The sequence below is a fragment of the Chelonia mydas genome, chromosome 1, assembly GCF_015237465.2.
Source record: "Chelonia mydas isolate rCheMyd1 chromosome 1, rCheMyd1.pri.v2, whole genome shotgun sequence".
In the NCBI taxonomy this organism is placed as follows: Eukaryota; Metazoa; Chordata; order Testudines; family Cheloniidae; genus Chelonia; species Chelonia mydas.
The window spans coordinates 331,952,340-333,105,772 of NC_057849.1; the positions used below are offsets into that span (position 1 = coordinate 331,952,340).

General features: G+C 44.7%; 9 protein-coding genes and 2 long non-coding RNA genes across 42 annotated transcripts; 8 read left to right on the forward strand and 3 right to left on the reverse strand.

The window, feature by feature from the left end:
• Positions 1 to 53,078: 53,078 nt before the first annotated feature.
• On the forward strand, positions 53,079 to 603,277 carry FRMD4A (FERM domain containing 4A). 11 transcript variants are annotated; one of them, XM_043552722.1, is made up of 24 exons: positions 53,079 to 53,395; positions 53,840 to 53,976; positions 414,031 to 414,096; positions 462,213 to 462,307; positions 481,378 to 481,470; positions 496,279 to 496,363; positions 503,937 to 503,993; positions 508,386 to 508,408; positions 521,510 to 521,593; positions 532,248 to 532,313; positions 532,495 to 532,552; positions 534,584 to 534,670; positions 551,747 to 551,823; positions 556,999 to 557,137; positions 565,695 to 565,836; positions 577,779 to 577,912; positions 581,175 to 581,297; positions 584,962 to 585,190; positions 586,525 to 586,581; positions 587,785 to 588,022; positions 588,539 to 588,703; positions 590,142 to 591,001; positions 593,781 to 593,877; positions 599,427 to 603,277. In XM_043552722.1, exons 2-24 carry the CDS (start codon positions 53,932 to 53,934, stop codon positions 599,527 to 599,529), a joined length of 3,123 nt encoding a protein of 1,040 aa, XP_043408657.1. In that variant the 5' UTR covers positions 53,079 to 53,395; positions 53,840 to 53,931; the 3' UTR covers positions 599,530 to 603,277. The 11 variants fall into 11 exon arrangements, with proteins under 11 accessions (XP_043408657.1, XP_043408663.1, XP_043408641.1 ...); XM_043552712.1 differs by lacking the exons at positions 53,079 to 53,395; positions 53,840 to 53,976 and adding exons at positions 338,372 to 339,156; positions 595,910 to 595,981 and having other exon boundaries at positions 599,427 to 599,564; XM_043552700.1 differs by lacking the exons at positions 53,079 to 53,395; positions 53,840 to 53,976 and adding exons at positions 338,403 to 339,156; positions 595,910 to 595,981 and having other exon boundaries at positions 556,948 to 557,137; positions 599,427 to 599,564.
• Positions 147,974 to 178,396, forward strand: LOC122466807. Its single transcript, XR_006292640.1, has 3 exons — positions 147,974 to 148,205; positions 177,853 to 177,904; positions 178,265 to 178,396. It is a non-coding gene; the product is annotated as an uncharacterized LOC122466807 (long non-coding RNA).
• Positions 191,370 to 223,905, forward strand: LOC122466806. Its single transcript, XR_006292638.1, has 2 exons — positions 191,370 to 191,439; positions 221,546 to 223,905. It is a non-coding gene; the product is annotated as an uncharacterized LOC122466806 (long non-coding RNA).
• Positions 603,278 to 612,898: 9,621 nt separating the features above from the next.
• Positions 612,899 to 636,390, reverse strand: PRPF18 (pre-mRNA processing factor 18). Of its 2 annotated transcripts, none has more exons than XM_027823328.3 (10): positions 636,227 to 636,390; positions 634,213 to 634,290; positions 631,175 to 631,279; positions 629,053 to 629,166; positions 623,635 to 623,781; positions 621,422 to 621,490; positions 619,775 to 619,915; positions 619,029 to 619,100; positions 616,896 to 617,051; positions 612,899 to 613,510 (listed from the first exon to the last, which is right to left on the reverse strand). In XM_027823328.3, the coding sequence occupies exons 1-10, from the start codon at positions 636,290 to 636,292 to the stop codon at positions 613,430 to 613,432; spliced, it is 1,029 nt and encodes a 342-aa protein (XP_027679129.1). In that variant the 5' UTR covers positions 636,293 to 636,390; the 3' UTR covers positions 612,899 to 613,429. The 2 variants fall into 2 exon arrangements, with proteins under 2 accessions (XP_027679129.1, XP_043408674.1); XM_043552739.1 differs by having other exon boundaries at positions 621,422 to 621,535; positions 636,227 to 636,380.
• Positions 636,391 to 667,508: 31,118 nt separating this feature from the next.
• On the forward strand, positions 667,509 to 724,377 carry BEND7 (BEN domain containing 7). Of its 6 annotated transcripts, none has more exons than XM_027823335.3 (9): positions 667,511 to 668,158; positions 671,896 to 671,979; positions 678,871 to 679,170; positions 686,056 to 686,178; positions 689,545 to 689,825; positions 699,976 to 700,201; positions 706,982 to 707,101; positions 716,978 to 717,025; positions 722,280 to 724,377. In XM_027823335.3, the coding sequence occupies exons 1-9, from the start codon at positions 668,098 to 668,100 to the stop codon at positions 722,339 to 722,341; spliced, it is 1,305 nt and encodes a 434-aa protein (XP_027679136.1). In that variant the 5' UTR covers positions 667,511 to 668,097; the 3' UTR covers positions 722,342 to 724,377. The 6 variants fall into 6 exon arrangements, with proteins under 6 accessions (XP_043408704.1, XP_027679136.1, XP_043408694.1 ...); XM_027823334.3 differs by having other exon boundaries at positions 667,515 to 668,158; positions 716,975 to 717,025; XM_037889293.2 differs by having other exon boundaries at positions 667,517 to 668,158; positions 689,560 to 689,825.
• Positions 724,378 to 785,515: 61,138 nt separating this feature from the next.
• SEPHS1 (selenophosphate synthetase 1) lies at positions 785,516 to 812,293 on the forward strand. 4 transcript variants are annotated; one of them, XM_037889295.2, is made up of 9 exons: positions 785,516 to 785,663; positions 788,931 to 789,189; positions 791,906 to 792,009; positions 797,832 to 797,939; positions 798,969 to 799,123; positions 800,037 to 800,127; positions 803,708 to 803,807; positions 806,362 to 806,574; positions 810,987 to 812,293. In XM_037889295.2, the coding sequence occupies exons 2-9, from the start codon at positions 788,997 to 788,999 to the stop codon at positions 811,199 to 811,201; spliced, it is 1,179 nt and encodes a 392-aa protein (XP_037745223.1). In that variant the 5' UTR covers positions 785,516 to 785,663; positions 788,931 to 788,996; the 3' UTR covers positions 811,202 to 812,293. The 4 variants fall into 4 exon arrangements, with proteins under 4 accessions (XP_037745223.1, XP_043408716.1, XP_037745222.1 ...); XM_043552781.1 differs by lacking the exons at positions 785,516 to 785,663; positions 810,987 to 812,293 and adding exons at positions 785,896 to 786,508; positions 806,864 to 810,980; XM_037889294.2 differs by lacking the exon at positions 785,516 to 785,663 and adding an exon at positions 785,903 to 786,508.
• Positions 812,294 to 826,459: 14,166 nt separating this feature from the next.
• PHYH (phytanoyl-CoA 2-hydroxylase) lies at positions 826,460 to 866,022 on the forward strand. Of its 5 annotated transcripts, none has more exons than XM_043552794.1 (13): positions 826,466 to 826,803; positions 833,437 to 833,492; positions 834,446 to 834,556; positions 834,759 to 834,927; positions 835,809 to 835,890; positions 837,011 to 837,192; positions 840,070 to 840,219; positions 842,001 to 842,135; positions 845,432 to 850,167; positions 850,610 to 850,726; positions 859,216 to 859,364; positions 862,801 to 862,884; positions 865,699 to 866,022. In XM_043552794.1, exons 1-9 carry the CDS (start codon positions 826,726 to 826,728, stop codon positions 845,483 to 845,485), a joined length of 1,017 nt encoding a protein of 338 aa, XP_043408729.1. In that variant the 5' UTR covers positions 826,466 to 826,725; the 3' UTR covers positions 845,486 to 850,167; positions 850,610 to 850,726; positions 859,216 to 859,364; positions 862,801 to 862,884; positions 865,699 to 866,022. The 5 variants fall into 5 exon arrangements, with proteins under 5 accessions (XP_043408736.1, XP_043408729.1, XP_043408722.1 ...); XM_043552787.1 differs by lacking the exon at positions 859,216 to 859,364 and adding an exon at positions 860,477 to 860,613; XM_037889297.2 differs by lacking the exon at positions 859,216 to 859,364.
• Positions 866,023 to 873,205: 7,183 nt separating this feature from the next.
• Positions 873,206 to 885,877, forward strand: UCMA (upper zone of growth plate and cartilage matrix associated). The gene is made up of 5 exons (XM_007056556.4): positions 873,206 to 873,618; positions 874,149 to 874,214; positions 874,336 to 874,431; positions 880,343 to 880,441; positions 885,157 to 885,877. The coding sequence occupies exons 1-5, from the start codon at positions 873,561 to 873,563 to the stop codon at positions 885,252 to 885,254; spliced, it is 417 nt and encodes a 138-aa protein (XP_007056618.1). The 5' UTR covers positions 873,206 to 873,560; the 3' UTR covers positions 885,255 to 885,877.
• A 26,666-nt stretch (positions 885,878 to 912,543) lies between these two features.
• On the reverse strand, positions 912,544 to 945,703 carry MCM10 (minichromosome maintenance 10 replication initiation factor). The gene is made up of 20 exons (XM_007056555.4): positions 945,544 to 945,703; positions 942,450 to 942,504; positions 939,774 to 940,100; positions 938,703 to 938,807; positions 937,850 to 937,984; positions 937,293 to 937,467; positions 936,052 to 936,217; positions 934,449 to 934,616; positions 933,310 to 933,426; positions 930,618 to 930,817; positions 929,452 to 929,552; positions 928,302 to 928,412; positions 928,098 to 928,215; positions 927,391 to 927,610; positions 924,793 to 924,934; positions 922,329 to 922,447; positions 918,385 to 918,498; positions 917,345 to 917,490; positions 916,842 to 916,884; positions 912,544 to 915,004 (listed from the first exon to the last, which is right to left on the reverse strand). Exons 2-20 carry the CDS (start codon positions 942,454 to 942,456, stop codon positions 914,921 to 914,923), a joined length of 2,598 nt encoding a protein of 865 aa, XP_007056617.2. The 5' UTR covers positions 942,457 to 942,504; positions 945,544 to 945,703; the 3' UTR covers positions 912,544 to 914,920.
• A 12,975-nt stretch (positions 945,704 to 958,678) lies between these two features.
• Positions 958,679 to 1,000,125, reverse strand: OPTN (optineurin). Of its 9 annotated transcripts, none has more exons than XM_043552826.1 (15): positions 998,660 to 998,718; positions 997,466 to 997,536; positions 993,233 to 993,409; positions 990,884 to 991,071; positions 987,200 to 987,370; positions 985,704 to 985,783; positions 984,484 to 984,615; positions 982,632 to 982,722; positions 977,005 to 977,120; positions 975,982 to 976,131; positions 973,144 to 973,237; positions 972,224 to 972,382; positions 971,322 to 971,452; positions 959,978 to 960,060; positions 958,679 to 959,667 (listed from the first exon to the last, which is right to left on the reverse strand). In XM_043552826.1, the coding sequence occupies exons 1-15, from the start codon at positions 998,701 to 998,703 to the stop codon at positions 959,543 to 959,545; spliced, it is 1,812 nt and encodes a 603-aa protein (XP_043408761.1). In that variant the 5' UTR covers positions 998,704 to 998,718; the 3' UTR covers positions 958,679 to 959,542. The 9 variants fall into 9 exon arrangements, with proteins under 9 accessions (XP_043408761.1, XP_037745230.1, XP_037745229.1 ...); XM_037889302.2 differs by having other exon boundaries at positions 984,484 to 984,618; XM_037889301.2 differs by having other exon boundaries at positions 990,869 to 991,071.
• Positions 1,000,126 to 1,056,950: 56,825 nt separating this feature from the next.
• Positions 1,056,951 to 1,126,288, forward strand: CCDC3 (coiled-coil domain containing 3). The gene is made up of 3 exons (XM_007056553.4): positions 1,056,951 to 1,057,560; positions 1,059,953 to 1,060,127; positions 1,124,199 to 1,126,288. Exons 1-3 carry the CDS (start codon positions 1,057,187 to 1,057,189, stop codon positions 1,124,472 to 1,124,474), a joined length of 825 nt encoding a protein of 274 aa, XP_007056615.1. The 5' UTR covers positions 1,056,951 to 1,057,186; the 3' UTR covers positions 1,124,475 to 1,126,288.
• Positions 1,126,289 to 1,153,433: the final 27,145 nt, after the last annotated feature.

Below are 1,153,433 nucleotides of genomic sequence, written 5' to 3' on the forward strand. Positions count from 1 at the left end.
AGGCGAGCGTGTCTGGCTCGAACCCAGGCAGGGCACTGAAGTCCCAAGCTGCCAGGGAAAACGGGCTCAGAGGTAGTCTCGGCACATCAGGTGGCAGTTCCAAAGGGGGTTTCTGTGATCCAACCCGTCACACCCTAATGCTCCAATTCCACAAAGCATTTAAGCACATGGCAATGTGCACTCAAGTCACTGATGCAGCAAACAATTTTGGCATATTTCTTCAAAGTCTGGGAGGAAAAAAAAGACATGGAGAGTGAGAATCAACTTCTCAGAACTCACCTGAGGCTACATCTACACTACAGCCTATGCTGGCAAAATGTATGTTGCTCAGGAGTGTGAATATTACACACACACACACACATCCGGAATGACATAAGTTACACCAACTTAAGCGTTCATATACACAGCGCTATGTCGGCAGGGAAGCTTCTCCCACCGACATAGCTTATGCCGCTCGCAGAGGTGGCTTTTGTATGCAGACTGGAGAGCTTACTCCCATCGGCTTCAAGCATCTTCACCACACATGCTGCAGCTGTACATATAGACATGGCCTTAGAGATGGACTTGAGCATATGCTTAATGTTAAGCATATGTTTAATTGCTTTATCAGAGCCTAAATTCTAAGTTGCTTTTTTTATTACCCCAGAATTTGACATTCCTGCATGTACCGCAGAATTTGATGGTACTGCAGTGAGCAATTTTGTATGTTCAGCCGCTGCCAGCTGAAGACCAAACAATCACATAGCTAGGAAAATCTTAGGCTCTGAGAGGCCAGGCCAAATAACTGCATGTTTGCTATCAGAATGGGAGGATAGGATAAGAAGTGAATGTATTGTGAGAATAGAAGGAATGTTTGGGTGGCTGACCTTGGTCTTGAGCACCTCTGGCACCATTAATATGTAAGTTTAATTATTGTTACGACTAGAAATGTTTTGATAAGAGATAATGAGTAATTTTGCTGAAATTAGGAGAACTGGTGAGCCATTGGGGTTATTATGGTGATCCACTAGGAGTCACTATAGCTTCTGTGCTTTGTTTGAAGTTAGCTATAAAAGATGAGGTGAAAGAATTTGCTTTAGAGCAATCCAAGGAAGCTTTCTTTGGGCAAGGAACTGACAGCTAAGGTCCCCAGCAGCTAGACGGAAGGCAGGGCCACTCTGAAGCCTGCCACTGATCTCTTGAAACCATTTGTTGACTTTAGGTAAATATAGATGTTTTGAAATACTCTAACCCTATTGTGACAGCGTGTGTGTGTGTTTGTGTGTGTGCTTGATAATATAAAAGGAGTTTTAGGTGAAAGCACTCTGGTTTGTATCAAATTATTTATCAGACGGATGAGCTGTGCCCCCACTGATTTATTCCTGATAGCGCCTGGGGAGAAACAGTTAAGTTAGCACCGCTGTGGGTTCTGAAAACCCTGGGTAACACTTGCACAACTCTTTTGTTCCTGACTTTGCAGAAAAAGCTTTGAAGTAACGTGGGCATCGCACATTTTCTTGTCATTGCTTCTGCTTTGAGGTGAAGTCGTCTCCTATTGGAATTCGGTTAATTCACAGACTTGAGGGACTTGGTCTTCCCTCATTCTATCTGATTAACTGTGAATTTACAACCTGTCCCTAGATCAATAACTGGGTAAAACAGAGTGCCAAGTCTTAAAATCTAGGGGCTGTGGGGCTTGAAATGCTATGGGGCTAAAAATAGCACTGTAGACAATTCTGCTCAGGCTAAGCTTGGGCTCTGCGACCCTCCTCCCTTACCAAGTTTCAGAGCTTGGGCTCCTGCCTGTGCCCAAATGTCTACACGGCTCTTTTTAGCCCTGTAGCACAAGCCCATCCTGGCTAATAACCAGGGATGGCCCTATCCTCCATGATTAAATCTAGTTCTTTTTTTAATCCTGTTATAGTCTTGACCTTCACAACACCCTCTGGCAAAGTGTTCCACAGTTTGACTGTGCGTTGTGTGAAGAAATACTTCTTTTTGTTTGTTTTTAAACCTGCTGCCTATAACTTCATTTGGTGTTTACACTTCCTTGTTTACTTTCTCCACACCAGTCATGATTTTATGGATCTCTATCATATCCTCACTTAGTCATCTCATTTCCAAGCAGAAGAGTCCCAGTCTTATTAATCTCTCCTCAGATGGAAGCTGTTCCATACCCCTACTCATTTTTGTTGCCCTTTTCCAATTCCAATGTATCTTTTTGAAACTGGCATCACATTAGCTATCCTCCAGTCATCTGGACAGAAATTGATTTAAATGATAGGTTACATACCACAGTTAATAGTTCTGCAATTTCACATTTGAATTCCTTCAGAACTCTTGGGTGAATTTCATCTGGTCCTGGTGACTTATTACTGTTTAATTTATCAGTTTATTCCAAAACCTCTAATGACACCTCAATCTGGGACAGTTCCTCAGATTTGTCACCTAAAAAGAATGGCTCAGGTTTGGGAATCTCCCTCACATTCTCAGCTATGAAGACTGAGGCAAAGAATACATACCATACAATAGAATAGACCAATTTGTGACACAAGTCTGCTTTATTCTCTGGCCATGCTGCATACTGAATAAAGTAGGACTCCTAAGGAAGAAGCAGTTCTCGTACTGAGAGAGGATTATTATGTGATTCAAGTCTGGACTAGGATTCATCAGAGCTGGGTTCAATTCTTACCTCTGTCCCACACTGCCAGTGTGATCTTGGGCCAGCCACTTGATCTTTCTGTAAAGTGGGGTTATAACTTTATTTTCCCATAGCTTTGTCTTGTATAACTCTTCATGGCAGGAGCTGTCTCTTACTATGTACAGTGCTTCTCACACTGGGGCCCTGACCATGGCTGAGACCTCTGGGGCATTATCGTAATAGAATAATATCATCCCGTGTCATACTACATATGTACAAAGGGTTGACATGAGTTCTGGCAGCCTCTCCTCCTTCCATGTGCAGCCTCACTCACTGAATGAAAGAGACTCTTCCTTCCATACATAAACTCACATATCAGAAAAAGGTACTCCCTGCCAACAAACTTTCTTAAGCTCCATATGCATGGATGGGATCGGCAGAACACTGGCAGACCATTAACTGAAAGTATAACAAAATCCAATGTGCATGTGCAAAGTATATTATTTAAACCCTTATGACTTAGGCAAGTAACAACCAATTTTCACCAGACTCCCAAAAGAGACAGCTGTGACCTTGGGACCATCTTTCTGCACAATTTCAAATTTGTACCACTGATCTGCCAGAACTGTTTTTTTTTCTTAAAAAAACCCCACCACCACATTTTTATAATGGGAAAAGTATATTTTTTTATATCTTAGTTCTTGAAAGTAAATGTACTATTTTGACTCAAGCTTTCCAGAAACATTCCTTCCTAAACTGGAAACAAACTTGCCAAATTTCAGCCAGAAAGAAAAAAGACTGCAAAAGTTACAAGCAACTTAAAAAGACCCCTTAGTACAAAAATTCTTGGGCACCCTTAATAACAGGCATTGGTAAATTGTGTCCTTATAATTAATAAATCACTAACTGGGGAATTAAAATTGTGGTTAGTATTCTGTCTCCACATGCACCCATGTAATCTTGCTGATGTATGTGAAGCAGGGACCGGCAATCTTTGGTACACGACCTGTCAGGGAAATCCACTGGTGGGCCGGGAGAGTTTGTTTACCTGCAGCGTCTGCAAGTTCGGCCAATCGCAGCTCCCGCTGGCTGCAGTTTGCCATTCCAGGCCAATGGGGGCTGTGGGAAGCAGCAGCCAGCACATCCCTCAGCCCACACCACTTCCCACAGCCCCCCATTGGCCTGGAACGGCGAACCACGGCCAGTGGGAGCTGCGATCGGCCAAACCTGCAGACGCTGCAGGTAAACAAACCATCCTGGCCCGTCAGCGGATTTCCCTGACAGGCCGTGTACCAAAGGTTGCCGATCCCTGATGTGAAGGAAGAAATTCACTCTTCTGTTTACAATCAAAGACAATTGGGCGCATTCTCCTTAGTTCTAAAACTAAGCCCTTTGTGAATATGGTTCATCGCTGCACTACCTTTTTTGGGTGGTGTTTATTTCAACGGAGTTAATTTATAGCCATGTAAAAGTGGATGAAGCAGTTGCGAATAAGGCCCTGTACCTTCAAAGCACTGTCTATACGTCATTAGCACAGTGTTCCGAGGAAGGTTAATTAAAGTGGGTCAGATCCTCAGCTTGCTTACATCATCTGAGCTATGCTAATTTTCACCAGCTGAGGATCTCAATTAGTGCGTGTATAATGCTACCACCAGTGCAAGCAAGAGGAGAAATCTGCTTTGGTAATGTTTTACACTCTTTGAACTAGTGTAAATGACTACACAGGACAATGGAGAATCAGGCCCTTTTTCTCTACAGTTTTCCCATATTATTACTGAAAATCCCCCCACCCAATATCAAAATTTTGGTGCAGGGACAACAGGAATTTGTCCATTGACAAAATTAAGGATCATCTTAAAAATAACAAATAACATTTCTCTGTGAATAATGACTGCAATGTATACTCTAATAAACAAAAGCCTGCAATGTAGGATCTGTACTTCTTTTTCAGACTTGTAACAAATACATATATGTCTTTTAAGGCCACTTAAATTAAAACATACCATAAAAGTCATGTGAAAGGCAAATTAGTCTCATGAGAAATTTAATCTAAGGTGAGATTCCACAGTGGGACGAAACACCATGTAGACCGTATAATGAAACGCATATATTTTATGGTGAAAATGCATTCTGTAGTGACACATGCTTTGTGTTACACAATATAGTAAAGAAAATTTGATCATTTTATGAGCTACCATATAAATACCATTTAGGATGTACAGTTAAAAACTATGAAGTCAAAGGGTGTGAGTTAAAATTGCAGGGTCATCTGCCATGGAGCTAGTGGGTGGAAATAGTCTGAATGCATAGTACTACTTGATAGATCTCAGTACATCCACAGCTTCCTTGAGCAGAATCCCCTATTTTATAATGTGCAAAACTCCCACTTTCCCATCCCAAGGCAAATATCATCTGGAAAGCGTGAGACGAATTTCCAAGAATATCCCACTTCGGGAATGATCTGACCCGGTATAATTTAGAGGCATTCCTGAGTTTTGAAAATATGGGTCCTATTCTGGATTTGCATTTCAACATCAGAGCCCTATAGTTTGGGGTGTTAAGATTTGGGACTTTGTTTTACCCTGTTATTGATATAGCGACAGATTGTAAATTCAAGTGTGTATCTGGGTTTGGTTTCTGAACACGCTCCCCACCTTGAAAATTTGGGATGCAGGCTTTGTGCCCATCTCTATTGCAGAACACTCAGTCTCCGATACCAGACAAAATCTCAGACACTCAATCTCAGAAACCAGAGCAGTCATGATTTCAGTAATGGGATTACTGGAATGCTTAGGGTTAAGAATGTGCGTAAGCTCTTTACTGGATCAGGGCCTCAATACATTTCAAACTGGTAGATGGACTTGGAAATGTTTCAGAGTTTCCTAATGCCAGACAGTGCTGGTGCCTAAGGACTGAGCCAAATGCAGAAACTTGTACACAACCAAAATAACAACCAAATAGAATGTTCGTCAAAAATCTCCAGTAAGTGTATAATGGTGGAGCAGCATGGGTTTTTTTAAATTGGTTTTTTTTTCTTAGAAAAAAATGCATTGTTTTGAGGCCCAAAACTTAGGCTGAATGCAACAAATAATTTTGGTTGGAGATAACTGTTTTGCAAAAGAATCAAAATGTTTTGTTTAGACTTTCTTGTTTCGAAATATTTTTTTTTTAGAAACATTTCATTTCCATTTCAAATTTGGCCAATTGTTTTTTTTAAAAAAAAGCACACACAAAGGTGAAAAACACCTGGAACAGCTGAAAAAAGTTGTTTCAAGTCAACCAAAAAATTCTAGTTGATTTGAAATGATTTTTTGTTTTTGTTTTGAGTTTTGATTTGACAAAAAAAAAATTTTTTTTTAAATGTGTTTTGGTTTGAATTGAATTGGATTCTTTCGGATTTTTCAGTTTGGCCCCCAAACAAACAAAAATTATTCACTTAGCTCCAGATAATGGCTGCAGTATGATTGGAACTGGAGAAGAAGGGTCAGGTTTCAGGGGGGACCTCTACTGCAAGGAGGGGCCCAGCTGCGTGCTCTCACATGGTGGAGCCTCCGCATGTAACACTAGCCACTCAGTGTGCCCAAGGAAGCTCCGTGTTCTACAGTTCTGCTTGTCTGCTGCATCGCTTATTACTGATGAAACATGGCCTTTAATTACATGATATTTACTGTGTATGTTTGCTAGTAAAGGATGTGTCTCTGTGGCATGCTGTACGTGATATAATACATGCATTGCTCCCAAATGTGATTTCATCCAGAATACAATTGAAGCTAATGGGAGCTTTGTGTTCTGAGACATCGGGATTTGAAAAACAAGGCACAGTCAGGCATCCACTATTCTCAAAGGAATGAATTGGTAGTTCACCGTCTAGCAAAGGTTTAAAGTAATCAAATCACTGGGCCTCATCCCCTCCTTGCTTACATCAGGAATAACCACACTGAATGAGATACACTGAGATACACCACACTGGCGTGTGAGGTGAATCAGGGCTGCTGTCTGCCTGACAATAGTAATTAGAAGTGGAATTAGGGCCTTGTCCATGATTCAGACATTCAGCTCTCACTGTCACCAGCCAACATTAGAGAAACAGGGACAGCCTATTAAGGTCATGCAGATGTGTCCTTCTGGAGCCATGAAAAGCTGTTCAGAAAATATTAAAGTTTGAAACAAATGATGTGACTAGGAATGACCAGCACAGAATGATTCAGGCCTCGATCCTTCACTTTGTAGAGTTTAGAGTCTAAAAATGCAAAAAACCAAAAACTCAGAACTTCTCCCACAAGCCAAGCCAGCCACAACCTGAATCACAAGGCAACTCCGCAACTCTCCCCCTTCAACAGTCACATATAGTACCTAGAGAGAGAACACACATAGATAAGATTGTCAACCTCATTTTCTTACCACGGTCGTGTTTCTCCAAGCTGCTTTGTTTGTGTCCGTCTTCACTGAGATTATTTTTTTCCCAAACTGCATTGGGTCTACATTTTAACTATATGCTTGAATGTGAACGTTTTGGAATTTTATACCTTAATAACATCCATTGAGTCTGTTTCTTGAATTTGTGTTTGCCTTTTGATTGTGCCTTTTTCAGCAATTTCTTATTTTTAACGGTAACGTCGTAGCATCTTTAGCTGGACGCAAACTTTTAACATTAGATATCCCAGTGTATTGTGATGATGCCAGTCTTTAGACCCACATGAAAAAAACCCCCAGTAGATTGAATTATTTTTCTGGCAACTGGCAAATCCATTAAAAAAACAGCCAGACCAGTCAAATACCCACTGGGGGTAACCGTAGTGTAGTCCTCTGTAAAGTGAGTGTAAAATGCTTCCACCAGGTTTTCCCCATGGCAAGAAGGCGGTGGAGAGGAACTGGGATTGGGCAGATCCTTGGGGTAGACATAAATTGCGCACTTTCAAGAGCTCTTTCTCTATACAGCAAAAGGGGAGCATGGAAGGAATTGTGCCTCTGAGTCAGAATTCCTTCCTTGTAGTACTTCTCCTTGGATGGTGCCCGACGTGCTCACCCTTGATTGGGTGTACTACTACCAGCTCTGTCTAGCACATAGTATTTCACAGCTTTAAACCCTTGTTGGCCGTGCTGTAGCCATGTTGGTCCCAAGATATTAGAGAGACAAGGTGGGTGAGGTAATATCTTTGACTGGACAACCTTCTGTTACTGGAAGAGGGAAGCTTTCAAGCTACACAGCACTCTTCTTCAGATCCGGAAGCACCTATTGCAGTAGGTCCAGAAGATGAGAGCTTGAAAGCTTGTCTCTCTTACCAACAGATATTGGTGCAATAAAAGATATTGGACTCACCTTGTCTCTTTCACAACTTTAAATGCATGCTCGCAAAAGTCAAGACACAACAAAACATAAAAGTAGTACTGGTGCAATAGCTGCTTTTTATTGCATTTTTTCACTATTATTTTTGGGGTGTCTGATAGCATCCAGAAATGAAGGTATTGTAGACTAATAAATTATAAAAAATTGTTTGCAGCTGGGTTATCAACATAAAGTCCCAAAATTATGTGTAGAGCTTTTGGATTTTTCTGCCCAGTGGTATTCAAAGTGTCCTTCCCAGCTGTCATAAATATAAAGGGAAGGGTAACCACCTTTCTGTATACAGAACTATAAAATCCCTCCTGGCCAGAGGCAAAACCCTTTCACCTGTAAAGGGCTAAGAAGCTAGGACAAACTCGCTGCACCTGACCAAAATGACCAATGAGGAGACAAGTTACTTTCAAAGCTGGAAGGGGGGGGGAGACAAAGGGTCTGTCTGTGTGTGTGATGCTTTTGGTGGGACCAGAGCAGGAATGCAGGTCAGAACTCCTGTAAAGGGCTAATAAGCAATCTAGTTAGATATGCGTTAGATTCTGTTTTGTTTAAATGGCTGATAAAATAAGTTCTGCTGAATGGAATGTATATTCCTGTTTTTGTGTCTCTTTGTAACTTAAGGTTTTGCCTAGAGGGATTCTCTATGTTTTGAATCTGACTACTCTGTAAGGTAGTTACCATCCTGATTTTACAGAAGTTTTTCTTTTACTTTTTCTTTAATTAAAATTCTCTTTTAAGAACCTGATTGCTTTTTCATTGTTCTTAAGATCCAAGGGTTGGGGTCTGTGTTCACCTATGCAAATTGGTGAGGATTTTTATCAAGCCTTCCCCAGGAAAGGGGATGTAGGGCTTGGGGGGATATTTGAGGGAGAAGACGTCTCCAAGTGGGCTCTTTCCCTGTTCTTTGTTTAACACGCTTGGTGGTGGCAGCATAAAGTCAAGGACAATAGGTAAAAGTTTGTACCTTGGGGAAGTTTTAACCTAAGCTGCTAAGAATAAGCTTAGGGGGTCTTTCATGCAGGTCCCCACATCTGTACCCTAGAGTTCAGAGCGGGGAAGGAACCTTGACACCAGCTTAATACCTTATGAGGTTACTAAAGAAACTTGATGATAGTTCATGACTAAGGCTGCGAGTTTGTCATGTTAGTCATGGAGTCTGTGACTTTCTGGGACCTCCATGACTTCTGCAGTGGCTGGTGTAGCTGGCCCGGAGGCTGCCAGAGCTGCTCAGGCAGCCCACGGGCCAGCCACACAGGCCACTACTGGGGCAGTCTCGGGCCACCGCACCCCCCTCCTCCAGCAGCAGCAGGAGTTTGGATGTGGGAGATGGTTGGGGTGCGGAAAGGGGTGAGAGCTCTGGGTGGCGCTTACCTGGCAGGGGCTCCCTGGAAGCGGCAACATCCCACAGCTTCTAGGCGGAGGCATGGACAGAGGGGTTTGCGTGCTACCTCCTCCTGCAGGCACCACCCCCAGAGCTCCCACTGGCCATGGTTCCCAGCCAATGGGAGCTCTGGAGCCAGTGCTCAGGGAGGAGACAGTGCGCAGAACTGCCTGGCCGCGCCTCTGCCTAGGAGCTGAGGGATGTCGCCGCTTCCAGGGAGGCACGGAGGCAGGTAGGGAGCCTGCGAGCCCCACCAACCCTGTCCCCCCCCCAACAACAGCAGAGGTCCCAGTCCACAGAACGCCGCCTGCCCCCCCGCAAGCACTCGTGGCACCCTGGGGATGCCCCCCAGCACCTGAAGCGCCCCCTGGGCCGCCCCCATCGAACACCCACTGTGCCCCCCGGGATACCCCCCGAGAACCCGTGGCACCCCTGGGCTGCGCCCCACACCAATATTTAATTGGGGTATACAATACAAGTCATAGACAGGTCCCAGGCCTGTCCATGACTTTTACTAAAAATACCCATGAGTAAAATGTAGCCTTATTCATGACTAGATGGAGAGATGCAGAGGAGCAACAATATATACTCAGCAGGCCATCTGAATCTTTTTTAATGCTTTCATCCTGCCATGCAACTCCAAAGAAGCTGCTCCTCACTCACTTCTCAAATCAGTCTACAGATCTACCAGGACTGTAAAAATTCATAATTCATTAATGCTCAGTGGTAAGGTTTTTGCAAAAAGCACCCCTAACTTGGTTGTTATGTAGGATCTTCCTTGACATGTCCAGTGCTGGATTATTGGAGAAGTATAATAATATATAAAAATTGCACGGCAACCTTATTATAATGTATATACTATTCAGAATAGAAAATTGAAACTAACAAAATAGATCAGCCTTGTCAACATGTGCCCACCTGAGTAACTTTGATTTCACTTGGACTGTTTACGGGAATAAAATTAATCATGCACGTAAATGTTTGCAGGATTGGCCGTCTGCTATAATCTACTAATTTAAACACCATGAATAATACAAACATGAAATTAACAAAATACAAATTCTTCTGGCTTAAGGCTAGGAATATAGAATCAAAACATGCACAGATTAATTTGCAAAACATAAAACAAAACCAAAAAATATATAGAGATTTTAAAGATATGGAGCTGAAACAAAATGTTTCTCTTTTACATCTGCCTAAATAGATTGTTCTCTAACTCAGACTCCCTGATATGAATCAGGAGGTAGGCCTCAGGTGGGGCATTAGGAAACAACCACAGGGAGAGCATCTGAGAAGCCATCGATATAAGTGGTGTTCTGCCATTTTCCCAGATGGAACAACTTGAAAGTATCGCCCATGATATTGGTGGTCTCCTGACAGTGCCATATCATGATTGGCTGGCACTGATTACGTCCATTCTTAAAGTAACTGGTTTCAGAGTGTAACTGTGAGTAATGCCATGGTGCTGTCACCTTCCACTGATTTTAGTTAGAGGACTGCCTACATAGGGGCTTCCCTGCAAACAGCAAGGAATTGGACAGTAAACATCTCTGCGGGTATTTGGGCACTTTGGGGATTCTCATCGGCATTGACTGAGCAAATAACCTGTATCTGCAGTATTTCTTGTAGTGCGAGCTATAATGCGTGAATATTGCCATTTTGGGCAAAAGAATGAAGGATGTAACTTCTTGGATGTGTTGCTCACCCCCAAGTAACCATCAAAGCTCTGAAGTTTCTTGAAGCTCACCTCTGATTTAATTATGTATCCTGACTTCAGACAGTTGCATTATATCTAAGCCAAAAAAAAAAAAAAAAAAAGAAAGAAAGAAAAAGAAGAGGAGAGCGAGGCTGTCAGGTGATGGTGTACAGACATACCTATCATATTGCAAAAACAAGCTATCTCTGTATTAATTTCCTTTCCAGCTTGATCAATAGGTGCAAGGTTTATTGAGTTCGCATGGCACTCAGCTTGACAATAAAGCAGACTCTACAAACTCTGCAGGCAGGTCATCAGATCCTTCCTTATCTTCTGGATCAGGTGGCCCCTATCCAAATCCCCAGTGTAATTTACCATTTAAGGGTTTAGAAATTAAAGGACTGTGTTTTAAGGTTAGAAAAAAAATAAAGCCCATTTTTATTTACACTACAGGCAGTGAATGACTAGTCACATTTAAACATCTTTAAAAAATAGGGTTTGAGAAAGGGACTCATTTGCACTCACACATGTCTGAAGTCCTCTTTGTATCTACAGAATAGGTACAGGATTGTCAGTGACTATGTAAGCTCACCCCAACATGGTGCTGCCAATGTATTTCAACCCTGAACTACTTTCACACCCTTTCACCTGAGAGGTTGTGAAAGTAGTTCAGATTCTCTAAGGCCCTGATTCAGCAAAGCACTTTAGCATGTGCTTAAAATTAAGCATGTGAAAGGTATCCTTTGCCTAGTATGTGATAAAACTATGTGATAAAACAATACTATACATGGTATGTGTGACAGGATCCCTGGATGCAACCTGGAACTGGGGTACCACTCTGCCCCCTTAACTCTTCAGCCTGGGCTGTCTCTCATATTGCTTTGCTAGTGACAAATAGCAACCCCCTCCAAGCACAGCTATGACTCAGCACAACCACTTCCAGCTAGATTGCATGAATGCTCCCAAAGCCACTCATGAATCACCCAGAGAAAGGCGTCACCCAATTCCCCCCAGCTCCCCAGCCTTACACCCCAGAGCTGTTCCATTTTGCCCTGGTCAGAAGCCTGACCAGTGTATGTTTATTACCCGGTCCACCCCTCCCTTGATGTGGAGAGGTCATGCGCCAGCTTTTGTAAACTGAGCTGAGATTTCCCAAGCACTTCAACCAAAATGCACTGTTTAAGTAAAGTATAAAACAGATTTATTAAGGATAGATTTTAAGTGATTATAAGTGGTAGACATAAAATATCAGGGATAGTTACCAAAGAAAATGAAAGAGAAACACACAAATCTAAATCTTACTACACTCAGCAGTATTTAGATCAAGCAATTTTCTCATCCCGCTGGATGTTACAGTTCATAAGACACAGGCTTCCCTCTTAAACCTGGACCAGTCTCCTCAGCTGAAGTTTTTGTCTTCTCAGTGTTCTTACTGCTTCCCGTATAGGTGGGGGAGGAGAAAGGCAAAGGCATGTGGCCACTGTTCCCTATTTTGTATCCTTTGTCCATGTGCCTAGAAGACACTTGCCCAGACATGTCCTGGTGGGCTTTGCTGAGTCACTGGGTTGAGCAACCCCTCTGGCGGGTCTTGTGCAACTGAGTCATAGAGTTGGGCAGCCCTTATTGAATTATAAATCCCTTGATTACAACTCCCCTTCTGATTAATGGTTGTTGAACACCCTCCTGGGCAGGGGTCTTTGTATGTCACTAGCAACCATATAGCAAAATCTCATAACTTCATACACACTATTGATATACATATTTGGATAGAACAATGGGTTTCAGCAGATCATGATCTTTCATATGATATCTTAAATGACATGATTTGTAGGAAATATATCATAATCGTACAATAGGGATGGATATGGGGGTTCCAGGGTGCTGCTTTGAGGTAGAGTGTGTCACAGTATGTGATATACCATGTGATAAAACAATACAAAACAAACTCATTACTCTTTCAAAGCTGCCAATCAGCTAGAAGAAACTGTTATCAAACAAAACACACTGCTTGCATCAATCTATCAATTTTAGGGATATGTAGGGAGCACATCATCAGAGCAGCCAAAAGGCGCTCTCATTTTGAACTGACATAAATAGGAGGGAAAAATTCCTATGTTCAGTCCACCACAAGACTTTTGGTGTGATAAGCCCATTGAAGGAACATTTTGATAGATACCAGAGCTCAATCTTGCAAGAGGCTGATCAGTCTGGCCCTGATCTAGAAAAAGCACTTAAGCATGTGTTTAATATTAAGCATGTAAGTAGTCCTATTGACATCAATGAGTGTTTGGCAAAAATGGTCTGCTTTGACAGACACCCCTAATGTTCTTTCTTCATACATTTCCAGAAAACACTTCCAGTGGCTCTGACTGTGGTAAAAATTACAATCACACCACAGCCTTAGTGAGGGACATGCATAGAGCTGACTGCTGGTTACAGGTGCTGGTACACAGCTACGTTGTGTCTAATATGTTTGCCAAGTTTAAAGGACTCCGATGCTATTCCATTACATGAGACATGCAGTTGGCCTTTAATATAATAATCTTGTCCTCTTCATTGTTTCAGAGCCAAAATTATAGATGTAGAATTGCCACATGACCTTATATCATACTACAGGCTTCGTGAAGGAGGATAAACCCATTTAGAAGAGACTGGAACCTAGTTAACAGGACCTTATACAATAAATTTCCCATTCCATCCTGTCAAATGCCTTTTCTGCTCTCAGAGACATGGTAATAAGTAGGTGAGATGACCCATGAATACTCCATATTAATTTTAATTAAGTCCTCAGATGATACGTTGACTTTTCTCCTCACCAACCCAGATCCTCTGCTCAGCTGGTATAACTTGGTTTCAGTTGAGCTACACCAATCTGGATCTATCTGTCCAATCCTGACACTAAGACTTTGACCTAGATATTTACCTCTACATTTAGTTTTGATGTTTTAGTTTTAGTTGGTAGTTTTAGTACCTACACACTAGCAAGTCCCTACATTTCTTGAGCACTTTACTCAGCTTCTAGGAGCTACCACCACCACAATACCAAACAGTCACCATAAGATTTATGTAATGGGTCTGCCATGCTGTCCTCACCTGGAAATGTACCTACTTCTGAGTTTTTTATTACCATTTCTGATCTCTACAGAGGGAAGCAACTTTCCCTGTGGTCTGTTATAGGACCTTGTAATTTTGATAAATTAATCCTCTCGTGAAGCAATCAACTTATAGTAAAGGCTGAATAATACTGATTATAGTATTTGTAAAATTTCTTTAGGTACTCTCATTGAGAGATGAATTTGAAAGCCCTATCAGGAAAATATACTTTATATTATTATTTGTGATTACTATCTCTTATTTGGACAGATACGTTTACTTGCCCTTTTCACCCTGTTAAAACTCATGAAATTTACAACAGAATATTAAAACTTGCATGAAAGACGTTTTGTTCAGTTACATTTTGCAAGGACTTGTGCGCCCAGAATGTATGTCTATAGTAATCTGCTGAACTTCTTGTACATACATGAGACATTCTGAATAAGCTACTCATCATGCTTCCTAGAGTAGGTCTCAGCTGAGAGTGCCCATTTCAGGTCAGAGTGCCAGAATACAGGGCATATACCCCAGGCTGGTGGTGTATTCTATCAAAAAGCTTCACCAAGCCAGTAACAGATATGTGCTTCTGAAATACAGTGCTAGTTATTATGGAGCCACAGAGAATCCCCTTCAGGCCTTCTAGCCACTCAGGCACCACCCAGACAAACCAGACTTCTCTGATAAATGATTATTAAAACCAGAAATCATGTATATTAGGTTCTTCCAGCTCCAGAGAGCCAGCCATTTACCCCAGGTCAAAATATACTTCAGGATATCACCCAAAACTCATGCTGGTAGCCAAACCTTTAGTAATCTAAACCTAAGGGTTTATTAACATATAAATAAAGGAAGAGAGTTATTAAATGGTTAAAGAGTAACAGCCGTGTTAGTCTGTATTCGCAAAAAGAAAAGGAGTACTTGTGGCACCTTAGAGACTAACCAATTTATTTGAGCATAAGCTTTCGTGAGCTACAGCTCACTTCATCGGATGCATACTGTGGAAAGTGTAGAAGATCTTTTATACACACAAAGCATGAAAAAATACCTCCCCCTACCCCACTCTCCTGCTGGTAATAGCTTATCTAAAGTGATCACTCTCCCTACAATGTGTATGATAATCAAGTTGGGCCATTTCCAGCACAAATCCAGGTTTTCTCACCTCCCCCCCTCCCCCGCCCACACACACAAACCCACTCTCCTGCTGGTAATAGCTTATCTAAAGTGACCACTCTCCTTACAATGTGTATGATAATCAAGGTGGGCCATTTCCAGCACAAATCCAGGTTTTCTCACCCCCCCCGCCGCCCACACACACAAACCCACTCTCCTGCTGGTAATAGCTTATCTAAAGTGACCACTCTCCTTACAATGTGTATGATAATCAAGGTTTCAGAGTAACAGCCGTGTTAGTCTGTATTCGCAAAAAGAAAAGGAGTACTTGTGGCACCTTAGAGACTAACCAATTTATTTGAGCATAAGCTTTCGTTTCCACAGTATGCATCCGATGAAGTGAGCTGTAGCTCACGAAAGCTTATGCTCAAATAAATTGGTTAGTCTCTAAGGTGCCACAAGTACTCCTTTTCTTTTTATGATAATCAGGGTGGGCCATTTCCAGCACAAATCCAGGGTTAAATGGTTAAAGTGAATCAGAAACATTACAGTTGATTTCAGAGTCTGTAGATCAGAATAATAGCAGTGATATTAAATCTGCTAGCTTCCAATAAGTCTCTCTGGTTCACCCAAAAGATTGAAAGTCCTCAGTCCATTGTTCAAAGCTCCCCTTGTTAAAAATCATAGCCCAGAGACTCAGGGCAGGAATGAGGCAAGGAGATGATGTCACAGTCTCCACTTTATACCCCCAGTCCACGTGCATGGAAAAATACTGGCTCAAACATTGAGCTATGCATCACATGTTCTACGTACCCTGCTGAATCATGGGCATCCATAATCTGTATGCTCTCTGAGGCATCCTTGGGAGGAGTCTACTGGAAGAGTTGATTCTCCTTAAGGACCCATCACCACATGGCTGGCTAGTCTTGACATAAATCGGTCTTTGGGAGTGTTACCCAAGAATACAGCATGTTTAGTAACAAGCATGCAGTAAAATTTCACAACTTCATACCCAATGGTGATATTGTATACACACTTTTCAACAGGATAATAATAATTAGCAGATTATAACTTTTCCAATTATACCTTGCAAGGCATACTTTGTACAAGATTTATTGCAATTGTGCAACAGTGGTGATGATGATAATGTAAATATGGTTACCTTCCTTTTTATACAGTATCACACTTCTTCTCACCTGAATTACAAGGACACGCATGTCAAAACCAGAAAAAGGTTTGTGTCACCATTTTCACTGGATTAGAAAAATAATCAAAAGAGAAGGCCATGACTCACCTGAAAAAAAAATCATTATTCCATTTTCCCAACTTGCTTTTCACTGGGTTTGGTTAATTCCTAATGGAAATTTCTGCAAACAATTAGTGGTTCAAGTTACCAGGGAGAAGCATGTTTTCAAGCTACTTGCCTCCCACTCAGAACAAAGGGACCCTAATCGGATTCAATTACTGTACATTTGGAGCATCACTGCCCATTACACAGACATGACTCTATTATAGAATAATTCTAGAATAATTAAACAGCAATAGTGTTACCATGCAGTTACTATTGTTTTGAGTGAATCCACTGGATAATCATTATATAGTTAGCATAAAATGTATTGTGTATTGTGCTCCATGCTCTCACTGTAGGTTTAATCTATAAATATTTAAGAAAAATTCGCCTGTGCTAGGGCCAAATCTTCTAGTTTTTAGTCACTCTATACTCTTGCAAGTTTTCTTGCAGGATTTGGCTCATTATGAATGTGCGTCTAAACCTTATGTATCTCTTATGGTGTAAATAATGGCTCACATTCTTGAATGCAAAGCCTTTTAGAGACTGAGCTAGCAGCTTGATTGTCCTGAATACCACACGTGCTATTAGTATTAACTCAGATTAATGTTCACATGTGTGATTCAGGGATCATGTCTATTCATAAGTCAGTCTTGTGGGTTCAATCACAGCTCAATTAAGAGTCATGGACATGAATGGAAAGGCTAAGAAAAAAAGTTATAATGGCCCAAGGACCAATTCCTGACCCACATACCCACAGTTCCTCTCCGTTGGAATGAAGAAATCTAGTAGCCTTTAGTTCTCCCCCATCCAGCTTCTTCATCTGTCATAAGATACAGCATGAATGCTCTGCCCGGTAACAGTTGGAAACCTTTTTAATGTTATCTTGTAATTTCAGCCATTAGCCTCAAACCATATCTCAAATCATCAGTCTCCTATCTCAGCATCTTCCTTGTATGCAGAGACCTAGCATTGACTAGGGTGAGAGATTTAAAGAGCTCATGGTTGAGAGAACTGGTAAATATGGGATGAGGCTTATGTTTAGGGGGAAGCACCCCTTAACATTCTATTTGTGGTACAATGTTGTACCCAGTACATAATGATACATACGTTATCACTGTGCATCCGCCTTTCTGGAGCTGATTAAGTAATATTAATTAATTAACAAAATTTACAAATTTTGCAGTTTTTTCAAATGACAGTTGATTTTCAAACAAACAAACCATTAATGTTCAAGAATGTAAATTAATTTTACAACAATTTTCAAATAACATTTGCCAGTTTTTAAAAAAATTGCCCATCTCCAATCCTTGCAGGATGAATACTGAAACATGGCACAAAAACATTCTCGATGATGACTTGATAGAGAGACAGGTAGTTGCCTTAGTTGAAAGTCATAGTTCTGTTGATCTCAGTAATAAACACTTGTTACTCTCAATGAAACATCTTTATTCAAATTCTTAACAGAACTGTGGTTTCTGCCTCCCACCTTCACTCCTCACTTGTCTTGTTCTAAGTCCGGTGATGATTCCTTCCATGTTTGCAATGTCCACCTCCCACCCCACCACCCACTTCCTCACTTATCAGAGTAGCAGCTCATCTGATTATTGTGATGATGCATCCGATGAAGTGAGCTGTAGCTCACGAAAGCTTATGCTCAAACAAATTGGTTAGCCTCTAAGGTGCCACAAGTCCTCCTTTTCTTTTTACTTCACTTAGTGACTTTCTCCATTTAAGCCACTAGGTGTCGTAATTACTCACAACTAGGTGAGAGGAGCTTTTAGATTTGTCTGTCTCTGTCTACTATATGTCTATAGAATATATATGTAGAGTTATATCCTTAATTGTAAGGCTGTTAATTTTTGCAGGTGTTAATGTTGTAAATGAATAGATTTTGAAGACTGGAAATAGATGCGTTAATCTGGTAATGAAGGCGATTGATTTTGATTCAGGTGGGGAATTATTACTTAAAAGAAAACCAGTAAGGGAGGAAATATTTTTCTATTTCTCCTTTTTGCCCCCTTTAATAATTAATGTTTGCACAATGCTGCTAGGAATTTTGTGAGTGGATTCAGTTGTGATTCCTGTGCTCTTTTTCTCTTTACCTTGCAATAATGGCTCCTGAGCACAACTTTCTCAGAAGCACTCAGGTAAAGATCTTAAAGTAAGTTACGTAAAGTAAGTTTATTCCTTTATAAACAAACACAAACCCTCAATTCCCAAATGCCAAAAAAGGATTTAATTAATGTGGACTGGGGTGCATGCTGATAAACCCTAATGAATATGGACGATTCATGAGAACTCCAGTAAAGGATTTCTGAGACTTTAGTTTCTACCTCAGGCGTTGTTCTCGGGGAAGCCCAGCTTGGCAGCTGTAAACCAAGACATGCCACGCAGGAGTGCTTGGAAGAGTGATTTTTTTTATTTTTTGGCCTCAGTCACATGACATTGGTTAGGGTTCAAAACATTTATTGCCCTGTCACGTGGTAGGGGTCAGTGTCCACTGACTTCAGTCTCTTCTGTTACAGTGCCCATTAAAAGACCTCAAAGGAGTGAAATAGACCCACCCTCCTTTTCACTTTGTCACCCCGGATTTTAGGGAAGCCATTTTAAGACCTCTGGTCCGGAAAGCATAACCCATTGGCGTGTGCTCCAGGTCGTCCCCCAGCCCACCCAGACCCTCAGAGGGTACGAGTCTGTTACAGCCCCAGCTACAGATCATTGGCTCAGTTTGTAGCCGCTCATGTGCTTAATTCTTCCTTGTGTTAGCCAAGGTGGCAGCCAGCACTGAAGCACATGTATAACATTACGCCAGTGAGTAGTTCAATAGGACACTTGCACAAGTGTTTGCACGATTGGTCCCTAAACCACCCACATGGCAGATGTGCACTGTGAATATCTGGGAATCAGCCTAGTGAATTTGAAATCATCCAAACATTGATAGTGGGAGCCACCTGTTGGACAAACATTCCTCTGTCTCTGAGTGAAAGGAATCATTGTTCAAAATGAACAGGGTCAATTAGGCATTTCTCTTACTCTTCCCCTCTCTCTTTAGGTTGTACTTACTGGTTTCATCCATTATTAGTAGGATTTGGATGAACCAGTGTGAATAAAACCAAGCCTGAACTGAACCTTCTTGGAGGTTTGAATATGGATGGTTAACTTTATTTAGTTGAAAGTGTTCTCCTTTCAAGTGTTCCATCACTTTCTGGTCTTATGGGGGGTAGTCTCATTAAAGGTAATTCAGGCTCCCGTGTGTAGACCCCAAGCGATCTGGAGAAACAATCCCAACTTTTGGCTGTTTGTCTGAACTGAATTTCCAAACCTTTTGAGCTTCATGCTAATTATAATGGCCAGAGGTTCAGATTTGGTTTGACAAGCTCTTTCTACTAATGCATAAGAGTGTCTTTGCTCTCCCTAGAGATGAATGCTGTGATCATTCTGGCACAGCTGTTTGGGGTTAGGGATTTGATCATTAAACTCACTGAAGTCAATGGGAGGCTTTCCATTAACTTCACTGGCCTTTGGATCAATGGCTACAAGATGGATCAGATGTCTCCTTGTGGCATCAGTGAGATTATTATAGTTAACAGCTGCTTTTACTAAGGTGCCCTTTCTTCAGTGCAACCGTTATGGCAATGTCCGACAGCATTTAATGGGGATGAAACCAGTAGGTCTTGTCCTAAAACTGCCCGTATTTATTAGCGGATATCGTTTCCATAGAATTTTTAAACCAATGTATGGAATTTAATAGGCAATTCCTATAGCGGTTTGAGTAAAAATGTGTAAAGAGTTTATCCTCCTTAGGACTTTCCCATAAGGGAAGAGAGTGCAGTTATGAAGCTAGCAGCAACTCCAAGAAGAGTGAACAGCTTGTACCACGTTATTTTATTGCCATCGTTTCACAGACAGGCACAGACACAGCCACCCTCAACAGAACTGCCACCAAACTCAAATTGCTCTTCCTACTCACAACCATCCTCAAATGCCTGCCACCGGAGGGGTCTTTTCACTCCAAGGAATAACTAAACAAATACCTAGCAATGGATTGTAGTTTACCAATGGAAACTATTCTTTAGCATGACTGGCTGCCAAACCTAAATATCTCTTACATAGGCTGTGCCCATGTGGGTGGTGGTTATGCAGCTGCTGCACTGCAAAAACAAACCATCGATGGGAAGGGCAGAGGTGAGTGTTTGAAAAGAAGACTGAAGTGAAGAAAACGTGTACAACTACTGAGACCGCATGCTAGGTGGATATATTACATGGAGATCCTGGGTTATGATGGCAGAAGTTGGCATAGCTCAGGGCTGTTTCTAACCCATAGTTTGTAAAGAAAATTGGGATCTTTCTGGATGAAAGACATAATAGTAAATGTAAAGTGCATCTATATCATTATTATTGCATCTGCTATCATCTTGAAGTGACTGGTTCCAGAGACACACTGCTCTTTTTCAGGCTGTGGTGCAGGAGTAGCGAGGGAAGGATGGTGTCCCAAATGGATCATGCAGCAATGCAAAATTGATAGGGCGTGTAGTTGATATCTGGCCTACATTGTTTTTAGGAATGCATACACAGCTTGACTTCGCAAGAGTTTGTCCAACCTAATGCAGCGCTTGACGGATCTTTTAACTCAGGCAACAGCAAGCCCTTCTATGATGGAAAAATAAATAGAAATGTTTGTCCAAACAGATAGCACTCGTTTGGCCACTGGAAAGGCATCTAAATGCAAAGGGCTTTGTGAGTGTACTCAGTGTGATTCTGGGTAATGAGATTCACTGGTAATCCTCCACTAGACAGCCTTTTAAATCTTTCCCTTGATTTGTGTGCTGTTTGGTCCATAATATACATATTTTCAAGTGTCATTTTTAATTTAATGCATGATTGAACATATTACCCCTGGCAGAGCTAACTAGTTAAACTAGAATCCATCAATTTGGCTGAACTGTTGACATGCAGAATAATATTACAGATACATTAATTTTAAATGGAGAATGGAGAGCTGGCTTGGTGGTTTGTCAGTCAGGTGGTACCCCTCTGCTCTGTACAAAGCAGAAGACATTGACTATAAACATGAGTCCCTTCTTTGTAATCTCCTAAAGCAGGAAGAGATATCATGTAATGAGAGATGGTCTAACGCCTCAGAATTCAGACCTTCCAAAGTATGGGGTTGTTTGACTCTTGGGTTTTGAATCCGCACATTTATAAAGATAGTATCTGCCACAGTTTCTGGGTAACTGCATATGTAGTCCCCCTTGGCACTCCACCAATGGTAACCACTTAAAAGTTTCCAGCTCCCAGCCATCTCTCTCTCTGTCTCTCCTCTCCCTCTGCCAACTGGGGGTTTTTAAGAGTGCACAGTTCCCTGCCTTACACTGTAATATTCCCAGGAAACCATTCTGCCTAAACAGGCCAGCATTTGCACTTCACTTTCTCTCCACAGGCTCTGAACAGTGCAATTGCCAATAGTTACAAGTCACCACCCAGACCTTTTTAAGCAAGCACATTTATTCTTAAGGTGGAAGCATTACAGAGAAAATATATTAAAAACAACAAAAGATCCCACACACATGTTATAAAGCTTACCAGAGGTCACTCCCCACACCTCCAACCAGGCTGTAGCTTCAACAGGCACGATTTCTGCATAACAAGAGGGGGGAATTTGCATTAAACTTGCCTTATGTATTCCCCAGGAAATTCACTTCACACTTATTGTCTCAAAATTCCATTCTTGCCTGGCACATTTTCAACATAGTTCTTTGAACTCCCAGGCCTCATATCACCCCCCCTAGAGAGGTTATGTACAATCCCAGTCCACAATAATACATACATTTAGCATTTAATACAATGGACCCCAAAGATACCTAAACTTAACTCAGTAAGGTTTTTCAATGCTATTTCAGGAAACCTGTCACAGTGCCATGTGCAAAATTCAACACCAGGCTGGGATTTGGCTTTTGAACACCCCAAAATCTGGTGGGTATTTGGAGCTCAGGTTTTGATTTAGTTTTATGTAACTAAGAAGAGCATTCACCTCTCTGGGGATTGATGTGATTTTGAATTATTTCTGATTTATACCTTTTATTACCTGAACAGTGAAGACCTGTATTTTTTGCATGAAATTATATGCTGATGTCATGTCAATCATTGTTTGATTAGCATACAAGCAATGCATCTATTTTGGGGCACTGTACCTTTAAATTTCTAGGAGTCAACTGTTGTGTTGGAGGCAGCTGTTGTTTTGAATCCAGGACAGAAGCAGCATGTTATCAAAGATACACACTCTAAGCAGTGTTATGCAGACTTCACTTTTGCTTCATTTTTATATTGTTGTTCTCCTAATATGAAATTAAAGGCTATTTTGATAGAAAGTACCTGGTAGCTCATGGCTGTATGTGGAAAAACATAGCCATTGCTACTATCATGAAGAACCCACAAAAACTCAGAGAAGGAAATTAATGAGCAGGAAAACTGTTTGTTAAAAGAGCCAGTGATGCTTCGTAGCCAACTTTGATATCCTATCATGAAATGCTTTTCTATGCAATTATATTTGATGATTAAGATATTTTCTTTATTATGAAAGATAATTGAATGAAGGCAGGATCTGCATAGATTAGGACTTCAGAGGAGGAATTATAATAATACCTAGCTGCTGTATAGTTTTTTTCATCAGAAGATGTCAAAGATATTTACAAAAGGAGACTCAGTATCATTGTCCCCATTTTACAGAGGTGAAACTGAGGCATGAAGAGGTGAAATGATGTGCCCAAGGTCACTCAGAATGTCAGTGGCAGATAGAAACCAGGTCTCGAGTCCCAGTCTAGTGCTCTATCCAACAGATGAACTCCTGAATAAGACTTTGTTTTCTTTTTACTTTTTTTATGTAAGCAGTGTTTGCCAGCCTGATAGTATGAACCCCTCCGGATATCCACGGAGCAGAGACTACCCCTGCCAATGTGCCGTACCTCTGATCTAGAGACACCACCATTAGGGGTGAAAAGGGTAATTTGTCTGTCTTTATCTGCTCAGACTTGGCATCTGTGCTGGGGCTGCCAATGAGGTTAGTAGCACTGTGGTGGGTTTTTGTTATGTAGATGCTGGTCCACCAGGAGCTGGCAGTATATGAGAAATGGCAGATTCACTCTCCTATGTTCTGGGATTGGAGACAGCCAGTCCTTCTTTCTCCCTCTACTTCATGGAACACACTGCTCCTAGACTGGACTCTCTTCTTTGCTCCGGGGATATGATTCTGGAATGCACGGCTTCCTGTGACTGGCTGCATGGCAAGTGATTGGCCTTCTTTTTCAGGAAAACTCCGTCCACCTAAAGTGTGTGGGAAAACTTTGTCCCTTTCCTGTTGTATGCAGAAGATGGGTTTTGCTAAGCGGGGAGATTAGGAAGGTGCAAGCCCTGTCATCCAGTGGTCTGAGGACAGACTGCCTTCTGGGCAGGTGCATAGGATAGAACTGCCCCGTCGTCTTATATTCCAAGAATCAGGTCCTGAAACCCAAGGCTCTGTCTTGTTTGTACTCACAGGATGAGCTAGTTCTGTTCTTCCCAAGCTTCAGGGGTAGTTTTTGGGAGTATTAAGATTCTGGCAGGTAACATGGGGAGCTGCTGGCCCTTCTCCCTCATGGTGGGGTGAATTTTTGCAATTCTCCAGGGCTTATTTTATATTCGCTGATATTTTTTGCTTCATCATCATCATTTTATAAAGGTTTTGTTTGTTTACTCCCCAAACTCTCTGAGAGAAAACAGCCCTAGAAGCAGAGCAAAGTTAGGAGGGAACACGAGGGGAAAAAATTACATGGCTTCCAGCATTCTGTTTCTGAGAAGAACCTTCCAATCACCTGCACACCAGATGCATGGGGAAGAATTCCAGTGTCAGTAGAGCCTCTTGTTTATTTCCTAATTGCATGATATATTTCCTCACCAAGAGCTTCAGAGACTGTGGAGTGGTTATTGAATTCCTGGTCCTCCACTGTCACCGGAGAGGACCAGAATGTGTTGCAGTAGGAAATTCCTGGTGAGGGAGTTCTCTAGTTGCTGCTTAAAACATGGTTGTTTGGTTTTCCCCTCACACTGCGTGGTCTCAGAAGTAAGTGAATCTCTCTTTCTAAGGCGAAATGGACATTACAAGCCGGGGGGGTGATTCTCTGCTCACATCAAGCTAGTGCAAGTATCAATAGCAGTGTAGCAGCTTAGCTGGGCGAGTACGTACCCGCCGGTTTCAGGGGGGTTTGCACCTGGCACAGATAAACCATCAGGCCTCCTCTCCTGCAACCTATGCTACCACATCTACACCTCTATTTATACCTCCACTAGCTTGATGAGAGCTAGTGTGAGCACGTGTATCTGAGCAGCGGGTTCACACCCTTCACTTGTAGTGTAGACATAGCCAAAGGAGGAAAGGAAAGGAAAGAGACCCCCAAATTTCCAGAAGTGGTGAGCATGGAAAGTGGAAAATCGGAGAGCATCTGTGAAAGCTGCAGCAGGAAGGAGGCACAGCCCTGTCTCTATACAGCAATGGAGCCCATAGCACAAATCCCTCTGTTGGAGAAGTTTGATTTTGGCACTCAGGCAGCAGCCCTTGCTGGATCAGGCACGGGCACCAACTTTCCAAAGTGCCGGGGGGTGCTCAACCCCCGGCTCTGCCCCAGGCCCTGCCCCCACTCCAGCCTTTCCCCCAAGGTCCCACTCACGCCTCACCTCTTCCCACCCTGCCCCCGCCCCGCCTCTTCCCATCCCCACTCCACCCCCGCCTCTTCCTACCCAATTCTGCCCCCTCCCCAGAGCACACTGTGTCCTCGCTGCTCCCCCCTCCTTCCCATCCTCTTGCACACCACAGAATGGCTGATTGCGGTGGGTGGGCGGAAGAACTTTCTCCAGGATTTAGCCACAAACATCCAATGTGGTGTTACTAGTCCCACGTAGAATCTTATTTGGTCTTTGCAGATCTCCATCCCAGGATCAATTATATTGACTATGTCTATATCTATAAAAATACAAGGACTATGCCTACCAAGTCTGCCTCCAATACAAGGATTGCACCTAATAGAGAAACTAGCAAAAACTAACTATCTAGCAGATGTATCCACATGTCTTCACAGGGCTGGGAAAGGGGGAGTACAAAATAAAACTGGTGCCATCAGTAACTCCCTTTGCTTTCACAGCTTCACGCTGCATCCCTATACCCTTGCTAGGGAAAGGCAAAGAAGAATTAAAGAAAATGGAAGATATGGGGGTTATTTCCCAGATATAAAAAAAACCAATGACTGGCGTGTGGGGATAGTTATACCAAAGCCCAACAGCAAAATCCAGATTTATGTGGCCCTTACACAACTTAATAAAAGTGTGTGCAAAGAAAAACATGTTTCCTGCAGTTGACCAGACATTAGCTCAGTTATCAGAAGCCAAAGTCTTAAAGTTAGATGCTACAGCAGGCTTCTGGAAAATCCCCCTTGCTAAATAATCTGTACCATTAACTACATTCATCATTCTGTTTGGAAGGTACTGTTTCTATCATCTTCCATTCAACATATCTTCAGCACCAGAACATCCAAAAGAGCATCTCTCAGATCATGTTGATTATGCCTACTGACCTGTGCCATACGTTGGTGACATGTCAGAGATAAAAAATGAACACTTTGAGTGAATATGTGCAGTCTTGAGACACTTCCAATGAGCTGACCTGACTCCGAATGAGAAATGTGAATTTGGCAATGAGCAGACAAAAATGTGTAGGGCACATAATTAGCAAACAGGGAATTCAACTGGATTCAGACAAACTGAAGGCATTACTCGCCTTATCTGAACTCAAAGACGTTTCTGCTGTAAGAAGAGTCCTGAGCATGACACATCATGTTGGGAAATTCTTGCCAAATTTAACTCATCTAACAAACCCTTAAGAGATCTCCTGAATGGTCACAATATGTGGATTTAACAAAAATAAAAGAACTACTGACATGATCCCACCTGTTTTGGCACAATACTCGTTAAAACTACCCAACAACAGTAGCAATGGACACATCTTCATGTGGTTTAGGAGCAGTGCTCACCCAAAAGCTACCAGAAGGAGACCAGAGAACTGTTACTTTCATATTAAGAAGCCTCACTGAAACTGAACAGCAATATTCTCAAATGGAAAAGAAAGCAATCACTTGAGCCTGTGACTGGCTCAGTGCACATCTGTTTGGCTTGAATTTTAACAGCGAAACAGAACACAAGCCCTTAGTGGCATTATCAGTTTCAAAACCTCTGGATGACCTTCCACTTAGAATTCAAAGATTTTAACTACAGCTGATACAGTTTCCTTTCAATACTGAACACATACCAGGAAAGCACTCATAGTAGCAGACACTCTTTCTAGAGCCCCAATTGAGCAGCCACCAATGGAAGACGAAAAGGCCTTAGAGAAAGATATCATTGTCTTCATTGACCTTGTTCTGGCAGCAATTCCAGCATCTGCCAGCTGACTTCAGCAAACTGGAGATGAGCCTACCAAAAGATGAGACTTGCCAGAAACTGACTCAGCTCTGTCAAAAAGGGTGGGGTCAAAGGAGTCAACTTCCAATAGACCTATTACCATCGTGGCAGAACAAAAATGACCTTCACATGCCCACTGGGCTGATGGCCTGCTTCTGACAAGAAGGCACATTCTTATCCGACAATACGTCAGAAAGAGATGCTTTTCAAAATCCATTAGGCACACCAAGGTATAAACAAGTGTGGGGTATAAGCACAACAATCTGTATGGTGGCCCAGTCTGAGTAGAGCTTAGTAGAGAGCTACGGGATATGTAACAAGAAAAAAAAATCTCTGCAAAGCTACCTGATGGACCTCGGCAGCAGGAAGTCACAGATTTGTTTTTCTGGAAAGGACACACATACATTATTGTAGTCAACTACTTCTCCAGATGTATTGACTTGGCTATTGGCACAAGTTATCCAGAAACTGAAGTGAGTATTTGCAAGACCTGGTGTTCCTGAAGTCCTAATAACTGATAATGGACCTCAATTTACTTCTGAACATCCTAGCATTTGCACAGGACTTTGATTTTGAACATTGCCTTATCCCCAGAGCAATGGTGAGGTGGAGAGAGCAGGGCAAACTTTAAACAGACATCTGAAAATGAACCCATATAAAGCACTCCTGGCATATTGGTCAACAATGCTTATGCCTGGACTATCTCCATAAGAACTTCTGATGGGAAGATGAATAAAGGATGCCTTTACCAGTGGCACTAATACAACTTAAACCTAAGGTTTCAGAGTAGCAGCCGTGTTAGTCTGTATCCATAAAAAGAAAAGGAGTACTTGTGGCACCTTAGAGACTAACAAATTTATTAGCGCATAAGCTTTCGTGAGCTACAGCTCACTTCATTTATTATGCTCTAATAAATTTGTTAGTCTCTAAGGTGTCACAAGTACTCCTTTTCTTTTTAACTTAAACCTAAATAGCTCAACCTGAAGGAATTTTGAAAATGGGATGCCGAAATATAAATTTGGCAACAACAAAACTTCAGTGTTCAGCACAGAACTGGCATGGGGTCCACATACCCCATAGTAGCTGAGCAGCCAAAGGGTTAAACAAAGCAACTGCCTGCAGGCCTAGACAAGGCTGATTCTCAGCCTCCCAGCAGCTGAGAGGCAGGAGGGTGAGGCGACTATGAAACATACTGAGGGATCTTAGCCAGAGCATCCCTCCAGAACACTGGGGAGGAGTCACCAAAGATAGCAACTCAATGAAGAGGGAAAAGCAGTGTGAGAAGCTGAGGAAGACTCCCAGGTTAGGAAGTAGCTGAGCAAAGAGTGAACAACTCTGGAGGATTGATTTCTGGCTGTTCCCCAGCAAGGGTCCTGAGCTGGAACACAGCAGAGTGAGTGGGCCTAAGTTCCCCAGCCAGCGACTCTCAGAAAAGAAAGGAATTAGGGCCAATTAACCTCTGACAGGTCCAGATATTTAATTTCCCCATTGCCTCAAAGGGGAACAGACTACTGAGGACTAACCCAGTAGGGCCCAATCCTCAACCAGGACTTAACAAAGCAGAGTCGGGTGTGACAATACATGGGTGGATGAGCTGAATCTGTGTATCTCCCTGCCTCACCACAAGGAGGAGCTGACTGCTAAAGACCCTCCCCTGCCCTCTCTCCATTACAAGAACAAAATCACTTCCTGGACTGAGACCAGGGAGCAAAGTTTGGCTCAAAAGCTCCCAGACATTTGGAACTGGTCAGAATTTGACAGAAATGCCCAGATCCCAACTGGAGGAGATTACAAGAAAGACGTCTCCAGAGGAATCGGGTTCATCTTCAATATTTCCAACACAATGAAGAGTGTATCTGGGACCTGCAGGTACTCTGTCAGGAAGTGAGCCACCTCTCCAGGGATCTCCATGCACAAACTCAACAGAAGTGAGAACATGGTCTGGAAGACTGATCAGGCCCATTGAAAGACTTGATCTTTAGAATACTGCTCAGGACTATTTAAATGCAATTGATAAAGGGAGGCAGCAGTGTAAATCGTTTTAAGGAATCTGAAGGTTATTTTGAACTGTTTGTGTATATACATTTGTTTATAATTTAAGTTTTTTACACTTTTTTATTATAAAGAAAGGGAGATATGGAGCAGTTATAGAGTTCCTGAGTTACCAGAGTGGACCAGGATGTGTTGTAGCAGGGTGATTAATAAACGTAGCAACTTCCTGGTTAGGGAGGTCTCTAATTGCTGCTTAAAGCATGGCTCTTTATGTTTATGACCTCACACTACACAGACTTGTAAATAAATTGGGACAACGTTGAGCTTTCTTGGTTTGGTTTGAGCCATGTCATCTGAGCTAGATTTCAAAGGGCTTCTTTTCCCTCTAATACAAAGTGTGACACAGAAAGAGTTGCTGCACTGTGAAGGAGGTAATTGATGCTGGTTGAAATTGGCAGGTTTGCCAGCAGGCACTGATCATCTAGTTAAGGGAAGACAGATAAATCTGCTCACGGAAACCATCATGTCCTATTGGTTGTGACTGGAGTGAGCAAGGCAGAAGTTATATAGCAATAAAGTTTGGCACCTGGGACTGGAGCTACATTACAATGTGGTGATGCTTGTATTGGTGTGCAAATGTTTTTGCATCATCACTCCAGTCTAAAAGAGCCCATCCCCAGACGGGGCAGGGAGGAAGTATGGAAGCCACATGGAGAAGCAGCATTCTTCCTTACTCCAGAGCTGGGCTCTTGGAACTGTTCTTGTCTAGCTGTTTACTCTGCTTGCACCGTCTCCTGGCATCCATGCTCCAGGAATGGGTTTAGAGATCCTGGCTTCTTCTGGGCTTAAAATCTGATGTTTGCAACATGCTGTCTGATGACAGGACCTGCAACGTTTGGGTGGGTTAGTTGGACTCAGTCAAGGACAGCTCAGAATTCCACCTGGTCCTGTCAACCGGTCCCTAGTTTCAGTGTTCTAAACAAACTAAATGAAATTAATGAATGGGTCTCAGTTTAAAGGGTGCTTTAAAGGAACAGTATTTCAGACTGGAAGTGGAATAAGCACCATACAGTGCATCATACTTATTGCAAAGCTTTAGAAGAGAACGAAGTAGGTCCAGAAAAGAGAAGATTTGGAGGGAATGTGATTATAAAGTCTTTGGAGCAGGGACTGTCTTTTCCTTGTTTGTACATCACCTAGCGCAAAAGGGTCCTGGTCCATGACATGGGCTCCTGGGAGTTAACACAATGCAAACAATACATAATATGATCAGCCCATAGGTACTTTATACCCAAGGTAGATATGTGACTTTTATGATTGGGAATTATTTAATCTCCAATGATAAGATGTACATTTTTTTTATTTCTTAATAACTGGCTGACAAATGTCAACCAAAACTAAAGCTACTCGGGCCCACAGTCAAATAATAGGCAGTGAAAGCCACCATTTCTCACTGAGGCAAAAACGTTAGGGACCAAGGAGCAACTGCCTGAAATTTTAGAAGGGGATGTTTAGGCAACATATTAGAAAACTGTCCTTTATAGTGAGGTAGGGGACAAGGCTCCCAAATGAGGTGGTTGAGCTAACTCATGTGAATAAGCTTTTGCAGGGGAGTGCCTGTCTTTAACAGTTCTTCAAAACTAAGGGAGGTCTGACTTAATGATCACAGTGGTCCACATTTGTTCTGATGTCTAGGAGACTGATCCTGCAGACACTTCCTCACAATCCCATTAACCAAAGTAGGACTATTCACATGATTGAGCATTTGCAGGATTTGGCCGTATGAGTAAAATATTGAACAGGCTTCTGTGCTTCATAACATCCCAGAAAGCAGTTACTATACTTTATATCTTCATGTCTTCTGATTAGTCCTGTTCAGTGGATAAAGAGCCCTGACCTGCCTATAAAAATGTACTTTCCTTTTTCCCATTGCTTAAACATCTGCACACTAGGTCTTCTCTACATGGTGCATTAATCTGCACCAGAGGGGTGTAAATTCTCATGCACAGTAGCATGTTGCATGCTAACTGCCCCATGTGGACCTTGCTGGTGCACGCTAAAAATTCCCTAGTGCACATTAGTGTAATATTGTTTGACACAAACGACTTTAATGTGGACTAGGGAATTTTTAGCGTGTATTAGTCAGGATCCCATTGGCCAGTTAATGCATGACACACTATTATTTACACCCCTTTGGTGTGGACTAAAGCACTGTGTAGCCAAGCCCTTAGAAAGAAGTTTAAGTGACTTCACTGACACATAAGAAAGGAATGAATCCATTGAACTGTGAAGTCTGTAGTTTTCAAAGCACTGTGTATGGGAGTCAGGTCCACAAATTCCACTGTTCGTTAATGGGATTTGAATGTGTGACTCCCACATGCAGCTTTGAAAATTTACTCCATCTGCTCCATTTTATTAACTTATTTTTTTTAGCACAGGAAATGGTGCCTTCTGTTTTCCTGAGGTAAGCTTTTAAAACTGTAACTTTCCAGTATAAATTATAATTCTATCAAAACAGGTTTTAATACCCATCAGGGTTTTTTCCTATAATGGCAGCATATGTAAATTCAGAAGTAGATCAAGCTGGGTTATAAATGGAACTTGATGCTTAGCCAGTGATGACACTTGCTCACAGACGCAGGCTATAACTGATTGCCACACGTGTGGTGGAAAGGGAAGCTCGACAAAAGTATATGGACTAGGCTGAACTTGGTGATTTTTCAGCTTCCCCTGGGGATCACCTGTTAGGGTCATGTAGGTACATCACATATTGCTGATCTCCTACCGTCTATTGTTTGCTAAGTGCCCGTATCACAGCATATATAGGTGCATAAACATAAATTATTATAATGCCACTCAAAAGTTGACTAGTGTCCACTAAATCTAAAGCAGATTTGTGCCACAATCAATTATAAGTTGATAAGAGGCCCTGGAGGTTTTTCGCCTTCCTCTGTAGCATGGGGCACGGGTCACTTGCTGGAGGATTCTCTGCTCCTTGAGGTCTTTAAACTACAATTTGAGGACTTCAATAGCACAGATATAGGTGTGAGGTTTTTTTGTAGGAGTGGTGGGTGAAATTCTGTGGCCTGCGTTGTGCAGGAGGTCAGACTAGATGATCATAATGGTCCCTTCTGACCTAAATATCTATGAATCTATCTATGAATCTATAAGTTGAACTGATTGGAAAATGGTGAGAAATTGAAACTTTTGAAGTTGCTTCCATTGTGCAGGGTTCAAAACAACATTTTTTCACTTTTTTCATTAAATTTTTTTAAATATTTCTCTTTTTTAATCCCGCCCCTCTTTTCTCCCACTATCAGCAATAAAATAAATGAAGTTTAGAATGGGGGAATTTTGGGAGAGGGGTTCTACTTCTTCACTTTACTTTTTTTTTTCTCATTCTTCTGTTCTTTTATCAGTATTCTGTGCAAGATAAATGTCCAAACCCTGCCAAAGTTGCATACCTATGTCTTTGAATGTCACCCTGAAAAAGCTCTAGCTGGTACAAGATGCATCAGCCCATTGACTTAGGAACACTGTCACTGTGGTTTTCTGCTATCTGCACTGGTTCCTCCTTGCATGCAGGCTCCAGTTCAAGTTCTCTGTCCTGATATTCAAAACTGTTCATGGGACTGGCCCTCTCAAACTCAGAGATCACCTCTTCCTCTGCGACTCCCAATGAGAGCTGCGTCCCACCTGAACAATGAAATGGTCGCCCAATGAGGAGTGGTTTGGGAGTGCAGGAGATGTGAAAGTTCACAGGTACTGGTTCTAGACTTTGGGACTGACTCCCAGAAGAGCTAAGAGTGACCATGATCCTCATCACCTTCAAACCAAATGCAAAACTCCTTTATTCAACTTGGCCTTTCCCTCATTAATTATAGCATGTACAGCCCTTCGCCTCCACCACACAAGCATAGCCCAAACTAAACAGCCTCCCCCATTATAAACTAATCAATCTCTGTCATCGGCAGGTGGTGGTTGTCATTTCTATTTTTAAATACTTGGGAGGTGGTTGGTTACTATGGATATGGAGGACATGTTAGTGCCTAGATAGATCTCAGAGGGAGCTCATCACCTCTCAAGATCAGGCAGACTCGTTGTGTCCTCACTGTTCATCTTTCATGGGGAACATAAGAAATGCAACTTCAGTGGCTTGGTCAAGTTGGATTTTGATAGACTCATTCCCTGGGTGCAGAGCCCAAGGTGAAGAAGCCATATAGAAATACATAGGGATGAAAGCGTAGCATTTAATTGCAATTACTCTAAAAACCTACAGAATTTAATAGAGAATTGAGATAATTTCTACAGAATTTCTAAGCCAACCGATGAAGTTCTATAGCAGTGACATGATTATCCATTAAATTCTGTAGAAGAATTTCATAGAACTCTGTAGAATTAAATAGACAATTATGTAATTCTGTAGAAAGGATCTCATTCTCTATTACACTGGCTAGGATTTTTCTATAAGGGAAACCCATAGGCTCTTCTGCTGTGGAAATTCTTGACCCCCTTGGGAAATGTTAGATTCCTAAACCAAAATTCATGTTAATTAGTAAAGCAATAAAAACACACTGGTTCTGTTCTTTATCTATTCAAAAGTGCAATACATTTATATTTACAGTGTTGCTACCAGGATATTAAAGAGACACAGTGGGTTCGGTAATATCTTTCATTGCAACTTTTTGTTGGTGAGAGAAACAAGCTTCCAAGCTTAAACAGAGCTCTTCTTCAGGGAAAGGTACTCAGAGTGGCACAGCCAAATACAAGGTGGAAGATATTGTTTAGCATAAGTAGTTATCTCACATTCTAAGAGACCATTCAAGGTGAAGTCTTAGGACCATTTTGTCCTATGACTGCAGTGGTGTTAACGGCCCACTTCACTTGTATGGTTTAAGTTGCATGCTTTTACTGCTGATGCAAACCATTGTACTGTAAACCCAGGTGTGCAAAGAACTGTCATGCTGAAAAATGCCAATCTGTAATGGCTAGTTAAAAATCAGAAAAAAATAGGAAAAGAAGAATGACATCAGAACCACCATATTAAATGTCACTGAAGTGTAACTGTGTAGAGCTGTTCGGGTAATATTGTAGAGGAATTTGTATCCAATATCTTCAACTGCAGTGTATAAAGATATCTCCTCTCTCTCTGAATCACGCATTTCACAGTCCAGTAATCCTTTTCAGGGGTGAAACAACTCTGTCTTCTGTATTCTGCTGCTATTTCAAAGTCATTCCTATAAACTCTATGGTGAGGTTTGCCATCTGGGACAGATGGGTGCAGACTACAACAGTTCCCAAGATAATATAGACACTGGGTCAGTTCCTCAGCCAGTGTAAATAAGCGTACTCTGATTTAAACCAGGTAAGGTTCTGGCCCACTTAATTTAAATATAATAATAATCGCTAGCCGAATTAAAATATTATTGTTTGTGATCCTGATCCTGCAAACAATTCATCCAGTTGGATCTTATGGTTGGATGGAGGAGGAAATATGGTCCAGGGGTTACGGTGCTAACTAGAGGGAGACCAGGGTTTGATTCCCTGTTCTTCCCCAGATTTCCTGTGTGACTCTGAGGAAGTCATTTAATTTCTCTGTGCATCAGTTTCCTAACTATAAAATGAAGCTGTCAAGGTTCCTCCCCCACTCTGAACTCGAGGGTACAGATGTGGGGACCTGCATGAAAACCTCCTAAGCTTACTTTTACCAGCTTAGGTTAAAACTTCCCCAAGGTACAAATTAATTTTATCCTTTGTCCTTGGAATATCCACTGCCACCACCAAACTCTAACTGGGTTTACTGGGAAACGTAGTTTGGACACGTCTTTCCCCCCAAAATCCTCCCAACCCTTGCACCCCACTTCCTGGGAAAGGTTTGGTAAAAATCCTCACCAATTTGCATAGGTGACCACAGACCCAAACCCTTGGATCTGAGAACAATGAAAAAGCATTCAGTTTTCTTACAAGAAGACTTTTAATAGAAATAGAAGTAAATAGAAGTAAAGAAATCACCTCTGTAAAATCAGGATGGTAGATACCTTACACGGTAATTAGATTCAAAACACAGAGAATCCCTCTAGGCAAAACCTTAAGTTACAAAAAAGACACACAGACAGAAATAGTCATTCTATTCAGCACAGTTCTTTTCTCAGCCATTTAAAGAAATCATAATCTAACACATACCTAGCTAGATTACTTACTAAAGTTCTAAGACTCCATTCCTGTTCTATCCCCAGCAAAAACAGCATACCGACAGCCACAGACCCTTTGTTTCTCTCCCTCCTCCCAGCTTTTGAAAGTATCTTGTCTCCTCATTGGTCATTTTGGTCAGGTGCCAGCGAGGTTACCTTTAGCTTCTTAACCCTTTACAGGTGAGAGGATTTTTCCTCTGGCCAGGAGGGATTTTAAAGGGGTTTACCCTTCCCTTTATATTTATGACAGAAGCATTGTGAGGATAAATATGTTAGATGATGAGGTGCTCAGATGCTACAGTGAGATGACCATATGAGCATCTTTAGACATTGAAATTAGTGGGACTTCACATAGATGCCAGGGTCAATGTACGTGGGTTGCTTTGCAAGATTGGGGCTTATGGTTTGTAACTTCAGTGGGAGCTGGATAGGGCTCTGACTGGATAACTGCTACTCAGATAACTTGATCTGTGTCATCTATAAGCATATTTCAGAATAAATATTAATGAGAATTTAATGACTGGACTTCAGATTCATAAAGAATAATATTCACTATGAAAGTGCATTAGTGTGAAATCACTGTTAAATGTCTAGTACAATTAATATATAAAATACGGTAATTGTCTTGCAAATTACTTGCTGAGAATGCAAAGGCAATTAATCGTAGCATCAGTTTATATTCAGTGAGTTTTGTAATGAAATTTGCAAATTACCAGCCACAATATTTAGGCCAATTATCAGTGCAAACCTACACTGAACTGCTGGCTCTCTCATCCTTTTGTGTGAGTTTTCCATAGAACATATTACTAAAATAAAATAGAGGAATTAAAATAGCACATTCATTTTTAAAGTATTTAATATTCACAAATGTTTCCATAACCGTAGATGACGCCTTGCCAACAATGATGTTTTATTACTACTACTTTAAACTATGAATTATTGTTATAAATAGCTATGTGAATTAAATTTTTCCATTTTTAAATAGATTTCTATGTTAAGTATGACACCACTATCCTAAGTATATTTTGAAACCACAATTAAGTGTGAATTTTTTAAAGCTTTGGTAACTTGCTTTGGCAAACCACGCTATTATCAACATATTCATTGCTATATACATTCTGAATAATTTCATCAGAAATATTTGCACATCTTACCATTACGGCTATTCATTTCAACAGTGGAACAGCTTTTCCTTTTACACCAGCATTCTCACATCCTTTGGCTTGGCTATGTAGATTTGAAGCTCTTCAAAGCAGGGACTGTCTGTTACTGTGTTTGGAAGTGCCCAGCACAATAGGGACTGTATATCAGTTGGGGTCTCTAGGCATTACTATAGTACAATTAATAAGGTATTCTAAGGGGAGAGATGAACATAATAATGAACATTGTTCATCCTAACTCCCATGTGTCTTAGGGTATTGTATAGCACTAGTCACTTAAGTACTCCAGACACTTCCCATGTAAACTAAATCTGCATAGTGAGTTCCTTAGTGGATATAGCAGTCTGCTCTTCACTGAACATCTATATAAACATTTAAATATTATTTATATTTAAACCACTATTTATTGTTATTTTTTGAAGTTCTATCTCTTGTTGTGGTGACATTCTTAAAGAGGGAGCTCCTGGTGTATGTAACTTCCTAAGGGACCAGTGATTAGAGAGCTACTTCCAGAAACTGGAAATCAGTTCCTTGTTCCACCACAGACTTCCTGTGTGACCTCGGACAATTCACTTAGGACCACATCTTTAGAGATATTTGGATGCCTAACTGTCATTGATTTCAGTGCCTCTCTGTCTCTTCAGTGCCTATCTGTAAAATGGGGATATCAGTAATTCCCTGCCTCACAGTGGTGTGGCGAGGGTACACTGACTTCTAGTTCTGTGGCTGTACAGTGCTTAGCACAATAGGTTCAGTCCATGACTGAACAAATAATACATTCTAATCAAGATTGTGAGGCACTTAGATAGTATCTTAATGTTAATATAGATATGTCCCAGAAGTCCTTAAGCTCCATACTAGTTTGAGCAACTCTGGTGATTCATTCTGTAGCCAGAGCCTGTTGTCTGTGTGCACTTTGTTCTGGGTGATGGTGGTTGAGGAAGGGGAAGCACTCTGAAGAATTCACCTCATCACTAACTTCGCCCCCCACTGAGGGCATCTGCCTTCACATCATCAAGGCAGTCTTCAGCCTCAGTGGTCTCCCAGTCAAATAGTGACAGTGGCAAATAATGTCCTTTTCCCATCTCTGGCTGGTAGACAGCTGCATCCCCTTTTACTGAATTCAGACTCAGCCAAGACGTAGCTTCACAGGCATGTGAATCCCAGGTCTGATTACTGTAACCCTGAAAGTAGGTATGAAATCGCCAACCGTCAGGCTACAGTTGGTTCAGAATACGGCTCAGAGAGTTTGCTCAGAAAGACGTGCTGTGAGCACTGCTCCTCAGTAGCCTGCTCTGCAGCCTTCTCACTGAATAGCAGGCCATGTGCAAGGTTCCATTCCTCATCTTCCCAGCTCTCCACCAGACTGGCCCAAGTTATCTGAGGGAAGTGCCTCGCCCAGTGTGAGTGTGACCCTGTCCACAACAGCTGTGTTCCACTGGAACAGTGGAACTGTCAGCCTCCAGGAGAAGGCTCCTTTGTAAGACAGACCAAACTCTTGGCCACGATGTGCAAATCTGATCAGCACCACCTCGAACCTCAGCCCTTCAGAGCAAAATGCAAAACCCATTTCTACCTCACCTTCCTAGAGACAGAGATCATCTTTACAATTTCACTTCATAATGATAGGAGGCACCATCCCCCTCCCATGGTGCTGGGTACAACAGAGAAACCCAGATCTCATGTTTTAAACCAGTCAAGCTGGTAATTTTGCTCTGATTGACTCCTGCTAGGCCTCAGCTGGAGTGTTGCTTTTGCTTCTGAGCATTGTGTTACAAAGAGACAAAACTGGAAAGAGCTGGTTGGAGAGTAACAGAGACAAGGAAAAGCTTTGGAAATGTACATAAGAGGAAAGGTTAAAGTGACTGGAGAAATTAGGAGAAGGAGCTGAGATAAGTGAGCAGGTGACCTGACAGCTGCTATTTACAAATAGCCAATAGGAAATATTTAAAAAGGAGAGGGATCAAATATTGTGGCTGCTCAGTAAGGACAAAACAAAGGTGTAATGTACATAAACTGCAGCAGAGAAAAGGGCTAAGAAAACTTTGAGTATGATTTAGGTTTGCCATCACTGCAGATGTGCAAGACTAAGAACCAGTCTGAGCCCTTGTCTTACTCACTGAGGTAGGAATCTAAGGGTGTGTCTACACTGGCAAGTTTCTGTGCCACCAGTTATACCACTTTTATTAAACCGCTGGAATTAAACCGCTGTTGCATGTCCACTCTGTGCTCCTTGTGACGCTGAAGTGCATCCACATTAGCAGCTCTTGCAAGGGCAAAGACAGTGCATTGTGGTAGCTATCCCACTGTGCAACTGGCCGCAGGGTTTGCAATGCCTTGTGGAGCAGGCACAGGGTCACATGATGCAGGTTTCCCAATCCCATTGTTCCATGGGCATCCTACTACATTGCCACCTGCTTTTCAACTGAAAGGGGTGGGGGAAGAGTGTGTGATGGGAGTGTGTATGTGTGTGTGTATGGGCGGGGGAGAAGAGAGAGACTGTGTGTTTTGGGAGACAGAGCGCGTGTCAGCATGTTATCTTGTAAGTTCAGACAGTGGCAGGAAGCAACTAGTCCTGAGGCAGGGAGAGGGGGAAACCCCAACATCAGCCCCACCTCCCTCTCACACACGCACACACACACCCCTGCCTCTGTGTTCACCAGCACAAACATTCCACATTAATGGTTTGCTTTGTGTCCCGGAGCAGACCAGCACAGCAAGCAAGGGCTGTCAGAAACAGTGCTTTGAAAGGGGAGGGGCCATGTCTCCAGGGTAGCCGAGTTCACAACAATGAGCAGAGCGGTCACTTCAGGCATTATTGGACAGCTCTGGAGGGCAATTACAGCGCAGAAAGCAATCAAGTATCTACACTGGCAATAGAGCGCCGGAGCCTCCGTGCAAATAGACTCACGACTTTCGTCAAGGTGGTTTTTTTGCAGTGCTGCAACTGAGGAGTTTCTGCGCACAAAGTGGCTTGGCAGTGTGTACACGGCTGCAGTTTGAGCGCAAAAAGCTGCTTTACGGCACAGAAACTTGCCAGTGTAGACAAGCCCGAAGACCTTTCGCCCAACCTCTTTGCTCACCATCCCCATATCTTTGGGTCTGGATCTGGTGTAGAGCACAGCCCCTCATCTCCAGATACTCCCCCTTGCTGCAAGTTGGTGACAAGGGGCAGGGAGTGGGAGTGGCCGTGGCTCCATTCCCTTGTAAGGTGGTGTGGCCGCCCCTTCGAGTCCGCCTCTGCAGGAGGTCGTGCCTCTTTGCTGTCTGGTCTGCTAGAGTATGCTCACAACCAAGGATAGGGGGAATTAACGGTACTCAATAGGCCCTGGCCTTCAAGTAGGGCGGGGCAGCAAACTATCAGGATTCTGGCCTGCAGTCAGGCAGAGCTGCAGCAGTTTATACGCCCAGCCTTCCAGTAGGATGGAGCAGCAAACAGTCAGGGTTCTGGCCTGCAGTCAGGCAGACCTGTAGCACCAAGCACAGGTTGTCCTGTTGTCCTGGCTCTGGTGGGCGACAGACAAACATAGGGGCTCTTGGCCTACAGAGGGGGAGTACTGCCACCCCAGGGACGAGATGGCAGGGGGACACGGACCTATCCAACTCCACTGTGTCCCAGCCCAGGGCCCTAACAGTGGCAGAGTGGTCTGCCACTGGGTCAGCGGGGAATGCCCCCGCAACACTGACTGTGTTTCCGGTGGTATCCCAGCCAGACGGTAGTCTGGTTCCCCTGGACTGCTTCCTACTCTCCCCCTCGGGTGTACCTGCATCCAGGGATCATCCTCAGTCTTCCTGGATACACCACCAAGGGTAGTGGTAGCAGCTCCTCAGGGTCAGGGCTCTCTGGAAGCTTGTGCCTGTCCTCAGGGCAGCAGTGGTTCACCTTGGCATCCTGCTCCAGCAACGGGGAAGGAGCATTTCTCTCCCTTGGCAGCTCTTTCTCAACTAACCTGCTGGGCCGGCCTTTTATACTTCCTTTTCCTGTCCCACACCTCTGCTTCCAGTCTGTGGGGCATGGCCCTCCTGTTTCTGCCCACCAGGTGGCTTGCGGCATTCCCTTCTAGTCCGCCTCTGAGGGAGGCTACGCTTCCTTGCTACACCCCTCCACTAGCTGACCAGAATAGCCAACCAGTTGTGAGGTGGATGGAAGTAGATTGCACTAATTTCATGTTCACAGACTGAAGAACTTCCTTCCTGTTGCCAGGGTGAGACTTCTGAAACTCTATCCTTCCTTAGGCTGCTAATGGGATGAAGCAGATATGCCCCTCACTCAGGGCTGGGAGTAAAGTCTCAATCTAGCACTAAAATAGACATCCAACTACTAAGAATGGATTAAAAATTGTGAAACTGATCCTTCCTTAATGCAGAGAGTTGGAAAACAAGGTCCCACTGGAACCAAAAGATTCTACGGTGCAAAGTTCCTTGCCTCTACCTTTTACTTTTTCTTAGTAATGCTACTGGAAGTAAAATTCTTGCATGACCCAATATGCAGATCTAGCTGTGGGGAAGGCTGGTGGGCATTTAACTTGTATGGAGTTGTGTCTGGAAGAGGAGCTGCTGTTGTTTTTAAAATATTTTTGAGAGCTCTTGGGGATTCCAGGTGCTCTTATGCCTCTGAAAAGTAGGTCAGTCAGCACACATGTAGCCTAACAGGTCACTTAAAATGCCAGTGATTAGGCTTTTCAGGACGCTTACATTAAGTTTGTGTAGCTACTGTATTTTAAAGGCCCTCCAAGCCCTATGTGGGGCCTTAATAAATCCAGCCTTTTTTAATTAACACTGAATGAGCCTGTCTGGGTTATTATCTTATAAACCTCATATCAGTACAAACCAGCCATCATATAAAATTTGAGGCTTTTAATTGAGTAACACCGTTATAGACTGTTAATTAATTATCATGTCATCATTAAGACAGTCTTTGTGATTAACTGCTATATAATATGTTTATTGCCCAGTCATTAACCTCAAATAATAATTAAAATATTTTAGTATTGCATCAACATGCAATAATTATTCTATTTAATTTAACTGTGCTCTTGAGAACCTTAGCCTGACAACTATCAATAACAAAGGTGTGACACCCACAGGAGTACTAGCGAGAGGCTGGGCTTTATTCCTGACTTCATAGTAAAGGTTACAATAGGTTATTCCTCTGTAGCAACATTGGTGTCCATATCCACTGTGTTTACTGACCTTACATAGTGCCTGATCCAAAGCCTGTTGAAGTCAATGGAGAGACTCCCACTGACTTAACTGGACTTTGAATCAGGCCCTTACACCAGATTAAAACCTTGTCTTCACAGGTATAGGGTAGGCTGTGAATTTAAGCCACTACAGTTACACCAGTATAACTCTGTGTGGCCACTCTTATTCTGGTATAAGAATGAATGCCTTTTCCAGGTTTGCTTATGTCACTTTGGAAGTAGTATAAAATAAGCCCCCCCAAAAAGCCCTAAGAATATCCACATGGAGGATTTAGCCATATCAGTTTAATTATACTGGTACAACTGGAAAAATATCCTATGCAGACAAACCCTTAATCAGAAATAACTTCACTGAAATCAGTGAAGTTACACCAGGGTAAACTTGGTATAAGTGAGTTTAGAATAGGTTTCCTGTGATTTTAGTTACCCAGGGCCGTCTATCTCTTGGTCCCTTAAGAAGAATTTTTCTCTGGGGACCCCACTCTCCTGTCCAGCCACAGACGTCTTGGTGGTTGTGTCCACAGCTTTGGAGTTTGGTGACGAGATGAATGTCAACTGGCTAGATAGCACATGAAGCCAGGTACCCTCATTCAGTCTGGGGAGAACCTTACTTATCTAAAAGAAAAGGAGGACTTGTGGCACCTTAGAGACTAACCAATTTATATGAGCATAAGCTTTCGTGAGCTACAGCTCACTTCATCAGATGAAAGCTTATGCTCAAATAAATTGGTTAGTCTCTAAGGTGCCACAAATACTCCTTTTCTTTTTGCAAATACAGACTAACACGACTGTTACTCTGAAACCTTACTTATCTAATTGTTCCACTGAAGTGAATGGGACTGTGACAGGATCCCCAGGGTGCAGCCTGGGACCATGGGACCGCTGTGCCCCCTTAACTCTCCAGCCTGGGCTGTCTCTCTCAAAGCTTTGCTAGTGACAACCAGCAAACCCCTCCAGGAGCTATCATCACTCAGCACAACTGCATGTGGAGCCCCACACCCAGCTAGATTGCATGAATGCTTCCAGAGCCACTCATGAATCACACAGAGAAAGGCACCAGCCAAATTCCCCCTGCTTCCAGCCTTGTACCTCAAGAATATACCATCTTGCACTGCTCAAGATGAGCAGTGAAAATTTATTTCCCATTCATCGATGGAAAGTAGATATACACTAGCCTTTGTAAACCTGAGCAAACACCCTTACCAAACACTTCAGGAAAACTCACCGGTAAAGATAAACAATTAAACAAATTTATTGACTACAAAAGATAGATTTTAAGTGATTATAAGTGATAGGCAAAAAGAGTGGTTACCAAAAGAAAATGAAATATAAGCACACAGTCTAAACTCTCAACCCTATTAGACTGGACAACATCAAGATTAAGCAGTTTTCTCACCCCACTGGATATTGCAGTTCATAGTATGCAGGTTTCACCCTTGAAACCTGGGCCAGTCTCCTCTGTTGGAGTCTTCAGTCTTCTGAGTGTCCTTGTTGCTTGCAGCGTAGGTGGGGGAAGTAGAAAGGCCTAGCATGTGACCACTGTGTTCTGTTTTATACCCTTAGTCCATGTGCTTGGAGAACACAAGTCCAGGCATGTGCGGTGGGTATTGCTGATTCACAAGATGAAGCAATACCCCTGGTGTATCTCCTTTGAGTGAGTCATTGAATTGTAACTCCTCTGCTGAACAATGGCTGGTGATGTCTGTTCAGCACCCACCTGGGCATTGGTTACCTCCCTTGTCATTGTCTCTGGAGAGCTAGTATCTGGGCGTTTCCCAAACTCTCAGCATATTTTAGTGACAGCCATACGAAACAATTCTCATAACTTCATATACCCTAATGATATACATATTTAGATAGAACGATGGCTTTCAGCGGATCATAACCTTTCCCGATACCTCACACGGCCTGCTTTATATGAAATATCACAACTGTATATCAATGATGAATATGGGGGTTACAGGGCACTCCCCCAAGGTATAGAATGTCACAGGGACCACTCACCAGATAAGGTATAACTGAAAGGGAGCAAGGGAGAAAAAAAAATGGGCCCATAGTAAGTACCCTGCTTCGAATTAGGACCAAGCCATTGGCTTTCTTCACAGCACCCCTTAAATGTGGTTGTCCCGTGTCTAAAATTGGCCCTATATTGAGTTTGGCTGATTTTCTAATGATATTTTTCCATGTTACGTCCTCACGTGGGACAACAAATGGTGCCTCTTCAGCTGCCTCCAGTGTTCCAGGCCAACTAGCAGGAAAGAATGGTGGAGTAACCACAGACTTCCCTTCTCCCTCAGGGCTCCAGTGTTGTCTCTTCTGTTGACAGCCTACTGGCCCCAGCACCATCCAATTCTCTCTAAATTTGGTAGGAGAATCCTCTGACCCATAACTATATTTGCCAGGAGCTTCTGATAAGATTCTGGAAAGAAACAGTTAGGATCTAGTGGGATCTGTTCAGAGGCCATGATTAATGATTTTTGAGCAATTGGGTTTGTGGAGGGGAGTGTAGGAAGGAGAAGAGAAGAGATAATGGGATAAATCTCTTTCTATGGCTTTATTACAGCAGAATGAATAATTCACAAAGGATAAATTATTTGCTAGAGTCATCCTCTTTCCCTGCTTGAGGATATTCTATGAGTAAGTCAAGAAGTCCTCAGATTTGCCTGTTCAAGTTTATGTGATTTTAAATCTATTTCTCTGCAGCTTGGTTATGACTGTCAGAAATTCAAGCGGCATCGCTTTGTTGCAATTTGTCAGACTGTCCCATGGAATGATTTCTGTACTCTGACTGGATGAATGCAGATGCACTTCTGGTATGTGTATTGGCACATGCAAATCACAGAATTTGGTTTTTGAGAATGAACGTCCAGTTGAACTTGATCACTTGAATATAGGTAGGAAGAAAACACATACAAGAGTGCAAACATTAGTGAACAGAACGTCATTCTAGCCTGTATCATTGACACTGGAGCTGAGTTTAAATGGCAACAGTCAGATCTGAATTCTGAACACCACAATGATTTGCAGATATTTGGATGTGGGGCTTGGGCTTGGGTTTGGGCCTGTCTTTCAATGCTAAACCAAAAATAATAAGATTATCATCAATTCATGGGGAGTTGGATCAGATCCCAATGGGTGCCTGATCCCATAATCCTTACTCACTTTGAGTAACCTTTTTCATTCAATGTAAATAGTACTACTTATGTGCATAAGTACTGCTCATCATGGGTAAGGGTTGGACAATACTGCCTTTTAAGAACATAAGAGCGGCCATGCTGGGTCAGACCAAAGATCCATCTAGCCCAGTATCCTGTCTTCCGAAAGGAGCCAATGGCAGGTGCCCCAGAGGAATGAACAGAACAGGTAATCATCAGGTGATCCATCCCGTGGCCCATTCCCAGCTTCTGGCAAACAGCGGCTAAGGACACCATCCCTGCCCATCCTGGCTAATAGCTATTGATGGCCTATCATCCATGGATTTATCTAGTTCTTTTTTGAACCCTGTTATAGTCTTGGCCTTCACAACATCCTCTGGCAAAGAGTTCCACAGGCTGACTGTGCATTTTGTGAAGCAGTACTTCCTTTTGTTTGTTTTAAACCTGCTGCCTATTAATTTCATTTGGTAACCCCTAGTTCTTGTGTTATGAGAAGGAGTAAATAACACTTCCTTATTTACTTTCTCCAAACCAGTCATGATTTTATAGACCTCAATCATATCCCCCCCTTAGTCATCTCTTTTCCAGGCTGAAAAGTCCCAATATTTATTAATCTCTTCTCATATGGAAGCCGTTCCATACGCCTAATCATTTTTATCGACCTTTTCTGAACCTTTTCTAATTCCAATATATCTTTTTTGAGATGGGGCAACCACATCTGCATGCAGTAATCAAGATGTGGGCGTTACCATGGATTTATATAGGTGCAATATAATATTTTCTATCTTATTATCTATCCCTTTCTTTATGATTTCCAATATTCTGTTTGCATTTTTGACTCCCACTGCACATTGTGTGAATATTTTCAGAGAACTATCCAAAATGACTCTAAGATTTCTTTCTTGAATGGTAACAGCTAATTTAGATCCCATCATTCTATAAGAATAGTTGGGATTATGTTTCCCAATGTGCATTATTTTGCATTTATCAACATTGAATTCAATCTACCATTTTGTTGCCCAGTAACCAAGTTTTGAGTGATCCCTTTGTAGCCCTTTGCAGTCTGCCCGGGATTTAACTATCTTGAGAAGCTTTTTATCATCTGCAAACTTTGCCACCTCACTGTTTACCCCCTTTTCCAGATCATTTATGAATCTATTGAATAGCACTGGTCCCAGTACCGACCCCTGGGGGACACCACTATTTACCCTCTCAATTCTGAAAACTGATCATTTATTCCTACCCTTTGTTTCCTATTGCCTTTTAATAATTAAAGTAATAATGATATTATTACTGACTAATATAGGGAATTATCTCCCTACTACCTGAATAATAGCCCCTTAACTACTATATTCATTCCCTGTTCCACAGGCTCACACACTGCACTATTTCCTATTCAACACTATTCATACCTCTAAAAGTCATTCTATGATAGACAGGAGAGAAGGTTTCTCGCTGCTCTTCTTTGCCCACAATGGATCATTGTAGCATAGATTTAGGACTTATCTATACAGTGGGATAGGGTTGCCAGGCATCCAGTTTTTGACCTGAACGCCCGGTCAAACAGGACCCCTGGCGGCTCCAGTTGGTACCGCTGACTGGGCCGTTAAAAGTCCAGTTGGAGGCACAGCAGGGGCCTGGGGCTAAGGCAGGCTCCCTGCCTGCCCTAGCTCTGCATGTCTCCCAGAAGTGGCTGCCAGGTCCCTGCGGCCCCTAGGCACATGAGCAGCCAGGGAGGCTCTGTGCGCTTCCCCTGCCCCAAGTGCCCGCTCCACAGCTCCCATTGGCCAGGAACCATGACCAATGGAAGCTGAAGGGGTGGTGCCTGCAGATCCCATACCCCACACCGATATCCCAACCCCTTGCCCCAGCCCTGAGCTCCATTCTACACTCCAAGCCCCTCATCCACCATGGCTTAACAACCATGTAAAAGAAGCAGTGAGAGATAAAAAGGCATCTTTTAAAAAGTGGAAGTCAAATCCTAGTGAGGTAAATAGAAAGGAGCATAAACACTGCCAAATTAAATGTAAAAATGAAATAAGAAAAGCCAAAAAGGAGTTTGAAGAACAGCTAGCCAAAAAGCCAAAAGGTAATAACAAAATGTTTTTAAGTACATCAGAAGGAGGAAGCCTGCTAAACAACCAGTGGGGCCCCTGGACAATCGAGATACAAAAGGAGCTCTTAAAGACGATAAAGTCATCGCGGAGAAACTAAATGAATTCTTTGCTTCAGTCTTCATGGCTGAGGATGTTAGGGAGATTCCCAAATATGAGCTGTCTTTTGTAAGTGACAAATCTGAGGAATTTTCACAGATTGAAGTGTCACTAGAGGAGGTTTTGGAATTAATTGAGAAACTTAACAGTAACAAGTCACCGGGACCAGATGGAATTCACCCAAGAGTTCTGAAAGAACTCAAATATGAAATTGTGGAACTATTAACTGTGATTTGTAACCTGTCCTTTAAATCAGCTACTGTACCCAATGACTGGAAGATAGCTAATGTAACGCCAATCTTTAAGAAGGGCTTTAGAGGTGATCCTGGCAATTACAGACCGGTAAGTCTAACGTCAGTACCGGGCAAATGAGTTGAGACAATAGTAAAGAATAAAATTGTCAGACACATAGAAGAACATAAATTGTTGCGCAAAAGTCAACATGGCTTCTGTAAAGGGAGAGCGTGTCTTACCAATCTATTAGAGTTCTTTGAGGGGGTCAGCACACATGTGGACAAGGGGAATCCAGTGGACATAGTGTACTTAGATTTCCAGAAAGCCTTTGACAAGGTCCCTCACCAAAGGCTCTTACTTAAATTAAGTTGTCATGGGATAAGAGGGAAGATCCTTTCATGGACTGAGAACTGGTTAAAAGACAGGGAACAAAGGGTAGGAATAAACGGTAAATTTTCAGAATGGAGAAAGGTAACTAGTGGTGTTCTCCAAGGGTCAGTCCTAGGACAAATCCTATTCAACTTATTCATAAATGATCTGGAGAAAGAGGCAAACAGTGAGGTGGCAAAGTTTGCAGATGATACTAAACTGCCTAAGATAGTTAAGACCAAAGCAGGCTGTGAAGAACTTCAAAAAGATCTCACAAAACTAAGTGATTGGGCAACAAAATGGCAAATGAAATTTAATGTGGATAAATGTAAAGTAATGCACATTGAAAAAATAACCCCAACTATACATACAATATGGTGGGGGCTAATTTAGCTACAACTAATCAGGAGAAAGATCTTGGAGTCATCGTGGATAGTTCTCTGAAGACATCCACGCAGTGTGCAGCGGCAGTCAAAAAAGCAAACAGGATGTTAGGAATTATTAAAAAAGGGATAGAGAATAAGATGGAGAATATTTTATTGCCTTTATATTAATCCCTGGTATGCCCACATCTTGAATACTGCGTACAGATGTGGTCCCCTCATCTCAAAAAAAGATCTACTGGCATTAGAAAAGATTCAGAAAAGGTCAACTAAAATGATTAGGGGTTTGGAACAGGTCCCATATGAGGAGAGATTAAAGAGGCTTGGACTTTTCAGCTTGGAAAAGAGGAGACTAAGGGGGGATATGATAGAGGTATATAAAGTCATGAGTGGTGTGGAGAAAGTGAATAAGGAAAAGTTATTTACTTGTTCCCATAATATAAGAACTAGGGGCCACCAAATGAAATTAATGGGTAGCAGGTTTAAAACAAATAAAAGGAAGTTCTTCTTCACTCAGCGCACAGTCAACCTGTGGAACTCCTTGCCTGAGGAGATTGTGAAGGCTAGGACTATAATGGGGTTTAAAAGAGAACTGGATAAATTCATGGAGATTAAGTCCATTAATGGCTATTAGCCAGGATGGGTAAGGAATGGTGTCCCTAGCCTCTGTTTGTCAGAATGTGGAGATGGATGGCAGAAGAGAGATCACTAGATCATTACCTGTTAGGTTCATAGAATCATAGAATATCAGGGTTGGAAGGGACCTCAGGAGGTCATCTAGTCCAACCCCCTGCTCAAAGCAGGACCAATCCCCAATCAAATCATCCCAGCCAGGGCTTTGTCAAGCCTGACCTTAAAAACTTCCAAGGAAGGAGATTCTACCACCTCCCTAGGTAACGCATTCCAGTGTTTCACCACCCTCCTAGTGAAAAAGTTTTTCCTAATATCCAACCTAAACCTCCCCCACTGCAACTTGAGACCATTACTCCTTGTCCTGTCCTCTTCTACCACTGAGAATAGTCTAGAACCATTCTCTCTGGAACCACCTCTCAGGTAGTTGAAAGCAGTTATCAAATCCCCCCTCATTCTTCTCTTCTGCAGACTAAACAATCCCAGTTCCCTCAGCCTCTCCTCATAAGTCATGTGTTCCAGACCCCTAATCATTTTTGTTGCCCTTCGCTGGACTCTCTCCAATTTATCCACGTCCTTCTTGTAGTGTGGGGCCCAAAACTGGACACAGTACTCTAGATGAGGCCTCACCAATGTCGAATACAGGGGAACGATCACGTCCCTCGATCTGCTTGCTATGCCCCTACTTATACATCCCAAAATGCCATTGGCCTTCTTGGCAACAAGGGCACACTGCTGACTCATATCCAGCTTGTCGTCCACTGTCACCCCTAGGTCCTTTTCCGCAGAACTGCTGCCTAGCCATTCGGTCCCTAGTCTGTAGCTGTGCATTGGGTTCTTCCGTCCTAAGTGCAGGACCCTGCACTTATCCTTATTGAACCTCATCAGGTTTCTTTTGGCCCAATCCTCCAATTTGTCTAGGTCCCTCTGTATCCTATCCCTGCCCTCCAGCGTATCTACCACTCCTCCCAGTTTAGTATCATCCGCAAATTTGCTGAGAGTGCAATCCACACCATCCTCCAGATCATTTATGAAGATATTGAACAAAACCGGCCCCAGGACCGACCCCTGGGGCACTCCACTTGACACCGGCTGCCAACTAGACATGGAGCCATTGATCACTACCCGTTGAGCCCGACAATCTAGCCAACTTTCTACCCACCTTATAGTGCATTCATCCAGCCCATACTTCTTTAACTTGCTGACAAGAATACTGTGGGAGACCGTGTCAAAAGCTTTGCTAAAGTCAAGAAACAATACATCCACTGCTTTCCCTTCATCCACAGAATCAGTAATCTCATCATAGAAGGCTATTAGATTAGTCAGGCATGACCTACCCTTGGTGAATCCATGCTGACTGTTCCTGATCACTTTTCTCTCGTGTAAGTGCTTCAGGATTGATTCCTTGAGGACCTGCTCCATGATTTTTCCAGGGACTGAGGTGAGGCTGACTGGCCTATAGTTCCCAGGATCCTCCTTCTTCCCTTTTTTAAAGATTGGCACTACATTAGCCTTTTTCCAGTCATCTGGGACTTCCCCCGTTCGCCACGAGTTTTCAAAGATAATGGCCAATGGCTCTGCAATCACATTCGCCAATTCCTTTAGCACTCTCGGTTGCAACTCGTCCGGCCCCATGGACTTGTGCACGTCCAGCTTTTCTAAATAGTCCCTAACCACCTCTTTCTCCACAGAGGGCTGGCCATCTACTCCCCATGTAGCGATGCCCAGCGCAGCAGTCTGGGAGCTGTCCTTGTTAGTGAAGACAGAGGCAAAAAAAGCATTGAGCACATTAGCTTTTTCCACATCCTCTGTCACTAGGTTGCCTCCCTCATTCAGTAAGGGGCCCACACTTTCCTTGGCTTTCTTCTTGTTGCCATCATACCTGAAGAAACCCTTCTTATTACTCTTGACATCTCTTGCTAGGTTAACTCCCTCTAGGGTACCTGGCGTTGGCCACTGTTGGGAGACAGGATACTGGGCTGGATGGACCTTTGGTCTGACCCAGTATGGCCCTTCTTATGTTCTTATGGTCCTTTCCGGCCTTAACAGCTATAATTTTCTGGCAGCATGGCTTGTGTCCTGCTGAGGTTTCCTTTGATAAAGTTGGATCTGAAATTTGTGTGTTTGTATGTATGGGGGGAGGGTAATTGTTATATTCTCTCTTGTTTTCAGTTCTTGTTAATGTCCTAGAGGACTCAAATTCTGACCATTAGGGGTAAGATTTTCCATATATCAAATACCAGTTAGCTACCTAAAGAAGGATCAGGTTTTAAGAAGTGCTCAGTATTCAGCAGCAATAACTGCATGGGTATAAATCCTTCTAAACACAGGCTGGTTTGTGCTCAAGTCGAGGGTTAAACTGTTTGCCTAGTTTCCAGATGGGAAAACATTTTCCCCTCAGCCCCACGACATACTACCAGTGACTTAGGGATGGTGAATAGAGCTGGGTAGGAAACTATTTCCTCATTCCATTAAAATTTAGGAGTTTTCCTGTTCCACACTGGGAAGAAATCAAGACTTTTTAAAAAATTGGGGTGTGGGGAGGGGAAGAGCAAGCCACCCTAGAAAGCCAATAGCCTGGTGGTTAGGGCACTCACATAGAATATGGGAGATGCAGGTTTAAGTCCCTGCTCTGGCTGAGTCTGAACCTGGATCTCCCATTTCCCATGTATGTGGTTTATCTAGTGCAGGGGTTCTGAAACTGGAGGTTGTGACCCCTCAAGGGGTTGCAAGGTTATTAGGTGGGGGGTCGCGAGCTGTCAGCCTCCACCCCAAACCCCGCTTTGCCTCCAGCATTCATAATGGTGTTAAATATATTAAAAGGGGTTGCACTCAGAGGCTTGCAGTGTGAAAGGGGTCACCAGTACAAAAGTTTGAGAACCATTGATCTAGTGGGCTATTGGCTATCCTGGGATCTCTCTCTGTGTAACCAGAAAGTCCATCCTGATCCTAAGAAATTTTTGTTGGAACATTTCCACAAAAAGTTTCAATTTCGATGAATAGGCATTTTCCAACAAAAAATGTTTCATCAAAAAATGGCAACCAACTCTAGTGGTAGAATCTGTATCTGGAGCATTGCTAATGTATCTGGTGGTACTTTCCGACCATCCCCACAATGGGTCTCACCAGCCCTTCTCTGGCATTTATTTGTCAGGGGGGAAGACCACAGTCTCTTCCTCGCCTATGACTTTGTACCCAAGCCATATGTGCTGATGCCGTGGGTGCTCCGGGGCTCAAGCACCCACCAGCCTCAGCTGTTTGGTGGCGCTGCTGATCAGCTGTTTGGTGGCTGGTGGGAGGCACTTGGGGGAGGGAGGAGAGCAGCAAGCCGCAGGCACCACAAACCAGAACTAGCTCCCAGTCTTTGGTTAGGAGTTCACCCTACAACTGTACTCTTTATAGAAGCTGGAGATTGAAGAGACCTCTGTGATCAATTTATTATCTTGCCATTGCAGGACTGTTGACTTTACATTGGTCCCACCCATCTCTGGAAAATTTTATAACGAGTGGCTCCAAAAACCAAACAACCCACCAACCCTAAAGGCACTTGCCTGGGAACTGTGAAAGTATCTCACATTTGTCAGGCAGACTCTAGAGTTGCAGAGCTGGCTGTTTATGCGGCTGTGTTATCCTTGTAATCACACAAATACAGAGCTGTATAGTTCCACATGTGGGTTAGTACAGGGAAAACTTGAACAGCTGTAGCCTGTGGGTATTTGCTGTTGATGTTTAAAATCTTCTGTTACATATTTTATATTTTGATGCCCTTAGACATTTTTTAAAAGGTTGCTTTCATCTCCTCCCCCCCCCCCCCCAAATTCCCCTGTCTCGAGTTATTTAAGGAATTTGTCTCTGTCTTCCTTGGAATATTGTCAACCTCCTGCTTCTCCTCAGAGAAGAGTGTTTTGTTTGCTTATTTTTGGTGCAGTCCGGGGGTATAACAACTTGTAACATCCCATGCCGGAAGGAGAGGGAGACTAACCCAGTGGAGAGAGAGACAGTAGCCTGATGGTTAGGGTGAAATCCTTGGGGTGGGGAGATTTTACTTCAATTTCCTGCTCCATCCATAGACTTTCTGTGTGACCATTCTGTGCCTCAGTTTCCCACCTGCTTTAAAAAAAGTGGGAATGATACCTTGAGGTGGGTTGTGAGGATAAAAACATTAAAGAGGAGCTCAGGTACGATGGACTTGGGTGCCTTACGAGTGCCTTAGATAGAGTATTCCATAGGGGAAGTTCTGATAATTACCTTGATATGCTGACACTTTAAACTGGTGGCCTTCACAATAGAATGCTTTATTTTCTAAAGTTCTGTGAAAACCAATCTCTTTCACTTAAATCCGATATTTAAACAAGTGGCTTCTTCTCAGGCTAATTTGTCTTGTGTCTTAACAGTCTCCCATCCCCACAATTAGCCTTCGACGTCTGTCTGAGCTGTAGACGCTCCACAGGGGATCCTAACATGTAGCCTTATGGAGGGGAGTGCGGGGGGGGGAAGATTCCTGGCTCTGCTGTTTGCATGTGGTACAGCCAGTGTGATCAGAGCGCTAACAGAGCAGGCTATGTAATTACATGTCTCTAGTAAGTGTGTTAGCTCCACAGGGAGCTGGGTCCATTTGGAGAGGAGGAGAAATAGATTTTATTTTTTTGGGTAAGGTGAAAAGGGTCAGTGCATAACCCAGTTCTCACTCGAATATGATAAAGGTAATTGTTGCTCTCAAGTGAATGCCTGGCGCTTCCTGGTTCTGCTCCTCTCGTTCATTGCTCATGTCTGTATTATGCAGACGTCTGCTTTCCAAAGAGAGGAGCAGGTTTTTATGAGAAGAGAGAAGAAAATTGCCCATTTTGGAAGCGGTATGTTGTGATATTTATTAGCATTGTTTCTGCATCAGTACTGCGGGGGGAAGGAGCAGAGAGTCTGGGATATTGCTGCTTTATCCACAATAAAGATAATGACAATTAAATCAATTAATCGTATTCAATATGGTGGGTGTGTGGGGGAGGGAGAGGGTTGTATCCTGTATTCTAACCTCTCATGTAGGTGTTTGATATGAGTCTTGTGTTCCTGCAGCTTACTGTAGCTTTGTACATCTAATCTTTAAATATCCTGCAGCTTCCGATATCTCATTCTTCCAGCAGGCTCTCCATTCCATTTCTCTCCTCCCCCTAGTGTAAAATTTGGCCTAGCTTCAGCTTTTTTCCTGGATTGAAAAGGGGTGGTTGTTGTTTGTTTTTTTTTCCTACTCCATCTCTAGGAAAATGCTATCTGACCCTGATTCTGGATTTCTATTTTTGTAGCTTGCTGTAGGTGCTGCTGGATGCTTTGCTGTGATACAGGGCCGAAGGCTGACCAAATCCGAGGGAGGATTTGTATGTAGGAAGAGAAGGTTATGGCTGTTCAGCGTGCTCCAGAATCTGCTCTTAGCTTGTTGATGGTAAGTGCTTGCTGAAATGTGGAGCTTATTGAGGGGCTGGTGGGGAGATTGCATGGATCCTGAGCAGAAAATCACTGAGAGACCGTGTTGACTACATGCTTTTCTTTAACAGGTCCTGGAGAACTTTGAAAATGAGTTCATTTGGAACATACATAGAAACATTCCTCTGATGGTGGTTTTAAGCATATTGACCACTAATAATGTTCATATTTTGAAATGCCTTTAATATACAGGTATATTTGCATCTTGGTTTATCCCAACCTGTAGAGACTTCCACATAGTTCATCATATGAGAATCTAAAATCTGTCTTTTCTTCCTTCTGCTTTCTCTCATTTTTTCCTTGCTAATTGCAAGACAGCTAAATGCCAAGGAGTCTTTTCCCCCATCAATCCATGTACATATGTCTTTAACTATGAATGGATGCTTAGAGATGATGCTATTATCATCATTTGGTAAACCAGTGAATAGTCACTTGACTAGCTAATGAGTATGCTGGACGTGATATTGACTACAACCTGTAGAGAGAAATGGCTAGTGTTTATATGAGACATTTACTACATGTTGCGCTACTGACCTACTTTTCAAAGTTCTGCAGATTTATAATATTTCAAAGAAGATTATTTAGCATAAAACGTGGCAGCTGAGTCCAGGAAAATAATGGTATCTTGCTGCAATTAAAATAAACCTTTGGTGGCATCAGAGATGGATGTTAAGCTTTATTTTTGTTTCAATCTCTCTCTCTCTTTTTTAAAAATCATTTGTGTTGCCATTTTCTATGCTGCAGCATAAGAAGGAATTTTAGTGTAAGATCTCTGCTGGATTTGTTTGTGTCCAAATGTCTCCGTAACATTTCCACAAGAGGCTTTTTATAAGCAAAGAGCAAGTGCAATATATATATATATATATTGATCTTTGCTTTCTGACTGAGAAAGGGAATGTCTCCTGGAACATAGCATTTGCAGACATGATGAGTTTATCAAGGGGATGCTGCAGGATAATAGGTCTGTAGCGTCTTGAGTTGTTAACAAAGGTCAAGCTGAGAAGGGCAAATCTTATGTCTGTTGCTTGAAACCCTAAATACGCTATTAAATGTACTGATGATTTGTTTTTATATTTGTTGGAGACTAATGTGCTATACAGGCTGCCCTTTCTTTCTTCCATCTCTCCCAGGCTTTTTAAATGGTCTCTTCCTTTTCCCTGCCTCTGACCTTTCACAGGTATACTAAAAGGTCCCCAGTTTCTAAAGCAGTCAGTGCAAATAGTCGTAGGAGGAATTATTATTTTTGTTTTACTTCTGTCTTAATTCTCAGCCTGTATTTTTATCTTTCCAATTTACCCCCCACCTTGTTTTATTTCTTTTAGCCAATTCTGTATGTTGGGTGAAATTCTGTCACTGTGCAAAGCTGCCTGAAAAATGTGCACCCAAAAATCTGAGTTTCTACCGCTCTGTGCACAACAAGGCATGCCCACATGTATATGCATCCTGTATTCTACCTTGCAGTACTATTTTCTGCAGTTTACTGTGCATCTAATCTCTAAATATCCTGCAGCTTCTGTTATCTCAATTCTCATGCACCTGTATGTAACATATCGGCAAATTTTGTGGTGTAGATCCCTTTAGTGGCTACTTCGCTAGTGCATAACTGCCCAATACTGCTACCAGCTATTGGAGCTACTCCTTTAGCTAAAGTGGTAGGGTTGTGTGCCATGGATCTGAAAGTCTTGGTTTCTAACCCTTCTGGCAATCTGTTTAGAGAGTTGATATAGTGCTGGGACAGGGAAATATGCATTGAAACTCAGTAACAAATGCCCCAAGCTTCTAGGTTCAAATGTCTCTTTGGGGCTTCTGTGCAAAGGGGTGTTGTTCTGGCGTATTCTGAATGGGATGAAGATTTGTAGCTAAAAAAATTCCACTGCCCTTTTGCCTCTGCTGTTTGTTTTGTTTTGTTTTGTTTTCTGGTGTATGACGAGATGTAGCCACCAATCAGAATCCCCGCCTTTGCCTCTATTTAAAATGCATGCTTGAGCAGCCTGCCCTTGGGTCAGTAACAAATACCTACATCATCCTGCTGTAATGAAACCTTTTCTCCGAATTCCCCTACACTAAAAGGATTAAACCCTTCACCTTCAGGAAATAGCTCTTAATGCTGTGGTGGGCTATCCACATCAAGGGAACCTTTTCTAAACATTTTCAGTACCACACTTTCCCATCAGTAATGTGTGCCTCAAGGGTTCCATCATCCTTTTTTTTTTCAGGCACAAAAGCAGTGCTGTTGGAGAAGGGTTACTTCTCTGTGCATGCTATAAGACTACTATTACTTAGCCTTTAAATGGTTCTTCCAACTGGAGATCTCCAGGCATTTACCTAAGGTGGTGATGTTATCCCTATTTTACAGATAGGGAAATCAAGGCAGTTAATGGGCTTGCCCAAGCTCATACACACAGTAAGTCAGTGGCAGATATGGGTATGTAGATGACCCAAACACTGGACCATACTGCTTTCCCAAATGCCACTGGCAATTGTCATGGAAAATTATCATTTGTGGTCATGCCCACAGCATGCTAGGCACTTCCCATATGTACCAGCTGAGTATGCCCCAAGGGGCTCACAGATTAAGGAAAGACAGGCAGACAGGCCTGGTCTGCACAAGGTTTAACTAATGGTGTGATCTAGTTAAATCAGTGCAAACCTTGTGTGGACAGTCTTATTTCAGTTTATTATTATTTTTATTTATTTATTTGTGTAGCACTAGTGCCTAGCAGCCCCAGTGATACACCCAGGACTCCCAATGTGCTAGGGCCTGTACAAACACAGAACAAAAAGACAGCCCTTGCCCCATAGGGACTGTCTTTTTGTCTGCTTTTACACCAAAATAATCATGTCCACACAGGCTAGAACTAGCTTAAATAAATTGGTTTAAAAACAGATTCAAGTTCAACTGGTGCAACTTTCCCCTATAGACAGAAGTCAGGGAAGAGGCCCAGTGAAAGGGCTTTTTTACACAAATCCAAATTGGGTTTTTCCTGCTGTAGAGTTGTTACATTTAATACAAATGGGAACGGACTGAAAAGTTTAAATGTGAATCCCTTATTTCTTGGCAATGATCCTTCATTATTAGAAATGACTTGAGCCTGGGCAGTGCCTTGCCTTGCAGAATTCATGTTACCAAGCTGCACAGATTGCAACAGACAAGCAGTGTCACTTCATCTGGAACCAAGGAAGTAGCCTGCTACAGAGCATCAGCAATTTTATCTGTAGGATCACCTGATCACTAGCGTCCAGGTTGCATCAGCCTCTGTGTTCCAGGAGGAGTGAGCATTATAAGGGTGTAAGAGCATATGTATCTTCATCCCAGACAAGCCATTGCATTTTCTGTGTCAGGTTCTTTAGCACTGATGCAACAACAGTACAAATTTTATGTTCATCTGATCAGTCGGCTGCAATGTTTTAAAGCAGCAGACAGGTATTGATCATGGGGGGTTTAATGACATAGTAAGTTATGTTACCTGGTTTCTGTTGAGACAGCATCACAGCATTTCATACAATTAGTTCTCAGGGATGTGACCTTTTAGAGTACCATAGGTTAAAACACCTTTTAATATGCACTGATTGACTGCAGAGGTTCAGAATGGGAAGGCATCAACCACAGCTGTCCTCAGCAGTTAAGCCAAAATGCTGCTGCACAAAATGATCTCCTCCTGTCATGTCACTCACCTTTCCATTGGCTCTTCTTCCCCTGTATCTCACGATGAAGCTTCTCTTTCTCCTCAGCAAGGGCGTGGTGGGTCCTACTTCCGTTCACATCTGAGCTTTCGTCTCCTGCTTCCCCTCGTGTTGTCTTCACTGCCTCCTATCTAGCTAATGTAGCAACCCTATCTGCCTGGATATCTCTTTTAGCGCCAATCTCCTTACAGGTTTTGATGGACAGACCTGGTTCTTCTGGATCCCACCTCCAGCCCAGCAGGGTGTAACTTCTTTAGTTTCTTCCTATATGAATTTAGTTGGTGGTGCCTCCACCCCCCCTCGCTCCTTCCAGGCAGGGTCACCAGGGCAGCTTGGAAGGAAAATTACAATAACACAACCACATACAATATATGCAACACAGTCATTATACTAAACAGGAAGTAAATGTAACATAACAGGGTAAACCACTACTCTCACGCTCACTGGTGGCCATGCCGATAATACCCGTGAATTTCCCCTGTCACATGACCTGATATTGCAAACCAAACAATTAGTCTCCTGTTTGTACATGTATTTTGTAGGGGCCCTTGATAACTCGTGACAACAATATCTTCTGTAGCAGCAATAAGCAACCTAGCTGACTTCATTCAGTACAGCCCAAAAGATTCTCACGTGGGATAAAATGGTAAGTCCTTCCATGGATTTAATAGGCTGCAGGTAATAAAATCCCCAAACCTTCAGCCCCTGGCTTGAGGACACAGATCAGGGAGTCTCCCAGACAATTTCCCTGACCATCTAAAAGATGGTCCATTCACAAGTCCATCAATGATTCTTCAGTTCAGAGATGGATCTTGACTCCTCAGCCACTGCCGACCACTGCTGAATAAGTGATGATCACAGCTGGCAGGGATCCTCTTCATGCAGGAATAAGGCTGCTTCTTGTCCCAAAATTTCCCCTCACCACAAAGGGATGCAGGGGTCACGTGCAGATACAAAACTCCACTAAACATCCTCACTCCCCTAGAGCTCAGATAAACTCACAGTAGCAGGGCAGCCCTAAGCTAGCTGCCAGAGCAGTAGAGGCTGATTTCACCTAAGGCACAGAAGCACTAACTCAGCCTGCCTGGGTGGGGAGTTTTCCCAACAAAGCTCTTTAAACTGGGAGCCACCTTGAAGAGGGAAAGGACCAAGCTGAGGGCCGTTGCTTCCAGATACCCAGAGGCCAGTTCTCAGGGGGATCCCTGCATGCACGCTGAGACTCATGAGCTGTCCCACAGTAAGTCCTACCCTTTCTGGGCTTCCCCCTCTCAATGCTCCTAGCATAGGCACCAACTCCAAGGGTGCTCCGGGACTGGAGCACCCATGGGAAAAAATGGTGGGTGCTTAGCACCCACTGGCAGCCCCCCATCAGAACCTCCCCCTCCCCCCAGTGCCTCCTGCCCGCCGGTGTGCCCTGCCAATCAGTGCCTCCCCCTCCCTCCCAGTGCCTATCACCTGCCACGGATCAGCTGTTTCGCGATGTCTGGAGGCACTGGGAGGGCGGAGGGGAGGAGCGAGTGTGCAGCGTGCTCAGGGGAGAGGGCGGGACAGGAAGAGACGGGGCAGAGGTGGAGCAGGGGTGGGAAGAAGCAGGGCGGAGTTGGGGCATTGAGGGAAAGGGTGGCGCCGGGGGGGAGCACCCCTTGGCAGATTAGAAACTCGGCACCTATGGCTCCCAGACGGCACATCTCACTTCCTATTGGTCAGGCTAGCTCTTCTGAGGCTTTTACTTGTCAATCATTTGACTCTACCCCCTCCTTTCCTTCAGACACTACTGCTCCCCTGATGAGGTGCACTGGTGGCCATCCAGCCACACCTGCTATCCTCCCCCAAGCTGGCAGGGCCCCTGTCTCTCAAAATAGTGTTCACGTACTTGGGTGCCTAGCAGACTCTGAATCTGCCCTTGGCCCCCCTTTCCTCCTCAGGACAGTGCGTCCCCCTGAGTTGTTAGCGCACAGAGACCCAGGAACCTAGGTAAGCCCCTGATGGTTACACTGAGGTGCTTATTTGGCCCCCATTACCATAGTATCTGAGCCCCTCATGGTCACTGTTGGACTTAACCTTCTAATACCTTCTAGGGCTACATAAATGATCAATAATAAATGTCAGCCCTCCCTAAATAATGTTCCATTTCGAAATCACGTATATCTTAGTACAATAGTAACGACAATCGCTTGTGTTTATAGAGGCATCTTTGGTCCCAAAGGGCTTTGTAAAGTTTAAAACATCACTAACACTATGAAATAAAAATAACACTGACAACACCTATCTATAATATCCAGTTACATTATAAATGGAGGATGCTGAGGCACAAGGTGGGATTCAGGATACCTGTTCCACTCCAGTATCTTTGTGAATTTCCTACTTAAGATAGGCTTTTTCAAAGGAGCTGAATGCAGTCAGGTGCCTGAATTGCACTAAATCAATGGGCGCTCAGTTCCAACTCCTTTAGGTTCCTTTGAAAATCCCAGGGCCTGTTTCTCTGTGCCTCCACTTCTCCCTTTTTAAAAAGGGAATAATACTTCCCTCTCAGAAGTTAGACTTAACTCTTCAGAGTCTCTCAAACACTTCAGAATGTTTGGCCCTGATCTTACTTCTGTTGAAGTGAAAGGCACAAACCTCAAGGGCTGGCCCGTGTGCTGAAAGGCCTTTATATAGGAGTAGTAGTGCTTATTATTGCTACCAAACATATAAAATGCAATGCCTGCTTTTGCTGGCTTTAGAGGTATTGGTCTTGATAACAGCTTTGACTCTTCATAAACATAGGGCACAGATGGACGGCTAAATTTACATCCACTAAACCCATCCTCGTGAGTGCAAATTGGGTAGTTAGCAGCCTACCCAGCTTCCATGTGCAATGCAAGTTTTGGTCATGTAGATGCTGGACCACAGAGCCCAAATTTAGATCCCTGAACTGAAGGAAATGTATTCTATACTATTCAGGCTGTGCCCGTTACATCTATGGCAAGACAGCTTGGTTTGGAGGATCATATTAATGCCTTTGGGAGAAGCAGTGTTACAAAAGAAGGGTGAGCTCATTCACTATCTAACTGTAAGTGTCACTTCTCAGGTTGATATTATCTCACTGTTTACTACCCTCGCTCAGTATATGTAACAAGCACATGACATTTTAACCTTGTGGCTCTGACCTCTACCTACTAATTAAGTGACCTCAGCCCCTCGGATGTTGATCTGAGCTGCCTCATTCCTTTCAAGCAAGCGAAAAGCACACAGCTGTTTCTACACAGGGCTTAATGTAGAAGCACCTGCAGTCCTCATTTGACTTCAGGGGGTCTTCAGCACCTGTTGGAGGACAACACTGTGTCATCAGTTTGTAAGGAGAACATTCTGTTGCTTAGAAATGGATAGTGCAATATTGCCTAGAATCAGGCCAGCAGCTGCCTTTTCACCCTCTCATGCCACTGTTTCAAATTCAAATCTGAAAAGGTGAAATGAAATCACCAGACCAGGTGATCACATAGCGCTTATTATAATCATAGCACCTAAGAGTCCCAGTCATGCACCAGGACCCCTCTTCTTGCAGGTACTTTTACTAAATATACTAATTTGTGGTTTTACCACAAGCCTTGGACATGAGCTGGTGTGTAGCTGCACAGTTCCAAGATCACCCTCCCTAGAGGCCAGCTCTGCTGGTTGATGTGTTGGAGGATGGGGGCGGAGGAGTCAAGTAGCTGCTCAGGGGGGGAGGAGGGGAGTGGCCGACGCCCAGCATTTTATATAACACTTTGGTCTAATTTTGGTTGTTGGGTTTAGTGTGCAGGCGCTGGGTTGTGTGGATGGCCTGTGATAAACAGGAAGCCAGATGAGATGATCTGGTAGTCCGTTCCGGCCTTAAACTCTATAATGCTTGCTCCTAATTACCCCTCCAGGCCTGGACTCTGGCCGTCATTTATTTTTGTGTAATTCTGAAACGCTCACCGCAATGATATCGAGGCTCCATTCGCAGTGTAAACTGGTGAAAGAAAGAGGCCAGGATGTTAATATTACAAATACAGAAGCCACTTAATTCAACTCAGTCAGGTTGAATCCTTGGATTGCAATTAGCCTCTTTGTGATGGGATCTGTTATGTGATACCTGTGCTATTTTAGCTGGAGAATGATGAAATTATTACCATTGTAATTCTGTTACAGCACATGTGATTGATTTCCTTTTCTTTCTTTTTTGCACACGTGGTTTTTAAAGTGTGAATGAGCAGATGGCAATGTTTCCATGCCTGACTTTTCCCCTTTATTACCATGCTCAAATCCAGGCACAAAACAGAATGCTAATTTGATGATGTTTACTAAGGATAAGGTGGTGGTTTTCATTTCAGGAACATTTTTCAACCACTCATTCAGAATGACTGGGAAGATTTTTTTTTTAATTATTATTTATTTTTTGTCCAAGACATAGTCATCAATTTTGTATGAGATTATAGAAATTGGATGTTTCTGGGAATGAGTTAGTGGGCATTTGAGTAGGCTTTCAGTATGATTAATGTGAGGTTCTATACAATTAAGAGACAAGTGGTCAATTAGCAGCATGGATGGATCACTTGGTGTATTGACAATGAAAGTTCTCAGAGTATATTTTTTAAACAAAAATTGATTATTTGTTAATTTGACAGTGTTGATTTATCCCCAAGACATAATTAGTAATAAATTATTCTGTAATTATATTATTTCATCCAAAATATTTCAGTTTCACGTGTGTAACAGTCCAGTCTTTACTTACTGTAGTTATTCAATTCCCTGAACTCTGGCTATGCAAGTCTTAGGGCTTGTCTACGCTAAAGGGAAAAGTCGATCTAAGCTACACAATTTGAATTACGTGAATAGCGTAACTCAAATCGACGTAGCTCAGATCTACTTACCGCGGAGTCCTCACTATGCAACGTCAATGGGAGACGCTCTCCCGTCAACTCCCCTTACTGTTCTCGACCAAATGGAGTACAGGAGTCAACAGGAGAGCAATCGGTGGTCGATTTAGCGGGTCTTCACTAGACCCACTAAATCAACTGCCGATGCATCGATCACCACAGCGTCGATCCTCCGGTAAGTGTAGACAAGTCTTTATTTCCATAGTAACGCTACACTTATTTCTCAATACAATGAAAAGTGTTTATTCCAATTGGCTAATGATATGAACCAGTCACAGTATAGGGAGTTCCAAAATTTCTGTATGGTTACTTCTCAATAAATACAGTGAATGTGCAAGTCTCTGTAATCTGGCAACTATATTTCAGCCACTTATATTAGCTTTAGGGTCAATAAAAATGTATATTTTTTGAAAAAAATAAACAGATTTTTAAAATTTAAATCAGATTATTTTGATTTTATTATGTAAATTACAGTATGTTTTTCTTTTTTAAAAATAAAACTAATTAAAATGAAATCTGAATTTAATACAAAATATGTTAAGGCCTAAATTTATTCTAATCTCTTAAAACACCTATATAAAAAATAACAATGCTGAATCCATGATCCTCCATCAAAATCTTTGAGTTAAAGGCTGCTTTTCTATATAAAAAAAAAATCTAACTTTTGAGGTCAAGCTTTATAAATGTGGCACGATAGATCATGTACTGTATTAAAGACTTGTTTTGTTGAATAAAAATACATTTTATATTCTGTTTTTGTGTGTTGAATTAAATTCCAGTTACCATCCTAACAATCCTAAAGCAACTTGACATAAATTGTGAGCAAAACATTAATTATCTAGTAGATAAGCAATATACCATTCACCATTTTCTAACTTACTAAAATGTACAATTAATTCATTAGAATCTGAAAATATTAAGCTATATAATGGGTTAAATAAACATATATAATTATATTTGCATCCTCCAGGGTAGAAAAAAATATACTAAATCTGATGTAAAAGGCTCTATTTGGTTGTAAATCAACATGTTGTAATGGTTATATCAACCAATGGGAAAACAGCTGAAGTACAAATGGACAAGTTGATTACAATCGATGAATTAAATTGACTCAGTTCACGAGGTGATTTAAATCACATTGATTTAAATCAATCCACCTGAGCTGCATTTTAGAGAAGTTAGCCAGCAACAAAAATGGCTGCCTCAGCTTCGAAGAAGCTTCAAAGTATAAGACAATAAAATAATACCAAAAAAGAAATCATAATAAAAGTTTAAACTTATTTCTCTTTTTAAATGATCTTTTTTACTACCCTATAGCATGTTAACAGACTGACTAAGCTGTATATATTTCCAAGAAGAAGAGTTTTGCACGTTGAAACCTCTTGCTCCATCAAGATTGTAGTGACCCTTGAAACAGACAAATGTGAATAAACAGATCTCAGTATATGGCACAGAACATGCTTTAAAGGGTCATTAAGAAGCACCGGATCAAAGTTATTTGGGGTTTTTTTTAAGAAAGAATGAATTTAAAAATCAGTGCATGGTTTGTTCTTTCAGAATAGGTAAAATGAGATGTTCATACCATTCCCTTGTCATTTGACACTGAGCAGATGCTTCCTGCACATGTTGTGGTGTCAGCATGGCCTTTTGGGGCAAACCAACTGTTAAATAATAGCATGCACTTGTCCTGAGCAATATGGACGGGCATCTCATGCTCCAAGAGGCTCAGATATGAATGCATACAACTAATGTTCCTTAGCACTGCTGAAAGATGTTTGAAGTGTAAGGTATTAAGGTGGGGCATTCAGTAATGAAGCCCAAGAAGCTGATGAGGTTATGAGAACTGGCAATTTGGCTACAGTTCAAAGAAATAAAAGGCAGTGGTGAAAGGATTGTAGATCACTTCCAGTGCCAGTTCCAGTCCTTGGTCCTAATCTTTAAGGCCCTAGAAGAGCTGGGGACAAAGCTTCCTTGAATGATGCCAACAGCCAACCAGAGAAGATAAGATTGAGCCCAAGCTTAATTCTTTTCAGAGTGTGTTACAAAACCCACCTGTTTGCAAAAGCCTTCCTTTGATAACTGAAGACAAAGAATTGCAATGGCCAAGACGGTACAAAGCAGCCAAATGTAGGAAAGGCAAAGAGCAGAATCCACTAAGGACAATTGTACAATTCTTAATTACCTTATCTGGTGCTCAGCTAGAGCTACCAAAACTAAAATTCTCTCTCTCTCTCCCTCTGTCAGTGCAGGATTGTTCCCTACAATGAGTTCTCCCTTGCTCCCTTCCCAACTCATCTAACCAGTTTTAAACCGTTAAATATCTAAAAAGTAACTCCTTTATGGGGTGCTCCAGTAATATAGATATCAAAATCCATTTTGAGCATATTTCCCATCTCCGGGCAGCCTGTGATCCTAAGACTTGAAGCCTCTCCGGTTTAGTTACCAGTAACTTGGGTAACATTAATGGAGAAATGTTGTATAACAAATGTTCAGACTAATATACGTTTGATTTTTGCAACTAATGTATTAAAGTAAAGCCAGAGACACAGCTTTGCAATAAATGTGGTTGAAATGTTTTTCATTCTGAATAATATGAACATAATTGAAACTTAATGGTCAAAGGACAATGTATTTCCAGGTAATTAATTATTGGCCATGATAGTTGATAACCTAAAATTATACCTTGGGCCATTAACCCTAGGTCAGTAGTAGCCAGGGACATGCCTAGTCAAGGTCATTATTTCTACCATGGTATAGGCTACTGTAATAGGAAAGCATGAAAATTAGCTGTATTAAAACCCTTTTCCCCACTCTCTTCTCTCTTCAGCGATACAGGGCAAATTGTGCCCTCAATTACTCTGGATTTATAATGACTTTAATGGATTTACTCAGCATTTATACAGGTATCAATTTGAGCAGAATTTGGCATGTTGTCTTAAACATTTAAATTAAATAATTGCGTTATTCCATCTGATGCCACTGCCCGTTGCAGATAGAAGCAAATGTTCTTTGTGTCTGATCTCACTCCAATTCTTAGTGGATAAGTGTCCACAACCCGAAAACAACTACAACAAGGCATGCTCTTGTTAAGCGTTTCAGCTGTAGGCTGAGGAATGAGTGGCCCCTGGAGACTGAACTGTTATCTCATGTCTGTTTCATTAGCAGTAAACACTGCATCCAGCAGACGGTTTTGTAGGAAAGAATTCTTTATTAAGCATTCTGACTGGCTTACATGCTGAAAATTTAGTGTGTGTGTGTGTGTGTGTGTTAGAAGCCTGGCCTCAGCTTGCATTCCTGAGACCCCTTGGTGTCACACAAAACAGGATCCCTCATGAAACCTGACCCTTTCTCCAGTTCCAACTATCATCCTACAATCACTACAAATTTTCCTGCCAGCTCAGTGCTGAGGCACATTAATGCTTTGGGGGAGCGTGTCCTACTGTTTCTCATGTTCCACCTGTTCTGAGGATAAAACAGTACCCAGAATTGTCCAGCTGGTTCTCACCAAACCTAAACTCACTGAAAGAAGGATGATAAATAATATCTTGAAAAGAAACCTGAGAGTCACTGAAATAACTAAGAATTCTTTTTTTTTAAATTGAAAATAATTACAGTAAGAACTATCGAGTAAGGATAACATATTACAGTAACGTCTTTCTTTTAAAAATGGTGATAGTCATGTTCACTGGTGGCCAAGGTTTTACATATTTGTTACATTAAACACAGCACAATAATGATGGTGTATCTTGTTTGGTTGTGTTCATCAAGTGTCCAGAAGTGTGCTAGGCAACTCCCATAGAATAAGATGGCTTCCTGCTCAAAAGAGCGTAGCCCCATGGAAGTTAGGCACCTAAATCCCTTTAAAAACCTAGCGCTGAGCTCTTCAGGGTAGAGAGTTGTCTTATTCTAAGGCCCCGCTCTTGCAATGGGACTGCACGGGGGCACTCGTGGATTACAATGATCCCTAAAAAGCCAAAATAGGGACCAGGATGGGGAAAGCAACAGAGCACACAAGCAATGATTGCACTGAAGTGTGATGTACAACTTATTAGTGCTAAGATTTTTTCCCCTCTTAAGTTATTTTTTTTTTGAGTCAGGTGCTGATCAAGAAAGGCAGCTTAATCAAACAGCATAAGTTGATTTCACGTTGGATGGAGCCAATATCACTTTTTGCATCCATATCAAAGCAGACTTTGCAAACACCTGTATGCTCACTGATTCAGTGAAAGTAAAGGTCTCTCATCTTTATCTCTCATTTTCTTTGTATATCCAGTAGCTGATGCTTTCTGTTTGCTTTCCCATGCCTTGCGATGGGACATGCATGTAATTTCATTAATTGTGTCTCTGTTTTGGAAGGCCTGTGCTTCTTATAGCGTGAACACATTTTTAATAGCTTCTTGTCAGCCTAGATGGACGTACATTCAGCTTTTTCCTGGGAAATAGTTCTCGGTTAGAATAAGAGGCTTCTTGCCTTTGGATGCAGTATTTAAATTCCATTAGGGACCACTCATTATTTAGCACGTTGTGAATCAACGCGGTAGGGAAGATCAGCAAAAGAACGTTAATTAGAGATGGCCCAAAACCAAGCCCCAGATCCTGACATCTCTGAACATTGGGGAAGTTTGGATTTGGATCCACTTCCAAACACTCCAACTTTGGGTTGCCACTCATTACAGCATTTTTGACAGTGGTCCTGTGGTTAAGTTTGAAGAAGCCACTTTCAAATACAAGTTGCAGTTTTAAACTTTCTACACCTGTGTGCTCACACACCTGTGCCCGCACACATACTTTCACATGACATTTTTCATGTATAGCCTCAGGTTTATTTGTAAAAAATGTCTGTGTAGTTAAGCACTGCCAAGCTGCATACCCATAATGTGCACACTGGACACTTTCGAGATCTAGTTTGGACATGTGCCAAAGTGTGCCTGACTGAAAACGGGTTTTTTGGAATATAATATAATGGAACTGAAGAATACAATTCAGTCCTAGATGTGTTTGAATTATTGACTCATTGATGGGCAATAATAACTTTATTGCCAAAGTCCATATATGTAAAATACATACTTTCTGTCTTATTTAATGACTAACCTCTTGCTAAGAGGGCAATCAGGTGGATATTTTCCAAGCAGTGCTCAAATTCTATTATTTGTGAGTAGAATGTATATGTACAGAATTTTGAGAATTTGTTTCTTAGAGACAGTGCGGGAGTCATCTTGCCATCATTGGCCCCATTCCTGCAGCCTTTAATCGACCTGAGCAGTATTTACTTACACAAGTAGTCCCATATCAATTGACCACTCTTTGATTGATGGTTGCAGTGCTAGGCCTGTTGATTTCAGTGGAATTTTTGCCATATACTTCAATGGGAACATGCTTGGATCCTAATTCTCTTGGGGATAAATTCTGGTTTTGGCTACATGAGTGTAGATTCAGAGTAACTTTATTTTCCCCGGTAAGGTTAATTCTGATTCAAACTAATGTAAAAAAGAGCAAACGTCGGCCCTTCTCTTAGTGTCTAATATAGTTGTCAGAAACTACAACACACAAAGCTCAGTCCAACCCTTCTTCACACTATAGTCCTATGGTTTTAATCAGTAAAAATTTCTCATACGGATGAGGGTAACAGGACTGTGGGCATGTGCGTTGTTTGACTTTGGGGTTATTATTGGCTTATTGGTGGAATATTCCTGTTCAAAAAAGGGTGACTTCTTAGTAGTGATGTGTCATCAAATGTGTACTTTGCGTTGATATTTTTAGGTGCTAAAGCCACCATTTCAATGAAGCTGGGGTGGTGAAAATTGTCCATAACATTTTAGATATATAATTAAAGTACCATCTGCCTCTGAAATGCAGCAGATGTATAATTGATATTCACTGCTGATTTGCCACTTGATTTTTGAAGACATTCAATGCTATAATAGTTTATACAGTGGGATTCTAAATACCCATGTGAGAATTCTCCTCTGCACTTGTTCCCTACCAGAAGTATAACTATCTTTCCTAGCACTCGGAAGGTAGAAGCAGTAAAAGATAATTTGCAATAAACCAAGCCAAAATGTTACAGCACGAGGATGTAAATAGATAAGAAGCTGCCTGACATTTTAAAAATTTCAAAGAGTGCCGTTCACTCCTGTAAAATCACAATTTTAGGCCGAAATGCTTGTTAGAAAAATTAAAATGTTACTCCCAGAAATAAACAAATCTTCTGCACTAATGAGGATCCAGGCCTTATAACTCGGATTAGAAAGAGGGAGAGGTTTTTGCTTTTACGTGGAAATGTAGATCTCCCATTTGAAAATATGAACATTCCAGCAGCAGAAATGTTTAGGTTTTGGGAAATCAGAAGACCAACTGTAAAATGAACGGCAAGCTTTCTTCACTGGAAGAACTGCACAGATGATAATCGGATTGAAACCCATAGCAGGTTGTTGGGGTATGTAAGGGTTAAGTAAAGACCTGAGTAACTGCTAGATTGGTATTGGGGAGGAAGGCATGGGTTTTTCAGCCTTTACATTCCACTCAAATCACATTTTCAAGCTTGTCTCCATAGCTATAAAGAAGCATATATTTTTTATTTTGTTGATTTGGTTTGTTTTATTTATGTATTTATTTAATTGAAAGCTGAGATTCTCTGGTAATTTCATAACTGGAACTTGGGCCTTAATGAAAGCATCAAATATCATGAGCCTTCAGATAAAACTGCGAGAGTGACTGGAAACATCTCTAATCTGTTTTAATTTTTCCTGAAAATAAAACCCACCTACTGTTTTTTGTTTTGTTTTGTTTTTTTAACCAACTTATTGACTGATCTGTGCGGATCCTGTTTTGCTTTAAAAAGACACCTCCCTCAGCTTGAAATCTAGTCAATTTTAAAACAAAGAATTAAAAGTTTCAGGTATAGCCTCGAGTTTCAGTACTCGAGTCCTCCTTCTAATTTTGTAGTTTTAAAATCACATTTCCTTATGTTTCTTGTAGATGTTTTTTCTCTTCCCTGTTCCTGCCTGAAAAGATCACGTCTATTTTTTTGGCAACGTTGGTTTTTTTTTTGGTTTTTTTTTTTTTGAAAGGTCTCAGTTTTGTCCCAATAAGGAACAAAAACAAATTCTGAAACTTTGACATTTTTCATGAAATGGAAATCTTCTTTTCTGGCCAGCCCTACTGGCAGGACATGGGAAACTGGAGCTGACTAGCTACTAGTGCTGTCAAATATACAAAGTAAACAGAGAAAATGTTTTTTCTTTAATCTCTCTCTTACAGTCATGCTAGATGTTACGTGTAACAACAGTGAGGGCTTGTCTAGACGGGCACTTTACAGCACTGCAATTTTCTTGCTCAGGGGGGTGAAAAAACGCCCCCCTGAGCGCAGCAAGTTTCAGCGTTGTAAAGCGCCAGTGTAGACAGTGCACCAGCGCTGGGAGCTACGCCCCTCATGGAGGTGGGTTTTTTAGAGTGCTGGGAGAGCTCTCTTAGAGCTCCGCCGCGACTACACAAGCCACATTAAAGCACTGCTGTAGAGCGCTTTAACGTTGCCAGTGTAGACTAGCTCTAAGGGTTTGTTTACACTGAATGCGGAGGTGTGGTTGCAGCATGTGTAGACATGTCTGAGCTAGTTTTGGTCTATTTATCTAGATCAAAGCTAGCTTGAGTAACAATAGCAGTGAAGCCATGGCTGGATGGGCGCCAGCTGCTTGAGTATATAGCCAGGGTCCAGGTGGGGCTAGTCAGTGAAGACGCCCAAACTGCTGCAGTTGCTATTGTTACTCAAACTAACGTCGATCAAACTAACTAGATCAGCTAGCTTGTGTATGTCTAAATATGCTGCAGTCACATATCCTGTTTTCAGTGTAGACGCAAGTGTGATTTTTTTTTTAAGGTAACCATATAATTTCTCTTTGGAGGGTCCTACTTGGTTTTATAACATTTTTTACAGTGCTTTGACATCTTTGGATGAAAGGGAATCTATACATGTAAAATGTTCTGTATTTTTTTATTCCTGTCACCCTGGTCATGGACAAGGACCCCATTGTGCTAAGCACTGTATAAACACAGAACAGAAAAAACAGCACGTTCACAAAAGAGCTGGCAATCAAAGACGAGGAAAGGGGCAACAGATGGATACTGACAGATGGGGGAATACAAGAAAACAATGAGACAATATTGGTCATCAGAACAGCCTTTGTCAAATGGTTTGTAGGCTTTGTGGCAAAGGAAAGCTCTAATCTTCTTGGGCCTGTAGATAGCTTTTGCTTCCCTTTCTAGGGTAAGGAATCATTCTGAAGTCAGCGTACACCAACTCAGAATCTAACACGCTCAAGCTCCAGGGTGTGGTGTTTTAACAGAAGAGCTAAGCCAGAAGTGTGTTGAGAGCGGAATGCATGGGTGGATGAGGAGAGTGGGAGACTGATGGGGTGCGGAGAGAAATGCAGAGGAGATGGAGACTTGAAATGGGTATGGAAAGAGGATATGGGGAGGGAGTAGACACCAGCACAGACATAGGGAAAGCATGGACTTGCGATCCCAGGTCTTGGAACTGGGGGTGCTTCGGAGGAGGAAGGAGTAGACCAGATGCTGTCTGCCTATAGGGCACATCAGCTAACTGAATATCACCAGACTGTCTCTGACACTTTCCTTGCTCTTAAATTGGCTGTTAACATAACTTCCCTGTGCTCAGATTTTGAACGCTGCCTTGGGGATTGTGTGCGGCACTCACTTTTTCCATCGGTGTAAATGGATGTATTAGAACATGTAGCTCTTCAGTAATAAACAAATCTCAGCCTTTGAAAATATCAAGAGATTTAAAAAAAATAATAAACTGAAAAAAAAAAACACAGCATGCAGGAAGCAAATGACTTCTTGTGATCATTAGCTATCACTGTCCTTCTAATAACATGCTAGTCTGTTAGATTGTGAGCTCTTCCGGATAGGGGCTGGTCCTCTGTTTGAACAGGAGCCAGTACTGTGGGGGCCTGATCATGACTGAGGCCTGTAGGTGCTGCCAAGTTATTGACCAATATTAATTAATTAATTATTGTCAAGGTTCCTTCCCCACTCTGAACTCTAGGGTACAGATGTGGGGACCTGCATGAAAGACCCCCTAAGCTTATTCTTACCAGCTTAGGTTAAAACTTCCCCAAGGTACAAACTTTTACCTTTTGTCCTTGGACCTTATGCTGCCACCACCAAGCATGTTAAACAAAGAACAGGGAAAGAGCCCACTTGGAGACGTCTTCCCCCCAAATATCCCCCCAAGCCCTACACCCCCTTTCCTGGGGAAGGCTTGATAAAAATCCTCACCAATTTGCATAGGTGAACACAGACCCAAACTCTTGGATCTTAAGAACAATGAAAAAGCAATCAGGTTCTTAAAAGAGAATTTTAATTAAAGAAAAAGTAAAAGAAAAACCTCTGTAAAATCAGGATGGTAACTACCTTACAGAGTAGTCAGATTCAAAACATAGAGAATCCCTCTAGGCAAAACCTTAAGTTACAAAAAGACACAAAAACAGGAATATACATTCCATTCAGCACAACTTATTTTATCAGCCATTTAAACAAAACAGAATCTAACGCATATCTAACTAGATTGCTTATTAGCCCTTTACAGGAATTCTGACCTGCATTCCTGCTCTGGTCCCAGCAAAAGCATCACACACACAGACAGTCCCTTTGTTTCCCTCCCCCCTCCAGCTTTGAAAGTAACTTGTCTCCTCATTGGTCATTTTGGTCAAGTGCCAGCGAGGTTGTCCTAGCTTCTTAACCCTTTACTGGTGAAAGGATTTTGCCTCTGGTCAGGAGGGATTTTATAGCACTGTATACAGAAAGGTGGTTACCCTTCTCTTTATATTTATGGCAATTATATTATCCTGGAGTGTTGTTTTTTTCCAAAATTTTAAGAGCAAGAGATGCACTTTATAATCCCAGCATACACACAGAAAGTTAGAAACAAAACAAACATAAAAATACTTTATTTCTTGGAACCCAGAAATCTAGCACACAACAGCCAATTGCAGAGGAAGAGAGAGCAAACTGCCCCCTACAGCAGAGAGGCATATTTCAATTCATCTCGCTCCAGAGGTGATGCTCAAGACCTAAGGCTAGTCTACACTACAAAGTTGGGAGAGCTTAACTACATCGCTTAGGGCTGTGAAAAATGTCATGCCCTGTGTGATGTAATTAAGCCAACCTAAGCCCAGTGTAGACACCACTAAGTTGATGGAAGAATTCTTCTGTGACCTAGTGTTGTAGCAACCAGGCAAGGTACTAACAAAGTTCAACAGGACTTTATTTTTAAAGTGGAAACCTCTTTACCAAGCTGCTGCTGCACCCTCGGTAGCTCTCACTCCGCGTCCTCAACTTCCCCCTCCCCACTTTCTGTTTCCTGTCCTTTCAGACTCCCAACAGCCAGTGCTCCCAGCTCTAATAATTACAAGCAGCATCTAAACACCACATTCCCTCCTCTCTTAAGAAACTCTCCCAGTTAAAATAAACACTGTTGTTCTAATCAAGGAACAAATATGAAACAAGATACTATACTGTTGGCAGAAATATTACACTGAAAACACTGTAGATACTACATAACATAGTCTCTAGTCCAGACAGGTGGTCGTCTGGGTCTGACAGGCCGTCTCTCAAGCCCCGGTTCCAGTGCAATGTCTTGTTGTGTTGATACTACGGTGAAGTCGTCCAATGCAGACTGGGTGTTGGCATAATCTCCTCATGGTGCATAGGCAGGTGCAAGATAAGAAGCATTCCATACCCACCCATCAGAAAGTCGATAGGTGTAAGGTCCCTTCTTCTCTATGATTGTAAGAGGAGCTGTGAATTTATGGTCCCCTTTGTGTAAAATTCCAGGTTTTCGTATTCTAACGAAGGAACCACACTCAAACTTTGGTTCCTTAGCACCCCGCCACTTGTCTGTGAAAGCCTTATACTTTCCTTGGTTCTGTTCAACTGTTTTTCTCACATCATCCTTGGTTGGGGCCTCAGGTCATGCCTTTAACAATCCAGCAATGGTCAGTTTAGTATTCATCTGTTTCCCATGCAGTAACTCTGTGGGTGATCTTTGCGTTGTGGCATGTTGTGTAGCCTGGTATGTTTGCAAGAAATCAGTAGTGAAGGTTATCCACAATCGCCCTTCCAGTTTAGCCATTTGCAAACTCTCTTTCAAACTTCTGTTAAACCGTTCCATTTCCCCATTGGCTTGAGGGTAATATAGGGATGACCTTCTGTGTAAACTGTTCCTCTCTGCTAGAAAAGTTTCAAACTCCAGGAAAGTAAATTGACTACCATTATCTGAAACCAGTTCTTTGGGGTTACTTTCCCTGCTAAAAACTGAAGAGAGGAACTTAATTACTGTAGCAGAAGAGATTTGCGATGTAAACGCTACCTCAGGCCATTTACTGAAATAGTCTATTAAAGTGATGACATAATGGCAGTCACTTGGAGCAGTATCAAAGGGTCCTACAATGTCAATCGCCACTTTTCCCCATGCAGATTCAGGAAGAGGAACAGGCTGTAATGGAGGGGTACATGTCACTGCTGTCTTATCATGCACTTGGCAAGTGACACAGGATTTTGAGTGCTTCAGTTGGAGAGTCCATCCCTGGTCACCAATACAGATCCCATAGTCATTGTTTGGTTCTGAAAATTCCTTGATGAGTATCATGTGCCAGGTGTATGAGTGTTGACTGTAATTCTTCTGGAACAAAGTAGCCGGTGTGTACTTCGTAGCACACAGCCATCAAGCAAAGAAAGTTCATCCCGAACTCTAAAATAAGCAGTAAAACTGGGTCAAGGTTTTTAGGGTTACTGGGCCATCTGACAGAAATTCCCGTAGTTTTTGTTGAATTGGACACGCTGAACAAGCAGCTTGAAATTGTTCTCTTGTAACTGCAGTGAGAGTGCTTGTAATAAGTGCAACTACTACATCCTCATCCTCCAGTGGACCATTTGGTGAAGGCAAAGGCAGGCGTGAAAGGCAATCAGCGACCACATTTTCGTTTCCAGGCTTATATTCCAGTTCATAATTGAAAGAGAGTAGTCTTGCAGACCATCGAGCAATACGATATCCTGCTCTTCCCAGTCCTTTCGTGATGAGCAACGTTGTCAAAAGGCCGTGGTCTGTGCGCAACTTGAACATATGGCCCCACAGGTAAGTTCTCCATTTTTCAGTAGCGCAGACACAAGCAAGTGCTTCTTTTTTGACTGAATATTTCCTCTCAGCATTACTTAGTGTCCTTGAAGCAAATGCAACAGTCCTCTCTGTGTTGTTCTCATGCAGTTGTGTGAGGACAGCCCCAAGTCTGTAATCAGAAGCATCAGTAGTTACAATTGTGGGCAATGCAGGAGTGAATAGTGCAAGTCCTGGACTATGTACAATCAAGTCTTTTACCGTTTCAAAACTAGCTTGTGCATCCACTGTCCACACTAAGGTTGAACTTCTCCGTAGTAATTCTCGTAACGGTTCAATGACAGAAGCATAATTGGGAATGAATTTTGCATACCAGGAGGTAAGACCAAGAAAGAACGTAAGGTTTGCAAATCTGTTGGAGGAGGAGCAATTGAAATTGCCAGGATATGATCTGGATCAGATTTTAGTCCAACCTGTGAAATTGTACGCCCCAGAAAAGAGAGTTCAGTTTGTCCAAATTGGCATTTGGACCTATTGAGCTTTGAGGCCTGCTTTGCTGATACAGTTTAGTACAGACTTCAGGTTATTGTCATGCTCCTCAGAAGTATTTCCAAACATGATAATATCATCCAGATAGCACTAAACTCCATGTTGCTTCTTCAGAATCAACTGCATCATTTTTTGGAAGGCACTTGAGGCAGATGCGAGACGTATGGAACACGTTTAAAACGAAATAGTCCCTCGTGTAATAAATGCTGTGAGGTCTCTGCTATCTTCATGCAACATAACCTGGTAGTATGCACTCTGCAAATCAAGAGTAGAAAACAACTTTGCTCCACGGAGTTCTGCAAATACTTCTTCTATGTGAGGAAGAGGATGGCTGTCAATCACAATAGCTTTATTTGGCTCCCTTAAGTCCACACAAAGCGAATGCCTCAACCCTTCTTCTGCATCACTACTATAGGTGAAACCCATTCCGAGGAGTCGATCTCTTCAATAATGTCCTTTTGAACAAGTTTTCTAAGCTTCCCTGACTGAAAATGGTAAGCGCCGTAACGTCTGTCGCCGAGGCATCACTTTACTCTGAATTTTAACTTTATGCAGAAACCCATAAGCACAGCTGAGTTTCTCCTCAACCTGGTGTTAGGTCCCAGCTCAACTGGTGTGTGTACTGAAAGAATGCTTTGCTGAGGAAGATCAATTAGTCCATTAACTACCCTGCGATTTAAAGCAGCCAATAAATCTCTGCCAAAGATAGGAGTGCCTTTGTGGACAATGTAGAACTCTGCAGTTACACATCAATCACCAAAAATAACTATTGCTGCCTTGCAGCCATGTACTGGAATATGTTTTTTCAAATATCACACCAAGTGAAGTTTGGGTTCCGTAAGAGGTACATCTTTAAAGTAATGCAAATAGATGGAATCAGGTAGTACAGATACTGCTGAGCCAGTGTCCAACATTAGTGAAATAGAGTGTGGTTTGCCTGAGGGTATGGTGGAAACGTTTACATTGCACTTTATTTGTTCTGGAATATGTGCAGTAGTGATTTTGTCCACGCTCAGCACAGTAACCTCTGGTATTGTAACTGCACGCACCTATTGATTGAACTGTCTGCTGGGACATACTGTAGCAAAATGCCCAAACTTTTTGCAATGATTGCACTGAGCTACTTTTGCCGGACATCCTGTGTAGCTTGCAAGGTGTTGTGGGGGTCCACAGCAAAAGCATGCTTTTACTGTAGTTTGAATTTGCTGAGCCAGTGGTTTTCCATGAGTTTTCCTTTTGTAATGATTTGTCTGCAGCGATAGTGAACTTTTCTGCAAAGGAGTCACAGCCTGGACTGTGCCTCCTGTATCCATGCTCATTATTTTGGCTTCAGCTATAGCTGACTCAATCTGAGTAGCAATGGTTATTGCTTTTTCTAGTGTAAGTTGTGGTTCTAGAAGTAAGCGTTCTCTTACACAAAGCATGGTTGTTTTCTCAATGAGCTGGTCTCAATCATCTCATCTGCCATATTTCCAAGGTCACAAGTTACAATCAGACTCCTCAGGGAAGCAATATACCGCATTATAGTCTCCCGTTTTCTGCTCACACTGGCGAAAATCTGTAGCGATTAGCTACTACATTCACTTTTGGCACAAAAAAGTTTTTTAATGAAGCGAGTGCAGTCTCATATTTATCATCTGCAAGGGGAAAAGTGTAAAATATACTCTGCCCTTCTGCTCCAAGGCAGTGGATTAGCAGAGCATGCTTGCTTTCTTCAGAAATCTCTGTAGCAGTGATTGCAAGCAGATAAGTCTCAAACCTGTGGATCCAGACAGTAAAAGCAATTGGAGGCTCACCTGGGCTTTGCAGAAAGGGTACAGGTGGGTTCAGAGGCAGAAGATCCCACCCTCATCGCCAAAATGTTGTAGCAACCAGGCAAGTACTAACAAACTTCAACAGGACTTTAGTTTTAAAGTGGAAATCTCTTTACCAAGCTGATGCTGCATGCTTGGTAGCTCTCACTCTGCCTCCTCAACTTCCCACCACCCACCTTCCCACCCCCTCCTTCCCACCCCCCTGTTTCCTGTCCTTTCAGACTCCCAACAGCCGGTGCTCCCAGTTCTAATAATTACAAGCAGCATCTAAACACCACAACTAGGTACCAATTCTCGGAGAGGTGCAGATTTCCTGCTGTGACAGAAAAACCCCTTCCATTGCTGTAGTAAGTGTTTTCAATACCGCACTGCAGCAGTAGCATTTCTAGTGAAGATATGCCCTTAGATTGCACACTTCTCTACTTCCCCCGCTAGCATGCAAGCGGGACTAGGAATGCCCTTTTAATTTACAGTGATAGCTTGTAATTTTAACACAGTTTCCAATTTACCATATGCTTCTTAATCCAGGTTATTCTTATTTCAATTTAAGGAAAACAACAAAGAAAGAAAGAACAAATATAAAGTCTCACTGGAGAGAATGGTTTACTCTGCAATGCTGTGCCTGTGAAATGAAACAAGAAATGGCAGTTGCCCTACAGCTGCACTTGCAGCAAGCAGGAAATGCCTCAATATTTTAAAAAAAAAGGAGTACTTGTGGCACCTTAGAGACTAACCAATTTATTTGAGCATAAGCTTTCGTGAGCTTCATGAAGTGAGCTGTAGCTCACGAAAGCTTATGCTCAAATAAATTGGTTAGTCTCTAAGGTGCCACAAGTACTCCTTTTCTTTTTGCGAATAGAGACTAACACGGCTGTTACTCTGAAACCTGTCAATATTTTAAAGGTGCAGTACACAGGTGGTTATATAGAGAGCTATGCGAATAGCTGGTTTTTTTGGTTCTTTGGCTGTTTTGATAAGCAAAACAAAAAAATTGTCTTTGGTAAGACCAAAAATGATAGTTTTCACAAACGCAAGCCAAGTGAATTTAAAAAAAATTTCATTTCCGGTTGAATGACATATTTTGATTTCATCCATTTTTCAATATTTTTGAATTTTTTTAAAAAAAATACAGTTAAAGGAAAATTTGAAACCAAAAAGTTGTTTCAGACCAAAAAATTGCAACCTTTAGTTTCAAAAAATTCTAAATGAAATGTTGATTATTAAATTTTTATTGTTTTCAACTCGAATAATTCAGTGCAAGTAGCATGAATCTGCGAAGCAGTTCAGTGTCGGTGAATCTGCATTTTTCATCGAACAACATTTCACCCAGTTCTAGTTATACACTCATCACATTCAGGGAACAGCCATCAAGTAACTTCTTTTATCTATTTTCAGGCCATGTTAGTCCTCCTTTTCACTTCTCTGTTTGCAGTGCTGCTCACTTTATTTTGTACATTAATGAAGGACAACTTGTGATCCCCATTTGATCTCCAAGAAGATTTGGCCAGAAGAATCCTAATGGCCCAGCACCCTTTTTTCTCCCTTTCCCCTTGACAGCAGATCAGACAGGCCTCTCTGTTGTAAAAGGTGTTTTTTCCTCTCCTCTTCGCTTGACTCCGTCTCTCATTCTACTTGAGCTTTGCTAGTTTTAATTCTAGTTCTGCCAGTCTAAATAAGAATAAAATTCCCCCTAGGAAAAGCTTTCAAAGCTTCACATAAAGTGTCTTAATTTTTATTGTGTAGATCCATACGTGGCGGTTATGAGCTGCAGTATTTATGGAGGCACCAGAGTGCAAGAAACCACAGAGTGCACTCCAGAATGGAACATCTGGTACACAAGGCAACCTTGATTAGAAAATGTGTTATGCTATTGCCAGCATTAAAATATATAAAGGGGTCTTATTGGCACGTAAGTTATATCAACTTTTCTGTATCCCATATTGCTGATCTGAGGATTCTGTCATACAAGAGAAGTTAGCAAGAAGGAGAAGTCATGTTAAATTATGAAGTCCATACCCTTATCAAGGTGGGCTTGTTCTCTATGGTAACTTTTATAGTCTGGTCTATCATCTAATACTAAATGAACTGAGATCTGGGGTTCCATTACTTTTGCTGGGAGATGTTCCTCTTCCGCAGCCCAATGCAGTGTTTCCCAATGTGCCTCCCCCTGGAAAGGATGAAGGACTTAGAGGGGTGGAAGATAGCGGACATGGATAGATCTCTTCATTGTTCTCCAAGGTATCAGCTTTCTCTTTGTTTTTTAAGTATGTCTCTAGCTGCTATAAGAAAAGGAGTACTGTGGCACCTTAGAGACTAACCAATTTATTTGAGCATAAGCTTTCATGAGCTACAGCTCACTTCATCGGCTGCATCCTATGGATGTGGGAAGATTTGATTTGTGGGACTGATGTGGATAGGACCTGACCAGTTGACGGTTTGCTGCTTTGTTGCCTGTAGAAATTTCTCACATGGCAATGTGATGTTGGGCATTGTTTGTGTATCTATTTCTAGCGCAGTGTGGTCAAGGAGAAGTTAGGCCAGGTCTACACTGTAGAAACTTTTGCCGGTCTAGTAATGTCGGTTAGGGGTGTGATTTTTGTTTTACGCCATTTCTGTACCAGCAAAAGCCCTAGTGTAGCCGCAGTCATACTGGCATAAAAGTGCTTTTTCTGGCATAGTTTATTTTGCTCAGGCAATCGGTATAAGCTTTACCAGCAAAACCATTTTTCTGCGGGCATAAGCCATGTTTCCATGTCTGCAGGAGGGTTTGCTGGTATAACTATACTGTCTAGAAAAACCAGCAAGCAGTTAGCTTTATTTCACATTCTCATTTAGGCCCCAATTCAGCAAGGTACTTAGGCACATGCCTAATAAGTTTGAAGAACTATTCATGTGCTTAAAGTTAGGCATGTGTTTGTTACCTTGCTGAATCCCTTAAACCCCGCAATCAAATGGTTAAAGCAGAACTAAGCCAATGTCTTAACGCAGCCAGACCTATCCTTCCAATAGATATAGCCAACACCACTTGAAAGTTGTATCAGTATAATTATGTCAGTGAGGGGTGTGATTTTTTTGCCAATATAGGTATCAGTACAAACCCCGGTGCAGACATGGTTATATCAGTATAAATGTGCCATGTACCTTTGTAGCTTTTTTCTCTTAGGCCTGGTCTCCACTATGAGTTTAGGTCGAATTTAGCAGCGTTACCTCGATTTAACCCTGCACCTGTCCACACGACGAAGCCTTTTTTCCGACTTACAGGGCTCTTAAAATCAATTTCTTTACTCCACCCTCGACGAGGGGATTAGCACTGAAATCGGCCTTGCCAGGTCGAATTTGGGGTAGTGTGGACACAATTTGACGATATTGGCCTCCGGGAGCTATCCCAGAGTGCTCAGTTGTGACCGCTCTGGACAGCGCTCTCAACTCAGATGCACTGGCCAGGTATACAGGAAAAGGCCCGTGAACTTTTGAATCTCATTTCCTGTTTGGCCAGCGTGACAAGCTCACCTGCACAGGTCACCATGCAGAGCCCATCAGCACAGGAAACCATGCAGTCCCAGAATTGCAGAAGAGCTCCAGCATGGACCGAACGGGAGGTACAGGATCTGATCGCTTTATGGGGAGACGAATCCATGCTGGCAGAACTCTGTTCGAAAAAACGAAATGCCAAAACATTTGAAAAAATCTCCAATGGCATGAAGGACAGAGGCTGTAACAGGGACCCACAGCAGTGCCGTGTGAAAATTAAGGAGCTCAGGCAAGCCTACCAAAAAACCAGAGAGGCAAACAGCCGCTCCGGTTCAGAGCCCCAGACATGTCACTTCTATGATGAGCTGCATGCCATTCTAGGGGGTGCAGCCACCACTACCCCAACCCTGTGCTTTGACTCCATCCAAGGAGTGGGAGGCAACACGGAAGCGGGTTTTGGGGGCGAGGAAGATGAGGAGGAGGAGGTTGTAGATAGCTCACAGCAAGGAAGTGGAGAAACCGGTTTCCCCAACAGCCAGGATCTGTTTATCACCCCGGACCTGGAGCCAGTACCCCTCCGAACCCGCCCAAGGCGGGCTCCCAGACCCTTAAGGCGGAGAAGGGACCTCTGGTGAGTGTACCTTTGTAAATATTATACATGGTTTAAAAGCAGCGTGTTTAATGATTAATTTGTCCTGGCATTCACGGCCAGTACAGCTACTGGAAAAGTCTGTTCATGTGTCTGGGGATGGAGCAGATATCCTCCAGGGACATCTCCATAAAGCTCTCCTGGATGTACTCCCAAAGCCTTTGCAAAAGGTTTCTGGGGAGGGCAGCCTTATTCTGTCCTCCATGGTGGGACACTTTACCATGCCAGGCCAGTAGCATGTAGTCGGGAATCATTGCAGAACAAAGCATTGCAGCATACGGTCCCGGTGTTTGCTGGCATTCAAACAACATCCGTTCTTTATCTCTCTGTGTTACCCTCAGGAGAGTGATATCATTCATGGTCACCTGGTTGAAATAGGGTGGTTTTAGTAACCAGATATTCAGAGGTGGCCGTTCCTGCTGGGATGTTTGCCTATGGCTGAACAGAAATCTTCCCCGCTGTTAGCCACGCAGTGTGGGGAAGGGTGAAGCCATCATCCCAGAGAATTGGGTGTGTGTGGGGGTAGCTGGGTTTCTGCTGCACGTTAACCCGGAAACCGCAGCCCCTTCTTTTAAATTGCCAACCCATTTTAAATGGCCAACCCAACAGCTACTTCGTATGCGAAATGAGGGCGCTGCTGTTTGAAACCATTCCCACATGTTATGAAGGTTAAAGAAGCCAAAAGACTGTGGCTTACCATGGCTGCCTGCAAGCCAAATTCTGCTGCCTGGCCCTGCGTGAGTGATCTCTCACACCAAACTGACATACCCTCAATAAGAGGCAAAATGCGACCTTGTAATGAAAGCACATGTGCTACATAATGTTAACAGCAAGGTTTACCGTGAAAGAGTCTACCCATTGTTCTATAAAATGTGTCTTTTTAACTACCACTCTCCCTTTTTTTCCCCCTCCACCAGCTGCATATGTTTCTCCTTCCCAGAGGCTAGCGAAGATTAGAAGGCGAAAAAAATGCACTCGCGATGAAATGTTCTCTGACCTCATGCTGTCCTCCCACACTGACAGAGCACAGCAAAATACGTGGAGGCAGACAATCTCAGAGTGCAGGAAAGCACAATATGAACGCGAGGAGAGGTGGCGGGCTGAAGATGATAGGTGGCATCAGCTTGCTGACAGAAGGCAGGAGTCAATGCTCAGGCTGCTGGAGGATCAAACTCATATCCTCCAGCATATGGTTGAGCTGCAGGAAAGGCAGCAGGACCACAGACTGCCGCTACAGCCCCTGTGTAACCAACCTCTCTCCTCCCCAAGTTCCATAGCCTCCTCACCCAGATGCCCAAGAACACGGTGCAGGGGCCTCTGGCCACCCAGCCACTCCACCCCAGAGGATTGCCCAAGCAACAGAAGGCTGGCATTCAATAAGTTTTAAAGTTTTAAAGTGCTGTGTGGCCTTGTCCTTCCCTCCTCCACCACCCCACCCGGTGCTTCCCTCCTCCACCACCTCTCCCAGGCTACCTTGGCAGTTATCCCCCTATTTGTGTGATGAATAAATAAAGAATGCATGAATGTGAAGCAACAATGACTTTATTGCCTCTGCAAGTGGTGATCAAAGGGGGGAGGGGAGGGGAGGGTACTTAGCTTACAGGAAAGTAGAGTGAACCCGCGGTGCGGGAGGGGGTTCCATCAAGGAGAAACAAACAGAACTTTCACACCGTAGCCTGGCCAGTCATGAAACTGGTTTTCAAAGCTTCTCTGATGCGCACTGCACCCTCCTGTACTCTAACCACCCTGGTGTCTGGCTGCGCGTAATCAGTGGCCAGGCGATTTGCCTCAACCTCCCACCCCGCCATAAACGTCTCCCCCTTACTCTCACAGATATTGTGCAGCGCACAGCAAGCAGTAATAACAGTGGAAATATTGGTTTTGCTGAGGTCTAACCAAGTCAGTAAATTGCGCCAGTGCACTTTTAAATGCCCAAATGCACATTCTACCACCATTCTGCACTTGCTCAGACTGTGGTTGAACAGCTCCTGACGACTGTCCAGGCTGCCTGTGCATGACTTCATGAGCCATGGCATTAAGGGGTAGGCTGCATCCCCAAGGATAACTATAGGCATTTCAACATCCCCAGTGGTTATTTTCTGGTGTGGGAAGAAAGTCCCTTGCTGCAGCTGTTGAAACAAACCAGAGTTCCTGAAGATGCGAGCGTCAAGTACCTTTCCCAGCCATCCCATGTTGATGTTGGTGAAACGTCCCCTGTGATCCACCAGTGCTTGCAGCACCATTGAAAAGTACCCCTTGCGGTTTATGTACTTGCTTCCTTGGTGCTCCAGTGCCAAGATAGGGATATGGGTTCCGTCTATGGCCCCACCATAGTTAGGGAATCCCATTGCAGCAAAGCCATCCACTATGACCTGTACATTTCCCAGGGTCACTACCCTTGATAGCAGCAGCTCAGTGATTGCGTTGGCTACTTGCATTGCAGCAGCCCCCACAGTAGATTTGCCCACTCCAAATTGATTCCCGACTGACCGGTAGCTGTCTGGCGTTGCAAGCTCCCACAGGGCTATCGCCACTCACTTCTCAACTGTGAGGGCTGCTCTCATCTTGGTATTCTTGCGCCTCAGGGCAGGGGAAAGCAAGTCACAAAGTTCCATGAAAGTGCCCTTATGCATGCAAAAGTTTCGGAGCCACTGGGAATCGTCCCAGACCTGCAACACTTTGCGGTCCCACCAGTCTGTGCTTGTTTCCTGGGCCCAGAATCAGCCTTCCACCGCATGAACCTGCCCAACTGACACCATGATGTGCACATTGCAGGGGCCCATACTTTGTGAGAAGTCTGTGTCCATGTCCTCATCACTCTCGTCACTGTGCTGCAGTCGCCTCCTCGCCTGGTTTCACTTTTCTTGCAGGTTATGGTTCTGCATATTCTGCTAGATAATGCGTGTGGTGTTTATAGTGCTCATAATTGCCACGGTGATCTGAGCGGGCTCCATGTTTCCAGTGCTGTGGCGTCTGGGCTGAAAAAACAGTGCAAAGCGATTGTCTGCCGTTGCTCTGACGGAGGGAGGGGCGACTGAGGACATGGCTTACAGGGTTGGCTTACAGGGAATTAAAATCAAGAAAGGGGGTGGCTTTGCATCAAGGAGAAACAGAATGGCCCCCTCAAGGATAGAACTCAAAACCTTGGGTTTAGCAGGCCATTGATTTCATGGAGGGAGGGGGGAGAAAATGAATACAAATGAATACAAAACAAATCTGGTCTATTTCTTGATTTGATCCACTTCCTCTATCTTTATACATCTTAGGCTGGCAGCAGACGGTGCAGTACGACTGCTAGCCATCATCATCTCCTGGGTGCTTGCCAGAAGACGGAGTAGTATGACTGCTGGCCATCGTCATCTCCTGGCTGCTTACCAGAAGACAGTGCAGTAGGACTGCCTGCAGGACTGAATCTCCATGAGACGAAACTTAAAAAGGGAAATGACCTGGCTGAGTCACTCCCATGTCTGCCCAGGCGCCCCTGACCGACTTCACCGAGGTCGGCTAAAAGAGCACCCAGAAGTACGACGACGACGGCTACCAGTCATACTGCACCATCTGCTGCCAAAAGGCAATGAGCTGCTGCTGTGTAGCAATGCAGTACCACGTCTGCCAGCACCCAGGAGACATATGGTGATGGTGAGCTGAGTGGGCTCCATGCTTGCCGTGGTATGGCGTCTGCACAGGTAACTCAGGAAAAAAGGCGCGAAATGATTGCCTGCCGTTGCTTTCATGGAGGGAGGGAGGGAATGGGGGCCTGACAATATGTACCCAGAACCACCCGCGACAATGTTTTTGCCCCACCAGGCATTGGGATTTCAACCCAGAATTCAAATGGGCAGCAGAGACTGCGGGAACTGTGGGAAAGCTACCCACAGTGCAACGCTTCCAGAAGTCGACGGTTGCCTCAGTACTGTGGACACACTCCGCCGACTACATGCACTTAGAGCATTTGTGTGGGGACACACACAATTGACTGTATAAAAACGCTTTCTAAAAAACCAACTTCTATAAATTCGACCTAATTTCATAGTGTAGACATACCCTTATACTGGGAATAGCTATTCCAGTATAAAGCATCTTTTAACTGATAGAACTGCGTCCACACCTGGGGTGGGGGCTGTACCACTTACCTATACCAGTATAGTATCAGAGGGGTAGCTGTGTTAGTCTGGATCTGTAAAAGCAGCAAAGTGTCCTGTGGCACCTTATCGACTAACAGAAGTATTGGAGCATAAGCCTTTGTGGGTGAATGCCAGTCTATAAGGTGCCACAGGACTCTTTGCCGCCTATACCAATATAGTTAAGGAGACAAGGAGGGTGAGGTAATATCTTTTATTGGACAAACTTCTCTTGGTGCGAGACACAAGCTTTTGAGGTCGACAGAGCTCTTCCTCAGGTCAGTATAGTTAAAAGCTACTTTTTAGTGTAGACAAGGCCTAAGATATTAACTACATGTTCCTGAATGGACATTTCAGAGCTAGTGAATTAGGGAGGTGGCTACTCTGAGAGCTAGATAAGAACTAGGATTTAAAAATCAGCCTCGTGTATATTAAATTATGGGTGCGATTGCTCAATATCCTTGGCATGTGCATTTTTGCACCTAACCAGTCAGGGGTCTGTGAGACAGTAATGCAATATAGCCCCAGTATTTTCAAGATGATTTGCAGAGACAAATCCTGTGAGAAGATTTAGGATACCCTGACCTTGCTATCCCCTAACAAAAGGTGTCAGCAGGTTAACGTGAGGCAGAATGCATTTACTCCTGTAAAAAAAAAAAAAAAAAAAAAAAAGATTTTCACCTCTTTATTAGTTTTTCTGAGCTGGGCTAAGGGGTTCAGTTTCATTGCATTGCCTGTTTGAATCCCTCTGAATCAGGGGCAGAAGATTACTATACACAGGAGAGGAGCATGGTAATCATTATAGAGTCAGGGGTCAGCGAGCTATGGATTGCAATATTCGGCAGAGTTATTGCATTTACTTTGAAACCACAATCATGTCCTGATTATTCTATCTGCCTCCAGCCATGTGAGAGGAGAAAGATGACTATTCTGCTTTTGTTTATCTGGTCTTTTTCATTATTCCACCCTAAGCCGTCTATGCTTCTCACCTACTAGGTTCTGTCTGACTGTATTATTGATTGTTTTTAATCAAATGGTTCCAGGTTTTTTCCTCACTTGTCAGTTTCCTTCATGTCACCCTCTGGATTATTGCAACGCATTGACATGAAGGGAATAATCATGCGCCTCGTGAAGTTTAGAGCTGAAAGAGAACAGGGGAAACCCATGTAGGTTAGTAAGCTGGGTTTGTTTGATTTGGTGCCTGCACTTCTCAAAGATTGTGTCTACATAGCACTATTTTTCTTAAAATTTCCCACTGTTGCTACCACCATTTTAATCTGCCTGTAGTAGCAACAATGACTCTGCTAAGAGAGAAGAGGGGTTTTTTAGTAGTTAGGGTGCTAACCTTAGACTTCGGACACTTGGCTTTAAGTCCTTGCTCTGCCACAGACTTTCTGTGTAATTTTGGGCAAGTCACTTAGCCTCTCTTTGCCAGATTTCCCTGTCTGTAAAATGGAGATCATAGCACTGCCCTATCTCATCAGGTTTTTTTGAGAATAAGAATAAGTACATTAAAGATAGTGAGGCACTCAGGGACTACAGTAATGGGGGACCATATAGATACCATAGGTAGCTACACAGACAGTACAAACCAGTTGCTTGGCTTTTTAACCATGTCATCTAACCTTGCTCAGAGCAGGCCTCAGGCAACACAGTGACTAAAATCCCAGTGACTGCTGACACTTAGTGTACCCTGAAATTCCTACCATTGCTACAGCCAGTGGAGCGGCAACCTGGTAGCGATGGTGCAAAAGTCTAAAAATAAAGGTCTCATGTAGACAAGGCCAAAATCTGCCAGGCTTCTTATTGATGATGTGCAAATCTTCAAAATTCAGAGCTTTGGGTAGGATGCTTAAAGCTGCTTCTTACTGGAACCTCTTTGTTAGCTAATCAGGCTGGAAAATGAAAGGGCACAGAGAATATTTCATGAATCATATTAAATACCATTATGATGATAAAGGCCTGTGATTTTGGATGGTGCCCCCGTCTAAATGTGTTAGGGCTCAACAACTGGGATAGTTTAGAGAATGACTTTTTTCAGCTATTTGAGACTGTTTTGGTTTTGAAATGAGTTAAAAGTCTATGTAAACTCTCTCTCCTCCCTCTCAGACACAGGCCTGTAGGCCTGGACTTCTGCCCCAGACTCCTCTTAAAGATTGTCCCAGACTCCCAATGCAATCAGGTTTGGGTTTTTAAAATTATTCATTGCACCTCTAATGGGAATATTCATGTTTGTAGCAAAAGAACCTCTGCAAAGGATTTGCCTGTGGACTCTTTTAGTGTGAAATACATTATAAGATGTATCCTGCCTGCTGTGACTTATCCTTGTAACATTGCCACTGATGGCCAGATTTTTAAAAGAGCTCAGTTTCCGACTGCTCCTGTTCTCTGTGAGAATTGTTGGGTGCTCTCCGCTTTTGAAAACCATCCCATTTCATTGAGGTGTCTAACTAGGAGCTGGGGTCTTTTGAAAATCTCGCCATTGGTACCAAGGTTCATAGGGAAGCAGGAAACAAAACTAGCTGGCTGACCAAAAATTTGTTGTTAATATCACCTTGGTTCCTTTTTGGTAGAGCATATGTCCTAGATGCACCAGGGTACTTCTGGGTATGCTGCCTAGCCTTTAATGGACAGAAGCACTGGAGAGTAATACTCTTGTATTGGCAAGGGGAATAATCTTATGTTAGCAGCAAGATTACATGACTATAAGACCCATCTCCAATATCTATTCCTAGATTTTAAGACCAGAAGACACCATTATGATCGTCTGACCTCCTGCATAACCCATGCTAAAGAACTTTACCCAATAATTCCTGCTTCATGCCTATTAACTTCTGCTTGAGCAACAGATATCTTCTAGAAATACATCCAATCTTGATTTGATCTATGGTCTTCTGGAAACCTGGCCTATCAAGGTACACATGCCCTTGGATCCAAAGATGATGGTGACCGTGAGTTGAGGGAAAGGGAAAACATTTGAGTAAGATCAATCGTGTGAATGATAGAACATGGAGAAATAAAATAGCTTCTGAACGTGTAACACCAGAGGTGAAAGTAAACCGGTCCGGTCCGGTACGGCATGCCAGACCGGACCAGCTTCCCCAGGCTGGCGATTTAAAGGGCCTGGGGCTCACTGCAGTGGCCGTAGCCCCTGGCCCTTTAAATCACTGCCGGAGCCCTGCCACTGCTACCCCGGGGCTCTAGCAGCGTGGCCACTGCTGGAGCCTCGGGGCCTTTAAATCTTGATTTAAAGGTCCCGCCTCTTCCAGTTGAGGCCACACCCCCGCTCAGGACTCCGCTCACTGGTAAGTCCTTTAAGTTACTTTCACCCTGTGTAACACCTAAGTCTTCTCTGAATGTGCTTGGCAGTGGAAATTCTGATGAGAAGGCAGACTTTAGTGGTTCATCTCAGAGCCTCTTACCCTATTTGTCAAAATTTACACTACCAGACAAAGCAAAAGCTTTGTCCTTTACTTTCTACTAACCACTTGCTGCAGCTGAAATGAAATGATAGTACTTGAGGCTGTGAGTGTTGAAGGTATTCCGTGTGAAATACAACTGTGTCAGTCCTTTGCTATTATACAGAGCATTTGGCTGGTAGTTTTGAGCAGTTTTGCCCGTCAATATGTAGCTTTTGTCTCTCATAACACTTTCAACCTCTCTTTAACACTTTTTTTTCCCCAAGCAGAGGCCTGAGAACCACTGCAGTGAATATTAATAAATGCAGTCTGGATCAGAGAAGTTGCCGTGGCAAACAGCCAACTAACGGAGGGATTGCTTGCTTTGAATCTTAGACAATGCCACTGAGAAATGTGCCTCTTAAAATTTCTTCTGACCAGAATTAAACAGCAATGTAGGTGACTGTTGAAAGAGAATACCAGAAGGAGAGATTTGATTTGATATTTTTAAATCTATTCTGCCAAATATAGAGAGAACAAATAAATAATACAGAAAATGTAAACAAGGCATTCATAATTGCATTTCTCAGTTGGCTGAAGCAAAATCCCTATTTTAAAAATGCTAAAAGTCTTGCTTCAAAGGCAGCTGTGTTAAGCTTCCAGATTAGTCTATGAGTCACCAAGCTGTCTGTTTAGGCCACAGGAAAGTTCTTGTTGTTGTCATGGCAAATTGCAAATTTCCTGTACCTGGAGAAACCAGAGGTTTAGCGCAATATCCAGACACAACACCTGCTCCAAAATACTGCGGTATGCTGCCATACCCCCACACTGTGCATCTTAAATCTTTATTCCATCCTGCTGACTTGCTCAGAGGACCTACACTGGTTCAGAAGTGCCAAAGGGACCTGTGAGCCCGTGGAGCTCAGGATGGTAGCTGCATCTTAGGGCTATGTTGTGGGGTTAGATAAGGGCCAACGGGAACTGCAAGTGAGAATCTGAAGTCACAGCATGGCCCCTGATTTGCACTCTTGAACCCTGGAGCACAAAAAGTTCACAGTTCCCTTGAAAGTCCTTTCCACAAGTATGATTTTCCATCTTGCATGCGTAGCTATTATACTAATAGATGCCTTAGAAGCAAATTACATTAGATTTAGTGGTGTTAGGGGAAGCTGTAAGTAACAACTGGAAATACCATGAGAAAAGTTATTCTTCTTGTATCACCGTCATGGCCTAAAAACAAAGGAAGTCTTTAAAAAAAAAATCTCACACGAGCCTCTTTTCTGGAGGCATCCAAATGGATTTCTAGACTCCAAAGGCATTTAGGTAAATTAAGATAAGCTTTAAATAAGACTAAAGTATTCACCTTTGGGATGAATAATGAAAAATTTAACCTATGAATCTGCAGCACAATCAAAAAGTCTTTTCTAATATTTCATATCAGGCGATCTTGTCTTCACATTGTCGCTAATTGTGTTCAGCGTCACTGAGCATGCAGAGAGTCAGTCGATTACAGGGAAAATAACCTAAGAGACATATTACCAAAAGTAGTTGACCAATAAGAATTCTCTCTGCAATAGGGGCCTGATCCATAGCCTACTGAGGCAATGGCAGTCTTTCAATTGGCTTCAATGGGCTTTGGACCAGGCCTTTACTGAACTGCAGGTGAATTTTTGTTTGTTTATAAATACAAGTTGCATACATATGGTTAAAAAGCGGAAATCATGGCCACTTCCGGAAGGAGTTGAAACCTTATTTGTATTTTACAACAGGTGACATACTTAGTAGGAAAAGTCTAGTTTTGCCAGTGGAAAATCTCTGAAATTAACAAGCATTGTCATGTTGAATGTTTGTTTGGAAAGGGAGGTTAGCAGTGGTCACATTAGATGAGTTCTTAACCTCCAGGAGCACAGGGCAGAGAGAGAGACTGCATACAATGTGAAAAATATTTAATCAATAAGGCATAAAATTTGTCTAAAAATAGACTCCCAAAATCAAAATTAAAATAAACACTGAAAAAACAGAAATGGTGTGTACTTTATCACTTCTAAATAGCCATATCACTGATCAGATAAGCATCGTGCACATCTGTGTAGAGCTGTACAAATAACAGATTTATTTATTTTATTTTTTTTTGGTCTGCTGGGAATTCTGGAAAAAATGAACAATTTGTTTCAGGTCAAATTAAAAACAAAACTTTTAGAATTTTTTGGTGTATTGAAAAGTAAAAAAAAAAAAAAAAATCTTTTGGGTTAAACAAAACATTTTGTTTGACCTGAAAGGAAATGTTTCATTTTGATTTTGAGCATTTTTAAACATTTATTTAAAAAAAAAAAAGAAATTTTGAAAAAAAAAATAGTTTCAAATAGAAACATTTTGTTTCAAAAATGTTGAAATGAAATGTTATGAGGGGGGTTAATTTGTTTTTTGTTTTTTTGACAAACAATTCCATGAAATTGGCACAAATTTGTTGAATGTTTCACTATCGCCAACTCTTCATTTTTCACTAAAAACGAGCTTTGGTTGCAAAATTTTGTCTAGCTCTACATCTATGGCTTTGTGTTAATCATAATAGAGGACAAGATTATGTCCTGATCCTATGCAGTCACACTGGATCTGCATCCCAGCTCAGGTGCGGAGGGAGGCAGGAGCTGTATGGATGCGTGATGTGCCCTCCCATCCCATCACCTTCCTCCAGGGGCAAATGGGCAGGCAGGGATGGGCAGAACTGGCCAGATCTGGAGAAGTCAAGTGTTGTAACTTACATTCAAGAGGGGGAAGCAGTGTAGGTATGGTGACTCTGAGGGTATGTCTATATTGTAATCAGGCAACCATGGCTGGCCCATGCCAGCTGACTAGGACTTGGGCTAAGGGGCTGTTCAATTGTAGTGTAGACGCTTGGGCACAGGCTGGAGCCTGGGTTTTAGGATTCTGTTTAGCGGGAAGTTCCCAGGGCTCAGGCTGCAGCCCAAGCCCGAATGTCTACACTGCACTTAAACAGTCCCTTAGCCTTAGCCCCACAAGCCTGAGTCAGCTGGCACAGGCCAGCTGCGGGTTTTTAATTGCAGTGTAGACATACACTGAGCCACAATTCCCTCTAGGGCTCCTCCTAGAGTAATGCGGCTACATGCCAGTCCACATGCAGAACTGGTCCTAACAGCTCATTCTGTCCCCTGCTAATGAATGCAAATGATCTCCACTGTCATCTCTTTGGCTTAATTAACATGATAAGGTTTGCTTTTTATTAGCTTTGTAAACAAAAATGGTTGGTTATAGGAAAAGCCATTAACATGATCTGTAACAACAGAATTTTATACCCTTAAAAAAAGGCGTGTGCTTGGAGTGGGGAAACAGTCATTTTATAGACATTATACTTTTCCCTAGTATATATCTCTATAGCTAGAGAGAGATCAAAGGGCACGAACTGCAAACAGCCCCCCACAACAGCCGTTCTAGCAGGGCATCGCTTCACTACAGCGGCTCCAAGACCCGGAATGTATATTATGTTGGGTGTTAGCGATGGATTAAAGTGCTTTGTATCTGGGATCCTATTAGCAGCTACGAGTGACAGTGTAGTAATGTCATTGAAGGAAAGGACATGGCTAATGTGTTCCTTCTGCTCTTCAAAGACTTACCAATTTTATAATCAGCAAATGTCTGTGTTCGGGTTTCTGGAAGTACTTTGTAACTGCCCACACATGCCTTTAAATATTGTCTGCAGTCCTAACAACACATCTCCTGCAAAATTCGGTCTATAATTAGTGATGCTTTCATCCTCTGAATCATCTTATAATGGTATCTTGTGTTAGAACGGTAACTGCTTTGTTTAATATTTCAGTAGGGTAATTGCTAATGCAATTTTAAGGCAGTAGAGCTGGCACCAACAGGTCATTAATTTTATGATTGCCACTTACTCAGCCAGGCTACTTCTCGCTCGCCTAGATATGGCTGCTAAGCTAATCAACTTGAATTCGACATCTGGTCAAGTATAGAGTATCAACCAGAAAGTATACTGTGCCTGATTTAGAGAGAACAGATACCTCCAGCAAACGGGACTCAATTTTCACCTCACAAATACCAGTCTGTGTGCACGGAGGGTGAAGTAATATGTTTTATTGGACCAACTTCTGTTGGTGAGAGAGAAGTTTTCAAGCCCCACGGAGCTTTTCTTTTCTTCATTTACGGAGCTTTTCTTCATTTACCAGCATTTACCAACATTCTGCATTTACCAGCAAACTCTCTGCTAGGCATGCGAGTGCAAGTGAAATGATGGATTTTCCAAGATCCAAGGTAATGTGCTTCTGCATATGAGGCGTAGAGGCCTAATTTTCCTCTCCCACTGATTTAATACCAACTCCATTGCTTTGTAACACGGCTGCTGCTTCCTGAGCAGTTCCTTGTGGCCAGATTTCCCTTTGAGTGGCCTCCCTCTGTTCTCCCTCTTTAGGGCCCCTTATGGTCTCGCCACGGACCGATCATCCCTCTGTAAACCATTCCAAACAGTCCCACCAATGAAGTCCATCAGTGCAATCCAAAGGTTTACACTTATCTCTGGCTCTTCTGCCAGCTCTACAGAGATCTTCCCCTGCCACAACCTGCTTTTCCCAGTGTCATGTCTCTCTCCCTGGAGTTTAGCCTTTTGGCTCTGGCTTCTTTCTCTGGTCAGTGTCTCCCCTGTTCTGAGGGTGAGGACAGTCTATGTACTGCCCTCTTCCAGAGAGCTCCTCACAACTGGCTAGAAGAGAAGGGAACTCTGCCCCACCTTAGTCTATGGGGCTCTGATCCCTGTCCCTTAAAGGAATGATGCCCTTGGGTTTTCCCCTATCCAACTCCTAATTTCCCAGGACCACTTCCTCTCTTCCACTACCAGGCCATTTCCTGCTCCTTTGTTCATTCCAACACCCTGGGAGTCGGTCTTCTGCCCCCTGCCCCTACTCTCAAAGGGCCAGTATACCCCATTACAGACTTAATTAGACTTATTCCTGATTTACACCAATATATCAGGCTCTAGATCTTTGAGATACTTGGTAAGACTGTAAACCTTGATCTCTTGCCCATCCCATTTAAACATCTTCCATTTATGAAATACTGTGACAGGGTGTAGGGATCTTTCAATTGCCCTCCAGCTTTCCTGACAACAGCTAGACCTGTTTCTTTGGGTGGCTCAACTCCCAGCAAGGCTTTGGAGCCATCTCAGGGAGGCATTCCCAACTAGGAACTAATTAGGTGCAGCTGAATCTAATTAAACTCAGCACCTTAAAGAAAATTTAGGTGACTCCATTTAGGGAGAGTCAGGGGCTTGCTGAATAGAGACCAGGATAGGGAAGTATGGGGAAACTGGAAGGCTGCTCTGTTTTGGTTATGTTGTTGCTTTGACTCTTTGTTGTCTTAGGCATTTACAGAGTGTTGTGCTGCATGGAAGGCATGTGATCAGGGACCTACCCATTTGTATTATTTTGTTTTCGCCAGAATGGAAAACTCAAGGAAGGACCGGAGTGAGCGGGGATTGGGGGGGAAGGTTTCAAACTCAGCCACTTCTGAACTGTCTTGAGCTACTTAGACCATGGCCCTCCCACAAGCAGAATTGCTTATTGGCATCTTTTCTTCCATATGTGGGATGAAGCATGGTAGCTGCTTAGCTGCAGAGCAGAGGTATCCAGCAGGTCAGGACAGGAGGTGAGCAGTAACCTAGCCCACTGAAACTACCAGGGAAGCATAGTGACCATAGGGAGAATGAACGTGGGATCTTGCAAAGACACTGAGTTTAGCACCCGTATAACACGTGAGAGAGAGAACAGGATCATGGTCAGGGCCATGAGATGATGCTTGCTCTGGAAGGTGGCACCTCCAGCAGCACTGATCTGTATAACATTATGGGGCTGAGTCACCACAGAGGGAACAGGGCTACCTACTAAATTGCCAACACCATGTTCAGCAAGCCTTATATGTTCATTGGAATTCTCCTACTCAACAACCACTGAGCCAGTTTGCCATGATTATGTATCTGCATTCTTGCAGAGACCAGCCCCTTACCCATTCGGTACCTGTTGGAATTAGGAGTAATTGGTTGGTTGTTGGGGCTGGATCTGCTGTGATGGACAACCAGTCTCCTAATCCTTATCCTGTTTGCAAAGACCACTGCTAGGTCACAGAATGCATAAGTATGCAGACCATGCCCCCTGATTGCTCACTTGTGCCCTGTTGTACTACCTGCCAGATCTTGGAGTAGCCAGAACTTGGGCCACCAGCTTTTTGCCCCATTCTCCCTTTCAAAAGAATAACAAAAAAATAAAGGGAAAAAATTGCAGAAGTGCCTAAGTCCCCTTTTCAAAAGTGCTTTAGGCACTTAGGAGCCTAAATCCCATTGACTTTCAACGAGACTTAAGTTTTTAATGACCTAGGTCACTTTTGACAATGGGACTCAAGTGCCTAAGCAACTCTGAAAGGAACCTTTGAAAATTTTACATCATGAAAAGACTTGAGGCCCGAATCTCCTTTTACTTACCCTGGTGTTAATCAGGAATAGCTCCACTGAAGTCAACAGAGTCACACTGATGTATGACGGATGTCAGAGGATGGGGTCAATACAATACATTACTTTTCGTAGACTCATAGATTCCAAAGCCAGAAGGGACCACTGTCTAATCTGACCTCCCGTGTAGCACAGGCCACAGAACTTTCCTCAATAATTCCTAAAGCAAATCTTGTAGAAAAACATCCAGTCGTGATTTTAAGATTGTCAGTGATAGAGAATCCACCGTGACCCTTGCTAAAATGTTCCAACGGTTAATTACTCTCACTGTCAAAAATGTATGCCTTATTTCCAGTTGGAATTTGTCTAGCTTCAACTTGCAGCCGTGTTATACCTTTCTGTGCTAGACTGAAGAGCCCATTATTAAATATTTCACTCCCCATATAGAGTTAAGTCACCCCTTAACCATCTCTTTGTTAAGCTAAGTAGATTGAGCTCCTTGCGTCTATCACTATAAGACAGGTTTTCTAACCCTTTAATCATTCTCATGGCTCTTCTCTGAAACCTCTCCAATTTTTTCCAATGTCCTTCTTGAATTATGGGCACCAGAACTGGACACAGGACTCCAGAAATGTTTGCACCCATGGCAAATATAGAAAGAAAATGACCTCTCTATTCCTACTGTTTATGCATCCCAGAATTGCGTTAACCGTTTTGGCCACAGCATTCACACTCATGAGAGAAAGATTGTAACCTTACCTCTGAGGACACTTGAAGAGGTGTCTGGATACTTTCTGATTTTTTTTCTTCTGTTTCCTCTAGTGGTTTCAAAATAGATTAAAATCAATAACGTTGACAGAAAAATGAGTGCTCTTTGGCTGAGGGATGGAATTAAAAGCATATCTGTAAAAATACTGTGCCCCCTTTCAAATAAGATCATGATCACTTTTACAAGATGTGCTTTATTCATGGCTTTTTATTAGCTTTCTACATCTCTTGTTGTCTTTCACAAAAACTGTATTTGTCAGGAGCGCAAACCAAACAAACCCCTCGGCCTGTCACATTGAGAGCGTGAAAGGCTTTCATAGAATCATAGAATCATAGAATATCAGGGTTGGAAGGGACCCCAGAAGGTCATCTAGTCCAACCCCCTGCTCGAAGCAGGACCAAGTCCCAGTTAAATCATCCCAGCCAGGGCTTTGTCAAGCCTGACCTTAAAAACCTCTAAGGAAGGAGATTCTACCACCTCCCTAGGGAACGCATTCCAGTGTTTCACCACCCTCTTAGTGAAAAAGTTTTTCCTAATATCCAATCTAAACCTCCCCCATTGCAACTTGAGACCATTACTCCTCGTTCTGTCATCTGCTACCACTGAGAACAGTCTAGATCCATCCTCTTTGGAACCGCCTTTCAGGTAGTTGAAAGCAGCTATCAAATCCCCCCTCAGTCTTCTCTTCTGCAGACTAAACATCCCCAGTTCCCTCAGCCTCTCCTCATAAGTCATGTGCTCTAGACCCCTAATCATTTTTGTTGCCCTTCGCTGGACTCTCTCCAATTTATCCACATCCTTCTTGTAGTGTGGGGCCCAAAACTGGACACAGTACTCCAGATGAGGCCTCACCAGTGTCGAATAGAGGGGAACGATCGCGTCCCTCGATCTGCTCGCTATGCCCCTACTTATACATCCCAAAATGCCATTGGCCTTCTTGGCAACAAGGGCACACTGCTGACTCATATCCAGCTTCTCGTCCACTGTCACCCCTAGGTCCTTTTCCGCAGAGCTGCTGCCTAGCCATTCGGTCCCTAGTCTGTAGCGGTGCATTGGATTCTTCCATCCTAAGTGCAGGACCCTGCACTTATCCTTATTGAACCTCATCAGATTTCTTTTGGCCCAAACCTCCAATTTGTCTAGGTCCTTCTGTATCCTATCCCTCCCCTCCAGCGTATCTACCACTCCTCCCAGTTTAGTATCATCCGCAAATTTGCTGAGAGTGCAATCCACACCATCCTCCAGATCATTTATGAAGATATTGAACAAAACCGGCCCCAGGACCGACCCCTGGGGCACTCCACTTGACACCGGCTGCCAACTAGACATGGAGCCATTGATCACTACCCGTTGAGCCCGACAATCTAGCCAGCTTTCTACCCACCTTATAGTGCATTCATCCAGCCCATACTTCCTTAACTTGCTGACAAGAATACTGTGGGAGACCGTGTCAAAAGCTTTGCTAAAGTCAAGAAACAATACATCCACTGCTTTCCCTTCATCCACAGAACCAGTAATCTCATCATAAAAGGCGATTAGATTAGTCAGGCATGACCTTCCCTTGGTGAATCCATGCTGACTGTTCCTGATCACTTTCCTCTCATGTAAGTGCTTCAGGATTGATTCTTTGAGGACCTGCTCCATGATTTTTCCAGGGACTGAGGTGAGGCTGACTGGCCTGTAATTCCCAGGATCCTCCTCCTTCCCTTTTTTAAAGATTGGCACTACATTAGCCTTTTTCCAGTCATCCGGGACTTCCCCCGTTCGCCACGAGTTTTCAAAGATAATGGCCAAGGGCTCTGCAATCACATTCGCCAATTCCTTTAGCACTCTCGGATGCAACTCGTCCGGCCCCATGGACTTGTGCACGTCCAGCTTTTCTAAATAGTCCCTAACCACCTCTATCTCCACAGAGGGCTGGCCATCTCTTCCCCATTTTGTGATGCCCAGCGCAGCAGTCTGGGAGCTGACCTTGTTAGTGAAAACAGAGGCAAAAAAAGCATTGAGTACATTAGCTTTTTCCACATCCTCTGTCACTAGGTTGCCTCCCTCATTCAGTAAGGGGCCCACACTTTCCTTGGCTTTCTTCTTGTTGCCAACATACCTGAAGAAACCCTTCTTGTTACTCTTGACATCTCTTGCTAGCTGCAGCTCCAGGTGCGATTTGGCCCTCCTGATATCTTTCCTACATGCCCGAGCAATATTTTTATACTCTTCCCTGGTCATATGTCCAACCTTCCACTTCTTGTGGAACTTTGATGAACTGATCTTAAAGAGAGTGTTCAAGTAACACTTAGTGCTGTGCCCTTATCTTTTGTGGGTTTCTATACAGATTTCAGCGTTTTTCCATAGACTGTGCATGTGCATATGAGTTTCCAGGTTACATGTCTTTACGTTGCATGCATCACTCCGATGGGGGGCGCTAATCATGTGGTTAAGGGCTTCTAACTTGAGTCATAGCTGCAAGACTGGGTCTGATCTAATTTCCAGGAATTTGTGGAAAGCAAGCTCGTGGTTATGGTACTAGCCTTTGGCTTGGGAAACCTGTATTCAATTCCCTTCTCTGCTACAGATTTCTTGTGTGTCCTTTGGCAAGTCTCTTAGGCCCAGATTTGTAAATGTATTTAGCTGTTCCTGAACTCAGCATTGCAATTCCTAACTGATTTAGGAGCCTTAAAGGGCTTAGGCACTCAAGCACCTAAATCCTATCGACTGTCAATGGTATTTTGACTCTTAGATAAGTCACATCTTTAAAGGTATTTAGGCACTGCTGCATTGTGTCACAATGCCTAACTGAATTAGGACTCTATTACTGCAGGGGGCTGGACTGGATGATCTCTCGAGGTTCCTTCCAGTCGTACAATTCTATGATTTTATGAGTTTCAAAAGTGGTTTAGGTACTTAGGAGTCTAAATCCCATCAGCAAGCTACATCAGGCATTGCAATGCTGAATGCAGCAATGCCTAAATACCTTTAAAATCTGAGCCTCTGGGCCTCAGTTCCCCATCTGTAATATGAAGATAATAGCATTTCCCTATGTCACAGGGGTTTTGTGATACGTTAAAGAGTATGAGGTGGTCAGATACTATGGTAATAGGGGACATAGGCTCAGTGCACTGTTGGTAACTTAGCTGGCCTGAAGACACAAGATGATCCTTCTATAGATTTGCCATTTCTATAGGATGGCAAACTGGGTTTTAAAAAGCCACTATTAAGTCCTTGATGGCAATGATGTAACCTATAAATGGCTGTCTCCACAGTGGTCAGGAAAAATTTCCCCCTCCAAGTTCAGTATTACACCGTTGCCTAGCTGCATTAGGCGAGAAGTGGCTAGGTTCCTCTGAACAGTTAAAGGTAGTACGTGGGCATTTCTGCACTGATGCTTGGACTTGCATAGTCTTCACTTAGAAGGGACGAATATTTCCCTTCAGTGCAGGAATCACTGGGTGGAATTCTAAGGCCTGTTATATAGATCAGACAAGATGATCATATTGATCCCTTCTGGTTTTAAAATCAGAGTGATGTGGCCCACTAACTCAAATCCATTGTCTAAGGGTTTGTCTACATAAGGACACACAGAAAAATTAATCTGAATTAACTAAAGGTGTGAATTTAAAGTGGATTAGTTCAACAGCATTAAACCTCCACAGAACACTCTTATTCAGAATTAAAGTAGCCTTAATCCAGTTTAGTTTTTTAAATCTTTAATCCAAATTAAGGCCACTTTAGCTCTGAATAAAAACATTCATATCAGGGTTTAATGTGGTTTAACTAAACCACTTTAAAAATTAATTTGGACTAACTTTCCCGAGCATCCCCATGTAGACAAACCCTCAGTTGTAAATGCAGAACTTTATCTGGCTCCAGTAATGGTGTGTTATAGTAACAGATGGTCCATGGGCATGCGCTGGTGTGAGAAATGGCAAAGCAGTGATATCTAGGCCAAGCAGACAAACAGCAATCTATGTACAATCTATTTACAAGAAGGTGCACAGGTCATACTCTAGTAGAGATATGGAGAGTCTACCCCGAGGAGTCTGAACTGGGGTAACAGAGCACATTCCCCTTGTTTTTCTAAATTATTCAACACTGGAGGATTGATGTGCCATTTTAAAAATCTGTTCAGTGTCCGATCTAATGGATTTAGCAAGTGTCTGTTGTAAAAAGCCATTAAATACAACTGAATAATTTTGAATGCAATCCTAGTTCCATTTAAGTCAATGGGAGTTTTGCCATTGACTTCAATGGAGCCAGGAATTTGCCTTTTATATAGGGATTTGGGCTAAACTCCCTTGTGGGGGAACTGTTCCTCTTCCACCCTTCACCCCAAGTATTATTTGGAGCAATCTGTTCAATTCTAAAGGCCAGGGGGGTAAATTGCTCTTCAGAAGTATCTGTGAATTAGGGCTAAAAAAGAGATTCCTGGTTCAGCAGTGGCCTGATGCATCTACCTTCACACCTCTGGTGCTCTTCTCCCCCAATTGTTAACATTTGTTAAATGGTCAGTTCTGTTAGTGATTAATGGAAAAAATCATTGTGACCCACTGTGCTCTTATGTTCACCACTTTTACAAGACCGTGGTACATTTTTTACAAAGTACGCCTTGTGGGGCATCATTTGAAAACTCATCATCTACTGAACATTATTGTTCTGGTAAAATGTGTGTAGCAACATTGTATGTAAGGTTATAAGGTTCTGCTGTACGACATTGCTGGCACATGTTCCAAGTTTAGAAAAGCATCCAAACCAGCTCCTCAGAGACAAAAGGTTAGCCAGCACCTCAGTCGAGTGTTAACATAATCAAGTGGACAATTACCGGGTTAAGCAGCTTTTCTTCAGCAGGAAAGAGCAATGTAAGTAAGAAATATACATCTTGACAGACAGACTTACTGTTACCTGAACCCCAGCTGGAGATGAGCTTCAAAGGGAAAAGAGAACTATAAGAAATGAGAAGAGAAGCCCCAAAACACTTCTCCCTTTCTCTCTGCTCACGGTATCAATGACACCTGAAGAAACACTGAACTGGAGGAGGGGTCCTGACTGAAGGAGTTCAGCCAGTAAAAGCATGTGGTGAGAAAAACCTTTGCTTTGAATACATTTAGCTAGTTAAGTGAGGTATTAGTTTGAGTTTTATCTTTTATTTCTTTGCAACCAATTCTGACATTTATGCCTCATTAATTGTAATCACTTAAAATCTATCTTTTTGTACTTAATAAACTTGTTTTATTGTTTTATCTAAACCAGTGTGTGTTTGGATTGAAGTATTTGGGAACCTCCATTTGGGATAACAGCATTTGTGCATATAATTTACTATTAATAAAATGACGGACTTTCCATGAGCTTGTACTGCACAGAAGGAAAGAGCTGGACAGTATAAGATGCACATTTCTGGGAACAAATCTGGGACTGAGAATTTGCTGGTGTCACTCTGCAATGTAATTCAGGAGTGGCTGGCTAGAAGCACTCATATCATTCAGCTGAGAGTGATTTTGCATGCTAGAGAGGCCAGGAGTAGCTGCTCTCATAGCAAAGCAGTGTAAAAGGCACCCCAGGTTGTGAATTGAGGGGACACAGCTGTACAAGAGTCCAGATTGTACCCTGGGGAATGTCACAATCATAATTTACTGGAGGTTTGAAAATGGTCTGTAGTAATTTAAAGTGAGGTTACCTTAGAGAATCTGAGCCATGTTCTCAGAAGGAGTAAATCAACAAAAGTCCATTGACTACATGGAGCTATGCTGATTTACATTACCTGATGATCAGGCCCAATGTGCATAAAATTTAGAGCTGATTAGAAAATATTTTTTCCACTAAAATTTTTAATGAATTTTTTGTTTAAAAATCCTTTAAAAAACTAATCAAAATATAATTTGCAGTTTTTGGTTTAGGAGCGTTTAGTTTTTCAACAAAAAGTCAACCTTTTCCAAAGAAAGCATACATTTTGTGAAAAATTTAATTTCGACAAAAACACAATTTTGTATCAAAGTTCTAACAAAAACTGTTCAGCCAGCCCTAATAAAATCATTTCATTTAGCTGTGATATCTGAACCTACTTATTTGGTTCTCATGTTTAGAGCTGAGTTCTTGTAAAACATACACATTTTGCTTGGGATAAAATATTGAAATTATTACCAATAAAGGATGTGGAAATTTAGAGAGAAATGTCATAGGTTCTTATGCAATTTAGATAAGGAACATAACAAAATTAATATTCAATATGCTTGGACCACTGCAGAAGTTCCAGAAGCCTAGAAGAAAGCTAATGTTGTGCCAATGTTTAAAAAGGGTAAACCAAATGACCAAAGTAATTATAGGCCTGTATGCAGCGTTATAGCTGTGTTGGTCCCAAGATATTAAAGAGACAAGGTGGGTGATGTAATGTCTTTTATTGAATCAGTCATGAGCCAGACAAGCTTTTCAGAGTACACAGAAGAAGAGCTCTGTGTAAGCTCAAAAACTTGTCTCTCTCACCAACAGAAGTTGGTCCAATACAAGATATTACCTCACCCACCTTATCTCTCTAATTATAGACCTGTGAGCCTGATATTGATCCCAAGCAAGATAATGGAGCAGCTGATACAGGACTCAATTAATAAAAACTAAAGGAGGGTAATGTAATTAATGAAATCAACATGGGTTTATGGAGAATAGAGCCTATCAGACTAACTTGGTTTCTTTTTTTTATGGTTGATACAGGTTACAGTGTTGACGTAATATTCGTAGACTTCTATAAGGCATTTGACTTGGGGACATAAGACAGTTTGATTAAAAAATTAGAATGATATAAAATCAACATGGCATACATTAAATGGATTAAAAACTGACTAACTGATAGGCCTCAAAATGTCATTGTAAATGCAGAATTGTCACTGAGGGGGTGTGTTTCCAGTGGGGTCATAAGAATGGCCATACTGGGTCAAACCAACAGTCCATTTTGCTCAGTATCCTGTGTTCCAACAGTGGCCAGTGCCAGATGCTTCAGAGGGTATGAACAGAACAGGGCAGTTATCAAGTGATCCATCCCCTGTTGTCCAGTCCCAACTTCTGGCAGTCAGAGGTTTAGGGAAATCCAGAACATGGGTTTGCATCCTTGACCATCTTGGCTAATTGGCATTGATGGACCTATCCTCCAGGAACTTATCTAATTCCTTTTTGAACCCAGTTATACTTTGGCTTTCAAAACTGCCACTGCCAATGAGTTCCATAGGTTGACTGTGCATTATGTGAAGAAGTACTTCCTTATGTTTGCTTTAAAACTGCTGCCTATTAATTTCATTGTGTGAGCCCTGGTTCTTGTGTTATGTGTAGGAGTATATAACACTTCCCCATTCATTTTGTAATTCTTCTCAATCTGCTTTGGACTTAACTATCTTGAGTAGTTTTGTATCATGTGCAAACTTTGCCACCTCACCGTTTACCGCTTTTTCCAGATCATTTATAGATATGTTGAACAGTACTGATCCCAGTACCGACCCCTGGGGACACCACTATTTACCTCTCTCCATTCCGAGAATTGGGCATTTATTCCTACCCTTTGTTTCCTATCTTTTAAACAGTTACCAATCCATGAGAAGACCTTTCCTCTTATCCCATGATGGCTTACTTTACTTAAAAGCCTTTGGTGAGGGATCTAGTCAAAGGCTTTCTGAAAGTCCAAGTACACTATATCCACTGGATCAGCCTTGTCCACGTTTGTTGACCCCCTCAAAGAATTCTAGTAGATTGATGATGCATGAGTTCCCTTTACAAAAACCCTGTTGACTCTTCCCCAACAAATTGTGTTCATCTGTGTGTCTGATCATTCTGTTCTTTATTATAGTTTCAACCAATTTGCCTTGTACTGAAGTTAGTAGTTCTGCAGTTCCACATTTGAGTTTCTTCAGAACTCTTGGGTGAATACCATCTGGTCCTGGTGACTTATTACTGTTTCATTTATCAATTTGTTCCAAAACTTCCTCTAATAACACCTCAATCTGGAACAGTTCCTCAGATTTGTCACCTAAAAAGAATGACTCAAGTTTGGGAATCTCCCTCACATCCTCAGCTGTGAAGGCCAATGCAAAGAATTCATTTGGTTTCTCTGCAATGGCCTTATCTTCCTTAAGTGCTCCTTTAGCATCTCGATCATCCAGTGGCCCCACTGATTGTTTAGCAGGGTTCCTGCTTCCGATGGACTTAAAAATATTTTGCTGTTACTTTTTGAGTCTTTGCCTCCTGTTCTTCAAATTCTTTTTGGCCTTCCTAATTATATTTTTACACTTCACTTTCCAGAGTTTATGCTCCTTTCTATTTTCCTCATGAGGATTTAACTTCCACTTTTTAAAGGATGCCTTTTTGCCTCTGAATGCTTCTTTTACTTTGTTGTTTAGCCATGGCGGCACTTTTTTGGTCATCTTACTATGTTTTTTAATTTGGAATATATATTTAAATTGAGCCTCTATTATGATGCCTTTAAAAAGTTTCCATGCAGCTTGCAGAGATTTTACTTTTGGCACTGTACCTTTTAATTTCTGTTTAACACCCTCATTTTTGTTTAGTTCCCCTTTCTGAAATTAAATGCTATTGTGGTGGGCTTCTTTGGTGCTCCCCTCCCCCACAGGGATGTTAAATTCTATTATCGGCAAAGAGTCCTATGGCACCTTATAGACTAACAGACATATTGGAGCATAAGCTTTCGTGGGTGAATACCCACTTCATCGGACTACATGAATCTGACAAAGTGGGTATTCACCCACGAAAGCTTATGCTCCAATACGTCTGTTAGTCTATAAGGTGCCACAGGACTCTTTGATGCTTTTGCAGATCCAGACTAACATGGCTACCCCTCTGATACTTGAAATTTTATTATGTTATGGTCACTATTACCAAGCGGTTCAGCTATATTCACCTCTTTGACCAGATCCTGTGCTCCACTTAGGAGTAAATCCAGAATTGCCTCTCCTCTTGTGGGTTCCAGGACTAGCTGGAAACTTTATCTCTGCATCTCATTCTGAGGTGACATGTACCCTGTCAATATGGGAATAGTTGCAATCCCCCATTATTATTGAGTTTTTTATTTTTATAGCCTCTCCAATCTCCCTGAGCATTTCAGTGTCGCCATCACACTCCAGGTCGGGTGGTTGGTAGTATGTCCCTACTGCTATATTCTTATTATTCAAGCATGGAATTACTATCCATAGAGATTTCTGTGGTGCAGTTTGGTTCATTTAAGATTTTTAATTCATTTGACTCTACATTTTCTTTCACATAGAGTGCCATTTCCCCACCAGTATGACCTGTTCTGTCCTTCCGATATATTTTGTACCCTGGTATTACTGTGTTCCAGGTATCATCCAGGTCATAATACATTATTTGGCTATTCCTGTTTTATACTTATTTCGGATCACCCAGACTGGAAAAGCATTTGCAACTTACCATGATGTTTTCGTTGTTTTGTTTTGTTTCATTTTTTGAAGGGACATATATGGTGAAGATATATATACTGTTTCTTTAAATCTGGATGAAGATGTCAAACAGGGAGGAGATGTGGGAAGCTGAACAATGAAGGGGAAAAAAGAGAGAAAGCAGACTGAAGTTGATGCTGTTTTCGTAGTCTCACAAAGTTTGTTGGCCCACTGTCACATGACATGACTAACACTTGATCTGCACCCCTGGCTGTTACAAAAGGCGGTTCCAGGTGTGGAAATCGACAACAGCATATAGCAGCTGGGAAGAATTTAAAAAAGCATTTTCATTAACGAAGGGAACTGCTGCACTGCAAATATAGGTTGAGCGTGGCCACTGAGTAGGCCTGACATTAGAGGATGGGTTGTCAGGCACAATCAAAGCAGATTTTCACCCTCTGAGCCCTATCCCTTCCTCTCACACCACGGATGGGCATATCCTGCTTGTCTGTGACTATGTTGACACTGCATCTGGGGGTGTAATTTGCAGTTTGTGTAGACAGACACTCACTAGCTCTAATCTAGCCAGCTCACTAATAATAGCAGTGAAGTCGAGGCAACATGGACTTTAGTGTGGGCTAGCAACATGGCCTGTGTGCTCATGCTGGCCAGTTGGGTTTGTGCAGCCTGCACTGAAACCCGTGCTGCTCTGTCTTCACTGCTCTTTCTAGCAAGCTGGCTAGATTAACAACAGCACAGGTATGTCTACACAAACTGCAAATGACACCCCTTGGTTGGCGTGTCTACATAGTCCGAGACATTTAAATAATGAAGCATCAGTGGGCTGTTTCCCAAAGAGGGGCTTGGGCCCCACACTTTCGATTTTAACACTCCTGAGTCTTGAGGGCCAGGGGTATTTATAACCCAAATCTGGATCCAGATCTGAAATTTGCAGTTGGCCTTTATCCCTCATTGGCCCAGTCCTAAATCCAAGATCTGAAAACAGAGGTTGGGGAGGGGAGAGTGTGAAATCTTGAGCTGAATTTTTGCAGTGTAAATCCACCTCTAACTAAACGGCTGATCTGGGATATGGAGCTAATGCAGAATGAGGCAGCATGATTATTGGGAAGAGGAAGTTCTACTCCTGCTGCTTCAGTCTACAGCTATTGTCTCTGAGAGTACGGATGAAATTAAAGGTTACTGACAAATGTCAAGTTCACCTTTGAGACAGGCCAATGCTTTCTCGTCTGTAGGAAAATGTATCAAACATTAGCTAGTTCAAACCCTTAAACAAAAAGAGACTCAGATCCTCCTTCCACATGATCTGAAGCTCTGTCTCTTGGGGCTTCAGCTCCATGTATTTCATTCTCACTGCTTCTCAGTAACAAGTATCTACGTAGCTATTGGATATCGGAGCAGCGCAAACCTACACGGACGGGACTAATGGTTTTTGTTTATCAAAGACTTTGTTGCCCATGCAACAGATCACAGGGCACTTCGCACAAAGTGACATTGTTTTTGAAGAGGAAAAGCGATTATCTGGAGTACTATACTTTTGCAAAAACTCGGTAGCATGCTACTCACCATACAACACTGAAGACTCTTTAGGCCTATATTCAGCCCACCCAGCCTCTCTCTCTAATCCTGTCTTTGCTGTCTGTTTATTGTGCTATGATCTGCAATATTTTTAAATGAGATCAATGCAAATATGTAGGGTCAAATCCTCAGCATGATGGAGAGATCTGGCCAAATAACATATTCGGACCTGGATAATACCTGGATTTAATCAGATGAGTTGAATCCAAACCTACCCATCCCATGGGCTGCCTCGTGCTTCTGGAAATTTCCTTAACCATCCTGGGAAACCAAGCTGAGTGCATGATGGTGAGGATATAAGAAGCACTGGACTGCCTATGGGGTGTGGCTATCTTCGGTCTCTGCCTCAAGGAGCATCGGCAGAGCTAGATATTCTTTTCCCTCCTCTCAGGAAAATCTAGGGATGGGGTGGTGTAGGGGGAAAACATGGAGGTTCTCCCCCAAAGAGGTGAAGGGCAGGGGATGCTGAAGGAGTGGCTCTTCCTTTCATTCTACTTATGTGGGTGAAGATATGGACAGGAATGCCTGGCTAGCTGATGCATTTCAAATGCAGCAAGCAGGCAGAAGTCTCACACCCCTCTTTGTGGACTTCTTGCTTCTGGCACCAGCACTGCAGGCTAAAGGGACAATCACTCAAATAGTCGGTCATCCAAATGCAGCCAGCATTACTCGGCTGACAAACATTGTTAATATTCATTCTACTGAGAAAATGTGCTTTTCCTCCCTCCCATCTCTAGCACGGAGATGCTGCATGGCAACCACATAGGTGTTGTTTCAGTGAGGGGATGCTTATTTATGGACATTTGCTAACTAAATTTATTCAAACAAGCCTTGCGTCTCCTGAGGAAAGTGCCGAGCAACTCCATGTTGGAGCTGGGTGGGGGCAAATAAAGTGGGAGATTGGTTGTTCCTGTCCTATCAAGCATAGAGTAACACAGGGGAAATTCTGCAGAAGGCTAGTAGGCAAAGCCCATATTTCAGCCTTGATCCTCCAAGACTCTGCACAGTGGGCAGCACTTCTGGGCTCCTGGCTAGGTACAAGTAAGGCTCAAGCCTATGCATAACCGTTCCCAAGTATCAGAGTAACAGCCGTGTTAGTCTGTATTCGCAAAAAGAAAAGGAGGACTTGTGGCACCTTAGAGACTAACCAATTTATTTGAGCATAAGCTTTCGTGAGCTACAGCTCACTTCATCGGATGCATACTGTGGAAAATACAGAAGATGTTTTTATACACACAGACCATGAAAAAAATGGGTGTTTATCACTACAAAAGGTGGGGGGGAGAAAAAACCTTTTGTAGTGATAAACACCCATTTTTTTCATGGTCTGTGTGTATAAAAACATCTTCTGTATTTTCCACAGTATGCATTCGATGAAGTGAGCTGTAGCTCACGAAAGCTTTTGCTCAAATAAATTGGTTAGTCTCTAAGGTGCCACAAGTACTCCTTTTCTTTTTGTTCCCAAGTAGTGAGTTTCATACTTCTTGTGCACCTGCTGCCTTACTCACAAGTGCGGTGGACTTGAGGATGGAGAATGGGCACGCTGAACAGAGACAGATTTGAATGTGGTGATCCTCATGCTAATGAGGTGCTTAGCTATTCCCGCTCTCAGGCTTGAAGCTAGCCACAGGAACTTGGGGGCCATGGTATAGCATTTGCTTTAATGCAGAATCCAATTCCCTGCACCCACTGTCTTTGAACCTTGCATTTCTACATGCAACTGTGCTGTGTAGGATCAGGCCCAAAATAGGTAACTACATATCTACAGAAGAAATTACTGGGCCTGCTCCTCATCTTGTGTCAACTGGCATAGCTCCATTGAAGCCAATGCAGCTACGTTGTATGACACGAGCTGAGGAGTGGACTCTTTACTCAGGGGAGGAGTCTCTTACTCCACAAATAGTCACATTGTCTTTAATGGGACTCTTCATGGGGCAAGATATTACTTAACATGATTTAAGGCAGGTGTAGTCAATAGGCAGACTGTGGGCCAAATCCAGAACACCAGACTCTTTTGAACAGATCTTTTTATTTACTTCTCATTGTCATTATTGTTGGGTTTTTTATTATTTTCTCTGGGGTCTGGACCTTGACTATAGCTTCACCAAGAGAATTGGACCTTGTCAAAAAATAATTGACCGCCCCTGGGCTCATTGTGACATGCTTAGGCCACTAAATGTGAGCACTACCTACTGGGTTTTCAAGTCCTGTCCTTGCAGCTTTCTGTGAATGTTCTGTTTGCATTAGTTGTGCTCTGTCTGCATTCATTGGTGACTCCTCCTGGATGTTTTGCCCTGTATTATATATGAGGAGGCTCTACATGATTTAATGGTTCATTCTGGCCTTAAAATCTATGGATGTAGCCCCTAAAGCATTTAGCTGCCCACTCTGCACGTGCAAATGTGGGTGCACACAGATTTTGCAGGCAGAGTGGCCATTTCAAAAAAATTCCTTTGCTATTTGAAAACTAATATGTTTGCTTTATTGTATGAACATGCTTTAAATAATTTTCACCTTCAGAAGAATTTCAGAAAAGGTATTAAATGTGACCATTGCCAAGAAAAATTAAAATTTCATTGCCTGGCCTAAGCTGACTGATCCATACCAGGAAGAACCAAGTTGCCTGCAACTTACTATATTGTTTTAACTCTTGTTAGAACAACAGTTCAGACTGCCCTATTGTGTGTGCACAGCATAACAAATTAATCTATACAAAGCTTTACATTTCCATAGGGAGCGGAAAATGTAAAAAAAAAAAAATGTCCAGACTTACAGCTGTCTCTCCACATATTACTGTTCATTTATTCACTGGAGCCCACAGAGAAGCAGGTAGTGCAGGGGGGGCTACAGCATTGCCATATTTCTTTATGAAGATTAATGAACAAAGAAATGGACAGGAGGGCCCAGCAATCTATTAAATTGGAGTGTTCAGACCTATTTGTGGAAAATAAATAGATCTAGGGCTCAAGTAGTCTAGATGAGGGGCGTTAAGATGTGTTCATTGATTCGACTTCAGAGATCTACAAACAGAAATCGCACCGTGTGATCTGTCATTCATTTTGATTATGGATTACCAGGCAGCGGTGGAAGGAGTCTTTGGAGGGTACTGCAAGGAATGGCCTTTTTTACTGATGATTTGTAGACTGAGCTAAGCTGCTTGTTTCTAAGCACAGAGGAAGTAGATGGGAGGAGTAATTTTCAATTTGAAGCAAACTTTTTGTTTTAAACAGCTTCAGATTACATGATATCTCTAAACTTTCCTGTTTTATACTTCAAAGCCGACTGAGTACTATAATACCTGCAATAGATATACCTTGTGTTTCTAACTGAAAAGGGAACATACACTTTTAATTATAGCCATTCTAGAGGCTCTGATTGTTATGCTATGCCATTTGCAATACATTACACTATGTGATGCTCTGTCATGGCAACCTACATAACATGTATGGTCATCATTCAGCATTACTCAACATTCCATACTGAAATCCACAGGGGTCACATTGCCGATGAGAACAGATTCATTATTCTTGTGGTGGCATTTAGAGGTTCCAGCTGAGATCTATGCTATGCACTGACGTATGCATAGTAAAAGACAACCTTTGCCCCAAAGTCCCAGGTCACACAGCAGGTCAGTGGCTGAACCAGGAAAGCGATTCACATCACCTGAACTTGTCCTGTCCCCTGGAGTGTGCTGCCTGTCAGACATGTTACATTTCTGGACCAGCACATGTGACACACAGCATCCACTTTAAGGAAGTGCTGTGGGCATGATCCATCAGAGCAGTTTACTCACCCATTTGTCTCACTGAAGCCTTCATGAGATTAGGATCTGTATTTGCAGGAGGGGTTGGGTGAGAGGCTCGGGACACTTTATTCTCGTGCTGACTTGGTATTATTTACGGCTGATCTGTTACTTTTATGATTGCAAAGACACACAGAGCCCAGGGTAGGTATGTTTATGTGTGTAAGTCTAAGGGCCTGATTCTGCCACACTGAATCACTTGAGTAGCACCTTACTCTGCAAGTAGTTCCATTAAAATCAATGACTCAGTGTGAGTAAAGATGGTGGAACCTGACCCTAAATAAAAATTTTGATCTATTTTAATGTGATCTGAAATTTGTCCTGTCCACATAGTCCAGTGTTGTTGTTGTTATTATTTTATTATTTTTGTGTTACCATAGCAACTAGGAGTCCTAATCATGGGCCTATCCTATTGAGCTAGGTGCTGTACAAACACAGAATAAAATCCTGTCTCTGACACAGCCCTGCACATTAGGTCTCGTTCTGATCTCTAAATACATTTTTCTTTGCATCACGGTTTGATAGGGCGATTCACATTAACGACTGGTCAGGAACTTGAAGATTGAATGTCCATTTATATCATCTATTAAATAAAAAATTTGAGGCACCCAACCCTGATATCTGTTTGCATTTGTATCTTCTTTGGCTGGTGAATGGATGTTCCTCATTGGGAGAGTTCCCCAGCAGATCAAACTCTGTCCTTATCCTCCAGTTATGGGGTCAGCGTGAACACAGGTGACATTTTGGGATTCTGTGGGCCAGACTTGGCCCATGTGCTGCTTTAAGGTTCCGTGGTTCAGATGTAAATGAATCTTTTCTATTACAAACAAATACACAGGGTTATATTTAAACTAGATCATTTTCCTCCAAATGGCCAGAGGCAAACTCACAGATTTACACTGTTTAATATTTTAAAGGTTAGTTGCTTCTAAAAATCACCTCTGCAGAGACAATGGATTTATATGATCACAGGAAGCATTAATTTCATGATGTGGATGATTCAAATGTTTCTTTATTATATTTTAGTTCATTGATGCGAATATGTGGACTAATGCATTTGTGTGTGCTCGTGTAGATACTTCTTTCAAAATGAAGCATTTTACTGCCTCCTGTATTAGAGTGATAAGTTAAAGTAGTAAAATATGAAATTATTCCCATGTAATTAAATTTTGCACACGTACGCTATTGTCTCTTCCTGTAGGCAGCAGAAAAAACAGTTAAACTGATGTGTATGTCCATACAATCAATGGGATTTTTCAGATATGAAAATGCGGGTACACCCTCACACATTCCCTTTCACAATCTGTGCAGGAATTGGTGTCTGGGTAAGTGAATATCAACAACTTTTAACCTGATGGCCGCTATTTAGTTCAATATTCACTGAAACGTGAAGCTTTGATACTGCTCTTGGCTACCCACATGTAACGCCGCTTCATTAAAATGAGGTCTTCTGGTAACTAAAACTGGCCCAGCGCATGTATTGTTACAGACATTGCATGAAATTCACCCCTGTGCGGCCGGCCAAATAGGCTATTCGCCCCTTCATTCCCAGTTAATCCCTGACGTTTTGGGTTGCTTTAGTCCAGCTTCCTGGTTCAGGCTCCTTTGTATTTTTCATTCCTTTGTGTTTACTTTTAACAAACCATTTTTATTCTCTTTCCTATGGTAAATAAGAGAGGCTTGGAGGTGTGGGGGAGGAGATTGTGAATGCTGTAGTTATTTGTGGAAGAGATGGAGACACTGCTTACCAGGCCCATGCAGTACAGCAGTCACAGTAAGGTTACAACATAGATGGATGAACCTCAGAAAGTTCTCGTTATAGAGGACCCAGAGTTTTACGCTGTGTTGAGACTTGCGCTTAAAGTGGGACTACCATCTCTCTATTTAAGGCTTTAATTATTTGAATTTAGTCTCCAGTTTTAACACATTCTTCGGGAGATATGTAATTTTTCAACAATAATTTTGTGGTCATAGCTTTACTAAGGGCTTGTCCTCCCAGAGAGTTAGTGGGCCGCAAGCTAAGGGGTGAATGTACAGCACTATGGCCTGCTGCCACACGAAGTTCCCATGTGGACCTTGCTAACCAGGCACTAAAAGTTCCATAGAGTGCTTTAACCTGCTACAGTTTGAAACCAGCTGTGGGAGAAGTTTGAAACAGCAATAGATCAAAGTGCACTATGGAACTTTTAGGGCGCAGTAGCAGGGTCCGCGCAGCCAGGTAGTGCATGGCAAGCTAGTGTGCTGCAGATTTACAGCCTGGCTTGCCATGCACTAACTGTAGACAAGCCCTAAATTTTATAGAATATTAAAATATTAGCTTTTAAACACACGCAGACTTGTTCCCCTTATTCATCATAACCTCTTTTAGATCTACAACAAGATTTGATGGAATTGTCTTATTCCACAAGCTACTTCAGTTCCTTGACTTACCAGCTTGGAAAATGGGCAGCAGGGGGTCACAGACATGTTACAAAATTGTCCATACTTGGCACCTTTCTCTAAAGCATCTGGCGCTGACTACGTTTGAAGACATGAAACTGGACTAGGTGGATCATTTGGCTAAGCAGGTAGAGCTACAGCATGAATGATCCAGTAGTTTGGGCACTAGCCTGAGACTTGAGATATCTAGGTTCAGTTCCTTATTCTGCCCCAGACTTTCTCTGTGAGCCTAGATAAGTCACTAAGGTATCTAGGCATTGGTGCACTACATCACAATAGTGAACTGATTTAGGAGCCTAGCTCATTTTCAAAAGGGATTTAGGCATTTAAGGGCTTGTCTATATTACCCGCTGGATAGGCGGGCAGCGATCAGTCCAGCTGGGGTCGATTTATCGTTTCTAGTCTAGACATGATAAATCAACCCCCCTCCCCCCCCCTCGAGCGCTCTCCCATCGACTCCTGTACTCTACCGGCGTGAGAGGCGCAGGCAGAGTCGACAGGAGAGTGCCTGCAGTCGACTCACCGCGGTGAAGACACAGCGGTGAGTAGATCTAAGTACGTCGACTTCAGCTACGTTATTCACGTAGCTGAAATTGCGTAACTTAGATCGATTTCCCCCCCCCCCCCCCGCCCCATGTAGACCAGGCCCATTTAAGAGTCTAAATCCTGTTGGCTGTCGATGGGACTTAGACTACCAAGTGCCATGATCCCTTATGAAAATGAGATCTAGGCTCCTAAATCAAGTTAGGCATTGCAATGCCGAGTGCAGGAACATCTAAATACCTTTAAAAATCTGGGCCTTTGCCTCTCTGTGCCTCAGTTCCCCATCTGTAAAAATGGGGATAACAGCACTTTCTTACGCCACAAGGGTGTTGTGAGGATAAATATATTACAGACTATGTGAAGTCCTTTGAGATCTACTGATGAAAAACATTATATAAGAGTTAGGTATTCCTATTATTTCTGATGTGCCTATATTATACTCCTACTTTTGCTGTAGAAAGGACAGTAGTGATTCATATTATGGTACGATAACATACATGTTCATTTCAGTAGTAACTCCCTTGAGAAGTGCTATTAGTTACATGGTGTCTTCTGCTATTACTACTGAGTCTTCTCCTCAGAGTTGTGTATCATTAACTCAGGAGAAACCTTTGAAATAAAGTTAGTGTTATTTTAGCAATTCTCTTTCGGAGGTTTCCAGTGCCTGCCTGAAGGCCCCCTATGCTGATGTTGTATGTTCTACGGCTGCACTGGGCTGCTTCCAAATGCTACTCATGTTTGCCTTTGCGCTTCTAAGACTCTTCCTCGACCTCTCTCTCTTTAGAAGACAACCCTTTGATACCTCTCTCTGAGTATGCCCAAAGGAGTGTTGGGAATGTTGATTCCACCAGAAAAGAAAAAGAGCTTTAGCTTAGCAGCTGATTGTGTGCACTAAATAGATTATAGACCCTAATGTGCCATTGTCCATGCTGGGAGAACCTTTTCAGGAAAAATAAGAATACCAAGCATCCCATGATAATGACTCTTGAAGGTCTCCTAGCAATTGGGCACCATGAGCCAGATCCACAAAGGGATTTAGGTGTCTGAAGCCCAGTTTTAGGCATCTAAGCCCCCCATTCGAGGCAACGCTCCGATCCATAAACCCCCCTGCTTGGCTATCACCTAACCTTATAGGTGCCTAAACTCACTCAGCATCCAAATTTTCACTGTAAAAGCTCATTAGGTTCCTAAGTTTCTGCCTCAAAGCATGCACACTACTGCCTCAGGCAAGCGTCTGGATGCCTGACCTATGGCTGAGCCCCAGTGTGATCCTCACACCAGGTGAGGATAGGCATCCCTTCACCTATTTTCCTTGAGAGGCCAGATCTGGCAGGTATGCCCAAAGAACAGAACTTCACACAGAATGTCTGTAGGGAAGAAGCGGCAGCAGCTTTCCTTATCATCTTTAGCACAGTAGTTAAAGCAGTGGTTCTCAACCCACGGCTGCTTGCTGCCCAATCAGCACACAGTTGCAACCAATGTGACATCCTCAGGGCCATGCAGGTAGTATGTATATTGTGTGGGTGCGGCCCACATAACACACAGAGAGCCGCATATGCGGCCTACCATGGTAAACAGGTTGAGAGCCACTGCTTGAGCGCTGTCACCTGAGTTGTGGGAGACCCTCGTTCAATTCCCCGTCCTGCCTGATGAGGAGCAGGGATTTGAAGAGGGGCCTCTCAGACAAATGCCCCAGCCACTGGGCTAGCAGATATTCTGATGTGGGTCTCTCTGAGTCTCTCTTGTTGAAGCCATCCCACTTTACTTAAATATGAATTGGACCAGTGACTGAATGAGGATTTGGGTCTAAGTCTCTTTGTGGATCCAGGCTTATGCATTGAGCCATTAGTTGAAGCACTTTATTGGAATAACCTTTATTTGGCTGGTGACATTTAAATGGTCATCTTGTTCTTCCTGCTACAGTGCCGCACCAGAAAGGTATCTTAAATCAACAGAGCACGTACATTAGAGAGAGGGGGTGGAAATCCAGGCTCCTCCTGACAGGAGTGAAGTCTGCCTAGGAAACTAGGGCTGCAGGAGGAAGAGAGCTCCAATTTGATTTGCAAATACTAACCTCCATTGCCATTTCCAGGAATAAAGCCCATATGTCTACCAAGCGATTGCTGTTCAAGGTAAAGCTCCACATCACAGAGGATTTGTTGGCAGAAAACGAAAGAAGCAATGCCACTTGGGTTACTTTTGCCAGCTCTAATAAATCTGCGGATTAATTTCCTGGCTTCCACAACTGAACCGACTCTCAACCATATGGTTCCCCATTTCTTGTGTTTGTTCTGGGGAGAGCTAAGCAATGATAAGAAGGAATCATAAATGTGGAAGAATCATGTGACTTTATTTTTCCCAGTTGCCTAGTCCGGCTGGCGGCATGAGATCAGAATTGGGTTTCATTTACCTTTTTGCAATTTCCTTCTGTTTTTACAGTCTGTCCCCTGGTCCCCCTTCTGAATTGAAGTGTGGCATGACAAGATTGTCTGATTCATTTATGTGTAAAGAAGAGTCCCTGGGACTCTTCTGAGCCAGGCTTGGTATAATCTTATTGAGTGTCTTATGAAATTAGTGGTTCATGGGCTGCACATAACATTTTGGTACAGAGATATGTTATTAATTCTGTGTCTTCAAGTCTCAAAGATCATTTGATGCATTAAGCACTAATCTCAACAGGTAAATGGCCAAAGGCCTGGTTCCGCAGACCTTACTCATGCAAATAGCTTTTACTGATTGGGACGGTTCTTGGGCACCTTGTTACCCCCTGCTTCCAGCAAGAGGGAGTCTGTCTTGAGGCTGGGTGTGGGCTCCCTAGCCCTCCCCGCCTTTCAGCCACTCACGCTCTCTCCTCTAAGCTATGCTGGCCCTGTCTTCACCTTGCCAGTTAACAATAGGCCCACCCACTCCCCGAATCCTTGTGAAGCGTTCTACGATATCCAGCTTCTGATGCTGGGCTCACCACAGAAATTCCTGCTCCTCTGCCCCCAAAGATGCTGTGAACCCCAGTTTAACCTTCAGCCACCACGCAGCACCTGAGAGCACTTATACTAAGACACAAAAGAAAAAATTATTTAAGAAAAAATAAGGATTCAACTGGAAACAAATGGTTACAATACAAAACAGAATCATAAAAAGTGAGCATGGGTCTACTCTGATCAAGAGTTACCTTTCCTAGCCCATAAAGTAGATTTTCCCACCAAAGTTCAGACTGTTGCAGAGCTGGCTGGTTTCTCAAGAACTAGGTTCCATATGTTCAATAAAGCATCCCCGCTTCATAATGGGTTTTCCTCAGTGCTTCTCCCGCCTCTGCGTTACACTGAAAACAGCCTTTTGTTCCTATTTACAGACAGAGCGAACCCCTGCCTTGTTGTAAAGTTTCTCTCTCTTTTTTTTTTTAATCTTTAAATGGTTTTGATTGTTGTTGCCTCTGATGGTTTCCCATTGAAAGTCTTGGGACTGAGCAAGGCTGAACAACTGAGCCTGGCATTGCATCACCAGCCAAACAGGGCAGGGTGACAACTCCCTCTTGCCCGAATGGCTCATCACAGAGATGTATTGCCTCCTGGTGACTAATTTTTACTACAAATCCATAAGCCATGCTTTCATTATAAATACATTATTCCCTAAATGTTACCCATAAATACGTCTCACAGGGATTATGAATCTTGACAAGTTATGAGCTTTCTGTAGATGCCTTACATGTTACTCTTCATTATCCTATAACACGTGTATGGTGTAGTGCAGTGGTTCTCAACCAGGGGTGCGCATACCCCTGGGGGTACACACAGGTCTTCCCAGGGGTATGTCAACCCATCTAGGTATTTGCCTAGTTTTACAACAGGCTACATAAAAAGCACTAGGGAAGTCAGTACAAACTAAAATTTCATACAGACAAAATGACTTGTTTCTACTGCTTTATATCCTCTATTATATGCTAACATAACACACTGTATTAAACATGCATTTTATGTCATTTACTGATGCGTGCAAGCACATTAATGAGATTGAAGTTGTCATGGTCTGCGTGCGGATGTGATGCAAAAATGGATACATTTTTAAAATGAGGAGCTGGAAGCAGTGGTAGTGGTGACAGTGAAAATTGCAAGAAATTGAAAATGACTGAAAAAAAACCCCCATCGTCAGTTCCGCGAGGAATATATTTCTTTTGTATTCACTTCTGCACATAGTGATCCACCTCAAGCTTTGTGTTTCCTTTGTGGAGAAACTCTATCAAATAACAGTATGAAGCTGGCACATATGCAACAACGTTTGAAGACAAAAAATCCCTGCACATGTGGGTAAGCCAGTAGAATTTTTTCAGAGAAAGCTTTCTGAGTTTCAGTCTTGCCAGCTTAAAATGAAAAAAGCTTTTCTAAGCACTATACTATCTACAAGTAGTGCAAATAGTTTTAGAATGAGATGAAACTTGGGGTACGCACGACAAATCAGACTTCTGAAAGGGGTACAGTAGTCTGGAAAGGTTGAGAACCACTGATATAGTGAGTTTGTCAGAGAGACAGAGTTTGTCAGAGAGATGTTTGCAAGGAAAGAAGACACTTTATCCTGGGGTCTCTGTCACACTTATGCAAGAAGTCACATTGCAGTTACATGAGAAAGGGTTGCAGGATAGGGCCATATGAATAAGATTTTTTAAAAGTGACAAATGATTTTGGATGTTCAACTTCATACACCTGAAAGGGACAGAGCATCCACCCTCTTAAAATCAAACTCTTGAAGGAGTCTGAAGCTGGGCATCTAGAAACTGAGACAGTCAATCACTAGAAACTTCTAAAAAATCATTGCCTTAGGCCTAGAACATAAGAATGGCCATACTGGGTCAGACCAAAGGTCCATCTAGCCCAGTATCCTGTGTTCTGACAGTGGCCAGGTGCATCAAAGGGAATAAACATAACAGGTAATCATCCAGTGATCCATCTCCTGTTGCCCATTCCCAGCTTTTGGCAAACAGAGGCTAAGGACACCATCACTGCCCATCCTGGCTAATAATTTATTAATTTATCTAGTCCATTAATTTATCTAGTTCTTTTTTGAACTCTGTTATAGTCTTGGCCTTCACAACATCCTCTGGCAAAGAGTTCCACAGATTGACTGTGCGTTGTGGGAAGAAATACTTCCTTTTGTTTGTTTTAAACCTGCTGCCTATTAATTTCATTTGGTGACCCCTAGTTTTTGTATTAGGAGAGGCCTGGTCTATACAGAGCTTTTGTACCAATATAACTACTTCATTTTAGGAGTATGATACTTTCACCTAAATAGACCAATACAACCTCTAGCATGGACACAACTGTACTGGTGTAAAAGTTGCCTGATACCAGTATAGATTATTCCCCTTCCCATAGGGAAGAGCTGGTCTGGTACAAAGCAGCTGTATACCAATATAACCTCATCCAAACTAGGAGGATTGCACTGCTTTAATTATACTGGTGTAGTTAAAGAGGTACGACTTTTGTGTGTATAGAAAGTGTTCTTTAGAGGTGCAATGCTAGAGTCCATTCAAGCTGCTATATTTTCATCAGCTCATCCTGTGCTGTAGGAGTTGGCACCCTGTAGATTTCCAGCCCTTTTTCTCTCTAGCCCATGGCTTTGTGCTACGTTCAAGGTCTGACATTCCTTTAAATGTGAGCATATTGTATCATAACAGGTCAAGTAAAATAAGACAAGCTGAGTTAGACGGTCGACCAGGCACTTAACTTTACTCTGCTTAGTTTCTACCCACACAAGGCCCTGCAGTCAACTTCTTAGTTTGGTGTGTAAGACTTCTCTTTGAAATGCAGTAGCTATGGATTTATCCACAGTGTCCAGGTTTAATAATAGCTTCCCCAGGAGGAAAGATGTGTCTACTGTCTGAGATCATCAGAGGAGATTTTTGAGAGTGGTGTAAAGCTTTTGTTATGAAACCAAAGCCACGCAACTCTTGCTTGGTTTGATCTACTGTTGTTAGACAGCAATTTAGGCCTAGGGTCATTGGAAGATTTTCTCAGAGCCAAACACCTGTTCAAACCCACTTGGTGTCAGGTCAAAACCCCAGTAATTGACAGGATTTCAGCTGTTAGCTAAAATCCCTTATATGTTGTCTGACAGTCCTTCCGGGGAGATAAAGGTCTTGTGGCTAAAGCACTAGGCTGGGACTTGGGAGAATTCATTCCCAGCTCTGCCACAGACTACCTGTGACCTTTGGCAACTCACATAATTGTGCTGTACCCCAGTTACTTCCTTTCTCTCTCCTCTTGTCTGTCATTGTCTATGCAGATTGTGAGCTCTTTGGAGAATGGTGTGTGTGTGTGTGTATGTGTACATACAGTGGAACCTCAAACTCCTCTGGGCATTACCAGAATACAATTAATAAAGTTAAAATTATTATTGGTTTCAGAGTAACAGCCGTGTTAGTCTGTATTCGCAAAAAGAAAAGGAGTACTTGTGGCACCTTAGAGACTAACCAATTTATCTGAGCATAAGCTTTCGTGAGAAAAGCTTATGCTCAAATAAATTGGTTAGTCTCTAAGGTGCCACAAGTACTCCTTTTCTTTTTGTAAAATTATTATTGTTTCACTGTGAGTGTTTTGGTCATTTGCACCTGAAACTCCAAGCCCCCATGGATTGAAGCTGAAGTCAAAGTTCTCCTGAAACCCTGAGAAGCAAAACTGCTGAGCTTTGCACGGCTCCAGAAATTACCTTCCTGTCTAAACTGTTTCTGTAGTGGACGAAGACATAGACTCAGTTCCAGAATAGGCAGGGTGGAGCCCTAGTTTGTACAGAGCCAGTAGAGAGAGGAAGGATGGACCAGTGGGTAGAATGCAAGACTAGGACATGACTCCTGGATTTGATTCTTTGCTCTGCTACAGGTTTCCTTCACGGCCTTGGGCAAATCACTTTGTCTCTCTGTGCATCTGTAAAATGCGGATAATAGTACTTGCCTACTTCCCAGGGGTGTTGTGGGGAAAAAGACATGAAAGACTGTGAGGTGCTGAGACACTGCAGAGATGGGGGCCATATAAGTACGTTAGATCGATAGGGTGAGACAGAAAAGGAGAACAGATGAACGGTGACAAAGACATGAACCAGAGAATGTAGCAATGCTCTGTCAGATTTCCCTCCCAGTTTCAGGTGACCCCAACCTCTGCTGCAGCAGCTTTCCTTCCCCCTGGCAGGTTTGCCACCTCTGCCAGTCCGTCTCGCAAGGGTCACTTCCTGACTCCACCATCTCTCCCCCGGGGCCTGTGCCTGCTTAATGTCCAAATTGTACACTATGTGGCCACAGCTAATTGCAAGTGCAAAACTGCTCTCACAAAATGGGAGGATGTTTCTGGAAATCAGGCCCATACAATGTGTCTCTGGCCCGCTGCTGTAGTATGCAGCTGTTTGCTAGTGATTGTATTTTTTTGTATTAAATTCAAACAGCAGAAGTCCCCTCCCTCCCCTCCCCGGAAGAGCACTTGAATGATCATTTTTTCAGAGCAAGCCTATGGCTTTTGGGGCAGATAAAACCTTCAAAGCAAAAGCACTGGAATCAACTCCATCCCTGGTGTAATTCCACTGAAGTCAATAGGGGTTTACACCAGAGAGGGATGTGTCCCACAGAGCTTATTCAAATGGAACATCTTTCTTTTCTTTTTTGCTTTCATTTGTCTCGGTACGAATTTTAAACACGTTGCCCTGCTCATGACTTATTTATGCTGGGCCACATATTTAAGCTCTCGAGTTTTGTGGATGTTTTTGCCCCCAAACACTGTTGTTCCTGGAGCAGATGTCCAAATGATTTGCTAGCAGAGGGAAAATGCTGTGGGGCATTATCATATGAGAACCCCCAGCTACGGTTGCCATATTTCAGGTTCCCAAAAAGAGGACACTGCTGGGGGGTGGGGCTGGGTACAGTTGGGGGTACTGGAGACGGTATCTGAGGGGTGCAGGAGGCATGTGTGTGTACTAGGAGGGGAATTTGGAGGCACTGGAGGGGGTACCTGCAGCGGGGGTACTCCCTAAAGGTGGGGGGCAGTATTGTTCCTTGTCACTGTGGCAAGGCAGCAGCCACAAGCCCAGGATGCAGCACCAGCCGTCAGTCAGCGCTTTCCTGTGTGGGCTGGGAGCCGAGGCCTGGGTGGCAAGATCCAGCAGCTGTGACTGCAGGGGAATGGACTAATCAGCTGTGGAGGGACCAATCGGGAAGTGGACCAGTCGATGCTTTCTGAGCTGCAATGATTGCTCTGCAAAAATCCGGGACATCGCCTGTTTTTGAAAAATCCGCCCGGACAGAAGGCAGAACATCAAAAAAAAGGCAGTGTCTGGGAAAACCCAGATGTATGGTAACCTTAGCCCTGCCCCCAATCCTGTGGCATGTGATAAAGAGGCTATAGGGTTTGGGTTTCCTTTTTGTCTTACACTATCAAGGAAATATACATTCTTCGATAATGGCCAGGCTCTCGTACAGTAAAGGAAAACAACATCCTGCAAAGCACTCCTTGGATGCCTCGGCAAATCAGTCCATCCCCACATCTTCGAAAAGCTCTGAGCTGACGTTGGAATTTATTCATCGGTGCCAAGGTGGAGTTAGCAGCTAATACAAAAGAGGCAAATCTGGGTTCAAAAGCAACCTGAGGATGCCTGTTCCCTCTCAGCTGGTAATGGGGGAAACTCTCAGCCTCTGCTTTTCCTCACCCCCTTCCACCACCACTCCGCATGGGTCGTGATTTTGATATCAGTTTCAGGAAATAACCTGTCTGTACTGAGGCAGGCTTTGCTCAACTGACCCAACTGAAGTTGGAAAGGGGAAAAAGAAAGGAAGACATGAGAGTGGAAAGAGAGGCTATTAAGTATAAATAGGTGGCTTTACATGTATGGAAGTGCTTTGATCCTTAGGCAAATCAAAGTACGGGCTGGATCTCCCATAACTTGGCTTGAATGCAATGAATGAAAACCCATGATGTCTCTCCCCTCTGCCTTTCCATCCCAGAAACAAACTACGTCTATTCATTTTGTATTACTTTTTTGTGCTGCATTTTATAATGATCAGGTTAGAGCAGTGGCTTCTCTTGAGAAATCCAAGAGAGAAAAAATAACTTTGTGCACTAATCAGCGCTGAATACTGCATGTCCCTGACAGCCATCACAAACACAGCAGCTTTGCTTCTCAGAGTTTCCCATGGACATTTGACTCGGTGAACACCCCAGAGCTAAGCCCCCAAACGAAAGCGAAACTAAACCATTGGGTCTCACATTGAAACTGTGAATTTCAAGTGGCTACGCCGTTCAACCGTACATTGGCCCAGGATCTTGAACATTACAATAAACTTAGCCCTAGTTATTATTGGTGTGACACATAGCACACCTGGGGTGAAAGTTGTCTTCCAGACATCCAAGGAAGTCACAGTTTAAGGACAGACAAGTAGGCAGAGATCAAGAAAGAGGAACAAAGAAAAGTGATTTTCTATACAAATCAACAAGAAAAGTGGTGTTTTAAAAGAGGCCTAAGTGGAGAGGGTAAGTGTCTTTCAAATGAATTCAGGGGGGCCATATCATGCAGGAGACTACATGGAGAGAAGTCACAGAGGCAATTGTTTCAGAAACTGACAGGTGAATGGATGAGGGTACAAAATTTGACAGGGTGGAGGGTGACATGAAGTTTGACAAGGAGGATAAGTAAGGAGGAAGGGATTATATAGACAAAGTCTTTATATTCATAATAAAACTCAGAGCCAAATGATTCTTCATGTCATTTTTATTTTTTTGCTATCGCTTTGCAAATCTTTAATTTGAAGGGTGTGTTCCCTTTGAGACGTCCCTGATCTGTCCTACTCTGATATTGCACAGAAGTTTTCCTTAGTCTATGTAATATTATACCGGGCAACTAAAGAAGAAAACCAGGCTGTGCTGTGTGTATTTACATTTCACTGGGGGTAGAAAAAGTTGCAGGCCAGGGTGGCAAGTATAAAGGCGCACATTGCAAATCTTAGATACCCATTGTTCTACTTTGCGTGGGGTGTTAAAAATGACCTTAGCTCGTCTAATTGATGTCTTTCTATAAAAGAAGTGGCTCCCTTACTGGCAACAAGATACTTTAACGGGTGTTTAGTATAACTGGTTACCTACTGATTCAATCAATTATGTGAACATGGAGCCAAAGAGAACATTATGTGGCTTTACACTGTTACTGCAGCTGCTCTGCTGCTTGACCTCATGACACATTCACTGTCTGCTGTAAATATTTGCATCTGTCAGCAAAACCTGGACAGTCTCCTGCTGCCAAATTGCTCCGTTGTATAGACTAAAACCCTTCCTTATTAGTTGACTCAGGGCCCCAAATACAACCCGGTTGAGAACTCAGGTTGATGTGACTGTCAGAAGGGAAAGTCGAAGAAATCATTGAAATGAAACTGCCTTACCATCCTGGAAATATTGATGAAATTGCGATCTAGTTGTCCACGTATGGACCTTATCCAAAGCCTCCCATTGACTCAATTGGGCTTTCAGTCAGGCCCTTTACATGGTGTTCTTTTAAAGAAAAACAAGTGGGTTTTTTACCCACGAAAGCTTATGCCCAAATAAATCTGTTAGTCTTTAAGGTGCCACCGGACTCCTTGTTGTTTTTGTGGATACAGGCTAACACGGCTACCCCCTGATACTTTTAAAGAAAGGTTGTTTTCACTGTTTGACTTCCTATATGCAAAAATAATGGATAATGAAGTTGACAATGATAGCGTATGGAGTAAATTGCAGCTGCAGTTTTTATCGATCAGGAAAATGATTAGCAATTCTGCAATGGCAAGGCTTTGAAAATGAAAATACCTTGCTATGGCCAAGATTCTTTGTTGTAAAGAATAAGCTTAATAGAACCGTGTGTGATGGCTCTTTATTCAACCAACTGTTATAATTACCCAAATCTCTTTGGCCCCTGAGCTTGTATGTGATAATGTATTTGGTGCACCAATAAAAGGGATCCCTGTATCCCTAAGGCAGGAAGAAAAGAGATATTAAAATCAACTCTTCAGATAGTCCACAATACAAAATACCCACCATGCTGGCGTGTGTTGACCCTCTTTTGGTTAGTCTTTCCACACAACTTAAAGAGCGAATGGGCCATGCAGTGAATGGGCCACGGAAACTGGACTATGCTCTGACAACTGGTGGCCCCTTAGCATAAGTCTGCACAGCAAAAGAAAAAAAAGACTCAGCAGTGAGTCTTAGTGCCTCAGTCAACTGATTTGGGCTCACGTTATGGAGCTAAAAATAGCAGTGTGGACATTCCCACTTGGACAGAAGCCTGGGCTCTGAGATCCACCCCCTCATGGGTCTCAGAGCCTGGGCTCCAGCCCTAGCCCAATCATCTACACTCCTATTTTGAGCCCTGTAGTACATGCTCCATGAGCCGGAGTCAGTTTACCCAGGCTCTGAGACTTGCTGCCATTATAGGGGCTTTTTGCAGAGTACACATGCCCTGAGGATATGTCTACACTGCAGTGTAAGCCTAGGGTTGGAACTCAGGCTCAGGCCTAACCACCCTCTGTTTACACACAAATCATGCTAACCCAGGGCTCAGTCCCAGGATCCCACAGAGGTGGAAGGTCCAAGCCTGAGACAAGCCAGGACCCAGGGTTCAAGCACTATTGCTTTGCAATGTAGATGCCGTCCTACTGGACTTGTGCTCTGGGAGTCAGCCAAAAGTATCCCACAATCCCAGCGGCTCACTTTCTTTGTCCTCTGAACAGTCAAGTTTGGTGGTTGGTCAAGTTTTCCCACACTGCACCGCAGACAAAGGGCTAGAGCAGCCACATTTTGAGAAGGCGCTAGGAAGTTTGAGATATGGGTGCTTAGACTCATTATAATGCAGTTTAGACACTGGAGCCCCAGGCTAGGACTTAGGGTTCAACAATTCGTAACCCGGAGTTACAAATGAGTGTAGACACTCAAGTTCTAGGTTAACAAATCCTGGGTCCGCTAACACAAGTTCTCCTAATCCTGGGCTCACACTGCAGTGTAAACATACCTTTAGGTGATGGGAGAAGGTCCCACAGCTCTCAGCCCAAGCCTGAATGTCTACACCACAATTTTACATCCCTGCAGCCTGAGTCTTGCAAGCCTGAATCATCTGACACAGCTCAGCCTCAGGTGTTTAATTGCAGTGTAGACGTACCCTGAGAGGTCAGGTTTGAGGCACAATGGCAGGGCAGCGTGGATAATCTTGAACAACACCACGCCCTGTTCCGAACCTCTTGACTGGAGAAACTAAGGTCTTTAGGGCTATCAATCTGGCACCTTTCATATGTTCTAATTTGTTGTGAAAAGTCATAGATGTTTGTACATTATTTAGTAGTAAATGAATAATTAGGTCTGGTTGAAAGAGAATCAGTACACCGGCAATGCAGCTTTTCTATTGGCTTACTTTTTGCACCTTGAAACACTTACATCCTTAGGTTTCTTGCCCAAAAGTGCTGTCTTAAATGGAGAGTGTGTCCTTCCTGCATGAGAAGGTTGCTGGCCGAATTCTACTTTAGGGTACGCTGTTGTAAATATGGAGTATTTTGGTTTCATTGTTCCCTTGTGCTCCCCACTCTGTCTGCATCCACCTCTTGTCCTATACTTAGACTGTAAGCTCTTTGGGGTAGGGACTGTCTTTTTCTTCTGTGTTTGTACGTAGCACAATGGGGTCATTGTGTCCTAGGCCACACCATAAGGCAAGTTAATAATAATAATAATAATTAATAAATGGAGTAACTGAAGTCTGGAATCACTGTGGATTTTAATGACTACAAATGAGAGCAAAAATGGTTTGTCTGTCTTAAGCAGGGGTGTGTGCAGAAATTTAAATGTGACACCTTTTGGAGGCGTACATTCTGTGCTCCCCCCTCCAGGAGCTCGCTGCCCCCACTGTCCCGGCCCCAACAGGAGCTTGCTCTTCCCTACCCACCCCCCACAAGAGCTCGCTCTTCTCTGCCTCCGTGGCCACGGGGCTAGAGAAATGCTGTGCCCCTGATGATTACGGGGAGGGGGGGCTGTGCCCCTAGTTGCCCCCAACATGTGCACGCCCCTGGTCTTAAGCCAGTGTCTTGGTTGTTTACCAAAACAATTAAAGGAGCACAAATAATGGGGCTTTTTTACTGTGAGGAGACAATACTGTAGTTACAGGGATTGGCAACCTTTGGCACGCAGCCCGTCAGGGAAATCCACTGGTGGGTTGGAACGGTTTGTTTACCTGCAGTGTCTGCGGGTTCGACCAATCGCAGCTCCCACTGGTCGCGGTCCGCCATTGCAGGCCAATGGGGGCTGCGGGAAGTGGCGTGGACCAAGGGATGTGCTGGCCACTGCTTCCTGCAGCCCCCAATGGCCTGGAACCTGTGAACCTGGTACACAAACCGTCCCAGCCCGCCAACGGATTTCCCTGACGGGCCACGTGTCAAAGGTTGCCGATCCCTGTGTAACAGAGACCAGTATATTGTAAAATGAGTGACTCTAAGAAGGAAGGACGAATGGTGTGGTGGTGAAGGTTGAATAGGCGTGCAATTGACTCCTTGTGAGACCTTAGAGAAGTCACTTGGCATCGCATTTCAAAACGGTGATCTCCTCTTGGTGGGTGCAACTTCACCTACAAAACTTACACCTGAATTTTGCACCTGTAATGCAGCTATAGGAACAAAATGTGAGCACAAGCTGTTCCCCCCAGAAGGAAATCCTGGATTCAGCCCTTTGAAAATGTACCCCTTAAATCTCCCTTTGTTTCCATATCTGTATATGTAAAAATATATGGGGGATAATACTTCTGCCTTTAACAAGGATATTGTGAGGCTGTTTCTATTTTAAGGCATGTTGAGCTCCTGGAATGAAGGGAGCTCTGAAAGTGGATGGTATGCTTGTATCACAGTCACTGATGGGCTGGAGAGACATTTAGGTTCTGATCCTTCAATGGCCTCCATAGGAAGTGCAAACTAGTATCAGGGAGGTTAGTTAATCATGGGAACAACTCACCTAGAGATGTGGTAGATGCTTTTTTTACCTGAAGACTTTAAGTCAAGACTGACTGTCTTTCTAAGGCCTGGTCTACACTTGGGGGGGCGGAAATCGATCTAAGTTACGCAACTTCAGCTACATGAATAACGTACTGACACTCCCCCGTCGACTCCACCTGCGCCTCTCGCTCCGGTGGAGTACCGGAGTCAACGGGAGAGCGCTCAGAGGTCGATTTGTCGTGTCTAGACTAGATGAGATAAATCGCTGGATCAATCGCTGCCCATCAATCCTGCAGGTAATGTAGACAAGCCCTAAGAGAGAGGCTCTAGCTCAACCAGCAGTCAGGGGCTTGATGCAGATATCACTGGGTGAAATTCTCTGACCTGTGGGATGCAGGAGGCCAGACTAGATGATCATAACAGTCCCTTCTGGCACTAAAATCCATTAACGTATGTCGACCCTCAGTGAAGTCAATGGTACTCTGTCCCCACAGAGCTCATTGCAGGGCCAGGGCCTCACTTCCTGGCATTTATTGATCTCCTGAGTAGTGGTTTAACGTTTTTAGAATAAAACCAATTTTAAGATATTCATCTCAATTCTGCTATCAGCAATGGCTGTGCAACCCGGTGACTGCGATGTAATTTCAATGACATAATATAGGGCAGAGTTTATCCCAGGATACTGGATCCAAATTTGAAACACTCTTTGTAAGTGTAATTACCAGATCTGACTCTCTTTAAACATTGTGGCCTGCTGTGGATATTTTTTCTGTTGCTTTTTAATTGACAGCAATATCCTAGAAAAAGATGAACATGCATTAATGACAGTCGAGTTACTCTGTTTTTTTATTTCAGGTTTTGTTTTTCTTGATTTGCCAGTATCTAAAATTCTGAATGTAAAACAACCTTGTATTTTAAACAGATTTCTTCCAAAGGTCTTCTCAAAAGGAGCTTTGTTTTTTAATGTCCCTATAATAGCTTTATCATAGCCTTGCAGCCAGTGTAGGAGGACTTGTGTTAGAATAATGAAATAAACAAGTTACAACCTGCCCACAAACAAGGGAACCATTGGCATTTATTTGCCTGTAATACGCTATCTGCCTAATTACCTTGTATACTAGGGGTCCTACATGAGTTACAACAAAAGAACAAAGTGATGGAAGTATAAGCCACGCTCACATAGCTTATGTTTTCCTGCTAATACACATCTTCATCTTCTTCTTCAGTCAGTTTACACAGCTGTGAATATCTTGCATGGTATCCATTCATGGTATCCCTTTCATTTAAATCATGATAAAAGCAGCTTCGTTTGCAAAAACCAGGGGACTGGAATATGGGGTTTTGGAACTCAGACTATAAAAGCTAGGAATTGGAAGAGCTTGGGAGAAACACCATCTATGTTGAATAGATTCTTAGAGCAGAAGGGACCATTGCGATCTAGTCTGACCTCCTGCCTAGCACAAGCCATACATTTCACCCAGTGATTCCTACATCTAGTTCAACAATTTGAAGCTGACCTAGAGAATAACTTTTAGAAAGACATCCAGTCTTTATTTAAATACTCCAAGTGACACAATTTACCGCATCCTTTGGTAATCAGTTCCAGCAGTTAGATACACTCACTTATTTGCATCTTATTTCCTATTTGAACTGTGGTGGACTTCAACTTCCAGCTATTAGATCTTGTTACAACTTTGTGTGCTGGATAAAAAAATCTTCTACTAGGGTGGCTTCCTTTTTGAAATCAGTTCTTCCAGCTGGTCAAACTGGTGAGCCACATACCACTGGTTTAATTAAAGTCCATCGTACAGAAAACACCACCTAACATATCTAAAAGGTTCTGCCCTCCCTTGAAAAGTCGTGAACTAGTTGTGGTGGGTCTGTGTGAAGTAAGCTGGTGGTCTCTATACAGTTCCTAATGGACAATCATCCATGACATGCAAGCCACTGCTACAGTTAGCACTAAATGGAACCCTGGTTATAAGCCTCAACAGAAGGGACCCGTGGAGCCTTGTTGTAATATCTCTGTGCTTTAATTAAATAACTTCAGGGCTAATTTCTGCACTTCCCCTTACAACCCTAGTCATTTAATCAGGGATGCAAATCACCTTGAATTGCAATAGTGGCTTTTAGTTCTTTTGACAGAAGACCTCAGATGCTTTGATAAGTAATGGACACGGAAAAGAGTTTACAATCTAAACAGACAAGACAGACACAGGATAGAGGACCAGGGTGTAACTGAAGCCACTTGGGGGCTTCTCCACAGCTTCACCATCTAAGAAGACACTCCACTAAAGTATGATACCCAAGCACATCTCTCAGTGCAGGTGTGGAGATGCTGGATCACAGGCTGAAAGAAAAAAATCTGATCTTTTTGCTGTTTGTGGACAAAGCCTTAAGATCTGGTTGTTCTGGAGAAAGAAGCAAACAAACAAAGTGGTTGTCCCAGTTTTCAGCCTGTGGTTTAAGCCTCCCAAATAAATTAAACTGAAATATTGCTGATTCTCTCTGCTCGGTTTTTGACTATTATGCCAGGGTTTCTCTCTTTATTCTTCTGGTTTTAGTGACTCTCTCCCCCTCCACCTACCCCACCCCCTTTCCTTGGTCTTGTGTTTAGTTCTGTCTTTACATTTGGCCTGAGCTATGAATCAAAAAATCAGGCTATATAATCATTTTGTTTCTAATTTAAGTAAAAACTGTAATATCTGGATAAAACTCATCAGGTTTGAAATCCAGATCAGATCATACAAAACACCACATGCCTGGCGCTGCCTCTGCTGTTGTTGACTTCTCATACTGTCACCGTGTCTAGGAATTAAAGCTAGGCAAATAACTGATTTTTTTTGGTTTGCTGGCCGTTCCAAAAAAAAAAAAAAAATCAAAATAATTCTCAGTTCAGGTCAAATCAAATAAAAAAAATTCCAAAAAGCTTTTTGGCAATTCAAAAGAATCCATTTTAGGGTCGAACAAAACACATAGTTCAACCCAAAATGTTTTATTCCTGGGCCATTTTTAAAGGACCAGATTCACAAGATGGCTGGAGAATGAAGTGGTACTCAGCTGAGATGTGGGAGACCTAGGTTTGAAGCCCCCACTCTTAGGTTAGAGCCCCAATCACCAGGCCATAGCGTATTCTGAAGGGGGCCCTCTTTCAGTCTCGCTTGCTGAACTGTGTATAAAATACTTGACTAGGCATTGGATCAGAAGACGAGCATGAATATCAATATAGCCTGGTGGTTAGGGCACTCAGCTATGTTCAAATCCTTGCACCAAAGCAGGGGTTAGAACCTGGACATCTCAGACCCCAGGAGAGTGCTCTCCCCACTGGACTAAAAACCAGCTATGAGACGAGCACTGCCTCCTACAAGCCACCATTTTGTGACTGTAGCTGGGGGGGGAAAACAATTTCTGGGTCAAACTATTCAGCGAATGTGTGTCAAATTATGTCACTCAGCCTTTCCAGCCTCCTGCGTTATCCATGACCATCCTCCCCTTTTGCAATTTTTACTTATTTCTGGTTTCTGTGCAGTAGGATTCCCGCTGTTTCGCCTGCCCCCCCCCCCCCCCCCCCCCCCGCAGCCTGGTTATGCCACAGCTGTGGAAAGAGCCTTTGAGCCTCTGGACCAAGCTTCGACATAATCAAGCTGGTCTTTATAATGCAAGATCAGAGCAGACGGCATCCCAGGCTGAAATATATTCTGAAGCAGAAGGAAGCTGTGTGAAGATGTGTCCTTTGTGGTCTGGAAGGCTTGAGGTAATGTGGAAGAAGCGAGATCAAATGCATGGCTATTGACCATTTTTCTGTGTTAGCAGAGCACGGTTCTGTTAGTTAGGCTGCACTGCACTCCCAGAAATATGTGTGAATTTCATGTGAACCTGCATTGATTTTCTTACAGATTGCATTAGTTCCAGTCACAAAGAAACTGTATCTCCTATATGACTAATGCAAACCTACAGAAAACATTTCCCTGCAGACTGGTGTTCCTGTAAAATGCAGACACTCAAATACTTCTGGGAGCACCCTGAGTATTTCACACATACTCCTCTTTTATAGATATCACAGACGCTGCACCAGTCAGCCCTGATGATATTAATAAATGCCACTGTTACTTCTCTCCCCTCAAACTAACCCAGGAGCCGGCAATTTCAAATCGGGAAATGTGGCAAAACTACATCACTGAAGTCTAACAGAGCCTTCGTTTCATTAGGCAGATTTTTAGTTCCCCAGAAACCTGGAGCTCCGGTGTTTGCTTAAAAAGGCAACGGTCCCCTGTCTAGTGTATAGGTGCCAAGAACTGAGGGACAGATCTTCAGCAGGTGTAAATCAGCATCGCTCCACTGAGGTCAAGGATGCCAGCCGAGGATCTGGTCCTTAATGTCTTCACTGTCTGACCATGCTTTTCAGTGCAACTGTTTCTTTGCAATGTATGGTTTTTTTCAGGTTTTCTAAGTGAGGGAGGTGCTAGTGAAAGGTGCCAGCAGGGGCGTGCATGGGCCGGGACAAATCAGCCTCCGCCAGCTTGGGGGCCCCACTCTGCATCGGCGGCTGGGCTGGCAGGACAGATCCAGCCTGGTGCTGGGCCATCTGCTACTGCTGGCAGTTGCCAGTGCCTACCGCAGGACTATTGTTGACCATAGCGCCACAGCGGCTCACAGCTCCGGCCAGGGCAGGGGACTCACTGCACCAAAACATGGGCAGCCGAGCTGGGCGCTGTCTCCACCGACTGCCCACATGATGGCGGGCCCTGTGGAAGTGATGGATTCGTCTTCCGGGACCGACCATGCCGGCCAATCACACCGGCCTGTGGGCCCCCCCAAAGTGCAGGGCCCGGAGCAGTTGCCCCGATTTTCCTTTCCCAAGGGATATTGGGTGCCAGGCTATTTCACCTCTGAAGTCCCACCATAGGAATGACAATGGCAATTCTTGATTTAGTCCTAAGTGGAGCACTGGATCTGGTCCTAGAGGTGAATATAGCTGAACTGCTCGATAATAGCAATGTAAATGTAAACATCCCCGTAGGGATGAAAATACCAAAGAAACCCACCACATTAGCACTTAACTTAAAAAAGGGGAACTACACAAAAAACAAGGAAGCCAGTTAAATGGCAAGTAAAGTAATAGTGGCAAAAGTGAAATGCCTGCAAGCTGCCTGAAAGCTATTTAAAAACACCACCATAGATGCTCAAACTAAATGTATACCCCAAAGCAAAAACAAAAACAAAAACCCAACAGTAAGAGGGCCAAAAAAATAACACCTCGGCTAAACATCAAAGTAAAAAAGGTGGTTAGAAGCAAAAAGGTGTCCTTTAAAAACTGGAAGTCAAATCCTACTGAGGAAAATAGAAAGGAACATAAACTCTGGCAGGACAAGTATAAAAATATAACTAAGCAGGCCAAAAAAGAATTTGAAAAGCAACTAGCAAAAGACACACAAACTAACAGAATTTTTTTAAAGTATATCAGAAGCAAAAAGCCTGCCAAACAATTGGTGGGATCACTGGATGATCAAGATGCTAAAGGAGCATTCAAAGAAGACAAGGCCATTGTAGAAAAGCTAAATGTATTCTTTGCATTGGTATTCACAGCAAAGGATGTGAGGGAGATTCTCACATGTGAGCCATTCTTTTTCGGTGACACAGCTGAGGAACTGTCCTAGATTGAGGTGTCAATAGAGAAGGTTTTGAAATAAATTGATAAATTAAACAGTAATAAGTCACCAGGACCAGATGGCATTCATCCAAGAGTTCAGAAGGAACTCAAAATATGAAATTGCAGAAGTACTTACTGTTGTATGTAATCTATCACTTACATCAGCCTCTGTATCAAACAACAGGAGGATACTTAATGTAATGCCAATTTTTGAAAAGGCTCCAGAGGCGATCCTAGCAATTACAGGCCAGTAAGTCTAAATTTAGTACTAGGCAAATTGTTTGTTTGAAACTATAGTAAGGAGCAGAATTATCAGACGCATAGAGGAAAACAATATGTTGGGGAAGAGTCAACATGGCTTTTGGAAAGGGAAATCTGGCCTGACCAACACATTAGAATTCTTTCAGGGAGTTAACAAGCATGTGGACAAGGGAGAGCCAGTAGATATGGTGTACTTGGACTTTCAGAAAGTCTTTGACAAGATCCCTCACCAAAGGTTCTTAAGCAAGCTGTGCAGTCATGGGATAAGAGGGAAGGTTCTCTCACAGATCAGTAACTGGTTAAAAAGACGGGAAACAAAGGGTGGGACCAAATGGTCAGTTTTCACAATGGAGAGAGGTAAATAGCAGGGTCCCCTAATAATCCATACTGGGACCTGTGCTGTTCAACGTCTTCATAAATAATCGGGAAAAGGGGGTAAACAGAGGGGTGGCAAAGTTTGCAGACAATACAAAATTACTCAAGATAGTTAAGTCCAAAGCTGACCACAAAGAGTTTCAAAAGGATCTCACTAAGATGCATGGCGGGGCAACAAAATGGCAGATGAAATTCAATGTTGATAAATGTAATGTAATGCACATTGGAAAACATAATCCCAACTATACATGTAAATTATGGCGGTCTAAATTAGCTGTTACCATGCAGGAAAGAGATTTTGGAGTCATTGTGGATAGTTCTCTGGAAACATCCACTCAGTGTGCAGCGGCAGTCAAAAAAACTAACAATGTTGGGAACCATTAAGAAAAGGATAGCTAATAAGACAGAAAATATCATAATGCCCCTATATAAATCCAAGGTATGCACACATCTTGAATACTGCGTGCAGTTCTGGTCATCCCATCTCAAAAAAGATATATTAGAATGGGAAAAGGTACAGAGAAGGGCAACACAAATGATTACCGGGTATGGAATGGCTTCCGTATGAGTAAAGATTAAAAAGACTGGGACTGTTCAGTCTAGAAAATAGATGACTGAGGGGGATATGAGAGAGGTCTATAAAATCATGAATGGTGTGGAGAAAGTGAATAGGAAAGTGTTATTTACCCCTTCACATAACACAAGAACCAGGGATCACCCAATAAAGCAAATAGGCAGCAGATTTAAAACTAACATAAGGAAGTACTTCTTCACACAATGCACAGTCAACCTGTGGAACTTGTTGCCAGGGGATGTTGTGAAGGCCAAAAGTATAAGTGTATTCAAAAAAAGAATTAGGATAATTTCCTGGAGGATAGGTCCATTAACGGCTATGAGCCAAGATGGTCAGGGACCCTGCCTCTCGGTCTCCCTAAACCTCTGACTGTCATCGGACTGGATGACAGAGGCTGGATCATTCGATAATGGCTCTGTTCTGTTCATGCCCTCTCAAGTGTCTGGCACTGGCCACTGATGGAAGACAGGATACTGGGCTAGATGGATCATTGGTCTGACCCAGTATGGCCATTCTTATGTTCTTAATGGCCACCCCTCAGGAGAGGGGAGGGGCCAAAAAAGACACAGAGGTCAGCTAAGTACAGGGACAACCAAAAGAGAATCGAGGATAGGAGTGAAGTGAGAGGAACAGTGCAAAGGAAAATGAAGCAGAGAACCCACTGCTTCAAGAGCATTTTCAGGGAGTCAATGGATGGTGCCCCAAGGAAGCCTGCCCAGAGGTCTGCTCAAATGAGTGGCAGGAAGAAGATCCCACAATCACAGAGGTCCTTCTCACAGTCAACCTTCTTCATCTGGGACTGATTCACAGCCATTTTTGCCAGTGCCAGGAGAAGGTTGATGAGGAGGAGGTCTTTGGACTTAGTGGGGTCTTGGACAGGCTAACCATAAATTAAAATATGAGGGGAAAAGTGCAGCCAGAACCTAAAGAGGTTCTGGAGGAGGTAGGAAAGGGGCTGCAGCCCAGTGCACTGTGGACAACAGTGTGCCAGGGTCTCCCTCTCACAGCAGAGGGGGTATGTGTCAGCCACGTTAGTGAACAGTACCAACACAACGTCCATGAAGAACCTACCAAGTGATGTCCCTGGCGGGTTGTGGAGTGAACAGTGTCAGACTGACACCTCTGGAGACTGAAGGTCTCTTTCCACAGAAGAGGTACAAGAAATCTTTCCCCATTCTCTCCTACCAACATGCCTCAACCAAGTCCCAGAGAGAACTCCTTCAGGTGGTGACAGGGAGGTCCATTCAGTCCTTGGCTCCTGTACCAAGATTGCCACTATGGATGCCAGTTGTGGTGGGGTGATAGAGCTAAGCTGTTTCATGAACCATGCAGTCCAGCATCCATTTTCTCCTTTTATTCTATTTCTCTTCACCTTCCTGTTACAATTCCATTGCATTCCTTCCACACTTCTTTGCCTGTTTTTAACTGTTCTGTAAATTGTTCACACTTGAGGACCATATAAATGAGAGCTCAATCCGTCACCATTGAAATCAATAGGATTGTTGCCTTTTCCTGCTCCAATGCCTGTAACATGTAGCAAAAAGTGGCACAGGTTCATATAGAATCTCTACCACAATGGCATCTGATCATTCAGTGATTTTTGTGATTGGATTATAAAAATATGATATGGCAGAAACTCGATGTTAATTGTTCTTGGATGAGTCCTCTTCCCTTTCCCTGTACTAGACTCTATGATGCTATGGCATCACTCAGTGGGGTCCAAATGGGTCACTTTTATGACATTAAAGAACTTCCCCACTCCAGTAAGGTTGGGCATGGAAAGTCCACATATCCAAAAATATATACAGGTAACAGGTCCATGGGTATTTTGAGACAGTTGAGGTCATGGAGCAGTCCACAGACATTACATCAACCGATGTATAAAAATCCACAGTCGGCTGTGATGGGAAGCTGGAGAGTGGTGCCACACTGGAGAGTAATGGCACAGAGCCGGTGATTGTTGACTTGGTGCTGGAGATGCAGTGCTGGGGAGTTGGTGATTGGGAGACCAATGACTGTTGCTGTGATGACAGGGAACATTGCTGGGGAGCCAGCAACCGGTGACACAACGGTGATCGGCGCCGGGTCAAAGACCAATGAGGCAGCCCCATAGAGGGCTTCCCTCTCAAGGGGACCACCTTTGATGACTCCACAGGAGTCAGGCATGGGTCTCCAGCAAGGGCAGCAAAAATTTGGTGTTTTCCCAGGATTTCAGTCCCAATCTTATACTCACTCAGCCATGCATACTGAAGAACAGGTCTAGTGGAGAGGGTACAGAAAAGAGCCACAAAAATGCCCCAGGGGTTGGAGAAAATGCCTGCCAGTGAGATACTTCAAGAGCACAGTCTGATTAGCTTATCAAGGAATAACAAAAACCAATGAATGGAAGCTGAAATCAGACAAATTTAAATTAGACATAAGGTTCAAACTTTTAACCATGAAGGTGATTAACCATTGGAACAAACTACCAAGAGAGGTGGTGGATTCTCCATCTCTTGATGTCTTCCCATCCAGACTGGATACCTTTCTAGAAGATATGCTTTAACCAAACACAAGTTGTTGGGCTCAATAGCTTGGTAAAATGTAATGGCCTGTGATATACAAGAGGTCAGATTAGATAATATAGTGGTCCCTAGGGCCTTAAACCCTATGAATCAAGGAGAGTATGGGGTTAAACATAGTGATATTATTATTATTCATATTACTATAACTCCTAAATGTCCCAACTGAGACTGAGACTCCATTGTGCTAGTCATTGTACAAATATATACATCAGTAAGAGAATAGTCCCTTCCCTGAAGAGTTTTCAATCTAAATGGACAAGTCAGAGAGAAATGAAGTATTGTCCCCATTTTTGAATGGGCAACATAGGACTATGTTGTGAACATAGACGGTGTTGTGAAGGCCAATACTATAACGGGGTTCAAAAGGGAGCTAAATAGATTCAGGGAAGATGGCTATTAGCCAGGATGGGCAGGAATGGTGTCCCTAGCCTCTGTTTGCCTGAAGCTCGGATTGGGTGACAGGGTATGGATCACTTGATGATAACCTGTCTGTTCATTTCCTTTGGGGCACCTGGCATTGGCCACTGTCAGAGAACAGGATACTGGGCTTGATGGACCTTTGGTCTGACCCAGTATAGCCGTTCTTATGTTGTAATATACAAAGTCATTTGCTCAAGGTCACGGAAGAAGACTATGGAAAAAATGGATCTGAATGCAGATTCTTTGAGGTCCAATCAAGGGGCCTAACCAGAAGACTATACTTCCTCTTGACTGTAAAGAGCCCAAAGGTTTTGAAGAGGAACTGATGACATTAGGTTCATTGTTCCATTCTGAAAGTTTTACTTCAGAGGGAATAGGGTGGGACCCTCTTTGGCAAACAGTAGCTATACTCAGAGTACCCTCTTAGCACTCATGGAAGGGCTCAACCGTAGGATAAACAAAGAAATTCAAATCAAAGTCTGACACACAATCCATAAATCAACTAGCAGTACCAAGATATTATGGCAAATAATACTTCATCTCATGTACTGATCTGACAGCCTGGTAATTGCTTACAATGGACTGTCACCCATAACTTTGACATGTCTTGCTCTTGTTGGTTACAATCTTAATAATAACTCAAACACAGAGCTTGGGTTTAACTTTCAGTTTTCACTTCTTTAAAGAGGGGAATCTTTCACAGGGGACAAATGGGATTCAGATAATATGCTATGCCAGCTAATGAGGTAATTTAAATGCAAATTATATAAAGGTATGTGAAAATTGCTGCTTAAAACATAGAAAGAAAACTTGCAATTTAGCTAAACATATTTTTTAAATGATTCCAGATTAAGCCCACTGATGCCAAGTTTCAGCTCCCACTATGGTGTTTTTTAAGGACAAGATGTCAACCCGCTCTGAACAGGGATTTTCTAGTGGGCAGGCTGATAGCCTTAAGGACAGCAGTGGGAATAGCAACTGTGTAATTGATTTGAAATAAAATATTCATATTCCCCTGTGATCAGGTAGCGTGATGCCTTCCTTAACCCATAGCACAGCTGTCATCATTAAAGCCAGCATTGCTTAATGTGCACGTAGTTTTTGAATGGCACAGGATCACCTGTCACTTTTCTGGCTGGATTTTACCAGACTGAATTTTTTTCTCTAGCTCGAAAGGTTCTTCAGATGGTTTACAGGATCTGGAGAGCTCTGGATCTTAGCACAAGACAGAGTTCTCATTGAAAAAAATGGCATCCGGGGTCAGTTCTCAGAGGATAAATGTGTAACAGTTCCTTCTATGTGAAACACTAAACAATTAGGAGAAGTAATCATTAGGTGATAGTCAGGACCCAGAAATAAAGGAGCATCAAGAGCATGCCTGTAATATACCGATGTGCACATTGTTTTAAAAGTCTGGAAGTGCATTAAAGCTAGGCATCTCAGCAGGAGACTAGTAAAGGGGTTTCTTTATACCTCTCTACATAGGTCCCCAACTCATTTTAAAGATGATGTTGTGAATGTTAAGTAGCCTGGGGAGAGGGCAAGCTGTCACATTGTTGCAATATCAGTTAATGGCTCTTCAATGCAATAGAAAGAGGTACGTGCATCATCTCCAGGATGGCAGTTTTGATCTTACTAAATTGATAATTATTAATAATTGCTAAGCCTTATACATTGTGCAAAGGGCGATTATAACTAATATGGATTTGTGGGGGGAAGGGACTCTATATTCTCTAAGGTATAAGCCTCAATTGTAAGCCTGTAGAAGCTTGGTTGCCACTGAATTCAGCAAAAGATGCTGGTGTTGCCCATAACAACCGTTGCTAAGCGACTTTTGCTGGCATGCAGAAGGATTGAAATTGCTGCAGATTATGGCACTATTTATCATAGTTGTGTGAATAGTCTTGTTAAGGAAATGCATGACATATAAATTTAGTGTGCACATGATAGAAATGTCATGCATACATTGCGAGAGGAGATTGCATTATAGGAGGAATATTTGTGAATCATAAATAGTTGTCTCAATTTGTACTTAACTGTCACTGCTTTTGTGGTTTCTGGTTAAAACTTCCAGGAGAGTCTATGAATTATAAGACAGCGATTAACTGCTTAACAAATCTACTTTTCATGGAAGTACCTTTTGGGGGTGGGAGAGAGAAATACTGACGACAGTGTTACATATTATTATTAGGTAGTAACAAGCTACATATGATCTGGGCCTAATTCTACTCTCAGTTACAGTGGTATAAAGAAGGAGTGATTCCTGTTAATTTCAGTGCATTTACTAAGGCTTTACCCTGGTGTAACTGAGAGCAGAATCTAACCTCCTCAAATCTGTCTCTAACTGGCCAAAGAATGAATGACTTCTTTTCATTAGATCACGTTATTAGTAAATTACCACAGCCTTTCTGATATAATTCACTTCCTGGGGTGAAAAGAGTTTATGCCAATACTTGTTTTTTGTTTAATGGATTCATTATGCTTTTCATCATAAAATTCATCAATGTTAATTGAACGGATTAGCAAAATGTAATTAGAGAGGGAGGGGAAGAGTACATCTCCGCTTTCTCCTATTACTCCTTTGCTTTAGCTACTGCTTGAACATTAAATTCTCTCTCCCCATTACCCTTTCCAATTTGGCTAATCAATATAATCTCAGCAGTCATATGGCATTTTAGATAGCAGATTAATACAAGATCAGAAAAACATTATTGACCATTTGTTTAGTTTTTTATATTTTTTGGGTAAGGAGCCTTCTTGGTTAAAAATGCCTGCTCAATGGAAAAGACAGTGCAACCTAATTAATCTATTAATTCTCTTATGATTGTTTCTAGTGCAGCCACTAAGCACCTCCAACAGTCTTTGGGTTTCAGGGACTGAGTGCCAAGTGATGGGGTTTTTTTCTGGGTGTTTTTGTTTGTTTTTTTTTGGAGGGGTGGTGGTGTTCGTGGCCAGTTGTGAGTAAATTAAGTAGTGACTAGGTATCTCAGGGCAATTTTTCCTGTAGCTAAGATAATTAAAGCTACATTAGCTGCTTCAGGGTGAAATGGCATACCTACCTCGCCATTTTCTTCATGGCAAGGATGCATTTGTCACATTTTTGTAAGTTAGCAGACAGCTATAAAGACGTTTGAGTTGTGTGTTAAATAAAATTAAATTAAAAAGAAAAACCCATAAAGAACCCAATTTCCCAGGATGGGCTCCTTTAAATGTCAGCTACGTTCAGATGAAGGAACTCTTTCAGGCCAAGAGACAGCATTCCTGGGGCTGTGAAACACGCTGATCAGCAAAGAGGAGGCTGAATTGGAGTCTTGCCTTACTGAGCACCAGATCCCTGCTGCGGCTGAAAGTGCTTCGTGGAGGACTTGGAGTAGCTGAGCGAGCGGGGAAAAGTGGATCGAGTAGCTGTGGAGAGCAGGGGCAGGGAAGTTGGTTCTAAACTACTTTTCTGCTCCCCTGATCCAGGAGCCAGTATAACTTAGGTTTGGCGCTCTGGGCCAATGGCACTGGGTGGAACAGATGTTGTTGTGAAAGGATTTGGGGTGTGGCTGTAGAGGTCACTCCACATTGGAAGGTGTGGGCCTTGAAGTTTAGGGCAGACCAGGGATCAGCAGTTTCTGACTTCCCTGCTGTTTATAATGTTCGAATAAAAAGAATGAAATTTTTGCACAGAAGGGGTGAAATCCTTGCTCATTGAAGTAAATGGCAAAACTCCTAAGTCACTAGAACAGGAACTTGAGTCTACATCCCAGGGGAGGACCCTAACCACTATAAAGTCATTCTCACTCTCTAACCCAAGGACAATTTAGTTACTTATACAAAGTGGGACAGCTTCAACGGGAGGCAAAAAAAGACCCACCCAAGAACATCCCAAAGCCTCATGGTTAGGGCTCCCCTTCTGAGAAGGGACAGATGTGGATCCAAATCAGGCAGAGTAGGGATGGAATCTGGGTCTACCACATACCGGGTGAGTACTTTAACTTCTGAGCTAAAGGTTATAAGGGAGGGTAGTCATGCCACCACCACTACTACCATTTTGTGCAGGGCCTGATCCAGTGGACCTGCTCTACGGCAGCCTCTGAGAATGCTACTGGATCGGGTCCCACAGGTGAGACAGGCAGGGAAATGCCTAATTTGGGAATCCCACTGGGGTTTAGCCTGGAGCTAGGGGCATGAATGAAGGACTTAGGAGGCTACACTCATGCCCACTGGCAATTTTTAGGCACCAAGGGAACTTTATTGGCAGAAACATAGGCACCTAGGGATGGCAGGTGTCCACAGGGTTAGGCAACAGCCAAGCAGGTGTTTGAGAAATTCAATTTTGGAATTAGGCACCTAAAGTAGTTGTCAGGTGCCTAAATCCCTTTGTGGATCAAGCCCTTACAGTTTAAACAGGCAGAGGAAAGGGATATAATGTGCCAGTGGAATGACTGAGGGGAAGTCTGGGGTGCATCTCATTAGTTCCATTATTATTTTTCTTGTGACCCCCCCCCCCCCCCGCCCAAGGACCTGGTCCAAAGCCCAGTGAAGTCAGCAGGCAGTTTCCATTGATTACAATGGCTTTTGCTTCTGGTCTACAAGAATGCCCTTTTTCTGTTCCTCTGTTCCCCTTTCCCCTCTTTTCTCCGGAGTGTGAGAAGATAGCAATATAAGGGGATTCAGTCACACAGGAACTAGCCAATAAGGACGTGCCTCTCAGACTACATCAACACTTACCATGATGTGCAGAGTACAGACATGGCGCGCCCAGCTAGCAGGGTTATAAATCAGTGTAGATGGTGAGGCGTAGCTTCAGTGAGTAGAGTCCGCTACATAAATGAACCACCAGGTGATATACCCCACATGCCTTTCTACACACCCAAGCAGTGCCTTCCACGTCTACCCTCCTGCTTTTAGCAGCATAGCGTCCCTCTGCCTGCCAGAGCCTCTCCACACTGCTGGAGCCTTTCCCTGCAGCGTGTCACTACTCATGTAGTACCTTTCCTCTCCGTGCCGCTGTAAGTGTAGACATAGCCTAAGAGTTGCAAGAGTCTTGGAGCATAGTGTCTGTGGGGGATAGGCTTATTGCTTCTCTCACCCCCTCCTTGGAGTCTCTGGGTACCTCCAGCCTCTTGCTTGGGAGACATAGTGGTGGAAAGGCTCTGCAGGGCCCATTCATAGCCACAGTCTTGGGGAACGATTATGAGATTGGGGGGAGGGATAGCTCAGTGGTTGGCTAAATCCAGGGTTGTGAGTTCAATCCTTGAGGGGGCCATTTAGGGATCTGGGGCAAAAATTGGGGATTGGTCCTGCTTTGAGCAGGGGGTTGGACTAGATGATCTCCTGAGGTTCCCTTCCAACCCTGATATTCTATGATTCTATGACATCATGTCTGCATTTGCCAGAAGTGGGCTAACAAAGCAGCAATGTTCTATCCTCTTCCTTGGCCTCAACAGTTTTCCTGGTGTAATAAATGTTCTGTCTGGCTAGAATCCTATAACCATTTACCAAATAATTTCTCAGTATGTTTTTCTTGTACCATTCATGCTTGGATATTACACACACAGTAATGTGTGAATGATAGTTATTGGTTTCGGCAGCAGCACTGAGAAGCGCCCCATTCAGCGGCATCGTCAAGCTGATGATAATGATGTGAGAGCATGATCAGTCTCTATCACCCTGGGGCTTTTCATGGGTGGAACGAGGGCACCAGCAATTCAGAACAACAGAGCTGGCTTACTTGGTGAGTCTCCAGTATCCACCTTAGTGTGTGGCACCAATTAGTACCCAGAAAAGCAAAAGGAAAGCCGCAGCAGAAAGTAGGTGGAAGAAATAGGAGAACAATTTGTAAATCAGGAATGTAATCAACAGTGGTGCTTCAGCTGCTTAGCCCTGATCTTAGACTGAAATAGACAAATGGACAGTCCATGCACTTTTAGCCATTGCCAGTAAATTTACTACATCTCCCTTGGGGTTTTTTAGTTACCCCAGCCTCAGATTTTAAAAGTGACTACTGATTTTGGGTGCCCAATCTGTGACATTTTAAAGGGCCCTGAGTTTCAGGGAGTGCTGAGCACTTAAATTGGGCACCCAAAAGTCACTTCTGAAATTTGAGTCCCCTGTGTTTTTCTCCACATCAGGAAACTTGTACAGTCCAGGTCTCCATAGTATACACACCCCTGAAAAGCTGGGAAGCATTATTATCCTTGTAGGGATGCGAGGCACAGAGTGACTTGCCCAGGGTCACACAGGGAGTTTGTGGCAAAGCTGGCAATTGAACCCAGATCTCCTGAGTCCCATTCTAGTGCCTTACCTGTACTTGTACAGCACCTAACACAATGGGGCTTCATCTGGAACTGGACCTCCCAGGTAGGGTGACCATACATCCTGTTTTGGCCAGACTGTCTCCGTTTTAAGCCCTGTCCCAGACTTCTTTTTGTGTGTGCGCAAAACTGGGCATTTGTCCCATTTGCTCTTGCCAGCTGATCATCAGCTGGCAAACAGCAAATGAAACAAATGCCCAGTGCTGCCAAAAAAAAAAAAAGGGAATGTTCAGGGGGGTGAGTGGCTATGAGGCAATGGGTGGTGGGGCTCGGGCTGTCAGCCCTGGGCAATATGGGGCTTGGGTGGTCAGCCTCAGCCCCAGGTGATGCCAGGCAGCTCTGGCGAGTGGCGACGCCAGGTGACTCGGGCGAGCAGTGTCCATTTTTACTTTGGGAAATATGGTCACATTACTCCTAAGTGCTACGGTAATGTGAATAACGATAATAATTAGCTACAAAGGGTAGTTAATTCCCTCCTTTTAATAGTAATTTTCTTTGTAAATTGGCTTTAAGCAGGAACACTGGGGAAAAATTAGAATAATGTAGAATATTTCACACACACACACACACACACACACAAAATGTTGCTAATCATTTTCTGTCTTCTGCTGCTATTAGTTGAAAAATTGGAGAGGGTTCAGAGAAGATCCATGAGAATGATTAAAGGATTAGAAAACATGTCTGAAAGTGACAGACCCCGAGACCTCAATTTATTTAGCTTAACAAAGAGAAAGTTAAGGAGTGATTTGATTACAGTCTGTAAGTACCTACCTGGGGAACAAATATTTGATAATGGGCTCTTCAATCTAGCAGAGAGAGGTATAATACAGTCCAATGACTGGAAGTTGAAGCTAGACAAATTCAGACTGGAAATAAGGTGTAATTTTTAACAAGTGTAGTTACCCGTTGTAACAATTCACCAAGGATCCATGATGGATTCTCCATCACTGACCATTTTAAAATCAAGATTGGATGTTTTATAAAAGATGTTCTCTAAGAATTACTTTAGGGAAGTTCTATGGTCTTTGTTATACAGGAGGTCTGACTGGATGATCACAAGAGTCCCTTCTGGCCTTGGAATCTATGAATCTATTGAAATTGTTACCCATAAACTTTGTTCTCTTCCCAGAGTTGCCTCTGCTTGATCCTTCAGTGAAAATGAAACTCCAGTTTTAAATAATATCTTACACTTGGCTAGCACCTTCCTCAATGTGCTTTGCAAACATTCAGTTAGCCTCATCCAGCAGGATGTGGGATGAGCAAATGTAATTCCTCTCTTTATACTAAAGGGTAGAAGTGAGGCAGGAAGATATTAAGAATAGCATGTGGTCCAAGATCATATGGTGAGTCTACAATAGAGTTAAAATTAGAATCCAGATCTTGGGAAAAGATTTGTGAAAAATTATTTAAAAAATCAGTTTTTGTTTCATTCAAGATTTTCTGTGAACTGTTACTTTGATTTAAAAAAAACATTTTGGTGAAGGAAAAATGCTTTTTTTAAAAAACTTTTTTTAAAAAAAACAATGAAATGTTCAGGAAGGGATTTTTAAAAAGTGTTTGCCCTATTGAAATGAAACAAAGTTGTCCATTTCAAAAAATTTTGTTGAAAAATTTTACTGAAATGAAAACTTTTTAGTGAACATTTTCATTGTGGTCAAACAGGCATTTTGTGTCAAAAAAGAGTTTTGATGGAGTTGGGTTGTTTTTTTAAAAAACAAAAACAAATCTCCTCAGTCTGTTGTCATCGAGACATCAGAGTCTAAAAGTCTGTGCACAGGTCTGAGTTTACCTATCCTGAGCTCTAATCCTGACTCTGACAATGATTTGTTGTGTGAACCTGGGCAGATACTTACAGTTTCTGCTTCAGTTTCTCCATCTGTAAAAGGAGAATGACACTATTTACTTATCTATCTACTCAGGGGTCTTGCAAGAATGAATTGGTGAACAAGGACTACATAAGTGCTAAACATTATTATTATGGGAAAGAAGGAGATGTAACAAATTTAGCTCTTTGAAAATGAACATAGAAGGAAAGAGACTTTGTCTAAACATAAGTGTGTACCATAACTGACCAATGCATCTAAGGAGATCATGATAAAATTTGGACTCTCTTAATACAGGTACACTAAGCAGATCTAAAGATGATGGGCCATATTCTGCTCTTGTTGCTTACAGTAATACTGGAACACCAATCTGTGTTTGTACAACACTTAGCACAATGAGGTCCTGCCCCTTGACTAGGACCCCTGGGCACTATGGTAATACAAATAATTTATAATAATAATAATAATAATTAATAATAAATGTTGATAGGAGATGGCTGGAAGAATTTGACCCCATCCATTTTGCAGTGTTCCTGAGTACATAAGGTTTACATACCTTTCTTTGAAGAGACTCTCAAAAGCAAGTTAAGAATGTATGATTTTTTCCCCTTTTAAAAGTCAAAATCACAATCCAGAAATAGATTGCGGGACACTAAAGTAATGTGTTGATAAAGTCATTACCAGGTCTTTTCCCTGAGGTCCTACAGAATAGAGAATCAAAACATTAGGCCCTTGTCTTCTGAGCCTTGGTCTCTAGAGTCCAAACAACAAAGATACTAATTTCATTCATCCACCTGCCTATGCCAGGATATGATATAATTCATAGCATTCTTCATAGCATGAGGCTTAGACACCTAGAACTGTTGAGCTATGCAGCGAGGCAGAGTGGATGCACTAGCTTAGAGTTTTTTCATGGTGCTTTAACTCTCTTGGACTGTTAGCAGATTGTTGCCGACATCCTCTTTTGCACAGCTGACCTCCTTTTGTATGTGCTTCTGGTACATTTCAATAAAATATTAATTTTAAAAAATCCTGGGTTAAACACAATGGGCAAGTTGGGGAGGACCCAAGTGCTTTTTATCCCTATGAATCTGGCCAAAAATATCATTTAACTACCCAGCTGGGTCTGACTTCTTCCAAGAGGAGCTAGCTATTTTAAAAGTGAATTTAACAAATTTTTGCAGTTAAGGCACTGGAATGGGACTCAAGAGCTCGAAGTTCAAATCACATGGTCTGCCACAGACTTCCTATATGACCTTGGGCAAGTCACTTAGTCTCTGTGCCTCAATTTCCCCATCGATAAAAAGAGGGTATTATTCCCCTTTCTTTTCATATGGTAAACTCTTCAGGCTGGGACTGTCTCTTACCACATGTTCGCACAATATCTAGTTCAGTGTCGCCCCAATCTCATCCAGATGCTACTGCAAAACAAATAAGTAATTCGTCCTCTGGGGTTTAAAACCAGTTAATTATCCTTTACAAATGCTAAAAGAACATGGCTAATAAAGCATACTTTCAGCCAAACCTACATGCATTTGTCACAACTTCTATTCTTCTTCCTCCTTTAGTGAAGTAATATTTTCTACAGCAATGGGAGTTTTGTGAAAGGACTGTTCTCTGTCTGGAAACTCCATGACAGCTGCATTGCCAGAAACTGAACTGCTCAGAAAGGTTCAGTTAAAAAAAACTCCAATTTGGATTCGAATGTTCACAGTCGAGCCACTCCCCCACAACAGCAATTTCCAACCAGTTCTAGTCAGGAACTGCCTTCACGGTGGCCATTTCCAACTGACCAGTAAGCAGTAGTAATGTTTATACTGTGCTCTAAGGTGTGCTAGGCACCTTACAGCACAAATACAAAAAGACCGTCTCTGCCCCCAAAGAGTTTACAATCCAAGGCCCAGATCTTGCTATTGACGGTGTATCTGCGTGCTGTCAGTTGCAGGATTAGGGCCTAATTATAGACACACTGCAAGGAGTAAGGGTAAGAGATAATCAGAGAGAAAAGGAGGGAAGAATACGGTTACAACACAATGTGATTACTAAGCTCTGTGTTCCCCTTTGCTGTGGCATGCAGTAATGTCTGACAGATTCCTAAATATTGGCGCGGTTCCATATCTTTTTGATGGGGCTCCTTGCACTGGGACATGAGTTTCATTAGGGCTTCCTGTGAGGGGGGGCTTATGTGCCCCTGCATGTATAAACCAGAAAGGGGTTAAGCCCATTCACCTATCAGAAGGGAGGAGCTGAGCCTTAGAGACTGCCTGAACTGCCAGGCCTGGTGGAAAATGCTGGCAGCTGCAGCCTATTAAGCTGCTGGAGGTGGATTTGACTGCTCTGCCACCTCATTGAAGGGACACCAAAAAAAGGAAGTGGGGGGAGGCTGGGAGAGCTAGGAAATGAAAGGGAGCTAATAGGAGAGGAGCGGAGCTGCTGTCCTGTTCCCCCTAACCTCAAAAGCTCCTGATCCAGACTCAGGATAGGGGGAAGGAGTAACTGGAGGAATTAACTGCCTGCTCTGAACTAAGGAGGACGGTACTTCTGCCAGAGACTGCAACCACAGTGAGACTCTATGCTTTTAATTATTTGTTTTGGAGCAATTCACACCTGCCAAGTTCTGTGCTGCTCCATGTGTGGCATTTCATGCAGATTATTTAGTGATCTAATTTCAATATCTGCAATTAATTTGCATATAAGGTAAACTTTGAGAATTAGGGTGTGGATTTAGTGTTGGTGAAAGGCAGCCGTGCTGCATAAGGGCCAGAAGGGACCAGTATGGTCGTGTAATCTGACCCTGTGCAGAACACAAGACAATAACTTCTGAATCAATCCCATCACTTCTGTTTGAGCTACAGCATTGCTTTTAAAGACTGAACGATTTTTTTTTTACCAGTTTCTTTTAAAAAATAAGATGAACTGAAGTAGGCAGGCCATTCATCTGGTTTTAAGCCAGGCAGTCCTCCTTTTCTAAGGTTTGTCCCCTGTCTGGTACTGAGACAAAACCATACGTGATTTTGTCTGGCACTGGATGTGGCGACCTCATTTTGAAGAGCACACTCCTCCACCGTGTCCCCACCAACATGACCTCACTTGCTCTGCCAATGGGGGCAGGGCAGTGCACTCTTCAAAATGGCATTTTCCATGCGATGTGACTTTGCCTGCATGGTGGGTAAGAGCTCACGCCAGTGGCGTTGGGGGGAGGACTCATGCTATTCACACAGATGGGGGGAGGGCTCATGCTATTTCCAGAAGTGCTGGAATGTCTGATGTTCTGCGAATGCACAAGTGGCCACCCTAAGCTGAAGACTTGACTCTTCTGAATGCTTTGAGGACAGCTTCTTAAGCACTTTCCACATCAGATACAAAGCATACATGCTGCTAGACTGCTGCTTTCTACCCTGCTGTTTTTCCCAATTGCTCTAGATCAGTGGTTCTCGAAATCTCATCTACAAAGCACTTGCTGATGGTCAGAGACAGCTGGCCAGGCACGTGATGATGGCCCCTCCTACACATCTGCCCATCTCTTCCTACAGGCATCCAGACCAGACTCTTCATTGCAAAGAAAGGGCTGGATGCCTGAAGAAACGGCTAGAAACAGTAGCAAAGGGGTCATCATGGGGTTAACTGAGTTACCCAGAGTATAAGGGGATGAAACTGTGCTCCACCCCTCCCTACTTCCTGTTTGTCAGTGGGAGTCCCCACCACCACCGGCCCATCAGTTTGTTGTGATGCAATTGAACAAAGCAGCTCTCGGCTGTCGCTAGCTCTCCACCATCCATTTCAGTAACTTTTCAGTATCCATCGCTTCTTTTGGGTTGGGTTAACTATTACACTTGCTGTCCTTCTAACTGCCTGCATTCTCCACCCTGTGTTGGGCGGTTGAAGCCCAAACCAGGTAGTGTTACCTAGTGGCAGTGATCCGGGGATAGGGGAACCCAGGCCCTCCCTGCTCCACTGAGTTCCAACTCAGGAGCCTGTGAATAATAGCTTAAATGTGTGGCCCATGGACAGGCACCCTTTCGCCTGCTCCTTGGGCCACTTCCTACCCCGGCTTTGGTTTCTCCGTTGGTGCCACTGGACAGTTTCTGGATTCCCTCTAATCGCACTCCGGAGGGTCTTCCTCTTTCAGCCATGGCCCCTTGTTACTAGCCTCAGTGAGATGAAGGGCCTGTGGCAGCTTGGCAGTGGAGCCAGGTCTCAGCCACATGAAGCCCCAGCAGCTTCTCTGCAGCACACAACTGCTCTGCTTCTCTGTCCACCTCGACTGAGCTGAGATGCACCCTTCTGAGCCCAGCCACCAATGTGAGCATCCCGAGCAGGTGCAGCTGGGCAGGGCCTTCTGGGCCCAGAGCTGCTATTTAACCCTTAGTCTACCAGCGAGGGGCTCGTACACCCCATCATGCAGACTAATAAACCTCCATGTGATTTGTCCAGTGCAGAAGGGCGAAGCCCCACTATTAGTGTGGGTTACACAAGGAGATATGGCCACCATTTCCAAAAGGCAGTGTGATAAAGTGGCTGAGCTTTGGCTAATCAAGGATTGTGAAATACACAGGAATATTAAGACATCTGTAGCAGAGCTGGAATTTAGAACTCATAGGTTCTTTGCTGATAATCCACTGCACCCTTTCCTAGTCTAGGGCACTGTCAGGTAGTCTGTCTTTCTCCCCTCCTCCCAGGAGGTAACACGCACTCTCGTTACACTGCCTTAAAGAGCAGAGCAGTGTGGGTTGACTCTACAGAACAATTTTACTGAATGCAGCAAACTGTTTGGGAAGCAGTGTGACCTAGTGGCCAGACCACTAGTCTGGGACTCAGGAGACCTACGTTCTAGTCCTGGCTCTGCTGCTGGGTGACTTTGGGTAAGTCACATGACCACTCAGTGCCTCAGTTTCCACATTTATAAAATGATACTGACCTCCTCTGTAAAGTGCTTTGAGCTCTACTGATGAAGCACTATGTCAAAACTGGGTGTTGTATATGTTTACATTGGAGGCTGTTTATAGGAACTTTTATTTTAAAATTTTGTTACTCAGGTTAAATAACAAAACTTCATTTTTGAGGCTGTCTTACAGAAATCTATTATTATCTTTAGTAGACCTGCTCTGAGATTGAAACCGATGTTTTTTATAGCTTGGTCTGTACACGAATTGGTACTTTAGAATACAAAAATGCTCCGTGCTTATTAAGGTGCTCTCCATTACTGGAAATTGTATCAATGCTTGTCGTATGTGTATTAGCGTGCATTTAGATTAGGAATTAGCATGCATTTAGATTGGTTATTCAGCACAGCAGCGTTACATTTGACCAAGCTTCACTTTGTTTCTAGGTCACAATAGGCGCCAGTAGTTGCCATAATAAAAGGATAAGGGGAGAAGAAGGGGGCGGATTCCTATTTTTAACATAAAAATAATTATAATTTAATTTTTTGAGATATGCACAATGGTGCATGGAAGCTTAGATATCTGCCTGGTCCATTGGGGAACAGCTTTGACTTTGAAGTGCAAAACTGTGTTCATATTCAATAATGAGATCTTTTTAAAGTGCGGCTTAACTGAGGTTTGTTGATGATTATTCTGCCTCATTGATAAAGATCCCAAACACACAAGAGTTTCAAATGATTTCACAGCTGATTTATATGCACAAAGCATAATTAGCATCATGTAATTTTCTTTGCCAGATTGATTCTTATTTGAATATTGAAAAATGTCATTTTAAAAAAAACTTTGCTGGTTGACTGAAATACTGTATTTAAATTATATCCCCAAAAATATGTTAAAAGAATCTCTCACTATTTCTGTTCACTATTCAAAACCTATTCTGAATACAGAATTATTTATTTCCTCATAGGTATTTTTATTATGCCCACTGCTATGGTAAGCACTAATTTATTTCACAACACTCTTGTGAGAGGGAAGGGTCAGATTTTCCCCATTTTACAGATGAGGAACTGGAGGCACAAAGAGATTAAGGTCAAAAGTGTCCACTGTTTTTGAGTGCTCTATTTGAAACACCAATGGCCTATTTTTTCAGAGTACTTAGCATTATATAGCACTTACATTTAAAGCACAGATCCTATTGACTTCAATTGCAGATGTGGGTGCTTGGCACTTCTGCATATCAGATTCCAGGATCTCAAGTTGGACATCCAGAAAATGAGGAACACTGCAATTAGTAAAAATAACGAGGAGTGCCACAAGGACTCCTCGTTATTTTTGTTGATACAGACTAACACTGCTACCACTCTGAAAACTGCAGTTAGTGACCTCCTGTGAAAAGTGTGGTTCAAATGACTTGTCCAGCATCACATAGGAACCATGAAGCTAAGGCAGGAATAGAAACCAATTCTTCAGGTTGGCATTTAACTAGAGCTGGTAGGGAATTTTCTGACTAAACTTTTTTTTTTTTTTTGGTCAGAAAAATTGAAACCAGTTTTAGGAAATAGTTGTCTTTGTTTAATCTCCCAATTCAAACATTTTTGTGTTCAATTATCTCATTTTAACATTTTCAAAACAGTTTTGTTTTCTGGTTCAAAATGAATCTTCATTTTTAAATTGTAATTCATTTTTAAACTATACAAAATTGAAACAAAACATTTTGAAATAAAGGAAACATTTCAGTTGACCCGAAGAAGAGCTCTCTGCAGCTTGAAAGCTTGTTTCTTTCATCCACAATTTTACCGCCCCACCTTGTCTCTTTAACCTTTTTGCATTATTAGTTTGTGAAGGTTTTTGACTTTTCATCCTCGTTCAGGATGGGAATCATTTCAAAATCTCAACTCTCATGGGATGGAAACACCATTTCCCATGCAGCTGTACATCTAAGTGCCCTAACGGTGAAACTGGACTTGCTCTTCCTACAGTCCCTTATCTCATGCACTTTAAACCTTCCAACTTGAGCAATAGATGAAGCCTGAGTCCTACGGACAACGGTCTCCTTCATCATGTAACCCTCCTCCATCCTGTGCACTGAACGAGGCAGGGTTTCTGTGGGAAAAATAGCATTTCTTCACGTAAGTAAAGACCACAGCACACTGCAAACGTGCCAGGGGGCCAATTTATGGCTGCACAGGCAACATTAATTCTGGCCTTTCCTGACATTTGAACGCTTGGCTTTGCAACCTTACCATTCGTTCAATGTATTTTTGTGTATAACTTGCTTTGTTTAAAACAAACAAACCTAAAGTTCATTATGTGTTGGGCGTCTGTTTTTCAAGGTTTATTTTTACTAATGTTTGCGGTCTGTGTAGATGTCCAAAAATATGAGGGTTTTAGGGCTTTTGCTTGGTGTATACTGCAATGAGTGTTCTCTTTGTATGGTCCCTAGTACGCTATAATATAGTGCTGTTTCAGCACTATGTTAAAGCGCACTGAGGAACCTTTAGTGCACACCAGCAGGGTCTGCATGGGCAGCACATTAGAGTGCTGTAGAATTTACACCCCTGTAATCCTCATTTCTTGCGCTGTGTAGATAAGCCCCTAAATACAAGTAAGCATTTATGAATGAACACTTTGTTTGTTTGTAACAGGGGTGTTTGTTAAAACCTAAAATCAGAAGCCCTAATTATGTGTTATCTTGTTGTTAACGGTTGTTGCCTTTAGATCCATTGCAGTCTCTGGCACTTTAGCTAATGGAGTAGCTGATAGCAGTAGTAGGTTGTCATCCTCTTTTGTGAGCAGCACTAGAGGGGAAGGGACGCTTGGCCAGTGGTTTTCAGAGATATTTGCTGACAGCAGAGGAGTGGCAAGACTCGGGATTTTTGGGTTCCATTCCAGGCTCTGGAAGGGAGTGTACTCTAGTCGGCACTTCTTTCTCTGTTCCCCTTCATCCTCAAGCCCTGATCACTTCTTCTTCCTCAGTCCCTTCCAGCCTGACCATGTCCTGTATAACTCCCCATCTCACCCCCTTTTGCCCCCCGCCCGGGGCTCTCTCTCTGAGTCCCGGACTTCCCCATCATGCCTCTTCATTCCAGTCTCCTTACCCAGCCAGCCCTAGTTTCCGTGTCCAAACTCAGCTCTTCTCTCCCCCATCCCAGTTTCTAGTCTCAATCTCCTCTCTAGACTCTTTGCTCCAATCCAATCCTTTCACTCCCCCCCCACCCAGGTCCAGCTCTTGTCCCCTCTGCATTAGTTTCAGGCAACTTCCTCCTCCATGCTGCCTGGGGACCAATATGAGCACACGAAAGGCAGTCTCCCTGCTCTCTGTTCCTGTGCTCAGTGGCCTCTGCACAGTCCAGGAGCTGTGAGTGGATGGAGCATGCCCATTACAGGCAGAATCTTCAGCTGCCAGACTCCAAGAAGTCTCTACTGACCACGTTACAACTGAGACTTTTCACAGACTTAGCCAGATTTTCACAGGAACAGCAAAAGGTACAGCCCTGATTCCAGGGCACCCCAGGCTCTGCGAACTTTCAAGCCCTTGCTCCAAAGCATGGAGGCGCTACAGCTTCTCAGCTAAACAGTTATAAGATTTTTTTTAACACAGTAAGACAGGATTTTTTTTCTTAACCTTGTTCTGTGAAATGGCTGAATGTTTTTTGTTGAAGCTTTTTAAAAAAAATTAAACTGAAGCAGATGGCTAGCATTGACAATTTCATCCCAAAGCAAGGGCTTGAAATTTCGCAGAGGGCTTGGGCTGCCCTGGTGTCACGGCTGTACCTTTCGCTGTTGCTGTGAAAATTTGGCCAAGTTATAAGTCTGTGAAAAGTCTCAGTTTGAACGTGGTCAATAGACTTCTTGGAGTCTGGCAGCTATAACCAACTGAAAAGAGAGGCTTGTAATGGGAAGTGTTGGGCAACCTTAACAATAGGCCTATAATATATGCAAGGTGCTGTTAAAATTTTTATTCTATTTTTTTCCTTATGCAAAGGGATAAATGGGAAAGGTCTGGGTGCTTTCATGTCTGAGCTGTGTCTTGTGCATTGGTCAGGCATTGTGTAAGCAGACTTCAATTCATGACCTCTTTTGTGTTTATGAAATGCTATTCTTAACCTGGTGACATCAGCCCCTTTTTAGAGGTGAAATGGAATTAATTTTCCAATCTGTCTCTGCTCTGGGCTTCCCTCTGGCTAGAGAATTTCTCATGCACTGTAGTGGGTTTTTGTTATGTAGCCTGGTTTACACCTTGGGTCAGATTTCAACCACAGCCTACAAGTGAAATTGAATTTATTCTTTGAGCTCCCCCTCTCTTGGCAGATCTTTATTGTGCATTAGTCTTGATGTTACTAAATGGAAGCAAGATTTAACGTAGGATGCCCAATATATAAACTTCTGTTTAGATGTGGATGAAATACAATTTAGAAAAGGGCCTGTTTAATGTGTTACAGAATTGCCAACCCCACACATTCTGATGGGTCGCCCCCACCCCCAAATCATGAGATTGGCTTAAAAAGCATGAGGTATTTACAAATGTTTTACTTTTTTATCTTTCTGTCTGGTTTCTCAGCCTTTAGGGTTCACCTTTTCAAACCTTTCTCTCTAACCAAGAAGACTAGAAACTTTAGGGGTTTTTTTCAATGAAAACTGAGCTTCTCCTATAATCCCATGACTCCAGAAGCTGAGGCTCTAAGAAAAAAAGATAAGCAAGTGCTACAAAGCTGAAAGTCCTGCTTGAAAAGGTGGTGAGCTCCCACCGGGCTGGGGGAAGGGTGTGTAACACAACGGCAATGATATCATATTGCAGTACGTACAGTGTGGCAGTGAAAGCACTTTGACCCATACACAGATTGAAATGCCACATTCTGTCCTTGCTTTCTGTGGTGTGCCATACAAGGGCATATGGAGCTGGAATATCCGTGTAGGGTGCTCTGATGCAAGCACTGCACTTCTCACCAGTGAGTCCCAGTTCAGTCCCTTAATCAGCAGGCCTGCCTTCCTCTGTGTAATACCAAGTGCTCCCTGGTTGCAAAGTTACTGAGGCCAGTGCTTTCAAAAGTGTCCAGTGCTTCAGTTTTGGGGTGACCAACCTGAGATGTTTAATTGTCTAAAGTTGGCCACCTAAAGCTTAAGGGCATCCAAAATCAGTGTGGAGTCCTTGAGAACTTTGATCTGAATGTTTAGAACCAGGAGTATGGCTCCCATATCTCTGCAGGAACTAAACTGCTGAATACACAGTGCAGTCCATTATATTAGCTCAAGACAGATTACTGGTTTCATAGTACGCAGCCAAAGGATTTGATGCCTTAATGCAGGGAACATAGTGGTTGGATATTGGCAGAGAAGGGTGGTTATGTGTCTGTGCACTGAGGAAGATCTGCCTAAATGTGTTCATTTCATTTGGCAGTCCCTCCATTGTTGTGTCACCAAGTTGATTTTAGAGACTGAAATTTTTCTCTGAGCCAGCTGGGGTGTTCATGCATTTGTGCATCCAAGTTGTGGCTCTTTGCATACACACAGGGAGCCTTGTAAATCTCAGTTAGAATGCAATTGTTGAACTGAAGTTTGCAAGGACTATATTTGGAAGAATGTGTAATGGCAGGGAAACAAGAATAGCTGTATAGAGAAATGGGAAGATTGCAGAAGACACACCTGGATTGATTCCTCTGTGGCTCAGTATACTGGTTTCTGCAGGAGTGACAATCACTATGAGTATTTTTTTAGAGAGGGAGACATGTTGTGGGGCATGAAGTTTTCTTTATTTTTGCACTTGTGTCATATGCACCTGGTGGGGCTGGGGGAAGTAAGTGTGTTTATGAACTTGCCCACAAAAACAGTGGTCTGTTTCCAATGCTATTTCTCCTGACCACGCTATAACTGAACCATGAAAGTGCTTTGTCTGCATTCTATTTAAAAATACAAATTTCAAAGGCTGTCGTACAATAATCGTAGCTTGCAGACTAATTCAGACGTTGAATCATAGATCACAGATTTTAAGGTCAGAAGGGACCACTATGATCATCTAGTCTGACCTCCTGCACAACGCAGGCCATAGAATCTCACCCACCAACTCCTGTAACAAACCCTGTTACGAATTACACCTGAGAGGACACGCACACAACTGCTGCGAATTATACCTGGTAGGACACGCACACAAATGCTACGAATTACACCTGGTAGGACATGTTATGTCTGAGCTATTGAAGTCCTCAACTCGTGGTTTAAAGACTTCAGGGTGCAGAGAATCCTCCAGCAAGTGACCCATGCTGCAGAGGAAGGCGAAAACCCCCCATGGCTCTGCCAGTCTTCCCTGGAGGAAAATTCCTTCCCGACCCCAAATATGGCAATCAGCTAAACCCTGAGCATGTGGGCAAGACTCACCAGCCAGACACCCAGGAAAGAATTCTCTGTAGTAACTCAGATCCCACCCCATCTAACATCCCATCACACGCCATTGGGCATATCTAGCGATAGTAGTCGAAGATCAATTAATTGCCAAAATTAGGCTATCCCATCATATCATCTCCTCCATAAACTTATCAAGCTTAGTCTTGAAGCCAGATATGTCTTTTGCCCCCACTGCTTCCCTTGGAAGGCTGTTCCAGAACTTCACTCCTCTGATGGTTAGAAACCTTTGTCTAATTTCAAGTCTAAACTTCCTGATGGCCAGTTTATATCCATTTGTTCTTGTGTCCACATTGGTACTGAGCTTAAATAATTCTTCTCCCTCCATGGTATTTATCCCTCTGATATATTTATAGATAGCAATCATATCTCCTCTCAGCCTTCTTTTGGTTAGGCTAAACAAACCAAGCTCTTTGAGTCTCCTTTCATAAGACAGGTTTTCCATTCCTCGGATCATCCTAGTAGCCCTTCTCTGTACCTGTTCCAGTATGGTGCAAGATAGCAAGCAAAGCTTAGGGTAATGTGAAATAAACATTGAAAAATTCTGCAGTAATTCTCCCTGAGGAAGGGGTCAAGGTCAATCAGAGCTAGATCCTCATCTATGAAAGTCATGGCCAAATTCCCACTGAGGAATATGATTAGGGTGACCAGATTGAAAGTGTGAAAAATTGGGACAGGGGGTGGGGGTAATGGGCGCCCATATAAGAAAAAAATCCCAAATATTGGGACTGTCCCTATAAAATTGGGACATTTGGTTACCCTAAATATGATGTCATTGTATGGGCCCAGTTTTCATGTGTGTAAGGCACTCAGGAGGTGAGAAGCCTAATATAATTGATACGTATTTTATGAGTGAAGCTAGGCACCTGAGCAGCTAAATGGGCACTTAATTTTAGGCCCTGAAATTTACAAACTGGGCCTTTAGACTTCCAGGCAGGTGCTCAACATATCTAGCTCCTAGGCTGTTTAAACTAAGACAGCCACAAAGGTATAGTCCAGTTACAGTCTTGCCACCACTGCAGCAAAATTGCTCCAAGCAACATAAATGAGAGCAAGCCAATATACTCCTCTTTAGCCCAGTCATCGCTGCTGCAGAGAAAAAAAGACAAAAAAAGAAATGAAATATTGTTGGTCACAATATAAGCTTCAGCTTTGCATGAGCCCTGCCAGAGTGAAACAAGAGAAAAGCTCCATCTTTAGTTGATTTTCTTAAGTTTTACCCAGTAGTTGTTTTGTTGTCTGAGGTTCCTATTGGAGATATATATTTAATCACAAATGATGACTTTCACCACCCATCACAAGTGATCCAGGCAGCCCCATAGATTCACAGACCTCACCAGCATGAAGGCTACGGATCATGACCTCCTTAGCCCATATTTACAAAACAATTCCACGGTAGTCTAAATATAATCCAGGGTCAGACTGAACTAGCTTTTGGGTCAGATTGAGCTAGCTTTTGGTAACACTCTGTCAACATTTCTCTGGTGACCTCATCAGTTTCTGAGGAACTTAACCTATTAAAAAAAATGGTTTCTGTCCCTTGTGAAGAAAGCCTTCTGAGCATGACCTAATGTTGTGTTACTGCATCTGAAGAAAGAGAAAGGGGGGTGGGCTGAGCTCTTTCAACACAATGGGGTTTTAACTCTGAAGCCTAGTGACACTTTTAACTATAGTGCTGTCAGTCTTTTAGGGGGAAGAATCCAGCAGTTTTGAGGCTGTGGGTTTATTTGGGAGTCTGAGTGGAGCTAGAGACAAGTATTTTCAGCACCTCCTGAAAATCAGGTTCTGGGTGTCTGAAGTTCTGCACCCAAAATTAATTAACTACTCTGACTGCTGTTGGTGATGTGGTTGGTCCCAGTATATTAGAGCAATGAGGGGGAGAGCTCTGTGTCAGCTCAAAAGCTCGTCTCTCTCACCAACAGAAGCTGGTCCAGTCAAAGATAGATATTATCTCACCCACCTTACATGTCCGACATACTGATATGCAGCATTTTCAATAACATTTCAGCCTGAATCCTAGCATAGTGTTGAGTATCATGAAAATATTTCTGTCTGTGTTTATATGTAATGTTTTTTGTTTTTTTTTTTAATAAAAAATGGTTCGGTTTCTTTGTTTTGGCTGTTTTAGGGCTTGCCTCCTTTGACTGAAGAGCTGGACTTCAGTCAATTGGTTTTTCTTGTATTCTTTGGCATCCTAGCCAAGCTAACAAAACATTGTCTCAAACATTGTTCCTTCTGTATCTTTAAAAGGCTTAAATTCTTTCGTTTGACAAAAATCCAAACTCTTTCCACAGAGTCCTAGGCAAGCATTCTAACTCACTGGTATATATTTTAACCTGCCAATTCCAAATGTTCAAAATCATGACACTTTTTAAAAAGTAATAATACATTTGGGGGCTTTTTTTGTTTGCCTTCTGGTGTTTGAGTCTTTAGCTGCACATTTCAATGTTTTTTTCCCCACAGCAATGCGGGCTAGAAACTTTTTTGTTTCACATGAGAATTTTGATTCACATTTAATCAGATGAGTCCAGGAGCTGCTGGATCTTTAAGACAACACCACATGCTACCAGACTCATGATAAAATCATGAGCGTTGGCGACACTGGAGGAATTGATTCTAGTTTGGTTCCATTCCATCTTCCTTGTAATTCATCCTAGTGCACTCTCCGTTTGAGCGAAGCCTGATCTGTGATGAGGATCTGAGCCTTTCCAGCGTTGCATTTGACACTTTTTTGTTCTCGGTGTTGCAAATGCAAATCAAAACTTAGCTCTAAGTAGAACCAGTAAATTCAGATTTTTTTTAACAGGATTTGTACAAGCAGCCAGATTTCTGGTTGTCTCGCCAAACCAAACCCTCTGAACAATTCGATGTTCATCCATCACTATTCACAGCTAGTCACTAGAATATTACAGCAAGTCTCTGGTGTACAGGGGAGTGAGAATTGTCATATGTAGAAATCTGTTTGTGTTGTCTTTGAAATTTCCCACAAGAAATGGTCCTTAGGTGTTATATTACTGTGTGTTCTGCCTACCTACAGTCGTACCTGGGGTTTCAACTGGAAAACCTGTTCTTTACGCCCCTTCTGCATGGTGTTGATTATACAGGTGGCTGCTACCTACTACCCCAGAGCTGGTTGCATTTAACGGGGGGATGAGTGATCCAGAGACAGAGAGAAGGCGAAGTTCTCCCCTCACTTAAAGTTTGGATACTCCCGTTGACGTCAAGCATATATCAGGAGAATTTGACCTGAAGGGCCAGGTCCTTCTGCGGCCTGTCCTGAGGAATAACATGGATCAGCCTCAGGGGGCTGCTGTCAATTCCACCAGCTGCCAATGATCCACAGGCACTATTCTGCCAGCTGGGATGACTGGAGTGCAGGGCCTTTCCGGTCACTCCCTTTCCCCCAGTCACACCCTCTCTTTTGAGTAGATAGGGTAGGAGCGTCAAGGACAGCCCTGTACTTTGTAAAAATTCCCAACATACAGGGGGAATTCCCAACTGGCCAGCTAAACCAGCTTTAAGGCTGTTTTGTGCAGCTGATAGAGTTCAAGGCAGTCTTAATGAGGCAGAAAGCTGATGTTCAGGATCCTACATGACTAAAGCTATTATGTAAATGTAACATTATAATTTAATATTATTATTATTATTATAGTATGGAATTGTCCTCACAAGCCATGCAGCAGTGCAGGGCCTCAGATCAAGCCCGTAATGCTGCTTGTTTAAGTAGGTTTGTGCGGGTGAATTGGTGTCGATTTGGGGGAACTTTTGGCACAGTGTGGTTGTTAAGTGGCCCCTGGTAAGTGCTGGAAAGTGTTCCCGATTAGCAGGCCATATTGGCACAAATCAGATTATATTACACAAAAATATACATTTTCTCTACTATCCAAAAGTGCTTGTTTTTCAAAAGTTCTGAGAACAACATTCTCTAAAACAACTTCGCATATGCGCTTTATTTTGTGTGAAGATATCAGAGGTTGTAAAATCATAGAATTATAGAAATTTAGGGCTGGAAGGGCCTCCAGAGGTCTTAAAAACCTCCAATGATGAGGATTCCATAAACTCCCTTGGAAATCCATTTCAGATCTCAACTACCCTTATAGTTAGGTTTTCCTAATATCTGATTTGAATCTCCCTTGCTGCAGATTAAACCAGTTACTATTTGTCCTGCCTTTTGTGTGTCTGGAGAACAATTGATCACCATCCTCTTCGACATATGTGAAGACTGTTATCAGGTCTGCTGTCAGCAGTCTTTCTCAAGAAAAAATATACCGAGTTCTTTTTAACCTCTCCTTATCGGTCAGGTTTCCTAAAACTTTTATCATTTTTGTTGCTGTCTTCTGAAGTGCCTCCAATTTGTCCATGTCTTTTCTAAAGTGTGGCTTCCAGAATTGGACACAGTACTCCAGCTGGAGGCCTCACCAGTGCCAAATAGAGTGGGGAAAATTGTGCCTTGTGTCTCACATACAACACTCCTAGTAATATGCCATGGAATGATATTAGTCTTTTTTTGCAGCTGCATCACATTGTTGACTCACATTCAATTTGGGATCCACTATAACCCCGAGATCACCTAGTCAGTTATTTCCATTTTGTAGTTGTGTGTTTGACTTTTCCTTCCTAAGTGAAGTGCTTTGCACTTGTCTTTATGGAATTTCATCTTGTTAAATTCAGACCATTTCTCAAATTTGTCAAGGTCCTTTTGAAGTCTAACCCTGTCCTCCAAAGTACTTGCAACCCCTCCCACCTTGATGTCATCTGCAAATTTTATACGCATACTCTCCACTCCATTATCCAAGTCGTTAATGAAAATATTGAATAGTACCAGACCCAGGACGGACCCCGGCGGAATCCCATTAGATACACCCTCCCAGTATGACAGAGAACTATTTATAACTACTCTTTGAGGATGGTCTTCCAACCAGTTGTGCACCCACCTTATAGTAATTTTATCTAGACAACATTTCCCTAATTTTCTTATGAGACTGTCAAGTGGGACTGTGACAAAAGCCTTCCTGAAATCAATTGTTATAGCTGTGTTGGTTCCAGGATATTAGAGAGACAAGGAGGGTGAGGTAATATCTTCTACTGGACCAACTTCTGTTGGTGAGAGAGACAAGCTTACAAGCTTGTATGATCTTACACAGAGATCTTCTTCAGGTCTGGGAAACTTAATTGGAGTGTAACAGCTAAATACAAGGTGAAACAGATTGTTTAGCGTAAGTAGTTAATGCATATTTTAAGGGACCATTCAAAGTGAAGTGGTCTGTTAATACACCTCCAGTCATAGGGAGGAAAGGAAGAGAGGGAAGCAGCTGGAAGGAGTTGTTAATGAGTTGTTAATGAGTGTTAGATTGTCGTAATAAGCCATAAATCTAGTGTGTCTCTTCAGTCCATGATTTTTAGTGACTAGCAGAGTTATGAATTTAAGCTCACAGGCTCGTCTTATGTTATGCAGGTTTCTGATGAGGACTGATAGATCATATATAGAGTGATTGCTTTGTGAAAAGTGTTCACCCTCAGATGATATGGTGTTTTTGTGTTTTATCATTTTCCTGTGTGAGTTCATTCGAGAGCATAGTGATTGTCTGCATCCATCCACAGAGTTGTTATTGGGGCATTTAGTGCACTAGATGAGGTATACCATGTGTTGTGATAGGCATGTGTAGGACCCATGGATCTTGAAAGATGTGTTGTGGGGGGCTGTTGGTCAGTGTAACAGTGGAAATACGTCTGCAGGTTTTGTATCTGTTCTGGCAGGGTCTGGTGCTGCTTTCAGTTGGTGTTGAGTTGCTTCTGATGATGAGCTTGGAGGGGTCGAGAGAGGGTTGTCTGAACGTCAGAAGGTGGGGTTCAAGAAATATTTCTTTCAGGGTGAGGGCCTCATCAAGTATGGTGGGGACCCCACAATTGGACACAGTACTCCCAAGTGGGGCCTCACAGTGCCGAGTAGAGCAGAACAGTTACCCCCTGTGTCTTACATACAACACTCCTGTTAATACACCCTAGAATCATGTTAACCTTTTTTGCAGATGCATCACATTGACGACTCATGTTCAGTGTGTCATCCACTATAACCCCCAGATCCTTTTCAGTAGTACTACCACCTGAGCAGTTATTGTCTGCTTGAGAAATTGCCAGCTCTCCTGAATAACTTTTTCCCTTAGATTTTCTTCTGACAATAGGCTTTTGCTGTTCACATTTTTGGGCATGGTTGAATTTACTGACCATGACAGCTTAATGTCTGCAGTCAGCAAACAGTGTATTTCCCTGTATTCTCCTGTTCTTGAAATAGAAGACTTACCAAGAAAAAGAAATCGCCACCCCCACAACCTACTTGAAGACTCCCTTTGATGTCTGCTTAATCAATGTAAAGCTCGCAGGGCACTGAATCTCGACACATCTGTATTTGCCAGTGCAAGCACCAAAGTAGCAGTAACTCATTTGTGATAAAAGTTTGCAGGCTCACTGTTAGGTCCTCTCTAATTACTAATCAGATCACAATGAATTTCATTTATTACATTACTCACCTTGTTTTCTAAGCTGCCATGAAATGGTACTTTTCTCCCAACACTTGTTTCTTGTTGCCTTTATCCAGAGGGGGATTATTTTATGAAAGAATAATAATAATAATTTTAAAAAACCCAAACACTCCCTCCTCTGCCTGCAGTATTTGCATCATCTAAATGAAAATACTCGTCTGATGTTTCATGCTGAGTGTTGTGTTGCATGCAGTCATAATGATCAAAATCTTTTGAACTCAGGTGTTAAATTGTAATTATAACCATGCGCAGTTTAACACAAATAGCATAAGGCAGATATAACTGAACTGTGCACACTGAGGACCAGATCCTTTGCTCTTCTCCGTCATCATAGCTCCATTGAATTCTGTGTGGCTATGCTGATATACACCTTTTTAGGATCTGGCCATGTGGTCCTAATTTTGATCTCACATGCATGAAATTTACATTGAACCCAGTGGTGTTGCCCTTGAGGAGAATCAAACCCTGTCTTTTTCCATAAGAGAGAAATAGTATCTGGTTTTAAAGGGGTGCATATTGATGGTGTTAATTATTTCATTGCCCTGTTTCTGTCCTCCAGCACTCCTGTGCCAAGTACTATTATATGCATGGTGCCACTGGGATGCACTTACTTTCCTTAGACACATTAATGCCAAGAAGCGCTGATGGTATAAACTGCTATTCTCCACCTTGATTGGTTGCCATTATGGGTCAATAAAACAGTCAAACTTAATCCCCTTTATTTACACATCTACTCGATCTCCAGTCTAACCGGCTTAAGTTAGACGGGGGGAGAAGGATAGCTCACTGGTTTGAGCATTGGCCTGCTAAACTCAGGGTTGTGAGTTCAATCCTTGAGGGGGCCATTTAGGGATCTGGGGCAAAAATTGGGGATTGGTCCTGCTTTGAGCAGGAGGGTTGGACTAGATGGCCTCCTGAGGTCCCTTCCAATCCTGATATTCTATGACCCAAACACATCACATTTGCTATGATCTCGCTGAAATAATTAACTGGAAGTGATTAGGTGAACATGCCTCTCTGGGAACCCAAGTCACTTTGACTCCAGATTCAGTCCTGCGTGTCACAATGCTCAGCTGTACTCCACAAAAACGGGCTGCTTCGGGAATTCTTCATGATCTGGTTTAGATCCCAGAGAGAAATAAATTATAGGCAATGTCAAGGTGAGGGGGTCTCTTTATAATCAGCTGGAGTTAATTATGTCACTGTGCCTCCAAAAGAGTCTTGGTAAGGCAGCAAACCTGGGTGTCTTCTTAGCAACATTGCAGATAATGCTTTTGGGATCACAGGAGATGTCCATGTGCTTCAGGTTATTGGAGATGTTTTGGGGGTGCAGAGAACCCTTGGCGATGTGCTAGAATGGGGAGAGGGCTCAGGAACTCTTTTCCTTTTTGACAGGTTGCACCCACAGGAAGCACAAGGAAGAGGTGGGTTGCTGCTGTTGCAATGCTAACAAGTCTAGAGGGAGATGAACAGAGGCGGGTCGAAGGCCCGCTTCTCACTGCAGACCCACAAGGGTCAGGCTGAGTGATGGCCTGCCAGCCCAGCAAGAGTCACCCCTCACTGCACCTCCCCACTTACCCCGGAGGCAGTGTGACTTTCATAATAAAGTCCTCTTTCCATTGTAGTTTGGACGTTGGAGGTGCACCCCTTTGCTGGTGCCCCACTGCACCCAGAGAAATAATCTAGCCCTTCTTCTGCAGAGGTGGATGGCTTAATGTACTAATGATTTTAGATTGGAGTAAATGATTTGCCATATCAGGACTGTAGATCAATTTCACTATTAATGAAAATGCAGTTTCCTAGGAGCCCTGGGCCATCATCTGAGGCAGTATACTTCCTATCTGATAAGGAGAGATGACAATCTAGATTAGGCTGCAGCTGTAGCTGACTGTTGCTTCCAACAGAAGATGTGACTGTGGGTGAATAAATCCTAGAGAATTAATACACATTGCACACTATTAGTCATTTTGATATAGTAGACGAGGTAGGCATGGTGTTTCGTGGACAAGCAAAATGACAAGATCAATGCCCCCGAGGAGAGTGCAATCCAAAAACCAGATTAGTTATATGAGCACATTAGTGGAGCAGGTGCATTCAGTCTGTGATGCCTCAGGAAGCAGTCAAGTCCCTAGCACTCCGTAGGATTTGTGTGGTGGAGAGAACCTCCAGCCCTTTTAGCTAGGTGACCCTAGGTGCTGTGCTGGAGACGGCATGGGTATGAGGGAAGAAGAATCTTTTTGTACCTTGTCCTGCCGACCCCAACCCTTGCGTGGTAGGAGCCACAGTTTTGCCTTAGTGTGCAAATCATTTTCTATGAACTGCAGAACGTCTGAGTGAACGTACTTGACCAAGGACTAGTAAGTTGACAGAGTGGGAAGGGGGAAAAACAAGGCCACAGGGTGGGAAATTGTAAGGATTTTGACTGGGTTCTGAATGCTTTGCTTTAAAAGGTTGCAAGCAACCAGGAAAATGGCTAAACGTGCAGTTAGTGGCAATCGTGGCATTGTAAACCAAATGGGAAAGGCAGACTGGGTCAATAAAAATAAATAAGAGGCAAGGTCGTCTGGGGGAAAGAAAAGGCCGAGCTTCTGTTAGTCTGAAAACAGTCTCTCCTGCCCCTTGGTAATCAAGAGCATTTCACTAATAGTAAAATTCAGACAGAAAGAATGTTGAAGTGATTTATCCCAGGGTTACTCATTGCCCAGTGTACCATAATAACCACGGTGAAGCCAAACTACTGCAACGTGATCAACAAATGGTTCCACAGCAGCTCGCCATGCTGGATGAGATCTCTGCTCATCAGATATCTTCCTCTCGGCGTGTCTGAAAGCCAGAGAAGTGTATTTTCCCCACAAAACTCCTGTTAGTGCTAAGTTGGAGGTATGTGCCTTCCCAGGAAGGTTAAAAACTCATCGAACTATTAGCCAAGGCTAGCTCCAGGCACTTTAGTAGCAGCAGCTCTGTGGTTAGTTTCCTTAATTACTTTCTTTTCAATCCCAACCTAACACCTCAATGCCATCCCTGGCCTCACCTCCACAAAAATTATGGATCTCTCCTGAGCAGAGACTCCACTGTACTGTACACTCGGTACTGGCTTGTGCACACCAAACTTGTTTCCACTTCTAATTGAAGCAGAATTTGACCTCGAGGTCAAAGGCTATGGCTTTAAGCTACTACACCACCTAACCTCCACTTCATTTGAGGTTCCACATCATTGAAAAGGTGTTGGATGTGGAATTAATCATGCATGTGACAAGTTATATACCATAAAGTGTATAAATAGCACCCTAGTTTTGAGAGCAATAGTGACGGGTAAAGGTTTACAAAGTGTATCGTATTGCACTTTACTGCAGTACAGTGCAACTCACTGCAAAGTCCAGCACATATTTATATATTCCCACAATAATTACAATCCCAATTTAAAATAATGGGAGCCACTAGCTATACATCAAGGGCCAGATCCTCAGCTGATGTAAATTAGTGTAACCTCATTGACATCAGAGTAGCTATATTTTACTTTTCCATCACAGGTGGTTTATACTACATATTTTTGTGCTGTGCCATATATAATTGCACATCCATAGCACCTTACATTCAAGATTATCAATGCTCTTGCAGGAACCAGAGTCCTATGGCACATTTACCCAACATTTCAGGCAGTAACAGAGATGTACTCATGATTTGGTGTTTCATCCATTTGGTAAAATGTAAGGACTGTGCACTGTAAAATATCCATGGGCTATGTATTTCACAGCTGATGATCTGGCTGACTGTTCAGACTCATGCACATAGTTGTAAGCATGGCTATGATGTTAAAGTAGCTGAAATTTTGAGTGGCCACTATATTCTCCACAAGCAGTGGCAGCAGTTAAAGAGTACCGTCCTTTTATTTCCCCAGACTCGTATAGAGGAGCCCTGTATTCCAATACACTAAGATAAAATAACAAAAGCTGGGCTAGGAATAGGAAGGCTGGAATAGTGTGTGAGCTGCAAATAGAACAAAATGATGCATATTTGCAGGTACTCAACTGGGTTTTTAATGGCCTCATTATAGTCAGTGCAAGTCTTGCCATCTGTTTCAGTAGGGGCAGCATCAAGCCCTAAAAATATTAATATTATTTACTGTTTATATAGTGCTTTACCCAAACACCAGCTGATCCTCATGTTGACCTGGGAACTAGGTAAGTGTTATCACTCCCATTTGACAGGTGGGGAAACAGAAGTAGAGGGAGAAAGGGGCAGACCTGAAAGTTTCTGAACACCTGTCTTTCTGGCTCTATATTCAGAGAATCAGAGTTAGACTCAGGAATAGAGCTTTGGTGTTCCTGGCAAACAGTCTAACATGAAATCACCAGCAGCCAGTCTCAATTTCTGTCTGACTTCAAGAGCTCTCTTTTTCAGTCTTGAAAGTTGATCATTTCACAGTAAGATTCAGGATCTGTCTCTGAAGGGCATGAGCTAACTATGGCAGAAACATCCTTAGGTAAGAGATGATTGCAGAGGTTATGATGTACAGTATTGCATGTCTGGGTCAATGACCAGCAGTAGCTGGCCCAAAAGAGGGTAAGAGACTGTTATAAATATAAAGGGAAGGGTAACCACCTTTATGTATACAGTGCTATAAAATCCCTCCTGGCCAGAAGCAAAATCCTTTCACCTGTAAAGGGTTAAGAAGCTAAGGTAACCTTGCTGGCACCTGACCTAAAATGACCAATGAGGGGACAAGATACTTTAGAATCTGGAGGCGGGGGGAAAGGCTTTTGTCTGTCTGTGTGATACCTTTGCCGGGAACAGATCAAGGATGCAAGCCCTCCAACTTCTGGAAAGTTAGTAAGTAATCTAGCTAGAAAATGTGTTAGGTTTTCTTTGTTTGGCTTGTAAATTCTCTGTGCCGGAGGAAATGTGTATTCCTCTTTTTGTGTCTTTTTGTAACTTAAGGTTTTGCCTAGAGGGATTCTGTATGTTTTGAATCTGACGGCCTGTGAGATTAGCTTCCATTCTAATCTTACAGAGTGTTTCTTTTATCTTTGTTTTGTTCATCTAATAAAGTTCTGTTTTTGAAGAATCTGATTGGCGTTTTTGGGTCTTAAAAATCCAAGGCTGGTTTGTGCTCATCTTGTTTATTCTCAAGCCTCCCCAGGAAAGGAGGTGTAAGGGCTTGGGGGGATATTTTAGGGGAAGATGTCTCCAAGTGGTCTCTTCCCAGATTCTTTGTTAAAACGCTTGGTGGTGGCAGTGTACCAGGTTTTAACTTAAGCTGGTTCCCAATGCAAGAAAGAAATCTGTGCGTTGGGGAAGTTTTAACCTAAGCTGGTAAGAATAAGCTCAAGGGGTCTTTCATGCGGGTCCCCACATCTGTACCCTAGAGTTCAGAGTGGGGAAGGAACCTTGACATGGTGGCAGAGAGGTGGGATCATTTTGAACCAGAAATCATTTTGAACCAAAAGCACAGACCTGAAGAGGTTGTTTTTTTTTTAAACTGAAAGCAGTTAGAGTTTTTTCTGTCCCTTTGCCTGGAGGCAGAGCTGTTAGTGGTTTTAACAAAAGGATTTTTCTGTAGGCTAGGAACAGCTGTCAGAGACAAAGGTATCAAGTTATAGCACAGCAAATTTTACAAGCCAGGTTTTTTTTTTCTTTCTAACTCTCGGGTATAGCTAGGTTAAACACAGAGAGGCTAGGATGACAGAATGCAATGTCCAACAGAAACTGGAATTAGCCAGATTGGAAGCTGAGGAAAGATAGAAGGAACATGAAAGATGGGTAGAACTCAGACAGATGGAGATTGATGCACAAGCGGCCAAAGAAAAAGCCAGGGTGGAGGCAGAAGAAGCTGCCCACAAGAGAGCTATGGAGGCAAAAGAAAAAGAAATGGAGGAGAGAGAAAAAGAGAGGAAGCATGCACTGGAGATAGAGAAGGCAAGGGCTCAGCAGAATATACTGAATAACCCTAACAATCCTTCCCCAACAATCCACAAATGGGAGCGACTATGTCCACAGTATGATGAATCCAGTGATATTGCTGAATATTTTCTCACCTTTGAGAGCCTGTGCACACTCCATAAAATTCCTGACGCTCACAGGATGACCACATTTGTCGCAAAATTGACTGGAAGAGCTCTGGACATATTCAATAAGATGCCTACAGAGACCTTCTGCTAATGTCAGGTAAGGGAGACATCCTAATGTTCAAAGGGTAGTGTTGTGATATTTAGGCCTACAAATTTACCCTAATTGTAAGCTTAACTGTAAGAAGTGAGTGAAAGTTCATAGAATGTTACAATAACCTTGGGAGAAAAATTGGCTACTTGAGCGAGCTTCACCATCATGGCTGCCACCCCCACCATCTTCTGGGACCCCAGATCTTCTTCACACTAATTCTGAGAGATGTCCTGACCAGATTGGACCAGAGAGATGGAGTCAGTTGATATCATCACCTCCGCCAGCTCCAACTGAATCCCAAGCACCATGTGGGATGTGAGACTGTCACACACCCCTCCTTAATGTGTCCTTTTCCTTCCCCACCTTATTTCTTCTCTCCCCAATCCCCCTCCTTTTGCCATCTGTCCAATAAGAGCCTGGCTTAGCTGGCCAAGACTGAATATTTTGAAACACTGCTGTGAGCCTGCCACCAGAGAGGCAATTAAAAGCAATGCCCTAAAAAAGCTAAACACCAATACAAGTTTGCAGGTCTCAGAATGACTGATCAGACCATGTGCCGTGCCTGGGTTTTTCCAGCAATAAGGTTGCATGTAAAAGTCAACACCAGAGACAAAAGCTGCATTTTCTGTCTTTGCTACTCTTACCTCCCTCTTGTGCATGTTTGTCTTGTCTTGTCTTCTAGGAAACTGGATCAGACTTAACAACAACAGCAACAATGACAGTTCCAGCCCCTTAATACTATCTTCTTCTCTTTTCCCAAAAAAGGACAATTATCAAACAAGGTTTTGTCTCCCTAAAAACTCTCTTCAGCTAAAGGGAAGGGAACAAGGAATGCTGTTAAAATGAAAGCCCTATGTAATACTTTACATTTTAAATGCTTTAACTGCCTGCCCTTCTCTTCCTATATTTGTAATAAAAGGTTTAAAAGATTTTTAATGGTGTGTTTGCCATGGTTCTAAGCAGACTGAGGTCTCTGGCTATGTCTACGCTGCGATTAAAAAACCCCACGGTAAGCTCAAAAGCTTGTCACTCTCATCAACAGAAGTTGGTCCAGTAAAAGATATTACTTCACCCACCTTGTTTCTCTGATACCCTAGGACCAACATGGCTACAACAACACTGAAGAGGCAGGGGTGCTGGAACAGTCTTTATAGTGGGGTGCTGAAAGCCATTAAAGCAGACTGCAAGCCCTGTATATGATGGAAACTATTTCAAGCCTGGGTATGCAGCAGTACCCGCAGTGTTACCGGAAGATTTAATTCAATTATACTATACCGGTGATGTTGCCTAAGATGCTGCTTTTAATTTAAAACCTTTATTCTATAATTATCTAAACTGGTAACCAAGGTTGTGGCCCGCCCTAAAGGAATTGCCAGGGAAGCAAGCTAGCCTTGCTGGCCCTTGAAAAGACACGGAGACAGCCCTCCAATCAGGAACAGACAAGTAAGCAGTAAGTCTTCAAAAACAAAAATATTTGTTTAGAAATGAGTGGTTATAGTACAAGAATAGAGAGAGCGAGATAATAGGGGTTACAGTTAAAAAGGGAATGAAGTGACCCGGCAAATGAAGACACAACGCTGTAATAACAATTTCACTTGATAATAATATACATAAAGATATATCCATTAAATATTCACTACTAAATACTTAAAGCTGGACATCCAGTAAGCGCTGGCCAGGTGGTTACTAGATGGGTAGGGGAAGATCTCATTCACATCACAGACACCCAACTTTATTTCCAAGCAGAACCCATATGCTCTAGGATAATGAACAGAAGAAGGCTGAACTTACAAGGGTTTTTCTTATAGAATCCCTCTGATCCGTCTCAAAAGGTCCTTCTGCTTGGTCAGTATGTGAGCGATGGCTGTTTGCTGATGGTGGTCTCCAGCAGCTGCTGTGCTGAGCTGCAGGAGCGATGGAAGCCGGCTTGGTAGCTGCTGCAGTGGCCCCCTGCTGGCTGGGTAGCAGAAACAGCCTTCGGCCGGGGCACGCTTGGAATGGCTGCGGCTGCTGCTGTAGTAACTGCTTTTCAGGCAGCTTCTGCTTTGCAGGGATCCGCCGATGCTATTGCCGCTCTTATTGCACGTCATCTTCTTTCTAGGTGTCCTGCAGCTTCTTCTCTCTTCAAGATCCCACTACAGGGTTTAGCCAGCTGGCTGTCACCCTTATATACCATTTGGTCAGCTTATCAACATAATTCTCTCACCGTGTTCAGCCAATCAGCTTTCAGAGATTAGCATATGCTAATTTATGTCATGTGTACCAACACATGGCACTCAGGCTCAGCCAATCAGCTTCCTGGGATAAGCATATGCTAAGTTCAGATTGGTGTATGCTAATTAAGTCACATGTACCAACATATAACTATTAGCTCCTCCTCCTCACTGGAAGTCCCATGTATTCCTAGGGGCTATAATGTATTCCTGTGGGGGGTTTTCAGCTGACCTGTGGATGACCCCTAGCTACTTCCTGTTTGGAAGCCCCATGTATTCCTGTGGGCTATAATGTATCTCTACGGCATCTTCCTGAGTCATTCCCCACCGGAAGTGGCATTTGCCATTGCTTTACAGGAAGTGAAATAATTATGTCATCGGTGATGGACCCTTATGTGCCTTAGAAATGGAATCTTCCACTCTATCACCCTATAGCCGCCATTACTGGATTTTCTAATTTAAACTACTATTAATTTCTATCTAATTAATGATTTAGTCTTAAAACTAATTACTAGTCTAAGCACCCCAAAGGCTCCTGACACTATCACCACTCTTTTGGTGTCTAATTAAGCAAGTTCTAATTTTCCCGATTTTAACCCCCCTTCAGAGGTTTTTCTGCAAACCTTCAATTTAAGGTAATTCAAACAACTGAGGCAAAATCTTCTGTCACACCAGCACCCCTAGTTCCAGCACTGATGTGTAGATGCCAACGTAGGTCCAAATTATGACTTTAACGTCGACCCAAATGCTGCCTCTGGTTGCAGCAGAAATCAGAAATCAGTGGGATAGGTGTGTGCACGTTGGAAGGCAGAATTTAACCCTTCACATTTTCTTTGTGATTGAATCCATAAAGAAAATAGGGCAAAGTCTCCAGTTAAGGGGTCTGATCCTGTGATTCTTACTTGACCCAACCACATGTTGACTTTGATGGGAATTGGCAAGCTGATTTCAATGTGAATTGTGCCTAATAGGTCAACTATCACTGCTTCTATTAAAGCGAAGCTCTGCTATGAAGGGAAAGGACTGGAAATCTTGCCCTTCTCAAAGGGAAAACTCCTGTCCATGTCTGTCACGTACCATCTTGCACTAAGATGCATTCCCCAGGCTACCGTAGTGCCCACTGGAAAAGAAGATAACCAAGAGCACTAAACCCCATCAGCCTGCAGGAGGTGCAGTCACATCATCTTGGCTGAGATCTTGCTTGGCCTTATCTCAAGGTGCTTCATTCCCGTTCAGGACCAGCTCCAAAGTCTATTGACGTCAATGGAAAGACTCCCGGGAACGTCAAGAGGTTTTGGATCAGACCCGTTATTCCTGAGCCATGGGTTTTGCATCTTACTCTGAAGCTCTAGAGTTAAATAGAATGATTCTCAGCTGAAAATTATAAGCTCAGGAATCTTTAAAATGAGAGAGCCTTGCCACCTCTCATTTCCTAAATGCTACAGTGAGCAGTGCACTAGAAAAACCTACAGTAGCAGAAATGGACCCCCTTGAACAAAAATAAATATTTAAGATTCCTTCCTGGAAATTATTCAGAAAAAAAAAGTGGGGTGTGGGAAAACTTTCTCACAATCCACTGATTGCTTTCTCTCTGTGTTAGTAAGGATTTGCTTTATGCCTTAAGAGTCAGCCAAAAAGAGGGCAGTCTACCTCTCATGCGTATTCAAGCATTAAAAGGAAAGCTTTCACTTATTTCAGAAGAGGCCCAATTATGTGGATTTTATGTGACTGTTTACTCTCATTTTAATGGCAACACTTATATCATATCCTCTTGGGTTAGAAGAGACTGAGGTAAAGTAATAAAGGGCCCAGTTCAGGGCATGCTAGCAAACGGTGGTGGAGCCGAGACCTTTCCTGTTGCATCCTCTGCAGAGGGACTCAAGCTGGCAAGGGTGTGTTCCAATAGGGTGATTTGAGGGCCACATAATGCACACATTACTGCCTATCTAAGCAGCAGCAGAGTGCACTTGATTGACTGCAGTTGTACACACCAGCTTTCTGTGAAGGTAAACTCCCCCTATTGCTCACCATTGGGAACACAGTACATAGACTTGTAAACTAGACAGCCCTCTCTGCTAGAGTATGATGCATTGAGGACCAACCAGCATGGTTCCTGTAGAGAAAAACCATGTCTCTCCAATCTACTAGAATCCTTTCTGCATCACCAGAAAGAGTGCAGGAGAATGGGTTAACACAGTTTATTTGAACCCTGCAAAAGCCTTGGACAAAATCCCTCGTATGACGCTGTTAATAAGACCCTAGAGGCGTTTGGTGAGAAGTAAAGTACTGTGTCATGGATTAGAAAGCTGCAGAAATTCTACAAAAAGAAGTAGGAATTGCTGGTCAGTTATTCACATGGAAGGTTAACAGTGGGGTGTCAAAAGGAAATGGTACTAGGCCTCTTTTGCTTAATAGACCTATTCAGAGACAAAGGACTTTGTTAGAAAGAACTAAGATTGTTATTGTTTCTCTGGCGTCCGGCTAATATCCAAAAAGTGTTACTTTGTTCTAAAATACTGCACTTTTCTAAAAAAGAGTCAGGTTACTAGGACCTTATTGGAAGTGGTTTTCTTAAACAGGCATGGGATTTTATAACCGGATTTTATCGTGGGATTTTTTTTTTACCTATTTTGTGGAGAAAATTTAAGTTTGTATGAGCAGTGTAAGTTGGAGGGGAAGGGGGGCAGAATAGTGTTGGGATGGGCTGAGGTGCTTGGATCTTGTAAACATTTACTAGTGTGATTATCATGGCCACAGTGTATAACAAAGGCGATGGAGAAATGGCTAAATCCCTAAGTTCTTCACTTCCTGGCAGCGGCAACCACAGCTGTTCACACACAAAGTGCACCGCATTTGGCAGGGGTGAGAAGGGGCAGCATTGGCTACCCTACTACTCACTCAGGTTTGGCCGTGCTGGCCCTCTGCCATGATGGGGGGGGGGGGTGCACCGGGGTTACAGCACCACTCACTCAATTTTGGCCCTCCGGCGGGGCTGTGGGGCCAAACCTGAGTGGACAGTGGAGTGGTCAGCCCTGCTCCTCCTCTCCACTGCCATGGGGCCGGCTCCTGCACTTGGGGAACCTACCTGGCCTCACCCCACTTCCAGCCACCCATGTCCCTTCTCAGAGATCGGGAGTGACACTGCACCTGGGCAGGCAGGGCTGGAAGATGGGAGCTGAGTGTGGCACAGACTTGGTGGACAAGGGACTGAGACCAGCAGCTGCAGCAGGGCTAGCTCCACAGGGATTGAACGTGCATACCGGGAGGGGGGCATTTCTGGAGGCTCCCTTGCTTCCAGGCATTTTAGTCTTTGGACCTTCCAGATATTTTTGTAAGGAAAATATTGTACTTGAGAGAGAGCTGGATTTCACTCAAACCTTACCTCACCTCATAATAAAGCAGTATACTGTGCTCAAGTGGTTGAAGCTTTTTCATGGAAGCTGTTTTTGGATGGAAAACTGGGTATTCAGCTGAACTAATTTTTCCCTGGAAAGCATCTGCTTTCTTCAGAAAATGTTGCATTTTCATTGAAAACCACAAGCTTTCAGGCTGAAAACTTTGTTTTTAACTGAATCTTTGTTTTTTTTTTAATAAAATACCAGTTTTCCATTAAAGGACCAGCTCTCTGTATTCTGTACAGGTCCTGAATGCTGAACTCTGGTTAGTCAGCAGTACAAAGATATTGGTAACTAACGCATAGTGCTCGAATGGTGCTTTTTCATCTAGAGATGTCAAAGCACTTCACAAAGATAGTGATGTCCCTAGAAATGGGGAAACTGAGACACAGCAGTTAAATGGCTTATACAAAGTCAATAGCACAGCTGGGAATGGAACCTAGGTTTGCTAATTCTTAATGCAGTGCCCTGTCTGCTGAACCATGGGGTAAATTATTGGAGATTGAAAATCTTGGAGTTGATTGTTTAGAGATGGGGAAAGAGGCAATGAGTGTGCATAATTTGGAATAGCTCATGTATTTTCTAAAGAGAAAAAAATATATAGAGCTGCCCCTTTATTTTCCAATATAATTCAAGACTGTATAGCCTGCATGTACATTGTTACTTTCCTTTATCAGCAAGATGGTTTTTTGCTGCATGAAGTCTTTATGTTCAATAGATCTGATTTTTTTTTTTCCTCCAAGCAGCTGGGTTTTCTTACCCTGTGAAAGCTCTGTACTCATCTCAATTTCTCTGCTTTTCTCAGTGCCATTCCCAGCTGCTCAGAAATGAGCAGAAAGCTTTCATCTTTCTTTTTCTTGTTCTTATTAGGTGTGTCAGTTTCTACAATATCAGTATATTAAAAAATGCAGATTTTAATTTGTTAAAAAAAATCTAGTAGAGGAAAATCATGGGGGTGGGGAAGATACTGCCCCTAAATTACAAGGGAAAATAAAACCCTGCTGTGAACACACTAATGATGTATTTTCTTGGAAAGATGACTTTTCCAAACCATTATAAAATGTGATTATGGCCAAACCTTATTTATCTAGATGAGATCGAAGAGCAGGGAAGAAGTTCAAATATAGAGCAATTCAGATGAGTGGGGGCATTTCAAAGTATTTGGCCCCGGGGGTGGGGGGATGACCTCATTTTGGGCTAATGAGTTTTTCTGATAATAGGGTTTAGCTAAATGAGTTTTGACAGATTAGACTTCTGATTATTCACTTAAGAAAAGTTTTTCTCGGAACATATGAACACTAGAAAATGAGAACATTGTATAAGATGTGTGGCACATCAACATCTGAGATGTGGGCAGACTATGAAACTGAAATCACTGCATTTTCTTCCTCTGAATGTTCCTAGAAAGGGAGCTATCTTTCTAGATATCTAGATACATATATTGCCCCCATTAGGGAAGCATCTGAGCAGCTATCAATCTTTAATGTATTGCAACATCTCTATGAGGTAGGGAAGTCCAACCAATATCTCCATCCACAGATGAGTACCCAAGGCAAAAAGAGTGTTATTTAGACTTCTACCTTTCATTGAAATCAGTGGGAGTTAGGTGCCTAATTGACAAGACCATGTTCGTACAGGAAGCTGCCTATGGTGCAGCTGGGAATACACCCCCATTTTCCTGAGTACCAGGGACTTAACCACAAATGCTTTCTCTGCACTGCCCATCTAGATTGCAAGCTCTTCAGGACAGGGTTTGACTCTCACTATGGCAGTTTTGGAGTCCAGGAGACTTTCAGACCTGGGAGCCTAAAGTCAGGGTCTTAAATCTATAATTAAGCACCTAAATGAAGCAGCCTGACTCTCAGAAGTGCTGAGCAGGCCCAGCTCCCGTTAAAGTAAATGACACCTCTGAAAAACAAGTTGCTTCTTTTTAAATACCTACAGTCTGGATGTAGGAGTCTAGGCACCCAGGTTTGTAAGCATTGATTGTAAAATCTTGTAGGCCTCTTTCTGTGGCAGCATCCATGTGTGTTTTACAAGGTGCAGAGCAAGATAGCGATGCTGTGAAATCTACTTTTACTGTCGCTCCCCAAATCTGTGTGAATCTTGGTACAGGGTTCATGCACCCATGGCGGTGTGGCGGCAGCTGCTGCTGCTTATTTGTGGTTCCCCACCACCAAAGGAGAAAAGGCCACAGCTGTGCTGGCTCTTTATCTGAGATCTAATCTGGAAAGAGACTGGCTCAAGAGAGTTCATGGAGGCTTTTTCATTCTCCATCATAGCACTTACGGTTTTTGTTTGTTTCGCTCTAACAGTGTATTCCATACCGTACAGCTCACAGACAGCTCCTTTCCCAGATTGCTTACAGGCTGAGTGCTTACATCTACACTTTTTTTTTTTTTAAAGTGTGTTCTTCACTGAGGCTAGCTAACTCCCATTAAAATAGCAGTGAAGATGCTACTTTTAACTCTGGTTACCAGCTTCAGCTAAAGCCTGTGTAGGAGAACCTGGGGTTGAACATGTTCTGCTAAGCTGAGTTAAAAACAGAGTTGCCATGTCTTCACTGCTATTGTAACATGGGTTAGCTACTGTGAGGTAAAAAAAACCATTCTTTTCTTGCGTAGACGTACCCTACAAGCAAATCGCATGAAAGATGAAGCACGCTGGAAAATCGAGGTGAAGAGCATTCTCTTGAACTGTAAATTCACTACTTGTGGGTCTGTCAGACAAAGTGGGGTTTTAAGAGGCACTGAGCTAGAGCTGGCAGTGGCTTGGTAAGGGAGGGGGAGGACACTGCGTGCATGGGGGCCCAGTGGAAAAATGCACAGGTACTGTGGAAGAAGGAAACATGTGGGGTTAACAATACTTTGGTGGAGGAGTCAAGCAAAGATGTGGCGAGAGGAAGGCTGGTCTTGTGGCTAAGGCTACGGGCTTCCAATGGGACTTTGGGCAAGTCACTTAACCTTTTTTGTGTCTTGGTGCCCCATCTGTTATATGGAGATGACGATGCTTGCTCTCTCTGCCCTGTCAATTTAGATTGCAAGCTATGCAGGACAGAGACTGCCTCTCACTATGGCTATGGCCTTGTCTTTACCCCAGAAAAAGAAAAAATATGTTCACTCGAGTAAGCTGACTCAAGATAAGAATGGACATATTTTTGGAATGAAGCAAAGACCTGTGTCTTCACTGCAAAACAGGTGTGGTTTTTATGTTGTTGGTTCACTTGATGCAAATTCCTAGTGGAAATGAGGCCCAGGTAATTTTTTACTTGTCATGGTGGTATAGGATTGTGGTGGAAAATGAACCATGTGTTGTGTTTGGATCAGAACAAACCTGAGGCTCCTTTATTCAAGCATGTGCATACAGGGGGTGTCAGCCGGAGCTGCTGCGTAAACAGAAATACAGGTGATTATACTGCTGAAAACCACAATTTGTCAAACCCACTTCCTTCAACAGCATTTTCCTTATTTGGCGTATAGTGCAAGCTTCAACAGTAGCTTTGCCTTACTTGGAGTTTAGCAAAACTCCAAGTTATTGACAGGTGTTTTCTTTGCGGTTAATGGTTTTTTCTAACTTCTAGCGGTTATGGTTACATTTCTTAAGCTGTGCTGTTGCAATTGTCCCTCAATAGAATTTTCCTCACTCTCTTCTTATGCTTCATATACACAGTTAGCTTGACCAAAGTTTTAGGCCTATTAGTTTAGGCCTACTAGATTTTTCCTCCACATTCCCCCATTTGGTGCCTTTTTGGCACTGCTAATTGGGCCTAAACTTCTATAGCCATGAGCCTGTTAATTTCCTCCTTTTCGTCCTCCTGTTCTTCTGCCCAAACTGTGTCACACATTTCATTTACAATCATTAGTGCCACCTGCTTCCTTGCGCTGAGGTTGGCAGGTCTAGGGCTGGATAGGCAATGCTAAATACATTTCTTACAGCAACAATAACATAACCCTATGCTAAACAGCAGTAAAAGCAACAGCATTTCCATGGTGATAATAGGATGCGGTTGAGACTGTTGTATAGCTTTAGTCACAAAACACCGTACATTAGTCTGGGTACACAAAGTAGACATTCTATAGGCAGTATAAAAGACATTCTTTTCAGCTTGATATATATTTTGGACAATGTGAATTTGTCCTGAAATTTGGAAATTTTCTGAACCTCTGGCAGGATCGAAAGCAAATTTTGAAATCAGTCAGGTACTAAAGCAGTCCAGTTAAAGGGTATCTGGAACCTAAGGGATAATTGTAGAGTTTTATCTGCAGGCCAATAAATTATAAGATTGCCTGCGGCTGTGGTGAGATTAAAATGTACGTCATTCAAGGTGGTGGTCTCAACATGCACACAGCTATTATTAGCTTGGAAAAGTAGGCGTCCTGTCAGGGTAGTCCCGTGTCCCATACCCTCCCAACAAATGTTGTCATGAACAGTGACAACCTCTCCTGGTTTTAGTTTACGTATACACTGAAGTTGAGGGGGTTCTAATGGCCAGAGTGTCCATTGGCTTCCAATCCCTACCCAAATGTCGGGCTTTTCTCCAGGAGCACTGACTACGAATCGGTTGGGCATACCAGGTAGTTTAAGTTTCCAAATGTCTCGGTGAATTATCCAATCCCACATGCATCCTCCCCACGGACCCGGCAGGATTTGGTAGGTGGGAGCCCACACCCCTCCGACCGGCCCATATGCTTGGAAGGAGCATTGTGAACGTCTGCATCTCCATTTAGAAAATCTCCAAGCATGTCGCCATGGCCACAGATTAGATGGAACTTCTAAGGTATTTGTAAGGGCAGTAGGCCATGCCTGATGTTCAAGATCCTTCTGAATGGCCGTAAGCTGGTCATTCAGAAAATCCTGAACCTCTGAACAAGCCTGATCCCACTGCAATATCTTTCCAGCGTTCGTGATACCTAGTACCATCTTTGTTAACAGTTTTTGGGTCATTGAACTAAGGGCAGATATAACATATAATTCACCAACACAAGCCTGAACCTGGGCTAGCTGTGCTCCAGTAATAAGGCCCATGGCTTTTTCCAACTGTCCCAATTTTTCCTCATGTTGCTGACCTTTATGGATATTCCAGATTGCAGCTACACTATTTGTACCATTCCATAGGTGTCCAGCCAAGTTCCTCTTTTTTCTGGCAGAAACCCAGGTCTGTTGTTGTGCCAACCAAATGGCAGCTCCTTTTGAACAATTAGGATATATAGAGGTAATCTGAAAACTAGATAAGGGTAGTGTAAATTTTACAGTCCCTAGTGTAGCATTAATTACAGTCCATTGAAACTCCAACCCATCTTTCTTTGATGAAGTATTGTACCACATCTGTTGGCTAAACACCTTCACAAAACGGCTGAGGGGCTTCAGCATCAATGGCATAAGAAGGGGTATATTACAATAGGGTACAGGTCAAATGATCAGTTACTGGGATAATTTCAGTACAGGCAAAATTTCCAGTGGCAGAACAAACTTTTTGGGTATACATTTGATTATTTACTAGTGAGGCTACTGATTGAACAAGATCTAGAAAAATATTACTTTCCCATTCCCACCCTAAGTTTGTTAAGAAGGAGAGGCTGAGGAATATTAAAAGTTTTATCTTCAGGTAGTTTTGGCTAGCTTTCGCAAGCTATCCTTCAAGATTTCGTAGTCTTAATTCACTTAGCTGTCCAGCAATGAGGCAGCAAGGTAGGGGTTACTAGCACAATCACCTTGCTTGGTTGGAGGCTTTATTATGTTCTCAGGTAGAGAGGTTGTGCCTTCAAAGGCACGGTGGGTCTGTCAGTGGACAAAGGAGAGGTTACCGACTTTTCACCTTGTTCTTCACTCCTGATGTCCAGAAGGAGCAACAATACCAGAAGGAAAGATAGACCGATCATCAGTCAGAGAGCCATTACAGTGAGAAACATGGGCAGGTAGTCAATTCTCGGCACTTCACAGCAGTGTTGATAATTAACAGGACTTGATAAGGGTCTTTCAGCATGGGGCCAGGGCGGTTCCTTGCTGATGGACCTCTATGTAGATCCAGTCTCCTGGTTTCAGTGAGTGACAGGGCTGCTGTATATAAAAAGACCTAACACCTTTTGTTAGTGCCTGACAATAATGAAGCATTGTGTTAGCCATTAAAGGACTGTCCATTTGAGCCAGGCGAGTGGGGGCGCAGCCAGTAGTCGCATCAGGTGCCCTGTTAGAATTTCATGAGGGATGAGTCCAGTCTTTCAATTGGGAGTGGCCCTCATATTCATTAATGCTAATGGGAGGGCATTTGGCCACTTTACATTTGTTTTAGCACAGATCTTGGCCAGTTTATTTTTCAAAATCCCATTTTGACGTTTTACTGTCCCGGCAGACTGCAGGTGGTGGGGGCAGTGGAGATTGTGTTAGATCTGTAAAGCTGCACATAACTGGTTATAATTTGTCCAATAACATTAGGTCCACTATCACTGTTCCTACTCACAGGTGTGCCAAATCGTGGTACAAAATCCTTAAACAAAGTTTTACAACAGTTTTGGCATCTGCCTTTTTACAGGGAAGGGCCTTAACCCAGTTGGAAAATACATTAACTAAAACTAACACACTCATAATTACAACATTTAGACATTTAAATAAAATCCATCTGAATATTTACAAAAGGTCCCCAGGAAGGGGGATGTGCTGCCTGCCTAACCTCGACAGCTTTACCAACGCTATGTTGCTGGCAACACTGTTGGCAGTATTGCTTAAAATACCCTTGCTGATTGCTGATTGCAGGCAAAACTGAGGAATTACTCCCCATATTTTCCTGTATTTGTTTTATAGGCAGGTCAGGTTTCAATGGCTTCTATCTTTATTATTTAGGTGATTTTCATTAACACAGACATTTTCGGCTTGCTTTTGGATTCAAAGTTATCAGCTGCTTAGAGGCTTTGTCTCAAAAGGACACAATTAACTTCTAACTTTTAACTTCTGCTTTTAAACACACATTGATTTGAAAAGGAAAACACAACCCATTTTGGCTCCCCTTTGGCAAAGTGACCATTGATTACACAGAGCCACCTTAAGACTTAGTGTGGGGCATTGACTACAGCTTTTATCTGCTATTTGTTACCAAAACAGATTCAAAATCTTTTCCCATTTTCCTGGCTTTGACTGCCCTGCTGCAGCCACAATTTTGGTCTTTATTCAAAAACATTTTAAATCTTGTAAAGCATTAAGTCACCTTAAGTATTAAATGCTAAATACCAAAATTAAACAATACTAGTTTCTTTTGTCTGGCAAAAGTATTTTTTGGTTTTACAATTTTAAAACAACACCAATTCATCTTAAACTTATAAAACAAAGATTGTACACACTAGGAGTGTTGTTTTAGCAAATTTGACTAACTTGTTCATAGTTAAATGATTTCACTTAAATAACGTTTTGCCTGGATTATTTACAGAAATTCCTCCAGAGAAATGTGCCCTTTCTCCAAAGGAAACCAAGAAACCAAGAATTTTATTTTTATAACACCTTCTTTTAGCATTTGTACAAAGTTTCACTGCTTAATTTCCTCCAGTAACTACAGAGTTAACCTCTCACTTTATTTCTTTTAACTTCCTCTACTGTGGTTGCCTGCTTCTCTGGGCCCGATCCCCCCTTTTTTTTTTTTTTCCTTGTCGCATTATTTCTTTCCATGGACACAGGCATTGTTTCACTACCAATTTAGCAAGGAGGGTGGGCTTTTTGACTAACCCCCCTTTTATTTATTTATACACACATTCATTCCTCATCTCTAGATGCATCTTATTTAACAATAACTTTGAACCTTTATGTCCGGACTTAATACAACCTTTCCCTTATTTGCGGCAGTAACAACCCCTCAGCACCGGTGCTTTGCAGGAAAGGATAGTAGCAGGGCTAAGGACAATGGGAAAGATAGGAAGAACAGCAGTATTAACAGCACGGTAAAATATGGGAGTTACACTCACTGACCGTAAGATAATGACTCCTTGCTGAATGTAGGAGGTAAGAACAGGTTGGATTTTCCCTTGGCCTGTTTTGATAGAGAGTACTGCTGCACCTTGGGAAGGGGTCTTGCTGGGTTTAGGTGAATCTTAACGGGATGGGCAGACCCAGTGCACCCAACCTGGTTGGCATGATCTGCTCACAAGGCTTACAAGGAGGGAAAGACCTTAGCCGGCAGTTCCTGTTGCAACGAGGAAGGGCTGGGGTCAGTCTTCTCCTGTAAACTGCCAGGACCTCATTGTGAGTGGGATCAGGCATGTCCAGATACACACCATTTGGGATACAGCAGATTATACAATTTAATTTACACAGCAAGACTTTTCCCAAAAGGTTAGCAGGTCAACAAGTGCTTAGGAGGAAAGCATGACAGTCAAACAAAGGACCGATAGAAACGGCTTGAGGTGAAGAGACAGGGTGGGGAATAAGAGTATTGCCCACCCCTACCGCTTTTGGATCCACCAGGGCAGTAGGGACATTTACTGTATCCAATGGCCCATTTGCTTGCAATAGTAACACGCGCCGTCACTGGGTCCCTAGGGGAGGTGGACGGTGGGGACCTTGGTTTGGCCTTCCACTTCTCCCCCTGCAATGGGCAGCTATTACGGGGTCCCTGTATCTTCTGGAGCTGGAAGGTCATTAACATAGTTTTAATGTGTCAGTGGGAGTATTTGGGTTTTATTCAAATTCTTATTTTTACTTTGTTTACAGGTGCTAATTTTTGCTCCAGTCAGCTTTCTTTGGGCAGACTGTGAGAATTTTATCTAACAGCTTCTCCCTGATTTTATTTAACTTTTCCTGGTCATGGCCTGGATTTTCCTTGAGCCACTGAGCTTCTTCACAAAGGTGATTCAGTGTTTCCCTCGGCATGACCCCTCGTAGAAGCTGGTTTATAACCCTACATGGGCAGATTTGACAGTTTATAACAATTTGCAATTCATTTTTGAATTTAACTCGGTCCTCTCTTATTTCTGGAAATTTTTTAAGTAAATTAGACAATTCCTTAGGAGACCAAGGTGCATGTGCAGACACTGAAGTCTCATGACCTGAAGCACCAATGCCCAGGAGTTGGCACAAGGGGAACATTTCCTCAATATGGGGAGACACTGTCTGAGGGGTGAACGTAAGGTGCTTCTGTTACTTAATATTTCTTGCCGGCTTAGTTGGATTTAAATTCTTTGCCAATTTTCTCTTTATCTCTTTTAATTGTGTTGTAAGTTTCTCCTTGGAGTCCTTGAGACGCCTTATTTGAGATTCACAGCGCCGTTTTTCTGTTTCCCCATACCAATCGAAATATGCATCAAACTGACTTTGCCCTACCGCCTTGGCCTGAAGTGCGCCTTTGAGGTGCACAATCTTGTCAAGGTCGAAGCTTCCCTCTAAGGGAAACTGTAATTTCAGATCATCCCTGGTATACCAATTCCATTTTTTAAAAAAACTTGCAAGTAAAAGGACTATAATTTGCGTATGTGTAGTACGCCGGTGTGCCTTTTGGCAGGACGGTGATCCTTTTTGACTCACCGGCCCCCATTTTTTACCTGGCAAGGTGGGGATCCTCTTGGACCCTCCAGCCCCCAGTACCCTGGGCCTTTTCCAGGCGAGGTGGGGATCCTCTTGGACCCTCCGGCCCCCAGTGCCCGACTCAATTCACTCGTCACACTCACACAGGGAAGGTTTTGTTTAGGGCTTCCACGACTGTCTTACAGTCCCCTTTCAGCAAAGAGCGTCGGCTGGCGCCGCATACTCTGTCGCTTCAGGCGAAGTGATCAGACCAGTCAGTGGCTTATCAAACCGCATTCAGGGAGGAACCAGAGATAGGGGAGGAAAGAGCATACGGAAACAGATCATTCGAGGATGGAAGGGATGGGATCACACACTCCTAGACCCAGACAGGCCCCTCACTGGTCATAAGCCCACGGGTTCGCAGGGCGCTCTGGGCATCTTCCTGTGACTCACACTCACACCAGTCTACCGACCTTCACTCTCACACTGGCACACGGAACCAGGTCTATCCACGACCTGCCCAGCCACACTCAGTGGCTCTTCCTGGGGAAACCAAACTGGATGGGACTCTAACCTATCCCAAGGGTGTCAGGCGTATCTGGCAGCAAAAGTCCGGATAGAGTGTACAACTCACCCAAGCCCAGAGCCTACGGGCAGTCCTCCACCAGAAACCCAATATAGAGATTTCAAAAAGTCTCTTACATTTTCGGATGGGCCCGGGGTCTGGTGGGGAACAGCTTGCGGTCCTCCGGCTCTCGGGGGTCGCTGTCTATCCAAGTCACGGCACGAAGATTGTGGTGGAAAATTAACCACACGTCGTGTTCAGAACAAACCTGAGGCTCCTTTATTCAAGCATGCGCATACAGGGAGAGTCAGCCGGAGCTGCTCTGGTGTAACTGGAAATACAGGAGCTTATATTGCTGAAAACCACAATTTGTCAAACCCACTTCCTTCAACAGCATTTTCCTTATTTGGCATATAGTGCAAGCTTCAACAGTAGCTTTGCCTTACTTGGAGTTTAGCAAAACAAGCTTTACCTGTTATTGACAGGTGTTTCCTTTGCGATTAACGGTCTTTTCTAACTTCTAGCGGTTATGGTTACATTTCTTAAGCTGTGCTGTTGCAATTGCCCCTCAATGGAATTTTCCTCACTATCTTCTTATGCTTCATATACACAGTTAGCTTGACCAAAGTTTTAGGCCTATTAGTTTAGGCCTACTAGATTTTTCCTTCACAGCGTTGACCTCGACTAGCTACACTGAGGTAAAAACTATCCGTATCTTGCCTCCACTAGGATTTTGCATTGAGATAGCTAAGCTAATGTAAAATCACACTTTTGGTGGAGACATAGCCTATGTATATGTACAGTGCCTACCACCATGGGGCCCAGATCTTGGTGAGGACCTGTAAGTGCTGCTGTAGTACAAACGATAAGAAATGAGGTAGGGGCAGAGACGTAAAGGGCTTAGAAGGTGTCGAATGTAAAAGGACTCTGATGGGGGGATAATATCTCAATGAAAGATTCTTTGTGCTTTGAAAACTCTCGAGGGGTGAGAACTGAAACTGCATTTTTTTTTAATACTCTGTATCCTGGAGGGATCAAATTGAAGGTACAATGAATTCATATCAAGAAAATATGCCTGTTACCTGTGCCGCCCTTGAGGCTGGGGCTGTACCTTAAGGCTGTAAACTGGGTAGGGGGAAAGTCTCAATTACAGGAAACTGCTTGAAAAGGGAAACTAGAAACGCTTGAAAATAATGCTGGATCCACAACTATTCTACGGGGTTTGGGTCTGGAAAGGAACAGACAGCGCTGTGTGTTAGTCTTCAGCATGTTCTGAATGCAGCGAGTCTTGTGGTTTTGCTTGGACCCACGCTTCCAGTGAAGGAAGCATTTCATCCTGACCTTGCTAAAGAAGCTATGTTGAGTTGTTTTCTGAAGAGGGCCAAGCATTTTAAATTATGGTGGGTGAGATCTATAAAGCTGTAGCTATATATCAATTTTGATCCATGGGCAGCCGATGATCCGGCCGCAAGGGAAGCTAGCCCTTAGCCCCTCCTCTTGTGCCCAGGCCCCTCCCCTCTCTGTCTGTCCCCCCCCCCCCCCCCAAGAACCTCCTCTTCTGCCCCTCTCCCCCTCAGGGGCCCAGAGCACCCCCACCGTGGCCTCAGCAGCATGGCTGCTGTGCCCCCAGCCCCGGTGCACAGGGCGGCGCGGTCCGAGAGCCAGGCTGGCAGAGCGGCCCCAGCACCAGCTGCCCTGAGTCCCTGCAGGAGGCAGGCCAGCCAGTCCCAGCCAGCTTGGCCAGCCAGGGCAGAGTGCTGGAAACTACAGGAGCCTGACCTGGGAGCGGAGCATGAGCTAGGCTAGGCACAGCCTCCCCCTGCCTATGATACCTGTCGCCCATGCCCTGAGCCACAGGGAATCTTGTGCTGATAAAATCTTGTGCTGTGGGAAGGTGTGCACCAAAATGGGGATATAAAATGTGGGTTGGGGAGAGGGAAGCCTCTGGCCTGTGTTATGCAGGAAGTCACACTAGACCATAATTGTCCCTTCTGGTCTTAACATTGATGAATCTGTAGTAGAATATGGTCCCTGTATAGCAACTAAGCTTTTAGTTTGTAAAGCTACTGATGTATTTGATGTAACTCAGTGAGAAAAATGACAGGGGGTGCTCTTGGGACCACCATGATTACTGCCTTCTGTTGAGCAGTTACGTAATTTTGACCACCCAGATGTGGTATTTATGCAAACCAGGTGCCCAGTTTACACCAAAATGAATTGAAAATCTGGATCTTATGATTTGTCTACACCGTGCTTTAGTCCGCACTTGAGGGGAGTAAATGCTACCGCAAGCATGTTGTACACTAACTGCTCCACGTGGACCCTGCTGGCATGCACTAGAAGTTCCTTAGTGCATGTTAATGTAGTGTTGTTTGAAACAGGACTACAGTATGAGCACGAGGGAACTTCTCGTGCATGCCAGCAGGGCTCATGTGGACCAGTCAGTGCATGATACACTAGTGCACAGTAGCATTTACTCCCCTCTGGTGTGGACTAGAGCAACGTGTGGACAAGCCTTTACTTCCAGCCCGAGGAGCACACTTTATTGTCCCACTTTAGAAGTTGTGAACTGCTCCATTTTTTCGAGTTGTTGTTTTAGGCTGTCAATAAATCAAGAAGACAAGTCAGCCTCAGGTTGCTCATCAGTTACACTCTGTTCACTTCAGGGAGACTTTCTTTGAAACTAAAAGGGCTAGAAATTTACTATGGTATTTCCCCCGCAACAAAAGTTGAAATCCTGCAGAGTCTTAAAGCTATTCTGGTGGCTGAGCATTCAGCCCCACTGTTTCAGAGGATAAGGTGATAATGAGACTAGCTGTTGTATGTTAAAATGTAGCTTTAAAATGAAGTTCCTCTTCCTGTGTGACCTTTGGCAAGTCATTTAATCAGTCTGTGCCACATTTTCCTGTGGGAAATGGAGATAGTACTTACAGCACCTTCTTCAGCCGCTGGTTGTCACTGGTGGACAATAAATCCATTAATGTTTGTAAACTACCTTGTAAATGACTTGTAAATTAAGTCCACTTAATTATGAATCCACTGATGTAGAACAAATTCATTAATGATAGCAAAGTGTTTCTGAGAGTCTCAGATGCAAGCAAAGCATGCGAAATGACACTTCCTTCAAATGTTTCTGGATCTCTTATGAGAGACCTTGCAGGAGATAAAGAAACCTCCAAGATATACCGTAGTAAGTCACAACTGGTCAAACTCTGATAGACAAATACATCATGATCAAGAGGATGAATGACACTGTGTGATGCATCCAGGCGATGCCTTTGAGCCAAGCTTACGGTGGTTCCTTGTGACCAGATGTGGTGCTCTCTTGGTGCAGGGCAGAATGATTGCTTTGTAAGGATGTAGAAATAGTGAAGGGCAACTCCAGGGAAGCAGGGAGAGAGATTAATCACGCAGAAGAGTCAGGAAAGGGCAGGAATGCAAGCACAGTTCTGGCTCCAATAATGCAGATCCATTTGAGAATGTGAAAATTGAAGTGATTAGTAATAATGATGGGACAGAGCCAAATAGGGAGATGACACTTTAATATAGTAGGTGACCTTCACAGAGATCACCGGTACACAATGCAAAACAATCCCAAACATAGTCAAATAAGTTTAAATTTAAGCACGACACAAACATCATTCAGTGTGGCTAGTGTAGATTAGGAGGGCTGCTGATAAATTGTTAGCCAGCCACAACTCTCTTAGAATTAGAACCAGTGCTAGTGCACTGCTCGTTGATCACCATATAGCTTATTTCTGACAGGTTGTTTTTTTGTAATTTATCTGCTCTGGTGACTTTAATTCAAGTGCAGCATGTGGTTTCTCGTAAGACCCTGCTTGTATCCAGTTTTTACACTTGGGCACAGGATCAAATATTCTAAGGGTTTTATATTCACACTACCTCTCGGCATCCTGGCTTTGAACTTCCTGGATTGCAGTTTTCCTTTGTAGCTTCTTGACTCTCTGACCACAGTTGTACTTCCTTACCCATACAGAATGGAAGTACTTGTTCTGGTCTCAAACCTGCAATACTTTGTCCATCGAGATCAACTCCGTACTACTTCAATATGACTCTTACTTGGATTGGGACTGCAGGATTGCATTTTAAGTGAGCTGCTCTGCTGTTGTGCCCAGCTCAGTTTTTGTACAATTGGCTACAGGAGCTGTTGGTATTTGTGCCAAACACTTTTTCTTTTTTAAAATGCAATGAGCTGTTTGCTTGGCTGATTTTAGTGTGGAGAAAAAGTATCTTTTGGGTCTGGAATGATTTCTTTCTATAAATAATACTTTGTATTTCTGTAACACCTTCCATGTGAGGAGCTCTATTACTTAATCTAGCCTCACAACGTCCCTCTGAGGTATGTAACATCCCCTCTTTCAGAGAGATGGAACTCAGCATAGAAGGATTTGCCATGTGACTTATTCAGGATCACCCAGGAAGTATGTGGTAGATATGGGAATAGAACCTGCACCTCCTGATTGCTACTTCTCAACCACCAGACTGACCTTTCTTTCTTCATAATGCACCTTGATGTATTTAGGGATTGTGAAGAAAGCAAACCTCAACCAGTCCCTCCCTCAGAAAATCATGCCACTGAGCCAGCAAGATGTTCAAACTATTCCATGCCCATAAGTCAGTAGAGCTGATCAAATGAAATATAAAGTTCGCCATGGGCTTGGTCACGGTGTGTCTTGATTCTCTATGACTCAGAGTACTGCTTTGAATGGTATTTGGGTGAACCAGACTGGGATACCAGTGATAAAATGCTCACAAATAAATCCCCTAACCACCTGCATCTGGTTACCTCCTAGTTTTACTCATTGTAGCTTTGGTAACTGTATAGCAACACTGTTATATTAGACCCAGGCTCCTATGAATGCTTTAAAAAAATCCATGTGTGTAACAATCCTCTATCATGGCTCCTCAGTGGAAAGCAAAGCTAGGACTGCCAGTATCAAAGCAGAATCTCTAGTGCTTGTCCTACAGGAGTAGCCCCTCTATATAGCAGCTATTGCAGGCTCTTATTCTCTATGTAACATGCACTAAACTACGGAAAACAGTTGCATAACTCCTATTAGCACTAGTGGAAGGCAAACCTATAAATCCTCCCTCAATCAATAGGAGAGAAAACTACTTACATGTGTTCTTACTTTGATTCTATTTAATCCCATTTTAGGCTCAGAAGTGGGTGTTAGGGGGATGATGATCCACTGCTTTGAAATTGTTTTTAATAAGCTAAGTAAGGGAAAGAGGGATGGACAGTCAAGAAGTAATGAAGAACTTGTACATGTAACTGTAGATTAAAAGCAGGTATGGAAATGCTTCGGGAGACTGGATTCCACCAGTCCCCACATACAGGTGGTACATGGACTTAACACTGTAAAGTGAATTAGCTAATTAACTTATTGAACCACTAGCTATTATCTTTGCAAAATAAAGGACAGCTGAAAAGTTTTCAAAGGACTGAGAAGGGAGGAGAAAAACTGGCATGGTTCCAACTTTCAAAACAGGACAAATACATTTAACAATGATTTTCTTGTTAATTGAACCTTGTCCCAAGTGAAACAGGGAATGGATATTAAGTGAAAGTATCTCGATCAGATACATTTGGAATACACCCCTCTATTCATACCCTGCACACTATTGTCATGATCTTTGCAAAGTGTGCCTTGTAAGGCATAATCTGAAAACTCATCATTTGCTTGTCAGTATTGTCCTGGTAAAATATATATGGCAACACTGTAACTGAAGTTATAAGATTCCCTTGTATGATGATGTTAACACATCTTTCAAACCACACAGCCCTGCCCAGGAAGAAGTCAGGTTTGTCCAAAACAAAAGAAGGAATGTGGGCTTGCCTAAATTTGCATTTAAGCAGTAAACAGACTCACAAGCAGGGAATGAAAACAAAGGAAGTTGAAACAGGTGGGGAAAAAAGCAGAGAACACCCTTGGATATAGACTCCTTGTCTCCTGGGTCTTAGCTGGAAATGTTTTTCAAGAGGGGGACTGAAACTATAAAACAGAGGGACAACTCTCCCCCTCCCCCCGCCCCTGTCTATTGCATTCATTGCACCTCAAGAGACAGGAAGCAGTTCTTGGACTATAGGGGCGGGGTCCTGACTAAACACATTGGTCAGTAAAACTGCTGAAAGCATTGGGTGAGAAAACTTTGCTTTGCATCTAATATAGTTTGTTAGGCACCAGTAAGCGTTTTACCTCTCTTTTTCTTATGACCATTTCTGATTTTTATGCCTTGTTACTTGTACTCCCTTGAAATCTGTCTCTATGTAGTTAATAGATGTGTTTTATTGTTTTATCTAATCCAGTTGAAGTGTCTGGGTAACTCCATTTGGGGTAACAAGTTGTGTGCATATTATTCCCTTAAAGGAATAACTGCCTTAATATATTTGTAGTGTCTGGGAGCAGTACAAGATGAAAGTTTCTAAGGGGAAATCTGAGAGTGTGCTGGGGTCACCCTGTGGTAGTCTTTAAGGCTTGTAAATGCCCAAGGGTGGCTGGCTGGCTGCTGCACATATACAGATATAGCTGGGAGTGATTTACATGCTGAAGGCTATTTGTGAGCAGTCCAGGTTGGAGGCTACACTAGGAAGGCATTGTAAAGGGTACCCAAGATTATAGGATAGGGGTGATACAGCTACTCGTTGGTCTGGATTGTACCCTGGTAAATCACAACGTTCTCTTATCACCAACAGGCACAATAACCAGTAATCAGCACACTTTTATAATAATGAATGAAAATCATGGTATACAGCCTTAATCCTTGTGTCCGATAGAATTACAGACTCAGTGAATGCAAGGAATGCAGTAGATGTAAGATAGTGTCTAATCCTGCTCTGTGAGCTTTGCCATTGACTTCAGTGGAAGGAGATCAGGCACTTAAATTTTAACAAAGCATTTGATAATAGTTCCTCATGAAATCCTACTTAAAATATTCACTCAAATTCGCTTTGAAGAAAGTAAGGATAGTTGTGTAGATTGAAACCATCTGAGATAGACGTGAAGTATATGAACATAAACATCAATGCATCTAGTTGGAGTGGTGTCTAGTGGGGCATTGGAGGGATCAGTATTTTCCATCTTGATTAATATTCTGGAAGGAATGGGGAGGTTGGTAAACAACCCATTGCACCAATAAAGACAGAGAAGGGATCTAAGAAGGTCAGAAAGATGTGCAGAAATGCCTTTGTATTAGAGTAGCACATAGAGGACTCCTAATGAAATCGGGATGCCACCAGGCTAGGAACTGTACAAACCCGTAGTCCCAGACTGTCCCTATCCCAAATAACTTCCCATTTGGATAGTGAAGGGGTGGGACCGGAAACACAGGCATGGAGAGTTGAAATATTCTGCTCATGCTCATGAAGCAAGTCCGCGGGAGAGCCTGGGATAGAAGCTAGGTCTCTTGAGTCTCCGTCCATTGCCTTCGCTACACTCCCTCTCCCTAAATACAATGAAATTCAAACTACAAAAGTGCAAAAAAAAAATCTGGAAAGTAATAAACTGGGCTGCAGAGTGTCCCTAAAAGGGAATTACTTGGAAAGGTTTGGAGCTCTTGGAGCACAGTAAAGTAGATCTGAATTTGCGGTGCAAGATGGCAATAAAGCAGCAGGAGTGTATAGATAGATGGATCACATCACAGAGTAAGGAATGAAACCATGCTTAGAATACCTTGTATTGTTCTGGGCTCTTTGTTATGAGAAGGAGATCACGAAGGTAGCAGAGGAAATTCAGAGAAGAGCTACAAATTATCAAGGGGCTGGAGAAAAAATTGGAAAAAAACAAAATGTTTTGTTTGACTAACCAGTGCCAGGGTGTGATGGTTCTCAGGGTGCCCAGGACCATGAGTCACCTTATTTATCCCATCTCGCCCCCAGCAACAGGAAGACTTGTTTGTGCTTTACTGCATGTCAGCTCCCTTAAACCTCTAGTCTGTTAGCCACGCAAACAATCTGCTCTGGACTATGCCAGCTCTTACTTTGCCTTGCAGGTAAACAGTAGGTGCACCCCAGTCCCCAAGCTGCTTTGAGGCATCCCCATGTAGTATTCAGCCTCTTATCCATTGAACACTCACAGGTGAATAGACAACCTTCGTCTGGCAGAAACCTGTTTATCAGCCCTGCCTTGATTCAGACTTTCGGAACAGTGTCACTAGACATACATAACTTTTTTTACATAGTATCTGTATGTACATTTCACAACAATATTAATGAATAGTGTGATCCTGGCTTTCATTTAAGATCTTACATTACAGTCATTGTTGAACCAGAATGTATGTACCACGATCCGGCTATCCTTGTAACCCGCTTTCCTAGTTGGCATTGAGCAGTTCTTAGGGTCACATAGGGTGATGCCATGATTCTCCAAGTATTTGAAGGGTGTGGAGGCTGAAAGAGGGGCAGGACTTGTTAAGAGTGACCATCTGGCTGCACAGCAGGGCTCACGGTTGGAGCTGTGATGGAATAAATCCTGGGTTCTCTGTGGCATTTTTAGAGTCACTCTTCCAGGTACAGTCACACTTCAAAAGCTTAGTCTGCTGCTCAGTTCTGATTTGTATTGAGCAGCTGATTCTGTCAGGGCAAATGCGTGAGAGGGAAGTTTAAGAGAAGGGATCTGCTCATAGGTTTTAATCCATTCTACGTGCAGTGCCTCTCTAAAGAACCGTTGAAAGCACCGGAAGTGGCGGGGGGGGGGCGGCTTTCCTATCAAGCACAAAGTGGAGGTGTTTATGTTGTGTGGGAAGCTTCTTGGTCTTTCTAAAAATCAGGGTGAGGCAGCCAGTGAAAGAAGCTCTTTCCACTGACGAACGTGGTGGAAAGGAGTCTACCTGTAAAATTGAGCATTTCAGTGAGAGGTTCCTTTCATGCAAACACCTCATATAATACTGATGGTTTCCTCTTTGATGCCTTGCCTGCCCTATATAGAGCTAAGGTTTTCTCTCCTGTCTGAGCAGTGTGAATGGGGCAGTGAGAGTATTTATTGTCACTTACAGGATAGGCGGGAAGTCACCTTACATCAGAGACTGTTCTTACAGAGAACATAATAGTCAGAGGTAGCGTTTTCACAGAGCGCATAATAGCTGTGGTTTGCCTGAGATGTAGCTTTAAAAACTGGCATTTAATTTGACCTAGATCTTGACAAGGATGTGGAGTCCTTGACATTGCTATCTGCAAAAACAGTTTCTTTTATCCCATTGTGTTGATTCATTCGCGCAATGGAAACACACTTAGCGTCTGTTGCTATATACATAGCACTGAACACTGTGCCCTGTCTGGATGATTACAAAGTGCATGAATGAGTCCTCCATTTTACTGCTGAAAATATATATTCATACAATTTGTATGCTAATAAAAGGCTTCATACATGTCTTGATAACATCCAGGACCACAACTATACTAGTACTTAGAAAAAAGAAAAGGAGTACTTGAGGCACCTTAAAGACTGACAAATTTATTTGAGCATAAGCTTGCATGGGCTAAAACCCACTTCATCAGATGCCTCTGTCTGTAACTGTATGAGTTTTTTCATGAAGTTGATGGATTTCCACTTCATAAGGCTAAATTCAGTGCCTTGCATGGTGACAGGTTTCAGGGTAGCCGTGTTAGTCTGTATCAGCAAAAACAATGAGGAGTCCTTGTGGCACCTTAGAGACTTAACATTTATGATCTACCTTTACTCATATTTACAATGCAACCTTTTCATCAGGAGACAAGGCAGGAAGGTAGCCTTGTGGTTATAGCACCTAGCTGGGAATTAGGGTAACCAGACAGCAAATATGAAAAATCAGAATGGGGGGGGAATAGGAGCCTATATAAGAAAAAGACCCAAAAATCGGGACTGTCCCTATAAAATCAGGACATCTGGTCACCCTACTGGGAATTAGGAGACCTGAGGCCCATCTCCTCTGCTATAGTGAAAACTGACTCTCTTATCTAGCACTTTTCAATTATAGATCTCAAAACACTGGTAAGTCTCATTAGCCCCATCTTACAAAAGAAGCAGCTGAGACAAAGGTTAGGAGACTCACCCAGATCGCAAAGCAGGCCAGTAGCAGAGCTGAAATAGAACCAAAGTGTCCTGATTCCCAGTCAGTGCCCTATCCACTGGGCAATGCTGCCTACCCCTGCTCTAGGATGTGGATGACTCCCACAGTTTATTCTCGACTCCAGATTGCATGGCCATGGGACAATCTTTTCTGTGTCCGTTTCCCCATCTATTAAATGGGGATGATCATGCTTGCCTACCTCACTGGTGTGTTGGGAGACTAATTTTATCAAACTGCTTTGAGGGCAATGGATAGAAGAGCCAATATGAGAGCAAATAATTGTTATGCTGCCTTTGTGCCAAAAGTTTTAACTACTAAGATGACTTTGGTTTAAGTTACTTTATTTGTTGGCCTGGATCTTTACATCTAGTCTAAGATTTTTCCGAAGTCTCTAGTGATTTTTAAGTGCCTAACTTATAGATCTCTTAAAATTAGGGTTACCAACTCTGACTGAAGCTATTCCAGGAGATTTCCCCCCCTCCCCCCGATGTAATGTCATTTTCTTAAATATCCTATTAAAATCTCCTGGATTGCTTTCAACAGTCACCGGGAGGACGATGCCGAGTCCAGGAGACTCCAGGCCAATCCTGGAGGGTTGGCAACCCTACTTAAAATGTCGTGCTTGTCAGAAAGTGCTTGGCATCCCAACGTGGGCACCCAAAATGACTTGTCACTTTAAAAAAAAAATCTTAGCAGTGACTTTAACAGTCGTAATATTGCTTTGTGGGTGGAATGGAACAACTCTGAGGAATGGGTCATTTAGATCTTAAGGGTGCAATCAAATAAAGAGAGTTGTGTTGGTTTTTTATTTTTTGACTGCCATAAAATCAGTGCCATGTGGGACGGGCTGTCCGCCCCCACACAAGGCAGAGCAGGTTAAATTAACCTGATAGGCAGCACCTGGGGGAGAGCTAGGGATTCAAAGGCCAATTGGTGAGGAACCCTAGCTGGGCAGGGGCAGGTTGAGCCTGTGAAAGCAGCAAGCTGAGAAGAGAAGGGAGCTCCAGAGGAAGTAGTCTACAGTCACTCCCTGGGAGAGGGATGGGGGAGTTTGGGGTGACAGTCTGCCAAGAAGTTACAGGGAAGTAGCCTATAGTTACTCCCTGAAAGGAGAGTGTTTGGACCAGTAAACCCCAGGGGGGCAGAGGATAGAATAAGGAAGTAACGAGTCCAGGGAAATAGCCACGTGGTCTGGGAGCAAGCCGACTGCAGTTCCTAGGCATAGGGTCCCTGGACTGGAATCCAGAGTAGTGAGCGAGCCCAGGTGAGTTTTTCACATCCCTTGGCAATGTAGTTATATCCGTGTAGGTCGGTAGAGTAGACCTGGCCTTAGTTTTAAGGCACCCCAGGTTGCATTTGTAGTGCTGGCAGTCTCAAAACAACTAAAGCCTCAACCCTGGAGATGACTTGTAAACGAAGCACATTTGACTATATGAAAGTTACAGGCTAGAATAAACACAGACCAAAACACAACATTGTTACAGACTTACCTTTCTGATCAAAAAAATCCTTCTTTACGTGTATTAATAGAGGCGTTCAGAAAGGAATCAGCTAGCCACTTGGAGGGTGGGGGGAGGGATTTATAACTTCACCTTAAAATGAATCCTCTGCTGAGACTGGAACTCAAAACATCATCATCTTCTGTATGTCAGTCTAACCTATCTTCAGTAGTTTTGTGGGTAAAGCACAGGACTAGAACTCCCTCTCCCACGTATTAAAGATAGGGAAACTGAGGCACAGAGGTTATGGGTTCGATTGTGACTTTAGGCCCAGTCCTCACCAAGAGGGTACTGCATGAGCTGCATCACCCTAGGAGTATCCCCAGTAGCACTGGACCTCAAAGACCCCTCTCTGAGTTGCAGTGTGCCCCACTGCCCCCCACTACTTCCTTGTTTGATGGGGAGATGGTAGTTTGCTGGCCTATATCAGTAGCACATTCTACCACCCCATGCACAAGGTTGGCTACACTGGCCAGTGAGTATTGGGGTGGAGCCAACATTATCTATGTCCATCTGCTGTCCCCATTATTCAAAACATATCATGAAAATATAGGAAATTTTCAGGCTTTTCGTTTGGGGTTCTGTACTCTTTCCCGTTTGGCCATTGAAAAAGGGGGGCATGGGAGAAGGGAGTGGGGAGGAAAGAAAATCTGTACATTTTTTCATTTTTGTGGTTTTTGTCTGAATTTGTTTCAAAATATTTTTTCATGGCCCTTTTTATAATGAAAAGATGTTGGCCAGCTCTAGTTAGGAGTAAGCAGGTACACACAGCTCCCACTTACCCTTTCGCAGGCTACCTGGATGTTGGGCCTGCAGGAGTATCTGGGCTGCTCTTACTCTGTTACATGGACTTGTATTCAAAATCACAACTTAGCCCCAAGTAACTTGATTAATGTCATGCAGGAAGTCAGTAGGAGAGCCTGGAATATATTCCAGATCCATGTCTCCTGTTCTGTTAACGTATTCCCAGGACTACGTTGCTCCCTTCTAATGTGGGATTTGTTTTGCTGATACTATGGGTGTAGTGCTTTGGCCTCCATTTGTTAGCATGTGCTATTTAATAAGAGTCTAACAAAATGCAGGAGAAGATGAAGAAGCTGTGAAAGAAAAAGCATAATCGCAATGTAATTCATACTCTTTTTAAAGGCAAACATTGCATTTATAGCAAACAAGCCACGAAAAGAAAAGCAAGCAGGAAAGATGCTTACAGCGTTAAATATTCATTAGTGTTCTACATGCTGCACATTCTAAAAATAAGGTATGTTTCAACATTGCTACAGTAGATGATTGGGATTTTCCCCCCTCCTCTCACAATGCCATAGCAATTCAGACTGCTGGGAAGTCACCGTGGCAACACCTTGATACTACCTTTTGTTCAGCTGATGATCTGGCTGGTCACATGATCCCCGAGCAGCGCGCACACAAAATGTAACACAGCAGCTGATCTTATTGTCCTGTTTAGTGACATAGTGAATATACAGGTCACCATAAGGAAATTTTACAGGGATTTATTTCAGGCATGACAAGACAGGACAGGATCACTGATTGCCACTTCTCTGAAATGTTACTGTATTGTGAATGACTCTCCTTTTATCACAGTGTACGGGTGTATAAAGACAGCTGGATCACCATACACTTCTTGATTAAACACCCCTAGCAAAGACTGGTGTACCAGAAAGGTATTCTTTGATCATATTAATTCTATGGAAGGGTATGATGGTGATTTAGGACTTTGTCCTGCAACACGCTAAGTATTCCTGTGTAGAGTGCATTTCTATCTTCCACTGACCTCAAAGGGGATTGAGAGCTCTCAGCATATTTCAAGACCAAGCTGTCCTTAAAGACCAGACAGTACCACAGAGTTTGGATCCAGATGATCTAAACTTTCCCAGCCTTTCTGGGTGTTTAGAGTTTGAGGATTTGGTTCATCTATTGTCAGGGGTCAACTTCAAAGCTTGGGTCAGTATCTGGATTCACATCCTATCTTTCCCAAAGTTTACGGGTGTTCAGCTTCATTTGGGGGGGCTTCATTCAGGCCCAACTCTGGTAATGGTGAGTAAAGCTAAAAAAAATTACTGGATATTCAAAGAAGCATCAAAGTTGAGATGCTTCTATGATTGGAAAATAGATCCTGCCAAACTAACCTGATATCTTCTGTTGATGAGATTACAAGTTTGGTTGATAATGGTGGTAGTATTGGCATAATATACTTAGACTCTATAAAAAGAAAAGGAGGACTTGTGGCACCTTAGAGACTAACCAATTTATTTGAGCATGAGCTTTCGTGAGCTACAGCTCACTTCATCGGATGAAGTGAGCTGTAGCTCACGAAAGCTCATGCTCAAATAAATTGGTTAGTCTCTAAGGTGCCACAAGTCCTCCTTTTCTTTTTGCGAATACAGACTAACACGGCTGTTACTCTGAAACCTGTCATTAGACTCTATAAGGTGTTTGACTGGTACCACATGACACTTTGAAAACTAGAAAAATATAAAATTAACATGGCACACATTAAATGGATTAAAAACTGGCTAGCTGATAGGTGTCAAAAAGTTGTTGTAATTGGGGGGAATCATCGAGTGTGTGTGTTTCCAGGGAGTCCTGCAGGGAATGGCTCTTGGCCCTACACCATTTAACACTTTTATCAATAACCTGAAAGAAAACACAAAATCACTGATAAAATTTGCAGAAGACCCCAAAATTGGGGGCGTGGTAAATAATGAAGAGGACAGGTCACTGACTCAGTGATCAGGATAGCTTGGTAAACTGGGCACAAGCAAACAATATGCATTTTAATGTGGCTAAATGTAAATGTATACATCTAGGAACAAAGAATGTAGGCCATACCGATGGAATGGGGAACTCTATCCTGGGAAGCAGTGACTCTGAAAAGATTTGAGGGTCGTAGTGTATAAGCAGTTGAACATAAGCTCCCAGTGTGACACTGTGGCCAAAAGAGGTTATTTTACCCTATATTTGGCACTAGTTTGACTGCTGCTGGAATACTGTGTCCCATTCTGGTGCCCACCATTCAGGAAGGATGTTGATATATTGGAGAGGGTTCAGAGAAGAGCCACAAGAACGACTAAAGGGTTAGAAAATATACATTATAGTGGTAGACTCATGGAGCCCAATCTATTTAGCTTAACAAAGAGAAGACTAATGGGTGACTTGATTACAGTCTATATGTACCTATGTGGGGAACAAATATTTAATAATGGGCTCTTCATTCTACCAAAGAGTGCTATAACATGATCCAATGGCTGGAAGTTGAAGCTAGACCAATTCAGACTGGAAATCAGCTGTAAATATTTAACAATGGGAGTAATTAATCATTGGAGCAATTTACCAAGGGTCATGGTGAATTCTCCATCGCTGACCATTTTTAAAATCAGGATTGGATTTTTTTCTCTAAAAGATCTGCTCTAAGAACTATTTTGGGGAAGTTCTATGGTCTGTGTTATACAGGAAGTCAAGTGATCACAATGGTCCCTTTTGGCCTTAGAATCTATAATAAATTTATAAACTGGATTGTATGACTAAATTGCCTGTGATAGACACTGGACTTGATGCAGGAGGTCCCTTCCAGTCCTCTGTTCATAGGACCCTGAAGCATGATCTGGGGTGCTTTTGTCCTGTGACATTGTTGGTGGATTTCTAGTAGGGCTGTTTAGTGCATAGATTGTGTATTACCATGTGTTTGTACGGGGCTCATTGCAATTAGACCTCCTAGTGCTTCTCTAATATTAGTAAATAGCATGGGTTATGTTTAGTGTCTGCTTTTTTTTTTGCAGTTGCTTCTAGAGGAACTAAGCACTGAAGATCCACACAGAGATTCCCTACCCCAAAGAGCTCATAACTCGAATACACAAAGAAAATAAGGAGAGAGACGTTTTACAGACAGGGAACGCAGGTACAGAGAGAGAGAGTGATCTGACCGAGGTCACACAGGAAGCGTGTGTGGCAGAGTCAGGGCTTCCACCCTCATCCGCTGGATCTCAATCCAGCGCCTTAGCCACGAAATCATCCTGCCTTTCCCTAATGAGGACATGATCCCATGGAGTGAGGACAGGGAAACGTCAAGTGCAGCTGGCCTGCTGCTCTCCAGCCTTAGAGCACTGGGTTCCTTTCATCCCATCCTCTTTCCTCTGGGTCTTTCATTTACAAGCAGCACCCTGGAGTGAAACAGACAGGGGCGGGTGTATTCAGCATCCTCCGGAGTTGATACGGCACTCAGCTGCTCGGGAACTGCCTGCGGTGGTGAATAGGGTATTTGAGAAAAAGCATGTTGCTTAAAGCTCTGGATCTGGAATATGGTGTTTAAATAATAACCCCAGAAAATCTTCTGTCTCGCCACACCTGTAATTGTGACGTTTGTCCGTCTTGTTAGCGACTCCGGAGAGTGGTTACTTGTCAGCCACACAAAAGGGGGCGAGAAAATTCAGCTTATTAATAACCCTCCTCATGCTACCGCAGGCAATGCAGAGTCCCGGACCCTCCAGGCTTGTCCCGTGTGACCTGATCCCCGGGCTTGGGCTAAGATCACTTGTCCCGTGCTGAGCGCATTACGTAAGACAGGGAGCGTTTCTCAGCGACTCCGGTACAAATCTGGCTGCAGGCAGCTTATGCAGAGAGGAGGCTGGCGAGAGGAGAGCGCCACCAGGAACGGTGCTCCACGGGGCTGCCGGTTTCAAGTTCGCCAGGTTGGCTGGGTGGCTCCTCGGCTGGGAGGGACGCGTCCCTGTTGGTCATGGGGGAATGACCGAGGACGGGAAGAGGAACTAAACTGGAGGACGGATTGGCATGAGGATCCAGCCCCAATGGAAGGGCTCCTGTCTCCGATGAGAACCAAGGTAGGCGCGGGGAGAGGGGCGGAGGCTGGTTAATGCCTTGGGAAGCTGCTGTCACCCTGGGAAGCGGCGGGGAGGCGCGGGGCTGTCTGGGCGAGCAGGAGACTCGCTCCGCTTTTGTCTCCCGGCTCTTGCAAAACTGCCCTTGGGAAGGCGACTCTGTGGAGACGCGAGCCGAGCCGCGGCAAAGGGAGATCAGCCCTGGCCCCATCGCTCTTTCTCGCCGGAGGGGACCTTTGCCCATGAGTTTTCCTTTCGGGGGAGACAGTCCGCTCTTGACTGGAGTTTCCCACCTGAGCCTCTCGCGTACGGGGTGTGTGTGTGTGTGTGTGTGTGTACAGACACCCAGGGCGCTGGTCCATTGAATGACCACCCGCGGGGCGGGGATGCTGCCGGGGGCCGGGGCGACACTTTCCAGGCGAGGAAAAGCGCCCACCTAGGCAGAGACCGGCGCGTGCTCTTGGCCCGGGTGCGGACCGGACCGGGGCATTTGCCTCCACGCTCTGAAAGAGAAAGCAAAAGTGTTGCGGGTTCCAGGCGCGGTTTGACCGGCGGGTCCCCCGGCTTCTCCGCCCTCCTTAGCGGGGCCGCCTTCCACTCGGGAACTTCGAGCTCCCAAAGTACATTCAGTCGGGGGCGGGAAAGCCCAGTGGGTGGGGTTGGTTCTGCAAAATCTGGTGTGCCAGAAAGGTGTTCTCTGGTCCCTGTCGTGGGATTAAAGGGTACGAGGGGGGACTGAGGACTCTCTCCTGCCACGTGCCAAGTATTCCTGTGACGAGAGCTCTTCTCGCTTCCACGGACCTCGAAGGAGATTCAGGGCCCGCAGCATATTTCAAGACGGGGGTGGTGGATCCCGATCCTACATTACCCAGTCGCTACCGACACATACGGCGTTGGGCGACCCAGCTCCAGTCTGCCGTAGCTTAGCATTGAGAGAACTGGTACAGAATGAGAGTTCTCGGCAGCAGCCAGACTGTCCACCGTGCAAACGATTTAAGGGTGTGTGTGGAGCGGGGGAGAGATGTAAACCCGCTCCCCCATTTCTGCTACCCGGAGTTCTGCACGGATACTCTTACCTTCATTACTGGGTACTTTTAAACCTCTGTTTCCAAGCTTTTACTATTAAAAACACTATACTGCCAACAAAGGGCTACATCATAACCCTGTATCCAAGTGATGATTTGTATCACTGTCTCGCTCCTTTTTTGTTTGGCATGGCAACTTGGGAATGAGGAAACCAATCGGGGCATCCCCATTCCTTGTTCGCGTTAGAGTGTATCCCCTCTGCTGGGCGTGATAAAACAATGTTGCTGACGGCATTTTAGAAAACGAAAGATTCACATGGTAATTTAGGGTCAGGCATCCGCACTTACTATGATTAAAGGTGGATATGTCCATTTCACTTAGTTCTTCTAACGTGTTTTTTAATCAGACGTATTTGCAACAAGATTTCAAAGACTGACAACCGCATCTTCCTTTGCACGGAGGGAAAGTCGGTAACGTTTGGGGTGATGTTTCCATTGTGTGTTCCTGTATCCACCCTTTTGAAATTCTCGCCTTAGGCAAGGTAGCATGGTATTGGTGCGTTATCAGGCTAAGGTTGGAATTACATTTGGATGTGACTAATATCCACACCTGCAGTATCATTTGTGGTAAATGCACACACAGCTCTAAAAATGATAGAGTAAAAGAGCTGGAAATTTAATGCCAGTGGGCTGGCCGCCTAGCCATATATTCGGCTTGTCAATCTAAGTTGCATCATAAATGCAGCTGGAATTTAATAAAAAGAACGAGGAGTACTTGTGACACCTTAGAGACTAACAAATTTATTAGAGCATGAGCTTTCGTGGGCTACAGCTCACTTCATCGGATGCATAGAATGGAACATATAGTAGATATATATACTAGTCTGAAACCTGGAATTTAATAGTAATACTGTTAATAAGACTTCATTGTGACAATTATGTCATCAAGGTTATTTATTGCTCCTTCAGAGGAATCTGTGGGCATTTAGACCCAGACCTCTCGGTCCTGTTGTGTTCTGATAGAATACTAAGGATCAGACTCAGATCTCAATTATCTTGGTGTAAATCCAGAGTAACCCCTTTAAAGACAGATCACCGTTTTGTTTATATTGATGCCAGAGTAACTCCACTGAAGGTATAAGGCCAGATTCTGAACCTGGTTAAATTGGAGTAAATTTGGAGTTTCTCCATGGAAGCTCCAAGATGCAATTACTCCGGAGTAACACCATGTAACAAAGGTCAGAGTCTATATTTAGGTTGGTGTGCAAAAGCAATGTGAAAATTACTTCAAGGTATATTTTTAATTCACATATGTTCTCTCCGAAGTCCTTGCCTAATGGAGAATTGAATATAAATACAATAACCTCACAAAATAAAATCTTACAGTAAATGCAGATAGCTAGAATTTTTCCATTGCATTATGATGAGGTGCAAATGAACATTTGCTTTAAAAATTTAACTTTCCATTTCCTGAAGTCACATACAGATCTATTTCAAATGCTCAAATCTAGAGAGCGCATTTTAAAACAAACCCACACAGAACGCTCATTTGTCTACATGGATAATTAAAAGCAATAGGCCTGCTTCTTACGTACACTAAGTCCCTTTACAGTACTTTGGCAGGGTGAAGGGGCCAAAAAGTGATGTAAACTACATTCACACCTTTCTTTACGCTGTTAGAAAAGAGTAAAGGGGCCTTACTGTGAATGAGATTCTGTTAATTTGAAGATTAGAAACACTCTTCCAATAACAGGTTTCAGAATAGCAGCCGTGTTAATCTGTATCCGCGAAAAGAAAAGGAGGACTTGTGGCACCTTAGAGACTAACCAATTTATTTGGGCATAAGCTTTCATGAGCTACAGCTGTAGCTCAAGAAAGCTTATGCCCAAATAAATTGGTTAGTCTCTAAGGTGCCACAAGTCCTCCTTTTCTCTTCTAATGCTATGCTCCTACGTGAGACTTCAGTCTATTATTTTGCATGGAAGTTATATCTGAGTTTCAGATTCCATAAAATGTTGATCCATTTCGTCACTGAAGCATGCTAGGTTTCTGTATAGCATGGTTACTTAATAACTTAGCAACACTTGAAAATATGTGAGGTAATTTGGACATCAAACAGTAATTGCAGTATACCATGTAATAGACTTCACCAGAGTAAATCATGGGTGCTTAATGCATTTATACCTTAAAATTTGCCTAAATGGCACATAAATATGAGTAAGGTTAAGGCAAAGTATAGTAGTGTGATGGTAAATTAAAATTAAGGCAGCTAAGTGGAATGCACATGTGCACCTTGACTGCATTTTTGTGTCTGATGGCTATATTTCACATGACTTAAAATAAGGGAGTGATGCACTACCACTCTAGGATAATCAGACTTAATTATGACTTTAAATATTACCAGCACATATCAGTTGGATTCTTTGTTCTGCCTAGCATGGTTTGTGTTTCTTAACATATGCAATACTATTAATAGAAATCTTAACAAATGAACACATACAATGGTGATGCAACATACCACCTTAAAAGATTAGGAAGTTGATGGAATACAGCTGGTCTTTAAAAGAAGGAAGAAATGTATAAATATAACTAGACACTCCCTTTTGATTTGTTTTATAATCCTCAAGCACTCAACAGTTCTCCTTAATCCTCAATGCGCTGCCTTCAGTGAATTATACTGGCATAAGAATTTCAGTAATTTCAGTTTCTCTGCAGCTAACACATGCCAATGTATGCTACTGAATTTGCAATGAGCACCTGGCTTGAACCATGCAAAATTGGCTAACTGTATTATTTTTCTCCTGGGGAAGCATGGGTTTGCAAAGGGGGAGGGGGAATTATCAAAGCAATATGTTTTCTTTGGACTGACTGAAAGAACTTTTGAGTGAACTTTTCATCTGTTCACAAATGTATGCAGAGGGTAAATGGAGATTAATTACCATTGAATTGACTAAGCATTGCATCTAGAGATAATGAATTTTTAGTGTTTTGTATACAGAGAATTCAGCTAGGGAACTCAATAAATACTGTGTGCAATGTGTAGATAGAGCTCTCAATGGGGCTGGTCTCTATTATTGAATCTTATTAACTTTATCTGTTTATTATAGGTTCTTGGGATTAGCAAATTCCCATGGTGTTACTGTTTTTTGTTGAACCTTTCTTGGGGCTGCATTAAAGACTCTTTATTTTTCAACCACTAGATCACTCCTTCTGAGTGGTTGAATTACCTCTTGTGTATTCTATAGATAAGTTCATTCCTTACGAAGCAATGTTGATAAGCCCTGGAAGATATTGCATCCATGTTCTGCCTTACTTTGACAGCCATTGGATGATGGAGTCACTGGGCCATTGAGATTGATGGCGGGAAATGGGAGGGGGACTTCTGGAGTAGAAAATGACCAACCAGCTCTACTCAGTAGTTAGAGGTCTTGGATGTCTGATTACTGTATTTTTTTTTTTATTGTCTCCTCTTGATGTGAACTGAAAAATGAAGTTTTCAGAAACAATAGAGAAGCTCTGGTGTGCATTTTTTTTTTTGTCCTAACAAATTTTCTTTTAAGCTCCAATCCATCAAATCACTTGAGTGTGTTCTTAACTTTAACCTCAGCGGGACTGCTCATGTGTTTAAAGTTAAGCATGTGCATAACTGCCCTGGTGAATCGGCGTTAAGCATTTTTATTCTATCTTTAAGAATTACATGAATGTTGTAGTACAAGATAGGGGAATCCTTCATGTAACTTCTGCATGACGTATTAACATTGACAGGTCACCGTGTGGGCCCAGTTTTCCGACAGAACATGCACATCGCTCCATTGGAAACTCAAATCACATAATAAAGGGGCACTTGTACATCTAAATTTGGGTGTCCTATTTAGATATCTACCTATGAAAATTGGGCACTGCTAGTGTACAGAGGGTGGAATTTTCTCAGTCACCTAAGGGATTTGAATATCTAGCTTCCACTAACTTCTATTGGGCATTGAGCATCCAAAGCTCTAAACTCCTCCCCCTGCCACCAGGTATGTTATCCATGTATAAGATATAGTAGGTGATCTGCAAAGTGTCAGTAATATCTGAGGGTAGTACAATATTCTGTGTAACAACTTAGAAGGATGCCTCTGTCTCTCACTGTGGGGTTAATGATGCTGTGTGTGTGAGATGTGCTGACATTGTAGATAGTAAAGTATAATTCAAAAAAATAATGAAGAGCTAGGTCTGTCTTTATTAATCATAGTGTTACACATGTAGGTGTTGTATGGGTGTTACCAAAAGCAGAATTTAGCTTCATATTTGAATAGATCTTTCCTATAGAAAAGTTAGGGTGCATTTTAAAGTACGAGTAGAATATAAAAAGGGGAGGTGGTGTCTATTTCATAACATTTTTTCAGTCAATATAGTGTTACCTGATTGGTTTTGCTTCACGTTTTAAAAAATGGAAAAAAATCAAATTACAAGGTGGGTTTTTCTTTTCCTTCCCCAATCCTGCTTTGTATCCGTGCAGCATGGTATTGTATCTGAATGTCTGAACTGCTACTGCACTTGGGCACAATGTCAGCAAGCGTGCATTGTTTAGAATATATAGTAAACCATTGCTGCATATCTTGGGTAGGAACTGGGCCACTGTATTGCTGGTAGAGATGGTTGTTTATATTGAAAAAGATCCTAGTCGTGTGGGGCGGGACAAACCCATGACGAACCAATCCCTTTCTCAAAGAGCTTTCTAGCTAAAAAACAGGGTGAAATCTTGGCCCCTGGAATTTTGACATTGGTTTCTCTGGGAACAGATTTCCCCACCAAATCTGATACCTTACTTGCTTTGACTAGCACCTCACTCCACTAATAGTCCTATTGAAGTCACTAGGATTAGATTTAGGTACTGTGAAGCTAAAGCAAGAGTAATCTAATCTAGCCCTAAATAAGAACAAGATGTAATAAGAGGGTATGGAACACAAAAGAGGAAGAGCGACAAGGGTAGGACACCTGGTTGCATATCCAGTTAGCTTACTGTACAATGTAGAGGCTTCAAGGCTTTTCAATAAGTGGTGAAGGATCTCGCTGAACGGCTACCTACCCTAGTCATTTCAGTAAGCAGTTTACCATGTTTGCCTGTCTGCGAATAAAGAATTAAAATTCTTCCCACTGTGAGACATGAATCATAAGGTTACATAGGTATCAGTTGTGAATGGTCTTAAAGTCAGTACTGCTGTAAAACGGAAAGCTAAGAGGAAGATAATGCCGGAAAAATCATGGTCCATTCATGATGATAGTAAAGCACTGATCTATGGAGGAAAACTGACTGCACAGCTCTCTGGGCTGTAAGGTCATGCTGAAGGAAATTCTTGGCAGGTCACAGTGCTGTGTGCTTAAGCCAGTTGTTTGTGAATACTTGGCATGCACTAAAGTACTTGCATAATGCAGGTTTCACAAACAGTGGGCCTGATCCTTTGCTAATGCAAATCAGTTTAGCTCAGGGGTCTCAAACGCACGGCCCAGGTACCTCCCCCGAAGCTCCCATTGGCCGCGATGCCCCATTCCTGGCCAATGGGAGGTGGTGCCTGGAGGCGCAGCCAGGGCAACACACAGACCCCTGTGCCCCCCCTCCTCACAAGGTCCCAGCCGCTTCCCGGAGTGTTGCGGGGGCAGGGCAGGAAGGCAGGGAGCCTGCCCTGCCCCTGGTACTTGCCAGGCTGGAGCCTGCTCCCTGAATCCCTCCTGCAGCCGAACCCCCTGCCACACCCCTCCTGCAGCCGAACCCCCTGCTGCACCCCTCCTGTACCCCAACCCCCTGCTGCACCCCTCCTGTACCCCAACCCCCTACTCTGAGCCTCCTGCCGCACCCTGCACCCCTCCTGCACCCCCTGGGGGCAGGGAGGGGGCAGAGTTGGGGTGCGGATTTCCGGGAAGGGGTTGGAATGGGGGCTGGGAAGAGGTGGGGCAGGGGTGTGGCCTCATGGAAGGGGTGGAGTGGGGTTGGGGCCAGGGCAGCGGTGGGGAGGGGGTCAGTGATGCGGCCCTCGGGCCGATGTACTAGTCCTCATGTGGCCTTGTGGTCATTTGAGTTTGAGACCCCTGGTTTAGCTCCAGGGATTTCAAGGGTACTCAACAGATTTATGCTATCTGAGCATGTGCCTCATAATAGTTTCACTGGCTTTTTGAGTGTGTGCGCACACAGACAAACATTGGTCAAGGAAGGTCTAGGTATACTTAATCCCGCTTCAGCATGCGGGGCCGGAGGGGGGGAACTAGATGACCTCTTGAGGTCTCTAGCAGCCCAACATTTCTAGGATTTTGTGTAGGCTGACCGGATAGCAAGCATCAAAGGAGGTGGGGATAATAGGTGCCTATGTGAGAAAAAGACCCAAAAATTGGGACTGTCCCTATAAAATCAGGACATCTGGTCACCCTAATTTTGTGTGTTATATAGGCTTTAATCCCAAAGCATGTCTGTGTATATCAGTAAACTTGAACGTCCATTGCATTTATCACAATCTCTAAGCATGTTACAATTTTAAGGCCCACATTTTAACAAACTGCAATTAAAATATCTTCTTAAAAAAACAAACTTCCAAAAGTCTTGCCAGACCCAGCATAATCACCTTCATAGCCCAGGCATAATCACATCATCCAGCTGCCATGAAAGACTACTTCACTTCATAGCTTCCAGCATAATCACCCTCTATTTCTACTGAATCTCCTTCCCCTCAGTCCTCCTGCACAGGAAAAGCATGAGAAAACAGATTGCTTTTGCAGCAGGTCATAAACTAGCAAATCCCAGCTCCAATGAACCAAGGCAAGAAGCCAGATCTTTAGCCATGGTCTTCTCACTGAGAGTGTCCAGATCTCAGCCCCTCTTCTATACCAGGGGCTGTTAGCTCAAGTGTTTGGGAGGATTGCATCTGCCACAGCATTGCACAAAGGTAGAGGCAGTCTCTCAGGTAGATCTTCCCTAATTACATGCTCAATCAATTCCGGTGATTTAAAGCAGTGAGCTAATTAAAAGGGAAAACATTAGTGTTTCATCTAAGGCTGGATCTCTGAATTGCTGGGTTTGGAGTAAGATTGTGGAAGTGAGTTTTTTTAAAAAAGCAGGCTTTATTAAGAAGAGATTAATTCAGGTTGGATAAGGGGAATCCTGTCTGATGCTATAGAAATTCCCTGCCAATGATTCCAATGGGACTACTCAGGTGAGTAAGGGCTCTGTGATCTGATCCACTAGGAGTATCTGAGGTATAAGGGTATACTCTGCATAAGTAAGGATGGCACAGTCTTGCCTGTAATGTTTTGTGGTCCTTGGAAATGGATTGGGTGAGATGGAAAGTTAAAAAGCACTAGAAGTTTACTGAATTTTATCTATCTCCTTATTACATCACCCTGTGATGGAGCTATATAAACCCCATGTAGGCTGAAAAGGTTAATGAATTGTGCTCACTGCAATCAGCCCTGCCTGCTACACCTGTGGGTGGCAGGCCTGTAGGAAGGGGGATGAAAAGGGGAGAGCTGGTGCAGTTGTAGCTGACCAGGAAGGAGAACAGATAAACTGCTCTCCGTTGAGAAGAGAAGCCTGGCTGGAAACCACACCTGAGAAACTGAGGCAGAGTAGCTATGGCAGGGCTCTGTGCTGCAAGGAGGTGCATGGGGCAGAGATGGACCCTAGCACCTTAGTAATAGTATTAATCCTCACATGACTATCAAGTACAAAAGTGGTATCTTATCCCCATTTTACAGATGGGGAACTAAAGTATTTGGTTAAGTTTGTAACTGAGCCAGGAATTAAACCTAAGTCTCAAGTCCTAGTCCCATCTTCTATCCACTAGACAATCCTTCCTACACATGGACTGCAACTATAAGTATAAAATTAATATGTTGGGGGTGACCCTCTGTGACAGGGTGGGGACTCAGCAGCACAGCACCTCCTGCTGTTCACTCTGGGAATTAGCTCAGTTCATGTGGAGTGCCCTCTGCCAGTGGTGTCCCGTCCAGCTCTCACCCTAGATTGGCATCTCGACCTGCGTTGCTCCCAGCTTGCAGCATCCTCTTCAGGACACTGCTCTGGTCTCACCCCCGGTTTTGGTGTTACCAGTAGTCCTTCTCTTCGCCCCAGCCACAGTAGCCAACTACACCCCAAAGTCTAACCCCTTTTGGCAGGGGTCTGGTGCAGTCCATGATGGCCACTCCTAACAGCCAAGTGGAAGTGCAAGGGGGGGGACCCAGGCCCACCCTCTACTCTGGGTCCTGACCCAGGGACCCTTTGGTGGCAGCCTTCCTGCCTGCCTTCCTTCTCTCCCTTTGTCCATCTCTCTCCCTGGGCCGTTTCCCCTTTGGCCCCTTGGCACCGGCTAGTCCCTTTTTCTCAGAGCCCCCAGCCCAGCAGGTACCCAACAGCAGTCCCCATCCCCTTCCGCTGCGCTGTCCCTGGTGCTAGTCTCCTCACACAGGAGACAGCTCTTCACCCCCTGAAGGCCTGGGAGAGACTGCCTACTGCTTTCCTGGGCGGCCTTTATATAGGGCCTAGCCTAGCCCTGATTGGCTAGTTGTAATACTGGCCCTGATTGGCTCTCTAACAGGCCCTCCCTGATTGGCTGCCGCCTTGCGCAGATGCTCTGGCCTGTTGTAGCCCAATCTGGCATGGGGGTGGGGCACTGCCCCACCACACCCTCCTTTGTGAATGTACAGGTGATTTAAGCACAATACTCTTTCCACTGCTGTTTTTCCTTCTCAGTGGTTTACATGTGTACATCTATTGGGGTGGGGGGGAAGAGTCTTGGACTATGTGGTTTCCCACAATACAACTGTTTCAAAGCAGAGTTGCACACAATTTATTATCTCTTAGGCCCGACCTTGCTCCCATAGAAGTCAGTGGGAGTTTTGCTATCAAACCCAGTGGCATCAGGATCAGGGCTTTAATTAAGACATCCCATCAGTACAAGAAAATCTGTTAGTACAATTTTGTCCCCTCATGCCTGGTAGGGGAAATGGACTCAAATGGAGAATCAACCTGGTGTTTAGGGGGGAGATTAGGAGTTCCAGAGGAGGCATGAGCTCCCCAAGAGATGTGATAAAGGGATACCCAATGCCCGAATCTCACTCCTGTTCCTGCCAGCTCTGTCCAGTTTTGCATCTTCTCCAGCCAGCTCCAGGCCCCTTAGCGAGTAGAAGTTGATGGTGGATTGTGGTGATTAGAAAACAGGAAGTGTTCCCCTTGGAAAATTTTCAACCCAAAATGGGAAGCTAGTATGAGATTGAGATTGTAATGAAAGACTGCATCATAATGTGTATGCACAAAGGCACCGAATTAAGATTGCAAGTGAATGGCCAATGTGAATAACCATGAATAATCATTGGGCCAGGACAAGAGAGAGGACCACCAGGCCATAGAGACAAAGGGCATGCACCTAAGGTGACCAGATGTCCCAATTTTTATAGAGACAGCCCCGATTTTGGGGTCTTTTTCTCACATAGGCACCTATTACCCCCACCTCCTGTCCCGATTTTTGACACTCGCTGTCTGGTCAGCCTACATGCACCTCAGGTGTAGAAGTCCCAAGTTCAAGTTCCTGCTCCACTGGCTATTTAGATATAAAAAGTGGAACAGCTTCAACAGGAGAGGTTGAATGATAGCCCAGTAGGTAGGGCACTCTCCAGGCAATGTAGGAGACCCAGCTCTAAACACCTTCTCCACATCAGATAGAGGCAGGAAGTGAACCCCTGCTCTTGCCTGCCAAGAGAGTACCTTAACCTCTGGGCTACAGGCAAGCTACTCCTCTTCCTGCATTTCACAAATTGTGTCCACCTTCGCTTTTGCCAAAAATGCCCCAGATCAATACAAATGTCAAGTTACAAAACGATTCAAAAAGTTTTTTTCAACTTCTTGATTTGCCGGAAATTTTGAAAATCGTTCATTTTCTGTTTGACCTGAAATCAAACTTTTTTTTATTTCGATTTGGAACTGCCAGTAAACCAAAACAGCCATTATTTGCCCAGCTGTATTTGGGAGTACCCCCTACCTGATAGTGATGTGTGAGCAGATGTTAATAGTTTTATCAAAGGAAAAAAATGTCCTAGTTCTTCCAAAGTATAAGTAAATAGTTGTTGTTGTTGTTTTGTTTTTCCTATGGCTGAAGTGATTATCGTGGAGTTTGCATATGTGGCCTTCCATGTTTGAAGTAACTTCTTTATAAACTATAGTATTCCATACAAAAGCCTATATCTAACTAGTTTCAGAGTAGCAGCCATGTTAGTCCGTATTCGCAAAAAGAAAAGGAGGACTTGTGACACCTTAGAGACTAACCAATTTATTTGAGCATAAGCTTTCGTGAGCTACAGCTCACTTCATCGGATGCATACTGTGGACTAGTTTGTTTACAGTAAGTTGGTGGGACAGTAGACAAATCTTTCTAAAACTAACCCAACTTATTTTGTATATTAGTTTTTTAAAAAGACATTTTAATCTTTGTACAATAGTGGTTATTCTGTCTTTATTGAATCACACACATTTTCTGGTGGTATTCACTACCTTGAGTGATAGTTTTCTAAGTAGCATGCACAATTTTGCTACCAAGGTAAAATGTCAAGGAGATCAAGCAGAAAATGTGACCTTTATTCATTGTTCTATAATCTATGATGAGCTCTTCTGGCGTTCTAAATATATTTTTTTGCTTAGTCTACAGCTTTATCCCAGAGGAATAGGTTGGGTTTTTTTTAAAGGCATTCTTGACCGGATAGTAACTCTGTTCCGGTGCTTCAGAGACCACCAGCAGAAGCACCACTAATTAACTAAGAATTATTCAAGGTATGGCGGTGTTTCTTGTGGATACAAAGGATAAAGGGAAGGAGGAAGTGGAGGTAAAAACAAAAGAACGTCTGAGATTACACCACATGGGCAGATACTCTGCTGGTTTAACTCCATTAAAGTCAGTGGAGTTATACTAGCAGAAACTTGGCCAGAGACTGGCTGAATCAAAGGAAGGATAGAATTGATTCTGTTGATCATTTGTGGCCTTAAAACACTGTGGTGGAAGCCACAGAAAAGTAGGTAGACTCATAAACGGCCCTTCATTGTCTCTATCTGATGACCAGGTTGCACAGAAAAGCAAATACACATTCATTTGTCTTAGGCAGACTGTGCTTATGTTCTTAATGTATTTGACAAGCAATGCATAACTCTAGCCCATATCAATAACTTTGTACACATGGTACATACATGATACAAGAATATTAATGATCACTGAGTTTAGTTTGCCCGTGATGTATTACATGCCCCGTGTAGGGTATAAGGTGTAGTGAGTACAACAGGCTGCTGAGTTCCTGACACAGTAGTGAACACCCCAAAGTGCCATGTCTGTGGGTGGGGTGGGGGGGTGTAAAGATTATACATTAAAAACTATTAATCTTAGAAATGTTTGGGGAAAGACTGAGTTACCAGTTAAACCTCCCCAGAAGCAAATCTGAACTCTGTTCATTTACATATGTTGGATGGAATTTATCTGTTCTTCTGCTCCATAAAAGATAAGTTCAGTACTTATCCTCCAACCCCAGAAATGTCTGGCATGTGTGCTGCTTCCCAGAGACAGGCAATACTTAGAGACATATGCAGCTGGAAGGCAGAAGGAAGTGGAGTAGGTGTAGTGCTACCGGGAGGGGGAGCATTATTATACAAATATCGGACCTCTCACATCTTGCTACTCACCTGAGGGTTCTCTGTCACCCTCACTTCACCTTCACATAGGCTGGATTTTTGCCTAGTTTGAACAAGATTGTAACTAGTTGTGGGCCTTTCATTTGATTCAGCATTCAACCTGTTACGATGATGGCAACCCTCCTAATGTAACCACTGGTACTGAAGCCCCTACAGCGATCACTGTCGCGCTTTGGCACAAACCCCTCCGCTGCTCTAAATGGATGTAGTTCCGTGAGTCAATGGAGTGACCCTGATTTTTACACCAGCTGAGGATCTGGTCCTTGGGTGAAATTATGCCCCTATTTGGGTGTTCTGTTTGGGGGGGAGTGAGAGAGAGCAGGAGGGAGCAAGCTTTCCTTCTGAAACCCTGTAGTAAAGTCAGGCAGCAGCTAGAAGCATAACCTGCCTTCCACCTGCACAATGGAGGTGGAAGCCATTAGCATTGCTAGTGGGGGGAGCATCTGGGCAGGGGGGAGCATCTAGGTGGGACGATGTCTGTTTCTTTCTTGTGTGCCACAATGGCGCCTCAGATCTAATAAAGGACACCTTGCCCTGCATCCCCCAGAAGCACCATGGGGATATAATGCCTCTTCCCACCAGCATTCCCCACCCTATGCCACCACCTCATTCCAAATGCCCCTCAGCCTCAACCGAGGCATAGCTGAGCCCTCTGTCATACAGGGAATAATGGTTGACCTCCATGGGGCTACGCCGATTTGCACCAGCTGAGGATCTGCTCCAAAACATGTAGTCACATGGAGGGGAAGAGGAAGAAGAACTTCTGTGACTACTCAGAGCTTCAACCAAGGAACCCTGTACTCCTAGTAGTAGCTTCTAATCACTTGGAAGTGCACAAATGCCTGCAGAATATTAAGCAGTAGATCCACAGCTGCTGAAAATTGCCATACTCCCTTTAAGCCCATGAGCAATGATGACGTGCATTAGCCCCTAAAAGTTGACCTTTTGATCAACACTTTGCTTTCATCAGGGTTAAGAAGTTGATGAAGCCCTGCTCTGAATCTTGTCCATGTGCGTAAGTGAGGAATGGTCTTCCTGGTTAAAATAATTCCTTGATGAAATGCTAATGGTCTTCTCACCCGTACACAGAGAACATAGGATTGCAAGGGAAATACTGTTGAAGTAATACACTCCAAAGGATAATGCACTATACACTTCTGCTGAAGTCTCCCACAGCATTTTCTATAAAATGAAAAATTAAAAGCGTTGAGGGCCTTCCCTTAATTATACGGCTCCTGTCCAATATAAGTGCACTGACAAATCAAATGCAATTGCTGGTATATGTGCCGAAAATATTAATCAGGAACTTAGTTGGTATTAGTGTGGATATAACATGTAATTCCATAGGAAAATCCACTGTGATTTGGAATTAACCCTCTGGTACCAGGATTTTCTGGCTTGACATGCTAATGCACAGTGCTAATGATGGGCTCTCCAGACCTGCCTGTTCCAAGGGATTAATTAATAGCACCATGTGAAAGTATTACACAATTTTTGCAATAAGGAAAAAAGGGGCAAAGGATTGTTTTGCTGAATGGGGATATTGGGGCTTGTGAGAAAGCTGAGGTGGCAGTAGTATAATAAAAATGCTTCTTACCAAAGCACAAACAAATATCCAAGTGTCTAGGATATCTTTAAGAAAATGAATAAAAATCATATACATGAATAAAAGTGTGTGTGGGGGGGGAAATAAGTGTCCTTGTCTTTGTGCTCACTGCTTTCATATGGGAATGGTCTGCTTTGTAATGGGTTTGTTGAGGCTCTGGGAGAAACTGTCTGGGGGCCAGGGACATGCTTTCCATAGCTGAAAGCTGATCCTTTTAAAAACTCTGCTTACCATTCAGAATGCACCTGTATGAAAAGGGCACTGCGCTTTGAATTGCACTTTGAACGAGTCACACAGAAAACTCTCTCTAAGGGCCAGCCCAGACTTTATCCTAATGCTGGACAAGACTTGATTGAGTTCAGAAGGGATTTTTCTTTTCCTTTTTAAGCTGGAATTCTAAGCTGGCTAAGAGGGTTTTAATGCATCTCTCCAAATATTCTTCTGAAAGGAACACATCTCTGGAAGAAGTATGCCTTAGTCGGGCAGTGCAAATATCACTCCCTCAATCTCTCACCAACATGCTTCTACCCTGATCTGGAGGGACTCCACCTCTAAGACTGAGAAGGTAGTTCATGGCCAATTCAGTTATTGGCTTCTCTGAGCCTGCCAGTCCCTGCTGCTGTTGTACTGATAGTTTTGTGACGGAAATGCTTTATAGCAATGTGCCCATTAAGAACTGGAGAAAGTCATAAGTTCCAAGGCCAGAAGGGACCATTGTGATCATATAGGCTGACCTCCTGCGTAACACAGGCCATACAGCATCCCCAGAATAATTCCTAGAGCAGAGCTTTTACAAAACATCCACTCTTGGTTTTCAAAACTGTCAGTGATGGAGACTACACCATGACCCTTTAACTTGTTCCAATGGCTAATTATTCTCTACTAAAAATGTACGCCTTATTTCCAGTCTGAATTTGTCTACTTTAATATAATCCAATGGCTGGAAGTTTTCTCACCTAGACTGAAGATCCCATTATTAAATTTTTGTTCCCCATGTAAATACTTATAGATTGTAATCAAATCACCCCTTAACCTTTTCTTTGTTAAGCTACATAGATAGACTTAAGGAACTCAGTCACTATAAGGCATATTTTTTAATTCTTTACTCATTCTCTTGGCTCGTCTCTGAACTCTCTCCAATATTTCACCACTCTTCTTAAATTGTGGGCACCAGAACTGGACACAGTATTCCAACAGAATTGCATCAGTGCCAAATTCAGAAGTAAAATAACCTCTTTACTCCTACTTGAGATTCCAGAGCTTATGCATTCAAGGATCGCATTAGCCCTTTTGGCCGCAACATTGCACTGGGAGCTCAGCTGATTATCCACCACAACCCACAAATCTGTTTCAGAGTCCCTGTTTCCCAAGATGAGAGCCCCCCATCCTGTAAGTATGACCTATGTTCTTTGTTCCCTAGATTATACGTTTACATTTAGCCATATTGAAATGCATATTCTTCGCTTATGGCCAGTTACCAAGTGATCTGGATTGCTGTCAGTGACATTTTAGTGATGACCACTGGACATATGTACAGTATGGGTGGCCAAAGTACAGCCCACAAGCCTACCCTGGTCTGCAGCCTCCAAAATCCTTAATGTGGCTCTGTAGCCCTTGGAGACTACAGGTCCTAACATGGACTGTTCTGCCTTGAACCAAGCAACCTGCATCTTGCTTCAAGATGAAACGTATGCTGGGACCTGTAGTCCCTGCAGGATACACATGGCTAGTAAAGAAGAAGGTGGCTGCAATCTGCTTAGTTACATGTGAATTAAGCGCAGCCCTTTGGCTTTTGTCATGCAGCAGTTAGACAATGTTTGACCAAAACTAATGTACAATGTGAATTCAGAAAGTTTGACTATGTATTAACTAACTTGGAATCCTAGATGGAAAAGTTCATTCCTACATTAACCCTACAGACGCACACACGTTCTATTACAGACTACATTGCCACCAATTGTATTTTTAATTGTTGTGTTTAGACTATCTCATCGATCTAATCAAAGCTAAATAAGCCCTATGGTGTTTGGCACAGTAACATTTACTGAGGATGTTTCTTCAGTCTGCTGGGCTGCCACCAGACAAAAGCATAATGCTAGTGAGAGGAGAGAGAACATACCATACTTTAATACATTGGCTATTACTTTGGCCATTCTGAATATTATCACACAGGCAGCAGAGAAGCAGCTGGGTGACATTATCAGTAATTGCTCAATAGTGTCATCACATTTGCTTACAAGAAAAGTAAAGCAACAGACTATCAATCAGCTCACAGATTATTCATAGTTTGATCCTAGTAAGTGCTTTTGAATGTCATGGCAACCGTCCCATGAGTGACAATTTTGTACCTGATTGCTTCATTCTACATTCCTGATTGTGGCTGTGTTGCTCTATTAATTTAACTTTTTTAAATCTCATTTTTTTATAAGTTATGCAAAACATGCAACATATATTGATTCATGCATCCTTTCTGAAATTTGATATAAGCCAACAGAATTGCAGTGTGTACAACACTGCACTGTATGCATAGCTGTTATGTAGCCTGTGAGGATCCTATGAAAGCATGTAGCATTCCTTCCTATTTTTTGGAATGTGAATTTTGGAATTATGTATGGATGTTTACAATGAGACATTTCTGCTATAGATATTTTGAAGATCTCACACCCCATCAACAGCAAAGAAATGATCTGTTGTCATGGCTTTCAGACAAGGAGAAGTAATTGATCTTGATGACAATTGTTTAGGCTCTAGTCTAGCAAAATACTAAGTATGTAAATAACTTTAACCGCAAATGTCAATGGGATAGTATTGCCAGTTGCCATGAATCAGGCCCTGCAAAATCATGATTACTTTTTAAACCTGTTTCACTTTTTTGCCTCCTGCTTTTGGGGTTCACATTTTTCAAGCTTTCATCCAGAGCCATGAGGGTTAAAAAATTTATGAAACCTCAGATTGACGTGATTTGTAGGGCTCCAGCTGCCAGGACTTGAAAGGGAAAAAAAATAGATATCACAAGGCCTATGACAAAAAATCACAAAAGTTGGCAACACTCATGGGACCACTCACATGCTTAAAGTTAGGCAAGTGCTTTGTTGGATTAGGACCTACATAGCCCCTTATTATGAAGACGTATGCTGTTGTGGTGAATACCCAGGGCTAGGAATGAGGAAACCTGGGTTTTATCTGTGGCACTGTCAAATCTCAGACAAGTCACTCATGCCAAAATCTAGGCTTTATAGCTTTGACAAAATTGGTGTATCATCTTTCAGTCATGTTAGCTCGGTTGAGTTCATGGATTTTTAAGGTCAAATCACCATTGTGATTACCCAGTCTGTCCTTCTGCATAACACAAGCCAAAAAATCTCACCCAATAACTTTTGTAGCAAGGCCATAACTTTGGTTTGAGCTATAGCATAGCTTTTGGAAAAAGATGTAGTCTAAGCCAAGGTTAGAAGTGATGGAGAATCTACCACATTCTTAGGTAAAGTGTTTGTTTGGCTTTTTTCAATGGTTAATTACCTTTCCTGTTTAAAAATAAGTGCAACTTCTTATTTCTAGTCTGAATTTGTTTAGCTTCAGCTTCCAACCATTAGATCTTATTCTGCCTCTTTCTGCTAGATTACAGAGCTGCCTACTATCAAAAATCTCTTGCTCTATGTATGGGCTTGTGGACCATGATCAAGTCACTTCTTCTTTTTCCCTTCGATAAGCTAAATTAGCTTAGCACAATTGAAAAGACCCATTAAGATGCAAACAAATGTGTTAGATGGCTGTGTTGTAGAGCTGGTTTTCACCAGTCTACAACACAGTTGTCTGGCTGCTTCTCAGAGTAAGACCCTAATTGTGGAATGATTGCATTTCACTCATCACTGTTTTCAAGGCCCAGTTCTAGTGTGAGATGGACTTCAGATCAATCCCCCAATCAGAACACCCTGAAATTACGAGTAGTGGGGTAAAGGGGGCGGAGGGGGAATCTAACCTCAGATTCAGATGTGAAATTTGCCAATGGCGCATATCTTTGTAGCTGAATCAAAATCCCGGATCCACCTCCTTTCCCCAAATTTAGTCATTTTCAGATCCCAGTTTTTCAGTTCAATCCCCTCTCAATGAAATTCAAACAATTTCTGTAAAATTACAGTGCAAAATGCTGTGTTAAAGCTTTTTGCTTTCTTGTCTTCCATTTTAAAAAAAGAAAGGCAAGACAGTGCTTGTACTTGTTATGAAAGTGAGGAGCAGGCATTGTGGCCTGCCTCAGATATGCTAAAATGTTTCGTGGAGAAATGTACAAACTAATTCCAGCATGAAACTGGTGTGGTATATAGATGCAGGATGGTGTTGTACTCAAGGCAGAGGACTGGGAGCTGGGAGATCATGGGTGAAATCCTGGTTCCATTGAAACCTCTGGAGTTTTGCTATTGACTTCCAATGAAACCCAAATTTCACCCCTCAGTTCTATTCCCAACTCCGTTTAGATCCTTCCTGTATAATCTTATCAAGCCTTTCAATTGTAATTTCCTTGTGCCTCTGTTTCTCCATCTCTGTAATGGAACTAATACACGATAGTGCTTAATTCTAGATCTGGGGGAAAAAAAAATTTGGACACATTCTATTTGACCAAAAAAATGCAGCTTTGGTTGACCTTAAACGATTTGCAAATTTGACACAAATAACTTTAGCCATTTCCAAAATGGTCGGAGGAGGGGATGGTGTTGCTTCAACCCCTTTCCCCGCTTCCTCCATAATCTTTAGCCCAGTGGCGCGAGCACTCATTTGGGATACAGGGAACCCAGTTTGAATCCGTGGTCTGGATCAGAACCAAAGTGGACTCTTTCAATTCACCAAAAATTCAGAAAAATTTCAGATTTCCTTTGACCTGAACAGAAATTTTGTTTTCAGTTTTTCAGCACTGCCATCAAAGTGAAAAATCAATGCTTTACCCAGCTCAAATTCATTCCTTAATGAATGAAATTCACCCCTGTGCACAAAGCTGGCTGAAGGGCTATTAATCAATTAAGTGGTGCATAAATCTTGTGCTGGTCTTCTGTATAAGGGTGAATTTGATTCATCTGTAAAGTGCTTTGATATGCTTTTTGGAAAGGAGAGAGTTAATGACAAGGCTCTTTTGGCTTGGGTGGTTGTCGCCCATCACTGCATTAAGTCCACAAGTGGAAATCAAACTGCTTGGCTTCTAAAGGGGTTTTGGAGGTGTCAACCCATATTTTATAGTTATGGAGCAGATGTCCTATTTTGCCCTGGAGATCTCATTACTGCTCAAATATGTATATGCAGATTTTTTTACATTAGCAAAGCAGCAGGTCCCTCCTCCCCCACATAGTAACATTATCTGCTGGTGTCTCTAGAAATGTTTGTCAAAAAAATCTTCTGAAAGTCTGTGCAAAGGGGTGTGTGTGTGTGGTAAGAAAAAAAAAAAGGTAAAAAGTATCAGTCTTTAATTACCAGATGATTAATTATTTCATCTGCTCAGATATCTGTATGCACAACGTGGCTTCCTCTCTCATTTATCAGGCTTTCCGCACCATTAATCAATGGAAGTTTTAAATGTGAAGGCAGACAGGTTGATTTAAAGTGTTGCATTGTGGTAACCTCTCCTGTATACGGTGACCTGCTCTGGATCCCGGACAATCTATCACTGAGCACATCACTGTCAAAGCGCAAGGTTTGATTTTAGAGATGAAACTCCTGGAAGGGAACCACCAGAAATTGCCCATCTTCAAATGAACTATGTGTATTTTGGCCAACTTAGGACCCAATCCTTTGTTCTTTTGCTACACAAAACTCCCATAGTGTGTTACAGAAATGCAGGAATGGGCTACTTCCCTACACACTGTGATAAAGAGAGCAATTCATAAACTGATCATGTTTCAATGTTAAAGTTACTAAGGGCTAGATGGTGACTTGGATTATACCATTCAAGCAAAGGACGAAGAACATCCTTCATATCCCTGTGCAGGCTGCCATAGACCTTGGCTCAGGGATACAGGCATAAGCAGGGCTATCTGCTTGCTCACTCCCTCCCTGGAGCTGTGGGGTGCAGAAAGGGTGCCACTTTGTCTCAATCCCTTTTTAAATCAGGTCCAAAATCATTTCCCTGCTTTATACTCTCAACTTCCTGCTTAAACTGAACTTGGAAAATCTCAGTATACCAAGCCACGATTGTTAACTTTCATGATTTTTATCACAAGGCCCCTGGTATTTGGTATTTTTACTCAAGCCCCAGCTACTGGAGTCATGTGACTAATGCTGAATCTCATTTTTTTTAAAGGTAAACCCTAGCCCTTGTGGTTGCAGAGGGTGACCCAAGCATAATCTAAAGTCTCAAGAGCCAGATGGCAAATGAAAAGAACTCACATAATGTTTTGTAAAAACAAGGAGTACTTGTGGCACCTTAGAGATGAACAAATTTAGTTAGTCTCTAAGGTGCCACAAGGACTCCTCGTTTTTGCTGATACAGACTAACATGGCTACCACTCCGAAACCATTTTATTTTGTAAATCGCATGGGTTTTTAAAGCCAATTTCATGCCTTTGGAAGGCCTGACTCATCCTAAGGCTTGACAGTGTTGTAAAACTTTAGTAGTCATTCTGCTACAGGCATTCAAAGGGGGGTGAGGCGGAGAGGCACATTTGTCTGGTTCCTGTGCTGCCCTGAAGGCAACCTTGTGCCAGTTTCTTTCATTGCAATTTCGGATATAAAATGTGTAGCTGAATGACTAGTAAGTTTGGAATAGATATTTTTATTTATTTTATTTTTAATTTTAGAAGGGGAGATATTGGCTGTTAAGGTTTCAACAAGTTTCCTCTGAGTGGCAATGTGCAGAGGCCTCTAAAGTGGAATTTTTCTTTTGCAAAGGGTTTTAGGATAGAAAAAGACAAAATTCCTCCTCTCCTGTGCCAAAGTAACAGCCTCTTACTGTATGTATACACATCTGTAAGACAAGCTTGACTCTGGTAGCTAAGAAGCTGCGCTCTGATTATCAGTAAAAGCAGAGACGACTCTTGGTTCTAACACAGGTTAGAGATCACACCTTTTAATTAGTCCAGCTCCAGATTATTAGGTGTCCTCTGATCAGTAATGATCAAAGAATGGTTGGTTCGTGTCAGCAAATGACACTGATAAACCACAGACTCTTGTAAAATAAATTAGTTCTGTGGCACTTATCTTTCTCCTCTCTCACAGATTTTTTTTTAAAAAAATCATATTTTGACATTTAAGAATGAATAGATGCCAGTCACAGCCTACCTTACTGATGTTTGATTTGTTTCTTCATTGCATCCATGGTGCACCGGCCCCCATCCAGAACATACAGACACATTTCCTACAATGAAGAACAAGAAGGTAAAAGGAAAGGAAACCTTGTAGCTAAGGCACTAGACTCGGATATCTGAGCTCAGTTCCTGGCTATATCTTTCCACAGGCTTCTTAATCTCTCTGTGCCTCGTTCCCTGATGAGCATGATGCTCTCACCTCTCTTGTCTGGCTTATCTATTGAAATTTTAAGCTCTTTGGAGTAGGTTCTCTCTCTGCTTGTGTGTGTACAATATCTGGCATAACGGCGTTAGTTCTCAGTTAGTCCCTCAACCTGCTGCAGTGCATCAGTGTATTTTTTGTGGTCCCTGGCTATTTGGTGCCATGCATCTTCCTTTTGTGTTTATGCAACATACTTCTGGGTTAATGTTGGGTTTTTTTAAACAAGAAATCTTCTTTTCACAATAAAACTCTAATTACAAGTTAACATTTATTTGATTCCTTGTGACAATACTGGTGACTCTGTAGACCACATTATGGAAAGGGAGTATGCCATATAAAAAAAATCATGTTTTGTTCATTTTCCTCTTGAATATATCCTCTCGTGTCTCTACCTACTACTTAAAATGTAGAATGGATTTTAAAAAAACCCCATCCTTTTTGAATAACACAAGTGTGTAAGATCCTTCCAGATTCTATAATCTCATGTAGTAGTAAGGGGGTAGGTGGGGTGGGGAGACTCTGGCACCAATGAGAATTTTATCTGAATAATAGATGGAGCAAATATAGAGTGCATGCATGTGCAATGCAGTGAGGAAGGCTGGATGATTTCACTTCTAAGGTAGATTCATGTTTATATTTTGGCCTTAACTTTAAACCAAATTCTCTGCAGATGCAAATCATTCCCTTGCAATTGTATCAATTTGCCTCTTCTAAAAGTGTTTCAACACAGGGAGTCAGATCTTGTAAATACCTTTGCATGCAGAATTCCCACTGGAATCAGTCAGGAGTTTTTGTGAATATAGGTGTGGCAGGATCAGGCCCAGAACGTTAAATATCTGATCCAAAGCCCACTGTAATAAATGAAAAGACTCCCATTGATTTTGAGTTCTTGGATGAGACCTTAACTGAACAGCATTTATCTTGTATTGACATTCTTTGACTTGAAAGGCCCAATGGAAACTGACAAGCTAATGAATGTGTCCGTTGTAATGGAAAGATCTTGATTTGGGAAAAAAGCTCTTACGTGGTGGGATAATGACATTTGCTCTTATTTATTTACATATATACACCCCTCTCTGTAGATTTGAATCAAAACTTTTGATTGAAGGAAAAAAATCGATGAGAGCAATCTCGGTTCCAGCGGAGAGCAGAGAAATGTACCAGCTTGGAGCTATCATTGTAATGAACATTTTTCGGAACCTATAATGGGGTCTAGATCAATAGAACAATTGCTGGGAAGCAAGGGAGAAATATGGAATAGTATCACTTAACATTTATAGAATGCCTCTCTTGAAACGATTTCTAAATGCATTCGTTAAGCATTGCAACAATCCCATGAGCAGTATTATCCCATTTTACGTGTGGGGAGTCTAGAGCACAGAGGTCAAGTCTGAGGCTACATAATGAGTCATTGGCAGAGCCAGTAATGACAGTCAGAATCTCTACTTCTCACAGATGTGTCCTAGCCATTAGATGACTCTCCCTTCCCATAAGGTAATGAGTGTTTGTTTGTTTAGTGCCCAAACTTTCTCTTACGTTCTCTGCATGTGGAACTCCCAGTAAAATCAATGAGTGTTCTTTGCACAAAGCATTCACAGCATAACCTTAGACGGTAGTTTGTATTTCATTACATTAAAGAATGGGTGAATTAGGTTGGAAAGCATAAAGATCACCCACTTCCCCCATGTCAAACACACTGGTTTGTAAGGTTTATTTTTTTCTCTGTTACTTGCTGTTTTTGCCTGACTTGTCACTTTTAGGTTTTGCCAGGGTGTAGAAAAATAAAGCAATGGGATATTGGGGGGGTGGGGGGGAGAATTTCCCTTGCTGTGTTTTCAGCCCAGCAGGTAGCCAGAAGTACCACGTATCTGCAAGTGAGCTGTTTTCACAAAATTTCCAGCCCAGCGTTGTTTGTAAACCTGATAGTTCAGTCGTTCTTTTGATAAACCCTTAAAACATCTGAATTTAACTCCAATCACTGATTATACGCCACGAGAGTCACTGTTAAATCAATATTGGAACTACAACAACAATAAGGCTATTCCGATTAAACAACCCTAATACTGACCACATAACACTTCTGGCTACAAACCATGCCTCTTAACAACTGAAATCCCTTTCTGACAGTTTCTATTCAAAGCCACCATATGTAGTCTGTACATTTAATAGGAAAAGATGGCCTGGTGATTTAAGGTATAGGATTGGCTTTAGAGGTGGGTCCAGTTCCTGGCCCTGCCACAAACCTCCTTTGTGTCCTTGAGGAGCAAGTCATTTCATCTCTGCCCTTCTGTTCCCTATCTGTAAAGTGGGAATATTAATAACTTTCCTTTTCCCCCACCCATTTCTCTGTCTTGTTTATTTAGATTGTAGGATCTTTGAGGCAGAGACTCTCTTACTTTGTGTTCGTAGAGCACCTTCAACAATGGGGCATTGATCTCAGTAGGATTGCTGTCATACAAATAGTACATAAGAAGGATTTAGTATGTATGTGACGTAATATGCCAAGCCCACTGAGGTTAGAAGATTTAATTATAGCTTTTTATTCTTATTATTTATTATTTCCTTTGGCTCTTCTCTGGCTGGTTGCATCTAAAACTTCAACCCGTTGACGTTAGTGGGCAATGAAAGCTGTGGGGAGAAGCTGCTTTGCATTGATTTTTGTGCATGCAAATGTATTGCTGATTGAAGGCTCCTGGAATGAGAGCAGGAAATTCATCAAGCAGGGGCAGCATGGACAAAGAGTAGTTCAACATCAATGGCATATTCTATCTCCGGCATCTTTTGTGAGACTAGCAAAGTGATTGCCAACTAATTTGAGTTTATTCAGTCATACCCCCACCTGTGTCTTGGGAGCAGGACTGAGATCTCTCTCTGTCATGTGCTCATCACCCTGGCATCTGGAATGAGCATTCCTTATAACAATCAAGCAATTAGGAGCCAAATTCTGCTGTTGAATCCACATTTGTCTCCCTTTCTTTGTGGGAGACACTCAGACCTCCAAGGCCTGAACTTGGACTTTAGTGCATGAGACCTGAAAAGAGCAATGTCCAGCGTTGCACAGTTCCTACTGTCTATAGGAGGAGTTGGTCCATTTGGCTCAGTTAGTAAAGCTCCTGCCTTTATTGACCCTAAGGATCACTGGTTTGAGTCTAGACTGTGATGACACTCAAAGGCCATGTCTACACAACCACTTTTGTGGGCAGAACTTGTCACTCAGGAGTGTGAAAAAACAGTCTTGAGTGACATAAGTTACATCGACAGAAGTGCCGGTGTGGACAGTGTCATGTCGGTGGGAGATCTCTTACCGACATAGCTACCGCCTCTCGCGGAGGTGGGTTTTTTATGCTGATGGGAGAGCTCTCTCCTGGCAGGATAGAGTGTCTTCACCAGACACGCTACAGAGGTGCAGCTGCATCGGTGCAGCTGTGTTGATGTAGTGCTTCTAGTGTAGACTAGCCCTTACACTTTTTGCATTTAGCTGTGACACTGGAAGTGAAGACCTGAAGAAGAGCTCTGTGTAAGCTTGGAAGCTTGTTTCTCTCGCCAACAGAAAGTTGGTCCAATAAAGGATATTACCTCACCCATCTTATGGGTGGCTAGGTATTAACCTAGAGAGGCAAGTGGCAGACACACAGCTCCTATTTAAAAGGAGAGGAGGAGGGATTTTTGTCTTGTTTAATATTTTTCATTCAAGCCCTATTATATTTACAAATCTAATTCAAACTGTACAGAGTATTCCAACGTGCTTTTTGTAAAATGACTTTTTTTTCAAAGCATTTATAAACATCTCTTAATACAGAGTGCATCTTTTATCTTCAAAAGCCATTTCTGTGGCAGAATTTCAAGCAGGCTTTTTTTTTTTTTTCCCCCGAGTCAATCTTTGGGTTGGAAAATGTTTTGACACAGAGGAAACTGTTAATGGGTAATGGGCTAATCATTTGTTGTGGTTGCTTCTGAAATTTGTATACATTTGAGACTGCTAATAAAAACAGCCATTTACACCTAATTTAGCTGATTTAGTTCTAACTCTCTTGCAGCAGCCTCTAAAGTGCACAGTTACTTAAGGTTATCATTTTGAGAAGGTTTTTAATTTAGATAGAAGCCAGACATGCAGGCTATTCTTATTAGGAGTCATTCTGCACTGTCCTTGTACTGTCTATTATATAATTAGTGCACACTTAACCAGTGCAACTATTTAATAACCCCTTTGTGTGTTTCACATAATGATTATAATTATAGCCAGTGACTGAACACAGAAACAGCGCATACAACAGGATGTCCTTGCGTCTTAGAATGGGACCGATTTTAATAGTTTCCTACTGTAATCTGGGGCTGAAACTGCAAAGAATTCCAGGTATGGGGAGTCATGGTTCTAATTTCAGTCATTTTGAGTTTACACCCAGAGGGAAATCTAATTCTTTATAAAACCTTTCAAATAAAATAGGCCTGATTTTTGTCTCACTGACACAGGTGTAAATCGGAAGCAACTCCAATAAAGTGAATGCTGCTCTGCCAGTGATAAATCACAATACGTGGGACACAATTAGACCCTAACAACTCAATATTAGAAGGTGCTGAGCAATCTTGTAATCTATTGAGAGCTTTCACCACCTCTGGAAATCAAACAGAGGGGAAATGGAGTCACAGGAGTGCTCAGCACCATGCGACATTGAGTACTGTCTTCACGATCACACCACAGTTTACAAGGAATTAAACCTAGGCTCTGGTGATGGTAAGATTCACATTTACATCAATGGACTCTGCATCAGGCCTACAAGAATAGACTGTATACTGAATTTTCTTCTTTGTACTTGTAGAGGTCAAATTATAATGTCAGTGTTGTAAAAAGAATTTGTTTTAATATGTGGGTTTTTTCTGTTTTTATGAACTGCTCACATATCAGCATATTGTAAATATATTCCGGCACAGAGAACTCCTCAAACAATTATGGATAAGGGTAAAAGTCTAGAGTGCATGTATTTCGTGCCTAGAGGCATAAAAAATTAGCCTCCTCTGCCTCCAGTTCATTATGGACTTTTCTGCAAGTCTTGTTACAGGAGATATCTCAGAGGCATTAAAAAAAAAAGAGGGCAGCAGAAGTATATAAAAAGATGGTTTTCTCTCAAGAATAGTTTTGTATGTTTAAAAAAAAACAACAACTTTGACAAATCAAGTTCACAACTTTCTAGAGCTAGGCAAAGTCCTCATTCCAGGAATGTGTTGGAAAATTTAGTTGTCTTCATTCCCTATTTACAAGCTGTGTGTGGGCTGATCCTGGCTTTCTATTAATGAAGAGTTCTCCAACATGGTGTTGGACAACTTCTTAACAGAACATTTGTGTACCAGTCCTGTGGCAGCTACAGTAGTTGGTTCCACGGAAAAGTGACATCAAAAAGTATTTAGGACAAGTTTTCAAAAGGGTTGGCCCTAGCTGTGCTCCCGTTGAAGTCCGTTGTCAAACTCCCATTGACTTCAAGGAGCAGAATGAGGCCAATGCTGAGCACTTCTGAAAATCCCATCCTTGTATTTTCAGTTTCTTTTAATGTATCTTAGCAGATGGAAATGAGGAGGAGGAGCCTATCCCTTGTGACCAATCGTCTCTCTGTGGAGCACCAGCAAGTTCTCTGTGGATCACTAGTGATCCATGCACCACAGTTTGGGAATCACAATAGCAACACATTACTTAATGCATAAGTATTCGCCAAATAGTTGAAGCCAACAAACTTTAGTCAAGGGATTCTTCCCAAGTTACACACCTCCGGCCAATTGGAGTTGGCTGGTGTAAACTGGAGTTGGCTACATTGTCACCAATGGAACTATATCAATTTACACCATTGGAGGATCTGGTCCATTGACTGTACACAATTCATTCTATGTATGTAATTAGCCACCCGAGCCACATAATACTCTTTACTTCTTCCTTTTAAATGGGAGAATAATAAAGACCTATTAACAAATACTGTGGAGTCAGTCACGCTAAAATTTGTGAAAATGCTCAAATTTCCTGGACATTCATGAATAGCTGTCAACTATTGAAATGCACTCAGACAATAAGTAATCTGACCCCAGCCAATAACCTGCAGCCTGAATGCCTTGCTTTTAGCCACAAAAACCTGTGCAATCGCTTCTTTGTGTTATCCGCTCAGCTCTGCAGCTTACTTTAGGCATAAACATTTTCTCCTAGCCTCCGTCTCTTTCAAGTGCTTCACTGACAACCTTGGATCACCTAATTTCATTAACTTCCTGATGAAGAGAGAAGAGGCTGGTATTAATATTTTCTCTGATCTCGCTGGAATGATAAATAGGGCTCGAGGTGTTTGTTTTTAATTGAGGGTCCTGAGCTGAAATAAAATAATACCTGCAGGCCTTTGAGTGAGCTGAGTTAGTGTGATACACTGACAAAATGTATCATTCTTTTTCATATGGAATTAGGGCCTCTTGCAATCAATGGGAAGACTCCCCTTGACTTCCCTGAGTATTAAATCGGTGCCCAAGGGCCAGATTTGTAAAGGTGCCTAAAGATGCCTAGGGAGGTGGTGGAATCTCCTTTCTTAGAAGTTTTTAAGGTCAGGCTTGACAAAGCCCTGGCTGGGATGATTTAGTTGGGGATTGGTTCTGCTTTGAGCAGGGGGTTGGACTAGATGACCTCCTGAGATCCCTTCCAACCCTGAGATTCTATGATGCAGATAGGCACTGAGTGGGATTTCTTTTTTCCTGCATCTTTTGGTGCTTAGATGCTTTACCCCTCTGGCCTTCGGTGCTTGTGAAAGGTGATAGCCACAGGAAATGGACAGTGCTGTCAGCAGCATTACGAGTTTGCCAGAGTGCGTCAGCCCTACACTGGAAGGATCTCCTCTATGGAAGGAAGGACGGATGATGCTCCCTGCCCATTATTATAAAAGTATTTATAGTGCTGTAAATTTATGAAGTGCTGTAGAAACCTAAATAAACCCCCCTCCCTTGCCCCATTAGATTAAGTATGACTAGGCCCAGGACAATAAAGGGGTGTGAGAGGATGTTCTATGAAGAGAAGAAGGGTGGCTTGCATAGATGAGTTCTAGGATGTTTAACAGAGAAGTGCAAGAAGACTGGTCCGTGCATGATAGATGATACAAATCCATGGGGGAGGATGACTGTCAAGGAGTAAACTATTGGAGACTTTCCCCCCTCACAGTTGCTAGAAAGCTGAAGAAGGGGTAGGCTCAGAGAACCCTTCAGAGAAGGGAGGGGAGAGATTAGCAGAAACCCACACCCCCTGTACCAGCCAGGATGCCCTGGAGTGGAGGAGAGGCATTGAGAGAAACTCTTCCTTCTCCTTCCCGGCAGCTGGGTAGGATGACCAACTTTCTACTTGCACAAAACTGAACACCCTTGTCCCGCCCCTGCCCTGCCCCTCCTCCGAGGCCACACCCCCTCTGTCGCTCGCTCCCCACACCATCACTCACACTCTCATTTTCACGGGGCTCGCTCAGGGGGCTGAGGTGTGGGAGGGGGTGAGGGCTCCAGCTGGGGGTGCAGGCTCTGGGGTGGGGCCAGACATGAGAAGTTTAGGGTGCAGGAGGGGGGTCCGGACTGAGGCAGTACGTTGGGATGCGAGAGGGTGTGAGGGCTCTGGCTGGGGGTATGGGCTTTGGGGTGAGGCCAGGGATGAGGGCTTTGGTGTGCAGGAGGGGGCTCCAGGCTGGGGGATGGAGCCGAGGGGATCAGAGTATGGGAGGGGGCTTTGGGCTGAGGCAGGGGGTTGGGGTGTGGGAGTGGGTATGGGCTCTGGGCTGGGGGCGTGGGTTCCAGGGTGGGGTCAGAAATGAGGGATTTAGGGTGCAGGATGGGACTCCAGGCTGGGGCAGGGGGTTGAAGTGTGTGTGTCTGGGGGTGGGGGTGCAGACTCTGGGGGTGGGGATGAGGGGTTTGGGGTGCAGGTGGGTGCTCTGGGCTGGGACTGAGAGGTTCGGAGGGCAGGAGAGGGATCAGGGTTGGGGCGGGGGAGGGGTGCAGGCTCTGGGCGGCGCTTACCTCAAGCAGCTCCCAGAAGCAGCAGCATGACTCCTTTTCAGCTCCTATGTGGAGGTGCAGCCGTGCAGCTCTGCATGCCGTCCCCTCCGCAGGCGCTGGTCCCATTAGCCGTAGTTCCCAGCCAATGGGAGCTGCAGAGCTAGGGCTTGGGGTGAGGGCAGCATGCAAAGCCCCCTGGCTGCCCCTATGTGTAGGAGCTGGAGGGGGGACATGCCACTGCTTCCGGGAGCTGTGCAGAGCCACGGCAGGCAGGGAGCCTGCCTTAGCCCCGCTGCACTGCTTACTGGACTTTTTTCTGCATGCTGTTGAGGTTTGATCTGTTGTATTCTTTGGCAAGCAGGTTTAGTTCTCTGGCTGCTAGGTGTCTGGGATTGAGAGGATGTGGATGCACGTGATTGCAAGGAGTTTGAAGAGAGAAAGGGAAAGATCAATAGGATAAGTTGGAAAAGTAATGGCGGGGGCGGGAAGTCTTCTGAGAAGAAAGGAGACAAAAATAATAGGGAAGAAGAGAACAATGGACCACATTCTCAGCTGGTGGAAATCGACATAGCTTCATTGATTTCAGTGTAGAAAAAGGAGAAGAGAGCTGGTGCAAATCTTTAGTGGCGCCACAATGACTTGCACCTGCTGAAGATTTGGCCCTACATCTTAAATGTATTCAATAGAAAGTTGACTGTCAGTGTTACGATTGGTGCGATACACAGTCCATGGTGCACAACTGTTTAATTCCATTAAGCGTCAAGGGCATGGTTTAGAGGGACATACCACTAGGCAGGAAGGGGACGGGGGGCAGGCATTTTTCACCCTGGTGAGCAGGCTTAGTCCTTGTGTCAAGGTAAATTATTTCCAGTGTTGTCCAGTACCAGTCCCCAGACCCATTAAGCCCCACATAGCATGTCTAGTACTGTACCTAAATATGTTGAGATGATGTGTTTTTGGGCAGCTGAACTGCTGGCTGTCTTTTAACTAGTGTGAAACATCTAGAGGCTAAGGCATTGTGTGTCCTGTATAAATAGCTATGGTGAGATTTTTTTTTTTTATAGCCTGACTTAAGAGGACACGTTCCATTGCCTTGTGATGGAATTATGCTCCTAAATCAGGTAGGTGTTTTTGAGACTTCCACCATCAATGTTACAAAACACTTATGTCTGTATTTTTGCATCATATGTCTTTATGATATGATTGTGCACATGTATAATCACTAAATGGGATATATGCTTATTGTATCTAGTATAAATGAATCCAACTCATCTTAATATTGGGTTGCACTGAGTTAACGTAGCTCAGTCTAACATGATGCAAAGGATAGGGGGCTCTTTTCAAATAGTTTTTGTGACATATTGGATATCCTGGGATGCAGATTTGTTTTGGGCCCTTGCTGTCTTTTAGAGTTTGTGGATCTTTCAATATCTTTAAACTGTGACCTCTCCAAGTCACTCAGAACTTAACTAGCTGGATTTTGCTTTAACAATGAAAATATTTTATGTAAGCACACAACAGAAGGGATCTGTTAAAATGTGTTTTCTGACGGAATAAGGCAAATGTGTTTCATGGTTTGGCATGTTGTCCATAACAAGATATGCATCCGATGAAATGAGCTGTAGCTCACGAAAGCTTATGATCAAATAAATTTGTTAGTTCTAAGGTGCCACAAGTCCTCCTCTTCTTTTTGCGGTTACAGACTAACACGGCTGCTTCTCTGAAACCTGATAACAAGATATGACATCTCTAACTTCCATTGTTCTTTAGTTTCCTTTTTTATTCTGTTTTCATAAGCTGCATGCTCAGAAATCAGAGGGTAAAGCTACAGACAGAATGCCTAGAATACGTTGTTATTGGACTAACGCCTAAGTGTGGATTTTAGGTACCCTTCGGTGTGGTACTTCAAGGCCTGAATTCTCAGTTACATTATTTTATTTACACCAACTTTCATGGCCCTTTGCACTCCCAGAGTGATGTAAATGGGCTCTGGTGTAAAGGAGTATCAGACCCTGCATACTATAGTGCCTTCAATTTTCAGATTTCTTTACAAACCTAAAGTAACTTGGTTTCATAACACTGGTATAGGTGAGCCAGTATTATCATCTCCAGTTCACAGAGAAGAGAACAGAGACAGAGAGATTAAGTGACTTGCCCAAGGTCACACAGGAAGTTAGTGGAAGAGACCAGGATTGAATCCACATCCCTTGGCTCCAACTCCTGTGCCTTAACCATAAACACTCCTTCCCTTCATTTTTTATACAATTAGGACTGGGTACAAATCAGCATAACTCCATTTAAGTCAAAACAGCTACCCTGATCTACACCTGTTCTAGAACTTAAAATCGTACTTGCTGGGTTAGTGTAGTGAGAGTCACCTGTCACAAGAGGGTCCCAGGGGAGAGCAGAGATACAGTCTCACTCGGTAATGCTTCAGTAGAATCCAGACAACATAATCCAGGGCACTCACTAGAATTTAGTGGATTATTTGTTTAGATTCCTATTCCATGCCCATCAAATCATCATAGTGTCTGAGCTTTTCACTTTCCACTAACAAGGCTGCTTAAAGAGCAGAATGCTAAAGCCTGTCCATCTATAGAATGATTAATAATTCTTAGCATTTCTATAAGGCTCTTCACATTAAAAGTCCTTTTAGTTTTACAAGCGTCAGTTCACCGGGTGAAGTAGGCAAACGTGACTGTCCCCATTCTGCAGGTAGACAAGTTAAATGACTCTGCCACTGACTTGGTGTGTGACCTTGGGTAAGCCATGGAGGCCAGAATGTTCAAAACTTGGCACCTGGCCTAAGATTTTCAGAAGTTATTCTGAGAGAGATTAAAGGAGCTTGATTTTCAGAGTGTGGATCCTTTTAAGCTGTCCTCCAGAATCACTAGCTGCTTTTGACAATGTTTTTCCATGTTTAGGCTGAATCATGGCTACTCAGAACCTCTGAAAATCAGGCCACTTTTTATTTAAGGGTTTAAACATGGATATAGGACTAATTTTGGCCACTTATGTCTTGAAAATGTTCGTTTTACCCTCTCTGTATCTATCTCCCCGCCTGTAAGAGGAGGACAATATTTTTACCTCAGAAACTTAAATAGATTTTTGAGGCCAGAAAGAACCATTATGATCATCTCGTCTGATCTGCATAACACAGGCCCTTGAATTTCATCCCACAATTCCTGCATCAAGCCCTTAACTTCTGGTTGAGCAAGAGCATATTGCTTAGCCCAGGTCTACACTACGAGTTTCGGTCGAATTTAGCAGCGTTAGATCGATTTAACCCTGCACCCGTCCACACAACGAAGCCATTTTTGTCGACTTAATGGGCTCTTAAAATCGATTTCTATACCCCTCCCTGACGAGAGGATTAGCGCTTAAATCAACATCGCTGGGTCGAATGTGGGGTTGTGTGGATGCAATTCAACAGTACTGGCCTCCGAGAACTATCCCACAGTGCTCCATTGTGATCGCTCTGGACAGCACTCTCAACTCAGATGCACTGGCCAGGTAGACAGGAAAAGCCCTGCGAACTTTTGAATTTCATTTCCTGTTTGGTCAGCGTGGCAAGCTGATCAGCACAGGTGACCATGCAGATCTCATCAGCAGAGGTGACCATGGAGTCCCAGAATAGCAAAAGAGCTCCAGCATGGACCGAACGGGAGGTACTGGAACTGATTGCTGTATGGGGAGAAGAATCCATGCTATCAGAACTCCGTTCCAGAAGACAAAATGCAAAATATTTGAAAAAATCTCCAAGGGCATGAAGGATATAGGGTATAACAGGGACCCGCATTAGTGCTGTGTGAAACTTAAGGAGCTCAGGCAAACCTACCAAAGAGGCAAATGCCCACTCGGGGCCAGACCCCCCAGACATGCTGCTTCTATGATGAGCTGCATGCAATTCTAGGGGGTGCCCCTACAACTACCCCACCCCATTCGTGGACTCTTGCAAGGGAGTCTCATGCAACAGGGTTGAGGATTTTGGGGACGAGGAAGATAGCGCACACTAGGCAAGCGGAGAAACCGTTCTCCCCACAGCCAGGAACTGTTGATCACCCTGGAGACAGTACCTTCCCAACCCAGGCTCCCTGACTTTGAAGGCAGAGAAGGCACCTCTGGTGAGTGTACCTTTGTAAATATAATACATGGTTTAATTTGCCCAGAAGACTTGGGATGCATTTGTGGCCAGTACAGCTACTGGAAAAGTCTGTTAATGTGTCTGGGGTTGGAGCAGAAATCCTCCAGGGACATCTCAAGGAAGCTCTCCTGGAGGTACTCCCAAAGCCTTTGCAAAAAGTTTCTAGGGAGGGCAGCCTTATTGCGTCTTCCATGGTAGGACACTTTACCACGCCAGGCCAGTAGCACGTACTGGAATCATTGCATAAGAAACCATGGCAGCATATGGTCCCGGTGTTTGCTGGCATTCAAGCAACATCCGTTCTTTATCTCTCTGTGTTATCCTCAGGAGAGCGATATCATTCATGGACACCTGGTTGAAATAGGGGAATTTTATTAAGGGGACATTTGGAGGTGGCCGTTCCCGCTGGGCTGTTTGCCTGTGGCTGAAAAGAAATCATTCCCGCTGGTAGCCACCTGGTGGGGGGAGGGGTGAAGCGATCATCCCAGAGAATTGAGGGGGGGAGGGGGTTAGTTGGGTTTGTGCTTCACGTTAACCTGAAAACATCAGCCCCTCCTTTTAAAAGGCCAATGTGTCTTTTTAAATAGTACTCTCCCTTTTTTCCTCCCGCAGCTGCAAATGTTTCAATGCTGCCACTATCATCTGTCCCAGAGGCTAGTGCAGATAAGAAGGTGAAAAAAACACAGTCAGGATGAAATGTTCTCTGAGCTTATGCAGTACTCCTGCACTGAAAGAGCCCAGCAGAATGCTTGGAGGCAGACAATGTCAGGGGCCAGGAAAGCACAAAATGAAGCAACAGGAGCGGTGGCGGCAGCGTGATGAGGAGGCAGGATGCAATGCTGAGGCTACTGGAGGATCAAACTGATATGCTCCGGCGTGTGGTTGAGATACAGGAAAGGCACAGACTGCCACTGCAGCCTCTGTGTAATCAACCGCCCTCCTCCCCAAGTTCCATAGCCTCCTCACCCAGATGCCCAAGAACACGGCACCCAACCACCCCACCCCAGAGGACTGCCCAAGCAACAGAAGGCTGGCATTCAATAAGTTTTGAAATGCAGTGTGGCCTTGTCCTTCCCTCCTCTCCCACCCCTCCCTGGCTACCTTGGCAGTTATCCCCCTATTTGTGTGATGAATTAATAGAGAATGCATGAATTTGAAATAACAATGACTTTATTGCCTCTGCAAGCAGTGATCGAAGGGGAGGGGGAGGGCGGTTGGCTTACAGGGAAGTAGAGTGAACCAAGGGGGCAGGTTTTCATCAAGGAGACACAAACAGAACTGTCACACCGTAGCCTGGCCAGCCATGAAACTGGTTTTCAAAGCTTCTCTGATGTGCAGCATGCCCTGCTGTGCTCTTCTAACCACCCTGGCGTCTGGCTGCACATAATCAGCAGCCAGGCAATTTGCCTCAACTTCCCACCCTGCCATAAACGTCTCCCCCTTACTCTCACAGATATTGTGGAGCACACAGCAAGCAGTAATAACAATGGGAATATTGGTTTCGCTGAAGTCTAACAGAGTCAGTAAACTACACCAGCATGCTTTTAAACTTCCAAATGCATATTCTACCACCATTCTGCACTTGCTCAGTCTATAGTTGAACAGCTCCTGACTACTGTCCAGGCTGCCTGTGTACGGCTTCATGAGCCATGGCATTAAGGGGTGAGCTGGGTCCCCAAGGATAACTATAGGCATTTCAACATCCCCAACGGTTATTTTCTGGTCTGGAAAGTAAGTCCCTTGCTGCAGCTCTTCAGACAGACCAGAGTTCCTGAAGATGCGAGCGTGATGTACCTTTCCCAGCCATCCCACGTTGATGTTGGTGAAACATCCTTTGTGATCCACCAGTGCTTGCCTCACCATTAAAAAGTACCCCTTTCGGTTTATGTACTGGCTGCCTTGGTGCTCCGGTCCCAAGATAGGGATATGTGTTCCGTCTATTGCCCCACCACAGTTAGGGAATCCCATTGCTGCAAAGCCATCCCCTATGACCTGCACATTTCCCAGAGTCACTACTCTTGATAGCAGAAGCTGAGTGATTGCATTGGCTACTTGGATCACAGCAGCCCCCACAGTAGATTTGCCCACTCCAAATTGATTCCCGCCTGACTGGTAGCTGTCTCATGTTGCAAGCTTCCAGAGGGCTATAGCCACTCGCTTCTGAACTGTGAGGGCTGCTCTCATCTTGGTACTCTTGCGCTTCAGGGCAGGGGAAAGCAAGTCACAAAGTTCCATGAAAGTGCCCTTATGCATCTGAAAGTTTCGCAGGCATTGGGAATCATCCCAAATCCACAACACCATGCGGTCCCACCAGTCTGTGCTTGTTTCCCGGGCCCAGAATCAGTGTTCCACAGCTTGAACGTGCCCCATTACCACCATGATGTCCAAATTGCCAGGACCCGTGCTTTGAGAGAAGTCTGTGTCCATGTCCTCATCACTCTTGTCACCATGCTGCCGTCACCTCCTTGCCTGCTTTTGCAGGTTCTGGTTCTGCATTTCCTGCATGATGATGTGTGAGGTGTTTACAATGCTCATAACTGCTGCAGTGATCTGAGAGGGCTCCACGCTTGCCGTGGCATGGCGTCTGCAGGAGAGCAGAGTTGCAGGGAAAGCAGTGGTTGAATGACCAGTTTTGCAGACCTACTGCACCTTCTGCTGCCAGGACACAACAGCTGAGCGGGCTGCATGCTTGCCGTGGTATGGCGAGACAAGAGCAGGAGAGCAGAGTTGCAGTGGAAGCGGCGGATGCCGACGGTCATATAGAGGACCTGTGAGACCACCAGGAGAGCAGAGCAGAGTTACAGTGGAAGCGGCGGATGACGACGGTCATATAGAGGACCTGTGAGACCACCAGGAGAGCAGAGCAGAGTGGCAGTGGAAGCGGTGGTCGGAAGACCAGTTTTTCCGACCTACTGCACCGTCTGCTGCCAGAGCAGGAGAGCAGAGTGGCAGCGGAAGCGGTCTTTCGATGACAACGGTTAGCAGCCCTACTGCACCGTCTGCTGAAAGCAGTATGGCGCCTACACAGAAAAAAGGCACAAAACGATTGTCTACCGTTGCTTTCACGGAGGGAGGGGTGACTGACGACATGTACCCAAAACCACCTGTGACAATGTTTTTGCCCCATCAGGCATTGGGAGCTCAACCCAGAATTCCAGTTGCCAGCGGAGACTGCGGGAACTGTGGGATAGCTACCCACAATGCAACGCTCCAAAAGTCAATGCTAGCCTCGGTACTGTGGACGCACTCCGCCGACTTAATGCACTTCACGGGGACACACACGATTGTATAAAATCGCTTTCTAAAAATCGACTTTTATAAATTCAACCTAATTTCGTAGTGTAGACATACCCTTAGAAAGATGTCCTGTCTTGATTTAAAGACTTCAAGTGACAGAGTCCACCATATCTCCAGGCAAGCTGTTCCAATGGTTAATTGCTCACTGTTAAAAATTAGTGCCTTATTTATAGTCAGAAATTTGCTTAAGTTCAACTTCAAACCATTTGATCTTGTTATACCTTTATCTGCTAGTTGAAAAGTGCCCTCTACTGTGAAATCTTCTTTCCATATAGGTACTTATAGGCCCTCCTGTAGTCGCCTCTTATCTTAACCTCCAGGTGTTGCTTAACTCATTACTGTTTGTGCACAGCTTTGAAATCTTCAACTGCCAAATGCTGTATGTGTGAAAAGTCTTGTTGCTGTGTGTTAAAGATTCCAGTTGGGTTTCTGGGGTTTTTAAACTTGCTAGCCATGCTTCATTTCCCAGAATCACTTCACTTTACAGATCATGAAGGAAGAATTTTAAAGTACTTCTGACTGGGAGTTAATCCATGAGTTCCCCAAAGTAACTAAGTGTGTCAAACTCTGGCTTTTAATGCTTTCTCTAGGGATCTAATTTTTGTTACTTCAAATGTGAAATGACAGGGAAAAAAAACCCAAGCAGCTTGTTGTACCAGATGCAATTTTTAATTGCCATAATAAGCCTGTTCATCTGCCGGGTTTGGGATGCAAACAAAAGCTTCAGTGGGACAGGGTGTGGGACCAATGGGAGAGCTGGTCTGCTAGTTCACGAAAGTCTGAACTCTAGTTTCCCAGCCAGAGATGGCAGTTAAGATCAGCCAGTCAGCTCTGCAGAAAACAGAGCAGGGCAAGCCCTCCTGGTATAAGGCACAGACTTGGAATCTGTACTGATTATTTGGCATAGGCTGTCATTCCTATTTTATTAGACCGTACTGAACACCATGAAGGCCTAAAGACACTTTATACCACTTTGACAGTGTTAATGTAACTCACATGTTTGTACGACAGCAATTTTTTAATATATAAATATGAGGGCTGTCATTCATCGCAGTTAACTCACACAATTAACTCAAAAAAATTAATCGCGATTAAAAAAATTAATCATGATTAATCGCAGTTTCTCACACTGTTAAACAATAGAATACAATTGAAATTTATTAAATATTTTTGATGTTTTTCTACATTTTCATATATATTGTAGTCTGTGTTCAAATCAAAGTGTATATTTTTATTACAAATATCTGCACTGTAAAAATTATAAACAAAAAAAGTATTTTTTCAGTTCACCTCATACAAGTACTGTAGTGCAATCTTTGTTGTGAAAGTGCAATTTACAAATGTAGATTTTTTTTGTTACATGATTGCACTCAAGAACAAAACAATGTAAAACTTCAGAGCCTACAAGTCCACTCAGTTCTGCTTCTTGTTCAGCCAATTGCTAAGACAAACAAGTTTGTTTACATTTACAGAAGATAATGCTGCCCTCTTCTTATTTACAGTGTCACCAGAAAGAGAGAACAGGCATTTGCATGGCACTTACCAAGCAGAACCCATCATCAGCATGGATACATGTCCCTTGGAATGGCGGTTGAAGAATGAAGGGACATATGAATCTTTTTAGTGCATCTGGCACATAAATATCTTGCGATGCCGGCTACAACAGTGCCATGAAAATGCCTGTTCTCACTTTCAGGTGACACTGTAAACAAGAAGAGGGCAGCATTATCTCCTGCAAATGTAAACAAATGAGTGATTGGCTGAACAAGAAGTAGGACTGAGTGGACTTGCAGGCTGTAAAATTTTACATTGTTTTATTTTTGAATGCAGTTCTTTTTGTACACAATTCTACATTTGTAAGTTCAACTTTCATGATAAAGAGATTGCACTACTTGCAGTCCTTGTATTAGGTGAATTGAAAAATACTATTTCTTTTTTTTTTTTTTTACAGTGCAAATACTGGTAATCAAAAATAAATATAAAGGGAGCACAGTACACATTGTATTCTGGTATTGTAATTGAAATCAATATATTTGAAAATATAGAAAACATCCAAAAATATTTAAATAAAGGGTATTCTGTTATTGTTTAACAGTGCGATTAATTGAGATTAAATTTTTTTAATTGCTTGACAGCCCTAATAAATTATACACCTGCCTAAAAATGGGAAAGAGGCAATGTGTAGGAGACATGGATTTTTGTTGAACACTCTGTGTCTCTGCACATGTGCAGAGAGCAGGGCATGGCATTTATGCCTGGTCTACACCTAAAACTTAGGCTGACCTGGCAGTGTGTCTCGGGTGTGAAATGATTCATAGATATTTAGGTCAGAAGGGACCATTATGATCATCTAGTCTGACCTCCTGCACAACGCAGGCCACAGAATTTCACCCACCACTCCTACAAAAAAAACCTCACACCTATATCTGTGCTATTGAAGTCCTCAAATCGTAGTTTAAAGACTTCAAGGAGCAGAGAATCCTCCAGCAAGTGACCCGTGCCCCATGCTACAGAGGAAGGCGAAAAACCTCCAGGGCCTCTTCCAATCTGCCCTGGAGAAAAATTCCTTCCCAACCCCAAAAGTTCAGACTCCTGAGAGATGTAGTTAAGCTGACCGCAGCCCCAGTATAGACGTTATTAGGTTGATGGAAAAATTCTTCCGTCGACTTAGTTACCAGCTCTTGAAGAGGTGGATTAACTACAGTGATGGAAAAACCTCCTCTGTCACTATAGCAAGTGTCTGCTCTCAGTCGCTACAGAGGCAAAGCTGCAGTGCCATAGCTGTGTTGTTGTAGGGTCTGTAGTGTAGACAAGCCCTGAGTTAGAAGGGCCCAGAGGTATCTAGAGGAGGGGAATGCTGTAGGTGCTGAGTATGCTCAGTAGCTGTCTTGGAAGCTGTTCAGGATTCCATTAAGGGCAAGCAGTATAGTACGTTCCACACACCCACCGAAAGCTGAACCAATTGAAGCTCAGCAAAGAGAGGTTATAAATAACCGGAGTTGAAGACTGCCGTGGCGACTTAATGACTGAGCAATGCAGGACTAAGGTGTCTGCTGGGAGAGCTGCATCCCAGAGCCTGTGCCACTTTGGCAGGCTCCCTTTCACTCCTATACTCCTATCATAGGAGATGCCAGCCGTTGAATCTGGGGCTAGAATTACTACTGGCCATGAGGATCTTCAGACTGTTTTGCTGAGGAGATTGGAAGGGGACTGTGGGTCTGCTGCTCACCTCTGGCTCTGAGGAATGGAAAACCTGTCTTATGAAAGGAGACTCCAGGAGCTTGGCGTGTTTAGCCTAACTAAAAGAAGGTTGAGGAGAGATAAGATTGCTCTCTCTAAATATATCAGAGGGATAAAAACTAGGGAGGGAGAGGAATTATTTAAGCTCAGCACCAATGTGGACACAAGAACAAATGGATATAAACTGGTCATTGGGAAGTTTTAGACTTGAAATTAGATGAGGGTTTCTAACCATCAGAGGAGTGAAGTTTTGGAATAGCCTTCCAAGGGAAGCCATGGGGGCAAAAGACCTATCTGGCTTTAAGATTAAACTTGATAAGTTTATGGAGGAGATGGTATGATGGGATAACATGATTTTGGCAATTAATTGATCTTCAACTATTCATGGTTAATAGGCCCAATGGTCTGTGATGGGATGCTAGATGGGGTGGGATCTGAGTTACTACAGAGAATTCTTTCCTGGGTATCTGGCTGGTGAATCTTGCCCATATGCTCAGGGTTCAGCTGATCGCCATATTTGGGGTTGGGAAGGAATTTTCCTCCAGGGCAGATTGGAGGAGGCCCTGGAAGTTTTTCGCCTTCCTCTGTAGCATGGGGACGGGTCACTTGCTGGAGGATTCTCTGCTCCTTGAAGTCTTTCAACCACAATTTGAGGACTTCAATAGCTCAGACATAGGTGAGAGGTTTTTCGCAGGAGTGGGTGGGTGAGATTCTGCATTGTGCAGGAGGTCAGACTAGATGATCATAATGGTCCCTTCTGACCTTAATATCTGTGAATCTATGAAACACATGAACCTCTTTGAGGCCACACTGCAGAGAATGAGAAATCCTCTCCATGAAGAGTGTGTGTACATTAATGAACGCCTCGCGCCTATGTAACAGCAACAAAACAGGGAAGTGTCTGTGGGAAGATACCAATAGAGTTATTGCATGATAGTTGCTCAGGAAAAGCCAGTGTAGAACTGACATAAGGGCTGTACACAAGCCTGCTCCCAAAACCTGGCAAAGAGAGAGGGCAGGCCAATGTGAAAGTGGGGTCATAGCTAGAGTGCACTGAGCTCTGGCTATTCTCTGCTCACCAGGGTCCATGGCAAGCAGAGGTGTAAGTTGAGGAGACCTGATGCTACTGTAGCTTACAATGGGGATAGGCAGGCACCCAGTGGAGTGGTAAATAATGAAGAGGACAGATACAGAGCAATCTGGATCACTTGGTAAGATGAGCACAAGGAAGCAGACTCTGTTTTTAATACAGCTAAATGTATTCATCCAGGAACAAAGAATGCAAGCCATACTTACAAGGTGGAGGACTCTATCCTGGGAAGCAGTGACTCTGAAAAGGATTTGGATAACCAGCTGAACACAAGCACTCAGTGTGGTGCTGAGGCCAAAAGAGCTAGCGTGATCCTTGGATGCATAAATGGGAATCTCAAGTAGGAGTACAGATGTTGTTTTACCTCTGTATTTGACACTGGTGCGACCACTGCTAGAATAGTCTGTCCAGTTCTGGTATCCACAATTCAGGATGGATGTAGATAAACTGGAGAGGAGAAGAGCCATAAGAATGATTAAAGGATTAGAAAATGAGCTTTACTAGTTATAGACTCAAAGAGCACAATCTATTTAGCTTAGCAAAGAGAAGGTTAAGGGGTGACTTGATCAGTCTATAAGTATCCACATGGGGAACAAATATTTGATGATGAGATCTTCCAGTCTAGCAGACAAAAGTGTAACATGATCCAATGGCTGGAAGATGCAGTTAGACAAGTTCAGATTAGAAATAAGGTGTACATTCTTAACAGTGAGGGTAGTTAACCAAGGGTTGAGGTGGATTCTCCATCACTGGCAATTTTAAAACAAGATTGGATTTTTTTTAAAGATATGCTGTAGTTGAAAAGGAATTACTTTGGGGAAGTTCTGTTGTCTGTGTTACACAGGAGGTCAGATTAGATTATCAGAGTGGCCTTGGAATTTATGAATATAAGTGCTTAAAGGCACTTTTATGTCATCTTTTGCTCCCACAAGCACGGGATCATCGGTACTGAGACTTGGGGCCTCGTTTTGCACTTCAAACCAGTGAAGCCAAGTGAGCTTCATAGTTTTATTTCTGAAATTAATTTCTTCCCTCCAATCCCACAGCACTAAGACCCCAAACCACACTGATCTAGCCAGACACTTGACACTTCTATGCTGCTCAACCAAGAACAGAATAGTATGGGAGTACTAAATTTTTACAGGCAACCAGAGTATAGAGTGTTGTTTCTGTAACAAGCTTATACAAGTATTGAGGCATACGTGTAGAACCAGAAGTAAGGTCTGGAGAGAGACCGTGTAGTGGAACAGAACCACAGTTCTGAAGGATAAGAACATAAGAATGGAAATACTGGGTCTGACTATTGGTCAGACCAGATACTAGCCCAGTATCCTGTCGTCTAACACTGGCTGGTGCCAGATGCTTCAGAGGGAATGAACAGAACAGGGCAATTATCAAGTGATCCATCCCCGGTTGTCCAGTTCCAGCTTGTGGCAGTCCGAGGCTTAGGGACACCCAGACTATGAGGTTGCATCCCTGACCATCTTGGCTAATAGCCTTTGATGAACCTAACTTCCATGGACTTATCTGATTCTTTTTTTGAACCCAATTATACTTCATAATGTCCCCTGGCAATGAGTTCCACAGGATGACTATGTGTTGTGTGAAGAAGTATTTCCTTATGTTTATGTAAAACCTGATGTCTATTAATTTAATTGGGTGAGGCCTGGTTTTTGTGTTTATATGAAAGGGGAAAAAACACTTTCTCCACGCCATTCATGATTTTCAGGATCTGAATGCTTGAGAGACTAGATGTGTGATGACAAGATCAAACAGAAATGCAGACAGATCGTAGGACAAAGAAGAAATAGAGGTTTGAGCCATTCAGTACTATTGCTGAACCCACAGGTGAATGATCACAAAAACATTCCATGAAATAGAACAGAGTCACAGAGGATGGCAAGGATGACTGGGAGCAACTCAACCCATGGCCTGTACTGAAGAAGAAAGACTTGCCTGCTGAGATATGCTCCTAACTGCTAGGGATAACCAAGTCTTCAGGGAACTGTATGGTGGGTTGTTTTTTTTTTTTTTTAAGTGATGGAGGTGAGAAAGGGAGTAAAATGTCAGAACGATCCAGCTTTGGGAGGGGTGTGTAAGAGAGACTTCATTCTTCAGCTCCTGCTGTTGAATAATCAAAGTTAAAAAGGATTCTGGTGGAGATAGTGTATGAATTGAGGTCAAGTAATCTGTAATATATTTTCTTGAAGTACACTAGTCAACCACTAGACATCTATGTGAGGGATAGGATTCCAGACAAAAGGTGGCTCCTGGTAAACAAAAGACAAAGCTGGAATGCAAGATGTGGAAACTTATTTATTTATATTTGTACTAATAGTTGTCTTTTTCATAAAAGCCTCCTGATTCAAGATGGATTGTGATTCCATATATCACAGCAGCCTTCATGTCCTAGGAAAACATTGTCATTATTTAAGAATGTGCCTCTTACATATGCAACAGCTAGCATAAAAATAAGTTTTGTGTATAAAGAAAGACAGAGGAAATATTTGGTTTCATGACCATAATGTGCATAGATAAATGTTGAAATAGACTAAAGCTATCCACTGTACAGAGCTTGCCAATGATCAATGCAAAGTCTTCTGCACAAAGCAGCAGGGAAGAATGTAACTCTTTACAGAGACGAATCCAGAGGAATTGTTGGTTGCAAAATTCTCATTTAATGGGGTTTAGTTCCCGTGAAAATGTGAATCAGTCTTCAAGATAGAGAAATTTAAGCATCTTTCTTCTATTTTGTGTTGCAAATTTGGTGCTACTGGGGTTGTGGGATCTAATCCTGCTACATGTTGGGTACCATCACTCCCATTGACATCAGGGTGAGTTGGTATCAGCAACTTGCAGCAAGTGTTCAGCCCTATATAGGGTCAGACTTAGGATGCATTAATATTGTTTAACAGAAATATTAGCTGTCAGGGAATATAGAGCTGTTCAGGTGTTTTTATGATTAAGTGGATCGTGTTATAGCAGTGGTTCTCAAGCTCTGGGTTGGGACCCCGTTTTAATGGGGTTGACAGGGCTGGGGTTACACTTGCTGGGTCCTGGGGCCCAGGGCCAAAGGCGAAGTCCGAGCTCCACGGCCTGGGGCCAAAGGCAAAGCACAAGGGATTCAGCCCTGGGTGGCAGGGCTTAGGTTACAGGCCCTCCGCCTGGGGCTGAAGCCCTTGGGCTTCGGCTTTGGCTCCCCTGCCCGGGATGGTCAGGCTCAGTCTTTCCGCCCCAGCCCGGGCCGGCAGGGCTCGGGCAAGCTCAGGCTTCAGTCCTCCCTCCTGGGGTCATGCAGTCAATTTTGTAGTCAGAAGGGGCTCGCAGCGCAGTGAAGTTTGAAAACCCCTGGGTTATAGCAAAAGGAGAGGGGGATAGATTGTTTTAGGGTTGCTCACAAGGCACAAAAACAAGAGCCAATGCAAACTGATTTTTGTCTTTCTTTGGAATGTTCTTGATTGGAAGGCTGAGGGTTTGCTGGCCAAATTTTTTAACGTTAACCTAGATGAGGAACCTCCACACAGAATATTGAGCAAGTAAGATGCTGTGGAGGCATGTGCCATAATGCGTGGTGCCATGATCCACCTCACCTTCAGCCCCCTCACCACCAATGGTAACTTCCCCCAGAGCGGTTTCCATTGGCTAAGGATAGAAAGGAAGAATGGCACTGATGACACCCTTCCACACCACCCTGTCCTTCCTCACGGCCAATGGCTCTACAAGAATTATGTGGGGTTAGTCCACTGTATCGAAAATGCTTGACTTTTCCAAAGACATGTTTGGAATAATGATGGATTTTCTTCAGGGCTAGACTTAATGCAAGAGGCAAGTGATGAATACAGTGACTGCTTCTTAGGCTTGTCTACGTGGGGTGTTGCAAGCCCGGGTGTGAATCCACAGCACAGTACCTTGCTATGTAATGTCCTATGTGGACCCTGCTACAGAGTCTAAAAGTTCCGTAGTACACTTCAAGGTACTCCCATTTCAAACAGTGGTATGTCAAAGCACATACAGAACATTTAGTGTGCCATGGCATGTCCATGCAGGACGTTACTGCTTGGCAAACTCATATACTGTAGATTCATGCGCTGGCTTGCCATGCATGAACATCCCATGCAGACAAGCCTTTTGTAAAGTTCTTGAAACATTTATGTTACGTTCCTAGGTGGTGTTGGCTCCATTGGTGTCCTCATCCTTCAATTCATGTAATTTTTTAATTTATTATCAAGAGATAGTGTTAGGACATTAAGGCTTTATCTTTCATAGTTCTAGAAGGTAAGGCAGTATGGAAAGCTTCTGGAAGAGAGTGCCTGCAGGAAACTTGCAAATTGCTATCTGAGAATGGGAAAGGGAAAGTGATGGGCTCCCTCACTTGAATACTAGGTGAAATCCTGGCCCCTTTGTAGTCCGCAGGAGTCTTGCAATTGACTTCAGTAGGGTTAGGATCTTACCCTAAGACCGGAAGTCTTTCTAAAAGTTATGCTCTAGTTCAAACACAAGTGACTTGGCTTGATACAGGAATTACTGGGTGGAATTCTATGACCTGTGTTACGCAATAGGCCCAACTAGGTGATCAGAATGGCTCATTTTGGACTTAAAAATCTATGAAAAACATCCTTAAAAGCTAATAAAAAGGATGCAGCCATTCTCTACAATGATTTTCCTGCATTAGTTTTCCCCGGCTCTTTCTCATGATGAAATGCTCCAAATTCCCAATACATCATGATATTTCCATTGTCTTCAATTTAATCCCCAAGTAATCTTGTTATCCTTCCCCTCTCTATTGATTGGTGGGGGCATAAAGGCTACTGCAGCTCCCTTTGGTGCTCTTAGTGCTTGCCAAAGGGCAATATCTTAAACCACAGATAGACAGCCCGGTGTAATTAAGGTCTTGAAGCACTGGTTAACATGCTGCAGACTGCATTACATACACTTAATTGTATACCACATTCTGTATGCATGCACATTGAATGGTTTATCTTAATGCAGAATTGGATCATAAATGTTCAGATGGCTACCAAAACAAAGCTCCACAACTGGGAATTACTGCTTGTATCTCTCTCAGGGTTTCTAGTGGCACACAGCACTGTGGTGTCTTGTTAAATGAATAAATAGCACCTCACAGGATCTGAGCATTTCAACATCATGCTAAGCTAGTGTCTGTACTGGGAGCACCTTGCAGAGCAGACTGCCATTGCATACATCTTGTCATTACTGGAGCATGTTGCAAGCTCTTCTCTTGTTGTGTCGACATAAAGACAAATTGCAAAACAGTTGGTACAGCAATAAAAATAATTCAAGGCAGTCTACCCTAGTTCTGTTTTTGACACAAGGTTTAGAGGTGTATTGACTTTCCTGTTTGCAGAAGCTCAGCAGCAGAATAAAAAGTTAGTCTGCAATGTCCTCCTTTATATATATGTATTGCCTACTTTGATTTATAAAGCTCTTTTCTTCTATTCGAAGGGCTTTTGGCGTTATTTAAGATAACAGTACAACCAAAACAAACCCAGCAGCAAATCTCCAGAACTCTAGCCCCACCCAAGCCACTAGGCAGGACTTCCCCCACCAAAACTGTCTTCCCCACCCTCTTCAGTTCCCCAGAGGAGCCTTGATATGTGCCTTGAAGCTCACTAATCCTGAACTATTTCAGAGCTGGTTCTAATTGGAGGGCTTCTCCTGGAGAACCCTCAACCATTTTCCTTATCTCACGCCTCATATCTAGGTATTCCTGGGCTATCGGAATAGTTTGGGCTTGATCCTATGAAGTGCTAAACGCCTCCTGAAAGATGTCAAATGCCTGGAACTCCTTTTGACCTTACAGAGACAGGCCATAGTGCAGTTGCTGCTATTCAGACTACATGAAGTTTACTTATCCCCGTATTTTCTAATCATATGTGTACTAAGAGACATGCCAGGTGACCCTATTGAGCTCAGTGGAGTTGCTTTGTGAGTCATAAGGGCAGCTTGTATAATATTTATTGAATAATTGGACATATTTCTATATATTTTTTCAGCTGAATTATGCAACAGATATATTTTCTCATCTCTAGAGAGGGTGGAATTTGTCCCTTTCTATGTATACTGCATACCCAAACCAGACAAAGCCAGAGTGCAACTCAAAGGGATTGAACAGCGAGGAGAACAGGACGCTCTAGGATTGAATTTCAGAGCTGCATTGACTTCAACGAGAGCTGAAGGCATAATCCTCCTCCTGGAAATCGGATCATAAGTGCCTGCAAATCTCTTATAAGGAGCTAATTGCTCTAATTTGGTATCATGAATAAAAGCCACCCAAATATACAATTTTTTAAAAAAAAATCTCACTTATAATTAGAACAGGCTGCAGATTAATTAATTTAGAGGAAGTCATCAGGTCCTTGATCCTGCAAATGTAGCTCACTGGTCAGGGTCAGTGTGTATTGTCCTTCTCTGGGCCAGCTCCACAGAGGATAGAGTTCTGTAGCTCTCAATTTGAGAGCCTGTCTCTTTAGGTCCAGCGGTAGGGACTTTTACTTTCAACTGTGGAAATCCCTGGTTCAGTCTCTGATGTTAGCCAAGATAATGGCTGTTGCACAAACACTTGTGCAACCCACTGGTGAAAATGTGTTTACAGGTTCCCCTTACTGTTGGTCTGCAGAGAATATGAGTTTGTTACAACTCCAGCTAGAGAGCCCTGGCTGTAGCAACTCATGCTTTCAGCTCTGGAGGTCCTGGGTTCAATCCCCAGTGTGCTAGCCAAAATGGTGGCCAACACACTCATGCACCTGCTTAACTTCAGGGATTGAAGCAAAGGGCTTAGGAGAGCCCAACTCCCCCATCCTCCCTCTCTTTTGGGAGAATAGGGCACCCTTCCTCACTTCTTCCCTTGGCTACTATAGTGAGAGCTCCCCCTTCTGGTTTGATTTATAATCATAGCTTTACTAATATGTGTAGTTCCATTGTCTTCCATAGGACTAACTACATGAGTAGAGCATGTGCATAAGTGTTTGCAGGATTGGTACCTAGGTTTGCTTTTGGTCTGGAATCTTTGTCTGCTGAGTCATTAAACCCTTCAGAAATGAGATCAGCAAGTACATAGCTGCTCCATCCATAATATCACTCTCCCCCTGCCTCCATATAAACATTTCCATGAACAGTCATTACTTTAAAATAAAACTCTCATCCTTTTTATCTTGTTTCTGTAATTGTCCTCCCGGGCACGTTCACTAGATGGCAGTGAACAGTAGCCAAATGACTTAAAATCTGAATTTTAAGAAGATGCCTTTAATTTTGGTAGCTTGAGTTGGGCATCTCGGAACGGAAGAGCCACCCAAAGAAAATGGCTACTTCTGAAAAGGCGGGACTAAAAAGGAGGTTTGGAATTGTATATTCGTATTCAGTCTCAACTGAACTTTTATGAAATCCCTATCTATCATAAGGCGCATGCTCTGTTTTGAAATCTCATCTAAACACCTCTCTTCTGCCTTTCCTATATAGGGATGTAAATGGGAATTTGATGAGGCCATACTACTTAACTTCTTCTCTATTCCCCTGGTTCAAACCCTCAGGCCCTTACTCTTTCTTTTCATCCAGGGCCAGATTCTGCCACTCTTGCCAACAATGAGTAGTTCCTTACCCCAAAGGTAGCCTCACTGGCTTCAGTGGGAGTAAGGTGCTACTCAACACGTATAAGGGGCTCAGCATCTGCCCACTAGTTCTTAATCCCAAGCTCTCATTGACTTAATAAAAGTGAGTAAGGATGTGAGGGTTTGGCCCTTCACAATCACTTTTATTTTAGGGTGGTGACTGTGAGCTAAATTCTGGCCTACCCCTCATTCACTTGCAACTCTGTTAATGCCAACAGGGTTCCATCCACGTAGTGGAAGTCTCGTCCCTGCATTATTTAGCTCTGTACATCATTTTGGACTTGTCTGAATACTACATTAAATTAAGTGCCCATGTATCTTAGATTAATAAAACCACTACAAATAGCGTAATGCTGAACGGCATTATGACTGCCAGCAGGTGACTTATTGATCTGAAGACAATCAGGGGTTTGCGTACACAGGGTTTGCTGTGTAGACAATCAGGGTTTGTCTACACAGCAACTAGACACCCACTGACTCAAGGTCACGGAGCTCAGGCTGCGGGGCTGATTTCACTGCTGTTCAGAATTTCAGGCTCAACTTGGAGCCTGAGCTCTGGGATCCTGCCACCTCATCGGGTCCCAGAGCCTGGGCTCCAAGTTGAGCCCAGAAGTCTACATAGCAATGAAATAGCCCTGCAGCCAGATCCCCATGACCTCAAGTCAGCTGGCATGGGCCAGCCACGAGTGTCTAGCTGCTGTGTTACTCTTAAAGACCTTGTTAATGCCCATGGGAGTGCCAAGCACTCTCCGGGCTCCACAGAAGGAGCAATGAACCCCATGAGGTAGTGAAAACAGCCAGGGGCTGTAGGGGAGCTCACACCCAAGATATTAAGCCACATGGCAGGTCAGGGTTAAGCCAAGTAGGCTGCAGGGTTTTCTTGGTTGCAAATGCAGGGGCTACGGTACACGTTTCAGGTTGTGTATGTTGGGTGCAACAAAAAAGCCGGGGGTGTTATGCACCTGAGAGAAAGCAGAGACCGAACTTCTTGGGCACAGACTTCACTGATGTGGCAGATTTGAGGGTTTTAGAACAAGGAAACTGCCGGCTGTTTGTCTTTACGGTGTTTCTTTCTTTCTTCTATAAATAAACAAGAGTATGCCAGGATTACTCCTATTTAATATCATCGATCTCTCCTGCTAACAGAAACTGCCCTGCAAGGCCCTGAACTTCAGGCCAAAGAGACAGTAATAGAACTCGTGTGTCTAGGGCGGTAGGAGGATAATGGATGGAGACATCCTGTTAACCAGGAGCAACCTATGAGATGCAGCCAAGTCTGATAGAGATAGAGACAGAGATCCTGATTCATCAGGTTATTATCACTGCAGAGCTCTCAGCCAGCATGAAGCACCTTGTACTCTACACCAAGCAGGGCTAGAGAATAGAGCACTATGCATTCTACCTGTATTTTAATCCAACCCTGATGGCATGAGGCTGTTGTGATCTGGAAATGCAGGTCTGGTCCCCTGGAGCTGCAAGTTTCACAGCGCTTGTACACGTTCTGCTGGCCAGGGCCTGATCCTATAACCCTCACTCACCCAAATAGACCCATTGGACCAAATTGCATACAGATGAATAGCACAATAAGGTCTTCAGTCCTTGTCCAGGCAAACTCGGCCTTACTTCAGTGGGATTTGTCCTGTTTACTTCAATGGAACAGCTAACGTGAGGAAGCCTTGCAGGGCTGGGGGCCCTTTTAAAGTATAAATCTTGGTCCCATTGAAGTCGATGGTAAAACTCCTGTTGACTTTCACAGGACAAGCATTGAGAGGTGGAAATGAAGGATGTTTCTCCCCCCTTCACCCACTCAGTGTGAAGTTGCTATAATTCCCAGTAATTCTGTACACACAGCACTTGTTAGACCATGAGACGTTGTCCCAAGAGTCCTCTAGCAATCTTTCAATCTCATTGCCGTTAAATCTCATAACATTACCACAAATAAGCGATGCGAGGCCAGCACTGCAGTTCGTTTAACATAAGAGGTGAAATGAACTTTCAGCGATAACACTGACGCTGATAATATCAGGCTCTCCTGCACTGGGCACGAACAGCCATCTCATGACCACTGCCCGGTGGGGCTCCAGAAATCTGTATTGATTACTTTGAATGCGAAGCTTTTGAAAGCACCAGCTGTGCAATGTTAATTTGCTACTACAGAGCTTAGCAGGACCAATGTGTTGAAATGCTCGCAACGCTCATGTTATTGGTGTAGCTGATCTGGAGCTTATAAGGCTGGTTTGGGGTGAGGTAATCTACGCTTCGCTAAGGAGATTAAATAAATTAAGGCTAGGTTACTGCAAGCGATGACTCTTGCGTTTTCCTGCAAGACATGCTGCTGTTAATTATCTTGAAGCCACTGGTCTTTGCTGTGAGTAATGTTTCAGCTCTTGATTGCAGTACAGGGAAGCAGAGGTATATGCAGTACATTTTAATGCACCAGTTAAACAAACAAACACTAGCTTTGGTTGCTGGATTTTCTTCCCTGCTGTACTGTGAGCATGTAAAACGTAAAGGGAAATATCCATGCAAAATCAAAACACTAACAGACTTGGATTATCTCAGAAGTTCCATCCCATATGTTGGTGCAGCCCTTACAAGGAACTGTTTTCCAAAGGTTTACAGAGGTAAATGTTCAGATTGCTGCGTGGGAGGAAGCATGCATCAGTCCTGTTATTTGTTAATGAGATTACTGGATCTAATGCTCACCAGAGAGACCAAAAATCCCTGCTCTGTAGAGCATAAAGAATATACAAGGATGATCATTAAAAATCCGCTCTTACCCAGCGAAACCACACAGTGGTATGTGAACTAGCACAGGTCTATCCTATTCTGTGCATAGCGGAATATTGCTTTCTGACTTGTGAATGGTGAACACTCTAGAGTGTAGTATTATTCTGCCCTCGTCCCTTGCATTGACATCATTCTGCAGAATGATTTAGGGTAGCAGATGCCCAATGGGCATTCATCTGTTTTTAAATAGCTCAAGCATGTTTTTTTAGATAAACAAGAAACCCCTGCTCCCAAGTCTCTTCAGATAAGTCCCTCTTAAAAAACATCTTCATCAAGGCCTAGGAGAAGTGAGTTTATAATTATGAGGAAAATAACACTCCAGAGCTCTCCATTTCCTTGTGTATCCCATCTTCTACATGTCCATCTTTTGAGTTGCAGCCTCTTCTGGAAAGGGAGTGTCTGTTTTTTGGTACATCATAGTTTGATCAGATTATTGGTACAGAACAAATAACTATAATAGACTATTAGGGCCAATCAAAATCAGGAAATGTGCTGCCTGGTAGGAAGGGTCCATGGACTTTGGCTTTAATCCTGCAATATGCCTCTCTGCAGGCACAAGGACCCTGCAGAGAGGCATATTGCAGGATAGTGTGTGGATCCAATAGTGTGTGGATCCAGGACTTCAATAGTGTGTGGATCCAATGGCAAGTTCAGGGCTTCATTTGTTCCTATTATAATATTTAGAAGAAGATTTGGGACCTATTTCTCCACAGTCTTGCCTCTTGTCATTTAATGCTCCGCAAACTGGATTTAAAATGCTACTGTAACCCACTGAGTCTGCTCCACAGAGGGTATGACTGTTACAGCCCCCATCCGCAGACCCTGGCTTATCAGCTCAAGCTGTAGATACTCATGCTTTCATTCTGAGGGTCCTGGGTGATATCTCCAGTCATGACAATGATGGAGACCATCACACTCTCACAATGCTTACATTTTACCCATACTTTGCACAGGGGTAAGTGACTAACCAAGATGCAGTGAAAGAGTAAGATCTGTCCTGTACTTAGAATGCTAAAAGGGAGTTATTGATGAATTTACACAACACACTATGAGAATTCAGGTGAAAGACACAACAGCTGTGCACTATATTATTGGTCTCGTTCTTATTCATATTACTCTTAGAAGCACACTATGCAGTGATAATTGTTTTAAGACTGATGTTTGTGAATTCTTGCTGAAAGCCTGCAGATGGACTGGCATTTCTGCCAGCACGCTGGTGTTCTGTAATGCATGAATATTTCAATTTTCTTCGGGAGGGTAGAAGATAAAGTTTTACCAATTGTGTCAGGATTCCTCCGGTCTGACACCAGAATGCTGACTCCTGCAGCTGGAATGATAGCCTGCATGGGCAGCACAGTGATGGGGGAAAGTTTATAACAGTGAGCAGGAGCGCAGTGGGGCGTGCAGCCCACATCATTTCGGAGCAGTTTCCCTTACGTCGAAAATCCCAGTGTTTGTTAGAAAAATCGGAAGAAAAGTAAGGATTGCTTTTGTGATAAATGAAGGGGGGGTAGCTCCCTTTTATAGACCCAGCCAGCCAGTTACCTGTAAAATCCCTCTTGGAAGCTGTTCTCTGCTTGCTTTACCTGTAAAGGGTTAAAAAGCCTCCCTGCCTAGGTTAAGAAAAAGAAAAAAGGGAAGTGGGCACCTGACCAAAAGAGCCAATGGGAGGGCTAGAACTTTTTAAAATTGGGGAAAAAACTTCCCTTTGTTGTCTGTTGTTCTCTCTGGGCTGCAGGGACACAAAGCAGCAATGCTATAAGCAGGAATGCATCTGATGAAGTGAGCTGTAGCCCACGAAAGCTTATGCTCTAATAAATTTGTTAGTCTCTAAGGTGGCACAAATACTCCTTTTCTTTTTGCGGATACAGACTAACACGACTGCTACTCTGAAACCTGTAAGGTTTGAACCAGGTATGAAAAATTGTCTTCCATACCTAGAAGGAATCATTTGGACAGGGAATGTTTAGGTAGATGTGATCAGGTTTATTTTTTTATTTTGGCTTGTGGATTCCTCTGTGCTAACCCCAGATGCTTTTGTTTGCTTGTAATCTTTAAGATGAACTCCCATGAAAGCTATTTTGGGTGCTTAATTTTTGGAATTGCTCTTTTAAAATCTAGCAAAAGCCTAAGTTCCAGATGTATTTTCTTCCTTTTTGTTTTTAATAAAATTTACCTTTTTTTAAGAACAGGATTTGGATTTTTGTGTCCTAAGAGGTTTGTGCCTATGCTGTTTGATTAGCTGGTGGCAACAGCTAATTTCCTTTGTTTTCTTTCTCAGCTCCTCCCCAGGGGAAGCGGGGTAAAAGGGCTTGAGGGTACCCCATAGGGAGGAATTCCCAAGTGCTCCTTCCTGGATCCAAGGGGTTTTTTTGCATTTGGGTGGTGCCAGCATTTACCAAGCCAAGGTCAGAGAAAAGCTGTAACCTTGGAAGTTTATTACAAGCCTGGAGTGGCAAGTATTAATGTTTTTAGAATCCTTGTGGGCCCCCACCCTCTGTACTCAAAGTGCCAGAGTGGGGATTCAGCCTTCTCAGTTTTACATTAAAGTTCACTGGTTAAGTATAAGAAAAAAGAAAGGGCACCAATGTCAAGAGGAAGATGGGGTGTAACTTGAATTTAACATGGTGTTTCACTAACAGAATCATTTGTTCTAACTGAGGCATCATAATCCAGTTCTGAAACCTCCGTGTCTGCAGAAATCATGCCATCCCTAAGGCTGACAGAACGTTGTGATTCTTTTGTGGGGGAGAAGGGGCTTCAAAAGTTGTGGCAACCATTTTGTTAACGGTGTGGTTTTGGTGTGGTCAGTTCCAATACCATAAAACACCCAGCGAACAGAACAACAGAAACGGGTGGTGCACCCACACGTAAGCCCCAGCATATTCTGAGTGAGTGGCATTGCGACTTGGCACACAGGGTCTCAACGCCACTCAGATTTGGGCCAACTGTCAAAAGTTGTGGTGTGTGTTCCAGGTTGCAGGTTCTGAAACAAAATCACGGTCTGTGATCTTCTTACAGCCTTAGCCATTCCTTTTCCTGGCTCGCAAACCAGGAGCTCTTTTATGGTTCATGGAGCCTAGGATGTATTAGAAGTTGGAGCACAGGATGCATCAGTCAAGTCAGACTTCTTGAAGTCAGGTTAGATGATCTAATGGTCCCGTCTGGCCTTAAAATCTATGAAAGCTGGAGGCATTGGGCCTCATTTACACTGTTGTAAAGCCACTGTAATTCCATTGGTTTTATGTCTATATGGGACATACTGGGCCAAATGTATCACTTGTGTAACTGTGAGAGGCAATGTGGCCTGATGGATAGTGGGACTCAGTAGAGCAAGGTTCTCTTCCTGGTTCTGCCACTGGCCTACTGGGTGACCTAGGCCAAGTCACTTCACCTCTCTGTGCCTCAGTTTCCCCATCTGTAAAATGCACATGATGATACTGGTCTCCTTTTGTAAAGTACTTTGAGATCACCTGCTGACAAGCTGTGTGTGAGAGCTAAGTATTATCATTTGTCTTTTGGGTCCAGTGAAATTACAACAAGGATGAATTTGATGCAATGCCTCCAAAAAGGAGCGGAGAGTGGCATTCACTGTGCCATTGGGGATGCCTCCTCCACTGAAATCTTGGGGTCATAATTCAGACTCTATCTCTCCAGAAGCCATAAGTCTTGACTATCCTAGAAAAATAAGCCATGGCTGACGATGGTGTCTGCCAGAGATGCAGCTGAACTGGGGCTGGCCCAAAGCTTCACTGCAACTAGCCAGGGAGAAGACATGTTCAGTTCTATTTCCAAAATCATGGTTCAAAACTGCTCTGAGCAGAATTCTGCGCTTGCTCCACTCCCCTATAAAAAGTTTCCCTTTTTCATTTAGCATCCCTTTATTTTGCCAAAACCAATATGGCAGGCCTGGTTGGTTTTCATTTGACATTTATCCCCACTTTTCAGGTTTCATTAATGTTTGCCCTGTATAATTGTTTGTCAGCGTTAACGCGGTGGACATAGATCATTTGTGGCTAGAACTAGTGGAGCTATTGAAAGGTTCCTTGACGTAATTGGCTGCCCTGTTAAGACTAGCAATAATTTGAGCAATTCGTGATACCTCAACCTGGGCTTTAACTTAAGAGTACCTCTGTGGAGCAGCTGCAGACCTATTTATACTCCCCCGTCAAGTCCCAGACTGAAATAGTGCCTCAGGAGAGTAGTGAATAATCAGTCTCTTTGCAATGACTCAAGCAATGCTAAATAAGTCTGGTTTCAATTATATTAATGAAGCTGCAAGGGGATGGCACATCCAGAAATCACCCACAACCCTCTGGGGAAAGCAACTTCATAGTCTGCATGCAGCAGCTCTTGGATCTTCCCCAGTGATCCCCCAGGAAATAGTGTGACAGTCACCTTGCTGCACATGACTGGTTGATTTGGAAACATTCTTCCGTCTCTTTGATCTGAGAAGTGTCTTTTTTCAATTGATGAAGAATCCTTCCAACAAGCTGAGGTTTGGACCACGGGGGACCTCCACCAGCAGACAGAAAAGCAGTCTCCTCCCACTTAATCTAACGAGGGATCTCCAATAGCTGTAATTTGTAATAGGCACCAATCATCTCTCCTTGCTCTTGTTCTTCACTAGTAGGTCATATCATATAAACACTTTTGTGGTCCTACGTAAGCAGGACTTTGAATTACGCAGGTAACAGCAGCCCTTCAAGATCTGAGAAATATCTCCTGATCATTATCATGATAGTTCCTGATATCGCCACGCTGTGGTACAGAGGCACTCAGATTCCATGCTGACAGTCCTAGTATAAGACCCTAGCTATTATTAATTATTTTTAACACAATAGTGTCTAGACACCCCAGATCAGGACCCAGTGGTGCCAGGGGCTGTAAGAACACATAGTGAGTCTGTCATTGCATCAAAGAATTTACAGTCTAAACAGATGAGACAAAAGCTGGGAGAAACGGGGATAACAATACAGCCTATTACAGTAGAGAACTGAGAACCGAGAAATTACATGACTTGCCCAGGGTCAGAAAGGGGAAGCCACATAGAAACGAAGGAGTGGAAGGGACCTGAATAGATCATATAGTCCAGTCCCCTGCACTGAGGCAGGACTAAGTATCTAGACTATCCCTGACAGGTGTTTGTCCAACCCATTCTCAAAAACCTCCAGTGACAGAGATTTCAATGTGGCAGAGCTAGGAATTGATCCTACATATTCTGAGATCCAATCCAGCTCCTTAATCAAGATAACAGTAAGGGCCTGATTCAAATCAACCTTGCATGTCTGCATAACTCTTCTGACTTCACTGGAGATATTCCTGATTTACTAGTGCGAGAGGAGAATCAGGTCCCAAGTATCTTCCAGGCAAGAATACTGTGGTACAAAAATTGGTCCATTAGGCTAAGTAATGTATAGCTACATTAAACTCTCCTGGACATTTCATAATGAAAAAGATTTTCAGTATAAAATGTCTGTGCAATGTCATTCTACTGGTTTAACTCTACCATTTCAGTGGCTATTTTTGGATCTCATTAGCACTGATACAATCTGCATATAAAATAAATTGCCTGCTGTATTATTTTCAATTCAGTTAGAGCTTTGCCATTAATAATAGTAATTAACAAACTTGCTTTGTTCTTCAGTACTATGGCTCTGATGTAGCAAAGCTCTTGGGTAAGTGCTCATTCATCGATTTTAAGGCCAGAGCAGACCACTATGATCACCTAGGCTGACCCTTCTGTGTAACACAAACCCCAGAACTTCACCCAGTAATTCTTGCATCAACAGATTAAAGAACTCTCTGCTCTCAGAAATCTCTTCCTCATGTAGGCAGCTCTAGACTGTGATCAAGTCTCCTCTTAATTTTCTCTTAGATTGAAGTCTGTCAGTGAAATTGAAGCATGTGCTTGAAGTTAAGCATGTTCTTGTATGGTTAGGTGAATAAGTACATAAGTTAGCATGAAATATTTATTGCACTGGGGCCGGGCCTCTAGATTGCCTATTCAAAAAACCTTGCTGGAAATAAGGGATGGGCAGGCAAAGAAATACCATCTGCTTTAGTGAGTAATTGGCATCCTAAATTGGGAGTGATTTCATTCTTTTCCAGTGAGTTGCAGTGTAATAGGATCAAACAAGAATCAGCATATGAAATTAGTGGGCACACAAAAAAGGCCATATATTAAATTGCTGATTTCTATACACTGTAACCTGAGATCAGATGAAGCTTCCCCAGGGAACTGAGAGACTGGGAGAAAGTGTTAGAACATGGGCTGCCGGGTTTTCTGGTTTGCACATAATCCCCTAAAAATGGGAAGGTCCAAAGTCTGGGGGTGGAATAAGGAGGGGAAATATGCTGGGATCACATGAGAACTTAGTTGGTGCCCGAGCAAAGAAATAAAAAAATATGGCACTGGGGGGTCAGCAGCCAGCTAGGGGACAACAGTGTTGGGCGTGGTCAGTTATGGGTTATGCCGACTCTGAACTGAGCATCTCTCTAGATTAAGCAGTGAAAATAATAGAGGTTGGGAGGGCAGGGAGAGAGGTTCCCAGATGATGTGGGCAACTGTAAAAGAATCATCTTTTCATGGGTTGCCAAGGCATCCATCCATATGGTTTAGTAGAAGACTAAGATCTCTCCTTCAACACGTGGTGTGGCGGCAAAGGAAGGGTGTGTGTGTGTGTGTGTGTGTGTGTGTGTAAGAGAGACTAGGAAGTGTTTACACTGCCACCATTTTCAGCATGGAGCAAGGGCTAGGCAAGATGTGGCACGCTTGCAGGGCTGGCTCGTTGTAATGTTGTTTGTGGGTTTTGTTTATATGCAGAGTTTGAGAAGAGAGAAGTTTTGCCAGTGGAAATGTTTGGTTGGTTAACGCCCTCTTCAGGAGGAAAAGCAGTCAGCTGGTCTAGGTGGGTTAACTCAGAAATGTCATACGAGCATCTCAATCTCAGGCTACATCTACACTACAGCTGGGATCGATGCTCTGAGATGGTTCCACCGGCGGTTGATTTAGCAGGTCTAGTGAAGACCAGCCAAATCGACAGCAGATCGCTCTCCAGTTGACCCCTGTATTCTACCCCCCATGAGAAGAGTAAGGTAAGTCAACAGAAGAGTTTCTCCCATCTACCCTCCGCGGTGTAGACCCCGCAGTAACTCGACCTAAGGTACGTTGACTCCAGCTGTGTTATTCACATAGCTGGAGTTGCGTAGCATAGGTTGACTCACCACGGTAATGTAGACATAGCCTTAAATAAAGGGAAGCATTAGCCATGTGCAACATTTGTGGCCATGAAGAATGCTTGGGAGAACCCTGCTCTCTCTTTTTTGTACACAGCTGTAACCCCACTTTTTCTCCCCTCCTTTGAATAATGAACATAGGAGTCAGCCCTCTGTGACCTCACAATGACATACGCTTTCTTCCCCATGATGAGTACCTTGATTCTCTAGTCTACCCAGCTCCCAAACCCTTCCCCTGAATGCATTGAGGAAGTCACGAAGCCCAGATCTTCAAAGATACTTAGGAACCTACCAAGGTTATCTTAAGGTACCACCCACATGTATTACTTTGTGCAAAAGCTGGTTCTGGCTCTGGTATATGGTCCAGTAGATGCCAGTCGTTGTCTAGGGAGCCTATAGGATGAGGAATTTCTGTTCCTACATTTATATGAATAACTGTAGTAGTGTCACAGTTCAGGGCAACCACACTTGTATTTCCCCTCAGTGGTCCAGCAAGGACACCCACTCTCAGGCTTCCAGCTCCCCAGCTGTTTCCCTTCTGGGAGCAAACCCGTGTCTCTCTCTCTTCTGACCAGGGCATTTCTAGGCAGCACTGTTCCCTGCCTTCAATGTGTTATTCTCAGCATAAACTGGTTGCCCAAGGACACCTGCTTGCTTTCTCTTCAGAGAGAGATAACAGGTGTAAGTGCAAAAGATATAAGGTACCACGCAGCACGTCCTATGCAAGCCTACTTTATTCTTAAAGTAAAAAGCATTACACAGAAAACATATTAAAAACAATAAAAGAACCTAAACACATGCTAATAACCTCACCAGAGTTCGTCCTAACATGGATTCTGGCAGTAGAAGTCCTTCAACTCCCCATCCAAGAAGCTTCCTTGTGGTTACAAGGTCAGTCCTTCCAACCCTACCCTAAGATTTGAGGCTGTCCAGAGACCAGGGGTCCTATTCATTTTCTGCATCAGGAGGAAGGCCCTAAGCCTGTGTAAAGCCAGGCTATTAATCCAAAACCCCTTTCTTTGTCCGTTGGTCCCTGGAGAATCCAGTTTGAACTAGTATATGTGCACCTTTCAAGGGAGCGGCTTCAAAGGGCTGACAACAGAGGAACTACGTTAATCCCCCTCCCTGCTAGAGAGGGTAGATGTGATACCACAATAACGCATACATAATTACATTTTTGTACATTGTACTTCAATAAATTACACTTAACTTTAATTCTATAAGGTTTAAATTTATTGAATTATCTTAATTCCATAAGGTTTGTTCAGGATATTGTAAGTCAGTCACTAGTGACATCCACGGTTACAATGGCTACAATAAAATTACCAGGGTTAACCTCGTACTTCAGGGCAAAAACTAATCACCAGCTGAAATCTTACCCACAGTACAGTCATAGTCATAGAATCATGGGAATGGAAGGGACCTCAAGAGGTCATCAAGTCTAGCCTCTTGTGCTGAGGCAGGATCAAGTAAACCTAGACCATCCCTGACAGATGTTTGTCCAACCTGTTCTTACAAACCTCCAGTGAAGGGGATTCCACAATCTCCTTGAATGCTCACTTCAGAGCTTAACTACCTTGATAGAAAGTTTTTCCTAATACATCCAACTTAAATTTATCTTTCTGCAGGTTAAGCCCATAACTTCTTGTCCTACCTTCAGTGGTCATGGAGAACAATTAATTATTATCCTCATTGTAACAGCACTTAACATATTTGAAGACCGTTATCAGGCTTACCTTAGTCTTCTTTTTGCAAGACTAAACATGCCCAGATTTTCAATCTTTCCTCGTAGGTCAGGTTTTCTAAGCCTTCTATTGTTGTTGTCCTCTGGACTCTCTCCAATTTATCCACATCTTTCTTAAAGTGTAGCACCCAGAATTAGATACAGTACTTCAGCTGAGGCCTCAAGTGCCAAATAGAGTGGGACAACTACCTTCAGTGTCTTACATAGGACACTCCTTTTAATACATCCCAGAATGACATTAGCCATTCTTGTAACTGCATCACATTGTTAGATACCAACTGTATCGCACAGTTCCATTCATAATGAGGTTTTTATGCCTTCCTTTAAGGTGTCCAGCATTGGCCTTCATCAGAATCAGGAAACTAGTCTGGATGGACTGTTGTGTTGGTTCGGCATGGCAAATATGTCTTTAAGGGGACTATGCTCCCCTTCGAATGCCAGACTAGATGATTAACAGTGCGGGGCAAATAGTATGTATGTATAATGAACTCCACTATAAAGCTGTCATGCGCGGTTAGTGTGTGAGCACATTCAGATGGTGCATCCCTGGTGACCAGACAGAAGAGCAGATAGGAGTCCCAGAAGTTACATCATTATAGTACACACCATTACAGTGCACCACTACAGTACAGTATAGATCCTTAGGGCTGGTGTCTTTCCCTTTGGGGTCTCTTGAACACAGCAGGAAAGGGCGGGGGGGGAACTCATGTGGTCGTGGATATGTCGGTCACTCAGATAGTACACAAGAAGGGTTTGCAGGTGCTGCTGGGCATGCATATAGACGATTCCAAGCTACACTGGCTTGGCCAAGGGGGCATTGTATGGAATCAGTTTTTATTATCGCCTCGCAATGTATGATGCTATGTTGGTACTGTATGTCAGAGGGGGAATGAATTGGCAGTGTCAAAATGCATGGACATCATGAATCAAACAGAGAGAGGACAGAACCAGGGTCCTTCAATGCCCCCAGCCTCCCTACAATCACAGGAGACTGATTACAGCAGACTCCCAGTTGACCTCTGCTCGTGCTTGGTGCTCCAGAGGAAAATGAAAATCTAGTGAAGTCCCTTCCAATGTGCCCTGGAGGGAGATGCTTTCCCAAATTCACATGCAGTGACCGGTTTGAAATCAAGCATGGAAGCCTGGATCACTGGAATTAAGCATCTAAATGAGAGACTTTGCCTTCTGCAGAGCCTGTTGAATAAAATATTTCCTTCTGGGCACAAGATCCTACTTGTTGGAATACAAAAGCAAAGGAGGTGCAGGAAAGACACTGAAGCAGATCAAAATGCAAATCTACAGGGAGGTTAAAAATATCAGGAGTTTCAAATGCAGGAGGTGGTGCTGTAGGTCAAACCTGTGCTTCTTAATGAGTGCTGTGATCGGAGCGTTTTGAATCAAGTGCCAGTTTTCTCTCTCTCTTCCTTAAGAGCTGGATGGAAGCAAAGGTAACACTAGGTTGTGCTGTTTCCTCTAGTTCTTGTGGATGCTGCAATTCAAGGGCTGCTCACTCGCCTCTCTCAGCCGGTCCGGTCTTATTTTCTGCTGTAGTTTGTGATGGAATGGTTCTGGTGTTCAGAGACATGTAGGGAACTGAATTGCATCTGCTAGTTGGAAAGCATCAAGTATCTGAGGCAGTTCCATGTGTTCCTAACAAGCCAGCCTTCCGATGATCTATTGAGAGATGACATTGTTTGTCATAATTTTATAGAGACGGAATTATGTATAAAGGTTTGTTTTTTAACTAGACCCCTTGTTTTCCTATCAAGGGTTCAACAGGGAAAAATACATCAAGGACTTTGGAATCTGCCTATGAGATGAACTCAACTGCCTGCTGATGTTAAATAAGACAGAATCCATTGCAGGGGGGGCATTTTTTTAATGTATATTGTATGACCTGAACTGGCGAATACCTCAATCCATTTTACCTGGAGGCTAAGCATTTAGCAGACTGGGACAAAGTAATAGTCTCTCAGTCGGGGGGAAAAGCTCAGATAAACGGTGTATTGACATTGTTTCCCTCACACAGTAAAGAAAACGCCCCACTCCCAGAGAGAACGTTCTTTGTATTGCTGCTGCCAAACAGCCACTTTGTGTCTCTTTCGGCTTTCAGATGAACATATGAAATCAGGTTAGGGGTTGTGAGCTCTGCAAGGCTCCTGGGTGAGTGTCACATCTCTGCATCCCAGAAGCTTTGAGTGTTTGCCTTTAATTTAACAGGACCTCGCTGCTGCTGCTGGGGTGCTTAAAGGACTATTCCCATCACAAATCTTATGCCTGTTGAGCAAAAGGCACGGGGCTTTGTTAAACCACTGGGTATGGAGGGCAGTGACTTTGGAAGCAGAGGACAGAGCAAACTGCTTTTCAGTTTAGTTATAGTTAGATAGTTCAGTATATCACCTTCTGTGTCACTGTTACCTTAACACTTCTATGTCGATTCATACACAAGGGACCATTCTGATCATCTAGTCTGATCCCCTGCATAACAAAGGTCAAAGAACCTCACCTAACATAGGTTCTTTCTTTCTATGGGGTTTCTGTAGCATGCATTACTGCATTCTCTAAGAGCTTGATCCTGCATGGGACTGAGCCCTCTGGCCTTGGTGCTGCAAATGACATAATCGCATGCCGAGTACACTGACTTAACTTTAATTATCCTGTAGGATTGAGCCCTAAGCCCTCCCCAGGTATCCCCATGGTCGTGATATGGTGCCTAGGTTCTCAGGTACACACATGTTCTTATAGACATCCTGGGGGACATGGTGACTCATGACATCAGTAATGGAACAAGAGAGGTTTTCACTGTTTAGGTAGCCGATGTGAACCCTATCCCAGATGGTAGTAACCAAATTCGCCTTTACGATTAGTCCGTTTTTGCCCCACTCCAGCAACATAAAAGAAGCTGCAGACTCTGGTCAGCTAAATGGCTAGAGTGACGTAAAGCAAAGGGAGTGCCTCAGTGAATCTGGTCCACGAATCCCTGTCTGTTCAGTGGCCTGCATTAAATGCATTGGTGGACCCAGTCCACCTCCTGTGAAACTGTTAGGCCAGTTCCATGCACAATTGTGTCTGCACCTCTAAAAGCACCAACACACTTGGGCCCCTTGGGGGTAGCCTCAAAAGAGAGAGAGCAAAGACTGAATGGGCCATAGAGACAGATCTTTCATCCTACCTCTACGAGGCTGGGTCAAGATGCATTGGCAAGGCAGCAGATGTGTGATGTGTCACTGCCTGTGTTGTACCTATTTTGTAACCAAACAGAGGACTTCACTCCAAATCTGGCAGTTAAGCTCCCTGCAAGAGCACAAAATGAATTAAAAATAGCAATGTAATCTCAGTCCTTGTGCATTGGTTTTTTTCTTTTTTAGATGTAAAAAGAAAATTGTAGAAGGGATATAAACCCTCGTGCATCAGCCAACCTCTCACTAGTGAGGGTTAGGAAGACACTGCCCTCGTGTACAAGCTATCCTATACTTGCTCACTTTAGGGCTTCTTGTACCAGTCTCTCAACCATCTGTTAAAAGCCACTGTCAGACAGGATACTGAACTAGATGAGCCATTGTCTGATCTGGCCATTCCGATGTTCTTGACCTGTGCTTCGGCTACTCCTATCTCAAGGTCAATGCAAACGGGTATATCTCTATGCAAAGTGCGTGAGTATCCTCTGAGAGTACAACATATTCCTGAACATGGCTCCACAAACAGTCATGCAGACTCAGAAATAAGAGTGGCTGAATTGCCTTGCTTTCCCAAGGAGATTAAAACCATAGAAATGGAAGCAGGCAAGATTTAAGAATACCTAGATATTGTACAAAGAACACCCTGGCCTACACCTCTCCTCCCACCAGTACGTCACCCTTAGAAAAGACATTCAAAAAAGACCTTTCTAAAAGATTGGGGCGTGGGGAGTGTTTGGGGGAAGAACAATTATTTCAGCAGAGGATTTTTTGGAATCTCTGTTCTTGTATTTCTGCACTGAGACCTTTTTCACAGGGGGTTTGGAGCGTGAGCATAACGTAGAGTCGTCAAACTTGTCTTTCCAGCTGATAAAGCAGAATTACACCAGGGCCACATTGAAGTGAACCCTGCCTACAGGTCAAGTACATAAAATACACTTGTCCTCTAGCAGGCTGAGGTTACAGATCTGATTTATATTTATAGAGGCATATGATTCTTTTCTGAGTCTGGCATGGTTACACAGGAGATGCTCGGTCAAGCTTGGCATGCCCCTCTTCTTGACTTTTTCGTATGGTGAGGTTTGAAAAGTTAGGATGGGGGCAATTTTAAAAATAAGAAATTGATGAAAGTGATGTGTGTGCCATGCAGTCCATTGTGTGTGTTACTGTAGATTCAATTTTCTCTGATCCACGGAAAGGATATTCATGGCATTCCTTTTGCAAACTGGGACAAATCTACGTGTTCCATAGTCTGTGATACTTGACCCTAAAATCCTCAGTAGTAATAATGGTCACATAGTGCTTAATAAATATTAGCTTTTGTCCATGGATAAATGGTAACCAAGCCTCACAACGCTCCTATAAAAGATAAGCGATCACTAGCTGTATCATTAGGCACCTAAATACCTTTGAGAATCAGGCCCCTTGCCCACTATTGAAATGCAGCCACCTCTGAGGTGCAACATAAGATGTTTACGAGTACACAGCATCAGGCCGTGGCAAATGTTAAGTGTGAAAGGGAAGAGAAGCACCATATACAGTTATCACTGCAGGGGAAATGTGGGCAGGCAGAATATTAGCCCAATTTAGAACTTGGCCAGGATGCCCAGGTTAACTCTCCGGCACTTTCAGAAAGTGTCATGAGATTTTTAATGACCACAGGTGGGCATAGCCTCAGTTTTATGTCTCATCTGAAAGATGGCAGCCCATGCAGCACAAAGCCTCTTGGCGTCCTGCGGGTGGACTGGTTCGCTGATGACTCAGAGGGAAGAGTGCCACCTACTAAATCTCCAGCACTATTTACTGCACTAGCCACTTAGGGGTTTCTTAGCAGCCTCGCATCCAATAGCAACTCTACACAGCTAAGGCCTGATTCTGTGCTGTGCTGAGCACCTCCACCTCCACTGACATCCTTGGGAGATGTTGGTTCTCATCACCTCTTACAATAAGGCCCGTTATAAGAGTTACAGCCATAATAGCTAAGGATGGGCAACCAGGTTCACGCTTTGTTTGCTTCCGATGAGCATCCAAAAGTTCAGATACTGCAGATCCATGCAGTCTGAACTCCGAAGAACAGGCTTTCATGTGGGATCTGCTGCATATCCTCTTGTCATCTCAGCCAGAAAGTGGGGTGAGAATATATATATTTCAAAACCTCAAAAAAGGGGATTTGTTTCCACCTGTCCTAGTGAAAGGAGCCCTGTGAACATGTGAGGGGTCTTTTCATTTCCCCTGAACCAGCACGCCCAGGCATCATTACTGCTAACCTACTTGAAAAAAAGCTAGAATGCGTCATTCATGTCTCGCTGGTGACAAATAACTGGGGCATTGATCAATAACTAATATTTTGTATCTCTATGGTGTTTTACGACTGAAAATCTCAAAGTACTCTTTTTAGAAAATGCGTGGACAAAGCTTTGCAGTATCCCTAGGAATGAGACATAGGGGTGATTTGCAAAGGCACAGATGGGTGCCTTTCTATGGGAGTTGGGAGGTTTAACTGCCATTTTGCTTTTGAAAGTCTCCGCCATAATCTCTGTATTGTACAGAGAGATTGAGGCCCAGAGAGGACTGGTCTCAGCTCAAACGATGAGGCAGTAGCGGAAGTGGGAATAGTACATCCTGACTCCCTGTCCCATGTTGTAGCTATTAGACAACAGTGGCAGCTTCCCAAGTGTCAATCTTGCCAGCAATTCAGGTTAGAAGGGTAGTGTTTAATCCAGAGTGGCTGTGACAAAGGTGAAGTTGCTTTACCATGGCAGGTATAATCCTTGGCAGAGGACATTTAATTGAGGTCCTTTCCAGTTCTTCAGATGATTGTTCAGCTACAATCTCAGGCTCATGTGACATGATTCAAAAGGAGCAGGGGATGCCCCAGGAGTTGGTCCTATCCATCATTCCATTTCTCCTTGTCTCTTTCTCTCAATCACTTGCCCAGGTAACACCTTTGGTGTACATTCTCGTTCTGTCAGAGTTCTCCCACCACGCTGGGAAGATCTGAAGGACACCATTCCTCTGGAGTCAGGGGCCCGCAGCTGGCTCGCTGGCCCTGCCTTCTGCACCTGAGAAAGAGCTGGGACTTCATTAGCTGATCCTTATAAAAGAGGGCAGCTGGAAATGGAGGAGGGCACTTCAACACTCTCCAGAGATCTGGGGGCAGAGGCTGGGTTCCCAGTGGAGCTAGTGCAGAGAGGAATTGCTCCAGAAATCAAAATGACAGAAGGGTGACTGCGTGAAGTCCTCTGTTGATGAGGCTCTGAGGTAAGAGCCAGGAAATTTTGGGTAACTGACATTACTGGTGTGAGGGACAGATTTGGGGAAGGGTCTACTCAGCCTGCACAAATGTTTGAGAGGAGAATTTGCAAGGTTTGTTGAGAAGTCTTACAATAAAACAATTAACCCTGCTGGGAACTTCTTGCCTGGATTCCTTGAGCATGCTCAGACAGAATTACCCCAGAAGCGAGCGGACTCAGCAAGAGCAAAACCTGCTCTGGAAGGAGGAGGGGGTGATAAGATAGGCCCCAGTCCTGTTACACACATAACTTTAGTGCCAAGATGGAGAGATGGAGTTTGCTCTGCAGGCAGCTCTGGCCAAGAGAAGGCACGCGCAGGAACAGCAGGGATAGCCCCTTCCTCCCCAGGGGCACCTGTTCCAAAACCCCCCTCCACCCGCCAGAGTGAACACACAGAAACTGGAAAAGTACAATAAATATAGGAAAGGGAAACGTTTATTTACAGAGGGGTGAAAGGAAAAAAACAGGGGGAAAGATAGGGGGAGTAGTAAAACAGGGTTGCATTCAGCTCAAGGCCCCACAGGCCCAGTGGTAGCACAGTCTGAAAGGGTAGACACCGAGCAATGTGTCTGCACACAGAGCTCAGAAGTCCTGGGCAAAGTTCCCGTCCGGTGGTGAGTTTTGGGTGCTCCTGGTCATCTTCGGCACCAGTAAACTTCCCCCAAACAAGCCCCGTCGGTGCCCTCTTCTGCCCCTCTCTGCAAAGCCACACAGAGCGACAACCTCCCCACTTAGCTAGCTAACAGCTTCCCTCCTTATTCCCAATGCAAAGTCATAATCCCCGGTACTCACAGCCCCATGCAGCTCTGGGCAGCAGTGATACTGGGTCCAGCTCCGGTCTGTCCTTCTCGGGCAATGCCTCCCTGGCACAGTGCTCCTCCTGGCTCCTGTCCTGGGGTGTCCCCGATTGGCCGCTCTGTCCCTTCCAGGCTTCAGGCAAGTTCTTGGCTGCTTCACTCTGTGCAGGCCCTCTTGTCTGGCGCTCCAGACACACACACCCTGTTGCTCTCTCCCCCTCCCACCAATAGCACTTCCGCCCTGAACAATCAGCACTTCCCCCCTCAGGAAAAATATTTAAAGGGGCCATATTCTCTGAACCCCAAAGGGGTTACACTCTCCCCCCCAAAAAAGAAATAATCCTTGATGTCCTCAGTAGAGTGGGCAACTCTAGGCCATGAATCCCTGGCAAGAGACCCAGGGCCTCCATTGGTCAAGAGCGTCCCCATCATCCAACCCACAGGAGTCCGAGGGGGGGAACAGGTTTCCCATGAGACAACTTGCCCACTGTGGCACCCCAGAGATCTGTAGGTCACTGGGTTCCCCCAAAGGATCATACATGAGCACACACCTGGGCTTCCCTTCCCTGGAGGAACATCTAGGCTGGCTGGCTGGCATCAGCTGGGGTGACACGACTGAACATGGAGGCAAGATGATGGGTCCTTGAGGCATGAAATTGAGGGCATCTGGGTTTAAAGTGGCTATTTGTGGTACAGGGTTCTCTGCCTGCACTGTACCTTCCTCATCAGGCTCTTGGGTGGTCACCACAGCTTCAGACAATGGGGCCTCTGGGATGCTCACCGTGGGTTCTTCCCCTTCACCATCTGTTTGTGCAACGACAAGAGGATCATAGAATCATAGAATATCAGGGTTGGAAGGGACCTCAGGAGGTCATCTAGTCCAACCCCCTGCTCAAAGCAGGACCAATCCCCAACTAAATCATCCCAGCCAGGGCTTTGTCAAGCCTGACCTTAAAAACTTCTAAGGAAGGAGATTCCACCACCTCCCTAGGTAACGCATTCCATGTTTCACCACCCTCCTAGTGAAAAAGTTTTTCCTAATATCCAACCTAAACCTCTCCCACTGCAACTTGAGACCATTACTCCTCGTTCTGTCATCTGCTACCACTGAGAACAGTCCAGATCCATCCTCTTTGGAATCCCCTTTCAGGTAGTTGAAAGCAGCTATCAAATCCCGCCTCATTCTTCTCTTCTGCAGACTAAACAATCCCAGTTCCCTCAGCCTCTCCTCGTAAGTCATGTGTTCCAGTCCCCTAATCATTTTTATTGCCCTCCGCTGGACTCTTTCCAATTTTTCCACATCCTTCTTGTAGTGTGGAGCCCAAAACTGGACACAGTACTCCAGATGAGGCCTCACCAATGACGAATAGAGGGCAATGATCACGTCCCTCGATCTGCTGGCAATGCCTCTGTTTATACATCCCAAAATGCCATTTGGCCTTCTTGGCAACAAGGGCGCACTGGACTTGGCAACAAGGACTCATATCCAGCTTCTCGTCCACTGTAACCCCTAGGTCCTTTTCTGCAGAACTGCTGCCTAGCGATTCAGTCCCTAGTCTGTAACGGTGCATAGGATTCTTCCGTCCTAAGTGCAGGACTCTGTCTTGTCCTTGCTGAACCTCATCAGATTTCTTTTGGCCCAATCCTCCAATTTGTCTAGGTCCCTCTGTATCCTATCCCTACCCTCCAACGTATCTACCTCTCCTCCCCGTTTAGTGTCATCTGCAAACTTGCTGACGGTGCAATCCACGTCATTAATGAAGATATTGAACAAAACCGGCCCCAGGACCGACCCTTGGGGCACTCCGCTAGATACCGGCTGCCAACTAGACATGGAGCAATTGATCACTACCCGTTGAGCCCGACAATCTAGCCAGCTTTCTATCCACCTTATAGTCCATTCATCCAGCCCATACTTCTTTAACTTGCTGGCAAGAATACTGAGGAAGACCGTGTCAAAAGCTTTGCTAAATTCAAGGAATAACACGTCCACTGCTTTCCCTTCATCCACAGAGCCAGTTATCTCGTCATAGAAGGCAATTAGATTAGTCAGGCATGACTTGCCCTTGGTGAATCCATGCTGACTGTTCCTGATCACTTTTCTCTCCTCTAAGTGCTTCAGAATTGATTCCTTGAGGACCTGCTCCATGATTTTTCCAGGGACTGAGGTGAGGCTGACTGGCCTGTAGTTCCCAGGATCCTCCTCCTTCCCTTTTTTAAAGATGGGCACTACATTAGCCTTTTTCCAGTCGTCCGGGACCTCCCCCGATCGCCATGAGTTTTCAAAGATAATGGACAATGGCTCTGCAATCACATCCGCCAACTCCTTTAGCACTCTCGGATGCAGCGCATCAGGCCCCATGGACTTGTGCTCGTCCAGCTTTTCTAAATAGTCCCGAACCACTTCTTTCTCCACAGAGGGCTCATCACCTCCTCCCCATGCTGTGCTGCCCAGTGCAGTAGTCTGGGAGCTGACCTTGTTCGTAAAGACAGAGACAAAAAAAAGCATTGAGTACATTAGCTTTTTCCACATCCTCTGTCACTAGGTTGCCTCCCTCATTCAGTAAGGGGCCCACACTTTCCATGACTTTCTTCTTGTTGCTAACATACCTGAAGAAACCCTTCTTGTTACTCTTAACATCTCTTGCTCTTACTAATATAAACAGATCCACTGTGGGCAGAGCCTCCCAAACAGGATGGTTGCCAAACCCCACTTTATCCTCACTCTCCGAGGAGCTGGATGTTCACAGAGGCAGGGTATATCTCCGTTGTTGGGACCCGCAGGGCTGGGGGGCTCAGAATCTGTGGAAACAGCCTCATGGGGAAACAATACTTGTCCCACAGGTAACAGATGACTCTGGTGAAGAGTTTTGGTGGGGCCATGACTGCCCTCCGGATATATGCGATATACTGGTAGATCCCCCAGTTTTTCCTTTATAATGTATGGGTCCGACTCCAACAATCTGCAATTTTGTGCTTTCCCTGTAATCCGAGATTTCACGCCAAAACTCGATCACCAATCTGAAGCTCCCATTGCCTCACTCATATCAGAATTTATTCTTTTGATTCTGGTGACCAGATGCTTGCGTCGCTACCCGATATGCCTCCTTCAGTTGATCCCTTAGGCGAGTCACATACCCCAAATACGTTTCCAGTAGTGCCCCATCTGAAGACACTTTGAAACAGAGATCAACCAGCAAGTGGGCTTCTCTACCGAACATTAGCACATATGGTGTGTACCCAGTTGTATCGTGTCGAGTGCAGTTATAGGCATGTACCAAGTGCTCCACATGCTGGCTCCAGTATTTCTTCTGTTGAGGCTCCAGGGTTCCCATCATGTTGAGTAGCGTGCGGTTGAATTGTTCTGGCAGTGGATCCCCTTGTGGTTGATAAAGGGTGGTGTGTGATTTTTTTTTTTTTTGATCCCCATGATCTTGCAAAGCTTTTATTAATCAACTTTCAAAATCCCATCCCTGGTCTCAGTGTAGTCTCGCAGGCAACCCATAGTGAATGAAGAACTTTTCCCACAGGATCTTAGCAACCGTGGAAGCTTTTTGGTCTTTGGTGGGATAAGCCTGGGTGTAACAAGTAAAATGTTCAGTGACCACCAAGATATTTGCAGTATCCCGGCGGTCAGACTCTAATGACAGAAAGTCCATAAAGACAAGTTCCCTGGGTACTGAACTTGTGATGCTGACAAGAGGCACTGCCTGCTTAAGCAGAGTCTTTCGTCGGATACATCTGGTGCAGGTGTGAACATGGTGGGCGATGTCACCCCCCCCCCATCCGGCGCCAATAGAATCTTGCTTTAATGAGGGCCTCCAGTCGCTCTGCTCCCAGATGCCCCATTCGATCATGAAAGCTATCCTGTTAGCTGGTGTTCACCTTGCTGGAAAGAGTTAAGTGGGTTGTGCTCGAAGCCCTGATGCTTGTCGCTTTGGTGACTCGGTCAGAGTTTTGAGTTTGACTGTATGCAGCAGATGGAGTTTGTTTGTAGAGAGGTTGGGAAAGATGTCTGATCACCAACTTCTACTGGACTTTCCCTTCCTTAAGATCATGTAGACCTTTCATTGGTATTTCATTGCTGAAGAAATTCAGGTTCTCTTGGCTTGCACCTGCTGCCTCAGCTGCAATATAAATTGCTGTGAGACTTGCATCTGAACATTGACTATAATACAGAATTATAACCAGTCTGATCTATAGAAAAAGATGTCATAGTGTTCAAGGCCTCTGCTTCCAGCTCTTCCAGTAAATGCCTAAAACCTCTCCAAAGAGGCTCATTACCTTTTGCTCTTTGTTACTCCCAGCAACTAGATTTTTCAGAACAGCATAAATGTAGTAGTGAGACATGGGTTCACTTACAGAGGCTTGAGGGTTTTATAACTAAGTGCTTCTTGATGGATCTGTCAAGGCTACCTGGGAGCATAAAATGCCCTGTCACTCTGTACAGGGAACATTGTTTTTATTTCTAGAATCCCTGCAAGCACCTTCCTTTTTTCCTATTGAATTCATAGAGGAAGAGAGAGAGGAAAGGACAAAGGCTCTTCTTGCATGACTACTTTGCTCTCAAAGAGAACAAAGATGAGGCAAGAAGCAGGGATGCATGCACACGGCATTGGGACAGAAAGCCTGGGCAAATGTATCCGAGCACATGAATATACAGTACCAGATGGCTGAGTATTTTCACATGGGATGCAGGGTGGAAGGGGAGGTAGAAAGTAGCTTACAGGCTTGTGACATCCAACCTATTAAACTCTGAATGACCGGATGAAATGACAAGCCAGGAGGGAGGAATAAAAATTGGGATTTTGTTGTGGTTGCAGTTAAGAGGAAACGCATTTATTTAGGGTTATTATTATTATTTTATTATTATTTGCAAAGCCTAAAAATTGAATTTCATCCTGTTACTACTAAGCTTTCTAGTACCGATTAGCCGTGTAGTGGAATCTTCACATAGCCTGCCCCTACAAATGCTCTTTGCAATGGAAACTGACCAATACTACCCACTTGGATTCTCTGCAACTTGCTAAAAAGGTGCTTCTAATTCTGGATTCAATCCTGCAAGGTGCTGAACTCCCTCCACTGCCGTAAATTTCTCATTAGGTGCTCACACATCACAGGAATGGGCCCTTCTGTTGTATCGATCTACTTGGCCCAATGTTTGCAGAAGGATCCTTAATAGGCATGATGGGGCCAAATCCTCTTTAGTCTCCTGAGGTGTGCATTCCCACTATAGTCAAGGGGACTGCTTCCATGTGTTCGGTGAGCAGAACTGGCCCCTCACTTTTTCCACATGTCTTCTAAGGCTTTGCATCTATGTAGGTGTAGCAGGGTGGTTACCCCGCTCTGGCCCTGAAGGGGTTAAAGCAGCCCTAGAGAGGGCTGCAGCGAGGAAGAGGAGTGAACTGGGGCTAGATGGTGACTGGCAGTATAATTGCCACTCATCACAGGCAAGAGGGGTTTGGACCTGCTGCCTTTGCCTATCCATGGGCTGCCCCCTGCAACCCCAATACCTAGTTGGCCTTACTCTAGGCCTGTAGCCTGGGGGGTTTCCAGGCCGGAGCTCCCCAGCTCCTCTGGCCTTCTCCGAGCCCTGCTCCATCTTCGGTATTCCCTCAGCTTCCAGACAGCCAGGCCCTTCTCCCTCAACAGTTAGAGGGAGAGTCCTCCTCTGGCTTCTGGCCCACTGCCCTCTTATAAGGGCCAGCTGGGCCTTAATTAACCTGGCCACAGCTGAGGCTACTTGGCCAATCAGCTTTTCCCCAGCAGCAGCCCTCTCCTGGGCTGCTTTTAACCCTTTTTTCCAGGAGTGGGGAAATTGCCCCACTACAGTAGGGTTCAGATTGGAAAAGATCAAAATCAGGAACTCAGCAAAATCTTTGTTCTCCCTTTGATCTGTATGAGCTATTCCTAGGGGAAACACCTTCTCTTGCCTTCCTAATGCACAATGACTTTTTGAAAGACCTTACCTTTTTCTGCACAAGCTACTTGCAATTTTCAGAGAAGGATGGCCATGGTGGTACTTAAAATGCTTTTAAAAAACAAAGTGAAAACCAGTTGTGGGCTGGTCTACCATATCGCTTGTAAAGGGAACATTTCAAGAACATGTCTGGGGTAAAACCCAGGTCAGAGACAAGTCTTGTGCATCCATGTCCGTGCACCATTTCTTTACACTTCTGCCATATCTTTAAACTTAGAATATCGGTTTTGGTCAGTGAAAATAGTCTGGTCACTTTCATTTTTGTTTCTAGTCCATTTCTTGGTCAATTCATTTTCTGGCTCTCGGATGCTTTACTGTTGCCAACTATCATGAGTTTATCATGGGGCTCACACTATTTGTTGTTTTTCTTAAAACCTCAGCTCCTGGAGCCAGGTGAATATGTGAGACTCTCAGCTTTCATTAAAAGAAGGGGGAGGGTTCTTCTGTCTTCACTAACAAGGTCAGCTCCCAGACTGCTGCGCTGGGCATCACAAAATGGGGAAGAGATGGCCAGCCCTCTGTGGAGATAGAGGTGGTTAGGGACTATTTAGAAAAGCTGGACATGCACAAGTCCATGGGGCCGGACGAGTTGCATCCGAGGGTGCTGAAGGAATTGGCGGCTGTGATTGCAGAGCCATTGGCCATTATCTTTGAAAACTCGTGGCGAACGGGGGAAGTCCCGGACGACTGGAAAAAGGCTAATGTAGTGCCAATCTTTAAAAAAGGGAAGGAGGAGGATCCTGGGAACTACAGGCCAGTCAGCCTCACCTCAGTCCCTGGAAAAATCATGGAGCAGGTCCTCAAAGAATCAATCCTGAAGCACTTGCATGAGAGGAAAGTGATCAGGAACAGCCAGCATGGATTCACCAAGGGAAGGTCATGCCTGACTAATCTAATCGCCTTTTATGATGAGATTACTGGTTCTGTGGATGAAGGGAAAGCAGTGGATGTATTGTTTCTTGACTTTAGCAAAGCTTTTGACACGGTCTCCCACAGTATTCTTGTCAGCAAGTTAAGGAAGTATGGGCTGGATGAATGCACTATAAGGTGGGTAGAAAGTTGGCTAGATTGTCAGGCTCAACGGGTAGTGATCAATGGCTCCATGTCTAGTTGGCAGCCGGTGTCAAGTGGAGTGCCCCAGGGGTCGGTCCTGGGGCCGGTTTTGTTCAATATCTTCATAAATGATCTGGAGGATGGTGTGGATTGCACTCTCAGCAAATTTGCGGATGATACTAAACTGGGAGGAGTGGTAGATACGCTGGAGAGGAGGGATAGGATACAGAAGGACCTAGACAAATTGGAGGATTGGGCCAAAGGAAATCTGATGAGGTTCAATAAGGATAAGTGCAGGGTCCTGCACTTAGGACGGAAGAATCCAATGCACCGCTACAGACTAGGGACCGAATGGCTAGGCAGCAGTTCTGCGGAAAAGGACCAAGGGGTGACAGTGGACGACAAGCTGGATATGAGTCAGCAGTGTGCCCTTGTTGCCAAAAAGGCCAATGGCATTTTGGGATGTATAAGTAGGGGCATAGCGAGCAGATCGAGGGACGTGATCATTCCCCTCTATTCGACATTGGTGAGGCCTCATCTGGAGTACTGTGTCCAGTTTTGGGCCCCACACTACAAGAAGGATGTGGATAAATTGGAGAGAGTCCAGCGAAGGGCAACAAAAATGATTAGGGGGTCTAGAACACATGACTTATGAGGAGAGGCTGAGGGAGCTGGGATTGTTTAGTCTACAGAAGAGAAGAATGACGGGGGATTTGATAGCTGCTTTCAACTACCTGAAAGGGGGTTCCAAAGAGGATGGCTCTAGACTGTTCTCAATGGTAGCAGATGACAGAACGAGGAGCAATGGTCTCAAGTTGCAGTGGGGGAGGTTTAGATTGGATATTAGGAAAAACTTTTTCACTAAGAGGGTGGTGAAACACTGGAATGCGTTACTAGGGAGGTGGTAGAATCTCCTTCCTTAGAGGTTTTTAAGGTCAGACTTGACAAAGCCCTGGCTGGGATGATTTAACTGGGACTTGGTCCTGCTTCGAGCAGGGGGTTGGACTAGATGACCTTCTGAGGTCCCTTCCAACCCTGATATTCTATGATTCTATGATTCTATGAGGGGGGGCAAGCATCTAGCTTTCCTGATTAGGGAGAAAAGCTTGAAAACTTGACCCAAGAGTAACCTAAAGGTTCAGAGACCAAAAGGCAAAGAAAAACACCCACATTTATTATTTTTTTAAAATCCCATGTTTTTAAGTAAAATTACTGTTTTTTGAGACCTGATTTGTGATATTTTGAATGCTTAGGGTAGGCAATACTGCAATGTCTTTATTCTGGTTTGTTTCAGAGTGGTAGCCATGTTAGTCTGTATCAGCAAAAACAACGAGGAGTCCTTGTGGCACCTTAGAGACTAACAAATGAATTTGGGCCTAAGCTTTCATGGGCTAGTGAAGTGGGTTCTAGCCCCAGAAAGCTTATACCCAAATAAATTTGTTAGTCTCTAAAGTGCCACAAAGACTCCTTGTTGTTTGTTCTGGTTTGTGTTCATGCACAGAATGGGAATATATACATCCAAAAATACTGTGGGTTTCTTTTTGCTCTCCTCTTTCTTGTTATTCTTTGTCCTTTCTAACTGATCAGAAGTCCAGTAAAGAATGAATATGATGGAGGGAAGGAAATATAGGACTTGATATAGCAGCATCAGGGGGCAGTCTATTCCTGACTCCAGTCATAGCAGGATTGGGTCCACATATATGTAATGTCATTTCAAATTAAAATTTAAGTAGCTGAGACTAGTTTTTACAAGACTTTTCAAGACTGGCTGGGATGGAATTATACTTATCTAGCCAGGAATTAATAAATGAATATATCTGAATAGCTGCTGTCAACATCTGGTTCCAAATTATAAAAGGAGCTTTATCTTTAGCTAAAATTCTGGGGCATCTAAATAATCTTGGAGACAAAAGACCAGATTCTGCTCTCAGTACTCCAATGTAAACCCTAAGTGACTCCACTGAAATCAATGGAGCAGCTCAGGATTTACACTGGCATAGGAGTGGAGCAGAATTTGGGCTGTGATTTTTCCAAGCATGCAAATAAAATCCTGTGTCAAAGCCAGACTTCTGAAGTACAGTGTGTGAGGAGATTGTCATAAACAAAACCCTCTGAAGAATTTTGGGGGACAGTAAGAGCTCTGTTTGTTTGGATAAAGCGGAAGTGTTCTGCAGTAATTTCTCACAGAATTTCAGTGCACACAACCGAGTGAGAGGTTGGAAGAGAGAAGTTCGTCTCTTGAACCTTTATTCTGATCTTTCTTACTCCAGATTAAGCCGGGAATAACTCCACTAAATATAATAGAGCTGATCCAGTGTGAAACTAGAATAAGAGATAGAAAACTCGAGCTTGGTAACTATTTTCCTCAAAAGTTATTTTATACATAGATTTAAAATTCAACCCATCATGGCAGCCCTTTTGGAAAAGCTAGTAAGCCCCATATGCTAAAAATCCATTGTGTCACTGAGAGAACTAACCAGTACAAACACACAGTCTTATGAGACCAATCGTGGGGGGAAATCTTCCTACCTCAAGAACAGCCTTCACATTAGGGTGATTAGCTTTCAAAGTAAACTATAACAGAAGGGATACCAAGGGAGGAAGCATGGTCTGGGGGAGGAAGTGATGTCTAGTGGTTAAAGCACAGAAGTTAGAGTCTGGAGATGAGGCTATGACATTGATTTGCTTTATGGTCTTGAGGAATTAAGCCCCTTCGTCACCTCAGTTTCTCTATCTGTAAATCGGGGTGGTAATTGTGACAGATACGGAAATTTCCTGGGAGATTTTACTGTATTAAGTGTAGGTATCACTGTGGGCCAGGGATTTTATGTCACTCCATAGGGGAGGGTGACCTCAGCTCCTCCAGGAACCAAGAACAGTGGGGGTGATTAGGCAATCTCCCTCGGGTTGTAACACCTCAAGAGAGATACCACCACCTGGAGAGGCTCACTTATACTGGTTCAAATAAACTGGATTCCCCAGAGACCAACAGACAGAGAGAGGACTTTTGGATAAACAGCCTAAGTTTAAACTGACTCAGGGCCTGCTTTGTGATCCAGAAAATGGACAGGACCTTTTGTCCAAGGAGGGCCTCCTTCCTGGGAAGGATTGGAAGGGCTTTGGGCTACTGAGGCCCCATAAGACTGACAGGTGCCCTCTGGTCAGCTTTTAGCAGGTGTACAGGAACTTCTGTTGGTTTTTTATGTTTTTCTCTGTAATGTTTTCATTTAAGAATAAATGTGCTTGCTCGGAAAGGTCTTTGTGGTAACTGAAAGCTGCAAGCAATCACACTGTTCATAGTCTTCAGCAAGAAAGCAAAGCACAGATGCTGGGCTAATTAGACAGTTTGGCTTCTTGGGAATACCACAGTCTAGGCAGAGGACTGTGCAGTCTGGAAAAACCCCTGGTCAGGAGAGAAAGAGATGCAGGTCTCTACTCAAGAGAGGTGTGGCTGGGGACCTGGGATCCTAGAGTCTGTGTCCTTGGTGGATCGTGGAGAGGGAACACAGATGCAGATACCCTGACCTGTGACAGTAATATCTCAGTGTTGTACTGGTACACAAATCTCCTCTATAAAATAGCTAGTTAATTAGAAATATTGTATTTTGTTGCCCTACAGAAGTAGGGTGACCAGATGTCCCGATTTTATAGGGACAGTCCCAATATTCAGGGTTTTTGTCTTATATAGGCACCTATTAACCCCCACCCCTGTCCTGATTTTTCACACTTGCTATCTGGTCACTCTACACAGAGGAGATTTGTGTACCACTACAACCCATAGAAACAAAATTCAGACTGTCCTTCCTACAGAGCTCCAAATTTCCCCACCAAATTCCAGCCCACAAGCCTACTGTGTGCCTCCTATTGATGTTCTCCTCCTGAACAAATTAACATCCCATTAATTTGCACATTGCAGTGGCTTTGTCTTTGCATCACTGCACTGCAGCTTTTCAACGTTTAACTCGACATTATTACACCTGGGAATTTCACTCGAGCAACACTCAGTTGAAATTATGGACATGATCCACCTGCCACTAATGTCAGTATACTACAGTGGGAGACTGGCATTGGCCACTGTCGGAAGACAGGATGCTGGGCCACATGGACCTTTGGTCTGACCCAGTGTGGTCATTCTTAGGTTCAAAATTGGCAACTCTATCTACACCAAGCCCACGTTTGGTAGAGAGTAAAGCTGTGGTTGGTTTCTTGAAAGCCCCCCCCCCCCCACCTTCTTTCACTGTTCCTGTGGTGGCTCTGAATTCAGAGTGCAACTGTAAAGGGCAAAAGACAACAGCCTTGTAGTCCAGAAATCTGCTGCTCCTGCAACACTCAGTTTAGCCATGAAAGCATCAATGGCTTGATAACACAATCACCACTGCAGCCTCTTGCAATCTTCCATCCTGAACAGCATTTAGTCTTTTAAGGAATTAAGTTTTTAAACCATGATTTGAGGACTTCAGTAACTCAGTCAGAAGTCAACTACAGGAGTGGGTGGATGAGGTTCTGTGGCCTGCAATGTGGAGGAGGTCAGACTACTAGACGATCATGATGGTCCCTTCTGGCCTTAAAATCTATGAGTCCATGAGAATGTGAAGGGGAGCTTCCCCAGGGATAGGAAGCAAGAAAAAAAGCAAAAGGGAAGCAGAGAGAGAGGGAGGAAAAATAGGGTAGAGGAAAACAAGAAGAAAAAAGAACAGATACAGAAAAGAAGAGAGACAGTAGCACCTATGTTAGAGCATGAGGTGAGGGGACATATGAGTCCAGCCAAAATAAAGTAGAAATTATGGCCACCGCTTTCAAACTTGAGATTGGTACCATTAGGCACCTTAGACCTTACTTAGACACCTCAGGAGAAGTGACTTGGTTTTCAAAGGTTCTGAGCTCCCCCAGCTTCCATCAAAGTCAATCAGAGTTGCCTGTTCCCACAGATGGAGCCACTGGTATAGTGTCACTAAATATTGCTAGTTATTGTGGGGCATTTTAGTCCTGAAAGGTTGAGCCAACCAAAAGTACCTTGGCAAAGGACGGTGTTGATGAAGTAGATGGGCCAAAATGGCGGATGGTGCCAGTGGAGTGGTGTTTTCAATACTGCTTTTAAAACAGGTTAACCTCTGAGGGCAGCCAGGCTCAGTGACCTACTATATGTGAAATGAACTGGTGGCGTCCCCATCTACACAGACAGCCAGGCCTCCGCCCAGACAGACAGATATCCAGATCTCAAAACAATTACCCTCACAATTAGCACACCCTTTGGCAGTCTTACCAAAGACACGGAGATGGAATGTTCCCCTCAGGCCTAAAGATGGCCTCTCCAAGTCAGTGATGAAACACGCTAGTGGGATGGGGTGCAGTGTCTATGAGAGAGCGGTTTTCTGGGTGTGCACAGGAGCTCAGATTCTCCAGCTCTAAGCTCATAAGAGAGAGAAGAGAAATATATATTTTAAGGCTGTAAAAAGCTTGAGTGGCTAAACTTGACAGGGTAACTCCGCTTGGGTCATTGCTTTTCTTTGTTGTAATGCCTCAGGCCTGCCAGTGCTTCTCATTTGGAAAGATTCTTATAAAAACATTTATCTTGTCATGTGGAAGCTGCATTTTTCACTGTTGTGGATTTATGTCAATCCCACTGCTGGTGAGAGGTCAGAAGAGGGACTCCCATGCTCATTCTTCAATTTACTGTACTGTGAATGGCCATCCCAATCGTGGTGAACCCAAGCAGCATGTGAAATAAGAGTTATGCCATTCTGCAGCAGGAGTGGTGACTGATAACTGCATGGCTTTTTCACTGGGTTTTCTACCGGTACAATTCAAATGCAGCACAGACTTCAGGTCCTGTCCAGCACAACACATTGTATCTGCAGCCTTTTTTGTGCCACGTGGGAGGGAGGGTTTTGGCTTCTGCCTATGGGCAGAAAAGCTCATGTAACTGATTTTATCACCTCCAAAACCTTATTATCACTGTTTCTGTCCCCCCTCTCACCTCCCAGGCCTGTGGCGATGCAGCCAATGGGAGCTAAGGTGACATGCTCCTAGGGTCAGAGCAACTTTCCCTCTGCATGGTCCATCAGGAGGTATGGGAGACAAATGGGTCTTTCTTCTTCATCTTCTTCTTCTTCTTTCTTGCATTAATCCTATCAAATGGGGTCCACTCCACAAGTGCTATCCCTCCAAAGCACTCTGTTCAGTGCCATATCCTCTATCACGCCACACACTAACATGTCTTCCTTTATAACAGCCCACCACGTCTTGGGCCAGCCCTTCTGGGTATGTCTATACTGCAATGAAAAACCTTGGACTGGCTTATGCCTGCTGATCTGGGCTCGGGCTGTGGGGCTGTTTTATCACAGTGTAGATTTCCGGGCTCGGGCTGGAGCCCGGGGCTCTAGGACTCTGCAAGGTGGGAGGGTCCCAGAGCTCAGGCTCCAGCCCAAGCCAGGAAGTCTACACAGCAATGAAACAGCCCTGCAGTCCAAGCCCCGTGAGCCCAAGTTGGCTGGCATGGCCAGCCACGGGTGCCTAGTGGCTGTGTAGACCTACCCTCTGTATTTCTCTTTCAGTCTTGATCCATTGGACTCTCTTACTAGCATAGTTGTTAGGACTACACTTTACATGGCCAATCCATCTGATTCTCCACTCCCTCATTTTTCATGTATGGGTGTTACTTTGAGCATGTCTTGAACATACACGTTTCTTCATGTGATCTTTCTTGTTTACACCACGCATCCATGTCAACTATTCAGATTTCAGTTAGACCTATTTCTTCTTCATTGCCCAGCATTCAGCACCATACACTAAATCTGGACAGACCACTCTTTTATAGACTTTCCCTTTTAATCTTACTGTCACATACTGATCTCTCTCCATTTGAGTCAAGCATTTCTTATCCTCACTCTAATTTCATCCTGAATTTCCCTATTTTCCTGATTTCTGGAACCCAGATACCTGAAACTTTGCAGTTTCGGTTTTGTTGGCCCATCTAGTTTCAAGGATAATTCTTCGGTGTTCACATAATTAAAATTACATAGCATATGCTCTGCTTTTCCTCTACTTATTTTGAGCCCATGTGTCTCCAGCATATCTCTCCATTCATCAGGATCCTCTTCTAGGCTATCTTTCTCCTCAACTGCAATCAGCATGCATCAAGGTGCCCCCTGCTATATGTTCCTTGGGAGGGTACACAGGACAAGGATAAACAAAGAGCTCAGTGCTGATCCCTGATGTGTCTTTATTTCTCACCTCCCCCACCCCAAATTTTTTTTAAAATAAACAAATACCCTTCCAGAAGGCCATCTTTTCCAACTCATGGTCTCTAGGCAAGAGTTCACTATTGGGTTCCTGCTCTTGACTGGTTGACAAAGGTCTTGGAAACTCTATCACTATAGTGCCTAAATGCCTTCTATGTAAAACTAATAGCAATAGTGTAGTACCTAGTGGACTTCATGGGGTCTCTGGCACTGCTCCCTTTGTCGGGGTCAAACTCTGGTGTGGGTTTTTGTCGTTTGGTGGGGAGGGGTTGAGTGTGGGAGGAGTCGGTAGAGGTTTGAGAATAAATTGGGTGTTTGAATTGTGAATGTCCACTTATGGTGGAAAGGCTTTCTCAGCAAGGAAGGTTTTCAACATAAAGATGGTCAGACGACACTGAATTGACCAGATCTCCTCTGGAAGACTCTTCTGTAGTCAGATCACCTTGCTAGAGAATGCTTTGTCCCCAGCTCTCATACCCGTGTTCCTGGGCATTCTCACAGGGAATTGCTGCTGTTGTGATGGTTCAAAGATCAACGTTTAATCCATTAATTGCTTTGAAAATTAGGACCGAGGCCTTAGACAGGCATCAGAAGCTGAGTGGGAGCCAGTGAAGGGACTTGAGAATGGCTTGAGGTGTTCACAGCAGCCTGAGCCACGGATAAGGCAGACAGCTGCATTCTGCACAAGCTGGAACCTTTGTATTATCTTCACATTCAGTTTCAAATACAAGTTACAATAATCCAGCCTGGAAGTGATATGTTCAAGGATTACTGTGGCCAGGTCCTTGCCCTTGAGGGAGGTATGAAGTTTCTTAGGAAGGTGAAAGAAGGTAGTTTTGGAAACTGATACTAACCAGTCATCCAAGATCAGCGGGAAATCAAACAGGACCCAAAGCTTTGCACCACTTCACAGCACTGTGAACTACACCCCAGAGTTGTCATAGTAATATTATTATGATATGATTATGATATGTATCATTGTGATACGTCTTGTACAGGATATGTCTTGTGAGGTGTCATTGGAAAAGTTGTGATTTGCTGAACATGATTATCCTATTTGTGTGCATATATCATTTTTGTATCTGAAGTTATGAATATTGACTATGGGTCTGTATTTCAAATAAGCTTACTCTGGAAAACACCCACAGCCAGCCTTTCAGGCACAACAATGAAGAAGCCAGACAGTTCTGATGGCTCATCAGCAAAGACAATGGGCTGTGGAATAGCTCAGCCTTCCTCTGGATGTTTTGGCCAGCCTGTAAGAAATGGCTGCTGTGACACTGCAAGGGCATGAGACCAGATCACATGACTCTGGACTCCATTTTGGATGCCTGTATTTTTCCACAAACTGGGCTGGGAACTGTTTTTGAAACAAAGGATTCCTGCCACATGCTACAGCTATATAAGTCAGGGAGTAACATCATCTGGTGTTCTTCACTCCCCCACAACTCAACATCGGAGAGACGCTTCTGAGGAAAAAGAACTTGGAACAGATGTGAGGATCCCAAGCTGCAAAGCAAATGCAGATTGTCCCTTAAGAATTGGCCAGTTGGGGTGAGAAATTGCTATTCATATCCAATCTTTCTAGTATCTTAGGCTTAGTTTGAGGCTTCATTTATTTACTAGGTAATCTGCTTTGATTTGTTTGCTATCACTTAAAATCTATCTTTTTGTAGTTAATAAACTTTGTTTTATGTTTTGTCTAAACCAGTGCATTTCGAATGAAGTGTCTGGGGACAAATCCCAACTTGGTCAACACAATCTGTGCATGTCCTCTTCGCATTGAGGGAGAGGCGCACTGGGTATTAAACCCATATACTGGCCAAATTTGACCAGGGCAGGATGGTACAGCTCTGGGGTCCTAGGCTGGGGAGCTAGTGGTTATTTTGGCTGTATCCTCTCTATTGTTGGTTCACATGCAATGGCTGGTCAGAGAGCCTGCATGTAACTGCAGCTGGGTGTGTCCCTACCTGTGTATATGCTGGTGGAAGCATAAGACCAGGAGCGGGGCTGCAGCTTGTCACAGCAGCACAGTTTGAGAGGGAGCCCAGGCTGGTGGGTCAGAGGGCTTAGCCGTACCCCAGTTGCAAGCAGCACCCTGGGAGAAACCCGTCACAACCACCACTGTGTTGGAGCACTCCTTTCTCTCTCCGTGGGAGGGCTCCTTCATTTCACCCCATCACCCAAGTAAGCAGACATCTTCACACTGAGCTACAGCCCATTCAGTCAGCCAGGGAAGAACAAGTCACTCACACCATAGTCAAAGACCATAGTAGCCTGACTAATATGCATAGCAAATGAGGTGGAGAGATGTTGAGACTCTACTCCTGGGAAGAGGTCATTCTTTGAAGGCCAGGGCCAGCTCTTCAAATGTGCTAAGCACCTTCCACTGAGAGTGACTGAGGACAAGGCTCCTCTCTCATACCCTGTGGAGAACAGTGGGAGCTGATCTGTGTTCTGTCAGGCTCATAACATCTAAACAGGGATTCATAGACTCCAAGGCCATACAGAACCATTGTGATCACCTAGTTTGATCTCCTGTACAAGACAGGTCATGGAACTTCCCTGAAATAATTCCTATTTGAACTTCCAGTGATGGAAATTCCACAACCTCCCTTGGAAATCTATACCAGAACTCACTTGGTAGTTAGAAAGCTTTTTCTCTGCTATATAACCTAAATCTCCCTTACTGCAGATTAAGCCCATTACTTTCCAGAGCAATTGATCACAGCCCTTAACATAGCTGAAGACTGTTACCAGGTCCCCGCTTAGTCTTCTTTTTTCAAGAGTAAACGTGCCCAGAATTTTAATCTTTCCTCCTAGGTCAGGTTTTCTGAACGATGTATAATTTTTGTTGCTGTCTTCTGAACTGTCTCCAATTTGTCCATCTCTTTTCTAAAGTGTAGCTCCCAGAATTGGACACAAGACTCCAGCTGAAGCCTCCCCAGTTTTCTCCTGTGTCTTAGATACAACACTCTTGTTAATACATCCCAGAAGATTAGCCTTTTTCACAACTGCATCACATTGTTGACTCATACTCCGTTTGTGTTCCACTATAACCCCCAGACCTTTTTCAGCAGTACTATGATTAGTCCTCATATTGTAGCTGTGCGTTTGATTTTTTTTTCCTTCCTAAGTGAAGTACTTTGCACTTGTCTTTACTTAATTTCATCGTGTTGAATTCAGACCATTTCTCCAATTTGTCAAGATCTTTTGAATTCAAATCCTGTCCTCCAAAGTGCTTGGAACCCGTCCCAGCGTGGTATCATCTTCAAATGTTTATTAATATACTCCCAACTCTATTATTCATTAGTGGAAAATATTCAATAGTACTTAACCCAGGACAGATTCCTTTGAGACCCCATTAGATACACCCTCCCAGTTTGACAGAGAACCATTGATAACTACTCTTCAACAAGTTGCGCACTCACCTTATAGTAATTTCCTCTAGATAGCATTTCCCTAGTTTGTTTATGAGACTGTCATGTGAGACTGTGTTAAAAGCCTTACAAAAACCAAGATATATCCCATCTGCTGCTTCACCCCTAACCCCGAGGCCAGTAATCCTGTCAAAGAAGGAAATTAGGGTGGTTCGGCATAATTTGTTCTTGAAAAAATCCATGCTGGCTATTCCTTTATAACCCTATTATCCTCTAGGTGCTTAAAAATTGATTATTTAATAATTTCTTCCAGTGTCTTTCCAGGAATTGAAGTTAGGCCGACTGGTCTATAATTCCCCAGGTCCTATTTGTTCCCCTTTTTAAACATAGGTATGGTACTATGTTTGCTCTTCTCCAGTCTTCTGGGACCTCACCCGTTCTTCGTGAGTTCTTAAAGATAATTGCTAACAGTTCTGAGATTGCCTCAGCTAGTTCCTTAAGTACCTTAGGATGAATTTCATCAGACCTTGCCAACTTGAATACATGTAATTTATCTAAATATTCTTTAACCTGTTCTTTCCCTATTTTGGCTTGCATTCCTTCCCCCTTAGTGTTAATATTAATTGTGCTGAGTCATCATTAATCTTTTTACTGAAGCAAATAGGTATTAAATACCTCATCCTTCTTGATGTCATCAATTATTAGCTCTCCTTCCCCGCTAAGTAGAGGACTGGAATTTTCCTTTATCTTTTTCTTGCTCCTAATGTATTTTAAAAACCTCTTCTTATTCCCTTTTATGTCCCTTGTTAGGTGTAATTCACTTTGTGCCTTAGCCTTTCTGATTTTGTCCCTACATACTTGTATTACTCTTTTATACTCCTTAGCAATTCATCCATTTTTTCCACTTTTGGTAGGACTCCTTTTTGAATTTCAGGTCATTAAAGAGCTGATCGCGCCATATTGGCCTCTTTCTATTCTTTCCATCTTTCCTATGCATCGGGATAATGTGCAGTTGTATCTTTAATATTGCCTCCTTGGGAAACTGCCCGTTGTCCTGAATGCCCGTTTCCCTTAGATTTTCTTCCCGTGGGACCTTACCTATCCCTTCTCTGAGTTTGTTAAAGTCTCCATAATTGTTCTTATTCTGCTGTCTCATTCCTTGCTTTCCTCAGAAGCATGGAATCTGTAATTTCATGATCACTTTGACTCAAATTGCCAAATCAAGTCTAAAATGGCATTCCCCTTGTTTACTTCCTTCATTTTCTGAAATAAAAAGTTGTCCCCATCACATTCCAAGAACTTACTGAAAATCTTGTGTTTTGCCATATTACATTTCCAACAGATGTCTGGATAGTTAAAGTCCTTCATTATTACTGTGGTCAGTCCAAACCTTCCTAAACTATGGGAATGTTCAGAATCTGAACCTGAAATCAGATACAAATTTTTGCAGAGAAGTTGACATATTTTTATTGTGGGTGAAACCAGAATGCCAGATCCAGTTATAATGAATATCTATGTATATTTCAGTGTTGTTGTAGCCGTTTTGGTCCCAGGGTATGAGAGAGACGGGGAGGGTGAGGAAATATCTTTTATTGGACCAACTTCTGTTGGGGAAAGGGACTAGCTGTTGAGCTTCTGCATACAACCCGTATATCGGCAATACAACCAGTTACGGGTTAATGCATAGTTTTAATTACAAAGGTTATAGTATCTCTGAATGTGATAATGAGGCACACAGGCCACAGAAATCAGTCAGCTCACCCTTAAATACCTCCTTGCTGCATAGATGCTGGAACTGGAGGTGCTGACGCACCCCCTGGCTTGAAGTGGGTTCCATTATATCCAGGGTTTACAGTTTGCTTCAATGGCTCTCCGCACCCCCACTATAAACATTGCTCCAGCGCCCCTGCCTTGCTCTGACCAGTGGAGCACGTGGCCATGTTAGTGACAGGTGGCTACAGGGGCAGAATCAGAGAAGTCATTATGGGTTCCCATCATCCTTTTTTTTCCCTTATTTGTGCCTGACACTGTCTATTAGTTTTGAAATCTTGAAATTCATCTTTGTGAATAGAAAAAGGAGTCTGTGTTTGTCTTAGTGATTCATCAGATAGGAAATTCATTTTGAGCCCTGAAAGACATCTCTGGTCGTTTAATCTCTCTGGCTGATATTATAATACAGCTATAGGAAGAATGAAAAGACACTGTTTACATGTTCTATTTAATTTTGCTCTGAACAAAATGCTGTACCAGTGCGTCAAGGCGTCCTATAGAACAGAACCTATAAATTAATACTTCTGTATTTAACAGATAGCTATTGTGTGCTAAATATAGAAGAAATCACATGTTTTACTGCAATGAAAGTTCTTTTTAGCCAGTCTAGTCAGATACTCACATTAGTTTGAAGGTGAACAAATGTATAATTCATTCTTGGTGGCCACTGGTTTCCAGGGACATTACACCAAGGATGACTTTAACCCCACGTCAGTCTAACTGCCATTAATTGATCAGTGTTTGCAGAAGAGCTTTGAGGGGGGAAACTGATGAGTAAGACTATAAGGATTGCCGTATTGGACCAAATCAATGTTCATTTTCTGACTTGGCGTTGACTCAGTTCCTCTGTAAGTCCACTGCCCCACAATTATTAGCTCTTGAGTAGTGATGGGTGAGCTGCAAAAGAGTTGGCATTTGCCTTTGATTCAAATGACCATCCAACGAGTTTAGGGCCTGATCTTGCAAGGTGGCAAAGCTGTGAGATGCTGGGCACCTTCAGCTCCCATTGACCTCACCGGGAGTAGAGGGGTCCCAGCAGTTCACAAGATCAGGCCATTAGGACCCAATCCTACAAATACTTTCTACTGAGCATAGTGCTTTTGACTGTGGTTAGACTAACGTGAACATGACTCCTCATGGTAGCAAGCAGAATGCTCATTAGCATTTGTAAGATTGGGCTCTTTGCTTGCAAAATTCAGCTTTTAGGAGATTGCTAGTTCTGGCCAGACACTGGGCTGAGTGAGCAGTCTGTACTTTGGATTGTGGTTCCTTGAGTTTTTGCAGTCTTCAGTGCATAACCCTCCAGAGTTTGTTCCTTGCAATTTTTTATTTTTTTTTTAAATTGTGCTTATTAAGAAACCTACTCTGTCCAGTTCAGTGAAGTTACATACTTCATCTAAGTTTTAACAAAAGGGTGGCAGGTACACGATGAACAGGCTGTTGAAGGCAGCTGCTGTGCTAAAGATTCTCCCTCCAACACAGAGTCTATTTCTGGAGTGGCTAACCTATTATCTGATTATGGAAGCTTGTGTGTATCAGAGTTTGTCCATCAGGAAAATATATTACACACCCTTCTTTGCTATTGAAACCATCCATCACAGCATGCCCCAAATGGTCTATCATGCTGTTGTCTAGTAAAAGTCTCCCATCGGAGACAGGTCCTGTTCAGATGCCTGTCCCAGATGTCTGCAAATGTGATTTCAGCTATAACTCTGAGAACATTTAGACCGAATTTATGATTTAATGCCCCGCTGAGCTGCATTGACTGACTCCATCTCCCACCTTTATAAATAATATTGAGCTTCCGTTCCTGAATTCTTTGGTCAAGCCCCTTATTTTATTTTTTTATTCTGAAATACATCGTGTGCAAAACCACTCAAAAGATATTAGCGAGTCTGAGTAGATTTAATACAAAAAAGCATTTGGTAGAGTAATACATAGGCTGAGCGTGCTCCCATTGATGCCAATGGGAGACAACATAGTTCAGCGAATAGGACACTGTCTGGGAGTTGAGAGACCTGAGTTCTGTTCCTGGCTCGACCAGTGACCCTGGGCAGGTCATGTCATCTGTATGTGCCTCAGTTTCCTCATCTGTAAAATAGGGGTAATGTGTCCAATCCGATGCCCCCTAAAATCCCTAGAACTACTCCCATTGGCTTGAATGCACATTGGATCAGGCCCACTGATACTTCCCTTCCTTTGAAGAGCAACGTGAGAGCTACAGGTGAAAAGTGCTACGTGAGACCAACTATGATTATTTCACCACTGACCGAAATGGGAGCAAGAGCAAACTCTCAGAGAAACAGGGAGGTAGCAAGTCATTCAGCTCATGCTCCAGGCTTGGTTCTGTTTTTTAAATAAAATAAAAAATGAGCCTCTGATCTTGGAAAGGGCTCAGTGCCCTGGAATCCTGTCAGGCCCAAGTATTGCAAGACCCTGAGCGCTCAGCTCCCCAATGAAGTCCATGGGACTTGAGGGATTTTGACCGCTACAGAAGGCCCTCAAAACCTGTCAGGATCCAAACTGGCTGCAGAAGGAGTTGAGGGTGGTAGGCATGTTGCAGGCTTGAACCCTGGGAGATCATTTTAGGTTATTCCTGGTCATCCCGACCCTGAACAAGGGCCACGGATTTGCCTCTATTTTGATTCTTTTAGGAGTGGGTAAGGGGATCTAATAATATTCCTAGGAAAAAACTAGTATCCAGAAACTTTCGTTTCCTTGTTTTTTACACATCTGTGCTCCCCTCTGTCCCCAGCTACAGTGAAGAGCTTGATATGCTCTGACAAAGAACTATTGATAGCGTGCTTGTGTGAATTGGCCCGGCGCTGGTCACAGCCAACTTCTGTGAGACCTACTGCCCCCGCTTTACAATACGCTCCAGTGTCCTGAGCCATTTGTGAAAGGTCAGAAATGAACAGAGAAATGGACTGGAGTCAAAACCATGTAGTCCTATAAATATCAGTCATAGTCAAAGGCAGTTTATTCCACTTGCTCCCTGTCTCTTGCTCTGTGGGTGTGGGTGTGTGCGTCTCGCTCGGTTGTGCTCTCCCAGATGCGACACTGTGCTTCTGACTGTGAAGTTCTAAAAGGACAGCGCGTATACTTCGGCTTGGACTTTAGCTTTCCACATATGGAATAACCCTTGGACCCTCTGTCAGCAGCGTGAGAGCCGGTTTTAGGTCTGGCAGCCCTGAGTCTGAGAATTACCCAGGCTCAGATGTTATGTTTTATTTCACTGGTTTTTCTTTACCTGTAAATAACACGTTTGTTGCAGTTAAAGAAATAGCTTCAGCGACAGACAATTTGTACTGGGGCTTTTGAGGATTCTTCTGTTTGCTGGACCTGAACTAACATTTGCTTCACAATGACTTTAGCAGCTAAACTAGAAGACATTGAAGTTACGCTGGAACACCTGCTAATGGATGTGTTTGTAAGTAAACCACAATTTCCTATTCAAAGTGAGATGCTAATAATCCGAAAAGAGACATCAAATTTAATAGTACATTAAAGTGTTTCATTGACCTCTTACCCCTTTAGGTTTCCTGATCAACAGTATGTCCAGCAATGTCCCGAATGCTATGGAACAGCAATGTCTTTTGTTCCAAGTGATGATATAGAAAACAAGAAAAGTCTGACTCGGAGGCAGGATATATTTTGCACTTGTTTTGTAAAATATGCACAGTTGAGAGATGGCTTTGGACTTAATAGCTCTAGGAATATTTTGTACAGTGACAGAGCATTTAGACTATGTACCCCTCAGCATCAAGTGCCATTGTCTTTAGCATTTTGATAGCTGTTAAATCATAGACCTTGATCTTGGGTTTTTGTTTTACTTTTAAAATAGATGAACGAGCCAACAAAGTACGTTATGTTTTCAAGAAAATCGTACCTGTGTCTGATCTCTGCTGCTGTACACTGGTGTAAATCTGGAGTTTCTCCCTTGCAATCATCAAGGCTCCTATTCTAAAAGTAATGGAGCTACTTTGAATTTATTCTAGGGCAGTGGTTTTCAACCTGTGGTCCACGGACCCTAGGGGTCCGCAGGCTATAGCTAACATTTCCAAAGGGCTCCGTGCCTCCATTTGAAATTTATTAGGGGTCCACAAATGAAAAAAGGTTGAAAACCACTGCACTAGAGCAGCTGACATTAAAATCCCATAATCATTTTAAAGAGTTTGTTTTTAAAAATAACAAAACATTTTAAACAAGATTTCTCATGACTTTTCTTGAATAGCAACATATTTTGAGTAATGTGCAAAGTATAACATTTCTCGCTGTTGTGTATTAAGATTGTAAAACACTGTTCAAAGGAGAGGATTCTGCTTTCATCTCTCACGCAAACAGCAATCGGAAGGAATCTCTGTGCACCAGAAGGGGTTGTGGACAAGTCAGTTTTCCTTGGAATGTTGCAGTCACTTTAAATATTTGGGGGCACAATACATTTCAGCATACTCATAATTCTGAATCATTTAATCAGGTTAGTTCTAGTGCTACTGAAAGGTTCTCGATTGACTGACCTGGAGACTGAAGTCCCTGATCAGCAGATTTAATTAAACAATGCAGGGGACTGGACGAGGTGACCTCTCGAGATCCCTTCAAGTCCTGTGATTCTATGGACATTTACTGTACCGAGGTACTTTACATTGTGGTACTTGCAGTATTTCCTGTCATTAGAATGGGAAATACTATGGTCAATTTAACAGTTGCCAAGAATGTCCAGTTTTTAATCCCATGTTTGTCCAGTCACACCTGAGCAACAGTGCAAGTTTCCTACGCCGCCCTGCAACCATGCTTCACCCCGAACTAAACAGATTGCCTCTGGCACTGAGAGCAATCCACTCTCTGTTCCCATTCAGCCCTAATCTTGTGGCTGGGGAGTGACAGCTTTTACAGTTTGAACCAAGTCCGTTTTTATTTTCTACCCACTTGACCATTCAGTCTCTTTCTGCAGCATTATTATGACAACGTGTGGGGGAAAAGTTAAAATAGTCCAAATAAAATACAGGTCAGATTCTCAGTAAGTGTAAATTGGCATAGCCCCTTACATGCACAAAACAAAATCCCCAACTACATTAACAGAATTGGGGATGGAGCTTTTTGGATTGTGCCTAAGTGCCAACTTTCCAAGTTAGGTGCTAAGTATCTTCAGTCCTCTTGAACTCAATGGGAGTCAAGAAAGCTCAGCAATGTTTGGCACCTTGCAGGACTGGGCCCTAAGGGCATGCTGGGTCCCAGTCTTTTTATAGTCATTTTCCACTTGTCTTTCAGAATCACTGTAATAGTGCATGCTGCTCTGGGTAAAGATCCCTAGAATGGACAGATGGTCTTAGCCACAAAGTTCAGATCTGGATCTAAATGCCCTTGTGTTCTGATATGGGGGGTTGGTTGGGAACCATTTCCAAATTAGAAATCAAAAGGTTCCTCAGCACCAGTCAGTGCCAGATTATCATCTTTCTAGACATCAGTCTATCGACATTCTCATGTTGACCTCTACTGGCAGCTGATGATGTCACTTGTCTTTTGCTGGTGACATCATCTGTCTATCATCTGCCCTGTCAGCAAAAGATAGGCTCTGATTTGTTTGTTTTTCTTTGTATTGATTAGAAAGAGTAGGAATATTGATGCAAGTAAGGGTAGCACTGGGGGAGAGGTTGGGTGAATAAGTGGTTTTGTATTTAGCTCTGGGTGTGATGAGATTAGTGCTCATTCTTATTCCTTCTGGTGGTAAATTCTATAGTCTTAATCTGGCCTCTCTGAAGGCTCCATATTCCATACTCATGAATCCCCCTCCCCCGCACTGATCAACATTTTCATTCTCCCAGTAGAAGGTAGCTGTCAGATGGAGATCCCGCTTGCAAAGAGCTGGTTTGTCAAGTAGATTTAGGACCAATCCTATGTATGTGTAACCCACACCAGCTCAGTATGGTGCTCTCTCTCCCTCTGGTGGTGGATTGGCCCCATATAGAAAATAATAAGCCTGCTACACCTGGCTAAGAGAGGTGGATACCCTAACTCAGGCATAAAAGGCTTGTGCTTTAAAATCCTGAGGTCATATAATCATAGAAGATTAGAGTTGGAAGAGGCCTCAGGAGGTCATCCAGTACAACCCCCTGCTCAAAGCGGGAGCAACCCCAACTAAATCATCCAGCCGGGCTTTGTCAAGCCAGGCCTTAAAAACTCTAAGGATGGAGATTCCACCACCTCCCTAGGTAACTCATTCCATTGCTTCACCACCCTCCTAGTGAAATAGTTTTTCCTAATATCCAACCAAGACCTCCCCATCTGCAACTTGAGACTATTGCTCCTTGTTCTGTCATCTGCAGCCACTGAGAACAGCCTACCTCCATCCTCTTTGGAACCCCCCTTCAGGTAGTTGAAGGCTGCTATCAAATCCCCCCTCACTCTTCTTGTCTGCAGACTAAATAAGCCCAGTTCCCTCAGCCTCTCCTCGTAAGTCACATGCCCCAGCCCCCTAATCATTTTCCTTGTCCTCTGCTGGACTCTCTCTCCAATTTGTCCACATCCCTTCTGTAGTGGGGGGCCTAGGTTCAATCCTTGTGGCCGATGACCTACCCAGTGTAACACATTTCTTTGAAAGTCAGGATGGTGACCCTGACCTAGACTCTGTGCTCAGTGGAGAATCACTGCATAGAATGGCAAATCAGGACAATGTCATCCCATTGAGCAGCAAGGCTGTTGTGTTCTGAACTAGTTGTAAGCTTCATCTCTAGACATAGCAACTTGCCATAATTAAGCCTAGATGTTACAAATGTGGAGTCATTTTGCCTGATAGGGTCAGGCACAATCTTCTAACCAAACTCCAGTGAAGTGCTACTTGCATCTTGTATGTTGGCTTGGCTTGCCATGCACTGTGGCTGTGCTTGTCATCGTTTGCTTTAAATTATCTTTTCATTAGGGCTGATGAAGAGCCTCTGAGAGAGGAGACAGAAAAGCTGACGTGAAATTCAAAATGAAGCACGGACAGAACGTGAAGCACATCCCGTTGTAATAGATCATTCTAGTGGCCAAGTTGATATAGAGTCATTTGCATATTACCTAGCACTTTACCATTACCAGGAAAATTAATATTCAGCTTAGCACTGCCCATACCAGAGTAATTGAAGTGAGCTGTAGGCAGACAGTTCCGCCATCAGGTAAAAAGAACCACTCGGGAATGATCCGAAAGAACGTTCCAAACCATACATCTTTATCAACATCAGTTTTATGGCTTCAAGCGCGAGGTGATTTATCACTGCTGCTGTTTCAATCCTCTTGTGCCCTCCATTGCTCCAAACCAAGAGGTTGCTTACAAGACTGGGTAACTGTAGCGTATGATGCTAGAGTGTTAAAATTCCACCTTTCCTATGTCAAAGGACTGTCCTTGTTTCTTTTTCTTTTCTTTTCTGGAACTTGGTGTCATTTCAACAAAATGTACCTCGTAGGGCAGTAAAACCCCCTCCCAGGCAAGTGGAATTTGAAAGCTCCAGGAATGCATATCTTATCGCACAAATGAGTGCTCATTCCAATTTTATCATAGGGTGGAACAAGGAAACAGCAGACAGAAAATAAGAAGCAGTCTCTGGGGATCTAAACATGAGTCCAGTCCTTGCTCAGGCAAACTCCCCATTGACTGTGATTGACTTCAGCAAAGACTACAGGATTTGGCTCATTGTCACTTACTGGTCCTGGCAGTTCAGCTCAGCCTGAAGCATGTTCCTCTCACTTAAGTACTCTTTATGCTATTAATACTGACCTATCAGTTAGAGGAAACCAGAATAAAAGTCCTGAATAACAGGAATTGGGGTCTTTTCGGTCACATCAGCGTAAATCTGGAGGAACTCCACGGGAGTGGCTTAACGGAGTTTTGCAGGATAGAAGCTAGGGTGGGATTTGGCACAAGTTGTGTTTCATACTTCCCCCGTAAAGCTAATATTCCACTTGAATATGATTTTTGCAGAGGCTAAAAATTTGCATCCGCCTCACATTTGCCACAGCTTCCTCCCAGCACATAATGTACTTGTTATGTTGTCATTCTACTATCTCAAAAGCAGCTGTTCCCATATTGACACTTCCTTTCCCTTCTTACTAAAGGGCACTGGAGAGCTTTGTTGGCTTCTGTGGCTTCTGTGAGAGGAGATGAAAGGGAAACATCAGACATGACATTTCCTAATTAGCTGTCAGCACTAGTGGGCTTCCTAGGAGCTGCTTGTTGAGAGGAGAGACTTCTGTGTTTGCAAGCCCAAACCGACGATTCACAGGCAGGAACGGGCCAAAACTAAGGACACACATCTGAGACCAGGTCATTGGCTATTTCAGAAGGCTTTAATAATAGATCCAGGAAGTCTGGGGACCAGGGGAGAAGTACTGGTGGTGTGACACAACTTATCCAGGACACACATGCATGTTAAGGGGGTCATTGCTAGGTATCTGGGGGGCTGTGCATGTTTAAACCTGTTGGTCACCAGTACTGGAGCCATTGCCCCAGAATGTCAACTTCTCCAACAAAACCAGAAGCAAAAAAGGTAAAGAGAGAATAACCCAGATGAAAAAGGGAGTTCAAAAGAGTCAGCAATGCAATGGCCTGAGAAATAAGGCTTTGTAAAGAGCCTGGAAGGCAGTGTAGCAGAATTCTGATGGGTATATTCTGAGCAAGGATCCTTGAGCTAAGAATGTTGAATTCCCATCCCAATCCAGATAGAACCTCAGAGTGGATCAAAAAACACCTGACTGATTCCTGTTGCCTTGTGGGGGACTCAGTCATCAACCAAGCACAAAGCCGAATACCCAATCTATAATGCATTTCCCTTCCTAACTGCCAACCTTTCCAAAATCACCAGCCCTAACTCTCCATCCCTGTACACCAAGTATACCAGAAAGACCAGGGTTGAGGTGGGGAATAATGATGACCCCTGCGTCTAGATGCAAGCCAGCCTGTCCCAAGATAAAATGGGGCCTTCTGCTGGAAGTGATGGGGCTGCTGGCACGTGCCTAATTCCAGAGTTCCATATACCCAGGTCCCAACACAGTTAACATAATAACAAGGAAAAGAAATTTCATATACTTTATTAATACCAGCATTTATGTAGGGGAAAACAAAGGCTTGGCTACCTGTTATGGCCGAATGGCTACGTTCTTTATTATTCACTCTTCTTCCAGGTAATGTGCAGCTAGTAGAAAAGGGTCTAAGCCAAACTCTCACACCCAATTAGGTCTCAGTTGCTGTCTTTATAGTAGGCAGGACGCAACCCCCAAATCGGAAGACAGCCGAACATATTGGGGGTTCCATAAATCAACATCTGAATCTCAAATCTTCAGGGGATGCCGATTTGGTGTTTGGAATCGGTCCATTGCAGAGATACAAACCAAGATCTAGAATTTGAGGTCAGGCCCATTTCGGACCAGTACCTCTGTGGTCCATCAGCAGCAACTGCACCAAGTGAGCCAAAGGGAACCTGACTCTGGTTACACTGACAGGAGCTGTGCTGAGCTTTTTGTGTGTGTGGGGGGTGGGGGGGGAAATCACTCTCTGCTGATTGTTTCTTACAGTCACTATTGCTGATCTGAAACACTTGGAAAATATCCCCCCAGTCCATGCAAGGGCTGCCCACAATTGCAATCCCCCATGAAGGACTGTGGGATCTCCCTCCATCTGCCCTGGGGAACACATACACCAAAGGGTTGTCGGGGGGGGAGGGGTAGGATTCCCTATTATACAGTCCCTTGGCATGACCTGGATAGTACTGGGGGGAGCAGGCTGCACTGCTCAGGAAAGGACTGTGCCACTCTGACACAATTGTAGACCATGCCTACATGCAGGGGTGCTGGGAGTGCGGCAGCACCTCCTGGTTTGAAGTGGTTTCCATCCTATACAGGGTTTGCAGTTTTGTTCAATGGCTCCCAGCACCCTGAATATAAAAACTGTTCCAGCACCATTACCTACATGCTTTGGCCTTTGCAGTCTGAAGTACCAAGACAGAGACAGTGTCTCTTTTGTGTCTTGTACAGCAATGAGCAAGCTTAACGAATTCATATAATAGGCACTTCATTAATAAAATAGAGATGTCAACGCAAGGCAACCATAACACTGATACCTAGCTCTTCTACAGTGCTTTTCATTGGCAGATCTCAAAGCGCTTTACAAAGGAGGTCAGTACCACTTTACAGATGGGAACACTGAGGCACAAAGCGAGGAAGAAATATGCCCCAGGTCACCCAACGGGCCGGTGACTGAGCCAGGCATAAAACACAAGTCTCCTGAGTCCTACTCCAGTGCTGTATTCGCTAGGCCACTATTCTTGGCCTGGGCATACCCAAAAGCATCCCCAACATTTCACATAGAGCCCGTGTTCCAGCAGCTAAGTGTATCAAGTAGATAGTGTTTGCAATCAATACTATAAATAAGAGTGTTTATTTTCTCATTGTCGGTGCAATTACATGGTTTATATTGTACTCTGCCACTTCATAAACACAGGCGATCAATACCCGTTATCAAAATCCGTACTCGGTGACAGCACACGAAGGGGAAGGCTGCCGGAAGAAGATTGTGATGGAAGTGCCTAGAAAACAAATCCACAAAGCAAACCCCATGCGTGGTGGGCTCCTTCCCTGCTTTAGTCACGGAAACCTTCTCTTGCCTGCTATTAAGCCTCTGTTACCTGGAGATTACATCGCTCTTAATAACAAATGCAATAATAAGGCATTATCAAAATGTAAAGTGATTAACCTAGGTAGCGGCAGTAAATCGCCTGGTTTAGCTGAGCTGCCGGGACTTGCTAATGGAAGAGTGAGCAGCTAGTTCGTACTTTGAGCAGTCACAAATCATGCATAATGTAAGAGAGCAACTGCTAACATCGCCCTCTGTAGAATAGCTGATATTCTCATTTCTTTATTTATCAGCGGAATCAGATCTTTGAAGCAGCCCCTAATGAGATTCCCTTTGGCATTAACAGCATCCTCCAGTTCACCCTCTGCATCCACTGCCCGTTTTTTAAGCAACAGAATAAGGACTCATTTAAGGTCTGACCTTGCACCATTGAAGTCAATGGGAGTTTTATCACTGGACAGAATGGGAACAGAAACAGGCCCTTAGTTGTTGAATTGCTGTGGGAGTTGAGATTGCTCAGCACTTCCGAGCAGCTTGCAGGATTGGGTCCTTAGGGATACTATTAAGTAGATTTGGGGGCGGGGGACAGAGGAGAAAGTATTATTTAAAGGAGCTTTTATAAAAGCTGTTATGAATAAAAAATATATATTTTTAAGAGCCAAATAGAAAATGCTAGTGAAAAGAGCTGGGGAGAAAGGAGTGTGGATTTATTTTATAAATTTCCTACAGTGATGGAAACTCCAAAACAGGGGCCAGTTCTCCAGTGTATTCTTCTCCCCTTCAGCCAGTTTGGATCTGACCATTTAGGGAGTCCCATGTTTGACCAAGCTCAAACTGGGTGTCACTGGGAGAGGTTACGCTGTGGGGGGCAGAATTTGACCTACCACTAACCTTGTGCTACTGCAGGAAACCCAGAAAGTGAAACTCTGCAGTGTTGGATGACTTGTCTGAGCCGAGTGAAAGGCGCAAAGTAGACAGTGTGACTGTAGCACTGTGAATTAGATTAAAGTATTTAATGATTTAAGGTGTTATTAGTAGCACAAGGAACAGTGAGAGTAATTAACCACTGGAACTTACTAGAGATGTGGTGGATTCTCCAGCACTTGACGTCTACCGGAATGAAGACTGGCTATCATTCCCAATAGAGATGCTGTAGCTCAAACAGAAGTTATGGGTTTGCAAAAATTACTAGGGGAGGTTCTTTGGCCTGTGATGTGGGAGATCAGACTAGATGAGCATGATGGTCTCTTCTGGCCTTAAAAGCTATGAAGGTTAAAGCATAATTAAATACCCGTCTTCATTTTATTTTGACAGTGCTGACAATGCCCCTCCAAATTTGTACAAATGAAGTTTTTACTTTATTAGGAGAAAGGTACCCGTCATCCTCTACTTACAGGCTCCCAACAGTAAAATGCTATCTCATTTAATAGCCTCATTTTTGTGGGGGTGGTAGGGCCCTTTTAGATTCTCCTAAAAACTCTCAGGATGCCTCTACTTCTCTGCTCTCCCAAATGACCTTCTGCCATGGCTGCCTTCCCTCTGACCACGTGGCTTCTCTTGAGCAACGTCACTCCCCTACTTTCCTGCAGTTTAAGATCTTTTTTTTTTTAACAAGTGTTACTTTAATTGAAGAAGGAAAGAAACTTACAAAGCATATGAAGGATGAAAGAAAATAAATATTCAGTGTTGTTTGACATAGTCCATATGTCACTTAGCTGTTATACAGTCCTATTTAGAGCCCAAATCTGATAAATTTTGAGTACCTCCTATGGATGCTTAGCATCTCATAGCTCATACCGAAGTCAATGAGAGTTGAGCATTCTCAGCACCCTGCAGAATCAACCTCCTAATACCTTTGGACCCAATGCTGAGCACCTGCATCTCTCCTTGGAGTCATGGGTGCTCAGCATCTGGCCACTGACAAAAACTACACTCTGGTAATGTCCCAGATAATGCATTACTACGCCTGTAAGTGTTGCATCCAGCTTCTGCAGCCTGGCCATGATGTGGGAACGTAGCATTGCTGCCAAATATCTCATCTTTAATTTATGTAAAGGCCAAAGGCCACTCCCTGTTCCCCTGATGCTGTGGCAGTGGCATGTCTCCCGGGCACTTGTGTCAGACAACTTCCCTCCCTGATTCATTACTGGCTCTCTGACGTACGTGGGAAAGTTAGTAAAACTAAATTATTCTTCACTTTTATTATACAAACCAGGGGTTAAGTATGTACAAGAAAGCTCTAGGGTATTGGGGAACCGAGATTGACCTACAGACTGTAAAACAGAAGGAAAACTACTATATATACACAAGAAAAATTCTTCAGCTAGAACACACACAACCACTAATTCCTATTGCTATCAAGAAGTTTGGCCAATGGCCTCTCACCAAAACACAGCCTCTGGCTAGCTTGTTAGGCACTCTGGGGAATTTCCCGTGCTCACTTCCGTAGGATCTATTCCTGTACCATTGTGAATGCTTCTTGCGGGCACTCACCTCCACTGAAGTTACACCTTGTAGGATTGGGCCAGCAGGAAGGAGAGGTTCAGTTTAGGGCTCCATTTTGGGATTATGCTTTTTTTTACCCTCCCCTTTCTCAGCAAATCAAAGCAACTGAAACCCTGTCAGCCCAGCTGCAAACTCTCAAGCACTCAACTAAAAGATCCTGAAAGTGTCCATCCTTAGTTTGCCTTGCACATGGCACAACAGACCTCTCCTGCTCTGTACTGTTGAGCTATCTGACATACTCATACAGGCCCCATCACCCTAGTACCTGAGCACTTCACAATCTTAAATACATTTTATCACCACCACAACCCTGCGGGGGAGGGAGGTGCCGTTATCCCTCATGTTACCGGTGGGAAACTGGGGCACAAAGAGGCCAAGTGACTTGGCCAAGGTCACACAGGAAGCCTGTGACAGAGCAGGGACTTGAACCCAGGTGACCAGCTAGTCCCTAACCACTGGACCATCCTTTCTCTCTTCCTGCATATGGCAGATAACAGCACAGTCCTGTGGTGTATTGTGTAAAGAAGAGCCTACTTCCCCTTTCTTCTGTGTCCTAACATTGGTCCTTCCAGTCCTGTGTCCCATCTGGGCCTCTGCTTAATGCTTTAGAGTACAGATGAGCCTGGATGTTCGAGTGTGCAGCACTAGCCTTTGGTTCAATCCAGGGAGTTTCAGGTTTGGATCTGAACTTCCCCAGATTTCAGAGATCCTTGATTTCAGATGGTTGGATTGGGCCCATGTCTACCAGCCTTGCCTATGTGCCAGTGAACTTCAGCCAGCAAAAGTTAATGTTGTGTTGTGCAACATAGAGCTGCCATTAGAAATGTAAATCATCAATAACAGCAATCAGCATGCCCAGTAGATACACTACACAAGCTGTATGGTGAACAGAGTAAAAGCCTTCATTCATGTCCTGTACTGGGCTTCATGGTAACTCTGACCTGCAGCCACTTAACCAGGCTGTTACAGCTGGTGTGTTTGTACACCCTAACTTGCTGTTTAGTTTAATAGCAAAGGACACGGACTGCCCAGGTTAGCCGAGGGAGGGGTGGGGTAAATGGATGGTGAAGGGAGAATTTTCTCTACATATTAGTACAGGTCAGGCAGGGACGTTGTATTGCACTGCTTTTCCTCTCTGCCTTTCAAGTTGGATGGAAAGGTAAATGGAAAGCGAGCTCTCAAAATTCTCCCGTGCTGAATTTCTTCCCTTAGCATGCAAATCAATGAAGGCTGGTTCCACAGTACTTGTTTGCCTATGGAAAGCTAAAACCAGGCTCCTGGACCTGAGCCACATCGGCCAGCAGCATCGTGTTTATCCAGAGCAGGAGCAGGCATAATATCACTGAATGTGCTATGGGGAGTTTATACACCTCCTCACAACACATGCTACGTGCGACATGTTCTCGCCAAGATGGGCGGGGCCAGGACACTGACTCCACGGAGCAGTGCCTCCTTCTGGTCATTCAGCACTGCTGGCACAGCCAGAGGCCCCTCCCCTACACTCATGCAATCCCGACAGTCAACTCATGGCTGCCTCCTGTGCAGGAGATTTAAATGGCAAAGGGGGCTCCCTCCCTCCTTTCCCCCTCACCACACCCACATTACAGCAACCGTTATACATTCCCCTTATAAAAGACTGGCAAAGCTAAGTGCATGGGAGTTACTTTCTTTCCCCCTGCTAAGCCCAAGTTAGAAGTGTGATTTTCCATAAGATCCTTGCTGATTTTGCTCCTGAGCTAAGAGTCCTTGTGATGGGGTGTACTGGCCCCACACTGGAGCGGAAGGGGTTAAAGTGGCGCTCTTAGCAGCAGAAGCCACGCCCCTGGCCTGACCCTGCTGGGCATGCTCCAACTGCTGCTGCAGTATAAAAGGGAGCAGCCCAGCTCAGTCAGTAGGAAGGATGCATCTCAGCAGCTTCAGCCAAGATCCCAGACTGCGGGAGCAGGAGACACTGAGGCTCAGGCAGGGGCCCATGTACTTGTGGATGCTCCTGGGAGATTGCAGTCGACTCCTGAGGAGTCCAGAGACTCTGAAGACACCCCAACTTCAACTGCAGAACTTAAGTCATGATAGGAAGTAGCCCAGAGAGGGACTAGCCAGTGCCCCAGCAGCAGTCAGCATGATGCGGGTGGATTGCCTGGCAACTTAGTGGTGAACCCATTTGCCACTACCAGGGCCCTGGGTTAAGACCTGGTGGAGCATGGAGGATCCAGGTCCCCCTACCTGGCTGCCCCCTTTTTGGGGGTGGCCCACTCAACCACCTCTCACTGACTCTGGCCATTAGGTTGCACTTCCCAGAGCCAAGGGGAGCCCTACTGACTTTGGCCATTAGGTCATGTTTCCCCTTCAGCCAGGGGGGCCCCTACTGACCCTGGCCATTGGCCCACATTTCCCTGCAGTTCAGGGGAGTCCTATTGACTCTGGTGATTAGGCTGTGCTTCCCTGCAGCCAGGAGAGCCCCACTAACTCTGACCATTAGACCATGCTTCCCTGCAGCAAGGGAAGCCCTACTGACTTTGGCCATTGGGCTGCACTTCCCTGCAGTCCAGGGGAGTCCTATTGTCTTTAAGTGTGGGCCTATCCCACCCTTGCCCCACCCCCAGGAGGACAGGGTGTATTGGCCCTGTGACAGTCCCCTTTATAATTTCAGGCCCGTATTAACCCTTTCATAACCCACCTGAGGTAAACACCCCATCACGTGCGTAACACTTCTGAAAATCAGGCCTTTTAATTATTTTACTCTGGATAGTTTTACCAAATGGAGCTGTTACTGACAGTGCACCAACGCAGCACATTATGTTTCAGTTTATGCCAGTGCCATTGCTACTTTCCATTTCCTCATCTCCACTGGGCATTTATTGACCTGAAATGTGACTCTCGTGTTTCAGATATAACCCACACCCATGCATTTTGCATCAGTAAATTATTTTCTTTCCCCTTTTCATTAAGGACAAAAAGATGTCAAGTCTGATATAGTAATAGATAGGAATGTAATTCTCTGTGATGCGTCATTACCACAAACCACTGTTTCCTGGCAGCCTGCAATTAGCGCTGGAGAGCCTCTGTCTGATTAAACAGTTTCCCCTTTCAGCAGTTAGTAAATACCTCGTGTCTCTGTTGTGGGTCTTGTGGTGAGCCAGGTCAAGATGCTCCGTTGGAGCAGAGTTTGGATTTGATTTGATTTGATTTGATTGTCCCACTCTGTTTTACCACTCTGTTTCTCTCTAAGGTTTAGGCTAGACATGAAGGAAAAGGTTCTTAACAGTCAGAACAACTTTACCCATGTGGTAGATGAGGTATCTAACTGACCCGCGGATCTGGGATCAGAGGGAGCTTCCGAATGGGGATCTCCCCTTACGGGGGTGTCAGCTGCTGCTAGTCAACCATCCCCCAACCAATGGGGAAGAAGGGGGTGGGTTGAGAAGACAGACATTGTTCCATTTCACCAACTCTACTGAGAGTGCCTTAGTTTGTCAACAGAGTCTCTTATGCAGCACATTACCCGCACACAAAACCCCACTGCCAGGGTGGTGGATGGGATGGGACATGCTGAAGGCGCTGTATCTATGGCAAATTCCCCTAAATCCACAACGTTTAGGCAACAAACCCCCACCCCCTGTGTGGGGAAGGAGCCCATGGAGTTCTCCTCCCACCTGGCCATCTGCTCTGGGCTGTTCCAGGGTGGGGGATCTGACCCATGGTAGGAAAGAACCCATTTTTCCCAATTTCAAAGCCACTTTGCTGTTGTGGGTTCGACAGTGCAACGTGAACATGGACATGGGGAAGGGAGGGGCGGTGGGGAAAGGAGGAGAGAGAAATTAAGAGAATTAAGGCAGATGGCCAGATTCTCCTCCCATTTAGCGTAACTCCATTGACACCAGTGGAACTACTCCTGATTCTCAGCATTGTAAGTGAGAGAAGAATCAGGCCCATTATGGTCATTGGGCATACAGGGTGCCTGCTTGTGCCAGCCCTGCAGTAGCTTACAGGGTGGTGGGTGTCGTCTATCACTGCCCCTGATCCCCGCTACCTGCCCCTTGCCATTGTTCCAAGCTCCCTTCCATGGCCTCAGTTCCTGGCCCGCCCCAGTCCTTGCCTCCTGACCATGGTGCCCTGGGCGGTTGCCCACCCATACTGCCAGCTCTGAGTGGGACTCTTTGACCCTAGTGGCTAGACCCTATTGAGAGTCTGAGTCTGCTGCTGCTGAGTTAATGGAGCTGGTCCTCCAGCTCAGGTCATAAAGACTCTTGCTTGTAGAGTAGGTCTTGGGTCCAGTCACTTGCAATGACTCATCCAGGGATATCGTTACACCCTTGCTGCAGAAATGTGAGAAGAAATTGGGGAAGGCATAATGGAAATGATGTAGGCCGGAACCCTGAGAACCCAGGTCCTTAAATTAGATTACTGGAGAGATCTCTGCTAGCCCTGCTGTACATTTTATGGTCTAATGCCTGAGGTTCTGGCTCAGACATGACTCATCCCTAGTCAGACAAAATTTCCAGTGGACCAGATTGCCAGTCTTATTACACTGGTGTAAATCCGAAGAAATACTATTGATGTCAGGGGAGTGACTCCCCAGTTTTTGGTGTCAACAAGAACAGCATCTGGCCTTTAATGTTTGGTTCAAACAGGGAGTGGTTAGCATTGGAGAGAGATTTTTAATCGTCATGAAAAAAATACTTAAAAAAAAAAATTGAGTCAAAACCTGTAACCCTATCCCTAGTCTCTAGAAAGAATCTATATCAGTCAGCCATGCTTAAGACATTTCCATTTTTTCCTGTCTCTCTCTCTATTTGGCAACACACATATGGAACTAATTAGGAACAAAGGCCGATTGTTTTTAATATTTGGAATTTCCCACATTAAGCTGCTGCTTTTTCTTTTTTTACTGCCTTTTAATGCATGCACATATGCTGGACAGATACATTCTTTTCTCTGTTATAAATGGTGTGCTGAAGGCCACATTCCCAGTACCTTCTTTTGGGCTTTTAGACTTGAACCAAAAACACAAACAAAAGAAGTAAGACATTCAATTGAGCACTATCCGTAGGAGAAGAGATTAATCTCCAAAGCTTATCAGAGATCTGGCCAAAACTGGACTGATCTTAAAGAAAGAACAGTGAGCCAAATTCTGCTATAGTAGACCATGTGAAATAAAAAAACTAGCGTGGAGTTGATGGAGTGACTCTCCATTTGCACAGGTTAACTCAGAAGCAGATCCATCCCAGTACCTGTAACAGAACGTGAAAATAACAGAATAGACCTTAAAAGCAATTGTTAAATCACATATATTTGCTTTGGGGCATTTCATGGTGTTTGCAGAAATTGAAGGAAATTTGCCAAAGCTCAAATTGCCTCTGTACCAGTAAAACGATGGATATTGTTTCAACATAAGAGTGACCATACTGGGTCAGAACAAAGGTCCATCTAGCCCAATATCCTGTCTTCTGACAGTGACCAATGCCAGGTGCCTCAGAGGGAATGAAAAGAACAGGTAATCCTCAAACCTCTTTTATCTTCTGTAAAAGAAAATGTGATCCTCTTCTACTGTACAGTTCGATTCCAAGAGAAAGCAGAAGTACAGAATGTGTTACAGTAAAGTCCAGTTAACTTATTGTTTTAGTACTGGTGAAAGTAGCAGACGCTTCTAAAAATAGGCATATAACTTTATATGTTTCCACTGGTATATGTGTGCATGTATAGTTATAGAGCGTGTGTGTGTATATAAATGTGCACTGTATTCATACACCTAATATATACGTGCTAGATATAATATACAGTCGGGGGGTGGGGTATTAACTGAGCAGATTGGAGAATCCTTTAAAGTCCAATTACTCTGTATGTGCTCCCCTATGACTAGAAGAGAGTAATATCTGAATGTAGGATTTAACGTTAATCTCTGCACCAGATGGTGATACACCAGATATTCTTTTTAAGGTGAACATGTGATCTACTGTACAGCAAACCAGAGGGGTCTGCCATCACGTGATGAAATGTATAAGAAGTCTGATAGAGCTTTGATTAGACAACTGACCTGGTTACCATCTGTAGCTACAAGAAGCGAGGTTGACATTTTTGGAACATTCTCCCCAGAAGCTTAATTCTTCCACCTCTCTGGCACAGCGATCCAGCTGAGCAAACTACACTGAGTGAAACAGAAGGAAGCTAAAGATATGCTGCTTAAAACATGTTAAGGTTGCAGGGATTTTTTTTTCCTTCCTTCAAAACAAGCCACATCTTGACTCACATGGTCTAAAATAAAAACCCACTCAGCTATTTGATATTTGGGAAATCTGCAGGAGACTGTAAGTTTATTTCAAAGGAAGCTTCTCTCTGCTCTGAACACACACACACACTCTCTCTCTCTCTGAGTTCTGCACTATGGTAGTGCAGACAGCTGTGACTCCCGGTAGGACCCGAAGACTTTTGTTCAAAATACCATATGGATCACTGAGAAGACACAGTGTGGAAAGGGTAAGCTATGATTTCTTTGTACTGAGTAAATGCCCCAGAGAATGGAGATGGTCCCATTGTATAATCTTTTAACTATTAGTAATCAGTACCAGTGGGGGCTCTGTGATAATGTGTAGAAGACAGTAGTAGTGAGACCTATTTGATGATGTATAGTAATTAGTACAAGTCAGAGACTATATGTTAATGTATGATAGTAATCAGTGCTAGTAGGAACTATAGGATAATGTGTAGTAATCAATACTAGTCAGACTTCATGGTAATTCATGGTAGTAATCCATGCTAATGGCATCTATAGGATAATTCCTAGTAATCAGTACTGGTCAGAGACTGTGAGAATGCAAGATAGTAATCCATACTAGTGAGGTCTATAGGATGTCTAGTAATCCATATTAGCTGGAGCTGTATGATGATGTATAGCAGGAATCCATACGAGTAGATGCTATATGATAATGCAGCATAATAACCAGCAGTAGCAGTGATGTATAGAAGTTAATTAGCACTCATGGGGGTTATATGATGCACACTAGTAAACTGCATTAGTGTGCAGTATACAATGATGGCATTGCAGTAATCGGTACTAGTGATGGCGATGTGATAACACACACATAAACATCCCTGGGTAAATAGATGGCGAGGGTGGGAAGTTTCCTGTTTCCAATGTGTGGCGGTGAGGAACAGAGGGAGCAGGTCACTGCGAAAGTGTCAGATATGCAAGTGCTTGTTAAGGAAGGCATCCAAAGTTGTTTCTTGGAGCCTCCCTGTGCTCTTAGCTTCAGGAAAGAGGTTTCACTCTGTGACCATGCACAACAAAGTGACACTTAGAAGATGGAAAAGTGAAGGTGTTTTTAGTGGTTTTAACAGCATGCCTCAGTGGCGCTGAAGACACTGGCTATCATTTGATTTTTTTAATACAATAGGGCTAGCATCATAATTGCATTGCTAATTTCCTGAAAGGACAGCTGTGGTGCTTTGAGCCGGGGAATGAGATCCCCTTAGCTTTGAGGAATGACAGAGATGATAAAATGGCTGTAGTAAAAACAAGCCTCTTGGCTGACTGATAACATCGCACTTGTGGAGACCAAAGAGGACAGATGTGTGTGTGAGCTAATGAAAGCTAAAGGCTGCCTTTAAATCATGGATTAACCCCACTGTGAACTGTCCAAAACCCAGAAGACTTGGGAGTTCAGATGGAAGTGCTGTGTTACCTGAGGGAGATGGAGACTACTCTTGGTGTGTGCACAATACCTACCCAGGCCAGTACATCTTACAGCACTTAGATCTCCCTCAGTTAACGTGCGCAAGCAGACTTTGCATACTCGTGGCTTTTTTGTGGCTTGGCTCTTGCAGAGCATGATTAAGACTAGAGGAACATAATTCGTAACTGATTAATGAATTGTGACACCTTTATAAGTCTGCCTTGTCTATATGATCGGAAGGTGAAAAGCTCCCCTGATAAGCTGGTCCTGTTTGCTTATAATGTAGTCAAAGATGTCACCCTAGTTAAATTTGGGCTTTGACAAATTAAAGTCCTGATGCTGGGAATTGCTGAAAGACCCTCGATTCCTAATGGAGTCAATGGGCCTACGTGTGTGAGTAAGGACTACTCACTTAAGAATTACTGGGTCAGGTCGTCTCGGTCTTTGGGGCAGGGACTGTCTTTTTGTTCTGTGTTTGTACAGCACCTAGCACAGAGAGGTTCTGCACCAGGATTGGGGCTCCTACAAGCCATTCTATCCTAATACTACTACTAATAGTAATAATTAATAAATACATAATAAAAACCAATAACCTCTTTATATATAGTAGTTACATAGGATAAAATGTAGAGTATTCCTGTCTACATATGTACACTCATAGAAATAGGCCCTGATCCTGCAATGTGATCCTTGTGCATTCATCAGCCCCCTTTGGTTTCATTAGGGCTCTGCAAGGTGGTAAGAGTCCACCTACATGGATCATCTTGCAGTGACAGCAGGGAAAGATTCCCAGGGATAAATACCATCTACACAGCAAAAAAACCCAACAACCACAGCAGCAAGTCTTAGAGCCTGGGTCAAGAGACTCCGACTTGTGCTACGAGGCTAAGAGTAGCAGAGTAGACATACCTGCTTGGGCTCTGAGACCCACCCCCCTCGCTAGTCCCATGGATCGTCTTGACTGCTATTTTGAGCCATGCAAGCCCATGTCTGTAGACACCTGAGATTGCTGCCACAGAGGGTTTTTTTGCAGACCAGACCTATCCTCCAGCTCCTGAGATTTGTAATAAGGGGGGTGTGACTCGCAGGAGCATGAACTTTATTTCCTGAACCCAGTCACATGACACATGAAGTGTCTAGTGACTTCAGGGTCGGGATTACAAGAATGTGTGCATTGCCTGAAGCCAAAAACTCAGGCACTGCTTTAACATTCTCTTCCACTTGAAATAATTGCTAATTCTCCCAGCACAGGTGAGCTCTCAGCTGACATACTCAGCCCTGCACCAACTGCCACACTCAGTCCTGGGGCAGGGAGGAGGTGTGGCCAGAGTGTGGTATGCTCCAGCTATGCTCAGGTGGCATATGGGCCCCACAGCTGCCAAAAGTTAGAGCAGCCCCTGGGCTGCTCTCATGAGCACTGCAGTTCATAGCAGTGCAGGTCTGGGTCTGAGTGCAGGAGAGCATCTGAGCCTGTTTGTTTCATTATCCTTTGGGACTTTTTATTGTGCTGAAGTCTTTATGCTCATAGAGACTTCTGGGCCTAGAGATTTCTCAGCAGAAACCTCTTGCCAGATGGGAGAGTCGCCTGGCTCCTCTCTCCAGCACTAGTCATCAGCCAGGGCTCCTCCCACTCCACCTCCTCCTTACCTACTCACAGTAGGGAGCATTGAGCACTTACTCTAAAGCACAAGTAGAGTATTGGGCAAGTAGCCATTGCTCTTCTCACTACAGCCTGAGTCACGATCTAAGCAGCCCCAGTGTGGCAGAGAAAGGGCTATGACAGACAAGGCCTTAGGCAAGAAGGTGGAGGGGAGAGGGATACAATAGATATGGGCCATTTATCTACATGCCCGTGCCATTTAAATATATAAACATGGAACCCAGCCTCATTACTTGGCTAATGACTCCTAGGCTTTGTGGCCATGTTGTATCTTGGGGAAGGATCTGAAGAAGGATATGGCCTTACAGATCAGTGCAGGGACTCTGGGTGGAAGGGCATTGTGGAAGAAGATGCAGAGATGTCTTCATGAGAAGCTGGCAAACAGGTGGACAAGGTCGGCATTGTTGGTCGAGCGGAAGAGTCTGGGAGCAACAAAAGCGGACAAGTAGAGGGGGGCAGAGAGGTTAGGAGCCTTGAAAGTAAGTGTAAGGAGCTTAATAATAGCTAATTATGTGGTAACAACTGGAACATACTATTCACTTTATAGGGTACAGTACACACATGTATGTGTCCATAGTATATCTCGCACATGGGTGTACATACATGACGAGAGAAAATACATAATGGTCGGGAGTGAGACATTCTGTAGTGCATAAATCATAACTGTCCACAAGTGAGGCTGAGGGTCATAACTCATCTGCAGCACAGCTCGACGTGACTTATTTAAGCGCCTCTCCTAGCTCACTTTTCACTGTTCTCTGTAGCGACACTAATATGAATGTACGAGGCAACATCAATGCTAATACCGTTTCTTAGGTTGTCTGCTGGCTTAGAGGAGCTCTCTGAAACCACATCATGTATTTATATAAAGGAAGAGTGAGCACCGGTGGCAGTGTGGAAACCGGCAGTGTGCAATACGACTTCTGATGGCTCTCTTTATGTGTACAAGCTTAGGATCAGCCTCAGCTGGAGGTATTTTCAAATGAATGAAAACGGTTTATTTCGCTCATCCCCACTGTGTAATCCGAGATCGGTTGGTTTGTTTTTTTTCAATCAAAGGATGTAGCCGCACCCACAATACAGGTTAGTGATCAGGCAGAGCATAAATAAAATGAATATTCTGAGAAGGAACATGTTTGCAACAGCTCGTACCTCTTCTTTCATCTACTGTCTGCATCTCAAGTCAGCATTGTTGTCCGTGTTACAATAATTCTCAGAGGCCAGCAACCAAAATTAAGGCACCATTCTGCTAGGTGTTGCACAGACACATAGGAAGAGATGGATCCTGCCTCAAAGAGTTTACACTCCAAATAGATGAAACAGATTAAGGTTGGGAGAAAGGTGCCCTATTTTACTAATGGGGAGCTGAGACAGAGAGACTAAGCACCTTGCCTAGGGTCATGCAGAAGTCTCTGTCTGAGCTGGGAGATGAGACCAGATCTCCTGAATCCAATCCAGTGCCTTACTCCTTCTATCTTGGGCACTTTGTTTTCCCCACAAGCCTTATATCTAGTGGTTAACAACATAATATACATAGTTAATGGCAGAGGATACTATTCATATAAGATTATGTACATGGGCCGGGTGCGAGAGGAAGATCTGTGGAGTGTTGTTAATGTCTAAAGAGACATGCTTGTTGCAATGAAGTTTCTGTTTCCATCATTGCAAGGAGCTGTTTAGGAGCACATGTTGATTCCTCATTTCAAGGCTTCATCAGCTGTTTCCCAGCTGCTGGAATCTTGCTCAACACATGCACAAGCCTTAAGACAGAAAGCCAGCGAAGAAAGCAATGCACGCAACCATAGCAAAGTCTGCCACCTCCTATTCGTTCAGGCCTTGAAGGGGTGGCACTACAGAGGCTGTGGGGAAAAAAAGGAAAGGCAGACTCAAGGTTAAATGAAGGGTTTCATATATGAAATACTTCAAGACTGTAAGAAATGAAGGTCGATCAAACAGACGTTGCTGGAAAAGTGATTTTAAATGAGATGCGACAGTTTGCATCCATGCTTCTTAGCTCCTGGTCCTCAGCTGGTGTAAATCAATGTAGTTCCACAGATTTCAGTGGAAGTCAAGGGTGCTAGGCTGAATTATGCCAGTTGAGGATCTAGCCCTATCGGCATTTTATTCTGGTCAGCCTATTATCAGCCTGATTTCTTGACCCTTTCCATTTTGCAGCTGCTGAGAAGGATAAGCTAAGAATTTAGAATGCAGCAAGGTGCCGCTGAGCCACAGGCCAGAACTCTGTTGTTGATAACACAGATGTAAATCAGCAGCAACTCCACTGATGTCCTTCCAGATTCACATCCCTGTAACCAACTGCAGGATTTGGTGCAATGTCTATGATGCTTCCATTCCAAATGTAATCCATGCGTAGTCATTAAAACACAACCACACAGAGATAAATCCTTAAGTGGATATTTATTACTATTAAAAGCAGACAGCAATGAAACTGCAGAGACAAGTCAGCATAAGCTCCCACGTTATCACAAACTTCAAATACCTTAGAATGCTGGAGGAGGCCTCGTTCCTTCTATAAATAAATTTCTCTTGAGAAGAGAGAGCTCTCGGGGCAGATGAGATTCAGCCTTCGCGTCACAGGCTAACTCCATGACAGGTTTTCCCACGCTATTCCACTAGCTTATTGTGACCTTTGCTTTTGGAGAAAGAATATTGTATTTATTACTCATTTTCCTTTAAGTGATTGCAGCCATACTCTCTTGTCCCCAATATATGCTGCTCTTGTACAAGCTGCTGGAAATATTACTCTCCTGGTCCACTGACTGGTTCTTTCTTTTTTCTGCTAGACAAAACATAATTCACAACACTTGTTTTGTTGTTTAAATGTCTTCCAGCATGGATTCTGGAGCAAAGCAGAAGGTAACCTAGGACGGGTTCTGCTCTACTAACCACTCAGTGGTGCCTCCTTGTGGCTCATCTGGGGACTTAGCTCTGGCGCCTGGTCCGACACCCCTTCCTGCTGTTACCCAGCCTGTCATTTCCCTCAGTTATTCTGTGGTCTCTTATGCACCGGGAGCTGCAGCTCTTTCCTCTTCATGGCTTAGCCCTCCAGCTAAATAACATTAAAGTTCTCCCCCCTTCCAGGGTATCATCAAAATCTGCTTCCAGACTGCTTCCAGCCGGCCCCAAATGGCCTATCCCTAGTGTGTCACTCCAGCAGTGACTTGTAGGGGAACCCGGGCCCACCATCTACATTGGGGTCCGGTCCAGGGACCCTCAGCCCAGTAACTGTGGGCTTTTACTCGCCCAGCCCTCAACTGCTCCTTCCCTGGACCGCTTCCTACTCTTCCCCCTTGTATCTGGGAATATGACTGCAGGTTTCCCCCCTTGCAGCCTACTAACTTCCTCTCTTTATAGATCCCGCCCAGCTGAACTTCGTTAGCAGTAAGTCCTAGCACTCCCTGGGTTTCCTCCAGGTGCAGCCTAAGGTTAATTGGCCTGATTTACCCCTTCAGGCCTTGTGTGCGATGGATACCGCATCACACAGACTTTGGTACCAGGAGCTGCAGTAGGAGCCTACCCAAGTGTAAAAGATGGGATGGTTTTTGTGGAATTCTTGCGGGGTCGTGCTGCTCGGTTGTAAAACTCTTTCATACAGTATAGGTGAGTAATGGTGTCAGCAACTGAGCAGGCCCCACCACAAAGCAAATTGCCCTAGAGAAAAGCTGATCCTTCCAGATCATAGCTGAAGTCACTTAAACGCAAATTTTCAAAACATCACGCATCAAGCCCTTTGCGTATTTAGTGGGCTTTGCCTGAGCGTCTCCTGTGAAACGTGTTGAAAATATGCCTTTTGTGGTTTTCACCAGTCCAATAGACTGCCTGGGTGACAATGATACCTCTTTGCAATAGAGCTATTCAAATAATGGGGAGAACTAATGATTTTTGGGGTAATTCAGTGGAGGAGCTGTCTGGAACAAGAGAGAGAATCTGGTGGCTATGAACTTCAGTAGTCTTTTCTTGCAAGGTGCTCGGATCTGAAGGTGAGGAGTATGGTGTATATATACCTGGATAGATGAAAAAATGCAGTATTTTGTGACATGCATTATTTGCAATGAATTATTCACTAGCATTAGGCTACAAATAATTGTGTATCAAAGGAAACTGAGGGGGAGGATTAGCCGATTAAAACTGCCACCAGTATAGTGCTCTGATATGAACACCACTTACGGTTGCTGAAGCATCAGTTGTATCTGTTTAATCTGATGTTTATTTTTTCTGACTTGTGCATGAGAATTTTAGAGGAACTGGTTTAATTCGACCTATGCCTAGATATCCAAATGAGTGGATCACCAATGGTTAGTTGAAAGACATTCTATTTTGTGATACTTCCAAGAGCTGTAACAAATCAAAATAGGCTTCTCTGTGAAAGAGATCAGGAACTGTTCCTGATTTATTCCTCCTAAAAGGTAGGCAAGTTAATAACACAAGAGGTTAGAGAACAGCATCAGCTAATAAATAGTGATGGGCGAACTGCATAGAGATCAGTGTTGGGGTTCTACTCAGATAGGCCTCCCCACAATGAAGTTTAACTGAATTATCCAAATCTTTCAAGGCTGGAGACCTCATGACAAGAAGCTTTTCTGTGCAATTTCTGGGACTTCAGCATCTCATATTGATCAGAAAATGAAAAGCCTTTCTCATTGCAATTTGGTACTTCTAGTCCAAACCTTGGCTGGAATCCAGAAGTACAAAGACATGTAGCAAAGTAGGGGTTGGGGTGAAAAATTATCTGAATACTTCATGTCCTGAAAAGAGATTTGGTAAAAATTCAGTTCTAAAAAAGGGCAAAGGCTTGGAGGAAGGAGCCAGGGGATGGCTCTTACTTCTTATGCACTTATTTGCTCATCCCTGCTAATAAGTCTAATTAAAAGGCTCATAGTGCTAGCTATCAATATGATACTACCATGCATGTTCCTTATACATCTCCAATACCAGCACAAAGCTCTTGCATTACAGTTGGGTAGCATGTTACCTGGCTACCATCAAGTACCATCCTGAGTCCCAGAGACATAAACTAACATGTCAGGGAAGTCACCCAGAGGTCCTCTTTCATATGAAGACTGTACTTCCTGTACGGATAGTGATTGATTGTGAAGATCAGTACAGAGGTGCTTTGGGTTGTGTATTTAAAAGATTAGACTTACTCACAAGCCTCCAGACTGCTCTATATTTTAGTCCGAATTCAGAACCAGGCCTGGTCCATCTGCAGTGCATGCATTACATAAACCCACAACTGGTTTTGAAAGCCCCCACCTGGATCACTCTAGTTCCCACTGACCTTTGAATGTTATAGAAGAGAGATTTTCATGGTTCTTGAATTTATGAGTAGTATTTAAGGAACCAAGTGTGATTGTGTGTTTTTTCTACTTCTTATTTTCTTGGATAATCCTTCTTCCTTCCTGCTGGGATACTGTACAGCCTGTCTTTTTTAATGAGCATCCAAGGAGGGGCATACAGGTTTGGATAAAATAAGAACTGAATCCAAAACTTCACTCAGCTTTTTTTTTTTTTGCGGGGGGGCGGGGGCGGGGTATAAAAACATATGACTAATTATTTCCCCCTCCATTATTTTTCATCTTTATGCATCGGTGGCCAAGTACAGGACTGGTGTAAGTGGAGGCACTTCCATTATATTAGTGATGTTTGCACCAACTCCGGTTTTGGCCTCAGAAGCAGAAGCGATGCCTTGAGAGAGGCTATGCTGGCTAGATAGCTCATCAATTTCCATTGGTATCAGAGATTTGGCCTCTTCTTTCATCTGTTTTGTTGGTTGGTTGGTTGGTTGGTTGGTTGGTTGGTTGGTTGGTTGGTTGGGGGTTTTTTTGTTGTTTTGCTTGTTTGTTGGCTAGTTGGTTTTAAGAATATCGATGTCTGTGACTGAAATTTACCTTGAAATACATTTAAATAAGCCCCCAAGTGATACATTTTGGATGTTCAAAAATATAATGCCATGCAATCAATGCACCCATGCTGTCATGTGCTATTCTAAACTTCTGTAATGGGCACTGGATCTGACCCTACATGCCTGACCATATAGATAATCATTGAAATGGTGGTGGTCTTTACAGTGCACTGGCAGATGGAAATGTGCAACTTTTGTACCATATTTTGTCTTGCTTGTACCGCCTCTACATGTATCAAACTCTCTAATTTACACAAGGCAAAGAATGCAATTAGTCTCCGCAACCCAAAGATATTGGATGAAAAGCTTTTGAAAAGATAATGGGCTACAAACGATGTTGTTTAGTCACGCGAACACACTCTGCAACCCAGCTGTACTTTTGGAGTATATTTAGAAGGTGTAATTAGGGTTGTGCATGATTTGAAATAAGTAAGCAAGTCTCTTTAAATGAAGTTTAACCTTGTCTTAGTTTCCAACAGCTGTGCTGTAAAAGCAAACTCGGGCTTCAGTGGGACCGGAAAAGCTGTATCTATTTTCTCAGCAGATTTTTGCGTCGTCATATATTAGGTAAACTCCTTGTGAAACAATAAATAAGGACAGGGACCCTGCAATTCATGCAGTTATGGTATGGAGGAAGGGTCTGACCTTTTGAGATTTCCATACAACACAAGTACCAGTTACGATCTTCTTTAGAACAGGTGGTTGCTACGTAAGTACGTTCTTGTCTCTTGTCAGCTCGACCGCAGTGTTTGGGAGTGCCCTCGCTTCCTCCAGCCCACTGATGGGGTAGAGAACAAGCTACACTTTTTTGCAAAGAGAAACTCTTCTAGGAAGGGTGTTGTAATTTACATCCTTGCTAGGTCAGCATTTTCCCAAAGCAGTACCTCATATTAACACCTTAGTAGAGGTCCTCCTTTCAGAACCACTCAATCCACATGGCTGCAGAAGGTGACCTTGTAGTGTCATTTCTTGATTTAACAGCAACAGGGCTTTATTTATACTCAGACTACAAATCATTTTAACCAAGGGAGTGAATGCAGCAGTTGTTCAGCTCTCTGACCACCCCTGCTGGGGTCTGTACCCCATCCTGTATAGGTTATAGCTTATCAGGCTAGTAAAATGTAGCATGGCATTGAGAATGTGTGTCTAGTGGTGAGAGCAGGGCGCAAGGGGCCTAATTTTAGATTGCCTCGCACCTTGTCATGGCATTTACATTCAGGACCGGCTCTAGGCACCAGCAGAGCAAGCACATGCTTGGGGTGGCACATTTCCAGGGGCAGCACATTCATAGGCGCCAACTTTACCTGGCGCCAGTGGGTGCTCACCCCCTCCCCCCCCGGCCCTGCCCCAACTCTGCCCCTTCCCCAAATCCCCGGCCCCGCCTCCTCCCCTGGGTGTGCCGCATTTCCACTCCTCCCTCCCAGGCTTGTTTCGCACAGCAAGCCTGGGAGGGAAGGGGGGAGAAGCAGAGTGGCGCTGCGCTCAGGGGAGGAGGCGGAGCAGAGGTGAGCTGCCGGGGAGGGACACGGGAGGCCTGCAGGAAGTAACCCTCGGGGGGGGGGGGCAGAGGAACCGCTCCCTGCCCCAGCTCACCTCTGTTCTGCCGCCTCCCCTGTGTGCGCTGCTGCTCCGCTTCTCCCCCCTCCCTCCCAGGCTTGTCATGCAAAACAGCTGTTTCACGGCAAGCCTGGGAGGAAGGAGAAGTGGAGCTGCAGCAGCGTGCTGAGGAGAGGAGGCGGAGCGGAGGTGAACTGGGGTGGGGTTGCGGGGCAGGGCGGGGAGCTGCCAGTGGGTGCAGAGCACCCACCAATTTTTCCCCAGGGGTGCTCCATCCCCGGAGCACCCGCAGAGTGGGCGCCTATGGGCACATTTCCGGAGGCGGCACATTTCCAGGGGCGGCATTCTGGCCAAAAAGGGGGGCGGCCAAAAATTTTTTTGCTTGGGGCAGCAAAAACCCTAGTGCCGGCCCTGTTTACATTCATGCAAAGTGAATGTCGAAGGCTGCCAGATCACAGTGTCAAGTGTATTGCCCTCCTTTTGTACTGATGACAAGAACTGTGCAAGGAATGGAGCAATAGAGAATCAGGCCCTGTGGGTAAGGAACCTGTGTCCTATTTTCCACTACGTGATCTTGGGGCAACGTTTTTATAAAGTGGCCACTACTTTGGGATGCCTCCAGTTTTGGGTGCCTGATTTTTAGAGGTGCTGAGAGCTTGCAGGTCCCATTAATGCCATTGGAGATCTGGGTGCTCAGCTCCTCTGAAAATTAGGACAAGACCTGTCCTGAATTGGGCCCCCCAAATTAGTGGCTGTTGAAGCCGCAACCTCTCTGCATATATTATAGACATAACAATTCCCTACCGCCTCCCACCTCAAATGGATGTTGTGGGATTTGATTCACTGTAAGTGTTTTGAGTGGCTCAGACAAAGAGCACAAGTTCAGAATGTTCCCTTTGGAGTGATCCATGAGAAGCTGGCAGATTTACTTCTCCTTTCTGAGCAAACTCCCCAACATCTTTCATTGGCTGGCCTTCCTTCTGCACATTTCTTAGCCGTGTTGTCTTGACTCTAACCGAGTGGTTGCGTGTTGTCCCTGTGAGAGTTGCGGAGGCTCACAGTATTATACACACATGCATTGCGAGGACTTGGGAAGTTAGATGAGAAGAATCACAAGCTGCTTTCTCCCCAGTCTTCCATTAATGGATCTTGATGCATCCCAAGGTGGGGGGGTAAAACAACCCAGATTGATCAGGAGGGCCCATATCATTGTGCATTTGCACCACTTGAAAGTGTAATGCATTTTTTTTCCATAAGGGAAATCAAGTTGCAAGCATTTCAAAAGCAGCCTCTTCTTACCAGACCTATTGAGCACCCTGGCTCAGAGCAACTTCTGGTGTTAGCAGGCAGGGACTGGAGTGAACAATTTTTGAAACAAAATCTCTCTTGGCCTAATGATTGACAGGCCATTGCAGGAGGGAGGCTTTTCAATTCTAGGTCACAATTGAAAATGGTTCCTCATAATATATCAAGTTTCCTGCGTTTGAGGCGCTCTGCAGACACTAATCCTCACCACACTCCTGGGAAGGACAGTCAGGATATATCATCATTCCCATTTGGCAGGCCAGGGATAGTCCCGTGGAGAGCTGCCCATGGCCACACAGCCTAGGCATGTCAGAGCCAGGATTAAAATTCAGGGCTCCCCAGGGCTCCTACCCCACAGTGCCTCCCTTTGAATACCTCCCCACCTGGCTCCTGATGGAAACCACACTCGGGATTGGGAGGGTCTCTGTTTTTCAGTATTTCCACCAGAATGGTTGGAAACCTCCCCTTTTCCCAGGGGGCTCTGCTGTAATCCTGTGTCCTCCTGTAAACTTTCCAATGTACCAATGACAGCAGCTTCCTGGGGAAATGATTCACCGCTGTTGCAAGTGGGGGGATCCTTGCCAAGAACAGCAATAAAGACAGAGGACGTTGATTTCTTTTTCACTTATTTCTTTTATTTTTAAAGACCTTAATTTGGATCCACGGCCCGGTTCCCGTGGTTTCAGTCAATTGTGTTCGAGTGCGCTTTTTAAACTGTCTTGAGCCGGATCCTAAACTGGCGTCGCTCCGTTGAAGTCAGTGGAAGGAGAAACTGATTGGCGCGCCAGCAGCAGATCTGACGCTGCCTCCTTAAAAGCATCACAGTGAGATCTGCTGGCCAGGCATTGTGTTGCAGCCAGCACTAACCTCTGAATCCTTTTCATTCCCAAGCATCTTGAACTTCTTTTTTATTATGCTAATAATAATCTAAGACATTTACTGTGGCCTATTTTCTGATGTTTAGTCTGAAGGGAAAGAGCAGAAAAATTAAAACCAGTGATGTAGACAGGCTGTATCCATTTTACCTGTAAAGAAAGAGAGGGGGAGAGAATCTAATGAGCCCTCTGAACTCTCCCTACAGCGCCTATTATTTCTATGCTATCTAAAAAGCGTCAGTTGCAACTGCTTTCCCTCCCCCCCAGAATTCTGTGAGCAAAGTCCAAATCCATAGGCATAATTTTGGGTAGCCTGCCTGAGATGCCCCCAGCGTACCTTGTTTTGAGAAGGGGGGTGCTCAGCCCTTTGTGAAAAAATCAGGACCTGTTCAGGTGACGCAAGGTGAGCACCCAGAAATAGAGGTATCCCAAATCACTAGTCATAAGAACATAAGAAGGGCCTTACTGGGTCAGACCAAAGGTCCATCTAGCCCAGTATCCTGTCTTTTGACAGTGACCAATGCCAGATACCCCAGACGAAATTAACGGAACAGGGAATCATCAAGTGATCCATGCCCTGTCGCCCATTCCCAGCTTCTGGCAAACAGAGGCTAGGGACACCAACCCTGCCCATCCTGGCTAATAGCCATTGATGGACCTACCCTCCATGAATGTATCTAGTTCTTATTTGAACCTTGTTATAGTCTTGGTCTTCACAACATGCTCTGGAAAGGAGTTCCACAGACTGACTGTGAGTTGTGTGAAGAAATATTTCCTTTTGTTTGTTTTAAACCTGCTGCCTATTTATTTCATTTGGTGACCCCTAGTTCTTGTGTTATTAGAAGGAGTAAATAACACTTCCTTATTTACTTTCTCCGCACCAGTCATGATTTTATAGACCTCTATCAGATCCCCCTTAGTCGTCTCTTTTCCAAGCTGAAAAGCCCCAGTCTTATTAATCTCTCCTCCTATGGAAGTCTTCCATACCCCTAATCATTTTTGTTGCCCTATTCTGAATCTTTTCCAATTCATCTTTTTTGAGATGGGGCAACCACATTAGGCCACAGGTCCTCAGCCTGCAATCTTTGCTTTGGGTATGTCTAACACTGGAGCTGGAAGATGTCATTTCCAGTTGGAGAAGACATACCCACGCTAGCTTGCTAAAACGAGACGTGCCGCTGTGGCATGCGTGGCAGGTCGGGCTAGGCACTCCAAGTGCAATTCTGCCCAAGACCATAAGTATGTACATAGGCAACTAGGCTGTCCCACCGCTCGCGTCGCTGCAGCAAAATGTGAATTTTAAGCGCGCTAGCTCAATCAAAGCCAGCATGAATAAGTCTGTTTGAGCTGGAAATGACACCTTCCAACCCCCGTGTAGACACACACTTAAACGCTGACCGATCAGTGGGAGTTTTGCCCAATCCGGGACTGCAGGATCGGCCCCGAAGTCATGCTACGCTGGGAAGATCCTTTGTTGCTCTGGTTCCTTACTGACTGTTCATGTAGTGTCTGTTTTTCCTGATTGCTGGCAGGCGAGGCCAAGAAGCCCTAGCATAGAGAGGTCTCTTGTCCTTAACCTCTTGTCCTGGAATGAACTAATCGAGCCTGGTCAGATCAGGACGAAGAGCAAAATGTAAAGTACTTGCATTTTTTTTTCCCATGACATTTTCCCAAGCAGAGCTCAAGTGAACATGAAGTCACTACCGATATAATAATTTAAAATAATCTCTTCTCTAATCAGAATTTTTTTTGAGAATTCCAGTGTTTTTATTCTGTGTGCATTTTAACCACTGTGCTGACAACCCAAGCATGGAGCCAGTCATGCAATCAACTGGGTTCCCAGGGGAACTTGCCCATCAGAACAACGTCCCTTGTCCAACTGGATGCCTGTCCTGGATGACATCAGGTTTTCAGTACTCTACATGTAGATCTATTCAACAGTGGCAACCATAATGCTAGCTCTTTCATGCCATGCAAAAAAGGGGCAAGATCCCCTATAGCCACAGTTAGAAACCCTTTGCACTGGATTTCAGTCGCCCTACAATCCCTTAGGCTACTTCAGCAGTGTGAAGGACCTGTAAAGTACTCCGTGGAGAGGAGATCTGCTAATCAGCCTAGCCTATGGGCTTTCCTACATGGCATGGAGCTAGCATGGAAACCAAGCCTGTGAGGTTAGGGGTGGCCAGAGTGCCATTGTGCTCCAGCTATTCTTGGCTGATGCAGTGGCCCTTAGGGGAACTGTTACTACTGTAATTTATGCCCAGAGCCAGGCAAGCTCCCTCACATCCCAGAATACAAGGAGACACAAAGACAGCAGAAAGCCATCTTTGCTCCCATCCCTCCATTCCTGCCTTAAGTGGAACTGGGGCAGGACATTGAATCAGGGACAATGTGATAAATTGCAGCTGTGTCAAAATCTGTGTGGTTTTATTCATGGGGTTGGTAGAAACTGATATTCGATTGTAAGCTATTTGGGGCAGAGGGATCGCCATCTTGTTCTGTGATTGTACAACGCCTAGCATAGTTGGGCCTTGTTCTGGGACTGGAGCTCTGGGCCACTGCCACCCTACAAATAACAAATGTAGTGATCTTGTTTTGGTTCACACCTCTTTGGGTTTCTGGTTTATGAACCCCAAAACATTAGGTAAATTTAACCAACATTACCAAGTTTGACACCTGAAACCATAAGTCATCCCAGGTTCCCACAAAACAGAGCTCAGGCCAGCAGTGGGTTCATGGTCCCCAGAGAAACTCAGGTTGTGGTGCAGATTTGTAGTGATTCCTAAAACGAGAGGTCCTGCAGGTATGTCCTGCTTTTGTTACAGGAGTTTTACCACTGAGCCAGAATGCCGACAATAGGCATTGACAGCCCATGCAGCCTGTGCATCGCACCCAACCTGCCACATATAGATTATATCCTACCCCAGACACTTGAAATTCAGAGTGTTTTAAGTTCTGCAGATCATATTCTAGAACAGATCTTATAACAAAGAAGTCTCTGGTAGGAAAGCACTATATCTTTTTGGTGTAGTCAGATGTACAGATAGGAGCCACCCTTGTGCTCAGAGCTCTGCACTAACCTGTGAGAGGCATGAGTTTGACCTACCAATGCAGGTTTTTATTTCCCATGCCAAGAATAGCATGCAGGCTGCATGCCCTCCTGATGGTAGGAGTTGGGAAGGGAGTGCTTTGTGTGGCTCTGCAGTTCACCATTCTGGACAATCTAACAAGAGTGTTGGTGGGTTCCCAGGGAATCCATCTAGCTCTTCTGTGCTTGAAGGAAGGTCACTCTGACACAAGGCATTTTGGGACAGAAGTGTTAACTAATGGGATAATGTGGGTAAATCTCTATAGCAGAAGAAAGTCAATTAGTCTTAGCTAATTGGGAGAGCTTGCTCTAGTAACTGAGCATAGGGCTGGGAACCAGGAGATCCTGAGCCACTGACTTCAGTGTAGCCTTGGTCAAGCCAATTAACCTCTGTGCTTCACTTTCCCTGATGGCAGCTTTCCACAGCTCACAGGGTTGTTGAATAGATTCATTTGCTGATGGCAGTGCACTGTTGAACCAGACCCAAACTCCTGATCTCTTGAGGTTCGCCCATCACTAGTTAAAACCACACTTGTTGGGCTGTTCAGCGTGATGCCCTCAACCTGTGTGCATGTCCCTTGTAAAGATCAGTGGACCATGCACTGCCAAGATCTGTATGCTGATGTCCAGGGGAGTTCCCTGTGTGTACTGAAGACAGTTGTATGTAATCAAGAGCTGCCTATGGCCCATTGGGAAATGTTTTCATAGTAGAATAGTGACAACGTAACACTGAGTTACAAGCATGGATCAATGATGTATGTGGCCCAGGGGGAGTTCCATGCTTAGAACGAGGCTGTGCTGTGACCTTATTGGAGTCAGGCATGTGAAGTCAGATAAAGATATGGTCCAATGGGATTTGTGCTCCTGGACTGAAGCAGTATGTGACCTACAGAAGAGGGTAGTGAGGTTAGTGCCATGTATGGCAGATGGGAATTGCATGGATGGAGGTGCAAGGGCAATACTCTTCATGGCGCAGTAGGAATTGCATGGATGGAGTATATGGCCCCGAAGCAACAAATGAGGAAGGTTTTTTATTTCAACTGATTTGTGTTATGCAAAGCTGTTCAATTGGCTAATGGTTAGCCAGCGCGTGATCACTCTTCTTTTCATATTACCCCTGTGTTTGGGCAGAATTGAAACTCTCCAATTTTCCAACATTTGTTTTTCTTCGACTCCTGCAGTACTTTTAAAACACTGCCATATCCTTCAGCTGCAAATGATTTGATCACTCTTGGCTTTGTGTGATCTGAATATTTTCTTGTTCTCTTGTTTCACAGCTGTGACCTACTTAATTGCATGCAGGAAGCGAACCCCAGAATCATTAGACATTCTGCTTGGTTTGAAAAAAGGAAAAGGAAAAAAAAAAGTTGTGTGCTGCTAAATATGAGGATGTCCTTCTTAATAGCAGGAAGTCAGGTTCCAGATAGCAGCAGCAAACATTTGAATTCTTTGTGCATCAAGATAAAAGGAGAGTGAATGGTATGGATGGTGTTGGGGGAAGGGAAATGGCAGCCGTCTTGAGACAACGACCAAAATGGGAATGAGTCATAAATTTCTAAATCATGGGCATAAATCCTGTCTGTTGGCGATGGGTTTTAACCCTCTGAACAGCTTCCATCTGCTGTCTGTGAAGACAATGAAGCGACTGAATCATGGGTTCAGTCTGGCTGCTTTCAATTTGTTTTCCCCTATTTTCAGAATTTATTAACAGCCAACCCAGAAAATGACTTTGAGTTTCACTGCAGAATCACATTGCAAATCAGCAGGTTCTAAGGCTGAGCACAAGGGACTTTAATAACTTCACTCCACCTCCACAATTGATTCTTTGCTGCTATTTATACTACTTCTCGAAACTCAATACATTGTGCAAATATTATGTGCTGGAGGGGGAGTCAACAGCAGTGCAGAAGTAAGGGTGGCAATACCATGACCCCCTCTAAAATAGCATTGCAACTTCCCATGACTCGCTTTTGGATTGGGACCCCCACAGTTACAACACTGTGAAATTTCAGATTTAAATATCTGAATCCATGAAATTTAAGATTTTTTTAAAAATCCTATGACCGTGAAATTTACCAAAATGGACCATAAATTCTGTAGGGCCCTACGTATACAGTTTGTAAATCAGGCTATGTCTACGCTACCGCGGTAAGTCGACCTACGCAACTCCAGCGACATGAATAACGTAGCTGGAGTCGACGTACCTTAGGCCGAGTTACCACGGGGTCTACACCACGGGGGGTCAACAGGAGAAAATCTCCCGTCAATTTACCTTACTCTTCTCGTCGGGGGTAGAGTACAGGGATTGACTGGAGAGCAATCTGTTGATTTGGCAGGTCTTTACTAGACCCGCTAAATCGACGCCGGTGGATTAAACTCAGAGCGTCAATCCCGGCTATAGCGTAGACCTGCCCTTAGTTTGGGATCCTTCAATTTAAAGCAGTGGTTCTCAAACTAGGGCCGCCAATTGTTCAGGGAAAGCCCCTGGCGCGCCGGGCCGGTTTGTTTACCTGCCATGTCTGCAGGTTCGAAACCTGCGGACACGGCAGGTAAACAAACTGGCCCAGCCCGCCAGTGGCTTTCCCAGAACAAGCGGCAGCCCTAGTTTGAGAACCACTGGTTTAAAGAATGCTGTGTCAATGTGAGCTATATTTAGTACTGCAGCTGTTTACTGTATAATTGTAGGAGAGCAATTAATGGATTTCAAGGCCAGAAGGGACCATTGTCTAGTCTGACCTCCTGTATAACACGAGCCAGAGAACTTCCCAAAAATAATTCCTAGAGCAGATCTTTAGAAAAGCATTCAATCTTTATTTAAAAATTGTCAGTGATGGAGAACCCACCATGACCCTTGGTAAATTGTTCCACTGGCTAGTTACTCCCACCATTAAAAATATATGCCTTGTGGTCAGTCTGAATATTGTCTAGCTGTAGCTTCCAGCCATTGGATTGTGTTATGCCTTTCTCTGCTAGATTGAAGAGCCTGTTTATTAAATACTTTTTCCACATGTAGGTACTTAAAAGCTGTAATAAAGTCACCCCTTAACCTTCTCTTTGTCAAGCCAAATAGATTAAGCTCCTTGAGTCTATCACTATAAGGTATGTTTTCTACCTTTCATCATTCTCATGGCTCTTCTCTGACCCGTCTTCCATTTATCAGCATCCTTATTGAATCCAAATGCAGGGGTAAAATAACCTCTCTTCTCCTACTCGAGATTCCTCTGTTTATGCATCTAAGGATCTCGTTAGCCCTTTTGGCCACAACGTTGGACTGGGAGCTCATGTTCAGCTGATTATCCACCACAACTCCCAAATCACTTTCAGAGTCGCTGCTTCCCATGACAGAGTCCCCCATCCTGGAAGTATGGCTGACATTTTTTTAATTCCTAGAGATATGTTTATATTTATCTATGTTAATATGCATATTGTTTGCTTGCGCCCAATTTACCAAGCAATCCAGATTGGTCTGTAGCAGGATCCTGTCCTCTTCATTATTTACCACTCCAAATTTTGTGTCACCTGCAAACTTTATCTGTGATGACTTTGTTTTCTTCAAAGCCATCAATAACAATGTTAAATAGCATAAGGCCAAGAACCGATCCCTATGGGACCCCACTAGAAACACACCCATTTAATGCTAATTGCAATTACATTGTGTGCTTTTACCATGATGAGCACTTAAATGTATCCTCCATTTAATATCCCCTCCACTATAAAGTCTTTGCATCAAGGATTTCATAGCGCTCCACAAACAGTAATGAATTAATCCAGTCAGGTAGGTAAATATCATTATCCGTGTTTTCTAGATGGGGAAATTGAGGCACAGAAAGTTTGTGACTTATCCCAAGGTCACTGCAGAAACCTGTGGTACAACTGAGAATAGAACTCAGATCCCATGACTTTCTATCCCGTGTCATTACAATAAGTCCCTCCTTCCTTTCTATGACAAAGAGGAAATTTGAGCCAACCCTATCGTTCATTCTTTCCAGTGAAAATGTAAGTCCTGATCGGCACAATGAGGATATTTTTAATGATCGTTTATAAGGAATCTCATAAACATGAAATGTGTCAACTTTGCATAAGTAAGAATGGACTTTCCAACAGGGCTAACACATGAACAAGATCAAACGCATGAGAAATCTGATCAGTTGATTTTCTAAAATATCTTTTCATGTACTGCTCAACCCCCTTCTGGGAACAGAAGGAACTTTGTGTTGGTCCCTGAATGCAGTGACTGTTATGAGTGGGTCACATTCTGTCAAAACACTTAAAATAGCTGCAGGATGAGTTACAAGAAATATCTGTACTGAAGCAGGCTCTTCAAGCTGTATGCAAGCTTGTGTTATCTAGACTTCTAGAAAGCTGTTCACTAAATTATCCATCCTGCCATGGGGCAAAAATGTAGACTGGCTTTTTTTTATGAGCTAGCAGATTTGTTTTCCATACCATATGGTAGTGTCACTTGCTGGAGGATTCTCTGCTCCTTGAAGTCTTTAAACCACCATTTGAGGACTTCAATAGCTCAGACATAGGTGAGAGATTTTTCGCAGGAGTGGGTGGGTGAAATTCTGTGGCCTGCGTTGTGCAGGAGGTCAGACTAGATGATCATAATGGTCCCTTCTGACCTTAGTATTTATGAAAAGTGGGCGGAGCCAGCGGATCCTGCGCCCGCCCCACAGAGGTCAAGGCGCAGGACAGGAAGTATAAAAACCCAACCCCAGAGCTCACTTGGGCGGCAGCCGCCGGAGAGACCAGACGCCTGTGGCCTGGCTCCGGCTTGGGAGACCCCGGCAATCCGTGGCCAACCAGAGGACTGGCTGGACCAGCCAATGCCTGATGCCCACCGTGGCACGGAGGAGCTGCCAAGCCTACCCATTGCCACCTACCCAGAGAACTGCCAAGCCTACCCATCGCTGGCGACCCAGAGGAACCGATGGTACTGGAACCCTCCGAGGACACCACCCTGACCTAGGTACCCTACGAGGGGGAGTCCAGAAGTAGCCCGGGGGCAGCCGACCCTAGTCTGGCTGCAATGCTGCCAGAGCAAATGTCAGTCTGTTACGGCCAGGATCCTCACTGACACAGCAGCGGGTCTTCTGCTGCTGCTAGGGCCCCAGGCTGGGACGCAGTGGAGTGGGTGGGCCTGCGTCCCCCCTGCCACCCACCTTGCGGGTGGCAGTATCCCCCTCTTCCTGGTCACTAAAGCCAGGAGCCTGGGCTTATATTGAGCTATTCACTCAGCGCCTGCCTGAGGGCCTGAGCTTCTCACTGTTTGTTTGCTGCCCCGCCCTGACCCAGGGCTCAGGTATATATTGAACTGCTTGCGGGGCCCTGCCTGAAGGTCTGGGCCATAGACTGGGTATTCCCCAACCCAGCAGAGAGGGTGTAGTGAGGCGGTGTGGTGCCCCACCACCCCACCGAGGGATGAGCCCTGGCGGAGTTCCCTTACACTGCAATATAAATGCAGAATCAATCCTACAACCCTTATTTACGTGGGTAGCTCCATTGATTTTTTTGATGGTTTATGTAAGACACTCTAGTATGGGGATGAGCACAGTATAAATACGTAAGTGGGTAGATTTTAGTGGGACAACTTGTAAGCATAAGAACTACATGACTGCCTTCTAAGTCGATAAAGGACTAGGCAATGACTTTCTATTCCATGCGGAAGCTTTTGCCAAAGTCCGATATGCTCAGCCATCAGGCAGAAGTGTGCCGTTTCAGCCCACCTGCCTGGTGAGGTCCAAACACAGGTTTGTAGCCTAGCGATAACAACGCTGAGTGTGGCCAGAGAGCAGCTACAGGAAGTGGGTGAATATTATGTAGGGAAGAATTCATTGCATTAACTTTGCCTCTCTTTCTGTTCACAAATAACCTGCGAGGAGATCATGAATTTCTGTTTCATTTGTCATTCAAGATTATTTGCCAGATAATTTCGCAAATAATTTTTGTGTAGAATGTTCATCTGAGATATTTGAAAAAGTTTTTGTTTTTTGGGGGGTTTTTTGTTGGTTTTTTTTACTGGACATCCTTGTCACATGACCTTGTTTCCATTCCCGGACTGGATAGGCGTAACTCAACATCAGGTTTCCAAAGTGAATACTTGCAATTAAGAACTCGCCATTCATTTTCCATTAATATTCTCCAATTGACACTTCAGATGTGCTGTTCCAAGCTAGATCCCTGACAGTAGCCACCTTCATTAAAATGTTCACAGGCAAGTAGAGTTTACTGGAAAGTCACCATCAAAACTTTCTTTTTTATACCAAACCTACATAGTGGAAGTACATTCACGTGAACAGTTAGAACAGTTGAACCAATACAGAAATATCTTTTCAGGATTCACCTCGCTTTGCATTCCACCCAGCTTTAAATCATACTAACTTACTAACACAGCTTAATTCAGCAAACAAAATACAGTTTAAGGATATGATGTATTGTCCCAAAGAACAAGACAAATGTCCCTGTAAAAGAGGAAGAGTTATGAGCATTTATAAACCTGCACACAAATAGCTGACGTTCACATAACTATGTAATACAGAGCACTTCTGTAGTACTTTGCATTTTTCAAGGTTGATCAATATAGAGGACACAAATAGTAATACATTTTCACTCAATATTATTGTAATGTGGTATGTCAGGCCATTATGGAATATATTGGGCCATGTTGTGCCATCCATTTTTAAGAACTCCTCCGTGAAATTGACCAGGAATTCTGAGTTAAAATCTATAGCATAATAGTTAAGCGATTATGGGTAGTTTGCATAATGGCTGGCAGATCTTTGGGGAAATGTTTCTTGGAATGGTGGTTTTGCCTGTTATTCTGGAGAGATTAATCAGAAGGGTCAGTGCCTGCTTTGTACTTTTTCAGGGTCCCAAAATATTTTTATACACAGTAATCCAAGAATATTTCCAAACATTCTGGCTCCACTAAGACAAAAGTAAGGGTTATGAGCCAGATCCTATGGCCATTATGCCCAGCTAGATTTTGATCTTGCGCTAGTATAATTCTGGAGTAATTCCACTGATGTCAGCAGAGTTACTCTGGATTTACATTGGTGTAATGGAGATCAGAAACTGGCCCTTGGACCTTACTTGATTAAAAACTCTCCATGGGCCAAATCCTGAGGAATTTATTTGGGCCTTACTCAGTTCTTGTACTCCGGTAAATTCCTATTGACCTCCATATTGTTCTCCCAAGATCTGCATACATATGGGACCATCCATGTATGTATTATCCCCCTCCAAAACTGAAGGGGAGGTCAGTCACCTCCACATCCATATTTCTCCCTACCCAAGACCCATTGGAGGGAGTAGGAGAAGAAGGCAGAATAGGCTGCATTTGGGTGACTGGGTTGTCCTACGTTGGGCAGGAATGGGTATATTCACATAGTCCTCTCCAATGGCCCTGTGCAGAGTCCCCAGGAAAGGTAACGCAGCCTGGAGCACTATTATCTTTCCCTGGGCTATCCCTCCATGATTGACACACACACCCCTTTATGGTGGTCACCTTGGGTAGCTGGGAGCAAGCAAGTCTTTGGTAACCTGGCTCCATTGGAGGTGCACTTCCAGGAGGGAAGAGGTGCTGGGGCAAAAAGCTCTGGCTTCCTGCTGATCCACTGGGGTAACATGTCAACCTTTTGGGGGCTCCACCAGGTTTTGAGACTGGGCCTGCTCACAGAGCAACCCCCTCCCCTGATGACAACTGGGGAGCAACCTATGAGAGTTTCCTTCTGGAAACTTCCTCCCACTCTGCCCCATCCAGCAGTTTCTACCACAGGATGAAAGACCCAGCCCTGAGGAAGCTCCCCTCAGGATTTAACGCAGTGTTTAAGTTCCAATTTATTTCAATGAACTGAGCAACAACTTTTCATGTTCTGGATCAGATCCAGTCTCCAGGGCACCTTCTGAGGTCTGAGACTGAGTGTGTGTAAAACAGAAAGACAGGTGGGCTGGCTCCTTCTCAAAGCATTTGGTACTTCTAGCCTTACATCTTTTCTATCTATTGGATCCCACTGTGACTTTCTCCTAAATTGAAGAGCCATCTTCATAGAGAACCCTCTTCCCCATGTAGGTACATGTAGACTGAGTAAAGGAACTCAGGGCCAGATTCACAAAGGGACTTAGTCTCCTAAATCTGGGCTTTTAATTGCATATATCCCAGTTTTAGGCACCGCTGGGATCCACAAATCCCCCAGTCGGCTTTCACCTCACTTGGTGCCTGAATGTTCTCTGTAAAATTCCACTGGTGCTACACCTACGCTTGTGCCTCCTGGCATGCACACTGCTGCCTCACACAGGCATCCGGACACCTACCTCCCGCCTAAGTCCCAGTGCAATCCTCAAACCAGCTGGAGATCAGTGTTCCTCCACCTATCTTGCCTGTGGACCCTGCTTAACGCTACACAAGATGGCAGAGGAGGCCTCCCTTGTAACCTTTAGTCCAGGTTAGCGTACTTACCCAGGATGTGGGAGACCCTTCTGCAGGATGAGAAGGGATTTGAACAAGGTTTCCCACTTTACAGGTGAATGCCCTAACCACGGGATGACGGGATATTCTGATGTGGGGCTCTTTCGCTGAAGCCGTTCCCCTTTGTATTAAATATGAATTGGGTCGGAGTGTGAGAATCACTCTGTGGTCCAGTGGTGCAGGCATTCACTCGAGAGTTGGTGAGCCTCTGTTCAAATCCCCTCTCCTCAGGCAGAGGGAGGCACTCCCAGAGTCTCCCGGGTGAGTTCCCTGACCACAGAGCCAAAGGTTATAAGGGAGGTCCTCCTCCCCTACCACCCAAGCATTCTGTGTGGAGTTAGGCAGTTTACTAAGCCAGCCTCCCAAGACATAAGAGAGGGGTCCCCAGCTATGGGTTGCCAGCAGAGATAGGTGCCCAGTTCTGTGAGGAGGACACCTCTCTCATTGGCATCTCCCATTGACTAGCTTGGATAGTTTCCCACCTAGCATGCTAGCTTTTGTGGATCTCATTCTCAGATGTCTATCTCTCCCCTGCATTGTTTAGGGAGCCTAGATGCCTAATCCAGGCTTTGTAGAGTCCTGTGATTTTTTTTTCAGGTGGCTTAAAAGGTATGCATTGCATTGTTGAGTGTTGCAATGCCTACATCTCTTTGTGAATTGAGGCTTCTGCTTTTTGGTGCCATGGATTCCATATTCCATATGTGCACAAAAAATGCATCACTGGCCCTTATCAAGAGGGACAAAGAATATACAAATCTGTAGCAACTCCTTGGGAGCACGTCCTTCAAAATCTGTGTCCCCCTCGTAATGTGGTCAGCCTAAAAAAGAAAAGGCTGTTAAAGCAAGTGTGAGTGTGTGTGTGTGCGTTGGGGGGGGGAGAGATAAGAAAAGTGAATGATCTCGGGCAGTCCTTTCCAAAAGAGCAACGCATGAAGCTACAGCATGAAAGGAAGCATTGGATATAAGGATCTAATAACATTCATTCTCTTGACATTATAGAAAAATGAAGATCAAGAAGAGTGAGAGATGTGCAATAAAGTGTAGGTTTTAAACAGATCAGTGGCTTTAAATTGAAAGACCATTGGGACCATATGGAGAGCAGACACAGGATGTCTGGTACATCACAGTAAACTCAAAGGAAAGCTGCTACCTTTCACACACACACACACACACACACACACACACACACACACACACACACACACACACACACACACACACACACACACACACACACACACACACACACACACACACACACCTCTGTCCATGGAGAATTACTTGAGTGCACTATGGAGTGGTGCTGATTTTTTTCTTCCGAGGACAAGAAAATGAGTGAGTGAGTGACTTGAAAAGATGCCCCATCACTTCTAGTTCCTGAATGCAGACAATATCTGCCTACCTTAGTGCAGTTCAGAGCATTGTCAATTCAGCTTTCCCAGCATCGTGCTGAACAGGACTGACTTTTATTGCTGTTTTAGCTCAGGTTTGAAAGCCTGCCCTTCACCTTCAGTGCTCATTGACATTCAAATGAAGCAAGGGTAGTGGCACAATGGATGGGTTTGTTTTGTTTTCTTTTGTTTGTTTGTTTTTTTGTGTGGAAAGTGACTGGCTATTTTTATATCCTAGTAACAACCTTTGGCCTGCCCGTAAAATGTGGGAGGCTTTATAGTAAATGTTTTGCCTGACCTTTTTTCAGAGGTGGCAGGAAATAATCAGCACAATAATTAGAGAGGCTCTTTTGGACAGATCTGTAAATATCGATAGATTTATATACAGTGTGAATGGCCTTGTTTCATATAGAATTTAATAGGGTTCTTTCAGGAAGAACTATTTTACATTTACTTGCGAAGGGAATCTGTCCTGCTGTACCACTGCAAAGTCTCCTCTCCTCCTCCAGCTCTCTGCCAGAGCTCAGTCCGCTGGCCTTTTCAAGTCTGTAACAACACACTGGGAGGCGTCATCTGATGGGACTGTCCCCGGTACCTCTGGATCTAAAAGCATGAGTGTCTGCTGCATGAGCTAAAGGACCAGCTTCATTAGCTCAGAGGGAGTAAAAACTTCCAGACAAAGTCTGTCCACTAGAGTGGGACAATGAGCAAATACTCTGTTGGTGTGAGTTATGGGGGTGTGACAATTTGGGAGGGGCGGGGTGTCTGTCCATGTACAACTTATGAATTTCTGGTTGACATTATGGAATTATTATGAAAGGGTTGTTTCATGGATGGAATGTGGATGTGGAATCCACCACTGCTGACAGGGTTGTAGTATGTCTCTACCAGACCAGGGATAAGAGTCAGTCATTAACATTAACAACTGCGCTCTGACCAAACAACGGTTACACTAAGGAGATTGCCTGAGCGAGGAGACCAGGTTCTCTGCAGAGGGCATGTGACTGGGAGAGTGGGAAATCAGCAGCAGCAGAACATAGAAACTCTATAGACACTCAAGAAGCTTTGGGCAGGAGAGAGGAGAAGATGGGCAGGCTTTCACAGCAAGGGGATCCGGTTTAATGGTAGGGGAGACCAGCTAAAGTCCCAGAAAGCTAGCTGATCTAAAGCAGCTCCATGATTCTGAAGCGATGCCACATGCTGAAAGGGGAAGGATCCTGCGTACCACAGAGGGCTCTGCCCAACCCCAAAGAACTCTCCAGAGTGGTGAGGAAACTGAGGCAGGGAAATGTGGAGAGGTGCGTTCAGTATTTCATCTCAATCTGTATAGTTCTCACGCTGCCAAGCAAAGGTTTAGAACCCTGTGCCAAGTCTGTCTGCGCGTCTGTTGACTTTCACTATCATGTGGCCCTGAAAAGGCAGGCAGTAAACCCAGAACACCCGCAGGGCTGGAATTCTGGGGAAGGATACGTTTATGTTACAGGGCTGGACCCGAAGCACAACAGCCAGAGTGGGTGGGGTGTGACAGGGTAGAGGCCTCTGCAAGGAAGTTAATACAGGCAGCGCTAACTATTGTACAGGTCTCCTGAAGGACTTGTGTGCTCCCGCCCCATGTATGGAGTCCGGTGTGAATCCATGAAAAGGGGGTGTGGTACCACAGAAGTGGCTGCCCGTGCAGGAAGGGGAAGATCCATGCACAGAAGGACCAGACTCAGAGCTAGGAGAGCACGATCTACCTCAAGGGTTCTCTGCCCGGGGCCTCCGGGAGGGCCGCAAGCAGGTTTCAGGGGGTCCGCCAAGCAGGGCCAGCATTAGACTTGCTGGGGCTCAGGGCAGAAAGCCGAAGCCCCCCCGCATGGGGCTGAAGCATGGGACCCTGAGCTCTGTCACCCAGGGTGGAAGCCGAAGCCTGAGCAATGTAGCTTTGCGGGGGGGGCCCTGTGTCTTGGGGCCATGGGCAATTGTCCTGCTTGGTACCCTCTAATGCTGGCCTGGCTTTTATATGTAGAAAAATATTTGTTGTGACATAGGTGGGCCATGGGGTTTTTATAGCAAGTTGGGCGGGGCGGTGGGGGGACTCAGAAAGAAAAAGGTGGAGAACCCCTGACCTACCTTATATTCGCCTGAGCAATGCACATGGTTTGAATTTCATTGTAAGCTGGTTTCCTCTGGTAAATCTGTATTCAGGAAATGTCCCACCCCGACCAAAAATAACATTCTGCGTCTAATTGGCCAGAAAGAGTCTATAGGAGATTGAACAGGTTGTTCTAATTGAGCAGATAAATCTGCACGTTAAAATGCTCATTACATAGCCAGTAGATTCAAATGCCCGCTGCAGAGTCTGTCCCAGTCTATCCGTTAAATAAATACAGAGCTAAACTGTTTTTGGAAAGTCGTATTATGTAATCAATACATGGAAGGGTTCCTTTAGCACCATTCCCATCTATTGTATAATTATATACTTGGGATGGAACTGTTCAGAGCCATATGGACAGACTCAATGCCCATGTGTAGTAGCTAATTTTAAAAATGGCAGCATATCTGTTTTTCTCTCCCCCATTTTTCAGAATACCAAAGCAGTTAGCTCACGTTATGGAGCAATCGGTTTCTCCGATTCTTTCCTCCTCGTTTTTGTTTAATCAAACATATTTCTTTTTCTTTCTCTTTAGTGCTCCCAGACAGAGATCTTATATGCCAACTGTAGCCCGGAGCAAACGTTTTCTAGTCAAGTTATAAAAACCTCCTCCAAATGGGGCTTTCTAATGGAACTGCTGCTAGTGCTCTCTCTGTATTGCTGGACAGAACAAGGACAGTGTTACCAAGAGAGAGAGAGACCCCGAGACAGGTACATAAGTTGACGTAAGGAGGGATGGGAAGGTTCAGAAATGGGCAGACCGATTCAGAGACAGAGAGGAGGAAAGACAGACCCACAGAAAGAGAGAGAGAAAATTATGTGCTACCGAATGAACTGCATCTAATAAGTCAGAAGGAAATATTATGATTTTTATGATGCTGCTATAAAACCTGAAGAAGTAATTAGGCTGAGAACATAAATTTTGCAGCTGTATTTTCCTAGCATTACGCCGAACTAGTGAATGAGCTGATAGTAGTATTGTTATTATGTGCCAGTTGTATTAGTCTTTCCAGTCCTCAAAGATCAGAGTAACTGTTCTATAAACTGTGGAAGATCAACGAACAATTAACATTCCCTCCCCACTCTCTCGCTCGCTCTCTTGATACCGTCTGAGGTGTCAAGACTTCTTCTAGAACCTCTGAATACTCAGGTTTCATCGTCTTGTGGGTCAGTCCTGCGAGGTCCCAGTGTCTGATTGTCTCCTATGGGTGCTGAGTGGGCTCAACTGCCCCTGGGCCTGATCCTATCAGGTGTTCACCTATCAACACCCTTTAGCGGCAAGATCGGGCCCTGTACATGTTAGTTTGCCTCTGACAGGTTTTCCTTACAGGAGGCAGTGTGGAATGGAAGGGTGAAAGCAGCATGGAGAGAGAGACAGGTGGGCCTGAATTCTAATCCTAACTTTGCCCCTGGTTTGCTGTGTAGCCTTGGGCAAATCACTTTAACGCTGCCGTAACATCCCTATCTGTAAAATGTGGATATTAATTCTTACCTATCTACCTCCCAGAGGTGTTAGGAAGTTTAGTTAGACAGGTTCTATATTAGGTGCACCAGTAGAATTAACTGGTTTTAGTTAAACCAGTGGAGACTGCTAATGTAAACGTACTTAAGTCAGTTTCACACTCGCTTAATTATGTAATACACGGACCCAGGCTAATCCTCTCCCAAACTGGTTAAATGTGTCTACATTAAGGGTTTACACAAGTTTAACTAGACTGATTTTTAAAACAATTTGGTTTAACCCAAGCCACTTTTCTAATGGAGTCACAAGCCCTCATCTAATGACAATGCCACTCTGAACGTGAGAAGTGTTATGTAAGTGCTAAATACCATTATGTGTCCCAAAACCGTAAAGACTCCAGCACTGTAGTAAAAAGACCTGGTGTCAATATTCAGTGGTTATTCAGTGTGTTAAAATAAAGGATAAGATTTTGCATGTTGCAAAGCCATCCTCTCGGCTGTTTTTTGTAGCATTTGAAAGAGTTAAGCCTAAAACCGGAATGTCTTGGGAATGTTGGCAGAGAGGAGCGAGAGCTGCTTTTTTTTTTTTTCCCCTGGATGGAATCCCAGCACTTTGAAAGCTAAGTGATGACTTTGGATCTAAGTATGTTTCTTGGTTCCACTGCAGAGAGCTGGGAAGTGAGATGCAAAGTAACCGAGAAGCCCTTTGCGAGGGATGTCTGATTCCCTGCCTGTCCCAGGACAGATATTTTTACCTTGTCCCTAGTGATTCCTGGGGGCAGCGGAATTTGATTTGAGAAGATACATATGGATCCATGGAAGAAATAATTTCCTTAAGGAGGGGAAAGAAACATCCCAACCGGCTTATTTTGGCTGCAGCTGTTTCTCCTTTGATGGAAATCGTTGTGACACTTGAACCTTGCATTTCATAAGGAGTCTAGGAATTAGCTAACTGCCTTTGATAGGGGGTGCTGGGTCTTTCATGAGACTAGCTGGCATGGCTGCCGTACTCTTTGGCTTTGAGGATCTGCTCTACAGTTGGGACAGCCTGGTGTGGAACTTGACTTCCCGGGCTCTGAGGACTTGCCGGTTTGGAAATCTGCGGGTCCTGCAGCTGATGCTGAAGCCATGGTGCATTTCCAGAGCGGTTTACCAGGTAGGGAGCAATGGTTTTAAAACCCTGGGCCAAATCCCAAGGCCTTGACTCAGTCCCTGCTTGGAGTCAGGCAAGACCCAGTCCTGCAAAATGCTGAACACTGTGAGCTCCCCATTAAAGTCAATGGGAATTGAGGCTACTCAGCACAAATAGGAATAGATGTGGGGACAGACAAAAACAGTTTGCGATCCAGGGGAGTTGTGCCTGAGTCAAAACTGAGGGCCAGGTTCTGCAAGCTCTAAGATACCCTAGTGTATACGTAAGGTAGGCAAATTCTGGCCTGGAGTAGGGATCACAGGACTGCATTCAACTGCATAAATTCTCCTCATGAAACTTTCTCTATTCACCAGGGGCTGGACTCTGCCACCCTTACTCATGCTGAGTAGCACCTTACTCCTTGAGTATTCCCACTGGCTCCACAAGGAGTAGGGTGCCACTCAGTATGAATAAAACTGCTGAATCTAGCCCTGAAGAACTACCATTTGCATGCAGAAAATGATTAAAAGTTGGCTTAAAATGTAACAAAATTAAACAGTGGAAGTCCTATGTACTAATCCAGCCTTGCAAAACTCTACTCACCTGCTGATCTGAAATAATATTGGTTTTAATTGGATTGATGTGTAAAATACTGTGTGTGTTTTTTTCTTATCGTTATGGTAAGAGTGGGCAAATAGATTTTGTGCCTTGGCTACTGAATTTTCCTGACAATTTTGCAAGGTTTTACTCATTAATGAAGGGAAATGCTAGCCAACTGAGTCGGGACATTTAGGGTGGTCACAGATTGGACTGTATAACTGAGATAACATCAGACCTTGGATTGATGGATCCACATCTGTGTTTGGAAAAGGCATTTTTTGCTACACTCGTTTGCTTAGTGTGTGCCTTCTCTGCTCATTGGGAGTCACCATGTTCAGCACAGTTGTGCATAATAGACCTGATTCAAAGCCCATTGAAATCACTGGAATTCTTTCCATGGATTTCAGCAACCTTTGGTTCATTCCCACTATGAACAATCTTGAATGCTTTGGTCCCCCTAACTTTATCCACAGATTTGCAGTAGTGTTTGGAATTCAGCAGGCACAGGCAGCTGTTTTTTTTAAAATACCAGTTTGCCCTGGAAGGTATCAATGAATAGTCGTAACAGAATGAATCCCCAGTCCCTCTTTTTTTGCCCCCTGGTAGATGCTGATTGTATTTGTGTCAGAGACTGCTTCTGAAAGCTGCATGGAAGTTAGTGCACTGAACTGATGCATGCTCCATGTGAATAAAGCCAAACACTCTGGCTGTGTTCTGGTCTCCCTTAAACCAGTGTAAATCCCCAGTTCCAGAATGGAGTCTGACACAGGCTCAGTGTATGGGGTAGAATGTGGCTGCAGCACCCCAGAGGCAACACAAGAAAGGAATTGTGCTTCTGAGAGGCATAGTTCCCTTCTTGCTTACCCCTGGCCCTCGAAGTGGGAGTTACTAGTAATTAGCTGCCGGCCCATACCAGCAGCAAATTATGTTCCCCCTTCATGCTGACTCAGCTATGATAGTTCCTTTATGCCCCTGCGTGGGTCCCTAATCCAAGCCACCAATCCAACCCCAGTGTCACTCCTTTGAAGTCAATGGTTTTACTGCAGGATTTGCCCTGCAGTCAGAGGTGAACCTGGCTCACCCTGTTTAACTAAATTGCTTCTTCTACAATGTGCACAAGCAGTAACTCTACTGTACAATGATTGCAGGGACCCCATTCATTCATCAGAACAGCCAGAGAAATCACATGGCCAAACATTGGTGCATGCATTCTAAAAACTGACATCCATTAGGAATGACTGCCCAGGGCTGGATAGATTTAGAACCGACCTGGACCTTTGCCTATTCTTCAGACAGAACCTGTGAACCTTTCTGGAGCTTCGATACAATCCACACCTCCTTATTTTGTTGCTGTCGATCACATCTTACTTTCAAGCTCTTCTGCGCTGCCTGGTTGGAGAAAGGAATGGAAGCATAAGTGCCAAAATGCTGACAGAGAGACTGCAGTGCGGGAGGCTGATTTGGTGAGGCGCTGAGCATCCTCAACTCCACTGACTTCAAGGGGAAGCTTGAGGGAGCTCAGCATTTCTCAGAATTGGGCCCTCAAGATTTCTGGAACTGGTAGTAGCAGAAATCTCGTGAAGTAGTCTGTTCTTGTGGGATTTCTAGCCTAGTGTCACAGCCAAGGGCTCAAGTCAGGTATGGATAAATGTGTGATATTTAGGAGACAGGCCTCATGGCCAATCCCAATCCTGGCAATGTCACATTCTGTAGCCTTGGGAAAGTCGCTTCACTTTGGGAAAGTCACTGCGCTTTAGTGCCTCAATTTCCCCATCTATAAAATGGCCACAAAACCACTTGATCTTCCCTAAACCTGAGTGTGTAGATTCCAAGAACTCTGCAGAAGGAGTGGGGGGCAAATCTGGTGTGTTTTGGTTGGGGAGAATATTGGAATCTAAGGAAAAGAGGTGCTGAAAGGCACGCATCCATCCTTGGCCAGAGTTAAGGTTGTGGGGTGTTCTCTGTGGTTGTGATGGTGGTAGATAAGCTATCTGGGTGGAGGAGTAGTGGGTACATAATACTGATTGTCTTGCTTCTTAGGTTTTCTGTTAAGATATATTACAACAGACTGACCTTTACTGACACACAACACAGTGCTTTTATGTATTCTGTGAATAATTTTCCCCGATATCTGACCATCTCTAAACATTGACATGATATTTTAAGAACATTGTGACTAGCCAGAGAGCTTGCCTGCATAATCATTTCCTACTTTGAAACTGAGACTTTTTCAGCTGCTTGTTATTGAGCTGATCTAAATAATGCCTCAATTACCCTAGTTTTGTCTGCCTGGAGCATATTGATTCCCTGCTGGTAGTTCATCTTGAAAGCATTGTGCACATCAGCCACAGGACTAAACTAGAATAAAAAAGAATTATACAGCTATGTGCAAATTAGGGACAACATTCTGTCCAGCACTCAAATCTCCCTTCCTTTTGTGCCGTTTCTTAAAGCTTCAGCTTTACTATTACAAAGCAGAGCTAATAACCCAGGGGCACAACTGCATTTGCTGTGGGGGACTAACTGGTTCACCTATCATGAGATTGGCTTGAGGGTGCCAGAGTTTGAAGCATTTCCTGCTTGAGTCATGTCATGTTTTGGAGAGTGGGTGGGAACGGAAGAGGAGAAGGAAAATATATGCGTGATTTCTGGGGGCTGGATTTCAATGTCTAGGGCAGTCGCAGATGGATAGCACCGAGCTAAGCTTAGGTAACTGTTGCGGTTTGGGAGGGTCCCAGAGCAAGCCTGGAGGTCTACCCGGCAATGAAACTACCCCACAAACTCGAGACAGCTGAACCGGGCCAGCCGCAAGTGGTATTTTGTAGTGTAGACATACCCTACGTTTCCAGATATGGCTCTGTCAGTGCACCGTCGTCCCACACAGTCCTGATCTGCAGCTCAATACATTCAAGTAGCAGCTGTCTGCTGAGTACAGCGTGCCAGTGCTGCCGAATTACTGTATGTGGGTGGCTTTGAGATGTACTGGTGGGAAACCACCTAAACTATTTCACTGGTGAGCTGTGCTCTCCAGAGAGCGAAGGGTTACTGCCTGCACTCACTGCACCCATCTAGCGCTTTATACTGATGGTGACTACAACAGATGTGGCATGTACAGATCATTTATAAAACCATAAAGGACTATCAGGGTGAAATTAGGTTACAGTGGGCTTGGTGTCTCCGGAGTGCTACCACCCAGCTTCGTGAAAGGAATCCGTCTTGTTCCTCCCAGCCACTGGCTGGGCCCAAATGGTGGTTCTCCCTCTGTCCTGACCCAGCAGCAAGAAGCAGCCATCTGTGCGGCATCCTGCTTGCTGCTCTGTGGTTCACAGCTACAGTAGGGCCCCTTCAAACTGCAGGCCCCAGTCCTCAGGTCTATCAGTCCTCATGCTGCAGGGCATAAGGTGAATACCAGCTGAGGTCAGGATGAAATGTATTATTTGAATTATAGCAGTGTGCAGAGTGATTGCACTGTCCAAGCACAGAAGAAAAAGACAATAAGCTCTGTGGGACAGGGACTATCTATGTCTGAGACAGTGGACCAGGAAGCACAAGGAAACCATGAGGTGATTATGGTCAACACAATAAGCTGTGGTCAGAGCACAACCAGCTGCTACCCACTGTCCAGATTTTTAAAGATATTATGAGAAGGGGAGAGTTTTAAAGAGGGGTGTGAAAGAAATCATAGAATCATAGAATATCAGGATTGGAAGGGACCTCAGGAGGTCATCTAGTCCAACCCCCTGCTCAAAGCAGGACCAATCCCCAATTAAATCATCCCAGCCAGGGCTTTGTCAAGCCTGACCTTAAAAACTTCTAAGGCAGGAGATTCTACCACCTCCCTAGGTAACACATTCCAGTGTTTCACCACCCTCTTGGTGAAAAAGTTTTTCCTAATATCCAACCTAAACCTCCCCCACTGCAACTTGAGACCATTACTCCTTGACCTGTCCTCTTCTACCACTGAGAATAGTCTAGAACCATCCTCTTTGGAACCACCTCTCAGGTAGTTGAAAGTAGCTATCAAATCCCCCCTCATTCTTCTCTTCTGCAGACTAAACAATCCCAGTTCCCTCAGCCTCTCCTCATAAGTCATGTGTTCCAGACCCCTAATCATTTTTGTTGCCCTTCGCTGGACTCTCTCCAATTTATCCACATCCTTCTTGTAGTGTGGGGCCCAAAACTGGACACAGTACTCCAGATGAGGCCTCACCAATGTCGAATAGAGGGGAACGATCACGTCCCTCGATCTGCTCGCTATGCCCCTACTTATACATCCCAAAATGCCATTGGCCTTCTTGGCAACAAGGGCACACTGCTGACTCATATCCAGCTTCTCGTCCACTGTCACCCCTAGGTCCTTTTCCGCAGAACTGCTGCCTAGCCATTCGGTCCCTAGTCTGTAGCGGTGCATTGGGTTCTTCCATCCTAAGTGCAGGACCCTGCACTTATCCTTATTGAACTTCATCAGATTTCTTTTGGCCCAATCCTCCAATTTGTCTAGGTCCCTCTGTATCCTATCCCTACCCTCCAGCGTATCTACCTCTCCTCCCAGTTTAGTGTCATCTGCAAACTTGCTGAGGGTGCAATCCACACCATCCTCCAGATCATTTATGAAGATATTGAACAAAACCGGCCCCAGGACCGACCCCTGGGGCACTCCACTTGACACTGGCTGCCAACTAGACATGGAGCCATTGATCACTACCCGTTGAGCCCGACAATCTAGCCAACTTTCTACCCACCTTATAGTGCATTCATCCAGCCCATACTTCTTTAGCTTGCTGACAAGAATACTTCTTTAGCTTGCTGACAAGAAGACAAAAAAATCGCCCCTCCATGATCTATTATGGCGCAATGAGTGCATTAGGCTGGAGTTCTTACATCTTCCTCCGAAGCATCCAGCATTAGCTGCTGCTGGAGTCAGGATACTGGATTTGAGGGACCGTTGTTCTTCCCTGGCATGACATTCCTTGTGTTCATACGGGGTGCTCAGGAGTGAGGGGAGAGTCCTACATGGGGTTATGTAAGAACATTTCCAAATTGTTATGCCAGAGTGGGGGTAGGCTTAGAAATGCCCCATCTCTGCAGCACATCCAGGGGAATTTGGAAAAAAGCAGAATTCTTTTCTCCTTATTTCCTTAGGAACATTGGTAGTGCATTATGGGGTTTCAGGCTGCCCCTGCCTCAGCAGAAGCAATGCAGCTCCACTGTGCAAGGTAAGGGGAGTGTAGGGTCTCCGAGAGCTGTGTGTGCAATGCAGACCCCTGCGTGAAATGGAGCTATGGGCTCTGGGCAGCTCTTGCATGGCCGCATGCAAGACTGGGGCAGGCTGTGCATGGAGCTGAAGGATCCATTGCTCTACGGATCTTCCTATCCAGTGTCAGAGCAACAACTCATCTGATGGGGAGGAAAACATTAGGGCAGGGATTTTCTGTTTGTTCAGAGGATGTAGTTCTGTGGGGACTGAATGGCTCAGGGGACTGGCAATAGAGTAGATCTTTCACCTCTAGATCACAGTTGAATCTAACAACGAGTGAACTGTGTTACCATCTGATTCCTGACGCCAAGGATGAATAAAAATGTGTGTCGCAATGCAACAGTCCAACTGGTACTTCTCTGTCTAACTCTTTGCACTGTGCATGCAATAGCCAAATGTTTGGGCAGTCTTGCCTGCAAACACTAATGTGCATTTGCTCTGGTTTTGTTAGGTCAGGGCAAGTTTTTGATTTTTTTTTTCTTAGAGGTTACTGTGCCATTTCCAACACACACACCCTGAAAACAATTTGTGGGGCTTGGCCAAATAATCTTCAGGTTTGGGGTTTTTTTTCTTCTTAAGCCACATCTAAATATTGTCTGCACAGCCACGAAGTGCAACCCCTAGTTCTATTTTCTGCTAAGCCCGGATATGCTGAATTGCAGCTGACACTATGCTGAAGGGCATCGTTCCAAGATCGACGTAGGAACGCTAGCGAAGGCCAGCTTTATGGGCTTGCCCAAAGCAAAGGCACTGCAGGCCTCAATATAATCAATGCATCCTCCTTTTTATTTTCGACAATTGGTATTTTATTTGCTTTCTCAGATCTCACACCATCAGCCTCGTGTTTATAATAACAGCAATGAATTAGCCAAGCCCAGATGGAATAGCAGCATTTCTACAGAGTTATTGTGGGCCCTCTGGACTGAGCTAGGAATTGCATCCTTTCCATTAGATATTGCAGTCTCTAGCTTTAAAGCTGGAACTAAACTGGCAAGCAAATGTGGCTGGAGTGGTTCAGGCTCTTTGTTACAAGTAATATTTGTTACAAATTTAGGCTGAAATTATTGAAAGTGCCCTCTGATTTTGAGCGTCGAAAGTGGACCAGTCATCGGTGGTGCTAAGCACCTGCCGCGCCAATTGACTTCAAGTGGCCCATGGGCGCTCATTGGGAAGATAGGCACCTCAAAATGAAATGCTCCCAGATTCAGAGGGCACCCTTGAAATCGTAGATCTCAGTCCCTTTTTTCCTCAGGGAATCATTTTGGGAGCCAATTGCTGGAACGTAGTTTACTAAATAGGTTGGACAGTAGTTTGCAGGGAACTGGGCTACTAGATGACCTCTCGAGGTCCCTTCCAGTTCTACGAATCTATGAAATAACTTTTTTGCCCGTGAGTTGTTTGCAAACTGTTCACTTCTACTGTTTTCTATGCTGTGTTCATATCCTGTAGCTGGTCACGTAAATTACATGGTAAGCACCCAGACTGGATGGCAGAAACACATTTAAAAAGGAAAACAGCAAATAATATACTTCTGGAACTTTGAGACAAACATTTGCTTGTGCTAGAATTCATGGAACTGTCGGGATCTGGGGCATTTTCACCAGCGCCCAGAAGCTGTCTGAATACCATGAATAGCTAATGTGACCCCCATGAACCATTCTGAAATAAACACAGTGCATTTATTTATGGAACTATTCACAAATCAAGGATCTGGGTGTGGGGGAGAGGGAGGTTGACCAGCAATTAAACGGGATTTTGGTAAATACAGTTGTAAACACTCTAGCATATATATTGACCTCTCAAAGTTCCTTCACTATTTATTCAAGCTCAGAGTCCATAGGCAAATTTTTTTAGTTTCCTCGCCATGTCTGTGCAGTGTCAGAATGTTCAGCAGACAGGGGGATAATGTTAGTAACAGTCGGTTTGGGTTACAGTCTGTTTAAAATCCTACCGACTGTTCTTAGCATGTCTGAAGCTGGAGATTGGACAGAGAACACTTTTGTGTGGAGCTGTACTATTAAACCTTGCAGACGTTTAATTGCTCATGGACAATATATAGCAGCTGTAGTTAGCATTTACACAGTGCTTTTTGTCCCTAGATCACAAAGCACTTTACAAAGGAGATTACCATTGTCTCTATTTTACTGCTGGGGAAACTGAGGCACAAAAAGGTGACGTGACTTGTACAAAGCCACAGAGTGAGTCAGTGGCAGAGCCAGGAATAAAAACAAGGTCTCAGTATTCTGTCTCATACCCTATTTACTGGATCTCACTGTTCCTTAATCCAGCTCTGTCTACATATGAACGCATGGGGAAGGACCCAGGCTATAGCCTGTGAGACTCCAAGGGTCAGAGGCTAACCTTGTGTGAGTGAATTTCAATTCCCTTTGAAAAGGAAGGAGTTGCCCAGGGCTGAATTTGGCCCTTTGACTCTGTCCGGTTGGCAGGCCAGGAAAGAGGAAACGGGGGGATGAAGGAAATCCAGAGGAGAGGAAGGACGGGTTGTGAAAACAAAAATCAAGAAAGAGGGGTAAGATGGGGGGAATGGAGTTCAAGGAGGGGGATGAACAGGGAGGAAGAGTTCTCTTGGGAAGCTGCAGGAGGAGGATAAAGGCAATGTGAGCTAGGAGGAAGAATTTCTGCAGGCAGGCTTCAATGATTTCTGTAGGGTTCTGTGGTTTTGATGACTCCAGACCCCAGTTAGGGTCTGATCCTGCTCCCATTAAAGTCAAAGGCAAAACTCCCATTGACACGTGTGGGGCAGGATTGAGCCCTAAGTCTCAGCACACCCTTGTACTAGAAAATGCTTGACATAGCTTGTAAGAAGCTACATTGACTCCTGGATGGCCTTCCCTGATCCAGCCCATAGTCTTCTAGATCCATTTGAAAGGCTTCAAAAATAACACCAGGACTTTTCCTTTATTCCACAGAGCTCTCCGTTGATGAAACCAAGAGCTCAACTCATCACCTAACCATGTTTACTAGCAGAGAAAGCTTCACTCTGGAAACAGTGTTCCCTTTCTGCATGCAGGCTGAAATCCGTCTTGCTGTATGTAGCCTTAGAACAGACTACAGCTGGGTTGAGAGAAAGTGTAGTCCTGTGTTTTGACCACAAGACTGATTCATGGCTCCTGTCTTTCAAAGCTTCCATGAGCCAGGACTCCTGAACAAGTCACTTGGCTTTTCTGTGCCTCCGTTAACCACTCGTGAAATGGGTGTAATACTTACGTACCTCATAGGCATGTCCTAACAAGCACGCTGCCTCTGCGTCACTACCGACACCATCTGAACGTGTTCCATTTTGACAAGAGAAAACAAAATCTGCAGCTTCCCTAGATGAATGTGCTCCACTGAGTAACCAAATAATATTCTCTCTGTAACCCTCGTCCTCCTTTACCCCTTTGTGCATGTTGTATCCTCGTTTGTCTGTCAAGTGCAGCACTAAAATTGTACGGCCTTTAGGGCAGGAACCTGTCTTCAGTGTGTAGAAAGTAGTTGATTTTTGTTCATATAGGTTAATTCTTACAATGAGTGTCATGGCACGGGCAAAGCGCTTGGAGGCCCTTTCTTGCCACTCCACCTCTCCGTGACCCAGTTACCCCGCCTGCAAAGGGAAGGGATGGTGCCCACATATCTGTGTGCTGTGAGAGTCAAGGATTTCTGGGCTTTGGGTGGCGTTCATCCAGATGTAGAAGCAGGGGTGCTGGAACAATTTGTACAGTGAGGGTGCTGCTGAGAGCCATTGAACCAAACTGTGAACCCTGTATATAATAGAAACAACTTCAAGCCAGGGGGTGTGGCAGCCCCCCCCCCAGCACCCTGAGTTCCAGCACCTTTGTGTAGAAGGCTCACACAGAGCTCTGCGAGCCACTTAAGTAGGCAAGAGCAAAGCAGCCAGACTCTGTTCACTGAACAATGAGGGGTGACCACTGGGGATGGCCCGTAAGAGGAGATGCTGGGCCCACAAGCTCATCGATCGCATTGGTCCTAACACCCTTCACACGTGGCAGTGGGACTGCAGCCACCGCTGCAGCTTTTGACTTGGAAACCAGCTATGGAAGGCTGTGTCTCCACCCAACTCCCTGTCCTCAGCCTGAGGGAGACAGGGACTTGGCATTCCCACACATGACAGCCAGGCATTCAGGCACTATATGTGGGTAACATGGATTTCACCCCCCAGGAGGCATATGGGAAAGATCCATCCTCATCTTAGTCATTTCTCATTCCAGTCTCTCTGAAAACATTTTATTATGTGTAACCACAACGAGGCGGTCTGCCTTTCATGGGCCTGCCATACGGCTCTACAAAGCCGAATGAGCCAGGGCGCATGCGGCAGGGAGGAAGGAGAGGGCTGAAATGTTAAACCTATCATTTCAAACTGGTAAAACTTTGGGCTCTTGATTTAAAGTTTCGTAGCTGAGTAGATTAATGTGGAATTCAAGCAAGCCAGCTCTTTGCTTTCTTTTCTCGTCTGGCGTATTAGCATTTCACATTAATCTAGTCAGCTCTGGAGCTAGGCGGTCTGAGGAAACAAGGGATTAGGGGTGTGGGAGTGTGGGGTGGGCAAGAAAAGAGCCAGATAAGTTCATCATTTAACTAGCTGAAGAGAGATCAGGGGCCTAATTTAGATCTCTCAGAGCAGTGTAAATCAGGAGTGACTCCTCTGAAGTCAATGAGCCTAATGCTGCTCTGATGCTCGGTTTTGTGCCTGTTTAACTGCATTGATACTCCTGATTTGCAATGGAGTGAGGGGGGAATCTGTCCACTAATGAGCTTCACTTGTGCAACATTTACTTACTGTGTTTATTACAGTAGCGCACAGGGGCCAACTGAGAACGGGGCCCCATTGTGCCACGCACAGCAAAAACACAGAATGAGGGACAGTCCTGGCCCCAGAAGACTTACAGTCTAAACAGACACGCCCAATGCGGTGGGGGGAATGAACAATATAATGGCAGCCAGCATCATGACATTGCTACAATATTTGTTCCTTTTGTTTTGTGATTTAAATGTTATCTGATTCCGGTGTCAGAGGGATCAGAGTCAGGCCCCTAGACTTTGTGCAATGGCTCTATGAACAAACCTATCTTCAGCCAGGGCCCAGTCCTGTAAGGTGCTGACATCGGTGGGAATTGAAGGTGCCCAGGATCAGGCCCTAGAGGAGCTGTCTCCTGTGGTATTGTAAATGGGTCAGGCACTTCAGAGGGAGGCAGCTCATATAACTCCCAGCTTTGAGGCACTCGCGGTGCTTTTTCCCCAGCGCTTTCGCCCAGCAAGTCAGCAGACTCTCTACCCGCCCCTGAGACCTTTATTGCTACATATTTAAGCATTTATGAGACTTGAACTGCTTTCCTTAAAACACTAGAATCCCAGAAAGGGATAATTATCCCCACATGTTTCATAAAGTATTCAAGACATTTCTGGTTTTTAAGCTTCACTCCCCCTTCTCGTTAGAGGTGGGAAAGGGAGGGGAGAAAAAGCAAACATGTTACAAATTCATCCTTGCCAGAAAACTAATCTGAGTGGGCAATAAAACCAGTCTGGGAAAGAGCAGTAACTGCACCTGGCTGCCTGTTCACAGCTCGGCTGGAGACAGTACATGAGGTGTTCAATAAGTTCCTGGCCTGAGGTATTTTCACTAGACATTTTAAAAAGGAAGTTCACTCTGTATGATATTCCCTCCTCACAGCCCAGTTTCCCTGATCACTTTCCCTGCCTTTCTAGAGCTGTCAAGGTCGTCAGCAGTTTGGCAAGTCCCCACCACCACCGCAGTCTGCTTCCTCCATAACGCGGCCGCGGAGTGGTACCAGCAGGAAAGAAGCTGAAACTTTAATAACATGAAATATTCAAATAAAGTCAAGTGCTAATCGTCCCGCACAGGATGCCAAATTGGCACGCGCAGTCCACTGTTCCCTCTAAGCTGTGCACATGTGCGTGCGCACACAGATCTTAAACCCCGCGCACATGGCGAAACACCACGCGCACCCCGGTTTCGGATTTTTTTTTTTTTTTTTTTTTGGCAGCGGCACAGAAGAAATTTTTTGCGCGCACCCGGCCTGTTAAAAATTAGAGGGAACATTGGCACAGACTGAGTCTTGTTGGCCTCCCTTGCCATCCAGCTGAGCCTCTCCATGGGGGAATAGTGGCTCGTTCCAGTGAAAAGTAGCACAAGAGAGCTATGGGGAATATTAGGCCGCACCCCAGACCAGCTGGGACTGAACCCTGGGTTCGAGCTTCAATGTGACGAAGTGCCCACGCTTGTTGAAGTTCAGTGAATATGAGCAGAGGTTGTTTGCACAGCTCAGAGAGAAGGGAATCTCCCTCCCATCAGATGGCTCCCTCACTGGCCCCAAAACACCATCAACCCCTCTTACCTTCAGGAGGCTTTGGGATGGGAGAAGAGACTTAGGGGCTTGCCAGTAGTAGGGAGGGGGGAAGTGGAGGAGAATGGACTGCCTTGGGGGACTCCATTTGGAGGCTCAAGTGAGCCAATAAAGAAACACGTAGGACTGCAGGGCTGCGTTCACTAACTCCTTGCAAACCCAGCCTTACAGGACTCACACAGTCATGTGACAAATTGTCCAACTCTCATGGAAAACAAAAACAAAAACCACATCGTCCTACCTGTACCATTTTAAGTTCATTTTTAGTGCTGGTGGAAAGGGATCGGATGGCACGGTGTGGAGACTCAGTTCCTTTGCAGGGTTTATCTACAGAAGAAACAAAGCCTGGTCTACAGCAGTGGAAGCTTCCCCCACACTGCCTTGTTACAACCTAGATTTGCAGGGACCTCCTCTGTGGGTAAAAGGATCCTTCAGGTCCATTCTTTCCTTGGGAGTAGAGATGGCCAGTACAGACTTCGGGTGAGGAGATAGTCTCTTACATTGTCAACTCCTGACCAGTAGGAAGTCAAGTGAGAACATCAGCTTGGGCCACCAACCAGACAGCAGATACTAATAACTTTCAGTTGACACCGGCCTGGAATGAATTTGGAATAATGACAAAATGTAAAGGTTCTGAATCCCGTTGCCCCTCCCCTGGGCTGTCCAACGCCTGCTCTTTGCTTCTGCCCACATGGGACAATCCCAATGAGAAATAAAATCCACCTAAAAAATGACAAACACCCAGGGTTCTGGCCTGTGCATAATGGTCACTCAACCCCAAGGGGAATACTGTTAAACCCCATGATTGGTGGAAACCAACTCCAAGCTCCCCCATAGCTAGACTACCTAGGACCAGATCCTGCAATCCATATTCAGACAAAACACCAACTCACTTCAACTGTTCAAATTCACATAACTTGGTCTGTAAAAAAAAGATCAGTGGCTTTACACAGCAGCCCATTCCTGGTAAAGAAACTGTCCCTTTCCCCAGTAGTGTTCTTGTATGAGACACAGTATTCTGGAAGTTTTTGAACCCAGTGGGGAATTTTGCCTGAGTAAGTATTGTGTGATTTGGCCCTTGGTGGGTTTCCTCTTCACAAGAGAGAAGTGCACAATAATCTACAGGCTAATGCTATGGTTCGAGATGCCTCCAAACTGGGAGTGCTCTCATCAGTTTCTTTTGCCTCATAAAAGACAACGTCCATGGGAAAATGTGCTTTCCTCTCTGCGAAAGAAGCCATCCAATGCTGTACTGCAGCGAAGAGGCACTCCTTGGCGTGGAGCTGATTAGTGTCTTTAGTGAGATCCTTCCCTAATTTTATTTGTGGCTAGATCTGAAATGTTAGGATGAATCATCTGCACTTATGCAGAAGCGCTCTTCACTTTCAAAAGATGGCACCCAACTGTTAGGAGAAAAATAGCTCGCTCTGGGGTACTGGGTGTGTTTGGGAAAAACAAACCCGAATTAGACACTTAAAAACCACTGTCTTCTGATAGAGGGAGTGAAAGGAGAGAGTGGGGACTTGGGTTGGGGTGGCAGTCCTGGTAGTTATAACAATAGCCACTACAGTTGAGGAATATTAACCCACTGTCATGTGACAAGGGAGTTAACCCTTTGTAACCCTGACCCATGCAATGTGACTGTGACCAGAAATACAGCTCAGTCCTTTACCGGCACTTCTGTGAGTCCCACCTACATTTCATTAGTGATTAAAGTTATAGTTTTTGACCTTTCTCTCATTTTTTAACACATCCACTGGACACTCTGAAATTTCTCATGATGAGATTCAAGGCAGAAAAGTTTATTTTTTCTGAGTTTGAAAATTCTTAGGCAAAAAAAAATTGTTTGTGTCGTAGGATTTTAACATTTGCTTTTGGGTTTTTCAGTGAGGGGGTTAGTTGTTTCTTCTGTTTTGGAGAAGTCTGTTAACTGCATTTTGTCCACTCGTAACTCCAAAACAGCTGGCTGTACATAGTTCAAGCTGGTCTTGGTAACCAGCCCTCAAGGAGAACTCGTGCATCAGGCCAATTTCACAATGCTTCATTTCAAATTTGAAAAGTTCTCTAAGGTCAAATTATATCATGCTGTAAACGCCCATCTGGTACCCCAGTGGCGGATTAACTTCTGGCAGACACCTGGCAAAAGTTACAAGATGTCTGTTTGGTTGCTTAACTTGTAAACTCTGTCACAAACAATAAACGTATAACCCCTGCAAAGCTGAGTTTGCAAAGAGTTAGCAAATGCAACCCTGTGGTGGTTATTCCATCAGAGCTGATGACCACTGTGAGTTTCATAGGCCAGGTTGGCAGATCTTGTAAAAGCCTGGGTTGTGGCAAATATACCATTTATTGCAACTATAAGCCAACATTGCTTAACTTGCATGAGGTCTGCTCAGGCCTGTAGAAAAGCCTAGTTCAAACCATCTACACCCAAAGGCTTAACATATTTGTATGGTCAGTCCCATGCTAGCACCATGATAGCTGTCTTGTTGGGGTAGGGATTGTTTGCTGGTACTTGGAATTTTTATAAGCGTGTTACTGTACTTGGATTGACGGACTTTTTTTTTGTAATAGTGATGTAAGAATTCTGAGAGGCTTTCAGGCATCCTTTATAAAACCACAGCTGACATAACAACATAGAGTGTGGACAGGACTGGTGGTGAGGTTTGGTTCTGCAAAACCTTAGTCAAGCTGAGGTGTCACAAAACCAAACCAGGGATGCTTTGGGTCCAGGTGCCACTATATCAGATCAGCCATTGCAATTTGGAGATAATAAGGGATTTGGATAAATAGCACAGCTTGGGCTGGCCTTGAATTCAAGTCAGAAAAGGGTCATTCTGGGAATCTATTCACACTGGAAGAGAGAGGTCTAGAGCAGTTCATCATATTGTCAAGCATTCCTCAGTTGAAAAGTTCCTTAATTGCCACCATTATCTCATTCATAAATATTTCAGTAATTCCTCAATCATATCCTCTTAAAAAGTGATTTTTTTTTCATGTAAAACCCTTTTTGGAGAAATATTCTCCCTTTGGATCATAGCCCTGTAACTTGACTCAGATATGGGAACTTAAGGGGCTTTAAAAAAACACACAACACTCTGGATGTTGCTTTTCAGCAAATGTTTCACTAAGTAAGTATGTGATATTTTCAGCATGTTCTGTTTGAGATGATCCGTTCTCAGCAACTGCTTTTCCTCTTATGGTAAAAGCTAAACTGTAAATAAGTGGGAGGTCTTAACTGTCAGAAAACATTTGAGCCCAGCAAGCTTAACTGGAGGGTCCCTGACACTATGCCTTAAGCATTTGGCATAACACACAGAATGTATTTATACTGTAAACTATCCTTGTCGGTTCTTAACTCCTGGTTCCAATTTTAGAACCATTAGAGTTTCTGGGAGTTGTATTTTCCCATCATTTATGAGAGAGCTGAAATTTTCTCCTCAGAGAAATATACTGGTGTGTCAAAGGGCAAATGACCTAAAAATATCTGCAGTTTATCAGGCTAAATATAGTGCCCAGCCAAAATCTTGAATTCCTGAAAGGGAGCTAATGTAAACAATATTCTATGGAACTGAAGAGGGGGATTTTGCCGCTTGAGATCTTTTATTAATTATTTCTGTTACAGAAGCTCATAGACCCTCAGCTGAGATTGGAGTCCCCCTTGTACTAGGCACTATGCAAACACACTGAGAGAGAAATAGTCCCTGACCCAATGAGCTTGCAATCTAAAGGCTACATTTTAAAATCCTCCCTCCCACTGCTGAGCCATTATTTGCAGGAGTCCTACTGACTGCTGTGTAACTGCTCACCGATGATGGGTTCACCAGCTGGTAAGGGGGAGGGAAAACAGAGATGAGGTGACTTGCCCAAACTCACACAAGTAAGTCAGTGGCAGAGTTGGGACTAGAGCACAGGTCTTCTGACTCCGGCTGCAGCATCTTATTCAGTAGCGCGCGCTGCCACCTGGCTGTGGGAAGTGTTGTGCTATAGTCAGATCTATTTCCATCTGAATAGAAGAGATGCCTCTGTTACCTCACCTCCTTGCTTAGAAAACACCACCATTGAATTCCCCCACTGAACTGATTTCCCACGTCACAAAGCCAAGGTCTAATGTGGTGGCAACAAGAGAGAGTGGGAGAAGGAAGCAATGTAAAGCTGTCTGTTGTAACAATTAAAGGGCCACCTAAGATGTAATGTTCTCAGTACTGTGCATACAATGGCCACTGGGACCATCCTGGTGCTAGCAATTCTCCTCCCACTTCAAAAGCTGCAAGGTCCCTACTACTTCAGCTAAAGGAGACCCTCCTTAGAGGTTACCAGTTTGGGGGCTAGGACACACTGGTGTAGTTCTGATTCTGTCCACTAGAGGGCAATAGTACACAAACACATTAGCCAGTCCACTATGTTTCCCTGTAAAAATACCTTTGTTAAAATAATTTAGAGCAAGAATCTCTCTCTCAATCAATTGTTAATAGAACCTTGAATTTAAAATACCATAGGTGGTGATATTTTTGTTTGTTTTATTTAGATTCTTATACCATGCCTATCACCACTATATGTGAATGCCTTCCTGGCATCTGTCATGTAGGGTGCTCTAATGAATCTTCTTGTCTTCCGAGCAGGAAAAATAGTATATGGATTTGTTTTAATTGTTATGAAGTGATACGTGTTTCTGTAAGTGATGACTAGGGTGAAGCAATGCAACAAAAAGTGGTGAGATGCTCATGCAGCTAATGAAATGTCCTATCCCATTGTAATCCCTTTGGTAAATGTGTTAAGCATTCTCTCTCTGTGGTTGCTCCATAGAGGACCACCAACCGCTCCTTCTTCCAGCTAATGGATCTTTGACCTCATCCAAAACCCAGTAAAGGCACTGCAAGCCTTTCCAGTGACTTCAGTGCACTTTTGGCTCAGTGCCTGGGTCCTTGAGCTCAAGTGGTAGCAGTCTGCACTTTGGTATAGAAGGTCATAGAAGCAAACCCTGCTGAGTGCTTTAATTGAACACTGCACCACTCAATAATGTAGCATAAGTAAATATAACTCACTAAACCTCTCACTAAAAGGAAGTAATAAACCTTGACTTGAAGGATACCACAGATGAACTGTGCTATCCAAGGAGTAGCATTCTCATTATGGGCTCTACAGAGAAGGCCCTGGCTCCAAATTTTATAACAGTGACAGTAAAACTGATCACTTGTTAAACTCAAAGTACTTAATACAAGCTAACTAATTCATCCCCCCCAACATCCAGTGAAGGGGTTTTCGTAAGGGTAAAATGTGAAAGAGCTGTTGGGTGAAATCCTGACCCTACTGAAGTCAACAGCAAAACTTCCATTGACTTCAATGGAGCCAAGCTTTCAGCCATTGTTTCTTGAGGCCTGATCCTGTTAACCCCTTCAAACACAAGTAGCCTCATTGTCTTCCCTGGGATCTCTCACATCGGTAAGGATTGCTTATATGCACTCGGGATTGCAGAAGCAGCCCATTGCTTGAGGTCCCAGTCTCTCTCTGCTGCCTTCTAAAAGTACTATTGTCTGCTTTCATGCAGCACTGTCTCTTGACCCAACCCAAATCCCACATCTGACCAACACCAAACTTTGGAGGTTCAAAATTCACATGTGAATTTTGGTGGGTCCCTCTCTACTGCTCTAGGGGCCTGGTCGGAAGCCCACTGTAGTGGATTGAAAGACTCCCATTGACTTTAAAGGGCTTTGGATCAGACTCAGTTAAATCACTTAATGGTGCCATGCCTCCTGTGTTAGCACAGCACCCCAATGAAAGTCTAGTGGGTAACTCCTAAAACTTGCTGTCCCTCTTTAATCAGCTTGGAGAGACTGGGAGGTAGCTGAAACCTGATCATCCAAATGCAGGAGGGAATATGTATGCCACGCTGTTGAAATGAGTTCAGTATTCCCAGAGGGGGATGGAAGCTAATTTTTACCTTACCTGTTAATTGCTGGTTTACGTTACTGCTTTTTATTTCTTAAACCATATCCTCAGTAGAACTAATTACATCAGAAGCAGTTCACGAGACCCCTCCTGTAATAACACTACAAACACCTTGTTGTTCCCTAGAAATTAATTGTTGTTAATATGCAATACACACAGTATTTCTCAATGGAGCATTTGCTTTGGTGTGTTCTGAAAGTTTCCTGCATTCTATGGAATTTTGTGTGTGTTTGTGTGGATGCTTTCTAGAGATTTTTCCCCAAAAGGTTTTCAAAGGAAAGGTTGCCTCAAAAGCTTTCTGCTAACGTCAGACCTCTTTTCCCAGGGCATGTTCAGCCTGTGTTCTTACTGTGCGAGTGTTCTCCACACCACTGTCTGTCCAGCACTGCCTTTCCAATAGATCAAGTTCTAGCAACACCACAGAACAACTTAGGACAGGAAGTGAAGAATATGACCATATCCAATGCAAGCTGCAGGGGGAAATTGAGGTGGACAGAAAGTGATTAATCACATTGGAACTTGGCCAGGATACCCGTAGGAACAACTCAACGCCTGTGCTAGGATACTCTTTTATGAATGGTGCTATTTAAAAAGTGAATAATATTGTACGATTAGGGTCTCTTTCTCTTGCAGATTCAGCATAGCATGTGCAGAAACATTCCTCCCCCACATTTGCTCTTTGTTCTCTTGATTTTCCTGCATTTTGCCTGGGATTCTTCTCTCTCCTTCACAGGCTGTGAATTGCACTCGGCTCCACGCTGTCTTCCGTTCAAAAGCAAATTTCATTTTTAAAGTGCTTGCAGATGATTCCGCTTCTAGCTCATCTGAAGCAAAACCCAAATGCTGTTTAGAATTCGGAAGCACAGTGCAGGTTCATGCACACAGGGAGTGAATGACTGAGGACTGATTGAGTATTATACTTTGGCAGCTGGGTAGTGGGAAGCCATGTATTTGGAGAAGCCTCCTATCTTAGTCACCACCACAGATTTAACTTTGATTGCCCACCAATCTGTGTCTTTCTTTTTGCATTAAACTGCCTGGGAGCTCTGCATTTAAAAAACCAGAAATGACTTGATTTGCTGTATGTAAGTCTGAGCAATCCATGGGCCACTGATGGGCTTGACAGTTTTATAATTGTAAAGAAAACATAGTTTTAAAATACTAAGTTGATGGCAATAGCATATGGTTTGGACATAGTGGGACAAAGATAGACCTCTGAATGGATCACCGATGTCAGCATATTCTATTCTGAAGTTGATGTTCATAGCCTGAACACTTCATACTATAGTTTAGCTCAGTGAGATGCTGGGCAAGATATTTCATATTGGTGCTTCTGGGGGGAAATCAACAATACTGGTTTGTTGCATAAGAGGAGTAGTGTAGGCCAGAGGGTGGTGCACTGATTGGGGGTTCAGGAGATCTGAGGTCTGTTTCCAGCCTTGCCACTGACCTGCTATGTGACCTAGGGCAAGTCACTTCACCTTTCTCTGCCTCTGTTTCCCCTGCCATTTTTTGTCTATTTAGACTGAAAGCTCTTTTTGAGAGTATTGTCTCTTGTCTATGCATTTGAAAAGTGCAACGTGCCTAGCACAATAGGGAGCTGATCTCAGTAAGAGTCTCTAGGTGCTTCTGTAATGTACGTACTGAGTAGATTTCTGAATGGGAGATTGTGCAGTCCACTAATTTATGCAGAATAATTGCACTGTCTATGTCATAGGCTTTTTATCTTGTGAAGAAAAGTGAAGTTGCTGCAGAGGGGTTAGTTTGTGTGTCTTTGTTAAGTGACTGTGATGCCCAGGTATCAGGCTGGATTATCAGACTTGAAGACTGACATTTTTCATACATAAAACATGTACAACGTGAGCACTGACAGCAAAAGCTTTCCCCCTGGGTTGAGAGGGTAGCTTAATCTTCATGCTCATTCAATCCTTTGCCTCTGTGCTAAGATGAGGGGTCCATCTGTAATGGTTTTCAGTGGTGCAGACATCTGCATGGTTAGGGATCGATCCTGCAACCTTTGAACTCAATGGCAAAAGTGTCATTGAGCGGGATGGGTACAGGCCAGGCACTGTGACCTGACTAAGGACCTGATCTTGAACCAGAGAAATGGATAGAAGGTTTGGCACTGAGTCCAATGGACATAGCCTCAGGACCTACAATGACCAATGTAAGCCACCAAACAGATCTCGTCCGGTAACAAATTTGATGACAAATGAACTGATCGATTTCATACTAGCTGTCTAGTAGAGCTGATGTTGACTTTTGATCAAATTTTGCATCCAACATTTGATTTCTGTAACACACACAAACACACAGAAAACCCTGAAAAGCTTGGAATTTTTTGTAAAAATTTCACAACCCCCTATAGAACTGGTTGAAACTATTTGACGATCAAAAGCTTTTTTCTAAAAAAAAAAAAATGGAAAAAAAAATTCCTGTGAAAGTTTTAACCATTTTTTTCTTTACCATCTCTATTGTCCCGCGTCAAAAGACTGCAACCAATTCCCTCAGCTAACCACTATTTCATATGTTTTATATTTTAACAGCAGGGATATAAATCAAGCACCAGTGCTCAGCCGCAGTTAGTTGAGAAGGATTTTATGGCCTTGGTTCCTCACATGCTTAAAGTTAGGCATGTGCTTAAGTACCTTGTTGAGCTGGGGGCTATATTCTTTACGCAGAAGTAAAATATCCCACAACAAACTAAATACAGAAATCATTGTGATCAACAAACTCACTTAAGAAGAAGTGAAGGATTAGAATAAAGTAGATTTCCAAGACATGAAGATGTAATACACAGTACCACCTAGTGACAGAGTGCAGCTACAGTAGGGTGGGCAATTCCACCTTAAGAAGTCATTAGTACAATGTGGTGACTGTTTGCCTGTGTGATCTACAATGCTAGTTCCCAGCTGTGTCGTGTGTAGTACTATATTTGACTAGCCTGTTCGGCAACGGTGTAACCTTACAAGTACTGGCTCTTTCTCTGGCTGTATTTTCTCTTCCGTGCTCAAGTCGAGATACGTAGTTTTATTGTTGGGTCGTGCCAAAGCAGAAGGAACATCTGATGATGGGTGTATTTCTACAGCATTGTGTTTATTACGCTCAGACTGCAGGTTACTTCCTGCACAAACCACCCACTGAGTCATATGCCTGGAATTTCTCAGTGCATTGTGCAGAAAGGAAAAGGAAAAACACAAAGTCCAGTGAGTAATATACCCTCAGAGGGCATCTTAAGTGAAACGAAATACCATGGGCATGTTCCTTTTGTGTGAATAATGCCAAGGAGCATTCTGATGGGGCTCTGTTCAAGTGAAAGCTTGTAACCTTTACCACTAATTCCTTTCCAAAGAACTGCCTATTGAAAACCAAATTGTGCGTTTATATGCGCTGGAAGCTGAGTGTGTGTCTTTGTCCTTTTTATTATTATTTTCACTGTGCCTTTCTTTTTGACTTTTTAAAGAGAGAATGGGTGCCATACAAAGGACACATTTTTGGTTTGGCCAAGTAGCAGTTCGCACTGATGTGGGGGATTCAGGCTGGGTTCTAGTCAAACCTCTGGCTGAAGGTGAGGTTAAGTGAAGTGTCTTTAAGCTAAGGCCTGGTCTGCACTAAAAAATTAGGTCAGTTTAACTATGTCGGTGAAGGGTACAAAAAATCCACCCCCCTGAGTGGCGTAGTTAACCCACCCTAAGTCCCTGTATGGACAGCAGTAGGTGGATGGAAGAATTCTTCTGTTGACCTGGCTACGGCCTCTCGGGGAGGTGGATTGCCTACGCCGACAGGAGAACCCCTCCCGTTGGCATAGGTAATGTCAACACTGAAGCGCAAAAACAGCACAGCTGCAGCGGGGCCCCGGTAGCGTTCTACGGATAGACAAGCCCTAAGAGTTCAAATGGAAGGAATCTGTATGTGATTTCCACCGTATTCCAGCCCAACCATTAGCACCCCCTCACACCACACTTCCAAATGTGGGCACTCTCTGGGTTTGACTGTTCCTCGCAGTAAGGCTGCTTTATGCTACTCTGGCAAACTCTTGGGTTGGCGTTCAGACGACTCACCTTGTCTGGCTATGGGGGAGAGTGTGTAGAAATAATTCTGCTTCTCTCTGCCGGGCCTGGAACCTGACAACCTTCTAAAGAGACAAGCCAAGCTGAATGTAGTATTCTGCATGGAGTCTCACACAGCCTCATTAATGTTGTGGGGGAGGCAATATCGTTTATGGGGCCAACTTCTGCTAGGGAGAGAGACAAGCTTTCGAGCTACACAGAGCTCTTTGCCTTGTCTCTGTCATATCCTGGGACCAACATGGCTACAACAACACTGCGTACATTATTAATATTGTAGCCTTTAGAGGCCCCAACAGACCAGGGCCCAGTTGTGCTACACACTGTACAAATGCATAGAATGAGACAGTTCCTGCCACAGACAGCTTACATCCTAACTAGAGCAAACAGACAAAAGGGGCCAGGGAAACAGAGGCACAGAAAGGTGAAATGATTTGAGCAAGGTCGCACCGCAGGTCAATGGCAAAACCAGGCATAGAACCCAGGTCTCCTAAGACTGTGTCTTATCCAGATTGCCTCCCACAGTTTTCCCTCCCTTCCCACTCTGTGTTATCTCAATAGATGCAGCAGAAATCTGCACTGGCCTTTTTTATTGTATCTTGTTATAAATGCCTACTTAACCTATACCTAGGTGACCAGATGTCCTGATTTTATAGGGACAGTCCCGATTTTGGGGTCTTTTTCTTACATAGGCACCTATTACCCCCCACCCCAGTCCCGATTTTTCATATTTGCTGTCTGGTCACCCTACCTATACCCTATCCAGTGCCTGGTCTCCTTTGCTACAGGATATCTGTGCGATGCTTCCTGTGCGGCTTTAACATCTCTCAAACTGATACATTGTCATTTATTATTACAAGCTCATATTGGACAGTTGTGGCAATATTTGTATCCCAGCCACTCTGGAGCGTTTCTCCGCTATTATAAATTGGCTTAGTTCCCCAGACTTCAGTGCAGCTACTCCAATTTATGCCAGCGAGGATCAGACCCAGATATGATCCATTTACTGCTTTCCCTTCATCCACTCAATTTACTACATCTCTCTCTATTTAAAAAAAAATGTCGTGCTCCTTTCATATTTCCCACAGTCCCTGGTGCTGCATCCTATCTACGCTGTGCACCTGTCCATGAGAAGTTCAGACAGCTGGGTAAACACAGCTTTACTGAATAGGACTCTTGCAATATGGTTACGAGAAAATCTAAACAAGATAAAGGCCAACTATTGAGAATGGACACAATAATATCTTTACCAGGCGTGTCCCTCTCTAGCACTAGAAAAGTACCGCTTGAATGTGGCATAACAAAGGGCCGTTTCATAAAAGGGCACTGAAGAATAGTGTTCCCAATGGACAGGCCTTCAGTCTCCTCGATGGAGCTCAGAAGAATCTCCTCTTACTTTTTTTCTGTTATACTGCCACCCCAAAGCTCAAGACTTCACCATAGCAGCTGGTATCTTTCCTGGCAAAGAGGACTGAAGAGGACTCTCTTTGGGAACCATCCACTCTGTTGTTTAATCATCTTGGGAGAGCGCATAGTCTCCTTAGAGACATTAGGCATTCCCTTCTCATGATTGTTCAGCATAGGCTGAATCTTCCAGGCTAGGCACTAGTTTGACACCGGTGTTACTCCAGTGACCCACATGTGGAATTGCTCCTGATTTACACTGGAGTGAGAGGACAATCAGGCCAGCCACCTGCACCGTTGTTAGGAGCTTGCAGGAGTTAGACATTGACTGAGGGTGATAAATAGGGATGAGAGAATCTAACTCTCCCTGTGCTCGTGTAACGTATACTCTCCTTACCACTCAACATGAATGTTTGAAGTAGAATGTGATTTACTTTAACTTACACTTTTATACACCCTCCTGCTAGTTGCTCTCCCTGCTACATTCCTCTCTTCTGGACCTTTGGCGTGTGAGTTACACCAGTTTAAACTCCCTTACCCATAGTGGCCCCAACTCATAGTTCCTCCACTTCTGCATTTTTCAGAGGAACAGAACGAACTTTGTGTGCCCTGGATTCTTCCACCCAAGCATTTGAGCGTCAGTCTCTCAGGCAGAGGAAACTCGGGTCAAAGACAGAGAGGTGCTGCAGGGAAAAACACTAGGAAGAGCCAACCTCAATAGAGGCCTGAGGTTTATGTTCTGTTTTTGTTGTTACATTAAAAATGAAGGGAAACCTTGGGAAGGTGCTAAGTGTGGACCAGACCCAGTATGTGTATACAGAGCAGTGTGGGGTTGCCAACCTGCTTGCATCCATGCTAGCAGAAAGATAGAAGCAAAGTGAAGTCAGCTCAGAGGAAGGATGCAGGGACTAGCTTGAGGAAAGATCTGAAGACTAAATTCTGCTCTGAGTTACACCAATATGAATCCAGAATGACCCCACTGAGGTAGTGGAGTTAAATGAGAGCAGAATTTGGCCCTGGACATATGTTGCTGAACTGAGAGACTGAGAGAGAGAACATTAACTGTCTCTAAATCTTTGAAGGAAGTAAACTCTAAGGAAGGAGGGAAATTATTGAGCATGGTACAAAGAGATATGAAGTCAGCAGCTTCAAAGTGAGAGCAATTAGACTATGGAAGCCTCAGTCTTGAGACATTTAAAGTTAGAGCAGACAAATCCTTGGAAACTAGATTACAAATCAGCGGTTCTCAAACTGTAGGTCGGGACCCCAAAGTGGGGCTGGCATTAGACTTGCTGGGGCCCAGGGCCGAAGTCAAAGCTCAAGCCCCATTGCCTGGGTGATGGGGTTCTGGTTTTGGCTTTGGCCCTTCCTGCCCAGGGCACTGGGGCTCAGATGGGTTCAGGCTTCGCGCCCCACTCCTGGGGTCATGTAGTCGTTTGTGTTGTCAGAAGGTGGTCATGGTGTAATGAAGTTTGAGGACCCCTGTTATAAATAATAATCCTTCAAAGGTTGTAGGTAATCTGAAAGGTCTTTTCCATCTCTCAGGTCTATGTTTGTGTGAACATGGTGGCTGGACTTGGTCTAGATAGCACGGTCTGTGTCCATGCTTTGCAAAGAATCTGCAGGCTGCTTTCCAAAATAGCAGAGAGCAAGTTCTCTCCAAAACTTCAAGAGATGCATGTAACCCTCGTGACTTCTCCAGCAAATCCACCCCAATGATTGGATCTGAAAATTTTGTTCCCAAGAGGATTTTGATCGTTCACCCTTGGGTTTAGTTCTGATTCGGAATGAAAACCAATATTTTTCCAAACTCTGCGAGAGGGAATGGAGCCCCGGCTGTTAGAACCAGTAAACATGGTTGCCGGTCAATATACCAGTGTAACTAGCTGTAGGATTAGAGCCTGTACATATTCAATACAGCTCTTAAGATGTGTGAGTACTCCAAGAAGTGAATCTACAATGAGGGCATATTGGGCTTCCTTCCTTACAGTCTGATGCAAAGCCCCGCTAAGATAGTGGGAGTCTGTCTTTACACTCTCGCTGGCTGTTCTGTGAATAATTATAAATCTGGCAGGCTGCCCCAGAGCTGTGGAGGCTGGCAGTCCTGGGATCACTGACTCTGAGGCAGCGAGCCATGGACTCTAGGAGCCCATGCTGAGGAGCCATGACCCTGACAGATTGGGAGCGGGGACTCCCCAGGGCTTGCCCAGTACGTCTACACTGCTGCTGGGAGCGAGCCTCCCAGCCAGGGTTGATAGACATGCCCTAGCTCTGCTTGAGCTAGCGCTCTAGCAGTAGCAGGTTTCAGAGTAGCCGCCGTGTTAGTCTGTATTCGCAAAAAGAAAAGGAGTACTAGTGGCACCTTAGAGACTAACCAATTTATTTGAGCATAAGCTTTCGTGAGCTACAGCTCACTTCATCGGATGCATCTGTCTGTCTACCCAGGGTGGGAGGCTGGCTCCCAGGTGCAGTGTAGACACACCCCCCGACTCAGGCTCCCCGTCAGCACATGTGGGCTGCAAGGAGCTTTGAACTCTGGTCTCCCCAGCAGCGCCCCAGGCAAGCTGTCGAGGAGCTGAGCTGGCAGGAAACCAACCAGAACACTACCTGGAATCCATCGGAACTTTGTCAGGATCGAACTGTCGCTGGGAAATGTTTCTATTCTGAGGAATCGGTCAATTCCAAGGAGAAATGTTTCTTTGGGATTTTTCCAGTCAGCTTCACCAGGGCAATTCAACACCAGTGGAACCTTTTTCCCTCCCCTCCCCCCCCCCCCACTCCCCCAAACAAAATTTTCACAAAATCAACCCAGTTTCAGGATGTGTTTTGATTTCAAATGAAGGCATTTTCTGACGGAAAGCTGTTCATCTGGAGATTTCGCAGCTCCAATAATGGCTCCTCGCAACAGCTGGCCATATTGACAACCTTAAATATAACTGTTGATCAGGGAGGGGAAAACGTGGGGGTGAATCTTTTACCCCAATGCCGGATGTATTAAATATCCCCATATAAAGAGATTAGATTAGATTTACACAAATGAGTTTCTTCATCTCTGTGTGGGAGCTTGCTCTTTGCGTGGCTGAACGTCTCGGTTTTTTAAAGTGAAAGGCCTGTGGTTTCAAAGCTGTGAGCTAAGGATGGTGTCTCAGTCATAAATCTGAATCCTTCACTCTAATGAGTTTGCGCAAAGAAGGGAAGTAGGCAGGGCCAGGATTCAGGAGACATGGGTGCAATCCTCAGCACTGCCACCCGCTTCCTTTGGAACTTTTGTGTCTCTGTGCCTCAGTCCCCCCACCTTAAAATACGGGCAATAAGGCTTCCCCTACCTCCCAGGATAAAAAAGATTGTGAGTACCACACACTGTGTTGAAGGGACCCTAGCTAGCGAGACGTCAGAGCCTTATTGTGTGACTTGCATGGAAATGCCTCTGCAAACAAGATTATGTAATGTTAATATGGGTGTGAGTATGCTGGCACTTTTGGATGCTCAGTGGGTATTCAATGTTTTCAGGGGCCTGGATGCTGGTGAGCTAACCATCAAAAAGTGCTGAGTGCCTCTCTCCTGGCACACTAGATTCCTGGGTGCCTTGCTACTCGTTACCCATCCCTTCAAAGGAAGGATCCCTTTCCTTGGGGAGCAGTCTTAACCCTGCTTCTGCCATTATTGTCTTCCTGCATCTACACATTGTGCACAGATGATCCACCTCCTCCAAAATAAGGGGGCTGGGAAACACGATCCTCTACAGCCTATCTCTGAGTCATTAGGGTTACCCTTCCCCTTGCGAGGGTCCCACCGAGTGCAGACAGGATGCCTGTAATTGGTGTGCAGGGTAACCTTAGGGGGAGAGCACAGACAAGGCAGCCTGGTAGAAAGTCTTCCAGACGGCCTGCTAATTATTCCATATGGAAAGTGAACTGATGGAGCAAATTGTGAAACATGAGGTCTGTCAGTGCTGAAGGGGGATTTGCATTAGGCAGTACCTGGTTTTCCTGTAGTTATTTATTTATTTGGCTACAAGCTGTCACTCTGTGAATAATTTGTAGTTTTCCTCTCAGCCGCCTCTCTCCCTAATCAAGTAAAACACAGGGCCTGATGGACTGCTCTGGTAGACCTGTGTGATGTTGGTGGGACTCCATTGATTTCAGTAGTTACATGAACGTAAGTGAATGGACAATATGACCCAAAGAGTCAGGGGCTGGCATGTAGGACCTGATCCAAATCCTGCTGAGGATAGTATGATAAGAGGTTCGGGGAGGAGGGAGGGGATGGTCAATGAGTCTTGGATCAGGCCTTTAGAGAGAAACCTATAAGCTGGATTCTGGGCCTGATTCATTACTGTGTTACTTCAGTTTTACATCAGTGTGACGGCACTGAAATCAATGAGGCTCCACTAGTGGAGAGCTGAAATAATGTGGTCCTGAATCGAAGCCTCTGAACTCTGTTACACTGGTGTGCATCTAGCATAACTGATTTAAACAGGGGTTTCTCTATATATACCCAGCATATCCAAGATCAGAATCCAGTCCAGGGACAAGAATCCACTGGCACTTATTCTGGTGTCAATCAGGAATAACTCGGCTGAATCTAATGGAGTCACACTGGTATAAGAGAGATCAGAGTCTGGCCACCTTCTCTTCTCTCACTAGTGTAATTCCATTGAAGCCAGTGGAGTAACTCCAGATTGAAACTGGTGTGAGAGAGAATCAGGCTCTATGTGGCTTGCTAAATTCTCTTTGGAACTACATTCTGATACTTGGGCTGCTTCATTTCATTTTGATGTAAATGTCCTTAATTACAAATTCCACATGGTACTAGACAGGAACTATTTCTACCCTATTCATTCATGCTTTTCATTATTCTCTTACATATAACTCTGTGGGCGAGGCGAGGGTAGGAAAAACCATGACTTCAAATAAAGGGAAAACAATCTGTGTCAGCTGAATAACTCCAGTTGTTCCATAAGCATCAGCTCCAGTTAAATCGTAATGGAGCGTGATACATCGCAGCTTCAAGATTACCTAAAAAAAGGTACTTCAAAACAACCTCAGTGCACCAGTTCTTGTTGAAATCACATGCACCATTAGAGGAAAATATGTTCCCTAGCCATACGTGCTATTTAAAAAAACCCACAAAACAAAAAAACAAAAAGGTATCTATAAAACGAGGAACTAACTGCCAATCTCCGTGCAGTAGACTTTACTTTTATTTGATATGTCGGGGGGAGGGGGGTTCAGGGGGGAGAAATGTTGTTATATAGGACATTTGGTTTTGTGCCAAGAAGCAAATTCCCTTTCCTAGTGGAAAAGGTGCCAATTCAAATATTTGAACTAAAGGGGTTGATTTCTCATTGACGGGGATTTATAGTGTGCTGGCACATTGCAACAGAGCCAGGCAAGCAAAGGTCACACAGCCAGTCATCATTAGATTTGGAATTATTACGGATTTTGATTTCATTCAGAAGGGATAGACACAAAATTCCAGGTTCTAAGAGTGAATCAAACAGTTAGAACCTGTAAACATGGTTGCTGGTCAATATACCAGTGTAACTGACTGTAGGATTAGACCCGGTACATATTCAATACGGCACTTAAGATGTGTGAGTACTCCAAGAAGTGAATCTACAATGAGGGCATATTGGGCTTCCTTCCTTACAGTCTGATGCAAAGCCCCGCTAAGATAGTGGGAGTCTGTCTTTACACTCTCGCTGGCTGTTCTGTGGATAATTATAAATCTCTAGTCTCTAGAGTCTGGTGCGGCGGTGCCTTAAAAAAAAAAGCATCATAGAAACAATGTGTCAATGTTCCATTAACTGCCACTTCTGCAGTATTATTCTGACTGCATCCCTTATGCCAACCGTGTCCAACAGCAAAAGCTCTGAACACTGTAGTAACAAACCCTCCTATAAGCCGTAATGTTTGGACCATTACTGTTGGCCGCCAGCACATTATTTGATAACAGATGCTTTGAAATAGTTTGATTTAAACATGACTAATGGGGTAAACAATGCGACGGTATTTTCCCCTCCCGTGAGGCCGATGCATTATGAAGGGAATTGGGTCAGCTCAGTGTATTCTTTGGGTGAGAAACGATGGAGCGTAGTAAACACACCGCAGATTTCAGAGGAGAGGGCTCTTATGCTGACTCTCACTTTACTCTTCCCAGAGCAGCTGCTATAAAAACTATTGTCAGGGAGACAGTGCGGTAGGCAGTGTTCTCATTCCCAGCCTGCTGTGGCTCTCTTAGCATGCAAACTTCCAACTGCTGGGCTTTTTTCTTATTTGTATATCCAAGTCAGACAATCCTTCAAGGGGAGGTGGCCTCTCAAAGCAAACTTTGTTAACGACCTTCGTGTGTAGCAAACTGCATGCTGCTCGCAGCTCTTTCAACACCTGGCCTATCAGATCCCATCCTGTGAATCGCTCACAGAGGACCCCCCCCCACCTGCTCCACCTTTTGGTCTGTGTTTCATGTACCGCATGCTGGGTAATAGAATGAGGACTCCGTGTTTGTAAAACTAAACTGGCTCTTCATCAAGAGGACAACTTACAGAGATGCTGCAACTGCAGCTAGCATTCCAGCCATGTGCACACAGACTGCCTCCCCAAACACTTCCATCCTGCAACCTGTGTTCCTTCCTTCCAAGCTCTGTGCAGGTTGAAAGAGTCTATGGGGCAGACAGAGCAGTGGACTGGATGTGTGGGGAGAGGTAAAACACGGGGGACGCAAACTGAGGGAACCCTGCAGAAGTACTTCCTGTTCTGAGCTGGTTTTCGGCCCCTGCCTTCCATGCAGTGCCCCAGTAGCCTTTGGATGGCTGCCCCATGCTGTGCTCTGTGAGCAGAGAGCTAATGCTGCCTCTGTGGACATCGCCCCCTACGGAACATTCTGTAGTTTTTGGTAGGGAGCACCGCTTAGTGTGGTTCCTTTCCTCCTGGCTCCGCCCACTTTTTCTGCATGGTCCAGGAACCACACAGATTTGCAAGGGAAGAAAGGTGGATAAGTAGAGAGGAGAAGGAGCATCTCAGTGAGCCACATCCCGCCTTCGACTGCAAGGGTTTGAGCCTTTTGTTTTAAAGCTCTGAATGATGTGGCTGGGGGTTCCTTACAGAGTGCATGGTTTCGGCCCTGCATCTGAACGGTTCTCTGCTGCTGGCTGCATGCTGTAGAGCTCGAGTGGACTTGCCTTTAATATGTGTGTGTGTTGCCTCAGTATTACTCACAGAATCAGAGGCCCGGGAGTTATCCCTACTACCCCTTGCCAGTGCGGGATTCTCTTCAGCCGTTTGTGCTTTGTTAGATGACTCCAACGCTGGGCTATCATTCCATAGTCGAACACACCTCACCGCTGAGCCTTGGTCTGAAATTCTGCTCCAGGGTGAAAGTGTCCAAGGCCCTACTGCCCAGTGCAAGATGCCCAGGGGTCTGTATTGTCTCAACAGCCACTGAAGCATTGTGCTGGCACTGTGCAGGGCTCCACCAGCAGAGGCTCTCCACAGCGTCAGCAGTCCACGGCACGCCCCTCAGAGTTAGCCAAACGGAGGCAGAGCCCTATGTGGAGAACAGTCGTGGGGCAGAGCCATGGGATCTACAATTATGTATGTCCAGAGGCCCTACTGCCTTGTTCAAGTGGAACAGAGGGGCTTGTGACCACCGTTCCAGCCCACAGGCTGATGTCTTCACATGCTACTGCTAGAATCAGGGTGCCTTGCTCAGTGTCTGAGCATCAGGGTAAAAGTAAATGAGCCTCAACTTGCAGCCTGAGCAGCTTGCAAGATGCCTTGTATCTCAGGCAAGAGGTAACTTGGAGAAACAGACCCATCCATGTGAATGGCTGCAGAGTGTTTCACGGGGGATGTTTTATATTTGTGGTATTTCGATTGCTTTGGGCTCTTCTGTCTTCAGTAGAGGACGGGAGTTTGCATTTCCTTGCTTCCCAGCACTGATCTGTAATTAAATATAAATACCACACTTCACTTGCAGGCAACCAAAGGCCTTTTCAGACTGTACTGCGGGTTAGCCGCGACCTTCAGAAAAACAGCGTGTGTGGAAAAATAGAGACATTCTCTATGCTTTGTCATCATGTTAAGTAATAGCCCTGCCAAGTATGGTAAATACTGTGTTTGAGGCCCAAAATACCATGGAGCGTGTGTTTTAATATTTGCTAGCACAAAATTTGCATCTGATGAGGGTTAGATTCCTTATGGGGACCTCTGGAGTGACTACTCTCGGTTATCATTGTAGTCTGAGTGCATTTTTCATCAGGCCTGCTCATATCTAGGCATGCCATTACCAATGGAGGACCTGCTCAGCATTAGCCTTATTATTAAATAGCAAATCAATCCTGCTATGCAGAGTGCAATCCATTTATTGCTAGTCATTACTCTAGACTGATGAAGTCAAAAACAAATGAGTGTGCTGGAAGTATTTACATGTCACACCCACTGTACCAAACGAGACCCGTCCCCTCAAACCATGCACTGTTTGTGGATTGAGCCTACTCTCAATCATTGGGGCTTGGTGGTTTTTTAGCCCCAATCCTGCAGGTGTGCCTCTGCAGTCTCTGGGGCTCTGTGCAGGTGCAGACAATAGGGGTAAATGTAGGTTACTTGCTTTCATTTCCAGAGGGACGCAGCATGGGTTAGTGGTCAAAGAATGGCATTCAGGACTTCCCAGTTCTCTTTCTGCTTCTGTTGTTCACTTATTGAACTTACAGCCTGATTTTCAGAAGGGCTGAACACCCACAAATCCATCTGAAGACAGCCAGAGTTGCAGGCATTCAGCACATTTAGGGTTGCCAACTTGGCAATATTTAATATTTAAAAACTGGACATTCCAGCAGGAGTGCTGGAACCTCCCCCGCCCCCCTTCTTCCCCTCCCCCGGACCTCACCCCCGTTCACTCCTCTCACCATCACTTACTTCTTTTCCCCTCTCCCACCCCCACCGGGAACTCACCTGCGGAGCGGGGGCTGGGAACTGCAGCTGCCTGACACAGGTAGAAGGTGGCCCCAGCTGAGTAGGGGCTGCCGCGGGTGATGACTCGGCACCTGCCCTTCTCCCCTTGCCCACAGTAACCGGACTTTGCGTGTCCAATCAGTAGATCTGACCAGACACTGTCAGGTCCCCTTTTCAATCAGATTTCCCAGTTGAAAGCCGGACACCTGGCAACCCTAAATTGGAAAGTCAGGCCCTTGCCACGCTTTCTCTGTGTCTGTTCCTTTGTGGGCACAGCGATGCTGACCTCCTAACATAGGGGTGCTGGGAGGTTTAATCTAGCAAAGTTTGCAGCATCTGTCCTGGTTCCCAGCCTTATTCACCTACCACTATTTCCACCCCATCTCCTGTTTGTTGATGTTTATTTTTAGAACCTGCTTTTCAATTTGTTTGGATTGCATTGTCAGGAAATAAAGCAGGGCCTGCACCTTATAATATACAGGCACCCAGTTACTCATTACCTCATTAGCACAAGGATGTATGAACAGCCACAAGAGTAAAATGATACTCTGCTGTAATAGACACAAAGTCACTAGTAAACCAACTCATTGAAAATGTATTCTCCTACAGCTGGCTGGCCGGCTCTCTTTCACTTCTACTTTAAAGAACATTTTGAAACAGGACTGCTCATTAAGATCATTTTTAAATGTCCAGCGGACATTATAATTGTTCTAGGAATAAGTTCTGCGTACACAAATGTATAACGCCTCCCTTAGCATTAGCATGCAAACAGCTGTCACTCTCGGCGTGCACTCCAGCAAGCTGGTTCTCCGGTCCCAACAAAAATCACGTACACAGTTATATGTGTATATGTGGCGCTCTGAGCTAATATGATGCTCTTGTAGCAATCGATGGAGGGTTAAATGAATCTTTTGTTAAACGCCCTTCTTATTCGCTGCTAGTAAGTGAGTAAAACGGATATTTAAAACATTTCACCACGATTTATATAACTTTGTGCTGAGTCACTTGGCAGCTCAGAAATGAGTTTTCTTCAGTAGCTTTCTAGAATAACTCATTTTGCACCACTGTCTGTGGAATAGTCACATTTCTGCTTTTCACAAAGTTGATCTTCATCCATCATTTTGTTTAGAAGGGAATAAAAAGTGTCAGGAAATTGGGCCCAACACACTGGGGGATGTTTCACAGGGTTTGAGGTAGAGGTGGGGGCAGAGGGGCGTTGTTGGTTGGTTGGTTTTGTTCATTTTCCTGAAAACCTTAGTAAATTAGCAACAAAAATGCATCAACCTGAATTCCTAGATGTTCAAATTTCACGGCACAGCCCTAACAAATAGTCTTTTGGAAGCCTGACATTGAAATCTGTTTCCTTGGTACATAGTTTACCCTCCGTCATATGGATATAGCAGTTTATTATTTTAGGGCTGTTCATTGCATGCTGGTCAGCACTGGATGCTCATTTGAGGCTCATCTGAAATATCTAGAGCTTTCAACCTCCAGCTCTGCAATCCTCTGTTCCTCTGCTCCCCTCTCAAAAACCTAATTTCCCACCTTTCTTTTATGGCCTCCAAAGGTGGATCCCAGCAGCCTTCTGTCCCTCTTCTGCATCTCTAGGAAATGAGCGAAAGATGTACTCCCCTTCCGGTGTGGGTTTCTGAGGAGCAGGGGCAGGGGCAGCCAATAGGCCGGGTCCTCTTCCCAAATCACCTGGCTGGCACTGTGTGGCCTGGCCTCCAGTGCTTCTGGAGCAGGATCCAGGAAGGCTGCATTGCTGCATGCTGGCCCACTGACGGGATGTACCACGGCACAGTGAATTCTTCACTGATATCCATTCTACAGTCTATTTGATCCCCAAATAAAAACCCATTGCTGCTCTGCAGAAACTCTTAGGATCTGTCTTTCACTTCACCTGCTTCTGCATTACTAGTGGCATATGCCATATGGATGGCTTAGGGTTAAAGCAGGTGAATGGGGGTCAGGAGAGCTGGATTCTAGTCCAAGCAACCCCATTAACTTTTTGTATGATCTTGGGCAAGTCACTTATCTCTCAGTGCCTCACCTTTCCCCTTTATAAAATAGGGACTTTAATGCTTTACAGCCCCTCAGGGAGTGGGGTAAGGTTTAATTTATCAATGTTCAAAGTAGTTTGAGATGAATGGAAAGTACCATATACCGGTATGGGCAGTAAGTATGATTCTTAACTGTGCCTTGAGAGTTCAAGTCATAGAGGAAGAGCATCTCTGCCTGATGAATAAAAACAGAAAGGGTCAGATTCTCAGCTGGTGTAAATCAGCATAACTCCATTGACTTAAATGGAGCTCCACTGACTTCCTCCACCGATATACAACTGAGAATCTGGCCCCATTTGCTTTTAGTGGATGTTTTGTTTGTGACATAACTTCCACTGGACACAGACAGGAGTAAGATCTCAGAGGGAGGAAGCGGACAAAGCTTTACAGAACAGCTTGTTGTGCCTGGAATCCCGATGGCTGGGAATAAACACGCACAGACACCACGTACAGTGCTCGCCATTTAAAAAGTAGTCATTAGTCAATAGTTCTCATCCCCGGGCACTGGAGACACTGCAGCTATTCCCTGCTTTAAGTCTAGGGCAACTCTGCGTTTCCCTCATAATAACAATGTGGCATCTTTTGGAAGATGACTTTTTAATGGTGACCACTGTATGCCTGCATTAGATTTACAGTCATGTTAATTAACTCCACTGAATTGGAAATCAATTACCTAGAGTGACAACATGACCCAGAACTGTAGTGTAGACAAACACCGAGTGTGCAATAAGCTATGCTGCCATCTGATGATGAAACTGGGGAAAAACAGCAGTTGTGACTTACAGGAAGAATTGTATGTAAATAGGATGTCCCAAGTTATCGGGGCCTTTAAATTTTGCCTTGTGTTTAAAACGCTTTTATTTTAATGCACAAAGTGTTTACTCAGTTCAGTTCACCTCAGAGCTATGTCGCTGTACAGCCAGGTACCCTTAATTCTCTAATCTGAATCACTGCTTTGGGGGCAGAGCTAGTGCTGAAGTCCTTCAATCTGGAGCTCCCTGGCTGTGTCACTCTGGGAAATTACCTTTTTTTTTTATATCTCAGCTTGGGTTGTGTTTATTTTTATGGGTGGCTTGTTCTCTGGACCGGGAGCCTCGATGCTGGTGGGACACAACACATACTTTGTTATCCAGTCCTAATGGCCAGACAGTGCCAGAATATGAACTGCAAACCGCCGCTGCTCTCATCTTATCCCCAGGCTGATCCCATTAATTTATTGGCGTTGTAATTATATTAGTTGGTGAAGTGCTTTGGGACGCTTGGCATGAATAGTGTAATATGTTGCTGCTGCTGTTCAAAACGCTGCAAAAAGGCACTTACGCTATAAATGTAATCAACAGACAACAGTGCTGTTACTGATCTCAGCCCCTGTGTTGGATCGTTAGCATCGGAGACACATACCTCTCCACTGTCCTTCATTAGGATTGCCCGTCACTTTAGATCCAAATTTGCCTCCATACCACGCGTACCTGCTGCCTTTCCACTTTTTCTCACTGTAATTAATTGACATTAGTACTGCTGATTTGTAGAAGCAAAGCTATAGAGAATACACTTCATGTTTCTGTTGCTCTGCTTAGCCGCCCCTTTGTCTCCTACCACTGGTTTTCATACTTCATTCCATGCCACCCCCTATGTCTGGAACAATCCTCATCTCTTCCTCCTTTAAACCCCCTGCAAAAAACACATATCTTTCTTCTGCAGCATTGCTGCCCCACTTCGAAACTGGACCACCCAGGTCAGCTTCTCAATCTGGAAATAGTTTTTTCTGTGTTTACAAGGCAAAATCTGGAGAGAGAGCATTACTTAACAACTCTTTTCGCTGGCAGAGAAGCAGCCACTGTCTCTTTCACCTCATTAATTGCTGACTTTGTCAACCTCCCTTTTGTTTGTTTCCCATTTCTTTCAGTCTCCACTTTAAATAAAGTCAGGCCTCTGAACTTTCTGAACCTACTAGTGCATCATGAAACTATGACTCGTGAAGACCACCTGACCACTGATGGCTATTAGTATAAAATGGTCTTTTGAAAATGCTGAACACTGGCATGGGGCTTTCTAAATTGGATTATTATACACTAGGCAATAAGGTGCTTAAAAAAGCAATACGATAAACAACCTTAAAGTATCTGTGACAAAGGAAAACATGCTCCATTTTCATTACAGTGTACAGTAACACTGTTGCAAAAAACAAACATCATTCTGGGATGTATTAGCAGGAGTGTTGTCAGCAAGACACAAGAAGTAATTCTTCTGCTCCACTCTGCACTGATTAGGCCTCAACTAGCATATTGTATCCAGTTCTGGGTGCCCCATTTCAGGAAAGATGTGGACAATTTGGAGAAAGTCCAGAGAAGAGCAACAAAAATGAATAAAAGTCTTGAAAACATATCCAGTGAGGAAAGATTGGAAAAATTGTGTTTGTTTAGTCTGGAATAGAGAAGATTGAGGAGGGACATGATAACAGTCTTCAAGTACACAAAAGGTTGTTACAGGAAGGAGGGAGAATTGTTCTCTGAGGACAGGATAAGAAGCAATGGGCTTATGTTGCAGCAAGGGTGGTTTAGGTTGGACATTAGGAAAAGCTTCCTAACTGTCAGGGTGGTTAAGCACTGGAATAAATTGCCCAGGGAGGTTGTGGAATCTCCATCATTGGAGATGTTTAAGGGCAGGTTGGACAAACACCTGTCAGGGATGGTCTAGATAATACTTAGTTCTGCCATGAGTGCAGGGGACCGGACTAGATGACTTCTCAAAGTCCCTTCCAGTCCTACGATTCTACAATTCCATGAGTCTGCGATTACTGAAAATTCCAGGTGTTCAAAATTATGCAATTGCTTTTAAAAAATAATAGATTTTAGGTTTCTTCTTATTTGCCAGCTGGTGTTTGAGTCTTTAGGTTTCACTTTTTTCAATTTTTTTATCCGCAACCAGGAATGCAAGAAACTTCCTTTTTTAAAATGAAAGTTGAGATTCTCACATTCTGGTATGATTCCAGGAGCTGTGACTTTAAGAAAAACCTAAAATATCATAAGACTTGCAATAAAATTGTGAGAGTTAGCAACACTGCATTTTCAAAGCACAAGGTCACTGTCGTGGAAGGGAATAAGCGATTGGTATGTTGAGGAAGAGAGAGATGTGACTGGCTGGGAATGAACTGCTGTTTTAAAAATTAGGAGCCCCATTTTCAAAAACAGAAGCCTAAACTGCACTCACAAAATAGTGTAATTTCCAGTTTGAATCTTACAGTGGAGCCAATCCAAAGCCCTTGAAATCCATGGGAGTGGCTCAAATGTGCATTCTATATATATATAAAGGAGAGAGTTGTTGATCCAAATGGCACTGGTTTGTTCGGTTACAATCTATGTGAGTACAAAAGATAATGTGTGCATGTAATTAGCTGTTTGCATGGGTGCATATGGATTCTGGAGGTGCACCCAGGCAGTTTACATGTTAAAAATTAGGGACCAATTTTTTTCCCACCCTCACTTACTCCCATGCAGCATTCCATTACAAGTTCAATGAAAAAATCTGTTTTCTGGAAAATATTCTTCTGACCAACAATATGTGCATTTAGGCCCAATTAATTGCTTTAATAACAAACACCCAAATTACACTTACTCTGAAAACATTTTAAATGTGCTCAGAATCTTATAAATAAACATTGCAACAGTCATAATACTGCTCTGCCAAAGGCCGAACATTACTTGATGTGTGTATAGCTTTAGTTTAATTGCTGTGTATCTTCCATCTCCATTAGCATGGGCTGTTATTGCTTGTCTGAATTTAATTTCCATTTTTGTAAATTGATTAGTGGAAAGTGTCAGACTAGCAAGTGGTGATTTGTTTATTTATTGTAACTGAAGTATTTGCTCCCCACTCAAACTTTAATGAATGAAGCTTCACAACACACATGGGAGGTAGTGAAGTACTGTTCTGTCTGTCTCAGTTTCCCCATCTGTAGAACAATGCGCAATTGTATAACTTCCCGAGGCCATACAAGGCATAGTAGCAGAACTGGGGACAGAACTCAGATCTCCAACATCAACCACAGACCCTCTTTCCTCAGGCATGAAAACTGAAGTCTTCCTATTAATCTGCAGAACGAACAATGCACATTTCCTCTGGAGTGACACGAGGGTGACTCGGCAGAATTTAATCCCTAATTTTTAAAATCTGGTGATGAATGTCTGCCCTGTTATCAGACTTTATGAATCCAACTGGGTCAACTTTCTAGTCAATCCACTCAGTGTCAAGAGTTTTATCATTGGTGGGACTGGATGGCTCAGGGGCTGGTTATGGGATAATGGAGCATTTCACTCAACGATCACATCTGTGAACGAAGCTCAGGTTGGTAGTGGTCACAAGCTATTATTATCGGATGGTGGCTTGGTGATCTGAAAAATGTCCTAGTGTCTCAGCCTGCTCTGAGAGAACAACTGTCCGGATCAAAGAAACTACCCCTGTAAGAGCCACTAAGAGTATGTCTATGCTGCAGTTAGACCCATGCCAGCTGACTCAGGCTCACGGGGCCCAGGCTAAGGGGCGGTTTAATTGTGGTGCAGATGTTCGGCCTTGGGCTGCAGCCCAAACTCTGGGACCCTTCCACCTTGCAGTGTCCTACAGCCCAGGATCTAGCCCAAGCGTCTACGCCACAATTAAACACCCCCTGAGCCCAAGACAGCTGATATGGGCCAGACGGAGGTGTCTAATTGCAGTGCAAAGATACCTTAAGTGGCACCCTTGTTGGCAATCCAAGCAGGTTAGGTCTTAGAAAGTAAAATACCCCTTCATTCCTAAAAGCAGGGCTTACATTCAGCTGGAGCCCTACAGTAAATATTTTCAAACCTGCAGGAGCCCCAGCACCTGCCACGGGGCTGAAGCTCCAAGCCCCGGTGCCATGCCTTGCATGGCTAAAACCCCAGTTCACGTACACATCCACCCATGGGACTAAAGCCCTGAGCCCCTCCCGCCCTGCAGCTGACGCCCTGAGCCCCAGCACACCCACAGGACTGAAGTCCTGAGCCCCGGCACCTCCCCCATCCAATGGTTAATTATCCTCACTGTCAAAAATGTACGCCTTATGTCCAGTCTGAATTTGTCTAGCTTTAATTTCCAGCCATTAGATTGTGTTACACCTTTCTCTACTAGATTGAAGAGCCCATTATCAAATATTTGTTCCCCATGTAGGTACTTATGCACTGTAATCAAGTCACCCCTTAACTTTCTCTTTGTTAAGCTCATTGGATTGAGGTCTTTGAGTTGGTCACTCTAAGGCATGTTTTCTAACCCTTTAATCATTCTCATGGCTCTTTTCTGAACTCTCTCTCCAATTTATCAACATCCTTCTTGAACTATGGACACCAGAACTGGACACACACTATTCCAACAGTGGTCGCACAAGTGCCAAATACAGAAGTAAAATAACCTCACTGCTGCTGTTGCTTGAGATTCCCCTGTTTATGCATCCCAGGATTGCATTAGCCCTTTACAGTGTTGCCCTGGGAGCACATGTTCAGCTGATCACCCACGACCATCACCCAAATCTTTTTCAGTGTCACTGCTTTGCAGGATAGAGTCTCCCTTCCTGAAAATACAGCCTACATTCTTTATTCCTAAGTGTCTACATTTACATTTAGCTGTATCAAAACACATAGTAATTGCTTGCAACCAATTTTCGAGGAGATCCAGATTGTGCTGTACTAGTGACCAGTCCTTTTAATTATTTCCCACTCCTCCAGTTTTTGTGTCATCTGTAAACTTCATCAGGAATGATTTTTGTGTTTTCTTCTAGGCCATTGATAAAAATGTTAAGTAGCGTAGGGCCAACCACTGATCCCTGCAGGACCCCACTGGAAACAGATCCACTTGATGATGGTGCCCTGCTTACAGTTACTTTTTGAGATCCATGTTAATGAGCGTTTAACCCATTTAATCTGTGCCATGTTCATTTTCTAGTATTCTAGATTTTTAACCAAAATGTTGTGTGGTACCAAGTCAAAGTACATTACATCAACGCTATTACCTTTGTCAACCAAACTTGTAATCTAATCAAAAAAAGATATCAAGTTAGTTTGACAGGATCTATTTTTCATAAACTCAGGTTGACTGCCATTAATTATGTTACCCTCCTTTAATTCTTTATTAAACAAATCCTGTATTAGCCGTTCCATTATCTTGCCTGTCAGACCGGCAGGCCTATAATTGCCCATGACATCCCATTCACCCTTTTTAAATATTAGCACAACATTAGCTTTCTATTCTGTCTTCTGGAACTTCCCCAGTGCTCCAAGACTTATTGAAAATCGACGTGAACAGTCGAGCGAGCTGCTCAGCCAGCTCTTTTTTTAAACTCTTGGCTACAAGTTATCTGGACCTGCTGATTTTTAAAGATGGTCTAACTTTACTAGCTGCTGTTTAACATCCGACAGAGATAGCAGAGGAATGGAAAGAGCATCATCATCGTTGTCATCTGTTTTTCCCCCCCAAATACATGCTTTATTAATGAAAAGGAAATTGTATTCAGAGCAGCACATGCTCATGGAGATGTAAGACACACAACAATTAAATTCAAGTTATACAACAAATTGAGTAACATTCAGCCCTTGGCTTTGGCAGTGCGGTATTATGATGGTTGCAATGTTTGTTTATAAGATACCGAACCCACTTTAAATGCTTTTGGATTAAGTGTAATTTGGGTGTTTCGTATTAAAGCGATTGACTGGGCCTAAATGCAAACATGATCAGTCAGAAAAGTGTCTTCTAGCAAAAGAGATCTTTCTCTTGAACTTTCCATTATGTGAAGGTTTATTTGCTGTTTACTTGCTTTGTGTGCAAGCATTGCCTGGTAAGACTCCAAAAAACAAACCAGATGTGAAATAGAAATTGGAGATTAAACTATTAGAAGTTAAATAGCCTTTGTTAAATACTGATTGATTAATTAGGAGGTAGAATGGTTTTGGAGTTAAAACAAAGGACTAGTAGTCATGAGATGTAGGTTCTATTCCCCAATCTGCCTTTGATTTGGTACATGACCTTAGTCAGGTAAATTAATCTTTTTGTGCCTCAGTTTTCCCCATCTGTTCAACCTGGATAATAATCTCACCTCACAGAGGTAGTCTGAGTCTTAATTAAAAGGACAACATCAATTTAAAAAACATAAATCTATTTGGCCTGTATCATTGCAGCCAGTTTCCCCTATTGTTTGTGTGGGTTTTTCATACTGCAACAGGGCAGAGAAAAAATATAATAGAAAAAACGTGATTGTAAAATAACAGAAATTTGTGAGATGGCTCAGAGAGTACCACAACAGTTGAGCCTGAATATAACTAAAAATATATGAATATTTTTTAAACTGACCAGATTTTAAACTGATTGCACCCGTTTAGTGTTTGTAACCTGTTTTGAGTAGGGTTGGTTGAAAAATAACTTACTTTTGAAAAAATATATGAACTGCTGATGTTGTTTTCATTTCCAAGTGTTTCACACTCACCTGTTGTTTGCTTGCTTGGGGCCATAAAACTTTTTTTAATTTTAAAAGTTGCTTTAAACCTTTGTATTTTGAAACATTGTCTAAAACATTATCAAAATGGCTTTTGAGATATTTTTTTATTTACCAGAAAAAGTTTCAATTACCATTTCAATATCATTTTATGTTTTCAAGATTTTTTTTAAAATATCAAAAGAGGCACAGAAAATGGAAAAAAAATTGTGGAAAAAAATGTTTTTAAAATCACACCATTTTTGGCAGGAAAAGCTTTTTGATCAACATTAATTTTGAGATAGAAGGCACTGTTTAAACACAAAATACTGTTGTTCTGTCTGGTTTCTTATAAAATACATAGGGCACTCTGGAAGAAAGAAGCAAAGTAAACAAAAATGACTATTATTATAGTGACGCTAGTCACTGCTGACCTAAGTAATAATGTAGCGGCAAGTCCTACAGATTACAGGTACCAGTTTAGTGCCATATGAGTGTCACTTAGGAGGAAGAGTACTCTATACCCAAGAGCAGTCAACTAGTTAATTTTATTTCATTCACAACTGTCTTTCCTTAACAGAGAAGACTACTCAGTGGTCTATACTGGGACTGGTTAATTCTAATCCCTGACGTTCTTCATAAAGAGGTCAACAATCTCAGTTGCCTAAAGCTTGTCCTCAGGCCTTTGCTACCTACATAGTTTTTCTGTAGCAAAGGAGACAAGTGCCCAGCCTACCGATGAACTATCAAGAGTCATTTAAAGCCCCCTCCAAAGGCTTTATTCAGCCTTAAGGTGCCCCTCTGCCACGGAGGTAGCTGTATGCTGAACGGGAAGTTCTTCCTTGCATACAACCTCCTGAGGTCTTCTGCAGCAGCAGCCCATTCCCAGTTCACTATCAAAATGGGAAGACGTATCTTGTGGCATCCCACAGGGGTCAGTCCTGGCTCTGGTACTATTCAATATTTTCATCAATGACTCGGATAATGGAGCGGAGAGCAGACTTATAAAATTTGCAGCTGACACCAAACTGGAAGGGGTTGCTAGCATTTTGGAGCACAAGATTAGAAATCAAAATAACCTTGAGAAATTGTAGGGTTGGTCTGAAATCAACAAGATGAAATTCAACAAAGACAAGTATGAAGTACTACACCTAGAAAGGGAAAACCAAGTGCACGTAATAACTGGATAGGTGGTAGTACTACTGAAAAGGATCTGGGGGCTATAGTGCATCACAAATTGAATATGAGTAAACAATGGGGTGCAGTTGCGAAAAAAGCTAATATCATTGTGGGGTGTATTTACAGGAGTGATATGTAAGACATAGGAGGTAATTGTCCTGCTGTACTCAGTATGGATGAGGCCTTAGCTGGAGTACTGTGTTCTATTCTGGGTACCACACTTTTGGAGAGATGTGGACAAACTGGAGCAAGCCCAGAGGAGAACAACAAAAACAAGAAAAGGTTTAGAAAAGCTGACCTATGAGGAAAGGCTTAAAAAACTGAGCACTTTAGCCTTGAGAAAAGAAGACCCGGGGGGACTTGATACCAGTCTTCAACTATATTAAGGGCTGTTATAAAGAGGATGGCGATTGATTGTTCTCCATGTCCACTGAAGGTAGATCAAGAAGTAATGGGATTAATTTGCAGCCAGGGAGATTTAGGTTAGATATTAGGAAAAACTTTCAAACTCTAAGGATAGTTAAGCTCTGGACTAGGCCTCCAGGGGGAGGTTGTGGAATCCCTATCATTGGAGGCTTTTAAGACTAGGTTAGACAAATACATGTCAGGGATAGTCTATGGTTTACTTGGTCCTGCCTCAGCACAGGGGGCTGGAGTAGAAGACCTCTGGAGGTCCCTTCCAGCCCTACATTGCTATGATTCTGTGCCCTTCCCATCCCCTGCAGGGTGGAGTCAGTGATATTGCCCCACCCCTGCCATAGAGGCAATCCAATTCTAAGGGTGGAGGAAGTACACAGAATGCTCCTTGCTTCTCTCAGCGTCCTGATTGGGGGGGACGGGAGGAGAGCGGGCTGGTGCTACCCTGGCTGACTGGCAAAGGTCTTTAATGGGGCTGTGAGGCCTATGAACAATTCTCCGTGAAGGAGCACTCCTGAGCTTTGCTCAGCATGAAGAAGGGACTTTTAGAGGCCAAAAAACTCCTTCCACCCCACAGTAATCATGGAGAGTGGAATCCAGGGCCAAAGCTTGCCATCCGCTGCTCTTTCCCAATGAGATGGAGCAGGCCCAAGCCCTTCACATCAAGTTTCAAAATAAGCAAGCATCCATCCCTTCCCACAGGACTGCTGTGATTCCCACTGCCCTTGTGTCCCAACGGGAGGGTGGGAAGTTTTTTGGCGTGGGCTCCACATCCCCCATGCTGCTCTGTCAGTGCCCCTGTGCCGCAGGGCTGTTTGCTTTTATGTCCCCCTGGATGCCCAGGCGCACCTGTAGTAGGTCCTGAGTAGGTCAATCTGGGTCACAGCCAGCCACCATGAGGTCTGGGCACCCCACAGGGCCGCAGCCCAGGGCTAGAGTCTTAAGCCCCAGTGCTGAGCAGCTGGTATTCCAGCTTGTGCCCATATTCCATCTCTCATTACCTCACAGAGAGCTAAGTTATGGCCACTACCCCAGCTCGGCTTTATTTGCCTGGATAATCGCTCAGCATCCTGCTGGCATACACTTTTGTAGTCCAATGAACCAAGAGTTTATTACACTGACTCTCTGGAAACATCAAGGTCTGCTTTCTTCCTCCTCTAGCTTCCCAGGATCTGTTCTGTATAGTCTGTGTGAAAACTGATCTGATGCCTTGCAGGCATATTTTGTCCAAAGCCAAACTCTCCCTCTTCCCCTCACTTTCCTCCTTTGCACTCCCAGGACTTAAGGGATTGCCCTGGAAACTAGTGGAAGAATGGGATGGAAGTAAAGAGGCATAGTTTTCTCAGCAGTTTAACATTTCTGGGTAAGAGTTAACTGGAAACATCTTGTGGGCAATGCAGCCAATTTGGAGATAGTCCCAGCCTGAAATGCACTGCTCTGTGGCACTCAGTATTTTATAGCTTCTAACTCCTGAATCGTTTACAGGCCATCCGGTCCATATCCAGCTACATGAATGAGGTGCCGTTTATGACGGATTCCATTTCACGTTTCTGAATGAGTCATCTGTGGTTTCTGCGTGGTTGGTTCGGGCTCTCGGTATCTAACAATGTCAGAAAGACAATTCATTCCCGGCTATTACTGAACACAAATGAGATAGGAGGGGACTGGCTTGGTTACAGGGTATGGAACTTTTCACCTCTTGGTCGCTGGCTCAATCCAGGCCCACGAGAGTAACGGCTGACGGAAGTTCAGACCTGAGAACTCCTTGGTGGCATATGTGTAATGACTGGGTCATCTCAGTCCAGTTCCTAGTTTCCTAGTGTAGAGGTTTGTTTGCCATGTAGCGACAATGACACTTCTGTCATTAATGAACTGAGCGCTGAGGAGCACAGTGACCCCGGCTGTAACCGTACGCAATGTCCATTGACTTCAATGGGAGCTGCTTCCACTTACAGCAGGGCTGAAAGTGGTCCTTGCTCTCCAGGGCTGTCTGTCTGATTCCATCCATTAATGGAAAGCAGCAGCATTGTCCAGTGGACACCTGGCAATGCAGAAACCAGTTCCATTCCTACCTCTGTCACTGGCTCACTCTGTGGCCTTGGACAAGTTGCTTAGTGTAACATTTTCAAAAAGCATCAAAGTCCAATTTTCAAAAGTGACTTAGAGCCTCAAAGGTATTTAGGTGCCTAACTCATTTCAATGGGAGTTAGGCACTTAAATAGCTGAGAGGATATGGGCCATGGGAGCATAAGTACCATTAACTTTCAATGAGATTTAGGCTCCTAAATGCCTACGTCACTTTTTAAAATGACAGGCTCCTAAATCACTTAGTTACACTTCACCTCCTTGTGCCTCAGTGTCACCATCTGTCACACAGGGATAATGACATTCTCTTTAGCAAAGTCCTTTAAAGTCTATGGATGCAAAGCACTCTAAGTATTATTTCATTATGTGACATTTCGTCTAACCCCCTTCGTACTAATTAATGAAGTTCTGGCATATGCAATATCTATAAGGCTGGAATTACACTTCTGAAAACACTAGAAATGCTCATATAACGGCTCTCACATTTGGATAGCACCCACAGGCCTAGCACCACATTCCATATAAAGCATGTCGATGCTTTAATCTTTGCTAACGAGAATGGAGATGATTGTCAACATTTTTTTCTTTCTCATGATGCCATTGTGTGTTTTTGTAACTTTATTATCGGAAAGCAATAACAAGCAACGGGTGTGTTGTTGTTTTTGAGTCTGGGAATCTGCTTGCTAGATGCTTCCCTCTGCATATTTTAAAGTTAAATATTTGGGTTGCTGTTCCCTTTTCAGGTCCTGCCATGATACAAACTGGCTGGAGCAAGAACGAGCTACGGCCTGCTTCTAATCATCCTGGTGACTGTAGCTTAGACGAGTCCAGACTAAACGGTTGTTACGTAGTTTCATTGTTTGGGTACTGACAGCCCCCAGAGACCTTGTGAAGCTATGGAAACTTCTTGAAGAAAAATATTGTGGCTGTTGCTTTTGAATTATACTAGGCCATTTAAAGAGGTTTGAGCATAATGTGAATAGTCACACTTGGAAGAATTATTGTTAGGTAACTCTGCATTTCAATACATATGTCCATGAGAAGAGGTGGAGACTAGTGGTTTCAGCATTGGGATAAAGGGTCATGAATCCTGGCTTAATTCTTGGCTGTGCTGCTAACTCAGGGGATAATGTTGGGCACGTTACTAGGCCTCTCTGTGTCTGCCCATACGAATAACACTTCCCTACCTCTCAGGGGTATTGCAAAGCACAGTTAATTGATATTGTGCCGATGTTTGGATTAAAGGGACTACATAAATGAAAACTCTTGTTTCTGTTTATGCGGGGGACTCTATATACCATTCTCTACTATCCCTTCTGATTGATTTGTCTGAGACTGGGAAACGGGAAAGAACACTGACCCTCAGAACAAATGATTTCCTTCTGCTTTACTGTTTTCTGTGTGCCCCACCTTTCCCACTTACTGTTGTCCCCGCAACATTGTTCTTCCAGAGAACTGAATCCATGGTTTCTGGGTCCTATAACACCCCAATATCAAGGCACCCAAAATCAGTGGCCAACAGAATCAGTGAAAACGTTGGTCCTGGTTCTTCCTTGGGAACCTAACTTCTCTCCTGCAGTCTGTGAGGTTACATGTACTGTTTCTTTAAATCTGAAGCGGGAAGCCAGTTGGGACCAGGCTGGGGAAGGTTCTAGGCAGCAGCTCTGCAGTGAAGCAGGGCAAGTTTGGGGATAATGCCTCTCTCCTTAGGCTAAGAGAGTTCCGTGTCCATTGTTAGCAGAAAAAGCAACTGGGTCTGCCCCCCTTCCTCTTTGCCACATGGCAGAGGAAATGAATGTTCTTCCTTTGCAGCCGTGCAAGAAGCAGCCTCCATTTCTAGGCCCGAAGTTTGCTCCTTTGTGCACAAACCTGATGTTATCTCTGCTCTGACTATACAGTTATTTAAAGCACAGACGCTGAATCATGACAGTGAGGATGCAGAAAATGGCTCAGAAGTGAGTCCCACATTGCTTAAAGTTTCCTGCATTTGTGTTTCCTATGTCCATCTTTTTGGTGACTTTCCCGCATATTTGGGCTTCAGCAGATTGTGGGAAGGTGTTATGTCTACGTAAGGGGATGGTGGGCTGAGGCTGTAGCAGTAACATGGCCGGTAGATTCACGTCTACGTGGGTGCACTAGCTAGCCGTTGCACCTGTATGGAATGATGCAGGAGTATTTCAGAGAAGAAGGATGGTCCAGTGGTTATGCTGTTAGCCTGGGTTTCAGAAGACCTGGGTTCAATTTCTTGCTCTGCTTCAGACTTCCTTGGACAAGTCACTTGGTCTCTCCATGCCTTAGTTCCGCATCTGTGGAATGGCAGTTATCGCACTGTCCTACCTCAGAGGGGCGGTGTGGGGATCGAGATGTTAATGTCTGGGAGGTGCTCAGGTACTGTGGTGATGGGGGCCATGTAAGTACCTAAGCTAGATAGATGGCCCTGCATTAGCGATAAGCGCGTCTGGTGTGGGCCAGGGGGAAAGCATCCCATCTTAATGCCTGGCCAGTGCCCAGCCCATTTACGTGGGGCCTTGTGCAGAGGGGAGAGGATTTGGGTCATTGTGAGTTGGCCTTTGCAGCCCAGGATAATGAAAATCCCCCATGCTGCACTGAAATGTGCAAATTGCACTTCTGAGCAGACTGAACCTCACCTTCCAGTGAAGCTTTGTTACTGTACATGAACTGAGTCACTTTTCAATTAGAGGCTTCCACTGTCTCTTGCCGTTTCTTTAACATAAAAGCCGTGCTTTCCCACTGTGAACAGAATAATGCACCGCCAGGGTGTGGTTCGTTATGTACGTGGAGGGAGGCCGTGTCAGGAGAGGATGGCTTTCAGTCAAAGGCTGGTCTGAGATGCAGGGAGATGGGTGAGCGATATTACTTTGGGGCTTTTCTAATGGAAGTAGCTGCCTAACTGAGGGTGAAGTCCATTGGACTGGCACATTCCTGTGCTGAAACAAGCCTGAGCAGACACTTGCATGGTGAGTGATGTCCTGAGACAAATTCATCTTTCCTTACCAGTGATTTTTGAGGAGAGATGGACTGGGAATGCTTTGTTCCCATTCTGTGCTCAACTAGATTTAGCATGGCATTCAGATTCAAGGCCAGTGAGGGCTGCGGTTCAGGTCCTCAGCTATTCTGGCAAGATTTCTGGTCAGGGGCGCTGGAACAGTTTGTATAGTGGGGGTGCTGAGCGCCATTGAACCAAACTGTAAACCCTGCATATGATTGAAACAACTTCAAGCCTGGGGGTGCAGCAGCACCCCTACTTCCAGCACCTGTGTTTCTGTTCCCCGCCGATCACCACAAATGCCAAAAATCTCTTGAGATCAGCTTTCTAGTGAGATTTCAGCCATCTTGGGCTGCAGCCAATGAGAATCCATAAAATAGGACCTTCCCTTTCATCCTACCTGGGTGAAAACTGTGGAAGGATGGGTATGAATCTGACCCGACCCTGAAATGATGGGTTTAAAGTTCTGGCCCAGCTTCAGCTAAATTTGGAGACAATACTATAAAACGGGGAAGATCCATTTCCAAAGCAATTGCACAAGGGACCAAATCAGCTAGCGTTTGTGCTGTTGCCACATAAACAGAAAGCAGGGTTATATGCTGTATCAGTGGTTCTCAAACTCTGGGTCGAGACCCCAAAGTGCGTCTGGGGTAATGGGGTTGCCAGGGCCAGTATTAGACTCGCTGGGACCCACGGCTGAAGCCGAGGCTTGAGTGCTTTCGCCTGGGGCAGCAGGGCTCGGGCTCTGCCCCTTCTTCCCCACCCAGGGTCATGTAGTAATTTTTGTTGTTAGAAGTGCAGTGACGTTTGAGAACTGCTGCGGTGTATTAATCGGCATCACCATTTAGGTCCATCTCGTCTAGCAAGAAAGCATGTTGCCACCAGCAGGTCAGGTGCTGCACTGCTTATAAAACAAGCGGTGACCACTCCTGAAAATGCCGCTCCTCTTGCCCACGCGTGGCCAGTGCTGCTGTGGGTGCTCCACCTCGGACTCTGCCTGCGTTGGCTCTTTGCACACCAGCGTGCATGGTTCCACACGCACTGCAGCTGCTCCTCTCAGTCCGCTCAACAGCGTGATCGGAGCAGCCTCCTTCGGGACCGCTCCATCTCCCTGAGGAGCTCAGCAACAGCTTCTATTCCCATGGGTGGGCAGGTCCGACACACACGGGTGCACTTGGCTGAGAAGTGTTCAGATAGGACACGCCGAACTGGGAAAGAACTGGCCCCTGCGAGCCTGTCTTCTCTTGCCTCTTGTCGGGGGTGGCTTTCCGCTTTCTTGCAGTGTCCCCCTTCTCCTGTCTCCTGGCTAGGAAGTTTGTGGGAGAGGACGTGGAAAGGAAGAAATGGAAGCCACAGACTCTCTCTCGCACACTGCAGTGTTAAGGGGCCAGGCTGAGCGTGCCTGCCTGATCTGTCTCTGCTACTCTGGGCTCTGCCCTCTGGAGCCATGTCCAAAGCAGGAAGGTCAGTCACACGCCCGGCTTTTGGCTCCGCACCCCCACCTCCTCCCCACATTGGCCCTTAGCGCTCGGAGGGCATAATCATTTTTCTACTTATTTAAACAGTGCCAGCAGCAGCCTGGGGCGGAGAGATTGGGATTTGGAGACCCCAGGGCGAGCATGGTTGCGTCTAGATGTGCTATGCCATTTCACAAAGCCCAGACCACGAAGCTCTGGAAACAGGGACCATTCTGGCCATGCTGAGCTGCACCTTCTGAGCGTGAAAATGGGTCATCTCTGATAATACTTGTACATAGCACTTTTCACCCATTGATCTATCGGTGCTTAACAAAGGAAGCCAGCACTCTTCTTGCCATTGGACAGATGGGGAAACTGAGGCACAGAGCGGTGAAATGACTTGACCACGGTCACCCAGTAGAGACGGGAATAAAACCGAGTTCTCCTGGCTAGTCCCACTATAGGAATCAGAATGATTCTATAGGAATCAATCTTTGTTCAAACCCAGTCACTATTCAAAGGACCAGGGCTGTCATTGCTGGGGAGGAGACACTATTTTCTCCTACAGAGCAAAAATTGAATCTCTACTCTAACTGCAAAACTGAACTCAGCCTGAGCTGCAAGCAGCACCTCTGTAATATAAAATTAATACTGACAATTTCTGTAAAAGCCTGATTCTCATATTTTCCTCACATCAAACCAGTGCTATTTCTGGAAAGCATTTCCCACTAGAGTTTCTGTGAAATCCTCGTCAACAGCTAATGCTCAGCGGTTACCTTGCAGGAGAAACTCCAGTCCTCAAAGGGAAATGGTGAGAAGCAAATGTGGAAGCTCCCTTACTAAGAAAAGGAAAAACACCCTCCAATGTTTTGTAGCAGTCACCCCAAATGCTACAGGTAAACTGTAGTGGTTTGGACCACTTTTCACATGGGCTTAGATTAAGGTGATCAGACATCCCAATACTAGGGGCTTTGTCTTATATAGGACCCTATAGCCCGCTTCCCCCCCCCTCCCCATCCTGATTGTTCATACTTGCTACCTGGTCACCCTAGCTTAGATCTGGTTTGTACAGTGTTTGCACTGATTTAACTGTTTCACTTAGGGGTGTGATTTTATACTGGTATAGTTATACCGGTACAACCCCTAGTGTGGGCACAGTTATACTGGCATAAAGGTGCCTTTTCCCATTATAGCTTAGCCCCTTCCCATACAGGAATAGCTAGACTGGTCTAAGCACTGTAGCCACACTAGGGGGCTTGTACCTTTTTATACCAGGATAGTTAAAGTGGTACAAAAACTGTGTGTAGACAGGATACAGCCCCAGACTGCTGCATCTTTGAATCAGGCTCGTGCTGCTTTTCCAACAGACTCGGGACCTCCTGAGTGAAGGATTTCTTTGGGCTTGTGCTGATTTGTTCCCTCCTCTTCCTTTTCCTTAGGACTATTTTCACCGACTCAGCATAGCTCCTTCCTGCTGCTAGCATAATTCAAGACATAACTTTGCCCTGACTGCATATGCCGGAAAGGAAATTGAAAGATTAACAAGTCCAGGCTGCTTCCCCCATCCCCTCGCCCGCCAATTCTTCTCATGATTACTATTATTATTATTTAAAGGTGGGTGTGTGTGTATTAGGCATTGTAGGGAAATCCACACACACACAAACCCTGCCATACTGCCTATCTTTCATCTCCCTTCCCAGGTTTGGCATTAGTCATAAACCCAGATGTTAGAAGGCAGAGCTCAGCAGATCACCAGATGAATATACTTGCACGCTGCTCCAAGGGTTCATATATTTCACATGACCCAGCGTCAGTGGCTGATGCTTGCCCCCACCTCTCTTCCCCCCCACACACACACGCACACACACACAGAGCCAGCCTCCTTTCATTTAAAGTGTGTTTTTGCCTGCACGTGAGCCACTAATAGGAAAAGCTCTCGAAGCAAAGCCTGCAGAAGAGCTATTGGTTTGAAGCTGCTCCCAAGCTTTTCTGGTGGCATGTTCTGCATGTGTGAAATCTTGCAGTGTTGCAAGCAGGTTTTGGTTTGTTGTTGTTTTTTCTCCCCCACTCTCTCTCTCTCTCTCTCTCGCGCTGAGGATGGAGATTGCTGTGGTTCACTCTGGATCGCCGCCAGTGTCTATCTAAGAGACCGTTAGCTGGGAGATGGGATGTGGTAGCATTGTGGAACTCCTTGCAGACACACACACAGAGGGAGGGGAGAGAAGAGGAGAAAAGGGCTGTGCCTGCCTCCTAGCGAACCACACAGAGGAGGAGGGACAGGGAAATGGATGCTGCTTGTTAGGCCAAAGGCCTGCTTAATCTGGATTTAATGGGATGCTTTTTTCTGTGGACAATCTGGTTGAAATCTGAAGTGCTGCGGCTGCCGCTGAGGTGAAAAAAAGAAAGGTAACGTGTGCCTTTGTTTTCAGATAGGGACTTCGGTGGGGCCATGGCTTGGGCTGCATATTTAAAATGCTGTTGGAAGAACAGCTCAAAATAGATCTTTTATCTCTTATCATGTGCAATTAAAAACAAATCTCTCTACAAGATGCAAGGGCTTCCCCTCCCCCCACGGATTTTAAATGAGGAGACAGAAATGTGTGTGGGAGGGATTTTAAAAAATGACTACATGTTGTGTTCAAGAAGCAGAGGTGCTAGCAGTATGAATTCATTGGGAGCGGGGAGCGGGGATTTGGGAGGTGGAGATGTTTGAATTCAGACAAATCTGGATGCATGCTTCCATTGACTGCTAAGATGGACTGTTCTTTCTACATTCCAAATGGCTGCAGCAAGTTAAATGCAGAGCTGGGGATTGAAAAAGCAAAGCCCCGGAAATATTTTCACTTCAGGCGTGCTTCTCTTCCTAGATTGCAGCAGAAAAGTTGTTACATATAAAGTCTAGAAATGGCAAATAAATGACCCTGTTTCTAACCTCTCTGTGCATATATATCTATACGCACTGCAAATGGGTACACGTAAGATTGTTTTCTTCACTGCATTGTTAGCCTGTTTGCTGCTGGGGGAGAATTAGAAAAGTAGATTTGAGCATCTAATGCAAAATTTCCAGGAGAGACAATTGTTTCTAATAATAGCTCTGGCACTGGTTTAGTAAGGCACATCCAGGCGCGTGAGCGATCCAGCAATACTTGCTCAGAGACAACCCAGGCTGTGGAGAAATGTGAACCGCAGACTTTAAAACATTGTCTTGAGCAAAGTAAAAATAGCTGCACTTAGATTTCTTTTAAATGGAATGGGGAGTACTGTGTGTGTGTGTGTGTGTGTGTGTGTGTGTGTGTGTTCTGTTTGGCACTTAATAGCTCGCCATGGAGCTTACAGTTAAAGTGCACATGCCTTTTTCTAAAGCTACGGCGCCTTATTCAGCATCCCCTTGTGCCAGTTTTATACCAGAGTAACTCCAGTGGCTTCAGCTCGCTTCTTCTGGATTCACACGACTCGGATTTTGTGAACAGCCCCAAGGAGGTGTGTAGTGCAAGGAATTGGGAGCTCTGGTTTGTGTGGCCGTGCCGTTTTCCCTGCTGAAAACTGAATCCCTGGCCCCAGAGAGATCTTGATGGTGCTAAACTAGAAGATTGAGTCTCTTTCGCGTTCTGGGGATGGCAGAGGGCCCACAAGGAGGGCTGCTGCGTGAATAGATGACTGCACACTGTTTGAACCCATTGCTTGCTGCTGACTCTGGCAGTGTTATCGTGCTTTGGCTCAGGATGGCTGCTCAGAGCTACTCGTTCTAACCTTTCTGGCACAAGTTAGCAGAAGCTTAACCTCTGCTGAAAATGTACAGCAAGTAATATTTTAGAGGAGAGACACAATAGGGCCATGCTGATTTATACCAGCTGAGGATCTGGTCCCAATGTGTCAGAACTATTTAGGGTTTGTCCTTTCTCAATAAGCTGGGGTCCATTCATAATTTTTTTAATACCACTAAGGTTCGGTGGCAAAGCAATTCTTTGAAGCAGTCTTTAATGGGAGCTTGGTTTGGGATGTAACCTTTAGGAACAGTACGGTCAGCCCATCCACAGCAGCCTATGGGGGCCTGCTGCTGTTCCCGTTCAAATCTTCCATTGATTTCACTGGTGCAGGAATAAACCCAAATTGCCGTGTGCTGTAGGAGGAAAAGCCGCTGGGGGTGTAGAGTTTCAGCAGCAGACAAGTCTGATCATTTTCTGCCATGGAACATGGAGTTTATTTAAGCACAAAGCGTGCGGCGGGCACTGTGGCAGAAGTCCGTGGTAGCTAAATACCTGTTGCTTCCTTTAATTAGATACAATATTTTGAAATGCCTGGGAATCAACACCAACCTGAGCTGCGAATGGGAACTGTGTTTTCTGCAAAGTGGGGGATCAATCAGGAGGGGAGGAAAATGGTAGAAGTTGCTATTAGTAGTTCCGGGGGGCTTGTCTTCATGTACAGTGCTGCAGCAGCACCGCTGTCATGCCTTAGTGAAGACGCTACTGCACCGATGGGAGAACTTCTCCGTCCGCGTAGTTAATCCATCTCCCCACGAGGCGGTAGCTATGTTGACGGGAGAAGCTCTCCTGTCGACCTAGCGCTGTTGACACCGGGATTTTTTTTCACACCCTGGAGTGACGTAGTTATACCGATTATAAGTTTGTAGTGTAGACCTGACCGTAGTCTGCAAGTGAGGAGTCAACTCAGCAGGAGTAAGGCTGGCTGGATCTAGCCCTGTGAGAAGGTGAAATAAACCCTTGTGCTCTAGGTAAAGTTGTTTTTTAAGACACGTGCTAGGAATGTGGTACCTGTGCCATTATGAAAATGAAGCGAGGTACAAGAGTGATCACTGGTTTAGTGAGGAAGTATTAACCACTCTTGATCGGATAGGCATCTTCTAGTGCTCTCCTCCCCAGGTACTCTGAATTTATTAATGGAGAGTGAAAATTTTCAGCTACTGCATCCTGTGAGCTGACTGTCAAATCATATCGGGCCTCCACCAACATCCATTGAAATCAGTGAGAGCCTTGCCATTGATTTCAGTGACCATTGGATCAAGCCTTTACGGGTGATATGACACATGACAGCACAACTTTAGATGTACAGCATCTTCCATACAAACAGTACCCCAACATATTTTACAGACTTAAAGACTGCAGCGAGGAGGAGAAATAGGATGATGATTATTGCTGTTGGTTAGTATTTGTATAATACCAGGAGAGTCCTGGGGGCTTAAATAACAGCAGAGGAAGAGTAAAACCACAGGGTATAGACAGGAGAGAAAAGATGGAGAGTCACTGCAGTGGATGCTACAGCTGCAGCAGGAGCTGGAGTGGAGGAGGCTATCACACCAAGCAAGGTGTGATCTGAAAAGAGGCCAGTGATAGACAGCCATGGAGAGGACAGAGAACAAGGCTGATGAGGAGTGGGGTGATGAGGGAAGTGTCTTGGTTTATATGAAAGGAAAGTAAGAGTTAGACAGGTTCACTGTTCAACAGCGTCTCCTGAAGATGTTGCCTGGTGGCACAGCGATCTTTCACCAGGGCTAAGAAGTGCTGGACTGGATCAAATGTGGATTGCAATCCACCAGGCAATGCCTTGGTGCTTCAGAAGGTGGTGGTGGAGACTGGGTACCTAACAACCTCTTGGCACATGCATTTTGCAAAGTATGAGCACTAGTTGTTTAGTCCTCCCAAGCCCCCTTCCAAGTGAGGTCCATGAGTATCAATATTATCCACTTTACAGAAGGGAAAAATGGAAGAAGAGAAATGATTCTCTGTGGCCTTATAGTGGAGTTTAGGTGTCCCGGCTTCCTGGTATTGAGATCTATCCATTAGAGACCACAACTGACTGCCAAAGCGCTCTTCTCTCTGATTCAATACGGAATAGAGGCTCCCGTGTGGTGGGTGGGGGGACGCTGTCATGTTGATGAAATACAAACTCCAGGGTTTGAGTCTCTTTTCCTCTGTTCCAAGCCACCTCTGCATTCCGGCTCCTTATGGGGCAGCTGGGGGACTGATGACCTACTTCTTTGGCTACAACAGCCCCCTAAGGGCCATCCACCAGACGAGTCACTGGAGCATGGTGTGCTCTGGTCATGATCACTTCCCTGCTACACCCCCTATTCCAGGGCTGGCAGCTCCATGAAGTATCCCTGTACAATAAGTGTATTCCCAGGGGGCTCCTCTTTAAATCCCTGGAGGAATTTAAAACACAAGATAGAACCGAACCCAGGGTCTTGGCCTCTTTTGGTACTTAAAGAGCCCATTGCACTTTCATAAGAGTAGGAATGTTCCAAATTCCATTTCAGGCAACTAGACACTTTCTGCTTTATATTCCCACTGCAGTTTTCAATTGGATATGGCTTGCTTCTTTGCGTCTTTGCTCTTGTGGAATGTTGCCTCATGCTGGTTGCTGCGTTCCATCCCAGAGGTGGCTACCTTTTACGTGCTGGGTGGCTAAGTGACCCTTTTGTCCTTTACCTGCTTCACCAGGGTGTTGTATGACTTAATCAAGCGAAGTTTGTAAAGTTCACTGAAATCACCAAACGAAGAACTTTATATAAAAACGAAGTATTACTATTACAATGCTTCACACCCAGTCTAGAAGGCGAGCTGCAGTATTTGTAAAAGTAAAACACGCTGGAAATTATTCAAAACAATTTCTAACCCATTTCGTCCCATATAAGTCCTTACGCGATGTGATTATTGTAGGAATGTGTGAGTGCTTTTAGACAATGAATGCTGTGCTGGCAAAAGTGCAAGGCTTTGATCCTGTGTTTAGAGTTTTCCTCCTTAGAAGTTCAAAATCTCTCAATCAAAATAAATCCACTCTTGTTTTAGTTTCCTAGCCACATGGGTTCCAGTGTGGCTACAGCCATACCACACACACTGAAGTATCATCGGTATCCTCTCCTTCTGTGCTGAAAGCACCAGTATAGTCAGGAACAACTCTGCCAATGGCAGAGCAGCAAAACATGTGAACCTAATACTGTTAGACAGCATTTGCATAGGACAAGTCTACTGTGAAAACTGCTGTATCAAGCAAATGGCTTTCAGAATCAGCACAATATCTTGTAGTCAAAAATCTTCATAACAGCACTTTCAATTAAGCTTCCTAAATCCCCAAACCAAACAACCACTCCATCCCCTTTATTATCAGCATGCGCCTGCCCTATGCAATGTCACAGAGAATCTCTTCAGTTTTTACCATATTCATTTGTTACTGAAACTTTACTCCCGTCAGCGAGAGACTGTAGATCACACTGTTTTTTAAAGGTCTGTTTTGCCCTTGATATATACATGAATGGTAACTCTTATTAGCATCGCTGAAACTCTATGTTGGGTTTCTCTAGGGTGCCTGTCACCATGGTACCCAACTGCCACGTATGCTTTTGTATCAAGGGGGAGATTGGACCCCTTCATTTTCAAATGAAATATTTGCTGTAGAGGACGAGGGTGTCTTAGGGGATTTGTAATAAGATATGGTGCCTGGTTTATATACGCACATGCACAGCGCAATGATGAAGCAGGCTGGAGAAAAGCAAATTGCTAAGGCTCTTCCTATAGCCCCTTGTGATGTTAAACTTGTTGGGATTTTTTAAAAAAAACTCTGGAGAGGTTTGGGATGGGAAATTTGCCATGGGAAATTCTATAGCCATTTAGGAAACAGTGACATGGCAACAGAAGGCTTCCACTTGGACTCATGCAGCAAGATGAAATTGGATGGGGGGAGGGGAGATGTATACCTGAGTGAGACCGTGGAGATTTGGAGGCCATCCAGAAGCATCTGGGAAGCATTAGAAAGTTCGGCCTGCATCAAACATGCTGCATGAGAACAGGAGGAAACTCCTTGAAATGGTCTTTCTTTAGTTTTAGAGATTCTGGGACAGCCCCTTCTGCTGCCTCTCTCCGCTTAGGCACAGAATGGATCAGTGTGGCAGAAGTTAGGCACGAGTCAGTTGCAAACCGTGTATAGTATTCTTCAATTCCTGTCCCAAACTCTGGTGTAGTGTAGTGTTGCTGTGTGCTGTTATATAGCCGCTGTGGTTCACTCCAGAAGTGGGTGCACGTCACTGGTGGGTAAAGTGATTGCTGTCGCAAGTACAAGATCCTGTCATTGCTGGGGGCAGGAAGCAGGGACTGTAGCGGTACTGGCTGTGTGTCCAGCAAACTGTCTTCCCCTCCCCATATCTGCTAAAGGGCTGGCCACACTTGCAGCTCCTACCGGGGCATAGCCACGGGTGGCCTTGTTTCCAGGCCCAGCCAAATCTGAGCAGGGATCTAGTGCTGCCACAGTGGCCCGGAGCGTCACTCAGGCACCTGAACTCCTGGACGGAGCTATGGGCCTGCCCTTCAGCTCTGCCTTGCCATTTTCTGAGCCAGCCCATGCTCGTGCCCAGCTCGGCAGGTGAAGCCCCGTGTCTGGGAGCACCAGGGCCAGGAGGAGGGTGTGGCATCGGGGTAGAAGCTGAACTAGCAGGTGCTCGGGAGCTGCCCGTTGGCCCGTGGCTCTCTCCACACAGCTCATCCTCTGCACGGCGGGAGGCAGCAGCGAGGCCGGTCTCTCTGCAGAGCTCCCAGGAGAGGATGCACTGTGCTGGGCAACTCAATACAGAGTCCGGGCCAAGTTGCGCCCCCTGTTCATGCCCCTGCAGCACAGCTGGAGCCGACCCCACACAGGGGCCGTACAGCCCACAGGAGATGCGAGCCCCCAGGTGAAGGCGAGCAGCCCATACCCTGCAATGGGGCAACGGCTCCCTCTCTTCCCCTGCTGCAGAGTCAAGGCACAGCCGAGGGGACCAGCACTCCCTGCCCCCGCCAGGCTGCACAGCCAGCCGGCATGGCCGGTGGATAGCACAGTCTGTCATTGCCTGGCCACCCGAAAGGCAGAGCCCACCCAAATTTCCACTCCTAGCTTTGCCTGTGGCTCCTACGCTTCCCTTAATGCAAAGGCTGCTCAGGTCTAGCGCATCTGTGGGAGCTGGGCCTCACAAGGGAGGGTGGGGAGAAGGCAGGACCATACCTCACAGCCTGCACTCCCCAGCCAGGAGCGCTGTGTGTATGCAGAGGGGCAGCATGTCCTGAACCGTCCCCTCGGGGAGGTATTGTGCCCATATAAGAGTCATAATGCCTCCCAGGAGCTCCCCCTGGGGCAGGGCAGCTCTGCCGCAATCCCAGCTCTGAGCTGAGCCTGAGCGGCACAGTCCAGCCCACAGTACAGAGACAGGCCCAGACCAAAACTGCATAAAATCATGTAATATAGGGCTGGAAGGGACCTCAGGAGGTCACCTAGTCCAGCCCCCTGTGCTGAGGCAGAATCAAGTGAACCTAGACCAGCCCTGACAGGCGTTTGTCCAACCTGTTCTTAAAAACCTCCAGTGACGGGGATTCCACAGCCTCCTTCGGAAGCCTGTTCCAGGGCTTAACTACCTTTATTGTTTGAAAGTTTTTCCTCATATCTAACCTAAATCTCTCTTGCTGAAGATTAAGTCCATTACTTCTTGTTCTACCTTCAGTGGACCTGGAGAACAATTGAGCACAGTCAGACCTCTATATAACAGCCCCTAACATATTTGAAGACTGTTATCAGGTTCCCCTCCCCGCTCCCCCATTCTTCTTTTCAGAAGACTAAATGTGCCCAGTTTTTTAAACCTTTCCTCATAGGTCAGGTTGTCTAAACCTTTTCTCATTTTTGTTGCTCTCCCCTGGACTCTCCAATTTGTCCACATCTTTCTTACGTAAGAATGGCCATACAGGGTCAGATCAAAGGTCCATCTAGCCCAGAATCCCGTCTTTCGACAGTGACCAATGCCAGAGAGAATGAACAGAACAGGTAATCATCAAGTTCTTAAAGTGTGGTGACCAGAATTGGTCACAGTACTCCAGCTGAGACCTCAGCAGTGCCGAGTAGAGCGGGAAAATGACCTCCCTGGTCTTCCATAAGACATTCCTGTTAAAACACTCCACAATGATAGTTGCCTTTTTTTGCGACTACATCACATTGTTCACTCATATTTTGTGATCTACTGTAATCTCCAGATCCTTTTCTGCAGTGCAACCACCTAGCCAGTTATTCTCCATTTTGTAGATGTGCCTTTGATTTTTTCCTTCCTAAGTGTAGTACCTTGCACTTGTCTTTATTGAATTTCAACTTGTTGAATGCAGACTAATTCTCTAGTTTCTCAAAGTCATTTTAATTCTAATCCTGTCCTCCAAAATGCTTGCAACCCCTCCCAGTTTGGTGTCATCTGCAAATTTTATAAGCATACTCTTCATTCCATTATCCAAGTCATTAATGAAAATATTGAATAGTACTGGACCCAGGATTGATCCCTGCATGACCCTACTAGATAGACTCTCCCAGTTTGACAGTGAACCATGACTGCTAACTAGTCTTTGAGGATGTTCTTTCAACCAGTTGTGCACGCACCTTATAGTAAATTAATCTAGACCACAGCTCCCTAGTTTGCTTATGAGAATGTCAAGTGGGGCTGTGACAAAAACCTTACTGAAATCGAGATGGATCACGTCTACTGCTTCCCCACTATCCACTAGGCCAGTAACCCTGTGTAAGAAGGAAATTAGTTTGGTTTGGCATGATTTATTCTTGACAAATCTATGCTGGTTTTTCCTTATAATCCTATTATCCTCCAGGTGCTTACAAATTGATTGTTTAATCATTTGTTCCAATATCCTTCCAGGTAGAAATTCCAGTCTGTAGCCAAAGTTTGCAGGTTGGCCCTCCCTCTAATAAAGCATGCAGGACTTTGGCAGTAAGTCCCCCATTCTTAAGCCCAATACACTCTGTGTGCTTCCCCATCCTCCTTGTAATACAGTTTGATACACAGCTTCAGGGCTATGGTGCATACCATCATCTGGTGTCGATCCATTGACTTCCATGAAGCAGCATCCTCTTATGCCAGCTGAAGATCTGGCCCTGTGAATTAAATATATGGTACAGTTACTGAAAGTCTGTGTTGTGCATAACCCTAAACAGCCTACTCAGCTAATAAAAGCAACTACACCACCTAAATGTGTGAATGTGAAGCAGTACAATAAACACAACAGATGGCACTAAAATGGGTATTTTAAGAATTAAGTCCTGATTTGCCCTTCAAGAATATTTCACACATTCTGTTGCTTCCAGCATCTAGGTCAGTTTGGTCAGTCTCCTAGGAACCCACATTGATTTTTTTTTTCCAGCAGATCACATTAGTTTCAACCACAAAGAAATTGTCCTATTCTCCTATATAGTTAAGCCAAACTTCCTGCAAATGTTTTCTCATTAGGCTGGTTTGTTTTCTTGTAAAAATTACCACCCAGTCCACATCCACAAAGGAATTAGACCAGGAGACATTTGTGGAAAACATGATGAGGTAAAAGGCTGGTGACATCAAAAAGATTTGATTTTTTTTTGATGATTTGTTAAAAAGAATTAAAAGTCAGCCGTAGAAGAGTCAACAGCTACTCAAACACCTTGGGGGGAAATAATTTATTATTAATTATATTACATTAGTGTCTAGATGTCCTAAGCAAGATCAGGGCCCGCTGTCCCAAGCACTGTACAAACACACAGAGCTTACAATGTAAGTAGACAAGTCAGAAAAAGGGTAGTAAAGGCCATAAAGAAATGAAGTCACTTGACAACTGGTGTTGTGAGACTACTGCCTATCATGGTGACTCCTTGCGCTTCCCCATCTGTCTGTATCCAGCTGTTGTCTCTTGTCTTATACTTAAACTGTAGCTCTTTGGGGCAGGCACTGCGTGTTCTGTTTGTACAGCCCCCAGCACAGTGAGGTCCTGGTCCATAACTAGGGCTTCTATGGTAATACAGATAACAAACTAATCATAACGTCCAAGATCATGCAGCAGATCAGTTGTGAAACAGAGGTTAGAACTCTGACTCCCAGTCCTGTTCCCTAGACCACACTGTCTCTTGGTCAGTGGGGATTTCCACACTAAAAATTGGGACTAATATGGGAGTGTAGGAGGGGAAGTGATGTCTGGCCCCAGGTATCAAAACACCGAGAGATATGCTCGAAACTCCCATCAGCCAACCACCCTAATGTTGGATGCTCTGCAAATCTATGCAAAAACATACTCCTTTCTCAGACTCTTCATCCTCCCTCCCAACCAACCCTTCACCTCTTTCTTCTTCTTATTTACTTGTACTGCTGAAGTGTCTAGGAACCCCATTGTTAGGTGCTGTACAAACACAGGACACAAAGAAGCTTACAATATACGTAAGTGTGTGTTTCTTTCATCCACCTGTTGTGTCTTGTCATTAACGTAAATTGTAAGCTCTTCAGGTCTCTTTTACTACATGTTTGTCCGGTGCCTGGCACAATGGCACCTCACTCCCTCATTACAGTCTCTGGGCGCTACAGTCATACAAATAATAATTCATCATGAAGCCCATACATATGCAGTAAGGACAGTGTATCACTGTCAAGTCCATTCATGTCACTTCCATTGGCTAGTAGATGCCCCCCCTCCCTCCCCCTTTTGCAATGCTCGCAGAAAGCAGAGCATTGGTAGCATTTGCTCTTTACATTTCCGTGTTAAGCTGGCACATTGATCAAGTGTCTTCCAAGACACCTAAAGCCACTTCCCGGCATTCGGTACGCACAGCATGTCAACTTCGCAGTCAGGAGTCACAAGCAGCTGAGCAGAACATTTCTGAGTGACTTCAGGGTTCCCTCTGTTAGCAGCAGTTGCAGTCAGCTCTAGGCAGAAACTGATCTATTAGATCTATTAGCCTGTGCAATAGTCTCCCAAGGGAAGTGATGGAAGCCCCATCACTTGACTCATTTTAACCTAGTCTGGACAAAGCATGAGGAAAATGTAATGCTGGGAACAATCCTGAGCTGGCAGAGGGTGGAGCAGGTGTCCTGACAGGATAGATCATTCATTTATTTATTATTTATTCCATTTCTATAGCTCTTATCATCTTGAGGTGTTTGTAACAATTACATTAAAAGTACAGACGTCAGACAGGAGCAACAAACACTTCCCAGATCCAACCATAAGAAAAGGCTGGATGGGCAGCACGGCCCGGATCCAGATAAGCACTTAAGCACATGCTTAACTTTGCAAGATGGACTTGAGCAGGTGCTTAAAGTTAAGCATGTGCTTAACTGCCTTGCTGAATGGAAGCCTATATGGTAAGGAGCCATGCACGTGGGAAGGAAGAAGCATTTTCAGGGTCCGAACCCAAATGCAGAGTATTTTGCAAACTGAGCAGCATTTGAGAGGTCTGACCCTGTGACCAATGAATCTTTGGCCGTGTCTCAGACTAAGAAAATAGGTCATGATGAAAAACATGCTAGCTGTTCATGGTCCACCGTAGCCCTGGAACCTAGGCTGACTAACATGCCTTAAAGGGGTTAAACTCTCGCTATACTAGTGTTTGGAAATGGGTGTTGTTAAAATGCGTTAGCCCACACAACCTGTTTTCCTAGGCAGGGTCTGTTTGAAGGGTGGGTGGGTGAAATAATTGAATCGGCAAAACATAAATATTGAAAATACCCCGATGCTTTGAAACAATGTCAGATTCGTGAAAGGAAGAAAGGGGAGTGGAATGTCCAGGTTTCCTTTGTTTTTCAAAAGAATATAGACACATATTATTTTCAGAGAGGAAAGCGATCGGTGACATAAAACAACATAGCAATCATTCTGGTGAGGAAACCGGCATGTCCAGGAAAGAAATTCCTTATCTCAGGATACTGTTGAAAGTAGGCCCTTGAGGCCAGCGTTTCTCAAACATATACCACTGATGAGCCGATTCAGAAGTCTGTTGGGTAGTACGCTGATTGGCTTAAAGTACAGGGTCAGACTAAGAATCCATTCTAACTACAAGGTCAAATACTAAGTAGTTTCAGTTTTAGATGTGGCGTGCTAGGTCTTCACATTTGAGAATCTCGGCTTTGTACTGTAAACGGACATAAGGGTATAAGGAGACAGACGGAGAATGTTCACTTGGACCTGATTCATAGAATCATAGAATATCAGGGTTGGAAGGGACCTCAGGAGGTCATCTAGTCCAACCCCCTGCTCAAAGCAGGACCAATCCCCAATCAAATCATCCCAGCCAAGGCTTTGTCAAGCCTGACCTTAAAAACTTCCAAGGAAGGCCTATCAGCCTATTAAGGCCTATTCAGCAAGGCCTATCATAAACAAAAGGGTGTAAGCACATGCTTTGTTGAATCTGGGCCTTTACATCCCTTGGTGTTTGTGGAAGAAACAACCTGTGGAGAAAATCACTTGGGGAAGATTTTCAAAAGTGTGTAAGTGCCTTGGGAGCCGCTGGGTGTCTTTGATCCAACTAGTTGCTAAAAACAGCAGCATAGCCGCAGCAGCATGGAGTAACCTCCCGACTCCGTACCCACAGTGCCAGGCAGTATTGTATTTGGGCAGCTAGCTCATCCTGCCACTCGTGCTGCCACGGCTACAGTGCTATTGCCAATGAGCTAGCTCAGTCAAAGCTAGCTTGGGGGTGCCCAGTCGCGCCTTGCAGTTGCTGTGGAGACATACCCTGAGTTACATAGGCATGAATGGTACCCTCCCTGCGTTAGGAAGAAAAGGATCCCGCTGTAGGCCAAGACTTCTTTTGGCAGCTGTCAAGGTAAAATAGTGAACTCAGCAGCTCCTGGGGCAGTATTGCTCAAAACCTAAGGAGAGGCATAGAGCGGAAGTGCTGGGGACAGAGGACACTCGCACCCTCAGGCGAGGGAACATGTTACTCCTGGTATTCAATCTAAATTTGCTCTTTGTTTAATTTCATCCCGTTATTCCTATTTAACTCCACCGATAGCCCATAATGATTTCTCCCCTTGTTGCTGTTCCCATCCTGCAGATAGTTAAGTTATTCCCCTTAGGCTATACATATTTTGTGTTTTAATCTTTCCTCCCAAGAAGTCAATCCTTCTAACCACCCACTTACTCATTTTTGTTATAGGTCTCTTAAATTCCATCTTATTTGTTGCTATCTTCTTGGCATTGACAGTCCCAGAAATGTCTGCACTATTCCGCATTCCCGGCCCTTTAAAATACTGTCTGTTGTGCCGAGGATGCCCTGCCCTGCCAGGTGAAGTCCATTGAATAATGCTGAAGGCCTGTTTATAGCCACACCACCGCCATGCCCTTCCTGCAGGAGAGGAGGAATTTTAAAGGGCCAGGACTGTAACTGGCACTGCACCAATGTCAGGTCACTCCCCTGGTCTGGGATGTAATGGTCTCAGTGTATGAAACTCACAGTCTCACTGTGGGTTGTTTTCTTACCATTAAGAACTGCTGTAAAACGCAGCGCAAAGGAAGCCGTCTGCATTACACATAAGTTGCAGATAGCCTACAAAACCCAGGAACAATACTACGTATTTTTCAGTGCCACCTGCTGGCACCTTCCCAACTAACTATTTACCTATATTCAGCTTTAGAGGATACGAGGCACGTTCAACACTGTCGTGTTTTATGAGCTCATACCTAATTTTACGTCTACTATCACCATTAAGGTTGTCATTAACTTTAAAAGGGATGCTGCCTGTTGCTGCCATTGCTTTAAAGGGGTGCCATAGATCCTAGTCAGTTCCATTACAGAAAGACTTTTAGTAGATGGCCAATGCTCGAGGACAGGGCTTAGAGAACAAAGATCATCATCCTTCCTCGGGAAGAACCACCAGGCTTACAATTAACCTCTTCTAGCACAGACTGCTGAATAGCATTCTTGGTAAAGAAGAACAGCATGAATAGCTGTGAATGAAAGAAGATTAATCCACAGAGTGCCCCTGGGTTTAGTGTGTTCTGACTCCAAAATGGCACCAGGACTTCGTAGGACTTGCTGCTAAAATATTATTTAGGTCACTGGTTCCTAAACATCACTAGCCTCTTCTACCAAAGATCCTACGTATTTTATAATAATAGAACAAATATGAGAACATTTCTATATTGCTTTCTGTGTTGCATTTCTGTATTGCTTTCTATCTGGGGATCTCAGAGCAGTTTACAAACATCAGAGATGCTGTCATCTTGGACTGTAGTCCGTTAAGCCCTAAGTGATAGAAGTATTTCCAATTGTGTCAATTTTTGTAGTTCTACAATCACTTTTTCCTTTTTTGAAAACATTTCTTCTCTCCCCTGTTGCTTCATAAAAGACGCATACAAACAACAGGGGCAAATGCCGGACTACAAGACTGTACAAAGGAAAGCAGTGAAAATGATTGTGCACAAAGGCCCTGATTCTCAAAGCATGTAAACACGTGCCTCACTTTAAACACATGCGTAAGTGTTTTCCCTAATAGGGATTGTGGGCCAGCGGGCCAACCTACTGGGGAAGATGAATGACTCTCAGTCCTTTTTCTCGGGGCTTCCTTTTAATAAGTCACAAGACAAAGGATTCCAAAAGTAAACAAGTCACTCAGAACAATAGATCTCAAAGGCCTGGGACTTTTCTGGCTTCTTAGCCAGCTGGGAGGGGAAGGTCGCACTGTTCCCCAAGGTAGTCACTTCCCTTCTACTTTTGTATCCTTACGCCAGTCAGCCAACAAGCAGGGGTCTGGGTTAACCCCTTGTACGCTGGGGCTTGTGAAGCACCCGTCCATCTTGTCACAGAGGTGCTTTCTTGAATGAGGGCCAAAGTGCTGGTAAAAGCACAAAGTAAACCAAAATATTTTTTCTCTCTCATCTCTTCCAGATCGAGCAATTTAGGAGTCCCTGTACCAGAAGTCAGTTAAAAGTTTTCAGACAGGAGCATGATTTTTAAGCCAATAGTATCCCTTTAATCAAGGAATCAATCTCTCCTTCCTCCTGTCCAAACAAGAGGCTCCGGTGACACAGGTTTTGTGTATTCAGTACAGTAATTACCTCCTGTACATGCAGCAAGCATTTAGGAAATATTCTGCTTCCAATTATAATTTTTTATTTGAGTCACGGAAGAATACACTGTATCCTCTTTATTTCTGCAGTCAACTGCTAATGAAATGTGCCAGGGATATTTATAGAACTGCCACTGTAGATAGCATTTGCATTTTGTGCCTTTGAGTTATTTAGTGTGGCAGTTTTCACCTACAGGATTTTTTATTTTTTTTTTGAAGAGCAGCTGAAAAGGAATCACGTTGCAACTGTTTCTTTTTTTTAAAGAACATTATTTGTGTTGAATCCAACCATTCTGTGAGCAGTGCGCACTCATGGTAATTTACTGGCAGGCTGACCTGTGACCAGAATTTAACTGAGTGTTCTGGTGTGTTTCCAGGGTATGTTGGGGACAGTCTGTAGGACTCTCTGAGCCAGTGTTGGGTGTTAGAGTCCAGATGAATGGAGAAGAGGTGAGCTGCTAAAATAGTTCACATAACAGTGCAAAACAACTGCCAGCCTCTCTACGTAATACTTTCCTCAGAAACGCACTATGTAAATATTTGGGCAGCCGTCGCCAAATGAGATTTAAAGCTTTATGTTGATGTCAAACAAAGGTAGCTAGAAAATCTTTCCTTAATGCAAAAGGCAAAGATCTAAGAGAGTCAGCAAGTAACTTTTACGAGGAATTTACTTTCTGCTGTGATGAAATACTCTGGGATGAACAAATATGTACGTAGTTCTCACGTAGCACTTTTCATCCCTAGATCTCAAAGCACTTGGCAAAGGAGGTCAGTATAGTTATCCGCATTTTAAAAATGGAAAAACTGGGGCAGAGAGGTGAGGTAACTTGTCTGTGGTCACCTCGCATGCCAGCAGTAGAGCCAGGAATTGAACCTAGGTATCAGTCTAGTACTTTACCCACTAGACCACACTGCCTCAGAGATTTTTTATACATATATATATACGCACATGCGCACGCATGTACACATACACACGGAGAGGGAGAGAGAGAGAGAAAGAGAGACCATCCCTGACAGGTGTATGTCTAACCTTTTCTTAAAAACCTCCAATGATGGAAATTCCACAACCTCCTTAGGTAATTTGTTCCAGTGCTTAACCACCCTGACAGGAAGATTTTCCTAATGCCCAACCTAAATCTCCCTTGCTGCAATTTAAGCCCATTACTTCTCATCCTGTCCTCAGTGAATAATGAGAATGATTTATCACCCTCCTTTTTCTAACAACCTTTTATGTACTTGAAGACTGTTATCATGTCCCCCCCTCAGTCTTCTCTTCTCCAGACTAAACAAACCCAATTTTTTCAATTTTCCGTCATAGGTCATGTTTTCTAGACCTTCAATCATTTTTGTTGCTCTCCTCTGGTCTTTCTCCAATTTGTCCACATCTTTCCTGAAATGTGGTGCCCAGAATTGGACAGTTTTTTAACTGGAGTGTATTGCAGCTGAGGTCTTATCAGTGCTGAGTAGAATGGAAGAATTATTTCTCAGATCTTGCTTACAACACTCTTGCTAATACATAGGCACTAAAAGCTCAGATCCTCAAAGTATTTAGGCTCCCAACATCCATTGGAAGTTAGAAGCCTAAATACCTCAGAGGATCTGAGCCTAAAGCCTTGCCACAAATTAATGAAATCCAAACAGATGCTCTCCCTGGCAAGCAGCAGGTACAACTCTTGAACTGAATGTGAAAGTAATAAATCCTGCAGTATTACAATGACACTCCGGTGCATAATTTCCTGCCCAGCTCAGAACAAAGTCCAGCTTTGAAGTATTCATGAACAGAGATCCTAGTTTTCCATTATAAAAAACCCCAAAATTCTCTGATAAAAAAACATAAGAATCTGTGTTTTTCTGTGATTAAAATGAAATGCTGAACTTTAGTTATCCTAGCCACAATATATATAGGTATCAGTTGACCATAACATTTTATTGATATATTTATAATTTTTAAGCAAGTTCAAAGCCTATTGGTGCCATCAATCATTATAATAAAATAAAATTAATAGAATTGCAATTCAGCTGAAGCCCAAGCCCTGCTGCCCAGGGCTTGGGCTGTCAGCCCCGCTTCGGTTAATCCAGAGAGCTGGATAACGGAAGCTCGGATATATGGGGTTCTACTGTATATGTTTTTATTTTTTCACAAAACGTAAAAACTAAAAATGCAAATTCTGTATTTTTCCATGGCAAACGGATTTCTAGGATCCCTGTTCATGAACAATCTCTTATGCTCAAACATGTTTCCCTTCACCATCAAGCATACTTGTCTTCTACCCATAATCCTCCCTTCCTTAATCTTCTCTCCCCCCCCCCCCCCCCAGAATACTCCAAATGCTTTTAGTAGCTAAGGGAAAGTAAGTCCCCAGCCTCCCTTTCTGCTTTGAGCTCCCCCTGTGCCCTCTCATAGTAGCAAGATCTTATTGATGGAGTTTAAAGACCTTGTGCCACTCTTTGCAGGCTCCCCCATCAAACGCCTCTGCCACTGAGCAATTGTTAATGGTTAGTGACCTCCTGCTCCCTGGTTCCATCTGTTGAGCATTGGCATTGATTTCTCTTCTCTTGTTATGTGACAATCCAAAGCTGCTCCTTGGTTCATCTCCTGAGAGACCATGGAGCCACCGGCCCAGAGGAGCAGACACTGTGGAATTGCAACTTTGTGGAGGGTCAGACGCAGCAGCCTCAGTGCAGCCAGAATGTGCTGGATCAGTTCTCTCTTTCAGTACCATGAAACACTCCTGCTTCTCACTCCAACACACTAATAGAGCTTGTTTTACTTTGTTGCTGGACAATAGCTTTCAGTGTGAGCAGGTGCCCTTGTGGAATTGGAAACCGGCAGGAATATGGGCATTGCCATAATGCCTTAGCTCATAACTGGTCTGGTAGTCCTGCCTTTTTCACTGGTTAGTACCTGTTGCTTCAGAGGAAAGAAAAAACACATAATACACTTAGCCTGGGGTCCTGATCTTAGGGAAAAGTCTGTAAGAAATCTCTGGGCATGTAGCAACTTCCCAGCTATCACAGTGCTGCACATCTCAGCCACACTGAATTTGAAGACAACAGTAGGACTAGAACTCAGCTCCTCCTGCTCCAAATCCTCCTTTCCTTATAAGCTCAAGGAAAATCTCCATTTGTGGTCACAGTAAAAGGCCTATGACAGTCAGCTAAAAAGTTCTGGTTCTGCCCAGTAGAGGGCAGCAGTACCCATGCCCATTAGCCAGTTCATTACACTGTGATTCCAATCTCAGAAACAATATGAAGCATAGGAATCTACTGATACTATAAAACTTGGGCATGAACTGTGAAGGAACCCGCCCTGCTCTTCACATGTATATCAGGATGGATAAAAATTGAGAATTTTTTTGACAAAATCAAAATAAATCAATTTTTTTATTTAAATCAGATTTTTTTGGTTTTATTTAAATTATATTTTTTCTTTTAATTTTAAACAGGTTTATATTTAAAATCTGAATTTAATACAAAATGTGTGAAGGCCTAAACTTATTACAATCCCATTAAAACATTTCAATAAAAAATAAAGATGCTGAATCCAGGAGCCCTGATCAAACACTTTGAGTTAAAATCTGCTTTTTGTATATAAAGAAAGAATCAAGGGGGAAATCATCTAACTTTTGAGGTCAAGCTTTATAAATAATGCACAGTAGGTCAGCCTAAGTAACTTAGGAGACACTGTCATTTTCAAGAGATTTAGGCAAATAGGAAGTTAAGCTCCAGCCACTTTCACTTAGGCATATTTGAAAATTTTCCCAGGCTGACCTGAAATAATCAGTGTTATTCACTGACTACAGTTAATCCCTCTTTTTAATAAATCATTTAGTTGTTATGTGAAACATGTTTTCATAAGAAAAGTTTATATAGCCAAAACACTTTAGGTTGTTTTCTTTAATAAAAATAAATTGTATATGCTGTTTTGTGTGTTCAATTAAATTCCAGTTACCACCTTAATGCAGTAAGTTTGACACAAAGCAGGAGCAAAAAGTTGATTATCTAGTAAATAAGCAATATATCATTCATCATTTTCTAACATACTAAAAATGGACACTTAATAAGCATCTGAGAATATTAAGCTACATAATTGCTTATATAAATGTATATAGTTATAGTATATTTCCTATGTAGCAAAATTATGTGCCAGATCTAGTGTAAATGCTCTATTTTGTTGTAAATCAACAAGTTTTAATGATGATATCAACCAATGAGAATGCACCTTTCTTTAGAAAAGAACTGAAGTGCAAAAGGAAAACTTGATTAAAATCAATTCATTAAATCATGGCTTTTCATGAGGTAATTTAAATCATGATTAAAGTTGTGATTTATATTGCCTTAATTTAAAATCAGTCCACCCTGATATATGTACTGTGTGATCATACTATATATAAACTATTACATATCCCTTCAAGTCTGCTAGGTAGTTTGCAATGGCCAGTCTAACATGAAAGCCACTCAGATGCTCTGGTGATAAGCAATATTGCAAAAACCAAAGATACATTAACTTTTCCGACAGTTTCTCATCTCTGCAGGTGATCAAAATATGCACAACACTTCGCACAACACTAATTGAGATTCTGTGTCATGCACAATATCTGTAACTTATTTTTGAATTCCAGGATACCATCTGTTTGCATTGGGAAGTCTTTTACTAACAAAACTTAACTAGGAGGTTACAAAATTCAGGAGCAGGAAGCTATAAAGTTCCAGTTGAAAACTGAGCCTTTTTTGAGCCATGATAGTGCAAAACCAAAAATATCTGCACATTTAAAAAACAAAAAACCATCTTATGAAGGCAAATACTATAACCGGGTTCAAAAGGGAGCTAGATAGATTCATGGAAGATAGGTCCATCAATGGCTATTAGCCAGGATGGGCAGGAATGGTGTCCCTAGCCTCTGTTTGCCAGAAGCTGGGATTGGGTAACAGGGCATGGATCACTTTCATGTCAGGGGCATTGGATTGTATTTTTGTCTCTGCCACTGCTTCAAGATGTGGCCCTGAGCAAGTCCCTTACCAGTTTTCTGCCGCAATTAATTGAACAGGTAAAACTGGAATATACATGCTTCTCCACCTTTTTTAGGTGTGGCATAGCACTATCTTGTGGACCCTGCAGGTGTCGGACAGGAAATAGGCTAGAGAGAGACATGGAGACAGACTATTTTGAAGTTCTCCAAGTAAGACATTGAATCCAGTCTCCCCCATTAAGTTGCTGATGGAACAGTTAAATGAAAGCCTTTTAGTAAAACCTGAGAGTCCCTGCTTGCTCAGGAATACTACATAAGGCACTCTGAGATCTATGGGGAAAAAGTGGGGACACACACATTTCCTTCTTTTCTGAGGCCTTAGATGGCAAGCCTAGAGCACATCTTTACAGCTGAGTTGAAAACCATTTAAATACCAACAGGGTTTATAATGCACATCTCACTCACCAAGCAACATAACCAATGTAGAGCAATATTTTGCATGCCATTACTTACCAGAGAAATATCTTGTAGCAAGACCGTTTGTAGCCATGGCGGTAACCAATTAACATTTATGAAAAGTCTTGTTTTACAAAGGATTGTCTTTGGGTTGGATGCCAGAGCTCCAATTGTGCCTAAGAAACGGGAATTAGTTAGCATTGTTGGTATTCAAAAGATGTTCTGGTATAACTAGCAACACAGACAAAGCCTGCAGGGTTTTGAGTGATGTTTGTACATGCCCGGGGTGATAAATCTCCTGGGTTGGTGGTAACTGAAAAGAAAAGGTGCCTTTGATTAATATTGCCGATTATAAAGCTCACCTTTAGGAGTTTAATGTCACAGAGTGCTCTGTGAAATTGGAGTAGGGTGTGGTTTTAAACCCATTGAATCCTGATAACTCAGATCTAAAGGCAAAGCTGTCCTTGCTTAACCCATTGGGCTCAAGTATCCTGGTTGCTTTGGTTCTCTAAAAGAAGGCCTCTGAACTTAGTGAGCTCTGCTATCTCCCATACGTAGAGCTGAGCTAGTCCTGGAGGAAGTATCTGCTTTCCAGGTATAAGACCCCAGATGCACAGTGAAGAATGCATCCTGGGGAGATTGTAGCTCACTCTGGCAGATATTTGAGGATTCTGTTTCGGCAACACCTACAGAGCTTGTCAGGGCACGAAATGTTATTGAATTGTGTATAGAATCCTCTCAATACACAGAAATCTGCCTTGGCCTTAAGATAAGAATATTCTTAATTCTGCATTACCCTTAAAAAGTCAACTTTGAAAGTGCTGCTATGGGGCTTTCCCTGTACGACTTGCATTGACTTTAAAGGGAGTAACGAAGCTACTGCCTTACTCCCTGGGAGTGTCTGTATAATACAGGACTGGAAGTTTCAAAAGCCCCTACATGACTTAGACACAAATCCCCCTGACAGCCAATAGGACTATTCACATGTTTAAAGTTATGCATTTATTTCAGTGCTTTGCTGAATCGGATTCTGAATGCCTAACAGTGCATAGAGATCGCACACGTTTGGTCATAGTGGCTTGTCCATAGGGGCACTCTGTAAAACTCCCGGCTGACCATGGAGAAACTTCCCTGACTCCATGGAAGTACTCTCATGCATTTCAATGCAACCACAGTCTACATGAGTTTGGAAGAGGCCTGGTCTACACTTACGTTTTAAATGGGTCACTACAAAAAGTAAATTTTCCCTCTGCTGATATGCACACCTTCTTGTCAACTGGTGGAAATGGGCGACATCCACCTTGATTGCATTGGCCTCGTTAGCACTACAATAGTAATTTTCCTCTTTGATATTCACCCCTTCTTGTCAACTGTTGAGAATAGGCCACTTCCCCCTTAATTGAATTAGCCTCGTTAGCACTGACCTCCCACTTCGTAAGGCAACTTCCATCTTTTCATGTGCTGTAAAATATATACCTGCTTCCTGTATTTTTCCCTCAATGCATCTGATGAAGTGGGTTATAGCCCACGAAAGCTTATGCCCAAATACATTTGTTCATCTCTAAGGTGCCACAAGGACTCCTCATTGTTTTTGCTGATACAGACTAATACGGCTACCACTCTGAAACTTAAATTTTAGTGGTATAATTATGTCTGTGAATAGCTGGAATAGCTGTACTTGTATAAAGCACCTTTAAATCAATATAGCTGTGTCCACATTGGGGGTGTAGTACCAGTTTAATTATACACCGGTGTAGGTAAACTGGTGCAACTTTCTAGTGTGGATGAGCGCAGGTGGGAAAGATCCAGGGCCAAATTTATCCCTGATGTAACGCCAGTGAATTCAGTAGAGTTACACCATGGAAGAACTTGACCTGCCAGCCTTTAAACTATTTCAGCTATGGTTGAATCTTTGCTATGATGCATCAACCACTTCCTTGTAACTTGTACAGAAGTTTCCCCTGGCACTGCCTATTGGCCAAGCAAAGCACCAAAGACGGGGGCAGACGTATGAAACGTCTGGGCTGTTTCTCGTAGTCGGTGCAGGACTAGCGGTCTCGTTCACTCCGCACCTTGGCCTCATTTTCAACGCTGGAGCGATCCGCTCTCTGTAGCTGAGTCAAAGCCGCGCTGTGCAGTGAAAGTTGGAAGGGTGTTATTTCTTTGTCTCATGCAACCTTTTCTTTTCCTGGTGCCAGGGAAGGGAAAACAAGGAATGAAACCCTTTGCTGGGACAGGGCTTCAAGGGAGCATGCCTGCAGTGCTTTAGCGGCAGCTCTCGATGTTTGCCAAGCCTGTAAATGAAGCACCCTGAAACATAGTTTGCTTCTCTCTTGCAGATGACGGAGGGCCGCCGATGTCAAGTGCACCTCCTCGATGACAGGAAGCTGGAACTTCTTGTGCAGGTAATAAATTATATCCACTGATAGCAGCATTTGCCACAACTCTGAATTCTGCGCCATATGAAGTAAATTGGGCTTGTAGCAAGCTCTCTGCTATTCGGGTACTTTGTGCTGGGATCCTCTTGGATCTTGCAAGCTAAGCAGCATCAACCTGGGTCAAGACTTTAGAGAATGGGAGACCTCCAGGGTGCTGCAGGAAGTGCTGGCAGTGATTCATTAGCTGGCACTCCTCACTCTGTGTCAGAGCAGGACCAGTGCTCCAAAATGGAGCTGGGGCCACACTGTCAGGGTCGCTTGTGGTCCTTAATAATCCCATGACACCTTCTGAGACGTTAACCATCATGTCCTGGCCAAATTTCAGCTCCAGGAACAACATTCTGCCTACCTAAAATTCTCTCTGCAGTGTCAGTTGCACGCACGCTGTTCTTCGATTCTGAAATCATCGCTGGGTGATGTTAAACTGCTGTCGGAGATGGCGGTGCTTCAGTCATGGGTGAAGTGACTCACACATATGTAGTTTGCATGTCAGTGTAGGTTGATAGTACATGCTTCAGGATAAAAGGCAACATATGGAAATGTAAGAGGTGATTTATCTTTGGCGATATTTCAGAATGTACCTAGTAGGATTCATGAATATACCTTGAACATGTGTGCAGTCCAACTGTAGCTATTTCATTCTTCTGATTGCTGGGATTTGAACTTACGTCTCCTGGATATGTGTCTGTTTTAAACCTGTGGCTACTTTTTCTCCTTCCTCTGTACCATGTGTACTGTGGTAGAGTAACCACTCTGAGGTCCCAGTCAGGATCAGAGTTGTATTGTACACGGCACCATACGAAGCATCACCCCTGCCCCTCAAAATGTATAATCTGACCCCCAAACTAACCCCTGCAGCTTGATGAGAGGTCACTCAGCAGTGGGTTGGAAATCTCTGGGATAGCTTGCCGTAACTGCGTAAGACCTGTGAGGGCCCGTGGGAGGTAGGTTCTTAGTACAGATACTTCACTCTGTATGCTTGGGGATTCTGAAGGTACATCGTCAGTCAGGATTGAGCTCCTCCTAGAAAAGCAGGAGCTGACGGTCCATGCCACATGTCCTAGGAAAGGGAGCGTTTCCTGCCAGTCACAGTAAGGTCCCAGGTTTGACCTGTCACACACCTTCGGGTCAAGGGGAGACTGCTACTGAAGCAGGCTGGCTCCTGCAGGAGGCCCCGGAGCACGGCATGACTCTCAGGCAGGCAGCCTGTGGAGTAGAATAAACAGACTGGAATAGACAGACGGACACCTCTGTAAAAGACCCCAGGCTGGGGGAAGGGATGATTGATGCGCTGTGCTAGTTTGATGTGGAAGAAGTACAGCTGAAATCCTGGGAAAGGGGCCTGACCCAGACCCTGGGCATGGTGTCACTCCTTGCTGGGCTGAGGGGACGGGCCAGCAGCCTCTAGGGTCTAGATCCTAATGCTAATGAAGTGATGTGATGTTACTAACAGAGCATGTGTGCACCCACCTGCTGCAGTGATTATTGCGTCTGCTAGGAACTCTCTGGGTTCTTCTCCTCACTGCTTACTGACTAAGGTCCTGGTCCCGCAAGTCCTTGAGCAGGTCACGGGAGGCTGGGTGAGGTGATCGGCCTATAGCAGTCGTCTGAGTGGAGGAGGTGACATGTGGGCACATGGCCTCCACACTGAATGGGAATAAGCTTCCGGCCCCACCTCCTCATACACCTGTCCTCTTACCCAGAGTAATGAAATTGGCCGGGGGTGGGCAGAGAGTGGCAGGAATGTCTGAGGAAATCTGTGCGTACCTTTGATCCTCCTCATGCAATGAATGGCTGAGGTATAGGCCATGCACTCGCTACTCAGCAGGAATAATTTGGTAGCCATTTAGCACAGCTCTCATTAATACAGGGCTGGGTTCCCCTTCTCTTCCTTTCCTGTTTAGCACTATTTTACCTTTCACTTACATGTGTAATGCTCCCCACCTACACTGGGCAGGATCAGTGCCTAAACGCATCATCTCTTTAAGGTACAGTAGCACACATAACAAATTGATACCCGACAAGATGTTCTTCATCTCCACACTCTTAATATCCAGGCATACAGGTGTATGATGTGTAGGCCATGGTAGGATTTCCCTAATTTACATAGATCCACTAGCTCAGTTTGTAGAATTCATTCATTGACTAGAATGAATTCATTTTAAAATGTAACGTATTTCCACTAATACGCCCATTTCTTGGACAGGAAGCTATACCAGTCTATAGCTACAGAGAGACAGAAACTGAACCAGACTTTCAAAAATGTTCAACACCCACAGTTAGGGGTAGCTCTTTCAAAAGAATCAAACTGGTAGGAAAAGGCAAGTTATTTTCCACAGGAAATTTTTAAAAACGTGATTTCTTTCATCAAAATTTCCCATGAAAACGTTAGTTTCCCATTGAAAAACCAGAAACCAAAAAAAAAGTTTGTTTTTTTTCAAAACCATTTTGGTGGTGGTGTTTTTTTTATAAATGTTTTCTGTTTTTTAATCCCCAAACTGGAAGAGTCTGACAAAAATGTTCCCAATACAAGCTGCTGGGTGCTAAGTTCTTGTGAAAAATCTGGCTACTTATTTAGCTGCCTAAATCGGGACCTGAGCTTTCTTGAAAATCGGGACCTGATTGCAGCTTCTGAGCCCTCTGGAAATTCTGACCTGTCCTGGAGCTCTCCAAAGCGTTAATAAGAATTAGAAAAATGACTTTCTTCTTACAAATGCTGCTAGCCTCGTTTCAAGCGGCACTAGAAACAGGAAATGAAACTTCCCATAGCACTCAAATTAATGTCCGGCAGCTGATAAGCTTGGGGTGGGCAGGATGAGTGTTTGCTTCGCTATAGCAAACAGGGAGAAGATGAATGGGGACTTTTCAAACCAGTTTGAATCACAGGAAATGCATTTCAGCACTGATTTGTAGGTGACTCTGGACGGTTGTTCAAAAATTGTAGGGAACAAAAAATAAAGGGTAAAATTTTCAAACGCACCTAAGGAGCCTATATCCCATTGTCTTTCGGTGAGCGTTAGGATCCTAAGCAGCTAAGTCACTTGTGAAATTGGGTCTTGGGTTCCTAAATCACTTAGGGGTACATCTATACAGCCTGCGGCAGGCAGTCCATGACAGCAAGTCTCCGAGCCTGCATTGACAGGCGTGGATTTGCGGGCTTGTGCTAGCGCTCTAGAAAGAGCTCTGTAGGCAGCACTTTGACGTTGCAATTCGGGCTTCAGTTCAGGCTCTGAAGCCTAGGGAGGGGGCGGGGGCGGGCCTCAGAGCCTGAGCTCTAGCCCAGTCCACATCTTTGAAGTGCTGTCCGCACAGCTAGTTTTAGAGCACTAACACAAGCCCCACAAACCCAGGTCTTTCAACCTGGGCAGGCTGTGTAGACATACCCTCAGGTGCTTCTGGAAATTTTACCCAGGGGCCAGTGCCAGTCCTCAAATCCTCCCAGTGGGTCAATAATGTCACCCATGCCACCCAGAATCCACCCCCCAAAACTCTGCCCCCCAAAAAAACTCCACCCCCCACCTGCCTAAGGCTCTGGGAGGGAGTTTGGGTGGGGGGGGAGGTCTGGAGTAGGGGATTGGGGTGCAGGCTCTGGGAGGGAGTTTGGGTGAAGAAGGGGTGAGAGGTTGGGCTTTGGGAGGGCGTTTGGGTGGGGGAGAGGGTCTGGGGGTGCAAGCTTTGGGATGGAGTTTGGGTGCTGGGTGCAGGCTCTGGGCTGGGGCAGGGGGTAGGGATGCAGGAGGAGGGGGTGGGGTTGCAGGCTCTGGGAGGGAGGAGAGGAGAGGGGTGCAGGCTCTGGGAGGGCTTTTGTGGGCTGGGGTGTGTGGGAAGGGGGTGCAGGCTCTGTGAGGGAGTTTGAGGGTGGGAGGGGGTGTGTGGGGAGGGGCTGCAGGCTCTGGGAGAGAGTTTGGGAGCAGGAAGGGGGTGGGGGTGCAGGCTCTGGGAGGCGGTCGGGTGGTGGGGCGCTTACCTGGGGCTCCAAGGCGGGGCGGGCCGGGGGGCCTCCACACGCTGCTGCCCCCAGGCACCATCCCTGCAGATTCCCATTGACCACAGGGGTGCTTGGGGCGGAGGCACAGCCCCGCCCTGCCCCGGGGCTGCAGGGAGGGGCTGGCAGCCACTGGAGCGAGCAGGCAGATGTCGCTCAGCTCTGCTGTGCTGCCGGGGCCCCGGGCCATTTTAAACCACCTGTCGGGGGAGTGCCTGGGGCCGCAGGTGGGGCCAAGGGAGAGACCCGGCCCCAAAACTGCTGGAGCCCTGTGGGCCACATTGGGGAGATTTGCGGGCTGCAGATGGCCTGCAGGCCGCAAGTTTGAGACCCCTGCTCTAGAAAAACAAATGTATGTGAATATTGCAAACAGCTCTAACGAGGCACTGTTCGCAATTTTAATAATTACAGCTAGAGGTATATTTCAGGAAAGTATGCAGGAGTGTACCAGGGAAGAACATTGATGGATTTGCTTTGGCAGTACTGTATTGGCGACTCTGTTTATTTGCTGTGTATCAGTAACATTTTGTTTACAAGAAAGTTTACGGAAGGAGAAAGTGTCATGTCTTACAGAAGGAGAAAGTGTCATGGTGCATGTGTGAATGTTCAGGAGGCCATCTTGAAACTTTTGGTAAATTGTGGAGTCATTGAATCAAAAAGCAGAAACAACACCATGTGACTGAAGTGATTGCTCACAGAGTTTGAATGGCAATGACCAATAATCATCACTTGATGCAAATAACACAGTCAATCAGAGTAAATAGTTTGCTGGTGACCCATTGGCTGGGTTTGGGCCATGCAAAACCATCCATTGGATATTTTCGAATAACATGCCAGTTTGTAAAGTGAGACATCTTATCATGGAAAATTAATGACTGAAAAAAGGGATTACATTTGCTTTATAGCTGATCTTTGCAGATAGTTCACCCAGCTCTGTGAATAAGACTTTGGGGCTTATATAGCCCCTTTCATCTGGTGATCTCAAAGAATCTTCTACTTTAGTTCCAGTTCTCTAGCATTTTCCTAATTATTTGGCACATCATATTCATAAAGGGATGTAGAAAACAGGTTGCTTTTAGCGAGAGCAGGGAGCTGGGAAGCAGGGATCAATTCTTACCTCTGCCACTGGCTTTCTTTGTAGACTTGGACAAGACTTCCCTTTACATTTGTCTGTCTATAAAATGGGGGTAATACTACCTGTCTCACAGGGGTCTTGAGGCTTAATTATTTGGGGCTAGATTGTGAGACCCTTACTCTGACTGAGTAGCACATTGCTCCTTCCTTAGTCCCATTGTTTCCAGTGAGATTACTAAAGTACTCAGGTACTCAGTGTGAGTAAGGGAATCAAAATCTGGCCCTTGTTGGTTGGCAATTGCTTGGAGATCCTTGGATAAAAAAGATCATGTAAATTTTAAGTATTGCTATTATTCCATAGCTGAGCTGAACAGCTGTGTGTCCAATACAATGTTTAAATACAGTGCTCTCTGCATCATATCTAGGGTTTCTGGATGCCACTTGGAAGCAATATTTACTTCTGGGTAACCCTACACCAGAGTTTAAACTGAGGATTAACTGCTATATGTTTGCATCTGATGAAAAAGACTCATCCACCCCAGCACTGGTACCTAGCAGCCTGAATGGCAATACTGTTGGCTTTAACCATGGTTAGGGTCCTACCAAATTCACGGCCATGAAAAAACGTGAAATCTGGTCTCCCCCCCGTGAAATCTGGCCTTTTGTATGCTTTTACCCTATACTATAACAGACTTCACAGCGGAGACCAGTGTTTCTCAAATTGGGGGTCCTGGCCCAAAAGGGAGTTGCAGGGGCATCACAAGGTTATTTTAGGGAGCTCGTGATATTGCCACCCATACTTCTGTACTGCCTTCGGAGCTGAGCAGCTGGAGAGCGGCGGCTGTTTGCCAGGTGCCCAGTTCTGAAGGCAGCACCCCGCCAGCAGCAGTGCAGAAGTAAGGATGGCCAATCCCATACCATGCACCCTTACTTCTGCGCTGCTGCCTTCAGAGCTGGGCGGCTGGAGAGTGGCGGCTGCTGACTGAGGGCCCAGCTCTGCAGGCAGCAGCGCAGAAGTAAGGGTGTCAATACCATACCATGCCATCCTTACTTCTGCGCTGCTGCTGGCAGTGGCTCTACCTTCAGATCTGGGCTCCCAGCCAGCAGCCGCTGCTCTCCAGCTCTGAAGGCATCACCACCACCAGCAGCTGCGCAGAAGTAAGGGTAGCAGTACCACAGTCCCCCCTTACAATAACCTTGCGACCCCTTCCCCCCCGCTCCCAACTCCTTTTTAGATCAGGACCCCTATAATTACAACACCAGGAATTTCAGATTTAAATAGTTGAAATCATGAAATTTATGATTTTTTAAATCCTATGACCATGAAATTGACAAAAGTGGACCGTGAATTTGGTAGGGCCCAAACCATGGTGAATCCTGTATGGAAATTTGAGCCTTCCACAGCAACACTAGCTCTGATGGAAGCTTTGCCTCTACCTAGCAATTGTTGTTGCTACATAGGACAAGCAGTCACTGTCGTGTGACAGTCTAACAGTGGTCACCCGAATCAGTGGAGAGACAGACTTCTGCCACATCAATGGAGGTATTAGTCTTTTTGTAACTGTGTCATATAATTGGGGCTAGGAAACAAAGAACAGTCTCTTAGCAGCACTGCTGTGTCACTTGCCCTTGTTACAGAAGGCTTTGGGGAACTTGCAGCTTGAAGGGAGGGAGACTGTATGTATCTGGGGAGGGAAATGGGGTCAGATATGCCTAGGAGGATATGTACTACTTCCGTGCTGGATGCAATAGATGTCAGGGCTGTCCAAGTGCCTACAGCCAAACTAGGGAAACTGGATAGCTGGGTGCCATTTTGGAGCCAAAGTGAGGTCTGTTCCTAAAGCCATGCCCCTGCGGTTGGCTGAAAGCAGTGGTGGCCTTTAGAACGGGGTGAATGATTTGTTAAAAGGAATTTACTGGACAAATTTATCCTCTTTTTATGTTGTGAATTAGTTGTGATCCGACTTGGAGTCTTATGAATTAGTTGTCCAAAGTCTGTCAACACATGGTTTATGGGCCTATACCTCAGCCCAAGGAGGGAGGGGAGAAATTTGCCACAACTGTTGCTTTGAGTATTTGACCTTAGCTCTGTGTGATAGCTCACCAAAGTCATGTGGTGATGTTTCAGAACCCTGATTGGACTGCCAAAGCCTCAAATACTTCTCAAGCTGATCCCGCGATCATCTCCAATGGGAGAATGTATGCAGATACAGATTATTATTATTTATTATCTATGTTACCCAGAACACAAAGATCGTGCCTTCCCCAAAGAGAATGTTCACAACATATTCTGCAAACATTCCTGTGAACTAAAATTGAATCCTGTCAATGTTGGCAGAAAATGAATCAAGAGGTTAAGAACATAAGAAGACAGGAATAGCCAAACTGGGTCAGACCAGTGGTCCATCTAGCCCAGTATTCTGTCTTTCGACAGTGGCTGGTACCAGATGCTTCAGAGGGAGTGAACAGAACAGGGCAATTTATCGAGTGATCGATCCTCTGTCGTCCAGTTCCAGGTTCTAGCAGTCAGAGGTTTAGGGACACCCAGTACATGGGGTTACGTCCCTGACCAACTTGACTAATAGCCATTGATGCACCTATCCTCCATGAACTTATCCAATTCTTTTTTGAACCCAGTTATACTTTTGGCCTTCACAACATCCCCTGGCAATGAGTTCCACAGGTGGACTATGCGTTGTGTGAAGAAGGCTCTTAAGCAAAGTAAGGTTGTAAATACCACCATGCCAAATGTGCTGTTTTTATTTAAACTAGTGACCCTGAGGTACTTTTGTGTTGTTTTTGCAGTTTTTGTCCCAACTTTAGTGGCCACAGAGCTTTATTTACAGCAGCACAAAGAAAAAGCAGAAACATGGGCTTTGGGGATAAAGAAACCAAAAAAATGTTTTGACAGATAAGTAGCAAAAATGAGAAGCTCTAATCATAAACCAGGCAGAGTATCATCGCATGAAAATCTCTTCCTGGGGCTCTGAAATCCAAAGCCTGCTGGATTTGGGATTATGGAAAGGAGTTGCATTTGGTATGTGTTTCATTTGATAAACGCCTGTTGATGTTCTGTTGCGTGCGGTGAGTTTACATAAGATTTTTTTTGACCGCGTTTTCTTTCGGAGAAGCAACAGAGCCTGGCTCCTAGCATCTTCCTTACATTTGAATTCTTTCACAGTTCCATTTCTGTTTGAAGTGTGTTGAGGTTTATAATGCAAGTTTTTTAGGGAAATGTTTGGCTTTATCCAGTTAATCCTTTCCAGTGAGTGAATCTTCTTTCTTACTTGTGGATAATGGGTTTATACAAATCATTCCCCTTTCTCGGCCTTGTTTTGCATTAGTTATTTACTGTTTCTATTCTGCTGTGTACCCTTTGCCCATTGCACATGAAAGGTTTGCCTCACAAATTTTATTTGCGTTCCTTTATTTAAGGTTTTATGTAATTGACATTTTGCTTCTTTTCATGTTGGGTTCATAAATACAGCTTTTTGTATGAGAGTTGAATCACAAGTACTGACTGCTGTTGTCTTCACTTCTGCCATGGATGTCTGTTCCCATTATCTGACTTCAGCTCAAAGAATTGTCATCTTAAAGTGTTAAGGCACTAATTCTTTCTCTTTGGAAGAATAGTTTCCAGATGCAGAGCTCAGCCAGTGTTTACAGCAGACGCAAACTACAGGGACTGGAAGGCTCATAGATTTGATAATGGGATATATGGTGCATTTCATTTCTAAACTCCACCCACAGAAGTGTTAACGACACAGACACACACAGGCGCGCACTCTCAAAGTAAACAAAGTGTGTGCAAAACTTCCCGCTCAGCCCCTTTGCTCTTATACCATCTGTGCACTTGTCCATCTGTGCACTGACTTTAGATTTGGAATCCTCTGGCCTGGTGGGCTTGTCTATGAAGTGCCCAGCGTGTTTTGGTGCTAGATAAACAGCAGCTACTTTCTAGGTACCCATTCAAAGCCAGCCCAAGTTGTAAAAGGCTAAAAGTTGTGAGCCAATGGATGGATGTTTGAGCCCTCTGATGTGAGAGGTGGTTAGAGCTTATTTCCATGGGATGAATGTTCACATCACCAAGCTACCTCCACAGTTGGTAGTTCTAGCAGAGAGGGGCCCACGGTCGAGAAGGCGAAACTGAGCTGACTTTTCACTTCACCAGACAGTTCCTCCAGAAGTAGACTCAGCCAGGCGTGTTGGCTGTGTAATACTTTTCCTGCTCTATGGATAAACAGAGGGCTTAAATATCTAGGGCTGTGGGTCTGGCATCTTCTGTGAGCACTAACTTCACTCACAGTGATAAGAGAGAGAAAAAAATGTCCAGCAAATGAAACTTCTCCCAAAGGATGTTTGTGTTGCCTGTAATCCTTTCAGCATTGCCTCCTGGCCATGGAGTTCCAATTAAATGGGATTTGCCAGTGTGAGCTCATGATAGACTGTAGCATTGTGTTTAATTTCTCAACAGTTTTATCTGGGTCTGTAGGGGGGAAATTGGCACAGTCTTTAATCAGACTGGTATGAGTTCGGACTGCACAAACCCACTAAGTCCCTGAGGATGACACCTGCCTTACTCAGGGCAGAATATGCCTCACTGTGTATAGAGGCTTTCATGTGAGCGCTAAGAGCTTTGCAAACATCAGTTTAGCCTCACAGAGGGGTCAGCTGAGTCACGGAATGGGTTAAGTGACTTGTCCAAAGTCTCACAGATAAAACAGAAGTGGTTCCTAGTCTCCTGGGCCACAGTTCCTCTCTTTAAATTGAATTTCATGCGTTTGCCCATGCACACCCCCTTATTTTCCCATTTTATGGTGTTATTCTACATTCTGAGTCAAAGTGTCAGTGGCCCTTTAAAGGAACCAGCTTCGAGGCTGCTACAGCTTCAGCACCCCGCTGCCTTGGCCGCAAATGGGAAGGATGAATCACAGTAACTGTCCTCACGCAGCGAAGCAGTCTCCACGATTCCCTACAGTGTTCCTAAGCCAGTGATTTAAACGTCCCAGAAGTCGGCTACCCGGGCCCAAGCACAGGGGTGTGAGCTGAGAAATCTGACAGCGAAAATGTGAGTATGGCATGCCCCTCCCCAGCCCATGGCGGCTACTGGCACTGCCCCGATGTTCGCACAGTGCTCTCCTGGAGCAATGATATACAGGGCTAAATTCTGACTCTGTGTTACAGCCAGGTCAGCTGGCTGGTGGGGGCTGAGAGGCAAGGCCTGAGTCTCCTCTCTCTCAAGCAGGTGTAAATCGGGAGTGGCTCCGCTGAAGTGATGAGGGGGTACGGGGAAGGAGAACAAGGCATATAGTCCCCAAGACATGGCGCTGTGAGTGGCCTCGCTAGCAAGGGCAGTGGCACGTGAATTGCCGCGGGGACATGTATTGACAAACACCCCGGACCAGCAGGGAATCAAGGGTGAACCTGGGTAAACAGCGCTTACCCATTTCTCATTTGGGGAATAGGGTATTTAGGTTACTTTAGTTTAGCCATCTCTTTTCTTTTTTTTTTTTTTTTTACCACGCCATCACTGCTCTTTACTACTGCCGTAGTGTGTGCTTCTCCTGGGGCCGCTTTTAGGTGGTAGCAGTTGCACAGGGGATGCAACCCGGATTACACCCCAAACCGTCTGGCCACATCATCAGGTCCAGGGAGCTCTGCTAGGTGTGCCGCTCCCTCTCACACACATGGCCCAATAGCATCAATATCCTCCTGCACAGCTGAGTTGTGGTAGAAAGAGGCTCCCTGCAATCTGTCTTCCAACCCCGCCCCAGGACACCTGCACAATGGTGACCAGAATGTGTCCCTAGCTGTTAACGCAGGCACCATGTGTGCAGAAGCTCTAGTTACTCTTCAGCAGTGGTTTATAGGTTATTTGTTTCTATCCCACCCATCTCACAGCAGCAGTGGGGTTGCTGTGCAGGATAAATCACAGTTAAAACAAATTGAGCTCAGTGTCCAGTGTGCAAACAAACTGGACCAAAAAATCTCCCACAAGAGGAAGAGCTGGTGGAAAAACAGAGGGCACGCTGGTCCAAGGTGGACTGACCTGCTTGGAAATCCTTGCACTCAGCAGAAATTACTCAAACTGCCAAATATGAATTTGGTTCAGGATCTAGACCACCTGAACTTCTGGCCAGGCCCTGCATTGGTACAGTATTCAGCTCTGGAGAAGGAGCCAGAACATGAATGCCAGTTCCCTATGTTGGTTTAATGTGTAAAATCTTCTCAGAAAACCCAAAGGACAGAAGGACAATCTGGGGTTTTGCTTTGGCCCGTTTTAGAGCCAGAAGGAGCCTGATTCTATGCTCACCTACACCACTTGGATGTGGTGTAGCTCTGCTGATATCAGTAATGAGTCCAGATTCACACCATAAGAACGGCAGTACTGGATCAGACAAGTTGTCCATCTAGCCCAGTATCCTGTCTGCCAACAATGGCCAGTGCCAGATGCTTCAGAGAATGAACAGAACAGGGCAATTATTGGGTGATCCATCCCCTGTTATCCAGTCCCAGCTTCTGGCCGTCACATCAGTGAGACCAGAATCAGGCCCAGTGGACATTTGGAAAATTTGAGCTAGATTGCTGAACACACACCACATTAAGGAATGTTGGGGGTCCATCGCTTTGGTTCATTCCAGTCCACTATGAAACCATACATCAGTGTGGAGTCACAGACCTGTGCAGTCACCCTACACTGAGGCTCAGATCTGTAATGAAATGCAAACTGGACGAGTTTCATGTGATTTTGAGTTTCGTTGTGGAATATTTTGCATGACTCCGTTTTGAAACCAAACTGGGGGACAAGATTCTGCTCTGCATCCTTCAAGCTATCTGGAGAGGTGTTCAAAGGGGCTTCTTGGCCACTGGAGCCCTGCTCCCCACCAACTGAGTTAGACGCAATTCTTCCTGGGAGCTCCCAGGGTCCTTGCATCAGAGCAGTCTCTACTACCTTTGACGAGCTTGCAGAATACTCCTGGCTTTGCACCTAGCCACCCCTATGCCACTGCCCTGCCCCTTCTTTCCTTTCAGACACCTTCACGATGCGGGGGTGCTAGCAGGGACTAATCTCTTTAATGGCATTATTAGCACCAGGGAAGGGTGAGGAATCTTTGCACCCTCTTGCTTCCCTTTTGTACCAGTGCAGGGCCAGTATTCAGTTCAGGAGAAGCAGCAAGAACATCAGTGCTGGTTTCCTAAGATGGCACCTTAGAGACTAACCAATTTATTTGAGCATAAATTGGTTAGTCTCTAAGGTGCCACAAGTCTTCCTTTCTTTTTGCGAATACAGACTAACACGGCTGTTACTCTGAAACCTTTCCTAAGATGGTTTAATGTGTAAAATATTTGGAGAAAACCCAAAAGGCAGAAGGACAGCCATGAAATGGCTAAACTTTAGGATCTTGCTGGTATTTTGAAGTCGAGCTTTGAAAATCTAAAGAGAAAGCTCTGGAGGATTTTGAAATGCAGCAGTATGAACAGAAAGAGGGTCAGAGTTATCTTAAAGGGAGAGAAATTAAGCCACATGACAGAATGTTAGAATACAAAAGCTATGCAAAGACCGAGACTGCTGAGTGCTGAAATAGGGGCACAGACAGCAGGGGACCCTGCACTGGGTGGCTCGGCATAGAGGGGAGAAGAGTGACTGAAGGGCAAATGAAGTGGAATAATGTGAGGGCAGAATGAAGCTGCAGCTGGAATGGAAGGATTCAAAGGGAAACCAAAGCAATGAAGAGGCGAAATAGGGCGCCAAGGACTGAAGCAAGGGCAGAAGTGAAAAATGGGACCGAGCAATTCAGATGATAAGTGGCTGGGAGGATACAAAGGCAGCTTGAAGTGCGTGTGGCAAGGAGACAGGCAAGCGCAGCCATTCAGAGAGAAATGAAGCGGTTGCAAAGATAAAGCTGACAGGGTGGTCAGGGCGGGGAGGGACTAGAAAAGAGAACCTCTTGGGGGAAATCTCTGACAGGGCTCAGGGACTCTGGGCCACATCTCAGCTGGTGTGAACTGGCCTCATTCCAGTGAAGTCAGTGGAACTAGGCTGACTTTCCTCATCTGAGGATCAGGCCTGGAACTTCTGTAAGAAATTCATAGGGCAGCAAACCTGATCAGGCTTGATCTTCAGAGTGCCGCAGGCCGGACCGCCAGCAGTGGGGCTGCAGGTTGCTTGTCAGGCTCCCATGCTAGCATTTCTGTGGGTAATGGCTGTTGCTTGTTTGTCTGTAGTAGGGCCCTCTGTGAGCGAGGTCTTTTGCAGACACCCCAGAAGGGACCCTCCCTGCCTCGGAGAGCACACACTCTGAGTCCAGAAACAGACAAGTAAACCGAGGTTAGGGGAAGGTGAACAGGATGGGCCTTTTTATGCCAGCTGTCCGGGTTTGCTGTAAGCAGCACGGCAGAAATGAATAAGAGGGACGTAAGTGTGGACAGGCAGATTAGAAAAGGGTGTAAAATGTGAGGCACAGAGCCAGGGCAGTAGATGAGCTGGGGACATAAATGAGTGGCGAGCTATCAAAGAGCCATGCAAACTATCTGTGTGCTTACAAAGGTCATGCCAGGCAGGCAGCTGTATCAAAATGAGACCTACTACGACTAAGAAATGTTAGGCTAGTAATTAATGAAACCCAGCAGAGATAACTTGATTGCTCCAGACTTGTTGCTGAACTGCCAGGGGGAGGAAATGGGGAGAGGAGGAGAATTAGTAGAAGGAGGAATTACTGGTGGCAGGGGGCAATAACCCTTCGGGGGCCAAGTGACCCTGATAAATGAGCTCACTAGTTTATGGCTGACCTTGCAGCAGAGAGAAATGGACAACAAAGACCAGTTTGTGTCTTAGGACGTTAACTGGAGGGGGTCAGATGTATAGGGTCCAGACTTTCCCTGCGTTTCAGTATTATACATTCCCAATTTTCCAAGCTGTAGGCTTTTTTTAACACAGCAGCTACTTAAACCGAGATGGAGAACCAGTCCCTGTGTGCGTTAGCCTTGTCCTGTTTTGACATATATCTGCTATAAGTGAGCACTGCATGCATTTCGGATGACATGATCATAATTCTGTAAGGTTTAGGAGCTTTGGAGAGTGGTCCCATATAGATAACCGCTGAGTCTCATAACAATAAATATGTCAGGGGACAACAATCCTTCTGTTCCTTGGGAATAAAATGAAGATGCGGTTTCAAAGGTCCCTCATAATCAATATCCCCATTATTAATTGTCCACAATGAATTGCATTCTAAATAATATAGGCCTTGGACCTATCTGTGAGCTGTTGGAAGGCAGATAAACTGGAGGCATATTTTTTTATTCATGCCAAATATGTGAGGGATGGGATAAGATTTGGAGCTGGTCAAATAATGGAGAAAAAAATTCTGTGGATTTTGTTGTTTATTGTTGAAATTTTCCAACCAGCCTTACTATTGGGCAAAAATGGAGGGCTCTGGGATTTCCCTAACCTGGTTGTGTTTCTGATTTGCAAAACTAAAAGCATGGGGTGGTTTGGTAATAAGACACCATTTTATCCCAAAGTCACAGCGTTGGTGAGAGGGGAAAGCAGAGGATTTGCTATTCATCTATTGATGAGTTTAGCTCCCAAAATCATGTTGTGTTTCAGCTAATTAACATACCATGGTCGAGGCACACCCATATGCACACACAAAGTTGACTTGAATAATTACCTGCCCAACACCTAACGGATGCTGTTACATAGGAGAGAAAACAGCTTGGCTCATGATTGGTTGGAATCACTCATATGATGAGTCAGGAATTTTCTATTGTTGCTCTCCGGCTCAGCTGCAGATGAGCTCATTGAAACTGTTGTTCATGCCTGAGCTAACTTGATAGTATATGACAAGGGCTCTTAAATATTTTATTGTTATGGGCTGAATGCTTTTGAAGATACAGGGCACTTGAGGGCCATCTCCACTCCCAACCACAATTCTGACCCTTTTCTGGGGCAACTACAGTGACTAACAGGACAGTACAAAGGGGACAAGATGAAAACAAACTCAGTAAAGTGTGAGGCTGTGGTTGGTTTGGTTATAACCCCTCATTTTGCTCTCTATCTATTTCTACTTCCTGGCTATAGGGCTTTACAGGTCTGAGTGCTAACTCTGCCTCCTTTGCCTGCAGGCCCCAGTACTTGTCTAACTCACTCACTTTGCAGGTCAGCCCTCTGGAGTGTTTGCTGCCCCTCCAGCTGAAAATGGTTTGTAGGTGGGATCACAGTTGAATTTACACGGAAGAAATGCCTGACACAGAAGACACAGTCTGCAGGGAGCAGAGAGATGAAGGATTGTTTCTACTTTAGTTATTCAAAAAAGCTGCTGAAACCCTAAAAGGCTCAAGGACGACGGTACAATTAGCAGGACTTGTCACTGCCTGAAGACCCAAATGCTTCACAGTTGTGATAGCAGCCCCTTCACAGACTACAGTGTCTGAACTACTGACATGCCAATCCCTGTTCGATTGACTTACCAGAGCTGAATAATAGGTTTTGCTATTATTATTATTTATTATTTGTACAGCCATAGTTCTTAGATTGGGGGTTTTCAGCCTGTGGTCCCTGAACCCCTGGGGGTCTGTAGACTATGTCTAAGATTTCCAAAGGGGTCCGTACCTCCATTTGAAATGTTTTAGGGGTCCGCAAATGAAAAAAGATTGAAAATCACTGGCTTAGAGGCACTACTCGCTAGGTGATAATTCTGCTAGGTGCTTTTATATATAGACTTTTAAAGTATAGACTTTTAATAAAAAGAAACGCCAACATTTTCAAAAATGAGTGTCTAAAATTAGGCTCCAAAGTTTGTATTTAGGCCCCTAAATGACTGAAGTTCTAAGCACCCAGCATCTCCCATTGAAGTCAAAATATAAACTTAGGGTAAAATTCTCAAAAGTGACTTAGGAATCTAAAAGTCCCATTTAAACTCTCAAGTGCCTAAAGTCCAGATTTGAAAAGATATTTCAGTGGAGAAAGATGCAGGGAGGTGGCTAGTGAGATTTTCAAAAGTTCCTGTATACCTAACTTGCACAAATTTTACTTTAAAAAATCCCAGAAATACCTGTCTGTACCTTTAGACACCTAAATACCTTTCAAAATCTGGCTCTTATAATCACTTTTGAAAATGGGGCTTGCATCCCTAAGTCACTTAGGTGGTTTTGAAAATATTAGCCTTATTGTCTAAGTAAGGCCTTAGGAGCCTTAACATTAGGCACTTATTTTTAAAAATCTTTGGCCCCAAATAGCTCCCAATCAAAGTAAGTTTCTAACTTCATCTCCCTTTAGAATGTTGGTTATTACCCTTTAGAAATTTCTAGCTGTAATGGAGAGATTTCCAAGTATTCTGGATGGAGCCATTCAGAAGGTATGTACAATTAAAAACACACAGAGCATATTGACTGCATGTTTTCAGTGAACTTCAGGATTTATCATCTCTCAGGGTAAATACTGAGTGGTGCAATATTCAATTGTCTGTTCAATAACTCTTCATATTCCCCTCAATAGAAATCAGGATCTGCTTATTATTTTTAAATAACAATAATGCTTTGCACCTACTCAGTGCTTTTCATCTGAAGATCTTGCTGTATTTTACAAAGAAGGGCAAGTCATATCTCTTTTTAAGAAACAGAGAAGCTGAAGCACACAGAGATTAAGTGACTTATCCACAGCCACACAGTCCGTGGCAGACACAGGACTAGACACTGGGTTTCCTGACTCTGTTTCCTGTTGCAACCACTAGGCATGCTTCCCTGAAGGAAAATCAGATAAAAAATATATTTAAAAATAGTGAGGAAATGTAGCACAGGACAACAGCTTGGGAACCTGCCTGCTGGGAGTCAGTGAAAGTGGAAATAGCAAATTTTCTGTGGCACGTTCTGTAGGACTGAGTTAAAAAATATTAGCTAGTGTTTTCAATAGATACAGGATAATATAGGAAAGGGCAGCTCTGTAGAAAGACAGATGAAATTGACATCAACTAGCATGGTAGATTAGGTTTCAATCTAAAGTATAGAACTTGTGCTTCCAATCTGAGTCAGTCTTTCATGTTGGAGAATTTCCTATTACTACGTCCTTCTTTTTGCACAGGTGGAAATAATAGGTTACGTGTGACTGACAGGTGCCAGACTGACTATATTACCCAGTGTAAAGAAAAAGGTTTTCTGTGGGCGTGCTCGCTCTCTCTCTCTTTTTTAATTCTAGGGAATATAGTTTAGACAAAAGGTGCCAGTTTGACAGCTCTGAGGACTGAAGCTTTCTGTTTGTCCACAGTGCAGAAACAGCATGGGCAGCACCAGCACAGAAAAATTCCCAGAGTAGTCCAACCCTGTCAGTGACGTGGGCAGCCTACGTAGTTGTGCAGCACCTCCATGGGCAACATACAGAAACAAAATGGCATCCTCCCAGGAGGCACAACCTCACACGTGTGCTACAAAATGGCATCCTCCACGCGGCATGACTTTGCATGTATAGTGTCTGCATAGACGGAGAATGGGGCTGGTTCTGGATTGCGCGGCATCTGGAATAGTCATTTACGCCAGTGCAATGTGAGAGCCAGACTGTAAACTCTGTGGGGCAGAGACTATCTCTTTGTTCTACCTTTGTATAGTGCCTAGTACAATGGGGACTTGGTCCATGACTAGGACTCCTACATGCTACCACAATACAAATAATAAATAAAAAAGTGGTTGTCAAACACTGTCAAATAACTTTGTGCCCTTGCTTTATGCTGGTGGAAATGTCTCTACAAGGTTCAGGGCAGTGGAGAATTGGGGCTTATCTACATGTAATGTTGACTGATTTACCTAAAGGTGTGCATTTAAACCAGTTTAGTTAAACCAATGCACACCCCTCCCTGCGTGGACATTTATTTCAGTTTAAAAGTGGCTTATCACTGCCTACTTATGGCAACTGGGAACAGGCTCAAGTTAAACTGAAATAAGTATCCTAACAGGAGTTTGCTCCAGTTTAACTAAACCAGGGCAAACAAGGCCCCAAATGTTTTAACCATGAAGTGGAGAGACTTAGGTCCAGAAGGGAAAGGTTATTTCAGTCTCTGGGTCTGCTTCTCCATTGCTTTTCACCTTGTATCATATCTACACCTATGCAGATTGGATGGAAAACGCTTCAATTCTGAGTTGTGTAGTTTGCTCAGGTGTAAATGAGGAGATGAGTGCAAGACAATGGAGAAATTAGGCCCTTTGTGTCTATTTAATGCTAGAACCACTCCTGACATTGAAAAACAAGGATGCCAGTTGTGTGGGATGGTGGGGGGGTTTTAGGAGATGTGAGCACTAGTACACTATCAACTAACTAATTTTGCATAGACTTAAGAAGAGTAATCCAACTACAGATCATCACTGAATGTAACTGCATTAGAACCAATAAAGAAAAGGTTCTGTATCTGATCAGCAACCCCTCTGTTCCTTCATATTTCCTGCCTCTGAATGATCCCTGTTTTCAATTGGTGGAAAATTACCCTTTGAGTTTACCCAAGAGAGTGTATCAAAGGCTTCTCTCAAGATATGGTGTATTTTATTAGGAAGCGAAGCGAAACACAGTCTCTCTAACAACATAAATATCCATTCCCTGGACCCATGCAATATTTCTAGCTTGCTGCCTGTCTGTTCTTTTGTCTTCATTTTGGGGAATTGCCTGTTCATGACAGTTGACTAGGAGGACTTGGGAAGTTCTGTTCCCTAAATGAATTTGTCTTTCTCTTTTGTGATATATTTTTCCAAATCTCCCCTTTCCTCCAAGGACATGTTAGCTTGCTGACTGCAGCCATCTCACTGCCTAGAGAAAAAGCAGGGCAGACACAGTTTCCAGCCTCATGCTTTCCTGCTAGAAGTACAGAAAAAAACCCTGTGGCATTTTTTTCTGTTTGCTGTGATGTGGGATGTCATGATGCTTTTATGCCCAAAGATAGCTCTCCTAATTTTCAGGACAGAGGAGCTGACTGTTGGCTCAGAATTGGGTCATCTTTAAAAAAAAAAAAATCTTGCATGACCTCATTCTGAGAAACAGGACATGTGTTCATCCTGCTCTCAAATTCCTTTCCTGACCTCTCCTGTATAAGAGAGTTGTTCAGATGAAAGGCATGCTGGAACCCACGGATGGATCTAATCTCTTTCTCTAATATCTGTATTCAGACTCTGCTTGTCACTCTAATGTCTGTGCACCTGTCAATATCCCTCATGCAATCACCTCTGCCATTAAAGTGGCCATATTTAACCAGAGAGAGGCTCATGGATAAACCCTGAGATGTGCAAGAATTAGGAGGAAGTTTGGATCTTGAGCACAACTTTGCAGCTGGCCACTATCTCTGTAACGGATCAACCCAAGCACTTGTAGGTAGATGCACCAAAACCATCGTCTCCAAGCATCCTTCAATTTTGGGAAAGTTAGAGCCTCGCCCTCATCTAGATCTGAACTTTGCAGTTCAGCCCCATTCTCCCCTCCACTGCAGTCCTTATATACTGCTGTAACATTCTCTTAGCCAGTCAGAGATAGTTCCCTCATCACAGGCACTGTATAGAACAGCCATAGGCAGTGTGGCCTAGGAAACTGGGACTCATGAGATCTGTGTTTTAGTCCCAGCTCTGCTGCTGGCTGAGTTTGGGCAAGTTACTTCTTCTTTGTGCCTTAGTTTCCCCACCTGTAAAATGGGGTGACCACCTTTGTAAAGTGCTTTAGGTCTTTGGCTAGAACTTGCTAAATAAGAGCTAGGTATTATTATTATAGCCATTCTAGCATATTCTCTGTCTGACTCATGATGCAGTCTAGGAGTGGGGCTGCAAATGATTCTCATGCCTATTTTACTCCTCGGGGAATTCTGTGCTACTGTGACACAGTAGAAAAATGCCCCCCCCTTCACAGATTCTCTTTACTTTCCACAGAAAATGGTTTCTGTGGGGAAGCAAAGAGAAGCTACACCAGTGCTCACTCACCCCTCCCCGGCAGCTCAGATGGGTCTGTTTGGGCAGCTGGGGAGAGGAAATCACTGGTGGGAGGGGGGCACTCAGACCTCCCCGCCCCCAGAACCGCCCATTGAGCCCCCCTTCACCCAAACTCCCCCCCCCGAGCTTCACCCTACATTGGGAGCCCCCTGCACTCTGAACCCCCCACAAGCCTCTGAACCCACACCCCACTGAGCCCCAACCAGCAGCACCGTGACCCCTCACCAAGCCCCATTTCCCCAGCTCCCCCCCCAGCCCTAACCACCTTCATCTGGACTCCCCTGCAGAGTCCCATTCCCCCTGCATCCAGAACCCCGTACTGAGCCCCTGTGCATCCAGATTCACCCCCACACCCAGATTGCTCCACACAGAACCTGGTACTCTTGAGGGAATTCTGTGCCAAAAAATTACAAATTTTAAAATTCTGCAAAGTCCTGCAAATTTTATTTGTCAAAATAACACAGTAACACAATACCAATATAATTACGCCATTTTCAATTATTTTGGTAATTTATTTCAAAATACTTGTCAGCAAATTATTGAAAATGGTGTGATTATACTGTGCTATTTTGACAAAATATGCAGAATTTCAAAATATTGTACACAGAATTTTTAATTTTTTGGCACAGAATTCCCTCAGGAGTACTATTTGATCTTTGTTAAGGACAACTATTATTGCATCTTCTCTACTCGCTCTTCAGCCATGTGTAAAATCCAGGCTGTTGTACAGGAATAGATTTTAAAAGGTAGGGCTGTGGAACAGCTGAAGGGACAAAAAATGGAATGCTCTGAAGGTGAGAATGGGGGTCCTCATGGTAACTAGAAAGAATGTTTTCCTCTGTGCTTAGCAAAACCATGTAACTGTTTATTGGGCTAATTAATGATGCTTACTTTCAGTGGCTGTTTTGCTACTATGCCTCATGTTAATATCTTTTTGCCTAAACTCTCTCCTTACTTTCTAAGCTGTGGATCCATCCCCATTATTATTCCTGTCCACAGAGGCTAGGGAGCTTATACAATTAAGTCAAATGTGTTCATTACCTTTAAAAATATTATAAGTGTAATTTAGGTCACCATGACACCTTCCATCTCTCAGTGAGGCTGGGGCCTATATGCCTAGAACAGGGGTCGGCAACCTTTCAGAAGTGGTGTGCCGAGTCTTCATTCATTCACTTTAATTTAAGGTTTCGCGTGCCAGTCATACATTTTAACGTTTTTTAGAAGGTCTCTCTCTATAAGTCTATATATTATATAACTAAACTATTGTCGTATGTAAACTAAACAAGGTTTTCAAAACGTTTAAGAAGCTTCATTTAAAATTAAATTAAAATGCTGATCTTATGCCACCGGCCCGCTCAGCCCCGGGGGAGGCTCCGCTTCTCCCCCTCCCGCTCAAGGGCCATCAGCTGATCGGCGGCAGGGAGGGAGAGGAGGAGGGGCAGGAACCCCGCATGCTGGGGGAAGAGGCTGGGGAGGGGGGAACTTGCCTGCCCTGCAGCAGCAGCCGGCAGGACCAAGCTTCTTCACCCTGCCCCAGGGGGGCGGGCAGGATTTTTAATGGCACTCTGCTGCCTGCCAGGGTCCCGGCCTGGGTTCGGCAGCGGGCTGTGCGGGGCCGGTGGCTGCGACTCGGCAGGCAGCATCGCGCCATTAAAAATCGGCTCGCGTGCCGTCTTTGGCATGTGTGCCATAGGTTGCCGACCCCTGGCCTAGAACCTGGTGTCCTTTTCAGAATTAAAATGTGCAAAGCATAGGTGCTGACTTTCTAATGTGCCGGGGGGGGGGGGTGCTCCCCCCAGGCCCCACCCCGACCCTGTCTCTTCCCACCCACCTTCCCACCCGGTTCTGCCCCCTCCCCTAAGCATGCTCTGCCCTCGCTCCTTCCTCCTCTCCCCAGCGCCTCCTGCATGCCGCAGAACAGCTGATCCACAGTGGGGGGAGGCATTGGCGGGGGGAAGTGCGAATCGGTGAGGCCACTGGCAGGCGAGAGGTGCTGGGGGGAGGGGAATGCACTGATAGGGGGGCTGCCGGGGGGTGCTCAGCACCTGGAGCACCCACGGAGTCAGCACTTATGGTGCAAAGATGAAGAAGGGGTGCACTTGTGGGGCGAAGGCCTGTGGAGAACCTGCCACTTCATGGGAATGTTGTGAATACAGTTATGGGTAACTCAGCAGTTTTGGTTCCCAGGGCATCATGAATTTGCACTCCCTGAGTTTTGGATACCAAAAGTACAAGCGACCAAAGTTCTGTCAGAACCAGTGTGTTTCAATGGGTTTTTATGTAAACCAGAGGAGTTTTTCCTGGTTTCAGCAGGAAATCATCTATCAGACCAGGTGGTTAATCCAGACCCAGGCTTTGCCAAAGTTCCAGGGTATTCAACTCCATCACTTGTAAGTTTCATGCATCTTTTTCACATTGTTCAGCAGACAAGTTTAAGTTTCAAGTTTGTAATGAAACTCAAAGTCAGGGGAGTTTTCCATTATTCTGATTTTGTTGCAGACATTTTCAACAGCTCCAGCTCTGCTGCTTAATTAATGTTTGTAAAGCAGGGTCAAAGCATGAATTATTTATTTTCAGTGTGTGGAGAATTGAGTAGTGACAGATGCTTCAAATAGTATTAAGCAAATAGAAATCATGAAAATTAGGTAATAGATTCTCCAGTAATTTACATTGGGGTTGAGTTACATTTTGCTATTAAACAATATACTGAAAAGACACATTGTGTCTTCAGCAGAAATGGAAGCTGATGTATCAGTTTTAGTTTTTCATTTGATTACTTAAAAATTGAAATAACATACTGTCCTTAAAATGTTTGACTCAAGAGAATGATTTAATAAGTGTTTTTATGTGTCTTGAAAAGACAATATGTAACAGTGAAATTGATAGTCAACAAACATTTCCCAAACCAAAAAAGAAAAAAAAAGTCAAAGAAAAAAACTTGACTCAGAATGTAGATAATGGTCCAATCTTGCAGTCATTGATTAGGCAAAATTCCCATTGATGCCCATCGGAGTTTTTACTGTGGACTGCCGGGTTGGGTCCAGTCTAAGTGTCTAAGGCCAACGAGGATTACAAGTAAGTTGCATTCATAGAAGAGAATGTGTGTACCCCTCTTAGGGTTATACCACACACAGCTCTGTGGGAATTTCAGGTTGATTATCACAATGGCCGTACATGTCATGTAACTGATGTGATTTATTCAAGGACAGCTGAGGGAAAGTAAATGTAGGTGCATGCCGTCTGCGCTGTCAGCTGGAAAAATAGTTGAAACAGGACTTGAGTATACATGAAGGAACAGCATATGCTGCCTCCAAATGACACATACATGACACTTATCTCCTGATTCATGCCAAGAGGAAATGAGCTGTGTTTCAAACCACCGGAGGTTTTCCTTTTGGGATTCCTCTTAAGGCATTTTTTTTTTTTATCTCCTAGTTTTCAAGTTCAACTTCAGCAACTCAGAAATGTGTGAATGCCTTGTCAGCAGAGAGAGGTTTAGGTTCAGCTGAGATTATTGTATCTCTCTGTTTATTGTAGAATCCAAACCATTTCTTTTCATTTCTTTTTTTTTTTTTTAATCTAACCAGCTGGCTCATTTTTATATTGTCTTAATAAGCCCATTGAAGTCAATGGAAATCTTTCTGTTGGCTTCAATAAGCTTTAAATCAAGCCCTAAGTCACCTGTCCATTATAATTCACACTACTGGGGCTTCTTGTTCAAAGAATGGGTACGTTCAGTGTAAATAAATTAGGCTCCAATATTAAAGTGTCCATGTCTATTCTTCTATGTATAATAAAATTCTGGCAAATCTGCAAAAGTATTGTGGGCCAAAGCCTCAGCTGGTGTAAATGGGTGCACCCCCATTGATGTCAATGAACGCACAGCCATTTATACTGGTGAGGATCTGGCCCTAGTATACATTACTTTGTTTGTATAGTACCTGTCTATATGTTAACCTGCCTGGAGATCATCGTTCCTAGTCCATCTCAGGCCAGATCTACACTAGAAAGCTTTGCTGCGATGGTAATATCAGTTATGGGTGCGATATTTGATAACATTTCTACACCAGCAAAAGCCCTACTGTAGATGCAGCTGTACCAGTATAAATGTGCTTTTGCTGGTATAGTTTATTTTGCTTGGGGAACATGTGTAAACTATACTGGCAAAAGCCCCCCCCTTTTTTTTTGCCCGTATAAGCAGTGTCGACAGTGGGAGGGGTTGCTGGTACAGTTATCGCAGTATAACCATACTGGCACACACCTTCTAGTGGAGACTAGGCCAGAGTCACTGCTACAAGTCCTTGCTGAAAGTCTAGCAGAAAATGTCTTTTCAAGATACTTCCATCAGCCCCTGGTAATCTAGGTCAAGTTCAAGTCTGACCGTCCATCCATTCACAGTGGCCTAAATCTGTATCACGTCTTAAACTGTTTTCATTTTGAGATATTGTTTTGTAGAGCAGAACATTGAATTTGAGGTTTTCCATTTCAGCTGGTAGCAAAAATCCCACTGACTTCAGTGGGTGCAGGATCGGGCCCTCCATCATGAGAGGACACCCACTGTGGCATGGTGTACATTGGATCGGTTATACTTGCTTTGCTTGCATTGGGAGGCACAAAACCCAAGGCTGAATAACGCCAACAGCCCAAATGCTTCTTGCCTGAGCAGCAAGCAATGATTTCCTGGGCTCCTCTGAGCCCATCTTTTGGCTCCATTGTGCTATCTGGGTCTTTTTTTTTTTCTCCCGTAGCATTAAATCAGCGCAGTAGAGCCTCTGACTTGCCCCCTTTCCGCTGGCTTCCAAAGAGACTGCGGGCATGTGCTATAGACAGTCGTTTACCTGATTTTTAAAGCTTTCACTTAATCTGCAACTATTTAAGTTATTTGGAAAAAAAAGAATCAATAGAAATGCAGTTCCATCCACTTAAATAATGAACATTTGTCAGGGGCAGATGTCCATTCAATCCAGGCTGTGCTTTAAATGTGAGGGAGGAAAGAAAGACACAGTCAGATTGTATAGGCGATAATGAGGCATGAGAGAATTTGAACTACTGGGGGTCACTAATCCTTCAATGGTTAGAATTAACTCCCTATTATAAACCAATCGTCTGTCCCCTGCTCCCTAACTTCACCAAAGGAAAAGGAAAACCCCCAAATCAATGCACCTCAAATTTCACATGCCACATTAATATCATTGTTTTGTTCACCCTGATGTATAAAGTGCAGCCATTTTAAAAATCATAATATTTCTTCATCTGAAAAGTTCTCAGGCAGGCAGTTTTCATTGCTTAGTGAACTTTTCTGGGTTTCCCAGTGTTATGTAATGAAGCACCAGTCTGGTAGAATGCCAGGAGGTGAGTCCAACACTTGTACAATGTGGTCATCAGCTGGTCATTGGGGGGCATGGACAATGCCCTGAGGGTCCTTGTCAAGCTCTCTTCTGGGTCCCTTGATTCTCCCAGATGCTCAGAGGGTTTCATCATCTGTAGGTAGCTCTACAGGGATTCTGATCTCCTACCTGGCCCAGCTTTTCAAATGTTTGCTCTATCAGCCTGGGAAGTGGAACAAGGAAGTTCCTCTCTGTAATTGTATTGCCTGCCATTGCTACCCTAGAGCTCAGTCCTGCTCCCATTAAGGCCAGTGAGAGCTTTCCCAATGAACTTAATTTGCCACGTAGGAGGCAATACAGCCCCTATCCTGTTTTTTTTTTTAAGTGCATAACTGAGGCTACCTGGGAGTCAGCAAGGAGAGAGTTAATTCTGTCCCTGAGTAGAGGAAAGACCACAACTTCCCTTGAGGGCAGGCAGCTGGGCTGCTTGGTCAGGAAACCTGTCCATGAAGGAAGCATAGCAAGACCCAGCTGTGGTGAAGGAGCTCCTTCCCCCAGCTCCATGTAAGATGGGCAGGCAGTCTCCTAATGCGAAGAGGCGCAGGCTGAAACAGCCTGCTTTTGCTAGGCTCAGCTTTAAGTTGCACAAAGCCATCTTCTCCATCAGTTCCATTTTCTCTCAGGGCTGAAGGAAGCCTTTTGAACAGTTGGAGCTAGGGCCAGTCCCTACACCAGAATGCAGTGCCCATTGATTTAACCTGTATCCGTGGCATGGTCAGCAGAATGTTTCTGTGTATTTGGCCTTGGAGTGAACACAAAAAAGGGTACCTGTCCATATGCTCTGGGCACCCTGGACATTTTATAACCAAAAGTTACAGCAGCATCAGGCAACTTAACCCAGGACCAGCAAACTGGGAATTCAAAAATGTCCTCCCCAGTCCCACCTTTACAAGCCCCGCCCCCCCACCCCCAATGTATTTATAAAACTCCTGGGGTGGAAGATGAGCTTTGCAGGATGTCCCCAAGGTCCCCTTAGCTTAAAACCCTTACTGGTGGTGGTGGTACGTTGTCTCTTTTGGCCAGTTCCCAAATGCCTGGTTAGGTCAGCCATTTGCCTTCAGAACCCGCTCCTGTCCTATCACCAGGCTCACTTGACCTATTTCAGAGCTCCTCTGTCAGCATCCAGAATTCCAGGTGCCCGTAGTCTTATGGTGGGCACATAATACCTCTTAAAAGAAGTGGCTGACCTTTAGCTGAGAAGCTTGATCAGCTTTGCAAGTCTGTTCCAGACTCAGTGGTTAGAAACACCCAGAGCCAGATACATGATCCCCAGCTCTTCCCAACAAAGGGGACAGATACTGCCCTAATGGGGCAGCCAGAGATTCCCTGGACCTAGAGCAAATGCCTGGGTGATGGAAAGCTGGCAGAACCAACTAGGTCATCCACCCCTGCTCCTGAGCCTAGAGGACATTCCTGGGTGGGTGGTGGGAGGGGGTGGAGCAAAGTGAACACAGCTACTGTGCTCTTTTCTTCAACTAATGTTGTAATTTTGTCTCCCCAAACCCCAGTCAGGCTTCTCTGGTAGGATAAACCAAGCTGCTCCTGTGGATGTTTTCCTCTTTGTCTTTGAATATTTCTTCTCATATTTGGCTCTGGGCTGAAGTGCTACTTACAGGATGGTGCTTGCCAGGGTCATTCCTCCTCTCTTCTGCAGAAATTGCTCCCCATCCTCCATCCTCAATAAAGTCTTCAAATCTATCTCTCCGTGGCTCATTAAATTCATTGGCTGATTCCTCGATCGCCCTAGCATACAGCCTATCATCCAGATTGGTATGCATTTACGTTTTCCAATTATTTCCTGGCTGGCTGTTTATCACTAACAGTTTTGATGCTGCCTGGATTCCCTCCTAATCAACTAGACTTATTTTCTTCATTTTTCATATGGGAGATAGATTTTTTTTTAAGTCAGCATCTCAGCTGTTTTACAGACATCATTCATTTCCTCCTCCTCCTCCTTTATTAACAGGCCTACTTTTTCACTGATAGTGCTTTCTCAAATACCAGTGGATATAGGTCTTTCTTATTCCCCTTCATCCGTTTGGGTTGGAAGCATGAGTTGGAAGTATTTCTGCTGTTTTTTCTCTGTTTCCCTATGAGCCATGGCTGATTTTCAGTATCTTGTTAGTTTCCATCATGATTTATTGTAACTGTGGGTAACATGTGGGCTAGTAACAGCTAGAGTCTCCCCTCAGGGAGTAAAGCCCAATTGTGCCGTGTATGGACATGCACTGTATGGATATGCACTAAAAAGATAGTGTCTGCCCCAAAGAGTTTATAGGCTTGGTTTGGACAAAACAGGTGAAGGCAATAAAGGGGGGAAGAGGAAGCGGTAACAGTGAAATGAACAAGTTTTGCACAGTAAGCCGCACTCGCAGCTTGCCACACCATTGTAGTGGACTGTGTCTTGCAGAGAGCTGGTAACAGGGCACACTTGGGAATGGAACCAGCTGGATCCATTTGGGCTGCAGACAGTGGGATCTCTGAGATGCAGCAGTAAAGGAGGTCTATTTGGTTTGAACCCTCCTGGATTGTGCCTCAGCATTGCCTACCACCATGAGTGGTACCAAACTGGCGACATTACTGCACTGATCAGCATGTAGGTGGCAGCAGGCATCACTGCAGTGGTGAGAATTAAGGATTTGAAGGCTAAGAAGGCAGCTTCGCAGATTTTTTTCCGCCCAAGGAAGTTTCCCCATGCACAAAGGGCAGTTTGGGTGAAGGCCCAAAGGTGCTTGGTGGAGAATCTGAGTGGTGGGGTGGTAAAGGCTGGGAATGTTGCTGCCTGTAGTGAGTCTTGTTGCTATGTACATTAAGTAAAAAGAAACAATATGTATATATCTCATTTCTCCCAAGTTCCGTCCATTCATCTGTCTGTCTCTAGTTTGTGCAAGAGATGCTCAGAGTAGAGACTGTTCCTTAGTGAATTTCTTGAAATTGTCTAGCGCATAGTAGGCCCTACCATAAATTAATAACATTTGTATTACTGAAAGCGGTGGTCAACACCACGATGAGTGAACAGAGCATCTGGCTAGGACAGTACTAAGCCGTTAAAGGTCTCAGAGATGTAGACAAGGTACTTGTGTTTATCCATTTCCAGCGTGGAGAGGTTTTTGCTCTCCGATCTTCGAGCAGTTGCTCATAAAGTAACATTGGCCATCTCTGGGGCCTGATCCTGTCTAGGGCGGAGCACCTTCTGTGCACTGGTGCATGTCCTCCTGTTGAAGTCATTGAGAGTCGAAGGAGTCAGCATGTTGCAGGATCCCACTCCAAAGCCTGCTGAAGTCAAGAGAAGTCCTTCCATTGACTTCAGTGGGCTCTGGGGCAATGCCATGCTGAGGAAATTTGGGGCCAGATCTTCTGCTAGTGTTAGTGCAGCTGCAGTGATTGACACCCGCTGAGGATCTGGCTCTAAGTAGGTTGTTGGGTGATCATGGGGTTGAGGTTAAAAATCGCTTACTATTCTGTTCCCTATTTGTTGTTATTCCACCCTCATTACCATAGTATCTAAGCACCTTCCAATAGTGCATAAGCGCTATGACTAACGTCTGTCACCTGTGGTTTGTGTTTTTTCTCATCCCCTCCCCAGAGGGAGAATTGCATGTACAGTGTGTAATGGTGGTTTTGGGTGTTTTTTTTTCCCCAATATATGTTTGGGGCCAGTAGCTCGGGAATACTGTAGTATATCTTAGCAAATAATTCAATTAATAATTAGTGCACATATGAAGCAGTGCATGTTTAGACTGCTTAGACTCTTTGGCACCGGGACTTGCTTTTTGTCCTGTGTTTTTACAGCGCCTAGCACAATGGAGGCCTGGTCCATGACTGGGGCTCCTAGGCACTACCACCATACAAATAATTAATCATAATAATTAATACATATAAGGTTTTGTGTCTGTTAGGTTTCCGCTGTAGCTGCTGAATCTCAGCACATCAGTCTGTGACTCTAATTATTCAATTTAATTAGTCTCTCTGCACTCGCAAATCGTATCCAAATGGTGAGATATAATGGGAGGATGTAATTCTACACATTAGACCTGATGCTGCTATTGATTTTATTGACTTTTATATTTATTGCCATTAAATGTACTAAAATTTGAACAGGTTTATCTTTGCACATAAACTGGTCATGTAGATACATGTTTTTTGTAAATGGTTTTAATGGGTTTAGGAAACCTACCAGTACATGCTACCAAAATGAATATACCGTTCCTATTTTGAGCGTATCCAGCAATGAAGAGGTGGCTTTGATTTGAGACAGAAATAAACATCTGTATGCAGGCTACATTGTTAAAAGTAAATATAGTAATATAAAAATGGTGCCAGAGTAATATCTCCTGAAAAAATGATTTTTTTGTTTTCCCATCAGCGATAAGAGATCAAGAGCATTTCCAAGTAGTAATTTCTTTAGTCTGGAATGAAGGGAGATGGACATTTCTACAATTGATTTGAAACTGAATGAACTGGAGAGCTTCAGAGGTTCATAGATGAAGAGATAAATGGGTTGTGTGAGCTGTCCGATTCAATTATTTGCCCCAAGCAACCCATTCTTTAATGGCTGGTAGAATTATGATGGAATATTTCAAAATAAAAATGCTGACCTCTCACTGTTGGTGACCTTGTCGGCACAGATTTAATTAAAAAACAAAACAAAACAAAAATCTACTTATGCTGCAAAACTCCAACAGATGCAAGAGAAAGCAAAATTTTTGTGCGCGGCAGTTGGTTACTTGCATCCACCATGCCCTGTTCCGAGAATGTGTGTCAGAATGTATTCCTGCCAAGTGAAGTTGGCTCCGAAACTAACTTGATGCTCAAAGTTTGATTTGCCGTGCGTGATTCAGTTGGATGGTTTTAAAAGACAATTGATTTTCTTGAAGCAGTTGACTAACCTCTTGGTAATTATACGTATCTTCAGAAACCCTGAAGCAAGTAAATGGGAAGACTGTTCTACCCAGAATATTTTAGGCCATCCGTCTGGAATACAAATGACTTTTATAAATTTGTCATGTTTTAAAAGTGTTTTTTAACCTGGATCATTTTAACTACAGACCACAGTATGTTCCAAAGAACTATTGTGTGCTACTACGTTGTTTTTATTTGATTTAGAGAAGAGCCTGCACCAAAAACTTGAATCCAAAAATTCTGAAATTTGGGACATTTGAAATCCAGATTTGAACTTTACTCCTTGAGCCATTTTTACTTATCTTATTTTACCACTAGGTCCTAGCCGAATAGGAACATTAGCTTTGCTGCACTGTGTAAGTCTATTCTTCCATCTAACCCAGTACCTTGTATCCATTGCTAGCTATGCCAGATGTTCAGAGGAAGGTGAAAAGTCCCATGTGACTCACTCTAGTAATCAGTTCCATGACCTGAAGAAATAGATTTGGTTATTCTCATCAAAATCTTAGTTCGCTTAAATTGATTACAAAATGTTATTAACGGTGTTAAAATTATGTTCCTTTAAAAAAAAAATCCAGGCACTGTTTTCTTCTCAGTCTGTTGCAGCAGTGAATTCCACAGGTTGGATGTCTTTGAATGTCAGCTCAGCCATAATTAGAGAATTTTACCTGTTTGGCTTTTTAAAGGCGTGGTTTAAAAAAATGGCTGGGGTACATACATAGCACCTGGCACCTAAAAATGTTAATGCATGGGAGCATGCAATCCAAGGGTCTGATTCTTCTTTCACTCTGCTGGTGTAAATCAGGTGTCGCTTCATTAAAGTCAGTAGAGTTATACCTGTGTGAGAAGTGAATCAAGGCCCTATTCCCCAATGGACTAAACCAGGGTTATATTCATTACTTTTGATACTAGATACACTAGAACCTCAGGGTTACAATACCAGAGTTACAAACTCACCAGTCAACCACACACCTCATTTGGAACCGGAAGTACACAACCAGGCAGCAGCAGAGACAAAAAAAAAGGCAAATACAGTACAGTACCGTGTTAAACGTAAACTACTCACAAAATAAAGGAAAAGCAGCATTTTTCTTCTGCACAGTAAAGTTTCAAAAGGGTATTAAGTTAATATTCAGTTGTACATTTTTGAAAGAACAGCCATAATGTTTTGTTCAGAGTTACGAACATTTCAGAGTTACGAACAACCTCCATCCCTGAGGTGTTCGTAACTCTGAGGTTCTGGTGTAGTACTACTGCTGTAGTAAAGGAATGAAGAATAGAAACAAACTAGGTGAAAGAGACAACGGGTTGTAAATAGTCTGTGTTTGTAATGACACCCTGTGACAGGTTGGATCACAGAAAACCCCTTGGGAACTGCCAACTGATGTGCTGAGACTGTCCCTGAGCCTGTTTCCCCTGGCAGCCTGGGACTTCAGTGGCCTGCCTGGTTTGAGCCAGACAGACTTAGCCTGCTGCAGACCCAGACCCAGGTCTGAACCACCTCCCCCAAAAGCTGCAGGCTTAACTGAAAACAGCTTAAGAAGTGTGCCTGTCTTTAACACTCAATGCCCAACTCCCAGTGGGGTCCAAACCCCAAATAAATCCGTTTTACCCTGTATAAAGCTTATACAGGGTAAACTCATAAATTGTTTGCCCTCTATAACAGTGATAGAGAGATATGCACAGCTGTTTGCCTCCCCAGATATTAATACATACTCTGGGTTAATTAATAAGTAAAAAATGATTTTATTAAATACAAAAAGTAGGATTTAAGTGGTTCCAAGTAATAACAGACAGAACAAAGTGAATCACCAAGCAAAATAAAATAAAACATGCAAGTCTAAGCCTAACACAGTAGGAAAACTGAGTATAGATCAAATCTCACCCTTAGAGATGTTTCAATAAGTTTCTTTCACAAGACTGGACACCTTCCTAGTCTGGGCACAATCCTTTCCCCTGGTACAGCCCTTGTTCCAGCTCAGGTGGTAGCTAGGGGATTCCTCATGATTGCAGCCCCCTTTGTTCTGTTCCACCCCTTTATATATCTTTTGCATAAGGTGGGAATCCTTTGTCCCTCTCTGGGTTCCCACCCCTCCTTCTAAATGGAAAAGCACCAGGTTAAAAATGGATTCGAGGTCAGGCGACATGATCATATGTCACTGTAAGACTTCAAGCCTTCATTCCTCCCAGCCTGACTCACAGGGAGGCCTGCCTGCAAACAGAGCCATCCACAGTCAATTGTCCTGGTTGATGGGAGCCATCAAGATTCCAAGACACCATTAACGGCCCACACTTTGCATAATTACAATAGGCCCTCAGTTATATTTCATATTTCTAGTTTCAGATACAAGAGTGATACATTTATACAAATAGGATGACCACACTCAGTAGATTATAAGCTTTGTAACGATACCTTACAAGAGACCTTTTGCATGAAGCATATCCCAGTTACATTATATTTACACTCATTAGCATATTTTCATCAAATCATATAGAGTGCAATGTCACACACCCTTGGAAGAGTCATCTGTAGGGACTGAACCTCTGATTCTAGCCGTGCCAGGCTCTACTGCTTGACCGAAGGGACCCAAGCCATTAGCCTCGAGGCAGTAGTAGACTTGTATACCTCTTTGTGTGGTCTAGCCACTAGAGGAGAACAGAGACCCACACTCTGCCTGACAATGTTACAGTCAAGAATGTGTTGTACTGAGGTCACTGCCTGTGGCACTATATTTTTAGGGCATAGCCAGGAAGGGCTTTAGGTCCTGAGTGAGACTGAACTGTATCATGTACCTGGAGCTGTGGGAAACTTTTGTTACAAAACATGAAACCATCCATGATAGGTCACCTGGTTGGGGTTTTGTTTCCAGACTGAAATTCAAGCTATGTTTGTTGAAAACAGACACTGCAAGCTAATTTGGGCCCAGATTCTTTCTTTCTTTCTTGCTTTATGTATTTTCTGGTTATATAACCTATTATTCCCAAGCAGTCTCCTATCCAAGTACTAACCATGGCCAACTTTGTGTGGCTTCGAAGATCAAATGAGATGGGTAGCTTAAAGGGTGGAATGATTTTGGCTGTATATTATTGCTTTGTAACAAAGCTCCTCTCTCTAACTTACTTGAAGCTGTTATTCTCCAAACTAGGGCAATGTCTATCTGCCCTCCTATGGATCTCTTCTCAGAACTGCCAGCAAGCTGTATATTCTGCTCTTATTGGCTTGTGGAAATTCTGTAGACGTCACGGAGAGCTCCCTGTGCAGAATGAGGTGGAGGGTATGCAATAGATCTTTAATGTGGCTAGGAGCTCCAGAGTACAGATCTGAAGGGAAAATGTAGCCCAGGACTTTAGAGTTGGTTTTTCTGTTTTGATGGGCCCATGTTCATATGAGACTTGATTGTTTCAGTTCACAAAGGTGGGTGTATCAGTCTTTCTGGGTTCATACCTTCAAGTTCTTCAAGAAATTCAAAGCAAAACTCAGCCAAAACTGCCTCATGTGGGCTGGTTTATTTTATCAAAGTCATCTGAATTTGCATTACTTGGTGTCTGTCAAAACCACTCATCCCGCCATGGAGGGGAGAGGAGATTTGATGAAAACGTGGCATGGGTTCACTTAAAAGCTTAGCAAAACCAATCAGCAAACCAGGGCTCGGTTTCAAATCTGCAGTGAAAAGAACGGGGTGAGTTTGAGGTGATGCTGGGTTTCACAATGAAAGTTTCTTGCTATTCTAGATGAGACCTGCTTTTCAAAGGGGAGAGGCTGTGCAAAGAGAAACAATGGGAAGGTGCAAGTTCCCACGCTCCCACTTGCCAAACCTAGCAAGTCGAAATAAAGACGAATAATAAAGTTGTATGCTCAGGTTGACTCGGGGCAACTTTTAAACCTGCTTCACTGGTATTTACACAGCTGATTAGCTGAGCTAATAGCGACCTTGGCCTCACTGCAAAAGCAATTTTTACATCAGTTGGCATTAGGACTTCCACACTTCCTTTATCAAGTCACCTAAAAAAGAAGGGAGCCATCCCTGTGCTCCTCGTAATCTGTGATAGAGTCTATGGCCATGCAGATCCCTTCTGCCTACCTGTGCAAGAACAACCCATTATTTTGGAGGCTTTTGAGGATGTGCAGCTGATGCTTCTTGGCTCTGCTGAAGATCCAGATCCAGTGGCAAGGGCTGCAGAAAAGGAGGAAAGGTCTGCAGGAGAACAGAGGATCAGAGCAGGGAGATGTTAGCATGGGGTTCTTTAGAAATCTTAGCAATCCAGTGAGTGGTATGAATTCGGGGAGCAGAGGTTGAAATAGGAGAGAGAGAGAGAGAGAGAGAGAGAGAGTGTGTGTGTGTGTGTGTGGGTGTGTGAATTAGAACTTCACTGTCTAAGCCATTACACAAAAAATACCCTGCCCTGAAGCAATGTAAAGGAAAGTGTAGCCCAGTGAATTATCCCAATCCACATAGAGCCTTCTCAGAAGTAGCATCACGCCTATGACTCGTGGGGCCCCAAGCAGGAGTAGTAGCCCAGGCTCCTGCGATATGGGAAATCAGTCTGTGTGTGCTTGGCAAAATGTCCTTTCCTCTTCAGATCTCACCGCCAGAGAGGTGGCCCAGGGTTTGCAGAGTCCCACACAGGATGTGGTGCTCTAAGTTGCCACATAATTTGCTTCATGCTTAAGGCCTGTGAATAAACGCTGTGCGAAAATGCACCGGTCACAAGAAGCAGCTTCTCCTCCTATCCCAAGCCATCAGCAGTGCTGGGAAAGCTGAACTACTCCAAGAGGTATTTGCAATGCAGTTGCTCCAGCAGCAAGTACCAAGAGGAGAGGTGGGGAGTAGGTGGGCCGGAGAGGAAAAGAGAGGAATTTGAAGGGGAAGAAAAGAGGGAAGGGGGAAAAGTTGTGGAGCTGTGGCTTGTATTGCGGATCTGTGTCTTGCGTGGAGGAAAGGTTTTTGCATTTCGGGACAGTTATCCCATCCCTGACTGCTGACGATTAAGCAAACCACACTGGCTTTGCTCTTGTGCTTTATGCGTTACCTGAACCCCTTGCTGGAAACACAGAACTAAGGTGACCTAGGAAAGCGAGCTCTGACGTGGGAATCAAGCAGTGCTGCATCTTAATCTTGGCTCCGACACTGATTCGAGGCACAGACTTGATCCTCGGTTTCGCTAGCTAAAATAATACTTACCTCCGTGTCAGTGTTAATGCGAAGAAGAATTAGTTAATGCCTGTACAGATTTCTGAAGATGTTAAATATTCAGTATTAGCATAACTCCATAACTCAGTTACCTGGGGTTTATTTTAAGATGCCTTGTCAGTGTGGTATATCCAATCCTTTCTCCAAAGTTAGCTTTTCTAACTATTAAGCATTCTGTCCCTTTTTTTTCTGGCATTAATAAATCTTAATGGTTACACACATCCTGCAGTTGCTCACTTTTCAAGAAAGAAGGCAATTACACTCTCCCCCCCCACACACACCCTCTATTTTTGAGGAGGTTGCTGGAGGCAAATTGTTTCATTTTCCTATGTAAATTGGGGCCAGAGGTTTCAGAGTCAAACACTGACTCACTGAAAGAGGCGCTGACAGTACCACTGTGAATAATACCCCCATCATTTGTCCACAACCATGACATAGTTCGACCGTTCCGCAATAAAAAAAATAAGACCTTCCCTCTGCAGACATCTTGCATTTTGATGAATAATTTTTCACATAAATACATCTCAGCCTGTTTTGATTATGCACCCTCCGTATGTTAACACATTAATATGGAATTAAAGAATGGGAAATCTAGCCCATCAGAGGAATTTCAAAGCTCCAAACCCTGAGGCCTCCAATCTTCAGCATGAGTGGATTTGTACAATGTTATTACATTGCATTGAGATGCACAGATAGCTGAGAGGACTGTGATTTAGTATTTACAAAACATTTGTCCTGATCGACTTAATTTTTTTTTCTTTTAAGTGCATGAAGTGGGTTAAACAATTGGGTGCCTGTGCCCTTGGTAGAACCAATATGACCAGGAAAGAATGGTGAATGACTGACAGCTAAATGGCCCCTCAATGAAGGATTTCTGTATTTCATGCACAAGGGCTATGGAAGCAAGAAAAATTATAGTACATAAGCAATCGGAGTGTAATGTACTGACTAATGCACGTGGGTATATGTGTGCACTGCTGACTTTTAGTAGATAAAAGCCCTTTCTCTGAATAATGTGTTCCTTTAGCCTATATGCTGGGAGCACAAAGGTCCTGTGTTCTATTTCCATTTCTATCTATCTAAGCATTTTTAATGCACTCATCACCACGCTACATGGGCATAGCGTTTATGGCTTTGCTGATGATCGTTATGCCTATAATGCCATATAAACAGCCACACCATTTTTACAGTAGAGAGGCACAGCTCCACTTCGTTAGAGAAATGGAGAGAGGGAGGAGTGGAACTCCCATTTTTCTCATTTCCTTCTATTCTGTAACACTCTCCAAGATCTAGCGGAGCAGGGAGCCTCCCTCCAGCCAAGGAGCCCTGGAAGTTGTTAGCTCATGAGTCTGTCAGTGTTGCTTTGGATACATTATGTATTTTGTATTAATGCAAATTGCTTCCTCTCTTCTGCCTCACCTCCCCAGTATATGAAGGATCAATTGCACAGCACTCCCAGACTGTAAATTTCTTGCATCTCAGATGAACAACTGGAGAGGTATTTTACAAGCAGTGATCCACCTAATACTTGGGAAGTTGAACCCACTCATAGACTAAGATGAGTTCAACTTTGGGTTAACTTTGAAGTCCTTCCAGCAGTGGCTAAACTTGTTTAGGGAGTCAAAGGGTGATAGAGGGTCCATGCAGTGATCACTAAGTCCATAATGGATGGGTGAGTCCGACTGTGATATCTGAGCCTTTGCTTTTTGGGAAATATGCACTCATGATGGGGACTTTGATTTTAGATTGTCCTAAATGAGTCGCCACTAGGATGGTTAGCAGGATTTTGGAGCCTGTTTTTTGGTCCATTTGATCCATCCATTTGGTGTTTTGTGTCTTTTTTGATCATTCTATCAATGTTTGAAATTTGTTTAGAGGCAGGCACAGCCACCGTCACATGGATCTGCTCAGACCCCAGCTTTGGGGAAATTTTAGTCCAGACTCAGAAGCAAACTTTGGACTTGATTCTCTACCCACATACCAATGGAAGAACACCAGCATAAAACTGGTGTAACAAAGTGGAGAATCCAGCTGCTTCTCTGTCATGGGACAAAACACAAATCAGATCTAAACCCCTTTTGTGAAGTCCGGGGAGAGTTCAGATCCTGATCTGAACTATTTGACTCAAGCCCATCTCTGATTTTCCCATACATACTTTTTACTTACAGAATGTGGCACTGTATCCTGGAAAGCAGTGATTCTGCAAAGGATCTAGGGGGTCTCATCGTGGACAAACAACACAACATGAGCTTCTAGTGCAATGCTGTGGTAAAAAGGGTTAATATGATCTTGGGTGTATAAACAGGAGTAGGAGGAGGGAGGTGATTTTACCTCTGTATATGGCATTCACGAGACCAATATTGGAATACTATATACACTTCTGATGTCCACGTTTTATAAAGGTTGTTGAAAAACTAGAGAGGGCGCAGAAAAGAGCCACAAACATTATTCAAGGACTGGAGAAATTACACTGAGAAAGGTAAAGAGCTTAATCTCTTTCATTTATCAGAAAGAAGATTGAGAAATGACTTGATTACAGCGTGTAATTGCCAATGGAAAAGTGGTGGGTTCTCCATATCTTGACATCTTCAAGTCAAAAGCGGATGCCTTTCAAGAAGATATTCTTTAGTCAAACACAAGTTATTGGGCTCAATCCAGGAATAACTGGGTGAAACTGAATAGCTTGTAATATACTGGAGGCCAGGGTAGAAGATCTAGTAGTTTCTTCTGGCCTTAATCTCTATGAATCTGGTTTACTGAGTCAGATTCTGAGTTCTCACTCACGTAAATCTGGAGTGACTCCATTGAAGTCAATGGTCCAAATTCCTGGCCCTAGCTAAGGTCCCTTTGCAATGCTCCCATGGCACAAAGGATCCTTTAAACTAGCCTTGGCATGGCTGACTATTCACCACCTTCACACACCCTGAGGCAGGGAGAGGGCATCGAGAGACATGTCAGGAGTGGAAGTGGGCAGAGCCAGAGCGTGATGTAGTCTAGCCAAATGGCCCCTAAGGGACACTGTAGCAACAGTAAGTTAGAACAGCCCTTTGGCTGTTCTAAATTGCAATGAAATCCTGTTTGCCAGGTGGCTTAGAGGATTCATCCCAATGGCTTTACTCTGAAGTTACACTAGTGTACGTGAGATCTGATCTAATTACACTGAACATAGCATAGCTCTAATATTAGGATGCCCACCTAACAACCAAATCTTTCTGAGCACCTTACAAAACCAGACCAGTGTTGCCAGGAGGAAATCATTTGTCTTAGCTGTCAAGCTGCTTGCAGTGGCTGAAGAGCATGAGTATCAACCTCAGGGTAGACGGTTAAGAACCAGGGCACAAACCCCAAATGGGTTGTGAGGTCTATACTTGGATTTCACCAATCAAGTGTAAAGTCCTCTGGAACTTTAATAGCCTAAACATAACAGACAGTCCCTGTGGGTATTCCAATCTATTTCACCATCCATGTGAGCAAGCCTTTGTAATAGATGGTCCCTTAGACCAGAGTTTCTCAATGACCAGTCTGTGGACTGGGGCAGATCCTGGAGATCTCCCTGACACAATTTAGGAAGGCAGCAGGCTGGTCCCTGGTATCAAAAAGGTTAAGAAACATTGCCTTGGCCTACCAACCACAGCAATATTCATGTTACTCTCACTCCAGGACCAGTCACTTACCCCAGGTCAAGTGCACCTTAGACCTCACACCAAAAACAATGCTTGTAGCCAATCCTATAATAAATTATAGGTAGATTTGTTCAAAAGGAAACGAGTTATTTACAAGGCTAAAGCAGGTAAACGTATGTAGATGAATCAGTTACAGTCTTAAGTTTCAACAGGTAATAGAAGCATCTATAGTAAGCAAGCTCTATATATCCTTTAGGGCTAATCCAGGCTAAGCAGCTGGCGTTCTCTTACTTATGCCTAGAAAGCCTTGCCCTCCAGAGTCCAAACAGCCTAGAGATACAGTTCCTTCTTGTTAACAGTTATTATTCCCTTTCCACCCACTCTCCCAGCTCCCTTGTGCTCTGAGCTGTGAACTCAGCTAATGGGAGTAATTCACTGGTGTGGCTCCTCATCATGGGGTGTGAGGCCAGGTAGAGCAGAACAACAAAATGTATTGTTCTCTTTAATGTTCCACAATAGTCTGCCTGGTGTCCATGGGCCTTCCTTGTTGGCCAGGACATTATACTAGTTAATGTCTCTCTCCTGTCTGGTGATTTACAGAGTCAGATAGTCTTACAATACAAATGCTTAAATATTACCTGAGAATATGGGATACGGATGCTATAAGAAAGATTAATGCAGGCAGCAACCCCCAAGCATTCAATAAAGTTTAAAACACTAAACACATTCTTATAATCCTAATGTTTGCTTTAACAAGACTAACACAGAGATGAGCCAGACCGATACCAGCAATGTATTTGTCAGTGTCCAGCTGAGACTTGGGGACCTTGGCATGAACTGGCACCTGGTCTGCCAGCATCACACCTACGAGTTGCCAACTGTCTAACCATACAAACCCAAACACCCCTGCCCTGCCCCTTCTCCAAGGCCCCGCCCACTTCCTCCCCTCTCCCTCCATTGCTTACTCTCCCCCACCCTCACTCACTTTCACAGGGCAGGAGATTGGTTGCGGGAGGGGTGCGGGCTATGGGCTGGGGTCGAGGGGTTCAGAGTGTGTGAGGGGGCTCCGGATGAGCCTGGGGCAGGGGGTTGGGGTACAGGAGGAGCTCCGGGGTGCAAGCTCTGGGAGGGAGTTTGGGTGCAGGAGGGGGCTCAGGGCTGGGGCATGGGATTGGGGTGTGGGAGGAGGTAAGGTGTGCGAGACTGAGCAGGTAATGATATTGCTCCCTTGCTGTTGGATGAGATTTCTCCAAGTCAGAAGTGAGGCATGTTGCTGGGGTAGGGGTAGTTTGCACTGCTCCATTCCGAACAATATCTGTTCTGAGGACAGAGCACTTTGGTCTCCAGGCCTGTTGAGCTGCTGCTATCTCTTGTGAGCACCACATTTGCTCTTACACACGTGTTACCACTAGAACTGGCTGAAGTTTTATCAGGCAAAGCTCTTTTCTTCCATTCAAAAGTAGCCTTTTAACAAACTGGGAAACTTTCATGAAGGAATTTTTCCCCCCCAACAATGTCCACATTTCCTACAGAATTGGAAGATTTAGCTTTTATCAAATATTTATCAAATATCCTCTCCCCCACCCCCTCGCCTTTCAGTGGCAACATGGAAAACATGTAAAATGGTTCCCCTTTGAAACCTGTCGAACAAAAATGACTTCAGCCTTTGCAGTCCCCTCCCCTTTTTTAATTGACCTTGAGTTCCCAGGGGTTAAAGTTAGGGCAAGCAGAGAGGGGCATAGATTCCCTTCATCTAGAAGGCATATCCCTCCTCTTCCTTTCCTGGGGAAGGCGTGTGTTCCCCCATCTCCCTTCCTCCTCAGTGTGTGCCGGGAGAGCTGCTTCTCCTCTTTCAATCTGCTTTTACTATTTGTCATGTTCCTCCACAGCCAACGTTACATCAGTGAGTTGCCTGCAAGTCCAATTAAAAAGAGACACCTGTAAAATATTATCAGTCCACAGATAAGGGCAGCGCACAGAGGAATGAACAACGTGCTGATGTTAATTTGTCACTTTTGAATGCTCCTTAAAATGGACCTAAGAAAATGTAGATAGCATTTGCCATGCACGAAAGATCTATTCATGCAATTCTCCGGGGCTGTCACTAGCATGTGTCAGCTTCAGCCACGGCATCAGGGATATTATGATGGGTTCTCTGTCAGCCAAATTTGCATTCTTTTCATGTGCTGCAAAGGAAAGTGGTGTGGCCAAGCCAGCTCTGTGAATAGATCCAAGCCTGCACTGGCGGTTCTGTGATCAATATACATTGTGTTCACTAGCCCTTCAAAGCACACAGAGGCCTTTCAGAGGTTGGTACAGGACATCTCAAATTTTGGAGCAATCTGCTCCTGTTTTTAATTAAAAACGGCCTCCTTTGTAATCCTGGGGCCAAATCCTTAGGTCCCTGCTCAATTTTTATTCAGCCCTCAGGTTCTGGCCCAATGGGAATGTTGTCTGAGCAAAGACTTTAGGATTTGGCACACAGACATCAGGAGACTTGCTTTTCAGAAATGCTGAGCACCCATGACTCCAGTTGAGCATATGAGACCTCCAGTTGCTCATCAATCTGCTGCTACCCATCAGTACCAAACTGCTACCAATCAGTGCAAGGAGCTGACAAAGGCCTGTTAGAAGCGTAGAATATCAGGGTTGGAAGAGACCTCAGGAGGTCATCTAGTCCAACCCCCTGCGCAAAGCAGGACCAACACCAGCACTGTTGGATCATCCAGGCCCCCACCACTGCCAGTCTATTGGTTAGTCCTCTTGTAAACCATGTGTTGTTACGCTCTCTGCCTTCATTCACTAAGTTGGCTCCCAGCAGCCGTTCCACAGGACCCATGCTGCGTAGGGAGCCGATTGCTTCTAGGCTGCAGAAACCAAGCCCCAGCTCTGTGTTGATTTTGTGCCTCGCTATCAAGGCAGAAACGCCGAGCTGCTGCTGTGCATCGAACACCATGTCAGATAAATATCCCTCTGACACTGCCCAGAGCGTGCTGCAGGGTGTTTGGGTTGCTGTGTTTGTAAGGAGGCAGCCTCTAACGAATACCCATCTGCTCGCCTTCCTTCCCAAGGGGGCAGGAGGAACGCCTCAGTTGTTCAGAGCTGCCAGATCTGGTTTCAATATCCAGACTATTAGCCTGTCAGAAGTCACCCACTCAGACAGTCACGTCAATCCATTCCTAACGAGCCCATCACCATTGTGTCTAGGCACCAAAGCTTTGCTTCTTGTATAATTCAGAGGTGACGCTGCCCTGACTGTCACAGGCACAGAGGGCCCGGCCTGCCATGCAGCCCTGGCAGTTCTGCTGTGCAATGTGACCAAGCAGGAATTGAGGAGGCCAGGTGGGAATCCAGCTCTTGAAGGGCTCTCCTCCACACGCTGCCATGCAGCAGGGGCGTGGGGACAGGGCACGTGCCAGCCGAGGAAGGGGCTCCACAACACCAGCACATGGGTCCACCAACCTTTCCTCCAAGAGAGTGGGAGCCCAGTTGCCAGGGCAAGCTGTTCCATCCCTGAGGCTGCAGCTTAGAGGAAGGATTCCTTCTCCCTTCTCTTTTCCTCCAGCTCGTGCTGTGCCGTAGGACCAGGATCTGGGCTGCAGTGATTTCTGTGCTAGAAATAGAAAGACATTCCATTGCATTATTGTTTCTTAGTTTGCGGTTTTGTAGAGGTGGCCTTTGACGTAGGCTAAATAAGCAGCCAACTAGGGCACCCTGTGGAAGAAAATACTGGAAGAATAGCCCTGGTACCATATCCCTCACCAACAAACCGGCCTTCAGCCCTCACTACTCCAGCTGCGAGTTTCTGATCACCTGCCCTGTCCCAGTTTTGGCCCAGCAGCCTGCTGCTGCTGTGCATTGGATATTTCCCATAACCCTTTCCTGCCCTTAGAAATGGTGCCGCAGCCAGCACAAAAGATTCTGGGGGCTGTTGCGGTCAACTGAGCAGAAATGGAGATAACTGAGGACAGGGCAGAGTGTGGGTTGCAGAGTAGGCTGGATGGGAAGGAAACAGAGACTGGCTGAGGCAGAGGGGTGCCAGATACTGGCCTAGTAGGGCACTAATGCACTTCGGTCTGACCCTGCAATTTTGCACACTTGAGGACACGTTTTGATTGCGTTTACATGATTGTAAATCGGGAGTAATTCCAGTATTCCCCATTTACACCTACAGGAGTGACATCAGGATCCAACCTGCAGACCTTGTCTGGATGATATATTTTAATGCAGAGAAGTCCTAATGTCCCAATAATGCCCAGTCATACCGCAGACCCCTCTGCTCCATTGGGCTAACCTGCTTTTCTTCGTTGTGTCTAAGGTGGAGGTTTTATTAATGCAAAACAAGCATCCTCTGGAAGGTTAAGTCCAGAAATTAATAATGAATTAAAACATGCCATGGACATGGCTAATGAGCTCTTTGTCTATGTAGCTCACACGAAAGGAGGTCATGGCTCATCCGTTCTCATCCTGAACTGCAATCGGCTTAACTGTTAACTTTCAGCACTCAGGTCTGTCTTGAGATGGGGATTCAGGCTGCGACTTCACTTGTCTCGGCCAGAATTTTCCTGCCCTGGGTCCCAGCCAGGTGGGCCGTCCCCTTAGTATCAGTGAGTTCCTGCCACCAAGAATCAGAGTCACTGACACTCATCCCTTCCAGGGCTCTCTGCAGGGAAGGAAGGGGCTCATTCCGTTGCACTAAAAAGGCCAATAACCTTGCGCAGCTGTGACAAGGCTTAGGATGACTGAGGAAAGTAATCTTGGAGAGGACTAGCAGGGCTTAACTTCAGTCTTAAGCCTCTGCGGGGATGCTGAGCCAGTAACTAACCTGGCTCGGAGCCAAGGCCATCTTTGCATCTATTGTTCTTTCCCTTATCTGCCAAGACAAGGGTTATCCCATCTTATCTGATACAGCAGTTTTTTAAAGTGACTCACCCAATAGCTGGAAGCAGTCTCCCCTCTACTTCCCTCTCCCCACCCCTCTATTTCTCCCCCCCCCCCCCCCCCGGCCCGCCTTGCCCCTCCTGACCCACTGCAGCAAAGGGCCAAGAAGGACATTTTGGTTTTGTCAAGGGTGTTGGGTCAGAAGAATACAGAGCAAGCAACCTGGGAGCAAGCGAGGGAGGCGGAAACCCCAGTGTACCCCTCACTGGACGACATCATGAGTTGTATCAGTTGGATGCTTCCACTCTGCGGAAATAATGAGCAAACACTTTGCATTTATTCAGATTAGTGGAGCTCCCCGAGGATGACGGGTGAATGGTAGTAGCACTAGCGACTGTGGCCTGCTGCCACACAAAGCAGGAGGCGCTTGGTGCCCCGCAGGACCAGGAGTGCCTATTTCAGGTCATTTATTTAGCACTCCTTTTCTTTTCTCTGCCCAGAGAGAGAAATCTGACCTCCCCACTACTTCCCGCCCTAGGGAGTAGGGAGGTGTCATGTCACCACATCTCCAGCTTGGTTCCGCCCTGGCAGGTAGCATGGCCGCTGAGGCTGACGTCTGGCTTCTCTGCTCGGCCGCATAATGGCTCCTTTATCGAATATCTGCGTGGTAGCAGAGCGGCAGCTGCCAGGCGGTGCCAGGGGCAGAGCTCAGGGCTGCAATCTATGCCATTGTGGGGAGCCTGCTTCACCTGGCCTCCATCAATGGCCTTGGCTGCACAGACAGTGCCGTCACCACGCACGTGCTTTGTCAAGTCGTCATTGAATCGGAGGAAAACAGAAAAGCCTTTCTCCTCTTCCGCTGCCGCCGGCTGGCTGCATATGACTCTGAGGACTGCTGCGTGGTCCCCTGAGCAGGGAGGGGGATGGAAAAGGACCCAAGGGAGATTCCAGTTAGGTGAGGCAGGCATGGGGGGAGGGGTTATCGGCATTCAAATTTAAATGAAATGACCATTTTTACTACTCTGTCCTGCCACTGATCCTCCTAATCTGAGGTGGGTGTGATGAAGGATTGAGCTGTCTCTGTGTATCTATCTAGGTACTCGTATAGCCCCCAGCACCATAGTGTCCAAGCATCAGACAATAATTAATGGATTTTATCCTCACAACACCCCTCTGCATTAGGAAAATATCACCCCCATTTTACAGAGGGGGAGCAGAGAGACGAAGTGACTTGGCCAAGATCAGGCATAAGAAGTTCTGAGTCAAGAACTGAAGTCAGGTCCCTGGAGACCCATTCCACTTCCTTATCAACTAGGCCATCCTTCCTGTCCGGTAACTCAGGCCCTCTCTATACATGGGGAACAAACTGTTTTAGCTACAGCCGCGTCTGAACATGGCTGCTGCTGTTTCATTATTTCTGTTGTGGTGGGACCTAAAAACCACAGGCAAAGATCAGGGCCCCACTGTGCTAGTCGCTGTACAGATAAGTAATCCCTACTCTAGGTGCCAGGATGTAACGGGTGGACAAAACATATGAACTGTTGTAGGATGAGGTAACAATTAAATAAACACACCAGCAGATGTCTTAGGCTGCCACTTGCCTCACCAATGCCAGTGAGCTATGGGCTTCGTGGCAGAGGTGAGTTTTAAGGAAGTATTTCAGAGGATAAGGAAATGGCTCTATGAGTACAGCAATAACTGGATTCTGTTTAGTGTGGGCTGCAGGAGGGTATGGGAGAGGTTCTTGTGGGTAAGGCATAGGACTAGGCATTGGGACACCACGGTTCTCCCAGCTCTGCCACATATTTCCTATACAATCACGGTCAAATCACTCAATCTCTCCAGGCTCGATGCATCCCTGGTGTAACTCTGTTGACTCCAACACTTAGCTGACTTGAGTTGTGTTAACGAAGCCTGCCAATTGCTGCACTGTAACTGGGTCCTCCAAAACAGTAGGATTTGCAGCGTAGATAGGGCCACAATCCGTATCAACAGTGGTCAGGGAAACTGTGCTAGTAGCCACTGGCCATAACCATGTTTTAATGCTGCTGTCACTAACAGAACTTTGGTCCCACAGCCTTGTCTACAGTAGTCTTTTTTCCCCAAAATTTCCCAACTATTGCTAACATTGGCATAGCTCCTCCAGTGCTATCAACGCTAGGAGCTCTAGTCTAGGTAAGACCACAGTGACGTGGTGGTAAACACTAGTGGCTTCCAGTGCCTTGTCTACACTAGAGCGCCTGCCACCACTGGAGCTGCTATTGTAGGAAATTTTCGGAGGAAAGGACTAATTGTAGACATAAACCGGGCAAATAAGGCATACAATGCAAAAGGGTCTCCTCACATTGCTTCAGGAGTTCTAGGTACACCTCCTTTGGTGAACCTCAGTGGTAAATTTGGATTTGATGCTCCTGTGAAAGATAGTTTGCAAACATGCCTTTGTTTCTGCTCTTTTCTCCCAAGACCCTAAATCCCATGACACAATCTCACCCACAAACAATGAGAGGACCTAACAGGCAACAGTTTTGTTCTGTCATCACAACTGATGTGCTTCTCATTTGGTCCCACACATCCGATCTCCTGATGCTACATTTTTTATTAATGTCATAAGCCTAGATAATGTGACAGTGTCAGAAATCAGAGGGGTAGCCATGTTAGTCTGTATCCACAAAAACAACGAGGAGTCTGGTGGCACCTTAAAGACTAACAGATTTATTTGAGCATACGCTTTCGTGGGTAAAAAACTACTTCTTCCACGAAAGCTTATGCCCAAATAAATCAGATTGTCAGAAAAGTGCTTTTAAAGGTTACTCAATAAAAAAGCTCTGGAAACTAAGATAAGAAAGCTGGGCATGGTGAGTCTGAAGTAAAGACAACCAATTGAAGGCATGTTATCTGTCTACAAATAAATGAAGAGAAGGTCTAAAGAAGACAGGGACCAACTATTTTCATTAGTCCACAAGAAGAAAATCTTGCTTAAAAGAGCTGCTGCAATTAGAAGACTTTGCTTAAATAATGGGGTGGAACAATCCCATAGGGAGGCTATGGAATCGATATTCTGGTTTAACTTCACACCTATATAACGGGATAGTTTGGCAGCAGTGATAGATACAGCATCCCTACAATGCTGCTGGATATAGTCAAAGACCCAGCAAGAGATCCGCCCTTACTGATTCTGTAAATGACCACTAAGAGTTCCTAAGCGTTGCTAGCCCCAGTGTAGAATCATGAGCAGAGGTTGTTAGCAGAGCAGTGCCCACTGAAAACTGGATGTGAGTCACCTGATTTCAGGTTTTGCTACTGACACTCAGACAGAGTTACTGAAAGGTTTGCAAAAGGGGCCCACTTTCAAGTAAACAGAGGACGTTGGTCTTCAGACCCGCCATTGCAGCACTGCATTTGTTCATTGTGTCGCCTTCTCATATACTTAACTTGTCATCTCTTTGGGAGATTTTTGTTATGCATGTGTACGTTGCTTAGTACAATGAGGCTCTGATCCCTGCTTGGGGCCTCTAGTCGCTACTGCAACACAAACAATAATTAATTATTTTTTCTTTAAATGACTACTTGATTTTGACTTCCAGTGCTACAGAGGCATGGTCTGGTGAGTGCTGGCCACTCACAACTCCCACTGACTCTCATTCACTTCATGAGGTCAGCAGAAGTTGAGGGTGCTCAGAATCTTTCGGGAGGTAATTTACCTCATAGAACCCTTTGAAGAAGGATTTTCATTACTGGCTCCAGATATGAGGATCTTGTGTCATGGCTGCCATCTTGGTAGACACACTGGGGATTGAAGCAGCAGCTTCCAGAGCTAAAAGCATGAGTGGCTACAGCTAAAGAGCCAACGCTCCCTAGCTATCCCTAGAACAGATTCCTATTCTACGTGGATCAGGCACAGAGGAAGACCCGTGACACACACTCACCAATGGGTGACACTTGCATTCTATTCCAACCCCTCTCAACAGGACTGTCCCTTAGCGAGTCCCTGTGTGAGGGTGTAAGAGATTTCATTGCTTGTGCTAGGGAGCATCAAGGGAGTATATCAAACCTAACCTCATGGATCACTTTCTTTCCTTCCTTCCAGCCAAAGCTTTTGGCCAAGGAGCTGCTTGACCTGGTGGCGTCTCATTTCAACCTGAAGGAGAAAGAATACTTTGGAATTGCCTTCACGGATGAAACGTAAGTGCCACAATAGAAATGCCGGGAAGCAACTCTTCGATCATGAGAAAGTTAAATGTCATCTCTCCACACCATACACAAGGGGCAGCATGAAGGTCTATTTACCACGTAAGCCCTTAGTACAAGGCCTATGGGGCTAGGGACTTACATGGGCCTTAAGAGGTACATAAGCCTCATACTGCACCGGGCCGGGGGGATAATGTCATTTATTGTGAATCAATCATTGTCTGCGATGCACGGAGACATTAACGATCCCATCCTAGTCAAATGTTAAATGAGCTCTTGTCATTTGGCATTGGCAAAAGGTCAGTTTAAGCGGTCTTGGATTTAAAATCCAGTTGCTTCTTCACAATCGTTATCAGTACAATGGAACTGTATAATTAACACGTTAACAGGATTATGCAGTCAGGCAGGTTCAACAGTAATGATAAATGATTTGAGGGACAGAGAAAAAATCCTTTTAAATCACTCTATCCCAGTCATTTTAGGGCCCACATCAATGTTTGTTAAAAAAGAAAGGGGGAGTGGGTGGAGGGGGAAATGAAGGGGTTGCAAACTTTAATATTAAATAGAGATGTTTTCATGAGTGTTTAAAGTAAAGAATTACAGTGAAAACAGGGCTTTGGGGATTTGAACTCCCTGAGCTATGATGAAACCCAAATACAACACCCCTGTGAACATGCCAGAGAATCAGAAAACAAAGTTGAAGATCACAGTGTTGTCCTCTCTTGGTGCTTTTCATGAAGCTCAAGCTCCTGGAGGAATGTGATGATATCAGAACTGCAGCTTTCATTTTAAAAAAGGACATCTCTGGCCCTTACGGTTTTAGAGAAAAGCTTGAAAACATGAGCTCTAGCAGCTCAAAAGCAAGAAGGCAAATAAATACTCAACAGTGGGTAGACAGCTAGTGTGCTGTGGCCACTCTTTAGCAGGCTGACTAGTACTGTCTTCGTGTGCTCCCTCTCTGTTTGTTTGGTAGCCACCTGTTGGTTCTTGTCTTATACTTAGATTGTAAGGTCCTCAGGGCAGGGTCTATCCTTTTGTTCTATGTTTGCACAGTACCTAGCACTGCAGGACTCTGGTCTATGATTGGGCCCCCTAAGTTTTGTCAGAGTACAAATAATAATTAATAAAAAGGATCCCATAGGTATTATTTTTAAAATGTTGTGATTTTTAAGTCAGTCTGGTTTTTGAGCATTTGGGGTTGGGAATGCTGCTATCACTAGTAAATGCAACTAGCCAATCCAATTTCACTTTCCTGGATGAATAGCAAGCAGAATAGATGGTGCATGAAATGAGGTAGGGGTCCTGTGGAAAGATAATAATTCACATGCAGCAGGGAGCTATATTAAGGGGGTGTTGTACACTACAGATCTACCATTGTTATCCTGTTCCCATGCCCAAGTGGCTTATGGAGCCTCCGTGGAGTACAGGTCTGTAGTCTGCAAAGGAGCCGTGATCCAGCAAAGCCCTAATTCACAGGTGTAGCTTCAATCATGTGAGTGAGTAGCAATGGGATACTCATGCTCAAAGTTATACACATGCTGGATTGGAGCCTGAATAAGGATCACCTGTTTGTGGGCCCAGAATCCTGCCCCGCTCAGGCACTGATTTCACAGCTGGTGAAGATCTTTTCAGCCTTGGGCAGGTTGACAGAGTTTGTGCTTAAAAGAAGAGAAGCAGGAGACGGTGTTCCTTACTGTTTGCTCCGTGTGTTGTTCTGAGAGGGAATCAATCCCTTTACCAGAGCTGGTGAGCCACTCCATGTGCATTGCCCCAGGGGGAAATAGAGTCAGAGAGGACCAGCTGGTGCCGTTATTCTCAGGATAAAGGTAGAGGCACTATTTAAAAAGGGAAAACACATGGCAAGACAGACAGGGATTGAAAATGTTTAACCAGTCTCATTGGTACTAACTGGGGAAAGTGGGGTCACTGTCTACACCCACTGTGATGTGGGGGTGGGATTCCCCTGGGAGCATGGGCAGATACTAAAGAGGAGGTGGTGTATCAACTAGATATACAGGCAGACATCTCAGACTCACCTGGGAAAACTAGGCTTTAAAAAAGTCCAGTGGGAGTAAAGGTCTAGGTTACAGAAGGGGAAAGTGCAAGAGACTGACAAATGTTGTCAAGCAAAGTGCTCAGAGCTTTGGAGAGCATCTGAGATGGAAACGATGCTGTCTGGATGATCACTGTCTAGACTAGGATTTCAAGGTGGGATGCTAGATCCTGGTTGCTAGCTCAATGGTATTAACACCTTCTAAAAAGCTAGTCAAGATAAAGCAAGATGTATTGTAACAGGTGCTACACTGACCGAGTTAAGGCCTGGGGGCTTTCCTAGATCAAGCGAGCTAACACAATCTAGTGATACACGCTTAAATCCTAGCTTAGCCAAAGCCTGGTCTGCAGACCGTCACTGCCCCTCAGTGAGTGCTAACCCATTTCAGCAAGGCTTCTTGCCTACTGGGGAAATAATTCCTTTTCTTTTTAAACTAGTGTATGCATTGTTTTCCCCCTCAATATTAGTAGACTTTTGCCGATCGGTCACACAGCCAGTGAAATGTAATAATGATTTTATTTGGCCAAACACACCCAAAAAGGTAGTCATGTCATTAAGGCACTGGGCTGGGACTTGGGAGATTTGGGTTTCATTCCTTGCTCTGCCACAGGCTTCCTGTGATTGACTGTGGGCAAGTCACTTAATCTCCTTGTGCTTCAGTTCCTCCAGCTGTAAAATGGGGATAATTTTTGTAAGATCCCTTCACCCACCCTCTGTCTGTTTAGATTGTAAACGCTTAGGGGAAGAGACAGTCTCTTGCTACACGTTGGGGCAACACCTAGCACAATGGGGCCCTGGTATTGGTCGGGGCTCCTGGGCAGCTACTGTAATACAACCAGGAATCATTTAATTCTGAACATTTCTGCAATATCGATTCCAGGAGCTGTCCCTGGTTTTCCTCCCTGACATATAATTTCTCTGAATCTAGGAGTTCACTTCCTTGCATGAAGTGCACCATGCTTATGGTGGCTGAGGCAAAATAGGTTCTGGTTCATAAATATCCTCTGAGGTTGGCTTAGCTGCACTTTTAGAAAGGGAAAAAAGCAATGAAGTATTACAGCAATTCTTTAATTTAAGAGTATAAAGCTCTACGAGAGTAAGTTATTTAGAAATGATTTGGACTGGGAATATTATGACAACCTGAGAAGAAAATCAATAGGAACAACTTTTGTGCTGGTGACTTAATAGTTTCTTCTGATAATATAGGGTCATTACCGCATTCAGCATGACTGAAATTAGATTGTCAGGCTATTATGGGAGAAAGACGTACGCCTTGTATTTTAATGGTCATAGAAATGCTTTACAGCATTAACCATTAGCTGAAGATCAGCAAGGTCAAAACGATGGCATCTTTATGGCAGGTCAGACACCTGGGGCCAAATACCAACCCTGATATAAAGCCAGTGGAGTTATGATTTGGCTGATTGGATAGGAAGGATAGTCTTGTGCTGAAGGCACTGGACGTGGGGGGAAATGGCATTTTTTTGAACTCCTGAGATTGTGACTCTCCACTAACCCTCTTTCCTTTAACATCAACATTTCCAAAATTCATTAAAGTAAAATCATCTTTGCAATGACCAAAATTCAACTTCTCTCGAGGAACAGTCAAGCCTTAGAGCTGGGTGCAGGTCTGCCAAGCTGCCTGTTCCGCATCCGGGGTTGTTCAACCCCTACAAAACCGCAGGTTATTCCCCACGGCATGCTGTTCCCCATTTCCTATTGCAGGGCCTGATCCCAAGCCCACTGAAGTCATTGCGTTTTGAAGCAGGCCCCTAACCTCTTACCAGAGTGGGTCCAGCTGAGCAAGGGGAGCCTCCTCAGCCACATTGCACAGGATAAAAACGTGTACTGGAACCGTCCAGTATCAGGGCATAAACTAACCACTAGTTGCCTGGTTCAGTGGTTCTCAACCCGCGGCCCAATTAGCACACAGCTGCGGCCCAGCTGCGTGCGGGAAAAAAATCCAGGTCCTGGCTGCCCGACCCCATGCACAGTGAGTTCCAGAGTCCGGATACAGCAGGGTCTGGGCAGTGATGAGCTGCCGAAATCTTAACAACCAGTTCCCTCCTCACCCCACAAGGGGGTCGTTGCCCACCCCTGCCCCCTGGAACTCCTGTCCCATCCAACCCCCCAAGTTCCTTGATGACCCCACCCCAGGATCCCTGCCCCATCCACCCCCATCCCCTGTCCCCTGACTGCCCCCAGAACTGGGCAGGAGGGTCTCGTGGGCCATCGTAGTGGGTGCCCACCCCACCCCTAAGAGCCAGAAGGACCTGCCAGGGGGCGAGGTGGGGAGTCCTGGCAGTGCTTACCTGGGGCAGCTCCCAGGAAGCATCCGGCAGATCCCTCTGGCTCCTAGGGGCGGGGGAGCGTAGCTGGGGGAGAGCAGGGGGAGCGGCCGCTCCCCCCACTGATCACATCAAAAGTGGCGCCTTAGGCGCCAACTCTGTGTGTGCTCCAGGGCTGGAGCACCCATGGGGAAAATTTGGTGGGTGCAGAGCACACACAGGCAGCTACCCGTCCCACGTCCGGCCCCAGCTCACCTCACCTCCGCTCTGCCTCCGCCCCTGAATGCACCACCCCGCTCTGCTTCTCCACGCCTCCCACCTCCCCCCGGCTTCCGGCGAATCAGCTGTTCGGCGGGAAGCCAGGGAGGGCTGAGAAGCAGGCGGCAGCTTCCCGCTCAGGCCGAGGGTGGCGGAGGTGAGCTGGAGCGGGGAGCAGTTCCCTTGCGCGCCCCCCGGGTTACCTGCTGCGGTGCGGGCGGCCCTCCTCGCGCCCCACCCCCGCCCCAGCTTACCTCCGCCTCCCTGGGCAGGAGTGCAAAGCCGCCACCTGCTTCTCAGCCCGCCCTGGCTGCCCGTGTGAGCAGCTGAATCGTGGGAAGCCGGGGGGGGGGGCGGCGGAGAAGCAGAGTGGGGCGGTGCATTCAGGGGAGGAGGCGGAGGTGGAGCGGAGGTGAGCTGAGGCCGGGGGTGGGGCAGGGAGCTGCCTGTGGGTGCTCTGCACCCACTAAATTTTCCCCTTGGGTGCTCCAGGGCTAGAGCACCCATGGAGTCGGTGCCTAAGGTGCCACTTTTGGCCGGTTAAATTTAGAAGCCCTTTTAGAACCAGTTGTCCCTCGCGGAACAACCGGTTCTAAAAGGGCTTCTAAATTTAACAACCGGTTCTAGCAAACCGGTGCGAACCGGCTCCAGCTCACCACTGGGTCTGGGGTCCCGGCAGCTCAGCCCCGGGCTCAGTAGGGTCCGGGTCCTGGCTGCCCGTCCCTGTGCTCAGCGGGGTCCGGGTCCCAGCTTCCTGGCCCCGCTCTGTGGAGAGGTCTCCGGGTGGGGGACGCTGGGCGTAGGGGTTTGTGGTGTAGTTTAGCGGGGGGCACTGTGGTTCTCAACCTGCAGCCCACGTAACACATTGTGGGCCACATATACGGCCCACAGTGATAAATAGGTTGAGAACAACTGGCCTGGATGAAGAAGGAATTTCCTCTGAAGCGTCTGGTACCGACCCCTGTCAGCGCTAGGATTATTATTTGTATTTCAGTAGTGCTGGAGGCTGTGCCAGGCACTGTACAAACACAGTACAAACTGTCCCTGCCTCAAAGAGCTTGAAGTCTAATTAGACGAGACAGATCAAAGATGGGAGGGGAAACACAGGCACAGAAAGATAAAGTGACTTGCTGAAGGTCACGTAGTGAATCAGCAGCTGAGCCCGGAAGAGGCCCCAGGTCTCTTGATACCTCATTCAGTGGCCCAGCCAATAGACCATGCAGCCTTTCTGAAATGGGCTACTAGTCTGAGTCATTATGGCAGTTTCTATGTTACGGACTCCACTGTTGTGCTGAATCTGCACCATGAATCCCGTGCAGTTTCCTAGACCCTCCTTTTCCTTCCCAAGAGTTTTCCATCAAAGACAAGGATATAGCCCTAACTCTGGGAAATCAGAGGCTTAATTTTAATAGGGTTCTGCTGTAGTAGTTGATGGCAATTGTAATAATAATAATAATAATAATAATGTGTAGGATTTCTATAGTGCAGTCAGGCCTTAATCCTGCCCCACTGGAATGAATGGAAGTTTGACTTGAAAGGGAGGTAGGTCAAGCTATTAATCCACAGATCTCAAAGTGCTTTATGCACACTAATAGATGTAGATCCACTTGCTATAAAACTGGACACTAGCCAGTATAACTGAATCCACCTTGAGGCAAAGTGTTCATTGACATGCTGCTTTCCATGGAAAACCCTGATGGGAGAAAATGGAAACTACTCTATGCAATTGCAAGTGCCCAGCCCACATGCCAAAATCTATACTCAGTCCATAAAATAAATGTGCTCCATTTCTGTTTGCTAAATGCAATTACATATTTGTTATTGACACAGCAATTTAACTCCAGCACCTCTATTTGTTGTTGGATCAACAATTTAACTCCAGTGCTTCTGTCATAAATATAAAGGGAAGGGTAACCATCTTTCTGTATACAGTGCTATAAAATCCCTCCTGGCCAGAGACAACATCCTGTTACCTGTAAAGGGTTAAGAAGCTCAGCTAACCTGGCTGGCACCTGACCCAAAGGACCAATAAGGGAACAAGATACTTTCAAATCTTGGGAGGGGGGAAAGGCTTTTGTTTGTGCTCTTTGTTTACCTGGTTGTTCTCTCTTGGGCCTGAGAGAGGCCAGAGAGAAATCCATCTTCTCCAACCCATCCTAATCCAAGTCTCCAATATTGCAACCAGTATAGGTAAGCCAGGCAAGGCGGATTAGTTTATCTTTTGTTTTATGTGAATTTTCCCTGTGTTAAGAGGGAGGTTTATTCCTGTTTTCTGTAACTTTAAGGTTTTGCCCAGAGGGGGGATCCTCTGTGTTTTGAATCTGAATACCCTGTAAAGTATTTTCCATCCTGATTTTACAGAGGTGATTCTTTTACCTTTTCTTTAATTAAAATTCTTCTTTTAAGAACCTGATTGATTTTTCATTGTTCTTAAGATCCAAGGGTTTGGAGGTTCATCTGTACAAATTGGTGAGGATTATTATCAAGCCTTCCCCAGGAAAGGAGGTATAGGGCTTGGGGGAAGATGTCTCCAAGTGGTCTCTTTCCCTGTTGTTTGTTTAAAACGCTTGGTGGTGGCAGCATATTGTTCAAGGACAAGGCAAAGTTTGTACCTTGGGGAAGTTTTTAACCTAAGCTGGTAAGAATAAGCTCAAGGGGTCTTTCATGCAGGTCTCCACATCTGTGCCCTAGAGTTCAGAGTGGGGAAGGAACCCTGACAGCTTCCATAGACAACAAAAAATGACCTAGGTTTCAGAAAGGATCAACTAAATAATAATATACAAGCCCCTCTGTGACAGGGTAGAGCATGTGCAGTTTGGACTATTACTGGTGATTCCACTGATATAAATTCTTAAGTGCAAAAACCAATGCAGATAATAAAGACAAAAGCTGTCATGTGCCTCTTATTAAATTGTACTGGAGAAGCGTCTCCATGCTGGAGCATATCAGGGGGTTCCTTGTGCAAGCTTCCTAGTGGGTACCTAAAAAACATCAAGACTACTAGATATCTAGGCCAGATTCTGATGCCCTTAATTGTGTTGAATAGCATCTTTCTCCAAGAGTACGACAATGAGACCGCTTGCGCAGTAAAGTGCTGTGTGGCATATCAGAATCTGGCCCCTTGGTAGCTGGCAGCAGATTCTGGCAGCTGTTTTATACTTGCCAGAGGGTGCATGTGTGTGCTTGAAAAGGCAGAGGGTAAGTGGTGATCTGCTATAAGGCAGTCCTTGCTAAACATTTTAAGTGGTAACCGTGGATATCATTTCCCTTGTGAAAGGAGCAACAGAGTTTTCTTTGCACTCAGGTACAAGGGAGATGAGCATGTTAAAAATTGCTCGATGCACTAGCTTTGTGGCTGGCTTTCCTGCCTCTTCTTCTTGCCACCTCTTTGCTACTCATGCAATATAGGCAGCAAGACACAGGCAATATTAAATACATATATTCTTTTGCACCGATTAACCCAGTTCCTTAGGCTAAAATGCAGATAGAATGATTCTTTCCAAAAGAAGCAGCCACCTAAAGTGTATGGCTGTTCTCGGCCCTCAGTATTTTCGACTGTGGTTGGGGATCATTGCACATGTAAGGAAAACTTGGATCTTCCCCTTGAATAAACCCATAGGACTTACACAGCAAGTCCTTCATCAACACATTGACTTCAATGGGAGATTGGCTCCTGGTGTGTAATGCCATCAGCTGCTACGACCAACCTAGTAACACAGAGGCAAAAGGAGAGGCTGCGGACAGAGTGGTGGCCTTAGGGTTGCTCTTCCTTGCTTTTGACAGTGTTTTGTACATGGGCCCTAGTTTATTGAATGCTTGCTTTTTAACAGTTGTTTAAGTAGTAATGGATACGCTTGTCTAATTTCAACCTCCTCATATAATGTGGCTTCTAAAGTCCAGTCTAAGTTTTAGCATCACTGGGTTCATGTTCCACTTAAGGATACTATAGATAAAAGGAACAGAGAATTGGGGCGGGGGGGGAGAAATGTGCATAAAAAAAAGTCCAAAATGTTTAGAAGTGACTCATGATTTTGGGTGCCTCAGGCTTTCAGTACCTAACTTGAGACACCTTAAAGGGGCCTGATTTTTCAGAAGGTGCTGACCCCCCACCCTCTGAAAATTAGACCTCTTTAAGGGCTCTTGAGCTGGGCACACACAATTACTAGTCACTTTTGAAAATCTTGGCCATAGTGTTTACACTGTATATAGGGCACCCACTTGTGCTAGTCAGGGGCTGGGTGAGTGTTTCAATCCCTAGCACTCCTCACAAGCTTCCATTAGCTGGAAAAAAAACATTGAACAAACTTTGAAAAAAAAAAAAACACATACACAGGCTGAAATCACAAGGAGAAAGCTTTGGGTACTCAAACTGGGTTTGTAGGTCAAACCAAAATATTTTGAGAGGGAAGGTTCAGAAAGGTGAACCTCACAGAATTTGGAGACTGTCCCTAGTTGAGACAGGCAGAGAGAGCAATGGTAGAACTCTAAGGAAATTGGCACAAAAAGATTATAATTGCCTTAGTTCCTCATGGATTATAACTACTGTGGCAAATTGCCAGCACTACTTTGATGGGTCTCGCACTTTCTCTTCTTGGGGAGGGTTCAGGGCAGTTTCTTGCCCCTGAACTGGGGTATTAACTGCCCCACTAGTCTCCTAGAGGAGGGGAGTGGAGAGGGAGGGACCCGGGCCCGCCCTCTACTCCGGTCCCCAGCCCAGGGGCCCTAGGGATAGCAGTAAACTGCTTAAACTAGCAGTTCCTTCCCCTGGACTACTTCCCTCTCCTGCCCTTCAGCTTGTGGGGCTTTCTGCCCTCCCTCTGCACAAACCAGGTGTCCCTTTACCTAGGGTCTTGGTCTTCTTAGCCCACCACAGCACTTCTCCAAACTCTCATCTGCGTCCCTCCAAACTGCTCCAACACCAATCCACTCTGTTTCAACTCCTCCAAACTGCTCTCCGCTCCAACACCAGTCTATTCTGCCTCAACTCCTTCCCTTGTCTGATTGAAGCAGGGGGGTTTTATCAGGTGAGTGGCTTCAGGTGCTTTAATTGGCTTCAGGTGCTTTAATTAATCTATAGCAAACTTTCTTCCCTCTACAGGGAAGAAGGCTCCCTTCTGGCACTCTCCTGCTGCCCTCTGGCCTGGGCTTTCCTTGCTTTTTGCCCCTGCTTTCGGCTTCCCCTCCCGACCAGGCCAGATGCTCTCCTCCCCTTTTTTTTTGTTTTTCTGCTGTTGCTTGGGTGGTGGTTGGCTGTCCCCCCCCCACCCCGCCTGCCCTCGGACGCTGCTGCCGCTCCAGCTGAAGCCCCCTGAGGAGGCTCCCCGGAGGGGGGGAGTGGAGAGACCCAGCCCCTGGACCCAGCCGCTTGCTGTTTGTTTGTGGACCCGTATCCGGCCGAGAGAGACTCTTATCATCTGTTCCGGCATCCCTGGAATGCTACAGCTGCAAAGAAAGCCCGGAAAAGAAAGGGAAAAAGCCGTCTACCGGAGGAACACCACCCGGGGAATCTACAAATCGCCGTGGAGGGGGCCTTAAGACTGAGTAACTTTCGAACTGTGCTCTCGTGTGGGGGGAGGCCTTGACTGTGTCTTGACTGTGTTTGTAGGGACACAGGGGGTATGGCACGGAGCTGCCCCCCGATCCATCTGTGTCCTCCCAACCCCCACACTACGATCTTCACCACTGCCCCCCTCCATCGTCTTTGCTGGCTGTTTAACATCTGCCTCTGGACTCAGCTGCTCGCCCTGATTCCACCGTGTGGGCCAGAAGCACCAGTCAACCAAACAGGACTCTCTGTACAAGCGTACGGTGGTTCATGTGCCCCCCCCCCGAATTATCCACCCCACAGCTTGTCCCTTTTTACCTGACCCCAACTCCTGTTAACCACCTGCCACCGCCTCCACTGGGGCATCGGCAATGGAGGGCACCGGGGTGACCTCCGCCGCTGCCATGCCCATCGCCTCCCCAGACTCTAGGGGAGCCCCTCAGCTGGCGGGAAAGGCCAGGGCAAGAAGAAGGGGAAGGGCCCCGCTAAAACCACCAGGCCCTCCATGGCAGAGGCCACCCCCACTGCTGCGGCCCCACCACCGACCACAGCTTCCTTCCCCGCTGCCTCCTCCACCAGCTCTGCGGGTGTCCCTCCCTCAGCCCCCAGGACGTATGCCCGAGCGGCGGCAGCCCCCCCTGCCTGCCACCTCGTCATCTCTCCCGCCCACCGGCTCCGCCACCATCAATAGCATCCAGGGCCCCTTTCCCATCATGACAAGGAAGCATGGTGTCCTATGCCTCCTGGTGCCCACCTCACCCCACGTGGAGACTTACGTGCGGGCGTTGGTGAGGGTGGTGGGGCCCTCGGCCATTGTGGCGGCCTCCAAAATGTACGGGAAGGTCATCTTCTTCTTAGCATCGGAGGCTGCCGCCCAGGAAGCGGTGGAGAGGGGCCTGGCGGTGGGGGGGTTTTTGTCCCCCTAGAGCCGCTAGAGGACCTGGGCGTCCACCTGGTCCTGACCTCTGTCCCTCCTTTTCTCCCCAATGCTGCCCTGTTACCCGCCCTTTCCACCCTGGGGAAACCTGTTTCTGTTATCTGCCCTCTCCCATTGGGCTGCAAGGACCCCACCCTCCGTCACATCTTTTCCTTCCGCCGGCAAGTGCAGCTTCTACTGCTGTCAGCGGCGCGTGACAGAGAGGCGCTCGAGGGGTCCTTCCTAGTCCCCCTCCAGGGGGCCCGTTACCGGGTGTACTTCTCCACGGGGGAAGCCCGGTGCTACCTCTGCTGGGCGTCAGGGCATGTCCGGAGGGACTGCCCCTTAGCCCGGCAAGGAGGGGCACCTGGGATCCCCGAGACCTGGCAGGACATCAGCCCTGTCATTGCTGACGCCCCTGGCCGCCCGGTACCCGAACCCACCCGTCGTCCTCTTCGGACCACCACTACTCCCGCTCAGAGCCAAGGGGCACCTCCCCTATAATGCCCAGATGAGAGCCCCGCCCTCGCTGCTGATAATGTGGCGGGGCCTATGGAGGAGGGTGTGGCAGAGATACCACCAGGCATGGGAGAGAGCCTGCCCCAGGGAGAATCCTCCCTCCCTTATGCTGCCCCACCGTTCCCCCCCCAAGTCCCTGAGCCATCACCTCTACCTCCTGACACGACCCCTGCTAACCAGCTGCCAGATGATGCCATGGAGGGCCGGGCCCTAGTCCAGGGGAAGCGAGGCAAGCAGAAGGCTCGAGCTCTGCCTCATCCACCCGAAGCGGAGGCCCCCCGGAAGACCAGGAAGGGGGGCACCAATGCCGAGCCTTCCGCTTTGCCCACGAGTGCGTCCCATCCACTGGTGTCAGCCGGGAAAGACATTGCAGCACCGGAAGGTAGTGTCTCCCCTCCACGGGAGACCTCCCCTCCGAGACCCTCAAGGAAGCCCCTTCTGTCCTGACACTACCCAATGCCCCCATGAACCCTGAGGCAACCGTCGTGGCGGGTGCCAGCGGGGAGAACCTTGGGGTGGCGGAAAGTGTCCTCTCCTCCATGTTCGAGGAGATCGAGACCCTAGATCTGACCCCGGTCGCCCGGGGAAGGATGACCTTTTGCCAGCAAACCTCGATCTGGACGACCTCACTCCACCCCTCTTTTCCCCACGCTCCCTCCCCCTAACTGCTGCTTCTGCTCCCACCTCCGAGGAGCCCCTGGACTCCTCCATCGACCCGGCCGCTGATGGCACCCTGCTGACGACCACCGAGCCTGCTCAGGTGACAGCCAGCGCCACGCGGCCGGGACACGAGTCGCCAGGGGCACCCCCCGTTGGTGCGGAGCAATCGACTTCCTTCCCAGGCGGGGGTCCTACAGAAGATAATCCACCTCCTGATGCTGTGGCTGCTAAATCCACCATAGAGCCCATGCCCGGTATCACTGTGAGCTCCCTCCCCACCCCCTTAACCCTCTAGCCAGATCGGGAGGCGCCACCATCCAGCTGCTTGCCTCCCGAAACCCAGAACCTCACCTCTGCCCCTGCCCCTGCCCCTGCCCCTACCCCTATCCAGTTTACCTCATGCAGTGTTATTGCCGCCCCCGGGGCTGTCTCCTTCCCTTTTCCAACTGATGACCCCCAGGGAGCGACATTTGTGTTCTCCTGCCCCAACCCATTAGGGGCTGCTATTTTCCCTCCACTGCCCCCTATTGCCCCAGGATTTGAGGCGGGCCTAGAAGCTCCAGCCCATCAGGCACCCCGTCGGGGGTCCGCACCCTGCTTGCCCGTTTTAGTGGGCCACGGGGCTGCACCAAGGGCCCCGCCAGGGAACAATTGGGAAACTGTAACCCCATCCCCCCATGAGCTGCGAGGAGCACTGCGGAAGTTTTTAGAAGATGTCCGTGGCTCCCGCAACAAGGTACAGCTTGCTCTCCAGCGATGGGGGGACTTTTCTCAAATCCTCCGGGCCACAAGGGCCCTCATGGGGGGAAGGTAAAGGGACGGGGAAGCAGGGTGCTGCGGCCTACTGGCGGGTCCGCGTCTTCTGTGAACAATTACTCACCTACGGGATGGGTCAAGGATTGTTGCGCGGCCCGCTGGGGGATGCGAGCGTCCCTGCCAGTGAGGATCCCGCCCCGGCCCTCCCCATGACACCTCTCACCATCGCAACGTTGAACACCCGGGGTTGTAGGATGGCTCTCCGCAGGTCCCAGGTGCTCTCCTTCCTTCGGGAGGGAGGGTACTCTGTGGTTTTCCTGCAGGAGACCCATACGGATCCGACCGCTGAAGACAGTTGGCAGCTGGTGTGGGGGGACAGGGTCTACTTTAGCCATTCCACGGTTCGACAGGCTGGAGTGGCGACCCTGTTCTCCCCCGGCCTACGGCCCGAGGTGCTAGGGGTCGCTGAGGCCGTGCCGGGTCGCCTGCTGCATCTCCGGGTCCATATGGAGGGGCTCGTGGTTAACCTCGTTAACGTCTATGCCCCGACATCAGGCCCGGAGCGACTGCAATTCTATCAACAGGCGTCCACCTTCCTCGGCACCTTAGATTCTCACGAGTGCCTGGTCCTGGGAGGGGATTTTAATATCACCCTCGAGGAGCGGGACCGCTCAGGGACCGAGCAGAACCCGGCCGCCACGAACACCCTTCGGGAGATAGTCGAACATCCCTCCCTAGTGGACATCTGGCGTGACCACCACCCGGATGACACTTCCACGTTCACCTTTGTCCGGGTGGAGGCCCATCGGTCGTGCCACTCCCGCTTGGACTGCATTTATTTATCACACTTTTATTTATCACACATCTCTCACGAGCCCACTCCTCCAGCATTCAGCTGGCCCCATTTTCTGACCATCACCTAGCCACCGCGACAGCCTCCCTCTGTGTGGAGAGGCTGGGGCCGGGCTATTGGCATTTTAACAACAGCTTGTTGGAGGATGAGGGCTTCTTGACGTCCTTCCAGGAATTCTGGCTGGCCTGGCGAGAGCAGCAGCGTGCCTTTCCCTCGGCACGGCGATGGTGGGACCTGGGGAAGGTGCGCGCGCCCGGCTTTTCTGCCGCGACTACACCCGGGGCACCAGCCGACGGAGAAATGCGGCGATAGAGCAGTTGGAACAGGAGGTCTTAGAGCTGGCGAGGCATCTGGCCGCCAGCCCCGAGGACCCGCTCCTCTGCGGAGCGTGCTGGGAGAAGCGGAAGGAGCTCCAGGCCCTTGAGGACCATCTGGCCCAGGGCGCCTTTGTTCAATCCCGCATCCACCTCCTTCAGGAGATGGATCGCGGCTCCCGCTTCTTCTATGCCCTGGAGAAAACGAGGGGGGCCAAGAAACACGTCACCTGCCTCCTGGGAGAAGATGGCACCCCCCTCACGGAACCGGTGGAGATGCGTGGGAGGGCCCGAGCCTTCTACGCAAGTCTTTTCTACCCGGATCCGACCGACCCTAGCGCTTGCAGAGTGCTCTGGGAGGAGCTCCCTACGGTCAGCACGAGAGACCGAGACCGGCTAGAGTTGCCTCTAACTCTGGCCGAGTTCTTGGAAGCCCTCCGTCGTATGCCCACTAATAAGTCTCCGGGCATGGACGGGCTGACCGTGGAATTCTACCGCGTGTTTTGGGATGTCCTCGGCCCAGACTTAGTCACCGTCTGGGCCAAGTCTCTGCAGAGCGGGGTCCTCCCTCTTTCGTGCAGGCGAGCTGTGCTTGCCTTATTGCCGAAGAAGGGGGACCTCCACGATTTACGAAATTGGTGTCCCGTCTCGCTCCTCAGAACGGACTACAAAATCGTAGTGAAAGCAGTCTCGCTGCGGCTAGGGTCTGTGCTGGCGGACGTGATCCACCCAGACCAGACCTACACCGTCCCGGACCGCAGTATCTTTGATAACCTATTTCTGGTTCGGGACCTTTTGGAACTCGGGTGTAGAGACGGTCTGTCGTTCGCCCTCCTGTCCCTAGATCAGGAGAAGGCATTCGATAGGGTGGACCACGGGTACCTCCTGAGCACTCTGCAGGCATTTGGCTTCAGACCCCAGTTTGTGGGTTTTCTTCGGGTGCTGTACGCTTCCGCAGAGTGTCTGGTTAAGCTCAACTGGACCCTGACCGAACCGGTCAGCTACGGGCAAGGAGTGCGGCAGGGGTGCCCCCTCTCGGGCCAGCTGTACGCTCTGGCGATCGAGCCCTTCCTCTGTCTCCTCCACAGGAGGTTGACAGGGTTGGTGCTGCGGGAGCCGGAGCTGCGGCTGGTCCTGTTGGCGTACGTCGATGACGTGCTCCTCGTGGTCCAGGACCCGGGCGACTTGGCGCGGGTGGAGGCTTGCCAGGCCATCTATTCGGCAGCCTCCTCCACCCGGGTCAACTGGGTCAAGAGCTCTGGCTTGGCGGTAGGAGACTGGCGGCAGGCAAGATCCCTCCCACCCACGCTTCAGACCATCCGGTGGAGTTCGGGTCCGCTGCTCTACCTCGGCGTTTACCTTTCTGCCATGCATCCCTCTCCGCTGGAGAACTGGGAAAATTTAGAGGGTGGGGTGATAGAGCGGCTCCAGAAATGGACGGGACTACTCCAATGTCTCTCCCTCTGAGGGAGAGCGCTGGTGCTTAATCAACTAGTCCTGTCCATGCTCTGGTACCGGCTCTACACCCTGGTCCCGGCCCCGGGTTTCCTGACCAACCTCCGGACATCGATTCTGGGATTCTTTTGGTCAGGAATGCACTGGGCCCCTGTAGGGGTTCTTCATCTACCCCTGAAGGAAGGAGGACAGGGCCTAAAGTGTCTGCACACTCAGGTCCGCGTCTTCCGCCTCCAGGCCCTGCAGAGGCTCCTCTGTGGTGCAGGCAGTTCGGCATGGAGCATACTGGCGCACGCCATCCTGCGCCGTATCCGAGGGCTCCAATATGACCGGCAGCTCTTTTATCTCTGTCCGGGAGTTCTTCCGCGAGACCTCTCTGGGCTGCCGGTCTTCTATCAGGACCTCCTCCGGACTTGGAAACTGTTTTTAATGACCAGGTCCGTGGCGGCCACCGAGGGGGCAGATCTCCTCGCGGAGCCCCTGCTACACAACCCCCAGCTCCGTGTGCAGGGGGCGGAGTCCCGCTCGGTGCGCCAGAGCTTGATCCTGGCAGAAGTCATGAGAGTCGGAGACCTCCTGGACTATGACCGGGGAGACTGGCTGGATCCCCTGACGCTTGCTCGGCACATGGGGCTCTCCAGACCTCGCACCCCTCAGCGCGTACTTCAGGAGGTGAAGGCCGCTTTGCCGCCCGGTGCTCGAGCTTACCTCGACCGGGTCCTTCTCGAGGGCACACCCCGCCCACCCTCTACCCCAGGCCCGCCAAACCTTTTAATTGGACCCCTGCCCCGTAGACCCAATCGACCCCCTCACCCCTTTACTGCGAGCCGGCTGCATGAACTGCAGCCGGTATGCTTCCAAACCACGCCAAGGAAACATCTATACACACTCATGCTCCACACCCTTTATGCCCTCACCCTTGTGTCCCGCCCCGACACAAAGTGGCGAGACCTTCTGCCACCGTTGGAGGGTGAGCAGCCCCGGTGGGCCAGCCTATATTCTACCTTGGTTCCGAGGCCAGTCGGGGACATCAGTTGGCGGCTCCTTCACGGAGCTGTGAGCGCGGGCACGTACTTGGCGCGGCTCACCCCCATCCCAGATACTTGTCCCTTTTGCGGTATGAGGGAAACCCTGGCGCACGTATATTTGGAGCGCGCCAGGCTGCAGCCCCTGTTCCGGCTCCTCACAAATCTTCTATTACATTTTTGGTTGCATTTTTCCCCTCACCTTTTTATTTATGCACTCCCTATCCGTGGCCTCACAAAGTCGCGGGATCTCCTAGTTAACCTCCTCCTGGCCCTGGCTAAAACTGCCATCTATAAAACCAGAGAGAGGAGATTGGCCGATGGAGTTTCCTGTGACTGTGGGGCCGTTTTCTGATCCTCGGTCTGTTCACATATCCGGGCGGAGTTCCTCTGGGCGGCGTCCACCGACTCCCTTGATGCTTTTGAGGAGCGGTGGGCGCTGTCCGAGGTTCTCTGCTCGGTGTCCCCATCCGGTTCCCTTTGTTTGACCCTTTGATTGGGGGAGAGAGGAAGGGACCCCAGCCCCAGCCATTGCTGCTGCGGACACCACCACCTTAATGGGGTCCTTTCACACGTGGGTGCACGTGCCCCCCCCGATTGTCCACCCCACAGCCTGCCCCTCTTGTTGGGTGCTTTCAAAGGAGGGAATTGTTGGTGACACTGGGCGTGGTGCCAGGTAACTCGAGGGGGTGGCAGACCTTGAGAGTCGATGAAGCCCCCTCACTCTGGGCCACCAGGTAACTCGGAAGGGTGGAAGACCACGAGAGTCGAGGAAGCCCCCCGCCCTGGGCCCAGGCAAGCTTGAACATTTCCCTCCCCTGAAGCTAATGAGGAAACAATTGTGATTGGTTGCTGTGTTGCACATTGCATATGCTGTTGTTTTTGCTTTGTAAGTGTGTTATGCAAATAAAAACACCTTTTTTGCTTCAAAAAAAAAACAACCACTCTCCTGCTGCCCTCTGGCCATGCTGTATCACCCTACCCATTTCTGGACTTTGAAGAGGTGAATCATTGACCTCCATGGATCCTCTTTCATTGCTATAGTCTACAGCAGTGATTTTCTATATTTGATACCGAGGAAGGATAGTGCAGTGGACTTCACTAGGAGTTAAGTGCCTAACCTTCTTAGGTGCCTTGTAAATCCAACTGGGTGCTGATCTGTATCTTTAGGTGCCTAAATAGTTTTATAAATCTGGCCCTCTGTGTCTGCCTTTCCCATCTGTAAAATGCAAATAGTTTTGTGAAGAATAATTAGCACTGAGAGACCCTGTGGTGCAGTGGCCTGGGATTCAAGAGACCTGGGCTCTATTCCTAGTTCTGTTGATGGCTTGGTGTGTGATCTTGGACAAGCCACTGCATCTCTCTTTCTTCTTGTGTGTTTAGACTGTAAGTTCTTCAGGGCAGGGATGCTTTCTCACCACAAGTGAAATCCTATCCCCACTGAAATCAATAGCAAAATTCCTATAGTTGAAATCAGGGCTCATTGACTTCATTGGGGCCAGCATTTCATCTTATGTGTTTGTGCAGTGCCTAACTTAGTGAGGCCTTGCTCTCATTTGGTGGGTACTGTAATATAAATAGGTTTCAGAGTAGCAGCCGTGTTAGTCGGTATCCGCTAAGGTGCCACAAGTACTCCTGTTCTTTTTGTAATATAAATAATGAATTTTCTATAACACTGTACGTGTACATGGCACTTCACAATGTGTAGAACGTGACGAAGAACAGTACTCCAGCCTAGGAAAGCTTGTTACATAAAGGCACAAATGGATGAATTAGAGGTGAAAACAATAGAGGCAGGTACAATCCAGACACAAGCGAGCAGCATGTGGTAATTGGAGCTAGGAGGCTCCATGGAACAGCTGTGTTTTTCAGGAGCTCTTTGAAGGAGGAAAAAGAAGAGCTTGGCAGGCATTATTCAGAGGCTATTCCAAGAGAATGGGGTGGCAAATAAAATGTCTGAGACTTTGTACGGCTGGGTTTAGCCATGAGTGAAATATTACTGGCATTGTACAAACTCTTAGCAATAAGGATTTTTAATGGAAATCCTGACAGACTTTTAATTATGGCGCCACACCAGGGGCACTGTAATAAAAGATGAAGTTCTTATCTTTTTGGTCATTTGTGCTTTTGTTCCGTGCTACCAGCTTTCACCCTGACAGATTGAACTTTATGTGTTAAATATTTAGACTGAAATGTTGCCAAGATGATATTACCTCTTTTCTCCACACATTTTATGTGGGTTTCTCAAATATCATACAGTATAGCCTAAGGCAAATAGCATGCATTACAGTTCTTGTGTGTGTGTGTGTGTGTGTGTGTGTGTGTGTGTGTTTTAACACCTCAGCCCTCATTACAGTGAGTAGCAAGCAGTCTCTTGTTGCTAATATAAACTAAGTAAGTACCTCTTTTCTTCTCTTGTCAGGGGACATTTAAACTGGCTTCAGCTGGACCGTAGAGTGCTAGAACATGACTTCCCCAAAAAGTCAGGCCCGGTTGTTTTGTACTTCTGTGTCAGGTAAGTGTGTGATTGCCAGCAGGCCCCATGGCACGCAATTAAAATGTCACATTTCCTAGAAGTCAACAAAGTGGGCCTTTCTGTTCTTGTTTTGCTTTTCATAAGGCTCCGCAAAGATGCACGTAAAAATAACAATAATCGTTTACTGAAGCGCTTTTTGATCTGGGTGTCATTCTTCTTTTGTTCACACCAGTGTCAATTAGGAGTAACCCCACTGTAGTCAGTGGAGTTACACAGAGGGAAATCCCCAGTGTGAGGGGAAATCAGGCCCTATATCTTTTGTAAGTTAAGGGCAAGTCAGTCTACACTACAAAATTAAGTCGACTTAAGTTACGCCACCATACAGCCACTGCAGTAATTAAATCGGTTTTATACGTCCACACTGCACTCCTTGTGTCGGAGGTGCACATCCTCACCAGGAGCGTTTGCACCGATTTACCTGCGTGGGGCGTCGTGGGATGGTTTCTGAAAAGCAGCAGCAGTCGATGTAAGCAATGCAGTGTCTACACTGACACTGCATCGACCTAACTACATCAACTTACGCGCTACGCCTCTCGCTAAGGTGGTGGTGGAGTTATTAAGTTTGTGTAGTGGGCAAGGTACATCAGTGGAAGCTACATTTTAGCGTAGACGCTTACAGAGTTAGGTCAGCATAAGCTGCCTTACATTGACCTAATTCTGTAGCTCAGACCAGGCCTAAAGCTTTCTCTGAATGTTAATTGAGCACAAATGGAAGGTGCTGGATTGGCATCTCTGCAAAGTGAAATCCTCTTGTTATCCATAGATCAGGTACAACACAAACGTTAGCTTCTCCTGCAGTGGCCTAACAACAGAGCTCAGGCCTGAGTTAGAATGACCAGTGCGTTCCTGTTCAGATTGTTGACAAGAGCATCAATTAGTGCCAATTGTCTTGGTGGGTTGTTTTTGTTGTTTGTTTTTCTTAATTTGGACACTTTTGTATTGAAAACTACATCGAGACCACCAGATTGTCACACCTGAGCCACTAAACAGTCACAACTTTTGGTCCTTATCCACCCTGGCTGGATTTGAACCAGCCACCTGGAGGAAAAATACCCATTTCCACTTCACTGAGCTATCCATTTGCTCTGTCTAATGGCACTAACTCTGTCAGTAACCAAGTTCATCCCTGATATAACTCCACTGAAGGCTCCCTATACCAGATATTCAATGGCACATCTTTGGTGGTAAATTCTCGGCATATTTTGGCAGCAGATGGGCCAATGAATGTATATAATATTCCAAATACCAAGCATCCCTCCTGCCAACAGACCAGGGGAGGCACTCAGCTGCCGCAGTAATGAGCGGGGTATAAGAACCTATATAGAGTTAGGGAGCTCTTAAATTCCATCAGCTTGAAAGACTGTACTGGTTCTGGAGAGATTTCCCCATTCTGGGGGATTCTGTGAGAATCGGTGGAGTTTTTCAAACCATTAGAACAGTTGAAGTGCGCCTGCTGTACAGAACTTTTCTGTCTCTGAGGAAGATATTTTTCCACTTACTTTTATAATGGATCACTCATGTTTATAACTAGTATGTGAAATGATAATGTGCTGTGTTCGATGGACTTTCCATTTCAGTATTGCATTAAATCCATCATCCCACTCAAAAATAAAAAATCATTCCACCATGCCCAGGAAAAATGTAACTCCTCCCCGTAAGTCGTCTTTTCAGTGCACTCACTGCCATTCATGAAACTTGGATTACAGGGAAAGAGGAGAGAAGGCAGACTTTGTTCTGTATCTTTGATGTCTGATGTTGTAGGTTCAATGTTAGAACTGTGCTAGGTCCGATAAAGGCTACGACTGCCAGTGGTTCAGGGAGCTCTGAAGTCTTTTATGTTTGTAGGTTACTTTACATGTGGCAGCTTTGGCTGTTTAGAACTAGAGATGGGCCCAGATCCATAAACCCCAAGTATGAGCAGAGCCACCTCTGTTTAGAACTAAATCAGTCAGTTAGGCAGTTTCTATAAAGGTGCTCAGCGTAAATGCACAAATGAATTCCTGTAGAAAATCTAATAAAAATACATATGATAGTTAGTAATAATGGTCCAACTACAACTTTCAAGAGTATTACTGTAGGCCCAAATTCAGAAGATCTTACTTGGCAAAAATCCCACTGAAGAAATTGGGAATTTTGCCTCAGCAAACACTGAATAAGGACTTCAGGATTTTGGACCCATGGTGTATTGGACCCATTACTACAAATAAATAGTAATAAGCATCATAGAACTACTGTAGCATTAATTTTGTTGTGAGGGTTAGTTCAAAAAACAACTAGATAAATTCATGGAGGATAGGTCCATCAATGGCTATTAGCCAAGATGGGCAGGGATGGTGTCCCTAGCCTCTGTTTGCCAGAAGCTGGGACTGGGTGGCAGAGGATGGATCACTTGGTGATTGCCTGTTCTCTTCTTTCACTCTGGGGTATCTGGCATTGGCCGCTGTCAGAAGACAGGATACTGGGCTAGATGGACCTTTGATCTGACCCAGAATAGCCGTTCTGATGTTAAAAAAACACAAGTGTTACCCTATAGATCTTGTGAAAACCCTCATTTGATGTTATAGGGCAGCATATTGTAACCAAGAGACCATTCCACTGTGGGTGAGGAAAGAAACATCCTTAGAGCTGTGGATCACTACAGTAGTTCAGCATTAAATGAAGGACCCCAGGTATTGCTGTGACCACTGGCGAAAAGTCCGTGATCAGAAGCCAGAGATGTACACTGAGCAGTGGGCTCCACTATCCCCTGTGGTAATAATGAGTACAGGCATTTTAAGGATATAACATGAAAGGTAGTGGGATCCCACAGGCTCAAGAGACAGCAATGGATTACTTACCTTCAGTTTACTCTCTAGCTGCATCCCATCGGTGCATCAGAGGTCTATGGCAAGGTGTAAAGGCTCTCTAGCACGCAAAGGTTATCCCATGGCTGATCTTGGCCGAAAGAAAAGGGTGGCTGCTGCAAAGGAAGCAACAGACAGAAGGGTTTGTCCTCTCCCCTGCCAGCCGGTGGAAGCTGGAAGGGCCCCAGGCATTGGTTACCCAGTAATTTGGGTTGGTTTGTTCTGGTTTTGAGCCCTGAAGAAAGGGGTTTGGAGAGTCCTGTAGCTGGGGACTTTATTTTTCCTTCCCCATCTAATGAATGCATGTTGGTTTACCTGGCCCTCTACTGCTAGTAGCTAAAGGAGATCCTTCCTTAATTAAGTGGTTAGGATCTGTTTTCTGTCCCCTCTGTCACTGACACATCCCAGTTGGTCATGGGATGCCATACAGAGACAACCATGACGTTTCCCCTAGGTCAGTGATTCTCAAACTTTTGTACTGTGACCCCTTTCACATAGCAAGCCTCTGAGTGCGACTCTCCCTCCTTATAAATTAAAAACACTTTTTAATATATTTAACACCGTTATAAATGCTAGAGGCAAAGCGGGGTTTGGGGTGGAGGTTTCAGCTCGTGACCCCCCCCCCCCCCATGTAATAACCTCGTGACTCCCTGAAGGGTCCCAACCCCCAGTTGAGAGCCCCTGCCCTAGGTGTCTGCAGCTTTGTTCTTTAGTGTATACGGCACATCACCTACTGTGGTGTTAGTGACGCCGTCACTGAAGAAGGTTGAATGTGCTTGCAAATATGTCTCTTGTATTATCGCTGCTGTATACTTACAATGGACAGAGCCTGGCTTAACATGCGGACCCTAATCCGGGATATCAACGTGACTAATTCAGTGCACCAGATCTTCATTACAGAGAATTCTGTTTACTGGTATTTAAGGATCATGTGTTTATTCCTCTGATATTTTAAATGTGTCATTTGCCCAGAATATGAAACCAGTAAAGACCTGGATAAAGAGCGGTTAAATAGTAATTTGCAGGAAGGTGAAACTAAGATAGAACTCTTGTATTTCATGTGAAAATCGTCGGGTTTTTTTATCCTTAAAATGCCTGTAGCAGTTCTGATGGGTCAAGTGCCCACCTGAGACACGTCACTGTCTAAATTGCACCAAATTTAGATTTAAAAAAGAAAAGTTTTGGGCGGAGAGGAAAAGATACCCTGCAGACTGAGAGTATGAAAACAGTAACGTCTTTGTCAGGGAGAATTTCTCTACCTTTTAGTTAATCTGAACTCTCTGGAATAATGCCAAAGCCCCCCACCCTCACTACACAGCACAGCATTTCTCAGTAAAACCTGCCTTGTGTTCTTGCACTTTCATCTGATTACATTACCAATAATCTACTCTGATGTGCCTCCCTATAGAAATCAGTGGGGCGGCACAGGAGTTAGTCACGGTAGTATTTGTTCCCAAGGGCCCAATTTTGTCCTCAGACCCACTTAGGCGATTCCCACTGACATCAGTGTCTCTCTCTGTCTTAGGTTTTTATACAGTACTTCTTGGTAAGGTTTCGAATGGGAGGTGCCCTGAGAGGGCAGAACTGGTTGGTCAGATGTGAACTGCCCCATGATATTATGTTATGGTGCTTTGTGTTAATATGCATCGTAAGCCCACATGCTTTTTTTGCAAACAGGTAAAACCCTTTCCCAGTCCCAAAGAGCTTACAATGCAAATAAGGCAGAGAAACCGAGATTTAGGACAAAGATCCAGGGAGTGTATGGAGAGGATTGATAAAGAGAGAGAGGCAGGAGGGACTGGTTGCAGAGGTAGATTTTAGGGAGGTATTTGAGAGCCATAGGTGGGCAGATGAGGACAGAGAAACTGTACCGCACACAGAGAGCAGCATGTCAGAAGCCATGAAGCTAAGATTAGGAAAGAGAGACCGCAACATCAGATGGGTGAGGGCAATAAGAGGCAAGACACAGTGAATTAGCGGAGGGATTCGAAAAGTGTAGGGGGTGATGCTATCTATGCAAAGGGAAAGGAAGATGTAGCAGCACTGTGGTCTGTCTTCGAGATGCAGGAGGAAGAGTTCAGACCTGGGGCTCCCGGGGATGAGTAGGTCACCGTATTCTGGGTGAGAGAGGACCAGGGCCCAGATAAGTGGACCATTAGAAAGTGAATTTTGCCTTGATTTGCAATCCCCAGCCTGAAACAATGGTCCGGATGTCATGGGAGGTTAGTAATTCCTATTCAGGGAATAGGTGAGCAGGGAATAGATAGTGTGTGAATGGTTTATCTTTTGGAGATTCATTTCCATTTTATTAATTGACATGAAGAAACAGTAGAACTCATTCCTTTCTCTAGTGCAACATCCCTTTGGGGAGGATCTCCGTCCCAGGGGTCCCTCCACTCGTCGCACTGCAGCCATTAATCCTTCTCTGCAGAAGGAGCTATGCTAAATCAGAATATTCATCCTGTGGCTGGGGGAGGACCTGGGGTGCTGTGAAGGAATCGGTAACACTCCAGCCCCATGGAAGCCAATAGCTTGTATCTATGGCAGAGCTTTGGTCCCCCAAAGGAATGTCCATTTCAGATTAAGTCTACAATGTAGGTTGATTGTTACCAGCTGAGTTAATTCATCATGGGACGGGAGGTCAGAAACCCTAAACATAGCAAGTGAGGGTTGCACTCCTGGGCAACCAGGGCTGCTGTAGAACAAAATGGCTTCAAGTGTACTGTAAGATGCCTCAATGAAATCAATAGCACAAGGTTCAGATGTGCTGCTGTCTGTAATTTAGCTTTACCTTGTATTCTGTCCACACTGGAGATTTGCCCTGACTCCAGCCATAGGTGGCTCAGTGTAGCTGTCCCGGTGTGACCCCTAGTGAACACAGGACAGACCACTACAAGCTGCTGTTTACATTTGTGCTGCTTTCAAGCACAGCTTAGCTCCACCAGTACTAATAGTGGCTTTGCCAGTCAACACTGGGGGCTTGCATGGATGGCTGGCCATGAATGTCTGGCACCAGGGTAAATGTCCAGACCAGACAAGGCCTTCAGCTGCTTTAGTTTTTCAATCTTTGCCAAATCCAGTGTTTAAAACAATATTCCACCATTAGAAAAGGGCTGATATCAAAAAAATCAAAACCATCGGGGCATGGCTGTCACTGTGGAAGGGTGAGAATGATCTGCTAATGAATGCAATGTCCGTGGGGCTAGATAGACCTTTCCTCTTGTTGCCGAAATGCCCCATCGCTCCCAGTGCCGGCTAGAGGATAAATATGGGACACTGTTCCCTGGAGCTCTGAGTCCTCAACCTTGCTTGAGTCACTTACGCAGCGATCACAACGCATCATTGTTATTTGTGTCATTCACTTCTGCTGGCTTTCTCTTGTCTTTGAGAAATTAGATTGGGGGTGGTGCTGACGGCAGCCTGCTGTGTTGTGAATACAGAGATGTGAATGTAACCGCACTAAATTAACCAAAGCAATGTATTCATCTCGCATGTAACGGGTTCCATTTGTCCATCTACAGTGTTAGCCACCGGAAAGAATTGAATGTAACATTCAGAGGTTTTTCCTTTTTGGGGGGAGGGGAGGGGGATTAGCGATGATGGCCACTGAATACATTTCTGGACCAGGCTGTAAGGCTGGAGAAAGGGAGGCAGGAAACTGATGCTTAGGTGAGAGCGGACGGTTTATAGGGTAATGCCTCATTCCATTGCATTGCCAGAAGTTCCTTCTCCCCTCAGGGCCTGTCTCTCTCTCTTATGCCCACTGAGGTGGGATAGAAGCAGTATTCACAGAGATCGGAGCCAAAGGACTAATGATGAGATATTAAAACGGGGCAATCAAAATAAGTTTCACAATCCAGGGAGCAGTGCTTTCCCGTTGTATTTTAATGGAAACGCAGCAGATACTCTTCATCTGCCGTTGCATCTATGACAGTAGAACCCAGAGGACCCCTTGTGCTAGGCTCTGGCCATACACAGAGAAAGAGCCAGTCCCTACTCCAGATTGCTTACAGTCTAAATAGACAGGACAAAGGGAAAGTTTGACACCAGCAGGCAAGATCTCTAAGGGACCAGCCACCAGACTGGGCACAGGAGGCGTTCCCTCTCCCTGTGCTGGAGCTGTGAGGTAACCCCCTCTCTGTCCCTATACACCCCAACATCCCATCTGCACCTGGAGCTGTGGGGAGGAAGGTGTTGGAGCCAGCTTAATCAGCTCTGTGCCTATGGGGAATCCACAGCACCAGACCTGTAGCCAGTTTCTGCTCAGGTCGGTGGGGCATGGGGGACGGGGGGGAAATAGACTCTACCCCCATATCTCGTTATGTCTGTGCAATACCATGCCTGGCTATGATGTTATATAAATAACAGTAACAATAAAACTTTGTTAGATCTGTCTTCATGACTAGGTCCAATCTAGCTGCCAACCTAGGTTCCCCATGATTGGACCTGCCTCTTCCACAGACGCTGGCTAAGCTGTGCCATAAACCAGATTTTCCACAGCTGCATGTAAACAGGGTTCTTTGTACAGCGTGCACCAGGCCTGTCTGTGCTCAGGGAAAAAGCTTGGCACTCACCCGAGTGAATACGTAGCTTGTCTAGCCACCGTGTATAAATACAGTAACTCAGACTTTGTTTGCATCTTGCTGAAAGCAAAAAGACCCTGCAGACAATTTATCACTGCCTTCCCAGGATGGCCCCACATTTTAGTCACCATGGGGAAGGTGTAATAAATGGCCTGTGGGAAAGCTCCACTCCTCTGAGTCTGTTTTAAGGCTTGAGAAACTTCCGTCCAGAAGATTTACTTGTGTGAGGACTGACCTTTGCTTGAGCAAAGGAACTAATGGAGACTTTGCTACTTAACACACATCTCTGTGTTCTGGACTTAGCCATCCATTAAACACATATCTTAAAAGCAGTTTCACTCTAGAGTCCCATAATGTAATTTCTGCCTTTTGCTTAACTGAGAATACATTTATATAAGTGAGCTGTGTTTAGAGAACAGGATAAGTAGTTTTCACTTTTTCCTTTACAGTGAGTCTTTCGGCAAAAAAAAAAGTAATGTAAAAACTCAATCTATAAGCCACATTTTGAAGTTTCAAGTATTGGCAAGATTGTGTGGCATTTATGAAGCTCTTAGTTAATGTAGTGAGAGGCACTATACAAAAACAATAGATGGGCAAGCTGTCAGTATGAGATTTGTACCTATTGTTTTATCTAAATTAAAACTTAAGCTAATGCATTAATACAGAGACTTGGTTAAAATCACATTGTCACCACCTCCACTGTCCTTCACCTTGTGCAGTTATGTCTGTACAGAGTGGGTATGCAATGCTACCACCCGTATAAGCAAGTGGGTAGATCTTCTTGGAGAGTGTTTCATTCATGGCATGTTACACGAGATGCCAGGCACGGCAGATGATGATCCCATGAGTCAGTAGCAGCTAGGAATAGAAACCAGACATTCTGAGCTCTAAACCAGACCAGCTTCAAATCCCTGTTGAGATAAATGGCAAAGCTGACGTTGGCTTCAGTGGGACCAGGATTTCGCCCAGAAGATTTCTGGTCAGTGTGCTCATCTGTAAAATGGATACATGAATTACATCAAAGGGATGTTCTGAAGTTTAAGTGATTAAACTTCTAAAATGCTTTGAGATCTTCGAATGAAAGGTGCTCCAGAGGTGCAAAGCAGTGGTGTTATGAAGTACAGGGCACCCTCTCAGGTTCCTCTGTGGTTGGGAAGTGACTGTTGGTGGAAGAACTAAGACTACCTGACTTGGAAGGCGAACAATGGGCCATGGAGTTTAAGACACAGCATGGGAAATTCCCATTCAGACCCTCCTTTTCCACTTGGATTCTGCTGCAAATTGGCTGTTGGAGAAGAGATGGGGGAGTTGATCGTTTGCACTAGCCCTGCCTTCTAGTTCTCAGTACCTGCTCAGCCAATCGCTCCCTCCACCAACGTGTCTGTGCCTGTGGGGACTCCCCAGCACCAGAGTCAGGTGCAGAGTCAGGGCTCCAGGATGCCTTTCAGGGACAACCCCCTCTGGCCAGAACACACCTCGCTACGTTGTGCCGCTCCGTCGTTTTCCATGAGGTGATTCTGGCAGGTCTATGCTCAGCACAGCTGGGGGACTCACTAAGCACCTGCGCACAGGCTGCTTGATGTCCCACCTAAACATTGTAGTGGAATGAGCACCTGCCTGAAACACCTCCCAAGTCCTCCCTTCTTGCCTGCCCATGGAACGTGCAGCTTTTACAACGGTACATTTATCTAGAACTTCTCGTCATCTCTGCCCTGCTCCTTTAAGGGGGATTCCCCAACTGGGAGGAGGCTCCATTGGGGAAATATGCAGCCAGAGGCTCTATCTAACTTTCCTCTCCTCTCACCACTGGGTGCTGGAAGCAACAATGTACGTGCCCCCATACAGGTACTCGGTCCACTTGTTCCTTCCTCCCAGACCATCCCCTCCCATTGTGGTTTCTGGGCCCAAAGAACCCCTTCCCCAGGTCCCATGGAAGGCTATGGGGCGAATGCTGCTCCTGAGGTGGCTGGCCACCCCACCCTCCCCACACACACACTTCCATAGGGTGAGGGGAAAATGTGGATATGGCTCACTGAAGCAATGGGGGTCTTTCGATTGGCTTCAGTGGCTTTTGGATCGGGACTATGTAGGTCCCCCTCAACATGCAGTTCAGAAGGGTATCTGGCCCTAAGTAATCAGACCTCACGCTGCCCCTGTGAAGTAGGCCCCTGCCTGTCAGTTTGTATTAATCTACCCATTTTAGACAGTTAAACTGTGGCACAGAGAGATTAAGAGATCTTCCCAAGCCACCCCGCATGTCAGGAACAAACCTGAGACCCAAGGCTTCCAGTTCCCAGCACGGTCTGCCCCAGCCGCTCGATGGATTTTTTGTCAGTGCTCCAGAGATGGTGTAAGGTTGGAAAATGTGCAGTGGCTTGATAGCATGTGATGCAGGAAGAGGATAGGGAGGGGAAAAACACGTTGGCTCTGGTCAAATAATAGCCCTGGCTTTCTAGGCTCAAAGCCCTCTCTTAGTAGGATTGCATTCACCTTCTGAGTAAAACTAAATGTTGCAGCCACCATGTGACCAAATGAAAGCAGACAACACTCCCTCTTCCCAGGCCCCATCTCCCATGTACTAAATTGCCCGTCATTAGCTTTGATCGCTGGTATCTGGTATGGAAAGAGAACAGCACCAAGGGAGGGGGTGGAACCCCACTTTCCCAGTCTTCAAAGGAGGGAGGCGTTCAGTGCTAAAATGGACGTGAGAGTTCCACCGGCGAGGGGAGATGGAAGGGGCTGTCACTGCTTTGGATTTTCATATTTGTTTCTGTCTGATTACTTAGCAGATCTGCAGCAGGGTCATTTTTCCCTCCCAAGGAACATTGCGTGCTTTAAATGTCAACTCTTAAAGTGTGCATCCATGAACATTAACACATGGGGTTTGAACATAAAAGCAGCCCAGCCCTTCGAGCTGTCTAAGATAATCATTTGCCACAGGATGCTAGGTGTAACAGCATCTCCATCTGATGTGCTCATACATATAATTTATTTTTGCAGAGAGCAAATCATCCCATTCACTCCATATTATCCACTGAGGTTTTAAATGACATGGCAGGGAAACTACAGGCCGAATCCAAAGCACTGCAGACGGATAGCTCTCCCCATTCAGGGAAGTGGACACTGAATCCAGTTTTACCCATTACTTTGTTGATAAACCTGAGCGTCTCTGCTTCTTTGAGAGCTTTGCGCTGCATCCCACTGAGAAGAGAAATGTTCATAGATTTTTCAGGCCAGCAGGGCATGTTTTGCCCTTGTCCTGTGCCTTCCATCCTAGGAGCTGAATGTACTGCACAATAGAGCTGATGGGGAAAAAGGAAAATATATAGGTTAGAAAGAAACAAAAACAATGTTCTTTTGTTTGGAACTTTTCATAGGATTTTTTTTTTTCAGTTTTGCTAATTTTTTGTTTGTTTGCTTCAGTGGGGATGAGAATGCACTCTCTCTCCAACTGTATTTCTCCCCCCGCCTCTGATTAAAGAATATAAAAAGGAAGGAAAGAAGTAAAAAAACTAAGTGGGTTATTTTTCCCCACCAAAGCGAACAGAGTACTTTTGAAAGTGTTTGAAAACTATTCAATCATTTTCCAAAAAAATTATTTTCAAATTTTCTTGCAAATGAAAAACGTTGACTAAAAAAGGAAAAATCTGTACCAGTTTTGTCCAAAAAGCCAAGTTTCATTCCATAAACCCTTTTTGACCACCTCTGTGCATAAGCATGAATTAAGCTTCACAACAACCAGGAGACGTAGGGAAGTGTTATTATTAAACACATGCTACCTTTGGGCAAACTGAGACACACATATATTAAATAATAATCAGGGGCAATGGAGACTAGGGACGAGGGGCTCTCTCAGAATCAGGCACCTTAATGATGAGATAATGGAACAGGGGGCAGATTTTCAAAGGTCCAAATGGCAGTTAGGCACCTAACTCCTCTTGAAAGTCAATGGGAGTTAGGCACCTAATTGCCATTCATGCCTTTGACTGTCTTCTCCCCTCTCCCACTCCCACCCTCCCATCCTCAGCTCTTATAAACCTGCATAACTCCGGTGAAGCCCATGCAGCTATGCCAGTGTACATCAGCTGAAGATCTGGGATTTCTACAGTTGCTTGTAATAAACACTATAGCAGCAATATGTTTTGGCTGGTTGAGATACGAATTGCCATTGATCACTGCGTGGCATGTCTGAGGCTTTGCTGTTTAAGAGTGAGTTGCTAATATTTAACATGAGCATGGTCTGATCCGAGCCAGACGTGCACTCCCAACTAATAGATTTTAGTGCTGTTGAAATTTTAAACGGTTCAGATGTAGTGGATTCAGAAATCCTCCAATATCTATTACATCACTCACTATAATCTTCCTGCCACTGAAAGGTAGCAGTCAAGACAAGCTCTTTGTGTTCATTACACAGTGCAATATTCAGTGGTCCATTTAATTAATGCTTAGAAAATGTATTTGGTGATGTGACAAGGGGATGGGGACAGGGAGAATCAGGTTTGTAATTAACGTGATCTTTTTAATGTAGATTGTGAAGTCAAAACCCTCCCCAAAAGCCCTTTGGAGATTTCGTGCCTCCTGGTCTGAGAGTGGGGAACTACGCTGTCCTTGAAACACTTACTGGCTAATGGAAACATGGGAATTAGCTGCCTATGTAGTATTATTTATTGTTTGTATTACAGTAGCATGTATATCCCCAACTGAGATGTGGGCCCGATGGTGCTAGGCACTGTCCAAAAAGATATGCCTTTCTAAAAGCTATGCTCAAGGTCAGCCAGAAGTTATGGGCTTGATACTGGGGTTATACTGGGTGATATGCTTAGCCTGTGTGATGCAGGAAGTCCGACTAGATGATCTGAATGGTCCCTTCTGATTTAAAATGGATGAATATATGAACACATTGTAAAAGTCCCTGCCCAGAAGAGATTACAATCTAAATAGACAAGGGGTGTGGGAAAGAAGTAATATAATCCCTGTTCTAAAGCCTGGGACTAGCAGCACAGAGCAAAAGAGAGTTGCTCGGGGTCATACAGAAAGCCTGTGGCAGAGTCAGGAATTGAATCCAGATCACCTGAGTTCTGGTTCAGTGCTTTAACCACAGGGCCATTCTTCCTCCCTGCTTCATCAGAGCGATTTGGTCATTGTGAAGTGTATTCTCCTTCCATGTATTTGGAAATATGGATGGTGGAGGAAGGGTTCATAACCAGTGTGCACAAAAAAATAAAAGTGCCTTCTTCCACCCCCCTACCTGTTCCAGTGCTGGCTGTGAATTCAAGGGAATGAGCTGCAGTTCTGGTATTCTGAGCACAAGAGTTCTCTGCACAGACCGATTTTCTTTTAAATAAAAACAGCAGTTTCCCTGTGCACATGTATTGTATTCTCGAGGGGTGCGTCTGCTCCAGCGCCTTCCCAGAATACATTACACCAGGCAGGTCACTTGAGAACTGGGTTTTCTTTGTGCATCTGAAGTATCGTGTGCGAGCTCTCCGTTATGCTGGGACTCACTTTTACACAGCAAAGGGGTTTGTATGTGCCCACATAGAAAGCATCATTGCAGCTTCAAGAAATGCAACACTGCCCCCTAGCGTTGAGCAGGAGGTGATTGTTTTTTGAGCTAACGCTAACAAAGATCTCTGGCAGTGCTACAAACTCCATTTGGGATCTGAAAATCAAACCCTTCTCTCTCCTTACCTCAGCACCAGTGAGAAAGATCACAGAGCCAGCATTTAGCTGCGATGTGTGGGATAGAATTTAGGTCTCCATTCCAGTGCAGTAGTGGCTCTCGGGCGCCAGCAACAGTAATCATTTTGTCAGAGATTTCAGCAGCTGAGGCTTCAGATGCATGCAGAGAGCAGACATACCGAGAAGGTGCCTGTTTTACACAGTTCCTTTTCAGGACATAGCTGAACGTGTAAAACAGTTTGGACAATATGGCAAGAGAGAAGCAGTTTTGAAGGGTCTTCAGGGGAGACTCAGGATTGGGGATTACTGTTATTCAATGTGCATATTGCAGTAGTACCCATCACCCTAGTCAAGGTCAGAGCCCCACTGTACCAAGGTCCCACTCAGGATTAGAGTGGCACTGTATAAGCACATGCAAAGAGCTTACAAATTAAGGCCCCAATCCTGCTAACTACTTAATATGGGCAGACCCTGTGTGTAGCCCCCTGGACTTCAGTGGGGCTCCTCAAGGGCATAGATCAGCTGGGAGGGTCAGAGTTTAAGACTTCACTGAAGCTGGACCAGCTTAAACCAGCACTGAATTTAAGCCTTCATTTTTAAAGGGTCTTTCTTTTTCTGATGGATCCTGATTATACAGACAGAACTTCCCTGGCACTTTCCCACTTGTAATTGCCTCTGGTGCAGTTTGTAGTGTAGTTTAGATGGGGGCTGTATCTGCCATTGTACTGCAACTTAAAAATCAGCATGAACCAGAGTGGACAGAAGTATGATTTGATTTTTTCCCTTTCAGTGAAAATACAGAATACATACAGAATGTGCTTTAATCATTATTTGAATCCAGAGTATATATTTTTTCTCTCCCTATAGTAATGTTAGAAGCACATATGGTACAAGAATAATTATACAAAAATAGCTTTGGGTTTTAACTGCATCTTGCATTTATTTGACACAACTTATTAAGGGCCAGATCCTGTGCCCATTGAAACCAATGGAAAAGCTCCTGTGGATTTCAGTAGTACAGAATTCAGGCCCCAAAACAATAAAGAGAGGAGAATTCCATTTATGGCAAGTAAACAGAGCCCCGCGTGGATACAAGATTTGTATACGCATCCAATATGCGATCCGCAAACATGGTCCGTGGATATAAAGCGAATACCTATGGATTTGCAGGTCTCTACAAATAAAATCTGTTTGAGTGTGTTTTGAGCGGGTTTTTGGCGATAAGGATTTGGCTAAACAAATTTCTTCTGTATATTCAGGAATCATTTCACCCATTACTAAACTGCAACCTCTTCTGGGTTAGAATGAAGCCATTTCTTAACAGCGCCCAACAATGCTACCCAGCGTCTTAGGGCAGGGAGTGAAAAAGATGTACCAACCAAGACTGCAGAGAAAGTTTAGATAGGTATAAATATAGATAGGTATAAATCCAACACAGAAATAAAATAATCCACTTGGCAATCCTTTTCCTTTCAGCATGGTCAGGATTTATACATACAGTTAAGATGAAATATCGGGTCTTAAAGGGGACACAAATCTCTCACCAAACCACAGAATCCTCATTATAAACAAAGGAACTTCCTTAGTCCTCATGTCTTTATTGATCACGTTTTTCATGTAATCAAAGTCTAGTGGTAAGTTTCCTGTGTAGCTCATCTCTCTGTCCCTTTCCTTTTCAGGTTCTACATTGAGAGCATATCTTATTTAAAGGATAATGCCACCATTGAGTTGTTTTTCTTGAATGCAAAGTCCTGTATTTACAAGGTAAGGACTCCTTTGAATTAAGGAAGGGACTGGGGGATTCAAAAAAATGGGGTACTCATCTGGACATGGGGTTTTCCATTTGCCCATAAGTAGGGATACTGCTATAGATAATCCGCTTCCACTACCGGTGATTCCGGTTGTAATGAAATAAAATGCCCACAGCACTTCTAAAGAAATAAGAGAGTTCATGTGAATAAGAGAGGCTGGACCGGGGTGACCTTGCATTACTAGCCTTCCAACAGTCTCCTGGTCTATTTACTCTCCCTTCTATGGATTGTCTCACCCTGCTTCTGCCGTATCCCAGCTCTTTTCAGAGCACCCTCCTATGTGATCTTTTATCTATGATGTGCTATTTGTTTTATCTGTTTTGTGTACTGCATGCCTGGTAATAACAAGAGAGGACTCCATGCTTGTAAAACTAAACTGGCACTTTATTCAGGGAACTATTACAGAGGCGCTGCAACAGCCGCTAGCATTCCAGCCCTGTGCACACAGACTGACTTCCATTCCTGGTGCCTCCTCCAAACTCTTCCCTCTTATAACCTGTGCTCCTTGCTCCATGTTCCATACAGGTTGCTACAGTATCTGTCGTAAACTGAAGGATTGATTGTCCTCTCCCTTACAGGGCGGAAAATAAGTAACTTCCTTGAATGGAGTTACACCAGTGTGAAAGCTAAATCAAGCCCCGTGTCCCTGGGGAACAAAAGAGCCCTTTAAAAGAGTAACCCTAGCACAAATTGAATGGTGCAGATATATCATGTACACAGCTGTGCAGGTGCATCATGCTGCAGGTACATCATTCACAGAGCTCACATTTCTGTTGTGAGCTCCGTACAGCCAGTGGGGTGATGGTGCACATAGGCTATCTGTCCTGCACACTCCTGTCCTGGCCCCCCATCTCCCCTCCTGCAATCTTTTCTAGCCTTTGGAGTTCTCTATGGGTTCCTGAGGCAGAGGTGGCTGACTAGCCTGGCCCATGAAGAAGACACCTTCAATACTGAACCTAGAGCACACCATCAGGCTCTCTGTACTTCACAGTCAGTATGTGTTAAATATCACCCTCTGTGTCCGATCCACAGAGGTGATGGGTGTATCACAGCTCTTGGCTTGAAGAGCCTGGATCTTTAGTTCAAACTTTGGAGACTAATGCTTTTAGCTCTCCAAGGTCCCTGGCATTGGAACAAATAATGAGTGCCCCATTTGTACAGCAGCTTTCATGTGAGGTTGTCAAGGTGCTTTATAACTATTAATTATCTCAGAGGTAGATTATCATCTTCAATTTACAAGTGGGGAACCGAGGCACAGAGAGATCGAGTAACTTGCCCAGGGTCACATAGGAAGTGTGTGGCAGACTAGATGCACTGAGCACAAGCCATACGAGACAGATGAGGGCTTGAACAGATGATTGGATGCCAAGAATTCCTCTTGAGTTGTAATCACCGCTCTGACAATGACTGTGTCTGTAGCCATGGACAAGTCGCCTTGCCCCTCTGCCTTCTTCTTGACAGCTATAAAATAGGGGTAATACTTGACCAGACATACCTACATCTAATCTAGACAGTGCTAGTTCTTGCAGCACATCCATTCCTTTTATATCTGTCCGAGTGCCTCTCACAAGAGTGCTGGGATGCTAAATAATTCTGTTTGTAAAGTGCTTTGAAGATGCTGCTGTTTCACTTTCGCAGACAATGTGGGAGTGTTCACATCCAAACAAAAACGTCTTGGACTGAAAAAGAAAAATTGTAAAACATTTCCACTGTGACATTTAATTTCCACCTCAATCCCCAACCTACCGCTTCAGTCTTCCATCCCCTCCATGCCCCCTGCCTTTCTTTTTCTCAGCATACCTACATTTTTATGGCCTAGCCAACTTGACATTTTCCCTTCCACAGAATCTGTTAGAGGTAAAAAAAAAACCCTGAAAATAAATTGAATCAAATTGTGCCAGAGGCAGATGTGAGCTTGAAACTGAAAGTGTATAACCCAGCCAGTGTTTTTAAAACAAAAGTTCTGCTTTTGCATAAAGAATAGGAACGAGTGATTGTTGCAGGTTACCCCAGCAGTGGTAGTGAGAGGAATCCACCAGAAGAGGGTGCCCTTGTAACTAACGTAAATGTCAGGATCGGGAATGGCTTCCCCTACCCATTTGGGGGGAGGGAGGAGAGGAGTGAAACCAGTACATGGTGAAATGTTTTTGTGCCAAAAATAATCTGGCCTTGTGAGCTGTTGAAAAAACACCAGCCTGTTGTCACTAGTTACTGAAAACAAAACTAGCCCTTGCGCAGAATTGAGTGTGAGATAGATAAGGAGCTTCCTGGCTCAGAACTCAAATGTGTTGAGATGAGTTAAGCGCTGCCCAGAGGCAATGGGCCACACAGTTGCTTTCTCCTATGTGGCCAAGAAAATTGTCTTGTGAAAAAGAAAAGGGGGCAGCTCTGAGTCATCTGATTACCCTGAAAGTCCTGGTGTAATACGTGCTTGGAGTGGCTGGGGGCTGGACCTGCTGGTTCCCAGGGATCTATGCAGATCTTGGGGGATCAGGGCCATCTGTGCAGAGACCTTGTTCCTCCACGCAGCTCCTGGAACTCCATCACACACCCTTCACCCCCATTGCATCTGTGCTGCCTTGGCAGCTCGAGCTGAACCTAGAGAGCCCTGCTTGGAAGCTGGTTGTTCTAAGAGGCTGTGAGGGGGGCCCTGGTGGGTGTCTCTAGTCTGGGAATCACTGGGAAGCTGGGCCCTTGTCTGGAACTATTCCCTGTCCACCTTACCTCTTCGCTGGCAGAAACCATCCCTAGTGACTCATCTGCCAGTGAGGGAGCAGCAGCTGGAGAAAGTTGAGAGGGATTAAGATCTGAGAACAAGGGTATTATGCTTGTCCCAGCGCTCCAAGCAGGGAAGGGACTTGCTCAGTAAGAAACGTTACCCAGGCTTTTGGCTCCAGTTGACATCAGTGTACTCCACAGTGCCATGTCCTAATCCTCACTAGCAGCAGTCCCTTTGACTTCAATAGGATCACAATTGGTCGCTCAGATTTTGTGTGTGCAGAGCGGGTGCTTAGCTGCCAACTCCCTGACTCTAGGCACACCTGCACGTTTACGTGCTCAACTGCGCAAATGTAGAAGCAAAGCTGAGTAATATCTTTGAGAGAGGGTTGTTTTGTGGTGAAGGCACTAGCCTGGGAGTCTGGAGATCTAGGTTCAAATCCTGCCTTTGTCACAGCTTCCAGTGTGACCATGTCTGTGCCTCACTCCTTCCCCCTGTGAACTGGGGAGAGTAACCATCCTTCTTCCCACCTTTGTCTGCCTTGTCAGTTAGGGTGTAAGCTCTTTCCAGCTGGAGCTGCCTCTTGCTTGCAGCACCTGGCACAATGAGATCCCGATGTTGGCTGGGGCCTCTAGGTGGGACCGCAATACAAGTAATGCAACCTTCCATCGAAGCTGGATGCTCTGGGGTCACAAAGCACAGCCCAGCTGCCATTCCCCAAAGGCAGATGGAATCCAGGGGCCCGATGGACAATGCCAACTGAAATGCCCTTCGTTTGTATCATTGCTTTCACTTAGGTGTGGGAAATCCTGGCTCCTGACTCCAAATCCTGGCTGCTTTTGAAACCCCCAGACAACTAACGCTCTCAAAGCCTGTTAGAGACAAGGCCCATGGGGTTTGGGGATGTTGCCTGTGGGGTTTTTGGACAGCCGCGTGGTCCCTTGGCTGAGATTTGAATCCATCTAGCACCGTCTCAAAAGCTTCCGGCTTTGTTATTTTTTAATTAAAAAAGCGAAACAACCTGCCGCATGCTAACATGTGTCTTCAGGATTTCCTAGATCCCAGGCAGGAATGAGGATGAGGGTTCCTGGTGGGAAGGTCTGGGTTCCCCCCACCCCAACCCCACAGGAACCTTCGCACACAAAGAATACAGTGTCTGTCAGGGTTGCTAACCAATGGCCCCATCCTGCTGCCCCTGGCAAAGATCTCACTGACATCAGTGGGAGCGGGATTGGGCCCTGGGCCGACAGACCATTATCTGCATCTGTGACGCGATGGTGGGGACTCTGCAGGGATGGCAGTGGGGCAGGGTCCCATGAACCTAGCCCAGCGGTAACTTTGCAGAGCTCCGCTTTTCAAAGAGGCCACGGTTCGAAATGCTTACTCAGCCCACTGGCGGCTCCAGCCGCCACCGGCTCTGTACGCAATGCACTTTGGTGCCCAGGGACCGTCCTTTGGGAATATTGCCAGGAAAAGATTATGCTGCTGTTCTTATTCTGGAGGAGACTTAATAACAGAAAGCGGAGGGGGTGGGGGGAGTCTAGAAATCTGGGTCGATCTATTTCCGTCTGACCTCTCCTGAAACCATTACTTTGCACATTCAAACCTACTGTCATCTGAATACAAAAATAGCCCTCTCTGACGGCAAGATTCCCTCCCGGGGCCTTCCCAGTCTGACTTCCTGCCTCGCTCAGGTCTTGGTTTGTTTTAAAACATGTGTTTGAATTTTAGTGCCTGTGAAAGGTGCTGGGGAAAAGCGAGTTGCTCTTCTCAGTCGGAGGCCAGGCCGGGGCGATGCTGTGGAGGGATCGGCCAGGGAGCCAGAAGGGAGTTCAGTCTCCATGTGTAGACAGTGCTTGGCCACACTGCAGTGCGATGGTGGATGGGAACTGGGCAGAGGCCACCAAACAGCCATGGAACTGCGCTAAGGAGGGCCCCTCTGTCACTCTGTCCATGCATGGAATTCCCAGGGGCCTTCTGGGTACTGAGGAACGGGGCTGTACTCCCACTGGCCTATGGGGCTGAGCTATACTGAGGGCTTTCTATAGAGCCAGCATAGCGGGTTTAGTTAGTAAGTGCCTGCTTAGAAGGTGAGCTCCCTGGGGATTTGGTACGTGTCTGGGCATGTCAGTCCTATACCAATTGTCCAGAATAATAGGCAATAATCATTCCCATTGTCTTGAGGGCCTTCCTTATACTGCAGGGCTTCTACTGCTCACCTAGCCATCACCACGGATGGCTCCTAGAAAACTGGGGTGAGGAAATATGTTCATTTGGGGCCAGGTCATGCCTGGCACCGGCCATGGCTATGCAGAGAGGGAGCAAGCATGAGGCGCCGTCCCCCATCGTCCTTATGTCTGGGTCAGGCAGAATCAGAATCTCTGCACTCAGTGGAGTGCCAGGACAGTGCCATTCCTGCGTTCCCTGGGGCCGCGCAGTGCCCGAAACGGAGGGGGAGACACGGGTAGAGCTGGCTGGCTGCAGAGCAGGGCATAAGCTGCACCCTGAAAGGGGTGTAGGAGAGAATGTATTGCCTCTGGGAGGCCTTTTGGCTCCTGATGCTGTGTGTCTCCCTCTGCTTTTCTTGGGGTATGTCTGCACTGCAGCTGGGAATGTGCCTCCCAGCCTGGATAGACACCCACTCGCTGGAGCAGACTAGCGGGTGTCTGTCTGCCCGGGCCGGGAGACATGCTGTCAGATGCAGCGCAGACACGCTCTTGGGATTCTGCAGCCCCACACCACCCCTTATCATGGGCTGTGCCTAACTGGGCCCTGCCTTTGTGCTGATGTAACTTGCACCCCCCACCGCGTTCCCTTGGTCCATACTCATCATTCGTGAAATCACCCCAAGTTCATCAAACACTGAAGCAGCAGCTGAATCTGGGGGAAGCAAGAGGAACCTCTTCACTGCAAACTACAGAGCCTTTCTTTGCTCCCACCTCAGTGCAGCTCCCAGTGGATCATTAGAGAGGCGGTGAGGTAAGCTGCTTTTCTAGAAAGCTGGCTCTGCTGAACCACAATGCTTACACAAGAGTACCTCTGTTTGCCAGGGACAGAGCCAGCACAGCTCTTATGGCAGTGGTCCCCAAACTTTGTATCTCGCACCCCCCCTTACCTCTGTCTGCGTCCCCCCTCCTGGAGCTGCAGCCCCGGCTCCAGGGGGCTGATGGAGTGCGGACAGGAGTAAGGGGGCTGAGGCTGGGGCCACAGTTGGGGCGGGCATGGAGCCCCGGGCTCAGGGCTGGCAGCCAGGATCCCTGGAGTGGGGCCAGGAGTGGAGCCCTAAGCACAGGGCCGGCTTGGGTGGCGCTCCCTCCCCGACCTCTCTGGGGGCTGGCCCAAGCCCCAGCCACGCCCCCCTGAACATTCCTTGGTGCCTCTGTAGGGGGGCACACCCCTCAGATTGGGGACCTTTGTTTTACAGCTTGTGAAATGAGCTGTGTCCATTACCTGCATGGAGTGTATCATCTAAATTTAGATCTCAGGTACCGGATGCACCTTTCTTTCCAGAGACAGTAAAGCAATTCAAACATGAACTTAAATTCCGAGAGCCCTGCAGGAACCTCCAGAGTTGGAATCCGCCATAAGGTGATTTGGACAAAGTAAGGCTCTGACCCAGGTGCCCCAGCAGAGCCCTATTGACCTCAGTGGAGTTGTGCGTGAGTTAAGGGCACTGCCCATGCAGATGCAATTGCTAGATCAGGGCCTACATCATGTGGCAGCAGAAAGAAGCACAGTTTATATGACTTCCCCAAAAGCTGAGGGAGACAAGGTGGGTGAGGCGATATCCTTTATTGGACAACTTCCGTTGGTGAGAGAGACAAGCTTTCAAGCTTTACGGAGCTCTTCTTCGGGTTTGGGAAAGGTAATCGGAGTGCCACAGCTAAATACAAGGTGGAACAGATTGTTAGAGATGCTGGTTTTATGTGTCATTACAACCTGTAACCTACTAACTCTCCTTTGTCCTATGATTGCAGAGAGTGTTAATTGCCCACTTCGTTTTGAATATTTCTTGCAACATGTGTTAACTCCTTACATCTGTTTCCTGAGACCTGTTGCTTGGGGAGTCCAGATATGTGTATTGTGGGGAGGGGAAGTTGAACTTGTGGCTGAAGCCAAAATCGCAGTTTCCCTTTGCTGCTTTTCTTGGTGCCTGGATCCCACAGTGATGAGCATTGTAAGGAAGTGCTTAGAACAGATCACATTTGACTACCCTGCAATGTCAGGAATACGATTGCAGTGCAAAACTGTAAATCAGTCCAGGCAGTTGTGTGAGAGAAACGGTTGTAATCAGCCCACTGGGTCTAAAACCTTCCTCCGGGAGCTCAGATTGGAATCCAACATTAGCATGGGCTCAGCATAGCACTGGCTGTGAAACCTGAGGCCCGGTCAGTTTTGTGGGGCTCTGGATTTTATTGCAAACATAGCACACTGGGGGGGAAAAGCCATGTTCCCATGAAGCCTGAGTGGTATTCTGGGACTAGAAAAATATTACATACTACCTTCTCCTAAAAGCACATGGGAAAGAATGATTTCTCCTCCTCCCGCGCCCCCTCCCCTGCAACTCCTCCAATCCACCATGGTTGAGTTCTGATGTCACGCTTCATTTACCAGGACAGAGTTCTGTGTATTTTGCTTTCTCCACATCGCTGTGAGCAGGTCCAGTTGGTCTCTGGGAGTAATGGGAACCCTTTGAAGCCAAGCCAGAGGAGAAGGCACATTTCACTGTGCAGGAACGAGCAAGTTCGTCTTGGGGGAGCTGAAATTTAGTGAACTCTATTTTTTTTCCCTTCTCTTTTCTTCCTAGGAACTCATTGAGGTTGACAGCGAGGTGGTGTTTGAATTGGCTGCGTACATCTTGCAGGTAGGGGTAGCAGCTGTCTCTTGTTCCTTCTGTATCTGCAATGCTTAAATCTGTTGTTGGGGGTTCAGAAATCACAGACCCTCAGAGGGGGTTACACCAAGCATACAGGAACAGAGAAGATAGGGTGTATTTTGCCAAGCTAGGGGGGAAAAGCTGGAACTCTTTAGTGCTGGATTGTAACCCTGCTGTCTCAGCCGAGTGAGGGGCATTGATTTGCTGCGCTGCCCCAGGAGCAGGATGGGAACCAGCTGGAAGTGGATGTGGAAGTGAGCTACCCGGCACAGATTACTTCCCCATCCACTTCAGCTCCAGTGTGCTGGCTGGCACGCTGAGGCTGGAGCCATGGTTCTACTCACTCCCACCCCTGCCTATCCACTCCTTGCACACCTGTGTGAGGAGGGGAATAGCAGCCCAGCAGCATATGCTGTCCTCCTCCTTGGAGATTCCAGCGACGCGTGCCACCCACACAGGGATGTAAGGGGGTTCGTTGCACCCCATCATTCCCCTGTGCTGAAGTGTACAGTGAACCTAATTTGCATCCATATCTAGTGATACTTTGCACGTCTATAGCACCGTTCATCTGAAGATCTCAAAGGGCTTTGCGCACATTCGTCATGAATTAACCCTCACCACATCAGCAGGTAAGAACCCAGAATGCAAGCCAGATCTCCTGACGCCCCAGACAGGGCTGTGCTCAACCGTTAGACCATGATTCTTTCCTTTCATATAGGGTGACCAGATGTTCTGATTTTATAGGGACAGTCCCAATATTCAGGGCTTTTTCTTATATAGGCGCCTATTACCCTCCTCCCCCCCGTCCCGATTTTTCACATTTGCTATCTGGTCACCCTACTTTCATATGAGACATAAGTTTCCAAATTCGCTGACTACCCTGTGTCAGAGCCAACCCAGTATCTAAAGGAAACCTAAGGTGAAAATATTAAATCCAGTTTTGAAAAGCAAGGCCAGGTTCTGCTCTGTCACCAATTCTACAGTGGTGTAACTGCACTAAATTAGTGGAGTTGTTCCTGGTGGACACTGGTGTGGGAGGAGAATCAGGCCCACAGTTGTGCCTGATTTTGAGATGTGTTGAGGACCCACAACTCCACTTGAAGTCAGTGGGAGCTGCAAGTATCAGCACCTCTGAAAATGAAGCCTTAAATTTCCACCTTAGGATTTGGCTTCAGAAAAGATTTGTCATGTCTTATTTTCTCCAAATTAAAAGACTGGCCCAAACTAAAACCCTGGAAAATTTGGATCTGGAACCAGATCTGAACTTCGTAGTTCAAGTCAATCTCCAGTTCAAAATGAATCACTTATTCCTGGGCACTTCAACAAGCTGGAAAGGGGATGGGAAGTTAAATGGCATGGCGGGATTCCCTTGTCCACACAAAAAGAAAAGCAGTTGAGAGGCAGCTTTATACAGCCCAACAGGAAACACAAAATTCTCCCAAGGCTTCCAGTTCAACTGGGGATGAGGATTTAATATGTCTATAGGTATGTCTTCACTGCAATTAGCTCGAGTTAGCTACGTTCAAATTACTCCTCTCGAGTTAAGAGAAAAGGAGTACTTGTGGCACCTTAGAGACTAACCAATTTATTTGAGCATAAGCTTTAACTCACGAAAGCTTATGCTCAAATAAATTGATTAGTCTCTAAGGTGCCACAAGTACTCCTTTTCTTTTTGTGAATACAGACTAACACGGCTGTTACTCTGAAATCCTCTCGAGTTAGCAGCGTTCTTATGAAAACAGCCTAGCTGTGAAATAACACTCAAGTTGCTGCGTCCACACTGGTGCTATACTTGCTCATGTATGGCACAACCCATGGTTTTTCGCACTCTCTTTTAACTCAGGTTTACTCTGCAATTAAGACAAGCCCTAATCCTTCAGCAGATGAGCAGCAAAGTTGTCTCAAACAGCACTGATTCCCTATCTGCCCTGTACCATCTGCACCTATGCAGAATGTTACCAAATCAAAATCCTCCATTCCCTCACACAGATGTAAATGGCCAGCATTTTGCACTGACTGCCCAAATGTAGATGACTGACAAGGTGCAAGACTCTGGAATGTAACCTACAACCTAGAGATCAGGGTAAACTGAAGTGGGCCAAATCCAGACCTGTTGAGTGCAACTCCACTGGCTTCAGTGAAGTTACACCTGCTTACACCAAGATTGAAGTTGGGCCTATGATTTTACTGAGACCACCTCTTTATTCATGAAGAAGGGGGGGGATGATGCACCAATTATCAAGAGTGTTTAGTAGTGTTTGTAGTTCAGTACAAGTGACCTGGCAGGAATAATTCATAAAGGCAGAGGGTGGGGGGTTTGGGGGCATGTCATTCTTTATGGGCGGTAATTATCATGGGAGAAGATCAGAGATAATGGTCAGCAGATTTCTTCTTTTTCTCCTCTTCTCAGAGCAGTTTTTAGTCTCTTTCCAGTCAACCATGAGACTCTGATCCTAAAGGATCCGTGTGGAACAGCCAAGCCATCTCATCAGCATATGTTAATAAATAGTAACCATTGCACTGTGTTACAGAAGCAATTAGTGCTGGGGAGTTTCATTCTTCATTAAGATCAATTTTAGAGTAATATAGCAAAAATTAGAGAGAGAGATAGAGAGAGAGGGAAACAATTAAAAGCACATTATAGCAATTGCGTATTGGCCTGCTGGGTGAATACACATCTCAGACTGCAGGCTCATTGTGAGAATTAGTGCTAGGGATAGGAATCTATTGTTTGTCCCTGCATCCTAATGGATAACTTAAGCAATTAGCAACTATAGATGTAAGCCCCAGCCAGTATGCCACTGTATGCCTGACTGCTGTGATCTGAAGTATTTACCATCACAAACAAACACAGGATATTACACACATTGCGGTTGTAGTTTGAAGTGAGACTTAATGAAATTAAACAACATAACTGTACTTTTATATGTGACCAAGTTGTAATTATTACAACCTTTGTGTGTTATACGCTCCAGTAGAGAGCAAGGTGGATCGTTCAGCTATCTGTTTTGATTCAGTACCTGCAGTGCAGAGTCAGCTCGGGTTAGCCATGCTGCAAAGCCAAACCCAAGTTACTGTGTCCTCACTGATTCTGCACTCACCCTTGTGTGTCGCTAGGACTTCTGGGGGCATATCACAGGCTTCTTTGTACTGCAGTAGACTGAGCAACTCTATGATTCATTCTTAGTGAATTTTGAGAGAATTTGTGTGTCCTGTGCACACAAGGGGACGTGTGGGAAGGCACTGGAGGACTGTCAGCACCCAAGTGATTCAGCTTGTGTCCTCACTGCAAAGTAAGTGGGATACCCAAATGAAAGCAGCAGCTGAGGTCTAGCCTGCACACCCAGCCAGGCTAACTAGCCCTGGTTTAAAGCACCACTAAACTTGTGTGAGAGGATTTTGTGCATGGACCGGAGGGGAATTACAGGCAACACCCAAGTAAGAGTTCAGGTTAGTTCTACAGCGAAGACATGCCCATTGTGGAGGCTCCATTACTGGCCAGTTGCAAACTAAATGATTACAATGCTCTGTCTACACTATAAATTTAATCATGTTAAAGCAAAGTGTGTAACTCTTGGTAAATGTTGACTTTCTAATGGCAGCCACTGTGTATATTGGGAATGTGACACAACCAATTTTGGGGATGCTTCAGATATCAAAATATGGCTACAAGACTCGAGCAGATACCAAATTCTGGTATTGATGCCATCACTGGAGTGGAGCGCCACACACCAGTATAGGATTGGACTCTGATGTTGATAGATAGATCACAATGCTTTCATGGACGAAACATAAAATATATATTCAGTGTTTCCCTAAGTACTTAATTAGGTAGGAAGGACAGCAGTTTAAGAAAAACACTGTGTCCAACAAAAGCAGAATGGGAAATTTAGATATGCAGAATGTAATTACTCAGACTGGAAACTGATCCAAGCAATCGGGCTAATACTTGCAAAAGGTCTCATGGGGTTTTCAGTGACCACAAGTCACTTGGACTTTGGAGATCTTGTAGCAATGCGCTTCCCCTTAACCACACAGAAGTAATGGTTTAGTAGTAAGAACACACTTACTAATTCACCAGCTCTACTTCCTACAGCACTTAGCATGGGTATCCACTAACAGCGCAGAGAGTCATCAGCCCTAGTACTTGCTATGCCTAACCCTATTTGATTTGTAAGATCTGTTCAGATTGCAGCCCAAAGTAGTATGGCAAGCCCGCTTAGTTTAAAGGGTTGATACTGACATTACCACTGAAATTTGTTAAGTAAGGAAACTATTGTTGACTGCTATTTGTAAGTGACAAATCTAGAAATGTATCTTTTCTGAATTAAATGTTGCTATTTTAGTGACAACTATTGGGTTTTTTCCATCTTTTTACAGGAGGCGAAAGGAGATTTTGCAAGGTAAGTTTGTTGAAAGTTCTCTCAGTGCCATTATTTGTTCTGACAGTGAAATTGATTACATCTGCTGGAGGACTGATGTGACAGTTTATAACTGTATTGCAATGGGGAACTCTTCACACTGTTAGCCTAGACATTATATTTCCTGTAATAACTTAGGTCCAAAATGCTGCCCTGGCCCAGACCACATATTGAAAACAGCATTGTTTGTGATTACATTGTTTGTGAATTTCTTGATGTGTTCGTGAAGTTCAGGAAACAGGGTAGCCTGCAGAAGGAAATTACTGAGGAAATGACTCCCCCACAGTCAGTGTTGTAATATCACATGTCCAGCGGGACTTGATGTTAAAAGTCTTTCACTAACTGGTATTAGGTGGCCTCTGCATGGGGGGACCTCTTAGTTTGATCCTGATTTTCAGAAATGCTGAAAAATTTCCCCTGTGGCTGGGGTTAGGTGGCTCGGGGGATTGTTAATGAAACGTACAGCATCTGAGTTACCAGCACAGATCAGGTCCAGGTCAGTAGTGACCGAAAGTCATTATCATCTGATGGCTGTTCAGTGCCCTGTGTAAAATCCGTGGATGCTCCCACTCTGATACTGAGCAGACCTAGGTCCATGTTACAGAAACAAACCCCACCATAGATTACGCCGTACTGCTCTCAAACTGACTGCACCTGGAGTCACCATCAATCATCCTTGCGGCTGATCTCAGAAGGAAAGCCAGCAAATGAATGGGCAGGGAGGCATCCCCTAGAGAAGGTCCCTCCAGTCAAGGCTGAGATGCATTGGCGGAATGCTCACAGTGCTACTGGGGATGAACAGAAGATTGTGATTAAACAGAGGACCAGATAAAACGAGACTTCATTCTCTGGCTCTGGCAGGCTAGGATCTTTAAGCAGCACTAACATAAACTTAATTTTTTTTAAAAACTGGAAAGATGGAACGTGCGTTACAAATACTGTAACCTCGCCCTGCAACAACCAGGAATGTGAGATGACACTCAACAAAAAGGAACTTTGGTTCTGCCCTATCATTTTTCAGAGTCCCAGTCGGCTTGCGAAATCCTGACATGTTTGTGACAAGGAGACACAAGCCTGATCTTGCTTTATTTCTCAATTCCAACCATTTCAGAGCAGCATGGTTATCAGCAGTGCCATTTAGTTAGGTAGCTAGGAGAGACATTCAGCTATTTTATCATGCGGGCTGATTTAAAACACATTGTCAAGTGAGGGATGCTTTCCCAGTTCAATCAAACCCCATGATAACCACGTCCTCCATAGCACACACAGGGTTATGAACAGCAGAGTATCCTGTATATAAAAAAACATGCACAGGCTGGATTTGAATAAGGTTGAGGACTGAGCAGTTTGGGTGAGGTGGTTCAGAGGATCGGATGTAGAACCTTTCACTTTTAGGTGTCTGATTCCAATCCAGTGCAGAGCTGGAAGTAGCATTGGAAAGTTTTCACCAACTGAAGGCTGTTCATTGCTCTGTGTCAAATGAATTGGTCAGGTTTCAACATCACAGAAGACCCCACCCTAGGTGGGGCTAAATGGTCCTCCATGTGAGGGTGAAGGTAGTACCTAGTTTTTACATGGTGCTCTTCATCTGTAGATCTCAAAGCATTTTAAAAAGGGTCTCAGTATCCCCATTTTACAGATGGGAAAACTGAGGCACAGAGTGTGGCAATGATTTGCCCAAGGTCACCCAGTAGGCCACAGCTAGGAGTAGAACCCAGGTCTCCTGAGTCTACTTCTGGTGCACAATCCAGTAGGCCACACTGCTGCAAGGTATGCTCCCTGTGTAGCCAGCTAATTTTGATAGTGAATGAAAGTCTTCATTGTGTCGTGGTCTCTGTGAGTCTGATGGTCTAGGTGTAATGTCTGCTTTCCAAACCCCACCATTATAACTGGCACCCTGTTGGCGGTCTCATGATACAGAGGCCAAGATATGAATGGGCCTTGGAGACTGACCTCCATGTCTGTAGGCTGGGTTTGAGGCATGTTGTAGGAGCAACATAGGAGAAGCTTGCACTGCTTTATGCCCTTTCTCCAGGGACATCCATCCAGCACCTTTCATGAGCACTTCACATTCACTAGAGAGGGTTTACTTATTGGGTGAAATCCTGACCCTACTGCAGTCAGTGAGAGTTTTGCCTTTGACTTCATTGGGGCCAGGATTTCACCCACTGAGATCTGTGCTTATGGGTTTCACCAACACAGCAATGTACGAACTTGAAGTCTTAGGGATAAATTCAGCCAGATGCAAGCAGGGGTAACTTTGTTTATAGAAAATAGGAGTTGTACCTATGTATGCGAGGGCTGAAGGTGGCTCCTGTTGTTACATATCTGCGTTTGAGGTAAATCATTGTTGAAATGTTGTTACTAATAGAATTTGCTATTGTCTGATATGGAGAAGCTTTGCAGTTACAGAGCGTCTTTGTTACTGAGATTTAAAGATTATATCTTGTAAATGACAGCATAAATTTCATGAAGGCTGCACTATTGAACTCTGCTTTCTGCAGAAACAAAGCTATCTAAGAGATGCATGTTTAGAATGAAAATGGAAAATTTCAACAAACTTACTGCCTGAAAGCAGTGTCAGATTTACCGCTCAGGAGACTAATGGTCTCTCTTTGGCCCCAATCCAGCAAAGCACTTAAGCGGGTGCTTAACTTTAAGGAAGGGAGAATTCCCACGAAAGCACTTGTTGCAGAATTCCTGCCTGTGGGGACTAGCGTGGTTTGATATCTAACCCTATGGTGCTGTGATCTTTACATCACAGCTTGGCATCAGCACAGTGCGATATAGGCATGATGACATCAAAACATCATCACCCTGAGAGGTGACGTCTCATGGTGATGGGGGTTCGTGCATTCTGAAAGTGATTTGGAAATGTGCAAACCCTCATGGAAATCAGAGGCGACCTCACAGAATCCAGGTGGCAACTTTCTGCCATTCTTACCTGATCAGTTGTCACCTGTCCCGTGACAGCTGCTCCTGCTGCAGGTCTTGGGGAAGATGAGTTGTCCAGTGCTGGGGCATGCTAGCCATCCTTTATTGGACTCTCCCTGCCTGTCCCAAAAGGGGATCATGTACCATTTCAGACACACAGCGCCACAGCAAGCTCTCAGCCTTCGATTCAGGCGGCAGCAGCCGTGTGTGGCTGAGATGCATTCTGAATGAGTTACAGGTGATGTGTGACCATCACCATTCAAAGCAAAGCAGATGGCTACGTGAGTCTGGAACCAATTGAAACCTTGGGTAGAAATTGGTTCCAGGGGCAGAGATGCACTCTGCTTTGTCCTTTGATGGGCAGGCCAGATAGCCAGTGTCTACAATGGGTAAGAGTTCCTTCACTGAAGGAAATGTTGGTACTATAGTGAGTTTGCTGACAGACAGCCTTTGTGACCTAACTGTTAAGAATTTCAAAGGACAGGAAGCTCTGCCCCTCTGCCAGCCTACACGTCTGTGTGGCTTGGGGGCAAGGGCTTGCTCAGTGGCTATTCAGTAGCAGAATATCATACACCAAAAGCTGCCATTCAGCGGAAGTCTGTCTGCTAGCACCAGGGTTATACAAAAGACAGCAGCCACGCTGCAGCGCCACCCCTCAGCGCATTCCCTTGGACTCTGGCTTCCCCAACTCTCCTTCTGAACTTTCCCCTGACTATAAATGTAGAACAGAAAAGGTTATCACCAAATGTGCCTATTTTCCCACATTAGAGAAACACAAAGACGCTTGTGTGCCGTGCTGTAAGCTCTCCAGTGTAGCCATTGCGAAAACACAGTGCATCAGCAACCCTGGGATGGACACCCCTGGTGTGGGAGAGACAGAAAAAAATAAGCCATATAAGGCCCAGTGTTTGCTATCATCAGTCCTCTCCAATTCTTTAGATTCCAAGCAGAGTTCTACAGTAATTATCAAGGGCTCTGGAGTCAACAGAAGCATGATTGTGTCATTTTCCTGACTATCTCTTCAGATGGAGTTTTTCCGGCTACTGCTGACTGGGTTTCAAGAATTTCCCAACAAGTTCACATGGCTTGAGAGGCAGAACGGCAGAGGATGTACTCCTCAGCTGGGTTTTTAAAGACAAGTTAAAGCCCTTTGTATGTTAAGGGAAATGGACTTGTCGCCTTTGTTTTGGAGGAGTTACCAAAGGATATGGTTGTTTAGACTGAAAAATTATATATTTAGACTCAGATTTCTAAAGGAGCCTATGGGAATGAGGTGCCCAAATCCTATTGACTTTCAATAAGAGATGGACACTTAGCTCTTGATTCTGTACTATTTGAATTCAGTGGCAAAATTCCTATTGACTTCAGGCCTTGAATTCTCTTAGACTCATAGGCACTGACTCCATGGGTGCTCCGGGGCTGGAGCATCCATGAGGAAAAAATGGTGGGTGTTCAGCCCCCCATCAGAACCTCCCCTTCTAGCACCTCCCACCCACCAGCAGGCCCCGCTGATCAGTGCCTTTCCCTCCCTCTCAGCATCTACCACCTGCCCTGGATCAGCTGTTTTGCGGCATCAGGAGGCACTGGGGGGATGAGGGAGAGGAGTGAGCGCACAGCGTACTCGGGGGAGGGGAGGGAATGGGGTGGGGAAGGGGCCGAGTGGGGGTGGGAAGAAGCGACGTGGGGCCTTGTGGAAGGGGTGGAGTGGGGGTGGGGCCTGGGCAGAGCCAGGGTGAGCACCCCCCAGCAGATTAGAAACTCGGCACCTATGCTTAGACTCCTTTGATACACCCAGTCCTAAATCTCACAGACTGCCTCCCTCCTGGTGCCTCTAGGTAAGACACTGGGAAATGCTAGGGTAGTTCCAGAAGACTGGAAGAAAGTTAATGCTGTGCCAATATTTTAAAAGGGTAAATGGTGTGACCTGAGTAATTATAACCCTGACATTGATTCCAGGCAAAATACTGGTGCAGATGGTATTGGACTTGATTAATAAAGAATTAAAGGAAGGTAATATAATTAATGCCAATCAACATGAGTTTATGAAAAATAAATCTTGTCAAACTAGTCTGATATCTTTTTTCATGAGATTACAAATTTGGTTGATAAAGGAAAAGTGTCGATGTAATAGACTCCTGTAGGGTGTTTGACTTGGTATGCATGACATTTTGATTAAAAAACTAGAATATTATGACAGTAACATGACACACATTGAATGCATTAAAATATGGCTAAGAGGTCTCAAAATATAACTGTAAATGAGGAATCATCATCAGGCAGGTGTGTTTCCAGTGGTGTTCCACAGGGATCAGTTCTCGGCCCTACGCTATTTTGACAACCTGGAAAAAAACAAGAAATCATCACTGATAATATTTGCAGGTGACCCAAAAATTGGGGGAGTGGTAAATAATGAAGAAGATAGGTCAATGATACAAGAGTGATGTGGCTCGGTTGGTAAGCTGGGTGCAAGCAAACAACATGCATTTTAATACGGCTAAATGTAAATGTATTCATCTGGGAACAAAGAACACAGGCCATATTTACAGGATGGGAGACTCTATCGTGGGAAAAAGTGACTCTGAAAAAGATATGAGGGTCGTGGTGGATAAACTCCCAGTCTGACATTGGGGCAAAAGGGCTAATGCAGTCCTGGAACGTATAAATGGGGGAATCTCAAATAGGAGTGGAGAGGTTATTTTACCTCTATGTTTGGCACTAATACAAAGTCTGCTGGAATAATGTATGGACTATAAGGTGGATAGAAAGCTGGCTAGATTGTCGGGCTCAACGGGTAAGTGATCAATGGCTCCATGTCTAGTTGGCAGCCGTATCAAGTGGAGTGCCCCAAGGGTCGGTCCTGGGGCCGGTTTTGTTCAATATCTTCATAAATGATCTGGAGGATGGTGTGGATTGCACCCTCAGCAAGTTTGCAGATGACACTAAACTGGGAGGAGAGGTAGATACGCTGGAGGGTAGGGATAGGATACAGAGGGACCTAGATAAATTGGAGGATTGGGCCAAAAGAAATCTGATGAGGTTCAACAAGGACAAGTGCAGAGTCCTGCACTTAGGACGGAAGAATCCCACGCACCGCTACAGACTAGGGACCGAATGGCTCGGCAGCAGTTCTGCAGAAAAGGACCTAGGGGTTACAGTGGACGAGAAGCTGGATATGAGTCAACAGTATGCCCTTGTTGCCAAGAAGGCCAATGGCATTTTGGGATGTATAAGTAGGGGCATTGCCAGCAGATCGAGGGATGTGATTGTTCCCCTCTATTCGACACTGGTGAGGCCTCATCTGGAGTACTGTGTCCAGTTTCGGGCTCCACACTACAAGAAGGATGTGGAAAAATTGGAAAGAGTCCAGCGGAGGGCAACAAAAATGATTAGGGGACTGGAACACATGAGTTATGAGGAGAGGCTGAGGGAACTGGGGATGTTTAGTCTACGGAAGAGGAGAATGAGGGGGGATTTGATAGCTGCTTTCAACTACCTGAAAGGGGGTTCCAAAGAGGATGGCTCTAGACTGTTCTCAGTGGTAGCAGATGACAGAACAAGGAGAAATGGTCTCAAGTTGCAGTGGGGGAGATTTAGGTTGGATATTAGGAAAAACTTTTTCACTAGGAGGGTGGTGAAACACTGGAATGCGTTACCTAGGGAGGTGGTGGAATCTCCTTCCTTAGAAGTTTTTAAGGTCAGGCTTGACAAAGCCCTGGCTGGGTTGATTTAATTGGGGATGGTCCTGCTTTGAGCAGAGGGTTGGACTAGATGACCTCCTGAGGTCCCTTCCAACCCTGGTATTCTATGATTCTATGATTCTGATGGCCACAATTTACGAAGGATGTTGATTAACTGGAGAAGATTCTGAGAACACCCATGGAAATGATTAAAGGATTAGAAAACGTGTCTTACAGTGGTAGACTCAAGGAACTCAATCTATTTAATATAACAAAGAGAAGATTAAGGAATGACTTGGTCACAGTCTGTAAATACCAACATGGGGAACAAATATTTGATAATGGGCTCTTCAATCTAGCGGAGAAAGGTGTAACATGATCCAATGACTGAAAGTTGAAACTAGACAAATTCAGGCTGGAATTAAGGGGTACACTGAGGGTAATTGATCACTGGAACAATTTACCAAGGGTCGTCATGGGTTTTCCATCATTGGACATTTTAAAATCAAAATGTGGATGTTTTTCTAAAGGATCTGCTCTCTGAATTATTCTGGGGAAGTTCTATGGCCTGTGGTCCCTTCTGGACTTGGAATCTATGAAAGTTGTGAATACTTCATCTGAAACTGCTTCAATACTTCATATTGCACTGCTGTGGAGCCCGTGCCCTGGCAGAGCAGAGCATATTGCTAGTGTTTGAACTTTCCCCCCCAATTTAATCCTCCCTGATTCGGGGCCTGATCCAGCACCTGTTGAAGTCAATGGGAAAGCTCATGTTGCCTTTGGTTTAATGGAGGGTTAGGATTTTAGATCTTAAACAACAATGCCAAGAAAGCTAGCCACCCGTCACATAGAGTACTTGTCCCCCGGCTTGATTTAAAATAAATAAATAAATAATAAACCAGCCTTTTTAAATAGCTCCCCAAACAGTCCATCTTTGTTAGTCCTTTTGAGTCAGGAATCACGATGCATTGGGAGAAAGCTACGCGAGTACCCCCTCACAAAATGTTGAATAGTGACAATGGCCAGGGAAGGAAGGCGGAGGGCTAATTTGCGACTAAATGACATTTTAAAATAATGCACACGTTGGTGCCTGTTGTAATCTCGAAAACAATTCTATGCTTAGTTTTAATCCCGTGTAATAAAACAGCATTTATGCAATTAGGGTTTAAGAGTTACAGGAGCCAACATGCAGCCATTCATATTGCACCATAACAATAGTGATCATAAAACCTTGCTCCTGTAATGGCACCTGTTCTGCCAGGGTCTCAGAGCACATTCCTCCCCTTTTATTCAATGGAGATAATTATTAGACTGATAAGAAAAGGGAGAGTTAGCCTACAGTTTCTTCTGTAATTGGGACTTGGTCCTGCTTCGAGCAGGGGGTTGGACTAGATGACCTTCTGAGGTCCCTTCCAACCCTGATATTCTATGATTCTATGATTCTATGATGGTTGATATTACATGTAGCAGAAAGTTTCTGAATTTGCTGAGAGCAGATGGCACAAGTAACCTAGCTTAAAATTAATTGCAGGAATAGCAGTATGTAACATGTTTCATTTGCTGAGCAACTTGTAAACGTCTAATTTTTGCAAAGCCACCCTGAGGTAGATAGATACTGTTATTTTTAATGTACCAGGGGGGAGGTTGAGGGGTTAATTGAGTTGCCTAAGGAGGGAGTCAGTATCAGAACCAAGATTAGAGCTGCGGAGTTCCGGGCTCCAAGCCTGTGCTTAGATCAGTCAGCCATACCATATTCTCTTTCTCTTACCCCCTCCCCTTTAAAATAGCTTAGCTGACCTATAGATGGATTTTTTATAATCTATGTTCATATTGTTATTCAATCTTTTCCTTAATATAGTATAATTATCATTAATCATCATAACTAGGTGACCAAATTGCTTGAGAGACTTGGTAATTATCTATAAGGCAGCCTTTCACCTATAGATCACCAGTTCAAATCCACCCAAAGTCAGATATTCGTCGTGATGGCTGTTTGGGATTCTCAGTTTATTTCTCGTGAGACCAGGGTCCTCACAATAAAAAGCAGTAGCATGGCAGTCTCAGCAGAAACCTAGGGATTGAATGGGCTATGGAATCTAAACTGCTGTCTCAGCCCGGGAGGTGATCCTCTGAGCTATACTTGGGAGGGTGGTATGAGGGAGCTTGAACTATCTCCGCTGGTGATGGACCCATTTTGTGGAACAGGAACACTCTGCCACCCAAAGTAACATTTACATTTAAAACATTTAAAGGCTGGATATTTGGAAAACCTTTTTCACTAGGAGGGTGGTGAGGCACTGGAATGGGTTACCTAGGGAGGCAGTGGAATCTCCATCCTTAGAGGTTTTTAAGGTCAGGCTTGACAAAGCCCTGGCTTGGATGATTTAGTTGGGGATTGGTCCTGTTCTGAGCAGGGGGTTGGACTAGATGACCTCCTGAGGTCCCTTCCAACCCTGATATTCTATGATTCTGTGATTCACACTGTGTTGATGCTGTCCATGAAGGCCACCCCATCCAATCCCACTATTAATGACTTTTACTTTTCCTCTGATCCTTAGAAGACTTTTTGCCATGGTTCAATTATATCCCTCACTAAGGGAAGCATCAGAGTTCACAGGATTAGTTCATCCTTTCACAGGCTGTCAATACCAGTTCTGGGATTTCTCCCGCCGCTCAAGGGCAGTTCATCATCATTAGACTTGTCATCTGTTTGACAACTTTCTGGTTTGGGGCTTGGAACAGCCCATTTTGGAAATCACTTCCCTTTGTTTCCCAGATGTGTTTTGGAAACTTCTCAGACTTCCCTTTGTTGATGGCAGATGAGACGGGTTGGATCACAGAAACCCCCTTGGGACTGCCACCTGATGTGCTGAGCCTACATCTTAGTCCGTTTTCCCTGGCAGCTTGGGACTTCAGTGCCCTGCCTGGTTGTGCCAGACACACTAGCCTGCTACAAACATAGACCCAGGTCTGAACCACATCCCCCAAAAGCTGCAGGCTTAATTGAAAACAGCTTAAGAAGTGTTCCTATCTTCAACACTCAGATACCCAGTTCCTAATGGGATCCAAACCCCAAATAAATCCGTTTTACTCTGTATAAAGCTTATACAGGGTAAACTCATAAATTGTTCGCCCTCTATAACACTGATAGAGAGATATGCACAGCTGTTTGCTCCCCCCAGGTATTAATACTTGCTCTGGGTTAATTAATAAGTAAAAAGTGATTTTATTAAATATAAAAAGTAGGATTTAAGTGGTTCCAAGTAATAACAGACAGAACAAAGTAAATTACCGAGCAAAATAAAATAAAACACACAAGTCTAAGCCTAATACAGTAAGAAACTGAATGCAGGTAAATCTCACCCTCAGAGATGTTCCAATAAGCTTCTTTTACAGACTAGACTTCCCCCTAGTCTGGGTCCAGCAATTACTCAGTTACCCTGTAGTTGCTGTCCTTTGTTCCAGTTTCTTTCAGGCATCTCTTTGGGGTGGAGAGGCTATCTCTTGAGCCAGCTGAAGACAAAATAGAGGGGTTTCCAGGGGTTTATAAAGTCTCTGTCTTGTGGGTGGAAACCCCTCTCTCCCCCTGTGTAGAATCACAGCTACAAGATGGCGTTTTGGAGTCACATGGGCAAGTCACATGTCCATGCATGTCTCAGTTCTCTACAGGCCAACACCATTGCCCACCTGTTAGCCTGAACGTTCCCAGGAAAGCTCAGATGTGGATTGGCATCTCCCAAGGTCAGTTGTTAGCTAAGTACTCCCAATTACTTGAATAACCCCTTCACACTATGTTGACCAAATCTGCCTTAGGTGCTTCCTGCAGCAAACACTTTAAATACAAGCATAGAGCCAACGCTCATAACTTCAGATATAAAAATGATACATGCATACGAATAGGATGAATACATTCAGTCGAACATAACCTTTGCAAAGATATGTTACATGGCATATCTAGCATAAAATATATTCCAGTTATGTCATATTTACACTCATAAGCATATTTCTATAAAGCATTATGGGGTGCAACGTCACAGCAGAATTCAGACAAATTTCTTATATGGAACCTGCCTGAGCAGAGGTACAATGTGGGTGCTGGCTGCTTCTTGGAGAATTGACTTTTTCAAGCCTTTCGCAATGTTAAAAAAGTTGGCAAGGGTCGAGTGCACAGTTGCTGTAGAGGAAACTGACCTGTCTGAGCAAGTACAATGAATTATGTACATGGTAAGGTGGTATTATCTGGGTTGACTCTTCTGTCCGCCACAGAGCATAGAGGTCAGATCAGCGGATAATGCTGAATAGAGCAACATCTCAAACTTGTGCAGATATGTGTGTCCTGCAAAAGTAAAAAACCAGAATGATTTTTGAACATTTGTTCTTAAGAAGGATTGACAACTGAATGACGGGGTAGAAGACAATGGTAGCCCGTAAAAAGTCTGCATTTGCCAAAAGTCATCTGACATTGGTATCTGAGATTAACATGAGTTAAAACATGACCACAAACTATAGTCTGGACATATCCATCTAGGTTCTTAAGCAGTGTCTATCACTGTGGTATGTGAGTGGAGAAATGCTGTGGCAAAATGCTTGCATCCGATGCATCCGATGAAGTGAGCTGTAGCTTATGCTCAAATAAATTGGTTAGTCTCTAAGGTGCCACAAGTCCTCCTTTTCTTTTTGCGGATACAGACTAACACAGCTACTACTCTGAAACATGTCTAAAGTGGTGTCAGTTGCATCACAATCTCTTCTTTCACCAGCGATAGTTCATTAGCAAATCACTTCACCTGTGATGGTCACCAGGCTCCAGAGTGAAGTTTCTTACCTGTTCTGAATGGCTTCTAAATACCACCATCATTTTTCCTTACTAACTAATCACAAATTATTACTGTATATTAACTCAGCACCTTTCTTCTAGCCAATTCTGATCTCATTTACACTGGTTTTACACCAGTGTAACTCTATTGACTTAAATAGACTCCAGTCTTACACCAGTGTGAAGAAGAGTAAGATCCCTAGTTATTACTCAAGGGGAGGTTTCTTGCTATCTCACCATCGATTAGTGTCTAGTGTTTGTTCTTTTTTCCCCCTTCTGTGTCATGGATGTGAGCCCAGCCCATCTTCATAGGGACTGAAAGTCCTCAACAAAATGGCTATGATTTAGCTTGTGTGAAATGAGCTTCAGTGAAATGTGGTTTCAGTCCATATTTCAATGGAGAAGCATCCACATAACTCAGCAATGAGGCTGAAGACTGAATGGGCCACAGGGGGTGAATGACATTGGCTGTGCTATTGTTGCCTACTCTGTACCTGTTTTGCAGGGGGGTAGAGGGTTTCGGTCTCCAAGGCTGTCGGCCCGACACCTTTCAACAGCACACCAATTAACTTCAAAGAAAAGTGTTTGTGTCTGTGCATTAGAGGCTTCTATGAGTATCAAGAACCCACAACAGAAGGAGGAGCAACTTTAAATAATCATACAGAAAATGATATTTGGGGAGGAGAGGGTATGGCAAACTCGCATTTTATTGAGGAAGGAAAAATTGCTGTTAAGAGGGAAGTCGGTGAGCGTTTTAACTCTGGCGTTTCACATCACGCAGACTGTCTTATATTGCCCCTGTTACCATTGTATCTGAGTGGCTTTTACATATAAAAATAGAAATCAAAATAACAAGTGTTTGCACTCTTGCTCTCTGTTTTTCCTTCCCAGCCTGTAGGAGAAGTGGAAGCAGCCTGATTGGTTTATAGAATATTTTTAACATTCTTATTTATTTGGGGGGAGGGATTGCTGTGATTCTATAAAAGTAAGTTCCACAGTTGAGCTCCGGTTCTTGCAATCCCTTCATCGCCCATGCTCACCCGCTTCCCCCTATTGGTCTGCAGTTTCATTGTTCCAGTGGGACACAGCCACCAGAGGAGGTCGTGGAGGGGGAGCCACTCTCTCAGGTGGCTGGGTCCAATCCCAGGGAGGGTTTTGAATAATAGGACATAGGCCGCAAATGGACCCCTGCTCAGTGAGGAACCAGTGCAAAGAGTGGATCACCGTGGTGATGTGCTAACAAGCAACCTGTGTTGCTATGACAACAAAATGCGACATTTTGCACCAGACGGGAATTGTTTTAACAAAGGTGCCTTGTGCAGCCATTTCTCCCCCCTGCTCCTCTTTCCATATGCATTTACCCACAGGGCTGCTCAGTGAAATTGTACCATTGGGGGGTATTTATATTTTGAGGCGATTATATGAGATGAACAAATGTAGCCAGCTGGGACAGCTCAGCTCCGAGTGTGGTACTGGAGGAAAAAATTACTACGCTGCCTTTAAAAGAAAGAAAGGGAAGAAAGGAGAGCCCAGTGCATTTCGTTAAGGAGGAACAGATGCAGAGCCATAGCAGCCAGCCAGCTGGGTTGGGTCATATCAGATATTGTGGTGGTTTTCTTGTAGTCTGATCCGCCTTTTCAACTCTCTCTCTTTCAGCAATGAAATTGTAAAGACCGACTTGAAGAAGCTTCCAGCCCTTCCAACGCAAGCCCTGAAGGAGCACCCTTCCCTTGCTTACTGGTAACCTATCTATCCATGTAATTGTCTCACCCATTGTGAGTCCGCCCCGGCTAGCTACCAGCGAACAGATCTGAAGTCCAGGACCTCCTGAGCTCTAGTCCTGGCTCTGCCATTGACTTACAGTGTGATCTTGGGCAAGTCACTTTAACCGCTCTGTGCCTCAGTTTCCGCATCTGTCAGATAGGTACAATACTACTCCCCAGCCTGAAGGGAGAGATTTGAAACCCAAATGCTGCTTGCTTTACTCATGCAAGTCATGCAGTGCCTTACCACTGAAGTCAGTAGGCCTGATTCTCCACATGTAGCTTATGCAGCTATTTGCACCTGTGCAACGTGGATGTAGAGTGCTCCCAGTTTGGTACGGTAGCATCTTATACCCACCTTACGCTCTTTTTGCACAGGTGTAAATGGCTACACAGGGTGCAAAGCAGTGGAGAGTGGGGCCCTGGGGGACTGCTGGTGTGGGGAAGGTGAGCAGGATTGAACCCAGAAGCAAGAAGGAATCGTTGGGCCTGATTCTGCAAATCCTGTTTGCATGGACTAACCAACTCCAAAGGGTCTGATTCTCCTCCTGTATAGACAGGGGCTGTCCATTTGTGGAAGGCTGCATTCAGATCCAGCGCTCGGAACATACTAAGCACTATGTAGGTGCTAAGTGGTGCATTACGTTTTCCTCCTCCAGTTATTGCATTGAAAACAAAATCTGTTGGCGTGTCCGAGTAGACACAGCACCCCACCTACCGCTCACCCCACCACCACCATAGCTTCTTTGTCTGCCTCTCCCAGCCTTTTCAGCAGTGCAGATAGGGATTAGTTTGAGGAAAGGCCGTTTGAGCATGGGGCGATGGATTGATTCTGTTTGTGATTCTTTCATGTTTGTCCTTAAAGAATCGGGCTCCCCAAGCCTGGCGGTGGGAGGATAGTTCTCTTATCTGCTACTCCTTTAGTTTCTGCAGCCTGGTCATTTGATGATGGCAGGGAATTCGGATTTCATTTTCTGATCTATGATTCCTGGGAGATCCTATCCATTTCTCTTAGCGGGGCTGCATCACCGGAATTAGCTGCAACTGGTGCACAGCTGAACAAGAGCTAAACTGCAAAGCTGCTAAGCACTTTCTGAGCTCTTCGGAAGAGGTTGGAAGAGTCCCAGGCTGTAATTCAGAATCATAGGCTGGGGCACTGGCAGATTGCCAGTACTTCTGTGTCTGACCCAGCACACTGAACCTTTTTGAAAACCTGAAACATGTAGCTGAAGATGCCCACCACCCACTGCTTCTTTCACGGGCTGGCTGGGCTCATGTGTGAAGCGTGGGGGAGGGAACAGCTGAGGAGCCTACTGTTTCCTTTGGCCAAGAGTTTGGTCTCCTCTTCAGGGTGAGACGTGACCTACCCTCCAATACACCCACACATTCTGCCTCTTGGTCGGGTCTCTTTCCTTTCCCAGAGGAAACTGGACAGTTCATTCACCACTCCAGAGTCCATTGCCCATCCTCGCCAAGCCTGATCATCATCGTCCCTCAATCCACCAGCTCAGAGCCCTAGGTCCCAGCTTTCCCCAGTCCATTGGATTTTGGTCCAGCCATGGATTTTGCTTTTTCCCCTGTACACACACAGCCAGTCACTGAGCTCTCTTCTCCCCCCCGCACCCCGATCTTGCCAAACTCCTGGCTCAGTGCAAGAGCAGAGACTTTAACAACAAAGGCCTGGTAACCTATTTCCTCCTATGCACACTCCCTTGGTCTGGAATTTAGATTGAGTCACGCTGGTCAAGCCAGATAATCTGTTTAAAATACTATGATTTACAGCAATTAGCAAAAGACAAATCCTTCCTCATAGTCAAATGTAAGTTAATGGGAGTCCTCGCACAAGTAAGTTAAAGTCATAGGAATAAGGGATGCAGGAACAGGCTCCAGGTTAAAGGGATGTAGGAACAGGTTCCAGGTTTAAAAAGTTCATTTTTTTCGATAGGGTAATAAACCAAGTGATTTTAGCCATTAGAATCCCTTGTGATCCTGGTTTCACTTGACTGCCCAAGTTCTTACACAACTTTATCACATGTACTGTTCATTATTTTTAATGACAGTTTTTTGTCCTCCAAATGTTCACCCACCTACTGTAACCTCTGACGGGAAATCAGGCCCACAGTCGCTTCTCTGAAATATTGGTCAAATGGCAGATGATCTAAACGGAAAGAATTTTTAACTCTAATTTACTTTTCGACATTTCTGCTGTGCCCCTGTTTTTGGTTTCTGACTGAGATTTTACGGTGAAAGCAGATTTCACACTTCTCTTTGCCATTTGCAATCAGTTTCATGCTTGGGTTCTCCTGCATTAGCACAGGGCTATGCTGTGTGCGTTTCCAGCATTACAAGGCAATGTTTAAAGTGTTCTTTCAATTGCTTTTGTTGACTTATTTTTCATGTCCTAAAAACGAACTAAAATGATTATAAAGTTATAACCGCATTGGTAAGACTCAAAAGAGCTATGTTGGTTGTATGTGTATATTCACCCACTGCAGATTTTTATATGACCACTTCTAGCTTCACCCGTATATAATAATGCAGCTACATGTGAACTCAGTATGAACAGAAACTAAAAGTTTGGCACCTTTACATAGCTGCCACTACTTTAGTAATTGTGTCCATGTATCTTCTTCCTCTGGGCCAAACCCTGAGAAGTGCCGATCACCTTGGGTCTGTTTGCACTGTATTTCGGAGGTGTGATTCCCAGCGCAGGTAGACAGAATTGCACTAAGTCAGCTTGAGCTAGCGCACTGCAAATAGCAGTGTGGGTGTTGTGGCATTGGCTGGGCTAACCCCCCAAGCTCAGACCCAGGGAGTCAAGTGGGCTTGGGTGGGTAGCCCGAGCCATCAGCTGTGCCTCAACATCCCTGTTGCTATTTTTAGCTGAGCTAACGTGAATTTGTCTGCCAGCACTGGGTGTCACACCTCTCAGCTGTGGTGGCAGCAAACCCCCTACAGCTCTCATTGAATTTAAGTTGGAATAGGTATAGAGACACAAGTGTGACAAGTGCTGGACATTTAAGTGTAGGCAGGACTGAATTAAGTTAGTCTGGGATCTTAGGCATACTCTACACAGACTTTCATGGCACTGTCCCCATGCTGTTGCCCTGCCCCCACACCATGGCCCCACCCCTCCTTGCGGTGGCAGCAGACTTCAGAGTAAAGATGAATGGGACAATTCACATCTCTTGGAGCTTTTGTTTCAGGCTCTCTGCAGACTCAGGCAGGCATCAGTTTGGGTTACATTTGCAAGCTTTTCTTTGCATTCATGAGGGCTAGCGCGATGATTTTTTAAAATGAATGTGGAGATTCTGGTCTCACCATGCAACTACAGAAGCTGGAGCCCTAAACATGGGTTTATAGTTCCTCCACCTTAATCCATCCCTGAATGTAGGTATTCAGCAGGATATAGAGTTGAAATCTATAAAGCACTGATAGCAATGGAAGAACTGTGGGCCAGATTTTCAGTAAGGCACCAGAAAGAAGCGATCAGGTATTAAGAACAGCTCAGCATGATGGGAGCTGAATACTTTTGAAAGTCTGGCCCTGATTTTGGGAGCTTAGCACTTGGAAATCTGGCCCCGAGCTCTTTTGGAATTCTGGCCCGATGCTTGCTTACAAGTTGCCTACTTTCTATTTCTATAAGCTGCGAGGGCCAAGGGAATTCTTGATCTGCATGCTTATAAGATCTTTCCTGCAGGATATCATTCACATAAATGGTTCTTCTGTAGCATTCATAGGAAATGTTTAGTAGCTGACAAGCAGACTTCAGCTTCATGTTATTTCATCAATACCAAAGCATTAGTCACTTTGTTAAGTGGCTGCTGTCACTGTCATGTGCTATGTCTGAGCTTATATGTCACTGAGATGGCGACAATCTGGAGTCAGTGCTGTAACCGTGATACCAGCAGGTGTTCCCAGCCAATGCCCCAGCACTTGCCTAGCTGTCAGTAACAGTTAGCTAAAAGATGAGCAGCTGAAAGGATAGATGAGAATTTGTGTTAACCCTGCTAAGGCTTGTCCTGTTGAGTGAATGACTTTGTTTGTTTTCACTGGCACATGTTGAGGTGACCCCCTTGTAGCAAAACTGGAGACAGAAATTAGCCCCTGTGTCTGATTATATCTTGCATGTGGCAGTGGTAATGAAAAAGAAGACGCAAAAAATACGTTATATGAAAGAGGGGTCTGTAAGGCAGGATACTTTCATGGCATCAGTGTAATCCAGGTTTTATTATCTGGTGCAAAAGAGAGAGAACTGAAGGGAGGAGGAATAATACTCTTATATATCACATTTCTTCTGTAGATCGCCAAGCATTTTACTGCTGGGGAAACTGAGGCACGGGGAGATGACGTGGTTTGGCAGAGTTCAACCAGCAGGCTGAGTCAGAGCCAGGAATAGAATGCAGGTCTTCTGACTCCTACTCTAGTGCCTCAGCCAGGGACCACACTGCCTTTTGAGGCGGCTCTCTAAAGACAGGGCTTTGCTTTTCAGGAAAATGTGCCATTGATTAGCTTCCACGCCCAGGGGGAAATGATGTAAGAAACATTCCGTTATTTTATGTATTTTAATAATTTGTAACAAAAGCAAACAAAACTCAGAGGCATTGCACAGGGCAATACACAGATAGGAGGATATGTCCAGCCGTGGGAGTGAAGTGAATGAAGTTAACATCAGGGATGGATTTGAACTACAAAGAACAAAAACCAAAGCAAAGCAGCACGCAGCAGGCTGGTTCTGCTCTCATGCGACACACTGGGGTAACTCCATTGATTTCTGTGTAGTCACTCCTGATCTATCTGAAGCAGAGGCAAATCAGGCCCCTAAGTAATACCGGGCTTACAAGGACATTTCAAAGGACTATAAGTCCTCTTTGTTCTTCTTTATCAGCGGGAATGATGTAGCCTGGAGACCGTCCAGCATTTGTGTAGTCATGTAACTCAATGATTGTTCCAGACGTTAATCTTGTCTGTGACTATTACATGGTAAGGGCCAGACTCTGCCTTCAGATGTCACACATGATTTCAGTGGGAGCCACCTGCACGAATGCAAGGCCAGAATTTGGCTCTTAGGCTGTTGAATCTAAGGCTATCACTTTCTGTATGTGACATTTACTCTGCGACATTTGTCAGGAGAGCAAACACACTCCTTTCCCTGCCCAAACAGCAGCACCCTTTGCAGGCGACCTCACTGCAGTGCACATTGGGTATGTCTACACTGCAATAAAAAAACCCGCAGCACCAAGTCTCAGGGCCCAGCTCTGCTGACTTGGGCTAGCAGGGGCTGGGGCTGCGGGGCTAAAAGTAGCATTGTAGAGGTTTGGGATGGGGAAGGAGCCCGGGCTCTGAGACCCACCCCCGTCGTGCCCATTGGCTGACTGACGTTTACAGGCTTTTTTTATTTACCTGTTATTTCGGCAGGACTAGTGGGGGAATCACACCTAAGGCTACATCAACACAGCGCACTTTACAACAGCATGGCTGTGCCACTGCAGCCACACCATTGTCAGGTGCGCTCTGTGGCTGTTCTTCATCGCCGGGAGAGAGCTTTCCCAGCCGCAAAATAAGACCACCCCCAACGAGGGACGGTAGCTTCCTCAACCGGAGCGCGGCTCCTGCCGACAAAGTCCACACTGGCGCTTTTCATCACTAAAATGTTTGTTGTTCAGGGGGGTGTTTTCTCACACTTCTGAGCGACAAATTTAGCCACAAAAGTGCCCATGTAGACATAGCCTGAGGGAATAAATGAGGAAAGTAAGTCACTTGCACACAAACCGATGGCAGGGACGTTAAAGAGCAGCGGACTTGAAAAATCTTCTCCTTAGAAATGATCCTACCCCTTTTCCCCCTTGTCTGCTTGTTTGTCTTTGTTTTTCCGCCTTCCCTTTGTGTTATTTTTTGAAATGTTCCATTACGGCAAAGTGCCAGTAACATGCTCCCATATTACATCAGCCATCCAGATTACTTGTTCGGGAGCCTGCCTAAGGATTCTGGGCTTGCTGGCTGGGGGAGCCCTCCTCAGGTGACCAAATTAGGGATGATTTCTATGAAAACAGGGTCTTCACCTCCTTCGTTCAAGCTTCTGATTCCCCACCTGTTTAAGGTGTCACAGTGATCTGTCCTCTGCATGGCAGCTAATTGAATCATAGAATCATAGAATATCAGGATTGGAAGGGTCTTCAGGAGGTCATCTAGTCCAACCCCCTGCTCAAAGCAGGATCGATCCCCAATTAAATCATCCCAGCCAGAGCTTTGTCAAGCCTGACCTTAAAAACTTCTAAGGAAGGCGATTCCACCACCTCCCTAGGTAACGCATTCCAGTGTTTCACCACCCTCCTAGTGAAAAAGTTTTTCCTAATATCCAACCTAAATCTCCCCCACTGCAACTTGAGACCATTACTCCTTGTTCTGTCATCTGCTACCACTGAGAACAGTCTAGAGCCATCCTCTTTGGAACCCCCTTTCAGGTAGTTGAAAGCAGCTATCAAATCCCCCCTCATTCTTCTCTTCCGTAGACTAAACATCCCCAGTTCCCTCAGCCTCTCCTCATAACTCATGTGTTCCAGTCCCCTAATCATTTTTGTTGCCCTCCGCTGGACTCTTTCCAATTTTTCCACATCCTTCTTGTAGTGTGGGGCCCAAAACTGGACACAGTACTCCAGATGCGGCCTCACCAGTGTCGAATAGACGGGAACAATCACGTCCCTCGATCTGCTGGCAATGCCCCTACTTATACATCCCAAAATGCCATTGGCCTTCTTGGCAACAAGGGCACACTGTTGACCCATATCCAGCTTCTCGTCCACTGTAACCCCTAGGTCCTTTTCTGCAGAACTGCTGCCGAGCCATTCGGTCCCTAGTCTGTAGCTGTGCATTGGGTTCTTCCTTCCTAAGTGCAGGACTCTGCACTTGTCCTTGTTGAACCTCATCAGATTTCTTTTGGCCCAATCCTCCAATTTGTCTAGGTCCCTCTGTATCCTATCCCTACCCTCCAGCGTATCTACCTCTCCTCCCAGTTTCGTGTCATCTGCAAACTTGCTGACGGTGCAATCCACACCATCCTCCAGATCATTTATGAAGATATTGAACAAAACCGGCCCCAGGACTGACCCTTGGGGCACTCCACTTGATACCGGCTGCCAACTAGACATGGAGCCATGGATCACTACCCGTTGAGCCCGACAATATAGCCAGCTTTCTATCCACCTTATAGTCCATTCATCCAGCCCATACTTCTTTAACTTGCTGGCAAGAATACTGTGGGAAACCGTGTCAAAAGCTTTGCTAAAGTCAAGGAACAACACGTCCACTGCTTTCCCTTCATCCACAGAGCCAGTTATCTCGTCATAGAAGGCAATTAGATTAGTCAGGCATGACTTGCCCTTGGTGAATGCATGCTGACTGTTCCTGATCACTTTCCTCTCCTCTAAGTGCTTCAGAATTAATTCCTTGAGGACCTGCTCCATGATTTTTCCAGGGACTGAGGTGAGGCTGACTGGCCTGTAGTTCCCAGGATCCTCCTCCTTCCCTTTTTTAAGGATGGGCACTACATTAGCCTTTTTCCAGTCGTCCGGGACCTCCCCTGATCGCCATGAGTTTTCAAAGATAATGGCCAATGGCTCTGCAATCACATCCGCCAACTCCTTTAGCACTCTGGGATGCAGTGCATCCGGCCCCATGGACTTGTGCACGTCCAGCTTTTCTAAATAGTCCCGAACCATTCTTTCTCCACAGAGGGGTGGTCACCTCCTCCCCATGCTGTGCTGCCCAGTGCAGTAGTCTGGGAGCTGACCTTGTTCGTGAAGACAGAGGCAAAAAAAGCATTGAGTACATTAGCTTTTTCCACATCCTCTGTCACTAGGTTGCCTCCCTCATTCAGTAAGGGGCCCACACTTTCCTTGACTTTCTTCTTGTTGCTAACATACCTGAAGAAACCCTTCTTGTTACTCTTAACATCTCTTGCTAGCTGCAACTCCAGGTGTGATTTGGCCTTCCTGATTTCACTCCTGCATGCCCGAGCAATATTTTTATACTCATCCCTGGTCATTTGTCCAATCTTCCACTTCTTGTAAGCTTCTTTTTTGTATTTAAGATCAGCAAGGATTTCACTGTTAAGCCAAGCCGGTCGCCTGCCATATTTACTATTCTTTCTACACATCAGGATGGTTTGTCCCTGTAACCTCAATAAGAATTCTTTAAAATACAGCCAGCTCTCCTGGACTCCTTTCCCCCTCATGTTATTCTCCCAGGGGATCTTGCCCATCAGCTCCCTGAGGGAGTCAAAGTCTGCTTTTCTGAAGTCCAGGGTCCGTATTCTGCTGCTCTCCTTTCTTCCCTGTGTCAGGATCCTGAACTTGACCATCTCATGGTCACTACCATTGTGATGTCACAGACAGGGGGTTATGATTTCAGCTGAGCTCTGCACTGCAGGGGTAGGTGAGCGCCTTTGCAACAAAGATCCTGTCTCCACACGCATGGTTCTGGCGCAATAATAAACACAAGGGGAAAGAGAGGAGAAGACACTGTTATGTAAGCAGAACTGTTACTAAGTGAAATGTTTTGCAAAGATTTCCACAAAGCCTCCAGGACCGGGGTCTCTAAGTACTTGGGGTGAGTTCATCACCCACCCCACTCCACCCCAACCTGGCCGTTTACACCACGTAAAAGGACAGGAGAAGCATAAAGGGGCCTCAAAAGATTCAGTTCCTGCTGGAGGGAGGATTCCCTCAGGGCAGGCACTGTGGGGTTGCCACCTATCCAGGTTTTACCCAGACAGTCTGGTTTTTGGCTTCTGTGTCCGGGTGCCGTTTAGGGTTGCTAAGTGCCAGGTTTTTGACCGGAAAGTCTAGTCAAAAAGGGGACCCGGCAACCCTAAATGGGAACTGAACCAAAAGTCCAGTTACCACAGGGAAGGGGGAGGCACTGTCACTGGGTCATTAACCTAAGCCAGCCCCTGCTCAGCTGAGGCTACCTCCAACTTGCAGCGAGCAATGTGGGAGAGGGAGGGAGAGGAGCAAGCAATGGGGACAGGGTTTGGGGGGAAGGCAGTCAGGGGTGGGGCCTGGAGCCAGGCCTTGGGGGAAGAGGCGGGTCCTTGGGGGCAGGGCCATGGGGGGTCCGGTTACCAGCAATTAGAAAGATGGCAACCCTACTCACTGGTGCACAGCCATAAGGCTGCATCCTGATAACTCTATTGCAAGCTCTGGATAGGGGTGTGTGCTGGGGACAGGGCCACAGCATGCAGCTCTGCAGAATTTCCAGACAGTGCTGTGGCCTGCAGGGAGGCTGCCATAACTTAGACAGGCCTCCAAGGCTGGCTGAGTTATGCCAGAGGCTTATGTAGCCCCTAGAGCAGCCCAGGACTGGGAGGGCACAAAGTTGGCTGAAAGACACGTTAGCCTCCTCCTGGGCTGTGAGTTCTATGCTGTGCGTCTGAGGGTATGTCTACATTGCAATTGAAACCCCACCTCTGGCCCGTGCCAGCTGACTCTGGCTTGCAGGGCTGTTTAATTGTGGTATAGCCATTCAGGCTCAGGTGGAGCGTGGGCTCTGGGACCCTGCGAGGTGGATCTGCAGCCCACCAGCTGTGGGTGTCTAACTGCAGTGTAGACATACCAAAAGCACAGCAGAGAATCTTCCCCTCAGTGAAAAGGCACAAAGGCCAGGAGATTCCAATTTACACCTGAGGACCTGATTCTGCTCTCAGACCGGTTTACACTGGTGTAATTCAAGTGACTTCTTTGACATTATTCCTGATTTACACTGATGCAGGTGAGAGAATCAGGCTGGCCCACTGGAGCTACACCAATATAAAACCAGTTTGAGAGGGTAATCGGGCTGGGCTGTTCTGTTACATGGGTGGAAATCAGGAGTGACTTTTCATTGAAATCAAAGGAGACCCATGTCACTGAGATCCAAATGTGGTCTATAATTTGCCCTTGAGAGTGCCGCTCATACTCATAGTATAGCTCACATCACCCTGGTTCTATGACCTTCTGTGATCCATATCCGCTTCACTAGTGGGGGACAATACAGGCAGTTAAGGATGGAGTTACAAGTCTGGCTTACTCTGTAGCTCTGTGCATGCTAAGAGATTGGCCCTTAGTAATAACAAGCCTCAAGCCTGCTCTCTGTAGTGAAGCTGACTCCCATACATGGTTTTATCCTCTGTACAGTAGCAATGAGGACTGAGTTGTGCTCCTGAAGGCTCGGGACCCAGCCTGCTGTGAGTGTCAGTAGCTCAGCTGGCCAAGAGGCTCCTTCAGGCCTGCAAGGGGAACACAGGACCACAGTTTGTCTCGAGACAAAACTTGCATTCTTGTAAACAAAACAAAACCCAACGAGGAGGAGACTGAGGCACAGAGAAGAAAGTCTGTGGGAGTCGATCCCATTTCCCTTAACAAAACTAGCACCATCCAGAAACCTTTCTCTTTGCAATCCCATCTTGTATTCTACATTGGCTTCCTTTTCTCTGGGGCTGAATACAGTCCCATTCTGGATAGTCTCTGTTACACACCCTCTTAGTTTCCCAGGCTGGTAGCCGTAGGTAACAGAAATGCCTGTTCCCCTATTGAAATCTTTTCTGTTTATTGAGCTGAGATAAAAATAACAAGATTCTATGTCTCCCTTTGCAGCGAGGACAGAGTCATCGAGCATTACAAGAAACTGAGTGGTCAGACAAGAGGCCAAGCAATTGTAAAGTAAGTTGGAAGGACAATGCTGGGGAGCGACCTTTGTTTGCTAGGAGATAGTCTACACTGGGCTGTAAATTCTGCACATAACTATGTCTCCTGTCTAGTAACTTCTTTTTTTTAAGCAGATGCTTTTTCGGGAGAACCCCACTCCTCAGTCTTGTTATTCTTCTTATGTTTCATTCTGCAGTTACATGAGCATTGTAGAATCCCTCCCAACGTATGGAGTCCATTATTATGCAGTAAAGGTATGTGCCACCGACAAAGGGCATTTACTGAATTAAACTGATGATGGTGACAAAAATTCTGGCCTCTGTTTACACTGCACTTTCCTGAAAGTACTGTTTCACTTCCTTTGTTAAGATAAACTTTGTTTCAACTATTCAGTGACTGTTTGGTAAATACAGTTCAGTAGAGGAAAATCCTGTTCTTCAAGATAAAATTCCAGCATCCCCTCCACTAGGGCTGGAGCAATTGACTCCAGCTTGCAGTCTTCTGACTGGATTTCATGCTGGGATTCTCCCTCATTAAATCCCTCTTCCAGGCTCACCCCGTTTGTTTAGCAATCCGCCACCAAGGTGGACTCATGATCTCGCCTCTATCACTTCCAGGCCTGCCCAGCAGTGGAGGTTTTTAACAAGTGATATCAGTAAACATAAAAAAGGAAGCTACCTTTGCTGTCCCCGGAGTATTTCCCCCTGTTCAGCACCCACGGAGTTTTGAAGGCTCGCATCATTATCTGTACTGACCTACCTGGTTTTAGGTACAAGGACATTACTTTCTTGTACATCTACAAAGTCTCTTGCACACTTATGATACAATAGATACAATTTGACAATAAATACCCTAAATATGATCTCCCTGGCCCGTCCCCCTCCCCACGCCCTGTATTCAGAGAAGGGCAGCCACAAGTCAGATAGTAGGACTCTGTTGGCTACATCTTGCTGACCTGAAATGGTTTGCCCATCCCTTGTCACAGGGCAGGGTCTCCTGCACACCCAGCTTCCATTGACTTCAGTGGTGGAAGTTGCAGGGAATGATTTGGGTTTTGGTGCCCAAACCTGCAAATGCTTGCTGCTGTGCATAGTACTTACTACTGAGGGTTGTTCCAGTGAACTCCTCTCGATTGGTGAGTGTGTGTCAGTTGTCAGCTAGCAACTATTACACTGGGTGGCCTGTGAATCAGACCTAGGGTACGGCTACACTGCAGTTAGGAGGTGTGATTCCCGTGTTGCTGCTTAGTATAGTCATTTTCCACCTTGCCGCATAATTTGTTTTTTGTTTTTGCTATTTTTTCCCCCTGCCCTTCTTCAGCATCTTGGCAAATTGGAATCGTTTCACTGAGGGTTGCAGTTCACTAAATCTAAACAGAGCTTGTATCAAATATCACTCATTACTCCATAAAATAGTTTTCTGGCATACTCAGATGGAAAGCATTTGAGTCCAAGTCTGTCAGACCTTATCGCTTGGTAGCCATCGGATCCCATTAGCACTGCATTTTATTGACTGATGTCAGGGTTCCCACACATAATCCAAGTCAGCTGCGCTATTGGGTTTCACCCCCTCCAATCTCCAAGGCCAGACAGAGCAGTGTTCAGACTGAGACATTTGCAGGAAGGGGGGCAGCAGAGAGGATGAATCATTGCAAGGGGGACCCAAGGAGATCCTTCTGTGGGGATGTTCTTTTAGTAATTTGATGCGATTTGGTGCATTCCATAAGCTATTATATGCCCAAGATAAAAGTGCCAGGGATCTTCTCCATGTTCATGGGCTCTTTGTGACCCACGGATCCTCTGGCATGGTATGGGATGATCCCTTTCACACACAGAGAAATCCTTCCCTTGAATATTGGGCCAGGGAGCAGGGGCACCTGAACAGAGGGGACCAGGGGGCCACAGCCCCCCCACCTTTTACCAGCTGTAAGGGCGAGCAACGGGAGAGAGGGAGCAGAGAGGAGCAAGCAGGGGTGGGGTCTTGAAGGGAAGAGGTGAGTGGGGACGGGGTCTTGGGGGGGAAGAGGTGGCATGGGGTTGGAGCCTTGGGGGAAGAGGCAGCATTGGGGCGGAGTCTTAGGGGAAGGGGCAGTACAAGGGTGGGGACCTGGGGAGAAGGGACGACATGGAGGTGGGGCCTGTGAGGAAGGGGCGGTGCGGGGGTGGGGCCAGGGTTTGTGCCCCAGTGGGCCCCCCCCCTTTGAGGTAGCTTCCGCAGCTCCTGCCAGGGAGTGTCCGGAGCATCCCCCTCCCATACAATGTCATTCCCTCTATTTTATCTCCTAGGACAAGCAGGGAATTCCTTGGTGGTTAGGACTTAGCTACAAGGGCATTTTTCAGTACGACTACCATGACAAAGTGAAACCAAGAAAGGTAAGTGTCTTCTTTCCCAGGCTGCTAAGAGATGTGCTCACCTCTCGTGTTACGGATTGAGGGGCAGCATAAAAGGTGCTGAACACTGGCACTGAGTCATATTACTGATGTATAAGGATGGTGGGGGAGGATATAAGGAGTTTCTCCCAACACTGCCTGAGTGTCTACAGAAAGTTGACATGCAGAACTCGCCCCTACTTTATTGAAGTGCTGTAGTGCTGGGAAAAATTGAGCACTGTTAAATACTGCAGCTTAAGATATTGTATTCATCTTGGCTTGGCCCAGTTCCTCCAAAAGCATCGTAAGTGGGAACATATGGCCTGATCCTGCAAGATGCTGAGCACCTTCAACCCCATTGGCTTCAGTTGGAGTTGAGGATGCTCAGTAGTTCACAGGAGTCATCCCTAAGGACCTGATCTGGTGGCACTTTGGCTCAGGCCATAAATGATCAGAGAAGTAAAGAGAGCTGGAGACATATAAATAAGGGTGAGAGTGGAAGGGGTTGGTAGAGTTTTGGGTTTTGTTTCTCCCCCTCAGGACAAAAAGCATCATGTTTCAGGGAGCAAAATGGCAAATTTAAGGGAGCCAGATTAACTTTGATGAGTGGATATTTTAATGGTTAAGGGCCCGTATCAATCAAACAATGGTAAAAATGCTTCGTCACACACCTGAAGAAAGGGAAGGAAAGCATTCCCAATTGCGCTGTAACTTGTTAGGGAACTCTGCTGTGAAAAACCCCACAAGTCAAGGCATTACCTGCAAGCAGCTTTATTCTAAAGCACAAGCTTGGCCTACATTTTCAAAAGTGACGAGCCAAGCTGGGCACCTCCTCTTTGAGTGCCCAACTTGAGACACCTTAGAGGGGACTGGTTTGGAGGGAAGAGGTGCTCAGCGCTTTCTGAAAATCAGGCCCCACTGAGGTGTCTCAAATTGGACACCCAAAGCTGGGGGCACCCAAAATGACTAGTCACTTTGATAATTTAGGCAAAGAAAGTTTAATAAAATCAGCTTAAACATCCTGGAACTTCTTCGGAAGGAATGTTTGGATCACCTGAGCTCATTCTCCGATATAGCCTCCCATTTTCTGGTGTTATGCCCCCAGCCTTTATTCCTTAGCAGTGCAACCTAATGCAGAAAGGAACACCTTTCAGCACTGCTCCGCAGACTGGCCTGCAACATCAGCTAACAATATTCCTCCAACCTGGGAACCAGTGAGCTAACAGAAAGGGGCAGATTCTAGCCTGGCTTCCAGGGGGCAATGCACAGCTGAGCTCCCAGAACACTGAATAGCACATTAGCAGATGTAAATGCTTCCACTAAATTAAGAGCTCTGCATTTCTTACTGCGTTGTTTCTGTGCCAAATGGCTATTTCTCAGTCACCCATTTGTCCATGCAGTCTGCTTCAGCAGAATCAACCTTCCTCCTCTTCGTGCAAATTAGTTTGTAGGTGATGACCACAAGTAGTTCTTTAGTTATGATAAACTGAAATGTTGTCCACGGAGGGAAAACAGAACTCATGCTGCGGAGATCAGAATATATATTAGTTAACCAAGCCCTTGTCTTAGTTGGGGGGTTTTACACAGGGAGTGACCACGCCACCAAAGATGCACCTATGAACTCCTAGTGCAGATGCATTGCACTGGGGTAAATCGTTACGTGCAGAGTAAGCCACATTCATGCAAGTGATGGTTTACAGTGCGTCTACACTAGGGGGTTTGCACTCACACAGCTACATCGGTGCCAAACCCCCAACAGAGACATGTCCTTAGAATCTGCTTCCAAAGGTCAAGGTCAGCCGCAGAAACTGCTCCTCCAGGGCACCTCCCTGCCACAGCCTGCTTCCTATGATAGGATTGAAGCAGAAGCAAGGATGATAAGAGAGGGAGAATCAACCTGAGGAATCCAAGAGAAAGTAGACTACACCCTGGCGCCTTGAGGCAACAGTGCTGTTCTCTTTGGTTTCAGAGTAGCAGCCGTGTTAGTCTGTATTCGCAAAAAGAAAAGGAGGACTTGTGGCACTAGTTTGTTAATTTGTTAGTCTCTAAGGTGCCACAAGTACTTCTTTTCTTTTTGTTCTCTTTGGGAAAGTCAGGCCTTCGTTCTCTCATGTTTTGTCTTCCCTTCTCTCCCTGCTGCTGCTCTGAGCGGTCTTGTCTGCCTGCTCAGCCCCAAAGTAGGCTAGTGCTGGCTACAGCCATGGCCCTCACCCTTCTTGCCTCCTGCCCTCTCGTCCCTACGGCAGCAAGCTGGGTCGCATGTACCTCCCAGCCTTTCCTCGGAGCAGCAGCAGTAAGCAAGGAAAACTGGCCGAGAGTTTGGAGTTTGCATTGCTTTTGCTGAGATTGTTGTTTTTACTTTGGCAAATGGGCAGTTTTGTGTGTTGTGTGAAAGCCATGATGACCATGACAGTAATACCGCCTGACTTAGAAACATGAGGGGGAAGTTCTGTGGCTTAGTGGGAGGGATCACAAATCTTGGGGTCTGGAATGGGCAGGCTAGATGATTCCTTGGTGGAGTCTGTCAGATGTAACCCAGAGTTCGGGTGACCAGAGAGCAAGCGTGAAAAATCGGGATAGGGGTGGGGGGTAATAGGCACCTATATAAGACAAAGCCCCAAATATCGAGACTGTCCCTATAAAATCGGGATATCTGGTCACCCTACCCAGTGCTGTTGAGTTGCAAAGTGCTTGCAAACCCCATCCACTGGGGGGAATGCAGACAGCTAGTGTTGCCCCTAATATGAGCAGCGTGGCAGGAGGAAGGCATGAGTTAGGTGGGCCAAGGATGCACTGTGGATCCCCAAATGCTATTTAAAGCTCTCTTTCCCTGGCACAGTAAAAAGCCCAAGCCAGAAAACCTCTCTGGTTAGAGCGACCCCTGTTGATTCAATGTGGCACAACTTTTGTTCTGCCTAGTTAGGTTTTTACATTGCACCCACCACCATGGCACCTGGGAGTCTCTTGTGGTATCTGATTCACCTCTCCATGCGAGCAGAAGGTGTCTCAAGCTTTCCAAGTGCAGGAGGAGTGGGGGAAACACTTTGTAGGACTTTTTGCAGAGAAGCTGTAAATGTAAAGCAAAGTATGTAGGGAGGAAAGGCTGCAGCTTTATGGCTTTTTTGATCTTTCTCATTCAGTTTCTCTGTGATGCCAAGACCAAGAACAAATTGAAAAATTGCAATGGGGAAAAAAAAATCTCTCTGGAAAATGCACAGGCAGCAAATTGTGGCGAGGAACCAGCTGAAACCAAGAAATGTGTATTAAATGCAAATAAAAACCTCGCTCGTCGTATAAGAGAGACTGTAATGGTTTCCTATTATGTCACCTGCGAGAGTTTTCCATGCTATTTGTGTGCGCAAGCGGAACTGTAATCCACACTCGCTAGCCGATCTCACGTGAGTCCATTAGCATTCAGTCAAAACCAGCTTTCTAGTGAATGGCTGGGGTACATCGGCGAGATGTCTGTGGAATCCTAACTAGGTTTGTCAGCAGGTCTGATGATGTCAGAGAGGCAAATTCATGCAGAGGATGATATCATTTGCACGATTTTAAATCTGGAGTAACTCCATTGACATCACTGGGGTTGCAACAGAGCTCAGTCTCTGGCCCAGAGTATCAAATGGATTAGGGTGCAGGGTGGGGAGGGGGTGCAGGGATGTTAAATAGGAATGCAGCTCTTAGTGCATTATGGAGCTGTATATGACTATATGGCTGTGCTTTTAAACCCCTCCTGTTTATGCTTTGAATCACTGGAAATGCCAAAGTGCAGTTACACTAGCATTCTCTCTGAATCTTCTTCTTCCTCCCACCCCGCTCTGTTTTTCTGACTGACATTTGGAGTAAGTAGTTGGCTTGGAGGGTTGGCAATGGGCAGTGCTTCATTTGCAATGAAATAAGTGCTGGGGCTCAAGCCATGTTTTTACTTTCATAACTGACGTGGCAACCCCAGAGGTGCCGGAGCTCTGAACTGCCAAGCCCAGAGGTGCCAGGGCTCTGAACTGCCAAGCCCAGAGGTGCCGGGGCTCAGCCTTGGCAAGCCCTGACACAAATTAAGCACCGGCAATGTCCAGGAGCTCCAGAAAGCACCAGCAATGTCCAGGAGCTCCAGAACAAGTATGGGTGAGCGATGGGGTGAGGGCCTCAGGGGGGTGGGGCCTCAGGGGAAGAGATGGTGCTGGGGCAGTGTCTTTGGGGAAGGGGCGGTGCAAGGGAGGGGCCTTGGGGAAAAGGGGCAGTGCAAGGCCGGGGCCTCGGGGGGGAATGTACGGCATGAGGGTGGGGGTTCGGGGAGAAGGGGTGGGGTGGGGCCTTGGGGGTGGCATGGCATGGGGACGGGGCCACAATTCGGCTGCCTGTGGTCCCCCCGCTTTTAGGGCACTGCCACCACTACTGGCAATGCTCCAGTTCCCATGCTCTTCCCAATTACATGCTCAAATGCAGATCTGGTCTGCAAGGACTGAAAATCGGTACCCGATGACTGTTGAGTGATCTGCATGAAGTGAATGTCATAATCTCAGACAGTTCCTGATTGACACGTGTTTACATCACAACCGCCCTCACTGCTATTATCCCTAATTTGTACCCTTGTTTGCATTTCCAGCAGAGAGGGCAAGGGCACAATAGACATGGAAATTTCACGCCCTTGTCACACCTTAAGGTTGTTCTTCCAGCTCTGGACAAGCTTCCGCTTCCAAAACCAATGCTGTACCTGTTCCATGTGTAAACAGAAGACTTCAGTCTCCAGCGCTGCATGCACCCCTGTCCCTGCTGGTTCATTTCTTGTCACCCATTTTAGGTCCTTTGGCTCCTCCCTCTTCTGAGGGGGCGGGTCTTTCATTGCTTTGATGGGCCTCGCCCACCATCCCAGGATTTAAATAGGCTGGCACTTTTCCCTGGCATTGAATTCATGATAGAACTAAGAAAATATTTTGATCCAGTTCTTCAGCTGGTATAAATTAGCCTAGTTGTGTTGGAGTCCGTGGAGCTACAGTGACTTATACCAGTTATGAGGAAGGGGTTCTTCATTTTATGCATTTTTCTGAAGTTGAATAGCAGTTGGAATATGAAGAGCCTGGTAACCACAGCGCCACTTGGAAACCGTCGTGTCTGTGAGTGGCATTTGTTCAGTTTAGTCAGCTGTATCTCCAGTGTGTTCTAAGAACTCCCAACGGCATTTGATCAAGCAGAAGTGCGTAGCCTGTGGCTGTATGATAATGAATAGTGCATGCTTGAGTGACTGTAGTAGCAATAGGCATCTCTCTGTGGTTCTGGTGAGATGCTCCCACTGTTTTAAGAGTCCAAAGGCATCCTTCAATACATACATTTTAATAGTTTTAGCAAACAATTAACTCCGAAAAGGCTTGGGAGTGAATGATTAACAAAGTCAGCCAAAGTGTTTCCATATGGCCCAATAACAGACACTGCTAGCTGGAAACAGAGTGGCCTTGAAGGAATGACATGTACTTTGTGTAGCTTTGCTGCAGCTAAATGGGAGACAGCACTATTCTGGATTAGCTCGATAGTCTCTGGCAACAAAACATTGGATGCGTCCACTTCCCCGTGCTCCAAAATCTTTCTTCCACCAGAGGGAATGTGGTTGCGAAAGAGGCTTTGAAGGACGCTGAGGACAGAATAAAAGGTAGAGATGTGGAGTATCGCAAAGGAAACTCTCCAAGCCCCAGCTGAGTTTGTAGTGGCACAAAGCTTCTCCTTGTGACAGCCAGAAAAGCGTTTCCAGTTGTGTCCGTTCTCTGAAGTCGAGCAATAAGATATTTTGCCAAAATATTGCCATTTCCTGGCACGTGGTATCCACAAAGCTCTCTGTATTTTACTGGATTTTTCCCCACACTGGGTCAAATTCTGATACCAGTAGTACCAGTGCAAATCCAGAGTAACTGCAACAGACTTATTCTACATTTACACGAGTGTAACTGAGAACAGAATTTGATCCCTAGTGCCTAACAGTATATAGCAAATGTGAAATCAGTAGTTCTGAATGTCACAAAATAGTCAAGTCTGGCCAGTATCCTAAGAGAGAAATAGCCTGTGTACTGAGAGTATGATCCTAGTAATCAATAAATAGACTTTGTTTAGAAGGAGCAACCTTGCTGTGTGATCTCACTTGGCCTTATCTGAACAGCAAGGAGCAGAGTGAACTTCCCTAGATCCAGATAGAAAATGGGGTATTAACAGGCGTGGAACAACAGCCTAATTAAGAGCTCTTTTACTGCAGAACAAATAGAGATCCTCTTTGCTTTAGGGCATAAAGAGGCATTGTCAAGTTGGTAGGTTCATTGACTAAGTGGTAAAACTTGAGTTTCCTGTAGTGATGGAATGACAGACCCTCAGAATAAACAAACACAAAGTGTAAAATACTGTTAAAAGTATACAAAATACTGAATGGTATGCGAAGGCAGATAAGGAGCTTCTGTTCACTCTGTCTCAAAATACAAGAACTAGGGGACAGTCAATGGAACTGAAAGGTGGCAAATTCTAAATAGATACAATAAAACACTATAGAGACTAACAAATTTATTTGAGCATAAGCTTTCGTGAGCTACAGCTCACTTCATCGGATGCATTTCCACTGAATGCCACAAGTACTCCTAAGGTGCCACAAGTACTCCTTTTCTTTTTGCGAATACAGGCTAACACGGCTGCTACTCTGAAACAATAAAACACTGTTTCACTCAATGTCTGGTTAGACTGTGGAACTTATTGCCACATGATACAGAATCATAGAAATATAGGGCGGGAAGGGACCTGAAAAGGTCATCTCATCTATGTCACTGAGGCCAAGAACTAAGCAAGATTGAATAAAGAATTAGACATTTATATGGATTAAAGAACATCCATATTTACTATAGTGAATATTGAAGGAATAAACAAGTTTGGGAAGGGATGTAAACTGTCATGCTTCAACCTCTAGCTCTTGAAGGTCAGGAGGAAATTTCTCTGGAGACAGGCTATATTATACCTTCAGGGGTATGGGATATGCAAAATTCTCCACTGTATAGGAGCAGGTCTACACTACGGGGCTAAGTCGACCTAAGTTACACAACTCCAGCTACGTGAATAATGTAGCTGGAGTTGACGTATCTTAGGTCAACTTACTGTGGTGTCTGCACCATGCTGGGTGGACGGGAGAAACTCTCCCATTGACTTACCTTATACTTCTCGTTTGGGTGGAGTACCGGAGTCGACAGGAGAGCGATCGGCAGTCGATTTAGCGGGTCTTCACTAAATTGACCCCACTAAATTGACCCCTGGTGGATCGATCGCCATGTGTCGATCCCCCAGTAAGTGGAGAGAAGCCCTAACATTGCACAGTTAGGTACTTTTCCTCCAAAGCATCCAACACTGGCTGCATCTCAGAGAGACAGGATACTGGCCTCAGTGGGTAATTGGTCTGTTCTTGGAATAGCAGTGTTTCCTGTGATCATTGCAAACATCTTTATATTACAAGAAGGAATTAAAATTTTCCAATATACAAGTGATGGAGGAGTGGGAGGGAACATTTTCAGGAAATATGGCTTTGAAAGGCTAGCAAAGTCTCAGTGGCATGACTCTAGTAAATTATTCATTGCTCTTAACTCTCTATTAAGGGCTACCTGCTGACTTCTTGTGCTTAGATGTGCTTATTTCTTTTCCCATTGCTGAACCTTTATGCTTTTTGGATGATGGGCTTGGCGATAGCATGGTCTGATTTTCAAGCTATGGCAGGTTTTTCCTAGTAAAGTGCACCAGATTTTTCATTGCTTGTTTTAATTCTGAAAACATTCAGTGTTGGAGAGAGGAGACAGACCAGGCGTAAAGCCAGGTTTTCCTGGCAATGTCGTTCTTTTTATCCTTTTGGCGTATCCCAGACCCACCCTCTTCAACACATTAAACCTCTCACACACACACACCAAAATGTAGGTGGAAGATCCCTCTAGGTTAGTAAAAAAAAAGAAAAAAACAAGGAGTACTTGTGGCACCTTAGAGACTAACAAATTTATTTGGGCATAAGCTTTCAAGGGCTAAAATCCATTTCATCGGATGCATGCAGTGGAAAATACAGGAGGAAGATATATATACACAGAGAACATGAAAAAATGGGTGTTACCATACAAACTGTAATGAGACCAATTAATTAAGGTGGGCTGTTGTCAGCAGGAGAAAAAAAACCTTTTGTAGTGATAATCAGGATGGCAGCCACAGTGTCATTGGCTGCCCTTGTTTAGTTCAGTTATGAGCAGCCAAGTCAGAATAATTTCTGTCATGACCTCTTCAATTTAGGCTGGGAATCCCCTGAGAATGGGTTTTTGTCTAGAGAGACCCAGGACTTTCTCCTTCTGATCTGGCCAGAAATTCCATGAGAACAGCTGTTCAAAAAGCAAAGCCAACCTTTCAGCCCTGTGACAAGGTTCCGATCACGTTTAGTTTGAGTAGTAGGTAGAGCTTGGCCCCTCTTTTAGGGTTTGTCTGGATTAGGAAAAGAAGTTGAGTATAGGTCAGGATTAGTTAATGTGTTAATGGATTGGTCACCCCAGTTCTTCACCTTGATTAGCTAAAAAAAATTAACCCTAGGCTCCTCCCACCAGCTAAATCAAGGTGAAATGTGTTAATATGTGTCTAGCCTAGGGAAAAGGTCTCTAAAATGTGTTCGCTAATCCCAGCCTAACCAGAGCCACTTGTCCTAGCCTCAACAAATGCACAGCCAGATCATCCAGAACATGAGTAGATCCTAAAGCTGCTCAGAATCTGGGGCGTATTGCTGGAACACTGGGGAAGCTGGCATTGCCAGCCAGCTGTGCTGTGCCCCTGATCTGTGCATAAAGGGTTTCCAGGGATTCAGTCTCCAGAGCTGTTAATATAACATCCTCCAGGAGCTCAGCATTCACACAGAGCAGTGCATTGCTGTCCTATGATGCACTGAACCAGTGAAGCACGTAACCACATGGTTAACTTTAAGCACATGAGCAACCCCATTGAAGTAAAGAGGAATACTCACATGCTTATGTGCTTTGCTGGATCCAGGTCTTAAAGGGTAGCCATATATACAAATGGAATAACCACGTCATAAAGGATTCTGTGGTGCATAGTGTCAACCTCAGTAAGATACAGATGAAAAGCACTTTGACAAGAAATGGGGCATCAGAGCTGTCATAAATATAAAGGGAAGGGTAACCATCTTTCTGTGTACAGAACTATAAAATCCCTCCTGGCCAGAGGCAAAACCCTTTCATCTGTAAAGGGTTAAGAAGCTAAGATAACCTCACTGGCACCTGACCAAAATGACCAATGAGGAGACAAGATACTTTCAAAGCTGGAGGGGGGGAAACAAAGGGTGTGTCTGTCTGTGTGATGCTTTTGCCGGGACCAGGTCAGGAATGCTCTTCAGAACTTCTGTTAAGTTAGTAAGTAATCTAGCTAGAAATGCGTTAGATTTCCTTTTGTTTAAATGGCTGGTAAATAAGCTGTGCTGAATGGGATGTATATTCCTGTTTTTGTGTCTTTTTTTAACTTAAGGTTTTGCCTAGAGGAATTCTCTATGTTTTGAATCTGATTACCCTGTAAGGTATTTACCATCCTGATTTTACAGAGGTGATTCTTTTACTTTTTCTTTAATTAAAATTCTTCTTTTAAGATCCTGATTGATTTTTCGTTGTTCTTAAGATCCAAGGGTTTGGGTCTGTGTTCACCTATGCAAATTGGTGAGGATTTTTATCAAGCCTTCCTCAGGAAAGGGGGTGTAGGGCTTGGGGGGATATTTTGGGGGGAAGACGTCTCCAAGTGGGCTCTTTCCCTGTTCTTTGTTTAACATGCTTGGTGGTGGCAGCATAGGATTCAAGGACAAGGCAAAGTTTGTACCTTGAGGAATTTTTTAACCTAAGCTGGGTAAGAATAAGCTTAGTGGGTCTTTCATGCAGGTCCCCACCTCTGTACCCTAGAGTTCAGAGTGGGGAAGGAACCTTGACAAGAGCCTTGGAGTTCGGGTGGAGACATGGGGTAGGATTTCCTCCACAGGCATTTGTGGTTTTGCACTAAAGCCGAGTGGATTCCCTGTGAGCCCCTCCTCTGCCCAAAACACAGACCTACAACTCCCCATGGCCTGATTTTCAGAGCTACAGCATCTAGTATTCCCAAGAGAGGGCTCCCCGCCAACTACTAACCAGGCCCGACCCTTCTTAGCCTTTGAAATCAGAGGTGATCAGGCACGTTCAGGGTGGGATGGCCATAGAGCATGCTTTGAAGCCAGTGGGAGTTGTGTGTGCATAGCAGCTCTGAAAAGGAGACCCCTAATGTATAGTCATGTCAGAGTTTGGGGAAGGGAGTTCAAGTGGCAAGGAGAGAATTTCTGTGCAGGAATAAGCTGCTTCTGGTTTAAGAGGTTTAAAAGAAGAGGGAAAATAGAGATATAAGGATCAGGGAAAAGAGTGATCTCTCTATTCATTCCCGTCTAACCAGGACCATCACTGTCACATCAAGAGACTTATTACTGATTGGTGTCTTGGTAGGATGTAGAGCCTTCCTTTGGGAGCAGAGCCCCATTTGCTAGATACTGTGGCCCAGATCCTCACAAGTATTTAGGTGCCAAACTCCCATTGACTTCACTGGAGCTGGGATTTCACCCATTAATTTTTAAGGCCAGAAGTGACCATATTGATAACCTCTGCTCTGGCCTTCTTCACAACATAGGCCATAAAATTTCACCCCAGGACGAATTACACTTCTGCATCACGGTTTTTAAAAGGACTTTAGAAGACATTGAAGCTTTCAGCTAGACTCAACTGAGTGGTTCAGAAGTACGTGGAGTGGATCCCTGTCATTAGGCAGTCAGTTATAGCAGTCGGTGCATTTGGGGGCATTATCGCTCCCCGCAAGTGCTGTGATTTCAGACAGTGACTTTAACTGCCTGAGAATGAAGTGGGGTTTCCCAGCCGTGGGAAGTTCTAGCCATGTGTTTACTGGGTATGACAGCAGTGCCATCCAAACTCCGCTGTGTCTCGACACCGCAGTTAATAGACGCTACCGCAAGGTAATTAATACTGTGAGAGCACAGTGTCTTCCATCAAAGGATCACAACACGCTTTACAAATGTCAAGTCCAGATTCTCTGCTGTGTCCAGGGCTAAGGGGCTGTCAGGGAACTCCTGATTCACCATCTAGTCTTGGGCTCAAGGGGAAGCAATCTGGGGACTGCTCTAAAATGCGTCAGCTGACTGTTTCCCTCAGGACCGTAATCTGCCTGGGGATTGCCAGAGTGCATGGGGCTCCACATACTAGCCCTGCCACCACCAACACACACCCTCTACTGGGGTCTGCAGGGAGGGAGGCATAGGAGCCAGATGATGTCTCTACACCTGCTGGGGACCTCCCCTTGCAGGGACACAGGGGAGTCCCCAGCTGGGGACTTGCGGGAGGTTTCCTCTCCCATTCTGAGTGGCACAAAGGAAGCCGAGCCGGGCAAGCATTCAGCCCTAACTAATTCAGCCTCATGACAGTCCTGGGAAGGAGGCATTCTCCCCAGTATGCAAATGAGGAATCAGAAGCACAAAGGGCCAGATTTTCAGAACACCGGATGCACAGTTGCATGCACAGCAACTATAACTGTGTGTCTGTGTGCAATTATGCTTCATGCACCGTCATGATGAATTGTGTGGACATGTTCAGCAGACTCATACGCTGTCTGTCACACCATGTGGGCCCAAACTCCTGAAAGCTTGGCTTTTAGTGTATCACTCAAGGCCACACAGAGAGTGTGTGGAAGAGCCAGGAGTGGAACCCCTGTCTTTTCGTCCAGTCCTGTGCGTTAGCTGCAAAAACCTTCCTTCCTTCCGTATCGTGAGCGTCCAGCATTCTTTTCATTCTGTAAAGCCAGCCTGCTGCTCCTGAGTCATTCAAAACTCCCTTTGATTCGCCCAGGATCGGGCCCATAGTCAAGTGATTTGCTCAGACTCAGATTGCTGAAAGGGATGCAGATCGCCGGGCCTCTTCTCCACCAGGCTCAACTTAATTAGGGAGTAGCCCTAGCCACAAATGTTCTCACAAAAGGGGCTGGAGACTGAAAGGCTCTGACTGCAGCTCTTTGTTGCGAGTCACAAACATCTGGTGCCTGGCTAGTTAGACTGCTCCTTGGAACAATTTCCGATGAGAAAATCTCCTAGCTTGCACCTGAACTCTCCACGGCGTGCTGTGCGACCGTTGAAATCCCTCTCCCAGCTCCTTTTCCAAGCTGCCAACTTTTGCAGAAAAGCATTGTACCATTTCCGACCCCAGCTTCTTACCAAAATCACCACCCCCACCCCCGAGCATGGACCAGTTAATAAGGCACTAGCCAGTTTAAACTGCACATGCTGCCTGAAGTGAATTTATTATTGCCATGCAAATGCTTCTTCTTAAAGGGTAAACACGTTTACACACAATCTTGCAAATTTATCTGATTGCTTTGTTTCAGCTTGTCTTGGAGCAATGAGCCAGAGGTCCCAATGCGTGTCAGAGGTTACTAGGATAAATACGGGGGTGGAGGGGGGGTGGTGTTTTGGTTTGGATTTTTGGGGGGAGGTTATTGTTTTCTTTTCGGGGGGGGGGGGTTGTTTTTTAGTAGCCACTTTTCTTTCTGTCTCTTTTAACCACGTAATTGAAGCTGTGCTGAAAAGCCAGAATTGGTGAGCCTCCTTCCGTATCCATTGGAAGACTAGATGATCTCATTACATTCAGTGCTCACCAGAAATTGTTCCCATCTGAAAGCAGCTGAGTGCTGTGCTAGATGGAACAGGCTGGTGACCTCCGCATAGTTCCCAATGGACATGTGTCCATATCAGAGAAACCACTGCCACAATAACCACTAATTGGCACCCTTGCAGGCGGTCTCAAGAGTGATGCCCGTGGTTAAATGGGCATTGAAATTGATCTGTCCTCTCACGTTTCAGAATGACCCTCCTGCTGAGCTATTTTGGTGCGGTGTTGCGGCCTCGATCCCAGCAGTACCTAGTTTATGGATAGATGCAGGTTTTCAGTCTCCAGGGCTGTCAGTTTCACAAGCCTACTGTATACTATGGGCCCAATCCAACTTCCACAGATGTCAGTGGGAGTCTTTTCATTGACTTCAATGAATATTGGATCTGACTCTATAAATAACCTAGTTAAAGGATGAACCAAATTCTGTCACAGTGTAAAACCAGGCAAACACATAAGTGAAGTCAGTGCACCCACTTATGCTTGTCCCAAAAATCATATTGAGAAAAATAAATAGTCCTGGCTGTTATGACTGGATTTCTGCATGATTATGTTAAGCACATGGTCAGTTTCTTACTGTTTCCCCTTCCCCTGTGAAGATTTAAACAGCAGCATGATAAATGGCTCTTGAGGGGTTAAAGCTATGCTCTCCATTAAAAGGTCAGGCTAATGACACCCTGTGCATATGTCACTGAATAACCAATATCGATTTGAAACAATAATAAACTGGGGAACAAGTGAAGGAAACATCTTGGTTACATTACATTGGGTCCAGCTGAAGAAGGAAATTAGACATAGTTTCTCCTGCTGGGGATGTGATCAGCCAACAGGAAAGTTCTGAGGATTAAGGTTTTTGCATATTGCATTCCCTATCAGAAGGGTGAAACCTCTCAGATCAGCACTGAGCCCTAAGTGGGAGGTGACTGAATAGCATCTAGGAATTTAAAGGAGCGCAGAGTCATAGCAACGGAAAAATATGTACAAGTTCAGGAAACGAGCATTTTACACAAAGAAAAGACCCTAAAAATCAGATTGTAGCATCACTTTCATCCTCTTCCTCCTAAGGACCCGGACTTGTCTCTTTCTGTGCACAGCCAAAAGGAAGTAGAGAAAATAGAAACACGGTGCAATGATTCAGCATGGTACAGGTTAGACTTAATCACATGAGAGATATAGCGCAATGTAACTATAGCAAATGGACTCGTGCCCCCTTGCTTGAGCTGTTCAATAATGGACTGGAGAAAGCATCAAGGGAATAGGTGGTAGGGAACAGTTCAGCACTGGTCAAGGAAGATGGCCTGGATGATTTAATCGGACGCACGTTTCTGTCTCTAGCCAGTTTGGTTCTGTGACTGTATATGAACACACTTAGGGAGCAGTTGCTGCCAGACACTCAGATGAGGCTTTAAAGTCCCGTTTGCACTGAGGGAAGGATCTGTTGTTTATCCACATACGTCAACAGTGGGAGAAACACTGGAAAGCTGTGAGCTTCTGCTTATCCAGGTATTGATGTGTCCCGCTGTGAGCGCCTCCCGAACATTTACAAACATCTCCCCTGCCCTGTGAGAATGGGTACTTGGGTAGGGTTACTGTATCCCCATGTTACAGATAGACAACTGGAAGCACAGAGAGACTGAGGGAAATTTTCCAAGGCACAAATGGCTAGCTACCATTGGTGACTTTGGAAATCCGCCTCTTATGCGACTTGACCGAGGTCACACAGGAAGCCCTTGGCAGAGTGGGGAATTGAACTCGGATCACGTGACTCCCAGTGCTTTCACCACAAGGCCATCTTTCCCCTCTGCGTAAGGTCATGGATGCTTCCATGCGCCCTTGTTATTTGTGGGTTATTTTAATGAGAGGAAAATGTCTCAGAAGTGGCTAGTTCATTTCTGTGTAGTGATTAATTTTTCCACCTGGGAAACAAATTAGCTCCATAATGATAATGTTGCACTTCTGGGTTTTGTTTGGGGTTTTTATTATTATTATTATTATTTTATTATTTTGCCAGCCTCAGCTGGATCACGGGGACAACTGCAGAATGCAGTGCAACTGAGCAGCTTTTGCTGCACTGAAAGTGAGACAAGTCCCCAGCAGCTATTCCAGGCATCTGGAGTTTTATCTGGAGAGCATGATTGTGTGCCAAGGGGTCACAAGGTGCTTGCGTGTGTTCTCCACCCTCCACCCTTCTCTACACCCACCATATTAAAAAAACATCTCTTGGTTTGAAACTTTCACAACACAAACATCTGGCGGGTTTTGAATTCCAGTGCCACTGCAGTAGTGACAGGGGAGAATACTTGTATCTATGCTAACGGATCCGATGAAGTGAGCTGTAGCTCATGAAAGCTTATGCTCAAATAAATTGGTTAGTCTCTAAGGTGCCACAAGTCCTCCTTCTCTTTTTGCGAATACAGACTAACATGGCTGCTACTCTGAAACCTGTATCTATGCTGTAGATAGCTTTAGTTTTTAGATCTCCACCCTCCTCCTCCCCCATGGCTGATCAATCAATGAAGATCAAAGCACATCTTCTGTTTAACTGAGATATCTTTGTAACTTCGATATTGACGGGTGGGTGGTTTTGGTTTATCTCAAAGTAACAAGCTACTGCTTCTTCCTTACGATAGGAATTCAACTGGAGCTGCTTTTATTATGAGCGTTTGCTTAGACAGGGTGGGATCTGGTGCTTCTGTTCAGCAGCAGATACATAACCATTGCAGGGCTTGCAGCCTTGCAATTTGTCCATGATTAATCTGGGGCAGAGATGAAGGAATCCAAGATACCCATTCATGCTGCGGGTGATTGCTGCCTTTTCTCAATCAAAGGGGAGAAAGAGTGTTGTTTAGTGGCTGAAACAAGTAGCCTGAGTGTCCGGAACTCGGTTTTATTCTTGGCGCTGTCACAGACTCAGAATGTGACCTCGGGCAAGTCAATGAACCTCTCTGTAGGATGGTTGTAATAATCATAATCAGAGGATGCCTCGGAAACATCATGACATTTGCAGCCATTGTGTTGTTCTTTCTGCTGTATGTTCTGTCCTTCTCTTCTGTCTTTGCTCTGTCTTGTGCATGCAGATTGTAAGCTCTTTAGGGGTCGGGCCTCTGTCATTCTGTGTTTGTACAGCGCCTAGCACAATGGGGACTACCCTATAGGGTGACCAGAGGTCCTGATTTTATAGGGACAGTTCCAATATTTGGGGCTTTGTCTTATATAGGCACCAATTACCCCCCACCCCGGTCCTGATTTTTCACACGTGCTCTCTGGCCACCCTACGACCATAATAAACAGAAACAATACATTGCGAGGGTTAGTTCATGTTTGTAAAAGCTGGCAGTTAATCACAGATGAAAGCTCATCTCTAAATACGAGCTCACCTGTCAATCCTCAGCAGAGGCAATTTACATTAGCTGGGGATCTGGCCCACAAAATATCTCCTGGGCTCCTCTAAATCTCTTCTTCCCTGGGAAAGCGTGTCAAGCTGGAGTGCTACATGGTTTGCTACCACGCATGCCAAGCGCGCATTCTTTGCAGATAAAAGGGAAGGCCTCCTGCTTGTCTTTTGGTTTTTTTGTGGGTTTATATCTGATTAAGCCCTGTTAAAAAAAGAGAGCGAGCTGGGAATTCTGTTGCTGCTGAAGGAATCGAGCTCCTCGACCAAGATTCCTTCTTTGCTTCCCCCCCTTGCGGCTTTCCCCTGCAGAGCCGACAGACCCTCCCGGGCCCTGCCCAAGCCGTAGCCGAATGCCATCGGGGATGAAACGGCGTGGCGGGAACCAGGCGAGGTGCACGGGCGCCCAGACCCCGGCCTTTCCCTCCCGCCCGGCATGTGGCTGAAACTTTGCTGGCACGTAGCCGCCCCCGGGGAGCGGGCGCTCGGCTGCGTTGTCTGCGAGCCCAGCCGAGGCTGCTCGCTCCGAGGCATTCGGGTCACCCCGCCGCCCGCGCCCCGTGCCGACGGGCGGCTCCAAGGCCCGAGTCCGGCGCTGCCGCGCGTTGGCGGCAGGAAGGGCCGGCGCTCAACCCCCCGCTTTCAGCACCGGGCGCGGGAGGAAGCTCACTTCAGCACCACTGGTAGCTGGCGGCTGCTTACTCCCGAGGCGGGGCGGGGCGGGGGTGGGGGGTGTTGTGCAAAGCGAACAAAGGGCTGGCGGCGCGGGGCAGGGGGGGGCTGGTTTGTTTCTTGCTGGGGTGGGGGCGGGCAGGGAAATCCGCACCCACGCAGCGCCCTGCCTGGCTAAAGAGATTTCTGCTTTGCGCCTCTTGGCGCGAGGAGGGAGCCGAGGGAGCCGCGCGGGAGGAGGCACCGCGCCGCGGCAATGAGCTCTGCATTTCACCCGAGGCTTTTCCCCGGCAGATCTTCCAATGGAGGCAGCTAGAGAACCTGTACTTCCGAGAGAAGAAGTTTTCCGTGGAAGTTCACGACCCACGCAGGTAAGCCGGCCGCCGGCCGCCAGCCTGCCTGAGGCGGGTTTCCACGCGCGCTGGGTTGTAATCCGGATTGGTGCCCGTTCGCACGGGAGGGAGGGAGGGAGGGGAGCGGCTCGTTCCATGTGTGTGATGGACAGCAACTGGTCTAGGGGGACACTGAGGGAATTGAATGAAATCTGCGCCGTACGGGGTCGGTTGCGGCGGTGAATGTAAGTGGATGCGATTTTTATGGCTGGTGATTGCTGTCAGTTTCCAGCATGTGCTTCACATATAGCGCGACCGTTTAGCCGTACGGTCTGTTTTTGTTTTGTTTTGTTTTCCCCCTTTTCTTTTCTTCTAACCTGCTGCGGAGCTAACGCCCTCTTGCAAATTGCTCGCAAAAGTTAGCTATCTGCAGAGCTCATTTATGCCTTTGAGAATCTTCCTGGCAGTCCATGTGCTAATGTGAGGCTCTTAGCTAGAGGATCTCAGTGTAGTTACAACTTCAGAGACTGAGGGGCATATTCAGAACTGGAGTACCCCCGTGTGACTCCGGAGTAATTCACTGAAGGGAATGCAGGTAGAAGTGAGAGCTGGATCTAAGCCTGGTTTCCTGAAAGAGATACGTTTCTTTGTTGCGTACTCTAATTTGGGAGACGGCTTGCAAGTTAAGATGTCTGTAACACTTTTAATCACTTTGGGTCAGAGTCTTGCCCATATTAAGCCTGATCCAAAGCCCATTGAAATGAGCAGAAAGGTTCCCATTGTGTGTAGCACATGACTCCACAAGTAGTCCCTGTTAAAATCAACTTGCAAAGCAAGGTATTACTCAGCAAGAGCCAGGGTAGAAGAAGCTGGTCCTGTCTTTCCAGCTCAGGTTTAATTTAGGTGCTGCCCTGTAACATGTTTTGCAGCTCGTTAGCCTGCAATCCTAGTTCATGTTACAACAAAGATCACTGTCTGTTGTGCCACTTATGTGGTTTGGCGGGGGTCACAGTTAAGGGCAACTGTACCTGTATTCCACCTCCATGGTCCACCAAGGGCACCCACTTTCAGGCTCCCAGCCATGACCTCTCTTGGGCAGAGACCCATGTCTCTCTGCCTCCTGACCAGGGGGTTTTCCAGGCTGCACAGTTCCTACACTGTGGTATTCCCGGCAAGCCAGGCCAGTGTCTGTGCTTCGCTTTCTCTTCGAATGCTGTGAACAGCATGATTGTTACCACCCAGCCCTTCCTAAGCAAGCCCATTGATTCTTAAGATGAAAGAAAACATAAAAACCAACAGAAGTTCCTGTATGCATGCCTGCTAAACACTGACCAGAGGTCACCCGGCAGTCTTATGGGGCCTCAGTAGGCCAAAACTTTCCAACCCTTCCCAGGATTGGGGCTCCCCCCTTGGACAGAAGGTCCTGTCCGTTTGCTGGATCACACCACGGGCCCTGAGTCAGTTTAAACTCAGGCTGTTGATCCAAAAGCCTTTTCTTTGGCCGTTGTTCACAACCTCTGTGAAATTGCCTAATCACCCCCCAGACTGTTATCAATTCCTGGAGGAGCTATGGTCACCCTCCCCCATGGAGTGACGTACAAGCCCTGGCCCACAATGCTACATAAACAGTACAGTGAGATCTCCCAGAGATTTTGCAGGAAAGTGCCGGATCTGTCACCTGCGGTAATAATGGTTCCAGATCAGAGGCAACAGGCTCTGAGCCAGAGGTGTGGGCAGTACAGCCATGGCAGCGCTGGTGTATTTCTCTTAGGGCTAGTCTACATACAGTTTTTGTGCCTCAGCGTATCTGTACAACCACCCACCCTTCTAAAGGGACTTATATCAGTATGGCTTCTTTCTGTACATTTGTTAAAGCAGTACAAAAACGGTGTGTAAACCAGGCCGTCCTGTCCCATTGGTCCTGTTCCTGGCTCCGGTTCAGCTAGGTACTTAAACACATGCCTAACTTTAGGAACATGGGTAGTCCCATTGAAGCCAACAGAGCTATGAATGTGTTTAAAGTTAGGCACATGCTTAGGTACCCTGCTGAATCAGGAGCCCTACATTCCCTTACCCAGTCAGACCCTTGGTCCGCAGTCAGTCCTGCGGAAGCCCATACCACAAACAAGCCAGAGACCCACAGACACTCTCGACCCTAAGGCAGAATGTGTCGTTTAAGTTGGGACTAATCAGAGTTACTAAAAGAGCACTCCAAAAAGGAAGGCAAGTAGTTATGAGACGTGAAGACAATATTAAATTTGCAACTCAATAGCACGCGAGAAAATATGGTCACCCATTATATCTGTGCACAGTCGAACCGCTCCTATCCCAAACTGCTTGCAATCTGAATTTAGGTGGTTTGGATCCCCGACATGGAAAACCTCCCCATTCCTTTCCCTGTAACCTTTACTGAGTTGCATAAATGCCATGTCCTGTATTCCATGTGGACTAGGCACTATACTGTGCAAATGATTTTTACTCTGTTAATTTTTCACTGGGTAGAATAGAAGCGTGTTGAACGTAAAAGCCAGACAGCACATGTTTAATTCTAATGCCTTGTATCAGACTGCCGCTTCTAGTGTAAAACAGTAGCCCACATTGCACTATCAGCTGGGAGTCCTGAAGGAACATATTTCAGATTCTAGTCTCCTGTCCGGAGGGGTGGGGGTGGAGGGGCGTGGACTTTTTCATGCTAAATTGCGTAGTCTGTGGGGTGGGGACATGGCCAGAACAGCGCGCTCTCAGCATTTCTTTTGAGTCAGCCCAAACCAGAGTCTGAGTCAGCTTCCCCACGCTCACAAGCAGAATAGTAAGGAAGGAGGGGTGTGGATGAGTGGTTAATGCACAAGGCTGGAAGTCAGAAGGCATGAGTTATACTCCTTGCACTGCAAATGACCTTCTCTTTTGGGCAAGTCATTTAACTGTGTCTTAGGCTATGTCTACACTACCACAGTAAGTCGATCTCAGTTACTCCACTCCAGCTATGTGAATAACGTAGCTGGAGTTGATGTAGCTTAGGTCGATTTACTGCAGTGTCTACACCATGCTGGGTCAATGGGAGACACTCTCTCGTCAACTTACCTTACTTTTCTCATTCGGGGTCGAGTACCGGGGTCAACCGGAGAGCGATCTGTAGGTCTTCAGTAGGCCCGCTAAGTCGACCCCTGGTGCATCGATCGCCGGAGCGTAGATCCAGTGGTAGTGTAGTCATAGCCTCAGTTTCCTCATCTGTTGATTGGGGATAATATTTATTGGGGAAGAAGAGCAGCATTGAAAGGATTAATTCATTCATAATTGTAGAGTGCTTTGAGATCCTTGGGTGAAAGTCACTACAGAAATGTAAACTCTTACTCTCTACAGTAAGAGGAGGAAGACATTAGGAGAATCATCTGAGGAAGACATTTCCAAGAGGTCAAAGCAAGTAATTAAATCTGACCTCAGTAGAACTAGTCAGTGCTTAGATTTAGGCACATGCTTAAGTACCTTGCTGAACTGGGCCTTTGGCCCTGGATATATAAGGAGCTCAATTCACCAGTACGCTGTGGCTGCTTTGCATTACTAGACCAGCACAAAGCCTCCAGAGTGTGCCAGTGTGTCTGGGCCAAGGTGCTTAAATATAAAGCTCCTAACAATAGAGGAGGGGCTCTCAACTCTGGATGTTTCAACTCCCAGGGAATCGAGAACTGGTGGGAGAGGTTTGTGACCATAGTGCTCAGTGGGAAGGCATTTCCAGCTAGCTCCTGGCTCTATGCAGGGGGGAGGGGTAAGCAGTGGCAGTATGGAAAAGGCTGAGAGCACTGGACGATAGGATAACACCGAAACATGATACCAACAGTGACAGCCTTTCACCTGGCTCCTGGATCATGCTGTTTCTCAGCACTCTGAGTCTTCCAGCCCTCGCCCCCGATTACCGCTCGCTGGATTCTGAGCAGTGACCATCTGCCTGTTCGTCTGCACATTCAGCTGGAAAACTTTTAACCCCACATTGTTTAGTGCTTCCGATTTGGTTCTGTGATAAAAATGTGCCGTTGAAATGGCCCCAGACACAACGGTGGCCGTGGTCTGCAAAGCCAAGCCTGGGCTGGCAGTTTCAGTTCTGGATCCGCAGGGTTTGGGATTTGGGGTTTGTTTGTTTTTTCTGTAGTTGTTCTTAGCTTAGTTTCAGTTTTCCTCTGCAGTTTGGCTTTTTTTTTTTTTTCCTGCGTCGATTTCTCAAGCTCCCACTTCCACAAAAAGAAATTAAATCAGGAGCACGCGAACACCTACAGATATAGCATGGAATTGGAAGTGAAAGTTAGGATGCTGACAAGCCAGTTAAAGCTGTAGCCAAGAGATGGGGGGGGGGGGGGGTCAGAGTGTGTGTGGGGGGGAATCTGGGCTTCAGCAGGGAATCTTATCACCTCTGGGCATCGGAGAAAGATTCCCTTGCTCACCCTCGTCCATTGCACAGCTGCACCCCCTAATTACCCCTGCACACCACAGATGCACCCCCTCACCATCACAGCGATACCACCTCACTACTCCCCGCACTGTGCAAAGACACCCCCCACCACTGCACCACCTGACTACCACCCTGTGTTGCGTGGCCACACCCCACAGACAAAAGTCCATGACAATTGGTATCAGGTTTCTGTGTTATCCTATATTGCAGTGTTCTCAGCCTTTTCCATACTGGCCTCCTCCGCTACGCCCAGCCAGGGTCAAGTAAAGAGGCCCCTTTACCTGACCAAGTCGGGTTTTTTGTCAGGGAGAGTGCTGGACTTCAGAGACTAGTGGCTTGATCCCAATCCCATGTCCAGGGAAGCTGGAGATGCATACTTTTAGCAGTTTTGGACTCAGTGACTTCTCAAGGACGCGCAGGGCATCAGAAGCACAGCTGGGAAGAGAACCCAGGAGTCCTGACTCCAATCCAAACTCTGTCCACTAGACCATACTACCCCGAGATATTGTTGCAATCACTGTTAGTGCTTTTCAGGTTCGGGAGCTTGCACGTCAACGTGCAATGTAAAATAAAGGCTCAATTGCTGTAGGTGGCCGCCGTTTCCCTTCTGTGATTTATCCCTTAGCTCAGAACAATAAGGGGAGCAGCTTTTTCGGCACGGTCCTTGGTTTTATTCTGCAGGCCAACCTGCTGTTTGATCATTTTTTTCATTCTCTGTTTAGAGTCAGAGGAAACCCTGGCACAAACACAGCTCATTCTGTCCTCCTGTCTAGGGCGTCTGTGACCAGGAGAACGTTTGGGCACAGTGGCATTGCCGTGCATACATGGTACGCCTGTCCTGCATTGATCAAGTCCATCTGGGCTATGGCCATTAGCCAGCACCAGTTCTACCTGGACAGAAAGCAGAGTAAGGTAAGACGCTCACTGGAAGGGGAGTGCGCTGTAGATGGCTCCCGCTCACTCACCACATCTCCGAGCTGCGGGTTCCAGGCCACAGCGTGGTTCCTGGGCTGCCTCATTTTATGCTTCTAACAAAATGAGGGTGGAATGGCTTAAAATATTGTCGGTTTTGTGCCAGAACAAGGGAGTTTGATTTCCCCAGATGCCTATCGGGGGGGGTCTGAGGGCTTAGTTGGAACAAACCAGAATAGCCAAACGTGATTGCGTTCCTCTCCGTATTGTTTCAGCGTATTCTCCAGTTCTCAAAGAGATACCACTGTGAAGTCAGATCCCTTTCAAATAAATCTGTGAAAAGTACTTTCAGGTTCTACATCTGCCTCTGAGTCTCGTGTCCATCCGTCCCGTCCCGTCCCTCCCCCACCCCCCATCTTTCTGTGGTGTTATAATCACACTTCCCTAGGGGAATAGTTTTTCTCCCCCTTTTTGTGGTGTGAAGGACAAACTGACTAACTGACCATACAACTGAAATATTTAGGTCTTTTCTACACTACACAGTTTTTGTCAACAAAACAGTGGAAGTGTACACACTGAAATGCTCCTCCTGCTGATAAAAACCAACGAGGAGTCCGGTGGCACCTTAAAGACTAACAGATTTATTTGGGCATAAGCTTTCGAGGGTTTACTCTCGAAAGCTTATGCCCAAATAAATCTGTTAGTCTTTAAGGTGCCACCGGACTCCTCGTTGGGTTTGTGGATACAAACTAACATGGCTACCCCCTGATACTTGACACTCCTGCCAATGTAACTCCCTTGCTAGGCTGACATAATAAAACCACCTCCACAAGAGGCGTAGGGCTTATGTTTGTGCAGTTAGGGTGATGCAGTGTCTATGTAGACATTGTGTTCCTTACATCGGCTGTTGGATGCCATTCTTGTCAATTCCATGGCTTCAAAGCCAGGCCCCGGGCTGCTGCCTGGTCTCCGTTCTAAGCCAGGCTGCCACCCAGGCTCTCGGCTTGGGCTGCTGCCCGGGCTCCCCACTGCGAGCCCTGCTGCCTTCTGGGGTCCCTGCTCCCCGCTGGGAGCATGGCAGCCAACTGGACTCCCAGTGTGGATCTCCACACTGGAGGCGAGAAGCCCTGGGCGGCTTTCCACCGCTCCTGGCTGGAAGCACGGAGGTGAGAAGCCCTGGAGAGCAGCTGGGCTCCCAGTGGGGAGCTGCTTGGAGTTGAGAGCCCTTGCTCTTAGCCCCCTCCCGCCTCTCTTCAGTTGGTAGAAGCATTCCTGGTGAGGACATCAGCCACCGCAGTAATAATGCAGTGGCTGTAAGTTGACCTAACATAGGTTGACTTATTTTTATAGTGTAGACATAGCATTAATCTGGTTATATACAAAGTGCTGTCCAATGCACAATGGAAACAACCTCAAAAAATAGAGAGGAATGTATTTTTCCCCTCTCTCTAATCCTGTTCAGTTATAATTTTAGGTGTACCCACCCTGGAAGAGCAGCAGGGAGATAATTTTCAGACAGACGTATGATTTTGAAACAGGTGATGTCCCTTTAAATATGAACATTGCTGGTGTAACAAAGCTTAGAGGCACTGTAGGAATTGTCTAGTGGGGCCACCAGATTCTTGAACTCTCATCTGCTCTCCCCTCGTTCCCCAGGAAGTTCCAAATATTCATACCCTTTGCGCCCCACTTCCAGGGAGATGTGCTCCATCCTTTCATCTTCTGATTGTATTTCCCCCACTTCCAGCACTGGAGCTTTGCCTTCCAGGTGGACATCATGGGCAGCTGCACTTTCCTCGCCTCCCTACGCAGCTGTGAATAGGAGAAACCTGTATGTAGCCTGGAACATTAGAGCCTGTGGGGACTTTCAAAGTGCCTAGCTCTTTTTCAAAATCAGAAGCTATCAACAAACAAAAGCAGATTCACCTCCTCTTGGTGGGAGGGTGGGTTTTGAGTGTCCGGAACTTCTCATGGCTAGCTTCTTTTGTTGCCAGCAGATTGTGTTTCAGATTGTGAGTGCGCATCTGATCTCTCTCTCACGCCCACAGGCAACACCGCCCACCAGCTATCATCAGTCAATCAGTCATGTTTGTGACCCTGTCAGAATGCTTTGTCGCAATAATCCCACTGTCATGCTATTGCTTTGATGTTAATACACACAAATATTTTTGTCCCTTTTTCTGAAAGGGTTGGGATTTTAGTCTGTTGTCCCCATCTTTAAGGGACATTGCCAAGACTGATGGATAAACTTCTCAGCTGGGCTCATTTAAGGGTATGTCTACACTGGAAACTTCAAAGCGCTGCCACGGGAATGCTCCCATGGCAGCGCTTTGAAGTGCGAGTGTGGTCACGTGCAAGCATAGGGAAGAGCTCTCCCAGCGCTCCTGGTAATCCACCTCCACCAGGGGATTAGCTCCGAGCACTGGGAGCCTGTCTACACTAGCGCTTTAAAGCTCTCTGACTTGCTGCGCTCAGGGGAGTGATTTTTCACACTCCTGAGCCAGAAAATTAGAGCACTATAAAATGTAAGTTTTATAGCGCTCTAAGTTTAATAGCTCAGCAGGGCTAATCAAGCAGATCAAAGTGTTGTTCCTGGGTGTGTTTGTTTTATAAAACCAGCAATGGACACTCCAAAGTGAAGCTGTGAGATACTTGATGGCTTCAGTTCTTAGGGGTTTGTGCAAATATTTTTTTCAGTTCACTTGGGTTTGCACCCCTTTAAAATTTCACTCTGAGGGCTTGTCTACACCATGCAGATTTTAGCGACAAAGTTCTTTTTCAGTACTTTGTCAGCCCTTTTGCCGACAAAATACTTCTAGCCCCGGGAGCGGCGTTAGCAGGATCGCCGCGTCCACGCTGCCACTTGTGTCAGCAAAACATTTTGTCTTTCGCGGGGGACCTTTTTAAAGTACCTGTGAAAGACAAAAGTTTCGTCGACAACTTTGCAGTAGAGACAAGCCCTCAGTTGCACCTTTAGATTAATCCCAATTTGAAAGCAAAACATACAGGATTCCCTGGTTTTGCAACAAAACTTGTCATTTCACATGATTTTGACAAAAGACAATAAACCTGCTGAAACTTGCTCAAAACTGGGCCCAGATTGGTTCTAGCAATTGAGATGAGATTAGATGCAGCACTGTATGACACAATACATTCTGACAAACCGGCTTGAATTCTGAGTTCATAACAAAACCTGAAACCAAGCAAGTCCTGCATCTTTTCAGATGTTGCTGTGACATTTGGCACAGCTCTGCTTGCAAAGCCAATCTACTGGATTTAAAAAACAAAATAAATAATATGCATTGGTTTTGACCCGCTTGCAGCAAAACCGATCCACAGTTTTTGTTCACAGTCGTATGCACAATTGAGCATTTTGCCAGCCCCTGGAGACCCTGAACTCTTACTGCTACTGTTTCTATCTGCTCTGTTCTGGAATTCAAGCAGAATGTGGAAGTTTACAAGACTTCCAGCTCTCTGAATGAACTCTTCATGGTGCAAAATTCTTGTCAGTTCCCCTTTTTTCTGCACAGAGCAGACAAAGTCGGCAAGGCAAAGAGCCATGTCTATGCACTGGTGACTACACCAAGTCAGTCAAACATTTGCCATATTGGTCTCAAGAGACTTGTTTTTGTGGGACTTTCTGATAACACAGATGCTCTTGAATGCAGCAGGACTCTCCAGCTGCACGGAGCTTAAATGAGTTAAATTGTCAGAAAAGATGAGGGAGAGTCTAAATGTCCCGTTGAAACACACACAGCACAAAATCCTTCAGCACAAGTGAAAAGGCCAAACTGATCCATGGTGTCAATCCATCCCTCGTGCGACTGCAGGTTCCGTTAGACCATCTGACCTCATTGGAATGGCACCGCTGATCTTAAAAACTGCTTTGAAATTAATCCCAAATGAGCAACGTTTCCCTCCAAATAAATGAGACTTACCAGGTCTGTGCAATGATTCATTCAAAATTTTCAGAATTGGGGGACTGAATGGCCCAGGGGAGTGGTAATGGGATATAGTCTAGCCTTTAACTGCTGAGCTGCCTATACAAATCCAGCCCAGGCCGCATAACTAGCTGTTCAGTGGCCTCTGTGAAATGAGTTAATTGATTTGAGTCCTGTTCCCTCCAAAGTACAAAAAACCCATAAGTTAATCATCATTGTAAGGCAACCAAGAGGCCAAGGGTAGAAGCAGTGTAGGAACTAAACCCTTCTCCTTTATAGAAGTGTTCCCTCTAGGTACGTTAGTGAGACTGTGGACCTGAGTCCTATCCAAAGCCTGTTAAAGTTAAGAGGAGTCTTTCCTCTGACTTCAGTGGGTTTTGGGTCAGGCTTTTACTGGGGAAGCTTGCACTGCCCGCTCTTAGTTGTACTTCTCCTTGCTGTTGTCTGAATGAGTAGCGGACTTCAGGCTCCAGGAACTTCTGGCCAGGATCTTTATCAGCACTAACTTTACACACGTACACACAAAGGAGGGCGTGTTTCCAGCAATTAGTAGGGTCTGCATGCCAGTAAGGGACTGTACCATCTAGTAGTACTACTTCTGCTCAGCATTGTTCTATAAGGACGTTAGCCAATGCGCAGTCTGATAGATGGGCCCAATTTCTGCTCGGATTTACACCCTGGAGATCAGTGGGGTTGAGCCACAGGGCTTCTCCCTGAAGTTGTAATACAAATACATGCAGCACATGCTGTATGAGGATAAGAAGTCACTAATGTGTGAATGGCTCAAAGACTTGTCACCCCTGAAAATCAGACTAGCCAAACAGATAGATAGTAGATGGCCAATATCAAGCAGGTCATGCGCAGGCTCCTGGTCAGCGAGTGGGGGGAGAGACAGCTCAGTGGTTTGAGCATTGGCCTGCTAAACCCAGGGTTGTGAGTTCAGTCCTTGAGGGAGCCATCTGGGGCAAAAATTGGGGATTGGTCCTGCTCTGAGCAGGGGGTTGGACTAGATGATCTCCTGAGGTCCCTTCTAACCCTATGATTCTATGGATAGTCAGTTCAGACAAAACCTGAAGCAACCTGACCCACCAGCTAGAACTGAGATTGAACCTTCAAAAGTTGTGAAGGGAATGTCTTTTAAAAATATTGTTCCATTTCAAGTGCCTCAGTACTTCTCAGTTTTGACCAAAAACAGCAAGGCCAAGAGGCTGAAAGACTGTTCCCCCAATGTTTCTGACCTGAGGTGATGCAGGTACTATTGGAGAGGCAGGCTGAATAGCTAGGAGGCTCGGCATGCAGCCCTTAATCTCTCTGTGCCTCAGGTCCCCATCTGTAAAATGGGGTTAATAACAGTTCCCTATCTCACAGGGGTGTTGTGGGGATAAATACGTTAAAAATTGTGAGGTGCTCAGATATTACAGTAGTGAATGTCACATAATTACCTAAGATAGATAGAGGATGTGTGACTAGTAATACTTCTCTAGCACCTTCCATCTGAGGATCTCAAAGCACTATGTTTACATATAGTCACAAATTAAGCCTAAAACCCCCTGTGAAGTAGGGATCCATTTTATCCCCTTTATTATTCCACAGATGTGGAAACTGAGGCAGAGAGGTTAAGTGACTTGCCCAAGGTCACATGGCAAATTAGTAAGAGCCAAGAATGGAGCATAGAACTCTCCTTTCCCAGTGCTAGACCCTTCTGCCTTCCTTCACCTATCTAAACTATCTGAACTTTTTCAGAGCACAAAGTAAGGCTGGATATCTCCTAGAACCAGGTTTTCTTGCAAGATTTCTAGGATTCCCTGTTTTCATTCCAATGGACATAAGCAGCCTAGTTTTTGGGTGCCTGTCCAAATCAGACTTCCAAACATTGTGAACATTTGCCACTTGAAAACATTAAGGCTATAGTACCTCTCCTAGCCTGGGGGAGGAATTACTCACCCAAGTAGTCCTACTGCATCAAATGGGACTGCTAATGTAAATGCCCACCAGTGGAGGGACGGGTTCCACAACTGGGCCCAAAAATTAAACATGAAATGAAGATTTTCAGGCCACTGGCAAATCCCGGATCGTTTGGCACAGTGTGACACCAGTTCTCTGAGTTAATAGAAACTCCAGGTTAACCAAAGGTCAGCATATCCTTAGGGCTGCATTAATTGAAGCTCCACACAGCAGTGGAAGTTCAGGTTCTTATGAGCTGGGCCTGGGCACCCAGCTGTCTGAATCCAGGATTTTACAAAGTGTTCAGATGGGAAGCCTTCCCTGAGACCTCTGTAAGACTGTGGGTTAGCTGTTAAAAGCATTTTAGGTTCAAAACTAGTCTGAAAGAAAAACCAATTGCCATAGCAGAGGCTGAATGACAGTCAGCTCTCGGATCTATGTCCAGCATGCTCAAATCACATCCAGTTGGGTTCTTTTTGGTGGAGGAATTTCTGTTTGCTTAGCCTGGCTTTTTAGTTTATTTAGTGGATTTAATAACCAATGTACAGAATAGGGTTTACAATGTACAGAATACTGGGTTTACAATGGTACTATGCCCACACTCACAAGGAGCCCCGGCGCCCAGACGATGGCCCTGCACCCTGCACCCTGCCCACGAGACCCCGCCCCTGCTCGGCCTCTTCCCCCCGAGGCCCCACTCACTCCTCTCCACCCCCTTCCTCCCCCAGCCCCCTGCTCACTCTACTCCACTCCTTCCTCCCCATGTGAGTGGCAGGCGGGACCGTGGCAGGGGGAAGAGGCTAAGCAGGGACAGGGCCTTGGGGGAACAGGCTGAGTGGGGGCAGGACCTTGGGGGGGGGGCGGGGGGGGAGGGAAGGGCCAAGCAGGGACAGGGCCTCAGGATGGAGCGTGGGGCAGGGCCACTCTCCAGGCGCCAGGGCCCACAAAAGATTAATCCGGCCTTGCATAAGCCAGTTCTTAATTAATTGAAGGGGGGAAGAAACTTTCCACCTGGGCTGATTCTTCCATAACTGCCTAGTACAGGGTTTCTTGCACATTTCTCTAAAGCAGAGGTTCTCAAATGGGGGTCCACAGACCCCTGGGGGATCCACGACGGTACTCCAGGGAGTCCGTGAGTTATGTCCAGGGCCACCAGCCCTGCTGATCAACTCCTCCCCCTCCCACCCAGCACCTCCTGCACGCCGCGGAACAGCTGTTCCGCAGCGTGCAGGAGGTGCTGGGAGGGAGGGGGAGGAGCGGGGATAGGGTGTGCTCAGGGCAGGGAGCGGAAAGAGGCAGGGCAGTGGTGGGGCAGGAAGAGGTGGGGCGGGTGTGGGGCCTTGGGGGAAAGGGTGGAGTGGGAGCGAGGCCTGGGGCTGAGTGGGGGTTGAGCACCCCCAGAGAAAATTAGAAGCCGGCTTGGGGTGGTCCATGAAAAATTTTAAATCAAAATGGGGGTCCTCGGATTGCTAAAGTTTGAGAACCGCTGCTCTAAAGCGTCTGGAGCTGGGCCCTATCAGAGACGGGATACGGGGCTAGACTGACCATTGGCAGTCTGGCAATTCCTATTGTAAGGTAGATGGGGTGCGTAATCCAGACACAAGAATTGACTAAAATTGTCATGTACATACAAAACACTGCTAATATCTAGGGCTTGTCTTCACAGCAGCATCGCTCATGGAATACTTCAAGTGTTGGCCCCAACCCAACTCCTGTCCACATGCAGATATCTCTAGCTGGAGCTAAGTGGTGCTTTCAACTCGAGCTAGCTGGCCCATCCGGGGTGTGGGTGGTCGAAGCTCTAGCGCTGCTGACCCTAGAGCTAGTAATGCAGTGGGGATGCAGCTACCGGCTGCAACTCAAGGTAGCACAACTCATCGGCCGCTGATCCAGTGAGTCTGCTGATCCAGTCCCGCTGTGCTGCTCGTCAAAGCCCTCCGTGTGGCTAACGTGTTGTTTCACAGTGTGGCCGCTCTCAGCGGAAGTGGGGCTAGTGGAGGAACTCAAGCTAGCCACTGCAGTGAAGACAAGCCCGTAGTCTGCACAGCCATAGTAAAGGACTGAAGCCTTGCATTGCTTTCTGTTGTAGAGCTTTATACAGCCCTGCAGAGTGAAGTCCTCTGTTCTTAACAGATACATCATGGGCGCCACATTTTCCTACCAATGTTCCCAACCCTTATTATGAAGGGACCGTGTGGGGGCCTAAGTAAATCTTTGTGCTCATTCAGGCCCAGATACAAAGCTGACTGTAGCCAGTGGAAAGAGTCCTGTTGACTTTAGTGGGCACTGGATGGCTTCTGCACTGAGACTACCCAGCGAGAAGGATGCTAATTATGTTGGCATTTTTGGTGGTTTCTTACTGTAGCTCTTAACATTCAGATTTTCTGGATGTGGTTCTCTGATTTAAGGGCAGGGAAGAGGGGAAAGGAGTCCCTGGCAAATCAGAGATATTAACGAACAAAGAAGCAATGGCAGAATTGCCCCCAGATTCTAAACACAACAAGGGCAATAGACAACGTGGACATTCGAGTGCCAGTTTCCTTCCATTCTTGGGAAAGTAATCTGAGTTGGCTTTTGAGGGCCTGTTTCCTGCCACGGTGAAATGATTCTTTGCTTCTGTGACTCTTAAAGCAACGCCAGAGTGTAAAACTCAGCTCTGTGTCTATTCCCAGTCCAAGATTCATGCTGCGAGAAGCCTAAGTGAAATCGCTATTGATCTGACTGAAACTGGAACGCTGAAGACTTCAAAACTAGCCAACATGGGAAGCAAAGGCAAAATTATCAGCGGAAGCAGTGGCAGTCTTTTGTCATCCGGTAAGTCCTTTACCTTGTAACTGCATGGGAAATATGGGTTCCTGCCCCTCGGCTGGAGAAAAGAGGAAGATGTAGCTTTGTATTATGCAAGAGCTGCCAGGTGAGGTGAAAAATGGGCCCTTCAGAAATGAATCTGACAGTAACAAGATTCTTCCTTTCAGCTTCTGTCTCTCTGGGTATGTGATATCTGTGTCTCATCTCCTCCTCCTCCCTCACCCAAAACCCCCACACTCAACAAGAGATCCAGGCTCCAATGTGACCCCATTCCTATCCTCACTGCTAGTTTCCTCTTTCTCCCCAGGATGTCATCTCCAGTCTTCTCAGCTCCCTGCTGCTACCTGACCTATCCCCACACCCTGCACCCATCTCCCTGCTGCTACCCAGCCTGTCTCTCACGACCTCCGGCCTATGCAGCCACCTCCTCCCCATGAGTGGGTTGGTGGCCATCAGTTGTTGTGGCTCATTTGGGAAGCACATGCTGGGGGATTGAAGAGGGCGCCTGGTAGTAGAAAGACAGAATCTCCTCTAGAGATTCTGCACTGATCTGCCTTGTCTCTTAGCTGCTGAAATTCATTCTTCATCTTCCAGCTAGTGCCCCCTGCTCATCTGGCCTCTCAGCTCCCCAGAGAGCCAGTTTCCAGGTACCGTTCACCTAGAAACTGCCTAGTGCCCCAAGTTTTATAAGGTTTTTTCCTGTGGAAAATGCTTAGATGCTTCTGTCAAGATGTTCAGTGTGTAATAGGCTGCAGGGCTAAGGGGAGCTGGAAGCTGCCATTTCCAGCTCAAGTAGACATACCTGTGCTAGCTCTGATCGAGCTAGCAGGCTCAAAATAGGAGTGTAGCAGCATGAGTGGCAGGAGGGATTAGACACCCCTTAGTTTGGCTTCTTTATAAAGCGGAATCGTCAGTAGTTATGGAAGAAGCCAAACAGGGATCCCTGTCAAAGGGATTCCACCACTGGGGACTGGGAGTCAGGAGCCCGAGGTCTATTCATAGGCGACTGGTGAAAATATTCTTTGCAGGCAGCAGAGCCCACCCTGCAGTCTCCCCGCAGCTCCCTGCTCCGGCCCATTGGCCCTCGCTGCTTGGCAATTCAGAGGAGCCCACCACAGTGTCATCTGAGGCATGTATCCACCATCAGGCAAAATCCTCCACCTGTGATGCCCCCCCCTCTGCCCCCTTCCTGGCCCTGCCACACAGACACAGGGCCTCAAGATCTCCACCGTCCCCCGGGACTCCCCTTCTACCCTCCATCACCTCAGGGTCTGCCCCCTATCCTTGGGCTCCCCTTCTCCTCCCCATAACCACAGATCTCCCCCTTTCTCTGGGACTCCCCTTCTCACCCTCCCTCCCCCCCCCCACATCACCTCATGGTCTCTCCTTCTCCCACACCAGCAACTCAAGGTCTGCCCCCTATCCTGGGACTCCCCCTCTCCCCATTCCCTCAGTATCTCCCCCCTGTCCCTGGGGACTCTGCATCCCCTCCCCATCCCTTGAGGATCTCCCCCCTCCTCAGGATTCTCCTTTTAGCACATCCCCATAGGATCTCCCCCTTCTTCCTGAGACACTCCTTTCCCCCATTCCCGTCAGGATTTCCCCCCTTCTCCTGGGACACTCCTTCCCCCCGCCCCATTCCCTTTAGGATCTCCTCCCTTCTCCTGGGACACTCCTTTCCCCCCCATTTCCCTCAGGATCTCCTCCTTCTCCTGGGACCATAGGTGCTGAAACTAGGGGTACGGCTGCACCCCCGGCTACAAGTAGTAACAACAACCAAATACGTGGTTTCCGCCTTCAGCACCCCCACTATAAAAATTGCTCCAGCGCCACTGCCTGGGATACCCCTTTCCCCCCATCCCTTCAGGGCCTCCCCCCCATCTCCTGGAATTCCCCTTCCCCATCCTCATCTCCTCAGTATCCCTCTCCTTTGGTCTGGGTCTCTCCGCACCAGTCACCTCAGGATACCTTCCCCATGCCTGGGACTCTCGCCCCGTCTCATCAAACCTTCCTGGGAGGCACCAGTCAGGAGCCAGCACCCCCTGGGGACTGAGGAATCTAGTTCCACCTTCCAGGAATCCAGCGAGCGGCAAGGACCCACACCCCATGACACCCTACCCTGCCTCTGGCCCCACTAGACATGGGGCTTCCCCAGCTGATCTGGGCATGCACATGGGCAGCAGGGTGGCTCAAAAATAGATTTGGGAGGGTTGAGTCCACTCTAGCCCTAACCACCTGCTGCCTATGGATCTATTCCTGGTTCCAACACTTCCTGCCTGTGAGGTGGCTTCTTCCATAACTGGGTAAATCTCTTAACCACGCTGTGCCTCAACTTTACCATCTGTACAGCAGTGATCACGTACCTCCTAGGATCGGTGTGAGGACTCATGGTTTGTAAAGGGCTGCAAGCTCCTCGGATGAAAAGCTCGCCGGAAGTGTAAAGCATTATTATCACAATGATGGGTCATTTAAGTGAAGTGTAGAAGACATCACTTAGACTCATTAAAATCCACAAGAATGGAAACATGTGACATCGGAGAAGGATCTTTTCATAATTACAGAGAGAAATGTACCCTCTGAGAACCACTGGCTACAAAACCAAATCCATACTGACTCTGTACATCAACTGTGCTGCAGAACGTCCTTTGTGGCTAACTTGAAATTCCTCAAAAACAGGCAATAAGAGTTACGTTTTAAGCTGGCTGCAGTCGAGAGCAACTTGTTTTGGAATTCTCTTCCTAGCCCGTGAACAGAGACGCCTTTCTGTTTCTCCTGTCCCTCAGGACGCAGCACACAATCCACTGTTTATGCCAAGTATCTGTTCAGGGAATTGCAGTGGCGGGGCTGTTTCTGGTGTGGTGTTGGGTTGTTGGCGTTCTTTGTGAGTTTGGCTCTCCCACTGCTGAAAGCAAATAACATCAAGAGCCCCTTCAGAGATCCTTGCTGGCAGCATTCCCATCCTCAAAAGCTGTTTGCCACCAATGCGGCGTCTGTGTTAGTACGTTGACTTTCAACCCCCTGCATACCAAGGAATTCAGAGTGCCGGATTCTGTGCTCACACCAGTCTGACTCTGTTGACTTCACTGGGTTAGCCCTGATGGTCACAGGCGGAAGTCAGGAGAAAATCCGGCCCCTAAACGTCTTTAGGTCAAATCCTGATCTCGATTACACCAGTGTAACCCAGAGCAACCCCACTGACAGCAGATCTTTGCCCTTTATTTTTTGCTCCCTGCTTAAAACCCAGCCAACCTGGATAAGTTCAGAGTGCTGGGTTTACATGTTCAGCAGGCTTGCCACATTGACGGAGAGCATGCGGAGTTAATTGACCTGGAGCTGGGCAGGTGGTTCTGATGGATCGAGCTGCAGTTGTGTCTGCACACCTAAAACCCAGGAGTATGTGAATTTGCTCTGGTTTATGCTGTGCTCCTGGTGTGACAAGGTAGAACGTCAGCTTCCAGCTGCCCTGTTAGAGACCCATACTCAGAGCCAGATTTTGGGGCCCACCAAACCTATGGTTAAGGGCCCCTCGTTTGCAGGACAGTCTCAGATTTAACAGAGGGCTCTGGAGCTTGCTACTGTCTGGTGGCTGCAGCTGTGATGCCTTAGCTAATGAAGGAGGGGACACACAAAGGGGATCTGTAGGAAGGAGGAGCACTTTAGAGGAACTTGGGTCCCTGTAGCGAAGCGACGACTCACTGGTGCGGCGCCTCCTACTGGTCATCTTGGGAATTAGCTCTTTTTCAGCTCCGGAGCGCCTCCTTCTGCCTGGTGTCTCACCTGCCTTAGGTCCCATGTCCCTCATGGACCCCGGTGCCCCTTTACCTCAGGGTTCTGCCCAAGCAGTATCCCCACACTCTGGGTCTCCCCTTCCAGGGGAACCCCCAACCCTCTAAGCCCACCTTGCCTCAGTGGCTACTGCCAGTCGTCATCTAGCCCCTGCTCACTGGGGCAAACAGCAGTCTGTAATGGCCACTCATCATTGGCAAGGGGGTAGGACCTGCTGCCTTTGCCTATCCCTGGGCTGCCTCTCTGCAGCCCCAGTACCTTTTGTAGGCCTTCACCAAGGCGTGCAGCCTGGGGGTTTACCAGGCGGGAGTTCCCTAGCTCCCTTTGCCCTTCCCCACCACTGCTCTGCTTCAGGTACCTTGCTCCTAGACAGCTAGCCCTTCCCACTCCAGAGCTAGAGTGAGATTCTGACAGCTCCTGGCCCCCAGCCCTCTTATCAGGGCCAGCTGGGCCCTAAGTGAGATGGCCACACCTGCGGTCAGCCACTCCCTCAGCTGCTTTCACTCCTTTTCCCAGCCACAGTCCTCTCCAGGGCTGCTTTTAACCCCTGTTCTGCAGGAGTGGGGCAGCCGCCCCACTACAGTCCCCAAGAGTGATCTAGCCCAGGGTTCCTAAGAACCCAACACTGATCCCATGTGCATGCTGGGAAGCTATAACTGCTGCCTGAGGAGGAGGAGCAGGTTGGCTGCTTATGGCTGACCCATGAGAATTATTTGTATTACTGTAGCACCTAGTCATGGGCTCTGGCCCCATTGTGCTAGGTCCTGTACAAGCACAAAGCACCCCATGCTGCAGGAGCTCATTCTTCTCTGCAGGGAAGAGGAGGCAGCTTGAGGCTGCATCCAAAACCCAATGTAGTGAGTGGAAGACACCACTGACCTCAGCAGGCTCTGGATCAGACCCCTGGTTGCTTTCTTCTTGCCCACAAGAACCCTGTGCCCGGAGAGCCAATTCATTAACGAGGGCAGAAGTTTGGGTTTACTCAACTTTCTGATAAACACAGAAACTTTGCTGGGTTCATCTCTCGTTAGAGTCAAACTGATCAAGCCCCTAAACATTGCTTAATGTGAGCAGACCAGAACTGGGAGTGTAACGGTCATGGATGCTCCGCATTCCAGATCCTGGTGAACAGCTAGCACATTCCCCAGGCTCCCTCCAAACGTTTGCATTTCCTCCCTTTGTGCTGACGATTATTAATACATGATCATAACAATGGTGTGTTATTGTTTGTAGCAGAGGGCTACCATTTATGGATCTCGAGAGAATGAGAGTTGAGTGATTAAGAGGCCACTGTAAATTTCCAGACTATAAATACATGGAGTTATCATGAATCACCACGGGAAAATAGAAAATGTTTCCCTTTTTCACTGCTGGGCCCTCTTTCCCGCTCCTTGTTTTTCTCTCCTCTTTTTCTTGGAGTTTCTTCATGTCTTCCCCGAAAGGAACAAACCAAAAACCACGGTGAGGAGCTCAGATTGAAACTGCCAAGTGTCCCCTTGTTTTGTGTAGATGACACATGAAACCACAAATTATTATTATTTATTATAGCAATACGTAAAAGTCCCAACTGAGATGGGGCGCCATTGTGCTAGGTGCCATCTAAAGACATTGTGAGAGACGCTCCCTGCCCTGAAGAGCTGACAGTCACAATAAACAGGACAGACAAAGGGTGAGTGGCAAAACAGAGGGCAAGTCAGCAGCAGAGCCAGGAATAGAACCCAGGTCTCCTGACTCCCTAGCCAGTGCCCCATCCACTACATCATGCTGCCTCTCTCCTTATGTGTCTTTGCTGCAAACTTTAGAATCTCTCCCATGAACCTTGGCCCGTCTTTTGAGCAGAGAAAGGCCTCAACCAAAATCCTGGACCAACCAGTGAGCAGAGCCGAGTTCAGGGCTCGAACCTCTCTCTGCAGAGTATCTTGCTGAATCAGAATACCCTGAAGTTTGGGCCAGGGTCTGACCTGGATTTGGAACCTAACGTTTAGGGCTGTTTGGATATGAAGTGTTAGTTTTGTCGATGGTAGAGATGTGAGGTCTGGTTCTGATCTCATTGTGGTTTAAAGCAGGAGTAAATGCACTGAAGTATTGAAGTCAACAGAGATACAGCCATGTAAATGAGATCAGACAAGTCCCCTGACTTTCAAATCAAGGATTTTGATTTGGGCCTATCACTGGTTTAACTCAACAGTTTGCAATTTAACACGAACCCAGCTGAGTGTGGAATGATTCTGAGGTTTCTAGTGAAGGTTTGCACTGCTCTGACCATGTCTCCCTGTCAGTGGGCCACCATGCATCTGTGTGGGCCTTATTCTGCAGTCCCCTCTGCCTGCAGAAGTCCCATTCATTTCAATAGGAGGTTGGTGAGCAGAGGAGAGCTTGTAGGATTTCTTTGTAGAGAAGAGCCATACTTTTGCTTTATCTCTGCACATGTAAGTGTTAAAATAATCCATCCCCTTCCCCCACAGCATGGCATAGACACAGTCACTTCTGCAACTGTAGGTTTCCTGTAAATATGCCTGCTTATATTTGAAAATGCCTTAGTCCTGCAGATAGATTTTTCCTTCCCAGCATGGCAGTTCACCCCTCACTTCCGCTACATCCGTAGAGGTGAATTTCCTACTACTCTACACTGAGTGTTTTCGTTGGTAAACAGCAACTAGGCCAGTCTATGGAACGGCAGATGAGCGAAGTGACTAATGAAGAGCAGTCACTCTGCAGGATATCTGTGTGCATCCTGTTCTGAATAATTCCAGATGGACACTGAAAAGCCAGGAGCAGGTCTCTGGCCATTGCTAAAGAGGATATCCTATTTGTTAGTCAGAGCTGGGAGATAGTGGCTGTTTGTGGTCACTTTCAATCATTCCCCAACATCCTGCAGCCATGAATCATACCATGGTATGGCGTGGGGAGTGTACTGTGCAATGTCAGTCCCAGCTCCACGTGGACTTGGATGAAATGCCTGGTTTAGGCCAGGAGACTAGAGATGGCAGCCAGGCCACAGGATACAGCATGAATCATTGCCGTGTTTACATTGTGTTTTGCTTGTGAAAAGCAAGAAAAAAATGCATCAAAGAGCCATCCAGAATCACACATCTGGACCACAGGTGATGTCACTGGCCCATGAAAATGTGGCTTTTTACTCTGGATTTTCTTCCCTCTCTGCTCCAGCCCTATCCCTGACAGTCACTAAACCAGTCTCACTCCTCTTGCTCTCTGTGATCCTCTCCTTCCTTCTCTCTTTCCCCTCAATGTCCCTCTCACTTCCTTTGTCTTTCCTTTTAGCTTATCCCTTCCTGCCTTCCCTCCTGTCCCCACTCCTCGCCTAGAAGATATTTAATGCAGAGAATGAATAAATAAAAATAAACGAACCCCCTAGCCGTCCTCAGAAAAATCATAGAACTAACATGACATTTATAAACCATCACTTTGGTTTATATTAAACTCCTTTCTTCCCCCACCTTTGACTGTGATGTCTATCCTGACTGTAAGTTCCTCAGGCCAGGGATTGTCTCTGGCTCAGTGAGGCACTGATCGTGGTTGGGCCCTCTAGAAGCTACAGGAATACAAATAATAATAATAATTAATAATATATTAAAAGCAGTAAACATACCTATTCAAACTACCAAAACGTACCCTGTCTTAGAGGCAGCAGGGTCTACGCTCGAGGCGCATGCACAGGGCTGGGAACTAGGAGCTCCTGAATTCTGATGGCAAATCGTCCTCTGACTCATTGTGTTGCGTTGATCAGATTCCAAGGCCAGAAGGGACCATTGTGATAATCTAGTCTGACCTCCTATACCACACAGACCAGAGAACTTCCCCAAAATAATACCCAGAGCAGATCTTTTAGAAGAAATTCCGCTTGATTTAAAAATTGCCAGTAATGGAGACTCCACCACGACCCTTGGTCAATTCACTTGGGGTCTGACAGTCCCAGCTCTCACAATGGTTTTATACTAGTGTAACGCCATTGGAGTTACTCCTGATTTGCCCCAGCCTAAGCAAGAACTGAATCAGGCCATTAATCGCTACAGGAAACGTTCAGCAGTGATGTAAGCGGTTGTGTAATTTACACATTGGGTGTAAATTGTTCAGAAAGGACCAAACTCTCCTCCCAGCTTCACAGCTGTAATTCCCGTTGATGTCCGTGAAACAAGAAGTAATCAGGTCACTGAGAGCAGAAATTTGACCCAAAGTAGGATGTAAGAGACATAACATGAACCAATCTGGCATTCCTTGTGTGTCTAAATGGCATGACTTATACCTGTCACCATATAATTGGGAGAAGAGGCATGTAGGATTCAATAGGAATTAAACCATAGGTCTGTATATAAATGGAGGTCCCATTCTGCAAAGGATTTAATCATATCAATTTTCAGAGTAACAGCCGTGTTAGTCTGTATTCGTAAAAAGAAAAGGAGTACTTGTGGCACCTTAGAGACTAACCAGTTTATTTGAGCATGAGCTTTCGTGAGCTACAGCTCACTTCATCGGATGAAGTGAGCTGTAGCTCACGAAAGCTCATGCTCAAATAAACTGGTTAGTCTCTAAGGTGCCACAAGTACTCCTTTTCTTTAATCATATCAATGGAGCTATTCCCATGCTGAATACTAGATGATTACATCTCTTGCAGAATCAGGGCCTTAACAGGATTCTAAAGGAATTACTGTAGAAACCTTATAGAATTTGGTGAGTCCTAACCTTCAAAAGGTCTTTTGAACCATTCTGTATAATTTTCCAATAAATTCCATAGGACGGTCCAAAAACCATACAGAAAATGTATGGTTTTCTATTGAATTTCAATATGACTGTTCCATAAAAGTATAGCTCCTCGTGGCAGGTAAGATCAATAGAAAGCACCTTCTCATGGTTTGTATGGTGGAAATCAGTTTGCAAGTGATCTTTTCTCAGCTAATAGTGCTGTTTGGAAGGCCTTGATGGGCCTGAATTCAATGGCATTAAGTAAGGCTGATGTATTTATTTTGTGTAGCATCTAGTTGGTTGGTTTGGTTTAGTGTTTGTTTGTTTTATGGTCTCTTGCTTTGTTCTGATTTTTGGTTCTTCATTTGCGTTTGGTCTGACATTTGGGGCTGTGGTCACAGGTCTGCTGGTGTCAGTAATTTTCTCAGTATATACAGAGCTTCTCATGGACACTCGAGGCGCACAAAAATACAGAGCTGAGTTCTCTCCCTGGCAGCCATCTCATGCTAGTGTGACCCAATTGGCTTTGATGGAGTTTGCTCTTGGTTTACACCAGTGCAAGTGAGGTGAGAATCAGGCCCACAAAATCCTAGGAAATGCAAAAATAATCCAAACGTTCATTAAGAAAAAAGGGAGGTTTATGAAAGAGAACTCAAACAGGATGAGCTGGGCTTTCTATCTCTTCAGAAAAGGGCTGTGGTAACAGATAGATCTTGCAAAATGCCTCCATGGTTAACAGACGGACTCTGTCAGACCAAGCAAAGTCTAGCATTGAGGGCCCTGAACTGAGAATTCTCTGTCCTCAGTCATACGAGTCTTGTCTACACTGCACAACTTTATCATTTGAAGACCCAGTTGGAGTAGCTTAGTCTAATAACCCACTACATTCTGAACTGGTTTAATGCCAATGTGAATGTGGACAAGCTGAAATAATTCCGCTAGTCCTCCCCCTACTTATCCAACAGTGTATTGGTGGCCTTTTGAAATCTCCCAGAATCCATTGCTTCTAGGAGCTGTACCAGGAACTGTGAGATGGGTACCCAGAAAGCATTGCAACTGAAAGGGTTTTGAACAAGGCTAGTATGGCTCTTAAACTGACACAGCACAGCTGACACAGCTAGATGCAATGCACTGTGCTTAAATCAGTTCAGCACAACCAGTTCAACTACACAAACTGTTTAATTCTCTAGTGTAGACATGCCCATAATTAGAGGTGTCAGGTCAAGCATCCAACTGCTGGGTGTGGTGCATATAATTTATGTGTTTTTAAATGTTGCAACGGAAGCATCCGTCTAGATGCTGTGGTGATAGGTGGTTTTATATATATATAAAATGTAAAAATAAATTACATTCGGGTGGGGAGAAGAGAGGAAGGAGAAAGGAAAACAGGGAAAGGAAAAAGCGCTCCAGCCAGTTACTCTAAAAGAAAAAGAAAGGCGCGAAACATCTGCAGGAATCATGAGCAGCTTGTTGTTGGAGGTCAGCAGTTCATCAGCAGTTGCATAGAAGAGTTCAGCAGTTCACCCTCTGCCAGTGAGTGCTCACTGCCGTTATTATTAGGGAGGTGCTAGAGAGGATTTACCCGGCCAGCTTGAATGCAAAATGGAAATTCCTTTAGGAAAATCCCATTGCACTCTTGCAGTGCTGAGCATTCCCTGGCTTGAACTTGTGTTACTCTGGGCCTTACTTGTGGTTAAGGCTATAAAAAGACCCGAATGAAATCCATTTGATGCTCTTAATTTCATGTCTGGATAAATGCGCTCCGCGTTCCCATAGGGTTGTCTTGATTTTTGCTGGTGGCGCATTGTAAAATGGCACCCGTCCTGTCCTAGAGTCCAGCCAATCTCTAGAGAACTCCAGTCTGGTTTTGCATTTCCAACACATCCCAGTAAGCACTGTAGACACACGCACGTTGCACAGGAGAGGGTCATTGTGCAGAACAAGCGCAAATTGTTTTGTGGTGTGCAAGTCACCGAAAGTAGCGCTGGAGAAGCTCCATTAGCTCTAGTCCATCCCCTTTGGGCTGGTGTGGGGTGTTATTTCGTAGTCCCTTTTCCCACTTTCCGTGTCTGAGAGGAGAGTAGGAGCAAAGAAACTCAAAGCAAAATGTAGCTGAAAACACGAGTTTCATCAGGTTTTGATGCAAAGCCATAAATTTGCCCCTAGGGTCACTCCAAAGGTTTGCAGAACCTCAGCAAAGCTTTCGACAAACTCGGACTGAGAATACTGACTGCACGCTTCAGCGTCAGTGCTGAAAGTGCACCTGTAGGTCCTTATACTCACCGGCGTGCTAAGCTTCATCCTGATGTTCACAGGCATGCTAGCTGAGGCTTGGTTAAGGCCTCTTGGAAAATCTGACTAAGGTAGATAATAAGAGCCTGATTCTGCACTCTGTTGCTTTGCAGAGGCCGAGGCAGCATCAGGAAACTGGTGTAGGAGAATGGCAGATAAGTCCCATAGTGTATACCGGACTAGATTGGAAAGTGGGGCTCAACTTGAGACACCTTAAAGGGCCAGGATTTTCAGAGGCTGGATGCTCAGCACTTTCTGAAAAGCAAGCCCCCTTTAAGATGCCTCAAGTTGGGCACCCAAAAATGGAAGCAACCAAAATCACAACTCACTTGAGCAGGGAGCCCCTGAACAAAGATGTGTGCCCCATTCAGTGGTGAAATTAAATAAGGAGATCAATCAGTACCTCTTTTTAAAAGAAACGAAGTACAAAGATTAACACAAAATCTCATGGCCAGATTCTGATGTCAGTTAATTCTGGATTTACAACAATGTAACGTCACTGACTTCAGTGGTTCTTGTCACTTGAAAATCAGGCCCCTTATTTAGGCATCTAAATATGGATTTATGCATCCAGCTTTGAACATTGTGGCGTATAAATCCATGGGAAACAACAACTACCATGAAAAGACCTTCTGTTAGCTATTGCGGGTTTTTAACTTTGTTTCTATTTTGCAAAAATCTAGCTTCAGTTACTACATTTCTTCTGCGTGGTTAGAATTAACCATAAGTAATTGGGCTAGATGCAGCAATCATTGGGTGAAATTCTATACAGGAGGTCAGACTAGATGATTGTGATGGTCTCTTCTGGCCTTTAAGCAATGAACATGTGTTTCCGATGCGTTGTAAATTCCGTTTGCTGTTGGGAGCTTTCGTAAGAACTGTATGTAGTATTTTCAAGAGGAGCTTAAAAAAATTACCTGATTGTTTTTATTTACAGAGAAGAGAATTACAAATCTCTTTATGCTCAGATGTCTGACCCCATTCTGTTAGTTTAAGTATGAAGAACTTGTCATAAACAAACATGACTGTGTAACACCCTGCTTCATTTCATAGTCTGATTCTTTTTTGGAAAGCTCCCGTCCAAAGGATAGGCTTTGGTGAAATTCATTAATGCTCCAGATGTGTGTCCTGCTGTCAGCTGGCCTAGTGAAATCATTGTTTATTGACAGGTTCCCAAGAGTCGGATAGTTCTCAATCTGCCAAGAAAGACATGCTGGCTGCATTGAAATCCAGGCAGGAAGCTCTGGAAGAGACACTGCGCCAGCGACTGGAGGAACTAAAGAAACTGTGTATCCGAGAAGCGGTAGGCAATAGAAATTTTATAACCCTGGAAAACGTTGTGGCTTGTATTTTTATATGCTCACAGCCTCGTTTGAAAATGGATGGAGGCTGGAAGGAGAAGTGAAGCCTTCCTAAATCCTATCTCACAAAGTGTGTGGTGCCTAAGGACTGAGTGATCCCGAGGCATTTCATGTCTAGTGTGGCACAAGGCCTTCTTTACACTAGAGAAGCTGGACTCACACCAAGCCAGTTGTGCACCCGTAAGGCCTGATCCAGCAAGGTGCTGAGCATCTGCAGCTCCTATTGAAGTCATCATGAGTGGTGGATGCTTAGTAGATACTCAGCGTCCTTCAACAGGGCTCCTAATGGGCAGTTTGTCATTGCCTTCAATGGGAATAGGCTGGTGCCTGTAGATGGCACATCTCATCTAGCCATTGTGTGGTCACCTGGCCTGGTATATGCCACTCGGTCCTCATCTTCAGTAGGAGAAAGGTGTGTTTGTAACATGTGAGCTAACTCACCTCTTTTCCTAGAGTATACCTGGCCTCAGGTGCACTCTTTCTATGTTCATTTCCCAGCATGCTCTTCCAACTCCCAGCTATTTCACAGCACAGTCCTGTTGCCTGGCATGGGGGTTAAATCACCACCGTTTGGGGCCCCCCAAATACAAATAGCACAGTTTGGGGCGAACTTGTGCGCAGCATGGTGGGGTCTTCCCTTCACTGAGCTGTATGTAACGTGACAAATGATGAGGAGGTCCCTTGGCTACATCATCGGTATCACTAGTAGAAGAGAATGTTAGGTAACATTGTCAAGAGAAAATCACCTTTCTGCCTTAAATATCACCATGGGACAAACGGGGTGCCATATGATGAGGTCATATTGTACTTGGCATGTGTCTGTTTAATTACTGTTGGGATTGATTTAAACTGGTTTGTTTTAAAGCAGGTCATCGTGAACATCAAACCATTTCAAATGCTGGAGAAGTTAGGATCCTTGCTGCGTTTGTGCCTGGAAACATAATAAATATTAGCAGCAGCTTATATGAAGTTTACACTTCGATCACACGTGCATACATAACTCCCGTTTCCCAGGCCTGGAAAAATCCAGATTTAACAAAGATCACTGCCAGGAATAGAGAATGGGAGAGTTGGCTCTGGGCAGCGGTACTGAGATCTTTAAGTTGCTGTTTATATTTAAAGTGCGTATCACTTTAAAAAACAAACAGAAAAAAGACCATTGCCCATTTTTTAAAAATCTCATTGCGCTTTGTTTAGACTTGGCTCTGACTTGAACACCAGCTGGGATAAGCGGGAGGAAAACAGCTTTTCAACACAGAATGTCAGAGGAAATATGTGCGGGCCTCATCCCACAACCCTTCCTTGCATGAGCAGTCCTGATGTATGAAGTCTCCATTGGCTTCGACAGGCCTACTCTCTTGCGTAAGGTTTGCAGGATCAGGTCAGACCAAGTGTCCATAAACCATTTAGCTTGGATCAGCTGCAGAAAGTGGTCAAAAGTTTCACTGGCTCTTTTATTTTAAACGTTTCCTCTCGGGCGGTCCTGAATCGGTTTGTTTGCTGTGGGAATTGCTGAGTTAAAATGAGGCAGAGACAGGCAAGGAGAAGAAAAAGGGGTTCACGCCTGGGCTTAATCAAACTAGCGTGGCCCAAACCATTCACAACAGTGGCATCATGTTGCTTCACTTATTAATTCAGATTAATTTCAGGTCCCTGCCTGTAAATCCGTTCCAGTTTATGGCACCAGCTCAGTAGCCCGCGTTGCTTTTGTTCTTACAAAACCTTGGGCATTCTGGAGTCTTGGCAAAGGAGCCATTAAAGATGTAACTCGTTCCCCACACCTGCACTTCATGTTAAGATTGGGGTTATAAAGGATCCTGGTGATGCTCTGTAGAAAGACCCAGAATCTGTATCTTGATGCACTATTTGTAGCCAGCCATTTTTTGCAACAGGATAAACATGTTACAGAAAAGGATCTAAACCAGCCACTCTGGAGAGGGAAGCATTTAAACAACCTTGAAAAAGGGCATTGTACACTTCACTGCAGTGCTGGGTTAGGAATTCATTGTGTTGGGAACTGCTTAAGCTAGGGGCTGAAATGGCCAGGGCCTCATTTCCCAGTGACCTGAAAACAGCAGAAAGAAAGCCCCCATTAGGGAGTGGGTCGTGGGGGCATGAGGGAGGCAGAAAGCCGAACTACACGCTGCACATTAAGGTCAGCCACTGTTATATGGGATTCAGATGATTTAGGGTTTTCTGCCAGCTGGATCCTCTCAAGGCTGGTGATGCAGAACACAAAAGCCTTTTGTCCTCAGTGCAGAGACTGTTCAGCTCAAGAAGCTGGGTTGTTCCTTGTAGCAATACTCTCGCCTTTCTCTGCAGGCATTTGAATGTCTTTAATTCAGATCAGTGTAGATGTATTGTACGTACCAGAAAAAACACAGAGTTAGCATCAATCCTGGCACTTGCTCCTTTGCCTGCTTCAAATCTATTCCAACGTACATCCCCTGGCTGTGAAAGTTTGCAGGGTCTGCTGCTTCACACTTGAAACTAATCTTTGCAAATGACCCTTTCAGTCTGATATTGCTCCAAAACTGCTTGTGACATAGCTTGGAGTTTGGCAAGGATTTCAATTCATAAAACATTATCATATCGGTACCAGGCACTGCTTTAAATCACCATTTTCACTGCAGCTGTCTCAGACAGGTCATGAATTAGATTGTAGTATTTTAACATGCAGTTGCGATCAGAAAAATGATTGTAAAAGTGGCACTCGACAGCTCTGCTCCCTGAGTGAATTCAGAGTCAGCTCTGCTGGCTTCTCCATCAAAAATAACTGGTTTCCTTACTGTTTTCTCTATAGAGACAACACTGCTGAAGGAATTTGAGCTGGCATCTGTCTTGGCTCATGCATCATGCTCTGACATCCTGCTGATGAGCAGCACCTAAGACCCTAGACAGACAGATCATGTTAATTTTTCTTCTAGTTGCGGAATATATATTCCTGTTGATGATGCACAAGCCAAAAAAGAACTCAGCTTGACTTTCAGCGCACAGGCTGAGCTCACAGGCCTGGAAATTAGAAAAAACTTCTGTATATTTAGCAACTGATCATATTTGATACGAAAGATGATAAACAATGGAACCCTGGCAGTGCCATTTTTACAGTCATTTTTCAGAGTGTTGCTGCACTTTAAAAATATACACGGGCTGGGTTTGCTTTTGCGTATTCCCCTCCTCACTAATAGCATCTTATGTTTTCAGGAGCTCACAGGAAAGCTGCCCAGGGAATACCCCCTAGATCCAGGGGAGGAGCCACCTATTGTAAGGAGAAGAATAGGGACTGCCTTTAAACTGGATGAACAGAAAATACTGCCTAAAGGAGAGGTGAGGACTTGCCTTCCAGTCCAGTCCTATCTATCTGTCTTATGCCTAGGACATCTCTCAGCGTATTACTCGGAAACCACAGTTTTTAATTTAACTTATTTATCTTTTTATTCGTTTACTCATCTGTGCTTGTATTTGGGGCAAGGAAGAGGTGAGAGAACGTGCTGGTCTGAGCATAGGAGTGGGAGTCAGAAACTCCAGAATTCCAGGCCCAGCTCTGACACAGGCAAACAGAAGTAGTGAGTCACTTATGGCTCTGATCCTGTTAACTCTGCAAGCTGCCCTTAATCACACCAGTAGCTGAATGACATTGCTGGTGCAGGTCTAGATTATTCATGTGACTATGGGTAGCAGGATTGGGTTCTGAGTTGCTCTGGTCTTTCAAACCACTTCTGGTATCATTCTGAGTGTTTCAAGCTGTTCTCCCTCCCTTCCTGCAATAGTCCTTACTCAGTACTAAAATTGGTACTGTTTCTGCCAAAGTCCTTTAATAAAGTGTCGGATCAATTCTTCCGCACTTGTCCTGTGATTGCAAGACAAACGCACTTTACCTCCTACTGCTAAACAAAGGAGCCATCCTCCCTGCCTCTGGGCAGCTTGACTTGTGTTTGTGTAAGTTTGCCTGGGAGTGTTTGTTCTGTGCTCTCTCTCCCACAATTGGCTGGGTCAGTGCCCTGAATCATGGCTGTGAAAACAGCCCTGGAGCAGCTGTAAGGCGGGACCGGAATTCACAGAAAAGCCATTGTCGGTGGAGCTTGGTCTCAAGACACTTGTGGATATTCTAGTTTTGCGTTTCCTTTTATTTTTATAATAGAAGAGAATGAATCTGTGGTTTAAGGTCGGAGTCAACTGGAGAATTAACCCTTTATTGTTAGCATTTTCTTTCTGCTTAAAACATGAACAACCAAAGCTCTTAGGGTTTGTGTTTGATTGAGAGGAATTCCACTGAAGTAAAATATTCATGAGCTTGCACATTTTGTTTAGCTTTTACAAGGAAAGCCCTGACTCCTAAAAGCTTTGCACTCTGTTTGCTGCAGTGTTATAAACTGATCTTCAAATTCCCAGGTCTCGTCCTGGGGTGCGTCTACAATGCACACCTTTTTCGACGGCGTGTAGTGTACATATGCATGTAGGCCCCCCTCCCAGCACAGGTATATGGCAGTGTAGACTGAGCGAAAGACTCTGACAGCAAGGAGTTGATGAAGCCTTTCTCACTGTCTCCCCTTGCCAAAGCTTTTCCCTAACACCTGTAGTTACACACTGCAGTGTGGACACAGCCTGCCTCTCAGTGCAGCATGTAACTACACGTATGCTACACGCTGCTGCCAGTGTAGACCTAGCCTTAGTGTTAAGAGATGGCTTCCAGGCCAGGGACGCTGGATGGAGTCTGTTTTCCTCTCGATCCTTCGATTAATAGTGATGCACGGTCCGTGCGTGCAAGAGAATGATTCTCCTCTATAGGGAAAGAGGATAAAGCCACTCTCCACCTTTGCAGGTGATGTACATTTCAGTAAAACAGGATTGCCAACCTCAAGCGTTCAAAAATGCTGACTCTGGCCCCCCAAAATCATGAGATTGTCTTAAATATCATGAGCTTTTTAAAAAAAGGTAAATGTTGGGATCTGTTTATTTGTCTTCTGATTGTTGAGCCTTTAGGGTTCATGTTTTCAAGCTTTGATCTGCAACCATGAGGGCTACAAACTTTGGGTTTTTTTTTAAATGAAAGTTGAGATTCTCTCAGGATCACATGATTCTAGGAGCTGGGGCTTTAAGTAAAACATCAAATGTCATGAGAGTTGGAAACAAGGCAGGGTTCCATCTGAAGGCAAATGACCGCCCTGGTGCTCCAAGGCAGTATCCATAAAGGCATCCATCAAAAAAAGAGATTAATGGGGGAGAGGCAAATGAAGACAGCTGTTTACGATGTTAAGGGTGATTTAGAAAAAGAACATTAAGGCCAGAAGCTGCAATTGAAGCCAAGCTTTCAGTATCTTCACTGGGAGTGTTGTCTGAGTAAGGACTGCAGGCCTGAGCCCTAGCTGGATTTATTTTTAATCCACCCTTGCTTACTTTCAGTGGGCATTTTGCCAGAATAAGTCAGATCGGGCTCTCCGTCTTAAATCTCCATTGTGTTGAATGCACCGTTAATAAGTTTAGTGTTGACAGAGCTTATGAAATCTTCAAAGTAAAACTCATTGTACAAAACAAAACCAGGCCTTCAGCTGGCAGTAATGTGAGAGAAGCTATAATTATAGATTTAAAGCAATGCTGACTCACCACTGACAGCAGAGGGATTTTGAAGCTAAGATGCCCAAACTGAAAACTTCACAGAGCCATTCCGGTCTGAGAAGGGGTTATTCCTATAGCATCGACCGCTCTGTGTATGCCTGTTAGTAAATGGAGAGGTTCTGAATATGGCTAACGATAGGGTTTCACTGAATATGTGACTAAAAGTGCTGCAATCTGAGCACTGAGCATTTAGCAAAGCTAATGTTTTAATTTGCAGCTCAAATCCCACTGGAAGTTAACAGGACTTGGGTGCGTAAGAGAGCCAGACCCCTTTGAAAATTCCAACCCATGTGCTCATCTTCACGGGCTACAAGCAAAGAGTCAGATTCTCTGCTGGTGTAAACTGCCATAGCTCCACCGTCTTAATGTCAAAGTATCACTGCCAATTACACCAGCTGAGAACTTGGCCCTAACTGTGTTAACCCTGCTTAAGCACAGTTTAACTCCGCCATGGCCAAACAGGATATAACTTTTTGGCTCTCTGGCATGGCCAAAGCCTTCTATTAAAACCATTACACATCCCTATCTTGTGCATGGCCTCGTTATATCACACCTCTGTGATGTCTCATGCTAACATTATGTCACAGTGCATTTATGTATCACCTCACGTTAATGACGTTTGGCAGGATTGGACTGTAACCGGGATGAATTTGACACATTAGTTCAACGGGTGATCAGCACGACACAAGTGCTAACCAGTAACATTATGTTGAAATGCCATGACTTTGCATTGGGAATTAGTGTGACATCCTGACGTTTCATTTTCATACAGCACTCGGTCACCATGGTGACAGACACCTTAGAAATATGCGTGGGAGAGAGGTTGGGATTCAAACACCCCCCACATAGGGATACATGAGTTTGTTCTGCAAGACAGATAGCAGACACAGCCATATTGGGCCAGCAGCCGGAATCAATTGAGTTTAGTATTGACGATCCTCACAAAATAAGGGCTAGTTCAGTGGTTCTCAACCTATTTACAGTTGTGGGCTGCGTATGCCCTGAGGATGTCACATGGGCCGCAGCTCTGTGCTGATTGGGGCACACGCGGCCCGCGGGCTGCAGGTTGAGAACCACTGGGCTAGATTGTGCAGCCCTTTGAAGTCATGCGTTCTCTCATGTGAGCAAGTGCTCACAAACTTGAGGAGCAGTTGCACAGGCTGGCCCTAACAATGCACTTGTGGTCGAGCTAGGGGCAGGTTGGTAGATGGATTCGTCTCTTGTTAAGTGCCATTTAGGGCCAGATCCTCAGCCGGTGTAAAGCAACATAGCCCTATTGAAGGCAGGGGAGCTTTGCCATGCAGCTACACCAGCTGAGGATCTGGCCACGACAGCTTGCAGCCAGAACAGCCAGAATCTCTTCCCAATTTGACAGGAAGCCGAGCTGGAGCGCCTGGAGAGGGAATTTGCAATTCAGTCACAGATCACTGAGGCTGCTCGGCGCCTGGCCAGTGACCCCAATGTCAGCAAAAAGCTGAAGAAACAAAGGAAAACCTCCTACCTTAATGCCCTAAAGAAACTGCAGGAGATCGAAAACGCCATCAACGAGTACCGCATCAAATCTGGAAAGAAGCCAACGCAGAGAGCCTCCCTAATCATAGACGGTAAGTGCGGTTCAGGGCCTGGGGTATATCTTTAAGGGCTGAAGTGGGCCTTGAGTGGTGTATAGGCCTTGAATAGAGGCCTTGGCACAGGGAGTGAATTTCACTCACACTGAGCCAGAGCTAGGAACTGAACCCAGGAGCCCTGGTGCCCAAAGCCCTGCTCTAACTCGTAGCTCAGTAGTGCCCCTCTCCCGCTAATGGACTCTGCGTCTTTGTTTCTCTGTGAATTGTTCTATCCCTTCCTTGTCCTGGTTGGAGAGCTGACATGGGACTTGAGTGGTGCCGAGCTGATGTGCTGGCTCAGAAAACATGGGTAAATTTCAGGCTATTTGAGCTTAAGCAAGGCACTTAACCTGTCTGTGAGTCAGTGTACCCACCTGTAAAATGGGTATAGTAATACTTCCTTCAGAGGAATGTTGCTTAATTAATATTAGTAAACCTTGGGTGAGAGGCATCATATAAAATCCAAGTATCATCATCATCATAATTGTTTACAAAAGCATAATCCTCAGGATACTTTTTATGGTTTACACTGTTTTTTAAAGTCATTTCTATTAACCTCCTTCAAAGCTTGAAAATAACAGCTTTTTCTTGCTGATTTTGTCCCTTTCCACATGACAAGCAGAGATTTTGCTCTTCCTGTTTATAAACAGAGCTGAAATTATCACCGCTTCTCTTGCTTCCTTATTTGTAACCTAGCTGTGTTCTGCTGCCCTTAAAGCATTTTGAGTTCCTCTCCGCTCAGTAACACTGCATATGTCAGAGCAACAAACACAAACACCAGGGAGATATGTATGTCAGAACCCTTCTGGCAAAAGGACTGGGGTGCTATTCCTTTTGTTGCTTCAGCGAGCACTCCGAAGCATTGTTGAAAGTCCTACAATCGTAGCACTTTGTGTTTGTTTTTAATTGGCAATGGAATGGTAACTTCATAAGGGTAGGGGCGGGTCAAATCCTGAGCTCTGTAGGGCCTGATCCTCAGCTGGTGTAAATTGGTGTAGCTCCATTACACCCTCTGGGGATCTGGGCTCTCAGTTTTGACTCAGTCCTAATGCCCACTGAAACGAGTGGGAGTTGAAGGCACTCAGCAACTCTCAGGAGGGAGCTCAGCATGTCAAGGGAGCTGGCCTGGAGCTTTTACTCAGGCTTTGCCCTGCGTTCTGCCTGACTAAGGACGGAGTAAGCTGGCCTATATTAATAGAAATCGTACTGCTTCATGGTAGTGTGGAGAACAAGGGACGACTGTGTTTTATGAACGGGGGAAGATTCTGTTGCGATTCAATGTTAAATCACAGTGATATTAATGGCCCTTTGATTATTTTTTTTCTTCTCAGAAGGAAACATCGCCAGTGAAGATAGCTCCCTCTCAGATGCCCTTGTTCTTGAGGACGGTATGTTGTCCATCTCAGACCCTAGAAATCTAGCACAGTAAAGGGAAGGATGACTGCATCCCCCTGAAAATGGAGGAAATCCCCTGTATGCCGGTGTCATTTCACAGAGACGAGGTGGGTGATATATTTTATTGGAGCAACTTCTGTTGGCGAGAGAGACAAGCTTTCCAGCTTACCCAGAGCTCTTCTACATACACTCAGAGCCTTGTCTCTCTCACCACCAGAAGATGGTCCAGTGAAAGATATTGCCTCACCCACTATGTTTGTCTAATATCCTGGGACCAACATGGCTACAACAACACTGTCCTTGCCATTTGAGAGCAGATAATTTCAAACAGCCACCTTCCATCAAACCCCCCTGAAGGTTTTATCAATTATGTGTAAAAAGTACAAAGTACAGAAGTAGAAACGTATTCTGTAGGAAAAGGCTCATACATATTGTAACAAATCCGCAACCCCTTAAGACCTCCTACTTGGTGGAATAGGGCATATGACTCACACTAAAGGCCTGATTTTCAGGGGCTTTGAGCATCCATAGCTCCCCCAGAAGGGGAACTATTCGGATGCTCGAGTTTGACCTCCTACATAACACGGGCTGGAGAAGATCACCCGGTGATTCCTATATCAAGTCCAATAACTTGTGTTTGAACTAGAGGAATGTAGCTCATCCTTTCCAGGTTGAGTCAAGTCCAAAACTATTTGCACCCCCTCTTACATTTTTTACTCTTTTACAGTAAATGTGTTCATGAGAACAGTGCTAAGCCTATTTAATTGGGGTATGTTTTTCAAGAGGTTGACAGTGCATACTTGACCTTGAAGGGGAAAGGTGTGTGCAGAGAGGGGGGAAGGGAGAATCGGAGATGGTTGCCGGCACAAACATGAAAGCAGCAGAACTATGGTGCACACGGGTCTAGAAGAGTTTTATTTTCTGTGCTTTAGATTGAAAAGTTTATTATCCCCCCGATTGCTTTTCATGACCATCACCCTTCCACCATCAGTTGAGAAACACCGAACTAGAGCATCAACTGGAACACTTCTTAAAATCAGGCCCTACGTTCATTACCATATAATTCATGCTCGGAAAAAGCATCTCTGTCTGCGGCACTGTATCCAAGTGGTAATCTCGGGCATGCTGGGTGAAAGCCACACTGCAGCCTAGTGTCCTTCAAAAGCATCAGCTGTTCTCCTTGTTTCTCTTTGCAGAGGATTCTCAGGTTACCAGCACAATATCCCCCTTACAGTCGCCTCACAAAGGACTCCCTCCCCGACCGCCCCTACATAACCGACCGCCTCCTCCACAGTCGTTGGAAGGACTCAGACAAATGCACTACCACCGGAATGATTATGACAAGTCCCCTATCAAGCCCAAGATGTGGAGCGAGTCATCCCTGGATGAACCCTACGAGAAGGTCAAGAAACGCTCCTCACACAGTCATTCCAGGTGAGTCAGACAGTCGGAGATTGCCCACTACGTAAACATGCTCCTTTTCGTAGATATCCATTTGGTATGGTAATGATGGGTGTTTTCTGGTAATGTCGTGTGAGAGAGAGAGACTGTCTTTAACCTGAGCTTATATAATGAAAGCTCTTCCCAAATCTCATGGCAGAAACATCGCTCACTTGAATGATATTTAGCTGTTTTGGTAAATAATCATGCCCTAGAAGATCGAAACAGCTGTAATCACACAAAGTGTTGGTCAGTATCTGATCGTTATTTTAAAAGGCAGTTGGAGAGGACAGACGACAGCCTCTCACTCAAACTTCTGCTGAATCTTTGTAACAGCTTGTGCTTGAACTTTTCTTACTGTAAAAAACAATTCAGATCAGTTACGTGTGTGGAACTCCATTCGCTTCAGCAGGATGTGTGTCACTGAGAACTGAATTTGGCCCCTTGACTCAAGGTCCTAGCTGTAGAGTGTTTCTGTCTGAAATTTGAAATGCAGCGTTTGCTTTGCAGCAGTCATAAGCGGTTCCCCAGCACAGGAAGCTGTGCAGAGCCTGGAGGGAGCAGCTCTCTGCAAAATAGCCCCATCAGGAGCCTCCCGCATTGGAATTCCCAGTCCAGCATGCCATCCACACCAGATCTACGGGTACGCAGTCCGCATTCTGTCCATTCCACGAGGTAAGTCCTGCCGCTCCCAAAACAATTCGCCTCCCTTCGTTTACGCAAAAGTATTTTTTGTTTTCACACTTTGAAGACAAGAGGCCTCAATTCAGGAAGGACGTGGTGTCCTTGGTGGGGATTCATTCCTGAATCAGGGCTTGAATCCTCAACTTACTTCAAATAAATAAAAACTAAAATGGACCAAGTGAGATCTTAACCGACGGTTCTGACTGTTCATGGGCATTACAACCTCCAAGCCACTCTTTGAAAGTGACAAGGTGTTAATATCAGTGCTCAAATTAAGGTTAGGTAATTACCCTTTCCTTTTGGACACGAAAGGTTGGGTAATGTTAAACCACTGCTACAGTGAACGGGGCATGCTGAAAAGCCTGTCTAACGTGACCATCCGAGGGACCAAGTAAAGGTGGGTCTGATTGGTCACATGGTATCATTTCTGTTCCTTGAGTGACTGATCGAAACTTTATAAACAGGGGATGAGCCCATGCAGCATGAATAAAGACCACTCAGATTTGGATGTGAATCAACACCCTTCTACACATGCAAATCTGGGCGTTCGCATGAAGGACAGTCACACTGTGACTGTCTTGAGACCTAAAGCCACTCAAGAGACCAGCAAAACATAGCTGCTTAATAGAGGCGGCTCTTCTGAGGGGGGAGGAGAAAAACATTCATTCCCTGTGGGACGGTGCTGCATGAACTGGCCTTGACTACCCCATTTCACTGTAAACGTGAGGAAAGGCCTGCAAAGCTTTCACAAGCTACCTGACAGCAAAGGAAGTGCACCTCACCCTGGGGCTGCGCTTTGTGTGTCATTGGACCCTCACATTGCAAAGCAGCCGGGAGGGGGCATGGAATCCCAAGAACAGAAACCAAAGGAAAGGTTTGCACAGATCCACAGCACTCTGTGTTCCCTGCCACTGTACTGGTGAAACTCCCCCTGGGGCAGTGCCCTCTGCACCACTTGTGCCCAGGGAGGTGGCTAGTGGGGTAACCATGCTGGGAGGCTTCTGTGCTCCCCTAGTGGCCCCAAATCCCCACACAGGGAATGGGGAGGTGGAGTTGGCTCCTTTTTCAACCCACAGCAATCAGAGGGACTGAAGCCCCACAAGCTGCCTCTGGAGTCCAATCCCATAACTCTGCTTAGTTCCCCTTCACAAAGCCCACTTGCTCTTGCTTTGGGCAGGGAGGTGGGAAGTTCACCTCAGATGGGTGCATCTACTTCAATTCCTGCACTAACCTGCCTGCGTGGTATGCCCCGTATTCTGCCAGGGGCTGATGGAGGTGGGGGGAGTTGTGAGCACTCAGCACCCCTCAGGCTCAGCTCCGTGTATTCGCACTGATTGGCGCGTGCTGTTTTGGCATTAAATGCTAGAAAAAGACCCCGCGTGTTTTGTTAAACAAGCCGACTCAAAACCCGTCTTCCTGACACCTGCAGGTCAGTAGACATCAGCCCGACCAGACTGCACAGCTTAGCTCAGCACTTTAGACACAGAAGCTCCAGCTTAGAGTCACAAGGCAAGCTCCTTGGGTCAGAGAACGAGACGGGGAGCCCCGATTTCTACACCCCAAGGACTCGTAGCAGTAATGGCTCTGACCCCATGGACGACTGCTCTTCCTGCACCAGCCATTCCAGCTCTGAGCACTACTACCCTGCTCAGATGAACCCCAACTACTCCACTCTGGCCGAGGATTCCCCCTCAAAAGCCAGAGAGCGGCAGAGGCAAAGGCACAAATCTGCGGGAAACCTGGTCTCTTCTAATTCAGGGAGCATGCCCAACCTGGCGGCAAGGAACGGAACCGGGCACCCCGGGGTCTATCTGCACAGCCAGAGCCAGCCTTCCTCTCAGTACAGGATCAAAGAGTACCCCCTGTACATCGAAGGCAGCTCCACACCCGTGGTGGTGCGCAGCCTGGAGAACGACCAGGAGGGACACTACAGCGTGAAAGCACAATTTAAAACCTCCAACTCCTACACGGCAGGGGGGATGTTTAAAGAGAACTGGCATGGGGACGAAGTGGACTCAGTAAGACTGACCCCCTCCCGTTCTCAGATCATACGGACTCCGTCTCTGGGCAGAGAAGGCCATGAGAAGGGCTCGGGCAGGACTGCAGTATCAGACGAACTCCGGCTGTGGTACCAGCGGTCCACAGCCTCCCACAAGGAGCACAGCCGCCTGTCGCACACGAGCTCCACCTCCTCGGACAGCAGCTCCCAATACAGCACGTCTTCTCAAAGCACCTTTGTGGCACACAGCAGGGTAACGAGGATGCCTCAAATGTGTAAAGCAACATCAGGTGAGAGCCGGCCCCAGGGGAGGCAGATCCAAGTTTGCTCTTGGCTGTCTAATGCCTGCATTGCGCTTTGGTAATTTATGAATGAAACCAGACCAGCCTGCATCCCCTGTCCTTTTGTGAACATAGCACAATGCGAAGCACAGGCATGGGGGATGGGTGGATTAGCAGTGAGTGAACTTTATCAGAGAGTGTCATTGGCTGCGGGTTTTCCCCTGGAGCTCATCCATCATGAATGACTCCTTCGGAGGGCGAGGAGAGCCTGAGCCAAAGCCTCCGGAAGTCTATGGGAATGTTTCCATTGACTTCAGTAGGCTTTGGACAGGCCTTTAGAGTAGTAGCAGAGAAAAAGCCCATTAGTGGGGGGTTGATCCTGAGCATCACGTTAGGTTTATCGCTGTGGGCAGGGTCCACTGAAGTCAGCAATGAGGAAAAACGTAGCAGAACTCAAGATTTTCTCCAATAAATACATAGAGGAGTAAGGCATTTAAACAGTGTTACATTAGGAACATAAGACTATCTGATATGGCAAAAAAAAGCACAGTTACTTATAATAAAGAGCAAGCGGCCCCACTAAAAAAGACTTCGGTGAGCGGTTGAAGGCTGAGACCCTCGATTCATACAGTACCTTCAGCACAACTGCTAAAGGTGCTTGCTTACCCCTGGGGGAATCTTGTAAGCTCTATAAAATAGGGCCATATCTTTGTACAGCACCTAACATGGTGGAGCCCCATCCTGTTTGGGCCTCTGGCCGCTCCTCTAATATTCGTATTAAATAATAGCAGGACCTTGCAGCAGTTCGTATATTGCAGAGATTGTGCTACATTTCCCTGACATAAGATGAACTAGTTTAAGATTCGATACCTGTTAGCCATCAGTCTCTGTTTCGAATAAGGCTGGGCAATCCAGGGTGCATGCAATACGGACTAACCTGAGGCTTTGCCAAAAAACTTGAATCTAACCCAACTCGGTGAGAGCGAGGGAGCGAAGGTTGATGCATTGACGGCTTCTATTGACAGGACTGGTACAGCCTGGGCAGCATCTTGGCAAGCTTCCCTCATTTCACTCCTACCCATGTGCCTCAACCTTGCCCTGAGGACACCACCTCTAAAGGTCCCATTTCCTAGGCCTGCTCAGCCCTGGGAGCCTCTGTTGAGATTGCCAGCCACGATGCCAATTAATAGTGGTGATGCTTGTAAAATGTTGCTATTTGCCTATTGAGAGCTGAACAGAGCCTATCCCAGAGACCCCTGAACAGCCGTCAGCTGGGAATGTTCATTCACTAGAGACCCTAGGCTGGATTTATCTGAGCCGAAGATTTAATGGTGAAAGGCTTTACAGTCCATTAGCATTCACCTGAGCCACCCCAGCCCTCTTTGCTCTGCAAACATTCTTTTATCCCTTTTTTGACAGGAAGTTCAGGGACGTTTTGGCATTTCTGCCCCAAACAGAAGCAGGAAGTACCTAAAATTTAATTAACCCGCTTATCCTCCTGAGCTGTAGAGACCCATTTTGGAAATCCTATAGTTTCAGGTAGTTGGGGCATCTAAGAAGGAAAATGCTAGTAGTGAAAACAAAAATTGTTGTCTCATTTGTTAGTTGCCCCAGCTGTAAATCGCTTTCACTGACCGTGCCAATATGGACCTAGTCATGTTCTAAAAGCCAGTCCCCATTGTGATAATAGTGGCCAATGGGGCCTTCACTTGTAAGGAACAGATTAGACTTTGCCTCTGTCTTCTTTTTGAGTGTTATTTAACTGCAGGTAAAGAATTTAACAGCTTGTGGGAGAGTGTGTGTTAGAATCATTTGACAGATCAGCCATGGCTCTAAAATGTCTACCAGACCACACAGTGTCCTTCAAAGACGACTACGCTCCTGAGCCTGTCTGATTTGGAGAGGTCACTGTTCCAGGAATCTGAGCACTGGGATAGAACGACCAAAAGAAGGGTTTCTCTACTAGATCCTTAAAGCAGAAATGCCTTGAAAAAACCAGTACTGCTACATTACAGTGTTTGTCTAGAGTTTGTAGATGCTGTCATTAACATAAAATTAAACAAAGATCAGCCCACTTTTGGCTCATGCTAGTAAGTTCACCGTAGCCCCATGAATCTTACTACTAGTGCATGGTCAAAAACATCTTTGGTCTTTGAAATCTATGGAGCTGGTTTTTGTACAGCAAGTGGTGTATATGCCTGGAAGCTCCCAGCTAGCAGCCCAACAGCTACCAGCACAGAACTCCTCCCATGGTCCCCGAGCTGCCTGGGAAGCCTCTGAAATGAGACCACCAAGGTGCAAGCCTGGCTTTGCGCCTTCATTTCAGATCATGTGGAGGGACAGGTGCCCAGCCACTGCTATGGCACAAGGGTGCTGTGGGTTCAAATAACAATAAAACATTGATTTGTTTTCATGTTTTGAGGGACTGGGTATTTCCCACTCTTGATTGCAGTGAGTTTGGAAGATGGGGAAGGATCTTCAGCCCATATAATCACACGCAGTCAGAGGCTGGGTTGGGACAAGATTTTCCCCACGCATCTGAACGCAGAGCCAGGCACATGTGCATGCAGCAGAGGGAGTCAGGAGTATGCTGACTGGCCATTCTCGCAGCAGCTGCGCTGCTCAGGGAGTACATGCCGAGATCCATTTGTAAATGGGATGTTCCAACTCCTGGGCTGTGTTTAGTCACAACTTGTTGTGTTTCTTCTGCTCTGATGAGCTGACAGTGCTGGAATTCCTTAACCCTGTTCTCCTTGTCTAACTGGTTATTTTTTTCGCTCACTTTTAGCTGCCTTACCTCACAGCCAGAGGAGTTCAACACCATCTAGTGAACTAGCAGCTACACCACCAAGCAGTCCCCACCACATCGTAGCATGGCAGACTGGGTGAGTCTCGGGAGGCAGGGTTAGAGGATTAGCATTCCTTGGTCTTTCGCAGTTTTCTCTAGCCACTCCAAAACCACCATCCTGGCTGCTGAAGCAGGTTCCAGGCTTTGGCATGCCGGAGTTGCCTTAAAACATGGAATGTAGATTTGATTTAATCTTTAGGTAGATGATCGCAATAGTTCAGGCACTTGAGGCAGAAAACAAGTTCTAGTACAGTGCTTTGCTATACAGTGCAAGGAGAGGACACTGGTGAAAGAGGATCGGTCTGGGCACAGGAACACTCTCAGGTATTCAATGGCCTAATCTACGCAGAACATTTTTAGATATTCGCTCACCAGTGGTCTAGCATTAGTGCAGTTCTAGCAATGGGGAAACCCCTAATTTAGACTGGGTCAGGCATTTGCATCCATCTGTCATCCGCATACAATCTGCTACCAGTGCTCGCACCAGGGTCAGAGCAGCGGTGGGAGAATGTCTGTAAAAGCTGTGTAGACACCACCCATGCTGTATGGAGCGCTAACGTTGAATTTTCTTCATGAATGCCAGTGTGGTTGTCCAAGTTCTCAGACATCAATGGAATCTTACGGTATAAATGCGAGACGCTTGTCTATGGTAATTCTTGCACACATCCAGAAGGTTGCTCAGAGGCCCATGGTTCAAGGATCAGAAAGGAAGCTTCCCCAGGGGCACTGGTTCTCCAGAATTTTCATTCTGCTGCCTACGTTGTAAGCTAGGTAAAACAGGGGCCCTTTCCTGGATCTACGCAGCGCCCCATATCCCAGTGTTTGATTCTCAGAATGTTGTGTTCTGTGACGCCACTAGGAGAGTCTTCAGGGAACACAGTTTGAGAACTGCCGCCCTAGGGTTGCAGAGACCTTGAGCCATTTGTAATGGTCCTCTCAGAGCAGTGAACTAAGATGTGGTGGTCATTCCAGGGGACAAACACTGGTGGGTCTTGAAGTTCTTACTCTAGTCTACTTCTGTGTCACTCTGTTGTACCCAAATACTTGATTTTACAAGAGTAAGAAAAAAAATTTTTTTTAAAATCAACAGTCACTACACTTGTAGATGCTCCAGTATAAACAAAGACGTCCACACGTTCCATTTGGTTTTATGGCAACAATAACCCAGAAGACATTAAGAGAAAATTGAGCTTTAAAACAAAGATGGGGGATAAAAACAGAACCTCAAATCCCTAAACAAGTTCATCTGCATTTCAGCATGCTCAGATTCAAATTCTTGGCCCCCAAACCCATACTAACAGTTGTGGGTTTGGGTCAGGTCCAACACTGGAGTGGGTATTTTTATTGGTTCCAGTTCAGAGGCAGCCAAAGTATTGCAAGACTCCAAAATGGCAGAAATCTTGGGTGAACAGCTGAGATTTGCCCCATTCAAGGTATGGATCCGTGTCCAAGCTGTAGCCTTGATTCTGCCTCAGCCCCCATTGTAATCATCTTCCTCAGCACATCCCTACCATGGATACAAGCAATATGATCTGAAACCAGTTGAGAAGTCTCCTAGTTGAAGGTAGCAAAAAAATTAAGAACTCTAATTATTCTCTCCATTTTCCATGCACCAGAATGCCTCCTCTAGGCTTCACGCAACAAAAAAACCAGGCCAGATCCTCAGCTGGTGGAAATGGAGCTATGTAGATTTACATCATCTGAGGATCTGGACCAACATCCTGTGCAAAAAGGAATCAAATAGATGAATCCATTATTGGTTTCATGCCTGGGTAAAATGACAAAACCATTAGGGAAACAAATTTTAAACAGAAGCAAGTACAATTTGTTACGAGGCGCAGAATACAGACTTGGCCATCACAGCAACACATTTTGTTATTTCCCCAACATGAATCAAAGGCTTGAAATTCTGCCTGACATGTCTTCTTATGTCACTAACTCTTTTGTCTTAAGGCGACTCATCAACTTGTTTTCCCACTGTATTAATAAGCTCTTAACAATGTGTGTCACTTCTTTTCTTTAACATTTCCTCTTTACTGTTTCCTCCCTGGGCGCTCTCCTTTGTTCAGAGAAGCAACAGACAACTCACCCACTATGGATGAGTCTCAGTCTCCAACTCACCAAAGTACTGATGAATAGAGGTATAGTAAGGGAATGTTTTGTTCTTTCATCCTTCTTCCCTGTAACATGTGCTCTGCAAATGATTTTTGACATCCCAGTATCCATAAGGAGCAGACGTTTGGGTTGTGTGGGCGTTTGGATAGTGACAGCAAGGCTTTGCTCAGCTCCTGGAAGAGCAAGTTGGAAGCATTTGTAAACCTCGTTGGCATATGTGGGTGGCCCTTTCAGCAAGTCTGTAGCTCTTAGTTTTCCCTATGAAGGCAGGCTTCACGCCAGTTGGGGTGGGAATGCAAGTGGATAAGCATGGCTAGCCAAGGGTAGAAAGGGAAGCCCCTTTGCTCGAGACATTTCAAAGCAGTCTGGACAAAGTGCTAGGGAATGTTTCTATGGAGATGAAGGGTGGCTTAAGTCTCAGGAGACGTGGGTTCAATTCCCAACTCAGCCACAGGCTTCCAATGCAGTCTTAGGGAAGTCGTAATCTGCCCTATGCCTCCATTCCTCATACGTAAAATGGGGATAATTCTTCCCTAGCTCACAGGAGTGCTGTGAAGATAAAATCTAAAAGGTTTTGGAACAAATTGATAAACTAAACAGTAATAAGTCATGAGGACCAGATGGTATTCACCCCAGAGTTCAAGGAACTCAAATGTTAAATTGCAGAACTACTAACTGTGGGATGTAACCTATAATTTAAATCAGCCTCTGTACCAGTTGATTGGAGGATAGTTAATTGACATCAACTTTTTAAAAAAGGCTCCAGAGGTGATCCCAGCAATTACAGGCCAGTAAGCCTGACTTCAGTACCAGGCAAACTGGTTGAAACTATAGTAAAGAACCAAATTATCAGACACGTAGGCTAACATGATTTGTTGGAGAAGAATCACCATGGTTTTTGTAAAGGGAAATCTTACATCAGCAATCTACTAGAATTCTTTGAGGGGGTCAACAGGCATGTGGACAAGAGGGATCCAGTGGATACAGTGTACTTAGATTTTCAGAAAGCCTTTGACAAGGTCCCTCACCAAAGGCTCTTAAGCAAAGTAAGTTGTCATGGGATAAGCTCTCATGGACTGGTTAACCATTAAAAGATAGGAAACAAAGCATAGGCATAAATGGTCAGTTTTCAGAATGGAGAGAAATAAATAGCGGAGTCCCCCAAGGGTCTGTAGTGGGACCAGTACTATTCAACATATTCATAAATTATCTGGAAAAGGGGATAAACAGTGAGGTGGCAAAATTTGCAGATGATACAAAACTACTCAAGATAGTTAAGTCCAAAGCAGACTGCAAAGAGTTACAAAGGGATCTCACAAAACTGGGTGACTAGGCAACAAAATGACAGATGAAATTCAATGTTGATAAATTCAAAGTAATGCACATTGGAAAACATCATCCCAACTATAAATATAAAATCATGTGGTCTAAGTTAGCTGTTACCACTCAAGAAAGATCTCGGAGTCACTGTGGATAGTTCTCTGAAAACATCCACTAATGTGCAGCAGCAGTCAAAAAAGCGAACAGAGTGTTGGGAATCATTAAGAAAGGGATAGATAATAAGACAGAAAATATCATATTGCCTCTGTATAAATCCATGGTTCGCCCACATCTTGAATACTGCGTGCAGATGTGGTTATCCGATCTAAAAAAAAAATATATATATATATATATAGGAATTGGAAAAGGTTCAGAAAAGGGCAACAAAAATGTTTAGGGGTACGGAATAGCTTCCATATGAGGAGAGATTAATAAAACTGGAAAAGAGACAACTAAGGGGGGATCTGATAGAGGTCTATAAAATCACGACTGGTTTGGAGAAAGTAAATAAGGAAGTGTTATTTACTCCTTTTCATAACACAAGAACTAGGGGTTACCAAATGAAATTAATAGGCAGCAGGTTTAAAACAAAGAAAAGGAAGTATTTCTTCACACAATGCACAGTCAACCTGTGGAACTCCTTGCCAGAGGATGTTGTGAAGGCCAAGACTATAACAGAGTTCAAAAAAGAGCTAGATAAATTCATGGAGGATAGGTCCATCAATGGCTATTAGCCTCTGTTTGCCAAAAGCCGGGAATGGGCAACAGGGGACTTAGCAAAGCAATGGACTAGTCGTGCCGTCAGTACACCAGCAACAGTTTCCTTGTCTGGTGTAGATGTGCCCCAAATATAAGATATTTGCTAATTGAGCAGAAACACGCTATGAAGCTTTTGAAAGTCTGTCTGATGAGGCAATCCCTGTGTGTCACCATGAGACCTTTACATTGTGAGGCGGTGGTGGCATTATGTCAGCATGTTGCGATGCATCATCCATCACTGTGTAACACCACAACACCAAGATGCCACAGCACCATGCTCCATCAGAACCTCCTCCAGTCACCAAAAGTCACTGTCATCACACAACAACGTTAATGTCTTTAATCCTATATGCTAGCGTGAGCCTCTTGTTTATGAAGTCACTGATGGAAAAAAGCCATCCGGAGGTCTGGCCACTTGTTTCCTGGCCTATCCTGTTCAAATGATTTCCAAGGTCCACTTGTCCTAGTCAGAGATTCAGCCCTGACAAAGGTTTTCACATGTTGGCAGCTATGTGTGAGAGGTGCTGCAGAGAAGCACTGAGATGACAGCACAGGTCCTTCCACTCCCCTTCAAGTCAGTCAATAAAAGAAGCAAGGTTTTATTCCCCCATCTCAATGACCAAGCGCACAATCCTCCAACTCTGGCCCCTAAGCAGAGGAGAGAAGAGCACCCTACAGAGAATCACTCCAGGGAAAAAACCTCCTACTTATGAGGGATGAGACGTCAGTGGCTGCTGCTAGAACGTGAGAGAGAACCAGTGAACATATCAAGTTGCATGCATATATACAGATGAGCAAATATACCCACACTTTATGCTCTGGTAGAGAGGGTTCTTCCTCTAGCTGCTCATCCATTATCTCATTTAGGGACGAATGCATGTAGAAGCAAGTAATGGTGCATGTACTTTTGCACTAGACATAACCCCTGTCTTTTCAGCCATCAGTTGTATCAAAAGCGCCCATGAGAACAGGTGCTACTGGCTAGAGGCTTCTCTTGACCTCTAAATGGCGAAAATAAGACAGATACACAATTCTGTGCGTTCCTTTGTGAGGAGGGGCCGTGAAATGTCATTTGAACTCGGTTTTGTCTAGAGAAATTAGCTTAACCCAAACTGGCATGGAGAGATCCGAGCGAGAACTGTTCACCCAGCGCTGCTTCCGCTAAGGTGAGCTGTTCTGGAGAGGACTCCCGGGTGGCCCCTCTTTGCTGAATCGGCCCCAGTTGCCCACTCCATGGTTGCCTGCAGAACCAGCACCAACCCAAAGTGCCAATGAGCATGCTGCATTGTCTTTCCTTTCCCACTCGCCACATGGCGGAGTGCCTGTGGTTGAATTTTTGCATGACCTCTTGCCGTAGCATTCATTCTAATGGCAGTCTCCTTTCCTCTGTAGGAACTACACCGATAGCTGTTTCCTGGATTCTCCCCTCTATCCAGAACTAGCAGATGTCCAGTGGTATGGACAGGAAAAAGCCAAGCCTGGGACTCTAGTGTGAACCCCTGACCTCAATCGGATCACATCAATGCCATTCTGAGATCACCTCACTGCCTCTCATTTGCCTTACCCAGATGCACTGTCGCCCGGCACCAGCTTCAGTGCTAAGCACTTTTCCCGAAATGCGATTCAAGACGCCATTACCGATACTGGCCCCCGGGATGCTTCTGCAGCCACCAACGGATAGCAGTGTTTCAAAGCAGATTGCCATGGACTGAGATACAACTCCGCTAGCTCAAAGGGCCGGGGGGGTGGGGACAACATATATGAATAACTATGTTAGCAGCCAGATGGCAGGGTTTTTTTTCTTTAAAATACTGAAAGCCTTTCAAGGTATAAATACAATCTTATTGGTCTATGGCATGGGAAAATAGTAAGATTTCTACAGCTTGCAGTCTGAAGCCAACAGAACATTAGTTAAGAGGGCGAGAAACAGTGGTTGTGAAATATATTCCTTACTCCTGAAGTATTTATTTGGAGTAAAGAAAAGCTCCTCTTGCTTCAGAGATGTGTCAGAATATCGCAATCAGTTCAGTGCTGCCAAGATCACAGAATTCCTACGAGACAAGAGCATGGGCAGCGTCTCTGTAATGACAGCCTACAATCTGGAAACTGTTTTTACTTCCTTCCTTACTTCAAGCCCTTCCAAAAAATAAAACAACAACCACCACCACCCACTGGGATGAAGACACACCAGAACTCTGGGCTGGGAGCGTAAAATCAGTCTCGAAAAGCTACTGTTTAAGCTGGACAGACACAAAGGTTTACAAGGGTATTATCTAAAGCAGAGGCATGTCCTGCTACTCTTAGCATCTCTGGCTGGCACAGGCTAACCACCACCACAGATGGTTTTTGTTTGGGTTTTTTTGTAACACTTATGATAAATTAAGGTGAAAATTGCCAAGAGCCGTTCTAGGAATAGAAATAACCAATAAAGGATATCCTATTTATGCACAAAGTGTTTAACATGAAATCAAAGGAAAGCACAGTACAAGCTAATCGACATGGTAAAGCCACATTAGCATAACAGTTCCGATTATTACGCTTTTGGTAGTGCCAGTGTAGCAAAGGGCTCATCACCAAAGTATTGCTATCCAAGGGACCCCACTATGTTATACAGCGGAAGGGTTCAGTCGTGTTGTCTACTAACCAGCTGACTAGGCAAATTTTCAGATTGCAAGAAGGGACCATAATAAATAAAAGCTAATTAATTAGTAACCTTGATGCACTCGACACAGACTCTAGTTGTCCACGGAGACCCAAAGGAAACATAGGAGAGAGTCGTGACAGGAGCGGCAGGTTTACATGTACTTTGGAGCAATGCTTTACACACATCCAACGGCCTCAAAGACACTTTTGTACTGAGCTAGCGCACAAGCGAGGTGGGGGGTTGAAGCTGGCACGTCTCGTCTTCGCTACGGTGCTAGGCTGGTTTTATTGCCGCTAGATGGGGCGGGGTTCTCGCCCCATTTGTGCATGCGGATGACGATTTCCTATGGGAAAGGCAATTAAAGAAATGGCTGGAGGGAGTTACTTTGTGAAAAAGCAGAAACTGATGTTAGCTTTAGTTTAAAGAAATAAAGTGTGCTTGCGTGCGTGTGTGTGTGTGTGTGTGTTGGAAGAATAATGCTAGTCTACCAGACAAGGAGGGCAGGAAATTTAAAACCAAACTTGCGGGCTGCCACACCTTTTTCTTGTAATAGTATCGCTGGAAAACTGTTTTACCAGAAGCTTTCAAGAGCACAGATTCTCCATAACTAGGCTTAGAAAGATTAGGGATAGGGAGAGTGTTTAAAAATGAATGTTAGCAATTACTACGAGTGCTTGTTTCTACATTGTTTCTACATTTATTGACTTATTTTAATATTCTGCACTTATCTGCTACCTTGCAGTCTCCCAATACTCCTGGGAGACACTGTAGGAGCTGTGGCTGGGGGCAAGGGAGGCACGGGGCGGTTATCTGACTTGCCCAAGAGCATGTAGGAAGAAATAGAACTCAGATCTAACTTCTGTGCCGTTAGCTATAAAAATTACCTCTCCATAGAGCTGACAAATTTTTGCACTGGCAGGAAATTTAAATTTAAAACACTAAAGCCTCTGTTTGCCAAAAGCTGGGAACGGGTGACGGGATGGATCACTTGGTGATGACCTGTTCTGTTCGTTCCCTCTGGAGCACCTGGCATTGGCCACTGTTGGAAGACAGGACACTGGGCTAGATGGACCTTTGGTCTGACCCAGTATGGCCGTTCTTATGTACTAATCATTCCAAACCTAATGTCTGCGGAAGTCAAGAATCATTAGATATTTAGAAATAAAAAACATAGTTGACAATAATAATCAATCTTGCTAACCAAGCACTAGGCGGATCTGACAACCAGGAGAGTGCACCGGTTCATCTAAAAGTGCAGTATACCAAGTGTGTTTAATTTTCCCTCTCTCTAAATATGAATTGGTAATGAGCGGCTTGTTCTTATTGGCCCTCTTCTGTTTTTGGATGGAGAGAAGATATCATTGATTAATATCCGTTGCTGATTAAACTCTAATCCTTCCAAGTCTAACTGCAAACGGAGGGCCCAAGTTAATCAGCAGGCAGGAATTAGCCCAAGAAGTCCAGGGGCTTTGAGCAACTGTCTATATTTTCATTTCCCTGGTAAAAAAATTTTCTGTGTAGCCTTTTTTATTTAAAAGGATTCACGCCCAGCAGCACAACAGGGCCTCTGGACGCTACTGTAATACAAATTACTAATCAAAATTAATTGCTCCAGAATCCGAGCAGGCCTGCAGTTTTGCACAGGGGCAAAGGGGTGGCAGCCCTGAAGTGCATGATGTTGTAAGTCACATTGCAAACAATTTGGTCAGCCTGCATTGCCAACAGGCTTGAGGTGAGAAAAATCTTTTGAGAAACGGATTGGGTTTTGCGTTGTGGTCTGCTTTTCTGGTTTGCAATCAAGGCACACGTGAGCCAGTCTGGTAGTAAAGACAGATTAAGTAAAACAGGTTTTACTGTTTAGCTCAATTCAGTTCTACACAAATGTACATACAATGTTAATCAAATTAGATTAACATGGTTAAGTATAACATGGAGGGGTAAAACAGAACTGTTATATACAAGCACTTGACTACCAACTTACCAGCCTCTCTCTCTTTTTTTTTTTTTTTTTTTTTTTTTTTTTTTTTTAAATAAGGGCCCTTTTTGGATATAAAGCCACTCTTACCGTCTTAGTCTCTACATATGAAACTCCCTTGGTTTAGCCAGAAGCATGGTGTATGCATACACCAGGCCATATTGTGAGGCAGGGTTTATTTTTAAATGATACTATATGCAGTCGAGTGTTGAAAAAGTCACATTTGTTTTCCCTCTGTATTAGTTTTAGTTTTGGACATAGCAGACCCGATTCAGGTGCTATCAGATGACCAGTTACTGCTTAGTTACCTAGATGTAAAGTTTTACATATATATTAATGTCAATAGTTTTATTACAAGTTGTGTAAAATGGACTCTAGTTTAAAAAAGGAAAAAATTAGGTCTCTCTCTGAAACTGACTTTAGAGCATGTAAAATGATTTTACTGGATTCTGTTCACCTGTAATCAAGGGACAAATATGTATGGTGTAGAAAAAGTTGCAGAATTTAAAAAAAAAAATCTGCTTTTAATTTATTCTTTTTGTATTAAGAATTTGTATAGTTACCTTTACATTTTGCAGAACAGTGTTGTCAACACTTCCTTATTAAAGCATTTTCAAAATGAAACGTTGCAGCGGCTCTTTGAGATATTAAACGAGGCTGAACAACGCTCTCCTCTCTGGGTATGTTCATTGTCTGGCTACAGCCATAGCAGAAGCCTGTAGACACTGCAGCCGAGAGATTCGAAAGTAACCTGTGATTTTATGTGCCCACCTTGAGACCTTTAGTGGGAAAGTGCTTGGAAAACTCAGTTTGTAGTTTTGCCCAATATCTGCAACCTGTTGTCGTAAAAGGAAGGACAACATAAGTGTCGCTCTGGGGCTATCTTGGGTGGTGGGAAATTATGTTGCTCATTTTAATGACAGTACCTAGGACCTGGTGGCAACAATATTCCATTCTTAATACATAAAAATAATCAAACCAATGGGGCTTCCAACGTGGTGCAAGGGCATTATCTGGTTCCCAGAGAAGAAGAGGTTAACTTCAGCTGTTTCCCTCCCTTCAGGTACTCTTGGGGAGGACTATGAATTGGGTGCTTGGGAGTCAGAGGAGACGGCCTGGGGGAGGCTCCTCTCCCAAGGTCAGAGGGTCTGGACTGAATGCCAGCTTGGTAGAGTTTTCTGTTACCCTTTTATGCCCATGTTAACATACGCTGATTTGAGATTAAACGCATTGTCCCTGAAAGAAACATCTCCCCACTGCCTACGCCTGGGGGTGGATGGGAGTTCTACTGAGTCACTGCAACTTAGAACCTTTCAGACAGATTTCCCCCTTGATGGGGGGATGGGACACTCTTTGCAGAGGGGCTTAGGCCCAGTTTAGGGGTTGTCCGGCTCTGCACTGTGTGGGAAATTGGCAAGCAACCACTACACGTACCAGAAATTTTCACCAGCTCCCAGACAAGATCTAACATGATTGCAAAATCCTCTAGGCAGAGACCTCGTCTCTGTGCGTTTCTGTGAAGTGCCCCTCAGACCCATGGCCCTGTATAAATATTAAATAAAACACCCAGAAGTAGCAGTACCTGTCTCAGATTTATGGGTGTCCTCTGGGCCAGGACCTTGCAGCTGCTCTCCTTATGGAAATCGTATGGCCACCCAAACCACCCCTGCAAACACCTGCTACACCGGGAACAACATCACACGTGCCATTAAGGCGCCACTAAAGAAGCCTTACTACTGGCACCTAGTGCCTCCCACCGCAATGTGGGGAAGAACCACCAAGAGCGCTGCGGAAGAGTCTGCCACATTTACAATCATTAGGTGTTTCTGTGATGCGGAAAACACAGCTCTGCTCACAGCCTGAAAGTCCAGACCAGCACTTGGGACAGGGCTGGCTTAAAGAAAGCTGCCCACTAACACCCTGGAGGCCAAATACAACTACGAATCAGTAGCCATTGCAACCTCCCACTCTGCCTTCCTCTAGTACCTAGACTCCCCCTCTCTGAGCTCCGATAAGAGCGTCTTCCCTAATGGTTCCTTTTGTCTCCTTCACCCACGCCAAGAATTTATTCACACCTCTCCGTACACCAGAAATAGCCTCCCGGGCAATAGGTGTCATGTCCCCAACAGACACTCCTAGAAAGCCCGGGTGCTGTTTACACAGTCTGTACACCATGGGGTTTTAGTCCAGAATGACACTGTGTCTTGTAGCCACGCTGACTACAGAGTGCAAGCTCTTGGGTCAGACACAAGTTTCTTGTTTGCCACAGCTCAGCCACTGGCCAGCAGAAACTGTAGCCAGTGCCAGCTACGTGGAACAGCAGTATGCTGGCCCTACTGAGTAGTAAGCTATATGACTTTACCCTTCACCCAGGGGGCTGGGTCAGAAGGCTTTTTATGGCCAGATTTGAAATAAGCATCTTTGTAGCCATACTACTTAGCACAAGTAACAGCTTTCAGCCAGGGTAGGAAAGTTTTATTAGTCCAGTTTGCAGATAGGAAAACTGAGCCAGCGGTCAAGTCATTTGCATTAAACTAGCTCAGCACATGTCAGGGTTCCTTCCCCTCGCTGAACTCTAGGGTACAGATGTGGGGACCTGCATGAAAGACCCCCTAAGCTCACTCTTACCAGCTTAGGGTAACAACTTCCCCAAGGTACAAACTTTGCCTTGTCCTTGAACAGTATGCTGCTGCCACCACCAAGCGTTTTAAACAAACAACAGGGAAAGAGCCCACTTGGAGACGTCTTTCCCCAAAATATCCCCCCAAGCCCTACACCCCCTTTCCTGGGGAGGCTTGAGAATAATATCCTAACCAATTGGTTACAAAATCATCTAAGACCCAAACCCCTGGATCTTGGAACAATGGAAAAATCAGTCAGGTTCTTAAAAGAAAGATTTTATTAAAAAAAAGAAAGGTAAAAATTATTTCTGTAAAATCAGGATGGAAAATACTTTACAGGGGATTCAGATTCAAAACACAGAGGATCCCCCTCTGGGCAAAACCTTAAAGTTACAGAAAACAGGAATAAACCTCCCTCTTAACACAGGGAAAATTCACACAAAACAAAAGATAAACTAATCCGCTTTACCTGGCTTACCTATATTGGTTGCAATATTGGAGACTTGGATTAGGATGGGTTGGAGAAGATGGATTGCTGTCTGGCCTCGCTCAGGCCCAAGAGAGAACAACCAGGTAAACAAAGAGCACAAACAAAAGCCTCCCCCCAAGATTTGAAAGTATCTTGTCCCCTTATTGGTCCTTTGGGTCAGGTGCCAGCCAGGTTAGCTGAGCTTCTTAACTCTTTACAGGTAACAGGATGTTGCCTCTGGCCAGGAGGGATTTCATAGCACTGTATACAGAAAGGTGGTTACCTTTCCCTTTATATTTATGACAGCACACAAGCTGGCTCCGACTGCAGATACTGGTGAGGTGCTCCTTACTGGGCAGAGGCTACGGCAACAAGAGCCCTAAGTTAGGGGTTGGCCAAACAGCATGTGGCAAAGTCTTCTGCTACCCCCCCCCCAGGCAGTGGGTTTTCTGGGGGTGCAGCTCTAGCCCTCCAAGAGCCTGAACATGGTGTGCTCTTTGGCGTATTACTTTACCCTCTTAAACATCCGTCTAGCAGCGCAGGACTAAAATTGGAATAACTTTAAATAGGTTTTTCAATAGCATTAAAAACAAAGCACCTCATTTCTTCACTCTAAGGCCCTCAGGAGGGTGACCGGACTACCTTTGTGTTTGTACAATAGCAATGGGCACAATGGGATTTCCTCTGCTAGCCAGGGCCCCTGGATGCTACTTCAATGCCTTTAGGCTAAGAGTGTTCTTTAAAAGCTGCCCTTTTGGTGTGGCACACAAAAACACCAAGGTTAGCCTGTCGTGCAGCAACACCATCAAGTAGGCCTACATTACAGCACTAGCCCTGGCGCTAGGATACCTGGGTTCAAGTCCCTGCTCCATGACAACGTTCCTGTGTGACCTCAGGCGAGTCCCTTTGTCTCACTGGGCCTCAGCTCCCCATCTGTACACCACTTCCCTGCTCTGCAGGTTGGGAATGTGAGCACGTTGCGAGCTAAATGCACTAAACCCAGTGTCACTCAGCCTATGTCTACACTGCATTTTAAAAACCCACAACAGCAGCTTGGAGACCAGTCTACACAGTCTCTGGAGCTGGGGTTGCACGACGGTGCTAAAAATAGTTGTGGAGCCTTTTGGGCTCAGGCACTGAAGCCTGGCGAGTGGGGTGGGTTTCAGTGCCTGTGCGTCTACACACCTGGTTTTAGCACCATTAGCGTGAGCCTCGCGAGCCCAAGGCTGCAGACCTGGGCTCTGAGCCTCGTTGCTGTAGGGTTTAAAACACAGTGAAGCGGTACCCTCAGATACCGTGGCAATGGGCACCACATGAAGTACCTTATAGCACAAGTCAGCCATGTGTCTAGTGTTGTCCAGGGCAATTGTTGTCGGTAGCTACCGGCGAGGTGCTCCGCTCTGGTTCGATAATGATAACAGTCAGCTGCGTGCGTGTTCCCTCTGTGTGCTGCCCCAGCTCTGCGCAGATAGCTAACACAGCAGACCCCGAGAGAACCCCCCAAAACCACAGACTAGTACGATACGAAGGAACCCGAGCCAGGTTTATTGTCAAACGAAGCACAGGAATAGTTCCCTATAGGCTCTACAGGGCATACTACGAATTTGCGCTCTCTGGCAATGGACACAGCTTAGTCAGTGGCAGGACACTCCACTGCCCCCCAGGCTGGACAAAGATGTGCGCTCCCGGACCTGCTTTTATACCGTTGCAGGACAGATTACTCATCATAGTTCAAACGAATCTATCCATCATGTTCTCCTTTTGATCCTGTCTTTAAGATGCACCTGCCTGTTCCTTCTTCTGTCTGTGGAGTGTCTTGCCACCGTCTTGGCGCAAGTTCCTCTCATTAGCACGTATGTGTGTGTGCGCGTGTGCTTCTAACAACCTTTTCTTGCCACCGTCTGAGAGTGGGACCTGCCTCTGGCTCACAGCCCAGATTTGCTTAACACTGCCTGGAAGTGCTTTGGTTCAGGCTTCAGGCCTCAGACTGGGCCTCTGATACAAGAATTTATGTTTCAGGGCCTCCTCTTACTACAGCCATCGTCTCACTACAGTCAAAAACCGACAGTGACCCATGCACCCTGAAAATAAACCTGCCTAGCTTGTCCTTCAACTTCCAGCCTCCGACTGTAGCTAGAGGAACAGTAACTTGAGAGAGGGAGGGGAACAGCCCACCATGATCACCCTCAATAAAGGCAGCAGATTAGGCTCAGGAAGCCACTCCTTAGCTATGTAAACAAACGGGGGTGGAGGGCGGGGTTATTCTGGTGGTGGCATAAAATGCTCCATTTACCCTCCATCAATTCATTGCCAATTTACAGCCTGCTTGCTTTGGGGGCTGCAGCAAAATGACATTTTGGTTTATTTTTCCTACATAATTGATGCACACGCCCTTGTTATATAATACATTTATATGAGTAAATGTCATACCTTGTTGAGGACAAAAGGGACCGGTATGATAATTCTTGCATAATATATGTCATAGACATGTAGGAGCACAATTACTGTGCATTACTAAATAGGAGAGAGTCTATGCCAGGGGTGGGCAAACTTTTTGGCCCAAGGTACACATCTGGGTGCAGAAATTGTTTGCAGGGCCATCACTGTAGGGCTGGGGCAGGGGGTTGAGGTGCAGAGAGCAGGAGGGGGGTCAGGGCAGAGGGTTAGGGGACTCAGGGAAGGAGGTTGGGTAGGGGTGCAGGAGCGGTTCGGGGTGCGGGCTCCAGCCCAGTGCCACTTACCTCAAGCGGCGCCAGGGTGGCAGCAGTGCGCAGCGGGTCTAAGGCAGGCTCCCTGCCTGTCCTGGCCCCGTGCTGCTCCTGGAAGCGGCCAGCATGTCTGGCAGTGGCTCCTGGGGGTGGGATGGGGCAGGCGGCTCTGCCGCGCCCTGCCCTTGCCTGCGGGTACCTTCCCCGAAGCTCCCATTGGCTATGGTTCCCTGCTCCTGGCCAATGGGAGCTGCGGCGGGAGGTCCCTGTAGGTAAGGGCAGTGCACAGAGCCCTTTCCCCTGCCCTGCCCCCACACGGACCGCAGGGACGTGGTGCCGGCCGCTTCCGGGAGCAGCACGGGTCCAGGGCAGGCAAGGAGCCTGCCTTACCTCCACTGCACCATGGGGCTGGATTGAAAGTCCTGACAGGCTGGATGCGGCCCGTAGGCCGTAGTTTTCCCTCCCCTGGTCTATGCACACAAGGTTGAATTATATTAGGTCATGTTCTTGGAGCAGGAAGAATGATTCCAAAGATGGTGCTTAGTCTTAACAGGAAGTAGGAAGAGTTAAACAGAGCAAACTTCTCCCAACTTACTTTAGACAGTAGCCAAAGTATGAAAAAGTGAGACGCACACTGAAGTATTGCCAGCTCTCACCATTTTTATCACGCAATTTGGTATTTTCTCTTCAGCCCCAGCTCCTGGTGGTAAGTGACTATGTGAGCTGCTCAGCGTTCGTTTAAAAAAAAAAAAAAGTTTCTAGCCCTCATGGCTGCAGGGAAAAGCTTGAAAATCTGAATCCTTAAGACTCAAAAGAATGTAAAAGACCCACAATTTATTATTTTTGAAAATCTCATTATTTTTTGGAGCCTAGCTCACAATATTTGAACACTTGCGGTTGGCAGGACTGCATTCTGTTGGTTTTAGTAAACTACCCTTAGATTTGGACTGATTAGATTTTCATCTCTGAATATCAATTAACCATTCATGTATAGTTTGTATTCTGGTAGCAGGAAGAAGTCCCATTCAGAACTGGGGGCTGTAACAGGATGTGCTCTGGTCCTTTAAGGGACGCTTGGCTCCAGTTCAGGTTCAGGCATTCTCTGGGATGTGGCCCTGTGAGCTGATGGAAGGTATAATCTGAACCATGTGACTGGAGGCTGGGACAATATAAGGCTAGAATCTCACTAAGCCTAGTGAGACTAAGGACAAGGCAAGATTCAGAGAGGGGTTCTGCCCCAGAGAGCAGGGGAAGCAAGCCAGGAGGGGCTATGAAAAAGAGCCTGTAAAGAGGCAGGAAAGCTTCAGGGAAGGGAAAGGTGCTCAAGGCCATGGAGAATAAGGGGTGGGGGAGGAGGCTTAGAGACAGCCAAGACAGACAAGGACCTGAGAAGGAAGCCGCTCAGAGGTGACAGCTGTAGCCAGGATGGGATGAAGGATTAATAAGCAATTCTATGTCAGAAAGACTACTAAGGCCAGGAAGGGTTGAAGGACAGTTCTGCACTTGGACTCGGAGAGTCAAGTTACCAGTAGGAAAACAGAGGCATGAATTACCCAACTGGCACGAGGCCTCTTCAGAGCCAAGTGAAAACTGAGGCAGAGATGCATGATCTGCTGCTGTGCTGGTGGCTGTCCAAACCCAGGAACAGATGCCCCTGCCCCTAAGCCCTTACGGTTATTTCTCTTACCACCCAAAAGCACTGCCTACATCTCTGTCCGCAGAGAGAAACCAATGGAGAGGGAAAGTCACCTATGGCCTGGTGGAGGTTTGCTGTTGGTGTTATGAATCTCGACTCATCATTAGCCCTCCTGCTCCTAGAGACCACAGTCATTGGTACGAAAATACCCTGGCTACATTAAAGGCCCCATCCTGCAACCCTCACTCCCATGATTAACAGGTTGTCTTAAGTGGGAGCATTCATACCCAGGTTTCTTGTGTATGAGTAAGGGCTACACTTTATATACATGATGGTAGTGCCTGGAAGCCTCAAACAAAATGAGAACCCCAGTGTGCTAGGCACTGGACAAACACAGTGAGAGTGTCACTGCCGTTCCTAAAATCAAGAGGCAGGACTGACCAACAGTAGATGAGGAACTGAGGCACAGAGATTAAGTGATCTGCCCAAAGTCACACAAGACGCCTGGTAGCAGAGTCAGGAATTGAACCCAGATCTGAGCTCCAGTCTAGAGCTTTTGCTACAAGACCATCTTTCTACTCTAAGGCTACAGGATCAAGGCCTCCTCTGAGTAAGACAGTTTCCTGCTAATGCAAAAACGGTCAAAAAGATCTTAAAAATATACAGGCATCTGGTGAAATCCAGAGGAAAACCCCAGACCTCTAACTCTGAACATACTGTGTCCTTCCAACCTGTAGAACAGCTTAACAGCTGCTGATTCTTGTTGGCTACATCCACCCTCTCAAACTATTTACCCTGGATTTTTCAGAGAGATACTGTTAACTATTTCAACACAGTCTGGAAGCTGTGATTTGGGCCAGTCCAGATGCGAGGAGCCTCAAATCTGTGATAAAAGCTGTTGCCATAACAGCGTTCCCATAGTGACACTCCAGGGACTGAAGCTGGCTCACACACTCGGGACAGCTGGAAGCTCTTACATAAAAATGCCTTGAGAAAGTATTTTTCAGTGTCTGGGCTCTCAATACGGTGCCATTCCATAAACTGCAAGGGACTCAAGTTATTCTGTCTTGGGATCCGTTTGACTGGGAGGGCCGTATTTTTGGGGCTGTCAGCAAGGAGACATTGCTTAAATTACATTCCTGCTGAAATCTGATTAGATTAAAGCAACATTCACATACAAAACCCAGGTCCCTCCAGGAGGAACATCCCCATTTAAACTATTAGCCGCTGCAACATTAAAACAATCCTGGTTGTTCCTGAATGGGACAGGAGAGTTAGCTAATGGTGTTATAAATCCCCAAGGGAATCTGGTTCCCACTAATGCAAATATCATCATTCTGCCTTAAATCATTCCAGGGCTATTTACTTACTGTACCTTTCCAGGCAAAGTACAGTTCTTTTCAACCAGGGCCTGTAATGTGCCTAAATTATTTAGAGGGTTCAAAACTAAGGTCAAGCTAAAGAGGTAGGAACAGATCAACAAACCATCTGGGAGGATAAAGATGTGGTGTTATAAATATTTCCTGTTGCACTAAACCCTCTCCAGGGGTGGTGTGTGTGCGTGTACAAAACCCATCAGGCTCAGTTATTAACCAGGCTTCCTAGTGTGCTCTCTTGACAACTGCCCAACTCCTCCCCACAAAACCCAGTCTGTTCTCTAAAGCCCTTTCCCTAAGCTCTTTTCACTGGCTCTTGCTTTTATTGCTTCTAAACCCATGAAGCTCTCTGTAAAAAGAAAAGGAGTACTTGTGGCACCTTAGAGACCAGCTCTCTGTGTTTTCTCTTGGGTTGCCATACGTCAGACTGAAGAATTACTCTGACCAAAGATGCACTTAAAACTCCAGAGACTCCAGCAGGGCCAGGAGATTCCTCCAGAGACTCTGCTAAGTTTTCCAAAAGCAGAACTAGACACAAAGGATCAGCGCCCCACAGCATAATGAATTAGGAGGAAACAATTGTCTTCTAATAACACATTTCCCTTGCCCCCTTCACAGTTAGGATCAGGACTCAAATAAGCACCAACCTGCTAAATGAAACTCGGTGGTACTTCAAGGGTTTGTAAGGGATGGATTGTGAATGATTCAGATTATCACTATGGAGTCTGAGCACATACATGTCCACATCATAAAAGTGTCACTGTTCAGAAGATCTGATGACTGATGGGACTGGTATTGGGAGAGAAAGCCTCTCTCATTGCTAACAACAGTTTGAACCCAGCCCAGGTCAGCTGCGACTAAAAGTTGTCACCATGTCAGGGCCTTCTGGTAGCCTGTGTTGTGTGTGAGTGATCTAACTCCAGTTCCTACTGGGACAATGTCCATTACCACAAAAACCACTCCCATCACTGGCAGTAATTAGCATCCTCTGCAGAGAGGTCAAAGATTTAAATAAGCAAGAAAAGTGAGCGACCCTCCAACCCCTGGAAATGTCTCTCCAGGACAGGCCAAGGCATATTGGAAGAACAGCCTGGCTGCTGAGCACACAGGAATCACTATTGCTACGACTTCAACAACCATTCAATATTCCACTGTTTCTGTAGTACACGTAAATGAGGGAGCATCATTCCCACTCCTCCCTACTCAGGGTGCATGATAGCAAGGGTCAGTGCCTACTTGAAATACTATACCTGCCCATGGGAGGTCTTGTTTCCACCACTAATTATTCTAACTGCAATGCCCAGCAGGCTGCAATCTTCTCCAGATGTGTAAACTAGAACTTGAAAACCTAAAGAGCCCAAAGATTCCTTACTCCAAGCTCACAAGGTTCATATTAAAAGCTCCACTAAAAAAAAAAAAAAAAAAAACAGATCCATTCAAGATCAAAAACTTTTACCAGTTTGGCTGTACTTTTCAGCTGAGAAATATGTGAGTCTTTTTTCTGATAAATACCACATGAAAGATTAGATACTGAAATGTTCATATTTACAGAAATAATTAGAATTCAGTTTCAACTGTTTCCTTCTAATCATCTGCCCATGCCAACCTCAATGGGAAAGAGTCCAATAAAAGCAACAGATGACCACGACCTAAGCTTCTGAGCTGTGGGAAAAGAAATAATGTTCGGCCCCTATGATTTCCAGAATAATTAAAATAAAGACCTCCCCGCCCAAAATCCCAAATGGGTTCAGGATTGGTTGAGTGTAATGTACACAGAGCTTAAAAGAAACATAAATAGAGGTGGTTTGTAGAAATCAAGCTCTAGACAAAGCCCTTGACGTTATGCTATTGCTCCAGGCACACCCCAAGTTTTTAGTCGATTTCAAGTGAAGTCTGGGCTATTCTCTCCTCTCTCTCTGGGTCTTGGAGAGCAGAAAATGATTTACGCCTTGGGCAGCCGAGAGACTCACAAGGCATTGTACTCCACGCATTTGGATGGGTCTGTTGGGAAGTGTTTCTGGCAAATGGTCATGAGCCTCTTCAACCCCTAGAAAGTCAAGAAAACAAGGAGAGGTCTGTAATAAACCAGCAGCAATCAAACCAACTTAACTATTTCCTGGTCAACTTTGAGTTTCGGGCACAGAAGCGACCCACACCAGTGTTACCAGGTTTTTCAAACAGTTAGGCATCTTCCAGAAGACACACGTCTCTTGGACAGGGTAATTGCAAGGAAAGGATTTGCTGAATGCTCCAAACAGCAGAGAGAATAGTGGGGCATAATCTATTAATTTAGTCCGTCGTTCAAACAGATTCATGGGACAACACGTATCACTAACTGTCACTAGCTGTTTAGACCTTAGGAAACTGGAGAGGAAACTGGCACTATCAGGTTAACTGTGATAAATACTTTCACCATTTGTACTTTTTGCTTCTTATACTATACTTAGGTTTAAAATTAAAAGACTGAAGAAGAGCTCTGTGTAAGCTCGAAAGCTTCTCTCTCTCACCAAGAGAAGTTGGTCCAATACAAGATATTACCTCACCCACCTTTCTCTCTCTTATCCTGGGTACACTACTACTGCCTAAGCTATCTGACAGTATCATTCGGACTCTCTAAAAAAAAAAAAAAGACACGTAAACAGCACACGGACTGAAGAATAAAGTGACCCCAGCTTCGGCTGTGGTGTGCTAGGCTGCAATGGCAAGGTACCACTAGCTGGCAGGTGTGACACATGCTTGCCATGAATTCTGCAACCCCTGCAGCTTTAGATTGGAACGTGACCTGTAGCTGACAGGAGGCGTGACTTGGCAGAAGGTCTAGCCCTGGCACTGCAGGAGCTTTGGCCTTTCTGTGGTAAGTGACATTCTTACCTGGCGCTGTCCATTATCACAAGGGTTTCTGGTTTTCAGGGTTCATTAATTTGGGGGTTGGGGGGGGGAAGGAAGCAATTTTTGAGTTTTATGTAGGTGTCCAGAAATGTTTCTGGGCTTTCTTTTTAGAGACTGTAATGTGTATTATATACATCGCTCATTGAAGTAGTAAATACTATAATAAGGAAACCCTTTGTAATGTTCCCTAGTGCAGGGGATCTCTACCTTTTTCTTTCTGAGGCCTCCCCAACATGCTATAAAAACTCCACAGCCCACCTGTGTCACAGTAACTGGGTTTCTGCATATAAAAGGTAGGGTAGCAAGCAGGACAATTGCCTGGGGCCCCAGGCCACAAGGCCCCCCCCATGAAGCTACACTGCTCAGGCTTCAGGGTGGCAGGGCTCAGGGCCCTGGGCTTCAGCCCCATGCCAGGGGGGCTGCAGCTTTCTACCGTGGGCTCCAGTGAGTCTAACATTGGCCCTGCTTAGTGGCCCCCTGAAACCTGCTCATGGGCCCCCAAGGGGCCCAGGACTGCTGGTTGAGAACCACTGCACTTTAATGTAGTACAGCTTCAAACAGCACTAGGTTAAAGCGCACTGGGAAACCTTTACTGAGCACCAGCAGGGTCTGCATGGTCCAATTAACGTGCAATATGTTAAAGCGCTTTAAAAGCCATGCCCCCGTAGGACACATGGCTGCTCCACATAGACAAGGGCTTAGAGACAAGTAACTATTTCTGATGTTTTCTCAGTGCTTATGGTTAAACACCATTTATTTTATTCTATTGTAAAGCAGGGGCATTTTACTGGTGTTTATCGGTTAAAACCAAAAATCAGAAGCCCTAAATGATCACCCTTTGCTTTGGATGCTGTAACCCTGGACTTCTAGCAAACAAATCAAAGTGCACCTGACACTGTTGGGCTGAGCAGCAAAGATCCTGCATAACCCAAATACAAACCGTATCTACTAAAGACTATTATGTGTGTTTGTAGTGAAGACAAAGCACACACATGCGTAAACGTTAACCCTGCATATGACTGTACAGTTAGCCTTGTGGTTGAGCAGCATAGTCCTGAAAATTCTTCCCACAGTGAAGGAGGATTGGGACGGATTTGTACAGAAATCTGCACAGTTGGGAGACGAACACAAGGATGCCCTGGACAGGCAAATTTAGCCCATATTAGAGATAATGGGAAGAGAAACCTCTGCAGGACAGTCAAATACACTGCAACTTGAGAAGGCTACTCGAAGAAGATATCACATAGCCCTCTGGGGTAAGGATTATCCCCATGTTAGAGAAGAAGGAACATAAACGGAGGGACTTCCCAAGGCTACAGATGAAATTTATATTAAAGCCCCCATTAGAGCTCAGTTTTTAGCCCCCAGGGCTGAAACCCTCCTCTGACTTAAGTGCCTAAAGGCCCCTAAGTACAGTATTTTCAGAGAGAACGGCATGAAGATGCTGAAGCTTAACTTGAGGTATTTCAGAAAATACACAGCTTCAAACATGTCTCAGTCAGGGGCCCCAAAAGCAATCTGAGTGACACTTCCTTTTCCTCTAAGTGACATCCCCTAGTTACAGGGCCACCACTAGCTTCTCTGAACGTCCGAAACGGGGGGCAATGTGAGGAAGACATTTCCTCATATGATCCGCAAAATAAAAGATACTCTCCTTTTCCCCCAGGGTAATGTGACAGCAGAGATGGCATCATGGTTCATAGCAGGAGCTGGAAGCCATGGGAGTCTTGGTATTGCAGCAGGAAGGACCGCTCAAAAGGGCCCAGCGGGTAGAGGCCACTGGCTAGTAGGGAAGTTCCTTGCCCCATGGAACTATTTCTGCAGGTTCCATAGAGAAGGTGGGAGGGCTTTACTTGAGATCTGCTGCTACAGCCAAACATGTATTTATATGGGATAAGGAGAGGGGTAATCCTCTCAGACCTACCTGCTCCCCTCTGCTGAGGGGCCCTACCATACATCATCAGAAAAGCTCGTACACCAATTCTTAAAGGAATCAGTTTTTCAGTTCAGGATGTAATTTAACAGGGGGCTCTATCTGAACCTGCAATGTTGTACCCATTTTGAGTTGGTGTCCCTTTAAGGAGAGTTACACTAAGAGAACCACCATGTCTGTCTGGCTGCAGAAATACAAGACCAAGTTGGAAACTTGTTTCATTGTTCAGTCAATTCAGCAACAGTATCATAAACTCCACACAATATGTGATGTTAATGCTACAGGTTAGAAAATGATGGAGCCCAGGAGACTGAAGCATGGGTTTATAGCTATTTCAGCCGTAATGTAGAATCATGATAGGTGATGGAAAAAAAAGACTTATTAGACTCCATCCCTAAACCACAGCAGGAGAGCCCCAACGGGTCCAGGATGCCTTGGTTATTAAACGGATACTGCATTCGGTCAGAGCCAAAAGGCAACAGCCCGTACCTACCACCCTTTATTTTTGCCATATCATTTGTGCTTATAAAATTTGCACTATTCAAAGGTCTTCCTAACTTTTAATGTGAAGCCTCTGGAATCCAGAGTCTAACACTCCTTAAGCCCTTACCTGAATATATTTCCTCTGAGTCTCATCATTCAAAACATGGGCCACATGCTTAGAGAAAATCTTTTCCCGACCAGTTCGGGCATGGATGCCAACCATAGTGACACCAATAGGCCAGGGAGCATTTCCAATGGCCATTTGAAGGTAGGCATCATTAGCCTGAAAAAAAAAAAAGTTTACAAATACTTAGAAAAGCAGAGAGAGACACAAACAGGCTAAAAGCTCAGGGTCTAGAATCCATACAGCACTGGCCTGCAGAACCTGGAAATCTACATTCCCCAGCAGTCAGCAACTAGCTGTGAAACCCCCTGGCAAAGTTCGAATCTTATCCCCGGCTCTAGTGACTGGTCCAGAGGATAGCAGCCTACTACTGCTACCAGTTACTCAATTAGCAGAGTAACAGAGGTCTGCGTTGTAGATCAAAAGATCTATATCCAGCTCATGCTGGGGGGGTCAGTATGGTTCGACATGATGAAATTTGTTTTTTGAGGGCTTTTTTTATATTAGGAAATAGTCTACAAAATGTTCAAAGAATGCTTAATTTTGCAATTGTAACAATCAAAAGTTGGGAAATGCCAGAATTACATGATCGCATACTATATTTTCCACAGGACTCCTGCCTCATGCAGTGCACAGGCTAGCATGAGTCAGGGTTGTGTAGTGAAGGATGCTGTTTGTAGGAGGAAGCTGGAAGATGTGCAGCAAATGAGGCAGGGGATTGTAGGAAGAGAAAGGATGGCTTCCTGGTTAAGGAAGTTGAACGCCACTCTGGAGAACTGGCATCTGTTCCTGCTTTGACACAGCGTGGTATGTGATGCAGAGGTTAATGGTTTGCCTTAATTCTGGCATTTCCCTATTTTCAAGTGCTTGATTTTGCTACCTTTTAATATATTTGGATGTAATTAAATACATAGCATGCATAGTGTACACCATTCTGTACAAACCAAAGAGTATCCAAGACAGCAGACCGTGACAAAGGACAACTCTTGCTAGGAATTGAGATGGGGAAATAAAGAAGGAGACAATGTGTTTTTAAAAGTTCCAAGCCTCACAAAAGCTTCCAAGTGTGAACTCAAAGTGCCCAGTTCAGTCGACTTAATGAGTATAAAATCAAGCATCTGTGAAACAGATAGGCACAGCTGATCCACCAATATACTATATCATAGCCCTATTGCTCTCCTTGGCAATGAGTTGGAAGGGGATCTTTTAGACTACACAAAGCATAATTGAAAAATACACTTTGGCCTTAAAGTGACTTGAATTAAACTTGTCCTAGGCCAGCAAATTTTAAGAAAAGTCAGAGACAAAATCAGGCTTGTTTATTAGGCAGATTACCCCAAATCCTCACAAGTCTTATCATACTGCTGGGAAAGTGAGGGGAATTACAAGGCTCCATTTCTCCTGCCACCCACACAAGCTAGTATAGAACTACCACTGGCATTCCAGTTTCATTTCTGGAGGTGGCTACAGAACGCTCAAAGTAAAATGTAACACTTTGATTGTTCTTGTATGCCAAACCTCTCACTCCTCCTTTAAGCACACTGTGTCCACTAAACTTTTTAATAATTTACCCTCAACATCACCCCCTCTTTAAGCTTGTACAGGACTATTGATGTGGGTACGTCCAATACAGGATGTAGGGAGGGACAAGGTCTTATGTGTGTTTGATATTTTACATACAGCAGTCAAACACATAATGTGGTATTAATTGAGAGATAATGTTGAAATTTCCATTCAAGTTTCCTCTGCAAGTTAATATAATAATTTACAGCAAGATTCTGCCTGGACTTGCAACTGCACTGACTTCAACAGTCTCTCAGATTGTAAATCAAGCAGGGTTTGACCATAAAGCAGGAGATGTATCCAAGACACTTCCAAGCTGCTCTCTTTGCCTGAGAATTAAATACCATACCAGAACCTGGAAACTTGCCATTCAGTTCCAGGAACTATACAATCAGTGAATTCCCCACATCCCTTTACCTGGTGCCTAACCAGCAGAGGCTGATGTCAGTTTTGTTTGAACATGTGTTCTCTCTGACGACATGCCTCTGAGAAGCCAAAATGAAACATTCACAGTATATCATCTAATTAATACTACATGGCTTGAACACTTTAGAAGCTTATAAGTAAGCATACCTTCACGTATTCCCTTTGCAACATGAATTTAATAATATCTGTTATTGATTCTTTGATGTCTGCAGGGAGAGTCTGAAAGAGGAAAAAACATTAGTTTTACTTCTGAGCAATACATAGCTTTTGAAAGCGATAGTATTTTGCACTTACACGGAGCTTTGCGGCCACAAGTCTCAAGCACTTTAAAGAGGATAAATATCTCCATTGTATAAATCAGGGGTTTTCAAAGTGGGGTATGCGAGTTCTCGTCAGGGGGCACGCAAGGAAAATCCTGTATTGGCGGACAACGCACTTTGTTTAGTAACACTTGGCAATCTAATCGTAGGTATATTGTGACCCTATCTCAGACAGGGATATGCGGCATGCATTATTTGGAAAGGGGTACGCAGCCTAAAATGTTTGAAAACCACTGGTACAAATGAAGTAACTGAGGCACACACAGGTTATGTAACTTGTGCCAGAGTTGTGAATAAAACATAAGCAACCCATTGGATCACTGATACACATTATGACATTTGGGAAGGCATCTATTTTAGGCAGGCACTAGGATTCAGTGGTTAAACAGGAGTGCGAGTCAGAGACTGGGGTTCTGTTCCCAACTGCGTCACTGAATGACCTTGAGCAAGTCACTTAGCCTCTCTGACTCCACTTCCCCATCTGTACAATGGAGACAATCAATAAGAAGCACAGTTAGGAAGCAGAGGTGAAGAGAAGTCCAGCTGGACCCTGTCATTTTGAAGATCCCTCACCCTTTTCCGCAGTTTTCTGAAGAGAGGTCTCAGATAGGATTCTGTCTGCTTTTGTGTGGCGCTGTTCAGTTTCCCCTGCACACCGCGTTTCACGTAATCCTCTCTGGCATTCAACTCCTTCGCCCAGACACCCAGAAGAAACTGGAAAAGGAAGGAGTAAATTTATGCCACGGTGCCACCTAGTGGCTACACCAGTAAAATGTCTGCATAAAAGTGCAGCATAAATGTCAAAACTAAAAAAAGCAGGGTTTCAGGAGGGACTTGAATGAAAAGAGGCAAGGAACCGGACATGCCATAAGAGGTGGAAGGTACGAAGGTACAAAGAGGAGAGGAAGAAGGAAACTAGGGAGATGCTGAGGTGGACATCAGTGATGGAGGCAAGTTGGACTATAAATTGAAAGCAGAGATGTAGGTGCGAGATGCCAACAGCCTCAGGCTCACTTGGAATGGACACGCGCTCAGCACTCCCTTCAGACCACGGCCCACAGAATGTTTAACACATTATATGTGAAGCCAAATACATGACTAGGGGCACCACACTTCATAGCTTGTGCAGGTCAAACTCACTGACACACCAGGGGCTCCCTGCATCTGCCTATTTCCCTCAACACACACACACACACCCCTCCCTGTGTGCCACCCTCTTGTCCGCCTCTATTTCTGGGACTCCTCGAAATCTCTTCCAATGCCAGAAGCTGTGTGCCACTCTTTCCTCTCCCCATCACCAGGGGTTCTGTGTGCCCCCATCCCAGTTCCACCCTTTCCCCCCATGGTAGGAGCTCCATGTGCCCTCATTTCCCCCTACACCTGCAAACAGCATTCCCTGAAATTTTAAAGATGATCAGATGCAGCATTAATGCATTCCAGACAAACATAAAAACACCATCAAATTGAACGTAGGGCCTCAAAAGCTCAGCCAACACAACTTGCCCTCACTTTAATACCTGAACTGTCGGAGAGAGCCAGGCTTATCTTAAAATTCTTACGTCTGGTTACCATCAAAAAACACTCAATATACGAACTCACACAACTAGTTACAGCTCAAAGGTCATGGGACTTTTGATACTCTAATTAGTTACCTGAGGACCAAGATATATGACTGAATCACCAGGTGGGTTTCTAGCCAGGAAAGCAGTTTACTTTACCCTAGTTTCCTAAACATGAGTTTCTTCAGTGAAGCCATAGGTGGAGGCCAGTGGAATTCTCTTTAATTCCCTTACTAAATCTTGTGAAAACAGATGGAATTTCATTTTCTCCAATATGCACTGCTTTTCTTTTTAAAAAATGGAGTTTTTTGTATGCACCATATTAGTACATAGTGACCATAATCCTGCTTAATCTCTCTGAATTTAAGAACAATTGCTACTGAATTCATTGTCACAGAACAAGGCATAACCAAAACCATGTTAATAAAGACTGGAAAATAAGGACCTATTCTTCAGAAGTGCCAGGCACCCACCAGCTCCTGCTGGAAATAATGAGAGCTCCCGGGCACTGAGCACTTTTGAGAATCCCACCCTAAGTGTGGAAATAAAAACTGACATGCAGAATAACCACAACTGGCATTTCTATCCTGAGTATATTCAGCCACATTGAATCTTTGCTACGGCTCAAATATAACTAATTAACCAAGTTAAAGTTCTTTACCTTCAAAAATTTGGTTATGATGTCCATGTCTTTGTGATCATCACCTTGTCCTAAGGATTCTCCCAAAGCCTGAAAGAGGGGGGGGGGAAAAAGACAAAGCAATTCCTCATCCTTCTGTGATACATATTTGTCAAAAAAGGAAAGTTGTCAGGTGCATCACCAGTGTTTAGAAACGCAATTTTTACAGCCAGTAGTCTCAAACATTTTGGGAACAGAGTGACAATAATCCAGCACATGTCATCAACATCCATGAAACTATGAATGATATCGAGTGATGAAGAACCAGTTTTACATTTCAGAAACCTAAATCATGATTTTTAATCTAAAAGCATCCCTTGACTATTAATAATTGGCCTGATTTGCAAAGACGTTCAGCACCCATAGCTCAAATGGATTTCAATGGGAATTTACAATCACCTTGAAGTTATTCCACTGTTTATACTATTTAGCTTCTGTTTACTTTACATTTCTCTTAACGGGGTCAGTTTTTCATTTTGTTTTTTATTTTAATAGTCAACTTCACTTTCACAGAAATTCTTAAAAAGACCCTTTCCCGGGTATATATATTTTTAATTTCATGAATTTAATTTTCATCCATTTCCTAAAATTTTTAAAACAAAACCCAAATTTAGAACCTAACCTGTCATGTCCCTTTAAACAACATTTTATTGTTCAACCTCAACTCAGTTTAAAGGCATAAAACTGTGGATGTGTGTTCAGATACCGCTAAAATGGCCAAACAAATATAAAAACTTTCCAAAAATATTCACTTCTTAGCCCAGACCAAGCTGGTACAAATACAGACCCAAAAGGTCATATTTGACAAAGTTAAACAATTAAGGTTTTAAAACATTAGCCCCATCTCCTCCATCATAATTAGTGATTATTAGAACTCCTATTGGAAAGAGAAAAAACTAGTTACCCGAGTGTTTAGGCCAGTAACTGTACGCCTTGCAAAATTATCTTAACATAACATTTGGAAAACATGCCTCAAGAAGCTCAATCTATTTCGCTTAACAAAGGGAAGGTTAATGGGTGACTTGCTCACAGTCTATAAGTATCTACATGGGGAACAAATATTTAATAATGGACTCTTCAATCTAGCAGAGAAAGGTGTACCGTGATCTAATGGCTGTAAATTGAAGTTAGCCAAATTCAGACTTGAAATCAGGCATACATTTTTAACAGTGAGAGTAATTAACCATTGGAACAACTTATTATGGGTTGTGGTGGATTCTCCTCATCACTGACAATTTTTAAATCAAGATTGGATACTTTTCTAAAGATTTGCTTTAGGAATCATTCTGGGGAAGTTCTCTGACCTGTGTTATACAGGAGGTCACAATGGCCCCATCTGGCCTTGCAATCGATGAATGAGCTCCAAGTTATAAATCAGGGTATTTCTCTTTAATAGACGTTTCAAGGGATGTTAAAAGGATTAACTTCTGAAAACAGTTTGACAATTAAGGGAATAAGTCTACACTACCGGCCATATCGACAGGCAGCGATCGATCCAGCAGGGGTTGATTTATCGTGTCTAGCGTCAACTCCAGTACTCCACCTCAAGGAGAAACGCAAGGGGAATCGACGGGAGAGCGTCTCCCGTCAACACGCCGCAATGAAGACACCACAATAAGTAGATCTAAGTACATCAACTTCAGCTACGTTATTCACGTAGCTGAAGTTGCGTAACTTAGATCGATTCCCTCCTGTAGCACAGACCAGCCGTTAGGCTACGGCTACACTCAATTGAAAGACAAATACATAGCTGGAGTCAGTCTGGCTCACCTGTGTGCTAGTTTCGTTAAAATAGGTATTACGATTATAAGTATGTGTACAGACTTTATTGAATGCTTGTGAGTTGCTTGCTGCCTGCACTAATCTCACTTGTAACATCTATATCCCATATTTGAGCATTTGTATTGTAAGCCTCTGACTGTGTAAGGGACAGGAGAGAGTCATTCACCTACGCGAAGTGCTGGTCTCCAATAAAAGTTATGTCCTGACCCAGAGGGAAGGTCCATGAACACCAGACTATCATGGAACATTAAAGAGACCAAAAAATGTTTGTTGTTTTGGAAGAGAAAGGTACCCTTTGACGTTGGTGCCCTAGGGAAGCACCTGTGTTTAAAACCAGCCTTAAATTTCTCTATAACAGTACAAGGACATAGAACTGTATTGAAAAACAGAGTTAAAACCCCCTCACTGCATACCTCCAATTCTTCAATAGTAGTATTTTCTTCATGGACTTTCAGATCATTCTGGGTGTCTTCTTCTCCTGGTTCCTGACCACCTACAATTTCATTCAGATACTGCTGGTCAATCTTATCCAAAGCTGCTTTCAGGTCATTTCTCAAGCCCTAGGAAAGGGAGAAGAAATAGTTACTAGATAATCACGATCTTATTTTATTTTTGATAATCAAAGGAAGCTTATCACATTTGTTCATTAAGGGTCAAATCCTGCAGAGACAAATATAGGCTTGGCAGAATTCAATTTTTATTTTTTTCTAATTTTGGTTATTTTAATTTTTTATTTTAAGATCTTTTTCTATTATTAACTATTTTTACATTTCCAGTTGTGGGGGGTAGGACTGGGATTGAGGTTAGGGCAGTGCTGAGAACAGGACTGCCGGGGGCTCCAAGACACCAGGGTGGGAGGGAAGCAGAGGTTGTCCCAGGCCAATGGAGCAGAGATCCCTGGCCAGAACTGTAAAGAGAATGATGACCCCCCAGCTGCAGGAGAAGTCACACTGCTGCTGAACAGCTCCTGCCTGGGGATGGCTCCCAGACTCCTGGCTGGTGACTGAGCGAACAGGGTTGTGACAGCAGAGCTGCAGAGGGTTCCCTTCATGGCCAAACGGCTGATGGCACCAGATCCCTGCAGACATGCCAGCTGTTACTGACGGATATTTTTTTCCCCTATCGATTTCAGTGTCAGCTGAAATCAACATTTACTGACAGTAATCAATTAAAATCAAATTCTGCCAAGCCGACTTATTAAACGGCTTAACTTTAAGCACATGAATAGTTCCACTGGATGCACTCAGTGGGATCACTTACATGCTTAAAATTAACCACCTAGATAAGTCTCCGCAGGATAACAGACTAAGAAGAAAACCAACCAGCAGACACGGATATTTTCAGGAAAAAAAAAACAAGGAGGACTGACTCAGCTTTCAGGGTTATCAGTATGGTACCTTTCATGAGCAATAAACTCACAAACACAAAAAATACGTCAGCGGGGCCTCATCCAGCCGTCTGCTCTGCCCTGAACAAACACTGACATTTATTTACAATGACTCCAAACATCTGTGCACCGTCCCCCTAAATAGCACAGGTCTTTAAATAATACAATAGGCTATGCCTTACCCTGAGACAAGTTCCCTTACTCCTATAGCTTGGAGTACAGCTATCTACTTATTTCCATCTTTTCAGCAATTGCTCTTGACTACAGGAGTGCTTCAATCATCCATTTTTGTTAATTTCAGATGTTTGAACCAAAATAGCTTTTAACTAGGGCTGTCAAGCGATTAAAAACATTAATTGCAATTAATTGCGCAATTAAAAAAATGAATTGTGATTAATCACACTGTTAAACAGTAATAGAATACCATTTATTTAAATATTTTTGGATGTTTTCTACATTTTCAAAGATATTGATTTCAATTACAACACAGAATAGCAAGTGCATGGTGCTCACTTTATATTTATTTTTATTACAAATATTTGCACTGTAAAAAAACAAAAGAAACAGTATTTTTCAATTCACCTAATACAAGTATTGTAGTGCAATCTCTTTATCATGAAAAGAAAAGGAGTACTTGTGGCACCTTAGAGACTAACCAATTTATCTGAGCATAAGCTTTCGTGAGCTACAGCTCACTTCATCGGATGCATACTGTGGAAAATGTAGAAGATCTTTTTATACACACAAAGCATGAACCTGGATTTGTGCTGGAAATGGCCCAACTTGATTATCATACACATTGTAAGGAGAGTGATCACTTTAGATAAGCTGTTACCGGCAGGAGAGTGGGGTGGGGAGAGGTATTTTTTCATGCTTTGTGTGTATAAAAAGATCTTCTACACTTTCCACAGTATGCATCCGATGAAGTGAGCTGTAGCTCACGAAAGCTTATGATCAAATAAATTGGTTAGTCTCTAAGGTGCCACAAGTACTCCTTTTCTTTTTGCGAATACAGACTAACATGGCTGTTACTCTGAAATTTATCATGAAAGTTGAATTTACAAATGTAGAATTATGTACAAAAAAACCTTCATTCAAAAATAAAACAATGTAAAACTTTAGAGCCTACAAGTCCAAACAGTCCTACTTTTTGTTCAGCCAATCGCTCAGACAAACAAGTTTGTTTACATTTGCAGAGGATAATGCTGTCTGCTTCTTATTTACAATGTCACCTGAAGGTGAGAACAGGCATTCGCGTGGCACTGTTGTAGCCAGCATTGCAAGTTACTTACATGCCAGATGCACTGAAGATTCATATGTCCCTAGATGCTTCATCTACCATTCCAGAGGACATGCGTCCATGCTTCTGACGAGTTCTGCTCGATAACGATCCAAAGCAGTCTGGACCAACGCACATTCATTTTCATCATCTGAGTCAGATGCCACCAGCAGAAGGTTGATTTTCTTTTTTGGTGGTTTGGGTTCTATAGTTTCTGCATCAGCGTGTTGCTCTTTTAAGACTTCTGAAAGTATACTCCACACCTCGTCCCTCTCAGATTTTGGAAGGCACTTCAGATTCTTAAATCTTGGGTTGAGCGCTGTAGCTATCTCGAGAAATTTCACACTGGTATCTTCTTTCCATTTTGTCAAATTTGCAGTGAAAGTGTTCTTAAAATGAACAACATGTGCTGGGTCATCATCCGAGACTGCAATAACATGAAATATATGGCAGAATGCACGTAAAGCAGCAGGGGACATACAATTCTCCCCCAAGGAGTTCAGTTTTAATGTAATTTAATTAAAACAAATTTAATTAACGCATTCTTTTTTTTAACGAGTGTCATCAGCATGGAAGCATGTCCTCTGGAACAATGGTCGAAGTATGAAGAGGCATATGAATCTTTAGCACATCTGGCATGTAAATATCTTGCGACACTAGCTACAACAGTGCCATGTGAATGCCTGTTCTCACTTTCAGGTGACATTGTAATTAAGAAGCGGGCACCATTTGTAAGTGTAAACAAACTTGTTTCTCTTAGCGATTGGCTGAACAAGAAGTAGGACTGAGTGGACCTGTATGTTCTTAAAGTTTTACATTGTTTTACTTTTGAGTGCAGTTACGTAACAAAAAAAACCTACATTTGTAAGTTGCACTTTCATGATAGAGATTGCACTACAGAATTTGTATGAGATAAATTGAAAAATACTATTTCTTTTGTTTATCATTTTTACAGTGCAAATATTTGTAATCAAAATATATAAAGTGAGCACTGTGCACTTGGTATTCTGTGTTGTAATTAAAATCAATATATTGAAAATGTAGAAAAACATCCAAAAATATTTAATACATTTCAATTGGCATTCTATTGTTTAACAGTGCGATTAATCGCGATTAATTTTTTTGAGTTAATCGCATGAGTTAACTGCAATTAATCATCAGCCTACTTTTAACCCTATTGAAGTGGAGCTAAACAACTACACGGGCTTGAAACGTGTTCAAAAATTCCTGAAGGAATTTTATTTACTGTCTTATAGCCAGTCCTTCTTCCATTAATGGCAATGGCAGTGTTGTCATTGACTTCAGTGGGATGAGACCTCTGTCAGCAAGACTTCTTTCAAACATTTGTCTTGTTTATCCTGCTTCAAGTCTTTAGAAAGGAAAAGACAGACATGGGTACTGCACAAAACCAGCGGGTTCCAGATTGACTGGGCAGACCCCTGTTTAGCAGCCTGATGGAGACCTGAGACAGGCTTGAGAGGGTTTTCAAACCAGTGACACCTAATTAAACAATGCTGATGATGAATGAGAGAGAACAGAATCCAGCTCACTCTTTCTAGTTGTGTTGCAGATACCAACAGGGTACACTGGGAAATATTCAGGGCTTGTCTACATGGTGAGTTAGTGTGCTGCAAGCTGGGATGAGAATCTATAGTGCACAAACCTGCCACACACTAACTCAATGTGTGCACCTTGCGATCATGCACTAAAAGTTCTGCAGTGTACACTGACACACTCCCAAGTAGACAGGCTCTAAAACATCTCCCCTTCCTTGAAAGATCATGTCTGATTAAGGCTATGTATGCCCTTACAGCAACATACAGAGTACAGGCACTGCACATGTAGCTACATGCCAGAGTAAAAGGCAGGCTGCATCCATACTTGTCACTGTGGTGTATAGCTAAACACGGCAGTGAAAGGCACTGGCAGGGGGAGAGAATGGGGAAAGCGCTGGCAGCAGGGTGCTGCTGGATTTTCCTGCGGCCTCCCCACTGCCAGAGCCTTTCCCCTGCTGCTGGAGCTTTTCACTGCAGCAGGGAAAGACTGTGGCAGGGAACTTCGCGCTACTAAAAACAGCAGCGTAGAGGTGGGAGGCACTGCTTGGGCATGTAGAGAGCCCATGTAGGGAATATACCCTGGAGGTTTGGGCATATAAGGCACTCTGCTCAACCTGCCTAAGACATGTCTCACCATCTACACGGACATTTATACTAGAGCTAGCTGGGCGTGCATTATCTGTACTTTGCATGCCACCGTACGTGTAGACCAGGGATCGGCAACCTTTGGCACGCAGCCTGTCAGGGAAATCCGGTGGCGAGCCGGGACGGTTTGTCTACCTGCACAGTTTGCAGGTTCGGCCGATCACCATTCCAGGCCAATGGGGGCTGTGGGAAGCGGTGGCCAGCACATCCCTCAGTCCACGCTGCTTCCCGCAGCCCCCATTGGCCTGGAGCGGTGAACCACGGCCAGTGGGAGCTGCTATCGGCCGAACCTGCGGACGCTGAAGGTAAACAAACTGGCCCAGCCCACCAGCGGCTTTCCCTGACAGCCCACGTGCCAGAGGTTGCCGATCCCTGGTGTAGACCTACCCTAACACACAAGGAACCTATCTGTTAATTAAGATGCTATCGTAAGTCACTTTTCAGAGCTGAACTGTACTTTCCATTGGAAAAAAGTTTTAATTTTTTAAATCTAGAAGTAAGGAATTTGAAAAAACTATAACTGCATACCAGAAACAGTGCATCCCTCCTGTTAATAATCTGTCGCTGCTCAGAGGCAAGCTATTCAAAATACTCTTCTCCAAACAGGGATGCCTATAGTAGGCTAAAGTTTCAGAGCAAAAGACTACACTGCTTCCCCACCCCCCCGTCCCCATAGATGGAATGCAACCAACAGCGCAGCTTCTGATGTCACTGCCTTCCAGAGATCTCTTTTCCAACTCAAAGCCCTGAAAACTTCCTTCAAATTAACATGCCCAGTTTGACCATTTTAATAGGGCAAGAGAAAGTAAATCATATTTAAATTATCCTCCCAGAGACTTTATAGGTGGGAACTGAAGGTAATTTTCATTGTTCTATGATTTTTCATCCCTATGAAACACCTCAGGTGCAGTAAGTGCTCAGAGAAAGCTAGTTACACATACAACTATTACTTATCTGGTCTTACCTTGTTAACTTCAGGTGCAAGAATTTCTATCTTCCTCAAACGCTGAAATGCATCATAATCTGTTTCTCCAAACAATCTGATTGGTTCACCTCTCTCTCGTAACCTCCTAATCACCTGCAAAGAGTCAACAAAGTATTCCCTTATGCAAAATTGGAGAGAGAAAAATAAAAATCACTTAATTTACTTTGCATAAAATAGCAACCTAAGCCAGGAGGGAAGGGAAACGCTATATTCTAAGCAGCAGCAGCAAAATGTTCCACTTTGTGGTTTAAATATACAATTCCCACAGCATTTCAGTTAAAGGTAATTTCAATTCAAATATTACTGATCTAAATTCTGTTTAGAATCTCAAACAGACTCCTGGAGTTTTTTACTGACTTATTTTGAACTAATATGCAAGAATATAAACCTTTGATTGGAGAGTGGGATTTTTAAAAGCGCCCAAGTAACTTAAGAGCCCAAATCTCATTGACTGTCCATGGTACCTGTGCGTCTAAATCATTTTGGTGCTTGAGAAAATTCCATCCAGTTTTTTAAACTTTGCAAAATTCTACGCAGCCATTTGACTGGGGAAAGAAAAACCTTTTTCATCAACATGAGTGTGGGTGAGTAGATTTGGTGCTTGGGCTGTTAAGATGTCATGATGTGTTTGTAAGGCTGACTTACATGAAGCCTTTCCATCCATGGATCTCAGAGCACTTGACAAACATTAATATACTTAGTCTCAATATTCTGATGTGGTACTTACATATCCTCATTTTAAAGGAGGGTATACCGAGGCAGAGAAATTAATTTACCCAAGGTCACATACCAAGTGACAGGTAGTGTCAAGACTACAATCCCAGTTCCATGCACTACCTGCTAAATCACACAGCCTCCCTCATCACATTCACTGCAAATCTGCTAACTTGGTCTAGGTTTCCTTTTGTGCAAACAAACAACAGGCCCACTGGTAGCTTACATTTAATATAGGCAAAACAGCACTCTCACTCATTGATAGGACATGCGACATTTGGCAGTGCCACCACTTTAGGATAGCAACGGACTGTCTGGAAAAGCAGCAGTTTGAAGAGTTTGAGATGTTCATTCTGGAACACGGTTCTTTGCACAGACTCCTGTATTCGGACAGGCACTGAACTTTCAGTACATATTGCAAAATCAGGCCCTGTGGTTCCACGTGGTAGACAGCTAGTCAAACATCAGTGGTTACAGAGCTGGCATGTGGACACTCAAAATCCTCTCAGATGAAGTTACAGTTCTTACAAGGGGAGCTCTGATGCATGGTGATAGGACATCACATTCCATACTAGACTGTATGGATGAAACCAAACATGAGACCAACGGCCTACGATGCACATTTTTGATACTTCACTACAGAAAGAGAAGATAGGTGTCTGGCAATGCTAAGAGGGCACAGCTAAGATGCTCTGGGTATCTTAACTGTGAATTTCCACGCTTCCACATGGTTAAGTTTATTAACCTAATTATTAACTTAATTCTGAATTTCCAGCTCTCTACTGTTTTTTGGGGAGGGGTTTTGTTTTACTAACGATGATCTTGTAAAACTTTTACTCTTAAAAAGGTGAAAGAGTATATCAGTAACTTTAGCTTAACTTTTTTTTTTTTTTTTGGGGGGGGGGGGGGGGCGTGTAGAAACATTTTTTAAAACCTTGATTTGGATTTGGACTCACAAGTCACAGACACACAAGCTGGAAAAACAGAATTTGAAAAAATTCAGCCTGCAGCCTTCAATCCTCTAATCCCATATTCATCAGATAGTTCAAAAGATCATCTGGAAGGGTAGTAGAAGCAAGAATTCATGCAGTGATTTGGGGGAAAAGAGAGGCTCTCCACCAAACAACGTCCCTGTGCATTTACCTGCTACTGCTCTCTCTCATTAGTGTTTTGCGCAATGACAAAAGAAGGCCCTTGTATGAGAACTAAATAGAACCACTGCAGTAAGCACTGAGATTACAATTATTTAATTAAAAACTATTATTTTGTAGCAGGACAGATACAACCTGAAATAGAGGGCTACAGATCATTAGGAAATGTAGCCCTAATGGGGAAATTTAGATCCATTTGCTGTAGTCTCAGGTTAGTTTGTGATATTTGATTTTACCTCTTGTCTGGAAAGAGTCATGGGTAACTTCTCTTCTGCCAGTTCTAGCTCCAACCCTGGATTTGATGAAGTCACTGGTTTCTCCTCCTCCTCCTCCTGCTGTACCTACATAATAATAATAATATCTATTATAACAAATCCAGGGAAGTAAACCTATAGTGTCAAAGGTATACATAGTTAGACTGTAAACTCTCTGGAACAGGGGCTGCTTCTTACTATGCAATTGTATAGCACAATGGGTCCTGATTGTGATCAGGCCTCTAGGCATACCCACAATACTAGTAAAACGATACAGATAGAATCCTATGTCAGTATACACTTCTATGGAAGTATGGTTAAGCGTATTACAAATACCAGCGTTTTCCTAAGTGCACTTCTAAGGGATGGGGAAGGAGACCTCTTTAAGGCAATACAAAGACACAGTGGATTTTGAATACAAACAGCAAAATGACTTCTTGTTTTTTGGAAACGCTTCTTTCAGAGACCCTGTCAAATGAACATAGTTCATTGCAAAACACAAAAACACGCCATGCCTTCGTCATAGCTGTAGCATTGGATCAGCAGTTCCCCTCCATCAGAAAAGGAGGTTCTTGAATTAAGTGGAACCACCTCTTATTTGTATGACTTGGTGTTTTCATAGTGCTGTAAACTTTTATGATTAAAGATATTTAAAGACAGACAGCACTCATGTCAATGCAGAGTCCTTTAAAAGCCCTGCTATAAGTTACACCTGTGAAGCTGCTGAAAATAAATGAAAATCAGATGGGCAGATTGATGCAGGTAATTTTCTGGAACAAAGGGAAAAAATCAGAGGGTGCGGGTGAGCAGTGTAGAAACTTTCTAGATGCTTTCTTAGATTTTAAAAAGGTACTTTTATTTTCCACTTCATTCGACAGTATATTACATTTTGTTGACATCTCTGCATCTTGACTATATGTTAAGCCAGTTCCAGTTTCTAGTTTTCTCTAAAACAATTACTTGATGGATGTCCTAGATAGACTAGAAATGAAGCTTTTATATTGTTGCTGGCCAAGACCCCAATCCTGCAATGAGAAATTAGAAGGACCATAAGGCTCTACCTATTTGGACCTACACGACCAGGGCACAAATCTGTATTTAGTGCTACACTAGCAAATCCAGGGACCAATCTTGCATTACTGATTCACCCAAAACACCCACTGATATCAATGGGAGTTTTGGGTCAGCAAGCAATGGAGGATCAACCCAATGGTTAGCATCTAAAAGGCAGATGGGGGACAGTATACTTACTGAAAATAAAACTCATCACTGCAAGGGGGGGGAATAGAAAACTCCATAAGTAAAGATAAGAAAGGAACTAGCTGAAGCACATAAAGAGAAATACACCTCAATGTCAGAAAAATTTCTACACTCTCTAGGCTACAATCATTTATTTTTTGTTTATAACAAACAGTTAGCAGCACATGAGGGAAGATTTAAGCCATTCAGTCAGCTGGACTCAAAGTTACAAGCAATAACTTTGCTGCAATTATTTTTGCTTTAGTGCTTTCTCTTTATAAAAGTGAGTCAAATGCTTACATGTTACTAATGCAGTATAAGCAAAGCAAAGCACCCGCTTAAAAAAAGAATCAGTCTGCTTTCTACCCCTTAGTAATAAATTTTAAAAGTTCAAATGCAGAAATCTGGGAGGCTCTAGAAAAGCACTAAGTTAACCAGAAAGCTCATTTAAAACCTCTCTATAGATCACGTTTTAATTCAAGAAGATTCCTGTAGCTAAATAGATATTCCAACTCCAGTCCTGGGTAACGTAACTTTTGTTTGTGTCTCCTATCAGCCACATCCTGCATTTAAACAACAAATCTGAAACATGCAGGACTGGATTCAAATGACACATGCATGCTGGAAACACCTGCAATTTAAGGAGTTAATAAAACCTTTACAGGTTACCTAAAAACCTACAAACCTCCCCCCTTTCACATATATGGGCCTTCTTATCCCGAGGGACTGCAATTATGCTACAACCTCTAGCCCTAGCACAGTTTTTACTTATGGTTCTTCAAACAACTAATACAAAGCATAACTCTCTTCCGAGCAGAAATGACTGTACAATAACTAGATTCTCAGAACCGTTTCTGATGCACATATAGTGGTCAAAATGGTTCTTTCTGACAAGTAAACTGTATGTCTATATCTATAAAAACCAAACATTATATCTGAGCAGGGTGTTGGACTGATTGACCAACTGGGTAAAGCTCTACTAAAAACAAGTCTTTTTATTTCTGACTAGCAAACATTAAACAAGAGTATATTAAAGCATCCAACTTTAGAGTGAAGTGAGCACCTCCCTATCTATTCATACACACACACCTGAAATAAACCATCATGCTATCAATTCCAGCAAACTACCTAAAGGGATGCTGTTAAAGAGGAAATAAACAAAGCCTTCCAGATCACTCATTTGTTTCAAAATGCACCCTGAGTTTAAGATTGCTTTCTAGTATTTTTGCCTGAAAGAAAGTAAGTTGCTTTGTTAAACTCTTTCAAGCACTGGATCGTTTGGGCCAAGAAGAACAATAAACAATTCGCATACTAAACAAGTTGGCTGCGTTTTTCCAAAGCACCCACTCAATGTTATCTCTGCTGATCTCTCTGGGATATTTCAACATGAAGACCTTAAACTTGTTCTTAGTTTACAAGCTGGCCTTTTTTTTTTTTTTTTAAATAACGGAAGGTGGCTATACCAGATTCAGCGTTCATGCCTAAAACACAATTTAAAAAGAAAAAGGCAAGCTTTGATCCCAAGCCATTTCATGCTTTCCACAAGAAAAAAAGCCAAACCATAACACAAACTTAAATAGCTATATATCATGCATTTTTTTCCTGCATTAAAAATGTTTTAGGAAACTCATACCTCTCCAGGTGGCTTCTCATTTACAGGCTAATGTATAACATTGACAAATTGAACAAAGAACAACAATTATCATCAACAATATTTGGAACGTTGATATTAAATATAGACAAAGTGAGCACACGAACCACTGAAGGAGTAATTACAGTACCTTGTAGCCACATCTTTCAAAGTACGCTGCCTCTTCTTTCTTGGCTAGTTCACTGCGCTTGAAATATTTTCTGTTTCCCTAGAGAGGAGGAAAACAATGTTTTACAGTTTTATACAACTTGATTCCAATCTCCGTTCACTAATGCCTCAAAGATTTGACCAGTCCAACTAGATTTCCTTACAGAGGGGAAAATATTCTCAAAGGCACTCCCAATTTACTTTCCTTTCATGCCAGTCACTACATCAGAGTAATATTAATAAGAATCATACCATCTGGTTGGCTGGTAAGTTCAACAGATACTACAATCACTCCAAAACACCCAGTGGTTTGAAAAAGCTGATCTATCTATTATTGTTTTCATATTATCAGGACTTGAAACTGGTTTATACAACTTCTCGCCCTCCCCAACCCCCCCACACACACACACTTTACTGTGCATGATGAGGCCATAGCTATGCTACAAAACTGAATGTGTAAGAAACCATTTTAATCAATTTCAACTAATGTAGCTGGGTCACTACTAAGGAGAAGGCCTAACTTTTTAAAAGTTTCTGAAACCATTTGAGAGAGTGAGCATATCTACATTAAACAAGGACATTGTTCAGGGATATCATTTGTCTGTAATAGCTAGCTGTTGTATTTCTTCCTAAAAACAGTTTAGTGCATCCACACAGAAACATTGTTTTTTGACAGAACCATGTGGACATGTCCAAATACAGCTCGGTTTGCAACCATGATTGTACAACTGCTTTCTAGGACGCCCGGAACACCCACTGCATAGAACCCAGCTCAAAAGTCTCTCTCCCTGCCTACAAAAAGGCAGTAAATCCTCTGAAGTAAACTATGTCCTGTCCGTGATGGCAACTGATATTATGGTGTAGTTATCTCAATACTTAATATAAAGTACCCTCAGCTATTATATAATCTCAGCTCTTCTAACAACAATAACATGAAAGTCTGGATTTTTCAGCATAAAAGCTTATCATCTAAAGAACTAAATAAATCAGATGGCCTGCAAAGTTGGGGTGTTGTGGTTTGTGCAACAGCTGAATAAAATTCCCAGATCAGGGTGTAGGTGATATAACCACGCATTTGCGTGGGTATGTGAGACAGAACAAGTTTGATTAAAAGTTCCTGATCTTGCTGTCCTCACTCTCGCCAGACTCCACACTGACTTTAAGGAGGATTTTTGCCAGTCTCAGGACTACGTGATCACACCTCAGAGACTTTAGTTTATAGCTTCATGCAGAGTTCACCAAAATAACTTCCCCTGAGACTATTTGCAATAAACTGAGCAGCAAACTTTAGCTTCTTTTCCAGGTTTGTTATATCAGCTAGTCTAAAAAAAAAACCCCACAGAGTTTTGTTGTTTTCTAGTCACCCATATACTGATGAACCCGGAAGTGAGTTTAACTCCGTAATGTAAACGCAAAAGCCTGGGGAGGCAAAGAGAAAAGAACCAGGAGCGATTCTCTTCGTCTCCATTTCATGGGAAGCAACCCCAAACTTTACAAGACTGCCAGATCCCCCGGTAACAGTTGTCAGCAGCGGGTCATACAGTGTGCTGGGAAATCATTTTGGGTCAACTGCAAGTGTTGCCACTTCACTGCTCCCCCTGCCCAGATACAGAATATATCAGACAGCTTGAGGATGGGGGGGGGGGGAGGGGGTGGCGAGGTTTTGTGCCCCTCACTGAAGGGGACACAGATTTTCCTGCAGTTCAAGGTGCATCGAGCGGGGGAGGGGGGACAAATATGATGGGAACAAGGGATCTCGTGTGTCTCTGTCATGGGAAGGGCTGCCGGGGTATCGCTAGAGGAAGAGACGAGGGGCGGGTCACTGGCAGGAGCTGGCCGTGCGCACTGACCTGGCAACGGCTAAAGGAACTAAACCCACCCCCACGGTCCCGCAAGAACCAGGGTCCATCGCACACTCCCGGGCCCCCACCGCGACCCAACCCCTCCACCGGCCAACGATCCCCGGCCCCCTCCGCGCTGCCGGCGCCGGCCCGCACCCCCACTAGCTCCTTCTCCTCCAGCAGCTGCCGCTTCCTGCTGATCTCCGCCTTGAGAATGTCCATGTCCCGCGCCGAGCTCCGCAGCCGGGCCCCCCCTCCAACACCGCCGCCGGAAGCGCCGCCGCAACACGGCCGACGTCAGTTCCGGGCAGGCTGGGCGCTAGGCGGAAGTGGGGCCAAGGGAGAGAGAGCCTGGAGCCGAGGGCCTGCAGCGCCCCCTGCCGAGCCCCACCAAGCGGGGGGCGGGGAGAGCGTGGGCCCTGTGCTTGGTCGGAGCGGGGATTGTGTGAGCTGGGGGGTGTGTGCCTGGGTGTGAGTGCGTGTGCCAGGCGTGCGTCAGGCTGTGAGTGCGTGCGCCAGTTCAGTGTAGTAGCAAAAGTAGTCCACCAGCCTGACGACTTAGAGCCACCCCGTCAGGGAACAGAGTAACAGAGTAACACATCCGATGAAGTGGGCTGTAGCTCATGAAAGCTTATGCTCAAATAAATTGGTTAGTCTCTAAGGTGCCACAAGTACTCCTTTTCTTTTTCCCATCAGGGTAGCTACTTTTCAAAACCACTAATAATGGTCGCAGTCATGGCAAGGCAACAGTCAAGGATTGCTCGTGAACTGATTTGAACGTCCGTCCCCGAGCATCTGTTTTTCCCATTTTTTCTATTCTTTTTGACTCTCGTGGAAAAAAAGAGTATAATGAAGACGTTCAATTTATGGCTTTTTAAAATGTCTTTTGAAGGTTCTGCGGCTCGTACTAATGCTGATTGAGGAGATTGTAGAACCATAGAACCCTAGAACTGGAGGGGACCTTCATAGGTCTTCCAGTCCAGGCTCCTGCGCTCATAGCGGGACTAAGTATTATCTAGACCAGCGTTTCTCAAACTGGGGTCCACAGACCCCTGGGGGTCCCCGGGCCCCACTGATCAACTTCTCCCCCTCCCTCCCGCTTCCCTGGCATGCGGGAGGGGGAGGAGCGGGGACAGGGTGCACTCTGGAGCAGGGGTGGGAAGAGGTGAGGTGAGGGCGGGGCCTTGGGGGAGGAATTGGGAGCGGGGCCTGGGGCTGAGTGGTTGGGGCTTGAGTGGGGCTTGGGGGTCCGCGAAATTTTTTTAAATCAAAATGGGGGTTATCGGGTTCCTAAAATTTGAGAACCGCTGACCTAGACCATCCCTGACAGGTGTTTGTCTAACCTGCTCTTAAAAATCTTCTTTGACAGAGATTCCACAACCTCCTAGGCAATTTACTGCAGTGCTTAACTACCCTGACAGGAAGTTTTTTCTGATGTCCAACCTAAACCCCCCTTGCTGCAATTTAAGCCCATTGCTTCTTCTTCTATCCTCAGAGAATAAGGAGAATAATTTTGCTGGCTCCTCCTTGTAACTACTTTTTATGTACTTGAAAACTGTTATCATATCCCTCCTTAGTGGGGTGACCAGACAGCAAATGTGAAAAATCGGGACGGGGGTGGGGGGGTAATAGGAGCCTATATAAGAAAGAGACCCAAAAATCGGGACTGTCCCTATAAAATTGGGACATTTGGTCACCCTACTCCTTAGTTATCTTTTCTCCAGACTAAACAAACCCAATTATTTCAATCTTTCCTCATAGCTCATGTTTTTTTAGACCTTCAACTATTTTTGTTGCTGTCCTCTGGACTTTCTCCAATATGTCCACATCTTTCCTGAAATGTGGTGCCCAGAACTGGACACAATATTCTAGTTGAGGCCTAATCAGCACAGAGTAGAGTAGAAGAATTACTTCTTGTGTTTACAACACTCCTGCTAATACATCCCAGAATTATGTTTACTTTTTTTACAACAGTGTTACACTGTTGACTCATATTTAGCTTGTGATCCACTATGATCCCTATATCCCTTTCTGCCGTACTCCTTCCTAGGCAGTCATTCCCATTTTGTATGCATGCAACTGATTATTCCTTCCTAAACGCAGTACTTTGCATTATCTTTATTGAATTTCACCCTATTTATTTCAGACCATTTCTCCAGTTTGTCCAGATCATTTTGAATTTTAATCCTATCCTCCAAAGCACCCGCAACCCTTTCCAGCTTGGTATTGTCTGCAAACTTCATAAGTGTTCTCTCTCTGCCATTAGCTAAATCATTGATGAAGATACTGAACAGAACCCAGAACTAGGACTGATCCCTGTGGAACCCACTCGATATCCCCTTCCAGCTTGACTATGAACCTCTGATAACTACTCTCTAGGAACAGTTTTCCAACCAGTTATGCACCCACCTTATAGTAGCTCCATCTAGGTTGTATTTTTCTAGTTTGTGTGAGAAAAGATCATGTGGGACAGTATCAAAAGCCTCACTAAAGTTAAGATATACCACATCTACTGCTTCCCCCCATCTACAAGCCTTGTTACCCTGTCAAAGAAAACCATTAGATTGGTTTGACATGATTTGTTCTTGACAAATCCGTGCTACTGTTACTTATCTACTTATTATCTTCTAGGTGTTTGCAAATTGATTGATTAATTATTTGCTCCATTATCTTTCCGGGCACTGAAGTTAAGATGGCCTCTGCAGTGTGTATAGGAGAGATTAGGGTTACACTTTTCTGAGTACTCCACCATGTCTTCCAGAGAAGTTTGCAGCTCCATCAAATGCACAAGCAGCCATCTGTTTGGGGTCCAATTTACAAGCATTTAACTTTTCTAAGATGTGAGTTGTCACAGATGCAACCAATGTGTCTCCTATAACTTGAACATCTAGAAGTGCATGTACTGGCCTATCACTGACTTGAAGATAACATATACAATGACTTAAACTTGACGCCCATTTGCATCCGTGCATTCATCAGCCAGGTATGAAAATTTTTTGAATGTGATGAGACAGTTCTTCACTTTTTCAACTGCTGTGTAAAAAAATATTGGGATATTAATGAGGTGTTTGAGATTCACATCCTTCAGCTGAATCCAGGAGACTTCTATTTTGCCACTGTCACTTTAGCATATCTTTGACTTGTGCTGGAGGATCTTGCAGTCAACTCTGCTGTCACACTCTTGAACACTATCCCACCCTTGTCACAATCAACCACATCCATGCACACTCACCATCAGATACACTAACTCCCTGCACATTCACACGTACTTACACTCCGACACACTAAGGCACCCCCTGGAACACGCACACACACTCATCCTCAGACATAATGATGCATCTCCTGGCATAATCACATGCACTCACATTCAGACACACTGACACACACCCTGGCACACACGCATGCAGATACACTAACACACACACCCTGGCACAATAACATGCATTCACACTTAGACAAACTAACACAATCTCTGGCAAGAAACCTTTTGGGTCATAAAACAATGCCATCCAGGCATCTGCTGCAACAGTAGTAGATCTTACTTCAGCAATAGACGCTACACTTGGATCAATCAGAGAGATGTCCATTGAAAATGTACTGGAAGAAGCAAAGATTGTATTTCAGAAGTTGACTAATGAAGGCACTAATATTGAATCCTTAAGTGAAGAAGACAAGAAGTGTTTGTTAAGCCAGCTGAAAAAGTACACAGACTTGATTCTTACAAATGTACAACAGTGACTTCTGGATTCTACTCAACTCTATGTAGCTTTTACAGAGGCCTGTCTTATAAAACACTGACAGTTGAGTGGAGAGAGGCACTACCAGCAAAGGGGCTGCCATGTGATCAGGACAGAATAGAGAATTTGAGCAATGAGTGGAGAGTCATATGACAAATGAATGAAGATTTGACTTCAACTTCTTTATCATCACTAATGGTTCAGCCCAATCTTGGTGCTATGTTTCCTAGCATGAAAGTAGTAGGAATTAATCTCTTGCTACTCCCAGTCACAACAGCTACAGTTGCATGTTCTTTTTCGTCATTGAATAGAATTTTGTGCTCGAAAAGACGTTGCCTCCTGCCTGATCATGTGAATGACCTAATGAGTATATCAGTTGAAAGACTAGAAGTATAGAATCATAGAACTGGAAGGACCTCAAGAGGTCATCTAGTCCAGTCCCCTGCACTCGTGGCAGGACTAAGTATTATCTAGAGCATCCCTGACAGGTGTTTGTCTAACCTGCTCTTAAAAATCTCCAATGATGGAAATTCCACCATCTCCCTAGGCAATTTATTCCAGTGCCTAACCACCCTGACAGTTAGGAAGTTTTTCCTAATGTCCAGCCTAAACCTCCCTTGCGGCAATTTTAGCCCATTGCTTCTTGTCCTATCCTCAGAGGTTAAAAAGAACATTTTTTCTCCCTCCTCCTTGTAACAACCTTTTATGTACTGAAAACTGTTGTCATGTCCCCTCTCAGTCTTCTCTTCTCCAGACTAAACAAACCCAATTTTTTCAATCTTCCCTCATAGGTCATGTTTTCTAGACCTTTAATCATTTTTGTTGCTCTTCTCTGGACTTTCTCCAATTTGTCCACATCTTTCCTGAAATGTGGTGCCCAGAACTGGACACAATACTCCAGTTGAGGCCTAATCAGTGCACAGTAGAGCGAAAGAATGACTTCTCATGTCTTGCTTACAACACTCCTGCTAATATATCCCAGAATGATGTTCACTTTTTTTGCAACAGTGTTACACTGTTGACTCATATTTCGCTTATGGTCCACTATGACCCCCAGATTCCTTTCCGCAGTACTCCTTCCTAGGCAGTCATTTCCCATTTTGTATGTGTGCAACTGATTGTTCCTTCCTAAGTGGAATACTTTGCATTTGTCCTTATTGAATTTCATTCTATTTACTTCAGACCATTTCTCCAGTTTGTCCAGCTCATCTTGAATTTTAATGCTATCCTCCAAAGCACTTACAACCCCTCCCAGCTTGGTATTGTACGCAAACTTTATAAGTGTACTCTCTATACCATTATCTAAATCATTGATGAAGATATTGAATAGAACCGGACCCAGAACCGATCCCTGCAGGACCCCACTTGTTATGTGTCCAGGTTCCTTCCCCACTCTGAACTCTAGGGTACAGATGTGGGGACCTGCATGAAAAACCCCCTAAGCTTATTTTTACCAGTTTAGATTAAAACTTCCCCAAGGTACAAAGTATTTTACCTTTTGCCCCTTGACTTTATTGCTGCCACCACCAAGCGTCTAACAAAATATAACCGGGAAAGAGCCCAGTTGGAAGCGTCTTTCCCGCCCAAAATCCTCCTAAGCCCTACACCCCCTTTCCTGGGGAAGGCTTGATAAAAATCCTGACCAATTTGCATAGGTGAACACAGACCCAAACCCTTGGATCTTAAGAACAATGAAAAAACAATCAGGTTCTTAAAAGAAGAAGTTTAATTAAAGAAAAAGTAAAAGAATCACCTCTGTAAAATCAGGATGGTAAATACCTTTCAGGATAATCAGATTCAAAACATAGAGAATCCCTCTAGGCTAAACCTTAAGTTACAAAAAGACACAAAAACAGGAATATACATTCCATCCAGCACAACTTATTTTATCAGCCATTTAAACAAAACAGAATCTAACGCATATCTAACTAGATTGCTTATTAACCCTTTACAGAAGTTCTGATCTGCATTCCTGCTCTGGTCCCGGCAAAAGCAACATACACAGAGAGAACCACTCTCCCCCTCCCCCCCTCCAGCTTTGAAAGTATCTTGTCTCCTCATTGGTCATTTTGGTCAGGTGCCAGCGAGGTTATTCTAGCTTCTTAACCCTCTACAGGTGAAAGGGTTTTTCCTCTGGCCAGGAGGGATTTAAAGGTGGTTAGCCTTCCCTTTATATTCATGACACGCCCCCCAAATCACAGATAGGATGAAACGCTGGCTGTGATTTCTTCCTGGAGCTCTCGGAGAACATAGTGTTAATAAGATACATGCACCTCTAAATATACTACCAAGTATATAAAGACTAACAATATTTTCCATATCTCAAGGACGATTTTAACCAGTTGAGTCTGGGAAACTTTCACAGGAGAGTGCATCAGCCACTTTGTTAGAAGCTCCTGAGATGTGTTGTATATCGAAATCAAAATCTTGGAGAGCTAAACTTCACCAAATAAGTTTTTTGTAATTTCCCATGGCAGTATGAAGCCACTGTAGCGCAGCATGGTCAGTTTTCAGGTAGAAACGCTGTCCTCAAACATATGGGCGTAGCTTTTCCAGAGTGTAGACAATGGCGTAACATTCTTTTTCACTGACTGACCAGTTGCTTTCCCTCTCAAACAGCTTCTTGCTGAGAAACACTACAGGCTGGAATTCTTGCTCCCTCACCACGCTCGGACGTATCTCTGGTTACTAGGAATGGTTTGTCAAAGTCTGGGGCCCTTAGCACAGGGTCAGAGATGAGTGTCGCTTTAAGCTGGTTAAAGGCCTTCTGACACTCTTCGGTCCACTGAACGGCATTTGGCTGTTTCTTTTTGGTTAGGTCTGTCAGTGGGGTGGCGATTTGGCTGTATTGCGGTACGAATCGCCTATAATATCCGGCCAAGCCTAAGAAGGATTGGACCTGTTTCTTTGACTTTGGGACAGGCCACTGTTGGGTAGCATCCACTTTGGCCTGTAGGGGGTTGATAGTTCCTTGACCCACCTGGTGTCCAAGGTAAGTCACTCTGTTGAGGCCTATTTGACACTTCTTAGCCTTAACAGTTAGTCCTGCCTCCCTTATGCACTCGAAGACTTTTTGTAGATGTTCCAGGTGTTCTGCCCAGGAATCCGAAAATATGGCCACAATGTCAAGGTAGGTGACTGCATAGTCTCCTAATCCAGCAAGGAGACCATCTACAAGTCTTTGGAAGGTGGCGGGTGCATTCCGCAGCCCGAAAGGGAGTACATTAAATTCATACAGCCCGACATGTGTGGTGAAGGCTGATCTTTCCTTGGCGGATTCATCTAGCGGTACCTGCCAGTACCCCTTGGTTAAGTCCAAGGTGTAGATGAAATGGGCCTGTCCCAGTTTCTCTAATAGTTCATCTGTGCGTGGCATTGGATAGTTGTCTGGGCGAGTCACAGCATTTAGCGTACGGTAGTCCATGAAAAACATATCTCCCCATCTGGTTTGGGAACTAGAACCACTGGAGATGCCCATGCACTGCCAGGGGGCGGATTACCCCCATCTCTAGCATATCCTGGATCTCCCGTTCTATAGCAGTTTTAGCTTGAGGAGACACCCGGTAAGGTTGGACTTTAATTGGGTGAGCATTTTCTGTGTCAATGGAGTGGTATGCCCGTTCAGTCAATCCTGGAGTGGCTGAGAACATCGGCGCGTAGCTAGTGCACAGCTCCTGGATCTACTGTCGCTGCATATGCCCAAGGGTCATGGAGAGGTTCACCTCTTCCACGCCACCATCACTTTTCCCTTCGTAGTAGACACCTTCAGGCCACTCAGCGTCATCTCCTCCCTGGGCTGTAAACTGACAAACCTTTAATTCTCTGGAATAAAAGGGCTTTAGAGAATTAATACGGTATACCTTAGGCTTTCGGTTGGAGGTGGGGAATGCTATGAGATAATTAACAGCTCCCAGGCGCTCCTGGACCGTGAATGGCCCTTCCCACGATGCTTCCATTTTATGGGCCTGGAGCACCTTTCAGACCATGACCTGGTCCCCTACTTTGAAGGAACGCTCTCTGGCATGTTTATCATACCAGGCTTTTTGCTCTTTTTGAGCATCCTTTAGGTTTTCGTTAGCAAGGGCTAAAGAGGTTCAGAGGGTGTTTTGTAGGTTGGTTGCAAAGTCCAGAATGTTAGTTCCTGGGGAAGGTGTAAACCCCTCCCATTGCTGCTTCACCAACTGTAATGGCCCCTTAACCTCGCGACCATATACAAGTTCAAATGGTGAAAACCCTAAACTGGGATGTGGTACAGCTCTGTAGGCAAAGAGCAACTGCTGCAACACTAGGTCCCAATCATTGGAGTGCTCATTTACGTATTTACGTATCATGGCCCCAAAAATCCCATTAAACTTCTCCACCAGGCCATTTGTTTGACGATGGTAAGGGGTGGCAACCAAGTGATTTACCCCATGAGCTTCCCAAAGGCTTTCCATAGTTCCTGCCAGGAAATTAGTTCCTGCATCTGTTAGGATGTCGGAGGACCATCCTACCCTGGCAAAAATGTCTGCTAGTGCCTGGCACACACTTTTAGCCCTGGTGTTGCTTAGAGCTACTTCTTCTGACCATCGGCTGGCAAAATCCATGAAAGTCAGTATGTACTGCTTTCCTCTGGGTGTCTTTTTCGGAAAAGGACCCAGAATATCTACAGCTACTCGCTGAAATGGAACTTCAATGATGGGGCGTGGCTGGAGAGGGGCTTTGACCCGGTCTTGGGGTTTTCCCACTCTTTGGCGTACCTCACAAGACCGGACATAAGTAGAAACATCCTTGCCCATTCCCTCCCAGTGGAATGACCTCCCCAAACGGTTTTTGGTCCTGTTCACCCCAGCATGGCCACTAGGATGATCATGGGCTAAGCTCAAGAGCTTTACCCAGTACTTAGTTGGAACTACCAACTGTCTCTGAGGATGCCAGTCTTCCTGGTGTTCACCAGAAAGAGTTTCCTTGTATAAAAGTTCTCTTTCTACAACAAACCTGGATTAGATCGATTAGAAGATCTGAGAGGCGGTGGGTTGCTCCGTGCTGCCGTCCAAGCTCTCTGGAGGCATTCATCTGCTTCCTGTTCAGTCTGGACTGTTCCCTTGATGCTGGAGACATCAGTTCCTCATTGGAGTGTGGACCTAGGTGTGGTCCCTCTGGAAGCGATATAGGGGATGGGGCTGTTTCTGTTGACTGTGAACCACTCTCCGCTGGTGCAATATGTTGGGTTTCAGGCTCCGGCTGAGTCTCTTGTGTAGGGTTATCAGCTGCTACCGGTTCAGGTTCGGTTAGGCCCTCTCGGGTTGGGGTTGCAAGTACTGGATTCAGTGCTGGCAATGGGTCTGGTGCTGGTTGTTCTGCCGGTTCCGGTTCTGAGACTAGCTCTGTCTGGGTCTCTGGGACTGGATTCACTACTGCTGTTGCTGACGTTGGCATGGGGTCCGGTTCCATCACCTCTGACCGGGTCCTGGTAGAAGTTTCTGGAACAGAGCTAGGCATGACGGCTTGCTTAGCCTGGCTGCGGGTGACCATTCCCATCCTCTTGGCTAGCTTCACATGATTGGCCAAGTCTTCCCCCAACAGCATGGGGATGGGATAATCATCATAGACTGCAAAAGTCCACGTTCCTGACCAACCCTTGTACTGGACAGGCAACTTGGCTGTAGGCAAATTGAAAGGATTGGACTTGAAGGGTTGAATTGTCACTTGGATCTCTGGGTCGATTAAATTGGGGTCCACTAAGGAAGCATGGATAGGCGACACTTGTGCTCCGGTGTCCCTCCACGCGGTGACCTTCTTCCCGCCCACACTCGCACTTTCCCTGCGCTCCAAGGGTATCTGGGAGGTATCTGGGCCTGAGGACCTCTGGTGTGATTCCAGTGCAATGAACTGTAATCTGTTGGGGTTCTTGGGGCAGTTGGCCTTCACATGCCCCGGCTCGTTACATTTAAAACATCGTCCAGCTGACGGGTCACTGGGGCGAGGTGGGTTGCTGGAGAATGGTGTGGCAGGACAATAAGGTGTCTGGAGTATTCCTTGGTGTGTAGTTGGGGCCTTGGGCTGCCCCTGGTAGTAGGGTGTGGTCTGAGGGTGTCCCTTCTGGTAACCTCTCCAACTGCGACCAGGGTTGTTCCTCTCTCCTCCCTCCACCCGTTTTGTTCTGGCTTGCCCTGCCTCTCTGGCAGTCTGGGACTGCTCGTATCCATCAGCATAAGAAGCAAGACTTTCTGCTGAGTCCGTTTCCTTATCCCGTAAACACTGTTTTATTTCCTCCTTGGACATATTCAGGAATTGCTCCTGAGCTATCAAATCACACATGCCGTTAAAGCTAGTGACACTCCTTCCTTGGACCCATTTATCTAACAGATCCTTCATCTGGTTTAGATAAGCCACATTACTTAGTCCAGGCCCTCTCTTAAGGGTTTGAAATTTTGCTCTGTACATTTCAGATGTAATTTGAAATTGCTTTAAAACCAAATCCTTGAACTTATTATACTCAGAAGCCTCCTCAATAGGCATCTTATTGAATATGTCCAGAGCTCTTCCAGTCAATTTTGCGACTAATGCGGTCATCTTGTGAGCTTCAGGAATTTTATGGAGAGTGCAGTCTCTCAAAAGTGAAAAAATATTCATCATACTGTGGACATACTCGCTCCCATTTGTGGATTGTTGGGGAAGGATGGTTAGGATTATCCAGTAGATTCCGCTCAGCCCTTACCTTCTCCATCTCCAGTGGATGGCTTCCTCTCTTTTTCCTTCTCTTCCAGTTCTTTTTCCCTTGCCTCCATAGCTCTCCTGTGGGCAGCCTCTAGGGCTTTTTCTGCCTCTTTCACTGCCTCCAGTCTGGTTAACTCCAATTTGTGTTGTGCCTTGGTTTCTGTCATATTAGCCTCTCTGTTTTTAACTAACTTTACACCCGAGAGTTAGAAATAAAACAAAACAAACAAACAAAAACCTGGCTTGTCAAAAGAATATCTATATAGGTTGTGCTGTAACCGGATACCTATGTTCTCTGATAGTGATTGTTAGCCTACAGAAAATCCTTAAAAAAAAAACTTGTCTCCAGGCAAATAGACAGAAAACCCCTCTAGTTGCTCTTAGGTAAAAAAACAACCTCTTCAGGTCTGTGAAGACTTGTGAATTTCCCTGCAGGAGGTTAACTACCCTGCCTTTAGGTAGAGAAAACTCCAGCTCACAAAAGACAATTCCCTTTTGTCTCTGCTGTGGCCTCCAAGCAGAGACAAAAAAACTCTAACTGCTTTCAGCTTAAAACCTGCTTTCCAGCAGCCCAAAGGAAAAAAATTCCTTTTTAAAATCTGTGCTTCTGGTTCAAAAAATCTCAAATTGATCTCAAAATGATTTCAAGTTAATCCCACCGCTCTGCCACCATGTCAAGGTTCCTTCCCAACTCTGAACTCTAGGGTACAGATGTGGGGACTTGCATGAAAAACCCCCTAAGCTTATTTTTACCAGCTTAGGTTAAAACTTCCCCAAGGTACAAAGTATTTTACCTTTTGCCCCTGGACTTTATTGCTGCCACCACCAAGCTTCTAACAAAACGTCTTTCCCCACAAAATCCCCCCAAGCCCTACACCCCCTTTCCTGGGGAAGGCTTGATAAAAATCCTGACCAATTTGCATAGGTGAACACAGACCCAAACCCTTGGATCTTAAGAACAATGAAAAAGCAATCAGGTTTTTAAAAGAAGAAGTTTAATTAAAGAAAAAGTAAAAGAATCACCTCTGTAAAATCAGGATGGTAAATACCTTACAGGGTAATCAGATTCAAAACATAGAGAATCCCTCTAGGCTAAACCTTAAGTTACAAAAAGACACAAAAACAGGAATATACATTCCATCCAGCACAACTTATTTTATCAGCCATTTAAACAAAACAGAATCTAACGCATATCTAACTAGATTGCTTATTAACCCTTTACAGAAGTTCTGATCTGCATTCCTGCTCTGGTCCCGGCAAAAGCAACATACACAGAAAGAACCACTCTCCCCCTCCCCCCCCTCCAGTATCTTTGAAAGTATCTTGTCTCCTCATTGGTCATTTTGGTCAGGTGCCAGCGAGGTTATTCTAGCTTCTTAACCCTCTACAGGTGAAAGGGTTTTTCCTCTGGCCAGGAGGGATTTAAAGGTGGTTAGCCTTTCCTTTATATTTATGACAATGCCCTTCCAGCATATCGGATACATGAGAAGCTACCAAAGATGAGCACACTGCATTTGAGAAGTTCATTAACAGAATTGTGCAAAATTACAACAAGAAACCAAGAAGGATGTAGATGTAGTGCTTCACAGAAGGCTTGAATAGCCAACTTTAATTTGTGTGATAATTTTAAAACATGAATTAAATCTAATAAAATGGTAGTGAAACATGTTTTAGTTTTTACTGTGGTGCCATACAGCCCACCTTCACCCTCATGGTCTCACCCTCACCCCTCACCTCCCAGTACATTTGAACCACTCCCCTGCCACCATTCCAATTTCTGGGGAAAATACTGACCCTCACCTCTCCCTGGGAAGAGACCGGGGATAGACCCCACTAAGCTAATGCATTTTTTCAACTGACTAATCTGCTGTCTGCCTTCCTTCCCATCTCTCTTACTTTAAGGTAACTTATACCTTGATCCTGCAGTGAGGATCCATTTGGGCACAGGGGTTTCTTTAATTCTACTCCGGGTGGAATCTTTTTTGTTGTCTATATTGTTACAGGCATACTTCCTGACTGGTATTTTGAAATAAATTATCAATATAATTGAAACTGGCATGATTATTTTGTATTTATTTTGACAAATAAAATTTGCAGAATTTTAAAATATTGTGTGCAGAATTTTTAATTTTTTTCCAAAGAATTCTCCCAGGTGTAAATGGTTACTACATCATGAAGGTATGGAACATTTGATGGGTCCTGTAGCGACAACTGCAGATGGACTCAGAAACTGAACTCCAAAATGAGGTGTGCCCAATACACCTTGTAAATAAGGATCCACTCACTATGTTAGCTTGATTCATTTTTGTGATTTTGTTTTCTTATTGTCTTGATTCAGTTAAAGTTTCATAAATGAAAAAGGCATGATTGGCTTATATGGAGTTGCAGATGTAACATTGTTCATAGACAGTTTCAGAGTCTCCCAACCCGTATTAAGCCTGATGCTGCAAGCTGTTCTGCACAAGCACAGGGCTCCCATCCTGTGGGCAGGTTCTGGGATCAGGGCCTGAGCTAGTCAGTTTCTCCTAACTGTGGGTCTTTCACACAGCAGCAGGGGGAGAAAACATAGGAAACTGAAATTGTAAAATGTCACACCCACAACATACTGACTGCTGGACAAACAAAAAAGAAAATGTGGATGGTACCTTCCCCAAAGATCTCCCAATGTAAAAAAAAAAAGGGCAAACAAATAGACAAGGCTAGCGGAAAAAGGTATAACAAACACGGAAAGTGGGCGAGGTGACTATGCCTTAGTAAAACAGTTTTGACTAAATTTGAAGCTAATGGTGTCCCTTTTTAAGAATATTCTTGTTTTGAAAATCCATCTAAGATGAGGAACTCTTCCTGCAATTGATGAGATCAGGCACTCATACTCCACTCCTCCCAGCACTTTCAGGACAATACCAGTTTCCCCAGGACAGTCTCGCATCCGCAATTCTGATCTCACTTTTGTGATGTCAAGAAACATTAACATATGGCAATGCTGTGTTATGCCACCAAAATGTCATGATGCCTGACTTTGTCTCAAAAATCTCAACCCCTAAAATCCCAAAGTGCTTTGCAAACTATGGTCCCAATCCTGCAGTCTCCAACCCCGTCTGTTAGCTGCCAGTAACCTGGATCCCTCTCAGTCAGGCTTCGGGCTAGGGCACATTAAAAAGACAGCACTCATTGCTCTGATGGATAGCCCGCAAACATCGGCGTACATCCATACTCAGCCTGCTGAACCTCTTTGCCCTAAACTGGCTCAGGTCCTTCTGCTCAGACTGAACCCAGAAGGTTGTTCCTTTACCTCCAAAGCCCTCACTTGATGATCCCTCAAACTCATTCCCCCCCCCAGGTAATATTCATGCCTATAAAGAGAACAGAAAATGACAGCAATGCACAGATGACATCCACAGCCTCATCACATGTAACAGCATACATCCTATGTAATCGCACCTTTTCCCAGCTTTCTCAATATCTGTCAGAAAGCTGCACCCAGATGAAGAGCAGTTGGTTAGAGCTGACCCTAGCTGCAAGATTCAATCAGATGCTGATAGATATAATCATAATAATTAGCTCTTCCATCAGGGCTTAGAAGAACTCTCTTTCTCCATAATAATCTCATCCATCAAAGATATCTATAATTTGAAGTTCAGTGGAGTAGAAGTGAGCGTTGGGTTCCAATGAAAAGCTTGGAATCTCCTGTTTTCAATGTGATAAACCTCTCATTCAAGTTCAGTGGGGCCATGATGAAGACATAACATTTTTATGTACAGAAACACTGTAACAGGCTAATGACTGAATTTTGTCTACCCTATGATAATGAATTGGATGAGATTTCGCAACTGGGGGAGAAGGAAGAAACATTTCTATAGCAGGTTTCTGTGACACTGCACCCCATGTTCTTCGCAGTGATCTGATGATATGATGATGACATAATTATAACGTATTTTATGCAAGAAAAGTCATGTGAGGTGTCATCGGAAAAGTTATGATTTGCTTAATAGGATTATCCTATTTCTCTGCATGTATCATTTGTGTATCTAAAGTTATGAATATTGACTATGTGTCTGTATTTCAAATGTAGTTACACCTGGGTAACGCCGACTAGACAAGATGCTTTCAGTCAAGATAGTGAGTGGGGAATGGTATTTAGGGCAATGGGCCATTAGGAAAAAACAATAGGCCTTAGGAGAAGCTTATTTCCTACCTGGGAAGCCTTCCTGAGAACACTAAAACTCTGAGTAATGGCTGCTGTGACTCTACAAGGACATGTGATCAGACCACATGATGCTGGACTCCACCTTGGGATGCCAGTATTTTTCCATAGACTGGTCTGGGAACCAAGCTTTGAAACAAAGGGTTCCTGCCATATACAAAAGCTATATATCATCTGGTGTTCTTCACTCCCCACTCCCCACCCAAGAAGACTCCTGGAAACACCTGTGGAAAAAAGACTGAACTGGGGGAAGTTCTGGACCCAGGCTAAAGGCATTTCTAGCCTGTGAATGAAACTGCTGGGGATTCCAAGCTGTAAAGCAAGTGCAGCTTTCCCCTTAAGAATCTGCAGCCTGCTTGTATCGTCTCTTAGGATGAGAGTCTGCTATTCATATCCAATCTATGAAGTATATTAAGCTTAGTTTGCGTTTTTAGTTTATTTGCTAGGTAATCTGCTTTGATCTGTTTGCTATCACTTAAACTATATCTTTTGTAGTTAATAAACTTGTTTTTGCTTTATCTAAACCAGTGAGTTGGAGTGAAGTGTGTGGGAATAATAACTCAGGGGCAAAGATTGTTGCATATTTCTCTCCACATGGGGGGGGTGAATTTTATGAGCTTACACTGTACAGTTCCCTGTGCAGCACAAGACAGTATAATTTTGGGTTCATAGTCCAGTGAGTCTGGAAAGCTGTCTGCTGCATGTATTTGAGTGGCATGGGTGAAGCTGCTCTCTCAGATAGCTCAGTTTGGGTGTGTGGCCCCACCTGCTGTCATGTTGGGTGATAACAGGGCCTGGGTAAGACTGGCTGTGCTCCCGAGCATTGTGAGCAGGGCCAACACAACTGAGTGGTTAGAGGACCCCAGCAGTTCCCACAGCTCCCAGACTGCACCGCAGGAGTGACAACCTGTCACAGTTTCTTTCCTTTTAATTTATTTAAATGGTAGCTGTTTGAAACTAATCAGGGAGATGGCAGGTGTGTCATCATTTATTAGAGGTGGTGCTGTTAGTGGTGCCTGTAGTTAGGGTGCCCCAGCACTTCCTGTTACAAGACCCTATTTTCACTTGCATATAACTTTGCCAGATTAACAATTTAGGCTGAAATTTCCTATGCTGTGTCTGCTTTGGGCTGAATTTTTTAAAATTTCAGCTAAAGCAGTTCAGTTGTTTCTGAAAATAAGATTAGGGGAAAATACATTGTTCTGCCCATGTTAAAAAATTTTTGCATGCTTGGGAGAAATGAGTTTAAATTTGGTGGGGTGGGGGGAGATGGAGGAGACACTCTGGTGTCAGGGATGTGCCTTTTACTGTCCCCATGAAAAATCTGTTTCATATGCTCATTAGAGACTTGTTACAGTTTGACAGCTAAATTATCTAATATTCCATCTGCACTGAGCATGCTCCATCCCCTCATAGCACCTTTATGTGACTGGACTGAACATGTCTGATCTGCACAGAGTGAATGAGCATGCTCCATCCCAGGGCTGCAGGGGCTGAGTGGGACTTTCCCTGGAATCGCTCCACCTGGCTGCCAGGAGGGCACCATAAATGAGAACAAGGGGGCTGTCTCTCTTGTGCCCTCAAGGTTCCCCTGCTGGCAGCCAGGCAGTGAGGAGGAGAAAGAAGAAGCAACGTGCCTGGAATGCAGAGGGTGAGAAATGATGATGGGGATACAGGAGGAGGAATTGTAGAAGGCAGAGGGTGGGAGGATGCTGAAGTAGGAGGACAGAGGCCCAGGGTACAGTAGGGGAGAAGGGAAGGAGCTGGGTAGATGAGGAGTTGGATGGGAGCAGAGTGATAGGGGGCAGAAGCCTGGGTGGGAGAGTGTTGATAGAGCAGAAGGGGCACAAAAATAAAGGTGCAGGGGACAATAACCACTAGAGCACAATTCTATGCAGAACCTGGAATTGAACCAGGAGTCCTCTACATTCCTCTATTATCAGCAAATAGCTGAGAAACCCACTGGCAAAGTGTGTGTCTCATCCCCCTTCCACTCTCTGGTCCCCCTAGAGGATAACAGCCTACTACTGCTACTATTTATTCATAAATGTTAAGGCCAGATGGGACCATTAGAATGAATCATCTAGTCTGACCTCCCGTATAACCAGACCACAAAATTTCACCCAGTTACCCATGGATTGATCCCAATAATTTGTTTGACTAAAGCCTATTCTCTAGAAAGGGATCCACTTCCCTTGGTAGTTTGTTCTAATGCTTAGCCAGTCACCCTCACTGTTTAAAAAACTGTGACTTATTTACTCTACTAGTTCCAGGAGTAGACATCTGTGCTGTGTATCTAAAGCCCTGCTGACAACCCAAGTCTGGGGTCACTATGTACTCAAAGACTGTTATCATGTCCTCCATCAGTCTTCTCTTTTCCAGACTAAACAAACCCAATTTTTTCAATCTTTCCTCATAAGACCTGTTTTCTAGACCTTTAATCATTTATGTTGCTCTCCTCTGGACTTTCTCCAGTTTGTCCACATCTTTACTAAAGTGTGGTGCCCATAACTGGACACAGTATTCCAGTTGAGACCTTATCAGTGCTGAGTAGAGTGGAAGAATTACTTCTTGTGTCTTGCTTCCAACTCTCTTGCTAATACATCCCAGAATGATATTTGCATTTTTTGCAACAGTGTAACATTGTTGACTCATTTAGTTTGGGATCCCACAGATCCTTTTCTGCAGTATTCCTTCCTAGCCAGTCATTTCCCATTTTGTATTTGTGCAATTCATAATTCCTTCCTAAGTGCAGAACTTTGTATTTGTCCTTATTGAATTTCATCCTATTTATTTCAGACCATTTCTCCAGTTTGTCAAGATCATTTTGAATTCTAATCCTGTCCTCTAAAGCAGTGGCTCTCAAAGCCGGTCCGCCGCTTGTTCAGGGAAAGCCCCTGGCGGGCTGGACCAGTTTGTTTACCTGCCGCGTTCACAGGTTCGGCCGATTGTGGCTCCCACTGGCCGCAGTTTGCCGCTCCAGGCCAATGGGGGCTGCAGAAAGGGTGGCCAGCACGTCCCTTGGCCCGCGCTGCTTCCCGCAGTCCCCATCCCCAGTGCCGGTCTGGCCCCCCAAATGCCGGCCCCCTTGGGCACAATCGCCGGCCCCAGTGCCCGGCCAAGCCTCCTCACTCCCCCACTCATTGCTGACTCTCTGCGTCCCTCCTCACACCCCCATCCCCAAGGAGGAGGGATGCTGTGAGCAGCGGGGACCTCCGGAGGGTAGATGGAGTGGAGGAGACATGGCAGGCAGGCAGCAGCAGCAGGTGATGGGGGCCTCGAGGAAGGGACGGGGCAGGGCCACCGTGGTCCAAGTGTCCGGCGGCGGGTGGGTGGCAGTGCCAGGGCAGACTAAGCCTTCCCTGGTCTATTATACCCACTGTCCATGACTAGGATGTATTTCATCAGGTTTTGCTGACTTGAATACATCTATCTTGTCAAAGTAGTTGAAGCTGTTGTCTGTAAGACCCCTCACTTGTTACAGAAATTGGAAGGTGTACGGTGAGTGAAGCAGCATTGGACTGAAGGAGGGATCCTGACTGAAGGTGATTCAGCCAGTAAGACTGCTAAAACATGTCGTGAGAGAGACTTTGCCTTGAATTCACTTAGCTTGTTAAATTAGGCATTAGCTGTATGTAACTTTTATTTTCTAGTAACCAATTCTGACTTAAAATCTGTAGTTAATAAACTTGTTTTACTGATTTATCTAAACCAATGTGTTTGGACTGCAGTGTGTTTGAAACTCCATTTGGGATAAGAGGATTTGTGCATATCATTTTCTATTAATAAAATGACGGACTTTATATGAGCTTGTATTGTACAAGAGAGAGCTGGGCAGTACAAGACGTAAATTTCTGGGGGAAAGTCTGGGACTGGGTATTTGCTGGTGTTGCTCTGCAGTGTGATCGAAGAGCGACTAGCCATAGCACTCATATGCTATAACTGGGAGGAACTGGAAGCTGTGTGAGGAGACCAGGAGTGGTAACTCCAACAATAAAGCAGTGTAAAAGGCATTCCAGGTGGGACAACTGAGGGGACACAGATGTTCATTGGTCCAGAAAAACTGTATGCTGGGTAACGTCACAGAGCTGTAACACCTACCAAACTTACAGGAGTGTTGTGAGGACTCATTAATGTCTGTAAAGTGCTCTAAATATATGAAGTGCTAAGTATTACTGTTACTTAGAAACAATCAGGAGTCCGGTGGCACCTTAAAGACTTACAGATTTATTTGGGCATAAGCTTTCATGAGTAAAAAACCCTACTTCTTCAGATGAATGTTACTTAGGAGGGACAGAAGATCTCTAAGTAAAACCTGGTTGCTTTAGGAAATGGTATTGGTGATTCAATTAGTGGAACTCTTGTCATCTGAGTCCCTATTGAATCAGTACTCCAGTATGTCAGGGGACAGTGTGCTCTCTTTTGATTGAGATGTAAAATGGAGGCCCTGACCACTTGTGGTCATAAGAAAGCTCACAGAACTTCTTGCAAGAAAATGGATGTTAGCTCTGGTTTCCTGGCCACAATACATTTATTGTTTCTATTGCTTCAGTAGCACCAGGCAAATCAAGTTATTGCTAGAATACACATAGATACCAGTCCATTTATACGCTGAACAGTTACAATACTAATATTAGGTTTCAGAGTAGCAGCCGTGTTAGTCTGTATCAGTAAAAAGAAAAGGAGTACTTGTGGCACTTTAGAGACTAACAAATTTATTAGAGCATGAGCTTTCGTGAGCTACAGCTCACTTCATCGGATGCATACAGCTCCTCACACAAAAAGAAAAGGAATACTAGTGGCACCTTAGAGACTAACCAATTTATTTGAGCATAAGCTTTCGTGAGCTACATTTCACTTCATCGGATGCATTCAGTGGAAAATACAGTGAGGAGATTTATATACACACAGAACATGAAAAAATGGGTGTTATCATACACACTGTAAGGCGAGTGATCACTTAAGATGAGCTATTACCAGCAGGAGAGCGGGGCGGGGGGGTGGGGGGGAAGAAAACCTTTGGTAGTGATAATCAAGGTGGGCCATTTCCAGCAGTTAACAGGAACGTCCGAGGAGCAGTGGGGGGTGGGGGAAATAAACACGGGGAAAAAGTTTTACTTTGTGTAATGACACATCCACTCCCAGTCTCCCACTGTATGCATCTGATGAAGTGAGTTGTAGGTCACGAAAGCTTAAGCTCTAATAAATTTGTTAGTCTCTAAGGTGCCACAAGTCCTCCTTTTCTTAATACTAATATTATCCCTTTGACACATACACAAGACAAGAAATTCAAGGTAAAACATAATTATAGACAATACTGCACAAATGTATCCAAAACATTTAAGAACTTCCTGCATGAGTCAGCCCCACAGCTTGGCTTCCAGCCTACAACTATTGACCCAGTCCAACCCTTGTTGTGATATAACAAGTACACAGCCCAAAGTGGGGCATCTGCAGGCAATGAAGTTTCCACGCTTTGCTGGTGATATATTGTGTCGGTGACAGCTGGAGGCATAGTTTCCAGCAGTGACCATTCAGTGTGATAGGAGCATAGTGCTGTTGGTATTGACAGAAACTCTTTCAAGGAAAGATGCAATGGCAGATAAGGGCTGGTCAATGAAAATGCAGACTGGTCTGCAAGAATAAAAAATGAGGGTGTATTTTTAAAAAATCTGGTAGAACAACAGACCTGGGGCAGGGGGCAAGAGAGAAAGATGACACGTTCAGGGAGCCTGTGAGTGCAAACCCTAATTTTTAGGAATTTTTTTGAAGTTGACTTAAATTATAGTTGAATAGACCTTCTATTACAGTAACCCAAATGCCAAATATATTCCAATGAAACTGTAGAAAACCCTATGAAAGCACTTCTCAGTGATTACAGCTTGGTTTTTTTGAATGGTCTTTGAAGATGAATGGCTCAGTGGTGTAACTTTAATTCCTAGATTATTCCTTCAAATACAGCTCAGGAAGGTAATTATTGAAAGTTGTTTCACAATTGTTGCTAGTTGGTTTTTAGAGAGACAACTTGGGTGAGGTATTTTGGTTTTTATTGGACCAACTTTTCTTGGTGAAAGAGACAAGCTTTTGAGCTTACACAGAGCTCTTTTTCAGATCTAGTTTTTGTCCGTTAATTTCCACTGAATCTGTCCATGTCACCCAAAAAACTCACCCCCATTAACACTATCATCTGCTTCGGCAGAGGGAGTCAAGGATGAATGGGTCGTGGAGACTTGAACTATCCTTTCACCCCTAGAGGCAGCTTCTTCAAATCAAGAGAGAGACATATCAGTGGTTGGTAGGTTCAAGGAAGTTTAAACTGCTGCTGCATAAATCCTCTTGATGAATAAGGACATTGGTCTCCAGGGCTGTCAATCTCCCACAGGTATGAAATTCACATAATCTATTTTCTAAATAGGTGTGGGGTTTTCCACATTCTCCCTGGGACAAAAATGCTTTAATTTTCAGAAAACAGGCTGTTATTTCCTAATATTTCCTAAACCATTTCAGTTGTCTGAATTTTAAACAACATTTGGAGAAATACAGTTTCCTAGCAGGGGCTATAGCAACTTTTCATGATTTTAGCTTACATCAGTGTTCTATGTTACAAGCATTATACTTTAGTACAGAGACTCTCATTGGAAGAGGAGATTGGAGGAGCTGACAGAGCGGCCTTGTGAGTTGACAGGGATGCTAATATAGCCGCAGTGGAAGTTTAGAGAGCAGATCAGAGCAGCTGGGTGGGCTGATAAAGAAGATCAGGGCAGCCCAGAGGAGCAGTAAAAGGATCCAAATAAGTGGATTAGTAGCATACCAAAGCACACATTACTTTTAGTTTGCAAAGTCCTATTGATTTTGGTGCAAATGTGCAAGAAATAGAAGAGAATCAAGGAGCAGATCCCTATGGCAAGCTGGAAGCAATGATAGGATTGAGCTGGGGAGGCATAGTATGAGGTAATGTCCCCATTACTAGCCTTAGTCAGAATTTACATGAGGCTGGCTGTTAGGGGATGGGGGGAGGTTCATTGTACAGCTTCCTATAACCTGTTGGAGCTGGAGTGGCTAGTGTTGCTAAGTGCCTTTGGGCCTGCAGCTGATTACGGATATTTTTTCCAGGTGTAGCTGCAGTGATTGACTACTACTATGGGTGTATTCTTGTGACTGTGTTTGACGAATGGAGCTGAAGGGACTGCTGCGAGAGTACAGGTTACACACTATACTGCTGTTAAAACAGCAACTGAATGTTTTGGGAAGTGCCCCTTTCAGATGAGAACAGGTAGAATATTAGGTCAGAAGGCTCTAAGGCAGCTGGGAGTAACACAGGCTTGTCAGTTGTCTTTTCATGGCTCTTCTCAAGAGGTCTCACTGAGGAAAAGAGAAGATGTTAAGTAGCAAAAAGTAGTAAGAAGTAGTACACCCCTTTGTAGCCCTGTGTGGTTTTGGGGTTTTTTGATTTTGTAATATTCGTTATTTGAGAACAACCTGGGGAATGAACAAGACAAGGAGCAATTTTCAAAATACTCTCTCAAATGAAAAAGAGAATAAGAGCAGTGGCAGAGTAAGATTTCAAGTACTGTTGTAAGAGTGTTTCAAGAAGAAATTGTGGAAGACCACAAAACAGGTTACCACAGAACTTCAGAAGCATTTCTTCATGACATCCAGATGTTCATATCTGCAGTGGCCCACTCTCCAGCTGTTTTAACATTCAGGCTCTATGTAAGGGATTCTTTGCAATGAGAGAGACAGGATATATCCCTGCTGGAATTCTGTGCCAGTGCACAATGCAAATCTGCACAGAATTAATGTTTCCTGTAGAATTTTTTTTTTCATGCAGAATTTGTGATTTCTGCATGAAAAAATAATGGCAGCCCAGCCGCTTGGAGCTGACGGCAGGAGCCCCAGGCCGCCAGTGGCTGTCAGTGGGAGCCTCAGCTGCCATGGGGCTGGCATGATTACATTGTGTTATTTTGACAAATAAAATATGCAGAATTTTAAAATATTGTGTGTAGAAATTTTAATTTTTTGGTTCAGAACTTCCCAAGCAGTAAACATAGCATGGGTGTGTCCTATTAGCAAGTGAACAGATTAAAAAAAGGACTGCCTGAACCGGTCTAGAAAAGTGGAAACCTTCAGGGAGAAACTGTTACCACAGCTTATAAATAATCGAATACATTCAACTAAAAACAAATAGCTGAAATTGAATTGCTAACCCACTAACCAGTCACCTATGCAACTCCGGATGCTCTCATCGGCCTCTTCAACTGTCTCTTGGTCTTTCATTTCACAGTGAACTTTTCCCATCTCCAAGAAAAGTAATATTAATATTGCAACTGACAGCCACTTCTGCTTGCACAAACCTGGCAGATTCCTTTATACATGTGAATGTAATACTTTGAACTGAGTCTGGAGATTTGTAAGTCAAGGCTTTTTTTAACATACAATTTTCAAATTAAATGGCTGAGGGAACATAGTGCTCCTGTACCATCACTCTCCTTTCCTCCTGTCTGCCCTGAGCTATCCTGCCTTCATAATAATTGTTTGCACACAGCGACATATTTTAAATAGCTGAACGTTCCCGTTTTTAGGATAAGCCTTGGAGCAAAGAAGCACTGAGTGTCTAGAACATCTTGATGTAGAAAGCATTATTATTTAGTACTGGAGTAATAATACCTAGCTCTTATACAGCATTTTTGATCAGTTGACCTCAAAGTCCTTTACAAAAGAGACCCGTATCATTATCCCTATTTACAGGAGTGAGTGAGAGAGAGAGTGTGTGAGTGTGTCAGACCCGGAAGGACCAGTATTGATTCGGGAAATTGGTTTTGAAGGCAGAGTAACTCAGAACATAGTAAGTAGGAAGGAGAGAGACTGGGTCAGGGATAGAACTGATCAATGTCGGCACTGATCCTGCCTCCATATGGAGCTTATTGTGAGATATGGCCTTGGCTTTATTTTAATGTAATGACTTTTTAAAAAAAACAAATTATTTAATGAATATTTTAACTGAGCAAATAATTTTGACTGTTTGTGAATATATAAAATTTCAAGTGTTATTTTGAAATAAAACATTCCCAAATAAACCTTGACTAGAACTGGATAAATAATACTCCCATGTTTCCACCAAAGAGGAACAATATTTTCTTAAAATGTAATATTCATGCAGCCCTAAGATTTAAATTGAATTAAAAGGTGAAATTAAAAGCTTTCTACCCCTTCGATCCAGTTCCCTTTATTACAGTCACTTGCCCACCATGGAAGAGCAAGGGTATGTAGGGTAGAACATGGCAGCCATGGTAACAGAATAAAGAAGACTTTTATCTGTGGGTCTCTAGTTAGAATAATCTGATAGCGGCCTGTGACAAATGAGCTGATGGTCTGAGTCCAGTTCTAGCTATGTGCCATAACTAGGCCAGCAACAGAAGGGGTTTTTCCATCACTGTAGGTAAAACCGCCTCCCTGAATGATAGTAGCTAGGTCAACAGAAGCATTCTTCCGTCGAGCTAGCTGTGTCTACACTGGGGTTAGGATGGCATAGCTACAGCGCTCTGGGGTGTGGATTTTTCACAACCCTGTGCGCTATAGCTATTTCAACATAAATTCTAAGTGTAGATGAGGCCTAGTTGTCCAGAGCATAAAAATACCAACCCAGTCCCAACCCATAGGCCCAGGAATGAAGGTACATGGAGACCAAACCACCCTGTGATCTCTCAAGGAGGTCCCATCAGGTCATGGTTGAGGCACATTGTCAGTGTAGTAAGGACAAGTGCTCAGCAGCTACCCATGTCATATCTGTTCTATGAATAACTAAAGGACTCTGATCTAAAGGGCTGTCCAATTTTCTAGATTTAATTCATTTCCATGCAGCACAGATTGCAGAATCAGGGCCTAAGTGTATGAGTACATGAGTAAATTGATGTGTGTGGTGTTTATGTTTGCACGATCAGGCTCTGACTATACAGAGGAAAGAGTGAAACTGACTGTACCCTAAGTTCTGTCATATGCACAAAGGCAACAAACTACGACTGCCAACCTTCCAGGATTGGCCTAGAGCAGGGGTGGCCAACCTGTGGCTCTGGAGCCGCATGCGGCTCTTCAGAAGTTAATATGCGGCTCCTTGTATAGGCTCCAGCTCCGGGGCTGGAGCTACAGGTGCCAACTTTCCAGTGTGCCGGGGGGCGCTCACTGCTCAACGCCTGGCTCTGCCACAGGCCCTGCCCCCACTTCACCCCTTCCTCCAAGGCCCTGTCCCTTCCCGCCCCTTCCCCTGAGCCTTCCATGCCCTTCCTCCTCCCACTCCCACTCCGAGCCTCCTGCACACTGTGGGAGGCGTGGGGAGTGAGGGGGAGGTGCTGATCAGTGGGGCTGCCGGCAGGCGCTGCGGGGAGCTGATGCGGGCTGCTAATGTGGTATTTTCCACTGCATGCATCCGATGAAGTGAGCTGTAGCTCACGAAAGCTTATGCTCAAATAAATTTGTTAGTCTCTAAGGTGCCACAAGTACTCCTTTTCTTTTAACATATTACTGTGGCTCTTTGGCAATGTACATTAGTAAATTCTGGCTCCTTCTCTGGCGCAGGTTGGCCACCCCTGGCCTAGAGTCTCCCGGAATCAGCATCAATCTCCCGGTGACTATTGAAAGCAATCCAGGAGATTTTAATAGGATATTTTAAGAAAGTGACATTACGTCATGTTGGGGGAAAAAAATCTCCCAGAATAGCTTCAGTCAGAGTTGGCAACCCTACAACAAACTGAAAAATAAAATCAGTTTATGATAACTTTCTGTGACAATAGCCTTAGGTGTTACTTGTAACTAGTGTGTACACAATTTTCAGACAGAAAATTTCAAATTGACAGTTTCCCTTCAAGGAAAAAATATAACAAAGGGAAAGAACAAAAAAGGAAGACAACAGCCAATACAACTTTATCTTGCATATCTCTTTCACAAATTGTATTCCCAAATGCTTCACAGAAATGAAAAACACAAGACATAGAACCACAGAAATACGAGAAAAGATCTCTTTGGTCTATGCCACATCCCCTGGGCCACTGCAGGATCCTACCATGTGATTAGAATAGCAGTGAATGAGGGACTTATGCTTCATAAAATTCCTCTGTTGTCCTCATTAATGATGAGTGCTAATCATAGCAGTCCCAAATGTTTTAAATCTTTTGTCAGGTTAGCAGAATAGAATCAGCAGTAGTTATTAAACAGTTAACCTGATTTTTGCAAACAAAATTAAGGTACAGCACTGCAGAGTTTGAGACCTGACTTCAGTGAAGTTACAGTGGGTATTACTTTGGCCCATTTAATTTAGCTCGCAGTTTACAACATCAACCTACCACCATTGCTTCAGCATCCACACCCAAAATAGGATGTAGGACTTAAGATGGTATGTAAGTTCAACTTTCTCTGACAAAGTCTAGCATTGAAGTTTAGAAAATTCCCCAAAGTAGCATACTGATTGTCTTTTGGAATTGTCCCCATAGCAATGTAATATGAAATGACAACCCTGCCCAAGCTATGAGGTTTCCATCACTTCCCTTAGGAGTCTAATATTCTAGATTTAAAGCTCACCATTAGGCATATTTCCTGATATTGCGATTTGAGCCTGGCACTGTCTTTTACTTTGTGTTTGTACATCGCCTAGCACAACAGGAACCTGATTGGAGTCTCTGAGCACAACTGTAATAAAAAATAATAATGGTAATATTCAGGCTGTTTTTCTTTTATTCATTTCACATCATAACTCTTAAATATGGGTTTGATCTGTACCACTGAAATCAACAGGAATTTTCCTACGGACTTTGATGGGAGCAAAGAAGGTATTTCTTCAAATACCCGTAGGTAGGGTTGCCACTCGTCCGGCTTTTACCCGGACAGTCCATTTTTTGGCTTCTGTGTCTGGGTACCATTTAGGTTTGTCAGGTGCCCAGTTTTCAACCGGAAAGTCCAGTTGGAAATGGGACATGGCAGTGTCTGGTCACATGTACTGACCAGATACCAAAAGCCCAGTTGCTGCAGGGCAGTGGGAGGTGCCGAGTCATTAACCCATGCCAGCCCCAGCTCAGCCGAGACCACCTCCTACCTGCAGGAAGCCTCCTTGTCAGGCTGCAGCAGCTCCCATCCCAGCCCCAGAGCAGGGGAGGTGGAGGTGGAGGCAAGCAATGAGGGAGAGGAGCGAGCAACAGGGCCAGGGCCTTGGGGGTCTGGTTACCAGCAATTAGAAAGGTGGCAACCCTACTTGTAGGCAAGTTATTGTGTGCCCCTTTTGTTGTTGTTTCACCAAGTGACTGAGAGTGGGTCTGACCCACAAGATTCTGATCTGCCCTTCCCCAAAATTTGGGAGTTTTTGGGTCCAGAATTGTGTGTCCAGGCTGTTCTCTGCAGACAATACACTTGTGCTAAATGTACCCCTAACATATCAACTGCAAAGAAGTTACACCAGGGAACAGTTTAGCCCTTCTACTTTAGCAGACAGCATGCGATGTAAAATACCAATGTGTGAAGGTGTCAATTGGTGAATAAATTAAAGCATTAATTTCAACTGTCGGTTATGTAAACATTAAACTGGGCCTTCTGTAATTCATTACACAAATTGCCAGCTATGCCAAGACATGTTCCTTCACTGGAGGAGACTCTTTCTCTTACTTTGGGTATTCACGTTAAACTAAGCTGCATGAAATTTGTCAGCCTTAATTCACAAAGGCTTGTGCAAAACTTTTTTTAATCTTGGTTTGCATCCCCCCCAAAATTTGATATTATTCTGATGGGTAATTTAAATAAGCACATTGTAAAAATATGATAAAATAAACATTTAGCTTTTAGTTTTAAGTTTCAGCAAACCCAGAAATGGAGTTTGTCTACACACAGAAGTTGTACTACTTTAACACATACCTACGTAGTTAAATGCAGTGTTGTAGCCATATTGGTCCTAGAATATTAGAGAGACAAAGTAGGTGAGATAGTATCTTTTATTGGACCAACTTCTGTTGGCGACAGGCAAGTTTCGAATGTAGGAAGAGAGCTGTAGCGCTTAGTGAAGACATTACTTATGCCGATAGGACAGTTTCTCCCATCAGTGTAGGTACTCCACCTCCCTGATAGGCAGTACCTATGTCAAAGGGAGAAGCCCTCCCATCAACATAATGCTGTCTGCACCGGGAGTTAGGTTGCTATAACTACGTCGCTCAAGGATGTGCATTTTCCACACTGCTGAACGATATAATTATACCAACATAAATTTGTAGTGTAGACCAGGGCAGAGCTTCTCTTCTGAAGAAAAGCTCTGTGTAAGCTCAAAAACTTATCTCTCTCCATCAGAGGTTGGTCCAATCAAAGATACTACCTCACCCACCTTGTCTCTGTAAGGTCATGTCTATACTCCAAAATTATGTTGACCTAACTTATGTTGGCATACAGCCACTGCAGATACTAAATCACTTGTGTGTGCGCATACTTGGCTCCTTGTGTCAGCAATGCATGTCCTCACCAAGAATGTATGTATCGATTGTACAGTCAGTGTGGGGCATTGTGGGGCAGCTCCTGAAAGCCAGTAACAGTCATCATAAGCAACGTGTTGACATAATTACATCATGTGACGAAGTGAGGATTTTCCCTTGTTTTGCATGAATGCTGTGTGTGACTTTTGCAGAGGCTGCTTTAGCTGCCTGCATGGATGCTATGGCTGCCCCTTCGTAACCTGAGATCCAGGAGTGAAATGCGACCAGGTGATTCTGGCCCGGGAAGCAAGACAAACATCAGAGAAAGAGCAACGGGTAGGGCAGGGGCCAGGCAGCTGGAAGCGAGGCAGTCTTGGCTGGCTTGGGGCACAGGAGGAGGGCCAGAGCCCTGGCTCTGGGCTCCCCTCCCCCCAAGATGGACTTGGCTGAAAGTCACTGACTTCTGTGCTAACAAGTTCTTCCCTACGCTGTGTTCCTGTCGACTAATAAACCTTCTGTTTTACCGGCCGGCTCAGAGTCACTGCTGACTGCGGAGTTGGGGAGCAGGGCCCTCTGGCTTCCCCAGGAGCCCCGCCCAGGTGGACTCGCTGCGGGAAGCACACGGTGTGGAAGGAGATGCTGAATGCTTCGAGGTCAGACCCAGGAAGGTCGAAGCTGTGTAAGCTTCTTGCCCTGGAGACAGTCTGCTCAGAGAAAGGAGGCATGCTCCCCCAGAGTCCTGACTGGCTTTGTAGGGAGTAGTTCCAGAGCATCATCCCGGTGACTCAGTGACACATCAGCTGTGTCTGTACGCCGCTCCAGAAACTGCTGTTACTAAATGGGTGTAAAAACAATGAGGAGTCTGGTGGCACTTTAAAGACTAACAGATTTATTTGGGCATATGCTTTCGTAGGTAAAAAACCCCACTTCTTCAGATGCATGGAGTGAAAATTACAGATACAAGCATAAATATATTGACACATGAAGAGAAGGGAGTTACCTTACAAGTGGAGAAACAGTGCTGACAGGGCCAATTCAATCAGGGTGGATATGGTCCACCCTCAATAACTGAGGAGGTGTCAATACCAAGAGAGGGAAAATTGCTTTTGTAGTGAGCCAGCCACTCCCAGTCCCTATTCAAGCCCAAATTAATGGTGTTAAATTTGCAAATGAATTGTAGCTCTGCAGTTTCTCTTTGAAGTCTGTTTTTGAAGTTTTTCTGTTGAAATATAACTACTTTTAAATCTGTTATTGAATGTCCAGGGAGATTGAAGTGTTCTCCTACTGGCTTTTGTATGTTACCATTCTTGATGTCTGATTTGTGTCCATTTATTTTTTTTACATAGAGACTGCCCAGTTTGGCCAATGTACCTGGTAGAGGGGTATTGCTGGCACATGATGGCATATATCACATTTGTAGATGTGCAGGTGAATGAGCCCCCGATGGTGTGGCTCATGTGGTTGGGTCCTCTAATGGTGTCACTAGAGCAGATATGGGGACAGAGTAGGCAACACGGTTTGTAACAGGGATTGGTTCCTGGGTTAGTGTTTCTGTGGTGTGGTGTGTGGTTGCTGGTGAGTATTTGCTTCAGGTTGGGGAGCAGTTTGTAAGCGAGGACTGGCTTGCCTCCCAAGGTCTGTCAGAGTGAGGGATTGTTTTCCAGGATAGGTTGTAATAGTTGATGATGTGCTGGAGAGGTTTTAGCTGGGGGCTCTACACCATGGCCAGTGGTGTTCTGTTATTTTCCTTGTTGGGCCTGTCCTGTAGTAGGTGACTTCTGGGTCTCACTCTGTCAGTCTGTTTCCTCACTTCCCCAGGTGGGTATTGTAGTTTTAAGAACGCTTGATAAAGATCTTGTAGTTGGTTGTCTCTGTCTGAGGGATTGGAGCAAGCTGGTTGTATCTAAGGGCTTGGCTGTAGACAATGGATTGTGTGATGTGTCTTGGATGGAAGCTGGAGGCATGTAGGTAAGTATAGCAGTCAGTAGGTTTCCGGGATAGGGTGGTGTTTATGTGACCATCACTTATTTGCACTGTAATGTCCAGGAAGCGGCTCTCCACTGGTTCTCCACTTGTAAGGTAACTACCTTCTCTTCATGTGTCAGTATATTTATGCCTGCAGCTGTAATTTTCACTCCATGCATATGAAGAAGTGGGGTTTTTTACTCACGAAAGCGTATGCCCAAATACATTTGTTAGTCTTTAAGGTGCCACCAGACTCCTCGTTGTTTTTGTGGATACAGACTAACACGGCTACCCCTCTGATAAATGGGTGTAGAGAGGCATTTACATCAGCAGAAGCCAAATTCAAGTGAAGAACACTTACACAGCTAGTTTGACGCAAGGCAACTTACATCAACCTCACCCTGTAGTGCAGACCAGGTCTAATGCACTTAAAAGTGGTTTAACCCCCAGTGTGGATCCAGCTATGTCATCATAAGGCACCTCTATACTGGCATAGTTGTATCCACACTAGGACTGGTAGCAGTATAACTATTCTGGTTAAAGAAAGATGCCCATGAAAGCTTATGCCCAAATAAATTTCTTGGTCTTTAAGATGCCACAAGTACTCCTCGTTCTTTATTCTGGTTAAAAATCCCACCCCTAACCGAAATAGTTGTCCTGGTACAAACACTGCATGCAGACCAGGCCTAAACGAAAATCAGGCAGAATCATCCACCTTTTTTCCTTGCTTTTAATTAAAGCCTGGTGTCAAGGTGTATGCTGCTAGTCTTAAAGGTGATGCCTTTTTCTGATCCAGGGCCTGACCTCCGCTTACATGACAAATCCTTCCTTGAGCAGAGCTGTGGCCATGGGGGGAGAGAGGCAGGATCCGACCCCCATGGAGGCTGCTTGAGGGCAGGGTCTGCCTCTTCCTCTCTGGGCCCAACCCCCTTTGCGTTGCTCCCCAGGGAAGCTCCACTGCAGGCCATTGCTCCCCGTCTCCCGAGCAAAGTTTGCGGGGCAGGAGGGTGGCACTTGGCCCCGGGTCTGCCCAGCAAGCAGCGAGCCAGGCCGTGCAGAGAAGCGGGCTCCAGGCCCGGCGGGGGGAATGCAGCCCCGGGGGGGCGATGCCACCTGCCTGCCTTGATGTCACCCAATTCGGGATCAACAGAGGCGCTGGCTCGCCCCCGAGCGCCCTGCGGGGCCCCCGCCCCTGCCTCCCTCGGGGCGCAGCCCGCGGCTCTAGGAGGCAGTAGCGGGAGCCAGCCCCGTGCGCGTGAGAGGAACTGCACCGGGGACGGGGGCACAAAATGGCGCCGCCCTGCGTTCCCCTCCCCCTCCGACAACCAGACCCCTATCCATTCCCCCACCCCCACCCCCCGAGACCAACCGCCCCCCATTCCCGGGCCGGCAGAGGAGGGGGAGGCGCAGAATCACCTCGCCGCCCTCTCCCTTCGCTAGCATGAGGCTGAAACCGCTGCCCCCCGCTCCCTTGGGGCCCGCCGCCGCCGCCGCCGCCTCGGCGTGGCGTGGGGCTGCGGGCCGGCCTCGGGGTGGCGGCCTGCGGGCCAGGCTCCCTCAGCCACCACGGGGCGCGCTGTGGTGCGCGCAGGCTTCCCCCAGCAGGTGGCAGCGGGGGTCCCAGGCGCCGCTGAGGTAGCGACACACGCCAGCCGCGGAGCGCTTCCCTCGGCGGCGGCGGCGGCGGCTTCCCGGAGGCGGCCCGGCCGGCTCCCCGCACACAGCGAGGGCTTCCCCCGCGCCGGGCGAGCAGCCCCCCGCAAAGTTTGGGGTTGGATCCGCGGGGGAAGGAGGGAGCCCGGAGCCAACTTGTCCCGGCTCGCCGCCGACCCGCAGTTGGAACTGAAATCTCCCAGCCCCGGTTTATTTTTGCTGATTAAAGGGACGGACCTTGGTCCTGCGGCTGGGTGGCTGTTCAGCCTCCAACTCGCTCTGTGCCATCCCCTTTCTCCTTCCTTTCTTCCTCCTCCTCCCTCTGCCCACACCATGGAGTTTACTGAGAGGAAGAGGAGCAGGAAATCCCAAAGCTTTAAACTGATCAACCAAGGTAAAGTGGCGCTGGTGGGGGGCGGCTGGGTGCGTGACTTTTTGTTTATTTGTCCCTCAAAGGGACTTTCGGCTCAACGTGTCTCAAAGGAGAAGAGCAGGGTGTTATGAAATGTGGGCTTCTCCCTTCCCTCTGTCTCCTTCAGCGTCTTTCTGCCTTCTGCTATTTATTATTTAACTCCTTGGATCTGTTTTAAAAACCCTCTCCCCAGTGAGGGCATGGTTTTCAAAGCAGATGCCATCCAAAATAAAGTTGAATCGCAATTTCCTTGTAAGCCAGGTCAAACAAACAAACAAACAAACAAACAAAAAAGCGAGTCAGGAAATTATCAAAATAATGGGTACTTGGGGAACAGAGAACCCTTTCGGTATTCAAGTCCTCTGGGTTGTTTTTTTCCCCCCCCTCCCCCCTGTTGATTGCGTACATACACGTATTTCAAAGAAAAGCCTAATAGAGGTTGCCTTTCAAATAAAATAAACGCAGCTAATTAATTGTGCATGGGTAAGGAAGAATTCCTGGCATGTAACTTGTTCGCTCGGTGTGTGTTTGCTTTACGAAAAGAAGAGGGTGTTTTAAAAGGGATGGTGAAGAAAATACTTGGATTTTTGTCGGAAAAAACCAGACCGCTCAATTTCGATCTTTTAAAAAATAAGACAGAGTCGCTGATGGTCATTTTAACAGGTGGACTTTACAGCCTTAGCGTTTTATTTTGGTGGGGGTATGTACTGCTACTCCAGCTGATTAGATCTTTTACTCTCATTGATTTGACTTCCGTGTTTTAAAGTATTGAGCTGAAATATCTCCATGGAATGCTGTGTGTGTCCTGCATGCTAAGTTCAAGGCAAGTGACTTCTTTGGTGTAATGTCACACTTTTTTTTTTATGTGACAGTTCTGCACTTAGTATATTTAGGCATCCCTCTTCAGTCAACGTTAGATGAAAACAAACGGGAAGCAAAGGAATTAAACAATGAAAATAACCTCACTTTGAGGAAATATTGAACAATTAAATATTTTCATTTTACCATTGCAGTAGAATCTTGAGCATTGCACATAACATAATTTTTTAATCTAAAGGAATACTGTCAGGTCAAAATTGGCCAAAAAATTACTGTAGGTTTTGTAAAAACAAGCAGTTGCAAACATGTTGCCAGTAAAAATGTATCTGGGGTTTAACGTTCCAAAGGAAACAGGGTTTTTTTTTACAATTATATATTCTCTTGCATTGCTTATAATATAAGTCTTGCTGAATTGTGCTAGTATGAGGATCTGAAAATGAAACTGATTAGTTGTTTGTATTTCCAAGTTGAGAAAACTGTAAGATGTGAAGAATAACACAAATAGTCAAAAGTAAATTAATATTTTACAAACATTCAGTCTTAAGATGTCATTTGTAATGTAGATTAATAATTTTTTGAATAATACTTTTAACTTCAATTCAGAGAGAACTAATTTTCACTAGTGAATTCTTAGCTATTTTTGGTTTGTCTGAGAACCCGTCTGATTATAGAAATTTAAAGAGAACAACCACACTAAACACAATTTCTGAAAAAGTTGTATTTTGATTCTGGGAGAATGGAGAAGATAAAAATTGTATTTTAACAAAGTAAGATTCAGCTTTCATGTACCCCCCTCCACCCCCTCCCCATTTCCTATGCAAGTTGATTACCAAGATAATTATGTATAAATAGGTGTCTCTGCTACTCAGCTGGTGCTTCCTGCTTAAGTCATTCAGTAATGTCATAGTTTAGTGTTTACTGTGAGGAAATTGATAGGGATTTCATAGGCCCTGGTCTACGACATCGCAGGCAGAAGAAAGGACTAAGGGAGACACCCACTGTTATATTGACTTATATTATGTAAACTATTGTCATGTTTACTGTATACTGTAGCCTCTCTCATCCCAAGAAATCTCAAAGTACTTTATCATCATAACGAACTAATTCAGACTACTGTGTACATAAAATTGTGTATACCTCCAATGCAGCCACCTCTAGGTGAAATGCAGAAACTGTCATTTGCTACTCTGAAACCTGTCATACAACAGTTAAGGAACAGTGAAGGGTACCATATCTAACTGAAGACATAGGGGAAATTTTAGAGAGACAGCATGCGATCTGTTTCTCTGAGCATTATGAATCTGCCCCTCACTATAGTTCTTAAGCGCTATTACACACTTTTGCCCAGTTTTTGACAATCTTCATCAGGAGATATAAAAATATAGGAAAAAATGAATAATGTATCAGATTCTGGTAAATCCTCTTTTTTTTTTATAATTCTCACAAAAGAGACTCTAGCTTTTCCCACCTGTGTACCTGGAACTTTATCTGTGGTTCCATGTGCTGTGCAACTTAATTCTCCTTCATCCATCTGCCTGCCCCCATCCAAAAAAACCAAAACCAAACCCCATTTCTTCTGACTTACCTATCATCACTCACTTCTTCACCTTTCCTTCCTTACATTCATAGTCCTCATCCTTCCCTTATAGCCCTTCTGTCTGTCATGTTGCTGTATTATGTGTGATTTTGGTTTGCTGCAGGAGAGAGTCTTTTTTTATTATTTTTTTTTTTTTGAGGTAGTCACACTAGTAGTGCTTTACGAATAATAAGTAACAATAGAGTTCTTATGTTAGGGGATCTTTAAATTCTGGACCTGATTATTTTGTCAGAGAGGCAGGTGCCTTTCTCATAGAAAGAGTGAACATAATACTCCTAGCTTCTGTTGTGCCATTTTTCTGAATATCTCAAAGGACTTTCCCACACATTAATTAAGGAAGCCTCACAACACCTTTATGAAGCAAGTGAATGTTATAAAAACCACTTTACAAAGGAGAAACTGAGACATCTGGAATTAAAGAACCCAGTCCTGGTGAGGTGCTGAGTATGCTCAAGTCTCATTAAAGTCAGTAGGAACTGAGTGTGCGCAACATCTCACAAGGGCTACTTAGTACCTTATTATTCAGTCCAAAGTGATTTTCGCAGGTCATACAGTCACGAGGTCACGGTCACTGTCAGGTTTGTCAGTAGCAGAGTCAGAAATAGAATCCTGGCTTGCTGTCTCCAGTATTCCCTTTTGTAAATGCTACTCTCTTCTTGTGTGCATGTAAAGAGTGTAGTTGTTTTTACTAAATGCACACTTGTGGTCAAAGCTCAGACTGTTTATCCAAGTTGCATTTCATTTGAAATAGAAAATCAATGTTTTTATGATAGCTGTGGAAATCAATTGCCATGAGTCAATATCCATATATAGTGCCCAAATCTGGTCCCATAGGAATTCAATGGCCAAATGACAGCAGCAGCACAGGATCAGGCCACAGAGCTAAAAATTTATCCCATAATGTATATCACTAATTTTGTTTTGAGATAAAGTGTGAAAGTTTCCCTTGGCCTATAAGAGGGTAAAGTTTTCATTTACATTATACATTTGCTTTCCATCTGTAAGGCAAGAATCCAGATAATAGGCATCTGGTGAAATAATTTACTGTGAAAATGAACATAGTAATATAAGCCAGGCGTAGCTTGTCCCTAAAATGTGTGAAATATTTCAGTTCTCCTCAGTTTGAGCAAAGTTTTTTAGGGAGTGCTGATACAGAGCACATTTTCTGTGGTTAATTTGACGTGCATGGAATAAACTGCAGATATATTGATAAATGATGTAATAAAGCTGTAGCAATGTGTTCAGTGTTCATTTTTTCCAGATCACTTGAGTTCTAATTTTTTTTATACTTTTTTCATTCCAGATTATCATCATGAGGTATATAAGATCTCTGACTACAGCAATGATGTTAATGGGGAGACCAAAGAAACACAGTCGGTTTTTTTAGGTATGTTCTTGTGTCGATTAATTTATGAGCAACACAGCGTAGCCATTTTCAATTAGGGGGCAGTGTAAAGAGAGGAGTTGTATGCCATTGTTTAATATGGACATTCTCTTCAAGACGTTTTTATTTTACAGATTGCCAATATATCCTTTATTAACATTGCTAAAAGTTGTAGTTTCAGACATAAATGTTTATTAGAGTCTACACAGAGTGCTAATTATCATTCACTCTCAGGGCCAGATGCTGACTGGGCAGTTTTGCAGCTCTCTGTTCACCCCATTTACATTGCATATTCACTGGCATGCTTCACTGGCAATAGTTTGTGTAATTGGGGTATTACATCTTTGACATCTGGATAACAGAAATTCAATTTCCAGGAAGCTGCTATTTGTTTGGTGTTGCTTCTGCTGTGGGTGGGACAGAGGATTAATGTAATGTCTTAATGTAATGTCCTTTCACCTCTGTAGCCTGGCTTCTAACACTGCCATCGCAAAACTGAATTAAATCAACAGTCAAAAATGTGTAAAGAAAACAGAGATGTAATATATAGTCTTTCTTAACTACAGCTTGATAGAACTGGTTATCACTGAACTGCTCATCATTTTTGTGGCTGTGTACTCTTCCTTTTACATTTCCACTCCTGTCTTATCTAGAGCCTGATCTGGAGAGGTTCTGAGCCTCTGCAGCAAAGAGCTAAGTGTCTTAACCAATGGACTTCAGCAGGACTTGAAGATACTCAAGACATCACCTCATTAAGGGCCTGATCCACCTCCCAGTGAAGTCAATATGAGTCTTTCAGTTGACATCAATGAGAGGTGGATTTGAAAGCAAATCCAATATCTCTGATCCTGAATAGTCCCATTAAATTCATATAAGTGAAGGTTGTCAGGCTCAGGCTCTGGGTCTGATATTTGAATCAGTAAAGCCCCATAACTGTCTGGCAGATACTGACAGCAAGTCTGTTTTAGCACAAAAATGTTAGCTCAGAGATGAGCATGCAAGTCCTTGAGAGGATTGTACTACTGTATCATGCAGACAGTACTGTTACATATAGACACAATGGCTTTTAAAAAGTTGATTGCATACATAATTTCCTTTCTTCAGTCTTTGTATTTTATTATCTTCACAAAAATGTTAAAGTATAATGTAAGGTACCTCCTATCTGAGTCTTTTTACAGTGCTTTTGACTTGAAATTCATGCTCTATGTTTGAAAGGTTAATGTGGAAAACTAATTATTATCCTGGTAGCCAAATGTGTGATGAGACATTTGTCTGTGTAATTAACAGTGAAGAACTTTTATAGTTTCATAAAATCGAATGCCACATACAGTATGCTGTGTGCATTTGTTTTGAAGAGGTGTCCAAAACAGAGATGTTTATGGCTGATATAAAGTGGAACTGAAATGTACTGTAATGCAGGTGTCTGTGCATTTTACAGCATTTCACATTGTTAAAATGGAAGTCAGCAGATTAATAACTTTATTTTGTCATGATAAAATAAATAATGTGTACTTGGAACGGTGGAACAGTGCATAAATTACTCAGTAATTCCAAGAATATATTCTGTTCCAGGAATAATATCTTCCACAATTTATTCATACAGAAAAAGTTGACTTTACATAAGTCTATGAAGTTATTTGTTAGTTTTAATAGAATTATATCCAAGTATGATTTTTTGTCAGCAGCTACTACTGTATAGTTAAACTTGAAAAAGGGTTTCTTTTATATAGCTGTGTTTTCAAATAAGAACATAAGAATGACCATACTGGGTCAGACCAGAGGTCCACCTAGCCCAGTATCCTGTCTTCTGACAGTGGCCAATGCCAGGTGCCCCAGAGGGAGTGAACAGAACAGGTAATCATCAAGTCATCCATTCCCTGACACCAGTTCCCAGCTTGTGGCAGAGGCTAGGGACACCATCGCTGCCCATCCTGGCTAATAGCCATTGATGGACCTATTCCCTATGAATTTACCTAGTTCTTTTTTGAACTGTTATCGTCTTGGCCTTCACAACATCCTCTGGCAAAGAGTTCCACAGACTGAATGTGCGGTGTGTGGAAAAAATACTTCCCTTTGTTTGTTTTAAACCTGCTGCCTATTTATTTCATTTGATGACCCCCTAGTTCTTGTGCTATAATAACATGTCCATATTTACTTTCTCCACACCAGTCATGATTTTATAGACCTCAATCATATTCCTCCTTAGTAGTCTCTTTTCTAAGATGAAAGTCCCAGTCTTATTAATCTCTCCTCATACGGAAGCTGTTCCATACCCCTAATCATTTTTGTTGCCCTTTTCTGAACCTTTTCCAATTCCAGTATATCTTTTTTGAGATGAGGCGACCACATCTTCACGCAGTATTCAAGGTGTGGATGTACCATGGATTTATATAGAGGAAATATTATATTTTCTGTCTTACTATCTATCCTTGTCTTAATGGTTCCTAGCATTCCTAGTGGGGGGTGGATTTGAAGTACACTTTTTCATTTTAAAAAATTCATTGTAATGTAGCATGAAAGTACAGTAGCCCTGCTCCAGAGGAAAATGTTTTTGATCTGACTGATTATAATCTTTTGGAAATCTTACACGAAGTAAAGGGTGCTTTTTTCTCCCTTTGCTAAGCTCATCCAGGGCTAACTCCTGCTCCTGTTGAAGTCAATAGCAAAACTCCCACTGATGGAGGATCTGATCCTAAGAACCTGATCCTGTAAATTGCTCTGCTGAGCTGCATGTCTGCACCCATGTGGACCTTTGTTAACTTCACTGGGGTTCCACCTGGGCTGAGGGGTTGGCCCATGTCCTTGCAGGACTGGGGCCAAAGAGTACAAGGAAGGAATGTTGTTATACCAGATGTGCATAATTTAGCTATAAAGTGAAATGGCTAATCTGAGATAGCTACAAAACAGCCAGGACATCTTTTCGGTTATTTTGGAAAACCTATGATCTGATAAAAAGGGTCCCCCTCCTGCCTCTGCTTTCTCAGCCAAAATACTTCCTTAATCTAGGGAAATGTGCACAGAGCAGGGAGGCATGAGGTTGGCAGTCCTATTCCCACTTTTTCTACTGACTGGCCTTCATAATTGCCTGTACTTCAAAACACTAATTTGGTGATGTCTGAAGAGGATTACAGCAGAAACAGCTGGAGTTTGAAAGTTATGTTTTGGTATGGAAATAGTCCTTGCAGAGGAGGGTTGCATGTTTTTGTGCCAGGAGAAATTCACTTTCTTTTGACCAAGTGTTTGTAAATCATATAGCCTGAGTATGAGAGTTTTGGCTGGTTCATTACCGATGCATGTAAGAGAGGATGCACTGCGCATGCACGTGTGTGTAGTTGTGTGCTTTAAGGTGTGGAAGTACCATGGTCCCCTGAAGTGCTTTGAATTGGTCCGTGTAAATTCTTCAAATACGGCAGCTGAGTTTTGCTGGCCTTTGTCCAGGAAGGCAGCATTCTGGTGATGTTCTGAATGGAAGAACTTGAATGCTGTCTTGCAATTATTTGTAATTCAGCAAAACTTTGAAGCTGTGTAAAGTAAAAGGTAAAACTGACTATATTTTTAAAATATTTCCTACTTTTTATTTAAAATAAAAAATGGGAAGTTAAATTTAAAAAGCTGTGCTAAGAGAACATTAAGTTTATTTGTTTAATTTATGCACTTTGTCAGGAAATGCCAAAGCAAAGGATGAACGTGTAATCTCAGTAGAGATTTTCATTTCATGGTAACATACCATTTCTTAGCCACTACAGTATAGTCATATAATTTTTTTTCACAATGTGGGGTAGCAGAATTACATAGTTCTATGTAACACTGTGATAAAGACAGCCCATGAAATTAATCTATATGAAAAGTACACAGTGACCTGCATTTAGATAACATACTACATACAGGTAAAGTATAACAATAAAGAAAAATAGTGAAAACATACTGGTGAAGTAGGGGTTTAGGCATTACATTACAACATTACCAGTGGTGTTTCATTAATCCAAGTTGCTATAAATACACTGTTGTTACTTAATACAGTTAAATATTTAGCACCTGGAAGCACACATGCATTTGTCAGTGGGAGAATTCAGTTTGTACCTGTTTTAATTTGAAGTATTTTGATGATTCTCAAAGCAGTATTGTAAATTCTGTACACAAATTCTCACTCATTAAAGACACAGTTCAACATTATTTTAAAGAGAGCACATCCGTTCCTCAGAATAAGTAGTATCTGAACTTTATTAAGACAGCTTGAAGTTAGGCCACTTGAAAATTACAAATTAGTTACACTTTGGCATAAAAGAGTTATAGTTGAACTAGAAATAATAAGTATATTTTGTCATACACCTTGGTTATGAGCATTTCTCTTGAAAAATGCTTGTGATATATTAAAATAGGGCTAGATTTTGCCACTTTTACTCACAGCTCTGCAGTGGAGCAGAGCCAGCCATACCAATGTTGAAGCCAAGTCAGATGGGAGATGCAGTGATTCTCTGGAGATAGATTTTGCAGCTGTCCTCCCATGTTTATTCCCCACTCAAGACCAGAGTTCTCCTTCAACATAGCTGGCCCCATGGGCACACTGGAGTTGCAGGATGCACAATTACAGACCCATAGTGTGTATTAGTTTAAAAAAAAAAAATAGGCTCCAGTTCAGCAAGGTACCGAAGCGCACAGCTGCTATTATTTGTATTGTTGTAACACCCAGGAGCCCCAGTCATGGAGCAGGACCCCACTGTGCTGAGTGGTGTTACTCCTGGGGGCAATCTGTGCCAAAAAATTAAAGTTTCTGCACCAAAAAATTTAAAAGTTCTGCACACAATATTTTAAAATTCTGCACATTTTATTTGTCAAAATAACACTACATAATCGTGCCAGTGTCAATTATTTTGGTAATTTATTTCAGAATACCTATCAACAATACAGACACACACAAAAATTCCCCCGGTAGTAGAGAGTTAAAGAAACCCCTATGACAACCCAGTTCCTGTTCCTCTGCCACGTTCCCCTCTGTCCCTCCAAGCCCAGCCAGGGGGCCAGACACCCACAACCCCTCCCTTCCAGAGCCCACCTGTTGCTAGGCCCTCCCCCCCCCGCCAGCCAATACACCCGAACCCCCTCCTCCCCAGAGCCCAGCTCCGGCGCCCCCCTTACCCAGACACCCATCCCCCTCCCCTCCACAGAGCCCCTGGATCCAAGAGGGAGAAACAGCCTGATGCTCAGTCCCAGGCTTGCACAGAGTTTCCTGCATGCCGCCCTCTCCTTCCCTCAGGATACGCTGGAAACTACAGCTGCTAGGAACCCTCTAGCTCCCTCTCCCTCCCCCCAGCAGTGTCTTCTATGTGCAAGCTGGGCTCTGTCGAGTCCAGTAGCCTCTAGTAGCGGCTAGCAGCACTGCATCCCATTTCTGTGGGGGAAAGGAAATTCTGCATGCACAATGTTAATTTCTGCAAAATTCTGCATTGTGCAGTGGCGCAGAATTTGCCCCAGAATATGTTGTATAGAAACAACAAAAAGACAGTCCCTACCCCCAAAGATCTTACAGTCTATAAGACCAGAGACAGCAAATGGATACAGACATACAGATGGAGGAGTACAAGGAAACAATGAGACCATGTTGGTCAACATGATGTGCTGTGTTCTCAACTGTCTAACTGATATCAAGTTATTTTAGGCATCACAACAGCCGAATTTTCATGGATAGTCTCATTGAAGTTGATGAGACTGGCTATTTACATTCCTGAAGTTGTGCATGTGTTTAAGGACCTTGCTGAAGTGGAGCCATTACACATTTTTTTCTCAAAATTTGTTTTGTACAGCTATTTTTCCTGAAAATGTTTTATTTTGGGGGTGGTATGTAAGAATGGAAATTGAAATCTTTTCTAAAGAACAGATGATGCCAAGTAGCACCGTCTTAAATGTATTCTAAGAGGAGGATTGATTTGATCAGTTCCTTGATCTTCATTATTCCTCTTGCTTATGCTGTTTGATTTTTTTTCCTATTACCAGTAAAAAATAGAAGCTTCAGATTTCAGTAGTTATGAATATTTCCTTATTACTAATGAAATGTAATGCCTACTTTAATGAGCAAAATAGCTACTATCTGCCCCAAACATATATATTCATTGTGCAATCAGTAGTTTCATACATAAAATTAATACTTAAGCGGTGCTGAGAGCATTAAAGTATGTAATTGTTATTATTTAAATGTGCTGAATTTATTTGAAACAGTTACATTTTTCTTGTACATATTTTCTTTTTTCTCATATAATCTGCATTTTAAGGCATCCATAAGTTTGGCTATATAAGGTTGTATAGATATTAGCTGTTTTTTCATTTATTTCTATGTATCCCATTATTATGAAATTCTGCGGACCAGGGGACTGATCCTTTTCCCATTAAAGTCAATGACAGCTATGTTGTTGATGTCAATGGGAGATGGGTCTATCCCTTAATAGGTATCTGGCTTCTCTCTTTACAGTCTGATCCTGCACCCTTTAACTCAGATGAAACTCCCATTGATGTCAATGTCTGAATAGGATTAGGCTCATAAAAGCATAGTGTATTTGAAACAGCTGTACCCATTGTTGTTTCCTTCAGCAGAAAACAGCAAACCAAATACTACGGTATGGTATACGTAGGAGCTTTAAAAACCATGGTATGGTATATGTAAGAGCTTTAAAAACAGTATTAGGAAAGCCAAGATGAGAGAGTTTTTTAACCATGGATATCCCAACTACTGCTTTAATACTGCTGTGTATTAAAGCATGGCACAGTATGTCTTTTATTTTTATTTATTTGTTGCTTTGTAGTCCAGCAGCTAGAAACTCCTATTGGCACCTAAATCACTAATCTCTATCCATTACCATTTTTGCTAATTTACACTGATAACTGTGGCTCTGTTTTCATTAGGAGATGAAAGCCGGGAAATTAAAAAACAAATTACAGGGATGAGAAGATTACTGAATGACAGCACTGGAAGAATCTATCAGCGAGTTGGCAAAGAAGGAGAAAAACTGAAGGAAGAACCCCAGGATTTAGATATAGCATGGGCCCAGCGCCTGACTGCCCTGGCAGACTCCCAGGCGAGCCTCCATCCTTCTCAGAATGGTGCATGGAATGAAGTGTCACCTCAAACTAGCCATTTTTCAGGGCAATATGGGACTCGGTCTAAAAGCTTCCAAAATGAAACAAGAACTGTAGGATCCAATGGTATGATCTAGATTAGATATTCCAAATATCATTTTTACTATACTAAATATCTACCTATGTTCAGATAATTATAGTATGTATAAATAAATTATAAATGATACTTCATAATTAACAACATTAAATACAGTTATCACTTTGAAAGACTGTGGGTGTGGGGCTGGTGCATGCTGCTCCCATAGGTCTTAAGTTTTAAAGTGGATTCCTAGTGGTAGGGCATAATATTAATATTTTATTCTATAAACTTTATTTCTGTACTTATTAAAACCATTGTTACTGAATTCATAGCTCCCTAAGGGCCAGATTCTGTCACTCATACTCGCACTGAGTAGCACAATGAAGTCAGTAGCACAATGAGATCAGAGGACTGCTTGTGGAGCAAAATCCAACTCTGCGTGAGTAAGGGTGGCAGAATCGGGCTTAAATTACTTTTTACCTCCAGATATGAAATACCATTGTAGCCATGATCTAAAATGCCAATTTTTTCAACACAGGGCACATGCACATGTAGGCCTCTGTTCTTATGGGACCGTTAGGGATAAATTGTGCTGGAATCTGGAGCATGTTGTCCATCCCGCTTCCAGTGTAGGGTGGTTCCCTGAGGTGGATGTTCCAGTGCTTTTAAATGTATTTTTTCTTAGTGCTGTAAATGTCACAAATGAGTTTCTCTACTCCCTTGGGAGATTCTTCCGTAATGTGCTAGATCTTTCTGTCCAAGAAATTTCCCTGACATTCAACCTAAATTCCGAATTTCTAATATAAAACCTGCCTCAATTCTGATATCTTGTTTATCAAAATTTTAAATGGCAATTGTGAGCTTCTATCCAAAAACATTGTCAACTAAATTGTAGTTGTCCCCAGAGATATTAATAATTACATAGAACAATATCTGTTGTGTGTCTTATAAGGACACACATGTATTCATCATTTGTAGCGGATGCAAAAATGATGACTGTTGTTATTCCCTATGCTGTACAAGAGAAAGTACTATCCATGCACTCAGAAGCTTAGGTTTCAGTCCTCCTGGATTGACTATATCCCTGTATAGACAATGATTGGACTCACATGTATTGGCAAAAAGAAAAGGAGGACTTGTGGCACCTTAGAGACTAACAAATGTATTTGAGCATAAGCTTTCGTGAGCTATAGCTCACTTCATCAGATGCATGCAGTGGAAAATACAGTGGGGAGATTTTATATACACAGAGAACATGAAACAGTGGGTGTTACCGTACACACTGTAAAGAGAGTGATCAGGTAAGGTGAGCTATTACCAGCAGGAGAGGGGGAAAAAAAAAACTGCACACCTTTTGTAGTGATAATCAAGGTGGGCCATTTCCAGCAGTTGATAAGAACGTGTGAGGAACAGTGGGGGGGGGGAATAAACATGGGGAAATAGTTTTACTTTGTGTAATGACACATCCACTTCCAGTCTTTATTCAAGCCTAATTTAATGGTGTCCAGTTTGCAAATTCATTCCAATTCAGCAGTCTCTCGTTGGAGTCTGTTTTTGAAGTTCTTTTTGTTGAAGAATTGCGACTTTTAGGTTTGTAATCGAGTGACCAGAGAGATTGAAGCTGTAGCTCACAAAAGCTTATGCTCAAATAAATTTGTTAGTCTCTAAGATGCCACAAGTACTCCTTTTCTTTTTGTGGATACAGACTAACACGGCTGCCACTCTGAAACATATATTGGGAAATCCAGAGGATGGTGTTACAGTAACTCGGGTTTTGTGGATTTTTGTTTTAGTGTGACAGTATATTTTAGAGCTACAGTAATTTAGGTTTCAGAGTAGCAGCTGTGTTAGTCTGTATCAGCAGGGTTTATGTATAAGCCATGTTAGTCTGTATTTAGGGTTTATGGGCCTCACAGGGTTTTGTTTATTAAGGAGAGATTTGAATGAATGGAGGATGAGTGCCCTGCACAAGGGGATAGGGTGGGAGTTCCAAGTGTAGAAGACAACACAGACAAGAGTGGAAGAAGATGATTAAGGGGGTGCAGGGATTATTGTAACCAAAGGAAAGAAATAACAAGCATAATTACAAAGCAAGGGCCTGATCCTGCATCACTGAAGGCAGTGGGAGCTTTGATTAGGTCAGGCCTTAAGGCACTAATCCTACAAGCTGACCAGGATGGGCAGATTCCTTTGCTCATTTAATGCCCACTGATTTTAGTGGAGGTCTGTCTGGCACAGGGATCTGGCTTAACATCCCAATCCTGCAAACGCTCATGCATGTAAGTGAAGTATTTATAGAATCTGGGCCAAAATTATTTTTTTAGATTTTTTTTTAATTTTATTTCTCTGATTCTTTAGAGGATCTGGCAGCAATGTGCCATCTTAATTGCTTTTTGGTTACACTCAAATTGTTTTTGATGAATTGTACTAAGTGCTTTTCAAGAATAAATTTGTTAATGTAGTAATGTTGTTACACCAACATGATTTACTGTCAGCGGATCCATTTGTAGAGAACCATTCTGGGGTACTTGCTGATTATGCAGAGAGAACCACCAAGCAATGTATTTGTGTCTCTTCTGTCATAGAAGTCAGTCATCAAATTCAAATAAGTCATCAAATTCACATGCTGGCTTGCCTGCAGAATGGAGGGAGATGGGTCTTTAAAGACTCCTCCATAAAAATAAAAAGTCTGCTCTCTTTTTAAAATTAAAAATTGATTTATAACCAGTAAAAAAGAGTTGCTTTTGTCCTCTAAAAATGATAAAGGTAGTGCTTGGAACAGTGATTGAGACCATTCTACAAGATGTTTCTTACACCACTATTGTAACTGATTGGAAGAGAGATGATGGAAGAAAAATAAAAACTCTTCATGAATATGTATGAAGTTGGCAGAAGTCTGCTTTGGTTTGAAATACTGGTGGTCTCTCTTCCCATTTACAATACATATGGTAGATTTACATGGGTAATTTCTATCAATGCTAATGGGAATTATAATGTAAATCCCACATGCCTCAATGGGAAAACAGACCCTTTGGTTTCAGCCAAGGCCTCTGTGCCTTCATTAGGAATGTATTACATTTGTACCAGGAAAGAAGAACAGGTATTTACTGGCAGTATTTGTTTAGTCAAAGTTTCTATGTTCTAGAGACAAATATGCAAAATCTGAAAATACCTACTTTCAAATATTATTTATTATTTGCTAAGCCCCTGCAATATGCTGGATGCCATACAGGCGAGAAAGTAAGACTGGGCCTGTCCCCAGGAGCTTATTGTTCAAAGAAGATAGAGTAGGTAGGATGACCTCGAGAAGCCCAGATGGGGGGTGACTGGGATTTTTTTGGTTATTGTTGATCATATAACTGACTCACTTTTTTTGGACACCCAGTATAGCTGTTTACCTTACTAGAGGCGACAGGGAGTGGTGGTGGTGTTGCTGAATTTTTATACCAAGCACATACGCATTTGGAAGCTGCCTTGAACCTAATCTTCTACTGATCTTAAGGCTTTGTCCACACTACACAGCTTCTAGCGACATGACTGTGTCGCTAAATGTCAGGCAGTGTAAATGCTGTTTGTCGGCACTTTTGCAGATAAAATAATTCCACCCCCTCTGAGCGGGATTCGTGTTGTCAACAGGAGAGCACTCCTGCCGACAACGAGCTGTTTACACTGCCACTTGCCGCGGCAAAACTTTTGTCTTGGGGTGAGGGGGGGGGAGCTTTTTTAAGTACTTGTGAACGACAAAAGTTTTGTCGTTTGATTGGGTGTTGGTGGAAGTCTCTTCAGGGACTTGGAGGGCTGGTCTATTCTTTGAACTTATATAGGCGTAGGTATGTCTCAGGGATGTGAAAAATGGACGCCCCTGAGAGACATAGCTACATCGACCTAGCCCCCATGTAAACCATTCTAGGTTGACAGAAGAATTCTTCCATCTGCCTAGCTACAGCCTCTCAGGGAGGTGGATTACCTACGCTGACAGGGATCCCCTCCTTTTGATATAGGCAGTGTCTACACAGAAGCTCAGCTGCAGCGGTTCAGCTGTGCTGCTATAGCACTTCAGGTGTAGACAAGCCCTGAAGCACTACAGTTGCTGTGTGCCACTCTAGCTATTTAAGTGTAGGCATACCCGGAGTGATCTGCCACAAGACTAAAAATAAAAATCTTCCTTATGTGGTGTTTGTGTAGCTCTAACACTGTCCTGAGCATTTTGTGAACCATTGGGAAGACAAAGTCCCATTCCTCCCTTTAAAGAACCTTAAGGCCATGTCTACATCACAAAATTATATCGACCTAACTTATGTCAGCATACAGCCACCACAGTTCTTAAATTGCTTGTGAGTGCACAGTTGGCTCCTTGTGTCGGTGGTATGCTTCCTCATTAGGAGCACTTGTATCAATTGTATTGTCAGTGTGGGGCATTGTGGACAGCTCCTGAAAGCCAGTAACGGTCGACATAAGCCACACAGCGTCTATGCTGACATTGCATTGACCTAATTACATCAACTTTGACACTGCCACTCAGGAAGGTCGTGTTATTTTTTTATTTGAAAAAAGCAAGTTGTTACCTTTTAAGATTGCAAACAAAACCATAAAACATGACTCAAGTTAACTGGTGCAGTTGTGTTTGCTAAATTCACAGAGCACCTGAAACAGCAGTTCTCGGAAGTGTGAGGTTCTCCATTCATCGCAATGTGGTGTTAACAGTAAATTCCCAGGGAGAGAATTTTAAATGGTAGCATTCTTAATTACTTTGCCGATGGCCATCAAAATATATAAGAAAGGAGAGGAAGGGTCATATTGTGAAGTTCTGTGCAATCTACTGTGAATGACATTTCACTTTGGTACCACAATCGGGAGGCTCTTGGGAGAATTATCACTACTTATTTCCCTCCCCAGTCTGATCTATGGGGATGTCACACAAAGCAGTGTAATTGAAGAATTAAATTTTCCATTAATCTTTGATTCCCAGTCTTTGTTTTGATTTTTTTGGTGGGATGGTGGGAGATTCAGTTGTTTAGTTTTGCCAGTACTTCTCTATGGGAAGGACTAGTGCTTACAGGACTTTTGGAAGAAGACACTCTTAAGAGAGATGTGAAGGAAGAGAGGGGTAAAACATGGTGGGCCACATCAGGCATGATTTTCCAGGGGTTGGGTGAATTGTGGAAGATGCTCATTCACTATAAATAAGGTGACTCCACTGAAGCCAGTAGAGCTGTGCCAGTTTACACTTGCTGAGGATCTGATCCAGAAGGTACGAGCTGAAACTAGAAAGTTATTAACAAATAGGAGGGAGTTCTGAGAAGAGCAACAAAAGTAATTGAGGCTGGAGGGACTTCTGAGAGAAGATTAAATGAGTTAATTACTTGTCTGTATTTCCACTCGGCAAAACTTGTTGCTCAGGGGCATGAAAAAAAGACATTCCCCGAGCAACATAAGTTGCACTGACATAAGTGCCAGTGTGGACAGCGGTATGTCAGCAGGGGAGCTTCTCTCGCTGACATAGCTACTGCCACTCCTTGCGGGTGGTTTAATTATGTCAACAGGAGAGGTTTCTCCCGTCGGTGTAGAGCAGCTACACGAGAGATCTTACAGTGCCACAGCTGCATCAGTACAGCTATGCCACTGTAAGCTCTCTAGTGTAGACATCCTTAGAGTTTGCTAAATGATAACTAAAGGGCACATGATAACTCTACTAGTCAGGTTAGAGAAAAAATAAACAATGGTACTCTCCCAATGTCCGCACACCTGTGATACAAAAATGAAATGACTTGTATTAGGTTGTTCAGAACTTCATAATATGATCATCCCTCTTCTTTTGTGCTTTGCAAAACAGTAAAATAGTTACCAATTTAAATAATCATCGTTAGTCTTCAGTATTAATGGTCATTGAAATGAATAGGGGCAGTTCATGTCTGGTTGCAGGTTCAGACAGATATCTTTGCAGCTGTTGACATTCTATTTGAATTTTGAAGGTTTTCTTTGCACCTTTAAAGGCTAGAAACTTAATTCTTTTTTAACAAAAACTTTAGATTCTCCAGCACAAGATACAGCTAGCAGAGGAAAGTACCAGCTCTCTGAGCTTTTGGGAGCCACCCCATTTCAAGACCTGCAAGTATGTGAAAGATGAAAATAGTCTGGAGGCTGAGGCAAAGTTAAGGGTTTTACAGGGCGGGGTAGAACTAGAAGTGAAAGAAAGAGATTAAGAAAAGAAAAATGAGGCTGAAATATCAATAAGAAATTCTGGACAAAGCAATCTATTGGATTGTTGAATAATCTCCCAAGGGGAGTTGTGAGAACACAATCTCCTGGGACACAGCATGAGAGAACATGCTGTAGGAAACAAACCAGTACTGGCAGAAGGATGGAGCAGATTATGTAGGTTTTCTTGCCGATGGTTCTTTCCCATCAGTAATTTCTGTGACCAGAGGATGTGATTTTCGTTCTCTGCTCTTCATGTTATAAAGCAACATGTGTAGGTAGCATCCAAGAAATTTTAGAATTGGTAGGCCCTATTTAATTCTTAATATAAACCTTTATTACACAGACGCTACCCATTCTTTGTAGGGCTGTTCTAGGAGATGGGTTTTTTTTGTCCATGATAAAGTTGAATATGTTTATAATGAGATTTGGAGCTATTGTTATCTGAGATGAACTAGCCTGACAATAGAGAGCCCTGCTGTGAGAGTGCATTGTGTTCACAGTTTTGTGCAGTTCTCATCAACCCCTGTAATACCATGTCCCCCTGAATATGTAAGCACATATACTAGTAACTGGATAAAACCCAATGGCCCCCTTCTCCCAAAAATGAATGTTTTGGTAATTATTGGCTGTGCTTTCCTTGCGTCCAATTTCACAATAGTGTACATTGTTAGCTTCGAAATCCTGTCCAGCTCTTTTGATTGTATCCTTATTTTATTTCACTTCTTCTTCAGGAGAGCTTCCAGGGGTCAGTTCATCAGTTGGACCAAACTGTTGTACCTGTAATTGCCAGTCAACTTTGCAGGCCATTCTCCAAGAGCTGAAGACAATGAGAAAGTTAATGCAGATTCAAGCAGGTACCATGATCTCTCTCTCTCTCTCTCTCTCCTTTAATCTGTGTCTGATATCTTTAGTCAGGATATTTCTAAAGTGTTTTCACTATGAAGAATAGTCAGGGTTAGAGAATCTAATAGCCCAGGGAGACAAGGGTTCAAGTCCCTGCTTCTTGGGGGTCAATTTTTCAAAAGTGCCTAGGTGCCATAGGAGTCCACTCAGCCCATTAAGGCCTTTATGACCCCAAGGTTTGGATCCACAAAGAGACTTAGGTGTTGCTATGCTAAGCATCACAATGCCTAATTTTTAGATGCCTGGAAAATCACTAGAACAACAGTGTGATCCACAAAGCCTGAGTTATGCACCTAGGCTCTCTGTACAACAAATGGGAAGAGATAGGTACCTTAGACTGCAGTTCACAAAAGCCAGCATGCTATGTGGGGAGATGACAACCAGCTGTTTGTGTCCTAAATCCTGCCTCTCTCATGGAGATATGCTCCTAAATCTGGGCTGCAGAAAGGCCTCTCTCTGCTTGTGGTCCACTAATGGGAACCCCTCTTAGGCACCCCGAGTTATTTCTTGTGGGAATAAATTAGGCAGCTACCTAACTCCACATAACATGGTCTGGGAGGAAGGGGAGAAGGAGGAGGAGTCGCAGCTCCTTCGTAACTTTTAGCTCAGTGGTTGGGGTATTCACCCGGGATGTGGGAGATCCTGGTTCAGTTCCCCACTCTGCCTCATGGGGAGAAGGGATTTAAATGGGTTCCCCACCTCTGACAAGTTATGCTGTTCATAGTCTCTGAGGAGAAGGCAAAGCAGGCCTGTTTAGGCCATCTGTCATGCTGGAGAATTCACAATGTAGGCAGGGAACTGTGCAGCCTGGAAGTACCCCAGTCAGGAGGAGGAGAAATGCAGGTCTCAGCCCAAGAGAGGTGACAGCTGGGAAGTCAGAAGTCTGAAAGTGGGTGCCCTTGGTGAACCATGAGAGGGAAACACAGGAGCAGTCATCTGAAATATGACAGCCATCAGTTAGAATTTGGAGGGGAGGGGAATTCTTTTAATTGAAATGTGGTGGAAGTTGAAAGGACAAAGAAGGTGATTGTACGCATACAGTATCATATTTGAAATAATGTTACTATGAGCTAAGTATGGATGAGATGAGTATTGAAATGTCAGCTATCGCGAGTAAAGGTGTTCGGTTTCAAAGAAGTGTGAGGGTCCTCAGCCTCTACGCACATAAGAAATCCTTTACACAAGTAGTTAAATTGACTTCAGGGGGATTATGTGCATCAGTAAGGATACTTGTGGATAAAAAATGCAGGACTAGACCTTCTCCAATAAAACTGGAATCCAGGATAATAGGAGTGTTTTTCTTTCCATGCTGTGTATCTGTAATGTAAATAAGTTGGTAAGTTAATGGACCTCTTGATGAAAAGCTTTGGGAAATAGTTTATAGTTTGTGGTATGTAGACACTTGTTTGGCACTCTTGTTATTAAAAAAAAGAATTAGCACCTAAAATACAAACTTGTACATGAAAGTATAATGATTTATTCTGATAGTTAAGCACCTTCCTATTTAAATGACAAAGTACAAATTGCAGCCCTTGTAGTCGTTGCCAGAAACCTCTCCAAAATCCATTAAGTAAATACCACTATGAATGGGGTTCCTATTAAGAAACCTTTGCAGAGGATGGCAGTTTGCTGTTCACTGGAAGCTGTAGCATTTTCAATGGGGTTTTCAATTGCCCATCGATAAAAATAAGGCCTGTTCTACATTAAAAAGGTACATTGACCCAGCGACAGTCGCTCTGGAGTGTGAAAAATCCACACCCTTTAGTGATGTAGTTAAACTAATTAACCCCCCAGTGTAGACAGTGCTAGATCAATGGAAGAATTCTTCTGTCAACCTAGCTACCACCTCTCAGGGAGGTGGAGTACCTATGCTGACAGGAGATATGATTGATCTCTATAAAGACATCAGAGGGGTAAACACCAGGGAGGGTGAGGAGTTGTTTCCTTAAAGGGCCAATGTTGGCCCAAGAACAAATGGATATAAACTGGTCATCAACATGTTTAGGCTTGAAATTAGACTATCATTTGTAACCATCAGAGGAGTGAAGTTCTGGGACAGTCTTCCAAGGGAAGCAGTGGGGGCAAAAAACCTGACTGAACTTTCCAGACTGAGCTTGATAAGTCTATGGAGGGGATGGTGACATGAGATTGCCTACAATGGCATGTGGCCCATCTGCAGCTGCTAGTCGCAAGTGTCTCCAGTGATTGGAGATGGGATACTAGATGGGGAGGGCTCTGGATTACTATAGAGAATTCTTTCCCAGGCGTCCAGCTGGTGGGTCTCACCGATGTGCTTGGGGTCTAACTGATCACTATATTTGGGGTTGGGAAAGATTTTCCCCCCAGGTCAGATTGGCAGAGACTTTGGGGGGTTTTCACCTTCCTTTGCAGCGTGCGGCAGGGGTCACTTGTTCATAGAGTAAATGGTGAATTATCTATAACTTGAAGTCTTTAAATCATGATTTGAAGTCTTCAGAAAGTCAGCCAGAGGTTTGGGTTTATTATAGGAGACAGTGGGTGAGGTTCTGTGCCCTGTGATGTGCAGGAAGTCAGCCTAGATGGTCACAATGGTCCCTTCTGGCCTTAAAGTCTATGAGATGGGAGAACCCCTCCCATTGGAATAGGTAGTGTATACACTGAGGTGCTGCTGCAGCTGTGCTGCTATAGTGTTTCAAGTGTAGACAAGCCCTGAGCTGCTTGATACTGATTATTTAGCCCTGATTCTGCAATCTGATCCACGTGGCTGGACCTTTACATCTGCACAAAGTCAATCCAGACAGATCCGATTGCAGGAGTAGGGCTTTAATTTGTAAGGCACGTATGTGTCCTTGAAAAATGCTGTATAAATATAAAATATTAATATATGTCAGAAAGAAGAACCATTAGGCTTCAAAAAAAGCCAACTGGTATGAAGTCCAGGTAACTGTTTCCCAGAATGTAGAAATTAAACTGTTAAATATTTTTTACTAATTCTTGATAAAATAGTTTTTTAAATGTTCTTTTTGAGCCAATTTTCTTTAGAAAAGAGCGTGATTGCTAATGCATCTAGAGTTTTCTTATTTATGTCAGTAAAAAATGTTGAAAGACCATAAGATCTTTGATAATGCCAGAGGATATACAATTTCACACAACTGTAATCATTGTTCAAGTACTTTTTTCAATATTAAGGGTTAATTATGCAACCTGAGAAAATAGAAATGCTTCATATGCACAAACTGTATTGTAAACAGTGCTGCTTAGCCACAGGATGAATACAGCAAGTCAATAACTTGGTTTAACCTGTAGTGGTGTACGTGTTTCTATAAATATATTCACAGCTGTTTTCCCTTCAGTTGGCACCCAAAACAGACAGCAGCCTCCGATTCCCCTGATCTGTGCACAGAAGTCAACAATATCAAGAAAGAGAAATAAAAAGAAAAAATTGCCCCAAAAGACTCTTGAGCCCATTACTATGAATAAGAAGCCCAGCACTGTAGAGAAGGAAAAGAAGCTGTCAGCAAACTCTGAAAGATCCAGCTTGCAAGCAGCTGAACATACTCTAAAGCCAGAGACCCATGTTTCAGGATTTGGTATCATTCTTGAATCATCTTCCTCAGATGTAAGTTGATATTTCAGTTGCATAAAATGCCAGAGAACTTTACAGCACTATCACTTAGGGATCAATGTTGAAGTCTACTTGAGGCTATATTGTTCCCTCTACCTCAAAAAAAGTGAGGATTTGGATTTGGAGTCATGAAAGGGGAGTGCTGCTTCCAAAGCCTTGTATTCTCTTTCCCTGACCACATAGAAACCACACTGTAGGTGCTCTGTAGGGATCAGGAGCTCTGTTTGCCCCTGCAAGATAAACTTGCTGTCCCCATCTGCCATGCTACCCAGGGCCAAGGTAAGTCCAGGAGCCCCTGCAAGGAGCAGTGTAAGGAATTCACAACCCTAGCCTTTCTTGACTAATGTAATTATTCCACACCTAAGCTTTGCTCCTGAAAAAACATATTTATTTACTTAATTTTACACACTTGAGTAATTCTGTTGGCTTCAGAGGGACTGCTCACATGAATAAAGTTTAAGTATGTGTGTAAATCTTTGCAAGATTCAGGTATTTAACTTTCATCCCTGTTGTATCCAAGTAAAGGCCTTGATCCTGCTGTTGAAGTCAGTGGGGCTCTGTATGAGTGCAAGAGGCTGCCCAGGCAGATCCAGTTGCAGGATTAGAATTAGCAGCTATTGGAGTATATGACTGGGTCATTGGAAGGTTGCAGGTGGCATTGCCTCCTTACTTCAGTTAATATGTATATTTTGATTAATGAAGTGTCTATCTGGTGACCATAGGGGTGGCTGATTGGCTTTGTTTAATGATCAGATGGGTGATGTCTGAAAAGTTCACTGATGAATAAGCTGATCATTAATTTCTTTAATATATTTTTAATTTTGAGAAGGCAGTTTCCAATTTCCTAAGTACAGTGAGCTAGCAGAACATAATTAAATTTTGTATCAATGAGCGTAAATGAAAAGAATCCTGTAGATAATGTTGTACCTTTCTAGAAGTGCAAACTAATAATAAAAAAGAGCAGTCATGATAATTCAGTTATATAGATGCAAGCTACACCACTAATTAGATTACAGTGTCATGCAAGAGAGTCTGTGTAACGATATATAGCAACTACAGTAGTTTAATGCTTTTCAAAGGTTCTTTTGTTGCAGTATTGTGATTAGAAATGTTTGAAGCGATAGTAGATAGTAGACTCTGAAACAGTAGATATTGGGTAACTTCTGACTCAAATATGCAATTTACATTTATAAGACTTCTGTGCTTGTGGCTTGATTTTTAGGTTGGATCTCCAGTTTTTCAGGAAGGTTTGTGTGCGCAATGGAATTTCATCCACAGTTTTGTGGGTTCGTTTCATTCACACTAGTTCTGTGGTGATTTATTCTGGCCGCAGTTCCTTGTAGATGGCAGTTTTGCACCCTGAAAATGGAAGCTTGGCTTAAAAATTGGGCCTCATCTTGCTTCCATTGTTTGGAACTACCAAACGCTATCTGCCACGCTTGTTGGTTCAGTATGTTTCCAGCATCTGAACCTTCCCCACCACCAAAGCAGCTTCGGACAGTTCTGAAAATAAGCAAGATTTTTTTTTATTATTATTTAAACCATATGGGTTTTATTTTCAAAAGAAGAAAGCTGAGGTTTGGGAGTGGATATATTTACCAGTGGAAATAAAATGAAATCTCTGAAAATTTTGAATGGATTAAATAATATCACTTTTTAAAAAGAATGAATAAGGACATTGTTTTATCTTTTCCTTCTATTTATTTATAGGCATTTCTATTGCACTCATGGCCATCGTGTCTGAGCGCCTATGAAAACCGAAAGGCAGTTTTGAAGTACAGTATATAAATACTCTCACTGGAAAATTGTACGAATTGCGCCTTGTATGTACTGATTAATACAATTACTAACCAGTGTCAATATTATTTTCACTACATCTTTGCCTAGAAAGCGATCCCCATTCGACTTCAGTAAATCAAGGATAACTTCACTGAAACCAATGTTAAGGTTTCAGTTGAGGTACCCTGGAGTCACATCAGTGGATCAGAGCTCAGAATCTGGCCGATCAACCAGATTAGCCCTTTTTAAATGTAATGATCACTTACTTATAGTTAAACTTTCTTGTCTTTGCTTTACTATTAATGCAGATAATTTATATTACGCTGTACATGAATAGTTACCCACCAGTTCTTTATACCCTGATTATTATCTGCTAACAAGAGCTATTCCATTTGATAAATCACATTCAAAATTGTCCATGAAATCTCAATTAAGTACTGATTGCCTTTGATTGAAGAATAATTTGCTACTAAAGGAATGCAGTGATAAATCAGCATTTTACCTTCAATTTATGTGTCTGAGGTACAAATTGATTAATTTATTTTAAAAAGCCTAAATTAACATTACATTGACTCTGTTCTCTCCCTTCCCCCTCCTCCGATGCACAGGTGTTTTTCACAGGTAATTCACAGTAGTATTAATTAGATTATTTTATGGCATTTCCTCCTTGCATCACTGGGATCTTGTTAGACCATATCTACACAAGCACTTACGTTGGCAAAACTTTTGTCGCTCATGGGTTTGAAAAAAAATCACCCCCCTCAGCGACGTAAGTTTTGCTGGCCTAAGCGATTGTGTGCACAGTGCTATAGCTACTGCTGATTGATGAGCTGCTTTTATTATGTCGACAGGAGAGCTCTGTCCCATCAGCATAACACGGCATAACATATGCCGCTGTAAGCTTGTACATGTAGACATGGCCTTAGATTTCTAAGGCTGTGTCTACACTAGAAAGCTTACAGTGGCATAGCTGTACTGATGCACTTGCGCTGCTGTCAGATCTCTTCTGTAGCCCTCTATGCTGATGGGAGAGGGCTCTCTCGTCAACATAATTAAACCACCCCCAACAAGCAGCAGTAGCTATGTGGGTGAGAGAAGCTCTCCTGCAGCATAGCGCTGTACATGCTACCTCTTATGCCTGTGCATGCATCTTTGAAAACATATCCATAGTATTTGCAGGTGGACGTTTGCATTATTAAAACAAAATGTTGCTTGAGCAAACCTGCCCAAAATGTGTAATTGCACAAAAATACACATTGTTCATGCCCAATGTGTATTGTGAGGTGGGGATCCTCTCAGAGATCTTTGGGAAATGTTAGACCTAAAAGTGCTTAATAAGAGAGTCTAGCTGTGTAGGAAATACAAGGCAGTGATATTTTCCTCCTTTTCTTCTGGCGGTGTCATTTAGCTGTATGATTTACCACAATTTCTTTTTGCTATAATAAGATGTTAATTTAATGTCGTCATATTCTAAGGATGCACTCAGGCTACATGCTAACAAGAAGGAGAGTGATTCACAAGCCAACGCAGGATTTGGGAGCAATCATTTACTCAGTTTCTGCCGTCTTTCACACACACGAGTTGTCCTTGCACTGCGAGGTCCTACTGACTTGACTTCCTGTGGAGCTTTGAATAGAACTTAAAGCCAGTACCCTGCTGGAAGATGGTTGCCGTACAACCACCTGTCCTCCCTGGGAACATATCCCTTCTGTGGTGCCCCATGAGTGAACTGCTCCATTAGTGCAGAAAGATGCAGATTGTACTCCCTGTGCTCATTGGGAGTGAATCAGATCCACTAAAGGGTCATATAAACCCTATTTTAAAAGGCTATTTGGCCTTTTCCAAATGACATTGTTCTGGTGGTGACCTTCTGGGCCCTACCTGTAATTACATATTGCAAGGTATCCTTGCCCTTTGGGTTTTTGTTTTGTTTAGTTTTTTGCTGTGTACAAAGAAGTAGCATAGTAAGTGTTGAGTAGCTGCAATGGTACATAAAGATGACAATCTGTATAATTATTTGACTTGCCTTTTAATGTGCTCATTCACTGGTTACTTTTATTTCAGTAAAATAAACTGTTCTTAGAGTGATTGCTCGTATAGATTCCAATTAGGTGTGTCCGCGCCACGTGCACAGTGATCGGAATGTTTTTTCCCCTAGCAGCACCCGTCGGGTTGGCTGTGGAGCCCCCGGGCGTGATGCCTTCATGGCGCTCAATATATGACCCTGTCGACCCGGTGCCTCCTCAGTTCCTTCTTACCGCCAGTGATGGTCGTTAGAACTGTGGCATCTTGCTTTGCAAGCTCTCCATGTTTCCCTAGCTTCTCTTTCAGACTGTATTGTGTAGTAGTTCAGTTCTTAGTTTGTTCTTAGTTATTGTAGTTCTAGTTAGTAGTTAGTTAGCTGTTGGACTGGAGGGTTTACCCTTCACCCTGACTGTGTTCTCTTTGTGGGACTTACATGCTTAAGTCCCAGGGGTTCGAGCCCTGCAAGTCCTGTAACAAGCCCATGCCAACGGGCGACCCTCATTACGCTTGTTTAAAGTGTCTGGGGAAGCACATCAGTCAGAAGAGTGCAGGATTTGTAAGGGCTTTTGCCCCCGAACCAAGAAGGAGTGGGGCTTTAGATTGAAACAGCTCCTTATGAAGGCAGCACTTAGACCACAACCCACATCGGCGCGGCAGGACCCAGTCCCCCCTTTCCCCCCACCCCCCCATCTCTCTTCAGGGACCCGTCTCATGAGCATCTCCTTATCCAGGAGATGCAGGCACTCCTCGCCATAGGAGTGGTGGAGGAGGTTCCTCACTGGCAAGGGATTCTATTCCTGCTATTTCCTAATCCCCAAAGCCAAAGGGGGTCTCAGATTCATTCTAGGCCTGCAAGGACTCAACAAGTTCATGGTAAAGTTGAAGTTCTGCATAGTTTCCCTCAATATAATTATCCCTTCTCTGGATCCAGGAGACTGATTCTCCACCCTCGACATGAAAGATGCATACTTTCACATAGTGATTCTCCCTGCTCACAGACACTTTTTCAGGTATCTGATTGATCAAAAACATTATCAGTTCACGGTCCTTCCCTTCGGCCTGTTGACAGCCCCACAAGTGTTCACCAAGTGCATGTCAGTGGTAGCAGCCTTCTTCTGAAGGAGGCAGATGCAGGTATACCCTTACTTTGAAGATTGGGTGCTCAGGGAGCATACCAGAGAACAGGTGGAGTCACAGGTCTGTCTGGCCATATCCATGTTTGAGAGACTGGGTTTCCTCCTCAACATGAACAAGTCCACCTTGTCTCCGACCCAGAGGATAGAGTTTATCGGAGCCCCAATTCCAAGCCATGGCAAGCATCATTCCATGCATGAGAGAATACCTGACCACTACAGCAAGGAATTGCCTCAGTCTCCTTGGTCACATGGCAGCCTGCACATACGTGGTCCAACATGCCAGGCTGAGACTCAGATCTCTGCAGACGTGGCTCACTTCGACATATCGCCCGGGGCGCGACAGCCTGGGACTAGCGGTCACAGTGACATAGCAGGTGCTAGAGTCACTCCGGTGGTGGCTTGATGCTCGAATAGTCTGTAAAGGAGTCCCCTTCAGCAGCCCTCAGCTGTCCTTGTTTCTAGTTAAGGACGCATCAGCAATAGGTTGGGGTGCACATCTGGGATATCTGCGAATGCAGGGCCTCTGGTCACAGGATGAGCTTTTTATCCATATCAATATCAAGGAGCTCAGAGCGGTGTGATTCGCATGCCAGGCCTTTCAGTCTTGTCTGCAAGGCCAGCCACGTGGCCGTCATGACAGACAACACCACTGCAATGTTTTACATCAACAAGCATGGTGGAACCTGGTCCTCGCCCTCTGTCAGGAGGCTCTCAGTCTGTGGGAATTCTGTATAGCCCACTCCATTCACCTGGAAGCATCATATCTGCCAGGAGCCCAGAACTTACTGGCAGACCACCTCAGCAGATCCTTCCACAGCCAGTCTATCTGGCTAGACTTTACTCCATCTTCCAGAGGTGCGGGTTTCCCCAGGTCGACCTGTTCACCACTCAGAGCAACAGGAAGTGCCCAGTTTTTTTCCTTCCAGAAAAGCAGCCCGGGCTCAATCACAGACACATTCCTGCTACCCTGGGGAGGCTGTTTGCGCTACGCCTTTCCCCCGATCACTCTCGTGCACAAGGTCCTGCTCAAGGTCCGCAGAGACGGGGCAGAGATCATAGAATCATAGAATATCAGGGTTGGAAGGGACCTCAGGAGGTCATCTAGTCCAACCCCCTGCTCAAAGCAGGACCAATCCCCAATTAAATCATCCCAGCCAGGGCTTTGTCAAGCCTGACCTTGAAAACTTCTAAGGAAGGAGATTCTACCATCTCCCTAGGTAACGCATTCCAGTGTTTCACCACCCTCCTAGTGAAAAAGTTTTTCCTAATATTCAACCTAAACCTCCCCCACTGCAACTTGAGACCATTACTCTTTGTCCTGTCATCTTCTACCACTGAGAATAGTCTAGAACCATCCTCTTTGGAACCACCTCTCAGGTAGTTGAAAGCAGCTATTAAATCCCCCCTCATTCTTCTCTTCTGCAGACTAAACAGTCCCAGTTCCCTCAGCCTCTCCTCATAAGTCATGTGTTCCAGACCCCTAATCATTTTTGTTTCCCTTCGCTGGACTCTCCAATTTTTCCACATCCTTCTTGTAGTGTGGGGCCCAAAACTGGACACAGTACTCCAGATGAGGCCTCACCAATGTCGAATAGAGGGGAACGATCACGTCCCTCGATCTGCTCGCTGTGCCCCTACTTATACATCCCAAAATGCCATTGGCCTTCTTGGCAACAAGGGCACACTGTTGACTTATATCCAGCTTCTCGTCCACTGTCACCCCTAGGTCCTTTTCCGCAGAACTGCTGCCTAGCCATTCAGTCCCTAGTCTGTAGCGGTGCATTAGATTCTTCCGTCCTAAGTGCAGGACCCTGCACTTATCCTTATTGAACCTCATCAGGTTTCTTTTGGCCCAATCCTCCAATTTGTCTAGGTCCCTCTGTATCCTATCTCTACCTGCCACCGTATCTACCACTCCTCCTAGTTTAGTATCATCCGCAAATTTGCTGAGAGTGCAATCCACACCATCCTCGAGATCATTTATGAAGATATTGAACAAAACCGGCCCCACGACCGACCCTTGGGGCACTCCACTTGATACTGGCTGCCATCCAGACATGGAGCCATTGATCACTACCCGCTGAGCCCGACAATCTAGCCAACTTTCTACCCACCTTATAGTGCATTCATCCAGCCCATACTTCTTTAACTTGCTGACAAGAATACTGTGGGAGACCATGTCAAAAGCTTTGCTAAAGTCAAGAAACAATACATCCACTGCTTTCCCTTCATCCACAGAACCAGTAATCTCATCATAGAAGGCGATTAGATTAGTCAGGCATGACCTTCCCTTGGTGAATCCATGCTGACTGTTCCTGATCACTTTCCTCTCGTGTAAGTGCTTCAGGATTGATTCCTTGAGGACCTGCTCCATGATTTTTCCGGGGACTGAGGTGAGGCTGACTGGCCTGTAGTTCCCAGGATCCTCCTTCTTCCCTTTTTTAAAGATGGGCTCTACATTAGCCTTTTTCCAGTCGCCGGGACTTCCCCCGATCGCCGTGAGTTTTCAAAGATAATGGCCAATGGCTCTGCAATCACAGCCGCCAACTCCTTTAGCACTCTCAGATGCAGCGCATCCGGCCCCATGGACTTGTGCACGTCCAGCTTTTCTAAATAGTCCCTAACCACTTCTTTCTCCACAGAGGGTTGGCCACCTACTCCCCATGCTGTGTTGCCCAGCGCAGCAGTCTGGGAGCTGACCTTGTTCATGAAGACAGAGGCAAAAAAAGCACTGAGTACATTAGCTTTTTCCACATCCTCTGTCACTAGGTTGCCTCCCTCATTCAGTAAGGGGCCCACACTTTCCTTGACTTTCTTCTTGTTGCCAACATACCTGAAGAAACCCTGCTTGTTACTCTTAACATCTCTTGCTAGCTGCAGCTCCAGGTGCGATTTGGCTCTCCTGATTTCATTCCTACATGCCCGAGCAACATTTTTATACTCTTCGCTGGTCATTTGTCCAATCTTCCACATCTCGTAAGCTTCTTTTTTATGTTTAAGATCCGCAAGGATTTCACTGTTAAGCCAAGCTGGTCGCCTGCCATATTTACTATTCTTTCAACACATCAGGATGGTTTGTCCCTGTAACCTCAATAGGGATTCTTTGAAATACAGCCAGCTCTCCTGGACTCCTTTCCCCCTCATGTTATTCCCCCAGGGGATCCTATGTATCAGTTCCCTGAGGAAGTCGAAGTCTGCTATCCTGAAATACAGGGTCCGTATTCTGCTGCTCTCCTTTCTTCCCTGTGTCAGGATCCTGAACTCGACCAACTCATGGTCACTGCCTCCCAGATTCCCATCCCCTTTTGCTTCCCCTACTAATTCTTCCTGGTTTGTGAGCAGCAGGTCAAGAAAAGCTCTCCCCCTAGTTGGCTCCTCCAGCACTTGCACCAGGAAATTGTCCCCTACATTTTCCAAAAACTTCCTGGATTGTCTGTGCACCGCTGTAGCGCTCTCCCAGCAGATATCAGGGTGATTGAAGTCGCCCATGAGAACCAGGGTGTGGTGGCACCAGCATGGCTCCAGCATGGCCTCAACAACACCGGCACACCACGCTTCTGGATCTGTCGGTCGACACTCCGATCACGTTGCCGCTCCTCCCCGACTTGATCACTCAGGACCACGGTCATCTTCGTCACCCAGACCTCCGGTCCCTCCTCCTCGTGGCCTGGAAGCTTCACGGCTGAATCCTATGGAGCTCCTGTGCTCGGAGCAGGTAAGGGAGGTCTTACTCTGCAGCAGAAAGCCCTCCACGAGGACCACATATCAGGCGAAGTGGAAGAGGTTCACTTGCTGGTGTGACCAGCGTCATATGCCCCCACTTCAGGCACCATTACCTCTTATTCTGGAGCACATTCTGCATCTGAAATAACAAGGCCTCGGAGTGTCATCCATAAAGATATACCTAGTGGCTTTCTTGGCTTTCCACCCCGGAGCCTCTGGACGCTCCGTCTTCGCCATCCCCATGGTTGGATGGTTCCTCAAGGGTCTGGACCAGCTACATCCCCAGATTAGACAGCCTTTTCCTGCGTGGGACCTTAATTTGGTCCTCTCCATTGGTGACTTGCTCCCTTCTCTACCTATCGTAGAAGGTAGCCTTCCTAATTGCCATCACATCAGCAAAAAGTGTGTCTGAGTTAAAGGCCCTTACCTCCAACCTACCTTACACAGTTTTCCACAAGAACATGGTGCAGCTCAGCCCTCACCCGGCCTCTCTGCCTAAAATGGCATCACATTTCCATACCAGCCAAGACCTATTCCTCCCTGTTCTTTTGTCCGAAGCCTCATACCAGGAGCCATGAGCAGAGGCTGCACTCCTTGGATGTTTGACAAGCGTTAGCCTTCTATATTGAATGCACCAAGCCATTCAGGAAATTGAACCAGTTGTTCATAGCAGTGGCTGACCGCATGAAAGGCCTACCAGTCTCATCTCAAAGAATATCTTCCTGGATCACGTCCTGCATCCACACATGCTACAAGCTGGCCAAGACACCAGCCCAGGCACTTACTGCACACTCCACAAGGGCACAGGCCTCATTGGTGGCATTCCTGGCCCAGGTCCCAATCCAAGAAATCTGCAGGGCAGCAACTTGGTCTTCTGTTTATACGGTACCTCTCATTATGCCATTGTCCAGCATGCCAGAGATGATGCAGCTTTTGTCAGAGCAGTGCTCCAATCTGCGATTCCATAACTCCAACCCCACCGCCTAGGTAAGGCTTGGGAGTCACCTAATTGGAATCGATATGAGCAATCATTCGAAGAAGAAAAAACGGTTACTCACGTTCTCGTAACTGTTGTTCTTCAAGATGTGCTGCTCATATCCATCCCAAACCCACCCGCCTTCCCCTCTGTCAGAGTAACCAGCAAGAAGGAACTGAGGAGGTGCCGGGTCAGCAGGGTCATATATTGAGTGCCATGAAGGCACCACTCTAGGGGGTTCCACAGCCAACCCAACGGGTGCTGCTAGGGGGAAAACTTTCCTACGACTGTGCACGCGGCACACACACACCTGATTGGAATGGATATGAGCAACACATCTCGAAGAACAACAGTTACGAGAAGGTGAGTAACCGTTTTTTATCATGACTCCTGGATAAGCTTCATGGATGTGATCACTAAGTGACAATAAAGTCTTGCTGGATGTGCATGTAGAACAACATGTGTGAACACTATTTTAATTAAAATATTTGTTTTCCTTTGGTAGCCAGAAGTGCAACTTGCTGAAGGCTTTGATGTCTTTATGCCCAAATCTCAGCTGGACTCTATATTATCAAACTATACTCGCTCAGGAAGCCTGCTGTTTAGAAAGCTGGTGTGTGCATTTTTTGATGACAAGACCTTGGCTAACTCTTTACCCAATGGCAAGAGGAAAAGAGGACTCAATGACAACCGAAAAGGACTAGACCAAAATATTGTGGGTGCAATAAAAGGTACATTTCTGCTTTGTTTCCTGTATATACATATCTCCATCCTTAGCTGAGAATATGCTCTAGTCATTGAGTAATGCCAGGAACTTAGAATCCTTGGCATTTGGGTCAGAAAAATGTGCATTCTTCTTTTTATAATTTTTCCATAATTTCTGATTAAGCTAGAGGCTCATGCCTAGGTCTCCAGCCCCTGAAGACATGTGATGAGATAAGAATCTCAATTTAAAATTTTTTTTTCTGGCCTTCATGGATGTAAAGAAAAACACTTGATATCCATTTTGAGTCAGAAGACAGCCTGAAACAATTGCTCCAACTAGAGAAATGCACTGCTCATTCATTAGATTGAAGCCTGCTGCCACTAAATGGAGATCCGGGGTCATGGGAGAACTCTCCTGAGTTTTACCTTGGGTCCTGGATTGCCATAATTCTGCCTTGGTCCTTCCAGATCAGGGTTGAGGCACATTGGCAGGGTAGAATGGAAAAGCTTGCTGTGCACCTGACAGTGTCATATCTGGTCTATGAATAACTGGATTAGTAGTTTTTGGCTGGCAGTGAGGTGGGAAAGATCTTATTGAGGAAAATCTAGTAAAGGAAATGAGTTTTGTATCTAATTCTGATGTCAGTGAGGTTGTGGTCCTGCTTGTCTTGTGAGAGTGAATTCCATAGTCTAGGTCAAGCTACTGTGAATGTTCTGTCCACCTCTGAGTTGTCTTCCCCCATTGACAATCAGTAGAATATAGCTGCAAGAGGAAATTATGGTCCAGGGCTTTGAGTATTAGGACAGAGACTCTGTATTCAACTTAATCAGGGAACTAGTGCAGAAAGGGGTGATCTGTGGTAAGTGGACAGGCTGCTACATTTTGTACCATCTGGAGCTTTTAAAGTACATGTGATTCATTCCTAGTTATGAGTGGCCATTAGCTAACCTGGAAGTTAAGAATATATGGACTATGGAGACCTGGGAGAAGGGTCAGAATCTGGGGGGAGCATGGGCCATTATAGCAGGGACAAGGGAGAGACAAGAGGAAACATAGAGGGGAAATCAAATCAGCGTCTTAGATATTTGTATACTAATGCAAGAAGGATGGGGAATAAACAAGAAGAACTAGAAATGCTAGTGAATAAACACGACTATGACAGTTGCATCACAGAGACTTGGTGGCATAATACACATGACAGGAATATTGGTATAGAAAGGTACAGTTTGCTCAGGAAGGACAGGCAGGGGAAAAGGGAGGAGGTGTTGCCTTGTATATCAAAGATGTATGCATTTGAACTGAGGCGGAGATGGAAGTAGGAGACAGACTTGTGGAAAGTTTCTGGGTAAGGATAAAAGGGGTAAAAACCAAGGGTGATGTCATGGTAGAGATCTACTACAGACCGCCTAACCAGGAAGAAGAAGCTGGATGAAGCTTTTTTTAAACAATTAACAAAATCATCCAAAGCACAGGACTTGGTGGTGATGGGGGACTTCAGCTACCCAGATATCTGTTGGGAAAATAACACAGTAGGGCACAGATTATTCAACAAGTTCTTGGAATGCATTGCAGATAATTTTTTATTTCAGAAGGTGGAGAAAGCAGCTATGGGAAAGCCTGTTCTAGATTTGATTTTGACAAATAAAGAGGAACTGGTTGAGAATTTGAAAGTGGAAGGCAGCTTGGATGAAAGTGATCATGAAATGATAGAGTTCATGATTCCAAGGCATGGTAGGAGGGAAAACAGCACAATAAACAAGATGGATTTCAAAAAGGCAGACTTGAGCAAACTCAGAGAGTTGGTAGGTAAGTTTCCATGGGAAGCAAGTCTAAGGGGAAAAATAGTTTGAGAGAGCTGGCAGTTTTTCAAAGAGACATTATTAAGGACACATGAGCAAACTATCTTACTGTGTAGGAAAGATAGGAAGTCTGGAGAGAGACCACCCTGGTTTAGCCAGGAGATCTTCAATGATCTGAAACTCAAAAAAGAGTCCTACAAAAAGTGGCAACTAGGTCAAATTACAAAGGATGAATATAAACAAATACTACAAGTATGTAGGGACAAAATTAGACAGGTCAGGGCACAAAACTAGATTAAACTAGCTGTAGACCTAATGGGTAACAAGAAAATATTCTACAAATACATTAGAAACAAGAGGAAGACCAAGGACAGGGTAGGTCCATTACTCAGTGAGGGGGAACAGACAATAACAGAAAATGTAAATAGGGCAGAAGTGTTAAATTACTTTTTTTTGTTTCAGTTTTCACCAAAAAGTATAGTAGCGATTGGCAGTCAAACATAGTGAATGCGAGGGAAAATGAGGTAGGATCTGAGGGCTAAAATAAGGAAAGAACAAGTTAAAAATTACTTAGATAAGTTAGATGTTGTCATTTCACCAGGGCCTGATGAAATACATCCTAGAATACTCAAGGAGCTGACTGAGGAGATATCTGAGCCATTAGCGATTATCTTCGAAAACTCATGGAAGACAGGAGAGACTCCAGAGAACTGGAAGAGGGCAAATATAGTGCCAAATCTATAAAAAGGGGAATACGGACAACCGGGGGAATTACAGACCAGTCATCTTAACTTCAGTACCCAGAAAGATAATGGAGCAAATAATTTAAGTAATCAATTTGCAAACATCTAGAAGATAATAAGGTGCTAAGTAACAGTCAACATGGATTTGTGAAGAAAAAACATGTCAAACCAACCTAATAGCTTTCTTAGACAGGGTAACAAGCTTTGTGGATGGGGGGAAGCAGTAGAAGTAGATGTTATATCTTGACTTTAGTAAGGCTTTTGATACTGTCTCGCATGACCTTTTCATAAATAAACTAGGGAAATGCAGCCTAGATGGAGATACTATAAGGTGGCTGCATAAATGGTTGGCAAACCATTTCCAGAATGTAAATCAGTGGTTCACAGTAAAGCTGGAAGGGCATATCGAGTGGGGTCCTACAGGGATCGGTCCTGGGTCCGGTTCTGGTCAATATCTTCATCATTGATTTAAATAATGGCATAGAGACTACACTTATAAAATTTGCAAACAGTAGGAAGCTGGGAGGGGTTGCAAGTGCTTTGGAGGATAGGATTAAAATTCAAAATGATCTGGACAAACTGGAGAAATGGTCTGAAGTAAATAGGATGAACTTCAATAAGAAGAAATGCAAAGTACTCTACTTAAGAAGGAACAATCAATTGCACATACAAAATAGGAAATGACCACCTAAGAAGGAGTACTGCAAAAGGGCTCTGGAGGTTATAGAGAATCGCAAGCTAAATATGAGTCAACAGTGTAACACTGTTGCAAAAAAAGCAAATATCATTCTGGGATGTATTAGCAGGAGTGTTGTAAGCAAGACACGAGAAGTCATTCTTCCACTCTACTCTGCGCTGATAAGGCCTCTACTGGAGTATTGTGTCCAGTTCTGGGTGCCACATTTCAGGAAAGACATGGACATATTGGAGAAAGTCCAGAGGAGAGCAGCAAAAGTAATTGAAGTTCTAAAAAGACATGAGCTATGAGGAAAGATTGAAAGAATTGGGTTCGTTTAGTCTGGAGAAGAGAAGACTAAGGAGGGACATAATAACAGTTTTCAAGTACATAAAAAGTTGTTAAAAGAAGGAGGCAAAGTATCCTCCGTGCTCTCTGAGGATAGGACCAGAAGCAATGCGCTTAAATTGCAGCAAGGGCGGTTAGGAAAAACTTCCTAACTGTCAGGGTAGCTGGAACGAATTGATAGTTGGAAGCACTGGAACGAATTGCCTTCGGAGGTTGTGGAATCTCCGTCATTGGAGGTTTTTAATAACACATTAGACAAACACCTGTCAGGAATGGTCTAGTTATTACATAGTCCTGCCTTGAGTGCAGGGGACTGGACTAGAGGACCACTTGAGGTCTCTTCCAGTCCTACTCTTCTCTGATTCTGATTGTGACCATGTCTAAGTCCTGACTTATATTTCTGATGGAATCTCTGGTATTGACTCTGAACCTGGTTGTGGTTGCACTAGGTTTCTATTAGAAGGTTGATTTTAGATTGCCTAACTCGGGGGAAAAAATTGGTTATTTCATGATTTGTCCAGTGAGGGGTTTCTTACACACTCTCCTCTGAAGAATCTGGTACTGGCCCCTCTGCAAGAGACAGAATACTGCACTAGATGGACCACTGATCTGATCTGTAATGGCAGTTTCTGTATAATGTTCATTGACTCAGTGCCTCCATTCACATCTTGTTGATTCTTTTGTCCCAATGCATTGACAATATATTAGCTTCGAAAGGTCCAGTAGAGAATACTGTATTGCTGATAAACATTGGCATACAAGGAAAACTTATTTTTTTACATGGTATCCTTCATACAAGTCCCAAAAAGCTTTACAGGGCAAGTTAGTCATAAACTCGAGAGAACAGTAAGGTTTGAATATGAATTTTAAAATCTGCTGACATGGAGGAAAGGGAGCAGGGGACAGATATTTCCAGTAGGTGGGGCAGCACCATTGAAATAGCAAAACTCGCCCCACTGTAGAAAGCAGCGGTCACAAGCAGTTAAACAAAAATGACCACATTTCATTTGAAAAGCCTGTGTTACAAACCCCTCAAAAATAGAATTTGTAATGGAAATAGAAATGTGTCTGTGGTGGTACTACTAGGCACTGCTATAATAAGAGGATTGCATTCACTGCATTTAGAGTATCAACCAAATGATAGTGCATGACCTTTGTCATGTTTCATTAGGGGAGCTCTTTCCTAGGGGCTAATGCAGCAAGTTGCCAAGGGTTGACACAGCGTGGAACTTTACTCAGCCTGACTCCAATAGCACTGGTTTCCCCTCGGGAGCTATGCTATAAGACACTGTGGTTTCATTTATTCCAAGTAATGACTGAGCCAGTATGAAATCTCCACAAGAACAACATCACGTTGTTTGCATTATCACTGAGACATTACTCTACCAAACTCACAGATATTGTTTAGTGATGATTTTTGTCCTTTTCCGTGACATAGATACAGAAATGGAGAAAAAGCTACATTCATTGGAGAAATTATCTGAGAACTTAAGGGCACACTGTCAACTTGAAAATCATCCTTCTGTCTGAAAACATTTTACCTGCCATCATTACAAGTTATATATAAGATTTCTATACCTGAAAATGATTAGAGGAGAAATTCTCTCTTTCTACTTTGTCCACACTTCGTGTAGCGATAATTTCACTGTTTTCCCTGTGTAGTCAATTCCTCCTGTTGTTTGTGTGTGTGTGTGTCTTTGTCTTTCACACAACATAGAGAGAGAAATCTTGTTTAAAAATAAGCAAACGTGATTGTAAAATCACAAAAATTGGCAGAGGAGTAGAAGCTGAAACTACTATCAACTTTTTTTAAATTTACTAGAATTCAAGTTGATGCCTGTTTCAAAGGACAGTGTAATCTTTCACCCCATAGACTCTCTGATATTGTAATCAGTTGATTATTATTACTTGTATTATTTGTATTATGGTAGCACGTAGGGATCCACAGGCATGGACCACAATCCCATTGTTCTAGGCGCTGTACAAACACAGAACTAAAAGACAGTCCCTGATCCAAAAAGCTTTCAATTCATGCAAAGCTGACCACCGCATCTATGTGAGACCCTGTTGACATCTGTGGATTCCAGTTGGGCTACCCCATGCCCTCATTGATCAGACTGCAGGATTGGGGCCATAGATTATAAACAAACAGCTGTATATTGTGAATAGTGCCTTACATTATTAAAACTGAAATAATTTTAAAAATACATTATTTTTTGACCCTTTATACTTATTTATTAATATTTTGAAGAGTGTGTGTGTGTATTTTATTTATATATATATAAAATCCTTCATATATCACTTATCCTCTTGTATTGTAAGCACTTTGAGCCAGAGACCATGTCTTCCTGTGTATTGCCCTAACATATTGATGCTCCAGATTTTGAGAGATCTGGCCACTACTGCGATAGTATTGTTAATCATAGTAATACTTTGACTATTTATGTTCTGATTTACTTTTCTCTCAGATGGACAATGAAAACAATTTGTCAGTTTCACCTTTGTTGATACTCAGTTTCATTTCTTGCTTTCAATGTTGCAATGTGTTAGGGTTTGCAGACACAGCAGGGGAATGTTTTATCTGTTTGTTTGTCATTGGAATTACAACAATTTTTGAAAATATATCTAGTATTTTAGGCTCTGTAAAAGCTTGTTTTTTTTTTTACAAAATCTAAGTTTTGGACCTGATTGACATTGTCCCCTTTAAAGCAGTTTGTTTTTATATATGTTTATAAAAGTTCAGGGTCCTCTTCTATTTTGCCAGTATGATAAATGCCCACTGAAGGTTTAGGACTTCTTCATATCTCCTGTTTGCTAGCAGCCTGACAGACAAGATCATGAGACCAGAAGGCCCAGGAGGGGACCTGCAGTTCTCCACTAATGCCAAAATGAATATGGTGAACCGGCAGTTATAAATATCTACCACTCATGAGGCTTAGTTCAGAGTTCACCATTTATTGTACTACAGATTTTCTGTATGTGACATAAATGAGATGTAGACATTCTCTCTCTTTCTCAGGTTTTTATAGGCAGTTAATCAATATAGTATCTAGGCACAAAATAATATTTTTAAAGATAAACACACAGAACATTGAATTGACCTTTGGCCTTGCCCTCCTAGTTTTGGCCACTTTAACTTCAGTTTTTTGTTGTTGTTGTTTTTATTCTCCTCCTCCTCTTTCCCCCCTCCTTCTCAATTTTGATAAGACACTTTAAAAAAATGGTACCTTTTATTTTAGTCTTCACAGAAAAATATTGCACTGCTAACCACGTGGATAAACTTCCTGGCCCCAGAGACTGGGTGCAGATTCTACAGGATCAAATTAAACTGGCAAGAAGACGGTTAAAAAGAGGCTCAGGTGAGCATGACAATGTCCGAAATAGCAACTAAGCATAAGACTAAAGTCATAGAGCCTGATGTTTTTCAGAGGTCAGCTGAGCACCCACCGCTCCCCTTGACTTTAATTGTCGTTGTGAGGGCTCAGTACCTCTGAAAATGAAGCCTGTATGCTTTTGGCATGTTACCGCTAGAATGCAAGATGTGGTGTTTTGAATGGTAATAGTCTTAAGGTATGTCTTCACTCTAGAGTTAAGTCAGACTCTTTCTCAGGTGTTGCCTCTAAGCCCTTCCTGTCCACCATACACACAACCATCTCACCTGAATTTAGTGGTGCTTTAAGCTAGCTTCCCAGCTGGGGCTATAGACTACTAGAGGTTAGGGGCTGCTTTCACTCGGGCTGGTAACCTGCCCACTTCTCAGTGAGGACACAGGCTAAATTTCTCAAATGCTGAGAGTCCTCCAGTACCTTCCCACAGTTCTCCCCCATGCGCCCAAAGGGACAGACAAGTTCTCCCACAATTCACTGAGAGAATCATAGAGCTCAGTTTACTGCAGCCCAAAGAATCATAGGATCAGAGGTGGATTACTGTTTTATGGGGCCCTGGGCCAGGGCAAATGGGGACCCCTTCTCACCCCTTCCACTTGCAGTCCCCCCTCCCACTGGCACTCCTGCTGGGGAAATGGGTGTGGGGTGTGGGGTTTGCCCCACCCAGCACTGGGATTGGGGCACGGGGGCTTGCTCTGCTCCACCTGCCTGGTGCTCCTGATGGGGAGCGGGGTAAGAGGGCGCAAGCTTCCCCCACTCCCCGGCAGGAGGTCCGGGTGGGCGGAGCGGAGCAAGCCTCCATGCCACGTACCCGCTCGCTGGCAGAAGCGCCTGGCGGAGCGGGTTGGGACATGGGGGTGCCCAATTGGCCTGGGCATGGGCCTCGTTGGCTTAGTGGCTAATCCGCCACTGCATAGGATATGTCCCCAGAAGTCCTAGCACCTGACCCCATTGTGTGAGGCACATCATTTGCATCACACCAATAACCCTTCCTTACAGCCACCTTTCTTAGGACATGGCTACACTGGAAACTTCAAAGTGCTATCGCAGGAGCACTCCCATGGCAGCGCTTTGAAGTGCGAGTGTGGTCGCGCACAAGCACCGGGAGAGAGCTCTCCTAGTGCTCCTGGTAATCCACCTCCACGAGGGGATTAGCTCCGAGCGCTGGGAGCGCGGCTTCCTGCGCTCGGAGCCTGTTTACGCTAGCGCTTTAAAGCTCTCTGACTTGCTGCACTCAGAGCGGTGATTTTTCACACCCCTGAGCAAGCAGGTTAGAGCGCTATAAAATATAAGTGTAGCCAAGCCCTTAGTTTGCTTTCTTTTTTTTCCTCTCTTCCTGCTCCTCACTGCAAATAAGTGCATTGTTTCTGCTGGTTTAAGGAACAAGGAACTAGATGAGGCACTGAACCCAAGTGTCCGATATGACAATATAAAGCTCTAGGCTTCTGGGCCAACTGAAGTTATTCTAACCTGTTGAAATTGTGTGTATTTATGTATTACCCTTTTTTTAAAAAAAAAAATCCATAGTGAATTCTAAAGGTTGAATATTCAGCTGGCCAAAGAGTATGAGATAGATCATGGCAGATGAATGAACTGTTGCCGTTTGCTGGCTCCATGCGCCAAAGAGCCGACATTTTCAGTCCTGAGCTTTGTCTATAGCATTTGGTTAGGCAAGTATCTGAGGTAACTGTGCAAAAGCTGAGGCATTCTTTTATCACACAGTTCTGTCAACACCATGGGAAGTACACAGAAAAGTGTAAGGGTATAAAAGGAAGGAGGAGGTGAAATAGAAACAAAAAGGAGGAAAGAAGTGCAGATCATTTGCTAGCATAAAATAATGCCCCTCTTCAAAAAAGGTGAGTTTATCAAATCCCCTAGACTATCAAGCCGACTCTCTGCCCTTGAACATGAGGTTATGAGGTGAGCTTGCTAGTGAGAATCATCAGATTGCTTGTTGTTGCACAGCAGCATCCTTTCCTACCATTGAGGGAGGCTTCAGAAGGCTACCTATTCCTCCTCGACTGGAAGAAATATACTATGGTGCAGTTCTTCAGTGACATGAAGATTCATAGATTCATATGTGCAGTGAAGGAGGCGGGCAGGGAGAGAGACTGGGGGCCCTTGGGGTGTCTGCAGAGATGCAGAACTTTGTGGATAACTCCATTGACCTAATTTGATTTAGTTTGTTTTGAATATATTTTCAACATTCTTGTTTGCTTTTTTTCGTGTGCCTCTCCAGGATGTTAGCTAGCGCTGCAGCTCTACCGTGGGAGTTAGCAATGACTGTACAGGTTTTCTTTTAAAGAGGGGCCACCAGGAACCACTCCCACCTATGCTTTTTCCCCAGTATTGGGGAGCCTAAGTGGAGAATGCTGCATCTCAGCCTTAGCGGTAATAGGCTTCCTATGAAAAGATGAGTGAAACTGAGCCCAGTATACTAAACTATGTGGGATACTAACTATGCCTGCCCAGAGATGAGAACCAGTCAACCCAGTGTGTGGCTGGACAATGAAAAGAAATACAGTAACCCATTAGTCCCATTTTCCAGTTACTATACGGAAGCTGAATTGTTGTAAAGGCTCTTTATTTTACATTGTTTCTTATATTTTACTGTATTTTTTTTCTGCTGGCCCTTCACCTGCATCCCAATCTCTCTGGGTCTGGTTGTCCTCTCGCTTAGGCCTTGTCTATACACAGGTTGTACCAGTATAGTTAAAGTGGCACTATCTCCCCAGAGTGGATGCAGTTATATTGGTATAACGATGCTTTATACAAGTTTAGCTATTCCCATATGGAAAGGGGAATAATATATACTGGTATAACTTCATCCCTACTAGGAGTTGTGCTGGTAAAACAATTTTTTAAAAAAAGAATTACACCCTTAATTGACACATACTGGCACTAAAACTAAAAACTGTCTGTAGATCTTTAAACTTGTAAATCAGGAGTAATTCCACTGAAGTCAATGGAGTAGAAGTAGAGTAAGTCAGAGGAGAGCTAGGCCGGGAGGTGAAATTCTGGCCCTTTCAAGTTAATGACAAAACTTCTATTGACTTCAGTGAGGCCAGGATTTCATCTTCCATATGTGGTTGCTTTTTTTTCTTCCTTGTTTACTTCATCCTCAGTTCTGACATCATCGCAGAACTATGTAATAATCTTCCTAGCACAACATGCTAACAAAAGAGTTCTCAGAGCAGAGCTGTAGCACCTTGGGGCTAATTTCTTTCTTGCTTCCAAAATGCTGCTTCATGTTTTAAAACCAGATCTCTTTATTCTCATTTTAAAACTTTGCATAATGAACGTAGTTCCTGGGAAAGGTGCTGGTCTATTTGGCAGTCCCAGAGACTGACATTCATTATTAGGGAGCACAGATATACAGCTGGTGCTGGCCGTGCAAGCTTCCCCCACACTCCACCTGCCTTGGAGAGACCAAGGTTAGGAGTCTGTACTCTCCAGGAGTGAGAGTATAGGCTGCTAACCTAGTACCAAAGGCAGTGCTTTGTGACGGGGATGCTTTGCCATTAGAACACAAACTGGAGTCTGGTCTGAATTCTCAGGCCCATATCCACAAAGGTATTTAGGTGATTCATTCCCATTGACTTCAGTGTGCCTCAGTTGCACCAGTTTACTTAAATGTGTGATTTTTAAATGTACAGTGTTGTTGTAGCCATGTTGGCCCCAGGATAGTAGAATGACAAAGTGAACGAGGTAACATCTTTTATTGGACCAACTTCAGTTGGTGAAAGAGACACGCTTTCGAGCTCTGCAGAGCTATTCTTCAGTCCTGGGAAAGGTAATCAGAGTGTCACAGTTCAATATAAGGTGGAACAGATGTTAAGCATAAGGAGTTTACACAAGTTGCAAGAAACTGTTCAAAATGAAGTTGGCAATTAAGATCTTTGTGGCATAGGACAAAGGAGAGAGAGTGGGTTACAAACTGTTGTCATGAGACAGTGTCTCTATTGAGTCCATGATTTTTGGTGTCTAGCAGAGTTATGAATTTAAGCTCCCAGGCTTGTGTTTTGAAGGTGTTATGCAGCTTTCCTTTGAGGACAAGGACTGAGAGGTCAGATATAGAGCGATCGTTTTCTACAAAGTGTTCGCCCGTGGGCGGGATAGAGTGTTTTTGTCTTTTATCATTTTTCTCTGTGAGTTCATTCAAGAGTGTAGTGATTGTCTAGATTCACCCACATAGTTGTTGTTCTTGCATTTGATGCACTGGCTGAAGTACACCACCTTGTGATAGTCATGTGTAGGACCATGGATCGTGAAAGGCATGTTGTGGGAAGTATTGATCACCACAGCAGTGGAGATATGGCTGCAGGTTTTGCATCTATTGCTCTGGCAGGCTTGACTTTGAATTGGTGTGTCCTGGTCTTGTGGGTAGCTTACTTCTGATGGTAAGCTTAGTGAGGCTGTGGGTGTTGTTTGAAGGCCAGAAATGGGAGTTCAGGAAACCCTGGTTTCTTGCAACATGTGTTCTTTCACCAACAGAAATTGGTCCAATAAAAGATATTACCTCACCCACCTGATTTTTAAGTTGATTTATGCAACTTCTAGTGCAGACACTCATAAATCAGTTTAAGCTCTGGTCTACACAGTTTTTGTAGTGCTTTAACTATACTGGTATAGAAACAGATTTAGTTACACTAGTACAACCCTATAGTTATAGCTGTATACATGTGTAGGAATAAACTGTAAGACACCTTTTTTATTGGTATAACTGTGCCCACCGATGTAACTGTTTCCATACAAAATCACACCCCTTGCTGAAATAGTTGGATCAGTCCATAAACAGTGTAGTCCAAATCAGAGGGGTTGTCTACATAGAAAAATTTATTCAAATTGAGGTAGTGTGTGTAATTAAAGAACGACTATTCCTGATTAACTCTATGTATGGGTGCTCTGATTCTGGAATAACTCCCCATGTATAACTCCCCAGACGTATCCTAAGGGCATGGCTACACTTGCAGCTGTAGAGCGCTGGGAGTTAAACTAGCCTTCCGAGACTGCAGCAGGGAAAGTGCTGCCGTGTATTTACACTGTCAGCTGGAAGCGCACTGGCATGGCCACATCAGCAGCTCTTGCAACGCCACAGAGAGCAGTGCATTGTGGTAGTTATCCCAGCATTCAAATTGCTGCAACGTGCTTTTCAAATGGGGGGGAGGTGGTGGAGTGTGACAGGGAGTGTGTTGTGTGTATGTGGGGGGAGAGAGAGTTGGTTTTTGGGGTGCTGAGAGTGTGTCAGCATGCTGTCTTGTAAGTTCAGACAGCAGCAGACCCCCGTCCCCCTTGCTCCCCTCTCTCTCTCTCTCTCTCTCTCACACTCACAGCAAGCAGCATTCCACAGTAATGGTTGCTTTGTCCCGGAGCAGATAAGCAGCCGGCTGTCAGAAACAGAGCTTTGAAAGGGGATAGCCTCATTCCTATAGCCAAATTCAAAACAATGACAAGAGTGGCCACTTGACTTAAGGGGATTATGGGATGTTTCCGGAGGCAGATCAGAGCGCAGTAATGCAACACCTCATTCACACTGACTCCCAGGCCTTTCAGCCGAGGTGCAGCAAACATGCTTCTCATGGAGGTGGATTACCAGGAGCGCTCCAGCTGCAGAGTCCAGGTGCTCTACATGCCTTGCCAGTGTGGAAGGGTTGGGAGTTAGGGCGCCTGGGGCTACTTTAATGTGCTCTAACTTGCAAGTGTAGCCAAGCCCTAAGTTCCAAGGTGCCTAAAGATCTTATTTGCAATTGAGTTAAGCTAAACTGGTTTAAGATTTTGTTAAACTGATATAAGAGTGTCCACATTGGTGGGTTGCACCAATTTAACTAATTCAATTTCTAGCTAAGCTGGTGCAAAACCTGTTTGTGGACAGGCTTGAGACCACTGTTTTTTTTTCACAAATGCCACCAAAAGCCATTTGGCCCCTACTGAGTTGGGCTGAATTTGAACTGCTGACTTGGAAGGGAAAGGCTCTCTATTCCATTACCAATCCTCTGATGCATTCAGTCCACCCTCTGACTGGGTTTTCCATTTAGGCCAAGTAGCTATTTGCATGTCCAAATGATGACAAATTATGTTCATGTGTAATCTTCCATGCTCAATCCTGTGGTTTAATAATTTGATAAGATAATGATGTAAACACCAGTGTATTCCCCTAGCTGTCTGTGGCAGTAATACCTTGAGAACTCCAGCAAATGAATGGGGAGGATCTGCTTTAGTGCTGCTTTCTTTAGTATTTACCCTCTTGAGTATTTTCAAATTAAATGATATTCTGATCACAGGATCATAGATGTTGTCCAGCTTCAACCTTATTTATCATATTTGGCTCATTTCCTAGAATTAGGTACAGAATAGTCTCTGACTGGGAAGGCTGATCAACAAACTGTTTTTTAAAAACCCCTGTTCTCTCTCTAGAAAAAACTTCCCCTGGGTAGGTTTTGAAAGGTTGTTATCCTAATACAAATAGAAATTAATTTAAGGTTAGCATCCGCTATAATATTTTTTCATAACTGGAAATAGTCTTATTTTGCTTTGGATTTTTCTCAGTCCCATTAGATTATTGCCTTAGATCTGAGACTTGGGTTTTTTCTTTTAATTTGCTAGATCTGAGAATAAAGCTGTCATTGCCATTAAATTTTTATTGGCCTTGTTCAGTCTTTTTAAATTTCACAAGTTGGCTGTCACAAGGGAGGAAAAAAGACTTTGAGGTTAATGTTACAAATAGAAGTTATAATTAAAATAAAATAGCATGATAATATTCTTCACCTTTGACTATTGGTCCCACTTCAAGCAATTGGCATGGCCAAAAAAAATCCACATGTTTGTATGCATTCTGGGGCACTGGATCATATTGCCAGTTTTATCTCCTCCACAACATCTAGGCTCAGCTCTCTGCAGCTGTTGGGAAGAAGGGAGTATGGCCAGGGAAAGAGGGACATGAAGTTGAGGGAAAATCAAATGTATACGTTTCCCTTTTTAGAACAGGATAAATTACAATGCAAATTGCATTGTGATTTACAGCTGCCCTGACCAGCAGTAGCTCCCATCGTGTAGTCTTGCCATGCTACAAAAGGGGAATATGGCTAGGTGGTTAGTGGACCAACCAGCGACAACACAGCCAGAGACGCAGCCGTTGGCGCAGAGATTTAAGGAGGGCCATGAATGGGCTAGTCTCAGCAGGAAACAGCCCTGCTGTTCTCATCATCTCTGCATCAAAACCTTCTGGCTATTCCACTCTATCTCCAATAATAAAAAAATGGGGCATGAGCCACACATCTCTTGTGATAAGTCCTCTCTCCCTTTTCATGCCTTGAAAAGGATCTGAGCCATTATTTAATGGTAGTATGTTGCTAAAAGCCTCCATATAGACAGGAATGCTGGTATAGTATGACTAAATGCTCCGAAAGCACAGCGTGAGTAAGAGCTCTTCATGCAATATGATTTTACTGATTAACTCAAAAGCCTTTAAATACTGTACATAATAAAGGAAAATGAAGCGGCACTATGAAATGTGCTCAGACTTTTCAGGTGTGATTGGTGTGAAGTAGTCACCTGACATGATGGTAGTAGTTGCATCATTGTACTATTGTTTATTTTAAACATTGCCTGATTACAATGGAAAATGCTGGGGGCGAGAGGAGAAATTTTTTTAACAAATATTAAATCCATGCTGGACTGTGCTGTCTCTCCCACCCATGTGTTGAGACCTCCACTCCATCATTACCGCATCTTCCTATGTCTCATGTGGTATTCTTCTCCCCTTCTGTTTGTGTCTTTGCCCCTCCTCTCAGTCCTCTGCTTTCTCTGGTCTTCTCTTCATGGTATAATTAATACACAAGGCATCTGTGTCTTGTGAGATAGCAGATTCTTGCTAGTGCTGATTTATGTTTAGCAGCAGACACAAGGGCAGATAGTATGTTGGATGGGAATCACAGGAGTAACATTATGCATTCCCGGCCAGTATTTTATCTAGATTAAGTAGAATAAAGACAGCAGAACTAATAAGGGCAACCTCTCTATTAACCTCTTCATTCCTGCACATACATGCTTCTGTGCAAGCAGCAAAATAGCAGGTGCACATTTGCCAGACAGGCACATTCCGCAGTAGCAAAGTGATTTTGGAAAAAGGTCTGAAGGACGTGGCTACAGGAGTGTTTACAGCAGTTACCAAACTCTTTCTAAACAAAGAATACAAGAGAGTTTCAAAATTCCAATGAGAGGGTCTAATCCTGCTTGCCTTGTCATGCAGGTAGGCTCATTGAAGTCAAGACAAGTATGATTTGGCTTATGGCCAATGGCTGTGGTGTTTGAAGGCAAACCACATCTTCCTGTTTAGAATGGAATGTGGAAGAGTGATCTGCCTCAGCATTTGTAGGGTCAAGGTGTTCATTACTAATTTGTGAACTTGAACTTAGCTTGACATGCTTCCCCGATAGCCATCTGAAACATCTTCTGTGGGAGCCAAGGGAGCTCACTGGATGAGGGCTCTGAAATAGGCTGTTTAATGTTGGCTCTGAGCAAGTCATAGTGCTTTACTACGTTCAGCTATTTAAAAAGTAAACTAATTCTTGTTTTCAGTGAGTTTGGTGCTGTTTGACAACACTGTTAAGTAGGGTGACCAGATGTCCCATTTTTATAGGGACAGTCCCGGTTTTTGGGACTTTTTCTTATATAGGCACGTATTACCCTCCACCCCCATCCCGTTTTTTCACAGTTGCTATCTGATCAACCTACTGTTAAGGGTAATCAGCACAAACAACCCAGTTAAGGACATGCACTGAATTTGGTTGTGCAATATATCTGTATTACTTTGGCCAGTTTTTGATATCTGCGAAGTCAGGGGCACACTACAGTGGGAATGTACCCATTGCTTTATGACCATGATCCTCTTGGAAAAAAAATATAAATATCAATATATAAGGAGTGGTACATGAAATAATAGTACAGAGATGGTGTAATGGAGCTCCTGCTTACTCTTCTTGCCACTAGAGATTAAAATCTTAGCAGTGTTCAAAAAAGATGTAGAAATTTGTGTGTGTAATGAGAACATCTGAAGTTACATTAGATGGGGTGTAGAGCCTGATCCAAAGCCCACTGCAGTCACTGACAAGACTCTCTTTGGCTTCAGTGGGCTTTTGATCAGTCTTGTAAATTCTCATGCTTCAGGACATAAGCCAGCAACTAAGGGCCAGATTTACAAAGGGATTTAGGTGCCTAAAGATGCTGATAACACCTACTGGGTTTTACAAAAGTGCCCAAGTGAGTTTGACACCTAACTCCCATCGACTTTCAATGGGAATTAGGGGCCTAATCTACCCAACTAGGTTCCAGTCTGCATCTTTAGGTGCCTAAATCCTTTTGTAAATCTGGCCCAAACTGATTAGGGTTAGGAAAAAAAATCGCTTTGGGCAGGCTATTACATAGTGGTCACATTCGGGGATTCTTGCACCTTCCTGTGAAGCATCTGATACTGGCCACCACTGGAGACTGAATACCAGCGTCAGTGTTACCACTGGTCTGATCTGGGATGGCAATTGTTACGTTAAATTTACAAAATTATTGTAAGCTTCCTATATCAGCAGGAGTTTGAGTTCTTCAAGGAGGCAGTGTATTACTCCCATCCAATGGCCAGCACAACTGCAAATTAATACCCAGACTACCTTTCCTAAGTTTGCATTTTTATTATGACATTTTTGCACAAGCAGTGACTGTTTAACTGGATGTTAGCAAATTGCACATGAGAAGTGTAGGTAGAAAATGCAAAAGCACTCTACAGTATGTAGCTTTTTAATCATATTCCTTTATTCAGTAAAAGTAATGAGATTTCTTGTTTATATTTGTAATCAGCAGAGACGACTGACTGCGATGAGAAACTGGACATTTCTCTACTGCAAACAGGTAAAATGCATTAAGTTTTTTATCAGGTTCCACTTCTTTATTTATTTATTTTGCATAAAGCAGTTTTCAATATTCTAGGTCTGGCATATACAGTCTGGGTAATCTGCATACAAGGCCCAGATGTCTAAGTTTTAAATGCCTACTGGTTTAAAAAAAAAAAAAAAAGAGAGAGAGAACATGCACCAGAATTTCACTATTTTTCCCTTGATTTCCTATTCATAAAACCTCCAGTTTGACAGTAACGGCTAAGTGACACAAACCAGTAAGTGATCTTCATGACTCCAGATGGCAACTTGTACTCATTCATGATATTTCTGGGTACTTTCAAAATTCTTGACACAACATTACTTCCAAGGACTGGCAAAGTAATTTGTATCATAGTGTATTTCAGTTCTGCATTGGTGTACTACTAGAAATAATATCTTGGGTTTACAAAGGGATTGCAAAGCTCTTTATCTGATATGGAAGGATCACTTTTAACCGCACCCTGTTCCCTCAAAATGCACCCACCCCTTGAGTCAAACATGACAGTCGTTTAACAGCAAACAGCAGTACTATGCAACAGTCTAGGGCAGGAACTGATGAAGATTTCCATGTGAAATTGAAGCTTCTAGTTGGAATTTAAGTAGGTAGGCCAAGATTTTTTTTGGTGATTTTTTTTTTGAGTGCTGCACTTGAGATACCCTACCAGGACCTGACTGTTAGAAAGTGCTGAGCACATATCCTCCGAAAATCAGGTGTTCCAAGTTGGGCATCCAGAATAACAAATCATTTTTGAAAATCTTGACTATATAGATGGTAATTACCTGTGTTTTAAAATTTCACCAAGATGCAGCTTAATACCTCTAGACCCGAGAAAAATGTGGTAAAAGTCTTGCATGATCAGGACCTTGGGTTTACAGTTTCTCCCTCAGATCAATACAATATAGTGAATACTAATGAAAAAGACTCCTTGGAAATTAGTCACGCAACGTCTGTAAAGAATAAGTGTAGACTGTTTACTGCTAGCAAATTGCTATATCCAGGGTAGTACTTTAACAGCAGCTCCCCACAGTGCTGTAATGTACCCTACAAACACTCTGTGGTGGTCATGAGAGCGGTATTGCAACACTTGACCCAGCCCACTGTCTTCCCAATCACTCTACATAAGGCTTGTGATGGGTCTTCAGACATCGTCAGTGCTGAGGTGCTGTGGATTGGAGCATGAACTGCTAGCAGTGAGGCACTGGTGGTTGAAATCCTGTTGTCAGACCATGTGGAGTTATTCAGGAGCAGGACCAGTGAAGCAGCTATAGTCTTGTTCATGGGGGGCTGGGAGCCCATGCTAACTGATAGGAGCTGCAGTGCTGCTTTCTTAGCTACCCACTGAGCATTTCATGGTACTAGTTTGATAACAGATGCAGGAAGCTCTGGTTTTAAAGGTCTCTTCCAAGTGACATCCTGTTTGTTTCTGTTATCAGGGATGGAAGCAATTCTAGTAAAGGAGAACCCTAATAAATGTTATGTTATTATGCAGTGTTATCTTTTTATTGCTCTGATAATTTTATTCAGTACCAGAATTATTTTTCTGGAGCCTAATGTGGTTTCTTCAGTATTTCACATCTTACATTATTGGTGAAAATGAATGTGATGCATTGAGACAGCCACATTAGTAAAGAGAGAAGATTTCCATCCTGGGGATCTTATTCTCTTTTCTGCAAGATTTCCAGTGTGTGTTTTTGAATTTGTGCAGACTGCATGCCCATATACCTTTGAATATGCATGTGTGCACAATTCTAAGGCTTAATATTTGTCTTGCAGTATATATATCTCCCTGGGATCTGTGGGAGGATGCCTAAATTGACAGTGGAATAGTCATTTTCTTTTTCAGATTGTGTGTGTGGAAGGAAAAAAGGTGAACTCCAAAGGCTTTCAGCCAAGCATTTGAATTTCACACATTATTATATATGTACAAGTGACTTTTATAGAATGACAAGTTTCAGAGTAGCAGCCGTGTTAGTCTGTATCTGCAAAAAGAACAGGAGTACTTGTGGCACCTTAGAGACTAACAAGTTTATTAGAGCATAAGCTTTCATGGGCTACAGCCTACTTCATCGGATGCATAGAATGGAACATATAGTAAGATATATAGTAAGATATAGATTTTTTTCTCCTGCTGATAATAGCCCATCTTAACTAATTAGCCTCTCACAGTTTGTATAGTAACTTGGAACTTATCTGTATGTCAGGTTTCAGAGTAGCAGCCGTGTTAGTCTGTATTCGCAAAAAGAAAAGGAGTACTTGTGGCACCTTAGAGACTAACCAATTTATTTGAGCATAAGCTTTCATGCGCTACAGCTCACTTCACCGGATGCATACTGTGGAAAATACAGAAGATGTTTTTATACACACAAACCATGAAAAAATGGGTGTTTACCACTACAAAAGGTTTTCTCTCCCCCCACCCCACTCTCCTGCTGGTAATAGGTTATCTAAGGTGATCACTCTCCTTACAATGTGTATGATAATCAGGGTGGGCCATTTCCAGCACAAGTCCAGGTTTTCGATGAAGTGAGCTGTAGCTCACGAAAGCTTAGGCTCAAATAAATTGGTTAGTCTCTAAGGTGCCACAAGTACTCCTTTTCTTTTATCTGTATATATGTGTGTGTGTATATATATATATAATCTTACTATATGTTCCATTCTATGCATCTGATGAAGTGGGCTGTAGCCCAAGAAAGCTTATGCTCTAATAAATTCGTTAGTCTCTAAGGTGCCACAAGTACTCCTGTTCTTTATAGAATGTATCAGTAGTTAATATTATACCATTCTTGGGACTAAATCAGTTTAAGTGATATACAGCCAATATAATTATGGTAGTTATAATAAAGGTTACTGAAGTAGGGAGCCAAAATAGATGCCTTCCATCGAGGAGGCTGGTAAAGGAGGTCGATATAACCTTTATAGCGATCCTCACCTGTAGATTAGATTCCCTTGTACAATAGCTGGTTTTCAGCAGGGATGTCACTGGCGGATCATTTAAGGAGAGTCTCGGATGTGATCTTTTCAGCTGGCTTGTGTGTTTAAATTGCAAGCTCTCTGGGGAAGAGGCGCTCTCGTACTGTGTGTTTGTTCAGTGCCCTGCACAATGGGGCCTTGATCTCTGGAGGGGCCTCAAGGCAGTACCATAAGACAAATAATAAATCAATAATGGTCAAGGGCAAACTGATTATGTTAGTCTTCCATGATGTAGAGAAAACCTTTGACACAGAGTTTGAATAGGTTTACTTGAAGGGAGTGCTGCAGGAAGTGGGTCTGGGAGCAAGAATGGGATGCTGAATCTATTTATGGTGTGTATATTTAAAACGCTTATTACCTGGGTATCCAAGAACTGGACAAAATTGGGACACAAGAGAGTCCAGAGCAAGTGAATTGAATAAGGTTTGGATAAACATGGACAAATCAGATGTCTTTAAGCTGCATAGAGGGATGACTCAGAGGTGCCCATTCACCCCTTTCTTTGTCCCTGCGAAAAAAATTAAAAAAATCTGAACATGGGGGATTCAGGCTGAGGAATCCCGGTATACAGAGGGGTTTAGATCCCTTAGCCTTTGTGCTTACAGTTAGGGAAATCCTGGACGAACGATTTCCTGTGTTAAGATAATATGACATCCAAAGGTTTCATTATTTTTCATTATTTTTAAATCCTAAAACCAAGGAAGGATTTTTTGCCTAGCCATATTTCTGTGTTTAGGAGCACAAATCGTGTTGTGGTTAAAAAGTATCTTTGATGCTAATTATTCCCTTCTGCTTAAAGGATTTAATGAATTGAGAGACCTTGAAAGTGAACCAGAAGAATTATGGCTGTTAAATTTTAACTTATCAAAAACTTGGGTTTTGTTTCAAACTTTGTGATTAGGGTCCCCTAGAAAGTATTGGTAGAGTTACATATTCGCTTCAGCATAGGCAAAGACTGCCTAGGACCTGCCAAAATTCAAACTGTAGGGACCTGTATTGAGAGAGACCAGGCAGCCAGTGACCCTGATTGGTATCTTGGTGGTGTGGAGACCATGACAGATGTTGGATAAACATTGAGCAGAGTGAATATAGGGCACCCCATTAGGATCTTTAACTTTCCTACTTAAGGAATAGTGGCTATGACAAAAGAGTTTTGATCCTGGCATATGATTTACACTGCATATTTGGAATTAGTGAGGATTAACGCCAGTCTGACTCACTTTCCTAAAATATCAAACGGGAACAAATCTAAGCCAACCTCAGCACTGGTGGTTATGTATCTTTAGCCAAAATATTACACACTAAGGATGTGTATATCCAGGGATGCTACAAGGTCCTCTTTAAGCCCCAGCACTCTGCACTGGAGTGAATTTCAAGCTGTGAAAGAATTTGAGACCACTAATAGGAGTACAAATCACAGTCTTTGGGTCCCAGGGAGATACAGCTTTGTGAAAAGATGGGAACAATCTCTTGCTAAAGAAACAGATAAGAAAATAACTATGAGCCAATCCTGTATGGTCTGCCTCCTTCTCTCTTGGAATACAATGTGAAGAAAATGCTTAGAAACCTCTTCAAACCCTTAAATATAAATCCCTTTATTGTAATATAATTCTTTATCCTTTCAGTGCATGATTCTACAAGTCCTCCCTTTTCATCTTGTTGTATTTGCCTCTTACACTGATTGATGTCTGTCTCGTATATGCGCTGTGTTCTTACTTCTATAGTTGTAATTCTTCTGTCCATCTTCCATTGTTCTGTTTAAAAATATACTTTAATGTGGTTTAAAAAAAGATGTGATATAATCATGCAACTTATCTCTGGTTTTTATTCTACCATATGCATTTACAGTATCATGATTTTTCAAGTTTTCCAAAGAATAACCCAGAGTACATACTGTAGGCTTAAAATTCATGCGGTGCTTTGTTCACCTCTTTAGAGCCATATAACTTCAAAGATCTAAGCACTGTAGTGCAGTTTGTATGATATTCTAACACTTTACACCTCACTTCATGTGTTCTGCATTTTGCTAGCAAAACCTCTGTTCACAAATTCAATATATAATAGGATCTTTTTTTAGACAACTAAACTGATACCCAACAATGGCCATCTAAACACACAGATAATTCAGCAACCTCACAAGTACTATATTTGAGTCTCTGACTACTTAACTCATGTAGGTTAATTTGGAACACAATTTTAGGAAATGACTGAATTGGTATAATTTTTTCTAATTTATTTAAATCCTCTCTTTCTTCAGGTAGCATTCTTGAGATCACAACAGATAAGCTGGTCGACTCAAAACCAGATTTTTCTGCTTAAATTTTACTTTCTGCCTCAATGTTTCATTAGCAGATATAAACATCCTTCAGTTTGAATGGCATTCCTGCAAGATCCGTGTAGGCATTTCAGCATACTTCAAGGTGTGAGATGTTCCGTGCAGTTTTCCCTTCAAGTTTGCGTTTTCACCTATTTTTAATGAAACATGGGATAATAAAGCCACCAAATTGTTTCAAGATTTTCCATCATAATTAGAAATGATTTTTTTTCAATATCCAGTACATTGTCTAATTAGTGTGGTATCCACTGCAACTGAATAAATTCCCTTGCCTTTGTTTTTCTTCATGATTGTATTTTCCCACATGATTGTATGCATGCTAACTGTATTTCATCTTCAATTATACAGAAGTAAAATAAAACAGTTCAGGGAGCTGTGATGGAATCTCCCCCCTTCATGGGTCCAGGAAGCTAATAAGAATGTTTGGTTAGGGGGAATGGTTAGTCCTCTATTGTTCGGAAGACCCACTTTTCCTTTTTGCTCACCATTTGACTATGTTTGAAGAGAGATGGTACAAACTGCCTGTCCTACACTGTCTAAATAACAACGCTCACGCTGTATTTGGCCACAGGGAGACTAGAGCAGGGTACATGCTGATAATGTCCGTTCTAGTGGATAGTATACAGAATGTGTTTGTGAAAGGAGTTGGAGTTCCCAGCCAGTTTCTGGTGCCGTGGTTCTCCAGCATTTTCACCTCATAAAATCTTCCTGCCCCACCTCCTCTCCAGCCTCTCCGAATCCCCCACTGTCTGGTTCTCAAAACATTTTATTTTGTAGACCACCAGGAAAAGGGTTCATGGACTCTACTCATCCACAGACCACGGTTTGAAAACCTATACAAACCACCGTCATTTACTGGCACTCTATTGTCAGTCTCAGCAGTTAGGATGAGTGGATTGACCAAGTGATTGAACTACCCTCTCACCCTATAAGTGGTCCCTTCAGGTCAGGACTGAGGCTTACTGATGTGGCAGGGTGGGGAAAGTTGCACTGCTGCTTCTTATGCAACATCTCCTGCTGCCCTCTGCACCTTTAACTCTGCACCTTCACCAGCACTAAATTCACTTTAAAAAAAAAAAAATAGAGAGAAAAAATATAGAACTTATCTTATCCCACAGATATATTGATCACCAGCCAGTTAACTAATAGCGTGTGTGTCCTGGAATGCTACAGAGTGCAGTAGCCTTTGCCTTCGTGTTTCGTTTTCCTTTGTATATTTTCAGCCCATCATGATGCTTTCTCCTTGAAACTATTTGGTCTTTTTTATCGAGTGTGTTAACAGAAGTGCTATTACAGAGAGTGGGACTGTTTTCAAAATATTTAAAGTTTTTTGCTGCTTTTCGCAAAGAAATGCTTGTCATGATCATTAGCTAGCATAAAGACAGGCGGCCTGATTGTCACAACTGCTGAATGCCTGCAAATAACACTGAAGCCAACAGGAGCTACTGATTCTCAGCACCATTGAAAACCAGGCTTTTGAACTTTCCCCTCCCGTTTAAAAAAATATACGATTAAAGGTGATGATGTTCTCTTTAAAACTGTGGACTATATCGAATGTGCACTGCAGACCTTAAAGAGCATTTCCTTCAAAGGCTGATGTGACTGCTTCCTCCCTGGCCTGGATTTCTGAGCAGGGCTGTGGCAATCTACAGCCTGGGCAGTAAATCTGCCAGGTACGTGTCACAACCCTTAGCTGGTGGAATCAACATTTTGTAAATTTTAAAAAAATTGCATTTTGTGTTTACTTACTGTGACTACTGTTCAGACTTTCTTCAGCAATCTTTTTATGGGGTTTATTAGAAAAATCATTCCATGTTTAGGTAAAGCATCTCAATCTTCTGTATATATGTTTTATTAATATGTAAATATTTAGATATTTTTAAATTACTATGTTCTTAATAAAACAACAAGGGGCTAGTTGTGAAATGGTGTATAACGTTGTGTTGTGTTACCAATCTCTGGGAAAACCCTCTTTGTCAGTTCAGAAAAGAAAAACCCACAATAAATTACTTTAATTGAACATGTGTCTTCTGTGTTATGTACTAGATGTCCGTATTTCAGAAGGGGGTACCTGTTAATTCAAAGATTTTTATTAATATTTTAACAGCCTTGTACAAAAAAAATGGCATTTGCAGGGAAGCTTATGGAAAAACCCATAGCAATAAGATTTTCCCAACTATCTGAATTTTGAACTATTTCGCCTGCCAATCAGAAAAATGGCTATATGAAATCTCATAAGTATTAAGTGCTGATATGCTTGAAGTCTAATTTTAATTGAATTAGTCGCCTTTATAATCTTCACTTAAAAGGTTAAGCTCCGCTTCTATGGAAACAACACATAGGAAAGACAAACCAGTATTCGTAATGCAAAAGTAGCTGCTACAACATATGTCTTCATAACTTATTACAGTAGAACACCAGAGTTATGAACTGACCGGTCAACCACACACCTCATCTGGAACTGAAAGTATGCAATCAGGCAGCCAAGACCCCACCCTCACCCCCACCCAAAAAAAAGCAAAAAAAAAAGCAAGTACTGTGTTAAATGTCAACTTCTAAAAAAAATAAAGGGAAAGTTTAAAAAAAAAAATGTGACAAGGTAAGGAAACTGTTTCTGTCTTGTTTCATTTAAATTAAGATGGTTAAAAGCAGCATTTTTCTTCTGCGTAGACATTTCAAAGCTGCATTAAGTCAATGTTCAGTTGTAAACTTTTGAAAGAACAACCCTAACGTTTTGTTCAGAGTTACGAACAATCTCCATTCCCGAGGTGTTCGTAACTCTGAGGTTCTACTGTATCACACCTCATCAAACATTGTTTAGCCTTAGAAAATATTTCCTGTGAAAACATGTTCATTAGTAATAATCAATCAATTACAATGGCCTATTGAAATGAATGTGCAGCCAGCCACACCTTGTCTATTTTATATAGTAGCACCTGTGAGGAATTGTATAGTAAAACGTCTGATGGTCATTCCATTATAGATCTCAGAGGTTGCATTGAGCTTCTGAAATCTTGCATGCCTGTACAGAGCTTGAATCCGTTAAATGACTTTTAATTGTAGAATATCTTTTTAAAAATTGTTTAGCTGTTTTCACTTCGGTCTTCCAGGTAATTAAATTAGTTTCCGATCCAAACTTATTTCATAACTCCTACCGTTAATGCTCATCGAGCTTGATGGAACAAATCACAAACACATTAGTAACGTTGCTGAACTGCCCTGTGCTGTACTACTTAGGTTGTCTCAGTGTGATCTGAGTTTGTTTTAATTTTGTCATCTTTTGTTTTTAAATGTGTCTAAATATGAAATGTAAACTTCTAAAAATATTTTTACAAAACCTAAATTGGAGCTTAAGCTACATGACCAGTGTTGTCGTTATACCATCAAAAGCCAATGCATGGTCAATCTTGCTATCTACTATACAAATAAATATCAAATGTTATTGTAGGGCTGCCATTTCACACAGTTGAGACAGCTATGTAAGTGCTAGCAAACAAGCTAGCCACCTGTGCTTCAATTAAAGCATCAGCGACCAGTGCCTTGTCATTTGACTAATATGTTCATCTAACCTATTTACAGGACACTAGAGATTATTACTTTGGGGGAAAATCCTTGTGCAGCTTAACAGGAAAAGGATATCCTCTCTGTAACATAAAAGGAAACTCGAGCCTGAGCTTTATAAAAAATGTATTAATTGCAAGACAAGAAGAAAACCATCTGAAGTGTAAGTGCCTTTGGCGTGTTGGTTCAGAGGAAAAGGCTGTCTGAGCCTTTGGGATATTGGAAAAACTGTATGAGGATAAACTTTCAAACTCTTCGGATCTACTCCACAGCACCTGAGAACAATTCAAGAGCTGGTCAAGGAAAACACATCAGTCGTAAATTTCATAGAATTAATTTGTGTGGGGGGCACGAGGGGTTCAAAAATTCCCACCAGCTCTACCAAAATCTGATGATTTCATATTGGAAAAGGAATTTCTTCTTAGCTGGGAAAAGGAGGTGATGAGGTCCAGGGGATGAAGCACTGCACTGGGATTCAGGAGATCTGGGTGTCACAGATTAGGTCATCTGCACTTGCATTTCCTCTCCATGGTCCAGCAAGGGCACCCACTGGGCTTCAGACTCCCCAGCTATCACCTCTCTTGGGTGAAACCTGTTTCTCTCTCCCTCCTGACCGGAGTATTTTCCAGGCTGCAGTTCTCTGCCTACAGTGTGATATTCCCACCAAGCCAGACTGCTAGAGAGGCCAGCATCTGTGCTTTGCTTTCTCTTGGAAGGCTCTGAACAGTGTAATTGCCAACAGTCACAGGTTATCTCACAGCTCTTTCTAAGCAAGCATATTTATTCCTAAGGTGCAAGCATTACAGAGAAAATATATCAAAACAAAAGAACCTAAAAGTATGCTAATGAGATCACCCCATCTCCAACAAGGGCTCTGATAGGAGTCAGTCCTTCAAACCCCACAAAGGGGTTTCTCTGCGGTCAGTTCATGCCAGCTTTAGCTCAGAACTAGCACCTCAATGAATAGCTCAGTTTTTCCTTTATACAGATTGGCCTCTGATATTGAGCCTTTGGGAACAAGTAATCATCAGACTATGGTCCTCTTCTCCAGGCCTAGCTCCGAAAGGGGCTGGGTTTGCTTAACAGGAGGTGGGGAATTTGCATTCACCTCCCCCTTTGAAGTTCATAACACTTCCCTGTGTTCACATCACCTCTCCCCCCTAAAGAGACACATAATCCTGGCCCACAATAATAGATAACCTTTGCATTAAATACAACGGACCCCTAAAATGTTTCAACTTAATAAGGGTTTTTCAAGGATATTGCAGGAAATTGCTACATCTGGCACAATGGGTTCAAGTTCCAGCTCTGCCACTGCTTTGCTGGCAACATTGGGCAAGTTATTTTCTGCTCTGTGCCTCAGTTCCCCATTTGTAAAAAAAAAAAAAAAAAAAAAACTGGGGATAATGATACTGACTTCTTTTGTAAAATGCTTTGAGATCTACCGAAGAAGTGCACTAGCTAGAACAGCCTGGTATCATCATAATTATCTTCCTTTTGCAGACTGCTGTGAGATCTCCGGTTGGAAAGCACTAAACAGGAACATTAAGTGGTGGTGATATTGCTGTTGTTATGAGAACTAGTGATTATTGCCATAGAACTAGACCTGACGGTGAGGAGATTCCTTCACTCACTGGACAAAGGCAGAGCTGTCAGTCAGTAGGGTGGCCATTGGAGAGACCCCCTTTCATGAAACACTCCAGAGCAAGCCAATTCCAAAGCTGTAGCAACCATGAACTCCTGCTCTGTCAGCCCCGACCCTGTGCAAAGCCTTAGCTATTGGAGGAAATCGATGGTTTTGTCGCAGCTGAGACTGGGTGCGCAAACAAAGTCTGGCCACACAGATGCTCACCAAAACCCAGACAAATGGCGGTTCACGCTCTGGGGACATGTCTGCAAAGAATGGGGGCTTGCGTTTGGCCTGGTGCTCATTTTTACATGCCACCCAGGGAATCTTTCACAGCCTGGCTAGCAGAGGCAATGCATGGGGGGGCGGGGGGGATGTGCATGCGAAGTCACGTGCCCCACCCCCACCCCCCGCAGTTGCTGCTTGGCTTGTACTGAGCATGCTCACACCAACTGAGCATGCTCAGTAACAAATGCTGAAGCTGCTGCCCTCGTTCTGCTCCCCAACTACCTGCAGGTACGGGCAGGGCCAGCCCTGGACCAAACGGCACCCCAGGGGAGGAGCGTATTTGGCACCCTCCCCCCCCCCCCCCCCAATTCATCAAACTTTTGAATTGCTTATTTTTAACTGCATTTGTAGCTCATTTCACAACTTTGATGCCCGATTCGCATGCGTGATTTATCCCTGTCGTATAAGAGGATAAATTTGGACGCTAGGATCTGTACATCTGTATTTTATTCATGCCATATATAAGCAAATAAAAAAAATGTTTCCTCTAAGCTTATAGAAACTTTTTAATTTTAAGAATAACTGAAATGTACTAACATCAAGATATTGGACTGTGTCCCGACATTGGGTAGACCAGTATTACATAGTGCTACAGTAGGTGACAGCGTTAGTATGTTAACCCTAGTCCTTAAATTCAAAAGGTCGTTTTTCTCACCTTTGCCTTGGCAAACTGAAGCACAGCATCCGAGAGATCCAAGGACTGGCCAATGGCATTTTCATGTGATAAAATAGCAAGTGACGTCAGTCCCTTGTTGGCCATCATAGATCAAAGATGTGTTTTAATGAGCCTGAGTACGAGCAAAAAGAAAAGGAGTACTTGTGGCACCTTAGAGACTAACAAATTTATTTGAGCGTAAGCTTTCGTGAGCTACAGCTCATTTCATCGGATAATAAAATGCATCCAATGAAGTGAGCTGTAGCTCACGAAAGCTTATGCTCAGCTAAATTTGTTAGTCTCTAAGGTGCCACAAGTACTCCTTTTCTTTTTGCAAATACAGACTAACACGGCTGCTACTCTGAAACCTGAGTCTGAGCAGAATCCCCAAAGCTATCCACACATTAGGAAAAGCGTCTGTCAGCTCTGCATCATGAATGAACTGGAGAACTTGGAGTGGAGAGTGCTTCCCTTTTGGCAAAATGTGACAGATGTTGTCCAGTTCAACATCAAGGTCTTTATCACTGACGTCCAAACATTCCCCATGTGTCAGCCACCGGTGAAGGTCCATACAATTGTTCAAGAGTGTTTTCCTGTCCACCAGCAGCTTACTCAGGTCATACAAAAAATGCCAGGTCTCTTTGTGGTGTTTCATTTGTCCAAACCGTTCATCGATGGACACTCAAGCAGTTTCAAGAAGTGAGCAAAAAACTCCTTCTTGAGCTTCCCATCACCTCATCTCCGCCCTCGTAACCAAACTGTCTCTTCTTCCAATGAATATGAGTTTCCTTGCTCTGCACCTCATGTCTGATTCCGGCCTCAGCTTTACTCGACTGCGCCAGTTCCATCAGGGTGTTGTAAACCTCAGTCACTTGATACCTCACTGGCCTTACTCTGTCAATGCGGCTCTCCCAGCGAGTGTCACTTAGCAACTTCACAGCCAGATTTGTAACATTGTCCATGAGAATCTTCCACCTGAGAGTTGATGCTGAAAACAGGATGTGTATCCTCTGCAGTACTCTGAAAAGAGATATTGAAACTAAAGAAGATGATGCTGCATCTGACACAAACATTTTGAGGGAATCGTAGAATCATAGGACTGGAAGGGACCTCAAGTGGTCATCTAGTCTAGTCCCCTGCACTCATTGCAGGACTAAATATTATCATTCTAGACCAGGGGTCGGCAACCTCCAGCACCCGGCCCATCAGCGTAATCCACTGGTGGGCCGCGAGACATTTTGTTTACATTGACCCTCCACAGGCACAGCCCCCTGCAGCTCCCAGTGGTTGCGGTTAGCCGTTCCCGACCAATGGGAGCTGTGGGAAACCACGGGCCACAGGGAGGTGCTGGCTGCCGCTTCCCACAGATCAGGTTGGCTGGGAATGGCAAACAACAGCCACCTGGAGCTGAAGGGGGCCATGCCTGCGGATGTCTCATTCAAAATGTTCATAAACAATCTGTTAGGCCTTTTCCAGTAGATTACTTGGATACAAACATCCTCATCGTCAACAAATCTTACTGTAAGCGACATCTTTTTCACTGTGATCAATGTCGGGAGTGCAGTCCATTATTAAGGAGTAGTACTTCATTTTTCTGAGCCACATCAATGTGTTATCAAGCACGTTCCTTACCATAAGGACAGTACATTTGTTTTTAATTGTTTTGGTGCAGTAATGGTCCATAGCTTCTTTATGAATTTAATGTAGGTGCTCACGCATGGCGTCCTCGTATTTCCCAAGGAGCTCTACCAAACTGAGAAAATTACCATTCTGCTCAGTGAACAATTTATGCAACGCGTCCCAGAAAACCAAATTATTCTTTGCGAGGAAGAGGGTGATTGAGATCAGACACTTGAGCACGTTCTTCCAATGCTGGGTTTCTACATTAATAATGCACTGGTTTTCTGCATCTATGCATTTATTCAGCTTGAGCATGGACTCAACCTCCATCCATTTGGAGTAGGTCATTAAATGGCCAAGTGACTTTTCATATTGCTTCAGAGCATCAGCTAGAATTATGCCAGTAATTGTACTCAGACAGCACAAGCAACGATTTGGGATTCTTGTCAAATATTTTGCTACAAAAGAACACTTTGTCAGTTGATTTCAATAAACTAGCCTTTGCCAATTCAGTTTCTCACTATTCTCAATCACTCTTTTGCAGTGTGACTTTGAGAAGTGTCTCTTCAGCTCATTTACTGGAAACGTCATAGCCTCGATTTTTCCCAACCCATTCAAAATTACACAATCAATATCAGCAGACTTTAGGATTACTGGCCATAAAACAGGATCTGGTGTATCGATTTGTGGTGTGCAATTTTTCTCACCGCTGTTTCTGTCATCATGCGAGTCTCATTCTTCTTCATCATTTCTCTCCTTTTCATGTAAGCCAGATTTTTCTTTATCATCACTCCCCTTTACACCACCAGGAAAACTGGACAATTCTCCATCACTTTCCTCGCATTTCCATTCCTTATCTTCAGGTAAATCTGCTAATTCCTTAGTAATAGGACTTCCATCATTTACACTTTGCTCCTCAATTTCTTCTGCACTGGGACAATCGCTACTGCCTAAAGCCTGGTCTAAGTTGTTCTGTTTCAGATATTTTCCCATCAAATTTGCCTCTTGCTGCAAACTAGATTGCAATTGAGCTTTTCGCATCCTATACTGAGCTCCTGAAGGCTTTTTCAGGAGTATCTTTTATTTTCTGCGGGGGAAAATAGACAGTATGTGGAACATAGACTTTTGTTCTCCCTAAGTCTTAGAAAGTCACACATTACATGTTAAGCATGGCAGAAGATGTGACAGTATTTCTTTTATATTGTTGCGTAGATAGGGGTTCAATAGATATCTCTGGCATTTCATTAATATATGTCCTTTATTCGTCACTACTTACACACTTCAAGTCTAAAACACAAGTACATATTCACAATGACACAATAAAACAAGGTTCACAACATTGCAGCTGGGCTGTCCTCTCACTTCACTTCAGTTCATTCTTATATCTCACTGACTAACTGTCGACACCCCGCCCCTTATATACTCACAAGGGCATGACTGACAACATCCTAAGAGGTTCGAGGAAAATGTCGTTTTCAGAAAGTCTAGAAGGTTCCACGAGATTCTACAAAGATCCAGAACATTCTAGGAGGGTAGTGAAAAATGAATCCACATACAGAATACCTGAAACTTGTTACTTCAAACATTCTATTTTCCCTTTTGTCACTAACAACAAAAACAGCCCCCCAAGCCCAGAGCCCCCCACGCCTGGCACCCCAGGTGATTGCCTGGGTCGCCTGCCCCTAAATCTAGCCTTGGGTATGGGTTGTCTCTTGTGGCTAGAGAATGAAGGTTCATCACTAGCCCCTTCCCTGTGTATCCTATCTTTGTAGCGAGAGACTAGATCATTTTTCATAAGTAGGTCAGGTCTGATTTCTCATACACTGAATGTTAATAAATGCCATTGATGTGAAACCTATAACATTATAGGTATAAATAATTTAGCTAAGCTGTGTAAACATTGATTCTGTGCTTTAAGAAATGAAATAATTTCACTGCCTTTCTCTCTGTGGAGGTGTTATTGTGCGCCAGTGCAAACAGGGATTGTTTATAAAAATGGTTAGCACTAAGGAAGACTGAGAAACCTCGGCAACAAAGCTGTTCTGTTTCTATTCTAGTTCCTTTCTTTGTGGAGGCCTTAGCGGCTTTGTTAGTCTGAAACCCACACGGCGGCACAGGTGCTTTGTGTGTTTCCAAGAGCTGTAGAAACAGCTTGATTTGTAATTTCCTGACTACTACCTATTTCTCTCAGCATCTGGCCTTGTTGGATCTGAGGTGCATGGTTAGTTAGAAGAAACTAGCGGGAACTTCATTGGGGGGATAGTCCCTGCTTACTTCTAGTGTTTTCATGAGTTCATTGGGAGTTTTCCATTGATGTCAGGTTTCAGAATAACAGCTGTGTTAGTCTGTATTCACAAAAAGAAAAGGAGTACTTGTGTCACCTTAGAGACTAACCAATTTATTTGAGCATAAGCTTTCGTGAGCTACAGCTCACTTCATCGGATGCATACTGTGGAAACTGCAGAAGACATTATATACACAGAGACCATGAAACAATACCTCCTCCCACCCCATTCTCCTGCTGGTAATAGCTTATCTAAAGTGATCACTCTCCTTACAATGTGCATAATAATCAAGGTGGGCCATTTCCAGCACAAATCCAGGGTTTAACAAGAACGTCTGGGGGGTGGGGGTGGGGTTAGGAAAAAACAAGGGGAAATAGGCTACCTTGCATAATGACTTAGCCACTCCCAGTCTCTATTTAAGCCTAAATTAATAGTATCCAATTTGCAAATGAATTCCAATTCAGCAGTTTCTCGCTGGAGTCTGGATTTGAAGTTTTTTTGTTGTAAGATAGCGACCCTCATGTCTGTAATTGCGTGACCAGAGAGATTGAAGTGTTCTCCGACTGGTTTATGAATGTTATAATTCTTGACATCTGATTTGTGTCCATTTATTCTTTTACGTAGAGACTGTCCAGTTTGACCAATCCGCAGGTGGGTATTGTAGTTGTAAGAATGCTTGATAGAGATCTTGTAGGTGTTTGTGTGGTATGTAGATTGTAATGGATTTTTTACCTTCAGTCCTTTTGGTACGATGTCCATCTGTTTGCATTTGCAAAGGAAGATGATGTCTGTCCACAGAGACAAACACCTACAAGATCTCTATCAAGCATTCTTACAACTACAATACCCACCTGCGGAAGTGAAGACACAGATTGATAGATCCAGAAGAGTTCCCAGAAGTCACCTCCTACAGGACGGGCCTAACAAAGAAAATAACAGAACGCCACTAGCCATCACCTTCAGCCCCCAATTAAAACCCCTCTAACACATTATTAAGGAGCTACAACTTATCCTGAAGGATGACCCAACACTCTCACAAATCTTGGGAGACAGGCCAGTCCTTGCCTACAGACAGCCCCCCAACCTGAAGCAAATACTCACCAACAACCACATACCACACAACAGAGCCACTAACCCAGGGACCTATCCTTGCAACAAAGCCTGTTGCCAACTGTGCCCACATATCTATTCAGGGGACGCCATCACAGGGCCTAATAACATCAGCCACACTATCAGAGGCTCGTTCACCTGCACAGCCACCAATGTGATATATGCCGTCATGTGCCAGCAATGCCCCTCTGCCATGTACATTGGTCAAACTGGACAGTCTCTACGTAAAAGAATAAATGGACACAAATCAGATGTCAAGAATTATAACATTCATAAACCAGTCGGAGAACACTTCAATCTCTCTGGTCACGCAATTACAGACATGAGGGTCGCTATCTTACAACAAAAAAACTTCAAATCCAGACTCCAGCGAGAAACTGCTGAATTGGAATTCATTTGCAAATTGGATACTATTAATTTAGGCTTAAACAGAGACTGGGAGTGGCTAAGTCATTATGCAAGGTATCCTATTTCCCCTTGTTTTTTCCTACCCCCCCCCCCCAGACGTTCTGGTTAAACTTGGATTTATGCTGGAAATGGCCCACCTTGATTATCATACACATTGTAAGGAGAGTGCTCAGTTTGGATGAGCTATTACCAGCAGGAGAGTGAGTTTGTGTGTGTGTGTTGGGGGGGAGTTGAGGAAACCTGGATTTGTGCTGGAAATGGCCCACCTTGATTATCATGCACAATGTAGGGAGAGTGGTCACTTTGGATGAGCTATTACCAGCAGGAGAGTGAGTTTGTGTTTGTATGGGGGTGGGGGGTTGAGAAAACCTGGATTTGTGCTGGAAATGGCCCACCTTGATTTTCATACACATTGTAAGGAGAGTGATCACTTTGGATAAGCTATTACCAGCAGGAGAGTGAGTTTGTGTGTGTGGTTTTTGGAAAGGGGGGGGGGGTGAGAAAACCTGGATTTGTGCTGGAAATGGCCCACCTTGATTATCATACATATTGTAAGGAGAGTGATCACTTTAGATAAGCTTTTACCAGCAGGAGAGTGGGGTGGGAGGAGGTATTGTTTCATGGTCTCTGTGTATATAATGTCTTCTGCAGTTTCCACAGTATGCATCTGATGAAGTGAGCTGTAGCTCACGAAAGCTTATGCTCAAATAAATTGGTTAGTCTCTAAGGTGCCACAAGTACTCCATTGATGTCGGTAGAAGCAGAGTTAGCCAATGCTGAGTGCTTTTGAAAGTACCATGATCAATGTTTGGGGAGGGAGATGGCTGCTGCAGATAAGGCCACTACCTCAGCCCATAGAGCTAGCATGTGGGAGTTATCACTGTACTGTAACCTACCGGGGTCCCGTAGGAGACATTCCGCTGGACAAGCTCCATCCGCGACATGGCCCTTCCTCGCCTCAGCGGCGGGGCAGAGTCTTGCATTGAAATTGTGAGCTCCATGAGGGCGCTGTACATGGCAGAGCCTGCTGTCGGCATCCAGTGAAGCCAAATGTGGGGCTTTGAGAGACTTAACTGCATGCATGTAGAGATGCCACAGCAATCCAAAGGGGCAGGATGGCGTAATGATCACAGCCCTAGGTGCCAAGGCAAAGCAAAGAAGAAAATGCAAACTCGAAATAATCAAATAGAAAAACAACAAAGTGAACATCAAGTTAGCCTGCTCTTTGTTGCATCACTGAATGGTCATTTTGCCCTCCCCTCTGCCTCGTCCTATTGTAACTTTGTCTTAAAGGGTTTACGTACTAGCAGTCCCCTTGTATAGCTAACGTCCTGCATCATTTTCATGACAGATGCAGGATAAGTCTGTGAGATTTGTCTTCCATGCCCTCAGCCCAGCACTTGCAGATGCATTTACTGCACCAAGGGATGGCATTTCCCAGCATCCTGTGCCCCAGCCTGTGTCCGTGACAGATTAACTCTTTCTGCGGCCCTGAATGGAGACTGCTAAACAGTCTCGTTCTCCACAGTGCTGTGCAGGAGCCCTAGAATGAGGTCCCACCACTGGGCTTTGAGCCAGTGGGAGCTGGGATTCTTCAGAGGAACCATGCTACCTCAGCCCCTCAGGATAGGGAGCGTCTCATGTCGTTCAGCAAAAGTGTCCAGTGCTCCTAGGCCTGGAGACTGATGCTCTCCGGAGCTCAGGCTGCACTCCTCGTCGCAGACCGTGAATGGCCAAGATGAGTGCAGAAGTCTGTCTGGGGTTTGAAGATAATGTAATACCAGTGAGAGGAGCCAGCTTGACAGCCCTGGAGGCTGCAGCCCTGTATTTCTCCACAGACTCGATTCAGCGTGGGCAGCTTTGGCCCGGCCAGGAGCTGCCCCCAGCATCCTGTGGCATGGGGAATGGTCACAACAGAGTCGCGTATTGATGTTATCTAATCACTGACACTGTGCTAAATAGACAATTCATACCCTAGCGAGTTTAACAGCACTTGCCCACCTCACAGCGGTGTTGTGAGGGTAAATGCACTGAAAGACTCTCAGGTGGTTGTAGGGCCCAGGGGGTCTCAGACCCAGGCTTGCAGAGCTGCTAAGCAGCAAATACCTCCAGGCTGCCACTCAGCAGCACCTGCAATCCGCTTGCACTCTGCTACCCACGACACACTGTAGACACAGACCAGGGGAAGTCCTGTCCCAGGGAGTCTAACAGGCAGCAGCCTCATGGCTGTTGATTGGCTCCTTGCCCTCTATAATCCCAAGGGCTGTTCCAGGAAGTGTCCAGGCAAAAATGTGTGTCTCCTGTAGCTGCTCTGACCAATCCTGCACTTCACCCCCTGGCTTCAACCTTGGCTTGATTTGAATCTCGCCTTCTGACCCAGACCTTAAAATTTGACTTGGACTCTGATCCTTGGTATCCACCCCAGCCTGGAACTTGACTACAAACTTCTCTGCTACTCTCAGTCTCAGGTTTGACCCCTGCTCCAACCCTTGGTCCTGACTGCCCTTTTCAGACTCTTGGATAGATTGATACATTCATCTTTTGTGGTGCTCCAGCCTGGGACTAAAAACGTTGCCCCTGGTCCCACTTCATCGAAGAGTAGAAATTAACATTTTCCCCAACCCCCATAGGCTGTCTAAGGGACTAGAGCCAAAGGCAGCAGGCAGACAAAACTTCCCACACAGGTGAAAGTGCATTGGATGCATTCGCCACTAGATCCCACGGATACAATTATTTTTCTTCTCGCAAATAAGAAGCTTAGCGTACTCACATTCCTTGCACAGTTTTTGGGAATAGAGCTCAGCCAAGGTGCCTGATAGGAGAGGGACAGGCATCTCAGTTTCATAATGAGTCACTGGCAAAGAACTGATTCACAGGAGGTTTTCAAAAGCACAAAGGGCAAGGCAATCAGTGTGAAAATCAATGGGAATTAGGCAACCACCTGCCTCATTAGAGAGTTTTAGAGGGAAGGCACTCTCTGCCCATCTATTGGTGAACCAGAGTAAGAGACAGAATGAGCAGGCCTTATTTGCATGTTGGTTACTTACCATCCTGGTCATTTTGTTTAAAAGTGATTAAAGTTTTGGCTATAGGGGCAATGAAATATTGTTCTTCTGATTATGTGACAGGGGGAATAGAGTTGTAATTAATATGTCCTGAGTGGGGAGTCACCATAACTAAATTCTTGGTCTTGCATGGCTGGCTATTGGAGTTTGGCTAGGCAAGGAAGATATTCCAATTTTGTAGAAAGGACTCTGCTTTGAGGTTGTATATGTTGCTGTACTCTGGTAATGATATTAAACTGATAAGAACAGGTATAACTTAAGAGATAATGTTTGTACTTCACAGTCCAAGAGACACAGACAAGGTTTTCATCTTGGGGCCAAAAGACCAAAAACATCAAGACACTTGATCACAGCCTTTGATAGGCCGAGAGACTACTTACACTTGGTCTAAGCTCTGAGGAGCCGAGAAGTGAATTCACTATAGCTGTATCAAGTGAAAGAGCCTGAGGACCCATTGTGGTAAGACATAGTAGTGTGATGAGAGATGGTGTGGAGGCTACATTGCAGTGAGGGGTAGCAGCATGGCAAGAGATGATGCAGAGAGTGGTAAGGCATCTCCAACCCAGTACCACTAGAGCTGTAACCTCTATACCTGGGTTAGGAGGTGGAGCCATTGGGCTGAATTGCTGCAGAGATAGTATTGCAGCGAGAGGTAGCAGCCAGGCACCCCACAGAAGCGAAGTAGCACTTCTTCCTAGGAGCTGGAGCCGGACCTGCCTGAGTGCACTTTTGGGCTTTGCTAACCACTCACAACATCCCATCAGTGGGATGCAGCTGAGGGGAAAAAGGGAAAATGGTATATTAAAAGCACATCTGTTCATCAGATGGTTACCGCATCATATGGGGAAACTGAGGTGGGTGTTTTACTCATTTATTCATATAAACATGTTGATTTATTGTTGCTGTGGTTGTCCCAAATTAATGCTCTGTCCCCTTAATACAATTTTCCAGTGGTACATTGTTAATTTTCAGAGGAACCCCTAGATCAGTGGTGGGCAAACTTTTTGGCCCGAGGGCCACATCGGGGTTGCGAAACTATGTGGAGGGCTGGGTAGGGAAGGCTGTGCCTCCCCAAACAGCCTGGCTCCCGCCCCCTGACTGCCCCCCTCAGAACCCTCAACCCATCCAACCCACCCTGTTCCTTGTCCCCTAACCGCCCCCTTCCGGGACCGCCCCCCCCGCCCCTAACCGCCCCCCTGAAGTCCCAGCCCCTATCCAACCCCTCTGTCCCCTGACCACCACCCCCAATCCAACCGCCCCTGCTCCCCGTCTCTTCACTGCCACCCCCCATCCAACAGCCCCCTGCCTGCACCCCGGGACCCCCTGCCCCTTATCCAACCCCGCCCCCTTACCATGCCGTTCAGAGCGGCAGGAGCTCACAGCTGTGCTGCCCATCCAGAGTCAGCCGCGCTGCCCACGTGCCGCCGTGAGGTGAGGCTGTGGGGGAGGGGGAACAGCAGGGGAAGGGAGGGGGCTAGCCTCTTTGGCCGGGAGCTCAGGGGCCGGGCAGGGCAGTGCCACGGGCCATAGTTTGCCCACCTCTGCCCTAGATATTGAACCCCACCGTTTTTGCTACTGGCAACCCGCTAGAAGAGTTACACTAAGAAATAAAAGTGGCAAAGAGTCCTGTGGCACCTTATAGACTAACAGACGTATTGGAGCATCCATGCATCCGACGAAGTGGGTATTCACCCACGAAAGCTTATGCTCCAATACGTCTGTTAGTCTATAAGGTGCCACAGGACTCTTCCCTGCTTTTACAGATCCAGACTAACACAGCTACCCCTCTGATACTAAGAAATAATGTTTCATTTCTTTCGTTGCCTAGACATGCTAAAAAGGGGGCAGAGATACATGTTCTCAGCCCCCATGACTTAACTGAAAAAACAGAAGGGCAGCAATTGAAGAGAATTCACCCCACATCCCCCTCAAATGATTCCTTATGCCAACTCTTACAATACCCACTTTCAAATAGCAGTAATAACATGACTTGGAAATCTCGGCTAGAAACAATAATATTAAATGGTCTGTTCCTCTGCGTGTGCTCCTGAGAGTATGTTTATACTGCCATGAAAAACCCATGGCTGGCCCGTGCCAGCTGACGCTGGGGCTCAAGCCTAGGGGCTGTTTAACTGCGGTGTAGATGTTCGGGCTCGAGCTGGAGCCCGGGCTCTAGGACCTTGCAAGGGCTGAGTCTGTCTGACCCCGGGGGAGCATCAGAAGGCCGGGGACCTGTGGTGACACCATTTTATGGGGGTGCAGCTCCCCGGTAGTAACAAAGAAGTTCTGCTAGTTGAAGCAGGAATCTGGGGAATAGGTACTTCGGCCTATCAATGTTTAAATGAAAAACCACATGCATTGGCCACAGTGTCCAAATGATCCCATGGACCTTAGTGCAATAACTTCTCCAGTGGACTCAACACAGAGAAATTATTTATTATTATTCATTTGTATTACCATACCACACAGGAGCCCCAAGCATGGACCACGGCCCTATTGTGCTAGGCAATATACATCCCCACAACAAAAAGAAGCCCCTGTTTCAAAGAACTTGCATTGTCGTGTCTCTTTTAATGCTGAGATGTTGTTACGTGTTTCCCTGGTGCATGTGACTGCTCTCCCCCCTGTTTGTCAGCCATTTGGTTAAAATGATCATAAATAATGATTTTTATGTTTGTCTGAACACATCAATGCTGTTCAATCAAGTACAAAATCATCAGCTTGTAATAAAAGTACCCTGGAAAAATGTGCAACTGATCCCATATATGGATATTTCTAATAGCAAAGGAATAGAAAAAGAGATTGATTTAATACATGTGAAACTGAGCCCAAGAGAGTTTTAGGACTTGATTCTCCACTCTCATTTATCTCATGTCTTCATGTGTAGCTGTGCAGAGTGAGCATAAACTGCCAGTGTTTTTATCTGTATTTCCATTCCATTCTCTCTTCCATGTTACACAAATATAAATTATGATTTATTTACAGACAGGCTGCTGGACTAGATAGACCTTGGCTCTGATTCAGAAGGGTACTTCCTGTAACACAAGGTGGTGGAGAATCAGGCATTTAACATGAGGCCATATTTTCAGCTGGTGCCTGTAGTGTGGCTCCGTTGATGTTGCTGGAGCTATGTCAATTTACCATTTACAACTGCCTAGGATCTGACTCTTAATTTCCAGCACAGTCCTGCAAAAGCAGTTTACACCGCCATGCACCGAGCTTCCCAGCTCTATTGTAAAGATCCAATGAGTGTCAATGACTGCCACATTCTGAGTGTCAACAGCCAAAGTTGGAAAGGACCAGATCAACGTTTTTTGAAAGATTAAAGAAAACAGAAGCAGTGATGACCACGTGTAAAGACAGCAGAGTTATCAGTAGTGGAGTTAGGAAGGATGTTAAATCGAAGCAATTGAGGGGAAAACTTTGCATTCACCTGAAGATCCGAAACAGTCGTGTTAAAAACAGCAGCATAAAGGATGTTGAAGAGAAAACATAATCTAGAGTAAAACAGTAGCAGAATGTCCCCAAAATGGTACAGAGGCACAATTAAAGGTTCCTAATAGGATGAGAAATGATTTGGCATATGTGTTATCTGTTTACACACACACACACAACGGGGGTGGTGTTTGGGACTGTGTGTGTGTGTGTGTGTGTGTGTATACACACAAAGACCAGCAACTAGATTATTATCAGGCCTGCACAATATTTGCCATCCTCGGCCCAGATCCTGCAGCTCCTTATGCACATTTAGCTTTACTCACATGAGTAAGGGCTTTTGCAGGATGTGTGATTCTCAAACTTTTCGGTCAGCTCGAGCACTTTACCACACTAAGATCTCAGCTGTCCCAGCTATTCCCTGCCATATTCTAATCTGTTGTTCTTGCTCAAACACACTTCGTAGTGTAGATCCCAAAATGGGTTTAGAGCAGCCTCTAGCTTCATAGTTGGTAAGAACAGGCATGTTTGAATGGCAGGCAGACCGCAGTGATGCCCAGAGACAGCAAAGAGGCTTATTACTAAAGCAAGGAGCTGAGATCACCAGACACAGAGCCTGTACCAGTACTGGAGCCTGTGTCCATGGTGGGATTTACTAATCTACCCTACAACAAGATAGGATGCAGCAAGGGATGCAAGACGGGATGAATTTTCTTCTGTAAGCAAAAGGAATGGGAAAAGAACACCCTCAGGCAAAGAAGGAAATGAACAAGCTTCCAAGCATGAGAAGACCATCTCTGGCCTATGATTTACATTCTACCTTTAACACCAGCACTGGAAAGAGTTTTTCTTTTTTTTCAGAACTGCCTTTCTTGAGATTTTCATAGTTGACAACGTACAGTGACAGGAATACTGGAACAATCTTTACAGTGGGGATGCTGAGAGCCATTGAACCACACTGTATACCCTGAACATGATGGAAACCACTTCAAGCTACAGGGTGTAGCAGCACCCCTAGTTCCAGCACCTATGCGCGGCAGCACCCCCAGCACTGTTACCAGGTTTGCCCATTACTTTGGGGTATGCTCATTTATTAGGAAAAAGGAAAGGAGGACTTGTGGCACCTTAGAGACTAACCAATTTATTTGAGCATAAGCTTTCGTGAGCTACAGCTCACTTCATCGGATCCGATGCATCCGATGAAGTGAGCTGTAGCTCACGAAAGCTTATGCTCAAATAAATTGGTTAGTCTCTAAGGTGCCACAAGTCCTCCTTTTCTTTTTGCGAATACAGACTAACACGGCTGCTACTCTGAAACCTGTCATTTATTAGGGTTACTCTTCTAGGGAGGAGGGTTCTGTAATTCTATCAATGTACTGCTTGTGTCACTTGTGTTCTCATACGGAGCTCTACTTCTCCCTGCTGAAAGTTCCCTCCCAGTGGAGCGATCCTGCAGGACCTAGGTTCCCCAGGGCGGGGTTCTTCCAGCCCCAGGATCGAACAAACAAGCACACGCACACACACACCCCGCATCGGAGAGGACCAGGTTAATCAGCAATCCCAAGCTGACCGTTTATATGACCCTGGGCTCAGCAGGCTGGGTCGAACAGCACCTCCAAGCTGTCACCCTCGTATGCCGTGGGCACCGCACTGGAATATAGTACGTCTGAGCAGGCTGGATTGAGCAGCACTTTCAGTCTGCCACCCTCATATGCCCCTAGACTCAGCACGTCCCTACCCCACTTTCACGTTACAGTTGTTCTGGTAGTAACCCCCTTGATGAGCAAACCCCACAGGATTTTTCGGTTCTGCAGGGATCTTTAGCTTAAGTACGAGGAGCATTGCTGCAGAGCGAATAGGGAAGCCAAAAAACACCCACCGGGGGAGGCGGGAGAGAGAGAGAAGCAACCAGCTTAACCATGAAAGTTATTTATTGCCATGTAATAACCATACAAGGGGAGCCAAACAAACAAAACAGTGATAATATCAAATCTAACTTAAATTTGATTATAAAAGTCAGGTTTAGAAAACTATAACTGATCACACAAGTCAGGGTCAGAAGGCTACACTGAGAGAGAGAGAGAGAGAGAGAGAACTGGGTTCTCACCACTCCGTGAAGCTTGAATCGATTGGGGATCCCAGATGGTCGTGATGGCTGAGGGTCCGGAATGCTGAAGACAGGCAGAGCCCCCAGCATGATCAGGCAGGAGAAGATGAAGTCCTAATGGAACTGATACAGATTTTGGATCCAGGCATCACAACACTTACTTGAGCATGGATAGGGGTTTTTGTAGAGAAACAACAATGGTTCAAGGGAGAACACTAGATTTGTTTATGGGTAAACTGATGGCTCAAGGGAGTATACCAGAGTTGTTTTGTTCAGGCTAGACAATAGGAACTGATCATTCCTGGCTATGGGCCGTGTTCCTTGGAGGGAGCTCACAATGCAATTAGGGAGCTTCAGTATTTTGGATACCAACAAAGGATTTATTACTAGAATTGGTCTGATAACTACTGTGCAGGCATGGGTTCATTTACATCTGGAGCAGAGATTCCCCATCATGCAGTGCTTTCCTGGTTTTCTGGTCCCAGAGTTCCATGCGGTTCTTGCCTTGGAATCTCTGTTCTCCATTCTGTATGCTAATGAGGCAATGGATGCAAATGAGGCTAGGGAAGTTTCCTTAATCCTGTCACCCTTGTCCGGAGGGGTTTAGGTGTGTCTCTCCCTGCCTTTTCATTGCTTTTTGTCTTTCTACTGATTGGCTTTGGTTCAAGCAGAGGCTGAGGGGGGAAGGTCTTTCGTGAGTCAGACAGGCTGGGTACTGCACCCTGGTTCCCCAAGAACACAAAACTGATGGGTAACAGCACTTCTAGTTCCAGCACCTATGTACAATGAGACAACAGCAGCAATCATGAGGGGAGGCCAACTCTGAAATACATGAAATAGAGTACATCAAAGTAGGGTTTGATCAGTCTTCTTCTAGAAAGCAGAATTGGGCCTTAGCCGTCATTAGCAAGAGAACATTGGTTGAGAGAAGCAAACAAGATGGTCCAAATTTATCCATGGTGACACCCCATGGACTTTCCTGGAGTCACACTGGAGGTGAACTTGGCCTACTGAACTGAGCAAGCATATTGAACTTATGGACAGGATCAGCCTATGTGCTGAGAGAGAAGCATACAAGTATAGCCCACGTTCTCTTGTCCTAAATAACGAGAAGGCAAATCAAATGTCAAATTATGTGTCAGTAAAAAACAAAGCAAACCTTTAGGGCCATTGCCTGTGTTCGATCCCGGCTGTGGACAAGGCAATGATGATTTGCATGTATTTTTTTCTGGTTAATCTTTATTTCTCTTTGAAAATAAAAGTTCAACCTCTTATTTAGGGCCAGGTTGTGCACCCCTTGCTTGTGCTGGGGAGCACTAACTCATACGACTACTCCCATTTACGTCAATGGGTTTATCTGGGTCAGTAAGTGCTCACCAGAGCTGCACCATGGGGCCATAGGGAAATTGTGAAGAGGGCGGTTTCCCTGATGGAAGTTGATAGCCCCTTCTAGTTTTGGGAGAGTGTGTGTATGTGATATAATTAATACACACGGACAGTATGATGTCACAGTAAGTACTACTCGAGTTTTGTCAGAGACTAAACTGGATCTTCAGCAGCCTCTTTACTAACATTTCTTATGGCATTTGCAAGAGCTCCCATTTGAAGCACACTGTGTATTCTAATACTGCTGCAAGAAGGGACCACCACTCTAGGTATGCAGCCATTCTGAACAGTGTGTCCCGCTGTGTTTCATTAGGACCTCCCATCACTAGCACTGCACATTCTCCCTGCCAAGGATCACACCTGGCTTACAGAAGACAAAAAAAGGGCCCACATTTAATGCAAGACCTCTAGGTTTGATGTAAGGAGCGGGATTGGCTAAAGGCGCTTATAATATTCCACCCACCCAAGGCAATGGTGTTGAGGATGCAATTTGAAAACTGCTGGGGTTGCACATGTGTAACATTGTGGCCATAATTTGGCCTGCAGAACATTTAGTGCTGGCATGGCTGCATGAGAAAGAAAGAACCTAGCCTGCCTCTCAGCTTAGCATGACACAAATGTAGCTTTTATTCAATGGGTTTAAAACTGTAACTAATAGATCACAGAAGTGATTGTACATAAGGAATCATCATTTGAGGGGGGAGGGGTACTGCCCAGATTTCTTCTTGGCCCTCTGCTATTCAATGTCTTTATCAATAATCTGTAAGAAAATAGAAAGTTATGGGTAAAACTTGTAGCTGGCACAAAACCAGGTAGAATGGTAAATAATAATGGGGACAGGTCAGTTATGCAGGCTGAGCTAGATTGGTTGGTAAGGTCAGCTCATTTAAGCAATATGCATTTTAACACAGCCAAAGGCAGGGTCAAGAACAAAGAACGTGGGCCACACTTAGAAGATGGGAGGGACCATATCCTGAGAAGCAGTGACTCTGGAAAGGACTTGGGGGTCATGGTAGATCATGAGATGAACAGGAGCTCCCCTGCTGTAGCTAAGTGGGTGAATGAGATCCATGGATGTTTAAACAGAGGACTATCAAGCAGGAATAGGGAGTGGTATTACCGTTATATACAGCATTAGTACGACCCTTGCTGGAATGCTGTATCCAGTTGTGGTGTTCACACTTCAAGAAGGATGTTGACAAATTGGAAAGGGTCCAGAAAAAAGTGACAGTAATGATGCGAGGTGTAGAATATGTCTATATTAGAAATGCTACAACTGCACCACTGGAGCATAAATCACTTACTATCGTGACCGAAGGGGTTCTTCAGCCACTGTAGTTAATCCACCACTCAGAAGGCAGTAGCGAGGTTGACTGAAGAATTCTTCTATTGCCCTAGCAGTGTGAACACCAGGGCTTAGGTCAGCTTGACTATGTTGCACAAATTCAGACTAGAAATAAGGAGTACATTTTTACAGTGAGGGTAATAAGCCATAGGAACTAGTTATCCAGGGATGTGGTGGATTCTCCATCACTTGAAGTCTTTAAATCAAGACTGGATGTCTTTCTAAGTGAGAGAGATGCTAATGCTCAGATAGACGTGATAGGCTTGATGCCGAGTTTCCTGGACGAGGTACAGTTTGCAGGGTTGGCAGTTAGAAAAAGTGAGCTGGATCCTCAGCTATTGTAAATCAGGGTAGCTTCATTGAGCTCAACTGAGCTATGCTGATTTACCCCGTCAGAGAATCTGGCTCAGTGTCTTTTGCATGTAAAATAAAGTTGCTTGAGATGGAAATCACTGAGACATGATGGAGAAAGAACAGGTTTCAGAGTAGCAGCCGTGTTAGTCTGTATCTGCAAAAAGAACAGGAGACTTGTGGCACCTTAGAGACGAACAAATTTATTAGAGCATAAGTTTTTGTGGGCTACAGCCCACTTCATCGGATGCATAGAATGGAACATATAGTAAAAAGATATATATATATACACATACAGATAAGTTGGAAGTTACCATACAAACTGTGAGAGGCTAATTAATTAAGATGATTATCACTACAAAAGTTATTTTCTCCTGCTGATAATCAAGATGGCCCATTTAGACAGGTTTCAGAGTAACAGCCGTGTTAGTCTATATTCGCAAAAAGAAAAGGAGTACTTGTGGCACCTTAGAGACTAACCAATTTATTTGAGCATAAGCTTTCGTGAGCTACAGCTCACTTCATCGGATGCATACTGTGGAAAGTGTAGAAGATCTTTTTATACACACAAAGCATGAAAAAATGCCTTCCCCCACCCCACTCTCCCGCTGGCAATAGCTTATCTAAAGTGATCACTCTCCTTACAACGTGTATGATAATCAAGTTGGGCCATTTCCAGCACAAATCCAGGTTTTCTCACCCCCCACCTCCCACACAAACCCACTCTCCTGCTGGTAATAGCTTATCTAAAGTGACCACTCTCCTTACAATATGTATGATAATCAAGGTGGGCCATTTCCAGCACAAATCCAGGGTTTAACAAGAACGTCTGAGGAGGGGTGGGGGGGTAGGAAAAAACAAGGGGAAATAGGTTACCTTGCATAATGACTTAACCACTCCCGGTCTCTATTCAAGCCTAAGTTAATTGTATCCAATTTGCAAATGAATTCCAATTCAACAGTTTCTCGCTGGAGTCTGGATTTGAAGTTTTTTTGTTGAAGAATTGCAACTTTCATGTCTGTAATCACGTGACCAGAGAGATTGAAGTGTTCTCCGACTGGTTTATGAATGTTATAATTCTTGACATCTGATTTGTGTCCATTTATTCTTTTACGTAGAGACTGTCCAGTTTGACCAATGTACATGGCAGAGGGGCATTGCTGGCACATGACGGCATATATCACATTGGTGGCTGTGCAGGTGAACGAGCCTCTGATAGTGTGGCTGATGTTATTAGGCCCTGTGATGGCGTCCCCTGAATAGATATGTGGGCACAGTTGGCAACGGGCTTTGTTGCAAGGATAGGTTCCTGGGTTAGTGGTTCTGTTGTGTGGTATGTGGTTGCTGGTGAGTATTTGCTTCAGGTTGGGGGGCTGTCTGTAGGCAAGGACTGGCCTGTCTCCCAGGATTTGTGAGAGTGTTGGGTCATCCTTCAGGATAGGTTGTAGATCCTTAATAATGCATTGGAGGGGTTTTAGTTGGGGGCTGAAGGTGACGGCTAGTGGCGTTCTGTTATTTTCTTTGTTAGGCCTGTCCTGTAGTAGGTGACTTCTGGGAACTCTTCTGGCTCTATCAATCTGTTTCTTCACTTCCGCAGGTGGGTATTGTAGTTGTAAGAATGCTTGATAGAGATCTTTTAGGTGTTTGTCTCTGTCTGAGGGGTTGGAGCAAATGCAGTTGTATCGCAGAGCTTGGCTGTAGACGATGGATCGTGTGGTGTGGTCAGGGTGAAAGCTGGAGGCATGTAGGTAGGAATGCGGTCAGTAGGTTTCCGGTATAGGGTGGTGTTTATGTGACCATCGTTTATTAGCACTGTAGTGTCCAGGAAGTGGATCTCTTGTGTGGACTGGTCCAGGCTGAGGTTGATGGTGGGGTGGAAATTGTTGAAATCATTGTGGAATTCCTCAAGGGCTTCTTTTCCATGGGTCCAGATGATGAAGATGTCATCAATATAGTGCAAGTAGAGTAGGGGCGTTAGGGGACGAGAGCTGAGGAAGTGTTGTTCTAAGTCAGCCATAAAAATGTTGGCATACTGTGGGGCCATGCGGGTACCCATAGCAGTGCCGCTGATCTGAAGGTATACATTGTCCCCAAATGTAAAATAGTTATGGGTAAGGACAAAGTCACAAAGTTCAGCCACCAGGTTAGCTGTGACATTATCGGGGATAGTGTTCTTGACGGCTTGTAGTCCATTGTGGAAGTATAACATTGTATAACTATAACGTTGTATAAGGGGACATGCTGGATACATTGTATATGAGAGGGCATGCCAAAACATGTTACAAAGTATCTGAGGGAGCACACGTAGGGACAGTTAGCTTTTGAATGGAGAAGCAATTAAGATAGAGCCAGCACGTCTAAGAAGCAGGCATCAGAATGGAAGATGTGAAGGGCAATTAGTTAAGTTAACTGGAAGCTGTTAAAGGAGATTGTTAAGGGTGGCAGGTAATTGAAGATACGTGACTGGTCTCAGGGATCTCAAAGGGTGGTGACTAAAATCTTTTTCTTTTTTTGTCTGTAACTTCTCTGTAACTTGTTCTCCAAAAAACTGTATAAATTAAAAGACAAGCCCCACTCGGGGGGCTCACTTCTAAATGTATTAGCAGAGCAGCTTTGCTAATAAAACAGAGTGGTCTGATAAATTGTGAGTCTGAGTCAAACTTTGACAATTTGGAGGTCCCACCGAGATGGCAAGCGGCTTCACTGAGGCTGTGTGATCCCTGACTGCCTTGCAGGACGATCGTGGCAGCCGGCGCCTGGACGCTTAGTCCAAGCGATACTCCACAAGACAGAAAGGTACACAGCAGCAGCGCAGTCTATGCCATTGAACTTGTTGGTTCCCACTCTGTTCGGGTAGGGGTCTTTGGATCCAGCTTCTGGAATCAGACATCTCAGGTAATTATTATTTTTGTGCTTTAACCGGTTTGAGGACTGTCTTGTCTTTGTGTCTATCCGTCTTCCCCGTGGTGTGTGTGTGAATCTGGGAGCCATCTCTGTCCGGAGACTGGCTGACCAAGGGGTCCCCGTCCCCACGGTCTGAATAAGTGGAATCTGCACAGCTGCAGCCGCACCACGCCTTGGGTATAACCCCTGGTGTGAAAGCAAGGGCAGTAGAGGCAGTAGCCTGTGGGCTCCTTTCTGTGTGTTGCACCGGGTACCGCTCTGCTGAGCCCGAATTTCCTTCTTGTGTGAGTGCTGTGTGAAGTCCTCCTGGATGGGTAATCAGAAGTCTAAGGTAGAACAGTTCCCTAAGGGAACTCCAGCTTATTTTATGTATTTTAGGAGGGGTCCGGACTCTTGTAGGTTTCTTGAAAAATGGTCCAAATTAGCTCTAGAGAACCCCAAATTACGGTGGCCACTGTTAGGTTCTTGGGACAAGGATCGAGTGGACGCTTTAAAAAGCAAACTCATCCTCCCAAAAACCAAATTGGAGAGAGGAGAAGTAGACTGCTTCATGCAGTGGTGGGAAGAGGCAAATCGTAGATGGACTGAGTCAAAACTCACCTCTCTTAAAAATTCTATCAAAAAACTAACAGTTCAATTGGATGCAGTCTCTCCCACCACTAGTCCGAGCGCTCCCCTTTGCCCAGTCCTGTGCAATGATCCGGATCAAACCCGACCCCCACCATACTCCTGCACAAATAAGAAATCAGAAAAGGAAAAATCTTCAGTGACTACAGATAATGAAAGTGAAGAAGATACCCTCATTGGCCTCGCAGCTCTGCAAAATATTATGAAGAAGAAATCCAAAGCAGACTGCAAAGATTCTCTTGACATCTCTTCTTGGAAAAGAGAACCTGATGGGAGGTTAATGAGAGACTCTGATCAAACTGTTGTGGCACCCTTACGAGTCCTTAAGATGGGAGAAAGTGAGTCCATATGGGATTATAAGCCCTGGACTCATACGGAACTTTTATCTGTAGTTAAAAGTTTTCCCAAACCACAGGAAAACTCTGTCAAATTTGCTGAGGAGTTTCTGTTAATCTGTGAAACCTATGAACCCTCTGAGACAGATCTCCTCCAACTGTGTAAATTGTTAGCTCCTGCCAGTTATTATGAAAAATGGTTGGCTGCCGCAGACTGGCCAGCTGAGGCACGCCACTCAACCATAAAAAGTACTGGCCCAGATTCGGCGTACAGAGACCGGTGTATGGCTCTTTGGAAGCGCCTGCATCAAGCCATTCCCAAAGTGTGGTCTCCTAAAACAAACTGGACAGCAATACGTTGCTGTAAGCAAGGGCAAGGAGAAAGCCCAGGCGACTATAGGTTCCGGCTAACTGATATTTTCCTACAACATTCAGGAATACAAGAGCCCGATGTAAATGGGCAGGGGGCCTTGGCACATGCATTTGTTGATGGTCTTCTCCCTGCCACAGGCAGCATGTTAAAACGAATAAGTGTGGGATGGGAGACTGAAACCATGGACAAATTGCTGGCAGTAGCAGAGCATTGCCACCGCACTTTAAAAGGAAAGGAGGAACAGTCCTCCCAAAAGTTAATGGCTCTGCAGATACAGCATTATTCAGGACTAAGCAGACCACACCGGGGACAGGGACGGGGTTGCGGAAGGGAGCAGGGGGCTGGATTAACTGGGGTTTGTAATACTGTAAACAGCCTGGACACTGGAAAAAAGAGTGTCCAAGACGACCTAATAATTGTATGGGAAATCAAGTGAACCCCCCGCTGGTTCCTCCAGCTGATCCCCAACCCTATTTTTCACCCCAACAATGACGGGATGCTGGGGAACCTCACAAAGTTTTAGCTCCCTTATTACCTCTGTCCCCTACTGGAGAATGTGACCTGACTGTAAATGATCTCTCTCTCCCTTTCCTTGTTGATACTGGAGCTTCTCTTTCTACAATCCGCACCACTGACTTGCCTGAGGTTCCCCGATCTGGAAAATCTGTGTCTGCTGTTGGCATTACAGGGATCCCTACCTCTTTTCCCCTCTCAAAACCTTTGTCTGTTCAGGTCGGTCCCCTCTCTGAGGAGCATGCATTCCTCCTCTCTGATTCCACCCCTGCAAACCTTCTGGGACGGGACTTGCTATGCAAACTTGGCTGTTCTATTTACTGCTCCCCAGATGGTGTCTATCTGCAAATCCCTCAGTCTTCCTTATGTGATTCTGTAGCCTCCCTGCTGTCTGAAACTTCCCTCTCCACTCCGGTCCCTTGCTGTCCCTTAACTCCGTCCCTAGAGCACCTAATCTCTCAGGTTCTTTCCTCCCTATGGCCATCTCACCCATCTGAAGTGGGCCGATTAAATACTGACCCAGTTCGGATTACTGTAGACAATTCCAAACCTCTGCCTCGCCTGTCTCAGTATCCTTTGAATCCTGAGGCAGAGGCTGGGATTGCTCCAGTTATATCTGCATTAAAAGAACAAGGAATTATTGTCCCTTGTTCCAGCCCTTGTAACACCCCTATCCTCCCAGTTCAAAAGGCTGATGGCAAATCATGGCGATTTCTTCAAGACCTTCGAGCTATTAACCGTATTGTCATACCTTCTTTTCCAGTGGTTCCTAACCCTGCTACAATACTAGCGTCTATTCCTCCAAATGCAACCCACTTTACTGTTGTAGATTTGTGCTCCGCTTTCTTCTCTGTCCCAGTTCATTCTGATTCCCTTTGGCGATCGCCCACCAGTACCTTTGTAGCCCCCCTCTCACTCTACCCGTCTCTAGCCGCCCTGCTACATGGTGTTTCGCATGTCGGCAAGGAGGGGATGGTCTCTGCTATGAGTAAGGCGGGGTGGTGGGCTCCCCATTTCAGCTCCTTTGCAACCCGCCACTGTGCCGCTTGTGTTACTTGTCAAAGCCACAATGTAGGCAAATCTGTAAAAGTAACACAAGGGTTCCGGGGTTTGCCTCAAGCACCTTTCCTACACTGGCAACTTGATTTTGTACAAATGCCAAAGTGTCAGAAATATGAATTCATTTTAGTTATGATATGTCTGTTTTCGGGTTGGATTGAAGCCTTTCCCGTCGCAAAGCTGATTCATTGTCCGTTGCAAAATGTCTGTTAAACCACATTATCCCTACCAAGGGAATTCCTGCCACTTTGTCTAGTGACCGGGGAACACATTTTACTGGAAAAATTGTTCAACATCTAAACCAGGTATTACATGTCACCCACCTGTTGCACTGCCCTTACCATCCACAGGGTGCAGGGGCAGTTGAAAGGCAAAATGGTGTGCTTAAAAATAAGCTGGCAAAAATCTGTAGTTCCACAGGGTTAAACTGGCCAGCTGCTTTACCACTGGCCCTTATGGAAATTCGGTCATCCCCATCCCAGAGACACAAATTGAGTCCATTTGAAATCATCATGGGACGCCCTATGCGAACAATGGCTACTATTACCCCAGCCCCAGACCTAAACCTAACTCACAGCACGCTCCTCCAGTACTGCAAAGGGTTAATGCAAGCTGTGAGCTCCTTCCATTCGCAGGTGTGAGCAGCGTGGCCGACGGAACCCACCTCTGCTGCCTGTCACACTCTTGAGCCTGGTGATTGGGTCTACCTGCGGCACCACCTTCGGAAGCACGCCTTGGAACCCCGGTGGAAGGGTCCGTACCAGGTACTGCTCACCACCCAGACAGCAGTGAAATTATCCGGCATCGCTGCATGGATCCACGCCTCACAGTGTAAGCCAGCGCCACCTCAAGGGGACCAAGCACCTCTGCAAGACCACGCAGAACCAGCTTCAACCCCAGAAGACAAAGAGGAACAGCCTGCAACACCTTACAATCTGCGCTCTCGTAAGGGTTGCCAGAAGCAGAGAGTAAGCAGACAGCAGGACCCAACAAACAAGAAGCAGTAGTGAGCCTAGCGCCTGCTGCCTGGTGGACGTAAAACCGTGACTGCGGTTCCCTCGAAAGGGGTTGTCGGAACCAGAAAGGGTCCTGCTTCCAACATGTGTCCTTTGAGAAGCTTAATCCTCAGCTACTGTGTCCTGAGGGTCTAGGGAATCCAGAGTGACAGTGACAATTCTTTCATCCAACAACAGGTGCAGATAGCCCAGATCCTGAATATTTCTAATTGCTGGGTCTGCAGCCACATCCCAGCTCACTCACAAGCTAGTATCCCCACCATGGCAATCCCTTTGAATTCCTCAGAGCTTGCTGGAGAACCCTATCCACTTAAAAGGACATGGAAGGAAAATGACACTTGGGGGCTGTGAAAAACATACGTTCCTAAACTTATAAGTGTGGTGAAAGGAAAGGGCCACTGGTGCTGGGTGTGTAATAGGACAGGGCTGAATCTAGGGAGGAGCAGCTGTCTCCAATACATCGTGTCCCATGGTGTATGGGACTATTCAAACAAGGTTGGAGAATGGCAAACCGGGTATGGAAAGATAAACTTCCTCTCAACCTGAGATCAAACCAAAGATTCAATCTCTTGCTCCCCCTACAGCCTCCTTGAGAAAAACAGCACCATCTACAAATGTCATGTGAATGCTACCTCTTCTCCCAGTGAAAATCATCCTGTGCCCTTTGGGGAATACTATTCCTCCTTCGTAAATTCTTACATGTCAAAGGGTTGCAGTCAACCCTTCCCAGCTTTAATGGGACATCATTGGGTTTGTGGGGAAAATGCTTACACTGTGTTACCAGCAAATTGGTCAGGTATCTGTTATCCCGCTCAGTTTTTCCCACAATTCCGGGTGCTTCAATCCCTCCCACGAAATCGCCTCCGTAATTTCAGGCGAAAAAGGAGGGACTTGCCAGATGCTAAATGATATGTGGATAACATAAGCCCCCTAACTTGGGAAGAAGCTGTTGGCATTTCTTTAGTCCCAGTAGGGGGGTAATCCACCATGCAAAAAGGCTTTTAAGGTTACAAGCGGTGGTTGAGATCATGGCCAATGAAACAGGAGAGAGCTTAAAAGCTCTAGCCAAAGAAGCAGGAGCGGTCCGACAAGTGGCCCTCCAAAACCGTCGGGCATTAGATATAATACTGGCAGCCAAAGGAGGGACCTGTGCTCTAACTGGAACAAAATGCTGTGTATACATACCTGATAATACTAATGAGGTAATAAATCGTGCTAGCCATCTGGAGCAAATTGCATACCTTCCCCACGAAGAACCAAGTTCCTTGTGGAAATGGATAAGTAACTTATTCAATTTCTCTAGTCTGGGAAACTGGTTGTTTCAAGGAATCCTGACTATCCTATTTGGAATTCTAATAATCTTTGTGTGTTTTCAATTGATTTCTTGTTGTATCCAAAACTGCACAAGACACACCATCCATCAGGTTAGCCCTAACCAGAGTGCTAATCTAATGTTGTTAAATGTCACCAGTGAAAGTAATGAAAAAGAACGATTGATGTATGGAATCCAGTAAGTCATTGGTCAGGGGCATAGCCTTGACCAAAAGGGGGGATTGTGGAAGTATAACATTGTATAAGTATAACGTTGTATAAGGGGACATGCTGGATACATTGTATATGAGAGGGCATGCCAAAACATGTTACAAAGTATCTGAGGGAGCACACGTAGGGACAGTTAGCTTTTGAATGGAGAAGCAATTAAGATAGAGCCAGCACGTCTAAGAAGCAGGCATCAGAATGGAAGGTGTGAAGGGCAATTAGTTAAGTTAACTGGAAGCTGTTAAAGGAGATTGTTAAGGGTGGCAGGTAATTGAAGATACGTGACTGATCTCAGGGATCTCGAAGGGTGGTGACTAAAATCTTTTTCTTCTTTTGTCTGTAACTTCTCTGTAACTTGTTCTCCAAAAAACTGTATAAATTAAAAGACACAAGCCCCACTCGGGGGCTCACTTCTAAATGTATTTGCAGAGCAGCTTTGCTAATAAAACAGAGTGGTCTGATAAATTGTGAGTCTGAGTCAAACTTTGACACCATCTTTGTGTGGAATGTTGGTGTAGAGGGCTTCTACATCCAAAGTGGCCAGGATGGTGTTATCAGGAAGATCACCAATGGATTGTAGTTTCCTCAGGAAGTCAGTGGTGTCTCTTAGGTAGCTGGGAGTGCTGGTAGCGTAGGGCCTGAGGAGGGAGTCTACATAGCCAGACAATCCTGCTGTCAGGGTGCCAATGCCTGAGATGATGGGGTGCCCAGGATTTCCAGGTTTATGGATCTTGGGTAGTAGATAGAATATCCCAGGTCGGGGTTCCAGGGGTGTGTCTGTGCGGATTTGATCTTGTGCTTTTTCAGGGACTTTCTTGAGCAAATGCTGTAGTTTCTTTTGGTAACTCTCAGTGGGATCAGAGGGTAATGGCTTGTAGAAAGTGGTGTTGGAGAGCTGCCGAGCAGCCTCTTGTTCATATTCTGACCTCTTCATGATGACAACAGCACCTCCTTTGTCAGCCTTTTTGATTATGATGTCAGAGTTGTTTCTGAGGCTGTGGATAGCATTGTGTTCCGCACGGCTGAGGTTATGTGGCAAGTGATGCTGCTTTTCCACAATTTCAGCCCGTGCGTGTCGGCGGAAGCACTCTATGTAGAAGTCCAGTCTGCTGTTTCGACCTTCAGGAGGAGTCCACACAGAATCCTTCTTTTTGTAGTGTTGGTAGGGAGGTCTCTGTGGATTAGTATGTTGTTCAGAGGTATGTTGGAAATATTCCTTGAGTCGGAGACGTCGAAAATAGGATTCTAGACAGTTGACAAGAAGGTGTGAGGATACTTAACATGGGGAAATAGATTCAATATGTGTAATGACCCAGCCACTCCCAGTCTCTGTTCAAACCCAAGTTAATGGTATCTAGTTTGCAAATTAATTCAAGCTCAGCAGTTTCTCATTGGAGTCTGTTTTTGAAGCTTTTCTGTTGCAAAATTGCCACCCTTAAATCTTTTACTGAGTGGCCAGAGAGGTTGAAGTGTTCTCCTACTGGTTTTTGAATGTTATGATTCCTGATGTCAGATTTGTGTCCATTTATTCTTTTGTGTAGAGACTGTCTGGTTTGGCCAATGTACATGGCAGAGGGGCATTGCTGGCACATGATGGCATATATCACATTGGTAGATGTGCAGGTGAACGAGCCCCTGATGGCTTGGCTAATATGATTAGGCCCTATGATGGTGTCACTTGAATAAATATGTGGACAGAGTTGGCATCGGGCTTTGTTGCAAGGATAGGTTCCTGGGTTAGTGTTTTTGTTGTGTGGTGTGTGGTTGCTGGAGAGTATTTGCTTCAGGTTGGGGGGCTGTCTGTAAGCGAGGACTGGTCTGTCTCCCAAGATCTGTGAGAGTGAGGGATCATTTTTCAGGATAGGTTGTAGATCTTCGATGATGCACTGGAGAGGTTTTAGTTAGGGGCTGAAGGTGATGGCTAGTGGCGTTCTGTTATTTTCTTTGTTGGGCCTGTCCTGTAGTTGGCGACTTCTGGGTACTCTTCTGCCTCTGTCAATCTGTTTTTTCACTTCAGCAGGTGGGTATTGTAGTTGTAAGAATGCTTGATAGAGATCTTGTAGGTGACGGATTGTAGTTTCCTCAGGAAGTCAGTCGTGTCTCGAAGATAGCTGGGAGTGCTGGTAGCATAGGGCCTGAGGAGGGAGTCCACATAGCCAGACAATCTGCTGTCAGGGTGCCAATGCCTGAGGTGATGGGGTGTCCAGGATTTCCAGGTTTATGGATCTTGGGAAGCAGAATACCCCTGATCAGGGCTCTAGGCATGTGTCTGCACAGATCTGTTCCTGTGCTTTTTCAGGGAGTTTCTTGAGTTGATGGATGAAGTGAGCTGTAGCTCACAAAAGCTTATGCTCCAATAAATTTGTTAGTCTCTAAGGTGCCACAAGTACTCCTTTTCTTTTGGTAACCCTCAGTGGGATCAGAGGATAATGGCCTGTAGAATGTGGAGTTAGAGAGCTGCTTAGCAGCCTCTTCTTCATATTCCAACTTATTCATGATGACGACAGCACCTCCTTTGTCAGGCTTTTTGATTATGATGTCAGAACACTTGCTTCTCAAAATGCAACACTGTGATTCTCTCAGTTACAGTAACTCACCTGCACTGCACAGGCAGATCTCTCTGAAGATACACAGTAACAGCCTAACTAATCAGCACATTAACTTACCTCAACTACATACAATTATGTAACCATGAGAACATTTTCATTTCCTGGCTTGTGTGTGTTTAAAGTCATTGCCTTCCTGACAGCATAACCTCAATAGCATCAACTGTGCCTAACCCTAGTGCGCGAACTGATTTTGCATCGAACATTTATTGCAGTACTATGCTCACTGTCAGCCCTTTACTGAAGGCGATCAATAGCAGTGTACCTTTCAGTTAACTTCTCCAGAGTCCCCCGGGGAAGTTGTCTGGTCTAGCAGCTAGAGCACAGGGCAGCCGCAGGATTCCTGACTCAACCCCTGCCTCAGCTGCGCCACCCGTAACAATAGCAGCTGGACTCAGTGAGTCGCTGGGCCGTAGGTGGCAGGGGCATTAACCTTTGAAGCCCTGACCCAAACCACGCAGCAGGGGCCAAAGAATGAATCAGTTTCTCCTATGTGCTTGTCTGCCAACACCTCTTTCCTCTCCCCTTTGGCTTTTTATTTCTGCCACTTAATCTCTTTCCCCCCCATTGTATGTTTTGCTCCCCCCTCCCGTCCCTCCAGCCCGGCAGGTTACATGCAGCTGAGCATGAGAGCGGGGGACACGGGCTGGTGCCACTTACGGCTGAGTTGAGCACTGTGCAAGCAGAGAAGCTGCAGCAAGGTACATTTGAGCCAGTCCTGTGGCTGGCTGCATTAAAGGCTGTGGCGGGAGCAGGGAGCTGGGTAGCTTGCAAGGAACTATTCACAGCAGTGGAAGCAGAGCTCCGTGGTTGCAGCTGAGAGAGGATGGATTGGGTCCTGAAGCTTTCCCTGTCCCCACTTCTCTTCTTTTCTCAGCTTCCCCCTTTCCTGGACTGGTCTGGCACCCCCCTAAGGAGACCAGACTGCCCATCAATGGGATTATCCATGTGACTAAGACTCACCATTGCGAGTAAGGGCTGCACAGTCGGGCCCCTTGTGAATTGTTCCTAGCTGGGCAGCACTCTTCTGAGGCTTCCCATAACTTTTGCCTGTAAGTTTTCAGGCAAAAAATCCAGTATTTACCAGCTCGCTGTTTCCTGTCAAGCCACTGTGTCAGTAATTCAATGAGTCAGACTTCAAAAGGCCTGAGCCCAGCAATGACAACTCCAGGGCACTAGCTAGGAAATAATTTCGCTATTATAATGTATAAACCAGTGGTTTTCAAACTGTGGGTCGCGACCAAGTACTGGGTCACGGAATGGAAGGCATTGGGTCGCAGTGGCTCTGGTCACCACCACCGGCCGGGCCATTAAAAGTCCCATCAGTGGTGCTGCCTGGCTAAGGCAGGCTAGTCCCCTACCTGTTCTGACACCGCGCTGAGCCCCAGAAGAGTCCAGCAGCAGGTCCGGCTCCTAGGCGGGGGGGCCACAGGGCTCCATGCACTGCCCCTGCCCCGAGCACCGGCTCTGCACTCCCATTGGATGATTCCTGGCCAATGGAAGCTGTGGGGAGGGTGCCTGCAGGCAAGAGCCACTTGCGCACCTCCGACTAGGAGCTGGACCTGCTGCTGGCCACTTCCGAGGCACAGTGCAGTCCGCGGTGCCAGGACAGACAGGAAGCCTGCCTTAGCACCCCCGCATCGCCACTGACCGGGAGCTGCCAGAGGTAAGCCCACGCCCCAACCCCATGCCCCAATCCCCTGCCCCAGCCCTGAGACGCCCCCCAAACCTGGAGCCCCCTCCTGCACCCCAAACCCCTCATCCCCGCAGTCCTCACCCCCTCACCCCAACCCTCTGCCCCAGTCCTGAGCCTCTCCCACATGCCATACCCCTCCTTTCCAGCTCTGTTGGGTCATGGGCATCAACAATTTTCTTCAACTGAATCACCAGAAAAAAAGTTTGAAAACCATTGGTATAAACCTAGCTTTTATAGGACACTTACCTTCCATAGATCCCAGAGCACTTTACAAAGGGAGTCCGTGTCAATAGCCCCAGTTTAGAGATCAGGAACGTGAGCCACTGGGGAGGAAGCAACCTGCCCAAGGGCACACAGCAGGGCAATGTCAGAGCCAGGAACGGCACACAGGTCTCCCGAGGCCCAGGGCACTGCTCAATCCACTCTGCCATTTTGTTTACTAAACAGTAAATTGCCTTTAATCAAGCTGGAGGAATTCGGGATTCTCCTCCCTTAGATATGAAATAGATACCTCAGCCATGTGTTTTGTTCCAGGCCCAGCTTTTGTGCCAAAGAGTTGCAATGCTTGGGATGTTTCATGGTTGTATTTGAAACAGTAATATTTCAGTAAAAAAATCAACAAATGAATAAGTAAAATAGCTAGTGATCTGGTGCACATGGCACTTTAAAGTGCTTTTATACTAAGGGCCCATCTACACCACAAACACAGCTAGGTCCAGGGACCCTCAGCTACAACATGGTTGCAACTTTTAGGCTGCTCACGACCTAACACTGATTTAGCCATGTCCTATAACCAGGCTTTAGCCCATATCCAGTATAGGACTGACCTCCCTACAAATTGTAAGTGTTATATTAGATTCCCATGCCCTCTCTCCAGAAATAGCTCCCCCAACTCCTTTCGTCTCCACTCTTAACACACGCTATTATGTGGCCCTCAAAAGCCAGAAGGATCCAAACCTGGGTCACTTAAATGCAGTGCTTAATTTGTAATGAAAGAGGTGCTGGGCCCATAGGCACCAACTTCCTCTCTACCCAGGAGGTTCGACCCCCCCCCCCAGGCCCTGCCCCTTTCCCCAAGCCTCTGCCCCACCTCTTCCTGCCCCCGCTCCACCCCCACACCACCCTTTCCCCCAAACTCCCATCCCCGCTCTGCCTCTTCCTGCCCCCAGCCCTGCCCCCATTCCACCCCTTCACCCAAGGCCCTACCCCCACCTCACCTCTTCCCCCCCCCCAGTTCTGCCCCCTACCCGGAGCACAGCCCGTCCCCACTCCCTCCCAGTGCCTCCTGCACACCGCGGAACAGGGATGGGAAGGAGTTGATCAACGGGGCCGGCAAGAGGCACTGGAGGGGTGAGGGGAGACCTTGGCTGAGGGTGGGTGCTAAGCACCTGCTAATTTTTTTCTGTGGGTTCTCCAGCCCTGGAGCATCCACGGAGTCAGCACCTATGGTTGGGGCTCAAGAAATTTTTTTACATTCATAACTGATGCAGCAAGCCCAGAGGTGCCTGGGCTATGAAGTGCCAAGCCCTGGCACCAGGGCCATCCTTAGGCATATGAGGCTACATAGGGCACCCAGACATTTGGGGCACCCCTGGGTCTTAGTGTTCACTCTGCCGCCTCTTCCTATCCCTGTTCTGACCCTTTCTGCAGGCTCCCACCACAGCTGGCTGTTGCAACCTGGTGAGTCTTCCTCCAGAGCAGATCTAGTACTTAAAAGTGAAAAAGCCTTGCAACCTGCCAGACCTATTAGCACAACATTGAAACTGTTAACGAGCCATTCAAGTGGTAATGAAGTCATTTAACAGGTATTTGCCAACCTCCAGTATACACTGTCAGTTTCCGAATTTACTGACAAAAACAGCTGTGCATGACTGTAATATTTACTCAGAACATGTTAGTCTACAGGACCTTAGTTGAAAATTTGCTTTAAAAGTATTTCATTAATATGTTGCTGAAGATTATAAAATCACATCTCTAAAAAAATCCTTGCATAGATTTTTAGATGAACAATCTGAGTATTCATCTTTAGCCTTAAATGCTTGGATCAATAAATCCTTCAAAAGATCACTGTTATCTAAAATACACATGCGAGCCCAGGCTGCCGTGGGGCATAGGGGCACCAGTTTAATAATAGTGCATAGGGCCCCATAAATCCTAAGGATGGCCCTGCCTGGCCAGATTAAACACTGCTTAAATGTGAATGCTGATGTAACGGTGTGTCAGGTTCAAAGGCCATGCACAGAGATGCAGAGTCCTTCCGTCGCCTTCCTCCGATGTCAATGTAGGCCCCTGCACAGCAAGATACAGCTCTTCCGAGTGACACACCCTCACAGCCAGACCAAGTGAGTGTTGTTAGGAGCACAAGTGAGGTTACAGCCAGATAATCTGCAGGGAAAGCCAAAACGTACATTGTTTCTTAAATTAGGCCTAAACTAGGAAAATTAGGACCCACAATTTACCCCCTGGGTAACTGCATTGATGGTAGCTGTAGTGGGCTGTGCTCATTTGAATGTTACTCGCTCTTGTCCCAAAATTACCAGCCCTCCGCACAGATTTGGCAGCATGGTCTGCTGGATAAAACACAAGGAGAGGAGATGTGCCTTCCATTCCTAGCTCTGCTAATGATCTTGGGTTACTCACTTACCTGCACTGTGCCTCCGTTTCCCCATCAGCAGTGGGAAGAAGAATGAGACTCACCTTGTAGAAGTTGCTTTCAGGTTTTCAGAGGACAAAATGTGATGTTAGTGCTAAGGTTAATGCATCAGACCTTTACAGCGTGGTGCCCTTCTAAATAAGGCACAAGTTTGCTGGGGAATCCAGATCACTTCTTACTGAAACAAATTGCTCTTCAACTATTGCCATCTTGTGGCATCTGTGACCTGTTACTCATTCCTTTATCTGCTAATGGTGTTAGTGAGGATCGGAAATGTACACAGGCAATTTTAAAATGAAATGTAAATGAATTAGAAATGCCAACAGAAGAGCAATTAGCATAAATCCAATCAAAGGGCTTGCTTTGTTTAGCTTGTTAAAAATGACTAAATATTTAGCGACTGTGGGTGGATGAGGTGGTTTTGCTTACATTCTGTAAGTCTGAGACTCAAAACTACCTCTGATATCATAAATGACAGAACCTATCAGCAAGTTTCTATCCTGATCTTTGCTGCCTTTGGCCTATAATACACTATCGCACCATTGCATACACAAGGGAACAGCCTCTAAAATATCATTGCTTCTAATAATAGTCAAATCACACAGCAATGAAAGCCTAGAAGTTCAGACTTCACAGGAAAATGTAACACACCCTGGATATTGCAGGCGGATTCTAAGCAGTGGGTGAGCATGCAAACCGTGGACCAAATCCTACTTACCTTACTCATCGGAATAATCTTGTCAGCTCCACATCATTAGCTGGAGTAAATTAGAGTAGTTCCATTGACATCAATAAACTCTGCTGATTTACACTACCTGGGAATCTAGCCCATTGTCTTCAATGGAATTAATTCCCAAGTAAGTGCTATTCGGCATGGAAAGATGGTCCAGTTGTTAGGGTGCTAGCCTGGGACCCAGCAGACCTAGGTTCTTTGTTCAGCCACAGACTCCTGTGACTTGGGCAAGTCACTTAGACCGTGTCTAAGCACAAAAGCTGTATTGCTTTAACTGTACCATATGGGAAGGGGATTAAGTCACAAGGAACACTTACACTGGTATAGCTATATTAGTTAAAAAAAACCCCACACCCCTAGCTGACATAGTTACACCTGTACAAAAACTGTGTGTGAACCATACCTAAGCCTCGGTGCCCAAGTTCCTCATCTGTAAAATGGGGACAACAGCACTGCCCAATCTCACAGTGGTGATGTGAGAATAAATCCATTAATAAGGTTGGGAGGTGTTTAGATACTTTGGTAATGGAGCTATACAAGTATATCTAAAGATCTAGATAATGAGATAAACAAGATTTGGCCCCAACAGCTGTAATATATAGACCTGTAAGCAGGGTCTGAATGAGCTCTCCCCTGACACCTAATGGTGAACAGTGGGAAAAGACTTCAGAAGCTGATCTTGTTTGCATGGACACACACACCCTGCCTAGGTGCTCAGCATGATGGGATTGCTTGCCCAAATGATCACTTGTGGCTGGTGTTAGATCCCCAGTCTCCTTGTTATTGGGGAAGGAGTAATAAAGTGTTGTTATCCTTGTTGTGTGAACCAAGGGCAGCAGAACTGTACCTGGCCTACCCCAACGGAGGGACTCACCCTCAACTGAATGGCACTCTCTAGGCAGGGGACATGGGTTCCAAAGAGTTGAGAGAGGGCAGGGGTAGCTATGTGTCTCAAGTCCTGTTTAAGGGTCCTAGGTACTATCTGACCCTTTTTTCCCCTCTATGGTATAATGAAAGAACTAATTTAAATTCAATTGAAAGTCTTGTTATATGCTGTAGACTTGAAATCACTGATACCTAGGGCTAGGTATTAGGCCTACGTTAGCATCTTTATTGTAGAAGACTACCTAGTGTGTACCAGCAGTGAGGCTCCCCCACTAATAGCTGAAATCACTGAGAGCTGTGTTAAGTGTGGGGGCCCTGAAGATATCTTGGTGAGTGGACAGCTAGTAGAGAGGTGCGGCAAGCAGGCAGTTGGCAGAGAGGGCCGGAGCAGAGCCCTGCAGAAGTGTGCCAATTGGTCATTTGGGGTGAGGAGTGAGTGCCTGAGCAGTGGAGTGTATAAAGTGCCTCCTTATCACCCTCCCTCCATGCAGAGTGGGAGGTGAACTCTGTGGAGGAACCTCTGAACTCTGGGGCTGCACTGACCAAGGACAGCAACTGTGAGTAGGGTACAGAGAAGGGACAGGCATGTTAAAGGGACTTTTGTGTTGCTGGACTTAAGAACCTGAGGGGAAAAGGACACTGCCCAACCTACTTGTGGGTGGGTCTTTTCCTCATGGTTTGTGTTTATGAACCCTAGTTGCGGTGTTTTCCCAAATCAATGCTGAGTTAATTTTCCCTCCTTTTATGAAATGTTTTGCTACACTCAGACTCTGTGCTGGCGAGAGGGGAAGCATTGCCTCTTAGAGGTGCCCAGGGTGTGTGTATGTAATTGTCCCAGGTCACTGGGTGGGGGCTCGAGCTGGTTCTGTGTTGTATTGTTGAAAAGGAACCTCTACATACTCAACCCGGCCCTTGTTGCTGCTGGCTCCACCTGGCAGAAGGGTTACAAACCAAACAGAGTGGGTTGAAGATACAGGGCCAGAGTCTGACATCACTTGCACCAGTGTTGCATCCCTATGATTCTATTGACTTTACTCTTGCTTCACACCACTACAAGTGAGAAGAGAATCAGGCTTAGGCCAGTAGTTTTTGTTTGAAATGACATTACTGTCCTCAGAGCACTAGCGTTGTTTTAATGTTGAATTTTCACTCAATATTTTCTTTGGGGGGCGTGTAATTATGTTTCTGGAAATCTGAGTGGCTGGACTCATGGTGAGTGCTATGCAAATAATGAAATTTTTGTTTGTCTGGACATTTTGAAAAATTGGGGAGGGATGTCAACCTGAAAACTTTTTTGAAAATTTCAGCAAGACAAAAAGTTAAAAAAATTGTTTTGTATCAAATGAAACACTGAGTTGTTGTTTTTTAAGAAATAACATTTTAAATTGAAGTAAATTGAAAAAAATCAAAATGTTTCATTTAAAAGAGGCCAAAACAAAACATTTAGGGTTGGTGTTTCCCCCAGAATTGTTCTAGGTTTTTTCTACCAAAATAATTTGGTGAAATCAACATGAATTCTTGAAATGTTCTGGTCAATCCAAATCTGAAAAAAAAATATTTTTGCCGGGGGGGGGGGAGTGTCAGACAAAAAACTTGGCATTGCTCCACTAGCAGTGACTGCAGTAATGAAGGCTGTACAACAGTTTCTATTCAAACCTCCTGTCTTTACGCATTATCAGCTCCCCACAACATTCACCTTTGCTCCTTGGTCTCTGGTCTGCTAGATGGTGACTTTCTGTCTTTTGTTAGCTTAAGTTAGAGGAAATACTTTCATTTGCATGAACCTCCACCATGTTTTCCATTCAAAAATCAACAGCATTCTGGCCATCTTATATTCCTGTAGAGTTAGCTCATTCATGGCTTCAGAGCTGCAAACATGGGATTAAATTCTATACCCAGTAGGGCTGCTCTAGCAACAGGGCAAAGTAGCCCTGCAGCTAGCTTAGATGCCCATTTTGAAGTCCTCAGTATAGAGCAGGGTTGTGCGTGTGGCCAGGAGAATGGAATTCTGACTAGAAGTGGGTGAAATTTGTTGTGCAAATAGGTTGATAGCTAAAAGACGCAGATTCGAGTGGACTCAAAACTATTTGCAAATTCAGGTCAAATTTGGCAAATAGTTTTGGGGTGGGGGGAAGAATTTCAGAAATTTTAGAATATTTGTTTCAGAAATGCAGAAACAAGATGCTTCAACTTTTCATTTTGGAAAGATATTTTTCTCTTTCAGAATTTACCTACATTTTATTTAAAAAAAAATTAAACACATTTTTAAAGCCCCAAAGTGAAAATGAAACATTTTGTTTCAGGTTGATCCTAAGTGATTTTTTCAGGCTTTTGGTTGGATCACCAAACTGAAAAAAAATAAATCAGTTATTTGCCCAGCCTTAGTTGTGACCAGGGAGCAGCTACCTTCAGCCAATTCCTAGCTGCCAGCATGGCCCATGGGCAGCTGGACATAAGACAGAGCAGCCTTGAGACTGTATTTTATGCAAGGGACTGGACTGGCACCCAGTGAATTTGAAATCAGGAGAATGCAGTGTCTCCTGCAGGTGGCACGCCATGGTCATTCCCTAGGGCAAGTCTACACTTAAAACGCTACATTGGCCCAGTTGCAGTGACAGATTAGCCACTGAACCAACGGGGCCTGTGCCCAGGGGCCCCGGGGGGTGCGGGGGCAGGGCAAGGGGGAATGTTGTCCCTCAAAAAACGAGTCATGAAGATTTGAACATGTGGGAATGAACATGCCCAGTAGAAACTTGACTTCCAAGAGGAAAATTAAGATATTTGCTGCACACATGGGACCAAGTTTTTTAGCCCATGTAGCTGGGCTCCTCAGTAGCCAGAGGGACGTGTCCTTAGCCCAGGCTAGCGAGTGCCTGCCAAGCCATCCCACGAGATCACTAATGCTGAAGTAACCCAGCATGCCCCCATTGCAGAGCAGAGAGCCAGAGGATGTGTGTAGCAGCCCAGGAGCCAAACCAGTGGAGGCTGCTGAATCAGCACTTCCTCTAGCTGAGCTGGCCATGGCCCCTTCCTGGCCAGCAATGTCTGCTCCTTGAGCAGGTGTTGCTCCCTCAGCAGATGGGAGGCTGCGGCCATTTTCTGCAGCTGCAGCCTTCTCCCCTTTCCCACCCCAGTGGCCTCCACTCTGGAAAATGGCTCCGTCAGCATAACACTGTGGAGTCCCGTAGTTATAATCTGAGTCTAGACCAGCTGCACCCAGCTGTCGACTCAAGAGATGCTTTTTCTAACTCAGTGGTTCCCAAACTCGTTCCGCCGCTTGTGCAGGGAAAGCCCCTGGGGGCTGGGCCAATTTGTGGGCCGGGCCGGTTTGTTTACCTGCCGCGTCTGCACGGGAAGCAGCGCGGGTCGAGGGACGTACTGGCCGCCGCTTCCAGCAGCTCCCATTGGCCTGGAGCAGTGAACCGTGGCCAGCGGGAGCCGCGATCGGCCAAACCTGCGGACGCGGCCCGCCAGGGGCTTTCCCGGCACAAGCGGTGGAACAAGTTTGGGAACCACTGGTCCAGCTAATAGCCCGGAGAGCTCACCTGGGACCAGAAGATCAGGCTGTGCTCATTATGCCTGAGACCCTGCCTCCGGTTCGAGACACAAAAAATGCTACACCAGGGCCAGACCAGTGATCAGTCTAGTTGTCAGTGGCCAGCACTAGGTGCTGCAAAGGAAGGTGTAGATTCCCCATAGCAGGCAATTATGCAGTCACAGGCCTAGGTTCCAGCATAAGGAAATAATCAGAACTTGATAATGAAAGCGGAAGGGGTTCCAGATGTGGGCGAAGTGCAGGAAGAAAGAAACTGAGTCCAGTGATGGGAGAGAGTAGAAAAGAGATAATGGGAGTACAATGCGCTTTTCTGTTTTTCATGTGATTGTTAGTGCTGGTGAAAGGTGGCCTTGAAGACTGAGGTCCACGCCACATCCACAGAACAAGCTGCCCAATGCAGCCTCTCTGTGTTGGCCTATCTGTATCCTTCTAGCTTTTCCTGAATGAAGGCCAACTTTAGGGATGGAGGGTGGTTCATACCTGGCAATGGTATCCATAATATTGGCCTGAGTCCAGTTCCAAGTAGCTAAGTACCAATGGCTTGTGTGAAATGAATTTGGTTTACTACTATCCAATAGTAATAGCTTTTGCTCACCACCAATCTGGGTGGAATTGGAACCAGCTACAGCCTGCATATCAGAGAGAATCCAATGAAGTCCACGTGAATGGCCATACTGAGTCAGACCAATGGTGCATCTAGCTCAGTATCCTGTCTCTGACAGTGTGCAGTACTAGAGCTTCAGGTGAGTGTATAGGGCAGTTGGAACAATCCATCCCTGTCTTCCCTGCCTGCTTCTGGCAGTCAGAAGTTTAAGTTCGCCCAGAGAATGGGGTTGCATCCATGACCATCTTGCCTAATAGCCATTGATGGACCTATCCTCCATGAACTTATCTAGGGTTTTTGTTTGTTTTTTTTGGACCCTGTTATCCTTTTGGCCATCCCAACATCCCTTGGCAATGAGTTCCACAGGTTAATTATGCATTGTGCGAAAAAGTACTGCCTCTTGTTTGTACTAAACCTGTTGCCTATTAATGTCATTGGGTGACCCTTGCTTTTTTTATTATTGGAATGGGTAAATAACTCTTCTCTGTTCATTTTTTCCCCATACCATTCATGATTTTATAGACCTATCATATCCCCCCTTAACCATCTCTTCTCTAAGCTGACCAGCCCTAAACGTTTTAGTCTCACCTCATAGTAAGCCGTTTCATACACTTGATCATCTTCGTTTCTCTCCTTTGAACCTTTACCAGTTCACTATATCCTTTTTGAGATGGGGCAACCAGAACTGGACGCAGTTTTCAAGGTGTGGCCCCGCTCCCAACCTCGGCTCTGGCTGTGGGGCAGGCAGGAGTAGGGGGGGCACAACCCTCAAAATTTTGGGGACTACTGATCACAGGGATAGGAGGAGCACAACCTTCGAAAGTTTGGGGACCACTGAGCTAGATGGAGTATTGCATGCTGGGACCTATCCTCTCCATGGGTCACATGTCTCCATTAAACAATGTTTGCAGTCCACTCCATTTTATGCAAATCAGGGGCTCCTGGAAAGTTATTAATGTTGTCCTCAGTTTAGCAATGTTTGTCTCTCCTAGAACTAGATGGACTGACAGATAGGACATGGGAATTTTTGTGTTCATAGAGACCACACTGCAGCAAATTACTATGACAACAGTTTGGCAGCGACTTAGTCCCTACAATGAAAGGAAAAATGCGCCTGTACTTAATAGCAGTACACATGGAAATAATTGCATTTAATAACTAAGGCCGCTTGACCACACTCTTCATCTTCAGATCTCAAAGCATGGTGCAGAGGGGAGTTGTATCCTTATGCCCATTTCCCAGATAAGGTAGTGGATCTACAGAGGTGAAGGGCCAAATTTTCCCAAGTGGCCTCTAATTTTGGGTGCCCAACTTGACACCTAGAATCGGAGTTTCTTAGAGGTTCCAAGCACCTGCAGCTCCCGCTGACTTCAGTAACACCGCACCACTGAACAGCAAGCCTCTTTAAGCTGTCTCAAGTCAGGCACCCAAAATTAGAGGCCACTTCTGACGACTTAGGCTTAAGTGACTTCTTGCCCAAGCCCGTACAGCAAGGCAGTGGCAGAGGTGGGAGCAGAACCCAGCTCTCCTGATTTGTAAGCCTATGCTCTGAAGATAAAAGATCTACTGGTGAACTTTGCCCCTGTGCAGCAAGCCAGTATGAGTCCTCTCTGTGTCACACAAGTCCTGTTTGAGGGTTAAAAGGGATTTAAGTGGTGCATAGGCCTGGTGCTGGGCCCCTGCACAGTAATCACCCTATGTGCATAGCTAAACTTAAGGGCAGAGGTTGCTAAAATCAGGAGCTACTGCTGTGGGTTTGGCGCACACACACAAAAAATCCTGGATTGAGAGTTACTAAAAAGACTACATGCCAAAAAAATTAAATGAAGCAGGTGGTTCCAACTTGCAGGAACTCAGTTTATAGTCTCAAATGACTCACTAGAAGCTGTGCACAATGCAGGCTGGGCAGATGTTTTAGTGACTGCCAGCTGCTGGAATACGATAGCTAGCTCAGTCCCACTGCAGAGATGGTAATTCAGGAAGTTAGGGTTTAGTGTGCATCCCAAGAGAGTTAAACCCAAGTATCGGGTATCTCCAGATCTGGCTACAATGATTACGCACCCCTTTTTCGAAACAAAGGGGGATGGTGGTGGTGCAGTAACGCTGGTGGGTGAGGCTTTTAGACTGTTCAGATTCCAGATGCAGAGAGAATGGTGGTACAGAAAAATAGAGAGTATGGTGGCTGCATTCAATGAAAAATGAGACTGACATCAGTGGGGCAACTAATTAAAAACATACAGATCAAAGCTTCCTTCCTATGCTGGAACCTGTTTGCAAAGCAGCAATCAACGCCATTTAGGAAATAAAGGTCAAATCTACAGTACAAACTCTTGCCTGCATACCTGTGTTGGTCAGGGATGAGAGGCGGTGTGATCCCTGACCGAGAGAGCCAGCAAAAGCCCCTAGCGTAGTTGCAGTTATACTGGCAAGACGGCACTTTTGCAAGTATAAGTTGCATTCACACTAGGAGTGGGGTGTTGGTAGAGCATGCTAGTGGTCCCAGTGTAGACCTGGCCAAAGTCTTTTGGCTTGGAATCTATGTTCTGGGTACTATCATTGGCTTTCTTTTTGAAACGATAAAGAGCAACAATGGTTAATATTCAGTATCACAAAAATGCTCTAGAGTCACTTGTAAAGGGAAAGGGACAGCATACCTGGTAGATAAAGAGTATAAGTGAGAGCAGTCCCCCAGATCTGAGATGGAAGTTAAATCCTTGTTTAACTTATACCAGCAGAACTATATCAGTTAGGGGTATGATTTTTTTTTTAAAAACTGACATAATTATGCTGGTATAAGCCCTAGTGTGGATGCTAGTTTTGAAAACTGGTATAAACTATACTGGCAAAATAACCTTTTCCAGCATAAGGTGCGTCTATACTAGGAGGATTTGCCAGTATAGCTGCACTAGCTATTTTAGACGAGGTATAAGGCTTGAAACTCATGGTGATGGTAGTTCTTTTGGGAGCATTGTAGTTGACTTTTGGTTTAAAAAGGAATTGTCTTTTTTTTTACATGCCCCAGAGACACTGTGAACATTGCATATATCAAATAAAGTCCATGGGATGTTCTGAAAATCAGGAAGAACATCTTAGCTTGAATTCAGAGACGGGTAGACAACCAATGAAAATGGTAGGGGGGAGGGGCATGGACTCACCTCCTGAAGTGAGAATAGCCTAGTCACACCAAAAAAGTAATCTGAGCACTGGATTTACTGCTGTCCTTAGAACTGAAATGTTAAGCACATGTTTAAGTACTTTGATGAATTGGGACTTAAACGGGTAATACAATTTTTCCACGATCTTCTCCAAAATGTGACTTGCAATTTTTTTTTAGAAATTGCGTAAGGAATAAATCGAAAATATTTTTCTAAGGTTTGGGTTTTTTATTCTATTTTAATAAAACACTAAGGAAACTTCTAGATAAAACTTCTTGAAGTCAGTCTTGTAAATAAGATATTCATAAGTTTCAAACATAACTGGAACGCTGTAGTTATGATTGAAACCTGGAAACTAGAAATATCTAAACGCCAGAAGCTGTAGAAATACTCATGTAAATTGCTTTTTAAACTCCAACTTCCAATTTTATTTAAAAGTTAAACTTTTTAAAATAAACGTCACTCCGTTTTAATGAAAAATGACCCCTTTGCCAAAATTTGGGGTCTTGTGAGTTGTGTCCTTTAGGGGGAGAAACTGGTGATCTAGTCAGGTATTTTTGATGACATCTTGTTTATTTACAAAGAATGTGCAAAGTCCTGTTTCCCTGAACACAGACCGAGACAGTTTGTTCACAATTCCACAGTGGCATAACTACAATGGTGCAAGTGGTACAGTTGCACCAGGGTCCACGAGCTATGGGAGCCCAACCACTGAGGTTGCCATTGCCGGGGACAGTGGAACCTGCTGGTCCCCCATGGCAGGGGGGCACCTGGAATGATGGGCCACTCCAGACAAGACAACCCAAGGCTTTGGGTATAAGCAGCCAGTAAGCATGTGTGGAGAAGGCGGGATAATCATGATTCATGGGGATGTTTGGGGGTTCAAGAGGGGTGTCTGAAGGTAGGAGATGGTGTGCAAGGTAAAAGCAGCAGCCTCTTTGCATAGGGCAGGGAGTAGAGAGAACTGGGTGGAGCTGGAGGGCTGGCTTGGAGCTGTTAAGTTGGGGGGCGTTGGAGGGGAGCTCAGGGGGCTCTGGATCAGAGCTGTGGGCATGGAGGGGTGGAAAGGTTGGAGAGGAGCTGGTGGGGGCTACGGGGGGAGCTGGGGGAGGGCTTGTGGGGCAGATGAAGGAAGTGGGGGTAACAGGAAGGGAACTAAGTGCCTGAAGGGGTGATTCGATTGGGGCTGAAGGAGCTTAGGGCTGGACTGAAGGAGGCTGCAGGGGGGTGGTGGGAGAGTGAGGGTGACTGGAAGGGAGTAAGGTTGGTTGGGGGAAGCTAGAATGGAGGGGCCAGCAGGTGCTGCTCTATCTAGCTATAAGCAAGCTAGGCAGCTGCTCAGGGCAGCAGATTTCTAGGCAACTGCCCCTTTGTCCTGGCACTGTGACCCCATGCACCAGGTTGCAATGCCACTCATTCACATTGATCCAGCCACTCCCTCTTTCAGTCATGATGGAGGGGTAGGCAGGCCAAATTTGAGTAGCATGGGGGATGGCACACTGAAGTGTTGCCGAGGCTGGCAGATTGCCTTTAGCTGGCTCTGGGACTGGATAGGGGCTGTGGAGGAGCTGATTTCAAACTCAGGAAGGGAACCCCTTACCTTTTCTTGCATCAGGGTCTGCTTGGGCCTTGTTACACCACTGCAATTTCAAGCCCCCTTCTGGCCAGCACTTAACCCAAAAGTGCTCTGTTTTTTCCCCAGGGTCATACTACTAATGGTGCTGTGTCTGTCTAATGCTTTCTTGTGTGGGTTTGCAGTGTTTCTGGCTGCATCTTCACACACACAGCGCCCTCAAACAACACCCAGAAAACCCTCTCTACCGACCTAGCTGAGTTTCTGACTGGCCCTATATGGCCTGTGTTCCAGGCCGTGGCTCCTATCATTTCAGCTGTCTGTTCCACAAAGAAGCTTGATTGTTTCTTATATTATCCTGAATGAAGGGTTACAGTTACATCCACCAGCTTCAACAAAGCTTAACCCAGCTCCCAGAATAACAAAAGTTGTGTGTGTTGGGGGTGGGGGGGGGGGGGGATGTCACCTGGGAATTGTAAGATATTGGATCAGTAGGGTCAGGATTTCACCCACTGTTTTTTTATAATCTTGCAATCGCATCTTTGCAATCAGAGCCTCCAAAGAGCCCCCACTAGAGTCAGTGGGATCTGTGCTGGTTCAGAGGCCAGCCCATTTGGATGCAGTTGCAGGATTGGGGTCAAAATATGCGTTTACTACAGACTTTCCCAATATTGTGTGTGTCTCTAGGAGAGGAAGTGGGGAAGTGAACGGGGCACAGCAGCATTACCCAACTGGTTAGGGCAGGAAATTGGGAGGAGAGGGAGAAATACCAAACCAAACAGAAATTTCAGAGAGAATTTGATGTGATGTGGGCAGACTATAATTACCCTAACAAGAATTTAACCAGAACACCAGGATTAACAGCTGCACCCTCTTGCAAACAGGACCACGCAAGAACAATTGCACATGTGAGAATGATCACAAGTGAAGGAACTCTCATCTAGGGGCTGGGACTTCAAACCTCACCCCACCATCCTGGAGGAATTGTGGGAAGAGCCCCACCTACTGAATTACCCACACCAGATCCCAGTGGCATGCTGGGTTTTCTCTGGCACTCCCTCATTCAAGCCCTGACTCTGGCCAACTTTCTTGTGAGATCCAACAGGATCCATGCAAAGTTGTGTGGCCGCAAGCCATTATTAAACCAATGGGATGAGTGGAGAAATAAATACATAAAAGCAAAGAAGTGAATAGTCTATTGTTGTTTTCAGCCTACCCAAACACAGGACAAAAGACCTAAAGCGAGGCACCCAGCAGGACTAGCAAAGCAGAAAGACAGAAGTTATGTGGGATACATTCACATGTAATGGTGAAATGCCATAATTTCAGTTTCTTGGTTTGGCATTTATCTAGTAATGCACTAGCACCTGGAGGCATCATCCAATTGGCATTTGCTCCAACCCCTCAGACAGAGACAAACACCTACAAGATCTCTAGCAAGCGTTCTTACAATTACAATACCCACCTGCTGAAGTGAAGAAACAGATTGACAGAGCCAGAAGAGTACCCAGAAGTCACCTACTACAGGACAGGCCCAACAAAGAAAATAACAGAACGCCACTAGCCGTCACCTTCAGCCCCCAACTAAAACCTCTCCATCGCATCATCAAGGATCTACAACCTATCCTGAAGGACGACCCATCACTCTCACAAATCTTGGGAGACAGGCCAGTCCTTGCTTACAGACAGCCCCCCACCTGAAGCAAATACTCACCAGCAACCACACACCACACAACAGAACCACTAACCCAGGAATCTATCCTTGCAACAAAGCCCGTTGCCAACTGTGTCCACATATCTATTCAGGGGACACCATCATAGGGCCTAATCACATCAGCAACACTATCAGAGGCTCGTTCACCTGCACATCTACCAATGTGATATATGCCATCATGTGCCAGCAATGCCCCTCTGCCATGTACATTGGTCAAACTGGACAGTCTCTACATAAAAGAATAAATGGACACAAATCAGATGTCAAGAATTATAACATTCAAAAACCAGTCGGAGAACACTTCAATCTCTTTGGTCACTCGATTACAGACCTAAAAGTTGCAATTCTTCAACAAAAAAAACTTCAAAAACAGACTCCAGCGAGAAACTGCTGAATTGGAATTAATTTGCAAACTGGTTACAATTAACTTATGCTTGAATAAAGACTGGGAGTGGATGGGTCATTACACAAAGTAAAACTATTTCCCCATGTTTATTCCCCCCTGCACTCCCCACTGTTCCTCAGATGTTCTTGTCAACTGCTGGAAATGGCCCATTATTGATTATCTCTACAAAAGGTCCAAACCCCCCCCCCCCCCCCCCCCCCGCGCTCTCCTGCTGGTAATAGCTCACCTTAAGTGATCACTATCATTACAGTGTGTATGGTAACACCCATTGTTTCATGCTCTCTATGTATGTAAATCTCCCCACTGTATTTTCCACTGAATGCATCCGATGAAGTGAGCTGTAGCTCACGAAAGCTTATGCTCAAATAAATTTGTTAATCTCTAAGGTGCCACAAGTACTCCTTTTCTTTTTACAGAATAAGAGACGAGCCTTGTGCTGAGGACTTCACAATCTAAACACACAAGAAGTGAGATGGAATATTATTGTTCCCATTTACAGATGGGGAACTAAGGGACAGAGAGAAGTGACTTATCCAGCAAGTCAGTGCCCAAGCCAGGAATAGAACCTAAATCCCTGTTCTGTCTACTGGCCCTTATACCATTAAGGGATTAAACACTCCCATGTTGATGGATCTCATTTGAAGAACTTCAGAGAATGTTGAGGCACAGGAATAACAGCAGTAACCAGTAACAAAGGGGTTAAAATCATGTACAGTTAGTTTTGGTGAGAGGAGGGGGAGAAAGGAAAGATAGTCCAGCATTTAGGGTTCCAACCTGGGACTTGAGACACACGTTCAGTTCCCTCTCTGCTACAAACTTCCTGGGAGACCATGGGTCAATCACTTAATCTCTGTGTCTCAATTTACCATCTGTACAATAGGATAGTAGCACTTTCCTACCTCAGAGGGGTGCTGTGAGGATAAATGCATTAAAAATTGACAGGTGCTCAGATACTACAGTAATGATGGTCACATAAATGCCCGAATCAGAGAGAGATCTATGTGGAATGGAAGTACATCCAGCTGCGAAATTAGGACAGTTGCAAGATATGCACTTTGCCTTCCCATCATTGTGTGTGTAAGGGGAGAGGGGCGAAACGGGGTAGTAGCACATGTGGATAAGTAAGCACAGCTTCCGTAAGGGAAAATTGCACTCTGTACACTGTTACAATAATCTGGGGAAAACGTAATAAAACTGTGGATAACAGTGAGCTGGGTGAACATAGGTTACTTGGATTTTCATAGGCCTTTGATAAAGTCCCTCATAAAGAAACTATTAAGTAAAGTAATTTATCATGGAGTAAGGGCAAAGTCCTTAATGAGTGACAGGAAACAAAATCATAACAAACATCTGCTTGTCTGAGTAAAGAGAAGTAAATATTGAGGCGTATCAGAGGTCAGTACTGGAATCATGGTTATTTAATACTATGTATTAATGATTTGCAGGAGGAAGTGGAAAGTTTGTTAGCGAAAGCGGACAATAACATTTATTAGCAAGAACTAGGGAAGAGTGGGAGAAACCCCAGGGGCCATTTAAATTTAGCATGCAGTTCAAAATGTCAATCAGATTCAAAAATCACATATTTTGAAAACTCTTTACTAACATATGAGACTATTTAACATATAAGGCCCCAATCCTGCAAAGACTTGTGCTTAGTGTTTATGCATATGTATGTTCATTTAAGTGGAACTACTCTGATTGTAAAGCTAAGCACATGAAGGTGTCTTTGCAGGATTGGGGCCTAATATATACTTCTTTATCACTTATCACCATTTGCCACCCCTACACAACTTGAACTAGGACACAACCATAATTGCTTTCATGGTTTACTGTTATGGTTCTAATCAGTTCTATTTTCTAGTTCTCCCGTGTTAGCAGCCTGTTACAATGTATTAGTTACAAACCCTGCAAGAGGATGCTTATTTGTTTTGTTAAAGAAAAATAATGGAAATATTTCTATTGATAAACAGAGTTACATAACCTAAATTTGGCAGCTAAACTGAACAAGCAACATTGCTTTAATGTAACTTTGCTTTTGCCAAAGAGTATACATAGCCATCTAACTGCGAGTAATACTGAATCATCAGAGAAAGAGACTTAAGAAACTCCGTTTTTGCGGATGTTTTAACATGTAGCAAGACTGAGGAGTGCTGCTGCATGCTTAATAAGATACACAGGAGACAGCCCTGATTTGATGCGGCTTAGAAGCCATGTAGCTCTTAAGGGTTGCAATGAAGAGACATAGACCAGATCAGTGGCATCTGGCCAAGCAGTTCCAGATCATGGAATTTATACATGCTATGGCCAGGGTTTTTGTTTTTTTTTTTTTGCAAGTCAGACAGTTCTGAAGTCCTCAAGAAAGAAATCCTCTAAAACACCATAGGCAATGCCACACAAAAAAGTATGTATTTCTAAGCTTATACTTAAGAACTCTATGATAATGCAGGAAGCAGTTAAATTACATATGCAACCTTAATGTTGGCATTTCCTGACTGCCGGGTGTTTAAACGTGCAGTCTTAGTGTTCTCTTAACACATTTTGTGTGGATTATTAGTGCCGTGGGGTTTACTCACCACTGGGTGCACCTCCTCATACAGTGGCGCTGGAACACTTTTAATAGTGGGGGTGCTGAAAGCCAGCCCCCTTACCCCTGTCCATGCCCCCTCAAGCAGGATTATGTCTGTCTGTGGGGGGGGGCGGGGGGAAACAGACCTGGACAGGTATAAGGGGGCCGAGGCTGGGGCCACAGCTGGGGGCTGGCACAGGGCCAGGAGTGGAGTTCTGGGTGCAGGGCAAGCAGCAGAGCCCTGGTCGTGGTGCTGGCAGCTGGGACCCCGTGTGGAAGGGCCAGAAGTGCAGCCCCGGGTGAAAGGCTGGGACCCTGTGTGTGGAGCCAGGAGCAGAGCCTGGGTGTGGGGCCAGCAGCCCTGACCCCGTGTTCAGGCCAGGAGCGGAGCCCCATGTAAAACCTGGGGGTGGTGCAGCATCCCCCAGGCCCCTAGTTCCTGTGCCTATGTCCTCATAGCTGCATCTGGGGATTAGTTCTGTCCAGACTGATGCCCCCTTCCTTGGACCACAGTCCATCTTGCTCTCTAGGAGACACAGTGGCTCCTCTTCATGGCTTGGCCCTCCATCCAGATCACCAGACTGTCTTCCCCTTCCAGGGGAACAAAGGCTTACTAGATCCACTGGCTGGGTGCCATTCCAGGTAGTCTTCCTAATGAAGTGGTGGGTATGGGAAACTAGGCCCACCCGCTACTCCAGGTTCCAGTCCAGGGATCCTACAATCAGCAGCTACGTTCTCCACTATCTCAATCCTTGTTACCATACCCCTCAGCTTCTCCCTATTTCACCCTCTACAGCTAAGCTAATACAGAGAAGCAACACAAGAGGTTCTAGCAAACCAAGCCTTTAACTTGGTCGGAAACCCCTCTGACTGCACCAACCAGTTGCATTTCCTGGTGTGCGCTCCTATAAGAGGCCAGTCCTCTACACTCAGTCCTTGCAAATCTGCTGAGAACGTAGTGGGAGAAAATCATTAGCTGGAACAACTATGTAGAGAATCTGAAAGAAATCCCATGCACTGATGTGCTTTTCAAGGTTGTAAATAAATCCATAACACAATAGTTTCAGGCCTCACCAGCCACACTACAGACCCGGTTGTTAGAGAAAGCCTGAACTGACTGAATCACTGTGCTGACTAGCAGCCTAAGTGTACCGTATTGCTACGCTGTCATCCCCAGAAGAGGAAGGAGCCCAGGGAGCAGTGTAGCAGCACTGGACCCCATGCAGCTGTTCCTGCCCTCTGCCGTTACCTCGAGATCTATGACTTTTAGGAGGGGGAGATTTTACAAATTCATCCCTGGTGGGAAAATTGCAAGTGGAAACTCCTCCAAGAGAAAACCTGTATAGAGAGCATGCATCTCATCTAATTGTGATGGAGTGTTCAACCCATGCCACCCCTGAAGGGGTTCAGGTGGCTCAGAAGGGGTTAATTCCCCAGGTGCAGTGTACTGGGGTGAGACTTAGGCTTGATTGTCAAGCACTAATTGAAGATCGAGCCCATCTGGGCAGGAGTAGTTGGGGGGCTTGTATAAAGCCAGGAAGTGAAAGCAGAAGAAGGCTGTTGTGTGGTGGTCTGCCGTTGCTTTCTGGGGCAAGTGAAGAGAGGAGGAAACCTGGTGGGGAGAAAGCAAAGTGGGAACCCTGGGATCCTGATCCTGTGGGAAGGGTAAACCCAGAGGAGAGGTGGAAAAGGAAGGAAGTTTATCACAACTCTTGCAATACTTGGTGTTTGGCTTAAAGCCCAGCTCCCAGAGTCGTGGGTAAAGGGTCTAGGACAGGGACAGGCAAACTTTTTGGCCTGAGGGCTGCATCGGGTTTCTGAAATTATATGGAAGGCCGGTTAGGAGAGGCTGTGCCTCCCCAAACAGCCAGGCATGGCCTGGCCCCCGCCCCCTATCTGACCCCCCCCCCCCCCCGCTTCTCGCCCCCTTACGGCCCCCCCAGGACTCCTGCCCCATCCAACCCCTCCTGTTCCTTGACAGCCCCTGGCGACCCCTGCCCCATCCACCACCCCTACTCTCGGTCCCCTGACCGCCCCCAGACCCCTTGCCCATAACTGCCCCCCGCCGCCCCATCCAATGGCAATAGTGTGATGGCCAAAATTTGAGAACCACTGGTTGAGAGAACTAGCTTGTCACCTAGGGAGACACTTATGATTTTTTTAGACTTAATTAAAATTGCTGTCAAAACCTTTCGGCACATGTACATATCTTATCAAAACAGATACAACCACGCTGACTCAATTTGCACAAAACATCACCTGATCTCCAACTGCCCCTTGCCATAGACCAACTCACCTTCTAAAAATGTCAGTCAGAAGTGAGTATGAGGTTGCTCGTTCTAGTCCCCATTTGTCCACATCATAAAAACCTTCATGCAAATAGACAATCTCCACTCAGGAGAGGCTTAGGACTGGACTAGTTGAAGAACTTGAAGTACATTAACAGATCTATAAAGGGAAGTTTGCAAAGCAGCTATATGTTATTAGTCCTGGCCTTTCATGGAGGCTCATCCTATAAGTTGTTGAGCACCTCCGACTCACAACGATTCAGCATCTTGCAGGATTGGGCCCAGGAGCATTACATTCTCTCACAAATTAAAGATCAATTAAAAACAGAAAAGAAAAGCCACAATTTATTTTCCTCTGTTTCTATTTATTTTTAGACAGGACTTTTTCAAAGACAGTTCCACAAAAAGAGACTCTTTGAATTAGCAGGCAATTACTTAATTAGGTACTTAATTGCACATTTATACTAACAGCCTTTCCAATCTATTCTGTAATTACAAAATTGGGTCCTATGCTATCCATAAAATCAAAATATCCGCATTTGTGAAGAAAATTTACCAGGCATGTGCAGCCAAACAAGTTTTAAGCTGAAGTGTCTTGGCTTTTTTTGTTGTTGTTAATGTGGTTTTCTTTTCTTGGAAATGAAATCAATTTTAAAAAAATCCAAACCATTTCTGAGTTATACAATCAAATGAAAAAGACTGAAATCTGGGCCCTTTTTATTATTTTAGATTCCAAGGAGTCAGATTCATTTTTGGAAACATGTTAACAGCACATGCCCTGGAATGAGTCTCTGCATTTGTAATGTTTCAGCTTGGTGCATGTTTTAATTTATTGAGTTTGAGCAGTTGCAATTCCCCCTACCCTCCATTCTCCTTAGCTATTGCTGTACTTGGTATGCTTCATTCCCTTCTCGCTTACATCAGCGTAACCCTACTAGAGTTACATCTGATTTTACACTCATATGAGAGGAGAATCAGGCCTATTAGCTTAATAAAACACGATGTGTCTGAAACATATCAAGAGAACATACAATGTGGGCCAGATTCTGCTGTCTGTTACAACTGCGCAACCCTACTGATTTCTTTGGGGCATCCAGCGACTTGAGGCTGCAATGACAGTAGATTTAGACTCCCTGAACAATTATTGGGTGAAATACATTTCAATCCAGAGGGCCATAACAAGACTTATATCCCATGTAGGTGCTGTATTAAGTGGGACATAAGGGGCACAGAGAGGTTTGTGTGTGCTCCCTGAACTAGACTGAATGTCATCTATGTTCCTTATGGCTCTTTAGTTTTTTTAATAGATTTTATCCGAAATTTTCAAATTTAAACATAAGAGCTCTTTTAAAAAGAGAGATGGCAGCAACACTGCCTTAAAAGTAGCAGCAAGAACCCCTGGGTCTTGCACTGACTCACTTTTTGGCTTAGGGCAAGTACATTGGAGATGTTGTCAAGGAGTGGGAGCTCCCAAACTTTGATTTTGTTAATTAAAATAGCCGAGGGTAGGTGATTGGCGGGAGGCACTCTTATAAATGATGACAGAGTTTTATACTGCAACCGAGGGGGAAAAGCCAGTAACAGAAGAAATGTTCTGAACAGAACAGAAGAAATGTTTGATTTGTAATAACCCAGCAAAGAAATCTTTAAAAATATGCACCATGATATTCTATTCGATCTAGGTTCTTATACCAGGGTGATCACCACAATATCTGAGCACCTTATGGTCACATCATGCATGTGAAATGAAATTAAGAGCCCAATCCTACACTTGGGCTAAAACATACCCTAAAATCACACAACTATTGCTGAAGCAAGAAGTTTCACTGAATACTAGTTCAGGGGGCATGTCTACATCAGGTATAAAGAGTGTATTTTCAAAACACATTCAACAGGGCAAGTTAGATTTTAACATGCATTAGCTGGTCAAAGTGAACCATAGGGTCAGGGGAAGCCTAGGCTACAACATGCTAATGTGTTAAAATACTACCTATTATCAAAACATTTTGTTCTGACTAGATTGTTTAAACTTTTACATTGTATTATTGAATGTAATATAAAAATCAAAATGATAAAGTTGGAACATTTTGACCAAATCAAAACAAACATTTTCCTAAAGCTGAAATATTTCAGAATATTTTGTTTCATGAAAAACTTCAAGATTTCTACTCTTTGTCTCAGTCTGGGATGAAACAAAATGTTGAAATATTGGACTTTCCCATGGGACAGAATTCCGTTTTCAACCAGCCCTACATGTTATCTAATACATTCTAAAACAACACCTCTTATCATACTGTTGGCAAACCCAGTAAAGTTTGTAGGTTCAGACCCTAAAGCATCATCTAAATTTCCTAGTGTAGACACAGCAAAAAAAGGCAATCAAACACTTGAGGATTAACGTACTCAGAGGCTAGGTGGGCTGCTGCCAGAATTAGAATATGCATCCCACCTATCGCCCCTCTGCAGTTAGGGAAACCGATTTGTGCAAAGCAAGCCACAATATCATGCACGTTACCCAGAGTCACGGTTCTTTTGAGCAGGATGCGATTTATGGCCCTGCAAACTTGCATCAATGATTCCAACGGTTGACTTTCGTACTCCAAACTGGTTAGCGATCGATCGGCAGCTGTCTGGAGTTTCCAGCTTCCAGATTGCAATAGCCATCCGCTTCTCCACCGGCAGGGCAGCTCTCAATCTTGTGTCCTTGCGCTGCAAGATGGGGGCAAGCTCATCACAGAGTCCCATGAAAGTGGCTTTTCTCATCCAAAAGTTCTGCAGCCACTGCTCATCATCCCAGACGTGCATGACGATGTGATCCCACCACTCGGTGCTTGTTTCCCAAGCCCAAAAGTGGAGTTCCACTGCGGTAAGCACGTCCGTGAATGCCACAAGCAATCTCGTGTCGTATGTGTTATGCAACCGACATCATCATCGGACTCCTCACTGTCAGTTTGTAGCTTAAGGCGTAACTCGACTGCCATTCGTGATGTGCTGGCGAGTCCCATCAGCATATTCCTCAGCACTTTGGGATCCATTCCCGCAGACTGAAAGGGAAGACAGAGCGCGCAGTACAAAAGACATTGAAAGATGGTGCCAAATGTGGACGGAAGCACAGGGATTGCTGGGATGCAAAGCGATGCATCACGGGGCATTGGGACAAGACCCAGAATGCCCTGCCCCCTTCCCACAAGCCACAGTGCCAGAATGGGAAGAGGTGCTCTGTGGGATAGCTGCCCATAATGCACCACTCCCAATGCCGCTGCAAGTACCGCAAATGTGGCCATGCCAGCAGGGCCACCCAGAGGATTCAGGGGGTCTGGGGTCTTTGGTAGCGGGGGTCCCTCCGCTCCGGGTCTCCGGCGCACTTCACCGAAGACATGGAGTGGAAGGACCCCCGCTGCCAAATTGCTGCCGAAGACCCGGAGCGGAAGAAGCGGCGGCGGGTCTTTGGTGGCGAGTCCTTCACTCCGGGTGTGTTCAGCGGCACTGAAGGACCCGCCACCAAAGTGCCGCTGAAAACTCTCGTGGGGGGTCCTGAAAACTCTCGAGGGGGCCCCTGTGGGGCCCAGGACAAATTGCCCCACTTGCCCCCCCCACCCCGGGCGGCCCTGCATGCCAGTGCGCTTGCAGCTGACAGTGTGAACCCACTGCAGCGCTTTCCCTACTGCGCCCTCCAAGGGCTGCTTTAACTCACACCGCTCTACATCTGCATGTGTAGCCATGCCCTCAGTTTTTCTGAGTGCTCCGTGAAACTAATCTCTCAAGCCTTGCCTTTGCTAAAAATAGATTTAAAAGATTTTTTAAATATATTATAATCCTAGGGTAGACAAGCAAATTATAATTTTAGTATGTTATCAGGATGAGGTAAACTTTAGGCTCCTTCCTGAGGTTTACCTCTGCTACTTAATGTACTAAAACCCCAACTTACATTGTCTACATTAGGATTTTAACATGTTAAAAATACAACCTTTTCCCCCAATGCAGACATGTTCAAAGGTGGTATTAAAGTACCTATTGAGACACCAAACACCATTTTTATTTTTCAGATTTGGACTTAAACACTCCCTTACAGTATTTGCAATCGAAACACTGCCGCATAGGAGCAGCCCACGCAAACCACATGAAAGCAAAAAAAGTTACTGTAAACACCTGAAACTGACTCTAGTCTAGTCTCTAGTCTGCAAAATGTGAACAAATGTAAATGGTTGAAAGTCATATTTTTAAATTTTCTCCTGATGTTAATAATGTAAAGTATAATTTGTAGAAGAGGTAATGACTTATGTTTCAGCATAGATTTTTAACCCAAATATCCCTATATTTTCCCTATATATAGGGCTTGAAAAAATGTTCCTGATACCTATTAGGTCAAGAATTAAGCCTTATCATCAGGCTGAAATACAACCATGCAGAGCCATGCACCTCCCAAGCTACACTCCCTTATCCTCTGTCTACTGATGGTCAATCCACTGCTTGGGCCTCAAGACCCTGGGCTTCCAATTACTGCTGCCTCACCACCCCCCATACCAAATAAGTTACCACCTGGAGAGTCCTCCAATCAATTTGTGTTAGCCCCCAAATACAGAGTCCTCTTCTGGGGTGAGAAGTAGGAGCTGATGTTTCTCTTCTCCTGGACTGACCCCCATCCTGTCCTAAAACAGGAAGAAGCTGCTGAAGAGCAGTGAAGCCACATCCATCCTGAAGACCAGTGGTAACAGGTCCCCTGCCAACATTACCCCACCAAACAGCGGGCTCTTAGGTGGGCAGACCTCCTACCAGGCCAGCAGAGAAGGTTCCATATAGGGAGTTCACACTCATATCTTGCAAAACCCTCTGCTGGAGTGGTGTTAGGGTTGCCAACCCTCCAGGATTGTCTTGGAGGCTCCAGAAATTAAAGATTCATCTTTAATTAAAGATTATGTCATGTGATGAAATCTCCAGGAATACATCCAACCAAAATTGGCAATCCTAAATGGTGTTAGGACCAGCCTCCACTCTAGCCGAAATCCCCTGCTGGGTGGCAGCAGGAGCCAACCCCACTAATGGAATACGACCATCAACTGCCTCCCCCTCAGCATGCAGAGACCTCTTTTGGGGTAGTAGGGTTCATGCTCCAGCTAGTGACACACCTCCCAAAGGCTCTCTGCTCAAATGGGTGCACAGCACATCCAAGACACCCTGCTCCTAACTGTACCACTAGAGCTGTCTCCCTGCAGGTTTGTTGCACTATAATTGGTATAAACTAAACTGGAACAGGTACTGGAAAAGCATGCCCACACAGGGAGTAAAAGTGGTGTCATTATGTTGGTAGGTTTCCCTGTGTAGACGTTAAGCCCTTAGGAAGACAGCACCACATTAGTGATTCTCCATACAGGGTTATTTGGGCAAAGTAAGGGCTAGTTGTGTGGTGTTTGTTTTTTAAATGAAAGCTTAAATTCTGTAGACGTTAATGGCATTTTCCAAGGAAAATCCTACTTGGATTTTTTTCAAGACCTCTGTCTTAATATGAACTAAAGATTTTTTTTTACAAAGCGATTGATGCCCTAAAGATGAATGATACTTCTCTCCCAAAAGAGAAGAGCATGCTTTGAAACTGAAGTAGTCCAGACAGAGACTGATCTCAAAACTGTCTGTGCTACAACTCTTTCAAACGATTCACTAAAGAGCATAGTGCAGTTTGCATACTCAGCGGCGCTGCATGCTTAGGATTCCCCACTCTCCCGGCTTCGCACAGGAGGCCCACAGAAGTTTGCATTTCAATCCCCCGCCGCGTGCATGGCTGGAGCTAGCGAGTGTGGAACACTCCACTCCCCACAACAACTATACGTGAGAAAACCAGTGGAGTTTACAATTTTCCCCACCGCAGGCGTTACATTCACCCGTTCTCCGCCGGCGTGGCAGGGCCGGGGATCCCCCGGGGGGTTTCACCCCCATTCCCCTAGGGAGTTGCAGGGCCGGGGATCCCCGGGGGTTCACCCCCATTCCCCTCGGGGGTAGCAGGGCCAGGGATCACAGGGGGCTCACGCCCATTCCCCTAGGGAGTTGCAGGGCCAGGGATTGCAGGGCCGGGGATTGCAGGGGGTTCACCCCCATTCCCCTCGGGGGTAGCAGGCCAGGGATCACTGGGGGTTCACCCACATTCCCCTCGGGGGTAGCAGACCAGGGATCACAGGGGGCTCACCCCCATTCCCCTAGGGAGTTGCAGGACCAAGGATCACAGGGGGTTCACCCCCATTCCCCTCGGCGGTAGCAGGCCAGGGATCACAGGGGGTTCACCCCCATTCCCCTGGGGAGTTGCAGGGCCGGGGATCCCCGGGGGTTCACCCCCATTCCCCTGGGGAGTTGCAGGGCCAGGGATTGCAGGACCAGGGATCACAGGGGGTTCACCCCCATTCCCCTCGGGGGTAGCAGCCCAGGGATCACAGAGGATTCACCCCCATTCCTCTCGGGGGTTAGAGGCCTCCCTCGTCCCGGGCTCTCTCCCTCACTCTCCCGCTCTGGCGCCCTGAGTCTCGGCTCCTCTCTGCTCTTCCCTCCCCTTAAAGGGAGGTAGCTGCAGTTAAAGGCCTCTGGCCCCAGTGGGACGCGGAGCCTGGGGAGGGGGGGATGTAGGGCCCGATAGGGGGCGGTGTGGGGGAGGGGGTTAACCCGCGTGCGGCGCGGAGCAGTGGGTGGGGGAGGGGGGCAGAGGGAGCCCAGTGGGGGGGGAGGGGGTTAACCCCGCGACTTGTGCCGCGCGGAGCCCGTGGGGGGGGGGGATCCGGGGTGTGAGGGGGGGTTAGCCCCCAGCCCGGGCTGCGCTGAGGCCGTTGCGGGGGAAAAGGGGGTTAACCCCCCGACTCGTGCCGCGCGGTGTCCGTTGGCGGGGGGGCAGTGTGTGGGGGGGGGGTGGGGATTTACCCCCGACTCACGCCGCGCGGAGCCCGCGGGGGGGGCAGGGCCCGGCGGGAGGTACTGCATGTGTGAGGAGGGGCTAAGCCCCCCTGCCCGTGAGGCGCGGAGCCCGTGGGGGGGGGGCAGGGCCGGGCCCGGTGTGTGCGCACGCGGGCGCAGAGGGGTTTAACCCCCGGTGCGTGGGGCGCGGAGCCAGGAGAGGGATCGTGGTGGGGGGGGGCGGGTGTCATCCCCCCCGCCCGGCGGCGGCGGCGGCGGCGACATTTTCATTCAGGCGGCGCTGAGGGAGCCCGGCGCGCCCGGTGCATTGTGGGACTGGGTTGGGAGTCCCGTTCGCGGGAGGAGGCGGAGGGAGGGCGAGGAGCGAGCCGGTAAGAGGGAGACCTGGGGAGGGGGGGGGCAAGCGGGGAGATTTAAAGGGGAATCCGCCTCCGCCGTTAAACACCCGGCCCTGCACTGGAGAGCGGGCTCCCCGCGCTGCGCTGGCCGGCCGGGGCGCACGGGGCATGCCTGGCCCCAGCCCCTGAGCCCGGCCGCGGGGGGGGCGGGGGAAGGGGATGCGAGGCGCCGCCGGGGCCGCTTTAAAAAAGTCTCGGCGCCGAGGCCGGCAGGCGATGGGTTAAATTTTTCACCCGCCGACATTTTTGCTGCCGCTGGGGCCCCGCGCCGTGGAGTCCCCTGGCCGGGGAGCCTGGCGCGCGCCGCGCCCGGGGAACGTTCCATCCCCTCCGCGCCCTCCCCGGGGCTGCGGCGGCAATGGGGGGCGGCTGCGGCTCTTCGCCTTTAAACGGTGCCCCTGCAGTTCTGCTTCCAGCGAAGGGTTAACTCTGCTTCTGCTGACATTTTACCTGCCTCCCCCCTTCTCCCCGCACTTTTGCTGCTAATAATTTCGTGTGTAAGGGAGATCATTCTCTCCCCCCACCCCTTGCAAAGCTCTGTTCGTAGGAGCCTCCTTTGGGGGGATAGAAGGGGATTTCTGTGTGCACGGTTCTTTCCTGTGCACAGCCAGCTAGGCTCCCACACTGCTGCACAAAGAGCAGCAGTAGAGGCCCTTGCTTGCCTTTAAAGGCAGCAGCTTGAAATTTAAGGTGTCCCAGAGCCATGTCTCTCCACAGCCCTCTGCGCTACACTCCATGGAGAAATGCTTGTTGCAGTTCTTCGCCTTGTAGATGCCCCTCACTTGTGTTGCTATTCCCTGTCCTTGGGTTTATTTTGGGTAGGTATCTGGTCCTGTTCTGCCGTCATTTTTTTCCTTGCCACCCTCCAACGTACATTTTTATTTATGGTCAGGGTTGTAGAGTGGCAAGGGTTAAACTCTATCTTTTAATATTTGTTTTAAAGTAACAAACATCTGGAGTATGGGGGCGATTTGTTCTAATGGGGAGGGTTGTTTATTTTACAAATACACTGAATGCTAGAAATGCATGTTTGTGCAGGGTGCCAAAAGTCACATGAAATTGGATCTTGTAAGGTTGCTTCCATGGCAGTGTACGAAATTATTGCACGCAGCACATTCAGATCTTCACCAAAGTCTTTTGTGCTCCTTTCCATATTGAGGTTTTTAACTAAATAACTTCGTCACTTGTTTAGTCCAACGTTTATTTTTAAAATCAGGGAATATATATCAGTGCGTGTATTAGTGCTCAAGACTATGCAAAAAGTTCTGCTTGTTGCCTTTGGCCTCTAAATCCTTTCCTATAGAAGTGGATAGGGGGTGCTAAGAATACACCAGAGTGTTCCGGTAAGTGAAGGGAAATGTTTCCCCACTTGGAAAACGCTATTTTTTTACAATTTTTCTCGAAAATATCAAAAAATATCTTTCCATTAAAAGCCAATTTTTTCTCCTACTTCTCTCGATAGGTTGTTTTCTAGTTAGTATCCTCTCTGATTGCTAGTCCTTATTGTCTTGCATTGAAGACAAAAGTTACAACCCAAATGCATTGCTCATCCAAGACACGTTCTTGTAATGAGAGCTTGGATTATTGCCCAAGCTTGGGTTTTTGAAGATTTGTTTTAAATAAGTGACACGCCTCCCAGGGAAGGAGGGAAAACACTGTAAAGAGAAGTTCAGTTCCTAATCAGAAATTTTCAGGGACTTTAAAACTTGAATTGCCATTCTATACCATAGTCAATAAAATAGCATCCCTGAGAGTTTGTAGAACTTTTCAGGAAGCAGCCTTCTGATAAGCCGACCCAGTTGCATAAGGCTGTAGATGATTTTTTTTTGAATGGTACCAAACGAACTGAATAGAGGCCAGTAGTGGTGTTGAACTTTTCAGCTGAACCCAGTAACAACATGATCAGCAGTTACTCAGTACTGCATGTTGAACCCTTTTGATAGGCATGACATTTGCTTTCTAAGACACTACTGTATGTAGGTCACTTTAAATAATTCCAGGAAAGGTTTTTCTCCAAGAAAGATAAATGGCATCATATCCCCACCATTCTGATGTAAAAGTTAAACGCTTCAGTTAGGCCTCTTATTAGTTTTGGAGTGTGTTGTATGTCTGACTCAGAGTGGAAAAAGAGTTCTAAAATTAGATGTGCATTGTTAAGAATTTTATTAAATGAATTTCATCAGTCTCTTTTTACATTAACTTTCTAATGGGCGGTTTACTCTGATTACGTATGTTCAGTTCCAAAAAAAGTCCTGAGAGGCATGAACTCTGTTTCTATTGAACAGCTTTCGGGTATGAACATCATAAAATATGCTTTTAGAGGAAATATCCTGATTAAATGTTTTCCCTTCGTATTGCTTTATATTACGAGCACATAGGTCTTCTAGGGAAATTATACTGCTGGTGTGAACAGGTGTATTTCTGCTGACTCCAAATGAGTTGTGCCCTCTTATACCAGAACTGAGCTTGAAATAAAGAGGCTATTGCCTAAGGTTCTGATCTTGCAATGAGCTTAAGCTTTGTCTACACTACACACCTTTTGTAGCTGCTATTTGTCGGCAGGAGAGAGCTCTTCTCCCAACAAGCGGCAGTAGCTTTATCCTGTCGACAAAGCACTGTTCACACTGGTGCTTTTCGTCTGCAAAACTTTTGTCATTTGGGGTTTGTTTGTTTTTTGTTTTTTTTTTTTAAAACCCCTAACGACAAAAGTTTTGCTGACAAAGTTCCATTGTATACAAAGCCTTTGTGTACAAAGACCCCTATGCCTGAGCATGTTGCAGGATCAGGGCCTAAGGCTCCTCTTAGGGATTGTTCCCAGTAACTAAAACTGTAACGCTTATTTCTCTCTCTCTCTCTGTGTTAAATGGGGTCTGTAGACTTTTTTTTTTTTAATTAAACACTGGTGTGGCATAACTATAGGGGAAAAGTCATATAATTCCTCTGACTGGCCTGACAGTGTTACAGTTTAAATGTCAGAAGATGGAAGAGGAACCATTCCCTTGTAGCCTCAGGAAGCTTATCTGTGGGATATACCCTCCTGTTGTAACAGATGATGACTGCTTGATGTTTTGCTTCGCTTTTTTTTTTTTAAATAAGTAAAGAGGGGGGGACGACAACAAAAAGATCCCTCCCGAAAACCTCTACATTAATATTTTGATATATATTATTTACAGTACATACATTAACTTGTTGTCTTGTAGGTTCTAAGAATTTTCTAATGTTCTCAATTTTTCTAACTAGGTTGATCAGCAGAGAAACCAACAAATACGCTTGCTCAAGGTGGGGGGGGAGGTAGTACTCAGAACCATGTCTGTTCGGGAGTCCTTTAATCCAGAAACTTATGAACTGGACAAGAGCTTCCGTCTGACTCGATTCACTGAACTTAAAGGCACAGGCTGTAAAGTGCCTCAGGATGTTTTACAGAAACTGCTTGAGTCCCTACAAGAAAACCATTTTCAAGAAGATGAACAGTTTTTGGGAGCAGTTATGCCCAGGTTGGGTGAGTATTTGTTTCTCTAGTAACAAGCAATACTGCTATTTCCCTGTTTCATAAACAGTAGATCAAGTTAGCTGTTAGCCTATTAATTTATTTTATTTTAAAATTAAGGTGTTGTCCGATGCATATACATTAACAAGATAGGGATTGTGTCCAGAAATGCAAAGGATAAACCTGCGGTTGTCATCTTGCTGTACAAGAAAAATAATTTTGTACTGCAATTATTCATATCCTTTCTGCAAAGCACTTAACTATGAAGGGGAAAAAAGGAGCAATGAAATGACTCTAAAAGTAGAGAGAGCTTATAATATGAGAAGAACAATAGTCTTTTTCACTAATAGATTCTGTACATGAATTATGTGGAAGTTCAGTAACCAAAATAGTAACAATTTTTTTCTAAAAACAACTGTATCCATTTTAGTATTTCCTTGGTGAATGCAAAATAGATAATTCTGAAACAGTACTATGACTATAGTTGTGGATTTTCCCCCTAAAATATTGAACAGTTTATTTTCTGACTTAAAGTGAAACTGAGAATTGATTGTAAATAATTATCCAGTTCCCAAGTCTAGCCTGCCTTCATTTCTAAATTGAATCCACTGTTGTGAGCCAAAAGGGGGAGGGCGGAATCAGTCTTTCAGTCCTCTCATTGTGTCATGTTCTTTATAACTTTTCTGTTCTCCCTGTAGAGGTTTCATGGGAAAGGCTGTCTCTACAAGACCTATATGGCTCTTGCCAGATTTGCTTTCTGTTTGGTATTTGCATAGTGATGCAAGGAGAACAGAAAAGTAACCTGCAGAAGCAACCTTCACAGGGAACAGGGTGCGTGTGGGAATTTTGATACCAGCTACAGTACCTAATATTGATACAGATAAATTAGTCAAGACAAAATGTTTAATGACAGGTTTTTAATTCAGTTCATCTGTTTGTTTAGCACTGTGTATTTAACCTCGTCTCCACAGTGCAAATTTTAGAAATTCTTTCACTTCAGGCTTATCAACTTAGTTGTTTGTTTTTTTTCAAAAAATATTTTACTATTATTTAATCTGGCATGCAATGAGCTCACTTTAAACAATTTTAATGTAACTAGATAACCCTTATTAGACTAACAGGTCACAACACGGTTTTCCCAAAGAGGGCAGAATCTGTGAAAATCAGTAGAAAGCCAATGTTCCCACTTAAACAAGGGCAATCTTTGTATGAAATATATCTATGAAGTAATTGTGTTTGAGGCTCAGTGGCAATATAATTTAAGAGGACCCATGATAAGAGACGCTCTGATCTCATTTTGGCCCAAAATTTAATTTTTGTGTGGCACCTTTTTTTAAATAATAGAAATGTTTTCATGAGTTTTTAAAAAAAGGGGGCTTGTTTAATTGGATTTAATTAGTCCTCTGCAGTTTTTCAACCGACTGTTGTTTCATGAGGGCTAGAAAGCAAAACTGGCTCTAAACAACAATGACATTGCTAGTTTAGTTTTTATTGTTCAGCCTTATGAATGGGCAACAATAAATGGAGGGAGGGAAAATAAGTTAAAAGCTGGAAGGAATTTTCAAAACTTAGTTTTCTCACCTGTGTTATTAATAGACTTGCTAAGTCTTTTTAAAATGTGCTTTAAGATGAATATCCCTTTAACAAATGCATCAAGAAATGCATTTGGCAGTATTTCTTCTGATGTTTTGTGCTTTAAAAGAAGGCCAGTGACTTCCTTATCCGTGTGTATGGATGGTACTTCTGAGATGCTGTTGGGGAGGAATAGGATTTGCAGAATTGGGCCATACTCCCACAAGTAGTTATGACTCACTCAGAGTAGTCCCAAATGCAGTCAGGAATACTTCCATGAGTAGGAGATTGCAGATTTGGGCACTCATGCCCTAATCCTCTGAGCTGTTATGTATGGCAGAATGTTTTGCCCCTGTGAAACCGCACTGAGATCAGTAGAGCTTCACACAATTACAGAGCGTCCACGTGCGTGAATCAGCTTGCCGAATGAGGACCTAAGAGGTGGACTGTAGCACATTTAGCATTTTTTTTCTCAAAGTGGGGAAAGTATATATTGAGGCTGTATAGCCAACCACTTCTGTCAGAGTAGTTCAGTTTCAGCATTTTTCTTGGTATGGGTTTATTAGGATGGAAGACGAATGGATTACAAAGCTTGTTTACCAAGGAATGCTGCTACGCAGTCAGTGATCTCGTGGGTACCAAAAGCTTCGTGCTTGATCTGCAAGGAGGCTACGTGCCTTTGTGATTTGCCATGATGATTATGATAAATTATTACTGAAGATTAAAACTACTGTTATAATGTTTTGGCAAGGTGGTCTGAGAACAGCCACCTGGCAAACTTGAAGAACACCTGCCAGGTTTCCCCCCAGAATGATATAATACAGGGCAAATATGTTCAAAAAAGAAGGAACCCCCATCATAATTAAACTTGCCATACATTATTAAATTGCATTAGATTGTAACTCATGGATGTTTAGCTCTTACATATATAGCTTTCCCACTTCAGTTTCTTGTCCCATTCTCAAGTTTTTCTTCATCTTAGTTTGTTTCATTTGTTTACAATATACCTCCTGAGGAACAAAATCGTGGTGGTTGCTCCTTTGGCCGTGGCTTGTATTTCATAGGCCTGTTTTACAAATTCCCTTTTATTGAGAATTTCAGTCATCTAAGGGATAAATAAATTATTCAGTTGATTGATGGTTTCCTGTCCTTGCAGGAATTGGGATGGACACTTGTGTCATTCCTTTAAGACATGGTGGTTTGTCTTTGGTCCAGACAACAGATTACATTTATCCCATTGTGGATGACCCTTATATGATGGTAAGTTGCCTGAATTTGCAATTACATGTATCGCTGGCTTTGATTTGTGCTTTCATTAATCTGAGTTGTCTGCGCTGGTGAGAACTTGCTGTCTTGTACAATCAGCCATTGCACTAGTTGGTTTGTCATGTTCTGTGTCTCTCAGAGATATGTATGAGACAAAGAAACTCTTTCATATTTCCACTCCCGTGTCATTCCCATATTTGCCAATGCAGTTGCAGCAATGCTTTCTAAAGGTGGGTATGTCTGGAGAATAGCTAAGATTAAAAACAAAGCTGCCCCCTACTGCTGTTCAGTGAGTCACTTTGGTTGGGAAAGTGCTATCAAGGGAAATGGGGTTCTCTGTGAGGCACTGGGCAAACTGGTTCAGATTAAGTAGAAAGCCCTCTTATCCTCTGACCTACTCAGGGAACCAAATTCCACTTAGGATGTTTTCTGGGCTTCTGAAATGATTAGATAAAATTGCAGGACTGGAAGAGCCTAAATAATCATACTTGGCAATTATATTGCACTCTTCAACTTCAGAGCTCTTTGCAAAATCACTAGTCTCCCCAACAATTCTTTTTATTGTCTCCACCTTGCAGATGGAGAAATTGAGGTTGAGAGAGATTATGGCCCAGATCCTCAGAGGTACTTAGGCACATTAGGTGCCTAAATAGCTTTGAGGATTTGGGCCTACATGGCTTGTCCAAGGTTATATAGCAAGTCAGTGGCAGAGTGAGGATTAAAGTCCAGGAACTGTAACTGGATTAGGATTCGCGGCTGGTTTCCAGTTCTGTACTCGGATTATATTACTACTTCTCTGACAAAAGAGATGCATGTGTTTTTACAGTGCTATGTGCGCTGGTGGTGATCCGTATTATACACCAAAAATTTTTTTAAAGACCATTATTAAGGTTGCAAAGTCAAGCACTCAAAAGTTAGGAAATGCCTGAATTAAGGTTGCCTGTGCAACCTTAATACATCTCTCTTGAGCATATGCATTATGCTACAGTCTTTAATAACACGATCACATACAGTAACTCCTCACTTAACGTTGTCCCAGTTATGGTTGTTTCGTTGTTACATCACTGATCAATTAGAGAACATGCTCGTTTAAAGTTGCACAATGCTCCTTTATAACATGGTTTGGCAGCCGCCTGCTTTGTCCACTGCTTGCAGGAAGAGCAGCCTGTTGGATCTAGCTGGGAGGGCTTGGAACCAGGGTGGGCCAGCAGCCCACCAACAGCTCCCCTGAGTTCCCTGTGTGGCAGCTGCCCAGCAGGCTATCAATTGCCGGTCAGTTCAGGTGTTCCTCCTCACACTGCCCTGTGCTGCTTATGCCTGTTGCCTTGGAGCTGCTCCTGGTAGCCTCCTGCTTGCTGTCCAGGAGAGGGAGGGAAGAGGGGTGCTGATGTCAGGGTGTCCCTGTCCCCCCGCTCCTGTACCCCATCTCCACAGAGCAGGGTGGGGACACAACAGGGCTCAGGACCGAGGGAGCTTGCTGGCAGCAGCTGCTGTCTCAACTTGTTGATCTACTTAAAAAGGCAATGTACTTAGAGTGCGGTCAGCGTACTTAAAGACACGCATTGCCCCTTTACTAGTGTTCTTTAAACAAAGTTTGTGTGTGATTTTCTAGGTTTTTAAAAAATATATAGTGAAAAAGCAAATTCCATCATGTGGCATCATAATGACACCCTTGCGGTTTATCAGCAGAGTTGGAACCTTTAGATCCACCACGCAGATCTCTGCCGCTTGAACTAATGGAGTAACTGATATAATAGTAGGTTGTCAAAGCTCTGTGTGGACCAGCACTAGAGGGGGATGAGACACACTTTGTCAGTGGATTTCCTAGATATTTGCTGACAGCAGAAGAACAGTGAGACTCCGGAATCTTGGGTTCCATTCCAGGCCCTGGAGGGGGGGGTCTTGTGTGGGCGCTGACTCTTCCGACCATTTCCCCCAAGTTTGACCCCTTTCTGTCTCATCCTTTCCAACCTGTCCCAGTTCTATCTCTTCTCAACTCCTAATTCCTTGTTCCAGTCCAAGTCTCTGCTCCTCAGACATCTCACCCCAGTCTCCTTGTTCAGCCCATCCTAGCCTCCCCCTATGGGCACCCTCAGAGTTCCAGTTTCCCCCTGACTCCTGGTCTTTCCCCTTTCCCACACCCAGTCCCAGTATCCTTGTCCAGCAAGTCCCAGTTTTCCCACTCCTGGCTCCTCATCCATCTGTTTCTCCTCCCATCCCCTCCCTGTCTCCTTGTCCCAGTCTCTTTGCCTGGCTATTCCCAGTTTTCCATCTGAACCCCAGCTCCTTGTAAGATGTGTATCTCCTCTCCCACCACACACACTGATTTCGAGTCTGTCTTCTTGTCCAGGTAGCCCCAATCTCCCTCCACCCAGCTCCCCCTCCAATCTCAAAGTTCTCTCTGCCTCCAAGCCACCTGGCTCAAGGTCTCACCTCCCTCCTCTCCCTACCCTACAGTCCCAGTCTTACTATACTCCTTGTCTGAATTTGCTCCTTTCCCTCCTATCTGTATTTGAATCAGATGGCTTACTCCTCCATGACACCTTGGGGGCACTGAAAGCAGAAATAGGTGCCGTAGTGTTAACTCCGGTGATTGACCTCACCCCAGCTTGGAGCAACCATTACAGGGAAAAGCCTCATGAGTCCACGTAGCCCTGAGTTGAATCACGGGCAGTTGCTCTGTGAGGTTAGCACATGATGTGCAGTCTGAGTAATATTAGGAACTGTGAGGGGATAGAGGACAGAATCTTTGGACATTTTAATTGATAAGCTCCAGGAATTCTCTACTCAGCATGTGCAAGCAGTTATATATATATTTTTCTTCCAAGGGCTTATAACGGGGACAAATTTGGGTGGATTTTTGGTTAGCATATGGTTAGCAAAAGGCTCATCTCTGACACAAATTCCACCCCCTGCTGCCAAATTTCAAGTCCTTGCTTCAAAGCATGGGGATGCTAGATCATTTCGAAGTAAGAGTTGCAATAATTTTTTAACATGGACAAAACAACATTTTTTGTAGCCTTATTTTTGGAAATGGCTGAACCATTTTGGCTGAAATTTTCCAACATTCAGCCTGAGGCAGATACAAGGCATGCAGAGTTTCAGTCCAAATGGTTATAGTTTGACAAAGTTATAAGCCAGAGGTGGGCAAACTACGGCCCATGGGCCACATCCGGCCCGCGGGACCGTCCTGCCTGGCTCCTGAGCTCCCAGCCGGGGAGGCTAGCCCCCGGCCCCTCCCTCGCTTCCCCCTGCCCCGCAGCCATGCCCCTGCGCGAGCAGAACTGCTTGCGCCTGCCCACCTCCCAGGCTTTCCAATAAGCCTGTCCTGCTGCTCTAAGTGGCATGGTAAGGGGGTGGGGGGAGTTGGATAAGGGGCAGGAGGTCCTGGGGGGCAGTCAGGGGGCAGTTGGATTGGGTGAAAGTTTGGGAGGGGATGCGGTCAGGAGACAGGGGGCGGGGGGGGCGGGCAGGGAGCAGGGCGGGTTGGATAGGGGGTGGGGTCTTGGGAGGGGGCGGTCAGGGGACAAGGGGTCGGGGTTGGCTGGGTCAGGGGTCCCGGGGGGCCTGTCGGGGTTGGGGTGTGGATAGGGGTTGGGTTCTGGGGGGGGGGGGGGGGCGGTTGGGGGCAGGGTCCTGGGAAGGGGTGGTCAGGGGACAATGAGCAGGGGGATTGGATGGGTCGGAGGTTCTGAGGGGGGTGGGAAGTGGGAGGGGGCCAGGCTGTTTGTGGAGGCACAGCCTTCCCTACCCGGCCCTCCATACAGTTTTGCAAGCCTGATGTGTCCCTCAGCCCAAAAATTTTTCCCACCCCTGTTATAAGCAATTGAAAACAGCTCTTCTAATGGGAAGTGTTGGGGGGAGCCTAAATAATAGGCGGAGTGTTTTACAAGCCCCTCATGCAATATGAGAGAGGCATGTTTTAAAGTACAGGAGCAGAAGAGAGCTTTGTTTTCATGAGTTGTCCTTACTCCTAAAAGTAGATCATTTGTTTCAATGGGACTAATCATATAGCTAAAGGTTTGCAGGGTGAAGCCCCAGATAAACATCCAAGAGCTTGGACACTTGTACCCAGGCTAACCACAATTATGAACCTTCTGGTGTTTGCCAATACTGGAGGCAAAGTAAGTGTGTTGCCAAGTTTTTCTCCACCTCAGTTTTCTCAGACTTGAGATCTGCAATTCCTGAGTGTGTCTCCCTGGGGGTTTCACCTATTGGCAGGGTATTGCATTGACCTCCTACCATTAGACCAGAGAACTGTTGTCATTGTGGTTTTGAAAACCTTATCTCTTGCTCTTAAGAGAGCATAAACTAGCAGCTTGCTTGGTAAACACTGAAGATAGTGCTTAATAGTTTGATAATCCCAGTACAGAAAGGAAAATGACATGTTCGAGCCTCCTTACAAAAGCTTATGCCCAAATATATTTGTTAGTCTCTAAGGTGCCACAAGGACTCCTCGTTGTTCTTACAAAACTAGCAGTGGGTCTCCTTGGAGCCATTTAGTGTGCATAGTGAGGAAGCCTTTTAAAATACTCAATTATATTCCAGTTTCAGATATATGCAGAGGGCCCCGCTAACCTCAGTGTGGAGCTCTGTGTGTGTAGCTGAAGTGGGATGATGGTCCATTGTGGTCAGATTGTATGGTGTAAAACAGCATGCTCAAAAGATGAGCTGGGCACCTTCTAGCAAAGTGAGTGTCATGGTCTTTGCTCCAAAGAGCTTGCATTCTAATATAACTCTTACAATGAAGATTTGCACTTTAATTTAAATATTTTTTTTTCTCTGCTTTCTATCTCGGATTTTTTTTTCCTTTGGCCCAAACTGTTGTGTTTAAATATGTGGAGCAGTTATTTTTATCATATTAAGGTTTTGGGGAAATTGCAGAAAAATGGATATTAAAAACATAGGGTCAGATTCTGTTCCATCTCTATAGTCGTAAATCCAGATTCACTTTATTACTCCTGAGGAAATTCTGCGCCAAAAAGATTAAAATTCTGTGCCAAAAATTAAAAATTATACGCACAATATTTCTCTTTGCTTTCCTGCCATTTTCTGCAGGAATTCTGCGGGGAGGGAGCTGTTTTTGCGGGTGCGCAGTCGCGCAGAATCCCCCCAGGAGTACTTTATTAAAGCCTGTGGAGTTACCCCAGACCTACACCAATGTAATTGAGAACAGAATATGGCTGATGATGTAGGTTTGTTTTGTTTTGACATCCCTTCCTACTGGGCATGTTCTTCATCAGAGAGCTCAGTGTCTTCAGCTCTGTTTCCTCATCAAGGAGTTCTTGCTATCTCCTCTCTGCTCTCTACATTCTTACAAAAACTGTTTTGTAGGCTAAATAGGCCTTCGGTTACGTCTGCATAACTGCATTATGTCCTGAGTGATATCTCTGCATTTCCATCTGTAGTTTTGCACAGGTATAACTGATGGGAACTTAGTAAACAATTCTGAGATAATGTAAAATAAGGATTAGAATCCAACTCACTGCCTCATAGCTATGCTGGTTCTGGAGGGTTAACAGAATCGGAAAGCAATATAAACTTATGGGGCTAGATCCTCAGCTGATGTAAATTGGCATATTATAGCTCCATTGACTTCAGTGGAGGTATGGAGGAACTGGGCACATTGTTATTAAAGAGAGAAGCTCTGATTTAGAGTGGAGGCAGGGAGCAGGTCTGTGGAGTGAGAACATGCCAGTTTTACAATCTCAGAGTATAACCATGTGTTAAAGACTAGAACTGTCCTGTTCATGTGAAGCATTATCTAAACATACGGAAATACTGATCTGGATTTTTTTGTCTTTGTTTCTTTGCAGGGACGTATAGCCTGTGCCAATGTCCTAAGTGACCTTTATGCTATGGGGGTCACAGAATGTGACAACATGTTGATGCTCCTTGGGATCAGTAATAAAATGACAGATAGGGTAAGGTCCATGATGATTACTGTGAAACAAATGAACCCAAATAACTACACCTCCCACAGTGTGTTACCCTAAATGATCATTTAGCTTTGCAGTATACATGTTAATGCTTTTTTCCTCAAAGTTTTTTGGGCCTTTTTAAAAAGGGGCTCGGTGGGTGGTTTCATAGAATGCTACTCCTAAGAATCAGTTACTTGCATATTGATAGGACTTCTGTGTCTGCTTGCCAACAGGCTGGTCCTGAACAGCTCTTCTCTGGCTGCACATTTTCTGCCAGTACTTTAGTTGTCTTCTCCCAAACAGTGTCCCTGTTCCTGCTCAGCCCTGTACGGTAGGGGCCTGAGACAACTCTTGAATACCATGTTGATAGGTGTGGTATAAGAACTTGTATAGGCACTCTCTGGGGTCTTTTGGGCCAGCTGTTGTGATGCTTCCTTTGAAGCACTACTGATCTGGTGCCAAAGAAAGTGAGGTGGATTTTTGGAAACTACCAGCACCTGTGGCAGATGGCAGAGCAGAAAAAGAGCTGCCCTCTTGGAGGAAGAAATGACCTGGGACCCTGTGGTTGCTCAGCTGGGTGGGATAGTGGGAAGCAGAGAATAGAGAGCAATCTTTTTCAGGGACCAGCGGCCAAATTCCTCTTTCCCCTATGGCACTAGCATGCTGTGGGCTGCACCAGATTAAACAGAAGGAGGATGTTCTGAATTTGCAGAACTTTCTTCAGTCCATAAGGAGCAGAGACTTGGATCTATGTGATCCTTGGTTTATGTCCCAGCTTTTTTAGCTCCTGTGTGACCTTTTGGGATGTTCCTTCAACATTTTACAAGGAACTGTGAATCTATGACAGTACTGTGTGGAATGTCAGTTGCTGGAGACTAACGTTTTTTTAGGGCTTGATCCAGCTTCTGCTGAATGAGAATCTTGCCGTGGACTTCAGTGGGAGCTGGATTGAGTTCCTAATGCCCTGATCCAGTTGTGAAATGAGTAGAAACTGCTAAAATGAAACTCTGACCTCTGTACTTTGATCTATAGGAAAGGGACAAAGTGATGCCTCTAATTATCCAGGGTTTCAAAGATGCAGCGGAAGAGGCAGGAACATCTGTGACTGGTGGCCAAACAGTGTTAAATCCTTGGATTGTTTTAGGAGGAGTGGCCACTACAGTCTGTCAGCCTAATGAATTTATAATGTAAGTTAAATCACTGAACAAAATTGCATGGTGCCATATCAAAGGGTTAAATAAAAGTGTATCTTCCTTTTTAATACCATATCATGCTCTTTATTTTAATTTTTCCTGATGAATAAAGATGTATTTTCTCAGTACTTGGGTACTCTTGTGATGGATACCTTAGAGATATCTAAGATTGCTGCCAACATCTTTCTTGCACTGGTTTGCTTTTTCAAAAAGCGTGTTTCATTTCTGATATGTTGTGCTCATATATGCTCCTTCAAGAGGAAAATTTAAATTTTGGAATCTTTATATCTGAATGATAGTTGGAGATGGATAGCCTGGCTTTTAAAAACTGGTCAGGATGCTGATGTGTTTTGTTTTTGTTTTTTTAAATGGTATCTGAAGTAAAGAACACAAATGTCACACCAGTGCTGTGCTTACAGTTTTCAGGCTATTACCTTGTGTCCAACATTGGCCAATGTTGAATGCTATGGAGGAAGGTATAATACTCCTTCCCTGTGTGGAGTATTATACCATAAGAAGGAATTTCCCCCTGCCCCCAGCTGGTGATTCACATATGCCTTGAATTATGAGGACTGATAACATGTCCTTTGTTTCTTCTGTTCTAATGTACCCAACAACTTAATAGGAAAAAATGCATGATCTTATGCAACTGCAGGCACTATCCTTTATATGAAGATCTAATCTCCTTTTAAATATATTCATAAGCTCTCTGCCTCAATAATATCCTGTGACAGCAAAACCCACAGGGTAATTATATGCGGGTTTTTAAGTTGTATATGTCTTCTAAAAATATCAATTTTAAGTGCAATGGAATGTAAAGTACTGTGAAAATATAATTTCCAACCTAATACTCCTATTCAAATGTAAACGTCACTTTGTAATTAATATGTGAACACTTCGTTTGCAGGCCAGACAATGCAGTGCCAGGAGATGTACTTGTGTTGACTAAACCCTTGGGAACGCAAGTGGCTGTAGCTGTCCACCAATGGCTAGATATTGTGAGTAAACTGCTTAGAATGGGGTGAAGTGTCAGTGATATTGCATGAAGGGCCACAACATTTTTAAATTGGAACACTCTCTAGTTTAAGTAGTATTTAAGGGGATTGCTGTCTTATCGCTTTCCCCACACCCTGTGTCTGCCTTTTGGGTTTAGATTACAAGTTCTTCCAGGCAGGGATTGTCTGCTACTCTGTTTGTACAGTGCCTAGCACAATGGGGTCCATTTTTGGTTGGTCCTTAGGCACTACTGTACTAAACATGATTAATAACAAAAAAAAAAAAATGAATCTGGATGCCTGTTGATGAACAAAGCAATGACTTGACATCCTGGGTGAATTACTGGCCACATTGACTTCAGTAGGGCCAGGATTTCACCCAATGTTCATGGACTTTCTGTACGTGGGTACATGGAAATATCTCTACAGTCCATATATTACACTTTGAGTTTAAGAAAATATCGATAGTTGCACTATGTACGTGGAAATATTTCCATATGTACTTAAGGCAAACATGTAGCTGCTGAACTGAAAAGTGATTGTAAAATGGGCATCTGTTTGTGATTTGGCTCTCATTGTATATCTTCAGAATTACCACTGCTTAGTTTGCATTTTAACTATTATGGGGACTGCAGAGCCAATAGACTGGCAGAAAAGTGAGCCGATATTTAATTTGCCTGGGGTGTCAGCCACTAAATTGCCAGATGTATTCTAATTCCAGAATCTCTGTTTTTAGCAAAGGGAGTGTGGGGCGGGAAACTAGCTTGATTCCTCCCTCTCCCCCCCATAGAGCCTAGATTGAGTCTGAAGAATGGGCAGCTAGAAAAAACACTTATTTTCTCTTTTTAAATTTGTAAAAGAAGATCTAAGGTCTAATCTTACAATCTGCGTAGCTGCAGAGTCCCACCCATGCCAATCCAATCTCAGGATGGGGGGCCTGAGAGAAAATACCTAATGTAAAAGTCATTGGTGGGAAATAAACATGAAACAGCAAGATGACCTTTTTATGGTCTCTTTTCTGACCATAATCTCACTTATTGACCTGTTTCACTGATGTACAGACTCACAAATGAAGGCTATTCTGAAGTGCCACATACTTCAATTGCTTTTAATTTTCCTTGACTGTCAACCAAAGCACTTTCTGCTGTGAAAAACAGAGGCAGAAAGGAAATCCGTGTATATCTTTAAGCAAAAGAAAAATTCTGTTGAGGTTGCACCAGCTTTTTTGTTCTTTTTTTAAAAAGAAGAGAAAACAGAGATTACCCATCATATTTATCTATATATAAAGCTTCTAAAGGGTTATTACTTATATAAATAGATTCTTTAGTACCAGAAAATGCTTTGAAGAGAGACTGTATGGTACAGCAACTTTTGTACAGGAAAGAAAGGAAAGCTTGAATATGGAGATTGATTACGGAGTAAAAAGTGAGCTAAAACATTAAATGTGGTAAAGAAGTAGTGAAAAGTTCTTGCAGAGTATAGCTACAGGGATAATGAAGTGGAAGGATGCTGTATTAGGAAATATGAGTGGGCTTTGTGTCATTCATAGGCAAAAATGAAAAGGAAGATTTTTAGAGTGAGAGTTGAAGATAGGAAATGATGCAGGGAAGATCTGCAGCCCACATCTTCTTCCCTCAGTTGTGTAGTCGCAGGGAGTGGAGCAAAGATTGAAGAGCATGGAGTGGGATTGCTCTGACTTGCAGATATCTAAGATGGGTCCCTTGATTGGGAGAACTTTCAAATGAAACTGTGTGCTACAGGAAGTGGTGGTGGTGATGATATTGGTAGGTGGAATTCTCTTGAGTCATTACCAAACCAGTGCTCTGAAAAGTACTCTCCTTCAGATATTGCTTACTACCAGTGTCCACTAGTGGTTATTAATGATTGTATAGATCTTCTTATAAGAGTGTTAATTGCAATGTCCTGACCAGATTCCAGCTTGGAAAATTATATTTTCATCTATTCCAATTCTCTCCCCTGGTTTTTCATTATATATGCTTTTCACTTCCAATCTTAATCCTGTTTTGTTTCAAACAGTTCAGAGCAACACTACAAAGGGATAAATACTAGAGAGGGAGAGGAATTATTTAAGCTCAGTACCAATGTGGACACAAGAACAAATGAATATAAACTGGCCACTAGGAAATTTAGACTAGAAATTAGAGGAAGGTTTTTAACCATCAGAGGAGTGAAGTTTTGGAATAGCCTTCCAAAGGAAGCAGTGGGGGCAAAAGATCTATCTGGCTTTAAGATTAAACTTGATAAGTTTATGGAGGAGATGGTATGATGGGATAACATGATTTTGGTAATTAAATATTCATGGTAAATAGGCCCAATGGCCTGTGATGGGCTATTAGATGGGGTGAGATCCGAGTTACCGAGGCAAGAATTTTCTGTAGTATCTGGCTGATGAATCTTGCCCATATGCTCAGGGTTTAGCTGATCGCCATATTTGGGGTCGGGAAGGAATTTTCCTCCAGGGCAGATTGGAAGAGGCCCTGGAGGTTTTTCGCCTTCCTCTGTAGTATGGGGCACGGGTCACTTGCTGGAGGATTCTTTGCTCCTTGAAGTCTTTAAACTACGATTTGAGGACTTCAATAGCACAGATATAGGTGTGAGGTTTTTTTTGTAGGAGTGGTGGGTGAAATTCTGTGGCCTGCGTTGTGCAGGAGGTCAGACTAGATGATCATAATGGTCCCTTCTGACCTAAATATCTATGAATCTAAATCAACTGTTAATCTAGATGTGGCATTATTTCCAGTAATGAATTAAGTTATCTCTGTTTATTGAGTATCCGTTCATGAAGTGTTTTGGGATTATTTGGGATGAAAGGCACTATATAAATACAAGTTGTTGTTAACACATGATGTTAGAAAGGGATGGAATGTGGAGTAAATCTATGAAAATGTTTGGAAAAAGGAAGGTAACTTTAAAATGGAGGTGAACCTTACAGGATGATATGATCCCAGCTTGCTACAATGAGAGCATGCTCTCCCCTACAGTGCTCAGAACTGAGGAAACAATGAAAGATCATTTGAAACTCTTGCTGTCAGTCCTGAGGGTTGACCTCTTGGGTACTGGTGGCCCAGCCTTCTTGGTGGAGAGTTGCCAGCTGTGGAATTATTCCCTTTTTGTCCAAAAGTGCCTTGGTTTGCTAGATGTTGGGGCATGTTGTAAGGTGCATCTCTTTTAATCCTGCATTATTTCTCTCAGAGGGAGGTATTTAGAGGATAGATTACCATACTGCATTTGCCCACAGAGAGCAGTGTCAAATGTGTACAGCACTTAAGTGTTGTGTCTAATAAATCTTTAAATACAATGCCCTATGAACTGCAATATCTAGACGCAACAGGGTAACCAAATATAAATGGAGAAACTTGTTTTATATTTCTGCAAACGTAAAGACATTAGTAAAATATCATTGACTTTAGTTTAGTTTAATTTTTAAAGGGCTAACATTTTAAACATTCAAGAAGTGGAAGTACATCCTGGATTAAAGTTGCATAAATTTGAATGCATTTTAAAACACACATCCACAAAACTAAAAAAATAAACTAAATCATGCCTCTTCTTCCACCAATAGCCAGAAAAATGGAATAAAATAAAGCTAGTGGTAACTCAAGAAGATGTGGAGCTAGCATACCAGGAGGCAATGATGAACATGGCAAGGCTCAACAGAACAGGTATGAAGAATGAGAATGCCCTAGAAGTCTAGGTTGTTTTGGTTTGGGTTTGGGTTTGCTTTCCACATTTAATTTCAGCTGTCTGCTGTGGCGAACTAAGCTACATCAGCTCAGCCTCTCATCTTTAATCTGTTCAATGTTCATGAAGCAAGATTAAAAAGACCCTGGTTAATTATATAGCAAAGGCACAAATGGTGCTTGAGATGAATATTTTCCTGGTGAGTGAAGTAAATAACATGAGTTAGAGCAGTGTTTCTCAGTTGGGGTTCTGTGGTCCCATGGGGGACTGTGAGCTGTTTCAGGGGGTTCATGGGGCCCATGGCTGAAGCCTGGAGCCCCAAGCGTCAGCACTTCCTGCAGGTCTAAAGCCCAGAGGTGCAGGGCTGAATCCTGGAGTCCTGGTGCCCCCGCCAGGGCTGAAGCCCCAAGCCCATGGGCGAAGTTGCGGGGAGCATGGTGGGGGAGGGGATTGCTCCCCCAAATTGCATGCCTTAAGCAGAGTGGGGCAATCCTGGGGTCAGCTCCCCCTCCTCCTCCCTGTCCCCCAGCACCCCCAAGGCCCTGTCCCCCGGCCGGAGTGGAGGCTGGAGCCGGGCAGGGCAGGTGCTGCTCTGTCTGGTGCCATGGAGTGGGCAGCTGCGGCGTTCTCCCATCTCCTGCTCCTGGGGTCCAGGGTTGTGGCTGCTCCTCAGCTCCCAGCCCTGTTTGACTGCTCATGCAGACAATAAGAGCCACCCAGGTGAGGGTACCTGGCTCCGGGGCTGGCAGAGCCCTCGGGGAGCAGCAAATGCAGGGGGGGCCCCTCCTGGCACACAGACCCTAACTACCCCTCTCCCTGCACCCTCAGCTACCCCTTTGCCTGTATACAGCCCCTAGCTACCAACAGCCCTCTTTGCACACGGCCCCTAGCTACCCCTTGCCTGCACCCTGAGCAGTTTTCAAACTTTTTGAGCTAGCATTCCCCCCTCTGAGTTTATAATTTTTGATTGTGTCCCATTCCCGTCCCCCCAGCCCAGACAGTCTGGGTGGCCTGCTGAGGTGAGTCAGGGGGTGGAGGTGGCACACTCTTCCCCAGGCCCTGCCAGACACAGCTGGCCCAAGCCCTGCCAGGCCCTGCCCCCACAATATGGAAGTCAAACTACACTTCTACCCAAGGCACTCTCCGCGCCCCCCCCCCCCCCCACATCGGCTGGGCCCTGGAATTTTTATAGAATATTGGGGTGGCCTCAGGGGAAAAAAGGTTGAGAACCCCTAAGTAAGAGAATATTTTAAAGGGAAATTGGGGTCTGTGCTGCTGCTTTGCTTTTTTTTATTTTGCGTTTCTCTGATGCCAAATGAAGCCCTGACAGTAGGGGTGGTCAAAACTTTAAATTTTAATTTTCACAAAAACTTTTCAAATAAATGATGTTTTTCATTTGTTTTGAATTCAAAATTTTGTTTCAGGATCTTTTCCCCTTGCGCTACTCCCCCCCCCACCCCCCAAATCTCATTTTCTTGCTTCCCCGCCCCCTCCTGCTCCTTTTTTCCTGCTGGAAAAAGTGGTATGTCAATTCTTTCCTTTAGTGTTTGGGGCTTTTTAAAAAAAATTGTTACCATAGAAATAGCAAGCAGTGTGGCCCTATTTTTTGTTGGACATCTTTTTGGAGGGGGATAAAACTGAATATGGGAGTTTTTTTTAAGCTTTAATTGAGGGTGCTGGGATGCTTAAAAATCTCTTCTCCTCTCGCTTTCTCAGATTTTACTTCCTTGGTACTTGCCCTCCTGTTCCAGGAAAAAATAGACTAGATGACCTGGATTTCTAATGTAAAAAACCCCTCTCAAATCTTGTTCATACATCAGAAAGTTCTTAGAGGGCAAAACATTTTTCTTGCTCCCCTTTGTAGGTCACCTTCAACAGCATTTAAACCGCTCTTAACTAAAGCTATTGCCCTGCACGTGGAAGTTCCTTTCTACTGGCCAGGAGCTTGGGAATTACAAATGCCCAAGGATTCCGTGAATGCCTAGGTGGGGAGGCTGGAACATTATGGAGTTGGCTCTGCTTGTCTGTCTGTACTGCTTGACCTGTACATGTTCTCTTCTCTAAGCCCTCGGAATGCAACGCTCAGGTCTCATGTTAAAAGTTCTGAAGTAAATTTTGAAACCAACAAACCAATTCAGTCTGAATCTGAACTTTACAGCTAATGGGCCAAGCCAAAACCCGGGGCACTCAACACTTTCATCCCCAAATGTTGGGGAAACTTGGATCTGGCACCATTAGCACTTTAATATAACATGCTCATAAATATAATTCAATTTAAAATGATCTTTTGCTGTATTTAATTACACTGAAAAACCAACAGTCAAATCAAGTGTTTAAAGAGAATCTGCTCAGTACCTGTGAATTTCTGTTGTGCCTATGTTTTAACTGCCTCTTCTACTGAAAGATTTGAAGCTGGATGGTTTTTATTAGAGCAGGGAGGCTAGATATTTATTTTTAAAGGTCTGTAACACCATTTTAATTGTCTCTGTCATACTGTATAAATGTTACTTTCCCTGTTTGTTTTTTCTTGTCAAGCTGCTGGACTCATGCACACTTTCAATGCACATGCAGCTACAGATATCACAGGATTTGGAATCCTGGGGCATGCACAGAATCTAGCCAAACAACAACGAAATGAGGTGTCCTTCGTTATCCATAACCTTCCTGTCCTAGCCAAGATGGCTGCAGTTAGCAAAGCATGTGGCAATATGTTTGGCCTCATGCATGGGACTTGTCCTGAGACGTCAGGTGAGTGACTTATTTTTTCCCTTCAGAATTTCACATTATTCCAGATGTGTAGCTACAAACACCATGTGTTGAGTTCTGAATGGTGTTACCAGGCTGGTAAGAGTGTTAGCCATACAGCTGCTCACAATTAACTTTTTAAGGCTGTGAACAAACCACCAAACTATTTTGAATGTGCCTCTCTTCTCCCTTATGAAATACTGTATTTTAAAAACCTCTTGTGGGGAATATCTGAAACATTTAGCATTTACAGTTAGTGATGGTTCTGAATTTCTTTCTTTTAAAATTACAGATCAGTGAATATTTGAATTTGTTGATAGCCAGCACTGCATTTTCTCAAAAGTAACACTGCCTGCAATGCTACTGCCAATCAAATAAGTATTCTGTATTTTTCTTTTATAAATCTGTATATGAATTTTAGTGCTGGATTGCCAACCCCAGAGACTAAAGCTGTCACTCTATCCGTACATAGCACAAGCATCAATAGTGCAGGTTTATTCTCCCACTGCCCTGTGAATGTGTCACAGACCTGACCTAGAGATACTATCGTTAGTAGTGAGAAAGGAATTCAATCTCTAAGACCCATTCAATACTAGGTCTCTCTAGAGTCTGTCAAGTAAGATGCAGATTGTAGTGATGATTTTGTCCTATTTGCATTCATCTATTAGAAATTAGGCTGATAAAACCAAATTCATTTCACATAAGCCTCTAAACAGCCATCAGGTGGCACCAACTGTTGGTCACTACCTCCTAGAGGTGCATTTGAACTGGAGACCAGGAGGTAAACAGCTCTGTATCTTGTTAATTCCCTGGCCATATAGCCTCTCAGAATAAGAGCTCTTTTCTTCTCCTTGAAGTTTCTCTATGTCATTTTTCCCCTTGGTCTCCCCTTCTGTTTCTTTACACACACACACACACACTCTCGCTCTCCCTCCCTCCGTCCCGCCAGAAGTATTATTCAAGCTCTCTGCAGAAAGAGGGCCCCTGAAAGAAAAACGTAGTCTGAAGATCTGGAAAGAGGTATCCCAATGAGAGCTATAAACTGCCTAGTGAATATGCAACTTACTGTAATATGTTCAATTGTTCTTTAGCCATAAGTGTTTAAAGAGAAGCTCTGTCCTGGGGAGACTTTGTGGTTCAGATGTTTAGGATATGGAATATGAGCCCTTTCAAGAGTTCAAAACCAGACCCAGTCAGTACAGATGAAAAATATCATGTGGTGGCTGCCTGGGGATCTACATGAATGTGTTTGCTAGTCTGAGTCCCTTTCTTGGTGGACAGATATCTGCATAACAAACACCACCTCAAATGGGACTAATTGCCACCTTAGTTAGCAGTTACAGAGAGACCAAACACGGAATGGAGACTGAATTGAACTACCTTACTCTTTGATGCGCTTCCCTCATGAGTGAGAGGCTGTGGTATACTGGCCCCTGCGCTATCCCTGCTCTGTGAATAGAGCACTTCTGTCTCAGGGCCGTCCATCCCACACCTTGGGCCAGTGCTGTCTTTTCCTGGAAAAGATGAAACCCTGGAAAACAAATTAGATGATTCATAAGGAAGGTCGGAGTACTAGTGGCACCTTAGAGACTAACCAATTTATTTGAGCATAAGCTGTCTCTTAAACTCTGTCGTGAATTCCTTTCAAATGGCTTCTCCACAATTATTTACATTCAGTGTAGATGTGGATGGATGTTGCTTGAATACCTCTTGCCAGTTTTCCACGTATTTATGGACTTGGATTTGACAGGTGTTACAGAACATGTGAATTGGACTTTATGGATATTTGTAGCATTTCCTGTATTTACTAGCAGGATAATTGGATTACCAGTTACCCGTTGTTTTCTTAAATTTCCTGAAATATTACGTCTGTAGCTTCATATTTTGCAAACAGACATATTTTGTAGCAGAGTACAGCGAATAATGGAAAGCACTCATGACTGCTGTTTCTTGAGCACTCATAACTGCTGTTTCTTGAGTATCCACCAACACCAGTGTTAGGGTGGCATGACTTTAATAACACATAGGAGTTGGTGATGTATACCTGGCCAGCACATTATGGGGGGTGTTCAGATGAGAACTGTTTTCAGTGGAAACTTGCAAATAGCCTCAACTTATGACATTTCTGTTTCTAAAGATCATAAGGTAGATTTATCATTGGCATACGATAGCAGGATAAGCAACTAACAGGAGGGATTGAGGGGGAAAATTGATGAGTGCAGGTTACTTCCTTGTACCTTTTATTAATCATTTGTCCTGCTGTACTTCCCACCACTCCTCCCTTTTGTTCAATTGGTATGCAAGTTGTTCATTGAATGCCAAATGCAAGTTATGTTGTTTTATTATTTAAACTTATTCTCTGACCTATTTGCATGACCAATGAAGTAACCGTTGAATTTGAACCAGAGACTTCCATGGGAATAGCACTTGCTTCCCCCGGGGTTAATTTGGCCCATTATGTTTGGAGTAGTTTAAACATCATGGTGTTTTTTGCCTTTCTGCTTTTGTTTAAAGAGAGGCACAGAAGAGTGAATATCTTCAAATGCCTGGGAGATGTAGGTGTTTTCATGTGTAGCAGACATAGTGAGTCCACATTGCACTTAGAAATAATGTTTACATATATTATTTTTTAATTACCACTACTATTGAAAAGCTGCTTCTTCTGCAGCCTTAAATTAAAGATGGTTTCTGTTCCATGTAATTTCTTTCCCTTTGTGCATATGTCGGAAGAGCATCTTGTACATGAAGATACTCAGTATGCACAAAAAAAAAAAAATCTAAAGTCCATGGCATGCTATTAGCCTGCAGCTATACCCCTACAAGCTGTGATCCATAAGATCACACAAGATAAGTAGGATAGGCACACTTTTAAAAGAGCTCAAAGAAACTCCTGTGTACTGCTGGAATGTTTGTGGGTGATTCAGTAGATGGTGCTCTTCTCCCAGAGTCTCTTCTAAATCAATGACCTGCTATGATGATAGTGGGCATTGGGCTGCTGGATGTGCCATCCTAGATTAGACATGAGACCCAAAGTCTTTACGATTTCTGGTCACTTAAGATACTGTTTCAGAGTAGCAGCCGTGTTAGTCTGTATTCACAAAAAGAAAAGGAGGACTTGTGGCACCTTAGAGACCAACAAATTTATTTGAGCATAAGCTTTCGTGAGCTACAGCTCACTTCATCGGATGCATCCGATGAAGTGAGCTGTAGTTCACGGAAGCTTATGCTCAAATAAATTTGTTGGTCTCTAAGGTGCCACAAGTCCTCCTTTTCTTTTTAAGATACTGTGCACTTTTCATAAGAGTAGGAGTGCCCTGGCTAAAGTCTTCAGGGACTATCCATTTTCTGTACCAGAGGGTTGTGTGAGATTGCTATGTACTGAATGCGGTAGTTGTTTTAATAACATATCAATTCCTCTATGTCTCTTTCCTATCATCAGGTGCTGTGAGGTTTGATTTAGTAAAATCAACTTATTTACAGATCTTTTTATGGCACTTATTGCCATAAAATCTGATCACTTCACATACACTAATAGATTTGTCTTCACAACAGCACGATGAGGTGGGAAGTATTTTCAGCTTTTTACACATAAGAAACTGAGGTGCAGAGAGATTAATTACCATGCCCAAGGTCTCACAGGAAGAACCCAGATCTCCAAAAATCCATTCCAGTACCTTTCAATGCACTGAAAAAGGATGGTCTTGCAAGTAATAGTTGGAAGAAAGGTGTTGAAGTACCACAGTTTTCCTATTTTTACTAAGTGAATGTTAAATATGCTGCTTTCATTAGCAAACAATATTATTTTCAATCAATAATGAGCGTGTGGGAGAGGGTTTTGTGGAGAAGACTGTATATTTGAAAACGCTATTCACATAAGCAACCCTACGAAAATCAGAGAGACTAACTGAGCAAGACTTGTAGGGTCATACCTGGACATAACTTTGGGTCACATTCTGACACCTTTACTCACCATGAACAGCACCTTACTCCGTGAGAGGTTCCAGTGAACTTAGTGGAATTATTTGAGGATTAAGGTGCTATGCACATGGGAGTCAGGGTATCAGAATAGGGCCCTTTATTCATCATAATGATTATATGTGAATTTTTAGTAGGGGTGAGTTGCAATATTTGTTGTTTCAATATATCTTTTGTTGTCCTTAGCATGTTGCTAACTTTTGTAGTGCATATTTGGTTACACTTACTGTTACATTTATGGTTATAAATAATGTAAGTTTCATGTTTTACAGTGACAGCAGAAAGACCTCCACCAAATCATCTTCTGCTGTCCTTATTCTGCCAGAGAACCTATGAAGTCAATAAGAGTTTGCCTGAATAGGGGCTGTAGGGTCAGGTTCTAAATGTTTTGATGTTGAAATGCAACCAAAAGTTAATGTGCGGATCCTCTTTCTTTGCAGGAGGTCTCCTTATCTGTTTACCACGTGAACAGGCAGCACGTTTCTGCGCCGAGATCAAATCTCCGAAATACGGCGAGGGTCACCAAGCATGGATTATTGGGATTGTAGAGAAGGGCAATCGTACTGCCAGAATAATAGATAAACCACGAATCATTGAAGTTGCACCACAAGTGGCCACTCAAAACGTGAACCCGACACCTGGTGCCACTTCTTAATCTAGATAAAATAGCTATTTGTTTTGTTTTTAAATAGATCTATTCCTTTATCATCCTACAATTTAAAGAACTGTAAAAAGAAAAAAAAAAAAAACTTCAATGTGTCTGCACATCTGATGGCCTTAGGTCAGTTTGAGCGGATACAATTAATAAAATAAAATCCATTGCCTTTTTTTCCTGTTACATTAACTGAAGATGCACCTAATCTTGAGGCAGCTTCTGAGTTGAGAATTATATTGTTATCCAATACTGTTGATTCATTTTGAATCTTTAGACACTTATCTCTTGCCGCATAGGCTCTTTTTAAAGGTGCTTTCACGTAGCACAGACATTACCAGTAGTAGTGTCAAATAGCAGTGTGTGTCCTTTCATTATATGTATATTTATCATTGTCTAATTTTGGATGCCTTGAATGATATTCTGGAAAGGCAGTAAATTGATAGGTGACACAGTGGGTATACTCAAGTAGTAAGAGGGTTGCATGATTCCATTAAATCTTTGATTTGTAAAGTTTAGTTTTACTCGACAGCATCTACAACCCTGGACGTTGCTTGGTAGCGCACACTGTTAAACAAGCAAGTGCTAACTTTGCATGGAAAGCACTTCACAGTTGAAGGAGAAATTTTAATTTCATTATTTGTAGACCTGACAATATTTACTGTATTATCAATAATTGTTTTCTTTATTGATAGTAAGGAAAAAACAATAATTGCTCAGTTTTGCAACGTGATTGGATGTGCTATAGTGCAACAAAGGAATTGCAGACCAAAAGGAGTTTTCTGTATAATATTCATTTACAATTCACTATATAATTAACTACACAAATAATTTTTAAATATAATCACTTTAAAAACAAACCTCTGTTCTGTGGATGGTAGTGTTTAATACATTTTACATTTTGTATAGTGATTACAAGCCTTTTTGTTTAAAATCAGCAGCTGTTTAGTATATTTTTAGTATTTTTGTTCTTTGCTCAAATACCTTTTGTGAACGCTTCTGTGATCTGTGTTTAAAATCTACATTGCCAACTTTGCAGCTTGAACTTAAGCTTGTTATTCAAATAAATATTTAATTTTTTTTATTGCTCTTGTACAAGTGCATGACGTTTTTTGGTTTGTACTTAAATTACAGGGATGGAAAAATCCTACCTGCATTTTTTTTAAAAATGGAATTATTAAAACTTGTTCTTGCCCTAATAGGTAGGTTGTGAAAGTTGTTCCATCCAGCTTGACATCTCTTGTGATATCAAAGTAGTGGGATGAGTTGATTATGTAAAAGTGTCTAATGCTTTTTATTAAGAAGCATAAACTCTGGGATGATTTTTAATTCTTTTATTCATAAATCATCAATTAACTAGTGCTGTAAAACACCCAAATGAGATTCCATTTAAGAGTGGAAGGAATGCATCCTGCTCTTTACCTAAAAGCTTACCTGCCTTCCCCAACAATGGGTTAAGCTGTGTAATTGTACCCTAGGGTAAGGAATGCTACTAACAACCATACCAGGAGGAAGAGCCCTGCATATGCTTAGTTTAGCTGTGCTCGATCACCTTCCAAAAAGAAAAGGAGTACTTGTGACACCTTAGAGACTAAAGAGTGAGACTTGCACCCTGTACAGCTCGCTTGCTGAATAGAATTCAGCAAGCATTTTGCTGAACCAATTGCTTTAAATGTGTTCGCCAGATTGTTGTATGAGGTGTTGTTGTAGCCATGTTGGTCCCAGGATATTAGAGACACAAGGTGGGTGAGGTAATTTTTTTTATTGGACCAAAAGGTACTGCCTCACCCACTGGGTCTCATTAACTGATTGAAATTCAGACTGGGAAGGAAGAAAATCTTTGTTGTTACTGCAAGAAATGTGTCCAGGAGCCACCCTCAAGAATAACAAGGGTTGTAAATTAAGAATTTTAAATAAGAGTTACCATAATCATTAGAAATGAACCTGGCTTGTTCATCCAGCAGATGCTTAAAGGTCTGGTCTTGTTTCCATTGAAATCTTTAGCAAAAATCCCATTGATTTCAATGGTAGCAGGATCAGGCCTTTAGTGGCTACTCTAGAAAACGTTGGTCTTGTTCCCCCCCACTGCCCCAACCTCTGAAGATTAGCATAACTTCCGTTGACATAAATGGGAGCTGTGGGAGCTCAGCATTTGTGAAATCAGACCCAAGGCACCCAAAATCAGATTCCAGTGCAGAGCACCCACAACTTCAGCTGAAATCAAAGGTAACTGCAGGTGCTCATTTGTTCTGAGGCTAAGGGTCTGAAGTGGGGCACCCAAACCAGTTGTCATTGCAAAAAAAAAAAAAATTGGATCTAAATCTCTTTGGCCATTCTGTATGTCCTGTGGTCTACACTAGGGGACTGAGACTCAGAACTCAGGCTCTGGCTTTCATTAACTTGCTTTTTGATTTTGGAGAAGACACTTCACTTTTGTGAGACAATGGGGGTGAGGTAATATCTTTTATTGCACCAACTTCTGTTGGTGAGAGAGACAAGCTCTCAAGCCAGCAGAAGTTGGTCCAATAAAAGATATTACCTCACCCACCTTGTCTCTCTAATATCCTGGGAATGATACAGCTACAACTACACCTTCATATTTTACTTTTGTATCAGTTTTAACCAATTGTAAATTAATTGTCTCAGGAATCTCATTTAGGCTAAATAAATATTTATAAATCACTTTGCATTCCTCAGATGCTAGAAGTGTAAAACTTGTTATAAAGAGCTGTCACATTTCAGACCAATGATTGACATGAGACTGGCCTTGAGCAGAAGAATGCACTGTTTTGTGGATCTATTTTGTTACACTGGTTAGTTGTCCAGTCATCTGAAGGGAACGTTTCACATTTACTGAAGATAGCTTGAATGTTATAAGAGATAATCTTATAATTAATCTTAGATAAGGACGTGTAAGGGTAGAATATTTAAAAACAAAAGACCACGTGTGAATGAAAATCTGCAACAATCAAGCAGTCACATTAACTTTTCTCATTGAGAACCTTTTTTTACTGACCTTTCAGAGAAGCAACTTTCTCCTACCAGTGCCTTGTCTTCTAAACCTTCTCTCATTTTGCAGTGCCTGACAAAGCAATCAAGTTGTTTTAACTGTCTGAATTTACATTCTGAAGTGCAAGTGCAGTGTTATCCGTAGTCAGAATTGATATGGATATTATTTCTAATTGAACCATTCTAAACTCCAAATGGGTGATTATTTAGGTGACAATAATAGAGCACTTTACAACTAATCTCGCTAGAAACATGTAATTTGTATGTCACAGGTTTTTTTGTTTTGTCTTGGTAAATGCAGATTGTAACTCAAACAAAGCAAGAAGGCTGTAGACATTTAAAAAAACAAAAAAACTGAGAGCATGCTCTAGTGTTGTGCCTAGAACAAAGAGCCGGCAACTCCTGAGTTCTAATCATTGCTCTGGCACTAACTTCCTCTGCGGTTTTTATAAAGTTGCTTCGGGCCAGATTTTTCAGATGTGGGTGCCAAAGATAATGAATGATCATGCATTATTTTGAAAGCCAGATTCCATCAGCCAAGTACACAACACTATTTGTACATGATGTACATAAGCAGAGAGAAATGCATTCAGTTTTAAATGTTCAAATTTCAAACAAATATAATCAAGGGGGGAAAACTTCTAGGCAATAAAAAGGGAATTCACAAGCCAAAGCAATTAAGTTGGAAGGCAAAGTATATTACATTTTTTTTTAAAAACCTAGCATTTTAAACTTATTTTCAATGTCTCCAGAGCCTTTTGCTGTAGAGAGAACCCCAAATGGGAGGGGAGTTTTTTTCTTTCTTTATGATGTATAAAGAAGTTGAAAGGTTTTGTCAATATAATTTTTCTGCTTTGTTGCTGCTGTTTGCTAGAGATTCAGGTCTTGTTACCCTGTTCTTCCAGGAAGAATAGGGTAACATCAGGATCATGACATGAGCCCCAAGGAAGTAAAACCTGGGTAACTGCAAAGAGAAGGGATGTTTAGGCAGATTGTTGAATACTTTGTTTTGTTTTGTTGCTTTTTAACTCTTATCTAGCAAACAGCTGGGAAGAATGACCTCTTTGTTAAATTTCCACCAAGTGCGTGTGGGGAAAATGCTTCCATCCTAGTTCTTTGGTCCTTCAAAGAGACCAAAACAGAGAAACGAAGAAAGTATTTAATATTTCTAAGGTAATAAAAAACCCATACCACTTCCAGTCTTTATCCTTCTATCAGGCCTTCTCTACTCATCTAGAGTTCTCTACCTATGGCCCCATCCCCATTATCTGAGCAGCTACATCATAAAGAAGCAAAAAAGGCCAGCCATTTTCATTCTGTCCAAGTTACTGATAAAATAGGCAAATAAATTGAAACCGCTGGTGTTGAGGACAAACCTTCATATGCTTAGTTTAGTGTGGATCTATCACCTTAGAGCAAGGGTGTTTTGTATTATTATTTTTTTTAATTAATTTTGCCAAGTTGCAGCAGCAGCTTCCTCTCCAATAGTAAATGAAGCTTTCAGGAGACCACATCTTCTGTATTCCAGTTCTGATCTTAATGTAGATTTTAATAGTCAATCAAGATGCTTGCTAAATTATAGTACTGTACATTAGGTCTATTCCTGCACTGCTGTAGAAATCTTGATCATTTGGTTTTTATTACTTTTTTGATTTAATGAACAGAAAACATTAAAGCTAAATGCAAAACAGCTATATAAAAATGTTCAGAAATCCAGAAAAATGACAGACATAGCTGTGGAAAATACTTACCAAAGCCATTGTCCCTGGTAAATGCCATTAACTTCGATCGAATGCTTCTGGTGGCCTTCATTTTTTTCCCCCCCTCTCTCCTACATTCCTTTTTCTATGTTCAGAATGTTCAAACTGTACATCAGTATCTCTTGTCACATGGCTATAAAAATAACTCACTCCAGCCCGTCTTGTTTATTAGGCCAGGATTCAAAAGTCAGAAATGATTAATCACCCAACCTTCTATCATATAAATATAGCTGCTATAAAATGAAAAAAAATCTATAAAATTCCCCTATAGTTAAAGAATCTGACTAGACCACCGGCTGTAAGAATCTATCAAAAGTGCTAGTTATCCTACAGAAATGGTGTAGAGCACTACAAGTTACTGCAGTGTTTGGAATCAATACCATATTTTTGGTACTGACAGATGAATGTGTATAAAGTGCATTGGCTATGAAATGCACTAGGACATCACCCATTTTTTCATTAGTTATGAAAATGGAGCCAAAAATGAATGTGAGCAGGAGTAAATGTTGCGAAGTCAACAGTGAAAACAGCTTTTAACCCAAACTGGACAGTGGATTTTCTTTTTATTATGCCACCTCATTTAAATGCAAATCCTTTGTGTTTAATATGCAAAATCACTCTCTCTGTCTGTAAGGTCATCAACATGAGGTGCCACTTTGAATCAAAGCGCAGTAACTTCAATGGGGCCTATCCTCCTGGCAGTGTTGCAAGACGTGACAAAAGTGAAAATCTGAAGTCTTCATATCACATTTCAAACGTCATTCTTACAACATCAGCGACTGTAAAGGGAAAAGCAACAGCCACTTCTCTTTGGATAATGTTGGTACTAGCTAAAAAGAAAAGGCCTTTCCTGGTTGCCACGCTTGTGAAGGAGTGCCTGTTGGAAATGCTAGAAGAGCTTTCTGCTGGAGATGAAAACAAATATGACATTGTGAACTGTGTGAAGGCAAGTTCCCCTGTCTGATTCCACGGCACTGTGAAGATTGGAGGTAATTTACAAGGATTGTTTCAGCACTGCTTTCCGAGTTAAAAAACAACCCGCCAAATACGTGTCTCTTGCAGTGATGAATCAAACAATTTAAGTGACACTGCCCAGCTATCACTGTTTGTTAGAGTTTATGATTTTATGCTGTCTGAAACAAAAACTCCACAACATGAAGGAAAAAGAAGCAAAACTTAACTGTGACATCTAATTGCTGAGCAAATGCAAGAAACAAAATATAATCCCCAGAGGTCTCACCATCTATAACGCTCTAGCCACTATATACAGATTCAAATAAGCGGAACAAAAGGACTTCAGAAAAACTCAGGCACCATCTCCTGCACCTCACATAGTCCAGAAGGGACCACCTCAAACAAGAAATCATCACACACTCCCACGCACTGGAAAGAGAAAAAAAAAAAGATCAGGAAAACTTCCTGGACATCATGCAAGAAATGCAAAATAAATATCAGAAAAACCCGATGAGACACATCCCACACAAAAACGAGTGGAACAACTCCTCCACAGCACTACAACTCCTCCACAATACACAGAACTTCACCTCCAGGATAAACCAGGGCCCACCACATGGGCACTATACAGGATCTCAGCATCATCAATTTATCAAAAGTACCTCTAACCGGCACAGAACAATCTGTACTCTCCAAGGAAGTAAACTTCTGCACCACCACAGAACCTGATGATACCATACTAACATATGGAGAATTAGAAGAATTCTTTTGCCGACTCTGCCTCAAATAATTATTTTACAACAACGACACCACCCAAAACTACCGTGTCCCACTGGCAGTCATAAGTAAAAAAGAATCTTCTGATTGGACACCCCACAGTGGATGAAACCACACACTTGATCATTATGTCGATTGCTTCAGGAAAAAAAATGAATTATGAAATCCTTAAGAAACATCCCATCCACCAGAGACAATGCATGGGTGGGAAGGCACGTGGAGTCACGTCCCCCCACCCCTGAGTTGCTGCTTGGCTTGTACTGAGTATGCTCATATGCACTGACTATGCTCAGTAACATCTGCTAAAGCTACTGCCCTCACCCTGCCCCCCCCCGCCCAATCGGTAGGTACGAGTCATCTCTGCCATCCACCACAACCTTTCCACCTCTCAGAGGACAGCTGTACAATCCATGAAATCCAACCACCAGATAGTGATCAAACTAGCGGACAAAGGAGGTACCATCATAATTCTCAACCATGATGACTACATCGGTGAGGCCAACCGCCAACCCTCTGACACCACCTACTATAAAGAACTCAGAGAAGACCCCTCACCACAATTCACCCAGGAATTTAAGGATATAATCAAATACTTCCCCAAACAACTCCAAGAGAAACTCTACAACCTCACCACCCATAAACCCACTGCTGGTATCTTCTACATGCTTCCTAAGATACACAAACAAGGGAACCCAGGTAGTCTACTCCTGAGGGAATTGTGTGCAAATAAAATAAAAATTCTGTGACAAAAATTAAAATTCTGCGCACAATATTTTAAAATTCTGCAAATTTTATTTGTCAAATACATGTGGAGGCTCCAGCATGGCATTGGGGAGCACATGCTACTGGCTGCCCAGAGGTGGGAGATCACTGTGCAGCTCCCCGCACTGGGACACAGACTCAGCGATGAGGCTGCACCCAACCCTGACACAGCACAAGGACAGGGCCTGCACCAGGTGTGGGCAGGCAGGCTCAGCAAGGCAGGATCCAAGTGTGGAGGGGCTTAGTGTGGGGGGATACAGGTGTGGGTTGAGAGGGTTCTGTGTGGGGCAATCGGGGTGCAGGCAGCTAAGTGAGAGATCTGGGTGCAGGGGGGGGATCTTGATGCACAGGGGCTTGTTGGGGGGTTCTGAGTGCAATAGTAATGTGACTCTGCAGGGGGGTCCAGGTGAAGGTGGTCGGGGCTCAGTGGGGGGCGGTCTGGGTGTGAGGGGGAATAGAGCTCGGTGGGGGGTCTTGGTATGGGGGGCCAGATACTGTGGGAGTGAGGCTCAGTAAGGTGGGAATCCAGGTGCAGGTGGCTCATTGGGGTGGTCCAGATGCAGGGGGATTGGGGCTCATCAAGGGGGGGTTCTGGGTGCAAAGGGGTGAGGCTCAGAGGGAGGGTCTGAGTATGAGGGGGTCTGGATGCAAAGGGGTTGGGTAGATGGGGGAGCAGCTCCCTGTACAGCAATCCCTCCCCCTGAAGCTGAGGAGCGATGGGTGCAGGAAGTGTGTGTGTTGGGGGGAAGAGTTTGCAGAGCTTCCTACAGCCAGGGGAGAAATCTGGGGGTGAGTCTGACATAGCCCCAGATGCCATGCAGGGGAAAAGGAAGTCCCGTCCTCCCCAGCCCAGCTGGGACTAGCAGATGAGCCTGGTGCAGGGTAGGAGCCACCAGCCAGGTCTTCCCCAGTCCCATCCCCTGCCCCACAGAGATTTACCTCTCTGCCGGCTGACCTGGGCACCCAAAACATACTGCTGGCGCAGGTTGCATGCTGCTCTTGTGGCTTCCCTTTGCTTCCCCGTCAGATGTCATTTTTCTGCGAGGAAACAAAGAAATCTGCTGGGGACAATTTCTGCACATGCAGAGTGGCACAGAATTCCCCCAAAGGTAGTAGACCCATCATAGCTGGTGACATAGCTGGTCCTTTTACTGAAGGAATATCGGGATTCATAGAAACCATCCTCCAACCACTCCCCACACAAAGGGCAAGCTTCCTCCAGGACGCAACCGCCTTCCTCCAGAAGCCCTGCAACATTAACAACCTCCCTCAGAACACCATCTTTGCCACCACGGATGTCCCCTCCCTGTACACCAACATCCCTCACAATGACGGCATCGCTGTCTGCCTCAAATATCTACAAGGTAATGGACAACACTCAGATACCCACCCCAGACTCATCTATTTCATCCTCAGCCATAACAATTTTACATTCAACAACAAACACTTGGTTCAAGTCATGGGAACAGCCATGTTTATTAGGATGATAGGCTTATTAGGCTCCCCAATACGCCAGCCTCTTCACAGGCCACCTTGAGGATGAATTTCTGGACAACTGCACCATGAAACATCTGAGATACATGGATGACATTGTCATTCTCTGCACAGATGACCTAAACTCCCTCCTAGATTTCCACCACACTTTCAACAACCCCACTCATCCATAAAACTCCCTCTAGAACACCTCCGCAACAGCATCAGCTTCCTGGCTACTATGATCAGTGTGACCGGGGTCCCAGGAAGCCAGACTGAGATTGCTCAATCAGGGCAAACTGCAACAAATGGGGCAGACAATCCCCAAAACTGGTGGTTATTCTAATAATTAGATTCACCAAGCCAGCCACAAAACAGCTTTTACAATACGTTACTGGTTACCCAGAAGCCAAAAACACAGTTCCCTTAAAGCAATCCAGTTTTAGGCTCCCACCCAGACAGCCAGGTCAAATATGAGGAGGATTACTGAAAATCTTGTTAATCATATATAAAGTTCTGCTTACCCACTAGGTCAATGAATATTTCAGATCTTACTCAAATACAGCCAATTCTTATTAACTAAACTGAGATTTATTAAAAAGAAAAGAGAGAGAGTATTGGTTAAAATATTTTAAATATAGATATGAATAAAATTCTTAGGTCCGCTTCATAGTAGAGGTGATGAGCTTTAGAGCTGCAAAGAGTTCTTTGAGAATTAGTTCCATAGGTTAAATTCCAATGTCCAATATCAGGGTGATCCGGACTGGAGCTGGAGACCTCAGTCTTGCTACTCAAACTTCCCCTGAGGAAGCTTAGGCAGATCTGAGATAACAGGATCAGGGCCCTAAAGTTCTTTTATAGATCTCTGGAAGGCTATTGACAGCCTCTTGACAGTAAGTGAATAATAGGTGATCATCATGGCTTTGAAGACCTCCTATTTCCTAAGTACCACCAGTAATTAGCTGCATGGATTAGCATAAGGCAACTGCCCATCTCCTGCCATTTACAGGTAGTTTACTACAAACTTCAAAGAGAAATAAAGACAATGGTATAAAAATATTATTAAAGCTAATGTTAAAAAAAATTATATAGTACATAGGTTGGGAAAAGAGTGTCTGTACATCTGGTTATAGTGCTTAGATCATCCACAAATACAAAATTAGTTTTTTAAAAGTCATATGGTACATAGAGTACATAATCAGCAATAAACCAAATTTAGGTGAATAGATTTAACAACAGAGTTTAGCAATTAGAATCCGAATACTCGGGTACATCACTCATGAAAAGTTGTACAGAGATTTGGTTGTGGAAAGCAAAATATATCAATGAATGGCGATTGTCCCTCAGTAATTGAGAATTAGGTTGGTTGCCCATCTAGAAAATACTTTCCTAACTCAGCTTCTCATCGGCACTCCAGCTCACCCCTCCTGATATTGCAGATGTCCAGTGATGTGTTCTATGTAGATATCTCTCGACCACCTGATGGTGTCGGACACCATGAGTTGCCACATCAGCCGAAAGAAAAGGAGGACTTGTGGCACCTTAGAGACTAACCAATTTATTTGAGCGTAAGCTTTTGTGAGCTACAGCTCACTTCATCGGATGCATTCAGTGGAAAATACAGTGAGGAGATTTATATACACACAGAACATGAAAAAATGGGTGTTATCATACACACTGTAAGGAGAGTGATCACTTAAGATGAGCTATTACCAGCAGGAGAGCAGGGGAGAGGGGGAGGAGAAAACCTTTTGTAGTGATAATCAAGGTGGGCCATTTCCAACAGTTAACAGGAACGTCCAAGGAGCAGTGGCGGGGGGGAGGGGGGAATAAACATGGGGAAATAGCTCATCTTAAGTGATCACTCTCCTTACAGTGTGTATGATAACAACCATTTTTTCATGTTCTGGGTGTATATAAATCGCCTCACTGTATTTTCCACTGAATGCATCCGATGAAGTGAGCTGTAGCTCACGAAAGCTTATGCTCAAATAAATTGGTTAGTCTCTAAGGTGCCACAAGTACTCCTTTTCTTTCTGCAGATACAGACTAACACGGCTGCTACTCTGAAACACATCAGCCAAGCGTAGCATTGACCGATTCCGCATTCTCTCAGTACTGGGGTCCCATGTGCCTAAGGCTCCGATGATCAGTATGTGTGTCTGGACCTGGTAACCCTTAGTTCTCAAGGTTTGGGACAGAGGGGCATATTTCTCTACTTGCAAGCTCGGGCATCGCCTTTTGATATTTGAATCAATAGAATGGGGTTTTCAAACTGGGGGTCGGGACCCCTCAGGGGATTGCGAGGTTATTACATGGAGGGTCGTGAGCTGTCAGCCTCCAGCATTTATAATAGTGTTAAGTATATAAAAAGGTGTTTTTAATTTATAAGGGGGGTTGCACTCAGAGGCTTGCTATGTGAAAGGGGTCACCTGTACAAAAGTTTGAGAACCACTGCAATAGAACATAGCGACAGACAGGAATTCTCTGGTTACATTGTTAACCTCTAACAAGATATAGTTAAACAGACACAAAAACAACCACTATCTTCTTCTAATTCTCTAACAATGCAAGTCTACATTTCAAAGCTCTAATTTATCTAACATGGAATGGCCCTAATTACCCATTTACATACTTTTTAATATGTCTCTAGGTTGAATTTGGGTGATGAAGCCTGCTAGGTGCTTAACCCCTTCTGGCTCAGTGACACAATCAGCTTGAACAATGGAACCCTACAGATCACTATATACAAGAAACCTGTGGGATCACCATACCTACCTTCACAGATCCAGTAGCCACCCTGTGATGATGTGTTCACCCCACACCAGTCCTGAAGGGACTAAGCTGGCATAGACAGGGCCAATTAACCTTACAGGCCACACCTGGTCAAGAATCTGGCTTGATTGAAAATGACTAATGGCTGATCAAACCCAGCTGGAGGAGAAACTGGCTAAGGTATAAAGCCAGGAAGTTGGGGGCAGAAAGGGGTTGAAGTGTGAAAGCTGGTAGTCACTCTCTAGGTTTAGAGAGGCAAAAGGAGGAAACCCTAGCGACAGAGAGATGTCCTGGGATCCTGCCCCTGAGGGAAGGATTTACTCAGAAGTTGTGGAGAAGAAACCCTGTGGGAGATGAAGTAGGAAGCAGCTCAGTGAAAGAGCAACAAGATTACAGGTTGTGCAGACCTTGGCTGCTGATTGTAGGGTTGCTCACCTGAAACCCAGAGTAGCAGGTAGGTGGGGTTCTACTACCAGCCACTGGGAAGTGGCACAGGATTGTGGGGGACATCAACTGGACAACTTGTCCAGAGGCACTTTGACAGCCCCAAAAGGGGGATTATATAGTGACCTAGCTGGAGAGCTGAGCTATGGAGAGAGAGAGGCCACAGGGTGAACGTGACGTTCTAGGGTGCAATTTAGACTAATGAAGAGTTGTCACCTTTTACCCTGTACCCCTTAGTGCCTTATTATGCCTTGCTACTGTGGGTTTTTCTGCCTGGAACACCCACAGACAACAACAAGTATGAACTTAGTCTCTATGTATTATACAGCCCTAGTTAAATGCTTTAGATTTCAGGAGCCTGCCTGCCTCACCATGGACTTCCAATGGTCTTCACCAGCCTTGGTTAACCACTGGTAAAATAACTCCACACTCTCCCCAGACTCAATTTTCCACGTAAACCTGGGTTCTGCACTGTCCAGCCCTCTCCGGGCAGCTGAGATTTTAAAGGTCCTGTTGTCCCTGTAAAGGATCAATATTCAGCAGTCTGCTACTTTAACTGGAGTAACTAAACAGTTCATTTTAAACACAGCACTGAATTAGTTTAGATTAAAAATAAAATAAGCTTCTTTAACTACAAAGAGATTTTAAGTGAGTACAAGTATCAAGTATTTAAAGGTAAAATTTAACAAACTAGACTTGGTTCAAGATAAAATCCTTACTACATGTTCCCAGCAACATGACTGACCAAATTCAGGGCTGGTTCCTTTGTCTTCTTGGGCGAAAGAGAGATGAATCAGGGTATTTTTGCCCCTCACTTTTATAACCCAGTCAGCCTTCAGGAAAATGCATTTCAAAGGGTATCCCTAAATAAAGTTCATTCCAGTTGTGAGGAAGGAGACATGGAATCTCATGGTGAAAGAGGTTCCAGGCTGTTGTTTGCTAAAATGCAGATCAAACTGTTTCTGCGCCCCTTTGTTGCTAAAGAATGGCTACTTGACAGGTGATTGCCAATCAACTTTGATGACAGCTGGCTAGAGGCACCAACTTGTCCTTTGTCTTTGATAAACCAGTTTACCCACTCCAGATTTGTCTGGTAAACCCATTGTAGTCATAATTTCAGTTTATATTCATCTTAATATGCATTTCATACATACATTACAAAAGAATATTAATGATCAGTGTGTTATTAGTTTTAAAGGATATCTTAGTTTTATTAGTTTTAAAGGATATTTTGCGCAAAGATTATTACAATAATATGTAGGGTGTGAATACAGGGGTGCTTTTTGTCACAGAGAGCGAATGATAGAAGGGGGCGCCAGACTGGATGAGAGCTGATTCCCTAGACAGACACAGCCATTAGGAGGTGCCCCAGTGGTGAGTGAACCCCGTTACACATCCCAAATATACCAAGAAATTTGTTATCTACAGCCAGGTCCTCAGACACCACAGAATATGCTGCGAGGAGAAAATCTGGGATATACATCTTAAAACTGCCTTCACCAAACAAGGACACTCTACAGAGAAGCAGATCGGCTCATGGAACAGGCTACCTGAGTACTCTGAGAGAACCTGCTTCAATACATTTAAAAAAAACAACCCTCTGATCACACACCCCTAGTTGTCAACTACCACCCCACACTGAAACCCATACAGGGTATCATTAAACAATTACAACCCATATTTGATGGGGACCACGTCATGAAAGAAATCTTTCCTGAAACCCCTGTTCTGGCCTTAAAACAACCTCCCAGTCTTACAGAGCTCATCAGCAGAAGCAAACTTCCCATAGACCAGGATCCACCAACTCAAAGTGGCACCAGACCCTGCCAGAATAACCGACACACAACCTCCAGATTTATCCCCACTGCTGCAATGATCAATACCCCCCAAAACACACCTTTCAAAATCCATGGTCCTTCACATGTCTGTCACCTGTGGTGTACCTCATCCAGTTCACTAAATGCCCCAATAACAGTTATGGGTGGGTGAAACCAAACAATCACTACACTCTTGAATGAACTCACACAGAAAAATGATAGACAAACACATATCACCTGTCGATGAACGCTTGTCACAAAACGAGCACGGCATATCTTATCTCTCAGTCCTTATCCTCAAAGGAAACCTGCACAACACCTTCAAAAGACGAGCCTGGGAGCTGAAATTCATAACTTTGCTAGGCACTAAAAATCATGGTCTGAATAAAGATTCTGAATTTATAATTTATTACTACAATCTGTAATCCATGAACCCCCCCTATTTTGATCTATGACTGAAGGGATGAACGGGCCACTTCAGTTTGAATGGTCCCTTAGAATATGTGTTAATTACTTTTGCTAAACTACCTGTTCCACCTCCTCGTTAGCTGACACTCTGAGTACCTTTTCCCTGACTGGAAGAAACTCTGTGTAAGCCTGAAAGCTTGTCTCTCTCTCACCAACAGAAGTTGGTCCAATAAAAGTTATTGCCTCACTCATCTTGTCCTTCTAATATCCTGGGACCAACACGGCTACAACAACACTGCAAAGATAAATGATGGTATTCTAAGGACAATGAGTCATAAAAATACCATTTTTAAATAAATGGAGTGAAACTACATTTGCCATGGCTTATAGGAAATGGAGTACCATTCAGGCAATCAGAACGGCAGATAAGACAAATTTGCAAGCTGCTGTGAGGCTATAGGCAGACCTGTTACTAGGGTGACCAGATGTCCCGATTTTATAGGGACAGTCCCGATTTTTGGGCCTTTTTCTTATATATGCTCCTATTACCTCCCACCCCCTGTCCCAAGGGGTGGAGGGTAATACATTTCACATTTGCTGTCTGGCCACCCTACATGTTACGCCTATGTAAACTGACAAGGAATTACTTTAACACCAAAACCATGTGTGATATTTATGAACCGTTCCAGGGTGGTGGGTGTGAAATATCATTTCCGAACCAGCGAAGCAGCTGTTGATGGGCATTCGTGGGCTACAGCCTGCTTTAAGAACAGCCTCGTGGAAGGGGTGCTGAGCTGTTTCAACCACCCCGCTGTCTCCGCACCCTATATGGCCACCCCTGCAGCTGGCTCACCCAAGGGTGATAACTTTGTTCCTGCTGCCGCTGTCTGGCAGCTCATCTCCCCCGTCCCTAACCCCAGCCCCCTCCATCCTCACCCTGATTCTGCCTATCTGCCCCTCCCCTCACCTGTCTGGACTCCCCCCCCCCCCCCCGCCCCACAACCTGGCCTCTGCACAAGCTCCGCCCACCCTTCCTCCCCCAGAGCAAGGAGGCAAGTAAGGGCGGGCAGGCAGACTGAGGGCAGCGGCTTCAGTAGACCTTACTGAGCATGGGCTGATCGCGCACGCATGCGCAGGAGCAGCCATCGGCCCCGCCGGGCTCGGACAGTAAGTAACGCTACCCTTGAGGGGAGAGCTGGTGTGTGAGGCTCGGGCTGGGCCACGCCCCTCTGTGGGCGGGGCCCGGATCCGCCCCGCCCCGGCCCGCGCGGAGGAGCGGTCCGAGAGCCGGCCTGTGTCCCGGTCGGCTCCTGTCCCCGTCCCCGTCCCCGCTCCGGCCGCCGGCGTCATGCAGGAGGCCGCGTCCGCAGCCCGGCTGGGCACCATCCTACGGCACCTCTGCCCCCGGACCGGCGCAGCCGCCCTCGTATCCTTCCCGAGCCGGGCTGCGGGGTGGGGAGCCGGGGGGCAGCGGCAGAGCGGGCCCTGGCCCAGGCAGCCTCGACTGCCCCGTTACTCCCTTCGCCCCTCATGGACTCCGCGCCCCCGAAGGAGGGGGTGTCTGGGGGGGGGGACTCTGGGCTGCCTCCCCTCTTCCGTCCCCCCTCCATCCGGGCTGCCTCCCCCTTCCCTTCCCCCCCACCCCCTCTTCAGTCCGGGCTGCCTCCCCCCTTCCCTTCCCCCCACCCCCTCTTCCCGGCCTCCCCCCTCCATCCGGGCTGCCTCCCCTCTTCCGTCCCCCCCTCCATCCGGGCTGCCTCCCCCTTCCCTTCCCCCCCACCCCCTCTTCCCGGCCTCCCCCTCCCCCGGGCTGCCTCCCCTCTTCCGTCCCCCCCCTCCATCCGGGCTGCCTCCCCCTTCCCTTCCCTTCCCTTCCCTTCCCCCCCACCCCTTCTTCAGCCCGGGCTGCCTCCCCCTTTCCCTTCCCCCTACCCCCTCTTCCCGGCCTCCCCCCCCCGGGCTGCCTCCCCTTTTCCGTCCCCCCGTCCATCCGGGCTGCCTCCCCCTTCCCTCCCCCCCCCCTTCAGCTCGGGCTCCTCCCCCCTCCCCTTCCCCCTACCCCCTCTTCCTGGCCTCCTCCCCCCCTTGGGCTGCCTCCCCTCTTCTGTCCCCCCGTCCATCCGGGCTGCCTCCCCTCTTCCCACCCCCCACCCCCTCTTCAGCCCGGGCTGCCTCCCCCTTTCCCTTCCCCCTACCCCCTCTTCCCGGCCTCCCCCCTCCCCCGGGCTGCCTCCCCCCTTCCCGTCCCCTCACCCCCTCTTCAGCCCGGGCTGCCTCCCCCCTTCCCTTCCCCCTACCCCCTCTTCCCGGCCTCCCCCCTCCCCCGGGCTGCCTCCCCCCTTCCCGTCCCCTCACCCCCTCTTCAGCCCGGGCTGCCTCCCCCCTTCCCGTCCCCTCACCCCCTCTTCAGCCCGGGCTGCCTCCCCCCTTCCCTTTCCCCCACCCCCTCTTCCCGGCCTCCCCCCCCCGGCTGCCTCCCCTCTTCCGTCCCCCCCTCCATCCGGGCTGCCTCCCCCTTCCCTCCCCCCCCCACCCCCTCTTCAGCCCGGGCTGCCTCCCCCCTTCCCTTCCCCCTACCACCTCTTCCCGGCCTCCTCCTCCTCCCCCCCCTTGGGCTGCCTCCCCTCTTCCCGCCCCCCACTCCCTCTTCAGCCTGGGCTGCCTTCCCCCTTCCCTTCCCCCACCCCCTCTTCCCGGCCTCCTTCCCTCCCCTCTTCCCGCCCGGGCTGCCTCCCCTCTTCCCGCCCCCCACCCCCTCTTCAGCCTGGGCTGCCTTCCCGATTGTGTGTCCCCCCCCGCAACCCTTCTGCCCGAGTTGACTCCCCCTTGTGTATGTGTGTCCCTACAGACACTATCACTGTTTTGCCCTGTGATTGTATTAGACTGCCTGGTGCGGATCATGTCTCTTTCTGTGTACAGTGCTGAGCATGCTGAGGGGCTGGGTAAATAGCAGTGATTCTGCCACCCACTGCAGGCTGGTACCTTTGCCCTTACCCCTTGCAATCATCTCTCCGCAGTTGCTTGTTGCTTCAGTATTTTAGAGAGTATTTTATAGGGGGTGGGGTGCTTGTTACCTTCCTCGTACACCCCCTTCCCTGTGCTTTCTTCCTGAAACTCCAGTCCTGTAGCTGCTGTTGGCCTTTGTTCCTGTTATGCTTTCCTAAGGGGCACATTGCAGCCTTACTGTTCCTTGGTGTGTTCCCCCGTTTGAAATGGGTTTGAAATTGAATTGGAATTGTTTTTTAAATGCTAGACATGAAAGGTCAGATTTTCAAAGGTGCTTTGCACCTATTTGTGCACAAAATTGGAGTGCACAAAGTTTTGTGCACAAAATTGGAACACAAAGGAGTTCCTGTTTTTGTGTACAGCTACCTGATTTGCTCACATATATGCTAGTTTATGCACACAAGTCTGGGGAAGAAAGAGGCTTGTACATGTTAAGCTTTCTCCTATATTTCCAAGAGTTTGTGGGGGGCTAAATTCTGTGGTATTCAAATTTCATGGTGAATCTTAGACCATGCTGAGATATATGAGCTCAGCATGTGGAAACAAACACAAAAAGGTTATAGGTTATGTATGTTCTATACTTTTGAAAACTTACTTTAAAAACATTTTAAAAGTTCACAGGAGGTGAATGGGACGCTTAGAAGGTTGAAAAACGCAAGGTATACAGCAGAAATGGGATATGAGAGAGCTTTTATAGTGGGGTTTTTTTTTTTTTTTTTTTTTGGTATGTACTACCTTTCGACTTAGTGTCTCAGAGGACTGCATGAAGGCTATTAAGTAGTCTCTATTTTACAAGTATGGAAATTGAGGTACAGAAGAGTCATGTAACTCAGCAATTGTCAAATACTTTGTTTTTGCTGCAGTTTGGCTATAATGTGCAGTTAAATTCACAGCAAAAGTTGGGAGGTCAGAAGCATACTTTTGAGTAATAATCTGGTGAAAAGATAGTGATAGAGAAGGTCAGAAGTCTACAAATATCTGAAGGTTCTAAATACCAAGGGTAGATAGTAATTATTTAGGATGGCATATGAAAAATTTGATTAAATTAAGAATGGGAAAGTTAAGCTGCATATCAGAAGAAACTTTCTGAGAGTGAGAAAGGAACAAATTCCTGATGAAAGGTCTAAAACTAGACATGCAAACATACTGTAGGGAACAGTTTTGCATCTGCTGAGTATAGATGGGGTGACCTAATGCTGTAGGTATTTTCCATTATTATTTTTATTATATTTTACATATTTTAGTGTCACCTAGAGGACTCAATCAGGTTTGAGTACTATTGCGCTGGGCATTGTACAGAAATATAACAAATGGCATTCTGCCCCAGAGAGTTTAAAATCTAAAAGATATGACCCAGCAGGTGAATTAGATAGATGAACAGGTGGGGGAAGTTGAGGCTAATGAAAATAAATAGGATGGGAGTGGCTGTGTGTGCAATTCTTTTCCATCTTAAACTTCTGTGGAGGATTTGAACATGGTTAAAAGGTTGCTTCTCGTTGTAGAAAATGGCATTCTCTTTTTTCAGAGTGGTAGCGGTGTTAGTCTGTATCAGCAAAAATAACGAGGAGTCCTTGTGTTAGAACTAACCAATTTATTTGGGCATAAGCTTTCGTAGGTTAGAACCCACTTCATCAGATGCATGGAATGAAAACACAGGAGTAGGTATAAATACATGAAAGGCTGGGGGTTGCTTTACCAAGTGTGAGGTCACTCTAATGAGAGAAATCAATTAACAGCAGGATACCAAGGGAGGAAAAATCTCTTTTGAAGTGGTAAGAGAGAGGGCCATTACAGACAGTTGACATGAAGGTGTGAGTAACAGTAGGGGGAAATTAAGTTTAGGTTTTGTAATGACCCAACCACTCCCAGTCTCTATTCAGGCCTAATCTGATGGTATCCAGTTTGCAAATTACACTTGGTAAAGCAACCCTCATTCTTTCATTTATTTATACCTGCTCCTGTGTTTTCATTCCATGCATCTGATGAAGTGGGTTCTAACCCACGAAAGCTTATGCCCAAATAAATTGGTTAGTCTCTAAGGTGCCACAAGGACTCCTCATTATTCTTTTTTTATTCCCTTCAAGATGGCAGAGCCTCTCTATAGTGACATCATACATCTCCAGGGTTATGAAAGATTCAGATAGCCCTGAGACCATCTAACCTAACTCTGAGCTGGTATTGGACATGCAAATGTATACATGTGTCTTTTTTTGTGTAATAATCCTTTAGTTTGTACTCCTGGTGCCAAAGCACTTCAGGCTCTGGTCTTGCCAAATTTTATAAGCTAAGCAAGGCTGGTCTTTGTCAGCACTTGGATCAGAGACAACTATGAAAAATGCAGGTGCTGCATAAAGTTGTGTTAGTGATTTAGAAGGTGACACTTTTCCGTCTGAGGTTTTTCTGAGTAAATGCTGCAGGAGGTGCTGTCTCTCTTCCCCCCCCCCCCCCCCCCAAAAAAAAAAAAGGTGTGAAACTCAGGTCCTGTCCAGGTGTGTGTGTTTAAAATTAATCCCACTTCATTTTTTTTCTCATTGTAGAGAGGCAAACTCCTGGATAAATTCCCACTGAATGTTACATTCTATGTGCCTAAATGGTTTTATGTAGCACAGTGGTTCTCAAACTGTGATCCTTGAACTTTCCCTGGTGGTGTCCAAAGTGAGGTTTCAAGGATAGAGACGATCCATGAGAAGATTTCTCATGGGCACCTGAATTAAGAAGCTGGAGTACAATATTGCATACAAAAAATTTTATTTAGGAAATGCCCACTTACTACTGCCCACGCAACTTTAATTCTGTCCCCTTGTGTGTCCAACCTTTGCACTGACTGAGGCAGGGGTTCTATGGAAAAAATGTGACTCGTATAATTCACTGCATCATAATGATACTACATAAGGGAGCAGAAGTAAGGTTGCATGGGGAAGCCTAAATTTGCCTTTTCTAACTTATGAGTGCTTATCTCGGCAACCCAGATAACATTCTTCAAACGCAGGCTTTTTTTTGTCTAATTTCATTGGTGTTTTTTATTAAAGGAAAAAAGTAAAAAGAAAGTCTTGTGTCCAACTGGAACTCTTGTGCCACTGTGCCCCGCGCCTCCCCCAAAACCCATCATGCATTATTAGCAGGGTTTGAGGCCTGAACTGTCAGCGCTGTGGCATAGAAATCTACCACTTGTTAGTCCTGTAGCTCTAGAAACAGGACAAGACCATTACCTTAAAGGTGGACTGCAGACGTACTTGTTCTGACTCTTTCTCCTCATCTGACTTCCCATTCCGGGAGGTGGGGGGCTCCTGCCTCATGTGGTGCCTTCAGAGGTAGGGATGGGCTGCTGGGGCCATATCCAGCATTTGAGATGGTTACTAGGGGGAGCCCAGCCCTGTACCCACTTGCTAGGTTGAACTGCCCCATGAGGTGATCGTGAAGGGAAGTATCAGATGCTTATGCCTTGTGCTTGGTCTGGAGAGTGTGATTGTGGGGGAGGGACAGCCTGGCCCATGTCATCCCCTGCTGCAACAGCTATTCCAGGTAAGGCATGTGCTGCTCTTTTGGTGATAGTGTGGTGTGGGCCCAGGGCTGTAGACTGTTTGTGTTCAGTTATTATTTTGACATGCTGCCAGCATTTTCCTGAATCCCTTCCACAAGAAAAGGGGAAATGATGATTTTTAACAGTTCATAATTTTGCTTAATCTGAATGGAATTTCAGGGGAGGTGCTTCTCTTGCTTTTCCCCTGGCAGATTTCTAAATCCCACTTCACACAATGGAGGTGCTAGAGCTTCTAAAACAAAGCTCCAAGGATTTTTTTATAACAATGGGAAGTGTTAGGCAACCTAAAGGAAGTTGCTCTCAGTGAAGAGCACTTGGGGAAACTAGGAATGAGAAGGTTTTATGAAGGTATCAATTATCAGAGATTCAAACAAAAAATATTGAAGTATAGTGTTAGATATTTGTTTATTCAGTTTAACATATGCATTTTCCATGAATAAAATATTCCTGAAGGGAAGTGGGGAGAAAAAGGTATTATGTACCTGGTCCTGTTGTTCAAATTAAAGATGAACATACCGTTTGTAGCTTCTTTATGTTCTGTTCCATTTGGTTTTGTATTTGAGAAGTTTATGTGCAGGGTCTAGAATTGGTATGGTTTGGGGGTTATTTGCATTAGTCTTTTACGGGATTGTCAGAGCCACACATAGGGTTGAAATTACCTAAGATTTGTTCTTCTCTTGGTATTTCAGTTCATAGATAGTTGCACCATCATGATAAATAATTTTGAGGACATAAATGGCTCCCTGAGGCATTAAAATACCTAACCAAGGTACAGCAGAACTTCCCAAATCCATACTTCACTAATATGCACAAAAATATAATGATCTGTCTCTCAGCCGTGGTCCAATGAGCAGAAATGAAGCTGTAGTATCTCATTCGGTAGCATGTGAGGCTTGTTTTACAGATTATACATCACAAAGTATTATCTTAACTAATTAAAGCTAAACTTGTTAAAATATCACAAATTTACTTCACCTTAATTAATCTTCATTGGATGCTCATAGAGGGCCCTATCGTGTGGAGTGCTAAGACCCCCTCATCTCATTTAAGTCATTGGGAGCTGAGGATGTTGAGCACCTCAGGATGGGGCTCTAAGATGCTGATCTAGCTCCTGTTGGGAGTTTTGCATTTACTTTAGCATATGCAGGATCAGGCCCTTGGTAGTCTCTATTTTGAGTAGACAGTCTTGCAGCAAAGTATAGAAGGGGGAGTGGATTCTAGGGAAAAAATGGACAACAATCCAAAGCAAAATACATTTTTAATGACTGAACCTGGATTACAACAAAGTATGAGATTCTGGAATTCCAAACCAACTTTTTTCCACTGAATACATCCGATGAAGTGAGCTGTAGCTCACGAAAGCTTATGCTCAGATAAATTGGTTAGCCTCTAAGGTGCCACAAGTACTCCTTTTCTTTTTGCAAATACAGACTAACACGGCTGCTACTCTGAAACTTTAGATCTGATACTCAAGTTATTGTACTTTATTATTTGCCTTAATTTATACTCTAGACAGCATTTCCTACTTCAGCACAAATTGCTTCTGTTAAACACCCAGTGGAGTTTCAGTAAGTGACATTTTACTATCTTTCTGCTATTAAATTTGAAGATTTTCTCATCTGTATATAATCTTCATTCTTATTTCCATGTTTTCTAAAATTCACATGTTGATTAGAAGTCCTCATATAGTTTCAAATCTTGCAAGGACACTTTCTGAGCTGTTTAATTTGGCTTAATAAAGTAACTTAGAGCTTGATCTTGAAAATATGAATAGTTTGACTTCAAGGGTCTGTTTACATAAGTACTGGTTCTATGAGTAAGAATATTGAAGATCAGACACCACCTTTCCACTCCCTCCTTTTGACAAGGTATAATTTTTGCCTCAAAATATGTTACATTTACAAATAGGAAAAACAATTGTGCTGAATAATCATATAATGCATTGGATGTACTCAACAGGATTAAAGTACAGGTGTATCTTGTGAAAGAGCTTATTTCCTCTACACATCTCCTTCTGGCATATTGTGTGCATCTTACCCTACATCTCATCATGTTGTTCCACCCAAAACTGCAAATTTCTGAGGGCTGGGCCATTTCTATGTATTCAATATAAATTGTCATGCACATCTCTGGAGTTGTATACAAATATTAACTCATAGTAAAAATTACAGTAGGAATTATTTTTTCTACTGGAGATAAAAACTTCATGTGGAGAGAATAATTCTCTCCATTTTAAATTCTTTTTTCTGACTATTTGATGTTCACAGAGCAGATTGTAAGACCAATGTGTGTGGGGTGTTTGTTTTTTTGTTTGTCTTTTGAGGCTTGTTCTAATCTACATTAACTACTGAGAGTCTGCAGATAATTGTTGACAGAAGAAAATTAAATTCTGTTAACTTCGTACTCTTCCTTTCAGGTCACTGCTGAGAAAATTCTCATCAGATTGCTTTTTGTTTAGTCTTCTGTTTCTCCCCCGCCACGTAATGTGTACTCGTATAATTTCTCTTGTTTATCTTTGTAGTTACACCCTGGACAATAACCTTTTAACTCCAGAGCAGAGGCACTTTTATGATGAAAATGGTTACCTGCTCATTAAAAACCTGGTTTCTGGTGAAGACATTGAGCGTTTCAGGTACAGAACAGCTGTTTGGCTAGACGCAATCATATTGATATTTAGTAATGCTATGAGGCTTTTTGAAACAGTATGAACTTGGGTTCTCCTAAAATGGAAGCATTTTATTAACAAATAACTTATTGCTTCATTTAAACAAAATGTTTTGGTATAGTAAAATGGTAGAATGTGTTTTGAAATGGTTTTTAACTGTGTTTTCTAGAAGTCAGTTTGCAAAGATCTGTAAAAAGGAGGTACAGGTGCCTGGTTTAATCATAATGAGGGATGTGGCCATTGCTAAATCGGAGTTTGTTCCAGATCAAAAAGCAGTTACTAAAGTACAGGATTTTCAGGAAGATGAAGAGCTCTTCAGATATTGTACCATGCCTCAGGTAAAAAGGGAAAACGCTGGTGTATGTTTTAAGTAATTGCCCACGAAAAGTAAATGAAATCACTTCCTATAATTTTTTTTAAAACAACAAGAGGAATCTGTGTGAGTTCTCAGAATAACCAACTGAATTTTCATGTTTAGATATTTAGATGCAGCTTAATTTAAGGCATTGTACAGTTTAGAAAGCTTATGTTGATGTTCAAATAGCTTGAAGGAATTCTTGTGAATGTTTTTTTGCTGTTCCTCACATTCCTCTTTCACTTGTATGTCCGTGGCAATGGATGATGGAGTATGGAAGTAATTTTTGGAAAATAAATTAGTCTGCTTGAAGTGCAGTTGCTATATAAATAAATCCTCTCTTTGTAATCAGATTGTATTGCACATAGCAACCTAAAACCAGAAAATGTTGCTTTTGAAGGACACTTATCTTGCTGACTAATTTAGAAAAGAACAGATAAATGCGCAGAATGTTATAGTTCTTCTATCACTGCTCTAGTCAGGTATAAGTATATGTGAGTTCACTTTTTCTTAGCCACTCCCATAGCAGCAGACACTGCAGCTAGGTCTACACTAGGAATGCTTTGCTGGTATAGCTATACTGGTATGCCAGACTCAGCAAAGCGTTCCTAGTGTAGATGCAATTTTATAGTGGCAAAACTCTGCTTTTACGTATTATTCCAACACTCTTCTCTCTCTCTCTCTCAGCTATGTCGGTCATAAAGCACACCTCATCATACCCCTGACCAACATAGTTATGCAGGAAAAAGTTTGTAGTGTATACTTGGCCTGCATGATACGGTGATCAGTTTTGGTTTGATTGTTATATATATATAGCAGCATAAACATCTAACTTTTTTTTCTAATATATATTCTTCACCTTAGATCCTAAAATACGTTGAGTGCTTCACAGGGCCAAACATCATGGCCATGCACACGATGTTGATAAATAAACCTCCAGATTCTGGTAAGGGGCACTTGTGTGAGGAAGAATAAGGAATATGATTTTGTATAAAGGGGACATGGTCTAGTTTAAAAAACAAAGAAACCTCACAGAACAAACAATTTCTAAGACATTAAAAATGTTGCCCTATTTTGAAAATTGAATAACATTCATTTTGACAAAGAAAATAAAGTAGGCTGTTTTGTTTTCTGGCTGTTAGGCTTCAATTCAGCAATGTACACGTGCCTAATTTAAGCATGTCGGTAGTCTCATGTAGTGAATGCATGGCTATTTGTAGGATTGAGCCCTTAGAAGCCTGGCTTTCAACAGCACTGAGTACTCATCAGCTCTCATTGACCTCAATAGAACAGAATAGAGGAAGAGTGTCCTTCATCTATACGACATACTCTCTTTGGACTGAGAGTTTAGATATGTCAAATTTAGTTTGGACATGTAGATACTCACCTCAGTGGAAGCTGTTGGGTGCTCTGAACTTTTTAAAATCTGGACATTTAAGTGCCAAAATATGGATTTAGAAGTCCAACTTTTGGCTCCTGTTTTTGAAAATCTTGGCATTAAAATGTATGAGATAGTGAGGTTTGTAATACTTTAGATGAAGTAACGGTTTCTAAAGATACTTTTATTCTGGATACATTGATGGTTTCATAATATTCAGCTATATGCTACTTTTATTATTCACAATGATCTTGCTTCGTATTTTCAGCAGATACTGATTTATGTCAAAAGATTAAAATACTTCATGCATACCATGAACCCTCGCACCCCAGTTAAAAAATACAGAAGAGCTACAAAATGAGTTTAGGAACATAGTAGGAGATAGCCTTGGTCCATGTGGAATATTATTTAAACAGCACAAACTACAATTTAAAAGAAGTTAATAAAATTAATAAGCAGCAAAGGCAGAAGTAACCTGTTGGAAATGCAATGGATTTTAGTGTTTGTTCTGATGCCCCCTAAATACAGCTGTTCTTTTGTTCAAATGCAGAGCAAGACTAATTCTTGCAGCGTGCCCTGTCCCCTCAGTGGAATTGAACAAGGTTCAGTTTAAAATCTGAATCTCTGTTTAGTTTAAAACCATTTAAATTTTTTTTTTCTGACTCAGACTCTTCTCTTTTTATTCCAGGCAAGAAGAGCTCTCGCCATCCCATGCATCAGGATTTGCACTACTTTCCATTCCGGCCTGCAGATCTCATTGTGTGTGCCTGGACCGCTATGGAGCGGATAGATCGCAGCAATGGCTGCTTGGTTGTTTTGCCAGGAACACACAAGGGTTCCCTGAAGCAACACGATTACCCTGATTGGGAGGTAGATCTGCATGTGGGATTAATGCAGTCTGCATTTTGGAGTTGGTGGAGGCGAGGGGATTTGGTTTTTGGTTCACAACAGAGTTGGTGAAAGTTAGTCAATTTTACAAGGCAATTATGAATATTCTTTTTCTTGGTCAGAGACATGAAAAGGTTTTGAAGTTTTTCCACGTCTAACCTCATGACAGTGTATGCTTACTCGGGCAGGGACTGACTTCCTCTGTATCTGGAAAGTGCTAGCTTGTTGTGGGTGCTTCTGCAATCAAAGTAATGATGATTGTAATATGTGTGCTTCACGTGAACCGTATGCAGCTGCACAAGCCAGCTGTTCACTAGGCTAACCTATCCACGGTCAGTCCAGCAAACAGTAGAACAATGGAAGGAGCCTACCCATATGCAAATATTGAGAAGGCATTGTGATTGCTTAGTGACTCCCTGATGATGTTTCATGGCATTTAGGTGTGTTAGTGTCAGAGATTCTGTCCCTGGGGATGGAGAGGAGTTTGGCCACATATGAGCTATGCAGCTACATCTGGAGGGTTGAGGATATTCTCCCCAGCACTCCATTGTCACAACGTCTGGACAGACCATTAACCTCTGTCAAGCTGTGTCAAGGTTCCTTCCCCACTCTGAACTCTAGGGTATAGATGTGGGGATCTGCATGAAAGACCCCCTGAGCTTATTTGTACCAGCTTAGGTTAAAAACTTCTTCTTCCCCAAGGTACAAACTTTGCCTTGGCCTTGAACTGTATGCTGCCAAGCGTTTTTTAAACAAAGAACAGGGAAAGAGCCCACTTGGAGATGTCTTCCCCCAAAATATCCCCCCAAGCCCTACACCCCCTTTCCTGGGGAAGGCTCGATAAGAATCCTCACCAGTTGGTACAGGTGAACATAGACCTGAACCTTTGGATCTTAAGAACAATGAAAAATCAATCAGGTTGTTAAAAGAAGAATTTTAATTAAAGAAAAAGTAAAAGAATCACTCCTGTAAAATCAGGATGGTAAATACCTTACAGGGTAATCAGATTAAAAACATAGAGAATCCCTCTAGGCAAAACCTTATGTTACAAAAAGACAGTTTATTTTACTGTTTATTTTTATTTTACCATTAAACAAAAGAAAATTTAACGCATGTTCTAGCTAGATTACTTACTAACTTTACAGGAGTTGTAAGGCTGCATTCCTGATCTGTTCCCGTCAAAAGCATCAAACAGACAGACACCCCTTTGTTCCCCGCCCTCCAGATTTGAAAATATCTTGTCCCCTCATTGGTCATTTTGGGTCAGGTGCCAGTGAGGTTATCTTAGCTTAACACTTTACAGGTGAAAGGGTTTTGCCTCTGGCCAGGAGGGATTTTATAGCACTGTATACAGACAGGTGGTTACCCTTCCCTTTATTTTTATGACACTCTGTTTAGCAGATATGGATGCAGTGTTTGGTCCCAGGATATTAGAGAGAGAAGGTGGGTGAGGTAATATACTTTATTGGACCAACTTCTGCTGGTGGAAGAGACAAGCTTTCGAGCTTACACAGAGCAGTGTAAGCTCAAAAGCTTGTTTCTCTCACCAACAGAAGTTGATCCAATAAAGTATATTACCTCACCCACCTTGTCTAGCATAGACAAAAGAATCTAGGGCCTAAAAGGCTCTGTAAGTACATGTTTATCTTCCTAAGGCAATTGGGACCACACATCTATTTCATATGCATGTAATATTTTTATATCTTAGCAGTGTGCATCTCTCATTAGGGTGATGTACAAGCTGAAGTTTGAAAATTAAGCTTTTTTTTTCTTATCTGAGTAATGTTCTTGAATAGAACATTTTCTCAAAGCAAAAAGTTGTTTTCTCATTTAGTATAAATAAAAAAAGACCAACTGAACTTTAGCAGACTTTTCCTGTTGTGCACACACGCTATCCTTTGGCTGGAATTTTTCATGGCTTTTATTCAAACCAAAGTCATAGCCTTTGAAATCTGGGAGAGTGCTCCCTTAACAACAGTGTCCTTACCCTAGTATAAGATTCTAGTACTGGACATCATTCATTTCTGGATCAATGCCCTTTTTGGAAACTTGAACACAAATCCACCAGAGTTCTCTGTGGTGGGTCAGGAACTCTGAATTACATGGTGCATTGTTACATTTCAGAGACACACTGTGCGCGTGTGCATGTACAAGCCTTTTCCATCACACTGACCGCTCATTCCAATCTGTTCTTTTAAAGCAGAAAACAAACAATATGGAATCAAATATAGTTGTATGAAGTGAACATTTCAGAGGGACTAGTAAGCTGCTTATAGGTCAAAAGAAAGCAAATTAAGAAAGTGCAAAGTGAATGTCATGTAAAACTAGAATCTTGTTTGTTTTTTTTCAAGGAATTCAGATTAGGATATTGGAATCTGAAAAGCAGCAGGTACATTCTGACTCATCAGCTATGTCTACATTGCAATTAAAAAGCCATGGCTGGCCTATGCCAGCTGGCTTGGGCTTGGGATAAGCTAAGGGGCTGTAATTGTGGTGTAGATGTTCTGACTTGGGCTGGGACTCTCCCACCTTGCAGGGTCTTAGAGCCTGGCCTCCAGCCCAAGCTCAAATGTCTACACCACAGTTAAGCAGCCCGTTAGGCCGAGCCCCTGGGGCCCAAGTCAGCTGGCATGGGCCAGCCATGGGTTTTTAAATGCAGTGCAGACATACCCTTAGCAGCTGAGCTAGATTTGGGCTATTAGGGGTGAGAAGACTCAAAGGCGAATAGGCAGACTCTTAGGCAGGCATATTGCATACTTTGGATTGTTATCTGAAAGAAAGCTGAACGGTGCAGATTTTTGTCTATATTAAGACAGTAGTTTTAATAATTATCCCATGATGTAAATTCTGTGTTTTTAGGGTGGGGTTAACAAGATGTACCATGGGGTGCGTGATTACAACAAAAACCTTCCCAGGGTTCACCTTGTTATGGAGAAGGGAGACACAGTATTCTTCCATCCCTTGTTGATTCATGGCTCTGGAATGAACAGAACTCAAGGCTTCCGGAAGGTAGGAAACCATTTCAAGTTACAGCCATTGAACATGTTTTAAAACAGATTGCATAACACTTAAGACTCCCTCCAAATTTATGGAGACTTTATAGTCTCTCGCATATGAAATAGATTTTTGTAATATTTTTTGTTTTGGTTTTATAGATTTCTGATGTAGTTTTGATGTAATGATACTTAATCTTGGATAATTAGTTTTGGAAAAATTATATAACCCTGAGTTAGATTTCTTGGTAGGTGTATGTTGCAGCTCTGACTCAGGGAAGTGTTTAAGCATGCGCATTCCTTAATCGGGACCTTAAACATGTTGGTGGACAGTTTTGGATTCTTGTTTTTTTGCTTCTGCACAAGGTCTCTTGCTCTGTTCTGACTAGCTGTGAATGAAATTTGTCATTCTCTTTTCTGAGCACCAGAGGCCACTGTAATCTGATTATTAACAACATAATTTAATTATGAATTACCTGTATACATGGCATAGGACTTTACAGAAAAAGTAAATGGAGTTACACTGCACTCCACTCTAAGGGCATGTCTATGCTTACCAGGGATCAATGCACCGGGGGTCGATTTAGTGGGTCTAGTGAAGATCCGCTAAATCAACCACAGAGCGCTCTCTTGTCGACTCACCTTACTCTCCTCATTCCAGTGGAGTACCGAAGTCGATGGGAGAGCGTCTCCTGTAGACCCAACGCGGTGTAGACGCTGCAGTAAGTCGACCTAACCTACGTCAACTCCCAGCTACGTTAAGCTGAGGTCGACTTACCCCTGTAGTGTAGACAAGGCCTAACTGAGAGTAGAATCAGACAAAGAACTTACAAAGAAGGGCCTGATCCTGCATCTCTCACTGCTGGACTTGGTGGTGATAGTAGTCTCCTTGTACTAGATTCTCGTCTTGTGTACATCAGCATAGCTATACTAAAGACAGTGGGATTGTGCTGATGTACACTAGCTGAGAATCAGGCCCATTGACTTCCATTTTAGTAAAATGGAGCAATAGTTATAAATTGTTTGTTTTTATAAAAACCTAGAGTGTTATGAGGATTCTTGTTTAACACCTTCCAGTAGCCTCCTACAGGGCTAAATAAGAAGGAAGAGTAATATGCAATGTTATAGCTGTGTTGATCCCATAATAATAAAGAGAGATGGTGAGTGAAGCAGTATCTTTTATTGAACCAACTTCTGTTGGGGTGAGAGAGAAACATTTGAACTTACACAGAGCATAAAACTATCACTACTCCAATTCCATCAGCAGCATAGAAACTTGGGTTTTCCTTGGAGGTCTCTTATCCAAGTACCCATCCAACACAATTCTGTTTAAGTTTATGAAATCTGATGAGATCAACACACAAGATTGCGTAACTATATGGAAAAAAGCAGTTCACTTTGCCAGTGCGCTTTGTGTTTTCCTTGTTTGTCTTTTCTCCCCCCCACCCCCACCCCCGTCCAGCTTTCCTTCTACTTAAACTTTCAGAGAAGTTATAGTCCTGTCTTTATCATGTGCGATATCATAAAATGGGTGCTTTGATCTTACCATATGAGCGAGGAGAAGATGGAGAAAGTGATTCATTAAGCTTATGTTATTGTGCAAGTTTTCTGTGTGAATTTCTAGCAAAATTTTTTCCAAGTGAACATTTCCAAAAGCATGAGAAACAGAAAATATTCAAATTTGATTACAATGGTGATATTTGCATTTAAGATAGTGGTGTGTTAATACATGTCACTGATCAAAAATTCTTGACTTAACAGCTATATTGTGATTTATTCCTGACTTTCTTCATGCAGGCGATATCTTGTCACTATGCTAGTGCAGGTTGCCACTATATTGAAGTCAAGGGCACTAGTCAAGAAAACATTGAGAAAGAAGTTGTAGAAATTGCACAAAGAAAATATGGTGTGAGCACGCCTATCACGCTGAAGGTAAGCTTAAGTGTCCTGCAACAACAGTATATTACACACTAACCCTATTTACACAGCAAAAGGTTAGTTACATTTTACTTTTATAAGTATCTCTTTACTGCTGCTTGTGAGAGTTTGTGCTTTTTATAATTAAATTCTTAAGCAATTTTAATTGCATCAACCCATCCAATCATATATAACACTGTGGGTTTATGTAGGACTGATCCTGGGTCTAAGCAGATACTTATCTGAGGGAAAAAAAAAATCTTGATTTTCTTTGGAAGACAGTTGTTATGGTGGCTGGCAGATTTAGTTGTTCTTCATCACGCCTTTTATTAAAGCACCTCTCTTTAACTGGTTTAACTGTTTTGTGTGGAATGGCAGAGCTACCTTGGGAGATGATAGGGATAGTGCTAATGAGATGACCCAGTATATGGCAGTGTGGATACAGATTTCATATTGCTAGCCACAGTCTTCCTTCTAAGATTAATGGTGTGGGTGAATATCTAAAAATAAACTTAAAAAGCTGTTCTCAGTTACATGTGGACTGCACAGAATGGACATTAGCAGCTGGAAGGTAGTTGCCCTCCTAATTTGCAGATGCAATTTTTTGTACTCGTTAGCAATAGGCTGAATGCTACTATGTTCAGAACAATAATAAGATTAGGGCATGATTATAGGATTAGGGCAAAATTCTGTCTTTAGGTAATGGGTGCGACTCCTGTTTGAAATCAGTACCTACACCCATATATCTGATGGTAAACATTGACTCATTTTAATATAATCCAGTAGTAATCACTTAAACTTGTGGCGTTTTGAGGGAGTGGATGCATGGTAGGTGTTCCTTTTGTGCTCTGACCAATTCCAAAAATAATGAATGCAATAAGTTCTTCTCAAATCCGCAGCATAAAAATCTGGTTTCTACAGTGGGGTGACAACTGGAGGGGGTTAAATCCAACTATCACTTGGGTTTTGGTGCCACCTAATCTTCCAAACTCAGATCTACTGCATTTTTAAACCACCAATCAATATAGTATCTGGAGGTTAGATTTAAAATAAATAAATATATTTAGGCACCTAGTGGACTTTTCAAAAGCTGCTAACTCCTATTAGAAATCAATGGGACTTAGGCAGAAAGGTGCTTTTAAAAATCTCACTAGGTGCCTTTCTGCATCTTTAGGCCCCTAAGTATCTAGGGACAGATTTTTAAATATATTTATCAGCAAAACATAAGTCTGCTTTGCCTATGACTCCTGCATTACTAGTTATACACTGATATTTTGAGTGTTAATGTAGGAACAGTTGCTTGTTTAAATGAGCAGTTTCTACAGTTTGCTTGCTTACATTGATAACACTTTACATCTAAATTAGCTCTGTGCATTTCACCGTTACTCCTGGGGGAATTCTGCACCATTGCGCAGGCACAGAATTCATATGATCCGCAGATTTCTTTGCTTCCCCACAGAAAAATGGGGAAGCAACAAAATCTGCAGGTGACATGTGCCCCTTCCCTGGCAAACCAGGCGCATCTGTTTGAGCGCCTGGAGCGGCCGGCAGAGGTGTAACGGCAGGGCGTGGGGATGTGTGCGCGCTGGGCGTGTGTGGGAAGACATTAATCAGTGCCAGGGGGTGGGGCTGTGTGTGCAAGTGAGACAGACTGTCCCTCTCACGCATCCGGCATGGAGGAGTAGGGCTTTTGGGCTTGAGGCAGGCTCTGTCCCCTGAGAGAGAGCAGAAATGTAGCAGCCTGCCTACGTAGGTGTTAATGATCCTATTGTTAGTTAATTGTTCCCATTCTTACTCAATTCCCCCAGGAGCATAAAACACATGTAAACGTTTTAAGGCTCCTTTACATTGCCAGAGTGGTGTAAAGGAGCCTTATTGTAAACATCGTCAGGGAATCCTCAGCTAGGAAGATCTATGTGCTTTCTTGCTTTTTTTCCTGTGCCAGAGTGTCACCCTGGTTACAACTCAGGATCAATTTTACTTACCCATTTAAAAAAAAAAAAAAAAGACTGAGGGCAAATAACATTTATCAAGCAGTCAGTAACATGTCAGGACAATCAGCACTTCCCAAAGTAGCCAGTCAGGATTATAACTGGAATGCAGGGTATGGGTTACCAAGTATTTGTAACTTAACTTTCATGTGTTTAGGAAATACTGGATAGTTATTGTGACTATTTCCTGTATTGTAGTTTTAAATAAATTACCAAAATAATTGAAACTGGTGTGATTATACTGCATTATTTTGACAAATTAAATATGCAGAATTTTGCAGAATTTTTAATTTTTTGGCACAGAATTCCCCCAGGAGTACATCATACTTTCTCTGTTTTAATCAGATTTTAAACTTTCTCTGAAGAATGCTTAGCAGTTATTTTTAATCTTCAAAGCATTTACAGGCATGAACTAACTAATCCATGCAGCACCCTCCATTCCCATACAGAAGCTGAGGTAGAGAGGTTGCATGACTCGCCCAGGGCAAGAGTGAGTTGCTATCAGAACTGCAGCTGAAGCTGACTTAATAGCTCAGTTCTGTGCTCAGCCTCAGCCCATCGCTCATCCCCCATGCTATCTTGTCAGTTGGCACCACTGTGACTCTTTGCTATCACAAAGCAATCATGATAAACAGTGAGAAGTGTGAAAGTTCCTATTTGCGGTTGATATTGGTCCACTGAATTCTGTTTTAAATCTGTTCCCTCCCTGCTTTCTGTGTGGTGCATAAGTAGTAGCATTGTGTGCCTACATAATATTCGTTGCCAGCTGTAGATGGACTCTGAGAAATCCAGTGTGCTTCTTGAATTGTAGAGAAGATAGGAGCAATTGAAAATGCATTAAGGAGGCATAATATAATGTGTACAAGACAATGAGAAGGAATGTTTATTTTTCCCTGTCATCTGGCTTGCTCCATTTGCAATATAAGGATGATGCTAGCCAGGCACATTATTTTTAAATGACAGCTTTTTGGTTTTGGTTCAGTAATTTCAGTGTAGTGCTGTTTATGTATCTCTTCCTGTTGCTGCCTTTCTTGATTGCCTTTTATGCATCATGCAATTCATATAAATCTTACAAATGAATTCATCTTTTTGGTGATCTTCAATATTTTTGTTTGACTTTACCATTTGTTGCATTATAATTTATTAACATGTTCAGAGCCTATGGATTTGAAGGGAAGATCAATAATTCTGTTGATACTGTACTTTGGTGTTTTTTAAAATATGTAAGTAAGTAGAGAAAATAACTTCTGCTTTATTCAGAAGTAAACATTGTGCCTTGGTTTATTTAATAAGCTCTTCTTTCTTTGCTCTTTTTTTTAGGATACTTGGATGGTACGAGGGCGGCTTGTAAAAGGAGAAAGAACTAATCTTTAGAACAGTTTTTGAATGGCAGAGTTAGAAAAATGTGTACCTGAGCATTGTGTTCCCTGATCAGAAACCATGGTCCTCACAAATTTGCATTGCATTTGTTAGAATTTATCCAAATATTGCACCGAACGTTCATTTACAACAAATTAGTCATACAAAATATTGTAATATGAATGTACTGAAGTTTAACAAAATTTAGCTAATATATACTTGGCATATTTTTAACCTGTTAACTACAGTAAAGACTTCTATTTTTGTAATTTTAAAAATCATTTGTTTTAAAATCCACTGCTTATGAAATGGATGAGAACTCCCATCAAATCAGCTCTTTAAATACTCAACACTGTTACTTAAGAACCAATTTGGATTCAGATGGGTCTATCCTGATGTAATTTTTGGCTGCTATTAATGTAACTTTTATGCTGACTAATGGCTATAGTGAGTCTAACCCTGGGTGGAAAAAAACAGTTGCATCATCTAGCCCTTTACCTTTGCTGGAGCATGACTGTATATTTTCTAGTCCTTTGTCCAGTTTATTAAATGTCTGAAGCGATTGTGCTTTTACCAATTCCTTTGGGAGGCTATTGTGGAATCTAATAGATCTCACTGCCAAGAAGTCTTTCCTAATATTTAACCTACATTCCCCCTCTTTAATTTTCTACCATTACTCCCTATCTTCCTAAATAATTCTTCTCTCCTTTTTACTTAAGCTTCAAATAATAAGCTTGTGTGTGTGTGTATGTAAAATTCATGGTAACTAACATGTACTGTATTGAAATGAACACAATTTGGAGAAAAATGTCCTCTACCCCTTAAAGACATGTAATATTCTGATCAGAAGCAAAGTAATTTTAACTGTGGTGTGGTAGTCACTGTGACAGTGGTTATCTCTGTGGACAGTGAATTCATTTGAAACTAGTTGTGTGGGATTGAGTAATTTATCTTTAACCTTACTTGCATCCTTTCCCATTTTAAACAGAGGAGGGGTTTCCTCTTTTGACTCTGGCATCTGTAGGGGTAGACTGGGTAGTTGACTCCAGTGCAGGAAAATTATACAGAATGAAAGAAAATAAATATATTAAATAAAAATGGGAAGAATGGGGATGCTCATTATAATTATCACGGGGCATAATATCTGGTGTACTGAAATGCAGTTTTTTAAATCATTGTTTTGTTTCAAAAATAAAAATGTTTTTGAAATGCAGATTAAACTAGAGCAAAAACCAAGTATGGGCGCATTGTATTATTTTTACATATTAGTCTGGTGACAGATGTTATAGAAAACCCTTATGACAGAAAGATTGTGGGTTGTGGTGATTGATGATCCTGTCAATTTCATGATCCTTTTAACAGGTAGCCTTAAAACTATTCCATAAATAGTTAAAATATGCTTAACCTGAAAACCTGGAGATCATTTCTGTGGCATCTTTGTGCCTGATGGAAAGCCCACTGAATTTCTCTCGCGGAGCCCTCTTCAATTAATTGAAGTCTTTCTGGTGACTTCAGTAGGCTTTGGATCAGGCTTTTTCTAACTACCTTCATGGGATCTTTGTGATGATATCTGACAGGAACACCTTAAAGACAAGATTCACTAGCAGACTTGATTCTTTAGGGCTTTGTGCATGTAACTTAGCTGACAGCAGAGGGAGCTGTGGCCATGGAAGAGCTGCAGATTTTCTCAAATTCCCAGCCAGCAAACCCTTTTTTAAAGATGGAGTTAAGTTTGAGTTAAATTTATCACTTCAGGAAAAACCCCTTAAGCAAATGTTACAGGATTCTGTAAAAATCATTTTGGCTGTAAATTCAAAATTACATTTTCACATTCCTTAAAGAGTATGGAAAGACACAGTTAAGATCACCTGTATAACCTAAACTCAGCCTTTCTTCTACCTGTGAACCACCAGAGTTAGAAACAATGACAAAATGTTCATTGACTTCAGTGGGAGCTGGATTGGGCCCAGCATGAGCCTTGAATTGTGTGTGCGCACACATGGTATTATAGGATGCAACAATAAACACATTTCATTAAGCTAATTTAGCCTTCATCAGGGATAACACGCAGTTATATCATCTAAACCATACCTGTGCCATGCAAGTATCCATTCTGTGAATCCCACCCTCAGGTGCTTATTTCTCCCCATTCATTGTGCAGGGAGCCAAGGCACCTAACTCAGGCTTTGTGAATCCCAGTGATTTTTCTAGTTGCCCAAAAGTTAGATGGTGCCATGTTTCCTTGTGACTCCCATCTGATGTAGATCATAGGTCATCCAAATAGCAAATGAGACATGGTCATTCCCTGCGTACACAATACCAGAATGAAGCCAGTGGGGAAATGCTTTTTGGCAAATAGTGTTGGAGTGCTGCCACGGATTATGCAAAGCAAGTTGTTGAGCTGTTAGTTGGTCTTATGGGAGCCAACCAGAATCATCCCTTGGAAAAAGGCCTCTCCCTCATCTCCCTGGTACAGTCCCCTTCACCCCCTAGCAATTTGTCCCAATTTCTGTTCCCTTCAGTGCCTGAAGACCCAGCTCCCTGCACCGCTGTATTCTCCCCTCCTCATTGCCTCAGCACCAGCAGGGGGAAGCACTGAGAATACAGCATAGAGCAGTGGTTCTCAAACTTTTGTACTGGTGACCCCTTTCACAAAGCAAGCCTCTGAGGGTGACCATCCCCCCCTTATAAATTAAAAACAGTTTTTACATATTTAATACCATTATAAATGCTGGAGGCAAAGCAGGGTTGGGGTGGAGGTTGACAGCTTGTGACCCCGCCTGTGTAATAACCTTGTGACCCCCTGAGGGCTCCCAACCCCCAGTTTGAGAACTCCTGGCATAGACAGCCTCCCTCCTTTCAGCCCCAGTTCTTGGACCTACAGTAGCCGGGAGCAGCAATTGCAGGGTTGGTCCTGCTCAGCTTCTGCAGCTGTGGACTGGAGCATGCCCAGTCATGCTGTGGAGATGGTGTATGCACAATCCAGTCCGCACATCTCAGCAGTGGGGGGATGAAGCACACTTAGTCACTGAAGCAGTGACTCACTCCCAGGTGAGTGCCCCCTGGGCTGGGCTATAAGGTCATATTTTCTCTCTCTTTCTAACCCCCATCCCCAATGAGTGATTAAGCATTGTATACAAAGTAAAGAAGCTTCAATAGGCAAGACTGAGATACCCCATAGCTCAGTAGTTAGGGCACTCTTGTGGGAGATGAGAAACTTCATTTCAAGTCCCTGCTCCACATCAGAGGAGGAATGTGTATCATAACTGCCCACGGCGGGGACTGCTATAACCAGCAGGCTATTGGGCGTAAGGGGGAGAACCACCTCCTCCAGCTGTGTTTTGTGCAGGACCTGATCCATTAGACACGTTTTGAGGCCACCTAGGTGAGACAGCTGGGGGAATGCCTACTATGTGACTCTCCCCCAGGAGTTAGGCACTGAACTACAGGATTTAAGAGGCTGAGTGCATGCCCATTGGCAGAAATTTAGGCATCTGGAGGACCTTACTGGTGGAAACGTAGAGGCTGGGGGATTTTTAGGTACCTATAGGGTTAGGCAGCAGCCTTGAAGCTGTTAGTGTCTACGTGGTGGTGTCAGGTGCCTAAATATCTTTGAGGATCCAGCCCTTTGTGCCTCAGTTCCTTTATGTAAAATGGGGATAATAGCACATCCCCCCCAGGGGTGATGTGGGGATAGGTCTTTTAAAGATCGTGAGGTGCTCGTATAAGTACCTCAGATAGGCAATAGGTAGTAAAGGTGTGAGAGCACAGCCGCAGGGGGGGGAGTTGCCATTCAGAAAGAGCTGCTGCTGTCTCCACTGCTCTTACCTGGGAGTGTCATGCTTGTAAATGACATCCGAGTCCAGTGCAGGTTGACTAGGGCCTGGTCTACATTACCAAGTTTTGCCAGCATAGCTGTGTCAGCTAGGAGTGTGCGGGGAAAAAAATCGCAGGCCCTCGGTTCGCTTAGGTGGTTCCCTGCTCATCTGGCTGGCTTCTGAGGGCCCCTTTCCCAGAGTATGTCTACACTGCAATTAAGCATCTGTAGCTGACCTGTGTCAACTGACTCGGGCTTATGGGGCTCGGGCTACTGGGTCGTAAAACTGCAGTGTAGACGTTCAGGCTTTGGCTGGAGCCTGAGCTCCAGCAACCTGCAAAGGGGGAAGGTCCCAGAGTCCAGGCTCCAAACATCTATGCTGCAATTTTGCAGCCCTGCATCCCGAGCCCTGCAAACCTGAGCCAGCTGACATGGGCCTGCCACAAGTGTTTAACTGCAGTGTAGACGTACCCTCAAGCGCCTAACTCTCCATGTGCATTGTATTACTCCTGGGGGAATTCTGCGCACAACATTTTACAATTCTGCAAATTTTATTTTTCAAAATAACAATATAATCCTGCCCGTTTCAATTATTTTGGTAACTTATTTCAAAATACCTGTCTACAAATATGTACAATACAGACAAAAAAAAGATTCAGGAAATGTTTTTTGACAAATAGATTCCTTACTAGGCATATTAATGCAGATATTTGAGTAATAATTTACTTAACCTACAACATTTACAGAAATGTGTTTCCTGGACGCCCCAGAAGCAGTGCGAAGGCTTGGAGTTGTCAGGAGGAGCTGAGGGAAAGGGAAGTAATTGCTGGGAAAGAGCCTGGTAGTGAACCTGGAGGACTGTTGGACATGGGTAGGAGAAGTACAGAACAAGGGGTTTTTTTTTGGGAGAGGGATTGTTACGGAGGTGGGGGAACCTCCCCTATGCAGACCCTGGCTGACCCCTAACCTCTCCCATTCAGTCAGGCACATCTGCCCCCTCCCCTGCATGTGTCCCTGCACCCCCTACCCCTGTCCTCATCCATCCCTGCACCACCTCATTCCCATGTGTTCCTGCACCCCACTCAGCTACCCTCTTCCTCATTCCCTTGTGCCCCTGCACTACCCTTTGTGGGGACTGACCAGTATAGATTTAATTTGTTTTGTTTGATTATGTTTATGTATAAATGAAGATAATGTATGTAGATTATGAAGTAGCCTTGTTATTCAGTAGAGATTAAACTGCTATTAATTATTAGTTATTATTATAAAATGTTATAAAGTCGGTGCTTAAGAATTCAATTTGTTCCTTTTGTTCTTTTCAGGCTTGATTGTGGGGCGGCTGACCCTGTGAAATCCTTGCTGGAAATCCTCAGTGACTGAATTCTGGCTCTCCATGGACTTTTCTCTAGGAATTGTGTTGAAGTGCCAGGAGAGGAGAGGTAAAGCAAACTCTAGCCCAGCAGTTCTTAACCAGGGGTCTGAGACCCCCTGAGGGGCCGTGAGCTGGTTTCAGGCATCCGAGGGGTCTTGTGCCTCAAGCCCTAGCACCCCCATGGGTCTGAAACCGGAGCAGAGCTGCGGGGAGCTCTGAGCCTGGATGCCCCCTGAGTCCTGGTGCCCCCCACCAGGCTGAAGCCCCGAGCCCAGGCACCCCTGCGGGGCTGAAGCTGTGAGCGGAGCCATGGGTCTGAAGCCCTGAGCCTGGTGCCCCTGTAGGGCAGAAGCCCAAAGTCCCCCCTGACCCCACAGCTGAAGCCCCAGCTCTCCCACGCCTGGTGGGTGAAGTCCAGAGCCCCAACCTCCTCCCCTGCAGCTGAAATCCTGAGCCCTGCAGGGGCTAAAGCCTTGAGTCTCCCCACCCCTGGTGGCAGAAACCAGGAACCCTGAGCATCCCCCCTGCCACCTCCCGCTGGGCCCTGGAGTTTTTATAGTATGTTGGGGGGGGACCTCAGAAAGAAAATGTTAGAGAACCCCTGCTGTAGCCCACCTAAAACTTACATGAACACAACAGGGATGGAACCATACTCAACGCAAATGTGTTTAAACGTCCATTTGAAATGAATGGGCATGGAAATAGTTTGTACTGTTTGCCCATCTCTAGTTATATGTGTTCAAAGCTTCTTTGCTGACGGTGACAATTTCTTAACAATTTCACCCCAATCCTAAATGTAACAAACCATTTCTCAGGACATTAGTGAGAAAACCAGACATTCACGACCTTAGTCACCTCTCACTTAATGTCAGTCTTACAATGGTATAAATCAGATTGACTTCATGAGAGTTGCTCTTGTTTTATATTGGTTCACAAACTCTATAATTAACTAAATATCTTATTGCTGCAGAATTGGCTAATTTTTCCAAAAATGACTAATCTAGAATCAGTAGAACGGCTGCGATGTCTGAGTGTGTGAAAGTTCTGCACTATTCTGTTTTCTTTTGGGTCAGGATCCCCAGTACTGAATAGCAATCCTAACCATCTGCCTATTGGCCTGTTAGATAGCCTCAATCTGACTCAACCACTGAAAGTCAGACTGTACCAGGGACTAACAATTTTTCTCTAAAATGATTTTATCTTTTGACTTGAGACGAAAGAGAAAAGTGGTTTAATGAGCAAGTTCCCTCTCCCATCACTGAAGAAATATAGAGAAAGCCATTGGGAAACAACTGGGGACTGGTATCATTGGCCTGTGAGTGGATCACGTACAAGAACTCATCTGTAACAATAAAATCATAATAAATAGATAAATAGCAGTTTGGGTAAAAATGCCTTTCTTGAGGTCCTTGTTTGGTAGACCTCAGAGTTGATGTTTACTAACTAGCTGTGTCTGAGGCTCACAGCTAAGTGGCAGATCCTATGTATTGCTTGGAATACATCCAGGGATGAGGATAATGTTCTGTGAAGGAGACTTTGTCCAAGGTATTGAGAGCTCACAAGTGGAAAAAATAAGATTCTGTATGAACATGTTCTTGAACTGCATTGGTTCAAAATTTCCAGTCCACCATCTCCAAGCTGTAGGCGACCTCCCTCAGGTGAGTTCACAGAACACTGCTATTGCTTGGGGGACTACCTCTCCCCCCGCCCCACCCCCCCGGGCAATACTGCCAGAGTTACAATTGGAAGAGGCACTCAGACTAGATTCCCCTTAATTAAAAAGAGAGGGGGGCAGGTCATGGAGCATTCTCTGTGAGGGGCTCTTCACTCTGGAACATGCTTCCCTCTATTCCACTGATCCAAAAAAGCCTGGTTCTACTGCCCTAGTCCAGCAGTTCTCCACCAGGGGTCTGAGGCCCTTGTTATGATTAACGGGATCATGAAACGATCGATTTCATGATTCTAAGGAAAGGAAGCAGCAAGAGCAGCATAATAAAAACAATGGACTTCAAAACAAAAGCAGACTTTCACAAACTCGGAGAACTGGTTAGGTAAGGTCCCATGGGAAGAAAATGTAAGGGAAAAAGGAGTTCAGGAGAGCTGTCAGTTTCTCCAAGAGACACTGTTAAAGGCACAACTGCAAACAATCCCAATGCAAAGGAAAGGAACAGACCAATATGGCTCCATCAGGAGCTCTTTAATGACCTGAAAATCAAAAAGGAATCCCACAGAGAGTGAAAACATGGACAGATTGCTAAGGAGGTGTGCAAAAGAATAGCACAAGTATATAGGAACGACATTAGAAAGGCTCAGTACCGGGTTTACAATGGCACCAGTGGTGCCATGGTGCCGGACCCACACTAGTAAGGGACTCATAATCCTTCCCCTTACTAAAGTCGAGCAACTGTAGCTAGCTGGCTGAGGTGGGGGACTTAGGGAGGATGGTTTGGGTGCATTTTTCGCTCGGCATCGCATTGCAAACACTCCAGTCCTCCCTCCCTTCCCATCCCTGGAGCAAAGAAGCAGAGGTGGCTGCTGGAGGGGGAGAGAGCACCAGAGACTGAGTGGCAAACACAGCCGCTCCCCTCGATCCCCAGGACAATGGTGCTGGACCTGGAGAACGGTAGGTTGGAAGCTGAGGGGGGGGTGAGATTGTGCCAGCGGGCTCACACGGCTCCTGTCCTCTCACTTGTCTGTGGCCGGATAGGCAGAGCCAGCTGCAGGAGGAGACAGTTGCTGTGTGCATGTGGAACAGGGGCAAGTGCATGTCACGGTTGTTAGTGTACAGATCAGAGCAGGCTGGCGTGTGTGTGTGTGTGTGTGTATGGAGCGGTGTCTTAAGGGAGGCCTTGGATGACTGTTACTAAACTCAATAGGATTTGTCAGATATTTACTTCCCCAGCTCTTATTTAATAAGAACAGATTTCTTCCCATTCACATTGTTTTCTCTCATTAGCAAATGGGATTTTCTGTTCACTAGATCTTTCTGTCCTGGATTAGATTTCCTGCCTCTTTGAATCCATTAGTTTCTGTATTTTCTGTTCTCCCAGCATGTCCACTGTCTGTCATCTCCGGTTATGTATTTACCCTCTTGCCTATTTCACCCTCACACACACCCTCTCCTCTCCAACTCCATCCCCCCTTTATGGCTCGAAATCTGCTGTTAATGACTAAGAGCTCACAGCTTTGCTAAACTGCTTCACAAAGGGCGTCGTCTTGGCTTATGGTGGAAAAGGATTTACTTTTTAAATGAGGCTGGAAACAAAAGGGGGTCTGTGTATGTAGAAATGAGAGAGCTGACTGCATGCAAGTTTAGATAAACCATTGCTTATTGTCAAGACTTGCTAGAATTTCATTTGGACTCACTTGGGAGCAGGGAGGGAGGCAGTGTTTTAGGCAAGATTGAAAGACTATGGCCTTGTCTACACTACCAAGTTTTGTTGCCAAAACTGCCGTTTGTCGACCCAAACAGTGAGTGCATACACACTGCAAGGTGACTTTTGTGTGGGAGAATGCCCGGTTTTGGCGACAAAATACATCCACCCTCACGAGGGATTTACGTCTTTTCCCTCCATATTGTTGTCGAAAAAGTGCAAGTGTAGACACCATGCTTCATTTCATCGCTTTAATTGACCTCCAGGAGATGTCCCACCATGCCCATCCTGTCCGCTCTGGTCAGCAGTTTGAACTCCACTGCCCTGCAGCCAAGTAAACAACTCCCCATTAGAAGCCCCAGGAATTTTTAAAATTCCATTTCCTGTTTGCTTGGCATGGAGAGGTCTCAACACATCTTCCCAGGTGAGCATGGTAGGTTATTGCACCAAACACTCTCCCGCATGGACCATTGCAGAGCTGTTGGATCTGCTCAGTACATGGGGAGAGGAGGCTGTGCAGTCCCTGCTGCATTTGAGCCGCAGGAATTGGGATATCTGTGGGCAGATATCTCGAGGCTTGTGCGAAAAGGGCTATGATTGGGATACGCAGCAGTGCAGAGTGAAGATAAAGGAGCTGAGGCAAGTGAACCATAAGGCAAGGGAGGCAAACCACCACTCAGGTGCTTCACCTAAGACCTGCCGGTTTTATAAGGAGCTGGATGCTATCCTTGGTGGCAACCCCACCTCCATTGCCAAGAGCCACATGGATACTTCGGAGGCCACGGAAAGAGGAGTGAACCCAGAGGATGAAGTTATTGATGAAGAGGTGGAGTTAGATCATAGAATCATAGAATATCAGGGTTGGAAGGGATCTCAGGAGGTCATCTAGTCCAACCCCCTGCTCAAAGCAGGACCGATCCCCAATTTTTGCCCCAGATCCCTAAATGGCCCCCTCACGGATTGGAAGCAACGCTTACATTGATCCATAAGCATTCAGGAGGTGTCAGTGACTCAGAAACAGGTAATGCCCTTTTTTGACAGAGTACCCACTCCTCCATCCCTTTTGCCTATTCAATCCTTCCTAAATAGCTTATAACAAGTGATTTTAACATTCCAGTCATGCCAATCTTCCCACCACAGCTCAGTAATACCAACTAAGTCCAGTTTATGCTCATAAACAAACAATTCCAATTTCTCTTGCTTATTATCCAGGCTCCCAGCATTAGTGTATAGACAGGTGAATGTAGGCCTGGTGGTGAAAAAACTCCTCCAAAGAGGGCAAGGTAGAATGGCTCAGGTTGACTTGGAACCCCTCACTCTGCCTAGGGGGCCTGGAGCTGGCCAGAGCAGCCCAGAAATTGGAGCAATCCAGCCAAGAACTTAAAGTTGCTCCTGCTTGGTGAAATCCTTGGGAGTGAATCTGCCATGTGGCACAGCTGCCCCTACAGGCTCAGGGGTACAGTCACCTCACCTCAACCAAGGCCAGCTGGGCAATATAACTAGATGTAGTTCCACAGAGTTTTTAATTGGTTGGTAAACTTTGTTGGGTTCTTCAGGAGCTTTTAGTCAAAAAATGTTATGTCAATGTCAGTCATTATCATTATCACTAACTTTCAGAGCCTTGGCAAAATGCCATCAAAGGCCTTGCGGGGTTACCTTTGCCATGATGACAGTGGAAACAGAGTCTGAATGAATTCTTTGCTGACATCTAGTGATGAGCTGTGGAAGAGGACTTCAGGAGCTGACCTTGTTTGCATGGGCACACCCACCCTGCCTAGGTGCTCAGCACGATGGGACTGCTTGCCCAAATGATCTATTTTGGCCAGTTTTGGATCCCCAGTCTCCTTGTTATTGGGGCAGGAGTAATAAGGGGTTGTTATCCTTGTTGTGTGAATCGAGGGTAGCAGAACTATACCTGGCATAGCCTGATGGAGGGACTCACCCTCAACTAAAATGGCACTCGCTAGGCAGGGGAGGGGACATGGGCCCCAAACCTGGGGGATAGGGGTTGGCAGGCACTTATATTTTTTTGTGGTGTGGGCCCTGTTTAAGGGTTGTAGATACACAGTGGAGAGAAAAAGGTCAAATAGTAATAACAGAGCTAATTTAGACTCAACTGAGAGTCTTGTTACACACTACAGAGCTGAAATCACTGATATCTAGGTCTAAGTATTAGACCTGCTTTGGGACAGTGTCTCTGATGCAAGAGGCTGCTCAGTGTGCACCAGCAGTCAGGCTCCCCAATTAACAGCTGAAATCAATGAGAGCTGTGTAAGTGGTAGCCCCTGAAGACATCTTGGTGAGCAGCGTGGCTGAAGGACAGACTTGGCAAGTGGCCAGCAGGGTGGTTGGTGGAGAGGGTCAGAGCAGAGCCCCGTAGAGAGGGAGTGCCTGAGCAGTGGAATGAGTAAGGTGCCTCCTTACCCTCCACCCCAGGATGGGAGGTGAACGCTGCAGATGCACCTCTGAATTCTGGGTCTGCACTGACCCAGGACAGCAACTGTAAGTGGGGTACAGAGAAGGGACAGGCACATTAAAGGGATTTTTGGGTTCCTGGACTTCAGAACCTGAGGGGAAAAGGACACTGCCCAACTTACTTGGAGGTGGGTCTTTTGCTCATGGTTTATGTTTATGAACCCTAGTTGTGGTGTTTTCCCAAATTAATGCCAAGTTACTTCCCTCCTTTTAGTAAAAGTTTTTTTTTTACACTCAGACTCTGTGCTTGCGAGAGGGGAAGTATTGCCTCTTAAAGGTGCCCAGGGGCTGGTGTGTAATTGTGCCAGGTCACTGAAGCTCGAGCTGGTTTTGTGTTGTATTGTTGAAAAGGAGCCCCTAGGTACTGAATCCCACCCTTGTTGCTGCCAGCTCTGATGGGCAGAAGGATTACAACGGAATACGATTGTTTATCAGTTCTCAGTAGATAATGAGCCTAAACCACAAAGTCTGGAGCTGAATTTCCCAATAGCTTGAACTGTTCAGATCACAGGCTTTGGTTCAGGCCATTATAGGCCCGCTGGCTTCCAGATCAAACTATCCAAGGGCTAGGGATGTTCAGATAGGGAGTCTGGATACAGTCCCATTTCTGGTTGTCAGTAAAATTACAAGGCCAAATTCTCTCAGTTATGCCATAACCAGTCCATTGGCTTCAGTGCAATGGCACCAGTGTTAAGAGGTTAGGCCATACCATTTATTTACTGATTACATATTAAATACATGTAAATAAATACGGAGTTGAAAACAGACTGTCCCCAATAGACAGTTGTATATTTCACCTGATAGAATCTGAACTGCTAAAGACAGCTCACTTGTAATGAAAGAGGCTATGCACACTTTTCCCCCATTGATGCTTTTTTAATGAGAAGCTTTGCCAAGCAACAAAACAAAAGGTTCCTGCAATCAGTTTACTTCCACAAACAGCAGATTAAGAACCAGTTCTAAGCTTAGGGATACAAAGTAACTTGCATTCTAACAGCAGGTTTTTGAGGGTGAGTAACAGATGCAAAACCTGCTGTGACTGGATAGATTATTTCAATACAACAGAAAATGATAGTGGGGTAAAAAACTATGCAACAGCCGATTGAAAAGGAAATTTGTTTTTCTTCTCCAAAAATATTACTGATAGTTACTCATTTTTGACCCGGAGCAGTTAACTAAAGTTTGGGGCCGTGCAGATTGATTCCATTAGGAGGATAAATTGATGATGGAGTCATCTGTCTTTGATACAACCCTGTTGATTTTTAGAGTGTACAAAGTCCTCTTTCCCTGAACACAGGAGGGATTAAACAGAAAATAGTTACTTTGCTTACAGCATCAAGCCTTCTTGCTCACAGCTCCAAGCCTCTTCCAGGCAGCACTCTGCCCAAAAGCTCTGTCATTTAGCATTTTGTGAAGGTCATGCTACTAATGTTTCTGTTGCTACATCTGGTACTTCCTTCTCTGTCCCTTCTACTGTTTCTCTCACCAAACAATCAGCGAAACCCCACTGCTCACATGTGCCTTCGGTTTAGGTGGTGACAGTGTGCCTCTGTTTGGGATGGAGAATGCTACCCAGCTACATAAAGGAGCGTCTTACAACAATCTGAAATATAGGGCAGCAGGTACAACACTGCTGTAATGGATTGGGTTTGAAAGTGGGGCATGTAAAACAGACTCCTAAGGAGCTGACACATACAATTTAACTAACCTGCCGAGTGTGCTGTAGCAGTAAAGAAAGCAAATAGGGTGCATAGGTGCACGCATAAAGGGGGAAGAAAGTCATATGGAAAATCTTAGTGATATGATATATAACTAATATTAAACTCCCTCATCTGCCATGCAGTGGTGTTTTTGGTTACTGTTACCTGAGTTAACAAGAGCCAGAGGGATGATATGGTAAAGGTTCAAAGAAGGGCAATGAGAATGGTTACTATTAGAATATTGAGAATGGCTGGCCTTTTATAATGCCACACCCATGCACCAACTCCCTTGACTCAATTTTGTATAAAAAATTAGTCAGTGGAAGGGGAACTTGTACTTGGATCTCTCACAGCCCAGTCGAATGCCCTTACCAGAGGACTATGGAGTCCAGCTCATGTTTTCTGTGGCCTAATGATTTATATTTATGCAAAGTGGAACAGATTCAACAGGCGAGACAGAGAGACCCTGCACCCAAATATCTCATAGCCCCATGCTTAGGGCACTCACCTGAGACCTGGGGTCAAATCCCTACTCCACATGAGGCAGAAGAGACATTTGACCCCAGGTCTAGCACTTCCTGGGTAAGTACTCTAATCAGTGGGCCAACAGCAGGCACCGTCTCATATGTTTTGAGAAAGGGCTTAGATACCTACCTCCAGCAGAGGGCTCACAGCTGTGAGTCCTGAACAGAGAGAGGCACCCCCAGCAGCCCCGAGTTAGGTGCCTAATTCCCTTTGAGGGATGGGGCGTAGACCACACCCCTTGCCTCAGCATTTCCTGTTGGCTAGTTTAGGTGACTGCCAACTCAGCTTGCTGGCTTCTGTGAATCTCACTCTTAGGTGACTAACTCTCCCTGTGCATTGTATAGGGAGCCTGGGTATTTACTCAGGGCTGTGGATGGCACAAGGCGGTAGGAGTTAGGCGTTGCAACATGGGTTTAAGTCCCCTTTGCGGATCTAGCCCAAAGGGACAGCTTTGAACTGCCCTCTCTCTCTTTCTTTCAAAGTGTCAAGCTGCCCATTCACCAATCATCTGTGGACTCTCGGCAACTTTTAACCCATTTTACTCCCAGTCCTGCAAAACTTTAGTAGACAAAACTTCAATGAATTCATTGGCGCTACTGGCATGAGTAAAGTGAGCAGGATTTTGTTAGAGGTATGGTATGTTAGCTACTACATATGTTAGGCACAGTATACACCTCGTTAATAGGTATTATGTGCATGGTTTTAATATGATATATGTGTGTGTGCTGAGACATTATGTTTACTGGGCACAAGCAAACATATGCATTTTAATACAGCTAAACGTAATGTATACATCTAGGAACAAAGAATGCAGGTCATACCTACAGAATGGGAGACTCTATCCTGGGAAGCAGTGACCCTGAATGAGATTTGGGGGCTATGGTGGATAATCAGCAGAACAGTAGTTCTTTTGGCCAGTGTCACGCTAGGAGCTTATGCAATCCTGGGATGTGTGAACAGGGAAATGTCAAGTAGGAGTTGAGAGGTTATTTTACCTCTGTATTGGCACTGATGCAACTGCTACTGAAATACTGTGTACAGTCCTGGTGCCCACAAGTCCAGACAAATGTTGATTAATTGGAGAGGATTCAGAGAAGAGCCATGAGAATGATTAAAGGATTAGAAAACTTATAATGACAGACTCAAGGAGCTCAATCTATTTGGCTTAACAAAAAGAAGGTTAAAGGGTGGCTTGATTACAGGCTATAAGTACCTAGAGAGGGAACAAATATTTAATTTGAGTTCTTCAATCTAGCAGAGAAAGATATAACACAATCCAATGGCTGGAAGTTGAAGCTAAACAAATTCTGACTAGAAATAAGGCATGGATCTTTAATTGTGAGTGTATTTAACCATTGGCTTTAATCAAAGGTCATGGAGAAAAATTCTGTGGCTAGATTTAGTGATAGTAATAACGAACCTACATTGGATGAAAGATGCTAGATCAGATAGTTCCTGAAGTCTTTACAAGCTTTATTAAATGACTGAATAAAACTATCTACTGCATCATTGCAATACTGAGCGTGGGGTTTAGAACCCAAACTCTCAAGAAATGCAGAAGTTGAAGCTCCCACAAAAACATTAACTTGCCCACATTGCACATCCTGTGTTAAGTCATGGCATACGTTGAGCAATATACACAGTTATATATTGGTAGGGCAGAAGGAATACACCTGTGCCTAGGGCACAGAATTGGAAGTATGGAGACATGGGTTCTAACTTCTAATCCTATATCTGCCCTAGGCTTCCTGTGTGACCATGGGCAGCCATGAAAGCCAAGAGTGCTGACTGATTCGGGGCGTCAACCTGGAACACCTTGGGCTTGGTTTTCAGAAGTGCTGAGCACCCATAAGTTCAAGGTGGAGTCAATGGAAATAAGGGTGTGTATGGCTAAATTAACATTTCTGAAATGCATTCTGTTCTCCAATTAGAAAGCAGCTATAGAAGTGCAAAATATTACTCTCTCTCAAAGGTACTGTAACATGGGCCATATAAGTATCTGAATACTTCATGATCCTTAACATACTTATCCTGACAACAGCCCTGTGGGGGAGGGAACTGCTATTATCTCCATTTCACTGATGGGGAAACTGAGGCACAGACAGACCAAGTGGCTTGCCCAAGCTCACACAGGAAGTCTGTGGCAGAATAGGGAATAGAACTCAGATCTTCTAAGTCCCAGGCTAAACCCCCCAACCACTGGACCATCCTTTCTATCTAATCAATACAGTATTAAATATGTAACTGAATATAATAAGGGTATTATATTAAACTACATAATTAATAAGAGAAGAGTAGAGAACATTATGGATGTGCAATATGGATGAGTTCATTGTTGCAGAAAGCTGAAATTTATCATTTCCTGCAGAGATGACCCAAGCCTGCAGATATTGGAGAAGGGGCAGAGTGAGGGCACACAGCTTCATCCATATGAGCATGCTCAGTACAAGCCAAGCCACAAATTTGGGGAGGCAGTTTTTGGTCACAAAAGTGTAACCCTAACATTGCCTTAACAGAGATTTCACATTTATTTTCTTTTTTTAATTTAAAAAAAGTGAGAAAAAGACTTTAAAATTGAGGAAAAAGTTTGAAAACCCTTGAGGCATCCTAAACTTTTAAGTCCATTAAATTTTTAAAGTAGTACAAGCTTTTAAGTATTTTAAATCCTTTAAATGCATAAGTGCTAAAAGCTCCCTTAAATCCTCGAGATTTAGGAGTGTGAATTAAGGGCCTGGAGGACTGACGCAGACACTAGAGCAGCGGTTCTCAAACTGTGGGCCGGGACCCCAAAGTGGGTCACGACCCCCTTTGAATGGGGTTGCCAGGCCTGGCTTAGACTCGGTGGGGCAGTGGGGCTGAAGCCAGAGACCCACTGCCCAGGGCCAAAGCCAAAGCCTGAGGGCTTCAGCCCTGGGTGGTGGGGCTCAGGTTGCAGGCCCCCTGCCTGGGGCTGAAACTCTTGAGCTTCAGCTTTGGCCCTCCTTCCCAGAGCGGTGGGGCTTGGGCTTTGACTCCCAACTCAGGGAAATGGGGCATGGGCAGGCTCAGGCTTCAGTCCCCCTTCCTGGAGTCATGAAGTGATTTTTGTTGTCAGAAGTGGGTCACGGTGCAATGAAGTTTGAAAACCCCTGCACTAGATTGTAGATTATGAGGCAGCCGCTGGGTACTACTTCGAAACCAGGGTTAAAAAAATCCTTCTTGGGGTACTGCTGACTCATCCTACCAGAAATGTCTCATTCTTGGTGCTCATGACAATGCATCTGATGAGCAATTTTCCACCTTTGGAATAGGAAATTTGTTGGTGATTACCTGAAAATGTCCTCTCTTCAAGTCATAAGGTCCAAAGAACTCTTACAAGGGTTCTTCAGCCTGCTTGAAGTTTAGGGGCAAAGCCAGACCTGCCAGTCACAGGGAACAGGGGAATGCCCTGCCTTTTGAAGGTCTCTCCAGTTGAAATAACTACCACAGCCAAGATAATTCAAATCTACTTTCCTAACTTAAAGGTTGTGTTAGCTATACTTTGAGGAAAAAGTACAGCAGACTTTTCTTACTGAAGAGTATAGGAAATTCCCACTAGTGACAACAAACCCAAATTCTTCATTGTCAGTTTTCATCTCTATTCTGAGCGATCTATTTGTCTGCAGCAGTGATTTTCAATCTTTCTAGACTACCATACCCCTTTCAGGAGTCTGATTTGTCTGAGTACCCTAAGATTCACCTCATTTAAAAACTCGAGCTTTGGCTTTCTGCCCTGGGTCCCAGTGAGTCTAACACTCGCCCACAGTTTAAGAACTCCTAATATAGTATATAGAACAGTATAAACATGTCTTTGTATGAAATTTTAGTTTGTACTGACTTTGCCAGTGCTTTTTATGTAGCTTGTTGTAAAACTAGGCAAATATCTAGATGAGTTGATGTACCCCCTGGAAGATCTCTGTGTACCCCCAGGGGTACATGTACCCCTGGTTGAGAACCACTGATCTGCAGGGTGGCCCAGATCTGTGGACATTATTACTCAAAGGAAATTTTCAGATAAACATGGATAAATATTCCTATTCTTCACACAGCTCCAGCACAATAGGATTTTCATAGCATTGTGCCTCCAGTGTGGGAAGCAGGATCATCCTTTAAATGTGGACATTCCAAACGAGGTATGTTTTATTATTGTATGTGTTGCCCTTCTGCCAGGTGGAGCCAGCAGCAAGCAGGGCTGGGTTCAATATTTAGGGGTTCCTTTTCAACAATACAACACAGAACCGGCTCGTGCCCCCACCCAGTAACCTGGGAAAATTACACACCACCCCTGGGTGCCTCTGAAGGGGAATACTTCCCCTCTCACAAGCACAGAGTCTGACTGTAGAAAAGAAACTTTTAATGAAAGGAGGGAAGTCACCCAACATTAATTAGGGAAAATGCCACAAGCAGGATTCATAATCATAAAACTGTAAGCAGGACACCCACCCCAGAGTGCATGGGGCAGCGTCTTCTGCCTCATGTTCTTGAGTTCTACAACCAAAAGTTCCTTTTTTTTGCCCCCCCTCTGCTCCCTCACCATACCTCACTCACAGTGATTGTCCTTTGTAAGTGAGGACCCAGGGTTCAGAGGTGCATCTGTGTGAGTTCACCTGCCACCCAGGGAAGAAGGCACCTTGCTTGTTCCGCCATCTGAGCACTTGCTCTGGCTGGCCGCCCCGCCAGCCGCTACTCGGTGCCTGGCTGCCCTGCCAGCCACAATTCCTCTCTGCTGGCTGTGGTTCCTCGCAGCCTGCCTCACCAGCTGCTTGTTGCCTTGCCAGCTACTCGTTAGCCAGCTGTCAGTCAGCTTCTGCTGCCACCTGCCTCTCTGCTGTGACCGCTGCACATCAGTCTCTTAGTAATTTTCAGCTCTTTGCAGGCTAGGCAGAAACACTGCCCCATCTCAAGTGATTTCAGCTCTCAGTGATTTTTTTAGCTCTTAGCAGGCTGGGCAGAAACACAGTCCCACCTCAACTGATCTCAGCTCTCATTGAGCATTTAAAATAACAAAGAGGCTCCTAATAAAGCCTGTTTAGCTCTTTCTTTGAAGAGTGGGGGGCGGGGGGGAATAGGTTAAACCAGTCCAGGAATCCTTAGGGAAAATCCACACCTCCTGCCTGGGACATCTGTTCTCACCCCATCTTACTTTCCTAGGCCTCTGGCATTCGAGCCCCTGGCTTAACTAGGTCCTTTCAGATCAGGGTGATCCCCTTATTTGGGACAGGTTAACTGCAGTTCTGCTCCCCTTTATTCATACAATAATGACAACAACATTGGTAACAGCATTTTACTACTCCTGCATTCAGTACTAAAATGATTTGTCATCCAACACCAGCCAAAGTTGATTACTTTGAGCAACACCATTCCATCTGCTGGATAGCTAAGCAGAGTAGGTGTGTTCTTGTAAATACAGTTTGCTCCTGAAGTCTCTCCCCATCCCAGCTAGCTGTCAGGGGAGAATTCATTCAGACCCTGCTTACATCCGTGGGACAAATAGCACTGCCTATTAATAAGTTTACTTGACACTTCTCACGTTAAAGCCCTGTTTTCAGTTGCTTATAACTTTGCCAAACTAACTATTTGGGCTGATATTTATATACCTCAGGCTGAAATACATATATTAAATTTCTGCCAAAATGAGGATAGGGTAAAATACATTGTTTTACCCATGGTAAGATATTCTAGTGACCTAGTCTTTGAAAAACTCTGCTTTGAAGCAGAGAGATGTGAAACTTGGCAGGGGGTGGCCTGTGTAAGGGATAGCCCTTTTACCATCCCTGTGAAAATCAGCTCAAATTTAGCCAAGTTATAACCTTTTGAAAAAAAATTGCAATTTGTGCTTGTTCATTAGAAATTTCTTCAATTTTAGCAGCTAAGATCTCTGAAGATTACATCCTCGCAGAGCATGCTTGAACCTATCATAGCTCAAAGAAAAGGAGTACTTGTGGCACCTTAGAGACTAACCAATTTATTTGAGCATAAGCTTTCGTGAGCTACAGCTCACTTCATCGGATGAAGGTGTAGCTGTAGTTCACGAAAGCTTATGCTCAAATAAATTGGTTAGTCTCTAAGGTGCCACAAGTACTCCTTTTCTTTTTGCGAATACAGACTAACACAGCTGTTACTCTGAAACCTATCATAGGTCAGATTGCTGACTAGACTGTGCATGTACCATCCACACAGAGCGAGAGATCAGGCTTCAGCCCAGAGCTACAGGAGCAAAGCTGGACTTTCCCCATAATGGCTGCTCCAGACTGGGGTAGGGCCAAGCTCTGGAAATGAGAGCAGGGAGCTTGTCTCTTCTGTGCCCTCAGTGACCCCCTGTTGCAATTCATTCAGCATGGAGGAGGAAACTACCCAATTTGAATGCAGATGGAACAAAAGCCAGACCAGGGGAGTGAAAGGAGTAGGTTGGGACAAGGAATGTGGTAAGACTGGGTGTGACGTTATCTGATTAGAGTATGACCATGCAAATCATTGTTGCTACCACTGCAATATAATTGCAACAAATCTTACACAAAGTGCGACACATGGCTAGAAAGGGTTAAGCATTCTGCAGGATAAATGACCCAGATTCAACTTTTAGAGACACATTAGAAAAGTATGTAAATGGTAATTAGGGCCATTCCATGTTAGGCTAGAACTTTGAAGTGCATACCAGTATTGTTAGAGAATTAGAGGTGATACTAATTGTATGTATTTACTTATATCTTGTTAGATGTTCGTTCCTGCCTGTCACTATAGCTATTGATTCAAAGATCAAAAGGGAATATTAACACTTAAATGAATCCTGGGTGAAATAATGTCATTGTCTACATGTCTCTTTAAAGTTTGTGATAAACTGCCTAATGGATAAATTGCCTTATGTTAATCCATGTAGCTAATTACTGGTAATGCTTAGGAAATAGATCTACTTCAAAGTCTCAATAATTGCCTATCGTTCACCTAAGGATTCTGACCTGTCAAAAGAAAGCCTGGAACTGTATAAAAACACCTGGGGTCCTGATCCTTTTCATCTCAGATCTGCTTAATGCTTCATGCAGGGGAATCTTAAACCATGAGGCTGAGATCTCCAGTCCTAATCTGGATCACCCTCAATATGAGCATTGGACTATAACCTATGGATTAATTCTAAAAGAACTCTTTGCAACTACAAAGCTCACCATCTCTACTATGAATCTAATCTCAAAACTGTACTCATGTCTATATGTATAGTGATCTTTTAACCAATAATCTCTCTTTTCTTTTTAAATAAATTTTAGTTTAGTTAATAAGAATTGGCTGTAAGCATGTATTTGGGTAAGAGCTAGAATATTCATTAACCTGGGAGGTAATGTGTCCAATCCTTTAGGATTGGTAGAACTTTCGTATATGATGATTAAGATTTTCAGTAATCCTCATCGTATTTGACTTGGCTGTCTGGGTGGAGGCCTAAGGTTGGGTTGCTTTAATGGAACTGTGTTGTTGGCTTCTGGGTAACCAGTGAGGTATTATAGAAGCTGTTTGTGCTGGTTTGGTAAATCTAAGTATTGGAATATCCACCAGCTTTGGGGATTGTCTGCCCCATTCTTGCAGTTCATCCTAATTGAGTAACTCCAGTGTGGCTCCCTGGGACTCCAGTCACTCTGGGACTGGAGGGTGGGAGAAAAACTGTGACTGGCTCGGCAAGGAAACTGGGATTGACTAGATAAGGAAAGGGAGGAATGACTGACTGGGAGCAGGAGGGTAGGGGAGACTGGGACTGGTTGGACAAGGTGACTGGGATCCAAAAGGGGGAGACTTGACCTCAGAGCCAGTGAGGGAAATGTGAGGCAACTGGGACCCAGGCAACTGGGGTGCCGGGAGACACTGAAATCAGACAAGGAGCTGGAGGCAGGGGAAGAGACTAACCCTGGCTGGACAAAGAAATGGGGATTGAAACCAGCTTGGGGGTCAGAATGGGAGTGGGATGGAAGGGAGACAGATCTGACAAGGAACTGGGGTGCAGAGAGCTCGGGGTGGGACTGGCTGGGCAAAAAGACTGGGACAAGGAGCTGGAGAAGAGGTGGGGGATGACACTGAGACTGGATGAGCGTCTTAGGGAGGAAGACTAGGATTATGAGTTTGGGGGGAAGGGAGGGGAGAGAGATTGGACAAGAAGCCTGGAGAGGGAAAGTGGCACTGTCTGGGCAAGGAGATTGGGGCCAAGTAATTGAGGAAGGAGCGACAGGCTGCACAAGGAGACTGGGATGGGGGTGAGGAGAAGAAAAGACAGAATTGGGGGGGGGGGGGAGGGGACATTAGAGGTTAGAGAGTGAGTCCAGAGGGAAAGAATAGGACTGGCTGGCCAAGGAGACTGGGATTGCAATGAGAAGCCTGAGAAATAGAGACTGAGACTAGATCAGAAAGGAGAATGGGACAGTGATAAGAACCAGGGGTGGGAAAGAGACAGGATTTGACGGGGACAGGTTGGAAGGGCAGGAGTGGGGTCAAGCAGGGGTGGGGGGAGAATGGGCAGAAGTCTGTGTCCACGAGGGAATATTCCTGAACCTCAACTGGAACCCAAGATTCCTGAGTCTGACCATTCCTCTGCTGCCAGAAAATATCTGTGAAGCCCACTCATCCTTCTGTAGTGCTGGTCCAGACTGTGCCAGAAAGTGTCACTCTTCTGGTGAGTTTCCCCCTCCACCTCCTTCTTCTTCCTTAATATATTTTACAATTTTAATCCACTGCAGCCTTCCTCCCCTCAGAAGAAAGAATTCCCTCTTGAGTGAGGGTGTGCTGGGCTTATGTCTCCCATCCCCCAAATGAGCCCCTTCTGGGTCTCTCAAGGAAGGTACTGGCTTGGCGCTCAAGGATGGGATCTCCAGACACTCTACCCCAGGGGTGGGCAAACTTTTTGGCCCGAGGGCCACATCTGGGTGGGGAAATTGCTCGCAGGGCAATGAATGTAGGGCTCGGGCAGGGGGTTGGGGTGTGGAAGGGAGGGAGTGCAGGGTATGGGAGGGGGTGCGGTGTGCAGGAAGGGGCTCAGGGCAAGGGGTTGGGGCAGAGGAGGGGTGCGGGGTGTAGGAGGGAGCTCAGGGAAGGGGGTTGGGGTGCAGGCAGGGGGCTCAGGGCAGGGAGTTGGGGGGCGGGGTGCAGGAGGGGTTCGGGCTCTGGCCCGGAGTTGCTTACCTGGAGTGGCTCCGGGGGGGCAGCGGCGCACAGCGGGGCCAGGGCAGGCTCCCTGCCTGCCTACCCTGGTCCCGGCACTGTGCCGGTCCAGGAAGTGGCCAGCACCACGTCCCTGCGGCCCCTGGGGGAGAGGGAGCAGAGGGCTCCGCGCGCTGCCCTTGCCTGTGGCTACCTCCCCTGAAGCTCCCATTGGCCGCGGTTCCCCGTTCCCAGCCAATGGGAGCTTCGGGGGAGGTACCCACAGGCAAGGGCAGCACGCAGAGCCCTCTGCCCCCCTCTTCCCCAGGGGCCGCAGGGACGTGGTGCTGGCTGGTTCCCAGACCGGCGCGGGGCGCATGGTGCCACCAGGGTGGCAATCCCGCGGGCTGGATCCAAAGCCCTGAGGGGCCGGATCTGGCTCGCGGGCCATAGTTTGCCCACCCCCTGCTCTACCCCCTCTAGTGCAAGGGATCCACATGAGCCAGATGGCTGTCAGCTTGGGATATGAGTAGGGATCCGCTGGGGGTAGGGGGTTGTTATAGAGGAGGCAGCATGAGGACAGAGCTGGCCCTGAAGGCCCCTTATCCACTGTCCAGCCTCAGCAGTGTCCATGCTGTGGCTGGTGCCCTCCATTTGTACCCTGCGGGAAAGTGAAAGGGGACGAGGCGCCCGAGCGCCGCAGTCGAGGCATAATTGCTTGTGCGGACTGTAGGTATTCAGGAACTATCTTCCATCTGGTGCTCTGCCCTTCTGCGATTACTCCCCTCCCAGAAATGGGGGAGTGGGAGGTGCTTGCCCCAGAGCCATGTCTTTTCCACTCCTGCTTGGCTTCTTTCCTGCCGGGCGAAAGAGGACAGAGGTGACCCCTCCCAGCCTGGGCTGCATCTTACCCAGCAGAGCCAGCATTTTCAATCCTGCCTGCCCCTTTCCTGCCTGGGAAAGGGGGACAGCAGTGACCCCCCAGAGTGGGCCAGGAGGGAAACAGCTCTCTGCCCTTAGAGCCAGCTACGCTTCCCAACAAGAGACACTCACTAAGGGTTGAAGCAGGAGACACAAGCCCTTCCTGGTGCCTCTAGCGTTCCTTGGCCTGACTCTCTCCCTGAAGCCTGAAGAGGCCGGAGCTGCTGCAAATGCCCATGTAGGGGAAGCTGACCCTGCGAGCGTGCGGAGAGGAGATGATCTCCTGGAAAGGTAAACGTAGCCCTGGGACACAGCTGGGAATCAGAGGCACATGGTTAGTCGGAATGTTTGTCAAAACACCTGCCCTATGTACTTCAGTTTGTTTGCCAAGTGTTCTTGCCCTCTTCCTTGATTGTGGTCATGGTTAGGGGAAAGCATTCCTGTTTAAATAGGGAAGTGCATGAATAGGTTTCCCATTCCCTCTCCTCTCTCTTTGAGTACATGGGCCCCCCGCTTCACGGGTTTGTCACAGGTGAAGAGGAAACCTTTGTGGGAGGGCCTTGTTAAAATATTAGTAACACATCACTAACCGTGCGTGGTTGTTTCAGGGGCTCATCTTGCCCCCTGCCCCATAGCAGCAGAGGGTGCCCAGGCAGAGGAAATGGTGTGGCTCTGCTGTGAAAGTGCAGGAGGTTTTTTCGGGAGTCACAGCAAGAACACCCCTTCACTCCCCCATGGGACCTCCCATGCAGTATTCACATGGTGAGGCAGGGGTTGCGTGGATTTGCTAGTCCTCCCTCCTGCAGGGTTGGGGTGGGGGTGGGAGCGGCCCATAAAGGTCCGTAGAAGCTACTCAAGCCAGACCATATGTGAAGGGAGTGAACTACCCCTTTAAGGGACAGGCTAGAGCATGCAGCTGGAACAGCCTGGGGCATAATCAAGGAAGCCTTAGGATGGATGGGCTATTTAAACAGGAACAGGAAGCTGAGTAAGGAAGAAGCCTGTGGGAGCTATTTTCTCTCTCAGGCTTTAAAGGTGAGATCTACAGAAGTATTTAGGGGCCTAAACCCCGGACTTAGGGTTTAAGTGCCGAAGTCCCACTTCTGGTTCTACTGTGATCCACAAGACTCCCACTGAACCCCTGCTGATCAGCTCATCCCCACTCCCTGCTCGGGTGCCGGGGTCCCCAGCAGCCGAGCCAGGTGGGGAGCGGAAGCCACCTCCTCCCCAGCCAGGCTCTTTCAGGCAGCTGCCGGGCAGGGCTTCAGAGCAGCAACCAGGAGGGGCCGGCATTAAAAGCGTCTCCCTCCTGCTCCCCACCTGGGCTCTTGCCCGCCAGGGAGAGCAGCAGAATGTGCTGGGGGTGGTTCCCCCACTATGGGGAGGCACCAGTTGTATATGGGGCGCCCTCGGGGAGAGGGTGGAACAGGGGTGGGAAGAGGTACAGGGGGGTGGAGCGTTGGGGGAAGGGGCCTAGAATGGAGTGGCAGGACGAGCGCCTATGCTGGAAGCCGGCGCCTATGCTCCTAGGGACGTGTGGGGTGGCACCGATGACAGCGAAGGCAGCCGGGTGGGCATGTGGAAGCCCTGACCGTGCCGGAAGAGCGCTCCCAGCAGGGTAGCCAGCAGCTTGGGGGCCCATTGACAGTTCTGCCCTGGGCCCCAGAATTGCTGTTGGCTGGCCTGCTCTAACCACTGGGCTAAAAGTGTAAGGAGAATGGCCCCACCATCACCTCCCCCTCCTCTGTGTGGAGCGAGACAGGTGCCTAACTCGTTTCCACAAGGAACCCCTTCGGCGCCAAAGCGTTGTCTGTTGGTGAATGGGCAGCAGAGATACGGGTCTATCGTCGAGAGAGGGGTGGGGTTTACCACAGAACCCTCCGGTCAGCACCTCCCATTGCTCCCCGCTTTGCAAGCTGGCTGTTGTGGAGCCCATTCTCCGGCGCCATTGTCTCCCCATTCACTGTATAAGGAGCCAAGGTGTGTAACTTGGCCTGGTGGATTGCAGGGTTGTTCCTTGATTTTCTAGGTGCCTAAAAGTTAGGTGGTGTCACACTCAGCTCATTGCAATGCCTAAATCCCTTCATGGATCCCCCCACAAGAGACTAGCCTAAACTGACTCAGCCTTGGTGTTGTAGCCTTTAAATTCGGGAGCGCTAAATCAGGCTCCTGTTGAAAGGTTTATTGTAATTTCCCCTGCTCTGAAGCTTTATGAAACAGGGATGTGCTATTTTGTTAGTATATGTTGGCTTCTCCTTGCCCCGGCTGTTATAGCAAACATATTGCTGCCCCACTCAGGGGAAATTAAGGCAGAGCCTATCTGCAACACCACACTGGGTTCCCAAGGGGGTTCATGGGGACAGCCCACACACACCTTTACACAATGGCACAGGGTTCTTTTCCCATGCACATCTGCCTGGGAATCAGCCTTGTCTGGCTAACTTTATGTTCATTAGTATCACTTCTCCTTTTATGAAATAATAAGTTTAATCAAATCTCATGCTTTGGAGTGGGAGGATAGAATTTCCAAACTTTGCACGCCTCCACTGTCGGCTCTTTTCATCTTCTTCAGGTATTGGCCACTACTGGAATCAGGATGCTGGGCTCTGTGTGATCCAATGTGGTAAATCCTGCTGTGTGCTATTGTGTTTCCGCCAGCACAGTCCCGATGGAATAATTCTATATGATTAATTGTATAGGTGGCTAATAAGCACATCATTTTAACAGAGGAAACACGAAGTTGATATTTGTCTTTTATTTTTTTATGGTGGGTAATTCATCATTAATAAAAGCAGACGGGATCCAGGATCCAGACAGGTCTGGTGACTTACCCATTTCACATACTGTACATATGAAGTGTGACACCCAATTTGTGCCAAAATGTCAAGGCCTGCAGGGAATTCAGAATACAAACCACGCATTCACTGAATTCTCAGGCTACGAAGCCAAGTGCAGAGCTCTAGCATTCCCATTATTTATTTTTAAACCCTCATGTATATTCCTTTACCTGACTACTGCCAACACAATTTTTCTGATCCTTGGAATGTTCAGTCCAGCATGTGAATCATCACTGAAAGAGAGAGATCACCCCCTTTTCTATGTAAAACACCCCTTTCCCTTCACTCAGGTTGTTTCTGTGCTCCCTTCTGATACAGCGGGCAACGTGAACTGATGCAACCAACTAAATTTCTATCTTTCTTGACTTTAAATCATGTTGCAGTTTTCCCCTCTACCTTCCTAGAATTAATTTTCTTGAATTTACAATTTCCCTCGAATACACACACATTTATATACTGATATGGCGGAAAGTATAGATATTTGTTACTAGAGGGCTCTTTCATCTAGCAGACAAAGTATGACAAGATCCAATGTCTGGAAGCCGAAGCTAGACAAATTCAACCTGGAAATAAGGTGTACATATGTAAAAATGAGGGTACTTAGCCGGTGGAATAAGCCGACAAGCAATGTGATAGATTCTCCACCGCTTGAAGTCTGTAAGTCAAGACTGGATGTCTTCTTAAGAGCTACGCTGAAGCTCAGCCTAAAGTTGTTGGACTTGATGCAGAAATCACTGGGTGACATTCTATGGCTTGTGCTATGCAAGAGGTGATTGTAATGGTTCCTACTGGCCTTAAAATCTGTTAGTCTTATTTCCAGAATGTCATTTTCTGAAAGCCATTTCCACAGATGAGTGTCCTGCAATATGATAATATAAGAAGCTTAAAAGTAGCCCTAGGCAATATTCAGATTCTTTTGGAGTTCTTCAAGAAGTCTGGCAATTCCATCCAAACATCAACCTAGCTGTTACACTAAAACTTTGGTTACCTGAGCCACAGTTGTCCAAAAATTCCTCTTATTTAAAATGAGGTCATGTCTCTTGACCTGCATCACACCCATTAGGTAGCCAAACTCCTCCCAACCGTATCCAAATTATTTTTATATTCCACATGCTGTTAAGGTAAACATGGTTTGATTGTGCTGCTGTTACATATCCCCAGCTCTAGGCACATACTTAATGGCTTTCCAGAAGATCAGAGGGATATAATTCCAGACACTATGTAACATACCCCAGTTTTAAGGCCCCTTTATGCTGCCAGCACTATGTGAAGGGGCCTTAGTGCAGCTGAGAATTCAGGCCCTAATGTTTATGTCCTCAGTGACACCCGTGCAGCCACATTGCCTTCACTGGCACTCGCACAGGTGTAAATGAATGAACTTAGTAAACCATTCTGCTAGTAATGCACTAGAAACAATAGAATCAGGCTCCTTTCTTAGCTGGGCTGACTCTGGAGGGCTAACGGAAGTTAAAAAAGCACTAAAAGCTTATAGTCACTAAACTCACTGGATTTGACTCTGATACAGCAGAGAGCAGATCTGCCGAGTACAAAGGGGTTTTTTTTTTCAGAGTTTAATTGCATTTTAAATTATATACAATAGATGACCAAAAATAATATGCTGTATAATCTTTTGCTTGTAATAGTCATCTCCCAGCCAGGCCATCCCACCTGCCTGGCAGTTTGTAACACTGACTTCCATCAAAATGCTGATGACCACAGGATATGTCTCATATAGATGTTTTCAAGTTGCCTGAAACCTCCTTTGATCTGGTAACGAGCAGCCAACTGAAGTGCTACCCCGTGCCCCTCCTCTTTCCCACAGTGACATCCCAGCTCCCTGCTTCCTTTTCCAGCTAACAGGAGGAATTTGCAAGCAGATCTCAAGAAACTTCTTGTGATATTCACTATTTTTCTGAGGAGTCAACTGGAGCACAACAAAGATGAACTGGAAAGAAATCCTTTTTCTCTCTTGCCTTGCAACTTTTGTGCTCTTGGTTGGTATGTATGATCCAGAGTAATAATAGTGCTAGCAGGAAGCATAGAATTTCAGCAAGGAATGATAGAAATCTGAACTCGTGTCATTGGGGTAACATAAGAACACTGTCATTTACCACATTGCTAGTCAAATGAGCATGAGGGAGTATGTGAGAATCTAATCTAATCCACTGTAATCTATTACAATCTCTAAAGGATTTAGGCATCAAGTTATACTAGGAATACACAGACAATTTTTTAAATATAATGGGATAAACTGGACTAAATGTCCTTACAGGTCTTGTTAATTGCTATTTTTAAGACTTTCTACAAAAATAAAAACTGGGAGCACAAAAATATATGTCTACATAGCTGCTGATTGTACTGTTGCTCTTGCTGTGTAAAAGTGAATTTCCCAGGCAGGTTGTTATTGGACTGCAGGATTTTTAGGGTTTTAGCAGGTAGCAGCTTTCAACATCTGCTTGAGGTTTTTCCTGTGGGATGCTGCATTTCTTCACTGAACTCAATACTATGTTTGTGCTGTTGTCATCCAGTTCTTGAGGAGAGCGACAGTGCTGCTGTGGGCACCAGGAAGGCAGCTGGGGAAGAGGACAAGGAAAGTAAGTGGAGCTGAAAATTTTAGGGGGGAGAGGAGAAAAGTTGCTCCTACGGCTTTTAAATGTACATTGTTGCCCCAATTTACTATCTATGGCTGATCAAGTCCTCTCTCTTTGCTTTCAGGTGTGAAAAAGAAGATTTTTATACAAGAATCAGATGCCTCTAACTTCTTCAAAAAGCGTGGCAAGCGAGCCACCAAATCCAGAGATGAGCTCAATGGTGAGGCTGTTCAGGAGTGTTTATGGAAAGCTGTATTTTCTTTGCTCCTCTTTCATCTCCCGCTTCCCTTGAGACAGTCTTAAGTTGCCTGCCACTCTCTACAAGGATTTATTCACCGATCAAAGTTGTTGTTGTTTCTTTTGGATTAGAACAGGTTTCTTCTCAATTATCTACATTTTAAATTACGGAATGTACCTACAAATAGCAATTTGGGGGGGGCCGCCAGAGGGATTAGTGTGTGAGGGGGACAGGGAGGAAATGTAATTTTTATGAATTGAATAAAAATAATATGGGAGAAGGACAAAAAATTGAACTTTACAGGCTTCCACTTTGGAAGATTTAGGGCATACCAAATCATTTCTGAGTGGGTGTAAGGGATCAGTCATTACTGAATTCTCCAAAGTGAGGTTTGTTCATTGGCATCTTTTTAAATGAGACAAGAGGTAACTTTGGAAAATGAAATATTTTTCATCTGCAAAATCTCTTGAAGTTGGCTAATAGAACTGAAGTGGATGCCAATTCCTTGGTTTTCAAAAGAGCTGAGACATCTAGCAGGGCAGACGGAGCTCAGCAGGCTGCTGTAGGAGGTGCAGGACAGCACGGTGAAGTGAATATAGGGGCTTATTTAGTTCCTCTCCTCAGCTCCTTTCACACCGTCATCTTATGAAAGCTGGTAAATAACAAGCAGGTTTCAGGCCCGGTGCTGAATGAATGTTTTCAGCTCTTCTTGGAAAACATTTGCAAATGTAGCATTAAGAAATATGCACCTGGCTTCCACAACACCGTTTTATTTCCACATGGGATGGAAAACATAACTTAATTCACATGGCTTGTTTGCTGAAGCACTGAACAGGATAACAGTGAAATGATCTGTCCTCTGGTTCAACAAAACTTCAGCTAGGTTATTGGGAGAGATGTTAACCTTTCAGTAATAATCTGAAAATTAACTCAGTTAAAGTGCAAGGGAGGGCTGATTTAACTGGTAACACTTTAAAATACAGGGCACAAATATCATGTAATTACTATATAATAGTATGTTAACTGTTGACTATTTAATTACATTGTAATTACCAGGTAGTGTCCATGTAATTGGGTAATAAACATATAGGAGGAGGATGATTACCATTACAGGTAAGTTACAACAGGGTCTATAAAAACAATGCTTGCAGTGAGGTAACCAATAATGTAATATTTTAATGGGTTATATAAAGTGAGCACGATCAACCTTCTGTCATTCAATTGCTGATCTCCGTTACTTAATGGGCTATCGTCCAGAAGCAATATACCATATAACCTATTTTCCCAGACATTTAATAAAGCCTTTGGGTCAGAATGTATTCTCATTTGCATCAGGGTAAACCCACTGAAGTCACTATTCCAATACACAATTCCACTGAAGTGAATAGGTTTACACTGGTGTGACTCAGAGCAAAATCTGGCCCAGTGGTTTTATTAAATATGCACAGGCCTGCAGATTATATGGTCATTACTTGTGGATGATGTTCCACCAAATAACTGAGCAGCGGGATTGTCCATCATCAGCCTCCTGATGTTCAAACTGGGATCAGGCTGAGATACAAGAGCTTCGTAGTGGTTGGGTCTGATCTCTAGAACTCCCTCTCTAACAAAGTCTAGCCAGAGTCCACAGAATCATTGTACATCCTTTCTGTTTAATCCAGTTTAACCAAGAACCCCCATTTCCATGCATCCTTCCATGCATTAGTGATCTGGTGATGGGGAGCTTTGGCTGGGACACTGGGCCCAGGTTATGATTTTACTGTTGATGGCCTCCCCTCTCACCATGTGCAGAACACATGTGCTTGGCAATAAGTGCTTAATAAATTAAACAGCTTCATGATATTTGTATCCTGTAACAAAAAGGGCTAACTCTCAGTCACTTCCTTTACTAGTGAGCGATGTAGAAGTGTCTCTAACCTATTTTTCTGCCATGGTTCAGTCACCCTCCATCAAACAAGTACTGGTTTATTCTATAAAGGGTTGCATCCAGATAGAGATATAGCTGGCTTTGGCTGATGGGAACCAGAACAATTTCCTCCCACTCAAGATAGGTTGAATGTACCCATTCTTGTCAAACACTAGCATCAGATGGCATAGCTGGTTACATTACCAGCCTTTTATCAATGCACAATTCCGATCACATCCTTATGTTATGGGTTAGGAGGAACCTGGTGTTTTTTGTCCTAATCCCCTGGGAATATTTAGCATGAACAGAAAATTATACCTTGGAGATGTCCAGATGTCCTGGATCTGACTGGCAATTTGCATGGCAGATCAGAATTGAGACACATTCGGGAAGCTTATGGTACATCTTCCCTCTTCTGTAGCCTGATGTTTTAGAAAGAGGCACTGGTCTATATTTTTCTTTCAGTTACTCTGAGTGGTGTTACATTGGATTTATGCTGCTGTAGGTGAAAGAGAAATTTGACCCATGAAGTTTTTTTCCTGTCACTCATCATAAAAAAAAAAAAAAGATGCAAGGAGCCTGTACCTCTCCAGCACAGTCCTGAAATAAGGATATTTCCAGTTGCCCAAACCCAACCTGAAACCTAAATGAAGACTCTGCTAAACTTCCAGTCTAATCAGATCACATCTGAACTGAGTCTGAATACCAACATAGATGATCATATGCTAAATGTAAGGGCAGTTCTCCCCTTCCCCCAACCAGCAAAGACCCGTACCCCAGCATTGGTACAAATTCAAAGTGATGCCAATGAGAAGGAGAACATAAAATATTGTTTATTCTAGGCTGTGCTCAAAAACATGAGACCTTAAGTAGTTGGCAGACTGGAGCAGACCACAGGCCCATCTATCTCCAACAGTGGCTGATATTACTGGATGTTTCAGAGGAACATGCAACATCTCCCGAATATAACTAATTGTGCAATGCTCTACCTTGGGGTCAATACCGCATCCAGAGCTATGATAGATCTTAGAACAGAAGATTAACTCAGTACTTGTTCCCATCCATTTTCCTCAGCCCTTCTCATCTCTTTCCTACAGTTCTTTAATCAGTGGTTATATTACCGTCTTCTTTAAGCCAATATATTTATATTCCACTTTCTTAAAGCTGTTCTTACATTCATCTCTTTTCCAATGTCACAAAGCAGGTTTCTCAACTTTCAGGTGTTCAGCCACTTTTAAAAATACACATGGGAATTGATGTAATACCTATTATCAATATCTATACCTTTAAACAAACCCAAAGAAAATGAGCTAATTGTGTTTTCTTTCATTGGTGCCAAGTCTAGCACTATACAGAAATTAGCTCTGCTTTGTTGCGTGAACTCCTCCTGCTTATTATATCTGAAGGAAAAGCATTAATTTTCCACCTCCTCAAGTTTGCTGCCTCGATTAAATCCCTGCACTTCTATCCCTCACTTCTTTCTACTCATCTGAAATTCACTTTGCTCTGCCTCTGAAGCACTGGATTGGAATAATTGTTCTTTCATGTTCTTTTTTGCATTGGCTAAGGAGACCAGCTGGACCTTCTCTATTTTGAATACCTATAGTCTTTCGACTAATGACACGTAGGGCCATCAATACAAACAATTCATTTATTTATAGGATTAGTTTTGATTATCAGTATTTAACATTTACATTGCCCCCAAGATGGAGCCCCATTGTGCTAGTGTAACCCACACACCTTCTGGGTGTGGTGTTCTGTCCCATCTAGTGGCACCAAGACTACTTAAAGAGAGAGATAAAATGAGTCTGCTATACAGCCTGAGCTCACAGGCAGTTGGTTTTTAGTTCATGCGGTAGAGGCTCATGCACTAAGCTCCAGAGGTCCCCGGTTTGATCCTGCCCGCCGACAACTATTGGCATTACACTAGGAACCATACAAGCATATGGCAAAGGCTTTCTATAAAGTGGTCACAGCTCTTGCTTTCCACTGTCTTTTACAAGTGTTCCTTCCAAGAATCTCTCCTGGATAATAATGACTCATGGCTATCTTTGGAATGGGCAGGATTAGCCAAGCTCCTTTGGCTTGCACCCTCAGTTATCCAGTAACATTCTTCAGGATGCTCTCAGTTCAGTTCCCAGTCCCATGTGTACAATGAGATTTATTCAATTGTCTGAGAGCCTTTTCTTTGGTTGCATCCTATTTGATAATAGGGTGAGAAGGGACAGGTCTGGTTCCTGAGAGTTCAACCTTTCTTGTCGCAAGTGTGGGTTGCTACCTCTGCAGCAAAGCACGGGTACAGCGGAAATGCGTGGTCTGTGGTGGGAGCTTTTATCTTGTTGCTTATTGCCTGAAAAAACACTTGAACTCTTTGGGAATTGATTCAACAAACTAGCTGTTAAAAATTCTCCTGGGTCCCTAAAACAAAGTTACTTTATCTAGGTCTGTCCATCCACTGAGCAAGACCGTAATTTCTAAAGCTATATTTTAAGAATGGCTGTAAATAGAAATTGGCTATTTACTTTGCATTTTCATGCAAGCCAACAGGTAAAAACACAGAGAGAAAGAGTGATGTAAGAAATAGAGGGAAAGAAAGTGATGTAAGAAATATGTATAAGCAAATGGACAGATGAAGCACAAGCATCTTGAGGATATGCACAACAATTGCCTCTCTTACCAAAATACCTTAGCAAAAATCTTATCAAATTCCAACTAAAACTCACTTTCCAGAAAAATTCATCTTCTGGCAGAAACCTACACCTTCTAAGATTGGACCCTAAATTATCACCAGGCAAGGTGTAAATGACCAAACCAGGGCTAGATGATGTCATCTTCCTAGCTGTTTTAATGAGATTTCAACCCAAAATGGCAGAAATCTCACAAAATTAGTTTTTCCTGTTCACTTTCTGCCATCTTGGGCAGAAATAGTGTGACTGAAGAAAGTCACACAAGATTTCCACCATCTGGGGCTGTATCCAAACCAGGGCCAGATCCTTGGTTCAAGATCCAAAAGGTAAAGCCAGAGGAGTATTAGGTCATCTTGTTGTCACTCCAGTCTTGGGGACAGCCAGGGTCCGGTTTGGCCCCCACTGCAATTTAGAGAGACTTGAAGGCTACTCTAAATTATGCTGGCTGTTTATAGCCCCCAAGGAGCTATTCTGTCAACAAGGATTGCTAGAGCACAAGGGACTCTTCCCATGCAACCTCCTGCCTCAGCATGCCCCAGAGAAGAGGAGATGACTATGCCATGAGAGCCTGCTATGCCATCTTTGCCACCCTGGAATTCCCCTGTGCAAGGGCAATTCTCCAGCCAGCTGTTTGACCCTGCTCTGTCCCACTTTGGAACAGCTGAAAGGGCACAGAGCAGGGTCAAAGATTGGGAACACAATCCCAAAGCCATGAGGCCAGGTTCAGAACCAAGGATTTGATTCCAATCCACATCCTGAAATTAAAGGTTGACTGTATCAATTTGGGCTTCTCTCTATTTGAATACATAGCGAACTTTTCAACAAACATGGTATGCATTCTGACATTGTAGTAACACCCAGCCAATGTCAAAAGGTTTCATTTTCATTGGGAACTTTTCATTAGGAAGTTTTAGCTAGTAGGCATTTATCACAGGGTTTTAAATCATTGGACAAATATGATAACTGTAATCCACCAAACTAAATTAGAACAACCTGTGTTTTTCCTATGGAATTTAAAAGGCATAACACGGGAGCTAGCAATTTCTCTACCAGCATCATTGCATGTATTGTTTCATTGTGCTGCACAATGGGATGATGAAATACATACAGATTGTCTAGTTCTTTGAAAGCCTTCTGTAAACAAGGACTTTAGCAGCTAAGCCACCAGTGAAAGCCCAGGATATAGGTGCTGCTATACAAGGCTAATCAGATTCATTGGGTTTTGAGGACTAAAGTTATGCTCTGGCTTCTTAAGATTTTTTTTTTTTTGCTGCTAATACAATAAACATCTCTTACGCAGCGGAGACCCGGCAGATGCTGATTGCTGATGAGCAAAGGAGGGAGTACTTTGAAGAGCAAAGGAACAAGTTTGAGAATTTTGTCAAGGAAGAACATAAAGGTAAGAACAGCAAAACAACTAAAATTGAAACTTTAGCTGCAGGCTGGTAGGATATTATTATTATTTATTATTATTATTAGTGTTGTTTAACATTGATACAGTAGCAGCACCTAAAGGCCACAGTGTGGTTGGGCCCTGTTGGCTAGGTCCTGTACAAAAATATAATAAATGACAGCCCCTGCTCCAAAGAACTTACAATCAAACTCTTTGCTCGAGAGAGCAACTCTTGCCAAATTCTACAGGGGTTTCACATCGTTCATTCCCACAGGCTCAATATTCTGTCATATACCGTATGATTTATATCCCCACCTACTGGTGATGCTCTAATTCTAGATAGGACTATATAATGGGATTCCAGGTTTGCATTTCCTAGGGGTGATTCTATGGAGTCTCTTCACTGTCCCTGCCTGGAGGACACTGCCACTGTGAAAGCCTATTCCATGAGGTTTTATTTATTGCCTTAAGGTGAAAAGGGGATGCTGGAATGAGGCTTCTGTTTTTTGGGATGGGATTTTAGGAATGTAGAATGTCTCTTGGGTTGCATTTCCTTACTGCTTCCACACATTCTAGCCAGCAGAGAGCTCTTAGAAAGTCACTGCTAACCACTGTAAGCAGCAACTCCTCCATGCCACACACTGTACCTGGAGGCCATCATTCCACATCCCACATATATGAAACCCCACTGGTTTCAACTGGGCTTTGCATCCTGCATGGTAACATTTCCGTCTGAGGAATGTGCATGATGGTAGCACCCTGTGTTTAGCAATAGAATCACTATACAAAACCCCAGGAGGTTGAAGAGTGGGTAATTTTAAATGCTGGCTGCATGCAGTATCATGTAACAAGGTGAGAAGTAGCTTTAAGTAGCAGTTTCCCTGCATTTATCAGTTAAAGATTAGCACATGGATAAACCAATACACAGTGGGGTAAGTGTTTTGATGAAGGTCAAACAGCAGAACTGGGAATAGAACCCAGGTCATCGGACTCCCAGTCTGATGCTCTAAAAATTGGAGCAGAAGCCCAGAACATGAGCCAATGACTTGCTGTGTGACACTGAGGAGTGACTTGCCTAGTTTACCCATCTGTAAAGTTAGGCTACATCAGAGAGGAACGGTGGGGCCTGATTAATTAATGTTAGTAAAACACTTTCGGATCCCTGAATGAACAATGTAAGAGAAAGGCAAAGTAGCACATCATAGAAATGTAGGTCTGGAAGGGACCTCAATAGGTCATCAAGTCCAGCCCCTCATGCTTGCCAAGTAAACCTAGGCTATCCCTGACAGGTGTTTGTCCAATCTGTCCTTAAAACCCTCCGGTGATGGGGATTCCACAACCTCCCTTGGAAGCCTATTCCAGAGTTTAATTACCCTTAGAGTTAGAAAGTTTTTCCTAATATCTAACGTACATCTCCCTGGCTGCAGATTAAGCCCATTACTTCTGTTCTACCTTCAGTGGACGTTGAGAACAATTGATCACTGTCTCCTTTTATAACACCCCTTCACATATTTGGTGACTGTTACCAGGTCCCCCCTCAGACTTCTTTCCTAAAGCCAACACAAGCCAATTTTTTCCCATCTTTCCTCTTAGTCAGGTTTTCTAAACCTTTGATCATTTTTGTTGCATTCCTCTGGACTTTCTCCAATTTGTCCACATCTTTCCGAGAGTGTGGCTCCTAGAACAGGACACAAACTCCAGCTGAAGCCGCACTAGTGCTGAATGGAGCATTACCTCCCATGTCTTACATACAACACTTCTGTTAATACACTCCAGTATGATATTAGCCTTTTTCGCAACAGCAACATATCGTTGATTCACATTCAATTTGGGATCCATTGTAACGTCCAGATTCTCTTCAGCAGTGCTGCTGCCTAGCCAGTTAGTTCCCATTTTGTGCATTTCATTTTTCTTCCCAAATGTAGTACTTCGCACTTATCTTTATTGAATTTCATCTTATTGATTTCAGACCAATTCTCCAATGTATCCATATCATTTTGAATTCTAATCTTCTCTTCCAAAGTGCTTGCGACGCCTCCTAGCTTGGTGTCATCTGCATATATTATAAGCATACTCTCCACTCCATTATTCAAGTCACTAATGAAAATATTTTTGCTTCTCAGCCATTGAATTGATATAAGTGGAAAGATGTCCTATTTCTTTGTACATGTATCCAACAAAAATAAGAGAGTCTAGAACGAGTTCTTGAAGAGAACAAAGAGGGCAAAATTACTTTTAAATAGACTTTTTAGACTAGTTGTATGCAACTAAATAGTTCCTCCAAATTTCTGGAAATAGACATCTAAATAAAACATGAACAGTTTTCTTTCTCCTTGGTTGTCTTTCTTCCAGCAATGGCAGTATTTCTTTTTACATGTATTTTTCCCTGCACTTGATACTTCTCTCACTTTGCCCATAACAAACTTTAGACGCAAGGCCTCGTTGACAGGACATGAATGGGGGACATTAACAGCGCAGTTATTCAGTTAGTAAACCCATTGCTCTTGTGTGGTGCCTTCCCATTATTATGTGGTGGGGATGGCCCTATGACAACGGTCTTTCAGATGCTACTCCATACTTTTTCTGTATGGTGGAGACTATACTTGCAGTAAGAAAGCATTCCATAACAGACCTTCCCAAAAGAAATGACCAAGTGGCCGTACAGACATTTCAGCTAGTTCCCTCCAGAGAATGAGTAGTGAAAACCATTTGTGGGATGACTGTTCAGTGAAGTGGTTAAAGGTAAAGACAGCAACGGAAGGACTGGTTTTCACTTGGCATAATAAAGACATCCATGGAGGTATTTCTGAAACCTCACATCGAGGTGGCTAACCAAGCCAAATTCTCAGCAGCTCTGCAGTACATCCTTTTAAATGAGGAAAATGATTCTAATGGTAAAAACTCACCCAAAAGCGTTAGTTATTTTTATTGCCCCATCTTTATTACATTTTTGGTTTCATGCCAGAACTGTCATGGAGACACATGTACAGAATATGAGAGTCTATTGTTTTGAGAAGATTGTCAAAATAGTCTGACTTTCCAGATAAAATAAATAATACCCACCTCCTATATAGCACTTTTCATCAGTAGATCTCAAAGGACTTTACAGAGACAGTCGCTATCATTATCCCCATTTTACAGATGGGGAAACTGAGGCAGAGAATGGTGAAATTACTTGCCAAAGGCCACCCAGCAGGCCAGTAGCACAGCTAGGAATAGACCCCAGGTCTCCCGAGTCCCAGTCCAGTACAGTATCCACACTGTTTTAAAATGGTGCTTTGGAGAATGTCTGTATTTGTGCCTTTGAGAAAAGAAGAGACTCAGGGCTTGTCTCCACTTACCGTGGATTGATGCTGTGGCAACTGATCCACCGGGGGTCGACTTAGCGGGTCTAGTTAAGACTTGCTAAATCGATCACCGATCACTCTCCCGTCGACTCCGATACTCCACCGGAATGAGAAGCATAAGGTAAGTCAATGGGAGAGTTTCTCCTGTCGATCCAGCCCGGCGTAGACACTGCAATAAGTTGACCTAAGGTACGTCGACTCCAGCTATATTATTCACGTAGCTGGAGTTGCATAACATGCATCCTGTTGTATTACCAAATATGTCAGCTAGGACCCATTCCAGTGACTTCAGTAGCATATAAATGGATGGCACCATGGCCTATGGCAGACCAGCAGCTGATGGGTTAATGAATAATTCGATAATGATTTGAAGAACCATACATCGAAATAAATAAATTGTAAGACAACCTTTTGCCACTTCCCCAAGATCACTAATAGTGAACATTAAAATCCTCCCATTAATTGTGTGTTTGCAAGGATATCACAAAGATACAGTCGTGATGGGGCAGGTAGGTACCTAGATAGATCAACCTGAAATAGTAAACCTGGATCCAGTATATGTTGGAGGTAGGAAGAGGGTCATGCTGTGCAAAATATTCACAACAAAACACAGAGGCCCATGTAATGTACCTCTTTTTTTAGAATCAAAGAATCATAGAATATCAGGGTTGGAAGGGACCTCAGGAGGTCATCTAGTCCAACCCCCTGTTACAGTCTAGAAACTCAGCATGTTGAAAGGTTTGCTAATGTTCATGAACACTAAACTTCTGAGCAAACCCAGACCCTGTTTCAGGAAAACTGAGCAGGCTTGGGGTTTGCAAGGAAATCCTGCAAAAATCTCTCTCTAGGTTCCTATACGGGCACCCACCACCAAATTATGTGAGTGCCACATCTCACGGACGTATCATGAAAATAGGTGCAAGTTGGTGCTTTTGACCAAGATTTGCATTGACATTTTGTGGGGTTTTTTTCTTTCTTTTTTTTTTTTTTTTTTTTTTTTTTTTAACTCCAACTGAAAGTTGGGGATGAGGAAAGCTCACAAATCAGAGGTGGACCCGAGTCACAAAACGAGGATTCAGATCTGAACAGTGCAAGTGACAGCTGTCCTTATAATGGGCCAAACGCCTACATTCAAACCCTCAGTCTTTGGGGAAGTACGCTCGGCCTAACCTCCCCCACAACCTCCCTTTATATGTTACACACAACTTGACAGACAGGGATGCGCAGTTGGAGATTTGAGAGCCAACAGTCCTTGCCACCATTTCAATGCTGCTAGTACATTTGGCATTAGATTAGTTGGCTGTCCGAAAATGAATCGCAGTTCACATTGTCTCTTGTTATTTCTACTCTCCACCCCTCTACACCCATCTACAGAGCAACAGGAGAGAAGCCGGGAACAGATCGAGCAATGGCGTCAATATCACTACGACGGTCTCTACCCATCTTACATGTACAACCGTCACCACATCTAGATGTAAGAAGAGTGAACTAAAAAAAAAGTTAAATATTTGCTGACTAAGCCGTTCACAGGACACCGAAGAAGCCACCACATTTCCAAAGTCTTGGCCATGTCATGGATCCCACTGTGGAATCTACTCCACCAAGCCCTCCTCCTATAGTATTTGCATTGACTCTGTTTTAATGGATAGAGCTTCTCATAGGGTGCTGCTTTGCTTTGTATTTTGACATGCTTGTATGTGTGACAAAATCTGGATTTAAAACGCAAAAATGCAGACAGAATTAGGTCCTTGAGACATGTATAAATCAGGATAGTTTAGGCTGTTTAGAATTTGTCTTATGTAAACAGATAAGAATTTTTTTTTAAATCACTGTATCTTGGGAATCACTGAAAAGCAAATCTATGTTTGCTGTAATCCCAGGGTCTCTGTAATATTTTACTTTAAGTTAAAAAAAGGAACTGTATTAACATTCTAATAGTTGTTTAATTAAACAGTAGTATTAGCTTCTGCAATATCACTCAATATTACTCCTCCTTACTAATCTTATAAATAATGGAAATTCTATATGTTTGAAAGAATATAACTTCCTTTTTAACTATCATCAGTCCCTTCAAGATGCATAAGCAGCTAGTGATGTAAGTTATACGAAGGAAAAATAATAACAAGAAAGTTTGAAACTACCCTTAGACTTGCATTTACACAATAGAAATCATGCAACAAATCTCGATGCCAACTCTGCCCACATATCTACACCAGCACAGGACCTAACCAGATCAGCCACACCATCACCGGTTCATTCACCTGCACGTCCACCAATGTAATATACGCCATCATATGCCAGCAGTGCCCCTCTGCTATGTACATTGACCAAACTGGACAGTCCCTAAAAGGATAAATGGATACAAATCAAATATTAGGAATGGCAATATACAAAAACCTGTAGGAGAACACTTCAGTCTCGCTGGACACACAATAGCAGATGTAAAGGTAGCCATCCTGCAGCAAAAAAACTTCAGGACCAGACTTCAAAGAGAAACTGCTGAGCTTCAGTTCATTTCCAAATTTGACACCATCAGCTCAGGATTAAACAAAGACTGTGAATGGGTAGCCAACTACAAAAGCAGTTTCTCCTCCCTTGGTGTTCACACCTCAACTGCTAGAAGAGGGCCTCATCCTCCCTGATTGAACTAACCTCGTTATCCCTAGCCTGATTCTTGCTTGCATATTTATACCTGCCTCTGGAAATTTCCACTACATGCATCTGACGAAGTGGGTATTCACCCACGAAAGCTTATGCTCCAATACGTCTGTTAGTCTATAAGGTGCCACAGGACTCTTTGCTGCTTTTACAGATCCAGACTAACACGGTTACCCTTCTGATACAGTAGAAATTATTCCTCTACATTATTCTTTTTCTAGCCAGACATTAAATAACTATCTTCACTTTCTATAATGGCTGTTTATCAATAAACATAGCTCCATAGAATCATAGACTATTAGGGTTGGAAGAGACCTCAGGAGGTCACCTAGTCCAATCCCCTGCTCAAAGCAGGACCAACACCAACTAAATCATCCCAGCCAAGGCTTTGTCAAGGTGGGCCTTAAAAACCTCTAAGGATGGAGATTCCACCTCCTCCCTAGGTAACCCATTCCAGTGCTTCACCACCCTCCTAGTGAAATAGTGCTCCACCATCATTCTAGTACGAGGTAGGATCACACTAGGGATCTTCCATCTGGAGCCTAGGTCCATCAATGGCTATTCGCCAGGATGGACAGGGATGGTGTCCCTAGCCTCTGTTTGCCAGAAGCTGGGAACATAGGTACTGGAACTAGTGGTGCTGGGGGTGCAGGCGCACCCCCTGGCTTGAAGTGGTTTTCATCATATACAGGGTTTATAGTTTGGTTAAATGGCTCTCAGCATCCCCACTATAAAAATTGTTCCAGCACCCCTGGCTGGAAACACGCAGCAGGGGATGGATCGCTTGATGATTACCTGTTCTGGTAATTCCCTCTGAAGCACCTGGCATTGGGCACTGTCAGAAGACAGGATACTGGTGAGATGGACCATTAGTCTGACCCAGTATGGCCGTTCTTCTGTTCTTATCTGTATAGTAGCAGCTCTGTGAACTGGGGCAAAATTAATCAGCGCCTGTGGCAGTTGTTCCTGGGGAGGAGGTGTGGAGAAATAACTTCTCTCATGGGGAAATCTTCTCACACCAGCAACTCTTATAGGAATGAAGGAAGGAGAACACAGGGAACGCATGGAAAGATGCCCCAGCACAATAATATCTCTGTGGAGAACCAAGGGCGGGGGGAGGGGACACATTTTTAAAATGTAATATGTCACAATGGGGAGGATCAAACACGTGTCTGTTACTAGCTTGCTCATCAAACACAGCACCACTGGACGCTTTGGCTAACTGTCCTGCTATGAACAGGAGGGGAATCCCTGCAGAAATGCTAGTGCTAAGAGCTAGTTAGCTTCTTTTTCACATGCACTTAACCGGGAAAGGCACCTGGAGCTCTCTACTCGGAGAGCTGTAAAAACCTTGGCTGTACCGCCTGCCAAGGTAGGGCAAATGTGATGAGTCAGGATCACTTGCAGGGATCAGAAAGTAATTCAGTTTCCTTCCTTTGAGACCGAGCAGTGGGGCCTATCAGCAGGAGTAGGCTACGGAGTGTGGATTCATCCACTGGGAGCTGGAATGGGACCGTTAATCCATGTTAGATCAATTATCACGTGATTACAACATGAACATGAAATGAACAAAGGTTGACAAATCTCAGACGCAGCTTTCACAGTGCAGAATTTCCCAGGATCGAATGGCCTGTCCATCCTGTGAAGGCAGGAGGCAGACTTGTATCTGCTGCTATTACGCACCCCCTGCGTGCTGAGCCTGTAGTCGAACCGCTCCTTGGCGCTGTTGAGGTGGCTGGTGTACGGCTTCATGAGGAGACTAAGGGGGCAGGATCCCCCAGCATTTCTACTGGCATTTCAACATCGCCAGTGGTAATCCACCGGTTGGGAAAGACGGTCCCTGCTTATAGCTTTCTGGAACAGTCCCGTGTTCTTAAAGAGCTGCGTGTCATGCACCTTCCCTGACCAGCCAACACGGACGTCAGTGAAGCATCCCCGGTGAGCCATCAGCGCTTGCCTAACCACTCCGCTCACTCATCTGAGGACTGGAAGGCTTCTGTGAGAAGCTGTTGGTGTTACCCACGCACGCTAGGGCACCTGCCTTTGCCCAGTTCCCTGGGCTCAAGGCATAATGCAGTTAATTTAGGCACCTCCTTACCCTGTACCTAGGGCTCAGGGCACAACCCTCTGTGGGCTTACGGGATACTTTAGCAGTGAAAGAGCCTGACACAGTAATATCCTGAACCTCTATGTATTGACAGTTACCAAAACAGAATGCACACGCTAAGCATACAACGCTCACCACTCCCAATAAGACAGACAAACTTTTCTTGGTGGCCAGTCAGAATCAGGTCATCTGGGGACTCCAGCTTCTGCATGATATAGTTGGCAGGGTGTTGAGATCTGGCAGCTCTGATCTCGGGCTGTGTCCTGGAATTGGTTCCAAAGAACTTCCTTTTGGCCACCCCCAAACCATGCATATACTAGAGAAGTAGGGATCATAAAGGCAAAACAATAAAGAAGTAGAGATTTCACAACCACAACTGTTGATAAGTGATTCCTTGCCAGACAGAATGCTAGCAAAGTTTTCTTTAAACATCTTAAGATCTCTTTCTTTATCTGGCGATGGTGGGTACTATTAGGACAGGATCGCTTCCTGAACAGCCTGATATTACACTGTTTTAATGGAATTTAGATGGCATGTGAGGATGGGACTTTCTGCTTCTTGGCTCATGGCTGCTGCTGTTCTACTGTGGCTGCAGGTTTATTATCGACGAAACATGGTACTAGCACCCTGGCTCCATGGTGACAGGTACACTAACACGCGTATGCCCATCACAATGGACTCAGCTCAATCAGCAGCGGGCCTTTCTGCCGGACAAAGGTGCCCCTCCGATGATTTCTCTTTTAGCCATTGATACAAACCAGTTACGTATTACACTCCTGACGTGGTTAGTTACCAACCCTTGTACCTGCTCATTTTAACAAAACATCCCCATCCATCATTCTATCCTCCCATCTTTGTCTTTCTCAGGGTTGGTGTGATCCTGTACCATCTCCCAGGAATGAGTTGACATGAATATCCTGTACCTAGGCATGCCTTTGTTTTAGCAATGCTCACCAAGCCTTTGGTTCCTGCCTCAGGCCTTGCACCAGGCCCTGTGCTCCAGGCTCTCTCCTTCTACCACGGGGGGAAGGGGGGGGTGCTGTATATGTAGAAAAATTCATAAGCATCCATTGTCTGGATAATAATAATTAATACCTAAATATGAAAATTAGCTGGAGGAAACCTTCCTCTCTACCCCTTAAAGTCATGTAATGCCCACATGAGAAACAAAGCAACTTCAGCTATGGTGCAGTCATCTCTAGTTTATGACACGACCATACTGAAATTATTATTCATTTAAAACAAATTGTGGGTTTTTTTTTTAATTTATTTCAGCCATTAGCATGAAATAACATTCTAGATGGAATGAACAATGTTTTTGCTTGTCTAGTCCCCTTCCTATTTGCATTAATGAGAGATTGAAGGATACAGTGTCAGATACAGGCAGGACCTGGGCAGTTGGTGTTACTAGAGATGGCTGTACATATGTGAACTGTAAATTAGTAGACAAGGTGGAAGCAGACAGTGGTCAAGAATGTGTAGGATGCTTCCTGGATTTTCCATAAAAGTTGTTTTTGTTGTGCATTACCAGTAAAATCTTGTGTGCAGTTCTTCACATGGACCTCCTAACAGTTGGCACTGAGGTAGGGACATAAGACATCATAAGCATCACAGGGCATAGTCAGTACAGACAAGTGACTGTGGCATTATTCCTCAGTGTCTGTTAACAGGCCGCCATAGTAAGGGTAGGGCATTACACACTGCTTCACCGATCCAGGATTCCTAATGGATCAAGCCTGGATTCTGAAGGGAAAGGGGAGTAACAACTGGAAGCCTGAGGGAACAACCACCACGAGTTTTCCTCTCCAGATGAGTTGATGAACTCTTCCCTGTGATGCAGATGCTGATAAGCTATAGAGAGACGCTGACCCCATCTATCTTATCGACTGAGATGTGGTGATAATTGTAGCCAACTAGTTCATTGTATCATTCAATTGTGTTATCTATTGTCATGGCAAACTCATTTGTTATTTCCTGTGTGAGGCATAGATTTAAGTTGTAGATATAGGGAGAGATGTAAGTAGCATAGCATTACAGGCATATAAAATTGACAAGTATTTAGGAGTGATTAGCATGTATTAGGTATATAAGTAAGGCAAGGCAGTAATGCAAGGCCTATAGGCTAAGGCCTGTAAGATTTCAGCTTAGCCAAACTAGGCCTCAGGTTTACAGAGGCTTGACATAGGTATAACCCAGGAGTGACCCTATCCCAGTAAGGTTACAAGATTATGGTAAAAAAGTGCCAATAGGGGTGTTTCAGAAGAAAATGTGTCATCATGGACTTATGTAGACAGCAACGTATCTGTCCAGTCAGCACGACACCTGATTGTAACATTATGGAAAGTTCTGCTCTGACCACAGGTTACCATGGGAACATGTTTACATAAATGTTAATGACATGCTAATAAAAATAAAGGGAATGAAAAGAACAACCTGTGAATAGCAAGACACCCCAAAATGTATGGGGTGTGGAAGCACAGACAAGGAAAAGTAGGTTAGAACCCTCATGCATATACACAAGGTGTTAGGAGTGGGCATAATAACAGGATAAAAGGGTTCCTTGGTATGGCTCGAGTGCGAAGCTTCTGAAGGAAGACCTCACTGGAAGGATCCCAGCAGGAACCACTCCTCTATCGACAACCACCTGTTGAGAGACTCTATAACATCTTTGGATGGGTGAGTCTGACTACAGCAGCAGTTCTGGGATGGCCTCTCAGGGTTTGTATACTTATGTGTTAGTGCAACCTTAATCATCTGCTTAGTAAAATTTATAATGCAGACAAGACTTCTTACTTGTGACTATGCGTGTGGTCTCTTCATGTGTTCCTACAGCCTCCAAATCTAAGGATAATTTTTACCTTGTTGATCTTAAAACTGTAGCAATACAGGAGCTCAACTCACTGTGATTTAATACAAAACGATCAATTCAATTAAATAAAGGTTACACCAGCCTCATTCCCATTCCAATCTATTTGGGTTCTTATAACGTACTTGTCACCAGGTATCTCAGTGTCTCCCAAAGTTAAAAATAAACATGCGGGGATGGTCATACTGAAATCCAGTGGGCATTTTAATATTGTCTTCAGTTAAGCCAGGATTTTATCCCAAAAGCTTAATCAGAGGTTCTCAAACTGCGGGGTGGGGGAAGGGGCAGGCCCTCCTGGGGGGAACGGGTGCAGAATATATTCTGGGGTGTGTGTGAGAAGCTTTAGTCAAAGAAAAAACCCCCATCTTACTCCACATATTTTATGCATAGCAACGAATAAGTAGGAAGGCTTTTTACTGGCCATGAGACCAAGCAACAAGAAGGGGGCGGAGAGGAGTGAGAGGGGTCAGGGTCTTGGGGGGAAGGGGTAGCGCAGGAGCGGGGCCTAAAGGAAAGAGGCTGTGACAGCATGGGGGCTGGGGAAAAGGGGTGGTGAGGGGGCTGGGCCTTTTGGGGAATGGGCGGAGCAAGGGCAGGCGCTCAGGGAGAAGGGGCGGAGCAAGGGCAGGGGCTTGGGGAGATGGGGCAGGTCTGGGCAAGTCTTGGCAGCTCTGGACTCAGCAGCAGTCTCTCTCCCTTCTGGTACTTGTGTATCCCTCCCACAGAGAGATGTTGTCCCTTTGTAAGTCCCTGCTGTGGGCCTAGGGTGACCAGATAGCAAGTGTTAAAAATTGGGACCGGGGTGGGAGGGTAATAGATGCCTATATAAGACAAAGCCCCAAATATCAGGACTGTCCCTATAAAATCGGGACAGTTGGTCACCCTACGTGGGCCTGTGTCCAGTGCTGAATGGGTGAAAGTGTGTTTTAAATCTGCAGGTTGAGTTGAGGATTTTCTCCCTGTCTGTCTTGTCAGGTGCATGGGAAGGACACACTGACCGCACTGGCTTCACAGATGGTGTGTCTCTGTGGGTTTTGTTGTTGTTGTTTTTTTTTACTAATCATAATACTTAGCTTCTTTCTGGTGCTTTTCATCTGTAGATCTCAAAGCTCTTTATAAAACAAGGTTAGGCTTGTTAGCGCTCAGACCTGCTGACTCCTAGCCAGTGTCCTAGCCACTGGACGGCACTGCCTCCCTTATGGGAAAGTCTTGGACTCAAAACCTTTCTAGAGAATGTTTAAACCAGGACTGCTATTGGGTTTTGGAGTAATTTTTTTACTGAACTCTATTCAGTATCTATAGAAACCTATACATTTCATGCTGATTAAATTCTATAGGACTTTTCTGTACCTAAAATAGGGCCCTCGGGGCAGGGCTTGTGTCTTCCTATAAATCTGTATCGTGCTGAATGTGACGTGGGTGCCCAAGAAATACTTACTCTCCTCTACCATCCCCCAGGACTGGCACCTTTCCCACAAACTATCTCCACACAGTTTGCCCCTTCAGGCGAGTTGTTTTGGAGATGGTTATTTGTCTCTGTGCACTTTCTGTACCCTCTGCGGTCAATCTTGCTTCCTGGAACTGCAAAATGCTCCAGTCTCCAGCCATTATCATGGTTATTTTGTAGGGTTCCAAACCATACAAGGCACTTCGCCGAGGTCCTAGGAAGATGTGGTCCCTGCTCCAGAGAGCTTCCAACCTGCTTTGAGCAGGGGGTTGGACTGGATGACCTCCTGAGGTCTCTTCCAACCGATAGTCTATGATTCTGTGAACCTCAATGTAATTGTAACACACACTGCATGGGGGTAACAAGCAGCAGGGAGGAATGGTGGAGGGAAAGATGGTATAATAATACAATCTCACAGTCTCCACTGAAGAGAGGTACACATCTTGGCGGCAGTGGGATCTTTTTAAATAAGTAAAACAGATCATGTTTAAACTAGTGAAAAGTCACGGCTCACTTAGGGGTGCATTTACAAGTGCTCAGCACCACAACTGGGGCCAGGTTTTCGAAAGCATTCAGCACCCACTGTGATGAATGGTCTTAAATCTGGTCACCTATGCCAGTGCCTAAACAGGAGCTGAGTTCTTGTGAAAATCTAGCCCTTATTGTGGGTTTGACAGAAACGAGGTGCCAGGCTTTGGACTCGTCACAGCAATAATCAGTACATAAGGGGTAGGTGACAACCTGGCAGCTTTCTTCCCTACAGGGGAAGAACCAGGAGTGATATGCAAGAACCAGGACAGAGTCAGGCTGGGGTCGGAGAACTGAGAGCAGTTGTAGTACCTGGCTGGAATCAGGAGGAAAGAGTCTCAACAGAGTCGGGCCGGGGTCGGAGACCGGAGATCAGAAAACAAGGTGAGGTCTGGAGTCACAGCAGGCCAGAAGTCTGTGTTGTTGCTCAGACAACAGTTCCTGAGGCACCCTCCAGGGTTAAATAGTGTGCATGACCAATCAGAGGGCTCTAGGATGCAGACACTCTGGACACTTTGGGCGGTACTTCCTTCAGTGCCTAATCTCCACAGCGCTCCCTGGATATGGATTTGCATGCAATATGGGAATGTCAGCTGGCCCCAGCTCAGTAGACCTGGGTTCTAGTCACACATGGATCCCTACAGGGTTTGGCTGGTGACATTCTTAATTTTTAATTATTTTGATAATCTTAACCCTAAACTAACAAAGCTTTTTTTAGAGGAATTACAAAGCAAGTGGGTAGGTGGAGCAAAGAGTAGGATAGAAATGGGCAAGATCTTTATTAAACTCCCAGCAAAGACAAGGGCTACAGCTAGACTATGTTACTGATTATTTTCAACAGATCCCCAGTGGTTTCCAAGGAGAGGGTTCCACTTAAAAACAATGGCATGATGTGGCACTTAGCGATTTCACTAGAGAGTGGGAGAGCATCAGACTCTAGGGTTACAAAACTGTTTTCAGATGTCTTAAGATTTAGTCGACTAGTTATCTGTCTTGCTTTATTTGCCTTAATTTATACACTAGATCACACTTCCTACTTCAACACCAACTGTTCCTGTGAAATGCCCTACAAAGTTCCAGAGGCCAATACCTTTGTAGGGAGGCCACTACCTTTGCTGGAGGAGTTCACATCATGCAGAAGCTGTGTCTGCTGGGTTTGTAGTTGGAACTGAGCCAACCCTGAAGGCATCTCATGTGTAGTCTGGCATATTTGACCACAAATGTGGTGGCTGCCATGTGGCCAAGAAGCTGCAGGCATGTGTGTGCCTGTATTCTGGGGTGAACGGAGAGCCTGATTGAACTATTTCCAGGACCCAGCAGTCCTGTGTGACCTATTGTCAGACATGGTGGAAAAGCTGGAGGCGGTGGCCAAATGGGCTAACAGGTGGCGGAGTCAAGGGGTGGTCGTGCAGACCCCCAACCAGTGCTTCAAAATTGCTGTTTGTTTCCCGATGGGTGGGAGGTAGCTGGTTGCGCATGAGTTTGTCTGCACCTGGGAGGTCTGTTGCGGTTCCTCCCATTATCATATGGTCTGGACTGGGCCCAGTGATATTGTTGTGCGTGGGGCCTCTGATAAGGTTGATACCATTTTCTCCTGGGGAGGGACAGGTATATCCCCAGTGTGTGCAGGGGGGCCCTAGAATCTTTCATAGTGTGAAGGACTTCATCGGGGTTTTTTTGGAAAAAAGTTTATCTTTATCAAAGGGAAGGTCCTCCACTGTGGTCTGCAGATCTCTGGGGATACCGGATGCAGACAGCCAGGAAGACCTGCACATCACCACCACGGTGGAGGTAGTGCGGGCTGCTGTTTCCACCATGTCCAGGGATGCTTGTAGCACCCTCCTGGACACTAGTTGACCTTCAACAAGGACTGATTTAAAGTCCGCTCTCCTGCCCTCTGGGATATGGAAGGTAAAATCAAATAGCTTGTTGTAGTTGTCGTAGTCATAGCTTGCAAGGAGGGTGGAGTAATTTGCAATTCTGAATTGCAGAGTGGAGGAAGTATAAACCTTGCGCCCAGGAGGTCAAGCTGTTTGAGGTCCTTGTCTTGCGAAGCAGGCCAGTATTGTGGCCGTTTTGTTCTGTGCGTTGCTGCATCCGCGAGAGTTGGGTTGTGGGTGGGAAAATAAGAAATCTACGTCCTTAGCGGGAACATAATACTTATGTTCTGCCTTTTTGCATGTTGATGGGATGGAGGCAGGGGTCTGCCAGAGAGTGTCAGCTGGTTCTAGGAGGGCTTTGTTTATGGGTAATGTGCTCTTTGAGGGCACAGAGGGTTGGAGGATTTTGAGGAGTCTGTGTTGTGTCTCCTGGACTTCCTCCAAAGGAATGTCCTGGCTGAGTGCCACCCTCTTGAAAAGTTCCTGGAATTGCTTAAAGTTGTCCACATTTTGTGGAGGTCAAGGCATGAGGGCTTCATCCGCAGCTGATGGCGAGTTAGGAGCCGGTGAATCTGGGAAGGGTTCATAAACCACCTCTTCAGGAGGGGGTTCAGGAGCTCTAGATGTAGAAGGAGCTGGAGATAGAGGTACAGAACAGACTTGTAGTCTGGTGGAAGGGCCGCAAGGAGGAGTGGCAGCAGGGGCCAACCAAGGGTACTACTGAGGCCAAGGCATGGGGTAGGAAAAGTGGGGCCCCGCCTCTGGAGGGACAAAGTAGAGAAACTGAGGCTGGTTCTTGTGAGGTGCTGTGCCTTGAGATAGATATGGCTCCGGTGGAGGAGGAGAATCAGGCAGGGAGAACTCTGCCTGCTGCTGCATGTCATTCTCACTGTCAGTGAGGGTAGCCAGGTTGGGTGGTGAGAGCGGCAGTTCAAATAGTGAGCGCTCTGTGTCAAGGAGCAGAGAGTCAGGCTCTGGGGCCACAGAACTATCAGCTTGATTCAAAAATTGTTGGTGCTCCGTGGGCTGCGGTCCTGCGGGGCGCAGAGTGTGAGCCGATGTCTGCAGCGATTTTTGTTTAGCTTTAGTGGGCGCCGTGGGCCGTTTATAGGCACCCTGCGGGGGTTTCCGTGTCCTCTGCAGGGGTGATAGTCAGGTGCGGTGCCGACGTTCTTGTCGGCGCCAGGGTGGAACGCGCTGCCGGTACCAGGTCCATCTTCGGTGCCAGCAGGACCCGCTGTGGGAAGTCGGTTCCCTGCTTTTGTGTTCCGTGTGAGCTGGGCTGCAGTGCTGGGGCGGTCGGAGGCACCGGCTTCTGGCGCTGTCAGCACCGAGGGTAGAGATTACACAGGAGACCCTTTACCCTTTTGAAGGTCTCTGTGCGGAGACGTTGGGGCTTCCTGCCTCTTCACTTGAGAGGCTGAAGCCACGCTCCCGGTCGGTTCCGACCTAGCAGGAGAGCGTGAGGGAGAGGGTCTACTTGTGCCCGTCTCCATAGATGGCTGCAGAGCTTTCTACATCAGGAGCATTTTTAGCCGCAAGTCTCTGTCACAATGAGCCCTGGTTTTCAGGATGGTACAGTGGAGACACTTAGCAGGGCCGTGTGTCTCGCCGAGACACTTCACACACAGTGAGTGTCTGTCAGACCGTGGCATAGACTCCTTGCAGGAGACACATTTCTTGATGCCCGGGGACCCCCATATCGTGGAACTATGATTGCCTGGGAGGGAGAGTCTCAACGGGAGACAAACGTGAGAGAAAAGTTTTTGTTTGTTTGTTTGTTTTTTAAACTAACAAACTATTCTAAAGGAAGGGAGAGAACTGGGATATTTCTGTCTAACTATTTCTATTTATTTTAAGTTATTTCCTTCAGTGACCAGGGAAGAGGTTCAGCACTGCCCTGAGTCCCGTCTTCAGCCAACAACGGTTGAGAAGGAACTGAGGGAGCGTGCGGGATGCGCACGCTCAGACAGACCCTAACAACGCCGTGAGACAGCAGCTGGGCGCGGGCGTCCCGACCAGGCACTGCTACCAAAGATCTCTGATCAACGGTGCCAGGACGCACCGTCACCTGGAGTGGAGCACCCACAGCAACAGCACTCGAAGAATCATGAAATCTATGGTTTTATGATCCCTTTCATCGTAACAGCCTTCCACTTTCAGATTTGCCACCAATTCTTCCCTTTTAGTCAGGATCAAGTCTAAAATGGCTGTTCCCCTTGTTACTTCCTCCACTTTCTGGAACAAAAAGGTGTCCCCAATACATTCCAATAACTTATTGGAAACTTTGGTTTTGTGGTCTTACTTTTCCAGCAGATGTCTTGTTAGTTAAGTCTATTCGGCTATTTCTGTTCGTTCTAGAATAGTAGAGGAGGGTGCTAAGAAAGCAAATGCAGTACAACTCAGTATGTCACGAACAAATTAAACTGGTATGAGACAGAATATGCAGAGAAGAAATTCTTCAGTTGATTATAAACCAATGCTAGGAGCCTAGGTAGCAAGCAAGAGGAATTAGAAACTCTCAGTAATGGGAAGAAATTTGATATAATTGGCATTACTGAAACCTAGTGGGACAATCTGCATGATGGGTGTGACACCCTGGCACCCCCATATTCACCACTGTTATATAATTATGATATGTTTTGTACAAAGCATGCCTTGTGAACGTCTTGATCTGCTAAACATCAATATCTCGTTGAATTGTATGTGTTATCATTGCATGTGAAGTTATGAAACCTTGCTAAGTAAGTTACGGCCTGGTCTACACTATGGGGTTAGGTCGAATTTAGCTGCATTAGGTCAATTTAAAAATGACTGCATCCACACAACCAACTCCGTTGCGTCAACTTAAAGGGCTCTTAAAATTGACTTCTGTACTCCTGCCCGACGAGGGGAGTAGCGCTAAAATCGACCTTGCTGGGTCCAATTTGGGGTAGTGTGGACGCAAATCAATGGTATTGGCCTCCAGGAGCTATTCCAGAGTGCTCCATTGTGACCGCTCTGGACAGCACTTTGAACTCCGATGCACTAGCTAGGTACACAGGAAAAGCCCCGGGAACTTTTGAATTTCATTTCCTGTTTGCTCAGCGTGGCAAACTCAGCAGCACAGGTGACCATGCAGTCCCCACAGAATCGTAGAGCGTAGAATGTTTCTACGCTCCCCCTATCATCTCCGTCCCTTAGGTTATCGCAGATTAGAAGGCAAAAAAACCACACTTGCGATGACATGTTTGCCGAGCTCATGCAGTCCTCCTGCACTGATAGGGCCCAGCTTAATGCATGGAGGCATTCAGTGGCAGAGGCCAGGAAAGAATTAAGTGAGCGCGAAGAGCAGAGGCAGGACGCGATGCTGAGGCTAATGGGGGAGAAAACAGACATGATTAAAGTGTCTGTTGGGGGAGCAAACGGACACAATGAAGCGTCTGTTGGAGCTGCAGGAAAGCCAACAAGAGCACAGACCCCCACTGCATCCACTGAAAAACCGCCTACCCTCCTCCCCATGTTCCATAGCCTCCTCACCCAGATGCCCAAAAACACGGGGTGAGAGGCTCCAGGCACCCAGCCACTCCACTCCAGAGGATGGCCCAAGCAACAGAAGGCTGTCATTCAAACAGTTTGACTTTTAGTGTGACTACAATAAGCAATGTGGCCTTGTCCTTCCCTCCTCCCCCACCACACGTGGGCTACCTTGTCCGTGATCTCATTTTTTTTAATTAGTAAAGAAAGAATGCGTGGTTTCAAAACAATAGTTACTTTATTTCGAAGGAGGGAGGGTGGTTGGCTTACAGGGAATTAAAATCAACAAAGGGGGGTGGGTTTGCATCAAGGAGAAACACACACAACTGTCACACTGAAGACTGGCCAGTCATTAAACTGGTTTTCAAAGCGTCTCTGATGTGCAACACGCCTTGCTGTGCTCTTCTAATCGCCCTGGTGTCTGGCTGCTCAAAATCGGATGCCAGGTGATTTGCCTCAACCTCCCACCCCGCCATAAACGTCTCCCCCTTACTCGCACAGATATTATGGAGCACACAGCAAGCAGCAATAACAATGGGAATGTTGGTTGCGCTGAGGTCTGACCTAGTCAGCAAACAGCGCCATCAAGCTTTTAAACGTCCAAAGGCACATTCTACCACCATTCTGCACTTGCTCAGCCTATAGTTGAACAGCTCCTTACTACTCTCCAGGCTTCATGAGCCATGGGAGCAAGGGGTAGGCTGGGGTAGGTGTGACCATGCAGTGCTGCCAGCTGGGAGAGCAGCCTGAGGCAGAAGCCTCCAGTTAGCATGATATTCCAGGCAGGACTGAATCTCCATGAGACGAAACTTAAAGAAGAGAATGACCTGGAGTCTCTGGATCCCATTCAGTGCTCTCAGAGAAGAACAGCCATGTTTGTCCAGGCGCCCCGATCAACTTCACCAAGGTCTGCCAGGAGCACCCAGGAGACGTATGACGGCTATCAGTCCTGCTGCACAGTCTGCCGCAAAAGCAAGGAGCTGCTGCTGTGTAGCAATGCAGAACCACATCTACCAGCAGCGCCCAGGAGACGTACGGTGATGGTGAGCTGAGCTGGCTCCATGCTTGCCATGGTATGGTGTCTCCATGGGTAACCCAGGAAGAAAGGCGGGAAACGATTGTCTGCCATTGCTTTCACGGAGGGAGGCCGGGGGGGGGGGGGGGCTGACAATATGCACCCCAAACCACCCGCGACAATGTTTTTGCCCCATCAGGCACTGGGAGCTTAACCCAGAATTCCAATGGGCAGCGGAGACTGCAGGAACTGTGGGATAGCTACCCACAGTGCACCGCTCTGTAAGTCGATGGTAGCCATGGTAGTGAGGATGCACTCTGCTGACTTAATGCGCTTAGTGTGGACATATGCAATCGACTGTATAAAATCGGTTTCTAAAAATCAACTTCTATAAAATCGACCTAATTTCATTATGTAGACATACCCTAAGGTATGATGTGAGGCTGGAAACACCCAAAAGCAGCCTTCCAGGTATGACAGTGGAGTAGCCAGATAGTGTGAATTGCTGTCATCAACACCCATAGAGGGAAGAATCCACTAACACAGGAACTCTGTATAAGGAAGTTTCCTCAGAGGGAGCATGTAGGCAATGGAGAATGTTTGGCCAATGGGGGCTGGATCCCCCACGTCACATGCATGGACTTTCCAGCAAGCTGGAAGAATCTATAAAAAATGGGGAGTGACATCATGACTTGTCTTCACTTCCCCACAACTCAACAGCTGAAAGAACCTCAGGAAGACAAAGGACTTGGAATGGGGGAGGGGGAACCTGGGCTGCACAGGAAATGCAGCCTGTGCCTCAATTATCTGTAAGCCTGATTCTAGCACCTGTCAGGGTGCGATATGGCTGATTCAAATCCTGTCTTATTTGTATAAGTCTTAGTTTGCGATTTTGTTTAATTTCCTAGGTAACCCGCTTTGATCTGTTTGTTATAATTTATAATCCCTTAAAATGCATCTTTCTGTAGTTAATAAACTTGTTTTATGTGTTATGTTTTATCTTAACCAGTGTGGTTTTGAGTGACGTGTTTGGAAAATATCAGCTCAGTTAACAAAGGTTTGGTGCCCATCTTCCCCACATCGAGGGGAAAGCGGATTAATTAATGAGCTTGCACCATACAGATCCCTGTGCAGTGCAAGATGGCATAAGTCTGGGTTTATACTTCAGTAAAGGTGTAAGGCTGGGGAGCTGGGAAATTGGCTGAGGCCTCCATTGCCAGTCCATGAGTGGCTTAGAGAAAGCACGAAGGTGACTCTGTTGGGTGTGTGATGCCATCTGCTGTCTTGTTCGGTGATAACAGGGCCTGGGAGGCTGGCTGGGTGTCATCAACAGAGCAGTGTGAGAGTGGCCAACCCAGCTGAATTGTTAGGGGGCACAGCTGCTCCAATGGCTCCCAGACTGCACCCCGCGGGTACAACCTGTCACAATGGGAATGTTAAAAATCCCCCTACCCTAGTCAGGAAGGACAGTGTGGGTAAAAGGGGGGGATGGTTTGACACTCTACATTAAACAGACCATTACCTGTTTTAAAACTGATAACTCAGAGCCACAGGAACTCAAATACATATGGATCAATGTGCTAACAAAGCCCTGGAGGGGATACTGTGGTGGGTCTGTTACAGACGACTGAATCAAACGAGAGAACAGGATGAGTTACTCTTTGAACCTATACTCTGGAGAGAAAACTGTTCTTACAGGGGACTTCATTTTGAGAGACAACTGCTGGAGGTCTCATACAGCCATTAGTAAAACATCATTAGAGTTTCTAAAAATTATAGATGATTTTCTATCACAAAGTGATTGCATTTTACACTTCATTATGATGGATAAAGATGAATTAATCACTGGACTGGAAGTTGGTGGCTGCCTAAGGACCAGTGATCATGATCTAATTACATTCAATCTGGGCAAACAGAGGTGTGACAGGATCCCCGGGGTGCAACCTGGACTGTGGGACCACTCTGCCCCTTTAACTCACTAATCAGGATTGTCACTCAATGTCTTACTGGTGACAAGCAGCAAATCCCTCCAGGTGCTGTTACCACTCATTACAACCACATGTGGAGCCCCACACCCAGCTAGATTGCATGAATGCTCCCACAGCCATTCACAAATCACACACAGAAAGGCACGAGCCAAATCCCCCCAGCTCCTAACCTCACACCACCAGAATATACCATCTTGCCCTGCTCAAGACCCTTTCTTGAGCAATGCACGTTTATTAATTGGTTCACCACTTCATCAGTGGAAAGTGGACATACACCAGCCTTTGAAACCTGAGAAGATTTACCAAGCACTTCAGTCAAACTCACGGGTAACAATAAACATAAGAATAAGTTTATTGATTATAAAAGATAGATTTTAAGTGATTATAAGTGATAGGCAAACATCAGAGTAGTTACCAAAAGAAAATAAAAGCTAAGCATGCAATCTAAATGCTCAACCGGTATGCAATATCTAGACTAAGCAGTTTTACTCACCCCACTGGATACTGCAAATTGGTTATAGTTTTTCATAAGCAGGATTTCCCTGTTAGCCTGGGGACCAGTCTCCTCAGCATTCTCGTTGCCTTCAGCCTGGGTGGGGGAAGGGAAAAGAAACCTTGGGAAATTAGCCCTTTTTGTTGATGTACTCCATGGCAAGGTGTTCTGGGACCAAAACAGGGATGTGCATGATGTCTATTACTCCACCACAGTTCGGGAACCCCATAGCTGCAAAGCCATCCACAAGATCCTACCCATTGCCAAGAGTCACAGTCCTGCATAGCAGGAGACAATAAATGGCCCTGCACACTTACATGACAACTGCCCCCAGAGTGGAATTTCCCACTCCAAAATGACTTCACACTGACGGGTAGCAATCTGGCATTGCACGTTTCCACAGCGTGACTGCCACTTGCTGCACCACAAGTATTTCTGCGTTTTCCAGGGCATTCCTCCACCACACACACCTTTGTGTGGAAACTCGCACTCACTTTTAAAATAAAGAAAATGACTCCAGTAGCATGATTTCAGGAAAGTTTTGTGTGGATACCAAGCTGTAAAAAGGTTAAAAAAGCTGCCTTCCAGCCCTTGCATTGAAATGAATCACTAAAACAACCTCAGCCAAGCACTCAAACGAGATACTATTCATTCAGCTAGAAAGCCTGTTATGGAAACATGCTGCGGGTTGAATACTTCGGTGCCTGTAATGCCAGGTTGGCGCTGCACTTACAAATCTGCACTATAATTGCGTCCGTTTCATATCAACTTGAATTTAAAAACAAAGAAAAATGAAGGTGCTACGGCTACGGTTTTCAAAAGTGTAGTCAATTGTCATTAACCTGTTTTTACTGAATAGTTAACGAGACTGAACTGATTGCAGCAGAAAGTTAAAATGGGAATGGTTTCATTTTTTCCAAAGCGTTTGTGACGGGCAAGGGAAGAAGCTTTGTTTCAGCAGCCCAGGGTCTTCTTTTCCACTAATGCTCCAAAGGGGAGATGAAGTTTGACGGGAAGACACATTTAGCCCACCTATTGAAGCAAGTTTGATTAGATATGAAGTATTATAAAAGGGTTTGAACCGCTCCCATCCCTTTTGATATGCATACTTGGAAGTTTGCATCTGGAAAAAAGAAATAATCCCATGACCAGGTAAACATTTCCTCGCTAGGAATTCCAGTACCAGCTGATCAATTAGCTAGTGCTCCAAATCCTAATAATGCCCTCATCATAGACTACATTTTTCATATTCAGAATTGAATTCCAGTACACTTTATTTAGTCCAATGATTTGACTGACATCATGAATTTGACTGCCAAAATTAATACATCAGAGTAGAAGCACATAAGAACTGCCATACTAGGTCCATCTAGCCAGTTTCTGACAATGGCCAGTACCAGAGCTTTAGTGGGAGGGTACAGAACAGGGCAGTTCGAGTGATCCATCCCGTCTTCCCTGCCCGTCTTCTGGCAGTCAGAGACTGCTGCGAGGATGGTGGGCTTCAGCTTCCTTGACCATGGGATGCTGTTCCAGGAAGAAGGACTGCTAAGCAGAGATGGGATCCACCTGTCAAGGAAGGGGAAGAGCGCATTTGGATACAGACTGGCTAACCTAGTGAGGAGGACTTTAGCCTAGGTTCAATGGGGGCAGGTGACAAAAGCCCACAGGTAAGTCAAAAACGTGACCTAGGAGAAGGGCCAGAATCTAGGCAGAGCATTGGCCACTATAGCAGGGATAAGGGAGAGACAAGAGAGAACATAGACAAGAGAGAACATAGAAGGGAAAGCAAACCAGCATCTTTGATGTCTGTATACTACTGTGAGAAGTATGGGGAATAAGCAGGAAGAACTTGAAATGCTAGTAAATAAACACAACTATGACATAGTTGGCAGCACAAAGACTTGGTGGGATAATACACATGACTGGAATATTGGTACAGAAGGGTACAACTTGCTCAGGAAGAACATGCAGGAAAAAAAGGGCGGAAGTGTTGCCTTATATATAAAAAATGTATACACTTAGACTGGAGTTGAGATGGAAATAAGAGACACACTTGTTGAAAGTTCCTGGGTAAGGCTAAAAGGGGTAAAAAACAAGGGTGATGTCATGGTAGGGGTCTACTACAGACCACCTAACCAGGAAGAAGAGGTGGATGAGGCTTTTTTTAAACAACTAACAAAATCATCCAAAGGACAGGACTTGGTGGTGATGGGGGACTTCAGTTACCCAGACGTCTGTTGGGAAAACAACACAGCAGGGCACAGATTATACAACAAGTTCTTGGAATGTCTTGGAGACCATTTTTTATTTCAGAAGGTGGAGAAAGCCACTAGGGGGAAGGCTGTTCTAGATTTGATTTTGACAAAGAGGGAGGAATTGGTTGAGAATTTGAAAGTGGAAGGCAGCTTGGGTGAAAGGGATCATGAAATCTGGAAAAGAGAAGTCTGAGGGGGACAGGATAACAGTTTTCAAGTACATAAAAGGTCGTTACAAGGAGGAGGGAGAAAAATTGTTCTTCTTAACCTCTGAGGACAGGACAAGAAGCAATGGGCTTAAATTGCAGCAAAGGAGGTTTAGGCTGGACATTAGGAAAAACTTCCTAACTGTCAGGGTGGTTAAGCACTGGAATAAATTGCCTTGGGGGGTTGTAAAATCTCCATCATTGGAGATTTTTAAGAGCAAGTTAGACAAACACCTGTCATGGATGGTCTATGTAATATGTAGTTGTGCCATGAGTGCAGGGGACTGGTCTAGATGAACTCTCGAGTTCCCTTCCAGTCCTATGATTCTATGAAATGATAGAGTTCATGATTCTAAGGAATAGTAGGAGAGAAAACAGCTGTTAGTAGTCCATCACTGATGATGACGATATTGTCGCAATTCTCATCTCTGGCTATGCATATGATTCCAATGTTCGATCCCTGATGCAGAGGGCACTGAGGGCATGGGAAGTCCAGGTCTATGATGTTTGATGATGCAGCTCTGTGGCGCCTTTCATGCGCAGCCTGGAGATGATTTTGTCAATCCCTCTCAAACCTGTTAGATGCTGATCTGGTCAGATACTGCCAGTGCGTCCTGTTCTGAGCTATTTGCTCGAGTTCTTTGAGATTGATGCCAGCCCACTGGAGACTGCTCTTCAGGTTATCTTTGAACTGCTTATGCGGACGACCCTTCTTTCTTTGGCCTGACTCAGCTCCCCATACTAGATCTGTTTTGGGAGACAGTGGTCTTCCATTTGATGACATGTTCGGTCCACCTAAGTTGTGCTCTCAGGAACATTTCCTCAATGCTGGTTGTGTTTGCTCTCTCAAGGACCTTAATATTGGTCACTCTGGCCTGACAGCGAATGCTCATTACTGAGCAGAGGGAGCACATGTGAAATTGCTCAAGCTATTTAATGTGCCAACTATAGAGTCCACATCTCAGAACCATACAGGAGAGATGTTAGAACCACTGCACTGTAGATCTTCAGTTTGGTGGAGAGATGAATGTTGTGTTGGTTAAGGACTTTTGTTCAGAGTTGGCCAAGGGCTTGGCTGTCTACTAATTCTGGAGGCGATTTCCTTATCAAGGGAACTGGCACTAGAAATACCAAATACTTGAACTGATCCACATTTTTCAGCTGTGTGCCTTGGATGGAGATGGCTGGTGCTGGGGTATTGGACTGAGGTTGGAACAAGACCTCTGTCTTCCTGAGACTGATGGTGAGGCCAAAGAGCTGGGATGCTTCAAAAAACCTATCAACAAAGACCTGAAGGTCATCACGTATATGGACCATCAAAGCACAGTCATCTGCAAAAAGTGCCTTGATGAGAAGTCTTGGTCTTAGCATTGAGTCTTTGAAGATCAGAGGGAGCCATTGAGTCAGTAGCGGATGTGTATCCCCTGATCCAAGTCCCTTGTGGCATGGCTGAGGACACAGGCAAAGAACAAATTGAACAGCACTGGAGCAAGTACACAGCCTTGCTTCACTCCATTTGAGATTTCAAATGCATCAGAATAGTCACCACTGGAGAGTACTTGCACCATCATGTGGTCATGGAACAGATGGATCATTTGTATGAACCTTCTTGGGCAGCCCAGTTTATGTAGAATAGCCCATAGACACTCTCTGTTGACCATATCAAAAGCTTTGGTCAAGTACATAAAACCTGCATACGGGTCCATGTTCTCCTCTAAACTTTTTTCCTGGACTTGACTTATGACAAAGTCATCCATAGTACTACTAGGAGGGAAAACAGCAGAATGAAGATAGTAGATTTCAAGAGGACAGACTTTTGCAAACTCAGGGAGTTGGTAGATAAGATCCCATGGGAAGCAAGTCTAAACGGTTCAAGAGAGTTGGCAGTTTTTCAAGGAGACATTATTAAGGGCACAAGAGCAAACTATCCCACTGCATAGGAAAGATAGGAAGTCTGGCAAGAGACCACCCTGGCTTAACCAAGAGATCTTCAATTATCTGAAACTCAAAAAGAGTCCCACAAAAAGTGGAAACCACATCAAATTACAAAGGATGAATATAAATAAATAACGCAAGTATGTAGGAACAAAATTAGAAAGGCCAAGGCACACAAGGAGATTAAACTATCTAGAGACAAAAAAGGTAACAAGAAAACATTCTACAAATACATTACAAGCAAGAGGAAGACCAAGGACAGGGTAGGCCAGTTTCTCAATGAGGTGGAAAAACAATAACAAAAAATGTGGAAATGGCTAAAGTGCTACGTGACTCTTTTTGTTTCGGTTTTCATCAGAAAGGTTAGTAGCAATTGTCCATCTAACATAATGAATGCCAGTGAAAATGAGGTAAGATCAGAGGCTAAAATAGGGAAAGAACAAGTTAAAAATTACTTTGACAAGTTAAATGTCTTCAAGTCACCAGGTCCTGATGAAATGCATCCTAGAATACTCAAGGAGTGACTGAGAAGATATCTGAGGCATTTAGCAATTATCTTCAAAACGTCTCGGAAGATGGGAGAGATTCTAGAGGACTGGAAAAGGGCAAATATAGTACCAATCTATAAAAAGGGGACTAATGATAATCCTTCAGTACCTGGAAAGATAATAGAGCAAATAATTAAGCAATCAATTTGCAGACACCTAGAAGACAATAAGGTGATAAGTAACAGTCAGCATGGATTTGTGAGGAATAAATCACGACAAACCAACCTAATAGCTTTATTTGACAGGGTAACAAGACTTGTGGATGGGGGAAGCGGTAGATGTGGTATATCTTGACTTTAGTAAGGCTTTTGATACTGTCTTGCACGACCTTCTCATAAACAAACTAGGGAAATACAACCTAGATGAAGCTATTAAAGGTGGGTGCATAACTTGTTGGAAAACCATTCCCAGAGAGTAGTTATCAGTAGCTCACACTCAAGCTGGAAGGGCATATTAGGTGGGGTCCTGCAGGGATCAGTTCTGGGTCCAGTTCTGTTCAATATCATTGTCGATGATTTAGATAATGGCATAGAGAGTACACTTATAAAGTTTGTGGATGATACCAAGCTGGGAGGGGTTGCAAGTGCTTTGGAGGATAGCATTAAAATTCAAAATGATCTGGACAAACTGGAGAAATGGGTCTGAAATAAATAGGATGAAATTAAATAATGACAAATGCAAAGTACTTCATTTAGGAAGGAATAATCAGTTGCACACATACAAAATGGGAAATGACTGCCTAGGAAGGAGTACCGCGCAAAGGGATCTGGGGGTCATAATGGATCACAAGCTAAATATGAGTCAAGAGTGTAACACTTGCAAAAAAAGCGAACATCATTCTGGGATGTATTAGCAGCAGTGTTGTAAGCAAGATACAAGAAGTAATTCTTCCACTCTACTTGGCACTGATTAGGCCTCAACTGGAGTATTGTGTCCAGTTCTGGGCACCACATTTCAGGAAAGATGTGGACAAATTGGAGAAAGTCCCGAGGAGATCAACAAAAATGATTAAAGGTCTAGAAAACATGACCTATGAGAGAAGATTGAGTTTGTTTAGTCTGGAGAAGAGAAGACTGAGAGGGGACATGATAACAGTTTTCAAGTACATAAAAGGTTGTTACAAGGAGGAGGAAGGTAAATTGTTCTCATTAGCATATGAGCATAGGACAAGAAGCAAAGGGCTTAAACTGCAGCAAGGGCGGTTTAGGTTGGACATTAGAAAAAACTTCCTGTCAGGGCAATAAGCACTGGAATAAATTGCCTAGAGAGGTTGTGGATTCTCCGTCACTGGAGCGTTTGAAGAGCAAATTAGACAAACACCTGTCAGGGATGGTCTAGATCAGGGGTTCTCAAACTATGGGTTGGGACCCAAAAATGGGTCCCAACCCCATTTTAATGGGGTTGCCATGGCTGGAGTTAGACTTGCTAAGGCCCAGGGCTGAAGCCGAAGCCTGAGCCCCACCGCCCGGGGCCAAAGCTGAAGCCCAAGGGTTTCAGCCCTGAATGTCCGCGCTCAGGCTTCTGTTTCAGTCCTCGGTGGCGGGGCCCAACTTACAGGCCCCCCTGCCTGGAGCTGAAGCCCTTGGGCTTCGGCTTTGGCCCACCTGCTCGGGGTGGTGGGGCTTGGGCAGGCTCAGGCTTTGGTCCCTCATCCTGGGGTCTTGTAGTAATTTTTGTTGTCAGAAGGGGGGTCACAGTGCAATGAAGTTTGAGAACCACTGGTTCAGGTAATTCTGAGTCCTGCCATGAGTTCAGAGGACTGGACTAGATGACCTCACGAGGCCCCTCCTCCAGTAACTTATCTAGTTCTTTTTTTAACTTAATTATACTTTTGGCCTTCACAACAGCCCTGGCAATGAGTTCCACAGGTTAATTGTGTGGTATAAAAAAGTACTTCCTCTTGTTTGTATTAAAACCTCTGCCTATTAATGTCATCCAATGTTCTTGTTAACTCCTGGAAATGTGCTGGAAATGGCCCACCTTGATTATCACTTCAAAAGGTTTTCTCTCCCCCCACCCCACTCTCCTGCTGGTAATAGCTCATCTTAAGTGATCACTCTCCTTACAATGTGTATTTTTTCATGGTCTGTGTGTATATAAATCTCCTCACTGTATTTTCCACTTTATGCATCCAATGAAGTGAGCTGTAGCTCACGAAAGCTTATGCTCAAATAAATTGGTTAGTCTCTAAGGTGCCACAAGTACTCCTTTTCTTTTTGCGAATACAGACTAACACGGCTGCTATTCTGAAACCTATCACTGTATATGTATACTTGGGATTTTTTCCAATGTGTTTTATTTTGCACTTATCAATGTCATAGTTCATCTGCCATTTTGTTGCCCAATCAGCCAGTTTTGTGAGACCTCTTTGTAACTCTTCGCAGTCAGCTTTGGACGTAACTATCTTGAGTAATTTTTTATCAGGTGCAAACTTTGCCACTACACTGTTAACTCACTTTTCTAGATCATTAATGAGTATGTTGAACAGCACAGATCCCAGTAAAGATCCTTGGACACTGCTGTTTACCTCTCTCCATTATGAAAACCGACCCTTTTTGCCTACCCTTTGTTTCTTATCTTTTAATCAGTTATTGATCCAGGAGAGGACCTTCCCTCTTATCCCATGACTACTTAGTTTCCTTAAGAGCCTTTAGTGATGGGCATTGTCAAAGGCTTGTCTACACTATGTCAGCTACTAGATCACCCTTCTCCACATGCTTATTGACACCCTCAGAGAATTCTAGTGGATTAGTGAGGCCTGATTTCCCTTTACAAAAGCCTTGTTGACTCTTCCCCAACATACTGCATTCATCTATGTGCCTGATAATTCTGTTCTTTACTATAGTTTCACCCAATTTGCCCAGTACTGAAGTTGGGCTTACCAGCCTGTAATTACCAGGATCTCCTACAAGCATTTCCTACAGAGTGCTCAGTTATTGCATTTCTTACCCCTTTTGGTGCAGATCGTTTAGGGCCTGATCCAAAGGCCGTTGAAGTCAATGGGAGTCTTAGTCCTTTTACCGTGAAGGATACCACTAGATGAATGTTTATAATTATTACCAAGCAGATTTAACAGGGCTTATCAGTTGAATATCTGTTAACATGGTTCGAACAAAGAAATCTCTGTGCTTGCAGATATTAATTAATCCCTGCCACACCCCTAGGATTGAGGTATGTTATCCTCCATAGAGAGGGGAAGACAGAGGTTAAGCAGCTTGGACTCAGCCACACAGCAAGGTGAATTAGAACCAAGGAGTTCATGCCTGCCAGGCCCCACTCACTCCACTAGAGCAAGGTTTTCTAACCCCTTTCTCACCCAGACCAAATTGCCAGTTGTCATTTCTTGCTGTGACCCACAATCCTTTGCAGCCACAAAGGATTGCAGGATCTGGGTTGTTACAAACTGATCCACTAACCCAGTGGATGGCCTGTTGTGAGTGGACCCAGTTGCTGGGTCCCACATGCTTCCAAGCCAACTGGTTCTAGGCAACTGGTTCTAGCTCTGGGACTCGAGGCCACCTCTTGTCTGATGCCCTTCCTTGAGACATGGGATGTTATCACCCAAACCCTGAAACCAGTGCCTAAGACCTGATCCTTCATGCCCCCCACCTTGTCCATTGCTTCTGCAGCCTAAGCATGGCACTGTGCCATGTACCTATCACATTTGCACACAGGGAATTAACATTAGTGCTCCGAGCCCCCACTGAGGAAATTAAATGCTCCTGTCTGGGATATTTCATTTTTGGCTCTCCTGAAACAGTGCTTCCTAGGTATGTGCCTACCATGATGACAGCAACAGTAGAAGTTTGAAGAGGGAATTCTGTTTCCCCAAGTGTATAAAAGTGTACCCACCTTTGTGACAGGCTGGGCCCCCTGGGATGACACCTGGTGTGCTGGGACGCCGCTGAGGCAAACTATTCTGCCAGCCTGGGCCCCCTTTTATCTGGTCTTACTGTGCTAGGCTCCCCAGCCTTTCCAGCCAAGCACACAGGCAGGGCCTCACCCAGCTGCACAGAGAAACCGAAATCCGCTCTGAGAAGGCTCAGCTTATGGGGCGTGCCACACCACCCTGATGTCCACCCCCGGCCTTGGAGTACAAACTCAAAATTATATGAAATTCACCCCCTCCCTCAATGTGGAGAGAGGAGTGCATACTTCTTGCCACCCTAGTTAGAAATTACAGAAACTGGGTTTATTAATAAACAAAACAAATGTTATTAGCTATAAAAGGCAGATTTTAAGTGGTAAAAGGGGTAACAAACAGAACAAAGCAGATGACTAAGCAAATGAAATCAAACATGCAAACTAAGCTAGTTTTACTAAAGAAATTGGTTACAAATAGTATTTCTCACCCTAGATATTGTTGCAGGCAGTTTGCAAAGGTCCGTGGTTCAGAGTTCCAGTTATATTTCTTTTCAGACTAGACCCCTGTCTCAGTCTGGACTCCCCCCTTGCCTTCAGTTTTTCTTCTTGGGCAGACAGGCCATGGAGAGGAGGAGTCCTATTGCCTTCCTCCCCACCCTTAAATAGGATTTACATAAGACGGGAATCCTTTGTTTCCCAAACTTGACCCCCCCTTCCCTTACAGTGGAAGGTTACAAGATGTCCCAGGTAACGTTTAGTATCAGGTGACAAGACCACCTGACTCTGTAGTATCACAGACTCCATGAGTCAGTGGCAATATGGAGAGTCCACAGGAAGGCCAAGCTTTTCACCGTCTATTGTCCTCGCTGATGGGCCATCTGCCCTGTCTGGCTTTTCCATTGTTGTACCTGAAGTGTTAGTAGTGGGCATCACCCAAAGTAACACAGCTGAAATACAGATACATAGTCAATATTCCTAATTTCAGATATAGAAATGATACAGGTATGCAAACACGATAATCGCATTCAGTAAATCACAACCTTTCCCATGACATCTCACATGAGCCATCTTGTATAAAGTATATCTCAGTTATGTCATATTCATATCATAAGCATATTTCCATAAAGAATATGGAATGACACATCACAACCTTATTGATGGAATTTACAGACAAGCCAGAGAGCTCTCTAACATCAGAAACCCAGTGCACAAGCTTTCTGGTTTTGGAATTTCATTAGAAACATTTTTTGCAAGGACAACTCTTCTTCCTTCAGCGCTTTACCTTGGCTGAAGAATGAAAGCCCAGAGCTCTTTCCAGTTCCCTAGCTGTACACTGAGGGAAGCTATTAATGAATCTGGTCATGTCTACACTATTGGGTGCTACAATGGACAGGGTTTTGCCATCACTGTAGGTAATCCACCTCCCTGACCGGCAGTAGTTATGTCAACAGAAGAATTCTTGCAAAGACTAGTCACATCTACATCTGGGGATAGGTTGGCTTAACTACACGGCTCAGGAATATGAATTTTTCATACTCCTGAGCAACACAGCTAGGCAGATCTACATTTGTAGACCACAGCCTAGTGTTAATTTTTGTAGTGATAGATTTTGTGCACTGGCAGTGAACTCCTACCAGTCTGAGGCCATGTCTACACATAGGGCTCGTCACTGATGTCGGAACTCCACATCCCAGAGCAACTGTGGCTAGGTTGATGGAAGCATTCTTCTGTTGACATAGCTATGTCTATAGCGGGGGCGAGGTTGGCATAGTTACAGCACTCAGAGGTGTGGATTGTCACATGCCTGAGCTCATAGCTATGTACACCTAAATTTTAAGCCCAGGTCTGGAAGAGAGAATGTTGTCTAGCAACTAGGGCCGGAGGCTGCGAGACAATTCCTCTCGGTTACCAGTCACGTGTGTACTTGGGCAAACCAAGCTACTTTAGCTCCTTGTTTCTGTCAACCTGCCTAAAAGAACTGATCAAAAAAAAAAGCTCTTCAGGAGTTATCATTTATTGTAATACAAATTAACATTTAAACCCCTGGAGCTCTTTATTGTGCAAAGTATTTACAAAATTCCGAGTGACCCCAAATATTTACAATCGTCAATAAATGGCAATACCCATTTGTCAACTGTCCACACAGTGGATTAAAGGCAATGATTCTGAACCTCTTAGGATGGGCAAGACTGAAGGCGACAGCACCAACTGGGGACACTAATTGTTGCGTAGTGTACAGATACGTCTTTACAATTCAAATTACTTACTCCTCATCTGCATAGCTTGTGCAAAAAAGGGTAACATGAGAGCTTTCGAGCTAGAAGTCCACTGGACATGTTAGGATACGTCTACATGACGGAGCCTATGTTGGCATAGGTATGTCAGTACAGCTCCCTAGCACAGATGCAGCTTTTACATCAACAGATTTTCTGTTGATGAAGGACCACCACCGCCCTGAACAGCAGCAGCTACACAGACAGAAGCACTCTTCCTTTAACGTAGCTGAATCAGCACTAGGGGGTTTGGCGACACAGCTGTTTGTCTGGGAATGGTTTTTTCAGACCCCTGACCAACGTAGTTACACTGACATAACTTTTAAGTGTAAACCAAACTGTATGTTGGTCTCTGGGAGTTTGGTCCGAGCACCTACAAATATATTCATGGTTTTAGGAACCTGAGGGACCCTGATGCCACAAACCAGGGCTGCTTCCAAGGAGATTGTCAAATAGGGTAACGTTTGCCAAACACAGTCAGTTTTTCTAGGGAAACTCTGTGGGAGACCTGGCATTCGGGAGCTCATTCAGCTCAATGTGAATCAGATAATATCCCACAAATGGCTACTTCACACATTCAGGCCCTAGGGGGTCCTAAAGACTGTGGTATTTGTATTCATTAAAAAAATTAAAACGCTAGAGAAAGGGTTAAAAGCTATCTAAAATAATCTGTTATTTGTCTGCTCATTAAAGCCACTGACAAAATATTGGCCGATTCATTAAAAGAATTTAAATACCATTTTATAAGTGGCACGTTCTAGGTGTGCGGTTGTAAAGATAACACGTCATCAGTCGGCCCCGGGCAGCCTAGATGCACCGGGCAGTTGGAAGGTGGGGTGCCACTTTCAAAAGCACCTGAGTGGCTTAGACGAAAGTCAAATACCTGTGCTACTCAGGCACTTTTGAAAACTTTACACATGAAGAACTTCCACAAACATCTTGAAATTTCCCCTGTGGATTTCTGGAACCAATGAAAAGTGTCATGCCACATCATGTACCTCTATAAGTTCAACCTGCTATATGTTGCTGCTTATGTACCCTGTAACAATGTGAGGGAATACATCCTAGGGCTGGAATAGCTGAATTAAGACACCATGATGGATTTGTTCTCCATGATGGACCACTATATGAACCACAGAAATGCTACGAGTTCTTGCAGACTGTTTCAAAGGTCCCTCCAAGATTATAATTGTTTACGTCTTACGCATCCGGTGGGGTAGTTCTAATGAACTGTTCTATACACACTTCAGGATCCAGAGGAAACCACTTCTCGGTTCAGATTCCATGATACTAGATGTCTCTTCCCTAAATTAAATTCTGTGAACAGCACGTTCCTAAGAATGAAGGGCATGAACAAGAAATTCACATGAGGTTTCTTCAATCAGTTTAAAAAGTTCGAAGCTGGACATTCCAATCCACATACTGGAGGAAAGATTATGGGACAACCTTGTCCCAAGAAATAGATTGCCCTGCTTGTTTGTTGCAAAACCCAGCACCCAGTTGCTTTATGATAAACAAGTGATTCATTCAGAGACAATGTTGTGAAAATCACTGGTGGATTACTTAAGGCTAGTAAGAAATTTGGGTTGCTCTTCCCCTCTTGGTAAAAGCGTTTCTCCACCAATCTTCGGACCTTTCTTCTCCTAGAAATATTAACATACAAAGGAAGATTTAAATCCAAGCTAAGGTAGCTGCAATATATCATCATCAAAGGAGTCATGGGTGGGCTAAATTATCTGAATAAGTATCTACATAAATCATAAAAATCATGACAATGTTTCAAGAGTTCCTACAGACAATCCTGCAAATGCAACCTCCCACCGTGCCAGTTAAAATAAGGAACCTATACAACAAAAAGCAAAGAATAAACTAAGGATGCCAAAAAATACAGAAACGTACAATACTAAGGCGTTAAAGTGGAGGTTAGGCAGTCCCATACCACAATTTTACACATGCACACTACAATGCCCAACGAAAACTGGGTGAGTTAAAGGGAAACTGTCTAGTTAACATTCTCCCTGCTTTTTCAACCCAAACACATCACCATGTTAATTCATGAAAAAATGCATTTGGAAAATGAAATTGACTAGAAACTGGCTGTGAAACACAGAAGTGAAACTGATCAGTCTGTTTTCACTATCAGAACTGTTACCTTCTTACATTTCTCCCAAACAGCATGCATAGTGGAATGTTACCACAGAAAAAACTTAAGTATCTAAAAATCTAATGTGTTATTTGTAAGCAAGGTAGCCATGTATTTTTTATTTACAACAGTATCATTTTTAAACTGTCAGTGACCTTTCCAGAACAGGACAGCAGTCTGAATTCCCTGGCTCTTGTTGGTTTAAGTCAGTGGTTTTCAACCTATGATCCATGGACCCCTGGGGATCCGCAGACTATGTCTAAGGGATCCATAAAAGGTGACTATGAAAAAAAATTTTCAGATCCCAGAAAAGGCATTCCATTTTTCTGATCAATCAAAAGTATGTGAATAGCCCACCTACAGGTCAAAACCTGGAAGTGTTGTTGTTACCATAGAAGCCCACAGTTTAGTGCCCTTTCTGACACGTCAAATGCTGTGCTGAGCGCACGCAACATTTGTAGCTGAATTCTGTTCAGTCGGTTTTCAGTCCAAGACTTCTAAGGTAGGAGCCTGTAGACCACAGGCTGAATTTCCAAAGGGGCCTATACCTGTGTTCGAAATGTTTTAAGGGTCCACAAATGACAAAAGGTTGAAAACCACTGGTTTAAGGTACATCTTGGAAAAACAAAGTCGTCATTGTAAGTTTGCATTAATGTCTACACGGAATGTACTACCCCTTTAAGAAACAGGCAGGAGCTCACAACCAAAGCAGCCTGGGTGTAATCAGGGGGGCTTGCCCTTGGGCTGGCCTCTTTAAACACGATAAGGAAGCTGAACAGGGGTGAGGGGACTAGACGCATTGTAGGCTGCAATGGGTGGTAGTCGTGCTCTCTCTCAAGGTCCAGGAGACCAGCCTGACCAGGCTCAGAGACTGCTTTGTGGACTTGCAGTTTGGGAGCTCTGAGCCAGCATCCCGAGGTAGGCCATATGATCTGCTGTTACAAGTGCTCCATCCATTTTGTTAGCTTGTGTTTGGCTTCCCCTTGCCCATGAATTTAGTGACACAATTGGAGAAAGGAAGGCTGGGCACATCCGCAGCACCACACCCGGACATAAGGGGGCATACGGTGACAGCACAGGCCTTTTACTATTCAACATATGGACAATTCAGTCGCCACATCATTCCACCACAGATACTTCAGTAGGAGTGGAAGACTTTACATCTTACCGTAGCGTGTGGTGGTTTGGGCCCTGATTAACCATGGCTATTTTTTAAATAGAGAAGCTGTCCCCTTCTCAGACAGCTCATATTAGTGCCAAAACAAAGCTTGGGGAAACCCACTAACAGAAGCAGCCCAGTTCCCACTGTACAACAGAAAGCTTTGGCCCAGGCTTACCTTGAGCATTCCATCACGTTCCCATTTGAAGAGGCCACAGGCGCTGAAAGAGGAAGAGGGAGCGTGAGGGCTTGTCTTCACAAACAGCGGTGCAGCTGTGCCGCTGTTTAACGAAAACGCTACTACACCGACAGGAGAGAGTCTCCCGTCAGCATAGTTATTCCACCCCCACGAGAGGCGGTAGCTATGTCGGTGGGAGAAGCCTTCCTGTGGACACAGCGCTGTCTACACCAGGGGTTTGGGTGGGGGGATAACTGCATTGCTCAGAGTTGTAGATTTTTCACACCCCTGAGCGATGTAGTTATATTGATATAAGATTTGGGGTTTGCTTGGTGCCCTGTACAGAGGATCTCTAGCGAAGCCAAATCCCTTCCATAACGCTTATCAGCAGGGAGTGACAGTTTTGGGCATTAGCACATGCTAATGTTACTGGGATAAAGTGTCCTTAGATTTTTGGTTGGTGCAACTGAACCTGCCAACATGTTCCCGAGAGCCCCTCCTACCTGCAGGGCTTTTTCGGTAGCCTGTCAAAAGATAGGGCTCTGTTTCCACAGGGACACTTGAAGAATCGCTTGACACCATCATGCCAGTGGTATTCATGATTCTCCTTCACACATGTCTCTCGGAGCTTGAAATACGTGTATTTACACTGCAAGGAGGGAGGGAGGGAGGGAGGGAGGGAGAGAGAGAGAGCAGAGACACTATAAGTGAAAGAAGTGTTATTCTGCTGTCCAAGGAGAACTGAGTGTTCATTCGGGATAAGCAGAATGCCACCCCTCCCCCCCATTCTTGCATGCCCAGAGAATGGCCCACTTGATAAGATCACTGCCTCCAAACCCTTCCCATTCTGCCCCTCCCCCTTCTTCACTACCACTTTTTGTCATGTTTGGCCCAATTCCCAGCAAAGTGCAGAGTACAGATAGTCTTCTGTGCAGCCATAGACAGATAGGAGGGAAAGTATGTCAGTGGTTCAAACTATTCAGGCAGGAAGAAACTTCCTTCTGTCCCATGGCATTTTAAATTATGGTAAAGCACCACCTCTGCCATTCCAAATGGAGCCACTGAAATGCAGATTAAAAAAATTTAGCTGTTTGGATGCCTTTTGCTATGTTCCAAGGCACCTGAGCTCATTCTTCACCCAGTCCTAGAATACTCCAGATTCCAGTACAAAGTTTCAGACTGGCAAGAATTATGAGAGACTATCGAGTCTGATCTAAGTGAAACAATCTGGTAATCAGTTGCTGGGAAGCAGATCTTCCCCAGAGTGACTTAGGTGCTGGGAACCCACAAAGGGGCACTTAACTTTGCTTCCGGAAATCTCAAATGCAATACTAAAATCTGTGCTATTTCACCAAAGCTCTAACTCCTTCAATATCACTCACTGCTCCAGCTGGTATAATCAAGAACCTTCATAAGGACCAAGTGGTTTTCTTTCTAATCACCAATCCAGGCTTCAGCAGAGATAGCGGCTGAAGGCCTCACTCAAATCCAGTTCAAACCAGTCTGCATGCTCCACGCACCTGCCTGCTCCAGTGTCACTCACCGTTTTACACGTCGCAATCCGACACTTCACTTCTTTAATGTTCTTCATCGTCTCTTCCAGTTGTTCTTTTTTCACCAGAGGTTCAAAGTACCGTTCCTGCAGCTCAGCCTCAGCCTGCCAGAGCACAAGAGAGGCACTGTCATCTGATATACAAACAGCGCACCTAGAAACAGTGCGAGCAGCTCCGCATCTAGTGGGTTGGCCAGGACTGCTACATACCACCCCGGAGAGACTGAAATCTCTGAACGACAGATGAATGTTCAGAAGCTCCGAATAATCCATTTCGTGTGCGTTCCTTGTTTGAAAGAGTACAGTATGTAACGCACACGCTGCATTTCACCCACTGCTGAAATGCAGCCATCACCCAGGCAGATCTCAGATGCTGATTAACAGCTAACACATGACTTGGTTACACTCACTTCTGTACTGAAGTGTAAAGTGCAGGGAGGCATGCAGGATGACCTGAACTGGGATTTGCCCAGGCTGCCATAGTCAGCATTCAGACTCTTACGAAAAGTGCCGTGAGATCTTTACTGATTAGTATCTTAGGTTTACGCATCTCATCTCCAGTCGCACAGTGCCCCTCACACCATCCTGGGGAGTTGTTACAGTACTGTTACCTAGGGAGGTGGTAGAATCTCCATCCTTAGAGGTTTTTAAGGCCCGGCTGGGATGATTTAGTTGGTGTTGGTCCTGCTTTGAGCAGGGGGTTGGACTAAATGACCTCCTGAGTTCTTTTCCAACCCTACTCTTCTGTGATTCTATGACACTGAGTCAAGGGGAACAGCGCCATCTACTGGATCACCTGTACCACTGCCCACATTTTAGTCAAAAGCTTGGGCTCTGCAACCCCTCTGCCCACAGCCATGGTTACAACACAGAAGTGGAACGAAATAGGCATGTGTCCATTTTCTGGAGAGCAAAGTGACTCCATAGATATGAATATTTGCAATAGCTGGCCCGCTATAAAACAACTGCTTAGATTATAAGCTCTTTGGGACAGGGACTGTCTTGTTCTGTTTGAACAACATCTAGTACAATGGGGTCCTGGTCTATGACTGGGACTCCTGGCGCTGATAACTGGCACTCTCAGTTGTGCACAGGGGAGAACTAGATTCCAGAGAAACTTCAATCCCCTTATGGTTTCTAGAAAGGGAGAGCATGGAGGCCACATGGATGGAGCGTGTGTGGGGAGCGAGCCAGCCTCGAGGAAGAGGAGGAGGGCCACAAGCTGATGATGTTAGGACAGAGTGCATGTCAGGCAGGAGGGGACAGACAGGGTGCTAGACGGCAGCTAACTGCAGAAGAGGGAAACAGTGACCGAGACTGACAAGGTGTAAATGCCCTTGTACCAGGAACTAGTCCAGCTTTGGTGTTTCAAAGTCTGTGGCTCTGACTTCAGATCAAATTTGATCAGTTTAGCAGTAAAATGACAGGGAGTGGGTCAAATCCTCCTCTCTGGGTAAATCTACACTGCTGCTAGAGGTGTGATTTCCAGCTCAGGCAGACACTCCTGCACTAGCTTTGATCAAGCCAGCACTATTATATATATATATATATATATATATATATATATATATATATATATATATATATATATATATATATATATATATATATAAACCTAGCACTGCAGCCATCACAGCATAGGCCAGCTGCTCAAGTACATACCTAGGGTCTCAGACAGGACTGTATGTGGGGCTGCTATTTTTAGCATGCTAACTCGATCAAAGCTAGCGAGGGAATGTGTACCTGAGCTGGAAGTTACAGCTCCAGCTGCAGTGGAGACACACCCACAGTAAAAGCAGTGTAGACCCAAAGTTCAGCGGAGATATTCCAGATTTACACCCGTAGCAGAGCAGAATTTGGAACTATGCAAAGTCAACCTGGGCTCTCAAAGGCCTTGTCAGCCACACCAGAGAATCACATAATAGCAACCAGCACTGCTGGGACTGAACCAGTGCAAACTGCAATACTGCACGGTGGTCATACTAGCCATTCTATGTCACGCACACTGCCACTTATAACGCTCCCTGCCGGAGCTTTAGGACACAGGGGCATTGTACCTGTCCCACGACACCTAGGCCAGCACCCTGGAAGAGATTCATGATGGTTTGTTCCAGTGGGTGCCTCAATTGCTCTGTCTTTCATAATAATGCGCTGGTTTTAGTCACTCCTCATAGCAAAGCTGCATTTCAGGGTGTGTCTAAGTGTGTATGCTACAGGGGGGCACTGTACATTCAGCATCTCAGAAACACCTGCAGGATTGTGCTTGGGCCAACAAAGGGAAATGAGAATTCTTATTCGAAAACCTTTTATTAGGTGCCACAGCAGTTACTAGCCTTTAACAATAAATTAAAAAATCAGGACTTGTAGGTTCACCTTGAGACTAAACTGGTCTTTAGAACAGATGTCAATTTTACAAAATAAATAGAAAGTAAAGCATTCTGAGCTCCTCCCATGAAAAGTGCTATAAATACGCTAAGAATTATAACCAGTGTGAGCATCTCCCTTATTACGCACACCCACACACCATTGCAACTGTGTCTTAAAAGGGACACTGTCAAGTTAAAAATCTAAATCTTGGTGTTATCACCCCATCTAACATTAAACCTGACAGTATAATTTAGATATTTAATAGCTGTGTTTTCACTGGCTCTTTGCACCTCATGCACCTTGAACAATGATGCTAGACAGTTTCACCTCCTAGTTTTCATATATTATACTCCTGGGGGAATTCTGCACCAAAATATTAAAAATTCTGCACACAATATTTTTAAATTCTGCATATTTTGTCAAAATAACACAATATCATCACATCAGTTTCAATTACTTTGGTAATTTATTTCAAAATACCTGTCAGCAACTTTGTCAGACACAAAAAATCATTCTCCCAGGAGTAGAGAGTTAAAGAAACTCCTAGGACAACCTAGTTCCTGTTTCTCAGCTCCCTTCCCTCCATAGCCCAGCCGTGGGCAACCCCCCAGCCCAGACACCTGCACACCCTCCTCCCAGAACCCAGCAGTGACACCCCCCGCCCCCCAAGCCCGGACACTCACACCCCCTCCTCCCAGAACTCAGCTGCACCCCCCCCCACCAGCCCAGACACCCTCATCCCCTACCCCCCAGAGCCCAGTCATAGGGCACATCCCCAGCCCAGACACTCACATCCCTTTGCCCCCAGAACCCAGCCGTGCCCCCCCAACCCCAGACACCTGCTCTTTCCCAGAACCCAGCCGCAGGTCGCTCCCAGCTTCCCCGCTCCACCCCCCAAGAACCCAGTCACATTCCAGACACCTGCACTCCCCCCTTCCCCAGAGCCCAGACACAGGGCACCCTCCAGCCCAGAAACTCGCACCCCCTACTCCCCAGAGCTCAGCCACGGGGCACCCTCCAGCCCAGACACCTGCACCTCCTCTCCCCCAGAGCCCAGCCACAGGGCCCACCCCCAGCCCAGACACCCTCACCTACTACTCTCCAGAGCCCAGCCCCAGCCCTCCAGGCCAGACACTTGCCCCCCGCCCCCAAGAGCCCAGGGATCCAGAGAGAGAAACAACCTGATGCTGGATTGTTTCCTACACGTAGCTAGCGTCCTTCCTTCAGCCAGGAACTGTAGCTGCCGGGATCCCTCCAGCTCCCTCCCCCTGGCATTGTCTTCTATATGTGAGCTGGGCTCTGCCAGGTCACATTCTGCATTGTGCAGTGGCGCAGAATTCCCCCAGAAGTAATATTAGTACAATGCTGCAGTGTCTACAAGGGAATGTGGAAATTCAAACAAATGAATTTCACTGGAATTTTTTTAAATTGTGGAAACATTTCTAGTGAATGCATATTTTGTAAAAGCTCATGTACACAACACCTAGGTTTGGATGTTAGAGTGTCTAATTATTTGTAATGATCCTGAACTTTCACTCTCAGTGCAAGTATATGTACAAAGCAATTACCTCCTTAAGGACGCCCACGTGCTTGGACTTGGCATTCAGGATTTTCTGGAACTCTTCAGACTCCAGATATGCCAGCTGTTCTCGACGTTTCTTTTGGGCAGGTTCTAGTTCATCTGCAGCTAGAGAAACAAGACAGGGTTGCTGTTTATGCCGCTGGATAAGTTTAAAATCATGCTCTGCTTTCTAAGCATAACCATCATTTTGTACTTTACAAACAACAAGTACTCGAAGCGATGTCTCAAGTCGTATGAAATAACATTTTGTAAAGGAGAAGTGAGTGAGAATAGGGTGTGTAATTAGTGCAGTAGCTACAGGCCTTAGGCTAAATTCCAATCCAGTCATCACAAGAGAAAATAAAATGCTACTAACAATGTCAGCTTCCTCTTCTGCAGATCTCAAAGCACTTTACAAACAATTAAGCTTCCCAACACTTTTATGAGATTGGTATTATTCCCATCATGCAGAGGGGAAAACTCAACCAGAGGTTAAGTGACTTACCAGAATACACATGGCAAGTCAGTAGCAGAGCTGGAAGGAGAAGCTATGAGTCACACTCGCGCTGTAGCCACTAAATCACTTTCCTTGACGAGATTTAGCCAAGTATGTAATTTGTGTACAATTACAAATACTATAATACCTTGAGGCCACGGGAGGAAAACAGGCTTAGAATAGCAGGTATCGTACACACCGAGTGAGGTTTCTTGCCAGAGCAGGATCAAAGCCCAGTGGATTCTGTAGCAAGCTGGACCTACATGCTGCAGCATTATCCCTGGATTCTGGAGACTAGAAATTCTGCAGCAGCCTCATTAAAATGAAGAGGCTTGGAACCAATTAACTATGAAGGTCAATGAGGATAGCAGAGCCCGTGTTACCTATTGGGATAGTCAGTTAGTTTATGGCAAGCTCAAGTTTGCAATATGCTGCACTACTGACAACCAGCAGCATTGGGTAAGTTGTTTGGGGAGAGCAGGAGGCAAGCTGAAGATTTCGGCAGCCTTACACACACACGATACTGCAGAAGCCAGGGGAAGTGCTGTGGGGTAAGTAAAGCAGCAGGAAATGTTTCTGCTAAAATGATCAACAGCAAAGTAGTCAGCAATAGTGACATTTACAGGTGAGATTTTCAACAATGCCTAACTGACTTAGGAGCACAAGTCCCATTGCCTTTCCAAGAGATTTGTGCATACCCCATTCATAAAAGTGTTAACTCTGAAAATTAAGGATGACATTTCAGGATAGGATTAGGAGATTTAGGAAAAGAAGCCTCTCAGGGTCCATGGGACTCCTGCTCCTACATCAGTTGGGCAGAATTGGAATTCCCACCCTAAATTGTCATCTCTTGGTTTCAGAGTTAACATCCATTGTGACAAATGGAGCAGTGTGCACTTCAGGGAAACGGGGAGAATATTTATCTCACAGGATGACTGTGAGGCATTATACAATGCTTTGCTCTGCTTGAACATCTTCCAGCCAACAGTTGCAACATGCTTGATATGTTCATGAATAAACACGTTGATGTTTCTACCATGCTCTCAGCTCCTGCATCATATATGATCCAGGAGCACTTAGTAACAATACACATTTTAAAAAAAAATCACGACTAGAGATCATGACTAGGTTAAAGATTTAAAACCAGAATTACAAATTTTGTGTTTCTATTCCTTCCAACAGCAGAAAATCCAATAGCACTCATCCTATTTTTCATTTTTAAAAAAAATCTGGGCATGATCTCTGACAGATTAAATCTAACAGAATGCGAAGTATTTAAAGGTAGTGATCCAGTACCATTTCAGCTACATCATGTTCCCTCATGCAACAACAGGACAATTGGAAAGATAATATTGATATCTATTTTAATAGTCCATTCCAAGTGGAATTTCCACTATTAGGTTAAAAGGGAAATCATTGAGCTACTGTTCCACATAATGCAAAATGAGCAAACCCAACTCAGAAGAAAAGAGCACTGCTTTTATACAGAAACCCAGTTACATGCTGCTTTATTATTATTTAGATTGCACAATATCGGGCACATCCTTTAGTATCAGTTCCCTATCTGTGAAATTGAGCTCAGACTTCCCTCCCTCGGGGGGGTGTTGGGAGGATAAATTCATGAATGTTTGGGAGGTGCTAAGGTACTGTGGTGATGGGAGCCATAGACGATAAATATTTGAGGCTGGAGCTATTAAAGCCTAGAGCTTTCAGGGTCTGTCTCCATAGCAGCAGGATACCGCACCTTTGTCACCAGATCCATCATGAAATTAGGCCTTTTAAAATCAGGTTGAAAACCTGTTTTAGTTCCAAATCTCTTTGACACAGTCTGTGATTTTAGTTACAAAAGTACTTTTGTAATTCATCAGCAGCTGCTGAGCTGAACATGGTTGGTCGTAAGGCACCTGGTGATACTTGGAGGGTACTGTGTTGTACAACGCACTCACTTTTTAAAGTCAGGTCTGTGCTTTCATACCTTGTGATGAGGGGATGTTTTTCTCAACTCTCTCCATGATCTCCAGAACTTCGGCAAGATCAGATCGTTTCCGTTTAACACTGTTTGGGTTGGTTTTATTGAGGATTTGGCCTTTTGCTCGCAGTTTCTTTATAGCAGCCAACTAGAAGATGGGAATTAAATGTTAATGTTGAACACAAGTATCCAAGGTCACACATTCCTAATTCCAAGGCAGATGGGAAAATGTCAACTGGAAGAAGCAATAAGGTGTTCTAGACTTAGCATGGGCATCCCAACCAAATTCTAATCCCAACTCTGCATTTCCTAGTAGTGTAGCCTTTGCCAAATCACCCAACCTCTGACTCAGTTTCCCAATCTGTAAAACGAGGCTGATAATTCTCACTGGTGTGTTACGGGGCTACGTGTCTGAGATCCAGACGAAGGTGCTGGACAAGATAGAGAGGAGCTAGAACAAAGAAAATTGCATTTTCAAGGCAGAAAGGAAACATCATTGGAGATTTCTATATAAATCACTCTAATAACTGGGCACTAAAAGAAACTTGCAGATAACCCTCCAAATCTATCCAAAAATGTTAGATTCCTCTCTTCTATCTCACTAGCGAGGAGTTGATTTTCTCTTACAGACAAGAAATTAAACCCCTGCAAAGGAAAGATGTACCTATTATCTGCTGTCTGGGAACCAGACTACTAAAGCTCATGGCAGCGAGGGTGGAAAAATACAGATTACAATGAATCCGCTGTGCTGCTGAATGTACAAGGTACATCCTAGCACTCCAAAGATTTCACTTGGATGTTAACTGACTGAGGCAAAGGACCCAGCCACGAAGGGGTTACATTTAATAAAATGATCAAGAGCTAAGTTCCCTCTAAGCTGCACAGCCACGCAGCTGCCTATTAAACCCTGCGCCGGGGCTCAGGGCTGCGCCAGGGAGAGATGCCTCTCCCCCAGGGCGGACCTGCCGCAGCCGGGGGAGAGGCACCCCTCCCCCGGCCCCAATATGGACCTGCCCCAGATCTGCTGTGGCCAGGGGAGAGGAGACCCTCCCTTGGCCCAGCCCAGCCCCGCCAGAGCTGCCGCAGCTGGGGAGAGGCGCCTCTCCCTCGGCCCCGAGCTGCTGCGGCGAGAGAGAGCTGGGGAGAGTCCTCTCTCCCCACCGCAGGCCTGCAGCCCAAACCCCTCATCCCTGGCCCCACCCCAGAGCCCACACCCCCTGCACCCCAACCCTCTCCCCCAGCCCTGAGCCCCCTCCTGCACCCTGAAGCCCTCATCCCCAGCCCTACCCCAGAGCCTGCACCCCAGTCAGAGCCCTCATACCCCCAAACCCCAACCCTCTGCCCCGAGCCCCCTCCCACACCCCAAACCCCTCATCCCCAACCCCACCCCAGAGCCCACATCCCCAGCCAGAGCCCTCACTTCCCTCCTGCACCCCAACCCTCTGCCCCCTCCCACTCTCCGAACCCCTCGGCCCCACCCCCACCACATTAATTTTGTTACATGCACCAATATGAAGGTGATGTGTCACACATCACCTCCATATTGGTGCACATAACAAAATTCATTCCGTACATGGACGTAAAAAATTAGAGGGAACACTGATACTTTTATAACATTTCTGAGGAGCTTAAAACTCAAAACATCTCTCAAAATGGAAAACAAAACAGGCTTTAGTAAACAGAGTGCGGATAACACTCTTGCTTTCTGTGCAGCCACTGCAGATCTCCCAGGTTTGTCTCAGAAACCAGGGCAAACAAGAATTTAGGTTTGCACAATGCATAATATGAGCTTTCAGGGAAAGCCTTTGGCCTCTGGGAGTGAATGTGCTTATGCACCCCATCCTGGTACATGTACTGAGCTTGTCTTCTGGTGCTGACATTTTAAATCCCTGCTGTGTACTGTCCTAGAAACACACAAATACGTCTCCTTCAAAGCAATCTCCAAAGAATGGCCACTTGCTGAAGGGGGAGTCAATCCCACCTTCAGATCAAAGGAAGCTGAAGTGCAGCAGGTTTGTGACTCAACTTCTTTTTTAAAGTCAATTTCACAGTGTGAGACACCAGACTGATGGTCAGATACAGTGAAGTGCTAGGGGGTGCAAGCTCCCCCTACGCAAGGCAGTGGGCCTCAATCCTGACCTGGAGCGGACCACCCCCAGGAGTAGGAAGTACCCAATCCATGCCCACTCAGTCCTTGGCTAAGACTGACAGCAAGGGTGCCAGTTAGAACGATGGCTTCTGTGATGCTGACACTTGTGCCTTAGGATTTAGACTGACAGCAAATCATTTCTCATAGGCCAGTCAGTAATAACTCACTCATGACTGACTCAGGCAGGATTTCAACCAGCAAGAGGTGAGACTCCAAATCCCAGTGCCAGAAGTTTGCATAGCAGAGATTTTCTTTAGCAGATATCCTACCACTTTGAATACTTACTAAAAGACAAACTAGTAGCATGTGTCTTGGACACGATCAGCTAAACGGAATTAGAAGCTTACAGTGGGGCACAACAGAGCTTAACACGTTGATCTCGGAAGTAAAGGCTGCATGTTGCAACATGACCCATGTCAGGAGCTCAAAGTCCAACTGTTCAAAGGGATTGTTACCTTTTTAGCTTCTGCTAAACCATTCAGTTTTGGTACTGGAGGTGGAGAATCATCAAAGAAGAGGACGTCATCACCCTCAGAGAAGCCTATCCCCAGCCTAGGTGCTTGAGGGGTTGACATTTTTGCAGCTTTGGGAAATTCAGCCCGTGGGGTTGGAGAGCGGAGCCCTGAGGAGGATGGTAAAGCTGGGCTATTGGTTTTTGTTGTCTTCTGAAGAAACCTAAAAGAGGACAAAAATACCGAAGCATAGTCATGATTCATCTTGGCAAATCGAAAAGCTCAAAAATAGTACAATTGACTTTTGAAGCCATGTTGCAAGCCATTGTTCAATGAGAGAGGCCTTGCCTGTATTGCTATTAAAGCATTCTGCATGTCACCCAGTTGGATAGTGCAGTTAGGCCGTTCAGTTTCCTTTTAATCAGAGCTCAAACCACTCTGCAAACATTAAGGCTCACCGCAACCCTGTGAGGTAGGTAAGTCAGTCACAGAGTAGGCAGATCCCAGGAATCATGGTTCCCAGCCTCCTGCTCTAACACTCTCCCTACATTATCCTTTCTGGTTCTCAGGCACAATGATGCGGCATTTGACTGTTCACTGAAATAAGCCTCATGATATTGCTAGTTAGATTAGGTTTCATAAAACTTTAAACCCTCCCACCCTACAGGACAGTCTGCCTGTAAAACATCAGATGATGGAGAGTGTTTTACCGCCTCTGTATATCTTCTGATCGCTTTTTTCTGGCCTCCAGCATTTGCTGTTTCTGTTGTTTGAGCAGTGCTGAAGCGGAGATAGACTGGAACGCAGATCCTTGCTTCCCTCGAGCATCTGAAATAAATATACAGACACTGAGACGTGCAAGGAATGAGCCAAGGCTCAGCAAAGGGGAGTGTCACGGGAGTACCTGGACATACCTGCTGCATCTGCTTTGGCCAAGTGTTTGCAGAGGTTTCGTGCTCCAAAGGTTGGCATTGCCAACAATTCTTTGAATTCATCAGTACATGGCATGGGTCTCTTCACCATACCTGGAGCAGCGTACAAAAAACCCAACAGACTCAGAACCAGGAAGGGAAATGTAGGTCTGGCTTCAGCACTCACACTTAATGCATCAAACATTTCTAACATGAGAATGGCTATGAAACATAATATTCAGTGCTCACATAGTACTCTCATCTTAACAGAGGTCACAAACTAGCTTCACAACATCCCACCTCTTTATTTTGGTACTTAGATGGCCCCATTACTCTAGTATCTGAGCACTTCACTATCTTTAATGTATTTATCCTCACAACACCCCTGGGAGGTAGGGACGTGTTTTACAAAGGGGGAATGGAAGCAGAGAGATACTAAGTGACTTGTACAGCATCACACAGAAATACACCAATTGAACCAAATCTCCCAAGTTCCACACTAGTGTCCTAACCACTAGACCAGCCTTCCTCTCTCCCCTGGGAGGCCCAACAAGGGCTATCCTATTTACAGAAAGGGAAATGGAGGCAGAGAGGTTAAGTGACTTGCTCAATGCCATGGAAGAAGTGTGTCAGAGCCAGGATTAGCACTCTTGAGATCCCCACCTCCCAGGACTGTGCTGGGACCGCCCCAGCATGCCTCTCTCTTCGGGGCATACTCAATGTCCCCAGAAATCGTGAAAACCCTGTTTCCAATGGTTCAAGTCATTTGTTTTCAGCCCAGTGATTCACAATTGGAGATCTTAGAATTACCAGTGCTCCCTCAGTCTAGCAGTAACTTTTTCATGCTGGCCAAGGACTGGATGGAGCAAGTTCCACATTTTGGCCAGTAATTTTCTATCCCAGAGGTATGTGCGTGCAGGAGGTTGTATAATAAAATAGAGATACAAAACATACTCTGAAGAGAGCTGGACAGTCTCTGTGCAGCTGTGATACCAGAGGGAGGAGTTTAGATCATTTGGGGAAGTGAATTCAAACTGGCCATCTTTGTAACTACAGAATTTCCCAGAGGCTCTAAACTAGCTCACACATCATGGGCTCCACAGACATGTCACACAGCAGGCGGAAAGCATGTGACGGGAAAAAAGAAAGTTACCTATTTTCTCTCTAGTTTCCTGTACAATTGCATCGGTTCCTTTTACGACCAGATTCGTGAGAGTGGTTTGTATCTTCTTCTTAGGGGCTGCAGCTGCTGCACTACAGAGACAAAACCCCACAAAAAGTGAGTGCTGCTCCAAGACGTGTAGCAGTAAAGGGTGAGGAGCAGTACTGGAGTTTGAGTACCAGCTCAGCAACTCCCCAGATGCTCCAATTACCCATCATTCACTCTGAGCAGGTGCTTCCTTCACAAGTAGGGACATTGTGCTGTAATCTTTTGTATCTCAAAGACTTGGGCTTCCCATTTCTGCCAAGATTTAGATACACATTTCTGAGTATTAAGGAGACACAGAGACTTTGATGAAATCTGGCTAATTTTAGCTCAAGAAAAAGACAGGAGAAATTGCTACATACAGCCACACATGTCATTTAATGAGGTAATCAGGTAGCATTGTTAGGAGAATCCTAAAAGTGATTTGCAAGTATTGGGCATGATCCAGCTTCCACTCAAGTCAATGGGAGTCTTTCCACTTCTGACTTCACGGGGATTTGGAAAGGGTCCAATTAAGTCTCAGAATCCATGTGAAGTAGAGACCGGATACATACAGTTCACTTCACCCACCACTCCCAGGTGGGAGGCAGTAGCTATTTAATAACACACAGCAACATCATATCATTTAAGTTAGGAAGTGAAAAAAAACACAAGATCCAGGGATATGTCATCAGAATGTAATTACCCACGATAGTATTTGGCCAGGACACAGTGGTTAAAAGTGCCCAGGGATCTTTAATGACCCTAAGTGCTCAGGACTTAAATTTACCCCTCCTTTGAAAGAGGGCAGCACAGCATCCCCAGCCTCACAATGCGGTATTGTTGTGGTACAGATTCTGAGGTAAGAACACCACCTACCAACTCACCAACACCACCTCAAGGATAGGAAGGTGTTTTCCATCCAAGCACTGACTGCTTACCTTGGATGGCCAGGCAGGCTCCCTGCCAAATGCGGTGTGGCTCAGAGCAGTTTATTCCTGTTTGGTTAATTTAGTTAACCCAAAGGAATGCTGGTCTCTTTAAAGGTAACTTCAGGCACACTTATAAGTAGTCAGGAAGTGAATTCTGTCAAAGAGCCAAGGTCTGCAAGGAAATTAAGCAGTTTCTCTTACACTGAGGCTGCATAGGCTGCCGAAGAAACACCTCCATAGTAAAACCCATCCTGACAGAGCCGCTCCTTCAAGCTGGGATTTTTGCAAGCTATCCTTTTTGGAGCACGGCCACTGGAGAAGCTAGACTGCAAATCTGCCCGCTTCGAGCTGAGCCTCTTGTACTGGGATTGTACGTGGTACTGGCAATATTCACAGTCATTCTGAAGGAAAGAAATAAGGGAGCTCTGTAATTGAAGACTAACTGGAGATTGATAGATAACATTTCCCCTGAGAAAAACAACAATATCTTTTTGTAACTAAGCTGTGCTCATACAAACATGATGAGTCACCAGCAAGTATTGAGCTTGACCAACACACACACAGGCCTCTACCACTGTGGGTTGAAGGCTGTTATAATGCAGGGACCAGTCACTAGAGGGAGACAAGATCCCACACACTAATGTCTTACATATTCCCTCTTAGAATAGCTTATTCTCAAAGTCTGCAGGTCCAAGGTTTCACCTCACCGACATCTGAGTCATCAGTACGTATGTGGCCATGGCTCATGACCTTCAGTTACATGGCCTCTTTACAAGCATAGACATGGAAGAAAAGCAACACTAAAAATGAGATGTTTCCTACAGCCAGTTAAAAAAGTTTACAGACATGTTTCAATATAAACCCAAGAGAGAATAGAGATTAAAATCAGTGATTGTCCTAATTTGTCTGTTGGGAGGGATCAATACTGTGAACAGCACCCTCCACTCATGGTGTTCATTAACTTTCCATCACAATTGAAATAACATCATTCTCTATGTAGTTCTATGTACAGGGTTTCTAGTAGCAATACCTTCCAGATCAGGCACGTTGTGCCTGTTAGCCAAGAACCAGTCACCTCCTCCAGCCAGGTTAGCCGCCAGGAAATGTCCTCCCCAAGGCTCATTACTGCCTGCTCTAGATGTTTATTGATGCAGTTGAGGTTTAGGATACTGCACATCCATGTCTCCATGTGCTGACATGTAAGCACGTTCCAATGTTGTTGCAAATGTCTTATACAATTATCGTCCTCCTCCATCTCCAAATGCTTCTACCCCACTTCCAATCCTCCCCCATTTTGTTAGTATCCTTCAAGGTTCTGTACTAAGCCTGTACTCTTTTCCTTCTACACCTACCCTGTGGGTGCTCGGCTCTGCTCTTACTGGGATGATTCCCCTCTCTGCTCATCTCCACATCTGTCTGATCTCTCAGCCTGGATGAACTACCACCAACTCAGACGCCAGTGGAAACTAGAATATTCCCCACACCCAAACCCTCCCTTCTTCACAACTCTATGCTCTTGATACATGGTCTTGACATCAGAGCTGTGAGCATGTACTGAGTCTCAGTCACATGGGAACAGTTTTCAAGATGCATTTGCTTGTGTATATATCTGGGTAGAACTGAACCCAAAGATTATCAGAGGGGCTCCACTCTCATAGGGTCCCTTGCAGAGATGGCAAAGCTCACATCTTAACACAGCATATGGTGACCAAAGGATATTTACAGGTTTCAGAGTAACAGCCGTGTTAGTCAGGAGAGTGAGTTTGTGTGTGTGTGTGTGTGTGTGTGTGTGTGTGGGGCGGGGGGGAGGGGGGGGAAAGGGTGAGAAAACCTGGATTTGTGCTGGAAATGGCCCAACTTGATGATCACTTTAGATAAGCTATTACCAGCAGGAGAGGGAGGAGGTATTGTTTCATGGTCTCTGTGTATATAATGTCTTCTGCAGTTTCCACAGTATGCATCCGATGAAGTGAGCTGTAGCTCACGAAAGCTCATGCTCAAATAAATGGGTTAGTCTCTAAGGTGCCACAAGTACTCCTTTTCTTAAAGGATATTTAGATTAGATTAAGATTTCATTTCCTCCTTCTTGACCTTCCCACTTTTAATGGAGTGGCCTGCCCCTAAAGGCTGCAGGCCTGGAGCAGGCAAGTATCATACCATTAGCCCTGACTGCCACACCGATGATGGGGTGTGGGGTTTAGTTAGTAGAACCAGCTGGGTTAAGAGCAGGTGAGACAAACACCTGTCAGGGATGGTCTAGATAATACTTAGTTCTGCCATGAGTGCACAGGACTGGACTAGATGATCTCCTGAGCTTTCTTCCAGTCTTACCATTCTATAATTCTCCTATAAAGAGCAGCAGGAAGCTGCCAACAAGGGGGGGATGCTCAGGGAGAGAGAGACTGCAGAGTCTTTGGGCATAAGATGCTTCAGCAGAGGCCTGAGACAGCAGGGAATGGGGCTGCAGCGAGTAAGTAGACTCCAGCAGGAAACCCTGAGTTTTTGAGTAAAAGGCTAGAGGCGGGGAAGGCCTGGGAGACCCCAAGCAGGGAGACGAGGAGTCAAGATTTGATGGGGATTTGAGAAATTTTATTTTGAATATTCTGTTAATAAATCCTGCCCCAGGGAGGTGCGTTTCTGGACTTGAGAAGAGTTTTAGCAATTTGATTGAGAGAGCCCTAAAAAATGGGGAAAACCGAGGCAGGCCACCTGTAGAGCACCAACAGCCCACAAGGGGGCATGCAGGTGAAGGCCTGCCCATTGACACAACTAATGACACACACATTAGTTATAAATTACGACCCAATAATAATGCACAGAATCAGAGCACTGGCTCAAAGGCACCAGCCAGATTTTCCTTCATCAGTGACCCATAAAAGCAACAGATACATACCAGGTTAACAATCTGTGTACATGGGTCACCATTCTTCTTCCTAGCTTTGCAGGTTCCCAGGTCCAGAGCTTCACCCAAAAGTAAGATCTTTTGGGGGTGATCAACAGACAAACACATCTAAAAAGAAACAGCACAAAGAGTAAACCCAAGGCTCAATAAACAGACTTCTGGAGAGGGGCTGGATGGGCCACAGGATGGTAATGAAACAGAGCCCTCGATCTCCAGGTCATTGGTTCAGTTCCTGTCTAGGTTGGTAGTGACCAAATGTAATTTACCACAGGACAGCGAATTGATGGATTATGAGCCCGTAGATGGTCTCAGTCCAAATTTCTAGTGAACATGTGTTCGCAGGACAAAAGCCACCATCAAGTGGCCCGGCTGCTGGAAGTCTCCACAGAGAAGCCAAAGACTGAACAGGCATGGAGACCAAATACCTGCTCAGCCCTGAACACGGTCATCCTTGGAACAGAGCTTAGCTATATTGGTATGACTAGGCTGCATTGCTATGAACCATGCTGTATGCATTCTGTGGATAGACAGATGGCTTCAGATGTCATTACTGGAAGTTAGCACCTTTTACAGTTCACTTTAATTGAAAGATTTATACCAGGCTAGCCCACTGTACACAAGGGTTCAGGCTAGCTCACTGTCCACCGCAGTTCAAGGCACTGCCTGTACCAGAAGGGGTGTTGGCCTTCCTCAGAAGCGGATTGGCAGTCATCGTGACAAGGGTTCAAATACTGCTATATGCCCATAAATCAGGTACAGGGAGAATTACTGAAAAACAGTGGCTCTAACGGAAAAGAGGAGGTAAAAACTCCTAGCCTTCTGGAAAAGGAAAGAAAAGAAAGGGGAAAAACAAGAGACCCTCTCGACATATAATCTGTTTATTGTCAAGTGAGGAAAAGGAAATCCCAGCTTTATATGCTCAGGGTTCCAGGGAAACAAGACAAGGAGCTGTGGTAAGGCTGGAGGTATTTTATAGAATGCATTGCAGGGTGGGATATGAATTTCCAAGCACTTTTCCTTCTGAGGGCACTATGAATTACAACATCAGCTGGGCAAAGTGTTTTGAAACATTTCCCAGTGACAGCCCAATAAAATTATGAGTCCAAGAGAATAAAAACAAACACTCTTACCTCATCCGAGCCCTCTTTAGGTTTCATGGGATTAGCATTGAGCAGCCCAATGACCATGCCTTGATCTGTCTTCCAGTGTTCTTTGTGGACATCACCGAACAAAAACAACGAGACACAGCTGTTCAGATCACGCAGGTCGTTCAGCCGCCAGATACTGAAAGTTTTGCCCTGGAACAGACATTGGTTTTCCCTTTAAGATCTTAATAAGAAAACCACTGATATTGCCCAGGCTTACAGCAATCTGCACGAAACTTGTTACTATTTTGCCTTTGTTCTCTATACTTAGTATAGGCTAGGGAATACTATGACAACATTATTTACTTACAAAGGTAATTGTTAAACATGTAATTGTGACCTCTGTTCTTGCTCCTATTACCAATACTTAATAGCTATAGAGCACTTCACACAGACTCTTATTAATCCGTAATATCCTATACAGTATGTGTTAACACCATTTTACAGATGATGAAATTGAGGCAGAGTTTTGCCTAAGACCATCTAGCTGGATCTGGAACACAGACCTTGTGTTCAGCTCTGTGTCTAACCATTAAACGTCTGCTGATAAAATACTAGCCTGTAGAATGATCACAAGTGAACTGGTAGAAGCCCCATGATTTGGCACTTTTAGAACAAGATTGAACAAAGCCCTAGTAAGTGTATGATAAGTACGCTTGGAAGGATTGAATTTTAATTGGTAAATGTCAACAAACATCTATTTCACCTTACACACAAACCAACAAAAAATATTTCCAATAATGATAACCGAAATTTACAAATACGCAAAGAAATAAACAGTCTGCTTGGGAACTTATTAGAGTTTGATTTTCAGCTATGTACTTTGTATATGTTGGCACGGGATGTTGACAATTTGTTTTTTAACACTTATAACCCTTTAACTTTTTGAATCTCAACATCTATTGTCATTAGTTATTGCTCGTCCCCTCCATAATTTCCTGCAACTGTGAAAATTTAAATGGATAAAAATAGGAAAAAAAATGCTTAAAAATAAATATTGATATCTGTCAAAATTATAAATAATAAAAATTGAATTCTGCCAAGCCTTCATTGGAAGGGAAAACGACTGAGTGACCTAACAGATCTTTTCTATCTTGTGATTTCATGAGCTAGACATCAGCTCACCTTTTGGGACTGCAGGACCACGTGATTGAAATTTGGAGGATAAAGAATGAAAATGAAGTTTGGAGGTTTTATTTTTTTTGGTGCTATTTAATATTGTGACTTCTGCTTTCATAGAGGTAGCTGCTCTTCTGGGGGCCAAAGCTAGTGAATTTAGCAATTCATAACAATATAAGTCATAATAAAGATGAAATAATCCTACAGAATGCATGTACCACAACAGAATGAGCAGATTTATACATCATTCTGTAGGTGACAATCTTATGCCATGCATCCAGGTTCTCATATGAGAGCTGACACTAGCAGCATTGAATTAACCTAGACTATCGAGAATATTCAAACGTAATATAGTAGCTTGTTTTAATTAAAACAAGAATGTGGAGTTGGCTGACAAAACGTGCAAAATCTAATTAGCCTGTCAGTGAAAATACCCTCATTTAATTGAGAATAGAACAAAACTGCTTACGTTATTTGAGCTCTGAGGTGTGATTTTCTTTATTATGACTCCAAACGTTACCCAGTCTGTTTCTTCCAGATTCCCCCCAGCCAGCTTGCCTTGCAGTTGAGACAGTCTGATCAGCTTCCGTCCAGCCATTTTCCTGTCTATTTCCACTGATGACACACGGGGTTTTCTACATTAAGAAATAGAGCATATAGAGACCACTAACATTAGCACCAATACATGGAGATGACCAATAGCTTTTACATTCATGAAATTACAGCAAGAGACCTATTAGACTGTCTAGCCCATCCCCAACCACCATCACTGTAGGACTGTTCTTGGGAGTATAGTATGTAGTGCTCTGTTCTTAAAGAACCCAGCATCCCCCCGGTAGATCACTCCACAGTCTAATAGGAGTCAATGAAAAGTATGTTCTGCACCTGATTTCATCCCATTCCTCCTAGCTGTACAACCTTAGAAAACCTGAAACAATTCCTGTCAGTTACTGGTGTTAAACACAAATATTTGAAGGCTGATGATGTAATTAGTTGTGTCCAAGTACCAACACAACAAGTTAAACTTGTATCTGTGGTTAATTCTATTCATTTCAGCAAGGACTGAACAATATTGCTGCCCAAGCATGAGTGCGGGTTTGAAATTCACCGCTCTTTCCAATGAGGAAAGCCATTTCAAGTAACAAGAGACCTTTTGTGGTCACAACAAGTATTGAGAATATGGGGTCAACTCCTGAGGGCCCCCTCCTGCTCACATTGAAGTCCATAGCAAGACACCCATTCATTTTGATTGGAGCAGGAGCAGGCTCCATCACGTCTCCCTTGCCTCCACACCATCTCTGAACATATTGTGACAGAAGCAGTTCTAAGCACACTGTCTAATAAAATGACTGCTACATTGTTAGAAATGGACTCTAGGTGAGAACAGCATGGTTAGCATCTGTGGAAGAGGACAAAAAATGGTAAATAAGCCAACAGAGATGTTGCTGTCTAATTACTGAACTACCGACCAGTGCTGCTGCTAGATTATTAACATTCCACCCTGATCAGAGAATATTCATTCTGGGATGGGAAAGCTATTTATAAAATACAGCCAACCAGAAATTTCACCCTGGTCTGATAGCCTGAGATCCCCATTCACAATACATTTGACAAAGGAAGAACCTTTGGGACAGTCCATTAGAAGGATCAGATCTCTCCTGTTATTTAAAAATGTTCCCTTGACATCCAGAACAGCTTTGGGTCACTGACCTTAATCTGAGTCCAGAGAAGGTTTCCACAGAGACTGGCTGATCAGTCACACTGGAACTCCCTTGCACTTGAGGAGTCCGGTCTCTGGTGGCCATTTTGGGCCTGTTCCCAGGAGTAGATCTGAGTGGTTGAAATGATGAACTTGATATTGGCCTTGGAGGAGGTCTCTTATTCTCTGTAAATAAGAAGGAAAATCTGCATAACGAATGAAAAACAATATTCTCAGTTATAAAATTCAGCAACTTAAAAACTTAACAAGAGACACCAATCTAGACCTTATTACCCACAGTAGTGATGGAAAAAAAAGCTTATTCTGCTAGTCAGCTGTGCCTCCTAAGTACAGGATTGTTCCCTGTAGTGGAATCTCAAGGACTAACTCCTGCTCACTTGTAAATGACTCAAGTGATGCAGTTTCCTTTAAGAGACTAAGCCAGTGCCTCAGATCTAAAGTGTAACTTTCATATTCTCAGACGAGAGCCCAAACTAATATTTACCAGACAGCAGCATAGCGCTAAGGCAGCTTAACTGCACCAGAACCTAGTTACAAGGACCTATACCTGATGGTGAATGTTTTGGTTTCTGGGCTCCCTGTTTGGTTATTGATAAAGGGCCGTTGAGCTGAGCAGAGAAACATGGTGACTCCTGGAGTTTCGGAGTTTTCCTTTCCTTGAAGGGAATACAGGGCGATTTACCTGGTCAACAAAAACAAAGAATATTAATGAGACCTCATTGGCTGGACACAAACGCTAATAACTGCTCCAACTAAACACATCCTTGTATAAATTAAATACAGGACTCAACATGGAAACCTTTCCATATAGCTGCCAGCTCCTGAAGCCTGCATTTGAAATGTAACAGCTCGGTAGAACCCAGCCATTCATCCTCCAGTGACTCAAGACAGCAGGTACAAATGAACCATTAGGCTGTATTAAGTTGGAGCACTGGCAACACACACTTTGCTAGCCCTAAATATGACCCTCTTCCCTTTTATCCCTACCACATTCACCAAACAGCTGTATCACTCACAGTAACACCACAAAGCAATGTGATCTGTATATTGTGTGAAATGTACCACCTACCAACAATGGGCTCCAATGTAGCGCCTTCCATCAGAGGACCTCAAAGAGCTTTATGCACGTGAGTCAGTACAACACCCTCCAGAGCATCATCCCCATTTTACAGATGGGGAAACTGAGGGTCAGTGATTTAGTGACTTGCCCAAGGTGACACAAGAAATTTGTAGCAGCAAAGAACAGAACCCAGGCCTGTGTTCTCTCAACCAGGCTGCCCCCTTCTATTAGTTGACAGCTTTTGCCTAGTTGCCTAGACACCTAGTTGTCTGCAAGACTTGACTATAAATACAAGTTTGGATGTGGAGACATGAGAAATGTTTTTAATTAACCTAGTTACCAAGGGTCTTTTTCTGAGGGCCTGAGCTGGATGGCTGCCCAATTGCAGTCATTTGTAACTGCTCCTGTAACTTTTTCATCTGCTCTTGCAATTTCCTCAGCTCGTCTAGGAGAGAAAAAAAATAATGAAGCTAGCAGGAAACCAGCACGGATTAAGATTTACAAGATTACTGAAAGCTTAGTGGCTTTACTAAATCATGGGAATTTAGAAGTGATTCTAAGGGGAGAGAGAAAAAGGACTGACGCCATGATAAAAAGAAAGCTCAAGTTCTGTAAGGCTCACAGGGAGCACAGACTTTCCCAACAGCCCCACTGGAGCTGAATTTTTCTCTAACAAAGGTATTTCTTCATACAATCAACACTACTTAGGTGATGCTATGCCATATGCATTAATATTTCCTCTCAATACAAGCAATGAAGTGAGAGTACTCAGTACCAGCTTCAAAAGTACCAGCACTGGACCGTACACCTGCGATTGGCAACAAGTGTGTGTCTCCATGGCTCAACTTAGCATAGTCACAATAGCATTGATACTACCCCTTTAAGTTACTCTGATGCTCATTTTTATATTAAGACTTTAACCAATGCAATCAGATTCAGCCCCAAAGATCAATAAACACACAAGAAGCAGTTCTGATGAACTGCCTGTTGTTGAAGTTTAACTGTGTGATTATTTTTTTTGTACTGGTGAAAGGTGCCAGAGTGACAGCCCTAGAGGGTGAAGAACTCTTTATCCATAGAACGGGCTCATTCAGTCCTTGGTCTCTCTGTTGACAAAGGTGGCATTTGGGATGGTAAATTTTGCCATGTGGACATTTAAAACTGGACTAACCCCAGTATACTTACTTAACCCAGGCCACTCAAGAGTCTTCATGAGCGCTTTCAACCACTTCCCAACAGGGTTGGAGTTGAACTGGAGACTTGAGAGGAAGAGCTCTATATCCCTAACCAATCTGGTACGCCCCAATCAGCTCTCTAGTGATCCCCACAGCTTGTAAAGAGACTATATATATTTGAAGGTCATGAGCTTGAAGGGCATGACAAATCAGACAAAAATTACTGTTTAGCAAACCTTGCAAATCTTGATTGTTTTTCTCCCTCTCCTGATTGAGAGCTGGAGAACAGGGTATTTCCTGTACAGTTTCTTCCTCTTCTTCTGTCAGGTCATCCACATCTCCAAACAACGCAGATGCATTTTCCTTCTGCTCACTGGCTTCACTCTCCTCAGCATCAACCTCTTCGGTGTAGGATGCATCATCCTCTGCGTCAAACAGCTCATCATACTCATCTGGTTCTCCAGCCTCATCTGAGTGAGCTGTGGTCTGTTCAGGAGTATTCTCATCCTCAGCTGCCTCATTCTCTTCTAACAGGGAAGCCAACAGCTCCAAGTCTTCATCACCTGCAACAAACCAATCAAACCAAGAGTCACCACAGCCCAATTAAAGGAAAACTGCAATGTAATATGTGCCCAAGATATTGCAATCACATCTAATTACAAAGAAAAGTCGATCGCTAATTAGATGTAATCAGAGCACTGGTTTTTTTTATAAAACCATAAGTTAGCCCCAAGCAAATCTGCTGTTGGAAAAAGGAAGACAACAATGGAATACAGAATAGCTTCCAATCTCTTCATCTAACGTAAAACAATGTGTCTGAGACGCTATTTCTTTAAAATTCGCTATGTATAAAAAAAATTACATGGGAAACAACGAAGCAAGGAGCGGAAATTGTCAGCTATGTTGATCAAGAAAGGTAGATTGGAGCTGCAGGCAGAAACACAGTGAATGACAGGAGATTTCTACAGCTTGTTAGGTATGCTCTATATTATTTTAGTTCTAGATTAATTTTTGGTTTATTGCCCAGGCTTCCAAACTGTGGTCCATTAATGGCCCGCAGAAAGCTGGCAGGCCCCAATTTGCTAGCATTTCCTTGTTGGCAGCCTCATTACAAAGAAGAGCTTGGAGGTCTGAAAAAGTAGAAACAGGAGCTGTCCAAAAGGATCAGAGCCACTAGTGGGGGTGGAACTGCCAATCATCAGCAGGAAATATCAATGGGATCAGAGAAGGGGAGCATATCCAGGAGAGCATGGGGACCAAGCAGCTGGGCAGCATGTCTGGGGAAGAAGGGGATCAAGCACCAAGGAAATATGTGCAGGGCCAGAAGGGACCAGGCAGTAAAGAAACATGAGTAGAGAGGAACGAAACAGACTGAGGGGAGATGAAATTCAGAGGAAAGAACAATCGCGTGATTTAGCCTTTGATGCTGAAGATTGTTGGATCATATTAAAGAAGTTCTGTATTAAAATCACAAATGAGTTTGATTCCCCATAGTTTAAATTCCAGGGTATTACTAATTAAGAGGTCTCTTGGTTTTTGGTACTGTTTCTCTCCCTCTGTGTGTGAAATTTGCAAGCTGCTAATTGTGTTAGTACATTCTAAGACAGTCTCTTCTCAAAGCAATTCTTTGTAACAACAACTACTCACACAGAGAGAGACTCAAAGCAATACAACAGAAACAGCACCCAGAGACTCCCTGCCCTTTTGTTGTATTCATCTCGCTTTGTTAACAATTGTGATTAAAATAGAGATAGAGGATGTATGTGAATGGATGCTTGGTGTGGATAATAACTGAATGATCAGGGAGGTACCAGCCTAAGAATCCAGTGTCCATCGGCTGAAGAAGGTGTCAAGTGGAAATAACCAGAGGACCCCCGGAGGGCAGACTGGAATCCACCCAACAGCCTCAAGAATGGGAGAACCAAAGAACAAAATAACACCTGGCAGCACGGAGCCGTCAGGAATGTGCCATCTGCTGATTGATTCAGCAACAGTATGATGAAGCAATAGACTGGCATAGGAAGAAATTCCTATAAAAATGGACTCTAGAAAGTGAGAACTTTGGGGTCTGATTCTGCAAACCAACTTCCCGGAGCATCAGATGAGCATCTGACAAGGCCCTGCTCCCTCCTCATGTCCAGGCCACCTGGCAAGTGGCTTGGCATGAGCAACTCCAAGGCTGGTAACTATGATAACAACCTTGCAGAACGTGTGTGCGTGTGTGTGTGTGTGTGTGTGTGTGTGTGAATAAATATGAAACTGAATGGAATGTTATAGCTATAACTAACTGCTTACTATGATTCTTTCTGTATTCACAATAAATGTGGCATTTTGCCTTTTCCCCTTTAATAAGATCCTGCTGGTTTTTATTTTATTGGTATAACAAGATGTGCCAAAGCAGCCTAATTGAAGAGGATTTTCATGGAGGCATTTTGTATAGATTGGTAGGGGATTTAGGATACGTCGACACTAGAGACCTTATAGCGGCACAGCTATACTGTTGGAGCTGTGCCACTATAAGGTCTCCTGTGTAGCTGCTCTATGCTGGCGGGAGAGAGCTCTCCGGCCGGCATAATTAAACCATCCCCGACGAGCGGCAGTTGCTATGCCGGCGGAAGAGTGTCTCCCGCCAACATAGTGCTGTCCACACTGGCACTTTTGTTGGTGAAACTTTTGTCATTTAGGGGTGTGTTTTTTCTACACCCGACCGACAAAAGTTTTAATGACAAAAGTGCTAGGGTAGACATAGCCTTAGTCTCTGGACCTCAAAGGCATCTGCTAATAAACAATTACTGTGATTTAATTTTACACTAGTTAAATGCAGTTTACAACCATGAACTCATTAACTACACTCATTTATTGGCCCTAGGTGTAAAAGGAAGGCAGGGGGGAAGGAAAACTGCATTTCTCACCATCCATGATTTCAACAGGACTTCTTCAGCAGAGTCCCCAAAGGAAGAATCTCAGCTGTTAGGGAGAGAAAAGCAGCAATACTGTTAACTTGCATGACAAATAAAACAAGGATTCAATGCATAAACTGGGGACACAAATCCAAAGATCTCTTAATGTGTTTACCTATTTAGAACTGCAATGGTTGCTGTCTTGGCCACTTCCTTATTTCACCAACCCCCTACGCACAGATGATAATAATCCTCTCAAAGCTTCCAACTGAAATAGTTTACACTTCTATACCACCTCATAGCAAATTAATGGCAGAGCAGGGATGAGAATCCAACCCCATGATTTAACCATTAGACAACACAGCCTCCCTCAGCATGGTGAGCTTATCTCCTCTACTTTGCATGTACATATGATTTCTTAGTCCATAAGCTATGGACACATTGGTTTCTTATTGTAGGGACACTGAATTACAGGCTCACATTTATACCAAAGTAACTCAGAAGTAACTTACAAACCATGCCCACCTCCCTTTAGCAAGTGTTTCTTCCCCAGTTCCTCTATTTACTATGCTTATTTTTTGTGTCTCATCTTATGTGAACTTTAATTTTTGGTTTAAGATCTCTATAATGTTGCATTTCATTTTTCTGCATTTAGATTCTGATCCTGCAGTGAGCTACATGCAGGCCCAAGGTCAACAACTGAAGTCAATTGGGCTCCATGCTGAGCTCTTTGCAGCATCAGAATATTAGGTTCCTTATTTAAAAAACAAACCACCCAAACACGTTAATAGATTCATAGATTTTAAGGCCTGAAGGGACCAATGGTTCTCCTATTTGGACCTCCTGTGTAACACAACCCATAGAGTTTCATCCACTTACTCCTGTATTGAACCAAATAACTTGTGTTTTATTATAGAGTATCTTCCAGAAAGGCATCCAGTGTTGATTTGAAAGCTTCAAGAGATGGAGAATCCACCACTTCCTTTGATAGTTTGTTCTAATGGTTAATCACTCTCACTCTTATAAATCTGTGTCTTATTTCTAGGTTTCTTGTGCTTCTTTCAACACACAGTCATTAAAATAGATGGACCTGTTTTTATTTCAGTATATGATGATCCAAACAGATGGACACTTCCCTAGAAATCTGGAGCACCAAACTTTGATATTATTAATTAGACAGGAAACAAGTGGTGGTGCGTGGGAAGAACTCAGTTTCTCCTATCGCTTATTATAGGTTACTGGACAAGCAGATTTCTTCAAAGTCATTGAACGTTGCTTTAGAGATCATCAAACAATAATCTGGAAAGTTTATTTAATGGGGAAAACATCATTTGGTCCGCACTGAAGAGTCAAGTGGATAAACGAAATTGGGTGCAGCACCCAAAAGTGTGCCAGGAGCATTACTGAGAAAAACAGATATGGCCCCATACCCCAAAGAGTTTAACTCCTGAAGTCAGAAAATAAGATACAAGGGACAGCAAAAACAGAGTGGGTGATGGGAGAACAAGAACTACTAATATCAAGTAGCACAGTTTCTTATACACACACAGAGATCTATGGTTATGTAGCGCTTCAGTGTAGACACTACCTATGTTCGCCGGTGTAGGTACTCCATCCACCTCCCTGAGAGAGGTCGAAGGAAAAATTCTTCTGTTGACATAGTGTTGTCTACACCAGGGGTTTAGGTTGGTATATGTACATCTCTTAGGGGGGTGGAATTTTCACACCCCTGAGAGACGTAGCTAAACCCATGTAAGCTCCTAGTATAAACCACCCCTAAGAAATGTTTGCTGTAAACTCTAAAGGTGCTTGAGAAGTTTCAGCCAAAGTGATAATGTTTAAGGCTGCAAGTTTGTCAAGGAGGTCACGGATTCCGTGACTTTCTGTGACTTCTGCAGCGGCCAGTGCGCCTTGCTCAGGGGCAGCTCAGGCAGCCCCTGCCTACACCAGATGCACTGTCCCCTGCTGGGGCAGTCTCAGGTCACCGTGCCGCACCCCATCCCCGTGTGGGAGGGAGCAGGGGGTTGGGGCACCGGACAGGGTGAGGCAGGCTCTGGGCGGTGCTTACCCAGGGGGCTCTTGGGAAGTGCCAACATCCCCCCCGCTCAGCTCTGCGGGCTGTCCCCACCCGGAGCACTGGCTTCATAGCTCCCATTGGCCAGGAACCGCCGCCAACGGGAGCTGCGGGGGAGGTGTCTGCAGGCGAAGGCAGCCCGCAGAGCTGCCTGGCCACGCCTCTGCCTAGCAGCTGAGCGAGGGGGATGTCACCATTTCACCAGGGAGGGGGAAGCCCACCAGGTAAGCACCGCCCAGAGCCCGCCTCACCCCATCTGGTGCCCCAACCTCCTGCCCCCTCCCACATCCAAACAATGCTGAGGTCCATCCTGGCACACAGCCACACGCAGCAAGGCAAAGGGAGCTGGAGCCATAACATTTTAATCATCACCCCATGTACAGGGAGTACATCAGGAGATCGGGTGCAGCTGTGGGGCTCCCCGGTTACCGTGCAGGGTGTGTGGGGAGGAGTCAGGGAGGAGCTGGTTTCATTTCTGACCCACTCCCCATCTCTTTGAATCACCTATGAGATGCTTCACAGCCGTGACCGGCCTCATGAGCATCCAGACAGAGACACCGCCCAGAACTATCCATGACTCTTCTCCCCTTCCCTTCCCTGGGCGCCGCCAGAGCCATCCCCGCACCCCGACTCCACATCCCCCAGCACCGAACCTGCCCCCCACTGGACTCCCCCTCCCGCCCCCAGGGATCCCCAGCCCCCTTCTCCCACCCAGGCAATCCACAGCCCGGGTCTCCTCTCCTCCTGGAGCCCCCTCCGACCCGATCCTTGCCCCCGCGGGACTCCTCCCTCAGCGACCCTCCTGAGATGACAAGGGGATCCCGACCCCCCTGAGGCCCCCGATCCTTCCCCGCCTGGGACCCCTCCCCCCGAATCCCCCTCCCCGAGCACAGACCCCGTGTCCCCCCCCTCGCCCCTGGGAGACCCCTGCCCAGGAATCCACAACCCCGATCGCCGGGACTCCCGCAGATCCCCGACCCCTCTTCCTCTAACGGCCCCCGATCCCCTGCTCCGGGCGGCCCCCGCACTTACCGCGCCCAGCTCCGCTCCCCTCAGCCGGGTCACCCGCCAAAATTCTAACTAGGCCCCACCTCCTCGCCTCTCGGGTCACACGCAGGCGCAGCTGCCGCCCCGGCCAGGGGACAGACGCTGGAGTGCTGCGCATGCGTACAGCATCTCTGGCCCGCAGAACGGCGAGCCGTGGGATCTGCGCCATCTTTATTAAGGGCGGCGCAGTCCGGTGTATGGTAGAGTAGTGTTGTGAAGCCAGTGGTGCCATCTTGCTTAGGGGCAGGCATGCATGCTGCTCGAGGGCTCCCTCTTTGGGACTAATGTTTGTTAAATGCCTGCCTTGAGCTCCTCGTTCTTCCGCCTGCAAGTCTTGGCGCAACCTCCCTGGGCAAAAACCACTAAAGCACTGGCCGCTGACCAAGCACCATAATGATGATGTCATGGGAAACTGCCTGCTGATGTCACAGAAAGCAGGGTGATGACATCAGACCAATAGGTCACCCTACAGACTGCTGCTCCTGGGGAGCTGGCTGGCACCCGGCCTAAACCACTCCCCTGCATCCACACAGGCCACCATTCCCCAACTCTGTACAATTTTTGGAACCCAGACCAGCTCAGCTGCCAGCCAGCCAGGAGCAGTTTGCTCTGCTTCAGATTGTAATTCCAAGGGAGAGAATTACAGTCTGCCTATTTAAAGTAGCACCTAGGGATTATTGTAATTGAAAAGAAATCTCATTTATAATTTGCTTGCATTGTGAATTTGCCAAAAAAAAAAAAAAATGTGTGCAGTCTGTTTCAACATTTCCCATGTATAGTCAGGTATGATCCTGCAAACACACATATGAATAGTGCCACTGAATGTGTGTAAGCCTTTGAAGAGGACAGAAATAATCAATCGTTAGCTGCAAGGGAAAAGTGTCATACTACGGCTATTTCTACCAAGATGCTCACCAATGACTTTGTCTGCCCAATCTGCTCACGAGCATGCGTGTCACGCTTTGGACTTCAGAGTCACTCCAGAATCCACAAAAAGAGATAGCATGAAAACGTCATCGTTGAACCAACGGACTACACACACACACAAAACAGAATTGTCAGACACATAGATGAACATAATTTGTTGGGGAAGAGTCCACATGGTTTTTGTAAAGGGAAATCATGCCTCACCAATCTACTAGAATTCTTTGAGGGGGTCAGTATGCATGTGGACAAGCAGGACCCAGTGGATATAGTGTACTTAGATATTTAGAAAGCCTTTGACAAGGACCCTCACCAAAAGTTCTTAAGCATAGTAAGCTGTCATGGGATAAGAGGGAAGGTCCTCTCATGGATCAGTAATTGGTTAAAATATAGGAAACAAAGGGTTGGAAAAAATTATGAGTTTTCAGAATGGAGAGAGGTAAATAGACCCAGGGCTCTGTACTGAGACCAGTACTATTCAATATATTCATAAATGATCTGGAAAAGGAGGTAAACAGTGAAGTGGCAAAATTTGCAGATGATACAAAACTACTCAGGATAGTTAAGTCCAAAGCAGATTGCAAATCACTACAAAGGGATCTCACAGAACTGGATGACTGGGCAACAAAATGGCAGATTAAATTCAATGTTGATGAATGCAAAGTAATGCACATACCAAAACATAATCCCAACTATACATACAAAATGATGGGGTCTAAATTAGCTGTTGCCACTCAAGAAAGAGATCTTGGAGTCATTGTGGATAGTTCTCTGAAAACATCCACTCAATGTGCAGCGGCAGTCAAAAAAGCAAACAGAATGTTGGAAATCATTAAGAAAGGTATAGATAAGAAGACAGAAAATACCATATTGCCTCTATATAAATCCATGGTACACCCACATCTTGAATACTGCATGCAGATGTGGTAACCCCATCTCAAAAAAGATATATTGGAACTGAAAAAGGTTCAGAAAAGGGCAACAAAAATGATTAAACATATTGTAACCCTTCTGCCCGTCAGAGTTGGCAGCAACAAGGGCTGGGTTCAGTATCTAGGGGTTCCGTTTCAATAACGCAATGCAAAACCGGCTCAAGCCCCCACCCAGTGACCTGGGACAATTACATACCACCCCCCTGGGCACCTTTAAGAGGCAATACTTCCCCGCTCGCAAGCACAGAGTCTGAGTGTACCAAAAGCCTTTTAATAAAGGAGGGAAACAATGTGGCATTATGTTGGAGAAATACCACAAACAGGATTCATAACACCAACCATGAGCAAAAGACCCACCCCCAAGTAAGTTTGGCAGTGTCCTTTTCCCCTCAGGGTCTTAAGTCCAGCAACCCAATAGTCACCCCACCCCCCCACAGTTTCTGTCCTAGGTCAGTGCACCCCCCCAGAGTCCAGAAGTTCATCTGCAGAATTTACCTCCCAGCCTGGGTGGAAGTGGAGGGAGGTATGTGGGGGCATCTTACATGCTCCACTGCTGGGTCGATGGCCAAGTGCCACGCCTCTCCATGGGGTTCTGCTGCAGTCTTCACCGCCAGCCATCCTGCTGTCTGCTCACCAACTTGTCTTCAGGCCCCCCCACCCCCTACTTAACCCAGCTCTCAGTGATCTCAACTCTTAGTAACTTCAGCTCTTTAGTGATTTCAGCTCTCAGTGACTCTTAACTGGTAGTAGGGGAGCCTCAGTGCTGGTGCACCACTAGCCCAAAATAGGTCTAATGCTTAGACCTAGGTGACAGTGATTTCAGCTCTGCAGCATGTAACAAGACTCCTAATAGAACCAAAATTAGCTCTGTTATTACACAGTGGAGAGGTCTAAATAGTGTTTAAAGCCCTCAGAATAAGAATAGGCCCACACTACCAGGTACACACACCTGTCCCCAGCCTCTCCATTCACTAGGTTTTGGAACCCATGTCCCTTGCCCAGCGAGTGCTACATAGTTGAGGGCGAGTCCCTCCATCATAAAATGCCAAGTACAGTTCTACTGTCCTTGATTCACATAACCAGGATAACAACACTTTATTACTCCTGCCCCAATAACAGAGAGACTGGGGATCCCACAGCAGCCAAAGTGACCATTTGGGCAAGCAGTCCATCATGCTAGGCAGGGGGGGTGTGCCCATGCAAAAGAGATCAGCCCCTGAAGTCCTTTTCCACATCATACCACCAGATGTCAGGGTAGAGCCATTCTGACTCTACTTACAATATGGAACAGCTTCTGTATGAGTAGAGATTAATAAGATTGGGACTTTTCATCTTGGAAAAAGAGACGACTAAGGGGGGATATGATAGAGGTCTATAAAATCATGACTGGTGTGGAGAAAGTAAATAAGGAAGTGTTATTTATTCCTTCTCATAACACAAGAACTAGGGGTCACCAAATGAAATTAATAGCCAGCAAGTTTAAAACAAACAAAAGGAAGCATTTCTTCACACAATGCACAGTGAACCTGTGGAACTCTTTGCCAGAGGATGTTGTGAAGGCCAAGACTATAACAGGGTTCAAAAAAGAACTAGATAAGTTCATGGAGGATAGGTCCATCAATGGCTATTATCCAGGACGGGCAGGGATGACATTCCTAGCCTCTGTTTGCCAGAAGCTGGGAATGGGCAACAGGGGATGGATCACTTGACAATTACCTGTTCTGTTCATTCCCTCTGGAGCACCTGCATTGGCCACTGTCGGAAGACAAGATACTGGGCTGGATAGACCTTTGGTCTGACCCAGTATGGCCATTCTTATGTTCTAGGGACAGGAGTCTCGAGAATGCACCCCAACATCTCCCTTTATCATGACTTTGAGTTAGCACAACTCATCAGCTGCTGAATTACACAGAGTGATTGGATTAAGTGTTGCAGTGCAGTTTAGCCTGTCACTCTAGCTAAACTAGCTCAAGCAGGGAGTAACTCAAATATAGAAACTTGGGGTAACTGTTTCAGAGAAGAGCACAACACAGCTAACAGAGAGTGTAGCTGCAGACTCTGCTTGAAGATAATGGGACTTGGTGAGTGGTGCAATTTGTCCATCTCTGAGTTGGTTGTTGAACTGTTTGTTTGCAACATAGTTAAGCTGAGCTAATCGCCAATGAACACATAGCTAGGTACCTACCAGCCTAGCCACTACTTCTTTGAAAGGTAGATCAACTATCTTGATGGAAAAACCCTTTCCATCAACGTAGGAAGCATCTACACCAGGGTCTCAAAGTCCCGGCCCGCAGGCCATCTGTGTTACACTAATAAAATAATACCAATAGGATCCTATAAGAGGGATAAGGCAAAATGCCGCGTTTATTGTAAATACAACAGAAAATCAGCAAATGCAATCACTATAACTATTCACTCATACAAACATTCACACAGGTTCTGCAGAGTTGTTATAGTTTCCAGCCTAAAGGTTGCTCATGCCATGTCACTGGCCAGGTGGCCCGGACACGAGGGTGGAGCCGAGTCGTGGTCAGATACGCATCTGATTCTCCTGGAGAGTGGTCGCAGAACCAGACTCAAAGAACCCAATCCCTTGGTTCTGTCTTTATAGGTCTTTGGCCCAGTACAAGTCTATGGAAGTTGCTTCATCATGCTGATGTTGCACTCGAGATGACCATTAATCAGTTCAATCATCAGATGGTACATTCATGATGGCTCCATGATGGCTGGGTGTTATCTTCAGTTCTTCTGTCCTTCCTTGATGCGCTCGGGTGGATTCCGGTTTGCCCTCAGGGGGTCATCCGGTTATCTCCACTCTGCATTCTCTTCAGCCCATCGATCCTGGAGTTATAATGCTTAGGTTTAGGTTGGCACCATCACTAACCAATCAATTACCTGTTTCAAACAGGTTTCAGAGTAACAGCTATGTTAGTCTGTATTCGCAAAAAGAAAAGGAGTACTTGTGGCACCTTAGAGACTAACCAATTTATTTGAGCATGAGCTTTCGCTGTAGCTCACGAAAGCTCATGCTCAAATAAATTGGTTAGTCTCTAAGGTGCCACAAGTACTCCTTTTCTTTCTGTTTCAAACACTCACTCCCATACACTCATCATTCTTCTATTTCAAATGCAATTTCATGACTTTTAGGGTGTAACAAATTCAATCCAATTCCCTTTCCATCTCTTGTTATACAAAAATCTACATAGACATGATAAAGCACCTAAGGGGTGAGAGTGTGTTGCTTCAAAGAGCAGCATTGTTTTCTCGAAGTTCTTATCACTCCTTGGTACAGACTCTCTGTCTTGTAACGGCCATTCTTATCACTTTCTAACACAAACTTTAACTCAGACCCCGTAGCAGCCTGAGATAATTAGCACTTTGGCCTTGCAATTCTTACAGAGGTAAGCTCAAAACTGGAATACAGTTTGTGCAGGGACAGAATGAGAAAGAAAGAAAGAAAGAAAGAATCCTTATAACATATATATATCAAACGGCCTACCACTACTTCTTATATATAAATGCAGGGGTGATCCAACATCTGTGGCCCCAGAACCTCCCCGCTGCGGCCTGCGGAGGAGAGATGCAGGCAGACACGCTGCCGGCAATGTCTGCTGCAGGCGCCGGCCCCCCACCATTGGCTGGGGGAGAGGGACAGAGATACCATCGTTCGTTGCTGGGCAGAGCCAGCCATGGAGGCAGCACCACGTTTTTCCCCACAATGAATATAAACAAGTCAAAATACCGAACACAACTATCTGACGCCCACCTTGCTGCAATCCTGAAGGTTTCAACTGCTCAGTCACTGAGGCCAAACATCAACAAACTGACAGAACTGAAGCGTTGCCAGGTGTCTGGCAAACACTAAAAACTCTCTGGCAGGCAAAGAATTATATAAAGTTGTCTGACAGTTTTATTATTTCTAAGAAATTTGAAATAAAAAAATACAATATAACCGTTTTATTTTCCGAACACCATCTCCAGTGACATTATTGGCCTGCTGGGAGGATTTGAGGACTGGCGCTGGCCCTAAGGTAAATGGAGTTTGAGACCCCTGATCTATACTATAGTGCTACAGCTGCACTGCTAGAGCCCTGTAGTTATGCTGCTGCAGTGTATCATAGAATATCAGGGTTGGAAGGGACCTCAGAGGTCATCTAGTCCAACCCCCTGCTCAAAGCAGGACCAATCCCCAATTTTTGCCCCAGATCCCTAAATGGCCCCCTCAAGGATTGAACTCACAACCCTGGGTTTAGCAGGCCAATGCTCAAACCACTGAGCTATCCCTCCCCCCATGTGTAGATATGGCTGTTGCAGACGCACTTCACACCCAGCTCCCCACTTAACTCAAACCACTTAAAAATGATTATCATTGGTTTGATTGTTGAATAGGTAATTCTCACTATGGCCTTTTGCATGGATTTTCCATGTTCTAAGTAGGACTAATGCTCCTTTTATTAAATCAGCTCCATTAACCTTCTATCAGAAGAATGCTGAATTACAGTACTTCTATCAAATTACTATCACATGCAGAATCTCTAACAACTGGGTTTCTTCATTTGCAAAACAGACACAAAGTAATGCATCGTTAAAAAATTTGTGACAATTAGGCCTGGTCTACAAAGCTAGGTCAACATAAGCTGCTTTGCATTGACCTAGTTGTGCATGTGTCTACACTTACAACGATGGGAGACAAATTTAAGTGCCCCATTAAGCTAACATAGTAACATTGAGCAACAAGCGGCATTGAGCAACAGTCAGTGTACAGAGGTCCATACTGCGCAAACACAGACGGCATTACTCATGTCGACCCTAACAGCCCTCCAGCAGCTGTCCCGCAATGCTCGACACTGACCGCTGTGGTCACAACTGAGAGCTTCATTGCCCAGGGATCACGTAGACCAGATACCACCCTCCCTTTAAAACTTCTGCACATTTTTGAAATTCCTTTTTCTGGTTGTCCAGATTGGTGAGTACACCTCGATCGGCTCCCCATTGTTATGTATAGCTGCCCAACTGATCATGCCAGCTACATGCTCCAGCTGCACTTCTGCCTAGTGTAGACAGGAGTTATTACATCTCTTGGGCATGCATGGAGAAGAGGCTATGCAGGCACAGCTCCAAACCAGCTGTAGAAACATCAACATCTACGAGCAGTTTGCTCAAGGGATGCATGTGAAGGACCAGCAGCAGTGCTGCGTGAAAGCCAAGGAACTGTGGCAGGCATACCTGAAGGCCAGGGACATCAGCAGTCAATCTGGTGCCAAGCTATAGATGTGTCACTTTTACAATGAACTGCATACCATGCCTGGCGCAGATCCCATCCCCCTCCCCCCCCCATACACCACCATGGATACTTCTGAGGTGCCCGAGTCATGAACAGCGAGGAGGAGGGGTATGAAAGACAGGGGCCTGGGGATCCAGCTGTTCCACAAGCCAGGATCCATTTTTAACTCCACTGCAATGCAGCCAGTCCTGCTAGTCAACACGGGTGAGCCCGATGCATTGGAAGGAACTTCATGTAAATGTGTAAATAAATTTTCCATTACAGGGATGGCACCACAAATTAGCAGGACATATTTTTTGACTTTTCATTATTTCACTTGTAGTGGAGGGAGTGGTACACCAAAGAGAGGTAGAGTTGTTATCTTCTTTTCATTTCCCTCTATCTAGAGTTAGGCGGAGGGAGGGCACACAAAGCAGTTTATCCATGTACACAGGGACATCCCTTGAATCCTCCTGAGAGATCTCAATTGAACGTCCATAGAGGTACACTGCAATCCTTCTCCCAAAAGTTTCTAGTGATGGCAGCCTTATTTCTCCTCCTCTGGTAAGACATTCCCCCGCGACAGGCAGTGATCATAGAATCATAGAAGATTAGGGTTGGAAGAGACCTCAGGAGGTCATCTAGTCCAACCCTCTGCTCAAAGCAGGACCAACCCCAACTAAATTATCCCAGCCAGGGCTTTGTCAAGCCGGGCCTTAAAAACTTCTAAAGATGGAGATTTCTTCCCCACCCTCCTAGTGAAATAGGTTTTCCTAATATCCAACCTAGACCTCCCCCACTGCAACTTGAGACCATTGCTCCTTATTCTGTCATCTGCCACCACTAAGAACAGCATAGCTCCATCCTCTTTGGAACTCCCCTTCAGATAGTTGAAGGCTGCTATCAAATCCCCCCTCACTCTTCTCTTCTGCAGACTAAATAAGCCCAGTTCCCTCCGCCTCTCCTCGTAAGTCATGTGCCTCAGCCCCCTAATAATTTTCATTGCCCTCCGCTGGACTCTCTCCAATTTGTCCACATCCTTTCTGTACTGGGGGCCCCAAAACTGGACGCAATACTCCAGATGTGGTCTCACCAGTGCCGAATAGAGGGGAAATAATCACTTCCCTCGATCCCCTGGCAATGCTTCTACTAATGTAGCCCAATATGCCATTAGCCTTCTTGGCAACAAGCGCACACTATTGACTCATATCCAGCTTCTCCTCCACTGCAATCCCTAGGTCCTTTTCTGCAGAACTGCAGCTTATCCAGTCGGGCCGTAGTCTGTAGCAGTGCATGGGATTCTTCCATCCTAAGTGCAGGACTCTGCACTTGTCCTTGTTGAACCTCATCAGACTTCTTTTAGCCCAATCCTCCAATTTGTCTAGGTTACTCTGGACCCTATCCGTACCCTCCAGTGTAACTACCTCTCCCCACAGCTTAGTGTCATCCGCGAACTTGCTGAGGGTGCAATCCATCCCATCATCCAGATCATTAATGAAGATGTTGAACAAAACCAGCCCCAAGATTGACCCCTGGGGCACTCCGCTTGATACTGACTACCAACTAGATATCGAGCCGTTGATCACTACCCATTGAGCCCGACGATCTAGCCAGCTTTCTATCCACCTTTTAGTCCATTCATCCAATCCAGACTTTTTTAACTTGCTGGCAAGAATACTGTGGGAGACCATATCAAAAGCTTTGCTAAAGTCAAGATATGTCACATCCACCGCTTTACCCATATTCACAAAGCCAGTTATCCCATCATAGAAGGCAATCAGGTTGGTCAGGAATGACTTGCCTGTGGTAAATCCATGTTGACTGTTCCTGATCACCTTCCTCTCCTCCAAGTACTTCAAAATGGATTCCTTGAGGACCTGCTCCATGATTTTTCCAGGGACTGAGGTGAGGCTGACCAGTGTGTAGTTCCTCAGATTCACCTTCTTCCCTTTTTAAAAAATGGGCACTATATTTGCCTTTTTCCAGTTATCCGGGACCTCCCCTGATCGCCACGAGTTTTCAAAGATAATGGCTAATGGTTCTACAATCACATCAGCCAACTTCCTTAGCACCCTCAGATGCATTAGATCCAGCCCCAGGGACTTGTGCATGTCCAGCTTTTCTAAATAGTTCTTAACCTGTTCTTTCACCACTGAGGGCTGCTCACCTCCTACCCATACTGTGCTGCCCAGTGCAGCAGTCTGGGAGCTGACCTTGTCTGTGAAGACCGAGGCCAAAAAACCATTGAGTACTTCAGCTTTTTCCACATCATCTGTCACTAGGTTGCCTCCCTCATTCAGTAAGGGCCCCACTCTTTCCCTGACCTTCTTCTTGTTGCTAACATACCTGTAGAAACCCTTCTTGTTACCCTTCACATCTCTTGCTAGCTGCAACTCCAATTGTGCTTTGGCCTTCCTCATTACACCCCTGCATGCCTGTGTCTGCAATAACTTGGTAGACACAATTGCAGTAAACAGGCTAATCGCATGTAGGCCCGGGTGGCTTTGGGACAGCAGCAGCTGCTGTGCTCTCTCTGCCTTTGTTACTCTCAGGAGTGAGATATCAGCTAACTCTACCACCTGTGGACAACGGTGCCAGTATTCAGTGCCATTGCCCTATACGTGCAACTGAGCAATTCCCTGTTTCCCTGATGGGTCATATTCACCGTGGCCTGAGCTGAGAATGGCAATGAGGATCAGGAACTCCAAAGCAGAAGCGTCAATAAGCTTGTCTAGTTTAACACTTTAGGGGAGTAAGGGAAGGTGGCGGGGGGGGGGAGAGTTCTGAAGCTTCAGTTTTCGTTTCTGTTCCTACTATCCTGACATTGGTACCTTTGTGTGTTTTATCTGTAGCTGCAGCCATTGTGGCTGAAGGGGCACTCTCCACACCAGCAGAATGACTGACCAGATAAGCAGGAGGCCATGTTCGGTGACATCCTTCAAGCCAGTGCAGCATCAGACCTTGAACAGAGGGCCTGGAGGGTGAATATTGAAGACTATGGAGAAGGAAAGAGCAGGCAGTGAAAAGGCACAGCAAAAGGAGAGGGAGATGCACCAGGATTTAATGTGGCTTCTCCATCAGCACTCAGATACTGCAGACTTTTGTGGACCTCCAGGGTCAACCATCCTGGTCTCAACTCCCATTGCCTCCCTAACTCATCCCTTCAGCATTCCCCATGGCCTCAGGATTAGCACACCTACCTCTACCACTCCACACCGGGGGAAAGCATGGACAACCACTGTGTCACCTACACTGACCTGTGAGAGCTACAGTTGATGTATGTGTAGCTATAACAGACATCCGTGTTTCTTTCCCTTATTAAGGTTCCCAAATTTTACTATTATGTCCTTCCAGTTTTTTTGTTAGATGCTGTTTTTGTTACGGAGTAAAACTCTTGTTTTGCTAGTTATTCATCTTTTATTAGTTTATTAGTATACACATTGTATATAATGCCTGCTGGCAGTGAAAATAAGTCTTGTACACCCAGAGCCCATCGGATTAGTGCTAAACATGGCAGTTGTCATAAATGTATAGCAACCCCCCAACATTAATAGGTACTTGTGCATATATCAGTGTCAGAGTGTGTAAAAAGCACCACACAATTCCTAACAAGCCCCAGTTTGAGCACAGTACACCACATTACTGTGGTTCACTGTTAAAAGTGTACTTTCAAAGCCTCCCTAAACCATATAGCCCCTCATTGAGCACATCCGCTAGTTCTTGTGCCTGGCTGTTCAAACCCCAGCCACTCCAGCTGCATCCCTGCAGGAAATTTCCCCCCTTCGCTTCACAAACATTATACAGGACACAACAGGCAGCTATATTCATTGGGATATTTTTCTCATTAAGATTCAGGTGCGTAAACAACGCCAGCGCCTTTTCAATCTACCACAAGCACATTCAACTGCCATTCTGCACCTGCTGAGTCTGTAGTCGCATCTCTCACTGGTGCTGTTGAGGTGGCTGGTGTATGGCTTCACGAACCAGGCAAGTAAGGGTTAGGCTGGATCCCCCAGGATCATTACTGGCATTTCAGAATTGCCAATGATAATCTGACGGTTGCAAAAGAAGGTCCCTGCTTGCAGCTTTCTAAAGAGCACTGTGTTCTTAAAGAGGTGAGTGTCATCACCTTCCCCAACCAGTCAACACCCCAGTGATCCATCAGCGCTTGCATAACCATGGAAAAGGAGCCCTTTCTATTAGTCTGGGGCCAAATGGAGATGTACATGCTGTCTATTGCTCCACTGCAGTTCAGGAACCCCACAGCTGCAAAACCATCCACTATGTCCTGCACATTGCTAAGACTCACAGTCCTGAGTAGCTGGAGCTGGTTGCACACTTGCATGGCAACTGTCCACACAGTAGATTTTTCCACTCCAAAATGACTTCCCACTAACCAGTAGCAATCTGGCTTTCAAATTTCCACAGTTTGATCATCACTAGCTTTTCCGCTGTCAGTGCAGCTCTCAATTTGGCGTCCCTGCATTGAATGGCTGAGGCAAGCTCAGCACACAGATCTGGGAATATGGCCTTGTGCATACGACAGTTCTGTGGCCACCGCTCATCATCCCAAATCTGCATTACAATGTGATCCCATCCGTCAGCGCTCATTTCTTGGACCCCAGAAGTGGCACTTCACCATTTGCAGCTGCTCTGTGCAGGTCACCTACAGCCTTGAATTGGTTCTATGTCCCACAACAAACTGACCACTAGGAAATCATCATGCTCCCCATGCTTCTTGTTGAGGCTCTGCGAATGCCAGAGGACAATGCGTCCTATGCTTGCAACACTTATGACAATAATGCTGAGCTATGCAGTCTCCATACTCCTATCCGAGACGGTAGACAGCGACAAGTCCCACGTGGGTTTTGTGGGAAATTGAAAATAGGCATGAAAATTATGGGAGAGAGATAATATTATGAGATGGAGAACATTATGAGACCCCTTGCTCCCTGTCACCACTGCACAAGTCATTTCTGCCCCACCATGCATTGCCAAAACCACCCAAAAGACAGCACGCTGAACGATGGTGGGCTGCACAATGGGATACTAACCCATGGTGCACCGCACTGTGAATTGACACATGCACTTCTGGTGAGTAAGTGCTGCGCCGACAGAAGGAGCCAAATATACATATGACAAGCAATATACTAACTTTGGCACCTGTATGCCGATGTAACTTGTGTCAGAAAAACTTTGTAGCGTAGACTTGGCCTTAGTGTTGGTAAAGTATCCTGAGGATCCTTTGATGAAAACGTACACCAAGTGCAAAGTATCAGCTATAAAAAAAAAAAACCAAACGCTTTGCTTGCACATTGTTCCTCACATTTGTGTAGGAGTACTGCCTTCTCTACTGGATGGCATGTCATCCTACTGCAGTACATGTTCCTGTGTGCTTCATTTTTCATAGGTCCAAGTACTCACAGCTTCCACTGACTGCAATAGAAGTTCAACACTTGTGAATTCAGTCTAATGACAGCAGCTAACAAGGACATAAGCTTTAATACTGCTGCACAATACTAATGTGAGCAGTAATGGACTGAAACATTTATGGTTATTACATAATGGTCAACCTCAAAAATATAAGGGCAAACCAAGAAATAATTAATAAAGTGACAAATGAAAAACACCGACCATCTACATCTGATGTGTACAATTACCCTTCCCCTCAACTTTGGAAAAATAGCACAGTGCCCACTTCTTCTTCTTCTTCATTTTTTTTTTTTGTTGCTGTCACAGTAGATTTTGCATTCTAGATTTCAATGGTAATTCAACAGAAGCAGCAGATTGAGGGGCTGAGCTGGAATCCCACCACAATCCCAAGGAAGAGGGTGATAGTTTTTAGACTTGGTATTATATAAGCAAAGAATACATGCACACACCTCTGAGAGCATCAAAAGACCTAGCCCAACACAGTTTCCTATTGGAAATACATATGGACAAAAAGCCAATCCAGAATATAATAAAGATCTAAAATATGCACAAATTGCAAAGTTGGTTCTTGTGTTTTACAACAGATTTATTTTTGTCTCGTGAACATGAAACTCAATTAACTCTCCTCAATGATTAAGTTACATCCACCATACCTGTTTCCAGCAAAATATTTTGAGATCTACTGTACAAGTTCAGGTGAATTTATTACAATTGAGAGGAGTAAAGACAACTTCTTTAAATTGTGAACTGTTCTCTAAAACCAAATGACTTTAATATAGCAACAGCTATATATATCAGACCCAACCGGTTTAATCTTACACTTTGCCCATATCTGGTAAAAGCAAAGAGTACACAAACTACAGTATCAAGAATCTAACATCAGATTAGCCTGGTTACAGGGAATTCAATAAAATTGCTATTCAGCGCAAGAGCAGGATTCATTTCAAATGTGTAATGAATACAAAACTATTCCATTTTATTAAAAGCTTCTCAAACATGAGTTAGCTTCCTGATTAAGCCTGTAACCACTTCATCTCTCATATATAAATTGATCAGCTATATCTATCTTGTTTCTCCTTTGACTGCATTAATTCAGCCAGATACTGTGAATCATTCTCCGCTCTGAGTGATCATAAACTATGAGAAGTCGAGCTTGCTGTTAGAGGATGGTTAAAGATTCCACCGCAGCAGATATATGTGGAATTCCATAAATTAGCAACTCATTTTACAATATGAAAATTCTCTCTTCCCTAAAGCAAATGGAAATGCTAAAAAAAAAAAAAAAAAGTGGTGTTGCCCTGTTGTCAATGAAATCAGTGGAAAAACCCTGTAAAACTTCATGGGGAGTAGGATCAGGCCCTATGCTAGAGGGAAAGAATGCATTTGCTTGGCAGGTGAAAATTTCCATTTATGAAGAGTTGGAGATCAGCATTCAGATGATACAGTCCATAACGTGGATCTGAAGCGTGTCCATGTCAGGTAGAATTTCTCCACACTTGGGACAGGAATGTACTGGAATATTCCTCTGGTGCTGCCGCCAGTCCTGAGGATCAGTTCCTGCAGAGAAAGAGAATTAAAACTATGTTAAACTGGATTTTCACTCTTTTGTGAAAATGTGAATTAAGTGCTGGCAAAAGATGCCAGATTGATAGCCCCGCGGACTGTAGCTAGGGAGTTGCATTTGCTGGCCTATCTTCAGTTACAAAAAGGCCCTACGGGCTGCTGGGCTAAGACAAAGCAGTCCTGAGAGTGCTCAGTATTGTGCCTCTTGACTGGCCCGGGCAGCAATGCGAAGCTGGCTTATACTGGGCACAGCAGGGCCAGGCCCAGGATTTGATGCCATAACGATTATCTTCTGTTAATTTACCTCGTTGCACAAGATGAGGTGAATGATCTTGATCCACTGATGCTCTGGCTCCATGACGACTCTGCATTTCCACCAAAGAGCTTCTGCAGAGATTAAAGAAGTTAAGAGGCTATTCATTGTCAAGTACACACACAAAGCCTATTAGGAAGAGAAACGTAGTCTAACCTCGAACAATAGGGAAAGCAGAAGGGTTGTCTGATACGAACTGCTGAAGGGAAGAATTTTAAGTGGGAGATTCTGTGGCCTGCTTTGTGCAGGAGGTCAGACTAGAGGATCATAATGGTCCCATCTGACCTTAAATATGATTCTATGAGAGCAGTATGGCATCAACACAGAGGCTTCTGCCCTGGGACAAGTGCTGAGAACTCTGTCCTTTGGAACATTCTCAGGACTCAAATAATTTAATGCACAATTGTAAATGTTAAAAGACAAAGTTATACAGGAAAATATTTTGGGCTACATGTCTTGGAGAAGATGGGGATTAATATGAGAACTGAAAGGTGGGTAAGAAAATGTGAAGACTACAATGGGTCATGCTGAAAGGTGAACTGTCAGGCTGGAGGGAGGTTACTAGTGAAGGATCTGTCTTGGGACAAATCTTATTTTATATTTTAATTAATGACTCTGTGTACTGGGATGACTGCTCCACTCCTGGAGAACGGGTTAAAAGCAGCCAAGTTAGGCTGATTTGGGGAAGCAGCCACAGCTGTGGCCAGCGTAATTACATCCCAGCTGGCCCTGATAAGAGGGCTGTGGGCCAGAACCTGAAGAAGAGTCTCACTCTAGCCCTGGAGCTGGCTGCCTGGGAGCTGTGCAGAGTACCTGAGGTAGAGCAGCACTGGGGAAAGGCAAGAGGAGCTGGGGAGCTCCAGCCTGGCAACTCCCCAGGCTGAGGCCTTGGATAAGGCCCAAAGCAGGTACTGAGGGTACAGAGGTGTAGCCTGGGGTTAGGCAGAGGCAGCTGGTCCAACCCCTTGCCAATGATGAGTGGCCATGACACTGCAGTCTGCCCCAATGAGCGGGGGCTAGATGATTACTGGCAGTAGCCACTGAGGCAAGGTGGGTTTAGAGGGTTGGGGGTTAGAGGAGACCTAGAGCAAAGGTGTACTGCTGGGTCAGAACTTTGAGGTAAAGGGCACCGGGGTCCGGGAGGGACACGGGGCCAGCAGCAGGTGAGCCACCAACCTGCAGAGGGCGCTCTGTGTGCTGGAAAGAGCTAATTCCCGAGATGACCAGCAGGAGGCGCCACAGCAGTGAGCCATCACTTTGCGACACCCTGGCACAAAAAGTGGAAGTGTACCAGTAAAGTCTGCAGGGGAACAACGCTGGGAGATAGTGTAAATATGGAGAGGACCAGAATATCATATAAGGAGATTTGGATGACCTTGAAAACTGGAGTAATAGAAATAGGATGAAATGTAATAGTGAAAAGTGCAAGATCATTCACTTAGGGACTAACAAGAATTTCTGCTATAAGTTGGGGACTTATAAGTTGTAAACAACAGAGGAGGAGAACAACCAATGCACCAAGGCCTATCACAGGCTGACTATGAACCACCAATGTGGCCATGAAAAAGGCTCATGCAATCCTAGGATGCCTAAGGTGAGGTATTTCCAGTAGTGATAGGGAAGCATTAATAACATTGGACATGGCACTGGTGATACCTCATCTGAAATACTATGTAAAGTTCTGGTCTTCCATGTTGAAGAAAGATGAATTCAAACTGGAACAGGTGCAGAGGAAGGGCTACTAGTATGATCAGAGGAATCTTACGAGAGAAGACTTATGGACGTTGGCTTGTTTAGCCTAACTAAAGGATGAGAGGAGATACGATTGCTCTCTAAATATGTATGAGGGATAAACACCAGGGAGGGAGAGGAGTTGTTTAAATTAAGGTCCAATGTTGGCACAAGAACAAATGGATATAAATTGGCCAGCAATAAGTTTAGGCTTGAAATTACACAAAACTTTCTATCTCTCAGAGGAGTGAAGTTCTGGAACAGCATTCCAAGGTTCCAATTTGGTTTCAAATTCTCAACTCTCTTCTATTGTATTGCCAACACATGGATACTATCAAATGCATGTATAATTTATCAGTAGGGCTGTCAAGTGATTAAAAAATTAATTGTGATTAATTGCACTGTTAATAATAATACCATTTTTAGATATTTTCTACATTTGCAAATATATTGATTTCAATTACAACACAGAATACAAAGTGTACAGTGCTCACTTTATATTTTTTTGATTACAAGTATTTGCATTGTAAAAAACAAAAGAAATAGTATTTTTCAATTCACCTCATACAAGTACCGTAGTGCAATCTCTTTATCATGAAAGTTGAACTTACAAATGTAGAATTATGTACAAAAAAACCTGCATTCAAAAATAAAACGTAAAATTTTAGAGCCTGGAAGTCCATTCAGTCCTACTTCTTGTTCAGCCAATTGCCAAGACAAACAAGTTTATTTACATTTGCAGGAGATAAGGCTGCCTGTTTCTTGTTTACAACATCACCTGAAAGTGAGAACAGATGTTCTCATAGCACTGTTACAGCCGGCATCGCAAGATATTTACATGCCAGATGCATTAAAGATTCATATGTCCCTTCATGCTTCAACCACCATTCCAGGGGACATGCTTCCATGCTGGTGATGGGTTCTGCTCGATAACCATCCAAAGCAGTGTGGACTGACGCATGTTCAATTTTCATTATCTGAGTCAGATGCCACCAGGAGTGGGTTGATTTTCTTTTTTGGTGGTTCAGGTTCTGTAGTTTCTGCAGCAGAGTGTTGCTCTTTTAAGACTTCTGAAAGCATGCTCCACAACTCGTCCCGCTCAGATTTTGGAACGCACTTCAGATTCTTAAACCTTGGGTCAAGTGCTGTAGCTATCTTTAGAAATCTCACATTGGTAACTTCTTTGCATTTTGTGAAATCTGCACTGGAAGCGTTCTTAAAATGAACAACATGTGCTGGGTCATCATCCGAGAATGTTATAACATGAAATATATGGCAGAAGGTGGGTAAAACAGAGCCGGGGACATACAATTGTCCCCCAAGGAGTTCCGTCACAAATGAAATTAAAGCATTTTTTTTTTTTAAATGAGCGTCATCAACATGGAAGCATGTCCTTTGGAATGGTGTCCGAAGCATGAAGAAGCATACGAATGTTTAGCATATCTGGCACATAAATACCTTGCAATGCCGACTACAAAAGTGCCATGCAAAAGCATGTTCTCACTTTCTGGTGACATTGTAAATAAGAAGAGGGCAGCATTATCTCCTGTAAATGTAAACTTGTTTGGCTTAGTGATTGGCTGAAGAAGAAGTAGGACTGAGTGGACTTGTAGGCGCTGAAGTTTCACATTGTTTTGTTTTTGACTGCAGTTATAGCAAAAAAATAAAAATCTACATTTGTAAGTTGCAATTTCATGACAAAGAGCTTGCACTACAGTACATGTATGAGGTGAACTGAACAATACTATTTCTTTTATCATTTTTACAGTGCAAATATTTGTAATAAAATATACACTTTGATTTCAATTACAACACAGAATACAATATGTATAAAAATGTACAACATCCAAAAATATTTAATACATTTCAATTGGTATTCTTTTGCTTAACAGTGCGATTAAAACTGCAATTAATTGTGATTTTTTAAAAATCGCAAATAATTTTTTGAGTTAATCGCTGCGATTAAGCGACAGTCCTACTTAACAACAACAACGTTTTACATTTTTTATTGCTAATTTGAATAAAAACTGGAATTCCAAAGATCTTACTGCATAAGAACATATGAATGGCCACAATGGGTCAGATGAATGGTTCATCTAGCCCAATATCCTGTCTTCTGACAGTGGCCGATGCCAGATACCTAAGAAGGAAATTAACAGAACGGGGGAATTTATCGAGTGATCCATCCCATCGTCCACTCCCAGATTCTGGCAGTCAGAGGCTTAGGGACATCAAGAGCATGGGGCTGTGTCTGTGGCCATCTTGGCTAATAACCATTGATGACCCATCCTCCATGAATTTATCTAATTCTTTTTTGAATCCAGTTATAGTTGTGGCCTTCACAAGATCCCCTGGCAACGAATTCCACAGGTTGATTGTGTGTTGTATGAAGAAGTACTTCCTTTTGTTTGTTTTAAACCTGCCTATTAATTTTATCACGTGACCCCTGGTTCTTGTGTTTTGTAAAAGGGCAAATAACACTTCTCTATTCATTTTCTCCACCATTCATGGTTTTATAGACTTCTATCATAACCCCCTCTTAGCTGTCTCTTTTCCAAGCTGAACAGTCCCAGTCTTTTAAATCTGTCATTATAAGGATGCTGTTCCATACCCCTAATCATTTTTATGACCCTTCTCTATACTTTTTCCAATTCTAATACATCTTTTTTGAGATGGAGCAACCAGAACTGCACAAGAGTCTTCAAGGTGTGGGCGTAGCATGGATTTATTTAGTGGCATAATCATATTTACTGTCTTATCATCTATACCTTTCCTAATGGTTACTAACATTGTTAGCTTTTTTGACTGCCGCTGCACATTGAGTGGATATTTTCAGAGAGCTAGCCACATTGACTCCAAGATCTCTTTCTTGAGTGGTAACAGCTAATTTAGATCCCATCATTTTGTATGTATAGTTGGGATTATGTTTGCCAGTCTACATTACTTTGCATTGATCAAAATTGAATTTCATTTGCCATTTTGTTGCCTAGTCACCCAAGTTTTGTGAGATACCTTTGTAACTCTTTGCAGTCTGCTTTGGACTTAACTATCCTGAGTAATTTTGTATAGTCTGCAAACTTTGCCACCTCACTGCTCATACCTTTTCCCAGATCATTTATGAATGTTGACAGTGCTGGTCTGTGACAGGGTGGACTAGGCCCTGAGGCCCTCTGCTGGAGTCCTTGTGGCCCTGCCACACTCCACCCCAGCAAAGGGCAATAGAGAGGTCCTCCAAGCTGCCTAGAGTGGCTGTGTGGGGAGCAGCCAATCAGGGCCCAGCAGGTCAGTATAAGAAGAGCTGTAGGGGACAAGGGAGTTCAGTTCCTTGCTAGAACTGGAGAAGCATGGACGGTGTGTAGCTGGCTGAGGGAGCTGCAGAACCTCAGATGACGTAAAGCTGTCAGAAGCAAGGGAGAGTGAGAAGGAGCCCTGAGCTGGTTGTAGGGACTCCATCAGGACAAGGCTCTGAGGTCAGGGTGAAGATGGTGCAGGGCCATGGGGAAGTGGCCCAGGGAATCAGAGCAGCAGTGTGACTTAGATAAAGGGACACAGCAGACAGCTGCTATCTACAGGGTCCCTGGGCTGGGACACAGTAGTGGGCAGGCCCGGGTCCCCCCTCAACTCCCCATAAGCCCCAAGGTGGGAACAGACTGGACACTGAGGCACCCCCAAAAGGGGGGAACTGAACTGCAGTGGCCCAGCTGGAGAGTTGTGGCTGGAAAGGCCCTAAGAGGGCGAAGACATTGCCTCCAGAGAAGGAGCCCTGGGGCACCGTTCTATTCTGGAGCAGGGACAAACTGAGACATTATAGAGGGCACTCAGAGAGACCCCTGTTGGGGATTTGTACCCCAAAAGGGATTTGCTTTGCTTTTATCTCCAGACAGACTGTATATGACTTGGATGGAAGGCTGTGTCAGCAAAGGCCCACCAAAAACAGGGAGAGAGAGAGAGTGCGCAGGCCCACACACTCGGTCGGGGGTGCACGTGAGAGGTGAGTACAACCTTGTTACACTGGAACCAGAAGTGGGATTTATTCAGGCCAGCCCCTGCAAACAACGGGATCGTGGAAGAGCAAATAAGAGCTCTCGGCCAGGAGCTGCAAAGTCCCAGCAAGCTGCCCAGCAGCAGCATGGCAAAACCCTGGAGGGGCTTTAACAGCAGCAACTCCAGGATCACCAGTCTCAGGCATGGCAGGGAGCTTGACAGCCAGGCCCAGCCACCGCAGATGCTGCAAAGGAAAGAGTCGGAAGACCCCACCGTGGAGCTGCAGGTACTATGGGCAAGTGGGGCAGGTGAGATGGGTTTACCCTGATACAATCATGGCTTGTAAGGCCAGGCCAGTTGCTGTGAGAGCCACTGAGATCAGTGAAGGCCAGGCTGACCAAGACACCCAGCCACAAATGGCTGAGGCTCAGGCTGTAGTGAAGGTGGAGCAGAGGACCATCAGGACTCAGTTTAGGGCTTGGAAGCCCCAGGGTCAACTGGTTTCTATTAGGGGGAAATGGGTCACACAAGAAGTTATTGCCCTGAGGAAAAATTCTAACTCAGGAAGGCAGTACTAGTACTATCATAGACCCAGGCCTCCCCATAATTGGCAAACCTGGGCTAGAAAAAGAAGCAGGATTGAGGCCCACAGGACAGAAATGAGAGAGCAGTTGTGGGGTTTGAAGAACGCTTTTGCTGAAGGAAAGACCCAGTCTCTGTTATGAGGGAAGAGAGCATGGGGAATGTACCTAATGTGTTGCAGGAACTGAGACAGGACCAGGGCTCTGAAATTACTCCGGTGGAGAAGAGCCCAATGAGAGGACAGCGGGGTTCCCTGATGGGAGGTGTCAGACAGAGGGAAACCTGTTTCACAGGGCCTGGGAGCTCAAAGAATGACTGATAGCCAGGACTCTTGGTTGGGCACCAGGCACCCCTACAACCTGCCAAACCAGATGAATGCTCTCTGGCATGAACTAAGTAACAGGTTGAAGGCTTATGAGACCCAGATTCAGAGAATAGAATGGAGGTGGTTTCAATCAGTAAAATGGGAGCAAGAGCAGACCCACCTCAGAGTGTAGAAGGGGGAACAGAAGTGCTTTCTGCTGCAAAAGGAGCTGACTAGGCTCCAGAACCTGCTCAAGGTCCAGCCAGGATCAAAGTGCAATTTGGCCAAGGAGAAAGAGCTGGAATTATGTGGTCTGAGGTCACTACAGAAGGAAGATAGCTTGGACAGGGATATACAGCTTCCTGCTGAAGCAGAGAGCTGCCAGACTGTGGCTATAAAACCCCAGAATCTTGAAGTGGTGGCGGAGCAAGGCCACAAGCAGATCTCTGCTAAAAAGAGAAGCATTTCTCAGAGGAAAAAGGAAGGTAAAAGTGGTCCTAACATGCTGGATGTCATTCATACAATAGTGTGGGTATGGAAACAACAAAGTGGGTGTTGCTAAGCCAAGTACTGAAAGCAGTGGGCAAAACAGTACAGTCCCTGGTCTTTGGAAACCCTAGAAGGGATCTGAACCTGAACAGAGAGATCCTTAACTCTGAAGTGTGTGCAAGCAGTTGCATCCAGAAGGACTCCCCCCCAGATCAGGAGGCCACAGTAAGAGTTTATTTCAGGGGAAAACCCAGCTCTGTTAATCACCCTAAAGGCGATAAAAGGCTTTGATGATTTGAACACCCTGCATATGGTAGATTATGACATGCCACTGAATATGATGGGCTGTGTTCACTGTATGGGTAACCTACAAAAAGAGGGACCCCAGGCTGTGGTCACTTCATATTTATCTGAGGAAGACAGGGGTATTGCCAAGGACCTGGTTAACTTTCTAGTGTCAGCCAAACAAGAAGTTCCCCCTTGGCTAAAGAACATGGTTAACGAGTAACTTTGGTCGAGCCCACCTTTGAGATAGGTTGGCTCCAAATAGAAGGAGCTCCCAGGGAGCCTGAGCAACGAAAACCTTTCCAGACAAAGGGGTCAGAGGAACCCTGACTAACTGGGGCAATGCAACCATTAAAAGCTCTCCAGGTAAAGAGGCCTGGAAAAGAAACCCTGATAGACAATGGCAGAGACTGCAGTGAATAGCTCTCCAGACAGAGGTTTGAGAGGAACCCAGACTAACTGGGGCAAGGAATCGTCAAAAGCTCTCCCGGTAGAGAGGCCTAGGAGAGAAACCCTGAGGCACCAGGGCAGAGATTACCATGACTAGCTCTCCAGGTAGAAAGGTCTGGGAGTGAAGTACCCTGAAGAAGCAGGGCATAATTGATAGGTGTGTCACAGAGCTACTTAAGGAAGGAGCCTGATCTGAAAAATCTCTTCAGGCAGAGAGGCCTGGGAAGGAGGGAAAGACCCCTGACCAAAAGGGGTCGAGATAGGCCTGGGAGGGAAGACCTTTAGCAACCAAGGCAGAAAGTAAATAGCTCTACAGGGAGAAAGGCCTGAGGGAGAAGACCCTGATCCACTGGGGTGAGAGACTGCCAAATCTCTCCAGGCAGAGAGGCCTGGCAGGGAAACCCAGAGAAACCAGGGCAAGGACTATTAAAGCTCCCTGGATAAGAGAGGCCAGGGAGGGAGAACCATGACAAATGGGGGTACAGGCAAAGGAACTCTTCAGACAGAAAGGTTGGAGAAAGTAAATACCCTGTGAAACTAGGGCAAAAGGCTGGGTAAGCAGAGACATTACCTGCAAGAGCACCACTTCAGTCTTGTGTGAGGGGGTGGAGTAGGCCCTGAGGCCCCCTGCTACACCTCGCCCCAGCAAAGGGTAGTAGAGAGGTTCTCCAAGCTGCCTAGAGTGACTGTGTGGGAGGCAGCCAATCAGGACCCAGTAGGTCAGTACAAGAAGAGCTGCAGAGCAAGAGTGAGTTCAGTTCCTTGTCCAAGCTGGAGAAGTGTGGATGGTGTGTGGCTGGCTGAGGAAGCTGCAGGACCCTGGACAAGGTAGTACTGCCAGAAGCCAGGGACAGCAAGAAGGAGCCCTGAGCTGGTTGCGGGGACTCCATCAGGACAAGGCCCTGAGGTAAGGGTGTAGATGGCACAGGGCCGTGGGGAAGTGGCCCAGGGAATTAGAGCAGTAGCATAACTTAGATAAAGGGATGCAGCAGACAGCTGCTAACTACAGGGTCCCTGGGCTGGGACCTGGAGTAGTGGGTGGGCCTGGGTCCCCTCCAACCCCCATAAGCCACAGGGGGGGAGTGGCCTGGACATTGAGGCAGGCGGAGGGGCATGGGGGACTGAACTGCAGTGGCCCAGCTGGAGAGTTGTGGCTGGAAAGGCCCTAAGAGGGCGAAGACATTGCCTCCAGGGAAGAAGCCCTGGGGCTCTGCTTGATTTCGAAACAGACATTACAGAGCTGGACTTGTACCCTGAAAGGGATTTGCTTTTATCTCAGACTGTGTATAACTTGGCTGGAGGGCTGAGACAGGTAGAGAGAGTGTCCAGGCACATGCACTCAGCCAGGGGGTGCTCGTGAGAAGTGAGTGTAAGCCCGTTACATGGTCCTAGTACAGATCCTTGGGGGACACCACTGTTTACCTCTCTCCATTCTGAGAACTGGCCATTTACTCCTAGCCTTTGTTTCCCGTTTATCCCCTGACTGCCTTTTTTGCTTATGAGCCTTTGATAAGGCACCTTGTCAATGGCTTTCTGGAAGTCCAAGTATCCTATAGCCACTGGATCACCCTTGTCCACATGTTTGTTGACCCCCCTCAAAGAGTTCCAGTAGACTGGTGAAGCATGACTTCCCTTTACAAAAGCCACGTTGATTCTCCCCCCCCCCCCCCCCCAACAAATAGTGTTCATTTATGTGTCCTCATTCTGATTGTTCTTTACTGTAGTTTCAATTTGCCTGGCATTGAAGTTTGGCTTACCAGCCTGTAATTGCCAGGATCCCCTTTGGAGCCCTTTTACTAATCGGTATTACATTAGCTATCCTTCAGTCATCTAGTACAGAAGTTGATTTAAGTGATAAATTACATACTGCAGTTAATAGTTTTGCAATTTCACATTTGAGTTCCTTCAGAACTCCTGGGTGAATACCATCTGGTCCTGGTGACTTATTTTAATTTATCAATTTGTTCCAAAACTTCCTCTAACACCACCTCAATCTGGGACAGTTCCCTCAGATTTGTGGCCTAAAAAGAATAGCTCAGGTGTGGGAATCTCCCTCACATTCCCTGCAGTGAAGAAAGATGCAAAGAATGCATTTAGCTTTTCTACAATGGCCTTATCTTCCTTTAGCACCTCTACTGTCCAGTGGCACCACTGATTGTTTGGCAGGCTTTCTACTTCTGATGTACTTATTAAAAACTAACAGCAAACTCTTTTTGTCTTTTGCCAGTTGCTCTTCAAACTTCTTTTTGGCATGCCTAATTATACTTTTATACTTTACTTGCCAGAGTTTATGCTCCTCCCTATTTTCTTCAGCAGGATCTGACTTCTGATTTTTAAAGGATGCCTTTTTGCCTCTAACCGCCTCTTTCACTCTGTTTTTTAGCCATAGCGGCATTTTTTGGTCCTCTGTTTTTTAATTTGGGATATACATTTAGGTTGAGCCTCTATTATGGTGGTATTAAAAAATATACTTCATAGATTATATATACCCAGATATTACTCCACCCCTGACTGATCTGCACTTGTCTTTTAGGAGCAGCACAGTAACAGTAATCACAGAATAACCAGCATTATAGTTTAGGACAGAAATGGAAAAACTATTCAAATGAAAGCGCAGGGGGAATAAATAAATAAATATTGGGTCTACTTATCCAAATTGTTTGTTCCTGTGTCTGGGCCAAATTTCAATCTTCTGATTTAAGTACAAATTATTACCACCATCATAAAATAAAAGCTTAGATATCAATTTTGCTTTTTCCTTTTAAGAGAGGTTAACCTAAGAGGAAGAACAGAAGTCTACAAGGAATGGATCACTTGATGATTACCTGGTCATTCCCTCTGGGGCATTGGCCAATGTCAGAAGACAGGATACTGGGCTAGATGGATCTTTGGTCTGACCCAGTATGGCCGTTCTTATGTACAGAAATAACTCGGTGAAGCCCTTTCTGCTCTTAATTCTAGCTAAATATTAGACATCTGGGTGGTGAACAGAATGGTTTGTTTTCTTTTAAGATATAAACTGTATCTATTGACTTAGTTTTTAGAAGAGACCTGAAAAACTTGAATAAATGGGGTTTCAGATGAAGCCAATTTACAGAGAGTCCTTAGGTGAAATCCTGGCCCCACTGAAACCAGTGAGGCCAGGTTTTCACCCACTAGCTTAACTGTATCTCTCAAATAAGTATAATACTTTCATAATTCAGGGGGTTGGGGGGGGTGTCATATGGCTTAATTAATTTTGGTGCTTTGGGTTCTTTGGATGATCAATCTCGCACACATGCTCACTATTCTGTCATCTGGCTAACTTCTTGTTTAAATCAGCTAGCTCACTATAGAGCCAAGTGGTTTAACTTTGTTGATGAGCACAGATATGTTGTGGCTTTAAACACTCGTTAAACCAATGTTGATTTTAAAGAGTCCCTAGCCAGCTCCCCAACACAAGTGACAACAAGACAATCCAGACAGCTCACTCAGAAACATGTTTGGAATTTCCCTTAATCAGTTTCTCACCTGCCAAGATTGTCCAGCGTATGTTTCTCTTGTAGCAGGTAAGTCAGCTGTACAGCCAGCTGTTCTTTTTCCTCATGTATCTTCTCTCTTGCTTCTCTCTCTGCGTGGAAGTCAGAACAATAAACCTCCATCTGTTCAGAAAAAATAAAATCATGTTCAGCATTACTATTTAGACCAGATCTAACTCTATCCGTGTATAAAATAATCCCATTTGCCAACACAGCCAACCAGTGTGGTGTTTGTATTGAAACAGCCCCTATAAGCCCCAACCAAAATCAGTGCCTGAGTTGTGCTAGAAGCTGCACATACACAGAGAAAGACCTAGTCCAAGACCCAAAGAGCTAATATCAAAGAAAGGCTGGAAGAAATCAGGCATCATCTCCATTTTACAGGCAGGACTGATGCAAAGACAGTGAGCAGGTGACTTGTCCAAGGTCACACAGAAAATCTCTGGCAGAGCTAGAAACTGGTCCCAGAACTCCAGAGTTCCAGTTCAAAACCAGCCTTCTTCCTAGTCACACTTTACACCCATGCCCTCACTTAATTTGGACTAAAACTACTCCTCTAACATTAAGGGAGCCAATTGAAAATACATTTTTGTTCTATATCAACTACCAAACTTTTTATTGGTGGTGTGAAACTGTGTCACATTCCAGACTCGTTTAGTTCCCAGAAATCTCATCCACTAAGGTCAATGGTAGCTGGGAATTCATAGAAGTACAGATTCTACAAAGATCTATAGGGGAAACTCAAAAAGGGAATTATATATCTGGATTCTTGCAAGTCTGTTTTAAACTAATCAGAGCAATTGCTCAAGCCATTAGGGTTTTCCTTCCAATTTCTGAACAGTAGGAAGGAGAACTATCCAAGCCTCCCTGACTTTTCTGAAGGGCACCCCATACCTGAGCTCTGAGGACAGCCATGGTTTCAAGGTCTTCCTCCTGCTTAGCAATAGTCTGCTTCATTTCATCCATCTGTAGCTGTTTTGTAGCCAAAGCTCTCTCTGCCAGCTCTAGCTTTTTATTCAGGTCCTCTACCACCGCCTTATCCACTCTCTCCAACTGCAAGGAAGAATTCATTTAAATGGCCTGATTTCTTCTCTCCCCCCGCCTCCCCCCCCCCCCAAATCTATCAGCTCAGGGCTACTTCCAGCTCCCAGATATACAGTTCCCACCAGTCCCCACTGTGTCAAGCCCAAAAGGACTCTCTTTATGCAGTCTATGAAGGAGATCTTACTATTCAGTATTAAAAAAAAAAAAAGGGGGGGGGAAGAGTCTCTTAAAAATACCGAGAAAAGCAACCAAGTTCAAAGTTAAGGTTTAATTAACCCTTTTGCAACATACATTGTATAGTACTTTATTATATGTATTCCAGGAGCCCCAGTGATAGATTGGGACATGATCGTGCGAGGCACTGTAAAAAACATAACTAAAAAGATGATCCCTGCTCCAAAGACCTTACTTTCTTAAGAGTACACTAATATTTAGATGCTTAACTTCTGGCTCTTGAGTTGGGACAGACTTAGAATTGCTCAAATGTATGCAACTGTGTCGCATTGCAGTAGCTTGCAGCCTACAGAGGATATCAGTAGTAACACAGCAGAGATGTGGTAGTTCTTTAGTTGAAGTGGTGGGAGGTGGCATTTGTGTTCTTGGAGCAGGAGATGTCTAGGTCTGTCCTTACTAATGACCATTAAATCTATGCAGCTATGGTGTATGGTAAAGCTGAAAAATCATGAAGTCCTCGGCCAAAATATTGTTACAATCCACATTCATTTCTCTCCCCTAAAATTCATTGCAATTTCTCTTCATAACCAGTTTACCTCGTTGTTTTTTAGTTCTTCAATGGTTTTCATTGCATTAGTGAGTTCAGGGAGAAGCTTACTGTAGGTATGCTGCAAGTCAGAAAACTTTGCCCTGTTTAAGACAAAAAAAATTACATGGAAATGGTCCTTCTATCATCTTCCATTTTGTTAAACTGTTCCACTGGCTCCCGCTTTAGGATTTCTTTCATCACTCCTTCCCATCAAACTTGCAAATCCCCAGAGTTTAAGACACACTGATCCAGAATCCAGAAAGCTGAAGGACTAACTATATCAACTATCAGAATTTTCTCCAGTCTGACTTTTTACTTTTACAGGAGGGGGGAAAAAAGGAGGGGCAAAAAACAGTCAACAACTTACAAATGATATTTCAGTCTGACGATAAAAAGTAGCCTTCTACCCCTCACCATACCCTCTCTCTCAAGGTCTCTGGTGCTGGTCTTCTCACAGATTTCAAGTCCAGAAGGGACCATTTCAATCACTTAAATCAGGCCTCCTGCATTACAGGCCAAAGACTCTCACCCAATAATTTCAGCATCAAGCCATAGCTTTTGAGAGAGAGAAAGCGCGAGCATATCTTTAAAAAAAAAAAAAAAAAAAAAAAAAAGGCTAGTCTGGACTTGAAGGCTTCAAGTGAAGGAGAATTTGCCATGTGCCTAGGTAAAGAGTGGCTACTTACCCTCATGGTTAAAAACGTGCCCCTTATTTCCAGTCAGACTTTGTCTAGCTTCAGCTTCCAGCCATTGGATCTCATTATGCTTTTTTCTGCTAGATTAAATTGCCATATACTATCCAGGTAGGTGCTTATAGACCATGGAACAGTCACCTCTTTAACATTTCTTCATTAAATAAAACAGAATGAGCTAAGCTTCTGAATCAGTGTCTCAACAGCTTTTAATTCTTTTATGACTCTTATTTGTGGAGCGTCTCACCAAAACACTGATCCCAGTAGAGTTTGGAGGCACTGGTGTTTCCCATGCCCTCTTCTCTCTCTTTCTGAGCAGCTTGGTTTTTTGCCTTCCTCTGCAGCATGGGTCATTTGTAGGTTTAAGCTAGTGTAAATGGTGGATTCTCTATAACTTGAAGTCTTTAAGCCATGATTTGAGGACTTCAGTAACTCAGCCAGAGTTTAGGGGTCTACTACAGGAATGGGTGGGTGAGGTTCTGTGGCCTGCAATGTGCAGGAGGTCAGACTAGATGATCATGATGGTCCCTTCTGACCTTAGAGTGTAGGAGACTTCATCCATTCTCCTGGTGCCCTCTGGGCCATTTGGGTTGCTTCCTCTAAAGCAGGGGTTCTCAAACTTTATTGGACTGTGACCCCCTTCAAACAACAAAAATTACTATGTGACCCCAGGAAGGGGCCTAAGCCTGCCCAAGCCCCTGCTACCCTGGGAGGAGGAAGCCTGAGCCCTGCTGCCCTGGGCTGAGGGAGGGGGGCAAAGCCTGGGTCTTCAGCCCAGGCAGGAGGCCTGTAACTTGGGCCCTGCCATCCAGGACTGAAGCCCTCAGTTGTCAGCTTTGGCCCTGGGTAGTGGGGCTTGGGCTTTGGCCCCAGGCTCCAGCAAGTCTAATGCCAGCCCTGGCGACCCCATTAAAATGGGGCTGTGACCCACTTCGGGGTTCTAACCCACAGTTTGAGAACCGCTGCTCTAGAGCGCTGTGCTCATGACCAGAGAGCATCCAGTAACAATGTGAACATGTCTACAAACATTTGAGAGTATCCAGGATACTGTCTTGTTCCTACCAGAGTAATGCTCAGTTCCCAAGCCTTTCCTTAATGTAACTATGTTCAAGCCCTACATATAACTGATTGCGGCTCTTGGGTCCAAGGAAGTGACAAATTAGGGAATGCTCAGGAGAGCCAATTATAATCCAACTGATCTGCCTTGGTACTGAAATGCCTGGTAGACCTAGAGATACCTGGTCAGTATCTGCAAGCATAAACTGCTTGTCTTGACTTTCAAGGCCCTTCACAGCCTATCCTAAAATTTGCATCTATGTATGTCAGACAGGAGTAGTTCAGTTTTATGGCTGGTCACCTGTAGCCATCATTTGGATGTAACCATCAGAGGGAACGTTCCTCAGATTTATCCTTAAAAAAGAATTCAGCTGTTTCTTCATTTGGTTTACAAAAGAAAGTGGAGAAAATGCTTACTGTGTAACAACCTGGGGAAATTAAACTTAGTCCAGGCAAGTGAAATTACTAACTGGCTGCCAGACAAAACTACCAACCTGCAGAAATTCCTGCTGATTGGGAGATGGGCTCCATGCTGGGGACAGCATATGGGTAACTAGCCAAGTGCAGTCTTACCCACAATGCAGTTTTGAATGTTTGTGCAGCTCCATAGGAAGAATTTAGTAAAATACGGTAACACTTTTCCTAGCCTATCCATTTCTTCCCCTTTTGTAGGGAAAAAGCCAAGATGGGAAGCCAGTTTACATTTGTCCTCAGGCTAGACACAGTAAGTTAATGTACCCAATGTTTGAAGGCAGGGATCAGTTTAGATCTGCAACATGTCCCTGAGACAGCAAAGTACAACTTGTATACAGCTAGAGAAGGGCACAAGTCAGAGGTTAGAGCTGGGATTTCCCCCAAAGGTTGGGGCTCTTTGAATACGAAGATCCACTTTGGACCTATTGTAGAGAGAGGTTTGAACTGTCAAAACTTTGATAAACTGAGGCTATCTCTACAAGCTCAATTTAATGTGCAGGGGGGAGGGGGGAGTGTGTGCACATAGTCACATCTGAGATTCAGTTACTCCTTGGACACAGTACCATAAATTCTCACCCACCTGACCTATCTCTTTGTAAGGTTCAAAATCTTGTCGCACTCACTTTTCTTCCTCCGTTTTGGCTTGTTCCAGTTTGAGCTCTGACTGCATGCTCTCCACCTGAAGCTCCAGCTTTTTAATGCTATATAGGAGCTGCTGCCTCTCATCCAAATCTGCGGAAGTAGCAGAGTTTTTTCTTTCAAGTATCTGACACCTGACAAAAAGGAAGGAGAGTGGTTATCTTTCCTATCTCCCTTTCTTGATGAAAATCATCATGATGGGTATCAGACAAAGAGAACCTACATTCGTGATTAATTTACCCCCAAAGCTTATTTCATGAGACTGAAGGAAAAACCCATGCACAACTGTTTAAAAAAAAAAAAAAAAAAAAAAAAAAGAGGGTGGGGTGGGGATTGAACCATAGGTTTTCCTTAGGTTATATGCTCTCAAAAAGATGGGAATCGTGGCTAAAAGTTTTTTAAAATGGGTGCCGAAAGTGAGGCTCTTACATTCTTTTTTTAAGCACCTAATTAAGTGGCCTGATTTTCAAGTGTGCTGAGAACTCCTGTGAATAATGGTTCAAATTGGACACTTAATTGCTTTTTTTAAGATTGCAAATCCCTTGAAGGAAGGGATTTCATTTATTTTAAAATGCCCTTTCACACCAGGAAGGATTAAATCCTCAGTCTGTAAATCAGGATTCCTGTGGTCTTTCTAACTCTGCTTGATTTGTGGTGGCATCTCAGATCTTGTGAAAGCCACTGAGGACTAGATCCTCAAAGGTATTTTAGGCACTTAACTCCCACTGAAATAAACGGTCAGGTGCCTAAATACCTTTGGATGCTGGGCCTCTGTTTCCCCACCTGTAAAATGAGATTAATACATATCCACTTCTCAGAAGTATCCTAAGGTTTAATCAATCATAATACCTAGCTTTAATATAGTGCTTTTCATAAGTAGGTCTCAAAGCACTAGTTAGTGTTTGTAAAGCTTGTTAAACTCCCCCGATAGAAGGGGTTATGAACATTAAGATTATCATCAGCACAATCAAGCATCTCAGCACAACATTTCCTTTTCTGAGCCTTACTTTTCTTGAAGCCTCTTCTGGATCAGCTCCGCTTCTTTTAATTTAGCATGCGCCTCCTGAAGCTCTTTGAAGAGGGATGACACCTGCAGGTTCAGGGTTTCTATTTCACTACCAACCTGTTAGAAAGGAAGAAAGAGAAAAAAAGTATACTCAGACAATTCAAGATTTGAAAATTGCAAACACTAGACAGCTATATCAGGCAAGAACCATTCTCTTTCTAAACAGAATAGCACAAATCATTCAGCACCAGTAAACTCTGCTCCATAGTGAGATTAATATAAAGATCTTGCAGTTACTGAGCATTCCTAAAGAAAGCAGAGCTGCAATTTTGGGCACCCCAAACTTCTTTAAAATTGTGGGGAAATGGGCAATAACTCAGATAAGAGTATTATTAATTTCCAGTAGTGCCCATAACATGCTAGGCCCTGTCCAGACAGAAAAGGCACCACATCAAAGAGTTCACAATTTAAAGACTATCAAAAAATAAAGATTGAGACTCATAGAAATGTAGGGACGGAAGGGACCTTAAGGGGTCATCTAGTCCAGCCCCCTGTGATGTAAAATAGGCCAAGTAAACCTACACCATCCCTGATGGCTGTTTGTCCAACCTGTTCTTAAAATCCTTCAATGACTGGGATTCCACAATCTTCTTTGAAAGCCTATTCCACTGCTTAACTATCCTTATAGTTATAAAGTTTTTCCTAATATCTAACCTAAGTCACCTTTTGCTGCAGACTACTTCTGGCCAACCCTCAGGGGACATGGAGAGCAATTGATCACGGTCCTCGTTTTAACATCCCCGAACATATCTGAAGACTTATCAGCTCCTCACCCATGTCCTCTTTTCTCAAGATTAAGCGCACCCCCCCCCCTTTTTTTTAAGCATGTCCTCTTAAGTCAGGTTTTCTAAACTTTTTATCATTTTATGGCTCTCCTCTGGGCTCTCCCCAATTTGTAGAGCAAAGTGGCTTGAGTTAGTGACTGACCACCTCTTATAAATACAATGCAATGTTAGTTTAGATATCTCTTTGAAACAAAGTTATTCCCAAGTACCCCTCAAACTTGCTATCCTCAGTCAGATGTTTTCATGTAGGCATCACAGCAGAAACAGAACATCAGGAGGGACTTCAATGTAGAGAGGTTAGGTGCCAACCGGAACTACAATCCTCCCAATTACCAGTTCTGAATCACTAAATAGCATGTCTCCTTCCATAGTAGGGGCAGAAACTGAGGATATAGGGAGTGTTTATATTTTATTAGATACCTATATTAAAAAACCCCAAACAGCCCCCAATCTAAGCCAGTCTTATACAGCACATCTTCGTACCACGATAGGAAGCCTTCAGTTCTGACATTTTAAAAGGATGAATGGAATGAAGTTAATATTTATTTCTGGATTCTTGTGGGATCAGCAGCACAAGTAGAGAAAGTGAATAAAGAAGGTACTGGGGGTAGCCGTGTTAGTCTGTATCCACAAAAACAATGAGGAGTCCGGTGGCACCTTAAAGACTAACAGGTTTATTTGGGCATAAGCTTTCATGGGTAAATAACCCTTCTTTATTCATCTGAAGAAGTGGGTTATTTACTCCTTCACATAACACAAGAACCAAGGGGTCACCCAGTGAAATTAATAAGCAGCAGGTTTAAAACAAACAAAAGGAATTGTGTCTTCAGATGACGCACAGTCAACCTGTGGAACTCCTTGCCGGGGTTATCATAAAGGCCAAAAGTATAACAGGGTTCAAAAAAGAATTAGACAAGTTCCTGAAGGATAGGTCCATCAATGGCTATTAGCCAAGATGGTCAGAGATGCAACTCCATGATCTGGATGTCCATAGCCTCTGATTTCCAGAAGCTGGGAGGGGACAGGGGACGGATCACTTGATTGCCTGTTCTGTTCATTCTCTCTGAAGCATGTGGTAGAGTCCTACAGTGGGACTGGGATCCCACAGGACCTGGTGCCATAATAGCGAGAGCAGGTAAAATGTATTTTGTTGTGAGTGGGATTGGGTGGGCTAAAAAAGCAGACTGTAGTAATTTGCAGTCAAACACTAAATCTCTCGTCAGTTTGTTAAAGAGTTTCAGCAATGTAAAGCAAGTTTTGTTTTTTTTAAATAAAGGTTTTAATACTTAAATTTAAACAAGGGATAGAAAGATTTTATTTCTATTATAACAGGAGTTAAAGTATTTTTTTACATGGTTTAAGCAAGATTTGTTTTATTCTTTTAGTGGTAAAAATTTTATCTGAATTCTGTATAATAAAATATATTAACAGACTATTTATTTTTAGAAGCATGGGGGAAATCTGTCTGTCTTGCAGGATCCAAGGTTTTTGTGGGTGGGAAGAAAAAATGGAAGAAACAATGCAGGAGTGGGTGGGAGTAGGTATTGCAGGGCAGGATGGGAGCAGGATTAAAAAAATTGTCCTATGCAGAGCTCTAGCACCTAGCATTGGCCACTTCTGGAACAGAGAATACTCGGCTAGATGGACTATTGAGCTGAACCAATATGGCCACTTTTACGTTCGTATGTTATGTTCTTTACCCAGAAGAGAAGGAAAAGGATTTCTAGCAAAACTGCATATATCTGCAACAGATTATCCCCACCATGAGAATCTCTGCCTCCAGGCTCTCTCATTATGGCTTCAAACCACTTGTAAATTATTTAGACAAAATATATCTGAAGTTAATGAGAAATAATTTGTTTCCCCTCCACCCCCAAAATTTGTTGTAATGAAAACGCATATGCAAAAATGAAGCAATCTCACATAATTAAAACAAAACACTGATTTGAATTAGTCAGCTGTCCACATTATTGCAAGCCAAGTTCAGTGCCTGGTATCAGAAGATAACTTCTTCAAAAACTCATGGTGATGAATCCATGGGTCAGTCACCAACAAAACCAGCACCATTCAGGATCTGCATTTGGACAAGATGTGTATGCTGCACCAATACCTGATTTAAATCCAGATTCAGCCCCCTCATAACACAGCTCATCCTCACACACTACTCAACATAACACAAACTGAGCAAAATCCTAGAAGACAAAGGAAAGAGCTGCAGCAGTTGTGTTCCCCTCCAACTTCAGAAGCAGAAGATACTCCAGACCCAAATCCTTAGAATTGTTCCACATGGTCTCTGAAGCTAAGGACAAGAGAAATCTAGGACTCTTGCTGGTCTGCAGACTTCTAAACACAGACCCTGCAGATTTCCTGGAGGAGCAACTGGACCTGCTACCTAGTATGGCAGTTAAAAATGCCCAATTTAATTGTCTCTAGTTACTGTGACTTCCACAAACACCAACACATCATAATATCACAGATCCTCAGGTGCATGGAAACCATGAGATTCAAATTAACTCACTCCAGCCCCATGCAACCAGCCTGGCACATACTGGATTGGATCTTCATTCTTGCAGTAGACACCTTTAAGTTTTCAGCCATCTTAAAAGGCTCTCTCATTTCATCCAAGGTGCTGACAAGCTGGTAGAACACTAATCATTTACTGATGACTGCCATTGACTCCTATGACCTACTGAAACCACGATGGTTCACAAGCGACATCAGATGAAGCACAAGGCCGGAACACAGGCGGTGTAAGACCCACTCCAAATCCATCCATGAGCAGCACAATCCCACTTCCAAAACAAAAGCAAAGAACATTTTACTCCTCTGCCATCACAGCTACAAAACAGCTACCAGCAGCTGACTCCAAGACCCAAGCACCAGCCACCAAAGGAGCTCTCTTTTTAATTTGCAGAAAATCAAATACTAGAGGAACTTGCCATGGCAGCAAACTGAGAAGCAGCCCAGACAGTATTAACCACTCCTTACAGAAAACAGTTAGGCCCTAACTCATGCACAATAAAGTGCTGGAAGCCCTTGGAAACATTTGAATGCTGTGCTTTGTCACTGGTGAACACCAGTGAAGATCAAGTACTCCCATTAGCACTGGGCACAGTCAACACAGTCTTCTGAGAAGCAACTCTGCCATCCTCATTGCAAAATGCAATAGCCCAATCCTCAACAAAACCCCAACACTTAGCGCAGACTACCTCTCCAACACCTGCCTCCGAACAGGAAAGTAACGACAGGCAAACTCCAGCATCATGTGACCTCTCAACTTCTTGAAAACTTCAAGACCAGGGGACAGCACAGCCACAACCTTAGCGGCATTTTAAGACAACTCTCCTCCTAACAATTGACGAAGGCCATCTCCAAGCTGCTGCTGACCCATGTACATGACACAGCTGGAGAAGATGGTACAGCACTGCAACAGCTGCAGTCTTCCCTCTCACACCAGACTCAGTGGTGATGGGCAACTGCTCCTGGTCCCCAAGGGCTCTCACCTGCATAGTCTCCAAAAGATCCACCCTGCTCTCCTGGCCCCCTACAACATCTGCATTGGTGAGAAGCTGCTTGGGGAGTTGGTGAAACAACAGAAGCTCTGCTGCCAACAATATATTGAGAAAACCCAGCTGTACACTTCATGTTTTCACAGATGCAGCCAGCACAGTCATAAGTATGTCACAATGCCTACATCTGGATTAAGGGTATCTGACTCAACCTGAACCCAGACAAGACTGAAGTAGTCAGAAGAGGAAAATACTTGAAGAAATTTGCTGGGACATCTTCCACTCTGTTCATCAGACTGGTATGGAGAGGTAGTTTGCCTGGGACACCCACCATCCCCTAAATGACCAGGCAGTATCAGTGGCTGGGACTCCCCTTCAAGTGGTTTGTGGCAGCAAACTCCTGCCCCCCACCCCCCCCAAAAAAAACCAAATGAAAAACCAACCACACACACCACCACCTTCTTCCACCTTCAGCTGCTACAATCCTCTACCCCTTCTTCCTTGAAGATCTAGCCCCAATAATCCACGTTTGTCACCTTCAGACTTGATTACTATAATTCACTGTACTTGTGGCTAAACATTTGAGCAACAGAGAAGCCAACTTATGCAGATACAACTGCCAGCCACTGTGGGCTTACTACTTTGTTCTCCATTGGCTCCCACCATCAGTTCAAGACCTTAATTCAAAGGATTAAGACCCAGTTATATCTGCAACTGCATCTATGTCCAAGACAGTTGTGCTCCTCCATGGCAATGAACTCACCAAAATCAGGGGGAAAAATACATTAATGCTAGGAGAGAAATAACCCCCATCCAAACATGGATTCAGGCCTGAACTCTGAGGCTAGGGTCGGTGTTTTACACCGCACTGCCAGTGGATTGTGGCCCAAGACATGGGAGGATTACTCCAAAATAAAGAGATCCTCTGTGGGCATAAAAGATCCTATGTCACTCCTTTGTGCCCTGTTTAGAGGGCATGGTCAAGGTAGTTGGGCATGAGTGTGACTCCATTATGTCCTACTGATTCCTGGCTGCAGCTAACTGCTTCCTGGGGCTATTGGTAGTTTGTGTAATTTAGAACACCCTTCAGGAGAACCAGTCCAGGATCAGAGGAGCGTGGAGTTCACCTTTGTATCTTCCTCTTGAACTTTGCCCAATTCTTCTCAGGTGCAGCCAAAGGGCTGGACCCTTGTATCATTAACACTAATCTTGCCTGCCCCCAACAAGTTCTTTGTAGTTGCTCAAAATCATGTCCCCAGATGACTGCTACGTACTCTCTTTGCACTTTCATCCTCTTCTTTTGCCCATTCCGTTTGAGTTCCAGTCTCCAGATAATCAGCCACTTCCTTCTCCAACTTCGATAGCCTGAGAAACATAAGGAGTCAATGATGATAGTTTCAACACACATTCAGTATGAGATAATGAGCATTTTAAAAAAGTGGGAGCATTCAGAGACCATATGCTATTGCTGTATATATTATTCTAACATTAACATTTCCCGTATAAGTCAGAATTAAATATATATATTTTATATATAAGCACACAGTGAAATATGAAGATATGTCCAGAAGCTGATTTATTTTTTTGGATTCGCCTACATACCTTGCCCTTACTTCATTTTATATATAAACTTGTAGGTCTTTATTTTCATGGTACAGGAATAAAGGTGGGATTCAGCTGTAATGATCATTGTTCATAGTGATCATGTCACAGTACAAATGAAAGCTACTTTCCAAAAATCTTTTTCTATGGGTATGGATGCATCTGTCCCTTGTGTCTCTTGGAAGTTGGGAACACAATCAGAAATATTAATTCTGAATCTATTTTTTCCTTTGAGGTTTTCAAATGGTAAGGAGAATTTCACACTTTTCTGAGGATACATCTACACTGCAAATTAAGGTGCAAATTATATTGTGGGTAGGTACACCCATACTAGCTTTAATATAGCAGCATGGACTCCAGTGTGGGCTAACAACCTGAGTACATAGTGCCCCAGGCAGGCTTTTACTGGGGCAGTTAGCCTATGCGGCAACCTGTGACAACTGCGTCTTCACTGCTATTGTTACCTGTGCTGGCCAGGTTAAAGCCGGCATGGGTACACCTGCCAACACTACAAAAAAACAACTTAAACTACTGAGTAGACATACCCTGAGGATATGTCGACGCTGCTATTAACACCCTCGGCTCGCCATGTCAGCCTGAGGGGCTCTGGCCATGGAGCTGTTTAATTGCGGTGTAGATATTTGGGCTCAAGCTGGAGGTGTTTAATTGCATGGTGTTTAACTGTAGTGTAGACATATCTAGAAAGTAATTTGGCTATTGGCAAAGCTTGTTATCACTTCTAGGAAGGCTGTTTAGAATCATTATGTGACTGATTTGCACTGGTATAGTGTCTACTCCAAACAGATCTCACGCTGTCCTTGCAAAATGGAAATTGTGGAACAGCTTCGGCTCACACCAGTGAAATTCCAGTAACTTGAACAGTTACTTCCAATTTACACCAATGTGACTGAGCTTATGCAGGTCTCATCTGGGACATTCACTTTAGGTATCTGGAATTAAATTTATTTTAGGCATTTCTAAGGAGCTATCACAAATGATATATCTGAGAGTCTCAAACTTTAAAGAATTAAAGCCCTGTGAAGAAACTTATTATTATTCACACTATATAAAATTTGACTTGCCCAAGGTCCCATAGAAAGGACATCACACCATGAGAATATTTCATTGGAAAACTGCAGAGACAGTGCATGAGCAATTCATGAGCTAAAATGTTCTCAAATATCCATCACACCATTTCACTTCAATTTTGGGAAACTGCAAGCCCAGAGGGGGCAACGGGAAAAGGTCCTGAACTGCTGTGTGTTGAGAATTAAGAGAACAGGAGTAGAAAATAGAAGAGGAGAACCTGTGATTTACCACTCCCATGGCTACAATAAAGGAGTCATTATGAGATAAATATCGGTCAATGCACAGCAGCATGTACTACAGCCTGTATACTACTGTCAACATCATATTGACATTTGAGCTTGTCCCTGTCTACCCACGGGTTTGGTAGCTTTGGCTGAAATGGCTCTGATGGATAATGGTTGCAATTCAAAATACTTGTTACCATCTATTTTATACCTCTCCTTGTGTTCTTGAAGTTCCTTTTCAAGGCTCTCTCTCATCTGAGTCTCATTTCTAAGGCAACAAAGAAGTTGGCTAACAGTAAGCTCTTCAGATTCCAAATTCTTTGGTTCATCCACAGATCTGCTCCTGCTTTGATCAAACATGCTATTAATACAGGTGATTCAAATTAATTTTTACAGTCCACCATTCGCCCAGCTGAATGCCAAGATTTTCAGAAGTGACTAGTGATTCTGGATGCTCAACTTGACACTTTATAGGGACCACATTTTCAGAAATTGTTGAGAACCAGCTCTCTGAAAGTCAGGCCCCATTAGAGTGTCTCAAGTTGGACACCCAAAAAATGAGTCTTGCCAAAAGGCTAAAACAGTGGCATCCCATGATCCTCAAGATCTGGCTCCATGACCATGAGTGCAGTTCTTGCTTCAAGCACCACTTCAAAAACAGCTCACAACAAGAGGGAGGATGTATTTAACCACTTAACTGAGTAGGTCCATGCGAAAAACAGAAATCTGACATTTAAAATATTCACAAGTATATTATGGGTCATTTTGTGGAACCAAAAGTGTTGCTTTTCATGATGGATGTCTTCACAAAATGGCTGTTTTTCCAGTTAAACATGCAAAATTTCACATCTCTCTACAAAACAATTCCCCCCCTACCCCAAAATCCCAACATTACATTTTCATTAAAATTGCCTTATTTTTGAGCCAATAAATCCTGTAGTATTTCACCCCCATAAAGTACTTTTTTAAGTCAGATTATGCTAGTGAAAAACATATTAGTTCATGACATCAAATGTGAGACCTCACTACAAGTAATAGGGAAATTAACTTTCCTGGGATAGGACACAACCTTCCACTCCTTGTGGCTTGGGAGTGTGTGTTTGGGTATTCACTATGTTCATACTCCCCAAATTTTGTGATAGGATGTATAGGAATCACATTATGTGCTACTGAAACGTAGCTAGCATGTCACATGGGATTATCTAAGACAGTCCTTCCTACTAAATTGGGCAGCATCCAAAATGGAAACTTTAATAGTATCAGCTGCCTAAACCTATAAAGAAGTATAAGTTCAGCAAGGAAAAAAGCCTCAGGCATAAAGTTCATGTGAAGATAGAATTGTGGGAGGAGTCTTAAGCAATACATTCTGTTATTTTGGTTTAAAAAAAAATTATATATCTCAAGCTTGAAACAGCACCAGAATCCACATACATGTAGGCAGCTGCGTTGTTGGTCCTTTGGTCATTAACAACATCCTGATTTTCTTTTAAAGCTGCATTTGGTTCTCCTTCCTGTTGGGGATAAAAAGAATATTAGCTTTGACATTTCCAAGTTGTCGCTAGCTAGCGTATTTGCTTTTATTTCATTTACTTTTTGAATAAGAGAAAGCTGAGGAAGAATCACACCATGACAACACAACTACACAAGATTCCAGGGAATAAATCTCACATTTGGAAATTTTAAAAGTTAATATTTAACGTGTACTCTGGCCATCCCATTAGTACAGATCAAATGAGAAGGACAACAGAGGAGCCATCCCTTCCCCCTACAACCTTTTGCCACTAATTTTTTCCCTAGCAAAAAAATCAGAGATCAGGCAGTTGACATGCTCATCAATATCAGAGATGACTTCCAGTACAGGTCTACCAACCACTCATTTGTGGGAAGCCAACAACCTGCCCTCCCATAGGGAATAATTTCTCCCTGCCAATATAGAGCCCAATGCCTTCCTGATTGAATTTTGTAGCCATAATGGGGCATAAGTTGAGCTCACAGCTTGAAGCTTCCCCAGCAACTCTAGAATTCCCCAGTGAGTGAGGGTGAATTAAACCCTTTCAGCCTAACGCAGCGATTGCCCTTCCAGACATGGATCCACTACCATAAAAATGATCAAGAAACTATTGATTTTGTCCATGAAGAAGCCTCCATAGATTCAATGGTGATAGTAGAAGTAGCTCTCTCTGTCTCTAGCACAGAACTTTTGAATATCTAAAATTTGAGCTAAATTGAGTTTGACAGCATCTCTAATTTCTGTCAACAGAAAATGGAACCCTTTCCCTGCCACCAGGAAGGGGGGAGGGGGGAGAAAACCCAAAACCCACACATACAAGTTTCCCCTGAACTAAACACAGCACAAAAGTGAACCTGTGGTATGCAATGCCTGCTCCAGGCATCTGCCTGGAGTGGTGTCAGCGCAGTGTGGAAGAAACAGACTGAACAGGAGAGAATGGAGAACAGAAGCGCCATTAGTTCTCCAGCCCTCACTCACACACGCATAAGGGTCCTCATTACTATAGGAGAAAGTAGACAAAAATCCCTTTAAAGAATAATCCCCAGAGGAAAGTCAACTATTCAAAAAAAAAAAAAAAAAAAAAAAAAAAAACCCACAAACCAGTATGTTATTCACTCATGCACTTCTGTGCAACCTGTGTTGCTGCTATTAGGGCTGGGGTTGCTAGCCCCCCTCTCAAAGTGGCATACAGTCTTTTCAACACATTGCACAGGGACTGAGCTGCGCATTTACCATTACAGGAAACTGCACTGCTAAATCCCTCATGGATCTCACAGAAATTTGCCCTCAAAAATATCCTGTCTGAACCACAAAAACTTTTCAGATTGTGCTTTCCATACTCTTCCTGCAATAGGCCAACTGATACTTCTTGAAGCAAAAATATGGTGCTGTTAATGGTTTGTTCCCAATAACTTACACTCATTCTGATCTCAACAAAAGAGTCCTCTGTCGACGGGACATTGAGTTTGAGCTGTAGTTCTGAAACAATGGCAAGCAGATCTGCCTTCTCAGCCTGGAGCCGCACCACCTGGGTCTTCAGCTGCTTAGTTTCCTGGGTCATTTCCTCCCTAAGGACTGTGCAGTTCCCCTGGGAAAGATGTAAAATGCACACCATATTAGCCAACCAAACAGATATCCAAAGCTACCCAAGCAGAAGTGCTGAGGCAAAAACAACACAACAGCATCCCAAACAGCCTCACAACCATTAGGTATACACAGAAAAAGTCAGTGAATAAACTATTAAAATTTGCTCTGATCAAACTGTATTAAACTAAGTTATCAAATAACGCAATGATCTCCTGCAAGGCTGGAGCCCAGTTTTGAAATATGCACCTGATTCTCCTCAACACTGCCCTAAACCAGTAGCAACTCCACTCAAGTCAGCAGAGCTACGCTGGTGTAAGCAAGAGGAGACTCAAGCTCATTAAGCCCAGTTCTCCCCTATCTGCACTGCAAGAACAAACTGTGTTTTAAGTTAACCATGCCAGGGAGACAAATGTGTTTTCACCAGGTCCTTCATTACGGTAAATTCCATAGTGCCGACAGGACTATTTTAAATAAGTGGACAATACAGTGTGGAGGCCATGTAAATAGGTAGACTCTAAATCCAATCTCTTTGTTCCTCATTCCCCACCATTGACTCCAACACTCTAAGCCCCAATCCCCACCAGTCTCTCCTTGGACTTAGAACTATTCCCTCTCCTGTGTCCCCCCTTCTTCCTCACTTCTCTTTCTCCAACTCATCTGGGATCCTACCTCCTCTCTTCCTGGAATCTCTGCAAATGCCCTTCTGTCTGCCCCTTTCCCTACAATCTCTCCCCCTGTTCCCCTTCTCTTTGCTGAAGGCTCTCTCTTCACATCTGCGATTTCCCCCATCGCTTCTTCCAAATCTCTCCCTCCTATCTCTTCCTCGGAAAGCCTCTCCAAATCCCCCCAGTCTCCCCACATCTTGCCCAGAGTCTCTTCTCCCTCCTCGGGGCGGGGGGGGATTTGAGAACCCCTTTTTTTGGCTTCTACTTAACCATTAAGCTCCAGTTTCCACCCCTCCCTATGGCGACTTGCTCAACTCCCAATCCTTCCCCTTGAGTTTGTCTCCCTCTGCCCCAGCTTTTTCCCTCCTGCCCTCTGCACTGCCACTATGAGTTCTGGGCAACCCCCCCTCAGTCTCCTCCATTCCCTTCTATGCTGCATCTTTTGCCCCAGTTCCTTCCCCACCCCACTATACCTTCCCCAGCTCCTAAAGTTTTGCCATGCTGGCATCTGCTCTGGTGCTGCCACTCCTCATATAGCATCTCCTCCACCTCTTGTTGCCTCTGATTTTGTGTTCAGACCAGGAGGGGAAGTAGCCTTATCACAGCCCTTGCTGGCAAGAAGGCAGAAGTGTAGGGGTTTTTCCTCTCAAAGCCATTCTGAGTGCTAGTATTTATAGCCTGTGAAGGCCTGAGGATGGATCTGTGATTCATCAGTAGCTGAAACTGTGTGGGCACATGAGGTCACCTAACGAGCAGCAAGTGGCTATGATGTATTTTATTTAAGAAAATGCTAAAGTAAAAAGATAGGATTCAAAGTGGCACTGAGGAGTTAAATAAAGTTCATCTTAAATAAGGGACTGTTTCATATTCTCTCTCTGAAGAGAATTTAGGTTACAATCAGGACAATTCCTGAAAAGGGAAAATAGTCTTGGCTTAAGTGATATTGTCAGGCTAGAAATCACAAACAGTAATAAGTGTCCTTGCCTAGGTCACCACCACAAGAGATTCTTAACCCTGAAGAAAAAAAAAAAAATCTAGTCTTACTTCTTGAATTTCTTTGTCACTTTGATGTTTTCATGCCCTGGCAAAAGCTGCAAGATTTATTTTGCAAATCCTGCAGTTAGTTGTTGGTTTGCTTTTTTGAACAGAGTTTTTACAGGAAACAAAAGAAAATATTAAAAGAAAAACATCTCTCTTTGTGGCAGGCTTTGCAAAAAAAATTAATTTGGCGCAAAGTTTGACCTGACAGCATCACTTTAAAGAGGGGTTTTGAGAAACTAGTTTAACATACTGTGAATTAAAAAATGAACAGTTTTTCCTCCCTTAGAGCTCATCAAGGTCTAGACAGACAAACTCCTGGGCCTGCCAAGGGCCCCAATAACTTCTGCCTATGTAGAATTCATTGCAGGATCAGAATCTTAGACCCCATGTTAGACCAGAGTCCTAACTCCCGCTTCGTTTTTTCTGTCTAAAAGATGCTCTCATTCTTTTTACAAGAGGTTTGTCCTTTTCTGATTTGATCATCCTCCTCTATTCTACCCTAAGGTGATTTCTCTCTTCCCTCCGTTTCCCCATACACCCCACTCCTTTGGGGCTGGAAGACAAAGAGAGAGTCCTGCCCACCAGTCAAATGCAGAAAAGCATATTTCAGAGGGCAAACAGGTCACAGAGTGAATTTGTGGACATCAATCTTTGAATGCCAGTGAGATGTCAGCTTTGAATTTGAATGAACATAAGAACTGCCAGATTGGATCAGATCTGTAGCTCATCTAATACAAATTAATAATAATAAACAACTAGTATCCTGCAACATTGGCTAGCACTAGATGCTTCAAAGGAAGGTGCAAGAAGCCCCTTAGTAGGCAGATGGGCGATAAACTGCCCCTATGAAGCTCTCATCTTAATCCCTAACAGTTGGTTTAAACCCTGAAGTATCAATTTTAAATAAACGTTCTACATTTCAAATAAACGTTCTACACCTGAAGGTGCAAATATATCTCCACATGCATATCCCAGTACAAACCTTAAATAGGTTTTTTCAATATAGGCATCCTGCATGACAATACATGCAAGTCAATGTTGCCAAGCTACTAGATAGCTACCTCAGGGGGCAGAGTTGGCACTAGGCATAAGCAGACCTAGCAATTACTTAGGACCCTGAGCAGCTCAAGAGGGCCGCCTGTATGTGGGGAGGGGGCAACAATATTCCTGCTTAAGGCACCCCAATGAGCTAGCACCACCTCCTACCCTGTTTCAAACCACGCAGTTACAAAGCAACTTTTCCCATTACTTAGAGGGATGCAGACACACAGTTTAGAATGACTCAAAATATAGGTACTGCAGACCAGAGATGCATTTGGCCCAATATGAACAAGAGTATTTTTATGACTTAAAAAAAAAAGTTAGATGGAAATAGTGGGAAGGGTTTCTGGTGGGGTTTTGTTTTTTGCATTTAAACTTCCCCCTGTAACAATGGAAGCCCAAACGCAAGAGCACTAAACTAAACTAGGAAAAAAAGAAGGAAAAAAACTAACTAGGAAAAAAAATGAAACCAAAAGAGAAACATGACTAACAGAACAGAGAATGAAAAGTGAATGAGATGTCCGAAGTTCAGTTTTAATTCTCTCAGCTGTGGCCTGATTTCTCAAATCTCCTGGAAGTCAGTTACCTTTGGAAAAAAATCAGTCCAATGATTTCCATTATGATACAAACCCTCTAAAGTAAAAACAAAACAAAAAAATGGAAAAAAACATTAAAAAAATACAGTGTAATAAAGAGATACGAATGCTCCTCCCATTAAAAAATAAAAAGCTGATGGGCCACTTTTTATTTACCATTTCAGACCCCACCTCTTTCTCTTTTAAGCTTTGAAGTTGTTTCTGCAGCTCTTCGTTTTCAAGGCACTTGACTTGCAAGTAATGTTTAGCTTCTTTGAACTTGGACTCGTAAAACTCCCGCTCCTCCTTCTGTTTCTCTCGCCACACAGAAAGCTCCTCATACCGATCCTTCATAGCTTGGTTATGTATCTTCATGGCTTCTACAGAGTGTTCAGAAACAACATATGAACAGATACTAATCCCTTGCCAGAGAAATAGGAAAGTGAGCCAGGCCAGTGACAATGTTCTGCACAGAAGAGCAGGGTATTTCTATTTAGATGGTCAGCTATCTGGGATAAGGACTCTCTCACTATAGGTTTGTTGTATCTAGCACAATGGGGTGCTGATCTTGTTTGGGGCCCTCTAAAAAAACAGTATTGCCATAACACTAAATTACCTGTCCATGGTCTCTGAATCTCTTGGGTTACCACTAGATCACCACTTACCAGTGAGGCATGACTTGCTTCTCCACTGCCTTTCATACTGTGCAGGTATAAATGACTTTACAAGATACAAGACAGGGGAGAATCAGACCATACTCTTGAGCCTCACTGGAAAATCCTGGCTACACGTTTACATAAATACAGTCTGAATATTCAAAACCTAAGATATTTTAGGATCCAATTAAGCGCTCAGATACCCAGGCAATTTCCATTGACTTGAGTGACAATAACATGTAGAGGCCAGTGCTGATCCTTATTTAAATAAAGAGCGATCTAGCTAAAGGAAATTAAAGAGCTTTGGGGCCACCACACAAAATGTCAGACTCAGTCAGGGATCATACATTCTAACATCCACAAAAAAAAAAAAAAAAAGTCACTGAATTTAAAAGACACGCTGTCAATCTGAAAGCCACATCTCTGTCTGAAAGTGTTACAAGTTATACCGATGCTTACTATGGCTGAAAGTGGTTTGCTATATTATTTCCCTGTTTGATTAGATGCAAAGTGCTGTTAAACACACAAAGTAAACAGCCTCATTGCTGTCCTGTACATAGAGATTTTTTCCCTTGGTGAGAAGACTTTTATAAACATCATGAATTTGTGGGGATATACAATTATAAAGGGCTCTGACAAATCAATTAAAATATTTCAGGTCAGAGCCACTTTAAAGACTCACTTCTTTCAGGGTTACTGGATTTCAAACACAATGTACTTTTCTTTAGCTTCCAATAGTAAAGCGTGCTGGAGCTGTAATATACACGGAAGACTATTTCTTCTTCTGGTATAAATCCACTGAAGACAATGGAGCTATGCCAGTTTACATGAGCGGAGAGTTTGGTCCTGAAACTTTACTTCATATGGTATTGGACTGCCCAGCTGGTATTGAAAAGATACTAATAAACTTATTCTATACATTGCTTCCCAGACCACGAAAGATACCCTTGGCTTTACATCCTAGAGGACCTAATGACTCTGGAAATCTCTGACAGCTGTAAAAATAAGAGCTCTTACAGCTAAAAAGGTGGTACTCAGTTAATGAGCAGCATTAGTGATGTTGCATCTACAGAGATGACATCTTACAAGATGCAAGACAAATGGTAGGTGTGTGCAGATATTTGGTCTTCATTTTTTAACCTCTGATGAATTATATATGTTGCTCTAGCTTTCCATTTGCCCTAAGATCTGTCCAAGAGAGCTCTCTTAGTTTATCTCAACATAATTCCTATGTATAGTATTGATTTAAGGCTCTGAAATGTATCCCTTCATGTAACCCATTAATTAGTATGCAAGATTATTAATAATTCTTATAGCACTAATCTAAATTTTAAATACAGAATGTTGTTTTGAAAAATAAACTTTAAAAGCCTAATGGCTCATGGAACTCTCTGGCCATGGGTCACACTAACCCAGCCTTCAGGAGGGAAAAAACACTTTACTTGACCAGGGCAAATACATTTGTTTCCTTGACGAGGAAATGTCATTTTTTTTGTATCAATCATCATAGCCAAACAGATTTTGTGCCTGGTCTGGTAAGTTTTCATACTAATTTTGCAAACCTGTACTAACTATTTCTATAATACTCAAGAAACCAAGTTATACTTCAGTCTGGTTGTTTCCCCTTATTCTTCCATACAGATTCAATTTCATAAGATCACCTTAAATATTACCATATAACATGGGGCAGATTCTGTATTGCCTTACACCCTGTGTAGTCATTTACACCTATGCACAGTGCAATGTTACCACACCACCGTGGTTGGGTGGGGAATTCGTATTTGATAGTGTTTTTAAACCCACTTGGCACAGGTATAAAGGACAACACAAGGTACAAGACCATGGAGAATCTAGCCTCTACATTTCAAGGCAGGTTCTCATTCACCTTTTAATTCATTGTTCTCTGTAATCAGCTCTTTCATCTGCTGCACCATCTCTTCTGGGGTGTACGTGCCAAGTGTAGGAGAAGCCAGATTGTGGGGTCCATTTCCTGTTTCACTCTTGTGACATTCACCATTTTCAGCAGGACGCCTTAGCGGCTTGCTGGACATCACTGCAGTGACTATAATAAGATTAACAAAGAGAAATTTAATTTCTTGATGAAAAGTTGCATACCAAAAAAATCCAGTAGCTAGCCAACAACCGAGACATACCATGGATACACCACTGGATCGTTCTGCACTGCCATGACAAAGGAGTGTTGCTATTGAGCTTACCACAACAGAGTATACCCCATAAATCCCCAAAAGATCTGTTTCAGAGTAGCAGCCATGTTAGACTGTATTCGCAAAAAGAAAAGGAGTACTTGTGGCACCTTAGAGACTAACTAATTTATTTGAGCATAAGCTTTCGTGAGCTACAGCTGTTGCATCCAATGAAGTGAGTTGTAGCTCACGAAAGCTTATGCTCAAATAAATTAGTTAGTCTCTAAGGTGCCACAAGTACTCCTTTTCTTTTTGCAAAAGATCTGTGTGAGCCTTGAGCTATTTAGTTTATTCACATAACACTCAGCCCAGACTCATTAACCCTTCAGGAAACGTGGGCCTGTATCATCATTTTGGGGCAAACCCCTACAAGTTGCACATGGCTTTGACTTGAAACCAGGCAGCACTTGGGTGTTTCATCCACATTTTGTTCAAGAGATTCATCTACAATTCTGGGCCTTGATACAGAACTCTGCAGCACATCTCCTCAGCAATACACAATCTACTGTGAACACATCAGGGTGGATAAAAATCAATGATTTTTTTTTTTAAATGTTTTTTAAAAATCTGATTTTTTAAATTTAAATAGGTTTTTTCCTCAAAAACCATTTTATCAAAAAAATCCTATCTAAAGATGGTTTTAATTAAGATACTTTATCGCTCAAAGATATCTCCTCATGGAATAGGATTATAAATTCTAATTCTATAGTATGAGACAATATATTCATGTAATGTTTAAGAAAAGTTTTGTAAATGAGTTCCAATAGTTCATGGATTAGGGACCCAATTTTATGGGGTTCTAAGGGCTTCTGTATAGATTATTTAGGTTAATCTTTCTATCTATACAATGGGACTCAGTGCTCAGTCTAGAAGTTACGATCAGAGATGCTTAATTTTGCAGTTCTCAAACTGTGGATTTGTGTCTCCAGAGATAACATGCTTGTTAACAGCAAAAATGTTTTTAAACAAACAAATAAATAAATAATATATAGAGGTGAGAAATCACAGACCTCAACCCTATTGTCCCTTTGCAAATTTGTGTATACAGAGTCAATACCTTACCTCTCTCTAAAAGTGCAAAGTTTCAAAAAGTTCAGTGAATAAAAGATTGTTGCGAGCGGGATAGATCTAGACAAGGAGAAGAAGTCTGGAGATACATGTGAGCAGGGAGGGGCAGGCAGTAGAAACAAAAGTGAAACTGTTTGAGCAGCATATGCAAGAAGTTTTGAGGTCTTTCTGAGTGTAGCCTTCATACCATTCTCCCACTAGAAGGGAAAACCTATAATGGCAGCAGGTCATAAAAGAGACCCAGTTTGGGAATAAGAACCATTCAAGAAATATATGTTTGCTGATGATGTTTTAAAGAAAGGCACACCAGTGAACTGGTGGAAGTCACTTAAGCACTTGGATTCAGAGACTGTTGAAGTGATAATCTCACTTTTAACAACAGTAGCTTCTTCTTCTGGTGTAGAAAGAATATTTTCTTCCTTTGGACTAATTCATTCCAAATTGAGAAATCGTTTGGGACCTGAAAAACCAGGAACGCTTGTTTTTCTTTTCCAGATTATGAACAAAGAGGAAAATGAAGGTGAAGACGACTGAGTTAACTGCACAAGCCAATATTTTAAGTTTCTCATGTTGATCTGGCTGACACAGTCGATTTAATTTTTGTTTTAAAAAATATATATATTTAATTTAACTATTTTAGTTAAAACAATTTTAACAAAAACTAACTTGATATTAAAAAACTTGAATGTTTAACTAAATTCAAAAATTCATATGCTTGTTTTGTTAAACTATTATAGGTTTGCTGTTGAAGAAAAAAATCTAGAATACATAATGTTGTTGTTTTAGTTAAACAAAACAATTTAAATGTCTGTCTCGTGATGTTCTCCTCCTAATACAGTATGGCAAGAAAATTCTCCAAATATTAATGATTAAACTGTTGATTTGTAGATAGTTCACCTCCCAATGACTTCATAAATATCTGCTTCAATTACCTTTGGTAAATGAAATAACCAAACAATCATTCATTTTCTGATATAGCTGTAAAACTAATCTGAAAAGTTTTCAAAATAAATCACTTTAAAAATGTATAGTGTGTACCTTCTAAAAATGAAACCCACATCTATCTCTGAGTTGTGAAGAATATGTATTAAGGTTATAACAACCAACAAGAATGCACTTTTATGTAGAAATCCATGATTAAATCGAGACTTCCTGACTAGTGATTTAAATCAAATCCACCCTGGAACACATCAAACCTGTTCTTGGCTCCCTATACCAAATCCCCATATAATACTAAATCAAGTTCATGGTCTTGGTCCTTCCCCAGAAGGCGCTCCATGGCCTAGGCCCAGAGTATCTAAAAGAGCGGCTAAAGCTCTGGGATGAAGACCATGGTCGACAGCTTCTCTCCTCCGGTGCAATGGAACTTTCTAAAATAAGGATAAAGCTCATCTGTGCAGGAAACAGCTTTCTTGGAGGCCAGACCAAGACTTTGGAATGAACTACCTCAGGAACTAACGATCATCATAAACCTCACCAACTTCCACTCCAAAAAACAAGGAGCATTTCCTTGACTTGACTTCTCCAACAAACACACACACATTATATATTTAAAAAAAACAAAACACCACACTCCACTGTCCACACTTCTTCCCCTGAGGACAGCATGAAAGAACCAAACATGACGGCTGTTAGTTACATTGCTCAATCCACTGCTGGAAGGTGCTCGGACACTATGGTGATAAGCGTGGTACAAAAAACTATTTAGAATAGAATAGTGTAGGCACGTCACATTAAAAGTTCACTCATTCACAGCTATGGTTGGCCCTATAGCATGGAGCACATCCATATCCCCACTCACCTGAACTCCATATCGTCCCCTTTCGCCTTATTTTAAATTTAAAAAAAAAAAGGCACTTTAAAGTTTTCTTTCCCTCCCTACACCAAAAAGGTATTTATAGAACCACCACAGCTGGCCTTATATTATCTAATCCACCTGTCCCTTTCTACCCCTTTTTAAATCAGGCCTTCTCATAAGTTTCTGAGCGTTTGGATGTTAAAGGGCTGGTATGGTATAATTCATAGTGTATTTATTTCTATTCCATTAGGAGCACCGCCAAGCATTTGATGGTTGCCACAGAGTTCAAGCTCAAGAGACAGACAGCCCTGTCAGAGTGGTGCTGGCGTGCAATATGTAATTATTGAATCCAGAAAACCAAATACTTAGGAATGTGGCTGTAATTCTATTGTCAGGGACAGATACTGCCCTTTTCTTATACAGCACTTTTCACCTGTAGATCTCAAAGCTCTTTACAAAGGAGGCCAGTGTTATCATCCCCATTTTAGATGTGGGGAGACACAGGGAAGGGAAGGAAAGGGACTTGTTCAGGGTCACTCAGCAAACCAGCATCAGAGTAAGGAATTGAATCCAGGGCTGCCAAACTGGGTTTAAGTCCTAGCCCGGTGCACGACTCACTCTCACCTACATAAGTTAATTGTAAGGGAGGGAGGGATTTTAGAGCTAACTCCATAATCACAACAAAATTAATGAAACTTATGATGATGCCCCCAAAAATTCTCAATTTTAAAAAGTGAGAGTTTAGGATTTGTTTACAGTAAATAGTACCTGCTCTTTTATCCTTCCCTTTCCTAAAATTCTTTTCTTTTTTGATTACCTTTATTTGCTTTGTCCAATACAAATTTTAAGTTCTCAGTGCAGGGACCTGGCCTTCAGCTCTGTAAAGCCCCATACAAAGTTTTTGCACTATACATATTTAACATGTATTATTAATAATAATAAAATAAATAAATAAATGAGATAAGCAAATAGCAACCAATTTATAAGAAATTGTTCATATGGAAACATCCAGAACAGAAATAGCTGCAAGCTGCTCAGCAAAAGATACCTATGTGTTTCTGCTCTCCACAGTCATGGTGCAGGTTTGAGTCACATGGCCTGAATCTCCGCTTCACCACACTGGTGTCACTCCAGTGGAGCAACACAGGTGTCAAAAGCAAAAAGGGGAAGAAAATTCAGGCCTCCAGTTTCTTGTCCCTGGTCTGTAGGGAGCTGTAAGTGCTGGGTTCAACAGGTAACATGAACAGTTCTACCAACAGGTTCCAGTGAGAATCTCAATTATTCCTTCTCATCCAAGGGAAGGGCGGCCATGAAACCAAAACCCTGAGGTCATGTAAAGGGGAGGGCTTGATCAATCATAAAGAGATGTGTCATTAGTAAGGCTTTGTGTCTGTCACAGAGGTCACGGATTTTTTGACTTTCTGTGACCTCCATTACTTCTGCAGCGGCTGGTGCGGCTGGCTCCAGGGCTGCCCGAGCAGATCAGGCAGCCCCTAGGCCAGCCACACCGGCCGCTGCTGGGGCAGTCTCAGGCCACCGTGCCCCTCCCCCAGTAGCAGTTTGGGTGGGGGCTGGGGCAGGGGTGTCGCTCACCTCGGTGTGGGAGGACCCCCCGGAAGCATCTGGCACGTCTCTTCAGCTCCTAGGCAGAGGGTCCAGGGGGCTTTGCGTGCTGCCCCCACAGCTCTCACTGGCTGCGGTTCCCGGCCAATGGGTTCTGCGGCACTAGAGCTCATGGGAGAGGCAGCATGTGGGGGCCCCCTGGCCTTCAATCTCCCTAGGAGCTGCAGGGATGTGCCTGCTTCTTCCAAGGAGATGCGCGAAGCTGGGTAGGGAGCCTGCCAGCCCCACCAACCCTCCCCCCCAGCAGGGGTCCTGGGCCACGCACTGCTGCTCACGCCCACGCCCCAATGCCAGTGGGAGTCCCAGACGGCATGCCGCTGTCCCCTCCCCCAGCACCCACAGCCCCCGGCCCAAGTTTTAGTTAGGGGTATATAATACAAGTCATGGACAGACCACGGGCTGTGAATTTTTGTTTACTGCCCGTGACCTGTCCATGACTTTTACTAAAAATACCTGTGACTAAAATGTAAGCCTTAGTCATTAGCAAGGCAGTAGTTCACGCCCCTTCGGTTTGGTAAAAATCATTTATTCTTTAAATACATGGAGGTGGATGTAAGTCATCTCTGGACACTGACTCTTATCATGGGACCTTTAACTTTTATTCCACAGCCCCAGTTACCTGACATGGGTCAAGGCTAGGAGAGTGCAGTCTCTTAGCAGCATTCCTGTGTGTCACAGCTTTATGACAGCAGGGAGAGATCTTGTTTCTTGATTTAGTCTTTCAGCCTCACTTTTGAACTACATAATTTTCGTGTCTCCTCTCCCAGCTCCAGCCACCTGCTACCAGGTGCTCTCTACAGAGGTACAGAGCGACCCACAAAACACGTCGCTGATTCTCCTGGTGCCTCCACCCAAAGGCCGCAACACTCAGTGCCTTTTTTTTTAATCTCTAAGCCTGCAGGGCTCTGAGCCGTGACTGTGCAGAACGATCATTTTTTAAAGTAATGGCTATTTTGAAGCACGATGGGGACCGGTAACATACAACAGTGAATCAGACATGCCAAACCCACCAGAAAACACCACCACAGAAATTGGATTTGTTTTTGGCTTAATTGGCTTGTGATTGCTTGTTGGGTGGTTTTTGGCTTGTAGCTTCTTCTTCTTTTTTTTTTTAAATCAGCTTCCGGCAAGCGGGGGGGGGGGGGGGGGGGGGGAGGAAGGGGGAGGCAAGCAGGGGAGGGAGAGAAACAGGGGGCCAACCGCAGTCCCAGACTGCATGCCAGGGGATCTAGTCACATACAGTGTGGGGGTTCCTAGGGATTGCCTTGTTTTGAAATGGGATTAGCTTGATTGTTGGCTCATTGTGAAAGTCGGGGTGCAAAAGGTGGCAACTGCGCACTGGCTGTGGTGTAAAAAACACAGACACCACACTATATTCCAGTTCAAATAGGAATTATCGGGGGGGGGGGGGGGAGTTCTCTGGCCTGTGGTCTACCAGGGGTCAGACGAGATGGTCACAACGGTCCCTTCGGGCCGGGGATCCTATGAGCAAGGAGGAGGCTGAGCATGTCCCCAGCTCGCAGGGTCTCCAAAGGTCCCCAGGCTCCGAGCACTTCCCCCTCCGCGGGGGGCCCAGGCGGCAGGAGGGCAGCGCCGGGCTCCCCCCGGGAGCAGGGGGGGTCCCCCTCGGCATCAGGGCCGGCTCCCCGCACTGGCGCAGTGCCCCGGGACGCGGCGGGGTCGCTCTTTGGAAGCGGCACCTGCGGCAGCCCGTTCCCCGCCGCCGCCGCGCTGCGGGGATGAGTTTCACTTTCCCTGGCCCCGGGCGCGGCGCGCTGGAGGGCGAAGCTCACCTGAGCTCCGGACCCCGCGCGTCCGGCCGCGCCCAACGGCTCCGTGCCCCGGCTGCGCCCGGCCGCCGCCGCCGCCTAGCTCCGCCGCAGGCTCCCACGGACCGTCCTGCGCGGCGCCCCTGGCTGTGGGGGCGGGTTTGTTATGAGGCCTCGCTCCCCGCCCTGCCCCGCTCAGCTGACTCCCGTGACGCCGGCTGCCGCCGCCGCGGGACTTTCCCGGGCCCCGCCCGCGGGGCCTGCCTTGGCGCCGAGCCTGAGGCGCCCCGCCTAGAGCTCGCGGCCCGTGGGAGGGCGGCTACGGGCTGCCAAAGAGCGGCGTGAGCTTCCCCCAGCCCGCTCCTCCTCTGCCCCTCACAACCCCCCTGCCCTCCCCCGGGGCGGGGAGAAAGAAATCCCCGCCCCGCGGCCTGAGCCGGGGCCGCTGAAGGGCAGGGGTGGGCAGGCTTCAGTCTAGGATTCGCCTTGAAATGAGCATAAGCTTTCGTGAGGTACAGCTCACTTCATTGGATACATACTGTGGAAAGTAGAGAAGATCTTTTTATATACACACAAACCATGAAAAAAATGGGTGTTTACCACTACAAAAGGTTTTCTCTCCCCCCACCCCACTCTCCTGCTGGTAATAGCTTATCTAAAGTGATCACTCTCCTTACAATGTGTATGACAATCAAGGTGGGCCGTTTCCAGCACAAATCCAGGGTTTAACAAGAACGTCGGGGGGGGGGGGTAGGAAAAAACAAGGGGAAATAGGTTACCCTGCATAATGACTTAGCCACTCCCAGTCTCTAGTCAAGCCTAAGTTAATTGTATCCAATTTGCAAATGAATTCCAATTCAACAGTCTCTCGCTCGAGTCTAAATTAGAAGTTTTTCTGTTGTAATATCGCAACTTTCATGTCTGTAATCGCGTGACCAGAGAGACTGAAGTGTTCTCCGACTGGGTTTATGAATGTTATAATTCTTCACGTCTGATTTGTGTCCATTTATTCTTTTACGTAGAGACTGTCCATGTACAATGTACATGGCAGAGGGGCATTGCTGGCACATGACGGCATATATCACATTGGTGGCTGTGCAGGTGAACGAGCCTCTGATAGCGTGGCTGATGTTATTAGGCCCTGTGATGGTGTCCCCTGAATAGATATGTGGGCACAGTTGGCAACGGGCTTTGTTGCAAGGATAGGTTCCTGCGTTAGTGGTTCTAGGTAATGGGAGACAGGCCAGTCCTTGCCTACAGACAGCCCCACAACCTGAAGCAAATACTCACCAGCAACCACATACCACACAACAGAACCACTAACCAAGTGGTCCAACTTGATTATCATACACATTGTAAGGAGAGTGATCACTTTAGATAAGCTATTACCAGCAGGAGAGTGGGGTGGGGGGAGAGAAAACCTTCTGTAGTGGTAAACACCCATTTTTTTCATGGTTTGTGTGTATAAAAAGATCTTCTGTACTTTCCACAGTATGCATCCGATGAAGTGAGCTGTAGCTCACAAAAGCTTATGCTCAAATAAATTGGTTAGTCTCTAAGGTGCCACAAGTACTCCTTTTCTTTTTGCGAATACAGATTAACACGGCTGTTACTCTGAAACCTGCCTTGAAATGGTTTCTCCCATGGGAGCCCCCTTTTATCGCCTTCCCACCCCCCAGTCTCCTGCTGTGGGTCAGGCGCTGGGTCCCCTCTTGACGCTCCTTCCTGTGTCCTTGTATGATGCCTGCTTTTGTCATTTTCACTCCATGCATCTGAGGAAGTGGGGTTTTTACCCACCAAAGCTTATGCCCAAATAAATCTGTTAGTCTTTAAGGTGCCACCGGACTCCTCTTGAAGCGGTCCCCCTTTAATTATTGATCCAATCGTTGGCACAGAGGGAGGGGGCCCTGGGTCTCTCATCTCTCAGGTGGGTTTCTTGAGTTCAGGATCCTGACGCAGGGAAGAAAGGTAAGCAGCAGGATACGGACCCTGGACTTCAGGAAAGCAGACTTTGACTCCCTCAGGGAACAGATGGCCAGGATCCCCTGGGGGACTAACATGAAGGGGAAGGGAGTCCAGGAGAGCTGGCTGTATTTCAAGGAATCCCTGTTGAGGTTACAGGGACAAACCATCCCGATGAGTCGAAAGAATAGTAAATATGGCAGGCGACCAGCTTGGCTTAATGGTGAAATCCTAGCGGATCTTAAACATAAAAAAGAAGCTTACAAGGAGTGGAAGGTTGGACATATGACCAGGGAAGAGTATAAAAATATTGCTCGGGCATGTAGGAAAGATATCAGGAGGGCCAAATCGCACCTGGAGCTGCAGCTAGCAAGAGATGTCAAGAGTAACAAGAAGGGTTTCTTCAGGTATGTTGGCAACAAGAAGAAAGCCAAGGAAAGTGTGGGCCCCTTACTGAATGAGGGAGGCAACCTAGTGACAGAGGATGTGGAAAAAGCTAATGTACTCAATGCTTTTTTTGCCTCTGTTTTCACTAACAAGGTCAGCTCCCAGACTGCTGTGCTGGGCATCACAAAATGGGGAAGAGATGGCCAGCCCTCTGTAGAGATAGAGGTGGTTAGGGACTATTTAGAAAAGCTGGACGTGCACAAGTCCATGGGGCCGGACGAATTGCATCCGAGAGTGCTGAAGGAATTGGCGGCTGTGATTGCAGAGCCCTTGGCCATTATCTTTGAAAACTCGTGGCGAACGGGGGAAGTCCCGGATGACTGGAAAAAGGCTAATGTAGTGCCCATCTTTAAAAAAGGGAAGAAGGAGGATCCTGGGAACTACAGGCCAGTCAGCCTCACCTCAGTCCCTGGAAAAATCATGGAGCAGATCCTCAAGGAATTAATTCTGAAGCACTTAGAGGAGAGGAAAGTGATCAGGAACAGTCAGCATGGATTCACCAAGGGCAAGTCATGCCTGACTAATCTAATTGCCTTCTATGACGAGGTAACTGGCTCTGCGGATGAGGGGAAAGCAGTGGACGTGTTGTTCCTTGACTTTAGCAAAGCTTTTGACACGGTCTCCCACAGCATTCTTGTCAGCAAGTTAAGGACGTATGGGCTGGATGAATGCACTATAAGGTGGGTAGAAAGCTGGCTAGATTGTCAGGCTCAACGGGTAGTGATCAATGGCTCCATGTCTAGTTGGCAGCCGGTGTCAAGTGGAGTGCCCCAGGGGTCGGTCCTAGGGCCCGTTTTGTTCAATATCTTCATAAATGATCTGGAGGATGGTGTGGATTGCACTCTGAGCAAATTTGCGGATGATACTAAACTGGGAGGAGTGGTAGATACGCTGGAGGGGAGGGATAGGATACAGAAGGACCTAGACAAATTGGAGGATTGGGCCAAAAGAAATCTGATGAGGTTCAATAAGGATAAGTGCAGGGTCCTGCACTTAGGATGGAAGAATCCAATGCACCGCTACAGACTAGGGACCGAATGGCTAGGCAGCAGTTCTGCGGAAAAGGACCTAGGGGTGACAGTGGACGAGAAGCTGGATATGAGTCAGCAGTGTGCCCTTGTTGCCAAGAAGGCCAATGGCATTTTGGGATGTATAAGTAGGGGCATAGCGAGCAGATCGAGGGACGTGATCGTTCCCCTCTATTCGACACTGGTGAGGCCTCATCTGGAGTACTGTGTCCAGTTTTGGGCCCCACACTACAAGAAGGATGTGGATAAATTGGAAAGAGTCCAGCGAAGGGCAACAAAAATGATTAGGGGTCTAGAGCACATGACTTATGAGGAGAGGCTGAGGGAGCTGGGATTGTTTAGTCTGCAGAAGAGAAGAATGAGGGGGGATTTGATAGCTGCTTTCAACTACCTGAAAGGGGGTTCCAAAGAGGATGGCTCTAGACTGTTCTCAATGGTAGCAGATGACAGAACGAGGAGTAATGGTCTCAAGTTGCAATGGGGGAGGTTTAGATTGGATATTAGGAAAAACTTTTTCACTAAGAGGGTGGTGAAACACTGGAATGCGTTACCTAGGGAGGTGGTAGAATCTCCTTCCTTAGAGGTTTTTAAGGTCAGGCTTGACAAAGCCCTGGCTGGGATGATTTAACTGGGACTTGGTCCTGCTTTGAGCAGGGGGTTGGACTAGATGACCTTCTGGGGTCCCTTCCAACCCTGATATTCTATGATTCTATGATTCTATGATTCTTAACCACCAGGCATAGGAGCTGGAACTAGGGGTGCTGGGGGTGCTGCTGCACCCGCTGCCTTGAAGTGATTTCCATCATATACCGGGATTACAGACACAGTTTGGTTCAATGGCTCTCAGCACCCCCACTGCACACATTGTTCCAGCACCCCTGCCACCAGGCTACAGCGCCTGTGTCTACACAGCACCTGGATGCCCACCGCTGGCCTGTGCCAGCCAACTCGGGCTCCAGGGCTGTTTCATTGCTGTGCAGACTTCCTGGCTCGTACTGGAGCCCAGGATCCCACGGGTCAAGTCTACACCGTACCCCAGCCAGGGGGAATTCTGCCCCGCTGCGTGTGCAGAATTTGCGCAGAAATTAATGTTGTGTGCGCAGAATTTCCTTCCCCCGCCGCCTGGAAATGGGCTGCAGACCTGCTGGTTGCCACTAGGGGCCGTTGGACCCAGCAGAGACCAGCTCACAAACAGAAGATGCTGCGTGGGGCCGGGGGGAGAGAAGGAAGCTGGAGGTACCCCGGCAGCTGCAGTTCTCAGCATGCCTTGAAGGAAGGAAGGAGGCAGCGTGCAGGAATCTCCATGCAAGCACTGGACCCAGCACCAGGCTGTTTCTCCCTCTGGATCCCTGGGCTCTCAGGGGTAGGGGATGCGGGTCTCTGGGCAGGGGGACGGGACACCCTGCAGCTGGGCTCTGGCGGGGAGGGGTGTTTGGGCTGGGGAGGGGTCCACAGCTGGGCTCTGGGGGTGTAGAGAGTCAGATATCTGGGCTGGGGGGTGCCCCGTGGCTGGACTCCGGGGAGGAGGGGTGCAGATGTCTGGGCTGGGGGGGCAGAGAAACAGAAACTGGGTTGTCATAGCAGTTTCTTTAACTCTACTTCTGGTGGAATTATTTTGTGTGTCTGTTGTTATAGACATACTTGCTGACAGGTATTTTGAAATAAATTACCAAAATAATTGAACTGGCATGATTATATAATGTTATTTTGAGAAATAAAATATGCAGAATTTTAAAATATTGTGCATAGAATATTTAATTTTTTGGCACAGAATTCCTCTAGGAGTGACACAGCAATGAAACAGCCCCACAGCTTGAGCCCAAGTCAGCTGCCATGGGCCAGCCACGGGTGTCTAGTTGCTGTGTAGACATACCCAGAGTCATTCTCGCATTCTCTCTCTCTGACCTAATGATTAGTTAAATATTCATACAAAATGGAACAGCTACAACATGTGTTAGAGGGGAGAATATGCAAATATATCAAAGAGTTTACCTTCATGGGGAGATCAGTCTCCTCACTTGGGGTATTCACAGTCCCATTCTCATTCACAGCTGAAATCCAGAATCTGTAGGACATCTGAGGCCTCAGTGCATCAATGTTACAGAACTCTGTTCTCTGTTTTGTTTCAGCGAGGGCATGAAAAATGAGGGGAAGGCCCGTTGCAACTACTAACCCTCACAAACCTGGTGCGAAGCACTAAGTAAGGGTTAGCTAGGGTACATAGTGTATTTAGCCCCATCTTGTGGCTGGGGAAACAGAGCAATTGTGCCCCTCCAAAGTACATTGCAGCAGAACTAGGACTAGACGTCAGGAGATCCTAGCATCCAGGCTGCTGCAACTTGGATAACTAGACCATAACCCTCCCGCCTTTACTAAAGAATTATGCACCCATAATCCACTGTGTTAATGACTAGGGTTTCCAACTTCCTGACTGCAGAAAATCGAACACCCGTGCTCTGCCCCTTCCCCGAAGCCCCACCCCTCCTCACTCCATCCCCCCTCCTACTGTTGCTCGCTTTCCCCCTCCCTTGGTCACTCGCTCATTTTGACTGGTCTGGGGTAGGGGTTGGGGTGGGGGGTGATGGCTCCGGCTGGGGGTGTGGGCTCTGGGGATGAGGGGTTTGGGATGCAGGAAGCAGCTCTGGGCTGGGGGAGTGCCGAGGGGTTCGGAGTGTGGGAGAGAGCTCCAGGCTTGAGCGGGGGTTGCGAGTTCTGGGGTGGGGCCAGAAATGAGGAGTTCAGGGTGCAGGATGGGGCTTTGGGCTGGGGCAGAGTGTTCGGGTGCAGGGGGGGTGAGGGCTCTGCCTGGGGGTGCGGTCAGGGATGAGGGGTCAGGGATGAGGGGTTTGGAGTGCAGGAGGGGGTTTCGACCTGGGGCAGGGGGTTGGGGCCCAGGAGGGGGAGGGGGCTCAGGGCTGAGGTAGGGGGTTGGGGTGTGGGCTCCGGCTGGGCAGTGCTTACCTCAGGCGGTTCCTGGAAGAAGCTGCTGTGTCCCTGCAGCTCCTAGGTGCAGGGGTGGCCAGGAGGCTCCAAGCGCTGCCCTCACCCACAGGCGCCACCCCCCATAGCTCCCATTGGCTGCAGTTCCCAGCCAATGGGAGCTGCAGAGACGTGCTCGGGGCAGGGGGCAGCGTGCGGAGCCCCCAGGCCGCACCTGCGCCTAGGGGCCGCAGGGACATACTGGCCTCTTCCAGGAGCCACACAGAGGTAGGGCAGGCAGGGAGCCTGCTTTAGCCCTGCTGCACTGCCAACCGGACTTTTAATGGCCTGGTCAGCAGTGCTGACTGGAGCCGCCAGGGTCCCTTTTCTACTAGGATGCCTGGCAAACCCTATTAACGATACCAGCCTTTCTACTTCATTTCTTTTGTGCTGCCCCTGTGCCTGGAATACCAGTCCTGAGGTGGCCAAGCTCCCCTCATTCAACTCCATCCTTGAGACCTCTTTGGGCCATAATACTCACAGGAAGTTGCTAACTAATTAAAAAGTTAGAGGGTCAGCTAGGAAATGGCTATATATTTAATAAACAACACTCCAGTAAAAGCCCATTGTGCTAACACTCTTTACTGAGGGGGAGATTTTCAAAGGCAAAATGCGCAATTTAGCTCCACCTTAGTTATTTTAATTTCAGCATATAAGAGGAACACAGGCACTAGGCAACTGTAAGAGGGGCCTGTGCTAGAGCAAATCCCTTGTGGCACAGTGTGGCCCTGCCATCACCCAGCGCTCCGTTCCCTCAGGGTTCTTTCAATAATTTTCTCCACACCAGAATACTTATGGGGTCTTTTTTATTAAATGTTTTCAAAATCCAGACTCTTTGGCCTCTCAGTCTCAAATCCTTTGTCCTGTTTCTTCAGGACTCCCAGTGCTCCCACAGCTCTCCTGCTCAGGGCCTGTGCTGTGATTCAAGCCATCTTCCCCAGTAGCCAGTTTCCAGCCCTGCTTCACAGAGCACCTCTTCCCCATCTTGGTTCAGGGGTCCATAGCTCTCCTTCTAAGGCCAGATAGGCATTCTCTTCTCTGAGTTGTCTGCCTGTTTTCTTCCTTTGGCTCACTGGATGGTTCTTGTTTATCCCTAGGCTTGGACTGATTTAGCTACATGATCTGTCATGTGACTGCAATAATTTTCCCCACTTGGGGAGAAGATCTGAGTGAGACACAGGTGGAGCTGGACCCATTACCTCTTCAAGGGGCCAGTGACCACTGTGACAGCACCTTTGGCAGATCATTCAAAATCCAATCTAGAACAACAGTTTTTCTCCACACGAGGAATTGGTCCACAAAAGTGGAATTTCCCCACCTCAGCCGCCGCAAAACTCTCTTCCCCCCACACACACACATCCAAATTTCATCCCTCCCCAAACATATGGGCTTTGCAACAGGTCAACAAATTTGGTCATTTAGACTGAGTTAGGAAGTGAATTGCAAAGTCAAGAGACCATCATGGGGAAAGTCTTGCAACCAGCCCCCTCTCGTATTCTCTTAAAGGAGTGGCACACATGACTTATAGTGAAAGATTCAAGACACTCAATCTATTTAGCTTATCAAAGATAAGGTTAAGGGGTGTGATCACCAGCTATAAGTAAAAATTGCTGAGCGGGGGGGGGGAACACGTTGCCTTCCTCTGCAGCATGGGGCACAGGTCACTTGCAGATTTCAACTAGTGTAATAAATGGTGAATTCTCGGTAATTTGAAGTCTTTAAACCATGATTTGGGAAGTTCCGTAACTCAGCCAGAAGTTAGGGGTCTATTTCAGGAGTGGGTGAGGTTCTGTGACGTGTAGGAGGTCAGATTAGATGATCACAATGGTCCCTTCTGACCTTAAAGTCTATGACTCTGTCTACCTGGGGAACAAAAATCTGATAACAGAGGGCTCTTCAAACTAGCAGTTAAGGGTGTAACAAGATCCAATAGCTGGGAGTTGAAGCTAGGCAAATTCAAATAAAGTGCAAATGTTTAACAGTGAGGATAACTGACCATTGGATCAATTTGCCAAGGGTCTCACTGGAAATCTTTAAATCAAAATTGGATGTTTTTGTAAAAGATATGCTCTAATTCAGCCACAGCTATTGGACCTGAAGTAGGAATTAATTCCTGGAAGTCCTACGGCAAGTATTATTCCGGAGGTCAAATTATATGATCATAATGGTCCCTACTTGCCTTAAAATCTACAAAACTTATATCTAAGCCAAGGGAACTCCACCTCAAACACCTCTGCATATCCCAATCATGATAGGGTCTCACACACTCATGCTCTCTCTCTCTCTGATCAGAACCAGCACTTCAAGCTCCATCCAGAAACTAACACGTAGCCAGTGCAGATTCTGGGAACTGGTGTCCTGTGCTCACACAAATCACCACTTTCTGCACTAGCATCTGTTTGGAATTAATATAAGATGTTGTCTCATGTCGAGTACATACCAACAGACTCATCTCTAAATGACAAACACATAGATAATGATTGCAAAGGTGTCATCCAAGAGAAAGGCCATCCTGGCCAGATGCAGATAGAAAACAACAGCTTTGGCCATGATCATCTATTAAATGAGTGCTCCTCTGAGAGACTTCTTTGTTCTCCTACGACTCCTATTGTTTTCTCTCATGCCACCCCGAAGCATGGAACTCCTTCCCAGCCCTTGTTCTCCAAGACACTACTCTCTTTCTTCATTCAAATTCATTAAGGATGACATAGTTGAGTCTCTGTACTTTTCCAGTCCTTATGTTGTCCATTGAGACTGTCAATAGGAATGTCAGATGTGGTGGTGATTTTTGTGATGGAGGCCCTGGTCCACTATAAACTGGATTCAGATCCCCATTTCACTTAACCTCAGAACAGCCAATGAACATTTTCACAGAGGTCATTTCCCGCAGGCCACTGAACAGCCAACAGATGATAACTTTACGTATACCAAACCCAAGATAGATAAGGACTAGAAAACTGTTGGTGAATGCCCCAATGAATACCAATGCCCCAAGACGACATATTGTGTTGAAGAGGAACATTGAAAACTTATTGAACTTAAGGTGTGATCCAAAGCTCGTTAGAGTCAATAAGGGTCTTTCCACAGAGAGCAGGAACTAATCAATCCCCTTACAGGACAGGCTCAGTTTAGAGTAAGAATCACTAACCCTCCTAGGGATGATCAAATATTTTCTGTCAAATCTGTTTTATGTTGGAAAATTGGATTTTTGACTAAATGAAATTTAGCAAAAGTGTCTGCTGTCCATAGAAACTTTCAATTTTTTGTCAAATAACCAAACCCCTGTAGTAGGGTCTTTAGTGGGCTAGGTGGCCCAGGGGCTAGCATCCTCCCCAGCCGGGGGGTAGTGGTAGGGAAGCCTGGGCCCACCCACTGTACTGGGCTCCAATCCAGGCCCCTAGGAGGGTCAGCAATGTTGGCCCCTGATGAGGATTGTGGGCAATCTTCCTTGTCCCAGCCATCTACATCCAAGCACCAATTTTGATGTGTTGGTAGAAGTGCTAATAGACCACTCCCCCCAATTGCTACAACTGACCACTGCTACTTACCCATTTGGCCACCAGTTGGCAGCCATTCCGCAGTACCTGGGAATGCATAACATCAGACTGATGCGTCCTAGAGATCGTTAACAATGGGTACTCTATGCATTTTATCTCCCTACCCCGTCCACAACACCCTTCCCTGTCCTCTTCAGGGATCCTTCTTATGAGAGTTACTACAGGAGGTAGATCATCTCCTCCAGTTAGAAGTCATAGAATCAATACCTGAACATCTATGAGGCAAAGGGTTCTACTCTCATTATTTCCTAGTACCCAAGAGGAAGGGAGACCCATACTAGACCTCAGAGCTCTCAACAAGTTTGTCAAGGCTCAAAAATTCAAGATGGTCACTCTAGCAATGCTTATTCCAGCGTTGGAACAGGGAGACTGTTTTTTGGCCTCAACCTTCAAAAGACACCTATTTTCGTATCTCAATCCTATTGACTCTCAGACTATTTCTCAGATTCGCTCTAGGATAAGACCACTACCAATATAGAGTGCTCCCCTTCGGACTATCATCGGCCCCAAGCGTATTTTCCAAGGTTCTCTCAGTAGTGGCTCCTCACTTATGTTTCCAAGGAATCATGATTTACCCTTATCTGGACGATTGCCTCCTCAGAGCCTCGTTTCTGCAAGAGGCTCACTGAGTCACCAAAGCTGCAATGTACTTGTTTACAGAGCTGGGCTTACAGATCAACGCCCAGAAATCAACCCTCACTTCAATGCAGTGCCTGGAATTCAGACGCTCCGACCTTGACTTTTTACAGGCCAGAACCCTCGTACCTCAACACAGATCCCTCTCTTTGATCACACTCATAGACAGTTTAAAACAGCCCACAAATATCAGCCAGACACTGCCTACAACTCTTGAGGCATATGGCAGCGGGCACAGCGATAATGCCACATGCCGGGCTTCATATGCAATGTCTACAGATGTGGTTCAGCTTGGTTTACAGACCAAACAGGGACAGACTCGAAAAACCCCTCTCCCTACCCACCAAGTCAAAATCTCCTTAGATGGGTGGAAAGACCTAGCCAACATTTGCAAAGGGATACCCCTTCTCGCAAAACCCCCTGTCGTTGCTTCTCACCACCGACTCATCGCTCATAGTGTAAGGTCTGAGGCCTTATTCGGAGAACAGCAGCCATGAGCCAAGAAGCAGAAAGTCACCTCCTCACATTCCATCTAAATTCCATTAAAACAATGTAATATTGGGTTGTTCAGGAAGCGATCCTGTCCTAACAGTACCCACCATCGCCAGATAAAGAAAGAGATCTTAAGATGTTTAAAGAAAACTTTGTTTAATAGCATTGCTGTCACGGAATCACTTATCAACAGTTGTGGTTGTGAAATCTATACTTCTTTATTGTTTTGTCTTTATGGACCCCACTTCTCTATTGTTTATCTGCATGGTCTCTGTCTGGTTCTTTGATTGTTTCTGATGTTGCATAACTAATTTTGCAAGATTTAAATCAGTGGTTCTCAAACTTTTGTACTGGTGACCCCTTTCACATAGCAAGCTTCTGAGTGTGATCCCCCCCTATAAATTAAAAACACTTTTAAATATATTTAACACTATTATAAATGCTGGAGGCAAAGCGGGATTTGGGGTGGAGGCTGACAGCTCGTGACCCCCCATGTAATAACCTCGTGACCCCCTAAGGGGTCAGGACTCCCAGTTTGAGAAACCCTGATTTAAATCAATTAAGGTGGTGGGGTATGATTGGGTAAAGAATTGTTTCACAATATGTTAGGATTGGTCAAATAATTATTTTGTAATATTTTAGTAAAATGCTTGGTTAAAGTATAGCTAAGCAGGACTCAAGTTTCACTATATAAACTGGAGTCCAAAAGGAAGTTCTTTGGAATCAACTCCAAGACACAGCCCAAGATCAGAGCTGCTAGATCTCAACACTCTGCCTACTATATCGTGCAGAAGCTGGAATCCCTGGATGACCCGATCCTGACTAGCCACCAGGAAAAGTTCATCTGCTTTATTGGGAGTGGTGAGCATTGTATGCTTAGCGTATGCATTCTAGTTTGGTGATTGTTAATAAATAGAGATTAAGGATATTACTGTGTAGGGTTCTTTCACTGGTAAAAGACCCCGCAAACCCACAGCAGGTTACGCCCTGAGCCCAAGGAATGAGGTAAAGGTGGGTGCCCTAGAGTGTGCGGATAGCAATAAGGTGGGGTGCACATCTAAACAGCCTTACAACACAAGGCAAATGGTCACCCATGAAGATATTCCTTCACATCAACTTCCTAGAGCTAAAGGCGGTCAGGAATGCTTGCACCTGCTTCCTTCTGCTGCTCAAAGGATCACACACAAGAGTCCTAACAGACAACATAGCCTGCATGTACTATATAAATCGATAAGGGGGAGCCAGGTCACCCTCCCTCTGCATGGAGGTGATGAGACTATGGAACTGGTGTATCTCCCATGACATCACACTGTCAGCAGCCTACCTCTCAGCACATAAAACTCCATAGTGAGCAGTCTCAGTTGCAAATTCCCACATGACTACAAGTGGGAGATAGACCCAGCAGTACTTCCTGATCTATTCAGGCAGTGGGGCACACCGACCACAGACTGTCAAAAAGGCCGACAAAGGAGGTGCTGTCGTCACCATGAACAGGTCAGAATATGAACAAGAGGCTGCTAGGCAGCTCTCCAACACCACTTTCTACAAGTCATTACCCTCTGATCCCACTGAGGGTTACCAAAAGAAATTACAGCATTTGCTCAAGAAACTCCCTGAAAAAGCACAAGAACAAATCCGCACAGACACACCCTTGGAACCCTGACCTGGGGCATTCTATTCACTACCCAAGATCCATAAACCTGGAAATCCTGGGCGCCCCATCATCTCAGGCATTGGCATCCTGACAGCAGGATTGTCTGGCTATGTAGACTCCCTCCTCAGGCCCTATGCTACCAGCACTCCCAGCTATCTTCGAGACACCACTGACTTCCTGAGGAAACTACAGTCCATCGGTGATCTTCCTGAAAACACCATCCTGGCCACTATGGATGTAGAAGCCCTCTACACCAACATTCCACACAAAGATGGACTACAAGCCGTCAGGAACAGTATCCCCGATAATGTCACGGCAAACCTGGTGGCTGAACTTTGTGACTTTATCCTCACCCATAACTATTTCACATTTGGGGACAATGTATACCTTCAAATCAGCGGCACTGCTATGGGTACCTGCATGGCCCCACATTATGCCAACATTTTTATGGCTGACTTAGAACAACGCTTCCTGAGCTCTCGTCCCCTAATGCCCCTACTCTACTTGCGCTACATTGATGACATCTTCCTCATCTGGACCCATGGAAAAGAAGCCCTTGAGGAATTCCACCATGATTTCAACAATTTCCATCCCACCATCAACCTCAGCCTGGACCAGTCCACACAAGAGATCCACTTCCTGGACACTACGGTGCTAATAAGCGATTGTCACATAAACACCACCCTATACCGGAAACCTACTGACCGCTATTCCTACCTACATGCCTCCAGCTTTCACCCAGACCACACCACACGATCCATCGTCTACAGCCAAGCTCTACGATACAACCGCATTTGCTCCAACCCCTCAGACAGAGACAAACACCTACAAGATCTCTATCAAGCATTCTTACAACTACAATACCCACCTGCTGAAGTGAAGAAACAAATTGACAGAGCCAGAAGAGTACCCAGAAGTCACCTACTACAGGACAGGCCTAACAAAGATAATAACAGAACGCCACTAGCCATCACCTTCAGCCCCCAAGTAAAACCTCTCCAATGCATCATCAAGGATCTACGACCTATCCTGAAGGACAACCCATCACTCTCACAAATCTTGGGAGACAGGCCAGTCCTTGCCTACAGACAGCCCCTCAACCTGAAGCAAATACTCACCAGCAACCACACGCCACACAACAGAACCACTAACCCAGGAACCTATCCTTGCAACAAAGCCCGTTGCCAACTGTGTCCACATATCTATTCAGGGGACACCATCATAGGGCCTAATCACATCAGCCGCACTATCAGAGGCTCGTTCACCTGCACATCTACCAATGTGATATATGCCATCATGTGCCAGCAATGCCCCTCTGCCATGTACATTGGTCAAACTGGACAGTCTCTACGTAAAAGAATAAATGGACACAAATCAGATATCAAGAATTATAACATTCATAAACCAGTCGGAGAACACTTCAGTCTCTCTGGTCACTCGATTTCAGACCTAAAGGTCGCAATATTAGAATAAAAAGACTTCAAAAACAGACTCCAACGAGAGACTGCTGAATTGGAATTAATTTGCAATTTACAATTAACAATTAATTTACAGTTAACTTAGGCTTGAATAGAGACTGGGAGTGGATGTGTCATTACACAAAGTAAAACTATTTCCTCATGTTTATTTCCCACACCCCCCACTGCTCCTCGGACGTTCCTGTTAACTGCTGGAAATGGCCCACCTTGATTATCACTACAAAAGGTTTTCTTCCCCTCCCCCACTCTCCTGCTGGTAATAGCTCATCTTAAGTGACCACTCTCCTTACAGTGTGTATGATAACACCCATTTTTTCATGTTCTGTGTGTTTATAAATCTCCTCACTGTATTTTCCACTGAATGCATCCGATGAAGTGAGCTGTAGCTCACAAAAGCTTGTGCTCAAATAAATTGGTTAGTCTCTAAGGTGCCACTAGTACTCCTTTTCTTTTTGCGACCACAGACTTGTTTGCCAACTACCTGAACAAGAAATGTCCATGCTACTGCTCCAGAGCGGGGATAGGACAACACTGTCTGGACAATGCTCTCCTCCTCCCCTGAGGCGCGGACCTTCTTTACTCCTTTCCTCCTTTTCCCCTACTATTGAAGGTCCTGCTGAAAATGAAAAGAGATGAAGCACACGTCATTCTGATCACTCCTACTTGGCCGAGACAGACCTGGTACCCTTATCTGTCACAGCTCATGATGTTCCCGCTGATCCCTCTCCCACTCACTCTGTACCTCCTCTCCCAGGACAGAGGACATACCCACAACCCAACTTGGGGTTTCTCCACCTCAAGGCATGGCTCCTTCTTGGTTCAAACACCTAGAAAGCTCCTTTTCAAAGGAGGTGCAAGAGGTACTATTACACAGTAGAAAGTCCTTGACACGACATACTTACCTGCAAAAATGGTTCAGGTTTCAGATTTGGTGTACTTCACAACAAATCTCCCCTACATCTACAACTCTTCCACATATCTCAGACTGTGCACTGGCCCTAAAAAGATCAGGGCTGTCTCTAAGCTCTCTCATAACCCACCTAGCAGATATAACAGCCTTCCACCAACCAGTAGAGGGATACTCAGTGCTGTCACACCCAACCACCAAAAGGTTCCCAAGGGTATAGTAAACCTCTTCCCACAACTTTGACTTCCTACTCCCACATGGGACCTCAACCTGATACCGAAAGGACTGACTAGGCCTCCCTTCTAACCCATGGCCACCTGTTCGCTCACATACCTCTCAATGAAAACAGCCTTCCTGATAGCAGTGACCTCAGCTAGGAGAATAGGATAAATAGTGGCTCTGATGGCACATCCCCCGCAACACAGTATTCTTTCAGGACAAGGTTATGCTCAGGCCACATCCAAAATACCTTCCTAAAGTAACCTGCCCATGTCACATGAACCAATTGATACATCTTCCAACCTTCTACCCCAAGCCTCACAAAGACAACAGGGGGACTGAATTATACACTGATGTCAGGAGAGCCCGAGCCTTCTACCTGGACAGGACAAAGGTTTTCAGGAAGTCCCCCAGGCTTTTCCTCTCCATTGTGGAAAGACCCAAGAGTTCAGCAATATCAGCCCAAAGACCCTCCAAGTGTGTCTTGAACCGTGTCTGACACTGTTACCAAGTTTGCAGATACTATTCATACACACTCCACAAGGTCAATCTCCTCATCTGTTGCCTTCTTCAAGAATGTTCCTATCTCAGAGATCTGTAGAGTGGCGACATGAGCGTCAGTCCACACTTTTGCAGATCATTATGCGATCACTGGGGACTCCACCTCCGATGCCATCTTCGCTTCCGCAGCGCTGTCATCTGTAACTGACACGATTCCAAAGTCCCAGCCCTCCAGAAGGGATACTGCTCAGGAGTCACCTACAATGAAGCACCCATAGGGACACCACTCAAAGAAGAAGTTACCTTGTGCAGTAACGATGGTTCTTTGATATGTTTGTACCTATGGGTGCTCCACAACCCATCCTCCTCACCTTTATTTCAGCGTTCTTGTCAGTGACTCTGCGATAGAGCAGGAACCGAAGGGAGTTAGCCCATGTGTGCTGGCTAGCCTCGTGGCCAGGGCCATCCCTAGCTATTCTGGGGCCCTATGCAGCCCCCCTGCGGGGGAGGGTGTGGGGGCCCAGGCCTCCATGGGGGTGGAGGGGGCTGGCCCCAGGTCTCCACAGGGGGGGAGGGGCTGGCTTGTGGGGCAGGGGGGAACCACCCCCCAGCACTCACTGGCAGCGCAGCTGGGGCCAGGTCCCTGCACTCACCGGTGGCGGGGAGTGCAGGTCCAGCCCCGCTGCAGTCCTCAGGGGTGGGAAGAGGTGGGGCGGGGGCCGTGGGGAAGAGGCGGGGCAGGAGCTGGAGCAGCACGCACTGCACAGGGAACCAGGAAATTTGGTGCCCCAAGTTTCCTGATGCCCTATGCAGCTGCGGACTTTGCGTATGGGTAAGGACAGCCCTGCTCGTGGCGCAGCACAAGGAGAGACAGCACATATGCAGTGCTAGCAGACACTGCTACTGATATTCTCCAATCAGCAGTGCAGGGACGCAAGCACACCTACAGCGGAGCACCCATAGGGACACACATCTCCAAGAGCCATCGTTACTGCACACGGTGAGTAACTTCTTCATGTTGGGCATACCATTTAAACATGAACTAAAACTATGTTCATGTTTGCATGTCTCCAGCAGATGGCACCAGTGATCTATTCAGGTCAGTTGCAACAGTGTCGGTCAAATAGAGCAGCTTGGCAATACTGGAAATATTTAAAAACAAATCAGGACATATCTGTCCTTTTCCTTTGCTCTGTCTGAGTGTGAAATTTGGACCCAGAAGGCAACAGACGGAGAAAACGAAGTTTTTGGAATGCAGCACTATTGCCAAATACTGCAGTGTAATGAAAATAAAGACAGATCAATCAATGAATATTAATTAATATTACAGGGGGCAGGAGGGTAGTTGGCTTTTTGCTAGGGAAGATCACCAGGTAAAAGTTGGGATATTTTAGGGATGTATTAAGAAGAAGTGAAGAGGCATCTGTATAGGAGCATGAGGAAACAGTGTTCCAGGCCAGACAGAGAAATGTGGGAAGGGCAGGAACAAAGAAATTGCCATATTGCATCAGAACATTTGTCCATCAAGTCTAGCATTTTGCCTTTGGTAGTGGCCACTGGTTGATGCTTCAGAGTGTGAGGATACATGCACTGTTTCTTTAAAACAGGAATAGGAAGCCAGGCAAGAGTGGGGTTGGGAAAAGATACAGGTAGAAACTGCAATGAAGCAGAGATAGCGAGAGAGAGAGGGAGAGAGCGAGAGAACAAGCATGGCTTTAGGGCTAATGCAGTTTTTCCTTTATGCTATTAATGTTCCTTGTTCAGTGTTAGAAGAAAACAACTCTGGGATTCTTTTCCACCATCACATGACACATAGGAAGATGAACCCCTTCTCCCATAGCCCATGTTGACATGCAGATGGTGGAGAAATTCCTTCCTGGCCAGCGTGGGGATTGATTTATGTCCAGAAGCATAATATGCAATTAACCTTATCTTAGAAGGCATTACATTATACATTATGGCTGGGAGTTTAAAAGGAACCTAAGAGAGTTAGGCACCCAATGAATTTTATTGGAGTTAAATCCCTTTGAAAAATCCCAGCCTGTGTTATTGGTCATAAACGTATCCAATCTTTTCACAAATCCAGCTACAATATTTGGTCAACAACCTGCTGTGCCAATGAATTCCACAGGCTGACTACATGCTGGCTGAATAAATGTCACCTTTGATTTGTTGTAAATGCAGTCATCATGACTTTCCATGGGTGACTCCTTATTTACATGGTGGGGTGGAGACACACAAAAAGAGGGAATGGACAATAATGATACCATGGTGAAGAGTGCAGTATGAACATTTTAGATAGAATGAGTGGAAACCAAAAGAGCAAAGCACATATCAGAAGAGATTGCAAACCACCAGGAAAACTATATTACAATACAAGCAAAAGATTGTAAGCTTTTACTTAGAATGTCAACTCTTTGGGGCAGGAACCATCTTTTCACTAATATGCATGGCCCCAATCCCCAGTATACATAATAAATACAGGTTTCAGAGTAGCAGCCGTGCTAGTCTGTATTCGCAGAAAGAAAAGGAGTACTAGTGGCACCTTAGAGACTAACCAAATTGGTTAGTCTCTAAGGTGCCACTAGTACTCCTTTTCTTTTTATAATAAATACTGTGTGAGATCCTGCAAATCACTAAGAAAACTTTCTGATCTCAGCTAGTGATCCAGATTATGGATAAAGTTTTCAAAAGCGCCCTAGTGAGCACTTAAGAGCCATTGAAGTTCATAGATTTTAAAGCCAGGAGAGACCATTATGATCAAATTTGACTTGGGAAATAGGATTGAAACTTCTAGATCACTTAGGCACTTTTGAAAATGTTATCCTATACAGCTCATCATACTGACCAATTTTTTCCTTGCAGTGATCTGTCTGTCCGTATCCATGTATTGTCTCGTGTCGTATTCTTAGACTGTAAGATCTTTGGGGCAGAGACCATCTTTTTGTTCTGTGTTTGTACAGCACCTAGCTCAGTGGGGGTCCTGGACCATGACTGGGGCTCCTAGATACCCCTAGGTACAAATAATATATAATAATAAAAGGACTATTCATAATGTATAACATCTACCACCTCTGGAGCAAAAATCCAAGGTACAAGTACAAGGACAAAAACTACCTTTACCCTCCCATGTGGAGAATGGCACACATCAGAAATGATAGGCTTTACAAGAAAGAAGAATGGAGATTTTCCAGAGACTATTTCTTCAAGGTAGCAAAACATACAGAAGTTAGAATTTTTTTATGAAATCTTTCTCTGGGAGTTGAGGGGGCTCAGCACTTCTGGGCAGTTCTCAGCACATTAAAGCATGGACCCTGAGACATACCACGAAAAATACATTGAGACTTGAATTAAAGATAACACTGCTTCGTTCACAAACCTCTACCAGAGATTAGAATCTAACACTATCAACAAATGCAGCTAAGAAGTAAAAGGCCTTCAGCTTATTATCTCATTCTTGGATCAGTGTGAATTTAACACTTTAATTTTTAACACCATTTTAAAAGAACTCTTTGATCACTTACTTCCCTTAAGCAGCAGAAGTGCTTTCTTTTTCTTTTCTTTTTTTTAATTTTACAGTTTTGAGTCTCTCTGTGTGAAGTTAGCACTGAAGAAAATTGCCGGATTGACACCCCTGGATATTTATACTCTGAAGAAGTGTAGCCGGAGCTGTGGCAGGGTAAGTCTCTTTGTAATGTCCTATCAATGTGCTTCAACTCTCTTCTTTAGGGATCACCTCTGGGCATAAGTGTGTAGGGACCCACTCCTGGAATAGGAATCACCACGAGGAGAAGCAACAAAAATGAGAAAAGGTTTAGAAAACCTGACCTATGAGGGTTTCAGAGTAGCAGCCGTGTTAGTCTGTATTCACAAAAAGAAAAGGAGTACTTGTGGCACCTTAGAGACTAACCAATTTATTTGAGCACAAGCTTTCGTGAGCTACAGAGCTATCGGATATATAAAAGTGGAAAATGCAGTGAGGATATTTCATGCACACAGACCATGAAAAAATGGGTGTTTATCACTTCACAAGGTTTTCTCTCCCTCCACCCCACTCTCCTGCTGGTAATAGCTTATCTAAAGTGATCACCCTCCTTACAATGTGTATGATAATCAAGGTGGGACATTTCCAGCACAAATCCAGGTTTTCTCTCCCCCCACCCCACTCTCCTGCTGGTAATAGCTTATCTAAAGTGACCTATGAGGAACGTTAAAAAAACTGGGCATGTTTAGTCTTGAGAAAAGAAGACCCAGGGGAGACCTGATAACGGTCTTCCAATATGTTAAGGGCTGTTTCAAAGAGGGTGGTGATTCATTCATAGAATCATAGAATCATAGAATATCAGGGTTGGAAGGGACCTCAGGAGATCATCTAGTCCCCCTGCTCAAAGCAGGACCAATCCCCAATTAAATCATCCCAGCCAGGGCTTTGTCAAGCCTGACCTTAAAAACTTCTAAGGAAGGAGATTCTACCACCTCCCTAGGTAACGCATTCCAGTGTTTCACCACCCTCTTGGTGAAAAAGTTTTTCCTAATATCCAACCTAAACCTCCCCCACTGCAACTTGAGACCATTATTCCTTGTCCTGTCCTCTTCTACCACTGAGAATAGTCTAGAACCATCCTCTCTGGAACCACCTCTCAGGTAGTTGAAAGTAGCTATCAAATCCCCCCTCATTCTTCTCTTCTGCAGACTAAACAATCCCAGTTCCCTCAGCCTCTCCTCATAAGTCATGTGTTCCAGACCCCTAATCATTTTTGTTGCCCTTCGCTGGACTCTCTCCAATTTATCCACATCCTTCTTGTAGTGTGGGGCCCAAAACTGGACACAGTACTCCAGATGAGGCCTCACCAATGTCGAATAGAGGGGAACGATCACTTCCCTCGATCTGCTCGCTATGCCCCTACTTATACATCCCAAAATGCCATTGGCCTTCTTGGCAACAAGGGCACACTGCTGACTCATATCCAGCTTGTCGTCCACTGTCACCCCTAGGTCCTTTTCCGCAGAACTGCTGCCTAGCCATTCGGTCCCTAGTCTGTAGCGGTGCATTGGGTTCTTCCGTCCTAAGTGCAGGACCCTGCACTTATCCTTATTGAACCTCATCAGATTTCTTTTGGCCCAATCCTCCAATTTGTCTAGGTCCCTCTGTATCCTATCCCTGCCCTCCAGCGTATCTACCACTCCACCTAGTTTAGTATCATCCGCAAATTTGCTGAGGGTGCAATCCACACCATCCTCCAGATCATTTATGAAGATATTGAACAAAACCGGCCCCAGGACCGACCCCTGGGGCACTCCACTTGACACCGGCTGCCAACTAGACATGGAGCCATTGATCACTACCCGTTGAGCCCGACAATCTAGCCAACTAGATTGTTCTTGTCCACTGAAGAAGACAAGTAATTAGGAGAAAATGTAATGGGTTTAAACTGCAGCAAGGAAGATTCAGGTTAGATATTAGGAAACACTTTCTAACTATAAGGATAGTTAAGACCTGGAATAGACTTCCAAGGGAGGTTGTGCAATCCTCATCATCGCATTTTTTTAAGAATAGGTTGGACAAACACCTGTCAGAGATGGGCTAGGTTTATTTGGTTCTGCTTCAGTGCAGGGAGGTGGACTTGATGACCGCTTGAGGTCCCCTCCAGCCCTACATTACTATGATTCTATGTACATCAGTCCTGGAGATGCCAAACCAGACTCCAAGAAAGTTGGAGTACCAGCTATGGTGGTGGATTTTGTGACATGGACACTTACCACTAGGAATCCAGACTGATACCTCCCAAATTCATTTTGCATTGGCCACAGCTAAGGGTTTTTTTGCATTGCAAATGCAATGCTCCTAATTTATCTTCCATACATTTATATGTAACCCTTCTGCCCATCAGAGTTGGCAGCAACAAGGGCCGGGTTCAATATCTAGGGGATCCATTCCAATAACACAATGCAAACCGGCTCGAGCCCCCACCCAGTGACCTGGGACAAATATATACCACCCCCGCTGGGCGCCTCCAAGAGGCAATACTTCCCCTCTCGCAAGCACATAGTCTGAGTGTAGCAAAAAGCCTTTTAATAACAGAGAGAAACAATGTGGCATTATGTTGGGGAAACACCACCAACAGGATTCATAACACAACCCATGAGCAAAAAAAAAAAAAACCACCCCAAGCAAATTGGGGCATGCCCCTTTCCCTCGGGTTCTTGAGTCCCAGCACCCAAACGTCTCTTGAGTCCAGCAATCCACAAATCACCCAAAGTCCAAAAAGTCCAGCCCCAGAGTTCAAAAGTTCATCTGCAGAGTGTTACTCCCCAGTCTGGCTAAAATGTGCCTGTGTGTGGGGGAAAGAGGTAAGGGGTACCTTACGTGTCCTGAAGCTGACTGCCCCACAGGGCTCTGCTCTGCTACGCTGTCTCACGAACGGCTCTGCTCCACCACGACCGGCTCCGCTCTGCACAGTTTGCCGTCTCACGAACAGCTCTGCTCAGCTCGCCGTCTCACGAACACACCGCTGTCTCACGAACGGCTCCGCTCCACCACGACCGGCTCCGCTATGCACAGCTCGCAGTCTCATGAACAGCTCTGCACAGCTCACCGTCTCACGAACAGCTCTGCTCTGCACAGCTCGCCGTCTCACGAACAGCTCTGCTCAGGTCGCCGTCTCACGAACGGCTCCACTCCACCACGACCAGCTCCACTCTGCACAGCTCGCCGTCTCACGAACGGCTCCGCTCTGCACAGCTCGCTGTCTCACAAACAGCTCTGCTCAGCTCGCCGTCTCACGAACGGCTCCACTCCACCACGACCAGCTCCACTCTGCACAGCTCGCCGTCTCACGAATGGCTCCGCTCTGCACAGCTCGCCGTCTCACGAATGGCTCCGCTCTGCACAGCTCGCCGTCTCACGAATGGCTCCACTCCACCACGACCAGCTCCACTCTGCACAGCTCGCCGTCTCACGAACGGCTCCGCTCTGCACAGCTCGCTGTCTCACAAACAGCTCTGCTCAGCTCGCCGTCTCACGACCGGCTCCGCTCCACCCCGACCGGCTCCGCTATGCACAGCTCGCAGTCTCATGAACAGCTCTGCACAGCTCACCGTCTCACGAACAGCTCTGCTCTGCACAGCTCGCCGTCTCACGAACAGCTCTGCTCAGGTCGCCGTCTCACGAACGGCTCCACTCCACCACGACCAGCTCCACTCTGCACAGCTCGCCGTCTCACGAACGGCTCCGCTCTGCACAGCTCGCTGTCTCACAAACAGCTCTGCTCAGCTCGCCGTCTCACGAACGGCTCCACTCCACCACGACCAGCTCCACTCTGCACAGCTCGCCGTCTCACGAATGGCTCCGCTCTGCACAGCTCGCCGTCTCACGAATGGCTCCGCTCTGCACAGCTCGCCGTCTCACGAATGGCTCCACTCCACCACAACCAGCTCCACTCTGCACAGCTCGCCGTCTCACGAACGGCTCCGCTCTGCACAGCTCGCTGTCTCACAAACAGCTCTGCTCAGCTCGCCGTCTCACGACCGGCTCCGCTCCACCACGACCGGCTCCACTCTGCACAGCTCGCCGTCCCACGAACAGCTCCGCTCTGCACAGCTCGCCGTCTCACGAACACACCGCTGTCTCACGAACGGCTCTGCTCTGCACAGCTCGCCGTCTCACGAACAGCACCACTGCACTCTAGATCTTCCGGCTCCCCACTACTTGACACAGTGCTTTTAGTGATTTCAGCTCATAGTAGTGGGGGCCTTAGTGCTGGTGCACCATGAGGCCAAAGTGAATGCAGCACAGTACCTGCAGCAAGACTCTTAATAGACCCAAAATTAGCTCTGACATTCCACAGTGGAGAAAGACAGAGGTGCAATTGGTGCTTCAGGCCCTCACAAAGGGGCCCACACCACCAGGTACTAATACCTGTCTCAAGTCTCTCTCAATTCACACAGTTTTGGAACCCATGACCCTTGCCTAGCGAGTGCTACTTAGTTGATGGTGAGTCCCTCCATCATAGCAAAAGGCCAAGTACAGTTCCAAGCACAGTTCCTATAATCAGGGTAATAACAATTTATTCTTCCTGCCCCAATAACAGAGACACTGGGGATCCCACAGCAGCCGAAGTGACCATCTGGGCAGCTATTGCCTCAGTCTAGGCGGGGTGGGTGTGCCTATGCAAATGAGATCGGCTCCTGAAGTTTTTTTTTCCACAACTTGCCACACCTCACCACCAGATGTCAGGGTGGAGCTCATCCTGACACTGCTTACATATATAAGTTACTATGACTGCTAAAAATCCTCTGTGATCTTTCTTCATTCATCGATATTCTTTGGAAAATGCTCAGTTAACTAATCCTTGCAAGGCACTTTGGGATCCTCAGTGCTACAGAGGTGCAAATTATTATCAATCTTATTTCTCTTTGTACAATTGCCACCAGTTTCCTGTATAAACAACAAAGTTAAAACTATACTTGTTTCTTTTTTTTAAAAAAAGAGGTAAAATAATTAATTTTAAAATATTAAAAGATCTGCCTAGCTGGGCATTTCTTTCTGAGTCCTCAGGAAGAAGGATTAATCTAATTATAATGGCAATGATTTCTATTCTTGTTTCAGCACCAAGGGACAGCTTATTTTAGGAAATGAAGTAATGGATGTCCCCATTTCTAATATAGTCTGGGTCAATTGTGACTGTGGGCTTAATTTTCAAATGCTGTACAGTTTCATATTTGGAATAGAAATGATCAAATAGGCACTCATTTATCTCTTTCAGGTACTTGTGTACCAATTTGAGTGCCCTAATGCAGAACCAATCGAGGGGTTCAAGTATGAAAACTGGGCTCTGAAAATCACTTCTGTCTGGGAGTTAAGAGCTCCATGTAAAGAGTAGCACATATGTAGCCATTTTATAGTGCACAATAACAAAAAGTTTTATTGGCCCAACAAAACCCAGGAACTACACTATATATTCTTAAGCAAAATCTACTGGCACATTATCTAACTATTTACATATACACGGAATGGAGCACTCCTGGGCTATTCTGTGCATAGAGAACTTTAGCCTTCGGGGCTCTTAATCTTAAGCATTACAATGCATTAATTTAAGAGAAAAACTGTGTAAATGTTTTTAATGACTTGGGGTTCCAGAGGGTATGTTAGGGATCATGACAAACATTTTATTCATTATGGGATCTTTTGTCCTCTTTACACAGGGCACATAATTAAAATGAATGGTCACTTAGGTACAAGTGATCATGACTCCATCACATTTATAATGAGCAAACAGACTAAAGTCCACACGAGTAATATATAAACTTGGTGCTTTAAAGGGGCCAGCTTCATGAAGCTGAAAACAATTATGAGCCAAATCAGCTGGGAGGATGAATTTAATTTAAAAAAGTGAATAATACTTGTAAATTGTTTAAGAACACTTTACTAGTTGCCCAAAAAGCCACAATTTCACAATCAGGAAAGGAGGCGGTATTGGATTTAAAAAAACTGATTTAGAGGGGAAGTGAAGGCAACTATAAAAATAATATATATATGAAAAATACATATATATTAGGGCTGTCAAGTGATTAAAAAAATTAATTGCAATTAATCGTGCAATTAAAAAAATAATTGTGATTAATTGTGCGATTAATCACACTGTTAAACAACAAGAGAATACCATTTATTTAAATATTTTTGGATATTTCTACATTTTCAAATATATTTATTTCAATTACAACACAGAATACAAAGTGTACAGTGCTCACTTTATACTTATTTTTGATTACATGTATTTGCACTGTAAAAAAACAGTATTTTTCAATTCACCTAATACGAGTACTGTAGTGCAATTTCTTTATCATGAAAGTTGAACTTACAAATGTAAAATTATGTACAAAAAAACTGCATTCAAAAATATAAAATTTTAGAGCCTGCAAGTCCACTCAGTCCTACTTCTTGTTCAGCCAATCGCTCAGACAAACAAGTTTGTTTAAGTTTGCACGAGACAATGCTCCCCCTTCTTGTTTACAGTGTCACCTGAAAGTGCGAACAGGCATTCTCATGGCACTGTTGCAGTCCGCGTTGCAAGATATTTACATGCCAGATGCACTAAAGATTCATATGTCCCTTCATGCTTCAACCATGATTCCAGGGGAAATGCGTCCATGCTGGTGATGGGTTCTGCTCAATAACCATCCAAAGCAGTGTGGACTGACGCATGTTCATTTTCATTATCTGAGTCAGATGCCACCAGGAGAAGGTTGATTTTCTTTTTTGGTGGTTCAGGTTCTGTAGTTTCTGCAGCAGAGTGTTGCTCTTTTAAGACTTCTGAAAGCTTGCTCTATACCTCGTCCCGCTCAGATTTTGGAAGGCACTTCAGATTCTTAAACCTTGGTCAAGTGCTGTAGCTATCTTTAGAAATCTCATGTTGGTTCCTTCTTTGCATTTTGTGAAATCTGCACTGGAAGTGTTCTTAAATTGAACATGTGCTGGGTCATCATCCGAGAATGTTATAACATGAAATATATGGCAGAAGGTGGGTAAAACAGAGCAGGGGACATACAATTCTCCCCCAAGGAATTCAGTCACAAATTTAATTAACGCATTATTTTTTAACAAGCTTCATCAACATGGAAGCATGTCCTCTGAAATGGTGGCTGAAGCATGAAGAGGCATATGGATGTTTAGCATATCTGGCGCGTAAATACCTTGCAGTGCCGGCTACAAAAGTGCCAGTGCAAATGACAGTTCTCACTTTCTGCTTGTTTATAGTCTGGAGCAGTTCAGATTAGGATTCTCAAGGCATAGTTGACTAGTTCCCTGGATAGGCTATGGCTGCACTTAAAAGTGAAGCATCCCTCTCAGATATCTCTTCTTAATCTGTCATTAGGGTGACCAGATGTCCCAATTTTATAGGGACAGTCCCGATTTTTGGGTCTTTTTCTTATATAAGCTCCTATTACCCCCCACCTAATTTTTCACATTTGCTGTCCGGTCACCCTATCTGTCATCAATCTGTATTTGGCTTCAGAATGGCTCTGGGTTAGGAGGAATTCATTGGTTGCTAACACTCTAATGATCTAAACATGAGAGGTGTTGAGCGCCATCCACTCCCACTGAGTTCAGCATCCGGCAAGTTTGGCCCTTACGTAGTATAGGAAGAGTTTGTAAGTATGCTAAAATGGGGTAGGTAGGTATTTCCCTCATCCCCATTAACCTCCTAGTTCTCTCTACAACTTTGGTTTTCTTCTTTCAGTAGCTTGAGCCAGTTCTATCTTTTAGAGGATAACAGTGGTCATGGTTATATAAAGGTTTAATTTATAAGAGGTTAATAAATAACTAATAGATGTAATAACCATGTTAGACATGAGTACTACGTGTTATAGATGGTTATAAACATCACTGGAAAATCTTATAGCATGGTTATTATAAATTATGGTTATGAACAACCTATTGATCTGTTGGACTCTATAACAATCAATTAACCATTTATTAAAACACCTACTCATCAGTTATTAACACTTTTAAAAATGGAACTGTAATAATGTTAGCCACCTCTTATGTGTCCTCTTGTGACCAGTGGTGGTTTTGCAGAGCCATGCCTCTGTTTCCCCTCTGGTTTCTTTAATAAATGCAAAAAGAGGCTTTCACCAATCTAGTAACAGCCCTTCTTGGGCTCTGGTTTTATTATCACAAAGGTCCAAAACAAACATGAAAAGTCTTCCACCCAGCCTTACGTTGGGCACTGCCTCTCCTTCCTGCCTTTCTTTCCTGCTCTTGAGAGCTGGAGAAGATATAAGGCCTGGCCTGCCTTCTTTGTCTTCTCCCTAAACGGAAAACAAAATTTTAGGTGGGTCTTCCTACCCAGCCACAACTCCCTTCCTGTGGGACCACTGCAGGAGACAGCGTCTCTCTGCCGTTCCCCCCTTTTGGCTATGGGCCTCTGTTTCTCTATTGCCTTAGAAGCCCGATTTAGTCACATGACCATCTGTCACAGGACTTTCCTTGTTCTGTCTACCTGGGAAGGCAAATCAGCTGTGCCACAAGTGGGCTGAGACCTATCTCCCTTTGGACGGGCCAGCCACCCTGTGACAGGAACCTTAATATAAAGTGTGACCATTAGCTTTAGACACAATTTGTTGTTTCCTTCTCTTCATTTCCCCACTCCCTTGTCCTCCCCATCTGACTCCTTTCCTTTATGCAGGTTGTTGGAGGATATTATACAAGGACCCAAATCCTGTTGTCATATCTACCTGTGAAACTCCTCTGAAGTCAGATGAGCTGCACAGATGTGACCAAGAGCAGCATTGGACCCAAGATGTCCATCTCCACTTACAGCTTCTTTCCCATCATTCATATTCTGCTTCCTATTTCCTTTATCACCTTCTCTTTCTGTCCTTTCACCTCTCTCCACTGGGTGCCTAGTTCTCCCCTGCAGGATACATGTCACCTCCTTTGAAGTCAGTGAGGAGAAGATAAAAAGGAGAAGTGGTAAGTAACTTCAATGGGAATTACTCATACCCTGCAGGGAGAGAACAGGCTCCACAGGGTGACGTAGGCTTTGGTTTAACTGTATTACATTGTGGAATAATGATTTGAGAAATGTCAAGTTTCTGTTCATACAATGTATTTATTAGAACCATAGGCGGCAGGTATAATAGGCCAGGGGAGGCTAAGCTTCCCCTGGTGCAGCCACTGCCGCTGGATGCCAGGTCGTTAGTTTTTGTGATTGGGCTGGGAGTGGGCTGGGAGTGGGCGGGGCTTCTGCCAGAAGAAGTTTTTGCTTATTATTATGTGCCATGCAGGTTCTGTGGTGGCTGCGGAGGCCGTATGTGCTACTCTGCTTCCTGGGTTCATCAGTAATCTCCCTGGACTCCACTGATGAACCCGGGAAGCTGAGTAGCAGATACTGCCTCCTCAGCTGACCCTGAACTTGCATCGCGCATATAAAAAGCACAGTGTTCTTCGGGAAGAGTTTCTGCTTTTCCAGCCAGGTGGCTCAGGGTCTCAGGAAGGGAGGCGCGGCGCGTTTAGGGTGACCACATGTCTGGTTTTGGACCGGAACACCCGGTTGAAAAGGGATCCTGGCGGCTCCGATCAGCACCGCTGACTGGGCTGTTGACTGTCCAGTTAACAGCGCCACGCAGCGGGGCTGGCAGGCTCCCTGCTAGCCGCCACGCCGCGCGGCTCCCGGGTTGGGAAGCAGCCCTCGAAACCGACTCCTAGCCTTAGGGGCTGCCGGGTGGGTCCACATGCTGCCCCGCCCCCCGCCCTGCAGCTCCCATTGGCTGGGTCAGGGCAGGGGAGGAACTAGCGCGACCCGCGAGCGCTCAGCATTTGGCTGTTGAGGCCGGGGTCGCATGGCGTGCGCCTCTCCCGCTGCTGCCCGGCCCTCTTCTCCTCACGCTCCTCCTGTGGCTGGGCTCGAGCTGTAGCGCGTGCCCTGCTGCCCCATTGCCGGCACCCAGGAGTTGGAGGTATGTATCCCCATCTCCGAGTGCTGGGAATGGGGCTGCATTATAAAAGGGCCCAGCAACCCAACACATTTTAGGGGCAGGAAGCAAAGAAGAATAGTGTACAGTATTTAGTTAAAGCAACAGAGGAAGTTGAACAGATGTGTGAAGACTGAATACAACTTTATAGATTAATAAGGTACAATAATTCAGTGTCAACTTGGACTATGTAGAAATGAATCGCTTTGATACTAGACCTTACTTCTTTGCTCCTTTGCATATCTGTTCAGTTTTTCATTACCAGGCACAGAGAGCAGAAATCAATAGTACTCTTGCATTAATTATTGATAGTAGCAGCCAGCCAACTGAATACAAATCTTCCCTAATTCAGAATCAGATCCATGACTCTCATAGTTTGAGCTAACATCTCTGAAAAATAAGTGCAGTGAGAGGTCTAGATTTAAGGTGCAATAAACAACACTAACCCCCCCCATAAAACCCTGCAAAGCAGTCAGAGCATGCTGTGATGTCATAGCGCTCACAAAAAGAGCTGCAGAAGTGAATAGTAATGCAGTCTCATATTTATTTATATAGCTCCTTTTCTTTAAAATGATCCCATAGAATTTTAGGCTGGGGAAACGATCTCCCACAGGATTTAAGAACCATCTCAAATGTCACCATGTTCTGTTCCAAGTGCCAGGCACTCTCCTTGGATCTCGTCTTCGGTAACAAACACACATAGCACAGTTCGCGTAACATAAATTAGAAAACCAAAACCAACACTCACATAATTTTTGACTTGGAGAGAAATTGGGGAAAAAGGGAAAAAGAATCTAGTCACGTTGCTTAATGCACTTCTGGAGGTTCTCAGATATGACCCTGACCAGGGTAGTAGAATTTTACAGTGCATATGGGGTGGAGGTCACTTCACACACTGAAATGCAGCCACCTGTAGAGTGGAATGCAGCAGTCCTTTAATATCCCACTGTAAAGGTGCAAAACAGTCTGAGAACAGGCTGTCCTCTCCAAAACAAACTATGGGACAGATGCACAGTGCGGAAGGAGTGTTAGGTCATTTTAATCATGATACCCTTTGCAATTTGTGTAGATATTTCACGCATGGCTTGAGAGTGTGGAGGTGCTAAACCTGAAAGTTTTGTGGTTGATCAGGTTACAGAGACCGACATTTACTACATTACATTTAAATAAAAATGTAAGTAAACAGGAGATTCAATGAATAGCCTGGATTTTTAATGAAGGATTTATTTGGAATGTATGGATTATTCTCTATTGATAGAGCTACCAGCAAAGTAGTAAATATTAATTGGAGGCCTCCAAGTATTGTATGAGAAGAAATCCAGTTGGAGTTAATGCCAAGATGGCTATGACGTGTGTGATGCAGAACTAAAGGACAAAAAGTACCAAGTAAAGATTTTCTTTCTTTCATGGAAAAACAACCAGGGGCACAAGGACTCCTCATTGTTTTTGCTGATACAGACTAACACAGCTACCACTCTGAAACCTTTCTTTCATGGGAATCCCAGAAGGGTTTCTGCACAGCCTAGACGGAAAGTGCTTAGAATTCTAAGTAGCTTTGGTGAAGGGGCCACAGGACCAATGGAAGAAATGGCTGAGAGAGCCAGAAGCTTGTTATGGCACCAGTCGAGAGGGACAGCAGAACAACTGAACAGCAAATTGGAAGTTACTGAGCGCCACAGATGGTGGTTAGCCTGCACCTGATCTGCACCAGTAGTGATCAAGGAAGTAAATGTGTCCAAGCACTGATGAGAGATGGGATGAATGAGCAGAATCATCAGACACTCTAGAGAAAAACTAAGGGCTTGGTTGTGAGAGATGTTAGTGACTTCAGTTAGGCAAGCATTTTGGGGTAAGGTATGTGATGTACTGGTGCAATTCTTCCATAAATTCAACTGGTACACAGTCAGTGTGGTCTATAGAGAATCATGTGTTATTTAAAGAAGGAATAGAATTGGAAAACCTTTTGCATTTGAGTATGCAGGAGTTCCACTTCCTGAGTCTCTAAATTCCACCTTGAAAGGGGAAAAATTGAATGAAGTTGTAAACTCTGTTTACAATACATGAAGTTGATATACACAATTAGGGTGAGTTTCATGGGACCTCAGTAAAATATCAGTGCAGCCCTTCTGCTGGGTGAAGTTTGCATCCCCCTCTCAAACAACAGCCAGATCGGATTCTTTAATTTTCTTTTTGTGATCTTTATTTGCTGTCTGCATAGAGACAAGAATAGATGAAGATACTGTGATTTTAAACAAACACAAAACAAAAGTCTTGTTAGACACAACCCATCTGCCCCTCCTGTCACAATGTATTTTCTTCCAGCTTTCTTCCCATGGCCAGATGGCAGTGTGTACAAGCCCAGGAAAACTCTCTGTAACCCATTGGTATACCTACACTGTAATAAAACACCCTTGCTGGCCCGTGTCCTCTGACTCAGGCTGGTGGGGCTTGGGCTGCAGGGCTATAAAATTGCAGTGTGCTGCAATCGTTTGAGCTCAGGCTCGAGCCAGGCTCCGGGACCCCACGAAGTGGGAGGGTTCCAGAACCTGGGCTCCAGCCTGAGCCCGAATGACTACACTGCAATTTTATAGCCCCACAGCCTGAGCCAACTGACTCAAACCAGCCACAGGTGTTTTACTGCAGTGTAGACATACCTTGAGTTATTTCTATGGCCCTCCTTTACAGTAGTAACTGAGCAACTCACATTCTTTAACATATTTAGCCTCACAACACCTCTGTGAGGTAGGGAAGTTATTCCCCTTTTACAGATGGGGAACTGAAGGCACAGAGAGACTAAGTGACTTGTCCAAGGTCATACAGGAAGCCTGTGGCAGAGCTGGAAATTGTACCCATGTCTCCTAAGTCTAGGGCTAGCACCCTAGCCATGATCTCCAGTCCCTTTGCCTATGAATTTCCAAATTACACCAAGCACCTGCAAAGAAAGAGGAGCTAAAGGGAAGCAAATTTGAAAATCAAGGACCCGTCAGAGAGAATGGTCTGTCAGCAGCTCCCTCCATTATACACAAAGGGTCTTTCATACAAAATGCCTCTTCTGACCTCAGTTGTGGATGTATGGCCCAGAGAGCTGATCCAACTCACTTTGAAGTCAATGGGTGTCTTTCCATTGACTTCAGTTGGGGTTGAATCAGGCTCTTGCAGATTATTAAGATTAAAAACTCCACACAAGAGACAGTACAACTCGCCGAGTTCTGAATACTTCCTGTGTATTTGCACTAGTAGTGAACAAACAGGGGACAGCATTCTGCATTAGCTTAAGCTTCTGAGTAGTCTAGGCCCATGTAGAATGCATGACAGTAGTAGAATGAATGCTATTTCTGTTGCTATAACTAATTTCTTAGTTAGACTGCAATGATGTCTCATTAATCGTGACATTTTAAATAATTAAAATGAACCCCACTCCATCCTACTTATAATATCACAACTCATCAAAGCCAGAGGGAAGCCTACCAGGAGACAAAATTAAATGTGGTTGAAAGCAAAATACTGATTGTTAACTGGAATGGGACCAGAAAAACACAACTGAAAAGAGGAGAGAAATCTCAATTTTTAAAACTGGCCCTTGGTCCTATATAGCCAGTTTCAACTTATATAAAACTTGGCCAAAATCCTGTTATTAATTTTGATTTAACACAAGCAGACCTGCACTTTTTGAATACAAAATTTACAAGGTGAACAAAGCATTACCTATACTCTGCAAATCAGATTATACTATTAAGTCACATGGGCAACTCCCATTGACTTGAGTTTACATGGAAGAAGCTGGAAAGCTTGTCTTTTTCACCAACAGAAGTTGGTCCAATAAATAATATTACCTCACCACCTTGTCCCTCAAAAATCTTTGAATCTCTACGGCTACAACACCACTGCAAACAATGATAAAAGATATTACACCTCATCCACCTTGTCTTTCAAAATATTTTAGTTTCATTTGTAACAAAACAAATATTGGCCCATGTATGATCTGAGCCTGAACTTTCTAAAAATTAGTTTACCTTATTTCACTTGATGATAACCTGTCTGTTCATTCCCTCTGGGGCACCTGCCATTGGCCACTGTCGGAGGACAGGATACAGGGCTTGATGGACCTTTGGTCTGACCCAGTATAGCCGTTCTTATGTTCCTATCCACAGGTGTGAGTCAGCATGTGTCTCCATTAGCACACAGTTATTTCAGCAGCATAAAGACTAACAGAGGTGTAATGACATTAAAAGATGCAGGATATTAGATATTGTAGCAACAAAAAATAACATCTGCCTTTATGATGGAGACTTAAAAACAAAGGCGCCATCTGCTTAATGTGAATGTTAAACACCCCATTGCCTAAGAACAGAGGTTTACTCAGGCCCGTGCCGTCCCCTGCTGTGTAGCTGGCTGACTGTGCTGCTTCACTGGTGCCCTCCACCCAAGAAGTGGCTGCTGTTCATTAGAGTTGTGTGTAAATGGCCTTGATCCATCCCTAGGTTTTTCTGCCTTCTACTGGCATGACATGATTTTGGCAATTAATTAATCTTTAACTACTCATGGTAAATAGGCCCAATGGCCTGTGATGGGATGTTAGATGGGGTGGCATCTGAGTTACGACAGAGAATTCTTTCCTGGGTATCTGGCTGGTGAATCTTGCTCACATGCTCAGGGTTCAGCTGATCGCCATATTTGGGGTCGGGAAGGAATTTTCCTCCAGGGCAGATTGGAAGAGGCCCTGGGTTTTTTTTGCCTTCCTCTGTAGCATGGGGCACGGGTCACTTGCTGGAGGATTCTCTGCACCTTGAAGTCTTTAAACCAATGATTTGAGGACTTCAATAGCTCAGACATAGGTGAAAGGTTTATCACAGGAGTAGGTGGGTGAGATTCTGTGGCCTGCATTGTGCAGGAGGTCAGACTAGATGATCATAATGGTCCCTTCTGACCTTAATATCTATGACCCAGGATGCAGTGCCCTCAGCAGCGTAAATTCTGCATGGGAGGACTGTGCTGGCACAAGGAGCCTGCAAAGCCCTTGCTGCAGTTGGACAACCGCAGCAGCTAGTACAACCCCTAAGGTGGGTGTGGCTAGCTGTTGAGGGGGCTTGGTAAGGGTGGGCCAGTTCAGTGAACGTCCAGGCAGCCCCTGCCTGCAGGGCTTCGCTGCAGTCTAAAGCCAACCTACCCTGTGGAGGGCAGGAGTAGCAAAGCCACCTGCCTTCCTCCCAGGAGTAGCTCCTGCAGCAGTCCCTGGTGTCTCAAAGGGGTGCAAATAGCCATTGGCAAGGCTGTGTCAACCAGAGTGAATGGAGCCCCATCGGCAAGATTTTCAAATGTGCTCAGCTCCCAGAGGCTTCAGCTGCTGGGAGTTGGGCACGTTTGAAAATCTGGCCAGTTGTTTCCAAAGCACTTTGGGATGAAAGTTTCTACGTTCATGAGGAATATTCTTCAATCAAATGTTTCTTTGTTTCAATGGGACAAACAGTAAAAGAGGATACAAAGCTGACCCCAAGGCTGAAGGATCCACCTAAATCCCATTGTATTAAAAACCCACACCAAATTTTCGATGCCTTTTTTAAGACACTCTCGCGAATCACTCTAACGAGGGAATGAACCATCTGCCGCATCAAAGAGCAGTTACTATGGTTCCCACAGCAGGTAGCAGGACTGTACAATTTGTCTGTTACACTTTCCTCTCTCGAGTATTAATAAGACTTTTATCAGCACAGTGATAGTCCTAGAGAAGCTAATTAAGCTTAAAACAGAGTGAAGGAAATTGGGTATCCATGGCCATTCACAGCAACCTTTAAAAAAAAGAAAAGTTAACACCTGTGCCTGGCTCAACATGCCGTTTTTCAAGTTTGCAGTTGTTCTCCGGGGTATCAAAGTGACAGATTTATGCAGAGCTTCAGTTTGCATCTCCCTCGAGCAACACTTTTATCCAGTGTTTCTTTCCCCACCCTTAGTAACTCTTTTAAGAAGACGCTGACGAGAAATACATCAGATCTGAGAAAGGCAAAGAGAAAAAAAACATCTTTCACAGCTGTTCCTAGCAGCTGGGATAAATCTAATGAGAATTAGAAATTAACACACATCACAGCCAAGGAGAGAGTCTTCTCTTTTTTTCTCTATATAATGTTATCACATATACAGTGGGGTGAGATTCTGTGCAGCACAGAAATTGCAGTCCCAGCGGTGGGGTTGTTTAAGGTGGCGTTAAGTCACCTTTGCACCATCCTGATCACAGGCTGCTCTGGTGTAGTTTGGACGGTGTCTCAGGGCTGTCTAAATTATGGAAGCCTTGCCTGGCTGGCAGTGCTGTTCAACCCCCCCACAATGCTACATGCTAAGACCCCGCACTTCTGCCCCAGCCATACCCCTGACATGCCCCTCATGCCAGGTCTTACAAAGGGGTCCTTCGAAGACAGGCTTATGGCCATCTTCTGCAGTTACGGTGCTGGGGAAATCATTTCCCGGACAGATGCAAGACTTTTAGAGACCCACAGTGCTGTTCTTGCCCTTTTCCCTAATTTGTGTGTGTTTGATTTTGCAACCATAATAACGTTCTTTTATCTAGCTTTTCTGTGTGTCACTTCCTAGATTTTTAAAAACAAACTGAAAAAACCCCTGAAATTCCATCATGTAGCTTCATATTGTCATCCACATGGATCATCAGCAGGATTGGAACTTTTAGATCCACCACACAGACCTCTTCCACTTGTGCTAACGAAGTAACTGAGAGCAATAGTAGGCTGCCGTCCTTTATGTGGACCAGCACGAGAGAGGGATGAGATACACTTTGCCCGTGGGCTTCAAAGGTATTTGCTGACAGTAGAAGAAACGTGAGATTCAGGAATCTTGGGTTCCAATCCAGGCTCTGGAAAAAGTAACAAATCCATATGTGACGGCCAGTGAAGACACATGTCCAGCAACAGAGACAGAATGCTGGACTGTCTGCTTCAGCCACACAGCCCTCCTTTGTGTGAGCCAAAGGAGAATCTTTGTTAGGAAGCAGTAGCATTAGGGCTCATCGCCTTGCTGGCCAGCTACTAATGTCAGAAATTATCACACACTTAGAAAGAAGAAAAGAATCATAGAATCATAGAATATCAGGGTTGGAAGGGACCCCAGAAGGTCATCTAGTCCAACCCCCTGCTCGAAGCAGGACCAATTCCCAGTTAAATCATCCCAGCCAGGGCTTTGTCAAGCCTGACCTTAAAAACCTCTAAGGAAGGAGATTCTACCACCTCCCTAGGTAACGCATTCCAGTGTTTCACCACCCTCTTAGTGAAAAAGTTTTTCCTAATATCCAATCTAAACCTCCCCCATTGCAACTTGAGACCATTACTCATCGTTCTGTCATCTGCTACCATTGAGAACAGTCTAGAGCCATCCTCTTTGGAACCCCCTTTCAGGTAGTTGAAAGCAGCTATCAAATCCCCCCTCATTCTTCTCTTCTGCAGACTAAACAATCCCAGCTCCCTCAGCCTCTCCTCATAAGTCATGTGCTCTAGACCCCTAATCATTTTTGTTGCCCTTCGCTGGACTCTCTCCAATTTATCCACATCCTTCTTGTAGTGTGGGGCCCAAAACTGGACACCGTACTCCAGATGAGGCCTCACCAGTGTCGAATAGAGGGGAACGATCATGTCCCTCGATCTGCTCGCTATGCCCCTACTTATACATCCCAAAATGCCATTGGCCTTCTTGGCAACAAGGGCACACTGCTGACTCATATCCAGCTTGTCGTCCACTGTCACCCCTAGGTCCTTTTCCGCAGAACTGCTGCCTAGCCATTCGGTCCCTAGTCTGTAGCGGTGCATTGGATTCTTCCATCCTAAGTGCAGGACCCTGCACTTATCCTTATTGAACCTCATCAGATTTCTTTTGGCCCAATCCTCCAATTTGTCTAGGTCCTTCTGTATCCTATCCCTCCCCTCCAGCGTATCTACCACTCCTCCCAGTTTAGTATCATCCGCAAATTTGCTGAGAGTGCAATCCATACCATCCTCCAGATCATTTATGAAGATATTGAACAAAACCGGCCCCAGGACCGACCCCTGGGGCACTCCACTTGACACCGGCTGCCAACTAGACATGGAGCCATTGATCACTACCCGTTGAGCCCGACAATCTAGCCAGCTTTCTACCCACCTTATAGTGCTTTCATCCAGCCCATACTTCCTTAACTTGCTGACAAGAATACTGTGGGAGACCGTGTCAAAAGCTTTGCTTAAGTCAAGAAACAATACATCCACTGCTTTCCCTTCATCCACAGAACCAGTAATCTCATCATAAAAGGCGATTAGATTAGTCAGGCATGACCTTCCCTGGAGTAGTTGTGGCACCTTAGAGACTAACCAATTTATTTGAGCATAAGCTTTCGTGAGCTACAGCTCACTTCATCGGATGCATACTGTGGAAAGTGTAGAAGATCTTTTTATATACACACAAAGCATGAAAAAATACCTCCTCCCACCCCACTCTCCTGCTGGTAATAGCTTAACTAAAGTGATCACTCTCCTTACAATGTGTATGATAATCAAGTTGGGCCATTTACGCACAAATCCAGGTTTTCTCACCCCCCCGCCCACACACACACAAACCCACTCTCCTGCTGGTAATAGTAGAAAAGCAGCATTACTTGCCCCATAACCTCAGCCGTGCGGAACACAATGCCATCCACAGCCTCAGAAACAACTCTGACATCATAATCAAAAAGGCTGACAAAGGAGGTGCTGTTGTCATCATGAATAGGTCGGAATATGAACAAGAGGCTGCTCGGCAGCTCTCCAACACCACTTTCTACAAGCCATTACCCTCTGATCCCACTGAGAGTTACCAAAAGAAACTAAAGCATTTGCTCAAGAAACTTCCTGAAAAAGCACAAGACCAAATCCGCACAGACACACCCCTGGAACCCCGACCTGGGATATTCTATCTACTACCCAAGATCCATAAACCTGGAAATCCTGGGCGCCCCATCATCTCAGGCACTGGCACCCTGAGAGCAGGATTGTCTGGCTATGTAGACTCCCTCCTCAGGCCCTATGCTACCAGCACTCCCAGCTACCTTCGAGACACCACTGACTTTCCTGAGGAAACTACAATCCATCGGTGATCTTCCTGATAACACCATCCTGGCCACTATGGATGTAGAAGCCCTCTACACCAACATTCCACACAAGATGGACTACAAGCCGTCAAGAACACTATCCCCGATAATGTCACTGCTAACCTGGTGGCTGAACTTTGTGACTTTGTCCTTACACATAACTATTTTACATTTGGGGACAATGTATACCTTCAGATCAGCGGCACTGCTATGGGTACCCGCATGGCCCCACAGTATGCCAACATTTTTATGGCTGACTTAGAACAACGCTTCCTCAGCTCTCATCCCCTAACGCCCCTACTCTACTTGCGCTATATTGATGACATCTTCATCATCTGGACCCATGGAAAAGAAGCCCTTGAGGAATTCCACCATGATTTCAACAATTTCCATCCCACCATCAACCTCAGCCTGGTCCAGTCCACACAAGAGATCCACTTCCTGGACACTACGGTGCTAATAAACGATGGTCACATAAACACCACCCTATACCGGAAACCTACTGACCGCTATTCCTACCTACATGCCTCCAGCTTTCACCCTGACCACACCACACGATCCATCGTCTACAGCCAAGCTCTGCGATACAACCGCATTTGCTCCAACCCCTCAGACAGAGACAAACACCTACAAGATCTCTATCAAGCATTCTTACAACTACAATACCCACCTGCGGAAGTGAAGAAACAGACTGATAGAGCCAGAAGAGTACCCAGAAGTCACCTACTACAGGACAGGCCTAACAAAGAAAATAACAGAACGCCACTAGCCGTCACCTTCAGCCCCCAACTAAAACCCCTCCAACGCATTATTAAGGATCTACAACCTATCCTGAAGGATGACCCAACACTCTCACAAATCTTGGGAGACAGGCCAGTCCTTGCCTACAGACAGCCCCCCAACCTGAAGCAAATACTCACCAGCAACCACATACCACACAACAGAACCACTAACCCAGGAAACTATCCTTGCAACAAAGCCCGTTGCCAACTGTGCCCACATATCTATTCAGGGGACACCATCACAGGGCCTAATCACATCAGCCACACTATCAGAGGCTCGTTCACCTGCACATCCATCAATGTGATATATGCCATCATGTGCCAGCAATGCCCCTCTGCCATGTACATTGGTCAAACTGGACAGTCTCTACGTAAAAGAATAAATGGACACAAATCAGATGTCAAGAATTATAACATTCATAAACCAGTCGGAGAACATTTCAATCTCTGTGGTCACGCGATTACAAACATGAAAGTTGCGATATTACAACAAAAAAACTTCAAATCCAGACTCCAGCGAGAAACTGTTGAATTGGAATTCATTTGCAAATTGGATACAATTAACTTAGGCTTGAATAGAGACTGGGAGTGGCTAAGTCATTATGCAAGGTAACCTATTTCCCCTTGTTTTTTCCTACCCCGCCCCCTCCTCAGACGTTCTTGTTAAACCCTGGATTTGTGCTGGAAATGGCCCACCTTGATTATCATACACATTGTAAGGAGAGTGGTCACTTTAGATAAGCTATTACCAGCAGGAGAGTGGGTTATGCTCAAATAAATTGGTTAGTCTCTAAGGGTGCCACAAGTCCTCCTTTTCTTTTTGTGAATACAGACTAACACGGCTGTTACTCTGAAACCACACACTTAGAGCAGCTCTGACATTCCATCCAGCAGAGGGCAGTGGTGCTCAGTGCATTAGCCAGGAGATTTCAAAAGGAAGAATGAAGAATTCATATGCGGAACAGTACTGGACCCGTTCCGCAATGTTTGTTTCTGCTACATCGCATGTAGTGCCTACCACATTCAGTTTCCTCTGCTCAGATTTGTGCTGCAGCATTACAAGAGTGCCCCATTTGGAGCCCTGATTGTCAGCACAGCGCGCTAACCATCATTTATTGTCCATTACACAGACCAATGCAGCTACTATGGAAGTTCAACTAACCCCACCACATATAATACTGGAGTGAGTGTATTGATAAAGTGAGTGCAAGGACACTGTGCCACAATCTGTTTTTTAATCATGTTTTCTTTGTAAAGCACCCAGTGAACCTTGTTTAAAGGTGCTCTACACAAGAGCGGTGTGTATTCCTGGCATACAAAGTAACAATAATACACCGCTCTCACATATAGCACCTTTCACCCAGTAGTTTCAAGTCACTTTAGAGATATTAATGTCCTAAGCCTCACAGTGTTTAGTTTTGTGCATCTCTTCACGCAAGAGATATTCACAGATTGGAAGGAGTCTAGAGAAGTGGGAATGATAGGAGGCTGGAGGGATAGATTATGAGGAATGATTACAAGAACTAAATGTGTGTAACTTGGCTGAGTAACAGCCCAGCCCAGGTGGCGGAGGTGGAAGTGGTGGTGATGGCTGGGTGAGTAGGCGGAATATAATGAGTGCCAAAAATATTCAAATGCTGTCAAAACCTGCACAGAGGAGCTTCCTGACATTGAGATCTATTGGGTTGTGGAACAGTCACCCCAGAGAAGTGGTGGAAACCCCCCATCCTTTGGGATTTTTATTAAAAACAGACTGGGTCCAAACACTGGAGATGGGAGTAAATCTAAGGATAGAGAGAGGCCTATGAGGCCACAGAATGTGGGGAGAGCGGGGCCATGGTAGTGCCATGTTCAGGATTTATGGGGGAAATAGACAGTGAGAGGTGGACTGCGCATCTGCCCCACTCACCATGGTGCTCCCTCTCCTTCAATTCTGCCTGCCTATGTCTCTTTACTACAACCACTCCCCTCTCTCTCCAATAGAGATGCTTCTCACTCTGCATTCTGTGTGGCTTTGACCCTCCTCAGCCATCCACAGACCAGACACACGGACACACAGGCCTTTGTGCTGGAACCAACTCCAGTCAAGGGCACTTCCATTAACTTCACAGGCAATGGATAGTGCCCTTTGTGTGTTGACTGATACACACACATGACACATGTTAGTCACATTGCTCAGTGCACTGCTGGAAGGTGCTCAGATAGTATAGTGATGAGACGGTCATAAGAACCTGTGTAGAATAGAAGAGCCTCTGCTGCTGAGTATGAAACATAGGCTGTCTTGGAATCTGAAAACATTTTAATAAAACCTTTAAGCATAATGTTTTTATTAAAATGCTTTCAAATTCCAAGGTGTTTTCAAATTCAAAGCACAGCTTTATAAGTAGACTATAATATGCTATGGGACAACTTTATTGGAAAGAACAACTGTAATGAGAAATAATTGTGGCTAACCGTTTCTGCAGTGCTTGAAAGCAGATTTCCCTGGAGTTAAGGGGATTAACTTGCGCTCTAGCAGTGGACGAATTAAAACTTTTTAAATTTAACATAAACAAAAAGAGATTTAATCCAGAATCCTGATGCGAGCGTATTTGCTACTCACTTAAAAAGTTCAGTAATTCCATAAGCAAGATGGACACTTAGGTTATTTGAATCTCAGCATAGAGGCGGGCAACAATATAAGGAACATTGAAGGAAATTAGCTCACCAACATAAGAACCTAGTTTTGAAAACTGAGCACAGTTTGAATTCAATTGCATTAACTATATGTTGTGCCAAAATCACTCATTAGAGATGCCTCTTCTCATTTTTAATCTTTTCCAGTCTGAGAGTAAGTGAAAATACTTGTTTGTATGGACCAGGGGTGGGCAAACTTTTTGGCCTGAGGGCCACATCTGGGTGGGGAAACTGTATGCAGGGCTATGGATGTAGGGCTAGGGCAGGAGGTCGGGGTGCGGGAGGGAGTGCGGGGTGTGGGAGGGGGTGTGGTGTGCAGGAGGGGGCTCAGGGCAGGGGGTTAGGGGATCAGGGCAGGGGCTGGAGTGCAGGAGGGATGCGTCAGGGGGCTCAAGGCAGGGGGTTGGGGTGTGGGGTGCAGAAGGGGTTCAGGGTGTGGACTCTGGCCCAGCACCACTTACCTCGAGCGGCTCCAGGGTGGCAGCGGCGCACAGTGGGGCTAAGGCAGGCACCCTGCCTGCCCTGGCCCTGTGCCGCTCCTGGAAGTGGCCAGCATGTCCAGCAGTGTCTCCTGGGGGTGGGGTGGGGCAGGCGGCTCCGCCATGTGCTGCCCTCACCTGTGGGTACCATCCCCAAAGATCCTATTGGCCACGGTTCCCTGTTCCCAGCCAATGGGAGCTGTGGTGGGTGGTGCCTGCAGGCAAGGGCAGCGCACGGAGCCCTCTGCCCCCCACTCAGGGGCCGCAGGGACGTGGTGCCATCCGCTTACAGGAGCAGTGCGGGGCCAGGGCAGGCAGGGAGCCTGCCTTAGCCCCGCTGTGCCATGGGGCTGGCAATCCCGTGGGCCGGATTGAAAGCCCTGACGGGCTGGATCCAGCCCACAGGCCGTAGTTTGCCCTCACCTGGTACAGGCTCTGATTTTCTGACTTCACGTTAGTGCACAGACACCTATCCTGAGCTCAATGGGAGGCCTGTACATTCATATTCCAATTTACCAAAGGTTGTGGTGGATTCCCCATCACTGGCAATTTTTAAATCAAGTTTGGATTTTTTTCAAAGATATGCTCTAGTTCAAAAGGAATTATTTTGGGAAAGTTCTCTGGACTGTGCTATACAGGATGTCAGACTAGATGATCACAATGGTCCCTTTTTGCGTTGAACCCTATGAATATCTGAGGAGGAAATTAATCTCAGTGCAGGGGCCCACACAAGGATCCCCAAGAGCAGAATTTGGCTCTTGGTGAGGGAGGAGGAGGCAAGTGAGTGGTTTCTTGTAGAAACACCATTAGTTAGCCTGTAAACTGGAAGGCCAACCTATCAGACCTACCATACATAGCCTATTCCCCTCCCTACAGAATGACAGCAAAATATCTTTCATCCTTGCTAGCACAGCATTCTACGAACAGCCTTGGCACAAAGGCAAAGATGGAATGGGCACGGAGACTTTACTCTCGTGTCCCCTTTTAGAGGTGGTCCCTCCCTCCAACTGAAATTTGGGGGGCAATTTGTTCTGCTGCTGCTCTTGCTATTCCTGTTCTGTGGAAAGATACAGAAATGAGGACTGTCAATCCGGTGCCATTTATAAGCACTCAATTCACTTTAAAAACAAGCAGAGTCAAGCAGGTATCTAAAAACTATAACAGTTTCAGCTCTTTGAAAATAGGATAATGGCAGGATATAAATACTAAAAGCTTGAGCAATAAAGACAAATGCGAAACACTACCCAGCTATGCTTTATGAACTCCATTCATTTCAGAACAGAATTCAGGGTTGTGGACTCAATCAACAATACTATAGATGGATTGCAACTTAAGGACTTCAGATACTGCTTTGTCCTCCAAGACAATTATACACCACAGAAATGGGGTGGCTGAAGAGAACCAGTAAGAACTATCCGATCCTGGGGCTACAGCTGTGGAATTCTTTGCCAGAAGGGGTTAGAATTGCCCTAGCCTGAGTGGATTCAGGTCCAAATGCAAAAGGCACCTTTTCAATAAAACTCAGTAATCTGGGAAAAACCCTGGGTGCCTCCAAGAGGCAATACTTCCCCTCTCGCAACCGCTGAGTCTGTGTAGGAAAGAGAAAACTTTTAATAAAAGGGGAAAGGAACCCGGCATCAATTTGGGAAATCATCACAAACATGATTAGAAGACATATGACCACGAGCCAAACACTCACCCCAGCATATGTTGGGCAATGTCCTTTTCCTCAGTCTCTTACCTTGTGGTGTGAAAGTCCAACAAACAAAGGTCTCTTTAACACACCACTCCCCTCTGCCTCCACCTCACCCTACTCACAGTTGTTGTCCTTGGTCAGAAGCGACCCAGAGTTCAGAGGTTCATTCGCATGAGCTCACTTCCCACTCTGGAGGGTAGGGGGGAAGGCGTCGAGCAATGCATCATCTCTGCTGCCCTGCCGTTCACTCTGCATCGCTCACTCAGGCATCAGTCGCTCTGCTGTCAGCTGCTCCGTCACCACATAGACTCATAGACCTTAAGGTCAGAAGGGACCATTGTGATCATCTAGTCTGACCTCCTGCATATTGCAGGCCACAGAACCTCGTCCACGCACTCCTGTAATAGACCCCTAGCCTCTGGTTGAGTTACTGAAGTCCTCAAATCATGGTTTAATGACTTCAGGTTACAGAGAATTCACCATTTACACTAGTTTTAACCTGCAAGTGACCCGTGACCGTGCTGCAGAGGAAGGTGAAACCTCCCCAGGGTCTCTGCCAATCTGACCTGGGGGAAAATTCCTTCCCAACCCCAAATACAGTGATCAGTTAGACCCTGAGCATGTGGGCAAGACCCACCAGCCAGACGCCTGGGAAAGAATTCTCTGTAGTAACTCAGCCTATCCCATTTAGCATCCCATTCGCAGCAGTTGGGGATTTTTGCTACTGGTAGTTGCCAATGGGCCACATGCCATTGTAGCCAATCTCATCATACCATCCACTCCATAAACTTACCAAGCTCAGTCTTGAAGCCAGTTAGGTTTTTTACCCCCACAGCTCCCCTTGAAAGGCTGTTCCAGAACTTCACTACGCTGATGGTTAGAAACCATCATCTAATTTCAAGCCTAAACTTGTTGATGGTCAGTTTACATCCATTTGTTCTTGTGTTCACGTTGGCATTTAACTCAAATAACTCCTCTCCCTCCCTGGTATTTATCCCTCATAACTCCCTTCAGCCTTCTTCTGGTTAGGCTAAACAAGCGAAGAAACTCTTTGCGCCTCCTTTCATAAGGTAGGTTTTCCATTTCTCAGATCATCCGAGTAACCTTTTTCTGCAGCTGTTCCTGTTGGAATTTATCTTTCATGAACATGGGAGTCCAGAATTGCACACAGTATTGCAGATGAGGTCTCACCAGTGCCTTGTATAATTGTATTAACACTTCTTTGTCTCTATTGGAAGTAGCTTGCGTGGTGTGTTCTAGGTCTTGCTTATCCTTTTTCATGGCCACATCACACTGATGGCTCATAGTCATCCTGTGATCAACCAATACACGCAGGTCTTTCTCCTCCTCTGTCACTCCCAACTGATAAGTCCTCAGCATATAGCAAAAATTCTTGTTGCTAGTCCCTAAATGCATGACCTTGCACTTTGCACTATTATATTTCATCCCATTTCTATTACTCCAGTTTACAAGGTCATCCAGATCTTCTTGTATGTTATTTCAATCCTCCTCCATATTGGCAATACCTCCTAACGTTGTGTCATCCGCAAATTTTATTAGCGCACAACCATTTTTTGTGCCGAGGTCAGTAATAGAAATGTTAAATAAGATTGGTCCGAAGACTGATCCCTGAGGAACTCCACTAGTAACCTTCCTCCAGCCTGACAGGTCACCTTTCAGTATGACCTGTGGTAGTCGCCCCTTTAACCAATTCCTCATCTACCTTTCAGTTCTCATGTTAATCCCTATCTTCTCCAATTTAACTAATAATTTCCCATGTGGAACGGTATCAAATGCCTTACTGAAATCCAGGTAGATTAGCTCTACTGCATTTCCTTTGTCTAAAAAAATCAGTTATCTTCTCAAAGAAGGAGATCAGGTTGGTCTGGCATAATCTACTGTTTGTAAACCCATGTTGTATTTTATCCCAATTACCGTTGACCTCTATGTCCTTAACTACTTTCTCTTTCAAAATGTGTTGTGTAGTCACTCATGCCTCTGCCTGCTCCATTGTTGTTCACTCCACCTCTGCCCTCTTTGTGAAATCTTTAAATCAAGAATGAAAGTCTTTCTAAGAGATATGGAGGACTTGTGGCACCTTAGAGACTAACAAATTTATTTGAGCATAAGCTTTCATGAGCTACAGCTCACTTCATCGGATGCATTCAGTGGAAAATACAGTGGGGAGATTTATATACACAGAGAACATGAAACAATGGGTGTTACCGTACACACTGTAACGAGAGTGATCAGGTAAGGTGAGCTATCTTCTCCAACCCACCATCAAGGATCTACAACCTATCCTGAAGGACGACCCATCACTCTCACAGATTTTGGGAGAAAGGCCAGTCCTTGCCTAGAGACAGCCCCCCAACCTGAAGCAAACACTCACCAGCAACCACACACCACACAACAGAACCACTAACCCAGGAACCTATCCCTGCAACAAAGCCTGTTGCCAACTGTGTCCACATATCTATTCAGGGGACACCATCATAGGGCCTAATCACATCAGCCACACTATCAGAGGCTCGTTCACCTGCACATCTACCAATGTGATATATGCCAGCAATGCCCCTCTGCCATGTACATTGGCCAAACTGGACAGTCTCTACATAAAAGAATAAATGGACACAAATCAGACGTCAAGAATTATAACATTCAAAAACCAGTCGGAGAACACTTCAGTCTCTCTGGTCACTCGATCTCTGACCTAAAAGTCACAATATTACAACAAAAAGACTTCAAAAACAGACTCCAATGAGAGACTGCTGAATTGGAATTAATTTGCAAACTGGATACAATTAACTTAGGCTTGAATAAAGATTGGGAGTGGATGGGTCATTACAGAAAGTAAAACTATTTCCCCATGTTTATTCCCCCCCCGCCCCCGCTGTTCCTCAGAAAGTTCTTGTCACTGCTGGAAATGGCCCACCTTGATTACCACTACAAAAGGTTCACCCCCTGCCCCCCACTCTCCTGCTGGTAATAGCTCACCTTACCTGATCACTCTCGTTGCAGTCTGTATGGTAACACCCATTGTTTCATGTTCTGTGTGTATATAAATCTCCTCACTGTATTTTCCACTGAATGCATCAGATGAAGTGGGCTTTAGCTCACGAAAGCTTATACTCAAATAAATTTGTTAGTCTCTAAGGTGCCACAAATCCTCCTTTTCTTTTTGCGGATACCGACTAACACGACTTCCGCTCTGAAATCTAAGAGAGATGTTTTAGATCAACCAGAAGTTACCCGCTTGATGCAGCAATTACTGGGTAAAATTCTATTGCCTGGGCTATGCAGGTCAGACTAGATGTTCACAATGGTTCTTCTGGCCTTAACATTTATGAATCATAAGAGTCCAGTGCAAATGGGATTTTCTCTCTCAACTCACTTGGATTACAGGGGGAGCGTGACTTAGACAGTCAAGGATCTTCATCTGGCTCCATTCCTCCACAGCTGTAGGAATGATATGTTCAGATAGGTTTTCCCTTGCTAAGGCTGCCAGTTGTGGAAGTGGTTTTTGTTATGTCGATGTCTGTCCACTGACATCTAGGCTGAAACACAAACTTGGCTCACTTTGCTTAATGAGTAGACACCTGATTGCAACAACCTCCTGTCTCTGCTGACTTAGGCTGGATTCAATCTGGGAAAGTATAGGTAGAACTGAAGAGTCCGGAATTCACTGCCAATTCCCTAATCCATCCTGAGCACTTTTACATTAAATTCTAAATTGTTTTAGGAGAAAGTCTGTTTATTGTCATTTATAAAATCATGCTCGGTTTTTTGCATTGCTGTTCATTGTAACAGTGTATTACAGCTGATCCCCAAAAGGCAGATCTTATTTCACCAGGTCATAAATATTGTCCAAAAGAAACAAAAAAGCTAACAGAAAATTTGGGGCAGCAGAATGTTTTGTTTGATAGGGAGAAAAAAAAAAAAACAGATGTTGGTAGAAAAATTGTGAAATGCAATGGAACAAATTTTAAAATGCACAAGAAGAATGAACCAAATTACGGAAACATAGTCATAAGAAGGTAAGGAAAAACACCACTTCCTTTTGGGAACTAAGAAAGCCAAATATTCATCTTTCTTGGTCACCCGGTTTAAAGGGGGGAAAAAATCTGGGTCTGATATTTTGTACCATAGACTACAAAGGAATCGCTGAGGATATATAAATAAAAGACAGCTGAGTTGAGGTTTCAGGTCACCTACACTCATCCATAAGACAGCCAGAGTCTGATACTGTGCTCTTTTGTTTGGTACCTGGACTAACGCTCAACTCAGTCAATGCTTTAGAGACAAAGAGAGCAAGATCAGAGCTATGTTTATACTAGAATTCCTAAATCACCTGTATTGCCATAGAAACAGGAAGTAAAATGACAAAGCCCTGAGGGAGAAATCCTTGGCTTTAATGTTCATTAAAATGTGTGAAAAGGAAGGAGAGTTCCTGCCTGGGAAAACCACAAGTCTGTCTCAAAGTCCACAAGACTATCTAAGAGGAGGAAGTGAATAAATAACCCATGGCACATGCATGAGTGGTTAAAAGCATGGACACAGCTATAATTGGCTCTATTGATGCTACTTTGATTAGTTAGTTTTGGCTACAGTGCTTGTCAGATCCATTCTGAGTTCACAGAAAAAAAATCACACTGCACTGAAGAATGTCTCAGATCAGCCTTAGGGTCCCTGAGGAGAAACAGCAAACACGGATCTTAAAGATGCAGACTCCTGGCTGGATTTCTTAATCTTTGCTTTATGTCACTAAAACCTTGTTATCCGGAGCTAGAAGAAGAGGAACCCTGGTAAGAATTTAGAAGGTCTCGCTACATTTCAATACATCTGCCGCTTACAAAAAAAAAAAAAAAGAGCTGCAGTGAAAAAATTAGAAGGAACATCGCGTTAATTGTCATGTCCGAGTCCAGAGAGCTAAACATCTCTACTAAAATACTGATCTAAAAGTGGTTTATAAAATCCCTAACTGAAACAGAAAACAGCCTAGGGGAGCCAGTTTAGTTGTGAAAAGAAAAGGAGTACTTGTGGCACCTTAGAGACTAACCAATTTATTTGAGCATAAGCTTTAGTTTAGTTTAGTTTAGTTTAGTTTAGTTGTGATGGCTCTGGGATGAAGGGTCACCTACTGCTGATTATCAGGAAAACTTTCTAACAATTAAGCTAGCAAAATGTGGAACGCCTTCCAAAAGGAAGCCTCATTGTGTTGGACATTTAGAACTAGACTGGATAAATGGAATAGATACAGGAAATATGAGTCTTTAAAATGAAAGGTATTGTTATTTTTATATATACATGGTTCTGTATAAAACTAAGGATATGACAACATTTACACTCAATGAGTGAAATCCTGGGTCCATTGACATCCATGGATGTTTTGCCATTGGCTTCAGTGGGGCCAGGATTTCACCAATTGTGTCTCCACAATGTATGCATCATCGCCACTGCTGGATCATGGAGAGAATTCCAAAGGAGAGTAATTATTTGCTTCTATACCCCAGTAATCACCACAGAAAAGAAAATCAGACAGCTCCAATCTGAGCCAAAGGATGCAGGCAAATATGTCAGCACACACATGCATTTTGGGCCTGCAGTGTTTCAGATATTCTGGTCACACAGCATATTTATTCACTTTATTAACAGTGGCATTAAGAAAACACAGCACTACAGTAGGGCTCCAAAAAAGAAATGAAAAAAACCCCCCAAACAACCCAACGGTAACATTGTGGCTAAATGAAACGAAAGGAATAGCAGTGATGGAATCAGTCACAGCTCACATGAGATATTCCCAAAACTGGTTTGATCATTGTTAAGCCTTCGCCAATTAGGTATTTGCAACACATACAAAACAAAACAAAGAACAATGAACCTTCCACTGAAACTGTTCTCTATCTAAAAAGCTACCAATTTCTTATTTAGATGATTAATAAATAGTATCTACATATCTATTCAAGTATAATAAAGCTGCTCTAAATACACATGTATCTATCTAGGTATAAACACTCTCCATCAGCTACTTTTGTCCTATGACAATGGTGCACCAAATACCCATATATGAACATGTGGATAATAATGCTGCACCAAGTACCTGTATATATATTCCTCCAGAAAAAAACTGAGTTAACTTGGAGTTAAAGTTGGTAGACTCCATTTCCCAGGAATACAAACCAGACAAAGCAAGGAGGCAACAACAATCCACTCATCCATTCTCTTTCTCAACCTCAAATGCCTCCCTTCTATCACCCACAGACCACATACCTCCACCCTTGTCCAGGACAACTAACACAACAGACTTGACTCCAGCCGAGTTTAAGTTTATGTGTTTAGATTATTAATAGAATGGGTGTGGCACTGATGAAAAACACGCTACATAGTTCTGTTCACGGGTTTGCATTGGTGTGCATAAGTATGGTATGATGTCAGATTGCTAAAGGTTGCTGTGATATATGATTTTCTATAATGGTTAGGAAGAGTTATGTGAATAGGTCATCTATGCTTTTAATGGTTGTGAACTTGTTAGTAGTTTTATGTAGGAATTACAGAACATAAATGTGCATGTGTGTACTGGTGCATTACACTTATGTTTGAGTTAAGGCTGCACCTTGGTTGGATGAAAATATATGGGCTGTAGGCAGTGGGAGAGAGGCTCAACGGCTTATTTCCTTGCTCTTCGCAGTTTTAAAGATTTTTAAAGATTAGCAAACATCCATATTTATAATGTAGCCCCATTTGTAAGTACCACTGTTGCCAGATGTAACTGCTAAAACAGCCAAACATTTCAAAGCTAAATGTCATTGGAAAGCAGGGGTGCATGGTGGGGTAGGAAGAGTATGTTGACAGAGCTGTGGAAGACCATGGGGACAATCTGGGGGGGTGCGGGGGACGGGATGACATAGGATTCCCTGAATGGGAGAAATAGGATTTGGGGGAGAGGGGTTTTTTCCCATAGCACAGCTGCCTTGGTGGTGAGGTTTGGAGATTATGGTTGTTTAGCTAGAGGAACCCAAGCTGTGTTTTCCCCAGGAATTGAAATTAGGGGGGGGTGTTCAAATTTACGGGGAGGGGGGGTCAGGGCCGATGAGGGGTGAGACCATGAGGGTGAAAGTGGGCTGTATGGCACCATAGTAAAAACAGAAAAATGTTTCATGACCATTTTATTAGATTTTAAAATCATCACACAAATTAAAGTTGGGTACTCAAGCCTTCTATGAAGCATTACATCTACATCCTTCTTGGTTTCTTGTTATAATTTTGCACAACTCTGTTAATGAACTTCTTGAATGCAATGCATTCATCTTTGGTGGCTTCTCGTGTGTCCGGTACTTCCATTCCTTCAATTGATATGTTCATTAGTTCATTCACATGATCAGGCAGAAGGCGACTTCTTTCAAAACACAAAATTCTATTCAATGACGAAAAAGAATGCTCAACTGTAGCTGTTGTGACTGGGAGTAGCAAGAGATGAATTCCTACTTCTTTCAGCCCAGGAAACACGGCACAAAGATCAGGTCGAGCCACTAGTGATGATAAAAAAGAAGTTGAAGTCAAATCTTCATTCATTTGTCATAGGATATTCCACTCTGTGTTCAAATTCTCTATTCTGTCCTGATCACATAGCAGCCCCATTGCTGGTAGTGCCTCACTCCACTCAACTGTCAGTGTTTTATAAGACAGGGATCTGTAAAAGCTACGTAGAGGTTGAGTAGAATCTAGAAGTCACTGTTGTAGATTTTTAAGAATCAAGTCTGTGTACTTTTTCAGTTGTCTTAATAAACACTTCTTGTCCTCTTCACTTAAGGATTCAAGATAAATGCCTTCATTAGTCAACTTCTGGACTGAAGTCTTTGCTTCTTCCAGTACTTTTTCAACGGATTGCTCTCTGATTGATCCAAATGTAGCTTCTATTGCTGGACAAAGATCTACTACTGTTGTAGCAGATGCCTGGATGCCATTGTTTAATGACCCAAGTGGCTTCAACAGTAGACTTACAAGAGAGAGAACAGCAATAGTCTTCTCTGAATGCAGTAGCAAAAGTAATCCACCAGCCTCACTACTTAGATCCATCCCATCTTGGTAGATACTTTCCAAAGCCAGTAATAAAGGCTGGAGTAATTTTAAGACAACAGCCAAGGATCGCTCATGAGAAAGCCAGAGGGCTTTCCCAGGTTGGACTAATTTGAACTTCAGTCCCAGTGTATCGTCTATATTTTCCAAGATATTCAGTCTTTTGGGATTCTTGCTGAAAAAAAGAATATAATGAAGACATTACATTTATAGATTTTTAAATTTTTTTTGAAGAGTCTGCAGCTTGTATTAGCACTAGTTGGAGTAGATGGCCTCTGCAGTGTGTATAGGAGAGATTAGGGTTATGCTTTTCTCTGAGCAAAGCTTGTGCTCCACCATGTCTTCCAGAGAAGTTTGCAGCTCCATCAAATGCACAAGCAGCCATTGGTTTGGGGTCCCATTGACAAGTATTTAACTCTTCTAAGATGTGGGTTGTCACAGATGCAGCCAATCTGTCTTCTATAACTTGAATATCTAGAAATGCATCTACTGGCCTACCACTGACATCAAGATAACGAACACAATGACTTAATACTTGATGACCATTTGCATTGGTGCATTCATCAGCCATGTATGCAAATTTTTTGAATGTGGTGAGAGAGTTCTTCACTTTTTCAACTGTTGAGTCCTTCACTGTTGCACCGCATGCTTCTAGCCAGTCAGTTGAGTTTCTTGCAGAAAGATAGTGAGCATTTGCTGGTCTTGTTTGGAAGCAGTGTTCAACTTCAGGATGAACAAGTGACAATGCACTTAACATTGGCCTCCAGTTTGTAGTGTGTGGTATCTCTTGGTTAAATAGAAAGTATGATGCCACAGCCATGTTTGTTCACATGAACTGTGTTGTGTCTCCAGCATTCTTAACAGCCTCATTAACACACACCGGTGTTGTCCTTGGTCAGTGGAGACTCAGAGTTCAGAGCTGCTTTCACATGAGTTCACCTCCCAGCTGGGGGGCAAGAAGGCACCTTGCTCGTTCCTCCAGCTGCTCATTGTTCGCTCTGGCCACTGTTGTTCGCTGTGCCACCGTTCACTCCATCGCTCTGTTGCCAATGGCCCTGTGCTGTCACTTTCTGCTGCTACCTGCCACTGTGACCTCTGCGAGTTGGTCTCATGAGGTTCCACCCAGCTCTCAGGGATTTCAGCTGAGCTCTCAGTGGGGGAACCTCACTGCTAGTGCAGACTGGGCTGTCTCTTCCACAGAAACACTGTCCCACAGCAGGTCTAAGCGCTTAGACCTGATCATCAGTGATTTCAGCTGTTGTGGTCACTTAACAGAACAAAAGACTATCTATGGAGCCTAATCAGCTCTGTCTTTAAACAGTGGAGAGGGGCAGGTCAAATAGTACTTCTGACTCAGGCAGACCATCAAGCAAAACACCTGTCCCCACCCTCTCTCTTTATGCCCTCAATCAGCAGAGGCTAAGTACAGTTCTACTGCCCTTTACTCATACAATAAGAATAACAACATTTCTTTACCCCCCGCATTCAAGTGATTTGTAACCCAACCCCAGCCAAAATCTATCACTTGGGCAACACAGCTCTGTTTGCTGGATACCTAGGTAGATTAGGTGTGAATGTAAATACAATCTGGTCCTGAAGCCTTTCCCCCCAGCCCCCAGCTCATCACTAGCTGTCAGGGAGAGCTCATTTAGGCTTTGCTTACAAATCATAATTTGAAATTATTAGGTTGGCCAACATCACTGAAATGAATGCACTGACATGGTCATAAAAACAACAGCTGTATAAGGAAGCTAGTCTATGTTCATACTTTTCAAATCTATTGAAATTTCATTTTCAGATACACATATTTTATCATACACTGTATATGCTTTTAAAGTGTGTATTAATGTATCAATTTCAATTCACATTTCCAAACAATCACTAAATTGGCAACATTGCATGTAACTAGTTCACAGAACTCATGTGTGTGGGGGGGGGGGGGGGAGGGTGGGTGTTGGGGAAATTCAGGGGGGGTAAACACCCCCATAGGGGGGTGTAGGGAAATCCCCAAACCCAAGTAAATGTGAGAAAAGCAGGGCAACATTTCAAAGAGGGAGTATTTTTAAATGTTTCCTTGGCAAATGTTAGTCAAGATTTCTCTTTAAAAACTACATGGACTATTCAAAGGTCCCTGGAAGAGTTACTGTGCTAAAAGTGGAGCCTAAATCCAATGACCGAAGTCTGACAGAGGGTTGAGTACTGTTTAAGTGCAAATTTCAATACAAACTTAACTAAGGGGTTACCACCGATGCCTTCATAATTGTTACGTACACCATTGCACAGCAATACAGTAGGGTCCAATTCAGCTCCTTTTGAACTCAATGACATCGAATCTTCAACTTCAGTGGGAGTTGGATCAGAAGATTAGTTCTTATTTGCACCCAAAATCTGTAGAACAAACCTGTGAACTATCCCCTAATAATCACAGCTCTGGCACAGTTTGCAAAACAAAAGAACTTTGCCCTGGGAGATTACATTTTCAAAATCACATGTAGTTTGTTGATTCCTTGATCTTTGTTGTGTAATTTTTCTTATTATTATTTCTTATTATTGTGGCTTCCCCATCAAGCTTTTCTTGACAGTTATGAATCAATATGTTGCTCTCCAAGAAACAGATTCTGAAGAATGTTGAAAAGGGTTTGAATCTGTCAGTCAAATTTACTCTAGAATGAGGGGGGAGGGCAGATAAATTTTAAAAAATCTGTTTCTAGGCAGATCTTTGCTGTTTTTCCATAAAATTTATGAAGAACTAAGGTATATGAGAACTGTCTACTAATGAAAAGTGAATATTGCATTTATTTAACATTCTGGACCACATTCCGCTGTCAGCTTTGTCAGTCTAAATCTGGAGTAACTCCACTGATCTTAGTGAAGTTACTCCAGATTTACACCAGTGTCACTGAGAGCAGAAGTTGAGCCAGTGTTATTTAACTAACTTTGCATGATGTATAGCTGCTAACAAGACTTTTATAGGTGCCTTGGGCCTATTCTTGTACGGTTACCATACCTCCGCATTTTCCAGGACATGTCTGGCTTTTTGGTTCTTAAATCACCGTCTGGGAGGAATTTTTAAATATCTAAAAACGTCCAGGATTTTGCCATTATTATTTTTCCGCAAAGAAGAGTTGATCATTCAAGAAAGAGAGTGAATGTTGATCATTCGAGAAAGAAAGTGAATGTTGATCATTTGAGAGAGTGCCTGCTTTTTCCCCCTAGCTCCCAGTGCTTGCGCCACGAAACAGCTGTTTTGCGCAGCTGGGAGGGAGGGGGGAGAAGGGGGAACACAGTGCACTCAGGGGAGAAGGAGGGGCCAGGGCGGGGATTTAGGGAAGGAGTCCAGTGGGGCAGGGAGGGGTTGAAATGGGGGCAGGGAAGGGGTGGAGTTGGGGCAGGCCGGGGGGGTGGGGGGGGTTGCGCAAGGAAATAGCCCCCGCCCCGTGGAGTGTCCTCATTTTTGCATGTTCAAATATGGTAGCCCTAATTCCTGGCTCCTATCAACTTTAGTTGATCAGGTTTGGGCCCTTTGAGATCCTCAAATAAAGGGCAGTAATAGTAAATGTAATTATTATTATAACAGAGTTGGGCGGTCTTCAGTGCCATTGGCCTCAGGAAATACTTGTAAGAGGTGTGAGATCCAAATGCTCCCTGGTAGATGTATCCTGTTGCTGAAGTGATAGTCAGAGCCTTGGAGACATTCTCCAGGGCCTAGTAGTCCTGCTAACCAGAAGAGACCACAATGTACCGCTAGACACCCTCTAGGTTGTGATGTGATAGGATGAGATGGTAGGAAAGGGTTGATGTGCTTGGACCTGCCTTTCTATTTTTACCTTTCTTCTTGTGTGTGATTTAAAAAATGCCTAGAGCTAGGGATAGGCGCTTTTAAATATGTGTGACTGAAACAAATTAATATAGGTAAGCAAAGTGGGGAAGCAGGAGGTGGAGGAGAGAAGTAGCCTGGGGTAACCTGTGACTGGTCAGAAAAGATGGGCTGACAGGAAGGGGTTCTCCGCTGCCCAGAGGTTGGTCTTCTTCCTCCTCATCTCCTGTGCATTGAATGAGAGAGGAAGGTTAAGGGGAATTCTTCCACTCCTCCCCTTCCCACTGGGTAGGGGAAAGGAGGATACAGGGAAGCTGTAGTCCACACATTCTCCTTTGCTTTCTTCCTCAGTCGTCCCTCACTTCACCAACTCAATCCCACTTCCTCTCACTTCTTACCCCATTCCTCTTCTCCCACTCTAATTCTATGACTGAGTCTCTACTGCCCCTTATCATCCACTCCTCACCCCATCCTGCCTGTCTGCGTTCTTATGTAGGGTGCCCCCAGCACCCCTGACTCCGAGTGCCTGACACACACAGTCATTCTAGGCTATTATTTGCACCGCAGCAGCACCCACAGATCCCACTCCAGACCAGGGCCCCACCGTGCCAGGCACGGTACAAACCCACCGTTCCTGCCCCATAGCATTTACATTGTCTCCTGCTCCTGCAGCTGGCCCAGCATGGCGCCCTGTTGGCCTTGCCCAGGGGGTCAGCATGGGCGCAGGGGTCTGCCCACCCAGAACCAGCTGCAGGAGTGGGGACCAAGGCACCTTCATGCATGTTATCTTCAGACGGGCGGACTGGGACGTAGCTTCCCCATTTGACAGATGGGGGAGCTGGGGCGCAGATCCCCAGAGGCAGGTGTTTGCCTTCAGTGGGAGTAAAGCACCTAAACACCTTGGAGGATCTTGGCCAGGGAGATTAAGTGACATGCTCAAGGGCACAGAAAGAGGCAGAGCCAGAGATTTGTTTGCAACTCAGATCTGCGACCCAGCCACAAGGCATCTCCCTTACTCCCGCTTCTCCCCTCCTCTCTCCCCTCAGAGCACAGGCAGGCTGCGGCCGGGGGCTCCGTCCTCTCCCCGCAGGCAGCGCGCGGACGCGCAGGGGCAGCAGACGCCTTGCTCCAATTTTGAAACGTCCCCTGTGCGCCTGCGCTCCCGCTGCTGCCTGTAGCCCGTGCGAGGCTGGCTCTGGGCAAGGCGCGGCGGCCGGGCTGTCACGGCCCCTCCCTCGCTCCAATTGGACGCCGCCTGCCTGATTGGTGGGGCTCAGCCCCCAGTCACCAGCCCCTGCCTTACCAATAAGCGGGCTCAGGGCGCAGGGATCCTGTTTCACGCGCTGCGGCAGCCTGGTAGCTGCAGTTTCTGCCTTGGGAAGCCAAAGCGTCCGGCGTGTACTGTGCGTTCATCCATCATGCTGCGCATGCTGCTGCTGGCCCTGCTGAACCTTGGAAGGCAGCTCGGCCCATGCTGGGGCTGTCAGCTGCCCTCAGACTGGAGACCCTTGAGTGAAAGCTGCAGGGCTGAGCTGGCAGAGATCATAGTGTACGCCAAGGTGCTGGCACTCCACCAGGAGATGTACAGCATGTATAATTACCTGCCCTGGCAATATGAAGCCAGCGAGGGGGGGCTCTTTTACTCGGCTGAGATAGAGATGCTGTGTGACCAGGCTTGGGGAAGCATGCTGGAAGTCCCTGCAGGCTCTAGGCTTAACCTCACGGGACTGGGCTACTTCTCCTGTCACTCCCACACAGTCCTGCAGGATTACGCTTACTTCTTCTTTCTCAGGTGAGTACAAACGTGTGGACCATGCCCTGCTTGAGAACGAGCGAGAACTTTTTCTCGTTCATAAATGTGCTGCACTTCTAGAACACTTTCACCCCAGCATCTCCAAGCACTTTGTGTGCAGCTGAATCTCTAGAGCTTCTCCAAGCCAAACAAAAGTTAGTCCGGTATGTTTTCTGTAACTAAAATACATCGGGAGCCACCAGAAATGACTCAGTATTGTATAGTGAGTGAATAAAAGCAAATGTTCTCTGTTGTGTAACTATATCATGGATGAGCCTTGTACATTTCTGTTAGAGATAACAGTACGAGCTGCAGCAAGTCTCGTCTCTTTGGATAGTAGGAATTTCATACTTATTGTTGCTCAGGTAGGTACAAATTCACCTAGCAGAGAAGATGTGAGTGTTACACATTTCAGAGGAGAATACTTTCTATTGTGATTTTTCTTGGAAGGAGTGGTGCTTAATTAGTGCTTTCCTAGACTACAGAAAATAGAAACAAACATGTGCAATTTACTTGAAATCTAGGGTGTGTGACGGATATATCTATAAATGATTTTATGACCTCAACAAAAATTGAACAATGCATTTTACTATAGCTTGTTTATAGTTGTTGTGGTTTGGATCTTACATTTCCAGTGTTTGATATTTACAGCGTTCTGTAAATTTTAATCCTCTGTGTCAGTTTCTTTGATGTGAAGTACTGTATAACTAGCCAGCTGAAGTGTGAAGACTGGTAAATGCACCATGATCTATACAGACAGTTTGGAAAGTTGTGCATCTGATGAAGTGAGCTGTAGCTCATGAAAGCGTATGCTCAAACAAATTTGTTAGTCTCTAAGGTGCCACAAGTACTCCTTTTCTTTTTGTAGAATGTTTTTGACAGACAAGTTGGTATGTTCATGGAGGATAGGTCCATCAATGGCTATTAGCCAAGATGGTCAGGAACACAGCCCCATGCTCTGGGTGTCCCTAAACCTCTGACTGCCAGAAACTAGGACTGGATGAGAGGACAGCTTACTCAATAAATTGCCCTGTTCTGTTCATTCCCTCTGAAGCATCTGGCACTGGCCACTGTCGGAAGACAGGATACTGGGCTAAGAGGACCATTGGTCTGACCCAGTATGGCCATTCTTATGTTCGGATTTAGAACTGAGCATGTTACTGTTTTTTTCCAACTTGAGATAGAGGGTATAAAGTTTTTCAAACATTCTAGCTAATAACGGAGAGGCAAATCAAGTTATCTTTTGAAAACTAAACTCAGTAAAAGTGATTTTTCACCCTCGCAATATCTGTTTTAGAAGCCTGCAGCAGATAAAATACTAAACGATGAAGCACCACTTTCTAAAGAAAAATAAGCATCCCAGCAGATGGCATTTGTTCCCATCTTGTTGTTAATTTTTGCTCAGTGATTTGTGGTATTAACTTCTTACAGTGATCTTGCTCATTTACAAACCATGGTAATGTCTTTCATGACCAAAAAGATACAGCATTTCAAACAATAATTTGGTATTCCTGTGTACCAGATTTATTTTGAGCTGTTATTTAGCTGTGTACAGCTCAGCCTTTTTGTTTCTGTGAGACCAAAGTAGGTACACTAGATTCTGGTCAGTTTTACAGACTGGATAGGTGCCAATGTCTTTTCTCTGAAAAGTTTGGCACATGGGTTTAGCTCTGATCCCCAAGTATTTACTTACTTTGCTCTTCTGGGTACCAGCCAAATCCTCATTTTAAGGTCATCAAAATAATAAGAAACTATAATGTGGGAATAAAGCCATCACAGTGAACCTTTAAATACAAAAATATTTGTGAAATTCACTCAGTACTTGTTTAGAAACACTCAGTGTATCTCAGACCAGGGGTGTGGTGGCAGAGAAGCATAACAAAACGTGTTTTGATGGTGTCTGCTAATATCTCTAAAAGCTAATTTGTATTAGTTATTAATGGATTATTTTAAATTGTGCCCATCTAGATCTGTGGGTACCTGGAAAGAAATGGCAAACGGAAGCACAGAAAAATCAAACAATACCCAAAATATAGGACTATCCCAAATTATGCCTCCAGTCGTGCAATGGGCCCTTGGTGGGAGGACCCCTGTGCCCATGAGGAGCCCAATGGACATCTGTGTGGTTGCAGGGGCCTGCCTGTGTGGAACTCATTGCAGGTTTAGAGCCTATGGGGCAGAACCGCTGCTAGTGTACAATGCTGTCATGATAGCAGGTGTCATGGACCAATGGCTGTTTACACCCTCTATGAATATATGCCTAGGAGTCTCCTGCCACCCAGTGTAGCCCATTCAGGCAACAGTCCTGGTATAGGCGAGAAACACAACAGAGATGGGGGGGAAATACCCCATGATTTGACATGCCGTAAGTACTATCTGATTTTTGTTTCAGAATGGATGAGAATTATAACCTCCTTCCTCACGGAGTAAATTTCCAGGATGCAATATTTCCAGACACACAGGAAAACAGAAGGATGTTTTCCAGTCTCTTCCAGTTTTCCAATTGCTCTCAGGCGCAACATGTCATAACTTTCTCCAGTGACTGGGAGATTCAAGAGGACAACAGGGTAAGCCGCAGTGGGTAGGTGTATCCCCACGTCACTTGCAAACACAAGTGTATGGAATATACAGCAGTTGCAATTGATGGTAGCTTTCTTTTAGATGGTCATGTAATGTTTTAACGTAACATGGTATTGCCACAAGCGGACTCCCTGCTCTGGTCTTATCTGAAATATGAACTTGAATGTTCCAAGTGAGAGATTGTTTCAGCCAGTGTTTTCTGTATTATGAAGCTTCTATCCTCACTCTTGCTGGCACCAAATCTATGTCCTTGATTGGGCCACCCTGCACTCTGAAAGAACACACTTTTAGTAAGCAAAGTCTCAGATGCAGATAAGGTGACCACATGTCCCGATTTTAGAGGGACAGTCCTGATATTTGGGGCTTTTTCTTATATAGGCTCCTATTACCCCCCACCCTCTGTCCCGATTTTTCACACTTGCTATCTGGTCATCCTAGATGCAGATACCACTGGTGGGTGTGTCTACAATGGCTTTTGGCCTTTGCAGGAGGGGGTGGACACGTGTGTCACTTTCAGGTTTAAAATAAACAGGGGAAATACTTTGTTAGCAGTTTTGGTGGGGACGATTCATGCTTATTTACAGAATTAACACTTTTGGATTATGTTCTTTCTGCCAGTGCTGATAGTTTTATGAAGTTGGTGGTTTCTCCAAGGAGCTATGAGAATTGTAACTGTCTCTCTAGCTTAGGAATGACTGGACATTTGTCATTGGTTGTAACTTCTGTTATGTTGATTCATGCAAGGTTGACAAAACAGCACTGTTTACAAGTAGGAGAAGGAGCTCTATTGCCTTGTTCGGGAGAATGATGGTAGAAGCTCAATAGCCAATTGAAAGTCTCTTATTTACAAGCTGGCTCAGAGCCAGCATAGGAAGTTTTAGCTCCCAGTTTTCCAGCTGGCCAGTGGTGCAAAATAATCAGAACACCACTCAGATAACCATCAGGTGGAATTTTTATAGAACTAGTGGGGGTTTAACTGCTTAACCCTAATTTTCAATCATGTATTTGGGATGGGCTATAGAAATCAGGTGTGTGTTTTTTTGTTTTTTTTTTAAGAGGGTGGGGATGATTTATCCTACAAACAGACCCCATAGTTACAGAAATATAAGGACAGAAGATAGGACAGGCTTGTAGTCAAGGCACAGGGCTGGGAATCAGGATAGTCTAGACCCAAACCTGCCTCAGTTTCTCCATCTGTAAATTGTGGGGAATATTTACAGGTTATAAAACACTTTGAGATTTTCCATGCAAGGGTGTAAATCCACCCACACTGGGAAAGCCTTGCTGGTCCTCTGCTGCAGATCAGGGATCTGGATTTGAGCAGATAAGGGATAGCTTCTATGTTCAGACTCCAGTCTGAACCTCCTCAGAGACTGAGATGTTTGCAGGCACGGTATTGATTTGGGCCCAACTCTACAATTAATTAATGGGGAGGGAGGTTTAACTGAATTTTCAACCCTGCAAAGGCTGCTTGGGGTGAAAGTTTGGCAGCAAGGAAGGAGGTGAAGGGCAGTTTATTCAACTTGTTTCACCCATCCCTGTTAATACAGGGGGATAGTGCAGGGGGACTGGGAGCTGCATTCTCCAGCCCCCAATGGCCACTTGGCATGCAGGGGAACGCTGTGGGCATAAATCTTGCCGAGGTGGCTCCTACACCAGCCACGCCAGCACTGCTCCAGGTAATGAGAAAGCAGTGTTTCAAAGTGGGTAGGGGCATATCCAGGACAGTGAAGGGAACGGGGTGTGACAGAGAAGAGCTCAGCTACACCATGTCCTCCAGTGGCCCCTGTACAGCCCTTAGTACCGCCAGAGCCTGAATCAAGGAGCAGCAACAGCCCCCTAGTTGCCACTGGGTCAGATATAGTGGAGAATCAGGGCCTGAATCGCTTTGGTCAGAAAAACCTCTTGTCAGCACGGCCTGTTGTTTTGATATGACCCTCCCGTGCCACACCATTTTCCACGTGCCCTAGAAGAATAGCTCCAACTCAACGTGACTTCCCTGGTGTAGCACTTGGCTATGCCAGCAGTGAATCTGGCCCGTTCACTTTCATGGAAGTCACAAGGCAAAATCCCCAAAGGCCACTTGGGGAAACTTAGAAACAAATGTAGCAAAAGTATGTTTCAGCTGTTGTGCTCTCTGACCCTTTGCAGCTGTGAGCAGCTTCCAGAGTGGAATTATTTTAGCTGCTTGCTTTACAGGTTTGGACTGAGATTTTTATCCACGCTTAGTAGATAAATTCTGTCCAGTTAACAGGCACCTTGTCTCCCATCCACCTCCCTTTACAATAAAAAGTAAAAGCTTCCTTTGCACAATTTAAAAACCATCCAGGCTGGCCTCTCTCATTCACCTGGGGTCCCCTAATGTCTCTGTTCTCCAAGCTGAGTGCTGGTTTCCCTTTGAACTGTCCCTTCAAGCAGGCGTTCCCCACTCTTGGGAAGGGCTGCAGTGACGTGGAGGTGTCAGGGGTTCATCCTGACTCCTTCATGAAAAAGGAGGAATAGCAGTGTCTACTTCCAAAGGCAGTACCTGATCTCCTCTGTTGACTGCATGTTTAGGCCTTGTGTACGCTACCGCTTAAGTCAATGCAAGTTATGTCACTCGGGTGTGAAAAAACCCACCTCTGAGCGAAGTAACTTGCATCGACTTAATGCGGTGTCCACACCACGCTATGTCGGCGGTAGACGCTCTCCCGCTGACACAACTTCTGCCTCTCGTTGAGGTGGATTAATTACACTGACAGGAAAGTGCACTTCCATTGACGTAGCGTGTCTTCACCAGACACGCTTAATTGATGGGCTGCAGCGCGGTAGTGAGGAAAAGCCCTTAGTGTCTTCTTCACTTCTTCCTCATATCAGACAAATGCCATGCCTGTGATTTCCCCGTTGTTCTCTTCCGCTTCCCTCAGTTGTACTCATCCTACCAAAATCCAAACTATTTCAATTTCCAAATCCAGCCAGCTGAGCAACCTCTTGCTCTCTTTTAAACTGAAAGGTGCTATATATGCTGATTTCCCATTGCAGTGAATGAGTGAGTTTTCAGGAAAAATGGATATTGCTCCTTTAAGCTTTTAAAAGTAAAAAATTATTAAAGGTGCTCCCGGAGTGGGAAGGAGGCAACACAACAGGGGACTGTCTCTGTGACACTGTCAGGCTTTAGGATTCCTATGTGGAGGTACAGAGTTATTTTCTGGACTCACCCTGTTAGTCAGACCAGAGAGATCTCATTAGCTGATTTGCATTAGTGTAAATGGCTACACAAGGTGCAGGGCAGTGGAAATCAGGCACCAAGGGTTTCTCTGAGGTAACTGAGAGCCTGTCAGGGAGAAGTCATGGGAACAACCAGCCTTGAGGGTGGCTTGCGCTAAGGTCTATGTTGAAGTGTTAGTCACAAACCTGCACGCAGGCAACCTGGGATTCTGGTCGCTCAGCCTTGGATTCTCGGCAGCAAGGCTCTTTGGCAACACCCCAGTGGCTGAGCAGCCCTTTTTAGTTCACCAGTGCTCATTCTAGTAAGGGAAAGGGTTAGAAAACATGACCTAAACATTGCCTGCCCAACTTTAATTCGCCCAGTTCACCACGACTGGGGGATCATCCACACACCAGGCATTCTAAAAGAAAAACAAGATCTCACTGTGGTGACATGGAACATGCAGACTCTAGTGGACAGCGATAACACATCAAGACCTGAAAGACATACAGCATTAATTGCAACGGAAGCTACTAAATATAGGATTGACATAGCTTCCCTTAGTGAAACCAAACTTGCAGTCGAAGGGTCCATAAAGGACCCTCCGGAGGTGGCTACATCTTCTTTTGGAAAGGGAAACCAGCAGAGGAAGACCGAATTTATGGCATTGTTGCTATTAGAAACAGCCTCCTGAAATCACTGAAAGACCTAGCTGTGGGCAAAACTGAATGCCTAGTGACTCTACAAGTTCCCACTGGAAATTCATGCTTTGCAGCTCTTGTCAGTGCTTATGCTCTAACCATGAACAGTGCAGAAGAAATCAAAGAACAGTTCTATTCTGGTTCAATTATGTCATTCTACTCCTAGGGGAGACAAACTCATACTACCGGGAGACTTTAATGCCAGAGTCAGAAAAGACAGAGAGGCTTGAAGTGGTGTAATAAAGAACAGTGGAGTTGGAAAAATGAACAGCACTGGTCTTCTGCTACTCAGCAAGTTTGCTGAGCATGAGCTCATGCTTACTCAAGCTTTAGGAAAGCAGACAAATACAAAACTTCATGGATGCATCCAAGATCAAAGCACTGGTCTCTGACTATGTCATTATATGGCATAGAGATATCAGGGACATCACAATCACTAGAGCCAAGCAAGAAGCAAACAATTGGGCTGATCACAGGAGGATTGGAGCCATTTTAAGTTTCCATATTGTTGCCCCTCAGTGAAATAAAGAATGCTGAACAGATTTAAACTGAAACTGAACATAGCAAAGTTGAGACATTTGATTTAATCAAGACAAACTGAGGGGAAAAAAAAGGAAAAATTTGATAATATTACATCCTCACCCAAGGACGCACCCGAAAAGTGGAATATATTCACATCAGCCATCCTTCAAGACTTGGAAGATAGCACCAGGATAGGTTTGATGAAAATGATTAAATAAAAAAAGATCCTTTAGGAAAAAAACAGTGTGTTTATGTGTTGACAAAACAGCAAAGAATGAGTATCAAAGAAGGATAAAGTCAAATACGGCTTCATGTTCTTCAGGATAACTGGTGGGAAAAGAAAGTAGAAATACAACCTTACACCAATACAAACAACGTAAAGTTGTTTTATGACTCACTGAAGGCCATTTAAGGGCCATCGAAACGGACCAGCTCCATAAAGGTGTTCAGATGAATCTACCTTAATGAAGAAAAAGAGAGGCATCTCTGAAAGATAGGGGCTGCTCTTTGCTGAGCTACTCAACCATCGCTCTACTGTCAACCAACAAGTGCTAGAGGAACTAACCCAGCACCCCATACATGAAGAAATTGCCCAGTTGCCTACCGTTGAGGAAGTGCAAAAAGCTATCAAACAAATGAAATCAGGTAAATCACCAGGCAAAAACAGCATGCCTGCTGAAATCTTTAAACTTGCGGGCCCCAAAACTTTCATCTATACAAAATTATTAGGGATATCTGAGAAACTGAGAAAATTCCTCAGGATTTTAAAAATGCAATCATAGTTCCACAATAGAAAAATAAAGGCAACAAATCTGACTGTGGCAACTACCTGGGCATCTCCCTGCTATCTGTAGGTGGCAAAATCCTCAGTCGTACCTTGCTCAATTGGCTTGTCAAAATAGTATCAGAAAAGCTTCTATGAAAGACCGTATGTGGGTTTAAATCAGGTCGGAGCATCATAGACATGATTTTCATTGAGAGAGAGACTCAGGAACAATGCATAGAACAAAACACAGAACTCTATGCTCTCTTCATTGATCTAAAAAAGAATTTGCAATGGTGAGCAGAAATGGCCTGTGAAAAATTCTTGAAAAGCGTAGCTGCCCCACCAAATTCGTTCTCATACCTCAATTCCACAAAGACATGACTGGGCAAATACCCTCTGTAAACCATTCCCCATATCCAAGGGGATGAAACAAGGCTGTGTGCTGGCACCAGTCCTCTTTGGTCTCTTCTTTGCTGCCGTTCTAAATTACACAACTGACAAAAGGGCATCTACATAAGGTACAGAACCTTCAAAAGGGCATCTACATAAGGTACAGAACTGATAGAAAACTCTTCAGTCTCCAAAGGCTTGCTGCAAAAACAAAATTCCGCGAGGAACTCATATTTGAAGCTCTTTTTGTGGATTATGGTTCCGTACTTAATCATAGTGAAAAGTGACTGTTTATGCTTGACAGGTTCTAAGAGGCCACTAAACAGTTTGGACTCGCCGTCAGCTTGGAAAAAACTGAAATCCTCTTCCAACCAGCCTCGGCAACCACTACCACTGAACCAAATATCCATTGGTGGTAAAGAACATCAATCAATCACTTTACATACCTTGGCAGTACTACTTCAAGTGATGGTTCCCTGGGTCAAGAAATATCAAACAGAACACGAAAGGCAAGCCAGGCTTTTGGAAGACTTAACCATAGGATAATCAACCAGCATACCATCAAACTGTCAACAAAACATGATATCCACTGCAGCAGTGATAGCATCCTTTCTATATGGGTGTGAAATACGGCCAGTTTACCCCAGACACATCAAGCAACTTGAAAAATGTCACATGCGCGCTCTCTGCTCTGTTCTGAGGGGCCACTGGCAAGACCAAGCATCAAACATTAACATCCTTGAAAAAGCCAGAACAACCAGCATGGAGCCAATGAGTATCAAAACTCAGCTTATATGGAGAGGTCATGTTATCAGAATGGACAATGGTACACTCCTGAAAATAGCCATCTGTGGTGAGCTGAAACTGGGAAAGCCCTAGAGGGTCAGTCAACGTAAACGTTTCAAAGACACCCTTAAGCAGAATCTCAGCTCACGATGCATAAATATTGATACCTTCGAAGACATAGCCAAGGACAGTCCTGAATGGAGAGCAACCCTCAATTAACAAACACTTTGAGAAAGACAGACATGAAAAACCAGTTGAGAAGGGCCAACCGTCACACCAAGTCTTCAGGGGGAGCCTGCCCATTCCTACGTGTAGGCTTGGCAGAATTCGATTTTCATTTATTTATTTATTTGCAATTTCAATTCTTAATATAGATTTCTATTTTTAATTTATTTTTATTTTTACAGATGTGGGCCATTAAGGAGGGGGTAGAGATGGGGTTGGGGTTAGGGAAGTGCTGGCAGTGGGGCTGCATTCCTGGTCCCCCAAGGTGTGGGGAGGCTGCATTCCTGGTCCCCCAAGGTGTGGGGAGGCTGCATTCCTGGTCCCATGGAACAGAGACCCCAGCCCAGGACTGTAAGGAGGAAGACAAGCCCCTGGCTGCATGGGAGGCCACCCTGCTGCCGAACAGCTCCTGCCCGGGGATGGCCCCTCAACTCCTGGCTGGTGAATGCGCGAGTGGGGCTATGACAGCAGAGCTGCAGAATGCTCCCTGCACAGCCACAGGGCCGCTGGCATCCGATCCCTGCAGGCACAAGGAGTGACGTTGGGCAAGCAGCTCTTGGGCCGACTGTTACCGATGGATATTTTTTTTTCCGTTGATTTCAGCGTGTCAGCTGAAATCAACGTTTACTGACAGATACCGATTTAAATCTAATCCTGCCAAGCCTACCTTTGTGACATCTATTCGCGATCTTGCTCCCTGCAGATCGGATTGCTTAGCCACAAGAGAATGCACGAGATGCTGTGACATCATTGTCAGATAGGATGGACAGCCATAAAGTCCTGCCTCAGGGCATTGCTTCTCAAATCTCTGAGACAGCAGAATACCGGGAAATGTCGGGTAGGGGGCGAGTTCTGACAAGAACAGCGTGTGCGCGATGGGAAGAGGGGGAGTGAGGAAACCTCTTGTTTACAGTCTCAGGTTCATTCCTTGTAGGGGGCCTTCTGAAATCCTAAATTTGCCTCTGGCCCTCCGTCTTACTTTTGATAGGTCTCTGGAGTGGACTTTTAAAGTTGTGAATTCAGTTGCACTGCATATTTATGTATTTACCTGATTTGCCATGTATATCTTTTTGGTGCTTCAAGTATAAGGCAGGTGCATCCAGTTGCAGGACTGCAAATGTGTATGCACATCTTTGGAAAATCTGGCTCTTTTTGACTGTCACTTAATGTAAGATCACTCCCAATGACTCAAGGGATGCACCTGAATGTATCTGAGTTGGGAACTTGGTTGAGGATCTAAGCTTGCATTGTGGATTTTTGTTATAGATCACACATACTCTTCTATGCCACTGTGTAGACTTGAAGGAAGTTGTACTCTGCATCCGTGCACAGAAAACGTTCATAACCATGTATTCAGTACATCCTTATTAAACTTTTAGGAATAAATTGTTGTCTTTCCTTTTCTCAGCTGTGCAGAATTTAAATCTAAAATGTATTTCTTTAACTGGACCTCACCCAGCTGCATAGTGTAAGTTACTTTGCAAAACTGACCAGGTGAACTTTGGAATTATCCTACCATTGTCTCATCAGGCAAATAGATTAGTATTATGGAAGTCAGTGCCAGGCTTGTGTTGTAGGCCACAATTGGAACTCAGGTGACAGTTTCACATATGTGGTTGTGGGGGGACATAGGAGACAAAAGGTGTGTGGGAGGGGATCTCTGAAAAGAGGCGTAGTAAATTGAAGGATAGCCTACCATTTGCACTATGTGAAAGTGTTTTTCTTAGTCTACACTGCGGGGGAGGGGGGGAAGGATCTATCTAAATTACACAACTTCAGCTACGTGAATAACATAGCTGAAGTTCACGTACTTAGATCGATTTACCGTGGTGTCTTCACTGCGGTGAGTTGACTACTGCCGCTCCCCCGTCGACTCCGCCTGCGCCTCTCATGGAGCTGGAGTACAGGAGTCGACGGGAGAGCTCTCGGGGGTCGATTTATTGAGTCTAGATGTGATAAATCGATCCCCACTGGATCGATCGCTGCCCGCTGATCCAGCGAGTAGTGTAGACATACCCTTAGAAACCACTTGGGCATGTAGTAGAGAGAACCCACTGTAAAGAGCCCAAACTTGGGTATGTCTGGTTGGGGATGAAGCAGAGACCTTCCTCCATGTGGGCCTGCCACTGTTGTTGTTGTAATCTGGGATGACTGAAAGACACGTGTTATCTATGGTTTTCAAACAGCCCTTGTATTCTCAGAACTTCACTCAAGTGGCTATACTCAGCACGAGGAGGAGCTGCAGTAGGTCGGGATGTCTTTTCTGTAGCAAGTTGCATTTGGTTTCTGTTGAGAGTAATTGGGCTTTGCCTTGACTCCTCCCAAAGACCACTCCCCTTCATGATATTTGTCAATCTCCTGCAAAGTACCAACTTGCTGCTGTACTTCTGGTCTGCTGTCATACCAATTTCCTCAACGTCGCTCATCAAGCACCAAACTCCAGGAAGGGCTTGTGGCCAGCGCTTCGGCGTCCGAGGCTGGATTTGTAAGAAGTTGCTGTTTTTTTTCTCCACTCTGCCAGGGGATGATATAGCCCTGCTGTAATTCCAGAACTGATGTAGGTGGAGATGATAATATATGTGGAAGTGCTGCTATTTTTCCTTTTAGTTACAATTTTAAGAAGTGATTGTTAGAATCGGTCCCTTTGCCCTCCCCCCCACAAGGCTGGAATATTTGCCTAGGAAAAGGAATCTTGCAGTCACACCAGTTTCTTATTATTTTAACGGGATCTGAGTATGCAAAAAATTAAAAAGTAATAAAACTCTCAATAACATTCTTAAAAGCTGCACACTTTTACTGTGCTCTCTTGTGGGCCCCCTCCGGGGAGAACCACAGATGTATCAAACAGTTGGTGAAATTTGACAACCCAATAAATAGACATACCAAACTGCTCCTGTATTGGCTCCAGAACAATCGCTAGCTCACTTCTGGCTCTAGAAACTGCCTCAAAAGGTCTCTTTTCTTTTAACAAAACCCCACAAATAGTTCCCAGAACCTTGTATGTCACCCAGTTGTGTGCATTCTCAGAGATCTGGGCAGCCAAGGGCGATGCTGTCAGTAGCAGTCACTTTACGGCTACCTCGTGCCACTTGGTAGACCCAATCCTGTGAACCCTCACTCACACAAGTAGACCCAGTGACTTCAGTGAGACTCCTCACATGAGTCAGGGTCTGCAGGATTTGACCCTTACTCCCAGGACTGCCCTTAGGATTTATGGGGCCCTACGCAGTATTATTAAACTGGTGCCCCTATGCCTGACTTAGGGCACAGCCACCACTCCCATCCACGGACCCTCAGAAAAACTCCCCCGTGCAACCCCCCCCCCCCCATTGCTGACACACACCGACCTTTGTACGCAGCAGACACTGCGGCAGCCCGGGGCGGGGAGCGGGAGGGATGAGGCAGCAAAGGATACTGAGGCGCCTGGCCTGCCTCACGGCAGTGGAGAGTCACAGTTCCCCACAGAGATCCCGTACCCTCTCCCTCAGACAGAATGCGCCGCACCGGCTCATTCAGCTCTGGAAATACGGCCCCTGCCTAAGGAGATTGCAGCGCGCGCTGGGTCTGTGGGAGCTGACCCGCTCTTACCTGCTGTCCTGGTGGTGCCCCAAATTTTCAGGTGCCCTATGCAGCCACGTATGCTGCATGTGCCTAAGGACAGCCCTGCTTACTCCCTTCTCTAGGCTTCACTTCATAACAGAGAATGTGACTACTCGGAATTTCTGTAAGTTTCCCATCTCTGTAGAGGAGGAACTCCTGGTGAGATCATAGTAACCAGAAGGCATTAAGTGGCTGTAGAAACTTTCTACCTGTCCAAATGCCAGTGGCACACCACTGAAGCTCAGACGTCTAAGGGTATGTCTACCCTACAGTCAGAGGTGTGACTGCAGCCCATGTAGACAGACCTGGGCTAGCCTTGATCTACCTACCTTGAATAACCATAGCAATGAAGCTGCAGCAGCAAGGGCCATACAGCCCTGCCTGGGACCCTGGGTATGTACTCGAGTGGCTAGCCCAGGGGTCGGCAACCTTTCAGAAGGGGTGTGCCGAGTCTTCACTTATTCACTCTTATTTAAGGTTTCATGTGCCAGTCATACATTTTAACGTTTTTAGAAGGTCTTTCTATAAGTCTATAATATATAACTAAGCTATTGTTGTATGTAAAGTAAATAAGGTTTTAAAAATGTTTAAGAAGCTTCATTTACAATTAAATTAAAATGCAGAGCCCCCCCCCCCCCCCCCGGACCCGTGGCCAGGACCCTGGTACCGTGAGTGCCACTGAAAATCGGCATGTGTGCCATAGGTTGCCTACCCCTGGGCTAGCCCATGCTGCTGCGGCTTCACGGTTACGGTTATTCAAGATAGCTAGATCAAAGCTAGCTCAGGTGTGTCTACACATGCTGCAGTCACAGCTCTGATTGCGGTGTAGACATATCCTCACACGCCCACATGTGCTGACTTTAATTGGAGTTGTTCTTGCAAATTGGGAGCTAGTATTTGTCCTCGGGACTTTCACTCTCTGGCCGTGCACACAGCTAAGCCTGTGGATAAGAGACTGGGGTGGGTGTCAGGAGTCTTGGGGTGAAATCCTGGATCCACAAAAGCCAAGGAGAGTTCTGCCATTGATTTCAATGGGTCCCGGATTTCACCCCTGTTTTTTGTTCCCAGCTGAGCCACTTTCTTGTGCACCCTTGGGTGAGTCACTTAACCTTTCTGCTCTGAAAAATGGGAATAATCGTCCTAATCCAACCCTGTAAAGTGATTTGAGATCTAGGGATAAAAAGTGCTGCCTGTATGTTAAATATTTCTTTGAATTATTATTACGCTGAGATTTTAACTCCTGAGTTACTCACAGGAGGGCAGGAATAGCTCAGACTTTCAGTCGTCTTTCCATTTTGCTGAGAGTCTGCTGACCAATGCCTGATGACACACAATGCTTTCTTTACAAGCCAGGTTTCCCCCATTTTAAACATGGGAAATCTGAGAAATGACCTGACATGTATCATTAAAGGGATCAATACGGATGCATTAACTTTGTCTTGAACAAGCTGTTAAAGTAGCAGGGGCCTGATCCAGAACCACTGATGTCAATGAGCATCTTTCCAGTGACTTCAGTGAGCTTCCCATCAAGGCCTAGGGGAGAAAGAGAGATTCATCCCTGGAGTAAACCTTTAAAGTCCATGGTGTTGTACCAGAGATGGATTTGACCCCTTGTTTCTATGTATCTAGTGGGCTCTTTGCAGACTCAGTAGGACAGTTCAAGGCCACAAGGATTCTTCACAACCATAAGGGCTAGACATTTAATATTTATAAAATGAAAGCTTAAAAAGAAGCTGATTGTGACACCAGAGAAGTACTTGTACATTTCACCATGGAGAACCACTCAGTCCAACATCTGGCCATAAGTAGAGACTACAGAATCTCCTTTAGTACTGCTCTTAAGCAGTATCTGTTGTGTTGCTAATGAAACCAAACTTAAAGACGTCCTTCTAAGAACACTGAGTAAATGATCATTTAAGAGTTGGTTGGGTTTTGCTATTTAGACTTTCCCACACTCTACCCCAAAAGGAAGGCTTCTCATCTACTCAAAACATTTCAGGAGCAAGTTCAGTCCGAGTGACAGTCTTGGGGTTTCCACTAGTGTTCCCTCTTAATTTTCCCCACACATGTGCAGAATGAATTTTGTTATGTGCACCAATACGGAGGTGATGTGAGATACATCACCTTCATATGGCTGCACATAAAATTCATGTTGTGGGGGTGGGGCCAAGGGTTTGGAGTGTGGGAGGGGGCTCAGGGCTGGGGCAGAGGGTGGGGGGCAGGGGTGTGAGGACTCTGGCTGAGGGTGCAGGCTCTGGGGTGGGGCTGCGGATGAGGGGTTTGAGGTGCAGGAAGGTGCTCCAAGGCTACAGCAGGGAGAGAGGACTCCCCCAGCTCTCTTCCCCCTGCAGCACCACCTGAGCTGGCGGGGAGAGGCACCTCTCCCCCCACCGTGGCAGTTCTGGGGATCAGGCCGCGGGATAGGTGCCACAGCAGGTCCGGGGCTGGGTTGGGGCTCGCGGCAGGTCCGAGCGGGTTCCTTGAGTGCCTGCACTGTGCTAAATAGGCAGCTGCGCAGCTTACAGGGGACTTAGGTTTCCACCCGTCTTTTTCCCTCCTCCTAATTAAATCCCTTTCTTCAACTTGTGTTGGAGCTGTGGCTCAATATTGCAGCACCCATCTTTGTAGCCCAGAGCTGTGTCTTTCAGGGGGATTGTGACACTCCAGATGGGTGGCTACAGGAATCTACTTTGCCCCTGAGAGGATGAGAGCATGAAGCAATGAGCAAGAGTGGACTGAGCATTGGTTTTGTTTGTAGAGTTATAGTGCTTCTAAAGATTCTATGATGGGGGAGCCGGCGCTGTAGGCTAGGGTAGCATGGCAACGTACCGTCATTTGCCAGGCCCTTTGGTACAGAGGGGGCAGGAGGTGTAGGTACAGGTATAGGCAAAACTTTTTAAATGGGGTGGGGGAAGAGAACTAATTGAAGGCAGTGTGGTGTCTGCAATCCTCAGTCTCAGCTGTAGAAGCTGTATTTGCTGTGGAAGTGGGGTCAGCTCTCTCGTATTTCTGCTTCAACAGCCCAGACTACGTGGCTGTCCCTGCGACGGCCAATCCTGCGAGTCAGAGCCCTAAGTTCGACCTGGGCTTTCCGCATGCCTGGGCAATGTGCTGTCAGCCATCAGGCCAAGCCCATTAACCCTGCCTCTATCAACCTCAAAGGTCAGTCTTGGAGCAGACAATCTCAAAGGCTTTTAGTAACTGGCTTTCTGAGAACCAAACCCACTTCGTAAATATAAGACCCTCTGTTCCTTTGTCTGCTTGGTGAAACGCACCCAAATAATGCATATAGGGTCAGGGCAGTGCATTTTCCCCCTCCCCCTGCACTATGAGAGTGATCACATCTGGCTTGAGGAAAAGAAGCCTGCCTAGAACTCCAGGTTCCAGGCTATCGCAGTCGAGAACGGGCACAGCTCTGTGTCATGGGCACAACAGGTAGTTGGTACATTAACTGTGTAGCTCTCTCCGTTCACAAGGTAGGCAGGGAAGCAGTAGAAGTCTTGTAGCCTCATCCCACTGATTTGCCATGGCACACTGCTCAGAGTGCTGCAGTTGTGTGGAAAGGTTCCCATCCACATTCTTCTTAGAGAGACATTCCCCTCCACTAATTTCAACTACAGGTCCGGTTAAAAATAATAATGCTTTTACTCCTGGGGGGAATTCTGCACCACTGTGCATCCACAGAATTTATGTCCCCTGAAGATTTCCTTCCTTCACCGCAGAAAAATGACTCTCTGACAGGGAAGCCACAAGAGCGGTAATGCAACCCTCCCCCTCAGTATGTTTTGGATGCCCTGGGCAGCCGCAGAAAGGTAAATCACGGTGGGGAAGGGGGCAGGACTGGGGAAGACCCAGCTGATGGCTCTACCCTTCTGCTGGGCTGAGCTGCTAGCCCCAGCTCGGCAGGACAGGACGACTTCTTCCTCTGCACAGGATCCGGGGCAGGGTCAGACCCACCCCCAGGATTTCTCCCTGAGCCGCCGGAAGCTTTGCAAACTCTTCCCCCCACATAGCTTCCTGCACCCATGGCTCCTCAGCTGCAGGGGGCAGGATCCCTGTACAGGGAGCTGCTCCTGCATCCGCCCAACCCCTGTGCATCCAGACCCCCTTGTACCCAAAGCCTCCCACTGAGCCACACTTTCCCACACTCAGAACCCCCTCCCAATGAGCCTCACTCTCCCTGCACCTGGACCACCCCGATGAGCCACCTGCACCCCCACCCCACCGAGCCCCAACCAGCTGCACCTGGACCCCACCTCACTGAGCCCCACTCCCTCAGCATCTGGATCCCCCACTGAGACCCCACACCCAGACCCCCCTGCCAAACTCTACCCCCCACACCCAGACCCCTGCCCCCCTCTGAGTCTCAAACACCTTCACCTGGACCCCCTGCAGAGTCCCGTTACTGTTGAACCCCCCAACAAGCCCCTGTGCATCCAGATCTCCCCCCACACCCAGATTGCCCCACACAGAACCCTCTCAACCCACACCTGGATCTCCCCACACTAAGCCCCTTCACACTTGGATCCTACCTTGCTGGTGCACCTGGCATGGAGGAACAGGGCTCTGGGGTGTTTCTGGGGCAGGCCCAGTCCTTTCGCTGTGTCAGGGTTGGATGCAGCCTCACCGCTGAGTCCGTGTCCTGGAGGGGAAGCTGCAGGGTGATCTCCCGCCTCCGGGCGGCCACTGGCCCGTGCTCCCCAATGCCATGCTAGAGCATCCACATTTTTTTAACAAATAAAATTTGCAGAATTTTTAATTTTTTGGCTCAGAATGCCCTCAGGAGTAATGCTTTTCACTGCTAGAACAGTGGCTCGCAATCTTGTCACACTTCTGTACCTCTTTCAGGAGTGTAATTTGTCTTGTGTACCCCCCCAAGTTACACTTCACTTAAACTACTTGCTTACAAACTCAGACATAAAAATACAAGTGTCACAGCACGCTGTTACTGAACAATTGCCGACCCTCTCATTTTTAACAATTATAAAATACATCAAATTGGAATATAAATATTGTACTTACATTTCAGTGTCCAGTATATAGAGCAGGATAAACAAGTATGAAATTGTAGTTTGTACCGACTTCGCTAGTGCTTTTTATGTAGCCTGTTGTAAAACTAGGCGCCTATCTAGCTGAGCTGATGTACCCCCTGGAAGACCTCTGCGTACCCCCAGGGGTATGCGTACCCCTGATTGAGAACGACTGTTCTATAGCACAGGAAGGAAGCAGCATTTCCCTTTGCACCAATCACTTGAACTGAGCCTCATGAAACACCCCTCTGAAATAGGTGTGCGGTCATTTCGTCTGCCACCGCAGGCAGGCTTACCCATACGTGATGGAACGTGGCAGCTGCATGGCAGTGCCCAACAGTTTGGACATCGATGAAGAATACCATTGCCAGCTGAACGACAGGGGAAAGTTGGAGAGGCAGGATAGGATCGTGAGCTGGAATCTGGAAAGCGAATGGGAGCGGACATCACAGACGGGTGTAATTTTAACACCTTCTTAACAAAGCAAAAACAATGGGACCTTTTATCACCAGCAGGGACTAGAGCGCTAGTTTACAGCTGATCTGAAAGATGGCACCGTCAACAGCACCATTGTCCCCTACCACTCTGCTAGCATATGGGAACAATGCTGGGAATGGTGTTCCTTAGAGGTCTCTTTATTTAACTCCAACCAGGCTTGCCCCTGCTTGGTCTGAGACTTGACTTGGGTTGAACAAATCAGATGGTATTGGACATTTCAACCGGTTTAAAACAGAATCGGTTTGCTTTATTTTCTGCATGGGAAGCCACTTTGTCATAACTGCCAGAAGAAAGACTATCATTAAGCTAGTTTGACAAGGTCGGAGAGGGAATATATTTTATTGGCCCAACTTCTGTTGGTGAGAGACAAGCTTTCAAGCTACACAGAGCTCTTCTTTTGGCTAATTTACCATGGCATTAGATCATCTAAATTAGTCATTGGAGGACCTATGCACTAGAAAAATCGTCCTAGTAATGCCAGTAGCTTTCAGTTTAAAGACTCAAAATATCCAGTGGGATATACTAAAGAGTGAAAGGGATTAAGTTTACTTTTTTAAGAAGCTTGTTTTATAGACGTATTTACAACACTCACCCCAGTGTTTGAAGAACTGCCTCACCATCCAGGGTTTAGAATGGCAGGAATGCCGTGTGAAACAAAGGATAAGGCCCATCTCTTCTATATATTCTCAAGAGGCAGCCTGAAGCTGGCCTGCTGTTTACATCTGGCTTGTTGGCTAGAGGTCAGTTAAGTTCAGTGGGCCTGATTCTCATGTATGTTAAGGCCCCTTTGCATTGCCTGGTTGTATAAAAGGGCCCTGAAGTAGGTGTAAATAAATATAATTTGCTCTCACTTTATAGCCCACAGCAGTGCAAAGTGGCCTTGGTTATAAATCAGAATCAGGCCCAGTGACTTAAAAGCTACTGTTTTTTAATAAGGGTAAGTGGGAATAGGCCCCCCCATCCTCCTTCCATTTGATAAAGCAATCGTCTCTACATTAGCCTAGCAGCATGAAATGCAACTGCGCACAGAATTTTTGTAGTTTGAACAGCAGTTTGAATAAATTGCTCAGCTTGATTTTCCTTCCTAATAATCCATCACAAAGACAGGACGCCCATTCCTACGATCTGTGTTTAATTTAAATGCATGCAGGCAAGATTAGGGAGAAAAAAAAGGGTAGCTGCTGGCAAGCGTCTGGGATGAGCTGAGACAAGGAGACTCAACATATTTGGGTGACATCACGGACTTCTCGGTCTGGGGAAGTGACATGATTAATGTCTAAACTGTCGTCTTCTACAGAGGTAATCAACTCTTTCAGGGTTGCTTCGTATCTAATTAGGGGCTTATTCTCCTCCCACTTGCACACACACTGTTAACAGAAACACATTGCAAAAGGAAAATGGGCATTTAAGGGCACAAAATAGTCTCTCCCATCCATGGAAAACATACATTCCTTAAGTTTTTATTACGTTTACAGCTCCCCGAAGTGTTCTGGGCACTTACAATATAAATAGAAAGACAAGGTCTTGGATTTCCTTTGAGAATCTAGGCCCAAGTGACTTAGGAGCACAGGTCCCAGTGATTTTAAACACATTTGGAAATCTTACCCAAGATCCCGGCACTTAAAGAGCCTCCAGTTACAGTTTGAACATTCTGCTAGAAGTGGGGGTTAGAAGTGGTAGAGAGGATTGGGAAAGGGATGAAGTTTACAGTGATAAGGTCATGGGGGTTATTCATCTCAGGCAAGGGCAAAGTCTGGCCCATCTATTACAAGGGCTGTTTTTTTTAAACTAAAAAATATTTTATGGTCAACGCACTTCTTATGAGCATCTTGGAAGCAGCGAGTCTTCTGTCTTGTCAGTGAAGACATCACTGAAGTGGCTTGACACTTCACAGCTGGGAGGACACGTCATGCACATGGGTGGCATGGGAAGAAATGCAGAAATGTCTGTTTGAGAAGCACACAAATAGTTCACCAAGGCAGACATCACTCGCAGAGGAGAGACAAAGGGATAAGAGGCTAGGATGGATATGGAGGCAGAGGTGCAGTTCTGTAAACCCTCAAAGGAGCAGGGCATGGAGTTTAAACTTGATGTCGTGTAGAAGCATTGGGATTCGGAGAGTGGGTGATGTGAGAAGATAAACATTTCAGCAGCCACCTTTTGAACAGAAGGGAGAAGGACGTAACTGGATGTCAGGGAGGACCCAGGGGAGTTGGTATGTATGTAACAAAGTAAACAAAAAAGTGCAGAATTTATTGTTATCCATCAGTGGAGCTTGGGGGACTAAAACCCTGGTCTGTCTCACATTATGCCTAAACCGCCTTTAATCTTTAGAAGGTTGGCAATTTCTAGCCTACCAGCCCAACAGGTGCTGCAAGAGGTGAGGGTATATGCCTCTCTCTTGTCTCCAAAGGGTTAAGTGGGAATCCTTCCGCAATCCAGAGATGAATGAAGACAATGATTGCTTAAGGCTGCTTTTAATTATTCAGAGCCACATGTTAAACAAGTTCTGACAAATCCACAAAAGCACTTAGTATTTTGTGGCATGGTAATAGCTGCTGTCCTGGATCTTCACAGGAGGCAGGCAGGCTGTGAAATCTACCACAGCTGAAATATAGAGCTCATGCTCACAGATTGGGTTCTCCTTCCACAGCCACAGAGGGTGGGAAATTGCAGATGGCAGTGGGGACTCTGATTACCAATGTGCTCAGCTCCACATGTTTAGAGATTCAGAGACAGGCTGGCACTCATCAGGGGCTTAAGAAACTTGTTGTTTCCTCCAGAACTTTTCCAAGTCGTGTTCTGCACTGGCACTGCCCAGGTCCCAGGAAGGATGCAGTCAGCTGGAGCGCAGTAACGCTGCAATGATGCTGCAGCATTTCCTCAGGTGGCCTAGGTAACATCTCCGTTCTTTCTGACCACTGATCTGCTCTCTCAGCCAAGGCTGTGTGTGTGTGTGTGTGAGAAGTGATCAATCTCCTTCAATTGGCAGGAAGATGAACTGGATTAACTAACAGAGGCTAACTCCCCCCTTCCCCGCCATATTCCCTAAACTAACCTGTAGGATATGATTCAGCGACACCTCCTCCACCTCAGGGGCATGAAGGCTAGAACAGTCAATGTTTTTGCTCCAAGTGGGTGGGGTGTATTGCCCCTGGCCCGAGGGGAAATGGGGCTTCTCCCCCAGCCCTAGATGGAGAGGGACATTGTAGGACATGCTTAGATTTAAAAATGGTTGCATCATTTGTCATTACAAATTGTAGGCCTGTTCTGGGGCATCATTCCTACCGAGACCTTCTGCCCTGCCACATCTAATTAATGGTCTTTGATGAGAGCCATTCTCTGAACGGGTTTGCCTCCCCCTCAGGGAACGAGTGTCATGCTCCACCCCCACGTCGGAGTTAAAATAAGCGTTGCCTCTGCTGAGAGAAGCGTCCAAACTTTGGGGTGTGAACTGTAGCCTCTAGAATGTGAAGTTGGGTGGGAATTTGGCAAGAGCTGGTTCTCTCATGAGATAGGTCAGAAATACTGTGCAAAGAGCCTTTGTGTTATTATATACAGATAGAAACGTGTATATCTATATTATAAAAGAAAAACCCCAAATGCCCCTGCACATACATCTCCCCTTGAGGAAAGCATGAGAAAACACAGCAGGACCAATGTTAGTCACATCACTTAATGCACTGGAAGGCGCTCAGATCCTACAGCAGGGGTGGGCAAACTTTTTGGCCTGAGGGCCACATCGGGGAAATAGAAATTGTATGGCGGGCCATGAATGCTCACAAAATTGGGGCTGGGGTGTGTGTGTGTGTGGTTGGGGGTGCGGGCTCTGGGGTGAGGCTGGAGATGAGGAGTTTGGGTGTAGGAGGGTGCTCTGGGACCGAGGGGTTCGGAGGGCAAGAGGGGGATCAGGGCTGGGGCAGAGGGTTGGGGCATGGGGAGAGGCTCAGGGGTGCAGGCTCCGAGCGGCACTTACCTCAAGCAGCTCCCGGAAGCAGTGGCATATCCCTTCTGCGGCTTCTACGTGTGGAGCGCCCCCCCCCAACCCTCAGAGCGGGGCCATGCGGCTGCTTCTGGGAGCCATGTGATGCGGCCCCCAACCCTGTGCCCCGGAGTGGGGTCATGCCACAGCTTCTGGGAGCAATCCCCAGACCCTGCTCCCCAGGGGGAGCTCACAGGCCAGCTTAAAAACGGCTTGTGGGCTGGTTTCGGCCCATGGGCTGTAGTTTGCCCACCTCTGCCCTACAGTGATAAGCGTGGTATAAGAACATGTGGAGAATAGAATAGGAATATTCCAGTGCTTCTGCATCTAGTCCTGCTGGAATTGGGAAATGAAGAGTTCTACAAACAGGAAAAGTGAGAACCAAGAGCGTGCATGTGTCCACTCGTCAGGTCTCTTTGGCTCTGCAACGCGAGCCCTCCATTCTGCACCCTGTGGCATAGGAGTTTAGGGAGGGAGCATGGCCAATGTGAATCTTGGGCATGGTTGCTGGGATAGGGCCAGCCAATTCAATGAGTTTTCAAGGGCTCCCACGTTTTTCTGTGCCTAAACCTGGCTGCTGTCGCCACCCAGATTCTACATGGTCCTAAAAATCTGTAATCAAAGGTAGTGTCCTAGCGTGAAGAAGAATGGCTTAAACAGTCGGGAAGGATGATTCACATGGCACTCGATAGGCACATCTGGGCCAACTCCTTCTCTTTGATGCATGCACACAGCCTCTATCCCAGTGATCTGGAGCACCACACACTTAGGGTGGAATACAGTCTTTTGCTCAGTAATTTCCTGGGTGCAGCACAGATCCCAGTGAAAAGATTCTTCTGTCGGTTGTTTTCTCTCTCTCTCTTGCTCCACATGTGAATTCAGAAACTGTGGAACAGGCTGTTTATTAAGAACAACCACCTCCAAAATCCAACTGGCAGCTGGCCATCAGGACACCTGTAATGTTGCCTGTAACCTAATCAGCCATTGTGGCTGAAGGGAGATGAGATCTTTCAACTCAAGACATAATTTATCCTGTTCTCTGTAGTTTGACGTTTATTTTCACAAATCACAAGCCAGCTTGGCTGAGGCAGAGCAGCAGTTTGTATCCCTAATGGATGCTACAGATGGAACCTTTTAAAGCCTGGCCTCTCTTCATGAGTGAATAATTTTTCCAAATTCATCCTATGTAATTTCCTTTCCTTACTGTGCTTTTCAGAAGCAGCAACGATTTCAGAGACTTGGTACCTTTATTTGCATCTGTAAATGCAGCGCACATTAAAAGGGTGCAGAAAATAATGAGACACGACAAGCGAGAGTAGCAGATTTCTGGGAGCTGCGAATATAATTTGTGTGTGTTTGTTCCTGACCAATAGTAGCAGGGTTCTGATCCTGTCGTTCCAGGTGCTTTTCACATCTGAGGCGATTACTAGCTCCATTCCCCGCCCCCCAATTCCTTGCACTGGTTTTGTTTTTTTGGAGATTATTACTAGGACAACACTCCAGTCATCTGTAAAATGAATGAGAGAAGGAATGTGCATGCCAAAGTAGATGCAAGTCTCCAAGATTCATCTGTATAAAATCAAGAGGAAACAATACCTATAAAATAAAAATCCAGGTCTGAATCTATGCCCCAAAACCTCAACCCAAACTAAATGTGACCATTTTTCTTTGAGGTCTGAGACAATTCAGTTGATTTTGGCATTTCTCCTTTTCCTAGATCTGTCTTAAACCATTATTAACTACAGCAAGAAGCAAGAAGAATTGTTACTGCAGTATTTCTGGCCCAGATAAAACTAGAAGGAAAAATTAACCTTGCACTTACGTAGCTTCATCTTCCAAGCACCTTGCAAGTATTAAGCTAATAAATCCTCACAGTGCTCTGCTATGGCAGGGGCGCATATCATTATGCCCATTTTACAGATGGAGAAATTGAAGCAGGGAGATTAAGAACCATATCCCTGGTGCCATAGAAACTATGTCAAATGCCATTTGATTTCAGTGGGACCAGGATTTGCCTCTACTTGATTTATCCAAGGCCAAAAAGGATGTCAGAAATTGAGTTAGAACTCAGGAGTTCCTGGCTGGCTCCACGTCATGTGCTGTAACTACTATACCATGCCTCTAGAAGTCTCATAAGCCAACCCTGTTTGCATGAGAATTCCAGCTCTGCTTCCTGATTTAGGTAAACTTCACACAAGCAGCCAGATTTTTGGTTGTTTATCCAGACTGAAGCTTTTGAAGCTCAACCATCAGTTGTGTTTACCCCAGCTCACTTCAAGGAGGAGAGAGTGACGTACAGTTGCTGCACTGAGCCACAAAATGTAATGAAGTTGTGGCTTTTCTTTCTCTTTTCTGTGAGCCTGTTTCAAATCATATTAGTTTATTGGGTGCTTATTTTTCCTTCCTCTTTCTTTTAAACTTGCATTGGATCTGAGCACAGTTACTTTTCCCAGGATGTTTTTGATTATATGTTTATTGTGGGGGAAAAGAAGTTTAACTAATAGCATAACTAGACAGCATCTCAAGAGGTTTAAAAGAGAAAAGTCGAGATGACGGCACAGTTTCTATCAAAGGAAGACTAAGGATACGAATAGAAATTAGTATACTACAAGTACAAAAAGATTCACATCGAATTGGAAGAGGAGCCCCATTTTACACCCTTTGAAATGTGAATACAATGCTCTTGTCCACTGGAAGTCCCCTTATCCATGGAACAGGCAACCTACCTCCAACCCTCTATAAATGTTAACTGGGTTCTTGGATATATAAATAGGGAGATGTTGTGCAGAAAGTTAATATTACTTCTGCATATGGCACTGGTGAAAACATTACTCGAATCCTGCATCCGATTATGGTGTATCCGATTAAAGTATTATTATACTTTAAAATAATAATATCTAGCTCTTCTAGAGCACTTTTCATCAGTAGCTCTCAAAGCACTTTTACAAAATAGGTCAGCATCAGTATCCCCATTTTACAGATGGGGAAACTGAGGTACAGAGAAGTGAAGTGAGTTGCCAAAGATCACCCAGCAGAACCCAGTTCTGTGTCAGATTTGGAAACAGAACCCAGGTCTGTCCTCATCTAGTGTGCCATCTATGGGCCACATTGCCTCCACTTTTGGAAACCTGCAGGAGGGTTAGAGAAGAGCTAAAAAGAATATTAAAGTCTTAGGAAACATGCCTTATAGTGAGAACTGTAAGGAGCTCAATCTACTTAGCTTGTCAGAGGGAAGGCGAAAAAGACAACTTAATCAAAGTCTAGAAGTAGCAGCACAGAAAGAAGGTATATGACATTAAGGGGCTCTTTAATTTATCAGACAAAGACATAAGATCCAAGCTGAAGTTAGAAAAATGATGCAATAAGGAGTAATATGTTATATATATATATATAAAAACAGTGAGGGTAAATAGCCATTGGAAGAATTTAACCACAGACTAATGTAAATTCTCCTTCACTTGTGAGACTTTAAAGAGCGATTGGAGGCCTTTCTAAAAGACATCTTCCTTTTTATGTAAAAAGGAATAATAATTAATACCCTTCACTGACATAGCTACTGGGTGACATTCTACAATCCGTCTTATGTAGGAAGTCAGACTATGTGATCATAGTGGTCCTTTCTAGCCTTAAAATCCAAGAAGTCATGACCTAGAGGGACTGCCACAAGGTGTCAGAGGGTAGTTCAGTCTGACTGTCCTCTCGGATCCTTTGTCTCCAATGACTGACAATAAAAGCGTGAATTGTGACCTGTCCACTAGAAAGTGGGCCTAGATCACCAACCCATTTCGTTTAGGCTACTGAGAACCGTAAGGTGATAACAGCATTTGCTCTTTACCTCCATTACGTAGATTTGAACCAATACCCTACAGAAGAAAGGTTCTAAATCCCATTACCTAGTCTGAGCCACAGAGACAGCTGCAGTCATATTAGACCCGAAGAAAAATGTTAAGAAAAGGTTGCTAAGTCCAGTCCTAAAGGAGACTCAAGGGAAGGTTGGTTACTAACAATACGAACAGCGCATTGGCTGTTTGCCATTTTATAAATTTAGGGCTCCGTCCTCAACAGGCATTTTGCTTAAGTGAAGACGACATGATCAATTCCTTAGAAATCTTCTTTGGGTCTACCTTAAAGTATATTTTCCACAAAGAAGAGAAGAATGTCATTCTGGGTTCCATTTCCAGAGGTGCCCAGCTGTAGATTAAATGGATTCAAGAAAGGGTACTGTATACTGGAGCCTTTCCTGCTTCGATCTAAATCATTCAAAAATAAATTCAGCGACAAAACTGTACTTTATTTAACCACGCTCAAAAAGCTGCTGAAATATGGACATGAAAAGTCCTGATGCTTCCAACTTAGTGGCATTCGGTAGCCACTGGAATGCATCCCACCCATTATAAATGATCTCTGCTCCGAAAACATTTTACAGATGTTAAGACGCAGGCTCCATCCTCCACAGTGTTGAGATAATTAAGGGATTAACCAACCAGTCCCCCCGCCCCCATCACTACCAAACTCAAGGCATTCTTATGGCAATTGCAAGGCTCATCTGTTTGTGCTCTTCAAAAATCAACCTCAGCTTTGGTTTCTATTCAACCTCATAAAAGTTAAAGATGGAAAAAACGTACAGTGGGCACCACTAAAAAAGCTACATTTACTACGCCATGGTAATTGCACTTACCATGGTATTTCCTATACTTAGAATAGGAAATACCATAGGAAAGACAAATATTGCCCTTTTTTTGGTTCTTCTCCCTCCCTCCCACCCCAACACTGCATTTGGTCATATAGCTTCGCTTACCTTCTGTAAAATTACTCATTAAGGGCAAAAATCAGCTCACAGAGGCACACAAGAGCTCTTAATTCTGCAAGCTAGTCATGACTCCTCCGAACACACATGCATATGCTTAATTTTAAGCATGTACATAAATGTTTCCAGCATCAGGGGCCAATATGAACAGCACATTTAACTATTTCCATGGTGTATGGTATCGATATTGTATCAATGGGAAATATTTTGTTCCCTCTGCAGATCTGGGCAGTCATTTTTGTACTTACGTTGGGGGGGGGGCGGGGTCTGAGGTGGAGGGGATAGATTGACACCTGCAGGCATGCCATGTGTGGTGTAGCTTCTAGGCGGTGAAGGAGGGATTGAAAGTGTGCAGTTTTTCGACCCTAGCCTGAAAGAGGGCTGTGTTAAGCCAGCAGAAGCTATTAAGAGCCTTTAGACTAGAGTAGGGGGTCACTGGAGTGGCTTTGTGACTACAGATGAGGAATCTGTCTTTCCCCAGCCCAACATACACCAGGAGGTCCCCAGGTTCTAACAAAGTTACTCAAAGGTTGCAGGCTCCTACTTAACCTATTAGAAACATGGCTCCAATTAGTGTGGGGTGTCTTTAAAAAAAAAACAAACAAAAAACAAAAAGAACCACCATCAAAATCACAATCAAACCAATTTCATGATATAACTTGAACCCCAGAAAATTCAGGGCTGAGGCTGGCTGCAGGTCATTGCTAGCTGTATCTCCACGTCTTATTCAATAAATTTATTTTCGAAGACTCACAAAAGTCCCATTTGTGACCTGTCCAGGAAAAAGTGGGCTTAGATCACTAATCCATTTCACGTTGGCCACTAGAACCCAGGAAGTGATAATGGCATTGTCACTGTTATTTTGCACCATTTATGGTTTCTTTGCTCGTGCACTGATCTTTCGGTGTTGAGTGAAAGAAGCACAGAACATAAACGTTCCCTTGTAGCTGTATCACTGTGGCATGTGTAAAATCTCACAAGCTAGGCAGCTTCTGGCATGGACGTTATTTGGACAGGAGGCCTCTACAGAAAACCCATGTAACAAACTATGCATTCTTACAGAAACAACTGTCTTCAAAAGAGACTGTCTTTTTCGGTGCCAAAACCACAAGCTCCTACTGTTGTAGTTAAAGGAACAACCTCTGTTAGATCTGAGTATATAGCAGACTATTATCACAATTAGGGCCTGCCACTAGACAGACACCTGAGACTCGTCTACACAGTACAGCAATGTGCACCAGAGGGGTGTGAAATCTAACATGCACCAATATGTTGCACACTAGCTGGCCCATATAGACCTTGCTGGCGCACACTAAAATTTCCCTATTGCACATTAATGCAGCCCTGTTTCAAACAGCACATGCACTAACCCAGTGTATCACATCCAGGTATTAAAGGAAGGGGTACTGGTGATGTAGGGTATGTCTTCACTGCAATTAGACACCCACGGCTGGCCCAGACAGCTGACTTGGGCTCGCAGGGCTCAGGCTAAGGGGCTGTTTAATTCTAGTGTAGATGTCTGGGCTTGGGCCACAGCCTGAACTCTGGGACCCTCCCACCTTGCATGATCCTAGAGCCCGAGCTCCAGGTGGAACCTGAATGACTACACTGAAATTAAACAGTCCCTTAGCCCAAGCCCATGAGCCCAAGTCAGCTGGCGCAGGCCAGACAAGGATGTCTATTTGCTGTGTAGATATACCCCGAGTACTCCAGGTGGCATTTCTTTCTCAGAGTCACTACTCCAGCAGGATATTAGAGATCACTGAGCAAAGGATCTTCTAGGAGGCCTCCAGGACCAAGGTCTTGACCATTTATGATCCTCTGATGGGGGCATGGGTCAAATGTCCAGGCTATATTCAAATGTGGATAGTTCCTTTCTTTCCACCTAAACTATCCTCAACAGTGCACTTCTAGGACCTCATCCTCGTAATATCTGAACATCTGTCAAAAAGCTGCTACATTCCACCCCAGGAATGACTGCATTTCAGCAGAGGGTGAAGTGACGCATTTTGCAGCCAAATTCAGATCTGTAGTGGTCCATGACCATCCCTCCTGATCAGGCTTGGAGGGAGGCCACTCTGCGTCACTACAAGATCCCACTCAAATTTTGCGTGGAGACAGGTGTATATTAGGAGTGGTGATGTGAGCCTATATTCTGATCCACACGACACAGATTTATTAAGGGTATAGTTGGCGAGTTAACACAGTCCTGGAACATGTGTACTAAAACAGTCTGACCATTATCTCTGGTCCAGTCTCCCAAAAGAGGAATTCAATCAGCAGTGCTGTTTTTGGTTCAGGGGGTTCCACATGTTCTGGAAAAGCCCTGAACTGGTGTACTCCTGCTTGACTTCCTCTTTTCATGTGTGCATCTGTGGAAAGGTGGCCTGAGTTTAGTCTATAGTTGGTAATGCCTTTTGGATCCTTGATCCTTTAGCTTGTAAAACCTTTTGGATAAGAGCTGCAATATGCCTGTGCACTGTGTTTTTTATTTTGTGGATTTAAATCCAATCTTCTAAATTGCTTTAAATCAGTTCCTTGTGTTACTAAATTCAAAATCTCTTCTTTTTTTAAATAAACCTTTGTGGTCAATTACAGAATGGTTTAGGAAATGATGCAAAAGGTCTAAACAAAGTTATATAATCTTTTTAAAAAATGATTTTAAAACACAAAACACGTATTACCAATAAAAAGGCAACAATTTCTGCATCCATTGAAAACCGTGTGCTAAAAAGATGGAAGTGGAAATTAACCCTTGCTTGGAGTAGCAATCAAAATTAACTTTCTAACCCATGGAACACTGTGTTGCAACCATCATGTGAGAAAACCTCTTACAAACAGCCCGTTGTTGAACGACATTATAATTGATTTTAGGACTCTGTCTAATGGATGCACACATGTATTCTCTGGGTAGCTGAAGGTGCAGGTTAGACGGGATTTACAACTCCTTTCCCCAAGCATTTGATGTATTAATATTCTCAAAGAGGGTAGTTTTAGACCAGTTGGCTGTTTTGTTTTTTAATTTTTGGTCGTAAAAAAAAAGTTATGTGACATCTCTGAAAGCTCCAGCAATATAGTTGTTTTAAAAGAGGTGCTCATTAAAAAGCCATTCAAATTCACATACTAGGAGTGGAGTTCGTGTCACTTGGTACAGAGTGCATCTCCAAGATTTTCTTGGACGTGGTGGTGTGTTGCTGGGTTTTAAGATGCTTGAAATTGAAAACAAATTGCTTTCAAGTGAGGTGAGCCATCAAATAGCATGATCTACTGTGCCTTGTAAATTCCACTTCTGGAGAACAGACTAGGGGCTGATCTTGTTCCTATTTTAGCTCCCACTGAGGAATCAGGCCTTAGGGGGCAAATCCAGCCTGTCCTGGCTGGCCCAAGTATCTGGAAAGGGAGGAATCCTGCAGAGCCACTTAGGCAACTTCCACTGTGCTATAGTGGCTATGTGAGGTGCTTACACAGAGCCCTCTGTGTTGTGGGGGAACGGAAGGAGTTAAGCAGCACCCAACCCATGCTCAGCCCCCAACCCCCAGCCACACACATCTAATCCTGGGCCTCTCATAAAGCAGCTTTCTGTGCCACAGGAAGGATACATGCCTTTGTGTAGATGCCCTCTGTGAAAGAAGGGGAAGGCTGGATGTGAGAATTGCCTCCTTCAGCCATGGAGAAAAGTACCGGCTTTGTCCATGAGAGAAAACAAAAGGTTCTGTGCAGCCTTACTTTGGTGAGAGATGAAGATACATTGTTTATAACTTATTTGGGTTTTGTTTGTTTTGATTTAAATGACAGTCGTGACATTTCTGGTTGGGCTGTCTGGGGGATTGAGCCCGGGACCTCTGGATCTAAAAGCCCAAGTCTCCACTGCTTGTGCTAAAAGACTAGCTCCCGCAACTGACTCAAACCCCTATTTGTGGGCTAGTCACTAGAGAGGGTCAGTGAGTGACACTGTGTTAGCAAAGGGTCATAACAGCAGAGGAACAATTCCTACAATGAGGCCTACCCATGCAGTAAATTTAAATTTCTAAAAGATTAGCCATTTTAAAAACTGGGCCCAGTGCTGGGTGGTACTTGAGAGCTTCCTACAAGGTGTTCCCACTAGGCCTGATCTTTTAAAGTGTGGAACACTTCCTCGAACTGGTGGTCGCGCAGCCCGGTTCAACTTCAGACCTTTTGTGTGCAAAAAAGCCTGTGTGATTGTAACCCACTGGTGAGCAGGTGTTACAGTCCCCTCCTCCCCCAGTGCCTGATCCACCAAGGATATGGTTGGCTAATGGCTCTATGTACTGGTCTCTTTAGCTCAAGCTGTAGGAGCTCATGCTTTTAATTCTGGAGAGCCCCATGTAGTAGGAAGAGAGCCTAAGACATAAGTAAGCCCTTGTATCAGAGGCCTGGTATGAGGCAGGACCTGCTCATAGAATCTGTTAAGAATAGGGCTGAGATTGCAAAAATACACATTCCTAAGAAGTGCTAAGCACAGAGTACTCACGCAGACACATCCCGATATCAAGTGGTACCAGAACATCCCGATATCAAAGATGGTACAAAAAAACATTCCTCAAGAATAACGGGAACACACTAACCCCTCCTAAAAGATTAAGGTCAGGATGACAGTAGGTAATAAAGATGTTTAATTGAACCAAGATGTACAAGGTAATAACTAGCCACGTCGGGGGCAGTTACTAACTATGTCAGAGGCAGTACTAACTTGTTTGTATCAGGGTATAAAAATGTATCTCAGAGGGAATATCTTTGTCCAGCCGAGGGGGGGCAAGGAAAGTCCCACCATTCACTGAGCTGTGTCCATTGTCACGGGTATACATGTCTTAGTATTCTCGTAGAGTCTGCCAAGTGCTATTACTGTGCTTTGCCGACAATAAACCTGGCCTGGCACCTTCGTACATTAACGGATCTTGTGGTCATTAGGCGGTTCGCTCAAGGTCTGTTGTGCCGGCTGTCTGCGCAGAGTTGGGGCAGCACACAGGGAGAACACACACAACTGAACATCTGACCACACTCCAGTTCAGACCATGTCGTATATTAGTCCAGAAAGTGATCATCACATAACTAGGGACTTGCCCGTGTTTTGACTGCTGTGGGATGAGCTTCCTTTGTTCAGATGAACTATGTAACCCACTGATCAATGGTATGTGACCCAATGGTCAACCCAAGCTACAAAGCCCAACCCTTTAGCTCAAACTGAAGAGACTCATGTCAGCTCTGTCGATCCCCCGTTCTATCCCTGGTTTTGATCAAGTAGTATTTTTTCTTGTTCATCTACCTCAAAAATAGTTCTGTGGGATTTTTCTTGAACAGTCCATTAAAACATAAAGTGCATTTGGCAGAGACCAAGCCTGAGATGCTACAACCTAAAATTCTTTAAAAAAAAAAAAAAGTTACTTGTGAGTGAGTGTAAATGGTTTCCTGATGAAAGTGAAATTGCAACTTGAACTCTAACGAACTGTATTGAAAGCAGATTTTTAGATTAAATAATATAATTTCCATCAAGTAATGACTTTAATCTTCAGAAACTTCACTAAGTGAAAGTATGAAGTGACCGACTTTGAGGTGGTTGGTAAAAGAACTCATCACCTTTCTGAGAAACTGCCAGCTCAATGCCAAGTGTTGATGGGGTGCTAGACTGTAGTCCCACAACTGTTCAAGGGCTTCATTAGGAAAATATTGTACAAAATCCAAGGCTAGTCTAAAGTCCTTTTCAGAGTCTCACTCCTACCACTTCTGTTGCCAAGGAAACATACTGTAATGCAGTGGTCCCCAAACTTTTCAGGGTTGGCCCCCCCACCTTACCTCTGTCCATGCTCCCCCTCCCCCAAGCCAGGGGCAGGGCCATGGCTTGGTAGGGGGATGCAGACAGGGGATTGAGGCTGGAGCCACAGTAGAGGGGGCTGGGAGTAGAGCCTCAGCCATGGGGGGGAGGGATAGCTCAGTGGTTTGAGCATTGGCCTGCTAAACTCAGGGTTGCGAGTTCAATCCTTGAGGGGGCCATTTAGGGATCTAGGGCAAAAATTGGGGATTGGCCCTGCTTTGAGCACGGGGTTGGACTAGATGACCTCCTGAGGTCCCTTCCAACCCTCATATTCTATGATTCTATGCCCCCTGAACATTCCTCCCCAGAGGGGCACACACCACAGTTTGGGGACCTCTTCTGTAATGGGAGTCATGGAAATGGTGGGGGTTCTTTTCTTGTATGTTGAGTAACACTTAAATTTGCTCCCACTATCCCTGTTTTGTTTGGTCTTCTAACTAAGTACACCCTGAGCCAGATCCATAAAAAATGAATGCCCTTCACAGAAAGCAACTTTTTCATCTATTCTGAAGGCACAAGTCATCCTTTGCTCACAGAGAACAGAGGGCAAGAGATCCTCAGTAGTAATTTACTGAGGAGTTTCAGATGAATATATATTGGTTCATCTCTCCTTGGATAGTTTTACCCAAGCTACTTTATCCAACTTGCCATTCTACCCATCAACTCATACCCCTCCATTTTCCAATTCTGTATCTGGTGCATACCTGCTTGGCCACCCACTCACCTGTCTTCCCCTACCCCACTAACATGCACCATTGCTAATGCCCAGCCTGGCAGTAAGCCACAAGGTTTGAATAGGTCAGGACTTCCTCAGGGTGAGTGTTGATCTACTCCATCTCCAGGAAGGAATTCCCCAAAACAATGTTGCAAGAAATTGTTCAGGGCACCAAAAGACGTGCCATGTTTTACCAAGTGTGACTAGAGCTATAAACTATGACAGGAAAAAGCCCTTAGCTGTGAAAACTCATTTTAAAGCAGAAGTCTTTTACGTTCTTAGTCAAAACTCTTTACAGAACAGCTTTAAAAATATATATATAAAAAACTGGGGGCCAGGATATATGCCATCACAACCATGACATCCAAGAAAGATTAGTTGGACCTGAGTCCATCGAAAAACATAGACTGTGCTATTTTGTACCCTTTGGGCTCGTTGCCGAAATATTAAGGAAATGGGAGAAGTGCCAGAAAACTGGTTCAACTCATCAAACATTATGAAGCTAAAAAGAGAAACCCTAGGCAGGGAGAGTGAGGAATATAGAAGACCGCTAGCTTCCCATGGAAGTAAGACACTGCTATGCAGCATTCTGATTCACACCAGGAGCAGGAAGATGGTTGGAGCTGCTGGAAGTGAAGCTTTATATAAAACACACACTCTGGTTCTAGAGTTTTCAGCTTGCGGACAGAACAAAGACAAGGGGTTTTATGAGACACGCGTGGACTGCGATGATGCAAATGAGAGAGGATGCACTTGAACGCTACAAGGTTGGCTTCTAAGACATGGAGAATCTCTGCCCATGTGACCCACTCGTGGTTTGTTAGACTGAGTGGTGCTCATCTGCCTCCTCCAGACCCCCTCCCTCATAGTTCAAGCCTTGCAATCCCATGCCCCCACAGACTTTCAGCTGATATAACTCGATGGCCGCAGACCCAGAAGGATTCCGCTCACAGGCTTACCTTTACTCACTGAATAATTCCATTAGCATCAGAGTGTGTAAAGTTAAGTTCAGGCATAAATCTTTGCAGGATCGAGGCCTAGGAGTACACTTCCCCATTTCCTAAAGATGCTCTCTATGCCACAGCATTTAAAGTTGTAAATGATCCATTTAGGGAAAAATGGAGTTTGAAGTCCAGGACACTAAACTGCATTTAGCTGTTTCACTATTTGGATTCTCAACACTACTGTGTCTGAATTACAGACAGGAATACTTGAAGCCTGGTATTGCTGCGCGGTTAGCCAGATGCCATATTTCACATTAGAGATGCTTTTACTGTAGTGATGGAAGAAATATTTGTAAGTGACAGTATGTAGATAGTAAGCTTTCCACATTTGTAAAACACTTGAGGAACCTTTTGATGAAAGTTGCTATATAAATATAGTATATTGCATTATTATTAGAAATGGGTCTGAGATAGATGCTTTGGACCTGGGTCTGATCTTTCTCCAGGGCTTGTAACTGTTCAGAGCTGGGGCTTAGCTTTGATCCATTACACAGATAAAGTTCAGACCCAACTATCCCTCAAAGGAAGCATCTGGACATGGGAATTCAGATCTGATGTTGAATCCATTTGAGCACATCTCCGATTCTCTCTATAATCCTGCTTCGTGATCATCTTCATAAATGACTCTGTTCTTATGTAGCACCTTTACTCTGTGCATCTTGATGTGTTCTACAAACAGCTCATTAAGTTTTGACACACCTAGGAAAGATTGGTATAATTATCCCCATTTTACTGATCAGCAAACAAGGCACGAACAGGGGTAAGGCCTAAATTTCCAAGTCGCCACTAAATTTGGTTGCCCAACTTAAGATACTTAGGCCCCCCGTTGCCTTGCACCTTCTGGAATCTTTTACACCAGTACAATTTGCCATTCTTAGTAGTACATTACACCTATGTTGCACTACACAAGATACAGGGCAGTGACAAATTGGGCCTCTTGGGATTGATTTTTAGAGGTGCTGAGCATCTGCAGCTCTCATTGAAATCAGTTGGACTTCTGGGTGCTCCGCAGCTCTGATAAATCAGGCCCTTTAGAGTTATCCTCCCATACATGGCAGTGTGAAAAATTACTGGATAGTTTTTAGGTCTAACTGACTTTTACAAGGTCATTAACTGTGGTGGGACTAGAACCCAGGAATCCTCGGGCCTGCTCACTTGCTCTTGCCCCTAGCCACATTCCCGTCTTTACACATAGCTCTGGAACAATATTACAACCTCTTCCTCTGTATTTTAACCTGTGGTATTTGGAGAGAACATATTAAAGTTTAGCTCAAGTGTAGCCAGTATAAGTTACAAGGGCAACTACATTGTGAAAGTCTGTCTTGCATTAGTACCTCTCCAAAAAACATTAAACCATGATAGGCTCTGCATTTTCCCGGTGCATGTTGATTCAACTGTTCTTAAAAATGTGGGAGTGAAGGAGGGTGTGAATGTCAGCACTGGTGGGAATTCTGAATGCATGTAGGAGGGGAAACCAGATCTAGCTGACTCGACCATCCTCTCCCCTCATGTGTAACTGAAAGGATAAAGGCTCAGTTGGCTTCGGTAGCATAGTGTTTTGGGGGAGCTACCAGCTGCTACTTATGTGTTACAGTTGGATTAACCAGGAGCCGCGTGGAATGTGCAGTGTGGATAGGCGCGATTGCACATTCATCACCAACTTCTGTCCGCAGCAGTTTAAAAATAATGTACAGGCCCTAAACCAGCTAAACAAATGCTACCTAAGAAGTGTGGGAGGGGAGAGCTGCCTCTGGCTGAAAACAAGGGAGGAAAGGCTGAATGGGCTGCATTGCAGCCATAGCAATGACAAGAATCTACAGTTCTTATATACAGCATCGTTTGATCTGGAGGTTCCCAGAGCCCATTGGAAAACAATGGGTCCCCATCCATTTCACAGTGCAGAGGGAAGCAAAGGTGCACATGGTCTGCACAAATGTAAGGAAAAGCAGGGGGATCAGCCCGGCATGTTCCAATCTCCCAGGATCCTCTGGAAACACCCCTCACATGGTCAGGGATCTGCAAGCTTAGGGAGAGCAGACACTCTAAGTGGATATGGGTATGGTGGCAAAGCAAAGGCTGTAGCATTGCCCCTCAGCCAGCTGTGGCAGCAGGCCATTGAGCCACACAGCGGGACTGTCTAGCTTCATGAATTCCCGTCAGATCCACAAGGTTAGATGCTGGGATCCCCATACGTCCAGCAGCTGTATGGGGCTTCAAATCTCTGTGTGTTGGTCTATACTGGGGCGGGCAAACTTTTTGGCCCGAGGGCCACATCGGGTGTCTGAAATTGTATGGAGGGCCAGTTAGGGGAGGCTGTGCCTCCCCAAACAGCCAGGCATGGCCTGGTCCCCGCCCCCTATCCGACGCCCCCCTGCTTCTCGCCCCCCTGACAGCCCCCCCAAGACTCCTGCCCCATCCAACCCCCCAGTTCCCTGAGGGCCCTCCAGGGACCCCTGCCTCATCCACCCCCCCCCCCCACTCTCTGTCCCCTGACTGCCCCCGGACTCCCCGCCCCAACTGCCCCCTGCCACCCCATCCAACTCCCCTCTTCTTCCTGACTGCCCCCCCAGGACCCCTGCTCCATCCAACGACCCCTTCTCCTTGACTGTCCCTGGGCTCCCTGCCCCTGACTGCCCCCTGCCACCCCATCCAACGACCCCTTCTCCTTGACTGTCCCTGGGCTCCCTGCCCCTGACTGCCCCCTGCCACCCCATCCAACCACCCCTTCTCCTTGACTGCCCCCCCCGGGACCCCTGCTCCATCCAACCACCCCTTCTCCTTGACTGCCCCCCCCGGGGACCCCTTCTCCTTGACTGCCCCCCCCGGGGACCCCTGCTCCATCCAACCACCCCTTCTCCCTGACTGCCCCCCCGGGACCCCTGCCCCCGACTGCCCCCCGCTGCCCCATCCAACCCCCCCTCCTTCCTGACAGCCCCCCTGGGACCCCTGCCCCCATCCAACCCGCCTGTTCCCTGCCCTCTGACTGCCCCACCCCCTATCCACACCCCTAGACACCTCCCCTCTATCCACACCCCTGGCCCCTGGCCATCCCCCCTCTATCCAACACCCCAGCTCCCTGCCTCCTTACCGTGCTGCCTGGAGCACCAGTGGCTGGCGGTGTGGCTGCACCAGGACAGGCAGCCGTGCAGCACAGAGCACTGGGTCAGGCCAGGCTCTGCAAGGCCCCAGGAGCTCGCAGCCCCACCTCCTAGAGCAGTGCTTCTCAAGCTATCTGATGTGGGGGACCGGCAATTCCCCCTCCCGCAATGTGCGCGCAGACTGACTGCCAATGGCTCGCGGACCGGCACCGGTCCACGGACCACCACTTCGAGTAGCACTGGCCTAGAGCATTGTGCCGGCGGAGCAGTGAGCGGAGACTGCAGGGGAGGGGCCGGGGGCTAGCCTCCCGGGCCAGGAGCTCAAGGGCTGGGCAAAACGGGCCTGCAGGCCGGATGCGGCCCGTAGTTTGCCCACCTCTGGTCTATACATACTGTACATTCTGTTCGCCCACCACTGAAATAGCGCCATCTGTGGTCTGAAACACAGCAGCTATTTAACACTCCACAGCAATATTGCATAGCAGTCTGGATCAGGAATTACATAATAGCATACGTGATTGAAAGGCACAAGGAATTCAGGTCAGCAGAATGGAATTACTCATGTTAGAATTTACCAGGATGATTTCATTTCTGTTCACAGTGAAAATGTCAGGATGTATTTTGTGTGTTCCAGTTACTCTTAAATCAAGCCTAGCCACGTCACCACTTTCCTTTCATTTCCTTCTTTTTTTAAATCTACTGACTGATGGGTAGCAAGTGCTTCTTAAATACAAGAACATGGAACTATAGACCAGTCAGCCTAATCTCAATATCGGGAAAGATACTGGAACAAATTATCCTCTACGTTTGTAAGCACTTAGAGGGTACTAAGGAATAGTGAGAATGGGTTTGTCAAGAACAGATTATGCCACACCAAATTTCCTTCTTTGAGAGGGTTACTGGCCTCATGGATTCGGAGGGGAGGGGAGCTGTAGACGTGATACATATTGATTTTAGTAAGGCTTTTGACACAGTCTCATAAGACTTTCTACTCAGCAAACTATGGAAATGTGGTCTTGATGAAATTACTATAAATTGGGTGCACAACTGGTTAAAAGACCATTCTCAAAAAGTAGTTATCAATGGATCACTGTCAAACTGAGAGGGCATATCTAATGGAGTCTCACGGGGTCAGTCCTGAGTCCGGTACTGTTCACTATATTATTAATGACTTGGACAATGGAGTGGAGAGTATGTGTATAACATTTCGGATGACACCATACTGGGAGGGGTTGCAAGTACTTTGGAGCACAGGATTAGTATTCAAAATGATCTTGAAAAATTGGAGAATTAGTCTGAAATCAACAAGATGAAGTTTAGTAAAGGTAAGTGCAAAACACTTCTCTTAGGATGGAGAAATCAAATGCACAACTACAAAATGGAGAATAACTGGCTAGGTGGTAGAACTGCTGGAAAGGATCTGGGAGTTATAATGGATCATAGAAGATTAGGGTTGGAAGAGCCCTCAGGAGGTCACCTAGTCCAATCCCCTGCTCAAGCAGGACCAACCCCAACTAAATCATCTCAGCCAGAGCTTTGTCAAGCCAGGCCTTCAAAACCTCTAAGGATGGAGATTCCACCACCTCCCTAGGTAACCCATTCCAGTGCTTCACCACCCTCCTAGTGAAATAGTGTTTCCTAATATCCAACCTAAACCTCCCCCACTGCAACATGAGACCATTGCTTCTTGTTCTGTCATTTGCCATGACTGAGAAGAGCCGAGCTCCATCCTCTTTGGAACCCCCCTTCAGGTAGTTGAAGGCTGCTATCAAATCCCCCCCCCCCCCCCCCCCGCCCACTCTTCTCTTCTGCAGACTAAGTAAACCCAGATCCCTCAGCCTCTCCTGCTCTGGATCACAAATTGAATAGGAGTCAACAGTAATATGATGCAGTTGCAAAAAAAAAAAAAAAAAAAAAAGGCTACTGTCATTCTGGGATGTATTAACAGGAGTGTTGTATGTAAGACATGGGAGGTAAACTGTCCCACTCTACTCGGTACTAGTCAGGCCTCGGCTGGAGGCCTGTGTCCAGTTCTGGGCCCCATGCTTTAGGACAGATGTGTGAGGAGGAGAGCAAGAAAAATGATAAAGGTTTAGAAAACCTGACCTATGAGGAAAGGTTAGAAAAACTGGGCATGTTTCATCCTGAGAAAAGATGGCTGAGGGGAGAACCTGATACCAGTCTTCAGATATGTTCAGGGCTGGTATAAAAGAGGACAGTGATCAATTGTTTTTGTCCACTGAAGGTTTGACAAGAAGTAGTGGGCTTAACCTGCAGCAAGGGAGATTTAGGTTAGATATTAGGAAAAAAACTTTGACTATAAGGAGCGTTATGCTGTGGAATAGGCTTCCAAGGGCAGTTGGGAATCCCCATCATGGGAGGTTTTTAGGAACAGCTTGGACAAATGCCTATCAGGGTGGTCTAGGTTTACTTAGTCCTGCTTCAGTGAGGGGGTTGGACTTGATGACTTCATTTGTATGACTCTGGGAACACACGCATTGCTGATCACACAGCTCTTATGGGTGTATAACTACGAATAAGCCACAACATCCTCAGATCAGCAAGGCTAGTAGACGTTAGTTTTAATTGTGGATCCAATTAAGCGCTTAGGATTACATGGGGTCCCAACATGGGCACGCTAGGGGTGAATCAGAGCTACCCTATCCCAGCTGGAGCACAAGGGGGTACAGTGCCTCTTGGGACAGGGGATAGGGTAGGGATGTAGTATGGGCAATCCAGGCGAGAGAGGGGGTTAGGAGAAGCTGCTTCTATTCAGATCCTCTTGTCTCTGCAGGAGCGGGAGGAGGAAAAAAAGAGCACACAGCGACTACTTCAACCGCTGGCATAATGTAGCTTCTGGGGAGTAGCCCTGTAGCTTCAGCCATGGTTGGAAGGCATGATTCTCTCCTTCCTACTCCCGTCCCCTCTGCCAAGCACCTGGGGAAAGCTACTTGGGGCCAGGAGCTGTGCTGTGCCTTTGGCCATTCAGATTTTTTTTGCATGTCTTTCTGAGGCTGGAGGACTTGGACTCAAAGGCTTCTAACAAGAATGATGTGGAATGTAGCAGTTTTGCTTGTCAGAGGCTCATGGGAACGATATCTCCAAGTTTCACTCAGTTTCCACCTGGAACCATTAGCTGACTCAGATTCACCTGGCTCAGCGGCATGTACAGGAATAAAAATTTGGCTGTTTGGAGGAGCTGCCTCACCCCCTGTCCCCCACTCCCCGGTGGCCAGAGGAGCCATGTCTCCCTCCCTGTCCCCAGTAAGCAGTAAGTAAAGGAATTTCCTGCACAGAGGGTCGAGGTGAAAGGAGAGAAACAAAATGCTACAATTTCAGATTTTTTGCGTGCGCCGTGAACTGAAAATAGTCTATGAAGTGTATTGAGCAGCTTTGTTTCCTTGTAGATAACTGCATAGATTGGTTTGGGTTTTTTGGTAATGCCATTAGTAGCTTTAAAAAGAAAAAAACCACACACACACATTGAGACATTATCTGTGAATACACTAATGCAGTTAGTAAAGGAATTGAACGGATCAGTGGAGATCTGAGAGGTTTATTTGGATTGGAATCAGACCTTGAACAAGTTTGTCATCCAATCCTTCCACCTGCAGTCATGGCCTGGTTGCTTATAGGAACCCTAAGCCAACCCTGATAGATTGAGAGGCAGGCCTAGTCTCCAGCATCAGCCGTGAAAGTGACTCCACCATCTCCTTTGGTGCCTCCTTCCTTTGCCTGGGGTTATGAAGTACTTCTCCTGCTCAAACCCTTCCCCACTAGTTCTTGTGCAGGCTGACTAATGAGAATAAATGGCTCTGTCTGTCCTGTGATATCGCTTTATGTATTCATGGATAGTTCTTGAATAAAAAGAGAAAGTAAACTAAGTTTCATTTGTGTTCCTTGCAAGACCAGTGCTGTTTCAAACCGAGGCATGCAAGCAAGCCCATCCCCTTTCCAAAATGGCCTCCCTGGACTAGCCTAGTGGTAGGTAATCCAGGACAACCACCTTCTCACCACAGATGAGCTCCCTTGGGTGGTGCCGAGCACCCCCTGCACAGACAGTATCAAGTGCCCTCATCTCCCACTAAAGAGGGGTTGAAGGCACTCAGCACCTCTCAGGACTAGGCACTGGAGTAGGTCACTTTGTAATTAACTACAGCCCAGCCAGCTGTGTCAACTTACGGAGGCAGTTCCTGGCCCCATTGAAATCAATCACTAGACTCCCCTTGACCCCGTGAGGCCAACATTTCACCCCAGTTTTCAGCATCCAGCCCAATTCAGTGCCCACAGAAGTCAATGGAAAGACTCCCTTTGACTTCAGTGGGCCTTGGACTAGGTGTATAGTGTAGAGAAAATGTCCTTCCAGTCACCCAGAGGAAAGCAGAGGTCTAGTTGGTTTGTTCTAGTAGCTTCAATTTCTGGACCCGAAAAACTTAACTAGGAAAAAATAAAAAAGGTATGGTCACCAATAAAATATCCCTGCCATTCTCCCCCAAGCCCATTGCCTGTCTGTCAGAGACAGGTTCTTCTGGCAACATCATGCATCACAGCTTTCCCATGATTCACACTATACAATATAGCTCTTAGTGCTACTTGAGCATCATGTTTCAGGGGCCATAACACAGCCATATTTCATCCTTCACCAGGTAGGTCTGAAGGCAGATAGAGAATTCGTTTCACTGGCTGGCTGAAATTACTCATATACTCCCAAATGCCTGGCCCTAGGGTCAACGATCACACACCCAGCGGAGGACATGGAGGTCACGTGTTGGTCACAGAATAATGGTCAGACTGTGTTTAACCTATTAATAAATGGTGCATTGCTCAGCTGTCGAGGCAGCTGTCAAAGGAAGGAATTTTATTGCAGATGGTGAAATGACTGTCCATTTCCTAGCCTGTTTGTCTCAGGATGATGTAGACAGGTGTGGAGAATGTTCATTGTCACCCTTTCATTTGTCCTCAAGAGAAAAGGAAGGGCTGTCTCTTCTTTAGAGAAATATATTTTACATCTGGAAATTCAGCAAATAGAAGATAATTATTTAATACTATGGAGACCCCCTTTTTCAGGCATGTTAAGCTTTTGAAGTAGAATACATGGACCCTTCTCTAAATCAGTTATTGTTCATCTCTCCCTTCCTTCTGTGCCACCTGGCAGCATAAAGATTTAAGGTTGTTTGGGATTTAACCACATAACCACTGGCTTCCATGAGAATTGGGAGGCTAAATACCATGCAAGTCTGAAGATTTTCAAGACCATCTCGGGGATATAGACACATCAGGTGGGATTTTAGATGTGCCTAATTGATTTAGGAGCACAGCGTCCAGTGACTCTCAATGGCCTCTATGTTCCTAGCACCCATAGGTGCTTTTGAAAATCCCACCCACCTGTCATTCATTTTGGTGGAATGTGTGTCTAAATCCCCAAGACAGTTTTGAAACATTTCAGTCTGCATGTCCAAGGTGCACTGACCTGTCTCCTACTGAGAAGTTTCTCACACCGTGCACTCAAATGCCTTATACTGAACAGTGGGAAAGTCAACGATGCAGCTTTCTGGTTACCGAGATCCATAGGTTAAACGCCTCAGTGCTGCAGTGTGACTCCACTGCTACAGACCATGCCGTGTACTTGCTAATAAGGAGGCTCTGGAGCAGAAAGACTTAATTGAACAGCTTACAAACGTCAGACTACTGCGGGATGTGTTCTAAGTGCCCATGATTAATATGTGCACATGGCACCAAATCATATTACAGTTCTCTAACTAAACTCCTATCCCAGAGCGGCCTCTGCATTTGCTCCCTATTATTTATAGCACCAGCTGCGTGCACACAGAGGGACACTGCAGCATGTACTTAGCTTGAAGAAATGTAATGGGGGAATATTCTTGAACAGAAGAAGTGACAGAGCACCTCACAGCCAGTTAGCTGTATCATGATTTACTGTATTTGTTCCATAAAAGCTCTGGCCAGACTTTGAAATAGGCCCAGCAGCATATGTTCCAAGTATTTTGGGTTGGTTTAGTAATTGATACTATTGTGGAGGGGGACAATTAAGACAGCAAGGAGGAGGAAGAAATATATGAGTCAGTGTGATGCAGATGAAAATATAGGGGTTTTTTTTGCAATAGTATCAGTTACTAAAGCAACATAAGATATAAATATATATATTAGCCTTTTGCAAATGCACCATATTGTTGACTCATTCAATTTGTGATCCACTATAATTATCAAGTCCTTTTCAGCAGTACTACTACCTAGCTAGGCATTCCTTCTTTTATAGTTGTGCATATATTATATAAAAAAATATAAGGTGGGGCAGGGACTAAGGCCTCTTAGCCAGTCAAGGAGGTCAACAGAGCTGGGGATGGCGGTGCAGGAGTCCATCTAAAATGAGAAAGAGGAGTGGTCTGAAAATAGGACTGGGAACGAGGAATGCTCAAGTTCTAAAAGCAGACATGACACCCTCTTGGGGCCTTTCCCACATCCTTTACTCTTTCTGCCTCAGTTTCTCCATCTGTCAAAAGGAAATCATAACACCCTAGATACTTGCACCCTTTTGAGTCAGAAGAGTTTTAATTTTTTGATTAACTAAATGGCCAACGTTTATTGAATTTTGAAGTTTCAAAATTTGGAAAAAGATTGTTTTTAATTGTGAAATGTTTTATGTACCACCCTCGCCACCTCTAATGTAAGTAATTCTACAGACACCAGGATATAATGTATGTAATTTATTGAACTGGCGGAATTAAATTACACTGTGCAAGACAGGGAACAAAGAATTGCTGGAAAAACATTCACTTCAGAATCTCAGCCCAGCATGAAAATTATTGTTTAAAAACTTTTCCATAGAGGCCTCTCCTAAGGAAATCATAGATTATCAGGGTTGGAAGGGACATCAGGAGGTCATCTCAAAGCAGGACCAATCCCCCAATTTTTGCCCCAGATCCCTAAATGGCCCCCTCAAGGATTGAACTCACAACCCACAACCCCAATTTAGCAGGCCAATGCTCAAACCACTGAGCTATCCTTCCTCCCCAAATATATGACAAGTTTCATGAAAGGGCCAAATTCAGGTGTAAATAGAATCAAATATTTCTGTTAGTGGATGCGTATTTCACTTTGGCATTCAGTTTTTCATCCACGTACTTGTCCTGGTGCCCTCTATGCCTGGAACTACCCTTTTCGCCTTTTGTGCCAAATAGCTTTATGGAAGATGTGTTATAAGGAAGGATTTGAATGTAGGAGGGAAAGCTATCAACTGAAGATACAGGAGATTATAAAAAACAAAATCCACACACCAGTCCCATAGGTTCAAAAGCATGAATCCAGTCCCCCAAAATCATGAAGTTTAAAAGAAAAGAAAAATTAATCTTGAGGTCTTCGGGTGCACTTTTTCATGTTTCCAAGCTTTTTGCTTTAATGATGGGGGCTAGAAACTTGCTTTCTTTTTAAATGAAAATGGAGATTCTCATTCAATGATAATGATCCCAGTAGCTGGGGCCTTAATAGAAACACTGAAGATCACGAGACTCATGATAAAAGTCAGGCCAACACTTGTGTCCACATGATCAAACAATGAAGATGCAAATTCTGCAATCATGTGCTCTTGCAATGACTCTACTGTAGAACCTTCTTAAGGTGCAGATAACTCCATAGTACAGAAAACATGTAATACAAGGAAGAGCAAAATTAACCTGTATATAGGAATCTGTACTAGAAGGAAAAAAACGTATTCATGATCTAATTTAAAAACAATACAGAAAGAGTAACACCAAGTGACATGGGACAAATATCCTCAAACTTCTCTCTAATTACCTGGTCACTAGCAACAGTAGGTATCACTAGTAAATGTATCATAAGAGCAGGATTTACAAGTTCCTACAGATTACATAGTAATCATACTTAAAAGATCCCAAAGTAATTGCCATGTGACCTGTACACTATCATTCTGAAGACATCAATAACCATGCATTTATCTTGTAATTGTGTGACATTTGCCATGACAATTAAAACTAGAATTAAATGGTCAAGAGCTACAATAATAATATTAACAATATGGGATATTATGTGTCCTATAATATACATGGTTTCCCAGATAAGTTCACCCAAGGGTACACTTCTGTTCAGTGAACAGAAAGTCAGATATAACCCACTGTTCACCCATATAAAGCAACCCTGCAAAGCTCCTCAAGCTTAAGTCTCAAACTCATCCTCTGAAATCAGGATAGAAAAATAACCAAAGACATTTTCTGTCTGAGGAGATAAAGGGTGAATCTTGCTCTTTCAATTATTATCTGTTAATCAGCATCAAACATATCATTACTGCAGTCATGTAAACGCATTCCTTCTTGCGGAGCACTTACAGTTTTCCAGCAAAAGGCTGCATTTGCTGAGGTTTATTTAACAATATGAAATATGTCTAAGCAGTTACAGTAGAGAGGGTCTTGAGCTGTAAAATTTGAGCATGGATTCCAGATATTCCACAGGACTTGCTGGAGGTCAAGGAGTCCAGGCTCTAGACTGGGCCCATATCTAATTTATGTATTTTGGGACAATGTTCCTGGTGAAATAAATAGATGAACTCCCATTTACCTCACCAGGAGCAGGCCACTAGTAGCACTAATACTTAGGGCCAGTTTCTGCCATGCTTCCCACATGGAGTTGTTCTTCACTCCATGCAGAACCCCATTGTAATCAGCTGGATTACTTGCTGAGTAAGATATTGCTCAGTGTGTATCAGAGAGGCAGAATCTGTCCCCTAGGGAATAAGAATACAGTAAATCTAAGTCTGCATGTGGTATATACAAGATCACTTTGAGTCTGGCATGTTGGAAGCCATTCCTTTTTGTATGCATTGGACACTGTCTCCTCCTTAACCAGAAACATTGTGGAACCTAGGAACACAGACTGACCCAAGACCAGCCTCCATAGTGAGCCTTCAAACTGGCACCATAAATCAGGCCCATGTTCTTCTGCTCCACTTTAATAGTCATAAGTGCATTCAGAGGCAGAACAGAGAAAGAAAAACCACCATTCCTGAGCCCTGAAGCCTAAACTATTTCGGAATTCTCCCCATTCCAAGAGTGGTATATTCTACCATTATCACACATAGGATTGTCCGATTGATCTTTCAAAATTTATGGCCCACTCACCAGGATGCAGTGTACTTAGCCCTATCACTTCCACAATCCACCATGAAAAAGAATATCAGACTACTGGAAGTTCATTGAACAGATAATTAGCAGTCTGAGCCTATTTTCCAGATCCCCAGTTCCAACTCTCAGAGCTTTACCCTTTTACTTCAGAACGATGGCATGTGCCAGAGGTATTTTACTAACTGCAGTCCTTTAATTTTCCATGTCTATGCACGCTCTATTCCTACCTTACTGAAGCTTTCAGACTTCCTCTCTGCTAGCTCGTGTATCACAGCTAACACATTACTAACATCTTTAGTTTTGGCACCACCAAGTAACTAATCAAGCCTTCAGCGCCTATAGTGGGACACTGGAAGTAGACAGGCCATTGCTGAGGTCTCCTGGTTGCTGGTAGTTCATTGAGCCTCCTACTAACCAAAATAGAATGGCCTCTATGCTTTTCCTTACTCCTTGGTGTGAAGGGGAGCACAGCCATTCCAAAACCCCTGTGTGATGAGGTAAGGTGCTATGCAGAATGCTTCCATGGAGCCAGCCTTTCCCTCTCTACAAGAAAATCCACATATTTCATTGAGCCACATTTACATTGTCCAGTCTTATTTTAGTGGGGCTTCCACCTGTTCTCTGGATGTTTCATACATTCCTAGACATTTATATTGAAAAGGCCTATTGGACCATCCTGTGCATCCATTGCCAGATTGCTCCCTAAAGTAGCCAGTGATTGTCCAGTCTATTTTCTTATTACGGAAACATTGCCATTTCCACCCTCTCTCTGCAGCAGCTATTCTACAGTTTAATAGATCTCAAGTCAGGAAGTTCCTTCCTACTATTAAACCTAAATCAACTATTGCTCAACTCCCAGTTATACCCCCGGCATCATCCCTCGTGGGGCCGAGCTCACTATTGCCCTCCATCTGCATACTCCTTTACAAAGTGCAAAATGCCAGAATGGTAGCGCTTTGCATTGGTGTACGTGTCTATAGAATATGCAGGACAACCTGCATATTTATGCCCTTTGTTTATCTGTAGATTGTTGTTGTGTCCCACTCCACTTAGACATTTAGACAAGCACTAAAAGTTTAATCTTTTCCTTGTACATCAGTCCCTCCAGCCCCTTTGTATTTTGGAGCTCTTCCTTCCATTCCCTCTCAATTGGCAAGGCCCAGTATTAAAGCTATGACCAGAACTTGGTGCTTTATAGAACTGGGTACTTCTAGGACTTTCTTCATCATAGCATCTGTCGCCTCACTGGCATTATTGGTTTTTATGCTCACAACGCTCCTGTGAGGTAGGGAAGTTCTATCCCCATTTTACAGAGGAGAATCTGGGTCACAGGTTAAATTAAGTGACTTGACCAGGGTTGCACAGAGTCTGTGACTAAGCCAGAAATTAAACCTGGGTCTCTCGAGTTCCAGTCTCATACCCTGTGCACTTGACAAGCCTTCCTACCCTGTGTGTCCCCTCACTGATTTCATGAATAGAGCAAAATGAAAGTAGTAAATGCAACTTCACACCTGATTCTCAGACGTGATACAAGAACTCTGTACTTCCTAATCACAGCCAATGACCAGCAGGGCGCTCTGAGCATTTGACTTTCAAGATCTGAACATGAACAGCAGCAACACATGTACAGTATTCTGAGCTGAGAACGCAGCTAAGGAAATATTTCCTGAGCTACGGAGGCTTATGTGGGGTGCGAAGTCAAGAGGTTGGGTCATGGAGCATTTAGAAGGAATTAGGATATTTATTAAACTGTGTTTTAACTTGAAACTGATGCCCTGCCTGACTTGGGTCCCTTGTCTCTCGGTCAATAAGCAGGAAGCTTCCAGAGCAGCTATTGCTGTTAACTTTATTATCTTGCAACAAACCATCCCCCAAAACTTATTTGTAGTATGCATATGGATGTTACACCACGCTTAAGGAGGTCTCGAATCTGACTGCAGCGCTGTCCTCTTACACTGGACCTTTCTTTCTGAAGGGGATTTAGCAACTCTATAGCACTGTCCAACCAAGGATCTCAAAACATTTAGCATTAATTGAACCCCTGTGAGCTAGAGGAGTGCTAATTCCTTATGTTTGACTTAGCAAGAATTCCTCCTGGGGCTGTAAGGGGACATGCCCCCAGGGTAAAGCATAGGCTGCCACCCTCGTGCAGCCGAGGAGGCGTAGAAGGGAGATGGGATCCTAGCCTTGCTCATGCCTCTCTGGGAATCTAGAACCACAGACCGCTGTAGACATGCGGTCCTTGCACTCCGTAGTGGGATTGCAGCTGACCTGTGCCCAGGGAAACAAAGGGGTAGAGGAGGAAAGGCTCCTTGGACCCTCCCCTTGATGCACCCCCCCACCTCCAAGGTCAGAGAGAATCCCTCCCTCAGGTGGGGGACATCATGGTATCCATGCTCTGTATTTGAAAGCAGTAAACTATGAGGTAGGAGAGGAGTTGTTTATGGAAGACAAGGAGGATTAACTAGGGAGTTAAGTAGAAGATAAAGTAGGCTAACTATTAGGGGAAACTTCCTAACACTGAAACGTGACTCGTTCTCCCTAGGGAAGCGGTGAAAGCCCCATTGCTTGAGTCACTTACAACTAGACAGGAGAAAACCCTGGAGAACGCTGTGGGAGGGGTGCGAGTCCTGAACTGGCAGGGAAGTGGATTCCTGCAGCTGACCTAGCAGGTCTGGTCCATCTCTGAGGGCTATGGGTCTGAAGATGGATTGCCTGCCTTGGGGAATGGAGGGGTGCAATTTAGCGGAGCAGTTTAGAAAAAAAAAAAACAGGTTTCAGAGTAGCAGCCGTGTTAGTCTGTATTTGCAAAAAGAACAGGAGTACTTGTGGCACCTTAGAGACTAACCAATTTATTTGAGCATAAGCTTTCGTGAGCTACAGCTCACTTCATCGGATGCATTCAGTGGAAAGTACAGTGAGGAGATTTATATACACACAGAACATGAAAAAATGGGTGTTTATCATGCACACTGTAAGGAGAGTGATCACTTAGATGAGCTATTACCAGCAGGAGAGTGGGAGGGGGGAGAAAACCCTTTGTAGTGATAATCAAGGGGGGCCATTTCCAGCAGTTAACAAGAATGTTGGAGGAACAGTGGGGGGGAGGGAATAAACAAGGGGAAATAGTTTTACTTTGTGTAATGACTCAACTACTCCCAGTCTCTATTCAAGCCTAAGTTAATTGTATCCAATTTGCAAATTAATTCCAATTCAGCAGTCTCTCATTGGAGTCTGTTTTGGAAGCTTTTTTTGTTGAATTGCCATTTTGAGGTCTGTAATTGAGTGACCAGAGAGATTGAATTGTTCTCCAACTGGTTTTTGAATGTTTGATTTGTGTCCATTTATTCTTTTACGTAGAGACTGTCCAGTTTGACCAATGTACATGGCAGAGGGGCATTGCTGGCACATGATGGCATATATCACATTGGTGGATGTGCAGGTGAACGAGCCTCTGATAGTGTGGCTGATGTTATTAGGCGCTGTGATGGTGTCCCCTGAATAGATATGTGCAAGGATAGTTTCCTGGGTTAGTGGTTCTGTTGTGTGGTATGTGGTTGCTGGTGAGTATTTGCTTCAGGTTGGGGGGCTGTCTGTAGGCAAGGACTGGCCTGTCTCCCAAGATTTGAGAGAATGATGGGTCATCCTTCAGGATAGGTTGTAGATCCTTGATGATGCGTTGGAGGGGTTTTAGTTGGGGGCTGAAGGTGACGGCTAGTGCTGTTCTGTTATTATCTTTGTTGGGCCTGTCCTGTAGTAGGTGACTTCTGGGTACTCTTCTGGCTCTGTTAATCTGTTTCTGCACTTCAGCAGGTGGGTATTGTAGTTGTAAGAATGCTTGATAGAGATCTTGTAGGTGTTTGTCTCTGTCTGAGGGGTTGGAGCAAATGCGGTTCTATCGTAGAGCTTGGCTGTAGACAATGGATCGTGTGGTGTGGTCTGGGTGAAACCTGGAGGCATGTAGGTAGGAATAGTGGTCAGTAGGTTTCCAATACAGGATGGTGTTTATGTGACCATTGCTTATTAGCACCATAGTGTCCAGGAAGTGGATTTCTTGTGTGGACAGGTCCAGGCTGAGGTTGATGGTGAGGTGGAAATTGTTGAAATCATGGTGGAATTCCTCAAGGGCTTCTTTTCCATGGATCCAGACGATGAAGATGTCATCAATATAGCGCAAGTAGAGTAGGGACATTAGGGGACGAGAGCTGAGGAAGCGCTGTTTTAAGTCAGCCATAAAAATGTTGGCATACTGTGGGGCCATGCGGGTACCCATAGCAGTGCCACTGATTAGAAGGTATACATTGTCCCCAAATGTGAAATTATGGGTGAGGACAAAGTCACAAAGTTCAGCCACCAGGTTTGCCATGACATTATCGGGGATACTGTTCCTGATGGCTTGTAGTCCATCTTTATGTGGAATGTTGGTGTAGAGGGCTTCTACATCCATAGTGGCCAGGAGGGTGTTATCAGGAAGATCACCGATGGATTGTAGTTTCCTCAGGAAGTCAGTGGTGTCTCAAAGATAGCTGGGAGTGCTGGTAGCATAGGGCCTGAGGAGGGAGTCTACATAGCCAGACAATCCTGCTGTCAGGTGCCAGTGCCTGAGATGATGGGGCGCCCAGGATTTCCAGGTTTAGCAGATAGAATACCCCAGGTCAGGGTTCCAGGGGTGTGTCTGTGCAGATTTGTTCTTGTGCTTTTTCAGGGAGTTTCTTGAGCAAATGCTGTAGTTTCTTTTGGTAACCCTCAGTGGGATCAGAGGGTAATGGCTTGTAGAAAGTGGTGTTGGAGAGCTGCCTAGCAGCCTCTTGTTCATATTCCAACCTATTCATGACGACAACAGCACCTCCTTTGTCAGCCTTTGATTATTCTTGCAACAAAGCCCGTTGCCAACTGTGTCCACATATCTATTAGGGGACACCATCATTAGGGCGTAATCACATCAGCCACACTATCAGAGGCTCGTTCACCTGCACATCTACCAATGTGATATATGTCATCATGTGCCAGCAATGCCCCTCTGCCATGTTCATTGGTCAAACTGGACAGTCTCTACGTAAAAGAATAAATGGACACAAATCAGATGTCAAGAATTATAATATTCATAAACCAGTCGGAGAACACTTCAATCCCTCTGGTCACTCAATTTCTGACCTAAAAGTGGCAATTCTTCAACAAAGACTTCAAAAACAGACTCCAACGAGAGACTGCTGAATTGGAATTAGTTTGCAAATTGGATACAATTAACTTAGGCTTGAATAGAGACTGGGAGTAGTTGAGTCATTACACAAAGTAAAACTATTTCCCCTTGTTTATTCCCTCCCCCCCACTGTTCCTCAGACGTTCTTGTTAACTGCTGAAAATGGCCCACCTTGATTATCACTACAAAGGGTTTTCTCCCCGCCCCCCCACTCTCCTGCTGGTAATAGCTCATCTTAAGTGATCACTCTCCTTACAGTGTGCATGATAAACACCCATTTTTTCATGTTCTGTGTGTATATAAATCTCCTCACTGTATTTTCCACTGAATGCATCCGATGAAGTGAGCTGTAGCTCACAAAAGCTTATGCTCAAATAAATTGGTTAGTCTCTAAGGTGCCACAAGTCCTCCTTTTCTTTTTGAAAAAAGAGTTCGCAGTGCTGCTTTGCTACATGTTTGGTGCGGAGAAGCGACCAGATTCCATTTACAGGAGATTACACTGTTATGCTTTCTTTGGAGAAACAGGCGACCATTTACTGTGCGACACTCCCTGTCCACCTTCTGGCCAAAAGAACCTGCTGGAATTTGCTGTGCTTCTTCCCTCCCTGGTTTTAGCTTACAGGTGACAGACAATTCCCCGCTTTGTCATTTTGCTGTCCACAAGTAATAAATCCCAAGGCTGACAGAAAGGGGCTGAGGTGGGAGAGGGGCACTCTTGGTATTTCAAAGCAGGGATCATCCATTTACCTTTACTCAGCAGAGGGGGGAGACTTTGCTTTTTCTTACACAAGGTGAGACACTTCTTCTTGGCGGTGCGTTTTCCATTGGGAAGTACAAGTTCACAAATCAAGCACTTTTTTGTCTGAGCCTAGTGTTGTAGGGGATTCTTATGGCTATAGGAATTGCCCGACTGGCTCAGACCCGAGGTCCATCTCGCCCAATATGCTATCTCTGACAATAGCCTGTACCAGAGGCAGGCGTGGGGTAATTTTCTGCATTATGTTTCCCACCTTTTTAATTTCATTTAACAGCCCCCTTTTCTCATGTTGTGACAGATGGAGAACAGAAGCCCCCGCACTACCTTCTCTATGCCATGCATTATTTTATATGCTTTTATCATGTCCTATTAGTCATTTGCTTTCTAAGGTAAATAGTCCCAGTCTTTCCACTCTCTCTTCATAGGAGTGTTTTTCCATGCCTGTGATCATTTGTGTTGTTTTGTGATCTCCCCCCAGCTGCAGACTATACACAACACGCAGTAGGTGATTGAAGCATTAAGAATTCTGTGTGCACAGAAAGACAGATGACATCTCTTTATTTAGTCACCTTGCCTATCTTTATCTGCCAGATATTTTTACTTCACATAGCCTTTTAATTTGGCTGCCTTAGAGTATGTGTGTGGGCTTGAAATACATCTTTCCTATTTAGTCCATACAAGAAAAACTAAGGTTCCTAATAGGTGACCCAGATGGCATTTATAATGCTTTAGGTTGGATAGCATTTTCTTCACTTCCCACTCCCAAATTGTTGTAAAGTGCGGCCGTGTCTCACCTCAGAGCTGGCTGCATTTCTGTGGTGGATAAAGCAACCTACTGGTTCAATAGTTCATAGGGCACTTGGGGACCAACGGCCCTGCATAAGCATGAGATTTTTATCATGCCTCCAGAACAATGGCAACCAGTAATGGCTAGGCAGGTGACAAACTGAGACAATTTACTAATCTACTTAATTGCCTCCACTAATAATCAAAACAACTCAATACCAACAAACTGTGCACAGTTTGTCGATGCAAAAATATGTTAATGTTTATCATCCCATCCTCCCTCATATTCAGAGCTTGTTTGCTCGCTTCATCCACCTGTTACGTCTCCTCTTAATCTAAGACGTCAAACTCTGTGGGGCATGCTTTCTTACTAATTGTACAGAACCTTGCACAACAGAACCCTGCCCAGGTTGAGACTTCTTAGCACTAGAGTAATACAAAAAATAAAAGAATGAAAAACCCATCCTCAAAAAAAAATCTTGTGAGCCAAATTTAGCCCTGGCATAATCTGATGCAATTCCAGTGATACTATACTGATGGAGATGGATATTTAATTTATACTGATGGAGATGTGTTTGTTTACCCAAGAACTAGATTTGTCCCTCAGTCTTCACTGCATTTAATGATAGTGACTTAGAATAATTTTGTATGCCCCCCTCCCCACTGCTGTCTAGTTATCCCAAGGTAGATAGTTTAACATCCCTATTATACAGGGAAAGAGAATATGTAGCTTCTAGGAGCGGTTGTAATACAAGACTCGCAGTAAGATAGTCTTTTAAAGGTCTGTGTAACGGGTCGTTTGACTCACCACCGCAGCACCTCCTGCTGGCTGTCCTGCGAATTAGCTCAGGGTTGCCAGTGTGCCCTCCTCAGGTGGTGTCTCATGCATCATCACTTCTGTCTCCACCTCCAGGACCACATCAGTTCTTTCCCCCTTCAGGGGACCGACAGTCCTCAGTCCAACCACTTGCTTCAGTGGCAAACTGCAGTCCAGGTTCTAGCCACTCATCTCAGTGGCAAACTGCAGTCCATTCACCAGCCACTCCCCTCAGTGGCAAAAGTAGGGGGGATACCCAGGCCCAACCCACTACTCTGGGCCCTGACCCAGGGACTATATAGCCGGCAGCCCCTCCTCCAACTCCACCACCTCCTTCCCTGGCCACTTCCCCACAGCCCCAGCACCTCCTCTGCCCTTGTATCGGGGCCTCAGTTTGGCAGCCGTCAGCCAGAGCTTTCTCAAACTCTGCAGACCCTGCCCAGCACTGCTCTGTCCATGGTACTCCAGCCCTAAGCAGCCAGTCCTCCTCCCTTGAACTCCAGGGAGTGACTGCCCTCTGCTCTGCTCAGCAGCCACTTCTTATATGGGTCAGCCTGGCCCTGATTGGCTCCTCCAGTAAACCTTCCCCTAATTGGCTGGCACTACAAGCCTTTTCCTTATTGGCTGCCTCCCGTGCAGCCTCCCCAGGGTTGCTTTAACCTCTTACATACGAGTGAGGGGCAGCCATCCCATCACAGTCTGCCATGACCATCATGCTTTCAACAGACATGGATGCTAGTTTCTTGCCTTTTAGTTGCAAAATGCCTGGCTTTCCACACCAGTGCTTCCTAATTTCCATGCAGCCAGCGCTCTCAGGCCTTGTCTACGCCCCACAGGCTTTGCCAATACAGTGATACTAGTATAGCTATGCCAGCAAAGCCCCCTAGTGTGGACACAGCCATTATGTCAACAGAAGAAGGAGTTCTGCTGTTACAGTAACATCATCTCCCCAAATGACATTAGTTCTGCCGACAGAAAAACTCTTCTGTTGATGTAGCTACATCTACATACGGGTGGGGGGTTGCCGGCATGTGGTGTTTTCATACCCCCACCAACAGACCTAAGCTGACAAAACTTAGTACTGTAGACCTGGCCTTAGTTTCAGTCAGTGATGATGAACACAACACACTTCCATTTCTAGGTCATTCTGTTTTTATTCCTTCCCTGAAATTTTGTTAATTCAGGGGGAGAGGGGAATCGTTAAACTAATCCTAGTGAAAGATGAGCGAAGTACTGTAAAACAAAACTTCAGTGTTGTCTAGTTCACACAGCATCTTTCAGTCTCAAGCCATGTGTACAGTACAAAATTATGTCAACCTAACTTACATCGGCATACAGCCACCGCGGTTTTTATATTGCTTGTGTGCGTCCACACTTGGCTCCTTGTGTCAGTGGTGTGAATCCTCACCAGGAGCACTTGTATCTATTGTATTACCAGTGTGGGACATTGTGGGATGGCTCCTGAAAGCCAGTAACAGTCTACGTAAGCAACATAGTGTCTACACTGACACTGCGTCCACCTAATTACATCGACCCTGACTCTACGCTGCTCAGGGAGGTGGTGTTTTCTAAATTGGCGTAAAGAGGCACTTACATCAGTGGGAGCCAAATTTAAGTGGAGACACTTCTGCAGCTAGGTCAATGCAAGACAGCTTATGTCAACCTAACCGTGTGGTGTAGACCAGGCCTCAGAAGATATACATAGGCCAAAGGACACGGACAAGTAGTTTTAGGCACAGCCGGGCCTAGCTGGGTTTTGTAATAATAAATGAGCGTGAGGGAAAAATAACAGCATTAGAAAAGTTTATGTGAATTAAAAATAAAATGGATGGAAAGGTTTTATTATATGTTTTATAGAGTATATATTATATAGAGTCTTAAATCTGAGTTAGAATTGTACAAGTGCATAAATCTGAAATGAAAATGACTATTAAAAAGGATTCGGAGGGGTAGCCGTGTTTGTCTGTATCAGGAAAAACAACGAGGAGTCCTTGTGGCACCTTAGAGACTAACAAATTTATGTGAGCATAAGCTTTTGTGGGCTATAACCTACTTCATCAGATTTTCCACTCCGTGCATCTGATGAAGTGGGTTATAGCCCATGAAAGCTTATGCTCACATAAATTTGTTAGTCTCTAAGGTGCCACAAGGACTCCTCGTTGTTTTTATTAAAAAGGAGGAAACATTAGCAGTCTAATTTCAGTACCCAAGTGAAAATGAGTGAAAATGCAAAAAGTCAAGAAACAGCATATAATGTAAATTAGATTATAAAAATCCTTTCAATTATCATCAAAGGTGCTTTTAGTAACAGAGGGAAAGGTTTTATCTTTACTCAAAATGTGATTTTTATCTTGACAATGCCCCTTTAAGTGTAGTTCACACAGAAGCAATCAACCTAACACATACATCCCATGCCCTGTGCTATATTTTCCTTTATTGCCCTGGGGATGGGGCAGGACAGGGAGGTACCTGGTATATTCATCATCCCTGCCCTGCCCCACCCCTGATGGGACTCCATGCAAAAGGCTGTATTACCCCATCCATGCTGTGGACCCCCACTTTACATGGGCAGCCACACCGGAAGAGAACCTGGAAATGCAGCTCCAAGGTGGGCCTTCAAAAGGCCCGGGCTCAGGATGGAGGTGAGGGAGATGGGAGTTAGGCACTAAATGGCACTTGTACCTTTGTACCACAGCATGAAAACAAAGTGCTGGCAGGGTGCTAAATTATCATCATTACCCGAACTCAGAGGTTAATAAAAACATCACAGAAAGTGTTATTTTACTATAAATTACCAGTCAAGACAACACGAGGAATACAGATCTCAACAAACAGGTATGCAAGACCTCACCTACCCTCAGGGCTAAACCTATGGGAATGTTCATGCTAGTCTCCTGCCCAACCCCGTACATTAAAATCCTTAACGTGTGGTTCTCAAGCTACAGCACAGGGGAAGCTGCCAAAAAACTGGAAGACTATTTTAAATCCAAAAGGCAATAGGTATTCCTTGCTTCAGCTCTCACTGGGTACTCAGCACCTTGCAGGATCAGACCTGTACACTGTAATGTGACCATGATACTAATCCAAGAACAACCATGATGTTAATACGCGCAAAAGGAAGATGAGTGCTTTAGCCACCAGCCCAAATGGAGACTCCAGAGATCTAGGTTCAGTTCCCAGGTCTGCCACTGCAGTCCTATTGGACCTTGGGCAAGTCATTGGTGGGCAACAGATAGCAACTGGGCACCTAAGTCACAACTGAGCCCTGGAAAATCAGCTTAATCTCTCTGGGCCTGAATTTTAAAGGCATTTAGGCACCTAACTCCCATTGAAATCAATGAGAAATAGATGCCTAAATACCTTTAAAAATCTGGCCCTCCACGTCATCTCTGTAAGATGAAAATACTTCCTTCCTAACACTCTTTGTCTTTCCCGTTAATTTAGATAGTCCCTCCCCCAAGGAGATGACAATCTTTTGGTTTCATATCTGTACAGCGCCTTGCTCAGTGGGGCCCCCAGTACCTGACTGAGTGCAACTGCGATACAAGTAACAGGAAACTGATATACATGGAGACAATTGTGCTCCCCTGCCCCAGTCTCAGCAGAGGGGCCACAGGCTGAACAGGACCTGGAATCTGTAGTGTTGTCTCTTCCGTAGAAGTGCTCCCTGCAGCTCAGGGTTCAAAACATAGTGGTAAGGCAGTGTTGGGGACCCCATCACCTGTGTTGTACCCATATGATGGACAGAGGGGGCTCTCGGGTTGTCAAGCTAGCTCCTTTCATCAGCACTTAGTCCACTCAAACCCAGCTGTACTGTCCAAAGCAAATCACTATTTAGTCATAAGAACTCAGAAACCCTGGGAACTTGAAGACAAAGATGAAGATTTTAACATTGGATGTCTCCGATGTTTACCACAAACAAATATCCACCCAGAATCCAAACACCACACCAGAAATGAAGGTTGTGCTTTCAAATTAATGGGCTCTTTGCTGTAGTTAAGTTTTTCAAGAAGTCCATAGCTGAGTTTAAGAACATGGTTAAAACAATAAGAGCAAGCTGTGGAGTTTTTGCCCTAGCAACCAACCCCCCCCCCCCCCCCCCCCAAGTCCAACAACCCCCGTCTTCCCCAAAGCAAAACAGTCCTGCCTGCTGAGTCAGTGCATTCTGGTGAAGCAGCTGGCACATTGGCACACTGGAAAGTCCGTTTTGTCACAAATTGTAAACAGAGATTGCATTTTCCAGGGAGAGTGCAGGCGGCAGGAATCCTTGGCCTTTTCGCAACCTGCAATAGGAATGTCAGCAACACATGCTAGCAAGCACAAGAAGTGCCTGGCAAAACTGCGCTTTGGTCCATGCTGCCTGCATCAGGCTTGTTAAGTTATCACTCAGGCCGCTTGTTGCAGCTACAGAGGGGGGTTAGCCCCAACGATCAGCTTTAAGAGAATTTTAAAACTTTATCACACATGGAACCTGAATTTAGGTTCAACCTCTCTGCCCCAGTGTTTTCAGCTTCTAGGACAGAGCTGAAAGGTTGGGGGTTTTTTTAATTTTTTTGTTTTTTGCAACTGTAACAGTGAGAGACACCCCCACCCCTTTTTTCATAAGAATGGAAGCTGGTCTGCTGGCGAACAGTTGAAAAGGCTGTCCTTGCTCCTGGGCTAGTTCTTCATGACTCACGCTTTGGGGAAAGTGAATGCTTCATATTACTCTTCAGTAACCTGCTGATGGCTGGAAGCGAAGACAGCAGTCATAGGAAAGCCATCAGCCATCACACTATCAAAGCTGATGAGGGCTTCTTCCACTTGGAGGGTCACCACAGGAAAGGGCCTTAAATCTTCCCTGACAAACACATATATCTGCACCTAGGATTCGGTGACAGGCCTCCATATAGCAAGGATAACCATCAAACTCCCCTCCCACGCACAAACACACCCAGTCCCCAGCCAGCCTCTCCGTTTGGTACTTTACATAAGTTTCCATAACCCTCCCCACCTGCCAAAACCCTCCTTCCCTCCCTGCATCAGTGATAAGCAAGCTGTCACGGTTTCCTCTCATTAACTGCTGCTGACAGGGGCTGAGTCTGCTGAGGCAGCAGCATGCTCAGGCCCACCCATGGCAGGAGGCAGGGCTTCAAATCTGAAACCGGGCTGTGTAAACAATCCCGCTGATGTGCTCAAAGGAGTCCCCCATCCAGTCTTCTTCAGCCAAGGGAGGGGGGAGTATTTTGTGAGTGATCTGTATCATGTCTTATTTACACTGTACTGTTCCATGGGGCACAGAGAGAGACCTTCTCCTTGCTGGGCAGACTGACGGGGCTCAGTAAATATATCCTGTATAGAATTAAAAAATAAAGAGCGACGTTTGGCTCTCAAGTCTCTCTAAAAAGAGTGAAACAAATAAGGAGCCAGAGGTAAGCGTCTGGTGCTGGCTAAGGTTTCACAAAGCACCTAAGCAACGTGCAATGAATCTGACCAGCTTCTCCCGTTCTCTGTGATTTATAGCATGGAAGGCAACGGGAGATAAATGCTGGGATACAACAAGATCTGCTGTCGGTGAAGATACAGCACGTGCAGTGCTTAATTTGTAATGAAAGAGGTGCCGGGGCTCAAGCAATTCAATGTTGGGGCTCAAGCAATTTTTTTACTTTCATAACTGATGCAGCAAGTCCAGGGGTGCCGGGGCTCAGCCCTGGCACAAATTAAGCACCGAGCATGTGCAAAGGGAGCGGCCAACCACTGCAGCTACCTATCTGTAGCATTTGCCCAGCATTCCCAGAGAGCACAGATGTCATTTGTTCCATCAAGCACTCCAGATGCTGTTGGTAACTTGTTTTTGTTGGTGTGATCTCGGTTTTGGAACTCTGTTTTGGGAAGAAAAAAATTCTGGACTGTGCACACTGCTTAAGGGAGAGGCTGAAATCTCAGCCAGAGCAGTTACATGTGCTCCGTTTGAGCAGTGAGGATATCAGGGAAGTAACCGTCTCATCACTGTAACAGCTGTGGGATGAGAAGGGTGTGCAGTTCTAGAGAATTCAGCCATAAGAGAGAAGGGGGGCCTACTTTTTAAAGCTAGGAATTACTGTGGGGGAGGCCCTGATTCCTTTTTTAAAAAATGAACCCCATAGTAACAACAGAATGTAATAATAACATAAGCATCCGTAGACATCGTGCCAACAAACAACGTGAGTAGGGATGGGAATTTTTGGCCCAGGACACCACGGCAACCCTCCCCTCACTCTTAGGAAGAGTACCAGAGTAGCTTTATTATCCACGGAGAGCAGAGGAAACCTCGTTTCATAGGTTTTAAGGCCAGCAAGGACCATTATGATTAGGGGTCTACTAAATTCACGGCTGTGAAAAAACACATTACGGACCATGAAATCTGGGCTCCCCCGTTAAATCTGGTCTTTTGTGTACTTTTACCCTATACCATAGGGTAAAGTATAGGGTAGAAGTATACAAAAGAACACAGCATTTCTCAAACTGGGGGTCCCAACCCAAAAAGGGGTTACAAGCCTATTGCAGGGTGGGTGCGGTGTTATCACCCTTACTTCTGCACTGCCTTCAGAGCTGGGTGGCCAGAGAGTGGCGGCTGCTGGCCAGGCGCCCAGCTCTGGAGGCCGAGCCACTGCCAGCAGCAGCGCAGAAGTAAGGGTGGCATGGAATATACAACTTTATGGACACATCGGCGAAATTTTGCTCTTTATGCCTTGAGCAACCCGTGAAAAATGTGTGATTTTGCCACGATTTAAGTAGACCCCCGAATTATGATCATCTAATCTGACCTTGTGCAAAACACAGGCCGAAACTTCTGGCTGAAGGGAAGCATCTCTTCTAGAAAGACATCCGGTCTGGATTTAAAGACTTCAAGTGATGGAGAATCCACCACATTTGAAAACCTTGTAAGTTCATGGTGTGTGGTTCTATCTGGAACTCATTTTATCTCCCTCAATAGGTGAAGGGCTGAGTTGGCACTGCTGGGGTTTGAACTTGTGGCTAACCTACTTGATCTCTTCTATGCCAGTTTAATCATTTGTATACTGTTCATAATGTATAAATGCTACCATTGTGTCCCATTGCCTTTGACAGCAGAGCGATCTCTGTTCATTATGCCGTTACTACAAAGCATCTTTGTGATTCAGCCATAGGAGAACAGAGTCCAGTGCTTCGGCCATTCAGAAATCAGCTTATGTATGAAGTACAGATTTTATAAATAAACGTAACCTGTGTGCACACGCTGTAATAGTGCTCATTCCTGCAATCGCATTAGCAAAAACACGTGTTGTTTGATATAATGCTGGTTTTTATTGGCTTGAATACATTTTGTTAAGCCTGTGGACGGAGTGAGGCTTAAAGGCAGGATACATTTTTAAGACAAAATATTTCAGATCAATACTTAGACAAATGAATCTCTGATTCCACAACAATAGACTCTTTGGACTAAATCCTGAGAGGTCCTAGGAACCTGCAACTCTCAGGAATTTCCTATGTCCATGCTACCTGTCCTTACCTGGGTCCTGCAGTAGATTTGACTTCAAGCCACCCTGGAACTTTGCGAGCTAAAGAAACTATGGAACAGAGAGAGAATCCTAGCAGAAGTCATCTCAAGAAGAACAAGTTGTTCTGAAGTGTTATTGGCTAGAGGAGGTAAACACAATACCAGCAGAGCTCAGCGGTGTAATTCGTAAACTGTTCTAAGCAATGCCCTCAGTCTGGGGTCACTTGGCTGCATCGCTTGGTTCCATTAGAATACATTGTAACTAAGTATTCCTTTCAAAAGTGGCCTTAGAGGCTCCATGGCACCGGTAAGCTAGCCACTCGATTGCCAGCACTGACACTAAAGCTGCCATTCACTAACAGCTTCTTAAGACAGTTTTGCTCTTTCCTCTCTAGTCTCCTCACCATCCTCTCCTCATTCCACTATCCTCCCATGAGCCACATTTGATTCTTTCACAGCGTACTAGCGGGGTCAGCATCCTGCTCAGCACACCTCAGGCCAGATTGAGTGGCTTTCTGGTTGGCGGTCATTCCCGAAACCACCCTCCTTAGTCATAGGGAGGAGGGGAGGAGCCTATGCCAACTCAAATATAGACACTGGAGTGTGCTGCTGAAGCCTGAAAAAGGCTTCAGATTCCTTCACTTTGGCACACCTACCACTTTCCCTCTAGCCCTCCGCAGAACTCGTCCTTGTGCTGGAAGTGTGTAGGACGGCTCTCTTTAGTGACTCTTAACTGTGCTGTATCGTTCTGCAGGAGACTTCAGTGGCCTGTTAACTGAATCTGATGGGCAGGAAAGAGCATTTTACTTAGCTGGGTTGCAGCACTTCTTAAAAATGTAGCTCACAGAACATACGTGGTCACATGTGTTTCAAGTTTTATACCTGAAGTAGCTTTCCATGCACAAGGAAATGGAGCCTGCTGGTGGGAGATGCAGAATGAATGAGACCACAGAACCTGCCCAGATGCAACATCCAGTTCTCTGTGGCTTTCAGAGGTGTGAGAGGTAATGAGTGATCCCATTTACACTAGTGTAACTCTGTGGGACCTAAATGGGATCACTCTACATTTATACAAGTATAAAACTGGGCAAAATGTGGCCCGAAACCTGTCTATATTAGTGGAAAGCTCAACGTGTTTGGAAACCACTTTTAACGGAGGCCCTATCTATGCTACAACTGGATTTTTCTAAACAATTGGCAACACAGTGGTGATTTCCAGGCTCATTGTGTCTCAGTGATTTCCATATCAACTCTGCTTAGTTTACAAGTAAAGAGATGATTTTTTTCTCACTCACCCATGCAAATGCAACCAGGGATCAAAATGTCAAGCTGGTTTCTGTCTATTACATGCCTCAACAGCAGCAATAAAAAGTTCCTCAGGACCAATTCTGCACTAGTTCCTGTACAACCACACTGTCTTCAGTAGATTTATATAGGGCTAGCTATAATTTAATAAACAATCCTGTCGACGATGCACAAGGAGGAATAAGATCCAGCTCATACACATAGGTGTATTGGCTCTGACAGCCTAGCAGAAGTTTAAGATACTCAGATACAAGTCAGACCTTATAAGAAGAGAGCGTAGATGAATAGTAATCAAATCTTATTTTTGTCACTGACGTCAGCAGCCAGGGATTCTGATACACAGAGTGCACATCTCTTGGGTAACAAGGTACCATTCTGACATAGTCATTTCTCACATTAGAACCATACTTCTACATAGGAATTGCCAGACTGAGTCAGACCCAAGGTCATTCTAGTGCAGAACCTGTCTCCGGCAGAGGCCAGCACTGGATGCTTCAGAAGAAGGTGCAAGAAATCTCACAATAGGTCAATATGGGATAATCTGCCCCCCGTGAAAGTCATGTTGTAATCCCTAATAGCCAGGGATTGTTTTAAGAAACTGCAAGTGAAAGCTGTACACTCGATTTAAGATTATTCTTAAATGTTCAGGTTGAAGCTTTGCAGGAGACTGGGAAACATGAAAGCCAAGAATAACTGGCTGTTTGCAAATAGCTTGTGGATTTAGCTTGCAATATGCATTATTGGAAAAACAAACAAACATTCTCTTTTTCTGAATGGAATTTCGCCCTTTGTTTTGGGGTCACCATTCTCCTTGGCATGCATTTATAAAGCCACTTTGGTGGGAGTGTGGTCACTGCGAACGGTTCCGTACCCAACAAAGTCTTGGGTCTCATCTTGGGTCTCGTCCGTAAAACGGACTGAAGCAAAGTAGCCAGCTGCAAGTGGAAGCTGCTGCAATGTTATCCTGCAGAGGTTTTCGATGGCTGGCAGGTTTCCAAAGCAAATGAAACGTTACCCATCCACCCACCACCTCCTGGTTTGCTGAAAAACATTTAAAAACAAGATGGAAAAAATAGTATATAGCAGCATGTAATTATTCATTATCTCTGCAAGTATTCACTTATTTATTTAGATTTCAGTCTTATTAAACTCCACACCAAAGGAAGCCTATCCAAAGCTCTAGGAGCCCTCAGTGCCTATTTAAAAAACAGAAGACGATTGGAGATACAAAGTAAAATTTAATCAAAGAAACAGCATTTCTTTCTCTCCCCCCCCCCCCCCCCCCCCCGGCCCCACAACATTTGATGGCCTGTCGTGACCAGTGCAGCTTAAAACTCCAATCACACTATTAAAATTTAAGAGAAATATTTTCCTAGAAAGAATGGAAAGAAACAAATACTCTAGAAGGGACTTCACTTCCTCCAGTCGCTACTGTACTCCAGAGTTTATTGGTAAGATGTACAGATTTACTAACATGATACATTAGGAATTTAAACCCTTTGTTTCTCTAAACTCTGCCCTGAAACAATGCCTGGGTTCTAATTTTTGTTAGCACTAGTTTTCATTTTTAACATTTTTTATAACCCTGTTATGACAGCCATGACACGGGAGGTGAAACCTAAAACAAAGGCTGAAATAAGAGGAAAAAAACATACAGTGAGCCTATAAACCAGAGATACAACGGCACTGCTGAATCATTATAGGAGAATGACAGAGGGATATGCCCATGTGATAGTATTTGATACATTACAAACCAGTTACAGACCTAAAAGTCGCAATACTACAACAAAAAAACTTCAAAAACAGACTCCAACGAAAAACTGCTGAACTGGAATTAATTTGCAAACTGGACATCATTAAATTAGGCTTGAATAAAGACTGGGAGTGGATGGGTCATTACACAAAGTAAAACTATTTCCCCGTGCTTATTTTTCCCCCTACTGGTACTCACACCGTCTGGTCAACTGTTGGAAATGGGCCATCCTGATGATCACTACAAAAGTTTTTTCTCCTGCTGATAATAGCCCACCTTAACTGATCACTCTCGTTATAGTGGGAATGGCAACATCCATTGCTTCATGTTCTCTGTGTGTATATATATCTATATCTATATCTTCCTACTGTATTTTCCACTGCATGCGTCTGAAGTGGGTTTTAGCCCATGAAAGCAAATGCTCAAATAAATTTGTTAGTCTCTAAGGTGCCACAAGGACTCCTCATTCTTATTGCTGATACAGACTAACACAGCTACCACTCTGAAACCTTAAATATTTGATGCTATCTTTAAAAAATTATTCATCAGTCCATTCCTTAGCTTTACAGTTCTACTCAGACTCTCTCATCCTGGAGGATTCCAAAGTGCTCTGCAAATTATGGGGGCATTCCTGTAGTTGTCCTGCTGAAGTCAGTGGGAATTTTGCCTGAGTAAGGACTGCAGGAGTGAGAGGAGATTTATACATTCAGGAGCACTAAAATGCAGCAATCAACTGGTGCATTGCACATTGTGCAAAAATGGGGTTGGATTGGGGAAGGAGAAAATTTTTGACCAAGGGCAAATTTCTACTCTTAAGAATAAGGCCAGGGGCATTTTAATGTCCACACTGAGATGACATGATCTTACTTTTTAAGGTCTCATCTATACATAATAAACTGCATAAAATTGGGGGAGCCGGGGAGGGAATTTAAACTTTGGAAGGGCAGAGTCCAAACTTGCCAGGATTTGACCTTGTGTTCCAGGCAATGTGGGCACATCAAGTGTCAGATTTAGATCATTGTGCCATCCCCTTCTGTCTCTATTAGAAAGAACAAGGACGGGCTTGAACCAAAACCTGGAACTTCAGAAGGGTTAACAAAAAAAAACCCTGGGTCTGATTATAAATTTTGCAAATGGCAGAACTCAATAAGCTGAATTCAAATCCCAGATCTGAAACACGGAGGAGAAACAGGCCAGATCTCCTTCTTAAGTTCAACTAAATGCCACTGATGACATAGACCAGTGATTTCCAAGCTGTGGTCCGCGGATCCCTGGGAGACTGCAGATTATGTCTAAGATTTCCAAAGGGGTCCACACCTCCATTTGAAATTTCTTAGGGATCCGCAAATGAAAAAAGGTTGAAAACCACTGATTTAGGTTAATCTCTTGTAGAGCTCATTAAGGTGATGTTGATAGCTAATGTTATTAAGATCTGAAATAGTTTGTTCTTATATTCAGAGAAGACTAGGGTAGAGGATTTTAGGAGAAAACTGCAAGATGAGGAGGAGCTTCCAAAAACAATCGTCCAGTTGTGGGGTGTTCCATCAGTAGACTGTCTGGGGAATTTACACACGCTTTCATAGTGCAAGTGGCTTCCTGGCTTTGGTTTAGAGCTCATGTGTCCTGTTTCCTTTCTACTCTTCCCTCAGCTCATGTGTTCTTCGGTCCAGAAAGCCCTATTTGAGGAAGAGGATCAAGTGAAGAAACTGCAACAGAAGGTGGCAACCTTGGAGAAACGCAACAAGCAGCTGCGAGACCGGGTGAAGAAAGTCAAGAGGTCCCTCCGGCAAGCCAGAAAGAACAACAGGCACATGGAGCAGATAAACCGAAAGCTCAGTGAGAAGCTCTCCTCTGCAGGAGGTCAAATCCCACATATTAACTCTTTAAAGCAAGAGAACTCTCATGCTACCTACCTTAAAGTATAATGCAAGGTTTAGGGCACAAGCCAATGATATTGGTGACTTAGGGCCTGATCTCATGCTCCTTACACAGCCAAATACTCCAGTGGGAGTTTTGCCTGCATTAGAGTGCAGGATTTGGCCCTCATACCTTGTCTACACTGGCATTTGAACCATGTATGTAAAACAAATTGGAACTCTGTTTAGATACAGTTCTAGATAAACAGGATCAACACCAGATTTGGCTGGACACTAGACTGGACCAAGCTGTCTGAAGAGTGCTTCCAAAGAGTCTGTTTGAGCCTTATGAGGAAAGCAGCATCAGTACGCTTTGGGTCCATTTTCACTGCCCAGCCTGGCAATATTTGAAACCAGGTTACCTGGACCTGTGTCTAGGATCGGATCCAGCTCTCACAGTCAATGGGAGTCTTTGCACTGACTTTCCATGGGAGCTGAGTCAGGACCATAAAAAAGTAGATTTCAGATCCAGTTTTCAAGCATGCTTCAATTTTTAGGGTAGACAAGGTCTCCTGTCTTGTAATCACTGTTTTGAGACATGATGGAGGTTGCTGGGCAACTTCATTTACCTAGGTTTAGATACTGTAAAGATCACATCAATATCAACAGGGCATTAAAATTAAGGTAGTTTATATGTGTATATATTTTAAAATCCTATAGAAAATATTTTTATTACACATTTGATATAGTCTAATTTCTTAAAGTATGAAGTAAATCCTGTTTCTTTGAGGAGGTCATCCCTTAAAATATATTTCCCAACATTCCTTCTTAGGCATTGCCAAAAGAGATTAGAAACTGAATTATTAAAATGGCTTAGGTTAAGGCAGCAATCTCATTGGTTGACAAGGATGCCAACCTTGTGTGTATATATATCAGTTCATGGCTTGGAACTGGTTAGCCAAATCACCCCTCTTCATATCAATACGCCATGGAAGAGTAGTGAAAAAAAAATAAAGGAAGGCATTCGGTGTGTTTCCCCTTTTTGGTTTGTTTTTTTAATATTTATTTTATAATCAATTTATGTGACCTGAATACAAATACGCTTAATACTTGCAACTTTAGGACAGGGGCAGACAGACTTTGCCCTACCAAGGGCAACATTGACAATTTGCCAGGGCTACACCTGACTTGCATAAAAATGACCAGATAGCAGCTTATCTTTATTCCAGAGATGGGGGCCAGGGAGGTATAGGTCCCTGCATGCAATGCTTGATCTGAACCCCCAAACCTTACTAGACTATCTAGATCCTGGTGGAACATTGCATGCTGGGACATGTAGTCACCACAGGCTGCACCTCTGTACTGAAGAGAAGAGCAACCACAGGCCGCATTGGGCTCACGGACCATCCTTGCATTAGGACCTAGAGGGAGCCTGTACCAGTTTTTATACAATCATTTGCATCAAACCAAGATGAACTTGAGACTTAACTGTTGCTTTGGCTTCTAGGAAGCAGCTGAAGCTTAATTATCTTCCAACTCTGCTCCGCTTGGAAACAGAAGCATATATTTTTCTCCTGAAAAATACTGGCATTTCTTAAAAGTCTGACTCTTCTATAAGCTACAGCAGTTTCAAAGCGTCTGCCTGTCGAGTAGGCATAATTCAGGTTGAAATAGTACAATTTCTGGACAACTACTACAGACCGGAGGTTTTCTTAGCATCCTAAAAACCATCAATAGATTTTTACTCAGTCAAAAATAAAATCCAGAGGAAAGTATCTAGGTTTTGTGTTGTTTCTATTTTTAATCTGTTTGAATAAAATTAACTGTTTTCTTGGCATTCGTACTAAAATCCTGTGTTTACTTTTTTAAAATAAAAATGTTCTTTGTTAATCACGTATGTTTAGTAAGGCCGATAAGATGTTACTAATACAACTAGATTGTCGTTTTTAAATGAAAAGGTGATTTTGAATCAAAACCAAAATTTTGCCGAATATTTTTGTTTTGGTCAAAACTTTTTGTTTGTCAAGAAGAATACTGAAATTTCTCATTCCGTTTTGGTGGGGGAAAATCCCACTCTTTCATTTTTAAACTTTTTTTCTCTCCTTTTCTAGTGGGGAAAAAGTATAAAAAAGCAAGAGTGTTTATTTCCCTCTAGGAATTTCAAACATTCATTGTATGTTTGATCAGCTGATTGAATTTTTCGTTGAAAAAACAAACAAATTTGTGCAAGACAAAACATTTTTCTTTTGAAATTTTTCACTTTTTTTTTTTTGGACCAGCGCTAAAGATGTGGTCTAGCAGCCTGAACACTACACTAGGAGGCAGAAACTCCTTAGTTCTGATCTTGGCTCTGATCCTGACTCTCTTCAGGATCATATAGCTTAGACAAGAGTTTTCAGAAAATTGTGTGTGCACTTTGCACATGCAGACACATGCATACAATTCATGCCTTGTTTGTACATGGTTACTACAGTCACACTTTGAATCCCGATAACTAAGCGTACCAATTTAGGTGTGTAATTATAGCACACATGATTCATAGAGTTTAAGATCAGAAGGGACCATTAGATCATCTAGGCTGGGTGTAATTTAATGACCTGCGATATACAGGAGGTAGGTTACCCCTGTACTGAGCCCAAAAACTTGTGTAAATGACCTTAAACTCTACCTCATTCTCTCCTCTGTAAAATGAGGATACTACTACTTACCTATCTGGCTAAATAGTGAGAATTCAGAACGTTACCTAGACTTACTGAAGTGATATGTATTATTAGCAGACTACATCAGAGTATGCAGATACTGGGAGATCCACATTTCACAAATACCCACTAGCTTCCTAGCTTGCATTACTTGTGAGATATGTGCATGCACTGTATTTAGTAAGGGCTGATACATAGAGTCCAATGATGTGTGTATGTCTCTGCATTAAACAGAAATGCACTGTCACTATGCTCATGGTCATGCACTGTGGTTGCAAGGGACAGAGTTTGTAATGCATGTAAGGACAAAAGTATTGTCCCTTTCCATCTGAGGAAGGTACCTGGTGGAAACATGTAAAGCCAGATTGTGACTGGCCCTTACACAGGTACACAATATGGGTGTAACATCCTGCCTAACCCATAACATCCTGCCTATGGGTGTAACATCCTGTGAGTGTCCATCTCCAGTGGGTGATCCACAGAGGATAAGAGCATACTACTACCAGATAAAGGAGGTACTCCTTTAGCTCAAGGAGTAAAGCCGGCACTAAAGGTCTTGGGTTCTTTCCCTGATGGTCGTTAGACATTGGTAGATCTGAAATGTTCAACCTTGGCTAAGTGTCAGATTATTATATAGGCATAAGGAGCAGGGAACCGGCACAAGTGCAGTGCTTGGCAGTGGCAGTGTGCACACTAGATTTCAAAATTCACAGTCTGACAACCATCAGGGATAGAACCTCAAGAACAGTGGAAAGCAGGTTGTCTGCTGCTGCCACGTGATCACAGTGGGGACCTCACCCTCCTAAAAGCTGGAGCAACGCCCCTCCTTTCGGGAACACAACACTTCCTGGAAACACTTCAAGGGCAGTGCAAATTCTCCTTCTTTCCAGCCAAAGCTCTCAAATGTACTGTATTTTGTGGGATGTGCTACATTTCAGTCAAATCAGGCTCCCTGTCTCACTAATTTAGGAAGTAATCCACAGATGAGAGCACCTGCCCCCATCAAAATAGCCCTTAGCCTGCAGGAAGGTGCCCTGGAATAGGATGCAGGAGACCACAAGATCAAGCCTCACCTTTTCTACTGACTGGTGTTAATAATGTGCACTTCATACCCCTGTACTGCGGATGTGAGGATCCCAGGTTTAACCCCTGCTGACAACTTCCATGGGGGACCTTAAAATTATTGTACTTCAGTAGCATCTATGAGCCCCGGTTATAAGCCAGGACCCCCTTGTGCTAGGCGCTGTACAAACACAGAACAAAATGATGATACAGTTGCTCCAAGAAACTTCCATTTTTCCATAACTTGAATTGTGTTGGTGTGGGGAACAGCATGAATTGAATTTGGGGGTAGCCAGATCACTCTTTCTCCCCCTGACACCCCAAGTAGAGAACTCCCCCCCCCACAACAATCATTTAACAGCCAGGGCAGGGACCCCCTCAAACCTCCACCCACATCTGTAGCAGATTACAGAACCATTTCATTTGATTCACACAGTGAGGAGAAATCCGTAACAATGGGTTTATGGTTTAAAATACATATGAAATTTATCAGCTATGGTGCGACGTGTGACAAAACCCAGGTCTTACTTATGTCAGTCTTTGGTCACATGTCAATGGTTTGTGTCACTCAGTCTTTGGTTGGTGACACTCATCAGATTTGAAGGGGAGGCCACCAGTGATTGGCCCCAGATGGTATAGCATGAAAGTTCCTCCAGATTTAGAGAACATGTCTATTGACACAGCCGAACCAAGTGAGCTGGATGATTCCCTCTCATAAACCACAAGCATCATCATGATTTAACAACCCCACACAGGTGGCGACAAGCAAATCACGCAGCAAAGGAGGATGATTTATGGAGGACAGTGTTAGCAGCTTTCTCTGGATTGCAGCAACAAAGAAATCTAGGCAAGACAATGATTCCCATATTTCTGAATATTAATTTGGGGGAACAGCCATGCTCTGTTTCTGTGTTGTTTTATTTATTTTATTGGAATGCGGGGGACAGAATAATTGTGTTCGGGAACTAGGGACAACAGTCCAGCTTCTGGTATCAATTGCACTCCACAGAATAATTCCACTCAAGTTAGATTTATCCTGTTGCAATGGAGATCACAATCTGGCCCAGTATTTTTAGGGTTGATCATAGAATCATAGAACTGGAAGGGCCCTCAAGAGGTCATCTAGTCCGTCCCCTGCACTCCCTGGCAGGACTATTTATCTAGACCACCCCTGACAGGTGTTTGTCTAACCTGTTCTTAAACATCTCCAGCGATGGAGATTCCACAACCTCCCCAGGCAATTTATTCCAGCGCTTAATCACCCTGACAGTTAGGAAGTTTTTCCTAATGTCCAACCTAAACCTCCCTTGCTGCAATTTAAGCCCATTGCTTCTTGTCCTGTCCTCAGAGGTTAAAAAAAACAATTTTTCTTCCTCCTCCTTGTAACAACCTTTTACGTGCTTGAAAACTGTTACCATGGCCCCCCTCAGTCTTCTCTTCTCCAGACTAAACAAACCCAATTTTTTCAATCTTCCCTCACAGGTCATGTTTTCTAGACCTTTAATAATTTTTGATGCTCTTCTTTGGACTCTCTCCAGTTTGTCCACATCCTTCCTGAAATGTGGTGCCCAGAACTGGACACAATACTCCAGCTGAGGCCTAATCAGAGCGGAGTAGAGCGGAAGAATTACTTCTCGTGTCTTGCTTACAACTCTCCTGCTAATATATCCCAGAAGGAGGTTCGCTTTTTTTGTTACACTGTTGACTCATATTTAGCTTGTGGTCCACAATGACCCCCAGATCCCTTTCTGCAGTACTCCTTCGTAGGCAATCATTTCCCATTTTGTATGTGTACAACTGATTGTTGCTTCCAAAATGGAGTACTTTGCATTTGTCCTTTTTGAAGTTCATCCTATTTACTTCAGACCATTTCTCCAGTTTGTCCAGATCATTTTGACTTTTAATCCTATCCCAATAAAACCGCAATTTATCCTGTTCACAGAAATATTAAGTCTCCCGCGTCCAGAGAATCCCCCATCACAGGGACAAAGGTTTCCATTCCAAAAAGGAAAAACATCCAGAGGCCTGAATGAAAGAACATGACAGAAGGTGGACAGCAGATGAAACTGACAAAGCCTGTCAACTGGTTCCAGCAATAAATCTAAGTAATTGCTATAAATTTCCACTTCCCCCCATCTAACCACAAATTATTTTAATTTCAGTCACAATAACTTTGATATTTCACCCAAGCTCAAAGCACTTGCCGCACAAAACACTCTTTCCAACGTCAGTTTTAGTCTAGGCACATTTGTGTTGCCAAAAATGATAAGACAAAGAGCAGCAGTGTGGTCCAGTGGGAATGAGGAGAGCTGTTATTTATATTACAGTAGCATGTAGAGTCCTCAGTCCATACTGGGGTCTCATTGTGCTAGGCACTGTACAAACCTTCATAGGACACAGCCCCAACCTCAAAGTACTTACAATCTAAATACAGAGACAAAGGAAAACAGGAGGCAACGAGAGGTGAAATGATTCGCCCAAGGTCACATAGCAGGTTAGTGGCAGAGATGGGAACAGAGCACAGCTCTCTTGAGTCCCAATCTAGTGCCCTGCCTACCAACCACACTCTCTCTCTAGCCGAGTTCCTATCCCAGCATTGCCATTGACCTGATGTATGACCTCGGGTAAAATCACTTCACCTCCCTATACCAATTTTGAATGGGCCAGGGTCAATGTGTAGGCAGCCTTCACACCTGGGGCCAACAAGAGTGCCCCACATGCAGCTGTGGCCAGAGACAGACAGTGTCACATGTCATGGATGACTGCCCTCGGATAAGATTTGCTGGTGGTCTGAGGGCTCTGAACTTGGCTGATGGGGCTGCCACAAATTGGCTTGGCAAGCGCCTCATCTGATAAGACAATAACTTCCCTATGTCCTCAGTTTTCCCAGCTGTAAAAAGGGGACAGTGACACTGAAATTCAGTGACTTGTGTCACGCAGGAAGTCAGACTAGATGATCGCAATGGTTCATCCAGGCCTGAACATCCAGGAATAGTTCTCTTGATTCTGCGCTCACTTTATTCTGCCTACATCCTTTAGTTTCTCTGTGTCTCCAGATGTGTGCACCTCAGCTGTTTATACAAATGGTCTGAGTTCTGGAATCCACATCCCAGAAATGCACTAACTAAATCTGTGACAAGGCTAGAGCCAGTCAGAACACAAGATTTTTTTCCCCGATGAAATCAAAAATATTTTCATTGCCACGTATTTCCCGCAGAAAATGTCAACTTTTTGGCCCCAAAGTTTGGCTGAACAACAAAATGTATCAGCGAAAGCCTTTCCTGGTTTTGAGCATTCATTCCCCTCCTCTCCCCGATAGAATATTGAAATTTTTCATGTAAAGCAGAAATAAAAAAAAAACCATCAAAAAACAGTCTTGACAGAAAATATTTGACCGGCCCTAGATAAGACCCTGCCCTGGCCCCATTTCTGTATGGCTAACTCCAGTAGCAAGACCCTATTCCAGAAGCTACTTAGTACTGCAATTCTGTTCTACTCCAACTGCCAGCTTCCGAAATATGTTAGAGGTGGTATCTCCCCACCACTGTTTTGATTTGAGGACATAAAGTGCTGTACAGAACTGCAAGTGTCAGTACTATTAATGATTTCATCATCTTCTCCTGCATCTTCCTCCCATGGAGGGGGGAGGGGGAAATCACACAAAGGTCCTGAATTACAGGTCTGGAGACTTTCATGTACATGGTATAAAACCAAGACAATGCACTAGGATCCAGCATACAATCAAATGAATGTAAAAAATACACTGACAGGGCAATCTGCTAGACCTGAGCATATGAGCTTTGCTAAGGGCCTGATCCTGTGAGGTACTGCGTGCCCTCAGCTCCCATTGATTTCAAGGACCATGCGGGATCAAGCCCTAAGCGTTCCTGCATTCCATAGTCTCCTACAGTAACATTGGGCAGAAGATCTAAGTGAGTGGCACAGCAATTCAGCATGCTTTATTCAAGGGTAATGCTACAGTGGGCTACAGATTAGTGTTAGTTTTCACTGTGAAATAAACAATTACCCACGGCCAATTATATTTCAGCCACAGGCAATTATTCTAGCCCAAGTGTGAATCAACTTAATTCTTTCTTGGTGGGTTTGAGAGTGAGAATAGGCATTTTTCCACAGGTCTATGAAGGAGAGCAGAGGCCAGCATTTAATGGCTACGTGTTTCTCTTCTTTTCCATATGCGACACTGCATTCCACCCAAGGCTGTAGTGGAACCGAACGAGCGTGGCTTAATGGTTACAGATGGGTCTCCTGGGATCTCGTCTTGCTTCAATACTAATTCACTGTGTGAACTTGGGTAAACCACTTAACCTCTCTGCCCCGCAGTCTGCCTCCTGGAAAATACGGACCTACATCCCCAGAAGTCCTGTGAGGCTTTCATAGTTCATCTCCGCAAAGGACGTTGAGGTCCTCAGATGAAAAATGATACTCATGTGCCCCAGGCAGCGACATCAACAAAAACGTCACGATGGCTGTCAGTAGAATTTTGGACGAGCCATAGGGTGCCCCATCTTTTGGCATGTGATCTATCCAGAGGGGTTTACAGTGCTCTTTGTCCCTTGGCTGGTTGGCGCTCTCTCTCTCTCCACATAGAATAAAAGCGCCAGTCCTAAGTGCAGCAAAATTGGATTCCTGCCTAGGGGAAATGTGATCCATCAGCAGCAATTTGTTTCCTCGTGTGTCTTCACTACCAGAAGCCATTAACAGTTAGCAGCAGGCCCAGGAAGAGAGCAGCTAGGCCTAGGATGACTGCAGCTGGCACAGTGAAGAGAACAAGGATCTAGGCAGCAACGAAGCAGCCAGGGCTGGCCTGGGTCAGCTGATTCAGGCCTGCGGGGCTGTAAAATAGCTGTGTAGACATCTGGGATCGGGCTGGAGCCCGAGCTGTGGAACCCCAGAGGGTCCCTGATCCCAGACTGCAGCCCAAGCGGCTCCCTTTCACCACATCAGCACCCCCAGCTGACAGGGGGGGAAGTGACCTCATGCTGCATCTGTTACACAACTGCTTCTCCCCTTGCTCACCTCCTTGTGCTGATCCATGGGCCTTGATCGGCAGCTGAACTTTTACATCTCTCGCTGAGGAGGGAAGGCCGGGCTGGTTTCCTGCTTGTGGAGTCAAGTGCTGCTTCCAAAGCCATGCCTTCCTAGGGCTGGAGGGGCATTTTTAATTAATAAGAGATGGTATCATAGAGAGATGCGGCTTCAAGTTGGGTGGAGGAGTCATAAGTGAAATGAGCCTGGTGGCTGTATTCTAATCCCCATGGATGCTTGGAATGTAAATGGAGACATTCATGCATCAGAATTAGCTCAGAGTTAATTAAAGGAAATAGTACTTGGCACTTGGGTTTCATCCTCAAAGCACTTTACATAAGTTAACTGAAATTAAATAGCGATACCCTCAGAGACCAAGAGAGAGGATACTGTACCAATCTCAGCCACTGCAGAGAATAAGATTACACCGTTCCCTTTATGTTTATGATGCTCTAAGAGCAGTCAGGTTGGATCATCATAAAATGGGCAAAATTTGTTCATGGTATAAAGCTACTGACAAAAGTATTATTACATGGTCCCAGGGTGAACGTTGTCCATCATGTTTAGTGTCACCAGAGCTAGCCATACAGAATTATTACCCTATCTCCTTATTACCCCATATTTTTGCTCAAGGAGGATTTAAATTCCTGCACACACTGGAATTCCCACATCTACCTGATTCCTACAGAAACAGCGGACAGCAGCAGCCCCAAAGCTTAGCTATGTCCTGTGAACCAATTTCCCAAAACAGACTTCTGAAAACAGGAAAATGGAGTGATGGCTATATTTTATTTAGCATTTTCTCACTGTGGTGGACAAATGCTTATAACTGGGAGGGATAGCTCGAGGTCAAATTCATTTAAAGTGTGCTTAACTCAGGTAACTGAAACCTCAAGCTGCTGAAGGAAGGGGCCCAGGCATAAAGTTTTCAGAAATCCGTAACCATCTTATAATTTCACTAATGCTGCTTTGAATGACCATTTGGAAGTTTGCCGCCTCAGAGAGTCTAGAACTCAGATCTTCTTGTTCCAAAAGTACAGGCCTCAACCACTCAAGCTAAAGGAGAATCTCCCTTCGATGGCTGTCAGTATAAGGCCTACAACAAAGCAGAGCAGTTCTGAGTCCACCCAGTGCAGGGTATGTGTGTGAATATACATACATTCGTCCATATACACACGTGGATGCACCTACGCTCACACACAGAGTTTGTTATAGCATTCTTCCAGAGTTAATTATCACTCTCAAACCCTTTCGAGTTCTTCTAAGCCTTTCTTTCCTGACGATCAGAATAGGCTGCCTTGGCATGTTTTGTTTGGAAGCACAAGGGTGTTAAGAGTTCCGGTTAAGCTTTCAATTATCTAAATCCAAGACTAAGTGGAAACTGAGTGGAAAGTTTCCTACTAAGTAAGAGTCTTTGTAAATGCCAAGCCTGTTCCTATGCAGATAATCCCTCGACTGTTTATATGCTGGAGGAGCTGAAAATCAGATTCACTCAGCACCCCACCCTTCAGATACACCACAGATCAGTCTGCAGAATGGCTGCCAGACCTGCCTCAAAGAGCTGAGCAGATCATGTTTACAGTGGAAGGTGCCCATCACATGCTGCATGGTGGGAAGACCTGTCCAGTTCCAGGGTCAGTGATACTCGCCGTCCTGTGAGTGTAAGAAATATAGCGGCAAGGGCAGAGAGGGAAGGTCTTCTTCAAAGTAACTCCTCACACCTTAGCTCTCCTTTTCGCTGAAGCACTAACAAACATTCTCCAGCCGCAGCCTGGATCTTCAACAGTGCACAGACCCAGTCACTTCTCAAACACACCTTTTCTCCTGTGGCACTATTAGATCCCGGTTGTGTAATAGGGTGCCCTCATCTCAAGGGCACCCCCTGGTGTCCGGACACTTCATTGAGGGGGGTTCTTCCTCTCGATCACTCCCTGTAGGCCATCCACCTTTGCACACCACTCAACCCCCCACTGAAAAGCGACTAGGTCACACCCCTTCCAGGGTAACAAAATGTCCAACTATATCAACCTGAACCCTGGGCTCAAACCCTTCCTGGGGTTCTACTGCCTTTCCCCAGCTCTGGAATCGAGCCCTGTTCTGCACAGCCTAAGTCTTCCTTCCAAGGGTCTGGCTACACAGCCCAGGACAGCAAGCCGCCCGGCCTGGGTTGACAGATTCAGTCCTTACGCTACCCTGCTAAAACTAGCCATGTAGGCTCGGGCTGGAGCTCAGGCTCTGAACCCCACCTCTCCCCGCCCTACAGGCTTCAGAGCCTAAGCCAGAGCTTCAAAGCTCTGTCTACATAGCTGTCTTTAGTGTGGTAGCATGAGCCCAGGCCGGTCGACCCAGCTGGGACGCTCACTGCCGTGGGCTGTGTCCATGTACCACCACACTCTTTGGGGCATCCGCCCTTCACAGGAACCAGCCCACCTGTTGCTCCTCCTTGTGGTTTCTCCTCCGGGACTGAGCTCTCTTAGCCCTCATAAGGCCCAGGTGTCTGGATCCTTCTTTAGTCCCATGCTCTCTGGCCAGGGCCGTCCTTAGGATTTATGGGGCCCTACGCAGTATTATTAAACTGGTGCCCCTGTGCCCGACTTGCTCTTAGCAACATAAACATAAGCTTACAGTATTGGAAAAAACTTGCCACATGCTCTTTATTAAAAACAGTTAAAACAAATTAAGCACACTATAATGCTGATGGACTACGCTTGCACTAAAGAAGTAGAGCTATAGAAAAAATTCTGATTTATTGAGAGAATGAGGCAAATAATATAATTTTTTTAATCTGTCAAAATTTTATTGGAAATTACTGTCAAGAGGTATTGAAACAAGGATTTGTATTTAATTAAAAACAAGCTTTCTGGCTTTTTTGGCTGCAAAATCAGTAATAATGTCATCATATGACAAACACGAAGTGATGTCTTGTTCGACTGCAAGAATAGCAAGACCAGTCAAGCGTTCCTGATTCACTGTAGAGCGGAGATAGTTATTAAATGAGCTTTAGTTTTGACCGCCCCTGCCCGCGGACACCCTGAAGACCCCCCCCTTGCTGACACACACTGAGCTTCATACACACCTGATGCAGCGGCCGCCTGGGCTTGCAGCCCGAGGCGGGGAGGGGAAGGGACGAGGCAGCAAAAGATACCGAGCTACCCAGCCCGCCTCATGGCAGTGGAGAGTCACAGGTCCCCGCAGAGACCCCCGTACTCTCTCCCTCACGCAGAATGCGCCACGCTGGCTCATTCGGCTCTGGGAATATGGCCCCTGCCTAAGGAGACTGCAGCGTGTGCTGGGCGTGCGGGAGCCAACCTGCTCTTACCTGCTGTCCCGGTGGTGCCCCAAATTTTCGAGTGCCCTATGCAGCCACTTTTGCTGTGTGTGACTAGGTATGACCCTGTCTCTGGCTGACAAGTAACTACCTAATTACCATCCAGGTGAACTGAACTTGACTAACTGACCCTTTAACTCTTTCTCACTCCTGATTGGGGAGGGGTTCATCCCATCACAGGGCCTTTTTCCTCCTCACTGATATCATGTCCACTAATATCACAACCCTCTGTGGTAGGGCTCTGTACAGCAGAGTTGTGAGACACTCTCGTGAGTGACACAGCACAACCCCTTGCCACTGGGAGCATCACCTCAGCCCTACTGCCCCTTGTGCAGAGCCCATGGTGAACTATCTACTCTGGTGTCTCAGATCACAGCATGATGCCGTCTCTTTCTCTCTACTGAGCCGTCAGTCTGATGAGCAGTTAGATGACCCAGGATAATAACTGCTGATTAAAGAATTTCAGATACTTGTGTTTAAACTCAGAAGTTACAAGGACGGAGAAAGGGAGCTTGGCAGGCTGCCCCGCTCTTCCAGCTCACCAATGCATGTGGGGGCTGGCACAAAACACTTTCCATTGTTGGAAAGTTGGAGCCTTTTCTTCCAGCCTTGGCCCCTGATCCTGCTAGCAATTAATAGTGTGTGTGGACTAGGAGTACTTGCAAAAACTCAAGTCTCATGGTTACTGCACTCCTTGTCCACATGCTCAACAAAACCTCAGACCCTGCTACTCCTTCAAAAACTCACTAGAGTGCCCTGGATTGACAGCTCAGCAGGCTTAAACAGCACGAGACTGCGGGTCTCCGCAGTGTCAGCCCAGTGCTCCTGGTTAGGTCTCTCCACTTAAATATAATGAATCTGCTTCTCCTCTTACTTGCACTAGTGTAAATGAGGGGACCATCACCAAAGCTGGTAATGACACTGGTGTGAAACTGAGGCAGGGGGGTCAAGAGAATCAGGCTCAGGGTTTCCCAAGGCCTGCACACGCTGGAGTCGGCACAAAAGCAAAGGGAATACATTTATTATGGATAAACTGGAAATTGACAGGTTTTTGGCCTGATCCCTTCTGAAGCTAAACAATTGACTGTGTGTCTGTACAGCAGCCATCTGGCTGCCTTCAGCCTGCACAGCAAAGGTTTCTGTGATCTAGAAAACAACCGACTCAGTGGCCAAATTTAATATGATCTGTGCTGAGTTGCATAAATCCAATTGTATTTCCATTCAAACCAAAGGAACCGATCAAATGATCACTTTTGTCCAGAGACAGTGGCTATTTATTATTATAAAATGGCCTTTGGCTCAGAGTATTGGTAAAGGTATGGACGTATCTACAGGTGATTGAATTCAGCCCAGCTACTGTTGACCTGCAGTTGGCGCTGTCTGATGACAGTTTGGTAGCCTCTATGAAATGAGGTGGAGATCACAGTCCAGTTCCTAACTGACCACCACACGATTGATTCCTCTTCCTTGTTTCCTGCCGCTTTCATAGGTAACTAGGCTCTTCTCTGCAAGGAAGAGAGCCAAAACCATGTGCGCTGACTGTTTTCTGGGGACCAACAGATAATGGACCCCAGAGGAAGGACACCGATCACAATTTAGAATGCTGCAGCAGTACAATACGTCGCACTTTCACTGAACCTTTCATCTGTAGCCTTTAAAGTGCTTTATAAACTTTCATTCATTAAGCCTTCACCCAGAGGCACCAAGAGATCGGTAGCTCACCCAAGTTCACACAGCAAGTCCGTGACAGAGCTGGGTTATAGAACCATGGCACCAGTTTCTAGAACCTGCCAGTGCCCAAATGCGGGGGGACAAGATGTGTGAATAAGACCAAAAAGGAGGATGTGGCAGTCCTGGCATCGCCCCGCCCCTTTATGGCAGGGATGGGATGGGGTGTCCGACCTCGCCACTCCGAAATTCATGAGCTCGCCTCTCTGTGGGCACCCGATGAGGCCTGATGGCCTTCCTCCATGCAATTACCCCTTGGCCGGGGTAGTGTGTCCTAATGGCCAGAGTCCATATAAATCGCTCCCAGTGTTGGAGCAGTATGGCCCAATGGCCAGAGTCCATATAACTCTCCCCTTGCAGACGGGGTAGTGCAGCCTAGCGGCCAGAGTCCATGTAACTCGCCCCAAGTGTCAGGGCAGTGAGGCCCAATGGCCAGGGTCCATATAAATCACTCCCAGCAGTGGAGCAGTGCGGCCCAATGGCCAGAGTCCATATAACTCTCCCCTTACAGATGGGGTAGTGCGGTCTAGCAACTAGAGTCCATGTAACTCACCCCAAGTGTCAGGGCAGTGTGGCCCAATGGCCAGCACCCATATAATCACCCCTTTCAGACAGGGTAGCATGACCTAGTGACCAGAGGCCGTATGATTCCTGTGGTGTGTGTGTGGGGGGCAGGGGGTGGTAGGGGGATCCGGGCCCACCCTCTCCACTGGGTCCCAACCCAGGGCCCTGGTAGTGGCAAGTTCCCCTTGCCACCAGCTCAGCGGGGATCCGCCCGAAACACACCGAGCCTCTGTGCGGCTCTAATGCCGTTTTCCTCTAAAGTTCCCCTGGGTCACTTCCTACCATAACCTCCAGGTTCTCCAGTTCAGGGGGTCCTCTGGTCTGTTCCCCTCCTGTGATGTACTCCATCTGAGCATCAGGATGCGTCCCAGCTTGGCTGGCCTCCGGATCCTGGAGCACACATTGTCCCTCCTGGGGAGCTGACGGCATGCCTCCTTCCCCTCCAGTGGTCAGCCCCCACTGAGCAGCTCTGCAGACTTTTATACCTGTTCTCCAGTTGGAGCATGCCCAGCAGAGCCTCCAGGGAGTGGCTTCCTCTGCTAGGAAGGAAGGGTTAACCTCTGCGGTACCAGTGCGGGGCCGCTCTGCCCCATCACAGAGGGATACAAAAAAAACGGACTCATGCAGGAAACGGAGAATGCTTTCCACAACATCTCTCTAGCTAAGAGACTTACATGGCCCCCCTTGCCACAGCATTAGAGTCTCACCATCTTTAATGTCAGTTAAAACTTCTACATCAGTCGGAGGATTCCGCATTTCTGACATAAATCATTTTCTACAATGAAGGCGGGAGAGAGTGGGACAGAGCTAACGTTGGTACTAAAATGAGCAACATCTCATGAGACAAGGGACTCTCGAGGGGGGCGGGCATGGCACTCCATTGCTGTAAAGATGCAAAGAAGATGAAATGCGCTCATGTGTCTGAGAAATCACCCTGGAGCATCTTACTCTCTAGTCCTTTCTACCTTGGCCAATGTAAATAGGGGTTTGAAAAGAGCTGCTTTCTCCAGGTGTTCTCCCCCGTGATTACACAACGGACATGCTTGTTGGATCAGAGAAAAGGATTTACAGTTTCCTTTTTCTATTTCGCTCTGTTTATTCTAGAGGAGACACCATAATCCAAACACTAATTTTTACAAGACTCAATCAAATCCTCTGCCTGAAGTCTAGCAGTTTCTATTACGTCATCTCCTCGGCTCCTCCTGCCTGTGCTTATGTTTCAAGAACTCCTGAGAAATGTTCGGCTGTGCCGGGGCTTTCATGCTAAACTCATTCAATGAGCCAGAATCTACAGAATCCAGATTTTCTTTCTTTTTCACAGCCTCCTGTACAGTGCGCACCCATGGGCAGGAAGCACGTCTTAAACTCTTTGTTGCTTGTTAGACACACATCTGCTCTGTGTGGGTATGACAGCTCCATCCGGGTCATTTCCTTTATCTGACGATGTCATACTCCACATGGGTCACCCCGTGGGCTGCTGTTGCTCAATTCCCGAGGGACCTGGTGAAAGCTGAAACTGATGATGATGACAGCAGGAAGACCAGGACAGCAGACGTCCCTCCATCATTTATTTACATCTCCAAATACAGCACCTGCACTGCTTGCTGGCTGGAGGAAACTTACGATCCTCCAAGCAAAGGGAGTTTAGAATCAAACATACAACCAGAGGGAATTTCCAGTCCAAAAATACAGAGGAACAAAAGGAAAGATGAAGCACACCGTCCCCATTTGAAGCACAAGACAAAGACATGACTATATGGCAGTGCTCTGTCTGTTTGAACTGCTCAGGGCACTCTTTTAAGTTGGGGGGGGGTAATTTTTTTATTATTATTTATAAAATAATACAGCTACAGACTTCAACTTGGGGGGATAAGGAAGGGAAATGTCACAGTCTGTTGTCAATACATTATTTTCCTTTTTCTAGATGCCAATAAAAACGACCTTACTGCAAAGTGGAAAGAGAAAGAAAGAGAAATGAAGCATTATGTTTGTCTCAAGTAATTTTTTGGCTATGCTGTAGATTATTTTATTTATATATTGTTGGGGTTGGTCCTGCTTTGAGCAGGGGGTTGGACTAAAAGACCTCCTGAGGTCTCTTCCAACTCTAATCTTCTGTGATTCCATGATACATGAAATACATTGTTGGGGAGTTGGTAGCATCTCTTCTAGTAAAGTTGTCTAACATTTTCCGTGATAAGAGATTCTTACAACTTTAATTCGGCCCTCTTGTGCATATGCATTGTGAACAGTCTTTAATTACATGATCACATGCTGAGTCTCCCCCGCTACAATCTCCCCAGAAAACCAGGACCCTATTGTGCTGGCTCATACAAACCATCAATAAAAATAAAGTCCCTGCCCCAAAAAGCTTACAAAATAAGTAAATAAATTACAGGCAGGGCAGGTAGCACTGGTTATAAAGGTAGCCCCTCACTACCCATTGTAAGACCCTGTTTTCTGTTGTTTAGAACTTTGCCAAACTTGCACTGTTTGAGCTGAAATTTTCCATGTCAGATGGTTAGGCAAGGAGACTGGGACTGAGAACCAGGGGGACCGGAGGCTGGGGACTGGAAGCTGATGAGAAAAATCGGGGAGAGGAGAGACACACTAAAATGGTATGCAGAATGGAAGAGACTGGGCTGGCTGGACAAGGAGACTGGGACTTGGAACCAGTATGGAGAAGAGGGACGGGGAGATCTGACACGGAACTAGGTTGTGGATGTAGAACTTGCACTGGATGGACAAAGAGACTGGGACATGGAGCCAGAGAGAATGTGTTGGGATGTTGACAATTCAACAGGAGGTATATTCCCCTGTATGTCTGTACAAACACAGAGCCCCATCATGGTGCTAGATATTACATAAAACCCAGGACCATTGAAAAACCCACCACACTTACAGCAGATGTAGGTTGCTATCTGAATTGTTCTGCCAAAAATCCAACTCAGACAACTATATCCGGCTTAAGCTCCTCCTGCAGCCTAAATCACATCTGGTATTTTTCTTCACTTCCTAAGCTGCCTGGTATAAGCAATCCAAGGGCACCAGCTAAGATCCCAAGGACACACCCACTGGAGTCATTGGAAGTTCCTCCACGGAAGAGTGGCACTGACCGTAAGAAATAAGCGAACTTCTCTACCATGAGGCTTATTTTATGCTTCATCTACCTGGGTCAACAGTTTTCTTGCCATCCTTCCCCACGTCTGGCGAGCAAGGGTGAGTTTAACTGAAGGCAATGGAATGTGGTTACATTCCCTCTGGGTCTGGACTTGCAGCATGGGCTCCAGTTCGGGGCAGTTAATCTCCCCTGGAAAACCCACCCAACTTGCATCCCTCTAGCACAGGGGAGCACAGTGGCAGCAGCTGCTTCTTGTTTGTCTCCTGTTTGTTCATGGTACTTCCCCTACCATTCACTTCTCCTCACTGCTAAGATACTGTGTGAACCATTCATTACCACAGCCTCCGGCCATTTCAAACTGGCACCGGAGGGTTTTATCCTACTCATCTGATCTGCCCTTCCCATATGGAAAGCTAAAGTAAGCCCCAGACCAGCCATGTAGACAGCTGGCAGATTTGAGTAATGATTGTGTGGTCTACTTGGCTCCCTCTCGCTCAAGGAGCTGTAGGATCAGTGATTCCAAGGAATCTTTACATGCACCTTGGGTAACACCGGTATCAGATAAAAGGCTTGCTGTGTGTCAAGTGCTGCCTACAAGCTGTAAATTACCCTTAAAGCAACTGTTAATGAACAAGGGGCCAAGGTGAGGCAATCCCACAAGTCTCAGAGGTGAGGTGACCTAATGCTGCCACTGAGGTCTCCCTGGGCTGCAAGTCCGAATGATGTTCCAGGAATATTTCCCATAAAATTACCCAATTGGATGGGAAGGGAGGAAATGTTGCTACTTTCCCAAGGCATCACACGGTGCAAAAATTTTTGTATCTCCTTTGATTGTCCTCACAAACGGTTACAGTTTCGTGGAGGTAGAGTTTTTTCATGCTAGTCCTCCCAATCCACTTCCCCCTAATCCCCATGTCCATTTCATCCTGTCGCAACCTGAGACCCACATTGTAAGTTTAAGAGATGGGACATTCAGGAGTGTGTTTTTCAGTGTCCTCACTTGAATGAGTACCCTCAGAGATCTGGCAGAGGAATTACTCACATCTAATACAGGGCCTCAAGGTTCAGCTGTGGTCATAGAAGAGGAAACTGGTTAACTGAGAAGCAGAAGGATGGTCCACTTGGGTAAAGGGAATTCAAAAAGCTTCCCAAATCAATGATTTCATTGCGTGCAAGTCCCCTTAGGTACTCAGGTGACAGACATCATTTAAGACATTGACATCAGCTATGTCAGTGAGGCAGTTATTGTACAAAGAGTCGTTGTGATGGTTTGGGGGGACTCTCTATGTACAACTTGTGAATCCTTTCTGATATTGTGAACTCTCTGTACATGTATGTCCTTATGGTTGCGGTACTGTAACTGTACTGTTGCATCACACTTCTTGTGGCAAGGAGAGGGGGACTGGCACCAGGGTGTCTGCCTCTGAATGGGATGGTTGTTAAGGACCATCAACAACTGAATAATCCCTGCCCTGGCAGAACAAAGGGGTGACTGCCACCTAGGTAAAGCCAGATCTCAGCCAGCAAATGGAAAAAACCAAGAGGAGGAACAAGGAACCAAAGTGTTAGTGCTGGATTTTAAAAATTCAGTGACTGGTCAGACGCACAAAGTGATCTTGGGGCAGGAGAAGAGACTTCATGACCTGGGAGAGAAGCCTAAACTGGAGGTGTGAAGTCCAGGAAAAAGGACCTGGAACCCTGAAAGGACACTGAATCCCAAAGAGAAAAGGAGTACTTGTGGCACCTTAGAGACTAACCAATTAGTCTCTAAGGTGCCACAAGTACTCCTTTTCTTTTTGCGAATACAGACTAACACGGCTGTTACTCTGAAACCTGAATCCCAAAGAACACTCAAGACTAAAGTAGGGAATTGTGTACAGGTATTTCTTGTTTTGCATGGATCTGTATATTTCTTTTACTGTCTAAAGTAAAGAGCAATTGGTTTAGAAATCCCTCAGCACAGGCTGTCTTATTTGCTTCAACTATCATGTGTCCTTCAAGGTTTATGTTAGCGTATCCACAAGGGTGGAGCTCTGGGGAGCGCGGGCTTAAGCTACTCGGCAGCCTTGGGTGGTTCCGTACTGGCCTTGGGGCTAGGACAGGTGGACTATGAGAGCCGCTTCCAGGAAGGGGCACCAGACAGTCTATGTGCCGGGAATGAGTCTAGAGGCCAAGGGAGGGACTGTGCCTGGAGCCTAGCTAGACCCGGGGCAGTTTAAGAGCACAGGGATCCAGCACATGGGTCCAAACACAGAAGCCTGGTGAGCGTCCAACAGACAGGAGCTTGACCCTTCAATAATCATAATGGCCTTAAAAATGAGGAATAAAAACTATGAGTGCAAATCAGTTTGCCAAGGAGGATAGCTGCCAAGGCAGGTGGAACAGGGAGAATAGGAGTATTAAATGTCAGTCCAAAAGACAGCACACCCTACATCCATTATAAATATAGGACTGATCATACCAGTTTAAAACCACCAGTGCATCCAGTCCAGTATCCTGCCTCCAGCTGTTGCCGCTGACACATGCTTTAGGAGAAGGCAACAAAAAATACCCAGCCCGATAACACGCCTTGTCAGTTGCTCTGACCTGTACATGCTGAGTCACTGACCCCAGTGGGAGATTACACTGTGACCCACTGCGTGAGCTCTAATTCCCCATATCATTATCTTACCTTCCACAGATACAAAGACATTTGAAGGTCATAAAACTATCCAGCTTTTCCAAACCCAACCACAGTGTTTGTCTCAAATACACGATCTGCAGCTGTGAATGGGACAGCTAAGAGGTTGAATGCGACATGTTCCATAAAGGATTGGTTCTGTTATGTGATGCATCCCCACTCACTGGCACAACAGTCAGACTGTGTTCTGAGGTACAAATGACTCCCCCAGGCAGCCATATGGCAGCAAAAGCAAGTCCCCTGAGGGATAACAAATATTGGCCAACAGGCGTCTGATGCAACCTGGGAGGCCATAACTGAATGTCATTAGAAACACAGGGTCAGTCCTATTTATCCATTTCACTAGACACAAAATCAAAATAGTCAAAACAGCTAAAACCTGGGCTAATGTTGACCTATGGTCAATTGTCTACAGTTTCCAGCCCAAGCTAGAAAATAATTAGGGGGCTGGAGCACATGACTTATGAGGAGAGGCTGAGGGAACTGGGATTATTTAGTGTGCAGAAGAGAAGAATGAGGGGGATTTGATAGCTGCTTTCAACTACCTGAAAGGGGGTTCCAGAGAGGATGGATCTAGACTGTTCTCAGTGATAGCAGATGACAGAACAAGGAGTAATGGTCTCAAGTTGCAGTGGGGGGAGGTTTAGGTTGGATATTAGGAAAAACTTTTTCACTAGGAGGATGGTGAAGCACTGGAATGGCTTACCTAGGGCGGTGGCGGAATCTCCTTCCTTAGAGGTTTTTAAGGGCAGGCTTGACAAAGCCCTGGCTGGGATGATTTAGTTGGGGTTGGTCCTGCTCTGAGCAGGGGGTTGGACTAGATGACCTCCTGAGGTCCCTTCCAACCCTGATATTCTATCATTCTAAACTCTAAATTAAAAAAGCAGCATCTCTTGAGCAAATCCGTGTCCCTTCTTGGGCTGTTATTTCTGTGAGATCTATAGTAGAGGTACCATGGGATCCACCGTGGAACAGAGTCGCATGTGTGCACTGCAGAGATCCAAAGGCAAGTTGACTCACTTGGCCATAGCAGTGATCACTGTGTCACCGGTGTAAAGCACTCCAGATGAACATTGACCCTTAACACGCTATAACTGTGGGATGCTCATATCTCAACAGATTTTTAGGAGTCATGTCAGTAGCAATCTGTATTAAAGGGAAGAGAGACAATAAACAGCAACTAATAACTAGGATCTTACATTTACGCAGTGTCTTTGAACCCAGTGTATCCCAACAGCCCAAATTCACCTGTCCCTGAACTGCAGTCACCTCTGTGGTTGAACAAGGCAGCTATTTAACAGCACCTCGCAACAGCATCGATTAATTTAAATGAAGATGACCACATCTAATGGAGACTGCAGGGGCATTCATATAGGCAGATGAAATTTGGCCAAGGCACCAGGGCAGGCACCCTGACTCTTGTTACGTGTCTTTAGTGTCCAGAAGGGGTCAGGGGTTTACCTCTCATCCAGCACACTGGACCTCTGGCAGCATAGCAGCTCCTAAAATGGCAACTGCTAAGAACTGGCAGGCATTCCAGTAATGGTATGTTAGGTGCCTGTGACGCGTAATCTCGGCAACCCATCTAGTACCTTACTGAGAAGCACAAGGTTCAGCCTTTGTGCTGAGCCCTGGTGTATTGCTGCAGGCTGCCTCCAACAGTGCCCTTAACAGACTGCAGGGGCTTTGGTTCAGCACATACTCCAGGGTCTGAAGAGTCCCGTACCTGAATCACCAGCATCACCTGTTGCAATATTCAGACTTTCCCCTGGAGTTTGCTAATGTCTCACTCAATTGCTCACCAGCCCGGACCTTGCTTGGTTAGTCAGATCTAGCAAAATCATAGCCCAGGGATGCTACAGCTGCCAACCAAAGATCAAGCGGCAATCAGGACAACTGACAAGCACTGAAGGCCCTGTATTTATTTTTTGGTGTACGGCCGATGCCCAGTTCTTTCCCTATGTTTATTGAGTTGAACTACAATGTCAACATTAAAGATGTCGTTCAAGTTGGTGACTACAGGCGTCACATTCTGAAGTTTGCTTTCACTTGGTACATCTCTGGAGACTGTATTTACTGTCTATCTAGGGTACCGTGTACGGTCCCCATTGCCACCACATCTTTAATGTATTTATCCTCACAACAGTCTTCTGAAATGGAGAACTGAGGGACAGAGAGGCATGAGTGCTCTCCTACAGTTAGGTGCCTAAGCCAGGTCAGCCCTTTCTCAAGAAATGCCTCCCCTGCCCAATAGCCCAGTGGTTAGAGCATTTACCCAGGACGTAAGACGAGTAGGTTCAAATCCCTATGCTGACGGATTCAGAGCAGAGACTTGAATCCAGACCTCCCATCTCCTAGTTGTGTGCCCCAAATAGGGTGACCAGAGAGCAACTGTGAAAAATCAGGACTGGGGCAGGGGGAATCGGCGTCTATATAAGACAAAGCTCAAAATATTGACTGTCCCTATAAAATCAGGACATGTGGTCACCCTCACCCCAAATAGTGGGCTATATAGGAGGTTATCCTGGACCTTTCTCAAGCTCTCCTGTTGAATCTAGTCCACTTTGTATAAAATACCTGAATAAGCACTGGACTGAAACAAAAGCATGAGCATGACTCCGTGGCCTGGTGATTTGGGCCCGCCCTTGGGAATGGGGAAGACACGGATTCAAGTTTGTGCAATCAGGCAAAGGGTAGATTTGTGTCTGGGTGCCCCAGAGGAGTGCTCTGACCACTGGGCTGAGGGATAGAAGAGGGTGGTGACCGCTGCGCAGCAGGGTTTTGTGCAGCGCCCAGTCTGGCAGTGTGCTGTAAAGCAGCCTCATAGCCCACCTATTGGATTGGGCCCGACAGATGGGGGACTGCCTCCTCTGTGAGTCCCACCAGGGGCCAGGTGTGAGTTAGGCACCAAGTAGCCTGCTGGTATCTGGGCTAAGGCAGTTCTGTGCATACCCATCGACAGAAGTTTTGGTACCTGGAGTACTTCATCCGTGGAAATTTCAGTGCTTATAGACTTTAAATGCCTGCAGGGCCAGGTGGAGCTGCGTAGTAGTTTTGTGAATGCCAGAGGTGCCTACATGCTGCACTTTGGCACCTACGGGCACAGTTAGGTGCCCAGTCCCCCCTTAATAATCTAGCCCTAAGTGACTTGCCCAAGGTCACACAGGAAGCCTGGGGCAGAGCTAGCAATGAACGCAGGTCTCCCACATGGTAAGCGAATGCTCTAATCAAGGCACCATCCTCCCCCTGCAGTATAAGTGAGAAGTGTCGGTCCACATAGCACCACAATTTCCCCCGAAGCACCGGCATGGCTGGCTGCTCTGAGTGTGCCAGGGCTCAACGGGTTCATCTATGTTGCTGCACAATACCTACGAATGCTTTAACCAGGCTCAAAATTGAACCCTCTTGACCAAGCAGCAAACAAGAAACCAACTCGTTGAACTCCAGCCTGAGGCTCCAGCTCCACTAATTATAAGTTTGAGCAGCTCCCAGAAGAACGCAAAGCTGTGAACAATTATGCAGCTAAGTAGAATGCAGGGATAATGGCTGGCAGGCCAACCGTGACCCGTTGAACCTTGAATGCTGTGATTGATTACTGTGCTCGGCTCGGTTCCAGCTGGTCACACAGGGATAAGAGACACTGCTGCATCCGCGAGGGGGGGAGAGCCACGTTTACACCGGTAGGCTGAGCGTTTAGCGCTCGGGCTCCAGAATAAATCAAACATCTGGTAGCGAGAACGAGACAGCGCTGCGCTGGCAGGACTGCGTGGCCCTCATTTCAAGGGCAAAGATTAAATCACCGTTCCAAAAGCAGGAGGGACGTTGCTTACTGGAAAGGCTCCACTTGCAGATGAGAGCACCCTTTCAGGCCTCCTGCTTCTCCCCGACGGCCATCCGCAGGCTTAACACACCTCAGCACAAGAGCCTGAGAGCCAAAACTGAATCCACACCCGGTCCACGTCAGTTTGGCCTCCTTTTACTTCAGTGGGGGGGGGGGGGGGGGATAACAGATTCCTGCTCTGTGGATCAGACACAATAACACACTGACCAGTCGGTTACACATGCACTGCACCTGGTTAAGGGGTGTAGCAGCAGCCACTCTGGACCACACTCCACCTGGCGCTTCTGGAAGCTCTGCGCCTCATTGTGATCTCATTGACGTCAGTGTAAATCCGGAGCGATACTCAGAGCAGGTCTACACTGGCTGCGCCGCTGTAGTGTTTCAGTGAAGACACTTCTACGCCGACAGAAGAACGCTCTCCCATGAGCGTAGTTAACCCTAACCCTTTCCCCTGTAATGTCCAGAGCCCTTAGCAGCTGCACTCTCCCAGCTGGACCCTCCTGGTCCCCTAGCAGGCCCCTTCAACCCTCTCACTCCCTCAGCCCCAGCCAATGCCAGACTCCAGAAACTGCCCCCGTCTCCGGCCTGTGGGGTAGGGGTTTCTGCAGAGTTCTTACCTCCACTGGTTTCCCCTTCCTGCACTGTGATAGGGCAGCGGAGCTGCCACTTCTCTCAAATTTGGGGAGGGGTTAGACCCACTGTACAGCATCTGTTTTGGGCCTCTGCCCCACTCAGAGCACACAGGGCACCCTGGTATTTATCGTAGCCTGCTGTGCAAAAGCAGCCTAGCAGCCTCTAGTGGCCAGAGCGGGGAGGCAGATGGTTAGGACAACATTCCTGAGCCTGATTCACCACGCTAGTGCCTCGGACATCCCTTTTAAAGCCACAAAAGATCATCATTGTCACCTTGGCTGCAGTACTGCCAAGCCCAACTATTCAAACTTCGCGAGTCAGGTCCCCCCAGATCATGAGATTAGTTTCAAAATCATAAGGGATTGTGGGGTGTTTTTATTTACTATGAAATTTTAGGCTTAGTTAATTTGCCTTCTGAGCCTTTAGGTCTGTGGTCCCCAAACTGTGGGGCGTGCCCCACTAGGGGGCCATGGAGGAATGTCCAGAGTGGCACAGCAGGGCCTGGGCCAGCCACCATGGGGAGCGGGCAGGGAGTACCACTCAGCCCTGCTCTGCCCACAGCTCCACTCCGGCCTCACCCCAACCCCAGCCCCTGGCTGCAGCTGCCGTCCTGGCTCCGCTCCCAGCTCCCACTACCAGCCATGGCTCCGCTCCCAGCCCCCAGCCCTGGCCTGGCCTTGACTCTGCTCCCAGCCCAGGGCACAGACACATCCCATTACTGACAAGGGCAGGGGTGCCAGAGGAAAAGTTTGGGCACCCTGCTTTAAGTGCACTCACTTCACATATTCAAGCTTTTCTCCACAACCATGAGGGCTAGAAACTTAGAAACCTTTTTTAAAGATGAAAGCTGAGATTTTCATGCACTGCTGCATCAAGGCTGATGACATCATAAACACTGGATATAGGACGCCACACTGAAAGATCTGATATGGGTGGCACAATCTACAGCGCAAGAGAAGAAACTGAGCAAACTTCTGGCCTGAGCAAACACACAAGGCACTGGAGGGGCAGTAGTAAGCGTTCCAGTGAAAAATGTTTGTAAGCAGGCAATTTATTCAGGGTCTGATCTGGGCTATATCCTGGGGAGGGTGTGTGGTGGCCCAGATGTAGATTCCAGCCTGTTAAGTGGAAAGCTCCAAAGAATCTTTATTATACAGCAGGCTGGTGCTGACTCCTAACATTTTGGATAGATAAGCTGAGTCTGAACACAGCTATCCCCAGAAAAGTCAGATGAGGATTAGCTAGGGAGGAGACATTGGATCGGAGCTAGGGTTGTCCTAGGAGAAACCAGGCCAGATTGGCCTGAATGAAAGAAAGTCAGGCCCCAACTACATTAGACGTTGCTTCTTCAGCTATGAAACACCAAGACAGTTGCTCTCCCTATAGGCGGATCCGAAAGACTAGGGCAAAGTACAGAGGGGAGGCATTCTTGATCCAGGGGATCTGAATCTTATAAATCAAAATATATAAACAGTCATCTCCGTGGATGATCGCACTTTTAAGGTATCTTAGGAAGAGTCTTTACAGGCAATAGGCGTTCCCATCCCCAGAGAGGCTGGAGCACTGAGCTCAGGACCAATGCCAAGTACTGGCACCTCATAAGGCCTTGATCCTATGAAATGCAGCAGGTCTGCTGCAAGGGTCTGAGACTTCATGGGATCGAAGGCGTTCAGCATTATGTTCACACAGCATACACACAGAGAAATTAGGTAAAAACATAAATACTCTTGCTGGAAGGTAACACTCTCGTATTCTTTCTTTTATTATTAAACCTTTAGCTTTTAGTTACTAAAGGACTGGCACCAGCATGATTATTGGGTAAGAGCTGAGTTATATATTGACCTGGCTAAGTGGCTAATCTCTTGAGATTGGAAGGCCCCTATAGTTGATGAAATTTGTTTTCAGTAACCACTCATCATGGAGTCCCATGTCTGGGTGGTGAGACAGGGCTGCAATGCCAGAGGAGACTGCATTTTTGACTTCTTGTTAACCAGTGTGGTGAGACAGAAGTTTACTTTTGTTACTGGCTTGGTATAATCTAATGATAGAGTAACCACCAGTTGGGGGTGACTCTGCCCTATTCTCAGCTGTGACCCACTGAGACATGGCGACAGGTGTCCTGTAAACAGAGTCAAGTCCTAGGGCCCAGATCCTCAACGATGTTTAGGCACCTACATGCTGTTGGTTTCAATAGGAGTTTGGTGCCTAAATACCTTTGAGGATCTGGGCCTAGAAGTCTGACCTGCAAACCCTTTTCATGGGGATAGTCCTTGCTCAGGCAAATGGTTCTAATGCAGTCAATGTGAGTCTTAAGCAAGTTCCTCAAACTGGGATCTGGAGGGCCTGTGATTCAAGCTTTATCACTAAGTCACAGATGAAAAGCCACACACTTTGATATGTTTGCCAGCTCATTGGGGTAGGGCGTGTCTTTTTGTTCTGGGTTTGCTTAGCCCCACAGCACGGTGGGGTCCTGTCCATGACTGGGGCTCCGAGGAGCTACCACAACTGCAATACACATAAATAATAAAACCACAGTATTAATAATGATGAATGGCCTCCAATGCGAAGTATACATTTTTATATTGATGGTGTTCTGACCTGAGGGCCTCTTCTGGGCGAGCTCCGATGCACGGAAAAACCTTCCTCAAACTAGACTGCAAGCCCACTCCCCTCGCCTTCAAATGCCTCTTCAAGACCCACTTCTGATGTGACCCTCTAGAAGACTCAGCCAGCTCATGAGAGTCATTTTGAGCAGCAGAAGCCGGTGGGCGATGATACTGCTCTAGTTACATTTTAAAACCAGTAAACAAAAAAAAAAACCAACCAAAGCTATTAAATGTGTGCTGCCTGTATTTCTGGACGTGGTTATTCTCTGGTCATTCTTATTTGGGGCACTTGGTTCCATATTCCTAATAAAAGTTACCTGTGAAAGTTCTGTCTCTTATACTCACACGCCTGCCTGCTCTTGGTTGATGCTTTCCTTCTTCCAACAGAACACAGCTGTTGGGGCCAAAGAGGTGGTCTCCTAAGTTGCTAGGGTCACTTTAAGGCAGAGACCACCTTGAAAGGTGAATGGGTCAGGACATTGAGGTTTATAAGGGAGACTGTTTGGCAACCTGAATTAGACGCCATTAACATCAATCACTCTGTGAAGAGGTGGTTGCATTGTTCTCACAAAAGTTTCCCTTTCGACAGTGTAGTGACTATGAACGGTTCCTCACAATGGTCAGCGTTAGTGAGATTCCAAGTGTTTCAGCCTGCTCGGTAAGGACCTGATTAAACATTGGCACAAACTACCAAAGGAAGTGGTGGATTCTCTAACTCTCGGTGTCTTCAGATGAAGACTAGTTCATAGATTCCAAGGCCAGAAAGGACCATTGTGATCATCTAGTCTGACCTCCTGTGCAACTCAAGCCAGAACTTCCCCACAATTCCTGGAGCAGATCTCTTAGAAAAACATCCATTCTTGATTTTAAAATTGTCAATGATGGAGAATCCACCATTACCCTGGGTGCATTCTTCCAAGAGTTAATTACTCTGACCATTAAAAATGTATGCCTTACTTGCAGTCCAAATTAGTCTAGCTTCAACTTCCAGCTTGTTATATTCTAGTTTTCTCTGATAGATTAAAGAGCCCTTATTAAATATTTGCAAAAAGAAAAGAAGTACTTGAGGCACCTTAGAGACTAACCAATTTATTTGAGCATAAGCTTTCGTGAGCTACAGCTCACTTCATCGGATGCATACTGTGGAAAGTACAGAAGATCTTTTTATACACACAAACCATGAAAAAATGGGTGTTTACCACTACAAAAGGTTTTCTCTCCCCCCACCCCTCTCTCCTGCTGGTAATAGCTTATCTAAAGTGATCACTCTCCTTACAATGTGTATGATAATCAAGGTAGGCCATTTCCAGCACAAATCCAGGTTTTCTCTCCCCCCCCCCACAAACCCACTCTCCTGTTGGTAATAGCTTATCTAAAATGATCATTCTCCTTACAATGTGTATGATAATCAAGATGGGCCATTTCCAGCACAAATCCAGGTTTTCTCCCCCCCCCCCCCTTTTTTTTCCCCACACACACAAACCCACTCTCCTGTTGGTAATAGCTTATCTAAAGTGATCACTCTCCTTACAATGTGTATGATAATCAAGAGTGATCACTTTAGATAAGCTATTACCAACAGGAGAGTGGGTTTGTGGGGGGGGGGGGGAGAAAACCTGGATTTGTGCTGGAAATGGCCCACCTTGATTATCATACACATTGTAAGGAGAGTGATCATTTTAGATAAGCTATTACCAACAGGAGAGTGGGTTTGTGGGGGTGG

What these genes read in the sequence shown, in the direction of transcription:
- UCMA (XM_007056556.4), top strand. Translation starts at nt 873,561, where the DNA reads ATGAACTGGAAAGAAATCCTTTTTCTCTCTTGCCTTGCAACTTTTGTG. An exon ending in ATCCAGAGATGAGCTCAATG is followed by an intron (nt 874,432 to 880,342) that starts GTGAGGCTGTTC and finishes TCTCTTACGCAG; the next exon opens with CGGAGACCCGGCAGATGCTG. An exon ending in TGTCAAGGAAGAACATAAAG is followed by an intron (nt 880,442 to 885,156) that starts GTAAGAACAGCA and finishes ACCCATCTACAG; the next exon opens with AGCAACAGGAGAGAAGCCGG.
- CCDC3 (XM_007056553.4), top strand. Translation starts at nt 1,057,187, where the DNA reads ATGCTGCGCATGCTGCTGCTGGCCCTGCTGAACCTTGGAAGGCAGCTC. An exon ending in GCTTACTTCTTCTTTCTCAG is followed by an intron (nt 1,057,561 to 1,059,952) that starts GTGAGTACAAAC and finishes TTTTTGTTTCAG; the next exon opens with AATGGATGAGAATTATAACC. An exon ending in AGATTCAAGAGGACAACAGG is followed by an intron (nt 1,060,128 to 1,124,198) that starts GTAAGCCGCAGT and finishes CTCTTCCCTCAG; the next exon opens with CTCATGTGTTCTTCGGTCCA.
- SEPHS1 (XM_037889294.2), top strand. Translation starts at nt 786,434, where the DNA reads ATGCTTGTTGCAGTTCTTCGCCTTGTAGATGCCCCTCACTTGTGTTGC. An exon ending in GTAATAAAATGACAGATAGG is followed by an intron (nt 797,940 to 798,968) that starts GTAAGGTCCATG and finishes TTTGATCTATAG; the next exon opens with GAAAGGGACAAAGTGATGCC. An exon ending in CAGCCTAATGAATTTATAAT is followed by an intron (nt 799,124 to 800,036) that starts GTAAGTTAAATC and finishes CTTCGTTTGCAG; the next exon opens with GCCAGACAATGCAGTGCCAG.
- OPTN (XM_037889300.2), bottom strand. Translation starts at nt 998,703, where the DNA reads ATGCTGCTAAGAGACTGCACTCTCCTAGCCTTGACCCATGTCAG. An exon ending in AAGAACTAAAAAACAACGAG is followed by an intron (nt 972,383 to 973,143) that starts GTAAACTGGTTA and finishes TCTTCCTTGCAG; the next exon opens with TTGGAGAGAGTGGATAAGGC. An exon ending in ACCTCATCTTGTGCAACGAG is followed by an intron (nt 959,668 to 959,977) that starts GTAAATTAACAG and finishes CTTTCTCTGCAG; the next exon opens with GAACTGATCCTCAGGACTGG.
- PRPF18 (XM_043552739.1), bottom strand. Translation starts at nt 636,292, where the DNA reads ATGGACATTCTCAAGGCGGAGATCAGCAGGAAGCGGCAGCTGCTGGAG. An exon ending in CTACTATTGAAGAATTGGAG is followed by an intron (nt 621,536 to 623,634) that starts GTATGCAGTGAG and finishes TATGTATCACAG; the next exon opens with AAGGATGAGGAATTGCTTTG. An exon ending in TCATAACCAAATTTTTGAAG is followed by an intron (nt 619,916 to 621,421) that starts GTAAAGAACTTT and finishes TTCCTTTTCCAG; the next exon opens with TTTCTTCTGGGTGTCTGGGC.
- FRMD4A (XM_043552687.1), top strand. Translation starts at nt 338,983, where the DNA reads ATGAGACTAGCTGGCATGGCTGCCGTACTCTTTGGCTTTGAGGATCTG. An exon ending in TTTCCAGAGCGGTTTACCAG is followed by an intron (nt 339,157 to 414,030) that starts GTAGGGAGCAAT and finishes TCTCTCTTGCAG; the next exon opens with ATGACGGAGGGCCGCCGATG. An exon ending in TGGCAGTCTTTTGTCATCCG is followed by an intron (nt 565,837 to 577,778) that starts GTAAGTCCTTTA and finishes GTTTATTGACAG; the next exon opens with GTTCCCAAGAGTCGGATAGT.
- MCM10 (XM_007056555.4), bottom strand. An exon ending in AAACAATCAAGATTTGCAAG is followed by an intron (nt 938,808 to 939,773) that starts GTTTGCTAAACA and finishes TTTCTCTCCTAG; the next exon opens with ACGAGCTGAGGAAATTGCAA. An exon ending in AAACATCCCCTCATCACAAG is followed by an intron (nt 922,448 to 924,792) that starts GTATGAAAGCAC and finishes TTGTTTCTCTAG; the next exon opens with CTGCAGATGAACTAGAACCT.
- PHYH (XM_043552794.1), top strand. Translation starts at nt 826,726, where the DNA reads ATGCAGGAGGCCGCGTCCGCAGCCCGGCTGGGCACCATCCTACGGCAC. An exon ending in AAATAAACCTCCAGATTCTG is followed by an intron (nt 835,891 to 837,010) that starts GTAAGGGGCACT and finishes TTTTTATTCCAG; the next exon opens with GCAAGAAGAGCTCTCGCCAT. An exon ending in ACGATTACCCTGATTGGGAG is followed by an intron (nt 837,193 to 840,069) that starts GTAGATCTGCAT and finishes CTGTGTTTTTAG; the next exon opens with GGTGGGGTTAACAAGATGTA.
- BEND7 (XM_027823334.3), top strand. Translation starts at nt 668,098, where the DNA reads ATGGAGTTTACTGAGAGGAAGAGGAGCAGGAAATCCCAAAGCTTTAAA. An exon ending in TTGAATCATCTTCCTCAGAT is followed by an intron (nt 689,826 to 699,975) that starts GTAAGTTGATAT and finishes TTCCTTTGGTAG; the next exon opens with CCAGAAGTGCAACTTGCTGA. An exon ending in TATTGTGGGTGCAATAAAAG is followed by an intron (nt 700,202 to 706,981) that starts GTACATTTCTGC and finishes CTTTTATTTTAG; the next exon opens with TCTTCACAGAAAAATATTGC.